Source organism: Lissotriton helveticus, chromosome 3_1 (assembly GCF_964261635.1).
Source record: "Lissotriton helveticus chromosome 3_1, aLisHel1.1, whole genome shotgun sequence".
Taxonomy (NCBI): domain Eukaryota; kingdom Metazoa; phylum Chordata; class Amphibia; order Caudata; family Salamandridae; genus Lissotriton; species Lissotriton helveticus.
In genome coordinates, this window is record NC_136061.1 from 2,079,502,088 (window position 1) to 2,080,655,520 (window position 1,153,433).

Below are 1,153,433 nucleotides of genomic sequence, written 5' to 3' on the forward strand. Positions count from 1 at the left end.
GGACATGGAGAACTGCGGTCTCAAAATGCCCCAGTAACAGTTCTGAAAACTGCCAGACAGTTTCAGGATCATGGTGTGGACTGCTGGGGGGCACTGTAGCACTAGAAATGCAACTGACTGACTCATTACTCCACGGTTAAATTTTTACAAATAGTTACATAATCTGTTTCAGTGTCTAGCCAATTCTAGGGAAGAGCTAGAGAAGCCAAAGATTAGGCTAACGCTGTGAGATAGAAATACATACAAGTACTTATTTATAGGTTGAAGAGCAACAGGCTATATAACAGCTGTATAGAGCAAGCCCAAAGAACAAAAGCAAAAAGAACGCATGATGGACGGAATGCTGAACAGTGCAAAAATTCACACCCAGTCACTAAGATCTGGGATAATCCATCCTTTTTTTTGCTCACCAGTCCACCCAGTTTAAACCCAGCCATATGCAAATCAGCCTTGACCCTGCTCATCATAGGAACAGTCCAGCCCCAACTGCCAAGCTAGGTCCTCCCTGGACCAGTAACAAGCATCCTGCGACTGGTTTCAGGGAATCACCCCTCATTAGCGTGGCTAACTTGAATCCAGTGCACAATGAGCATGGGGCACATGTCTGGTCATACCAGGCGCACTTAGAGAAACAGTCACAAAGATCTGGGTTTATTCAATCGGTTTTTTTTTGCTCACAATGCCACCCTAGTTTGGATCAAGGCATATGGGTGGACCTGGCCTGGCAGTTCGGTCTGGATTGTTCCCCTCGGGAGCAGGGTCAAGACTGATTTGTGTATGGCTGGGTCCAAACTAGAATGGCATGGGGAGCAAAAAAACAGATGGATTTGGGCCCAGATCTCTGTACTGGGGATGAATGTTTGTTCAGCATTCTGCCCATCAATTGTTCTTTTTGTATATAGAAAGCCAGTTCTTTCCAGGTCCATGTGCCAGATGGGCATTTCGGGGTAACTCATCGTCCTGATTATCTATAGGATTGGGGGTACCTTAATCCTTATATTTCATGGTGTCAGTCCTTTTTCTCCAGAATATTCATGGCGCCCTACTTCTCTCATGCCTCAATCCTGTTCCAGGGCCAGATCGAAAACCAAGGCCATCCCTAGCAAAAATGTTCAAACAAGCCCCACATAAGCAGGCCATCACTAGAATGGGGATATGGGAGGTTTCATGGTGGGCCATGGCTCCCTATCCTGCCCCGAAAGCAGCGCCGAGCTTGCAGATAACTGTAGACATGCCAGAGGGACAGAATGGCCATTACAGCACTGCTCTGCTCCCAATCAAATCAACAGGATGAGATGCCTGCACTCCTTGGAGACAGCTAAAGGTGACCCTTAAGTTCCACTGCGGTTATGAATGGATGGCACACAGGTCACTTTCAGTACCGTAGATCAACTCTTCAGCAATACATTTTCTGCTTGAACAAGTCGAATTTGTACAAACCTTTAGTGCAGCGAATTTCGTATAACTGAAATTTTGCACGTGAATAACAAATTGTGCACATGCCTACTTTATATGCGCTTAGTCAGGTAAATGTGATCGAGGTATAAGAAACATATACACAGACATACAGGGAAGTAATCCTAGGTATTTTGGCAAGTACCAAACCCCTGAGTCCTCCATGCTTCCCAATCTCATTCCTCTTGCCGTAATGATGAACTCGTCCTCTGATCTCAGCGACTGCTTATTCCCACGAGCTCGAGCAGCAGGATGTATGGGTATAGACAGTGGGATTGGGCTGGGTGGGGGGGTAAACAACAGTCTCTGTGGTCCAGGCACCCTACCTATTTCTCCACCTGCAATAATACAATGAATGAGCGGAATACAATACAAAGTATAGCAATCCACAGACTGCAATATAAATAATACAATGAATGAGCAGAATACAATACAAAGCATTGTAAACTGCAATACAAGTAATGTAATGTCTTGAGCAGATTTCAATACAAAGCATAGCAATCCACCGACTGCAATTCAAGTAATGCAATGCCTTGAGCAGATTGCAATACAGAGCATTGTAGTCCACAGACTACAATACAAATAATGCAATGAATGAGCATCTTACAATACAAAGCATTGTAAGCACCTGGACACCTACTTTGCTACTTGCCTGTGGCCTCCAGTTCCTGCTTGTTCCAGACTGATCCAGTGACACTGCAGCTGCCCGGGTTATCCGTCTGGGGTTTTCCCAACCGGGTTTTCCCGCTCACCAGTCTTCCCACTAACAGATGCCCCGCCCCGGACACTCCAGGACCAACTTAATGCAGGCCACAGCGCAACCGCGCTGATGGTGCATCAAAGGCAATCCTGTCTGCGACTGTCCGCACCTGGACCTTGCCCAGCTCCACAACCCCTGCCTCCCCAAAGATACACCATCACAGAGCTCCACACTCTCCATCCCAGACGCCGCAGCAAACACTGCCACAACGCTGACCCACACTCCAGGGTAGGACCTTTCCACTGGACCCACTACCACTTCACCTGCCACTGCACACACACCAGCCCACAGACTAGCCCCACCCCAAACACACCACAGACACCACCTGAACAAAAACACCAACTCTCATGTACCCTTCTCAACGTAAGATTACTATGCAAGCATTTCACCAACTTATGGGACCTCATCACCACCCTCGTACCCGACATCTTCTTCCTCATTGAGACCTGGCTCAACACCACATCCACCTCAGACATTGCCTCAGCAATCCCTGACAGATATAAAATCACTCACGAGGACCACATCAACAAGCCAGGAGGAGGGACTGTCATCATCCACAAAGAGACCATACTGTGTACCACCCACCACTGACAACACCACTACCCCCATGGAACATCTTAACTTCAAGCTCCACACAGATGGCAAGTCAACCATCAGAGGCATCCTCACATAATGACCCCCATGCTTGCACTCCAGCTTCTGCAACACCATTGCAGACTTCATTGCACCCCTAGTCTTACACTACTAGGTCTACATCTTCCTAAGCAACCTATATGTCCACATCGATGACCTGAACGATAAAAACACCGCACACCTCCTCAACAGTATGAGCAGCTTTAGATTGACCCAGATCATCCACAACCCTACACACACCGTAGGACACATGCTCGACTAATTTTCACCTCCAGCAGCTGCTTCAAATACAGCCATGTCACAGAACTCACATGGACCAATTGCACCATCATCCACTTCAGCATCTCCAGCCTCCGCACTGCCACCCCCAAGATGGCCAACACCCTCCACCGGAGGGGGAACAAAATCTCAAAGACCAGCTAAGTGAACGCTATCAACACCTCCAAACCTGCTACCGCCACCAACCTTGAACAGGGAGTGAAAACCTTTAATGCTTGGATCACCAATTGTGCAGACAGCATCGTCTCAATCAAGAGCAACATCCAGAAAACATCCTCTAAAAAGGCCAGTTGGTACACCCAAGAATGCAGAGCAACAAAACAAGGCAGCAAACAGTTGGATAGGAGATAGAGCACCAGCAAGGACACTTATGACAGGGCAGTCTTCAAGACCTCTCTCAACCTCTACCACCACCTGCTGAGAGCGACCAAGAAGACTACCCTTGCTGCATGCATTGAAACCAGTGCCAACAATACCAAGGAACTTTTCAACATTGTTAAGGAATTCTCCGAACTGGCTGCCAGCGAACACAACATCATAACCTCACAGAAACTGTGCGACAACCTCGCCCATGTCTTCCACAACAAGATTGCAACCATATACAGAAACTTCAAACCCCAACCCACACCTATGGAATTCCTCAACATCCTCTCCACCCAGGACACCACCTCCCCCAAGAAATCCATCCACGTGGGATCTCCCTCAGACCTATGCCCGCACCACATCTTCAACCTCGGAAAGCAAATGATCGGCCAGAAACTCACCACCTTAATCAACACCTCTATTACCACCGCAACATTTCCTGATGACTGGAAACACACCAAAGTCAGACCACTACTTAAAAAACCCTCCACCAACCTCTTCAAACTCAAAAACTACCGGCCAAACCACCTGCTCCCATTCCCAGCAAAGGTACTGGAAAGATCATCATCAAACAACTCATGACAGACCTGGAGCAGAAACTGCTACTCAATGCCTCCCAATCCGGCTTCCACAGCAATCATAAGCACCAAAACCGTCCTGATTGCAGCCACCGATGACATTCGAACCCTCCTCGACTTAGGAGAAACAACATCTTTGATCCATCTTGACCTCTCGTAGCCTTCGACACGGTATCCCACCACACAGAGATCGAAAGACTTCACATCAGCATCCGCATCCAAGGGGATGCACTCATATGGATCACCTCCTTCCTCACAGGAAGAACCCAGAGGATCCACCTCCCACCTTTCAACTCTGAATCCAAGGAGATCATCTCCGGTGTCCCCCAGGGATCATCCCTTAGCCCCACATACTCCAACGCATATATGACCCGCTGATCAACATTGTCAGATCCCATGGTCTCAGCATAATTTCCTACACAGACGACACCCAACTCATCTTCTTGCTCATTGACGACCCCAACACCACCAGAACCAACTTCCACAGATTTAGACAAACGTCGCAGACTGGATGATGAACAACTGCCTGCAGCTGAACAGAGACAAGATGGAAGTACTGATCTTTGGCAACAGCAGCAACACATGGAATGAATCTGGTGGCCATCAGACCTAGGACCCGAACTCACTCCCTCTGACCACGCCAGAAACCTCTGAATCATCCCTAACAACTAGGTCACCATGAAATCACAGATCAAAGTCTCCTCCACCTGCTTCCTCACTCTGCGCATGCTATGTAAGATTTTCAAGTGGCCACCGCTACCAATGAGATGCACCGTGACACAGGCCGTCATCACCAGCTGACTGGACTATGGCAATGCCCTCTATGTAGGAACTGCAGCACACCTCCTAAAGCGACTTTAGATCATACAGGACGCTCCAGCAAGACTCATCATCGGCCTTCCCCAATGAACCCACATCACACCCCTCCTCTGGGAACTGCACCGGCTCCCCGTACAGAAGAGATGCAATTCAAGCTGCTGACCCATGCACACAAGGCTCTACAGAACCAAGGACCTTCTTCCATGAACCACTGCCTGAACTTTTACCAACCATTGAGAAGACTACGCTCCGGCTCCCTTATACTTGCCCATATTCCCTGGATCTGCTGAAGCAGAAGTAGAGGATGTTCCTTCTCCCACATCACAGCAAAGACCTGGAACAGCTTCCTCATGCACATCCAGACCATCACCTCACTTCCAGAATTCAGAATAGCCTTCAAGACCTAATTGTTCGAATAAGCATCCAGGACCTGCCAGCACCTGGATACCCAATTAGGTGATTGGCCGTGCTCTATAAATCCAGATTGATTGTAATCTGCAAACTGCAAACAAGTAATGCAATGGCTTGAGCAGACTACAATAAAAAGCATAGCAATCCACAGACTGCAATACAAGCAATACAATGCCTTGAGCAGATTACAATAGAACGCATAGTAATCCACAGAGAGCAATACAAGTAATGTAATGCCTTGAGCAGATTACAATACAAAACATTGCAACCCACAGACTGCAGTAGAAGTAATAACATCCCTTAAACAGATTACAATGCGAAGCATAGCAATCCACAGACTGCAGTAGTAGTAATACAATGCCTTGATCAGATAACAATATAAAGTAAAGCAAAGCAATCTGCAGTCTTCAGGAAAAGCAGAAACTGCAGTCAATAGACTGTAGTACACATAATACAATGGCTTCAAAAGATTATTAAGTATCCAAGTTTGTGAGACGAGACATGGCAAACTTTTCAGCTTTCTGAGGCATATGTAGAAGCTCCGGAGCACCCAGGCTACTGGACTCCATTTCACTGCACTCAGGATCTCTAACTTATCCCATATACATATCCTCAGACGAGTTGGTTGTGGACATAGGACACTCAACTGCGGTAGGCACAATCGAAATGGTCTGGTGGCCTTGAGTAACTTGTTACCATGAGGTGTGGAATCACAGATGAAGCCAACTCCCATGGCAACAAGTATGGGCGGGCCAGAAAACCAGCACCAGAAGCGAGGAGGCTGGAAAACCTCTACGACCACCTCCAGAGCAGCGCCCTTTTACAAAACCTCTCGCTGAGTATAAAGGGAGGAGCCTTCTTTTAATGGGGTGGGGTACATGAGATTTCAGATGGGTTGGAGCATTGGATAGACCAGCTGCCTGGAGGAAACACTGCGCATTGGCAGGGCAGAGTATGAAGGGGTGGAATGCGTTCTTATATATGCACAGACAGGCCAGGAGAGCACTCGAGAGTGGCCATGGAAAGGCGAAGAAGAGACTGAATCAGTGTCCTTCTCGTATAGTGTCAATGGCACGGTCCTGATTCCTCAGCCTGGGTTTAGAAAATAGAGGTTGTCCTGAAGTAAAAACTGTCAATATTATTAACTCTGACTAAAAACAAAGCTTCGGTGTCCTAACAGAGCGTCCGGATTGGGACATAACTGACTATGCAAAACCAAAGGTGGTGATGGACGGAGCGTTGAAAATACAAGCACTCACCCCCAGTCAACTGATCTGGGTTTAATCCATCACCGTTCTTTAGCTCACTCCGCCACCCCAGTTCAGACATGGCAAATGCAAATCAGACTGACCCTGTGCCTCATGGGAACAGTCCAGCCCGAACTGCCAAGCCATGTCTTCCATGGACCGGAAACAAGCATCCTGGGACCGGTTTCGGATTCATAATCCTCATCAGCCAGGCTATCTTGAATCCAGTGGCCAAGTGAGCAAGGGACTGACGTCTGAGCATACCCTGCCACACTTAGGGCGAACAAAACGATACAAAAGGGGATGATGGATGGAGCGTTTGAGCAAATCAAACACTCACCCCCAGTCAACTGATCTGGGTTTAATCCATCACCATTCTTTAGCCCACTCAGCCACCCCATTTCAGACATGGCTATATGCAAATCAGTCTGACCCTGTGCCTCATGGGAACAGTCCAGCCCGAACTGCCAAGCAATGCCTTCCCTGGACCGAAAACAAGCTTCCGACAACCGGTTTCTGGCATTACAGCCGTCTTCAGCCCGGCTTGCTTGAATCCAGTGGCAAAGTGAGCAAGGGACTCACGTCTGAGCATACCCTGCCAACTTATGGCGAACAAAGCAAAACCAAAGGTGGTGATGGACGGAGCATTGACAATACAAGCACTCACCCCCAGTCAACTGATCTGGGTTTAATCCATCACCGTTCTTTAGCCCACTCTGCCACCCCAGTTCAGACATGGCCATATGCAAATCAGTCTGACCCTGTGCCTCATGGGAACAGTCCAGTCCGAACTGCCAAGCCATGCCTTCTCTGGAGCCGGAAACAAGCTTCCGAGGACCGGTTTCTGGCATTACAGCCTTCTTCAGCCCGGCTTGCTTGAATCCAGTGGCAAAGTGAGCAAGGGACTCACGTCTGAGCATACCCTGCCAACTTATGGCACCAAGCAAGTGAAGCAACTCATTGTGACCCTCCTAAGAAGATATCTCTTGTCTCTTTCATCGCTTTTGGTGCCATAAGAGCTTTGGTATGACGTGGGGGTATTTTCGGTTTCTTCCTACTCCAGTGCAAAAAAAATATAGCATTGTGCCAAACAGCAATTAACAGTATGACATTAAGAAGGTGCACCTATTGCAAAAAAAGGAAATGTTAACATATCATCGCATTTCTCTTTCATTTTGTGCAATGAGTTAACCTGCTCTGTTTATATAAACACATTTCTCATGTGTTTTGGTATGTGCTGCAACTAATATAGAAGTTAAGTATCATCACGTATTGCCCTCAGCCCGCCCAGCCCCGGCCCCTCACTACACCTCTAGCTCATTTTAATGAGTACCTGAACTTATTTTTTCCCATTTAAAGCACTGACCTTAGTCGGTTGCTGTTCCACAATATGACGAAGGCAGAGGTAGACAATATGAAACAGGCATAAAACGTATAGATTTGTGATAGTAAACATGATAAACCGCTCTGTATATCAGTGTAAATAATGTAAGACGCTGTGGAAGAATTTGCGTGAAACACCATCTGAACGGGCATTAGTCAGTTATCATTTGCAGCCCAGCTGATTAATTAATTAAACACAATTTAGCATAGAGCTTTGCACCAGTGCATTCATACGGTAACATGAGGAGACGGGAGAGTGAATAGTGGGGAGGAGGGGTCCTCTTTTGAAATACAGGCCTACTGGCTTGCATCTGCGGTCTCCACATGTGTGACTGACACAGGAAGGCATACTGCAAAAGAACACAGGTAACTACCCGGGGGCGCTTTACTACTGCACATTTTTGAATAATGTACAAGTGCTCTCCAGCATTCTATTCGCTCACAAGCAGACTGGCTTCATCCTCTGCGTGACGGACTTCGTTCTCCACCCTGCCAGGTACAGGCCTTCTGGATTCCTTTCTCGTCCACGCGCATACAAATGCAACAACCGGGCCCTGCCTTCGCTTTGGGGGACGCTCGTTGTAACTTTAGAAGGTGGAACTCGCCACAAGCACCCGGAGAACCCGCTCAACAATGTGTCCTAATCAATGAAAAGGTCATACATTTGTAAACACATGGCTCGTTCCAGACATTATATGTTAAGTGCATGTCTAAGTATGATTTTCATTATGAAGCGTTTTTATACGTACATCTTACTTATTAATTACCCCCTTGCCGCTTTAAATCTCTTTACAACATTTTAATTTTCAAATCTTCAATCCTGAAACCCGTATCTGGAACAACTTACTCAGCCTACGGGGCCCTTGCTGCAGTGTGATCTTTGATACAATTACTGTCTGATTGACACTATAAGTAGATGAAGTTTTATTTTTGTTAAGATTGGCGGTGAGGAGCCAAAATAGAACTTTGTCTCACTACTAGGAGCTGGGGAAGTAAAGAGGGGACATGAATTCTTCATCTAATCTGTGCTCAGCAGATTTGTATCTTCACTGCACGCCCTTCCAATGAAGAAAACACCAGTCGCCCTGCGTAGAGCAGGAGGGATTCAATGAGAAAGGCTATTGTGACTTCTAGCAGTGCGGGCAGGTGTGAGCGTGACAAGGGGGCAGGGGCCTCGCTGGCCACTGGGAGCCTTCACGTTAGCCTGGCGTGCAGAGGTGGCCCTTTCAGTGAGGCAAGGAGAGATGTGAAGCGCAGAGGCACTCCACAGGAAACCGGGGCAATGATGCAAGAGTACATAGGTCAACCAGCATGAACAACATACAGAAGGCCATGGACTCAGAATGACAGCACAGCAAAGAGTGAGAAATATCAGAGCACCTTCAAAAACAGGCTGCACACATGCTTGCAGTTAGAGAAACCGAATTGCTTCACTTTTCTGTTAAGAATACATGTCAAAGCGAGAAGCTGACAAAGTTAGAGCGAATAAGAAGTTCCTTTGTTGTGGTAGGACAATAAGAGAAGCGGCATATTGTTCTCTGTGTGAAATATGGATAAAAACATTATCAGGGGTAAAATCAGGGCTTTAAGTGGGATGAAAAAACTGGAGGGTCTCTCAAGGGGGCAATGGCCAATGTAATTAAGGGCGTTGCTTAAAAACACTTAGGCTAAAAAAAATCTGTGCTTAACATAGTGTGCCGCCCGACTTGTATTTTGCAGTTTCTGTCATTGCATCTAGATATATGATACAACAAGTAGCATCACACCTACAGGTCAGGACTATTGGCTTTGTCAATGGTTGCTAGTTGCATTAGATAAATAAGCAGCAGCTATGACTTGTTGTATACAATATTGAAAAAGCTTCCACTTAGAGTCATGGTGATACCAGGACAGTGTGGCTTCTCCCGAGTTTCAAAAAAAGAAGAGAAAATGACTCTCTTAAAACGATTTCCCTTTCCCTAGAAAGCTCACCTGGCATGACGTCATGCTGTAACTTCTCCACTAGTGAGAGCAGTGTGAGCACGGGCACATCGATGTGCCCGCTGTCACAGCAGTCGAAAAAAAAACAGACCGCCTGTGCCAGGGTAAAAAACAGAGCCCAATAGAGACCCGTTTCGAGGCCCCCTTTAAAAAACTGTTGGTGCTAAGACCCGGCCCACTTAAAGCCCTGGGTGAAATGGTATTCAAGAGTGGAGCAGTGAATTTTAAGCTCCACCCTTTATTTGTCACGATTATAGATTCAAATTGGACATTGTATTCGCTGTGTGCCTTAACTTCATTAACATATGTGAAGCATTGAAATGTATTAATAAATTGTAATCAACGTAGGAATTAGAGTTTACATACGAGTGCACTAATGTTCAGTTGAAACATGAAATCATGTACTTTTTATTCATGTTTTGCACTTATTGTTAAAGTTATACTTGTGTATGTGGAACCTTGTATTCAAAGTTCACATTGGCTGCTGAGGTAACTTATGTAAATCCAAAGAGTATGCAGTTCTTATCAAAGAAAATGTACCAGAGAAGTGGCCAGTGCTCAACTGCGAAATCAGATTGGGCTTTCACACACCCAGATGGGTGTCATGCTTCAACATAGGGCAGCTCCTCTTTTGGCCAGCCAGCAGTGTACACCAGGGTTTGACCGTCCATGGTTGTAAAGTCAGCAGAATTGCTACTCAGAAGCCTTTATCTGTTACACTTTATGTTAGGAGCATTTGTATCAATGTTATTTGACATTCACAAGACATGTGCACTACATATCCTATAATTCACTTTCCCTCTCTACTGACCGATCAGGAACTCAAATCTTTACCTGATAGTATGATGCTAGATACCAAGCATCTATAAACAACATGTCCCATAATGCTTCTTTCAGGTCTATTTAACTAGCCTTTGTTCTTTTCACTATGCGAAATACTATGCACCTGCAGTTAGAAACTACAGCTGTAATTGCACTGAGCAACTAGAACCAACAGAGATATGGTATGTGGGGCCTGATGTACTTGGAATGCATTTGGTGAAAGGGGTCATCATTTTTGTAATAAATATTACCAAATGCATTTTTTTTTGCAAACCTACCTATGTACTAATAGGACAGTTCACAAAATACCAAATTATAAGGGGTTGCAATGTGACCTACCTCGTGAATAGTAGTAGCATCAGTTGCAAATTGTGACCTAATATGATTTGCTGTCATCATAAGGATGATGGCCTGTTGCGGTCAGCATACCCATATGTGTGTGATTGCTTTTAAATGGGGCAATCATTTTTCTCATTGACCTCTTCTAGTCCTAAAACACAGTTTTAAAAAAAAATTCAGTGGAGGAGGCCACAGTAATGAACCACTTGAGGACCACTTCCCATGGGTTACCACCATCTTTGTCTATGAATGTTTTGTAATTGGATTTTGGTTGCAAACATTAATACATGCAATAAGGAATCAGTATTTGGTTAGGATGTCATAAACACTCCCCTTCCAAATATCAATTCAGTATAGTTTCCTAAACCCATTTAACGTTTCAAAAAAACTTTTCCAAATCGGTACAATATTTCTTTCATTTGCAAACCCTCTGATTTACCAATTCAGAGGGTTTACTTATGCTATAACCCTTTGTTCATCGGCCCCTTGGAATCTTCAGTACTTTAGATGTTGATACCTGGCACCCAGAAATTACAACTCTACGGATGATGCTGTACTTGCAAAGGCTTTCTGATTCAAACTGAGGCAACACCAAATCAGGCCCTGGGCTCGGAGAGAGAGCATCTTCCACTAGGAAGGCAGTAAATATGCTCTCAATTGGCTTATTAAGGGCTGGCAAAGCTTGAGCCAGTGTTTGGAAGGAACACTCAAATTTCGCCCCTTAAATTTCATGTGAACAGCAATAACTAGTGTTGATTTGCTTGTAGTTTGATGGTGGTTTCTACTCTTTGTTCCAGGAATTCTTGCACCATCTGCTTTTGGTACTAATGCAGCTATTTAATGACCAAAAGCACTTTAGAGAGAATTGACCCAATGTACTAAGAGACAGGTGGCAAACAGTGGACAAATTGCGCACAACTTATTAGCAACATGTCTTTGACTTTGGGATGCAACCTAAGTACAAATAAGGTAAAACCACATTGCTTCGTATTGGAAGGTGTTATGTACCGTCAGAAGTCAAATTGATCCTTAATGGTTCAGCACCCCAAAAATATCAAAGGGTATAACTCATCACGAAACAATAAGACACAATGTCCCAGTAATATCCGATCTTTAATAAATGTTAAACTCCTTGTAGGTTTCAATTAACATGTCCCCAAATGGAAAATAGAAAATAAGAAAAAAGGCACAACTTACGTGACACATGCAAAGGCACAGTTTAAACAAGAAGTAGTCAAGATAAGAGGTATTTTCTGATTACTTCTAAGGTTACAGTTATAGCCCCATCTCCATAAATGTCAAGGAAGACAACTTGTTGGGCGTATAATGTGTAAATAGATGTAGAATATAGTTCAGCCCAATCCTTAGCAACTTAAATGATGTTTACATTGTACTTTATTTATGTGTTAATATAATTGAAAGATTGTATATATTGTAAATATGTCTTTGTATTTTATATGTATTTTGTAGCCCTGTAGCAGTTTGCGCAGGACGAAACCTGTTGGCTACATTTTAAGGCACTTGTCAAATGAAGAAAATGAATAAAGAACTTTCCTTAATATATACAGAAAGTATACTGTGCAATAAGTATTATTAAGTATAAGTATTGTATGTGCGGAATAATACGAGAATTGTGCTGAACTCTCACTCAAATTGAGTTAAACTTTTAATATTTATGGGGAGCTGAACCATTAAGGATCAATTTGTCATTTGGAGTCTCTTTCAATTAGAAGTTGAAAGGGATTGAGCTTCCGGTTCTGTGCACCACACTGAGTACTCAAACTTTGCTCACTTTTGTTGGTAGGTACAGTAGTCTATTGCCACAACACCTTTTTGTATATAATTGTTTTACTGTCAGAATTCAATTTGTACAATGCCCAGTAAAGGGAAACTAGGGGTTGTATTATTTCCCAGTATTAATTCAAATGTTAGTTGCAAGAAGTATATCGCAAATTTATGAATGGTGGCAATTTGTGAGTATAACATAGTGCATACGGTGCAGTGACTAGTGACTCTGGGCTTGATTTAGAATTTGGCAGAGGGGTATGTAAGAAATAGTGTTACTGGTTGAGGGGGGTTGTAGGAAAGTGGATTGTTAGTAGGTGGGGGTATTCACCTTCAGCTAGTAATAATACCAGTATCACTAATAGTTCCAATCAAGCCGCAATAAATTAATCCTTGCTCAACCCATGGTAGCTTAGCAAATGAAAATTCAGGATTAACTTGAGAGATAAGTATGTGTAAATTATTTAATATAGTAAATAAGTGAAAGACACAACACAATAAAAATCCAACAGCAATTTATAATAATAGAGAATAGTTGTATCTTTAAACAGCACCAAAATCACAAAACTCCACAGTAGGAAACTGGAGATATGAATTTTTAAAGATCAAATTAAAAATTATGCATTCTAATGTCAAAAACCTTAACGTGCCACTCACAGTTACTTGGTCGTGTTGGACCAAGGCGAAGTCAAAATTGTAGGTTGACCATGATGGAGCACGAGTTGGATAGGATGAGGGCAATGTCCTAGTCAAAAGTTTACCCTTTGACTTATTCTTTTTCTTGGAGCTTTCTCTTGTCGATGGGCTCATCGGCGGGTCCTCAGGCTTCTCAGATCCAAAGTCAAATTTGACGACAGTGGCCTTCTCCAGCGCAATGCCTCCTGAGCCTCTGGAATTCTTTGTCCTTGATGGTGAGGTACTCTGGAGCTTTCAGAAGGACAAACCAGCGTAGTCAGGCTGAATCATGATATGATGACGGTGGCTTGACTCTTGACATTGAGCCGGTCTCCTCCTAGAGCTTTTCTGCAAAACTTTGCACTAAGTTTCTAGACTTTGAAATCTGATAATTTCTGAGTTCCTTTGGGGGAAATAAGGCCCCAGGAAAGGGTTCAGAGACTCTGGATTGCCTCTTATTGGCTAAGACTCAGTTTCCCACAGTGCACTAGCACAGTCCAGGAAACATCTGTTGCAACTGATCAGCTGGGGTGATCCTTTCTTTGGCTTGCAGGTGACTTCTTCCAGCTCTGTTGAACCTGCTGCTGATCAGGTAGTCCACTCCTTTACCTTTGAGTCAGGTACTGTCCTTTCATTTGTGGAGCCTTGTAAGTGCAGCTTGTGCAGTCCTTGTCAGTGCAAGCCTACTCTGGTGCAGTCCAAGGGTCCTTATTTTTCTTTTGTTCCAGGCAGTACTCTGAGAAGCTCCCTCAGTTCTTCCATATTTATCCTCCATTCTGGGCTTGCAAGGGGGGGGGGCACCCTAACCAATATGGGTAAAGTTACTTCCTTCTGCTATGACCACTTGCTGTGAAGTGTGGCATAATTTTGACCCAGGATGCAGTCTTTTGCCAAAAACCTATCCTTGGTGTGTGTCTGTGTAACCCAATGAAAAGGTGTGGCTACCATCTATTTCTATTTCTATTTCTGGATTTGGTGAAGCGCAACAGCTACCCCGGCAAAGGGGTGTCCCGGCGCTAAGAACAGATGCACAGATTGAGGGGAGAGGGGGAAAAAAGGGGAGACTAGGGAGCGGGGAAGAGATGAGTCTTAATTGCCTTGCGGAATGCTGGGAGAGAGTCAATGGAGCGAATGCTGAGGGGGAGATCGTTCCACAACTTGGGGCCAAGAGCGCTGAAGGAACGGCCTCCAGTTCGGCAGAGCCGGGTCCTAGGGATAGTCAGGAGGAGTTGGTTGGCAGAACGCAAATCACGGCCAGGAACGTAAGGTTGGGCAAGGTTACGAAGCAGCGGGGGATTTCCTAGTTTAACGATCTTAAAGATCGTGACTAAGGCCTTGAATTGAATTCGACGATCCACGGGCAGCCAGTGGAGTTTACGAATAGTAGCTCTGGCTGAACATCTGCGTGGGAGGCCGATCAGCATTCTGGCTGCCGCATTTTGGATACGTTGGAACCTAGCAGTTTCCGCTTTGTTGGCTCCCAAAAGGAGGACGTTAGCGTAGTCCAGGCGCGATAGAATAGTGGCCTGGACGATAAGTTGGCGGGCTTTAGAGTCGAAGAGCCCGAGTATGGGCCTGAGGTTCCTTAGAAGGCCTATGCAGGTGGCTGCCACCTTTTTAGTGTGAGTCTGGAAGCTAAGGTTGGCATCCACCCAGACTCCCAGATTTTTGACGCAATTTTTGGGGAGTGGGGTGGCGCCTAGGGATGACGGCCACCAGTGCTCGTTCCATAGGCTGATGTTACGGCCTAGGAGGAGCACCTCGGTTTTACCGGCGTTGAGTTGGAGGTAGTTGTCCGTCATCCAGCGGGCCACAGCAGTCATACCCTCTTTAAACTTGGATGCCACGGGGGACGGGCTTTCCGAGAGGGTGACAACCAGCTGGGTGTCGTCGGCGTACGAGACCAGCGTGAGCCCCCACTCTCTAGCCACGTCTGTAAGTGGCTGGATGTATAGATTAAAGAGGGAGGGGCTCAACGCTGATCCCTGGGGGACACCTTGAGCGATGGGGTGGGATTTAGAAAGAAATGGGGGAGCCGACACCTTAAAGGATCTATCCTTGAGAAAGGATTGGAACCATGCGAGGGCAAGACCAGTCACCCCGGTCATCTCCAGACGTTTTAGAAGGATGTCATGGGACACCGTGTCAAAGGCTGCGCTGAGATCAAGAAGGATCAGCGCAGCACTATGACCGGAATCCAAAATCGTCCTGAGATGCTCCGTAGTGGCCAGTAGGGCAGACTCCGTACTATGGCCTGCACGGAAGCCGTTTTGAGAAGGGTCAAGAATTCCGTGGTTTTCCACATGTTTCGAAAGAATATTGTTGACATGGGTTTCGGCTATTTTGGAAATCCAGGGGAGAAGGGATATCGGCCGGAAATTTTCTGGCTTGGAGGGGTCAAGGGTAGGTTTTTTAATTATCGGAGATACCCACGCTTGCTTCCAAGCTATGGGTACAGATCCTGTAGAAAAGGAAAGGTTGAGAATGTTCAGCATGGGGGATAGGAAAAAGTCCATCGAGTCCAGGAAATGGGAGGGACTCATGGGGTCCGCTGGGGAGCCAGATTTCACTTTCTTACCTAGTCTGATCAGGTCTGCAGCGGTGATAGCAGAAATTTGGGACAGAGGTAAGAAATCGGGATCTGTGGTCTTAGGAGCTCCACAGTCAGGAGCGATCTGCGGAAAGGACGCATAGATTTTCTGGACTTTTTCAACAAAATATGTTGCGAGCTGCTCACAATGCTCATGGGAAGAGATGTTAGGTAGGGGCGCCCTAGGGTTTTGGAGCTCTTTCACTAGCTTAAAAATGATTTTAGATGGGTTCGTATTGGAGTTGATTTTGTTGGAATAAAAAGAAGCACGGGCAGATCTGATAGCTTTATGATAGGTCTTAAGCCTAGATAGATAAAATGCCTTGTCCTGGTTATCGTAATGTTTCCTCCATAGGCGCTCGGCTTTTTTACACTCCTTGCGCATTGCCCTAAGGGTGTCGTCGTACCACGGGTTGGAAGGAGTATTACGTCCTTTGGTCAACTTAGCCGGAATAAGAGTGTCGAGGCCGTTGCTGATCCAGTTGGTGAACGAGGTATAGGTCGTATTTATTTCCTGGTTCGCATCGTATTGGAACTCTCCAAGGGTTTCCTGTAGGGCGAGGGGGGAGAGTTTGTGCCAGGGTCTTTTTAGACGCTGACTGGATTCAGTTCTGATCTGCCGTTGAGGTGCTGGAATGCTCAGTTTAACAAGATGGTGATCCGTCCATCCCAAGGGGGTGGGGATATCTGTAGCTGCCTCATGTATATTGGAAAAAATCGGATCTAGGGTATGTCCAGCTATGTGGGTAGAAGTGAGGACTAGGGAGTTAAGTTGCAGTGCCGAGAGGTCTGCAAGGAGATTGGTGATGGTATGGTCGCCAGTTGCATCAAAGTGCAAGTTTAGGTCGCCTAGGATGGTGAAGTTGGCGGATTTAGTGATGAGCACTGTGGTCGTTTCGAGGAGGGCATTGATAAATCTAGTGCCCTGGCCTGGAGGGCGATAAATGTAAAGGCCAGATAGCGTAAATTGGGGGGTCACACTGATTTTAAATTGGGCGCGTTCACAGTCTTGGAGGGGTTCTTTTATGAAAGAACAAGTCAGGTGTCTTTTATAGATAATTGCGATGCCGCCGCCGCCGCGGGATTCACGGTTGATGGTGACCAGGTGGAACTCATCTGGGAGCGTTAAGTTGGGGATGGTGGTTATGCCGTCTCGGAGCCATGTTTCGCATAGAAACAGTACGTCAGGGTTTTCCTCCTGGAGCAGCGTATTCACCTCAGGGTGGTGTTTAACGAGGGATCTGCAGTTGAGTTGAAGTATCTGACTACACTCCCCTTCCAGGACCCCTCCTTATCTAATTAGGGGGAGGGGGGAGCTCCCATCTGGCTGGGGATCAAGGAAGTAAAAATTATCTGAAACAATGCCTATGGTATTTGTTCTAAGAACCATTAGTTGAAGACAGATATAACAAATTATCTGTCTTCAGTTTTTGAAAAAATACTTCATGAATGAATCAAAAATTCTACTTGATCATCATTCATCTGGTCACAATCCAAATAATTCAATAAATCCACAAAACAAAACAAACATAGGTTTCTATATCTTATTTTAGTAAACCAATTCTTTTTTTCATTTTACAGGAAAATCAATTTTCACATATATAAAACACATTTGACATATTTTCAACATACATATTTATACAATATCTACACTATCTACAAACATATAAACAAACACAAAGGAGTAAAGAAATCTTTTTCTCCCAAATCGTTTTGTTGGTTCCAACGCCCAATTATTTGTACAAGGAAAAAATGGTACTGAATTATAGGACCTTATTCCTTTGTCTTGGTCACCACAAAATATTTACATGGAGCCGGGGAAGATCAAAATCCTTTGTGCTTCCTTTTTACTTATGGCTCTCATAAACTCTTTCAAAATAAATTCAAAATTTTAGTGGTGGTGCACAAATAGATAACAGTCGACGCATTTCAGCATATAGTTATTAAGGCCTCAACAAAAATATTTTCCTAAAAAAAAAGTAAATAAATAAATCATGTATTACATATATACATTTTTTCAGACTACATAGTCACTACAACATACACCATATCATCAAGTGACCATTTTAACATAGAAATGCTCGATCCCTAAAGGTATTTAGACAACTAGATTATATATATATCACATCAATCTCGTGCAACAAGGGTGTTACTAGCGCTCATAGATAGAGAAGAAAATCAGAAAAAAGCCAATGCCAATTAAAGCCACATCAACACAACAACACAACGGCGTGCCCAGTGAAAAGTCCGCTTTACTTGACAGTGCTAAAATCGTTCTTGTGAACCTAAAACCACAATAAACACAAACAAATATACCTGCAACGAAGTGCAGTCCTTGTAGTTCACAATACTCAACAAGTAGGTAACCAGCCTGCCCAGCCGGGTTGGCTTACTGTAATTTACGAAACCCCAACCTGGAGTGTCTGGAAATGATAAAAATAAATTAAAATGAAAGTAAATCCAATGCGCCAAGGGGCTAGCAGCACTATAATAGAGAAAACAACTTTGGCTGTTTTTCCCTACCAGAGCATATAAAGCATATTTTTTATTGTCCCTGCTTTTCATGACAATGCACCCTACCCTTAGGGCGCCTAAAGCACACCTTATGGGGTGACACATACGTTATAAAAAGGTAGTTTTGGGCTTTGGAAGTACTTTTAATTCCAAAGTTGAATTTGGACTTTTTATTGAAAACCAGCCTGCAATGCATGCCTGGCTTCAAAAGGACACCAGATACCAAAGCAGTGCACACTTAAGTGCATTAACTCCAAAGGGGTCCCTAAAACTACATGCCCTACCATATAATTAGGACTTACAGGTAGGTTGTTTTGGTAAATTAGAATTATACCAATTACCATATTCCTTTGGAGGAAAGAGCACTGGCCCTGATTAGCAGAGTCCAGGGCACTTTCAAAGTCAGGAATCACCAGTATCAGTCCAAAATTCGTGATGATCAGCTCAAAAGGAGGACATTCTACAGGGATGAAACTATTCTCAACCAGGAACCACAATCCTCGTCAGGTTGAGGCACAAATAAACCAAAATAACCCCGAGGTCATCCCTTTAGTAGCTTGGCACAGAGCAGTCAGGCTTAACTTAGAGGCAATGTGTGTGGTATTTGTGCAACACTTCAAACAGTAGCACCGCAAAAACATAGCACACGAATGACCCCACATTAGAATAATATAGTACATTTTAACAAATAAAACAAGACCAAAATGACAAAAATCTAATCAGTAGACCCAAAGATTTAGGTAAAAATAGTGCCATAAAGCACAATGCGCCAACAGTGGTTATCACGTCATGTTGGACTGGGACAAAGTCACAAGTTCAGGCCGACCACATTGGAGCGCGGGCCGGCTAGATGGTCTTAGTTAGGGTCGTTTTACAAGAGTGCCTTAAATACTGGTTGTGTAGAGTTCTGAAGTCCAATGTGGAAGATGGGTTGCAATGCCGAAGCTATGCGAGGTCCGGGTTGGATTCGAGGAGCAGCGAGGCTGCGATGCGAGGTCCTACATTATCCTCGAGGATGCTTTCAATGAGGGAAGCTTGTGATGCGAGGTCCTGCATTGCAGATGTATTGTGGGCCAACAGGACCCGAAGAGACTGCAGGGCTTGCAATGTGTAGACCTATGTCTGCAGCGAGGCTGCCATCGACAAGAGGTTTGGATGCATTGCGTAGAGCAGGTTCCAATGAGGCTACAGGATCGATGCAGAGTCCTTGCGATGGAAGTATCCTCGCAGCAGAAGCGATGTGTTAGTTCTGCTTGGGGTTGCACTGAGCAGCACAGGTGATGAGTCGATTATGCTGGAACCACTGATGCAAAAGACACACAATTGATGGACGAAATGCAGAACAAATCAAAAGATTCACCCCCAGTCAAGCGATCTGGGTTAAATCCATCATTCTTTTGCTCACCATGCCACCGCAGTTTAGATCTGGCCATATGCAAATCAGTCTTGACCCTGTGCCTCATGGGAAGAGTCCAACCCGAACTGCGAAACCAGGTCCTCCCTGGACCGGAAACCAGCATCCTAGGACCGGTTTTGGCGTTTCACCCCTCTTCAGCCAGGATAGCTTGAATCCAGTAGCACAGTGAGCATGGGACCCACGTCTGGGCATACATGGCGTACTTAGGCCGATGAAACAAAAGACACATAATTGATGGACGGAATGCAGAACAAATCAAAACATTCACTCCCCCAGTCAAGCGATCTGGGATAAATCCATCATGATTTTGCTCACCATGCCACCCCAGTTTAGACCTGGCCATATGCAAATCAGTCTTGACCCTGTGCCTCAGGGCAACAGTCCAGCCCGAACTGCAAAGCCAGGTACTCCCTGGACTGGAAACAAGCATCCTAGGACCAGTTTTGGGGGTTCACCCCTCTTTAGCCAGGACAGCTTGAATCCAGTGGCACAGTTAGCCCGAGACCCACGTCTGGGCATACCCGGCGCACTTAGGGCGAGGAAGCAAAAGACACAAAATTGATGGACGGAATGCTGAACAAATCAAAAAATTCCCCCCAGTAAAGAGATCTGGGTTAGATCCATCATTCTTCTGCTCACCATGCCACCCCAGTTTAGACCTGGCCATATGCAAATCAGTCTTGACCTTGTGCCTCATGGGAACAGTCCAGCCCGAAGTGCCAAGCCAGGTCCTTCTTGGACCGGAAACAAGCATCCTAGGACCGGTATTGGGGTTTCACCCATCTTCAGCAAGGATAGCTTGAATCCAGTGGCACAGTGAGCATGGGACCCATGTCTGGGCATATCCGGCCCACTTGGGGTGAGGAAGCAAAAGACACACAATTGATGGACGGAATGCAGAACAAATTAAAACATTCACCCCAGTCAAGAAATCTGGGTTACATTCATCATTCTTTTGCTCACCATGCCACCTCAGCTGAAAGCCCGAAACAGGTCCTAGGATGATTGTTTCTAGTCCAGGGAGGACCTGGCCTGGCAGTGCGGGCTGGACTGTTGGGTGCAGGGTCAAGACTGATTTGCATATGGCTGGGTCCAAACTGGAATGGCATGGTGAGAAACAAAACGATGGATATAGGCCCAGATCTGTGTACTGGGGTGACTGTATGACATTGTTCTGCATTCTGTCCATCAATTGTTCCTTTTGCTTTTGTCACCACGAGTGAGACGGGTATGCCCAGACGTGGGTCCCGTGCTCTCCATGCCACTGGAGTCAAGCTATCCTGGCTGATGAGGGCTGAAAGCCTGAAACCGATCCTAGGATGCTTGTTTCCAGTCCAGGGAGGACCTGGCCTGGAAGTTCGGGCTGCACTGTTCCCATTGGGCGCAGGGTCAAGTCTGATTTGCATATGGATGGGTCCAAACTGGAATGGCAAGGTGAGCAAAAAACTATGGATTTAGTCCAAGATCTGTGTAGTTGGGTGAATGTATGACATTGTTCTGCCTTCTGTCCATCAATTGCTCTTTTTGCATGGATCCACAGATGGGCTGCCCCATTTCTAAGGGTCCAGGACTTGGGTGGCACCAATTGACAGGGTAGGACTCACAGTTGCAGAGTACAAGTTCTTGTTGCAAGAGACTAGCCCTTTGAGTTACTCTGGTGGTCCTGGATTCAGATTAGATGTAAAGTCCTTCTAATCTCAGAAAAAGGGCAGCAGGCAGCAAATCAGCATAGCAGGCAAAGGTCCTTCAGGGCAGCAATCCAGCAGAGTGGTAGTCCTTTTTCAGCAGCACAGCAGTTCTTCTTCCTGGCAGAGTCTTCCACAGGTCCGGAAGTATACTGAAGGTTGGGGTCTGAGGTCCAATATTTATACTTGGTGCCTACTTTGAAGTAGGAGAAGCTGCTAGAGGTTTCCACTCCCCATAGGTGCTTGGAATTTCCTACCTCCCTGCCCTGAGCCCCAGATTGTCTGGGGTCACAATAGACTACTGTCAAACTTCATTGTGAAAGTGCTCAGACAGGGCGTTTGTGATGTGCAAGTGTGTTAGGTGATAGCTCCTCCCCCTTGTTAACTCAGAGTGACCCATACTGCCAACACCCTTCTTCCATTTGTATCACTGTCTGGGAGCAATACACAAAGACCCACTGCCAGCGACACCTAGTGATGTGAACCAGGACCAGGCTGCAGGCACCAAATGAGTAGGACAAGAATATTGCACCTTTCTAAAAGTGGCTTTTTCTGCCTTGTGAATAAAAACTCATCTTTAGCATTAAATAGAGCTTTTACCTACCCTTCTTTAGACACCAAACCGGAGTTGTCTATCTACTCGCAATTGTAAGCTTCTTAAGTGTAATAAGGTCACTCCAATGTAGTCCTATGGGACAGGTAGGTCTTGCAGTAGTGAAAAACGACTGTAGGAGTATTTCACTATCAAGACATGTAAAACTTAAAAGTACATGCCCAACCTTTTAAATACACTGCCCCCTGGGCTGTGTAGGGCTTAACTTAATGGTGACTTAGATGTATTAAAAAGGAAGGCATAGCAAAAAGTTTATTTTGCTGGGTCGAAATGGCAGTTTAAAACTGCAAACAAAAACCGCAATTACAGGCCTAAGTCAGGTTTAATGAGCTACTTAGGGGGTGGCACAATGAGTACAGCAGGCCCACTAGTAGCATTTAATTTACAAGCCCATGGAACATGTAGTACCACTTTAGTAGGGATGTGCAAGTAAATTAAATATGTCAATTGGATGTAAGCTATTCTACAGTGTTTGGAGGAGAGAGCACAAGCACTTTAACACTGGTTAGCCATGGTAAAGTGCACATAGTCTTAAAGGTCAACAAAAAAGGGTTCACAGGATATCTGTCACGTTTGACAGAGTAGCCCATCCGCCAAACTCTAAATCAGGCCCTTAGTGCTCAAAAAAATGCTAAAAGCAAAAAAAATGGCATAATTAATATGCAAACGAGAAATCAAATGCTCTTACTGTACTGTATACAAAAGTTCATAGTATGTTACATAATCAGGAGATTCAGTCTAGTTACTAAGGTTGTCAACGTTTTAACTTCAAATGTCTGGAATTGGATGAGTTTACAATCAGGACTGTAGTTTGAACAAAAAGCCACCATTCATGACGCCACCCAAAATGGTCATCAGTTCAAGGCAATAAGGAATGAGCAAACTAATCCATTATTATAAAATTAGACAATAACTGACAATTGCTTTCCCTGAAGCAGAATTTGCTTGGGCTGCTAGAGACAAACTGGACAAAAGGGTCTAATAGGTTCTAGTAGGTCACATCGCAAAGGTCGTTCTAATGAACATTAATTGGACAGGTTGCTAATAATGACCACCTGTGATTGGCTACATACACAGTTATTGTGGATTGCAAGTATTAGCAGATCACCAATATTATGTTTTCATTCCAAACCTTTTTTATTAAAAGTAGTCCCTGTTCCTTAAAGGAACTAGTGCTTCTTAAAAAAAAGGTTGGCCTTTGGATAGATATTGGGGGCAGTTAGTGGTCTCCTGGACTACTGCCTACTCTACTGAGGCCCTCAGCTTGATTCACCTTCCCCGCTGTGAATCAGTTACAACCTCAACTGGGGGTCAATAGCTCATCAATGCATTGTGACAGCAACAGCAGTCACAAACCTTTAACACATTCCTCTCTGAACAGGAAATCGGAGGGGGGCGTCCCTTTCAAGATCCCTCCTTTTACAATTAGTAATGCATTGCAAAAGCCCTTTTCTGAATCAGAAATAATTTTGTGACTCTTCAAAGGGCTTTCTGGATTCTGAAAATCCCTCATGCAGTCGCAAACCCTGTGATTTTGAGAATTGTGGGGTTTGCAAATGCATAAAGGCTTTGTATATCTGGGATAATGTGCTTTATGGCTTACCTTGATGAAACTGTAAGATTCATTATCTGCCTCTGCTACCATTTTTGTCCCTCTACTTCCTTGCCAGAAATTTATGAATCCAGCAGATGAACTCACAATTTCATGAACAAGGCAATTACTCAGTTGCCTACTTTGTCACTTTGGTAAGACAGCAGTGAAAACCGTTAGCCATTAATGCTAGCTTTCCATATATTCCTTATGAGTATCTATTTGTTATTTCATTAAATTGCAGTTTAATGGTATCAGTTTCATACTGGCAGTTGTATCTGCACGTTTCCTTAGTCTCATGCAGCCAGTTTACTACTTGCTTACCCTTTTTTCTCAAGTTCTCCATCTAGTCAGAGGTTGATTTTTCCCTATCCAGTTAAGTTTCTTGATTGGCCATTGTCTACATGACTCCCACTTGCATCTGTCAAAGCTGTATCTACTAGGAACTGCGTCTCTGTTAGAAATGGGGGTCTCTAGTTGGCAATGGTTTGCAACTTTATCCAAGTGGGGACCTATCCTTCTAGTCAGAATAAGGGGGATACACTCCTAAAATAACCCCTGCTCTCCCCCGTGAAAGCTCGGCAGGAGCAGTGAGGATTACCTCAGGGGCAGTGTGTAAAACGTTTGCACATAACCAACAGTACTACACTGAAAACACTACAAAAGGACACCACACCTGTTTTAGAAAAATAACTAATATTTTATCTGTGCAAACAAGTCCAAAAACTAAATAAATCCACCATACACTTCTCAGAAATTTCAATAATCTAAAATAGACTTAAAATAGAGTTCCTTGAAGTCGATAGCTCCGTCTGGGACTATTACGGTGTCGTGAACAACATATCCAAGCAGTTCTGTCTGACCGCGGCATCGCAGGCCAACTATGGTGTTGGAAATACTCACAAAACAGTACATTTTGGAAATGCAGGGCATCACTGACCTCTCGCTGAGCCCTGAAGAGCCAGTGTCCACAGGCGTTGGTTCCGGAGGTTGGTGTAGGAGTCGTCGGGCCATATGGAGTCACATGCATTGCAGATTGAACTCCTCGCCGCTGAAGTCTGGAGCGCCGGCGTCGTCGTTGAGGAAGCTCTGTCTTCAGCTGACAAACAGGAATCCATGGCACCGGCGCCAGCAGGCCAAGGCTGCGGTGTGGTGTGGGATGAGGGTGGTGCATCGTGTAACTCATGAGCGGTGCCCCTGAGTCACGGTACAAGCAGTGGCATCGATTTCAACGTGGAGCATCATCGTCAGTGATACCAGGGCGGCAGAGTGAAGCAAGGAGGTGCGGAGTGCGGTGCCCACAGGCCGCAGTGGATGCAGCAGCTCTGTGGCGGCATCAGGTGGCGTCGTGGGTGAGACCAGGGTTGCGGTGCAAAGTGAAGCAGTGCCGTCTGCGGTGCCTACAGGACATGGAGTCGGCAGCATCATCATTTACCGCGTTGGTTTGCTTTTTCTTCTGTTGTAGCACAAAACACAAAGTCCATAGTGCTGGTAGCAGATGAACTTGAAGTCTTTGCTGTTCCTGCGACTTCTTGAACAGGGGGCAAGCTCTACCTCAAGCCCTTGGAGAAACTCACACAAAGAAGTTGCAGAAAATAAAGTTCAGTCCTTTCACTGCCCAAGACAGAAGCAGCCACTGCAGGACAACACCTCAAAGCACACAGCAAATTGGTAGTTCCTCATCACAGCTTCTCCAGCTCTCCTTCTTAGCAGTCGTCTTAGTCCCTAAAGAGTTTTAAAGTTCTGGGGTCTGGGCCCCAATATTTATACTTAAAATTCCTTCGTTCTCTTGTGGCAAAGAGTGTCGGAGCTCAGCAAAAACCAGGTCTGTCCTTTCTGGCCCAGTTTCCCGGTAGGAGGTGGAGACAGCATTGCCCAAGGAAGACCTGGCCCATTCAGGTGCAAGGAAATCTCCTTCCACTACTCTAAATGCAGCCCAGGTCTATTCAGCCCATCCGAGGTCTATTCTTACTCATCCGAGAGAGGCAGGTCACACCTTACCCCCCACCACCCCCTAGTGGCTGTCTGAAGAGAATGCACATCCCCAGCCCCTGTCACCCCAAATCCAGACAGTCAATCCACAAACCAGCAGAGGCACACAGGATGGCTAAGAAAGAAAACACCTACTTTCTAAAAGTGGTATTTTCAAACACACAATATAAAAATCATCTTTACTAAAATATGCATTTTTATATTCTGAGTTCAGGCATACTATACTCCATCTTTTCATCTTGTCCCACTGGGAAGTTATTCTTGTAGGATGTTACAAAGTATTCCACATTCTATCCTATGAGACAGATAGCCTTTCAAAATACACTGTATTTCACTATTCGTATATGTCACTCACACCAGTGCATGTCCTACATTTCACATAGACTGCACTCTGCCCATAGGGGTACTTTGGGCCTAAGTTAGAGGTGACTCACATACAATGAAAGGGAAGGTTAGGGCTTGGCAAGTCGGTGTACTTGGCAAGTCGACATGGCAGTAACAAACTGCATGCAGACACTGCAGTGGCAGGTTTGAGAACCCTTTACAGGCCTGCCTGTGTGGGTGGCACAAGTAATGCTGCAGGCCCAATAGCAGCATTTGATTTACAGGCCCTGGCATACTCTGTGCACTTTACCAGGGACTTACTAGTAAATCAAATATGCCAATCAAGGAAACACCAATCCATAACTCAATTTACAACCGGAACACTTACATTTTAACACTGAACAGCAGTGAGAAAGTGCGCAGAGACACTATACCAGCAAAAACAGAGTTAAAACCGGGAGGTCAAAAAACGAAAAGACAGGGGAAACATGCCAGGTCTAACAGCGTCTGAAAGTGCAATTAGTTAATTTTTATATGGCGTTGCTTGTGTGCTAGATAGGATATTTAATTTGTGAACTCTGCCTCCAACAGAATTGTGGAGGTGGTGCCACAAAGTAAAACCCCAGGAAACATTTTAACTGTGTTACACTACAGTAATATTAAAGGAACAAGCCCAGTGCTTGGAGTTACACTCTGCCTGTTTCAACCTCATTCAATAATCTACATGGTTGGTTCTGACAATAACAGAGCTAACACATGGTTAGCATTATTAGATCTTAAATTGTTCATAGCTTCAGCCGGATAATGTACCAAATGTAGCATTAATCAGCAGCAAAACTCCCCAAATGTATGCCACACCAGCAGAGTCGGACTGGGAACCAAAACCGTCCCTGGCAAAGTGCTCGGACGGCCCCCCTGCCCCCTGGGGGGTTGTGGGTGCCGCCAAGCTCTTTGCCAGGGCCGGTTTTCGGCCGATTTTGTTACAGGGCCGATTTTGCAGCTATACTGCAAAAACGGCCCTCCACCCATGCGGCCCACCGGGGGATTGCCCAGTGCCCGCTACGGCCAGTCCGGCCCTGCACACCAGTGTTTACCTCCTTAGACGCTGTTCCTCACAATCAAGAGGCAATGCACTACCCATTAGTGCCAAGAATCAGGGGGGTTATGCACTTGTCGCATAACTCAGGGCAGCCTAAGTAATCCACAATTTCAAGAGGCAGATTCACACTTACAAAAAATAGATTCTTCTTGCAATCAGGATGGTAATTTTGATCACATTCAAAATAAAATGATCCTCACAACCAGCATATGATGGATGAATTTCTTCACGCACTCCAAACTTCCAGGTTTATTCTCCTGCAGGCGCAGTAAAGGGGCTCCAGTCAGACGGATTGCCATTTTGTGGTTGACTAGGATAATTGCGCTTCCAGTGTTTTAGTCGGGGGTGACAGAAAACGACGAAGAGTGAGTCAGTCTATTCTATTCTAGCCTCCCGCCCCCCACAGCAAAGGGGGGTTACTTTGGCCTCTTTTCTGGAGTAGCCAAGTGTTTGGGGGGAGATGGGGCAGCTTAAAAAGGGAGAAGGCTCAGCCCCCATTACCTATCCACAAATGCCCAAAAAACGGTAAGATTTGCTCATGGTAGGGGTAAGTGAAACAGTGACGGCACCTTTAGTTTGAACCCCACACAATACCTGGGTCAGTGTCAATTTAGTGTTGGCAATTTATATGATGAAGACACAGGCACCGTTATAGACTTGGGGGTGCTTGAAAGTTTCTCAGCCCTCGTGGAATATGTACGTATGAAGCATTGCCCATATGTGTCCCCCTGATTGTTCATGTATGTATGTATGCATGCATGTATATGGTATTGCTATAGCAATTGTTCATGTGTGTATGTTTATGGTATTTCTAAAGCATGAACCTAGCCAAAAGGCAGCAGAATGCTGTACATGGTAAGACATCCTTAAAGTCAATGAGTGATGGGAGAGGATGCAGATTTGTTGATGGTTATGTTTATCTATGTCATCACTAGCACACAAACGATAAATGCTGTTAATGGTGGGCACTTACCATGACTTATAGACCTCTGAAAAGTCAATGCAACATTAAAAACCAGGGATAGTGAATACTCATGTGCCCTGGTCATCTCTTGAAAAGGTTAGCTGTGGCACCCTGTCCCCTCTTATTCTTCACCAAGAGCATCAGCATTTAACTTGTGCGCAGTGAAGTATTGCGCTCAGTCGGCTGTGCCTTTTTCCTCAAGTTGTAAAGAACATCACTTTTTTTTGCTATTGGGACATCATCTGAGATGGTTGGTATACCTCCTCTGTCATGGTAAAGCATCATTCTGTAAAGATGAAAGCAGAGAGTCAGGGTACTTTCTGTGCACAGTGTCTATAATTGGCGTATACCGGAAAGTGAAAGTCTTTTCCAGTCCACACATCACTGTTATTCTCGCTTGATATTTGTAGAGCACAGTGTTGACATAAGCGGCCTGTAATGTGCAGGTAATGTAGAAGCTGCAGAAGAGGTCATTGATTCATGTGGTGTTATCACCTTTATAAGGCGGCCTTATATAAACCGCTTTTAAGGTCAAGCAAACTATTAAATCTAATCTTTCAAATTCACATTCAAACACGTCAGTCAAGATTAGTGATTCAGCTCTGGATATTTGATGCAGTTAAGGCGCATACATTTTTGTAATGTGTATAATGAGCAGAGTCTGCTTCCAGTCTAATTAACTCTTAACCTTATTTTCAAGCTTGTCTGATGATTCCACAATCTCCATTCTACTGAATAGCTCAGACTTCCCTACCTTTTCATCCGGTCTTCTCCCTGCCAAGTAGTCTTTTTTCTCCCTCCACCCCCCCTTCAACCCTCCCATCCATTCACAGCAGAAACAGATTTCAGTAGAACATCAGGCATGGGTCCACTATACACATTTAAACATTTTATTAAACCACTAATCAGGGGGGGTTCACTTGGCCAATGTTTTTCTGATCATTTTTAGGTCGAGCCTGGGCAGCGCATGCCTTGCTTTGCGAAACATGCTGGCTTAGAGTATGCACGTGAAGCTCCGCCCACTCTCTGCTCATATTTTTCGTTGGCTTGTGTCTTTGTCCTTTGTAAATGCTGGCTTCTGATTTCGTAATTTGGCTTGTTAGTCACCCCTTAGTACCGCCTTGTCTTCATTTGTAACCCCCCATGAGGACTGGCCCATTTACTTTGGTTTTATTACACCGTCTGAGCGCTTTACTTTTTAAGCACTATTTTCTTTATTAGGCGTTGCCCTACTGCAGACACGACATGCTTTCCTTACATTCACCGTGCCGTGCACGCTTTTACTTTCCAAGCAGCTGGGACAATGGCAGCCGCTTGTTTGCAATAACCTAGGTCTCGCATTTAGGAGAGTTTGAGCTATTGGCATTGTAAATGACAATAGTTTAAACTCTCACAAATACGACACCTATTGCTTTACAAATATTTTTTTTTGGGTTGTTTCCAAGCGCCCCATGCCGCGCTTGAACTTAATAGAGACCACACCCCTTTCTTTAGATGCGGCTCTTCTAAAGAAAGGGGTGTGGCTTCTATAAAGTGGAAGCGCGGCATGGGGCGCTTAGAAGCGACAATATTAGCAATTTAATAGGTCTTGCATTTGTGAGAATTTAAGCTATTGCCATTTACAAAGCCAACAGCTCAAAGTCTCGTAAATGCGTGACCTATTGCATTGCAAATGCTAGTTATGTTAGTTGATTATTTCAAAAAGTTTAAATTTAAACATTGATAAATACAAATAGGCTATGCCTCACCCCATTTCATTTTAGATACAACAATTATACGATGGTCTGATCACACACTACATATCAAGTGCACCAATAAGGTTCTTTCGCTCTACACAGTGCACCCTTGAACATGAATCCATGACCTTGAGGATCTCTCTGTTGTATTGTGTTAGCTCTTTCTCTCCTCCTGTTCCAACCGTCAGCACACACTACAGTTAGTCTCCTTTGCCAGAAGATGGTTAAATGGCAGAAGTCGATGATTTTGAAGATGCAGCACGTCATCGTCAAAAACACATGCACCTTGCTAATTGAAGTCGTCACACACTCTGAATTTTTACCACACACTAGTTAGCTGGACTGATTAAATACTGTCTCCTTTTCAAGAATTTTGAATCTACTATCATCGGGAGGGCTGTGGACTTCATTATTTAGAGAACTATTCTCAACTGACTATCGCCAACATAAAAGTACGTCATCAATTTTAAACATTCCTTTCAATAAATAAAATTTGCACACCAGCTAATTTCCCTTCAGTCAGGTAAGACATGAATGAAACATATTACTTTTGACCAGGCTTTTAGGCTGGTACTCCTGCACTGGAAGGTGGTCACCATTGGCAAGGGCGGTCCTTATTTTGGATTTATTGACTTAAAGACCGCCTTTGACTTGGTTCCTCGAGACCGCCTTTGGATGATCCTGGAGGAGATGGGGATTCCCTCACCCATAGTGAATCTTCTGGCACGCATGCATGACGGCACTTACGCCCGTATTAGATGGGGTACACAGGAGCAAAAAACTGACAGAATCCCTGTGAATCGTGGGGTACGCCAGGGCTGCGTGTTAGCCCCAACACTTTTCACGCTATTCGTGAATGGCGTAGTCTCTTTCCTGCTTGATATTAATGCTGATGCCCCAGCATTGGCGGGTGATAAAGTCCCCGCACTTCTCTTTGCGGACGATACGCTGTTGGTATCAAAAACTCCCGCAGGGTTGCAGAAGTTGCTGGACCGTTTCTGTCAGTTCTGTAAGCTTAGGGGCCTTGTAATAAACACCTCAAAAACTAAGCTCCTCTACTTTAACCCAAGTAGGCCGTTAAGATCCACCCTTTCCCTGGATGGGGTGCCATTGGAACATGTACAGGAATTTGATTACTTCGGAATTAGAATTTCTGATAAAATGAAATGGCAGCCACACATAGATAAAATGGCATTAAGCCACAAAAGGGTAGTTGGAGTGCTAGGGAGGGAACATCACGCATCCACCTCCAAGCCCATTGCTCCTGCTCTTGATATCTATGCAGCGAAAGCTGTAGGCTGCGCCCTTTATGGCGCAGAGCTTTGGGGCTTTGATTGTATTGATGCCCTAGTCACTTCAGAGAACAAGTTTTTTAAGGAACTGGTTTTGCTCCCAAGGGGTACTCCCACTAAACCACTCTTGAGTGATTTGGGGCACCGCTCTTTTAAGGATTTAGCCACTCTACGCCCTCTTTTATATTGGGCCAGGCTATGGAGGACGCCGGAGCTCTCAAGGTATGTAGATGGTTTAAGAGAAGTTATGAGTCTTTGTGGTGCCCACAAAATTAGCTGGATTAGAAACATAAAAAAACTCTTACTTGTAACGGGCTTGCCAACGGAGTGGGAGCCTGGGGTATCGTTATCCAAGGCTGAAATTAAGCGAGCCTATTGGTCATGGGTTGACGACCAAGAACAGAGGGACCCAAATCTAGGTAGGCTGACTGAGGCGTTTCGACAGCATAAATCAAAGCCTCGTCTGGAGCCCTACCTAGATTTTATCAAGAAACCAAGAGATAGATCCTTCTTCATCCAGTTTAGGTTGGGTACACTTCCCCTTCGTGACCATACTAGTAAGTGGAAGCCCCCGCACCAAACCTCTCCTGACTGCCCCTTCTGTGAAGGCACAATTGAAAATATCCCTCATGTCTTCTTTGTATGCCCAGCCTATGTTAAACCTAGACAAAAGTGGCTTAAACCTGTGTGCCTATTGCTTGGAACCAGGGACCACTCTGCTGCACTTAGAATTCTTATGGCAGATGTTAGTACAACCTTAGTGTGTGGGGTGGCCAAATTTCTTAGTTGGGCCTGGTTTATTAGGCTGAAGGCTACTAGATGATCCGACTTTTAGTTGATTTTTTACATCTATAAATCCTCACAAAGCTGCTAAAGTTTAATACACTTTTAAATTATTTATTGTAACATAAATGATTTTTATTGTAACCTTTTTAAAAATGTATTGTCAATGAATTGTGATTTTATATTTTTATGTGCTTTTATGATATTCTGTATATCGAAATAAAGCTTTGATGATGATGATTACTTTTTTTACTTCATTAATTTCATTTTTCAGTATTGCATTGTCAGTTAATTAAAGGAAACATTGTACCACATCATTCACCTCATTGCAAGCAGGCACAGATATAAACCTCAAATTACGATCCTTTCTACCCAAGTCACAGTAATCCAGTGCGGTTCACGAGGAGGGTGTTCGGTTGTTACACAGTACATGTTATTTAGTCTTTGAAGCACTATTTTTTTTATTGAGTTTCTCTTACTACAGGCACGTGCTTTGCTTACATTCAGCGCGTCATGCAGTCTTTATCTTTTCAAGCAGTCGCGAATGGAGGCCACTTCTTTCCAATGCCATAGGTCTGGCATTTAAAAGCGAGACCTATAGCATTGCAAATATTTTTTGATTTGTCATAAGTATTCTCCCACCACTGCATCCCCTTTGAAATCATACAAAAGCAACAATGAATAGGAGGGTTTTGCTAGTGTTTTACTAAACTTTTAATACTTGACCTGTCTGCATTTTATTTTTGGAAGGCACAGAGAGCTTACGCGGTGACTTGAACCATGTTCCCCAGTTACAAAGTTCCCAGCTTTGCATGTTATGCCATATTGTCTCTCCATATAGATCAATTATGTTTACTGGGGTTTATCTCCGTTTCCCTCAGTCACCCTCCCACCATGCACCCACCCGTAACCACTTCCACTTTATTGTTTCCCTGAGCACTGCGCCAGCACAGGACAAGCGCATTCACTTAAAACATGCAGAGCCTTGCCTCCGGAGCCTCTCTTCTGGGCCCCTCTATGCCAGCCCTCACAACATCCCCACGCCGTGCATAGCTTATCTCCCTTATCAGGCCATAAATCTTATCAGGCTGCTCATTTGGTTTACTCTCACGTCCTCTGTCCGTTATCCGTGTGTTACAAATGCTTTTGATTTAAAATGCAAAGTAAGCATTTGTTTTTAATTTACGCGGGAGGATTCCTACAGTCCTATTCAATTAAAACAACCCTCTCCATTCACCTTTTAAACGTAGCCCTTTCCGCCAGTTTTTTCCCCTTTTAGCTGAATTCTGATTACAATTAAATTTCCAAGCCTCGCAGCGGCAGTTTGGAGTTATTACACACTACCACGAATTCCCCAGCAGGCAATGGGTGACAGTTGGGCCTTGTGTATTCCCCCTGGACAGTCTCACACAATGGGAGCTTAGGGGTAAAGTGTAAAATCGGAGTACAGCAAAATATTCTGCTTCCAGCATGTTTCCAGTGTGAGTTGAAGTGTGCTGACTAGGTTGCGGAAATTCAGTAGCCTGGCAATGATAGGCCGAGGTGGCACCCCTGGTGCGGGAGCACTGACAGCCGATGGTGAGCTCTTTCCACTACGAACAATGCTGAGAAGTTTCCGGTCCCAGCAGCATGGTCAGTAGGTTCTCCACATAAGCTAACATCTTCTCGATGTTTGTTATTTTTGCCATGCCCAGAACCTGAAGTTATTCCTTCAGGAGCTGGCCTCTAGATCTTCATTTTTACTTTTGATGAGCACCAGAACTTTTTCCATGTTGAGTAGCTTTTCTTTGTCCATGTTTTGGGAATCTTCAACGTGGGATACTCTTTGCTTCACCTCCATCAGCTGAGTATACTGCATGTCTAATTGTCTGATCATGCTGTCGATTTGGCGGTGCAGCGAGCCTATTGTCTGATCTATGGACTGGAGGCTCTGTAGCATGTAATTCACAACAAACAGGAGGGGGGTCTGAGGAGATGTTTTAAGACCTAGGAGGGTTAGCTCCCCAGCCTAAATAGATATCACAAGAAAAAGACCCCTCAGGACTACGTTTTAGATGCAATGTCCAGGAGAATGACGCAGCGAAAATGGAGTGTACCTTTTACAGGACGAAAACCCTCACCCACCAATGATGGCAGGCTTCATTGGGATTCTCCTCATGCTGTGATTCCTAGTCATGGCACGGGCTACAACCCCTTCACTGAGAGGGAAGAGCTCATGGATGTTTTGATTCTAACTGGGAGGTATGCTAAATACCACAATAATGAGCTTGAGGTTTGGTGGGGGACTCAGCGCAAAGAAAAAAATGTGTGAAGGAGTAAAACTAGTGTAAATGGGTGTGAAGGAGTAAAACAGCTCCAAGGTACGTAATGCATCATTATTAGACAGCCACTGGGCCAGAATTAAAAACAGGGCACTAGAAGGTAAAACATATATTTGCAGTTAGTGACAGAGGTGGTCACCATGTTTTCATCCTGATGACCCTCATTAGAGGTGTCATAGCTTTTGTCAGGACCAACTTGTGCTGCTGCTCGACAGTCCAAGTATGTAAGAAACAATCCAACGTAAAGTGACACAAATGATAACAGTAATAAGAATTCAATGTAAAATGTGCAACAATACAAAGATACAAAACCAGTGACCATCAAGCCATCCTAATTTTGTTCTTGGAGCGATTCACTGGTGGTACCAATAATTGCGGGAAACAGACCTCACCTCAACCTGGCATGCAGCTCAGGGGATCACCACTCTAAAAGTTGGTGATTCAAGTGACCAGATCTGCAGCCAATAGTCTGTTGCATGCCCCTGAGTAGTGCTTTGTTGGCACAGCAGCCGTGTCTGCAGGTTCATCCCGCTAGCTCTGTGAGTTGGCCTTAGTCCTGGCTCTGCACCCAACTGGCCCGTTTCACCTTAAATGCAAGCCTTTGCTGTGTTGTTTGGGGTAATTTATTTTCCTCATGACACCCCGAGGGGTTGCGATCGCGATCACCCTGGGTTCGAAACGCTCTGAGTGATTTATGCTGCTCTGAGCATGCTATCCAGTTTGCAGTGGCCAGGCCGGGCTATTTGGTGCATTGCTATGGGGCCTTAACCAACTGGTCAAGGGTGTCACTGTCCACTGCATTGCATTTCATGAAGTTCCTAGAAAAATTGACTGCGCTAAATAATCGCTACCCATGGGGCATGACAAGTCTCCATGCACAAATTACTGTCAGAGCAAGTTTTGCGCAGGCCTGGTCTCCAGGTGTTGAAGTGCAGAGCTCTTCTGTTCCCCTCATGTCGGTTAGCCTATCTGTTCCCCCTCAGTGCACGCACACCTTTCTGCGCCACTTCTTGTGCATGTTTGGGGCATGGGGAGGTCTTGGTTCATGTTGGTGACTGCACAAGGCCGCACCTCCGTTGTGCACTCTTCACCCAGGTCCACTACGCTCGTAGTGCCCTGATTCTGCCGCTGTGTCCCTGGGTAGCGTCTCCATTCACAGGGTCCACTGCCGATCAGTGTAGGTCCAGCCGGTTTGGCCCTCTAGTCTCAGCGCATCGCTTCTTCACCAGGCTCACCTCATCTCCAGGGCCATGCCCACTCTTTTGTGTGTAGCTAGTGCATTCCAGCACGGGGCTCACAGATGAGAGGAGCCTTCCTCTAAACTTCCCCGTCACCTCAGTGCAAGCGTGCCATTGCCTCCACAGTATCCCAGGGAACACGCGCTACTGGCCCGTCTGGACAGTGTTTCTTTGCAACTTTCGCCATCCCTCTGCCGGAGGAGCTCCTCGCCTATGTAGCCATGCTTGCTGCTGGTCAAGCCATGTCCCCACCCCAACCTACCCCATATTCTCCTTTCATACTGATATGCTTGAAATATGTGTAATTTGTATCAAAGCAATGTTGGCCTACTTCTGCAAGAACCTACTGTGTAAATAAACCCTGGAAGCAAAAGTACCTATTCATGGCTATAATTTTAGTGCATGTGTTTTTGAAAATTAGCAAGGGGAGGGAGAAAATGAAATTATTTTTTATTATAACTTATAATTTAATAGGTTCTTCCCCTGTTTAGGACTTCACCAAAGGGACCTGGGTCGGATTAACCTACGAGTTCCTATTATCCATGGCAAATCTCCAAGGACCAGCTATTTCTTTTTTCCAGTTGGCCGCAGTTACACATAGTCAGTGGTAATTGAACATGAGGATGTCACAGCTCATTAATATATCGGTGGGGAAGTTTCACAACTTTTGCAAAATAAGTTTCTTTAACCATTTATGCAATTCTGGCTTTACTTTGGAATTTGCTCTCAATGTGTGTCAACAAATGTGTTAAATCCTGCTATTATCAACAGTGTTGCTTTGCCATATCAAATGGTTTATTTTCGAACTGATTTATGTGCTGCAGGATATATGTCTGCCAGTAGTACCATTGTGTCTAGATGCACTGCAGCGGCACTCCTCTTCTGCAGGAGAGTGCCTTTGTCACGTAGCAAAAGAGTATTTTATATATTCATAAATGAACCCTAAAATATACCTTGTAAGCCCAAAGTACAGGACCCTAACATATAAAAAATGGGGCACACATCAGGGTTAAGGTGTTGTCACTGTGAAATAAAACCCCAAAACGATTTCACTGTGTAGGCTTTTGATAGACTTTTGCCTGAACAAGCCTAGATGGGATTACACTTTTCATTTCGTATCTCTGCCTTGGAAAATGATGTAAAATACTTAAAAGTTTTTCTTTAGTTAAATTTTATAATAGGATTTATTCATGGACTCAGATGTTTGATAACCTGAATGGAAAAGTAACTTTATAAGTAGGTATTTTTGGCTTCCTTAGCCAACACTGGCATAAAACTAGTTCTGATACGTATCATACGTACAGAGCTGGCATACACAGCCTTGGCTGGGAGAATTAACAGAGTTGCAAGTGTCTGTGTTGCCCTCAACGTCAGTAGTGGAAAAAAGCATCACTCTGCCTCTTTTCTCATGTGAGAGGGTACTTTGATTAGCCAATCGGTGTCACTATGTCTGGCTTGGTGGATGGAAGTTGCCAGATTTCCAATTGAATATCACATTGTACAAAGGAGAATGGTGGGTTTAATCATCAATCTGAGAATGGAATTTATGGCGTGGCAAACACCGTTATTTTGCAAAAATGATCCATGTTGTTTACTATTTGCCATACACTTTCCGAACACAACCTTGTACAACTACATTATGTCATTAGCTCTACCTCCCCAGAAGTGCACTCTCTTTGGCCAGACCTAAAAAGCACATCTGTCAAAAATGAGTGGAATTCCAATTACCACCCACCTCTAACTCCGCTGCTTGGTCAACTAAAGAACAACATACCTCAAAAGGTGTTCTTCAATTCTTAATATAGAGCATTGGTTTGATGTGATAAAAAATGAAAAATTACAAAGGAACAGGAAATTTCGGTATAGGTTCCCCTGTGTATTCTTCATTTCCTTTGTATTTCACCCAGAGACTTTGCTTGCTTTTAGCAGCTTGTGCCTGAGGATCAAAGGCACAAGATCCATGGTGTTACCCTAAATTTTGCAATTCTAAAGGGTCCGGAGACCAAATTAAGAAACTCTTTCGTATTGAGGGTCGTTGCATACCTTATAGTTTGATATTAACCATTTAAATTTACCCCAAGAAGAAAGATCGAATACTACTTTCATTGTCTTTATTCCTTAATGGCAGCTGCATTTTAAAAGCGCAATATAACAATATGATCTTTTCATAATCACTACAATTTAAGAATCACTCCAAGCCACATTTCTTCTGTCGGATGCTACTGCTGTATGCTCAAAGTCATTTGTACACCTGATAATCATGCATATTAACTGTAGTGCATGGATGCTTCACCGTTTATGTATTGAAACTGATGCACTTATTTATTGCTTATCAAAGGAGGCTCATGAGCAGCTCTAAGGAATTTGTATTAAGAAACTAACTACAGCTGTGCAAGGATGTCCATCTCTGTACATTCCCGAGCACCACAATCACAATATGTAACAAGCATGCTCCAAGCAACTCATGTCGGTATCTGCCCCAGCACACATCCCGACAAACAAAGCTAGATCAAAAGCTATATTGTTCCACAAAATCCCCGAGAGAGTATGACCCCTGAAATGTCATGTGTCACTTGAGAGGTTAAAAAATAATAATACTAAGGTACTTCTCACATGACAAATCTTAATGTGTCATGTCCCCTTATTTTGGAGGAAGGCCATTTGGTTAAACTTTTTTGATGTTCTTGCCTCGTGATGATTTCAACATGGGGTCTGAAGGTCTGGATGGATTATGGGCTCAAACGTAATGGAACATAAACTGAGGTTTGGCTAATCGGTAAGATGCCACCTCCATACATATCTTTAATTGCACATTTTTTCCAGTTCTGGACACTTGTGTGATAGCATAATGCATTTTGGGCGTAGAAAACTTATTTTAACATGTCATGAGTGATGTAATAGGTATTTAATTGTTCGTTGTAGTGTTGTTTCAACACATACCCCAAGATCTTATTGCCATGCTAAACTATAACGTCACTTTTACCTTTGATTTTTAGGTTGGTTTGTGGTTTTTTTACGACGCAACTGTTACAACGCATGTCATTACAACGCATAGCGCTGGGGGGCGCTCTAGGATAGGGAATAGATTTAATTTACTATCCAACACCTCCCCTACTATCCACGGGGACTGGAGTTGGAATAGTAAATTAAACTATTCACTATCCAGCACCCCTTAACGCTATGCGTTGTAACAGCATGCGTTGTAAAAACTGCGATGTAAAGGCATGCGTGGTAAAAGCATGCGTTGTAACGTCGTACAACCATGCACGGGTTCCCTCGTGTTGTTTCTGAATGGCTAGATGTTTGGGAAGGTGAGCAAACGCTGTATCACTTCTCACTCTTTCCTTCTTGAAATAGAAGATATCGGAACATCAACAAGAATTAATTTATGACAGTAAGAGGAAGGTATCCACAGATTCTAAAATATATTCAGATCCAAAACTACTGCTCATCTTACGTTTCTCAAAATAAAACCAATCATATTTTAAAATATTTTAATAATCTTGTATGTGCAAAATACAACAGTATAGTTCAAATAGTCTTACAATTAAGAAAGTTGTGCAAAAAGTATATTTTATACATTGCTTCTGTTACAGAAAAGGATTTTAATAAACATTTTAAAAAACAATGACTTCTTAAAAAGTTCATGTAAAACAGATGTGCAGTCGTCACGTTGGAAATTTGAACAAGAAGGTTAGTTTTCATAGGACAATACGCAGGTCATGGTCATCTTGCAGCAGTGTGTATCCAAATTTGTGCCCCTTTTAGGCCACATTCCTGCCCCGTTTTCTCATACAATCCAATCAAAACAAATAAAGGTTTCTCCAAATGCCAGAAGTTGCCATGTAAACAGTTCAGCATCAATCAATGTTGATAAATTAACCTTACATGCAATTTAACAAAGAAAACCCTGCTGAAGAACACAAACGTATTTTGTTATCCACAAATACAAATAAGCACATAAAGTTCGGCCAGTTTTCAGTAGATTATTAAACAATCCGAATTAATTAAACCAAATTGATGAATGTATTTATTTACAATCGCTACTTTTGCAAAAATATATTTGTAAGATATGACACAAAAATTGATGTAGGTAAAACTGTCCAGTATACAAAAGTCCGAAGCAGAGGTTTATTGGTTATATTCTAAAGATATTTGTGCAACTAAAGATCGCTTCCAACTTATCCCGACTCACCAGGGCAAACTTTAAAGTTCAGGCGGCCTGTGGCGATTTCCTTTTCCAGAGTGTCCAGGCTGTGATATTCTAGAGCCAGAAATCGAAGTGGGGTACAGCACCAGCAACCCTGTGGAGTGGGGCACCAAGGGAGTCCAACACGGGATCAGACGATGAAAATAGGGTGGAAAGGAAGGATAAGCAAAACAACTTTGCTGTCAATCAGGACTAGGCTGGATGGTGGCACTGTGGGGGCCACTGTGAGAGGGATATCCTTGGCAGGAACCCAGACTCTGCAAGTGGTGGAAGGAGATCTGAGCAGAGACTACTGTCAAGCGGCGCTGGACCACCACTTGCGCTGTAAGGCAACTCGTGACAACAAGTTTTCTATTGCAGTGGAGAATCATCATGGAAGCTGAAATCTTTTTTTTCCATAAGCCTCACATCGTTACAGCATTTACAAAAGCTGAGTGAATTTGCACTTTAGACTGAAATGAAGAGTAAACGCACACCTAATTTGTGTTATTCTCTAAAGAATGATAAACTTGTAATCTCGTTTGCCAACCCTTCAGAAACAAAATAATAAACGAGTGAAACTTCATTCGGTCGCTGGATGCACTGTGTAAATTCAACTTATTCACATCACCCAATAAACAAACAGTTAATGCATATTTCTTCAAAAAAGTACCTACCTTCACAAAGATTTTAGCCTGCATATGGTATAGTTTTTAATGTTCAAGCAACTATTGTAAGAAAACTTTTTTGCAGGTTAACATTGCAATACATAAATACAATGAAAAATCACATTATCACTATAATGTAAATCAGAAGGAGCCATTCTAACAAAAACCGAACTTCGCCCAAAGCATTTCGAGAATATATCATCCCTTCTTCAGGGGCCTAAAATGGCTCTTCTACACTGTCTGCCAATTAGTTACAATCAAAACGACTTACTCCAGTAGAATCCTTTGACAACGAAGAGGGCTGTGATATTTCTCCCAAAATCAAACTGTTCAGAATACATCATAGAATGACACTAATGTTAGGACCCCACCCTCTTAAAACGAGATGCCAGCATAGCAAGATAAATGTCTCCAACCAATGTGTATCCGCGTTGATGCAGTGAAAGTAGACTGCGCAGCACCTTTGGTGAACAAATCCGCTAAAAACACAGGAGTGTCCCATGTCTACCTATCATCAAGAGTCATCGCCGGACTTTGAAGAAATTTCCATTAGCTGTTTATTGGATGATGTGAGTAAGTTGAATTTACGCAGTGCATCCAGCTACCGAGTGAAGTTACACTTGTTTATTATTTTGAATCTGCACTTTCACAGATCGTAAAGTAAACAAGTTACTTTAAACCAGAACATGGCAAAATATTCGCTATCTCCAAGTTAGTTGAATGCATTATTTGACCTTACAAAACAAATCACGGAACCTCTGTTTAGGCAGGACTCTATTTGTGTCATACGAGGGACCAGAAGCAGTCCAATACACTGCTGCAGTGCAGCCCTCAGAGCGAACAGTACGTCAACCCTGCCTCAACATAGCCCATGGCACATTGAGTATTCGTAAAAAAGTGGAGCAAATAAATCAAAGGGCTGACAACTGCCTGCAGTTTTACAGCAATAGAGAATGTTTCATTCTTTCACCCGTTGCATGTAGGGCTGGGTCTGCTGAGCCGTTGAAAAGTAAAATTGATTCCGGATTTCAAGATTACCAACCAATTTGCAAAATAGTGCCACGCAAATTCATTATATGTCAATTTTTCACATACATTTGGGTCTGTTGACAAAAACTGTATTTTTACTTGTGCAAAAGAATGTTACTGTGTGGTCAGTGCTGAAGACTTGATTATTTAGTTGAGCCTGAGTAGTATGAAGAACATTTTGAAAAATATAGTATAATTTGTAAACAATTCAAGTACGTTTTTTTTATTACTGTAAAATGTATTGTTAGGGGATCACCAATTTCGAGTGTGTAAAAATAATTGCATATAAAAATATGCTCCATGGAAGCATGTACAAAAAGCTAATGAATAAAGCAATAAATATTTTTCAAAACTGTGCCTACGCCTAGCTTTGCACAAGTAATGACATGTGAACAGAATTGAGTCAACATTTTGCCCTCTTAGCACATGACATTGTGAAATGTGTGGCATCTTGACAAAACTGCAAGATCAGGCAGTGCACTCAATAATAATGAAATATTTTTATTTGCCAGGAAATGAGCAGTTCACGCAATGTGGCAATGCCCAACCGTCTGCTCCAATATTCCTTTAGAACGTGCCTCACGTGGGCAAAACATCTCTTATATAATTTCCAGAAACATATTTTCAAATTGACTCCACGTTTCATGTTGTCATGCACCTCGAAAATATACTGCATAGTAATTCTGGATTGAAAGCAAGCTGCCATGATGAGATATTATAAAAAGTTAAAGGGACAAATCATTTAGGCCTTTTCAAACTAAAAATCAATGAGTCCTCACAATTACTTAGACATTGACTAAGGTGAGCATCTATTTAGTAATCAATAATAATACGGTAAAACACTGAATGTTCGGTTTGAAAATACTTAGTAACAAAGGTATTGATGTTTTGTTAAATAAAATATAGATGATATATTATAGTACCACAACTGTATTCACCAGGGATTGCAGCATTAATGATATTACTGTACTTAAAGGACTGCTAATGGCAAGGTAGCTCTAACTCTGAGAGGAAACATCTGTGTGCAACCTGTGTTGCAGTATGAATCTTAGTGGAGCTACCCACCCATTCATTATTATTTGAGAAGTATAACTTTGATAAGTTAAACTAGTACCATTGGGTTGGGTAAAGTTAACACTGATCAGGTTTTTGCTATGGTGCAATGTGCTGTATAATAGTTATACGGGTTGAGCATTCAGGATAGGCTTTTGCAATTAAGCAGAGTAAATATAAGTTAGGGTGACTGTTATTCCTAGCCCTTTCTAAAGAGTCACCTCAGAGAAGTGACTACAAAGGTCAGATGGCTCACTTCCTGTTTGACATACAAACTTGCAAAGACCTCTCCTACTTCCCAGATGACCAGACCCAAGTGGACCTGAACCGGGTCCCTCTGCAGGAGTCTGCGGGAGTGAGATTTGAACGTTCACATGCTGTCTTTCAGGTCCTGGACCTATGGCTGGAATCAAGAATGTAACTGAAGGTGTCATTGGATCCGATGCAAAGTGGCGCTGACCGATGCAGGACCTGACATCAGAACATATCATGGCTCCTTACTGGCAGCTTCCCTGAATCCAGCGCAATGTGTACCACAACCGAACCATGTAGCGCAGCTCCTGATTGGCAGCTTCACTTGATTTGATGCAGCGTGAGGCAGAGCCTCACATTGCAGCAACTCACAGCCCCCACACCAAGGACCCAGGGTACAACTCCCAGCAGGCCGCTCCTGGTGCCATATCGACCGCTCCAATGCGATCGACCTGAATTTGTGACTTTGGCCCACTCCGGTGAAGCCAGATACTAGCAGTTGGCACTTCGTGTCATTTCGGTGCTATTTTGCCTTGAATTTTAAAAAGTAAAAACTCTGGTTCTACTGATTGAATTTGTATTATTTTGGCGCCAATTTATTAATCGAAATGTTTTCTTTTTTTCTAAATTTGTTTGGGATTCTTTTTGTTTTGTGGTTGTGTGACAAAGTAACAGAAGGTAAAGCACAGCTTTCTGGTTCACTTCGGCAAGCATGGTGTTTATTACTTAAGTGGGGCTCTTACCCCTCTCAACTAATAACCCAATTTGCTACATATTTCTTGCAGTGACCACCTCCTTCTAGGTCAATTTGGACATAGATTCAAGTCCTGGACTTTGTGTGAGACCCTAATTCATTTTGGGTGTTTAAGTCTAGTTTCGCTTTCATCAAACTAATTAGACTAACACACCTGAAAACGATGATTTGTAGAAGAACACTTCAGGCTTGGAGAACACACCTGTAATGGCTTGGAGGGAGGTGAAAATCCTAGTTTCAATGCACACAATCTGTGCAACACGTTTACTGCAAAGTGGCAAAACCTAAAAGCCAAAACTGGTGTTCGACTCAGTCAGTGAACGTCATGCTGAGACTGAAAACTCCTAAAAGTAGCCTAACAATAAACAGCAAACCAACTTTATTTACAAATAATATTCAAACCTTCATCCAACAGATGAAATTCGCAGCTAGTGTTGCTCCTCGAGACGCTCTGAAGATAGTGTTAGTTTCCAGACTAACTATGGGGATTACTCTTTGGATTATGCTATGCGAACATGTAACCACAATGATGGAATGGGACTCAAAAACAAAACTACGGCCTGTGGATCTAATTACCCGGGCACAGGGATGATGTCCTTCCCGTTCGTGGAGGCACTAAGCCTCGTTTAAGAAGTGGATACTTGAAGAGAAAGCGAGCTTAAAATCAGCAAAAATTGGTTTGCAGAGCATGGTCCTTCGACAGAGACAAACTTGATCCAAATGCATTTTTATAGGTGGACACAATATCACAAACAGGAAAGAGAAAGGGGAACATTTTTGCTAAACGATGCTGTTGATTTTGTTCCCGAGATAAAACGGGAGGGCAGATGAATCATATTATTGTAGTAGGAGGAGGCACACATATCTGGCACAGTGTGACCTGGAGGTAGTATAGGTGGCACGGCGGCTGTTAGAATCTACAGTCTTTAAGACTGGTTTCTAAGCCAGCTGCCCATTCATATGGCCATCAAGAAGACCAGTCAAGTTCCATGATGTCTATTTGATTTAGAGCATTTTAAATGACTAGTCTTCTGTTTTCAATTGGAGGATTCAAGTAGTGAACTGGTGCTTTGATTTTGCTCCTGGTCCCTATGAAACCATGAAGAAGCAAGGCTTGGACTGGTTCGATGGTAACTGTACAAGGGAGGTATGACATTACAACGCATGCATTTACCACGCATGCTGTTACGACCCAGTTTTTACAACGCATGCTGTTACAACGCATAGCGCTTTGGGGTGCTGGATAGTGAATAGTTTAATTTACTATTCCAACTCCAGTCCCCGTGGATAGTAGGGAAGGTGTTGGATAGTAAATTAAATCTATTCCCTATCCTAGAGCGCCCCCCAGCGCAATGCGTTGTAATGACATGCGCTGTAATGGTTGCGTCGTAAAGGCACTGCGTGGTAAAAGTTGCGTTGTAAAGGATGTTTCCCCTGTACAAGATATGGTATTTTCAGCAACTGCAAATAAGAACTATCTAATGTTATGGACTAGCCTTGTTCAGTTTTCCAATAAGGGGGCAGTGGACATTTCATACAAAAAAACAAGAACATAAAATGTTTTATCAATCTCAGCTGCAGTTAAACCATTTGTGATTTTCCAAAACAACCGGCCCTAGCGATTGCCACATAGAATCCGGGTGTCTCAAGGTTCTGAAAGATACAACTGCAATACAGGTGACTTCTTGCAAACAGCTGTCAGATTGGTGGTCTGGGCTCAAGAAATCAGTCAAACATTGCAAGAGAAATGGGAAAGAAGTGAAGGGTTACACTTACAGAAAAATAGATCGATCCAGTTTGTGCTCTGCCCAATCGACTCTAGATGCACAGAAATTACACTGTCTCAAGCTGCAGCATAGGTCTGTTTGCAGTACTGCCCGCAATCAAGTCCATGCCTCGTTGAATAGATCTACACCTTTATATAAATGGCATGCATACGCTTTCTGAGGTTTGTCACTAGTTGTAAGATCACAACATTTAAAGAAAATGCTCCTACGCAGAATACAGTGATGAGAAATACTGTCTTTGCTTACTGTCAAATTTACTCCAAGAAATTCTGTTACAAGTGAGCAACAGAATATAGCCTGTTCTGCAGTATGTCATAGTGGTTGACACTGGTAATAGAATGCTACTGATTTAAACACTGGTGAAGCCGGTATATATGAAACGTGGGTGACTTCCTGGCAGTTCTGTGATTCTAATGATATATGGTATAAACCATTTGGTATGGGCCTGACTTCATCCCAGCCTTCAAAGACTTCACAAATGCCCACATTTGAGGATATTTCATCTCTAAAACATATTATTTCATCTTACATTAGGATTTTCCTTCTACAACTGCCCACAGCACAGCATGTTAAGCTAAAGGAAAATCATGATTTGCCATCTCAGGTGGTGCATTAGTCGATATAAAAATCGTGTTGTTACCCAACACTGTACAGTCAAAAGCTAACCAGTGTATCTATATGTATTGAGAAGCTTGGCTTAAAAACTTGGACTGGAACACAAGTGTAATGCAAGCTCTTACCTGATTTTACAGCTCTTCACATAAATAGTGCATTTCGAATTTCCACAAAAGACATCAATATTCAAGGGAGAGAAAAGGAAAAAGTTAAGAGGCAATAAATTGGCTGATGAAGATACCACAAAAGGGGTAAGTTAATGGTATAAACATTTACTGGACTATAACTTCAACTAGTTATTCTACTTGTTCCCATGACCACTTATGGGTAAGAGACCAGAGATACTGCATTGCATAGATTTGAAGACATGCAAACAAACTTCTGCAGTGGCCCTTGGCCTTTGGACAGTGCCACCTGTTTTAGCCAGAACTTCTTGTCTGATGTATTATATTATACATTCCGTTTCAGCCTGCATTCTACAATACAGACCATATACAAGTTGGGTACGTAAATTAGGGTTGTGCATCAAGGAATTTCAACATTAGACAGGAAGTCCTGGCTATAGCTTGGACCTCCTTCCTACTGGTTTTAAAAATTTGAAAATATAGATGATTCATTTAGAGGGATGCTATATATATAAAAGCTCAACATCTGGCTTGAGTTATCCCATAACCAGATGAAGAGCACTGAATACATTTTATTTACAATGTAAACTTTTTTCACATTTTCAGATGTTGGAGGAAAGAGCTGTAATTTTTTTTTTTTGAGTTTTACATAGCGTGAACTAGACCCTAAGATATCAGGTATCAGAGCGCTCTACACGAGCACCAGTTGCATTACAGACGGACACATTCATTTTTGTTGGGCACTGGGAGATGAAGTGATTTGCCCAGAGTCACCGGATATTGAGCATAGTTGTCGAGACTTGAACCTGGTTCCGTGGCTGAGACTTGAACCTGGTTCCTTAGCTTCGAGGTCGACCCCTCTACCCATAAGGCTACATCCTCTCCCCGACATGAACAGCAACACAACTTAAGAGAAATGTATACTAAATTAAACAGCAGATAAAAACTTTAAACTATTTCTGAAACTACCCAAATGTTGTTTGAGCAAACATCATAGAACAACACCAAAGACATATTATATAAGACCTTCCGGTGGGCATCAATTGATGAAATCTTTTTGGGAGAAAAGCCGTTTCCAATGTATCCAGGTTATTACTTCGCCAAATTACTTGAATACCATTTCACGTGTAAAGCATGCTTGATCCCAAACAAAAATGTGTTAAGCAGTTGATGGCCGTCAGACTAACCTGTACTGATGTACTGATATATAGAGGTTCATAGTCCATGGTCTTTTTAGAGTCAAAGCACATAAGTTGTAATTCATAAAATAAACTTGCCACTCTAAAACTGATTTCACTTTTCTAGGCACTTTATATCTAGTGTTAGAAATTTCCCTAACTATGTCCTCTGCGCTGCATGTGGTTTCCTTATGTTGAACTGCTAGTTGATCTTCAAATGGGGTTTTGCAAGAGTAAGAATGCCCACAATAGAAGAAATGAGACCACAAAAGCCAAGCATTCCAGGGTTTGTCTTGTAAATACCCAGTTGGTCCAAAGGGCTAAATAAATCACAGATATTCTTGGTAGTGTCCAAGAGGATAGCTGGATGGTTCATCAGGCTGCAGAAGAGCATCGCAAATATAGGATCAAATCCCACAATCCCAGGATGGGAAGAGTGTTGGCTAAGATGAGGATCAGTGCATTCCTCTGCATTCTTTTTGTGAGAGGATTTTTGTTCCATCCTACGAACTATCTCATACATATCTCTGCCCAGGTGCAGCAGGAGGGAGAAATAATAAAACCTGGTTGCCCGATGGCGCCACTTTTCTTTGTTGATATCAGTGATGAGACCAACACTCCTCAACCAGAGAATGCTATCACAGACGAAATAGAGGGCTCGATTCAGGTTGGCAATGGTCAGGAAGAAGCGAGGTATGAAGTCTGGGAGCTGAACTGTTCTCCTGGATGCTTCAAGGGCATGTACCACGTTGCCAAGTCTGAAAACTGAAAAATAAATTGGAGAATTAAAACGTGTTGTCAAAGGCACTGACTGCAACTGAGTCTAAACAACAAATCAGAGAAGGGAGAGTAATGCACGCCACGGATTGCAGCACCATGAAAGGTTGGAAACATGGAATTCTCTTGTAACTGCTTCTCTGTAGTACAGTAGTGAGTTATATAAGACTCGGCGTAAAATGGAGGTAGTTGACAGATTAAACCTATTAGCTGATACAAGCTGTAAATTGATTCTTACTTTTTATGCATGAATATACATATCCAACCCATTTCTAAAATCACTATATCTAAAGAAAATGTGGATACTATACAGGTCATATTAGCTAATATAACCTTCTGTCGCCTAATGTAAGATCGCTGTCACTTCCTATGTACTGAGATGCATGCAATACTTTTTGGTGAACGTACTGTGCACTTGTTAACTACCACACGGATGGTGTTAGCAGGTGAGAACTAGGTGTTCAATATTATGCATTAGTATTTATAGATAATGGTCTAGTGATTATATATACAGGGTTGAACATTCATGAATGATTAGTGTATATTTAATTGTTCAAGAGCCTGAAGCTAAATAATCAGTAAATGTTAGTACAAGATAAATAACATCAACCTTTAAGAAAATCAATACTTTACAAATTCTAAAAGAAAACAAAAATTTTGCATACTAAATCCCACAGACAAAATGATACAAAATTATTAATACATAAGCTAGAATATTTAAACATGATAGGTGAAAAATAAAAGCAGCAAAGCTGCGTGGGGAAAAGAAGACAACAGCAACAGACTTAAATTGAACCTAACTACCTAATATGATAAAAGAGCATAAAGCACTAAAAATAATGTTTTTACAGATAATATCGAAGCAGGTAAGATCTCCACCAAGGAACACTTTAAAACAGTTAAGTCACTATCTACTTTTGGCAATAAAAATGTGGCTTCCCCAATTCAACAGCTGTGCAATAAAATAGCTGACAACGTTTTCATTAAGGTAAATACGTATATTGTTGGATTTTAAAATAATACAAATTTGCCCCTAGGGACAGTAATGGAAGAGGAAAACATGGTTGATAAACTAACCCCAGGTACTGAGTGCATTTACCCCACTCACTTAAGAGAAATTTGCTACCCTCATTGAAACCACGAAGGCCCTGATTAAGAGTCTTGATGGTCTGAGGACCGCCAGACTTACAGGGGCCACCACCGCACCTCCGGTCCGACAGCCCTTTTACGACTTTGGCGGTTGGACCACCATTGCACCGCTACAACCGCGTTCCCTGGCGGTCCGGCAGCGAACTGAGAGCCTTAATATGCTTGGTGGTGCCCTGAGCCCCGACAAGCAAATTAAGACTTTCCTCACCGCCAGCGGTGTCATGGAGGTTCTTCTTCCATGTAACTGCTGGCAGTAAGAAAAGTTAGGGGGCCCTACACGTCCCCCACTTCCCCCAATAGATGGGGGTGCATGCAGGGGGGTACAGGCAGGGTGGGACATGTTGTGCCCCCTTGTAGTTTTGCACCCCCTGTTCCTGCACAGAAAGGAATGCATGACATGGTGCATTCCTTCACGTGCAGGAACTTGCCTACAATATCCCTTTAAACAGCACCGCCGCGGGACTGCCACGCTGCCCACCATACCACAAAACTACTTGTAATCTGGCAGACAGGAGGTGGTGAGTTTCAGTTGTCATGGAGGGGAGCGGTGGTGCGCTGCTCACTCCAGGACTGCCGACAATCGTAATTAGACCCTAAGTCAGGAGCTTTTGCCGATTCATACCCTCCTCAGGTACTTTATCCGGTATCAAAAACCAGTTTTATGCATTTTATTTTGCTTTTAAAACAGGATTCTTGAGTTTGGCTTCTTCCCAGATACGTGTAAAAAAGCATCCATTTTGCCGTTGTTACATGTACTCTCATTTGATCTCTTAGAGGTGAAGAACTATAGGCCCACTTCACGCCTTCCTCTTCCAGCCAAGATCTTAGAATATAAAGAACAAGGGGAGTTAGGCCCAAAGGACGAGGGTTAAGCAGGGCCGTTTTTGAACTATAGTCACTAGGAAAATAGCCTACACCTCAAATTCTTTCAAAAAGCATATTTCTGCTTAAAGACAAACACTTTGCTTCTGTTTATCCTGGTATTTTAATTATACCTTTTAACTTATATGCTTCGTTTATAGACTTTATACATTGATACATGGAGAATGAAAAGCATCATTATTTCATAAACGCATAACAAAATATTTCATTGAACATTTCAAAATAATTTACAAATGAAAAATCGTGCTGTACAAAAAATGTTCACAAAAATTTTTGTACAGCACGATTTTTCATTTGTAAATTGATGTATGTACTCAGCATGTCTTGATGTAGGAATATTAGGAGATATATATCTGAGAGGAGTCTTACCTTGAGATCTTTTAATTAAGATGTTGCTTACTTCTTTAATGAAATTTTGCTATTGAAAATAATTTACTGATCTCTTTACCCCCCTCTTTCCCCTTTATCGCCCGATCCCTCTTTATTATCCTTAGTTTTGACCAATGGATTGTATATAGTAATGAATGATGTAATTGATGTATATGCCTTTTCTAAGATTTATAATAAGCATGTTAATCATATGGATATGGACACTATCTACAGTGTTGCACTATTGGACTCTTACCATATTTGTTTATAGCACTATATGTCTATTCTGCGGTCATGTTATCAACTGCAATGTATATAAGACTTTACTATTCTATGTGGTCAATGTAATTGTCTGTTCCAGTAAGTTATATATTTTTAGGTGAGTTTGAATGTAATATAAATGTATTGTTCCCACATTCTATAATAACAATTTGTCACTCATTTCTATTCAGTTCCAGTGCAATAGACGGTAACCTGATGAAGGCCCACATGCCGAAACGTGCGTAGTTGTTTACATCTACCGTATTGCCTCCATCTATACATGGCTTATGTTTTGTTGTTGTTTTTAGTATGTTTGAAATGTATATATAAATAATATATGAAATAATGATTCAAAATCATATCATAAATGTTTATAACAAAAATATCAATTAATAAAATGAATATATTTTTTCTATCACTTATATGTGACAAGTCTTATCAATGTGGGTCACAAATGTCTAAATAATCTAGTTTCCAACTAGTCTTTTATGTGTTTGCTGACTTAGCTATAGACTTTTTCTCAAACCAGTTATTTTCCCTATGTATAGCAAGTCTATTCGATATATAGGGGTCCCCATTTAAAAAAAAAAAAAATCTACACTTTAGGTTTTGTAAAATAAATACATTTAGCAGCGCAATAATCACTCTTCTGATTAAACTAAAAGATTTTTTTTTTAAAGTTGCCATGTTTCATTATTGTAAATACATGAAAAATGATGTTCGAATAATATCTTCACTTCTGTGCTTCACACGCAAGATAGTGCTTTGCAAATGATCATAAATAAAAATGCACTAACAATAGGGAGTAATTTAACCCATCAACATAGTACACATTCATTATATGATCTATATCAATTAATAAATCTTGGCCTGACTGCTATGTCTTGTAATCTTTTTTACCCTCGCCCCATGTTTTAGCTATAGACTTCTAATTGTGATACACCATGGGAGCTATTAAATCATGAACGTTTGTGGTGTTATTTAGGTTCTCGGTGCTGTTCTGTGCTTTGTGATACTACATTCATTTCAGACAAGCACATACTTTTTCAGGTATTACAAAGAAAAGCACGTATGCACCAAGTCAGTATCCTTATATAGGTGGAATCTGAAATATGCATTTCCCTTGTTAGCCGGTTATATTAATCATACAATTATGATGGACCTTCAGTGATATAAATTATTGTGATCTCTTCAATGTTAAGGCTATGTGATATTAATTCCTAGGAAAATTCAGGATCAAACGTATAATGAAGTCATCTTTTTGTGATATAATTAAGGTCAAAGGATGTGTGATGCCACTTTCACTACCTCTAGCATTTTTGAGAATCACAATCCATGCCCTCTATTCTGCAGACTGCCTGCGTGTGCAGCTGTCGTATCCACCTGTTGTCAGAAAGAACAGAGCCAGTTCTTATATTATCACTTTTTTCAGCAGTGTGTGCTTTGCCTTCTTTCATAGAAAAAACCACAAGTCTCCTGGTTAAGTTGTAGCCTTAAACCAGAAATTCACATTAGAGAAAAAATAAAAGGGGGGCCACCTACTACAATGTAGTTCTCGCTATCTACCTATGTCCATTTAATAGCAAAGACTCACTGTGACTGGTGTGTCAGTGAATGTCGACCAAAGCTGGCTGAGTCAATCACATACCAACACTTAGAACTAACTCTCCTCCTGCCCTAACTCAGAGTCAGTCAGTGGTCTTGTGGACTCTGATTTGGACCAACCTCAAAGTCATTGTGGTGGTGGGGCTTTCTCTACCAAATACACCAAGAACAGTGTATACAATATGAGGTTACGGCAGCTTACAATTTAGAGGGTCGGCTGTTAAGACTAGTGGTAGACCGGACATGCTTGGTGTGGTATTCCTACACATTTTTTTACAAGACCGGAGGCTACCATTATGCAATATTCTTTTATTGCTGCTCCAACAAGCAGCCCTTTAAAGATTAATACTACATCATAAACCATACAATGTTCAAAATATCTAAGCATTCAGTACACATATTCTTCCTCCTCTTTTGTTAGCTGCTCCTTAACCCCTTCGCTGCGGGGGTAATTCCCCCATGGTGCGGGGGGAAGGGGGCAGTGCCGCGGTGCTCGTGACGAGCCCAGCTCGTCATGAGTCACAGTAGAGCTGTGCTCATGACGAGCCGGGCTCATCACGACTCCGCCCACTGATTAATTCGCTCCGCACAGGCGGGGAATCACTCACACGTGGGCGGAACGCGGCTGTTATGACGAGCCCTGCTCGTCATGAGCACAGCTCCACTGTGACTCATGACGAGCTGGGCTCGTCATGAGCACGGAAGAGGTTAACAAATAAGTACCTTACTTTTACATTTCCTTTACAGTATGCAATTTTAGCCCTTAACTTTAGCATAGTTAATCTTGGACCATTCCGATTTATGAATATGTCTATGTATTCTGAATCCACCTATTTTAATTTTACTGCACTTAACTATTTTCTTAAAACTTAATATTTTTCTTTAAAATGTCTTTGCTTATGAGAGCAATGTTTCCATTTGAGATCTAACCGCTTAACCGCGCCGTCAATTCCGCAGGGGCGTGGTGATTCAGCAGAGTGGGCGGGGCCGCGTCGGCCAACAGAAGTGCGCAGCACTACGAAGGTAGTGTGCGCAATGGCCGTTGGCCAACAGAAACATGCAAGGGGTTATTATACTGGTCTAAAAGTAGCACAAGTGTAGAAAAGACAATGGATCTAATTATCAATCACTGTAATTTTTGAGGTATCTTAAATTCCAATCTGCTCTCACATTGCTTTCAATACAATCTAGTTGTTCCAACAGAAGTACCACATTTGTCTTGCTAATTTTGCCAGAGCTTCTGACCTGGGGCCACCCAAACGGTTTATATAAGTTACTTCTGTGAAGTTGTCTATTCACAGTAAAGTACCTGTGTTCATTGATAATTTCTTGAAACTCATTATGGCATTGAGTGCTGCTAACATCTCTAAACAATTTATATGGAGTAGTTTCTCTTCCTTCGACCGACTCCTGCCGGTTTCTAAACTGTTCAGACGAGCCAAGGTTGTTAGCACGCGATTCCAGAATTTGGTCTAGCACATTGCCAAAAATTGCCTTCCAGTTCCATGCCTCTAAATTCTTTGACCATCACTCGAGATCCTCTTGAACCTCTAATGAAAGTGGGATAGCATACCATAGACCTTTCCTTAGACCTGTTGCCCCAGAACTCTTCCCAAATTATTCAAAAGGATCTCCTCCTTTAACAAAAGTAATTCTAACTCTTGTTTTATCTTTTGGTCAAGTGCTTGTGCTCACTTCCTAAAACATGATAAATTTGGCATATATTTGATTGTACATTTAATTTACTCGTATGTCCTTAGCGCATGGTAATACCTGTACACTAGGGCCTGTGAATTAAATGCTACTAGTGGGCTGCTGTTATACCTGCTGCGCAGCCAGTGTGACTGGTTGTGTGGAATGTAAGTGTGGTGATGCTGTGGAATGTTGGATGAGTGAGGATGTCAGTTGGAGGATGGGCTGAGCAGCAGCAGCTCCTGGTGGGGCTCATGATCCTAACATCTATCATTATCTTAACATCTTAATAACTTAATCTTAATAAATCAACTTACTTAATCTACCTTGGAACTGGACTTCCTTTTCTTTACAACAGCTGCATCACTCATGATGCCACTCATTGTGCCACCCACTAAAGTATCATTGTAAGAAATGGTTCGGGCCTGCCACTGCAGCCTTAGTGCAGTTTTAAACTCTCATTTCGATTTGGCAAAATAAACCTTTAGCAAGGACTAAACCTTTCTTTTTAATATTTATAAGTCACCCATAAGGTAGGCACTAACCACTCCTAGGGTAGTGCGCATGGTATTTAATGGGCACTCAGAAGTGGCTAGGGCATCTTTTGGCAATGGAGAGAACCTAGCTCGATTTTTTCACCAACACAGAAAACGCCTGGTGTCCAAGCTTTTGCACATTGGAGTTCCCAAGACAGTCCACACACTGAGACACCTTTCATTTAGATTGGAAGCTGTGGACTCCTCTTACAGTTTTCTGCCTCTTCTGAATAAGATCAGGAATGACTGGGCCCAAGTCATCTTTGTGGCTCCGGACTATGTGAAGAGAATGTGGTACCAAGAACTTCATCCCATGAGTATCTGTCCTCAGATCCGGCTGCCTCTTCGGGAGGACTTCCTGTTGCAGCAATAGAACAGGGTCTTACACCCAAGCCTTCACAACTTACACCTCCATGCTTGGAGAGTGAGCAGCAAGGGTTGACAGCTTTTTATCTCCCTTCCGAAGTAGTGAATGCCATCTTGGCGGCCAGAAATCGCTAGCCTAAAACGGTCTATTCCGGAGGCTGGGAGAGGCTGGTTGTCTAGTGTTCCTTGCACAACAGCCAATCTTTACAGACACAGTTGTCTGATATTTTGCTGTTTTGTCTCTCTTTAGACCAGAAAGGCCTTGTTGTGTCAACAGTTAAAGGTTATTTCACAGCTCTTTATGACTTGTATGTTTACCTGATCAGCCATCTTTATTGAAATCATCTGTTGTGTAGTGTGATGGGTAACCCACACTCTGGGAAAATGCTGGGCTCTCACTTTCTGGATAGTCTCTCTCCTGCAGGGCCAGATATGCTTCTTCCCTCTCTGAGAAGACTGATAATGGGAGCAGGCTTCTTGCAGTGTAGGGAGACACTCGGCTTCTCCAGGAAGTTGCAGAATTTGGGTGAGGTCTCCTCAGCTATGGGAGGCTGTCATACAGACCAGTAGTTTGAGGAGCACTCCTTTCTTTGGTCATGAAGGATTTGGAGCTGGAACAAAGTCATGTTGTTAGAATCCCACATTTTATAGACCTTTTCCAAACAAGGGATATACATCCAGTATGTCAGGCTTCAAAATCGGTTTTAGTTGGTTATTTTCAAAAGGTGATTGCCAGGCTGCTCTCCAGGCACAGCCTTTGTGCAATGTGGTGGTAGCAATGGCTGGCACTAGGCAGGAGTATCCAAAACCTAGGCGCAATCAAGCATCTCTTATTACTGCTTCACGAGGTGATGGCAGCCATGTGCAGAGAACTTGGATAAAAGAGGAGGCCCTGCCTAGAAAACATCCTAATCGTTAACAAAAGAAACTGCTATCTACAGGCTCATCCTTAACATTTCCTTAAAATGGTAGGTTTCAAGGAGAGCCAGTCAACAGCCTTTTTCTAGCACAGTGCTCATGGAATTTCTAAAGGTAACCCTGTCCTAAACTTCCTTATGTCAATGTCTTGGTTTCCACCCGCCGGCCACAAGCGTTCAGGCAGTATGCTTCCAATGTCAGAGGACAATCTCCTTAGCTTCCATCCTGTGCCATGCTCCACCAGGGGCATTCAAAATGGATCCCACTGGCCCTAGCACTCCGAATATTACAACACACAGAGTCCCAGTAACATAATGTACTTCTTGACATAAACACAGAATGTCAATGCACAGTCCCTCTGGTACTCACTCGTTTGTTTCCCCCAACCCTTGACCTTAGTTTAGCTTTTCCCCAATGCCTATGTTGCATTCTTGCTTTCTTTTTTGTCCCCCAATTGCTTTTGCAACCCCTACGTCTGCACCTTGCAGCGCAAGAGAGCAGATGGCTTCAAACCAGTCCCTTGATTTGACTAGTGTGTAGCTTATGATGAGAATTATATGGTACGTATAAATCAAGACACCGAAGAAATTTGCTGTTAAATTAAAAATATTATTGAATATAGTAAAATACCATACTTACAAGCTGACAATTTTCAACGTTTTTTCAGCTTGTAAGTATGGTATTTTACTATATTCAATAATATTTTTAATTTAACAGCAAATTTCTTCGGTGTCTTGATTTATACGTACCATTTAATTCTTTGTTCTTACATCTGTAGTATTTTAATGAAAAATCAACATTACAAATTGGCAGCCGGGTGTACTTACAGAGAGTCCTCTGTTCATACATTTGTTGGCTTCACATACAGTGTTATGCAATAATTTAAAAAACACAATTGTATAGGTTTTATAATACGAACAGAAACATTATGCCCAGACATAAGGCAATGGTCGCCTCCCCACCTTCCCCCAGGTCTGTGGAAATTACTAATCAATGAATTATATAGTTGTGACACTCCCTTTACTTCGAGTTTATCCCGCACTAATTTCACCTCCGTCGGGTTATATTTCTGGAAGTTCTTGTAGCCTATCCCTATACGGTTTTAGAGCATGCCACATCTGTAAATATCAGAAGAGCTGTGACTAATGTAGCAGGAAGACATTCGACAATTCATATGAGATTTAAGAGTCCCTTGAGCGCATACCCCCCCGCCCCCAAGTGCAATATGCCTTTTGTTATTTTAGCATGCCATTTTATATCCTTCAACACGTCATGACAGCACAAAAAAGGCAAGTTGGTGACTGCAGGCAGTCCAAAATGGGTCTTTCTACTGCATATTATAGACAGTATATCATATTTCTGTAAAGCGTCCAGTTCAAGCCTATATGTCTGGTCCAACCTCGATACGTATACCCAATCGTTGATAACAATGAGCTGTATAGCCCATAATATAATCATATATCCGCCCAATTTGAACTTGCATCGTACACTAATGTACAGCATATCCATGTGTATATAAACATTTATCATTTGATTATATGTGTGTACCTAGATATGTGTATTTCTTTGTACAATATGTATCAATCAAACAGTATTTTTAAAGCGCAGCTAATCACCCCAAGGGGTATCCAGACTCTGAGGTCTTGTGGACGTAATCGATGACTAATATTATGTTTTTTCAAATATATAGATATTCTTTAGATCTGCTTAACAAATGCACATACTACTTATGGTTAAACACACACACACACACACACACTTATATATATATATATATTCACTGAAAAAACCATAGGTTATAGACCATATATAGTTAGGAATTAGCATTTAAAAAACCTTATTTTACTCACACAAAACCATTGAAATTCCATATATAGTTAGTTGCACTAACTATATATTGCGCACCCGCAATCCACTGCTGATGATGTCACATATTACATCATTCATGACATGGTCAGTGACATCACTGATGACATCACTGATGACATCTCAAATGACATCACTGATGGCATCACTGATGACAACATCCAGTGACTATGTTTCTGTAAAGTTAAAATATGTCTTACATATTGAAGAATGAGTGGATGTATAAGTGTCTGGACGAAGGATTTAGTAGGTGCATGACTGAATGTATGAGTGAGTGATTAAATGTGTCTCACTGAGTGCATGGGTTAGTGACTAAACTGTCTTAATTTGTGCATCATTATGTCTGTTGTTCTGTAAACTGCTGCATGTGTTGATCAGTAGCTATATGAGTAACTATATGGGTTATTGATTGATTGCCCAAGTATTTGCATGGGAGACTGAGTGTGTGTGTGGCTGGATGGGAGGTGTGTGACTCTGTACAGATCAATGTGTACTTGTATCAATGATTGTATAAGAGAGTAAGTATGTGTTAGTATATGGTTGAAAACGTAAGGTGCTCTATGTTTAACTGTATAGAGTAGAAAATGGAAGTGTGATTGATTCTTTACAGGACTGACTAGGTGTGTGAGTAACTCCATGGATGAGTGGCAGAGTGTGAGTGTCTGTATAGGTGTATGAGTGCATATGATTGTGTTGTAAACATGAGTGATTGTATGTATGAATGATTGTATGGGTGAATGAGTGAATGTGTGTGTAGACGTAGGAATCAGTGAGTACGTATGTAGTAACTAGTATTGGTGTGTCAATGGTTTCAAAAATTATACTCTGTTTTTAACACTGGGTGAAACAGAGGTTATATTAAAATGTGAGGAGATGCATTGTATTGTCACATGAATGATATCATCAGTGATGTGATCATTGATGTCAAGTGAGATGTCATCAGTGATGTCATTTGAGATGTCATCAGTGATGTCATCAGTGATGTCACTGACCATGTCATGAATGATGTAATATGTGACATCATCAGCAGTGGATTGCGGGTGCGCAATATATAGTTAGTGCAACTAACTATATATGGAATTTCAATGGTTTTGTGTGAGTAAAATAAGGTTTTTTAAATGCTAATTCCTAACTATATATGGTCTATAACCTATGGTTTTTTCAGTGAATTTTCAAGGTTTTGTAAATGCTAATTCCTAACTATATATGGTCTATAACCTATGGTTTTTTCAGTGAATTTCAATGGTTTTTTAATAGCAAATATCATAAGCTGTCGAATGTCAAGTACGTGGTAAGAATTTTTTTTTCCGTGTTTATGCACACTGATCTGCTTTGATTGCTGCCCCCCACCCCTCATTTCTATTAGGAGTACTCTCTCTTTGCAGATAGTGAAGGGTAGTTAACGCAGCCCTTTCCCCCTTTGTAATCCGTCGTGCCTGCTTCTCTCTCCATTTGATTGATTGTTCTCTTTGGTTCATTCTCTATTTACAAACAAGCACAGAGTCGCAATACTCTGTTTAGTCTTTGCAGATAGCGAAAAATCGTGTAAAAAAACAAAAGGAATCGAGCAAAATCAGTAGGCCACTAATGGGATCTCTTTTGACCTCGCTAAAATAGAAACATTAGGAACAACCTGTTGAAAATAGCAATGCGTATGTATATAAGCGGCGTTCATTTGTGTTCACAGTACCCCTTGTTGATTGTTTCAATCGAGCATTGAATTGTTCGAAGTTAATTCTCTTAACGATCTTCTCTACCTGCAAACGAGGAAGAATAGGAATATTCTATCTCCCTTTGCAGATAGTGAAGGGTAGGTAACGCAAGCCTTTAACACGTCGTACCTATTTCATTCCTCATTGATTGATTGATTGTCCGAACATTGACTGTTTGGGAATTAGTTCTTTTTGGAGGTATTCCCTGTTTGCAAATAAACGTAGGAAAATCTTTGCAAGTAGTGAAAGGGTACGTAATGCGGACCGTTCTCCCCCGTTGTAATCTGTCATGCCTATCTACTCCCCACTGATTGATGCACCTTTTTCACCCGGACCATTTACTAGAGATACGTCATCTGGCCCGACCAGAGAGCACCCCTAGTGAAAAGGACATATGCAATAATAACGAAGTGATCACTGTATCCTGTTAACAGAAACTTTACCATGAAACAACCTGGAAAGAAAAAAATAGGAAAACGAAAATCAGTAGGCCACTGATGAACATGAACTTTTATTAAACAACGAACAAAGAAACGATAACATAACGTAATGATAAAACCTATTAATGTCCTAGAAACAAGAAAACGTTAAAATATGCCAGTGGTGAGAGACCAGAAAAACAGTAAGAGAAACCAAATCACCCCTCGCTGTCCCACCGCCTGCCACGCCAAAAAAATCGATAGACTAGGGAAAATGCAAGTCAGTAGAACATCCACCCCCACTCTGGAAACTTCCAAGGTGGGGCAGGGTTCCGGCTACGCCCAGCCGGGAGCAGCCCATATAAGGCAGGTCCTGCTGCCACGCCTCGGCCAGGAGATCCTAACGTAGGGTGTAGCCGGAGGAGAGGCCGAGACCAGCGGGACCCGGCCAGGGGATTGCCTTTACAACGCTGAACAGTTGCAGGGGGGGGGAATGTCTCCTCGACCCTCCCCTCTCTCTCCCAGTCCGGCCGCGGTGGCCCTTGAGAGTTGCAGGTAGTCCCGCCACATGCTCTTCCGGTCCGACCACCAACGGTCGGGGGGCCGAGGCCGACGGGATCCGGCTGCAGCCGATAAACCAAGAAACCCGTTCATGGGGCCAGAGCCAGGGGCGTCCGGCCGACATCCACCGGAAGCCCGGCCCGAAGACGGACGGGACACTTCTTTCTTTTATAATGGCTGCGACAACACTGGAGGGGGATGTCTTGCACATGCCTCCGACCCCCCCCTCGTCCTCATCGCCTGGTCCGGCCATAACAAATCTCAAGCGAGACGCCGTGGGGTGCACTGGGAGGGAGAGACGGTGCGAACAGGCCTCTCCCGCCTCCCCAGGTGGAGGCTTCCCAGCTGCACCCTCAGCGCTCCAGGCGGTGGCATCCTAACAACTACAGTGCTGCACAGTTTCGGAACAACCTAGATAACGGTTCTTCCACTGTGGCCATGCTGCAACGTCTCGCCCGGCAGGGTGGAGCCCGTCCGCTCATGTGACCCCGCGATCGCCGGTAGCTGCCGAACTCTCAAAATGGCGGTCGACCTGGCAAGAGCGGGCCCAACATAAAGAAATGGCCCGGTCACTGGTTGACTCCACCACCGTAGTCCTCCACGACCTTGAAGATTCTAGAGGAGCCGCGGGAGTCTCCGACCCCCGATGGGGAATGACTGCCATGATCGCCCGTGGAGTGACGAAACTGTATCCGCGGGACGTCGGCGCTCCCATGCTGGCGCCAGCCTCACTTTGAATTACTACAATCCTGCAGACCTTACTTCCGGTGAAAGCACAGTGTGACCCGGTAGGAAAAATTATTGCACCCCCTCCCCTTTTTGACTGATAGTTCAAACCACCGATCCTTTCCTTTGCCCTTTTAACGGAACTTTGGACTGCCTCCCCCTCTTTTACATTTTCTAGAGAAAACAAAACATTAACCACTACATTAGCATAGCAGTTGACACCAGAACTGTTTTCAAATTGAAAACCAACAACATCTTCAACAGAATCCTTTTTGTTTCTGCTGTGACCCTGCTACAGCACAGGCATTGTCCCCAGCAGTAATTCTGCAATGCCGGTAAGAATAGCTGTGGTGCCTACTGGACTCACTCACCCCCGCGGCGCCCCACGCCGTTTTTTGCTGGGCGGCAACTTACTAGACATCACTTTCGTGCCATCTAGATTTCAGCGCGTTCTGCTGCCTTGGAACTATTCGCACAACAGACCGCTACTGACAAGAATATTTCATTATTGGTGCTGTCAATTTCAATAAATCTATTGGATAATTAAAAAGAAATTGCCACGGTCTCTTCGTTGTTTAAATGTTTTTACTGTTTTTGTTTTGTTGTATATATTTATATGTTATTAAAGTTTTATATTCCTACTACTTTGTTGGAGTGCTATATATTTTTAATGTGACACATAATTGTAAAAACTTTGATGTACAAAGAGTCATTCCTGGAATCTTCCGCTTCAGGCTCGGTCCCCTCCCCAATCACAATACAGGATGGTTTTCAGATAGTAGGAACGCGTGTGCTGTGACGGATCACATCGGGTGTGGGCCTTGATCTACTATAACTCCTTTGAAGAGGGGTGATTCTTTACAGCTGGGGCCATAAACTACATCTGCAGGGCTAGCTGATAGCCTAGGACCGGCCTGGACATTCGGACACAGAGGAAGAGGAGTGTCAGAGGGTGCGGTAGTGAATAGGGCGAAAGGGAGGTGTCGGGCGGGCACAGAGTGTGATTCTCAGGGAAGAGCAGCGCAGATGGGGGAAGGTTTATTGCCCATGCATAAGACAGAGAGCGGTGGTGACCAGTGCCTGGGGGAGATGCTTACGAGGGTGAGGAGCCATGCTACGAATCGACAGCGTGCAGAGAGTGGGTCTGGTCAAGACATCTAAAATGGCTGCCGTGCACGACAAAAGTGTGGCATTTCAAAAAAGGCAAGATGGCGCAGACAATGTTTTTCAACACTTCCTCATTTCCTTCGAATCGAACGTTAACAGACGTTGGGGCATATTACCAAAGTTAAGCGATATTTATCGCTAACGATGCTTACCAACCAATTTTTTACCACTAAGCATCGTCAGAAATTATCGAAGATAAACCTTACTATTATCAAGGTTTATCGCAAATGCGATAATAAACGGCCGCAATGCATGAATATCGCTAAAAAGTCAGCGATATTCATGCATTACCGAGCTAATACTCTTAGCCATGTTATCCACCTCCCATTGGATAACATGGCTAAGAACTGCTCAGGGCAGGTGTTACTTTTTGGAGATATTCGCGCTTAGCGCGAATATCTCCAAAAGTTGGTAATAGGAGATAGATATCTTGCATGTTGTAATGCAAGTTATTGTGGTATATGGAACTCATACCATAATCTCTCAGGAAAGCAGAAACTGATCCTTTTGGGACCGCCTAAAAAGGCCTAGGGGGTGAGGAGTACTCTACTTTGCCCCCTTTTCACGTTCCGAACTATTTTATTTTACTCTCTTCTGTAATTACACAAAATACCAGCGATAAGATGCATCGGAGACACACAGTGAGAGAAAGGAGGCCGGAGATGAAGAAGACATGTCAAATACACATTGGAGATAATATAGTGGCAGAAGGGAAGTAAATATGAGTAAACTTACCATGTAACATAAAAATGTTGCACTCTATACTATAAGTCTCATTTTATACTACAATCACTTCGCTACAACCTCATAAATTAAAAATAAAAATAAATAATGTCTCAAACAATTTTTGATTTCTAAATATAAATTTATTCTTCAGAATTTTCTAAATTTGAAACAACTAGTAACATGTCCTCATCAGTAATTTCCTCTTCAATCATCTCATCTGGAATCTCCTCATTAAAAGTCTGCAATGATGATTCTTGTAACTCTATGGTCTCCAAACACTCGATAAATTCGCCATCAAGAGATTGATCAAAAAAATCATTCAAGTCATCTCCTCCTTCTGACAATATTTCATTATTGGTGCTGTCCATTTCAATCAATGTAGTGGAATCATTCAAGTCATCTCCTCGTGACAATATTTCATTATTGGTGCTCTCAATTTCAATCAATGTAGTGGAATCATTCAAGTCATCTCCTCCTTGTGACAATATTTCATTATTGGTGCTGTCCATTTCAATCAATCTAATGGAATCATACAAGCCATCTCCTCCTTGTGACAATATTTCATTATTGGTGCTCTCAATTTCAATCAATGTAGTGGAATCATTCAAGTCATCTCCTTGTGACAATATTTCATTCTTGGTGCTGTCCATTTCAATCAATCTAATGGAATCATACAAGTCATGTCCTCCTTGTGACAATATTTCATTATTGGTGCTCTCAATTTCAATCAATGTAGTGGACAATTCAAAAGAAATTGCCACGGTCTCTTCATTGTGAGCCATTTTATTTTGAAATTGCTTGCTGTAAATTGCAGAAAAAAATAATCACTTTCATTTATCGTTTTTAGTAATACATAATATAAAACTAACTTCATCAAGTATTTAGTATAACAGAAGGACTGCAAATAAATAACAGAAAACATTTTTCAAATTATCTTCAAGTGTACAACATAGTTCCCCTTACAAATTAACAACTCACCTTTTTAAAAGTAGCAGAAGTGTTAGTACTGTGTAAATCAAACACCAGAAATTCACCACCAAAAATTCCTCACAAATGTACCTCAGACAGTAGTATCACAAAATGGCTGTGGTTTCCTCTCATTTGACATATATACATAACCAATTAACTTTCATCACACACAAATACAAAACCAAAGTAACATTTTAATTGGTTCTAAATTTCAACACTTTCAAATGTGTTTTCCCCATGCAATTTTCCATAGGACATTTACATACGTCTACAGCCTGAATGGCTGAACGGAATTACACCAAACTTGGCAAAATGGTACATCAAACCTAAGAGGTCAGGAATGATCTACTATGCCCCCTTATGGTCATTTCCCCCTTCGCTTTGGCCTCCTCTTGTCTCTCAATCCTACCGAGGGACAAGATGGCGGCCGCTACGGACTGTTTGGAATGTTGACAGACGCCGGAGAACCAATCAGCTTCGCAAAGCTCCGTAACGCGAAAAGTACGCGAAGCGGAGCGCTGTTACAGATATATATCTTTTTTTCAACGTTAATTTCTCAAAATCCACTGGAGCACATATATTGAGACCTAGCAAAGGCACATCGGGCTACCAGTCCCTAATATTTTGCCAAGTTTCGTGCAAATCCATTCAGCCGTTCGATTATTATTATTTTGTTTTTTTTTTGCCCCGCGGGGCCCTTTTAAAACCTCCACATCAAACCTAGGGGGTCAGCGAGGATCTACTATGCCCCCTTATAGTTATTTCCCCCTTTGTTTTGACCTCCTCTTGTCTCTCGATCCTACCGAGAGACAAGATGGCGGCCGCTACGGACTGTTTGGAATGTTGACAGACGCCGGAGAACCAATCAGCTTCGCTTCACAAAGCTCCGTTGCGCGAAAAGTCCGCGAACCAGAGCGCTAACCGGTCCGCTGTTACAGATATATATCTTTTTTTAAACGTTAATTTCTCAAAATCCACTGGAGCACATATATTGAGACCTACAAAAGGCACATCGGGCTACCAGTCCCTACAATTTTGCCAAGTTTCGTGCAAATCCATTCAGCCGTTCGGGCTAAAAGTGAGGCCAACCGCCCTATGGAAAACTCAATGTTAAAAACACGTTTTGGGACCCCCCTTTTTTCTCGGCCCCCACTGGACGAACCCCCCCCAAATTTTCAAGGGCTGCTCAGAAACAAAATGTGCCATTTTCCTGAAAATTTCAGCCGATTCCGTCCACAAACGCCAAAGTTATTAGACATAGAATTTTCAAAAAACCCATAGAGAAAAAATCCTAACTATATATACCTACTGGCGACCGCCAGTAGGTAATATAAAACAACATTTTATGCTTAACATGTATATAACTCTGCATAGTTTTTATATGTTATTTGATTAGATGCGTATGGGTGTCTTATTTATCTATCAGAATATGTAATTATTATCATAACTATTTTATCTTAAAAGTCTGACTTTATAAAATACAACGTAAATCTTGATCATTATCTTTATACATGTATACCCTCTCTATGTACTTATGTATCTATATATGTATTACTTTACTGCTACAGCAGAAGAAAAAACCAAATGAAAACCTTTGACTCTCTCAAATGCACGATCCTATCTCACGCTATACCTCTCTCAATATATCATCTACCTCCACTCTGATTCATCCCAAGTCTCATTCTTCTACTATAATCTCAAAAATACCCAATTCAAAATGTTTCCCTCGTCTATCCCTCCCTTGACTCATCCCAAACCTCATTTTACTATGATTTCCCTAAACCATTTCTAGAGACTCTTCCCTCCTCCATCTCTCCTTTTACTCAACCCAAACCTCATCTTACTATTATGATCTCCTAAAAAGCACTTTCTAGAATCTTCCCTCTTCTATCGCTCCATTATCTTATTCAATGAAACTAACAGACTCACATGTCCACTGCTCTAATTAACTCATATTTCCCTATACTAATCCCTACTAATCCTTTTTGGGTTCCAGCGTAGTGTGCTACTCGCAAAAAAGCTCTTCAACGCCTCGTCAGGGGTAGTAAGCACTATATGAATACAATTACAATTTATATATTGGCGGTATGTACACTTCGTCGCAACGGAGTATACAGATTGCCAACATAATTGTCTACCCACCCAATTTAGAAGCGGCTGGACGATGAGTTTCATCACAGCAATGACTACTCCTTCTCCGCCGGGATTGAATCTCTCAGACAGCCCTGCAAAGTAAGGGCAGTATGATGAAGACCTGTAAATCCGCCCATCCGATTTAGATGGCAATGCTTTATAAACGACAATCAGCTTGATGGTTACTTATAAATCTGGGGGTTGGTCCCTCCATCAGGGCAACTGAGTAATTTACTCCGACGCCCTGTTGAACAATGAGCCGGCTGTGAGGATTTAAATCTGGCCCCTAGAGATGGGGCTATAGTGGCTAAAAATGCAGTATATGTACATAGAGTGTGTACCGAGAAGTGGGGGCGGGTGTGGGGAAAATGGACCAAATTCAGAGGAATTATCTGTACCTTGCAGCCTCATTAGAAGACAGCTAACAGAACGATGTGCCACTCAACTAAGGTAACTATGTAACAAATGTGCATGGATACTAGAGGAATCAGTTGTAGTGTGAAGCACAAACTTTGTATGCATATATTTATTTCTGTATGTGATACTATTACAAGTCATGTATCTAATAAAAAGAATTTTAAAAAAATTTAAAATAAAAATCTGGCCCCTAGACATCAGTTTGTTATAGTTGTCTATCTGCCAGATACTGTGCTCGGTGTGATATGTGACAGTATCGGTGTTGGATACTACCATTCACCACTAGTTTCACAGGGACAGAAATAGTGGTGCAATCAAGTTATCCCCTTTGGGTACAAGCCTCTCCAAAGGTAGGAAGGTGAGCAGACATGCATTACGCAAGAAGCTGAGCAGACATGCCTTACACAAGAAGCTGAGTAAGTGCATGGATGAGCACCAGGGGGGAGAGCAGTCTCTAGCCATCAGCAGGACCACAGCAACTGTACGACCAGGCCACAGTCATCTGTGCACACAGTCATCACGACAGTGTGCACTCTCAGCTAGGCATTCTTCAATTTACTCATCCATCCATTCAACCATCGCGCGGTCTGGAATTTACCCACTTACCAATCTGCACAACCACGCATACAAAACTGACAAATCAATGAGGAAGCTCTTTCATTTGACAAAGCCAATGCTATTTTTATTATTATTATTATTAGTAGTAGTAGTAGTAGCAGTAGTAGTATCATTACTCTGGATTTTTTTTATATTTCATGCTTTGAATTTTGAGCAGGCACACACAAGGTTTTAATCGGTGAAATTTTGGAAGTACATTCTCTAAATAATTTCTAGAAATTTGATACACTGTACTGTGCACATTCCGATTTAAAATAGTCTCAGGTTTGGGTACGAAGATCTATTTAAGAATATGTACACTATAGATGAGAATAAGGGGATTATACTCCTGAATACTATGTTTGAAGTTGGTCCAATATAGGACAAATCAAGTTCCACAATTACTGTACTTATGTTTTTTTTTTTAAAGGATGCTTTTCAGTTTAAGAGACAAGAACTGACATGACTTGAAAACTTTATCAACAGAACTGCTTTCAATGTTGATACAAGCTGCTATTGTATTTTACATGGGTTATCTTGAATTGTTTTGAATTTGTTATGTGTGTTAATGATGGGGAGGATATATAAGTAACAATATGTATTATGTTCTCCTAAGGGTTATTGTTGTAATGCAGATTAATTTTGTCCTGAAGATGGTCTGAAGGATACGCACGACAGAAGACCGAAACGTCGACTAGTTTATCCAACTCCTTATGTATTAATCTACATTAAGTGACTGTATCATTCAGTGGAAATATTGGTCACCTTTATGATTTTATTAGGTGAGGATTTTTACTTATGAAATTGAGGTGTGATTAAGATGTACCTTTTTTCATTTGTTTGCATTTGCTATCAACCCTAGTGTTGAATGTACCCCATATGTTTTTCATAAAAAGAAAATATATTTTTTCAAAAGATATCCCGTTGTTTGCTCTTTGTTTCTGATCTATTTGTTTGTGCAATAATTGCCCAATTTGATGATTGAGACATAGATAATTAAAGGATCTAGTTTTGAATTTGTATTATTATTGGAAAGAATTGTACTGTCCAAACAAAATCCCTTGCAGGCATCTTTACCTATACCACCACTTTACTGGACTTTACTGGCTAGCGCACGCTGGGACGCGCTCACCTGTGGCTGAACACTGCAAGGAGGACTTTGAACCCACACCTCGCAGCACCCGCTCCGCGGGTGCCGCTTCGCTGTCAGGAAGGAGGAGGAGGCGCTTTCTACCACCGGAGGGCTGCAGGGCTGCGAGCGTTTCAGGGACTCCAAATCCCAGGAGTCCCTGAGTGACCGTTGACCACTTCCGGTCCGCTCTCCCTGCCGGCCCGCCTACCGCCCACCTGAGGGCTTGTTAAAGCCCCCTTACCTGATCTGCAAATTGGGAGACTTTACTGGCTAGCGCACGCTGGGACGCGCTCACCTGTGGCTGAACACTGCAAGGAGGACTTTGAACCCACACCTCGCAGCACCCGCTCCGCGGGTGCCGCTTCGCTGTCAGGAAGGAGGAGGAGGCGCTTTCTACCACCGGAGGGCTGCAGGGCTGCGAGCGTTTCAGGGACTCCAAATCCCAGGAGTCCCTGAGTGACCGTTGACCACTTCCGGTCCGCTCTCCCTGCCGGCCCGCCTACCGCCCACCTGAGGGCTTGTTAAAGCCCCCTTACCTGATCTGCAAATTGGGAGACTTTACTGGCTAGCGCACGCTGGGACGCGCTCACCTGTGGCTGAACACTGCAAGGAGGACTTTGAACCCACACCTCGCAGCACCCGCTCCGCGGGTGCCGCTTCGCTGTCAGGAAGGAGGAGGAGGCGCTTTCTACCACCGGAGGGCTGCAGGGCTGCGAGCGTTTCAGGGACTCCAAATCCCAGGAGTCCCTGAGTGACCGTTGACCACTTCCGGTCCGCTCTCCCTGCCGGCCCGCCTACCGCCCACCTGAGGGCTTGTTAAAGCCCCCTTACCTGATCTGCAAATTGGGAGACTTTACTGGCTAGCGCACGCTGGGACGCGCTCACCTGTGGCTGAACACTGCAAGGAGGACTTTGAACCCACACCTCGCAGCACCCGCTCCGCGGGTGCCGCTTCGCTGTCAGGAAGGAGGAGGAGGCGCTTTCTACCACCGGAGGGCTGCAGGGCTGCGAGCGTTTCAGGGACTCCAAATCCCAGGAGTCCCTGAGTGACCGTTGACCACTTCCGGTCCGCTCTCCCTGCCGGCCCGCCTACCGCCCACCTGAGGGCTTGTTAAAGCCCCCTTACCTGATCTGCAAATTGGGAGACTTTACTGGCTAGCGCACGCTGGGACGCGCTCACCTGTGGCTGAACACTGCAAGGAGGACTTTGAACCCACACCTCGCAGCACCCGCTCCGCGGGTGCCGCTTCGCTGTCAGGAAGGAGGAGGAGGCGCTTTCTACCACCGGAGGGCTGCAGGGCTGCGAGCGTTTCAGGGACTCCAAATCCCAGGAGTCCCTGAGTGACCGTTGACCACTTCCGGTCCGCTCTCCCTGCCGGCCCGCCTACCGCCCTCAGGCTCCGCTATATCTGGGACCACTCCTCCCGCAGCGCGGGACGCAGCTCGGGGCGAAGACCGGGCTAAGAGCGGGCCGTTTGAGGCCGTTCGAGGACGGCAGAGGACGGTCCCGGGCCACTCCCCTTGCTACCGTAACCCCCCCTGGTTGATCATCTATTAGGGTAAATTAGGCTACCAAAATTGAGGCAACTAATCTAGTAGTGAGTGTGAGGGCCACCATCATAATAATACTAAAGTACGCAGTATGAGTACCAGGATGACACGCAGTACGGCCGCCAAGGGTGGTTCACAAGTTAGTGGTCCTATGGATGACTTCATCACTCGCACCAATATAGCTATTGATGAAGAAATATCCAAACTTCAAACAAGAGTATCCCTTGAATTGGCAGCCGCACGCAGGCTGTCTGAGGTAATGGCCCACTCAAAAAAATCATCCCTAGGCCACATAGCCTCTGCTGTCACCCCTGTTCGCCCTGCCTGCCCAGTTAGTATCATCACCCAGGCCGACCTTCACCATCCCCCGACCACTCCTTCTCTTACTTCCCCTTTAGAACAAATACGTATTGTAGAAGAGTTAAGCTCCCCTGCACCGCCCCATACTCAGCCCTCCACCCCTAAACCTCCTGCCCAAGTAATTCCAACTATTTTCAGTGCTACTAGAGCGCATCCCAAAAGGAAACGACATTCACGATCAGCCTACTCCCGCAAAAAGGCTAAAGTGGCAGGTTCCCAACATCTCACATTGGCGAATACCCAGGCATGTATTGCCTTCCCCAAGGGTTCACCAGCATTAACATCAAAGCCAGTATGCCATAGAACGGGAGACGACCTAGTCGCCACCACTTTAGAGGGCGAGGGGTTGCAGGTGCAGGACCAGGGACAATGTGATAACGAATTTATAGGCCAAGTCTGGGAATCACTAAAAAAACTTCTCTCACCACTCGACGTAAGATTAGCTAGGATTGAAAACAACCTACTCGAGATGGAAAAGAGCATTATTGCTCTGGCCACTCTTGGCCTGAGAAGCCTTGAAAATCAGGGCGTGTTTTTACCTGATTCTCAACCGCTAGCTCCTGCCGCACAAATTGAGCCGCGCCCTTCTTTAGTACCTACTGTTGTAAGGCCAGTCCCCAAGCCAAGGACGGTGGCTACGGTCCAAATCCCCACATCCACTAAACCCCAGGCTCCACAGCCGCAGGCTCCTGTACGGAATCCTAAGCCGCAAAATACAACCCCTAACCTACCATCTACTAAACCTCATCTTCCGGAAACCCGGGGCCCCCGCCCAAAAGAAAATTTTAGAGGAGGCTACATAGATCTCCCTCCAGAGGCCAACGAGTATGTAGCTGTGTTGACAGGTGTCCCTTCCCTTGGCATTGACCAATACGAAAACCATTGGTCCTTGAAAAACAAAACAATGCACTGGCTCAATGCCAATAGACCAGCTTCCAATGGGAGGAGAAGTCGGGTAATGATGGTCCGCAGAATACCTTGGGTGGGCCCAACCAAGAAATCCAAGCAAGGGGACTGTGTAGTCGTTACTTTTGATGATCCACACACCGCCCGCTACATTTGCTCCTGGCCAATCAGTGAAGACTCCCTTGTTATCCCGAGGCCGCTATCTTACTTCTACCCTCCACGGCAAGCACACACCCAAGCTGCAAACTGGTCTTTGGCGCAGTACCCTCCAGGGACTACCCATCTTACGAGGCCAACGGATACCCTCCTACATTGGAATGGCCTCTCAACTTATAACAGATTTGGAGGTCTGGAGGAGGTCGATTGACTTTTTGCGCCACCTACCTCTCCACTAGTTGTAAAAGCTCAGTCTCCCCTGGTCTTAGAACCACCTGGAAATCAAACCAATAGTCCTCAAAATAATGATGGTGCATCCCTGACTTACTTGCCACGTATTTTGGAAATATACAATACGGCCACTCTAGACTGTACAGGGATGGAACAATGGTCAGACATTCACAGTCTAAGCCCACCTCCTCTTGCCCAACTTAATCTGATGGAGATCAAACAGCCAGGCAGTATTGCCCTCATTGAATTTAATCGGCCCAAGATCCCCCCAATACCAACTGTTCCGGATGAAGGGAATTCGTTCCTCCCTTCTCATGTTCCTAAAATCCTTTCAACTGGTGATGATTCACTGAAGATTTTAAACTGGAATGTGGCTGGCCTGGAACGTAACCTGGATAACCCAGAATGGAACACTTTCCTGGCACCTTACGACATCTGTTTGCTTCAGGAAACATGGTGCCAGGAACCCAGACATAGAGTGGGATTTTCGACCTTTTACGTTCCGGCTGTTCACCAACAAGGTTCCAAAGGACGCCCGTCAGGCGGTCTCCTAATCTGGATTAACATAGCTTTAGATCTCAGCGTTGTTCAAAGAGTCACTGAATCTCCTGACCTCCAATGGTTAACAGTCCAACATAAAGGGGGAAGGAAATTAGAACTGTTTAATATCTATTTAAGGGACAACAGGAACGGTGGATCTTCTACTTTAATATGCCTAAATAACAATCTGACCGCCTGTAACACCGACTCTCTAGTTCTGTTGGCAGGTGATTTTAACTGCTGTTTTGAGCCCCTAGCCATGGAAGATATCCTGGACACCAACGATGAGGATAACAGGAGGGGAATCCCGATCCTGAATCTCGACCCGATTCCGAAATGGTCACAACGGGCGATTGATATAAATGCCCTCTGTATGGAGTACAACTTGAGAGCAACGAATGGGCGCTCTAGGTCAGATCCCATGGGTGCTCACACATACAACAGGACGGGCCACACCTCCAGAATTGACTTTGTTATGTTCAATTACAACCTCTGGTCATATCACCAGGACATGGAGGTAATAGCAAATTGTGATAGTGACCACAACCCTCTTGCTGTAACCATTTCTGACCCCTGGCACATTGGCTCCAAGGATATGTCGAATCAGTTATGGAAACCATCACGTGAGATTATTCCCTCAAATTGTGGGAGACGTCTCAAATGGGCTAGAATCGCAGCAGATGAGGTACGGATGACGCAAGCCAAAAATATTCTATTACAGGCTGAATCCAAGTTTGGCCCCATAAAGGGTGAAAGCAAGAAGTATTTAACTCTATTTTTAGAGACTATATCAGCACTAAGTGGGCTATTTACTATTCTTAAACCCAAAACTAGAAGTTCAGATAAAGGCGCCTCGAGATTAAATAGAAAGTGGTTTACAGCGACTTGCCGGAATGCAAAGAGTGAACTCGTGGCTGCTGTAAAAGGGAGAGACCAAGCCGCTATCAGGTCTGCAAGGAAACTATACAGGAAATCTGTGTCTGAGGCCAAGCGGTCATATGATTTTAATTTCTGGTGCGATCTAACGGAGGCGAGCACAAAGAAAGATGCAAAGGGGTTTTGGGACTTGCTAAGGTCAAGAGAGAAGCCCGTAGATCATCAACTGACCTGTAATATCCCGGGCACTGTCTGGTTTACCCATTTTTCGAACTTGTACTCAGTACAAACAGGGACCATTCAACCAGACCCCCTATTACGGTCCAGCTCCATTTCTCTCCCACCAAATGAAGATGCATTTTCCTGTGCAGAAGTGGAGAAGGCAATTAGTTGTATTGTTCCAAACAAAGCGGCAGGCCCGGATGGGATTCCGGGCGACTTGATAAAAAACAATCCTCCATTTTGGAGCAGACTAATTGCAGAATTACTCAATGAGGCTACATTGGGGGGACCCCTACCTGATTCCTGGAGGGGCGCTGAAGTCGTCCCTGTCTTCAAGAAAGGTAGTAGGGAGGACCCAGCAAATTACCGTCCCATCAGTTTGTTAGATACAACACAAAAAGTGGCGGGGAAAGTAGTACTGGGGAGGATTCTGGAGTGGGTGGACGATAATCAGATTTTATCCGATCTTCAAGCGGGGTTCAGAACAGGGACAGGTACCGTAGAGCAGACCTTCCGCCTCTTAATGCTCTACTGGAAGGTAGTGGTGCTAGGAGGAGGCAGTTTATATCTAGTCTTTATAGACTTGAAAACTGCATTCGACCTGGTTCCTCGAGCACTATTATGGGAAGTCCTTGACGGTCTAGGCCTACCCCCCTACCTCCTGGCCTTACTGATAAAATTCCATGCTAACAACTTTGCCCAAATCAGATGGGGTGTTCAGGGAGAAAAAACACCGTCTATCCCAGTCGACAGGGGTGTGCGCCAGGGGTGTGTGCTTGCCCCCACTCTGTTTTCGTTGTACGTGAACGGAGTGGTGGAGCATCTTCTACAACATCCTGCAGACGCACCATCCCTGGCTGGAAGGAAAATCCCGACACTCCTGTTTGCTGATGACACCCTCCTGATTTCGAAGACACCTGCAGGCATACAAGCGCTACTCACCAGCTTTAAAGTCTTCTGCGATTCTAAGGGCTTAGCAATAAATATCGGTAAGACCAAATTCCTTGTTCTGAACCCCCCGAAGAAAGCTGCAAAACCCCCCACCCTAGACTCCGTCCCATTAGAGCGGGTCCAAGAATTTGACTACCTAGGGATACGCCTTTGTGACAGTATGAACTGGAAGGCCCACCACCAGAAAGTGTTCCTATCCCACAAAAGGGTTGTTGGTGCTCTCCTTAAAGAACAACGTGCCTCCACTACAAAACCGATTGGGGCACTGCTTGACATCTATAGGGCTAGGGTGGTTAGTGCAGCGTTGTATGGTGCAGAACTTTGGGGAACCCAGAGAGTGGACACTCTGGCCCACCTAGAAAATAAATTCCTTAAAGATCTGATGAGGTTACCCCAAAGTACTCCCACCATTCCAATCTTGTTAGACACCGGTACTCGCCCTATCTGTGACCAAGCTAAACTACGCCCTTTGCTACTGTGGTCCAGAATTTGGAATGTCCCTGAACTCCGAAGCTATGCAGATGCCCTAAAGGATGTATTGTCCCTCCCTGGCTGGTATAAGATCCCCTGGCTTAGAGAGGTTAAGAAGGCACTTACCTTGCTGGGTTTAGGATGCAATTGGGAAAATCAAACTGCACTTCCCAAACATGAATTAAAGAAGGTATATTGGGCCTGGGTCGATAGCGAGAGGATGGGTAAACCAAACCACCCAAAAACTGTTGCCAACTTCCTGACGGTTAAATGTAACCCCTCCAGAGAAGCCTATCTGGACCTGATGCATAACTCTTATGATAGGGCTTTATATTTTAGATTCAGGGTTGGGGTCCTACCATTGTGCCAGTTCACCTCTACTTGGAAACCACCATTGCAAACTGTTTCCGACTGTCCTTTTTGTGAGCTAAAAACAGAATCCGTGGCCCACTTCTTATTTGAGTGTCGAGCCTATCTAGCTCCCAGACGGAGATGGTTGAAGCCCCTGTTCAGGAGCTTAGGTACCCGCTCACATCTTGAAGCTTTGCGAATACTGCTTTCAGATACAAGACCTTTTTATTCAATCTGTATGGCAAAGTTCTTGGGATGGGCCTGGCGCACAAGAACCTCAAAAAAACTGATGATTCAATGAGGTCTCCCCTGCTTTAATATGTTGTTATCCCAATGGACAGTTTCCTTTTATTGTATAAATGTATTGTAAGTTGTTTTATTGTTTATTGTTAAACTGTGACGTGCTACTTTTATGATATGTTTTTATATATCGAAATAAAGCTTACTTACTTACTATACCACCACACATAATTTACAGCATCAATATAATAAACCATTTATCTATAAGAAAAAAATGTTTCATAACAGTATGTTTTGTTCTTGTCCTTAAAAATGCTGATTTGTAAGAAAAAGGTCTAGAATATGCTATAAATCTCAAGCTAAATATCACATTCCCCAATATACCTAACCAACCATTCCTTAACTAACCTACCATATATACCTGCAAAATCTGCCACAACTAATACACCTACAATAAGTACTATACTTACTAAACATATCTAGCATACCTATCCTCCATGTTTGACCTATCAAACTTACCTACTCTACCTCCCCAATGTATATGCAGTACCAATGAACCGAATATGCATAACCACCTCTTGTACTTACCAGCCCTGAACACACCCCTAAGATACCTACTTACCATAACTAGTATAGTTAACTCTACACCTATCTACTATTCCTAAAATACCACGTTTAACTACCTGTCCTACCCAACTACTGTACCAACTTAAAGTACTGCAGCATGGTATACAGTAAGGACTTGTGTCATGTTCTCTAGTATCTGCCTCAGACAGTGTGGACTGCATCAGGACAGTTTCCATTGCAGCTTTTGGAGGGCATACAAATATAGAAGCCATTGCATCATTAACACTTTCGGGACCAATTGGCTTTGGCAATGCTGTGTCATATAGCTCCTGTATATCCTTATATCGTGTTAAGTTAGCATAGGTACATTTGAGGTTTAAACGCCATTTTTCTTTCTTGCAACTTCTGCACACGACACTTAATTGTTGACTTAGCTTTCAACCTAGTAGTTTGCCGTGGTGTATGTGAGAATAATATGTTATTGCTCTGATATCAGCTTTGCTTAATAAACTATGTCTGCACGAAGAGTGCTGAAGTTTCAGGAACAACACGATATGGAATTGTTATGAGGTCTGATCTCCACGCCTTCATAGTCATAACACAAGTGTAGCCTTTGCCAACTCTGGCTTCAGGCGGGATTGATATTGCTTTGCACGAGGCACATAGAACACACTTGATGCGGTGCACATGCAGAGAGAGCTGGTGTATGCTGATGTGATTCCTTCATGCTAGGACACTAAGGTATGGGCCCGCCCTGAAACAACCCAAAGAGACCTTCTTAGCTAATAATATAATATATGTGTTAGGGAGGGTGAGATATAAGTGTTGTTAACTCTTATTCATTACAGTATGTTAACATGCTGTCACCATTCGCTTTTTATGTCTTAGTAACTATGCTGATAATTTTGCTACTGATAATAAGTATACTTGTATTATCTAAGATACTGCGCCTGAGAAGACGGCATTAGTAAATAAACATTTCAAATGCACATGTGTCTTCTTTACTCCATGTTCTGGTTTGTATTGATAATATAACGAAAGAGTGTTCATGAGTCCCACGTACCCTGAGGTACTGTAAGTTCATGTTCTGGTTTGTCTAAACATTGGGAGTTTGATATGTCCAATGAGACACTGTAGCTAGCTCGGTAAGGGGTGAGTTGGTTGCTAAGGTGAGTTTTGGGACACCCTAATTTGCCGAGGTTCCACTCCTCTGTGCACAGTTCTGTGTGAGAACAGAAACCCTGCGACATGGCGCCCAACGGTTTCGGTGGTCTTATATCATGACACTCGAGTAGTATATCGTTCATACCTTAACCCCTTCACCTCCGTTTCCGGAAAGCGGGGTGTCGGTGAAACCTACCTATTTTTTGAGATAGGTCTTTTTCAAGCTTGATTCTTTCTTAAACTGTTTCTTTGAATTACTACCCAGTTGTGCTACAAAGTATTCTTTGTGTTTTCTAGTTTCCAGTGTTGTCATGGCGGCGGTGGCCATTGCGCAGCATAGTCGCGTGGCGGTGCGCAACCATCTTCAGACGTACCAAGTACCGGTGGATGGGATGGCTGTGATTTTCGTGGTGTGTGCAGATCCGGCGTTCCCTTACGAGTTGTTTTACTCTTGGGTTACGTTTCCGGCTGTGGACGCTAATTCTGGTTTGTTCCACTCCTACACCGCCTCGGCTGTCCCGGCTGAGTATACACCGTACAGGGCATTGGAAATACCTATTGATCATTGGCAGCATCGAGTTTGGTTTGATGGCGCCCTCCCCCACTCTTTGTCCGCTGCGAGGTTAGGTCCACTCTCAATTCCAGGTACAAATTGGCCTGCGTTGGGTGGCTTTACCCCGCACCCGAATCACGGCGCTTGTACCCTGCAGGAAATTCGTAGGCTGCATGTTGTTTCCATTTCCGTGATTCGTGCATTAGTGCAATACATCGGTCGCCACCTGCCTGGTGGTCCCCAGGGGGGTGCGGCCGTTCCCATGGATCGAGGCGGAATGCGTCTCAATCCAGTGATGGTTAATTCGGTTTTTGGTGCTCGTCCAGTTGACAACGATGACTTCCCATTCTGGCTAGCAGAGAAGTTTGATCAACTGGAGGCGGCTTTTCCGAATTCTACTCCTGCTGATAAGCATAGAATGTTGACGATTACTTTACCGAAGGATTTAACTCCTGAACTTGTTGACTGTGAAAGCTGAGGAAAAACATTTGCGGCAGTTTATACAAGGTGCTTCGGCACCCCGTCTATGACTGCCCTGCCTGACATCATTAGACGTGTTCAGAATGATCACGGTCCAGAGGCAGCGGTTGAATTGGGTATGCGCCTGTGTGGTTCTTTTGAGATTGTATGTGATCTCATTCTCTCCAATGTTAAAGGAGATGCAGTTAACTTTCAGGTGTCGAATGCTTTGGCTGCTCTGCCCGATGCCGACAAACCCCGTCAGTTGGCAAAAATTGTAGTGGCCGCTTATAAGACAATTGGCCGCACAAGTAGAGGTCTGAAATATTTTGCAGTAAAGGAGAAAAAACAACCTCAGGGACAATCTGCAGTTGCAGATGTCCCGCCCAAGTCCAAAAAACAGAATTGGCCTAAAAAACAGACACAGGGGAAGCAATATAAGCAGACTCAGGATTCTTTTCCTGCGCTTCAGGCTCCTGCGCCGACAGAGAAAGTATATGATTTGCGCGAGCGCGCGATGATTAAATCACCTGATCGTTTTCAGGGTTCTGATCAACGCTCTCCTCGTTCCTTACAGGAAACATCGGCCCCGAAGACCGGTGGAGGAGGGGGTGGACGTGGACGTGGTGGCCAACAGGGACGTGGTCAGTCCCGCCAAGCTGACGGCGCAGTGAAGCAGGAGGATTCTACGCCTAAAAGGCCGCAGTTTGCGAAAAAGAAAGTCGCAGCCTTAACAGCGCATCGATATGCCACAGATAGTGAGAACGCGGCTTCGGAATCTGACGTGGGCTCTGACCTTGCTGGACAGCGCGGCGGAGATAACCATAGTCAGAGAGGCGCTGCGTCCACTACTGAGGGTGACAGCGACTGAAGTGTTCGTTGTAATTGAAACAGCCGATACAAGACTGGCTCCCCCTGAAAGACTTTTTGAAATTGTCCTGTTAATTGAAGGTGACATACAGCGTACTGTCAGAGGGGTATTTTGGGAGAACCTTTCGTCTACGTACGACATTTTGCTTTCTGAGGCTGACTGGCCCCCACCTTTTGTGCTCGCAGCGCCGCGAGGGGAGGAGGTAATCCTTCCCAGTTTCGCGCACACTGTCTCGACTGAGCATGCGCAGCATTTTGCAGAAGAGTGGGCTCGGGCTCTTGCACCGGCTCTGTACCGCAACCAATGTGGTTGGGATAAATTGTCTCCTTCCCACGAAATTCCTTTGCGGACTGAGCCTCAGCCTCAGCCTCAATATCCCATACGGCGTGAAGCTAAAGCTGCCGTCGCAGAAATCCTTGAACAATTGGAATATCAGGGAGTTATTGAAACGTGTGTGTCACCGATGAATAATCCCCTTTTTACTGTGACCAAACCTGACGGATCATATCGTTTGGTATTGGATTACCGTCATTTGAACTCGCATTGCCGTAACTGTGCGGTACAGAATACTCACGGCTCTGCGCTAGTGGATAGTCTAGTGCGTAAGCGTTTCAAGACAACGCTTGACATATCTAACGGTTTTTATGCACACAGACTGGATAGCTTCAGCTCCCAATGGACAAGTTTTACGTCCGCTGGTGTGCAAAAACGCTTCCGGCGACTTCCAATGGGCTACAAAAATAGTCCTGGAGTCTTCACCTCAAGAATAGTCACTATATTGGAGAGTATCGATCCAGATGCATGTTCTTATGTGGATGACATTTATCTCACAGACGACGAAATTTGGATGCATCTGTGTCGGGTGAATTCAATAATTTGTAACTTTGCTGATATGGGTTACAAGTTTAATTTTGCAAAATCGCACATTGCAGAACACACAGTGTTGTTCCTCGGCTATGAGCTGAACAATGAAGGTCGAGGATTGGCTCCTCACTTCCTGGAGAAATGCGCACAGTTGCGCGCTCCTACAACACTGAAGAAATTACAGTCTTTACTGGGCTTCTTGAATTTCGGCAGAACTTATGTTCCGGAATATGCCCAGCGTATCAAGCCTTTGTATGCTTTGATACAACCAACTTTTTCAAAATCATGCTGGCTGCCTGAGCATTCGGCCATTTTGCAATCTTTGCAGGCCGATCTGCTCGCTTCTAAATACTTACTGACTCGTGATAACCACACCAACCTGGTGATAAGAATAATTCCAGGGGCGGTGGGTTTCACGTACCTGACTTTTAATGAAGGTGACACAGTACCTATTGCTTACAAGTCACACTTGTATACTTCGGCTGAATTGCGGTTTCCCACTGTGGAGAAAGTTTTAACTGCTGTACAGATGGCGATTCTTAAAGAACGAGCACTGTCGCAGGGGAAACGCATGTTAGTGGTAACACCCTGTCCTCATTTGGAGGCAGTCACGAAAGCCAGTGTACCAAATTCTAAAGCTTTGCACCCTCGGTGGATTCAGTGGGCTGCGTCATTGACATCCACGGATGTCACGTTCATTTTTGACGCTTCCTTACGGTCGCAAGAGTTCTTGCAGTATGAGTTCGTTCATCCTGCTCCTCTGGCTATGCGACCTTTGGAGGACTTCCATTGCATCATTTACACTGATGGATCGGCGCAGGTTGCGCATGGCTCTAAACATGCCTACGTTTCCGCATGCGCCATTGTGGTCGGTGCTATGTTGAATGATGAGTTCATTTCCAGGGAAGTGCACACCTTGCCCCTGGGCGATTGTACAGCACAATTGGCGGAGCTTCGTGCTCTCTTACTAGCGTTGGAGTACGCAGATCCTAGTGTGACTACTCTGATTGTAAGTGATTCTTACTACTGTGTCCAGTCTTACAATGAAAACTTGTTCTTTTGGATTCAAAATGATTTTCATGATTCCAAGGGTAGCGCAATAAAACATAAAATGATCTGGGTTCGAGTGGCAGAGCTTAAGGCTATGTTGCCACTCGTTTATGTGATTCATACTCTCGGTCATCAGCGCGTGGGAGTACACGCTGTTGGCAATTCGCTTGCTGATGAAGCAGCGAAATCTGCAGTATCTACATACTTAGTTGCAGCGGTTACTAGATCAAAAACCAAGATTGATAGCGACATCTTGGCGGCAGTTGCTGCCTCTGAGAAGGGAAGTAAACATCCTGCGGGATTCCCTTCGAAGTACAAATACCACTTAAGTCCCGATAAGGTTCCTTTTGTGACAATTCCTGACGTTGGGGAACGGCTGATTCCCAACTCGGATCGCAGAGCAGACTTGATTACAGCAGCACATGAAGGTGTGGCGTCTGCGCATGCGGGCGTCTCGGCCACTGTAACTCAATTACAACAACGTTTCTGGTGGCGGGGACTGTACAAACAGACGCGTGATTATGTCCTTCTTTGTGACATATGCCAGCAGATTAAACCTTCAACTGCTACGCGTCCGCCACAGACTCAGTTGTACATTTCTAATAAACCACTAGGTTGTGTTTATTTGGATCACTGCGGTCCTTTTTCATCTGATACTGCGTATAAATACATCTTAGTAGCAGTTGACTCATGCACACGCTTTGTGTGGGTATGGCCACATCGCAGCGCTGATTCACGGACTGTCATTAGAGATTTGCGTGTCTTTATAGGGATTTTTGCCTGTGGTACTTTCCATTCGGATCAGGGTCCGGCTTTCGCCTCTAAGGCGTATAAGGATGCCATGACTTCGATGGGGGTCCAAGTCAAGTTTTCGTCTCCCTACAGACCTGAGGGTAATAGTGTAGTTGAGCGAATGAACCGTGATTTAAAGCAATCTTTGACAGCCCGAGTTATAGGCACTGGCAGAAACTGGCTGGCTCACCTCTATGGCGTGCAGCGTGCTCTTAATAATCTCCCTAGAAGGTCTCTGGGTGGGCGGACCCCATACGAAATGCTCTTTGGCATCAAGATGTACGTCCCTGACCGTGACGGTCTAGACTATGTGGTTCGCGCCACTTCCTTTGACGCAGATGAACATTGCAATGTTTTACAGAATCTACAAAAGACCAGAGACAGTCTTGCAAAGGAACATTTGCCCTCCACGTCGGATGATGCGTTGCAGATCCCGGTAGTTGGCTGGCTAGCCCAAGTTGGAGAACTGGTTCGGGAGAAGATCGATAACAAGAAAGAATTTGGTCCTTCCTATCGAGCTCAGGCACAAGAACTGTCATTTTACCACCACTTCCTGGACGTAAGGAAAACAGGTTTATTTCAATTGACAATGTCAAGATACACAGAGTGGCCGATTCTTCTTAGCATGACACCGGCTGTTTCCTGTCCTTCCATTGTGAGGAATTCAGTTATGCCCACTGCTTCTAATATTGAACCTGAAGTGGCCATCGAATTACCTGCTGTTTCCAGTCCGTTATTAAATAATTTACCCGGAACTAACATTGATGAGATAGACTATACCTACCCCACTGATTTGTCCATGCCTGACCTGCAAGCTCGTTTAGCCACGGAATCCAGATTTTCATTTGACTCTGCTTCCCTTGCCTCGAAGAAACACTCTCGAATTGCAGTTTATGCTAGCCTGTGTAAAAAACATTTTTTGATACCCCCTTGGACTTACATTTGGCTGGTCCTTTTTTCAGTTTACCTTTTTATGTCAATTGGTTTTGTGTTTTATTTTTTTCGAATTATGAATGGACACTATGTCGAGGAGAGAACTTGCATTACTCATTTAAATGGAACTTTGGCCCCACTTTCCTCTTCACATTCTACACACAGATTAAAAAGAGACTTGACTTTGGTTAACATCACAGCATGGCCTGTCCTTGATGGAATCGTGTGGGATGCAGTTCGGTTTCAGATTCATGGCCCAACGGAAGTCGTTAATGTCCCTAATGTACTTAGAGTGAATATGGGGGATGTGGTGAAACAAAACATTCGTTCTGATGACTGGGATGTCAATGCTGTAGAAAGTTTATTTTCTGATTTGCAATACTATGCTGCATTTGATGCTGAGGATTTATATTTAGAATCTGCTAATTATGGTGAATTATTCTGTTACCAACATTATGGCAATCACTTCTTACACAAAACATCATCCAGAAGGGATACTGTTAACTTTACTCAGTGGGAACATTGCCCAGCGCCACATCAGGGGAGTTCTGAAACATTTCTGAGAAAGTTTACTTACTTCACTGACTTTAATCAGTCCAATCCAGAGTCCTTTTATTTTAAGTTTCGAAAAATGCCAATGTCCAAGGTTAGACTTACCGATACTAAATTGTTGTATTCCAAGTCCTTCCTTGATCAATTAGTTACTGGAGGCTATGAGTTATGGAAGGATACGATAGACCTTAAATCAGTTTGGGGTTCAAAGGCCTGGCAGGTACAAGGCACTGAGGCTTTGCACCGTGCATGTCTCATCCCGAATCATATGCTGTTTCTGAATGAAACAATTTCCCAGACCACATGCTTTGGATTGGCTACTTCTAAAAAATTAAACGCTCCTTCTTTCCCGGAGTTGGAGGAATATGATGGTTGGAGTAATTTTACTCAGTTGTCCATTAGAGACTTACAGACTCTACTTCTTAATTCCTCCTTTAACATTTCCAGTGTGAATCCTAAGGGTTGGCTGCTTTGGCACCGTAGTGCTGATTCTTGCCAACATAGATTTTTGAATTTAACTGACGGTTTTAAAACTGTTAGATCTGATCCCCGTTTTGACTTAGGTCATACTGTCACCTCGTATTCTGTAGGCAAATTGTGTCAAAACTGGCTGAAACATTCAACTTTACCTGCGGTTAAGAATCACCTTTCTAAACTAAATGCAGACGTGGACTTGAATGATTTCATTAAAGGCCCGGCTAGTGGCAGGTCGAAAAGGTGGTTATATGGGGTTTACAATGAAATTTGGAAGCTATCACAGATTGAGGCTGCTACACGCCTTAGGGCCATTGATCAAGCAAATCTTGAGAAAGTGCTTGGAGTTGTTGACAATAGCATTAATGTGCTTTCCTCTAGAATTTACACATTGGATAATATTGTGTCGTCAGTCGTCGATATTATACATGATGAAGTGTCAGTATTATACCATGGTCAAAATCAATTACGATCAATCATGCAGTTTGCATGGACCCTTCAAACACTGAAAATGGGTAAAGTTCCCTGGGGGTACATGAACGTTTCTTCTTTATTTGCACCGTTTAATTTGACTGACAAACAACGCTTACTTTCAATGCGTGATGCTTCCTTTTCTATGTTACATATTGAAAGGTTAGAATCTTTACCTTTTTCCGTGGCTGAAGCCACTGCTGCAACGTGGCTTATCCACGGTTTAATAACGCTGCCTTTTGCTTTATATAAGTTTTCAAATTGCATGAAATATGTACCCATAGGTCGTTATGAACCTTTAGGTAGCGGTTTCCTTCATGAAGTCTGGTCACTCCCATACACATACAGATGTTTTAAGGATGACCAGGAAGTTTATCTGACAGGGGAGGAGTGCACTGAGACGCCAGATCATTCTTTAATGTGTAGACACATACAGTTACACGGTTCATGCAACAAGGACCGACCCAATATGGCTTGCGTTTTACAAGGCACGCCAGTTCCTGCTATCATCCCCACATTTAAATTATTAGAGAATGGTAGTTATTTAATGCTCAATAATGAGGACTGTTGTGGGTTAATTAAAGGTATTCCTTTCATAGTGACAGTAAGTGAGCGGGTTTTTTGCTGCAGAAATGTGCTTTATCCTCCCACACGTGAACATAGGGAGTCTTCCATCTGGCCACAGATACCAACCTTGGGAGCAGAATTCAGCGGCATGGCAAGAATAAGGGCTCTTTTGTCCCAGAAAGAGGTGGCCTTGAGCTCGGCCCGTGAAACTTTCGTGCTTCACATTGCAAACACCCGTACAGAGGTTCAGGCTCTTTTGAATACTGATTTGCCTTTGCATTTCGGAGCGATGGTTCGAACTATCTTTAACGCATCCTCCACAAAAGGCCTTGCACATTTTTTTAAAGTTGTTAGCAGTGGTCTCGTGACTTCCTTTGAAAAGATTTTTGGAGTCATCCCTGCTTTCTTCCACTCTATTTTTTCATCCTTGTTTGGAGGGTTCCCGTTTTTACTTGCATTAGCAGCTGGCGCGCTAGTGGTTTTTTGTCTCTTTAAATATGGATGTCCATCCTGTGCAAGACCCCGCGCAACAGCTACTGACGCGGTTTCGCAACCGCATGCTTGAATATTATGGCACACTGCCGTTGGCGACATTGAGCACGGCATATGGATTATCTTTTCGATTCTCCTACTTCACCTGTGTCCAGCCTGTATTTCACTGCCTGACCTGTGATTTCCAGTGGGCCATTGATTTGTGTCTCTGCGGACCGGTTTCTCCTGACGTCGATTTTAATCAACTGATGAGTCCTATCATTGCTCACGAGTTGGTTTGTTCTGACGAGAGGATTATGGCCTTAGCAGTGGCGCATGGACTAATTGGTCCCTGGGATGTGTTGTCGGCAGCACGGAATTTCTTGGAACTGAGTTTTCTTGAAAACCCACCGAGCTGTCCTCTGATGGTTATAGAGGATCCGGTGCTGGAGGAACACGTATGTTCCTTTCATCTTTTAAATTGGATGGCTGAACTGTTTTCGGATGAGGACAGTGACTTCATATTGGAGGCTGTTGCTACTTATTTTTCATATACAGTTTTGTCATAGACACTGCTTCGATTTGACTTGCTGATTTATAGCATTTCGTTGACTTATTTGTCATGAATTTTTAATTTTTCTTGCCTATTGGCTTGAGCCACATTATATTTTTGGGCTATTTTTTAGCATTACCTTTTTGATCTTTAGTTTCAATTCATGCTCGTTTACTGTTGAGTTCTGCTCTCATGAGATGGCACTTCTGTTATCATATTTAGTCCGTTCTCGGATCATGGGGGGGTGTCATATAGCTCCTGTATATCCTTATATCGTGTTAAGTTAGCATAGGTACATTTGAGGTTTAAACGCCATTTTTCTTTCTTGCAACTTCTGCACACGACACTTAATTGTTGACTTAGCTTTCAACCTAGTAGTTTGCCGTGGTGTATGTGAGAATAATATGTTATTGCTCTGATATCAGCTTTGCTTAATAAACTATGTCTGCACGAAGAGTGCTGAAGTTTCAGGAACAACACGATATGGAATTGTTATGAGGTCTGATCTCCACGCCTTCATAGTCATAACACAAGTGCAGCCTTTGCCAACTCTGGCTTCAGGCGGGATTGATATTGCTTTGCACGAGGCACATAGAACACACTTGATGCGGTGCACATGCAGAGAGAGCTGGTGTATGCTGATGTGATTCCTTCATGCTAGGACACTAAGGTATGGGCCCGCCCTGAAACAACCCAAAGAGACCTTCTTAGCTAATAATATAATATATGTGTTAGGGAGGGTGAGATATAAGTGTTGTTAACTCTTATTCATTACAGTATGTTAACATGCTGTCACCATTCGCTTTTTATGTCTTAGTAACTATGCTGATAATTTTGCTACTGATAATAAGTATACTTGTATTATCTAAGATACTGCGCCTGAGAAGACGGCATTAGTAAATAAACATTTCAAATGCACATGTGTCTTCTTTACTCCATGTTCTGGTTTGTAATGATAATATAACGAAAGAGTGTTCATGAGTCCCACGTACCCTGAGGTACTGTAAGTTCATGTTCTGGTTTGTCTAAACATTGGGAGTTTGATATGTCCAATGAGACACTGTAGCTAGCTCGGTAAGGGGTGAGTTGGTTGCTAAGGTGAGTTTTGGGACACCCTAATTTGCCGAGGTTCCACTCCTCTGTGCACAGTTCTGTGTGAGAACAGAAACCCTGCGACAGCTGGTTTCCCAAAAGGAAGAATTGAGACTTCAATGTGCATGCATGTAATGCTGTTAACTGACAATGAAATCCTTGGGAGGTCTGTTCGGTAAGACAATAAGACCAGATCATCAGTGTAAAGCAAGAGGTTAATGACTCATCAAAAACTATAGATGGAAACCCTCACACATGTGGTAGAACTTAACCCCTTAGCCGAGGCGCCAATTTTGCAGCGGTGAGGTGTTGTTGGGGGTGAGTGCGGCGCTGCTGTGCTTGTGACGGAACCACGCCGTCATGAGTCACGGGCAGGCGTGTGCTCATGACGGTGTGGTTCCGTCACGGCCCTGCCCGCACAGGCGGGGAATTAATGCTGCATGGGCAGAGCGACAGCCACATGACAGAACCACGCCGTCATGAGCACATGCCCCCTGTGGCTCATGACGGCGTGGTTCCGTCATAAGCAGGCAAGGGGTTAAAATAGAATGGCTAGTTAAAGTTCAAAGAGCAGGAGTGGAATCACTCACCTTTACTTTGGACTATGTAAGATGTCAATAATATTGCATAAGTTAACTTAAGGAGTTACACAAAAACTTCAATTTTGCTCATAAACTCTGCAGACAAAAAGAGTTGAAGGCTGTATGAAAGACCATAATGTAGGTGCACAAATTGCCTGCTAAGGTGAACTTCCATAAGAGAAACGACAGAGCAAATACGTGATTAGAAATCCTTAGACATCGCAGCACTGAAAGAGCAAACTCCCAAAGATTCTGTTGCTGAGACAAGCATGGATACCAAACTACATGATGCAGGGGATGGGGGAGCACCTTTTTTCCTTTCTTATAAACTTAACTACAGATAACATAATTTTCCTTGAGTGTGCCACATGAACAAAAATAGATTTTTTTGCCCAAAACTTGGGCAATTATTTATTACTAAATTCGGAATGCCATTATAGCTTTATAGCCTGCCGTAGTGGGTTATACCGGCCACTAAAAGGCCCTCTCCAGTCGGCGAGGGCCTTTAACAAGGGAGCGGACCTTTTATGGCCAATAAAGCACAGCTACGGTTGGATATAAAGCTATTAGAACACTCCGTCCCATGAGGCCAGAATGTCCTAATAGACCAAACAAAATTCCCCTCTGCACCGAGGCCTATGTTTCACAGCTCTTGCTGTGTATATTCAAACTGGCATAAGTAAAAGGTTATTAACAGCCTCTCTTCCTTGTCCCACACTGTGTAGTTGTAACTAGGTTTCACACGTTTCTCTAGAAGATAATTTCCACCCTTGGGCAAAACCTCACCATTAGTTTTCTCAACCTGTTCTTTCCAGCATCCGTAAGTGCTCACACATACCCCTTAGCTGTTAGCACTGGTCAGTTTTGGCAATCAGAAAGTTGTTGGTATGACTACAGATATATTATTCTTCATTGGATCACATTGCATTGCTATGGTCTATCGAGGAAGGGCAACCTTCTTCTATTAGCCAGAGTTCAATAATAGGAAACATGACACAGTTTACAGGGACGTCGGTGTTTTCTTCCATCTTGGTCTTTGCTTACCTCCGACGCCTGGGTCTTGCAGACAGTCGGAGGGTTCCGCATAGAGTATTCAGGTCTTCCCAGGCAACCTGTCCCCCCCCCCGACCTATAACCTTCACGCCGGCCCAATGTTCTCTGATAGACAAAGAGGTCAAGGACCTTCTCCAGAAAGGGGCCATTGGGGTTTCGTCAGCAATATCTTTCTCGTGGAAAAACAGGACAGGGGCTATGGCCCTGTGATAAACCTCAAAGAGTTCAACGGTTGGCTTATATACCGCCATTTCAAGATGGAGGGTATTCACCTCCTACGGGACCTACTTCAGGAAGGGGATTGGATGGTCCGGTTGGACCTGAAAGATGCTTATCTCACGATCCCCATTTTCGCCCCACACAGGCGTTTTCTTCAGTTCCAGTGGGGCCGGCAGGTTTACGAGTTTGTCTCACTGCCTTTCGGCCTGTCTTCCGCTCCGAGGTGTTTTACCAAGGTGCTGAAACCAGTGGTGGAGCGCCTCCGTTCGGAGGGCATCCGCTTAATAATTTATCTGGACGACATGCTCCTCTTAGATCAGTGTCCACAGAGGTTGCTGGTTCATCTTCAGAGGGCTGCGTGCCTTCTAGAGTCCTTGGGGTTCATCATCAACGAGGACAAGTCGGAACTTCTCCCATCACGGAAGATGCAGTTCCTAGGGTTCCTCATAGACTTGGTGGAGGCCACCTTGTCCCTACCTTCTCGGAAGCTCTCCAAGATCCGGCACGAGTTGAGGTGCACTCTGACACGTCCTACGATCTTGTTACGGCATCTGGCCAGGGTTGTAGGTCTCTTGTCAGCCTCCATTCAGGCGATATTCCCGGGCCCCTTGCACTACCGGGCCCTTCAACGCCTCAAGGCTTATCACCTGCGCAAGGGTCTCACCTACTCCCAGGTCGTTCCCCTCACGGAGGAGGCGAGGACGGAGGTACGGTGGTGGATCGAGCATATGGATGCTTGGAATGGTCGGGCGATCTTCGGTTCCAAGCCGGACTTGGTAATAGAATCCGATGCCAGTGGCGTGGGCTGGGGAGCGCGTTGCGGCGCAGCTTCTACCGGAGGAGTATGGTCATCTGCAGAAAAGTCCCTGCACATCAACTGTTTGGAGTTGATGGCGGCTCGTTCGCGGTGAAGTGCTGGACGAAGGACAGGATCCAATGCTGTGTCCTGCTGAAGATGGACAATGTGGCAGCGGTGCGCTACATCAACCATCTCGGGGGAACCCGGTCCAGAGCATTATCGGGCCTAGCCCGCAGTTTGTGGGAGTATTGCATGTCCAACGGGATATCCCTGTCGGCGGAGCACCTTCCCGGGTCCTCCAACCAAGTGGCGGACTGGTGGTCCCGGCACTGGAAGGACACCAGCCTATGGCAGCTTCGTCCCGATGTGTTCGAGGCGATCAGGGCCAGAAGGGGTCCGTTCCCAGTGGACCTTTTTGCATCTCGGCTGGATGCCCAGCTGGAACGCTATTTCAGTTGGCGCCCAGACCCAAAGGCAGCGGCAGTAGATGCTTTCCTGCAGGATTGGAGCAAGGAGAGGGGGTTATGCGTTTCCCCCCTTTGTGATGATTATGAGAGTGTCGACCCAGGTAAGGAGGCAGCAGGCGGATCTGGTGGTGGTCACCCTGACGTGGAGATCGCAAGCCTGGTTTCCAGTTCTGATGGAACTTTCCTGGGATTTTCCAATCCCTCTACCCCCCGTTCCCGATCTCCTCAGGGATCCTCAGGGGGAGCCTCACCACCTTCTGGCCACGGGCACTCTGAGTCTGATGGTCTGGCAGGGTTACAGGCAACGCTGGCAAGTCCCGGGACTTTCGGAGGACGCTGCCAGGCTGCTGGCCAAATCCTGGGCGGACAGTACCAACAAGAGGTACCGATCAGCCTGGTCTCGCTGGAGTAGTTGGTGTCTGCGACAACAGATTGATCCTATGGGGGCAGACGTTGCCCATGTCCTGAACTTCTTAGCCTCGCTGGCAAAAGAAGGTTTGGCGTACAGGTCAATAAATACCTTTAGGTCGGCGATCTCGGCGGGCCATGCCCCTCTGGATAATCATCCTGTAGGGGAACGTCCTCTGGTTTGCAAATTGTTGCGGGGAATTAGGTTATCAGTCCCTCCGGAGCCCCGCTATACAGTTTTGTGGGATGTGAACAAAGTCCTTAACTTGTTCCGAGAGTGGCCCTCTAATAAATACTTATCGAGGAAACAGATCTCGGCTAAGCTGGCGATGTTGCTCTGTTTAATTTCTTGTCGCAGGGTCTCGGATGTGAGGGCTTTAGACCTTACAGGTCGCGTCTTTACTCCAGACGGGGTTACCTTCCACATTTCTTGGCGTACCAAGGGTGATTCACGTTCTATTTTATATACTGCATTTCCGGATGTTCCAAAGCTATGTGTGGTTAGAGCGCTTAAGGCCTATGAAGTGGCGACAATCGATATACGCCCACAGGGTGTCAAGCAGTTGTTCATTGCTCTTACAAAACCACACGGGCGGTTTCATCCCCCACTATTGCGAGATGGGTACGCTGGGTCATGCAGGAAGCTGGCATTGATATCTCCCGTTTCAGGGCGCATTCTGTGAGGGGTGCGATGGCGTCTAAGGCTTTTGCCCTGGGGGCGCGTCTGGAGGACATTCTGAAAGCCGCAGACTGGTCCTCAGACTCCACCTTTAAAAGATTTTACTTCAACCAGTGGCGTCGCTGGCTTCCTTGGTGGTGGATAAGCTTTAAACTAGCCTAATCAGAAGCCTCCGCTCCTGACATAGAATATAAAATTTCCTAGCTAACGTGCAGGAAAGTTTCAATTCTATTAAGGAGGCGGATGCGAGGATTAGCCCACCCGATCTTCTTCGAACCCTCCCAGAATTTCTGCGTTGTGGCGGTAAGTAAAATCTTTATGATGAAGTGTTCATATGTATTCTGTGGCAGGCTATGTTGCTTTACCCAGGGTTGCTACTTGACTTGACCAGAAGTTATTTTCCGTGTGGCTCACCTAGTTTACTTGTACCGTAGGTTTTGATGCTGGCAAGCAAGAATAACGGACAAGCGACTATGGAGGTGTCGCAGGAAGAAAGAGGAGGATAGAGTGCCAACAGAGGAGGATAAGAGGGATTGGACAGTCGCTGATGGGACATTTTTTGTTTCCATTTCCCTGGTGTTCATGGGAAATGTAGTTTGGTGATATATGTTAATGTTTTAAGGGATGCTGGAGTACAATAAACTGAGAAAGTGACAGCCTAATCCTCGCCTCCGCCTCCTTAATAGAATTGAAACTTTCCTGCACGTTAGCGAGGAAATTTTATATTCTCGGGCATAAAAGACCTGGTAACATGCTGTAATTTGGGCATCTTGCTAATTTAGCTTGGGCCTACGTGGTCACGTGTGTTTCTTTTATTTAGCTTCCACATCAATGTTCAAAGCAGGGGTCAGTTCAGGGCGCGCTCCGGATCCTGTCACAAAGTACAAGTGCACAGTACAGTTAATGTCATGGTTTAAAAAGTGCACAGTGCAGCAAGGTGACGATCACAGGCTCCTCCTCTCACCTTACAAGTTACTGTATTCTAAAGGTAAGATATGATGAGGGGAGATGTGATAGTACCGCTGAGCTGAAGAAAGGATGACACCTTTCCGTGGCTCAAGAGTACCTCTGGGAAAACCAAAAAAGATAGTGTAACACTATCAAGATTTGAAATTAATTTGTCTTGCGTAGCCTAGCGAAAGTCAGTGCCTGAGATAAAAGGCTTGATTATGACATTTGTTTCTTACTACATGCAGTTGTTACGAGTATACTGGGCACCTAAGCTCTGGGAGCCAGCATGGTCAAGTATGAATTAATTGTGAAGCATAGCGTTTTGGAAGATGTGATAGGTTGGGGTGATAGAGGACCATCCAGCCATTAGTGGAACCTATGGTACTTTGCAGGAGTGCAAGAGTGGGGACTTTGTTTTTCTGGTGGGCTGTTGTCAGTACTCTATTCAGTCCGTTCAGCACTCTAGGTTGGAAAGAAAAGTTCTTATATCTTAATTCTCATTAACAGCCAAAACCTTGAGGTACACCTTTTGTGGATGTCAACTGCAGTGCCTTGCCATGTACTGTGATGTTGTATCCTCAAGGTTTCAAAATAAATGCACAATATTGTGGCGATAGCAACGATTTGGGAAGTAAAACACAAATTAGCTATAAAACTGGAGATTTTATGTGGTGTATTTAAATGTAACCTCTCTGTTGCTCGCACCTCATCTAAATGTTTCAAATGTAAGAACAATAGTTACTTACCTGTAATCTGTGGTTCTCCAGTATTGGTGTCTTTCATAGATTCACATGCCTGAATCATTCCCCGTCGTCGGAGTGGGAGTCCCACGGTACATAAAAAAGCAATAAAATGCCATAAATATGTAGTAATACCAATAGAAATGAACCAGGAAGTAAAACAGCCAATGGTACAGTAGGCAAAAAACTTCCACATCTATGACTCTCATAGTCATTATGTATAGTCCAAACTACAGCCAATCAGGCGCCAGCACCCACCAGAATGTTCTCCCCAGAGGCTCAGGCTCCCAGATTTTCTCGCAAGGAGTGAAGGTAAACCATAATAGCCTAAAAAGCCTCTGAGGGGAGGTGGGCGGGTTGCATGTGAATCTATGAAAGACACCAATACTGGAGAACCACAGATTACAGGTAAGTAACTATTGTTCTTCTCCAGTATTAGGGGTGTCTTTCATAGATTCACATGCCTGAATCAGAGTAGCTAGCAGTACATATCATTGCTGAACAGACGCTCATAACACCCAGCTTGTCAGTCAGTAATGCAAATAACAATGCAAAGTGAATATACACATATCGTATAAAGCATAACATAATGCAATCATGGAAATATGTGAAAAACATAACATAAGAAGCGTCTGACAGCAGAAAACAAGGAGGTGGGAAACAGAGGCTCACCTTAATGAAACAGATTCCGTAGAACACCTCGACCCACAGAAGTATCAGCCTCGCTGATGGATTCTAGACAGTAATGTCTGGTAAAGGTATGGCGACTCGCCCAAGTAGCCGCTTTGCAGATCTGCTGAAGAGGGACTCCAGCAAATAAGGCCGTAGATGAGGAGACTGCTCTTGTAGAGTGCGCTCTGGGCGCAGATGGTAGAGGTCTCCCAGCCTGTGCATGGCAAAAGGCAATGGCAGCAGATATCCATCTTGCAATAGTCTGTTTCGATACTGCCTGCCCCTTACGAATCGCACCGTAGGTAATGAACAACTGGTCAGAGGTGCGTACAGTAGACGTTCTTTGTAGATAGAATTTAAGACATCTTCTAATGTCAAGCGAGTGTAAAGCTCTTTCCGCGGGAGTTTGCGGGTCTGGAAAAAACGATTTAAGAACAACAGGTTCGTTCAGATGGAAATCCGAAGGTACTTTAGGAATGTATTTGGGATTTGTGCGAAGTATGACAGAATCGCTTGTGAATTGAAGGAAAGGATGATGTACAGTGAAAGCTTGGATATCACTAACTCTCTTTGCGGATGTTAAGGCTAAAAGCAGTGACACCTTCCACGAAAGATACTTCAAGTCAGCTCTATGGATGGGCTCAAATGGGTGACGCATGAGTTGACCCAGGACCATATTCAGATGCCACAAAGGAGGTGGACGACGTACAGGAGGGAACATTCTAAAGAGGCCTTTAAAGAACTGTTGGATAATTCTTGCTGAGTACAGAGAATTGGACCCATCCTGTCGATATCTGGATATTGCAGCCAGAAATACCTTTAAAGTAGCATGGGACAGACCTGTTCGTGCCAACTGCAAGAAAAAAGGAAGAATTTCCTCAGGTTTTGCCAAAAAAGGGTGAACGCCTGCTGACCGGCACCAGATACAGAAGCGTTTCCATTTCAGACTGTATGTCTTGATGGTAGCGGGTGCTCTAGCTTTGGCCAACACCTCTTTACAGTCTGCCGGGATGTTCAGGTGTGCAAACTCATGGTGTTCAGGAGCCAAGCCGCTAATCTCAGCGATGCTGGGTCCGGGTGGAAGACTTGACCTTCCTGAACACTGAGCAAGTTCGGGATTGGATGTAACTGAATTGGCTTGCTCTCTGACAGTAGGAGGAGCTCTGTAAACCAATACTGGCGCGGCCATCGGGGCGCAATCAGGATCAGTCGGCAAGGTTCCTTCTTCATCTTCCGCAGAACCTTGGGGACTAACGGAATCGGTGGAAAAGCGTACGCAAACGTCAGGGACCAATCGATGGAGAACGCATTCCCCAGAGAATTCTTGTGGGGGTGCCAGCTGGCGAAGCTCCGGCATTTGCTGTTGGTACTTGTCGCAAATAGATCCAGGTCTGGGCAACCCCACTGATGAAAGATGTGGTCCACTGTTTCCTGGTGAAGCTCCCATTCGTGGGTGGTGATCGTTGTCCTGCTGAGTGCGTCCGCAAGGACGTTTTCCGTTCCCGGAACATGCACCGCATGCAACTGTACATTGTGGTGAAGAGCCCATGTCCATAATTCCTGCGCCTCTAGAGACAGGAGAAGAGACCGAGTTCCCCCCTGTTTGTTGACGTAGTGCATACTTGTTGTGTTGTCTGTTCTTATCAACACACTGGTGTTCTGAATGATGGCACAAAACGCCTTGAGGGCAAGAAAGATGGCTCTCAGTTCCAAACGATTGATGTGCCACAGTTTCTGTTGCGCAGTCCATTTGCCGCTGATCGTGAGGCCTTGTAGATGAGCCCTCGAGGGATGCATCTGTAGTGATGGTGAGACTTGGTGTTTCTTGAAGGAACGCATGACCCTGACTCAGATGACCCCTCTGTGTCCACCATAGAAGAGACTCCTTCATGAGTGGTGTGATTTGAATGAGGTCCTCGAAAGTGCCTGAAACCTGTTGCCACTGTAAGGTTAGTTCCTCCTGAAGCGGCCTCATTTGAAGTCGGCAATTTGGAAGTAATGGAATACAAGCCGATGCCATCCCTAGAAAGGATTTGTATAGTCGGACAGAAACTGACTTTCTTTGCATGAGATCTTGTGCTAGCCGACTTATTTTTATTTGTCCCTCCTTGGAGACGAAAGCTTTGCATTTGTGAGTGTCCAACATCGCTCCTAAGAATGCTATTCTTTGAGACGATTGCATTTGGGATTTGGTGAAATTTATAGTCAGGCCTAGAGATTGAAACAGGTGCAGACACTGTTGAAGGTGACGTTGAACGGTTCCATGAGAATTGGCCTTCATAAGGCAATCGTCCAGATATGGGAAAATTTGTATTCCCTCCAGCCGGAGGTGCGCAGCTACTGGAGCTAAAACTTTCGTAAAAACTCTTGGAGCTGACCGTAGTCCAAAAGGAAGGACTTTGAACTGGTAGTCCCTGCCAGCCACCCTGAAGCGAAGGAATTTCCTGTGGCGAGGTAGGATGGGGATGTGGAAATATGCATCCTGGAGGTCTAGGGTGACCATGCAATCTCCTGCTGTTAGAAGATGCAAAATTTCTTGAAGAGATAGCATCCGGAATGTCAATTTTCTTAGATATTTGTTTAAGGCGCGAAGATCGAGGATCGGGCGCCACTCCCCGTTCTTCTTTCTGATCAGGAAGAACCTGGAGTAAAATCCTAGACCTCTCATCCTCTGAGGAACGCTCTCGATCGCTCCTTTTTGTATCATCATTTTGATTTGGGTAAGCAGCTCCTTCAGGTGAGCTGGAGGCGGGCCCTTTGGCGGTACATTTGGGGGGAATTTTTCGAATTCTAGGGCATGGCCCCTGGCCACAATATCCAGGACCCATTTGTCCGTTGTTATCGACTGCCAATTGGAGTAAAATTTGGATATTCTTCCGCCAAGTCTTTTGAGAGGGTGGAAAGACGGTGGTGGCAGGTGAAAAGTTTCATTGTCGCTTGTCCTTGCCGCGGTAGGTAGCCTTACCCCTGTTTGGGGTGTATTGAGATCTTTTCTGCCCATAAGACTGGTAGCGCTGAGTTTGGAAGCGCTGATTACCCTGACGGTATGAGGATTGTTGATGTTGTTGCTGGTATCCACCTCTATTGAAGGACGTTCCTCGTCCTCTCGCTCCTCGAAAGGGCGGCTTGTGGAATTGTAGAGTGCCTAAGGATCTGGCTGTTTCGGTATCCTTTTTGATAGTCTGTAAAGCCTCCTCTACCTTGGGGCCGAATAAATATTCGCCATCAAATGGCATGTCTAGAACTCGGTTTTGGACTTCCTGTCTGAAAGCAGTGGAACGTAACCACCCCTGTCTACGCAGAACCGCAGCTCCTGCTAATTGACGAAATCCTGTAGATGCAACATCAACAGCTGAATCAATTATCTCTTCAGAGGTCCTTTGACCTTCTTGGAGAATTTGGAGTGCCTCAGCCTTGGATGGCTCAGGGAGGAGATCGATAAATGGTGAGATGTCAGACCACATTTGACGGTCGTACCGACCTAAGATGGCTAATGCGTTGGCAGCACGGACAGTTGTTGCAGCCATGGTGGAAACTCGTTTTCCGATTGAGTCTAGGCGTCTGCCATCTCTATCCGGCGGCGCCGTAACCGCAGAGGACGGATTTCTGGCTCTTTTCTGAGCCGCCTGGACAATTACAGAGTCAAGTTTTGCCTGTCCAAGAAGACATGCAGGCGTCTTGTCGGGAGCTTTATATTTCTTATCAATTCTTGGCAAGACTGGAGGAATGGAAGCCGGCGTTGACATCACCTTAACACCTTCCTTCCAGATGAATTCCACGATGGGTATTGTCCTAATTTGTCGTCTGGGCTGATCCTTAAAATCGTAAAGGAAACATTCTTGTTGCGTATGCTCCATCTTCATATGAAAACGTGCGGTTGCACGCTCCATCAACAAGTGAAAGCTCGCTACATCCACCGGAGGGGAGGCCGACGCAGTCTGAGGAGATGTTGAAGGAGATTGTACTTGATAGTCCTCCCACTCCGATAAATCATCCACTTCTCCTTCCCGCTGGTCGTCATCTTCCGAGGATTGCGGGTCTTCTTCGTGAGCAGGTTGTGGGTGTGAAGGTGGACACACCGGTGGGGGCACGGGTGGAGGCGTTTCCGAAGTTGGAGTTGCCTGTCCAGAACCTGCCGATTCCGATGGTGGGAACCTCCGATAGTAATCGTCCAGCATAAATTGTAAGTTGGATATTAAATCCAAAGGCACTTGAGCAACAGGGGTACTCACAGGCATCGATACCTCAACAGGAGAGTGAGAATCATCATCTTCTTCATCTTGAAGTTTAATATGTAACTCCGATGGACTAGTGGCTTGCCCAAAAGTATTCTGGACCATCTCATTGTCACTGTCAGAATCCAGAAGTTGGTCTGGCACTTCAGAGGACACCTTATGAGGTGAAATACGAAGGGGTGAAAGCCTCATTGCAGTGTTGCGCAGTTGTTCTGCTGCTTGCCGTGGTGTTAAAAACACCGTCGACGGAGACCACACTTGTAGTGCCGTGCATGATGACAACTGCGGCGTCGTCGGAGGGTTAACTCCCGATGGTTTTGTCGTCGACGGATCACCTCTCGTCGACGGATAACTTTTCGCCAACGGAATACTCGTCGTCGACGGGACACTCGTCGTCGACGGGACACCTTTCGTCGACGGAACACTCGTCGTCGACGGGACAGTCTTCGTCGACGGGACAGTCTTTGTCGACGGGACAGTCTTCGTCGACGGGACAGTCTTCGTCGACGGGACACTCTTCGTCGACGGGACACTCTTCGTCGACGGGTCGCTCTTCGTCGACGGGACACTCTTCGTCGACGGAACACCCTTCGTCGACGGGACACCCTTCGTCGACGGGACACTCTTCGTCGACGGGACCGTCTTCGTCGACGAGTCACTCTTCGTCGACGGAGTTATTTTCGTCGACGGCGTAGAGCCTGACGACGAGCTCGTCGACGGAGCCTTTTTCGTCGGCGGTAAAGCCTTTAGAGGTGTCGACGACGAGGCGTCGACGACGGACGTCGACGAAACAGGCCTCACAGAAACAAAAAACATCGTTGGAGACGCCGTAGACGATGACATAACCATACCAGGTTTAGGAGATGAAAATGTTACCGTAGATGTCACTGAAGTCGTCGTTCTCGTCGACGAGGAAGCTGAAGAGGACATCACAGGAGGCGGAGATGAAGTCTGAGGTAAAATCCTCTCAGAAGATAGGGGAAACTTGAGGTTTTTCCCCTTTTTGGAAGCAGAAGCGCCTTCCATGCCCTTGGATGTGGGGACAGCCTGAGAAGTAGAAGGCTGGTCCAGTCCTTTAGCAGGTGGTTGTTTTTTAGGCAGTTTAGCCTTGGGAGATGACATTCCCTCAGGCGCAGGCCTCTTCCTGGAGGCTGAAGTAGAAGCAGAGGTGACACTTCCTACCTCAGAAACAGGATTAGAAGAATCCTTTAGCCTCTTCAACCAAAGAAGTAAACGACCCTCTCTATCCCTGAGAGTCTTTTGAGGCATGGTTCTGCAGATCTTACAGTCAGAGGCCTGGTGATCTGGGTAGAGACAATAGATACACTTTTTATGTGGATCCTTTTCAAAAAGCCGAAGCTTACCACAGCAGTCACAGGCTCTAAAGAGAGATTTCTCTGAAGACATCCTGAAGTGAAGACACAAATGAAGTTAGAAGTAAGAAACTGAGCAGAGCTAAGGGAGACTCCCTTCACACGACGTGCGGTAGAAAATCTGAGAGCCTGAGCCTCTGGGGAGAACATTCTGGTGGGTGCTGGCGCCTGATTGGCTGTAGTTTGGACTATACATAATGACTATGAGAGTCATAGATGTGGAAGTTTTTTGCCTACTGTACCATTGGCTGTTTTACTTCCTGGTTCATTTCTATTGGTATTACTACATATTTATGGCATTTTATTGCTTTTTTATGTACCGTGGGACTCCCACTCCGACGACGGGGAATGATTCAGGCATGTGAATCTATGAAAGACACCCCTAATACTGGAGAACCTCTGTTGTGCAATGCAAAGCTTGCTAATGTGTTAGGTGCAACAGTGAGATAGAATTTTTTTAAATGAGCCTTGGGTGACACTTGCAGTAAATAATATTGAAAGCAGCTTAAAGTCCTGCACATTTAGAAAGCAGATGTCTTCGCATCAGTGATCTGTAGTGCAAAATTCCAGACCTGCAAGGATGAAGATCCAGTACTGCACTCCAGGAAGAATCTGTATTGGAAGTTACAGAATAGATACTACTTAATAAAAATGTTTGAAGTTAGTTGATGTTGGAAAGTGTTAAATGTGCACCTACCACTTGCAATAAGCCCACTAGCAATGTATAGTGTCCAATAAAGCTCTCAATAAATGAATCCCTTGCTCAGCCCTTGGTAGCTGTAACTGAGCAGTCAGGCCTAACTTAGGAGACAGGCATGTAACGCATTTAAATTGTTTTACATAAAATATGAAAGAAACAGCATACAAAAATAATCCCACACCAATTTATGAAAATTGGATATATTTGACACCAAAACGACAAAGCTCCAAATAGGGAACGGAAATATGAACTTTTAAAGATTAACCACTTTATAATGTTTAAAAACCTATTGCACCACTCTGGGACATCTCGTCATGCTTGACTGGGACAGAGGGAATGTTTCAGGCCGACTGCGATGGAGGCCTGCTTGAATACATTAAGCAAGAGGCCCCAGACAAAATCTTACCTTCACACTTAAAAACATTTCTGGAGTTTTTTCTTTTGATGGCCCTTGCTGCTCTTCTCCAGGCCAGATTTGGTGAGAATAAGCCAGCTTGATTTTTAGGTAGCCCCCGGTCAAAAAAATGGAAGTCGGACCTCTGGAGCTTTTCAGCGGGACAAACCTGAAAATGCTAGCCAGGTTGTGGTTGAAAATGTCTCCCGTGGTCGGGTCGGTCACCTTATGGAGCTTTTTCCCAAAAGTTCAGGAGATGGTTCCTGAATTCCTCCTTGTAGGATAAAAGTGACCGAAACAAACATCCAAAGGTATGGAATCTCCTGGATGGTCTCCGGAAGGTCTGGACAGAATTTCCACTATGCACCTGGCCAAATCCTTAAAAGTACACTGGATGCACTACTGGATGGGGACTCTTGGTTGAGCTCTGTTAACCTGTAGCTGCAAGGAGTCCACTCCTAAATCCTTCTTGAAGCAAGGCACAGTCCCCAGGGCTGTGTTACCAAATTATGCAGTTGGTGCAGTCATTCAGAGTACAAGCATTGGGGTGCAAATTCAGATTCCAGCAGGTCCATGCTTCTTTTCCTTGCAGTATCATTGCAGCAGAACTAAGAGGCTATGCAACTCTCACATATTTATTCTCAGTTTCTGGGCATCAAGAGAGGGGCACCCCTGATCAATGGGATGCAGGGTGCCACCCAGGTGCACAACCACTTTCTCCAAATTGTGGAATCTTCTTGTCCCAGAAATCACTATTCTTCCAAATATCCATGATGGCTGAAATTTCAGCAGAGCAGTAAGAGCTAACTAAAACAACTCTCAGGCTGGCTCACTTCCGTAGCTCTCCTCCCACCAACATCTGGAAATTCCTTTCTTAACCCTGCTATCTGGTTGGGGCACAGCGGACAGGAGGTAGGTAGAATTGGCATTCCTGGACTGTCCTGTCCACCTTTGAAGCCTCATGCTTCAGAAATATGATTTAGGATTGACGATTTGTAATGTCTTGTCAAAACGGAAGTCAAAATGTGGGGATTTAAACAATATAGGAGTACCACATATCACGTTAAAGTGGACTTTCATGTCTATACTTCTTTTAGCCCTGAGGAAGTCGTAGGACAGTTCTTCCATCAGTATGATGGAACATGTGTTGGCTTTGTAAGGCTAAGGAGTAACACAGTTGAACAAAAGAACAACAAAGAACAGGAAAAGAAGAAGACTACTCTTAATTTCTGACTGATATCTGATATTGGTTGATATGCGTGTGCTGGGGGGCATCATTTATTTGTGAAAAACACACCCACATATACAGTAACACAATGAAAACACCACAAAAAGACTCCACACTGGTTTAGAACTATAGACGATAATTAAAAAAAAAAAAATCAAGGCGAAAAACAACAAAATTTCACTTAGTATAAGTTGAGATATGAATTTTGAAAGAATAAAAAGATTTCTAGAGCTTAAAAGCAATAAGCCCAAATGGGGTTTATCTGGTCACGCTGGACCTGGGCAAAATCAACAGTTCAGGCCGACCGAAATGGAGCACAGGCTGGAGACCAGAACTACGCAGGTCCAGTGAACAGTGTACCTTGATCCTGGTCACAACAGCACACCACACATTTGTGGTGCAGACGAGTGATGCGTCAATGTTGAGCCTGCAATCAAGGTGATTCGTTGGCTCCAAACACGAATCACCAAGCCCAGATGCGTTGGTTCCAAAGTGTGATGCCCCAGGTTTCTTCACACATTCGAGGGGATGCTTCGATATCTCAGGGTCGGTGCACCGGTTCTGCTACATGCAGACTGGAAATGTGTCGATTTCTCTGGTGCAAGTATCTGGGTCAACGTCCAGTGAACCAGGCACAGGAGCAGGTATATCTTTGTTATCCCTGAGACTCAAACAACAGGAGGCAAGCCAACAAGTCCCTGGAGATCACTTTGGTTGCAAGGCACAGTTCAGCTCTCCCTCAGCATGATCAGAGGGCAGCAGGGAAAGCAGATCTTCCAGAACAGTAGTCCAGCAGAGTGTGAGTCCTTGATTCAGCACAGCAGTTCTTCTGGCAGAGTTCAGGTACAGAGGAGTCTGATTTTGTGGGGTCAGAGCCCCACTACTTACACCCAACTGTGCTTTTGAAGTGGGGTGACTTCAAAGAAACCCTTTCTTCTTGTCCCGGGCTCTAGACTATCAGAAGGGGGTTTCCTGCTCTCATGTGTTGGGATAGAGCACTGCCTATTCAGGTGTGGCTGCCCCTCCCTTCCCTCCTGGCAAGAAAGAGCCATCAGAATGCAGATGAGCCCTCAGACACATCTAACCTTTCTGTGTTTTTGGCTGTCTAGAGAGAATGAACAAAGCTGTCACCCACCCCAGATGTCTTGGAGACAGGCTGCAAGCACAAATAGCTGTAAGAGCAGAGAAATGTGCGCTTTTTAAAAGGGGCATTCTAAACTAGTAGTGTTAAATCCAACTTTACCAGTAAAGAAGCTTTAGCTTTACTATTCCAAAGATATACAACATGACAACACACCTCTCTTCTATTCAGGAATTACAACTTACAAGGGTATTAAGGAATTCCCAATGTTAACCTATGATGGAGAACAGGCCTAACAGTAGTGAAAAATGAACATAGCTCTTTGTCACTACTAGGACAAGCAAAATTTAAAAGTACATGTCCTACCTTTTACTTGCACAGCACCCTGCCCTATCTGCTACCTAGGGCCTACCTTTGGGAGATTTATGTGTAATAAAAGGGGAGTTTAAGGCTTGGGAAAGGGTTTTAAACACTGTTAGAATTGGGGGTCTCTAGTTGGCAGAGGTAGGTACCACTGTCCAAATAGGGACCCTTGCTTCTAGTCAGTGCAAGGAGATAACCATCTGAGATAACCCCTGCTCACCCTCTAGGTAGCTTGGCACGAGCAGTCCAGGCTAACCAGAGGCAATGCGTAAAGTATTTGTACCAACACTCACAGTAACACAGTGAAAACACCACAGACTGACTCCACAACAGTTTAGAAAAGTAAAGGTATTTTAATCTAAACTACACAAGACCAAAGCGACAAAAACGACAAAAATCCAACATACACAGTTCAAGAATATGGTTTCAAAAAGAGTTCTTAAGGTTGCGTTAAAATTCTTTAGGTTGCGATAGAATTTTCTAAGTTGTGATAGAATTCTCTACTGATGCGTGAAAAGTTCACAGTTGCGTCACGTTTACTCACAGTACCTTTTAGTTGCAACAAAGTTCCAAAAGCAGAAGCTGGTGCGGTGGAAAACAAGCGATGCGTTGCTCCTGAGACCCTGGGGAGGCGATGCGACAGCCCCGCTGCAGCAGCGGGCGTGTTGCGATGAATCCGGTCTGTATGTGGAGGAAGGCCACTTGTATGGATTCCGGTGCGTAGGTTCCGTAGGAAGTCTGTTCTCGCAAAGGCACGATGCGACGATCTCGTAGGGGCTGCGACGATCTCCGGGGCGACGATGCGCGGTCCAGCGGTGATCCTCTCTCTCGCAGCTCCTCGATGCGATGGTTCTGCGACGATGCTCGCAGCGACGTGATGCGGTCCGCAAGCAAGCGGTGCGGCGATCTCACCCAGCGACAACAGGCTCTGCGACGACACTCGCAGCGATGTTCGATTTTCCCGCACCGGTCTGGTGCGTCCCGCAAACGAAGGATGCGACGTCTCTGGCAACGGCGTCAGGCGCTGCGACGATCTCGACCTCCGTAGCGGCGGGAAACTTCCCGCACTGTCGGGGATGCGCTCCGCAAGCGAGCGATGCAACACTTTTCAGTTTCAAAAGTCTCTCAAGCTTAGTTTCAAGCTTCCCAGCACAGGTACAACTTCCAGAGGCCCCACAACTGGATCAAGCACTCTAGGAAGGACAGAACTCTCTCAGCAGAGTTCAGGGAAGCTGGGGGTGAAGTCCTTTTGTTCCTGGGACTTCAGAACAGGGAGCCAGCTCTACTCAGGCCCTTGGAGATTCCTTCAAGACAGAGGACACAGCTCAGCAGCAAAGTCCTTCCCCTCTCCTTGGCAGCAAAGCAACAGGTCAGTCCAGCAGAGCAACAGCAGGACAGTCTTCCTTTTTCAGTTTCAGCTTTCTCCTTGGCAGAGGTTCCTTCTTGATTCCAGGATGATCTAATTTTCTGTTGTCAGGGGTCTTGTACTTATACCCCTAAAGTCTTTGTTCTCTCTGTGCATGTGGGCCCTGAGCCCGGTCTGAACCAGTTCTGGGTGTTTCCTGAGTACTTTGTTTTGCTGGCCTCTTCCCTCCTTTCAGAGTGAGGGGCAGGGTCGTCAGCCGCCCAGCAGGAGGTGGAGCCAGCATTGTGGAAGGAAGGCACAGCCCTATTCAAGCCCAGGTGCTAACTCCTCCCACCACTCCAGTTGCAAATGCAGTCATTCAGCCTAGGGCTGACTCAGCCAGCCTCCTGGGGAATCCCCAGCCCCTGTCACTCTCAAACCAGACAGTCAATACACAAACAGGCCCAGGCACACAGAAGGGTCAGACAAGAGAACAGCAACTTTCTAAAAGTGCTGTTCTCAAACACAGGATTTAAAAACAACCTTTCCTAAAAGATGTGTTATTAAATTCTGAGTTCAGTGATACTAGATACTTATGTCCTATCTAGTTCATATGGGACGAAATGCTGTTAACCAATGTAGCCAGCATCCCCCATGTTAATCTATGGAGCAAGATAGCCTTACAATAGTGAAAAACGAAAATGGCTGCCATTCACTATCAGAGCATGTTACCTGCACTAGTACATGCTCTACCTTTTACATACACTGCACCCGGCCCAGGGGGGTACCTTGGGCTTTCCATAGGGGTGACTGATGCGCACAAAAAGGGAAGGGTTAGGCCTGGTCAGTGGGGACACTGACCAGGAGGACATGGCAGTTCTAAACTGCACACAGGCACTGCAGTGGCAGGCCTTGGACACTATTTTAGGGCTACTCCTGTGGGTGGCACAATCAGTGCTGCAGGCCCACTAGTAGCATTTGTCATCACCAGCCCTGGCACACCCAGTGCACTTTACTAGGGACTTCATGGTGACACAAATATGCCAAACATGTATATCCAATCAGAATAATACTTTACATAGGGAGCACTTACACTCTGGCACTGATCAGCAGTGGCAGCGTGTCCAAAGCATCTAAACCAGCAAAAACGAAATCCAGCACAGCATCAAAAATACAGGATGTAGAGGTCAAAAAGATAGGGGGAAACCACGCCAAAGATGCCAGGTCTAACAAACACCAAGTCGAAGTGGCAGTGAAACTGCACACATAGGCTCTGCAGTGGCAGGCCTGAGACAGGTGTGAAAGGCTACTTGTGTGGGAGGCACAATCAGTGCAGCAGGCCCACTAGTAGCACTTAATGTACAAACCCTGGGTATATGGTATACCATGTACAAGTAAACTAAATATGCCAATTGTGCATACATCGATGTTACCATATTTAGGGGAGAGGCACATGCATTGTAGCACTGGTCAGCAGAGGTAAAGTGCTCAGAGTACTAAGGCCAACAGTAAGAATCAGCAAAAAGAGGAGGTAAGCAGGCAAAAGGTTTGGGGGAAGACCACTTTATGGAAGCCAGGTCTAACAGAAAGGCATTCAGAAGTTTTAGAATAATTGAGATGCAGCCCAGGGGCATCCCTTAAACAGTGTTGTGGGTATTGCAGTCAAATAAGCCATTCAGTAAGATATTCTGGACAATTTCTAAGAAAGATTTATTGCAGCACTGAACAGGGGACTGGGCATGTTGGCATAACGTTTGTTTGCTTTCGGGTTTGATGTAGGCATTTTAGGAATAAAAGAATTTCCAAATACTCATGATCATAGTGTCAGAATGTGTGATGGGCTGGGCAGGGAGAGGATTCTGCAATGGTCATTACTAGTAAAGAGTGTAAATGTGTCATTTGTTGGGACAGAAATGTGGGATTTAAGGTAGATGATCTTTGTGTTAGAACCAGATGTTTGAGCAAATACATTTGAGATATGAGTTTAGCGGAGATGTCCAGGTTTTGAGGTTTCTCCAGTGCTCTTTCGCTGAGCGCTGACTTCAAAGGTTTGAGAGGTTTGGCCTAATATAACAGAAGATCCAAAGAGTCAAGAAATCAGTTGAAATGATCATCAACTGAAGTCAGGAATGATTTATTTCTGGTAATTGGAGATGAAGATGCTCTATACTTGCCATGTTGTTATCTGCATCTAGGCAGTACAGTCTTTTATGTGTAATGTAACATTGGAAGCAGACAATGTTTCCACAATCTGAATTTGAACCCTCAGAGATAGAGTCCTTCCTAAGCACTGCACAGGTTCGCATCCTTACCCGTTTCAGTTTCTCTCTGTGCAACCTCTCAAATGACTTGCTGCAATCTATCATAAAACTCAGAAAATGAGTTAGCTAGGAAGGCGATAATTTAGATTTCTTTAAATTCAAAACATTCACAACAGAGAGAGTTCCATTACTGTTTGTTTGGATACCAAGACCCTTCCAATAGCCTTTAAAACATGCCTAAGTAATCCAGCATTCTCCCCTCACGTTCAGCCAGTCTGCCCTCAACCTTGGTGATGTACCAGGCCCAACAGCTGGATGAAGGTGAAATAAGTAAACCTTCATTATTACTCTTCAACACAAATTACAAGCAATCTTAGCACTGCAGCTGAATAATACTGATGAGATAGTAGTCCCTTAGAGCAGTCCTACCCAATCTGGCCCCTGATTTTACAGTATATCTTTGGAAGTGGACACCTTCCATCTTGAAATGGCAGCAAAAGACCCACCTCGTCAGCATCTGCACATATTTACGACCACCCTCATGCCACCTTTAACCTTGTTAACTAGAAGGAAAGAATCAATAGAGAAAGTTGGATGAGAAAAATGGAGAAAAAAAATGGTCCCACATTTCGTTCCCAACATTTCAGCCTCTATGTCCATCAGTGGTTTGGCTTTCTAGATAAAAAGTATTCTTGGGTGGTGGGGGAACCTGAACCAGAGTAGACAGTACTCCAAACATCATAATTCTGTGTTAAACTGGGGATAATAGGGAGCCACAAGAACTTTGCTTACAAGTAGCAGCCTGTCCCCTAGAATAGGTTCATGTTGCACGGTCATTGCCAGCCCATGCCCTCCACAGTGAAACATTCAGGGAAACTTGGAACGTCTTAGATATTAGGTGTATGCACCGGATGCATTGCTACTTTCATCCCTAGAAGGACCCTCATTTGTTGTCAGTATTGTGAGATATATAGTAGTAGCGTAAAGCAAACTCCTGTCAGCAATGAATCCATACTCTGGGGCCCTCATGTTCCACAGGGTCAACTGAATATCTTGTGAGAAAGGGGGCACTTCACAGTAGATTCTTCATAGAGATGGTAAATGTGGTTAGTAATGTTCTTCAAGGAAAATATAATTAAATTGATAAATGTTCTTTGTGATTAAAGAGCTGAAGTGGGTTTGAAAGTTGGGACATTGTAGTGGAGCTTATCACCTTGTAAACTTTTTCAGATTCACCAAAACAGATGAGAACTGGTAGGGGAGGTGTAAAAAACAGATAGAGGAAAATCGGCATTCACATCACTAGCTCAATGAACTGTAGTTAATTACTAAGTGCCTCTTTTTAAATACGAAACGTGTTTCCACTGGGATCGAGTTATAACAAACAATATCTCTTTCGGAACACATTCAGGGTTTCTTTAGGGTCAATTTCAATTAATTTTGCATATCAGAGTTTCACAAGTCCCTGAAATGACTTACTCCATAGTTCTTACCCACATTAACGAAATATCATGTGTTGTACAGTGTTTCCTCTTTTATTTATATCTTTCACTCTTTTATTTTGCAGGCTCGCTATAGTATTGCCTTCTTCACTGCCCTAGGCTCCAATGCCTTTTTAGTGGCTCTACAGACGCCACTGAGATACTCGAATATCAAATGTGCTCTAGGTCGTGAAAAAAGTACCTCCGGCCACTCTCTTTTTACTGTCACTCTAGTTCACCAAAGGGAGCTTTAAATGCAGTCTTGAGTTGAAAGAACTCAGTAAGAGCAAATGTTGAAGAAACAATATTCAATCTTTATGTACAAGGGTTATGCTAAAGGTGGCTGCACGTAGGTGTGCACAATGAAGAGTGTTGTATGTATGACCATGCCAGAGTTGAGACCTTTCACACTCTCGTAATAGTACCTGCCAGAAGTTGAGACCTTTCAGACCCTCGTAATGGCACCTGCCAGAGTTGAGACCTTTCAGACCATCGTAATGGCACCATGCTAAAGTTGAGACCTTTCAAACCCTCGTAATGGCACCTGCCAGAAGTTGAGACCTTTCAGACCATCGTAATGGCACCATGCTAAAGTTGAGACATTTCAGACTCTCGTAATGGCACCTGCCAGAAGTTGAGACCTTTCAGACCATCGTTAATGGCACCATGCTAGAAGTTCAGACATTTCAGACCCTCGAAATGGCACCGTGCCAGGAGTTCAGACCTTTGAGGCCCTCGTAATGGCACCTGCCAGAAGTTGAGACCTTTCAGACCATCGTAATGGCACCATGCTAAAGTTGAGACATTTCAGACCCTCGTAATGGCACCTGCCAGAAGTTGAGACCTTTCAGACCATCGTTAATGGCACCATGCTAGAAGTTCAGACATTTCAGACCCTCGAAATGGCACCGTGCCAGGAGTTCAGACCTTTGAGACCCTCGTAATGGCACCTGCCAGAAGTTGAGACCTTTCAGACCATCGTTAATGGCACCATGCTAGAAGTTCAGACATTTCAGACCCTCGAAATGGCACCGTGCCAGGAGTTCAGACCTTTGAGACCCTCGTAATGGCACCTGCCAGAAGTTGAGACCTTTCAGACCATCGTAATGGCACCTTGTCAGAGTTGAGACCTTTCACACTCTCGTAATGGCACCTGCCAGAAGTTGAGACCTTTCACACCATCGTAATGTCACCATGCCAGAAGTTCAGACCTTTCAGACCCTCCTAATGGCACCATGCCAGGAGTTCAGACCTTTCAGACCCTCGTAATGACAGCAAAACATAATTCCTGATGTTCCAACCTCGTGCAAAGAAGGGTCCTGGGGAGAGCGGTTATATTCACACAGCTTTGCATTTCTTTTGAGACTGGTTTATACAACCAGGACACCAAGAAATGAAGGACCTGCTGAACAGGCGCCTATTCAATGGAGTTAGGATGAGGAGTTATTTGGCATTAAAAAGGGTTTACCCTAACAGTCAGGTGAAGGACGATCCAATGTAACGTCGAGGGCTGACCTGCTTCATTCAAAACGTAACCTGAATGAATGGGTTTTAGTAATTTCCAAGCCAAGTCAAGTGTCTAAGACTATCCAGCAGCAAATTCTACAATAAGCACCCAATTGCAGCAAAGGATTTACCCTTAAACATTTTCCTAATTGCTTTTGGAGACATTACCAAACATTATCCAGCAGATCTCAAAACACTTTCTGAATAGTATACAGTAATATCTTGATTCATATAGCACGGGCAATACCAAATAAAATGTTGTGCTTCCAGATGAGTGCCTGGAACTTGATCCATAAAGCCACCAAATCCAGTGCCCACTGCTGCAAGCCTCAAAGACGTGAGCTATCGTTGGCATGTTAAGGGCTGCACTTACTGTAGAATTTTGTTAAGTGTAGATTACTGGCATTTGATTTAGATGAACCCACTATAAAGAAATACACTCAATTATGGATCAGATGACAGCTCTGGCAATGATTGATCGATTGTTTGTGACAGGAGATGTTGAGTTTTATGTAGGTGTTTGTGTTGGTAATTGGAAGATCACGAGTCATTTGTCAAAGTACACCCCCATAGTTTTGTTGCCTTGTTTTTCACTTTAACCTCAATATACCCTACCTGGACGACATGACCAACTGTGCACTTTTTCAGCCAATGGTCTGCACCAACTAACAAGAATTGCACAATAAACTCAGCCATTGCTTGATAACCGTTGAAAACCTTGTGAACCCCCACAATGAGCTGTCATTGTAGCTACTAACTGATGAGCTGCTGCAACTTTGGTATTTATTGTGTGTCAATAATAAGTTACTACAATTTCAAATACAGCCCTCGTACCCCCACACCCTGATCAGCCTTTCTTTCAGATTGGGGTGCTCAGGGAGCCAACAACATCAGAAGTGCTGGGTCCCCTTTATCCACTCTACCCACAGTGGCAACCTGGACATCAAACAAGCTGTCTCTGTACCTTGATGAGGACAGAACCGAGCATCTATCTCCAAGAATACCATTTTATTTAACATGTTCCTGAAGCTGCAAAGTAGCCGCTTTTCCAAGGATCTTAAGAAGCTCTGGAATATTAAAAATGTGGCAATAGCAGGAGGAGTCCAACACTTTCATACCAGTTTATTTCAGAAGTGGAGTAACTCATGGCAGTTAAGGAAGACTGTATATTTTTTTCACATGAACCATTTGCAATAGCATAGATGTATACTAGTAATCCTCTGCAAAATTCTTTAATGCCCGTAGAAAGTGAATGGCCACTCAAGGTTGCCACACTAAAACCAAAAAGCATATGATGCTCACTAACAAGGGGAGAATTTACCATTAATCCAGACCTCCCTTCACAGATCGGAATCCCATCTCCACAACCTATGACTACATATTTTAGTCGTTATCACAAGAGGAGCCAACAGGTATTTTCACTTTCTGCAGGATCACCCTAGTTTTCTTTTCTTTTTTGCTGAATCTGATTTTTACTACCTTTTGAAATGTGAACTCAACCCCTGCTAACCGGAGGTAAAGTGCTCAAGCTCCTCCTTTGAACATGATGAAATTGGTGTACACCTGATTGGCATATTTAACTTATTTGTACCTCCCTAGTATTTAAACTAAGGTGAGCCCAGGGCCTGTAAATTAAATGTTAAAAGTGGACTGCAGCACTAACTGTGCCATCCACCACAGTGAGAAAGTACACATGATTGCAAGCCTGCAGCCAGTAGCCTGGCTGTGCAGGGTTTAACTCCAAATCCAAACTGTCAAAATAACCCCTAATGACCGGCTTAACCCTTTCTTTTGAACATTTATAAGTCACCCCTAAGTTGGCCTTAGTGCCAATAAAAGCATTGTGCAAGTTATTTAAAATTAAGACATGTAATATTAAACATGTCCTTGCGGTGAAAAAGTCCCAACATCCATATTCACTGTAGCAGGGTTTGCTGTTCCACAGGAAAGCTTTGGGAGATAATATTGAAATTAAATAATGCTATCTCCGCCTAGGAAACCACTATAAATTTGATTCTTGGACTTCTAAAATATTTCAATGTATTGGTTAGCTCAGATTTGTAATAAATATTTTAGTACAAACCACTATTAGAAAGTTGTCACTTTCCTGCCTGGAGCCTTTAAGGCATTCCAACTGTTACTTGGCAGCGGACGGTTCCCCTGTGGTGAGGTGTGAACTGCTCCTAGGACAGGGACAAAGGTCCGTGGATGTGGAACGGTGTTGTGAGTTTGGCAAAGACGTTTGGTTCTCTACCAGTCCTGGCTGGGCCTGACCCATCTGTTTTCTTTCTAATCAGGCTGGCACCAATCCCAGTCTGCAAGGGTGCTGCCCCAGAACTGGCTTAGAGTGACCACAGGGCAGGGGTTGCCCATTTCTATAGCAATGCCTCTGGGTGGGATCTGACCACCAGGGGAAGAAAGACTACCATCTTGGATTTCGAGAGAGAGGGTCACTCTGAGATAGGTTATAGTAAACCCTTGAGGAATTGCTCCTTAATTAGGTAGGGTCCCCCCCGGGAACATTTACTCCATTGGTTAGGGAGTCACCAGGAGTTTCCCATTATCCACAGACTGGCACGGTGCATAAATGTGGCATTTCCAGTCCCCTCCTCAGAGTACTCTCTTGACCTGTGGAAGAACAGAGGAGTACTGGACTTGCTACCTGTGTCCCAAGAAGAGCGAAGAAGATTGGACCTGCTTTTCCTCTTGCACCTAGGACAAAGAAGTGCATTCCATTTGTCGTACGGCTAGCCTCCAGTTTGAGCTACAGCGACACCAGTTGCATGAGGTCTTGTTTCTGCATTCACAGCTAACAGGTTCCAACTGGAACTGCCCTGGAACCTGCTCCTGCTTGATTGAGTCTTGACCCCTAGGGGCTGCCCACAAGGTCCAGGACCACTGGCCAGTGTCAAAGTGTAGTCTTCCTAACAAATCCTGAAACTTAGAAACTGTTTGCCAACGTTTTGCTCTTAGAACCAACGGAGGACCGGGTCGAACCTGCCAAGCCAAACCGGCGAAGATGTGTTGCCACTGGACCAAAGATCCCAGTAGCTCCTCCTTTGCTCTTCTCCGCACCATCAAATCTGATCCAACTGGACCTTGCAGAGGAGGTTTAGGACAAAATAATTATGACGGTAGAATTCGTCATCGAATTAACGCACAAAAAATATCTGGCCGGCAAGGGACCTTCCCTGGGCACAAATTTCAAATTTCTCCTGCTCAGAGCATTCCCAGCATAAGTCAGCAGCTTCTCCAAGGCCTTGTCCAGTTGCTATCCAATGATGTAAAGCCCTCTTCGGCCACAGCCTGCTGCCTTGTCCCACAGAGAATTTTTCAGTTCTGTTTCTAAGACTAAGTCTGAAGGTAAAACTTCTGACTGGTTGGAATCTTATTTTTGCATTGGACAAGAGCTCAATTGTGGTCTGCCTAAACTTGCACCAGATGACCGCAGTTTGCTTTAAACGCTTTCTGAAGCTATTTCTTACTTTAAATTAAAAAAATTAATAACTCTGGTTTTACTGATTGGATTTTTGTCGTTTGATGTAATTTTATTTATTAAAATATTCTCTATTTAAAAAAAAATGTTTTTTTTTTGCTATTCTGTTTCCACTTCATTTCTGTCTGAGTAGTACTGCATAAGTACTTTACATGTTGCCTCTAAGTTAACCCGGTTGGCACTGTGCCATAGCTACTAAAGGCATGAGCTTAGGTTTAGTCACCCTAACAAGGATTGTGCTTATGATTTCGGTTGGGTTTTCACCCTTCTCAAGTAATAACCCATTCTCTTGCAGGAAACTATAAGATTATATGAATTCCTCTTGGATGGCACTTCTTGTGAAGTGTTTTTTTGTTTATCATTTGCACATTCAGAAGTGATACTGTAGCTCTTTTCTCGACTGCTTATGATCAACAAAAAAGGTCAAGTGATTACTAGAATTAACCACAAATTTTCAGTAATGGGTCATTTTATCACTAAATACCCTGCAATTACCCTATACCTTGTTGTTTGCATCCACTATGAATCAAACAAAACTGCTCCGGAATGCTGCCCTGCTTGCTCCACGATGGACCTGAATATTAAACATTTTAGCCACAGACATTCTCATTCTACCACCCACAGTCCTTTCCTTTCTACAACACAGAGGAAAACTATAAACATTCCTCATTAAACACAGCTTATTACCTGCTCAATGGGGGTCAAATCAATAATTCCCAATGGAACTACTATTATTGTTACACAAATAAATATTAAAGAGAGTATTTGTAGCAAGCCAAAAGTCTTTGCCAAACTCATTACTAAGGGACAGATGTATAACGGGGTTTTAAACATTAACTTCCTTTTAAAATGGACTAAGCCCATTTAACCATTTGGAAAATGTTTTACAAACTGTTAAACGAGTTTAGGAAACCAAACCACAACAGTATTTAGAAAGGGCGTCTTTAGGGCATCCCTTCCAAATACTGTTTCCTTAAGGTAAGCATTTAACAATGCTGAAATGTAAACATAAAATATTAAAGTTATTCCTACACCTCAAGGAAGGAGGTAACTCATTGTGAATGTTTAAAAAACATTTTATAGAAGTAGACAGCGGTCCATTGGACCACTGTTTACTCATAAAAAATGTTTGATGGCGCTGCTGCTCGCTCCCACAAGGTGTATGCCGTACATGCACGAGCGCTCATTGGAAACAGTGCAGTACATGCACGAGTTTTCCAAAAAGTGCAGACCGATTCCAAGAGGTCACTCCTAAGCAGCGCTTGCGCACGGATTATGCTCGACCTAATAAAACACAAGATTGCTTTATTGAACACCAAATCACAGACATGGTGGTCTGTTGGCCCCAGCAGACTGCCATCCCTGTGCCTTTAGCCAATTCTAGTGGGCTGCAGTTGCGACCTACAACTTCAGCGCCAAGAAGTCACTCCGTGTACGAGAGCTTTATAAGAAATTTTAACATAACATAACATGCATATTAATGAGGTAGGTTGGATTACAACCCACAACGAATGGTGATTTTGCGAATTGAGCTATTATATTAGTACCCAGATCCATTTGCAAAAGCAGAATCGATTCGGTAGAAGTAAGTGCACAATTTGCAACCACTTATACCAATTCGATTTTAGTACATGATGCCCTAAATATCTAAAATGACAAGGCTTTGTACCGCACTGCAAGAATACGTGCTCAAAATGAACAGTTGTGACCATGTGCTGATTTTGTACGGCGCCAAATGTATTTATTTGCTTTCCCGTTTCATTTAGCACACAAGTAACATTTGTGTGAATTTGTAAAATACAAAACATGCCTTTTTTCAATCGCCATACGCTTAGATTGGGAAAACTCTTCTTTAAATAGGGCTCCATGACAACCACCAAAGTCTATACACATTTATCATACTAAGAGAGACTATGTGGTCAAACATTTATATTGAAGAGAAAATATACACTGGAGAACTAAATCTAAAAATAAAAACACAAGGCGAGGCAGAAGAATTAGTACTTACGTTTACGTCCGGAGCTTATCTTAGATTCCATCTGTTTGAGCTTCATTAACACCTCCTGTTTGTCATTTTTATTCTCTAATAAATACCTAAGCAACATACATGCATACTGAGTGGCTCTGAAATGGAAAATGAGGAAGACAATGGTTTATATGGAGTGCAAAATGGAAAAAGGCAAAGCAAATCAATTGTGTTTTTCGGCAGCACTGCTAGGGTTAGCAGCTTTCCGCACCTTTAATTATTGTTTTACTTTGCTCCAAACAAGCAACCTTTCAGCTAAGCCGTTAACAAACAAGATCAACTGAGTTAGCCTGCTGGCTATTTGACTTCTACATAGGAAATTAATATCTGACACTGCAAACTTTTCGGTGCGTTAGATTCTTACACAAAGACTCTACCACTACCACCAAAGGAAAACTGAAATTGCTAGCAGGTGACATGAGAGTGTGCAGTAAGCAAAGATGTCGTCAGGAAAAGAGAGCAAAACAGATAGGCAGCTGGGGACAGGGAACCTGAATTAAAGATGGGATGGGTTTGAAAGATCCAAATATAAACAGATAAACCTTAGACATTATTGGCCATTAAATAGAGGAAAGGTAAGGCGAGAGTGGAACCACTAAACAGCAAAATATAGGCTGCAATCTAGGAGCAAAGGTACTTTATGCATTCCATTTGTTTTATGGAGCTCTTGCTATTTTAGTACAGAGCATAAAGTAAACACGACAACGCGTTTTTGACCCCTAGAACGTATTCACAGCATCAAAGGGTAACTTAAAAATGGCACGTTTTGTCATTTCATTTTCTTAATCCCATTTCATTAAACAATTATTAATACTACATTCCTTTAGTATTTTAACTTTTGCACCAATTAAAGTATATTATTTGAATACAATAGCAAACTATGATAAGTGTCAATACCAATGTATTATTAGATTTCAAGTGGTGTGTACTGTGTAAGCCAACAGCATCACAAACAAATGCAATAGGACACATGGTTCATGGCATTCGGATGCCATGCTAGTATCTTTAAAATGATAGAGCACCTAAGACAGCCAGTCACCTACAATCGTAATCGCCCTAATATATGGTAGTGTCGGGGAGCAGCTTGTTTAATTTTACAGATGTACTTTAGGGTCATGTGGACAGTAAGCGATTAGTTGTAATTTTGCGTTATGATCTGGAATATTAAGGTGGAACCTTCGAAGGAATGCTCTGCTGCCAGTTGCTTCCTTGCTGAGAATGACAGACTTGTGTATATTCAATCTCTTAACACATTCCTATTGGAGATGACCCTACATTTCACTGACGAGGAGAATTTTTTTTTGCAGGCACTTCATCCAACATGAAAAAATGTATCCCACAGTGCTGTCATGGATCGGCGGTGGATTGCCCCCGCCATGACGAGTTGCCTCTTAGTGCTCAGCGCAATTGCTCGACGACAACAAGCTCAACAAGTGTCCATGCTGAACAACTTATTACCATTTTCTGGATCCAAGATCAACAAAGCTTCAGATCTCCGGAGTCAGAGAAGCACCATTTGTTTATTTTGATGGGGTACAAGGTCTTCCCACTGTGGAGAATTGAGTGGGTGAAGCTCGTCTACACAGTGAAAGGTGGCATGCTGATGTGCCATGATTATCAATTTCATAACTGTATGCCATGAAGCTGTGGCCATATAATTGCAGCGTCAATTGACAGATTACTGTGCGGTGAATGCTAGAGGCTCGAGTAGCGGTATTCTTTACACAAGATACATGCTAGATTTGAAACTGAAATCATAACATGTACCTTACACACACTGATGAAAAACATCACAGAAACAGAGAAAACGTTGAATTATCAGCACAGTAAAAGTGTGTTTGTCTAGCTGGATGCAGTAGTATTAATAAAAAAATAACAAGATGTTATGAAGATTAATGAGAATACATCAACTGCAGTGGGCATTAAATAGGTATGCGTAGCTCAATTGACAGTCACCCACAAGTATTTCTAGGTGTAGACATTTAAATCCCATGGTGCTCTCAAAACGAGGGAAGAGATGACATACTCCCCCAAAATTAGTCTAGTTCTAAGATTAGACAAACCAATATCTTCACAGTCTGAGGCACTCAAAAACATCTCAACATTTACTGTAAACAACAGTGTATTCAACAAAGAAAATAACTTTTTTTTGGAGATATTGATTTATTGTCCGGTTCTTCGACCTCATCTTATTTTGACAACCTTTTGAGCTTTAGCCAACACTTATTACGTCGTATAGGGGCAGTCTCCCCACCACTTTCTCAAGGCTTTTGTGTTATTGGCTTCTTGTAGGACATCTTTATATCAGCTGCGCTTGCAGCTCCTAATAAGATATATAGTGTATTTTGCCATCCTGTATCCCAGATGAGGTGTGCTTCACGCCGTTTCTTCAATGGTCACAAAAAAAGGGGAGCAAACTTGCCTAAGGGTCCACTCCCTGACATACCCATAAACATATTTACAGTGCCTAGTGGGCTTTCTTTCTTCCGGGGGCAGATCAGGGGTAATAACCCCCAACTGCCTCCCAGGTGGGCATAAAGACTGTCCCTTTTGTTGTGGGGGGTGGAGGCATTGGTATGCCCATTGTGGACAGCTCCCACCCCTCTTTTAAAAAAAACCCACCACAATCATCCCTGGTGCCTAGTGGCCTTTCGTCCCCCCTCCCAGGACAGGGGGTGGGGGGGTGGGGTGGCAGAAAGAGTGTCCCTTTTGTATTTTGCGGTGGGGACATGGGTATGCACATTTTCAGCAGCCATGAATCAAAAAGAGGGGGACTAGGAGCCAGATTAAGGTCCAGTACCCGTGCTCCTTACGATAATTGGCAGGTCTAATCAGTGTGGGTACTTGTTCCTAGGTAGAGAGGGTATAGAAAACATTAAAGAAAAGGTGTGGTTGGAATATATGGTTCCAGGGTGATCTTCCTTATTTGGAAGTGTTGCCCTCACACACCCTTGTGGGTGTCATGCTTCATCATCGGCAGTTTTGTTCCTCTAGGGGCCGGCGCTGCAATGCCCCAAGGGCCCAGCGAGAGGGCTCTTTGTCAGAGATCTTTTCTTGTATCAGTCGTGATGGTGCATGCGGGTGTGTGGGGAATGATGTGTAAGGAGGAGAGTGTGATCTTAAAATTACCTAAAGGAGATCACATTTTATTCAGAGACCCTTTGGTAAGGTTAAAAATGAAGATGGAGTAGTGTCCGCAAGGTTATGATACGCCACTACTCAGTGAGTGTGTTATAATGAAGTATTGTGGTTTCACTATTCAGGTCGACATGTTTCACCCTATGTTGGTCCAGTACTGAATCCCTAGCGTCTCTTTAGGTCAAAAAATGATGTTCTCTACCCCTGAATTAGGGTGCGTATCTAGAGTCTTATTATACTCAATCCCTGGTAGTGATATAGTAGACCCTCAGTATCTATGTCATGCTCACCCCAGTACGAATCTATAAATCAACCACTACTCATGGGCCATAACGTGCCCTAGGTGAAGGCAGGGGACCGCAAGATTATTGCGGTTTAGTTCCATGCGCAGTCAGCAGTCCATCACCTACCCCTCATCCTACCTGCCACCACCCCTTTCATAACAAATAAAACACCCATCCCTGATGCCTAGTGGGGTTATACTCACAAGGACAGGAGGGAAGATCGTGGGCAATAGCCCCCATGTGAACCCCAGGGAGCAGAAAGACGGTGGCACATGTTTGGGAGGGATGGGGGCATTATAATGCCCATTTAGGGCAGCCACCACCCCAAAGTATTAAAGAAAAAAGAATTCCTGGTGTCTAATGTGCCTTCTGCCCCCGCTGGGAGGGGCCGATTAGGGGCTACTGCCCCCATCTCCCTCCGGGGGGCAGAAAGAAACAATGCCTCAGGAGGCAAAAAAAAGAAAGAAAAAAGAAACTCCCTCTGCTGTTTTCAGCAGAGGGATTAGGCAGTAGTGTACCTTGGACGTAACCGTTAAGTCCATGGCACCGAAGAGGTTAAGTGTTCACGAACACTACGGACACAAATAATAAACACTACCGACTACACTCTTGCAGGAGGCATGTGATCATCCATCTTGCAGGGCATTAATGGCAGTCATGTAGTTATTGCGATTATTAGCAGCTTGCAATCATTATTAACTTTCTTAACTGCATTGTTGTGTTATTGTGCTTACTGCAGGATTGTGCCAATGTTCCTTATCATCTATTGATTGCAAGCAGTATTTAGTGTGTACAGCCTGAGGCCTCGGAATTACTACAAAGTTGTGCTGAAGTCATTGTTCACTGTTTATTGTGTTATGCACTTCCTACCATTTGAGTTACCATTTGTACTGTAAATATCCTTCTGAATTATTCTTAAAGTGTAGTATACTCACAACGCTGGCTGGATATTGACTTCTTCAACCAGGGTACTTGTGTCTTACAGTACCCCAATTCACCCTGTACTACATTTTCTAAGCAAGACCGCAACTACTTGTTCAGGTCTTCCTGGAGAGCCTGGGAGACCTATTGAGGCTTATACCCCACCACATACAGAGTGTTGTATGCCATTGAGAAAAACTATAACAATTGTATCTAACAGAATTAGCTACAGTAGGACTGACAGATTCCAACCACCACACACAGAACATGCACAATGTTCACTCAAGCTTTTCAATGCAACCAAATATGCTCAGAAATAACAGCTCTGACTTCTCAGGCTATAAACCCTGGAAGTAACCAAATAATAGTGGACAACCAAATTCATGGAGCAAGAAGAATCACTAGGAACAATCTATCGTCATACAGAGCAAAAGAGACCAAAGATTGGTTTCCCACTGGTGGTCGCACAAAATGCAGTCAGCCTACAATAGACTGCCAAGGTTTACATCCTATTCTGTAACAAAAAGAAATAGTAGCGAGATAAAGTCCCATTTAGTCCCCTCCTGCCGTGTGACAACCACCCAGCCTCATAGGAAGTATTATAAGAAGCATGTCACTTGCCCAATTCATGAAGAATAGGATGATGTTTTCTAAAAACAAGAGGTGTCTTACCTTCCAGCACATCCACGCCCCTGATAAAATTATCAGATGCAGGGCAGGATTATAAAACACACAGCAGATTTGCATGAGCCTCAAACAATGTGGTTTACTTGATCATGTGAGTTTAATGCCGCAACAGCAGCTTTTACATAAGGGAAAGTGGCCAAGAATTACGCAAGTGAATGAATCATCACCGCATTGAGAAACACAGCTTCCATGATCTATGTACGTAAAGGTAACTTCAAGAAAGGAAGGGGCAGAAGACTCAGGAACTTTGCTGCTTGACTATGAGGGGAAGATTGAACAGGTATTGCAGCCTAATGTGTAACTACCTGTACTACAACAGAGGTGATGTTTTTCAGGAAGGGGCCACCTCCAGCGCCAGATCTCTGGTGGCCGATGGAATTGGGACCACCCCCTCCTTCTGCAGCTACTATAAAATATCAAAGAGTAGATGATTCTTCTCTAAATATTGCTGCTAGATTTTAGTAGTTGCTATAGACAATGTTTTTATCACGAAAAGTAGTAAATGGTTCTGTAACTACTGTAAACTGAAGGACCTAAGCAAGTTATTTCAGTAAGAGGATTCCAGAAGCAATCTTTTTTTATTTTTTATCGAGCTTAGAAAACATACATAAAGCAGACAAATTTGCAGACTCTCCAATCACATATAATAAATAGACAATAAGTATAACAAAATTCATAATCCATTAGTACATGATAAATATGATACACAAAATATACTGAGAAGCAAAGAAGATAAAACCTATTGCATATTGAGTTTCACATTTAAAACGTACAAAAAAAGAAAGCGCACAATCATATCCCATTTTACATGATATACAATACCAGCATTCTACACATCTGTGATAACATATGACCCCTAGCTTGATGACCTGTATGATTACAGTCTTCGCCTGTATGTGCGTGGTGGCGACATAGCCCTCCCATGTCATCCCAAATCTCTGCACCACCCCTCTCCTCTTCGAATAGGCCTCCGCAAATTTGTAAGTCTTCTCCATCTTGTGTAGCCACTGGGCCATTGTAGGTATTTTCTGAGATCTTCAATTCTGTAAAATTAAAGAACTGGCTACTGCTGTGGCTAGGGAAACGAAAAATTGCACATATAATTAGAGATGATCAACTACATAAGAGAAATCGAATACCGCCAACGATGCAAATGGAAGGATATCTACTGACACACATTTACTAATAAACCTAAAAACCTCTTCCCAAAAGTATTGTAATCTCAGACAGGTGAAAAATATATGTGTCCAATCCCCTGCCTCTGGCAGATTACATCTAAAACAATCATTCGGTAACATAGGAAACCATTTATGGAGCCTGGAGGGAGTGTAGTAGGCCACCCATCTAGAAAGGAAGGACATTCTTTGGAAATTGGCCGCCCTCATTGCCCTGTGGCCAAGCTCACAGACTCGTAGCCATTCCTGTCTACTGAACCGACAGTTAGTTTCCTGAGCGATATTTGGGAGCATTATTTCAATAAGGTTCGTATTCTTCTCCTGACGTAGTAACTTATACCAATTGCCAATGCCTGATAAGTTTGACTCAAAGGCAGCTTTTAAAATTACTCTAGCTCTCTCATTGATTCCTCTGAAGTTAGTCTGGAGAAAGTATGAAATCTACCTAAATCTTAGCCAGAGATCACAGCGCTGTGCTTCAAATTGTGTTACAAAAGCCTCCCACGTCATCTGATTAGTACCATTATAAAAGTCGCCCAATTTACAAAAACCCAGCTGAATATAGGGCTGCACCCCCTTTTGTGGGAGTTTAAGGCCCCATACCTCACAGTCGTAAAGAGAGGAATATGCATGGCATGATGGAATATTAGAATTTTTATTGAATCGCTGGATACGGCTTAATATTATATTCACAACCTTGTATCTTGTTCTTTTTGGTAGCTTTGCAGTGTGGAAGAATGCTGGTAACTTGATAGCACTCTCCCTTAAAATAAGATTAAATAAAAAATTATCAAACTTTGAAATAGGGGCCAGAAGCTGAGTTGTTAAGCTAAGTAATGCAGCTTGGTAATAAGTAGCTAAATGAGGTACTGCAAGGCCTCCCTGTTCTACATCCAATTGTAAAATAGAGAGGTTAATTTGAGATTTTTTCTTAGCCGAGATAAACTCCCGAACCACCTTATCAACTTCATTAAAGTACAAGATTGGAATCTTTAAAGGAATATTTAAGAATAAAAATAACAACAAAGGGAAAATCGACATTTTTATCAGAGAGACTCGACCTATTATTGATAGTGCCCAGCTTTCTAACAGACTTTTTATTTTGTCAAGTGTTCTATCATAATTCAAGTGAAAGAGTTGAAGGCAGTCCACTGTCATATACAGGCCCAGATATCTAATAGGTTTGAGTGGCAAAAATGTCAAACCTTCCGGCAGCTCTATTCCTGGTGCATTAAATAGAAGATGCTCTGTTTTAGATTGAATTACCCTATAACCCCTCAATTATGTAAAAGCCTAGATTTCTCCCAATATTCTCTGAATGTTTGATTTCTCTGGGTTTAGGGACAAGATCAAATCATCAGCAAACAACTTTATTTTGGCAATTTCTAATAGGGGGCTTTGATTAGTAAGTGGGAACGGATTTTTTGGCGCTAGTGGATCAATAAAGAGTGAAGACAGGAGGGGGGGAGGGGCATCCCTGCTTAGTACCCCGCCTTATTACTACCTCTCCCGCCTCCTCGGAATTTATATTTATCTTTGCAATGGCTCCCCTATAAATTCTCTCTAGCATCTCGATCAGACGGCATAGAAAGCCAAACTCTCCCAGAAATAAAGAAGAGGGCCTGCCAATCGACTGGGTCGAATCCTTTTTCTGCTTCCATCATTAAAATGGCCGCAGCCTCCTTACTGGCAGAAAAATTGTTGATGGGTTGAATCAGATAGATAGTATTTACGGCCATAGATCTCCCAGGCAAAAACCCTGTTTGATGTGCATGCACCAAGCAATGCGCGCATCCCGCAATTCTGTTTGTCCAGATTTTGATGAGAAGCTTAAAGTCTACATTTAGACATATTGAGTGATAAGATCTTGGATTTTTATTGTCCTTATCCTTCTTTAAAATTGAGATCACAACTTGTTCCTTAAATCTGTCTGAAACCACCATTCCAGCCATAATTTGGTTACATAGCAATACCAAGAACGGGGTGAGTTAATTTGAAAACAGTTTATATACTTCAATAGGGATCCCATCATTGCCACTCGCCTTCCCATTTGCCATTTTTTTTACGATTTCACTTAGTTCTGGGATTGTAATCAGTTCACTCCAAAGCATACAGTCCTCCTTGACGACCTTAGGCAGGTGGACTGTCGTAAAATAATCCGCAAGAGCTAGAGGGTCAACGATCTGGACTTACGCATATATCTTGGTGAAATGTGATATAAAAATGTCGGCAATTCTGTCTTTATCATTCACCAGGCACGTAGTACTAGAATTTCTAATTTGTGGAAAAGACTGCTTGCTCTGTTGCGTTTTTGTGGACCAGGCTAAAAATGTCCCGATATGCTGGCTTTTCTCGTACGCCTTTTGACGAGGAGATTTACTTCCAGCAATTTCCTCGAGCATAAAAAAAACTTTTAAGCTCCTCCTTTGCCCTTAATAGTTCCTGCTGAAGTACCACTTCATCCGGTTCCCTAGTTAACCTCCCCGAAAGTTCTATCCTAGCCTTCTCCACCGCCTCCTGGAATCCAGCAATATTAAGTTTCCGTAACTTGTGAAGATTAGCCCTGTATGCCACCACCGTCCCCTAAACGTGGCCTTAAAAGCCTCCCACCCCATAAAACCTGGTGCTGTATTCAGGTTTTCCTTGAAAAACCACCCTATAAAATCACAGGTTCTATCAATCCATTTTTGATCTGATAACAGTGCTTTACCAAAATGCCACCTGTTACTTTTTCTCCTGGGGGCGGGCAAGTGTACTATCAAGGATACCAAAGAGTGATCCGAGAATGGGTTAGAGAGAATCAAGGATTTCCCCCTTGTGAACAGATTACTTATCAAGAAGAAATCCAGACAGGATACTGTTTTAAATCTCGCTGAGTAACACGCAAACTCAGTGGCACCTAGATGATCTACCCACCATGGGTCCAATAAGGCGAAATCCTCTTTAATCATTTTTAAGAGTCTGTCTGTTTTAGGTTTTAATTGCTTTGTTCCCTTGTTGGAGATATCAAATCGTAAATCTTGTATTAAGTTAAAATCTCTCCCCATAATTATAAACAAATGCGCATTCACCAGCAGGTCATATACCTGTTCCAGGGCCGCACAGTCATCACCAATTGGTCCATAATAATTAAGCAGAACGACAGCTCTTCCACTAAGACTTCTATCTACAACCATCTAGCTCCCTCATCCTGAATCACCTTACCCATCTCCCAATTCAACTTCGAAGATGAAAGAATACCCACCCCTCGCACTGCCGCCTGGGGCGAGGCAATGTATGCTTGGGCATATTTCTTGGGGAGAGTAAAGTTGGGGGAGTTAGATTTAAGATGCGTCTCCTGCAAAAAAAAAAATCACCTGAGAGGAGTAAGATTCTAGCCATGTTAACATTGCTTCTCTTTTTGTGTGTTCAAAACGCCATTCACATTACGTGAAATTACCTTCAACAATTGTATCATTCCTTACACCAAACATTGCTCTTTACAAAAAAGTCCAGGCAATCTTAAGAGCCTCAAATGAAATCCATCTTTAAAGAATCGCCAGATACCAACAATCCAATATTCTTTTTATTTATAATTGCGATAAAATGCCATATTTGCATCAAGATACATGCAATTTAGCCATAGTCCAATCAACTTGGGGCCTGATGTACTGTTGTAACGTGTGACCAGTATTTTTGCGACCAGTAAATGTTTTTATGAACCAACCTATGTACCATTAGTTTGGTTCATATAAAATGAAATCAGATTGTGTCACAATCTGACCTATGTTGAGATTGATAAATATGATAGCAATGTACACCCTGATGTATATGTGCATAGCAGCGGCAGTACCAATAAATGCAATATCGATATACGCTGTAATTTATGCACGTCCAATGAGGTGTATACCATTAATTGCAATGCCAAAGCACGCTGTAACCTAACAATGCACACTGATTTCAATGTCAATAAATCCATTGTCGATGTACACAGTAACGTATGCCTGCATAATGACATCAATCTCAGTGAAATCAATGTTGATGTACGATGCACAACTGTACGTGTAATAATGAGAAAATCGGTAAATATGATATCAATGACCAGCATGTTATACATGCTCACAAGCTCATATCATTGCTATTGGATATATGCGAGATGACCTCTACATCAACCAAAAGTCAGTAATACTTGGCCTGACAGGCCCTGCGACCCGAACACAATCCTACCAATTTACAGGTCACAGGTGGCTTACACTTAGCCTAAAGAAAAACACGCACCCAGGGAAAACCTTGATCGATCCCACAGATAGGTAGTCACACCACAAACAGGCCTCAGGAGATTAGCCCCAAGAAAACAAGTTTGGCTAAAGGCACGCATTACCAAAATATGACAATGTTATATGCCACAAGTAGTTAGAAACACTTAGCCAATCAGGACACGACATGCACACTGCACGAGTTGATCCCACGCTCGCCATACTGGGCATCTGGATACGCACACACTGGTCCACTCTAGCTTACCTCGAGTTCGAGAGCCATCTGTGTCCCCTTATCAGATGTTTTTTCTTCTTATTTATGACTATGACGTTTTTCAAGGAATGTCAAGGTGTTTTATTATACACACAATATAAATATATATGTGTGGGCGAAACTTCGGTACTTTGAGACGGTCTTCAGACGCGCCTCTTTCGATACTCTCCTGGCTGCTGCGTTTAATTAAACAAACTTGTTTCTCTTTTGCCAAACTCCTCTTGTCTTTTCATTCATTTAGTCAAAATCATATTCGAGCAACAAAATATCTGATTAATAACCAATAGGAAGGTTGCAAATTGCACCTCAATCGATTGAGGCCAGTCTCAGGAATGGCGGAATGCAAGGGTCAGCAGACCACCATGTCTGTGATTGATTTTCACAGACATGGAAAAAGGTTTCCTTCATTGAAAAGCATATGAAAAAAACCTTTTTCCTTTTAATGAAGACTATTTTACTTAAGGAAAATAGGGCTGCATTCAAATAAAGTCTTTGATTGTTTTAAGCTTGTTTAAGAGTTGGCAGCAATCCTCTAACCCACTAAAATACTCTTCAACAAAATGTGTTTTACATTTACAAAGGTGAAGGGTCCTAGAGGGTCCCCTCCCCTTTGTGAATAGGTAACTACCTCCTTAGAGGTGTGGGTAGATTGTCAATGATTTGTGGCTGGATTTCGGTCACAAAACATTGACACATATGACACAGATTAAGTAGGAACGCCTACAACATGGCCCATCCCGATACCGAATCAGCATCTATTCGTAATAACATATTAGGAGTTAAAAAAATAATTATGACTAGTAAAATGAGAGTAGTGCATAGGAAAAAGCATTTTAACTTTTGAAAATGCTGAATTTTAACGTTTGTGACCATTAAAATGCTAGTACATCCTGTCCTAAATTCTGATGTTGCAGAAACTATTATTGATCAATAAAGCAGAGTCTCCACGATGGAACAATCACTCAGACTCAATCATAGTCCTTAATTTAGCAATCTTCTACTAAAATTAAATTAACTCAGAGATTCACGGAATTCCTAGGAGACAGAACATACAGGGATTTTGCTGTCGGCTGAAATGGCTAGCTTTCTGCATATTTTCAATAATTCTTAATTAGAAATTGCAGTTCAACACAGGCAGTATCATGATTAATTTTAGTAAACAAATATGCATTTTTTTCAGGAAAGATAATGAATTTACACTGCACTTTATTAGATTTAAGTATTCATTTCCCCCACTTTCTTTCTAATGCTACATTTACTCTAGACAAATTTAATCAATAGAGGACCAAGAATGAGATCTCTTTTTTCCGAAGCTGACTTTCTTTATTCTTACTAGTGTAAGACTATCTTATCCCACTAGTATTTTGAATTAAGTTGAAATAAAAAATTAGGAGCTCTAGTCTGCACCTTTATACAAGTACCGTACTTGTAGTTACATATTTAAGACAGTAACTCCATCTTATTGATACAGTACGCCTTACTATTACCTATACTTTAAGGAATAAGGGGGAGGCCTGCACACACGGTCCAATATTAAACAAATCATTTTGGGTAGAATGTTTTCTTATATTTTACAGGACTCATAGAGTAGAAATAAAACTTAGAGCATCATAAGTTGTATGTATGTATGTTTATGCTATCTCGATGGTGTGAACCTAGCCAAAAGACAGCAGAGCGGTGTACATTATCAAAGACAAGCATAAAGTCAATGAGTAATAGGAACAGAAGCTAGATTGTGGGCGGTTAATGAAATGTGATCTAGTGTTCTTTAAAGAGGCGAGTCTTCAATTATTTTCTAAATTATAGCAGCGCTGGAGCAGCCCTCACAGATACAGGGATATTGTTCCAAATCCTGGGTGCATTTAAGGAAAAGGCCTGTTGTCTTGTTTTTTTCTTTATTTACACTTCTTAGTTTGCAGGCAGTTGGTGTACTGGCTGCAAGTGTGCGGAGGATCACCAGTGATTGATGAGCTGATCAGCAAGATAAGCAGGGGTGCTGGTCACAATGGATTTGTAAATGATGGAACTGCTTTTGAAGATGGTGTGGGCCAGCAAAGGGAGACAATGGAGTTTCCATCAAGATAAGGGTGATGTGATCATATTTATCTGTGTCCTGAGTGAGGCATGCTGTGGCGTGTAGGATGTCCCTAACGGGTGCCAGTGTAGAATCAGGGAGTCCATGAATTAGGGAATTACCACCATCTTGATGCGAGAATACAAAGGCTTAAACAGCAGTTCTGAAATTAATTTCTGGAGGAAATTGTTTGACTTTCTTTAGAAGAGAGAGCTGGTACTATGCCATATTTGTTTTTTTGGCAATGTGCTCCTTGAGGGCGAGGCTGGTGTCCAGGGTGAATCCTAGTGTCTTGCCATTTGGTTAAAGTTGGGATTGAAAGCTATCAAAGTTTAGGGAATTGAACTAGGTTTTTACTGTTCCTTGCTTTTTGTTCTTGGTAAAGAACAGGATTTCTATCTGGGTTGGGTTGAGATACAGGTAAGTGCTGAATATCCAGGTCTTGATGTGCAAGCACTGTTTGAGGTGCTGTAGGTCTCAGGTAGAGGAGACTTTCAAGTAGAGTTGTGTGTCATCAGCATGAATCTTGATGCGGATACATGTGAGCAGGGGAGACGACCTTTACATCGCGGTCATCACACCGCGATTCCATTACAACGCGGTCGGTACAATGACAGCATTGTTACCACGCAAAGCCATTACTAGGCAAGTCATTACATCAACTTGCAGTAAATGGCACGCTAACATTAGGAGTAGTATAGTTTACTATTCCAACACCTTCCCTACTGTTAAGTAGGCTGGAGTTGGACTAGTAAATTATACATTTCTAATGTCAGCACGCGATCTACTGCAAGTCGATGTAATGACTTGTGTAGTAATGGCATTGTGTGGTAACAACGCAGTCGTTCTATCGACTGTGTTGGAATGCCATCCGATTTAACGACTCGCGTTCTAACGAGTCATATTCGTGAGCAGAGCACCAAGGGCTTCATGTAAAGGGTGAAGATGACAAGAGACAATCTGGAACCTTGGGGGGTGCCACAGGTGAAATGAAATGAAAAGATAGTTTATATAGCGCGATGGCTACCCTGAGGCGTCCCAGCGCTGCAGAGGATAGGCTAAGGCAGAGTTTGCTGGAACTTATATTGGTTTATTTAAAAGCCAGGTTTTAAGGAGCTTTCGGAATGTCAGCAATTTGGGCTCTGATCTGATTGTGAGGGGGAGCGTGTTCCAGATCTTGGCTAGGTTGTAGGAGAGTGAACGGCCTCCACACCTCGCTTTCTTAATTCGAGGCACTGTGGTGAGATAGGATGTCCCGGATCTAAGGTGTCTATTGGGGTGGTAGGCATTTACAAGGGGACGGTTAATAGGGGGACCTGTTCCCCAATAGGACCGGTGGGCGATGCACATGGCCTTGAATTCAATCCTAGATTTTACCGGGAGCCAGTGGAGGTCTTTCAGTCGGGCTTTGACTGAGACTCGTCGGGGAATCTCGAGAAGGGTCCTGGAGGCACAGTTTTGGATAATTTGGAGTTTGTTTAGTGTGGACTGTGGAGCCCCGAGGTATAGGGCATTCCCGCAGTCCAGGCGAGATAGGATAAGCCCTTGTACCATGATCGGTCTTGAGTGGAAAGGGAGGAGGGGAAGAATCTTGCGTAGTAGCCTCAGGAGCCCGAAGCATATGGCAGATAGCTTGGTTGCCTGGTGAATGAAATTGAGTGCTCTGTCCAGCCATATGCCGAGGCTTTTGATTTGTTCTTTGGGTAGGGGGGGACAGCCTAGGCAGAGGGGCCAGATGGAGTCAATAGGCTTGTCGATGGTATTACCCAAGAGCATAATCTCGGTTTTCTCCCCGTTTAGTTTTAGGCAGGATGCAGTCATCCATGCGGCGACTGCTTCCAGACATTTGTGTAGGCTATGGTGAGAATTGAATCGGGGAGCCAGTGCTACCACTAGCTGCGTGTCGTCCGCATAGGTGATAATTTTCACTCCAAAGGGGCGGACGACCTCAGCTAGTGGACTTAAGTAAACATTAAAAAGGGTGGAGCTCAGGGAGGAGCCCTGGGGCACCCCACAATTCAGGGGTTTGCTGGGGGAGGTGTAATCTTTCTCGAACATCTGGAACGAGCGGTCTGTGAGAAAGTATCTCAGCCAGGTGATTGCCGTTACCGAGATGCCTATCCTGCTAAGACGGTGGAGAAGGATGTTGTGGTTTACAGTGTCGAAGGCGGCACTAAGGTCGAGGAGAACGGTGGCCGTTGACCCACCGTTGTCCAAGATCCTTCTTGCCTCCTCCGTCACTGCGACCAGGGCCGTTTCTGTCCCATGGAGGGGCCGAAAACCCGTCTGTGAGGGGTCAAGTATGGCGTTTGATTCTAGAAAGTTTGTCACGACTGAGTTGACATGCTTTTTTAGCAGTTTGCTGAGCCAGGGTAACAGGGAAATGGGTCTGTAGTTGGAGGGGTTGTTTTGATCCAGGCTCGGTTTCTTTAGAGGGGCCTTGACCATGGCTTGTTTCCATGGGGGCGGGACGATACCAACGTAGAGGGAGGTGTTGAGCAGGTCCAGAATAGTGGGTGAGATCTGACTGGTGATCGGGATGAGAGCTCGCGGAGGGGCCGGGTCATTGGGTGAGCCAGATTTGACCTGCTGCATGATACTCTCTAAATGACTGAGATCCAGGGGCGGGAGGTGTGTAAGTGTGGCGGGTGATAGTGACACGGGGTCTAGGTCTAGAGAGCAGCTGGTCGGAGGGGTGTGTTGTGAAAAAAAGGAATTCATGGTTTCTATTTTGCGAAAGAAGAATTCCGCTAGCTCATCGCAGTGAGCCTGAGTGCTGCGGTGCTCCTTTGATGTCTCTGGCAGTTGAAGGAGGGATTTTGCTATCCGATAAATCTCCTTAGAGAAGGGTAGGCATTCACTGTCTGGGACAAGGGCGGGGATGCTAGTGATTTCATAGCATGTCTTGCGGATTAGTGCTAGTCCACCTCCTATTCCTGTTTTGCGGTCATGGCGTAATATTTGGTATCCTTGAGGGAGGGTTTGCACCAGGTCAGGTTCTGATTGTTCGTGCAGCCAAGTCTCAGTAAGGAAGAGGATGTCCGGGTTTGCATCCTCTATCAGTAAAGAGATTTCCAGGGTGTGTTTGGGAAGGGACCTACAATTGAGCAAGAGCGTAGAGTATTGTGTGGGTTCTATTTTTGGGTTCGGTGATAAATAAAACTCGCACTGACTGCAGGTGGTGTGTTGTATGGATAGATCCCAGGAGTGCTGACATGGTGGGGCAGCATCCTTCCTTAGTTGGTAGAGGAAGCGTGGACTATATTTCCTGACACGGGTGGGCGACCGGACAGGAGGGGTGGCCCCTTGCCCCGGCCGGCCGCGCGCAGACGGGCTTGCCTTTGGCGCGCCCGCTGCGCGTAGTGAAGATCATCCGGTTAAATGGGTGTTGCCGGTGAGGTCCGCCCCCTCCTCCCCTCTAGCCCGGAAGTGCTCGGAGCTCCGCTCCTCCCTCCACAACAATCGGGAGAATCCCGTGGTGGACCGGGGAGGCGCGGGGAGCCGGGCGTTCAAGGGTGCAGGCGGGAATGCGGCTGAGTTGGTGCAGGTAATTTTAAGATTTTTAAGAAGTTGCTAGTATTTCAGGTTAAAATCGCTAAAATACAGTTTGTTAAAAATCACAGTATCACAATGTTTTAAAAAGGTGAACGGGTACCGGTAAGAGCAGTCGCTGCTCTGTCTTTCCGTGCTAGGTGATAGGGAGGAGGTGTGCATGTAAACAAACTGGTGAAGGTTGGAAATATAGGTGGAGAATCAGTAAAGGACATTGATAGTAAACCACATTTGAGAATCCACGGTGCATATGAGGATGGTAGGGTTGACTGTGTCGAAGGCAGTTGAGAGGTCCAGCAATATCAGGCAGCAGGGGTCATCTTCATCTGAGGTCAAGAGAACATGGTCTACATTGTGTAAAGTAGTGGTCTCCATTCTGCAGAGTTATCTGAAGCCAGACTAGTAGTCATAGAGGTGATGGTAAGCATTGATATGATCTTGGATTTAAACATAGATGAGTGATGGGTCGGTATTTGGTGAGGTTATCTGGTCTAGTGTAGGTTTTTTTAGGAGTGGGATTATCTGGCCTTTTTTGAAAACTTCTGGGAAGATGCCTTGAGTGGTGAAGGCATTGGCAATGGTAATTAGAGGTAGGTGAGCATCTCCAGAGAGAGCTTTATTGAAGGATGATGGAAAAAAATAATCTTCACAACAAGTGAGGGCGTTGAGTACCGAGATATAGGAAAGTCCTAGCTTTGAATGCCAACCATTGTGGGATTCTTCAGGAAGGGTTGGGTGTCCTGTTGCATCTTGGTACTTTTTTTTCACTGAAGAAGAGGTTAGTGGCATTGTACTTTTCTGTGGAGTGAGGAATACGTGGGTTGTGAACAAAGTTTTTCAAAGCCTCAATGGCACAATGCCTTAAGAAGTAATCTTTGATCACTAAAAGTACATACAGGATTACAACATCTGAATTAACCTGTTGCAATGAAAATCTATCCATTCCTCAATAGCCTGCAATTTACAGAAAACTTTCATTTTCATAATCTTTACCATCTTGAGTTCCATTGACCAGTATTCAAGTGGTATAAAGCACTAAACAAAGATTAATGTGAATTACGTGGCTGTTTTTTAAGGATAGATAAAATTCTACTGTATTTGTTAGAAAGTAGATTAATAAATGAAGTGGATGGTGGTCTTCTTCAAGTAATAATGCCACTATTCCTTATTAGGTCCGGTTAGGTCTCGATAATTTAAACCGGAGTTCAATCCAGGTTTAATTTAGGAGAAATGCTCAGAGCATTTCACAACAGTTAAAAAGCAGAACAAACAACACAATAAATATCCACTCCAGTTTATAAACATACAGACAATTTCAATGAGCAAATAGACACCAGAATGACAACAAACATTGGCATAGCCAATAGGTATCTCCTTTTGGTCCTTCTAAGTGTTTAGGCATGCAGCATATTATCCCGGGTCTCTTGCTTCCCTCAACGAATAGCATCTGCTACAATGCATACCAAAACTATGCATGGCTTAACAACGCAGTCAATACCATGACTGTGTGGTTACCGCGAGTTTCATTACAATTGACTTGCTTTAGGGAAGGACTGGACTTTGGAATATTTTAAATGATTATTCCAACTCGAGTTGGTGTATCAGTAGGGAAGTTGTTGGACATAAAATGCAAAACCAGTCCAAAGCCGCATTCCCTAAAACAAGTTGTTGTAATGACTTGCGTTGTAATGGAACTCATGGTAACATTGCAGTCCTGGTACTTACTGACTGCGTTGTAAAGACACTGCGATTTAATGCCTGTGTTGTAATAGATGTTTCCCTCCCTCAACTAACTCATGCTGGATGATGCAGGCAGATAGAAACATGTAATATCAAATGACGCTAAAAGTGTTGGAACTTACCGATGAAAGGTTGCCTACTTTCAATAATTATTGTTCTTTTTTTTTCATTTCAAAAGAATTTTATTGTTATAAAGAGGTAAATGAAGTACATAGTATAAGTAATAGTGATACAAATGATAATAGATTGGTAGGAATCAGAAGCTGACATTCGAAAATGAGTCGTAGCAAATACATCCAAAAATAGAAGCAATCTGCCAAAAAACAGAAAGCTGAATCAATTAATAGAAATTAAATGTCTTAGTCCGAGTCACAACCAAGAGTATCACTATCAGCTGGTATAATCAGGGGAGGAAAGGAAAGGAAAGAAGAAAGAATGAGAAAAAAAGAGGAAAAGAGAGGAAAAAGAGATAGAAGACAGATAAGGAGGAGAAGAAAGAAAGATAGAAGGATTTCCAATGAATACACCCAACAAACAAGACGCCATTCATCCAGCCGAGTCAAAGGGATATTGATCAACTAACCCCTTGGACGACAACTCCATATAGTTATCAAGAGCAGTCCACACCTCACTAGCAATAGATGGAGAAAGATGAGCATGATCGACCGAGGTATGAGCACTTCTTAAAAAGGAAACCCAAGCCCACCACGTATGATAAGAAACAGAGGAAAAGGATTTCCAATCCATAAGAATCACTTTCACAGCAACAGTCAATAGGAGATCCAACAACTGTATTTCCATGGGTTCCAGGGGGAGAGGGACTGAAGCAGCTAATGGACCTAAGAGAATTAATGGGAAAGAGAGTGGAAACCTAATACCAAAGATGAGCAAGAGGTGTTTGTGAATGAGGTCCCAAAAGGGTTGAAGGAGGGAGTATTCAAAAAACATATGCGGAAAATCACCTGCCCAATAATTATTGTTCTTGATGGCACCAGCCAGGTTGAAGGACTGGCATGTAGAGTCTGCACTGTTTACGGACATCTCATAATGAGGCACCATCATGTTAATGAGTCAGTAAATGGAAAAAAGAACTTAAGCTCATTGGGCTGTTGCAAAAACTTTCTCTAGCATCTAGGAGGAGCAGAGCTCGGCAGAATCTCACAGTCTGAGCGGGCTCAGAATGCAAAATGCCCACCATAAAGCATAACGCACGGATGGCATTTCTCATGACACCAGCTGTGCAGCACATGATGTTTGTGTAACGATTGGTGCAAGAAGCAAAGACGACAGGGGAAGCCAAAAAAATGGAACAAAATGCCTGGTAAACAGGTTCAAGTCTCGGCATCGGCTCAATAGCCCGTGATTCTGGGCAAAACACTTAAACTCACTCTGCTTTAAAAAATTAATGTGACCTTGTGTAAAGTAACCACTGTTCAAGTGAAGCACTCGAATCTCCTTGGTCGAGTTTGCACTATATAAAACTGAAAAAAACTGAACTGTCAACAAAGCGAGATTCTCTAATCAAGATACAGCACCCTGCAACATGAAAATGCAAATTATTGACAAATGTGTTTTTAGACATGCTATAACTAAATACAAAACCGTTCTGATTCAGTCAGCATTGACAGTGTCATGGCGCTGTTTTGAAATATGCACTGCTGTGGAATATCGTAAAATAGCTAGGGTGGGACACATACTGTTGAACACATGGCAAACATGAGCAGTAAACAAAGGACGAGCATGCAGCAATGTGGGAGGAAGTTGGAGAGACGAATGCTGCAATAAACTGCTCTGACTATGGGGACATATCCGCACAGAGACGCAGAACTGATCCCGGGGGCCGGCCAGTTCAAAACACTTATAAGAACGATTCACGGGACATCAAAGATAGGAGTGGGTGGAATTTGCGTAATCGCGTTACGCAAATCTCTGCGAAACGGAAAAAAATCTCCGCAAACACGTGGAATTGCTTGTTCGCGATGCTTTTTACCTGTTCGAAATTGCTGTTTGCGTGCTCGGGGGGAAATATCTCGCGAACACGCATTTTGAGAACGCGAACAAGCAAAAATTTCGCAAAGTCGCGGAACGCAGATTTTTGGCCAATTTCGTGTTCTACACGGAACACAAAGTTACCCAAATTCCGCAAATTCCGCGAGCGGAACGGAATTTACCGCCCAGGCCTAATCAAAGGTCAATGGGGGTACGGAAAGGCAAAAAAAAGCCAGGATCCAGCTTAGCCAATCCTGGTTTTAGAAACGTGGTGTATATGCCTTTCAAAGGTAGATGCTTGTTTTAAAAAAGTGTGTTCAATGCACTAAAAATTCAGAAATCGCCCTAATCTGTTCTAGTCTGGGACACATCTATAGGTAAAGTGAAAACTTTTGACGAGTATACTACTATCACCATTAATAGCATATTTTCATCCACATACTGCCTCATCCCTGCCTATAACAACATTCATTTCCTGCAAAAATGTATTTAAAGTCAATCCACGTATTGTGAATGCATTTGTATATAAATGTATTTTACAAAAAACAAGTATGTCAATGGGTTGGGCTACTATAAATCCGATCCCTATATTTGTCCCAGAACGGACTGGGCGCCAACGGCCAAAGCAGCATAAACACACTTATAATAACCAGTAGTAGTGTTCTTTAAAAACCTGTGGTTAAATCCCATACTTGCAAAACTAAATGTAAATCTACAAGACCAAGAATGCAAAATGCTGCTAACCACAAGATCAGGACTGGTATTAGGTGCCACCCAATGCCAATTACCCACTTGGCAGCTAACCTCAGTTTGTGCTGTGGGATAATGATGGGTGTATTGATGTGCATTTGGGCTGTGATACAAATGTAGTTGCATTAAGATCCCTATAGGATAGCACAAAGCGTACTCCCTTTCAGTGTGTGATGTCACAGTGTAAGACCCCACCTCATTATGTTGTGCACACCTACCCCCTGCTTGTCGCCAGATGCTCGAAGCGAAGATGAGGAGACAATATTTTGTTGACATTTTTTCGGGAAGAACTACATAGAACTCCGACCAAGATCTGCTCCTGGCAGTCAGACCAGCAGCAGAATTAAATGATCTATCATAATGGACTAAGCCCTCCCCTTCAAAGCTGCATGGGAAGGAGACATTGCTCCAAACTGTGCCACACTTACCTGTGCCCGAGAAGAAGAGCTGCCCCTCCTACCATGACTGGGGAAATTTCAGGATGCCGCAAACTAAATTGTTGCTCTCCTCACCTGCCTCTAGCAGAGTGCTATGATGCTGCGTATCAGGGTGCCCAGCTTTGAGATTCCCGGCAGCTTACGAGCCCCGGCATCCTGTGCCAGCAGCTTCTTATGTGCATAAGCGGCATAAGCAGTCTGCTACCAGCATGCGTCATCTTCTGCCATAACAACCTCTGGTCAGTATTCACACACTAAACTTTATCAGTCTGCTTTCACTAGGGAATTCACAAAATAAACAGAATGAGTGGAAAAAAGGGCAGAGCAGTGCCAGAAAAAGAACACTAGTGATGAAACCGCAGTGGAATGAAAGTAAGCAGTACTATCACACATTTATGCTTTGATTTAAACAATCATTACAAATTAATGGGGTAACCCAATCATAGTCAAAGGACCTGGGTACAGTATAATTAGGCTTTCCTGTTTTCGGTTTCTATTTTTGGTAGATTCTGGTGGGCTTTTTTCAATGTTTTCAAGTTATTTCAATACCTTAAAAAACAGTGGTTATCAGTGATTACACATTTTCGCAGCATTAAAATAACAGAAAGAGCGTTTTTCCGGTGTTTATGGAAAGTGTTGCTTTTATTATTGCTTGCTTTCTGCACTGATTGTGCATGGTATATAGAAAGTCTATGTACAGTGTATATGAGGTCCAAAACATTTTTTGCAAATCAAACTCATTGCAGTACACCATACAATACTTCTTCAGTGAGTATGTGCACTTGAGATGGGCAACGCCAAAATAGCCAGTACACAATTTGCTAACTCTGGCCACTGACATAGCTTGCCATGCCAATACTGGTGCACTTGAAGATTGCGATTCTCTAGCCAGGTTCTACAACATTTATGTTGAACTGGGCACTTATGCCCTCAGAGTTATTGAGACACAGTCTCTTGAAGATTTCCATGAATGGTTGAATAACCGCAGTCCAGATATAAAATTCAGTCTGGCGTATGATTGCAGAACCATGCCATTCTTAGATGTGGAGATCAAATCGACACCAGAAGGCCTGAAGTCCACACTCTTCCAGAAAAAAACTGACAAGAACAATGCTCTACATTATGCAAGTTTCCACCCCAAAAGCTTAAAGAACAATCTCCCCTACGGTCAATACCTTAGGGTGAGACGGAACTGCTCGAGAACGGAAGACTTCATCACTCACGGAGAAGCACTGACCAACAAACTGAAGGCGCGAGGCTATCCAGCCAAACTCTTGAAACAATCCATGAAGAGGGCAAGATGGACACCTCGGGAACATCTTTTGCAAAAGCGAGAAAAATCACAGGTGGAACGGATGGTCTGTGTCTCTACCTTCGGACCTCACACCACCCCGGTACAGAAAATCATCCGGAGTAACTGGCACCTGGTGGAAGAAATTCTACCTGACATTGGTAAACCGCTGTTCGCACTCAAAAAAAACCGAAGCATTGGACAGCAGATCTCATCCACACGAGGCACTACCAAAAGAGAAGTACAAGGAACCCTCTTCAACATGGGCCCAGTAAAGGGTCACCACAAGTGCGGCACATGCTCTGTGTGCAATTTGACAACGGAAGGAACCCTCTTTACAGATGGCAAAAAACATTGGCGACATGACAATTTTACAAATTGCAAGACCAAATACGCAGTTTATGCCATCACATGCCCATGCGAAAAAGTCTATATAGGCAAAACAACTCAAGAAGTGCGCCAACGCATCATCCAGCACAGATCCCGGATTAACAATAAAGTCTTGACAGCACCCCTGGTGTCCCATTTTTTGAAAAAGGAACACTCGGCCAATGATTTAAAATGGACAATCTTAGCAAGCATTAAGAACATTCCAGGGGCGGGCGGGGACCCTGACGCACGCCTGGCCCAAAAAGAGGCCTACCTCATCTTGAGATTTAATACTGCCATGTCTGGACTCAATGATCTTAACGAATTCAGTAACCTGTAGATATCTTGTCCGCGGCGATTGTCTGTCTCCGCTTGCTGCTGCTCATGTGTCCGCTAAGTTTTCAATTGCCGACATCTTCCTTAACGTATGTGTCCCTTTGACACCACAAGGACACAGGTCCCCTACTGTGAACCCCCTCTTTGAGCCCCCCTTTCCAATCCAGCAATGGACACCGCGCTATTATGCAATTTGGAACTACATATCCCAAAATGCACGAGGACTCGGCCCGCGTTAAATACAATTGGACACGCCCCCCCTAGCTTCAACTTGTCATTCAGTATCGCCTGGGTGCCGGTTGCAGGGCTTCATTCCATCGTCTCTGAAGTAAGTCCCACAATACAAATGTTAGTTTTGTTGAGCGAGCGCTATATTATACCTTTTCTAAAACACCCATTCTCTGTTCCTGCAGTTGTTCAACTCTTGCGGCGGTTGCCGCCTGCGTACGCGCACAAATAAATCCATATGCCTACATACGAAGGTAGGATTTTATATGTTATTACATCTTCTTATCACGCTGAAACACTCAGGACTATACTAAGAAGTGCTCTTGCTTCTTTTATGCGCTCCAAAATCGTATCCCATCCACTTTAGGTGCACCGGCACCCCAACCACTTCCCAGTGTCTACCACATCGAGGTATGTGCCAAAATTCGTGTATTTAACATGGGGGCTCATAGGGACTTTTATAAGACCGATAGTAACTAAGGTTTTGTACACCATCTTATTCACAGGGAGTATCCTGACACCCCAAGTATAAGGTACTTGCACGTTTTTTTACAGTGTCCGAGTTTCAGTGAGTTGTTAGTTAGCTCATCATGGATACCATTTTTTAACTTAATTCACAGTGACAACGACCCCCCCAGTCCATGTCCTGAGGAGAACCCGTTAATCGTTGTTGGGTTCGAAACGCGTTGGCGTCCAGTTCCACCAAGATACCAAACTACTAGGGCGTAATAGGAATAGAACTCCCACATTTCTACACTGTTGTATAGTTTATGTGTTTTCCTATTTTCCGCACCATGTGATAAATTCACTGTGTATTCTGTGGTGGATGAAACAAGTAGGCTAGTACTTCATCTTTCCGGTCCACTTGTTCAATTTGTATTCAGGATTGGTGCCTCAATGATGTAATTTGCTGAGGCATTGCACAGTTGTCTATATGTATTTTCATCACAATTGTTTATATGTGTATTATTTGATTGAATGTATTGTTTTTGGTTTATTCAATGTATTTGTGAACCTTTGTAAATGTGGTGGTGTATCTTTTGATGCTAAAAAACCTGGTTCATAATCTTTCATAAAAAAATAAGTGACTCAACACAAATGGTTGTTCAGCCTAGCAATTGATTATACTAGGTGTGCATTTGTTTCTAAAAACGTTAACTGTCCGGCTCCTTTGTTTGTTTATTCTATAAGAGTGGTCCAGGCCGGTCAGGGACAGGACCCAAGCCTTTCCCCTTTTCCCCTCAGAGTTATTGAAGCAGTCAAAAATGAAGCAGCACTTTTTAAATGGAGAAAATTCCCCTTTATGGAAGGGATCTAGAACTTGTAAGAGTACGACAGTGCGGTTTTATTGACTTCGAATGCCATGGTTGGAGAAGGGACATTTCTATGCATCATTGCAAGCCATTTCTCAGACATTGTTAAATAAAAATCACTGAATTGCTCTTCAACATTGCTTTGCTCACCAAGTGGCAAGCACTCTAACAGGGAACATTTTGCAGTTCCAAAGTCACTATAAGTGTCGCCTAGCCTACTCTCAAGAAGATGTTTCACAGATACACCAATTATGTCGAACACTTGGCAGACAAGGGTGTTTTCAAACTCTAGATTTTTTATTATGTCCACTACAGCAGTTACGTTTTCTTGTAAAAATCTAAGAATGTCCTTTTTTTACCTCACTATTAGAACAAGCTTTATTCGATTTTTTCGATATAAAATCATAAAAGCAAACAACAACAAAAAAGTTAAAAGCACAATATTTTTTGGGGTTCAAAATACATTTCATATCACAAATGATGATCAGTACAATACATCAAGAATTCAAATTCATCGTGGAGTTTCAGGAACATATACCCCTATACATTTTTAGATCAGAATAGTTTTTCTAGCTTTCACAATACTTTTTAAAAAACAGGCAATTGCATTTGTAAAACACTCGATTTAAAAAAATTGCAAAAATAGAAACGATGGTTGACATTGTGTCCATCCCCCTAACCTTAAAATTGGTAAAATCCACCTCCTTCTTTGTGTTTTATAAAATGTACAACATAAAACCATATGAATTTATTTGCTGGGACTGATTCTCACATGGGAAACTGCATAGCTCGTTCGCCCAGTTGATAAGCTGATAAGGGAAACTTATCAGGCGATGGAAGATCCTAAATCTGAAAAGAGTCAGTACAAATCTGTCATACCCGCTCAAAGTATACTGTAAATATGGCTGTATGGGAAAAGAGGTTAAAATCAATTGATGCTATTATACTGATGGTTAGTTTGTTTCTAGCGTAAACCTATTTGCCTCCAGGTGTGTCATACAGATTCCCTTGAACTCTTTCCTGGAGACAGAATTGATGGAGTCTGGAGAATTATAGTTCTCTGGGTGACCGAGATCATGCATACATTTTTTTATCTATCTTAACCATAGAATCTCGGAGGCCCGACCTGAATTCATAGAGTTTAAAAGTTTGAGTCTAAAATTATTTGTAAAAGCGCGCGTACACCGGCGGTTTCTTGGCGCTACAACTGACAGACTACAGAGGAGAAGAAAAAAGGGGAGGGGGGACCGTTGGAGATTTATTCAAAGGACTTCTTGAATAGGTGGGCCTTGAGTTGTTTCCGGAATTGTGAATACAAGGTGAGGGATCGAATTTCCAAAGGAAGAGAGTTCCACTGGGACGGGGCCAGAGTGGAAAATTTAGAGCCTCCCCACTTCTTTGTTCTAAAACGTGGAACCATAAGAAGGGCCTGGGAAGAGGAACGGAGCTCTCTGCATGGAACATAAGGGGTAATTTCAGAGGAGATAAAGGCTGGGGCTGAACCTAGACGAGCAAGGAAGGCGATGGATGCGATCTTAAATTGGACCCGGGCTTGTACAGGCAGCCAGTGTAGGGACTTCAGGAGGGGGGTAGAGTGATGAAATTTCGGGAGGTTAAAGACCAGGCGGGCCGCCTGGTTCTGTATGAGTTGGAGACGCCGTAAACTATATGCAGGAATCCCCGCATATAGGGCGTTGCCATAGTCCAGGCGGGACACCACCATGGCCAAAATGATAAGTTTAAGGGCAGAAAAGGAAAAAAAACGGGACACCCTGCGTATAGTACGCAGTGCAAGAAAAGAAGCAGAAACCACAGAACCAACCTGGGAGTGAAGGGACAGTTGGGTATTAATTTTAATGCCAAGAGTTTTAACTGAGGTAGCAGGAGTAGGGGAGGGGCCAAGAGAAGGGGGCCAAAACATAGGAGTCCAGGGGCTGGATGAACCACCTGTCAACACCAACTCTGTCTTGTCAGGGTTGAGTTTAAGGTGGTTTTGGCTCATCCAGTCCCGGATATAAAGCATAACAGATTGAAAGTTAGAAGCAGAGGAGGGAGAAGAAGACAGGTCAAAAACAAGCTGGAGATCGTCCGCGTAATTAAACACGGCGACCTCCATTTGTTGCAGGGAAAAAATAAGAGGAGCAAGGTAAAGATTAAATAAAAGGGGGGAAAGGGAGGAGCCCTGAGGAACCCCGCACTGAACTCTACGAACGTCCGCTGTAAAATCACCCAGGCGAACGGCCTGGGTGCGGTCACTCAGGAAGGAGGAAAGCCAGACCAGGGCCGTCCCCCCGACCCCCGCCGCCCTGACACGGGAAAGTAAGATGGAATGATCCACCGTGTCAAAAGCGGCTGAGAGGTCGAGGAGCACCAGGGCCTGGCGCTGGTTAGTGTCCATACCCTCCCTGAGGCTGTCCAAGACCGAGATGACAACGGACTCCGTAGAGTGTGCGGGGCGAAAGCCGGCCTGACGGGGGGCAAGGGCTCCATGCATCTCCACAAAGGAGCTCAGGGCGCAGGTGACATGGCGCTCGAGCACCTTTGCCAGAAATGGCAAAAGGGAGATGGGGCGGAAATTGGCAGGCACAGAGGGGTCCGAACCGGGTTTTTTCAAGATAGGTACGATGACCGCCGATTTCAACGGATCGGGTACCACACCTTGAGCAAGTGAACTATTTAGGAGGTGAAGTGGAGGGTCAGGGCAGGAAGTGAAGATGTGACGGAGAACATGGGCGGGACAAGGATCCCGTGGAGATCCGGACTTGACCAAGGGAACTATGGTGGACAAGGTTTCCCTCGTCAGGAGGGGAAAGGAAGTGAGTTCGCCCTTAGGAAGGGGACACAGGGGATCCACAAAGGAAGGGGAAGGGGGGGGGGGAATATTGGCCTTGATGGTCACTATTTTGTGGATAAAATAGTCATTTAAAGAGCGGCAGAGTTCATCGGACGGGGCAGGCTTAAGGGTGGATCTGTCCGAGAACGCCAGGTTGTGAACAATAGCGAATATTTCTTTAGACTGGTTTTCAGCAGCCAGTATTTTGGAGGAGAAATAGGTGGTTTTAGCCTCCAGGATGTCTTTTTTATACTGGGTCAAGATGGTGACATACTCCAGACGCGCAGTTGGGCTGTAGTTTCTCCTCCAGGCCCGCTCGGCGCGCCGTACTGCTAACTTGGTGGCCTTAAGTTCTTTACTGAACCAACGGTTAGCGTCTTTGTCGCGCTTGGAAGTGATGCGTTTGAGCGGCGCCACAGAGTCACAGCCTGAAGATAGCCACTGTTCTATGGCCACAACCTGGGAAAGGGTGGATAAACCCTGTAATGAGGGGAGGGAGGCGGTGAGCGAGGAGGAGAGATCTTGCAGATTGGCTCGACCCCAAGCGCGAACCCAGATGTTTTTAGGGCGAGGGGGTTTGGCAGGGGAGTGCACAGGGAGAGAAAATGAAATGATATAATAGTCAGACCAAGTGCACGGAGAAATTAAAAGAGATTCCACAGGACAGTTCAGTGACCAGATCTGGTCAAGTGCATGACCTTTAATGTGAGTGGGAGACTATTGCGGATGATATCGCGGTTGAGGTCAGTTCTAGGGGAGATCCAGATCCTATGCCACAAAAGAGCGGGTTGGGATTTAATGATTTTTTTAAAATTAAATTTCTTTATTAGGTTTTCTCCAACACGGCAGCTCACATCCAGAACAACATGTATACATTTCGTCTACCTCAGCCGAGGTGGGGAACATCACAATTCAAATCCATGTTAGCATTAATGTCTGGGTTCACAACCATAGAGCGTCCGCTATCTTCCACAGCATCTTTTGGTGTACCTTTATGTATGCATAAACAACCCAACTATAGGAAACTCCCCCCCCCCGCCGGCCATCCCCTCTCCCCATCCCAACAACCCCCCCCCCGAGCCCACCCCCCCCCTCTGCCGGGTCTATGTAACTCAAGGTCCATGTATCAAAGTAATCATTTGGGGCCATCCTGAGTCTCCCCCTCCCCCCCCGTCCTGAGGGCTCTCACTCCACGGAGGGCATCGTATCTGTGCTGTCTCTGGTGGCCTGGAAGGTCTGTCCCGCAATCTCCTGCATCATCGCTCCCCATGCCATTAACACCTCGGGCAATTTGGCATCCCTCCTGGTGCACCTAATGTGCCTCTCCTCTGCTAGGGCCCACACACGAAGATCCGTCCTCCATTTCCCCAGTTGCAGTCCCTGCTGAGTTAAGCAGTGGATCGCAATTCGCCTCTTGGCTATAACTAGACCCAGGATCAGGAACCGCCTGCTTATCTTGCGTTTCGGGTCTCGAGGAATAAAGCCCAGAAGACAAGCGCGTGGATCCAAATCTATTGTCCATCCCGTTATCCGGGTCAGCTCCCCGAGAACCGCCCTCCAATACGTCTGGATCGTTGGGCACATCCATACCATATACAGAAAATCTGCCGGACCATAGCGACATCTGGGGCAGTGAGGGTCTCTGGAGCCATCAATGGCGTGCAGCCTCCTAAGTGAGAGGTACGTCATATGTATTATGTTATACTGGATTTGCTTAAAGCGATTACTCACCGACACCTTCCGCACACTCCCGTGTACATTTTCCCAATCTCGCGTCGTGACCTGCTGCCATTTTCCTTCTATTTTTAGGGGGCCGATCTTTTTATCGTCCACCAACGCCCTATAAAGGTGAGTAACACACTTTCGCCATAGCGATCATAGTGACCAGGGTTCGGGTGTGCTCCGGGGCCTCCGGAAATGTGGGCCATAATTGCTGTGCCGTTGCAGCTATTTTGGCATATTGCAAGAACTGCCCTGCTCCCAGCTCAAAGGCGGTCACCGCCTCCCGATAAGTGATACATTTATCGTTCGGGTAGAGGTCCAACAACATCGGGCAGCCTCCCGCCTTCCAGGCCTCTGTCGACAACACCTGGTCAATCTGAGCAAAGTGCGGCATCTGCCAGAAGACCGCCTCCGGGGCGAACGGTCTTTCCTGAATTATTCTACGGACCACTTGATTCCAAATTGCAACCCCAAGTCACACCAAGGGCGGACCGAGCACCGTGAGCCCCCCAGCCCGCCATAGCAGTGCCCCGATCTGTCGGTCCCCGTACATACCTGCCAGCAGTGACCTCTCCCAGGAGGGATCCGCGTCCAACCAGGCTATGGCATGTTGCAATTGCGATGCAAAGTAATAAAGTTCCAAGTCTGGGATCGCCAAACCCCCCTTACCCCAACTAAGTTTCATGATTTCTAAGCTAATCCTGCATCGTTTTCCATTTCATAGTAGTGGGACCAGCAGTGTATCCAGTTCCCTGAATACTCGGTGCGGAATTTCAAAGAAGGAGCCTTGCATAGTATAGAGACATCGGGGCATGACCACCATCCTTATCAGTGCAATTTTTCCCATCAGGGAAAGGCTAAGAGTGTTCCAAAAGGTAATACTACCCTGTAGCCCCCGGATTATCCTCCCCATGTTGCATTGATAAAACTCTGCCTCAGACCAAGCAACCCATATCATTAGGTATCGGACCGTGTCCTCTTCCCATGGAAGCTCCAGCACCGGTCATTTGGTCCTCCCCCCAATCAACCTCCGTTCCAAGCACATCGAGCTGAGACTTTGTTCTGTTAATATAAAGCCCGGAGGCATCAGCAAATTGGGCCAGCGCTGTTATCAATGTCGGCAATGACAGGGTCGGTCGACTCAGGTATATTAACGCGTTGTTGGCGTACATTGACAGTACATGCTCCGAGTCCCCTACACGTATCCCCTGTCCTACCAGTATCTTGCGCAGATGACACGCCAACGGCTCCATTGACAAGGCAAATAGCAAGGGGCAGAGCAGACAATCCTGCCGCGTCCCCCTTGCTATAGAAAATGCATCTGACACGAAACCGGCCTGTACGGACCCTTGCCAACGGACGAGCGTATAATAGTTTAATCCAGTTGACAAACCCCTCCCCTAGGCCCATTTTAAGCAGAACCTGCCATAGGTAATCTCATCTGATCGAATCCAATGCCTGTTCAATATCGAGGAACACCAAGGTGCTCCGGTGAGCCCGTCCCTCCAAGGATTGCATAATGTGCGCCAGGCGGCAGATATTCCATAATGTATTTCTGCCCGGTATAAGCCCGGACTGGTCGTCGTTGACCAGCCGCCAAAGGTAGGGGAGGAGCCTGGACGCCAACAACTGACTGATAATTTTAAGGTCAACATTCAGCATAGAGATGGGCCTATATGAGCTGGGGAGGGGGTGGGGGGTCTTTCCCAGGTTTGGGGATCATCACGATTAGTGCTTCCCTCATGGAGTCCGGGAGCATGCCCCGTTCCTCGGCCTCCACTGTGATCTCAAGTAGTTTGGGGACTAGCACTTCGCTGCACTCCTAATAGAGATTTGTGGGTATACCATCCATTCCCGGGGACTTAGCCGTCTTTAGGTGGGTGATAGCCGCCCTGATTTCCTCTGCACTAAAGGGGCCGCCCAGAGCTTCCTGACTGTCCGCGTCTATACTAGGCAGATCCACCTCTGTCAGATAGGCCTCCACAGCCTCAAGGGTCGTGGGTGACTGTGTCTCGGAATATATTTTACTTAAGTGGGCTAGGAATACGTTATTTATTTCATGTTGGGCATACACCATCTGTCCTAAGTCGTTTTGTAGTGCCAGGATTGGGTGAGGCTGAGTCTCCGCCCTTACCAGGTGCGCCAGCAGCTGCCTTGCCTTATCCTCTTCCGTATACCAGCGACACCTAATCGCAGTTCTGATATATTTACCGATCGAGTCCCATAAGTCCCCAATCTGCCGCCGCACGCCCTCCCATTCAGCCAACCTCTCTCTATTCTTGGGAAGTTCCCTTCCCAATGCCGCCAATTGTTCCTTCTGCCGTCGCAGATCACGCTCCAACACTTTTTTAACCCCCACCTCTGTGGACATACAGATCCCCCGAACCACCACCTTCATTGCGTCCCACTCAGTCGCCCCCGTGCGAGCGGAGCCCCATTTGACCTCCATATAATCGTTCAGCCCCTTCGATATGGCATCCTTATAGATCGGGTCACCAAAGTCTTCAACATTTAGCGGTATCTTAGATCTCGGTTGGGCCAGCGAATAAGCAATTAGGAGCGGGGAATGATTGGACAAATAACAGGCTAGGTATTGCACCTCTGCTACCGGATATATCACCGTCTTTTGAATGAAGAAGTAATCTAATCTACTATAAGTATTGGCAGCAGGTGTGTGACAAGAGTACACTCTACGACTAAGATTACGGTGGCGCCACACGTCCAGTAAGCCATAATTATGAAGCATTTGGCTCATCGCTTCTCTGACTCTAGGCTTGGCTTCCAATTTTGGGCGGAATCAGTCGAGCGCCCCATCCAGGGCACAATTAAAATCGCCTACCACCACCAATTCTGTATCCGGGCCCAGGTCCAGCTGTCCCATAACTCGGCTCAAAAACCCACCATCGTCACTATTTGGGGCATAAACATTTACAAGGCATATACTGCATCCATCTAGTGTCCCCTCTACCACCACAAACCTCCTATCAGGGTCCTGTTTAACCGGCCCAGCCTTAAAGGGGACTCCCGTTGCCACCCAGTTAAGTGCTCCCCTAGCAAACCCAGAGTAGGATGTAGCAAAAAACTGGCCCCTCCCCTGCGCTGGACGAATTTAAGATGGTCTCCCCATAGGTGGGTTTCCTGGAGTAGAGCTATACTGACCCCATAGCGTCTAAGGTACGAGGCCATTCGGATCCGTTTCACCCTGTTATTGAGCCCCCGAACATTCCATGTAATCAGTTTGTAATTCTGGTTATCCCCTGGCATGAATGTACCATTGTCGGTTTCACAGTCCCCCCCCTGTGGTGTGGAGACCCTCCTGTAGTGCCATAGCTTGCCCCCATAAAAGGATGACGTCTTTGATCTCCTGTGTGCCAACATAGACCAGACCAGGCAGCAACCCCAAAAAACTCCCAACTGGAAACCTCAACTCTCCCACCCACAGGCGGTAGCCCTTCATTCTCGCAACCAGTCCTGGTTTGAGGACCCCGAATCCCGCCCCAAAGCTCCACCCAACATCTAGAATACTCTTCTCAAAGTGAACTAATGAATACGACCCCGTTTACCCAACCAAGTCCGTTTAAACCTCCCTCCCCCCTTGACTCCATAAATCAGTTGACTGACTGGCACCGTGCAGACCTGCCCGACCGAGGTCTAGCCCCTCAGCCTCGGCACTCCACAGCTGGCAAACCTAACCAGCAGATAGGCGAAATAGTGTACCCTCCTTCAACCAGCATCAAACCCCCCCCCCCGGCCATCGGGCTCAAAACCCGCACGCATGAGTTCCTTGGTAAAGTCAAATGCCCTGTGGGCCACAGCCGGTACTCACAGTGTCCGTGACTAAACATCTCCCAAACTTAGCATCCGGCCCCCCGCTCACTTGTTTCCAGAGGCCTCTTCAGCCGGGCCAGTGGCACCATCCACGTCTGACTGTGTTTCCTGTACCAGACAGAGTGGAGAGAACTGGTTCTGCATCGGGATCGCCTCTCGCTTCGTAAGGAGAGTGCCATCTGGTCCCACCATGGTGCGTCCCCGTTCCGCCCGGTCCTGCCCCCGCCGCTGCTGTCCGTCTTCCCTACGTTGCTGGTTCCTCTGGCGATTGCTTCGGCGTCTCTGCTCCTGCCATCCCTGGTTCTGGTCCGGGCCGGCCAGGCCCAGTGCGTCCATTCAATTTGCTGCCTCCGATGGGGTACCAAAGAAGTGGACTTTGTCTGCGTATTGCACACCGAGCCGAGCCGGGAACATCAGGCTGTATTTGATATTGTGGCCACGCATCCGGCGTTTGACGCTCAAGAAGTCATTCTGCAGGTCTTGCCCTTTTTAGGTCTCGCCTACGCAGCGCGCATGTGCTGCATAGGAGAAGAACCTGTAGCAATCGCCACAGCTTAGGGGGCAAAAACGTGCACGCCTTGCAACGCGTGCACATCTTGGCGATTTCTTTGCGAGAGCGAGTGGCACCATTTGGTCGCACGCTCCTGCAAGGGAATCGCGCAGGCCCCCTTCCCCTCCCGCAGCGCGCTTTTTTTCTTTCATAAAGAAGATCGCTTTCACGACCCTTTGGCTTTACTGCCGCGTGGCCAATGCTTGTTTTTTTTTTACACTGTTGAAAAATAAAAAATCTTAAAATGTTACTTGGATACATCTCTGCTTGTGTGACGTGTTTATCTCGCTAAGGCTGGCGGCATGGGTCATACTTACATTGTCCACAATTCACATATTAGTTAGTCCTTTGCAGCAAAGTTCTAAGTAGAAAACAACAGAATGCTCGGATTCCTTCTGCAGCGACGTATAAGGTGGCCACTTTCTTCACATCCAGGTGCTGACATTGGAGACGAGCAATTTTGAAACTATATGTTATAACAAGTATTGCTAGCAACGAGGCAGTTAAGGAGGAGTAGCAGAGCAGCTTGTTTAATTGGCAGTTGTTGAAAAAGGTAATTTACCGTGTTTGCAAAATAATGATTGCCAAGGGCTGGATCCAGCTGAGAGCTGCACCCACGAACCCCAGTTGTCGTTTTCTTAAATGAAAACAGCGGGCATGGGTGTTTGGTAACTCCGTTCCCGCCTCCCGTTCCTAAATGAGGCTAATAGCCAAGAAAGAGCTATCATCACAAGTGAGCTTTAAGGGCTCTGACGGTGCTTTTATTTGGAAAAGCTGCCATCGCAGCCTCACTTCCGTGAAAGGAGCTGTCCTCGCGACTCATTTCGAACCTGAAAGGGCAGTATTCAGATATTTACCACAAGGCTTCTGGGGTTTTCACGCTTCTTTAAGTTCAGTGTGCGCGACAAATGTAAATCCCTAGCTTCATTAGCATATAAGTTCCGTTATTTCTCACATTTCTGTTCATCCCTTGTGTATTTCTTTCTGTTGCATCCATGGCGTGGAGTTTGAGTTCTGTCCTAGCTCATGGCTAAATGAAAGAAATAGAGCTAGCGTCGCGCTTGGAATCACAAGCCAGTGCTACAGGGCGCTATGTAGTGAGTCTTAAGGAGAGGAATACTTTCCGTTAAGTGATGGATGTCAGTAGTTAAATGCCCCAAAGAAAAGTAACTTTTTAAATACATATAAAAACGCAAGTAATTTGGTGGCTGTTGTACGATAATGGAAATCTGCCAAATAGGGGATGGAAGCATAAAATCCACAGGCAGTTAATTTAGTGCTGATTTATGTGGCAATCAACAGCAGATCCATTGTGGTCTCCCGGCATTTCTCTTAGTGAGAAATCAAATAAAACAGCTGCTGGTGAATCTTCGCCTTTAGGGGGTAGTTTAGTGGTCAGTGAATGACATGCCTCATCCTTCCTCGAAATCTGGGATTTCAGATTGTCCCATGTGTTTGTGTTGTTGTTAAATCCACAAATAAAACCGATAAAAACAAGTTAAAACATATTCATCAGAAATAGCTCACCCTTCTTTACATTTTGGCAGGTGAACCCTGCCCAAATTTAACAGGGGGAAAGTGTATCGTATGCAACAGTTAGCACCTAAACCCTGAAGTTATTCTTCAGAAACCTGTAATAGGTGGTATTTATTGCACCCGATAAATAACTTACCCCATGGTTTCGTTATTATTCTGGTTCCATGAAATGTACCTGGATTGCCACAAACTTGAAATCAATGCCTTAGAGTTATATTTGCCGTGTTTTTTTTAACGTATTGCGAGATTTATACCTGCAAATTTGGTACAACTGGAAGAAATACCAATAGAAACTATATTGATTCTTTCTTTGATCTTTTTATTAGCAATTTTCCACGTATCATTATCGTTTGGTAATTTAACATTAATACAGTACAGGGCTGTTTATGAAATTTGTACACGGCAAACATTCGTTAATGTTAGCATTTTCTGCTTAAGAATTCAATCCCTGTATACACTTTCTGAATAGTGTACAAGATGCATCTCAATTATGAGCATTATGCATGGAGAGGTCCAGTGTTTAAAGTGAACCATTACACACTCTATGAAATTGCTGTATGACACATACTGGAATCTTACAGGTGTGGCGCCGCGGCCAGGGCGACTGACGCTGGAATCTGGGGATCAGGGTTCGATCCCCAGCTCCGGCGGCAGGTTAGCCCAGCACCATGCGACTCTGGGCAATAGCTTGCTTAATCTTCCCGACGGCCCCCAGCGCCTAGAGACCTTAACGGGTGATTGTGCGCTATACAAATGTGGATTATTATTATTACAGCTCCCTTGTGGATCGTGAAGCCACAATCTTCCACATAAGTCAGCGGTTGTTTGCCATATGTCATGTAATCATAGATCAAACCATATAATCTAGAATTATCAACACTGTAACCAACAACAGGGTAGGGAAGAAAGTTTGCAGCTGCTCCATGCAGTTTTCAGTTGCTATATAAATATACCACTTTGAATCTGTTTCCGTGCCCTTAAAAGCACGGAAAGAAAGTGCATCTCCCAAAAATACCCTGCACGTCTAGTAGCTGGCCCTGGTGCACTGAACCAGTCTGCTCATGTCCAGATCCCCGATGGGGTAGCGCGTGCTGCAAACCCCTACATCAGAGTATCTCATCTCCCCTATCCCTAACATGTACGTGCAGTCCCTGGTGTCACCTGAGTGATGACATTCTGGGCATTAGGTCCTGCGTCTAATATTTTAAGCTCTTTGCGATCGCAAGTTGGAAGTCACATGCTTGGGTGTGAGAGGTGACCCCATGCTTTTGGGTATATGTATGCACATCACAGATAGGGCAGAGAAATACAACGTATAACCCATATTTGGCAATACTTGTATCTTTAGTCATGCCAGTCGGATAGTGGTGTACAGAGCTGATTGAACTCTATATCTGATGAGAAAATCTGTACTTCTCGCTGTCTGTGGTTGATTTAAGTGTGTTTATTTCGGGTTCTTTTTATTTTGATGTACGTCTGGATGCGCGTATTTACGTCTGGATGTGTGATATTTAACCTCAAGGCCTTTGTCCATTGTGGCTTATTGTGGCTTATGTAGGTGTGTACTTGCTTAACCCCCGAGCACACGGACATGACTCTTTGCTGGAAGAGGATAGGGCTGCAGTACCCTCGGCTCCCTCGCTTGTAAGCAGAGAAAGCCTTGACCTCTGTGTAAGTGACATAATGGCAAGGGGCCCATCCAGGGCCGGTTCTAGGATTTGCGAGGCCCTGGGCTAAAAGGGAACGTGCGAGGCCCCCTCTATTTATATTTATTTATTTATTTATTTTATAGCATTTGTAAGGCGCGCAGCTACCCACAAAGGGTTTCCCGGCGCCAGAAACTGCAAAACACTCAAATATCACTGGGGAGAGAACAGACAAAGCAATTATTTATTAAACAGCCACGTTTTTATGCTCTTTCTAAAATTCACGTAGCTTTCCTCCTTGCGTATGTGGATGGGCAGTGTGTTCCACAGCATTGGCCCTAGGTAGGAGAAAGATCTCCCGCCTATTCTGGCTCGTTTAAACCTTGGTACTACAAAGTTTGCCGCTGTACCTGAACGCAGGTTGCGGTTTGGGAGGTAAGGCTTAGCAAGGGCCTGAAGATATTTGGGGGCCGTGCCAGCTTTAATTTAGATAAGTGGCCCCTTGCAAGGAGACCATTCACAGACACTGTGGGGGGCCCATTGTCCAGCATTTTGGTGCCCCCATAGTTTAAATTTTTACTCCACAAGCATTTCTCACACCTTCAGTCCGATAGGTGTGAGAATTGATTGTGGTCTAAAAGTTAAAACTGTGGGGGCGTCAAAATGCTGGACAATGGGCCCCCCACAGTGTCTGTGAATGGTCTCCTTTCAATTGAAGGGAGCGTCTCCGTCTCCCTCCCCTATGCCTCGGGACACCATCCAGGAGAGGCCCAGGGACCTTAATTGCAGGCGACACCTTTCTTTGTAATAGATCGCCAGGGAAACAACAGGACACATCACCAGTGCGTAGCCCCATGCTGGTGGGCTGAGTGCGAGGCCCTGTGCAGCCGCCCACGCAGCCCATGCCTAGCGCCGGCCCTGGGCCCATCCATGTGTTTGGGCCGCTTGCCCGCTGCAAGAGAGGGTGCAAAAGAAGCAGCCTGAGTGCGAAGGAGGGTGGTGTGTCCACTAACTGCCAAGGGGGGCCCTCCTCAGCATCAGACAGGGGCCCTCCCCAGCCTCAGAAAGCTCCTTAACTTTGCAAGAGCCGAACCCACCAGGCATGGGTATTGGCCTCACAGAGCGAAGGGCTGCTGAACGGAACCGGGACAATAGGCAGCTCCAGTCAAAGTCTAAAAACATTCAAGCAGCACCTTCTCAGCACTCAGCACCGTACTGCATTGCGCTTGTATCAATCTATGCAAAGCGTATTGTGCTGTCAACCGAGTGCCAAGCCACCTAACCACTCCAAGCCAGACACCCTCTTGTTGTTATTGTTTTCTACTCTTGTGAATCCTGCCCCTGCGCGCACACACGGTCGGATCACGAGGGCACCGCTTCACGGATGAGTTTTACTGTCTAGAGCAGCAAAGTACAGCCAGCCGTACAAGAAAGGAGTTCATGGTTTGCCTTCCCGCTGGAGATTTATCTCTCTCCACCTTTACCTTTAGCATGATTCTATGGCAGGCTTTTCAGATGGAGCGATGCCGATGGTGTTGTACATTTTTTTGCCTCTCAGTGCCACATAATTACACACCAATTAATTACACTCTACTGAATGCAACATACAATCCACGCAATACCACTCAGTGCCACATAATTACATGCCACATAATTACTCTTTACTCAATGCAACAAATATACTCCGCATAATACCACTCAGTGCCACATAATTACACATCACATAATTGCACTGTATTCAATGCAACATAAATACACTCCACATAAATGCACTCTATACCACCAATCAGCATAAAAGCACTCCATACCATGACACAATTTCACTAAGCATAATTTCACTCAACACCACAGTTCCAGGCCACACAATTCAACTCCACACAATTCCAATACACACCGCATAATTACACACCAACCAATATATTTCAACTCTACAACTCCACAATCCACAAAGTACCTCCAATCCACACCATATAGTGTCACCACCTGAGCACCAAATATCATTCACCATCGCCATTTTGCATCAGCGCACCACCTAAGCATCACATCAGTCTGCCCTTGGAATCTGGCATCTGTTGATTCTCCCCTAGTGTTCATCAGCTGCTCGAGTTCTAAATAAATTACTGTTTCCAACCTCCACTCCCCCCTTATTTATGTCCCGCTCCCCCATAACATAAAAAATTATAACAAACAAGCATGAGAACAGGCAGGAAGACGTTGCCAGCAGTGCAAGTACAAAAAAAGTAGGAGACATTTTTTATGTTAAAATCTTTTTTTAATCAGGTTTTTCAGTTGGATATAATGTCGTCTTCATTTGTATAAAGGTAACAAAACTGCCTAATACTTTTTATTATAACTTTTCAACATAATGCACAGCATCCACAATGCTCTACAACATAGCCAAAAGTCTGGCTAAACACATAAGGTTGGGGGGAGAAGGGATCACTTGTTCTGAGTAACCAGGGTTATTTGTAATTTTCGTTCCTATGCCGATAAAAAACCCTCATTCACGTACTTAGGATCGGTTGGCGGTATATCTTGTTTCTCCGCCTCACTTATTACGTGATAGCATCATCATAGGGTTAGTTGTTGTGCTTCCTCCACCAGGAGGTGAACCACTGGTTAATACAGTAGTGATGAGAGAAAAGAATTGTGATAAGTGACATTAAAGAAAATTGTTAAAAATGCCTTAACAACCATAGAAAGTGAATTTTATTGAGTTTTGGTTTGGGGCTTATTAAAATATTGGCGTGCATAGGAAGAGTAATTAGGAATCTTCCGCACTATTGCATGTCCAATAAAAAGGTCGACATGTTTCAGCCCTATGGTAGCCCAGGAGGGGTCTATTGGGCTTTCTTCAGGACCTAAGGATTGTGTACCTGTTATTTTAAACAAGGTTGGTCAAGGTATTGTGCCTGGCCGGTGTGGAGGTCTAGTAGTACCTCTTGTGTTTTGCTTTAAAATATCATCAGGTAACCAGGGGGAAGGGGAGGACCTGCTGCTCGGCGGTCATGCACTGCTTGTGCTTGCTCTGCCCCTCTGGACCCGGAATCCAGAGGTGCAGAGCAAGCACAAGCATATTTTAATAAGCCCCAAACCAAAACTCAATAAAATTCACTTTCTATGGTTGTTAAGGATTTTTTAACAATTTTCTTTAACGTCACTTATCACAATTCTTTTCGCTCATCACTACTGTATTAACCAGTGGTTCACCTCTTGGTGGAGGAAGCACAACAACTAACCCTATGATGATGCTATCACGTAATATGTGAGGCGGAGAAACAAGATATACCGCCAACCGATCCTAAGTACGTGAATGAGGGTTTTTTATCGGTATAGGAACGAAAATTACAAATAACCCTGGTTACTTAGGACAAGTGATCCCCTTCTCCCCCCACTATTGATTTTTTGCTGTGATCAATGCTCACCAGCCCAAACTGCTGCAGATTTGACGGTGAGGACGAGGGGGCACTTTATCTTGATCGTCTAGCCTGCCGAGTGACTGGAACGGATGGCAGATAGTACGCAGGCACTACGGCTCCGGTACTGGGAGCGGGACGTGTGAGGGTGCTCACCAGACCCCTCGACCTGAAAAGTACGTATCTAAGAGGTGTCAGGGGCAAAAGCGGTTGTGGCCTGATACTGGCTGGAGGGAGCTCAGGAATAATAGAACAGGAAACTGCTAGATGCTACTGGCGCATGGCTCTGGGCCTAACGATGCCGAGAGATTTACAAAATGGCGGCGGCCACAGCGAGTGCCTGAGCTGATCATCCTGCGGGTAGCTCATTGAATTCATGCTGCCTGGAGGTCGTTGCGATTGCTGTGTCTGCCTCTGGGACTACCAAATGCAAAGCAAGAAGTACGAGCGGACCTTTCACTCTTGAGCAGTTTGGATTCCTGTGGTCATTCAAAGGGTACTTATCTAACATTGGAGTGCGGGAGCTGACGGGAGGGACGCTGGGGACATTTTGGCACGGATTACGCGGTTCGCTACTCTGCTGCCTGGAAGGGCCTCTCGTGAGGAGTTACTATAAGGTTAGCCGGCTCTGTGCTGAGGTGGCTGGTGGGGCGCGCAATGGGCAGGCTGGATTCTCGTCAGCCGCGCCTCACTTTCGAGGCGAAAAGAAATCCGAAAAAGACGCCTGAGGAGGAAGTGACTCAGCCGATGGAAGCATCATCTGATAAAAACACTGGCACAGGCAGCGAGTTGCATACTATACTCACAGAAATGCGGCAGGGTTTTGCCACAATAGCGGAGAAGGTAGATACGCTCACGATTCGCATGGATAATATCACACGCAAGCTGGACAGCAACGTCACCCGGCTCAAGGAGGCAGAGCAGCGGATCACTGACTCTGAAGATGTAACGGAACAATTGAAAAAGGCTGTGACTCAAATGGACAAGCTTATCCGAATCATTGATGCCAAGAACGAGGACATTTAAGCTCGCAACCGCCGGAACAATGTCCGAATTTTAGGCGGGCCCGAAAGTACCAACACGGGGCGCCTAGAACAATATGTCGAAAAAATACTAACGGCAGTCACCGCTGACGGAGCCCTCTCGGCTCAATTCATAGTGGAGAGAGCGCATAGGTCGCTTGGCCCGCGGCCGCCCCCTGGCGCCGCTCCTCGCCCTATTATAGCACGCCTTCTTAATTATCGGGATCACGATGTGGTCCTGAAGGTGGCAAGAGAGACGAAACAACTTAATTACGGCGGAGTCCCGTTCACCATATTCCTGGACTTCACGGCACAGGTGCAAGAAGAGAGATGGAAGTTTAATGGAGTAAAGCAGAAGTTGCAGCAGGAGCAGGTGGACTATGCTCTATTGTATCCTGCGCGTCTACGCATCACCCACCAGGGAAAGCAAACTATCCATACTACGCCACAGTCGGTGGAAACATTCTTGAAGATGCTGAACCGGCGTAAGAATGTCTTGGATGAACAAGATGGACTGGAAGAGCAACCACTGTCGGATGTTGAGTGAGCACAAGTAGCTTCGAGGGGATGTGCCTGTGGGGTTGTAGATGTGTACTCATCAATGTGGAATAGCTGCAAGACGGACTACCGCTGGAAGACTGTAATGTATAACAGAGTTTGCTTTATTGGGTTTTAGTGCCTGTTGTTGATGATTCATATGCTAAGTTTGTTATGGGGGAAGTAGTATGTTATGTGACCTTAACCGGACGCCCTTGCTGGTAACGGGGACTAATAAGAGCTGGTGGTTCCCTGACTGGAAGCAAGGTTTCAGTGCGTCACCTGGAGGTACACCCCAATGGGAATACCCCTATTACGTCATGGTTTGGGTTTGTTGGGGGGGGACGGGACGGTACATGGCTGGCATAATTGGGATGCTTCAGTGGGAGTGGGGCGGGGGGACTGGGAACGTTTTTTCAGTATAGGGGAGGCTGGTCATGAGTGTGGTCCGGTTACAAATAATGATTGGAGAGGCAGAAATGTATCGGAGTGTGCTACAGGGCAAATTTATGGCATGCAAGAAAAAGGATGGCAGGGACAGGGAGTGACTCGTCCTTAAAGATTATGACATGGAATATACGAGGGCTGAATGATGCACGGAAAGGCAGGAAAATTATGGCAATCTGGAAAGACATCAGGTGCACATCGCACTGCTTCAAGAGACACATCTCCACCCACAGGATCACAGCACGTTCGCTAGCGGATGGGCGAGTGTCTGGCTTTTTTCCTCGTACTCGTCGTATGCTAGAGGCACTGCCACATTGATTAAAACATCAATACAGTTTCTAGTTTTGGGAAAGGTACTTGATCCCTCTGGGAGATATGTTATTGTATGAGGAAGAATGGGGACTGACACTGTGACTATAGTGAATTGTTATGCACCCAACATTGATACACCGGAATGTTTCACAACACTGTGGGGTCGGATTGTACACATTGGATCTATGCACGTTATTTGGGGGGGGGATTTTAATGTTGCCATGATACCAGCTCAGGATAGGGCGGATGGAGTTGCACACTACAAGAGCCGATCTAGAGAAGCCCTGCAGGGTATTATGGAAGAGGGGGGCTTACTAGATAGCTGGAGATATGTTTATCCACTGCGGAAGGAGGGGACGCAGTTCACGTCTTGCACTGGCACATGGGCACGCCTCGATTATTGTCTAATCTTTAGGGGGCTGAGCATGGGTCTCAAGGGGGCTGAACATCTAGCCAGAACATATTCTGATCATAGTCCTGTATTGGTACGGATATGATAGACCTAGGCCACAGTGGCGTCTTCAGCCTAACGCATTGTTGGATGAGATATTTAAGATGGAACTGGGAGAGGAAATTGTGGCGTTTTTTCCCCGCAACAAGGGATCGGTTGACAGCGTCGAAGTAGTGTTGGAGGCGTTTAAAGTTACGGTCCGAGGGTACTGTATTTCTAAGAGCTTTTGGGTCCTGCGAGTTATACAAAGGAAGATACGTACCTTGGACTGAGAACTGAGGGGGTTGGAGGCCCTCATGGTGCATGGGGAGGCAGGACAGGCACACATGGACTTTAGGGTCAAGCTGTCAGAGTATGAGGAAGAGGCTGCAAGGGAGGCTAAGTTTCGGGGATGGCACTGGATAGCGTGTAGGTATTGTGAAGGAGAAAGACCAGGGAAGGCATTGGCGGAGATCACTAGGAACCCACGCTTCAGTAACACCATACTGGAAATTAACAAGCCAGAGGGAGGGACATGCCAAGATACTGCAGGAATCTTAGAAGTTTTTGCAGCGCATTACGATCAATTGTACACCACGCACAGTGTGAGAAAGGTGGAGTTTGAGGGTTTCCTGGGGGATATTGCCCTTTGCTGGTTAAGCGATATACACAGGACATTCATCAGTGCCCCGTTAGAGCTGGATGAGATATCGGAGGCGATAATGTCACTCAAAAACGGGAAGGCACCGGGGTTGGACGGTCTCCCCGCTGAATTCTATAAATGCTACATCGACATTATGGCTCCGGTAGGTGTTTAAGGAGTCGCTGGAGGTGAGGGTCCTGCCCCGTTCGTTGCGGGAAGCGGTAATTACTTCCCTCTTGAAGCCCGGGAAAGATCCCGCTGTCTGTGACTCCTACCGTCCATTGTCGTTGATTAACTGCGACGCAAAGATCTTGGCTAAAGGTTTGTGATGTATTCCTATAGGTTCTGAATCGATCCCCCTATTCCTGACCCTATTCTGGTTAACAAACCAGCAAGTTAACTAGCAGTCAGCCCATGAGGCAGCAAACCCCCATGATGCAGATACCGTTATCTGACGAAGCCACACTACGGCACAGGAACGTGTTATCTGATTAGGTCATAACGCTTGCGATCTAATTAGACAAGCGATATTCCTCCAGCCCCTGATAAGGCATACGGAGTTCTCATAACAAATCAAACCTATGACAACCTGGGAAAAACCCTGCGGCCATTGTTTTGATTTCACCAAGAACTTCAGCAAAAGAATGTGCTAACGACCTGGTCGTATGACATCCTTATTGACGTATCTATGTCCATCCTTACGTCAATCTCGGCACCTTAAAGGTATAAATATTACCGATATTGCACTATGCAAACACACGCGGTGGTGACGAGACGGAGCAGCCATACTTGCCGAAGCCCAGAGCAGAGCAGACCCCGCTGGCGCAGCCCCGCCTTCCTGACGCGCTGAGAACGAGACGCGCTGCTTTCTCCTGCCTAGAAATCCAGCACCGGCGTTTCCGGGTAGCCCTCGCAGGCAGCCTGGAATATCGAGAGCAGAGAAGAGAGATACCATCCCTCATTCATCCTAACTTCCAGGTACAGAACTGAATAACCCCTCACGGAGAATTCTTTAGTCAGTCACTTGGCAAAACAAACTTAACTTAAACTGTAACTTTCTATTCCCGCCCACGTATTAGGCTTAGGTCAGGTACACGGGGTAGGCGTATCTAGAAACACCAGTTGAGTACGTTTAGTCAAATGTATATGTGTATGTAATATATTTTATTCATTTTAAACCTTCATATGGCTTAGAAACCATATCAATGTTTTTACAGTATTATTTTATACTTCTGCTTTTAATGTATGCACTTTACTTAACGATAAGTATTGCAATAATATCGATCCATTTCTCTTGTATGAGAAAAGAGACTGATCAATAAATAACATCTTTTATTGAATACGCCCGTCTCTTCCTTTTCTCTACAATCTGATGAGACTAAGAATGCACGTACTGACTGAGTAAAATAAATTGCCTTTTGTTCACACGACTCTCGAGATACACTCTTGATTAGGGGAGAGCAAAGTTGTCATGTTCTATGGTTGTCAGAAACTAAATCCCTTCTTGTCTAATCAGGGAAGTTAATTCCTTCCTGAACATTCGAGAAAGTTTCTAGTGAACTCTGAGCTAGCTGGCAAACCCAAAACTTTAAGTCTAATATCGACAGTAGTAGACCTAGTTAACGTCTGGTCTAGGCCTATACTATTGAAGGTATTATTCCAATGCGCAGAGCCTATTGGGATAATAGGAACTACACTACATGGCGCCCAACGCGTTTGGAAAGGGCGATAAAACTAACGTAAGACATTTAAAGTAACTCAGTCGTGCTTTCTCACTCAGACCCCTTTTCCCATAATACTCCAAAGACGTCTGGAGTGGGTGAAAGGTAATATCCGCCAGACCTCGCAGGAGGGAACTCCTATGTATGGTTCTTGGTATAGTCAACGTTGAAGGATATACTGTTCCAGAATATTGTGCATCTAATCTTTGTTTCCATAAGAAACCTGATCTGCAAACAAAGTAACCATCCTGTCAGTAAAATGGTAGACAGTGATGAAGAAAGAGAGACAGTTAGATTAGCAACTGAACTCGCAGCCGCTGATGCTGCTATACAAGATGCAGACCAGGACATAATACTCATCCCGGTCATCAAAAGGAAATCTATAACCTTAAAACTTATAGAAAATGGACTGACACCTAGAGGTGGTACAGTCATATTCGTAATTGAGGCACACGAATATCGGCAGACAGAGGTATACTATTCATGGATACATTTTCCAGCAGCAAATGCTGTAACAAAGTACTTCCACTATTACAAAATAGAGGAACCTCCTGAAACGTACACTCCTTTCGAGGAGGTGGAAGTACCACTCAAATTTCAAGAGCACCTGCTCTTTTTTGATGGCGCCCTAAAACATAATAATCACATCACCAGGCTCGGTCCCTTAGGTAGACCAGGAGCAACGTGGCCGGTCCTAGCCGGATACACACCACATCCAGACATCGACGGGATGTCTGCAGCAAACCTTTTAACACAGCTAAAACAATTAATAAAAATACATAGACAATTAGTCCAGTATGTGATGCGGACTTCTACAATTCAGCCAGTAATTAAAATTCCACAGCTGACCCCTCACCAGGGGAACACAAATAAAATTACACCACAGAACATACAGTCCTGCCTAGGTAAAGTACCAGCTAAACGGGAACAAATACCATTCTGGTTGGCACAGAAAATAACCCAAATAGAGGCGGTGTTTCCTGACACCACCCCGTTAGAAAAACACAGGATTCTGACTATCTGTCTTCCAATGGGAATCGCACCACACATTGAGGACTGTGACACTTGGGGTACAGTCTTTGCTTCCATTTACACAAAAACGCACGGTGTTCCATCCATTTCGGTAATACCAGATGTGCTAAAACAAATTCAAGACGAATATGGTCCAGAACCCGCTTTAACTCTTGGTATGAAATTACTAAAAGACTTCAAGCAGGTCTCAGCTATATTATTAGCCAACATAAAGGGAGAAGCAGCAAACGTGGCGATCCGCCAGAGTTTAAAGGAGACAGATATAGCAGACCAACCAGCTGAAATTGCCAGAATCATAGAAAAATCCTATGAGGAACTAGGTAGAGATAGTCTAGGTGGAATACCAGTAAAACCACAACTGATTGAAAGTCCTGAAAAAATATTTTTTAATAATAATTTAACATCACAGAAAAAGAGCTGGGATGGAAACAAACAATCCAATCCTAAAGAAAAGAAATTCCAGTCCAGAGGCAGGTCTCCAAGGCGAAGAGAAAAATCTCCGACCCAAAGACACAGGTCACCCCAGAGTGACCCCTCTGGGAAAAGATATAACCTTAGAAATAGGGATAATATAAAAAAGCCTGATAGATATCAAGACATTGATACACGTCCCTCTCAATCTTTTCAGACTTCCTCGCAGAAATCGGAAAGAAGAGGACGATCAGAACAAAGAGAAGAGCACGCCAAGTCCAAAGACAAGGAACCTGCTCAGCTAAAAAAGAAATTACAATTTCCAAAAAAGAAGGTAGCCAGTATCAAGGTAGTTAACAATGCCGAGGACACAACTGAAAAACGGAGAATGGGCTCAGACAATGCTAGACAGCGCAGCAGAAGTGAGCATAGCTCGCAAAGTCCTTATGAATCATCTGGAGACAGTGGACACGAATGAATATCTTCAAGTGGAAACTGCAGACACCAGAGTTAGCAAACCTCACAAAATATACGAAATAACATTACGTATAGAGGGAGATAAGACTAGAAAAATAAGGGGACTATTTTGGGATAATCTCTCCAGGGGCTATGACATCCTTCTAGCTGAAAAAGACTGGCCACCAGAATTTGTCAGGGAGTGCCCTCATGGCGAAGAAGTAATTATGCCTGCCTTCTCAAATCACATCCCAATTCATAAAAAATACACACTTGCTAGAAAGTGGGCAGTAGCTCTAGCTCCTGCTTTATATAAAAATCACGTAGGATGGGATGAGGACTCTCCTCCTCACAAAATCCAGTTAAAATCACAACCTACTGCACAAAGGCAGTACCCAATTAAGCAAGAAGCTAAAAAACAGGTAAAAGAAATTCTAGATCAGCTAGAATACCAGGGGGTGATTGAAACTTGCACCTCACAAATGAACAACCCTTTGTTTCCGGTCTACAAACCAGACAATTCATACCGTCTAGTTTTGGATTACCGACACCTTAACTCATGTTGCAAAACTTTTGCAGTGCAAAACTCACATAGTGCTGCACTAATGAATAACATAGTGCGCAAAAAATACAAAACAACCTTAGACATCTCTAATGGATTCTTTTGTCAAAACATAGCACCAGAGAGCAGATATTTGTCTGCATTCTCAATAAATGGCACTCAAAAACAATTCTGTCGGTTAGCCCAGGGGTACAAGAACAGCCCGGGAGTATTCTCAGCGAGAGTAACAGAATTACTACAAATATATGACGACGAAGCATTATCATATGTCGACGACATATACTTAACAGATGATGACTTGGAGACTCACTTGAAGAGAGTGAACACCATAATACTTGGGTTCGCAGCAGAGGGTTACAAATTCAACTTTAAAAAATCCAGAATTGCCCATCTGACAGTCCTGTTCTTAGGATATGAATTATCAAGTGAAGGCAAAAGCCTGGCTGACAATTTTCTAGGAAAATGTGCCGTACTCCAAGCACCTAGAACACTAAAAAACCTACAGTCAATTCTAGGCTTCCTAAATTTCGGAAGAACATATATTGCAAATTACGCAGAAAGGGTCAAACCCCTTTATGATCTAATAAAACCAGATTTTAAAAGATCTAATTGGACTCAAATACACACAGAAATATTGAGATCCTTACAAACAGACATGCTAATTAAAACAAAATTAGAAACACGTGATAACACACGCAATCTTGTGATCCGAGTCATCCCAGGGAGATGCGGATTCACATACCTGACCTCTAATGAGGGAGAAAAGGTACCAATTGCATTCAAATCACACTTGTACACAGAATCTGAACAGAAATTCAGCATTAAAGAAAAAATTGTTCATGCAGTTCAAACCACAATAGCTAGAGAAAAAGATCAAGCGGACGGTAGACAAATCACTGTCAGAACAGCTGAATCAGCCTTTGAGGCATTAACAACGCCGTGTAATTTACCAACAACAACATTGAATCCGGAATGGATACAATGGGTGAATTCAATCACAACGGACAAAGTATACTACTACTTTGATCCAGAACTAGAGGAATTAAAAAATCTAGAATATGAAAGAACATTCCCTCTGCCAATCGATATTCTGCCTTTACGACATTACGCCTGTGTAATTTATACAGACGGACATGCTCAACCCCCTGTTTGGGGAGAACAAGCATACAACCCCACATGTGGGATTACAAAAGAAGTGTGGCGCGGAGGTAAACTAAGACCTCTATTAACAAAAACACACTCAGTAGAAACTAATTCAGAACAACAAACTGAAATATTAGCATTGAAAATGGCGCTAGATAATGCGGATCGCGAATTCCCGACACTTATAGTGTCAGATTCATATTACTGCGTCAAATCATATAACAACGATTTGCAGACATGGATTCAAAACGGTTACAAAGATGACACAGATGCAACAATAAAGCAGAAACTGCTCTGGGAACAAATAGCTCTTTTACAAAAAGAACTACCAAAGACTCACGTGACACACTCACTGAGTCATCAGCGTGATGGCGTTCACGTTGCAGGGAATTCATTGGCTGACACAGCCACAGCGGTAGCAACTAAATCGGCTCCCGTAGTTCGAAAAAAGCGTACATTAAAATACATTGACGGTGAAACAGTGCTGGCGGTGAAAACGTCATTAAAAGGCGACTGCTCAGCGCTACCGATCAACTATCCACTCAATTATACATACATAATCGATGCAAACTCCGTCCTTTTTGCTCGAATCCCTGGAGTGGGGGATAGAGTGATTCCAAACATGGACAGGAGAAACTTGTTAATCGCAGACGCACATATGGGCGAGGGTCTCGGACACCTCAAACTAAAAGATTCTCTGGAAGAATTACAATCACGGTACTGGTGGCCAGGCATGAGCCTGCATCACACCATGTTTGTAAAAAACTGCCCAAACTGCAACAGAGATCGCAGTGGGGAGAGAAACAGCTTAATACCTCGTCGTTTTACTCCAGAAAAAATCAAGAGTAAAAAGCAAGGCTTGCGATTAACATATACAGGCTAGTTTCCACTTATAATGTAGACCACCAGCACTCGGCTGACGTCTGGACTGTTATACAAAGATTTGCGAGTCTAAATGGCATATACGCTAAGAGCATGCTACGTTTGACCATTGTTTTCACTCTAGCCCTCCAGCCTGAGGGGACACATGGCCAAATGAGCATAGCACAGCGGGAATCTTCTCACTTCCTTCCTGAGGGATACGGGATGGTGTAAAGAAAAAACCAAGGCATAAAGCAATCTATAACGGAAAGGATATTAGGTTCGGGAGCTGGGTGGGTCAAACATCTAATAAGTGTCCAACGTAGTCTAAATAACTTGCCAAGAAATTCTCTGAAGGGATTCAGCCCGTACGAATTATTATTTGGAACTAGGATGTTGATCTCTGACCTTGATAGTCAGACTTCAGTGGTGAAAGAAAAAAGCTTTGATATCAAAGACCGTTTGGCTATTTTGCAGGACTTAAACAAAACAAGAAAAGACCTGAGCAACATAAAAGTTGAAACAACAGCCAACAACCACTGAAAAACCACCACCTGTCCCAGCAAGACCTGTCTGGATTCCAAAAGTCGGGGATCTGGTCAGAGAAAAGATCGCGGTAAAGAAGGAATTTGGGCCTTCTTACAGAAAAGCAGTTCCTGTCTTGTCTATCAACGGGACAAGATCAGTTGTACTACCGCCGCTTGCTGGTAAAAAGGAGAACCGAGTTGTATCCATCGACCTGGTAAAACCACAATCATGTGGCCGATAACAAATAGTAGGCCAAGTGGACGCCCAATAAGTAGCAGAACACCAAGGTTTGCTACCAATACAGAGGTCCTAACTAAGAGGCTCATTACATTCGAAACGCCTAGATAAGAACAACAAGGACTATGCAACAATGCAATGGAACTTAGACCTCTGAAAACCCAAATAAAAACATTTAGCAGAGACACACCAATCTATAATGAAGTACCAAGTGCAAATGCAAGAAACAGTAATCCTGAACCAATTGGAACAATTGACAGAACTGCATCCGGCTACTTCATAAACTTCGATGATTCCTCTGAAGGCTTCAGTGAATCAAAGACACAGCCATCATCAAAAACCTTTAAAGATAAAGCTAAAGAACTTTTGAAACAACTGAAAGAAACATATCTGGTTTCTCCATGGCTTGAATTTTGGGTGGGTTTTGGTGCATTTATCCTCATACTTTGGCTCATCATGGTACTAACTTTGGGACGCTTCATTGAGGGAAAATATGCTAAAATGGACACAGCAAGTCAGAAAATCAACTTGATCCTCAAACCACACACATCTTCACACGTCGAGAAAAGAGAACTTTCTTCAGCCAACTTCACAGCCAATCCTATACCGGGTGGGGTAGCATGGGATAACACTGACTATGAAATTTATGGTCCGGTCGAAATCCTGAAATATCCACACCAAATTAAGATCTCATTGAGTGACTTTGTAAAACCAAGCTCATTTGCTGATGATTGGGACTTCGAAAGCATTAATAATATGATGTCTGACTTAGTAATGTCTGCTAAATTTACCAAACATGATTATTTGCAGGGTTCTACAAATTATGATAGTATGTACTGTTATAACCACTATGGTAACCATTTTCTACATAGATCTGCACAACCTAGAAATGTTTTAAATTATAATCAATGGGAACATTGTGCAACCCCTCCAAAAGGAAGCTCAAGAACCGTTTACGACAAATATTCATATTTTTCAGGTTTTAACATAAGTAATGCTGAAACATTTTATTTCAAATTGTCAAATAAGACAGGGATGAAGACCATGATAACCAACACGAAATTGATATATTCAGACTCATTCTTTGAACAAATGAATACTTTTGGTTTTGATTATTGGGACAAAAATGTTGAATTGAAAAGTGTTTGGGGCACAAAAGAATGGCAAGTACAGGGTATAGAATCTTTGTTTAGAGCCTGCATGATCCCAGAACAAATTATATTTTTAAATGACACTGTTCAACAAACCACCTGTCTTGGCCTAGCCAAAATCAAAGACTTAAATAAACCGTCTATTCCAAAACCAACAATGAACAGCAATAGTTCTACAGAAGAAGAGAAAGACGTAAATTATGTATTAAACCAAAACAGAACACATCCAGATTGGAAACAATGGTTGATCTGGCCCACAGATACTAATAACTGTCAAGACAGATTCCTGAACAAAACACAGGGGTTCAAAATGACCAGGCCAGACCCTAGATATCCTCAAAGACATCACCCAGGGATAATAACCAGCTACAGTGTGGGCAAATTATGCCTTCAATGGCTACAAACTTCCACACTGGCAGAAATTAAGCAACACCTAACTTTACTTACTGATGGTGCTGACTTGCGTGATTTCACTATGGGACCACGCAAACAGCGTCAAAAGCGTTTCATAGCAGCCTCAGTATATGCAGCATACAATGAGGCCTGGAAGGTTACTCAAATTGAAACAGCAGAGAGAATACGGGAAATTCACCGTATTAATTTGGAAAAATCACTTTCTGTAGTGGACAATGGGTTAATGACTCTGTCCTCCAGAATTTTTTCTTTGGACAGCATTGTGTCTTCAGCAATCGACATATTATCGCAAGACTTACTGTTATTACAACACAGTCAGTCCCAATTGCGTTCTATTGTACAGCTTGGCTGGACGTTACAAAATCTGCGTTCAGGCTATGTGCCTTGGCGTTTAATCAACACAACGTCACTATTCTATATCTTTAACCTTACTGATAGACAAATCAGTATGGCCCAAAAGGGAGCTGATTATACAATCCTGAGCATTGAGAAACTTGAGAGATTACCAGTGACAATGTCAGAACGACCTGTCAGTGAATGGATAATACATGGGATAATAAATATTCCAATTTCAACCTTCAGGTTTCAATACTGCCAAAAATATATACAGGCTGGCATGTACGAGAAATTGGGAAAGGGGTACATTAAAACAACATGGGACCTGCCCTATTCACATGCATGTGTCAGTAATAAAGGACAGAAAGTATTTCTTAGTGGCAATAATTGTGCAATGTCACTAAGCGGTACACTTCTGTGTAACGGAATTAGTTTGCACGGAGCCTGTGAAGGGAACTCAAATAACCTTTCATGTCACCAGCAAGGCGCACCTGCAACAGAGATAGAACCATTCTTTCAAAGACTCTATAATGGGAGTTACATTCTAATTGTAGATCGCAGATGTTGTAGTCTTATGCCCGGGACTCCTTATCTCGTAACTACGACTGCGAAGGTCAAGTGCTGTGGACACTCATTGTTCCCCAGCTCCTTTCCAGACAGGGAGGCAAGGGCATGGCCCAACTTGAAAATTACTTCTATTCGAATAGATACTTTAAGCAGAATGAAAACAGTGCTTCTTCAGACGCCGACCAGGCTCACGTCATCAAAAGAAACATATGATCTACAAGTCGCAAGGACGACTGCAGAGATACATTCATTGTTATCAACTAATTCCCCCATACATTTCGCAGAAATCCTGAATGAAATCTTAAATATTTCTGATACCAGTGGGGTCTCACAAGTATTTAAGACAGTATTTTCGATGGCATTAACACCATTCAAAGCCATACTGGGTATTTTTCCAGACTTCGTCCATTCGATTTTTGGCGGACTTCCCCTCATTTTAGGACTGATTGCAGGAATCCTATTCCTAGTCCTTATTTTTCGTTATGGCAAACCATGTCACAGACAAAACACCTGCGACAAGGGAAGAAACAATCCTAGCCATTGGATACCGGGACCGGATATCAAGAATCCTGGGACTATCCCGGCTTAGAGACCTGAACATGACTTGGTTTCTATCCTTTCGACCTATGTGGCAACGATGTGTTTTACCTGTATTAAGGTGCCTGCTATGCGGAGAAGAATGCGTGTTAGACACCTGTCTGACGCTACAATCGGATGCGCCAATGGATGCAGAAACATTGTTGAGTCCGATCAAGGCTCATGCTTTGTGCTGCCCTCAAAGGCTACCAATCCTGATGACGGCATTCGTGGAAGCTTCACCACTACGATTAAGGGGTAGTGAAGTACAAGATGAAAGCAGCATCGATCAGGTACGACCTTCTGTCAGCAATCCAAATCAGAATGTCAATGGAGACAATCATGCGCATGAATGCATGGTTACACCTATTTCCGAGTTAGTGGAACTCTCCCAGGAAGCTGTTGACAACTTTTTCGAAAGCCTAAATGATATGATGTTCTCACCAGAACAGAAATAGGGACTTTTGAACAAACTCGTACACGGCGTTCCCTGAATTTGGCCTTCAACTTTAATAATAAAAGTCACATGAACAATTTTCCCTCCAGTTCACGGACAGCAATTTTTTCAGCAGCCCCAAATTATTTTTTACAATTTTTCGGGACACTTATCTTCTGCTTAAAGTAAGAAACTATTCCTAGAGAACTAAGATTTCTATTTTTAGACAGTTTATAGACATTAGCTGCCCGCTGGTATGTTCATAAATATTTTATTCTGTGATGGAATGGTCTCGAACTTTTTTTCTGTATTAAGAGCCATTTCATGTGTAAATTCTCATATACCAAATAGCAATAATGTATACAAATACGTGATTACTTTGGCATTGTTCTACAGCTTGAGTGCATACAATACATATGATTGCAATTCTTCCGTATATTTGAAAAATTTCAAAATGCATTTATGTATTTATGTATTTTGGGGTGGTAAGGTATACACTATACTCTATAGTATGTTTTACTATGCATAGATTAGTAAATATGTCCATAGTTAGCGTGGAGTGGGTGTGATGTATTCCTATAGGTTCTGAATCGATCCCCCTATTCCTGACCCTATTCTGGTTAAACAAACCAACAAGTTAACTAGCAGTCAGCCCATGAGGCAGAAAACCCCCATGATGCAGATACCGTTATCTGACGCAGTCACACTACGGCACAGGAACGTGTTATCTGATTAGGTCATAACGCTTGCGATCTAATTAGACAAGCGATATTCCTCCAGCCCCTGATAAGGCATACGGAGTTCTCATAACAAATCAAACCTATGACAACCTGGGAAAAACCCTGCGGCCATTGTTTTGATTTCACCAAGAACTTCAGCAAAAGAATGTGCTAACGACCTGGTCGTATGACATCCTTATTGACGTATCTATGTCCATCCTTACGTCAATCTCGGCACCTTAAAGGTATAAATATTACCGATATTGCCCTATGCAAACACACGCGGTGGTGACGAGACGGAGCAGCCATACTTGCCGAAGCCCAGAGCAGAGCAGACCCCGCTGGCGCAGCCCCGCCTTCCTGACGCGCTGAGAACGAGACGCGCTGCTTTCTCCTGCCGAGAAATCCAGCACCGGCATTTCCGGGTAGCCCTCGCAGGCAGCCTGGAATATCGAGAGCAGAGAAGAGAGATACCATCCCTCATTCATCCTAACTTCCAGGTACAGAACTGAATAACCCCTCACAGAGAATTCTTTAGTCAGTCACTTGGCAAAACACACTTAACTTAAACTGTAACTTTCTATTCCCGCCCACGTATTAGGCTTAGGTCAGGTACACGGGGTAGGCGTATCTAGAAACACCAGTTGAGTACGTTTAGTCAAATGTATATGTGTATGTAATATATTTTATTCATTTTAAACCTTCATATGGCTTAGAAACCATATCAATGTTTTTACAGTATTATTTTATACTTCTGCTTTTAATGTATGCACTTTACTTAACGATAAGTATTGCAATAATATCGATCCATTTCTCTTGTATGAGAAAAGAGACTGATCAATAAATAACATCTTTTATTGAACACGCCCGTCTCTTCCTTTTCTCTACAATCTGATGAGACTAAGAATGCACGTACTGACTGAGTAAAATAAATTGCCTTTTGTTCACACGACTCTCGAGATACACTCTTGATTAGGGGAGAGCAAAGTTGTCATGTTCTATGGTTGTCAGAAACTAAATCCCTTCTTGTCTAATCAGGGAAGTTAATTCCTTCCTGAACATTCGAGAAAGTTTCTAGTGAACTCTGAGCTAGCTGGCAAACCCAAAACTTTAAGTCTAATATCGACAGTAGTAGACCTAGTTAACGTCTGGTCTAGGCCTATACTATTGAAGGTATTATTCCAATGCGCAGAGCCTATTGGGATAATAGGAACTACACTACAGGTTTGGCCACTCGTTTGTCCCTCCTGATGACAAAAATCATACTCCCGGTTCAAGCTGGATTCGTCCCCGGTAGATCTACTACCCATAACTTGCGCACTCTGTTCTCTCTGATACAAACTGTTTCGCCTGATTTTCCTGTTGGTGCGATTTTTTTGGATGCCTCAAAGGCATTCGATTCGGTTGAGTGTAACTACTTATTTGCTGTTTTGCAGAGAATGGGTTTCCCCAAACTATTTATATCTTGGGTGCAACTACTATATACACAACCTACAGCTCGACTCCTCATTAATGGGCATCTCTCCACCTCATTTACTATAACGCGGGGTACTAGGCAGGGGTGTCCGCTCTGCCCTCCTTTTTGCCATGGCAATAGAACCCCTAGCATGTCGGCTACGTCAGCTCCATCGTGATAGCGCGTTTAAATGCTTCTAGCGCTAAATTGCGATTTCTCTCTATGCAGACGATTTAACGCTATACGTCACAGACCCACAACAAAATTTAAATCCTCTACTGCGTGAATTTGTGGTCTTCGGTAGACTATCAGGAGTGCAAATCAATTGGGGCAAATCTCAATTCTTCCCACTTACTCCTGCTGTTCCTGAATTCCCCCTGGACTTCCCCCTGGAATGGTGCCATTCTGATCTTCGCTACTTGGGGATCCAGGTGTCTAGAGACAGGGAGGAGACGCTTCGACTTAACTATGGCACTGCGATTACTAAGTTGATTTCCACCGTTGCACGGTAGATCTCCCTTCCCTTATCCATGGCTGGTAGAGCCTCGCTAATTAAAATGGTGATATTGCCACGTTTTTTATATCTTTTTTTAAATATCCCTTATTATCCGGGTGCCTTTTTCTTTAAGACATTGCGAACGGAGCAGATTCAATTTTTCTGGGGTGGAAAACAGCCGCGGCTCAAGTGGTCGGTCCTGGCGCAGCCTTATGATAAAGGAAGCTTCGATATCCCAGATTTTGAAGTATACTAACTAAGTGCGCAGGCTCATTACGCTTATCACTGGAAGGCGCTTACGCATTTTATGCCTCAATTGGCAGCGGAGGACTGGGTGGTGCATCCCCTACCCCTGAGTGGCCTTATACATGGCCCAGTTGAGGCTTTGGAGACTCTACCCACAACAGTGACATGCACGATTGATGCTTGGAGGCGAATAACAACACTGTTGCAAATTACATTGCTTTATTCGGCGCAAATGCCACTAACCTACCATCCCAAACTGGGGTTGTTGCAGGAAAAGGAGTTCAAAATGCTCTGTCGGTGCCTTAAAGTCGTTACATGGGGTGATCTGTTTCTGGAGGGGCAGTTTCGGTCCATGACCCTGTTTTTTGGGGGATACACGTCCCACACCACTCGAGATTTTTTATTATGTGCGGCTGCGCCAGGGAATGAGAGATATCTTACCAGATTTTCCCCGTGAGCCTGAGAGCATATCTCCCCTGCACTGTATGTTGGGTTCCGTGGATGGAATGCACTTGGAATCTAGTATTTATGGTAGCATTAGGGCGCAGAGGCAGGGATTAGAGGGGTCAGCTCGTTTGCGATGGGAAGAAGATCTGGGCGGGGAAGTTACTGATGCACAGTGGAGCTATTGTTGTGGGGTCACAGCCCATATATCAGCTAGCTGCAGACTCAAGAATATTCATTGTAGGTTCTTGCATGGACTGTATTATACACCGGCTAAGAAATATTGATTGCAATTATCTGACACTGATAGATGCGAACGATGTAAAGAGGCAGGAGCTGGTTTTTTGCATTTGGCGTGGGAGTGTCCTGCTGTGTGGAGATACTGGACGCAGGTCCACGAGGCTTTGGAGGCCATGGTGTGGGTCACCTTGGAAAGGGATCCATTGCTAATGCTGTTAGGTTATAGTGTGCAAACACCCAAGCAATGCAGAAAGTTCCTCGACATCACCTTACTGTTGGCTAAACGGCGAGTGGCCTGCCGCTGGGGATGGGGGGGGCCTCAAAGTTTAAGGACTGGCTCACTGATATCATCTATTGTCAGGAGCAAACTTCCATTTATGCTGAAACACAGCCACTGGCAAGCAGGCCTAGAGATATTTGGGAGCCACTAAAAACTTATCTTGTGAGCACTGCGGGATCGGATTCTGAGGGGTCGCTACATGGTAATACCCCAGATAATGGACACAGGAAGGGAGTGGCTGTACTGTTATAACTTGTCCTTCTTGGCCTATGTTGTAGTGGATATGCTGTGCGGAGGGTTGTGGGGGGTGCACTGCACTGATGTCGAGGAAAGGGACTGTTTCAGGACCCTTGATGCAATGCTCTATACGGATATGGAATATCTTTTTTCCCTGACAGAATGTATGCATGTTCAGCTAGCACTGTGACATCTGCCCTTTTTTCATCCTGAGACTGTACATTGTTATTGATAGTGATGCCATGTACGAATTATTATCATTGCCGGTCTCTATTTTTGATACCTGATGTTGCATATTGTGGAATACACGAAAATGTACCTCTATGTACTATTGCAAAATGATACAAATAAAGTTTTAAAAAAAACTTTATTAAAAAAAAAAAAAAAAAAAAAAAAAAAAAAAAAAAGCCTCTCGGCGGGATCCCGGTTTCAGTGGTGGCCCCAGCGATCTATGTGCCCATTTCACCGCAAATATTTTGGACAGTCTAAGGTGGGGGAACGCTCTGCCATTCCAGTATTCCAGAAATAGGTCTGCTGCCGGCCCTTCCGCCTTTTCAGGAAATCCCAAAAAGAGTAGATTGTTCCTTCAAGAGCGTCCTTCCGCGTCTTCCGCCCTGTCTTCTATCCGGGCCACATGGTCCTAGAGCGCCGCCACCGTCTCCCGCAGCTGCCTGACCTCCATCTACAGAGTGTTTAGATGTCCTTCCGTAACAGTAACCCTGTCTGCCACCTACCTGAGATCCAGACACAGGCGATTGATGTTGATGGCCATCCCATCCATTTTCGTTTCTAACGCAACTCTGGAGTCTTGGATCGCTTCTAATATGTCAGCTTTATCTCGAGTCTTGGTGAGCCGCCTGCTCCATGTTTGCATGGGGGTGGTCGTCGCAGCCGGCCCTGGGACCGTGTATTGTACGATTTTGCTCGTTTGGGCACCTCTTAGGGGTCGGTCCTTCCCCATTATCAGCGAGGCCGTCCTAGGGAAAGGCGCAGTGGCCTAGTCTTGCCGCCAACAGTCTAGGGAAGGGGTTCTGTCTGACAGTCCACCTCCCCTCAGGGGCTGCAGCCTCTTCCGGACCACCCCGGTGCGGTACCCCCACGAGCCATGCCTTTTGCCGAATCGCGGAACGAACGCCACCTGCCCGCTTCCACACTCCAGGGGGTAACTTTAATCGGAGGGGGAGGACCCCTTGCCTCACCACCTGGGGTACATCCCCCAGTGCTGTGCACCACTGACTAGCCCCCAGGCAATTGTCCAGTCACATTCCCGACCTTCCTGCCTCCGTTATGGTCTATCTCCGGCCTCCCAATTCAGTCATATAAAGGATACAAGGGGGCAAGGCAGTCACTGGGTGCATGGGGCTTCACACCGCTTCAACCAGGTTCTATAGGCAGCCTCCCGGTTGGGCTTTAATGATATCTGAAATATCCGAAATATACGAAACACCCAATTCTGTATGGCAGTTGTAAGTTGGGGTACTGCCAGGGACCGCCAAAAGATATCTTAAAAAGGCATTTACGACCTGCTGGATAAGTTGGGTATTTCGGAAACCCCACACCCCAGCCCCATAAGTGGGTATGCTAACACATTCTGCTTGATAAATTTGCATAGCTGATGGCCCTTCTGTCCAGCTTATTTGCGAAGTTGGCCAGAGCTGCTGTAGATTTAATAAAAAGTAGGCTCCTGCTTTTAACTGCCCGAAACCACGCCTCCATGTAGTCAAATAAGATTCCTAGATACGGGAACGTCTTGGTTACTTCCACCTTCCTGTCCCCAATAAACAAACTTCTACTGTTAGAAATACCCTTCCCACACTTCATGATGTAGGTTTTTGAAACATTGAGTCTCAGACCCAGATTGTCCATGTAGGCGGTGTAAGTTAGAAGTGCCTTTTGACGACCCAGTTGCATACGGGCCATCAGCACTGCATCGTCTGGGTACAAAAGGGTGGCTATAGGGAGTTTATTTATTTGTGGCATATCATTAGTCTTCTCTACCATCGCTTGTTCCAGGCCATTCGTATACAATGTAAATAAAAACGGTGCCAGGACACAGATCAGTCTAACCCCCCTTTCCACGCTAAACGGTGCAGTGCATTCCCCCAGGGTTCCAAAGCGGACCCTTGCTGTTGTTCCACAATACAACTGCCTCAAAAACTGGATCAATGGGGGGTCCATCCCATATCTGTTAAAACGCCCCAAAGTTTGCTGTGTATGACACAGTCAAATGCGGCTGCAAGGTTGGCAAATGCTAGATAGTCTTTCTTTTGGGCCTGCCGATATTTCCCTATCAAGATGTTAAGATGGAGGCCTTGCTCCATAGTACTCAACCCCTGGGCGGATTAGATAAAGGTATTTTGAAAATATAAAAAATGAATTCATTCAACAGAAAATTGTGGGAGTAGTCTGTATACACATTGTGTATTTTTATATATTTTGTCTACTTTCATTCAGGGTGTGAATTTGTCAAATAATTTGTGTTTCACTAGTATTCATTACTAGCGGTTGACCAACTAGGCAAACCCCATATGATAGACTTTTCCTCATTTTGCGTTTTTCCCTAAAATCAGTCTAGGACCAATTGTTTTTCATATTAATTTAAACAATACGGCATGCCCGCCAACTTGAAGCACAATCTCAGAGTATGAGGAGGGTTGGGGTTTCGTGCCAATCACTTAATCTCCCGGTGCCTACCAAATAATGACTGTGTTCTTGTGTAACGTAACTGGTGCGCATGGGAAGCCCACCAATACCTACGGGTACGGTTCACACCATATAAAACGACAAAAAACTATTAAAAAAAACCAATGCCTGACCTGCAATTGTCAGATGGGAGGACGGAAGAGGGAAGAGAGGCCATCACATGCTGTACTGTGTGAGTGTCGACAAAAAATGCTTTCTGAGTGAAATCGACGGAAAGAGAGCTAAACACACGAAGGAGTGACTTTAACAGAAATACACCAATAAAAAGGCAGCATTTCTGAATGCCACAGATAGTAACCAATGGCAATCGGTGGGTTTGCCAAACGCAACAGAAGAGATTGTGTCAGGTGGGTAGTTATATGCTGTTCCTTTAAAAGTATTTAGAATGTTGTTTCTGTAGAATCCAATTATTCAATGGTTCTGTTCTACCCTGTGTGAAGCTGTTGTACTGCTTATTCCTGCTGTGCAGTTGTCTCTTGCCGTGGGCTCCTGTACTATTGATTCCTGCACTAATTAAATGTCTTTCAGACCAGCGAAGACTCAAGGAGTGTTTTAATCCAACCCCTCTACATTTTGGTACCAGGAGTGGGGTCGGCCTGGAATTCCTGATGTGCTGTGTTCCTAGGGAAACAACAGAAGGATCCCATCGCCTGTCACCCTACCCTACGCGCATTGAGGGAAAACGGGGACATTTGCTGATTTACTACGGCCTTCTCTGGAGGTGGGTCACCTGTTTTTATTACGCACCTAACAATGCCTATCCATCCTGCTTGGTTGTCGTTGGCCGTGCGAGCCAACATATTTGAAAGTCAGCTGTCCTCGCGCTCCTCCTGCCAGTACTCGCACTCACCATTCCAAGAAGAATTCTCAACGAGGGTTCCACCTTCCAGCCAGCTCTTCCTCTTTGGAAAGTTTATACGGCGCTCAGCTCTTCCTGTGCAGCGCAAAGGATTCTGGCAAGTGTCATGACGTCGGACGCACGGCGGTCATCTTAGTTAGGTCGCATAAAGTTTTCTATGAACTTCATTCTCCTCAACAGCCAGTTGTTTTTCTGCGATACCCGGATTGGTGATTCGCACACCTTGCACCTTGTCATTATCTCTGCTGGCCTTCATTCTTCAGTGCGACGCTCACATCGGCGATTCGCACACAGTTTCTTTTCTCTTCATTTTGAGGCTGTTTTTCAGTGTGAAACCGGCAGGGTGATTCACACACCTTCTCCTCTAGTTCGTTTTTCAGAGGGATTCTCTCAAAGACCATTCTACATATTTTAACCTGGTAATACATCTTGGAGGTAGTATTTATTTATATTTTTTTTCAATAATTTCTTTTTTGTGATTTTGCTCCATATACTTTTTTGGTTTTCTTAAGAGTTACGTTCTTACTAATAAGAGACTGTAACACGGACAGCAGTCAAGGAGTTATTCAACCAGCACCGTTCTTGCAGAGAGCTGGAAAACCAGACTTGAGAAAGTGGTCAGAGTGGCTCAGGGATTTTGAGAACTATCTATCAGCTATTGACGCTGATGGCTATTCTCCTTCAAGGAAATTAGCTTTACTTATAAACCACTTGGGGGTAGCTGGACGTAGAGTTTTTGATAATCTTCTGTGTTTTCCTGCTCCAACATCAGAGGATACTCCCTGGAATGTGTTTATTGAGGCTAAAGAACGCATGAGAAAGCATTACTCCGATTCTTCTAGTGTTCTTTTGGAGAGGTTCAATTTTGCAATGTGTAAGCAATCTAGTAAAGAATCAGTTAAAAGACTATGTTGCAACGTTAAGGGTATTAGCTGAAAAATTTGAATTTGGCGTCAGTTTGTTTTCTATTGTTTAAAAAAAGCATATCAAGAACGTCTGCTGACTTCTCGCAATCCCACTTTAGCACAAACTACAGAAATTACCTAGAGTATTGAAAGATCAATTGTCCTGCTATTGGCAAAAAGTGTATTTGTTGCTGTAAACTCGGTCACTTTCAAGTTGTGTGCAGGGGAGCATTCAATGTAGAGTCAAATGGCAAAACAACTCTTAGCAGAGTTAAAGTCTCCAATATTTGCTTGGATAGTCCCGAGTGTGATGTGCAAGAGTGCACCTCTAAATTTGCTAATGTTTTACTCACTGTTGACATTCCTGATTCAAACGCTTGTGCTCAGAAGCATTGTTAAAGGGCCATTAGTGGATGTCCTTATTGATGGGAAGTCTATTTTAGTTATGGCTGATTCTTGACCCTGATTTACTATTCTTGGGGATCACACTTTTTACAAGTTCTGGGCAGAGGATACCTGTCTTATAGCTCCTGATATCAGTCCCAAAGCATTCAACAGGACATTGACTTGTTGGATTACTTCTGGGATAATGTAGAGTGTTTGGGTAGATCTGTAAGAACCAAAATTTATGTGGCAGTCAACGGAAGGGATATTGTTGGTTGGAAAGATCTTGCTGTTGGGAATCATATTATGTCCAGGGCAAGATCCTCCAATCATTTTAGGAACTCTTCCTACTAACATTTTATCATTAGAACAAGAATGTGCAGTAGATAAAATAATTGTCGTATCCAGAAGTTTTCAAGAATTCTGTAGGAACTGTAAAGGGTTTTGAGCATGGTATAAAGCTCAAGAAGAACACTGTACCTAATTGTGCATAAAGTTAGACTGGTACCACTTAGTATTCGAGATGATCTCAAATTGTTATTGTCAACCTTAAAATACTAAGGGATAATTTCACCAATTGATGCCTCAGAATTGATTTTTTCAGTGGTTCTGACCAAGAAAAAGACTGGGGATTTCAGGATATGTGTAAATCAAAATATTTGTGTGGATTGTCACCCTCTTCCCCACATCCAAGAGATGATAGCTCACATTGGTAAATGTAAGTACTTTTCAACTATTGACTTACATTGTGCCTACCACCAGATTCAACTTTCTGAAGATTCTAAAGCGCCCACTGCATTCGTGACACCTTTTGGTGCCTTCAAGTATTTGAGATTACCATTTGGTCTTGCCTCTGCAGCAAGCGTTTTCAAAAAGTTAATGGACAGTTTGTTTGGTGAAATCTGCCAGGTGCAAGCTTTCCAAGATGACATATTGATTCATACAGAGACCAAAGAATGAGCACTTGCAAGTCTTGGAGAAAAGTTTTAAACATTTTACAAGAAAAGGGCATGACTGTCAAAGCTAGTAAATGAAAGCTGCTTGTAAGAGAGGTAGAATATCTCGAACATCTCATTTCTAGTGGAGGAATTAACCTAAATTTTGCAGTGTCAAAGCAATACGAAATGCTCCAACTCCTGTAGACAAAGATGCATTACGCTCGTTGTAAATTTGCCGCAACCGCCAAAAAAAGAGTCACTCTTACTCGATCTTACCTGCTGGGGCACCGTGGTTGCAGGAGTCGCCACTGTCGAGAGTCACCAAGGCCATTTTTACGAGGACGGACGCCGGAGGGAGGCAAACTACACCTCCCAGCGTCCGATGCGGCGCACACGCCACTGACGTCAGCAGATAGCACCAGGAGGCGCCCAAAAGGACGGTCGGGCTCCCGCAGCGGGGACGCACGCGGGTGCTGACCGGGCGAAGCCCGGGCCAAGGGCGGGCCCGTCGCAGCAAGGAGGAGACTGGGCTGGGCCACATCCCTTTCATCTTTTCTGTGTGTCGTGGAGGACTCGCTGGTGGACTTGGTCAGTGACTTTTTGACTGGTTGTGTACACTTATAACCCGGGACTATTATATTGGTGTTTATAAACATAAACATTTTACTCTCTGGGGGCTGTGACTTGAAACTCATAATAAGTGTAAGATTAAGCGGGGGTTATGGCCACAAAACGAAATCTTGTAGGTCAGAGGGCGGGGAGGGGAGGGTGGTAGGCACGATGCCTTTTTATCCAGGGCTGAATCTTCAGCACGGGATCCAGCTCACTGAAAAAAGATTATCTTTAGGAGCTTATATAGAACATAAAAGATCCTCTTTGGGGGCAATAAGAACGGTCAAATCACCCATGGTAGCTACCCAATCCCCAAGCCGCTCAAACATAGACCCTACTGAAAACCCACAAGGTGGTATGGTGGATACGATCCAGAGCTCGGCCCTAGAATGGGGGAATGTGCCCGATTTTTGTGTTATGGAGGGCATTAGCTCCCCGAGATTGTCCTCACATGATGCTATACATGGCCCTACAGTGGACCCTAGTAATTTGCAGAACCTAGATTCCCCTTTGGCTCAAGCCTCACCCCATGCCCAATCCCACCCCCTTATTAATACTGGGGCAGCTCGAGATGATCAAGCTACTAGGCCCAAGAGACTTGCAAGGGGCAGCATTGGGGTGGTGGGTGGTTCAGGGGAACTTTTGGCAAAGCGAACCAGGGGTGGCTTAGCCACGAGGGATAAAAATAAAGATAAAGGAAAAAGTAAGCACCAAAAAGAAAAATCGCCCCCAACATTTGAGCCTGGAGTGCCCCCATCTGTTAACCCTAATGTGATTGAGCTGGGGGATAAAGGGGACAACCAGGTTTATTGGGAACGCATGGAAACATTAATTTTAACTATCCTCAAAGGTTTTGAAGTAAGGGGAAAACATAGATATGTTAAATGTTGCAGGGGAGGATTGTGTGCCTAGAACAGGTTTGGGGAATAAAGGATTAAGCTGAATTCAAAACAGGGCTTTGACCCATCCTGCTGTAGATAGTGTTAATGAATTAACGCGTATTCCAATTCCCCCAGTCCAGGATATAAGCTTAAATCCCGGGGGCAGCCCCTATTACCTAGTATCACACTGGCAGGTTCTCCCGCCGCGCGCGGGTGCTCATAATTCGCAAATGCCAAGGGATCTGTCCGGGGCAGTGACTGTTTCCCCCAGCGTGTCCCGGTGGTGGTCACAATATAACAAACAACGCATTGCTTAAACCTGCGCGAGACATTATAGATCTTCCACCAGCGGCTAGTCCGCTCATTGTAGTCCTGGCTGGTGTTCCCCCGTTGAGATCGGATCAACCCGAATCTTGGACTCAGCTAAAAAATAAAACTGTGGACTGGTTGGGCAGACACAAAGGTTTTAGGTTTTCTCTGGCCAATAATATCCTGATGGTACGTAGGGTTGCATGGGTTGGTCAATCGCAAAAAAAGATAGGGGAGGATTGCGTTATTGTTAACTTTCAAAGTCCTGTAGTTGCCCAAATGATCCTTAAAGCCCATGACCATCATTTTCCCTCTGTTACTTCCATTGCGGCTCTCCAATTGGGGTATTTTTATAGGCCCCCATTAAGACCCCAAGGGGAGCGTACCCATCTTATTGTGGTCTCAAATAGATTTGAGGCTCTGTCCAACTTACATGATCAGGGCTGACTGCAAGCAAATCACGTACCTACAGAGGAGTTATCAATAAAGGGGACAGTGGTAGATAATGAATCCCCACTCACAATGTCTAATCCCGCATTGTTGGTATTACCCCATACTGAAGAGTCCAATCCTACGGTCTTGGCAGACATTGAATTTAATCTCATGGGGCAGACTGCTACCGTTCCGGAACTAAAAATTCTTTTAGGGAACATAGCAGGTTTGCGGTCAAAAAGGGGGGACGGCAATTGGGAATCTTTCCTTTTAACCTATCACATCATTGCTCTGCAGGAAACCTGGGATTTAAATGATTATTATTACTTGGACGGTTATTGCTCCTTTAGTAAAATTGATGTACCATCGTCTATGGGGAGACCTAGAGGGGGACTTCTGTTACTGATTAGTCTCAAACTATTGTAAAAAACAAAGTTGATAGATACAAGTACACCAAATATTTTAGCAGTCGAATTATAGGCGAAAACTTACCAAGCCTCTTAGTGGTCAATTTTTATAATTCTTTTACAACAACTGACGATTTCGAGCATCTAAGATCTCTGGCTACCTTTTTGGATGATTATGAGGCCAATGATGATGCGCCCTACCATTTATTAATCCTTGGTGATTTTAATACCCATGTTTGTCCTACCAATTGTTTGCTAGGCCTTGAGGAGGAGTATGGCCCGCAGGGGAGAACTCATTTTGAACACACGAAGTCTGGGGTTTTCTAGAGAGTTTTTTATCTGTTTATAATTTGTTCTGCCCTGTACAGTCCGATACTTCGCCTCCTATTCCTACATATACTGGTCAAGGTCACCGAAGCATCATTGATTTCATTTTCGTTTCAGGCCCATTGATGGATCTATTAGGCATCTTTTGCGTAACTCATAGTTGCCTGAGTGATCATAACCCTCTGTCTCTGGCCATTAACATTCAGGCCGTTGAGAATGTTTAACCCCTGGCACTCATATCCAATTCCAGCATTGACCTTAAAGACCAAGCTCGGAGGTTAAGATGGGAGGTAATCACTCCGGAAAGTTTACAGAAGCCATGTAGAGGACTTTAGTATATGTTCGAATAAGGACTCTGATCCATCAATAATCTTAGGTGCTTTTGACCACATTACGAGACAGGTAGCGGTCAATCTGACGCTCCACTGTAAATTAAGGCCCAAGAAACATAAAAATTGTTTTGACAAACGTGTGCCAGTGCGCACACGGCTCTCTTGGAGGAGCTGAAAGAGACCCCAAGTGACGTTAATATGGTTAAACAGGTTAGAAGGGCTTACAAAATTGCAGTTAAAACAAGAAAGACACAGTTAAGAGAAAATGCATGGGATGAACTCAGCCAAGTGAGCGTTTTGTCCAGTAGCACCAGATTTTGGAGAGTGGTTAATAGCCCAACGTTTGAAGAGTCAACTAATTCTGTTAAAGATTGTCTTATTCCTCCGGAAAGGTGGGTTGAACATTTTAAGGGCACATACACAGATGTGAGCCAGGAGCTGCCTAGTTGGCAGGGGGTTAATACCTATGCCTTAAATGTTGTGTTGTAAGAGTGGGAAGTCACTGAGGCAGTTATGTCTACCTTAAGGGGAAAGGCACCAGGTCCAGATGGTGTACCGGCCGATCTTTACAGGGCAGATACTATTGTATGGGCCAAGATTTTAACTTTTGTTTTTAACGCAGCAACACAGGTCGGCTTTCCCCTTCTTGGGCTAGAGCTGTGATTATTCCAATATTTAAAAATGGCTCAAGAGAGGATCCAGCCTGTTATAGACGGATCTCACTCTTGGACTCTGCAGCCAAGATAATGGGGAAGGTCTTTCTTGCCCGTTTAACAGACTGGCTAGATAAAAATTGCATCATCTCGGATCTTCAGTACGGATTTAGGCAGGGAAAGGGCACGACGGGACAATGCCTCAATATTCACCTAGTAATAGGGAAATACACGGTCGCGAAGCGTGGGGACATCCATTTGGCATTTATGGATCTATCCACTGCTTTCGATCTTGTAAATAGGCAAAAACTTTGGGCTTCCCTTCACAGTATTGGGCTAGAGCCGGCCCTGATCTCCTTTTTGGCAGCCATTCATGAAAATAACACGGCTGCGGTTCGCTACAATGAGGACGGCAGCCTAACCGATGCATGGGCCGTCAAGCGAGGGGTGCGACAGGGGTACATTTTGGCACCCCTGTTGTTCACACTTTACATTAATAAACTGGGGGACGCTTTGACTTCCTCCTGTAAGGATGTCCCAAGAGCAGGCACAAAAATTATCCCTGCACTACTGTACACAGATGATGCGGTTTTGGTAGCAAGGACGTCGCGAGGGTTACAATCCCTTTTAGATTGTTTTAATCATTTTATGGACTCTCTAGATTTAATTACAAACCTCAAAAAATCACATTCAATGTTAATCGGTACGGGCCGGGCAAAGAAGGTTACATTTTATTGTAAGGGCTTGGAACTCACGAAAGTCCCGGTCTTCCCATATTTAGGTGTTCTTTTTGACGAAAGACGATTGTGGGTTATGCAGCGTGCACATAAAAAGAACACCCTTGCCAGGGCATCTGGGGCAATAATAGGGTTTGCAAGAAGAAAAGGCTCTAAACCACTCCCGGCCCTCATGAAGATTTATAATGCCAAGTGCCTCCCAATGGGGACCTACGGGAGTGATGTATGGGGTTATACTGAGACTGGCGACAATCAGGCAGTTGAAAATATCTTTTTTCGCAGGTTGCTGTCACTCCCAGCCTCCACTCCAACTTTTAATCTTCATGAGGATTTAGGTGCCTGCTTTATCTCAGACCAGATTGCGGTTGCTCCACTACTATGCTGGCTAAGAATTTGGGCTCAGCCATCACCTAACTTGAATCAGTTTATCATTCAGGACTGTGTCTCTCTCGACAAAGGTCTTGATATCCCTAGGATCCGTTATATTAAGACACAAATGGATACATTGGATATCCTGAATTATTTTTAAGTCCTAGAGCTCTTGGCAAGGTGGCCATTAGAGGCTTGAAGCACCAGTTTCTGAATAGATCGATGTTAACAAGGGAGGAAGGGGAACTAGCCAAACCCTCAGTGAGGAGCTTCGTTACGTTGAGTTTAGGTAGGGAGATGCAGCCATAGCTAACTTACATAAATAAACTCTATCATTTATTTGCCCTAATTAGATTTAAGTATATCATTGTGCTCTGGTTATTATCGTTCCCAAAAGGCTTTTTTAAAGAGGGGTCGTTGGGCCCCTGTCCTTGCGATAACTTCTCAGAGCAGAACACCCTCCAGATGGTATTTTTCTGCTATTTTAATGTTACGCTACGCATGAAATTTATCTTACCACTGTTAAGAGGGGGCAACTTTGAGCAAGTTACGCCAGCGTTAGCCTATTTGCAAATGCTGGGTTCCCCGGTTGTGTGTTTTGGGGTAGCCAGTTACATCATAGGGGCAATTAGGCGACGGAACAAACTTCAATCATAGTGTTGGCGTTCTTCTTTTTAAGTATTTCAGGTAAAATTGACATTTTTAAATGACGGATTTTGGTGTGTGATAAACTTTTTAACATATTTATTTAAATACCAAGGGCTGCTTTTTGGTAGGAATGTGTATTACATGATGGCCCATGGTCTCCTTGTGAATGGCATATGAATTATGAATTGAAATTAATTTTTGTATTAATTATAATGTGTTAAAGGTAGTATGTAATGTGACTTGTACTTTGATGTTTTTAAATTTTAACCGAATTAAGTAATTTTTGACTTTGACTACGACTTTACGCTCATTCTTGGCCTATGCGAGTACTATGTCAGATTTGTTCCTGGATATGCTCATTTAGTCCAACCCTTAAGATGTCTTATTAAAAAGGGAATGAAATTCTTATGGAATGATACCATACATGAGGTTTTTGAGAAAGTGAAAGAGAAAGTGAAACAACTGGTAATTAACGCACCTGCATTGCATCCCTATGTACCTAATGGGAATTCATTTATAACAGTGGATGTCAGTCAAAAGGGTCTTTGTGCTGTTTTCGGACAATGGGTGGATGGTAAAGAGAACACTATAGCTTTTGCTTCACGTGCTTTAACTTCTGCTGAGTGCAGTAATAGCACTATTGAAAGGGAGGCCCTTGCCATTGTTTGGGCAGTTTAAAAATTCAAAACATACATTTGGGGCATTCATTGTGAGATCTTTACTGATCACAAACGTTTAGTTTTTCTGTTGTCTGGCAATGGGTTAGGAAAGTCTTCTTCATGCCTAGGGAGATTATTATCCAAATTACAAGAATATAATCTCGTGGTCAAATATATTCAACGGGGGAAAGAATATCCAAGTAGATTGTCTTTCTCGCATCCCTCTTCCTGATTCTAGTGAGGGAGAGGATGATTTTCACTAAGATTGTGTTGTGGGACTGGTGGATGCGGTTTCCACTTGCAATGGAAGTATCACACAAGAGGAATGGTCCAATGCTATGGTGCGAGATGAGTCTTTGAAAAAAGTGGAGTATTTTATCAAGAAAATAATCGCCTGTTGGAAAAACTCTTAGCGATGATTTGAGAAGTTTTGCTCAAATTAGTGAAGAATTATCATCTGAGAATGGGGTTTGTGTGAGGAATGTTCTTTTTGTACCTCCTGTTTCTTTAAGGGAAAGGATTATTAACATGGGTCATGAGGGTCACATGGGATTTTCAGCCACATGCAAAAAACTTAAAGAGATTTATTGGTGGCCAGGCATGGACAAACAAATAGCTCCTTTCATTGATAATTTCCCTAATTGTGTTATGTCAGACAAGAACTGGAAATTAAACAGGAAACCTTTGTTTCCAGTTCCATTTCCAGATTTGCCATGGGAACAAATTGCTTTGAATTTTTCTGGACCGTTCAACTTGTTGCCCTTGGAAAAAAGATACTGTTTGGTGGCTATCGACTACCACTCCAAATGGATCTATTATTCTTTAGTACAAGCTGCTAATTCCACCACTGTAATTTATTTTCCTGAAGGCTTGTTTAAGATTGAAGGCACGCTTTTATGTATTGTCACAGACAATGGTTTATCTTTTGTTTCTAGTCAAGTTACGAGTTTCTCAGAAAAATTTGAAGTAAAGCACTATCGAGTTGCTTTGTACAGTCCATCTTCCAATGGACTTGTCGAGAGAGCAAATCGCTTTCTAAAAGGAGGAGTTCAAACGGCTATTGCAGCTAATATTGATGTGGCTGATTTTTTACAAAAAGAAAAAAAAGGTTTGGGCATATTTTACTTCACCTCATTCCACCACCGGTATAACACCGTTCAAAGTACTCAGAGGTAGAGAAGCCAGACTCAGAGGTAAAGAAGCCAGATCCAATCTGATTCCCAATTGGTTCAATGATTTAGCAGTGGGTTCTGCTCTGTAAAAGAAAAGAAATACTTCTGAAGATCAACAAGTTGTTAGGGATAGGGCTGTTGTCAAGCAGCTACAACAAAAAAAACTTTATGATGAGAATTCTAAGATCAAGATTGGAAATGTTATCTGTGAATGATTGGGTGTTGATCAAACAGCCTTACAAGGTATGCAAAGGTCAATCAAGCCTTACAAGGTATGCAAAGGTCAATCAAAATGTTCATTTCCTGTATGTGTTATCAGAGTAGGCAAACCTTCTGTTGTATTGGAGGAAAGAGGATGGTGGAACCAGGACAGTGTTGTCAAACTTACTGATAACCAGGTTGAGATTTTTAAAGAGGTTTATGCAAATAGATCTGATGAAGAGGATTCTGACTTTTCTTTTGGTGCAGGTTTGGATGTGGTGGTCACCTTGGATGTTTCAGATGGTAGGCCTTCTTGAACAGCTGATGCGACTCCCTCTTTCTCTCCAAATAACTGTACGAGTGTTGATTTAAGGTCTAGTACACACACACCACTCTTATCTTATTCAAGAGATTAAAGCGGGGGAACTTCTCATAACAAACGCATCTGTAAGTTACCTGTTAAATTGCAAGACTATGTTTTATATTGACTCTATTTTCATTGTTTGGTTTCATGCATTCATTCTTCTATTTGTTTATGGGAGGGGGTGTGTGGTAAGTGGGTAGTTATATGCTGTTCTTTTAAAAGTATTTAGAATGTTGTTTTAGTAGAATATTATTATTCAATGGTTCTGTTCTACCCTGTGTGAAGCAGTTGTACTGCTTATTCCTGCTGTGCAGTTGTCTCTTGCCGTGGGTTCCTGTAATATTGGTTCCTGCACTAATAAAACGTCTTTCAGACCAGCGACGGCTCAAGTTTCTTAATTCAACCCCTCCACAGAGATATAACAGGTCAATCAGGCTCGAACTAAAAATGGTATGTAGGGAACTGGAGATATATTTTTCAAAGTTGTAGATGTTTCTAGAGCTAAAAAGCGCAAAGGGCCAACCACAGGTATCAGGTTGCACCAGACTGGGTCAAAGTCAAACCTTAAGGCCAATGATGATGAAGCATGGGTCGGATATAAAGACCAGGTTCATCCTGGTGGCAAGTTTACCTTCTGACTTACTCATTTTTCAGGAGAAAAGTCCTCGTTGACGAGGTTGTTTGGGGGTTGGGTGCCAGCTGGATTCGAAGAGAGGCTCGCTGGTGATGGCCGGCTGAAGTGCAGGACCTCAGCAAGAGCCTCAACTCTGGTGGGAAGTTGGAGGTGCTGAATGTCGACAACATTTAAAGCATGTGAAGTACAGGCCCTGGAAGGCGTCATCGTCGACCGGTGGATTTAGACTCTGTTCTAGAAGTCTGGATCCTTTAAGCGGGGCAAACCAGCAAGTTGAGTTCAACCAGCAGTTAATGTGGCCGGCTGCAGCTTGGCTGATGTCATGTGGTAGCTTCTGGTTCTTTTTGCAGAAAGTTTGGAAAAAGTGTCTGAGTGTCCAGTCTTGCTGTTTTTAAGGGAGGATGGGTATGCTCTGACACCAACCAAGGGCCCAGGACCTTTTGTGCACCACTTGGGAGTTAGGACTCAATCTCCAAGAAGCTCCCAGCAGGATTCAGGGCAAATCCAGTTGGAGCTGGTCAACTGGGCTAAGCAGAGAGTTGCACTTCTTGCAATTTTTTTGTTTCTGGAGCTGAAAGGGAGGCTAAGCAACTGGCCCTTGGAGTCCACTTTTGTGTCCTGGGGAAAGTGGGGAACAGGGTCAACCCTTAGGCTTGCTCTCCACAGGTTCAACAGGATGTGTAGCCTTCTTCTGTCTTCCACAGTTCCCGAAGTGTTATGAAGAGGGTGCTGAGGGTACCACTTTAATGCTCAGTGTCAGCTGTGGGTGGAGGAAACTCCTGGCCACTCCCTAACCAATATAGTAAATGTTCCCAGGGGGCCCCTATCACTTTTGGAGCACTTACTGTGTGTTTTGATGTAAACTATCCCACATAGTGCCTCTGTCTACATAAAACCAATGTGTCAGAACCATTCTTCCCTGGTGCAGGGCTCTGGGCACATCCATGAGGTGTGTCTTAGGGAAATGATACCCTCAACCTCCTCCAACCAGTTCTGGAACAGGTTTTCGACTCCCTGGGATTGGTGCCACTCTGGCAACTAGGACAATGGCAGGGGCAAGCCTATGTGTGAATTACGACTCTCTTTGACAGGGATGCCCCTTTGAAGCCTGTGCATTTGGTGGGCACAACCCCCAGGTTATCCTGTCAGGAAGAGGTCATACCTCCTCCCAGCCAAATCCCTTTTGTTCCACTTCCTGGGAGCCATTCACACCTCCTTGCAAGAGGCCAGCTGGCTGCCAAGTGATAGCTGGATATTAACTCAGGAAAGGCTAGTAGTTATTTGGGCAGGAAAAGACCAACTCTATAAAAGTGACATTTGTATTTAAAATACAACAGGGCATTAGACTGGATTTAGAATTACTATTAATGTGAGTGCTTTGTTCTAGCTATTTCTAAAATGTAGTTGTAAATTTGTGTTTGTCTATGGGTGAGCCAGCCTTGCCATAGTGAAAAACAAATTTGGAGATTTTTCGCTGCTGGGACATGTAGAACTTAAGTATACAACTTGTTAAACACCACGAACCCTGCCCTGTGGGCATTTAGGGCCTACCTTAAGGGTGACATAACTATTAAAAAGGTAGGTTTAGGCATGGAAGAAGGTTTATTTTGCCAGGTCGAATTTGTATTTTTAAAACCACACAAAAAGGCTGCTGGGGTAGGCCTGAAGACATGCCTGCATTGTCACTTTCCTGGCTGCACAACAGGTTCTGCAGTCCACTAGTGACATTCAATTTACAGGTCCTGGGTACACTGGGTCCCATATATTAGGGATTTACATTTACGTTAAATGTGCCATACAGGATTTTAAACCAATTTGATAAGTTTTTAAGGGTCAGAACACATGCACTGGGGCCTGGTAAGCAGGATCCCAGTGTACAAAGTTTTAAAACCAACATCAACATTTAAAAAAAAATGAGCGTGACCATGCAAAAAGAGCCATTTTATAACAGTATTATTTTGCACTTGCATTTACATATCAGGTTATACTACTGACGAGATCCTGAAGACTCATGGTTTTATTGAAGTTTGTGTTTTGTAGAAAATTAGCTCAAATCCTAATTACCAAGTGATATTTACTGTAAGAATTACGTTTTTCTTAAGACAGAATAAGAAAACATAACATTTTGATTAAAAAAAGGAAAACATTAAAGTGAGCGCATAAAAAAGAAAAAATAATGCCGTTGGGAAAAATGGTTTGTTTTCAATGTACACATACATTCTTAGATCAGGCGTTCTACCAGCGGTTGCAATTTGGTTGCAACCGCAATTTGGTTCTTTTATTTTAGAGCCGTTATCTACAAATGTTTCTACTTGATTTTTAAACCCTAGAGTAATAAACATAGTAAAAGTACCCTGCAAAAATGACTGACCTGAAGATCCTGTCCCTGCCTTGGCTTTGATTGGTTAGAGTGATATAGGACTCCATGGCGAACACCAAATCGAGCAAGGGTGAGCTGTATGAAGCCGGACGACACCAGGGATCTGCAGCTCTTGCCGAGACAGAAACCAGAAATAAAAATATCTTTAGATCTGCACGCGTAAAACAACAGATCCGGGTTGCAGCAATGACTCAGTCACTCTTTGCCCCCAGGTAATAGTGCTAACATGCCAATTCTAGGGCAGCAAGATGCCTCAGCCTGACAGGTGTTCCCATAAACATCGACAGAGGACAAATAGGAAATGCCCTTAAAACCAGAAGAAGAAAACGCCATCTCTACAAAGGATAAAAGCTAATGCCCAAATGTGGCGTAACAGTCAGAGCTGCTGTCCATGGTACTGGTTCGAGTGTCGGCGTAGTTTCAACATCCTGTGACTCGAGGCAAATCACGTAATCTTCCCCGTGCCCAACAATAAATGGATGTATCCTTGTGTGACGTAAACGGTGCTTTTATAAAGCGCTCCAATACCTTCGGGTCGAGTTCGCGCAGTATAAAACTAAATAAAAAATCATACGGAAAACACGGTAATTTTGAGTCGGGGTGTCTATAAAATACCATCATCGTGTGCTCGTCCTCCATCATGGCGTCCATTACTAGTTGTCTCCATTGAAATTAGCACTCTAGTTGTATAGCAGAACTCTGCCGATCAGGTAGAAGGCTCCTGCTCAAGAAAGAAGGTCGCTTCCTGTTGACGAGTCGTAGGCAAACTTGACGGCCATGTTGAAATAGCTGTGCTTTTAAGTCGTCAATCAGAGATGCTCTGCAGGTTTACCCAATAACCATATTTTTCGAGTAGTTAACATCTACTTAAAAACCGCATATTACGTTTTGTAGAAAGAACAGTTTTGCGAGAAAACATATAGAAGTGTCAATATAAATCCGTATTTTTACATAGCTGTTATATTTTGCTTATAAATGTAATTGGTTTCATTACTTTTTAAGAACTTTACTTTTGTTCGTAATGCTCCAGGTATTTCATATCGATGTTGTTCCTAATAGTTTGAAATGGCAGCCAGTCAGCATTAAACATTGATATTGAATACGGCCCTCTATCCTGCCACCAAAGGAAAGTTGAAAGAATGCACTTCAAATAAACCGGAAACCTTTAATTAATTTTGTTTTAAGATAGCACAACAAAACGAGGCGCTATCAGAACCCTCGCCTGTGTAAAACCCGACCGTGTAACCGGTGAATTCCTCATTAAGTAATGTGTTTAATAACAATATTGCTATTTTCATTCCCGTTATGGCTACTTTATCGAAAACATCTTCAGTGATATATCGGTCTCTTTTTTTACATGAAAAAGTTAGGCTATACGAGAGCCATACTATGAAAATAATCATCGTAGTCTGAGAAAAGAAAACGACTTCCGGTAACTGTCACCATAGTAACCTGACAACAATCAGACAGACACTGGTGAGTCGCTAAATCGAAGTGGAGTATTATAAATCCCTTCGAAGAATCTTGTTCTGTGTGTTCGTGAGTGGGATATTATGGTAATGTTGTGTTGGTTCACATACTGTCCCAATTTCACAGGTTCAGTCCATCGTTTTCCATCGATTATTGCGACCCTGTCTCCCTTTTCCCGTTTCTTTCACCATTTTCAATGTACTTCGCACCATCCCCGAGATATTTGCGCCAACATTTAATTTTGGACTTTCGCTCTAATAGATAATGAAACCCACAGGTTTGCCGTTCTATTAGCAATCGGGGCGGGCTAGCCAAGAGTCGGACCCAGCTCTGTCCCCAGACGATAGAACGATTCACGAACTAGCTTAAGCTGGTCTCTAGAATTCGTATAATATGCCCCGGTGTGTCATGCGACTACATCCAGCATAGCTGCCAAGTTTCCCAGGTCCAAGCGTGATTATTTAGGGCAGAACCGTTTTTAGGTCAAAGGCTTCCAGTGCAGCTGTCTGGTTTGCTAACATCATGGGGACAGTCGGAAAGCATCGATGGGAATGCATTCTACACTGGCCTTACCATTGGCTTTGTAACTCACATTTGCTTGCTTTATTTGTTTTCAGGCCGTCCAGCTTGAGTTTGTCCCTTCCCTTGCTCAAACTCTATGTACTATATTCTTCCGCCAGTACTGAATTTCTGTAAACATGCCTTTAAATCTTGGTCCTATCTTGTCACATTTGCTGTGCATTCAAAGACAGAGGTCAAATGTCAGGCTCTGTCTTCCAGAGAGCCTAGTGTTTACTTTTCTTTCCCTGACCTCAAAGAGAGAGGAATTATGTGACAATGCTGCTGAGTAGGTACCTCCTCACGTGAGAGACCTAGTCCCCACGCAGGCTACAACCCCCTCGCTGCGAGGGAGGAGCCCAGGGCCAGTGCCAGGCATGGACAGTGTAGGCAGCTACCCAGGACCCCACACTCAGCCCATGAACTTGGGGCCCCACACCAGTGTGACACAGGTTCTTTAATCATTATTATTACAGCACCTATGTAGAATATTATAGCTACTTTAAACCTAGCTGCTTTTACAACGATCATCACTTGTGAGAATGTTTGTCCTACTTTGGTCAACAGGCTCTAGTGTAAAGGTTCCTGAGCCTTCATTCTATGTATAGAAAACATTGTGCTTCCGGTTGCAGCAGGCAAAGGTGTAAGGCTCACACCCAAGAAGAATTTTTACCGGAAAATAATTTGAGATCAAGGTACTCACTTTAGTTTTATTGACTATGCTGCTAAACTTGTACAGACAGTGTTCCTCATTGTCAATCCTAGTAGAGTAGGCCCCAATAGAGGCATTGTTACCCCGTAGATTGCTAAACTACAAATCTAAGAGAAAATCCTTCACTACAAATCTAAGAGCAAATCCTTCATGTGTCTTGCAAAGTGAGCACCAACAAATCCTTTCAGAATGATCGCTTCTAGCAGCGATCTTAAGTATGAGCTGGCAAGATGGTTTCTGTTCAGTCATATGCAATATACTACAGTGTATAGAGCAAGTTTTTCTGTAAAAAGTTTTAATACCCAGCTCTAAATACAAGGGGTTAAGCCTGTACTGGGACGAGTGTTAGCAGAGAGCATAAAAAGTTGTTTTTTATTACCGGTAATAGTTCTGCTTTAGCTCAACCCAAATCTCAGCGCCTTACAATGATGCCACAACTACTTTTTGTCAATATACTTGGAAAATTATACTAACTGTTGGCTGCCAAATTTGTTTACAAACCCCAAAACTGTGTCAGAGAATTGTTTAAGTGTAATTGCAGCTTTTTAGGTCTTGCCTGCAACAGCACAAGGGGCTTTGATCCCTCCCATTACTTACCGTGTATGTGCTTCATTGTCACTCTCGTTTGCTGCCTTCTAATTGGAGAGTGCAAGTCTGCTTCACTTCATAGTTTTTCTGCTGAAGCACGTGTGGAAATCTGAAATAATTTACGTTAGCATAAGCTGAAGCCATTTTGATTGTGGCATCCATTTTGTTAGCTATGTAATTCTTCCGTCTTCACTGTTGCTTGCCCTTCTATTTGCTTGAGTCATCAGCTTTAGTTAGCTCCTTCTGTACTGGGCCAAATCAATGTATGTGCTGAGCAAAGGCCTGTAGCTGCTGAAATGCACCTGGTTAAAGATGTAACTGTCAACTATTTTCTGCTGTTGTAAACAGTTCTGTTCCCTCTCCCACTTTGCTGACTAAGTGATCTCCCATCTGCCCATATTTGTCGGCAACTATTCCTGTGTAGGCCTGTACCTTCTATTTGTAACTACTTGCTTACTCTGCAACAAAGTGTGTATATAAGCACCATCGTCTGTGTATTTCAATGTACTACCTCCTGGAAAACTTGAGGGGTTGTATGGACGTGGCCCCACTCATGAGTGACTAATAAACTTGTTATTTGAATTCCAGCTTCAGTGCCAATCTCTTTTTGTTGGTCTACGGACCCGTGGACAGAGAAGGGTGACCCCTGCACCGGTGTGCGCATTAAAAAGCACATTTCCACACACGGACCAAGTGCTGCTTGCTTTTTCTGGACCTGGCTCCTTCAGCTGCTGGCACTGTGAATGAGGGACTATGTTTTTCTTGTCTTTCTTCTTTCTCTGTTGTCCTTATCCATGTTGCTTTCCCCCACCTCCTTTGTTCGTATTGCTTCTTCCCCAACTGACCCCAACCCTTTCTGTGTTGCTTATTCATACCCTGGCCGTGTTGCTTATTCCAACCCCCTGCCATGTTGCTTATTCCTGCCCACGCCACACCCTTGTTGCTTATTCCATTCCCCTTCTTCCTAATCCGTGATGCTTCCACCCCGTCTGTGGTGCTTATTCCCATCCTACTCCCCATCCATGTTGCCTATTCCCTTCCCACACCATCCATGTTTTGTATATTCCCCTCCTACCCTGTCGATGTTGCTTATTCCCCTTCCAATGTCCCGTCTGTGTTGCTTATTCTCCTCACACCTCCTAGACGTGTTTCTTATTTGCCTCCCACTCCCTCGTTGCCTCTGTTGTCTATTCTCCACCCCCCAACTGCCATAAGCGGGAAAAAGTGATATGACATGGCCAGTACTGCAGCTTTATAGTGCTTTAAAACATTTTTTTATTACCGTCCTGTTTCCTACCACTGTTGTGTAATTCCTACTTATCTTATGATCTGTGCATTGTTTGGACAACATAAACTAAGGGCTTGGTGCCTAGACTGGTTCTAGACACCCCACAGAATATGTTGGCCTATAGACCAGCCAGCTCACAGTGCCACAGTAAGCCCCCCTAACCTACCAGGGAGCAAACAGTTTCTGGCAACCACGGAACATGACAATCTTGATCACTCAGGGATTGTGGAAACAGCCCAGAATCTTTCGCTTAGTCACTTGTGCTTAATAACAGCATTGCTCTCGCACACAAAACACATAGAGTTTGCAAAAGGTGAGCAATTAAATTGAAAGCACCACAACAGTATCACAAAAAGGAACAGATGCAGATTCTTGAGTGTGTGTTTCAAGAAGAGTTGTTTAATCGGTCCACAATCAGCCACAATCAGCCGACACGTGTTTCGTCGTGTGAATATGGTTCACAACGACTCTTCAGGGCTGGTGACAGAAGATACAATGTGTGTATAGATTATGTTGATAATTACAGCACATTTCCAATTCAGATTGGTGACTGTGTGTGTCTCTTTATACCCCCATGCTGTGCCAGTTACCTCCAAGAGTCTAGAATGTGAGAGGGTATTATATGTGACTATGGTGATTTATTCACGAAAAAACATTAAAATTATATTTGCACCTACACGACAAAATCTTAATTTTACATCATATTTCTATTAAATCATGTATTAACACATAAAAAGTTTGGTAAGTGCTGTATTAACAACCAGCAGTACAAAACAGGTTTATCTATTCGAGAAAGTCTCAGAGTGAATGTGTCACAATCATCGCTGCGTGATTTGCATGCAAGACATGTCGGTGCATGCAAGGAAAAAAGGGGGGTAATTACCCAAAGTAGAGTTTAAGTATTAGCGGGAGCCTACCTTGTGACCAGCCTGTATATATACAGGTCTAGAAGGGTAAATGTTCAATGTGGACATCAATCTAAAAAGGGCAGAGAGACATCGAATAAAGGGCATAAAATTACCTAGGTGAAGAACATCGTCCTGGAAGAAGGGATTGCGAGACTCCACTTACCAGAAATGGACAGGATTTGTTAGGTCAAACGAGGGGTGTGTCGAAAGACAATGCCAGAAAGCAAGTGTGTATGCTTCCGTTCCAAACCAAGTCGTCGAGTTGTCGATTTTAAAAAAGGGCGTATACTGTGTAAAGGAAACCAAATGTGTGGTATAAGTATCCTGCGATTGTAATTTGTTTTACAAGAATTACATCTCTATCAAATTTTCCAATGGCCATAACAAAGGTTGTCACATCAAGCACACTGTACCTTAATACGTGTGCGTATTAATCAGTAACCGGGAGGGGATCCTTAATAGTTCGTTCGAATGCCGAACAGTCTCGGAGTTTCTTTCTGTGAAAGATAAATAAAAGGAAGGGATCACTATGGTGATCAAGTCGGTATTATTAGTGCTGTCTATTTGACAAGGTAGGCGAACGTGAAAAACGTCCTTTGCTTTTTAGATTAGAACAACAGGAGGAAAGCGTTCTTACCCGATGTGTGCTATCCCTCCTCTTTAGTTTCCCGGTCGCCGTTTGCCAAGAACGGACACGTGATCGGGAAACAGGAAGTGTATTTCAGTCTTTGTATGAGGGAGCACTAGAACGCGAAGTTCACCTCGGGCCACCATATTGGATTGGTTCCTAGCATCGTGTGTGCTAGCGTAAGTAGCCAATAAAGTATTAATCTCTATACACGCTCGGTTGGTGAAAATTGAATCTAAAGAATTAAGGATGCGTAAATATAGGGCTGTAATGTAAAATAAAAGAAAACTGAAAGGGAAAAGGTGGTATCCAAAGCATTACAACCCTATTGGTTGGAGACAAGGCGATGTATGCTAGACGTTCATCTCCCAGTAAGTCAACCTGTGTAAATGCTATCTTCTAAAAGACTTGTGATCTCATTAAGGAAGACGTTTTAAACGGATTCCCTCTCTATGTACTGAGACCAAATATTCTCGTTGTAGAGATTACTGAAAAGATAGTTTACTTCAGTAAGATGCATGGAAGCGAAAGATGGATAGGAAGATCAATGAAATTATTAGTAGATGGTACATGCAGATAGTGTTAGTTTCGTCCCCATAGTGTAGGGTGTCGCTTTGTCATGAAGTGTCTAGCATCTTTGTGAAGGTGTGATTACATGCACCGTAACTGTGTATGGTCATATCAATCATTAAATGGTGACATTCATTGGTGGACTGTGACTTCGCGCACGATCTGTGTATACGGATAAACAGTACAGTAAAAATATACATATAAACAATGCATCAACGTTACAATTTCAACTTCCATATACATTTTCCGCTAATTCCTATCAAGGATCTCTGAATATTAAATTTCATGATTCAATCGCCCAAGAAAAATTGCATCTCAGGGTCATAATTAAGCCCGTGTTCCACGCACTGTAGACGCATGATCCACATGGCTTCCCTTCTTCTCAATGTTAATTCTCGGTTACCACCTCTAATGTGCAGTGGTACCACATCGATGCCATAGAAGCGTACTTTGACCTCATCCTCCAATGGTTGACATTCTACAATATGTAAAGCCACTGGATATTTTGGATCTCTCTTTTGAATCGCTCTCATGTGTTCAGCCAGTCTATCCTTCAGAGCCCTGATGGTGCTGCCGACATAGAATTTGCCGCACTGGCATTCAATAATGTAAACCACATACTTGGTCAAACAAGTGATATTCTGTTTGATTTTGTATGTGGTTCCGTCAAAACCTTTGAAAGTGACCGTCCCATGTTTGCCCCACATGCACATAGAACAAAAGCCGCATTTATAGAATCCCAAACTCTTGGTTGTGAGCCAATTATGTGCTGTAGTGCTGTGGGGGACAGTGGGACTAAGTATGTTCCTAAGTGTGTGGCCCTTTCTATATGTGATCATTGGTCTCTCGGGTACCCACTCTTTCAGAGTAGGATCCGATGTCAGTAGATTCCAATGTCTGTTGAGACTTTTTCTTAATGCATGATGTAAAGCATTATATTCCGTGATCAGTCTGACCGGTTGTTTGGAGGATGTAAGTCTGGTGTGTGTCATTAAACAATCAGGTCTTTTGGTTCGTTTGATTCTTTTCTCAGCTTTACGTATGGATGTTCTCGAATAACCCCAGTGTAGAAATCTTTTGTTCATGTTAGTAATGCAGTGTTCAAATTCCGTTTGTTCACTGCAATTACGTCTGGCCCTCAGAAATTCGCCATATGGGATGGAACGTATCTGGTGTTGTGGGTGAGAGCTAGCAGCGTGTAGAATTGAATTACAAGAAGTAGGTTTTCTGTACAACCTGCTATGTAGTTCATTATTGCTGATATAGAATTCTAGGTCTAAGAATTCCATTTTGATGTTGTTGTGTTGCATGGTAAGCTAATTTCCCAAGTGTTTGAATTCAAAAATTCGAAGAAGGAGTGAAGTCCCTAGTCACTTGTGCTTACCTTCTCTCAGAGAAGTATACAGAATATACAGTGGGACGTTTTCAATATATTTATTGAACCAACATTAGTTATTCTTGTATAAAATATATGTGCTGCAATGATTAAGAGACAGAAGCAAAGAAAGGAGATTACAAGCACAAAAGAGTAAACAGGTGACACATTTCTACATTGGTGCTGAAGCAATGAGTATATGCAGGTATATATGCAATGTGGTAATCTAACATACTCCTACGATGAGGACCCTACTTTGAGTGTAGAGCCAAGAGTCCCCCCTATGGACGATCCAACCCCATTACCTGATGGGAGAAAGTGATCTTGAGTTCGACACCCCTCACGGAATGGTGATTTCTCTCCATGCACGGACCTTCGGTGTCAGCAGAAGTGCCTCCTCTACCAATCTATCGTGATGCCTATTATTTCTAATAACAAGTAGCCTTTACGATGTGCGCACTAGATTAATGATGTTATTGATATGTAGATAGCGCTGTCGCCACGTGGATAAAAATAGGACGACGTTTGTACTTGGTGTATAGAGAGGCCTAGTACATGATGTTCAAGGCATCATGATAATGTGCGAAGCTGAGTGTATAAACAAAGTCGTTTCAGAGAAACGAATCCAACTTTGTTGTGCATGCAAATGTGTACAAAAGTTCACAGCTGAGATGTTATTTTCTAGGACAATGTAAGGAATAAACTGTCTCGCTACATGGGGCAAACTCAGGAATATAACACCCGATTGGCAAAGCCAATTTGTTGCCCATAAGTGAGACCTGTTGGTGTTGCCAAAGCTTGTTCTGCATGAGAGCGCCAGTCAAGGTTACGCTGAAACCAAATACCTCAGTAATCAAAGATGCTCACTGTCTTGAGTAGCAGCCTGTTCGCACAGAAGGTACTTCTAAGGGGAAGAGCAGATTTCATAAGTATGACTTTTGTTATAGAAACATTGATAGCTCCTCTTCCCTGCAGAAGCTAACACTTTTATCAATCAGCTAAGGACTTACTTCACAAACCACAGTTGGGCTTCTGCCCCTCCTATAGTACGGAGTATTCCCTGTTGCTTGCCTCCGAAGCCATCCGCCAAATCTTTGACAGGGGCGATAACGCAGCACTGCTTATGTTGGACCCCAGTACGGCTTTCGACTTCATGTCCCACAAAATCTTAATCGAACATCTGTGGAGATGCGGTGTTGGCCAGAAAGCCCTATAGTGGGTTGCCTCTTTCCGACACGAATGCACCTTTCAGGTGGTTCAAAAACCTATCTGCTCCCAGGTTTTCCTGCAGCAGGACGGAGTGCCCCAGAGCTCCTCTGTTAGCCCAACCCTATTTAATCTATACATGTGTAAAAAGGCAGGGCCGAATTCGACCAAGAACCCTTCAGTATTTGCCCGGCGTTAGCCGCCTCTCATACTATTCAATATTACCAAACAAAGAGGCAGGCGCTGGAGAATGGAAGGCAGGAAACAGGAGTTTATTCCGACGGAGCAGAACACGTCAAATCAGACAACAGGGTATCTTCTCGAGGTGCTCTAACCGCATCTCTGAGGCCTGGCCTCTTATACACAAGTTTATGGCTTTATTACATTTATGACATCCGTGGTATTGCTTTGAAGTACGAAAAAGGCATCTTTGGAATCCCCGGTTCAGGCCCGTTCTCACACATATCTACAGTAGGGGTCCCCACCCAAATCTCAGCATGATGGCTATCGCGCAGCTGGACATTCCGCTGGGAACAGGAATGCGGGGACCGGTCGGATCTAGGGGTGTGAAGGCATTGATTAATCCCCGCTCCTTTGATGTGAGGTGAGGTCCTACTGTAGGGGGCAATAAACTGCATCTGTTGGGCTAGGTGATGGCCTGGGATCAGGCCGGACAATCGGGCAGGGAGGAAGAGGTTATCAAAGGGCCTGTTCTAGGAATGAGATGAAAGAGTGAGGGGGTTCAGCACGGGATGTGGCTCGGGGACAGGGTCGCGCTGGAGGTGCGTTTATGGCCCAAGCAGGAGAGACCGGGGGCTGTCGGGGCGCGGGGGGGATGCTTGCGAGGCCGGGGAGTGAGGGGGAGAGACGCGCAGGCTATTGGCAGTGAGGCCATGGCACACAAAATGGCTGCCACTTACGTGCATGAAGGGGCCTAAAATGGGACAAGATGGCGTGGCCATTGTTTCACGATTTTCACTTTACTTTCAACAGTGGCTGTGGTGAACATAAATGAACGCCGCTTATGTATACCTAATTTAGTCATTTTCCACAGTCCCCAGTTTTTATCATAAGTTAGTTCATTTCTGTTCATGTCACAGGTGAGAATGTACAAGCTGACATTAGTTATACAATCCGCTTTGGTAGCCCATATGCATTACGGGCAGATGGAAATAATTCTGCTATCAATGCTGACAGAATCGTACATAACCATATGTAGTCAAGGTGATAGGCGAGGAGGCAGGGCATACAAAATTACATTAGCTGTGTCATACATTAGACCTGGAGATGGGGACATTACTTAGATGATGTAGGGAATTCGTTCGAATACAAACATGATGTCATACAAAAAAAATGTTCTGGCAGAATAAGGGCTATTTAGTACATTACTTGAGGTCTGGACTCCGTGGGGATCAAAACTAGACAGAATGTTCATGTGTATGACTGGTGTTCTATAATCATCATGATACAGAGTTGACGCTTTCTTAGTTATCCATGCACAGTTGAAAGTGACCGATGTAAGGTTTCGAAAGCTCAATTGGGTGATAATCAATACAAAGTGGTTGGGAGAGGAATTCAGCTTAATACAAGTGACAGTCAAGGGGGGGTAATGTTCAAAAAGGGTTCTTCTTTCCAGTGTCTTATTACAGCGAGCCATCACTGGTAGGCTCTCATTGTTCTTCCTCTTTTTTTTTCATTGGCACTGTTGAGCACCAGCTCTAATCCAGATTCCGCGTTGCAGGGTGTGGCCATTCTTTGCTCTCGGACCACAGTCCTGATTGTCTTGTTCCTAACTGATCTACCATAGGTACTTTAGGCGGGGTACCCGCATTCCGTTCTTCTTTCGTGACAGACCCTATTCTATCTTTGTGCTGTGTTTCTTCTTGAAGTCAAGTTAAAAAAAACTCCATATGGAAAAAAAGGGGGGGGGGATGGGGGCGTGCTTTGGGAGGCCGAGGGAAGAGAGGGTGGAGTGGGATCAGATCTGAAATGGACCAAGGAGGGCAGAAATCTCAAGCAAATGGGCCCATCAATCGGGCTCAATGGGCTGGGACTTTCGGCACGAGCTGGTCAACATGTAGGGGCTTCTGGACAGCCCTTCTTTCTTTTCACTTTCCATGTTGAGAATGGTGCCTCGTCCCGCATCTCTTTGCTCTGTGGCTCCGCCTTGGTCGAGGTCATTATCTGCAGCCAGGCTGTGCGTCACGTCCGGCCCCTCTCCTCCGACGGCTGCATGTTATCTTTAAATAAGTACAAAAACAAGTCTTAGAGAACTGGCAGGGGAAGTCGTTCACACACTTCAATTTCTCTCCCAACCCCAAGTAGTTGGGGAAACGTTTATCGGTCACGATAGGGTGGATGTTTATTAATCCTTACATCGGGGTATGCTATTAACTCATGAATCATTGCTGTGGTGCAGGTTTGCAGGCATTTTTACTATTTTCCATCATCATGTCTGTTTGGTGTTTATTCCTGTTACATTCGCGAACGTGATTTATCTTTAAAAACAAGGTCATCAGCTACACTCTTTAAGGTTTTCTGGGACAGCTGGTACAGAACTGGGACCATTCTGGAAAAACGGGGACGTTTCGGACACTCTACTTTTGTGCAATGGGCGGTGGTAATCTGAATGGTGAAGGTGGTGTTATTAAAGCACTAAAAAAGCCACTGACATATAGCTCCCTTTTAAGGGCCAGATTAGGGGACATCAGTCGTCTTACCTGTCCTTTCTTTCTCAGCCAATTGAGTTCCATCATTTTACAGAAAGGAGAGGTAGTAATATGGCAAGATACAATCGTTTTGTTTCTGTCAATTTGTTCAAACACTGTCGTGTTCAAAGCCAATTATACATGTACCGGCGAGGTACAGTGTCGTCATTTAGTCAAAAGGGAGCAAGGGAGCCCTCAGAGGGAGAGAGCGTCGTGCGCACCAAATAGGCTATTAGTACCCGTACAACATAAAGAGAGAGAGAGAGAGGAAAAAAATTGTATAACAATAGGCTATTCAGTGCACACACACAGAACAGTACGGGTCAGTTTTACGTGTAAAAACACAAGCTGAGGGAAAACATAAATTCCTAGTTTACGTACACACAAATACCAGATAGAGCGCGACAGTACATACATCAAGTACGAAAACCTAAGACAAGACACAGAGCTATTTTGGGCAAAAGGACTTTGTCGTGCGTGTTGCATATCCTCAGTATTCCCTTTAATTCATTTGGGGGTCGAGCTCTTTTTATTCTCCTTCCTTCCTAATAGTAGACAATTTTTGTTGGTAACCTCGTTTCAGAAATACTTACTCCTTTTTAATTGGTCGGACACTAGTCCAGTCGTGCTTATACTCACGGTGGGGTTTTCCAACATCTAGCAAATGATGATGAGAATGGTACAATTCCGATTTTTCTATGAGGATGGAAGAAGAAGGGGTAAATCTAAAACATGACAATATCCCTAATTTCTGGGCTGTGGGGGATTTTGGATGAACCCCGGCCCGGGGTACTCTTAACTTCTCTTATTTATACGCCACATAAATTGACTCATTGGTGCGCATTATTTTGGGTATGCATTTGGGATATCGGTTGGGGTCGGGTTCGTTGTACTGCAGTAACCCTTCAAGTTTCTGGTGTAGGCCACTCTCCCATTTACTAGCTCCAGAGAGAGTCGTCTCTAATTAAGGAATGTGCTATACTTTTATTCGTCTTTCACATGCAGGTACCATGTTCGGGCTTAATTTTCCTATCCCATTAACCGTTCGATCAACACCTCAGTCATACAAAAAGCATTCTTTTGTCAACCCAGACGTGTGCCACACATAAGCATTCATACGGCACAAATCAGGGCCCATGCGCACATTCATACCATACAAATTTTCCACGCTCCCAGAGATAGCTCCTGTATACAATGTACCATCTCACAGAGCTAGCCTATTTTTTTTCTTTTTGCGTGGAACACGGTGCGTTTTAGGTCTTCTCCATACTTCAGCTGAAATTCCGATATTAACCTGCAGAAAAAGAAAAGAGGGGGAGGGGGCAGCGTTCAAAGCACATCAGCGCGCATAAACACGAAAATGTTTTTACCTACCACGTACCTGACTTATCTCTTTGGGATGCAGTACCTTGCATCTCGGCATTGAAGCCCAGAGGAACTGATAGTGCGGCAAAGATAACCGATGATAGGCTGTTTATTACATAGATCGCCCGAGGGTGGTAGTACAGACCGCATGTAGGAAAGGGTCAAAGGCCAGGGGTATTCAGTATAAGGTGAGGGGGGGTGACGGAGTCATGTTTTTATTTGAAGGAAAGAAATGGTCTACAGTGGTATAGGGTCATTCTTATTCGCAGAGCATGGAAACTATTGGGGGGTGGCAAGTTTCACTGAGGGCTTTCGTGCCTTCAATAGTATGCGTTTTGCCTAACGTTAGACTAGAGGGCATTCCTCTGGTGAGTTTTTAGGAGCGTTTAAAAACTCCTCTGATACACGGGGTGGGCAAAACAAGGATTATGATGTTTAGGATTCCAAGGACCAGAATACGCTTGGGGTTCATCACTAACAATACTTCGGGTCAATGTACTTCTTCGGGGAATTTACAACTGTAGTGTAATTAAAGATTTCTAGTTTGAAAAAGGCGCGCTTTCGATCCAAAAGGGGGCTGTGAAGTAAAAGAGGTCTGGTCTACTGTCCTATTCATAGATATATCTAAATATCAGGATCTTTACCTATTGCTTATGTTGCAGGAATGTAAAATACGACAGATCTTGACTATTCTTTTCGCACTATTTCTGTATACTATGTCCTTTTAATTTTTCATAATCAAAATTGCTTCATTTTACTTGCCCTTTATTTATTTGAGGATAGTAGCCTTTATTCGAAAACCTACCAATCTAAGTGACTGTTATGATGCTAGTTCCTTATATTAAAAAAACTTTATTTGTGAAGATGTCAGCATTCAAATACAGGCCTCCAACCATATAGGCCGGTCACGGAGCAGACAGGAAACGCATGAGGTAAGGAGAGATTACACTGTAGTATAGAAGTACGTAACGGGCGAGCCATTCAATTAAAAAACTAAACGTGACTAACGGTTGCAGGATCAGTGAAGGTTTAATTTTATAATTGGAAGTATAACAGGATCAGTTACAATAAAATCGTCCATACGCACACCATGGGCGAGTATCATGAGTAACATTACTTCGAAGCTATAATAATACAATAATCAATAATGAATAAAAAACCCACATCAATAGGGTTGTCCGCATGCCCATTCAGTACCCCTCCCCGCCCGCCGTGTGCACAAAGACAGCATACATATCCCATAACATCAAGGCTAAGCAACTAGAACGTCATAAGGAGTTGCAAGTCCCGCCTGTACTGGCGCCATTTTGGTCGAGGCCGGGCAGGTCCAGAGTATAGTCCAAAATGCCTCCAATAACTAGCGGGCAGACCAGAACCCCTTTCGGCAGTTCAAAAAAATTCCGTTAACGCCAACGGAAAGGACAGGCGGCATGAACCGTGACTTAAAGGTGAGGAAGGCAGAATCTTCCCTACCGGGCCATGTTGAGGTCCCACCGGAACTGATCGAGTTGGTAGTCTACAGTATCTCTTAGTAATTTAGGACAAAAGCTGGCGTTAGCATGAGAGCACCGCCATCTCGTGACAACATCGTGGCCACTCCGGAGAGCGGGACAGCAGGCGTATCCCTCCGTCGATGCACTGAATCGTCCTCCCTCACGGCACCAGATGAGGGTAAGGCGGCGGTCACCCCCACCGGAAGCCCGCGGGAGTCGGGGGCCAACGACTTCCGTTGAATCTCTAGAGCTGAGAGAACGTCTTCAAGAGTGGGGTTCATGCCCGAGCAGGCAAGCATCCGAGTCCCATGGTAGCCCAGAGCCATCTTAGTGGACCAGGCCCAAATCCGGGGAGCCGGCCGCCATCTTGACAGTCCCACAGCAGCTGCCCTTCACCACGGCCACCGGAGCGGACCCCCCCCTGTCAGCCAGCCGCGGGGGATCCGCAAGTGGAACGCGAATGGCAGTCTTGGTGCAGGAGAAGAACCTCCACCTGGAGGGGGAGGGGGCCGTCCGCGCCGCCTCTCCGCGGGCGCCCCACGGCATCTGCGGGCGCCCCACGCCATCTTCTGGCGCAGGTATACAAAATGGCTGGACCTGGCAACAAAGGGGGGAGCCATCAGCAAGGCATCCCCCGCACACAACTTGCTGGACATCACCTATGGACGATCCGGGGACGGGCCTCGGCGCGTTGTGTTACCTCCGGCTTATTCGCACAACGGCCCCTTTTGGTCGGCCTCCATCCTCCACCCCGGGCCGCCACCGACGTCACCTCGCCGGCTGATGACTGCAGGCAAGGCCCCGATCTCCACGTGCCGGAGGCCTCGTTTTCCGGACGAGCGTAGCTGCGGATCTGCTGCACTCCGGAGCCCCCAGGACGGATGGTAGGTATCAGCAGATAAGGTTGTCGTTATTGGGCAGGGTGGGCGGCAGGATAGACACGTTTGGGCAGCGGGGTCGGCGGAGCCGAGCTACCTTGCGGCCATCACGGTGTCAAGCTCGGCTCCTCCCACTAGTTTCATATTTCTCAGGAAGGGCTGTTCCTAGTGTTTCTATTTTAGCGGGGTCAAAAAGATCCCATCAGTGGCCTACTGACTTTGCTCGATTCCTTTTGTTTTTCCTAGCGATTTTTATGTCATAGTTTGTTGGAAAGATACAGCGGCTAATCCGTATTTTATATACATGTCCTTTTTATTAGGGGTGCCCTCCGGTGGAGCCGGATGATCTACCTGTAATAAACGGTCCGGGCTGAACCAACTACTGAACAATGGGGAGAAGATAGGCATGACGGGTTACAATGGGGGCAAAAGTCTGCACTACCTATCCTTCACTACTTTGCGAAGACTAGGCAGAATATTTCTATTCTGCAGTATTCGCAAATAGGGAATACCCAAAGAGAGAACTAATTCCAAACAGTCAATGTTCGGACAAACAATCAATCAATCAAATGAGGAATAAAATAGGCGCGACGGGTTACAACGGGGGCAAAAGCCTGCGCTACCTACCCTTCACTATCTGCAAAGAGAGAGGGAAATTCCTGTTCCTCCTCGTTTGTAGGCAGAGAAGATCCTTTCAGAGAACCAATTTCGAACAGTTAATGCTCGAACAAACAATCAATCAATGGAGAGGGAAATAGGCGCGACGGGTTACAACGGGGGCAAAAGCCTGCGCTACCTACCCTTCACTATCTGCAAAGGGAGAATACTCCTATCCTTCCCTGTTTGTAGACAGAGAATCTCTCAGAACCAAACAATCAAATGCGTAATACTAGTATTTTCCAAGACAATCAAACAATCAATTCGCATTTCGTCGTGTTACACGACCTTACCCGGACCGCATGGACAGTTTCTCGCCTTCCGCTTCCAGCGCCTGATCGTCCTCTATTCTCCGTGATTGCTGTGGCACTCCTGATGGTTCCCAGTCAGGACCGTAGATCACTCGAGAGAGGTCTGCTCGGAACCGGTGAAGTTCGGATGATCGGCTGCCAGACGAGGGTCTATCGGGCAGGTGCACTTCCCGATCGTTGCAGTCGTTCACTCTGTCGTTGGGACCTCTCCCACTGGATCCACGTGTCGCTGATGGGCCCCACGTTTGGGACGCCAATTGTAAAAAGGCAGGGCCGAATTCGACCAAGAACCCTTCAGTATTTGCCCGGCGTTAGCCGCATTTCATACCATTCAATATTACCAAACAAAGAGGCAGGCGCTGGAGAATGGAAGGCAGGAAACAGGAGTTTATTCCGACGGAGCAGAACACGTCAAATCAGACAACAGGGTATCTTCTCGAGGTGCTCTAACCGCATCTCTGAGGCCTGGCCTCTTATACACAAGTTTATGGCTTTATTACATTTATGACATCCGTGGTATTGCTTTGAAGTACGAAAAAGGCATCTTTGGAATCCCCGGTTCAGGCCCGTTCTCACACATATCTACAGTAGGGGTCCCCACCCAAATCTCAGCATGATGGCTATCGCGCAGCTGGACATTCCGCTGGGAACAGGAATGCGGGCGACCGGTCGGATCTAGGGGTGTGAAGGCATTGATTAATCCCCGCTCCTTTGATGTGAGGCGAGGTCCTACTGTAGGGGGCAATAAACTGCATCTGTTGGGCTAGGTGATGGCCTGGGATCAGGCCGGACAATCGGGCAGGGAGGAAGAGGTTATCAAAGGGCCTGTTCTAGGAATGAGATGAAAGAGTGAGGGGGTTCAGCACGGGATGTGGCTCGGGGACAGGGTCTCGCTGGAGGTGCGTTTATGGCCCAAGCAGGAGAGACCGGGGGCTGTCGGGGCGCGGGGGGGATGCTTGCGAGGCCGGGGAGTGAGAGGGAGAGACGCGCAGGCTATTGGCAGTGGGCAGAGAGGCCATGGCACACAAAATGGCTGCCACTTACGTGCATGAAGGGGCCTAAAAGGGGACAAGATGGCATGGCCATTGTTTCACGATTTTCACTTTACTTTCAACAGTGGCTGTGGTGAACATAAATGAACGCCGCTTATGTATACCTAATTTAGTCATTTTCCACACATGTGCCCCTCTGTCTGAGATCAGTGAGCACAACAGCTTTATCGTTATATCGTATGCCAATGATACTCAGCTAATCATCACCCTGTCACAGAATTCGGTTAACACAGCTATCTTGCTGAGGACAAGAATGATGGAGGTCGCTCAGTAGATGGATCACAACTGTCTTAAACTGAATGCATGTAAGACGCAGGTCCTCATTCTAGGCAAACCATCCTCTATCTGGTCCTCTGCATGGTGGCCAGACTCTCTTGGTCCTTTACCTCCCCTTAAGCCCAGGATTAAGAACCTAGGTTCACCTTTGACTGTCAAATCACAGGCTTGGCAGAGAAATGTTTTGGAATTTCGAAACCCCTTAAAAAATCCTTTGTTTTATGATTGAATCTTCCCCCAAAAAAACAGTAGTCCATCTGGTTATATCCAGGCTGGACTACTTTAATGTTACTGTATTTAGGATTGTCACAATCCCTAATGATGATACTTCTGTTGAATCTCTCCAGATGGGCCACCTGGGGGACTGCGCTTTTGTAAGCTGCTTTGTTTGCCTCTGAAGAAGAGCCTTTTCCTTAAAGCCATGTGCTATTGTTACATGGCTTTTACGAACAAGGGTCCTCACTGTCTGCAACCCTTTATCAAGCTGTACTTTTTTGCAAGGATCCTCAGATCCTCGGGGGCCATGCTGGCATGTGTCCTCACAGTAAAGAGAGTATGCGTGGGAGGCAGCTCCTTCAGCTTCTTAGCATCAAAACTATGGAACTCTCGTCCTCTTTGAATATGACAGGCTCAGACGGAATTACTGTTCTGTCAAAATAAAAAAATCAGGTTATTCTGCTTCGGCTGATTCTACAATTTATCTGCCGTGCATATGACCTCTGGGAGCTGGACTGTTGGCACTGACCCACTTCATCTGCAGTAGGTATGTGCTACACAAATTGCACTATTATTGTTATTACCTAGTTTCGGCATCTAGTTTTTTCTTTGCTTAGTATTTTCTTGTAACCTTTCCTTAATTTTACTTGAGAGTAGAATTCAAGCTGGATTAGGGTCTATTCGTTGTATATAAAGGGTAGTTTTTAATGTCAGAGACAGTATGACATAGAATACACTTAGTAACCATGATCTATTTAGAATATTGGTTGAGTGAGCATCTAGGAAAAGATCTATCAAACCAAAGAGGAGTTTATCCAGAGAATTACCAGCCTCCGACAAGCTTGTTTTAGTCTAGGGTGCCCTTTCAACAGGAAATGTAGATTTTTCTAGTATTCATGACGGAAAATCTTAATTTTATTAAAGACACGGAGGCGAGTATTATGCTTTCTTATCTTGCTTTAATTACACAGCAGCCAAGATAAGTAAAAAACTACAGTTCCCAGAGGGCCAGAGAACAAACTGGGCCATGGGAATGAAAAAACGCGAGAACACCATAACCAATCATAGGTGAGCTATCAGATAAAGACCCTAACTGACTGCGCAGCTTCCTCTTTTCGCTGGCGAGCAGATCAAGTATAGTCATTAAACAAAGGGAAAATGAATAAAATTAAGGATATAGCCAAAGTCCAGGAACATAAGTCTTGTATCAGGGGAATCCAAGGAAGAAGACCAAACAGGAGTCCAGGAGGAGGATCCAGGAGCGTTGGAACTGGAGAACTCGAAGGAGAAGATCGAAGGATTTGAAGGGTAGATCTTCTAAGACGAAGCCGGTGGCAGGGCTGGATTCGCTGTAGGGAGGGAGAACAAATGTTAACAATGTTGCGGCGGGATAATACTCGCCTCCGTGTCTTTAATAAAATTAAGATTTTCCGTCATGAATACTAGAAAAATCTACATTTTATGGCAAGACCGGAGGCTCCTATTATGCTTGTTCAAAGCATATTAATAACATCAGAAGCCACCGTATGAACAGGTTTACAGTAGAACATACGAAATATACTGTCATTTGACCAGTCTGCTGATCTCAGAATGTCTTCTAGACGAGAGCCAGACCAAAAGGCTGTAGAAGCCATGGCTCCCCTGGCCGAATGAGCCCCGAAAACGGAGACATCAATTCCGGCAAGAGACATGATCCAACGGGCAAGGGTAGGAGAAGAGACAGGGAGATGGGGTTTCCGAAAGGAAATAAGGAGTTGAGAAAGAGAGGGCGTTCTGAGATTAGCAGTTCGGTGTTCGTACACTTTTAAACATTGTCCCACACACAGTTTGGGATGAGCTGGAAAGTAGGGGTAAAACACTGAATCCAAATTAGTCTTAGTACGTCTGCGTATCTGAAACAGCACACCTGAAGGAGAATATTGGCGGGTAGAAACATCTAGAGCCTTAACATCAGAAACTCTCTTAATGGAAACTAGACACAGTAACATGGTGAGTTTAGCAGATAGCATTTTTAGTGAAAGAACAGCATTGTCTGGCCAACTATTAAACAATTTAAATATCACTGTAACATCCCATAAAGAGGTATACTTAGCCAACGGAGGTTTCGCACAACGTACACCCTTGAGTAGACGACAAATCATAGGGTGAGCACCAACTGGTTTACCATCGATTTGGGAATGGTAGAGGGAGATGGCAGAGCGATAGAGATTGATGGTGCGGTAAGCCTTACCGGCACTGGCTTGTGAACCAAGGAAATTAATTATGAAATTCAGAGAGGCTGAAATGGGATCGAGGTCCCTTTCCAAACACCAGCTTGTCCAAAGAGACCAGGCGGATCTGTATGCTTTGGATGTTCCCGGAGCCCAAGCCTGGCTGATGAAGATCGAAGCCTCTTGTGAAATGAGGACGTCAGAAGAGGAAGGCCGGAAACTTTCCAGGCCGAGAGTTGCAGGGAGGAGTCGAGAATGAGACTGTGTTGTTCGCCCTGAGGATTGAGAAGTAGATCTCCGAAAGAGGGAAGAAGGACCGGGAAGTCCACTGCCATTTCGAGAAGAGTCGGAAACCAAACCTGGGCTTGCCAGAAGGGGGCAACTAGAACCAGGGACGAAGACTGGCGGCGAACTTGAGAAAGAACCCTGTTGATCATCAGAAAAGGAGGGAAGGCATAATGAAGATGACGAGACCAATCTTGCAGGAAAGCGTCTGTCGCCAAAGCCAGGGGATCCGGGCGCCAACTGTAGAACCGGGGCAATTGGGAATTGAGACGGGAAGCAAAAAGATCGATAGAGAAAGGGCCCCAAAGATGGGAAAGAGAGAGGAAGACGGATGGACAAAGCTTCCAATCGCTGGAGTCTCGAAGAAATCTCGAGTGCCAATCCGCCACGCTGTTGAGATCTCCAGGGAGATACTCGGCTGTCAGAGAAAGATGATGGGCGAGGCAAAATTCCCATAGACTCTTTGCCAAGTCCGCCAGGGGTTTGGACCGTGTTCCGCCAAGATGGTTGATGTAGCGGACCGCAGAAACATTGTCCATGCGGAGGAGAATAGAACAGTGAATCCTGTTTTTGGAAAGGCTTTTGATCGCAAAGGAACCTGCAAGCATCTCTAAACAGTCCTCCTCGGCGGACCATGAACCTCCAGTCGAGATTGGTCCACACCGGGCGCCCCAACCCGACAGGCTTGCATCTGATTCTAAGACTAGATCTGGGGCCGTGGCGAAGATAGTGCGCCCGTTCCACGCATCTAAATGGTCTATCCACCATTGAAGCTCGGTGCGGGACTCGGGGTCTAGCGCCACGAGATCTGAATATGCGAGGCCTTGTCGAAGGTGACGGATTTTTAGGCGCTGAAGAGCACGATAATGGAGAGGGCCCGGAAAGATGGCCTGAATGGAGGAGGAGAGGAGGCCGACGATCCGTGCAAGAGATCGGAGCGACAAAAGAGAGGACTGAAGAACAGATAAGATCTCCGCTTTGATCTTGGAAACTTTGGATAGGGGAAGGCGAAGGGACGCTGCAGCAGAGTCCACCAGGAACCCCAAGAACTCCGTGTTCTGAGAAGGAGTCAAAGACGACTTGTCCTTGTTGATGAGAAAACCCAGATCCAGGAGAAGGGACTGAGTCAAAAGAAGGTCGGAGAGGAGAGACTGTTTGTCTGAATTCATGAGCAGGATATCGTCCAGGTAAATAATTAGTCTTATGCCAAGAGAGCGAAGATAGGCGACCACTGGTTTCAAAAGCTTTGTGAAGCACCAGGGCGCGGATGATAGGCCAAAGGGAAGAGAGGTGAAACAATAGTTGATACCTGCCCACTGGAACTGAAGAAATTTCCATTGAGAGTGATGAATGGGGACCGTGAGGTAAGCATCCTGAAGATCCAGACGGACCATCCAGTCGCTGGGACGAAGAGTGTCCCTCAGATGTAAAATGGTCTCCATTTTGAAATGGCGGTAAACCACAAACTGATTGAACCATTTCAGATTGATGACCGTGCGGAGCTTCTTGTTTTTCTTTTGAACAAGAAAAATGGAGCTTAGAAAGCCTGAGGAGTCGAAGGGAAAAACTTGAATTGCTCTTTTGTGGAGAAGAGCCTCGATCTCGTTTGAAATTTGAGATGCCATTAGAGTTGAAAAGACGAGAGGGGGGGGAAGAGAAGTTTGGACGGGAGGGGAAAGGAATTCTATCAGGTAGCCTTGTACCGTGTCTAAGACCCACGGATCTGAACTGAGGGTGCACCATTTTTGAAGAAACAGTTTTAAGCGACCCCCCACAGGAGGGGAAGAAGAAAGGCTTACCTTGTTGGTTGGAGTTTTGACGATAGTTTCGTTGACTTTTGCCTCTGAAGCCACGGCCACGTTGGGGATAGAATTGAGGCTTGTAGTCCTGGTTGTTGTTGGACGAACCTCTGGAGCCTTGGTTGTAGGGACGGCCGGAAGAGCGACCCCTGCCTCTGCCGGCCCGTCCAAAAACCCGAGGGGCGAAAACCTTTTTTACTGTTTGCTGGGCTTTGTCCAAAGAAGCAAAAGTAGAAACAAATCTACTAAGGTCACGAACCAGAGATTCTCCAAAGAGGAGACCATTCGCCTTGGGGCCAGGATCAATGGGTGCCAGATTTGAAAGTTTAGGATCCAATTTGATTAGGAGACCTTTTCGGCGCTCATGAGTGATTGCGGAGTTAGCATTTCCTAGAAGGCAGAAGGCGCGTTGAGCCCACATGGAGATGTCCTCTGCAGAAAGTTCAGAACCCTCTAAGCGAGAAGCTTCCGCTAAATCAAAGATGCGGGCGAGAGGGCCCACAATGTCCAGTAGTTTTCTTGGCAAGTGGTCCAAGCTTTATCCACCCCTCTGCGGGGGTCCTTGCCGAATTTGGAAAAGAATGTGAGGAGAGGTTGGTCGATGGAAGGGACCATCGTAATTTTGTCTGGGAGAGAAGGCTTAGTGCATTCAGATTTAAGCCTGGCTCTTACCGGTGCTTCCAAAGGGAGACGCAACCTGGCAGAGATATATTCTCCCACATGGTGAGAAGGGAACCATTCGGTAGAATTAGGGTGACGAATAGTGGAGGGATCAAACATGGGAAAACCCCTCGGAGTCAAAAACAGGCTCAAAAGAAAAAGAATCCAATTTGGCAGATTTAGCAGGGGGGGGGGGAAGGGTCAGTGTTATCAAACAGGTCAAACAATTGATCAGCGTCATCGAAATTAGCATCATCATCATCATCGTCATCTGTGTCCAATATAGTGGAAATTACTAATTTTCTCCTAGGAGACTCTGCATGTTTCTCTTTTTGTTTGCGTTTACCCTCGGAGCCAACAAACCCCTCCTTAGTAGGAGGCCTGGGAGGAACTGGGTCCTCAGTCAAGTGCGAGGAAGACTCGCTAATCAAAGACGCTTTTTTAGGGGCACGAGATTGAGCAGAGAATTCCACTTTTTTCTTTCTGCTTTCCCCCGCAGACTGGGCCAACATTTTGGACATGATGCTTAACATGGAGTTTTCCATATTTTTTGACATTCTCTTCATAGAGACTTCCACAGCTGTTTCCACAGAATTATTAATGAATTTATTTAAATCTCTTTTAAAGGTATGAGAGTCCTGGGTAGGGACTTCCTCTGAGGAACTATCGCGTTCCATAATTAGGCTGTGAATGAGGACCAAAATATCACACACAGGAGGTAGGCGAGGGTTAATTGTCAGAGCGGGGGCGTGTACAAGAGGAGGGCCGGGCAGAGCGTGAAGCGACGTCTCACACGGAGCTAAGAAGGCACAGAGGCTGGAGCACAGGGCTGGAGCAGCAGTCACACGCAGGAGACGGTGACCGGAGAGAGAGACCCTGAAGAGGTTAGGAAGACGCGCGAAGACGCGCGTGCTAAGACGCTACCAAGAGCGTCTGAAAAACGGGGGGGGGGGGGGAGGAAAAACGAAGCGCCGGAGCTTCGTGTAGACACGCGCGTGTAGCGCAAAAGCACTAGCGCGAGGACGCGCTGAACAAATAAAATGCAAATATTACAAAAGCGGTCACAATGAATATGAAACAAAGCATAAAATACTGGGAGCAAAAGATAAAGGCACTTATCTGACTGCGAGCAGCAAGAAAAGAGGAAGCTGCGCAGTCAGTTAGGGTCTTTATCTGATAGCTCACCTATGATTGGTTATGGTGTTCTCGCGTTTTTTCATTCCCATTCATTTGTTCTCTGGCCCTCTGGGAACTGTAGTTTTTTACTTATCTTGGCTGCTGTGTAATTAAAGCAAGATAAGAAAGCATAATAGGAGCCTCCGGTCTTGCCATAAAATTCAAGTTTTTCAATAATAAAGGCAACTGCTAAAGGATTATGGAGCAATCCAGATTGCCCTATTGCCACAGGGGCAGAGACATGTTGGTTTCATGTACTTTGATCTTCTGATTTAGAGTTGCACATATCCAAGGTGGAGTGATGTTTTCTGGCATCATGTTTAATTTAGGTTTTTGGTTTAGAAAGCCTTGCCTAATGAGAAGTTTGGATTATATCCCCTTTTTTCCCATATTTGTATGAGCAATGATCTCCTGCCCTTCTGTGTGTGTGTTGTTGTCATATGTTGTTTTTCCCTTTTGTGCAAATATGGGGAAAAAGTCAGAGCCCTACAAATTGCACTGTGCCATCAGATTAGGGAGTTTCTAAAGGGGACATTGTCCAATTTAGCACATACTTCACAATCTACTTTTCATGCTTTCACCAATTTTATTATACTGCTTGATTCTGTAGCATGCCCTTGACCTCTTAGCTTGTCACATTGCTTGGTATCAGATTCAGTATTCTTTGTATAATGGTCTTTAGATGTGAGGTCATTTGAATGCTATTTGGTAGAAGAACCTGAAAAAACTCCCAACATCTATTTTGAGTAGGGGGTAAAGTTATCAATTTAAATTGCAGTTTTAGCTTCGAGCAAAATGGGTAGGTCATAATCTTGAGTTGTGCTGTTTACTAGTATAGATTGATTTAGGACATATTGTCTTGTGGACAACAATGATGAGATTTGATCTGATCCACCGAATGAATTATTGAAGAAATACTGTATTGAATTCAGAATTCTTTGGAGCAACTGCATATTTTCTAAGATGACAGTGTCATGGTGTACCAAAATACATGATACATTTGTAGTACCTTTATTTCCTATTAAAACACTGAGGAAATCAAAGTCTGAGAAGATAATATCCACAGTTGGATTTTTAAGTCTTCTCTTTGATTTAGCACTATTGCCAACTCTTCCGTTGATTTGATGATGTGGGGCAGAGATCTGCCCCTTGTTTAGGATACCCTGGCCTGCATCAAGGATAACTACTCCTACTTGGCAGCTTTAGTTAGAGAGGCCAACATCTTACTGTAACCCTTTAGTGCCTTCTTAGTGCTAATATCCTAGAGCATAATTAATAAATTGTATAATTTATGAATTGTCCAACTCAGTGCCTCTCTTGAAAAGACTGAAGTACTTCAATAGCACAGCAAAGTGAAATTTTACACATAGTAATGGAGGTTTAGCTACAGGCTCTAACCAATTTCTATAGTTCCCACAACCACCACAGAGTCCCATGGCAATCGTAACAGGTCCTGCTCGCTACAGCTGACTGCAGCGCTCAAACTACTACAGTGACCTAGCAGTGAATAAAACTCTTGCGTGCAAATCAGCACAGATGCTATTTCGCTGCTTGGCTTATGCAAGAAATCACTAAATGCAGGGACGTGTAGGTCATCATAGTTCATATCTTTAAAAAGAGTTTGCATTGGCAATTGTCTCTTCTTTCAACATGCAGTTCTAGCTCAAGACAAAGTTCCTCAATCTCTCAACATGACCTTGTGCTTACCTGTTCGTGAGAATGTGTCAAAGACTAAAGTGAACTCTTACCACGGCTTGCACAGGAGCTGGTAGCTGCTTGTTTCCCGACTCCACCTCGAGGATACTTAGGGCCAGTTGTAGATAACGTGACCCTAAAGGACCCCCAGGGGAGAAGGGGGAAATTGGATAAAATAACAAACGAGAAGAGACTGCTCTGGAACTATTCCTTCTGCTTCTCTTGTCTTGTCAGAGACTATTACCTGTAAATACATATATGTTAGACTCTATCTTTTCTGATTCTTAAATTTTACTCTCCCTTGGTCTATCTAATCTTACCTTCTCTAGAAATTGGTCACTCCTATCACGAATCCTCCTAGTAATTATCTTCTAGCATACACTCGAGTTTTACTGGATGCACTTATTATTACTCTAAGTTCTTCCTTTTATCTTTCAGGTTTTCTCCTCTTGTACTGGCGCTCTGTGAGAGCTGACTGGGTAAGTATTTTCTTTATTTCTCTAAACTTGTTGTCTATATTACTCCTTACTATTCAATTTACATTGTCTCTTTAACTTCTTGCATAACGTACACACATATTTTCCATAACTGTGCAGGGTTCACTTATCTGTTCTTCTTTTCCTTTCGCTCCGACTCTGTAGATACCTCACTGGTTTCGTTAGGATAAGCTCTTTTTTTTTCATTTTATTGCAAGCAGATCAGGTTTCCAGCATTTCCAAACAAATACAAGTAAAAAGCAATTACAGTTGATACATTGCATTTCGATGCATTCCATGAAGGTTCCCACGAAAATATTGCATAAGGAACTAACGAGAAAGAAAAAAAAAAGAAAATATACATAATACGATCAATATATCTCTACCCCAGTTCGCCCTCCATCCAACGCTCAATCGGCGACCATAATTTTATGCCTAATGCTCTTTTTGTGCGCCCTTTCGTTCTATAAATAGCCGGCTCTAAAGTAAACATAGCCAGCAGACGTGCCCTCCATGAAAAAAAAGATGGCGGGTCTGAACTAATCCAGTCTTGAATGACGCATAAACGTAAGATTCCCATAGCAATAAATATTAGCTTCCTATGGTCCTTAGCAAAATCTGCCGAAGAGACTCCAATCAGTACAAGCTCCGAAGTCAGAACTACTGGGGTACCAAGTAACATAGAGAGAAAAGTTTGGATTTCAGATAATATTAGGGATAGATGCGGACAGAGAAAAAACAGGTTTTCTCCTCTTGTACTGGCGCTCTGTGAGAGCTGACTGGGTAAGTATTGTCTTAATTTCTCTAAACCTTGTTGTCTATATTATTCCTTACTATTCAATTTACATTGTCTCTTTAACTTCTTGCGTAACGTACACACATATTTTCTATAACTGCAGGGTTCACTTATCTGTTCTTCTTTTCCTTTCGCTCCGACTCTGTAGATACCTCACTGGTTTCGTTAGGATAAGCTCTTAGATAGCGTTAGGCTCACTAATGCTCCAAAGGCTCCTTTTCTCAAAGCGGTGACTTAAGCTCTGAATTGGGAAATTCGGGATGGAAGGGAGGGAGATGAAGGGACAGAATGTCCGACTATTATTACGGACCAAAAGAGGGTAACGCGACGCAAAAGGGGCAGGGAAATTAACGGGCAACTAAGGAGCCTCAGATAAACTCAACCGTCTCTCCTTTTACTTCAGATGAAGTGCGCATTTCGTTTTCAGCGCGCGCTTCACCTAAGCACTGACAGCTGCACTGAAAGGAATCAACTAGACCGCTGACTCGCAACACGAGTTGGCGGCCATCTTGAGGTTCCACATTTGAATCAGGGATCTCCAACAGTGTCTTTGTGTCGGATATTTACCTCCAGTTTGGTAGATCTTGGTCTTCAGGGCACAAATAACATGACAGCGTCCAGTTGCTATGTTTGGAGGCCTGACAGTACCCCCCAACAAAGGAGGTCCTCTCACATTTGGTTTCGTTGGGATCCTTTTATGAAAAGATTTCACCAAACGTGGAGCATGAACATCTGAAGCCTCCTCCCATGATTACGCCTCGGGACCATAGCCCTTCCAGTCCACCAAGTAATAGAATATCCCATTCATTAATTTAGAGTCTAGAATGTCCTTTACTTCATATTCTACTCCCGACTCTAACTGGATGGGTCTTGGTGGTGAATTTCTTCGCAACTCTGGTGATGTCTTTTTTAATAAAGAAACATGAAAAACTGGGTGAATTTTCATTTTGACAGGCAATTTCAGACGATAGGTCACTGAATTTATCTGTTTTTCAATTGGATAAGGACCTATGTATCTTGGTAGGAACTTCCTATTTCCTTTCAATCTTAAGTTTTTTGTACTTAACCATACTTGTTCTCCTTCTGTTAAATTGGGGCCTTCTCTTCTCTTTTTATCTGCATACATTTTATATTTCTTTTTAGCCACCCTCAAATTCTGAGAAGCGTCTCGCTGGATCTTTTCTAAATGAGTAACTAAGTCTTGGACTGCTGGAACTGAAATGTCTGTGTGTTTTACAGTGGAATTAGGGTGTCTGCCATAATTCAGGTAAAATGGAGATAAGCCTGTTGAGGCATTCCTTGCATTATTGTGTGCAAATTCGGTGGCCCACAAATAATCTGACCAGTCTCCACCCTGCTTCAATAGAAATAGCCTTAGATACTGCTCTAATTCCTGGTGGACCCTCTTAGTCTGTCCGTCAGTTTCTGGGTGGTAACTGGTGGAATATCTAGCCTCTATTTCCAACACACTTAGAAAGGCCTTCCAAAAATAGGACAGAAACTGGGAACCTCGGTCTGATATTATAACCTTGGGAATTCCATGTGCCTTGACTATATGAGTACTAACATGATTTGCTATCTGTTTAGAAGTTGGAACCCCTTTTAAGGCCAAAAAGTGTGCCATTTTAGTAAATGCATCGACCACCACCCATATTGTATCATAGCCTCGACTGGAAGGTAAGTCAACTATTAAGTCCATAGTGATTGTGTGCCATGGACCAGGAGGGGTGGGAATAGGCTGCAACAGTCCTTTTGGGGCCTGCCGTTCTGATTTTCACTGAGCGCAGATTTCACACGATTTCACATAGTTTTCAATATCTGAGGTCACACACGGCCACCAGTAGTGTCTTTTCACTAATTCCTTGGTCTTAGTCTCTCCTTTGTGACCCGCCAACAGGTTATCATGGCACTCATATAACACTTGTTTCCGTAATTCTTTGGTTGGAATATACAATCCTCCTTGTGGTAAGGTAACTGAAACTTAGAATTTCTCTGCCTTCTTCTTCCTTCATCCATTCTTGCATGTCTTCCAGACTCATAACTTGAGTAACTTGTTCACCAAAGGTAATTGGTGCAGTAGCACAGACTATCCTCGAATTTGGTATAATATTTTGATTTTCTTCTAAAGATCTTTGAACATCAGTTCCAATTCTAGATAAGGCATCCGCCTTTCCATTTTGTGTGCCGGGTCTGTACGTGATCACAAAATCATATTCAGCAAAATACAAAGACCAAAGGAGTTGTCGTGGTGTTAAGGTCCTAGCAGATTTCAGAAACTTTAAATTTCGATGATCAGTAAAGACCGTCACTAGCTGTCTAGCCCCCATAAGATAGTGGCACCACTCCTTGAAGGCATCTTTAATAGCCAGCAATTCCTTCTCAGTAATTGTGTAGTTCTGTTCAGAAGACGTTAATTTTCGTAACCTGTAAGCTACTGGGTGTAATTGGCCAGTCTCCTTGTGTCTTTGAGATAGCACACCACCTATAGCTTAGTCGGAGGCATCCGTTTCCACGTAGAACGGTACAGATGGATCGGCGTGCAAAAGTACCGGGGCTGAAGTAAAACTTTCTTTCAATAACTTAAAAGCCTGTTCAGCCTCATATGTCCATTCAAACCGAACGCCTTTTCTTAACAACTTGGTGAGAGGTAGAATCTTCCTGGAGAATTCCTCAATGAATCTTCTGTAGAAATTTGCAAAACCAATGAAGCTTTGCACCTCTTTGAAACTGGTGGGGGATTTCCAATCAACCACTGCCTGAATCTTGCGTTCATCCATATTCACTCCGGTTGGAGAAAGGATAAATCCCAGAAACTCTACCTTGGAAACATTAAAAGCACATTTTTCCAGCTTGACAAATAGTCGATTCTCTCTAAGTTTTTGCAAGACTCCTCTCACTTGTTCTTGGTGTTCATGCGTATTATCGGAGTAAATCAAGATATCATCGATGTAGACAATTGCGCACTGATCAATATATTCTCTCAGAATATCATTAATAAAGTGCTGAAAAGCCGCCGGGGCATTACACAGACCATAGGGCATGACCTGGTATTCGAATAATCCGATACTCGTCCGGAAAGCCGTTTTCCATTTGTCACCCTCTTTAATTCTGATTAGATGATAAGCTCCTCTCAAGTCTAGCTTTGTGTATATTTGTGAACTTTTGACTTGGTCCAGTAAAACAGAAATGAGAGGGAGCGGATAACGATTTTTCTTCGCAATCTTGTTTATAGTACGATACTCTATACAGGCTCTTAGATCACCCTCTTTCTTCGGTAGGAAAAACAGAGGTGAAGATACCAGGGATTTGGAAGCCAAATAAAACCGTTTGCCAAATACTTACCCATGTATTACTTCAGGTGCTGGTGTTCTTTCTCTGTTAACGCGTAGACTAGACTGCAGGGTAGATTGGCACCGGGCTCTAATTCTATTGCACAGTCATAGTGGCGATGAGGAGGTAGTTGTTCGGCCTCATGTTCATTGAAAACGTCCTCAAAGTCTCGATACTCCTGGAGTATTTCCTGTGAATTGATCACACACATCGACCCTCCCATCATACACAGTGAGTGAGCTGGATTGTTCTCATGATTCTTTTCTTTTCTTCTCACACAATTTTCTTTGCAATAATCTGAATTCATTGCAATTGTTCTTGTGCTCCAATTGATGGTGGGGTTGTGTTCGGTCAACCACGGTAGTCCTAAGATGAGTTGAAATTGGGGTGCATCTATCAAATCAACTTGGGTGACTTCTTCATGCCCGTCGTTGGATATCATCTGCAAGGGCTCGGTATAGCTCACAATTGGTCCAGACGAAAGGTTTGTGCCGTCCACTGCTCTCACCAGTTCGCCCTTAGTTTTTGTAATGGCTCTTAATCCAACCGTTGCCGCGAACTTAAGATCAAAAAATTTCCAGTAGCTCTAGGATCCACCATTACAGACACATCATTTAGGGTTACTTCTTGAAACGTAATCACCATAGACAGAACCAAATGTGGTGAGGTGGACTCTAGTGTATTTGCCAGCTGGTGCTCTTTTGGAGTTGATTCTTGATTAGCATCCACCGGTCCAACTCCTCCTACAGGTGGTGCTGCAAGTTTTCCTTCGGCTTGAACAAAGTCTTTGGTTTCTTTGGACAACTTCTCACAAAGTGGCTATTCGAATCGCAATACATACATAGATTTCCAGCCCTTCTCTTTTCCTTTTCTTCTTTGGTCAGTGGACCTCTAATGGTTCCTATTTGCATCGGCTCAGAGCTTGATTGTCCCTCCACTGTTTGGTTATTGTCAGACCTGGCCCTATCGAACCTAGGCACTGTTGCCTTGAAATCTTTTCTTTTTTCACCTTTCCTCTCTCCTTGACGGAAATCTATTTCTAGTACTAAATCTACTAGTTCAGATATCTCTGTTGGTCGGTTGGGTATCTGTGCCAGCACATCCTTTAGTTCGTCTTGCAATCCACGATAAAAGACTGCTGCTTGCTTACTTTCTGGCCAATTGGTCTCTACCACCAGCTTGTTAAATTGGGCTAAATAAGCAACTCAGTCCCGGTTGCCTTGCCGTAGCTCTAGTAATTCGTAGTCCACTGCTTGCGATATCCTTCTCCTGTCAAATATTCAAAGGAATTCTTTCTTATACTCATCGTAATTCTGCAGGATTGAATCATCTTTGGAGACTAAAGGCACCACTCAAGTATTACAGGGCAAACTCCACTCTAGACTGCGCATCAGGGAAAATAGAAGGACGACACATAAAGTGAAGGGAACATTGTGTGAGGAATACTTGGGCCTTTTGAGGATCCCCACTAAATCGCTCGGGAGGGGCCAAAGGAATAACCGGAGACAGGGAATGTATAACTTGTGTAGTTAATCTATTTGAACCTTCAACAGAAGTTCCTAAATTTTCTCTTCCCACACTAAATGGTTGTCCCACTCTTTGAGCTAGCTCTGATGTTTCTTTTCTGGATTTTACCACTTCTTGTTTAAGGTTTTGATTTTCCTCCCTAACGGCTATTAGTTCTTTTTGTATGGCCTCTAAAACTGTTCCCAAGGTTTGTAGATTAATCCCTTCCGCCATCCTGCTCGGGTGCTGTTATATACGTCTGCACTTCACTCTGTCAAAGACTAAAGTGAACTCTTACCACGGCCTGCACAGGAGCAGGTAGGTTCTTGTTTCCCGACTCCACCTCGAGGATACTCACGGCCAGTTGTAGATAACGTGACCCTAAAGGACCCCCAGGGGGGAAGGGGGAAGTTGGATAAAATAACAAATGAGAAGAGACTGCTCTGGAACTATTCCTTCTGCTTCTCTTGTCTTCTCTGTCAGTGACTGAAGCCTTGAAGTCCTAATACATTAAAAGAAATACATTGATTAACCTCGCTCTCCCTATTCTTTTTCTCTAACTTTTCTTGTGTGTGGACTATCTATTCTTACCTAAAATTTCAGAGACTAGTGCTACTCTTCTTTCTTTATCTTGTTGTTACTTGAAGAACCTTACTTCCAGAGACTATTACCTGTAAATACATATATGTTAGACTTTATCTTTTCTGATTCTTAAATTTTACTCCCCCTTGGTCTATCTAATCTTACCTTCTCTAGAAATAGGTCACTCCTATCATGAATCCTCCTAGTAATTATCTTCTAGCATACACTCGAGTTTTACTGGATGCACTTATTATTACTCTAAGTTCTTCCTTTTATCTTTCAGGTTTTCTCCTCTTGTACTGGCGCTCTGTGAGAGCTGACTGGGTAAGTATTGTCTTTATTTCTCTAAACCTTGTTGTCTATATTATTCCTTACTATTCAATTTACATTGTCTCTTTAACTTCTTGCGTAACGTACACACATATTTTCTATAACTGTGCAGGGTTCACTTATCTGTTCTTCTTTTCCTTTCGCTCCGACTCTGTAGATAACTCACTGGTTTCGTTAGGATAAACTCTTCGATAGCGTTAGGCTCACTAATGCTCCAAAGGCTCCTTTTCTCAAAGCGGTGACTTAAGCTCTGAATTGGGAAATTCGGGATGGAAGGGAGGGAGATGAAGGGAAAGAATGTCCGACTAATATTACGGACCAAAAGAGGGTAACGCGATGCAAAAGGGGCAGGGAAATTAACGGGCAACTAAGGATCCTCACATAAACTCACCCGTCTCTCCTTTTACTTCAGGTGAAGTGCGCATTTCGTCTTCAGCGCGCGCTTCACCTAAGCAGTGACAGCTGTACTGAAAGGAATCAACTAGAGCACTGACTCGCAATGCAAGTTGGTGGCCATCTTGAGATTCCGAATTTGAATCAGGGATCTCCAACAGTGTCTTCGTGTCGGATATTTACCTCCAGTTCGGTAGATCATGGTCTTCAGGGCACAAACAACATGAGAGCGTCCAGTTGCTATGTTTGGAGGCCTGACAGAATGTTGCTTGGTGCTGCGTTTGTTGAGGTGGACCCTGTGCACTGACACAGGTGATGTTTCTGTCCGCGGGCACATGGTCGCAACGGTGACCCGCCTCTCCTATTTTGTTTCTGAAACAAGCAGCCGAGGAAGCATTTGTCAGTGGTTGCCTATCTTTGGCATTTGCAAACTCCAGGCCATCGGGGGTGTTAGTACGGTGATGATGATATCTATGTCGCAACACAGCGGCAGTAGTAGAGCAATGTTCCTTGGGTGGCTCAGAAATGCTGGATGGCAAGCTGGTACTTAGTGGGTTGTTGTCATTCACGCAGTTCGCTCTATGAACCATGCAGGAAGTCTGGGTGACCTCTGTTAGCTCAGGTTGGTGATGGTCACACTCCAAAACACAAATCAGCCTCTTCTACACCAGGGCAAGACGTTACCCTTGATGAGAAGGCAGGCATGAAGACTTCTAGATGATAGCTGTTACACCTGCGGGTCTCTAGTTGGTTGAGGTATGTACCTTAGTCCAAATAGGGACCCTTGCTTCTAGTCAGGGAAAGTAGGGACACACTCTTAGATAACCCCTGCTCACCCTCGGGTAGCTTGGCACGAGCAGCCATGCTTATCTCCAAGGCAATGTGTAAAGTATTTGCAACCACACTCCCAGTAACACAGTGATAACACCACAAATGGACACCACACTGATTTAGGAAAATAGCGGTATCTTTATCAAGAAGAAATAGGATGAGACCAAACGATAAAAATATCCAGCATATGCGTATCCATAATGTTTCACGGGGCCGATTATTAGGCCAACAAGCACTTTTAGGTTTTTGCGGTATTAATGAGCAGTTCACGATGATCTAATGCAGTTCCAATGCAATGCTATGCAGTTCGTAATGAAAAAATAAGACAGTCCTGATTGCAAGTACTAATGCAGTTCGTAACACAGGAACGCAGGAGCCATCCTTTTGTGGTAGCAACACAGCCCTCTTCACATCCAAGGGGCTACTCCTTCCCCACATCAAATTCATTCAGGCCAGCCTGTTGCTGTCTCCCTACTCCTCCCTGGGGTCAGGACACTTCCCAGACCCTTTGTCAACCATACTCAGGCAGTCAATACACAACCAGGAAGAGACACACAGGATGGTTTAAGACAAGAAAACAGTCACTTATAAAAGCATGGTTTCTAAACACACAATTCAAAATCCATCTGCACAAAAGATGTGTTATTAAATTCTGAGATCAGGCACACTAAACTCCATCCCTCCATCTTATGTCTATGGGAAGATATGCTGGAAACATGTGACAGCATTCCCCATTCTGTCCTATGGGCAAGATGGCAACAGTGAAAAACAAATTTGTCAGTATTTCACTGTCAGGACATGGTAGACACCTCAGTACATGTCCTACCTTTCACACACACTGCACCTTGGGCCTACTATAGGGGTGTCTGGTGTACATAAAAAGGGAAGGGTAAGGCCTGGCAAGTGGGTGCACTTGTCAGAACAACAAGGGAGTTAACAAACTGTGCGCAGGCACTGCAGTGACAGGCCTGAGGTCTCTTATTAGGGCTACTTGTGTGGGTGGCACAACTAGTGCTGCAGGCCCACCAGTAGCATTTGCATTACTATCCCTGGCACACATATTAAATAGGGACTTTACTAGTAAGACAAACATACCAATTATGGACAACCAATTACCATAACACTTTATACAGGGAGCACTTGGACTTTGACACTGATCAGCAGTGGTAAAGTGCCCAAAGCATCTAAGTCAGAAACATCATGTCAGAAAAAGGGCTAGGAGGAAGGCAAAACGTTTACGGAACTTTAGCCAAAAAGGGCCAAGTCCAACATTGGCCATAGCCATATGTTCTCCAGTAAGTTGCACAGACATCAGGTGACATCCCCTCACCTCTGGGAGGTCATGCAGACACCAGCCCTGGATCACAATAGGTCTTAGAATACAATAAGGAGCACTCCCTTCCTTGTTCGAGAAGAACATGGAAATAGAACAAAGTGTGGTGGTCTGGGTCCCACCTTTATACTCCTTTTCCAGACAGGGTAACAGCTCATCTCAAACTGCCAGGTGATGCCCCCTCCCGAAGCGAACACATGCATCCCCAGACTGGATTTGGCCATGTTAGGCTCCAGCAGGGAGGTCTAGCTTATATCCCATTGCACAATAAGCAAGGGACCTATGTCTCTGCATACCCTTGTCCACCTCATCCTCAAAAGGTAATGGGAGCAAAGCTTGCAAAAAGTCCAACCACTGGCAATCACTCAGGGTAACATTCCAACTATCGCTTTTCACCCACCGATGTACTCTAGGCAAATGCCCACCTTATGCAAATCAGTGCTGTCCGTGCGCCTCATGGGCACCCTGAAGTGACGGGTCTAAGTAGGCCGAAACCGGTCTTGGGTTTCTTGTGCTTCCTTCTGGAGGAGACCTTGCCTGGCAGCTCCGGATGGACTGTTCAAGAAGAAAATTCCAATATTCATGTAGACATGTTCTTATATAGCAATATGGTCAGTTTACTTTTTAAACTATGTGGAGATAATTACAGTGTGGGCCACTTGGAGCATATCAGAAATAATTCAGTTACAAACCTCGAAACTGAATAAACCGTTTATTTCCAGGTAAAGCAACCTCAAAATTTACACTTTCAGAATAAGCATATTTTAAGTTTTAAAAAATGGACAGTGGTACACATATTATCAAAGGCCTAACTTATGGTTTCATGGTATAATTTTTGCTGTTTATCTCTAGGAATCTAACTGAATTCCTCACCACTGTTCCACATTGAAACATAAAAAGACAAATTAACAGCATAACCAAATGCATCACTGACGGGGTCTAAATCGATCACAATTTCAATTACTCATGCCTATTTAGAGTGTTACTTTAAATAGATACACTATCAAAACAGTTGTGGAAATATAGCATAAAACAACAGTAAAAACACAAAAAAACACAGTCAGGGCATTTGTTTAGCACAACTTCCCCAGTGTTGGACAAAATAGGTACAGCATCTGTCAAGACAATACAGTTCCCTACACTTCCCTACAGAAAGTTGTCATGGCTAGGGCATTATTTGTAATTGCAAGGTTCTCTTGTGAAGGCAAAAAGAATTGAAACTGATTTTTTAATTTGCAAATTATGCCCTTGCTATGGATGAGGCATTACAAGATACAGTTTGTAGTTGTTTAAAACGAATGAGAAAGGAAACAATGGCACCCATATTACCTAATGATGTGCCCTGTACATATTTGAAATTCAGATGAAATGATTTTGGTTGGACGTTAGAGTTGGTTACTGGAAAATGAATCCCTCTTTCTTGAGGAAACCAGACCATGGTGAACGCCGCGATGTGTGTTTACTCTGCGCTTCCCTTTTCATACCTAAATCCATCTGTCACAGCCAAGCATTTCCATGCTTGAATCTAAGCTATCGTTCAGGTGAGTGTGACACATACTATTAGGAATTAGATCTATTACCCCTGGCCGCTTTAAAATTATGTGCTCCCCTTCCTGATCTAGAGTGCTGTCCGCCATCTTCTCTGTCCGTCTCCTCCCTGTCCGTCTCCTCCCTGAAGGAGGTAACTTCTCTCCAATACAGATGGAAAAACCATGAAGTGGTTCAAGAAGACTTTGAATTTTTAATGACGGCTACTGGTGCTGCCGAAAGCTGGTGTCTTCTAACTCTTCTTCTAGTACTCCAGTGCAAAGGCATTTCATTCACATCGCAGCACCTTCCCTACTTTCTGAATAGATCCCATCTGATAAAAATGTCTAAATTATTTAGTCACCTGTAGGTTACGCAATCTCACTCCTCAATCGTTTACCAAAATCGTGTACAGACAACACCCTCTGCATAAAGAAAATGTTGATGTGCGCTTGAAAAACGTTTTTCATTGTTTTTATTGTAATATGTTCAAGAAATACAGCATAATGCCAAGCAGTGCTGTGTACATTAGGCGGTGCGCATTATCTGTGCAATAATGCACTTGAAAAATTTAAGTTCAGATCACATAATCATATTTTATAATGTGAACCATCCCAGACATCGTTTTTTTTTTTTAGCAACAGCTTTTATTGAATTATTAGCGTACCAGATGGGCGGAGCACAACAAGAAAAGTTCAAAGAAAGTGCATAAAATAATGTCTCTGGGTACAATATAAACCCCGCCCCAATAGTCTGCAGAACATCAGACTGAGAAAAACATGAAACCCCCTCAAATCCCTAAGGCGCACCGTACATACTTAGGAAACATTGCATGTAGAAGCCAAGGAAATTCCCAGCCACGTCTCACTGACATCAATACTCTAAACCGGTACGTTATTCACCACCAATTGTTCAATAGGACCACGAGCTGCAGACTGCGACATTGTATGCAAATCTCCGTACGCGGCCCACCAAGACCAAATCTTTCCATGCTTCTGAGGACACCCTCTCGCCTGAAACACCATAATCTCCGCAGACAAGCACCTGTCCAGTGACCTTTTCCAGTTAGTGACGCTGGGTGGGGACGCGTCCTTCCAATGCTGAGCTATTTCGCGCTTAGCTAAGGTGAGGCCCAAAAATAAGAGGTGTCTCTTGTACCGGTTCCCCCCAATGTCCTCCGTGCTATGTAAGAGCGCCAGTCTGGGGTCCAACGGAATATCCCACGCCAGGATACGAGCTAAGCAAGACAACGCGCTGGACCAGAATCGCTGAATCGCCCACAGCCCCACACCGTATGTAAAAACGACCCCTCGTCCGGACTGCAGCAGAGACAGATCGGGGACTGGATTGCCTCCATTTTCCAAAGTCTAAGACGAGTGAAATATACCCTATGGAGGTATTTAAACTGTATTAGTCTATATCTGGTATATATGGCCGCATACCGAGGGCTAGCCAACGCCTCGGCCCAATTGTCATCCGTTAGGGCCGGCAGATCAGCCGCGCACACCTCCCGGGCTTTGTGGATAGTGGTCTTGGAATGTGTATTGAGCGTCTGGTAAATTTGCCGAATTTTGTGAGCCTCAAGATCCCCCATCAGTAGGTGGCCCTCCAGCGGGCGGAACTCTGGTAAAGACTCTAACTGTCGAATCTGGGAGGTCAAGGCATGACAGAGCTGAAGATAGCGATGGAACTGCGATTTGTGAATGTCAAAATCAGATTGCTGTCTTTGAAAGGATTTAAGAGTGGTCCCCTGCATGATGTCCCCTAGCGTAGACATACAGATGAGGTCCCACCTACGGAATCTCGCGAGCGCTGAAACCGGCTGTAAATGAGTACCCTGCCAGAGCAGAGTGGCGCCGTCAGCTTACCCCAGCTGCCCGTGGACCAAACCACCCACCTCCATGTCTGGATGACTATCTGACAAGCCGGAGGGAGCTCATCCAGTGAGTTGCTGCTTTATAAAAAATGGGGCAAAAGGGTACCCGCCATGGCAATCTGTTCCAAGACGTAGGCCGGGACCGTCTGGGATCTGTACCACCACTTGTTTATCACCAGGAGGTGCGAGGCAGAGTAGTACGAGAACGTCTGCAGCCGCGATACCCCCTCAATACGTGGACTGTATACACATTGAGAGTGCCATGCGAACTGCGCCTCCCCCCCCTGCCAAAGGAATCAATTCAAAAGTGCGTTGAGTTGGGTGAACCACGACGGGGGATAGGGTGTGGTAAATTCTGGAGCCTATAGAGTAAGCGTGGTAGGGACACCATCTTAAAAATCACAGATCTGCCGTACAACGATAGGGGTAGTTGAGACCAAATTGTCGGCCGGGAGTAGTAGAGCAATGTTGTGCGTCCAGTCAACGGTGGGACACTGCAAGATATGGACCCCTACGTACTTGAAGCCCGTTTCTGCGATAATCAACTCCGAAACCCAGGCCTGGCTCCTCTGTTCGCCGTGAATAGGAATCAGCGTAGATTTTGACGGATTGGCGAAGAGACCGGAGGTCTCCCCAAAGATACAGAGAACTTGGAGGACACGGAGACCGACGCCTATGGGTCGGACATGAAGAACAGGGCGCCATCTGCGTAAAGTGTAATTCTGTCGGAATGCTCCTGTGAACAGTCTAGTCCTCTAATTAGGGGGTCTCTGCGCACCCATGCGGCCAGAGGCACTATCGCCAAGGCGAACAGGAGCAGAGATGAGGGGCATCCGTGGCGTGTACTCCTACGGATGATAAAGGGGGCTGAGCAGCATCCAGCCGCACGAACCGAGGCGGTGAGGTCCGTGGATATCAGCTTCGCATACCCTATGAACCGTGGACCCAGATTAACGGCCTCCAGGAGTTTAAAAAGGTAAGTCCAGCTCAGTGAGTCAAACGCCTTGTCAATATCAGCCAGTAGTACCGCCGCGGGACGACCCAGGCTGGAGGCCCCCGCGATAGCATTGTGAGCTCGCCTGATATTGTGTCTGTTGGAGCGCTGTGGCATAAATCCTGACTGATCTGGGTGTACCAGGTCTTGAATACCGGTACGAAGGAGGTCGGCCAAAACTTTCTCCAGAAGCTTGATTTCGAAATTCAACAGTGAAATGGGACCGAAGGAGCCTGGGTCCTCTGGAGGGCGACCTGGTTTAAGGAAAACAATAATTTTAGCGTGCTGCCAAGTAAGATGGCAGAATGCTCTGTTCCAGGGCTTCGTACAGTACCCCAAGTAAGTGGGAACCCAGGGTTGCCATGTATGGGCACAGAAAGTCGCAGGGTAACCCTTTCGGACCCGGAGCCTGGCCCAGGTGAATATTAGCCTGCGCCTCCTGCAGGTCGTCTGTCGTGATAGGGTCATCCAGCAGATCACGCACTTCATCAGACAACCGGCGAGGGGGATGTCAGAGAGGAATTTGTCTATAAGGGGCTCAGCTATCACCTCTCACTCCTCGTACAGAGTGGCATAGCAGGAAGCAAAGGCTTGCACCATGGCCCCCGGGGAGGTACACATTGGGCCGTCCGGGGCCTTCAAGAGGGGAACCTGCACCGGGGTTGATCGGACCTGGCACAACCTGTGGAGTAATTGACTGGACTTGTTGCCCCATTGATAAATTCTGTGCTGGGTCGCCAGCCCCGCCTCTTTAGCGCTGTCAGTATGGAGCTGGTGGAGCTGCTGTTGAACATGTAAGAGATTCCAGCAAGAACTGGGGTCAGAGCCCTCCAGCATTTGGGATTGCAGTCGGCTCTGGTGATCCTCCAGTTCCCTCACCTCTGCTAAGCGCCGCCGTTTTACCCCTGTACGAAAACTAATGTCCGCCCCCCTAATTGTTGGTTTAAGAGCCGCCCATATGGTGATAGGCGACGGAGAGGTGCACACATTGAACCCAAGGTAATAAGCAATAGCACGATGCAGGGTCTCCTGATAATTGGCATCCTGGAGAAGCCATGGCGACATACGCCACTTGCACGGGATCTGGTAGGTTCGCAGGCGCAATTTGAGTTGGACAGGCGAGTAATCGGAGAGGCCTCTTGGCAGAATGGAGGTGTGTGCAACTCTGTGTGTATATAGCTGAGTGGAAGGAAAATATAATCGAGACGTGAGAGTGTAGGGTGGACCGCCGATGCATAGGAGAACCCTGACTCGGTGGGGTGAAATGCACACAAAGAATCAGACCAACCCAGTGTATGTGCGAGTACGTTCAGTTTGGACCCGGCGGGAACTATCGAGCGGTACAGCACACCATCTGTCATGCAGTGCCATAGTGTCGTTCCAGTCTCCACCCACTATTGTCAGGCTACCAGGAAGGTCCCACCAGAGCTGTATGATTTTGTCTAGGAATGTTTGGCCCAGTGGGGGAGGGGCATAAACGCTCCGAAGCATTAACTGTTTGCTGGCCAATATGCCTGAAACTACAGTGAAGTGCCCGCCCGGGTCTAGCCAGTGGTGTGTAATGTGGTTCTGTACTCGGTGGTGGATAAGAATTGCCATGCCCCGTGCGCCCCTCGTGAAGCGTGAGTGATAGACGGTGGTGAACCCAAACCTAGTAAGACACTGGGCTTTATTACCGAGGAGATGAGTCTCCTGCAGCAATAGGATATTGGCGGAATAACCCTTCGCTAAGTGCAGTACCGCGCCCCGTTTGATCTTATTCCATAGTCCTCATACATTCCAGGAAAGAATATTAAGTTCTTCCAGTGGAGAGTTACCTGTATTGTGCGTCATCCCCCCAAATTAAAATGTATGTCAGTTGGAGCAGAAGCTGTGGCATAGTTTGTGACTGTGTGTTTGGTGCGCAGAACATAAAACCAACAACGTCAAACCCAACAACCCGTAACCCCCACCCTCCCCACCCCCTTACTTCCAATTGCGGTGGAATCGTGTCTCAGGCCCCTAACGTGAAGACCCAAGCAGTTCCCCCAATGGAGCTCACCCAACATTACCCAAAGTGTCAAAGGGCGTGGACTCTCTGACATCACCTAGAACCAATGCACATGACCCCAGATCATTAAGTTCCAACACACTAAACCTAGAAAGTGGCAGGAACTGCTTCACTCAGCGGTTTCAGAGTGGCCATGGGCTTGCCAATTTGATCAAGATCTGTGCCACCTGTTTGATGTGTCTCCGCCTTGCCGGCTGCTCCTGTGGGAACCCTGCGAGGAGTCAGAGTCCAGCGGTGGCGGTGAGTGCGGTTTGAGGCTTTGCCTCTCGTCCGTCCAGGCGAATACCTCCTCCAGAGAGTCAAAGAAGTAGGTCTTGGCGTTAAAGATCACTTTCATTTTGGCGGGGAATAGTAATGCATAGGATAAGTTCAACTCCCGGAGCCGTCGCTTGGCCGCAACAAAGGATTGGCGCTGCTGCTGCCCCAGACTGGTATAATTGGGGAAGAACATGATTATATGAGAATTAAATGTCAGTTTGTCCTTGTGGAGCCGAGCAAAGCGGAGGATGGCATCGCCGTCGGCGTAATTGAAGAGACGGGCGATGACGGGCCATCGGCGCGCCCTGGGAGGCAGCTTCTTATTCAAGGCACGGTGGGCCCTCTCAATCACAAAACAGGGGGACATGGTGACAGCAGCCCTTTGAGCCAACCAGAGAGGAAGACGTCCATGGATGCGCCCTCGCAACCCTCTGGAAAGCCCACCAGGCGGATGTTGTTGCGCCGCGCCATACCTTAGGCATCCTCGGCCCGCGAGGCCAGGTTCTTCGTGACCATGGTGAGTTTTTCGACTTTCTTCTGGAGGGTGGACACCATGTCCTCCACCGTGGAGACACTGGTCTCCGCCTCCGTGATCCGATCCACAGCTTTCCGAAGATCCTAGCAGAGGAACAACACCTCAGATCTGACCGCCCGATCTGGGCCTTGAGCACGGTCCGCGGTTGATTGATCCATTGTGTTCTGTTTGAGGGCAGCCGCCCCATGTTTTCTTTGCCCATTATGAAGAGGATAGGTAGGCAGAGTTATGAAACAAAAACTGAGAACAAGGGCAAGTAAGTCGAACAGAACGGAGCTCTCCTCTGCTGCGTCGTCAACACGTATCAGAAGGAGGGACTCCTCAGTGCCAGATCCACTCAGCCATGGGCAGTGACTCAGACCGAACCAGGGCAGGTCGCTATGCCGGGCCTCACGGAATCTGACCCTCCCGACAGCAAGCCACACCAGGCCTAGCCCAGCCGCTTCCGCCACCAAGGAGGGACAGCCAAGTAGGCCCCCTAAAGGGAGCAGACTCGCTGGACCCCCGACTCAGTCCCCCACCAGGCCCACTGCTACCAGGATCCCCAATAGCAGGCCTCGCCAAGGTTACCCCATACCTCATATTGTCATTGACTCAGCTAGAGCCACAGCAAACTGTGGGAGCGTGGGGCAATAAGTAATGTCCAAGGCACCGCGGCGCGCCCATCGGGCCCCGCTTGTTGCAGGGCCTATGTGCTTCCAGGGGTACTCCAGGTCCGCAGTTAGCAACACGGAGGGAGACACCGATAAATCTTACTGCCCAGGATGGACGGGACCCAGGGGCAGCACATGTGTCCGCAGTAGTACTCTTCCCCTTATGTGAGGTTAACTTCTGCCTGAGAGGGCTCAGGCCCCCAGCGCCACCACATCCACGCTGAGGCAGGCCGGCCCGACTCCCCCAGCACCGATGCTGCAGCTGTCCGAATGACTTCCCCACTGGTCGCCCCGGGGCCCGGTCGAGCAAATGCCACCTATGCCAGCAGCGCACACATGGCATAAGGCGCCGTGGGGTCCCGGCCGACGATCGGTTCAATCATGGAGGCAGGCAGGGAGATCAGTGACACCGCGCTCAAGGCTCTCTCCAGGGGCAATGGCCGCCAGGGCCGTCAGCCCCAGCCGGGCCCCCCACCGGCACGGAGCACTCCCAGAGGCCCGGGGACACCACCTCAGCGCCTCACGGCAGATCAAAGGAGGGGGAGAGGCGCCACAGGGAAGGCCAGGACCCGGTAGCCAATCCTGCCCGCCGGCCGCCCCCCGGTCCCGAGATCTTACCGTCACCACAAACCGCAAGCCCAGGAGATTGATGACGATCTGCTGACAGGACCCCCACGTCAGGATTCGTCAATCACCGGCCTCTGCTCCGCAGTGTGCATAGCGCGTCCCGCACTCGACCTCCGTCTCCACCAGGCTGCAAACGCGTCGGCTCTGGGCCCAGGCAATCGCTGCTCACCTCCGCCGAAGTCAAGCCGCCGCGGGGGCACCGATATCCGCCCTGATCACTCCGTGATTCCTGCTGTGTCTGGGGTCAGGATTAGTGGCGGATGGTGGTTAGAACGGGCTCAGGCTAGCAGAGCTCTACTGAAGCACGTCCGCCATACGGGGCTCCTAAGCCACGCCCCCAGACATAATTTTTAAAGATTTAACATACTGATGGATTTAATTAGTGGAAATTCTATCTATTATGCTTCTTTTTATGCCAGCATGGAAACTGTCTATCTGTAACTGAATACAGAGGTAAAAAATTTCAACTTTTATTTAGTAGCAAGTCATGGTGCCCATTTGCTATACATTGGGTTGGAATGTTCAGCGCCCTTTGCCTTCTTACTAATTCACCCCTAATCCTTTATGGGTCATCAGGGTTAGGAAGAGCTATCCTATATAAATGCAAGCCTTTTTCCCTCTTCTATCCCTCCACTATCCTTCTCAATCCAAATAACCGACTAACATATCCACCACTCATATTACTTTCATATTCACTATACTAATTCACCACTAATCCTTTATGGGTTCCAGAGTAGCGTGCTACTCTCCGAAAAAGCACTTCGATGCCTCGTCAGGGGTAGTAAGCGCTATATCAATGCAATTGCAATAAAATTACAATACTTTACACTGAGTTAAAATAAATAAATTAGGACAATGTTATAAATCTGATGAAACTTTAACTAACACAACCACTTTTTTTTGTTATTTCAAAGGTTTTTCAGACTTTAATGAGGATTACCCTTGGGTACCTGTAAAATAATCCCATCGTACTGAAGTAAGATCTCCCCAGAACATCAACGCCACACACTTAACTTCGGAAGTTGGAAGAATGCCTGTATACCTCAGGAAAGACCCTTTGCAAATCCCAGACCCTTCTGAAACTAACTGGAGTAGAGACGACGAAGATGACTACTATCTCATGGACCCAGAACAAGCACATGATCGCTTGCCTCAGCCTTTTAGGTTGATTGGGAGACTCGTAGAAGAGGTTTTGGAAGAAGCATGGGAGATTGTCAAAGGAAGTGAGGAAATCAGAGAGGCAGAGAAAATGGGTGCAAAACAGGCGGTGTACCAACCGTCAACTGAAATGCAGGTAACGTACAAGTTGATTTACTACGTAATCACGACTGAAGTGTTTCTATAGTCTATATTGTAACATGATTAAATTTCATTGTGGAGCATTAATCATAACAATTCATGAAAATATACTAAATTGTTAAAAAACATATTAATATATTTATAATATATAATATGTTTATTGTAACCATTCAGTTTACTTATGCCAGCGTTCAAGTAAAGGAAAGCCTCTACCCAAGCTATCGGCTAGTAAACATACTATTGATATGAGGCTCTGGACAGAGGATAAGTGCTAATATTTCAGAAATGAGAGATGCAATACAGGAGAAATAACTTTATAGGACAAATCAGGTTTGTATGTGAGAATAATTTGTGGAACTGTCACTCCTTAAAAAGATTTCAAACCTAGTCTCGTGATTTGGCATTTGAAAAGGTTTGAATTTGGAGCTTGTTTAATTTTCTATATAGAGAATCAGGATTGATTTGAGCCTGAAGTCACTGAGCTATATATCAGAGGAATCCTATGAACGTAAATATGTCTACACGCAATTGACGAAGGCAATTATTTCACTTCATTGAAGCTGTTGACATACAGCAGTGCCAAGACAATCAGCACTGCTGCAATTGATTACTATTAACTGCATCTTGATGGAACCTCCCACCCCCTATTCTGATATAGAGTGACAACTCCCGATTGCTCCCTACCTCTTTTCATGTCTTAAACATCTGACTGCTCCTTCTCCTTTCCTGGAGTAGATTCTTAGAAATCCTTTTCACTGGGCAGGGAATAGGTGTTTTTGGCACTATTTAATGTGTACACTGGCACTTATGAATGATCGTGTGTTCGTTAAAGGCTTCAATCAGTCTCGGGCGAGTTTGAAGTACCTTTGCATTGTCATACCAGCTCCTTCTATATTCTGGGTGTGTGTTCCTTTGTTCTTTCATTGATGGAGTGGGAAAAGGTCTTCATATTCTTTGTTCGGTCCTTCGGTTTTGAAGTGATGGATGGCTTTTCCCAATGCTATTCCTTCACTATACTAACAACATTGACGTTGCTATGTGATAGGTTGGTTAGCATCTTTTGGGCTGTATAGTTCATCATTCTCTTATATTATTCTGTTCCCAATAGTCATAACATTTTGCAAGTGTCCTGTTGAGTTGGTAAGTTTTTGGCATCCAAACATTTGACTTTGTGGCACATTTATTGCTGGCACTAGCTAGTTGGTGGAGGTGACTCGTGCTCCTCCCTAACCAAGGGGGTAAAAGTTTCCAGGGTCATCCCCATGGTCATCATTTAGGAGTCTTCAAGAGTCGCAACTGTGACCCCTGGCTTGGCCCTTGCGATCCCAGGCACTGTCTTTGCGACCCCTGGCCTCAGAGGTGGCAAAATCTGTGCCAAGAACACAGGGGCGTCTCCGTAAAACTTATTTTCTGTCTGTTTGTTAGTATACTAATAGTCTATTATTCACTTTTAGTGTAATAAAAAATGTAGCACACTTTGCTGGCATGGGATAATCAGTGGCAGATATGGTAAGTGAAAATGGTCTTAAATGTATGTTTTGTGCATGCTTGCGTGTTGAGAGTGTGTTTATGTGAGAGAGAGTGTATGGGTGAGCATGCATGTCTGTATGTGTAAGCCTGTGCAGGGATGTGGAATTCCTATAACTCGACGCCCGGGATATATTGTTTGGGGTCAAGGGCAACAAGTTTTCTTGTGTGTTTTGTCCTTGGGACAAGTAGGCCCAACCCCCTCCAGCACAAACCGTTTGGCTGCCAGTTTGCAGTACCACATTATAGATCAGGGAAGGGCACTGTCTGCAGTTAAGGTAATATTTTTGTCCATATGCTAATGTTGTTCAATCTTGTATTTATGGTCCATTAATTGAAAGCCTTTATTATTAGGGTGAGCGCTCTATTCAAATGTTTTAAGCTCTGACTGCACTACTGACATTGGTTCCAGTATGAAAATGTGTACACACCTTCTCAGAGTTTAGCAATATGAGGCTATGTATAACCCCTTTGACGCGGCACAAATTCCGAGCACACGAGCACCGTGACTTCGGACGGACGGAGGCCATCCGACGCATCGAAGAGGATAATGCTCCCAGAATGTTCTCTGATTTGATGCAAATATTTTCAGAAGCTTGAAAGCAAGATTGATGATTCTTTGCTTTCAAATTAAAATGTTCACAAAAAAATGAAAGCAGGAAAAAAAACATTTTGCTAAACTACTGTAAAATTTCAGATATCATTTCTTAGCAGCATCATTTAGTAACGTGTGTTGATGCATGCTAGCATTTCCCAAAATATTCATAATGTAAAATCAGTTAAAACCAGTTTGAATAAGATTATAGGTATATATTATTATATGCTATTATATGCTCAACACCCGCTCCGTCCACAGACACGCCGTCGAGCTCTGGAACCTGCTCGACACCACAGCCCCAGATGTCGCCTTCCTCACGGAAATCTGGATGAACGCCTCCTCAGCGCCCGACATCGCCATCGCCATCCCGGAGGGCTACAAGATCATCCGGAGGGACCGCGTCAACCAGACCGGAGGAGGCATCGCCATCATCCACAGAAGCACCATCCGCATCACGACCGACACCGACGATACCCTCGCACCCACCAAACACCTGCACTTCCAGATCCACATCAACCCCAAGACCACCCTCAGAGGCACTCTCATCTACAGACCCCCGGGACCACGCACACAATTCAGCGAAGACATCGCCGACTTCATCAGCCCGCACGCCCTCCCCTCCGCCGACTACATCCTCCTCGGGGACCTCAACTTCCACCTGGAGAACAACAACGACCGCAACACCACCACCCTGCTGGACAACCTCTCCAACCTCGGACTCAAGCAACTGGTGACCACCCCCACCCACTACGCCGGACACACACTCGACCCGATCTTCTCCTCCAGCAAGGACATCGCCTTCAGCCACGCCACGGGACTCCACTGGACGGACCACAGCTGCGTCCACTTCAGCTTCAGTAGGACCACGCTCCACCATCACCAGCAACAGGTTCCCCGCAGAAGCTGGAACAAGATCACCGCAGACCAGCTCGCTACCTCCCTGAGCAAGAATCCTCCCACCAGCACAACGAACCCCAGCCAAGCGGCCACCAACCTCACGAAATGGATCAGCGACTGCGCAGACGACCTCGCCCCTCTGAAGACCCCACCGAGCAGACCCGGCAGCAAGAAAGCACCATGGTTTAACGACGAACTCAAGAGCTCCAAGAAGAACTGCAGAGCACTCGAGAAAACCTGGCGCAGAGACCCAACACCGGACAACATGACTGCCCTCAAGCTCGCCACCGGAAAACACCACCAACTGATCCACGCCACCAAGAAAACCGCATTCAAGGAACGACTAGACAACAACGCACACAACAGCAAAGAACTCTTCAACATCGTGAAAGAGCTCTCCAACCCCAACGCCGGAAACAACGACATCACCCCTTCGCAAGACCTCTGCAACTCCCTCGCCTCCTACTTCCACAACAAGATCGCGGACATACACAACAGCTTCACCACTCAACCGACGCAGTGGTGACGCACGCCACGATCGAACCCCCCCCCCCCCCAACCACCCTCCGCGCCTGGACCCCGATCAGCACCGAAGACACCGTCAACACAATGAACTCCATCCACTCCGGATCCCCGACAGACCCCTGCCCTCACCACGTCTTCAACAAGGCCGACGCTGTCATCGCACCCCACCTGCGGGACATCATCAACACCTCCTTCAACACCGCTACCTTCCCGGAGAGCTGGAAGCACGCCGAACTCAGCGCCCTACTTAAGAAGCCATCAGCCGACCCCACCGACCTCAAGAACTACCGCCCCATCTCGCTGCTTCCGTTTCCAGCAAAAGTCATCGAGAAGACCGTCAACAAGCAACTGGCCGCCTTCCTCGAGACGAACGGCTCCCTCGACCTCTCGCAGTCTGGCTTCCGGGCCAACCACAGCACCGAGACCGCCCTGATCGCAGCCACCGATGACATCCGAGCCCTGCTCGACAACGGAGAAACAGCGGCCCTCATCCTCCTGGACCTCTCCGCGGCCTTCGACACTGTCTGCCACCGTACCCTAGTACAGCGCCTCAGCAATGTCGGAATCCAGGAGAAGGCACTGGAGTGGATCATCTCCTTCCTCGCAGGAAGGACACAGAGAGTCCGCCTCCCCCCGTTCAGATCAGAGGCCACCCAAGTCATCTGCGGCGTTCCTCAAGGCTCCTCGCTCAGCCCAACACTCTTCAACGTCTACATGAGCCCCCTCGCAGCCATCCCACGCCAGCACAACCTCAACATCATCTCCTACGCCGACGACACCCAGCTGATCCTCTCCCTCACCAAAGACCCCGCCACCGCCAGAGCCAACCTACACGAAGGGATGACAGACATTGCCAAGTGGATGATGAACAGTCGCCTGAAACTGAACTCGGACAAGACGGAAGTCCTCATCCTGGGATCTGCACCCTCCGCCTGGGACGACTCCTGGTGGCCCCCCGCCCTGGGCAGCGCACCCAAACCCACAGACCACGCACGCAACCTGGGCTTCATCCTGGACTCCTCCCTCTCCATGATCAGACAAGTCAACGCCGTCTCCTCGTCGTGCTTCAACATCCTGCGCATGCTACGTAAGATCTTCCGATGGATCCCCACCGAGACCAGAAAGACGGTCACCCAGGCCCTCGTCACCAGCCGTCTGGACTACGGCAACTCCCTCTACGCCGGAACCACCGCCAAACTCCAGAAGAGACTCCAGCGGATCCAGAACACCTCAGCACGACTCATCCTGGACATCCCCCGCCGCAGCCACATCTCCGGACACCTGAGAGACCTGCACTGGCTCCCGGTCAACAAGAGAATCACCTTCCGTCTCCTCACCCACGCACACAAAGCCCTACACAACCAAGGCCCAGGATACCTCAACAGCCGCCTCAACTTCTACGCTCCCACACGCCAGCTCCGATCGACCAGCCACGCCCTCGCCGCCGTCCCCCGCATCCGAAGAGCCACCACAGGAGGAAGGTCCTTCTCCTACCTGGCCGCCAAGACTTGGAACTCCCTTCCGACCCACCTCTGCCTGACCCAAGACCACCTCGCCTTCAGGAAGCAGCTCAAGACCTGGCTGTTCGAGCAGTAGCGGACCCCCTCCCCCCAGCGCCTTGAGACCCTCCGGGTGAGTAGTGCGCTATATAAATGCTATGATTGATTGATTGATTGATAGGAAACAAAAATAAACAAGCATTGACAAAGCCAGTAGTTCTGAAATTGGTGGTTAGCTTTTTAGTTTTGTCAATGTGTGAATTGTTTTGGCATGGTTTTGGTAAAAACTTATTGGTGTGGGAGATGCTGGGCCCTCACCATTATAACAAACATCGGCAAAAGCCAAAATTATTTTTGGTCGCAAAAAGCACACACTGCTACAGTAGTTACAGGCACTGAACAAAACTACTTTGTGTGCCGATATGCTCCTAGTGAAAGAGCAGAATGCTGTCACTCACTGTGAAGCCACACGGTACAGAGAAAATTTTAATAAATGCTAAAGGTTATGGCCAACGCCAGACTAAAAGTAGGGGTTCAATTATTAAAGAAAGTCTCAAAATGCACCCATTGTATATGTCCTTGCATTAAGTGCAGCTATACAGCTTTTGTGAATTCCCAAGAATTTACAAAAGTAGGACAAGAAATAGTACTCCTAGAAAATATTTGGAAACTGCATCTTAGCATGAGCAAATATGCACGTGTAGATTTTCTCAGTATTTGCCAGTTCACTTTCCCTCCAACCACTTTCTCCCTAACTCTGGAAGAAGGAATATGTCTGCCATTGTCAGGAGTAAATTTCCAACATTTCTCAGTATGGGAAAAGGTTAGAGAAGAGCTGTTGAAAACCCTTAAAATATGCACATTAGTGGTTTTGTACAGACTCAAAAGAGCATTCTAACACTGGAACGATTGCTTACCACTACCTTCAACCCCTGTATGTAGATCTGCAGAAACTTGGCAACATAAGGGGATTTCAAGTATTCAAACACTACTGTGGTGTGAGCGCTGGCATAATTTGAGAGGCTATATCAGAGCTTTAATATAATGAGATTGCGCCATAATTTGTCCCCGCACTACATGGCGCCAAAGGGACAAGTGGATTTTGTTACAGGGCAAGTAGATTTTTGGAGCAACCTGCCCCATGGACAAGTAGATATTTTATTAAACTTCACACCCCTGTTGTGTGAGTGAGAATGACAGGAAGTATGTGAAGCGTAAACAGTTGGTTACTGCTCTGCCTTGTGTCAAAGGGCAAGAGAAGAACTGCTTTAGAGTTTACCACTTTGTATGTGTGCTGTACAATGCAGCACACACGTAACAATTAGTAGAAATAAAATATTTCTCTTTGTTATGCTTGCCTCAAGAGGTGTAAGATTTTGGCGCAAACTCCTGTCTACCAATGTTTGTAGATAGGGATTTGCATCAAACCCCATGGCTAGTTGCATGGGAATGCCTATGCACCACCCATGAAACGCCCCTTCACACAAAGTAACGCAAAGCAGCGCATAGCAAGTGTTACTTTGGGAAAATAATCCAATGCAAATCCTAGTTTGCATTGGATAGTAAATCAAGTCCTAACTGTTTGCACCACATATGCATCACAAACGTGACGCAAACCCGCTTTAGTAAGCCGAGGCCTGAGTGTCAGTAAGTGTGAGTGAGTTTGAATCAGTGAGATCTAGAGTGAATGTAAGTGAGTGAGTGAGAGTGAATAAGAATGAGTGCAAGGGGTGTAAGAGTGTGAGTGTGAGTGAGAATGAGTGAATGAGTGAATGAAAATGTGATGTGATGCTTGCCCTGGCTTACTGAAGGAAATGTTTGTATTATAGAGACAACCGGGGGACTTGTTTATTTGCAGCAATTCTTAGCATGACAGTCACTTTTGACAAAAGACTGATACTGGTACACTGTGGGTAATTCTTCGCATATAGTGCACCTGTAGTCAAATACTGCTAATGGCATATTAGATGTAAGTTGTGGCATATAGTGCACCAGTAAAAAATAATGACAAACTTGAGGAAACTCTTGGCACGTGTGCAGCAGTGGCAAAATGCTGGCACTAGCACAGTGGAGGTAATGTTTGGAATAAAGATAGACAATCTGGCAAATGGGAGGGTGCAATCCATGACAAAATGCTGGCCCTGACATAATGAAGTAATTTTTGACATAAGGTCCACCTATGATATATGAACGGCATAAAGTGCAAAAATTTCGGCAGTGGCATATTTTATGTCATTTTTAGGTCAAGCCTAGGCCCAGCATGCGCTGCCTCTTTGAGACATGCTGTATTCACTCTGTGGGCTTTTTCATTTGTTCGCTCGATTGTTGTTCACAAATGCTTGCTTGCTAGTGGTTAATCCTTCCTTTTTGTCCCTCCTTTTTGTGTTTGGTTTCCTCCCACAGAGCACAGCCCAATTTCTGTTAACATTGCGTTTCTGTTTTCATTTAGGGGACACATATTTTCTTTGATTCCTGCTAGTGTCACTGCCTGTCTTCGGTGGTAAAGCTTCAGTGCCTGTCACTTAACCTCACCGTCCCGTTCAAATACTGACATGAAATGTCAGACGCTGTTTTCGAAATCGACTCTTTAATTAAATCATGGCTTCAATGTGCAAGGATTTCCTCAAGCCCCTCCTGCTTCACTGCAAGTTGCTTTAGCGAGCCTCGTTCATTAGACCTTCAACAGCCCAACCTTGCAGCACAGTTAACATTAAGGCCTGGGAAACTCATGTCGCATTTTCTCTGACACTTGTTTATATAATGTGAGCTCGAGCGACCCAAAGGTTTTTGAGTGCCTTACGTGAGCGTTAGTTACATTGCACAATGTCAGAACAATTTTGGGGGGAATTTTTATGGAGCGCAAACTTGACTGACCCAAAGGTATTGAAACGCTTTACAAAAGCGCAAGTTACATTACAGAAGGTATGGTTATTTCTTTGCTTTTAGGTGAGCAGAGATTAATTGATTATGATGGCCCCCTTGTTTATTCATTATTTCTCCTGTACCTGATAAATAGGGGCAGCATTTATCCCTCCCACCTTCTCCCATATCGCTGTATGCCCACCTCACTGCCTCTTCCTGTTATCCTCCTCCTCCTCTCAGAACTCCATTTTCAAATGATATTCACTGCAATTCCTAAGGGACAGTGAGGCATTTATTATATAATATGAACTTTAGCAACCCAAAGGTGTTGGGGCGCTATACATGACTGCTAGTTACATTACACAATGGCAGATTAATTTTTGGGTGCATTTTTATAGAATGTGAACTCGACTGACCCAAAGGTATTGAAGCTCTTTACAAAAGCGTTACAGTACACAAGGTCAGCTTATTTTTTTTGTTTTTAGGTGCACGAAGGTTAAGTGATGCCAACGTCGCCCCTGTTTATTCATTATGTCCCCTCTATTCTGACAAATGGGAGCAGCATTCTTCCCTCCCACCTCCTCCCTTGTCGCAGCATGTCCACCCTGCAGTCTCTTCCCGTCCTCCTTCTCCTCTCAGGAGCTCTAATTTCAAAGCACATTCATGGCAGCTCTCCAGGGACTGTGAGACATTTTTTATTATACAATGTGAACTCGAGCTACCCAAAGGTGTTGGAGCTCTTTGCATGAGCTCAAGTTACATTCCACAACGTCAGATTAATTTCTGAGGGCATTTTTATAGAGCGCAAATTCGACTGACCCTAAGATATTGGCGCGCTTTGGAAAAGTTATACACGGTCAGGTTATTTTTCTTGTTTTTAGATGTGTGGAGATTAAGTGATGCTGACACTTCATTGCTCCGGGAAACTAATAGTAGTAGACTGGTTCTAAAAGTTGAGTTTATAATTAACCAAAAGCATCCAGAAACTCTTTATTCTCAATGGTTGCTCTTGTTAACAGTTACAAACTGAGAAGGACTCATACGATAAAAATTATCCTCATAGTTCATTAATGGGTTGACATGCTTCTTGCTGCATGTGTCCACTGTGGAATTAATGGCAATTCGTCAGGACCATACTATAGAGCCCAATCTCCTGAGGTGGGCACCCCAAGCAAGTGTAAGTAGGACCTACCAAATGTGTTTGTAATAAGGTATGTCACCTCTATTATATTCCCAGATCGGGAAGTAGATTATTAAAGGAGAATTGTAAAAAATAGAGACAATCAAATTTAAGAAATAGTGTATATGTGTTGTTTAAAATACAGCATATGTGTTGTAGTGCATAAACACACCATTACATGCATAAACGGTGTAATTGAAGGCCTTTTGCTTCACAGTACACTCCATGCCATGACAGATGCGAAAGAGTAATCATCAGCCCCCGTTTACCGGTGGGAAGATGTAAGAAAATGGCTCTTTTTGTATGGCCACCCCCAAATTCTGGACAAATGTAGCTGTTTTTTTCCACTCAGAGTATACTGAGGCCTGGTAACCAGACTTCAGTGCCAGGGGCCAGACCCTTCAACGTGTATGTTTGATTGGCCTTCAGGCTAGGCTAACTTACTTCTGAGCCCCTAATATATTGTACCATGAGTACCCTGGGCTTGAAAGGTAGAGTGTTTCCTCAGGGAATGCAGCGCTGGTGCTATCCTGAAGGAGACAAGGTAAAACATGGCTCCCAGTCTGCCACTGCAGATTGGAAGGGCAGTTTCAAACTGCTAACTCAAGTTTGCAAGTTTAAGCAATTGCAAAGCCCATCCTCCCTTTTTAATGTTTGTAAGTCACCCCTACATCAGGCCTATTGAGTCATCAGGTAGTTTGCAACATATTCTAAAATTAGAACATGTGTTTAACATGTTCTATCAGCAAGAACTCGAAATTGTTGTTTTTGCTGCGAGAGATATTGGTAGCCTCATTGGTGAGCTCAGAGTTACACACTGACATCTCAGCTGCTCTAACTTCTGAATTTGTCTACCAAAGTTGGTACTTAAAGGTATCAAACAGCTTGTTACATTAAGCCCGACTTGATGCTCAAGTCGATATTAATGTAACTTGTTGCTATATGCAACATTTAGCAAGTTGCTACTCTGTTGTCCAAGTTTTCTAGTGGCCATTTACTGAGGCTGGCCACGCGATAGCCTTTGCCGACCTGGGGGGTCATGTAAATGGCTCCCAGGGCAATAGAGGCCTGCCATTGAAGGAGGTGTTTCTCCATGTGGTGTCTTTGCAGGAGGAGGTATTCGCCCAGAAGGCGAGCTTCAAAGGGGAAGCAGCCGTTGAAGTACAAATGGTAACCACCCTTGAGAGGAGCTGCCATTTTGTTCAAGTAGACAACTTGTTTTCCCATGTGCATGTTGCACACAGTTAGCCACACCTCTAGGGCAAACTACTGAGCTCTTGAGGACAAGATAGGGTTCTGCCAACCTTAGAGTAGGCACAATGGAGTCTTCTGAGATAGCTAGATGCCACACTGCACAGGAAGTTGTCAGCAGGAGCATGGGAACCTAGTAGCCCATTGGCTAGTGATGGCGACCTCCCCCAAGGGCACTTTCTAGAATTAAAAAGGTCACGCCTGGCACCTAGACCATAGATCTTGCTTGACTGGAAGAAGAGGACCGAACAATGTCTGCCCTTCTGACTCTGGAACCGGCAAATAAGAGGCTGCACCAAAGTTGGACTGCACATGCTGCTCCTTGGGCTAGCAGAGGAAAAGACAGTACATGCTGTGTCCTGCTGGTTGAGAAATCCTCTCCCGAGACCATCTTGAAGGAGAGAATCCAAGAGTCAGTTGGCTGACCTCCTGTTCAAATAACTGGACCACAAAAGCTGAAAAAGTCTGCTAGGGTGAGCCCAGACTGCCGGATCGCCGCTCCTCACGTCCGTGCAGCTCAAGAGACCAGGTCTCCAGCTACCCAGGGTTGAGATAAGGTTTAACAAACGAAACCTGACTGGCCCTAAAGGGTATGATACACCCTATTTCCTCACAAAAGACCATAGTAATGATTGCTGATTTCTAAAAAGGAAAAGCTCAACCTGGCCAAATTTGGATTAGGCCTCATGAGATGTCATGGGGAAAGACTTCCAAACCATACTATAGGGAAGAGTTTGTGAAAATACATACATAAATCAAAAGATATTTCTGGCCTCGGTGGGAGCAAATCCCCCAACTGACATGTCTATTACTTACAGATTTGCCAAGGAAATCTTAGCGGTCCACCTATATGCCTCCATGTTCCTGAAATTGGGAGGCAAGGATGCATCAGCTCATTTATAATGAATGGGTTCATCCAGTAAGGAATGCATCCTTGCGTGTGTATGATCATGTGATGGGCACTCAAAGGTGCATTGGCCATAGGTCCGCTAGACCATAAAATACTGGTGCCATATTGGGATCCTTTGGTCTTTCTCCACACCAAGCCATGTTGTACAAGTCCATTCTGTGGAAGACACAAGAGGTGCTGCAATCCAGAGGTGGCATGTAACTTCCAGGCTGTTAGGAATTGTGTTGCTGTTTGACTGGGATGTGAGTCCTGCTCAAGCAGCAACCAGAATCCTAGTCAGGGTAAGGCACATGCAAACCCCAAATTACCTGTGCTCACCCTCTGGTTGATTGGCACAGAGCAGTCAGGCTTAACTTGAAGGCAATGTATAAAGTATTTGTGCAACACTTCAAACAGTAAAAACAGTGAAAACACCACACAAGAAGATACCACACTAGGTTTAGAATGATAGAGTAGATGTTCATAAAAAAACAAGATTAAAACAACAAAAATCTAATCAGGAAAACCAGAGATATTGATTTTTAAAGATTTAGGTAAAAAAGCACAAATTGCCAACAATGCATATCTGGTCATGCCGTACCTCGACAATGTAACAAGTTCAGGCCACCGCGATGGAGCATGCGCCGGCACAGGAACCAAGTTAGGTCCTGCAGAACAAAGTACCTTAAATCCTGGTTGCATAGTTTTGCTTGGATCGGAGTCATGGAAGCGTCACGCAGCCGAAGTGATCCGTCTGTTCCGAGATATAGTGAGGCTGCAGTGTGAGGTCCTGTTGCATCGTCGTCAGGTCCCATCGACAGGGCTTGTGGTGCGAAGTCTGGACGTCGAGGATGCGGCATTCACCAGAGACAGTGCATTGGTTGTGGTGATGAGCTGCATGGCTGCTATGCAGAGGCCAGCGTCGTTATTGAGTTGCTGTGGCTGAGAGATGCTAGGACCTGGGTCAGAGATGCGCCGCACTGGCGGTGATGCGTTGGTTCCAAAAATGAGAGGGTGATGGGGACCTTCTTGCTGGACCCAATCCATGCAAAAGTGGTGATGCATCATTTCTGCTCGAGGGAGCGCCGCTCAGGCGAGGAGATGTGTCTGTTAGGCTAGAGGATGCATCCTTCAGCAGAGAAGATGCGTTGGCTCTGCTGGTAAGCACCTTTAAGCCCACCTCCAAGGGTCCAGGAATGGAATGGCACTTCTTGTCAGGGTAGACTCACATGTGGCAGAGTCCAGGTGCAGATGCAGGGTTGTTGGAATCCTGTATTGTCCCTGAGGCTTCAGATCAGAAGGCCAGCCAACTAGCCCTAGAAGGTACTCTGTTCTGGGTTCATGTTTTTTTTTTTCCTGCATCCCACATTCCATAGAGCTTGCAGCCTCTTTGTGTAGATCAGGGGCAGCAGCACTGATGCATGAGCTCATGTTGCCCCTCTTCCTTATAGATTAATGACATGAGATTCACAGACCGGCAGTGCATGAGTTCTTGGTTCCCCCCCTCATTTCTGGATTAGTAAGGTAGGAGCAATAATGGAATTGCAGTGTTTTTCTGTTGATTTTAAAACTTTTACTTGTTTTTTTTGGGGGCACCAGCTATTGCACACAAGAGGATATATGCAATGTTAAATCCAGATGCTCCTGCATATACCATTCCCCTACCCACACATCACCCTGCTTTCCAGTGGGCCGTGTTCAGGATATTGTGCCCTGAGAGTGTGGGCCAACTGGAGATCTTGGAATTTTTGGGTAGATGCAACATTGTGTTTTTGCTGCATACCCTCATATCACTTTACCTGCCCCTGTCCATTATGTGTCCCAAGGTTTCTATCCAATCTGTTCCCATTATCTTGTCAGTTTGCCTACTTTTAATGCTGTCTCCTTCTATATTGGTGTTGCTAAGGTAGGTGTCTCCTACCAATCCAAAGCCTTTGTCACATTGTCTAAAGTGTTGAGGGTTGCTTGAGTCGGAGTAAGCAGGTGTGTCCTATTTTTTCTCCCATATACATAGTTGGTGCATGTTCACGTCATCATCTCAGCTGGTTCTGTTCTGAATGCCTGTCAATCCCCTTTCATTAATAATTTGAGTTGCACGTTTATGTAGTAGGGCCTTATGCCTGGGAGTGCAAGGCCCCCTTTAAGACCCAATGGTACATCATTTTTAAGGCTATTCTTGGGGTGCCAGCCGTGCAGTGCCTTATCTATTTTCTAAAAAGTTGGCCTCTTGCATTGGGAAGGGGGTATTTTGCAACACATTGAGCAGTTTTGGTAGTGTATTAATTTTGATTAATATGCGGCCTGGCCCAGAATAAAAAGTGGAAATTTGTATCATTGCGCCATGTCTTCCCGGAATTCCCCAACTGCTCTGTCCAGGTTAAGCCCCAGAAACCTTTCTTATCCCATTGTTATATCAATTCCTAGATTCTTTGACTAGCATCAGTCATAATTATGGTCTGATCCATAGTATTGAAAGGCTTCAGCTGTATGGCATGTGCAACTTCCTTCTTGATTTGCTTGAACTCCCTTCCACATTCCATACACCATGTGAATCTGGAATTCTTTTTCGAAAGACCGTTCATGTTGAAGTCTTCTCTGCACAATTGGTAACAGATCTTGGTTAAAATTCAATTAAGCCCATGAACGATCTTAACTGATTCTTATTTTCAGGTGGACAAAACTCTTCTATGGCCTTCACTGAACAGTTTTTTGGTTCAATACCATTAGCAGATAATTTGTACCCTAAAGTTTCTGTAGTGGGAGTGTTCATTTGAAACTTTTCAGGACTTAATGTTACACCCTTGCTCCTTAATATTGATAATACCTGATGCAATCTTTTGTCGTGCTGTTTATGTTTGTCCCCGTATACCAACACATCGTCCTCGAAGGGTTTTACACCAACCATGTTCTTGAACAAGCTCTACATTGTTCTTTGAATACAGCAGATGCTAAAGCCAATCCAAAGGGCATGCGTTTAAATTGAAATGACCCTTCCGGAGTAATGAAGGCCGTATAGTGACTAGACTCCGGGTGCAGATTCATTTGGTGATATGCCGATGTCATATCCAGCAAACGAAACATCTTACCTTGAGCGTGGACATTGATATTTGGTAAGGGGTACTGATCCACTAATGTGCTCATTCAGATCACGCAAGTCAACACATATACGAAGAGAACCATTGACCCTGCGAGCCAAAACAACAGGCGCAACCCATCAGAAGTCTCAATGGGTTCTATCACATCATTCTTGCACAATTTGTCAAGTTCCTTCTTCAACTCCTTTATTGACTCTTATCTTGTGCATGAACCCCTAAACCAACCTAGCTGTTCTTTGAAAACCTCAGGATATGATACTTCCCAAACATGTTTCTTAATCACTAGTAGTTGTACATAATCCTTCTTAAATATGACTTTATCAGGATTATTGGGATTCAATCGAATGCGCAAATTTCCTTGGTTGTTCCACCCTAAAAGACACATATCATCCCTTACTACATACACAATTCGGTGTGATATGGTATTCCTGAAGCTTAATTCCGCATCAAATTCTCCCAATACTTCAATGGGTTTACTCCCATAATACACTGGACGGATATTAGAACTCTTTAATTAAATTCTTTGTTCACAAAATGGTTCTTTTCACTCATAAAAGTAAATGGAGACCCTTAGTCCACCATTACTCTGAATTGCACCCCATTTATGTTCAATAAACAGAAATGTGTTTTAGTTCCTTTTAATGTCACACCCCATACCTGCTACTTGTGCAAGTTCAAATTTGTCTCGGTAATGCTAAGTTGAAGTTGAAGTTGAAGTTAAAAATACTTAATAGAGCGCACTGTGACCAAGCGGCTTCCTGGCGCTAGAGTTATAACTAAGGAGCACAGAAATCTACCGAGATGGAATTCAGCAGGAGTACGCTTGGGAGAACAGGAAAGTCTTAAGGGCCTTGCGGAATTGAAAATAAACTGGAGTAGATCTAATGGACAGCGGAAGGCTGTTCCAGAAGCGAGGAGCTAGTACAGAGAATCTAGTACCTCCAGTTTTAGACCTGCGGACGCGGGCTAAAGGCTTCCTCTTCTTCACTAGACAACGTCTCCCACTCATTGGGCTTGTTAGGTTCGATTCTATGTGCCTTCCCTGTAGACGTAGATGCTCTGCCAGATAACCGGCACACCCTTGCAAAATTACCTTTTTTCATGCATTTCGTGCATGATCTATCTACTGCCACACACACTTTTGCATTACCAAGGTGAGATGTACTTCCACACCTGTAACATTCTAATAGCTTTTTATAAAGGACAACATGCTCTGCGGTTGTGACTGTAACTTGGCATCAGATACAGACATCTGTTCCATGTATGATGTAGTGTTCTCTATTCTAGTTGCTATTTCTAAGGCTTTTTGCGATGTTAAGCTGGGTGTCGACAATAAAGTTTCTTGCACTTTTTTGTTGTTAGTCTTTTCCACTAACTGGTCTCTAATCACCTCCTCCTCAAAGGCTATGTACTCACAAGACACAGCTAGAATCCTTAAAGCATCCACATAACTTGACGCTGATTCACCTGCTACTTGTATTTTCTTGTGGATCTTATGTCTTTCTAAAGTGACATTCTTGCATGCTTTGAATCGCACATCCAACAATTTAATGGCAGAAGCATACTCATCCTCTGCACCATCTCCTTCGCCATCCGTCACTAATACTACTTCCTTGGCAATGTGTTTTAGAATTTTGCGACCTTCAGTACCCAAACAGTGTTTTTATATAGCACTCTTCTTTTTATGTGTAAACGACTTCCCATCAAGAGCATCAAGATACGCTTTGAAGCCCTCCTTCAACTGCTCCCAATCCATCTCAGGTGACAATGGATTTGGTGAAAATGCAGGAGGTGGTGCAGTTGACTGTTGCATGGAGGTAGGGAAATGTTTAGCACTTGTAAAAACGGCAAAATATGCTGTTCAAGTAAAAATTCAGCTATAAAAAGATAGTATGCTAATCAGCATTACAAAGTTTGCAAGGCACAAGTTGATACAAGGTGTGCGTTCCACCGCTTAATTCACACTACTGCACTATAATTCCTCTATATTAAATGTCAAGTGTGCGTATCAAAGATGGCGTACCACACCCTACATGTATGCCCATAAAAAATTGCACTAAGCAATAAAGTGCTTTCACTATGGAGTGCAAGTCACTGACTATAGCGCAGTGTGCGCATCACTGAAAATGCGCTTTCATGTTTACTATATTTGCTGTGATACTTTTCCCAAAAATGTATTTTTATTGTTTACAATGATGTAGGGCCAGGTGTGCGCGTCACTGTCAACAACACATAAAAATGTATATGGTGTGCGTATCACCGCTTGACACAGGCGTCAAGTTGCCTGTGGCTGCAGAAGAAATCCGGAATGGTGTGCGTTTCACCTAAAGTGTGCACAAACAATTGTAGATGGTACTGCCAGGTGTAAACGGCCCAATTAAAGATGGCTGCTATTTATGCGTGGAGGTACACACTTAGGACAGGCAGCACATTAACACGCCGCCAGCACACAGCAGTAGTCAGCACACAAAGACTGGAGAAGTATAACTTTATTCTTCAACAACAGGACATGAAACAGATGTCTCTCCATCTGCACAATTTGGCTTACCGCCCTCCTCGTTCCTTCCATTCCAGAACCTCCTTCCTCTCACTTTCCACAGCGCACTCATAATGGCAGCACATCATTAACCCTACATTACATCCCAACAGGAGTCTCTATTCATGTGGTCTAATGAGGGCTTGAGTGTGTCCCAGTGCGCTGGTGTTTTATGTGGTCTATCCCTCATAATCTTTAGTCAAAGATTTTCAGTCTTCGTTCTCAACAATCTAAGCAGGGACTGATTGCTTGCAGGTGCTGTCTGCCATGGAGACAGAGCTATTCATTCAATCAATTCTTTCTTTATCCGACCATCCGAAGAAAGGTCATAAAAGATACACATAATAACAAACAACATTAAAATCGAACACATCGAAGAAATTACAATCACATTACCATTTGAAATAAATAAAACTGTAGGCAAAGACAATAATTTGATCATAGCTAAAAGTGGCAGTGCAACTAAACAGGATCCATAAATAGTAGCGAGTATTAGCCAATAGCATAATAAAATCAGTCTTATAAAAAGTAGTGAAAAAGTTAGCAGCAACAATAAGCATTTTAGCAGCAATACAAATACAGTAAAAACAGGAGCTACTAAAGTGCATTGGTATTAAAACAACATGCTCCTTCTCTTTGCTAAAGTGCACTTCGAAATGTTTGTGACAGTGAAGCAGACATCAATCATTAAGTTGCAGGAGAAAATACAGGATCACTTTGAACTTAGAGAATTTATATCTGCGCATAAGTGGTAATAAACATTTCCTAGTAAATGGAAGATAAAATTGGCAAAAGAAAACACAATGTAAAATGGTTTGGCTCGAATGTTCATCACAAGGGCAAATAGTAATAGATTCAGTCGAATACTGGCCCAAAGGGAAACATATCAACCAGCGAAATGAACCCAACCTAAATCTAGTCAGCAATTTCCTTTTGTCAGGAATCACGGGAGGTTTCCTCCTCATACCTCCTCGGTGGCTTCTACCCTCTCATTCCAAACTCAAAGAGTCATTCATCCTTTTTTCACTGCAACAGCTTAATGCTGTTTAGCAGTCTAGTCCTCCATGCAATCAAGGTCTGGTGAAGTGCTCACCAACATTCTACTGCGCACTTCACCGAAGATTCCTCCAGGAGAGCATCTGAAAAAAGAGCGTTGTTTTAGTTAGTCAGGGTAGAATTGAATTACCCGGGTTTAGCTTTGTCCGTAAGGTCACAGTTGTCAAATAAAAGGTTAGTGCATAAATTTGAGCATTCTTCCTGAAAAAATGAACGTTTAAAACACATTTCCCTTGTCGAGTATAATTGTGTTAAGCTGAGGAAATAAAGGTAGTTTTTTCATAGAGTAGAGTTGTTTTAACAACAGCCAAGCACAGCCTTTATTCAGGAAATAAATGTACTAAGAAATATTCTCGAGTCAAGTTGACGCGGGCGTGACTTTTCAACACGCCGCGTCTCAGAGATTATTTATGAGCCTCATTAGAGAAATAATTCTTTCGAAGGTTTAATGCTTGCATATTTTCCCTTCGTGCAGTATTGAACCTTGCATTTAAAAGATAAGAATTGAATATTCAAACCGAGCATTTCATCTTCATGATGCTCGAGTTAAAAGCTTATCAATCATTCACTTTGACACTCGCAGTTAATTAGTTCTAGGAACCACGTTTGTCTTGTGCCTAATGGAAGAATAAACACGTGTAAAAGCTTTTGGAACTGCGTTGTTTATTCTTCAGAACCACACAATAATTTGAGTTCTTGGCTTCTCAGAGCTAAAGGTTTTTCAACAGAAATACTTTTGGCAACCAAGGCAAATCCTCTCATTAACCCTTAATAAAGAACATTTAATCTGCTCCCCCACCTACTAACAAGATTATATAAAATATGTTTGGAGGGTTGGTTTTTGGAGAGAAGTGAAAGACTCGCCCAGCAATTCAGAACCCCAATTATAAGTCACTACGTCTACTTGTTAAGTGAGTATGCCTTAGGAAGAAACCCCAAGATACCATATACCAGAATAGAAAGAAGAACATTACTTGTTTTTTCTCATGATGACAGAGCACAGAAGAAAGTCGAAGGGCCTATAAAGAAAATAACAAGAGACTTAGTGAAGACTTCTTTTAGTGAAAAAAGATACATACATTAAGAGAAGTAAGAAGAGAGGCTAGCCCCTTCTGGTAAGATAAGTTATTCATATGTCTAATAAGAAAGTAAGTTAAATGCAAACAGAAAAAGTTATATGAGTACTTGTTGTTTAGCCTCAATAAAACAGAAGAAGAAGAAGACCGGAAGAAGCAGAGCAGGCAGAGTTTTGGAGCGGTCTCTTCTCTATCCCAATCCCCTTTCCCCCCCTTAGTACTTACCTGCTAAGGAGTACACAAATCAACCTGGTAGTGGGTTCTGAGAGGGGCATTGGGACTTAGCGGCATTCTGCTCCTGTGTGGTTCCTGGCTGTATATAGCAGCCCCTTGACAGAGTGAAGTGCCCATGTTGGTACAAACACCCGTGCAGAATGGCAGAAGGTTTAGACCTTAAAGATTTAGGCGAGATCTTGAGTAATATACAAAAGGAATTGGAGGCAGTGAGAGAGGAGAATAAGATATTGAGACAAGAGATAATAACCTTTAAAACAGGAACACCAGCTTTGGGTGCTAGTCAAGCTTCCACATCCTTTGCAACGCAGAACCCAAACACTAGCACACCAATCTATGCCCCTACACAAGTTATCCACTCACTATCCCCAGTAATACCTCTTGCCCCTCCAGAGAGATTCAACGGAGACCCACAGAAGGCTCAAATTTTTTTGACCCAGTGTTCGTTGCATTTTATGTGCCGTCCTACGATTTTCCGTGATGCACAATCACGTGTGGCATTCATCTTTTCCTATCTGAGTGGAGATGCCGCCTCTTGGTCCAAAGCCGCTAGTGTCTAAGGATGACCCAGTTTTATACAATTTAGATGACTTCATAAAGCAATTCCTCCGCATTTTTGATTGAAGAACAGCATCCCAAGCCTCAGACAACGAACTGTTGGAATTAAAACAGGGAAACCGAGAATTAGTAGCTTATCTAGCCCAATTTAATAAACTGGTGGTCGAGACAAGCTGGCCTGAAGATAAGCGAGCTGCAGTTTTCTACAGGGGGTTACGAGAGGAACTGAAGGACGCCTTTTCGCAAATTCCGGATAGACCAACTGACATCTCAGCCTTAGTGGATCTAACTCTAGAAATTGACTATCGACTAAGTGAGCGAAAGGGAGAGCGAAAAAAGGGAGTTTAGGTCTAGTGTTCCTCGTTTCGACCGAGCCAAACCTGACTCTTCACGACCTGCTGAGAGTTGCACAGGAATTGAACCCATGCAAATTGGAGCAGTCAGGGGCCCCCTTTCTAAAGAGGAAAAGGAAAAAAAAAGATTAAACAAATTATGTTTATATTGTGGAGGAAGCGGACATTTTGTCAGAAATTGTTTGAAAAGACCCAAGTTGCCTGCCAAGGAGAAAGAAAACTAGAGGCACCACAGATACGCGGGGTTGGACCTGTGGATGCGAATAGAGTAACAAATACGTTACAAGTTTCTTCACCTCATTTGATAATGGCTGTAACCCTAAGGTTTCGAGGTATAATGTTGGATGGAGTCAATGTCATGGTCGATTCTGGAGCAACTGGTAACTTTTGCGAACTCAAATTTGCTGGTCAGATCGGATTACAATCTATACAAAAGGAGAAGAGCGAGAAGGTCCGAGCAGTGGATGGCACTAAATTGACTTCTGGACCAATTACCAGCAATACTGAATTGGTACACATGACCACTATTGAAGGCCATCAAGAGACATTACAGTTTAATTTAATAGACGCTCCTCAATTCCGCTCCTCAATTCCTTAGGTCTCCCATGGCTGACGGAACACAACCCGTTGATTGATTGGGGAGCCCGTACTATTCAATTAAATTCAGAATACTGCACCAAACATTGTTTTGAAGGTTTGACTCATTCTAAAATGACGACTCCGGCTACTCAGTTATGCACCAATGGACTCAGTTATGCACCAAGGTTCAGTATGTGTGATCCAAACTACAGACATACCAGAACCTTATCAGGATTTTGCAGATGTTTGTGACGAAGTTAAAGCTGAAACCTACCCTCCCCCCCCATAGACCTTACGACTGCAAAATTGACCTGGAACCTGGCGCGAACCTACCATGCACCAGAGTATATGCCTTAACTGAAAAGGAGAATGTCCACATGAAGGACTATTTAACAAAAAATTTGGGAAACGGTTTTCTTAGACCTTCCCAGTCCCCTGTCTCTTCCCCCCTTTTTTTTGTACCAAAGAAGGGGGGGATCTCAGGACTTGCATTGACTATAGGGCTATCAACAAGATCACGGTTAAAAATCGATACCCGTTACCTCTCATTTCGGTACTGATTGATCAAGTCAAGGAAGCCAAGATTTACACTTGTTTACATTTAAGAGGAGCGTATCATTTGATCAGACTCCGCGAAGGAGACGAGTGGAAGACAGCGTTCAGAACCAAATTTGGTATCTACGAATACCTAGTAATGCCCTATGGTCTTTGTAATGCTCCTGCGGCCTTCCAGTACTTTATTAATGATGTGTTGAGCGACTTTATTGACCAATGTGCTATAGTCTACATCGATGACATCCTGATTTATTCTAACTCCATTGAAGAATATTGTGACCAGGTCATAGCTGTTCTCCAACGCCTACGGGAGAACTCTCTATACGTCAAATTGGAGAAACGTCTATTCAATACTGACACAGTGGAATTTCTTGGCTTTGTACTTTCGCCTAATGGTGTTCAAATGGATGAATGGTCTCTGAAGGCGACAGGGGCATTTGCTAAACTCACTGGGGCACACGCTGGTCTGCCGCTGCTGTTGGTCTCCGGCCGCCGCTTGCTCCACCACGCGGCAGCTGCAAGGGAGACTACAGCCCCCAGCATCCTTGGCGGTGTCTCATATCTGATAGTGCTGGCATAATTGATAAAGGCACCACGTTTGTCAGTTGGAATGTGGCAGGATTAAAATCCAAGGAGAGGGATCCAGGTTGGCCAAACTTTATTAATACTTACGACATTTTATGTTTTCAAGAAACATGGTGCAGGGATGAAATTAGTTATGATGGATTTGTCTCTTATAATTTACCGGCTAAGGGGGTGGGACCAGGCAGAGCGAAAGGGGGCCTATTAACTTTAGTTTCTATTTCACGCCCAATTGTGGTTAGAAAGTATCTGCCCGTGGGCGAACACGGGCAGATTCTTTGGCTTTTTGAGGACAAAGATCGTAACATCCTATTGATTCATTTTTATAATTATATCTTTGACAACACCAGGGCTAAAGTAGTTATAGATTTAGCTTGTGCTATCGGAAATCTATGTTCAGACAGGAATGTTGTATTCGATTTTATATGGATTGGGGATTTTAACATTAATCTATGTGAACTGTCATCGCTAAAGTTCTGTGGGGTCACTAACAATGCTGGATGGGACGTCCTGCATTTCGGGCATAACAGCTACGGGGAAGAACTGCGTAAGCTTATGGGCTGTTATGACCTGGAAATCCTGGAGTATAGTAAAGACGTAAACGGTTTATCCATCCCTACTTTTAAAAACCGGCATACTAGTTCTATAATTGATCATGTGATTGTGTCCTCTAATATTATCTCTTGCTGTGCTCTCCCCAGAAATATTGTAACTACATCAAGTGATCATAATTGCATTATTTTGAATACTATTTTTGGGTTGGAAGGACAGTAAATGTAGGTTTGACGATCACCAATGTAGAACCCCACAGGACCAATGGTGTCAGGCTAAGGTGGGCAGGTGAAAGGGCCCATGAATTGACAGTTCCATTGTAAAGGAGAACTTAGTGGATATTGTATCCATTTTAGAAAATAGAAATGACCATGAAAAGGTTTTGTCCTCTTTTAATGGAATCAATAAAGCTATAAATGTTAAGTTCACTGGACGCAGTAATGCCCACCAAAGGAAGGAACCGGGCTGGTTCAACCATCACTGCACTGCCACATTAAACGACTTGAAGCAGGCTTTAGCCCAAAAGCCCAGGGACAGTGATTTAATTAGTAAATCAAGACTGCAATATAAATGTGCACTTCAACAGAGGAAGAGGGAATTGCAGCAACAGGCGTGGGACTCCCTCAATCAAGCAACAGAGACATCAAATAGTACTTTGTTTTGGGCCACGATCAACTCTTCATTCCTTAAGGATGAAAAGACCCCTGAGCTAACTTCAAATGTCCCGAGTGATGGTTGGATACAGTGCTTAATTTGTGCCGGTGCTTTCCGGTGCTTAGCACCGGCACTTATTTCTCAGGGCCGGGTCTACCCTCCACCTAGGTCTTACCGGTGAATGTCATAAAATAGTTCAAATTGGATGCTGCATACCTTGCAGATTCCGCCTCTCTGGAGAGGCTCTGTCCGAGAGCACACACGGAGCAGCAGTGCCCAGCAGCAGCACAGTTAGTCAACAGTTAAAGATCTGCTTTCGGACGCAGTGCTTTGCTACAAATGTTACAAAGAATCTGCCCAGCAGTCGTTGCGTTATACGCTCTGGCGCCGTGTGGGGGATGATCCGATTCCGATCGGATGTGACCTCACGTTCAGTGGAACAAGAAGGAAGTGAGGTGGAAGAGGCGCGGGGCCGAGGACTCGATTGGACTTGTTGTCGGTCCGTGTGGCATCCCTCTCAACATAGAATGAGACTGAGTGAACTGCTGCCTTTGCACTGCACAGCAGGAAGGCAATACATTATTAGTACCAGCAATGGACAGGCGGGATGGCACAGCATGGACGATGGCCTCACCACCACAGTGACTCTCACTCAGGTTAGGACATGGCCACACCACGGAATCATCACAGCATCGGGCGCTGCGGAGAGACTGCCAGCAGTGCTGCACAGCAGTGCGCCTGCAACCCCATGCGGTGCTGCGGCTCATCGAGGCCGCGGCTGGTGCTTGCACCGCTATCTGTTGTGCAGCCATTTGGTGTCTAGTCTGTAGCCTCTCATCCAGTAATGCCACTCGAGTCCGGACCGGGCCCAGCTGCTGAACAGAGCTAGGTGTCTGCAGAGCCTCATGAGGCTGGCCCGCAGCGTGGATCGCTCTCTCTGCTTCAGTTTTAGGTATTTTTTATTCAAATATAGTTAATTATTTTAACCCGTCATCATGTCGCTGTTGACTGACTCTGAGCCTGCTCCAACTCCTGCTGACTGCTCAGGCGAGGCAGAGCTTGGGACGGTGCCGCGACTTGGGCTTAGTTGGAGGGATGAGGAAGAGATCACTGCAATCAGCAATACAGTTTGTGTAATTTGAAAGGACAGGCCACGCAATTGAGAGCTTTGACAGTACACTCATTTCCAGAGCTCATGTATCCCTTTAAAAATTGTTTGTAAGCACTGACAGTGACTGTGCTTTATTTGACCTGTGCTGCCCTGCCCTCTATCCTACCCGGGGTTAAAAAGGTCATTTGTTTGTGTGGTAATGAAGTGGCTGAAGTCTGTACAGAGCGTCATTTATTCTACTAAAAAATCGAGAAGAGGGTCTACTTCTACTACCAAGTCTCTGCTCAGCTTGCGTAGACGGTTAATTCCTACCAGGTGTACCTTACCACAGAGTCTGCTGTGGTAGGAATAACATCTCCGTTTTGCAAGAAACACGACTGTCTGTCCTGTTTAATTTTCATTGATAGGACATTAACTGTGTTACGTTATTCTCTTTTTCTGTGCTATGCAGACATAATTTCATTGCATATTACAAGAAAGCAACCCTCTGAAGTATTCTATATTGCATTGATATGTACACATTGATTAATTCTCTTAAATTAATTTTACATTCCACAGAAATAGGTTAAAACATGCTCTTAGCTGAAATGTACACAGCATACGTAAAAAGCCGTGCTGCGCTCAAAAATATATTTAGTATATCAATGACTAAGTGAGCTGCAACAGTCTTTGTAGTTTACTCATTCTAATGCTGCTTTTAGTGATTCCTGACACGCATGTAAATACTGCGTTCCTAAAATTAAAAATTGCACATAACAAGAGACATGCAGTACATATATCACTGCAGCTGTGTTTGTGTGGGAAGGGCTTTGCCTGCACCCAATCCTCCTTTTACTAAGGTCGTCATATTGGCTTTTCTCCCTAAAAAGACCACTGTGTGGTGATATACCACTTTCTCTATGCTGCCTCTTGTGGGTCTTGGTATGTTTTAAGGCCTTTACTGGCTAACAGAACTTTTCTGTTAATTCTGATGCCTAAGGGAATTAGAGGACTCCATTTATATATTTATTTATAAAGTTGTATATAGCGCAAACATGACCCATGGAGGTATCAGAGCACTATGCAATTGTTGAACATTAGATTGTTGAGGTAGTATACATAGATTCGGTATTCGCCATTCAGTACAAAAGAGATAGATAGGAGTTTATGGGTGGCATAGGGGGATTTTTTGCTAGTTCAAATGATGCGAGCCAGGACTGCAATTCCCAGAATGTAGTAGATTTGTTGTTGAATGAAAACCTACAAATGGAGCAAGGCATCCTTGTAACATGGGGTTATATAGTCACCGTACTAATGTCTATCACTGGATCCCCGTTTTCTCATCTCCAACTAGATTATGGGATCTCTTCTCTATATACATGATGGGTAGTAGGGCATGGATCTGTCAATCTGCAGTCACAGAAGCAGTGCTTATGGATACATAGAGCTGTCAGAAGCGGCTGGAACCCTCCCCCTCATTTCTCCCTTCAGTAATGTGCCGGTCAGGCCGGATCCAACAGCAACTACTTTACTTTCAGCACTGATCCGCAGCATCACTGTCAACAGAGTCTTTAACTCTGTGACAGGCTGCCTGTGGGTGGTGCAATGTGGTGCCTGCTGCAGGGCTGGGCGCGTAGGCACCTCTCGCCAAATGGGGTGGATTGCTCAGCTCGGGTTAATGGTTTTTATTAGGGTTAAGGCTACTATACTAGTCTTGAAATAATAACATGCAGCCTGGCTGTGACCTGTGTGTGCCTCAGCCTCACTCTCCAGTGTAATTTCTAATATTTATATTGCTCGCGAGAAAGTGTCACTCATAATCGTTGAATTGTCACTTATAATTACATTGAAATTATGAAAATGTCACACATGGCAATCTGAAACCGTGGCAGCTATGTGCCCATGCTCCTGCATAAGGCTGATGATGGAACATCGTTTTCCCCGGTTGTAATCTAGTTCCTCCTGCTTTAAAAGCTGCATAGTCCCCAAGGCAGACTCAGCCTTCTGGAACAGGCATCTTCCCCCACTCTCTGACTTCCGCCCACCTCTCCGCTTCCTGCCCCTGACAGGAAACATCCTTTACAACGCGGTGTTTACACCGCGCGACGTTTATGACGCAGCCATTACAACGCAAGTCGTTATTACGACTTGCGCTGGAGGGCGCCCTTGCTTAAGGAATGGTTTGATTTTCTATTCCAACACCTTCCCTACTGTTACGTGGGCTGGAGTTGGAATAGAAAATTAAATTAATCCACAATCCAACGCCCTCCAACGCAAGTCGTTGTAAGAACTTGCGTTGTAATGGCTGCGTCGTAAAGTACCGCGATCAAAATGATCGCGTTGTACAGACGTACATCCCATCTGACATCACTCTAATAGTGACAAAAGGCAGTATTTTATTTTCTAGATGGAGCAGCATATACCGTAATAATATTTGGAAATAAATAATACAGTGGCTCCCGACCTGCTCCTCCCGAAACTTATTTTTTCCATAAATTAAGCACTGGGGTGGAGCAACTAGAGTAAGTGGGTGGAGCCATTGGTTGAAGTGGGTGGAGCCAAGGGAAGTGGGGGTGGCCTCCTAGAAATGTTTGAGCACCTGCACTTCATATTTTACAAATTAAGCACTGGTTGGATAGCTCACTTTTCTAATATTTTTGACTCTGATTGGTGGACATGGACCCCATAGGATGGGATGTTCTGCCACTGAACATTACGCCTAGCGAGGTTGAACAAGGCATACGTATCAGCAAGGGAGGGAAGGCCCAGGGCCCAGATGGGGTGCCCCTTGATGTGTATAAAGCAGCACCAGAGATCTGGGGGCCTCTTTTGGCCTCCGTCTTTAATGCAGCTGTGTGCTCTAAGACACCTGTAACTTGGGGCGAATCTATCATTGTGCCAATCTATAAAAAAGGAAGTAGGTCTGACGCAAAAAATTATCGTCCCATCTCTCTTCTTGACTCGTCGGTTAAGATTATGAGTCGAGTCATGCTTGTTAGATTAGAGGAATGGGCCGAACAGGAGGGCATTCTGGCTGATAGCCAGTATGGATTTAGGAAGGGCCGGGGTACACTTGATCAGTGCATCAATCTTGATCTACTGATCGGGAAATACACCGGAGCGAAACCCGGCTCACTCTACCTCTGCTTTGTGGACCTCAGTAGTGCACTTGACATGGTAGACCATCCTATTTTATGGTCAACCCTGCTGATGCTAGGAGTCCCTGATGGCATAATCTTCTTCCTGGCAAGGCTGTACGAGAAACTCAAACTAGCGTACGCTTTGGAACCAGAGGAGAATGCACCCCGAAATTTAATGTTAAAAGGAGAATTAGGCAGGGATGTGTTCTGGCCCCACTCCTTTTAATAATATTTATCAATGGAATTGATGCTATTTAAAAAAAGTTAATGCAGATGCCCCTCAGATTAAAGGCGCCCCAGTACTAGTGTTATTGTATGCCGATGACGCTGTACTGCTATCAAGGACCCCTGTGGGATTACAGCGACTAATGGATAGTTTTTCCTCTTTTATTAAAGACAGAAAATTAGTAATTAATAAAGGGAAAACACATACAATGACCTGTGGGGCCAAAAGCAAATTTTTAAATGCCTTTTTTATTGACGGTGAAAAGGTGCAACAGGTTGAAAAATGTTGTTATTTAGGTATTACCTTCTCCAAGGACAGGAAATGGACTAGCGAGTTTATTAATATACAGAACAAAATGGCTAAGAATGCCCATGGTGTCTTCAGATTTGCTGCGATGGTTGGGGAAAGGCGTACACTGGATATGCTTAAGATTTACCAGGCTAGGTGTATGTCCATAGCATTATATGGGGTCACAGCTGCAATTATAGGTTGCAGCTGGAAGAAAACCACTTCTTAAAAAAGCTCCTGTGTTTGCCAACATCTGCCCCAACCGAATTAATTCACCGAGAATTAGCCATCAACTACTTAACCGATCTGTTATCCCTTAGGCCATTGATGGTTTGGCGCTCTATCTGGCTTAAGGAGGAGAAATCATTTAACAGATCTATAATCGAGGACTGTTTATTATTGGACAAATATCTTGAGATTCCTTGGGTTAAATATGTTGTTGTCTGTTTTTCGGATATATTCGAGGTGAATATTTTAACCGACCCTAGTGCAGCATCGAAGATTCCAAAAGCTGAGATGAAAAGCAAATTCCTGGCATTTGTAGGGAAGAAGCGAGCATTTGCCTCTGGATTGCTGTCCACTGTTAAGTTTTATAATAAATACAGCTTGGGGGAAGGATTTCCTTTTTATTTAACTATGGTGACTAGGCAGTCATATAAATTTGTGCTCACTAGACTTAGACTTGGTATGGCATATTATTTAGTGGCCCACCCGAACATTAAGAAACATCCGACGGGGCCATGTATGTGTGATGGTGTGCCTACCCAGAGCACTTTGCACTTTCTGCTGTTTTGCAAACTGTACATGAACCTTCGTACTACCTTCCTGAAACCCATGTTTGTCAAGTATGGTGTACGTACAGTTAAACAGGCCATGGATTTAATTTTTAACCTACAATCTGCGGATATCTGTTTTTATACTGCAACGTTTTTAAATAAGTGCATTAATTCCAGGAAAAGTATGTGTTTCAATGAACTCTGATTGTTAATTTGACCTGTAAATATCTCTTAATTTTAACACTTTTATGCATTACTGTATATTTTATGCTTGTGCTTTTATGGTCATTCATTTGTACCGAATAAAGCTTCATGAATTGAATTGAATTGGATGAACAAAAAGTACAGGCGATAACGGACTGGAAATCCCCCACATGTATCAAGGATGTTCAAAGCTTTATTGGATTCTCCAATTTTTAGAGACGATTTACTCATGATTTCTACTGCGATGTGTGGTTGGGTAGCGTCTTGCGCAAAACCAATAAGAGTAAGAAAAACAGATTATCAATAACAAATGCTCTAGGGAACATACAGGCAACGACCACTAGCGTGCCAGAAAAGATTCCTTCTGTCAACACAGAAGAAAATAGTTAAGAACAAACTTAGTTCCTGAGCAATCAAATACAGTATTTAAAGAGAAATATTAGTCCAAAGAAAGTTCTCCAAATCGTATCTTTCAACGGAAGTCTTTATTTTCATAACACAGATTTCAGTCGATGATCCTGCGTAGTTGGGATCATCCAAAGTAGCCAAACAGAAAAACAGCCAACACGTGTTTCGTCTTGGGGAGATCACCCAATGACTTCCTCAGGGCTACAATAAAAAGAGGAGAGTGCCACATAAGTTGTATTCAGTGTAAGTCTAGAAATAACAGTTCGGACTATGGTCAAAACCCAGTTAGTAAGACTTATAATCCATTAATGAACTGAAAGGCACCAGAGAAGCACACACCAAATGTGTTTGTTAATAAAATAAGAGAGTGTGATCAGTACAAGAAGAGCTGAAAGTGAAAAAGAAAAGCAGGTACCATAATGTCTCGTTATCCAATTCTACGGCCATCCCAAGGTCATAGGGTTAGCCTACATAGGGAATTGTGTTAACGTAGCATACGGGTAGTTCGGAAATCTCATCCAAAGATAAAGTAGATCAAGATGGGTAAGTCAAAGAATCTATAAGACTCGCCCAGAAAATCCTATCAAAATCACATCAGAAATGGCTTCACTGTGTTATTGTATAATCCCATATAATGGTATTCAAAAAAGGAAGGGAGAAGTGCAACAAAAAATAAGATACATAATCAACATTACATTGATTCAAAGTTAATTTTTAAGATTTTAAGTTTTTTAAACGAGTTGCCTCATTATGCCAAAGGACATATTTGTTTTCACATAAGGCACAATATATCAGTATTCGATCAATATAGTGATAATACCCAGAAAAGGGGGGGGTACAGCGAACAATAAAGAATATTGAGGCTGATCTAATAGTGGTAGTGTATTAGACAACCTCATTATCACATAACCCAAGTTAGTTATTTAGATTGGTTTTTTTGCAGAGGCAGAGTGGGTGGAGAGAGAAACATCATGATGTACCTCTCGAATACATATGTTCAATCATAATGGCGGGTACCTCAAATTAACAGTATAGTTCCGTCGTGTGTAGCGCATTCCACATAACGTCTAGTTGAGGCCAGAGTAAAAAAGGTTTCTAGAATAAAGCAACATATAAAAGTTTAAGTATTAGTATCCAGAGGCATCTCGCACCACATGTAACGGTGCTTACTAGGAGATATTCTAGGTCTAAAAATTAGTCAGAGTATATTTAGACCATAAATTAAGACCAAAAGTTTGAGACATACAGTCATTTAAGTTGTCGATGTACCACCCTCTTAGTAAATTCTGCTATGACCATCAATTAAAAACAACAGTACAATCCCATTTAGAGGATTATCTCACCCAGTCGGTATATTCACCATGGAAAGACTGGAAGTACAGGTCCAAAGTAAATCGTTGATATAAATTCTAAATCTAAAACAAATTGTAGAGATTATAAGTCAAGAGTAGGGTAAACCATTTACAATAATAAATATAAAATATCCAAAACAATTTCGGCATTTTTGTATAAATACATGGGCATAATCAGAAAAGAATTCACCCCATTTTAAAGAGCAACAATCTCGCCACAATTAAATCCAGTGGCACATTCCTTTTATCTCATTTTATTTTTCGCAAAGGTAAAAACGCCATCCCAGGTCAGAAAGCATGGCGAGGTTAAAATACGCCAAACTAGTAGAGTTGGCGTACGGATATCGGAAAAGGTCAGATTAGTGGGTGTTATCACATTCCCTCAGGTAACCACAATCACAAGCTAGTAATTAGATCTAGTGCTTACCAGCTCCCGGAGAGTGCTCCCGCCATATTCGAACGCCATAAGTTAGTAAACCGAGTACCTGATAGCAGAGGTTTATATGACGAATGCTCCGCCTTTGATGTTCCGTAAGTAAATATGAAAGACGGACTGCTGTATATCGTGTTTCTAAAGTAAAACCACAAAAACAACCAGCGCCATCTTCGAACAGGATAATGGCAGTCTTTTGGTTACCTAATAACGGACAAGATCCGATTTAAGTTATATTATACGTGCATGGTTAAGCTTCATAGGTCTTATCACCTAGTATACCTTTTATACAGAATTGTGTACGATTTTCAATTTATTTAAACTCTTTTTTAAGAATTTTAAAAGTACTCGTTATTGTATCCCGACCTAGCCTACAGTATTTATTTCTCAGGTCTAGTGGGTTGAAAGTTTATTCGTAAGCCGAAATTGTTATGTGGTAATTGGGTTTAATTTACCACTATATAATGTGGTAATCAAATTTACCACTGTAAATAGATATGCGGTAATTCTGATGGAAAAGATAATTGTATATACTATATAGACAACCCAAAGGGATTCTATATAGATCTTAAACTATGTCCGATTCTAAGTCACTGTTCTTAATAGGTGAGAAGTGATCGTGTATTTCCTAGTCTAGGATATAATATTAGTATGGGGAAGGTTACACCATAAGGTAAAGGCAAAAGACGAGTAGAGTCAGATAGAAGGTAAAAGGGCAAGGGAAAAGAGAGCAAAGAATACTATATGAAGCACAATATTATATAATACTAAGAGCATATAACATTGCTAACAATAGATGTCCCAGCTGTATAAGGGTTTTCTGAGATCTAGCAAAAAAACAGTACAGGTAAGTCAAAAATTACAGAACACTATGTAAAAGTGCATTTGGGAATTAATACACAATGTCTTCTACATTTTAAAGACACAGTATAGATGGTTCATCAAGTATTTTCATACTATGTAGTCAATAGAGAAACAATATTTTGGCATAGTTCATTTGATCCTCATTTAAACATAGACCAAAAATATTTGTCATTTCTTTCCATCTGATGTTATACAGATACAGATATTAAACTACACATCAAGGAAAGAATGCAGTTTGTGATCTACATTAATTCCGCACTCCACAGCACGTAACCTCAAAATCCAGCGAGCCTCACATTGTCTCAATTTGAGCATTCTATCACCACCTCGGGCATCATTATATACAACCTCAATACCAAAAAGTTGGAAGCCAAGTGAACCCCTTTGTGCCGCGCACGTTTTAGCATGGCATCCAATTGGGTATCTAATATCTAGGTTTTTTACTGCACGGAAATGTTCAGACATTCTGTCTTTCAGGGGACGGATCGTGCTCCCCACATAGATCTTTTTACATCTGCATTCAAGAATATAGACCACATATTTGGTCAATCAGTCAATATGTTCATTTATTCTGTATTTCCGTGAGTTATTATACTCAAATTCTTTGACCCCTTTTTTGGCAAACCTACACATGCTGCAACTCCCACATGCATGTGAGCCTGAATTTAGTTGTCTTAACCACATTGTCTTGTTTTTGGGTTGTATTGGGTAGCTCGGGCTGATGATACTTTGAATGGTCTTTCCCCCACTATAAGTGATACTAGGGGATTTAGAGATATATTTAGTCAGAGTTTTATCTGCCATATTCAATATTCAAAACAACAAAAGAGCGTCAACAAGTTTTATAAAAAACAAACACTACTCCACCAGCAGATCCACCAGGAACACAGTCTTACCAGGAGGAAAAATTAGGGGAGTAAAGAGAAAGCATAATAGGGAGAGAAGAGATCAGTGGTGAAAAGAAGAACCCTCAAACACCAAACAAGTAGGTGTTTATTATCATCATTGGATTCTTCAAGTATGAAAAAGAAAAAACGGGACCACCCATAAGGCCCGCAAAGAAAGTGCAAATTTAAAAGGAAGTATAGCAGTTCCTAGTATCAATTTTAATAGAGGGATAGCCTACTTCCATTAAAAACGAGTGAAAATACGGACATGTTAAGGAAGTAACAATGAAAACCTGATGTCCTTTACAAAAGAAATTAAAGTATGGTCAACATGTTTCTGCTTTAAATTGAGATACATTCACTCAAGCATTTGTCAGGACCAGAAAAAACTCTTAAAAAAGATTTTTTTGTTGGCAGCTAAGTAAAGGCACACACTCTAACGTGTGTCCCTTCCTTGCTGTCCTAAAAGGGTTATTCACCCACTCACGGTTCCTCCTCCATGAGTTTCCTTAGTTGCTGTTAATACGCCTGTATCTGTGAAGAAAAAAACAAATATCTGATAACAACAAAGCCCGAGTAAGGTGTAACAAGACTCCTGTTAGGAATATACTCATGTCAATAATCAATGACTTAACTGGGTCCTGGTTTATGACTCAGATAATTCCTCATCTCTTAGGGGCCATGTTTTTAGTATTCCCACACTCGAAACCTAAAACTCTACCATTACCAAAAACTAGGTGCTCAAACACCAGTACCGTGTTTATTTAGCCCACGGACCGATTTTTCTAAGGTAACCTGGATTCACTGCCAAGTTTGACCATTCCACATGAATATATATATGTGACAAGACCCAAACAATGTCCTCCACCTTTTGACATGCTGGGAACACTCTCACCTCAATGGTCGAAGGAATCACACTGAACACACGCATTACGTGGCAGTGTAAGTGGATCAATTAAAAAAACAACACGATAAGTGTGCCAGCTGTCTGAAATGCCATCATTCAGAGAAAAGAGAAAGACCGTTTCTAATATGTGTCATAATTACATTCGGTTTTAATCATGTAATGCTTAATGTAAAGAAAAAATTGTTATTTATTTTTGCGCCACTTACTTATCAGGCTTCCTGTTAATGCCTCCTGGGTGCATGGCAGGGGTAATCTTCACGCCCGATCCCAGCTAAAAAGGGGAGGAGTAAGGTAAAAACTGAGAAGGAACCCCATACGAGCGTTACCTCTTCAATGCTTGTGTTTATAGTTTAAGGCGGAAGGATGGACCAAACGAACATTAGTTATCTGGTGTTTAAGCCCAAAAGCCCTGTCAATGTAGATAAAACGGTAAAGCGTAGCCACAACCCGTAAAAACCCATGGAACTTTAGCCGTACTCACTGTTATACGGACGGCTCCCCTCTCGTAACCTACGGAGTGCACATCCATGCCCCGAATGGTGGCTGGTTGTTTGCCGAACTGACGTTTAGTAACGTCAGGAAGTGTAGTCACGTGATCGGGACTTTCTTGGATCTTAAAGAGACATCGCTCTATAACCCAGTTTGACCTAGGGATATCAACCAACTTTATTAAGAGGCACACTAAATTGACACGGTGGCTGTACATAACTAAGGGTGTTTGATAAATTTCTACCTGTACGTTTTATCTTCCCCCATGAATTAGTCATCTCAGAGATAAAGAACTCCTTGCCAATACGTAAATGATGTTCCTTCTGCTTCCCTTCCCTTTCGTTTCCTCCCTTTATTCGTCCCTGATTATAGTTAAAAATAACAGGATTCCTAGTGACACAAGGCATTAATACAACATACAGGTAGAAACTTATCAAACACCCTTAGTTATGTACAGCCACCGTGTCAATTTAGTTGGTTGATATCCCTAGGTCAAACTGGGTTATAGAGCGATGTCTCTTTAAGATCCAAGAAAGTCCTGATCACAAGACTACACTTCCTGACGTTACTAAACGTCAGTTCGGCAAACAACCAGCCACCATTCGGGGCATGGATGTGCACTCCGTAGGTTACGAGAGGGGAGCCGTCCGTATAACAGTGAGTACGGCTAAAGTTGCATGGGTTTTTACGGGTTGTGGCTATGCTTTACCGTTTTATCTAAATCGACAGGGCTTTTGGGCCTAAACACCAGATAACTAATGTTCGTTTGGCCCATCCTTCCGCCTTAAACTATCAACACAAGCATTGAAGAGGTAACGCTCATATGGGGTTCCTTCTCAGTTTTTACCTTACACCTCCCCTTTTTAGCTGGGATCGGGCGTGAAGATTACCCCTGCCATGCACCCAGGAGGCATTAACAGGAAGCCTGATAAGTAAGTGGCGCAAAAATAAATAACGATTTTTTCTTTACATTAAGCATTACATGATTAAAACCGAATGTAATTATGACACATATTAGAAACGGTCTTTCTCTTTTCTCTGAATGATGGCATTTCAGACAGCTGGCACACTTATCGTGTTGTTTTTTTAATTGATCCACTTACACTGCCACGTAATGCGTGTGTTCAGTGTGATTCCTTCGACCATTGAGGTGAGAGTGTTCCCAGCATGTCAAAAGGTGGAGGACATTGTTTGGGTCTTGTCACATATATATATTCATGTGGAATGGTCAAACTTGGCAGTGAATCCAGGTTACCTTAGAAAAATCGGTCCGTGGGCTAAATAAACACGGTACTGGTGTTTGAGCACCTAGTTTTTGGTAATGGTAGAGTTTTAGGTTTCGAGTGTGGGAATACTAAAAACATGGCCCCTAAGAGATGAGGAATTATCTGAGTCATAAACCAGCACCCAGTTAAGTCATTGATTATTGACATGAGTATATTCCTAACAGGAGTCTTGTTACACCTTACTCGGGCTTTGTTGTTATCAGATATTTGTTTTTTTCTTCACAGATACAGGCGTATTAACAGCAACTAAGGAAACTCATGGAGGAGGAACCGTGAGTGGGTGCATAACCCTTTTAGGACAGCAAGGAATGGACACACGTTAGATTGTGTGTCTTTACTTAGCTGCCAACAAAAAAATCTTTTTTAAGAGTTTTTTCTGGTCCTGACGAATGCTTGAGTGAATGTATCTCAATTTAAAGCAGAAACATGTTGACCATACTTTAATTTCTTTTGTAAAGGACATCAGGTTTTCATTGTTACTTCCTTAACATGTCCGTATTTTCACTCGTTTTTAATGGAAGTAGGCTATCCCTCTATTAAAATTGATACTAGAAACTGCTATACTTCCTTTTAAATTTGCACTTTCTTTGCGGGCCTTATGGGTGGTCCCGTTTTTTCTTTTTCATACTTGAAGAACCCAATGATGATAATAAACACCTACTTGTTTGGTGTTTGAGGGTTCTTCTTTTCACCACTGATCTCTTCTCTCACTATTATGCTTTCTCTTTACTCCCCTAATTTTTCCTCCTGACAAGACTGTGTTCCTGGTGGATCTGCTGGTGGAGTAGTGTTTGTTTTTTATAGAACTTGTTGACGCTCTTTTGTTGTTTTGAATATCGGATAGCTTGGGGTCTAAGAGCGTTCTTGCTAGAGCCCTCTCTCTCTAATTGTTTTGCAGTTTTATCTGCCATAAGCAAGTGGCAGTTTCAAGATCAAAAATATTTTGTGTGACCATGGATGGTAATTGGTCACCACACGTACCTTGCTTTCTCCATTTTTCATTTTTTTATTTTTTGTCTTCAAGGTTTCAGAGCGTCTAATATTCAGCGTTCTCTCTTTGGCTGTGCCAATAGATTCCCCAGAGTAACCTCGTTTTTGGAATCTACTGGCAATATCTCCCAGGTTCTGTATGAAGTCCTCCTCTCTGCTACAATTTCTACGAGCTCTTAGCATCTCCCCAAAGGGGATAGCATTAATCTGACTCCTAGGGTGGGCACTATTGGAATGCAAGATGGAGTTGCAGGAGGTGGTCTTTCTGTACATTTTGCTCTGTATTTTACCATCATAATGAAAAAGTTCCAAGTCCAAGAAAACAATTTTATTCGGGTCTGACATCATAGTAAAAGTCATGTTGAGTTCGTTATTATTCATATGATCAAAGAATTCCAACAGTAATTCTTCTGAGCCAGTCCAGATGATTAAACAATCATCTATATAGCGGCCATAGTACAGGATATATTCCTGCCACTTGGCCCCAGATGGGCCCCAGATATGCCCCGCCTCAAGCCATCCCATAAAGAGACAGGCAAAAGACTGAGCAAATCTGGAACCCATCGCGGTCCCACAGATCTGTAGGTACCACTCGCTATTGAACAGGAAGGCATTGTTCATAAGGATCAACCATGCCATCTCGACAAGCATTTCAGAATGTTTCAACAGTTCAATCGGGCGTCGGAACAAGAAATGTTTAAGTGCCTGTATACCATGTTCATGCAAGATGTTTGTATACAATAAACAAACATCCATTGTTACAAAGATCATACCTTCATCCCAATTCAGATCATTCAATAGGTTCAAAACATGTTTACTGTCACGATTATATGACGGGAGGTTAGTCACAAAGTTCTGCAAAAAGCCATCCACAAACTCAGCAATCCTCTCAGTTGGCCCCCCGATTCCAGATATTATTGGTCTGCCGGGGGGGGGGGGGGCTTTTATGTCTTTATGCACTGTTGGGAGTGTATATAAACACGTAAAGCGTGGGTTATCCGTCTTAAGATACAAAAATTCCTCTCTAGATAAGAGGCCCAAGTCGAGCCAGCGTTGTAAGTCTGTATTGATAGTCTTAACAAAAGCTGTCATAGGGTTGTTATCAAGCTTTCAGTAGCAGTTCCGATTATTTAGTTGTGACAAAATCTCTAGATCATATTTATCTCGGTCCATTACAACCATATTTCCTCCCTTATCTGCTTCCCTGACAATAATGTCAGGGTTACTGGATAGGTCTTTCAGGGCCTGTCGTTCTTTAAAAGTCAGATTGCGTGATTTTGGTATGTAACCTCTTTTTATCATTTGTTTATCCCAACTATCTAGTTCCATATTCACCTTTTGGTGAAAAAGGTCAATGTTATTGCCACTAGAAAGTTGTGGGGTCCAGCGAGACTTTTTCTTTAGACCGCTATTAATGCTCAAATTGGTACATTGTTCCAAATCCGACGCCACTTGTGATACAGTAACAGGTGCATCTACATCTTCATCCCATGACAACAAAGTAGTAACATTAAGTACATCCTGAATAGACATCTCCCCAAAAGCAACTTCATGTAATTTGGATGCAACAGGTTTTGGATTGTTGTCAAAGAACTTTTTTAATTTCAAATGGCGTACAAATTTGAAAATATCAACTTTAACATCAGCAATTTCACACATCCACGTAGGGCAAAAATTCATACCTTTTTGGAGTGCTGTTATCAAATGTTTTGACTGGTTTAGTAGATAGATTAATCACCTGTACACTCCCAACATCCTCAATATTCATTGTTTGTTCTTGTTCCATGAGCGTGTTTGCAATCTCTCCCTTCCTCTTAGTTCTCCTGTCTCCCCTCTTTCCTCTCCTTGTGTTCCCTTTAGATCCTGTTTGGGTCTCCTTTCGTTCCCCTTGTTGCCCATTCTGATACGTTGCACTTCTTTTAAAAAAGAAGTGTCGGGTAGATTTGATTTCACATTGATTCCTATGGGCCTTGAAGCCCATAGGAATCAATGTGAAATAACGATTCGGTATTTACAGAATCGGTAAATACCGAATCCTGCAAGGGTGCAGGGGGTGTCACTTTGACACCTTCTATTTACAACAAGGGGTGGTGAGGGACAGAGTCTCTGAATTAAGCAGAATACTCTCACCCAGTCAAAAGATCAGGGCTAGATCCAACACCGTTTTTTAGCTCATTGCACCATCCCAGTTTCAGAACCTGGCTGTATGCAAATTAGTCTGTTCCTGTCCCAGTGCATGATGGGAACAGGGCAAACCAAACTACAAAAGCCAATTCTTACACTGGGAAGGAAACAAGCTTCCGGGGACCGGTTTCTGGCATTACAGCCGTCTTCGGCCCGGCTTGCTTGAATCCTGATGGTGCAATGAGCAAGGGACTCATGTCTGAGTATACCCTTCCACGCTTAGGGTGGACAAAAATATTTACAACAAGGGGTGGTGAGGGACAGAGTCTCTGAATTAAGCAGAATACTCTCACCCAGTCAAAAGATCAGGGCTAGATCCAACACCGTTTTTTAGCTCATTGCACCATCCCAGTTTCAGAACCTGGCTGTATGCAAATTAGTCTGTTCCTGTCCCAGTGCATGATGGGAACAGGGCAAACCAAACTACAAAAGCCAATTCTTACACTGGGAAGGAAACACGCATCCGGGGACCGGTTTCTGGCATTACAGCCGTCTTCGGCCCGGCTTGCTTGAATCCTGATGGTGCAATGAGCAAGGGACTCATGTCTGAGTATACCCTTCCACGCTTAGGGTGGACAAAAATATTTACAACAAGGGGTGGTGAGGGACAGAGTCTCTGAATTAAGCAGAATACTCTCACCCAGTCAAAAGATCAGGGCTAGATCCAACACCGTTTTTTAGCTCATTGCACCATCCCAGTTTCAGAACCTGGCTGTATGCAAATTAGTCTGTTCCTGTCCCAGAACCCAGACTCTGTCCATCACCACCCCTTGTTGTAAATATTTTTGTCCACCCTAAGCGTGGAAGGGTATACTCAGATGTGAGTCCCTTGCTCATTGCACCATCAGGATTCAAGCAAGCCGGGCCGAAGACGGCTGAAATGCCAGAAACCGGTCCCCGGAAGCTTGTTTCCTTCCCAGTGTAAGAATTGGCTTTTGTAGTCTGGTCTGCCCTGTTCCCATGATGCACTGGGCCAGGGACAGACTAATTTGCATACAGCCAGGTTCTGAAACTGGGATGGTGCAATGAGCTAAAAAACGGTGTTGGATCTAGCCCTGATCTCTTGACTGGGTGAGAGTATTCTGCTTAATTCAGAGACTCTGTCCATCACCACCCCTTGTTGTAAATATTTTTGTCCACCCTAAGCGTGGAAGGGTATACTCAGATGTGAGTCCCTTGCTCATTGCACCATCAGGATTCAAGCAAGCCGGGCCGAAGACGGCTGAAATGCCAGAAACCGGTCCCCGGAAGATTGTTTCCTTCCCAGTGTAAGAATTGGCTTTTGTAGTCTGGTCTGCCCTGTTCCCATGATGCACTGGGCCAGGGACAGACTAATTTGCATACAGCCAGGTTCTGAAACTGGGATGGTGCAATGAGCTAAAAAACGGTGTTGGATCTAGCCCTGATCTCTTGACTGGGTGAGAGTATTCTGCTTAATTCAGAGACTCTGTCCATCACCACCCCTTGTTGTAAATACTTTGACACCTTCTAGCACCCCAAGTACAGGCTTGTGTGACATGTTGCACACATACATGCCCTAAGGGCATGTCTGTGTGTCACATTGCACAGGTGTGCATGCACAGATGTGCATGCACACCTGAATTCGGTATTTTACCACCCAATAGGATTGGGTGCTAAAATACTGACTCTTAAGGGCCTGTGGCACTGCAAACTGTGCCACCTACATATGGATTTACAGAATCGGTATATTTACCGATTCGGAAAAATACCGAAGTGGTAAATTTACCGAATCGGTAAATATACAGATTATGTAAATTCCGACCCACCTACATGTCAAAAGCCAAATACCGGTCGGTAACGGCCGATTTCGTCCGTTACCGACCGTTACCGACCGGTATTTGGCTACCTACATCTGGCCCTTAGTGAAGACTTCTTTTAGTGAAAAAAGATAGACATTAAGAGAAGTAAGAAGAGAGGCTAGCCCCAAAACTACTTTCTGGTAAGATAAGTTATTCATATGTCTAATAAGAAAGTAAGTTAAATGCAAGCAGAAAAAGTTATATGAGTACTTGTTGTTTAGCCTGAATAAAACAGAAAAAGAAGAAGACCGGAAGAAGCAGAGCAGGCAGAGTTTTGGAGCGGTCTCTTCCCTATCCCAATCCCCTTTTCCCCCCTTAGTACTTACTTGCTAAGGAGTAAACAAATCAACCTGGCAGTGGGTTCTGAGAGGGGCATTGGGACTTAGCGGCATTCTGCTCCTGTGTAGTTCCTGGCTGAATATAGCAGCCCCTTGACACCTTTCATAGACATTAGTTACATATAAAAGATACGAAGCAATTGAGGGAGGTACTTGAATAAGGCAGTAGTCTCTGACAGTGGGTTTGGATACTTCTGACAATTCCCCAGAGGATTCTTTGGGCTTTCGGAAGCTATCCATAACCCTCTTTCGGTCCCCTTTGCCAATTGGTTCTGGGTGCTCAAACAGTGAAGCACAACCTAGTTCCGTAAGGCAGGTTTTAATATATTGAAGCCTGGGAATAGAAAGGACACGGGTACAACTTAGACAGTCTCTAATAATTGCCCGATTAAAATCAGCTTCTTCATTTGCCCAAATAGAACACCAGGTGGCTAGAGGGGCTGCATTGTTAGTATCTTGGATGTAATCAAGGCCTTACTCCAAATTGAGGGAAAACCGAGGCGATGACGGGGTACTCCTAAAACTCTATGACAGAATCTATTCTCCTCAGTATGCATAGCGAGTACACCCCTGCATCCCCAAATACCCATGCCATATGTTAGAATTGGTATACATTTGCGATTATAAGTCTCTAAAATTGGGGCAATGGGCTTTTTACCTATAGTACAAGCGAAAGAGTGGTCCCAACAGCATGCTTGTATCATGTTATTCTATTTTTATGCAAGTGTTCCACGTGCAACCTTCATGGAATTACAAGCCTAGATAAGGAAAGGAACTGACCCTCGCTAACATTTTGCCCCCTATGTCCAAGCTGCGGGAATTAGTGTTTTTGTGGCCACATATCATTGTAAAGGTTTTCTTGTAGTTTGGCTCCAAACCCAGTTCATTCATAAAACTAACATAGCTGTCAATGAGTTTTTGTAAGCCATTTGCAGTCCTCATCTGCGTTAAGCAGCACTGGCACAGCCTTTTTCTCTACTTTCGGGAAATCAGCCCCAGCCAAAGCTAAAATGTTCTCCAAATTGTTAGTATAAAGGAGAAATAGGATTGGGGCAAGGACACAACATTGGTGCACCCCACTGCTGGATGCTAAACAATTCTGAACATTCTCCAGCCTTTCCATACCTCACTGCGGCAGAAAGATCATGAGGGAGGAGCCTCAGAAAGGTGACCAGACCCACGTCGACTCAGATATTTACCAAGATATCCCACAACTTAGAGCATGAGACATAGTCAAACGCCCTGGTCAGATCCATAAATGCCAGATGAGTGGAAGCGCCCTTCGTGTATTTATATTTATCCAAAATAAGTTGGAGATTTAGGCACTGTTCGATTGTGCCGAGCCCCTTCCTAAACCCATACTGACTGGGGGCCAAGATATGGTTGGCGTTAATCCAGTCCAATAGGCGGTCTAGCACAACTCTCCTAATTACTTTGACGGAGGAATCCAAACGGAAATCAGACAATAGCATTTGGAAATAAGAATATGCACAAAGGTTATTTTTAAGAAAATAAAACTCGTTTTCCTTAACTTGAAACTGGCTGTTCCTTCCGTTGTTGTGAACCTGTGATTGGCGTTGTGTGTTTTAAACTCGGCTGTATGTTTGAAGAGTTCTTTAACTGTGATTGGCATGACGCATCAGACAGAAAGACTAAAGGTGGGGCAGTTTGTGTATCTTAGTAGAAAGAGAAGTATTTTTGATAAAAGCATTTATGACACAAACAGACGCACTGATAAATCAAGCATTGGCATAGCCAATAGGTCTCACCTTTGGGACCTTATACGTTTTTAGCCATGAAACAGTTGCTGTTGTTACACCAAGGATATTGTTCTGCATTACTAAATATTTATAAGGTCCCAAAAGCGAGACCTATTAGCTATGCCAATGCTTATTAAAGACAGGCACTATGACAGATGAACGCCACAATTTTGGCACTCCCTCACTACGAACTGAGTTAAAAACTGCAGTGAGCACAGGGATCCGGAATACTGGGTCTTCCTTGAATAGATCCAATGGAATTCCATCTGGCCGTAGAGCCTTCTTACCTTTACTGTTGTAGATTGCTTTACGGACTTCCCCTTCATTAAAAACAAGATTTAGACATACTGAATTCAACTGTACAGGACTATTCCTACAAGCAGCCCGGTTTGAACTTCAGCCCCCAGGCAGCCCGGGGAAACAGCTGCGTTATCGATTTTGCACCAGGAGGTGCTTATTGACAGCATAGGACTCTTTCCTACCAGCAGCCCGGTTTGAACTCCAGTCCCCAGGCAGCCCGGGGAAACGGCCGCAGCCGAGTCATCTATTTCGCACCAGGAGGCGCTTATTGATAGCACAGGAACCCTGCTACGCAGGCCGTGCGCCGGCCACGCCCTGGCGAAGCCAGGGCCAAGGGCTGGCTCGTCCTTGCCCATCACTGACTGGATAAGGCCGGGCTGGGCCACCCCTCTGATATTTTGGCCAACATTTACTGAAAGGTATAGTTTCCCTGTCTGCCCCCAAAGTACTGTATGCTTGTATTTGCTTTTATTTTGCAGGTTTATGGTAGTATGGTGATTGTGGCAATTACGCTGTGTTTCAATACTAGTATATGTGGGACACATCCACCTCTGTGCAATTAATTGCTGGTCTTTTTTATATGGACTTTCTTGAATATTATTTTCTAATACTCGGACTGCCTATCTTCCTTACAGTTTGATATAGGTGCTTGGTATTTAGGTAGCCATGGGCAAACGCAAGGCAGGTAATGCCCCGATAGTAACCGCAAGTGGCCGGTCAACTATTGACTCCATTTTGGTGAGGGCAATCAATGTGATCTCCCAGAAGATAGATATCAATGAACGACTCCTCTCTATAGGGGGAGGGCCTGGGAGTGAGATTACTGTGTCTCCTAGGGCTAGGGATGCCACAGCCATGCCCCCGTTAATAAGAGTCCAACTACGGAGGTTATAGGCCCTAGAGTCACAGATAGCTTGGCAGCCTCCGTAACTAATGAGGCTATTCAACCCCTCAGTACCAGCATCACTCTTTGTAATCCCCCTACCCCGAAAAGGAAAAGGAAATGCAAAAAGGTCACGACTCATACTGGCACAGAGGCTGGGAGCATATCATGCGATTTGGGGAATTCACAACGGGCCTCACTACTGGCAGAGATTTCCATAGTTACATAGATTAAGACACTCTACTCTACCATGCCCCTGGGTCAAATTGAGGATGGATCCGATAGGGCTGATAGGATACTAGCTCCATCCACAACACTAACAACTAACTCATTAAGGGATAACATAATGACTATAAGTACTAATACATTTAAGTTAGGGAATACAGGCACTTTACCTGAAGCTACCCTCAGGGATCACACTAGATTACCGGTACCTAATTCTCAAACACAGACCCTACCCCAGTTAACTAATGCTGCTGCCATGCATTCAGTACATGGTGAAAGCGAACGAGCCATGCTATTAGCAGAGAATAGTACTGCTAATACAACGGAAACCAATGTTGTAGATGCCAAGATCACTATTAACTTACCCCCGGAATTAGTCTCCTATGTTGCACTTATAGTTAACGCCCCTCACTGCGCTCGGGCAAATAGAATCCTATGACTCCTTAAAGAACAAGGTCATCCATTGTCTTAATAGGAACTGCCACCTCCCGGTAAGGGACGTCCAACAAATTCTGTTCGTAAGAAGAGTACACTGGATTGGCCCCTTGAGTAAAAATCATGATGGAGATTGTATTATAATTAATTTTAGGGAACCTAGGTGTGCTAAGGGTGTCCCTATTAGGGAGGTACGTCATGCCCAATTGGATCATAACATGTCACTTCAGCCTCTGGGTTTCTTTTACAGGCACCTACAGTCCTCTACACCTAATACAATTAGATCAGGCCCACTAGTTTACTACCCTGTTCAAACATACCCCCCAATCCCAGTCACTGATGGTTTCTAATAGATATCAGGTATTGAGTGACCTTCAGGATATCGATTGACATGAAATGGGGCATATGTCAGTCGACCAAAACATACCGCCATCATCTTACCTCCCCCTCCATCGTCTCCTTGTAAGGGCGTAGTAGATCTTACACATTTAGTAACTGCCCAACCAATTCTGTACTACCAAGTAGCAGTGATCAAGGGATGTCTGGTGGGTACACAATTGCGACTTGGAATATAGGGGGTTAAGCTCAAAAATGGGGTACCTCAGAATGAATGGAGTTTAAAGGCTACTCAGATATATTGTGCATCCAAGAAACTTGGTGTATTGAGCCTGTTTATTTCGAGGGCTTCACGACACATTGGTTGGAGGCTGAGTCAGAGCCAAAGGGGGGCTTATGATTTTAATATCAAATGAACTCCCTGTATGTCTAAAGAGGAACATTTCAATTGCCCCCACTGACTAATCCAGTGGTTGACATTTAGGGGAGGTCAGGATATGGTTCTGGTCAACTTCTATAATAATGTTTTCAATAATGCCCGGGGGAGGGTAGCTCTATCTTTAGAAGGAGGTTTGGAGACCCTTGTCCAGTCTATTACAAATAGCTTAAACCACTATGGGTCGGAGATTTTAACACATGCCCTCATTCTGCTATACGGGTATGTTGGTTGACCGATGAAGCTGGGCTTGGTTACTCTCATTTTCCTCATAATGAATATGATAACTTATTAAATTCTATGATCATTAAGTTCGATCTACAATTACTAGAAAATGCCCCGGATAGTGATGGTAATCATATTCCAACCTTCATAGGGAGAAACTCCACATCTGTAATTGATCACATTTTAATTTCAGCTAACGCATGTGAATGGTGCAACCCACCAAGGGTTGTTTGTCCGGGTATGAGTGACCATAATTTTTTTATCTCGTCAGTTTTTTTCTGGGACAGGCCTACTGCTATTGTCCCTAGCTGTGTTACTGACATCCCCCCATACAGACCCAACGGGACCCGTATTAAGTGGAATGGAGTGGATCAGACCCGGTTTTTCCAAGATGTCTGTATTAAGGGCCATAACTTCATTATGTGTTGCTTGGAAGACGTGGTTACCCCATATCAGATACTTTTTAACTATACTGGCATTGTTACTAGAATTGATGCCCTTCTGACTCGCCCTATTAAATCGGGTCCAACTAAACATAACGGCTGGTTTGACCATGCCTGTACTACTGTCACTAGGGACCTGAAATTGGCTCTCGGTAAATGACATAGGGACAAGTTATTGATCAAATCCCTGAGATTTAAACACAAATAGGTACTATCAGGAAGGAAAAAAAAACTACAAAATGAGGCATGGTTGAAACTGTCCCAAGCAGGTGACACAGGGGACTGTAAACTCTTCTGGGATACTGTTAATTCCCCTTTTTTTAATGGATGATTCCTTTCCGGAATTGCTGTCACAAGTCGCTTGTGACGCATGGGTTGCCCACTTTATTGGTATTTTTAGCCCAGCCACGGCACCAACTGTAACCATTCAAAATGAGAAACAATTGTTAAATTCACTTGCGTCTCTAAAAATGATGTTACAAGAAGTGTTGGGGGCTCTGAAAGAAAGCAAATACAGTAAAGCCCTGGGACCGGACGCGGTTCCCATGGATGTTTTTAAATATAATGCTGAGTTATGGGCACCAATTTTAACAAGGGTTTTTAATATGGCTGCGGAGACAAAAATTCCGCCGACATGGGGCACATCTATTATAGTTCCTATTTTTAAGAAAGGCATCAAATCAGACCCTACAAATTACAGACCTATATCACTCTTAGATTCATCAGTGAAAGTGGTAAGTAAAGTCTTGTTAAAAAGACTGGAAGAATGGGCATGGGAATACTCTATACTTTCACCTGCCCAGTTTGGCATCAGGAAAACCCGGGGTACCATAGAGCAAAGTGTGAACCTTGATCTACTCATAAGCAAATACACCGGTGCCAAAGGCGGCAGATTATACCTCTGCTTTGCTGACTTGAGCAGCGCCTTTGATTTAGTAGATCATACTATTCTCTGGTCCACTTTGCTTGTTATGGGGGCACCTAGGCCTATCGTCTATTTTCTGGCCAGTCTACACGAGGATTTAACAAGTAACCACATGGGTGCTCATGACAAGCTCAGCTCATCATGAGGCCCAGTGGCCGTGTGCTCATGACGAGCTGAGCTCGTCATAACGGCCGCAACGCTCGCACGCGGGGCTAATTCCCCCGCTATGCTGAGCGTTCCACAGAAACGGGTGTGGCCCTGACGAACTCAGCTCGTCATGAGCACACGGCCACCGTGCTGCGTGACGAGCTGAGCTCGTCACGAGCACAGGGGCACTGTGCGCGCCCCAGCATAGCGGGGGAATTACCCCCGCTGCGAAGGGGTTAAAGTTCGGTATGGCCCCAGGAGGGAATGCACCGACACCTTTGCGGTTAAGAAAGGCATTCGGCAAGACTGTGTATTAGCGCCTCGTTTTTTTTCGTTATTTATTAATGGGGTATATGAGACCTTACAAGCAGTGCCTTCTGATGCCCCCCAAGTGGCTGGGCACCCCATACCTGTGCTCTTATATGCCGATGACGCTGTTCTGCTTGCCAGGACTCCAGTGGGGCTGTAAAGCTTAATGGATGGCTTTAGCGATTTTATCACTGGTAGAAAATTAATTATAAATAAAAGCAAAACTTATACTATGGCCTGTGGGCCACAGGACAAACAAAACAGAATATTATATATGGATAAATTGGCCGTGACCCAGGTTGATACTTTCTGTTACCTTGGCATTACCTTTTAAGGTAAAGGGTTGTGCACTCGTGAAATTACTAATGTCAGGAGCAAAATGGCCAGAAGCACCCTTGGTATTTTCAGGTTTTCTGCAAAGTTGGGATCTAGGTCTGTTAAGGCGATGACAACAATATATAGGGCAAGGGTTTTATCGATTGCAACATTTGGGGCCAGTATTTGGGGTATCATGACAGCTGCACATTGCAGACCGAGGAAAATTATTTCCTCAAACGCCTCCTCAGCTTACCCACCTCGGCTTCTTCAGAGATTATACACAAAGAAGTGGGGCTACAGTATCTCACACATATAGTTGCATCTCGCCAATTATTGCTCTGGCACTCCATATGGTCTAAGGAGGAAACTAATTTTACTAAATCAATCATTTTAGATTGTTTTACTTTGGATAGTGCCATGAAGATCCCTTGGCTAAGTTATATTGGTTCACAGTACAGCAAATGATTTAAGATCTCAGTATGGACTAATCCTCTCCAGGTATCATTAATAAGGAAGTTGTTCATTAAAGACATTTTTATGAACCACAGGAGGGATACTCGGCTTGTCTGCAAACACAGGACACGTAGTATATTATTTTATTTAGGACTTAACTCTAACGTAGGCTATCAAGATTATTTAATATATATTCCCAATCTTATGCATCGTTTTGTATTAGTTAGATTTAGATTGGTAATTGACCACCATTTAGTGGCTTCTCCTAACATGAAAATGTGCCCTTCAGCCACAAACCCCTGCCCATGTGATGGACAGAGCAGACAGAGCACCGTGTAGTTTATGCTGTTGTGTGGGTTTTATTCAGGTTTGAGACATTTTTACGTAAAACCACTTTTGCTTGCGCATGGTAGCGGTTCACACCTTGCTGCAATAAAATATCTGTCTTAACGTGGCACTTTTTATTGTAAATACTTTTAATGTAAGCAAAAGTATTATTGTATCAATATAGTGACGACCCTCTGAAGTCTTTTATGAATTTGTGTTGCCTTTTTTATTACATTTTATGTGTCTTAAATGTGATTAATTTTGCTCCCATGTCACAGATCATGCGCCATCTGGTCAGTCTTACTTGATTTTTCTATATGTAATGCATTTAGTATTAATGTATGTGATCAATTTTGTACCTATGTTGTACAACAGATGTTATCTGTTTTTAGTTTTGATGTATATATACTTATATGGTTGTTTTATGCCTACCAAATTAAGTTTTCAAATTGAATCGAACTGTACAGGAGCATTAAAAGCACTAAGATCAGTAAAATAGAGACCGGATTAATGCGTCACCCACATCTCAGCTGATATATGGACGGTTACTTTATCGGCTGGTAGGGTGGGAGATAAGACTGACCCTACTGCTTTCCAGAAGGCTTGGGGATCTTTAGAGCGACAAGCACCCACTATTGATTCCCATTTCTCCTACTTCAGAGCTAACTTTTTTTTTTGAGTAGCAAGCTTATACAATTTCCTGCTTTCGTTAATCACAGTCTGGTCTCTAGGATTTTGCTTTAAAGCTCTATGTTAGGTATTATTAGCTTCCCTGCAAGCATTGTCAAACCATAAATGAGCTTGTTGATGTGACTGAGTGTTGGGTCTTGAGAGTAGAATTTTGATCTTATCTAATAAAGTTAAAAAACTAGATAAGATACAGGCTGAAACGTGTGGTATGCAATTGCAGCTATGCACCAGGGCAGAGATAATAGGTATCACCTGGAACATTATGCTGTTCATGTTCGCTGTACGCCATACCACCCTAAGCGCTGCATCCTTAGTAGATAATACCTGGGTAGGTGGAGGCTTGGGCTTTTGTCCCATATATGGTAGCACTGTCTTTGCAGAGATAGGGTTATGATTGCTGTAGGGGCCTCACAGTCCTTAATAAGGGGAACCATGCTCCAAGTGACAAATATATAGGCCATAGTGCTTCCTGCCCCTCGTCCTATAAAGGTAGGAATATGTTGGTCAGTAAATTTGGGAACCTTATTAATCATACCCCATTCTAGCAAATAAGAATATAAGACCCGCCCCCTAGCATCCAATACGTTATGATCCTGTTCATGGGAAATTGGATCAAAGGTATTTGGGGAAAAGGCTGGAGGATGCCCTAATTAGGCATTAAAATCCCTCACCACCAGCAGCTTAAGGGGGCAATCCACATGAGCCTCTCTCCACAAGCATGTCAATTAGCACAAATAGGCCCCGAAAGTCACCCTTGGGTGTAAAGTTATTATTATAAAAATGTACCAAACACCACTTATTTGTTTCTTTCCAAGTGAGGCAAAAGGCCTGCGCCTCCCGCTGTTCCTGGAATAACTGTACAATCAGACCAGCAATTTCCACTTTGAACCAGGCCAACAATCCCCTTTTAGCTAGGAGTAGCAGGCAAGCTAAAAGATGTAAACCCATCAAATACTATGTCCTGCTCTCCCAAGTTTCTTGCATAAAAACTACATCATAAGTCATAATGAAGGATCGCCATTCCTACAGTACAATCTTTGAAGGTACACCAGCTATATTCCAGCTTAAAATTTTCAAGCATACGTTGTCAGTTTGACCTTCATCGTTAACTAAGCTCACACTGACCCCTAAAAAGGAAGGGTTCTGAAAAGGGCTAAGGGACAATTGGAGATCAGAGGTTAAACTAACTAGAGCCTCTTCACTATTCACGATGCCGGGTCCTACACACAAATGATCATGTGCGATGATATTATTTGTTTGTACAGCGGGACTGGAAATACAAAGAGCCCCAACCTTTTCCATTGATCCTGCTACCTTGGGCGGAAGATTCTGTCGGGGAGAGTGTGGCATTTGGGTAACAGAAATTATCAGATGCCCTAATCACCTCCTGGAAGCCAGAGCAAACTGACTGCTCCCTAAACCGTCAATCAATATCTTCCAGCTCAACCAATGGAGCAAATCTATTAGTGAAATGGAGTCGTACAGGAGGGGGGTCTAGACAGCACAGAGACACCGGGAACAAGACTACCAGAAGTACGGGGTTGATTCTCAAAATGCTTATTAAAAAAGCCACGTGGGACTATCTTGATGGATCTAGTTTTGACCCTTTCCATACTTGCTTTATACAGTATTTCCAAGACTACCGTCGGGGTATGGAAATTGACCACAATGACATCTGCACCTTTTCCATAACCCCTGCCCCCAATACCTCCCACTTGTCTTGCCATCAAGATCTCTTTATGTTATGTATATCCCAGTTGCCAGTGACATTATTATTCAGCCAATGGATGGATTTGTTCATTAGGTCTCTGGTGGTTCCATATTGCCCTCTGTAAGCCTGGGCGCATGTTTGTCAGTGCAACGACATACGGGGCAGATGCAGGAGGAAGGTCTGTCACAGGTGAAGTGGTCTGGTTTGGGGCACGGGCTGCCCGTTGTGTGACTGGTTGGGTTACTGGTAAATGGTCGTGTGGATGTAATACAACCTCGCTCTGAGCCGGGATAGTAAAGGTGAAATCCGAAACCAGATACTGGGTACAAGTGGAAGTCCCGGGATCCTGAGTCTTTGCCAAATTGGATGCAATTTTGCTAAACGTTCAAGAATGCGACGTATCTTGGAATCCAAGAGGGCACCTAGGCACTTGTTCAGGCCACACCAGGTATTCTCATTAACCTCAACCGATCCCCCTAACAGGTCTCTATCTACAGCCTTATTACGTGAAGAGATTTTGCTAATTGTGGCAGAATTTCTATGCTTAATGGATTTAACAGTTTTCCTCCTCCGCTTATCTCTTGGACCACTCTCCCCTTTAGAATCACAAAACTGGTCTCCGCCGTCTATGTGGTTGGACCAGACACAGGCCCCCTCCTGGTACAACTCCCCCTGCAGACTGGATCATCACCCACATTTTGGATCTGTGTTACAGAGCAAACTTCGCTCCTTAATGCCCCAAGTGGGCATTTTTCCACTGGTAGTGGTACATTCTGTGATGGTAGCAGATCACAACAGCTTTGGTCAATAAGTGGAGGAGTGATATCTTCAGTTGTAAGGGAAAGGCGATGTTTTACCAACCGGATCTCATTTGAGACCTTGTCCATGGCTTGGATTAGGTAATTATCTATAGTTGATCAGGTGCAGGGGGGGGGTATCATACTGGAGACACTTAAAGAACTCTTTCTCTTACTCATTGTAAGGGCCTAACCCAAAAAATGAATGTATACTAAACACAAAAATAAGGTATACAGAGTGGACAGATGTTCTTTAAACCAGGCAGACACTACCAGCCACTGCTCTCATAGCATCTGTAAAAAATAGAAAACTCTGTATCTTTGGTCGTAGTCCGTTGTGGCAACCAAAGGAATCTACTGCAGTCCTTAGGGAGTTCGCCCGGCCCAGCGCAGCCTTATCTGGGCTTTGACGGGCCCGCCCTTGGGCCAGGCTTTGCTTGGGCGCAGCCCAGGCACGCCTGTGCATGTCCGGCACTGCTGGAGCCCGCAACGGATTTTATCGCGCCTCCTTATGCTACATATGACGTCCACGGTGAACTGGACGCAAAGGATGCTGGATGTCGTGGTCCTTGTCTCCTGCCCCCTCGGCTTCCGGCACAGAGCAAGAGCAATGCTGGCAACAGGCGTCCTGCAATGCCGGAGCCCACAAATAATTTTATCACACCTCCTGGCGCTACAGATGACGTCCGCGGCGAACTGGCCGCAAAGGAGGCTGGATGTCGTGGTCCTTGTCTCTTGTCCCCTCTGCTCACAGCACAGAGCAAGAGCAACACTGGCAACGGGCGACAGAGCTATTCATATCACAATTTGAGTTAGATGACCTCAAGGTAGTTGCAGTGGTCAGGTGATTGCAGCCCAGCAACTTTCTTTTTATGGACCTAGTACATTGTTGGGGCTCAATTATCCTCCCTGTTGAAGGTACCTTTCCAAGGTGGGATCTGTTCTGGGGTTGAGGGCGTTCTTCTTTGATCCTTTAACAATTTGAAACAATCATAGCCCTTTCCAAAAAAGTAGCAGTCCTCTGAGAGAGGCAAGACACTATCTAATAGGGTTCACTCCCAGTGTTATAAGCTTCTCTGGCCTGGTTTTTATGTTTGTGGTCAGCAGAGGCGTCCCCCAAGGCTCAGTGGTCTCCGCTCAACTTTTCATCATATATATGGAACCCCTCACCTCTCTACTCAAAAAGCCAACATCCCCTTTCACCTATAGGCAGACGATACCCAGATGTATCTGGAAACCTCCTCCATTGAAGACATTTAGAGACTCAATGACATTCTTAAAGAAGTCCAACTTTGGCTATCAATAAACCACCTCAAATCGTGGAATGGCTAAAAGGAATCGATGCGCTCAATGGTAATCTCATACCAGCCAACTTTGTAAAATCATTTGGAATCACCCTAGACCCTAAACTCGACATGGCCAAACACATCAAGAACTCCGCTAAGAGCGACTTCCTCAATCGGAAGCTACTCAACAAAATAAAACCCTTCATACCACCCAAGGACCTCAAACAAGTCACTCAATCACTGGTGAAATTTAGACTCGACTATGCGAATGCAATCCTCACTGGTACACCAAATCCCACCTAGCTCCCCTCAAAACAACTGTCAATGCAGCAGCCAGGATGGTCACTGGAGTCAAGAAATATAATCACATTTCACCCGCACTCCGAGAACTAAAACGGCTCCCAGTAGAAATGCGTGCCAGCTTCAGAGCTGCCTGCCTCACGCACAAAACCCTGCACACAGGGAAACCGGACTACGTGGCCTCCAAACTCAAGAAGGCTGGCCAGACAATGAACCTCGGGAGCTCTAACACCCTTCTACTCATCCCTATGAAAACACGCAAACTAAAAACCGCTGCACGATCTTTCGCTGGAAACGCACCCAAAATCTGGAACTCCATTCCAGCAGTTATCGGGACTATCCCTTCCTTTGGAAGATTCAAAAACCTCCTAAAAGACTCTTCCTCAATCGTGCTGAGAGTGTAGATTGTACTTGAAAAATCTTATAAATGTCCATCAAGCACTCTGATTTATAACCTTCTTTTTCTATTTAATTGTTCACAATTCGTGTTTTGTGCGACTCCCTCCAAGTGTTTTGTCTAGGAACACTATACAAGTAATATAGATTTGGAGAAAGTGGAATTTCCACTTGCAGGTGGTGATGTGCACAATTATACTTGGACCAATACGGTCTTTATCCAACTTATTCCAGTTCAAAGAAAAATTCTTTCCAAGTTCATCTCGATTTCAATCAGAAATTTATTTATTTCATTGTTTTTTGATTCTTCATTAAAGCAAATCAATTATCTGTAGCGACTTCAAACTTTTACATTCCACATCTACCCGATGCATTTCGGGTCTTAATTGACCCTTCCTCAGGAGTCTGTATTAGAAAAAACAAGGAAATACAATGAGCCCGTCTGCCATATATTTAATGATCTGTCATAACCATTACAATGTTTACTTAGCAATGTAATATTGTTCTATGTCCTGATAATTCAATACAAACTATCACATTCTGTCCCAAAGTTAACTTCGTGTTCACCAAATTCCATCATGACATTTCCACCTTTTCAAATAGCTTATGAACGAAGAAATAATAAAAGTGATAAAAGTGAAGTGAACTGAATGCGCGATAAACTTACTACTGAACAAAACCAACTTATTATACTTGCTGCGTGGTTACCTATTCGTTCTGTTGAACTTTGTTCGAACACACTGTTTTCTTATTGCTAAATGGCTCCTAACAAATGTTTTATCACGCCATTATAGATCACATTAAAAGTTCACATGTTGCTAATCCATAGGTTATTGAACATTTTGGAAGCTAAACTGCTAAATGATTAAACTGTCTATACAATTTATTAAACATCACAAGAAAAACGTGAAGCGTTTTGCAATTGAGACTTACAGGAAATGAAAAGCCATTCGCCCCTCGATCTTTCCTCCAATCAGAATGTCGCTAACAAACTGGAGTATTCACTCTTGTATCTTAAGTAGTTTGGTTGGCTTATAACGCGATCACGTGACCGCGGTCTCACTCGATAAAGTTATATTGAAACACGAACTGTAATATGTTCATGACTACATATGCGCGACAATGTTACATGCATAAAACCTTAACAATCAATAATAAGTCATAGTAGTACAATTCTTCACGTAATTTCACAAGCAACCAAAATTCTTAACATTGAATACACAATGTTGATGCGTAAGCGATATTAGTTTCGAAAGTATCTAGAATAAAGATGAAGTATACAAATCATATAAACAAGAACTACGGTGTAAAAAAAGTTCATACGAGTATCGCCCATTTTGGAATGGGACTGTGTCTTAGTCTGTTGCATGATCTATAGTCTGCAGGGATACAGTAAATACTTTCCTAAACTGTGTTCATAAAAGGCAGGACAATTCTATCCTGCCATTCAGTCCTTGAGGCTGTAGACTACCCATTTTATGAATCCAAAAATATTCAGACCTCAGTCTGTGCTTATGTGTATCCATGTCTGGTTGTGGTTTTATCACCTCTAATATGGTGAAACGGAGTTTCGCTATATTGTGTCCTGATTCCATCCAGTGCAAAAAACGAAAAGGGTTGAAACAACCCATAAAGGAATGCAAAGATGTGAAAACTGCACGCATTGTAACAACGTTATGGTTGGTCAAACCTTCACACATCCAATGACAGGAAAAAAGATTTCACTGTTACATTCCAGTACTTGCGACACCAAAGGTATGATTTATGGTATAAAATGTCCCTGTGGTAAGTTATACATAGGAGAAACTGAACACAAAATCAAAATAAGAATCACTGAACATAAAAGCAACATTCAGCAGAAAAATTCAAAATCCACAGTGGCAATGCACTGGATGGAAGCAGGACACAATATAGCGCAACTCCGTTTCACCATATTAGAGGTGATAAAACCACAACCAGACATGGATACACATAAGCACAGACTGAGGTCTGAGTATTTTTGGATTCATAAAATGGGTAGTCTACAGCCTCAAGGACTGAATGACAGGATAGAATTGTCCTGCTTTTTATGAACACAGTTTAGGAAAGTATTTACTGTATCCCTGCAGACTATAGATCATGCAACAGACTAAGACACAGTCCCATTCCAAAATGGCCGATACTCGTATGAACTTTTTTTACACCGTAGTTCTTGTTTATATGATTTTATACTTCATCTTTATTCTAGATACTTTTGAAACTAAAAGCGCTTACGCATCAACATTGTGTATTCAATGTTAAGAATTTTGGTTGCTTGTGAAATTACGTGAAGAATTGTACTACTATGACTTATTATTGATTATTAAGGTTTTATGCATGTAACATTGTCGCGCATATGTAGTCATGAACATATTACAGTTTGTGTTTCAATATAACTTTATCGAGTGAGACCGCGGTCACGTGATCGCGTTATAAGCCAACCAAACTACTTAAGATACAAGAGTGAATACTCCGGTTTGTTAGCGACATTCTGATTGGAGGAAAGATCGAGGCGCGAATGGCTTTTCATTTCCTGTAAGTCTCAATTGCAAAAGGCTTCACGTTTTTCTTGTGATGTTTAATAAATTGTATAGACAGTTTAATCATTTAGCAGTTTAGCTTCCAAAATGTTCAAAAACCTATGGATTAGCAACATGTGAACTTTTAATGTGATCTATAATGGCGTGATAAAACATTTGTTAGGAGCCATTTAACAATAAGAAAACAGTGTGTTCGAACAAAGTTTAACAGAACGAATAGGTAACCACGCAGCAAGTATAATAAGTTGGTTTTGTTCAGTAGTAAGTTTATCGCGCATTCAGTTCACTTCACTTTTATCACTTTTATTATTTCTTCGTTCATAAGCTATTTGAAAAGGTGGAAATGTCATGATGGAATTTGGTGAACACGAAGTTAACTTTGGGACAGAATGTGATAGTGTGTATTGAATTATCAGGACATAGAATGATATTACATTGCTAAGTAAACATTGTAATGGTTATGACAGATCCTTAAATATATGGCCGACGGGCTCATTGTATTTCCTTGTTTTTTCCAATACAGACCCCTGAGAAAGGGTCAATTAAGACCCGAAATGCATCTGGTAGATGTGGAATGTACAAGTTTGAAGTTGCTACAGATAATTGAATTGCTTTAATGAAGAATCAAAAAACAATGAAATAAATACATTTCTGATTGAAATCGAGATGAACTTTCAAAGAATTTTTCTTTGAACTGGAATAAGTTGGATAAAGACCGTATTGGTCCAAGTATAATTGTGCACACCACTACCTGCAAGTAGAAATTCCACTTTCTCCAAATCTAAATGAGAGTGTAGATTGTGCACACCTGTTTTAAACAAATTTTTAACACAATATTTGTTTTGTTTGAAATTGTGTTGCGTGCACTAGTGGCCTATGTCTGTCTGCGCATATGTATCTAAACACCAAAAGGGGGCCAGGTACCACTTGGGCCACCTGGACTCACTAGTGCACAGCGTTTGGGGATAAATACTACTCTCTAATCTGATTTAATTTCAATTACTCAAATCCATCATTTGTGTTTACAATCCATATATTTCATGTAATCATCATAAAAAATATATATTTCCATTGGTTTAACAATCATGTCAAGTCATTACATTATAATTATACATGTATTACAAAAAAGGGAAAACAATACCCAGTTGTGTCGCAGCCCAAAGCATTTCGGGATGACCTGTCCCTACTTCAGGGGCCAATGATCTTTAAAAAAACATATATAATAGCAATTTTTCGCATTTTGTGTTACCAATGTTAAAGCACATTAAACAATCAAATATCTTAATTTTTCAAAGCACTTTCATTTATCATTTGACTTTTTTTTTAAATGTGTGAAACTGTAAGTATCACTTTAAGAACGATTGGTGAATACTCTTTCGATGAACTTTATATACACCACTAACTGAGCAGCCGTGGACTCTGTGTTAGCTATTATCAACTATCCTCTAAAAAGCAACACATGGTTGTTATATTAGAATGTGTTCATGATGCAGACCTTTATCGTTTAGCTCATAACCTTAGTATTACTCAAGCACAGAAGGAACCAACCAATCTTTTTAATCTTCATGATCATCGTTACCTTTGGTCCTCACGTAAATCATTCTATATGTGACGTTATAAAGATAATGTGCATGACTGCCCATACCTTCTTACCGTTTGATGCTTCACGCCTTCACAAATTCTAAAAGACTGACGACAACTTCCTGCTGTGAACTGTATAAACAACGAAGTGCAATTACTCTAGTTGTCTCCGTAATTGTGTGAACGCGTTCAGCGCTAACTACACATTTTGCTTACCGGTCAACAACAGATCCTCCGTTTTATCAGACGTCTGTTTGTTAACTTCAAACTCTGATAAGGCTGCAAAGAGTATAAAGAATCACAATGACTGATCGTATATACCGAAGCTGTCTCTTCTTCAAAAGCCCAATTTTCATAACGCTCCTTACTGCGATAGTGTCTTCAACTGAAGCGCCAGTTTCCCGATTAACTATCCAATTCCTCCTGGTCGCAATGCCGACTCTCATAGTGCTCTACTTCAGTGTATACTAAATCGCGTACACTTGCGAGATTTTGTAAATGTTTTCGCGACAACCGCAGGCGCCATCTTAGAATGGATACTGTTAGACCTGTCAGCCCTTTGGGTGGTCCCTCCTATTATTTATTTATTTTGTCCCTTTTTGCCTCCTAGTACTTTTAATTTTTATGTTCACTGGAAATTTTTGGTGTTGACCTAGGGGTTAGGTGCTACCTTGTCCCTATAACTTTTTGAGGCCTAGGTGTTCCCTTATAATGGTGAAAATTTAGTCACACAAAATGGTGGCTGGTAACTGCCACAACTGATTACCTCAGAGGTTGAGCCATAGGACTTCAATGGGAAGGTTCTAGAACCTTCCAGCTGGTTCCTGTAGCCAGGTCCAGTCTATATAAGGGTCAGAACCAGGGCGGCCATTTTAGGAGTGACCAGAGAGCTTGAGTAGAACCTGGTGAGGAGTGAAGCGGTAGAGTAGGGAGGACAGCGCACTGAGCATATGGTTAGATCGTTCCACGGGCCGGCTATTCCACTTGGCTGACGTAGCCCCCTACCTAGTGACTGAGCCTGTCACCAATCTGGACATCTGCAGTAACCTTCAGGACCCGTTAGTGCCCCGGAGCAGGATGACCCTGAACTGTTCGTGAATAATTGAGGAAAGAGCCTAGGAAGAGCCACTGACCAAGAAAGAGACTGTTTAGTTACCCCCCTTTTCCTTGTGGCCTCATCTGTACTGTCCTGTCGGGAGTGTGGGGAAGAACGTTAGTAGCATTACCGCTGCTGCCCCATGTGATCCCTATGGTCCCGAAGTCGCGAAGAGAATCCTACCTGGTCGCGGCTGCTATCGGAGACCCATAACGCTGGAGTGTCACCGACCAGTCACGGGCCCCCATTGAGGAGATTGTGTGGGGAGGGCCCGGTTTTCCATCGGCAGAGCAGAGGGTTGAGAGGCGGAGTCGCGGAGGACTGAGAGGGCGGAGATCGGAAGAGGCTGTTCCGCCTAGTGCCCGCCCTCGCTGACGACGGAGCTGAGAGAGCTGCGGAAGACGCGGTGAAGTCTCGGCCCAGTCAGCTGTAGTGTGGCTGAAGCGCTGGGGCCGGAATCATCACGGCTTAGCTGCGGCACGACCCGCTCAGGTCGCGTGAAGGAGTGTGGGGTCTGGGACAATCTGCCAAACACCCAGTAAGGCCTGGAGTTAAGTGTGAAGCCCCAGGGGCTGAGGGGGCCTCGCACGTATCATATGAATTGTGGCGGGAGGGGATAAGTGGAATTACCCGACCTGCCCGTAATGACATGGAACTTTGACAATAAACCGAGCCTGTACAGTGACACGCCGGTTGGGAACACTCTACACCTGTAACCTACGCAACAAGCCCTACTACCTCGATACAAGACTCATTGTTATGAATTCCTGCCTTGTTATTTATGGTCGCGTGTGGGAAAGAGAAGCCGGAAGGAGGCTTTAATTATCGCTAATGAGGGCTGAGGTAGCAGGGTGGATCCGAGGTTAGAAAGGCATTGATTAAAGGGAATTGCCTTTGTGGTTTGAAAAGTTATTTGGAGCCTAAGAGTTCACGGGGACATTTTGATAGTCCCTGTGAATCCAGAACAATCCTAATGGTGGGAGGAACTGACGAAATATCTTGTCTAACTTTCTTTAGATGCCTGCTGTGAACCCAGGTATTGGCAGGCAAATGTGAGGAATTATTGGAATACTGTAACTTACTGCCTGTAATAACGTTGAACTTCTCAGAGAAAGAGGTACAGTTGTGAGGTACTGTAGAGAAGTTGTCCAATTGTAATTTGCTTCAACTAAATCTGTGAGTTATTCAATGCATGCATATAGGACCAAGAATTACTACTGAGCCCCTTTCCACTGGAGGAAGGAATGTGTCCTTGATGCCAAGTGTAATTCTGAATGTACTGATAATCTGAAGCATCGCTAATTTATGAATGTAATCTAAACACTGCTAAGAAACCAAGAGAACTTTATAAAACAGCTCGTATTTTTCTAAACTGGTGTAGTGTCAGTTATTTTTGATGGTGCTACACTGGGATACTGTGAGTGAGTAATGTAAGCACAACACAATTGCCTTTAGAGATTAGCCGTTCTTGCTTTGTGCCAGGCTACCCTATGTGGACTGGCTACCCCAGGTCCAACATAATTGGTGATCAGTGGTGGGATTAGAGCTTGTGCTTGCCTCCACTTAGTAGTAACGCAGTGTGTACCACAGGCCTACACCTGGAGTTTTCTCCTAGCGGACTCCCTAATTACAGTTCTGCTTTTCCAAATTCTTTCCTGGTGGTGGGTGGGGGAAGCCCTCACGTGATACCCTTCCTTGAATTCTTCCAAGTGGCTGTTTGATAACCTGTTGGCAAAATGGAATTTGATTTGGAAGAGTTGGAGACCTATACTGCGGCACAACTCAGAGAATTTTGTCAGAGAAAGGGGGTATTTTTCAAGCGAGGTGCGAAAAAGAGTGAACTTCAAACTAGCCTGAGGGCATGGGTGGAAGCTCATCCAGAAGGGGAGAAGGAAGAGGGAGAGAGAGACCAGGACACTGACATCGGGGTAGATGTATTGTACCAACCTGGGAGGGAGAACCTACTGACAGGTCCCAGAACACTCTCAAGGGAGGGCAGCAGTGTCTCTGTGAGGAGCTTAACTGAAGCTGAACTAACAGACCGGAGAGAAGAAAGGCAGTTAAAGTGGGAGTTAGCGAGATTGGAGAAGGAGAGGGAGGAAAAGAGGCTGGCTCACGAATTGAGTCTCAGAGAGTTAGACCTCAAGGTCCTGCAAATAGGGACTCCCAATATTCCTGTTGGTGGCAGCAAATCTAAAGACACAACCAGGGAACCCAGACCGTATTTGCCAAAGGACGTAGTCGCCAGCTACAGCGCAGGGGATGACATTGCGGAATGGTTGGCTGCCTATGAGGTCTCCTTAAGAGCCCATGGGATATTGGAAAAACACTGGGGGGTGGCTTGTACAAATACATGCCTCCTGCAGGAAGGGATACACTTTTGGCCCTAGAGCAGGGGGAGCAGACCCACTGCCCCACCATGAAAGTGGCGCTGATAAAAAAGTTTGGGCTGACTCCCGAAAAGTACCGTCAGAAGTTTAGGAGCAGTCACAAACTGGCCACACAGAATTGGGTGGATTTCCTAGACTATGCAAAGAAGCCCCTAGAGGGTTGGGTGCAAGGCAGCGAGGTGGGGGACTACGAGGGGTTGTATGATCTTATCCTCAAGGAGCACCTACTCGAGAAATGTTTTCCCGAGCTGCGACAACACCTGGTGGACAGCAAGCTGACCAGCCCCCGGAAGCTTGCTGAGGAGGCGGACATCTGGGTTAGTACCCGGGTGTCCTCAAAGGGGACTGGAGGGGATTCCCAAAGGACCGGACAGTGCGCTCCCCAGAAGAAAGAGGGGGAGATAAAAAGAGGGAGTTCTCAAGAGACCCCCAAAACAGTTTCCAGGGAAAGGGAACAGGATTCATTCCCAAGGCTAACCCGCCAAGAAACCCTCATGCCGTAAGCCCTGCCTTGCCAGTTGCTTGTCTGTTGGGGAATGATACGGAGCACAATGCTTGAAAGGAGGTACTGAGGCAACAGGCCGAAACCCAGGCAGCAGGTAACGTTACTGGGAACTACCACATTTACTGGGAGGATGGACTCCTCTACAGTGAACCCAAGGCACCAGTGCACGGTTCGTCACGGGCCTTGGTTGTCCCTCAACGTTACCGAGCCTTTCTTTTAGAACTGGCTCATGACATACCCTTGGCAGGACACTTGGGTCAGGACAAGACTTTTGTCCGGCTTGTCCCCCACTTTTATTGGCATCAGATGAAGGTGGCGTCTGACACTTACTGCCGGACATGTGTGTCTTGCCAAGCCAGTGGGAAAACAGGGGTGAAGCTGAAAGCTCCCTTGGAACCACTTCCTGTCGTTAGCACCTCCTTTGAAAGGGTCGGCATTTGAAAGGGTCGGCATCGACATTGTGGGGCCATTGGATCCACCAACTTCAGCTGGTCACAGGTTTATCCTGGTTCTGGTGGATCACGCCACACGGTACCCAGAGGCAATTCCTCTGAGGACCATTACTGCACCTGCAGTGGCTAGGGCCCTGATGGGGATCTTTACCCGAGTGGGATTCCCCAAGGAAGTTGTGTCCGACAGGGGGACCAACTTCATGTCAGCTTACATGCGGGCTATGTGGAAGGAGTGTGGGGTTACCTACCGGTTCACCACTCCTTACCACCCACAGACCAGTGGTCTAGTGGAAAGGTTCAACAAAACCTTGAAAGGCATGATCAGAGGTCTGCCTGAGAGCCTGCGGAGGAAATGGGATGTCCTCCTACCCTGTCTGTTGTTTTCCTACAGGGAAGTGCCACAGCAGGGAGTGGGCTTCAGCCCCTTCGAACTTCTGTATGGGCACCCTGTGCGTGGACCTCTCAGCCTGGTGAAAGACGGATGGGAAAAGACTCATAGGAAGCTTTCCCAGGATGTGGTGAGCTATATGCTGGCCTTCCGGAGCCAAATGGCTAAGTTGTGGAAGCAAGCTTCTGACAACTTGGAAGCCAGCCAAGCAGTGATGGAGGAGTGGTATGACCACAATGCTCACCCTGTGGAGTTGGAGCCTGGCCAGAGAGTGTGGGTGATGGAACCTGGAGAGCTGAGTGCCCTCCAGGATCGCTGGACAGGCCCCTTTGAGGTGATCGAGAAAAAGGGTAAGGCCACTTATCTAGTGGATCTTAAGACCCCCCGGCAGCCCCATCGGGTGCTCCATGCCAATCGCCTCAAACCCCACCATGAGAGGCCCGAGGTCATCTTGATGATGGTGACTGATGGAGCAGAGGAAGAGGAAAGCGAACCTCTCCCTGATCTTTTTTCGTTTCAGGAAAAGGATGGGTCGGTGGAGGGAGTGATCCTCTCACCATCCCTGACTCTTGAACAGCGGAGGGACTGCCGCAGGTCCTGGAGCAATATTCCTCGCTGTTCTCCCTTGTCCCGGGAAGGACCCACCTGTGTACCCATGATGTGGACACAGGAGACAGCCCACCTGTGAAGTATAAGATCTACCGGCTGTCAGACAAGGTGAAGGCCAGCATCCACAGTGAAGTCACTAAGATGCTGGAGCTAGGAGTAATTGAACCTTCAAGTAGCCCCTGGTCCAGTCCGGTGGTTCTGGTACCAAAAGCTGCCCCACCGGGCACCACTCCTGAACTAAGGTTCTGTGTGGATTACAGGGGACTGAATTCAGTGACCAAAACTGATGCACATCCGATCCCTAGGGTGGATGAACTCATTGACCGGCTGGGAGCTGCCCAATACTTGAGTACCTTTGACCTCACATTAGGGTACTGGCAGATCTCCCTTACAGATGGAGCCAAGGAAAGGTCAGCCTTCTCCACGCCTGAGGGCCACTACCAGTTCTGTGTAATGCCCTTTGGGCTCAAGAACGCTCCTGCCACCTTTCAGCAGCTGGTGAACGAGGTCCTCTCCGGGATGGAGGCCTTCTCCGCTGCATATCTGGATGACATTGCTGTCTTCAGCAGCAGCTCGGAGGACCATTTGTGTCATCTACAAGCTGTTCTCCAGGCCCTGAAACAGGCTGGCTTGACAATCAAGGCCAGTAAATGTCAGATCGGGCAGGGGTCGGTGGTGTACCTAGACCACTTGGTGGGCAGGGGAACGGTGCAGCCCCTCCAGGCGAAGATTGAGGCTATCATGGCTTGGGAGCCCCCCAAGACTCAAACTGAGGTCCGAGCTTTCCTGGGCCTCACCGGTTACTACCGTCGCTTTGTGAAGGGGTATGGCACAATTGTGGCACCCCTAACTGAACTCACATCCAAAAGGCAACCCCGACGGGTAGTCTGGACAGAGGCTTGTCAGCAAGCCTTTGACACCTTAAAACAAGCAATGTGTGCGGCTCCAGTCCTGAGAGCTCCGGATTTTTCTAAGGAATTCATTGTCCAAACAGACGCATCAGAACATGGCATTGGGGCAGTGTTATCGCAACTCAATGAAGAGGGTCTGGATCAACCTGTTGTCTTCCTGTCCAGGAGACTGCTTCCCCGGGAACAGAGGTGGAGTGCAATTGAGCGGGAAGCCTTTGCAGTGGTATGGGCTTTGAAGAAGTTGCGGCTACACCTGTTTGGCTCGCACTTCCTGGTTCAGACAGACCACCGACCCCTTCGTTGGCTGATGCAAATGAAGGGAGAAAATCCCAAGCTGTTGAGATGGTCTATCTCCCTACAGGGAATGGACTTCCGGGTGGAACATTGGCCTGGAGTGGACCACGCCAATGCAGACGGTCTCTCTAGGTATTTCCGCCTTAGTGATGAGAACTCCCAAGGGGTTGGGTAGCTCTCCCCACTTTCAGCTGGGGGGGGGACGCGTGTTAGACCTGTCAGCCCTTTGGGTGGTCCCTCCTAATATTTATTTATTTTGTCCCTTTTTGCCTCCTAGTACTTTTCATTTTTATGTTCACTGGAAATATTTGGTGTTGACATAGGGGTTAGGTGCTACCTTGTCCCTATAACTTTTTGAGGCCTAGGTGTTCCCTTATAATGGTGAAAATTTAGTCACACAAAATGGTGGCTGGTAACTGCCACAACTGATTACCTCAGAGGTAGAGCCATAGGACTTCAATGGGAAGATTCTAGAACCTTCCAGCTGGTTCCAGTAGCCAGGGCCAGTCTATATAAAGGTCAGAACCAGGGCGGCCATTTTAGGAGTGACCAGAGAGCTTGAGTAGAACCTGGTGAGGAGTGAAGCGGTAGAGTGGGGAGGACAGCGCACTGAGCATAGGGTTAGATCGTCCCACGGGCCGTCTATTTCACTTGACTGACGTAGCCCCCTACTTAGTGACTGAGCCTGTCACCAATCTGGAGATCTACAGTAACCTTCAGGACCCGTTAGTGCCCCGGAGCAGGACGACCCTGAACTGTCCGTGAATAATTGAGGAAATAGCCTAGGAAGAGCCACTGACCAAGAAAGAGACTGATTAGTTGCCCCCCTTTTCCTTGTGGCCTCATCTGTACTGTCCTGTCAGGAGTGTGGGGAAGAACGTTAGTAGCATTACCGCTGCTGCCTCACGTGATCCCTGTGGTCCCGAGGTCGCGAAGAGAATCCTACCTGGTCGCGGCTGCTATCGGAGAACCATAACGCTGGAGTGTCACCGACCAGTCACGGGCCCCCATTGAGGAGATTGTGTGGGGAGGGCCCGGTTTTCCATCGGCAGAGCAGAGGGTTGAGAGGCGGAGTCGCGGAGGACTGCGAGGGCGGAGATCGGAAGAGGCTGTTCCGCCTAGTGCCCGCCCTTGCTGACGACGGAGCTGAGAGAGCTGCGGAAGACGCGGTGAAGTCTCGGCCCAGTCAGCTGTAGTGTGGCTGAAGCGCTGGGGCGGGAATCATCACGGCTTAGCTGCGGCGCGACCCGCTCAGGTCGCGTGAAGGAGTGTGGGGTCTGGGACAATCTGCCAAACACCCGGTAAGGCCTGGAGTTAAGTGTTAAGCCCCAGGGGCTGAGGGGGCCTCACACGTATCATAAGATTTGTGGCGGGAGGGGAGAAGTGGAATTACCCGACCTGCCCGTAATGACTTGGAACTTTGACAATAAACCGAGCCTGTACAGTGACACGCCGGTTGGGAACACTCTACACCTGTAACCTACGCAACGAGCCCTACTACCTCAATACAAGACTCATTGTTGTGAATTCCTGCCTTGTTATTTATGGTCACGTGTGGGAAAGAGAAGCCGGAAGGAGGCTGTAATTATCGCTAATGAGGGCTGGGGTAGCAGGGTGGATCCGAGGTTAGAAAGGCATTGATTAAAGGGAATTGCCTTTGTGGTTTGAAAAGTTATTTGGAGCCTAAGAGTTCACGGGGACATTCTGATAGCCCCTGTGAATCCAGAACAATCCTAATGGTGGGAGGAACTGACGAAATATCTTGTCTAACTTTCTTTAGATGCCTGCTGTGAACCCAGGTATTGGCGGGCAAATGTGAGGAATTATTAGAATACTGTAACTTACTGCCTGTAATAACGTTGAACTTCTCAGAGAAAGAGGTACAGTTGTGAGGTACTGTAGAGAAGTTGTCAATTGTAATTTGCTTCAACTAAATCTGTGAGTTATTCAATGCATACATATAGGACCAAGAATTACTACTGAGCCCCTTTCCACTGGAGGAAGGAATGTGTCCTTGATGCCAAGTGTAATTGTGAATGTACTGATAATCTGAAGCAGAGCTAATTTATGAATGTAATCTAAACACTGCTAAGAAACCAAGAGAACTTTATAAAACAGCTCGTATTTTTCTAAACTGGTGTAGTGTCAGTTAGTTTTTGATGGTGCTACACTGGAATACTGTGAGTGAGTAATGTAAGCACAACACAATTGCCTTTGGAGATTAGCCGTTCTTGCTTTGTGCCAGGCTACCCTATGTGGACTGATGACCCCAGGTCCAACAGATACTCATTGTACACAATGGTATCAGGTATGATGAAGCAATGAAAATCTGTATTTACACGATTAATAAAGTGTAAATTATGTTTCTACAAAGATATCTCTGCTCAATTAATAAAACCGAAAATGCTGAAGATCGAATCTATTAGCGCCAATGTTTCAAAAAAGAATGGAGGCAGCACCAAGTTCAAAGTCAATCAACTGAACCAAAGTTTGTTCAAAAATTATTTTTTCTTTTTCTTTTCTTGTTCTCAAAGTGCACAAGACAGCCAACGCGTTTCGCTCCCCAACCACGGGAGCTTCGTCAGGGCTGAAACAAACGTGAAATATACATATATATTAATAACACATACTAACAAAAAGACAGTCACATTTAAAAAGAAACAGGTACTACAAAACAAAATACAGCATTCAAAAAAGCAAAAAGATGACACAACACCTGGAAGGACACAATAAATACAATAACCACATTGCTAAACAGAATTATGTACAAACAAAGACAAATCTAAAATTGAGACAACAGAGTCTTGAGCCCACATGGGGGGGGCAGGCTTAAAAAAGGGGGGGAGGGTGGAGTAGAGAATCAATAGGTGTGAGAAGGAGTAATAGAAGAAAAGATGGGGATGGAGGAGTAACTATTAAAGGACAAACAAAACTCTGAGCAGTAACCCAAAATTCCTAAAGTCACAGTTGGCTAGTAACAAATTTTCCGGAAAGTATAGCGTGAGATTCTCACCAATTGTAATGGGCGATTAGTCTTTCAGTGGTGCAGTCAAGTTGAGTAAAGAGAATCTGGCCAATGTAATGGAACAGATACTGAAAAAATAAATAATACAATTTGTGTGTGTGAAGGTAAGGACAAATTCCGTGAATAATATACAATAAAAAACACGTCAATTATTATAACGAAATGGTAAAAGACAATTTATGTTCAAAGTAAGCCCAAAAAAAGGCAACTTTGAATAAGACCCTACAAAGATATCTCTGCTCAATTAATAAAACCAAAAATGCTGAAGATCGAATCTATTAGCGCCAATGTTTAGCAACAATCAATAGTGCATATCAATGCAATTCGATTCTAAGTGAGTTCCACTACAGACCAACATTCTAATAGATCTTCCCATAAATAAAGTGATGTTCCTCATGAGATCGTACTAAAGTTCTTCTTGGATGATTAATGCATCATGATGTTTTTAATTCTAGAGATTCATTATGAGGCTTAAAAGTAAACACATCATTTCTGTTATACATGGTCTATATCTTTGTTTCACATGACCCATAGTATTCCCAATAATAGAAGTTATTTCTAGATCTTCTAGATGGGAAGATCTATTAGCAAGTTGGTCTGAAAGTAGAATTGGCACTTTAACTAAACACTTTTTATCCTTCAAAAGTGAACCGTGTTTTGAATCCTTCTTGGACGAAATAGAGCCCCCTGTTGCTAAGACTCTTTTCCTGAAGTTTAGGTATGGGAATCTCATGCTGAATTCCAACATTGAGCGTTGGACAAAGAAAAAACCGTATTGTCCTAATAGTACAAGTGAGAGATGTCCTATGTGCTCAGATTTATGTAAGGAGAATGAGGTCCATATGCTGTTTATATGCAAAGCATATTTGAAAGCTCGGAAAAGATGGCTTAAACCCATGTGTGTTCTCTTAGGAACCAGATCCTGTTTCACAGCATACAGGATCCTAAAAACCAATACTGCACAGTTTATTGTATTCAGTATCAGTAGGTTTCTCTACTCTGTGTTTATTGTCCGAAAGAAATTGGGACAGGTCCTTTAAAGCTGGATTAATTTTAATTTTAAATACTGAACTTTGCTGCTAAAAACTGAACTTTGCTGCTAAATGAATGATGTTTATGATTTGATTGGTGAAAATTAACTTGCACTCCATTACTGAAATTATTGTTTTAAATGAATTGATGCACGTATATTGTTATGATATATGATTTAATGTATGCATATATGTGTGTCTTTTATGGCCGTTTGGCCGAAATAAAGAAATAAAAGAAGAATCAAGTTGCATTGATATGCACTATTGATTTACGCTTAACATTAGGGCTAATAGATTCGATCTTCAGCATTTTTGGTTTTATAAATTGAGCAGAGATATCTTTGTAGAAACATAATTTACCCTTTAATAATTGTGTCAACACAGATTTTCATTGCTTCATTATACCTGATACCATTGTGTACAATGAGTATCCATTTTAATATGGCGCCTGCGGACGTCGCGCCGAAATTTCCAAAATCTCGCGAGTGTACGCGATTAAGTATACATGGAAGTAGAGCGCTATGAGAGATCGAAGGAGTCGGCATTGCGACCGGGAGGAATTGAATAGTTTTTTTTTTTTTTGTGAAAACCTTTATTTATCTTATGCATACTACACAGCGTCTGCCTACAACCACTACGGGCCGGCCGCTATGACAATCAACAACATTCCAGGTCGTCTTACTATGCGGAAAAGCTAAAAATAAGAGCGCTACGGTGTATTAGCAGCAGACATAAGAAGAATAACGTTGGTTTCATTTTATAAATTTAAAGAGGTGTCATACATTCAGACCAAACAACCGAAAGGGCGAGCCATACGACATAGTATCAATTAAAGGAGCAGCAATAGTTAGGATTTGTGCGTTGAACATTGTAGGCAGGATACATAAACACTATACTTCATTCCGCGCCAGTCAGTGCCCACCCAGTCGATATATCACTTCAGGATTTATTTGCAAACTTAACCACTATATAGCAGGATGTGAGAGGGCACATTCTTACAGCAGGAAGAAAGGATCCAGTGTCATACAATAAAGCGAGTTTTACTTGGAACAAGCCATGTAGGAGGATACACGCCCTCTAAGAAATATAATTGGGAAGTGAAAACAGGATATGCGAGCATTCAATGGCTGTGTACTAATATCAACGCCGTACACACAAATTCCAATACACAGTGCAAACAACATAAGCACAAAGTGCTAAATCCTCCCCAAAAAGAACACCACCCGACCCCCCGTCTGATCTAAAATATACGAAAAAATTAAAAAGGAAAACGAAGTACAAAAGAAAGAAAAAGAAAAGGGAAAGAGGAATACAGCCAAAACCAAGAAGAATAAAGAAGGCCATAGGAACAAAAAACAATAAAAAACAACAACACCCCTTCCCCATCCCCCCACCCCGCACCCCTGCATGTGGCTACGGCCCACCCCCTAGCAGCGTGCCTGTCGCCCATTAGGAACCCGAAATATAGACAAGAGAATAAGAGAAACAAGAAGAAAGGGGATAAAACACAAAAGGTAAAAAGAAGAAGGAAAAGAAGAAAACCAACAACCCACGAATGGGAAAGAAATGTGAGGGAGATTCCCAGTGTGGGAACCCCGACCCTCCCCCCACCGCCACATAACATTCGATTACTTAAAATTAAAGTCAGAACAGTAGGAGCACCCACTAAAACAGGATGATGTAATCGCTACGCAGTTCAATTCACACAGGAGGGTGAGGAACTCCCCAGTAGTGACAATGGCACCCGGAGCACACTTGAGACCCACGGGCCCCCAGGATCGATGGTACAGATCGCACACGTCTTGAGATGTCGGGCCAGGTGGAAAGCACGAACTGGAGCACCCAGGTCAGTCCAGGAGAAACCAAAGTCTCGTAAAAGTCACAAGGAGCGGCCCATCGATCGCCAGCAACCGCCATCCACGGGGCCAAGTATACTGTAGTCGATCTGCTGCGAACCTCCCAGGAGTATTCAAAGGAAGCATGTCCACACTGCAGCCACCAGGAAGTCCCATCCATCACCGGCCGTAGCCCCTTCGCAGGGGAGAGCAACATTTATCTCGCAAGCAGTAACGGGCAAAACTAGTGATGGCTTACAAGTAAGCATTGGTTAAAAATAACCGGAACAGTCTCACGCCATTTCCAGAATAGAATGAAACGGCCCTTTAGAGATATCCGTTCGCCCTCTCTCAGCATCCAACATACCCGGTCGCCGCCATATCTAGATAGATTCCATCAAGTCGCCATTTTCCCAGGAAGCACCACCACAGCGCAGCACAGTAAGGCTGAAGAATCGCCGGCCCCGCCAGAATTACGATTCACCGATGCCCCAGTTATGAAGTAGCACAGGATAATAGTCTCCCCCACCACAGGGTATTGTTCACAGGCCCCCCCAGCACGAAAATGACACGTCGATATCGTGCCCCACTGGCACAAGTGAGCCGGGGCGTGTAGCACAGTTCAGTACGCACAGGCATGCAATGTACCTCCAGGGAGACACGACGCCATTCCCTTAGTCCGGCTGCCGATGAAAGGCGCTGGGGGGGAGGGGGGAGAAGCATCCAGCACAAAAGGGCTGTGCATCGCGTCTTGTAGAGGGCTCCGGCGGTGTCGAGAGGTTCACGGAGCGCCATGGTGAGAGATCGGCGTCTCACAGGATAATGTGGCTGCTGGTATTGAACCAGCAGCCGGGTGCACAACAGCGCGAGGTCCCGGTCGCCGGCATCAGACGGGCCGCCCAGAGCGGAGGAGCAGATCTTCTTCCCTGGGGCTCCGAATTTCGCCGGAGTCGGACGCCCCACCACGGCGTCCCTTCCGACGCACAAAAGCTCCGTTCTTGTGCGGGGCATGTAGGTAAATCGGGCGGCGAGGGGAGAAGGTCGGCGGAGCCGGGACCCCATGCGGCCATCTTGGTCGCCGACCCGGCTCCGCCCAGGAATTGAATAGTTAATCGGGAAACTGGCGCTTCAGTTGAAGACACTATTGCGGTAAGGAGCGTTATGAAAATCGGGCGTTTGAAGAATAGACAGCTCCGGTATAGTATATATAATCGGTCATTGTGATTCTTTATACTCTTTGCAGCCTTAGCAGAGTATGCAGTTAATAAACATGAGTCTAATGAAACGGGGGATCTGTTGTTGACCGGTAAGCAAAATGTGTAGTTAGCGCTGAGCGCGTTCACACAATTACGGAGACAACTAGAGTAATTGCACTTTGTTCTTTATACAATTCACAGCAGGAAGTTGTCGTTGGTCTTTTAGAATTCGTTAAGGCACGAAACATCAAACAGTAAGAAGGTATGGGCAGTCATGCACATTATCTTTATAACGTCGCATATAGAATGATTTAGGTGAGGACCAAAGTTAATGATGATCATGAAGATTAAGAAGATTGGTTGGTCCCTTCTGTGCTTGAGTAGTACTAAGGTTATGAGCTAAACGATAAAGGTCTGCATCATGAACGCATTCTAATATAACAACCATGTGTTGCTTTTTAGAGCATAGGTGATAATAGCTAACACAGAGTTCACGGCTGCTCAGTTAGTGGTGTATATAAAGTTAATTGAAAGAGTATTCACCAATCGTTCTTAACCCCTTGTGTGCTCATGACGAGCTGAGCTCGTCATGGCACACAGTGCTTGGCTGCTCATGACGAGCTCAGCTCGTCATGACACCCAGCACAGGAAATCCCTCTGGTGCGGGCACCAGAGGGATTCCCTTTTCTCCCTCAAAGCCTCGGGAGCTGGGGAAGAGCTTCCCCAGCTCCTGAGGCCACCCCCAGGTTTCCCTGAAATGACGATCAGCGCGCATGGCGCGCTGACGTCATTTCAGTGAAACGGAAACTGAAATGAGCCAAGAGGCTCATTTCAGTTTCAGTTTCTACGTGCTCAGGTGGCTATCTCAGCCCCCTGAGCACGTAGAAACTCAGGAGAGGTATCGTTGGAAAGGGGAGAATCTCCCCTTTCCAATGGTACCATTCCCTAGTGGATCCCTGCTTGTGGATCGCTCCAGAAGGGTGATCCCCAAGCAGGGATCCACCCACTAGGCACCAGGGAGGGGGGAGCGGCACCTTGGGCAAGGGCCTTTACTCCCCCCATGTATATATTGGCATACTTAGTCTTTCTGCCCCCCCGGGTGGTAGGAAGCCCACTAGACACTAGGGATTTTTTACAGGCTATTTATTAGGGGTGGGGGCTGCGTAAAACAGGCATACCGATGCCCCTACCCCCCGTGGCGATAACATTACAGTCTTTTTGCCCCCCCAGGGGGCAGATCTGGCAGTAGCCAGGGATTTTGTATTTACACTTTTTTTTTATGGTGGGGACTGCCCGTAATGGGCACGCCAATGTCCCCACCCCCCTGCAAACATTACAGCATTGCTGCCCCCCGGGGTGCAGATGGGGCAATAGTCCCCAATCTGCCCCCCGGGGGGGGCTATAACCCCACTAAATGCCAGGGATTTTTTTTTGCACCATTTTTTTTAGGGTGGGGCTGCCCGAAACGGGCACGCCAATGCCCCCACCCCTGCCACCATTACAGCCTTTCTACCCCCTGGGGGGCAGAGAGGGGCAGTAGCCCCCAATCTGCGCCAGCCCGGGGGGGGGTAGAAAGCCCACTAAACACCAGGAATATTTTATGGGATATTTATTAGGGGTGGGGGCTGCCCAAAACGGGCATGCCGATGCCCCCAACTCCCCAATCTGCCCCCCCGGGGGGGCAGAAAGACCACAAAACGCCAGGGATTTTTTTTTGCACCATTTATTTTAGGGTGGGGGCTGCCCGAAATGGGCACGCCAATGCCCCCACCCCCGCCACTATTACAGCCTTTCCTGGGGGGCAGTAGCCCCAAATCTGCCCCCCCCCGGGAGGGGTAAAAAGCCCAGTAGACGCCAGGGTTATTTTGGGGCAAATCTGAATTAGGGTGAGGGCTGCCCAAAATGGGCATGCCCCGCCCCCTCCCCCCAAAAATCACAGCCTTCCTGCCCCCTAGACGCCAGGGATTGTTTTGTGCAAATGTTTATTATGGTGGGGGCATTGGCATGCCTGATTTTGGCAACCCCACCCTAATTACAATTTGCTCAAAAAAATCTCTGGCATCTAGTAGGCTTTCTGCTCCCCCTGTGGGGCAGATGGGGGCATTAGGCCCCAATCTGCACCGGGGGGGGGGGGGCAAAAAGCCCACCAGTCGCCAGGGATTTTTTTAGGCAAATTTGAATTAGGGTGGGGGCTGCCCAAAACATACATGCCCATGCCCCCTCCCCCACAAAAATTACAGCCTTCCTGCCCCCCGGGGGGCAAAACACCCACTAGACACCAGGGATTTTTTTGGGCAAATTTTCATTAGGGTGGGGCATTGGCATGCCCATTTTTGGCAACCCCCACCCTAATTGAAATTTGCTAAAAAAAACCTTGGTGTCTAGTAGGCTTTCTGCCTCCCCTGGGGGGCAGATGAGGGCATTAGCCCAATCCGCACCCCTGGGAAGGGGGGTGGGGTGCAACAAGCACACTAGTCACCAGGGATTTTTTTGGGGCAAATTTGAATTAGGGTTGGGGCTGCCCAAAACAGGTGTGCCCATGACCCCACCCCCTTCCCCACAAAACTTACAGCCTTCCTAACCCCCCCTGGGGAGCAGATGGGGCAGGAGCCCCCAATCTGCCCCTCAGGGGGCAAAAAGCTCACTAGACCCCAGGGATTTTTTTGGGAAATTTTTTATTAGGGTGGGGGCATTGGCATGCCAATTTTGGGCAGCCCCCACCCTAATTTAAATTTGCCCAAAAAACTCTCTGGTGTCTAGTGGACTTTCAGACTCCCTGGGGGGCAGATGGGGTAATAGCCCCCAATCGGCCCCATCGGGGTGGGGGGGGCAAAAAGCCCTCTAGACGCCCGGGTTTTTTTTAGGCAAATTTAAATTAGGGTGGGGCTGGCCAAAATGGGCATGCTCATGCCCCCAACCCCTCCCCTGCAAACATTCCAGCCTTCCTGCCCACCTGGGGGGGCTGATGCGGCAGTAGCCCCCAATCTGCCCCCACTAGACGCCAGGGATTTTTTTGGGCAAATTTGTATTAGGGTGGGGCATTGGCATGCCCGTTTTTGGCAACCCCCACCCTAATTGAAATTTGCTAAAACAAACTTGGTGTCTAGTAGGCTTTCTGCCTCCCCTGGGGGGCAGATGGGGGCATTAGCCCCAATCTGCACCTCTGGGGGGGCAAAAAGCACACTAGTCGCCAGGGATTTTTTGGGGGCATATTTGATTAGGGTGGGGGCTGCCCAAGACAGGTGTGCCCATGCCCCCACCCCCTTCCCTGCAAAACTTACAGCCTTCCTGCCCGCCCCTGGGGAGCAGATGGGGCAGGAGCCCCCAATCTGCCCCCCCGGGGGGCAAAAAGCCCACTAGACACCAGGGATTTTTGGGGGAATTTTTTTTATTAGGGTGGGGCATTGGAATGCCTGTTTTTGGCAACCCCCACCCTAATTGAAATTTGCACCAAAAAAAACCTTGGTGTCTAGTAGGCTGTCTGCCTCCCCTGGGGGCAGATGGGGGCATTAGCCCCGATCTGCACCCCCGGGGGGGGCAAAAAGCTCACTAGTCGCCAGGGATTTTTTTGGGGTAAATTTGAATTAGGGTGGGGGCTGCCCAAAACAGGCATGCCAATGCCCCCACCCCCACCTGCAACAATTACAGCCTTTATATCCCCTCTGGGGGGAAGATGGGGGCAGTTGATCCCAATACGGGGGTAAAAAGCCCACTAGACGCCCATGATTACACTGTTTTTTTTGTGTGGGGTTGGGGGCTGCCCAGAATGGGCATACCAATGACCCCGCCCTCCAAAGAAATAGCCACAGTGATTCTGACCCCCTTGGGGGCATATCAGGGCTACCCCATCCCCCCGATATCCCCCCCAGGGCGGCAGAAAGCAGACTAGGGACAGATTTTCTTTTTAGCAATATGCCTACCTGTCGATTTCGGGCCCTAGTGCTGCCGGCACAAAGGAAAACCTAGCGAATTTTTCCACACGAGACACCCAGGGCATTCCAGGATGGGGTAACTTGACCGGCTCTCACCAGTTCTGTTACCCAGAATACCTTGCAAACCTAAAAATTAGTCCAAAAAACCCAAATTTTCCTCACATTTCTGTGGTGGAAAGTTCTGGAATCTGCGTGGATCCACTTAATCCCACCCACCCTACGTTCCCCGAAGCCTTCCGATAAAAATGGTGCCTCACTTGTGTGGGATGTATATAAAGAACAATATTCCAACAGGTATCAATTCAAAAGACAATTATTCATGTATGTGGGAGGCATTACAGAAACAGGAAACAAGGAGACTCAAATGGTTTGTCTTAAGGTTGTTAATCACCAAGTTGAATCACATACAGTTACATAGGAATATACAGTTAAAGCAGCACTGTATAGAGAAAATCATATGACAACCCGAAGGCACTTGGTGTATAGTGATATATACAAGTGGAAACAGGTGACGACGCAAGTGAACAAGGTGAACAGCGTGAGCGGCGCAAGGTGAATATATATACAGTGGTGGCTCAAAAGAATAACAAATTACATCAATCGCATTAAATATTTTCCATTTTTGTCATGAGCCGAACAGCAGAAATACGCCAGAGGGTTGCGCTGTGGTGTTGACGGCGTTTCGATCCTCTTTATTAGGGATCGTCTTCAGGACGGGGCTGTCAATTTGGTAGAGTGCAAAAACGGCAATACCCTGGGTCTTGGGTGCCAAGGGAGCCGGTCGGTGCGGCAATAAATGAAGAACTTGATTGGTGAGCGGAAGTAGGACGTTGATCCAAGCGGGTCCGGGGGGGGTTGTTAGGTAGGGTCCAATTAATGGATCAGCATCTCGATTGAAGCAATTTAAGTGTGGGGGAGGTCCGGATCGGGGGTGGCAGTGCCTGAGTGAATCGTGGCTGCTGGCAGGGCGCTGGGTCCCGGGGAGGCAAGGTGGCGGGGCGGCGTGTAGTGTGGGAGGCCCAAGTAACCGCGACAGGCAAGGGCCCAAAACGTAGTGAGGTGACATCAAAATTGCCCATCTCAAAACCACCTGGTTTTGCAAGGGGGGTCACCTGGGTTTTTGGACCCATGCTGGGCAGCCATCTAGGGAAATCTGCCAAACCCAGACATTTCTGAAAACTAGACACCCGGGGGCCTCACTTCGTTTTTGGCACTTGCCTGTCGCGGGTTCTTGGGCATCCCACACAAGTGAGGCACCATTTTTATCGGGAGACCTGGGGGAATGCTGGGTGGTAGGACATTTGTGTGAGTCCGGTGATGCCACACTTTCCCACACAAAAATGTTTGAAAAAAGTGATTTTCTTAATCTGAAAATGAGGTTTGCAAGGAATTCTGGGTAAGGAAATGTCTGGAGATTCACTTCCTGGATTACCCCAGGTGTCTAGTTTTCAAAAATGTATAGGTTTTCTAGGTTTCCCTAGGTACCAGCAGAGCTAAGGTTCAAAAACTACAGCTAGACACTTAGCAAAAATAGGTTCAATTTTCACTGCGAAATTGAGGTATGACCACGTTTCATTTTGCACCCTTTCCTGTAGCAGGCACTAGGCCGACCCACACAAGTGAGGTACCATTTTTCTCTGAAGACTTTGGGGAACGTGGGGTGGGTGGAAATGTGTAGATCCACGCAGATTCCAGAACTTTCCACCACAGAAATGTGGGGAAAATTTGTTTTTTTTGACAATTCCTTAGGTTTGCAAGGGATTCTGGGTAACAGAACCTAGTGGGAGGCAGTCAAGTCACCCCATCCTGGATTCCCCTGGATGTCTAGTTTTCCAAAATGTATAGGTTTGCTAGGTTTCCCTAGGTGCCGGCAGAGCTAGGGTTCAAAAACTACAGCTAGGCACTTTGCAAAAAAAGGGTCATTTTTTACTGCGAAATTGAGGTGTGACCACGTTGCGTTTTCTGCCGTTTCCTGTCGCGGGCAGTAGGCCGACCCACACAAGTGAGGTACCATTTTTCTCGGAAGGCTTTGGGGAACGCGGGGTGGATGGAAGTATGTGGATCCACGCAGATTCCAGAACTTTCCACCACAGAAATGTGGGAAAAACTAGGTTTTTGGGACAATTTTTCAGGTTTACAAGGGATTCTGGGTAACAGAACCTGGTGGGAGGCAGTCAAATCACCCCATCCTGGATTCCCCTGGGTGTCTAGTTCTCAAAAATGTATAGTGTTGCTAGGTTTCCCTAGGTGCCAGCAGAGCAAGGCTTCAAAAACTACAGCTAGGCACTTTGTCAAAACAGGGTCATTTTTCACTGCGAAATTGAGGTGTGACCACGTTGCGTTTTGCGCCGTTTCTTGTTGCATGCATTAGGCCGACCCACACAAGTGGGGTACCATTTTTCTAGTAAGACTTTGGGGAACACGGAGTGGGTGGAAATTTGTGGATCCACGCAGATTTCAGAACTTTCCACCACAGAAATGTGGGGAAAATGTGGGTTTTTTGGCAATTTTCTAGGTTTGCAAGGGATTCTGGGTAGTAGAACCTGGTGGGAGGCAGTCGGGTCACCTCATACTGGATTCCCCTGGGTGTCTAGTTTTCAAAAATGTATAGGTTTGCTGGGTTTCCGTAGGTGCCAGCAGAGCTAGTGTTCAAAAACTATAGCCAGACACTTCGCAAAAAAAGGGTACATTTTTATTGTGAAAATGTGGTGTGTTCACGTTGGGTTTTGAGCCATTTCCTGTCTTGGGCACTATGCCTACCCACACAAGTGAGGTACCATTTTTATCGGGAGACTCAGGATAATTCATATTTTTAAAGCAACTGTTATTACCTATTGATTTTTCATGCATTTCTGCCTTCCAAATGAAAGACATTGTGTAAAAAAGAAGTCATTTTGAAAAATGACCGATAATTCTCATGCTAGTATGAGTATTCCCAATTTCGAAAATGTGCAAATATGTACTGTTTCTAAACTCTATAATTTGTTTCCATTTCAGAAATACATAGGTGTCTTTCATACCGATTTTTCCATGCATACATTTCCCCACATTAATTGCTATATTTCCGGTACATAATAAAAAGCCATTGCAAATTGCTGCTCAGTTTTTGACTCTGGGTTCATCCGATTCTTGGTGAACCTACAACTCATATATATCCCCACAACCAGGAAGGTCCAGCGGATGCAACGGTATATTGTTTTCAAAGAGCTGTCACAATTACAAGAAGTTACAGGTGAAAACGTTGACACAAAAGGCTGTTTTTTTAACTAATTTTCAATTTTTACAATATTTAGCTGTTAGTTTCTATAAAGAAACCTTGACCCCTTGCTGAAGTCAGAATATTGTCTACTTTTCAAAAATGTATAGCTTGCCAGGATCCATTATTGCTTTCATACTCATATTTACCATTAACTGGAAGTAGGTTGAAAGCACAAAAAATAGCAAAAATAGGCTATGTCCCAGAAAAATGCCAACACTTTGTAAAAATGTTGGTTTTCTGACAAACGTCTGTCATTCCCTAAAAGCTGGGAAATGGTGACTTCAGCCCCACAAACCTTTTTTGATAACATTTGCAGAGAAAAACCCAGACGCTTTCATGTGTAACCCGTTTTTCCCATTTTTGTAAAAAAAAAAAAAATTTGCTGTATTTTGGCTAATTTCTGAGGCCCCTCCAATCGAATCCACAAACCCTGGGTACCATTAGAATCCCCATGAAGTTGAAAGAAAAGGACGCAAAATTGGCGTGGATACCTAATGTGGTCAAAAAGTTACAGCCAAAAAAAGGCTTAGCACATTAGGGGAAAAGGCCTAGCAGTGAAGGGGTTAAAGTGATACTTACAGTTTCACACATTTAGAAAAAAAGTCAAATGATAAATAAAAGTGCTTTGTAAAATTAAGATATTTGATTGTTTAATATGCTTGAACATTGATACCACAAAATGCAAAAAATTGCTATTATATATGTTTTTCTACAGGTCATTGTCCCCTGAAGAAGGGACAGGTCATCCCGAAATTCATTGGGCTGTGACACAACTGGATTTTGTTTTCCCTTTTTTGTAATACATGTATAATTATAATTTAATGACTTGACATGATTGCTAAACCAATGGAAATATGATTTGTATGTTGATTAAATGAAATATATGGATTGTAAAAACCAATGATGAATTTGAATAATTGAAATTAAATCAGATTAGAGAGTAGTATTTATCCCCAAACGCTGTGCACTAGTGAGTCCAGGTGGCCCAAGTGGTACCTGGCCCCCTTTTGGTGTTCCCGAACCGATAGCCATCGCCGAAGCGCACAAGCCAGCACTCAGGAAGCACCCCAACACTTTGTCACTAAGACCTACCTGCTCCAAGCTCCCGACTCTCCTCCTCATTCCCCCCTCCCTGAAAGTGGTTCAGCCCAGGACAACGTACACTCATTGAGGATTCTCAGGATTTCCATGCCTTAATGTTGCACTGCACGCTGGGACTTCCAAACTAACATGTTACCTATGCCTTATTATGTGATTCTTGCACCATAACTGTTGTAAAGCGCTCCGATACCCTCGGGTCTGGACAGCACTATATAAACCTCCTCAAATAAAAAAAAAATAGAAAAAGTGATGCTCTGAACGGGTTGGTGATGCATTACAATGAAATGAAATGAAAAGGTCATTTGTAAAGCGCGGTAGCTACCCTGAGGCATCCTAACGCTGCGGACTTGTGCATTGTAGGGATCAGTATTAAAGATTAAACGGTTTTTGTGAAGAGCAGGGTTTTTAGTTATTTGAGAAAGGATAGGAGATTGGGCTCTGCGCGCAGATGGTAGGTAAGCGAGTTTCAGAGCCTTGATGCGTTGTACGAAAAGGACCGACCTCCGCATCTGGCTCTCTTGATCCTGGGTACCGTCACCCGGAGAGAGGATGATGATCTGAGCTGTCTGGCAGGGCTATATGAAGTAATCACTGTTTGCGTGTATATCTTTTTTAAAGATCTTTGGATCGTACAAAGATATACCAGTAGAGTCTTTCCTCCTGGCTAAGGAACAGGCTAAGTCAGAGGGTGAGGAAGTAATGACTTGATAATTTACCAGGGATCTTCATCACTCCAGTTCGCCTTTCCTCGGCTCTGTATTTTCATTCCTGTCATCTCACCCAGAGGTCCCACATCTGTGGTCTTAAGGCATTGGCTTGGTATATGCATAGTCCCGTCAATGTAAGATGCCATTATGGATCCAGTAGAGGGCATCATGCTGTAAATGAGGTCAATATTGGATATTTTTAGAAATCTCTACTCATGGCGTAAGTACAACTGCCAGTAAGTAATTGATAGATGTTTAGTCGAGAGCTCAGAGACATATGCCTACAATGGGAGGAATACAAACTTTCTGTTGACCAGGGGAATGTGCAACATCATTAAAAAAGTATTATTGACATTAGGGGGTGAGGCAGACTGAGTGAGGTGATTGATGTTAACTGGACCGAAGGGAAGAAGGAGTGTGATTGAACATATTAACTAGAGAACATCAATAGAGACAAGTTAAGAACTGGCTTCTAACACCAGAGTATGACAATTACAAAAGATTGAAAGACCACTGAAACTAAAACAAGGCTGACATTTGCATAATCTGGAAATACAACTGGAAAGGGAGTAGAAGAGACTTTCAATTCTGTTGGCGAGACTGTGGTTAAAAGTATGCTATTTAAATCATCTAAAAGAAACTCCTTCAATATAAATATGTGAATCGCCGCCGGCAGTAGTTCTAATTTTAAGAATGCCCTGATTTACCAAAATATGACGTCTTACCCAGTTTCCTAACGTTTACAGGAAGTGTGCCTCTTACGGCTGGATTCCATGAGGAGCATTGTTTCAGTAACAGATTAGTGTTCATATTTCATCATTGTGTTAGGCGACCCTTGCTCATGCTTATCGATGGAACATCAGGGCTCGAGTCGGGGGTAGACGCGGGTGGACGGAGTCCACCCACTCTTTTCACAGGGTGGACGCCATCCACGCCAAGATGTTGAACCCCACCCAAAAATATGTTGAACTCGGGATTCATTCAGCAGCGCCTGCTGGTTATCTGCTTTCCTTCCGAGCAGCAACGTTCAGAAGGAAAGGGGGATTTTGTCATTTGAAACTCCAGCTGGGCCATAACAAAAGCCGAATTTAAGCGCCCATTTGGCCTTCTTTGTCCAAGTATTCAGACTGGGGGCTGCCCATAGCCTTACAACCAGTTGTAAATACAGAGGAAGGGAAACAAAGCAGCAGCCTATTAACACTTCAAAAGCGCATAAGATGCACAATTTCGACTTTGTTCGGACCCCCATATATAATAGATATTCATGTACTGTAAGAATGTCAGATGCGTTACTCTGTCTCGGTGTAAAATAACATTTTAAATACCAGTATTTTTTTCTTTGTTTTACAGCGCCATTCATCCCAATGTAGGGGGCCAGATCACTTGACAGGAAACATACATATTAAATTGTCAATAAATCACACAAGTTTGTAAATCATTGTACAGGATGTGTTACATAAGACAGTGAGGGTTACTGGGTGTAGGAATCACATATCATCCTTCATAGCTCACTGTGCTATGCTAGAAGGATTACAAAGCAACTGCATGTAACAAAAGGGTCTCTGTGTTCAAAGCAGTAACCTACTTACCTATCTACATAAAATAACATCTGCCAACTGCATGTTACATGATGTGCTTTGCAGGTGGGGCATTAACACTGTATGCTACTTTAAGTCAAAACTAGGACTAGACAAAAACTGATCTTTCCATCAAATGTGCTAACCACCAGGCAACTAAAGCAATCACATCAACATGGAAATGTGCTTGCTGCACATGGAATATTATGCCTGGCGGGGTAGGCTGGCAGCAGAGTTAGTTTGTCAATCTTTGGGTAAAGGAACCTGGCATGCGCCATGATGTCACTTCCTGTGATGTCACTTCCTGTGATGTCACTTCCTGCGATGTTCCTTCCTGCAATGCAACATGCCGTAATGTCACTTCCTGTGATACTACCTAACTTGGAGAGACCCCCCCACTTCTTGTTTTAGGGCTTGTGCCCTGTAGAACATGGTAGAGCAGCAAATAGTTTTTAATGTATTCTCATTATGGAATTGGGTACCATCTGTGCCCGCTTGTCTAGGAAGCTAGTTACATATCCATGACATGGTGGTCGATCGATATTTTCCACTAATATTTTGGAGCAATTTTGGCGTGAGTCGTTTAGAACCACGCAACATAAAATGGTGTTTGCACACTTGTAAAAGTCCCTCTATATTTTTGTTCATCATAAGTTTAATCAGGTTAGCACTGACACTAGAGAAGCTGATATTTGTTGTAAGACTGACTACTTGCGCATAACCAATTGACCAGGTGCCATTGTTTCTTTGGGGCAGCTAGTCCACCGGCGCATTTCTTACCAGCCAGACGCAACACCGGAGCTCGGGGGAAAGTGCTGTGGGTCTCCCTCGCCGTCGCCGGAACCACCACGCGACCGCTGCGAGGGGAGACTACAGCCCCCAGCTTCCCCGCAAGACACGCCCACTCCCGCCCACATCCGCGCCCAGAGGCGCTTAAGAACGAGTCGCTCCTGCGGTGGAGCGGGGGCCATTGTTTCTTTGGGGCAGCTAGTCCACCGGCGCATTTCTTACCAGCCAGACGCTACACCGGAGCTCGGGGGAAAGTGCTGTGGGTCTCCCTCACCGTCGCCGGAACCACCACGCGACCGCTGCGAGGGGAGACTACAGCCCCCAGCTTCCCCGCAAGACACGCCCACTCCCGCCCACTCCCGCCCACATCCGCGCCCGGAGGCGCTTAAGAACGAGTCGCTCCTCCCGCGTCGCGGGACGCACAAGGGCAGCGCCGGGAGAAGCCCAGGACAAGGGCGGGCCATCTGTGGCCAGAAGAGGCCGGGCCGGGACACCCCCCTGACACCTATAATGGGCAAGAGGAAGCAGGTATGTCGTGGGGATGATGAAGGTAAAAAAGCAAAGTACACCAGAAAGTCAGAATCCATTATTTCGTATTTAACATCAGAGGTGGGGGTTCTGACTAAAGAAATAGCTAACGCCGGCGAAAGAGCTTGGTCTGGGTGAGGTTGAAGTCGACCCGGCCTTAGGAGCAGATCATAGTCGGGCGATACCTCTGGTACCGAACATTGTGATAACAAAACCCCATTTTGATGTAGATCTACAGCCAGCTGTATCACCTTCCCTTCTGAACACATCCGACCATCAGAAGGGAACAACCCATGGCGTTCCACCACACAAATCACGGAGAAAGCGCAAGACATTGAAAACAGTTGGCAGGAGAAAAAAAACCATGGCAGAGACTATTATAACTGATCAATATTTTAGGGATGAATTTGGGAAAATTGTAGAGGATTTGTTTACCACACGATTGGAACCTGCACTTGTGAACATTGCTAAAGACATGGTGGACACACTTAATAACTGCGTAGCTGGGCTATTATCTAAAGTTGAGAAATAGATTTGTTTCTTAAACAGCACACAGGGACTAAGGGGAGTTCCACTCAGCCCCAACTACCAGCTGTAAATAGCCCCATAGTTAATATTGTGAATACGGATCATATGCTTAGCATTTCCAATCGGGCTAGTAGTCCTGGTAGGACTGTAGGCACTGTTGAGCAGGTATTTAAGAAGGACGGGCGGGGAGTTTCAGGCCTGGAGCTAGTTTTGGGAGTAGCCAGGTACAAGAGAGCTCTAGGCACTTCCAACAGCTTGGTCTAAATTTGGATTTGCCCCCGGAGGCTGCCCCCTTGGTGGCCGTCTTTACCGGGGTTCCACCGGTAAGGGGGGACACCAACAAAACAACCCACGACCTTATGAACCAGGCTAGGCAGTGGTGCCTTCAGTTTAGCACTGGTGGAGATGACATCACACGCACTGTCATTATGGCAAGGAGGGTTTCTTGGGTTGGGCATTGTCCAAAAAACATCCCGGGGGATTGCGTGGTGGTAAACTTTAACAACCGGACCAGCGCAGAAAGATTATTCTGGGATGCTTCAGACCTTGATAACAAGGGTATTAGACCGCTCCCCCTGGGATTTTTCTATCCCCCAGTAAGGCCACATAGATTTTATAAGTCACCTAGCTGGGAACACCCTCCCCTCAACAATAAGCCCACGTTATCAGATCAGGCCACAGAAAGATCACAGTTGAGGCCAACACGGGGACGACTATGTGGGGAAGATACTGCACCTACAATTACAGTACCCGCTTCCCCGTTACGTTCTCATGTTGGGAGTTAGGACTCTTCAGTTATTTTTCCCCCTGTCCCAGGTGGAGTCGAACGATTGACTGCTCACTGGCACTTTAGGGCAAGGGCCAGAGGCAGTCGCCACAAGTCACATAGTAATTAACCATCCAGCTCCATGTAAACTTCTGAGCTGGAACGTGGCAGGCATCAGAACTAAAAGTATAGACCCCATATGGCTGAAGTTCATAAGGCAGTTTGACATCCTCGCTTTTCAGGAAACCTGGGACGCTGTCTCTAGTTTTATTTTGGATGGTTACCATAGTTTTATTATCCCTGCAGTCACAGGAACCGTAGGGAGGCCAAAGGGGGGTTTGCTTTTTCCTATTTTGTTAAACCTAGTTGGCACTTTTAAAAAACTCAATGCAGAGTCTGATAATTTTTTAATAGTCGAATGGACCGTCTCTGATCAGAAATATCTGTTAATAAATGTATATAATGCCATGGAAGGCTCACATCAGAAGGAGCATTTTAGCGTTTTAGATCAATTTTTGTCAGCCTATAAGCTTCATCAGACCTCTGTTCCAGAGGTGATACTCATGGGAGATTTTAACATACATCCTTGTCCTTGGGACTGCTATGGAGGGGAACATGTTGGGCCATTAAGTGGGGGGGTCCCTCATTTTGTGCATAGTAAACAGGGTGAAGCTCTTGAGGAACTCCTTTCCAACCTGAACCTCTTTGAACCGGGTAAGGAAGAAGGGAGGGAGAGGATCCCCACCTTCATAGAACTGGGAGCAAAGTCGGTTATCGACTACATCTTTGTATCCCCTTTAGTCTTGGTTAAGACCCTGTTGTACAGAGTGGAGATGTCGACTTTTAGTGACCATAACCCGATCCTTTTGGAAGCCGAGTTAGGAGGTAGGTTAGATACCAATCAATCAGGGGGGGGGCCCAGAGGAATTTATCTACCAAAGATCAAGGTAGACGGATCAAATGGGACACCGTAGTCCCGGAGGCCTTTTTTGAAGATTTAGCTATTAAAGCCGAGGCTAATCTTGCCATCTGTTTGGATGGCTCAGCCTCGGGCGCGGATACCATAACAGCCTACGTAGAAGTCTGTAAGGTAATTGATAACAACTTACATGTGATAGGTAAACTGCATACAAGGAAGGCCCATAAGTGGTTCGATAATTTCTGTTCGAGGGCACATGGTGCTCTTCTAGAGGCTCTCAAGAAGAGCCCGAGGGACAGGGTCCTAGTTGCTTCCCTTCGGCAGGAATACAAACTCGCCATCAGTACGCGTAAACATAAATTAAAAGAGGAGGCTTGTGACAACCTCCAATCTATCGATGTACTAAGGGATAGCAATAAGTTCTGGTCCACCATAAATCAGCCGTTCTTTTCTGATAATGAGAACTTAGACACAGACTGCGTAATTCCCGATGCCACTTGGCGCGAACATTTTAGGGCCATATACGATGATAAAGAGCATAGGGAATTACCATCAGTTTGTGCCGTAACTGCTCGGTCTATTAATTCTGTTATATTTGAATTGGCCGAGGTAGAAAGGGCTATTAGAGAAACCTCCAAACATAAGGTTCCAGGTCCCGATGGGGTACCTGCGGACCTCTATATTATGTATCCAAACTTCTGGGCCAAGATCCTTACTAATGTGTTTACTGCGTCATCTTCAGTAGGTTTCCCCCCTTCATGGGCCTTTTCGATTATAGTTCCCATTTTTAAAGAAGGGAATAGATGGGACCCCGTCTGTTATAGGCCAATCTCCCTGTTAGACTCTGCTGTTAAAATCTTGGGCAGAGTCATCTTACAGAGACTGGGAGATTGGATGTCGGGAAGGGGGGTTCTCTCTAATCTCCAGTATGGTTTTAGAGAACATGGAAGTACCATGGACCAATGCTTAAATTTACATCTTTTGATTAGCAAATATACGATAGAAAAAGATCGTCTTTTATATTTGGGTTTCATGGATTTATCATCAGCGTTCGACTTTGTTAATCGGTCAAAATTATGGCGAATTCTGCATGAAATAGGCATAGAGGCACCATTGGTCAATTTCCTAAGTGATCTTCACCAGGATCTCTCTGCCGTTGTGAGGGTGACGCAGGAGGGCCGATGCACAGGTAAATTTAGCTCCAGACGGGGGGTCAGACAGGGTTGCATTCTGGCCCCTCTCCTTTTTACGATTTACATTAATGCCCTCGAAGAATCTCTGGCTGGGGCTAGCGCAGATATTCCGCGTATAGGGGGATTGGGTATCCCGGTCCTCCTGTACGCTGATGACGCGGTTTTAATTGCACGCACAGGTATGGGCCTACAGAGGCTGCTGGACCATTTTGGAAGCTTCATGGAGTCCCTTGACCTCAAAGTTAATAGCAATAAATCACATGTCATGGTGGAGGGGGCTCGTAGGAAGAACACTAAGGTTAAAACCTATACTTGTTTGGGCGCAGAAGTAACGAGGGTCCCAGTGTTTACCTATCTTGGAGTGCTCTTTGATGAAAAGGGTAACTGGGGCCCCCAGCAGAAGTGAAATGTTGTTGCAAGATCTACAACAGCCCTTCTTAGCTTCTCCAAGAGGTTGTGAGCAAGGTCCATGGAGGCTATGCTCAAAGTTTACAGATCCAGGTGCTGCGCGATTGCCTCTTATGGTGCAGCCATATGGGGTTACGCACCGTTGGGTAAAATACAAGTGGTGGAAAATAGGTTCCTTAGGATACCTGTTAGCAGTACCACAGTCGTCTCCGACATTTGCCGTACACTCCGAATTAGGCTTGGGCCACATTACAGACCATCTAAAAGTGGCCCCACTGATCTGTTGGGCAAAAACGTGGCTTAATGAGGAGATTTCCCTTAATCACCGAATCCTAAAAGATTGTCTAGCCCTCGAGAAGGTAGATAGAATCCCATGGCTGGCGTACGTTAGAGCGGCGTGCATCAGACTGGGACGACACGAATTATATACATCCCCCGAGGGTATTAAGAAAGAGGATTTGGGGTGGATTAAACATAATTTCCGGATTCTGCTGGAGGCGGAAAGGGAGTAGATGGAGCTAAGAAAATCGGGTGTGAGAAGTATTTACCTTCTACAGACTTCCCCATTTATTGAACCTTATCTCAAAATCGTCACTAAGCCTTTTCATCACTTATTGCTGATTAGATTTAGGTTTAATATAATCCATCTCACTTTGAGTACATTCCCGCAATGGGGGAAACCAGAGGATACCGCACCATGCTTGTGCGATAGCTTCTCTACACAAGACACACTTTAAACACATTTTAAACCCAATATTACGAGAAGCTGGTTTTGTTCAAGTAAGGCCCGCGCTCCTACATTTGCAAATGTTGAATAGCGTGCACGTAATCTTTAGCGTAGCAAGCTTTTTGGTGGCTGCAGCCAGGGTAAATAATAAAAGACCTATCTGCTTGTAATAGCCAAGTAGGTTGCGGTGGGGGCTTATGATTTTTTTTATACCTAATGAAATTTAAAGATGCATTTTTATTGTAAATATGTTACCCCAAATTTTTTAACACGAGCTACATTTTTATACATTGGCCTTCTTGATTACGCATTTGAAGTACTGTAAATATTGTACATATATGACCGATAATACACAAATGCTTATTTATTTATTAACTATTCTTATCTATGGAGGATGTATGTACTTGTTTCTTTTATGATTTTAATTAATCGAAATAAAGATTTTTTGACTGACTGACTGATTGACCAGATGCCAACACAGTGGAGCCAGTTTTAAACACATGATTAGTTTCTGTTCTCTCATGTTTGCTGTTATATATGCGTCTCATATATATATTATATTGTGTATAATTTCCATGGCTGCATATGCGATGCGTGTATAATGTACCTTATTCCAACAAATTCCTTCTGAGTGGGTCCTTGTAATCACCGGCTCATAGCTCCACACGCGCTGACCTATGTAACCTTTGTACCTTCTTACATGTAAACCATGAACATTAGATCCTGAGCTAGAGAAAAGTAGTTCAATCAAGATATCAAGTCCCAATTTTCGTATGTTTTTCCGTTTTATTCTTCTTTGATCTTTTAGTAGAGTTAATCCAATCTTCACACGTACAAAAACAACCGCTGCCAACACGTGTTTCGTCAAGGTCATCAAAACCAAATGACTTCGTCAGGGCCTGGAGATTTCATGAAGCTGTTATGTAGAAATCCAGAGATAATAACTCCCAATTCACAATCTGCAACAAAATTAGACATGCAACATATGACGTATTAGTCAATTTCAAAGGTGTCCTGTCCGTCCGAACACAGAAAAAACAGTTCTTGTCCCAAATATCCAGGGACTAAGTCGCTCAATATTTTCACGATAGAAAGGTTACCTCCGAGTACAGAGATCAAACAGAAACAAGTTCCCCTGCACGCCGGTTTACATTGGGGAACTTGTTTCTGTTTGATCTCTGTACTCGGAGGTAACCTTTCTATCGTGAAAATATTGAGCGACTTAGTCCCTGGATATTTGGGACAAGAACTGTTTTTTCTGTGTTCGGACGGACAGGACACCTTTGAAATTGACTAATACGTCATATGTTGCATGTCTAATTTTGTTGCAGATTGTGAATTGGGAGTTATTATCTCTGGATTTCTACATAACAGCTTCATGAAATCTCCAGGCCCTGACGAAGTCATTTGGTTTTGATGACCTTGACGAAACACGTGTTGGCAGCGGTTGTTTTTGTACGTGTGAAGATTGGATTAACTCTACTAAAAGATCAAAGAAGAATAAAACGGAAAAACATACGAAAATTGGGACTTGATATCTTGATTGAACTACTTTTCTCTAGCTCAGGATCTAATGTTCATGGTTTAAATTGTACAAACGTGGCCCCTTTGGAGTCACACTTTGTCTGATCCTGGTTGGGTGACCAGTATCTGATCCTTTTTGAGCTTACCAAATAGGGTTTTGCATTATTAATTTTTTCTTTCCAGCGCAAACTTTCCCCATTCACCCGTCTCTTTTGTGTTGTACCTTCTTACATGTAGTTTAATATAACCTTTGCCACTGTGTAACATGAACTAAACTGTGTTAGTACCTAGCACTATGGTGCAAGCGCGCCCAGAAACAATTACCCAGTGTAGCGAACAATAAACACAAGCTATATTGGCCTTATAAGTAAGACACCAAACTAACCACGTACATTTGTAATTGAGTGTAGATTTAAATGCCACTGTTTAATCTTTACACTCTATTTTATTCAATAGCTGTCGGGCAAAGTGAGCTGTGTTGCAGCAGGTGGAAGTTGCGTCTTTGTTGGACTCTCTGTAGGGGTGGCAGTCTTCAGCGTACCCGATTACGCATGGATTTGTGGATGGGAAACCGCCAGTATTGAAATTTGTACCATCCATGCCACTTACCTGGGGAACCAGTCTGTCGTTCTTGACACGGTGGATGACATGGGTATTTTTAAATAACTTTTTCCAGAAATTTGGGCAATGGGTCTTTTTGAATCGTATGTTTTGTCAGACACTGATTAAGAACATAAATGTAACTTAAAGTTAAATACAGTGATACACTTTACCAAGTGATGAATTTAGATAATTTGAAAGTCAGAATGAAAGTAATATTTTTTTTTAAGATGGGCCTGAATTGTTTTTGGACATTGTATATGTATTATGATTATTTCTCTTGTAAAACAGTTTTTAAATATTGCTGTAAGGTTTTTTAACAACTAAAAACAAAAATAAAGTTCCTCTATTTGTGTTGATTATAATATTTAAGGAGGGTATTTTTCACTTAACTGAATGCAAGATTATTGTTGGAAGGTCATTACAGACACAGAGTTACAGAGATGAGAACTGTACTCTGTGTTAAGCCCTAATAAAAACTGGAGATTACTGAAACTATATTTTTTCCACTACTTCAAGTACTTCGATGTGGAGTACCTTTGCAAGGTGTTCCTCAGTGTAGAAGAATGCAGAGAACAGAAAGACTTAAAAAATGGATGGACACTCATAATATCAGTTCAAAGTTCAGACACATAGATATGCAGAAATATTGCTAAAATCAGAAGAAATGGAAAATGGCAAAGGAGAATGTGAATTCATAACACATGAATTAATAAAAATAAAAAGATACTCCCAGAAATCCTATTTGAAATGCACCTTTTCTGCGTCGTTTCCCCCTTTTTTTCACCTTTTGCTCGACCTTATATTTTCACCTGCTTTAAAACTGTGTGCTCTTTCTCCCTGCTAACCAGGAATTAAACATGTGTGTGCTCCCCTCTTTAAAATAATTGTACTTCTGTATATCGACATGAAGAGTATCATGGTACTAGAATATCAGTTTGGAAAAGTGCATATAGGAAAGTGAAAATTCCTAGTCCTAACTCCACATCTGAATAACTTAAAGATATATGAATCCAAGTAGGTACATATATGTGAAGTTTGGTATAGAAAAACTAGACTTACTTATATTTAGTGACCTCAATATTATGACTTCGATATTTCGTATGCACACCCTTTAAAACAGATGAATTGGCTTATTCTCAATTGGCACATTTACCTTGCCTAAAAGTCCCTAGAATATGGTGGCCTGGCAATAATGCCTGGCACACTGTGAGTCTCAAAATGTCTCCCCCGAGTTCCTGGGTGCTTTAGAAGTGTGGTTAATTGAAACCTAAAAGGCTAAGACATAGGGTAAAATCTTTGACTGGGATGAACCTGGTTGATGTATCCGACTCTTGCTCCATCACCGTCAGCCTGAAATTGTGCCCAAGTCCCGGTCTTCCTCAACCATAGACTATCATACTATTATTGGAACTTATGTGCTTTTTGGCACTGTTTTGCCATAATATTTAAAAACTCATATCTCCAGTTCTCCCAATTACATTTTTGTAATTTTGGTGTCATTTTGTTTATTATATGCTACACTATTTTTCAAATGTGGTTTGGTATATTTTGTTTCCATTTGCCATTTTGACTTTATTACTGTTTGGTACTGTACACATTGCCCTAAATTAAGCTTATCTGCTTTGTATCACAGCTACCATAGGATTGAGCTACGGTTGATTTAGTAACTTTGAGAGTTCACCTGGACAATATTTTGCTATTATTCTTTAAGGCGGAAAGCCACCCACCCCAAATAATAAACCATTTTGAATCCCCTCTGCCTGTCCTATTATTTTCAGCATTTATTCATCTGTTTTCTCAATTGGGCGAGCCCCACCCATGACTCAGACAGGAGGAAGTTATTCCTGGTTTAGGTGCTATGGGGTCTCTAAATGTTATTGATTTGACAATGCACTCTCAGAATGCCACATCAACCGCGCCAAGGCTTCAGCAGACCCCTAAAATGTTATCTTCTCTCCATCTTATTTCCCGGACTATTGTTGGGATTCAGACTAAAATGGATGATGGGGACGGGGGGTTGTTTATTAATAAATTTGATTCATGTGTTTTTCAAGAGATTTGGGAACTTTCTAAAGTCCATAGGCAGGGCTTCTTAACCCATCGAATTGAAGCGCAAGGGGCTTATTATATGGTCTAAAATATCGCTTAAATAGTTATTAGGAACATCAACATTGATTCCTGTGATTTATTATTTCTAAGTTTGACTACTAAGTCTGGAACTTCGTAATTGCTAATTAATATTCATAATAGGGCAACATCTTTTTCTACATCTTTCCCAGACCTTAAGAATTTTGAATGCATATTTGATATATTTTAACTCCAGCCATAATGAAATTATTGCAGGAGATTATAATTAATCTTTTGAACCATATATCCCCCTTCTGGAACTAATTAAGGAATAAGATGATTGTGCTGGTATACCCTCTCTCAGTATCCATAGGAAATCATCTAAAATGAGTCTGGCTGTTCTCCAGATAATTGATATAATGGTCACTTTCAGCTTAAGGCCTGTTAATTGTCGTTTCCCATCAGACTTGGCTGTTGAGCCTACGTTTACAAGGGTCAATTGTTAAAGCCATATTTATTTTATTTTTTTAGGTGTACGGGCATGGCATGAAATGAAAGACATGGCAGTATAGACCACCATGAAAGTGATCATTTTCCCAAATGTATTATGCTGGGCTAAATCACAGATGGGGAATAAGGATGACCTGATCCCCCACGTTATATCTAGTCCTATGTTAATATGTAACAATAAACGTAAAGTGAAATGGGAGGTACATTGTATCTTGTAACTATAGGATTGTATTACACCAACTCCAATATTTTGAACATCACGTCTTGTCTCCTATCCAGACCATGACAGTACATAAAAATCTTTATCTAAAGATAGGTAATTTGTTTGTAAAAGATTGTAAAAGTGGAAGGGGTCCTTGGCAAATAAGGGTGAATTAGTGGTTTAATGATTCATGTAGGACTGCTAAGAAGGCCCTGGTAACTGTACTAAAGAGCAATCAATGAGCATTGATCACTGAAGCCAGAGGGACGTACTCCAGGGCTATCAAAACTAGTAAGGCCCAATGGGAGGCTGGCATATTGGATAATCTATTAGAAACAGTAAGGCATGAAGTTAACATAGAGGTAACAAGAACGTTTGCCATTTGGTTTCACATAGTGGGTGTAAAGATCTAAATCGCCCCAACTGCTATTTGCCCCTGAAGTCTGGGTGAATCACTTCTCAACATTTAACAGGGAAATACATGTTCATCAGAGTTCCTAACAGCTCGTACTATAGAACTAAGTGGTAATGAGGAAAAAGCCATTTTCTCTGAAAGAATCCTTTTAGATGCAATCCAGGCTTAAAAGCCCGGCAAAGCCCCTGACTTGGATAGAATTCTGGCAGACTTATTCCGTAGTGAACCCCAGATATGTGGCCCCTATATAAACTCCCTGTCAAATGCTTTGATGGTTGAAGCTCCGATTCTGAGTTCTTGGAAAGAAGCAAAAATAAGAAGGGAGACACATCTATACCTGGAAATTACAGACCCATAAGTCTGATTGACAAGATACAAAAAGTCTATAGTATGCAAATCTTGTCCAGACTATGGGACTGGATATCCCAGGCCAAGGTGCTATCCCATTTTCAAGCGGGATTTAAATCAAACATAAGCACAATCGATCAGATTGTGCAATTCCTGTCTATCAAGTGGATGACAGTTGACACTGAGAACGAGTTGATGTATGTTGCCTCCGTGGACCTTTGAGCTGCGATCAATCTTTTCCCCAGGACAAAACCTAGGGAGGTTTCATTCAAGATCGGGATCCCGGGGGAACTATTATCATTAATTCAGGCTTCATATACGGACAGATTTGGGAGGGTTAGGTGGGGCCCACCTCGGCAACTGACAGAGAACATCCCAATAAGGAGAGGAGTGAGACAGGGGTGTGTTTTGGCCTCCACGCTTTTTCATTTGTATATAAATGGTTGCATCCCTTACCTTTTAATAACTGTAAATGACTCTCTAAAGGTGAAAGATTACACAATACCATGGCTTCTCTTTGCAGATGACACCCTGCTTATATTGAAAACTCCTCGTGGTCTGTCCATTCTTTTGCATACATTTAACACTTTTTGTTTAGATAAGGGTGTGGAAAGCAACAGTAATAAAACACAATAAATTGTCTTTGGTGCCCAGATGAAGATCACAAAAAGCAAAGTATTTTTAGGGAGTGAGGCGTTGGATAAGGTTGATGAGTTCAACTATTTGGGAGCTAGAATAGAAGATTCTCATAGATGGGAGGCTCAGGTAGAGAAAAGTGTTTTGACCTTAAAAGAAAGAGCAGGGTCCATTATTAGGTTTGCCAATAGGTAATTTACTTGTGGCATTTCTCCCACCCATTGAGGTATATAGGAACCAAGCCTTTGGGGAGCCTTGCATGGGACAGACTTGTGGGGCCATTGTAACCTTGGCACCTCGAAAAAGCAGAAAATACATGTATAAAAAACTTTCTGGGTCTTCCTGCTAGTGCCCCTATGCTCCCTATTAGATTAGATTTAAATCTTAGACCTATTTCTGCTATCGCTAAGTTGAGACCTATTTTTATTGGATAAGGCTTTGGACTAATGAGGATTTAGGACCCTATAGGGATTGTATTAGAGTTATTTTAGGTGATCACCATGTTGGGAAGAAACCTTGGCTTGTTCATATAAAAACGTGTTTATTTAAGTTGGGGTTAGAAGTTTTTGGGTTTCAGCTCTCTGGGATAAACTGAAAAAGTCATTTTGGGACTTTGGGCCTCATTATGATGGCGGCCACCATAACGGTAATGGGACCAACTGCCATACGTGCGGCGGTCCCACCGACCCAATTAGGATGCACCCGTCATACTGGCGGCGCATCCTGGTCTTTTACCATTGCCGACGGAGCTGCTGGCAGGGAACTGTAGTGGGGTACCATGGATACCCCCCAAGTGCACCTCCCTACCCGCATCAACCTTCCCATGGCGGCATCACCGCCATGGAAAGGCCTTTAGACCACCCACATCATAATATGGCTGCTAGGCACCGCCACCATATTAGTGGCCCAGCTGCGCCCGGCCGGCAATCGCAACGATTGCCGACCAGCGGAAAAGCGGCAGACGGACTTTGCGTGCGCTGCGATACCCACCGCCATCATAATATGGTGGGGGGATTTCACATGAGGATGGCGTAACGATCACCACCGATCGTTACGCCATCCTAATGAGCCCCTTTGTTCTTTGAGGTAAGATTTTTGCAACATCCCCACGTACCCTGGTAGGTGCCTTCTGGTTGTTTGTGTGTGTTTGAGTACATGCCTTATTTGAATATGGTGATATATACCCCTACACATGCACTTTATTTAAAAAAAATTGGATTAGATATTTTACCACTGGCTACTTTACTTGCTGCTGGACGAAAAGGGGAGACACATCTACTATGTGCAAGATGGGCAGTTTGGTAGATAAGAACATTGAGCATGTGTTATTTTTATATAAGGCTTATGCTAAACCCCAATCACGTTGGCTCATCTCTCTTTGCAAACTTATCAGATTTAAGGACCGTCACATAGTTCTTAGGTTATGTAAAACCAACACCTGAGACTGTATGGTGTACTCAATTTCGAGATATTTGTCAGCAGCATGGCATATTAGGTCGAAGGTACCTTTTAATAGTTAGAATTACCTTTTGCATATTTGTGATCCCGTGAGGTTATTGCATTTATGACAGTCCCTGATCTGATCTTTTTAGATATTACATTTTTAACTCTTTGGAATGATTTCATCTATTTTTATGATTGTTCCCTTTTAGTTAGGATGTTTCCATTTTAGGTGTTTTTTGTGGTCAGTGCCATATTGCTTTTAAAGTGCACAATAGTACAGGAAATATGAATCGCATGATCATGTTCAAATTAACATAAAATTACCATTTATAGACTAAAGCTCACTCATTTTTCTACTGTTTGTCCGCCTGAAACGTCGTCCACTGGAAGGGAGTTCTGCATCCCCAGAGGAACCCGTAGCTGACAAACTCTACCTTCTTTTTTTCGACCTCGCCAGACCCGCTTTGCGGGTCCCGCAGCGCCTCGCGCTCCAGAGGCTGCAGACATTGTGGGAGTTCAGGACAGGAGGCGCGTGCAGGTGAGAAAGCCGGCGGGGCTGCGAGCACGCAGGCAGGGACTCCAGTGACCAGGAGCTCCTGCGCGCCCATGCAACACACCTGGGCTGCTCTCCCCGCTGGCCACACCCCCCTGAACACCTACCAATTGGCAAATAACAATAGGGTATATCACTGACGCTGTCCCCGCAGAGCGGGAGCGTGCGGGAGCGTGCCCGGGAGAAGCCCGGCACAAGGGCGGGACCGTCTGTGGCCGTTCGGGGCCGCAGGAGGCCGGGCTGGGCCAGGTTACTGTCATTCGTCTCTTTTTTAACTGTTCATTGTTTAATAATTTGTTAGTAGTGTACTAAGAGTGTAATCTGGGCCACATAGTATTCTTATCTTTGCCTAGATATGAGCCATTCCGCCCCCCCAGGCGTGGGTGTCCCTGTACTCGGCCCACTGGATAAATTTTTTAAGAAATCTACTAAGGAAGTAGATATGGCCCTCCTCCTTGCCGAGAGAAGAGCCGAGCATAGACGCTCAATTGAGCATTTAAAGAAAATTCCGCTGCCCACCGTAGGAGTCCAAAACCTTACACAAGAAACGGCTGCCCAAGGGTTGAGTTCATTTGAAGATGATGTTACTGACATCAACCAAATCCCCAGCATATTTAGGTTTCCAAGTATTTCCCCACCGTGTGTTAGTGCTACCAGCGGAGGCAATCTAGATTGTCCCCCTATTGACCACTCTAGCCTCATCGATTTAAACAATCCTGTTATCCAGATCACGGAAACGGATTCTCGTCCAACGTTGACCAACTTGTCATTGGTCTGCGTTGATTTTGGCGAGAATTTGTTACCAACGAGTGAGGGTGAAGCTGGAAACAAGCCCGCTAAGGCTAAGAGGGTCGTGTGCTCCCCACCCAGAAAAAAAAGGAGAAAGGGAGGGGTTAAAAGGAAAGGTCAAAGTCAACAAACTCCTCCCCTGTCTCTACCTAAACCTGTTACTGAGCATTTGGTCCCACCCACTGTTGAGTTACCGTTGGTTGACCTACATGATTTGGTTACCCCTGAGACTGTAATTGAAGGGTTTAATGAGTTGTCCTATGCTATCTTAGAGAAACTTATTGAATCATATATGTTACCCTTGCTGGAGCGTGTCAGGATATTGGGCGATAAAATGGATCGTCTATTGGCGTCAGCTGAGCAAACACATCCCCCTAGCTCTGATAAGGACTTGGGCCCATCTATCATTTTACATAGTACTAGACATGTTGCTGGCAATTCAAATATGATTCCTAGCCAACAACCAAAAAGTACAACCAATGCAGGCTCTACCTCAACTAAAACACCGGCAATGGATGTTAAAACTCCCCGAGCAGCTAATTCTGCCAAAGCGAATCCCGGGGTGGTTGTTAATAAACCACCTACTAAGGGAGTACTGCCCCAGATAAAGAATGGGGTGGGCAAATCCGCAAATACCAACACTAAATACCATAAATCCCTATTTCGGGGGAATAATGTAGATTTGCCTCCCGATTCTATGAATTATGTTATTGTAATGACGGGTGTGCCACCAGTTTCTGAGGGGGATTGGGAAAATAATGAAATTCTAAAAAACAAAGTCATCTTCTGGCTGAAAACAAATAGACCCCTACCTGCTCATCTTAATGGGGATATTGTTTCGGTCAGAAGATGTAAGTGGGTGGGGGTACGCCCTAAGGATATTGAGGGGGATATAGTGATTATCAACTTCAGGGACCACAGAGTAGCATCCCATCTCTCAGATTGGTATGTGGGAAGTAATGAGGGAGGGATATCCACGAGGAACCTCGGTTACTTTTATCCTGAGACCCTGATTAATCCAGCTGTTCGAACACAGGCTAGAAATACCAAAAATTCCCTCAAATGGTCCAACTTCACATCTAACTTCCACGGACCCAATTTTAACCCTGATGCTTGGTACCGTTCCTATACTCAATCTAGCTATAACAGTTCCATACCAACACCGGGCTGGGCTAAGGTTAAGCCTCAGCCTTTCTGTCCCCCAGCCTTATCGGACTTCCCACTGCATATTAAGACCCTGCACCCTCTGGCTCCCTCCACTCCGGTCTATCCACAATTTCAACAGCCCCCAAGTTCCAACTCGGCATATCAATTTCAAAATAGGTTCACTCAGCCCAATGAGTATTGGAATATTCCGCTGAGGAACCTCTATGACCCACTATCAGGGCTGTCGTCTAATGATTGACCAGCTTTTCCAATAAGGGAAGTTGAGTCTATTTCTGATTGTAAGGGTGTTGGAAATGTTTTGGGTAACTCACCATGTACTGTTAAAGGTTTTGAAGATCCTCTCCATTATTGTGAGAAAGGGTGTACGGTCTTTTTAAGAGAGCCTGATAGCTTGGCTTTGGGGCCTACCTCAATGTCTTTCAAGGACGTCACTATTGAGAGTGTTATTTCTGAGCCATTTGCCCAGTTAGGGTCATTGGGCATGCCAATAGAAGGTACGAATAAAGATGCCTTTGAGCCTAAAGAATTCCTTCCCCAGCCCAGGGATTCCCACCCTCTAGACATAACTAAACCATGTGATCGAGTTTGTATAAAGGGTACTACCTTGGGTTGTTGGAATATAGCGGGATTAGAATCTCGCATGTGCATTTCTGATTGGATTGATTTTATTTGCTGTGGCGATGTATGGTCCTTTCAAGAGACCTGGGCAACCTCACCAGTGTTTCTCTCAGGTTTTTTGAACTTTAACAAACCAGCTATTAGAAGCCAGAGAGGTCGGGCCATGGGTGGTCTCACAATTTGGGTTCGCCAATTTGAAGGTGTGTCTGTTAAGGAAGTTTTTATTGACTGTCCAGATATATTGATAGTTAGTATTAAAATAAAAAGTGGGATGGTGATACTGCTGACCAATGTATATGCTAGAGGTATCTCGGGTGGCAGAGTCTCAACCACCCTTCGCTGTCTGGATGACTTCCTAAGTACTACCTCGGAAGCTGGTTATGTGGTTGTTATGGGTGACCTAAACACTTGCTTTGAACCTCCAAGTAAAGATGATGGTTTACTAACTGAAGCAGAGGATTTGGTTTGGGGGGTTCCTCAGCTTGACATACCCCCGATCAATAAGTGGTCCCATGCAGCTACATTTATCAAAGGTCTCTGTCTGAATCGGGGTTTACGTGCCCTTAACGGACGAGTAAGCTCGGATAAGTTGGGTAATTACACATTTTTTAATGGTAGACATTGCAGTCGTATCGACTACATCCTAGTTGACATTAAAATGTGGCCGGTGGTCTCGGACATGGTAGTTATGCCACGTCCAGAAAGTGACCATGAACCCCTGGTGGCGGAGTTGAAGGATTTTAGTTTTGTAGGGCCAGTTGAACGACAGCTAAATTTTGTACAGGAGGCTGTCGTACTTACAAATGATATGAGGAGGGTCCGCTGGCCAAAGGTTTCTGTGGATGTGGAAGCACGTAAAAAGATCAGAGCCCTGGTTTCCAACTCACTGATAGAAATTGAGAAGTGTGAAAACCAGGAAATGATCAATACAAATATCACAGGCATACATGCTAGTTTGTTTCTGTCACTTAAATCACTGTTTATTAAGTATGTCGCCAACAAGGGTAGAAGGAAGGCTAGGAAACCCGCAAATTGGTTTAACGATGCCTGCCGACAGACCCATGCGGATCTGTTTAAAGCTTTAAAACAAAAAAACCCAGCCCTAATCAAAGCAAGTAGGAAGGCTTTTAATAATGCTAAACGCTCTGCTAAAGCTGCCTGGGATGACGAGCGTTGGACATCACTAGCTGAGGCCTGTGGCTCCAGGAACCTGCAGCAGTTCTGGCACCTTCTTAGATGGGGTCTGTCACAGGAAGATCGCCCAAGCCCCGCATCCGTTGAACAACAGAAATGGGTGTCCCACTTTGAGGAACAATTTAAATGTTGCAGCAAGACGAAAGAGTCCATTAGCTGGCCATTATCGTTAGATTCACTTGAGTTCTCGGCCAGAGAAGTCGAAATAGTCCTGAAAGCTATCCCTAGGGGAAAAGCGCCGGGTCCTGACTGCATACCAGCGGATATATTCCAACAGGACCTGGATTTATGGGTACCATATTTAGTGCGGTTGGTAAATGCATTGGCCTTGGGTGCTAGGGTGCCTGATTCCTGGGCAGGCGCAGAAATATTGCCTATTTTTAAGAAGGGTGATCGGTCGGTTCCATCCAACTACCGGCCGATCAGTCTTATTGACGCGGTACAGAAGATCATAACCCGTCTTGTTCTTTCCAGGATACAGGCATGGATTGAGGAGTATGATATTCTTACACCTCTCCAAGCTGGGTTTAGACCCCACGTGAGTACCCTGGATCAGGCATTTCGTTTCATGCTTTTGCATTGGAAAACGGTTACCCTGGGCAAAGGCAACCTATATGCGGCCTTCGTGGACTTAAGATCAGCATTCAACCTTGTCCCGAGGGCCCGATTATGGAAATGCCTATAGGACATGGGCATGCCCCCCACCTTAGTACGACTTATAGTAAACCTACATGCACATACCTATGCCTTTGTGCGTTGGGGGAAACCGGGTGAGGTGACGGAGAATTTTTCGGTGGCTAAGGGTGTCAGGCAAGGCTGCGTGCTGGCACCCACCTTGTTTTCTCTTTACATAAATAGAGTTACCAAGTATTATGAAGATTTTTCCACGGATGCCCCAAGTTTAGCTGGTATGAAAATCCCCTTGCTCATGTTCGCTGACGATACTCTCCTGATCTCCCAAACCAGACAGGGTTTGCAAAAAGCCCTGTCGAGGTTCGAGAGTTTCTGCAGCGAACATGAGCTGGAGGTGAACGTTTCCAAAACCAAATTTATGGTTTTGAGAGGGCATAAACAAATCAAAGCCAAGGTTTCCATGGGGGATACCCCCCTGGAGCAGACAAAGTACTTCACCTACTTGGGAGTTACCTTTAGTGAGACGTTGAGCTGGTCCCACCAGGTTGAGCTCATGACCTTGAAACATCAGCAGCTGGGTGGGGCACTGATCAAGGAACACAAAGGTTCATTTACAAGGCCAATGTCCCCGCTTATAAAGATATATGGTGGTAAGGTTTTACCAGCAGTCCTATATGGAGCAGAACTCTGGGGTGGTAGTAACCTGGACTCGTTAAGACAAGCCCAAAACAAATTCTTGCGAATGGCAACAGGTCTGCCTCAGTCATCACCACTGATTCCCCTTTTTTATGATTTAGGGTGCCAACCGGTGGACGACCATGCTAGATTTCGCCCACTCACATTCTGGCGTCGTCTATGGACTACGCCGGAACTCCACTACTACGCAAAAGCCTGTTTGGAGGTTAGAAACAGCTTTGGTGCCACAAATATAGGCTGGTTTAAAGACCTTAAGGCTACCCTAATTGCCTTGGGGCATGGAGACCTGTGGTTCTCCCCCGAGTCAGCCAAATTCCCATCTAAAAAGGATTTTAATCAGTGTTATTGGGAATGGGTGACATTCAACAGGCATTCAAAAATGTGCTCGAGTAGCCTTACTGCTCTGTTCACTGTTTATAAGGACATACCCAAGTTGGAAAGGTATTGGGATATTATAACAAAGCCCATGGACCGCAAACTATTCTTCCAATTTAGAACTGGTTCACTTCCTCTTGGGGACTTTACCAAAAAGTGGGGAGCTGATAGGACGGGGCATTGTCCTAATTGCCAAGGTATTGTTGAAAGCATGAATCACTTTTTGTATGTGTGTCCACTTTATTTTGCCCCCAGAGCCAAATGGCTTAAGCCGGTATGTAGAAACTTAGGTACCAGCTCGGCTGGTGAAGCAAGTAGAATGTTAAAGACCAATCTGGACCCTTTAATTGTTGTGGGGGTTGCTAAATTTCTGGGGTGGGCCTGGGTGCTTAGAATCAGGTTTATTAAAAGCAATCCAACGGGGATCTAAAAGATGTGATTGTTTTAAAACTAGCCCCAGAATTTTGCCGAAACAAGTATATATTTGAACGCTACTGTAAATCTGTAAATATGTAACAAGAAGCCGATTAGCCTGGCATGATTTAATACTTGTCTTAATTGTTTTTATATGTATAAATTGTATTTTATGTCTTTTATGATGAACTAATCGAATAAAGACTTCTTGAACTTGAACTTGACTAAAGCTCACTATGCTCTTCGAACGTTTGGTTTGAAAATATATGCCACCTTAGTTTCTTCTAACTCCTTATTTCTCTTTTAGGAGTTGTTCGACTGTTTTATTTTTACAAGGATGCTCTTCACTTAATTAAAGCTTTGAATGAAACGGTAAGCTTTATCTCTGCTTGTTGTACTGGACCTTAAAGGTAAGTTGCCTAATAGTGGCCTTATTTGATTAGGGTTTACAGCTTCATTATGATTATGTTTTGATTTCTTACATCCAGATACCTACACGGGAACTCCCAAGAATAAAAAAAAGTGACTTCTTATGCATATACCTTGTATATACCGGATCTTGAATACATACCAGGTATTAATGTTGTTAATCTGGGTTCGGAGTAGACATATTCCCTGACTCTGAAGCTTCTGAGACCCCTCATTAATGTAACATTGCACTGTGGCACCTGCCTGTTCTTTCCTTGGAGGACACTCACTTACTCCGCTGCTGTCATCAAACATCACTATACCACTTTGGATAGACACCAGCTTTATGTATATCATCCTTGTTCATGCTCCAATAGGAAACACTCCAGGACAGACTGACTGTGTTTTCTAGAGATGAGCACAAGCAACCCAAGATTGGTTTCAAACGATTTTAGCCTCAACACTGAGGTGTAGCTCGATTCCTGTGGCACAGAGACTGCAGAACAAGGTCTGGGTATACCTGTTGCACTTAGGGTTTCTACTGCAACACATTATCAAGTAATGGAAGGAATGCTTGAATTGAAAGAATTTCAGCCACCACCATCGCTTGGGCTGTATTCTAGTCCACTGTTTTTTGCACACCATGCCACTCCAGACAAGGAGCAGCCATGTGCTTGTCAGTCTTGGCCCTGCTTCAACAAGAAATTACATAGATTTTTACAATCACAGTTTGTAGTGTGATGCATAATCCTGTTTAAAAATTTTCTAAATGATAAAACTTCATGAACGAACAGATTCTTTCTTATGAAACATTGTTTTTTATATATATTTTTAAAACTCTTTCACATAGGTATTGGGCCTGATTGAACAGAAAAGGAGGAGAACAATGATTGCCTTTTCACAATAATGGATAGTGATTAACTGTAACCGACTAGAGACATTAAACCATTAATTGGAATGATGATTGGACTCATGGCGATTCCCCCTGAAACTTTGATGTCTTGTCATTTGATTATGGAAGCAAACATTATGCAACTAGGGTGAATCAGGAAAAATGATTCTTTGTCTGAGGATGTATGTAGCCCACAGGGGCATGATTAGCTTGATGGGAATCATACAGCGAAGCTATACAATTGAGGATGGCAATGAAAACATGGGTGTATATTATAGACATAATTTCAAGGATGGCTGCTTTCCCATTGCGGTGTAATTAATGCCCCTATGTTGTGTTTTGATGATGTTGAATGGCCATTATCAATTTGTCTGTGGAATGAGAAAGTTCGGTCTGTTTTGAGGAACAGAATTTTGCCCTCGTCACAGTAAACTTTCAAATGAAGGAATCTGTTCGTTCAGACTTTTTTTTACATATTTAGCACATTTTGCAACAGAATGACTCATCATGCTACAAATTGTGATTATAAAAGGACTGTGTAATTTCTTCAATGTATTCCTCATAGGGTGATAACTATAGTACTGAAAACTAGGGGCCCCATTTACATAATCATCTGTAGCACACACGGGAATGCAAATATAAGATTAATTGATAAACAATGAGCTCAATCATGTGAGATTGCCTACAAAACATTATTCGGTAAAAGCAAGACTTAATGATACATGAAAATGAGATGTTTAGTCTTACCTCTGTTACCATGGTTTGGAATAGACATCGCTGCCAAGGTTTCAGATTGCTATGTGTGACATTTCCATAAATTCAGTGTAATTATGAGTGACATGTCAACAACTGTGACATGTCACTCATAATTACACTGGTAAGGGTAGAGACTGAGTTCAACTGGTGCTGGCTGCATAGGCACATTGTAAACAGGTTTTGGCTGAAATCAAAAACCTCTTGTCAAAAATATGTGAGAAAATTTAAAGCTTATGTGTACAATAGATTACCCACCTGTGGATGTCTGGGCACATCCCCATGTTAAATAGTTATCATACAGAGCTATAGTCAATTTCTATACAAACTGGGCTTTTTACATTGTAGATATTAATTTAACAATCTTTACCGAATATTGTGAGGGACACTCTTGTTGAGTAGCTGTGCGCTATATAAATGTCTTCATTCATATGCATTGTTATAGCCTTATAGCCCGCCGTAGAGGGCTATACCGGCTATTAGAACATTGGAATGTTGGGAGCTCCATTGAAAACAATGGAGTGCTCTGGGCTTATAATGGCTGTTATAAGCCTGGAGCACCAACATTCCAATGTTTCTTTGTTCACAGCTCTGGCTGTGAACAAAGACTGTCTCTCCTGCAATGATTGTAACTGGAACGCCCATCCCCAATTCGACGCGGGCTGTATTATAAGAGGAGGATACTCCACACTCTCCCCTCTCAGAATGTTGTGATAGGTGACAATCTGAAGGCAGTTCTTTTGAATATGATATCCATAAAAAAAATGAGTTCCAGCTCTTTGATCCCCTCATTGAGATTAAGGCAGACATTATGTTTGTCACCGAGACATGGCTTAATGAGGGCTCCAACCCGACCATCGCTAATGCGATCCCTCTGGGGTATATGATAATTAGGAAGGATAGACCAGGCGGTAGGGGAGGGGGTGTGGCTATTATACGTAAGAACTCCCTCTCTTGCCTACCATTACCCAATGCAGAGTTAGAGGGGGCTGCAGGCCTCGGTTTCCATCTGACGGTTCTGCTCACCAGTCGATTGCAGGTGTGGTAATCTACCGAACACCAGGGCTAGCAGGGCGGTTTCTGGAGTCCCTTGTGTGTAAAAAACAAGGACCCCCTGAGATAGTGGATATTACAAGTTCTAGGTCAGGGAAAAACAGCGTGCAAAGTAACAACCATGGCACTTGAAATGAGGATTCTTTCCGATCACATCAATATATGTAAAGAAGAGGTAGGGGGTCTGTACTCAAAATTTATTATTGACCTTATTTAAAAATAAAACTCACAAAATATACATAATAGCTATCAATTTAAACAATATAAAATTATTCCTAAAATGCACAACACATCATCAAAAAGTAATAACAGATAACACATTTAAAAAAATATATATATAATGACGCAACAATTAATTGGAAATCACAATATTAAAAGAATGACTATGGAGGAAAGACTTTGATCCCTTGAATAAAATCACCTATAAATTGGCGCTGAAAGCCCACTATGCCAAAGTCCGTGAGGGAACAAAACCTTTTTGGGCCTCAAAAATTTCACGAGCTGGGAACAGCAGCAGGGAATTGTTCAACATTGTGAAGTACTTATCCTTCCCCAATGCAATAAAGAGCCCCTTAACCCCTACTTATGAATGGACGTATCATAATGCACAATACTTTTATAATAACATTTAAATTATCCAGGATTCGTTTGGGGATTTGCCTCTAGCTGGCAAAGGCAATACTGGCCTGTCCTCCCCTGCCTCCTCAATTCTGGATGAGACCCTTCTGGAGTTCCCCCCTATTCCACTGGCCACGTCACTTAAAATAATGAAGGCTTTGAAATCCGGCTCTCCCTCGGACCCCTGTCCTGCGTAAACTTTGGCCTCCATCGCCAAGGTATTGAATCCAGCCGTCAACCAGGTTTTGAACCTGTCCTTGTCTGAGGGATTGATACCTGATAGTTGGAAACGTGGAAAAATCCTCCCGCTCCTAAAAAAAAAAACCCTCAGATGATCCTTCGGTAGCCAGCAATTATAGGCCAATATCGTTGCTGCCTTACTTCTCCAAAGCTTTGGAGAAGTATGTGAATGTTGTCATCACTGACTTTGTGGAGGCAACCCATGTACTACATCCGAGTCAGTCAGGGTTTACAGCCAAATTTAGTATGGACACAGCCTTATTGGAAGTATCAGAGACGATTAAATTACTGGGGGAGGAGCTACGCTACGAACCAAGATGGCTGCATAAGCTCCCGGCTCCACCGACCTCCGCCAGCAGCTCGCTTATCCTGTCTTTCATCCTGACCTTACCCCTGATTTTCTTGTTTATGAAGGTCTACAGCTTCCAAGGATACAATCCCGTGATTTCTATCTTATCGGCTGACGAAGATACGCCGTGTTCCATTTCTCGGCCTACCACCGTGTGGAAGCCGGGGCCTCGATTTTTGGACTACCCGAGTCAGAGTTGAACAACATCGGCCGTGAGACCTGGACTGAGCCCGGTCTCCCGAAGAGTGCCTGAATTGTTGATTTTCCTGTCGATCCTTTGAACGACCCACGCCCGGGACACGCCATCGTGTCACGCCGACTGCCGTGGTGGGGGCCCAGTGCCCGGAGACCTTGTTGCCCCCTCGGGGTCGACGGGCTGGGGTCCTCTCTGGCGGCACCGGTGTGTTCTGCACGACGAGGAGCGCCCGTTACTTGTGATCGGATTTGCGTGGCCCGTGACTCCGGAGCAGCCGGCCTCCGGGGTTCGAGTCCGGCTCTGTCTCCTACTGAGAGGGGATGGAGCGGACGGAGGGCGCGCCATCTCTACGGGCCGTTGTGGCCGCCATTGGGGCGCTCCGCTCGCACACAGTCGCTGTGTTCCGGACACTGATGGTGAAAGTGGACGGTATCCTGGAAGCTGAGGACGACGCCTCGTTTGGTTTCCAGCTGAAGATGGTACCAGCGGTGCATTGTGTCTCAGAGGTCGAGGTCCCTGTGCGTGCCCCGGAATTTATGACTCCTGACGGTCCCCTATTACCGGCTAGCCAGCCCGTGCTTATCGCTAGCGTCTTTGGCCTGACCCTGCTGCCACCTAACACATCTACAGACGGTCTTCCATGTGGCTACGAGTTCCTTGTTGATGGTTTTGGATATTCGCTGTCTTTGGACACCTTTCCTAGCTCAAGCCGTGAACTTTTATCCTGTCTTCGATCCTCTTGTGCTGAACAGAACTTTTGTGGACGCTTTGCTTTTTCCAACAAAATGGCGGCTCGAATGGCAAAGACTCTTCTGACGGACCGTACTGGCCAGGGCTGAACTTTATTGCTGGGTTCCGATATAAGAGCTTTTTGTGATTCTGGGGTTGTATCTGTAACGTGATGGGAATTGGGTGGCTGTTGTTTATCCTTCCTTTACCGGTTTGTATACTTGCTGAATATTGATTTTAACATGTATCCGGGTGGTCGCTGTTGGCGGGGGGTGCGGGAGACCGGGAGTATGTTTGCTTTCTCCTCCTCCGCTTTTCTTTCCCCTTCCTTTGGGGTAGTTCTGGGGCGACAGGCACGCTGCTAGTGGGGTTAGGCCGTAGCCATTGCAGGGGTGCAGGGTGGGGGGTTCGGGGTGGGGTTTTTTATTTTGCCTTTTTTATGTTCTATGGCCCCTTTTCTTTTCCCTTTTCCTTTTACGAGAGATGGGCTGTATATCTTTCACGGATCCTCTATTGTCCGGGTGTTTTTGCTGACTTATTTATCCTGTGTCATTATGGATGGGTCGTGTGGGTGGGATCGCTTTGCTTGATTCACAGATTGCTCATTTCCTGTTTCCGTTCTATGTACCCGTGCTGGGCCCTTTACCTCCTACAGTGATTATTGTTTGTTTATTTCCCCCGCCTGGCCCTTATTCTGTCTTTCATCGCGAAACACCTGATGTTTGTATTGCCTACTCTTGTCTTTCTGTTAAATAAAAAAATATATATCAAAAAAAAAAAAAAAATAAATAAAATTACTCTTGATAGAGGAGGAAAAGCTGTATTGATATTACTGGACCTTTCGGGGGGCTTTCGATACCGTGCCCCATGGCTTACTTCCACGCAGACTTCATTGGGAGCACAGGTCCTTAGGTGGTTCTCCTCCTTCTTGGAAAGCCGCCAGCAAACAGTTTGCTCCCCACCTTTTTCGGCCCTCATCCCTCTGCTGAAAGTAAGAGTGCCACAGGGCTCTGTCTAAGCCCAACCTTGTTCAACATATATATGGCCCCCTTGCACCCCTGGAAGAGGAACATGGGGCAAATTTAATTTCCTATGCCAACGACACTCAGTTGTGGTTTACCTGTGAGAAAGATGAGGCGCTAAAATGAAATGAAATCAACACGTGCTTGGCAAAGGTGTTCTCCTAGATTAGGCAAAATCAACTGCTATGTAACTCAGAAAAGTCTGAAAATATTTTCTTTGGACATACTCCAGACGATGAATGGCATAAATTGTGGCCCCAGAATTTGTCCCCTCTAGCAAGCCCAGTCACCACCGTAAAAAACCTCAGTGTGAAACTGGACTCTGATATGTCCACGAAGTCCCAGGTCCAATCAGTGGCCGGCCCTTGTTTTGGGCTATTAAAAACGATGAGGAACTTTCTCTTCTTGCTTCCAATATCACACAGGAAAACTGTGGTCCAAGCCCTGATTACGTCAGGGTTGGACTATGTCAATGTGCTTTACTTGGGCCTCCCCGATTACTTACTAGGCCGCCTGCAGGTGGTACAAAACGCGGCAGCAAGGGCCGTACTTATGGTTGGACCCAGGACACACATGACCCCTTACTTGAAGTCCCTGCACTGGCTCTCAGTTCAAAAAGGGTACATTTTAAAGCCCTGGTGCTGGCCTTCAAAGCCTTTTACAACATTGGGGCCCCGTATATTAAGAATAGAATTCAACCCTCTACACCATCCAGAACCTTGTGGTCTTCAACCCAGCGCCTGACGATCGTGCCAAAGTTCTTTCGGTCACGTAAGGGGTGACGATCATTTCAGGTGGCAGCCTCGAAGCGATGGAATAGCCTGCTGCCATCCTTAGTTTCAGGAGAGTCTTAAAAACTTGGCTCTTCCAACAGTAGAGGAGGCTCCTGCTGTTGTGTTTCACTGCTCTGTCAAAGGGTCACGCTAGCGCCTTGACACTCCTAGGAGTAGCCGCGTGCTCTACAAATACCCTGTAACATAACATAACTGTCAGTTTTTAAATCTGCCTGATATTCCGGCCGGCTTCCGACGGGCTGAAGGAGCCTGTCTGCCAATCGGAACTGGCATGTAATCCCTTTGGACGGTGTTTTACGCCATCCGGATTACGATGTTGGCCCCCTTCAGCCAGCGGCCTCCAGTTGGGAGCCGAGGAGGTGCCCCTCTGTTCATCCCTGCATTGTGTGGAAGGCACCATGAGGTGCCTGCCAGGCAATGCAGGGATGAACACAAAGTCCTTTTTCAGTAAGGGAGCTTGTGGTGCGGCCAGTTTCCAACCGTAGCACAAGCTTCCATACAGAAAAGGAATCTTGCGACTGCACCATGTGTGGTCTCATCAAAATTCAGCGGTCTGGACCGCCAACCGGAGGTCGGTCTGACCTGTATCCGCAACGGTGTCGGCGGACGCAAATCCGCCCAACATCTTAATAAGGCCCTTTGTGTCTTAGGCAGCTGAGTACCAGTTAAAAGAGAAAAACGTCCAGCATATGTGGCTGAGTTGGTAGATATGCAATTTTTCCTGCATGCTGGAAAAGAATATCTTCATTGTCAGTTGACTACTGTTAGAAAATTGCCAGCAGCTGTAGCTTGTTGAATTCCTGCCAGTCCACAAAGTCTATAGCACCCTGTTACATTCATTGGATGATGACACGCCATGAGTGATATAATATGTGAGGTCATAAGCAGAGCATGGTGGAGGTGCAAGTTATAGTTAGCTCACTGAAAAATAGCTGGTGAATTTCCTTGGTTTTTCATTTTTTAAACACACGCTCTAGTTTTCTTTCAACATCTAAATATGTCACTTAAATCTCTGTGTTTTTTCAGTGAATTTCTGTTTTTTGCCTCATACCTAACTATAACATCACTTTAACCTTTGTTTTCTTTAGTAAAGTTCTGCTTTTTTATCGTAGTCTAAATTTAGCATATTCAGCACCTTCCATTGATTGCCAACCTCCCTATGCGTTGCCTACAGCCATCTACAGTAGGAGTTGAGCAGTGATACTTGGTCCAAAATTAGTGAAATGTAGGTATAATAAATTACAGCACAGGATGAACACCAAACAGGCCATACTACTCCTCGGTTTCCTCCAACTGCCATTCCTCCCACGAACATTCTGCCCAGAAACCTAATGACATAGTGAACAATCTATTACATAGTAAATGAAACCCTGTTAAAGCAATCATAACATACAGATTGTAGGTGCTTTCACATCCTGCTTGTACCAATAAAGAACTGGCCAGGTTGTCCTTCATAGAGCACAAGGTGCATGTAACCTCTCGGGCATTCATGTTTTTCCAGGCCTAGTTAGTTGTGTTGCTGCATTTGTTGGTGGCAGCACAGTGATGTCATCATCCTATTATGTTCTATGATGTTCTACCTGTATAAGGGCTTGTGGATGGTGTGGTTGGTAGCTGCTGTTCTGAAGGTTCTTATGAAGGCATAATTTTATTTTATGATTCAGAACTCTAATGGAGATCCACATAAAAATAATATTTTTTTAAAAACTACAAGGAACAATCAACTATTCCAGCGTACAGGATTTCGAAAGGAAAAGTTTAGCACATTCCTTTACATTCAGAAGGAAAAAGTGACGTCATGCAAAGTGCTATCATAGATTCAACATACATGTTATCTGCAGATTAATGCCAAGCAAATTGTCAATACAAATATAAAAAAGTTGAAATAAATAATAGAACTTTTAACACGTTCCCTCTCATTGAAAGGAAAAAGTGGTAACTTTAATCTACATATCAAAACATTTTACCACAAACATTTCTTCAGGAGGGGAAAACAAACATTGGCATGCCTCTATTGATAGTATATTATATTTTAAAAACACCGGTCATAAAAAGTGAGGATGTGCAGGGGCCAAGGAAGGGCAGGCAAAAATTATGTGATTTAAATCTTGTTCTTGGAGATTAATAAATCACAAACTCTCTCCCTCCACGGGGCAGTATCCCAAACACCTATTTATACCTGCATAGGCAACAAATTTAATATCAACAATAAAATCATTCTCCGTACCCCGTGTGGAGTATTCCACTTAAAATACGGTTACATTTGTTTCCATAGACCACTTGCATAATCGCATTTCTCTCATTGTTCTGACAAAGTAACATATCCCGATTGGAACTTATTTTAAAAGGTTATTTTAAATGACTTTCTAGAACGGATTTTGACATAGGAACATGATCTAACCCAAAAATGTCCCTAGCTTTTAAAAAGGAACGAAAGAATGCACTTTTTTCTTTACATAAGGTAAAAATGTCCTGCCGCAAAGCGGCACGTACTGACCCAACTTCTCCACTAAGGAGGCAATTTCCCCACCTCAAGACTGATGCTATGGCTGTAACAAAAGTTGTCAAAAGTCCAAATAACAGAAATAAAACATACGGGTCTGCTATGAAGTTCAGATTACAAATCTGATGCAAAATACGTCCTTTGATTACATCTAAAGAAATTCCAATACCTCATGTCCATTACCTCACAAGCACAGCTTAGGGAAAGAGGACATTTTACCCAAAAGACTGTTAATACATCTGAGCAGTGTCTTTTCTCACAAACTTTATATAACTATTAATATTGCTAGCTTGCGGTATCGCCTTACAGTACAGTGTTTTATATGACCATGTTCTCCACAACTGCTAGAATAGTTTTTTTTACTTACCTAAATAGGGATAGAGTTGTACAATCTCCATTTTTTCATGTCCTAAAAAGCAACTGACCCTCCCTCCCAGTCTAGAGCCCCTCTTCTGGGAAGACAGAATCTTACTCTTCGTGATATTAGTTTTTAAGTAATGTTCCTCTGCATAAAGTTCTATTGCGCCAAGGTGACTCAAAGGGTTGATATACATTGATTTATTTGTTCTCTTGTTTTTTCTTCGTCTTTTATGTGTATATGTGTGTTCAGCCTTTTGTGATTTTATTAATTATTATTCATGCTGGATATGAATCCTGTTTGATGACTACTGCTACAACATTCAAACTGCCCTGAAGAAGCGTGATTCTGAACACAGCCTAACATGTGTTGGTTGTTAAGGATACTATATTTGTTCTTTCGAAGAACAGGAACTGTCCAATATGATTGTACTTTGTGATGAATTCAGCTTTGAGACGAAAAAAGCATTCAATGTGAATTTTATAGTCAGTGATGATGTGCAATTTAATTCTCTTTTGTAGGAAAGAAACTTGTTGGTCGTTAGCAATTTTCTATTAATTTAATGAAGATTAGTATGAAATAATTTGCTAATCTGTGTTATTTCCAGTGTCAGGGATATTATTGTTCTAATAGTATGTTGCTCTCCACTACAAGAATCACCTTGAGCTATATTAGTTGTAGTTAATGTTGAGCTTTGTTGGGCTTCCTGTTATCATTATTTACTTTGTTGGACCGACCCTCGCTGCAGGGTCACCCCCAAATCTTTTGCCTTTACCTTCCCCTTTTTCTTTTTTGCTGAATATTTTTTTTGTTGGCCATTTAATATATGTATTTTATCGAAAATAGTTATTGTATTTCTGCTTTAATAGTTGTACAGAATTGATCAATTTAGGTTGTGGTATTACTTTGTACAATTGTGGCAACTTGCCAAAATAAAGATTTTATGCATTGATTTTGCTTTTGCTTTGGTATAAAACTCGCACAACAGGTTGTTAAACACAGTGGGGCCAATAAAAAAATACGAGTACATAAACTGGTAGTTCCCATACTCATAATTGCCTTCGTGAATCAGCCTCAAAGATGTCCAACTCCCTTTTATTAAATGTGCAGAGAGCAGCAGTGACGACACAGGTAAACACAGTGGGGCGGGGGAGCGAAAGGAAGTTGACAGACAATAGAATAGGTATAATTAAATAAACAAATAATACCTATTCCGTCATCTGTCGGCTCCCCCCAGCCCGCTGCTGCCGCCCCCTGCCCCGCCCCACCGCGCTTACTTGTGCCGGCCATTAGCTATTATTTTGGAGTTGGCGGAGACCTTGTTAAAGTTTCCAAAAGCCATTAGGGGACAATGGTGTGTTGTTGCTGCTCTTCAGACGCTACTTTGGGGCACATAGTGACGGCCTGGCCTCTTTGATTTATATAGCATTGGACACCAGGCTTCATGGTGCAAAAAGTGTGCCTTTAGGGAGATACCTTTGAACAGTACATTGCAGTGTATTTTGTTTGGTATATATTTTGCCCAGTGTAACCAAAATGTGTTTTTATGTACAGGATGATATAAGCAAGAGGACTATTTGCACAAATGTCCAGATCTCTGAAGCAGGAGATTATGCAGGAGTCCATCTGGAAGGCAAGTTTTGAAAAGACTAATCGAATTCAAGTAAAAATTAAGTCCTTTATTCGCCGCATTTTTAAAAAGACAGCCTTGCAACGTGTGCCGTGCTTGTTAACTGGGTCTAGCTAGAACAGTCTGCTTTCCTACGCTTTATACAGTCCAAGTTTGACCAGAGTTCAAGCCCAATGCTGAGAAAGTAAAACACCTCATCTCTTCTCTTTATGGGAGGAATATACAAATAAGGACAAGTGAAAACTGAGGTTGGGAAAATGCTAATAATGCTATAAAACATTGAATTATAGATAATTGCCTGTAACTAAGGGTTGTTATTTACTGACGGTCCTTTGTTTTCTGCACATTGAGAGCCTAATTACGATGTCTGGCAAACTTATGTCCGCCCTACACCGTTGCGGTCTTGGGACTGACTGAACTCTGGCAGGCGGTCCCGACACCGCGATTACAATGTGACCACACATAGTGCGGTTGCATACTCCCATTTGTCTATGGGAGCTTGTGCTACGGCCTTAACCAGGCTGCAGAATCTGTTCATCCTTGCACCATGTGGCAAGCATCTCAAGGTGCCTGCCACACGGTGCAGGGATTAACAGTGGGGCACCATATTTTATTTAAAAGATTTATAGAGCGCGCAGTTACCCAACAGGGTTTTCCGGCGCAAAGAGCGTAACCGTTGAGAGTGGAGCTCAGTTGGCCATTAGTTCTGACTAAACAGAAAGTTCTTTAGCTTTTTTCGGAAAGCAGGGAGAGATTGACAATTCCTAGGATCAAGCAGGAGGGAATTCCATAGTTTAGGTCCCAGGAAGGAAAACGAGCGGCCTCCCATGTGAGTCAAACGTACTCTAGGGACAGAGGAAAGAGAGAGATTCGCCGATCTTAGGTTGCGTGAGAGTCCATAAGGCTTGAAAAGATTGAGGATGTGCACGGGGCTAGGCCGTGCATAGCTCGAAACATATAACAGAGGGCCTTAAACTCAATGCGCTTGCTGACCTTGAGCCAATGAAGTTGATGGAGCAGACGGGAAGTGAAGGCGTGCCAATGCAACTTAAAAAGTAGGCGGGCTGCTGCTTTCTGAATAAGCTGAAGGCGTTGAACAGAGGACTTGTCCACACCCAGATACAGCACATTACCGTAATCAAGCCTAGAGATCACCAGGGCCTGCAGGACAGTTCTCTGAGCAGCTGGTGGAATTAGCCAAATCATTTTCTTTAACCACTTGAGGACCGCAAAGCAGGCCGAGGTGACTCCTGAGTTCTGGGCAGTGAGAGAACGTTTGCTATCCTTGTAAAAACCCAGGTTCTTAACTTTAGGAACTGTGGTACGCAAAGGTCCTAAAGAGTCAGGCCAGTGGCTGCCTCCCTAAAGCTCAGGATTGTTCCCCAGGATGAGAACCTCAGTCTTAGAGCCGATCAGTCTCAAGGCACCATAGGTGCTCCCTCAGCCCCCAACCAGAGGCCACATGATAAAGGAGGCCCTGCTAGGGGCCCCCAATGTCATCTTTCCGACCCTCATCGTAATTAGGGCCTAAATGTTTTACTTGGTGTCCTGCCACTGACTGCAAAGACAATCTGCTGATTCCCCCTCACACAAATTGCAAAAGAAACAGGCACCCTATGACTCCCACTCCACGTCGACGTAATGCTCCCTTTTCAAAATATTTTTAACAATGAAGTAACTGGTGTCCTGCCACTTAGTCCTACCACCCTCTGCATCATCTTCACCTTCACCTCTCTTGTCCAAATATTAAAAGTGAAAATACCTAGCATCCTGCCACACACCCCAGCACACTTTGTGCCATACCTCTCCATCAATCCCACAAAGTAGCACTGTCAAGTAGAGAGCCAGTGCTGCGCTTACAGTAGGTCAATGAGGGACGATACCAGCACGGACAACAGTTCTCTTCCAGGGGATCCTCATCAATAGTCATAAGCATTAGCATTAGAATATTCCCGCCCATGCGCGGGACCCCGGAAACAATATATTATATGTGCCCCACATATATATAGACATATATATATAAATATATATATATATAAAAATAAGCAATTGCAGCCAAATAAACAATAGAGCTGGAATATGCAGTGAAGAATTTCCACAATACAGTGTATTTTGCATTAGAAACATGAGAAACAACACCAATGCTTGTTTAGAAACTGTTTTAATGCTTAGAAAACAGTAGAAATTCTCATAACACACTGTAAGCATATACAGCTCCCAGGCTGCATTGCAAAATCCCAGTCTAAAAAGACTGAAAAGCTAACCTGTAGCTGAATGTACTAAAACTGACGCTGTGCCTTTAAGGCACCTCAGCCCCTAGCTTCCCATCATGCCTCAGGGGTTACAGTTAGGTCAGTTGTTCTTTCCGGCTCCTTCAGGAAGGACCCTGGATACTCAGCTCCACATTTTTCTGCCTTTTTCAGTCAGAAAATCTTCAAAAGAACAATTTTTTGATTTACTTTGACTTTTCACATCATAGTCAAGTAAATAACTGCTTAGCAGTCAATTTTTTGTGAGGTTTTCCTTTCAGGATGCCCTCATTATTTGATGATTGCCCTTCTTGTGGCCACAAGAAGGCAAAAACAGACTCTCATGAGGTCTGTATTTTATGCTTGCCAGAGGATCATGATCCTAAAGACTGTTCTCATTGTAAAAAGCTGTCTGACAGAACACTTAAAGACAGAGAGAGGAACAGGCTCTATGGTCTGGCCCAGAGATCCATGAGAGGAAGATCTGCAGAGAGGAAGAGTTCAAAGAGACCCAGAACTCCCTCCAAAGGCAAGTCAGAGCGTCCATCAACCTCAGCACCGGGCTCGGCGCTGAAAAAACGACATCTGATGGACAGTTCGAGAGAAAAAGCTCCGTCGACGTCGAGATCGGCGTCGATGAGGAAATCGTCGTCGAAAAGAGGTTCGCCGTCGTCGAAGAAAGCTCCGCCGTCGTCAACTAGGCGACGATCGGCGTCGAGAGAAGCCACGAGATCGCCGTCGACGAGAGGTTCGGCGTCAAGACATAAGTCAACTCCGCCGCCGTCAACCAGGCGACGGTCGGCGTCGAGAGACAGATCACACTCGCCGTCGTCTCGACGTCGACAGGCTTCGGAGAGTGTAACACCTCCGTCGACGTCTCCACAGAGGCGCTCGGCGTCGAGGAGCAAGAGCCCCCTCGGACGGTCGTCGTCGAGGAAGGGATCATCTAAGGCACGTCGGCGCTCGTCGTCGAGGATGTCCGATCCTCCGCCGTCGCCACATGCCAGGTCGATGACATCTCCGTCGCCGACAGATCAACGTCGGCCGACGTCGAGAGCTCCGTCGACGGTAGGACTAGACCGTTCGACGTCGAGACCTCCGTCGACGGCAGGACTAGGCCGTTCGACGTCGAGACCTCCGTCGACGGCAGGACAACGCCGTTCGACGTCGAGGGAGATGACTCCGCCGTCGGCGCATCATCGCCGATCGACGTCGAGGGACCACAGATCGTCGTCAAAGCATTCAACGCCGAAGGTTATCGCTCCGTCGACGCCGCAGAGGCGTTCGACGTCGAGGGAAAGGCTTTTGAGACGTCCTCCAACACCGGTGAGACGGAGATCGCCTTCGGTGCCTTCGACAGTCCTAGTGACACAATCTGCTTCACTCCATTCCTCCTCAAGTGCCTCGGGTTCAACGGGGTCATCTTCTAGGAGTAGGAGTCCGGTTCAGAAGAATACCCAGCGGGGTTACACTTCACATGTAAGACTCTCGCCAAGATGGTATGCTCCTCTGAGTAATTGGAAGGATTCTAAGGCACCAGAGAGACTTCAAAGGTACTTGAGTCCAGTCCACGGGTCTCCTCTTCAGCAAGCAGAAGAGGCAGAGGGACAGAGTCCTGCCATTCACCGATCACGCTCATGAGAGAGAAGAGCGGACAGGTCGCATGCCCCTAGGGTCTCCCGATCGCCAAGGAGGGAGCAACCCAAATCTCGAACACCGAGAAAGGAGGTACGGACTGAAAGATCGAGATCTCCAGTACATCAGAGGGTGTCACGTTCTCCTCGAAGGGAGGAACGACCTAGGAGATCACCGGTGAGGAAGGAGCATTTTCACCACAGGAGAAGAAGAACTCCTTCATCCTCCCCTCCATCTTCGCCTAGATCTTCTAAAGGGGACTACTCTCCGACGCTGGCAGACAGCCCTCGCTCAAGAGCTTCCCCTCTGGACGACGTCAACACGTATCTGGACGTTTTGCAAAGGGGTGCTCACAAGCTGAATATAGAAATGACCACTCCAGAGGTATCCACTACTGTGATTTTTGAGACTCTTCATCATAAATCATATACACGGCCGTTGCTCCCATTAGTCCCAGGTATAATGGACCCAATCAAAGAGGTTTTCCTCACGCCAGCAACGATCAGAGCAGTACCGGCACGTATCCAGAAAAAATATAGGCCGGCTGACTCAGATCCTATCTTTGTTAAAGGTGAGCCTGCAGCGGACTCAGTTATTGTAGCCTCAGCTAGGAAGAATCACACAGTCGCTCCTTCTTCGTCAGTTCCTCCTGACAAAGACAGCAAGACGCAAGATTCTTGGGGACGTAAGGTATGCAGCACAGCAGCTTCATCTCTAAAAGTCTCTAGTGCATCAGCCCTTCTGGGAAGGTACGATAGAGCCCTATGGGACTCCATGGAACGATTCAAAGGGAAATTGCCCAAGGAGGACCAGAAGGACTTTGAGGAGACCGTGACGGAGGGCTGTTTGGTGGCAAATCAAATGATTAGTTCATCAGCAGATAACGCCCTTCTAGCTGGACATAACTACTCACATGGGATATGTGCGAGGAGATCTTCTTGGCTGCGTTTAACTGGGCTCAAACCAGATGCCCAGCAGCGCATCCTCAATCTGCCTTTTTCCGGATCTTCACTCTTCGGGGAGCATGCCGATCAGGAAATGGCTCGTATGAAGACTGAGTTAGACACAGTAAAGGCAGTAGGTCTGGAGAAGCAGAAAGCACCGTTCAAACGACGCTTCAAGACCAGCAAGAACCGGGGAGGCCAACAGAGGGTTCAAACCCCTCAATGGTCTCAAAACAAGCCGCAAGGAAAGCCACAATACAGAGGAGGAAGGTCAAGCAGAGGTAGAGGCGGACATCATCAGTCCTCTACCACACCTAGAGGAGGCAAGGCCTGAGCAGTGGCTTCCTCTGTCGCCGTTACCCACTCCAGTGGGAGGAAGTGCTGCACAACATCTGGCAGAGTGGGTCAGCATCACGAAAGATCGGTGGGTGCTGAATATACTGCGCAATGGATATGCGCTACGTTTCAGGAAGAAACCACAACCGACTCCTCCAAAAAAGTCTCGCTCGTACCAACTAGAGCTCCTCAAAAGGGAAGTGAGCGTCCTCATACAGAAAAACGCAATCGAAGAGGTACCCCTATCCCAAAGGGGGAAAGGAGTGTACTCAAGATATTTCCTTGTCCCCAAAAAAGACCAAGAAGGAAAATTCAGACCGATTTTGGATCTTCGACTCCTCAACAAAGTGGTGGTCAAAGAGAAGTTTCGCATGTTGGCACTCCACCAAATATGTCCTCATCTACAAATCGGAGATTGGATGTGTTCGGTGGATTTACAAGACGCGTACTTCCACATTCCTATTACACCAGGTCATCGAAAGTACTTGAGGTTCCTGGTAGGGACCAAGCATTACCAGTTCAAAGTGCTTCCTTTCGGGCTCAAATCCGCACCAAGGGTTTTCACCAAGTGCATGGCAGTGGTAGCGGCGTGTCTACACAAAAAAGGTCTCTTTGTGTACCCATATCTAGACGACTGGCTCCTGAAGAGTCCGTCCCCTCGTCAAGCCACCAAAGACTGTCACCTGTGTCTCCAACAACTACACAGGCTCGGCCTCCACGTGAACACAGAAAAATCAGTCCTGCAGCCCACGCAAACTATCCACTATCTGGGTGCAGTTCTGGACACAAAGTTAGGAAGAGCGTTTCCTTCGCAGGAGAGACTGTCTTCCATGGGGCAAAAATGCAAAAAGTTACTTCAGTCTCCTCGTCCAAAGGTGCGAGAAGTAGCGTCTCTTTTGGGCTCCATGGCGTCCTGCATCTTCCTAATACCGAACGCCAGGTTGAGGATGCGGCCTCTACAAGAGTCTGTGGAGGATCAGTGGGACCAAGCGACTGGAGATTGGGAGGACCGAATCATCCTGTCTCAATCAGCACTGACCTCAATAAAGTGGTGGACTCGCCCTCGGAATGTCCTGCAGGGAGTCCCTTTTCAGCAACCTCTTCCTTCGCTGTCTGTGGTAACGGACGCATCTCTAGAAGGCTGGGGTGCTCACATGGGTCATCTTCAGATTCAGGGTCGCTGGTCGACCAACCTTCAGACATGCCACATCAACATGCTGGAACTTCGAGCAGTTCATCTGGCGCTCAAAGCGTTCTTTCCAGCAATATCAACGGACAAAATCCTAGTTCAGACGGACAACACTACAACTATGTTCTATCTGAACAAGCAGGGAGGAACTCGATCTCGCCCTCTGTCTCTGGAGGCCCAGACAATCTGGCACTGGCTTCTGGCTCGGGGACTGTCGGTGGTGGCAGTGCACCTTCCAGGCGAGCTAAACACAAAAGCGGACGCACTCAGCAGGCACTTCGAAGATCAGCCAGACTGGGTGCTACACGACGAAGTAGTCGAAGAACTTTTCCGTTGCTGGTGTCGTCCAGACATAGACTTATTTGCGGACGACGAAAACGCCAAATGCCACGCCTTCGCGTCCAGGTTCCACCGGCCAGGGACGCAAGGGAACGCTCTCCTGCTGGAGTGGACAGGAATGTTCGCTTATGCTTTTCCCCCTCTGGCACTGATTCCGAAGGTGGTGGCCAAGCTCATCAGATCGAGCATGGACATGATCCTAATTGCTCCGGATTGGCCGCGACAATGGTGGTATCCAGACCTGTTACATCTGTCGCTGTGTCCACACAGACGTCTTCCGTGCAGGCCAGACCTGCTGAGCAAGATGAACGGGAGGATCCTGCATCCCAACCTCCCGTCGCTGAACCTGACTGCATGGCTCCTGAGGTCTTGCAATATGGACACTTAAATCTGCCTCCGGAATGTATGAATATTTTAAGAGAGGCAAAGAGACCTTCCACAAGGGCGTCTTATGCGTTCAAGTGGAAACGTTTTTTCATTTGGTGTAAGGACCATGGCTTTGATCCCACCAAAGGACAAGAAGAGGTAGTTCTTCCATACCTCCTATACTTAGCGACATCAGGGTTGAAATACGCTTCTATTAGGGTTCATCTATCCGCCATAGTAGCGTACAGAAAATCACCTGCACAAACATCGTTTTTTCAGGTCCCAGTGGTGAAAGATTTCCTTCAGGGATTAAAGAAGGTCTATCCCCCTGTGAGAAATCCTTCTCCTCCCTGGGAGTTGAACCTGGTTCTCTCCAGGCTGATGTCTACACCGTTTGAGCCTATACACAAGGCCTCCTTGCAGCATCTCACTTGGAAGGCGGCCTTCTTGGTGGCAATAACCTCTGCGCGCAGGGTTAGCAAGATACAAGCACTCTGCACCAAGGAACCTTACACTGTGTTTCACCACAACAGAGTAGTAATGAGGGCTCACCCATCTTTTCTTCCAAAGGTGGTATCGGATTTTCATATAAATCAAACGATTACCCTTCCTTCGTTCTTTCCTAACCCATCGACCCCAGCTGAGAGGTCGTTGCACTCGTTAGATCTTAAACGGGTGCTAAAGTTTTACCTAGAAAAAACTAAGGACACCAGAAAGACAGACCAACTCTTTGTCAATTATGGTGCTATGAGGACCGGGTTTGCAGCAGCCAAAAGATCCATCTCCAGATGGATTGTCTCTTGTATCAAACTAGCATACCAGCTGGCTGGCAAACCTTTGTTACAATCACCCAAAGCTCATTCCACTAGAGGGAAAGCAGCCACAATAGCTTTTTTGCATGACATTCCTATGTCAGAAATATGCAAGGCTGCGACATGGAAATCAGTCCATACCTTTACAAGGCATTATTGCCTAGAGTCTGATTCCAGAGCGGATTCTCAAGTAGGGCAAGCCTCCTTGAGAAACCTATTTGGGTAGAATAAGGCCTATTTTTGGGCCTACGGATATGATATTGATTCCTTTGCCCGCAGGGATGAGGTGAGGCTCGCTACTCTATTCTAATGCTTATGACTATTGATGAGGATCCCCTGGAAGAGAAGGATTAGTTACTTACCTGTAATCCTAGTTCTCTTCCAGGGGTATCCTCATCAAAGTCATAAGCAACCCTCCCGCCTCCCCGGGCAAAGGACTTTGTTTATTACATAGGAGATGGTTTTTAACCTGTTATTACCATGGTTTGGTTTTCAGTCTCCGAAAAGAACAACTGACCTAACTGTAACCCCTGAGGCATGATGGGAAGCTAGGGGCTGAGGTGCCTTAAAGGCACAGCGTCAGTTTTAGTACATTCAGCTACAGGTTAGCCTTTCAGTCTTTTTAGACTGGGATTTTGCAATGCAGCCTGGGAGCTGTATATGCTTACAGTGTGTTATGAGAATTTCTACTGTTTTCTAAGCATTAAAACAGTTTCTAAACAAGCATTGGTGTTGTTTCTCATGTTTCTAATGCAAAATACACTGTATTGTGGAAATTCTTCACTGCATATTCCAGCTCTATTGTTTATTTGGCTGCAATTGCTTATTTTTATATATATATATATTTATATATATATATATGTCTATATATATGTGGGGCACATATAATATATTGTTTCCGGGGTCCCGCGCATGGGTGGGAATATTCTAATGCTAATGCTTATGACTTTGATGAGGATACCCCTGGAAGAGAACTAGGATTACACGTAAGTAACTAATCCTTCCTTGTCATCACGGATCTGTACAGGTCTGTGGCTAACAGAGAAAATGATGGTTAGCAGCACCACTTGCCATTCACATTATCTGCCTTCTAAGAGAGGCATGAGGTGGTAAGCGAGATACTTTCCTCGCATTTCTGGAGACCCAGATGAGGATTGGTAAAGACCAGGGAGGTGAGCACTTTCCAGTGTTGTCATACTAGTTGAAATTTGCTCCACTGCTGTGAAGTCAGCAGTGAATAACCGGATTTTGAATCTGGTATTCATGATAATGGTTTCTAATGGAAGTCATACATAGCAAGAAGATGCAACACAAACAAAAACCGGTGGCAATAAATAGGAGAGAGGAGACATTTTGGGGCTGATTTCGATGGTGGTCGGAAAGCCTCCGACCACTAGTCAGAAACTTTCTGACCGCGGTCGGAGACTTTCCGACCGACACGGTCGGTTTGCGGTCTGATCGCCTGATTACGACGCGGTCCCGACCGGCTCTCAGTGTCTTCTGGCCGGTTGGAACCGCACCGTAATCCGCTATGGATGGCGTTTCCGCAGTTGAGATTACGATGTCGGTTTCAGGCAGCCTTTTCGTGCCGACCTTTCTGATACGGAGAGGCTGTCAAAAAGTGACTTTGGAGGCCCCTAGCAGGGCCCCCTTCACCCTGAGGCCCCTAGCAGGGCCCCCTTCACCCTGAGGCCTACGGTTGGTTAACGAGGGGGTTCCTAGGGTACCCTCCTGTAAATCCCTGCACTCTTTGGTAAGCACCACAGGGTGGCTGCCACAGGGTGCAGGGTTATACACAGACCTCCATTACCCTATGGGAGCCTGTATTATGGGTGGTTTACGGCTATAACACAAGCTTCCATAAAGAAAAGAGAGTCTGTGGGACTGAGAGTCCCGAGACTGCAGCGATGTTGGTCGGAGGCAATTCCAACCGCCATTGTGATAAGCCCCTTAGTGACTAAAGTCCAGCAGCATTCAGAATGTCTTTGAAATCTGTCACAGTTATTTTAAGGAAAAATTAAAGGTATGTGTTTGCAACTTTGACCTACTATCACGTGCACCATCCTTTTACTTTGAATATGCATTGTCATGATGCTTACTAACGCCATCTTCCACTGTTCTTCACCACTGCGTTTCCACCAATGCCTACTCACTCCTCTGATGTCACGGTTAACCACCATAGTCTGTTTCAGAAAGGGGTGTGCCAGGATGTGTTGTGGGGCAACTAATTAACAAGCATTGGGAAAGCCAATAGGCCGACATTTAATGTGCCAATGCAATTAAATGTGAGCATTCACAAATGCTGTTTTCATGCATTGCATAAATCTGTTTCTCACTTTAAAACCTGCCTTATTGACTTTACCTGTGCAGGGAGGAAAAGTAGCACAGGACCGGCTTTCTGTATATAATACAAATAGGAAATAAAGAATTGAATGTGACTGATTACTGAGTATTCTTTTCAGATTTAAATAGTATTTATACATTCCAATGAATGCATTTTCTAGAAGACTGAATGATACACCAAACCGCCAATAGCATGAGATGAGAGAGTATTACTCCTCTGGTTGAAGCCTATATATTTTAAAAACTGGTAATGATAGGTCTTTCAAGCAGTTTTACCATCAAGCCAGACCTAAAAAGAGGATTTGGAATGACTTGTGAGCTGAGCTGGAATTGGTAACATTTCACTCTGGAGCAATGACAGATATGTTAGACCTTGCGCTTTAGGATCTGTGGAATTCACTGAGCTGGAAATGGAGTTGCATTATGAAACGTTTTTCTGTAGACAGTACACGGCATGGCATAACTCATAGGCGTTTATTTGGGGTTGACGAACGCGAATATCCCCAAGATCTTTCATTATCATCAGCAAGGTGTTTTAGCGAGTCGAAACAGTAGACTGTTCATCTGTAATTTAATCAGTCCATTCTGTTTTACTTTGCGATAAGAAGGCAGATACTGTGGTTCCCAAAATCCGGACCCTGTGGTTTTCCCGATATCGAGGTCCAATACCCGTGTCACGAAACCTCAACGTACCGAGACGATTTTGGTGTCTACGAACCGATAATGATTAGGACATCATTCCTATGTATTTGCGTTACAATCGAGGGTTGCCAACACCCCTAAATCACAGTTTCCGTCCCATCCCTTAAACTCCATTTTGTGAACGGCATCCATCTTGCATCTTGCCCTCATGATAAGTCAATTAAAGGTCGAGCTTGATCCAAATAGACACGTCCACCTTTCGTGACTTTCCCCTGACCTGTCCCAACTGACTCCACTGTCTTCGGCCAAACCTGTTTAGGCAGCTCCTCGCCCAGTGGCCGAATACGATAGTATCTACGCATAACATTCCACGAACCATTCACTACATACAGCCCATGTTTCCTTCAAACACGCACCTGTCCCCGTATCTTGTTTATGGCCCTTTTATGGCTGGGTTGTACCTTCCTTTATTGGTGGTTCATCTATATCTGATGGGAGTTCCCGATCCAACTGGGTAATCTATCAGCAAACTGGACATCTAAAATATGGGCTTGCTTACATGACTTCGCTCTTTGTATTGTTGTAGAAATATGTGTGTTACCATACCATAAAACTCAAGAATTCTTGCTTGAAGCCATATATTTGATATATAAGGAGACGGCTGGTTCTGTAAAAACGAACAGTCTCCCAAGAATCTACTCTCTGTGTGGTGTACTTCTGGGACACGTGTTACTTGGTAGCTACCAATAAAACTTGATCTTTGACTGCGACTAGAAGACTACGTGTTTCTGTGGTCCGGAACAAGGGAACTCAGAGGTCTTCGGGTGTTATCCCCTGACACCAGCGGGTTCCTAAAAACCCGTTACCTCAGTTGGCGCCCAACTCGGGGCGATATCAAGCGGTGACGGTCCAAGCCAGATGTTCGTGAGGAGCTTCGTGTGAAAATTCCGGAGGACGGCCAGCCACTTCAGCGACCCCTGTATGTCGACGTGGTTCCGAAGGTCTTTGCTGCGAGGTTCCCCGCGTCCCGACGGCTACGAAGGACTGCTGCCCTGACTATCGCCTTGTTTTGGACCCAGTGATCCTTGGTAGAGCGAAACGATAGACGAGTCTTCTAGCAACGTCATCGATCTTCAAATACTTCAGTTAAGTATAAGTGGAGCGTCTCCTAGTCCTTAGTTTGTTCTTAGTTTTTGGTATCCTTGAGATACGACTTGATTTGGAACTTGCAAGCCCCAAAGCCGAAGGACTCGTGTATTCACGAGAAATATCGTAACAGATAATCCTTTGAAGTTTGAAGCTAGACCAGTGAGCGAAGATGCCTGGTTTTAGCAAACTTGGAAACTTGTTTTGTCTTGGTTGTAGTAAGGACTCCCAATTGGAAGATTCTTGTCCGGTTCCTCCAATTGGAACTCCAATGTATGAACTCTATGTGAAGCACGGCGTAGGTCCTATCACATATAACGAGGTATGGATAAAATACACCCGCAAGGATGGTGTTTTAAAATGGCCCCAATATGGTAGTTTCGACCAAGAAATATTAGATAACTTAGAGGTCAAATTGTTCAAGAAGAAAGCCCGGCCGGCAATGTTTGACTCTGTCCGCTTATGGCGCAAGGAAGCCAAACAGAAAGAAATAAGACTAGCAAAAAAGAATAAAAGAGGTATGTCAATGGTGCAAGCTGCCGTTGCATACAGAGATAACGAGGAAGAGCAGGAGAGCGAACAGATGCTTAGGAGCAAGAAACTAGCGATAGATAAATGTTACCCAATGCTGCCAAATAGAGGAAAAAGTCAACAGGAAGGATCCGAGAAAGATCCATTGATGTCCCACCTATTAAATTCTCCGCCACCCTATGCACAAAATGCCACAGCACCTCCGCAACCTTTCGTTGCACCTTTGGTAGCTGTAATACAGGCTCCTTTACCGCACTCACCAGCTACTCTGCAGCTGGCTCCTGTTTCTTTGGCACAGCCTCCTCAAGGCTCACCGATCACATCTATTTCTCCTACCGTTCCTTCTAAAATTTCGCCTAGCGCACCTTCTAGTCTCTCTGATACTCGTTCTACGAACATTTCTGTTTCTGCTTTGCGTGACTCTGTTCTACTACCAGCTATTTCTCCACCTTCACCTTTCGTCTGGCATAAAATGGCCAGCATTGTTACTAACTTTCCTTCACCACTTTTTCGGTCGCCTAAAACGACCCCTAACACGGAACGAAGACAATTACGAAGCCAAATGCCTGATTATCAGGAAAGGGAAACATTGAATAAGTTAGCACGAAATTGGGCTATGGATACAGCGAGATATGATGTAGAGTCTGTCATGAACGTTTTCCGTCAATGGGATGAACCAACGCAAAGATACGTCTTTGAGCAGATGTGTGTTTTCCTGTGTGAGGATTTGGAAGATAATGGTCAGAAGAGCAACCTGCAGGAGTTGTGTAGGTTACGATTTAAATTTGGAGAGGGTATGATAGTTGGTCCCGACGTTGAAAGAGCAGTAGAGATATTATTATCACATCGAAGTACAGGTGGTACTTCTGGGTCATCCTCTGACAGTGGTATGTATAGTAGGAAAAGAGCGAGACAGTACCCTATGAGAGAGGTTCCTCCGGTTTGGAGGGAAGGTGATGCAAACGCAGTTCCACCGGTTCTGCCTCATTTCCAGCGTGTATGGGTACATGTCCCCTGGAAAAGATCCGAAGTTCTAGCACTCAAGCAGACACTACCCGATCCCCGTAAAAACCCGACTGGGTATTATAAGGAGTTGTCCCAAACTGCAAGCTCATGTATAATGAATTTAGCGGATATAGACATGTTGTTTGGGAACATTGTTCCACATCCTTTATGGAGTAAGATACGTCATACGGATCATGACCAAGAATTAGGTGACTCATGGGCAAACATTGCGACTACAGATGCTAGACAAATCGGTGGTTTCAAGCCTGAGCCGTTAATAGCTGAACTTCCTGGGAGAATTATCGCATACATGAAGACAATTATGCCTGAAGTACGTGTAAACTGGGACAAGCTATCCGCGTGCAAGCAGAAGAAAGACGAGAATGTGTCTGACTTCTTCACGAGATTTGAGGAAACCTTCACTGACCATAGTGGTCAGGATATGGCTACCAAGGGTGGCCAAAGACTGTTTGTAGACAAGTTTGTACACAATTTGCTTCCTGAATTGTGTGCTAAACTAAAAGACTCAGAAAGTGCTTGGGCTGTCTCTACGTCAGCGCAGATTCTAGCAACAGCCCAGTACTATGAAAATAGGCGTAAAGACGAGTTAGACAAGGCAGACAAAAAGACGAAAGATTTGAAAACTAAAGTTCTTCTCCAACAGGCCTATCAGCCTCGTATGGCTAGCCAGCCTAATTATCAACAGAATCAGCAGTACTCTAGAGACGCGCAAGGAAACGAGCTTTCCCATCGGCGTCCTACGTATGGCCCGAATCAATGTGCGTATTGCAAAGAAGAGGGCCATTTTAGGAATAATTGTCCGGCTCTTGCACGACGTTTAAACGGTGCACAAGGTGTAAGGGAAAGAGGTGTTCAGCATGCCTCTAGAGGTAGAGGCCGTGGAAATTTCACTCAGAATATAACTTCTTTTCCACCTCAGAAATCAATGAATAGCTTTGATCAACAGGGTAATTCGTCGTCCAAGTCAGCTCAGTACTATGCTGACGACTATTACACCGAACACGACAATGAGGGTAACGATCGCGAGGACAGCCATGGACAAAGAGAGGGAGTTGTTTCAGTTCCAGTAGATCAGGATGGACCTTATGTCGAGGTAATTACCTCAGGAGTGTCAGAGCCATTTCTGCTGGATACTGGTGCTACAAAAAGTTCTATCATGCACTCAAAACTTCCTGGCGCACCTTTGTCTGGCGAAATGAATGTCTCAGTAGGCTTCTCTGGCGCCCCTGTTAGAAACCCGATCTCTAGTCCTGTTTCCGTTTCTGTTGGCCCCTGTGAATTAGAAGCACCCCTCATTCTTACAACAGGTTGCGGTGAAAATTTGTTAGGATTGGATTTGCTAAAGAGGTTGTACGCGACTTTGTACTGTTCTCCCTCGGGAGTACAGCTTACTTTAGGGAGAAAAGTCATTTCTCCAATGTACTTGTCAAAAGAAGGTATCCCAACAGAATTGTCATCACTTCCAGATATACTATGGGCTAATGGTTCCAACGATGTAGGTCGTTTAGAGATAGCACCGTATGTCATAACTTTGAAAGCAAACGTCAGATTGCCACGTATTCCCCAATACAAAATTTCTAACGACTGCGAACAGGCATTGTTAACGATCGTTTATAATTTGGTCGATAAAGATGTTATCGAGGAAACAACAGGAAACATTTGTAACAGTCCAGTTTTACCGGTCTTGAAACGTACTGATCCTTCACAGCCCCCTGTGTATAGGTTTGTGATTGACCTCCGAGAAGTAAACAAGGTAGTTATACCGCAGTTTCCAGTCGTCCCCGACATTACTGCTTTATTGACAATGGTTCCAGCTTCAGCAGCTTGGTTCTCGGTGATTGACCTGAAGAACGCTTTCTTCAGCATCCCGATCGCCGAAGAGAGTAGAGACCTTTTCGGCTTCAATTTAGGAGGACGAAGCTTCCGCTTCAAATGCGCTCCTCAAGGCTACTGCGAAAGTCCGTCAATATTCAGTCAGGCTCTGAAAACACAACTAGACACAATTGTACTGCCAGATGGGTCAACATTGATTCAGTACGTAGACGATCTACTGATCGCTGCAGACACTGAAGAGATTTGCAAGGAAGCTACGTTGTCGCTATTACGTCACCTATGTGACATGAAGCACAAAGTCTCCCTTTCAAAACTGCAATTTTGTCGACAAGAAGTAATCTACCTAGGTCACATCTTATCGAAGGAGGGAAGGAGACTGACACCAGAAAGAATACAGGCAATCACAGAACTAAGTGCCCCAAGGACACTGAGAGGTGTCCGAGCTTTTTTGGGCATTACATCGTACTGTAGACAATGGATACCGAATTTCTCACTACTAGCCAAACCCTTACTGTCACTACTCCGCAAAGACACGCCTAAACCTATGCCTTGGTCTGAAGATTGTCAGACGAGTTTCCGCGAGTTGCGCGATGCATTGTGTTCGGCTCCTGTGTTGGGAAACCCCAACTACAGTAAGCCTTTTACATTGTATGTCCACGAAAAAGAAGGTTGTGCATTATCAGTCTTAATGCAACTCTTTGGGGACAAACAGCGCCCATGCGCGTATTTTTCGGCAACTCTGGATCCAGTGGCTAAGGCACTGCCAAGTTGTCTAAGAGCAACAGCCGCAGCAGCTGTCTGCATTCGACAGTCTGCTGGATTAGTCATGAATAACACTCTGATTGTTATGGTTCCGCATGCAGTAGACATTTTACTAAATAGGACAAAGACACAACACCTTACTAGCGCTCGACTATCCAGTTACGAACTTACCCTGCTAGCAAGTCACATCCATATAAAGAGGTGTGATACACTCAATCCCGCTACGTTATTACCCATCCCGACAGAGACAGACAAGATTGACAAGCATGACTGCTGTTTCAGGACAGAGGAAGAGACAAAAGGGAGAGTAGACTTACAGGACACTCCCCTTCCCGAATGCAATGATACTCTATGGGTTGATGGTTCATGTTTCAAGTTGCCGAATGGTGATACGACTACAGCATATGCCGTAACGACGTTACACACCATTGTAGAGACTGCACGCATTCCCCACAGTTCTGCACAAGCTGCAGAGTTGATAGCGCTTACTAGAGCATGTGTGCTGGCGAAAGGAAAGCGAGTGAATGTGTACACTGACAGCCAATATGCCTTTGGTGTGGCTCACAGTTTTGGGAGATTATGGCGTGAACGTGGGTTCCTTACGTCCCATGGTGCAAAGATACAACATGGCCAGCTAGTTAATGAGCTCCTTGAGTCACTCACCTTGCCCCTACAAGTCGCCATTATAAAATGTAGTGCACACAGAAAGATTCAGGATGATGTTGGCCGCGGAAATGGATTTGCAGATGAGGTTGCGAAAGGAACTGCAAGGAACACAATGAATCGGATGTATGTCATGGGTCCCGCTAGATGGATTGCTGATGTAGGAATGTGTGAGGACACCATTGAAAGCGTAAAATCAGTACAAGCCGAGGCCACTGAGAACGAGATGAATGAATGGAGAGAAAGCACAGGTAGATTGGATGCGAATGGTTGTTGGGTCGAACTATCGGAACACCAGCGATGGTTACTACCTAATGCATACGTACTTGCAGTGGTAACGATGGCTCACGGAATGGCACACATCAATTCGAGAGGAATATGTAAACTATTGGCCCCAGTATGGCAGAATAGCAATATCCCAAAGTACGCAGAAAACGTGGTCAGAAAGTGTATGGTATGTTTGAAGTACAATCCCGGTAGGGGAACGCCAACTCCAGCTGGTCATTTTGCGCCTCCAACGTACCCGTTCGAGGTTTTGCAGCTAGATTTCATCCACATGGAGAGGTGCAACAACCTGAAATATGTTCTCGTTGTTGTTTGCGCCTTTTCAAGGTGGGTGGAAGCGTACCCCCTTAAGGACAACACCGCCTTATCGACTGCAAAGCCCTTGTCAAAGAGTTCTTCCCTAGATTCGGTATGCCTAGAATTGTCTGGAGTGATAACGGAAGTGAATTCGTAGGATGCGTGATGAAGAGAGTGTGTGAGTGTCTAGGCATACACCAAAAATTCCACTCTGCGAATCACCCCCAATCGGCTGGATTAGTAGAATGCTACAATGGCACTCTGAAACTCAAACTAGCCAAAATCCAAGCCAGCACAGGTCTTAAATGGCCTGATGCCTTGCCTCTAGCACTTTTGTCAACCAGGACGACTGTCCACTCCAGGTTAGGACTTAGCCCCCATGAAATCGTGTTTGGCCGCCCAGCCAACGTCTGGGGCGTGCCAAGACCCAAGAAACTGAGCGAGATAGAGCACCCCGTACTGCTTGACTATTTGTGCGAATTGACAACTAAATTGCGTGTTTTACACCAACAGGTTCACAGTTCTTCTCCACCAGCCTCTGACGATCCAGGTCACCTCATCGAACCCGGTTCGTGGGTTTTGTTGCGGAATTTTCAGCGCACCAACAACGGACAACCGAGGTGGACCGGACCGCACCTGGTACTACTTTCAACAAGATCTGCTGTTCGGGTTGAAGGCAAGAAGAACTTGGTACATGGGACCCACTGCAAACGGGTCCCTCTACCCCTTCCATACGACCGGTGGGTCAACAAAGGACTTGCTGACTCTGAGACAGAATCCGTACCGCGCTTCATCCCTTTCAGCGATGCCCGTTTGAAAGAAACTAGCACCGAAAAGAAGAGTGATCATATTTTGCAAGGACTTGTGTCACCATCCATGCAATTGGACACTACTGACCCTGAAACGCTGTTTGAAGATCACACCGTACCTGGGAAACGACGATACAACCTGCGGTCTAGACAAAAGAACTAATAAAAGCTTGATCTAATGTAATTTCCTCTTCTCCCCTAAGAACTATTTTTGAATTTTCAGCTCTCTCGTCCCAAGGGAACAAGCTCATTTTTGATTTTTCGAACCGCCATCCGGTTCTGCTGCTAGGGTCGCGGTTGAAGTCTGGGGAGTGCAACTGGGAAGTTCTAGGTCCACGGTTCTGATTGGTCCACGGGAGTTACCCCGGACTGAGCAGAGCGCGCTCCCTGGGAGAATCAATCAACCACCGCGGGCAGCAACTAGAGGATGGAGTTTCCAAGGGTAGAGAGACCTGTCAGACTCACGAACTTCGAAAAACAGTTATGCACGATACTGTCCAGAAGAAGATTCCTGATATTATGTGTTTTAATGTTATGTAGCATACTTGTGTTTTTTATTGGTTATACCTTGTTCGTATTTAAAGTTACCTTTTCGAATGACACCCAGACACCACCTCCTCCCACTATTTCTCCACACTACTTTCACCCTTTACCTGAACACGAGTCTGCCCGAAGACTCGAATTTGTAAACAACTCTTTCATCCAGCTTCTACACCAACACCAGTCCATAATGAACACGTCAAACTGTTGGATATGCGGACTTATGCCACACACAACCGATAAGGGTATCCCATACTTCGTTTTGCCATTTAGCTACTATGGTTCTCTGTGGGCTTTCCAGACCATGTTCCTATTCGCCCTAGAACCATACCCGACCCGTTCCGCTGCGAGCGACTCCAGTAACAAGGCACTAATTGCAGGGATAAGGAACATGAGTAGGGATATCGACACCTATCTGACAATCCCCAAAGATGAACTGAGTCCCTACACCCGTTGGAACGTGACCAAACATGGGGTTTACCTGGTCAAGAGCCAGGCAGCACAGAAATCTCGCCCAGTTTGGATAGTTCCCCACCGAGGTCACTTATGCTTACAGGGTATTGGTAGGAACCCCACAGCACAGTTAGGAAAGAGCATTTGCACGGAAACATATGTATTTGCTTCCCGAACTTCCCCGATACTCTTGGCAGCTAAAGGCACGTATTTCGTTTGCCACGACCAAGCCTACACGTGGTTGCCCCCTGATTTCTCAGGTATATGTTTTATTTCATTTCTGCTGCCTCCTACCTACACGGCCCGAGCAGATTACCACCGGACAAGGACAGCTAGAGGTGTCGTGAGTAAAGACGACACCGCGGGTCAGGAATTCGCTGACTTCGCAAAGGGTTTTCTGCCATTTTGGGGGCCTATGGTGAACAGCAGGAATATTCGCCAGTTAGCGAGGATAGTTGAATCCGCCGTGACCACAACGGCCGGAGCACTTGGCAATTTGACAACAGAGCTTCAGTCGGATCGACTTATGACCCTTCAGAACCGAATTGCCTTAGACATTATACTCGCCGATCGTGGTGGTGTGTGTAGAGTCATCCAATCCAGTTGCTGCATTTTCATCCCTGATAACGCACCAACAGTATACCAGGCCATCTCCAAACTACACGAAATATCTGGTTCCCTTCACATTGAGAAAGGGGATTGGTCCCTGCTGGGGTGGTTCTGGGAACTGATCGCTGCCTGGGGATGGAAAACTTTGATTTTCATCGGGATGATCTTGGCACTTCTGTTCATGTTTTGCTTGTGTATACAGTGTGCTCCTGCACTATGTGGCCTCTGTGCTACCTCGTGTGTACGGAAGCCTGTGTCACAGGATGAGCTGAGTAGCAGAATGATGCTCCAGCAACATCTCCACGAATTTCTTCATACCGATTTGGACTCAGATTAGCATGAGTTATTGCCTTATATGAGGGCAAAAGGAGGGTCTGTGGTTCCCAAAATCCAGACCCTGTCGTTTTCCCGATATCGAGGTCCAATACCCGTGTCACAAAACCTCAACGTACCGTGACGATTTTCGTGTCTACGAACCGATAATGATTAGGACATCATTCCTATGTATTTGCGTTACAATCGAGGGTTGCCAACACCCCTAAATCACAGTTTCCGTCCCATCCCTTAAACTCCATTTTGTGAACGGCATCCATCTTGCATCTTGCCCTCATGATAAGTCAATTAAAGGTCGAGCTTGATCCAAATAAACACGTCCACCTTTCGTGACTTTCCCCTGACCTGTCCCAACTGACTCCACTGTCTTCGGCCAAACCTGTTTAGGCAGCTCCTCGCCCAGTGGCCGAATACGTTAGCATCTACGCATAACATTCCACGAACCATTCACTACATACAGCCCATGTTTCCTTCAAACACGCACCTGTCCCCGTATCTTGTTTATGGCCCTTTTATGGCTGGGTTGTACCTTCCTTTATTGGTGGTTCATCTATATCTGATGGGAGTTCCCGATCCAACTGGGTAATCTATCAGCAAACTGGACATCTAAAATATGGGCTTGCTTACATGACTTCGCTCTTTGTATTGTTGTAGAAATATGTGTGTTACCATACCATAAAACTCAAGAATTCTTGCTTGAAGCCATATATTTGATATATAAGGAGACGGCTGGTTCTGTAAAAACGAACAGTCTCCCAAGAACCTACTCTCTGTGTGGTGTACTTCTGGGACACGTGTTACTTGGTAGCTACCAATAAAACTTGATCTTTGACTGTGACTAGAAGACTACGTGTTTCTGTGGTCCGGAACAAGGGAACTCAGAGGTCTTCGGGTGTTATCCCCTGACACCAGCGGGTTCCTAAAAACCCGTTACCTCAGTACATAGGTTGTCTTTAAGGATCTTTACAAGACATAGGGGCACATGCATCAATATTGCATTTTGCGATTTCTTAATTGCGAAAAATAAGGAATCGCAATTAAGGAATTGCTAACTGCAATGCATCAAGAAATCGCTAAAAAAATAGCGATTTCTTAAAATTCCTTAATTGCGATTCTCTGATTGAGAATCGCAATTAAGGAATACCTCCCCATCCATTCCTATGGGCCTAGAGACCCATAGAATGAATGGGAAGACATTCTTAATTTGCGATTCACCATTTTATATTATTAGACATCCCGCGCAACGAACACATCTCTGGTCACCTGAAAGACCTCCACTGGCTACCCGTCAATAAGAGAATCACCTTCCGACTGCTAACCCACGCACACAAATCACTCTACGACATCCGACCAGAATGCCTCAACTCACGACTGTCCTTCTACACCCCCTCCCGCCAACTACGTTCTTCCAGCCAAGCCCTCGCCACTGTACCTCGCATCAACAAGACCACCATGGGTGGCAGATCCTTCTCATACCTGGCTGCTACAACATGGAACTCACTCCCCGCTCACCTTCGCCTCACCCAGAACCACCTAGCATTCAGAAAGCAACTTAAAACGTGGATATTTGACAAATAATCCTCCTCCCCTTTCTAAGCGCCTTGAGACCCTCTGGGTATGTAGTGCGCTATATAAATTCTCTGACTTGACTTGACTATTATAAATTCGCAAATTGAGAATGCAATTTCAAGGGTGTAGGGGTATCTAAAGGACACCCTGTTGCACCCCTGAAATCTGCCTATAAGTTCATGCCCAAGGGCATGTGTGTTTGTAAAATGGAACTTTGAAAAATGCCCTTCAGCGCATTTTTCAAAGTTTTCGCAAATTACCATGAAGGTCAACTTCATGGTAATTTGCTCCCCTTATTTGCGAATTCGCAAGTTTTTAAAGTTTGATGCATTGCATTTAAGGAATCTCAATTTGAGATTCTTTAAATGCAATCGCAATTTAAGAAATCGCAATTTTGCGATTTCTTAAATTGCGAAAATTACAAAAATGATAATGCATCCCAAAAATTGGAATTGCATTCGCAAACGGCCGAATTTTGCGATTCGCACTATTTGCGAATGCAATTTCCATTGATGCATGTGCCCCATAGTCCCTCCATTGCCTTATTCATTTTCCACAGGGGAAGGGGTCAGAGAGAGGGCTACGGCCCATCTCCTTTGCTTTGGTTTGCACAATCCCTTTTTATTTATTTTTTAACCCTTTCTATTCCATTTTTGTTGTTCTCCATTTTTTAGGTTTGATTTTGTTTGTTTACCTACTCCCTCTCCCCCCTAATACTATCTAAGGATCTGTACTGTCTCTGTACTTCCTTTTTTGCACCCTGCTCTAGCTTTTGTTCTCTTTTTTCTTTCATGTATGAGTCACTTGATTATAGAGACCAGACTACTACACTTTGGCCTTTATTAGGAGTGGTCTGGTAAAATGCCCATTATTTCCCCTCCCAGGAATTACTTTCACTCGAGGTCATGGTAATTCTGGGAAGGGGTAATAACGTGGATTACATGTTTTTGGGACATAACTTGGAAATCTGTATTTCTGCACCGATTCTCACATGGTTTGCCATGAAGTTTCACATGGAGATGTTGACTTCTTTTAGCATTCGAAATCCCGGGGAGAAAAACTTCTAATCCATTGGGTCTGGTAACTCATGTGACTGAGTCCACTGGAATTTACCGGCCACTCTTAATGAGGGCCTTCGACTATTGTCAAACCGTCTGGATATGTTCGTTGTTTTTACTTAAATCCTTTTGGGTATATTTCTATGAAAGTAGAAATTCTATAAATATTACATTTTTATTTTTATCTATTGGGTTTGGTACCAGGTTCAGTGAAATCACTGAGTGTGGCAAACAACTTTTTTTTCACAATAAAGTGTTTCTCAGGTATTTCTTGATTTATGAACCAAAGTCCTGAGTGATGTCATTTCAATGTCATTATAAGCGGCCAGGCATCAGTTCCTTTTAACTTCAACTGACTTGCTCAATAATAGCTAGACATTGCTACACTTACTATTGAGAATATGATTTGGATGTCCTTCTGCTTGATGTAAGCCATGAAAATGAACAATTTTACACTCCGTTTTTCTGAGATCTTATTTCTTCTTGTTTTAATTTCCTCACTGGGTCGTGGTAACCAAACACAGGCAGTGGAGAGTCTTGCGTGGAGATTTATCGACTACCCAAGGATTCCTGGTTAAAGGAGCTGGAACGTTCGAAGGCAACATCAACAGCTGGATCCACCCCAGGAGCAGCAACGCTTCCCTTGAAACCAGAAATGCCCACTGAGGTACATTTTGGTTATTCAATATGTCGTTTAAAAATAATTCAAGAACTTCCACGATAATGGTCTATGTTGCCAGGATTTCCTAGAGGAGTGTAGTCTTGCTACCACCCATGTACGCCCATGCCTAAGAACACAGGCTTGCAGGGGTGCGTCTTGGTAGATTATATATTCATTTTTTACTGCACATATATGCGTACGGCAAAGAATTATAAAGGACACTGTGACACACAGCTTTCCATTGTAAGCATACCACAGGGCACAAGTGTAGGGTAGACGGTGTATACCCACTCTTTTCACAGGGTAGGCGCTGTCCACCCTGCCAAGAAGTTGGATATGCTGAACTCGTCCTGGTGTAATTTTCAGGCATCAGTAGTCATTCAACAGCTCCTTCACATTGTCTGTTTTAGTTCCGAGCAACAACGTGCAGGCCAGGGGGCTTCGCTGTTTTAAATTCCAACAGGGCCGAAAACAAACGCCATTTAAGGGGCCATCGGGTCTCCTTTTTTTGGAGTATCCTGGCTGGGAGTTATCAGGAGTATCACACCTAGATGCAAAAGCAATGGAGGGGGAGACACAGGCCCACAGCTTGTTATTACTTCACAATTACTTAAGAATAGCATGCTTTTTACTTTTTTCAGTGCCTGTATATGAGAGATATTCATGCATTGTTAGAATGTCGGATGTGTTGGTCTGTCCCAGTGTTTACACAAATAATTTAAATACCATAATTTTGTTTTATTTCTTTTATAGCGCTACTCATCCCATTGCATGGTGCCAGAGCGCTTTACATCACAAGTATACATTATACATTGACCATAAACCATACGTGTGTAAATCAATGTACAGGATGCGTTACATAAGACCGGGAGGGTCACAAGGTGTAGGAGTCACATAACCTTCATAGCTCACTGTGTTGTATTAGAAGGATTACAATTTATGAACTGCAAGTAACAAAAGGATATCTGTGTTAAAAGCAGTAACCCACTTAGTTAACTTAAACAAAAATCTTTCATCTACCTGTTACATTATTTGCTTCAAAGGAGAAATATTAACCCTCTATGCTACTTTGATTCAAAACTGGGACTAGACAAAACACAGATCACTCCAGCAAATAAGTTAACCTTCAGAGTTATCTCACTATTATAAGAATTCCCTAAGATTTACTGGACATTCAAAAAAAGCAGGTCCCTTAACCTTAACCTCATAAAATATTTAAAAATGCAGACTTTGTAACCAATTAAGCAGAACAGATGTATTGCCATGTTTATCCTTGTTTCCAATTTCTTTGTGGCAGAGTTAAAAAAAATAAAGTATGAATTGAGGCCCAGATTTCGCATCTGATTTGTTAAATATTGTGATGTACTCAAATGTACTCATGATAGACCTGCTAAACATATGTGTAATGTCGTGTTAGAAATGGGGATCTCTAGTTGGCAGAGGTAGGTACCTTTGTCCAGGTAGGGATCCTTCTTCCTAGTCAGGGTAAGGGGGATACACTTCTACAATAACCCCTGCTCATCCCCTTGTAGCTTGGCATGAGCAGATAGGCTTATCAAAGAGGCAGTGTGTAAAGCATTTGTGAACACATACAGTAAAACAGTGAAAACACTACAAAGGGACACCAAACCAGTTTAGAAAAATAAGCAAAACTTTACATAAAACAGCAAGACCAAAAATGACAAAAATCCAACATACAATACTTGTAAAAATAGTTTCTGTGCAAACTAACCTTTAATTTGTAGGAAAAACGTGAAAACACAGTTCTTCTGACTTGGTAGCTCCGTTTGGAGCTACCGCGATACTGAACATGACAGAGTCTAACAATTCCAGCCAATCGCGTTGCTACAGGTTAGCTAAAGTGTCGACAGACTTGGAGACAGTACCTTTCTTGTTGCGGCCAACGCGCGGATGGGAGTCGGTCGGGGCAACCGTTGCAGTTGCGATGTGAGATGGAAGCTTTGCAGCGTGCTGTGTCCTCACGGCTCGGTGCAGGCAACAACTTGTTGACGGAGTCGGTGAGACCAAGGCTTACATTGCAGGGTGAGATGGTGCTCGATGTGGTGCTGGCAGGTCACGGTGCGCCGACTGGGCCGGTTGATATTTGAGTCGGGAAGTGACGGAGTTGGTGACGTCTGTGCAGCGTGTAGCGAAGCGGTGCAAAGTGCGGTGCCCACAGCACGTGGTGCAAGCAGCGGCTAGTTGACGGAGTCGGTGAGACCAGGGTTGCGTGGCGAAGCGAGGCGGTGCTCTCTGCGGTGCCTTCAGGACACGGAGTCTGCAATGGACTTGGTGACAGAGTCGGCTGCTCTTTTCTTCTGTGCCGACTGGAACCAGCGGAACCAGAGATGGTGCCCAGAAGGATAGTGAGGTCTTTGCTGTTCCTGAGATCTCTTTATCGGGGGACAAGCTCCAATTCAAGCCCTTGGAGATACTTTCTCAAGCATGATGCACATACAGTTCCTCTCCTTGGCAGAAACAGCCACAGCAGGCCAACCCCAGATAGCAGAAAGCAAAGGGGCTGTACTACTCCTACAGCTTCTCCAGCTCTTCTCCTTAGCATAGGTTCCTTTTGAAGTCCCAAAAGTGATCTTTGAAGTCTTTTCTATCCCTGAAACATCCAATAGGAGACAAGCTCTACTTCAAGCCCTTGGAGAAAACTCTAACAGTTAGATGATGAAAGCACAGTCCTAAACTTTCCCTGCCCAAGACAGAAGCAACCACTGCAGGCCAACCCCAACAGCACACAGCACAGGGCAGTACTCCTCTTTCAGCATTCCCGGTTCTTCTTCCTGGCAGGTTCTTTAGTTCAGCAGTAATCTAAAGTTCAGGGGTCTGGGCCCCACTTTTCAAAGCACAAATTCCTTTGTACTCTGTTGGCAGAGAAGCTCTTTGCCCAGCCGAAACCAGTTCTGTCCTCTCTTGGGCAGCTACCCGGCAGGAGGTGGAGACAACATTGTGTAAGGCTGATCGGGCATATTCAGGTGCAAGGGAAATCTCCTCCCACCTCTCTAAATGCAGACCGGGCCTATTCAGGTACTAGTGAGAACTCCTCCCCTACCAGCCGCGGCCGGTAGTAGGTGGAACTGCAGGGAGATGACGTGGGGAGGGGGAGGGGCAGGGTGGGGGATAGTAATGTATGGATTACGGACTTTAACAGGTAAGTAAACATATTAATTAATAAAATGAATTTCGTTGTGTGCACTGCATCACCAAATGCGATGCAGTGAGCGCAACGAAATTCATTGTATTTATTTATATGTTTACTTACCTGTTAAAGTCCGTAATCCATACATTACTACCCTCCACCCCGCCCCTCCCCGTCCCCACGTCACCGCCCTGCAGTTACACCTACTACCAGCCGTGGCTGTCCCATACACTGAATGCAGCCCAGGTCCATTCAGGAAAGGCAGGACACACATCAATCTCCCCCCCAGTGGCTGTCTGAGAGAATGCACCTCCCTAGCCCCTGTCACTCCAAAGCCAGACAGTCAATACACAAACCAGCAGAGCTACACAGGATGGCTAAGCAAGAAAATACCCACCTTCTAAAAGTGGTATTTTCAAAGACACAATCTAAAAATCATCTTTACTAAAAGATGCATTTTTATATTCCGAGTTCAGGCATATTAAACTCCATCTTTCTATCTTGTCCCAATGCGAAGTTATATTTATAGGATGTAATAAATAAACTCCCATCCTATCCTGTGGGCCAGATAGTCTTTCAATAGTGAAAAATAGTAAACAGAGAAGCAGAGGAAAGGACAACAAGAGATCTTTCATACTACCCTGTAAACATAGCAACATCCTCCTGTATTATTTCTGACCTGTTGTTGGTGGTTTTATGACTCTGGATACTATACCACTGCCAGTGCTAAAGTGCATATGCTCTTGTTGTAACTTGTGTTTCCCTGCTGCTCAGCTTGTATGCATGATGTGTGGAATGTTAGATGATTAGAATGTTGATGTGCTGTGAATGTCAGTTGAGTGAGGGCTGAGCAGCAGGACAGCTGCTCCTGATGGGGTTATCATCATAACTTAATATCTTAATAAAGTAACTTAAAGAACCTACAGTTCCAGCTTCCTTTGATTACTTCATTTGGCGACATTTGGTGATCAATCTGAAGAAGAATCTACGCGTGCAATTTAAAAAAGGTACCAAAAAGAAAAGGAGTATTGGACTGGAACAAAGAAAAGAGTGAAACAGTCAAGAGAAATAAAAGTTGAAGAGAGTGTAACTGGACTGTAAAAAAACATCGTTGGAAAAGACCAATTTCGAGGTAAATGACTTTTATCTGATGAAATATGCTTGTTTCTAATATTGTCTGGCACAAAAAGGAAGAACCCCATCAGTGACCTTACCATCGGTCGCCCTGATACATAGGTGTGTCAGATGAATGTGATTCAAGAGATTAAATTCAGCTGTGGTCTTTGGTTGTTAAAGTTGGTTGGTTCTTCGGGGGCATAAAATCGAGCCTCAGAGAAAAGTGAAAGGCAATTGTCAGATGGTGTGTGATTCCCGAGTATTTGAAGAATTAAAAAAAAAAAACGAGTCCAGGGGCAGGAAATCGAGCCTCTGTGGGACAGTGAAATCGACTCACGGTGTTGAAAGGATAGAAATTGCACTGTGATGGATCGAGACTTTGAAAGTGAAGTGCTTTAAAAACAGCAGCTGTGTGGTTTGTTTATCTTCGGTGGAAGAAAAAAGCAATTAATTAACCGGGGGCAGAAATCGAGCCTCTGTGTAGGTTGCAAGCTGTTGTGTAGTGCAGAAGTAAAATCGAGTCTTGGAGTCTACTTGAAAAAACTGCTGCTGCCTAGTTTGTTTATGTTCGTAACTTGAGCCACAGAAGAAAGTTTTCAATGACAATTAACCCTGACCTACGTCAACGCTAAAAGGAGAAATTAATGCCAGCAACACTGTTTGAGAACAGTCACGGAGTACATCAAAAGTGACATTTGCATTAGCGTTGTTATATTAGTGACTCAACTACAATTATCAGCCTTGTGCGTTATTTGAAAATGAGCAGTAACGCTTACCGCGAGACTCCGTTTCATGAAGGAATGCTGCCATTGTCATCCTTCGTAGATTAGAAGACGGAGCTCCTGGTGACTCATATGCTGACGTATTGACGTTGTTTTCATTACGTGATGGCAGCCATGATGGTTGCTAAGTAACGCGAAAATAACACAAGTAAAAGCGTCAAGAAATACCGGAGCAGTTCTCGGAAGGAGAAGTAGTTCACAAGGCCTTTGTACATATACAGCAGATTTAAAGGTAATGCATGACTTTAACCTTCATTAGTAGCGCGCAGAGAGCCTGCATCGTTTCTTGAGTCTTCGCTGTTCATTGGATTGTTGAGCATGTTGGCACCCAGGAAAAATTATTTTGGAAAGTGAAGAGGGAAAGGGGTAGCAACTGCGTAATAGTGCAACGGTTCTCATGAAAGCTATGTTTAAACAATCTGATGGAAACCGTTTTGAAAAGTTAAATGGCTCAAGTTACAAGAACGGTCTTTCAATTAAGAAGAAGCAGTAGTGACCAGAAAAGGAAGAGTTCCAGAAACTGCACCAGAAGTGACTTAAAAAATGATTAGTACCAGCTGCAGTGTATGTTGAAAACTGTTTCGAGGAGCTATATGGCTCAAGTTACAGGAACTGCATAGGGTCCAAGACACTACACTTGAAGTGACCATTTAAGGAAAGTGCCCTGTATCTGCGCATGAAGTGATTATTTAAAGGAAGATTTCCCAGGAACTGCACCAATAGTGACTGTGCCACTGCAACTATACCTGAAGTGACTAATGGAATGAGTCCCAGACATTGCACCGGAAAAGTCTTTTATGTGTTTGTGTTGTGTATAGATTGCTATATAGTCTTATTTATGAGTTTGGTAGGTTTGGGCGTAGGTTTTTGATTTACCAAGAACTGTTCCACACTTGTGGTGTGTGTGTGAGTTGGCGTCAGAGTTGTTAGGCCACTCATTAGCTCATGTTTGTGGGGGCTATGTAGTATATAGTCACCCCTTGGTTGTGTAGTTTGGGTGTTGGTACTAACGTAACAAGAGTTGTTCCACAACTAGTGTTGTGTGTGGGTGTGTCTAGATGTTAGGCGACTCATTAGCTCATGTTTGTGGGGGCTATGCGGTATATGGCCACCCCTTAGTTGTGTGGCTTTGTGGTGTGTAGTCACTTGGTTATTTGGGGCTATGCAGTATATAGTCACTCATTAGTTATTTTGTTTTGGTGTGGTGATTGTTTCACCAAGGAGTTGTTACACAACTGGTGTTGTGTGTGAGTGTCTCTAGATGTTAGGCGACTCATTACTCATGTTTGTGGGGGCTATGCAGAATATGGCCACCCCTTGGTTGTGTGGCTATGTGGTATGTGGTCACTGGGTTATTTGGGGGCTATGCTGTATATAGTCACTCATTGGTTGTTTTGTTTTGGTGTTGGTGATGGTTTCACCAAAGAGTTGTTACACAACTGGTGTTGTGTGTGAGTGTCTCTAAATGTTAGGCGACTCATTACTCATGTTTGTGGGGGCTATGCGGTATATGGTCACCCTTTGGTTGTGTTTGTTCCCAATAGTTCTTGCGTGTGAGTTGGCGTCAAGTTGTTGAGCCACTCATCAGCACAAGTTGTTTGTCGCATATGTCCAGTTGGGTTTGTTGTGTACACGTGGTTACCCAGCTACGTTGTACTTGTTGTGTGCATGCTGAGGAATGCTTGGGTGTATGTGGTTTCCCGTAGTATGGATGAGTTGTTGCGTTAAGTTTGTTCCTTTGTGTCTTGCTTGTTATACTGGTCTGGCCAACTTGTATAATTAGTGGCATAAGGATGTAGGATGAAGATAGTTGTTCATTTCAGGAAGGAATGCAGATTGTGCTTAAATTATTATGTTTGTGTTGTCCATTTGTACTTTGGTACATTGTTTTAATATCTTTGACTATGTGTACTAGAGTGCCTCTTATTGACAACCACTTTATTGCTTTATGCAATTGTACCCATAACGAAGGGAGATATGTTGTAACTTGTGTTTCCCTGCTGCTCAGCTTGTATGCATGATGTGTGGAATGTTAGATGATTAGAATGTTGATGTGCTGTGAATGTCAGTTGAGTGAGGGCTGAGCAGCAGGACAGCTGCTCCTGATGGGGTTATCATCATAACTTAATATCTTAATAAAGTAACTTAAAGAACCTACAGTTCCAGCTTCCTTTGATTACTTCATCTCTCCCTGTCAATTGTTGTTATGGATTGTTGATCCCATGATTGGCATATTTGATTTACTAGTTAGCCCTTCGTACAGGGCACTGTGTGTGCCCAGGGTCTGTAAATCAAATGCTGCTAGTGGGCCTGCAGCACTGATTGTGCCACCCACATAAGCAGCCTGTAAATGTAACTCAGACCTGCCACTGCAGTGTCTACGCAGTTTGGTACTGTCATGTTAACCCGGTAAGTGCACCCACTTGCCAGGCCCTAACTTTCCCTTTTCTTACATGTAAGACACCCCTAAGGTAGGCACAAGGTATCCCTGTGGGCAGAGTGCAGAGTATGTGAGTGGTAGGACAGGCCCTGGTGTGTGTGGCATGTCCTGATAGTGAAATACTGCCAATTTCTTTTTTCTCTATTGAAAGACTATCTGGCACACAGGATAGGATGGGAGTTTATTTATTACATCCTATAAATATAACTATAACAGGAGGATAGCTTTCTTTTATGTTCTATGCTCCTATCTTTATTGTTCTGTTGTGGAAGAAGGGGAGATATGTTGTATTCCACTTATTACATATTCCTATGTATGCCTTTACCCACTTCATGCCTTCTAGTGGAATGCCTTTGCACTGTGATGCACCATGGAATGTTGGGTGCTGGTTGAAGATAAGCCACAGTTATGATGGGGCTAAGCTGCCTGCTGGCTGCTCCTGGTGGGGCTTGTTCCAGGCTACTTAACAACATACAATAAATCATCATCAAATACCTCAACCAGTCTGGAGTCAATTACTACAGAGGAAAGCAAAATGTTCTGGGATAACCCTGCAAAAAGGGCCAAGTCAAACATGTCTTAAGATCTGATTTTACTTATTGTGATGCCACTTCTTGTGAGGTCATGGGTTTTGCTGCCACTTACTGCGATGTCACTTGCAATGTCATGCATCATAATATCTCTTGCCGTGATATCACACGCCATGATGTCACTTGCAGACTGCCTAACTTGGTTTGTCCCCTCACTTCTATTTTTTAGAACTTGTGCCCTTACTGTAGTTGAGAGCATCCATGAAATTAATTTTACCCTTTGGTAAAAGTTTATGAAATATTTCATTTGCCTGAAATACTGTCAACAAGATCTTGGGGTGCATACAATTCAGAAGTAAACCTTAGAAACGCTGCAGACAGGGAAACATTTTTAAGCAAACACTAATCCCCCAACACGTGCCCATATGTTTCCAATGTGTCCAGGTGGGCTTCAGTGCACATTCTCAGGAACCGCAGCCATATAAGCCAAGCAGCGTGACATTTCATTCAGCACTTTTGAAGCCTGTCCTGAAATAGTTGAACCACGCCTTTTGCTCGTTAAAGAAAAAGTGCATAACTTATTTTATTGATGAGATAGTGTCAATCTTGATTTCCAATCCACTAGCCTTTCAGCAGCTCGAGCTGCAAATAACATGGAGGTTTGAGAGCTGTTGCACTCCTCCAGGCTTGCTATGTTAATGTAGGTTGGTGGAAAGCAGGAAGTGCAGCAATCGTCTCCCAACTTGTCACGCTGTCTATTTTCTGAAGTGGATTGAAGAAATATATTTATCATTTATTAAGTTGTGTTCTGCAAGCACAGTAAGATGCTCTGGAGAATGGCACATAGAAACCAGCTGTCACAAATAAGCCACTGCAGTGCCGGCTTTTGGGGTGCCAAGGTTAGGGGCACCATTTGTGCTCTGAAGTCGGCACCAGTCGCATTGCCCAAAAGCCTGTACTGTTGAACACTGTTGTCCCTCTTTCTTTTCTAAGATGTTAAACTTCGTAGAACTAGAAGAGAGAAAACAGTGTTAGATCAGGAGGCACGCTTTTATGTCCAACCTTAAACTGAAGGTAAATATTGTTTTGCTTATGAGTCAGAAAATAAAATAAAAGGTTTCATGTTTGGGGATTTTATTTAATTTATCTAGGCACATAGAGCTGAGCTCCACTCTCTAATAGCACTATCAGTATATCTTCTTACCGCCTTGATAACTAGAAGATATTCCACTCTAGCTTATTTTTGTGTAATCCACTTTCAGCTTGTTAATTAAAATGTACATTTTAGGTAGGGCTGGCTCTGTGGCAGTGCAACATATAATATGGCTTTAAAACCACCTGCTGCTGCATTTTCTTCCAGCAATTTTCAGGCAACAATAAACATGTCACGATAACTTCGGTGATTAATATTCTTTCTTGAGAGAGACAGAGATTAAAACTTTGTTAAGTGGAAGTTTTAATTTTTTGTAAGGTAGCACAGAGCGTTAATATGCCTGCTGCAAAGAACATGTATATTTTGACGTGTTCCTGGAGAAAATAATCAACATATCCTGAGGTGTTCTCCATGAGACTATTGCAGGCTGATATAATTGGCCTCCCTGGCGGTTTATTTGAGTCTTTGTGAATCTTAGGAATGAAATAAACACATCACAAAGAGTATGTAATGTAAATAAGTCAGTAGGTTTCGTCTTTCGTCAGAGAGATCCTTTTGTTACTTGCAGTGTGTAAGTTAAAATCCTAATGTAGAACAGAGAGCAATTAACTGTCATCAAAGACCTGAATGAAAACGGCATGGTATAGGTTAGAGCGTTATGATTTTCCTCTAGTCCTTCATTATCATAATGTAGCAAAATGGGTTAATTTGGGCAGAAATCAATCCTAATTATTAAGGAGTACCCCCAACCACGGTGTTAAGTTTTATATTCTAAGTTTGTGCTTCTCCAAACCAATCACTCTTAAATTATACTGCCTACAAGTATGGATGACATGACTCCTTTTGTAGTCCTTTGTCTTATGTAGCATTTCCCATACAATGATTTACACACGTATAATTGATTCAGTGGTGTAGCAAGGGGGGGGGGAGGGTCACGGTCGACCCCAGGCGGCCCAAGTTTTGGCAGCAGCGGCCTCCCCCCACTCTTACCTGTCATCTCGGTGCGGGAATCCCCTCACTCTTCAATCGACTGCCGCGGGGTAGCAAATGCAGTGGCCGCCACAGGCAGCCACAGGGCTAGCTACGCCACTGAATTGATTGTCTCTGTGTAATATTTGTGATGTAAAAAGGGTCTGACACACTAAACTGGTATCAGTGGTGCTATAAAACTAATTTAATGCATCTGTGAGAGAGTAGTTGTGGAGACTTGAGGGGCACTGTAGAAGAGTGGTAGTGAGGGAATCCGTTACGAAGGTGGTCATAGGGGGGGGCGCGTCAACAAACATTGTTGCACAGGGCGCCACCAGCACTGAAGCCGGCCTTGAGCCACTGTCCGTATTTCGGATGCATGACGGAATTCCCAATGCCATTAGGACATCATTTTTACAATGACAAAGGCATTACAATGAAAGTCTTCTTTTAACGATGTTCTTTGCAATGAATATGTTGCCTTTACAACAAATGCCTTTAACACAAATTTGTAAGTATTTTACAGGTAAGTATAAACGCTATACTTGCCTATAGTTATCCAAACTCTTTTTTGCACTAACTTTTAGATTATACATTTTACAGATTTGCCTTTGGAATTTTTATAATAAAATATATATATATCAATGCTGGACACTTAGTCTAACACCATCCATATAGCAGGAGCAGACGAATACGAACCCAAGAAGTAGGTGCAAAGTTTTTATTCAATCCCCAGCACCGCCGCCATGATGCGTTTCAGTCTACAAGAAGCTTTGATCACATGACATGCATGAGAAGTGCTTCTGTATTTATTAAAGTGAAAGTGCATAACGCGGTCATGGACATAGAGGAGTTCTTAAAAACACTTAATTGATGCATATAGCCATTCAGAAATGACACTTTTTGATTTAACCAGCATAAAACTCATTAAACATTTACATTTTGTATAAATAATAAAACCAGAAACGGTAGTTTAGAAATCTCAAATAAAAACCTTCACATAAAAGCTTTCATAGCAAAATATACTGCACATAAACGTGGATGCTGGTCAGTAAAAGAAGTAAAAATGGAACAACATTTATTTCTGCAAGTGCATATTGAAATATGTCCTATATCTTAAATCTATTGCTGCAACCTTGTGTTATGCTGTTAAACCAAGGTGCCACCTTAGTCCACTGTTGTACTGGACAAATAAAATTGCTAATGCATGAACGTATCAGCCAAGTGGGCAAATGACATCCCCCTATGCCTTGCTAACAAAAGTGCTAGTGCAAAAAAGTGCCACCCTAAATAACCAAATATGGTTGTTAAAAGTGCAAAGTGCTAGGAAAGAAGTTTTTATAATAAAAATTTCAAAGGCAAATCTGTAAAATGTATAATCTAAAAGTTAGTGCAAAAAAGAGATAACTATAGGCAAGTGAAAAAGTCCTCACTAGAGTTGAGGCCATTTGGCGTCTTGGTATCTAATTGGAGGATATACCTGGTTTCCAACTTGTGAAGTTGGGCTTCATGATTGACACCCCTTCTGAGTGGTAGGACAGTGTCCACTACAAAATATCCTAGATGATCTTCTAGATTATTGCAGTGGCAATCCTTAAAATGTCTGGCAACCTGGTACGATGCGGTGCTGTTGATCGTCCTTATGTGCTGGAGTATTCTCTTGTGAGCCTGCAGTTTGGTACTACCTACATACTGCAGGCCACATGAACACTCCAGCACATACACCACATGCTCAGTTTTACATGTGAGCATCTTGGTGATGGGAACTTGATCAACAGAAAAAGGAGTTTTGTTGGATGTTTTGCTTATCCCATGCCTACAAGCTTTGCAAGCAGGGCATTTTACAAATCCCTTTCTGGAATTTAACCAGGTATTTGTGCAGGTTAGTTTTGGGCTACTCTTAACCAGAGTGTCACACATAGAGCGACCTTTTCTAAAGGTTATACTGGGATTTTATTAGATAGTGCGTCCCCGAGTACTGGGTAATTGCGGACGAGTGCCCAATTTTTGTTGAAAATTCGGCGTAAGGACTGATGTTGTCTTTTGTATGTCAAAATCGGTCTAGTGGGTTGATCCAACGGAGCAGATGTTGTGTTTGACTGACCTCGTTCTACTCACTAATGCAAGTGTTCTCGAGATCAGACACGTTTTCTTGATGGCATTATCAATCATGGAAGTAGAGTAACCCCTAGACAGGAACCTACCTCTACTCTCATCTTGCGCCCTTGTACAAGCTTCATTAGTACTGCGAAAACGTCTAATTCGCAGCATTCCCCCAAAGGTAACAGGCCTTTCTTTGCTTCCTGACTCCTGAAACCGGTGTGCCTATAGAGAGCGCCAGAGAGCTAATCGAGACGCCGGCCAGAACGCCAGAACGCCATTCGGTCCAGACGCCGGTCCAGACGCCGGAGTAGACTGCCACGAGGGAGCTACGAGCCGGGATACGGGATACGGACTGGGACTTTTACAACAACTATCCCCCGGCGCTGCAAAGGCTGCGGAGGCTTCGGAGACAAACCAGCTCGGCGGAGGTAAATCGCACACCTCCCCCGTACCCGCACCTTTACCTTCACCCGACCGGAAGGCGGTATGGACCCGCGCCAGCGCTCCCAGGGGGCACTGCAGAGGTAACCCGCACCTGCCTGCACCCGCGCCTGTACCCGCGCCTGTACTTGCCTGAACTTGCACTTGCACCCTGCACCAGCACCCACTCCTCCACCCCCGACCGGGAACGGACCCGCTCCCGGATCGAACCCGCCTGCCTGCACCAGAGCCTGCACTTGCCTGTACCTGTATTTGAAAGGCAACAACCTAGGCAACTAATGTCTAGAACACATTGATAGTGAATTAAATAAACAATTGGCTGAGGCTGACTGTAAGACTTGAGTTTTTTTTATTTAGCATTTACACAGTTAATAAATCATTAATAAAACACAATAGTAAAGGTTAAAATTTCACACCACAAAATTTTTTTTGCAAAAAGAATTTTTATACAAAAACAAATAAAGACACAAGTTAAAATTTTTTGTTTATCTATGGTAGATAAGTGGCGAAAAATGGGTCTCTACGCGCGTTTCGGCGGCCAGTGCCTTCTTCCTGGAGTAGCCACACAAATTTATGAACATCAATTATGAGCACTGGTAAAGACGATTTTCTATTTCTTATGCAGATCTTTTTAGATCAAGTATTGCAGGAGCTGATTACTAAGAGCACGAGTCGGTAATTCCCGCTGGCCGGAGCCCTTTGAGTGGAGCAATGCTGGATAAAATTCAAAAGGTCGGAATCCTCCTCAAATGATTTCTAAAAATCTATTAGTTCAGATACTGTTGTTTTCTTAAGCCCAGTCAGTGATCTATGATGTGATCTGGTGCCAAGTGCGATGTTTCGAATGGTATTCAGTGGAAGCGGGGTCTTATATTTCGAAGGTGTGGATGGTGCGAGAAGGATTTTCAAGCATTATAGATAGGTGGGGAAGGTGATATTAAAAGATCTCCCTGCCTCAGGATAATCGGCAGGGCTCACTATGTCCGGCGGCAGCGGGATGGTCCGTCTGGCGATACAGATGCGGGAAATTGCCTGTACCTGCACCTGCACCCACTCCTACACCCCCGACTCGGATCGGACCTGCACCGGAGCAGCGGGAGAGTTACGCTGAGTGTGTTGAGTGCTGAAGCTGCGGTGGGGCTGTGAGGTCGGCCCCCTTTCAATCTGCCTCTTAGCCGTCAAGAAATTCACTCACTGCTTGGCAGAAAGGAGGCAAGGCGAGGCTAGGCCGAGATCAAGGCAAGGTAAGGCAATTGACTGAGCAAATGACTGAGCGCTACGCTCACACAGCATTGAAGGAACCTGCAGAGGGGGGGGAGAGCTGTGAGCACGGCAGCCGATAGAGGCGGTCGCGAAGTAAGAGCCCCGGGGCGTGGCTGACAGGTAGTTTGACCAGGTCCGACTGACCAGGGCCCCCCCGGCGTGCTCCGCTCGCAAGCGAACCAGGCTCCACCCTAGCGACATCTCCGCAGCCCTCCAACTGACCCACCTGACTTCCCTCTGACCTGGTTTCACTTGGTCTCGCTTGACACCCTTCAAACTATCCTCTAACGCGCAACTGAGGGACTGAGGGCCCATAATGAGGTCAGGAAGGGTCCGAGGAGGCCCAACGAGCAAAGGAGGACCAAAAAAGCGCAAACAAACAACTAAGTCATCTGAGGAAACCAAAGAGACTCCGCCAGCTAAACTTAAGCCCATGATACAGAGCTCCCTAATTGACATAACTTTGGACAAGTCTGCTTCAAACAACTTAATAAGTGACCACATGGCCAAAAACAGAAAGGAGCAAAAAATCAATCAAACCTCGTTTCTGCCCAAAATTTATACAAAATTATGTTTTCTAAAAAACGCAGGGGACACCTTATTTTCAAAGATTAATGAAGTATCAGGATTACAACTGCCTATTGAACCATCTCCGCTCCCCCTGCCCTACCAGTTTAGTGGCATACAGCCCTTACAGGACAAGGATAACTGCAAAGGAAAGAACAGCACAATGCCTATAATCTCACCTCAAACAACATCGACACCCCAGCCTAAAAACTGCCAGGCAGGACAAAAGATCACAACCGCGGGAGCCACAGCAGGGAGGAAATTGACCATAGACACCAACCTAATCCAAGTACATTGGCCAAATAATGCAAAGGACAAGTCACCAAGAACACCAGATGATAGCAAAATCAATATCAGCGATAACGCCGAGAGCAATAGCATGAGGAACGGACAAAGCCCTGAGGCTATAAGCCTCATCTGGGAACCCAAAAACAAGGAGGTAATTGGAACTGACCGTGAGGAAGAGAAGGATCTATCCCTGGTAGTCCTTGACACTTCTTATAAAGAACAAGTGGCAGGAGATAAAAAGACGAAAATGATTCAAAATAAAGTAGAAAGGCAAGTGAGCCCAACGTCAGAGGTGATAGAAATATCCTCTTATTTGGGGAAGGAGGAATGGGAAGAACTTATTGCTCCATATCCTCAAGATTATAGCAGAAGCAGGATGGCTTCAGACATACGGACCATGAGAACTGAAGGCATTCAGGAAAAAACAAGCGGAAATAGGCACGTCAGAAGGAGTAGGAAACTGCAAGGGGCATCCCGAAAGTCAAGAAAAAACTCCAAAACATCCCGAGCAGGAAAGCGTTTGGCCTAGCCTCCTAAACACAGTACAGCCCCTGGTGGAAGCTCTGCACTACCAATCAGAGAAAATGGACACCCAACTAACGTTACTAGACACATTAGCCGTGTTTGTGGTTGCCATAGATGGGAAGCTGGGTACGTTAAACACGCTTCTCCAGAGTAAATTGGACAATCTTCAAGACGTAAACAGGATCATCAGCAGTGGGTGCGGATGCGGCCCTATCATTGACAAGTTAGCCACTCTCCCAACACTGCTGACAGACCTGTGTACACAGCTCAAAAGACCTGCTCAGCAAAACTCCAAGCTGGGCATGGGCACAGGGTCACCTAAAAACAAAAGACACCAAAATTGCTCTCTCTACACAAACAGAGGACACTGAAAAAGGAACAATTGTTGAAGACCCTGAAGCTGTAAGAAAGATTGAACTGTCGGGCACAGGCGCTCAAAAATAACTCAAAATGAATGACCTAACCAAAAGTATAGTGGTCAATGAAATGGGACCAATGAGCCCTTCATTAATGGACAACAATGATGAAGATAACATCGATCTAAAATTAAACGCGAAACAGAGACGAGCTAAAAAACGCAAAGGTAGGAAATATAAGCTCTGCTCAAAACGCGAAGGATTCACGCAACTTTTTGGCTGATCTATCATTCAAGAGCAAAGAAAATCGCAACTTGGGGAAGAAATAACTTCACATCAAAACTCCAATGAAATGAGTCACACAATCGAGCACTTGGAAAAACCAGTTAACACCTGATCAGATGAACAAGACGCCCATTCTCAATATGGCCAATTAGTATCTGCCCAATTATCTGGGAACAGCACGACGCCTACTGATTCTGGCCTGTCAAACGCGTTAAAAAACAACATGAAGTCCAGCCCCAATCCCACGAAAAGCATAAAACAAGGCCTGACTTTGGGCAGCATGGGAAAAAGACCAGAAAGTCAAGGTATAGGACTGACGGACAGTCAACTATACGCTATTAAACAAGCAACTGTGCCAACACATAAACGGGAAGACCTCACAACAACAGAACCGGCACCTGTAAATCTGACAGGCAACGCGCACCGCCCGTGTGGCTGGGGGATACACAAAGAACCTGAAATTCTTGCATCCTATCAACGCGCCAATGACCAAGCCCCAGGCGGGGCGACCAAAATCGACCCCCATTTGGCAAAAGCAAGACAAAATAGAATGCGCGAACCTGAAATCATCAATCAACATCTATAATGGAGGGCGGTGTACAAACAATCAAGGGAACACCCCAAACGCCATATGGTTTAACACAGATTTCATCTCCTAAGGAAGACATGACACCCTCAACAGAAGCAACATACTACGGCTACTATCCCACATTCCTTCATAGGCAAACGTGTCAAGCACAGACTTGTTGTCGATTGAATTCATAGACTCAGAAGGTACAGGAAGGGAAGCGACGAAGGCGACTTGGGCCTCTGGAGCAATATCGCAGAAAATTCTATCTGAAGCAGAGGTATTTAAAAACTCGGGCATTACAATAAAACCACATATAAAGCCCGGATACCCGGACATACTATATCCAGGAGTAAAGTTGGAGTCCAGCGAAAACGCAGGCAGCTTCAGAACCTCGGTTCCCAGAGGCGCGGTAGGGCCATGTGGAACAGGCAGCAACGAGCATATTGAAATTACTTGCTGGAAAGAAGCAGACAGGGCAGCTCCAACTGAGCTGAAAGATCAAAGATGGATCGTGAGAACTATAAAAAACAACAACTGACAAATCGGCCAGAACCCATGTGTACATATGCAAAACCAATTGTGCATATGCTCCTGGAACATTAATGGTTTAGCCACTAAAATGCAAGATCTAGAATTTATAGCTTACATAAGATCATTCGACATAGTGGCATTACAGGAAACATGGCTCGCTGAACCTCCACACCTCCAGGGGTACCTACGCTTCTTCACAGGTGCCAAAAGGACAGCCAAGTACGGGCACCTAAAGGGTGGCCTAGCAACATACGTAGCAACCACTAGTTTTGTCAAGGCAGAAGAAATTGGGATTTCTTCTGCAGCTGCTCTTGCAGTTAAGCTTGCCCTAGCACCACCAGGTTCAGGCAAAGCCAGTATCGATTGCATTCTGATCAACGCTTATATCCATCCCAAAGAAAAAAAAAAGCAGCAAAGGAACTACACATCTTCTTGGAGGAGTGCATCACGGGAAGATCAACAACTAACATTGTACTTACAGGGGATTTCAACCTCAACCTCATGGGGACTCCACAAGAAGAGGTAATCTTAGCTCAAAATATAACTTGGGACCTACCGTCGCAAGGGAAGCTACAAACAACTAAACAAACAAAATTGGGAGCGCAGATACTTGAAGAAATGGAACACTTCAATATCAGAGCCTTAAATGGTAGGTTTGGGGGAGATAGGCCGCCAGCCCCAACTTACTACTCAACGAGAGCCAACAGCATATTAGAATATACCTTTATCTCATTACCTCTTTTTCATTATACAACCTCGTTCCGGATAGGGAAAAAAACTGACAGTGACCATTGCCCTCAGGATATTGTTTTGGATACTGCGAGACCCATACTCGAGCTATCAAATGCCCCAAAATAGTCTATTCATTCTGTTAATTTCAAAAAAATTAAGTACTCTGTAGCAATGGGTGAAATCTTAATAGGAAGGGCACAACATCACTTTACGGAGCTCACTGGATCAAATGAAATCATAAAATGGGAACAATTTACAACCACCATGTTGAATTATGCAACGAAGCCCAAAGCATATGCAAAGCTCAGCAACATGGACAATCTATCTCGAGAGCACAGAGAAAAAATTAAGGAAACAAAAAACTCGATGTACCGTTTAATGAGAGAAATACAGCTGGATCCTAAAGAAAAATCAAAGTAAAACCACCTTCGGACACTGAAATCTTCACTAAAAAAGCTGAAATGGGAAGCAAACAAAACAATGGAGGAAAACTTGTGGGCAAGACTCCACTCAGACATTAAACAGAATGATGGGGCAAGGTTTTGGAAAACCGTTAACTCTCTAACATGTCCAGCAAACTTGGCGGTTTCTTCTAACATTACAGAGGAAACATGGGCACTCCATCTTGGTAAGCACTTTAATCAAGACTTACACAACAACCGGGATTTATGCAACCCTAACATCACAAAAGACTATAAAGCTGACGATGCGCAACAAATACAATTGTACACAAACATTAAAGATAGTTACGAACCAAATAATTCCCCAATATTGCAACATAACATCAAACGCCAAATCAAAAAAGGCAGAAGGGAAGGAGCTCCGGGACCAAACGGGATCCCGCCAATCCTTTTCAAACAAGATGTGGGTTATTGGGCAGCAGCTCTCGAACCCCTTTTTTTTTTAAATCAGGAGCTCGAACATCTTGCCAGGCACCTGGAAGGGCTCTATCATTACCCCAATATATAAAGCAGGTGATAGGGCTCTCCCTCAAAGTTATCGACTCGTGGCCCTAATTGACAATGAGGCGAAGTACTTCGCCGGCCTACTGCTGGAGGAACTACAGGCATGGGCCACAAAGAAAGCTTTGATACCGGTTTACCAGACAGGTTTTGTTAAATCAGTGGGCACGACGACCAATATACTAACTATGGGCATACTAATAGATAAGGCAGAGACAAAAAAATTGCCCCTACACCTCTGCTACATAGACTATAAAGCGGCTTTTGACAACATCAACCGGAATCTCCTATGGTCAAAATTAAACGGCTGGGGGATCTCAAAACCTTTGTTGGACTTGTTAATAAATCTGCACACGGAGACTTGGATACAGATAAAGGTGGGGGACGGCTCACTGCTGTCAAGGCGCATACAGACCAACAATGGCCTCAAGCAGGGCTGCGTCTTGGCCCCCACACTGTTTAATCTGTACTTGGGCGACCTGGCTCCAACTTTGAACAACTGCAACTCACATGCTCCTAAACTAGGAGGGCTTAATCTACCATGCCTCTTATATGCGGACGATATTGTTCTAATAAGCCACACCAAAGTAGGGCTCCAAAACCTCTTGAACACCATGCAGAGCTATTCCAAGACAAACGACCTAATAGTAAACCTCGAGAAAACTCAAACTATGATCATCAGCAAAAGAAAAAGGAAAATCTTTTCGTGGTTTTGGAACAATTCTCGTATCAAAGACACGTCGACATATAAATATCTAGGCGTGAAGATTGATAACGGCGGCCGATTCAGTGTGCAAAGGTCTAGCATCAGAGGCAAAGGACTTGCATTGGCAATTGCCTTAAAAACACTGAATAACAAGCTTTCTGGCCCATCTCTAACACCTTTGGTACAAGTTATCCGTGCCAAACTGCTGCCTACAATAACTTACGGAAGCGAGGTGCTACGAGGCAGAGACCCAACAATACTTGACAGCACAATTATAGTCGCTTACAGAATTATCTTTAGCCTTCCTAAGCGAACCTCCTCACCACAGATCAGGCTGGAGTTTGGCATTCAACAACAGCTCCTGGCACGACAGGGGGCCTACATTTGTGTATGGGACAAAGTGAGGAAATCCGCAGAAGGAACATTGAACGAATATCTGTGGAGGGAGTTAGAGCAATCTCCGACCTCACCAGCAGCTAAATACTTAGCAAAAAGTCTTGTAAACACCGGGCTGGAACAGCTCTGGGCTTCCTCCACAGACCACAAAACGTTCAACAAACTGGCAAAGAAGTCGATTAAACAACAGTTGTGGGTCCAAGATAAAGCAGACTTCTCAAAAAGAAGGCACGCCTGGATGATTCTGAACTCATACTCGGCAAAAGCTCCCCAGTACTATTTTGGTCTGGGCTATGCCAAAAAACCCAAAATGTCCTTCTTAAGGTACAGGCTAGGTCTGCTGCCGTGCATTCAGCATCTCCCACATTGCCTAAAAAAGAAAGCAGGCACGCTATGCCGGCTATGTGGTGTCACGCAAGAAGATATGCTTCATTTGCTATGCTCCTGTGAGAAAATGCTAGAGGAGCGGAAACTTTTTTTGAAGCACCATTTCATCCGACATGGGACACGCACACTAAGGAGCGCAGTTCTTACCTGTTTTTCATCTCAGGACCCTCAGCTGAGCTGTAGCCTTGTAAAATTTTTAAAGGCAGTGGAAAAAAAAATGCCCGGACTCGATCCTTGAACTGACTTAAAACAAAAAAAACCAACAAAAAAAAAACTTCTGATTTTAAACATCTGATTTTAACCTGTTTTAAAACAGAAACTGTGTCTATTGTCTAAATACTAGTGTGACAAATGAAAGGTTAACATGTTTTATAATCAGGATGAACAGAACAGCAACGTCCACGCCATGCTGGTTTCAAAATATATGTCATTTTATATTGTTTTTTATTTTAATTCATATTTTGTAACTGTACGGCATTGGTTTTAATTAACTGTGCAAATAAACTTACTATTACTACTATTACTATTACTACCAAAGGGAATACTGCAAATGAGATGTTCTGGATGGTGGCTGGTTGCGTAAAGCACTGAATTACCCGCTGTAGGTTTTCTGTGAGGCTGAGTCTCCAACCTGTTATTGTTCACATAAACTTCTTCACCCAAAAAGCATACAGACTTCATACTCATGTGTGCTGTATCCTGTAGATTAAGGCTGTTACTGTTGATCTGTTCAATGAAATGGAGTGCTAGTTCTTCCGAGCCTCTCCAGATCAAGAACAGATCATCAATATATCTATACCAATGTTACACATGTCTGTCAAGGATCTCCCCATATTCCACCCTGAGGACCTACTACTCCCACAGACCCATATGAAGACAGGCATAACTGGGGGAGAAGCAGGCACCCATATCTACTCCTCTCACCTGCTGGAATATTTGATTCTGAAAGAGGAAAAAATTGTTATCCAGACAAGTCATGATCATATTCTATAACATTTTGTTGTGACGGTATAGATACATAGGTTTAGTGCACGAGTAGTGTTCAATTGCCTTGATACCATCAATGTGGTGGATACTAGTGTACAGGGATGTGACATCTAAGGTGATTAGCACACTATTAGAGTCCCATACAACATCACAAAATTTCCTTAAGAAATCACTAGTGTCTTGAATGAATGATGGTAATATTTTGACGTGTTCCTGGAGAAAATAATCAACATATCCTGAGGTGTTCTCCATGAGACTATTGCAGGCTGATATAATTGGCCTTCCTGGCGGTTTATTTGAGCCTTTGTGAATCTTAGGAATGAAATAAACAACAGGGATAACTGGGTGATCATTCTTTAGAAATTTGAACACATCCGAGCTTAGTAGGTCAGCACTTTTCCATGCCACAATTTTCACGTGAAAGTCATTCCAAGCGCCTTTAACTGTTCGCAAATCACTCCTTCTATAGCAATACCTGTCATTAAGATGCTTGAAGGCTTCCTCCAGATACAGTTCTCGTGGCCATAACACCACATTCCCACCTTTGCCTGATTGGCGTATGGTGATATTTTCATTTACTTGTAGCTTCTTCATCAGGTGGAAATAGCGGTTATTTTGTTGATTGTATTTATGGTGAACACAAGATGTGGACACATATAATTTCTTTATTTCCACTGTAACTAACTCATTGAGCACATCAAGATTGTCATGTAACATGATTGGATGAAAAGTTGATTTGGGTTTAAATTTGGGGTGTACCGTACCACCGATGTAAGGCATGGTTTGACTCAAAGTTTGCTCAGCTCTTGTATTTTCATTCTGTAGTTGTTGTAGGTCATGTAGAAGCTCAATATCACCTTCAGTCAAAAGTGATGGACTTTGGATAGTGTCAACAGTTCCATTATTTTGGGTCTTATTGTGTGTCCCCTGCAATAGATGGTACTTGTGCAGTTTCAATTTCCGTATAAACTTGTAAACATCAATACGCGTTGGCGCATAGTTGAAATTACTTTCGGGGCTATATGATAAACCCAGTGCTAGAATCTGCCTCTCTGCTTCACTCAGTGTGATATTTGATAAATTGATGACAGATATTTATATATCTATCTATATATATATTTATACATATATGGTGGATACCAGTAATATATATATATATATATATATATATATATATATATATATATATATATATATATATATATATATATATATGTTTATATATAGACTTTTTAAATAACTTTTTAATACATATAAATATATATATAATCCTATTGACCCACAACCCCTGAACCCTAAGACCTTACTTGCCTTTCGCTTCCAGCCTGTGCAACACTGATGGCATGAGCTTGGGAGTAGGGGGCAAAAGAACATTTATTCCCTGCAAATTCATGGGTTACTTACCCCTGCGGCGCATTGGATTTCAACATGGTGCACGATGGGAACAGATGTCCGTGCAGGGACTTCTGAGGCGTCGACACGAGAATGCGCTGTAGCTGAGCCTTTGCATCAAGGAATGGGAGGAGCTCAATAATAACCTAACGGAGGCACACTTCACGAACTGCGGCATTTGAAAAAGGCTTGACGCCGAAACCGGTCATGCCGACCTTTCTTTAATAAATGTTCAAAAGAACCCCGCTGTGTCCCTTCCTTCTTTCAACCGAGAGAGGACGTCTGGCAGATTACAAGTGCATTCCTGTGGCACTTTTGAAGGGACCCTTCCTACCTGGGCTGTGATAAATACAGGACGTTAGGAACCTAACATGTATTTTCCCGAGGTATCGGTATATCACAGTCCGCCTGCCTATCGGTGTTGACGAGGAGCTGCTGCCTGGTGGCAGTCCGGGACTTCCCGAGTGGCGTCTGCATTGTCTTTCGCTTCCAGCCTGTGCAGCACTGATGGCATGAGCTTGGGAGTAGGGGGCAAAAGAACATTTATTCCCTGCAAATTCATGGGTTACTTACCCCTGCGGCACATTGGATTTCAACATGGTGCACGATGGGAACAGAAGTCCATGCAGGGACTTCTGAGGCGTCGACCCGAGAATGCGCTGCAGCTGAGCCTTTGCATCAAGGAATGGGAGGAGCTCAATAATAACCTAACGGAGGCACACTTCACGAACTGCGGCATTTGAAAAAGGCTTGACGCCGAAACCGGTCATGCCGACCTTTCTTTAATAAATGTTCAAAAGAACCCCGCTGCGTCCCTTCCTTCTTTCAACCGAGAGAGGACGTCTGGCATATATATATATATATATATATATATATATATATATATATATATATGTCAATACCAATTGCCCTGAAGCATTTGAGAGCGCACGCGACACCGCTCTGACCATCCGGCCTTCGTTAGCAACCCGCCCTCCTGCTTCACTTTGGTTCGTGTGCCAACGCGTTTCGAGGTCTCCACCTCCTCCTCGGGGCAGTAAAGAAGTCATGGCTGCAGTTTGTAGAAAATGCTCGTTTTATTCATCGTTCCTCCCATGGGCGTGTCTATGTTGCACAAGTTCTAATGCCTCCTGGGAGATGAGGTCCATTATTGCAGTCATCACTTTTTTTCATTATTATTTACATCGTTATTACCTTTAGTAGGTTTGTGGAGCGTTCGGACAGGCTATTTTGCATGAAGAGCGCTGTGCTTGTGACCTTGGAAAAGTTCCGATTACAGCCTCAAGTAACTGGCGAGAACACTTGCTGTCCAGTTACTGATGGTGCAGCTCCCCACGACCAGGCTGCCGTGTGTGAAATGTCAATACCAATTGCCCTGAAGCATTTGAGAGCGCACACGACACCGCTCTGAACCTACTAAAGGTAATAACGATGTAAATAATAATGAAAAAAAGTGATGACTGCAATAATGGACCTCATCTCCCAGGAGGCATTAGAACTTGTGCAACATAGACACGCCCATGGGAGGAACGATGAATAAAACGAGCATTTTCTACAAACTGCAGCCATGACTTCTTTACTGCCCCGAGGAGGAGGTGGAGACCTCGAAACGCGTTGGCACACGAACCAAAGTGAAGCAGGAGGGCGGGTTGCTAACGAAGGCCGGATGGTCAGAGCGGTGTCGCGTGCGCTCTCAAATGCTTCAGGGCAATTGGTATTGACATTTCACACACGGCAGCCTGGTCGTGGGGAGCTGCACCATCAGTAACTGGACAGCAAGTGTTCTCGCCAGTTACTTGAGGCTGTAATTGGAACTTTTCCAAGGTCACAAGCACAGCGCTCTTCATGCAAAATAGCCTGTCCGAACGCTCCACAAACCTACTAAAGGTAATAACGATGTAAATAATAATGAAAAAAAGTGATGACTGCAATAATGGACCTCATCTCCCAGGAGGCATTAGAACTGGTGCAACATAGACACGCCCATGGGAGGAACGATGAATAAAACGAGCATTTTCTACAAACTGCAGCCATGACTTCTTTACTGCCCCGAGGAGGAGGTGGAGACCTCGAAACGCGTTGGCACACGAACCAAAGTGAAGCAGGAGGGCGGGTTGCTAACGAAGGCCGGATGGTCAGAGCGGTGTCGCGTGCGCTCTCAAATGCTTCAGGGCAATTGGTATTGACATATATATATATATATATATATATATGTATATGTATATATATATATGTATATATATATATATATATATATGTATATGTATATATATATATATATGTATATGTATATATATATATATATATATATATATGTATATATATGTATATGTATATATGTATATGTATATATATATATATATATATATATATGTATATATATATATATATATATATATATATATATATATATATATATATATATATATATATATATATATATATATCTTTGCAGTTTCTGCAACCAGCGTACTTACACCACAGAATGACGGACCACCAAACAGCAAGTAATGTATTCCAGGAAGTTTTATTCTCTCCTTTTTTTCTTATCAAGCATATTTATATATATATTCACTGAAAAAACCATAGGTTATAGACCATATATAGTTAGGAATTAGCATTTACAAAACCTTATTTTACTCACACAAAACCATTGAAATTCCATATATAGTTAGTTGCACTAACTATATATCGCGCACCCGCAATCCACTGCTGATGATGTCACATATTACATCATTCATGACATGGTCAGTGACATCACTGATGACATCACTGATGACATCTCAAATGACATCACTGATGACATGACTGATAACAACATCCAGTGATTTTTTGTTTCTGTAAAGTTTAAATATGTCTTGCATATTGAAGATTGAGTGGATGTGTAAGTGTCTGGACGAAGGATTTAGTAGGTGCATGACTAACTGTATGAGTGAGTGATTAAATGTGTCTCACTGAGTGCATGGGTTAGTGACTAAACTGTCTTAATTTGTGCATCATTATGTCTGTTGTTCTGTAAACTGCTGCATGTGTTGATCAGTAGCTGTATGAGTAACTATATGGGTTATTGATTGATTGCCCAAGTATTTGTATGGGAGACTGAGTGTGTGTGTGGCTGGCTGGGAGGTGTGTGACTCTGTGCAGATCAATGTGTACTTGTATCAATGATTGTATAAGAAGGTAAGTATGTGTTAGTATATGTTTGAAAATGTAAGGTGCTCTATGTTTAACTGTATAGACAAGAAAATGGAAGTGTCATTGATTCTTTACATGACTGACTAGGTGAGTGAGTAACTCCATGGATGAGTGGCAGACTGTGACTGTCTGTATAGGTGTATGAGTGCATATGATAGTGTTGTAAAGATGAGTGATTGTATGTATGAATGATTGTATGGGTGAATGAGTGAAGGTGTGTGTAGACGTAGGAATCAGTGAGTGCGTATGTAGTAACTAGTATTGGTGTGTCAATGGTTTCAAAAATTATACTCTGTATTTAACACTGGGTGAAACAGAGGTTATATTAAAATGTGAGGAGATGCATTGTATTGTCACATAAATGATATCATCAGTGATGTGGTCATTGATGTCAAATGAGATGTCATCAGTGATGTCATCAGTGATGTCATTTGAGATGTCATCAGTGATGTCATCAGTGATGTCACTGACCATGTCATGAATGATGTAATATGTGACATCATCAGCAGTGGATTGCGGATGTGCGATATATAGTTAGTGCAACTAACTATATATGGAATTTCAATGGTTTTGTGTGAGTAAAATAAGGTTTTGTAAATGCTAATTCCTAACTATATATGGTCTATAACCTATGGTTTTTTCAGTGAATTTTCAAGGTTTTGTAAATGCTAATTCCTAACTATATATGGTCTATAACCTATGGTTTTTTCAGTGAATTTCATTGGTTTTTTAACAGCTAATATCTGTAGCTGTAAAATGTATTCTTCTTTAAATCCAAAAATATATTTTATATGTTTATGAATAATTTTTTTTTTAAATATTTTTTTTTCTTCGTTCCCGCTTCGCGAATTGGGAAGCTTCCCGTTAGCTGACCTTGATGCCGCGAAATAGACCGCGAGCCGGTAAACGTTTCTTTACCGCAACTGCCGCGTTAGAAAACAACATCGTGACGCCTCCCGTCCGCATGACGTTTCGCGTTGTCGCGTGATACGTCATATGACGTGCTACGTTAGCGAACTGGTACGCGAAGCGAGTCGCAAAGCGCAGGTTTCTGGAAGCAAACCGGGAGGCCCTGCAAAGCGCTTAACGTAAACACAGCAGGTCATGTGACTTGGTAATAACACTTTTCATTGGTTCATTTCACTTTAGTTTCCTAATGATGTAAGACTAGGTCATATAATCTAAAATGAACACTTTTCATTGGTTGAGAACTCTTGTTTTTCCCAAATGATGAAAATCTCTCCTTCTTTCCTCACTCTGACTTTCATCATTGTGAGAGAAAGACCCTTTGTGATCACTGAGCAATGGCTTCTTTAGTAGCTTCAGCTGGTGCTTCCCCACCACCTCCACCACATCCAAGGAAGAGTGGACCACCTGCTCAAGTTATAATTCAACAAGAAGAGGAAGAAGAGGAACAGGACGACGAGCACGAAGAGAGGCAGTTTTTGCCTGAGCAGCCCAGGACGTCTCACCGGAAAGAAAACTTCATTTGGCAATTTTTTAAAATTCCCAAAGGTCAGAAAAAAGTAAATGCAAGATACGTAACTTGCCTTATATGTCAAGATAGACTGTCCAGAGGAACCGAGAAAAAATACAGTTTCGGAAACTACACAATGCATCGCCATATGACTAGGTGGCATCCTAACAACTACAGTGCTGCACAGTTTCGGAACGACCTAGATAATCTCCCTATTATGGCCAGAAGATCTGTTGTACCGGAAGTAACGGGACCAGAGGGCAGGGAGATGGTGCCAAATATACAAATGAAATTTGGTGAAGTAAAACACATCTGCGTATTTTGCGATGGATTCATTTCCTACGGAGAAAGAAGCATCACTCTGATCAAAAAATACAGTTTCGGAAACTACACAATGCATCGCCATATGACTAGGTGGCATCCTAACAACTACAGTGCTGCACAGTTTCGGAACGACCTAGATAATCTCCCTATTATGGCCAGAAGATCTGTTGTACCGGAAGTAACGGGACCAGAGGGCAGGGAGATGGTGCCAAATATACAAATGAAATTTGGTGAAGTAAAACACATCTGTGTATTTTGCGATGGATTCATTTCCTACGGAGAAAGAAACATCACTCTGATCAACAGAGCTATTGACTATCATATACAAGTTTGTACGAAACGCCCAAAATAATAAATACTTCTTATTTTGTTTTGTTGCTCCTGTTGAGCCCTTTACAATGAATCGTTTTCATTGCCCCCTCCAAGAAAAACCCAAAAAAATATAAAACTGTTCAGAAAAATTCAAAAAAAGTAAAAAAATGTTCCGGAAAATAATAAAAAAAATATAAAACAACAAAAACAATAAAAAAAAAGTTCTTTTCAGAACTACCTCCCCGTTATTAAAAAATTGGTACAATATTTGGAACTGTGCCAACCTCTATTTCTCTTAGTTCGCTTCCCAGTTCGCTCGCCGGTATGCGAACCGGAAGCGAACCAAAAACAGTAAGTATAAGGGAAGGAAACAGACACTTATGTTAAAAGAAAGACAGCTATAGGGGAGTAAACTAGAGATACTATTACCCGTAATCCACTGCTGATGATGTCACATATTACATCATTCATGACATGCTCAGTGACATCATCAGCAGAGGATTGCGGGTTTTTTGGCAACGTGCCTTATCCACGGTTTAATAACGCTGCCTTTTGCTTTATATAAGTTTTCAAATTGTATGAAATATATACCAATAGGTCGTTATGAACCTTTAGGTAGTGCTTTTCTTCATGAGGTCTGGTCGCTTCCATACACATACAGATGTTTCAAAGATGATCAAGAAGTTTATCTGAATGGAGAGGAATGCACTGAGACGCCAGATCATTCACTAATGTGTAGGCACATACAGTTACACGGTTCATGCAACAAACACCGACCAAATATGGCTTGCGTGTTGTAAGGCACGCCAGTTCCTGCTATCATCCCCACGTTCAAGTTGTTGGAAAATGGTAGTTATTTGATGCTCAATAATGAAGATTGTTCTGGGTTAATTAAAAGTATTCCTTTTATCGTAACAGTAAGTGAACGGGTTATTTGCTGCAGAAATGTTCTATTTCCTCCCACACATGAACATAGGGAGTTTTCAATCTCGCCACAAATACCAACCTTGGGAGCAGATTTCAACGGCATGGCAAGAATAAGAGCTCTTTTGTCTCAGAGAGAGGTGGCCTTGAGTTCGGCCCGTGAAACTTTCGTGCTTCACATAGCGAACACCCGTACAGAGGTGCAGACCCTTTTCAATTCAGATTTGCCTTTCCATTTCAGCAAGATGGTTCGGACTATCTCTAACGCATCCTCCACAAAGGCCCTGGCGCACTTTTTTAAAGTTGTTACCAGTGGTCTCGTGACTTCATTTGAGAAAATCTTTGGAGTCATCCCTGCTTTCTTTCATTCGATTTTTTCCACTCTGCTTCGTGGATTGCCATTTTTACTTGCATTACCAGCGGACGCTCTTGTGCTTTTTTACATTTTTAAATATGGATGTCCCTCCTATGCAACCTCCCGCCCTGCAGCTGCTGACACTGTTCCGCAATCGCATGCTAGAATATTATGGCACAATGCCGTTGGCGATATTAAGCACGGCATATGGATTATCTTTTCGATTCTCCTACTTCACCTGTGTCCAGCCTGTATTTCACTGCCTGACCTGTGATTTCGATTGGGCCATTGATTTGTGTCTCTGCGGACCGGTTTCTCCTGACGTCGACTTTAATCAGCTGATGACTCCTATCATTACTCACGAGTTGGTTTGTCCTGGCGAAAGGATTATGGCTGTGGCATTGATGCATGGACTAACTGGTCCCTGGAATTTACTGGCGGCAACACAGTCTTTCTTGGAACAGAGCTTTCTTGAAAACCCACCGAGCTGTCCTCTGATGGTGATAGAGGATCCGGTGCTGGGAGAGCACGTATGTTCTTTTCCGCTTTTAAATTGGATGGCTGAACTGTTTTCGGATGAAGACGGTGACTTCCTATTGGAGGCTGTTGCAGCTTATTTTGCATACACAGTTATGTCATAGACCTTTTTCATGTTTGATATGCTGAGTACTAGCATTTCATTGACAATTCATTGACTTATTTGTCAAGTTTTTATTATTTACCTTGCCTATTGGCTTAAGACTCGATAAAGTACTTGGCTGTTTTATTTTTCTTTAGCATTAAATTTTCCTAGTTTTTAATGCTTTACCTTGCGGACCGTCCACATATAAACTTGCAATCTGCTCTCATGAGATGGCACTTCTATTATCTTATTCAGTTCGTTTCCGGATCATGGGGAGGTGTCATCTACGTCCTGGATATCTTTACACCGTGTTAAGTTAGCATGGGCTCATTACCGGTTTAAACGCCATTTTTCCTTTTTTGCAACTTCTGCACACGACACTTAGTTGTTGCTTTAGCTTTCAACCTAGTAGTTCATCGTGGTTTACATGAGAATAATATGTTATTGCTCTACTATCTGCTTTGCTTGTTAAACTATATCTGTACAGCGAGTGCTAAAGTTTCAAGAACAACACGATACAGAATTGTTATGAGGTCTGATCTCCACGACTTCATACTCATAACATAAGTGCAACTTCTGCCAATTCTGGGCATGAGGCGGGTTTTATATTGCTTTGCCGAACACACATACACAACACTTGATGCGGTTCACATGAAGAGAGAGCTGGTGTATGCTGATGTGATTCCTTCAAATCTAAGACCCTAAAGTATGGGCACGCCCTAAACCAACACAAAGAGACCTTCTTAGCAAATAATATAATATGTGTATTAGGGAGGGTGAGATATAAGCAGCCGCGGGCCGTGGAGGGAGTTACGGTGAGGCAGGGAGGCGGGGAGGGGGAGAAGCAGGGTGGAGCCCTCTCCACCCTGCCCCTCCCCCTCCCCGCCTCCCTGCCCCACCGTAACTCCCTCCACGGCCGCGGCTGCTTATAAGTGTTGCTAACTCTTATTCATTTACAGCATGTTAACATACTGTCACCATTCGCTTTTTATGTACTAGTAACTATGCTGGTAATTTTGCTACTGATAATATGTGTACTTGTATTATCTAAGATACTACGCCTGAGAAGACGGCATTAGTAAATAAACATTTCAAATACACATGTGTTCTTCTTAACTCCATGTTCTGGTTTCTAAGAAATATATAACGACCGACTGTTCATGAGTTCCACGTATCCTGAGGTACTATAAGTTCATATTCTGGATTGTCTAAACATTGAGAGTTTGTTATATCCAATGTGACACTGTACCTAGCTTGCTAAGGAGTTTTTGATTACTAAGGTGAGTTTTGGGACACCCTAATTCGCTGAGGTTCCAATCCTCTGTCCACAGTTCTGTGTGAGAACAGAAACCATGCGACAGGGGCACCCCCGACCCTTGCTGGAGCTTCATCACACTTGCGATACAACTCCAGCAATGCGCCACCTTTACGGCACAGATACATCACGCATCTGTGCTGTTTTTGCCCCATGATGCGCCGCATTGTAAATGCAGCACACCATAGGTGACGGAACAGCGGCACAGAATGACTAACACATCCCTGGTGATGCGCCAGTCATCATAAATCTATCCCTATGCTTCTTATCTTGTTAGAGATGAACCGCCATATGTATCATCAAAGTTTTTTGCATTTCCTAAATAGCGAACTTTAAGGAATAAATAGCGATTCTTTACCATTCCTAGTTTGCGATGAGCTATTTGCTAATTACAAATTACCCATTCATTTCCTTCATTTCCATAGGGCGGTTGGACTCACTTTTAGCTCGAACGGCTGAATGGATTTGCACGAAACTTGGCAAAATTGTAGGGACTGGTAGCCCGATGTGCCTTTGCTATGTCTCAAGATATATGCTCCAGTGGTTTTTACGAAAATTAACTTTGAAAAATATATATTGGGCTACATTGGCCTATATATATGTTGGAACCCAAATGTAGCCCAATGTAGCCCAATGAAGCCCAATGAAGCCCAATGTAGCCCAATGTAGCCCAAAGATGGCCGCCAGAGACGAAAAAAAACAAATGTAGCCCAAATATCAGCCAGATGTAGCCCAACTATAGCCCAGTAACAGAATGACCAATCAGCGTCGCAAACCTCCGTTACGCGAAGCGGAGCGCTGTTACAGATATATATCTTTTTTTGAACGTTAATTTCTCAAAATCCACTGGAGCACATATATTGAGACCTAGCAAAGGCACATCGGGCTACCAGTCCCTAATATTTTACCAAGTTTCGTGCAAATCCATTCAGCCGTTCGATTATTATTATTTTTATTTTTTTTTGCCCCGCGGGGCCCTTTTAAAACCTCCACATCAAACCTAGGGGGTCAGCGAGGATCTACTATTCCCCCTTATGGTCATTTGCCCCTTCGCTTTCGCCTCCTCTTGTCTCTCGATCCTACCGAGAGACAAGATGGCGGCCGCTACGGACTGTTTGGAATGTTGACAGACGCCGGAGAACCAATCAGCTTCGCTTCACAAAGCTCCGTTGCGCGAAAAGTACGCGTCCTGGAGCGCTGCCCGGTCCGCTGTTACAGATATATATCTTTTTTTAAACGTTAATTTCTCAAAATCCACTGTAGACCTACAAAAGGCACATCGGGCTACCAGTCCCTACAATTTTGCCAAGTTTCATGCAAATCCATTCAGCCGTTCGGGCTAAAAGTGAGGCCAACCGCCCTATGGAAAACTCAGTGTTAAAAACACGTTTTGGGACCCCCCTTTTTTCTCGGCCCCCCCTTGACGAACCCCCCCCAAATTTTCAAGGGCTGCTCAGAAACAAAATGTGCCATTTTCCTGAAAATTTCAGCCAATTCCGTCCACAAACGCCAAAGTTATTAGACATAGAATTTTCAAAAAACCCATAGAGAAAAAATCCTAACTATATATATCTACTGGCGACCGCCAGTAGGTAATATATATATATATATATATATATATATATATATATCTATATTATCTATCTTATCTATATTATCTTATCTATATTACCTACTGGCGGTCGCCAGTAGGTATATATAGTTAGGATTTTTTCTCTATGGGATTTTTGAAAATTCTATGTCTAATAACTTTGGCGTTTGTGGACGGAATTGGCTGAAATTTTCAGGAAAATGGCACATTTTGTTCCTGAGCAGCCCTTGAAAATTTGGGGGGGGTTCGTCAAGGGGGGGCCGAGAAAAAAGGGGGGTCCCAAAACGTGTTTTTAACATTGAGTTTTCCATAGGGCGGTTGGCCTCACTTTTAGCCCGAACGGCTGAATGGATTTGCACGAAACTTGGCAAAATTGTAGGGACTGGTAGCCCGATGTGCCTTTTGTAGGTCTCAATATATGTGCTCCAGTGGATTTTGAGAAATTAACGTTTAAAAAAAGATATATATCTGTAACAGCGGACCGGGCAGCGCACTGGTTCGCGGACTTTTCGCGCAACGGAGCTTTGTGAAGCGAAGCTGATTGGTTCTCCGGCGTCTGTCAACATTCCAAACAGTCCGTAGCGGCCGCCATCTTGTCTCTCGGTAGGATCGAGAGACAAGAGGAGGTCAAAACAAAGGGGGAAATAACTATAAGGGGGCATAGTAGATCCTCGCTGACCCCCTAGGTTTGATGTGGAGGTTTTAAAAGGGCCCCGCGGGGCAAAAAAAAATAATAATAATAATAATCGAACGGCTGAATGGATTTGCACGAAACTTGGCAAAATTGTAGGGACTGGTAGCCCGATGTGCCTTTGCTAGGTCTCAATATATGTGCTTCAGTGGATTTTGAGAAATTAACGTTCAAAAAAAGATATATATCTGTAACAGCGCACCGCTTCGCGTACTTTTCGCGTTACGGAGCTTTGCGAAGCGAAGCTGATTTGCTCTCCGGTGTCTGTAAACATTCCAAACAGTACGTAGCGGCCGCCATCTTGTCTCTCGGTAGGATCGAGAGACAAGAGGAGGCCAAAGCGAAGGGGCAAATGACCATAAGGGGGCATAGTAGATCCTCGCTGACCCCCTAGGTTTGATGTGGAGGTTTTAAAAGGGCCCCGCGGGGCAAAAAAAAAAAATAATAATAATAATCGAACGGCTGAATGGATTTGCACGAAACTTGGTAAAATATTAGGGACTGGTAGCCCGATGTGCCTTTGCTATGTCTCAATATATGTGCTTCAGTGCATTTTGAGAAATTAACGTTCAAAAACAAGATATATATCTGTAACAGCGCTCCGCTTCGCGGAGATAAAATTATATCTGTATTACCTAGCTGTTGCTAACACCAGTTAGCGACGGCTAGTAGGAGATAGCGACCATCTTGGGTCCCACTTTGCATGTGAGTGATATTTATCACTAATGACATGCAAAGTGGGCATGCCAAGATGTTAGCGACTGGAAACAGTCGCTAACATCGCTATCTCCTATTATCAACTTTTGGAAATATTCGAGATAAGCGCGAATATCTCCAAAAAGTAACAGCTGCCCTGAGCAGTTCTTAGCCATGTTATCCAATGGGAGGTGGATAACATGGCTAAGAGCATTAGCTCGGTAATGCATGAATATCGCGGAGTTTTCAGCGATATTAATGCATTGCGCTCGTTTTTTATCGTATTTGCGATAAACCTTGATAATAGCAAGGTTTATCTGCGATAATTTCTGACGGTAAAAAAATCTTTGCAATGCATCGTTAGGGATAAATATCGCTTAACTTTGGTAATATGCCCCAACGTCTGTTAACGTTCGATTCGAAGGAAATCAGGAATTGTTGAAAAACATTGTGTGCGCCATCTTGTCTTTTTTCAAATGCCACACTTTTGTCGTGCACGGCAGCCATTTTAGATGCCTTGACCAGACCCACTCTGTGCACGCTGTCGATCCTTAGCATGGCTCCCCACCCTCGCAAGCATCTCACCCAGGCAGTGGTCACCCCCGCTCTCTGTCTTATGCATGGGTAATAAACCTCCCCCCATCTGCGCTGCTCTTCCCTGAGAATCACACCCTGTGCCCGCCCGACACCTCCCTTTCGCCCTATTCACTACCGCACCCTCTGACACTCCTTTTCCTCTGTGTCCGATTGTCCAGGCCGGTCCTAGGCTATCAGCTAGCCCTGCAGATGTAGTTTATGGCCACAGCTGTAAAGAATCACCCCTCTTCAAAGGAGTTATAGTAGATCAAGGCCCACACTCGATGAGATCCGTCACAGCAGAAGCGTTGCTATTATCTGAAAACCATCCTGTATTGTGATTGGGGAGGGGACCGAGCGTGAAGCGGAAGATTCCAGGGATGACTCTTTGTACATCAAAGTTTTTACAATTATGTGTCACATTAAAAATATATAGCACTCCGACAAAGTAGTAAGATTATAAAACTTTAATAATTTATAAATATATACAAGAAAACAAAAATAGTAATAACATATAAACATTTTTAGAGAAAAACAACGAAGTAGCGGTCGGCTGTGCGAATAGTCCCAACGCAGCACAACGTCCAGATTTCCGGCGTGGGGCGTCGCGGGGGGTGGGTCATCAGTAGCAAACTGTTGTGCGAATAGTTCCAAGGCAGCAGAACGCGCCGAAATCTAGATGACACGAAAGTGATGTCTAGTAAGTTGCCACCCAGCAAATAACGGCGTGGGGCGTCGCGGGGTGTGGGTCATCAGTAGCAAACTGTTGTGCGAATAGTTCCAAGGCAGCAGAACGATGGCACCAAGGTGATGTCCAGTAAGTTGCCGCACTGGTTTTGGTATCCTACAATGCTGCTCCGAATAACGGCGTGGAGCGCCCCGGGGGAGGCGGCGTGAACGGGCCTCTCCAGGTGGAGTCTCATCTGTTTTAGTGGGGCGCCCCTTTACCGTTTCAGTTGCCATTCCGTCCGCTTTTGGTCCACTGTGTCAAAATCCGCCATTCAGCTGAGTTGCACCCACTCTTGCGGTGCAGCGATAGGCGGCTGCCACAGGACTCTCAAAATGGCGGCAGGCTCTTTCCTTTTTGGGCGTGGTCCACTGAAATGGCCCTGGGACACCTTGGAAATCGGACGCTTGTCTGCTAGGTCTTGGACCCCATTCTCGAAAGCGTCCCCTCCGCCTTGAGAATTCATCAAAAGTTTTGGGGGCCCCGACTCCTGCAGGCTTCTGGTGGGGAGCGGCTGCCATGATTGCTCGCGGAATGACCACGACGGAGCTACGAGATGGTGGTGCTCTCATGCTGACGCCAGTTTAGTCTGAAACATCCAGAAACAAGGTGGGGCTTTCATCGTTTGGGGGAAAAAAAAAGTTTTCATCCAATGAAAAGTGTTGTTTTTAGGTCATATGATCAAGCCTTCCATCATTCGGAAACCAAAAGTAAAATGAACCAATGAAAAGTTTTATAAACAAGTCACATGACCTGTTATGCGGCATAGGGTATAAAATGCGGAGAAAATACGTTGGCACGTGAGGCGGCGTCAGTAGCGGACCGATGTGCGAATAGGCCGAAGGCAATACAACGCGCCAAGATCCGGATGGCACCGAGGTGGTGTCATAGTTGAGAGTTCTGAGCAGCGGTTGTAACACTGTCTGAAGCTTATTTGCAGCTGCTGCAGCTTCACTACGCGCCAAGATCCGGATGGCACCGAGGTGGTGTGTAGCAAGTTGCCGCACTGGTGTGGCCATCCTACAATGCTGAAAGTCGGCGTGGGGCGCCCCGTTGGCCTGTGAGTTTGCGTCAGTAGCGGACCGATGTGCGAATAGGCCGAAGGCAGCACAACGCGCCAAGATCCGGATGGCACCGAGGTGGTGTCTAGTAAGTTGTCGCACTTCTGTGGCCATCCTACAATGTTGAAAGTCGGCGTGGGGCGCCCCGTTGACCTGTGAGATGGCGTCAGTAGCGGACCGATGTGCGAATAGGCCGAAGGCAGCACAACAATATTTTCTGACTGACACCACAAGGCGCTGAGATGCCAAGATCCGGATGGCACCGAGGTGATGTCTAAGTTGCGGACTGATGTGCGAATGGGGCCAAAGGCAGCGTAACAATATTTTTTGTATGGAAGATACCACTAGGCGTTGAGATGCCAAGATTCGGATGGCACTGAGGTGATGTCTAGCAAGTTGGTGTGGTCATCCTACAATGCTGAAACTCGGCGTGGGTCGCCCCATTAGCCTGTGAGATGGCGTCAGTAGCGGACCGATGTGCGAATAGGCCGAAGGCAGCACAACGCGCCAAGATCCGGATGTCACCGTGGTGGTTTCATAGTTGAGAGGCACTTCATCTGCAGTGGGGCGCCGAGATCCGGATGGCACCGAGGTGATGTCTAGCAAGTTGCTGTACTGGTGTGGTCATCCTACAATGCTGAAACTCGGCGTGGGTCGCCCCATTAGCCTGTGAGATGGCGTCAGTAGCGGACCGATGTGCGAATAGGCCGAAGGCAGCACAACGCGCCAAGATCCGGATGTCACCGTGGTGGTTTCATAGTTGAGAGGCACTTCATCTGCAGTGGGGCGCCGAGATCCGGATGGCACCGAGGTGATGTCTAGCAAGTTGCTGTACTGGTGTGGTCATCCTACAATGCTGAAACTCGGCGTGGGTCGCCCCATTAGCCTGTGAGATGGCGTCAGTAGCGGACCGATGTGCGAATAGGCCGAAGGCAGCACAACGCGCCAAGATCCGGATGTCACCGTGGTGGTTTCATAGTTGAGAGGCACTTCATCTGCAGTGGGGCGCCGAGATCCGGATGGCACCGAGGTGATGTCTAGCAAGTTGCTGTACTTGTGTGGTCATCCTACAATGCTGAAACTCGGCGTGGGTCGCCCCATTAGCCTGTGAGATGGCTGTTCTTTGGATTTGGGCCTGGTCCACCAAAATGGCCCTGGGACACCTTAGAACTCGGACGCTCGATTTTTTTTTCCTTTCCTGTACATGCAAAAAAAGGTAAATGCCCGGTACGTTACACGCTTCATCTGCCACGATGAACTCTCCAGAGGAACCGAAAAAAAATATAGTTGTGGTAACTATACCATGCATCGTCATATGGAGAGGTGGCACCAATTAATTATAGTGCTGCATAAAAGAGAGATTTGGAGGAGAACCCCTGACCTGCTAGTACATTCATCAAAGAAGTGGCACTGAGAGCTTCAGAGGCAAGGGAAACGGTCCCAAATATTTAGAAGAACTTTGGAAAGATTAAAATGACATGTTTAGATTGTGGCAAATTAATTTCATGTGGACAGATGAGTGTTACTCTAATAAATACAGCATATGAACATCATCATAGTCGATGGTTGGTAGAGACATTTTGACTATATCCTGGACCTGCCCGTCCTCGCCCAAAATGGCGCCGGAATAAATGGGACTCGTAACTCCTTGTTGTGTACTGGTTGCAGAACCTTGAAATCACGAGATACGTATGCAGTTTTGAAGCACATGGCGGGCGGGGACGAGAATTGATTGAATATTTCGACATCCCTATTGATATTAAGTTCTGATGCGTTATTGATTACTGTACTGTTGAAAGTTCGAATTAACGTCACCCATGGTACTTGCCCGCAAATGTATATCTAGATAATTTTATTGTAACTGGCCCTGTCGTATTTTAATTATAAAATGTACGTCCACCGATTCCGTAACTGTTAGACACCTTAGTTCTTGCAACCTAATGGCCCGCCCGTTACGTTCCTCTACAGTGTAAATGTCTATTCATCATATACGATTACAGTTTGCTCTGTGGCAGGCCCACATGGTTATAGGCTCGTATTTGTATAATGAAATTTTCACAATAAAGGTTTTTAAAAGAAAACATGGTAGTAGTATATACATTGGTAAAGTTTTTAATAATAGTGACTGTTTTAGAATCATTAAAAGGCAAGTGAAATAAAGCAGACCAATTACATGAAGGGTAAAAGGTATAATACGCAGGAACGCAGTAAAGATAAATGGTCAAGGGCTGTTGTGTTTTCTACTCCTGCAACATAAAGTGATCGATAAGAATCTCATATTCAGGCGTATCGGCGACTAAGACAGCAGGTCGACCCTCTTTTGCTCAACGGCTCCGTCATGGGACGAAGAAACGCTCTTTTTCTCGAAAAAAGAATATATTTTACTTGCAGGACAGTTGTAAAATTTCCGGGAAAGTACATTAGCCTGGAACATTATAACATATATTTAAGAAAAAATAATGTTCGGAAGTAATGAAAAGCGTAATTTTTAGGTCATATGACCAAGCCTTTCATCATTACAATAAGAAAAGTAAAATGAACCAATGAAAAGTTTTATTAACAAGTCACATGACTTGTTATGCTTACGTTACGCGCTGCGCGCCCCGGATGACTTCCGGATGCGCTAACGCGGCGCGTCATATGACGCATTACGCGACAACGCAGGTACAGAATATAGTCAAAATGTCTCCACCAACCAGCAGTCGGAACACAACCCCTTTCAGCAGGCTAAATAGTTCTGTTAAATGACAACAGAAGGGACAGGCAACAAGAACCATCAGTCAAAGAGGGGAGAGCTAGTTCTTCTCTACCGGGTTACATTGGGGCGCTACCGGAACTGATCGAATTGGTAGTCTACAGTGTTTCTGGATGTTTCAGACTGAAGCTGGGGTTAGCATGAGAGCAGCACCATTTCGTAGCTCCGTCGTGGTCATTCCGCAACCAATCATGGCAGCCGTTCTTTATCGTTATTTTGGGCGGGGTGGGTGGCGGAGCCGAGCTGTTTTGCAGCCATCATTGTGTGGAGTTCAGTTCATCTCACTAGTTTTGTATTTGTCATGAGGGGTTGTTCCTAATGTTTCTATTTTAGCGAGGTCAAAAAGAGATCCCATTAGTGGCCTACTGATTTTGCTCGATTCCTTTTCTTTTTTTTTTACACGATTTTTCGTTATCTGCAAAGACTAAACAGAGTATTGCGACTCTGTGTTTGTTTGTAAATAGAGAATGAACCAAAGAGAACTAATTCTAAAACAGTAAATACTTGGATAACAATCAATCAAATGGAGAGAGAAGCAGGCACGACGGATTACAATGGGGGCAAAGACCTGCGTTAACTACCTTTCACTATCTGCAAAGAGAGAGTACTCCTAATAGAAATGAGGGGGGGGGGGGGGGGCACCATTCAAAGCAGATCAGTGTGCATAAACACGAAAATGTTTTCACTTACCACGTACTTGACATTCGACAGCTTATGATATTTGCTATTAAAAAACCATTGAAATTCACTGAAAAAACCATAGGTTATAGACCATATATAGTTAGGAATTAGCATTTACAAAACCTTGAAAATTCACTGAAAAAACCATAGGTTATAGACCATATATAGTTAGGAATTAGCATTTAAAAAACCTTATTTTACTCACACAAAACCATTGAAATTCCATATATAGTTAGTTGCACTAACTATATATCGCGCACCTGCAATCCACTGCTGATCATGTCACATATTACATCATTCATGACATGGTCAGTGACATCACTGATGACATCACTGATGACATCTCAAATGACATCACTGATGACATCACTGATGACATCTCAAATGACATCACTGATGAGATCTCATTTGACATCAATGACCACATCACTGATGATATCATTCATGTGACAATACAATGCATCTCCTCACATTTTAATATAACCTCTGTTTCACCCAGTGTTAAATACAGAGTATAATTTTTGAAACCATTGACACACCAATACTAGTTACTACATACGTACTCACTGATTCCTACGTCTACACACACATTCACTCATTCACCCATACAATCATTCATACATACAATCACTCATCTTTACAACACTATCATATGCACTCATACACCTATACAGACACTCACACTCTGCCACTCATCCATGGAGTTACTCACACACCTAGTCAGTCCTGTAAAGAATCAATCACACTTCCATTTTTTTTGTCTATACAGTTAAACATAGAGCACCTTACATTTTCAAACATATACTAACACATACTTACTTTCTTATACAATCATTGATACAAGTACACATTGATCTGCACAGAGTCACACACCTCCCAGCCAGCCACACACACACTCAGTCTCCCATACAAATACTTAGACAATCAATCAATAACCCATATAGTTAATCATATAGCTACTGATCAACACATGCAGCAGTTTACAGAACAACAGACATAATGATGCACAAATTAAGACAGTTTAGTCACTAACCCATGCACTCAGTGAGACACATTTAATCACTCACTCATACATTCAGTCATGCACCTACTAAATCCTTCGTCCAGACACTTATACATCTACTCATTCTTCAATATGTAAAACATATTTAAACTTTACAGAAACACACAGTCACTGGATGATGTCATCAGTGATCTCATCAGTGATGTCATTTGAGATGTCATCAGTGATGTCATCAGTGATGTCACTGACCATGTCATGAATGATGTAATATGTGACATGATCAGCAGTGGATTGCAGGTGCGCGATATATAGTTAGTGCAACTAACTATATATGGAATTTCAATGGTTTTGTGTGAGTAAAATAAGGTTTTTTAAATGCTAATTCCTAACTATATATGGTCTATAACCTATGGTTTTTTCAGTGAATATATATATATATATATATATATATATATATATATATATTTATAAATATATGGTGGATACCAGTAATATATATATATATGTTTATATATACACTTTTTAAATAATTTTTTAATACATATAAATATATATATATAATCCTATTGACCCACAACCCCTGAACCCTAACACCTTACTTGCCATCCTGAAATTATCCTTGCCACCCAAAAACCCATGCCCACCCTAAACTCCAAAATTACCCTCGACATCAAAAAACCCATACTCACCCTAAACCCTAAAAATTCCCTTTCCACCCAAAACCCATACCCACCCTAAACGGTAAAATTACCCTTGCCATCCAAAAACCCAGACTCGGCATAAATCACCCTTGCCATTCAAAAACCCATACCCACTTAAACTCTTAAATTAACCTGCTGTGAGTATTGTGGATATTAAGGTGCTAAATCCATGAGTGAAAAGTAAAGGAAACACAGGTCCCCAATATGTACATGTACCTTGGCGGCCATCTTGAACATATATGGTATAAGCAAAGTATACACTAATTTGGGCTCTGGAGTAGTAAATAACACATTATTCATATATGAATGATTATGGTCCACATGTATGAAACTTTGGTTTTGCGATTCTCAAAAAGCGATTTTTTGAGAATCGCTATTTGAGAATCTCAAAACACTATGGGCCAGATGCATCAAGCATCCATTTTGCGATTCCTTATTAGCGAAAAATAAGGAATCGCTAATAAGGAATAGCAAAATGGAATGCATCAAGCAATCACTACAAAAATAGCGATTCCTTAGAAATCCTTAATTGCGACTCTCAAATTGCGAGTCGCAATTAATTAATACCTCCCCATTCATTCCTATGGGCCCAGAGGCCCATAGGAATGAATGGGAAGACAATCTCAATTTGCGAATCGCTATTAGCGATTCTCAAATTGAGATTGCGAGTTCAAGGGTGCAGGGGTGTCCAAAGGACACCCTGTTGCACCCCTGATTTTGATCTGTGCACATATGTTGCGCACACACATGCCCTTAGGGCATGTGTGTGCGTAACATGAAACTTAGAAATATGCACAAAAGTGCATTTTTCAAAGTTTTTGCAAATTACCATGAAGTTGTACTTCGTGGTAATTTGCGTGCCCTATTAGCGAATTCGCTATTTTTGAAACTTTCATGCATTGCATTTAAGGAATCTCAATTTGAGATTCCTTAAATGCAAACAATCGCAATTTTGCGAATTCTCTATTTGCGATTTTTGCATTTGGGATGATGCATCCCAAATGCAAAAATACCGGTCGCAAAGGGGCAGATTCTGAGAATCTGCCCCTTTGCGACCGGTTTTTAGCTTGATGCATCTGGCCCTATGTATATACCTCCCTATTCATTCCTATGGGCCTAGTGGCCCATAGGAATGAATGGGAAGACATTCTCAATTTGCGATTCTCAATTAGAGAATCGCAAATTGAGAATACAATTTCAGGGGTGCCAGGGTGTCAAAAAGACACCCTGTTGCATCCCTGAAACGTGCATGTGTGCACATGTGGCACACAGACATGCATCAAGGGCATGTATGTGCGCCACATGGCACTTCGAAAATGCAAAAAAGTGCATTTTTCAAAGAAATCGCAAATTACTACCAACTTAAAGTTGGTGGTAATTTGAGATTCCTTATGGCCAAATTGCACTTTTTCTGGGCCTCTTACATTGGATTTAAGGAATCGCAATTTGCGATTCCTTAAATGTAATCGCAAAATAGGGAATCGCAAATTTGCGATTCCTTATTTTGCGGGCTGTTTTCCATTCATACATCCCACTTGGCTAATTTGCGATCGCAAACGCCGAAATTCTAGGAATTTTGGTGTTTGCGATCGCAATTTTGAATGAAACATATGGCCCAAAGTATCATCATATCATTATGAGAAGTGCCAGAGGGAACCTCAAATTAAGAAATTCGAAAAACAAAGGGCTATGCATATTCGTGTTTCATATTATAGGCAAAGTCACCGGGATGTCTGGTCATCCCATTTAGCTAATTACTGCTAAAATCACTGGTGAAGTAAGGACTCGAGGTGCAAGGAGGCCCTTGGAAACGTGGATATATATATCCGAAAAGCATGATGAAATAAAATATCAAAAGCATGCACCAATCAATCAATCAATCAATCAGGACACTTTTAAAGCGCACTGCATACCCATGAGGGTCTCAAGGTGCTGGGGGAAGGGGGGTGGGGTGCTGCTACTAATCGAAGAGCCAGGACTTGAGTAGTCTTCTGAAGGCCAGTAGGTCTTGGGTCTGCCGTTGGTTGGTGCGGATGGTGTTCCAGGTCCGGCGGCGAGGTGGGAGAAGGATCTGCCTCCGGCTGTAGTTCTTCGGATGCGGGGGACAGCGGGAGGGCGAGCTCGGCAGAGCAGAGCTTGCGGGTGAGGGTGTAGAAGCTGAGTCGTCTGTTGAGGTATGCTGGGCCGGTGTCGTGAAGGGCTTTGTGTGCATGGATGAGGAGCTAGAAGGTTATTCTCTTGTTGACGGGGAGTCAGTGAGGGTCTCTCAGGTGGTGAGTGATGTGGCTGCGGCGGGGGATGTCGAGGATCAGCCGTGCCGAGGCGTTCTGGATGCGTTGCAGCCGTCTCAGGAGCTTGGCCGATGCTCCTGCGTAAAGGGCGTTACTGTAGTCCTACCTGCTGGTGACGTGGGCCTTCTTCTTTCAGTGGGGATCCACTTGAAGATCCTGCGTAGCATTCGGAGGGTGTTTAAGCAGGAGGAGGTTTAGCATATATTTAACAAGGACCCCCTGAGTACACGGAAATGAGGTTCCTAGACCAGGGAAAAATAAACAATTGATATGTAACAATCTAGGCAACACAGAGGATAGGAATTGGAAGGGAACTGAGCTACAACGTTAGTTTTTGCTAAAAAATCCACAATTTATTCAGAATAGACAAAACACATACAATATCACATTTCAAAATTAATATCAACAATAACAAATTTTACACAATAAAAAAATCAGAACATCATATAAAAAAATCCACTTATTTATAGGGATACATATAAGATAAAAAAAGGTTAAAGAGAGTGTGGCAAGTTATTTCTCTACGCGCGTTTTGGCGAACCAGCTCCTTCTTCTGGAGCAGCCACGAAAATTTCTAAAAGGAAAATTATATACAAGGAAAATTATACATAATATCAAATATATTCTTTAAAGCATGGTTTTAAGAAATGCAGTTTACAAATTCTAACAGTAGTCTCAGATTGTACTTTCCTATTTACATTAGTCATAATATTTTGACACATCCACATTTTTGATTTCGTTTCCTTGCTTTACTGGCAACGACAAAATTGAAAGGCATATGAAGGGATAGTAACGAATACAGGGACCTATAGTTAGAAGAAGCTAGCGAATACTATTGTGGAGCCATGCGATTCCAACTATAGCATACACTTACAAGAATTGATACACTGTATGGGGTATACTACAGTTTCTTTGTTTCTATGATTAGTGATTCCGAAAGTCAGAATCCAGGAACTTTAAAAAGGATATATAGTAGGAAGTTCCTAAAAACAGTTGTGAATAGACTTCTAAGTTTCGTTAGATAATAAGATGTATCTCATAGTTATAAGCCACTTACATGGAGATGAAAGATTATATGTAGAGCCCAATGGCTATATCTGATTCTAGGTGAGAGATTTTACTCTCCTATTTTCTGGAAATAGATGGACTTCTACGTTTCGTAAAATAAACAGATGCATCTAATAATTGTAAGCACTTACATAAAAACGGAGGATAATATGTAAAGCACGATGGTTGAATCTGGTTCTAAGTGAGAGGTTTTACTCTCCTGGTTTCTGGAGATAACACTATAGACCAAAAGAAAACAAGGGGGAACAAGGTAATGTTATATATAAGTCAATAGTTAGTGTCTTGAAATCAAGGCATTTATAATGATGATTTTTACCTATTTCAATTTGTGTCCTGGATAGATTTCCAAGTTCAGTTTTTGCTATTTGATGGTTTTAGGTCATAGTTTTTTAGTTTTATATCTCCTATAAACATAAATTTTGGAGTTTAGGAATTTATTTTAACCAAATATGTGTAGAATTCACGTTTTCTTTACGCATTATCAAGTGAAGTCGATTAATTACCTGAAAAATTTAATAGAATATCATTTAATCCCGCCGACCGGAATCAATGAATCACTTAGGCCGAGAGAGGGCTTGGTTACTCGATACTAAGATAACGCAATCCTCATGATGTGGGGATCTTGTTAGAGGTAATCTCCTGTATGTTGAAGGGAAATATTTTAGAGTGAATGTTTGTTTAAATTTAAAACAACAGGGACTTAGTTAGTGTTTTCAATGTAATAACAGATACATTTTGGTTACCTTATTAATTTACTTCCAATAGGGTTGATACGGTGAGGTTTAAAATAACTCCCTGTCTGAAAAATAAAGATAAAAAGGGATAAAGTTGGGACGAGTTGTATAAATAAGTAGTAAGTCAGAGGTGAGAATATCACACTAAGTGATAAAAAGATCTTACCCAATCGAAATTAACAGGGCTCTCGATTTCCGGCGGCAGGACGCGGGGTTTCTGCAGTCGTGTCAGGATGGATAATACCTGGATGCGCCGAGAGTTGCGTTTTTATAATGCGACTAATGGGCCGATGTGATTCAGGTGTGCTCCGTGTAGAAAGAAGGAAAGGGCTTACTATTGGGCGCGATAGAAAGAGGACTCTATTTTTAAAGCAAGCCGGATGAGGATAATCTCTGAACTTCCTGTTGACGTGTGAACATTGCCCTGAATCAGCGATGCGTCAAGGCATTGAAATAAAAGAAGGAATATAATAATAATTATAAGATCCCTACTAGTAACAATAAAGGGGGGACTATAATCCCTCTATGAAATAGCGCTTCAAAATGAAATTTATATATCGTTGAGGATTAATATAACAACAAAGAAAGGGGGGGGGCTATAAAGTAGGATACTATTGAGGGTATTTACAAAGGATTTGGTTCATGTATCTTTGAAATTTTAAAGTGGCAGAGATAACTCATATACACAGGAGCTAATTTATATTAAAAATAGTGCAGGTGATTAGTAGGGCTATAAGGAATTAAAGGTGATTTAGCATATGGCATGTTCCCAGGGCAGTTCACTGTTCATTCCCTCGCGGAAGGTATTAAAAACAAAAATCCAGAACACCTCCCTTTTCTTTCTGATGGCTGAACCACCATTGGCATCTGGGGTGTGAATTTTTTCTAAGACTCTCCAGGTAAAGTCTTCGGCACTGTGTCCTTTTTCCAGAAAATGTTTCACCATTGGGGCAGCAAGTTTCTTAGTTCTAATCGCAGAGCGATGTTCATTAAGACGTGTCTGAATCATACGGGAAGTTTCTCCTATATATCCCAGGAGGCAGGGGCATTGTATAAAGTAGATCAAATTCGAGGATCTACAGTTCCACATTTCTTTTGCAGTTGTTTTATGGCCATTATGAGTGAATTCCTCTCCTCTCAGGATATTAGTGCAGGAGGAGCAAGAGGAACAAGGAAAAGTTCCTTTAATTGGGTTATTTGATACAATCGACCTTTGTGTCAAATTTCTTCCGATCACTGTGGTTTTAAAACGTGAGTGGACAATGTACTCTTTTATATTTTTATTTCTTTTATAGGCAAAGAGAGGTTTGGCTAATTTCTGTTCAGAGGAACAATTGCTGTTCAAAATATGCCAATTCGAGTTTATTACTTGTTTGATTTTGGCATCAATGGTTGAATGTTTTGTTATACATACAACCTGTTCATTAGTTTTCAAGGGTTTGGGTTGGAGTAAGCAATCTCGGTCGTAATAACGGCACGTTTGTAGGAATGTCTCACTAACCGATGAGGATAACCTCTCTCGATAAATTTGCTTCTCATAATTAGGGCTTGTCGGTCGAAGTCAGCTAAACTTGTACAATTTCGTCTGACTCGTAAAAATTGGGAAAATGGAATGGAGTCTTTTTGTGATCTTGGATGAAAGCTGCTGTAATGCAGCAAGGTGTTCCTAGCTGTGGGCTTTACATGTAAGTCAACTTTCAGGTTGCCCGCATCATTTATTATTTCGATATCCAAAAACTCCACCTTTTCGCAACTAATGTGCGACGTGAAATGAAGATTAAGGTCCGCTTCATTTATCCAAGAGATAAACTCCTCTAAAGTCTCCCTCCCATCAGTCCAGACAAAGAAAATGTCATCTATGTATCTGGACCAATGGGAGACAGACTCGAAGAAAGGGGCCATCTCGTTGTGGATGTATTTCTCCTCAAATGCCGCCATGTATATATTTGCAATCGAGGGTGCCACTGATGCGCCCATACTTACGCCTTTGATCTGGCCTTGACGCATCGCTGATTCAGGGCAATGTTCGCACGTCAACAGGAAGTTCAGAGATTATCCTCATCCGGCTTGCTTTAAAAATAGAGTCCTCTTTCTATCGCGCCCAATAGTAAGCCCTTTCCTTCTTTCTACACGGAGCACACCTGAATCACATCGGCCCATTAGTCGCATTATAAAAACGCAACTCTCGGCGCATCCAGGTATTATCCATCCTGACACGACTGCAGAAACCCCGCGTCCCGCCGCCGGAAATCGAGAGCCCTGTTAATTTCGATTGGGTAAGATCTTTTTATCACTTAGTGTGATATTCTCACCTCTGACTTACTACTTATTTATACAACTCGTCCCAACTTTATCCCTTTTTATCTTTATTTTTCAGACAGGGAGTTATTTTAAACCTCACCTTATCAACCCTATTGAAAGTAAATTAATAAGGTAACCAAAATGTATCTGTTATTACATTGAAAACACTAACTAAGTCCCTGTTGTTTTAAATTTAAACAAACATTCACTCTAAAATATTTCCCTTCAACATACAGGAGATTACCTCTAACAAGATCCCCACATCATGAGGATTGCGTTATCTTAGTATCGAGTAACCAAGCCCTCTCTCGGCCTAAGTGATTCATTGATTCCGGTCGGCGGGATTAAATGATATTCTATTAAATTTTTCAGGTAATTAATCGACTTCACTTGATAATGCGTAAAGAAAACGTGAATTCTACACATATTTGGTTAAAATAAATTCCTAAACTCCAAAATTTATGTTTATAGGAGATATAAAACTAAAAAACTATGACCTAAAACCATCAAATAGCAAAAACTGAACTTGGAAATCTATCCAGGACACAAATTGAAATAGGTAAAAATCATCATTATAAATGCCTTGATTTCGAGACACTAACTATTGACTTATATATAACATTACCTTGTTCCCCCTTGTTTTATTTTGGTCTATAGTGTTATCTCCAGAAACCAGGAGAGTAAAACCTCTCACTTAGAACCAGATTCAACCATCGTGCTTTACATATTATCCTCCGTTTTTATGTAAGTGCTTACAATTATTAGATGCATCTGTTTATTTTACGAAACGTAGAAGTCCATCTATTTCCAGAAAATAGGAGAGTAAAATCTCTCACCTAGAATCAGATATAGCCATTGGGCTCTACATATAATCTTTAATCTCCATGTAAGTGGCTTATAACTATGAGATACATCTTATTATCTAACGAAACTTAGAAGTCTATTCACAACTGTTTTTAGGAACTTCCTACTATATATCCTTTTTAAAGTTCCTGGATTCTGACTTTCGGAATCACTAATCATAGAAACAAAGAAACTGTAGTATACCCCATACAGTGTATCAATTCTTGTAAGTGTATGCTATAGTTGGAATCGCATGGCTCCACAATAGTATTCGCTAGCTTCTTCTAACTATAGGTCCCTGTATTCGTTACTATCCCTTCATATGCCTTTCAATTTTGTCGTTGCCAGTAAAGCAAGGAAACGAAATAAAAAATGTGGATGTGTCAAAATATTATGACTAATGTAAATAGGAAAGTACAATCTGAGACTACTGTTAGAATTTGTAAACTGCATTTCTTAAAACCATGCTTTAAAGAATATATTTGATATTATGTATAATTTTCCTTGTATATAATTTTCCTTTTAGAAATTTTCGTGGCTGCTCCAGAAGAAGGAGCTGGTTCGCCAAAACGCGCGTAGAGAAATAACTTGCCGCACTCTCTTTAACCTTTTTTTATCTTATATGTATCCCTATAAATAAGTGGATCTTTTTTATATGATGTTCTAAATTTTTTTATTGTGTAAGCAGGAGGAGGTGACAGCGTTGACCTGCTTAGTCAAGTTCAAGTTCAAAATGTAAGTTTATTTGGACCATTGTCCTTAAACAGGTAAAAACATCATAAAAGCAATACATTTTTCGATAAAAACTTTAAAACAGTGTATGACTTATATCTCATTAAAATAGATCACACGCGACTTAAACTACTCACAATTCAAATTTTGTTTAACTTTTTGCATAAGTCTCCCCAAGGCACAAGCAATATCTAAATTCATTGTTTCTGTTAGGAGGACACTTGCAGAAAGTCTGTTATATATACTGTATTTTTTAAAAATAGGGCGTAAGATCTCATTCCGTGGTTCTAAAAACTTTGAGCAGTCCTAAAATATGCATCATAACGCATGTAGTTCCCAATATACACTTACAGTTCCCAATGCTATCTATCGTCTCTTTTATTACTCTAGTATTACAATAGCAAGGATTCAATCCAATTCTTAATCTTAGGACTTCTCTCCTCAGCCTTCTGTTTGGTAGTCTATCAATATAAGGAAAGTGTACATCTTTTAGCCAGGATTGGGTCATAAACTGTACGGACTTTTTCGTCGCCAGGTAATCTTGGTCCTCTGCTCAGGATACTTCATTTCCAACTTCCCTAAGAGCCCTCCTTGCAACCTCCATTTGGAAGGTCATGGGGCTTACATCTAGTCTCAGCAGTTTGCCAACTAACCTAAGGGAATTTCTAATCCCTTTAGCCCATGATAGTTCACTCATCATGGCTTCCCTCCTGCACCATTGCGAGACTTTATGATATTCCTCAGAGCCCAGGCACTTGAGCATTTAGGGAGTGAAAATAGATTTTTCAAAGCTTTACCCTCCTCGGCGTCCCAACCATGATCTGCTTAGTCATGGTGAGGGAGGAGTCGAGGATGACCCCTAGGTTGCGTGCGGGGTCTGTGGGTGTCGGAGCAGTTCCCAGTATGGTCGGCCACCAGGAGTCGTCCCCGGCAGAATCAGTGGACCCATGGATGAGGACCTCCGTCTTGTCCAAGTTCAGCTTCAGTCGGCTGTTCCTCATCCAGTCGGTGACGGCCTTCATTCCTTCATGGAGGCTGGTTTTGGCTATGTGAGGGTCTTTGGTGAGGGAGATGATCAGCTGGGTGTCGTCCGCGTAGGAGATTATGTTGAGGTCGTGTTGATGGGCGACGTGGGCGAGCGGTGCCATCTAGATATTGAACAGCGTTGGGCTGAGGGACGAGCCCTGGAGTACGCCGCAGATGATCTCGGTGGCATTTGAGTAGAAGGGGGGAGGCGGACGCTTTGAGTTCTGCCGGAGAGGAAGGATGTTGTCCAGTCCAGGGCCTTCCCTTGGATTCCGGTGTCGTGTAGGCGTGTGCGTAGGCTGCGGTGGCAGACCGTGTCGAATGCGACTGACAGGTCCAGGAGGATGAGGGCTGCTGTTTCTCCGTTGTCTAGCAGGGTTCCGATGTTATCTGTGGCAGCGATGAGGGCGGTTTTGGTGCTGTGGTTGCTGCGTAAACCGGACTGGGATGGGTCCAGGATGTTGTTGTATTCGAGGTAGCGGGTCAGCTGTTTGTTGACGATTTTCTCGGTGACCTTCGTCGGAAATGGGAGCATGGAGATGGGCCGGAAGTTCTTGAGGTCCTTGGGGTCCGCCTTTGGTTTCTTGAGTAAGGCGTTGATCTCGGCGTGTTTCCAGCTTTCTGGGGTGGTTGCTGACTCGAAGGAAATGTTGATGTCTTTGCTGAGATGGGGTGCGATGGATGCGCTGGCTTTGTTGAAGGGGCATGGGCCTAGCGGTGAGCCGGAGTGGATGGTCTTCATGATCTCGCTGGTGTCCTTGTCGTTAACACTTGTCCAAGAGAGTAGATGGTTGAGGTGGGGGCGGTGGTCGTCGGGGCGGTCGTGGCGTTGAAGGTGTCGTGGATGTCGATGATCTTGCGGTGGAAGAAGGTAGCCAGTGAGTCGCATAGGTCTTGCGAAGGTGGGATGTCGCTGGCGTTGGAACTGGAGTTGGAGAGTTCCTTCACGATGTTGAAGAGCTCCTTGCTATTGTGTGTGTTGTTGTCTAGGTGGTCCTTGTATGAGGCCCTCTTGGCGGCTCTGATGAGTTGGTGATGTCTGCGGGTGGCGTTCTTGTGGGCTGTGTAGCTGTCCGGTGATCGTTCGCAGAGCCAGTTCTTCTCCAGTTTTCAGCATTTTCTTTTGGAGGCCTGGAGGTCTTCGGTGAACCAGGTGGCTTTCTTGCTGGTGTGGCTGTTGGTGGGTGTCTTGAGCGGGGCGAGGGTGTTGGCGCAGTCTTCGATCCATTGTCTGAGGTTGCGGGCGGCGGTGCCGGTGGAGTCGGCGGGTGGGTTCTGGTCGAGGGTGGTGGTGAGCTGGTCGTTGGTGACTTTGCTCCAGCATCGTCGAGGCAGCAGTTGGGTGCGGTGGTGTGTGGTGGGATTCCTGAAGTTGAAGTGGATGCAGTGGTGGTCGGTCCAGTGGGGCTCGGTGGTGCAGTTGAAGGAGATGTGGGGGCTTACGGGGAAGATGGGGTCGAGCGTGTGGCCGGCGGAGTGGGTTGGTGTTGTCACAAGCTGTCTGAGTCCGAGGTTGGTAAGGTTGCCGAGCAGGGTGGTGGAGTTGGTGTGGTTGTTGTTCTCGAGATGAAAGTTCAGGTCTCCTAGGAGGATGTAGTCCGTGGAGGCGACGGCGTGCGTGCTGACGAAGTCGGCGATGGAATTGCTGAACTGTGGTCGTGTCCGGGTGATCTGTAGAAGAGGGTTCCTCTTAGGGTGGTGTTGGGATCAGTGTGGATCTGGAAGTGCATGTGTTCGGCGGTGCTGAGGGTGTCGTCGGTGTTGGTCGATACTCTGAGGGTGTTCCTGTGGACAATGGCGATTCCTCCTCCTGTTCCGTTGGTGCGGTCCCTGCGCGTGATCTTGTATCCTTCCGGGATGGCAATGGCGATCTCAGGTGTGGAGGCAGGGTTCAGCCAGGTCTCTGTCAGGAAGGCGACGTCAGGGGAGGTAGAGTCAAGGAGGTTCCAGAGCTCGACGGCCTGTTTGTAGGCAGAGCGGGTTGAGGAGTATGCATCTGAGGTGGTTGGGTTCCTTGGTGGGCGGTTTGGCTGGCTGGATGCTGGTGAAGGTGCAGTTACGGCAGTTGAAGGGTCCTTGGGTGCGCTTCGGGGTTGCCCGGTAGCAGGTGTGTTCTCGACCAGGTTTGAGTGTGTGGAGGGTGCTGGCATCGTAGTGCAGTCGGGCAACCTGGCGTCTCCGGGATCCAGGAGTTTTGGCGCTGGGCGCGGTCCAGGTGTAGACGGGCGCAGACGGGCTTGCCTTAGGCATGACCGTTGCGCGGCCGTGCAGCGGCCGCCATAAGAAGGGCAGAGGCGGGAAGCAGGACCGGGAACAGAGGTAGAGCGGTGACAGAGGGACAAAGGGAGAGCAGATACAGTAAGCAAACAATAATAAACACCGGGCACAAGAAAAACAGGCACAGTAAAGAGGGCACAGGCGCAAGCCGGTGCGGCAAGAAACGGCAGTAAACGCACCTGAGGGAGAGCAGATGCAGTAAGTAGATAATGCTAAACACCGGGGCACAAGAAAAACAGGCACAATAAAGAGGGCACAAGTCCAAGTGGAATCCGTTCCGTTTTTTTTTGGGATGCAGAAGAAGGAGTTTCGAAAAAATAAAAATAATATATATATATATATTATCTACTGACGGTCGCCAGTAGATAGTTATAGGTAGGACCTATTTTCCATAGGAAATCCGCAGCATTCTATTTGGAATAACTTTTGCGCCGGTTGATGAATCTTCGCGACATTTTCAAAACAAATGGCCAGCTCCGGTCTGTTCCTATCCTGAAAGTCTCGGGGTGATTCGTCAAGCGGGGGTTGAGAAAAAAGGGGGGTCCCAAAACGTGTTTTCCCCATGCAATTTTCATAGGAACCGTTCATCGCGGCTACAGCCCGAACTGCTGAACGGAATTACACCAAATTTGGCAAAGAGGTAGTCCTTAGTTCAGAATCGTGCCTTTTGTTTAAATGGTGTAAATCCGTTCAGTAGTTCCTGAGAAAATCACAATGAAATAGTACATATATATCTAGGGCCGCGGATTCTCCCGTACACGAGCTTTATGCTAATTGGCTGTCAACACTTCAAAGCAGGAAGTGTTGGCAGCTTTCTTGTGCCCCGGTTCTACCGTGGCACAAGAAAGCAGAAAACAGATGCGCAAAACACGCAAAGGGGGCAGAGAGGTGGCCCAGTCCGTGTCCATTTTTACACCTCTCTGCAACGCAGCTCTGTGGCACTTACTGGAGGAACCTAGTGGGCTACTTGGACCCTAGGGACACTCAGGATTCAAGGGGACTTAATCTCCCAAATTAAAACGGACACAGGGCGCGTTTACACAGTGGTGAAGGGAGGCGATGGTGTAGGAAAGTGGTTCTATATATAGTGGACCAAAGTAAAATCAGCCGAACTACGAATTCCGATTTACTCACCTGTTATCAGGAGAGACCTCAGCGCTGCATCTTTGAGCCCAGTACTGATCCTGAAAAGTAATTTGAACCGCACTTACTAGTAACTTGAATTTCCTTCCATAGGATATCATTGCCTGCTTTTTGCTGAAAGTTTCTAAGTGTCGATTTTTGAAACTTACAAATATTCCTCTAAAATCAGCCGAACTGCGCATTCCGATTTACTCACATGTTATCAGGAGAGACCTCAGTGCTGCATCTTTGAGCCCAGTACTGATCCTGAAAAGTAATTCTAACCCTACTTACTAGTAACTTGAATTTCCTTCCATAGGCTAACATTGACTGGTTTCACTTGGAAATTCTTCTAAGTGTCGATTTTTGAAACTTACAAATATTCCTCTAAAATCAGCCGAACTACGAATTCCGATTTACTCACCTGTTATCAGGAGAGAACCCAGTGCTGCATCTTTTAGCCCAGCACTGACCCTAAAATGTAATTCTAACCGCACTTACCAGTAACTTATATTTCCTTCCATAGGAATCCATTGTCTGGTTATCACCAGAAAAGTTTCTAAGTGTCTATTTTCACAAACTACAAATATTCCTCAAAAATCGCCTGTGTGACTTAAACTTAACTAAACTGTTTACAGGAGATGCACCAGTGCTGGATCTAGGATCCACCACTGAGTAAGAAAAAGTAATGATAACACTACTTACCTGCTAAGTGAATTTCCTTCCATAGGCTATCATTGACTGGTTTCACTTGGAAATTCTTCCGAGTTGATTTTTGAAACTTACAAGTATTCCTCTAAAATCAGCCGTACTACTTATTCTGATTTACTCACCTGTTATCAGGAGAGACCTCAGTGCTGTATCTTTAAACCCAGTACTAACCCTGAAAAGTTATTCTAACCGTACTTACCAGTAACTTGAATTTCCTTCCATAGGTTAACATTGACTAGTTTCACTTGGAAATTCTTCTAAGTGTTGATTTTTGAAACTTACAAATATTCCTCTAAAATCAGCCGAACTACGAATTCCGATTTACTCACCTGTTATCAGGAGAGAACCCAGTGCTGCATCTTTTAGCCCAGCACTGACCCTGAAAAGTAATTCTAACCGTACTTACCAGTAACTTATATTTCCTTACATAGGAATCCATTGTCTGGTTATCACCAGAAAAGTTTCTAAGTGTCTATTTTCACAAAATTCAAATATTCCTTAAAAATCGCCTGTATGACTTAAACACATTCTTTTTACCACTTCCATGCTCATGACGGAACGGTTCCGTCATCAGCTTCGGTGCTCCGGTGCTGATGACGGAACATTTCCGTCATGAGCCAATACGTTTTTAAACCCTTCAGCACTGCAGCGAAATTCGCGCAGCACTGAAGAGGTTAACTGTTTACAGGAGATGCACCAGTGCTGGATCAAGGATCCACCACTGAGTAAGAAAAAGTAATGATAACACTTCTTACCTGCTAAGTGAATTTCCTTCCATAGGCTAACATTGACTGGTTTCACTTGGAAATTCTTCTAAGAGCTAATTTTTGAAACTTACAAATATTCCTCTAAAATCAGCCAAACTACGAATTCCGATTTACTCACCTGTTATCAGGAGAGACCTTAGTGCTGCATCTATGAGCCCAGTACTGATCCTGAAAAGGAATTCTAACCATACTTACCAGTAACTTGAATTTCCTTCCGTAGGCTAACATTGACTGGTTTCACTTGGAAATTCTTCTGTGTGGAGTTTTGTAACTTTAAAATATTCCTCTAAAATCAGCCGTACTACGAATTCCGATTTTACTCACCTGGTATCAGGAGAGATCTCAGTGCTGTATCTTTGAGCCCAGTACTGATCGTGAGATGTAATTCTAACCGTACTTACCAGTAACTTGAGTTTCCTTCCATAGGAATCCATTGTCTGGTTCTCACCAGAAAAGGTTCTAAGGGGGTCATTAGGATGATGGGCAGACTTTGTCCGCCCGCCATCCCATCGCAAAAAGAGACCGCCCTCCATAAGGGCGGGGGTCCTCTGGGGGACATTAGGATGCGCCCGCCACAGTGGTGGGCGCATCCAGCATTCCTGTCATTGTGGCAGGCGGTGCAGTCAGCACCGCCCGCCACAATGCCAGGAAGGCATGCTGTGCACTTCAATGCACAACATGGCAGGCACCACGCGGTGCCTGCCATGTTGTGCATGGAACTGCACCATGTGCACCCCCCAACCCCCTGAATCCCAAGGGGCCCGCTACTGGTCCCCAAAGGCGAAAAACGCCTGCCTTTCTCCACCACGGAAAGGCACAACCCAGCAGACATACTAATATGGATGGTGGTGTCTCCCAGACACTTCCAACATGTTAGCACCTTTTCCGCCCGGTTGACTCTGCGACCGGGCGGAAAACCGGCGGACGGTCTTTCCGTCCGCTGGGGTCCCCCCCTCCATGGTAATGTGGCGGGGGTAAATGGAGAGCGGGCGGTGGTTTATGGTGGGCGGATCGCCAACGCCATACGGGCGGTGGCGATCCGCCCGCCATACTAATGACCCCCTAAGTGTCTATTTTCACAAACGACAAATATTCCTTAAAAATCGCCTACATGACTTAAACACATTCTTTCAACTGTTTACAGGAGATGCACCAGTGCTCGAACCAGGATCCACCACTGAGTAAGAAAAAGTAACGATAGCACTACTTACCTGCTAAGTGAATTTCCTCCCATATGATAACATTGGTGATTCTATGTGAAAAAGTTTCTAAGTTTCAACTTTTAAAATACAATAATATTCCTTAAAAATCACGACTGTAACCAAAACGCTTTTACTCAACTGTTTACAGGAGATGTACCAGGACTAAATCTAGGATCCAATCCTGTGGTTAGAAAAGTAATCCATAAAGTAACAAATTGCATTTAACTAGAAATTCACATTCAGCTCAATGTTGCATAGTGTTTGAAATTGTGTTGCCCATTTCTACAACTGTAACTGCTGTACTTAAAAGCCTTTTTGCAAAGTATTTAAACTAAAGTAATTCATTCTGAGGAAGAATATTTTGTAATGTAATGTATAATGTAATTATAATGGAAATCCGTCGGAAAAGCAATGTGCCATATTGAGGCAAGCAGTAAGGTTGCGTAGGCTCTGGAAATCCCATTGGGAAAACAATGCACCGTATTGCGGCAAGCAGTAGGTAGGGTGCACACACAGGTAGTGTGAATGTTGCGTAGGCTGTGGAAATCACGTCTGCACAACAACAATGCCCGGCATTGCAGCAATGTTCAGTAGGCTGTGGAAATTATATCGTGAAAATAACAACGCGCCTTATTGCAGCTTTCCTTTAATATAATGCGCAATAATATTTACTTATAATGCAGTGTTCACTTTTATTACGGATAGCGTCACTTTGATAGACAAAATGCAATATTATGTAGGAGGGCGTGTTCTGTTCCTGTGCGCGGATCAAAATTTACGTTTATTTGGCTGAGGTGTTCCAACAAAGGGCTCAATGCTTATTGGCTGCAAACAATAAAAGTATAAGTGTTGCCAGCCATTCCCTCCCCCTGCACGAGTAGCAAGGACATCTGATTGGCTGACGTGTTCCAAGCAGGTCCTTCCCAAGCGTAATGTTCATTGGCTGCGAACAAATAAAAGTAGAAGTATTGCCAGCCATTCCTTCCCTCTGCGCGAAGTAGCAGGGACATCTGATTGGCTGATGTGTGCCAAGCAGGACCTTCCCAAGATTAATGTTCATTGGCTGTGAAGCATTAAAAGTAGAAGTGTTGGCAGCGATTCCCTCCCCCTGCGTGGAACACCATGGACATTTTATTGGCTAAAGTGTACCGAGTACAAGTTTGCTGATTATTGGCTTGGAACGGTTCACTATTGTGAACCATTGTGTGATCCACTTCAATGGAGTACGGGAAAACAAAGTAGTAGCGGGGAGGGTAGGAACACTATTAACTCTGCACAGTGGTCTAAAGGTGGTGGACGAGGATTGTGAGGGTAAAAATTGTTTTTTATATATTTTAAGAACAATTTATATAAGTGGTGTGGGATGTACAAATCATGGCGGAAAAATAACAGTGTGTTGCAGTCTTCTTTTTATTAAGTTTGCGGGTGGGATACTTCCCAGGAGCACTAGTTACTTATAATGTGGTGTTTACTTTTCTGACGGGGAGATGTGGTAGCGCAGCAAAAATTTCAATCTAGGTTTGAAACAGTTTTTATTAAGCAGCTGCAAATAAACTTTCTTTGGAAACGGACGCTGTATATATCAAAGGGGTGACAAATAAAAACGCAATTCATAAAATATTCGGGCTTGAATTCGGGCTTCTTACACTTACAAACGCCTCCTTGGCTTGAAAATCCTGACGTGTGTAGTTTATTAATCCTAACGCTCCACATGCTCCTAAATTGCCCTTGCCCATCACAACGTCATATTGTATTGAATTTTTACTTTGGATGCATACTCCTATATTATTAGCTGAGCTGTTTAACAACTTTTTATCCTTATTGCTCTACATTCACTGTTTAACTGTCCTACCTCTTCGTGACCACCTAATTTTTTACCATTTGACATTACCCACAGCACGACAAAATACGTTATAGCACATTGCACTTCCGTCTCTTTGTACGCTAGGGAACTGTTCGTGCTTGTGGTTTATTTATCTACCATTCTCTCTGCATCTTTGTGTTACCTCGCCCCATCGTTTTGGCTTTTTAACAAGTTTATAACAGATTTACAATGCCCCTCCTCACGCACCCAGTTACTACACTGGATTCACCTATCACTAGACACGGCCCAAACTCTTGGACCATTCTTTATCCCCCCAACCTCTCCAAAAATGCTAAGAAAAACTTTAAACACGAACTACTAATTTGTCATCATGAAACGCTATTTGTAGATAACTACCGCAGATTGTAAAAACCAACTACTCCAAGCGCCCCTCTAAATGGAAAAGCACTTTCCTCCACCACCTCCCCATCACAAAGCCATGCAATATCCCATATGGTTTGAAACTATCTACCACCCCTTCACCTACTTTTCTTGGCAAAATAGACATCTCCAATTTTAAATCTGGAAACATCCTCATTCAAGCCTCTGAAAAACATCTTACCATCTTTGAACACCATTTCAGCACCTTATCCTACCTACTCTTGATACCTTCCTCTGACCCTTCAGCCTCCCTATCACACTCTGACCCTATACCTCCTCTTTCACCTACTCTAACCCCTCCTCATGCAGACATTGAAAACACCATGGAAATCTCCCAATCACAGATTATCAATCTCTCCCCTGCCTTAGCAACTTTCCCCCTACTGATTCACCAACAGCCTACTCAACCACCCAAAACTCTCTCTCCTCCTCTTGAGGCTCCAACAACTCACATCAGTTTCTCCCTTCTATCTTCTTCTTCCTCCCAGCCCCCTCAATTTAAGATCCAGACGACTCAATCACTTATTCCAACTTCTTCCCCCCTAACTGATCTTCCCCTGCTTAACCAAGATGTCAACCCCCCTCAATTTGACATCCCTACGACTCAATCACTTATTACAACTTCTTCCCCCCTAATTGATCTTCCCCTCCTTTACCAGGATATCAACCCTCCTTACTCTCCACGAGCACCCTTTCCTTCTCCGGACTCTCTTCGGTCTCCAGTGACTGCCCTGTCCCACCTCAACTCCCTCCCCTCGGCCATCAATCGGAGCTCCCCTCTCCACCCCCTACCAGGGCTCTCACCCCTCCCTCACCCCAGACTTCTCGTCCTAACGCAGAACTTCCTCCAAATCCGCCCGTACTCCCAGCCTCCTTCCCCTTCTCCCTGATTCCCCAGATGCTTTTCAATATAGAACTCCATCTCGCTTACCTATTGTGTGAACACACCTCTCTCAGAAAGGATGTTAACTCCCTTGCCTCACTTAACCGCCCCAATCATTCTATTTCCCTGTGTACTGAACAAAACAATAGTATATTCCAACAACAATGGGACTCTACCCTCCTCTGTAATGATACACTTACAACATTCCGCGCCTCGAATCACCTCCCCGCCTCTGACCTCCCTGACCTTTGTAATCCCTACCCCCCCTGCTCTTTGACTACTGACCCTCTGATCCCACAGGCACCTATCCCTGTGACCTTGGGACTAGCAGAATTCCAACTTCCCCAGCTTCACCAAGGCTTCCCCCACAATTTACAACTATCCGCTCCTGCACCCCACAACCAACCCTATACCCCTGTCTTGCATGCAAGTTAACTGTCGCTCCGCTTTCCAACATGCGATTGAAAATTCGGAAACCATCCTCAGTGAATCCATTAACATTAAGCATGGGCTGAAAATTCGTTCCGCTCGCGGAATTTGCGGATTCTCCTCAATTTCGCGATCCGTGAATCTCGCGAAATCGCGGTAAAATCCGCGAATCAACGGGGACGACTTTTCAGCCAAGCACTTACAGAGTTACAGCAGCAGGTGCAAAAGTTGAAGCTAATTTTTTGTAACCTTTTTTAAAAGGGTTACAAAGAAATTAACTTCAACTTGAGCACCTGCTGCTGTAAGCCTGTAAGTGCTTCCTGGCGCCTCGTTGCCTACTTGCAACTATTCTCTGACCCTGCTCTGACCCTTGAAGCAGGGTCAGAGAATAGTTACAAGTAGGCAATGAGGCGCCTGTCACGAAAATTAAACCTCAACAGGAAGCACTGACAGATATAAAAACAAGCATTTGCAATGCAATAGGTCTTGCATTAGGAAAGTTTGAGCTATTGATCTTGTAAATGACAATTTTTTTTATTATGTGTTGGTTTTGAAAATAGCTAAATTAATAGCTTTGTCATTTACAATGTCAATAGTTATAACTTTCGCAAATGTGACACCTATAGCATTTGTAATGCAACATGTTTTGTATTTACGCGACTTAGCTGTATTGATATTACAAATTACAATGGCTTTTAATTTTTTTGAATAATTAATACTTAAATAAAAGTGATTTTAATTTATAATGGCAATAGCTTAAACTTTTGTAAATAACTTTTGTGAAGATTATGTTCAGTGTATTTTATTGTGACGAAAATCCAAGAACAGAAGTGAAATATTAACATCTTTTTGTGACATTTGTAATAAAGTTTGAAACATTGAGAGAACATATTTGAACCAGTTGTTGTTGAATGGTTGCGCAGATTGATGTTGGGGTGGCGCTGAGTGGTGCTGTGGTGGTGCTGTGGTGATGCTGAGTGGTGCTGTGGTGGTGCTGAGTGATACTGGGATGGTGCTGAGTGATGCTGGAGTGGTGCTGAGTGGTGCTGTGGTGGTGCTGATTGGTGCTGTGGTGGTGCTGAGTGATGCTGTGGTGGTGCTGAGTGATGCTGTGGTGGTGCTGAGTGGTGCTGTGGTGGCGCTGAGTGATAATGTGGTGGCGCTGAGTGATGCTGTGGTGGCGCTGAGTGATGCTGTGGTGGCGCTGAGTGATGCTGTGGTGGCGCTGAGTGATGCTGTGGGGGCGCTGAGTGGTGCTGTGGTGGTGCTGAGTGATAATGTGGTGGTGCTGAATGATAATGTGGTGGTGCTGAGTGATGCTGGGGTAGCGCTGAGTGATGATGTAGTGATGCAGAGGGCAGAAAGGCACAAAAAGCAGTCTAACAAAGGGCAGAAGGGCAGAAAAACAATTGAAAAACGAGTCTAACAGAGGGCAGAAGGGCACAAAAAAACAGTCTAACAGAGGACAGAAGGGCAGAAAAACAAGAGAAAAACAAGTCTAACAGAGGGCAGAAGGGCACAAAAAACGAGTCTAACGGGGCAGAAAGGCACAAAAACAAGGGAATAACAGAGGGCAGAGGGGCACAAAAAACGAGTCTAACAGAGGGCAGAAGGGCAGAAAAACAAGGGAAAAATTAGTCTAACAGAGGGCAGAAGGGCACAAAAAACGAGTCTAACAGGGGGCAGAATGAATCCCGCCCTGCGTGTTTGTCCACGAAGATGCCACCTTTTTGTGCAATACTTCTACTCGACTGGAGTACTTTCTACTGTCTAATAAGTAAGTGCTCCCTCATTGGCTAAATGTATAGGGGCAGATTTACATTAACTGGTGCAACCCCAGGGATGCGCCAGTTATTGTGCGCCGCAGCTCCGCCACCCATGGTGCGCCGCATTTACAATGCGGCGCACCATGTGGCAAAAACGGCACTGATGCGTCACGCATCTGTGCCGTAAAAGCAGCGCATTGCTGGAGCTGCGTCGCGCTTGCGACGCAGCTCCAGCAATGCTCTGGGGGGCCCTATCTCCCCAATGCTGCATCAAGCCTTGCGCCTGCTTCAAGCAGGCGCAGGGTTTTGACGCAGCATTGGCCTAAAAGTGACTGAGTGAATTCTTGTAGATTTCACTCAGCCACTTTTAAGAGGCGTTCCTGCGCAGGAACGCCCTCCCCTGCGCCGGAACGCCTCCTGATGGCGCAGGGCTTTACATCGTGACGCATCTCTCAGATGCGTCACGTTGTTAATACCCAGCACCATGGCGCATCTTTTGTGCTGCCGCTGCGTCACAAAAGGTCTCGGTAGAGGGTGGCAGTGGTGAACCAGAGGGTGACAGTGATGGACCAGTGGGTGACAGCGATAAACTAGAGGGTGGCAGGGGTGAACCAGAGGGTGGCAGTGATGAACCAGATGGTGGCAGGGGTGAACCAGAGGGTGGCAGTGCTGAACCAGAGGGTGACAGTGGTTAACCAGAGGGTAGCAGTGGTGAACCAGAGGTGCTGTGATGAACCAGAGGGTGGCAGTCGTGAAACAGAGGGTGGCAGTGGTGAACCAGAGGGTGACAGTGCTGTACCAGAGGGTGGCAGGGGTGAACCAGAGGGTGCTGTGATGAACCAGAGGGTGGCAGTGGTGAACCAGAGGGTGGCAGGGGTGAACCAGAGGGTGGCAGTGGTTAACCAGAGAGTGGCAGTGCTGAACCAGAGGGTGACAGTGGTTAACCAGAGGGTGGCAGTGGTGAACCAGAGGTGCTGTGATGAACCAGAGGGTGGCAGTCGTGAACCAGAGGGTGGCAGTGGTGAACCAGAGGGTGACAGTGCTGTACCAGATGGTGGCAGGGGTGAACCAGAGGTGCTGTGATGAACCAGAGCGTGGCAGTCGTGAACCAGAGGGTGGCAGTGGTGAACCAGAGGGTGACAGTGCTGTACCAGAGGGTGGCAGGGGTGAACCAGAGGGTGCTATGATGAACCAGAGGGTGGCAGGGGTGAACCAGAGGGTGGCAGTGGTGAGCCCGAGGGTGACAGTAGTTAACCAGAGGATGGCAGTGGTGAACCAGAGGTGCTGTGATGAACCAGAGGGTGGCAGTCGTGAACCAGAGGGTGGCAGTGGTGAACCAGAGGGTGACAGTGCTGAACTACAGGGTGGCAGGGGTGAACCATAGAGTGGCAGTGCTGAACCAGAGGGTGGCAATGGTGAACCAGAGGGTGGCAGGGGTGAACCAGAGGGTGGCAAGGGTGAACCGGAGGGTGGCAGTGGTGAACCAGAGGGTGGCAGTGATGAACCAGAGGGTGGCAGTGATGAACCAGAGGGTGGCAGTGGTGAACTAGAGGGTGCTGTGCCCATACACGACCGCGTGGATAACTTCGCCATGCAAGCGGCCCCCGAACACGCAAAAAGCACCGCGAACACGCAAAAAAAAACCGCGAACATGCAAAAAAAACAGCGAACATGCAAAAAACCAAAAATTCGCGGATTTTGCGGATTGCGAATTCGATTTCGCGCGAATTCGCGGAACGCGAATTCGCAAATTTCGCCCATACTTAATTAACATCGCCCTTCTTACCAAAACTTGACTTAAAGATCACTCTTCTTCCATTCTTGGTGTGCTCTCTCCGCCTGGCTACTTCATCCTCAGAAAAGATAGACCTGTCAAAATTGGAGGCGGTCTAGCAATCTAAAAAACAAACTCCAGCTCTCCCCTGTGCTAAATTCCGATCATTCTACTTTTGAATACCTCGAAGCGGAACTTAAAGTGCAGGGCTCCCCTCCAATTCGACTACACAATAACTATCAACCTCCAGGCGACCCTCTTTCTTTTGTAGATGAATTGTCCGACCTTCTTACCCAATCCTCACTTCCCAACTATTAAAACCTCTTCCTCTGAGATTTTACCTTTCATAGGAACAAAAAGGACGATCATATGGTTAACCTCCTCACTGATCTACTTGACATCAATGACCTAAAACAACTATGCCGGTCTCCTACTCACTCCAAAGGAGCCACGCTCATTGCTATCATTACTAGCAATGAGCTGGCCTCCCTTTACTCCATCGTTCCCATCGACTAGTCCGACCACCACCTCATCCTTTTCTCGATCACTAACACTGTACTTCTCCCTCCACCCAAAACCATCAAACAGATGAAATTGACCAGGAATCTTCATCATATCCCCCCAGGCGAACTTGAGACCAAAGTCAAAGCTCAACTTCGACTCTCTCCTCCCTCCCAAAATGCCAATGACCTCACCGAACACTTTAATAAATCCATCATTGAGGTCCTTGACCAAATTGCCCCAGCCAGACTAAAACAACAGAAAAACTCCTCCTTCAAATCCTGGTACAATCCAGATCTCAACAATGACAGGCGTGCACTTAGATCAACTGAACGCATTTGGAGGCAAAACCCTTTCCCCTTAAATCTCTCTATCCTCAGATCCGCTAGGTCCAACTATAAAAAATACATCCTCAATGCTAAGACTTCCTTCTTCCGCTCGCAACTCGACCGGGCCAAAAACAGACCTAGGGAACTCTTCAGTATTGTTAAAAACCAAACATCCTCTGCACCCCCAAGGTGATATCCATCACTGAGAGATGCGAAGAAATTGCCAGCTACTTCTCAGAAAAAATCTCCATAATCGATCAATCCTTTGCCCTAACTCCCCACCCTCTTAACCTACTTCCCTCCCCGGACATTCCCCCCAACTCTCCTTGACTCTCTTCGCTTCCTCAGGACTCCTCATCGTTCCCTCCTATCGTCAACATTCTTGAAGCCGTCCCCATCATACTTGAGCAAAAAAATAATGCTTCCTGGCACGACTTCCAACCAGTAACTGAACTTGATGTCCTTAACGTCATTTCCAGACTTAAACCGTCATCTCACACTAAAGACCCTCTCCCTTCCAACCTTGTCCAAGATCTAAAACACATCATTGCTCCCTATTGGACCTCTATCATCAACTCCTCCTTTAACTCGGGTTGTTTCCCTGCTTCCCTACAATTGGAACAAATCACTCCCATCCTCAAAAATCCTGCTGGTGATTCTAATGACCTAAATAACCTTTGTCCTATCTCTAACATTCCTCTTCTCTCAGAAGCCCATGAAAAATGAGCCCTGCTCCAACTAGATAGACACATTGATTCATTCAATCTTTTAGACTCTTTCCAATCAGGCTTCAGAAAAGGCTGTAGTATAGAAACGGCAATGCTAAACATAATTGATGACATCCACCATGCCCTCGACAAAGGCGAACCCTCCCTTCTCATTCTCCTTGATCTATCCTCTGCTTTCGACACTGTCAACCACTCTACTCTACTTAACACACTGAAAGATCGTTTTGGCCTCAACGGTTCAGTCCTCAAAAGGTTCACCTCTTTCTTCCAACACAGAACCCAGCAAATTAAAATCCGTGACTGCCTTTCCAAACCTCTGCCGTCTCCCTAGGGGTCCCCCAGGGCTCTGTCCTCTCCCCCTCTCTATTTAATCTCTTCATGGAACCCCTCACCCTTAAACAAGTGGGAATCAATTACCACCTATACGCCGATGATACCCAACTTTACTATAAGATTCAATCCGGCTCGGATGTTCTTCACCTCAATGATGCCTTGAGTAAGATTCAATCCTGGTTCCACTGCAACCACCTCAAACTCAACCCAAAAAAGACCGAAATAATTATTTTCTCCCCTAAGAATAACTCGCTCCCCATTCTATCATGGATCTCTGACCTTACAACACTCAACTGTTCTCTCACTATATCAAACTCTGTTAAATCCTTCGGTTTTAACATTGACCAGAACCTTACCCTCATCCCCCACATACAAAATTTGTCCAAAATTGCTCTCTTCACACTCCATCACCTCAAGAAAATAAAACCCTTCATTCCTGCAGACAACTTTAAATTAGTCATTTAATCGCTGGTCTTGTCGAAAATCGACTATGGTAACGCCATCCTTGCTGGAACCCCTAAAACCCACCTAGCCCCAATCAAATCTATTCTGAACCTGGCTGCTAGGCTCATTACCGACTTCAAATGGTTCAATCACATCTCCCTTACACTTAATGCCCTCAATTGGCTTCCCATTGAAGGAAGAGCTTCCTACAAGACAGCTTGCATTACACACAAAACCTTCATCCACGCTCCCCGCAGTCCCTCTCAGATAAACTTCACAAAGCTGGCTGCTCTAGATCATTGAGGAGCTCCAACACCCTCGCTCTTGTCCCTCCTCTGTTAAACAAGAAAACCACATAATCTCGCTCCTTTTCCGGGATCGCGCCTAACATCTGGAACTCACTCCCTAAAGATCTTTGTTGCAACCCCTCTTACATCAGCTTCCAAAAAGACCTCAAAATTCTCTTGCTCAACCAATACTGGGGTCCTTAATCCCTTCCTTGAGCACTCATCCTACTCGGACCTCCTACTGTTCTCCTCCCCCTCTCTCATCTTCATTCGCCCACTAACTCCTCCCACTAGCCTTTCCCATAGGACTTGCTTCTTCCCACTTGGTATTGCCTTAACCTCCCCCCCTGCTCAGCCCGCCCCATTCCCATACCCTTCCCCTCTCTTCTCCATCCTTTCCCTCCCACGCTAGGCTAATCGCTCTGGACTTGTTGTAGTCCATTGTAATACATGTAATTTGATTGTGTAAAACTTGAGTTGTTTTTAATGTCCGGATGGGTTTGAGTACTACCTCAGTGTAATTCTGTTGCAATACAATTAATTATCCATGTAAAGCGGTATGATATTGCCTTAACCTACCCCCCTCCCTAGCCTCTCCCCATTCCTATACCGTACCTCCCTCTTTTCCATCCTTTCCCTCCGTCACTAGCCTAATCTCTCAGGATTTGCTGTAGCCCATTGCAACTTTTGTAATATGATTGTGTAATATTTATGCTGCCTTTCAGTTTTTTGTTTTTTTAATACTACCTCATTGTAATATTTTGCCTTATTTCAATTAATACCCAAGTAAAGCGCTCTGATACCCTCGGGTCCAGCCAGCGCTATATAAAAACTTTTAAATAAATGAAATATCCCTTAAGCGTGGCCACACCCTCCATTTGTTTCTGCTATAGTTTGTAAAAGTGTTGCCCAATATTCTTGATACTATAAGAGGGTATGAGTTACTTTTAGATAAAGTAGAAAAGAAGTGCTACAAGAAACACTCCCACACTACATCATCTCAGGTCACAAGAACAATAACAAGTAAAAACAGATAAACACAAATGACTTTATATTACATAGAAATGTACGCTTTATCATTGTTTACAATTTCTATTCTGTAGAATTCGGGAACGTTCTGTCGCAGTGCTTAGATGTCGCTCACTGCTCCGCTAACAAATCACATACTCTTTTAAGAATATATAGGGTAGTAGTATAATAATATACACTACTGGTGCTATATATTCTATAGGGAGAAGGTGAATAGGAACCGCAACTGAAAAAAATAGAAATTTCAAAATATCATTCAGAAATGTAGGGTTTATCAAAGGTATTCACTAAGAAAGTATCTATGCAAATTATCTTTTTTTAGACTGCAATTTTGAGAAATATTCTCACAGTGAAAATATCTGAGCAAGTAAGTTATAAAGGTCAGTAAGCTGTATTTCAGATGGTTTACTCCTGGCGCCGTCAAATCTCCAATTCCTGTTCTGTGACAATACGACACTCTATTAGTATATATTGAGTGTCACTGATGCCACACATAAAGGAAAAGGAAAATAAAGTTCTGAATACAAAATAAGATCAATAACGAAATACTTTCCAGCAGTGAATATGTTCAGAGCTTCTTTTCTCCGGTACTTGCGACATCTTTCATCTTCGCGGCGACGGGTCAGAAACTCCTCTGAGATCATAATGACTGTGAATATGATAATTGACATATTCACACTATATAGTCCCAAGGGGAAATAGAGTTAGATACCAGAAGCTGCTGACGTTACATATAAATCTTTAATCTTTGCACCAACGGGTCTGAGATCACAATGACAGTTAATGATATAATATACATATTCACAGAATATGATCCCAAGGGGGACACAGAGTAACAATCAGATGCTGGTGCCGTTACGTATAAATCTTTAGTTTTCGCGCTGACAGGTCACCAACACTTCTGAGGTCAAGTACAGTGTCAATATTATAATATACAAAGTCACAGTATATGAGCTAAAGGAGCCAGAAAAGGAGCAATGTTTGCTGTATTCTGTCTGTTTCTGAAAACAAGCTGCTGACGTTACAGAAAAAAGGCAAAAACAACCAATAACACTTTTTTCTAAATATAAATGCTTAAATATTGACAAATAGCTACGTATTACAAATATCTACAATGCCATAATCAAACAACTTACAACTCTGGAATATGTTTTGTTGTCGCAAAACAAGAATCCGACGCTAGAAAAGGGAACCTGCATCACAGAATGGACATGTGTGAATAAGTCGCAAAAACAAAACTAATCGAACAACGGGTGTGGTTTATATACTTTTTGGTTATTAAGTAGTCTATGGAAGGAAGATGCGGCTCCGCCTATTTAGATCTCACGTTTTACAGTTCACAGATGCTCACGTTTACCTGTTTAACTTGTGCACGTGTTGGTAAAAGTTACAAAATGTGAAGCTGTAAAGGTTTCGATTTCGATCCTAACACATAGACGGTCCTTAATCTGTACATACATTGGAGAGCTTAAAAACTGTTACCCGGCAAACCGTGTCATTTCCATTCTCATGACTAAAAACATCTATTAATTACCGTAATTCTAAATAGAAGACATTAAAAAATATATCGTTCAGAATAGAAGAAAAAAAATACTCGCTAATACTTCTCATCACTACGGTTTTAAATTAAAAACATGCCAGCATTTGTAAAGCGCAAAAACAACAGTTGATGACAGAATGCAGAACAATCTCATACATTCACCCCAGTACAGAGATCTTGGCCTAAATCCATTGTTTTGTGGCTCGCCATGCCCTTCCAGTTTGAACCCAGCCATATGCAAATCAGTCATGACCCTGTGCCCCATGGGAACAGTCCAGCCCGAACTGCCAAGCCAGGTCCTTCCTTGACTGGAAACAAGCATCCTAGGACCTGTGACTGAGGGTGAATGTTTTGCCAATGTGCAACATTCCGTCCATCATCTTGTGTGTTTTGCTGTTCGCCCTATGTGGGAAGGGTATGCCCAGAAGTGGGTCCCGTGCTCACTACGCCACTGGGGTCAAGCTATCCTGGCTGATGATGACTGATAGCCAGAAACGGGTCCTAGGATGCTTGATTCCGGTCCATGGAAGAAATGGCTTGGCAGTTCGGGCTGGACTGTTCCCATGAGACACAGGGTCAAGGCTGATTTGCATATGGCCATGTCTGAACTGGGGTGGCGTGGTGAGCAAAATAATGATGGATTAAACCCAGATCTGTGACTGGGAGTGAATGTTTTGCCTATGTGCAACATTCCGTCCATCATCTTGTGTGTTTTGCTGTGTGCCCTATGTGGGAAAGGTATACCCAGACGTGTGTCCCGTGCTCCCTACGGCACCGGAGTCAAGCTATTCTGGCTGATGACTGCTGATAGCCAGAAACCGGTCCTAGGATGCTTTATTCCGGTCCAGGGAAGACATGGTTTGGTATTTCAGGCTGGACTGTTCCCATGAGGCACAGGGTCAAGACTGATTTGCATATGGCCATATTTGAACTGGGGTGGCATGGTGCGCAAAATAACGATGGATTGAACCCTGATCTGTGACTGGGGGTGAATGTTTTGCCCATGTGCAACATTCCATCCATCATCTTGTGTGTTTAGCTTTTCGCCTTATGTGGGAAGGGTATGCCCAGATGTGGGTCCCGTGCTCACTACGCCACTGGAGTCAAGCTATCCTGGCTGATGACGGCTGATAACCAGAAACCGGTCCTACGATGCTTGATTCCAGTATAGGGAAGACATGGCTTGGCAGTTCGGGCTGGACTGTTCCCATGAGGCACAAGGTCAAGACTGATTTGCATATGGCCATGTTTGAACTTGGGTGGCATGGTGAGCAAAATAACGATGGATTGAACCCAGATCTGTGACCGGGGGGAATGTTTTGCCCATGTGCAACATTCCGTCCATCATCTTGTGTGTTTAGCTTTTCGCCTTATGTGGGAAAGATATGCCCAGACGTGGGTCCCGTGCTCACTACGCCACTGAAGTCAAGCTATCCTGGCTGATAACGGCTGTTAGCCAGGAACCGGTCCTAGGATGCTTCATTCCGGTCCAGGGAAGACATGGCTTGGCAGTTCGGGCTGTACTGTTCCCATGAGGCGCAGGGTCAAGACTGATTTGCATATGGCATGTCTGAACTGGGGTGGCGTGGTGGGCAAAATAACGATGGATTAAACCCAGATCTGTGACTGGGGTGAATGTTTTGCCAATGTGCAACATTCCGTCCATCATCTTGTGTGTTTTGCTGTTCGCCCTATGTGGAAAGGGTATGCCCAGATGTGGGTCCCGTGCTCACTACGCCACAGGAGTCAAGCTATCCTGGCTGATGACGGCTGATAGCCAGAAACCGTTCCTAGGATGCTTGATTCCAGACCAGGGAAAACAGAGCTTGGCAGTTCGGGCTGGACTGTTCCCATGAGGCACAGGGTCAAGACTGATTTGCACATGGTCATGTCTAAACAGGGGTGGCGTGGTGAGCAAAATAACGATGAATTAAACCCACATTTGTGACTGGGGGTGATTGTTTTGCCAATGTGCAACATTTTGTCCATCATCTTATGTGTTTTACTGTTCGCTCTATGTGGGAAGGGTATGCCCAGACGTGGGTCCCGTGCTCACTATGCCACTGGAGTCAAGTTATCCTGGCTGATGACGGCTGATAGCCAGAAACCGGTCCTAAGATGCTTGATTCCGGACCAGGGAAGACATGGCTTGGCAGTTCGGGCTGAACTGTTCCCATGAGGCACAGGGTCAATACTGATTTGCATTTGGCCATGTCTGAACTGGGGTGGTGTGATGAGCAAAATACAGAAGGATTAAACCCAGATTTGTGACTGGGGGTGATTGTTTTGCCAATGTGCAACATTTTGTCCATCATCTTATGTGTTTTACTGTTCGCTCTATGTGGGAAGGGTATGCCCAGACGTGGGTCCCGTGCTCACTATGCCACTGGAGTCAAGTTATCCTGGCTGATGACGGCTGATAGCCAGAAACCGGTCCTAAGATGCTTGATTCCGGACCAGGGAAGACATGGCTTGGCAGTTCGGGCTGAACTGTTCCCATGAGGCACAGGGTCAAGACTGATTTGCATTTGGCCATGTCTGAACTGGGGTGGTGTGATGAGCAAAATACAGAAGGATAAAACCCAGATCTGTGACTGGGGGTGAATGTTTTGCCAATGTGCAACATTCCGTCCATCATCTTGTGTGTTTAACATTTGTGAAGTGTACAGCTACCCCCGGAAAGGTATACCGGCGCTCGGGGGCGTTGGGAAGAATAAGCAAAGTGTTGCCCACAGTAACATAGTGGTGGGCTAACGTGCCACTGGAGCCGGGAATCGAACTGAGAACCCTGTTGTTCGTAGTCTGGTATCATAGCTGCTGCGTCATACTTTTTCCACACTTATATGCTAATTACTGCTAATACAGTTTTAAACATTGTTAAATTATAACTTATAACAGACTACTGTTACAGTTCGTTTTTCACTACAAAAGTATGCACGTCTTTTTTAAATTTACTTAAAAACAATATAGGTTTCAGGGACATTGTAGTCAGAAATGAGCATTAATCAAACCTTTGAAATTCACTGAAAAAACCATAGGTTTTACAGACGTTATAGTTAGAAATTGGCATTTAAAAAACTTGGAAATTCACTGAAAAAAGTATAGGTTTCAGGGGCGTTATAGTTAGCTGGACATTTCACTTGTACAAAACCATTGAAATTCCCCCGTTATAGTTAGTTCAGCTAACTATAACTGGCGCGCCCGCAATGCACTGATGATGGTTACATCACTCATGACATGGCCAGTCACATCACTCATGACATCACTGATGACATCTCATATGACATCACTGATGACATCATCCAGTGAATTTGTGTTTTTCTGAAAATTAAATATGTTTTATATATGTATATCTCAAGGTCAATGGAAGAATAAATGGGTATATAAGTATCTACATTTTTTTAATGAAAAATTGATTATATAACTGACTGATTAAGTGTATCTTAGTGACTCCATGGGTTAGTGAGTAATGTTTAAATATATAAATATCTGTATCAGTCTCTCACTTTGTATATAAGTGGCTGCATGGGTTGGTGAGTAGCTACATGAGTGTCTATATGGGTTATTACTTGGTTTTTCGAGTATCAGTATGAGTGTTTGTATGGTTCAGTGGGGGGCATTACTTAGTGCATACATGCATGAATGAGTGAGGCACTATTTGTATGTGTTGAAGACACTATGTGTGCAGGACTGTATGGGTGGATGAGTATGTGTATGGGTGTGTTATTGAGTGAATGACTGTCTCAATAGTGTCTTTATAAGTAACTACATATATTTTTAACTAGGATACGTGAGTATTTTTGTATATAAGTGACTATATGTGAGAGTGAGAGATTGGAAGAGTTCCTGTATGAATAAGTATGTGTTTCTATAAGTGATTGTTCAAAAGAGTAAGTTTGTGTAAGTTTTTGTAGAAGTAAGTGTGGTGGTGTGTGTATAACTGTATATGCAAGTAAATGGATGTTTGATTCTTTATTAGCATGAGTGACTATATGTGTGAGTAACTCTATGGATGAGTGGCGGTGTGTAACAGGATGTATAGGTATATGAGTACATATGATGAGTGAGTACATGTATGAGTGACTATATAGGACTGTTACTGAATAGGTTGTTGTAATTGGTATTGGTATGTCCATTGTTTTGAACATTTTAGTTTCTATTTTTGTATGTGTGTATCAAAGGTTATATTAGGATGAAGGAGGTCTGCCACTCTATCACAAGGATGATGTCATCAGTGATATCATCAGTGATGTAATTTGAGATATCATCAGTGATGTCATGAGTGATATCACTGACCATGTCATGAGTGATGTAATATGAGACGTCATCAGCAGTGCATTGCGGGCGCGCGAGTTATAGTTAGCTGAACTAACTATAACGGGGGAATTTCAATGGTTTTGTATGAGTGAAATTTCCAGCTAACTATAACGCCCCTGAAGCCTATGTTTTTTTCAGTGAAAATGAAAGGTTTTTAAATGTTAATTTCTAGACATGCCTACAGAGATAGAACATGTGAAGAAAGAAGAAAAAACGCAAAGAAAGAAAAAAAAAGGAATGCAGAAAGAAGCAACAGAAGTCCTCAAAGACGAAGAAAAGTGCAGGAAGAAGCAAGACATGTGCAAAAAGAATCAACAGAGGAGCAGAAAGAAGCCTTGTTGCAAAATCATCCTGTACCCTCAACTTTTTCAGACGGATACTGGTGGTAACTGAGTCTGACTAACCAGTCCTAGAGCCAGTGCTATGTTAAAAGACACTTAGAATACAGTGAAAACATCTACATACACTAGGGAACACTATGTGTTGGGGCCCCCTGTGATTAGCATGACCTCCTCTGTTAGCCCCTAGTATATAATAGGGCAGGGAGATTAAAACTACCTCCTAAAACGCGCCTCAGGGTGTGTTTGCACACGTCACCTTAGGCCCTGTCCCCTCCTTTCACCACTGTGCAAACACGCTCTGTGGCCGTTTTAAGTTGGGAGATTAAGTCCCCTTGAATCCTGAGGGTCCCTAGGGTCCAACTAGCCCACTAGGTACCTCCAGTAAGCTCCAAAGAGCTGCGTTGCAGAGAGGTGTAAAAAGGGACACTGCCTAGTCCACCTCTCTGCAATGCAGCGCAGTGGCGGTTACTGGAAGCACCTGGTGTGTTAGTTGTCCCCCAGGGGCCCTCAGGATTGAAGGAGAATTATTACCCCAACTTAAAACACACCGCAGGGCGTGTTTGCACACGTCACCTCAGGCCCGTCCCCTCCCTTCACCACTGTGTAAGCACGCCCTGTGGCGGTTCTAAGTTGGGAGATTAAGTCCCCTTGAATCCTACAGGTCCCTAGAGTCAAACTAGCCTACTAGGTACCTTCAGTAAGCACCACAGAGCTGTGTTGCAGAGTGTTGTATAGAGGAGCGTGGCCTCTGAACACCTGTCTGCAACGCAGCTCCCTGGCACCTACTGGAGATACCTGGTGGGCTAGTTGGCCTTAGAATACCTCTCTGCAACGCAGCTCCGTTGCGCATACTGGAGGTTCCTGGTGGGCTAGTTGGCCCCCAGGGACCCCAGTATTCAAGGGGATTTAATTCCCTAATTTAAAACGCGCCACAGGGAACGTTTGCAGAGTGGTTCCATGAGGGGGCGGGGCCTAGGCACGATCACGTATCGTTTTATTTTTTTATTTTTTTGAAGGGGGGCTGTGTAGCCCCCCCTTCTTTTTACTTTTTTTGGGCCTTGGGGACCCCATCCCCCAGGGCCAGACCCCCAATGTAATTTTTTTTTATTAACGGGAAGCGGGCCACGTGGGCCCCCCCTCCCGTGACCAATTCCGGGCTCCGGGACCCCATCCCCTGGGGCATGGGCTTTTTTTTTTAATATTCTTTTGGAGGGGGGCTGCATCGCCCCCCTCCCGGGCCACTAATAGTCCTGGGGACCCCATGCTAATCACAGGGGGTCCTCCTGTGATTAGCATGACCTCCTCTGTAAGCCCCTAGTATATAATAGGTCAGGGGGATTAAAACCACCTCTTAAAACGTGCCAGGGCTGGCCCTCTCGGTTGGGGACCGTGGGGGGGTCCCCAATCCCCCCACCGTCCCGCCGGCTCCCTACGTCCTGCGGGAACCGCCATTGCTTTTCAACATAGGGAGCTGCAAAGATGCAGCTCCCTATGTGAAAAAGCAATCGTCTTTGGTATTTGGAAGAGAGAGCAGGTTTCCTGCTCTCTCTTCCAAATACCAAAGCAGTTTGCTATGACAGGGCGGGAGCCGCGAGACTTTCGCCCTGCCATAGCAAACTACAGTGTCCCAGGGGTGGGCACCCCGGGACATTGCAGGAGCCTGCCCTGGGGGGTGGCGGTCCCCAGGGCCATCAAGGGCTCCAGGAGGGGGGCCGCACAGCCCCCCTCCCCACATTTACAAAGCCCTGGGGAGGTGGTGGTCCCCGGGGCTTGGGGGTCCTTAATGAACCACCAAATTTAAATAGGCTGCCAACATTTCTTGGTTTGGAGTGTTGACAGCCAATTACCATAAAGCATGTGATCGGGAGGGTGCGCGGATCCTGCGCGGCCATAGATATCAAAACTTTTTCATTTTGAATTTCTCAGGAACTACTGAACGGATTTACACCATTTAGCAAAAAGGGTTCTTTCTGAACCAAGATCTACCTTTTTGCCAAATTTGGTGAAATTCCATTCAGCAGTTCAGGCTGTAGCCGTGTTTAAAGTTTCCTATAGGAAATTGCATGGGGAAAACACGTTTTGGGACCCCCCTTTTTTCTGGGCCCCCGCTTGACAAATCACCCCGAACCTTTCAAGATAGGAGTGGACCGGACCTGGCCATACGTTTTGAAAGTTTTGCAGTGATTCGTCAATCGGCGCCAAAGTTATTGGGAATAGAATGTGACCATTTTCCTATGGAAAATAGGTCCTAACTATAACTACCTACTGGTGACCGCTAGTAGGTAATATGTATATATCCACGTTTCCAAGGGCCTCCTTGCCCATATATATATTTATCTATATATATATATATATATATCTATGACACTGACGAAGCCGGAAGGCGAAACGCGTCTGTCGGGGGAGAGGGGTGTTCAATAAAGAAATACGTAAAATGGATACCAGTGTGCTTGCTGTTTTTGACTCGATGGAGCCAAAGTGTGTGGATATATATATATCTATATATATATATCTCAAAGCCAGCTGAAAGCTGCTCAACCTTCTAAGGGGGAGGGGGTCCGTGAATCGGGAACAGCCGTTTCCCGAGATAAACGATATCAAATGAATATTCCCAAAACGTTGTGTGCTAAAACGGGACACGAACTCCAGAACTGTGCTGATATTTCTTTTATTTCATGACAGAATGGCGCGTTTCGCTTAGCTGATCGCTCTGGACTTGATCAGAGTCACAGGTTCAGGCCGACCACAAGCGTTGGCGGTTGATGCAGTGACTGGTGCTGATGGGAGAGACTCACTTGCGGTCCCAAAAAGGCCAAAAATTCTGGATTTTCACCTTTAACTTGGTTTTGAGGCAGGATCAGAACACTCTGAGACTCTCCAAGGGACCAGAACTTGGGGGTACCTCTTGGCGATCAGAGCTCACTCCAGGAAAATGCCAGCAGCAGGCAGGTCCAGTTTGTACTGGTCAATTGGGCAGTGGGAGGGACGGCCTCTGGAAGCTTGTTTTGGCCCTGTAGTTTAAACAGGAGGTAAGCCAACTGACCCTTGGAATCACTTCTAGGGATTCTGAATTCAAAGCAAAGTGGTCCATTCTTCCTTCTTCAGATAGCAGGGTAGACCTACCATCTCAATCTTCCACAGGCCTAGGAGTGTTCTGATGAGAGGGTCTGAAGTTGTCACCCTCATACCTAATGCCAGCCTTTGTGTTGGGGTAAATTCCTGGCCTACTCTCAAACTGGTTCTGGTCAATGCTTCCCTTTCCCCTGGAAGGGGAAGCATTTTCTAGGATGACAAAGGCAAAGACATGCTTGATATCAGGTTCTATTGTGTGTGCTATAGGCAGGATCAGTTGAAGTGTAATTTGTTTTAGAGACACACATCCTTCAAATGGTATTTTTAACAGCAACTTGGGCTAATGAAGCTTCTGCTCTAGATTTTGCTGCTGCACTCCCAGTCAGATATGAAGTCAATAGGTGAGATCGAACTGGTAAATGTGGAGGTGGGATCGCTGTAATTTATCTAAACCCTTTTGAAGTCACCTGCAAACCTTTAAAACTAGATAACAGCGATGCTCTAGTATTTAAATGTAAAATGAATGCCCTCGAGGCATTTCATGGATTGTTAATTTATAGGCAGCGGGGTCGAATACGGTTTCTAAATGTCTTGAATTAAAATCACGTATTCACTACTCAAATTGTACAATCATGGGTGATTTTAATTATCATTTCAAAGATGCCAATAACAAAGAATCATATTTATTAGAAACTTTTAGTTGTTTTAACATGCGCCAGTTGGGGATTTTGTCTAGTCACATTGCAGGTCATATTTTAGATGGCGTTTTTTCAAACTATCCTGCATTGAAGGGGGAAACTATACTTAACTTTGACCATAATGCCATCTTTTTTAAATTCAATTTAATAGTACAAAAAAGTCAACTAGGCTTAGATGAGAAAAAATGTCGTGCCTGGAACAAATTGGATTTTCATGGCCTGGAAGAACATCTTAATGGTTCAAGGCCGTTGCTCCCATTAAAATCAAATGATGCAGTTGAAGTTTATAATAAGTGGTTTCTAGATGCAGTTTTTAACTTCGTCCCAGAGAAAAACCTGAGAACATTTATGAATAGTCGATCTTCACCTTGGTTCTCCTATAAGCTGAGACAAATGAAGCAGAAATGCCATAGACAAGAAAAAACAACTGGAGAGCTAGCTGTAGGACTATTGATAAAATCAAGTATAGAAGCACTACTGTAGAGTGTAAGAAATTTAGCAATAAAGAAAAAAAAGTTATTAGAGAGAAAATCAATAATGCTTTCATTCTTCAAGAGAACTTTTTAATTCTGATTAGATGCAAGTGGGCTTCAGTCCTTCAGTCAGCCCTCCCCAAGCCAGCTGTTTTGCAATAAATGAGAAGTATCTTAAAGGTGTTTTATCAGATTATGCGGAAAGTAACAATATCTTGAATGATTGACAGTTCGGTTTTAGATCAGGCCACACTACTGAAACTGCTTTAGTAGCAGTCTCAAAAGATATTAGATTCACCAGGGACAATGGTGAAAGGGCTGTGGTGATCCTTTTGGACCTATCTGTAGCTTTTGACACAATGAGGCATGTAGTTCTCTTGGAGAGGTTGGCGACAATTGGGATCTCAGAATCCACTTTCGATCTTCTATCTTCATTTTTAGCAGATCAGAGCGAAGGGTAATCCTGGGGAGTTTAATTCAAGACCTTTCACTCTGTCATGAGGGGTTCCCCAAGGGTCATCTCTCAGTCCTACACTTTTTAATATCTATGTGCCTCTTCTTGCCAAACGTTTTCATACTGTTGACTTTGTCACACCCAGATTTTGGGGCAATTCCCAGCAGTGTTGAAGAAGCTGCAGATTGGTTTAACAACTGTATGCAGGCTATCGTAGACTAGATGTTTAGTAACTGTTTAAAATTAAATACCCAGACAACATAGTTTCTACTTTTTGGGGAAGATGTCACTTTCTTGGATAACTCCAGATGGCCTTGGTTTCTTGGTTCTGCTCCTTCACCAGTTGCCAAAGTAGGAAATATGGGAATTACATTTGATTCTTAGTTGGCATTTGTGAAACAGGTCAATAAATTGACATTATCTGCCTTCTTTATTATAAAACCATTAAAGAAAGTGTTCCCCCGTATTCCCTAGTTTTGCCTAGGCTTGATTACTACAGTGCCCTTTATTTAAGCATTAACCAAAGACCCTTAAACAAGCTTAAGATGCTTCAGAATTCAGATTGTAATTTGATCAAGAAAATCCCCAAATTCAAGTCTATATCTGTTGCTTGGTGGACCTCCATTGGCTTCCTGTCAGAAAAAGGATTGTTTTGAAGCCATAAAGCGCTACATGAAGTGGGACCACAATATTTTAAAAGCAAATTTCAGTGGTGCTCTCCCAAAAGAACATTGCGCTCTACCACTGCCAGATCAGTGCTTGCCTCAAGGGTAACGAAAGTGACATGGGGTGGTCTCAGTTTTGCACACTCGACATGCAAGTTGTGGAATGGTCTGGTCTTTTCTCTGAAAAGGTAGGATAATGTTGCTGCCTGTTTTTGGCACCCCATTAGCTAATTAAGCTGGTACGAGGTTTAAGGTCTTAGTATTAAGCCGGCGCAAAACACCCATTGGGTATTCGTATTCTTTAGAAATTTTAAATCAAATGAGGGCGGTGCCCAGCTCCTCCCCAGGCATCCTATCAGGAAGAGCCATTCCTTCCGCACCCGGGCTCCTTTTGTCCCCATGTCTGGAACAAATACAGAACATACCACAAAGGAAACATTCACTGTCATATGACCCTGAACACTAGCTGAAAGGCACATTTGGGTTAGGCAGAGAAATGCTACCTTTCTAAAAGTGGCATTTTAGGAATAGTATTTTAAATTACAATTCAAATGGGTGGAAGAAGTATTTCCGTACCTCTTCATAAACTGAAGTTATCACATGTTAAGTGTAATAAGGTAATCCAGTGTTAGTCTATGGAAGAGATAGCCTTACAACTGTGAAAAATGCCAGGGCATACAAAATGCAAGTACACATGTCCTACTTTTTAATTCCTTGCACCCTGTCCTCTGAGCCCTGAGGAAGACTTAACACTGGTAAAAGGTTTGGTTTGCCAAGTTGAAGTGGCATTTTAAGACTGTGCTGCGGTAGCATGTTTTACAGGGCTACTTTAGTGGGTGGCACAAGGAGTGCTGCAGCCCACTAGTAGTATTTAATTTACAGGCCCTGGGTACACATAGTATCATATGCTAGAGACTTATAGGTAAATTAAATGTACCAATCAGGTTTATATTTATTTTGCAATGTTTAGAAGGGGGGCACAAGCACTTTACCCCTGGTTAGCAGAGTTAAAGTGCACAGAGTTCTAAAAGCCAACAAAAACAGGTTCAGCAAAGGAAGGCAAAAATCAGAGTGACTTGGGGTGACTCTTGTTTTCTTTAGCTACTAAGGGAACAAAAGTAACCAGTCCCAATGTGAGACAAATAAGAAAGGGGTCTTTGACAAGCACATAGGGGGGTTTGTACACTAGTGTACTGTGTGTTACAAATATGGACACTCCAAGGGAGACACCAAATGTCCCAGGAGGGCACAGCCACCCATCGGAGGGCAGACACCGGCGTTGACCAGTGTAGTTCTTGGGAAAAAGGTGGTCCCAGTTAGCTTGGGGAGAAAGCAGAGGTTACCTTAGTGTCCCTAGTGTTTGGAGAGATGGTGCCAAAGGCTCATGTCCATTCCAACACTTCAAAATGTAGGCAGTGGGTAACAATCATTGGGCAAAGTGTAGAAGCTCTGAGTGACACAGGAGCCAGTATGACTACTGTGAGAGACCATCTGGTGTTCCCAGAGCAGGTCATATTTACTACATTCCCTCAGTTCATAGTCTCAGAAAACCATTAGATTCACTACCCAGTGTCTCTGGTTCCCTTTGAGTGGAAGGAGGAGGATCTCAGATTCTTTAAAGGTAGCTGTGAGCTCTGCCATGTCTGTGGATTGCCTGTTAGGTAACGACTTAGAGCACACTGTCTGGAAGGAAGTGGAGTTCAGGTCACATCTGAAGATGTTAGGCTTGCCCAAATGGGTCTGTATGACCACAAGGGCCATGGCTGTCTAAGGTGGGAGTCAAGGAAGCCTGGAAGAATGGTCCAGTTAGCTTCCGAGAATCAGGGGGGCATAGGAAACCAGTCTCTGAAGTTCCCACGGTCCTGGTTGGATGGACCACCTGAAGAGGTTGCCCCAGAGCCTACTGGGGAAGACATTGCTGCCCTAGGAGACCTTCCTGAGCTTGCTGGGTGGGCGAGTTGAGGGTGGGCCCACCAGGGAAGAATTCTGCAAAACGCAGAAAGAATGCCCCACCCTAGAGGGCTTGAGGCGACATGTAGGCAGCAGGTGATACCTCTGGAGTTCACCTTATCTATTGGGGGATTAACTTTCTGTATAGTGAGCCTAAGGTTCCTGACCCTGGGGCAACCTGTATTTTGATGGCCCGCAAGTGTTACAGTGTTTTTCTACTGAGGCTGGCTCATGACATACCCGTGGCAGAACAAGACCTTTGCCAGGTTTGTCCCCAGCTTCTATTGGCCATGGATGAAGACAGCCTCAGACACATTCTGTAAGTCTTCGCCCACCTGCCAGGCCAGTGGGAAAGCGGAGAAAAGGCTGGAAGCTCTCCTCTTTCCCTTGCCTATTTTTGCCACTTAATTTGTGAGGGTAGGCATCAACATTGTTGGTCCCTTGAACCACAAGACAGCCTTAGGCAACGTGGGGTTCCCCAAGGAATTTACAGGTTGTCTGACAAGGTGAGAGCTAGCATCAAGGAAGAGGTTTCAAAGATGCTGGCTTTAGGGGTAATTGAGCTGTCAAGCAGTCCCTTACCCAGCCCAGTGGTGCTGGTAATCAAGGCTGCCCCACCGGCACCACTCCAGAACTTAGGTGTTGTGTCGACCTCGGGGGACTCAGTTCAGCCACCAAGAATGATGCTCACCCCATCTCCCGAGCTGATGAGCTCGTAGACTGGCTCGGCACTGACACATTTCTCTCTGCTTTTGACCTCACATCAGAGTACTGGCAGAATGCTCTGAGGGAGGGGGAAAAAGAGAAGTCCACATTCTTGACCCCAGAGGGCCACTTCCAATTTCGGATGATTCCATTTGGGTAAAAGAAGGCCCCTACTATCTTCCAGAGCTTGGTGAGCAGAACCCTGGCTGTGAAGGAGGCCCACTATACTGCCTACCTGAACAACATAGCCAGTCTTCAATTCCAGCTTGAAGGAACACCTGTGCCCCCTCAAGGAGGTACTTCAGGCCCTGCAGCAGACGTGCCTGGCTGTCCAGTCCAGCAAGATTCCAGATAGGGCAGGGAACTGTGGTATATCTGGACCACATGATGGGCGCGGGCATGGTGCAGACCCTCCAGGCTAAGATTGAAACCATCCTGGCCTGGCAACCCTCCAAAGCCCAGACTGAAGCTGGGGCATGCCTGGGCCACACAGGATACTTCAGAAGGTTTGTTAACGGGTATGACGCCATTGTGGCTCCTTTAACCGAGCTGACTTCCAAGAAGCAGCCCTAAATGTTGATCTGGATGGAGGTCTGTTAGATACCCTTTGACACACTCAAGTAGGCCATGTGAACAGCACCTGTACTTAAGTATGACTTCTCCAAAGAGTTTATTGTGTAGACAGACACTTCAGAGCATGACACAGGGGCAGTCCTAGCACAGTGAAATGAGGGGGCCTACACCAACCGGTAGCCTTTATCAGCGAGAGATTACTTCCCAGGGAACAGAGGTAGAGTAATATGGAGTGGGGGAGGGGGCTTTGCTGTGGTCTGTGCACTAATGAAGCTGACAACATACGTGTTTGGGACTCACTTCTGGGTTCAGAGAGACCACGGGCCCCTAAGATGGCTCATGCAAATGATAGATGAAAATCCCAAATTGTTTTGGTGGTCCATCTCCCTACAGGGATTAGACTTTAGGATGGAACACCGTCCTTGATCAGACCGTGCCAGTGCTGATGGTCTATCCAGTTTCTTCCTCCTTGGTGATGAGAACTCCCAGGAGGTTGAGTTGTTTTCTCCACTTTCAGCAGTAAAGGGGGTGGGGGGGCACGTGTTACACCTTTCTGCCATAGGATGGTACTCACCCCAAACGTTTTGCCTTGCTCTTCTATTTTCTGCTGATCTCATTTTTGTTGGCCTTAGGGCTCTGTGTACTTTACCATTTCTGACCAATTGGCACATTTCATTTACTTATAAGTCCCTAGTGACGTGGTACTACATGTACCCAGAGCCTTTAAATTAAATGCTAGTAGTAGGCATGTTGCAGTGATTGTGCCACCCATTTACATAGCCCTTTAAAAATGTCTCAGGACGTCCATTGCATTCTGTGTGTGCAGTTTTGAATTGCCATTTTGACCTGGCACAATAAAGCTTTTGGTAAGCCTAGGCCTTCCCTTTTGCTACATATAAGTCACCCCTAGGGTATACCCCAAACAGCCCACAGAGTAGAATGTATTTATAAAGGAGGGCTTGTACTTTTAACTCTTCACGCCTGGTAGTGAAAAGCTCTTACATTCGTGATTCACTACTGCAAGGCCTACCTCTCCTTAGGACACCATTGGGTTAATTGGGAGCAGGCAGGAATGTTGAGTTTGGTGTCTAAAGAATTCTAATTTCAAACCCTCTTTAATGGTAAAGTCAGATTTTAAGTCACAGTTCTGAAAATAGCACTTTTAGAAAGTTGTCATTTTCTTGTTCCAACTATTTGGTTCCTGCAGCCTGTATCCTGGGTCACATGATTAGGTGTTGCTGGCAGTTGGTCTTTGCGTATTACTCCAGACAGTGAGACGAAGGAATACAAGTTGGCAAGACGGGTCACCTCTGACCTGTTTGTGCATGGAGATGTCACCTACCACTCTTGCACATCACAAAGATTCTGCCTCAGCACACTCAAAAAGGCCTTCACACTATACTTTTGGGCCCGTAGACAAGCTCGGGCCAGGGCAGGGAGTAAGGAAATTCCAAACACCTCTGGGGTTGGAAATCTCTAGAAAATTCTCCTACTTCAAAGCTTGCACCAACTATAAATATTGGACCCTAGACCCCACTTGTCAGTACACATATGGATATGTAGAAGGCTCAGAAGGACTGCTGTGCTGCTATGCTGCAAAAGGACTGCTACTCTGTGGCCCTGCTGCCTGGGTGAAATAGACTTGCCCTGCATCTTGAACCCAAGACCACCAGAGTGACTCCAAGGGCTTGTTTGCTGGTCTTCTGATCAGAACCTCGCGGACAAAAAAGAAACCAAACACCTGGAATCCAGCACCTAGACTCTGCTCTGAGTTTTGCCCCTCAAGTGGTGCCACCTCAGTCCTGAACTCTTGGCAGTGGACCTGAAGGTGCTCTGCCACCCCAGCTGTGGCCCAAGCAAAATTTACACAACGCAACGCATCAACTCTGATCAAAACCGCTGTTGTGCGATGCATCCCTGATGCTGGCCTCGCAGTTCCTCAGAACCGGCGCTGTGCGGTGGATCTCAATGCAGGACATTGCATTTGTCACGGTATGGAGTGATCTTTAAAATTGTGTGTCTCCGGATCTACTGATTGAATTTTTTTTTATTTTGATCTCAAATTATTTTTCAAATGTTACTATATTTTTCTAAATTGTTGTGGTATTTGTCATGTGTTGTATTTTCACTTTATTACTGTTTGAAATGCTGCGTAAATACTTTACACATTGCCTCTAAGTTAAGCCAGGCTGCCTTGTGCCAAGCTACCAGGGCGTTTAGCACTGACTAATTTGGGGTTTGCTTGTGAATTCACCCTGATTTGGATTGTGGTTGCTGCTTGACTAGGGGTTCTCTTTACCCCCCCAACCCTCCCAAAAAAACAGTAACCCATTTTCCTATACATTATATTCACCTTGTTCCCCAATTCTGTCAAGACTGCAAAGGCAAACAGTAACAAGAGTAGCAAAGACACAAACGTGTTACAGGGGTACTTACGTCCCATGTACAGATTGCTGCGGATTAACATAGTTACAAATTGGTTGCTTTAGAGGTCCTTTGATTTAGTGTTTGTATATTTACAATTCACATCATTGCACAGGATGTCATTTTCAAATACAAGATACTCTTCATTGCAACTGTGACAGTTTGTCTACCTAGCAATGTGCTCATGTAACAGTTTTGTTCATGTTTGTTCATCATCACAATGGTATTTCCCCAAATCACAAAGGTCTCATGTCTGGAGGGAAAAACAGAATGTTCTCGAACATCCTCCAGTCTGTTAGGTCTTTCTCCAGCTTGTTCCCTTCCAACTGCTGCTCCTCTGTATTGCCTCAGCCCATTCTACTACGTCATTCATCCGGTCTCAGTTATACGGTGGTAGCACCATTCAAGGCGTGATACAGAGACATTGCTCATAAAAGTGGGAATGAATTGTACACAGTCTTGCTGACTGATTCTGCACTTGCATTTTTCATGCCATGTCAACATGCAAGATGAGAGCTTGGTTTTTAATGGCACGTTGGGTCAGGGCCGAAGGTTCCCCTGAACAGGGGCAACTATTACGCTGTATCTTTGCACGGAATTACTGTTTACCAGTGTGAGGATGAATTGTTTACAATCTTGTGCATTAGCACTATTCAGGTCATGATATAGAGGCAAGGCTAACAATTGGGGATGAATTAATTACAGTTTTGCTGATTAATACTGCTCTAACACTTTCCAAGCTATGTTAATCCACAAGTGCAGAGCTTGGTTTTGAAATGGGTCTGTAGCTTTGAGTACTAGAATCGTCTTTAAGGACCATTGACTTTTATTTTATTTTTTTATTTTGAAAAGCTTTATTTAGGTAATTGGTATTGAATACAGACATCAACAACAAGAAATGAATCAAAGATAGCATACAAAACAGTGACAGCGCTGATATCAAGTAATAAAAGACAAAAAGCATTTTATAAGGGTTTAAGATGAAGGAAAGGGTGAAGGAGAGGAAAGAGGGAGGAAGAAGGAAAAAGGAGGGGAAAGGGAGAGAAATTAACAACGCAATGTATAAACATAAATCTCTCTATAACGGCATAGAAACATATATTGTAGATAAACAATATATAATGTCTAGCATAAAGAATGAAGTAAACATAAAGAACCTGTAAAAGGTAGCAAAAGGGGGAGAGTCAAAAACAATTCAAGGAGGTTTAAAATTTTCTGAATTAATGTGCAGAAGTTTCTTCAAGGCCAAATGATCCAAATATGAAGTGAGAGGTAACCAGAAGAGATCCGTGTTACGGATTGGTTTACAGGAAGAGGCAAAGGCGACATCAAGTCTGTGAAAATGTACCAAGCTTGTATAGAGATATTTGTTGGAAATTTCCAATCAGAAGAGATGTGTTGAAATGCAAGAGCGAGCATGAGATCGAAAAGACCATGAGAATGCGATGGAAGGTCAAAAGAGTCAGAAAGACTACCTAGAAAGAGAAGAGAAATAGAATAAGGAACAGGAAGTGTAAAGATGCAAGCAATATATAACCACATTTTTTCCAGAATTTAGCGACAGCAGGACAGAGAAAAAAGAGATGTAGAAGATCAGCCATAGGAGAACCACATGTCCAACAATTAGATTTAGAAGAGGGAGAGAGACGTGATAAAGAAAGAGGTGAAAATTGAGTCTGTGATATAGGTAAAATAAAGACTGAGTGAGAGAAGCAGAACAAGAGATTTTTTAATGATCTGGACCAGATTTTATCCCAGAGAGCAACTGACCAATAATGTCCCAAATCCACTTCCCAAGAGAGTTCTATTTTAGATTTAACTTGATCTGGATTAGGAAAAGAGAACAATTTATAAATGAGAGAGGCTTTAGGAAGGGTAAAGAGAATTGTGAGAAGGGGAGATTGAGGTACAAGAGAAGTTGAGGAGGGGAGAGAATAATAAGAGTCGAGAATAATTGCCATAAGAGTGGTACATTTCTGTAAAAAGGAGCGAGGGTAATGATATAAGAATTGAAAGTAAGGAATGGAACAGGGTAATACACCATCAACGAGTTGGTTAACCCATAGAACACCTTTCGAATCCATCCAGAGGAAGGGTCTATTATTGTGAAGAATCAGAGTTGTACCAAATACGGTTGTTTAAAAAAGACTCATGAGTAATTGAAGTAGGGTGAATCATGAGTCTTAACAGATAAAAAGTGTAATTAAATAAGGGAAGTAAAGTATAAGGAGACTTGGCAGAAAAACATATGATTTTGTCGAAAGAGAAGGGTAATAATAATGTTTGTTCAATGAGGAGCCAAAGAGGAGTGAAAGGGGATAGTTCTGATATAAGCCATCTCGAGGCCTGGCGCAATGAGAAAGATTTGTGATAAAGACGAAAGTCTGGAAACTTAACACCACCATTAGATTTGGACTTCTGAAGAACAGCTAAAGAAATTCTAGATTTTTTATTTCTCCAGAGAAATTTCGAAAGGCATGAGCCAATGCGCTTTAAATAAATTACAGGAATGTGAACGGGTAACATGGAAAAGATATATATTAATATGGGGGAAATCATCATCTTGATTGAGTCCAGACGTCCCCACCAAGAAAGAAAAAGAGGATTCCAAGTGGTAAATAATTTTTCAATACAGGACAAAACAGCGGACATATTCAACTTTTTTGAAGATGCAATAGAGTTAGAGAACCAAATACCTAAATATTTAATCTTCGAACTATTCCAAACAAACCCAGTAGAGGAGAAAAGATGAGGAAGACAAGTATTTGTTAGAGGAAGAATTTCAGTCTTCTCTGAGTTAATCTTGTATCCTGAAACCTGTGAAGAAGAGTAAAATTCAGATAATAAAGGGGGAAGAGATGCTTCTGGATCAGAAATAAATAAGAGAATATCATCTTCATATGCAGAGAGTTTCAACTTGTTGTCACCATAAGGAAAACCAGAAATGGAACTATTGTTACGGATGGAGGATAAAAAGAGCTCAAGAAGTGGGGATAAGGGACATCCACGTTGGAGAGTGAAATATGAGGAAACCTGACCGTTCACAAGGACTGAAGCTTTAGGAACAGAATATAACCGGGATATAAAGGATATGAACTTGGGACCAAAGCCATGCCAACGTAATGAAGCAAACAAGAAAGACCAATCAACTCTGTCAATAGCTTTCTCTGCATCAACAGAAATAGCGGCTAAAGGAATAGAAAGAGAGGAAGCTTTATTCAAAACATTAAGGAATACACGAGAGTTATCGGAGGTAAGTCTTCCTTTTACCAAAACCACATTGCTCCTTACCAATGAGATGTGGCATAAAGTGATCTAGACGTAACACAAGTAATTTAGCACATCATTTATAGTCCACATTGACTAACGAAATCGGACGGTCATTTTGACAGAATTGGGGGTCGCGACCGTCTTTAGGGATAAGGCAGATAGTAGCATCTTGAAAGGTACCTTCCGATTTACCAGAGGACTAAAATGATTGGAAAAGCAATAGCAGTTTGGGAAGTAAAAGATCAGAAAAATGCAAGTAAAATTCAACTGGGAAAACATCTGAACTAGGTGATTTTCCTTTAGTAAGGGTATTCAAGGCCGCGGAGAGCTTGTGTAATGAAAGGTCAGCTTCAAGGTCAGGAAAATTAACATGAGAAGTAGAGGGTTTCGGGAGTTTCTCAAGGTAGGTCTGAATAAGGGAAGAAATTGGTGCAGATTCTGGAGTGTAGATATGTTGATAAATAAATTCGTCCACTATCTCTTTATCTTTATGAACAAGAGTATTATCAAAGGAATAAATAGAGTCTATAAGAGTACGCTCCTTACGTGCTTTAAGAAAGTTAGCTAAAAGCTTCCCTGACTTATTACGACCACCATAATAACAAGCACTACTACAAAGAAGTATCGAAGAGGCATTATCGGTAGTAGATTTATTGAACTCTGATTTAGCTCGTAAAAGATCAGGTGAAATAGATTTATCAGAGGAGGTATAAAATTGATGTTTCAACAATTTGATATGCGCTAGTGAGGACTTCCGTTTCTGTTGATATTGTTTTTTTCTTAGAGACAAAGTCAATAATGAATCCTCGTGCAGTAGCCTTAAAGGAATCCCATAGAATATGGGGAAAGGTATTAGGTCAGAATTAATCAAAAATAAATCATTAGTAAAGGTACGAAAAGAAGAAGAGAAAAAAGGATCAGTAAGAAGAGAAGTATTAAAGCGCCAGCGGGAAAACTTAGGATGTGGTGGGAGTAAATAAAGGTCTGTTACAACGGGGGCATGGTCTGAGATCACTGTGGGTGCAATAGAAGAAGACAGCAAATTTTGATATAAAGATGGAGAAAGAAAAATGTAGTTGAGACGAGAGAAAGATGCATGAGGGGGAGAGAAAAAGGAAAAATCCAGAGTGTCAGGATGAGAGTCTCAATAAAATGTGACTGCAAAATAGTATTGAGAAATTGTTTGTGAGATTTGTGAGGTATGAAGCGAACTGTGGATTTACGATCAAGGAACGGATCTATAATCTGGTTCACCACCTAAAATAAATGAGTCATCTTTATATTGAATACATTTGTTCGTGATTGAAGGCCAGAAAGAGCAATCAGGTTGTGTAGGACCATAGATATTAAAAACAGTTAAGGGTATAGAGTTGATTAGTAACTTAGCAAGTATCCACCTGCCATTGACATCATTTTCTTGAGACAAAACTTTACATTTCAATTTCTTATGACATAAAATGGCAACGCCATTCTTCTTATTGGTGGAAGGTGAGAACAAGACCGTACCCACCCAGTTCCTTTTTAATTTAAGAGATTCAGCCTCTGTAAGATGGGTCTCTTGCAAAAGAGCTGTATCAGGGTTATAAGAGGCTAGATGAGAAAGGACTCTCTGCCGTTTAATAGGGCTAATAAAACCTTTTACATTCCAGGAGATAACTCCGAATTTACAAACAACAAAAAATCAATAGAAACTAGAACCACAATAGGTCATAAAAGTAAGACGTTGCCAAAAAATAACAGAAAAAAGAAGAAGTAAGAAAAATATAGAACATTAGAGAAAGTGCCAGAATAAAGTAAAGCAGAGGAGAAGAAGTTTATGCAAATATAAGCGTTAAAAAAGGGAAAAAGCAGGGAGAAAGTGAGCTTAATCAATGAATAAAATGAAGAGAGAAGGGAAAAAGGGAAAGGAAAAAGAGAAAAGAGTACAAGAAGAGACAGTACATATCCAAAAAGGATGACTGAGAAAAACATACCTGAGGGGAACATAAGAGAGGACAACAGGGGTATGGTGACACCTAACAAGATGGACCGTCCAGAATTTGGGAGCTCACCCAGACCGGAACGGAAGACGAAGGGAGGGAGCCAAATGAAGTCAAGGGTAGACTCATCAATGAATCTATATAAATAAATATAGGAAGTGGTTAACAACATGAAAATACATTAGGATACATATAACAAACCAACAATATATATGGAAAAAAGAAAAGGGGAAACAAGACATAACATCCTCAAGTTGTAAGCCTTGAAACCAAAGAAAATCGAGAAAACATTTTAATAAAACTAGTTAAGGAACATCAAAACAGAATCAAAACTGCAATAAACAGGTATATGTAGAACAGACAGCAAAAATCCTGTAAGAAAGAAGAAGGTTAGACAATCAACCATTGGAAGAAGTAGAAGTATCCATGTGACTATTGGTTTGAATATGAATAAAGTTCTTGAGTTCTGCAGGATCTTGAAAGGTCCATGTTTGATTATGGTAAGTAACTTTGAAAATGCATGGATGGAATAAACCAAATCTAGCTCTGAGAGTGCGCAAAAGACCACGAAGATTCAAAAATTCCTTTTGTTGAGCCGCAGTGGCATTGGATACATCTTGAGATAAAAATACCTAGCCAGGAAATTTGACGTTTAGATCTAGCTGAAGATAGAACTGAAAGGAGATAACGTAAATTTAAAAAAAAGAATGATGACACCTCGTGGTTTAGTTGAAGAAGATAAACGAGGACCAAGCCTGCGGGCTCTTTGAATGGTGAGGGAAGTTGACACTGGCATTTCCAAGAGTTTTGGAAGAAAAGAGGTGAAGAAAGTTACGGGATCATCACCTTCCAAAGCTTCCAGTAGTCCGTATATGCGTAGATTATTCCTCCTATTCCTGTTTTCTAAGCAAGAACTGATTTTTCCAAAGAGGCAATGCGTTGTGAATTAACTTGTATTTCTGAAACTTGCTGCTCTATAGATGATACTCTATTATCCATAGTAGACCACTTCTCCTCAAGAACTGCATTTTACTGTTGGTTTCTTCTACAAACGGGCGCAAAGCGCGAATCTCCTGTAAAATTAGTTACATAAATATAGACAATGATGGTTTGTCAGGAGATGGAGGATCTTGTTTTAGGCGTTTAGAAGACGTATTAGGTGGAGAAGATTTATTGGAAGTGGATTGCGTGGAGGAAGAACGATTAGAGGATACACCTGCCATTTGATCGGCGTGAGATGAGGGGTCTGACGCTGAGGACAATGAAGATGTTGCTGAAGAGACGTCTTTGAAAGGCACAAAAACAAACTTCGGATTGCGCAACTTGCTCATAGATATCAACCTTCAGTGCATAGAGTGTGCAAAACAAATATGATGAAGGCTAACAATATACGGAGATATTATGAAGTCAGGGAAGTTTATTTATAGAAAAACAAATGCGCCAATATAAGAAAGTCAATGAAAGGAGCAGTGAAAATGTAACATCCAGAAGACAAACTGTCTTTGAAGCAAGGCAAAATAATTCAAAGCTATGCACGGCAGGGGGCCTGTCTTGTTACAATCCCTCATTTCCCCATATGTCCCCAGGAGGTCCCTCAGGTCAACATCTGACTTCCTCATGAGCTCAACGAGGATAAAAAGAGCCAGATGGGGAGGAAGATCATTTTCCCACTTGGTCCCAAAACTCTGGAACTCAATGTCCACGGAAGTGAGAATCCTAAAGGACATACACAGCTTCAGGAAGAATATCAAAACCTGGCTCTTCCCATGAGTGCTCCTCCACAACACTCCGTCCTCCTCTCTGCAGCGCTGGAAAGCCCTTGGGCAGCTATGCGCTTTAAAAATCACATAAACATATGTTTTGTGTTGATATATGGTTAGGCACACGTGCCAGTGTGAGGAACTATAGATGGATGTGCGCAGTAAGGAAGAGTAATGGCCCGATTACGATACCGGGTGGTCGGACCGCTGGCCGATATTGCATCGCTCAGGAGACCACTGAGAAGCATGTGGCGGTGCAACCGCTGTATTTCCATTTTACCTCCCGGCTGGTGGTCAGAAGGGATTGGTACCATGGCGGGGGCATGCTGTGGCCATAGGAATATGCTGCAGCAGATGCCTCTGCCGTTGAGTGCTTTCAGCACGTGAGTCCACCGTGTGCCATGCACCATTTCGTGCATGGCACACGGTGCACACACAACAATGCTCAGGTAGGGAGACACTACATGTGCCCCAGGCACATGTTGGCACAGGCTGCGACGCCAGGGGGCCAGTTGGGGGCAACCTCATTGCCTTCTGACAACCTTTTCATGGCTGGGCCAGGCCAGCTTTTCCAACCGCCGCACCGTCAGGACCTATGATCCTGGGAGAGGTGACGCTTTCATGTCACACAGCTGTGGGTCCAACCGCCAGTAACGTTATACAGTGGTCAGACCGAAGGGCTGTCCTAATGCCAACAACGGGCTGTCAGCGGTCCGACCAACATAATACCAGGCCCTAAGTATTTAATAGAGCTGACATGTTGTTGAGGCGGGATCCTAATAAAATGGTATGGCTTGAAGATAATCACAGTTTCTTTAAATGCAAGGATCTTTTGGGCCCCATTTGGAAGTAATTTGTTAATATCCTATGCATAGCCTTCAAATCCCTGCATGGTAAGGGTCCAAGTCGGCTACCCCACTACATTAGACCATACATTCCTCCGTGATCCCTCAGGTCAGCCTCCAGTGGTAATTTAGTTACCCCAAGATTCAAAAAGGTGAGATGGGGCGGCAGGAGCTTTGTTCCTACCGCAGTCAGGCTCTGGAATTCTCTTCCCTTAACTCTCTAGAGAGAATCACACCTGGTCATGTTTAGGAGAGGCCTTAAACCCTGACTATTCAGCCACTAGCTCACTCCCTCTTTGTTCATTGGAAAGGTAGTGCCTAGACACCACAGGGTATTAGTAACGCTTTATAAATTATCATTTCATTTCATACTGGACTCTCTAGTTTGTTAATGCATATCCAGAAATCTGTTTAGCAGTCAGTTTTCTATTCACACCAAAAGGCATATACTGTAGTTGGGAGGGCTGAAATGGAGGCCAAGACAACTAACACGTTTCAGAACATTTATCCTCTTCAAGATAGCATTAAAGGCCTCTGTCACTATTGTGGTATTGTGTGTCAATGTCTGTTCGATTGATTTAATATCGAATCACTGAAAGCATCCATAGAAAAAGTTATTATTAGACTATAACTCATAGCAGTTTCAAGGAGACCTTCACTGCTAACATGGAATGGAAAGGGTAGGTTCCACCCATCAGAGGTGCATTTTAGAGTGTAGTGTAGTTCCTATATTCCCAATAGGCTCTGCGCATTGGAATAACATAAACGATAGTTTAGACGTAGGACTGAGGTCGACTAGGTCTCTACTGAATATGTTAGACTTAATTATGAATGCCAGCTAGCTCAGAGGTCACTAGAAACTTTCTCAAGTGAACAGGAAGGGGTTAACTTTCCTGAATAGATAAGAAGGGATTATTTTCTGACAACCGCATAAACATGACAACTTTGCTCCCTCCAGAATAAGGAGTATATCTCCAGAGTCGTGTGAAAACAATAGACAGCTATTTCACTCAGTCAATCGTGCATGCTTAGATTCACCAGGAGTGCAGAGAAACAGAGAGACAGGCGTTTTCAATAAAAGTTGTTATTTATTGAGCAGTCCTCTTTCTCATGCAAGAGAAGTGAATTGCCATAATTGCAATACTTGTCATAAAGTAAAGTGCGTACAGTAAAAGGAGTATTATGAAATAATACTGCAAAAGCATTTATATGGTTTCTAAGACATAAGATACTTAAAACGGATAAAATATATACATACACAAAATCATTGACTAAACGTACTCAACTGGTGCTTTTAAGATACGCCTACCCCGGTGTACCTAACCTAAGCCTAGTACGTGGGAAGGAGTAAGTGAGCTGATGTTTAAGTTAAGTTAGTTTTTGCCAAGAATCTGAATCAAGAATTCTCTAAGGATCTAATCAGCTCCGTACCTTGGTTATAGAATGAAGGAGGTCTTGTATCTCTTTCTCAGGACTCGATCTCCCAGCAACCCGCAAAGGTGACTGGAAACACTGGAGATGGATTTCTCGGCAGGAGAAAAGACAGCGTTTCTCTCAGTGCGTCAATGGGAGGGTCGGCTTCCTTCGGCACTCGCTACAGCTGGGCTTCGGGTAAGTAGATAGCCGATCTGCTCCAAACCACTGTGTGTTTGCTTAAGGCAGATGCTGGTATATTTATACCTGGAAGGTGCCGAGTTTGACGTAAGGTTGGACATAAGACGTCACTAAGAACTCGCAGTTCTTTCTGCACTCCAGGAGTTCTTGTACAAATCAAAACAAAAGCAGGGGGGAATTCCCGGGCTGCTGGAGGCTTGGTTTGTTTAAAGAACGCGTTGTACTTTCTAGGAGTCTATGGGAGTAGCCTTGCCGTATTTGGACTGCATTGGCTATGACTAAATATGGATATGATTCTTATCCCTTTATAAGGATATGATTTGTTTTAACCACATAAGGGCATGAATCGGGAATATTTAAATAGGGTCCTAGATACGTTGACAACACCCACTCCACGTATAATGTCCATCATTACTAAATACTAAGCAATACTAAACATATAACGATGCATGTGTTTTCCAACCCACCCCAAAATACATAAAATGCACTTGAAATGGTATGTACACGAAAAAATGAGTATCATACTGTACGTTTTCAAGCAGAGGTAACATTCAAATAATGCATATATGGTATGTTGACTGAATGATTTGCGAAAATGACATTTATGAAATGGCTCTTAATACAGAAGAGAAGGTCGAGACCATTTCATCACATATTTATACAATACTGTACATGTGCTAGAGGCTAAGTCATAATATTGTCTATAGAGTTTTTAAAAAATAGAAGTTCTGTTCTTTAAGAATAGTTCTACTTTAAGCAGAGTGCCATGTGCCAGAAAAAAGTAAATATTTTGGAAATGGAAAAAAAATTATTTCGCTTTCAGGGGAAAAAATAGTTCCAATTGTTTTCAGTAGTGTTGTTTATCAAAAACTGAAGGCCGAATTCAGAGTTCAGGGAACCCTGTGTGCTCATGTTTTGTTTCAAAAGTTATTCTCGTTGTTAGGGGAGAACATAAGTTCAGATATGCTGGCAAAGAATTCGTCTACAACAGTAGGTGAAAGTTGGACCAGGTCCGAAAAAGTAGAAATAGTGCAAATGTGCGAAGCATTGCTATCATCGATGTCTGGATCAGCAATGTTCACGGAAGGTTGTACCTGTGTGCCGCTTTCATCTCGTACCTCACCGCCACCTAATCGTAATGGTGAGGTCTCAACGAATGCCGTCATCAGAATAGGTAGCCCCTGGGGACAACACATTACATGAGCCGTTACTGAACCAAGCAAAGTATCGATATCCATTGGTACTGCTGATGGTAGTGTAAGACAGATGTCCAAAACGCATTCTTCTCCGCATAGCAGGCATCGAAGCACAGGTAAGATGCAATCTTGCCAGATTGGTCTGAATGAAAGAAACCAGGTAGTATTCAGATCTCTTAACTTCGCCAAGCCGAGGACCTTAGTAATCCTTTCTCGGTATCTCATCGCTAGGATCGTTTCTTCCATTGTTGCCTGAGTTTTGTCTGTGGCTTGACTTACCATATCGGAGCAGAAGGAACAAAAATAAAATTCCTGCTACGAGTCACAAAAGAAGAGGCAGTCCGCCGAATACAGAATGCACAAAATTCGGGAAGATGCCAAGAACTGTCTCAAAGGGTGCTAACAGTCCCAAATTTTTTTTCTTAAATACATGTACGATGCCACTGGTATCTGACATTTCTACGAAATGCACGGGGCAATTTGTTGATAATAGGGTATGTATCTCTGCCGCTGTCCTTGCAACTTGCAGATCATACGTCTCTTTGGACGAGGTTAAAGGCACAGTTGTCTGTAAAAGAATAGATTTCATTCTGCTTAAAGTATCAATTCGAATAGAAGAGATATTCAGAAAAGGCCATATTATTGCCTCCTTGTCTGGTTTGCTGTTTGGATACAATACTTGCATACAGCAAATGACCCTGGAAGTAACGCTCACAAGATAGGCTTTTCCTGGCACCATGCCACAACAGCTGCGGTCACTTATTATAACGTAGCTGCCGTTAGAAAGCTGTCTGAAAAAAGGCTCTATCTGTGTTGCAGGAGTGCAGTGCAGGTGACATGAAAGATTGTTCGATGAACCTTCGCAGGCTCCATGCAAGTTAATACCTTGACACAGAAGTGCTACGTTGAATTTTTACAGTTGTTACCACTAAGAAATACCTATTTTTTGCCTTCACTATAACATCTATGTGTATATGGTATATTCCAGCTTGATTTGATGTATCTTTTACCCAACCTTTCATACAGGCCTGCTGGTATATACTTTTGGCAATGAAACTGAAAATTTGTTATCGGAATTGTAATTGTACCATGTATTATCCATTCAATGACAGGTCTCTCTGACATTGTCAATGGTAATCTCTCAAGTTTTCCAATGCTCAGAATCGTATAGTCTGCTCCTGTTTGTGCCAAACTGATTTGTTTATCAGTAAGGTTAAAGATAGAAAATAATGATGTTATGTTGATTAGTCGCCATGGCACGTAGCCTGAACGCAGATTTTGTAACGTCCAGCCTAACTGTACAATAGAACGCAATTGGGACTGGCCATGTTGTAACATTAGCAAGCCCGGCTCTATTATATCAATAGCAGATGATACAATGAGGTCCAGTGAATAAATTCTGGAGGACAGAGTCGTTAACCCATTGTCCACTACAGAAAGTGATTTTTCCAAATTAATACGATCATTTTCTCGTATTTTTACAGCAGTTTCAATTTGCATTACTTTCCAAGCTTCGTTGTAAGCAGCGTATATACCGGCGTATATGAAACTTTTTTGACGCTGTTTGCGAGGTCCCAGTATGAAATCTCGCAAGTCAGCACCTTCTTTAAGTAAAGTCAAGTGTTGCTTAATTTCAGCCAGTGTGGATTTCTGTAGCCATTCAAGACATAGCTTTCCTACACTGTATCTATCCCTGGATGCTGTCTCTGGGAGTATCTTGGGTCTGGCCTGGTCTGTTTGAACCCCTGTATTTTGTTCAGGAATCTATCTTGACAGTTATTTGTGTCTGTGGGCCAGATCAACCATTTTTTCCAATCAGGATTTGTTCTGTTTTGGTGTAAAATATGGGATACGTCTATCTCCACATCTGTATCAGGTATGGACTTTGGAATAGACAGTTTGTTTAAGTCTTTTATCTTGGCTAGGCCGAGACAGGTTGTTTGTTGAATGGTATCATTCAGGAATATTATCTGTTCTGGGATCATGCATGCTCTGAATAATGATTCTAAACCTTGTACCTGCCAGTCTTTTGTACCCCAGATGGTTTTTGTTTCAATGTTGTTTTTCCAAAATTCAAAACCAAATGTAGACATTTTTTCATAAAAATTTTCAGAATAAATCACTTTAGTATTTGTCAACATGTATTTCATTCCTGTCTTATTTAACATTTTGAAATAGAACGTTTCTGGATCAGTGTTGTTAAACCCTGAGAAGTATGGGAATTTCTCATAAAATGATTTCGAGCTGCCTTTTGGCGGTGTTGGACAATGTTCCCATTGACTATAAGTAAAAACATTCCTAGGATTAGCAGAGTTGTGCAGATAGTGATGAGAATAATGATTAAAACACTACATTTCTTCATAATTTGATGAACCCTGCAAAAAATCATGGCCTTTGAAAACCTGGTCATTTACCCGGAATCCAACCCTTTCAGGGAAAATCTGACACTGTGGCGTCATTACATCGACGACGTCCTGATACTATGGAAAGGTGATCGGGATTCTTGCACTCAATTCTGTACATGGATCAATCAACAGAATCCATACCTCAAATTTACAGGCACTATATCTGCGACGACTCTCCCATTCCTAGACCTCACGATACGGCTAGGCACAGCCGGACTGAGCACTACCCTTTTCCGGAAGAATACTGACAGAAATAGCCTCCTCCTGTTTAATAGCCATCACCCAAGAGCATTACGCGAGAATCTACCCTTCGGCCAATTCTTACGGGTACGAAGAAACTGTACCTCTAGGGATGACTATAGACAAGAGGCTAACACCCTACAACACAAACTGATGGAGAGAGGGTACCCCAAGAAAATAATAAGGGACTCCATTAAGAGAGCACTCAACAACTATAGAGAGGCCTTTCTTGAAGTACACCAGAAAGAACGTGATGATTTGATTACCTGTGTCACCAGCTTTACCAGGAATTCCAACTTCATCAAAAAGACCGTTAACAAACACTGGGGCATGCTAAACGCAGGAGGCACTATACTACCCAAACCCAGGTTTGCCTTTAAACGCACAGCAAACCTCAAAGATTCTTTGATACACACACGCCCTAAGAAACAACATAATAGTGGGCAACAAACATTATGGCACCTCCCCCCAGTAGTCGGACACTACCCGTGCGGTGGCTGTGCAGTATGTCCCCAGTCCAGACAATGTAAAGAGATCAGACTTACGGACTCTTTCACTTGGAAACTCAATAAACACACCAACTGTCTTAGCACGAAATGCATCTACCTACTGACTTGCCCCTGTGATAAGCTATATGTAGGTATGACCATGAGACAGGTGAAATTGAGAATAACGGAGCACAAGAGTAGCATACGGTGCTCCAGGACCCACACGAGACTGTACGAACACTATCAACAACACAACCACTCTGCAGACAGCCTCCAGTGGTTAGTGCTTGAGTCCCAACCAGGCATGTCCAGACAGACATTATTTAAATTGGAACAGAGATGGGTGCATCGCCTACAGCTGGACACAGTAGGACTTAATGATTCGGTCCCTTGGGCCGCCGTGTCTAGGTGAACCACTTTCTACCCCTGGTACACCCTGTATCCATGCCTTTCTAACGTGAGTGGACCTGAGGGATCAGTGGCCACCTAATTCACAATCCCTAGCTATCTTAACCTTGCCACCTTCCGCCCCCCCCCCCCCCAAATCAAGCATGGGAAACGTGCTGTATTCTTGCTTATGTGGTAACCTGGTTGGACCCCAAACCGACCACCTTAACTATCTGAATAGGATACAACGCTCAATGCACCCTAAATAGACCACATAGCAGACCACTGAGTACATCAATAACTTGCCCAACACGGCCACCCGAGCAATACACAACATCCAGTCCATTTAGCCCATCAATGTTAGCGACTTTGCCCTCTCAATCATGGCCGCCGCACAATCAACATTGCTCCACACTCAACCCCCTAGATCCGGGGTCGTAGGTGCGCATGCGCATAACGCACAACGCTGATCGCCTCACCACTCCATCATGGCCGCCACGTTTGCGACCTACTCCATCACCCGGAGTTCCAATCTGCCGACGCGCTTGTGTATGACGTGCGCTCAATCAAGACAGATGACACTACTGCCCAAGGGCTTTATATGCGGTCCCACTCATAGACCCTCTACCAGTTGCTCCGCACTCTGACCAGGTGCCGCGAGCGTGAGGGGTAGGTTTCTCAGCGTCCCAGCGCCCGGACTAAGGTAAGCCTGCGAGCGCTCTCTCTTCCCGCTTCCCGTCCCCTTTCTCCCTTCTCTCTCCCCCTCCCCCTCCCCCTCCTCACCCTTCGTCCTTCTGGTGTAATCGGCCTCTGCCCTGAAGGGTATATTACACCCTGGTACCCTCGCTTGTAGTTGAACGCGGACTACACCGCGCAACTTACGCACTCTCCATCTGCCTTGTAGGCTACACCTCACCCGGTCAGCTACAGGCACAGTCATCTGCTGACTCTATCTACAGCCCCGCTGGGTGAGCCACCCGCCGCCACGCCACACCATAGACAATGCCGCTGACAGCAGTGGCCTTGCACCTGACACCATTCCCACTTAGTTCTCATTGTGGGAGCCTTGCCACCTCTGTTGCCCCACCGGATTACTAGGATGTAGCCATGATTAATGGTAGAGCCAAATGATATTTATTCTGTACACTGAAATACGTCCCCGCCCCCTTGCCCTGACCGTGCCTGGGATCAACCATCTCATCACAGTGAGGGAGCCCCAATCAACAGGCACCCCTGTCTTACCACATACCCTTGACATCTCAACCACATTCCCTGCTCCTTTACATTCTGCAGGCACAACCGCCAGACAGCGCTGGCCTCACGGGAGCAGACTGCGAGGCCCTTTTAGTCGCCCTTAGGGTAAGATACTGTTGGTTTGTTCCCACTGGTGTTCCCCTGGCTGGGGTGCTGCATGGATGGATTCGGCGGCTTAGCTTTTTATTTACAACATTCTCCATTGAGAGATTAGAGTCGTATTAACAAAGAACCGACTATGAATGAGTTGTTAAAATGCACTCCCTGCACGTTTTTGTACCCCGTACCCCTCAATGTGGAGAGCAATATATCTCAGAGTGACCTAACACTTTATCAAAGTATAAATTATTATTGTGAGATATGTTTGAACCTGTTTCTGTTCTTCTGTTTTCCTTTCATTCCACAGGTCGCATAACTAGAGCAGGACCTTAGGCCCTCTTTTCAACCGACCCAGTGAGGTTGTATCTGTGTTTTCTTCTTTTGTTTGAAACCCCCCCTTTCACGTGTAGTACTCTGTTCTGGTCCTGACGAATCGCCGGATGGTGAGAAACATGTTGACCACATCAGGGGGTTGAGTTAGGTTCTGATACTTACTACAGTCTCTAGCTCCCCTCTCACCCCCTTTTAATCGGGGAAGCAGCCACGCCAATAAATCCTATTGTGGACTGGTTACCCTTTTTAATACTCACATATTCCACACTGACTACACTATCTTCCTTCTGACTCACACACACCATCGGCAAGGAATAAAAGACCTCCGTTAAAAGGGTGCCTCTAAGCACCCCGTCAGACATTGCAGCGCCGGTCTGACGAGGAGCAGTGAGCCAATGATGACACTGGACACCCTACGGTTAGGGTGTGTTCCACACCTAAACGCCCTGGGTGTGTGAGGCTCTCTAATTCCGACAATGGAACCTCTCAGTTCCTTGACTTCACACTCTGTATGAGATTCTCTCCACTATAATATAACCTTTCGTCCTAACAAACCCCCCCCCTCCCTTCTCCTCAGGGAACTTTGTATCCTTCTGTGCGCTCTGTAAATTTTGCTGACATTTCTAAATCTGACATCATATTATTAATATTTTCAAAGTCCCAATCATCAGAGAAAGTTCTTGGTGATACAAAGTCACTTAATGAAACCTTGAACTGGTGTGGATATTTCAAGAGCTCAATCGGGCCATAGATTTCGTAATCCGTTTTGTCCCATGCTACACCACCAGGTATTGGAATGGCTGTGATGTTCACTGATGACAGTTCTCTTCTTTCGATGTGAGAAGATCTGTGTGGCTTTAGGACCAAGTTGATATTCTGACTTGCTGTGTCCATTGTACTATATTTTCCATCAATAAATCTACCCAGACATAAAACCAAGATGAGCCAAAGTAGGAGGAAAAGTACACCTAACACAATCCATAATTCAATCCATGGTGATATCAGATATGTTTCTTTGAGTTGATAAAAGAGTTCAGTCATTTTTTCTTTGAAAGTTTTTGTTGCTGGCGTTTCTTCATGTTCACTTGGATCATCAGAAAAGTCATCGAAATTGATGAAGTAGCCAGATGCAGTTCTGTCAATTGTTGGAATCGCTTCCGGACTTTCATTTATCTTTGGATATGTATGTTCAGAGGCTACATCATTGTAGACAGGTGTTTCTTGACGAACTGTTGCAATTTGGGTTTCAAGAGGCACACGTTCCATGGCTTTGTTGCATAGTCCTTTTTTATTTACTGCAGGTTTATCAAAAGTGATTAGTCTTTCAGTTTCAACCTCTTGGATTGTAGCAAGGTTTGGTCTTCTGCTACTTCTTGGGAGTCCACTGGGCCTACTACTTATTATTGGCCACATGATTGTGGTTTTACCAGGTCGATTGATACAACTCTGTTCTCCTTTTTACCAGCAAGGGGTGGTAGTACTACTGATCTTGTTCCGCTGACAGCTAAGACAGGTACAGCTTTTCTGTAAGAAGGCCCAAATTCCTTCTTCACCGCGATCTTTTCTCTGACTAGATCCCCAATCTTTGGAATCCAGACAGGTCTTGCTGGGACAGGTGGTTTGTCTTCAGTGGCCGTTGGCTTTAGCTTTGTGTTACTTAGACTTCTTCTTGTTTCATTTAAGTCCTGTAAAACAGCCAAACGATCTTTGATATCAAAGGTTTTTTGTTTCACCACTGAAGTCTGACAATCTAGGTCCTGGATGATCATTCTAGTACCGAACAAAAGTTCGTATGGAGTGATACCTCTTAGAGAATTTCTTGGCAGATTGTTAAGACTACGTTGGACACTGACCGACCCGTCACCCGAACCTAATACCCCCGACGTTATAGATTGCTTTATGTCATGGTTTTTTCTCTCCACTACCGCATTTCCCTCGGGATGGAATGGACTAGAGTACCGAAATGCAATGCCCATTCTGGTCATGGCCTCCTTGTAAGCTCGAGAGCTAAACGCAGGACCCTAGTCAGAATGTAGCATGCCAATTGCGTATGTGCCGATAAAGGCTCCCAAATCTTTTATAACAGTTCTGGCGTCAGCCGAGAACTGGGGCCACATCCAAATGAATCTCGTCTTAATAATTATGGGATCGCATTTCTCCGTCTGGATTTCTGCGTATAGATAGCCTGATGCTTTCTAATAAAGGTGTCCTGGCGATTGTCTGGTCCGGTTCACAACTGCGATTTCTATTGCAGTTCTGACAATCCATTGCAAAGTTATAAATTTGCACGCTCATCCCCGGCCACCAGTCTTTTTATTGTAATTATATTAGAGATCTCTTGGTGCCTCAGACCCATTCCCATGTGTGCTTCTTGAATCAAGTAAGCTCTCCAGTTTGTGTTTGGAATTACTTTATCCCCCACTCCAGGGATTTGAGCAAAAGGAACGGAGTTCGCATCAATTATTTATTTCCGAGTGGATAATTTAGAGGTAACGCTGCATGGTTGCCTTTCATTGCGGCTTTTAGTGCTAGTAGCGTTTCACCGTCTATTTGTTTTTTGTACGCTTTTTTGTAGCTACGGAAGCCGGTTGAACAGCTGCCGCCGTGGCTCTGTTAGCCAATGAATTCCCCGCAACGTGAACGCCATCACGTTGATGACTCAGTGTATGTATCACGTGAGTCTTTTGTAGTTCTTTCTGTAAAAGAACTACTTGCTCCCAAAGTTTTTATGCTTTATTGTGGCACCAGTCTCATCTTTGTAACCTTTTTTGATCCATGTCTGCATGTCATTATTGTAAGACTAGACGCAATAATGCGAATCGCACAATATTAGTGTGGGGAACTCGCGGTCGGCATTTTCAAGTGCCATCTTTAAAGATCTTATTTCAGCTCGCTGAGCTGTACAGTTTCTGAGTGATTCAGTTTTGGTGATTATCGGACTGAATTTACCTAAGCGCCAGCGACCTTTAACAATCGCGCACGCTGCATTGTAAGATTTTTTATCCACACCGTAGTGTTGTGCAAATCTGTCTGTGTAGATTACACTGGTGTACTGTTCTAGAGGAAGAATTTCGATTGGCAGAGGATATTCATGTTCATATAACAGATTTTCTAGTTTTTTCATTTTCGGATCAAATGCGTGTTTCACGTCTTCTGTAGCCAGAGAATTTTCCCATTGTATCCATTTTGGATCTAATGCCACAGAATTCGGAATGCGTGGTCTTGTTACTGCCTCAAGGGCTGAGACTGCTGTTATAACAGATATGTTTTTCCCTTGGGCTAGGGCTCTTTCCGTTGCTACAGCAGTTTGAACCACAGTCAGAATTTTTTCAGTAGAACTGAATTTCATTTCAGCTTGTGTGTACAAGTGTGATTTATAAGCTATTTGTACCGTTTCTCCCTCATTAGAGGTCAGGTACGTGAATCCGCATCTTCCTGGGATGACTCGGATTACAAGGTTGCGTTCGTTTGCGCGTGTTTGCAGTTTTGTTTTAGTTAACATGTCTGTTTGTAATGATCTTAAAATTTCTGTGTGTTTCTGAGTCCAATTGATTGGTTTGAAATCAGGTTTTATTAATTCGTAGAGTGGTTTAAACCTCTTTGCATAATTTAGAATGTAAGTTCTTCCGAAATTCAGGAAACCTAGAATTGATTGTAAGTTCTTCAGCGTTTTTGGAGCTTGGAGTACTGCACACTTCTCTAAGAAGTTGTCTGCTAGGCTTTTGCCTTCACTCGATAATTCATATCCTAAAAATAGGACTGTTAGGTGGGCAATTCGTGATTTTTTAAAGTTGAATTTATACCCTTCAGATGCGAACCCAAGTATGATGGTGTTCACTCTTTTCAAGTGTGTCTCCAGGTCGTCGTCTGTAAGATAGATGTCATCGACATAAGATAATGCCTCATCATCGTACATTTGTAGTAACTCTGTTACCCTCGCTGAGAATAATCCTGGGCTATTCTTGAATCCGTGTGGGAGACGACAAAATTGCCTTGGGCCCCCATACAGGAGAAAGAGGTCAAATACCTGCTTTCTGGTTCTATATTTTGACAGAAGAAACCATTTGAAATATCTAATGTCATTTTATATTTTTTGCGCACGATGTTATTCATTAGTGCTGCACTGTGTGAGTTTTGTACTGCAAATGTTTTGCAGCAAGAGTTTAGGTGTCTGTAGTCCAAAACTAGACGATATGAATCGTCTGGCTTGGAGACAGGAAACAAAGGATTGTTCATTTGTGAGGTGCATGTTTCAATCACCCCTTGATATTCAAGTTGATCTAAGATCTCCCTGACTTGTTTTTTAGCTTCTTGCTTAACTGGATACTGCCTTTGTGCAGTAGGTTGATTTTTTAACTGGATTGTATGGTGAGGACAATCCTCATCCCATCCTACATGATTTTTATATAATGCAGGGGCTTGGGCCACTGCACATTTCCTAGCAAATGTGTATTTTTTATGAATTGGAATGTGATTTGAGAAGGCAGGCATAATCATTTCTTCGCCATGTGGGCACTCCCTGACAAACTCTGGTGGCCAGTCTTTTTCTGCTAACAGGATATCATAGCTTTTAGATAGGTTATCCCAAAAGAGACCCTTTATTCTCCTAGTTTTGTCCCCCTCTATATGCAATGTTATTTCATATAATTTTAGGGTATGCTAACTCTGGTGTCTGCAGTTTCCACCTGAATGTATTCATTGGTGTCCACTGTCTCCAGAAGATTCATCAGGATCTTGCAAGCTATGGTCACTTCTGCTGCGCTGTCTAGCATTGTCTGGGCCCATTCTCCGTTTTTCAGTTGTGTCCTCAGAATCCTCAGCATGTTTTATTTTAATACTAGCTACCTTCTTTTTGGCAAATAGTCATTTTTTACTTTGATGAGCAGGTTCCTTGTCTTTGGACTTGACTTGCTCTTCTTTGTGTTCTGACCGTCCTCTTCTTTCCGATTTCTGTGAGGAAGTCTAAAAAGATCGAGAGGGACGTGTATCAATATCTTGATATCTGTCAGGTTTTTTCAAATTGTCCCTATTTCTAAGGATGTATCTTTTTTCAGAGGGCTCCCTGGCGGGAGACTTGCCTCCTCGTTCTGGAGATCTATCTCTCCGTTGAGGAGACCTTCCTCTGGACTGAATTTGTTTTTCTCTGGGAGTGGTTTGTTTATTACCCTCCCACCTCTTTTTTGGAGTATTGAGATTATTTTTAATAAAGGTTTTTTCAGGATTTTCAGTTAGTTGTGGTTTTAGTGGTTTCCCACCCAAACTATCTCTACCTAGTACTTCATAGGATTTTTCTATGATTCTGGCAAGTTCAGAAGGTTGTTATATCTGTTTCTTTCAATTTCTGGCTGATCGCCACAGATGCGGCTTCTCCTTTTATGTTGGTTAGTAATATAGCCGAGACCTGCTTAAAGTCTTTAAGTAATTTCATACCTAGAGTTAAAGCAGGTTCTGGACCGTATTCATTTTGAATCTGTCTTAGTACGTCTGGTATAACCGCCATGGACGTAACACCATGTGTTTTTGTGTATATTGAAGCAAAGACTGTGCCCCAAGTGTCACAGTCCTCCACATGTGGTGCGATCCCCATTGGAAGACAGATAGTCAGGATTCTGTGTTTCTCATTAGGAGTAGTATCAGGAAATACTGCCTCTATCTGAGTAATTTTTTTAGCTAACCAGAATGGAATTTGTTCCCGTTTTGCAGGTTTTTTGCCAATGACTGATTGTATAGTCTGTGGGGTGATTTTATTTGTATTCCCCTGGTGAGGGGTGTGTGGTGGAATTTGTATTGCTGGTTGGACTGTTGCAGTCCGCATGACATATTGGGCCAATTGTCTATGTATTTTAATTAGTTGTTTTAGCTGAACTAGAAGTTCCCGGTCTGACATATTTTCAATGTCGGGATGTGGTGTGTAGCTGGCTAGACCTAAGCCTAGTACGTGGGAAGGAGTAAGTGAGCTGCAGTTTAAGTTAAGTTCGTTTTTGCCAAGAATCTGAATCAAGAATTCTCTAAGGATCTAATCAGCTCCGTACCTTGGTTATAGAATGAAGGAGGTCTTGTATCTCTTTCTCAGGACTCGATCTCCCAGCAACCCGCAAGGGTGACTGGAAACACTGGAGCTGGATTTCTCGGCAGGAGAAAAGACAGCATCTCTCTCGGTGCGTCAATGGGAGGGTCGGCTTCCTTCGGCACTCGCTACAGCTGGGCTTCGGGTAAGTAGATAGCCGATCTGCTCCAAACCACTGTGTGTTTGCTTAAGGCAGATGCTGGTATAGTTATACCTGGAAGGTGCCGAGTTTGACGTAAGGTTGGACATAAGACGTCACTAAGAACTCGCAGTTCTTTCTGGACTCCAGGAGTTCTTGTACAAATCAAAACAAAAGCAGGGGGAATTCCCGGGCTGCTGGAGGCTTGGTTTATTTAAAGAACGCGTTGTACTTTCTAGGAGTCTATGGGAGTAGCCTTGCCGTATTTGGACTGCATTGCCTATGACTAAATATGGATATGATTCTTATGCCTTTATAAGGATATGATTTGTTATAACCACATAAGGGCATGAATATTTAAATAGGGTCCTAGATACGTTTACAACAAGAGGTATTTGAGCTGTGATGTTTTTCTATTTTGAATCTGCCAGAGCAGTTCAGCGGGTCCATGAAGTCATAGCTTAACTCTAAAAGCCATAGTAGATCATGTCTCCTTGCAGACATTTAAACGTTGTGTGCCATGAGAGGCTATAGACTCAAACATGCTCTAGTTGACTTCCAGAAATAGAAGGCGACTGCCAGAGCTGCTGTTCTGTACGTGGAAGGTGGAGCGTGAATGCTAGAAGTTGCGATGCATGCTTTTAGTAGAAACAAAAATTGCTGTGCTTGCAGTTAGGTCCTTAGTGAGAAGTCTTATGTTTTTTTTCTTTCACCTACAGACATTGCCGGGAGCACAAGAAACAGAGGTCCCCGAAATGGTAACTTTGCTTTCACAGTAGGCATGAATAACGTATTTAATGATGTGCTTGTGAGTGCTGAAATAATATCCAAAGTTGCTTTCTTTGCTGGCTTTATTTAAAATACACTTTAATTTACTATGTCTGTCAATGTTTCGAGAAGTGTATGCTTGTTTGGGGAATAATGTGCTAATATTCAAAGTGTGTTTTATGCAACAATGTGTATTAGAAATAAAATTTAAGGAAATTAAAAACATTCATTCTAAAATATACTCTTCTTTTGTAATACATTGCACTACAGAGCTTTCCAGGACAGCTCAAGGGCATTTGATGATTCCTATTTACAGCGCAGGGTCCTTACTGCGTCAGGATGCACCATCTTCTGTCACCGTCTGTGCGGGGAATGGACAGAAGAGGCTGCGGATTGAAATGCTTTCAATCTGCCTAGCGTGTGAAGCCGGATGTAAAGAACTCGCCACAACTCACGGTATCCCACTCAGGGACATGAAAAATTCCTCTAATCAAGTATGTGACCTTGAACTTACTTAAAGGGATGTTATTGGCTCGAATGTAAATAATACATCTCCCAGCATGTAACAAAACCGAACACGAACTAAGTGCAGCCCATGGAGGGCAGGGAACCAATGGAAAGCATGCTTTCAAATGAAATACAAATAAAAAAGAGCCTCTCAACATTGCATACTGAGCCGCCTATGATTAAGGGGCAGCAGGCCCTGAAACGCGTCAGGCACCATAACTCACCAAGGAGTTGTCGGAGAGAAGTATCCGGATAAGCCGGATGGCAGGCCGAACACGAGTGTGTCCTGGAAAGCTCAAGGGCATTTGATGATTCCTATTTACAGCGCGGGGTCCTTACCGTGTCAGGATGCACCATCTTCTGTCACCGTCTGTGCGGGGAATGGACAGAAGAGGCTGCGGATTGAAATGCTTTCAATCTGCCTAGCGTGTGAAGCCGGATGTAAAGAACTCGCCACAACTCACGGTATCCCACTCAGGGACATGAAAAATTCCTCTAATCAAGTATGTGACCTTGAACTTACTTAAAGGGATAATATTGGCTCGAATGTAAATAATACATCTCCCAGCATGTAACAAAACCGAACACGAACTAAGTGCAGCCCATGGAGGGCAGGGAACCAATGGAAAGCATGCTTTCAAATTAAATACAAATAAAAAAGAGCCTCTCAGCATCGCATACTGAGCCGCCTATGATTAAGGGGCAGCAGGCCCTGAAACGCGTCCGGCACCATAACTCACCAAGGAATTGTCGGAGAGAAGTATCCAGATAAGCCGGATGGCAGGCCAAACACGAGTGTGTCCTGGAAAGCTCAAGGGCATTTGATGATTCCTATTTACAGCGCGGGGTCCTTAGCACGTCAGGATGTACCATCTTCTGTCACCGTCTGTGCGGGGAATGGACAGAAGAGGCTGCGGATTGAAATGCTTTCAATCTGCCTAGCGTGTGAAGCCGGATGTAAAGAACTCGCCACAACTCACGGTATCCCACTCAGGGACATGAATAATTCCTCTAATCAAGTATGTGACCTTGAACTTACTTAAAGGGATAATATTGGCTCGAATGTAAATAATACATCTCCCAGCATGCAACAAAACCGAACACGAACTAAGTGCAGCCCATGGAGGACAGGGAACCAATGGAAAGCATGCTTTCAAATGAAATACAAATAAAAAAGTGCCTCTCAACATCGCATTCTGAGCCGCCTATGATTAAGGGGCAGCAGGCCCTGAAACGCGTCAGGCACCATAACTCACCAAGGAGTTGTCGGAGAGAAGTATCCGGATAAGCCGGATGGCAGGCCGAACACGAGTGTGTCCTGGAAAGCTCAAGGGCATTTGATGATTCCTATTTACAGCGCGGGGTCCTTACCGTGTCAGGATGCACCATCTTCTGTCACCGTCTGTGCGGGGAATGGACAGAAGAGGCTGCGGATTGAAATGCTTTCAATCTGCCTAGCGTGTGAAGCCGGATGTAAAGAACTCGCCACAACTCACGGTATCCCACTCAGGGACATGAAAAATTCCTCTAATCAAGTATGTGACCTTGAACTTACTTAAAGGGATAATATTGGCTCGAATGTAAATAATACATCTCCCAGCATGTAACAAAACCGAACACGAACTAAGTGCAGCCCATGGAGGGCAGGGAACCAATGGAAAGCATGCTTTCAAATGAAATACAAATAAAAAAGAGCCTCTCAACATCGCATACTGAGCCGCCTATGATTAAGGGGCAGCAGGCCCTGAAACGCGTCCGGCACCATAACTCACCAAGGAATTGTCGGAGAGAAGTATCCAGATAAGCCGGATGGCAGGCCAAACACGAGTGTGTCCTGGAACGTTCAAGGGCATTTGATGATTCCTATTTACAGCGCGGGGTCCTTACCGCGTCAGGATGCACCATCTTCTGTCACCCTCTGTGCGGGGAATGGACAGAAGAGGCTGCGGATTGAAATGCTTTCAATCTGCCTAGCGTGTGAAGCCGGATGTAAAGAACTCGCCACAACTCACGGTATCCCACTCAGGGACATGAAAAATTCCTCTAATCAAGTATGTGACCTTGCACTTACTTAAAGGGATAATATTGGCTCGAATGTAAATAATACATCTCCCAGCATGCAACAAAACCGAACACGAACTAAGTGCAGCCCATGGAGGGCAGGGAACCAATGGAAAGCATGCTTTCAAATGAAATACAAATAAAAAAGAGCCTCTCAACATCGCATACTGAGCCGCCTATGATTAAGGGGCAGCAGGCCCTGAAACGCGTCAGGCACCATAACTCACCAAGGAGTTGTCGGAGAGAAGTATCCGGATAAGCCGGATGGCAGGCCGAACACGAGTGTGTCCTGGAAAGCTCAAGGGCATTTGATGATTCCTATTTACAGCGCGGGGTCCTTACCGTGTCAGGATGCACCATCTCATGTCACCGTCTGTGCGGGGAATGGACAGAAGAGGCTGCGGATTGAAATGCTTTCAATCTGCCTAGCGTGTGAAGCCGGATGTAAAGAACTCGCCACAACTCACGGTATCCCACTCAGGGACATGAAAAATTCCTCTAATCAAGTATGTGACCTTGAACTTACTTAAAGGGATAATATTGGCTCGAATGTAAATAATACATCTCCCAGCATGTAACAAAACCGAACACGAACTAAGTGCAGCCCATGGAGGGCAGGGAACCAATGGAAAGCATGCTTTCAAATGAAATACAAATAAAAAAGAGCCTCTCAACATCGCATACTGAGCCGCCTATGATTAAGGGGCAGCAGGCCCTGAAACGCGTCCGGCACCATAACTCACCAAGGAATTGTCAGAGAGAAGTATCCAGATAAGCCGGATGGCAGGCCAAACACGAGTGTGTCCTGGAAAGCTCAAGGGCATTTGATGATTCCTATTTACAGCGCGGGGTCCTTAGCGCGTCAGGATGCACCATCTTCTGTCACCGTCTGTGCGGGGAATGGACAGAAGAGGCTGCGGATTGAAATGCTTTCAATCTGCCTAGCGTGTGAAGCCGGATGTAAAAAACTCGCCACAACTCACGGTATCCCACTCAGGGACATGAATAATTGCTCTAATCAAGTATGTGACCTTGAACTTACTTAAAGGGATAATATTGGCTCAAATGTAAATAATACATCTCCCAGCATGCAACAAAACCGAACACGAACTAAGTGCAGCCCATGGAGGACAGGGAACCAATGGAAAGCATGCTTTCAAATGAAATACAAATAAAAAAGTGCCTCTCAACATCGCATTCTGAGCCTCCTATGATTAAGGGGCAGCAGGCCCTCAGGCACCATAATTCACCAAGGAGTTGTCGGAGAGAAGTATCCGGATAAGCCGGATGGCAGGCCGAACACGAGTGTGTCCTGGAAAGCTCAAGGGCATTTGATGATTTCTATTTACAGCGCGGGGTCCTTACCGTGTCAGGATGCACCATCTTCTGTCACCGTCTGTGCGGGGAATGGACAGAAGAGGCTGCGGATTGAAATGCTTTCAATCTGCCTAGCGTGTGAAGCCGGATGTAAAGAACTCGCCACAACTCACGGTATCCCACTCAGGGACATGAAAAATTCCTCTAATCAAGTATGTGACCTTGAACTTACTTAAAGGGATAATATTGGCTCGAATGTAAATAATACATCTCCCAGCATGTAACAAAACCGAACACGAACGAAGTGCAGCCCATGGAGGGCAGGGAACCAATGGAAAGCATGCTTTCAAATGAAATACAAATAAAAAAGAGCCTCTCAACATCGCATACTGAGCCGCCTATGATTAAGGGGCAGCAGGCCCTGAAACGCGTCCGGCACCATAACTCACCAAGGAATTGTCGGAGAGAAGTATCCAGATAAGCCGGATGGCAGGCCAAACACGAGTGTGTCCTGGAAAGCTCAAGGGCATTTGATGATTCCTATTTACAGCGCGGGGTCCTTAGCGCGTCAGGATGCACCATCTTCTGTCACCCTCTGTGCGGGGAATGGACAGAAGAGGCTGCGGATTGAAATGCTTTCAATCTGCCTAGCGTGTGAAGCCGGATGTAAAGAACTGGCCACAACTCACGGTATCCCACTCAGGGACATGAATAATTCCTCTAATCAAGTATGTGACCTTGAACTTACTTAAAGTGATAATATTGGCTCGAAAGTAAATAATATATCTCCCAGCATGCAACAAAACCGAACACGAACTAAGTGCAGTCCATGGAGGACAGGGAACCAATGGAAAGCATGCTTTCAAATGAAATACAAATAAAAAAGTGCCTCTCAACATCGCATTCTGAGCCGCGTATGATTAAGGGGCAGCAGGCCCTGAAACGCGTCAGGCACCATAACTCACCAAGGAGTTGTCGGAGAGAAGTATCCAGATAAGCCGGATGGCAGGCCGAACACGAGTGTGTCCTGGAACGTTTAAGGGCATTTGATGTTTCCTATTTACAGCGCGGGGTCCTTACCGCGTCAGGATGCACCATCTTCTGTCACCCTCTGTGCGGGGAATGGACAGAAGAGGCTGCGGATTGAAATGCTTTCAATCTGCCTAGCGTGTGAAGCCGGATGTAAAGAACTCGCCACAACTCACGGTATCCCACTCAGGGACATGAAAAATTCCTCTAATCAAGTATGTGACCTTGAACTTACTTAAAGGGATAATATTGGCTCGAATGTAAATAATACATCTCCCAGCATGCAACAAAACCGAACACAAACTAAGTGCAGCCCATGGAGGGAAGGGAACCAATGGAAAGCATGCTTTCAAATGAAATACAAATAAAAAAGTGCCTCTCAACATCGCATTCTGAGCCGCCTATGATTAAGGGGCAGCAGGCCCTGAAACGCGTCAGGCACCATAACTCACCAAGGAGTTGTCGGAGAGAAGTATCCGGATAAGCCGGATGGCAGGCCGAACACGAGTGTGTCCTGGAAAGCTCAAGGGCATTTGATGATTCCTATTTACAGCGCGGGGTCCTTACCGTGTCAGGATGCACCATCTTCTGTCACCGTCTGTGCGGGGAATGGACAGAAGAGGCTGCGGATTGAAATGCTTTCAATCTGCCTAGCGTGTGAAGCCGGATGTAAAGAACTCGCCACAACTCACGGTATCCCACTCAGGGACATGAAAAATTCCTCTAATCAAGTATGTGACCTTGAACTTACTTAAAGGGATAATATTGGCTCGAATGTAAATAATACATCTCCCAGCATGTAACAAAACCGAACACGAACTAAGTGCAGCCCATGGAGGGCAGGGAACCAATGGAAAGCATGCTTTCAAATGAAATACAAATAAAAAAGAGCCTCTCAACATCGCATACTGAGCCGCCTATGATTAAGGGGCAGCAGGCCCTGAAACGCGTCCGGCAACATAACTCACCAAGGAATTGTCGGAGAGAAGTATCCAGATAAGCCGGATGGCAGGCCAAACACGAGTGTGCCCTGGAAAGCTCAAGGGCATTTAATGATTCCTATTTACAGCGCGGGGTCCTTAGCGCGTCAGGATGCACCATCTTCTGTCACCGTCTGTGCGGGGAATGGACAGAAGAGGCTGCGGATTGAAATGCTTTCAATCTGCCTAGCGTGTGAAGCCGGATGTAAAGAACTCGCCACAACTCACGGTATCCCACTCAGGGACATGAAAAATTCCTCTAATCAAGTATGTGACCTTGAACTTACTTAAAGGGATAATATTGGCTCGAATGTAAATAATACATCTCCCAGCATGCAACAAAACCGAACACGAACTAAGTGCAGCCCATGGAGGGCAGGGAACCAATGGAAAGCATGCTTTCAAATGAAATACAAATAAAAAAGTGCCTCTCAACATCGCATTCTGAGCCGCCTATGATTAAGGGGCAGCAGGCCCTGAAACGCGTCAGGCACCATAACTCACCAAGGAGTTTTCGGAGAGAAGTATCCAGATAAGCCGGATGGCAGGCCGAACACGATGCGTCCTGGAAAGCTCAAGGGCATTTGATGATTCCTATTTACAGCACGGGGTCCTTACAGCGTCAGGATGCACCATCTTCTGTCACCCTCTGTGCGGGGAATGGACAGAAGAGGCTGCGGGTTGAAATGCTTTCAATCTGCCTAGCGTGTGAAGCCGGATGTAAAGAACTCGCCACAACTCACGGTATCCCACTCAGGGACATGAAAAATTCCTCTAATCAAGTATGTGACCTTGAACTTACTTAAAGGGATAATATTGGCTCGAATGTAAATAATACATCTCCCAGCATGCAACAAAACCGAACACGAACTAAGTGCAGCCCATGGAGGGCAGGGAACCAATGGAAAGCATGCTTTCAAATGAAATACAAATAAAAAAGAGCCTCTCAACATCGCATACTGAGCCGCCTATGATTAAGGGGCAGCAGGCCCTGAAACGCGTCAGGCACCATAACTCACCAAGGAGTTGTCGGAGAGAAGTATCCAGATAAGCCGGATGGCAGGCCGAACACGAGTGTGTCCTGGAAAGCTCAAGGGCATTTGATGATTCATATATATATATATATATATATTTCTTCACAGAGCCTTCTTCCACAACTCGTTACTTGGAGGGAACAGACTTACTCGTAGCCAATAGGATGGTTCAAAAAGGTAAAACATTTATTGTTGAACACCAACTATTAGTGGTTAGTGCAAACAAAAAGATTTACAATATTAAATCAGCCGATGCATTTCGGCCCCATGCCTTCAACTGGACCTCACTAACTTTTATGGTGGACATTATTATATCACATAGTCCCTTCTCAATTTCATTGGCACCACAAGCACTAGAACTTTCAACATTACATGTCTGAGTTACAATTCAGGCTCCTTCCGCCCTTCATTTTCACTCATATAGCCTTTTCATTTCCAATAATAATACAATAAACACTGCCTTCTTTAAAAGATACATTTGATTCTCAATCCATCTCGTTTCTCATCCGTTTGCCCAACACATTAAAAGGCGATGTTTTCAAAGTTATACTGTCCCCCTTTATCGAGTTGATGCCTTTTCTAATGTACATATCTTGCGCTTATTTCCTGAATTTAGGTCACATGTTTATATCTTACCAAGGTAAAATTCCCATTGCACATATCTCAAATTAACATTTCCACTCATTTTCCATATATCCTTGCACATATGTGACCAATAAAATAAGTATACTTGTTTCCATAAGTATTTCTTAAATGCAATCACTTAAACTCAATGTATGTACTCAAGTTTGAAGTGACATGTGCCAATATTCTGGATAAAATGTAATCACTTATGTTACATATGTGTACTCAAATTAAAGTAACGTAGCAATAATCTGCATATGTTAAATGTGTGTACTTAAATTAAAGCGACATGTACCAATGTTCCTGGTGCACGATGGACATTTCATGCTAAGATATATATTCCCCAATATCTAAGGCAGATATGTTAAATTTACACAATAAATGACTCTCGGTCTAAAGTGCTAATGCTTATACACAATTAACTTGTTTCAAAAAGAGTTTCTACCAGAGTTTAAAAAGATCCAACAAAAATCTGTAGCCATATAGTGGAGCCACTAATCAGTAACGGTTCATGGTCACAGAGTTCGCCATACTTGTCTTTGTTTAGGCATACTGATGTTCTCCAGTATTAGGGGTGTCTTTCATAGATTCACATGCCTGAATCATTCCCCGTCGTCGGAGTAGGAGTCCCACGGTACATAAAAAAGCAGTAATATGCCATTTGTACATAGCAAATAACAGTTATACTAAACCAGGAAGTAAAGTAGCCCCAGCTACCAAGGAAAAAACTTCCACATTAGTGACTATCTAAGTCATTATGTTAGACCAAACTGCAGCCAATCAGGCCACAGCTCCCACCAGAATACTCTCCCCAGAGACCCAGGCTGTCAGATTTTTTACCGCACGTCGTGTGATAGGGAGTCTCTCTGAGCTCTGCTCAGTTTTTTCTCTATTTTTGAAAGTTCTCACTTTCAAACATGTCTAAATCAAAGTCCTTATTCAGGGCCTGTGAATCCTGTGGCAAGGCACGGCTGTTCAAAGAGGATCCGCATACTCTATGCATCTATTGCTTGTATCCTGATCATCAAGCAAAGGAGTGCAAGATTTGTCGCACTTTTCCTGCTAAAACCCTCAGGGACAGAGAGGGTCGCCTACTGCTGTGGATACAGAGGATTAAGGACAAGGATTTGCCACTCTCTGAGGTAGGAAGTTTGGCCTCAGTGTCTTCTATGGGCTCTAGGAAAAGGATGGCTGAGGGTAAGGTGACTACTCCTAAGGCGAAGGTGGCGAGGCAGGCCCAGCTCTCTCAGGACGCTGATGAGCCTTCTACCTCAAAACTGAAGAAATCCTCTGATAAATCTGTGAGGCCACCAGAAACTAAACAGACTGCGTCTTTAATGTCACCTCAGAGGCCCATAACCAAGGCAGCAACTTCTCTGCCGGTTTCCTGCCAAACAGCCACTGCAGTAACTTCTACCATGACTTTTTCCTCACCAAAACCCTCTTTGGTGATGTCCTCAGCGTCCTCTCCTACCTTTGTTCATGTACAGATTCGTCCCATCTCGTCGACGAAGAAAATTTCACCCCCCGTCGACGAGCCCCCGTCGACGAAGCACAGATCAGCGTCGACAAACAGTTTGCCGTCGACAACAGCCTTACCGTCGACGAAGAAGACCGTACCGTCGACGACGACGCCGTCGACGAAGCAGCCGTCGACGATCCCATCGACGATGAGGAAGACCCCGTCGACGGCCCCGTCGACGATCCCTTCGTCGACGCGGAAGACCCCGTCGACGACCTCGTCGACGAAGTCGTCGTCGACGGTCTCGTCGACGAAGAAGATAGTTCCGCCGACGACCTCGTCGACGACCCCGTCGACGAAGAAAATGGTCCCGTCGAAGACTTCGTCGTCGACGACAAAATCCGCATCGATGAACTCTAACCAGCCGCAGTCGTCAACGGAGCAATCGTCGTCGAAGAGTGCATCGTGCACAGCCAAGTCTAAGCCACAAGACTTACCAGTGCCTCAGAAAACTCCAATAACACCAAAGCTGTCATCCTGCACAGACATCCAAGTCTGGTCAGCAAGACGCGATGTGATATCGCTGCCATCTCCAGCCACCACTGCGGCGCTATTACAAAAGCACCCCGTCTCAGTCTGCATCTATGTCGCCACTGACGCTGCCAGACAGGCTCTTGGATTCTGAGGTAGAGGACTCTGGTGATGAATTATTTCAAGCAGCCAAGAGTCCATCTGACTTGCTTATTCTGGTGAAAGATCAGGACGAAGAAGAGCAAGTGACGCAACCGCCCAGGTTGGATACTACACCAACACCAGGAATGCATATGCCTATGGAACTGTTCCACAATTTACAGTACATGTTGAGCGATTACTATCGCCGTTTTCCGCCTTCAGAGTCTGGCGAATCTCAAATCTCGTCCCCACAGCCTCAAGTGACCCCAAATTCAATGCCTACTAGGCCAGAAGAAACGGGGCATAACCCATCCATACCGGTGCCTTATAACCAAACGGAGGATGAGAACTCTGAGGAGGAGGCTCAGGAAGAAGGTGAATTAGATAAATCGGATTCGTCGGAGTATGAGGATTATCAAGCTGACACACCGTCTCCGGATGAACAACCAAAGGCTGAGTCACCACCGGTGGATATTGCGAATTTCCATAGGATTATGGACAATGCAACCAAGAGATTTCTCATTACCATGGAGACTAAACAGGATGAATGTTTCCTATACGACTTTAAGAGTTTGTCTCAGAGGCAAAGCTGGTCTATTCCTATTATAGACTTTATTTGGAAAGAAGGTCTCAAGATTATGGCCACGCCGAATTCTTTACCTGTGGTTTTACCACGAGTGGATAAGAAATACAGAGCACCAGCATCTTCACCTGCTTGCCTGATTGGCCAGGCCAAGACGGAGTCAGTCATTTCACAAGCAGCTCAAAAGAGAGCAAAGAACCCGTCGTCTCAAATCTCCACTCCAACGGACAGAGACGGGAGACGACTCGATACCATTGGGAAAAAGGTATCAACGATTGCAGCGACCACAGTTAGGGTTGCTAATTCTATGGCAATTCTAGGCAGGTATGATAGGCAAATGTGGTCAGACATATCGCCTTACATTAAAAAACTGCCTGAACCGGACCGGACCGAAGCCATGAAAATCCTGCAGGAAGGGGAATGTGCTTCGTCGGAGATCATTGATGCTGCAGTAGATGTAGCAGCTACAGGATTCAGACAGTTGGCAGGAGCCGCTGTCCTTAGAAGAGAGGGATGGTTGAAATCTACGTCCTTTATGCAGGAGGTGCAAGCCAAGGTGTTAAACATGGCTTATGATGGCGAGTACCTATTCGGCTCGCATGTGGATGAGGCTTTGCAGGCCATCAAAAAGGATACAGAGACTGCACGATCGTTGGGTACTTTGCAGTATCGGAAATCTTCCTTTCGTGGTGCTAGAGGAAGAGGAACCTTCACAAATAGAGGAGGATATTACCAACAGCGTTCCTATACGAACACCCAAAATACCCAGAGGTACCAGCCATATAAACAACAACCTTATGGCCAGAGAAGAAATAATTATTCACAGCCCCGAGGGAAAACAACATATCGGGGTAGAGACAACACCAGCAAAAAGTGAGAATCACTTCCTGCCGCCACTTTGTCCCAGCCAGAAAAAAATTGGAGGAAGAATATCCCTACATTACTCAAAATGGTCAAATATTACCACAGACAAATGGGTGCTGGATGTGGTTTCCAAGGGCCACATATTAGAATTTGTAAAAACCCCTCCAAATTCACCCCCTAAAGGGCCGCCCCCAGCTCATCTCAAGGAGCTATTCATCCAAATCAATACAATGATTCGGAAGGGGGCAATCGAGAGAGTACCTCAACATCAGAGAGGAAAAGGCTTTTACTCTCGTTTTTTCTTGATACGCAAAAAATCAGGGGAATGGCGCCCAATCCTCGATTTGCGGGCCCTCAACAAATACATCAAAAAATTAACGTTCAGAATGTTAACCCTCCAAGAGATCCTCCAGTTCTTGGCAGAAGGAGACCACTTGGCAACACTCGACCTTCAGGATGCTTACTTCCATGTACCCTTTTTCCCCAGACACAGGAAGTTCCTGAGGTTCAGAGTGGCTGGCAGGGATTTCCAATTCAAGGTGCTTCCCTTTGGACTACGTTCAGCCCCGAGGGTGTTCACAAAGATGTTGGCACCTGTAGCGGCCCACTTGCGATTACAGGGTATTCAGATATACCCGTATCTGGACGATTGCCTTATCAAGGCCAATTCCTACGCCACAACAAGCAGACATGTCCAGAAATGCCTTTGCCTGCTTCAAAGCCTGGGTTTCTCAGTGAACTTCGAGAAATCAGATCTGATACCATCACAAAGGAAGTCTTTCCTAGGAGCAACACTGGACTCCAGGCTCGCTCAGGTCTTCATTTCAAGCAAAAGACAGGAGAAGATCCAAAAAATGGCGACTACACTCCTCAGAAAAGAGTGCGTTTCTGTTCGGAAATTCAAATCTTTCCTAGGGATGATCTCATCGTGCATTCCTCTCACTCCAAACTGTCGTCTGAGGATGAGACCATTACAAGAGGAACTCAGTCACCAATGGGTGCAGGTATCAGGTTCCTTCGAGGATATCATCACCTTAACACCTCGAATGAAGAATACAGTCCTGTGGTGGAGTCAGACACACAACCTGCAAGTGGGTTGTTCTTTCCTCGCAGAAGTCCCCAGATTCATAGTAACCACAGATGCCTCGCTAGAAGGTTGGGGCGCGCACCTTCAAGGGATGACGATCAGTGGCAAATGGGACAGTCAACAAAAGAAATTGCACATCAATCTATTGGAATTAAGGGCCATTTTCCTCGCCATGAAATCTTTTCAGGCGATTCTGGAAGGCTCGACAGTGTTAATTCGAACAGACAACACAACGAGCATGCATTACCTGAACAAGCAGGGGGGCACAAGATCAGCCCGGTTGTCCCAGCAGGCTCAAGAGATCTGGACTTGGGCTCTGGCTCACGACATCAACTTGTCAGCGGTGCATGTTCCAGGAGTAGTCAATGTGCTGGCAGACTCATTGAGCAGATCCAAGAGCAGCACTCACGAGTGGGAACTGCATCAGCCAGCGCTGGATCGGATCTTCCAAAGATGGGGTCACCCCGATCTGGACCTTTTTGCAACGTATCGGAACAAAAAATGTACACACTTTGCGAGCTGGATTCCCCACAGAGAATCTTACGGGGATGCGCTGTCAATGAATTGGGAGCGGATATTTGCCTACGCTTTCCCGCCAATTCCTTTAATTCCCAAGGTCATCAAGAAAATGAGGAGACAGCCGTGTCGAATTATTCTGATTGCTCCACGGTGGCCACGTCAGTATTGGTTCACACAGCTTCTTCTTCTATCAGAACGCGAACCAGTCCAACTGCCTCAAATTCCGAATCTTCTGACAATTCAAGAAGGCAGGGTGTATCATCCAGATCCTCATTCTCTGAAATTATCGGCTTGGCTCCTCAACACCATGAGTTTGCACACTTGAACATTCCGCATGGCTGTCAAGAAGTCCTAGCCAATGCTAGAGCACCTTCAACGAACAAAACTTATAAACTTAAATGGAAGCGCTTTTGTGTTTGGTGCCAAACTATGAATTTACATCCCATGCATGCGGAACCGGAAAAGATCTTACCCTTCTTTCTACAGTTGGCTAAATCAGGTTTGGCTCACTCAACACTAAAAGTGTTTTTAGCGGCCATATCCCGATACCGTCAGGATGGTACGAATTCTCTATATTCTTCAAGAATAATCCAACAATTCTTTAAAGGTTTATTTCTTATGTTTCCTCCAATACGTCGGCCACCCCCATCCTGGCACTTGAATATAGTACTAGCTCAGCTCATGCGCCATCCCTTTGAGCCAATCCATAAAGTTGATCTCAAGTTTATCACTTGGAAGGTTGCATTACTACTGGCATTAACATCAGCCAGAAGGGTGAGTGACATGCAGGCGTTCACGTCTAAGCCGCCTTTCTTGCAATCCACAAACGACTCTGTGATACTACGCACCAACCCGAAGTACATGCCCAAGGTGCCATCGGATTTTCATTTAAATGAGCCAGTGATACTTAAGACATTCTTTCCCAACCTGCAGTCACCAGCTGAGCGGACTTTACACACATTAGACATTAAGAGATGCCTTAAGTTTTATCTTTCAAGGACAGCTGCCATCAGAAAGACGGATCAGCTATTTGTAGCGCATGGCAGACCGAGAAAAGGCTGTGCAGTGACGAAACAGACTATCGCCAGGTGGGTCTCATCCACGATAGGGCTCTGCCATCAGCAAGCAGGTAAACCCTTACAGACCTTACCTAGAGCACATTCTACGAGAGCAGTCTCCTCTTCGACTGCTTTGTTTGCTGGAGTGCCTCTCCTACAGATTTGCAGAGCTGCAACCTGGTCCAGCAGGCACACATTCACGAGGCATTACTGTCTGGATTCTTCAAGTGATACCGATGCCTCGGTGGGGAGAGCAGTCCTGCGCAATCTTTTTCAATAAGGTGAGCCTCTGATGATCTCTCCCACCTCCTATTGCTCTTTTGTCGCTTTCATATGTTATTGCATTACTTTATTTTCATGCATGAAAACTGTTCCTTGGCATCTAAGAGCGACATATGGTATTACTGCTAACTACTCGGATTCAGGCATGTGAATCTATGAAAGACACCCCTAATACTGGAGAAGAACAATAGTTACTTACCTGTAATCTGTGGTTCTCCAGTATTGGTATCTTTCATAGATTCACATGCACCCACCCACCTCCCCTCAGAGTCTCACTCAGGTTGTTCAGATATATCTATATACACTTGGTACACTCCGGTGCTACAAAAATCTGACAGCCTGGGTCTCTGGGGAGAGTATTCTGGTGGGAGCTGTGGCCTGATTGGCTGCAGTTTGGTCTAACATAATGACTTAGATAGTCACTAATGTGGAAGTTTTTTCCTTGGTAGCTGGGGCTACTTTACTTCCTGGTTTAGTATAACTGTTATTTGCTATGTACAAATGGCATATTACTGCTTTTTTATGTACCGTGGGACTCCTACTCCGACGACGGGGAATGATTCAGGCATGTGAATCTATGAAAGACACCAATACTGGAGAACCACAGATTACAGGTAAGTAACTATTGTTCTTATTCCACATGTTAGGTGTAATACATCAGGCCTATTATATTAACAATGCCACTGGTCTTAAAGTTCTAATGCATATGTGCAGTGTTAGACTTGGCATCCTTGGCGTGGTTTGCCCTGACTTTTTGCCTCTACCTCCTGCATTTTTGAATGTGTGATGGTTTTAGTTTTTGCTGGCTTAAGCCTTAGATGCTTTGGGCACTTTGCCACCGCTGATCAGTGTCAAAGTTCAAGTGCTCCCGGTGTAAATTGTAATTATGATTGGTTATGCATGATTTTCATATTTAATTAACTGTTAAGTGCCTAGTAAAGTGCACTGAATGTGCCAGGGCCTGTAAATCAAATGCTATAAATGGGGGTGCAGCACTTTTTGTGCCACCACATATGTAGCCCTGTAATTGTGTGTCAGACCTCCCACTGTAGTTTCTGCATTTAACAGTTGTAAACTGCCATGTTGACCTGGCAAGTGCACTGACTTACCTTCATTTTCTTACATGTAAGGCACCCCTCCGGTAGGCCTAAGGTACCCCCATAAGCAGGGTGCAGTGTATGCTAAAGGCAGGACATGTACTGGTGTGTTTTGCATGTTCTGATATACTGTGTATTTCGTTTTTCAGTATTAAAAGGCTGTCTGTCCCTTAAGTTAACATGGGAGCTGCACTGTAACATCGTACAAGTGTATTTTTCCATTGGGATAAGAAGGAGAATGGGATTTTAGGCTCTCAGAACTCAACATTTAAAAACACATATTTTAGCAAAAGTGTTTTTTAAATTGTGTGTTTGAAAATGCCACTTTTAGAAAGTGGGCATTTTCTTGGTTAACCATTCTATGTACCTCTGCCTGTTTATGTATTCACTGTTTGGTTTTGAAGTGACAGAAGCTGGGGATGTGCATTCACAATAGACAGTCACAAGGAGGGGTTGAGATGTGTCCTGTATTGCCTGGGTGACTCATAGATGGGCTGAATAGACCTGGTCTGCATTTAGAGTAGTGGTAGGAGTTTCACTGGCACCTGAATAGTCTGATCCTCCTTTGCACAATACTGTCACCACCACCTGTAGGAAAGCTGGGCCAGGGAAGACAGAACTGGTTTGGACTGGGCTCAGAGACCCTTGCCACAAAGAGAACACAGAGAAAATGTGGTATAAGTATTGGACCTTAAACCCCAGAGAATTAGATTACTTCTGGATTCACAAGGAACTTCTACCAAGGAGAAGAGCTGGAGAGCTGTAAGGAGGAGTACTGTCCCTTTGCAGTGTTGCTTTGCTGGGCTAGCCTGCGTTTGCTGCTTCTGCCAAAGAGAGGACACAGACTGGAACTTTGCTGTGAACCTGCATAAGAAGAATATCCAAAGGCTTGTGTGTGCTTCCCTCCCGTTCTAAAGTCTGAGGGGCACAAAGACTTCACCTGCAACCCACTGGCCAGCACTTGCACTCCACTGTGGACTCCTGTATTTAAAAGGGCACTAATTCTAGTTCCTTGGCCCTGAGAATTGTGTGGTCGGTGCTGCAAAGCAAGAACAAATGCAAAAAGAACAAACAGAACAATTGATGGACTGAATGCAGAGCAATGTCATACAGTCACCCCAGTACAGAGATCTGGACCTAAATCCATAGTTTGTTTGCTCACCATGCCATTCCAGTTTGGACCCAGCCATATGCAAATCAGTCTTGACCCTGTGCCCATTGGGGTGACAAATGCAAAAAGAACAAAAAGAACAACAACTCTGACACTGTCATAGCCGCCGCAACCTGCACCGAGGCTGGAGGCACCGATTGTGAAGTGCACGACTCACCGACCCGTCTGTACCGCTTCTGCGATCCCCTTCAACATTTGCAGTTATAGACCTTCCCGACACCAGCCATCGCACAGAGCTGATAACCGACCAGGGTGACTTCACAAACCGTTCAATGTTGCATTGCCTCACTGGAACTGATGCCTCATCGCCGACGCCTCCTCCCTGATGCCTCCCCTGTCCTGGACTCAACGCCTCGCTTTCTTATGAACCCAACATCTCTCCTCCCTCGTGGCATGAAGGAGCGGGCTTCACCTCGCCCATTAACGTCTCACCTCCACGATGCAGTTCATCACCTGTTTACTTTATTTCCAAGGTACTGTTGTTTAGGGGTTCCATGTGACCTAATCACCGACCTGCGCACCCTGCAGTCAGCGACATACTTTGGATTTGTGCTTGTCACTACATCGTAATACCCCGAGGTGGAGCTATTTGTTACTACAGTTCTATTTTTTACATCCTTCCCCGATTTGGACTCGTGAGGCCTGACTAGGGCTTTTTACATGTATGTAATGTTTTATGTACAGTACTGTTTCTATTTGGGAACTAGTAACGTGTATGTAGTGTGTACCTACTCAATCCCTACATTAGAATAACATTTCACAGAGTGCTCACGTGTTTTGAGAAACATATCACTATCCACTAATTTAGGTGCATGATGGACAATGCATAACACTATTACAAGGCTCTTGGGCTGTGCACATTTTTAACAACTCTTTTTCTTTTCCAAACTCTTTAGGGACATTTTGAAAAAATAAGAACAGAGTAAATAGGTGCTGTATACATTTATCTTCATGTATTTTTCACTATATTTATAATTTTGCACTAATTAAGAGATCAGATGACTGTAGGAGTCGTAACAGGAAGCAACCCCCTTAGGTCCTGAAGAAAAGCCTTGGGGTAGGGCTTGAAACTAGTTGACCAGAGAAACAATGGGTTATATACCCTAGGAGTTTCTCACCATACCCATATTTTAACGTTATTAACTAGGGGAGTTAATAAATTAACCCCTTTCCCACTAGTCAGATATTTCTAACCCCTCTTTTATATACAAAAAACCCCACACCAGTACCATCACAACCAGCGTAGGTGTATAGGAATCGCATACTATTAGTGCTCCTGCATATCCGTTGGTCGCAGCACACCCCTTTCCGTATCAGGTTAAGGATGAACCCTATGATGAAGCATGCCACCAAGGTGTAACTCTGGTGGGTGAGGGTTACTTAAAAGGGAAACGTTTTCCTTCCCATGACAAGGTTGATATTCATTTCTATTCTCCTTGGACTGACTCTTTTTGGTTATTTGCAAGCAGTTTGGAGAACGAGTCCTCTCCTTTTTCCTCTATCTCCCCCATTGTTTTTCTGATGCTATTTTTTTAAGTAACCATTTTAAAAGTGCTATCTTGATACAAGTATGTTGGATTTTTGTCGTTTTGGTCTTGTTTGGTTTAGATAAATATACTTTATTTTTCTAAACTATTGTGGTATCCGTTTGTTGTCTTTTCACTGTGTGACTGTCTGTTTGGGTACAAATACTTTACAAATTGCCTTTGGGATAAGCTGTCAGCTCGTACCAAGCTACCAAGGGGGTGAGCCGGGGTTATCTAGAGTTTGTAATCCCCTTACCTTGACTAGAAGGAAAGGTTCCTACTTGGACAAAGGTGCATACCTACCACCTAGAGACCCCCATTTCTAATATGCTTAAAGTGGCCAGTGCAAAACCTCAGGAATATAATGTTTTCCATGCCCCTGGTTCTGAAGTGCTAATGCATATGTGCAATATAAAATACTCAAAGTGACCTGTACTGATATACAGATTGATCAATAGACTATGCTTTTTAGTCTGTACTGACCTAGTAGTCATGGAGCCTTGGGTTCAACAATTGAAAGTGACTTATGCTAGATGTAATGCACCGATCCTCCAATTCTAAAGTGTTGTGTGCATAATTTCATCTAATCAAGCTTAAGGAACATCTATTCTCAACATAGTCCTAAATTAAAACATACATATTCCTGTATAACTGATCGACAACAATGACGTCCCGGTCTAGTTTTACATCGTATGCGTCACATGGAGAACATCATGGTCAGTTGGTTACAATTCATGAATTTTAGAGGGTACCATGATCATGTAAGCTAAAAATTCAGCATGATTAAGGCACTTAACAGATAAGTCAACATAATTTGACAGCCCAGAAAAATGTGTTAAGCCTCAATTGGGAATCATGATCTGAGGTTTGTAGGCACAACACTAGTATGTGAGAATGATCATTAAAAAGGGTAAAACCCTTAACTCAGACATAGTGGGTCCTAATCATTGTACATCTCGATTGTAGGCATGAGCATGTAGGTCTGCATCTGTGTTGTGTCCCCAAGGGGTCTGTGCCCAATGTCAAAATCAGCAGTAACTCTTCTCTCCTTAATTTCTTTTCTCTATCGCCTCCTCATGGGTGGGCTTTAATATGTTTGATCCCAAAGCTTGTCGGGGATCGTCCGTGGTGCTGCTTGAAGTGTTAAGCCTTGGGGTATCTCTTATCACCATTCTTAATAGCTTGCATATGTTGGAGAATTCTGATGTTCAGTTTATTGATGGTGCACCCCACATATAGGTTGTCGCACTCACGTCAATACATAAACTACACATTTCAATAATTACAAATTCACCCTGTGTTGCAAGTAATCCTGTCATCGATTGTAATACTGCGACCCTCAAATATTTGGTAGGCTTTTTGGTTCAGTCCATATCCGCAAGCTTTACAAGAGTTGCATCTAATAAAGCCTTTGTTGTTGTTAGGCAACCAGTTGTTTTCCTCCCTCCCAGGGCCCAAGTAACTACATGGTAGAATATCACCCAATGGTTTGGTTTTCTTGGATGTTATCTGTGGGCCCCTACATACTATGTATTTCAGGTGATTATCTTTGTTCAGTACATGCCAGTCTTTCTGCAAGATCTTCTCAATATAGGGTTGAGCCATCCTATAAACAACCTCTTTGACTTCTCATCCTTTCGGCACAAGTCATTGCCCTGCTGGTATAATAGTTGGTCCTTTTGTTTCTTACCAGCTCTTTGTTTCGAATTTTCTAGGACACTTACGGGATAATCCCATTCCGCAAATCTTCTTATCATGTTTTGGACCTCCTTATTAAATTCCTCATCGGTTGAGCATTTGACTATAAAGGAAACTCCACTTTAGGACCCTGGATGGGCACTGTTGGCATTTAGAATAGAGTTCGTGGCAGTCGGCTTTCTGTGTATCTTTATTACCACCTTGCCATCAGTGACATCCAATTTAACATCCAAAAAATCACAGTGGGACCTGTTGTGTGTGCTGGTGAACGGAATATTGAATGTGTTGGAAATTCAACTCTCTATAAAAACCACACCATTCCATCTCTCGTCAGGGCCCGCATCTGGGCATATCTGTACCACTTAGGGAGGCACACTGTATCACTGGACGCAAGCTGCACCCAGCTAATGAGCCCTTGTTGTTTGTGTTCCAGTTCAGGGAGGACCTGGCTTATCGGTTTGGGCTGGACTGTTCCAATGGGAGGACTGATTTGCATTTAGTTGGTTGCAAACTGAGGTGGCATGGTGTGCAAAATTAAGATGACTGGGATGTGCCCAAGTGATTACCACTGGCTGAGATTAGTTCAAGAATTAAATCCATCACTGCTTTGTATTCTTATACATTTAGGAAATTGATATTTTCTTGTCCCAAACATTTGGTGCCTGGAGCCTGTTCCTGTGTCACATGACTATGTGTTAGTGGCAGTTGGCCATTATATAATCCTCCCAGACTGCCACACAATAGAGCGACTAGGTGTGCCTGAATAGATCATCATTGGCAGGGCAGGGAGGGTGGGACTGTTCTAGCCCCATTTTTTATTAATAGGCGTGGCCCTGCTCACGCTAAAAGAACTTCACTCTAGCAATTGTGCCTATAGCCAGGCTGGAGCCAAGGTAGAGATTCAGGAAATTCCGGCAGTGTGTGGAGATTCTTCCAGAGGTTTTTTCACTTCAAAGAAGGCACCTAATTTATAAAGGGGACCCTCAGACCCACATTTCAGTTCATTCCTGGACCTGCAGAAGGGCTCACAGTGGACCGCCTGCTGTTGTGGCCTGATGTGTACTTCAGAGGGACCGCTTCGCTGAACAAAGAAGGACTTCTCTGCTACCTGAATTCTGCTCTGAGCCCCAGAGGTCTGCGCTGCTGGCCGAGCCCTGTTCTTCTCCTTGAACCCTGCTCTGCTCTTTGAACCCAGGACTTCCTGAAGTGACTCCAAGGGCTAGATGGCTGGCCTCATGATCAGAGCCCCAGTGGAAGAAAAGGCTCCAACCATCTTGACCCCACAGCTGTGCCCTGTCTGAGTGAGTTCTGACCTTCTGTTCCTTAGTGAGTCTGCCTCTCCAGTCCTGGATCCTTGAGAGCGTTCAAAACTTGGGAGTAAAAACTTTTCCAGCCAAAAAGTGACCTGAGAATCAATAGAAGACTTTATTTATTAATAGAAGATCTACGTATAACTCCACTTTAACCTTTTTTCCAAGTGAATTTCTATGTTTTTTTACGCAAGTACACATCTTACTTCCTTAATTACGTATAACTTCCCTTTTCTCCGTTTTTTAACGTAAAGTAATATCTTATTATGATACCTTTCTGCTTTTGAATCATATGCATGATTTCATATGAGCACCTTCTTAGATGTAGACAGACAATTATTAAACTTAAAAGACGATGCAGAATACAAGCATAGTGTCTGTGAATAGAGCATCTTCCTTTCAGAAGCTCCTTGAAATAGGTTTCTAAATCCTGGACTCTCTCCAAAAGTTAAGTAAAGAGAAGTTAGTAAACCCAAGCTATTTGGCACACGCCATGAACTGTCATATAGTATTCTGGTTTGATTTGTCAAGATAACATTGTGTGTACCATGCACTATGGGGATATTGCTGATCCATTTTAAAAAGCGTTGATTCATAATGCCCAAAGGACCAGTAACTTTGGGAATTTGGTTGGATATTAGCTCAGCGAGAAATACTATTATCTTTTTCACCTACATACACCGATCTCAGTCTTTCTTATAGGCACTTAAATCTAACTTAAATCGTAATGATTTATCTTGTTTTTTTTTTTTCTTTGCAGGTGCCTTCAGCTCCCAGTGTAGATGACATTAAACTGTCCTCGCCAGTGCTCATAATGAAAATTAAACCACCCAGACCAGTCTCCGGTAAACCCTTTTGCTGTGTTTCTCATTGTGGGTCTTATTATGCACAGCAGACCAGGGTCGGATTGGGATCACAATTATGTCCGGGCACTCTCAAAAAGGTGGCGTACGTTGCCTGATCATCCCTTTCATAGATGACTATCTGGTTAGTCTCACTGGAATCCGGCCGGTTATTTTTAGTTATAGTTTTGTATAGTGTGAACTCGGCCCAAAGACATTGGAGCAATGTACATGAGCACCAGTTACATTACACAAGATCAAATTCATTTTCATTTCCGGTTAGAGATTAAAGAATTTGCCCAGAATCACAGGATGTTGAACTGACTCTGGGACTCAAACCTAGTTTCAACGTCTGCAACTCTGACCATAGCACAATTTTATGCAACCTTTCCTCTCCCCAACAAGTCTTTATAACCACTGGGGATGAAGTCACAACACTTGGCTGCTAAGGAGGCCACTTCTCTTACTCTCCTCCTCCCCAGCCCATTATAGCCTCAGGGGATTTACGCTGCAAGGGAGGTGTCAAAAGCACATTGCTGCTGCTCAAATGGGGGGGGGGATGTAGGTGAGAATTGCCTAATAAAATCTGCCCCCCTGTGAGGCCCCTGCATACAACCCACCATCCCTGCACCCGCCATGGCCTAAAAGTGATGATGGCCCAGTGGGGGATAACACTGCTGTAGGAAGGGCACACGAGTCATGGCACCAGGGTGAGAATGCCCCACGAGCAAATGCAACACCTGGGCCCCAGCCTCAATTTACAGCACGACTGGGGAGTGATCATGATACTATCACGCCAAATTAAGGTGGCCTGGCGGGAACTGGGAAATAAAGTCAGTCTCTTGAGCCGGTTTCCAGAGGCCCCAAAAAACGGACCACAGGTAACCCTGGGGCTCCGGCCCATTGATCAATGCCCGATTGCCCCCCTTCCCAATCCGAGCCTGCAGCAGAGCTTACACCACCGATGAGCTCAGTGTTGCACTTCTGCAGACATAGAACAAGGTGCAGACTGGCTGTTTGACAGACAGCGGAAATGGGTTGCTGCTTCATGGTAAAGTCAACGCTGAGAATATTGCTCACTCATCGCACTTATATATGGGTGGGTGTGAGTGCAGTACAGCCGGTGCATAATTGGAGCTGATAGTTGCAGGTAAGGCCCGTTATTTTTGGGAAGCAGTACTTATTTTTCCTCAACAGACTTTGATACAGAACAAGAGAGAGAAAGCACAAAACGGGGAAAGAAGGAAGAAAAGAAAGAAAAACAGTGGCAAAGAGAGAAGGCAGGGATACGTAGCAACCTGCAAATGTGAGATAATGAGGCAGAGAGTGTCTGGTGGTGGATTAAAGAGCTATGAGGTAGAATCAAAACTACTCAGGCTTGGTACTTGGCACCCTTTCCTTCGATAGCACCAGCTGCAGGCTTCTGAGCAAATTTTGGACCCTAGCGAGTACAGTCTACATGATAGTCGCTTAACTGGCATGGGGCAAATATCTGGACCTGTGCTGAAGAAAGACATTGAAAGTGAGTGGTTTAAATGAACAAAAACGGCTGTATAAACAGACCAGATAACTGACTAAAGTTAACTCATTGAAACACCTGGTGGGTGTGGCACTTCAGTTGTGTACTTCACTCCCACCTACCAATAGAGGTCTCGCTTCATAGGCGCTTGAAATAGAGGCGTGGGGTAGCGGATGCTGCATCACCCTCAAAATAAACATGCTGGAGTTTAGAAGTTGAATGAGCAACAAAGACACCTTTATATTTTATCTTGTTTTATAGTGTCTTCTGACAAATTGCTGTTTATTCTTTTAACATGAAGATTGGTGTTTTCTTTCTCTAACTGTAAAGTGAGACGATTTTGTACTGTGACCATCTTACTGAGTATGAAAGGAAAAGCTCCAGGATGTTAAATATTTTTCTAACACGCAATAAAACGTGAACTGTACAAAAATTTCAAAAATAGCATTTAAGAACGTGCAAATGAAGCATTTTCTTTTGTAATTTAGAAGTGTGATGAAAAGTTTATTTTAATATGATCAAAACACTTCACTTGTTGCTGCACAAATGATAAATATTCACTGAAACCCAATTTCCACGCATTATCTTTTATGCACTTTATTCATGTTTGCAAATTTAGTAGCCATTACAATGGTAATTGTGCTTCATGTAAATGAAATTGCGCTACCACACCATGCTTTGGCACTGTCTTTGCGATTGTGTGCTTCAAAATGCATCCCTCGCTATATACCATACCCATACCACTCTCCTCCTTAATTGGCATTTTTCACAATCCCTATGACTTCAGTGGCGTAACACTGAGGGCAGCAACCCTACTCTGAAAATAGTTTTTGTTAAATCTTTTTATTGTTTTGTGCTTAGTAAACAACTTGGTAGATACACTGTACATTTCAAATATCTGAGTGATACATTGGTTACAGGTAGGTGAGCTGGCGTGAGTTGTACGCGAAATAACAGCTGAAAACGTAGTTAATAAATATCCCCTCCACCCCTTTCCCTACAAACTGCAGAATACCCTTCAGGGGCCCCATACTTTCGCCAATTTCCGGGGGCACCCCCTAGACTGATAGTCTGCTCTGCTTGTTGACACCAGTCTATGTCGGTTTTCCAGTCTGATACCTTGGGGGGTTGGATTGCTCCCCAGTGCTTAGCTATGTTGCGCTTGGCGACTACGACGGCCAGAGTCAACCATAGTCTCGTATATCTAGGCCATTCCTCGTTTCCTGAAATCTTTAAAAGGAACCATTTGGTTTCCAACGGGACTACTGCCCCCACCACCCTGGCCATAGTATCCCTTATTTCATACCAATAACTTTGTAACCTTGGACATTTCCACAGTATATGCAGGAAGGTCCCCGCAGCCTCTCTGGCAAAGCCCACACTGAAAATTGTTCTAGCACACCTGTCTGTCTTCTGTGAATGAAACCACTCCCTCCATGTTAACATGTTTATTATATGCTGAACTCTCCATATGTGGGACTGGCCTTTAGTTTAAAAGTACGTAAAGGCAGGGGCTCCTCCAATGGGGCAGAGGATCGTCGCCCCACTGCTTTCGCCCAGTGCGAGAAGCCGAAACATTGCACTGCAAGAAAGCAGAAGGGTTTAGTCGGGGGCAGGTGGGAGGGCAGGACTGCTCTTGGGCAGGGGTGGAGTGGCTTTGCCCACTGCTGAGGGTGCTGACTGTTTGGTCGGCCCTCTGGGGCTGCCCAAACCAGTCATGGCAAAAGTGGCCTCCCCATAGGCGTCTGGCTGGGCGCCGTCCGGACCAATCACAACGCTGCCATTGCAGCATTGTGATTGGCTTAGGGAAGGGGAGGGAGGCTGCCTGCTTCCTGTTTCTGCCAGAGGCAGGACAGCAGGAGAGCAGGTCAGGAGCAGAGACGACGCGAGACCTGGGAACGTAAGTTTATTTTATTTTTTAAATTAACCTCCTCCCGTGTGACCCCCAATGCAATCCCCCGTGCAATTCCCCCGTGCAACCCCCCTGGCCCCCCACCCGCGAGTCATGCCGGCGGTGACTGCATAAAGACAATTATGAGAGTGCATATTTGGCAGAGGTCAGATACGAATTAGTATCCTGAGTCTGTCTCCCTATATTCATATTCAGTGCATTGCACGGTGTGGCAATGGGAAGTAAAATCTTTCTTTAAAAGCTTTCCCGCCACATTCACAATGAAAAGAAAGAGGCTAGGTTTTGCGCTCATCCAAATAGAACATTTAAGTGAATCTTATATGCTACAGTTTGAGAGCCAGTTTTGTGCTCACACCACTGGATATATTGTTTCTGTTTACATGCATTACTGTGGGGCTGTTGCCAGTTGTCGCCTTTGTGGAGCTGAGAATTAGAAATTCTGGAGAACTCTAAGCTGTCCTGGGCATGTTCCTGATTGGAAAGCTGCAGTGCCACTTACGCAAAGCTTTGGGTCGTATACAGAAGTAGAGAGTAGGGCAGGCACCAGTGTACTTCACTTTGAATGTGCACATCTCTGGCAGAGAGGAGTGACAGACGTTCCAAAAATAGCCCGGTTTGCAGGAGGGTTAGGTTTTATGTCTATAATTACATGGCTGATGTTGGGTAGCCAGCAATGCAAACCTAAGGGCTCAGAATCTTTCTGCAGTCACATTTATGCATGATAGTGCATGCCAGAAGTTCGGCCATCTTCTCTCTCACTGCGTTCTAGTCAGGTGCGCAACACCCATTGGACTCAAAGGGCTTCAGCCTCTCCCATCATGTGTGGCAGCCTGGGATGAGACAGATTCCCTGGCACACACACACAGCCGCATCCGAGCACTTCACAGGTCTTTAAAACACCATTTGCATGTTAATGAGGCTTTGTTGTTGGTTTCCCCCCTTCTAAGATCCCCTGCAGCTCCACTCTGCCTATTGCTTAAAGTTTCAGCCCCCCCCCCCGAAAAATGGTCTTAGCCCCCCCGAAATTTGGCTCTAGTTGCGCCTCTGGGTCTAGTCATTGGCGGGGCACACTTTATTTAATGTGCTCGCCACTGCGGATGCTCAGCAGATCGAGATAATCTTGCAGGCAGCTAGTTCTACCAAACCTTTGCATTGTGTTATTGTTTTTATGGCTATTACCAGATTGTTTTAAGACAATTTTTAGAATCTTTACTTTTGGGACATATTAGGGGTTGTGTGAGATAACTATAATTGTTTATGTTGAATTTGAATATGAATTTGTGAACTTGCATATAGCTACTTTGAACGTCACTTGAAAAGCGCGCCGGGCTCTTTGCTCATTGCTAAAAATGTACTGCTCCTCTCTTGCCTGATGGTTGCTCAGGTTCCTGCCTCCCCTTCTTCTTAGGGAAGCTAGGTGCTTGAGGGGCACCCGGAAGTGCAGCCATCTTCCCTCTCACTGCAGTCTAGTCGTTTGCGGGGCACACTTTATTTAATGTGCACACCACCGCAGACTCATGCAGCAGGCGCCAAAGGCGCTCCAAAGGCAAGTCCATCTGTGCCGGTCCGGATCACGGCCATCATCAGAAATGCTGCCAAAATTGGTCCAGGTCAGTCCTTTTCAAGGGAATCTCTTTTGGCCCTCAGTAATCCTGGAAATAAATGCAGTTTTTGTCTAGAGACAAACAAATTGAAGGGCCCAGTGACTCTCAGGAGGTGTAAATACGAATTGAGACTTTCCATTGATAATTCCAACAGAGCTGACCACTTCCTAAATCAACTATTAGGAGGTCTTATTAATGCTAGGTCCCTATGTAAGAATGCACAACACATTTTTGACTTGATCTCTAATCTCTATCTGGACTGCCTTTTTGTTACCGAAACCTGGCTCGAAGATTGGTGTAACACAGACATCGCCCAAGCCCTCCCACCAGAATATCATATACTTAGATAAGACAGAAATGACCAAAGAGGTGGAGGCCTGGCTATAATATATCGAGAAATTAGAACCGAGAGAACCTCCTTGAAGAAACAGTAAGATCAGAAGGAGAAAATCTCCTTACATGTGTCACCACATATAGCCCAGTGGCAAATAAAGTCAAGAAAATTATAAACAAACATTGGCGAATTCTGACCTCTGCAAGTATCACCTGGCCCAAACCTCGTTTTGCCAACAGAAGGACAATGAATTTGAAAGATCAAACTAGTCCATACAAGACCCAAACCGCAGGCCCCACGAAGTCAAACTACCCTTTGGGACTTACCACCAATAATGGGGCATTTCCCTTGCGGTACCTGTTCAGTATGCCCATTAACAAAACCAACTAAGGAGTTGGAACTTTTGCCAAATTTCAAGTGGACAATACGGACCCATACGAACTGCAACACAAGTCATGTGATCTACATGATCACATGTCCCTGCAGTTTGAACTACATAGGAATGACGTGCCGCAAGGCGAAACAAAGAATCTGCGAGCATCGCAGTAACGTCAAATGTAGAAAAACGACAACGAAAATGGCCACACATTACTTGGAAAAAGGTCACACAGTGGATGACATACAGTGGCTAATTCTTGAAACACTGCAGATAAGAGATCATAATGCGGAACGTATACTATTTGAAAAGGAACAGAGATGGGTGCATCGATTGGGCACAGATGTACGAGGACTGAATGATAATGTGCCTTGGGCAAGTATGAATCGATAGAGATCATTAATACCCCTAATTAGAGCAAATATGTATAATCAACATTTACAGTAATCCACAAGATACAAACAATAATAGTACATCACTGATGTATTAATCAGACAAAACACTGCTCCTGTCAGACCAATCCCTAAATAATATGTAAGAAATATGAAAGAAATCCCTTAAATATAGTTGTAAAAAACTTTATAAAGAATTGCGAACAAAAAATATTACATATACACCGTTCGCTGAACTATCTTATTATTAATAATTGTACCTAAACATAGACGAAATTAATTTCTGGGAGAAGTACTGAATAATTGCATGAAGTTCGTCTATTACATTAAATTTCTTCTATCACGCTAGTCTTTCCTTTAACCAACATAATAAAAGAGTCTGTCTTCGATTGCTATGAAGAAACGAGGAAGTAATAAGAGTGTCATTTAGCTGAGAAACCATACCGGGTCTCATTCGGCAGAGTCAGCACTAATAGCGTATGACGGACCTAAAGGTAAAGAAAAGCGGAAAGGACTCTCCTAATAAGATAAGTACTTAAACAGTTTTTTAACTTTAACTTCATATCTTATCAACCTCCCCTTTTATTAATTGTAGAGAGAGGCCGTCAAAGTGACTCTATGGGCACCCGAGGAAACACGTATTGAAACATGAGGAGGTAGGTGAAATCTGCCTGGCCCCCTTTTAACAAACATACATAACGGTCGTTATAAACACAATAAACGTAGCGCCCTGATTAGTATAGCTTTGACGACCCCCATGACTAGAAGCTGGTCTATATTTACGAACTGAGCAGGCATACTTTGACTATAGAACTCAACAATACGAACTCTATTAACTGTTTACCATGCTAATTCCCAAATGGCCGTAGAGAGTGTGAGAATAGGTATTACCCTGTCGGGCGTCGAGGGCTGGAGAAAAATAGAGTAAGGACGCCAAAGAGTACATGTCTATCATAGTATTTACAAACGCTGAGTGAACAGGATTTTGAGTACTTACTGTATCTGTTAATTATTTGACAAAAATTTTATATTTTTTGCTTTCTGGGCTCTACAATGCCATTAGGAATATGGGTATTAAATGAACAACGAGATCTCAGGAAATTAATACATGCAAGTAGCTTTTTATAAAATCACAAATGGTCAACCGATATAATGAACAAACTATTCAAACATTCCAGTTTGTGATAGCTAGATAAAAGTATGTGGTTGCCTGAAGTAGGAGTGGTGGCAAGCTAGTGTTGGGCATAGTATGCAATGTTTTTAACCATTGACATATAGAATGTATTCACATAAAGATAAGATGTCCCCTTGATCCCTTCCCAAGGTAACACTGATTTATTTTTATAGGCATCAAAAGTGTGACTCCGATACGAAGGGATAAAGTTATTTCCTTCCCACACGTACACCCTGGTCCTGAAGAAAGCCCATTGATCATTTGACGAAAGGGATGAAACATGTCGACCTTTTTATAATCACGAAGACAGGTAGCGTAGAGAATCCTAATATTCTCATTGCGCATACCAAGCAGTTTTTCAACCCCATTAACCCTGAATACAGTCTAATAAATACGTCCTCTGGATTCTGTGTTATTTTAAACATCACCACTTCCACTATCACTGGACACTACTGCACAACCTTGGATCAAAACCTCCTGGTGGAGGCTGCATATAAAAAAAACCGATGATTATGCAGATACCCGAGTGCCTTAGCGGAGAACCAAGATATACCGCTACCTCACGTTGAACAACTCGAGTGCATGAGGGTTCTTTTACCAAGGGACGCAACGAATACCGAGCAATCCGGGTTCAGCAGGACAAGTGATCCACCCCCCTTCTTGATAATTGATGTTAACCCAAGGAAACTGGATGGATCAAAGAATTTCCTTCTCCTTACATTGATCACAAATATTTAGCTGCGAACAGCAGTGGGAGCAAAAAATGAAAGAAACTACACTATTGTTTGATAGGTACTGAGAACAACGATTGTGTGAGTAGCCATTGTCCTGAGAAGAACATGGCAGAGAATTTTGGCCTGAGCTACTCGATTGAAGATATCGATGCCATACTAGCGAGACCACCACTTCGAGCCGAGGGGAATCTGACTCAAACCCTAGCTAACACAAACGAATGGGATGAACTCACGGATCTGAAGAAAGAACAAGTAAGAACAATGGTCCATGGGATCATCATGACCGAATATTTGAGAGCAAATGCGGCTCCACGGGGACTTTGGGTGACGAATTCTCCACGCATATTCCTGAAAGATTTGGCTTTCCGAAAGGACTGGTCGGCAATATCCTGGAAATGTACCCGTGACTATCTAGTCTTAATTATAAAAACAGCAAGTAGACTTACAGATGAATTGACAATCAAAATCCGAGTAATAGAGACACAACTAAACAATATGGTCCAGGTAACAATTTACAAAACATCTTTGGATAAAATAAATAAAGAAATGAGTGAAATGGAAGAATTTCTAACGCAATCAAAGATGCAGAAACTGGAAAAAGAGCTGAAGAAGTTCTCCTTGGAGAAAATACATCCTTACAGTAGTAAAGACTATAAGACCACTGACAATTCATCTAATTATGGCTCAAACAGTAGTATATCTGGAGATGGCAGTGATTCTGGTGGAGACGATCAACAAAATACAAACAGAAGAGGAAATTACAACCGAAGAGGCAACCGTAGAGGACGTAACATGTGGCCACAACAACAAATGGGTCCACCAACCTTTCAGCCGTACCATCCACACTTTCAAGGATGGATGAATCCATACTTTCCAGGCCCCCCAATGATGAATCCACAACAATATCAACCAAGAAATGGACAGAACTACAATCAACGAGTTCCTTTTTTAGGGGGAGGCCATGCCCCACAGAATCAACGACGCAGAGGAGTGACGTGGTCAGATCAAACACGCCAATACCAAACCAGGAGCGTGACGAAAGCCAAAGCAGGACCAAGCACAGCTCCCTCGTCGTAAATTTATCAGATCGGGTCTTATCTCAAGATGAGACAACTGTCTTAAACAAAGGCCTAGGCTATGTTCCGACACCAACAGTGGACATTTTTAGAACAAAATGTGAGGTTTCTGAATTTTGCCGGAAATTAAAATTGAAAGCCTTCTTCTCCAACCAGACCCCACCACCCAAAGAGGGAGACACTCAACTACGTTTAAAATCCAAATTCTGCCCACTGAATTCCCAGGTACCAATGGAAATTGGAACGTTTGAACAAGCCGTGATGAAAGAACTAGACACTTTGAGCAATGACTCCACAAAAACTTTTCAGAATATGACCAGACTTGAACGCCAAGCATTGAACAGTTTGAAGAATGACGAATCGATTGTGATAAAACCAGCGGACAAGGGGGGTGGAATAGTCCTGCTCAGTAAAGTCGGCTATCAACAACAATGTCTTGATCTCCTTTCGGACAACCGGTTCTATGAAGTAATAACAACAGATCCAACACCGAGGTTACAACGAATAATCGGATTAATGATAGTAGAGGCAGAAACCAATAATTGGATCACAAAAAAAGAAGGAGAATTTCTCATGACAAAAACACCAAGGACACCATATTTCTATTCCCTTCCAAAAATCCATAAAGCCCGCCAACCTCCTCCAGGCAGACCCATTGTCTCCGGCATTGGGTTTGTACTGGAACCATTATCACAATTTGCAGATGAATACCTAAAACCAATGGTACAACGAACACCGACCTACTTAAAAGACACGAGAGACCTCTTGAATCAACTTACACAGATAACCTATTCGATGATCTTAGTAGTATTGGACGTAGAAAGTCTATACACGAGCCTGCCACAAAAGAAAACTCTGGAAACTTTGGAAAATCTCCTATTTGAACAAGAGTGGAATTATAAGACACCACAACACTTTGTTCTAGAATGTTGCAATTTGGCATTGACAGAGAACTTCTTCGAATATGAGAATACAATGTACAAACAACGCCATGGTACTTCCATGGGGAGTACCTTTGCCCCTAGTGTGGCCGGACTCTACGTCAGCAATTTTGAAAAGCAATTCGTACATGCGCATCAGAACCCTTACCTACATCAGATTCATTTCTGGAGACGTTATATTGACGATATCCTTTTAATTTGGAAGGGTGATAACGAAAGCTTGATCAAATTCCACACTTGGTTAAACATGCAAGACGAATGGCTAAAATTTACCTACGTTGCTGACAAGAAAAGTATTGACTTTCTAGACATTACAATATTGGTTGAGGATAACCATTTACATACAAAAACATTCTTCAAACCAACGGCTAAAAATAGCCTTCTGTCATTTAACAGTTACCATCCGCGCCCACTAAGGGAAAACCTTCCCTATAGTCAGTTTCTACGGCTGCGGAGGAATTGTAGCAAAATATCAGACTACCAAAGCCAAGCTACTGATCTGTGCACAAAACTTGCAGCACGTGATTATCCGCAAAGAACCATCAGGAAATGCAAAAAAAGAGCGAGAAATAAGAACCGAGAAAACCTCCTTGAAGAAACAGTAAGATCAGAAGGAGAAAATCTCCTTACATGTGTCACCACATATAGCCCAGTGGCAAATAAAGTCAAGAAAATTATAAACAAACATTGGCGAATTCTGACCTCTGCAAGTATCACCTGGCCCAAACCTCGTTTTGCCAACAGAAGGACAATGAATTTGAAAGATCAACTAGTCCATACAAGACCCAAACCGCAGGCCCCACGAAGTCAAACTACCCTTTGGGACTTACCACCAATAATGGGGCATTTCCCTTGCGGGACCTGTTCAGTATGCCCATTAACAAAACCAACTAAGGAGTTGGAACTTTTGCCAAATTTCAAGTGGACAATACGGACCCATACGAACTGCAACACAAGTCATGTGATCTACATGATCACATGTCCCTGCAGTTTGAACTACATAGGAATGACGTGCCGCAAGGCGAAACAAAGAATCTGCGAGCATCGCGGTAACGTCAAATGTAGAAAAACGACAACGAAAATGGCCACACATTACTTGGAAAAAGGTCACACAGTGGATGACATACAGTGGCTAATTCTTGTAACACTGCAGATAAGAGATCATAATGCGGAACGTATACTATTTGAAAAGGAACAGAGATGGGTGCATCGATTGGGCACAGATGTACGAGGACTGAATGATAATGTGCCTTGGGCAAGTATGAATCGATAGAGATCATTAATACCCCTAATTAGAGCAAATATGTATAATCAACATTTACAGTAATCCACAAGATACAGACAATAATAGTACATCACTGAGGTATTAATCAGACAAAACACTGCTCCTGTCAGACCAATCCCTAAATAATATGTAAGAAATATGAAAGAAATCCCTTAAATATAGTTGTAAAAAACTTTATAAAGAATTGCGAACAAAAAATATTACATATACACCGTTCGCTGAACTATCTTATTATTAATAATTGTACCTAAACATAGACGAAATTAATTTCTGGGAGAAGTACTGAATAATTGCATGAAGTTCGTCTATTACATTAAATTTCTTCTATCACGCCAGTCTTTCCTTTAACCAACATAATAAAAGAGTCTGTCTTCGATTGCTATGAAGAAACAAGGAAGTAATAAGAGTGTCATTTAGCTGAGAAACCATACCGGGTCTCATTCGGCAGAGTCAGCACAAGTAGCGTATGACGGACCTAAAGGTAAAGAAAAGCGGAAAGGACTCTCCTAATAAGATAAGTACTTAAACAGTTTTTTAACTTTAACTTCATTTCTTATCAACCTCCCCTTTTATTAATTGTAGAGAGAGGCCGTCAAAGTGACTCTATGGGCACCCGAGGAAACACGTATTGAAACGTGAGGAGGTAGGTGAAATCTGCCTGGCCCCCTTTTAACAAACATACATAACGGTCGTTATAAACACAATAAACGTAGCGCCCTGATTAGTATAGCTTTGACGACCCCCATGACTAGAAGCTGGTCTATATTTACGAACTGAGCAGGCATACTTTGACTATAGAACTCAACAATACGAACTCTATTAACTGTTTACCATGCTAATTCCCAAATGGCCGTAGAGAGTGTGAGAATAGGTATTACCCTGTTGGGCGTCGAGGGCTGGAGAAAAATAGAGTAAGGACGCCAAAGAGTACATGTCTATCATAGTATTTACAAACGCTGAGTGAACAGGATTTTGAGTACTTACTGTATCTGTTAATTATTTGACAAAAATTTTATATTTTTTGCTTTCTGGGCTCTACAATGCCATTAGGAATATGGGTATTAAATGAACGACGAGATCTCAGGAAATTAATACATGCAAGTAGCTTTTTATAAAATCACAAATGGTCAACCGATATAATGAACAAACTATTCAAACATTCCAGTTTGTGATGGCTAGATAAAAGTATGTGGTTGCCTGAAGTAGGAGTGGTGGCAAGCTAGTGTTGGGCATAGTATGCAATGTTTTTAACCATTCACATATAGAATGTATTCACATAAAGATAAGACGTCCCCTTGATCCCTTCCCAAGGTAACACTGATTTATTTTTATAGGCATCAAAAGTGTGACTCCGATAAGAAGGGATAAAGTTATTTCCTTCCCACACGTACACCCTGGTCCTGAAGAAAGCCCATTGATCATTTGACGAAAGGGCGGAAACATGTCGACCTTTTTATAATCACGAAGACAGGTAGCGTAGAGAATCCTAATATTCTCATTGCGCATACCAAGAAGTTTTTCAACCCCATTAACCCTGAATCCAGTCTAATAAATACGTCCTCTGGATTCTGTGTTATTTTAAACATCACCACTTCCACTATCACTGGACACTACTGCACAACCTTGGATCAAAACCTCCTGGTGGAGGCTGCATATAAAAAAAAAACGATGATTATGCAGATACCCGAGTGCCTTAGCGGAGAACCAAGATATACCGCTACCTCACGTTGAACAACTCGAGTGCATGAGGGTTCTTTTACCAAGGGACGCAACGAATACCGAGCAATCCGGGTTCAGCAGGACAAGTGATCCACCACCCTTCTTGATAATTGATATAATATATCGCAACGCGCTCAAATGTTCCACATTTGAACTTATAGGGCTAAAAGGGGCGGAAATTCTTGGTTTCTGCTTTCAAGTAGAAAGCTCATTTTCTTTCTCAGGAGCTCTGATGTACCGCCCCCCAGGTACAAGTCTTAACTTTTTAGATACCCTTGGAGAAACACTAAGCACCTTAGTTATTAGATACTCCAAGTTTACACTACTGGGAGATTTTAATCCCCACCTAGAATCACAGCCCACCCCTGGAGCCAGAAACGTCTTAACAATTCTAAATACTTTAGGCCTTGATCAACGGATAGCTGGCCCTACACACTGCACTGGGCACACTCTCGATGGAATTGGTTCAAATTTCACTAAGTTAAAAGTTATTTCCCAGTCCTGTCAACCTGGTCCGACCACAAATTTATTCCATTCACAATAGGACACCATAGTTTAGATATCACAAAGGGTCCCGCATTAAACACCCAAAAAACTGTGCGAAAGTGAAACAAAATGCTAGCTAATCCGAATCTTCACACTGAAGCAGTTGGAGGCAGGCCCACCCTCACAGGAGATCCCTTATTAGACAGTCACTATCTTAACTCCTGGATGGCCTCACTTAGTGACATCCTTTCGCTGCCTTCCCCGCCGTACCGGAAGGCTACCAACAAAGTCTCTGACCCCTGCTTCACCCCAAAGTTGAGAGCACTACAAAGGCACAGTAGATGGCTGGAATGCAGATGAGAAAAAACTGTAAACTAGAAGAGCTTACCCTTTTTAAATCTGCTCTCAAATCTTAGCATCAGCAAATGAAAATCGAAAATAAATCCTATTTCACTACTCTAATTAGGCAGGCAGACTCTGATCAAAAGCAAAAAGAACTATTGATGGACAGAATGCAGAACAATGTCATACGTTTTTTTGCTCACCATGCCATTCCAGTTTGGACCCAGCCATTTGCAAATCAGTCTTGTCCCTGCGCCCAATGGGAACAGGCCAGCCCAAACTGCCAGGCCAGGTCCTCCCTGGACTGGATACAAGCATCCTAGGACTGGTTTCGGGGTTTCACTCCTCTTCAGCCAGGATAGCTTGATTCCAGTGGCATGGAGAGCACGGGACCCACTTCTGAGCATACCCGTCCCACTCGGGGTGCCAAATGCAAATTGATGGACAGAATGCAGAACAATGTCATACATTCACCCCAGTACAGAGATCTGGGGCTAAATCCATCGTTTTTTTTCTTTCTAACTGTCTAAACTGGGGTGGCATGGTGAGCAAAAGAATGATGGATTTAACCCAGATCTCTTGACTGGGGGTGAATGTTTTGATTTGTTCTGCATTCCGTCCATCACTTGTGAGACTCAGATCAAAGAACAATTTTTAAAATTGTGAAATCCTTTACGCACCCTAAGATACTTGAACACGAGATCCTGCCATCACAGACTCGTTGTGATCAAATTGCGGATTTTTTTTTACCGAAAGTCCAAAGTCTAAAAACAGATTTTAACATAATCTCTTCTCCGGGCTCTAAGGCATATGACTATGATGGCAGACCGGCTCTCAGATTTTTAAGGAGGTCAGTCTGCAACAGTCACGCCAAGCTATCTTCTCCTGTATGTCAGGTTCCCCTTTTGACCGGTACCCTCCAAAGATACTACATGCCATTATTGACATCATTAATCCAAGCATTTATAAAATAATTAACTCACGCCTCACTCGAGCAGGAGTACCATCAAATTGGAAAATTGCAGCAGTCAAACCACTTAAAAAAACAATTATCTGACCCTACTATTCTTTTGAACCTGCATCCAATCTCCCTTTTACCATGCCTCAGTAAAACCCTGAAAAACTAGTTAACACCCAATGAACCTCCTTCTTAGAAGAGGCTAATATTCTGCCCTCAAGTCAGTCCGGCTTTAGGCCCATGCATTCCACGGAATCAACACTACTATACACCACTGAAACGCTTACATTCGCTTTAGATCAAGGGAAAAATGCGGTGTTGATTATGTTGGGTCTATCAGCTGCATTTGACATCTCTCACATTGCCCTTGCTTGGCTGAAATCTTTTCTATCTAACAGAAAACAAATAGTCACCCTTGCCCACTATCAATCAGCGGAGAAACCCTCTTTCCCAACTTTCTTTAACATCTATATGGCCCCCCTGCTAGACCTGATATCATCGTTTAACATTGAAACCATCTCCTATGCAGATTATTCTCAGTTAATTCTAGTACTAGACAAAGATTCCACCAATGCAGAAGAGCATTTCCAACGCTGCCTTACTGCTGTATTTCATTGGATGCAATCCAACCACCTGAAATGCAACACCCAAAAAAACGAGATCATGTTGCTTGGTAAATTTAACACCTTCTCGCCCAGCCAGTGGTGGCCGAATGATATTCCTCCTCCGCCAAATACAGTGAATGTAGTGAGGAATTTGGAAGTAAAATTGACTCCTCATTATCCTTCCATCAACAAGTTCTCTCTGTGGCAAGGACATGTTTCCAGCTGGTAGAATCTCTTTAAACGTTTTTTGATTTATTACCTGCTGTGGCTAGAAAGGCATTTGCAGTGGCTCTGATTACGTCTAGACTAGACTACTGTAACAGCCTATACGCAGGAGCCAATAAGTCTGTCTTGAAGAAACTACAGGTAGTTCAACATGCGGCTGCTCGCCTTGTTCTAAAATTACCTCGAGCCTTAGCAGCCTTAACATCTTTACACTGGCTGCTCATACATAAAAGAATTCTCTTCAATATCCTGGTTATCACTTACAGAGCCTTTAGGTCACCAGGACCAGTATCTTAGGCCCAGAGTTAAACCGTATGTGGCACTGCGCGTCTTAAGATCCTCATCAGCAAATCTCCTCCCAGCTTCAATCTCATTTCTAAAGGGGGCAAATCAGTGGCAGTCCTAGGGACCAAAGCCGAAAACTCCCTACCCTTCCATCTCGGGTTCTCTCAGACCGAATCTATCTTCATGAAATCCCTGAAAACTTGGATTTTTGGAGCCTCAGACACTTTTGTTTTCTCACTCATCTGATCTGGTAGATTATCCCACTGCCCTGCTCTCTACACTCACTATATTGATCAATGCATTGTTAGAGCCCCACTTTCTCCTTCATGCTAAGAAAATTGAATGCTTCTAACCATTTGCCGGTCAGCCTTAAACAGAGTGGGTTGAGAGTACAGTAGTGTATACAAAACACACATAACCCCAAACTACCGAGAATGGCACCTTCTCCTCCTGGGCTTGATTTTAATTATTTACTTTTCCGAAATTGTGCACCAGGAATTATGAAGTTGCAGCCAAGTCTTGCTACTCTAGCAATTGGGCCCGAGGGAGATTGCATGTGGACCATTACATTAGAGTTTAGGAATAGTTCTGAAAAATAAGCCACTGTTTCCTGGCACCTTTCCTGACCCATCCTGCATTCGAGGTCGGTTGTTGTGATGCATAGCCTCCTTCTGTTCCTACCTTAACCATGCTTGCACCCGGACATTAGGGGCTTTGCACTGGGCTGATAGATAATGGGGAAGATAAGGATTGCGCATCTTGGAAGGTGATATTACCTTCACTGCTCATTCTTTCACAGAAGGTGAACCCCCAATACAAAATGCTGCACTTGTGTAGGGCCATAGTAGAATTCATCTCTTGAAAATCTGGAGAAGAATTCCTGTTATTTATCAGGGGCCTGGATGGATAAAAATCCCAATATTTAATCTTGACATTTAATACACAGTACTTAGCGTCCCCTTCTATAAAACCACACTTTGTGCCCAGCCACATGAAGGATTTCAGACGAACATCACTAAGCCTCCTCTTGCTTCTCTCAATTGGCTCTTCATTTGGGTATCATCCATCCAGTTTGTTCCATACTTTCAAGCTCAACCATGACAAGAAACACAGGAAAGACATTTTAGGCGCCTTAACATAACACTCTACTTATGCCGGGAGTCTAAATAAGGAGTCTTCGCGAGTGGGTGCCTATCTCCTTTTTCACCTTCAGACTCTTGATATAAGGGAATGTACTGAGCTTTAAATATTTCGGACTCATTATTCTTAAACATAGCTCATGCAGGACACAAGCTTCATTAATCCTGAATTATGGTGTCATCAGAAGGTTCAGTGAAACTCTCCTGAACTGACAGCTCATTTGGGCCATTGTGGATCCATGCCGTAACCTGGATTTTGACTGATTGTTGCCTTACACTGCAGCTATCTTGCGCCTTCCATGACTGCTGTGGGCATCTTCTACATTATATAAGTTAGGTTCTGCAAGCATTAGTGATCATTTCAGCTTTATCAAAGACTTCACTTTATCTGGGCTCGTTTGTGCCCCAACCAGGCCATATTTTGCCTACTCTCCTCCTATGAGGACCTAGTTTGTCAAAGACACGCCCAGGCTTGCAGGATAATTTGGCATGGATTCAGCCACTCATAGGATTGATGGGTAATACATCCATTAGGAAGGCTCAAAATGATGCAATAGCAAATTCAGTTTCCTTCAATTGTTTGGGGCACATAAGACTGAACCAGCGGTACTGCAAACCTGCCATTGGAGCTCACAGATGAATTATAATATTTCCAACCCTGCATTAAAGAGACAATCTAATGGACTTCTTCATTTGTTTCCATGAGTGAGAGTAGCACATACACAATCCTTCTGAGTGTCATTCTGACCGAGATACTGTTCTTCCATTTGAAGCATAGGTTCTTGTGAAGTTTACCACTTAGAAGACGAGCCAAGTCCAAATTAAATGTACCCATCAAATGATGGATTTTCTAACCTATAATCCTTAGGTTCTTATTCGCAGAGAAAAAGATGATCATTGGTGTGCAGCGCTCCATAATGTTATTGTTTTCTTTAAATCTGAATACAGATATTTCTTTTTAGATTTTTGTTGGGTATGAGTGCAGAAGCTCTATAGATTTCATTAAAAATATGGAAAATTCACTTAGCAGGCTCCCATTTCCCATTGGGTTAAATACTACCCCTCCCTTTACCACGAGATCCAATGATTTCCAATCAATGGTATTAAATACCTACTCCATCAAATCAAAGGCATGCGTTTATTTATTTCTCACATGGGTAGGACATTCATTTTGGTCCTAAAACATCCTGCGACCATTACTCTCTAAGTGCAAGCTACAGATCAGTTACCCAGTTTGACCAGGCAGTTTATTTGTGACCTCTTCACTGATATCTGAAGTGGTCAATGTTAGTACCTCTTTAGAATACATCCTGTTTGGCAATCTTCCAAAATTGTTGGGAATTAAATGAAGTTTGACAGCAGTATTTCTGGTATTTCTAGTTCTTGGTAAAATGATTGGAGAGGAGCCTGTGAGTTCAGTGGCGTGCTGCGAGTGTTCATAAACGTACAAGGCAAACCATGCCTTGATCACCTCACTACCCCACTCTTTGCATTGCATTTACTCCTGTATAATACTATACAAACATGAGGTATTACTACACGTGTGTAAATTGATGTAAGCCCAAACGGTCACCATCTGTGAATGCTTTTTTCAAACGCAGATCCAGCCGTTTTGGATCTTGAAAGTACTCTTACAACAGAACATGGCTTTGTGACCCCAGCCCGGTAGGTTTTGAACTTGGAAGGGAGCTAGTGGATTTAGAATGGTGGTTTATAAAGCTGAGTAACTTTTACAGATGCATACTTTGTGAATCAGCCACAAACATGAATTAATATGCAGTGGCTTTTTATCACAGGAAAAATAGATATACAACAAAATCAGCCTCCTGGCAAACAATGAGACCTTAATAAAAACATTGGAAACACTTTTATTTCAAGTATGTAGAACCTCGTGTCAGGAAATAAAATACAGTAGGGTTAAGATTACATTTTGAAAGCAAGTTACAAGTGTGTATCCTCTAATGATAGGCCGCTGTTGTTTATATATTCCCAAACAGGAAGCTCCTTTAAAAGTCCACAGGACGCTTTGCAGAAGTCTGATGACTACAGTGTGATTGGTTCTGGCCATAATCATGTGATCAGTGCTCACCAGTGGGAACAGCAGGAGGCGATATTTTGCCATAAATTCAGAAAGTATCTTGAAAAGGAAAATCTTGAAGTGCAACAAGGCCTCAAACCCAGGTACTGAGGCAGGGATGGCTAACCCGACCATTGCTTTGGTTATACTAAAACACTACTATTTTGGTAAAGGTGTCGTGTCTTTTTAGTTGTCTTCTAAAACATATATATATATATATATATATATATATATATATATATATAAAATAAATATATCGTAATTATCAGAGAGACAAGAGTCGAGTGATTTAATTGCAGTGTTATCTTGGTTTAAGATCATAAATATATAGAAGGTTGTATTACAAATTCAATAGTAACAAAAATAGCAATTTCTACATGTTTTGGATGGTTTTGTAACATGCTCGAGTTAATTTTAAAGTATATTGTGTGTTTCTTTCATCGATTTTGTCTTTTATAACTGCTGATTGTAAATAATTCGCCCAATGCATACTTTGAATATTTCCAATAGTGAATTTAATAGGATCAAATGTCTCTTTGAAATTAATTAATTAATGTTGATACCTTGGTACAAACATGTCTCTATTTTTTCTTAGACGTTTACATCATAAGTAATTGTAACATGCTACAAACGTCCTATATCTAAAGTGAAATCCCTTTTCGGGTTGCATAGTAATACATTTGAAACTCATTTTTTCTACCTCTGAATAATGACGGATGATTTAAGCTTCTCCTTATTAGAGCCTATATGCAGATGCAGATATTTCTGAACTACATCTCCTCCAGTGAAACAGTGCTCTGATTTCGGTTCTCTTATTATTCTGACTGAATTCATGAAGAAAGGAACATCTATGAATGACAAGAAAGAAAAAAAGTAATTTAAAACAATTTAAATTAGCAAACGTAAATTAACTTTTTCAGATCACAAAATATCAACAAAAATAGGCTAACAATAAAAATGCGGTTCAGATTAAAAGACATTTTTTTGGGGCCTTCGATTATCTTTTTTCCCCCGACTACATTTTCTCGTGTAGGCCCTCGAGGTCTCCACTGGTCACGACTTTCACCTCAATGCAACACTCTGCCAGCCAAAGCAAGCAGGCAATCTCTGTTAAAGTCTGGTTTATATTCTTAAATTCTCGTTTGACTGCCCTGCCTTCCACCTTCCGGTGGAAGCCTTGCTCATGCTGTCGCCCTTGGCCGACAGAACTATGGTGTGCTCGTTGCTCTGGGAGCCTCAGTGGCCTTTGTGGGATTGGGCAGTACTCCTAAGAAAACCATGGGGTTGCAGGGGGTGCGCTGAGAGAAAGACAGGATTTGAGGATGCCTTTGCCATTTGATGCAGTTTTTGGGCATATAGTCTATACTGTGCATAGGATATGTGCTTTAAAATGTTTCCCTCCTTCCCTCTTTCTACTCTCCCTCAATTCCTACCTCCCTTCCTCGACTCCTTGTGGAGATATTCTCCGGCATATGAAACAACCACGAAATCTGAACTAGGTCCGTCGGGGATGAAACTACATTTTTCATACTATGGCAGGGACTATGGCAGTGCATGGGTCTGTGACTGATGTCCCAGGCATATGAAGCCTGAACGTGTGTGTTTAACGTTACATCTGGCTGTCGATAGAGCTTCATAGTGTTATATTGTTTTGTTTCTAATGTTAAAAAACTTCCCAAGTCATACATGCAAAATACTTATTTACCAGTTGACAATCTTAATACAATAGTTTTTCAAAACATAATATTTTTTAATATTCGAAACTAATAATCAAATCCACAAAATTGAGAAGAAAAAATGTAAAGGAAACAGGTCAACATAATAAGTATGATTACAGAACCTTATTCAGTAGTTTATAACTAGTTACTCTGAATTCACAAGTTGTGTGATAGGCTACATTGGTAGTCTCCAGAACTGGTGTTGGGGTTCTCAGCACACAAATTCAGACTAAATGATGTCCTCGTACATTAAATGTGGAGATATACTTCGCATTAGAGAACGGGTGTTTTGTATGCTCCTATGGAATCGAGTTGAAACAGTCCGGTATACAGAGGAACTGAGATTCATAATGCTATACGCCCCTGTACTTGTATTGCAATCATTTTCACCCAGGGTGCATGGAGCTCAAAATGTCAATGATAGTGAAATAATAGAGGCAATAGAAACGTACCCGAAATGTGATTAGCGCACGCACATTAACATTTTCATTTTTTGTCTGTTACATTATTTATTTTGTATTTTTATCCCAGCCGAGGATCGTTTCATTTTCTTCTGCCTTGCAAGGTGTTACAGATCGGAGGTGAAAGCAAAGTTCCAGCAGGTGAGCAGGAAACAGTTTGAGCTTCTTATTTGGACAGACTGTGTGGCAGTCTTTCTTTTAAAGAGCAGTAATTATCTGGAACTCATTACCGTTGCGAATCCTTTTGCTTTTCTACATTTTCTGGTGGAAACTTATTGTAATATTAGCAGCTTCTGTTATCAGTTCATATATTTTTGTTCTCCTTGTTATACATAAGAGGTTATGATATTGCTTTAACCCATAAGAGACTATTTTCTGCTTCATTTTTCTGTCTGACATGTTATGATTAACTAGACTGCTATATCAGCGGTTCAGCAGTCCAAATATACACCCCTAAAATCCAAACGTGCCACTCATTGGATCTCACAGTCAAATGTACTGAGGAACATTGAGTACGACACTACATGGAAAACCCAGAGACAAAAGACGCAATTACAGTACAAATGTTTCTGTCTCGGAACCCTGCACAACGGCCTCCCATTTGGCCAGTGTTTATGGCCTGGCTTGACAGCATAGCGGTCGCCAGAAAATTATGTCAGAATCACCGAGAGAGGGGCTTTGGCTCTGCCCATATGTCGGGAGTCAGGGGTGCATATTTTGAGTGGGAGAAGTTGGATGTGCTCTTCCACAAAAAAGTGCTTTTATCATTTTGCTTATTTATCCTGCCGCATGAGCTTGAACTTTCAGGAGCACACTCATGACATTATAATGCTGTTAAAGTATCTTAAATAAAAACAATTGTTCTGTTGGGGACACAATTACATTGAAAAACGTATTAAATACATACAAGGAAACAATATATCCAATGAAGGATCTATCAGAAAGACGGACACTGACCACAATGAAAGAAAAAGAAAAATCTTTTGCATTTAACCTTTAAATGGATTAAATTCAAAATGACTTAGACAAGCTGTCCAAAAACAAACAAAACATAAAGTGAGTGAGTCGTGACTGGTGACTGAGTGTTCCAAATGATTAAACAAATACACAGTAAATCATAAATATAGATAAAACAATACATCAAGAATTACCACTGTAAATCACAATAGTTTCAGGAAGACAAATTATTTCTTTAGTTCGTTGGGACTCTGTGCAGACGGATATATAGAAAGAACGTCGACGTTTCGACCCTATGTGGGATGCGCTGATTATGTGCATCTATGGCGGGTCTTCATCAGGACTGGAATATAATAGGAAAGCCTTGATCAATGTAGGTGTGTCATTCGTCAGTTCTTCAACTTGAGGAGGAGATTGTCAGCCCTCCACTCCCCCCCCACCAATGCTTGCCTCTGGGGAGATGTGAGCACATTCTTTCATCGTTCAGTTTGTCGGACCCCTTATAAGTGCTTTAATATCATGCACATCAGTTTGCTGCCTCCAGGTGGGTTCTGTTAATGGTCCTCGAGTTGTTTATTATCTGGGTCCGTGGGTATTGATTCTCGTGGCTTCTGCGGTCGCAGGCCTTTCCATTCAGTGTCCTTTGAATTGCTCTCCTCACCCTCTCACTTGGTCATTTGTTTCAGTCCATAAGTCCTCAAGATGCCCAAGACCAATGCAGCAATTACTTTGTCGGACATTTGATAGAACTTGTTTAGAAGTTCAAATACTATGCTAGAAGGAAAGGAAGCAGCCACCGGTTCCTTATTTTGCTTTGGCAGAACTTGTCCATCATTGGCCAAAATTGTTGGTGTCTGGCTAACGTGGCCGGTGCGAGATTTCGAAAGAGAGTACATGAAAAAAACGGAATGTTATTTTTTTCTTGTTCTCTTGTTCTCTTGCAGCTTTTAACACTCTTTAGTTTCATGGTCACGGAATTTTAACTAAAACAGCCCATGACCTACTTTCTTCTCCACTGTTCCGCGGGCCTCTTCTTGCCCCTTCCCCCCCTCCCCCATCTTTGTCTTCTGACGTTTTCTCGTTTTTAAAATTATTTTTAGTACATTAATATAATTGTGTTTCAACTGTTCATGTTTTTTATTAGAGCAAACTTTATTTCTATGAACTTGTTTTTATACTGATGAGTTTTTAATTAGTTGCGCTCTTAGAAATCGATTTCTATCGTTTTGTTTTTTTGTGATTTTACATACTACAATCCCCTTTAATGCCTTTCACCTATTGGCGGAATTTAGCAGGAGCTTCCAAGGAGTCGGGCAAAGAAATAACATTCCAGAATAAACTTCTGCTGATAAATATGAGTTGTTTAATCTTCGATAGGAGGACCAACAAACACAGACATCCACACGGTCCAAAGGATCAGCTGTACTGGCATCTCAAAGATAAACACCCTGGAACCCCACAACATTCGAATACTAGAACCCCACTTACAAAATCGAAGTGCATAACAAGCATTGGTAAAATGAACAAAGAGGAACAGCAAAGTATATATTACTCTGGACCAGCTTCATTCCCGTTTATTACAGAGCTTGTGCTTATTGATACCACATACTCATGAATAGGTGGCATGCTTCAATCCCTTTGTGTGCTTACCTTAGCCTATTTTTTATTGGACCCCAGCTCTAAGGTTATTGGAAAAGGTTTGGCTTTTTTCTTACTGTTATTCTGTCCCTCTCCTCCTTTCTTCAGCTATACAAAGCTCTTGTTTTAAGCCACATACATCCTGGTACTCTCCATGACCAGCACCTGACCCACTTAACCCATGCATTTTAAGCACACCTTTGCTCTCATTGTTACCACTGATATTAAGTTGCTCCTGAACATCCTGGTGTGCATGCAGAGCAAATATGCAACACTCGCGGAAGAGATATTGGATTTATTTACTAGAAAGAAAATTCAGCTGTTATTAAAGTCTAGTCCGATATAACCTAATCGAACCCCCATACAGCAAGCCTAACCCAAACCCCTCACAGCAGGCCCAGCAGGCACCATGAGATCGGGCAAAGAAAGAAGGAGCGTTTCATCCGCAGTGACCAACGGAAGAAGAAAAGCAAGATACTTAAAGTACCTTCTGATAGTCTTGAGAAATCAACAAGTCATTTGAAACCTGACAAAACTCTCGAGGATGATATCCTAGTCATTTTGGCCAGGGACACCGGAGTAGATGGTCCGGGGCCAGACCAGACCAACCCACAAACTCATATCATGCAAAAACCAAAAAATCCCTGCTTCCAACCGAAAATTTACACCAAATTTGTCTTTGTAAAAGACGCTGGGGCAGTGCTAAACCACATGAGCAGCACGCAGAAGGGCCTTCCTTCCCCTCTGCACCCGGAGGTAATTGTCTTGACAAAACATGATGTCACAGAACCAGGAAGAAACTCTCCATCGGTATCGACATCGGTATCGACAACGGCAACTCTTCTGGACAACGAAAGTCAAGCACAGACCTACTGGGACTCTACCTTTAAACCAACTACAGTAGCAAACATCGTTGAATGTACTGAGACCGATGGAGTGAAACCCACGCGGCAAATCAACTCATCAGAGGCCGACATGGATGTAAGCGTAAAAAGAGGCCTTGGAGCTGGCGTGCACGACGCCCAAGGCAATGAGATATCTCTCTATGAGCGCTATGATCTCTTAAAACAACCTTCACCACAACATCAATCTCACCACTCCATACCAGCAAAAAAATCGGAGTTGGTGCCCTTTGATCAAACCCTGGAGCAAATTACTCCGCCTCGATCCAGCCTCTGTGGCACAAGCCGGATTGAGCGGGCCCCACCACTTAGTGTAACCAGTGATGTGCCGAAACTAAATACCCTATCTCAAGCTAGGCTCTCAGATTCAATTACAATTCTGCACTTGGGCCCAGCAACTACAAACAAGCCAACCTCAACACGCCATCACCTATTAAATAGTCAAGAGAGCGCCAACACAACCAGTGAGCAAGAAAACGGCGGGGGATTGATCCACAATCAATTCACTGAACAAACCCTAATTGCAAACACAAATGTAAACTGGCAACAAACCAAAACTGTTTCTCCAGAAAAGATTGCCTTTAACAAACAGCAGGTTCGCTCGCCGGGGGAACTTGGAATTAACTCATTCTCCCTGACAACTGAAGAATGGGAGATAATGGTGGATACATACTCTCAGGGAAAAGGAGTTATACCGCCTCAAAACATAGAAACCAATCCAGATTTTCTACCAAAGGCTCAAAAGACAGAAGAGAGCGGTCTCTGGGCGTCACTTTTAAACACCATGAATCTCGTGACAAAAGCAATGGAATACCATTCGGATAAAATGGACATCCAACTAAATTTGCTGTCCCGCTTAACCACTCATGTCATTAATATCGACTCTAAGTTACTAGATTTGAATGAGCTGATCAAAAGAGCTCAATCACAAACCACAATCAGCCCACCGAGCTGTACATGTTATTCTATTATCGACAAACTATCTATCTTACCAGACGTAATGAGTGAACTTTTAACAGACTTCAAGTCCGTAAACAACTTACAAAGAGAAGCGTGGGTAACAGCAGGTAAGGAGAGGAAAACACCAGACTCTGAAGCAAGGAAAAAAACGGAGGTCGTGTCCACTCTCAATTCTAGTATGGTCCTAAACAAATCAAATGGCCAACTCAAGGACTCGAATGAACTGAGACTTCAACAAGCAGGATGTCCACCCGTCCACCGGCAAGAAGAACTCCAGCAGGTCAAGACTAGAGAGCTACCCACAATCGTCGAAAGCAAGGATCAACCGGGTACCAGACTAATGTCGGCTAAACAAAGAAGGAAAATGAAGAGAAAAGGGAGAAACAAGACAGGCTCCATTAAAAATTATTTTCTAGAAGTAAACAAATCATTGTCAGAACTAGAGAAGGATCTAGGAAGTATGAAGGTCAATACAAGCCCCAGGGCTGGGGAGAATATCCATCCCGCTCCCGCTCTCATAGGTCCAGAGGCAACCTCCCTAAAGAGCAAGGATATAGAAGCACAGACCATAAAGAGGCCAGACGAAGAAGATCGAAAATGCGATGTCTCGAGGGCGACGAATAAAAGCGCAAAACCCCCCATACTTCACCAAATGGTGGATCCACCATCACCTCACAATTTGGTCGCCCAACCTATTCAAGGATCTAACCCCTGGAATCCGGCTACCAGCATTTTCTCGACAGATATTAAAAAAGAACCCAACGTAAAGTTTGACACGGAATCACTGATCCGGAGAGCACAAGTCTCCGGACCAGTCAAAAACATAGCTCTCATGACAAATCCTGGTCCATCCCTGGAGAATCACAAATATGATCCCTGCGACTCAACAGCTAATTCGGGCCCAACAAATGAGAGAGAGCAGGGCTTACAAGCTTATGATAGACATCAAAGTTTGGAAGGTGTAATAAACCATGAACAACGACAGGAGGCTACCATCGATGACGAGTATAAAACAATACTCTTCATTCCTGACTACAGATCTAAAGGCCGTGAGGATATTCTAAACCGGAGCAATATCCTTCGAGTGTTGAACTCGATTGCATCCTTAAGTACACTCACTACCCAAAATCTGGAAACTGTTGAATTTACTACAATCAAACATCTATCTGAGCAGGAAATAACAAAAACAATTTGGAACACAGGAGAACTGGGGAAGAAAATCCTAAAGGAAGAAAATCAATTAAAAGTATGGGGGATTCGAATTATACCATACCTCACCCCGGGATATCCGGTTCCACTACTCCGCAATCTCCAAGAAAAAGTTAATACAACTACGAGCAAACGCCAGCCAGACATACTCAGAAAATCTATATTGAGAGGAGCACGCGGAAGCTCAGTTGAACGAAAGACCGGAGCACCCCCTCCGGAAAAAAACAGGATCCCATATCAAGAATGGGACTGGATGGCAAAAACAATCAACATCAGACCGTCTGTTCGTTGACAAATTGAGGAGAGAAACAGCTGCACCCCAAACACAAAACCGTTACTAAAACTGTGTTCCTGGAACATAAACGGATTAGGATCAAAAACGGCAAATAAAGATCTACTTAGCAGAACCATTTCATCTTCAAGGTTACAAAACATTTCATCTCCCAGCAAGGAGAATTTCAAAGTTTGGCCACGAGAAAGGTGGCTTAATGATATTCACCTCGATACAAACAATAAATAATGCAAAAGAACTTCTCAATAAAAACACTTCGGGGATAGAAAACGGGATCATTGCAGTCCAGCTGGAAATAAAAACATCAGGAACCATTAGGCAGGAACTAACCCTGGTTAACATCTACCTGCACCCAAAAGGCAAAAAAAGTGGGGTGAAACACCTGGTGACAGAATTGACTAAATTAATAACAGAAGCGGAAAACTCGAACCTTATTGTCTCAGGAGACTTTAATATGTTCCTTTCGAAGTCAACTGGTAAGAATCCGCCAATGGAAGAACATCTGCTGACCAGGGGGATTCCCACACTGGAAGTGTGTCCATGGGGCAGTTTGTCAAATCTATCAAAAAGATTAATGGAAGATTTGTCAAACCTGGGCCTGATTTCGATAAATGGCCGATCGCCGGGGGACAGACCACAAGCGGCAACTTTTTACAACACGTCCGCCAGCTCGGCGATCGACTACACCTTCCTATCTTTTGCAATGTTTACATTAGTTCAAGCCTTCAAAATAGGCACACTCGACTGCAGTGACCATCTCCCGCAAGAATTGACACTAAGGGCGCAAGGGACAGCTCTAACATTTCCCACCAATGGCCCAAAGTTACTGACCTCAACAAAATGCAAAAGAATTAAGTGCAATATCAATGACCCGGAACGACTAGCAAAAGAAGCGAAGCTGTGCTGGGAAAGTGCTGTAGACTCGAATGCTGGTCATATTACTGCCTGGGAGACCTTCCTGAAAACCTTCGGCTGTTTGAATGTTAAGTCCAATCTCTTACGAGAAAACGACATACGGACAGGCCAACAAACAATTACCAGTACCAGTAGTGACTCAAAAACACAATCTCAGACTCTTCTATTCCTTAATTTAAGGGCAATAAAAACGGCCATAAATAGAACACTCCGTGAGCTGCGGAACCCTAGGAGTGATACCAACCTATTGACCAACCTGAGATCATTGAAGTGTCAAAAGAACAAAATCCTGTGGCGAATCTAGCAGGAGTCCACTGAACAAACTTGGGCCAAATTGCTGTATGATTAAAAAAACAACAGTGCAAGATTCTGGAAAACTATCAATATAATAGAGAACCCGAACGCCCGCGGCGTGAATTCCTACATTACTGAGGACACATGGGCAGATTTTCTCTTTAAACACTTCAATGACGAAGGCCAATGCAAAAACCAACAAAGCCCAAAATCCTGTCAAGCAATCCTGATGGCTCCAAAGCCTCTAGTCGAAGAGTCTAACTTCCCAGGCTCAATCGCCCAGTTAAAGGGTCGAATCGCGAAAGGTCGGAAGGAGGGAGCACCAGGTCCAAATGGAATTCCTCCCATCCTCTATAAGCAAGATCCAACTTACTGGGCTGAACAACTGCTCCCCCTTTTTGTGGAAACCTGGATGTGGAATTTTAGTTTGTGTATTGAACATCATCTACGCCATCTTGCAGACTCACGTATGAACATACACGACAGCCATTTTAGGTACCATGGTCTCTCTGTTCACGATCACCCGTCCGCACACTTCCCTGACCCTGCAAGCATCCCCCATGCACCCTGACCGCCCTCGCTCTCACATGCACAAGTCATGAACCCTTCTCCTTCTGCATGACGCTTTCATGAATGAATCACACCCCGCGCCTGACCAGCACCTCCTCTCCTTCCATGAATACCCCTCTGTGGATAAACCCTTCCACCACGCTCGATTGTCCACACCGATCCTTCCTTTCATGACTATCTCTCCTTTGATGACCCCTTCCTCTGAGCCCGATTGTCTGTACGAACCGATGGTCATCCCTTAGCCTGAGGATACAGTTTATTGCCCACTACTGTATGCACTCGCCTCTCTTGAAAGGAGCCACTATTGATCATGACCTCCCCACCCCTGAGATTCGATCAGGCGCACACATTCCAAAGGAATCGGCAGAACACTCAGCTGCGTGATAGCCCCCTCCCATGGTATGAGGGGTAAGGGCCTCTACTGTTGTCATGTGTTGAAATGGGCCGGAACTGGGGGGGTGCCGGGGATGTCATCCTCATGCTTCACAATGTCTTTGTTGTAATAAAGCATGTCCACATGTCTTAAACCAGTGTATAAAAGACCAGGCCCCAGAAAGGCTGAGAGAGCACCTCGAGACGATACCTTGTTGTCCGATCTGATGTGTTCTACTCCGTCGGAATAAAACTTGTTTCCTGCCTTCCTGTCTCCAGCGCCTGCCTCTTTATTGGATAACTTCGTATGGTATTAGAGGCGTCTAACGCCGGGCAAATTTAACTTAGGAAACATCAACAGAATAGCCTGACCATTTTGAATTGATCTTTATCAATTGGCGTCCCAAACGTGGGGCCCATCAGCGACACGTGGATCCAGTGGGAGAGGTTCCGACGACAGAGTGAACGACTGCAACGATCGGGAGAGCTCCTGTCCGATAGACCCTCGTCTGATAGCCGATCATCTGAACTTCACTGATTCCGAGCAGACCTCTCCCGAGTGATCTACGGTCCTGACTGGGAACCACCAGGAGTGCCGCGATAGCAACAGAGAATAGAGGACGATCGGGCGCTGGAAGCGGAAGACGAGAAACGGTCCGTGCGGTCCGGGTAAGGTCGTGACACACGACAAATTGCGAAATTGATTGTTTGATTGTTTGAAAATACTAGTATTACTCGTCTTATTGTCTCTGAGAGATTCTCTATTTGCAAACAAGCACAGAGTCGCCATACTCTGTTTAGTCTTTGCAGATAGTGAAGGATAGGTAACGCGGACTTTTGTCCCCCATTGTAATCTGCCGTGCCTATTTTTCTCCCCATTGATTGATTGTTTGATCGAGCATTGAATTGTTCGAAGTTGGTTCTCTTAAGGATCTTCTCTGCCTACAAACGGGGAAGAGTAGGAATATTCTCTCTCCCTTTGCAGATAGTGAAGGGTAGGTAACGCAAGCTTTTAACCCGTCGTACCTATTTCATTCCTCATTGATTGATTGTTTATCCTAGCATTGACTGTTTGGAATTGGTTCCTTCTGGAGGTATTCTCTGTTTGCAAACAGCGTAGAATAGAATACTCTGTCCAGTTTTTTTGCAAGTAGTGAAAAGATAGGTAGTGCAGGCTTTTGCCCCCCATTGTAATCCGTCATGCCTATCTTCTCCCCATTGGTTAGTAGTTGGGTCAACCCGGACCGCTTATTAGAGATGAACCATCCAGGTCCACTGGAAGGCACCCCTAATAAGGACATGTTTACTAAGCAAGGACTAGTCGCTATAGCTTATAGTAAGTTATGGCATAAATACACAAAAAAGGATCCTGAAAGTCAGTGGCCACTGATAGGTTCTTTTGATGAAAATAAAATAAAAACACTAGAAGCAGCTGTAAAAATAAATAACAGAACAGCGAAGGAAAAGAGAAGAAGCAAAAATAGTGAAAGAGTTACGAAAAGCAGCCCATCTGGCCGCAAAAGAACTAGATGAAGAAATAAGAAGAAAAGAGGAAGTTAAACAAACACAAGAATCAGGACTGGCAGGCCAATGCCCTGTCAGGACCCCCCCTACGCTCTACCCGGAGATGCCCTCCAAACAGCGGGCAAATGACGAGTTACTGCTCGGCCCTCCAATTATCTACATGCCCCCTCCTTATGCTCCCTGCCAGCCTCTAGCACAACACTCACCAGTTCAAAGTGCAGGCGTGGGTGACCCTAGCGCTAGTGCCCCGGCTCTTGCGGCCTTCGCACCAGCCGCATCGGTAACAACAGCAGATGAACATGAGACTAGCAGGCAGCTAACAGCCAGGCCAAATAGGTTGAGCAAAGATGAGCAGGATGGAATCGACCAGATAGCAAAGACCCTGATAGAACGGAAAGAGAGCGAAGAATATACGATGAATATGCACAATTCACATGCCGGTAGTCACAGACGGCATTTCATTTTACGGTTCAGCTACCACACCCTGAACGCCTATGAGGATAGGTACCAGAATAAGGGTCCTGCTAAACTGACGGCTCTATATAGAAGGGTCGATGTTGGAGATGGGACTGAGAGCGATGTGACGGACCTCTTCATGCAAACGCTTGAGGTTTTCCGCCACCTCGCGGAACAGAAACCAGAGGTCAAGATCAAAGTCCCTGAGACGATTGAACCCCCATTAGAAGCAGCCAACACTATGATGCCTATCCGAGAAGCCGCCCCCTACTGGGTTCCCCCAAGAGGTCAGGGAACAAACGATGATATCAACCACGCAGATGCAAAAGGGAGGGTTGTGTATAATTGGGTTTACCAACCATGGGATCGGCAAGATATTTTAACCTTTAGGCAAACCCTGCCCGATTTAAGAAAGAACCCGACAGCATTTTATACCGAACTAAGTACAGCCCTGGGCTCAACCATAATGACTCTAGCGGACATTGATTTGTTTTTTGGGTTATGTCTGCCGGCTGACGTGTGGAAGCAAATCCGGAAGGCCAACCACACAGATCTGTTTGGACATACCTGGAATCAACTCGGTGAACTAGATAGGCAGCGAGAGCCCGGTAAGAAACCTGTAAAGGACATACTGGAACTCCCGGACAAAATAGTGCAGAAATTAAAGACATTGATCCCAGAGAGAAAGGTAGACTGGTCGGTAGTCACGGCTTGCCGTCAGAAACCCCAGGAAGACGTATCAGAATATTTCTCCCGATTTGAAACGGTGTTCTCCGACTACAGTGGCCAAGACATGACCACCGCAACCGGACAACACCTATTCGTGCAAAACTACGTAAAAGGGCTATCGCAAGAGGTCTCCCAAAAGTTACAGACGAGTGAGAGTAGTTGGGGCCTGCAGCTATCCTTCAGATGGCTCAGTATTACAAACACCAAAAGAACGAGAACGAGAGGGCGACTGAGAGAAAGAAAAAGGACTTAAAGGAACGAGTGATGATTGCTCAATTGCAGGGAGTGACTACAGGAAGGGAACGGTATAGGGGAAACTACCAGTCGAATGCCCCTAGGAATTCGCCCCCTAGAGACCGCAACCCCACACCTGGCGCTCCACGAACCGACCTTGATGAGAACCAGTGTGCATTTTGCAAAGAATTTGGACATTGGAAGTCTCAATGCCTGGCCCTTCGGGAAATGATTAAAAATAAAGAGACAAGGGACATAACAAATGGCCCAAAAACTGGAGGGCAGGGGCGAGGGCAGACCTACGACACCACCAATGACAGACCTGGCAGACCAAACACATTTGACCGACCCCGACAAAATCAGTGCCAACAGTCCGACTGCAACAATGCTCACGACTCTGCATAGGACTGCCAGGGGCAAGGGAGGGATCCAGTCGAGCTCTGTGTTGACCAGCAAGGTCCTTACGTCACTGCTAAGGTCCTGGGTACAAAGTCTCCATTCTTGGTAGACACTGGAGCGACACGTAGTGTATTATCAAAGCGACTGATTCCAAGGGCACCCTTGTCTGGCTCACACATTACATCGATAGGTTTCGATGGAACGCCCTCCACTAATCCCCTGTCTGTACCTATCTCCTTTGACCTAGGAAACAATCCTACTGACACAACATTTCTGCTCTCCTCCAACTCCCCTGACGCCATTATGGGTATTGATTTACTGAAACATTTCCGAGCTACTATTAGGTGTTCCCCGGATGGAGTCCGAGTCATCCTGTACGACAACCCGAGCATGTCCAGACCCTACCCCGCACGACATATGTACACCATAACAGATGCTGACCTATCCTTGCTCGATACCCTACCCCTGTATCTATGGGCCAGAAACGACTCGTATGTAGGACGAATGATGATCGATCCTGTACACATAACTGTTCGACCAGATGCAATACTCCCGAAACTCCCACAGTACCGGATATCGCCCGAAGGCGAGAAGGCATTGGTAGCGATTATTCAGTCCTTGGTAGATGCAGGAGTGGTAGAGGAAGTGGTTAGTAATGTCTGCAATAGCCCTATCCTACCCATTGTTAAGAAGCAAGGTGAGGGAGATGAGAAAGCGTACCGCTTCATCATCGACCTGCGAGAAGTCAACAAAGTGGTGGTGCCACAGTACCCCGTAGTCTCAGACATCGCCACCATTCTGACTCTCATCCCGTCCACTGCCACCACCTTCACCGTTATTGATCTTAAAAATGCATTTTTCTCTATCCCCATCCATCCAGACAGCCGTTATCTCTTCGGCTTCACTTTAAAAAAACGTTCATACCGATTTTGTAGAGCTCCCCAGGGCTACACTGAAAGTCCCAGCATTTACAGCCAGGCCCTCAAAAGACAGCTGGACGCCGTCCAGCTACCAGATGGAGTGGTGTTGATCCAATATGTCGATGATATCCTTTTGGCGGCCGACACCACTCCACTTGCAATCACAGCCACTATCCAACTCTTGCACTTTCTTGCGGAGAATGGCCACAAAGTCTCCAAAAAGAAACTCCAGTTCTGCCAGCCCCAAGTGACATACCTAGGCCATCTCCTGTCCAAAGAAGGGAGGAAACTTACGCCCGACCGAATCCAAACCATCCTAGACACCCCATTCCAAAAACACAGAAGCAAGTCCGTTCATTAGTGGGCCTTACCTCTTTCTGCCGACAATGGTTACCGAATTTCAGTCTCATCATAAAACCCCTACTTTCCCTGTTGACCAAAGATGTCCCTTTCCCACTCCCTTGGACTCCCGAATGCCAAGCATCCTTTAAGGAGTTGCGGGATGCCCTTTGCTCGGCACCCGTTCTAGGAACACCAGATTACTCCAAGCCCTTCTCCCTTTTCACTCACGAAAGGGAGGGATGCGCATTGTCTGTTCTAACTCAGCCCATCGGCGCCAAACAGCGCCCTTGTGCCTACTTCTCTGCCACTCTTGATCCAGTCACCAGAGCTCTACCTGCCTGCCTTCGAGCAGTAGCCGCTGCTGCTGTCTCTATCCGCCAGAGTGAGGGAATTGTACTTTCGAACTCTCTCACGGTGTTAGTACCCCATGCAGTCGACACCCTTTTGAACCAGACCCAGACTCAACACCTGACTAGTGCACGACTGACAGGGTACGAATTGACTCTACTTGCACCCCACATCACCCTGAAGAGATGCACGACATTGAATCCTGCTACACTGCTGCCCTTGCCTGAAAATGACCCCGATGTGCCCCCTATACACCACTGTGTGACCCTCACGGACGAACAGACCAGGAGTAGAATTGACCTCCGAGACATTGCTTTTACAGATCCTGATGGAGAACTATGGGTAGATGGCTCGTGTATCAAACTCCCAGACGGCACCACTTCAGCGGCCTATGCGGTGACTACAGCCCGAACAGTAGTTGAAACAGCTCGCATCACACAACGATCCGCACAGGCGGCCGAACTAATTGCCCTCACACGAGCATGTATCATAGCAGCAGGAACCACGGCAAACATTTACACGGACAGCCAGTATGCCTTCGGGGTGGTTCATCATTTTGGGCTCTTGTGGAGGGAAAGGGGATTCCTGACGTCCCACGGCACGCCCATCCTTCATGGAGATCTAGTCTCCGCCCTAATTGAAGCAGTTCTTCTCCCCAAACAATTAGCAGTGATCAAGTGCCAGGCACACAAGAAGGTGACAGATTTAGTCGGACAGGGAAGCGCACTAGCCGACATCACTGCCCGAACCACAGCTGAGAATAGGACAACGACACGCATGTATGTGACCAGGTCACAAGCAGAAAAATGGACCGACGCTAGGGAAACAATCAGGGACATCCAATCGGCCAGCACGCCACACGAACTGACTGAGTGGGCGCGGGTGGGTCTAAGGGACGATGAAGGCTGCTGGCGGACAAAAGACACGAACAAATGGTTGCTGCCTGATGCATACTTGATCCCCATACTGACAATGGCACACTCCCCTGCACACATAGGCTCTGCCCCCATGATTGAACTCATTTCCAAAGTCTGGCACAACAACAAGATCCCCGACTCGGCCAAACGCCTAGTCCAGCAGTGCCTTATCTGCTTACAACACAACCCCGGGAAAGGAACTGTGGTACCCCGGGGAGGGTTTGGGATCCCCGACCACCCCTTTGAGGTCCTCCAGATGGATTACATCCAGTTAGAGAGGTGCCAAGGCTTGAAGTACGTATTAGTCATTGTATGTGCCTTCAGCAAATGGGTGGAAGCCTATCCGACCCGAGATAACACTGCCATGACTACTGCCAAAGTACTACTGAAAGAGTTTTTCCCTCGCTACGGCCTTTGTCGAATTTTATGGAGCGACAATGGCCCCCACTTCATAGCTGAAGTTATCCAACTGATTCTGAAGGGGTTGGGGGTAAAACAGAGATTCCATGCAGTCTTCCACCCCCAATCCGCTGGCCTGGTTGAGCGACACAACGCTACACTGAAACTGAAACTGTCAAAGATAGTGGCCACCACAGGACTTAAGTGGCCAGATGCCCTCCCACTGGCATTACTATCGATGCGCTCCACTCCCACTAAGCACCACCTGACCCCCTACGAGGTTGTGTTTGGGCGACCAATGAACCTCTGGACTGCCCCCAAGCCGACCTCCATTCACGACGTCCCCGACGTCCTGCTGTCAGATTATTTATACAAGTTGACTAAAACATTGTCTGTCATTCATCAACAGGTGCACAGGCCATCCCTGATGCTTCCAGGGGTCCCGGTCACGATATCCAACCGGGAGAGTACGTCCTAGTCCGGAATTTTCAACGGGCGAAGAGTCTGGAACCCCGGTGGACGGGCCCCTGGCAAGTACTGATCACCACTCGGACGGCTCTTCGAGTGGAGGGGAAGAAGCACTGGCTGCACGCACACCACTGCAAGAAGGTTTCCTCGACCCTGGCCACGACAGACAACGTCAGCACCCAAGAGGAGCTCCTGAACAAAGACCGACCATCACTGAACTGTTATCCTGATACCGAGGCACTTGAACTTGCAAAACACTCTGATCCCACTGTGCCATCCCGAGAAGGGTATTTCCTGCGTCGAAAGGAGGGAGCTTCGGCTAAGTAGGCCACTGACTAAGTTAAAAATCTCAGAACGGTGACCCAAAGCAACCAAGGGTTATCCGGAGAGAAGCTAAACAAAGTCTGTGGTTCTGCCCACTACCGAGCACCTTGAAGATGAAGATGATGGAAGCGCCAGATAAGAAGATGATGGAAGCGCCAGATAAGAAGACGTCGGAAGCAACAGGAAATACCCACTACAGGAACCCAAAGACTGATAATTTGCACAAATCAAAGACAATCGCTATCTTCATTGTCTTCCTCTTTTGCCTCCTCCTCATGACTTCCTTCTGGATCTTGGAGGACAGCACACCCGCTCACCAGACATTGCTGGCCACCGTACAGCCAATCACCGTGAAAGAGCATCATTTCATCACCCTTTCACCTCAGCTCCGAGAAAGGCGTAAGGAGTTCTGGAACAATTCCTTCGTGCAACTGCTGCACCAGCACAACCTTGCTACAAATGCCACGAACTGCTGGATCTGCGGGTTGCTCCCGCATGCCACTGAACACTCTATACCTTTCATCCCTTCTCCTTTCTCAGTTCACGGCTCCTGCCTCGCCTGGTTGATCCTCTTGCAGGAGAGCAACAAGGACAACGCCGCTTCTGGTCAGACAGTGTCACACTTCTACTATGGGTTCTGGCTGAACAAAACAGGAAGAACGTCTGCCCCCATTTGTCCTGCGGTCTCAGGTTCCGCCTTCCTTATGAACATTCCTGCTAAAGAAAGAGTCGAAATGCAAATACTCCGCAATCCAGCCAGACCCACCTTCTCCCACCTACGGAAGCAAACAGCTGCCACCCTGACCGTGGCTCTGTCTGTCATCAATGTCACAGGACTTGTGTGTCTTGAAGGCCAGGGAACGCAGCTGGTGGGTCACAGCTCCTGCCGCATCACCAGAACATTGGTCTCAGTTGATCCTCCTTCCTTTGTTGCTTCTCCGAATATGTACTTTGTTTGTGGCACCAAAGCTTACACCTGGCTCCCGAAAGGTTGGAGAGGTACGTGCTACATCGCCTTCATTCTTCCTCCCACGTATGTGGCCTCAGCATACCACCACCGGCAAAAGCGCGCCGGAGATGTTGAACAAGCCGACTCCACCGGAGCACAGTTCCTGGATGCAGCAAAGGGACTTGTTCCTCTGTGGGGACCAATGGCAAACAGCCGTGCTATCCGACACCTAACTCAGGCAGTAGAAACAACCATTAACATCACGGCTGGCATCCTTGCTAACAACACGGCTGAGCTTCAGGCAGTCCGCCTGGTGGCTCTCCAAAACCGCCTTGTTCTAGATGTTGTTCTGGCCGACCGTGGAGGTGCATGCCGCATCATCGGCTCCAGCTGTTGCACCTACGTGCCAGATAACTCACCTTCAGTCTACAAAGCAATCGAGCACCTCCACAGACTGTCCTCGGAGGTTCACCAGGAGCAGGAAGGATGGTCGCTTGGAGGCTGGTTCTGGGACACTTTAAAGGACTGGGGATGGAGATTGTTTACGTTTATATTAATACCAATCATGATGCTATGTGGGTGTTGCTTGGGTATTCAATGTTTGCCACCTCTGTGTTCACTCGTTTCCAACTGTATGTGCCCTAAGACTTTGGACTTTAAAAGTGAGCACATGAGTCCCCTATACGAGATAGAGGTGCGAGGTCTCATGGGGATCGATCCGAACTGACAAGCTGGCGAGACATGTTAAAAGGGAGGACTGTGGAATTTTAGTTTGTGTATTGAACATCATCTACGCCATCTTGCAGACTCACGTATGAACATACACGACAGCCATTTTAGGTACCATGGTCTCCCTGTTCACGATCACCCGTCTGCACACTTCCCTGACCCTGCGAGCATCACCCATGCACCCTGACCGCCCTCGCTCTCACATGCACAAGTCATGAACCCTTCTCCTTCTGCATGACGCTTTCATGAATGAATCACACCCCGCGCCTGACCAGCACCTCCTCTCCTTCCATGAATACCCCTCTGTGGATAAACCCTTCCACCACGCTCGATTGTCCACACCGATCCTTCCTTTCATGACTATCTCTCCTTTGATGACCCCTTCCTCTGAGCCCGATTGTCTGTACGAACCGATGGTCATCCCTTAGCCTGAGGATACAGTTTATTGCCCACTACTGTATGCACTCGCCTCTCTTGAAAGGAGCCACTATTGATCATGACCTCCCCACCCCTGAGATTCGATCAGGCGCACACATTCCAAAGGAATCGGCAGAACACTCAGCTGCGTGATAGCCCCCTCCCATGGTATGAGGGGTAAGGGCCTCTACTGTTGTCATGTGTTGAAATGGGCCGGAACTGGGGGGGTGCCGGGGATGTCATCCTCATGCTTCACAATGTCTTTGTTGTAATAAAGCACGTCCACATGTCTTAAACCAGTGTATAAAAGACCAGGCCCCAGAAAGGCTGAGAGAGCACCTCGAGACGATACCTTGTTGTCCGATCTGATGTGTTCTACTCCGTCGGAATAAAACTTGTTTCCTGCCTTCCTGTCTCCAGCGCCTGCCTCTTTATTGGATAACTTCGTATGGTATTAGAGGCGTCTAACGCCGGGCAAATTTAACTTAGGAAACATCAACAGAATAGCCTGACCATTTTGAATTGATCTTTATCATGGAGGACCGAACAACTTCCATCCTCCTGGAGGGGTTCAATAATTGCCCCAATCTACAAAAAGGGTAACAAGAACGAGGCAAAGAATTATAGGCTCATAGCCCTTATAGATATAGACGCTAAATATTTCTCGGGGCTTCTCTTGGAAGAACTAACAGCATGGGCGTCACGCAAAAAACTGATCCCCATCAATCAGACTGGCTTTCAAAAAAATCTGGGCACCACGACAAATATCTTAGCCCTTTCCTTGTTGACAGATGCTACTATCAAACAGAAAAAGCCACTATATGTGTGTTATATCGACTTTTCAGCTGCATTTGACAGCGTTGACAGAGGAAAACTATGGGCAAAACTCTCAAGGTGGGGAGTGGACCACAAACTGCTGAAACTACTGATGCTGCTACATACAGATACATGGATCCAAGTAAAACTTGGGGCCGGCAACTGTCTGTCCAAAGAAATTCCAACTACTAAAGGGCTGAAACAGGGGTGCGTTCTCGCACCGACCCTGTTCAACCTCTTTATGTCCGACCTCTCCAAAGATTTGGATAACTGCAACCACCATGCCCCAAAGCTAGGGAGTTTTACGCTGTCCAACCTGCTATATGCAGACGACCTGATACTAATCAGCCAAACTCCAGTAGGCTTGCAACACCTCATCAACACCACAAGCAAATTTGCCGAAAAGAACGGGCTATGTGTAAACACGGAAAAATCGAAGGTGATGGTACTAAACCAAAAATCAAAAAAGCAAGTATTTCAATGGTCTCTTCAGGACAACAAAATGGAAATAGTTCAAGAATACAAGTATTTGGGCATAATTTTTGATTCAAAAGGCTCCTTCAAGCGACAAGAAACAGCAATAAGGAACAGAGGGATTTCACTGGCCATTGCATTAAAAAGCATTAAAAACAAAATAACGGGCCCAAACTTAACCCCCTTGTTAGACTTATTTCGTGCGAAATTGCTGCCGTCAATAACTTATGGTAGTGAATGTATGAGAGGGAAGGACGAGATTATTTTAGACAACGTGGTCAGCAAAACATTGCAAATACTATTCACGCTCCCTCCATACACCTCCCCAGCACAGCTAAGGCTCGAGTTTGGCCTACAGAAGCAGCAAATTGCACGTAAAGGCGCTTACGTAAAATGCTGGCACAAAGTAAAGAACGCTGAAATAGACTCCCTGAATGCTCATCTCTGGAAAGAGATGGAAACAAACAAGGATTCCCCCGCAATGGTGTACCTCCAAGCAGCCATTAACTCCCTTGTGCTAAAAGATCTTTGGGTCTCGAGTTGCACACACAATTGCTTCAAGCGCCTTGTCAACAAATCTGTTAAAACAATCTCGTTGGAAGAGGACAAAGCAGCACTAACCAAGAGGTCCCATGGGTGGTTTGTAATTCAAGGCTACATCAGCGCCTCACCACAGCCATATTTCAATACCGGCTTTTCAAGGAAAGCGAAGGAAGACTTTTTACGGTTGAGGATGGGGGTAATACCATCCAAAGTACATCTTCCCCCTTGGAAGCGACTGGACTGTAACCCCAAGTGTAGGCTCTGTGATAACGCAAAAGAGGACGTTCTGCACCTGCTGTGTAGCTGCAAAGCTCTTGATAGTGCCCGAAAAAACCTACTAACACAGCTTTGGAATCAAAGACGTGTGCGCACTTGCAGACAAGCTCTGCTGATGAGCTTCAAGGGAGAAGATATTCAATTAGCCAGCAGGCTAGTGCGCTTTATGAAAATAGCCAACATAGCCCTTTTTTTTTTTTCCCCAAAAAGTGTTTTTAATTGCTTGCGAAATCATTATATTTATGCTACTCCTTCGCTCTTGTTTTACTGAGAAATTGCAAAGATTTTAATTAATCATGCAATAAAGATTATTATTATTATTATTAAGCTGTTATTACAGGATCTGGATTACCAAGTCTTACTTCATGCTGATGAAGTAGTGTGGAACTTCCCTCCTGATCCTCTCTCCTTCCCGACACATAGAACTTACCCCCATTGAGTCTACGCAAGTGGTGCTAGTAAGCTTCAGGAACTTGAAAGCATGAGGCTGTGAGACCATCTACCCCCAGTACCAGACAACTTGTTCTAGTTGGCCCCTGATGTCATGGTGTAGCAGTAAAATGCCCAGGAGCAGACAACCCCTGGCATCAAGTCCTCTGTTCCTTAGACTACATTGCATTGCTGAGTCAAAATTAGGTTCTTGTCTGAGGAACGAGGCCCAAAACTTCCACTAAAGAGGATGTTGGAGCCAGTTTTTCTGTCTGAGTGTTGCTGCAGTGCTGTTGCACTAATAGGTTAAGTTGATCTACCTCAATGGGTGTAGGTCTAGAACCACCATCTCTCGATGCTCAGGTGAGTCTGAACACTTGCCATGGAGGGTCTTGTCTAACTCCTCCTGTTAGCAGTCTCTGTTGCAGTCCCAATCTGCCATAGGCCCCTATCCTCAGTCTTCCTCCGCTCTTTCTATTGAACTTGGCTCCAGTGCTAGGGTGGTGTATGCAATGGCGGAGAACACCACCCGAGCTCCAACTAGTGAGTCTCAGTGAAGGTGGAAGTACAGGAGACAGGCCACCCATAGTTCTTAAGAGTACCCAGAGTCCACCATTAAGCATAGGAGCTACAAAAAGAAGTGCTGCAGAGTGGTGCTGCAGAGTGGTGGTTTAGATTGGTGCTGCAGAATGATGCTGTAAAGGGGTACTGTAGAGTAGTGCTGTTGAGTGGTGCTGTAGAGTAACTGTAGAGTGGTGCTGTAGAGCTCTTCTACATAGCTTAAAAACATTGCAAAAGTCAATCGCTGTGGCCAAAAATTTATAAAGGTCCCAAAGGCGAGACCTATTGGCTATGCCAATGCTTGTTTTAATTATATTGAGAAAGGTATGGTAACCAGGTATAACACTGAAATCATGGGCGCACTGCACTTAATATAGGGGACAGTATAAACAGCAAAACAAGTAAATAGTGCTACAAGAAAAGAATCGGTTACCATTCACAATCCTACAAACCCTACTCATGAAAGGTAAGAATATTTACAATACATTAATCCGAGCTCTCAAAGATTTAACCACAATACAGTATTATCCTATTGATAGTCCTTTTTAATCCAGATTCTTCAGCTCGGACCCAATACTGTTCGAAATCTTCATAATGCTTGTATGGTAGTTGACATTTCAACTGTTCAGTGAGCATAAGTCCAATACGATTGTTCACAACAAAAAGAAGAGGGCTGTTGGGTACACAGCACAGAGGCAACAAGCAAACACGTATTTCGTCCATATGTCTACACGACCGTGACTTCTTCAGGGCTGTTCAAAATGAAATAAGTGGAGCACATCCTCACAGGTATAATCCAAACCTTCACAGTACTATAATGACAACATTCAGTAGAAGTCGAGTGCATGTATCTTTAGTCCAAGAGAGTCCATAAATCACCGGAGAGTACTCCACGTCCTAAAACCATACCGTCTTTTACTACTAAAAAACACTATTTAGCACAAGGGGTATTCACACCTGTAGATCAGCAATATTAAAATGTCTTGATCTGAATGACCCATGTACAATTGTAATTTAGTAAAGTTTTTAACTCTGTATGAGAAATTATTTAGAAAATGGCCAGAGTGGAAAAACACTATAGCACATTTGAGCTTATGTCTCATAAAACTGTCTACCTACTTCTTTCTTCCATCTCCTAGCACCATTGCAAAGTGTAACTTTTAACAGGTATATAAAAATTGTATAGTAGTCGCCTGTAGAAAATCAAAATTTCTTAATATGTATTTTAATTGTGTATTATATGTTGTTTTATTGGTATTTTGTTATGGTTTTAATTAACTAAAACAATAAAGAACACTTTTGACTTTTGGATACAGGAAAAATTATTTTCTAAAAAGTTGTTTTCCTTTCTGAAACCCCTTCACCCTTATTAGCATTGACCTGCTGGCAGCTGGCCTGCCCGTGTTACTTTGATGAGGTGTACAATACTGTTCCACAGCAGAGACAATGGCTTCAGCATTGCAGGATGGCTCAGGGTAGGAATATGACCCAGCTTAACCCAATCAGGGCAGTTCAAGATTGTGGAGGATCTTTGCTTACTCAAAAAGGAACAGGGGGAGACCTGTACTTTTATAGTTAAGTGATCACGGAAGCCTGGAAGAATCTGACAACATACCTTGGCCTCAGTTTCAGTTGGGAGGGAGCTGGCCCCAGAACCAGTTTAGAGTGGTTCAATGGGAGAGGGGTGCTCATTACCTTAAACAAACCCTTAGGTGTGCCACAAGCTCCCTCCAGAATCCTGCTGAGAGTGGTGTACTTTTTAATACTTTGTAGCGAAGGATGTGCTGCAAAAGTGGGAAGGTTTGTCCTCGGGAACCTTTTACCTATTGGTCAGGGAGAGGACAGGAGTCAACCTCACCTAATGACTAGTGAAGTAAACACAAGTAGGAGCTCATCCCCAGCACCTCAGAACACTTGCTGGGACTATGAAGAGGACTGGACCTGCTTCCTTTAGCCTCTGTAGAGAACTGAAGGGCTGGACTAACTCCCACTTTTACCCAGGACTTTTACACAGGACTCTGAGTTTGAGTTGGCTGACCTCCTCTGTGGCTACAGGGACATAACAATCTCCAAGAGGCCTTTCTGTTTTGCAAAATAACTTGGCACTCTTTTTAGGTTATAAGTAAAAAACTCCAAATAACAATTTTATTTCTCAAGTCATCCTAATAGTTGAAAAAAGCAAAGGTTATGATGGTTGTCCGTTGTTATTAAATGTGTCTTTGTTAACCGTTCCTTTATGGTAAACCTTGATTGTAGCCAATGTGTTTCATTCAGTTAGAACTTTTTCAGTGCGTATTGAATGTCCACATATTCTCTCATCAATTCATATAGAGAATTTGTTGTGTCATAAGTGCCATGAAAAATTGTTCATGTTTCTCATTCTTCTGTGATTAGAAGTAGGAGGCAGTCATGCTCAAATATGTATTCTTGGCCTTTATCCTGGAGTGATCAGTGTACCAGTTACAACTGGAACTGGTCTGGACCTTGTTAGTGGTCTCTGCTTGAGTGTTCCCTGCCTACTAAGTGCTGTCGCTGAGGTCCTGGGAATCTTAGAAGTAGCTAAGATGAATGAATTATCACAGAACATCTGAAAAGTTGGAACATAAAAATGTTTGGGAATTACAAGATCTTTGGATCTTCAGCGGGACATCTTAGCAAAGGTGACAGATTTTGAAACGACTTAGGGCTAGATGTAGGTAAATTGGATTTACCGATTCATAAATACCGAATTTTACCGATTCGGTATCCATGAATTGGTAAATCGAATGTAGGTAAAAAATCGGTAAAAAATACTGAATCGGTAGGATTCGGTATTTACTGAATCGGTATTTACCGAATCGGTAATTGACATTGATTCCTATGGGCCTTGAGGCCCATAGGAATCAATGTCAATTACCGAATCGGTAAATACCGATTCGGTAAAATTACCGAATTGACAAGGGGGACAGGGTGTCACTTTGACCCCCTGTTGCAACCCTCATTCTGGCTTGTGTGCCATGTGGTACACATACATGCCCTTAGGAGCAGATGTGCATGTACACAGGAATTTGTTATTTACCATGTAATAGTATTGCATGGTAAATAACGAATTCTTAAGGGCCTGTGGCACTATTTTAAGGGCCACCTACATCTAGATTTACCGATTCGGTGAATTTACCGATTCTGTATTTTACCAATTCGGTAAATTTACCGAATCGGTAAATTTACAGATTCGTTAAAAGTTGGGCCCCCTACATCTCAGGAACCAAATACCGGTCGGTAACGGCCGAAATCATCCGTTACCGACCGGTATTTGCCTTCCTACATCTGGCCCTTAGTTTTAATCAGCTTTTGGACTTGCCCCGCTGGAAGATTTGAGGGGAACATTTTATTAGGCTTTTTGCAATAGGAAAAGCAACTGTATAAATATAACAATATAGGTCTGACATCAATACATCAGCCAACTTGAAGGATAACACGCTCATACCCGCCAGCACCCCAGAAAACATATACCACAATACCATGTAGCTCAACAAAAGAACATATATGCATGCATTCCAGAATGGGAGGGTCTCTAGACTGCTGTCCTTCCCCTCGTAGCATTGGGAAAAAGAAGATAACACATAAAGCAAAATATAGCATGATATTTTCAGCTATTTTGATATTGGCCATAGGGCTGATGGATGGAATGCTTAAATTAATCTCAGCCACTGGGAATTACATGGGGTTGCATCCATTTTGCATACCATGCCACCTTAGTTTGGACCTAGCCATATGCACATCACTCTTGAACCTTCTCCAGTAGGAACAGTCAAGCCTGAACTGCCCGGCCTGGTCCTCCCCCGAACCAGAACAAAAGCAACCCAAGATTGGTTTTGCCTTTATTAGGGCTCACTAGTGTATTATAGCTTGGTTTCAGTGGGACAGTGTGCAGGGGACCAACATATGGGCATAGTTGTCTTACTCAGGGAAGTGTACAAACATGTGATGGATAGAATGCTTGAATTAATCTTAACCACTGATATTTCCTTACTCTGGGTCGTAGAAAGAGTTGGGCCCTAGGAAGCAGGAACTGGGTGTTCTTACTGCTACCTCCATGTGCCGAAGAAGGAAGGAGGGCTCTATCCTATTTTAGATATGCTTACCTCTGAACATATTCAGTATGCTGACGCTAGCCCAGTTTCTGTCTGCTCTGGATCCTGGAGACTGGATAGTAGCATTGGACCTGCAGAATCCCTATTTGTATATCCCTGCCCTGCAGGCTCACAGGCAATATTTGCTGTTCACAGTGGTCCAGGAGCATTTCGAGTTTGCAGGGCCCTCTTTTTGCTTCACCTGTGGGCCTTGTGTACACAAAGGTGATGGCAATGGTAGCTGCATACCTACAGAGGCTGGGGTTCCAGTTTTCTCCTACCTCAACGATTGGCTGTTGACGGCGAGCTTGTCACAAGCAGTCCAAACTACCTCCAGACGATCCAGATCCTCCTAACATCATTAGGGCTCACTATCAGCATGCCGAAGTCACACCTGTTCATTAGAGCCATCTTGGATAAAGTGCAATTTCACATCTTTCTACTGGAGCTCTGAGTCCAGGACACCTGGGCTATGATCATAATGTTTCAGCCTCGGTCCTGGATCTCAGTGAGGATCACTCTGAGTCTCCTGGGACTGTTGGCCTCCTGCATGTTGCTGGTTGGGAGTTCCAGACGGCACATGTTGGCTATGCAGTGGGCCCCTACGGTCCAGTGGACAGAGCACCAGGGGAACCTACTGGACTCCATTTAGTTTCAAAGGAGACTGCAAAAGATTTACTGTGGTGGCTGCTCGATTGCAATTGGGGCTGCATCAGACTCCCCTCTTTACCCCACCCAGAGCTTGCATTGTTGCTTGGTTGGGGAGCCCATCTGAAAGAGGCAGAGATCAGAGCTCCCTGGTCTATGGTATAAATGCCACTCCAGATCAATCTGTTGGAGTTGCAGGTGATCCGTTTGGCATTGAAGCCCTTTCTACCGAATCATCAAGGGGGAGTTGGTGACGGTTCTCACTGATAGCACCACAGCCGTGTGGTAATACAACAAGCGGGGTGAAAAAGAATCTTGGGTCCTGGTCCCGAAGGTTTCGCGCCTCTAGAAGTGGCTGAATTGCCAGGGCTTTTAGCTGGTTGCTTACCACCTGGTGGGACCTTTAAATGCCGGGGCGGACAAACTCAGCCGCCAATGCTTAGCAGATCACGAATGGCATTTGCATCCAGAAATGGTGCAGAGCATCTTCAGCAATGGGGCGAAACCTGGCTGAATCTGTTCACCACTGCCAAGAACACGCAATATCAACACTTTTGTGAGCTGGAGTTTTCATGATAGTTCTCTCTCACAGATGCATTCCATCTAGAGCAGAGCTTGGGCTCCTGTATGTGTTTCCTCCTCTGCCTATCCTGACTCGAGTTCTGTACAAGATCCCAAGTCATCTTAATGACCCCGGATTGGGCCAAGAGAGTGTAATGTTGGAAACTCATAGGCATGGGTATCTGCCCTCCAATCAAGCTGCCACTTCAGGAGGATCTTCTGCCAGAATAGTAGGGCAGGGTTCTCGCACCCAGGCCTGCGCAACCTGTACCTCTATGTGTGCAGATTTAATAGTGGCAATTCATTTAATTGGATCTCCCTCTCAATGTCCTTGATGGTATCTTGGCCATTAGGCGCCCTTCCACAAAGATGGTGTACGCCAGGTATGACAACTTCCAGATTTAACCCAAAGCCCAAACATACCCCTCAGGGGTTTCATGGCGCAGGAGGCCATCAGGTAGATTAAGTGAGCTAGCTGAGCTGGCTTGCCACTTGCGCCGGGGATCGAACCACGAGTCCTGCACTCTGGAGTCAACTGTTTTGGCCGCTGCACTACACCTCTCCCACTATTAAAGGCTCCCTGCAGCTCTTTGTGCTTTTTTGTACTTTCCAGATCAGACTTCTTTATTCAAATCAACTGTTGCTATCATATTCATTAAAATATCAGGCTTCTTTGTTCAAATCAATTGTTCTGATGAGGTTTCTGAAAGACCTACAATATATGTTCTCATGAAGCCTTTTGTGATGCCACAGTGAGACTTGAATTTGGTTGTCACCTTTTTTTATGCCCACCCTCTCATAGCCAATGTATAGTTTTCACTATGCCTTTTGACCCTGAAAACTGTGTTTTTGGTGGCAATAATGTCAGCGTATCACATAAGTGAGCTGCAGTCACTTTTGCTCCTGCCACCTTATCCAACCTTTTTTTCCTAGACAACCTGGTGCTTAGGACTCAAGTAGCATTCCTGCCAAAAGTAGTAGCACCTCATGACATGTCATACAGGCTATCACCCATACAATCTTCTTTGCCTCGCCCCTTGGAAGAGAAGGAGAGACTCCATTGTTTGAGTCCCAAGAGAGCCCTCAGTTTCTACATTGAATGTACCTTCGGGTGGACGATCAGCTCTTTGTGGGTTTCTTTGGAGCAGATAAAGGTAAGTCATTACAGAAAAGTATCATCTCTAGGTGGATAGTTCTCTGTACTAAAATCTGCTACATGCTAGCTAAGAAACTGCCACCTAAAGGATTAATGGGCCATTCCACTTGGGCCAAGACTGCTGATACTATGCTCACATGCGGAGTGGCTGCCATGCAGTGCACACCTTCACAAAGCACTATTGTTTTCACAGTGAGGTCCATCAGCATGGGCATTTTGCCCAACGGTTCAGCAGGACGTTTTGATCTGAGCCATTGCACAAATCCATCATCTGGAGAGGTACTGCTTTGTTATCTAGTCCCAATGTGAGAAATCTGTGGTTAGAAGTTTCCTTCAGAAGAACAAGTTACTTGCCTTCTGTTGCACATTTTCTGGTGGATACTCTATCTAAATGCAGATTCCTCACTGCCCCCATCTCCCCATTGTTTGTAATGGGCTTTTTCCCATCTAAAAATGGACCACTTTAGTTATCTGCTCTCTGGTCCTACCCTTTGTTGATGGGCTCTGGGTTAGAGGGCTCAGACAAGCCACTTATGCATTTTAGGCAAGCAGTATTTTATATTTCAAAGTTATAGAAAATGCAGTTGCTAGGCTATATTGACTGGCTATTTGGCCTTTTGAGACTAGCCACTAAAGTCTAATTACTGGTGAGACTTTTTATATTTAGTATATCCGACAGGCAGAGAACACAAGTGATACATCACAGATAATTTCGGCTGCATGAAAAATAAACTTTATTCCACTGCTTCTCATTGGTCCACAATTAACAGTATAGTCTTCATTTACTGTGACCCTACAGTGCAATAATTATTAACATGTCTACCCACATTGATGTCAACTTAGTGATAAAATGAACACAATACTTATCTTTGGTAATGCTCTTTCTGGCGGATACTCATCTAATTACAGATTCCTCACCCTGTGAGCATTCCCCTGGCATTAAACTGGATCTGGAAAACTCAAAATTAATATTCCTGTGCACCAGTAGAAGGCTTTGTGTGGCTTCGTGTCAACTTAGTTTCACCCCAGAAGTGAGAAACAGGAGCGCATGTAATCACCAGCCATGTGCGCTACGTCAATTTCTTTTGTAGGCTAAATGTTCTTTTAATAAAAATGCATAGGCTTTATTTTATTTTGTTAACATTTTGGTTACATTATTTAAACATTCAAAAGATTCAAAAGTTTGTTAACATATTTTATGATTAAATATTTTATTTTTAGATATTTGTAAAGAGTAAATTATGTTTATTTACATTTTACCTAGTTTAAATAATTGGATCTAATTTAACACTATTTCCTAATGGGTTTTATTTTAAGTCCCTACCTAATTATTTTTTTATGGGTGGGTGTTGCAATATCAGTGGTTGGCCATGTGTTGCTGTACTTATGCCAGCTCTGAATGGAAGTCATTTACCAGTGCTTTAGGTACCCGTTTGGCTGTAGTAACTTTAGAAGTGCAGTTTATGAGTAGCAATGGGCTCACTCCTTTGTGGGCGGGTGCATGTCCTTCTCTAAATCCCAACTTACACCCCTCTTTACTCTTTCCTAAACCTTCCCATTTAGTAGTAAGTATGCTCCTTTTTTTACAGCCATTCACCTGGTACCTCCCATATTTACTACCAAGGAGCCGATTACAACCTCATTCGGAAAGCCTCCGACCGAACGGTTTCACTTCCGACGGCCTAATTATAATTTAGGCTGTCGGAAGGGAAACTGGCCGGTCATTCCAGCTGGCGTCCGACAGGCACAAGGAGCCCGTCGGGCAGTTAGAACTCGCCCGTAATCAATATGGACTGCGTTTTACGCCGTCTGGATGACGATGCATGGTTTCTGGCACGCTTTCCATGCTGGCTTTCCGACATGGAAATCCTGTCTGAAAGTGTGTTTGGGGGGTTCCTAGCAGGGCACTCTTCTGTTTGCAGCCTGTGGTTGGTTGTTGATCCCTGCACCGTATGGCAGGCAGCCTGAGGTGCCTGCCACATGGTGCTGGGATGAACACAACCTCCCAGTTCTCTATGGTAGCTTGTGCTACGGCCGGTTTGCGGCCGTAACACATGCTCCCATAGGGAAATGTGAGTATGCGACTGCACTATGTGCTGTCACATTGTAACTAGGCGGTCTGGACCGCCGACCATAGTTGATCAGTCCCATTTCTGCAACAGTGTCAGGGAGAAGCAAATCAACCGTACATCGTAATAAGCCCCTAAGTAGTAAATGTATATTTGTGAAGATCTCCTCTTAGAAAAGACAGGACAGTTGTATGTGGAGATTCAGGGACGACTTTAGGGCAGTGCGGCTGGTGCAGCTGACTGGTCGCTGAACTGGAGGGGGGCGTGAGCTCAGGGGGGGGTGCTGTGTTTAACAATAACAAACAATTTAAAAGCACCTGCTGCAGAGTTCCTTGTACGTCCGGCTTTCAGGCAGCAATAAAAATGTCAAGATAACTCTTGTGATTAATGTTCCTGCCAGAGAGGGGAATTAGAGTTGTGTTTAGTGGCAGTTTTGACTCATCATAAAGTAGCACAAGGGATTAATAAGCCTGCTTCAAAGAACGGATCTGTATTTTATGGGCTAGCTAAGTGGAATAGGAAACCAGTCTTTACCAGTGCTTTAAAACAAATTAAATATATTCGAAAGATGGGATATGGAGAGATGAGGGACACTTTTGCCCAGGTGGTATTGAGTAAATCTGAGGAGGAGGTCATGTAGGGGTGAGGGGGCACCCAAAAAGATTATCCCACTGGGTGCCATAAGGGCTAAAGCCGACCCTGTGGAGATTTACGATTCTAGGTTTGTGAATAACATTTTGTAGTACTTTAATAGTACTACGGTAGTACTGCTAAACTTACCACAAAATGCAGTTTTGAAAATGCCCCATGAGTAAGCCATTTCCATTGAGGATTTAAATTCTGTCCTAATTTTTCAGGTTCACAAACCATTTACGCTAATGCTTTTGTGAACATTAATTTATTACCAAAGAAACAATGGTCATGGTATAAATCACCTCTCTCAGAAGGTTCAGGGAGCCTTTAGAGTTGTGCATTGTCCTCCATAAAAGAACATGCAAGCCCTTTTTTAGGTCTCGCCTGGCGTTGCAGCGCGAAGCGCTGCCGCCAGCGAGACTTATTGTCAGCGTGATGCCTCTCAAGGGAGACAGACCGGGGCACACGCAGATTCTGGTCTGTGAACGCGCAGATTCTGGTCTGTGAACGCGCTTCTAAGACGCGCTTCCCAGAAACTGTGAACAGCATTTTTTACCCAGTCTCTCCTGGGACTGGTCCAGTCAGCGTGCGCGTGCTCCCTTCCTTCCTCTGAACGCGTGCTGCTGCTGGCGCAGAGGCGCGCGAGAGAGACTCAGGTGGAGGGCGCGCGCGACCCCGTCCCGTTCCCCTTTGAGCGCAGGAGTTCCTGCTGCTGTCAGTCCTGTGCTGGGGAGGGGCAGGAGTGGACCGGCAACTCCCAGCAGCCCATCATCTCTACAGATGCCCAGCCAGTGCCAATGCCGCCGCCGGGACTAGAGGAGAGGTGAGAAAATGGAAGCATCATAGTGGAGAGCTGACTGCGTTAATACCCACCCTAGTGTGTGCGGGAGATGTGGGAGGTGGTAGCTAGCGGCTTTTAAAGTTAGCATAGAGCGACAGCATGTATCCTGGGAGTGAGTGTACCGGGTCGCCTGCGTGTACTCCGTGCACCGAGTTGTTCCCGGCTCGGCCAGAAGCGCCGTCGCCCTTTCCTCGTCGCTGCTCCATGCCGTCTGCAGGTATCCGGTGTCCGCCGCTGCCCCGCGTGCAACCCTAGAACTGTGCGAGCACGCGGACCCCGGGCGCACGTGGGCTGAGCTGACAGCTGCACTGCTCGGGCGGGGTCTGTTACTTTCAGCGTGATCCGAGCTCTTGGTATCTGCCCGTGGACTGGTTCTTTTAATTTCCCTATCCTAGTTTGGTAAAGATAAAAAAAAGGCATGAAAGTTTTTTGTTTTTGAAAGCTGGTGTGGGAACAATAAGGGGGAAGAAACTGCACTTGGGTGGAGCAGAAGCAGGACGGTGGAGAGGGAGCGCAAGATTGGGCAGAGATGGGGAGTTGGAAAAAAGCAAATGGGCGAAAAAGAGCAATGTGGACTGTGGGAGTAGAAAAGCAAACAAGCGACATGGAGCGGGGTGAGAATCACGTGGGAGTGAGATAGAGCAACACAGACCATGGAAAGGGAATAGAAGCTCTAGGAAGACAGCTGGAAAACATGCCCTCTTGTGGAGTGCCTAAGACAAAAAAAAAAAGTAGTTTCCTAAAAGTCAGCAGTGAAAGGACATAAGTTAATTGTCAGTGCTTCAGTGGAGATACAGACACAAGCTGGACAAGACAATCCAGCAAAAAAGAGGCAAGTACATGAGTGACTGTACAGCCATCCACTGGTAAGCAATGGGCGTGTTGCAGGCACCTCTATGTTCTTGGTAAGCCCACATTATGTCTTTCACCACCAAATAGCTATGCTGTCTGGTAGGCGCAACCTAAAAAGGAATCTGAGCCCACATTTGGGTGACTTTACAATCCCTCAGCTACCCCGCCACTCCAAATCCTCCTTCAACATAATCTGCACCTGGCACTTCCAAACTCACCCCCTCTCCATTTCACATATTATGATGCTTCCTCTCCCTACACTGCTGTTGAGTAAGTCAGAGTCATAACCTTGAAAAGAGTGGGAGGTGGAGAGCGCCAGACATCCGTTAGCATAGGTGTTTTTACTAAATTAAAATATATATACTTGAGTAGTACGTTGAATGTTTTGAAGCCAACTGACAATACCAAAAGGCATAACATAAAAAACGCAGATGACTAGTATTGGAAAATATCTGCAGTTTATTAGGTCTGACCAGGGTCAGCTTCAGTTGTTTTACCAGCCTCATGTTTTCCAAAATCTCATATGACACTATGTGTCAGCCAACTTTACCAAAGTTCCTCTCTTTACTGTGAGTGACGGGATTTTGCTCTTGCATATGTACACCTCTGTCTAGAGCAGGGTTCTTCAATCTGTGGGGCGCGACCCTCAGGGGGGGCGTGGAGTCCTAGAAAGGGGGTTGTGCATTCCTATCATACTTTTGCCTGGAACTGCCTGAAGCTGTAATCCAAAACGTTTGCTCTTCATTTTGGATTCCGATTAGTGGCATCTTCAGGCGCTCTCTGATTGGAGGACATCGTGAAAGCATACAGCGTCATCGGTGATTGTCCTCCAATCAGAGAAATTGCAGATTTAACATCAGGAAATAACGGGAACTGGGACCATGAATATGCTCTGGCGAAGCGTCTGGAGTGCTTCAATGTTATTGTTGTTGCTGCTGCCTTGCACTCCTGCTGAATTTTCTGGACTTCCTTGTGTCCTTGCTGCTGCTGTGTTTTTCCAGCAGCTGGTGTCCTTTTCGTGCTTTCCGTGGCACCTGGAGCTTCATGTTCGTGTTCGATAATAGGATTTTCTTTAGAGAACAATGTTTCTCTTTCACATTTATTTGATTTGGAGTCACTAACAAACAGGATTTATATGGCACGTGCACTGCCAGTAGTTACAGTAAAACCGTGAAAAATACTTAACTAATGAAAGCATATGTTTTAGTGAGATCTGGTTTCTCACTAGCAAGCAACGCTGCCAGTGTTTTTAAATCACATTTCGGGTCCTTTGCTATTAAATAGTTTTTCTCTCCCCTAAATCAAGGCCCTTCTTACTTTCTCTCCCCGTTCTTGTTTCCATCTAATATCTTTCTTCATTACTCCTTGTATTTCAATTTCTTGTATTAACCGCAAAAATATTTTAGGCCCAAGTGTTTATATGAATGAAAGAGTGGGAGGAAGAGAAATGGAGAGAAAGAGAGAGCGAGACTGAAGGTGAGAGGATACAGGGAGATCGATCAGGACAAAGAAAGACAAAACCAGGGATGGAGAGAGAATACAGGAGGGGTGATAAGGACATGGAAAGGGAGGGATAGCGGAAGAGAAAAGTGAGCAATGGGAGAAGGTGCAGAGTGCCTGAGGTGGAGGATAGGTGGCAGGCATGTTTGCAGAATGGCAGGGAAGGACGCAGTGTGGGAGAGAATGTGGGAGAAGACCAAGATTGAGAATAATGAGGTACATTTGGAGGGAAGGTTGGGACAAAGAGGAGGAAATGGGCATAAAAGTCAAATAAGGAATTGCAATTTTTCTGCACACACTGGAAGCTCTGAAAACCTATTCTCCTCTTCTGTATTTGGTCCTGTACGACATGTATTTCAAAGGCCACCCTCCAAGTGTAACAAAGAAAGCCATTATCTTCTCTTTCACAAAATGATGATGACTCTCAAATAATAAAAAAGTGGAGAGAGTGTGTAGATGATTTCACACAGGTATCCCTCAATTATTTCTTTCTGAGTACCTCTAAAGCAGGGGTCTTCAATCTGTGGGGTGTGCCCCCAGAGGGGGCCTGGAGTCCTAGAAAGGGGTCACACATTCCCATCGCACTTTTGCCTGAAACTGCTTGAAGCTGCAATCTGGTGTCTTTTTTGTGCTTTTTCTTCGTGGCTGCCTTTGAAATACAATCCTGTGGCTGTTTCCTGGTTTCAGCGGCAACTGGAACTTTGTGGAACTTGTAAGTAGGCGGCCTCTGCCCCACCTCCTCCACCATTCCCTGGCTTTTTAATCTTCAGACCCACACACAAGCATACACGCACGCACACACACATTCTTAATTCCAAAAATTCACGCCCACCCTTTCCCCACTGCTGTCTTTGGGATTCCTCTGCTAAAGTAAGTCACACAACAATAACACAAGGTTGGAATAGTGAACGCAGGCTGGGAAGCATTTCTTATAGGTTCAGCCAGGCACCTGCTGACATGCCTTGGCTGTGCTTTCAGAATCTTTTATACTTTGCTTGATATCACCAAAAACTCTGCACTGTGTTTTATGACTATTTAAACATTCTCTAAATATGTTATTAGTACATGAGCAGATACTGTGTTTCTGTGTTAAAGTACAATTTTCACACATTCCCATTTTCTTCCATCCTCTGCTTGAAACCTCATCTCTCCTTTCACACATCTTTGTCTTTTATTCTCATTTCTTTTCTTTCACTTTTGTCCTGCTGCTAACGTCACCCATATAATGTTGTCAAATGTGCAGCTTCACCATAGAAAGCCCAGGTGGTCCCTTCACTGTATTTCAGTTTGGAAGATTGTCCATGGCTCGGGCATGTATTACGCCCTCACCTCCTTATCAAACTTTCTGTCTCTCTTTCTATCTCCTCTCTCTTAAAATCTTTGAGGTGGCTTCTTCACGTCTGGTTTTGTTTTCTCTACACCTGTCCTCCCACTCCCCCCACTGCCATCATGTCCAGGGCAGGCATGGCTCTCTGTTTCGCTATATAAGTGTATTTCCCACCATCAGGATCATGTGGGTCCTATACCCTCATAACTCCAGTGGTCAAGACCTAACTCTGTCTTAGACAAGGTCTATCCTTCTGTTCTGAGTAAGGAGTGTCTCTCCCACACTGGGGCTCTCTCAGGTGGGCCCTGCCCTCTCACCCCTCCAGTGGGTCTGCAAGGGCCTAACTCTCTATTCCACAAGGTCTCCCTCTGGTGTCTTCCACAGTTGGGGTCTCTCGGTGGGTCCTGTCCTCTCATCCTCCATCTGGCATGGCAAGGCCTTGCGCTCTGTGCCACAAGGTCTCCCTCTGTTGTGAATAAGGAGTGTCTCTCCCACACTGGGGCTCTCTTGGGGGAGTGCTGCCCTCTCACCCCTCCAGTGGGACTGCCATGCCATGTTCTACAAGGTCTCTCTTCCATTATTATCCAACATATTAACCAGGGAAACGATGTTTTGAAATTAATGGTTTTCTGGTGAACAAGTGGAATGAACACTTTTTTAAATTTGCCTTAAACTTCCTGTAGAACCTGGTCTCTCTGTAGAGAGGAACACTGTGTTTCCTGTTCTGCCTGTTTATTTGAACAAAGTATTGCTTTCTGGGAATTGTAGTCCTCCAATGTTTAAGATCAGTTGGATTGCTGCACCTGATAACAATCATTTGTAAAAAGGAAACCCTGAGAATGGATGCATGGACCCTCTTTTACTAATGTTTTGTAAGGGCGCTTGCACTCTGAAAGGCTACACAAATGTTAGTGTCAATCTACTTACTTTTTAAAGGCCTGTATGCTTTATTGCATTGTGTTATGCATCCTCCAATATATACTTTAGTAAATAAATGCCATGGTGTTTGGCCTTCATTCTGAGATCTAGATCCATAGTGACCTGGTAGCATAGTGTAATTTAGCGTCCCTATGCAAACTAGGGTTCTGTGCGGAGCTCTAAGACAGGCATCAGAGCCTGGCCTCTCGGTAAAGAGGGATGCAATGTGGTTCCCTGGAAAAGGTAAGTAAGGTGTGACCCCGAAGAGGCAGGTCTGGGTGGTCTGCTCCATAGCACCCCCTTGTAGTGTGCATGTTGTTCATGAGGAGTAAGCAGGTGGTGGTTTGCGTCCCAATTTTTATTGATGGGGCAGAATGAAACCTGGGGGTGGGCAAGCAGCAGTGGCAGTTGGCATGGACCCTGAAAAACAGAGATGGGTAGGTGAGTCTATCCTAGATACTGAATTGTCCATGGTTGCCTTGTGGGCTGTGGCCCAGGTCTTGATCTCTTGAGTGTAGCAACTGAGACAGAGAAAGTAAGGACTAGGAGGCAGGTTTCACCTGCAGCAGTGAGGCTAAAGGAGGGTAGTAGGAGAGTGGGCCATGCTTAAAAAGAATTGCTGAGAAACATTTTCTACTCAAACCAGTCTCTTGCTGTATTTATCCATATGTATTTATCCACATTAATTTTGTTTTGTGAATAGATGATGTGATAACTCGTATATTTCCACATTTACTTAACAGATAGATGTGCACTCATACTTTTATTGCCTGTAGCGTTTTAGCAAATGACACTGCCAAAATAATATAATACGCACATCAAACAATTGGCATAATAGCACAAATACCTGTCGAGAAATGCAACAATTAAGTTAAGCAAATCTCAGTGAGCTTTATAACTCCCTATGCAGGCAATATGTACAGCTACTGGCCTGATAGTCAATAAACACAGCATAGAGTCACCCAAAAGAAGCCAATTATCTGCATTTTTCCATTTTTAAAAGTAGATACAGACAATGTTTTCTGTCTGTAGTTATCTGTAAAAATCTGTAAAAATGGAAAACAGGGAGCACCAATTATGAGGAGTACTGAGTTCTAGAAATTTTTGTAAGGAGGGGGTCCTCATGCCTGAGATTTTTTGACAGGGGGGTCTCGGCATCCAAAAGTTTGAAGACCTCTGGTCTGGAGGATAGTCCACTTCAGTGGCAGGGATGGTGTGCATTCATTCCTGCTATCATGTCATACTTTGTATTTAGTTATTTAACTGTGTCACCTCTCACTTGCTTTTTTGGTAAACCTATGCAAACCAACTTTAGATTGTAGCAGTTTTACTTTTTCTTACGTTTACACTTTTAATGTCTTTCAAATTTTCTATTACATTTGTTTGCAAAAAAAAGAAGTAAATAAAAATCGCAGGCTGTTTGTTTCGTCTTTGTAGTGCTTTCAAAACTGGGCTAAAAGACTGCCTTAACCACTTAGACCTTTACTTGGCCGCCTGGAACGACTATCCTGGGAGGCGGATTAGATAGGTGGATAGGAAGGGTAGTCCGTGTCACGAATTGGGCAAGTTAGAGTCCTGGCTCTCTAAAAATACAATCCATGCCAAGGAAGGAGTGGTGCATCACAGTAGAACCTAATAAAAGATTCTGCGGGAAAGGGAAAAAGGTTATGTAAAGGCAGCCTTGGACTTAATATTCTCAATTTCAAGATGGATGCCTGGGCTCACTCAACTTTCCAATTCCGCCACCAAAAAACGCTCAATCCTGTTGGAGGGAAAACACCCCGTGGCGACAGATACAGTGTAGTCGCAATGTGAGCAGTACAAAACAGGAAAACAGTACTTGGTCCATGCTCAGTGCAGTAGAACGGAGGAGAAAAACAGGACTGAAGCCTACCAGTTTTTTATTATCTCCATGGGAATCCCTGGGTGACTGGTTAGGGTTACTGCATTGCAGTGAAGCTTGCTCTCCTGTACAACAGCATAGACCACTCTTTAGCACCAAACCTGTCCCTGCTCAATCTAAAACGAAAATACAGACAGTAAAAAACATGAGTTACACATTCCAAATCAATACCACCTCATAGTCACTAATGCTCCACAGTGAGGTAGAAGTAAGTTATTTGTAACATTTTGCCAATTGGGAGTGGGCCAATAAATTTCCATAGTTGCGGTAACACGATTTAACATAAAAATCGGAATTATGAGTTTCCTGATAAATATTGGCAGGTAAACCCTGTCCATATTTATTGGTACGAAGATGCTGGTACTTAACAGAACATGTGGATTTTGGTGTGAGGGGTACTAAAATCTGCATCTAATTCCCCCAAAACTTTCATAGGTAATTATTATCTCACTTGATAAGTACCGAACACCTCAGTGGCCAACTCGTAATGATGGCCTCAACCGTCTAAAAGACATCCTTCCCTATTTCTTGTTCACATTGAGTGTAGAAGATGTGGGAACTGGACAGGCAGGGTGAAAGAGAAGAGGAGAGAATGATGATGACTTCTGACCAAGCTTCTTCCCTTCAACAGCAGCTCGAATGAGCATAGACACTGCTAATCATTTTCGGTCTCAGTAAGACACGCACATGGGCATCAGCATTGCAAGCGTCCCATGTACAACATGGAGCGGGTCTCTGAGAAGGTTCTCCTGTCCCAGTTAGGTCACCAGTGGCATCACAGTTCCCATGTACCACACGCATAGTGGCCCACTGGTTGACTTGAGCCAAAAAGGGCAGTATAGCCGTAGCAAAGTGATGGGCCCATGCGAGGAACCACAGTGCTCTAGAGCATTGGGAGAGCGGCATGGACGACTGGCACAGAAGGTGATATGCTTGTGAGGCCAGTGCAGGCAACGGGACTCCGTATCAGTTCACGTCAAAAAAGTTGTAACAAGGTAATGTCCAGTCATATGTAGCCAACCTTGGGGATATATCTGCTCAGGAATACTATTACCTGTCATAAGAGACACCTAGGTTTGTGGATGTCTCTAATCCAGACACCAGCTCAGTGAAACGTGCAGGCAGTAACTTAATAAAGACAAAAACTCCGTTTTCTGATTACAGAGCCAGTCATTACTGGCATTTCCTCAGGAAGTCCCATTATGTATTTCCTCAACCAGTCCTGGGCCTCAACTCACACCTACCTGGACTGATCCTCCAATCAGTCTAAGGCCATTTCGGACCTGGCCATCTGCCTTGAGGTCCCACCTTGTTGTGCTTCTCCTCTCTCTCATTGCTGACCTCGTGGTCTCGCTCAGTCTAGGCCTCTTTGAGTCTTCTCTGCTGTCCTCTTGCTCTCCCTCACTCGTTTGACACTTCTTGCACTCTCGTTTTTGCTTCTTTCCACTTTCACTTGTTTTCCTCTTTATTGTGCCTGTTATGTGCTCTGTTTCGTCTTTTGTGCCGGCTTTGTCTTCAGTGTCGTCTTTTGTGCCTGCTTTGTGCTTTGCCTCGTTATTAGATCTCGACTGGCATTGCAGCGCGAAAGCGCTGTCGCCAGAGAGACCTATTGTGATTGTCTTGCCTCCCAAGTGGTACATGCGGGGCACGCGCGGCGATTGGGGTCTGTGGACGCGCACTTACAGCCACGTGCACATCTCCTGTCCTGAATCCCACATGCAGTTTCACTTTCGCCCCATCGGCTACTGGCAGCGTTACTTGTTACTGTTGAAGCATTCCTGAGCATAATACAAGACGCTGTGGGGACACACTGCACAAATGGTCAACAGTTTGGAACACGACACTAGGGTACTGCACCGAAAACATGGGGTGGCAAAATAAAGTAGAGCACCGCGCCACCTCAACGCAAACTAGAAATCCCCCGCACACTCCTTACCGACTCCTCCAGATACCCTAAGCCTCGTCCTAGCAACCGCCCTGGCGGCCGACGTTACAATCAGCGACGTCTTGTGTAAAAAGCACAGACCTCCATGCGTTCACTCCTGCCTTTAAACAAATATCCACTGGCTGGAGAATAAGCCAGAGTGAGGCTTGCAATACGCTGACGTCGTACAGCCCATGTGAATATGTTGGTCCACAAAGAGGCTTGTAACGCACAATGTCATTCTCTCCAGAGGAGATCTCTACTCGCTCTAGTCACTCAGACCATCTAACGAGAGGCTTGGAATGCACAATCTCGTCTTTCCTCGTGACTGCTATGGAATTATTATGATTCAGAGTTTGGGGGTGCAAAGGCAAAATGTCTAAGAATCCAAAAGAAACAGGCAAAGTTCTCCTAGACCTAGACTATTTTTTTTCCATGCAAGATATGTATTGGTTTATTTAGGTGTTGTGTACAGTATAAAAGAATCAAAATAAATTGCAAGGTTGGCGCAAGGGTCGGATTGGGATTAAAAATCGGCCCGGGCACGCTAAAAGAAGTGGTCCACATATGTATATTGCTTTTCCGCAAACCACTGCCTCTGCGAAATGTTATTAGCAAGCATTTGCAATGTAATAGTTCTCGCATTTACGCGAGTTTGAGCTATTGACATTGCAATTAACAATGCGTTTTTTGTTTGTTTTTGTTTTTAAAACCTAAATAAAAGGCATTGTTATTTACAATGCCAATAGCTTTAACTTGCATAAATGCGAGACCTATTGCATTGCAAATGCTTGTGTTAAATGAATTTACCAAGTGCATTTAGGTTCCCAGTGGTAGTGACACAAAATGCTGCATGGCTTCCGTTGGTGGTGATTGGAAGACATATTCACCACGATTCCAGTAGTTGCCCATTGCATGTCAATGTAACGCTGGTTTTCATGCCTCTGTAATGAACGAGGCTGCATTGTGCAGGAAAATTAAACATACAAAAAGTAATGGGAGAGGCTCGGCTCCCCGTGTTCAACAGTGTGATCTGAGGGGCTGCAGAGGGGAGTTCTGACGGCTGCTGCTGCGGTTTTGTACGGACACCACAGGCTCCTGTAGGGGTAAGACGTTGCCTCTGTCCTCGCCCCCACGCACTGCCTCTCTCCAGAACGCACCCGCCTTCTGCCTTTTTCCCTTCTCTTCAAAAGTGGCCTGAGATTTCCGAAGCTGGGCTGACAGACACCTTCATGCTGAGGCACTTGGGAGTGCCTGATCAGCTTCACGTGAGATCAGCAAATAGCGGTGGTCACTTCACACCTTGGAAAGAGGCTGCTTCAGACCCTTCCTCGATCTACCTGCGTTACATCCAACTGCTCTCTGCACCGATAGGACTGGAGCAGAGCTGCGGCGAGTGCCCTGGGGATCACTGAGCCGCATGGGCACTCCGATCCCAGAGCTGGGCTACTCTTCTCAGCAGATCCCGGCGCTTCCCTCCTGGGTCAGGCTTGACACCAACTCGAAACCAGAGAGATTGAGAAACGGAGGCTGTGATCAGCTCAGCTGCACTGGCGATACGGAAACAGCGGCTACTTCCTTGGCTTCAAGGCGCCTCCAGGTCCAGGAGCAAGCCAGGTTCACCCCATTCTCCAGGGGGTCCTGCGTGTGTGCCCAGTTCTCTTCTCACTTCGGCACCTTGAAGTAGAGAGATGCGGACAGGTTGCCCCGAAAGTGACACTCGGCCATGAGTGGGCATTTGGTCAGTCTCTGCCACCCTCCCCTTGCCAGGAAGGAGCCTGCGACCAGCTGGTGACATCACAAGGTACGGGTGTGCACTTTTTTGAAGGAAGACTGCTGCACCCCCTGTGGGTGAGAGTCCGCGCCCCGCCCTCCCTCCCGAGAGGCCCGGCTTCCCACTCCCTGCCTGTGACAGCCTCCACCCGCCCAGTGACAGGCGCGCTCCAGGTGACAGGCCCCGCTCCCCACCTTCCTCAGAGCTGACCCTGTGTAGAGCCAAGATACCCGGCCGCCCCAACCTAGTTAGAGGCTTGCTTCACCCCCCTGTCGGTGACAGGTCTCCTGCCCCCCTTCCCCCACGCACCACCCCCATGCCCCCTCCCCATCTGGTGGCAGGCCTAAGCCCCCAGCCACCTCCCCATGGCGAAGAAGATGTACGACCTGCTGTTCAAGCTGCTGCTCATCGGTGACTCAGGGTGGGCAAGACCTGCCTGCTCTTCTGCTTCTCCAACGATGCCTTCAACACCACCTTCATCTCCACCATAGGTGAGTGTTTGTGGTACCTGCGTTTTGGGGGGTAACTGATGTACTGGCCCTCCTTCAGTACCAGCTGCTTGTGTTGTGTCATGGGTGGAAGTGGAGGCGTGATTGCATTATTAACAATCAGAGGACCATCACCATCGTTTTGGGGCTTGGAGGGTGAATTGAAAAAGTATGCCATGGCTTTAGAACTACTTCTGCTTCATTACATGCATACACCAAAAAAATAAAATATCTCGTTTTCAGTATCTGCTGTTGACCTAGACCACATCATTCTCGCGCCCATCCTCGTGCAACTTACAAAATATCACACACGTTTGCCACCACTTTACACCATAGTATAAATCCTACAAGCAGATGTGCTGCTTATGTCAAAGCCTCAGCTGCGACGCGTAATGGGGAGCCCCTGTGTGTGTGTGTGTGTGTGACTCTGTGTGTGTGTGGCTCTGTGTTTGTGTGTGTGTGGGGCTCTGTGTGTGTGTGTGTGTGGCTGTGTGGCTCTGTGTGTGTGTGTGTGTGTGTGTGTGTGTGGCTCTGTGTTGGTGTGTGTGTGTCTGTGTGTGTGTGTGGCTCTGCGTGTGTGTGTGGCTCTGTGTGTGTGTGTGCGGCTCTGTGTGTGTGTGTGTGTGTGGCTCTGTGTGTGTGTGGGTGCAAATGCAATTGCTCTCGCATTTGCGAGAGATTAAGCTACTGGCATTGTAAATGAAAATGCCATTTATTTATTTGTTTTCGAAACCAAAACATAAATAAAAATGTTGTCATTTACAATGTCAATACCTCTAACTTTTGCAAAGGCGAGACTGTTGCATTGTAAATGCTTGTTATTCTTTTGGTCTTGACAAAGCTTTACGTACGTTAGAAAGGCAATAAAAATACCTTTCTTTTTGCTTACGTGCCTTGTTCCCTTGGCTGAAGAAACATTGAAAAATCTTCACATTCAAATAGCACTGAAGTGCTGTCTGGAAAGAACAACAGCTTTCGGTTTCTGGACATTTTTTTATGACTTACAGGTTTTTTTATTTTATGTGGCTGGGTAAGTGGGTCATTGCTTTTAACACAGAGATCTTTTAGTTACTTGCAGTTCACAAATTGTAATCTTTCTAATTTAGCAGAGTAAGCTATTAAGAACATGTGACTCCTACACCTTGTAACTCTCTCTGTCTTAGTAGCAAATCCTGTACATTGATTAACACATATTTGAATTACTGTTAATCTATATTGTGTACGTGCGATGTAATGTGCTCCGAACCCCTGGATTAGGATTAATAGCCCTATAAAATAAAACAAATAGTGGTATTTAATCGTTATTTGTGTGAATACTGGGACAGACGAGCACATCTGACGTTCTTACAGTGCATGCATCTCTTATACAAGGACCCAACGAATTCAAAAGCATGCCTTTCTTAATTACCAACATCCACTATCACATATACTCCGACAACACCCAACTGTGCTTGAAAATCTCTTCCCGCGAAGATATCCGGTCTTACAATGTAACTCTACAAAAATTCCCAAACTGGCAGACATGCAACCACCTTAAACTCAATGCTCTCAAGACGGTATTCCTTTTAATTGCCCCACCCAAACAATCACCCGCTATTGGGGAATGGATGAAGCAACTAACAGCTCTTAACTGCTTACCACACATTATAGATTCCACGAGATCACTAGGAATAATGCTAGACAAGTACTTGAAAATGCAGGAGCACATCAGTACTGCTACTAAAGAAGCTAACTTCCAAATGAACATCTTTAAAAAATAAAACCCTTTCTCCCCCTCGCCGTCTTCAAATAAGCTGTTCAAGCCCTAGTGATTTCTAGGTTGGACTATGGAAATGCAGCCCATTGCGGCCTACCTACCTAAGTTTGCTCCACTAAATGCCTCTCTTAACTCTGCTGCAAGGCTCATGCGAGGATCTAAAAGATACAACCACAGCCCTCCCGACCTGCAATCTCTAAACTTCCTGCATGACTCTTAAAGCAGCACACTTCCACACTTCGAGGTACTGAACAAAAAACTATTCTTATCAGGCGGATGCAGATCTTCAAGAAGTGCTAGCACCTTTTTGTTGAAACCACAGAAATTCTATCAATAGAAAACGTACAACTGAGGCTTCTCAGGTATTGCCCCAAAGATGTGGAACTCCCTGCCCTTACAATCAGACCAAACCCCTCAACTGCACCATTTACAAAATGAAGTTAAACACATTTCTGCTCTGGAACTCACAAACTCTACTCGCTGGGCCCCAATCCACCACAGTGGCTACACAAATGTAAATTACTCGCCTGTTATGATCTTATTTACTGAGTTGGCTGCCTGGACCTTCTGGTGGTTTCTTTCCTCAACTTGGGAGCTACCACATCCTGTACCAGTCTTGATTACGTTGTTGTTTGTTTTACCCGTTTCTTCTTTTTTGACCATTTGTAAAGCGTTTTGATACTCTCAAGGGTCAAGATTGTGCTACATAAAACTTTATCAATAAATAAATAAACCTGTGCAGTAGTAACAAACTGTGAGCCTTTGTTCCCCGCCATTGCATTTGCAGCTAGGTGTGAGGATTCGGATAGCTCCCAGCCAGATTACTTAATCAAAAGGAGGCCTAAATGCCCCCTAGCGTCTGCCTTTGTTTTGGGTCCAACTGGAACTTAAAATAACAAAGCCCCCTCGCTGCGTGCACTAACTGCTCGGAATGAAAGCGGACAGCTGCTGAATGTGTCCTGGTATCTGAAAATTACACCAGGACACGTTCAGTATATTTCTTTGGGGTCGTACTTCTTGGTAGGGTACATGGCAGGGGAGACGGTGTCCACCCTGTGAAAAGAGTGGGTAGAAGTCATCCACCTGTGTGTAGTCTCAAATTGTGTCCTGACTGCCAGACACTGCTGCCCCTTTATCTCACTCTTGCAGATTCCAGATTTCTCCAATTGTGACAGTTTTAAGGTCTCGCCTACGCAGCACGCACGCGCTGCATAGACAAAAAAACCTTTTGGAATCGCTCCGGCTTTTCAGCCAAAAACGGGCACGCGTTCCAATGCCTTAAATGACAACTTGTGCACGTGTGGCGATTCCCTTGCGGGAGCCAGCGGCGCCATATGGTACCAATTATCGCTCCCGCAAGGGAATCGCGCAGGCCCCCCACGTCCCTCCTGCTGCCGCACGCGCCTCCCCCTGCAGACTCGCGCGCCTCCCCCTGCTGCCGCGCGAGGCGCACACGCTTGTTAGTTGAGGTATTATCTGAGGCAGTTAACTACTACTTATAAGTGCTTTAAAGTGACCAGCAGACGGCAGCATAGTTTAATAAATCGACTTGAGAGCGATTTATTTTGTAATGTTCCTGCAATTTTTCCCTCCATACCGATACTTGTGTCAAACCTGTATCTGTACAGAGCCAAGTTAACAATTCAGTCTTCAAAGGTTAATATATAAAGTAAAGTTATGTCGGGTAATATTAAGAATCATTTAGAGCACATAGTAATGGCAAATTGCGTCATGATGCACTACATGAAAAATGCGTTGACATTATAAGGGGGGTGTCATATTGTGCAGTTGATGTGTCCAGGGGTAATGAAAGCAAGGGTAATCGTATGATGCGCACTTGTGATGCTAGCATAGAACTTAATAGTGGGCGTCCAAAAACACCGGCCCCAACTTTATTTACATAATAGCAGACCTGATTTGTCATATATATTGCCTTTGAAGGAAATGCGTCTGCAAATGCCTAGTTCTGAATACATGCTCTGCACCTACAACAGTTCAATGCTTCCCATTAAATAATATGTGTAGTGAAGAGTAGTGATATGCTGATTGCATTTGTATAGCGCATTCCCACCATTTCAACGGTCCCTAAGTGCTCTTCGAATTTTTGTGCGCTTTGCACATGTGACGTCAAAATTGTATGTTGATATTGCATGTGGTGTTGTGTTTTGTATTGTTGGGAGGTGAGCCATATTCGAGAAATCCAAGGCCTCAGTGGCGGCTACCATGTGTGGAGGGTGTGGAGGGCGACAAAAAATAAAATGAAAATAAAATAAAACAAATTTACCTTTGTACCTGACCCGAGCCCTCCTAGGGTCTTTTGGCGTCTTGATGTCTTGAGTAATGAGCACTTCCTGGCTGTGATCCTGGTGCGAGGATTTGGAAGCAACATGTGCTGACAGATTCCACTATATAAATTCATGTTTGCTTTCCATTACGCCGTGACCCAGCTGAGCAAACAGTGAGTGCAAATAACTGGTGGCTGTTCTAGGTAACTTGCCTTATTCAGGGCCATCGCTGCACACCCGAGAGGTCAGAGTTCTAAAACTTTGTTTGATTGTGTCTGTCGTGTTTTGGAGAGCTCATTTCTGAGTAGCAGTGCTACTGCAGCTGCAGTTCAAAGCCACAGATGACTATGCTTCATGCTAGAGCTTGTGAACAGGGACACAAAGTGCCCTGAGATTAAAACCCGTGCAGCGTGAAGACAGCAGAATGAGTTCATTCAGCCTTTCATACCTCTCACTCAACACACAAAACGGGTGCCTTTTGGGTGCCAAAAAACATTTACTGTACTGCAAAACACAAGACTACACGAGCAGAATGAAATGCAGAGGGCTCCAACATTATAAAGTGTGATTAAGACGCCAGTAACTTGTGATTTCATATAGAATATAGCCATTTGCCACTTTATGCACTTCTGGTTGAGTTGTGTCGTGGCTATGCCAATATGGGAGCAGTAAAAGATTCTCGCAATTGGCTGTAATTGCATTGTGTGTGGTTCGTTGCATCACAAAAACGGCAGAAAGGAATTATGATGACTTAGCTATTTCGTGGTCACACAGTTCAGTGAGCAGTTCTAATTTGCATTCCATAAATGCTTTAACTCTGGAATAGCCTGTTTAAATTGTTCAGATCACTGGTATTTTCTCCTTCTCTGTGAGGTATAGGCGTGCTCACTTTTTGCATTCTAAAGGTGAGAGCAGCACACTCGTTTTCTGCTCTCTGTGGGGGCAGCATTATTGGAAAAACATACGTGATGGGATGGGTGCTTTTGGATATCAGCCTATATAGGAAATATTTTTTATGTAGTGCATATTCATCGAGGTGCAGGTATTGTGTTATGGGTCTCACTCTCATCCTCTGGCGCTGTAAAAATTGAGCATGCATAAGAATGCCCAAATTGTAATTTGTATAAGGACTAAAAGCATATACGCAGCTACACAGCACCGTACTGGCCAAAAGGGAAGCAGGATGCTCAGTGTGTGTACACCAAAAAGGAGGGGGTTAACCAGAGGCGGTCAAGTAATCCATATGGCAATGATGCGCCAGGCAGAGATGGTGTTGAATGAGTCAAATTAAGCCAATTGGAGAAGAACTGATATGAGCAGTAGCCGTGTATTCTTTTTTGTCAAGGTTACTACTGCGTCGATGCTGTACCCTGTGTGTAGCGTATTGAGAAAGTGTTTTTTCATGGAAACTTAAAGGGTCAAAGCAAGTGGATCGAGTCTCCTAAAGTTCCATCCACTGGAATTGATTAAGGAATTGTTATTCTGTGGATCATCGTACAGATTCAGCATATTTAAACATTATTAAGTAGGGACCTTTTGTAGAGTGCAACCCCCCAGTCGGGGCACTAGAGTACTGAAAAACTAGTGCGATTACATAGCATGCTTCATCATTTTGTTCCATTTGTAAGCAATGACAGTTATTCTTTATTACCCAACTCGGTGGTAGTCGTTGCTTCGATCTTAGAAGGATGACAGGCTTAATGGACACTGCAGGATTTGTGGCCTTCAGTTTACTTCCAGGTCTCTCTAGTGGATGCCTAGTTGGCTTACCCACAAGAGGAGAAGCCAATGCCAACAAGCATTTACAATGCAACAGGTCTCGCAATGACATTATTTTGAGCTATTGACATTGTAAATGACATTGTTTTTTATTTTGTTTTTCTTTTGTAAAACATAAATAAAAGGCATTTGCTATTGACTATTAACATTGCAAATTACAATGCCTTTTATTTTTGTTTTTAAAACATAAGTAAAGGGCATTGGTATTTATAATGCCAATAGCTTAAACTTGTTTTACCTCGATTTGTTTCCCGTTCCACCCCTTTGCGGTATCACATGTGCACCCTTCAGTCACCTGGACAAACATCTGCATTACTAGTGTGTTTTTTTCTGGACTGTCACAGTGGAACTGAAAATGAAATTAGGATACGTCATGTCACACATCGGTTTGTAGAGATTGCGTATTTATTATTGTTGCCGCTGTCCAGACATACACCCAAGCAAGGAAGTAGAGGGAAAAATAAAATGACCCCCACTTTGAACCAATGCGAGTAACGTGAGAAATCTATGCAGGCCCGTGAGAATTTTTCCACCCTCGCCCATGGTGAAAATAGTGCACAATTATGCTTTAGAGCACATATTAAAACAAGCATTTGCAATGCAATAGGTCTCGCATTTGCAAGAGTTGGTGCTATTGGCATTGTAAATGACAATGCTTTTTATTCATTTGTTTAGAAAACCTGCAAGCGGTGCATAAACTCCCACTTTGTACGTATAGTCCTTGCTTACAAAGACTATAAGTACAAAGTGCTTGCTTACACACAGCTTGTAGGTTTTCAAATGCATAAATAAAAGGCATTGTCTTTTACAATGCAAATAGCTCAAACTCTCGCGAGACCTATTGCATTGCAAATGCTTGTTTGTCTTTCTCATCCACCTTCTTTCCACTTTCTTTTTTCCCCTCTCTTTTGGAAAAATAAGTGGGGGTTCCCAAAAATGAGGAGCAGTGGCCCCCAGGCTCAAACACCAGCTCAACTTAAGGACTGGCTTGTAGAGGGCAGGAGGGAATGAATAAGGGGTTAATCAAAATCGAAGTGCGCTTCAGTGTTTTAATTAACTGAAGAGTAGGTTCAGTCAGGGTCACTCTGTTTAATCTTGCGGGAATGGTGGTACACTGGCCATTGCTCAGGGTCCCCTGAGGCAAGCTGTAAATAACTACCTCCAGACTCCCCTGTTTTCCTCTAGCTGTGCCGTCCATCCATGGCGGTACAAAAGGGGGTGGTGATGGACGGAGCATCTGAACCAATCAAACACTCACACCCATTCAAAAGATCTCGGTTTAAAACATCACCGTTCTTTAGCCCACTCTGCCACCCCAGTTCAGACATGGCCATATGCAAATCAGTCTGACCCTGTGCCTCATGGGAACAGTCCAGCCCGAACTGCCAAGCCATGCCTTCCCTGGACCGGAAACAAGCTTCCTAGGACCGGTTTCTGGCATTACAGCCGTCTTCAGCCAGGCTTGCTTGAATCCAGTGGCAAAGTGAGCAAGGGACTCACGTCTGAGCATACCCTGCTAACTTAGGGCGAACAAAGTGATACAAAAAGGGGATGATGGACGGAGCATTTGAGCAAATCAAACACTCACCCCCTTTCAAGCTATCCTGGCTGAAGACGGCTGATAGCCAGAAACTGGTCCTAGGATGCTCGATTCCGGTCCTGGGAAGACATGAGGCACAGGGTCAAGACTGATTTGCATATGGCTATGTCTGAACTGGGGTGGCTTGGTGAGCAAAATAATGATGGATTAAACCCAGATCTGTGACTGGGGTGAATGTTTTGCCAGTGTGCAACATTCCGTCCATCATCTTGTGTGTTTTGCTGTTCACCCTATGTGGAAAGGGTATGCCCAGACGTGGGTCCTGTGCTCACTAAGCCACTGGAGTCAAGCTATCCTGGCTGAAGACGGCTGATAGCCAGAAACCGGTCCTAGGATGCTCGATTCTGGTCCAGGGAAGACATGGCTTGGCAGTTCGGGCTGGACTGTTCCCATGAGGCACAGGGTCAAGACTAATTTGAATATGGCTATGTCTGAACTGAGGTGGCTTAGTGAGCAAAATAATGATGGATTAAACCCAGATCTGTGACTGGGGGTAAATGTTTTGCCATTGTGCAACATTCCGTCCATCATCTTGTGTGTTTTGCTGTTCACACCTGAGTGGCAGGCCTGCAAGGGGAAAGGGGCTAACTTCACAGGCATTACATGAGCACAGAGTATACATGCCCCACCAGTACCAGTATTTAGTTCTCGGTGCGATGGCGTTTGCTGTGTCCTTCCTTGTGTCCGCTCCTACCTTGTGCTTGCCGGGTCATTGTTCCCTGTTGAAGTTCCCCTGTCAGTGCCACCGTCTCTGGTGAGCGAGAGAGAGTGTTTCATGGACGAACACTCACTCATATGCGAGTATTTTTACTCTCGCCGTTCTCCGTCCAAGATACTTTGCATTTTATGTTCTTTAGTAAATTGTACACTCGCCTAAGAGTGAAATATATTGTACTCGTTTTCAAATATCAAAATTTCACTGAAGTCAGACCTGCCTTATTGTTTTTACAGTTACTTCCTTCTGAACGTTTGTGGCGGGTTTTCTCAGAAGCGTTCAACTGAGGCTGACTGTAAGGAGAACTGTGCTCGGATGAGAGGCAGTGTGCTCCCTCTCCCCTTGTGAGGTTCACTATGACTTTATAACCGCCTCACCCAGACGGCTGTATTTTCTTTTTGGATAGCTCTCCAATCATTTTTTTTTCATTCTTTTTAAACGTGGCCACGAGATTATTTTTTTTATCATATGTGTTGTTCTAAGACGTCTTGAACTCACATATGCAGAATGAATCATGTTTTTATTGTTGATGACTATGTGCTTATTTTGTACCTTGATGATTTATCTTTTTATAAACCGAATAAAAGGTTTAGAAATAATACGCTTTCCTTTCGCTGAAAGTATAAGTCTCACAAACACGCCTTCCAATATTTGAGTCCAGGTGTTGGATTAGTAATTTACCCTCTCATCGAAACATTGGGGTGCGTCTCATCCTCCCCTCCCAGTCCTTTGGGGGGAAGCATTGAAATAAAGGTACTACCAGGAGGCATTGGTCGGGGGGCTGGTGGGAAATGTCCTTTGGATGGGTGCAACATCAGCTGCAAGGTGGGCGAAGGGAGTGTGACTGAGGGAGGAGACCTCCCCAGACGGCCGAAGTGGAACTAGAGCCTAAGGTGTGGGACCGTGTCAATAAGCTTTAGGTCTAACAAAGTGCCTCATAAATGTGCGCTGTCGCTGATATGCAGCATGTAAACAGAAATAGTTCTTGTCCCAGCGACGCCAGTTCAATGCAGAAGCATTGGTAGTTTATTAATTCCAAGACCGAATATGTGGCCGTGTATATAACTCACTTTCCACGAGGAAAACTTCACGTTGAAAGAACAAAAACGGAAATGAAAGTGAGACTCTGGGCCCACTAGTAACAAATCGTTATATATTAATACAAAAGTTAAAAATAAACGGTTCTGGGTAGTGGTAAGTATATTAGTAAAAATGTAACAGACCGCCATATTAGCAACTTGTTTTTATGTAGCTCCAAATGTCACACTTCTGCCATAACTAAGCGCGTCAATAGGTGTAAGGCACTCATAGGAATAGGAAGCTTTGCGTATGAAAACGCGAAAGTAATAGGGTTTTAAACGCAGTTCCTTAAAAAGTATAAATCTTGAAATTGCCGAACTTGCGTTTTACAACACGTCTTCACGAGATGAGTGGATTGACTTTCAATAAAAATAAAATATCCGAATGCCAGAAGATGGCAGCAACAGCCTACACAAATGAATGCTAGGAACTCAACCAAAGTAAAGCAACTGTGGTTTTGCATGAGCGAATCTTGGTTACGAGTGGAACAGAAGACATCGCTAATATATCATCATCATTTGACTTTAATTCGGCTGTAAAAAAACATAAAGGGCCTTTCTACCATTAGGCAGGACTAGGCCACCGCCTAGGGCGGCATAAGGGGGAGGGCGGCAATAAGCATGTTTGGGAAATCCCCGAATGGCTGGCCTTCGATTTCAAAAGCGCATTGGGTAGCTGTAGTGCACCTTCTACAATTCAACATGACGTGAATTCACGTTCTGCGTCCCGAGCCATGCACTGACATTTAACATTGCCTCGAAGATCCAGGGTGCCGCTGGAGCAATCGCGAGGCATCTGGACTTTTTCACTAGGAGCTTCCAGCAGAGAGTGAGGCACGCCTGACAGACCGGGTGCTCCGCACTGCCAGGTAAGGTCCGAGTGGCAGCATTCCTGGGAAGCTGGGCGGGGATGGAATACAGCACACTTTGGAGAAAGACGCAATGTCCTTTTCCATTGCCCCTGGAAGTTGCTATCCTCCTTCGCCTGAAGCGTTTATTTTCTCCTCAGCATTTATTAATTGACTGCATTTCTTTCAAATGCAGTGCGCATTATGAAATGTAAAACATGTTATTAAGCACCCCTGATCCTGTTCAGTTGTGCAGGCCAGGACCCCTAGCGAACACTGTTTTGTGGGGCCCATGATCCGGTTCCACCTTCCAGGTGCTATTCCATGTTGCCCTTTCCAATATTGCGGCCGCGCCGGCGTCACCCCCTGTATTTCACTTGATATGCCCTCTGCTGTAGCACAGCGTGGGATACGAGCAGGCCTGCCACCAATCAGATGCCCTTATCAGCAATTGAAAACAGGTTAGCCATTCTATTTGGCAACTGCGATAGGGAGAGAAAATCCGTCCAAGTCTGGGCACTTTTTAGGTCTCGGCTAGCCGCGCGAAGTGCGTCTCCGCCGAGCCCCTTTTGTCGGCATGTGTGCTTCCCAGGAGACAGTCCTGGCCGCGCGCATCGCCTTGGAGGCGATTTGAAAGTGACACGCGCACGCGAACGAGCGCTGCGGCCAGGCGCTGTCTCCTGGGAAGCACACACGCATGCACATACACACACAAGCGGTCACATACATACAGAGAGACCCCCCCCCCACACACACACACACACGCGCATACAAGCTGCATTCCCTCCATCTCACTCGCTAACTCCTTCTCCTTCCGTTTTTATCACCCTTTGAACTGTGCACTCCCGCCTACATATCTGGCCGCTTACCCTCGATGCCCATGTTGCGACTTTCATGTAATTTTCTTTTTTATTGCATTCTTGCCCGTCTCCCACTGCACCACGATTAACTCCCCCTCTGTACCCCAGCCTCTCCGTACGTCCCTGCTACTTCTTACACCCCTACAGCTCCACATCTCTGAGCCCCTCATTAACGTCGCCCCAACAAACACCATGCACTAATTACCTCTGCAAGATGCTCGGCTCTCTCATGCCCAGCCCAGGCCCAGCCCCGGGACATCTCTCGGCGTTCCTTCCATGCTGGCACTTTTTCTGGCTCACATGACGGGCCCCACCTCCACCCTCTCCTACGTAGGCTGGACTCCACCCTCTCCTACGTAGGCTGGACTCCACCCTCTCCTACGTAGGCTGGACTCAGTGGAAGCTATGTTTGGCTGCGTTCGTGTTGGTGTGCTACTATTGGACACCAGCAGGAGGGTCGACTGGATTCCTGTAGTTTAATTGATCGAAGTGTTGTAGGGGCTCGTCTTTTTGTGACCAAAAAACATAATAGCGTAAGTGTTGGCGCGTGGGTACGTCATGAAGTGACTGCAAGAATGCTTGTGTCACTGTCGCTGTGCGGAAATTGAGAATATCAATTATCAAATTAGAAGCAGGAAGCGAGAGGGGATATCTTTCAATAACGAATGTTCACGAATAGAAGGGATAAACTGAATACCTAACATGGACAGGCCCAAAGGGTAGGAGGTAAAGTCAGTCGGTAAAGTAGGCAAGTAAGTGAACTCTGGGAAAAGTGAATCAAAGAATGTGGAACCACAGGGAAATCTGTGCCTAAACGAAATATAACATACACTGGAAATGCCAGTAGGTCTTTGTTATGAATGATAGTTGTTTTTGTGTCATTGATGGGTTTAAATGACACTCAATAATTAATCATATATGCACTCTGTTACTCATCTTTCCACTCATTCATCCATCCACTGACTCAGTCTTGCATTCACTCTCTGACAAAATAAATAAAAAAAATACAAAAAAATGCACAGCACTCACAGGAATGTTTTTGAAACCCAGTGGTTTTATTTGGGTTACAGTATCACAAGACGCGTTTCGGCTTGCCGCCTTTGTCAATAGTGGTCGGCGCCGAAATGAGGCAGACATTTAAAGTGTGTGCATGCACCAATAGTCAAAAACATAAACAAAGGACACCTTGTAACTTCTATCCAAAGCGTCGGCCATTGCTACACATGCAAATCAGGGCTCAGAGTAGTGAGTGGCTGGCCCTGTTTCTAGCTCAAGCAGCACCGGCACCTGTAGTCTAAAGATAATACCTCTGCCTCAAGTGAAGTACTCTGGTACCCAAGGATGACTAGCAAACAATATTATTCACAAGGTTGCTTACTATTCAGCAACATTTGACAGTTTGCAAATCATCTTTATAAAACAATTCAGAGTTTGATAACAAATTAATGCAACACATTGTAATATACAATACCAATAGCTCAAACTTTAATGCTGCGAGACCTATTGCATTGTAAATGCTTGTTTTTTCATGTTACCAAAGTTGAAAGTTTTGACAGGATTTGGTAACTGGAGCAATAGAAGCTGCCACAGAGAGGGGGCCCGGCCTACCCCTGACAGATGAGGATTCAAGGCCATTTGAACAAGGCAAAGAAAGCCAGAAGCCGCTATGACGGACAACAAGCATTGACAAAGCCTGTGGACCTGGCTTTGTGCTTACACTGAAATGTCCTTTGTGTATAAAGCAAAGCCGGAAAGGAGAGTCATTTTTTAAATTTGTAACCTTATTACGTTGCTGCAGCATTATTGTTGGAAGATAATATTGTGCATGAATAGGATTGTAATACATTTAGGATTAAATAAAGCATGGGGTTGTTATCTGCTGACCAAGACCCATTTTGTAAGGCCAGTGGTGAATTATTTTCAAAAATGGGCAAAAAGTACATAGCAAACCAAGAAGGATGGTGCAGGAGAGTCGCACGATGAGGCCAGTGGTGTGCAGGATAGCTCTGGGGGCAGGAGCCACGTCACCGCTTTCGGACAGTCACTGTTATTGCCATTTCAGTGCATTGCATGCACGTTTATCTAATGCCGAAATGTTGCCATTCTTCGGTCCTTCCTGGGCATACATTGTTGACCTCCGGGGCTGCTTTGGGCAACTGTCCACCTAAGTTCGACACTTGGAATTAGGATTTCCAGGGGGCCAGTATGAGCAAAACCAAGTAGGCCTAGTGTTCGCTGTATCTGCCTTTGGTGCCTACTTACCTAAGCGTTACAAGACGGATAGCTACTTTCTTGCCAATTGGCTTTTTTCACCGCAGAGTCTTGAGCAGAGGACCACATGAAATCTTCAGCTTCTCCTTTTAGGCGGGGGCACTTAGGATTTTTCTTAGGGTCAAAGTTCCCTTGCTTGAAGGAGAACAAGGTGGCGGCTGCTACTGTTTCCTGAGATGGGAGGGCAGGCGTTCGGTCAGGCCCATTAGCCTTTACTAGCTAAGTCCCACCCTCTCACCTTCTTCCCAAGGATGGAGCTGTGCTGTAACGTGGCTCACTCGGCCATGAGAGGGATATAGCTTCAAGACCCAGCCAGGCCATCAGCAAATGTGTGCTGAATCCAAGGCAGGTCTGTGTCCTCCCTCATCTCTCATCTCTAGTGCAGCTCAGTCCCAAGCTGGCCTGTGTCTGATGAAGTATACCAAACAGGTTTATTTTCTAGAAATAAAAAATAAAGTTGAGGGCAACGGCGTCCCAAGTATTTCGTTAAAGCCATCCACAGACCTGATACCAATTCTCCCTAGTCTGGACTCCACCTCATGCCACATTCTTCCTCCACCCTACACTTCCCATCTCCTTATAATACTCTTGCAGGCTCTTTTTCAGCCCTCCCACTCCCTTTGTCGCTTTTTCCACATTTTTCTCTTCCACCTCTTTTCTCCCTTTCAGCCTTTCTCATTTTGATCTCTGGGTCAAAGTCTGAAAATGAAAGATAGGTCTCAGTGCCTAAAAAAGAAATGGTCTTCTGAAAGCAGTCTCTCTTCCATCTTTCCTCCAAAAATCACAGAATTCTTCCCACGAGGGATCAGTGGTCTCTAATGTACATGTCTCGGACAGAAACATTAGATGCTGCCATAGACTATATATAGTACAAACTGGGCTGTTGGGTGACAGAAGCTTGCACATTTCTGATGTACAGTTGCTTATTTTGTAACCACTGGACTAGTATTAGGCCTTACTGCTGGATGTATGACGTTACAACGCATACTTTTGCAACGCCTACCTTTACATCGCAAGTTTTACAAAGCATACCATTACAACGCATAATGCTTTTGGGCGCTGGATAGTGAATAGTTTAATTTACTATTCCAACTCCAGTCCCCGTGGATAGTAGGGAAGGTGTTGGATAGTACATTAAACCTATTCCCTATCCTAGAGCGCCCCCCAGCGCTATGCGTTGTAATGGTTTGCGTTGTAAAAGTTGCGTTGTAATGGTAGTTCGTTGTAAAAGTTTCGTTGTAAAGGTTGTATACCCATACTGCTACACTTGGGTCGCATCAGAGCAAAAAACGATTCTATTGCTGCCTGTGGCACCAAAGTACACAAAATGTGTGTGTGTGTGTGTATATGTCAGACTACTGTGCTATAACTGTGGACATATGAGGATGGCTCTAAAGCACCCTCTTGTCCTCCTACCCAAGAAAAACATGAGCCATCTCTTTGTATATCTATTCCATTAGTGTTTTTATTGCAGTACATCTATTCTGTTAGTTTTTTGTTGCAATACATCTATTCTGTTAGTGTTTTTATTGCAGTACTTATATTTCGTTTGGGTTTTTGTTGCAGTAGGGGGTAGTTTGAGTGTGCTGGAGGAATGTATAATGTCAAAAATACAATCCAAACTTTGTTTTATAGAAGAATGATTGAAAACATATCTAGGCACTGTAAAAAAAGAAATACATTTTGATGAAATGGGCCATTTTAAAATGGCATTGAGCCTAGCAGATCTGAGAAGCATTCCAACACCTGTCCATTCTGAGCTGAGGCTCCTCAGCACATGGACTGTTGTCGAGTGTTGCCCTTTGTGTCAAGCCTCAAGACTCCGACTGGAGCTTAGCGTCTTTAGTCATACTAGGACCTGAAACCCTAGCCCACCCCGTGGGTTACATGGTATAAATGAAATATCAATTACATAGTTCACACATTATATAAGCTCCTACCCCTACAGAAACAAGTGGTTGGGCAAGGCGGCCTCTTAGATTAATATCTTTTTATCATAAATCTGGACAAACCAGCAGAAGGTATCGGCAAAGGATTCAACATATTTATTCGAGCATTCTCCCTTCCAAGGTCTGTAAAATAAGGACCATTGACTAATGCTGCTGGATAGTAATATCATCTCCTGTTTATTGTACTTTGAAGTCTGTAGAGGTTGCATGGTCTTCATCAAGAGTGAAGGTGTCAGATGTTTACCCATGGGCCGCAGAAGATGTTGTGATTGTGGGTCTCCCACGTAACTGTATGCTGTGATGCCAGAGTAAGCTAGTCTATATATCTAATGCATTAATTCTTCTAGCCTGAATGACAGGGGGAGATAGTGATGGTAGTAAATGGGAGGGGGCGGCATTTTTCAGTTCTCGCCTAGGGCGGCAAAATACCTAGAAACGGCCCGAAATAGCCGCATAAGTTTAAAAAATTGGCAGAATAAAATGAATAAACTAGAAGCACTAAACTAGAATTCAATTTCCAACAACCAGGAAGCTTGAAGGGGCCTTCCGACAAAACCCTATTATCTAGCAGCTGTTCTTATACCTCAAAGAGGTCTTTCCAGCAGAAGCTAATGTATGCAGCACGGAAAAACGACCACATCTTAGCAACTAAGAGCCAGGTCTTATGCTGCTTCCTGAATTAGGAAAAACGCCCACATCTTAGCAACTAAGAGCCAGGTCTTACGCTGCTTCCTGAATCAGGAAGCAGCGTAAGACCTGGCTCTTAGTTGCTAAGATGTGGGCGTTTTTCCGTGCTGCATACATTAGCTGCTGCTGGAAAGACCTCTTCGAGGGCGGCTATACGCGTTATATATCTGAATAACAAAATGATTCAAAGCTCACATGAAATGCATCTGGAAAATAACAGTGAGCAACAGACATTAGGTATGTCCTAGAACACCCCACAAAAGTGCCATTCACCACTCTCGCATCAGGCAAACTCATTAATAATACTGTGCAGTACTATAAAGAAGCACAAACCACGCCCTTCTACTGATCTCTTTCTTTAAAAGGCACATTCGCATTGGCTGCTTCTTTCCCTTAACTGTTTTGCTTCAAAGCGATAGTTTTGTGAACGACGACCTATCGAGACAATCACACATTTATACCAATCAGCATTAATTAATTATCCGTACTTAAAGACAGATGCCGTTTCCAACAGTTTTTACAAATGCTTGCTATCATCAGCTTTCCTATCCATTAAACTGGACTAGTAAACACAATAATACATCATAAAACCACCCCCTGTGCATCCTTCCTCTACATATGCATAGTGCATGTTATATTCATAGCAGCAATGCAAATCTTTCCCCAGAGCTAATAAGCAGTCTATATCAGTTAATAAACAATATTAAGCCAATATTTAATATAACTGCTGGTTAAGTTAGGATTTTCTGAATTCGGTCTCCAAGCAACAGCAACGACCAGCAGCTCCCGCGGTCTCATTAAAAATCACTGCTGGAATGTTGCCCTTGGCTCTAAAATGTCTGCTGTTCTCGGGCAGTCTAACCGACCTGTCTTTTAAATATGGTTCCTATTTTGAAGGTATGTCAATGGGGCATTGTCTAGGTCTTTTTATATATATATATATATAATTTAGATTTGGAATGTTACCAACTGCTTCTTTTCCCTATTCTTGGAGGAGCAATGTTAACTCTGCCAATCTTTGCCCTGTGGATCAATGGAGAACGCGAGACCCACTGTTCTTCTATGGTGCATACACAGCGTGCCCACTGGATCATACCTCTGTGCCACCTCCAAAGGCGTGAGGATAGGCATCATGCCCTGAGACTATGTAGGGCAGTTACTAGGAGCTGTGTTGTTTACTTGGTTGTTAGCTGCCGAAATTCTATTCTGCATCTCAGAAAAAGAGGTATCAATACCCGAACTCATCAGGCACTTTAAGTTTATTTAGCCATTTGGCCCAATTTCAGTGGTTTTAAGTGACTTTATTGCTTTTGTATAAGAACAGCTGCTAGATAATAGGGTTTTGTCGGAAGGCCCCATCAAGCTTCCTGGTTGTTGGAAATCGAATTCTAGTTTAGTGCTTCTAGTTGATTCATTTTATTCTGCCAAATTCTTTAACTAATGCGGCTATTTCGGGCCGTTTCTAGGTATTTTGCCGCCCTAGGCGAGAACTGAAAAATGCCGCCCCCTCCCATTTACTACCATCACTATCTACCCCTGTCATCCAGGCTAGAAGAATTAATGCATTAGATATATAGACTAGCTTACTCTGGCATCACAGCATACAGTTACGTGGGTGACCCACAATCACAACATCTTCTGCGGCCCATGGGTAAACATCTGACACCTTCACTCTTGATGAAGACCATGCAACCTCTACAGACTTCAAAGTACAATAAACAGGAGATGATATTACTATCCAGCAGCATTAGTCCATGGTCCTTATTTTACAGACCTTGGAAGGGAGAATGCGTGAATAAATATGTTGAATCCTTTGCCGATACCTTCTGCTGGTTTGTCCAGATTTATGATAAAAATATATTAGTCTAAGAGGCCGCCTTGCCCAACCACTTGTGTCTGTAGGGGTAGGAGCTTATGTAATGTGTGAACTATGTAATTGATATTTCATTTATACCATGTAACCCACGGGGTGGGCTACGGTTTCAGGTCCTAGTCTGACTACAGACGCTAAGCTCCAATCGGAGTCTTGGGGCTTGACACAAAGGGCAACACTCGACAACAGTCCATGTGCTGAGGAGCCTCAGCTCAGAATTGACAGGTGTTGGAATGCTTCTCAGATCTGCTAGGCTCAATGACATTTTAAAATGGCCCATTTCATCAAAATGTATTTTTGTTTTACAGTGCCTAGATATGTTTTCAATCATTCTTCTATAAAACAAAGTTTGAATTGTATTTTTGACATTATACATTCCTGCAGCACACTCAAACTACCCCCTACTGCAACAGAAACCCAAACGAAATATAAGTACTGCAATAAAAACACTAACAGAATAGATGTATTGCAACAAAAAACTAACAGAATAGATGTACTGCAATAAAAACACTAATGGAATAGATATACAAAGAGATGGCTCATGTTTTTCTTGGGTAGGAGGACAAGAGGGTGTTTTAGAGCCATCCTCAGATGTCCACAGTTATAGCACAGTAGTCTGACATATACACACACACACACACACACACACATTTTGTGTACTTTGGTGCCACAGGCAACAATAGAATCGTTTTTTGCTCTGATGCGACCCAAGTGTAGCAGTAAGGCCTAATACTAGTCCAGTGGTTACAAAATAATCAACTGTACATCAGAAATGTGCAAGCTTCTGTCACCCAACATCCCAGTTTGTACTATATATAGTCTATGGCAGCATCTAATGTTTCTGTCCGAGACATGTACATTAGAGACCACTGATCCCTCGTGGGAAGAATTCTGTGATTTTTGGAGGAAAGATGGAAGAGAGACTGCTTTCAGAAGACCATTTCTTTTTTAGGCACTGAGACCTATCTTTCATTTTCAGACTTTGACCCAGAGATCAAAATGAGAAAGGCTGAAAGGGAGAAAAGAGGTGGAAGAGAAAAATGTGGAAAAAGCGACAAAGGGAGTGGGAGGGCTGAAAAAGAGCCTGCAAGAGTATTATAAGGAGATGGGAAGTGTAGGGTAGAGGAAGAATGTGGCATGAGGCGGAGTCCAGACTAAGGAGAATTGGTATCAGGTCTGTGGATGGTTTTAACGAAATACTTGGGACGCCGTTGCCCTCAACTTTTATTTTTTTATTTCTAGAAAATAAACCTGTTTGGTATACTTCATCAGACACAGGCCAGCTTGGGACTGAGCTGCACTAGAGATGAGAGATGAGGGAGGGCACAGACCTGCCTTGGATTCAGCACACATTTGCTGATGGCCTGGCTGGGTCTTGAAGCTATATCCCTCTCATGGCCGAGTGAGCCACGTTACAGCACAGCTTCATCCTTGGGAAGAAGGTGAGAGGGTGGGACTTAGCTAGTAAAGGCAAATGGGCCCGCCCGAACACCTGCCCTCCCATCTCAGGAAACAGTAGCAGCCGCCACCTTGTTCTCCTTCAAGCAAGGGAACTTTGACCCTAAGAAAAATCCTAATTGCCCTGCCTAAAATGAGAAGCTGAAGATTTCATGTGGTCCTCTGGTCAAGACTCTGAGGTGAAAAAAGCTAATTGGCAAGAAAGTAGCTATCCGTCTTGTAACGCTTAGGTAAGTAGGCACCAAAGGCAGATACAGCGAACACTAGGCCTACTTGGTTTTGCTCATACTGGCCCCCTGGAAATCTTAATTCCAGGTGTCGAACTTAGCTGGGCAGTTGTCCAAAGCAGCCCCGGAGGTCAACAATGTAGGCCCAGGAAGGACCGAAGAATGGCAACATTTCGGCATTAGATAAACGTGCATGCAATGCACTGAAATGGCAATAACAGTGATTGTCCGAAAGCGGTGACGTGGCTCCTGCCCCCAGACCTATCCTGCACACCACTGGCCTCATCGTGCGACTCTCCTGCACCATCCTTCTTGGTTTGCTATGTACTTTTTGCCCATTTTGGAAAATAATTCACCACTAGCCTTACAAAATGTGTCTTGGTCAGCAGATAACAACCCCATGCTTTATTTAATCCTAAATGTATTACAATCCTATACATTCACAATATTATCTTCTAACAATAATGCTGCAGCAACGTAATAAGGTTACAAATAAAAAAAAATGACTCACCTTTCCGGCTTTGCTTTATACACAAAGGACATTTCAGTGTATGCACAAAGCCAGGTCCACAGGCTTTGTCAATGCTTGTTGTCATAGCGGCTTCTGGCTTTCTTTGCCTTGTTCAAGTGGCCTTTAAGCCTCATCTGTCAGGGGTAGGCAGGGTCCCCTCTCTGTGGCAGCTTCTATTGCTCCAGTTACCAAATCCCATCAAAACTTTCAACTTTGGTAACATGAAAAAAAAGCGCCCAGACTTGGACAGATTTTCTCCCCCTATCGCAGGTGCCAAATAGAATGGCTAACCTGTTTTCAATTGCTGATAAGGGCATCTGATTGGTGGCAGGCCTGCTCTTATCCCACGCTGTGCTACAGCAGAGGGCATATCAAGTGAAATACAGGGGCTGACGCTGGAGCGGCCGCAATATTGGAAAGGGCAACATGGCATAGCACCTGGAAGTTGGAACCGGATCATGGGCCCTGCAAAACAGTGTTCGCTAGGGGTCCCGGCCTGTACAACTGAAAAGGATCAGGGGTGCTTAATAACGTGTTTTACATTTCATAATGTGCACTGCATTTGAAAGAAATGCAGTCTGCAGAATGATAAATGCAATTAATAAATGCTGAGGAGAAAATAAACACTTCAGGCGAAGGAGGATAGTAACTTCCAGGGGCAATGGAAAAGGACATTGCGTCTTTCTCCAAAGTGTGCTGTATTCCCCCCATCCCCGCCCAGCTTCCCAGGAATGCTGCCACTCGGACCTTACCTGGCAGTGCGGAGCACCCGGTCTGTCAGGCGTCCTCACTCTCTGCTGGAAGCTCCTAGTGAAAAAGTCCAGATGCCTCGCGATTGCTCCAGCCCTGGATCTTCGAGGCAATGTTAAATGTCAGTGTATTGCCGCCGCTCGGCACGCAGAACGTGAATTCACGTCATGTTGAATTGTAGAAGGCGCGCTACAGCTACCCAATGCGCTTTTGAAATCGAAGGCCAGCCATTCGGGGATTTCTCAAACATGCTTTTTGCCGCCCTCCCCCTTATGCCGCCCTAGGCGGTGGCCTAGTCCTGCCAAATGGTAGAAACGGACCAATCCTGAAACTAAGATATTAGTGTTGGTTCCAGGTTGGTCGGTCATTTATTCCAGAGGTGAGGATCCTGAACACGGAAAGGGCTTCCTTCTTGCCTGGCTGAATTAGAATGCGGTATCACAGCCAGATCATGGACAAATGTTCTCATGGGTGGTAAGGCTGAAGCAACGAAGTGAGGATCGGTGCACCTTGCACCCTAGTTGTGAACAGCATGATGAATCACCCATATATAGTCTTACATTGAATTTGTTTCTCCACAGGGAGCCTGTGCAGATTACGAAGCTGATTTGATGCTGAGTGGGTTCTTGGTAGGTAACATACCAGTCTTGCAGCATCGTTTGGAATAAACTACTGTCTTTTGTAACATACTTAGTGGAGCCCATGTTGAAGATGTGGCATTACTCTAGGCGAGAATGATTAAGGCTTGCTCAATGGTCCGCTGAACCGAAGAAGAGATAAAGCCTAAGCATTTCTTCAGACTTCTCAACAAATCAAAACCGCATGATTTCATCGCTTTTATTTGTGGTTCAAAAGACAACTTGTTTTCAACCTAGTCTTCCAAATTCTTGGCTGTTGGTTTATGAGCCGGAGGCCGACCCAGTACCTCAGGCCAACAGATAGGCCCTCACCTCAGACAATGTTTGCCATGGTTAAAACCTCTGTTTTACTAGAAGTTAGCTTCAGACAGTTCCAGTTCATCCACTGCTCCACTACAGTCATACAGTTCCTGAGGTGAGAGGGCCCCACCTCCTCAGATATTGACAATGACGGAATCAATTGAGTGTCATCAGCATATGATACCAATGACAGACCAAAGATTCTATAACACCTGCAACATAGATGTTAAAAAGCGAAGAGCTTAATGCAGAGCCTTGGAGGACTCCAAACTCCATCTGGCGTTTAGTAGAGGAGAACAGTGGGGATATCACTTGGAAAGAAAGACTACTCAAAAAAGACGTAAGTCAGGCAAGAGCATTGCCCTGAATCCCAGCCAGCTAAACAATACAGCGCCCTTGCAGAACTCCTTAATTCACATCTGAACTTCATTTGGAACACTTCACTTAGTCAGGGTATCTACTTGGCAGCTTGGAAACATGCTTTACTCTTGCCTATTCCAAAAAAAGTGAATGCTGACCCTGCAATTACTAGCTACTATAGACCTACTTTGCTCTTACCTGCTCCGGCAAAGGGCTTAGAAAAACTTGTGTATCAGCAATTGGCCGGCTTTATTGAGACCAATGATCTTCTTCATGGCTCTCAATCTGAATTTCGCTCTGGTTACAGCACAGAATCAGCATTGATTGAAATAGCTGATTCAATTCGTTGGGCGGTAGATGGTGGATCCAAGGCGGTGTTGGTGTTGCTAGATTTATCTGCAGCATTCGACACCGTCTCCCATTCTATCCTTTTGAATCGTCTCAGAAATATAGGTATCCAGAGAACAGTGCTTAACTGGTTATCATCTTTTTATCTGATCGCAAACAACAGGTCCGGACCCACCCTTTTACTTCCACTGTCAAACCCCTTAAGTGTGGCGTGCCTCAGGGCTCAGGGCTTAGCCCTGAACCTGCTTCTTTTTAATATTTACCTGACCCCTGCTGAATTGATCTCTAAAAGTGGGATCAAAATAATATCTTATGCGAATGACACCCAGCTTTTCACCTTTCGGGATGTGTCCGCCTCCACTTTTGAGCCTCTCAAAGAGTGTCTTAGGAATACTGCGGCTTGGATGGACCGTCATTTTTTAAAACTTAACGTGGATAAGACTGAGATCCTATTTTTTAACCAACCATCCCCCTTCTCTTCAATTTTGTGGTGGCCTGCTGAGTTAGGCACTGCACCTCTACCCAAGGACTCGATTAAGAATCTAGGCGTTAGATGGGACAAGCACCTGTCCCTGTCTACGCAAGTCCAAACGGTCTCGACCACCTGTATTGGTAAAATTGAAACCATAATAAAATTAATTAATTATTTGCCCAATGCATCTTGTAACACTGTGGTCCATGCGCTGATAAACTCTCATCTGGATTTTGCTAATGGATTTTATCTGGGTATCTCAGTAGGCCTGCTCCATAGACTCCAGACTGTTCAGAATGCTGCGGCACGCTTGATCTGCGGGGTCCCGCTTCATCACCACATCTCTCCCTACTGAAGACATCTTCATTGGTTGCTTATTGCTAAGAGAATAGAATTCAAGGCTTTGATTTTAGCCTTTCGGGCTTACTATGGATTAGGGCCTCTCTATCTAAGGAGGAGACTCCGCCCCTATCATCAAGCTACACTCACGGTCTAATAATAAACACCTCCTTATCACCCCTCGGTTTTTAAAAACCAGAATGGGAGGAAAATCCTTTGAGGTGGGTGCCACTCAATGTTGGAATAATCTCCCCCTTCACCTACGCTTGACCAGTCAGGTCTTGAGTTCCGCAAGTCCCTGAAAACATGGTTATTTTGATGTATTGACTAATCTTGCATTCCTTCGGCCCTGATCTGTCTGCTCCAGCGCCGAGACACCCAGTTGGGGGTAGCTGTGCGCTTTATAAAATTCTGTTTATTATTATTATTCTATTTAATCCCAATCTCACTCAGTCTGTTCAACAAAACCTTATAGGATGCTGTGTCACAGGCACCTTTTAGGTTTAATATAACCCAAGCAGCTGACCCTCCCAAGTCCACAGTCTGGCGAAGCTCCTTGGTTAGAGCAATGTAGTCTCAGCACTGTGCCTAAGCCTAAAGCCTGTTGAGATGGGTGTACTAAATGATGTTCTTCCGGATACTTCACCATTTGATTACTAATACATTTCCCAAAACATTTGCCATAGACGTCTAAGAGAAATTGGCTAATATGTTTCAGACAGCGTATGGTATAAAGTGTTTTTTTCAGTAAAGGAATCACCTTGGCATGTTTTCAGCAGGATGGACCACCACGGTTGAAATGGAGAGATTTAGAAGTCTTAGAAATATCTGAAAATACACAGATTCTGCCATTTTTAGAGTACCATGCCTTGCTGGGCCACATGGCGAACCAGATTTAATCTTTGAGATACTAGTTTGAAGGCCCTCTAAATCCAAAGTTCACACTCTTCTAAGCCTGCGCTGGATGGAAGCTTCTGTTTCAGTTGAGTGATCTGAGATGAATTAAGGTTAGCTTCATCACCGGAAATATTAGGATAGACGTCCTTTACTGTCTTTTTCTTTTTTTTTTTACCAAGCATTCTGCAAATATGCAACTTTAGTTGCCTTTATCAAACCTTGAACAATAGCAAAAATGTATTTTGCTGAGTTAGCATGGAAGTTACAGGACGTATTTTTAATTATTTTTGATGGATTTTAATAGCGGATAAATAAACCTTTTTAGCATTAGTCATATGCTTACCCGCACATTCGTTCTAGCACTTTACAGCGTTTCATTTGCTTAACTAAATGATTGTTATACCACAGGGCAGATATTTAATTTTTTTCTGCGTACCACCCTTTCATTAATGAGTGTGTCCTGGGCAGAGACAATCCATGAATGGAGGCTCGTCACCTCGTCTTCTATATTAGCCTCGTCCACCAGTATATTTAGTTGAAGTTGGTTTCCTCCAGTGTATACCATTGCTTACTTGCAGACGCTCTACGCCTCGTGCTGAGAGGCGGACTCCACCACTATGGCTCGAATAGTTATTTGGGGCTCATTGCAGAACGTAGACGCAAACATACATCTCACAGCTGTATACCAAGCAGCAGGAGCAGCAGCCGGACAGAATACGAATTCTGGCATAGCAAGGTGTTCAGCGCGATGAAAGACAGGGCCTCTAAAGGCTTAGGGTCCAGGGTCCACCCCCTCTTTGCCCAGTTCCTAATTCTACTGCCTGGAGAAGATATGGAGGACTACATCGGTAGCATGGAACGTTTCCAGCATACTTGTTCAAGTTTTACGAAAAACATCCTTCTCTCACCTGTTGCTATATTTATTTATTTATTTATTTATAAAGGCCATTAGAAGCTATGCACCCTGGTGCAGTTAATGCTATGTGGATTGCCTGCACTATTGAGACATGCAAATCTTTAGTACTTGTGCCACAAGCCTATTTCCTAAAGACTTGGCCCAATGAGAAGAAAACATTTCTGGGGTTCATTGTTGCCTTACGCAGCTGGGAACTTCAGTGTGTACTCTTCCGGTTCCCTTGGTTTGAGTAGAAGAAACTGGATTCTGTAGTGTTGCCGCTGGGCTGTGGGTTGGAGGAACCATCAGTGGTTGTTGTGGATGGTTTGTTGGCGGGGCATGCTTGGGGTTAGAACCTCTTAGCTGGTCAGATAGACTTTACTTAGGTTCCTGAGGCGGAAGCCGGGAACGTGAAATTTCGTTCTCCTTTTAAAATAGTAAATTTTGTTTTGCTTTTAATATTGTAATTACATTTGTTCTTTCACTTACTTTGTCCTCTGGCACAAAAGTACTAATTGTAAAGTTCCCTCTTGTTGCTCGCACTGCCCGCAGTGTCCATTTCGCCCCCCACAGCTGCTGAGTAGGTGCTGCTTCGGAGCGTTGTCTTTCGCCGCCATCTTGGGTGAGGAGAGGGCGAGCTGACTAGTTGCTCGGCCCTCACACCCTCCCTTGCATAAAAGACACGCTTGTACACTGGCGCACAGCTTAGCTGGTCAGATAGACTTTACTTAGGTTCCTGAGGCGGAAGCCGGGAACGTGAAATTTCGTTCTGCTTTTAAAATCATAAATTTCGTTTTGCTTTTAATATTGTAATTAAATTTGTTCTTTCACTTACTTTGTCCTCTGGCACAAAAGTACTAATTGTAAAGTTCCCTCTTGTTGCTCGCACTGCCCGCAGTGTCCATTTCGCCCCCCACAGCTGCCGAGTAGGTGCTGCTTCGGAGCGTTGTCTTTCGCCGCCATCTTGGGTGAGGAGAGGGCGAGCTGACTAGTTGCTCGGCCCTCCCACCCTCCCTAGCATAAAAGACGCGCTTGTACACTGGCGCACAGCTTAGCTGGTCAGATAGACTTTACTTAGGTTCCTGAGGCGGAAGCCGGGAACGTGAAATTCGTTCTGCTTTTAAAATCATAAATTTCGTTTTGCTTTTAATGTTGTAATTAAATTTGTTATTTCACTTACTTTGTCCTCTGGCACAAAAGTACTAATTGTAAAGTTCCCTCTTGTTGCTCGCACTGCCCGCAGTGTCCATTTCGCCCCCCACAGCTGCCGAGTAGGTGCTGCTTCGGAGCGTTGTCTTTCGCCGCCATCTTGGGTGAGGAGAGGGCGAGCTGACTAGTTGCTCGGCCCTCACACCCTCCCTAGCATAAAATGCTTACCTTTCCTCGGACGCGCAGTGGGCGTGCCGAAGGCTCGTCAAAGGCGAGCCCATCTGCGCCCGTCCGCGACCTGCTGGGGCCTGGGGCCAGAGGTCCTGCCCAAAGCGATATGGGAAAGCTAGAAAGGCTGTGTTACACCAAGGACCAACTGTTGGACTTGTGCCCCGGGATTTAAGAGGGATGTAAGTACAGGATACATGTGGATGTAGCCCCATTCCAGTGCACGGGTTGTGCCTTTGACCTTCACACATCAATGGGCTTAGAGAAGGAGGCTGAATGGGCGAGCATGTCGCTGCTAAACTGCCGTTCAATGAAGAAGCATAAATTAGAAATTCACGATCTTTTATTAGATCGTCGATTAGATGTGCTTTTTCTAACCGAAACCTGGTTGGATGAGGCAGCTACCCCAGAAAGCCTAGAGGCCCTCCCTTTAGACTATTGTCTGTTAAGAGTCGACAGGGGGATTCAGCAAGGAGGTGGCATCGCACTGATACATAAAAGGGAGCTGCCTTGCACTTTAGACTCTATAAATATCATGAATAGTGAGGCAGGGTTTTTTTCCATAAAAATCTCCCCAAAAAGCACGATTAATGGCTTTTTGATATACTGACCACCTGGTTCGGCCTCACAGTTTAATAATAGCTTGGCTGAGAACGCCACTCTGCCAGCTATACGCTCCAGCAAGTTTCTCATCCTAGGGGATTTAAACTTGCACCTTGAAGATATTAATTGCAGGGAGACACAGGAGGTCATGCTTGTAATGAAACCTCTAATGCTAGAACTTCAGTCAGTTATACCCACGCACCAATGTGGACACCTGCTTGACCCCATTTTTTTCGAACTGGGAGGGAGTGGTGGTCTCGCCCCCATGGTGCCATGGTCAGACCACGGGCTTATCCCTTTTAGGCTGAACCTTGGCTCAGTACAACGGAAGGAACTGAAATCCCTGCACCCGAAACGCAGGAACTGGAAAAAATTCAGTCAAGAAGCTTATAAACTGGCACTGCTCAAAGAGGCGCCACCACCAAGTGATACCCTAAAAGTGGCCTGGAAGGTTCATGAAGAATGGATGGCGAAGGCCTTAGATACTGTTGCACCTTGGACAACCAAGGCATGGGCCAGGCGGACTAAAACTGCGCCATGGTTCAATAAAGAGCTGGTGGATGCCAAAGCGGCGTGCAAACATATTGAACGCAGCTGGCGTAAAAACTATGACTTAAAGTGCAAACAGCAATACAAAGATAGTCTGAAAAAATATCACAGACTTATAAAAGCAGCGAAAGGTGCATTCTTGAAGGAGAGGATAGAATCCGCGGATAATCCTTCTAAGGAGCTGTTTTCTATATACAAAGAACTCACGGCCCCAACCAGGATAGCAGCCCAAGACACCTTTTCCGAAGAGATCTGCGAATCAATTGCAGACCACTTCGTGAATAAAGTGGAGATAATACATGCCTCCTTTCCGGCTGAGAATGTGCGGCTTACAGACCAAACCAACATAAGTACGACACCTGTTAAGGGTACGTATTTAAAGTGCTTTACAGTACCCCCCAGACAGGAAATGCTGAGACTAACAAATAGTATTCAGTCAGGGTCTCCCAGTGATGCTGCTCCACCTAAGTGCTTTAAGAACCAGCTAGATGTGGTAATTGATCACAGCAGCAATATGGCCACTCTCTCATTCAAGGAATGTCACGTGTTGGATGATTGGAAGAGGGCTCAGGTGATCCCCCTGAAAAAGAAAGCTAACCTCCCTATTTCTCAGCTTGCGAATCTCCGCCCTATCTCTCTTCTCCCGTTCTGTATGAAAACAGTGGAAAAAGTCGCCAACATTCAGCTCATGGAATTTCTGGAAGAGGGTCAACGTCTACACCCGTCTCAGTCTGGGTTCAGGGCTAGATATTCAACCGAGACAACCCTTCTCTTTTCCACCGAGAGGTTTAGACAAATAGTAGACGAGGGACAGACAGCAGCATTGGTACTATTAGACCTGTGTGCGGCGTTTGACACCGTATCTCATGCCAGGCTGCTGACCCGCCTTACAGAAATGGGAGTGGTAGGACCGGCCCATGATTGGCTGCGATCCTTCTTAAAAGACAGAACTTTCCAAGTTCACTGTCCTCCGTTTAAATCCTCCCCCAGATGGTTAAAGCATGGTGTTCCACAGGGTTCAAGCCTGAGCCCGACACTATTTAACATATATATGGAACCCCTGGCTAGAATTGTGGCACCGTATGGAGTGGACATTGTAACGTATGCTGATGATACGCAATTGATGATCACCCTAGCCCAAGGCCAGAATGAGGCAGCAGCGAACTTTGCCTCCTGTCTCAAGGAGGTATCTGTGTGGATGAATGACAACTGTCTACGCCTTAATGGCGATAAAACAGAGCTACTGGTGATTGGTAGAGCTCCCACAATCTGGTCATCAGCATGGTGGCCATCTGAGTTAGGGCCTACACCTACCCCCTCAGAGACGGTTAAGAACCTAGGTGTCCTTTTGGATTCCAGCCTATCCTATGGACAGCACATTGGAAGGCTAGTAGGTAAATGTTATGGAGTTCTTAAGACCATACGTCAAATACTAGATTACTTGCCTATTGACACCAGGAAATCTTTAATACATGAATTGGTCACCCCCACCTAGATTATGCAAACTCCTTGTTTATAGGTCTGAGTAAGAAAGGGTTACAGCAGTTGCAGCGTGTACAAAATTCAGCTGCCAGATTGGTCCTGAATCTATCTAAAAGAGCCTCAGGGAAACAAGCTCTTAAGACTCTCCACTGGTTGCCCATGCAGGAACGTATTCTGTTTAAAGCACTGTGCATCACACACCGTGTAGCCCAGGGGAAAGGGCCTAGTTATCTTCAAAAGCTCTTAACGATCCATCGTCCTAGACTTAATTTGAGATCATCAGGGAGCATGCTGTTTCAGGTCCCTCACATCTTTAAAGCGCAAATGGGAGGCCGCTCGTTCAGGTACTTAGCTTGCAAAAAATGGAACGAGCTCCCGATGGAACTCCGTATGGGACCGTCGGATGTAAGATTCCGACTTAAACTGAAAACGTACCTATTCCCTCGTACTCAGGGCACTTACTAGTTCCTCTTCCCCCTCTGTGTTGCTAAGTACAGAAGGTCTTGCTGGCTGGATGGACTGCTTTATAGCGCGGGGACACACTGTTATAGTGTAACCATGCGCTCTACAAATGGTTTTATTATTATTATTTCTGGTTTTCGATAAAGAATTCCAAATGGACAGGTACTTTGCATCGCCAGTTTGTTATAGGTTTTGATGGCTATCACAGTTTGCACCCTTTTCGCATCCTCGCTTTAATATTGTATTCCCTAGCTTGTGTGTTGGGGACCTAGGTAGGTTCTCTTTATCTTCTGGAGAACTTTAGTTGCTTCCTTCTCTCTGTTCTTCTCCTTCCGCTTCTCCCGGGAAACAGGCTCTTTGCAAGTTGCTTCTTCCTTCCTATGGATGAGCTCACAGAGTACTAGAGGTGTATACCCCTGCATTACTACTCATCTGCCATTCCTACCCTGACAACCCCCATTCTCACAATAGTGCTGCCTGCCTATGAGGACCGTACCAATTCCTGCAGTACTAGTTTCCCTCTTGCACCACAGCTGATACTCCACCCTTTTTGCAATTCTACTCCCTTCCTCCACATTAGTCCTCTATGGGAGGCTTTTGGATATTTGTTCCTCGAGTGTATGCATGGGGGTTTGGGCTAACTTCGAAATCTAAGATGTATACTTTTTTCTTCTCACAGCCCCCTTCTGGTGTATACAGACTAAAATAAATAAGGGAATGCTGCTGTGGTATTCCTATTAATCTATAAGTAATTCCTGTAGCTCACATCACATTTTATATTTTTTGTTGAGTGTTTCTTAGTGGAGTGTGTATGTTCAGGCATGGAGTCTAGAGACCCAGCTACATGTCACTTGTGAGCAGTAATGACGGTGAAATGTGTGCAAGGCTGATTCTTACCTTCAGCAAAGGGTTTGTAACCCTGGATTTAAGCACAGGTATTCCAAGTGAGTTAAGTCAGTTATGAAACCTATTTCCATCGTCTCTTGTTGCCTTGCTCTGTGCAGGAAATTGCCCTCTTGGGTGTCTGCCACAATTTAGATTGCAAGAGCCTCTCTGCTGTATTTGATACTGTACATCACCTGCTGCTTCTCCTTAAACTGTGGCAGGGGTAGAAGAATTCATGCAGGCGTGCTTTAGATCCCTATTGTCTGATCATTCGACAAGCATTAGGCTCAGTTCATTTCTCTCAGTCTAAATTGCATTGGTCTGCAGGATTCCCTAGTGCTGCATTCACCATGTGTATCCCATGCCCACCTGTGACCTCCAGTAAACAACATTTATGACTGCGGTTTGTGCAGTCAGTGCGGACGATACATAGGTCCCTGTAACAAGGGATAGTTTTTCCATTCAGTGCAGAAATCTAGTTGTAAACTTAGGGAATATTGCGGCGGTGGTGCACAGCTGCTGGATCCTTCTGATGCAGAATACAGTTGGGACCCTGACGCTCTTAGAGAGAACACTACCGACGTCACTCTCGCAGTTAGAGGGAAATTTGTTCAGGAAGAGCATCTGATTGCATTATTCTTTCTACTGTGCAGTGTCTTACCAAATTTTTCGCTGTAATGCTTTATGTAACTTCATAATGTAAAATATGTAAAATATGGAATGTTGTTGCTTTATTGGAGTATGCATCTCTTGCTGCGGTGGATTTCCAAACATTGTTTTCTAACGCTGTATTCTGACAGCAATGGTGGCGCCAATTTCTTCATGAGCTCTCTTACCTCCTGTAAGCAAAGTTCCTTCGGATTTTTGACACTCGTCATTATTCATGACACTACATATAGGTGATAGGTGGATCCTACCTTCAGTCAGCTCTGACAGGAAAACTGTCTTTTTGAGGACTCACCCCTAGCGTACTAAGCACCATCTAATGGTCCAGCTGGCATACACTCACCAAAGCTGGATCGCCGCTTTACAGCCACATAGCTTCTATGTGTTTCCTCACTAAACTCGTATGTGACAGCCAAGCCGGAAGAAAATGACTGCTGAACATTACGTCACCAAACCATCACAGATGCCAGTACTGAGTTTTATTTGGCATTTAACTTTGAATTAGAGGCCAGTAAATTTATCAATGGTCTCAACGAAAAGTGAATTTCTCAGAATTGTTTTTATTTTCAAACCTTATTTTTCATATACAATAAATACAGTCACAAAAAACATAACTCACCAATAGACAAAATACAACCATGCAACACCTACTGTTATATCAATCCGTTACTTCATGCAAGACAACCCACACATTCAGTGCTCTCTCACATCCGTTTCACACTCACAACCGATTCATAACCCACTCCACACATTCATCCAGACGCCCACGGGAGCAACCCATTTTAATTTGCAGTTGTAATAAAGGGCTCCCCCACCCTCCCCCGAGGGAAATCTAAAGCGCACTCTGTAAACCCTCAACAAAAAATGTTGAAATCAGTTGTAATGCACCACAATATAATCAATACTGTTAAACACCAAACTATGGGGCCGATTAGGATGGCGGACGGACTTGCGTCCGTCCGCCACCCCTGAGTAGGAGGGACCGTCCGCATGTGCAGCGGCGGTCCCTCCATGGCAATTAGGATGTGACCGCCAGGGTGGCGGTCACATCCTCTATTTTTTACATTGCGGCGGGTGCAGCTTCAAGCTGCACCCGCCGCAATGTTAAAAATGCATGTGTTGCATTTACATGCACAAAGCGGCAGGCACCGCACGGTGCCTGCTGCTTTGTGTACGCAAATGCAGGGGGGTACCATAGGTACCCCCCATGTGCACCCCCCACCCCCCATTCACCCAGGGGGCCCGCAACGGGCCCCCAAAGTGAATGTCCGTATGCTTTTCCATGGCGGAAAAGCCGCCGTGGAAAAGCATATTTACACCAACATCATAATATGGCGGACGGTGTCTCATAGACACCGCCTGCCATGTTATAGCTTTTCTGCCGCGGTCGGAAGCCGACCGCGGCGGAAAAGCGGCGGACGGAATTCCAGACTCACCAGCCATCCTAATTTGGCGGTGGGTCTTTGGAGTCTCCGCCGCGGTTTTTCCGCATCCTCCAGGCCGGCGGACACTTCCGCCGGCCCGGAGGATGCGGAAAAACCGCCATCCTAATCGGCCCCTAGTAGATGTGCATTACAAACAACCACTTGAATTGGAATGTGTTTGCTTGACTTAAGAGGGCGCAAGGTCGATACGTTTCGAACCCTGTAATTGTCAGGGCTCTCCTCAGGACCATCAAAATCTTAATGTAACCATGCAGCTACTCTTGCAGTGCATGTGGTTGTATTGGCCACTTTCTCAAATCAGGCGATCACGAGCTTCAAAAATGTTGTCCCAGTCAATCTTGTTCATAAATCAGGTATGTCCCACTAATGGCGAGGCGAGGGGCTAGGGGCTAATGGCAAGGAGTGACTCAATCAAAATCCAAACTCCACGTTGCTCCAGCCGACAACAACCTGATATCTGCGAGAAAGACGCTGTCCTGGCAAAAATTACGGCGACTGTGGATCGTCGTAACACTTCTGCGGTGCCAAGTACCGCCAGACATTGCGGAGTGCGCTTTAGTTTTCCCTGGGGAGGGGGGGCGGAGCCCTTTCTTACAACTGCAAATTCAAATCGGTTGCTCCCGTGGGCTTCTGGATGAATGTGTGGAGTGGGTTATGAATCGGTTGTGAGTGTGAAACGGATGTGAGAGAGCATTGAATGTGTGGGTTGTCTTGCATGAAGTAACGGATTGATATAACAACAGGTGTTGCATGGTTGTATTTTGTCTATTGGTGAGTTATGTTTTTTGTGACTGTATTTATTGTATATGAAAAATAAGGTTTGAAAATACATTTTTTTTGAGAAATTCCCTTTCGTTGAGACCATTGATAAATTTACATTGGCCTCTAATTCAAAGTTAATTGCCAAATAAAACTCAGTACTGGCATCTGTGATGGTTTGTTGATTATTGGCTCAGCCTTTCTGAGTGGAGTCAAGGCCCTTTGTTTTTCTTTGAACATTACGTCACATCATCTGATGAAAAGCTGTGGTGGCCATATTGTAAATACTAATTGCAAACACAACAGTGATGGACAGAATGTGGATCAATGTCACACATTCACCCCAGTCCAAAGATCTGGGCCCAAATCCATCGTTTTTCCACTCCACACCACCCTGGGTTAGACAATGGCGATATGCAAATCAGCGCTGACCCTGTGCCCCATGGGAACAGTCCAGTCCGAACTACAAAAGCCATGTCCTTCCCAGAACGGAAACAAGCATCCGAGGACCGGCCCGGTTTCGAGGTAACACCTCTCATCAGCCCGGCTAGCTTGATTCCAGTGGTGTGGAGTGCCTGGGACTCACGTCTGAGCATCCCCAGTACACTTAGAGCAGTAATTGCAAACACAACAGTGATGGACAGAATGTGGATCAATGTCACACATTCACCCCAGTCCAAAGATCTGGGCCCAAATCCATCGTTTTTCCACTCCACACCACCCTGGGTTAGACAATGGCGATATGCAAATCAGCGCTGACCCTGTGCCCCATGGGAACAGTCCAGTCCGAACTACAAAAGCCATGTCCTTCCCAGAACGGAAACAAGCATCCGAGGACCGGCCCGGTTTCGAGGTAACACCTCTCATCAGCCCGGCTAGCTTGATTCCAGTGGTGTGGAGTGCCTGGGACTCACGTCTGAGCATCCCCAGTACACTTAGAGCGGTAATTGCAAACACAACAATGATGGACAGAATGTGGATCAATGTCACACATTCACCCCAGTCCAAAGATCTGGGCCCATATCCATCGTGGGCGTCTGGATGAATGTGTGGAGTGGGTTATGAATCGGTTGTGAGTGTGAAACGGATGTGAGAGAGCATTGAATGTGTGGGTTGTCTTGCATGAAGTAACGGATTGATATAACAACAGGTGTTGCATGGTTGTATTTTGTCTATTGGTGAGTTATGTTTTTTGTGACTGTATTTATTGTATATGAAAAATAAGGTTTGAAAATACATTTTTTGAGAAATTCCCTTTCGTTGAGACCATTGATAAATTTACATTGGCCTCTAATTCAAAGTTAATTGCCAAATAAAACTCAGTACTGGCATCTGTGATGGTTTGTTGATTATTGGCTCAGCCTTTCTGAGTGGAGTCAAGGCCCTTTGTTTTTCTTTGAACATTACGTCACATCATCTGATGAAAAGCTGTGGTGGCCATATTGTAAATACTGCCAGTTCTGGTTCAGTCATTGTTGATCAGCACTCGACTTATTGCATGTTTACTAATTTGCCGGCAAATTTGAGTGGCCATATTTCAGCTTCTAGCATTTTCTGGGTCTTTGCTCCATTCTTGATTGTTTGTCAACGTGGCCACATCGGCACATGATTCATAGCAGCTGTGTTAAGGCAGTTCAATTTGTAGCAGCGCTTCAGCCTTAATAGACACTTCGGGCCAGATGTACGAACCTTTCATTTAGCGCCTTGCAATTTGCGACACATTGCGAGTCGCAAATTGGGATGTGCTAAATGAAATGTACAACAGTGTGTTTACACTGTTTTGTGATTCCCAATAGGCTAGCAAATTGCGAGACTCATTAATATTAACCCCTCCCATGCTCATGACGAGCTCAGCTCGTCATGAGCCACGGTTGCCATGTGCTCATGACGAGCTGAGCACGGCATAACGGCTCCGACGCTCGCATGCGGGGCTAATTCCCCCGCTGTGCTGAGACGACCTCAGCTTGTCATGAGCTCACGGCCTCCGTGGCTCATGAAGAGCTGAGCTCGTCACGAGCACCGGGGCGCTGTGCGCGCCTCACCCCACCCCCCAGCACAGCATTGGAATTACCCCCACGGCCAAGGGGTTAATGAGCCTCTCACAATTTGCAAGCCCATTGTGAATGCCAGCCCTCCCAAGGATGGTGGCCTGTTGGGCTCAGCAGACCACCATGTCTGGGACTGCTTTTTTAATAAAGCAGATTTTTTGTTATATGCTGACCGTTTCCCTTAAAGGAAAACGAGATGCATTTCATTTTTAGGTCGAGCTGTGTTAGCAGTGCGAAGCACTGCATCAGCGAAGCATCTATTGTTGCCGACTTGCCGGGAATGTGAGACAGAGTGTGGGCACGCGCAGGGCCGTCGGCGATTTCATCGCGTGTGCGCGCACGTTCAGCCCTGCGCCGTGCACATCTCCTATCCCACATTCCCAGCAAGTGAATAACACATACACACACACAGCCAAACTCACGCATGCACACACACACACACACACACACACGCACCAGCCACACTCACGCATGCACACACACACACACGCACGCGCAGGCACACACACACACGCAGGCACACGCAGGCGGAGGGAGGGTGGAGTCTGCGTCTATGGGAGTCCGCTCCTGCACGGGCCCCCGTGGGGCCTCCCTCTCACCTGCTTCCGATAGGCGCTCCTCACCGCTGCTGTTGGGGACAATCATTTCTGGAACGCCGGGTCCTCAGCTCCCGATGGGTGGGCGGGAGGGGGCGATGCGGCCAGGGGCTCCCGAGCAGGGACAGGCTGACAACTTTCAGCGGTGCACGGGCGGGGCAGGACGGCGGCTGCGCAGGATTCGTAGACCCTGCCCTTCGGCCGCCTCTGGGGCTCCGCCCTTTTAGCACGCCATTGGCTGAGCGCCCCTCAGCGCTGGCTCGTCCCCAGAGCTCCCTGCTGTACCGTTTGCTACCTCTTGTATTTTGTTTGCTCACAATTGTCACTTTTGCCTCATGTAACGTAACATTTGCTTTTGTAATTTATTCACTTACTCCTCGCCTGCCTGTCATCTCTGCTGGGCTGCTGCATTCCTCTGCGCCTGACAGAAGACATGAAGCAGTACTGTTTGGTCGCTACTGCTTCCGGGGGGAATTTGTTGTCCTTAGCTGCCCTTGTTTACAGGCGGGGGATCTTGCGCAGTGTGAGTGCTGCCGGCCTCAGAGATGCGGGGATTCTCCGGCCCACAGGCCCTGCTGCTGCCCCCCTTCTGCTTCTCTGCTACCACCTCTGACTGGGCTCTGGCAGCACCACTACAAGACCATCCGCATCACAGCGTAAGGACAGGGGTGGGCAGGGCGCCGGGTAATGCGAAGAAACTCTTGGCCTCTTTCTTGGCTGACAGGACACAGGCGGTTACATTGGGAGCTTTCCAATCACCAACCTTGTCTCTGCCATGTGGAGTTCCGCAAGGCTCATCCCTAAGTCCGACACTCTTTAACATTTATGTGTCGGACCTCGCCAACATCATTCGGGCCCATGGGATGAGCCTTACGTCCTATGCAGACGATACCCAGTTAGTGCTAGCCGTCAAGAATGATGGCCACAAAAGTGCAGATGACCTCAATTTGGGCATGCAGGCTATTGGGACCTGGATGGCTTCCAATTGCCTAAAATTGAATTCCGATAAAACGGAAGTAGTCATCTTTGGTCACCTGATTCCGGAATGGTCCCCGCGCTGGTGGCCCTCATCATTTGGCCCTCCTCCTGCGCCGGTTGGCAGGGTCAGGAATTTGGGAGTCATTTTTGATGACCGTCTCACTTTTCTTTCACATGCCAACCAGATCACCTCTTCAGCCTTTTTTAAACTAAAACTCATTAAGAAAATCCTCCCTTTCCTTCCGGATGCAGCTGGCAAAACCTTGGTTTCTTCTTTGGTTTTGTCCACCCTTGATTATTGCAAGGCCTTGTTCCTAAATACTCAGGAAGGAGTTCTGAACAAAATGCAAATTGTTCAGAACTCTGCCGCTAGGCTATTAGGAGGAATCCCCACATCTCAATCGGCCTCGAAAACTATTAAAGACTTACATTGGTTACCTATCAGAAATAGGATAAAATTCAAATCCCTCTGTTTAGTCTACAAGGCCTTGCATCAATTGGGACCTGCATTCCTGGCCCAAAATCTCATCCCCTATTGTCCTTCTAGAACTCTACGCTCCTCTAGTCTAAATGACCTAGTGATCCTGCGGACTAAATCTGTCGCATGGGGCGATAGAAGATTTCTGGTGTCTGCCCCCAAGCTTTGGAACTCTCTTCCTTACTCGATTAAAACAAGTCCTTCGCTATGGGCTTTCCGTAAACTACTCAAGACCTGGCTTTTTAATCAGTAATTTTGCCTGCACTAAGTAATCTCTGTGCCTCCCTCTAGGGTTAACTTCTGCTGATACTTCAGCGCCGAGACGCCCATGGGCCTTCGTTAGCGCTTTATCAATTTTATTAATAAATAAATAAATAAATAAACAAAGGGATGGGCACAGCTGTAGTGCATTGGAGTAGGGCATTGTGGGATATTCAGAAACTTGTCTTATTCCCGCACCCGGTCAGTGTTACAGCGGCATTAATTGTGGTGCGTGTACGACTTTAGAAAGTGGCTGCCAGTGGCTTCATCACTGTATAACTTATGTACTGCTTCACCCTTCTGTCGAAGCCACTAAGCGCTCCTTTGCATGGTTGACCACAAGCATGCAGTTAACTTCCTGTGACTGTAGCTGGGGATAGCATTGATGAGCCGGCTGGCTGTTTTGAGTTCTTTAAAAAACCTCTGATCTGAACCGCGTAATTCAGTGACTTTCTATGGGGTTTTGGCGACTTCTGTGACTTTTAGGAGGCAATCAGTCGCTAACAATGCTGTGGATCTGTGCTCTCAAATCCAAGAGGTCCAACCGGCTTACTTTCTTGAATAGGAGATTAAACGCATCGTCAGGGTTAGTAAACACTCTAAATGTAATTACAATAAAAAACATTCTTCCATTACATCCGACGTTTCCATATTCTTAAACGCCCCACAACTACTGGGTTTGTCCTGAGATTCCCCAGGCTACAGAGGCGTGTATAACACTCTTTCACGTGACGTTCTGTGCCCTTTGACATAATACCTCAATAATGGAATGATTAATGAAACACAAAGGTTACTGTTTAGCAAGGAATACCAAGCCTGCTTCACAGTCCTTCTAAATTGTCAGCAATGCATCCCCTTGTCCAAGTTATACAAACATATTATAAAACCGTTCTCCTCCAGGTACTTTGTGTAAATATGTCCTCGGTTAGATGCAAATATTTATATACCCCCCCCTTGTCCATTGACTTCCCAGTGTGGTGGACACTTCCCCTTTATTTATTATTCATGCATGCGCAACCACAAAGCATAATACATTTCATCCTCCTCTTTAACAGGTGCTGCTAATATCTATCTATTTTTTTTTTTACTAAACTACAAATCTTTCTGGATGCAAAAGGTATATCTGGACATTCATCACATATTTTTGCTTCCTTGCCTCTTCCTGTTTTGTTGGAAATATTGTGAACTAGGTATTTGTAAAGGCCAAGACGTCAGCCTCTCACTGAAAGGTGTGAACTCTAGCACTGCCACGCTCGCGAATGCCTTACAGTGCAACCACACACACAACACCACACACACAAACACAACCACAAACACAACCACACACAACACACAAACACAACCACACACACACCCACAACCACATAAACCACACACACAAACACACACACAACTACACGGAAAACCAAACCATCGGTGTACACTTTCACCAGGCAGACACCATCACTCATCAGTACACGCTTTCACCACACACAAACACCACCAGCCATCAGTGCACGCTTTCACCGGACACAGACACCACCAGCCGTCAGTGCACGCTTCCTCCAGGCACACATCAACAGACATAGTACACACTTTCACCAGGCACACACACACCATCAGCCATCAGTGCACACTTTCACCAGGCAGGCACACACCACCAGCTGTCACTGCACGCTTTCACCAGGCATACACACACCACCAGCCGTCAGTGCACAATTTCACCATTCACACACACACCACCAGACGTCAGTGCACGCTTCTAACTATCGCCCTCACTCTATCTATCGCCCCAACTCTATCTATCTATCTATCGCCCTCCCTCTATCTATCGCATCACCACAGCATCACTCAGCACCACCACAGCATCACTCAGGGGCACCACAACATCACTATGCTCTACCCCAGCATCACTGAACGCCACAGCATCACTCATCGCCACCACAGCATCACTCAGTGCCACCACAGCATCAATCTGTACAACCATTCAACAACAACTGGTTCAAATATGTTCTCTCAATGTTTCGAGCTTTATTACAAATGTCACAAAAAGATGTTAATATTTCACTTCTGTTCTTGTATTTTCGTCACAATAAAATACACTGAACATAATCTTCTCAAAAGTTATTTACAAAAGTTTAAGCTATTGTCATTATAAGTTACAATAACTTTTAAGTATTAATTATTTAAAAAAAATAAACGCCATTGTTATTTGCAATATCAATACATCTAAGTCACGTAAATACAACACATATTGCATAACAAATGCTATAGATGTCACATTTGCGAAAGTTAAAACTATTGGCATTGTAAATGACAAAGCTATTAATTTTGCTATTTTCAAAACCAACACATAAATAAAAAATGTGTCATTTACAATACGAATAGCTCAAACTTTCCTAATGTGAGACCTTTTGCATTGCAAATGCTTGTTTAAAGGCAGGCAGTGGTCCCTGGGACCACTGCCATGCCTTAAAAAATTATTTTACACGCATTTGCAAAGGGTAAGGGATGTCTTGGTGACCCTTCCCATTTGTAAATTCATTACCACCTACTTGAAGTAGGTGGTAATTGCGAGTGTTTTGCGACCACAATTGTGGTTGCAAAACATTAGTACATTGTCTTGAGACTCGCTATTTGGAAGGGAACACCCTTTCCAAATAGAGAGTCGCGGAACCTATTTAGCGAGTCGCAAAAAATTGCGACTCGCTAAATAGGCTTTGTACAGGCCGAATATGTTTTTGTATGCGCAAACGGGTTCGCAAACCAGTTTACGCATGCAAAAATGGGTCATACATCTTGCCCATTGTTCGGGTCAACTGTATCACATGCACGGTCTTTCAAGCTGAAGATCTTGCTAATGGTTGCCTTAACAAACTCTTGCTATACAAGGAAATTCACAGACATTATTCACTTTAGTGTTGACACACAGCCCTCCATCCTCAGCAGCGAAGTTATTCTGTACCACTCAGATACAAATGGTATCTGTTGTCATTCTTTGAATTTATTTCCTCTTCAGCTCAGTTTCTGAACAACTGCAACATCTTATTTGTGGTTTGACTTGCACTTTTATCTTCCTTTGTCTTTAGGTTCCAGTTCAACCATATTTTCTTTCTTCTGCAAATGGCAGCAGTGGCTGAGATTTCTTGAGAATTATTTATTGCTAATGCATGGGAAATATATGACACTGCTGGTTTAAAGGCCTTATTGCTAACTTGTTTGGGAGGTGTTGGGCAAAAAGTCTTTAGTGACCTATTGGAGGCTGAAACAGGTCAAGCAGATTTTAAATGATAGACTGACTACAGAGAGTCAATCAACAGACTAGTGTAGCACAGTGTTGACAAGATGTAAGTTTTCTCCAGGAAACAAGAAAAGTTACGAAGCAATAGAGGAGCGCAAAGTAGCTCTTCACATTTTAGTTTTAGCATCTACGTTTGAGTATCATAAAGTTACTTAATAGATCAATTCATATTTTTTTGTGACAATCAATTTTATTGAGTTTTGAATTGAAATTTGACAACAAACAGCACCATTCAGAGCTACATAGTACATTAGCAGGATAAGGGAAAAACACATTGCAATGACATCAAGAGCACAGAAAGAAATCCAGAGTAGCATATCCACGTGCACCTGGAGAGCAGACCACATCGTCTAATTCGTCAAGTACCCCAACCGATTTCCCCCACATGCGGTGAAATTTCTCGGGACACCCCCTGGCCACGGATAGAGGCCGCTCCTGCGCAGCACACCAGTCCACCCCCCGGCGCCATTGCCTTAAAGTGGGAGGGGCGGTGTCCAACCAGTGAGCAGCGATGTCCCTCTTGGCAACCACCAATGCAGTATTGAGGAAGAGCTTCTCAGCCCTGGAACCGTCCAGACCGTCAGTGACGCCCAGCAGAACACGCATGGGATCAAGGGGCACCGATGTCCCTCTTGGCAACCACCAATGCAGTATTGAGGAAGAGCTTCTCAGCCCTGGAACCGTCCAGACCGTCAGTGACGCCCAGCAGAACACGCATGGGATCAAGGGGCACCTCCCAGCCCAGGACCCATGCCAGGTCTTGTGTTAACAATTCCCAATACCCCTGAATCGCATTGCATAGCCACACCATATGATAAAAGTCAGCCCGGGGATGGGAGCAGCGGGGGCAGTTAGCATCAGGCCGAAGCCCAGCACGGTGGAGACGCGGGGACGTAAGATAGGCGGCGTGCAAAAAATAGACTTGGACCAGGCGCAGTCTTGCTGATACCGCAATCGTCCTAGGGGCCATCAGGGCGTCTCTCCAATCCTCATCCTCTAGAACCGCAAGCCAGCCCTTCCACCTCTCACCGAGCAGGGAAAGGGAGCTGGGGGTATTGTTGACGAGTGAGCGGTAGATCCGAGAGACTCCACCCTTCCCCAGATCCCCGGTCAGGACTTGCGCCTCAGGCGGGCTATATTCGGGCAGAGACATACCATCTGGAATGTGGGAGTGAAGGGCGTAGCGCAGCTGTAAGTAGCGAAAGAATTGAGAGGGGTGGAGGGAATGTAAGTCTTGGAAGGATCGGATATGGGTACCGCTCCAGACGTCACCCAACAAGGATACCCCAATGAGGTCCCTTTGTCGGAACCCTGACAGGGCGGCAACTTCACAAAGCCTGGTGCCACACCACAAGGGAGTGTAGCAATTCAGCCTGCCCACCCACTGAGTATGTCGTAATGATGCATGCCAAGCCAAGAGTGCTCCGCGTGTAACCTCTGGAAGAGCACGAGGAACCGTAGCCCCATAAAGCATCCCCTGGATAGAGGAGAAGCCCAGGATGTGTAGCTCCAATCAATACGCCGGGTCGGACCATCCGCCATTAAACCAATCATGGATCGCGAGTAGACGAGTCGCTAAATAGTAACGGTAGAGGTTTCTCATTCCGGGACCTCCATCAAAAGGGGGGATTTGGCATTGGGCCAGGGCCAGCCTGGACCTCCGACCCCCCCCCCCCCCAAGGAATTTTGTGGCCATGCCATCCACCTCCCAGGACCAAGATCTAGCAAAGGAGAGGTGTGTGTTCTGGAGCACGTACAAAAAACGAGGGAGGATCATCATTTTGTACAGGGCGATCCTGCCCAAAGGGTTCAGTGGCAGCATGCGCCACTTAAGGAGGTCGGCTCGGACCCGCTTAACCAGCGGGGTGACATTGAGCTCCCATGCGAGGTCAGGGAGAAGGGAGATCCAAATCCCCAAGTACTTGAAAGTCAGCCGCCGAAGCGGAATCGACGACTACCAATCAAAGCACTCGCGTGAGAGATGTAAGAGGACGAGGACGGACTTGGACGGGTTAAGTCGCAGGCCGGATACTTGTTCAAACATGGCCAGTACCCGAAGGCAGCGAGGTCCCGAGCGAGCAGGGTCAGCCAAAAACAGCAGCACGTCATCCGAGTATAACGCAATCTTATCCTCTTCCGCTAGGCCGGGCCACCTCCAGCTAGTCAGGAAGTGGTCGCTGCGGACAAGGCAAGCGAACGGCTCCATAGCTAGAGCAAAAAGGATCGGGGAAAGAGGGCAGCCCTGCCGCGTACCCCGTCCAATAGGGAAGGGGCGGGACAACGTGCCATTAACGAGGACCTGCGCCCGGGGACGGTGATGTAGTAACCGCACCAGATTGCGGAAAGGAGTGCCAAAGCCCATCTGGGCCAACACAGCGTCCAAGTAGCTCCAGTCGACAGAGTCAAAAGCCTTCTCAAAGTCAATAAGGAGAAGGGACAACTAGGGGGTCAGCAGGTGTCGATTCGCAAGGGCAAGGTGAAGGCGTCGGATACAGTGTCTAGTCCCTCGGAGAGGCATAAAGCAAAAATCTTGAGCTCCGTATTGATAAGGGAAATGGGACGGTAGTCCGAGCAACGCTGCGAGGGGGGCTGGGACTTAGGGATCACTACGGTGGTAGCGAGGTCCGTCTCCGGCCCAAATGAGCCGCACTCCACCGCCTCCTTTTACATGGCTACTAGAGGTGAAAGCAGAGTGTCGCGATAGGACGAATAAAACTCCAGCGGGCCCAGGAGTCTTACCAGCCGCCAAGCGCGAAATAGCGTCAGACACCTCCTCAGTGGTAAGCGGGAGATCCAACGCAGACGCCTCAGATTCGCTAAGGCGTGGAAGAGGGAGTTCCTCCCGTTGGAGGAGGTCAGAGAGCGAAAGGCCAGGCGGCCGCACCGAGTTTAGAGTAGTGTAGTAAGAGGCAAAGCATTGGGCTACTGCCGCCGGCGCACGGTGGAGTGTTCCGTCCATGTCTGCCATTTCAGGTATGATACGGTTGGCCATGGGGTAAGTGGCGAGGCGGTGGAGGAGCTTCCCATTTTTGTCTCCCCAGCCATACACTCGAGCCACAGACGAACGCCAAAGAAGCTTTGCAGCATCTAGGGAGGTCTGGCGAATCTCATCACGTAGGAACGCCAGCCTCCGCTCCTGGACTTCAGATCTATCCCCGGGGTCCAGCACCCCAATCAGGGTGGCTTGTGTTTCCAGTTGTGTTAGCTGGGAATCACGAGCCTCGCAGGTGAGTTTCAGCTGGCCTTTGGCGAACCCCCTAATAGTGGCCTTACCGGCCTCCAAAAGGGTGCGAGAGGAGGACACAGAGCCCTGATTAGTGGCAAAGTAGGCACCGAGTTCAGCACTAATGCTGTCCTTGAACTCCTCGTCTTGGAGGAACCCAGCATTGAGTCGCCAGAGCGGCCGGGAGGATGGGGGAAGGGCCCCTACATGAAGTAGCACTGGGGAATGGTCCGACAGGCCCCTCGGGAGGATAGAGATCGCCTGGAGCACTCGGCAGTCCTGAACCGGCAGAAAAGCATAATCTAAGCGTGCATGGGTGTGGTGGGAGGCAGAAGTGTGGGTGTCGTGTCTAGCAGTCGTGTGCCACAATCTCCAGGCGTCCCGAGACCCAAACTGGCCGCCCATGAAGAGAGAAGATGGGATTGAGCAGTCCTGGAAGTGGAGGAAGAGGACGTAATGTCAAGTCTTGGATCCATAACGGCGTTAAAGTTGCCCCCCACCACAGTTAGTCCTAGGGGCAAAGCCGCAATAAGCGGGGTAAGTCCATGGAGTGTAGGAGCCAGCAGAGCAGGAGGGGAGTAGACAGACAGGTCGTGTGTCACCTTACTCACCACTAGGGGAAGAGCATGACGCGCCAGAATGGCCACCCCTCTGGACCCCCTACAGAACCCAGAATGCCAGACAGCGCCGTAGCCATAGCGGGCGAGGAAGGGGCAGTGTTGGCCTAGCAAATGGGTTTCCTAAAGCATGAGGATGTCCACCCCCAGACGCTGGGCGTATTTTAGGACGGCTGCACGTTTGATCTTATCCAGGAGGCCGTTGACATTCTAGGACAGCAGGTGGAGTGATGAGAGCGCGTTAGAATCGCCGGGGAGGAGGAGGCCATGGGAGGGGTCGGGTCGCAAGGCGGCTCAGCTGGAGTAGTGGAGGTGTGGTAACGCCCAGGGCCCGTGGACAGGGACGCGTAGCAGTGTGCAGAAAGTGTTCACCCAAATGTAACGGAGCGAAGGTGGTGCAGAAAACAGTAGCTCTAAAAAACAAAACAAACCGGAGCAGGAGCTCCAACCCCTCCCATCCCCCCACCCCACACTTCAGGAATGGAAGCATCTGTCACCCGAACAGTAACAGGGAACTGAAACACCAAGCTAAAAACACTTGGAAACAGGGAAAATCGTGGAGGACCCCTCCTCATAGTAGGATGTCCATGTCTTATACCATCGGTGAACAGTTAGTGACCCATTGGAATACTGGTCTCAGTCTCAGTCGTTAGTCTCAGCCAACCCCAACCGGGAGTCCCAGACATCATGCGAAAGGCTAACATCTCTATGCTGTGATCAGGCCGGCCCGGTGAGCAGCGTCGGGCTGCGGGAAAGATCGGTGTCTGGAATACCTATCTGGGACGGTCGAGACGAAGCCAAACTGAGGTCGCTGCGGCCCAAGGAGCCAAAGCGTCGCCTGGTCGGAGAGGCCTCCCCGAAGGGCCCAGGCGCGCGTCCCTGCGGGGGGCCCGTCGGAGAAGCAGAGTGCACACGTCGCTGGCCCCTGCACCTCCCAGAGCGCCTGCGGCGCGGGCGAAGAGGAGCCGAGCGCCTCCGGTGGCAGCGGGTGGAGCGTGATCCTGAGCAGGCATCCATAGGGGGCGCTCCTCTGTTGCCCATGTCCACGCCTCCTCCGGAGTCTCAAAGAAGATGGATTTATCCTGAAAGAGCACTCGCTGCCGCGCAGGGAAGAGGAGCCTATATTGTATGTTAAGTGAGCGCAGCTTCTGCTTGACCTCCCCAAAGGAGCGACGCTGAGACTGGAACTCCTGGGTGTAGTCAGGGAAGACCATGATCGTCAGGTTCTCGTGTCTGAGCGGCTGCTTCTTCCTGGGATTCAGCCAGGATGGCATCTCTGTCCCAGTAGTTGAGTATCCGCAGGATAATTGGTCGCGGTGGGGCACCCGGCTGCGGCCGGGGGGCAAGTGATCTGTGCGCCCGCTCGATTGTGAACCAGGGGGAGAGCGCTCCCTCTGGCATCCAGGAGCGTATCCAGTGCTCCACAAAGTCCGCTGCCCGACCTTGTTCCACTCCCTCCGAAAATCCAACCAGGCGAAGGTTGTTGTGACGGGTGCGGTTTTCTGCATCCTGAGCCCGCCGGTGGAGTTCCTGCGTGTGGGACTGGAGCCGGTTCACCTGGGCTTTGAGTTGTTGTTGAAGTCGATCAATTCATGTTTAGTTGGTTTTCAAACACAATTCATAGATTACTTGCTTGTCCCAGTCTTTTGTTAGAAGCAACATTGAACATTAGAGGAGGGCTAATTATGCCTAGTCTAGACAATGGAGTTTCTGAAGATAGTTGACGGTGGAATTCGGTTCTGTGTATGCATCAGTTCTAAGCACAACCAAACTACAGAAAAGACTCCAGCACATACAAAACGCCTCCGCCCGACTCATCTTGGACATCCCCCGACGCAGCCACATCTCCGGCCACCTGAGGGACCTGCACTGGCTCCCCGTCAGCAAAAGGATCACGTTCAGGCTCCTTACCCACGCACACAAGTCTCTCCACGACCTGGGCCCCAAGTACCTCAACGACCGCCTGACCTTCTACACACCCACCCGCCAGCTATGCTCTACAAGCCTCGCCCTCGCCGCCGTACCACGCATCCGAAGAGCCACCGCCGGAGGAAGATCCTTCTCCTACCTGGCAGCCAAGACATGGAACTCCCTCCCCATCCACCTCCGGCTGACACAGGACCATCTCGCCTTCAGGAAACAACTCAAGACCTGGCTGTTCGAGCAGTAGCGGACCCCCTCCCCCATGCGCCTTGAGACCCTTCCGGGTGAGTAGCGCGCTATACAAATGCTATGATTGATTGATTGATTGAAGCATAGTGGTTGCATAACACTCAATTATGCATTGGTTGTCACTAACCAGGTTGTGGCGTGTGGCCCATCCGAACCTACTGTGCCTGGTAGTCTAGGTGAGACTAACCCAAAAAATGGATTCTTCTTATAATGATAGTGGTATGAGTGCATATGAACAAGGGAAATGTGATTCGTGTTATTTCATGTTTGGTAATGAGAGGAGGAGTAATAAATCCAGCCAGAGAAGATCAGCTCTTGCACCAAAGCGATTTTAGGATTTTGTAAAGTGCTAAATATTTCCTTCTGTTTTGTTTTATTAGAGAGGGAAGATGTGTTGTTTTGATATTGGCAGTTCGCTTTACATGTATGAAATCATGTTTTTTGTTGTTTGTTTGAGCATGCATCAGTTACTGCTGTGGGATTGCAGCCGGGGAGCTCTTTAGTTGAATCCTGACAGCAGGAGTGGTTCTACTTCATTCGTGAGCTCTCTTACCGCCATTAAACTTTCTTGTTGTGACCTTGTAGTTTACGTCATTGTTCTTGACACTACACGTCTCCCTTTGCAGCACTAAGTTGACCCTATTTCTGTAAATATTGCTTTTCACTAGTCTCTTTTGATGAATATTGTCCACCTGTTTCACAATTAAAATAGTCGTGCCTGGGAGACTTGTTGAACCTAATATTAATTCATTGTATTTCTCTTCAATTAGTGATCACAATAAAATGGTCATCATGATCCAAAAACTTGAGTTTGTTTAGCTGTTTCCTTGAGAAGGTGATCCACCTATATAATGCTAGTAGAGAGGTGCTATGCTTGAAAGTGGAAGGTAGGATAGAACTGAAAATCCTGTGCCCAGTGCTCAGTTGGATCAATTGTGCAGCTTGTACTACTTCAAATGCCAAAATCAGGGTATCCGAACATGTAGGTTATTTAAAAAAGTGATTGTTACTTCACATTGCATGCTTTCTCATTAGTGGGGGGTGGGGTTGTTTTCAATTCAGAGCATTCATTTTAAGGAATGTATTACCAGAACTAATATGGCCAGATTATTTGGATTTAAATTAAATTTCCAGTGGCATGGAGATCACGGGACTCACGTCTGAGCATACCTGTCCCACTCGGGGTGACAAATGCAAAAACAACAATTGATGGACGGAATGTTGCACAATGGCAAAACTAAATCAGCTTTAATAATCTATCTGCCTCTCTAATGATACCTCCCTAGCCTCTGTGGTTATGTTGCAGGTGATAGTGTCCTCTTAACCCAGATACTTTGAATATAAGGGGTGCTCTATTTAAGTGTTCATTCATGAGATCAGGCTCCGGCCACAGTTACTGCCATTCAAAAGACTTGCTCCTATGGAAGGGATCTGCATGGCAGCCACTTTGTCTATTCCCCACACCTTGATAAGCTCATTGTGGCCTGGTTTTGCTGTGAGAAGCCTTTGGCTTAACCCATGCCATTTTCATTTCATTTACTATGCACTCTTACTTAAGTTTTTTGAGTTGTCCAAAGATACAATTAAGCATTTAACTGCTGGTTACCGCTGTGCTCTGGGACTATTAGAGCATCTGCACTAAGTGATCTGCCCACCATCTCTTCTAGTTCAAATGCTCTTCAAGGTTAGATGAAGATTAGAGGAGCTGTAGAGAGGCACTGTCCCTTACATTCCACACAGGCTTCTGAGTGCATAGCAGCGCCTTGCTCTGTCTCACTGATCAAAATTGCTTTTAAACAGATGCCTCTGGTGCAGTCCCTAGGAGAGAGTGACATCTCATGCATGGCTGATGGAACAGGGGTGCAGACGTCACTGTGTATAGCAGCTTGTATTTCGTGGACTATGAACATGAGCCTGAAATGTACAGCCTGCTTATATCTGATGAAGAGTTACTCTCCTATCAGAACGATTTTCACGATATGATTTGTTGGTACATTGGAGAAGGGGTTCTTTCTGTAGTATTCTAAGAATATGGGATCTTGTGGGGGTTTGAGGACTCGGTGAGGGACGGTTGGAGGGAGATGCGCTGTCTGTTCGGAGGTTGTTAAGCCGTTTTCTCATTCGCAATAAATGGTTTGTGTTAAGAAGAACGTTACACAAAACGTGGGTAAGTTAAGTGATGGCTCGCAGAGGTAACGCTGTGGGGCGGTGAGGCGGGCAGGGGCGGGGCTGGATGGGGGGATAGTGGAGTCCGACATACGACGGCAAAGGTAAACATAAATAAATAAATATCTGCAGTCGTATGTCGGACACCACTACCCTCCCCCCACCCAGCCCCACCCCGCCCCACTGCCCGACAGCGTTACCTCTGCAAGCCACCACTGCATCTGCCAGTGAATTACAGGCTGTGTCAAATCCAAAGGACCCACCAAAAGAAGAGAATGTGTTCACAGCTAAAAATCATCATAAAATTAGCTTGTTGTAAATCAAACTAGCACAGTCTTTTATCCATCACAGTAGTTCTTGAACCAATTTTACTGTGCGTTTTGAAATACAGCAACGCTCATCTTACCTCATTTTCTCTGTATTTTAAAGATGTACCAAACTCAATTTGTGTTCACTGGAACGGGGACCAGAACATCTCCATGTATTCACTGCCCAGATCTGCCCGGGAGAAAACTGGTATAGTATTTGCAAGATATATTTCCTCTGTTGTTTGTTTACTCTGTATAATATGCATTAGATTAGTGCCATATTTTCAGATAACATCGTCTTTCTATTCAGTGCATGCTTTTCGAGCTCCAATTGTCACAAGTTTGTTAACTTCCTCAAGAAAAAAAAAATTGACGCAAGACAATAGTTTCTTTTTTGTGATTTTTCTTGCAATTTGTATTTTTCTTCTGACCATTTTTATGTTTACTTCATTTGGCATTATAATGTTTATTTGTATTTCCTCTGGCATTGATTTAGTTTCTATTTTCAACAACTTTTTTTATGTCACTGACAATTTTTTTTTTTATATATACAGAATGAAATTTGAGATTATAGGTGGACACCATGAACGTTTCCACCGTTTCGGTTTGATTACGAAATACGTGGTGTCAGGTTTACAGACCAAATATATCAACCTATCATTTGGGTCATTTCCCTGAAAGTTTAAGGCTTGCTACGTGCGTCTTCCCTTCATGATAAAATAGATGCTGAGGATGGCCTGGTTAGTTAAAGCCCTTCTCAGTTTGAACAGATCAATCATTCATCTTATGCAGAGACTGCTAAGTACTGCCTTGGAAGGATGAATCATTAGAGTTGAAGCTCTGTGAGTCTCTTGCCCTTGTCTTTTGGGCGAAGTGTCTCTCTTTTTTGTAAACACAATTTTTATATTAATGTTTTCTACATTGCAAGTTCTACTTTGACAAAGTACATCAACGTGCCATAGAAATATACAGATTTAGACTTGCATTGATTTCACAGGTGTTCGTGAAGTTACCACAAAATACCAGTCAACAACTCAAAGTAAAGTATCTATCAAATCCTTTCTACTACTCCATTTTGGTATGCTTAAGTTGAACTTGAATCTAAATGTTTTGTGTGGGGCATGATAGAAAGGCTTCTGACACATGGTCAGATATCAAAAGCTTTCTGTGTGGAGCACTTTAAACGGGCAAACTCCTTTGGGTCAGAGCCAACTCCATCTGTTCATTTGAAACCCCTGAGTGAACCAGGGTTGTTGGACTTGACCCTTTTTGGCTAAAGTTCCCTAAACTTTTTAAATCCCCCCTTGACCTTTTTTCCGACATGGTGTTGCTAACTTAGATGCTTTGGGCACTTTACCACTGCTGATCAGTGTTATTGTGCAAGTGCTCCCTGTGTAAAGAGTAATGGTAATTGGTTGTCCATGATTGGTATGTTTGCCAGTAATGCCAAAAAGAACCTACAGCACAGTACCTTAAAACAGCACTCTGAAACACTTATTGTAGACAACTACAACACCGCGACTAATGGCAAGATGAAAACTTATTTCATCTTTTACACAAACCGCCCGACTAAGCGGAAAAACACCTTCGTTCTTCACTTTCAAGTCACCAAATCAATAAATATTCGCTATGGTGAAAAAATCTCCACAACAGTCAGTCCTACCTTTTAAAGGGGATCTCACAATCTCCATCTTCAGAATAGGAAACATTCTCATACTGGCCACTGACCCACACCTCACCATTTTTGATATGCACTTCCCAACATTACTCTCCTTTCTAACTCATCAGTACCATCAAACCCAATCCCCCATTCCCCCTGACAGAAAACCTGCAACCCTCCCAATCTCCCTCCCCAGATGATACACACTACAACTCATGGACACCACCATCACTAATTATAATCTCACTACCCCTATCGTCACACTCCGCCGCCAAACACCCTCTACAATGACTTCAACTGATACCACCAGGTCTAGCAAATGCGCAGTTAGCGCCTTAACCACGGTGGCAATTCCCACTAAGGGTGGGCGGGGCTACGGCGGCCAACGGTCGTTCGCAACACCAGGGAACGGTCGACGGGAGCACGGAAGGGGTTAATAAACACCGCAAGGCTGATACTGGGATAGGCAGTTCGGACTCAAATTACAGTTTATCGGTTACTGCACCCACTACAGGCACCCCCCCTCGACTTCAGGAGTCCCGACTCTACCCTCGCAAACTATCCTCAACTCCACCACCGTCCCTACTCCTTCTGCCCAAACCATCTCCAACGTCAACGATAATCCCTCGGACAAAGACCCCCCTCAAACCACTTCACACTCCCCCCCCCGACCCTCCGCCAAATGCCCAATCCGGCCCCACCTCTAATTACTCTGCCAACCCACTGGACACATACTTCCTCCTTACCATTGCTCACTCCCCTCTCTTCGACCAAAGAACCACAACACTTCTTCCTAACCTCTTGACCAGAAGCAACAATGACCCGACTCCTCACATCCAATCTATCCCTACTCCTAATCCCAATGATTCAACTCGATCCCACAACCTTGTACCCTCTGCTTCTGCAGACCCTAGTCATACACTGCTCCCAACAAAGGCAATATGCCCTTTCAGCACACTTACCCAGCTACTGACCCGAATGGAGCAGAAAATGGACTCCCTAGTGGCAGATATCCTACAGCAAAACCTTCCCAACCGGATTAAGCTACCTTGCTCACACACTCCTGGTAACTACACACCTTTCCCCCAAACAGCCTCTTCCATGGCCCCACTTGGCTCCCCATGGCCCACCAACCCTATGAGGAATCAGGCACATCGACCTAGCCGTGCTCGCCACCCCATTTCAGAATTAGACGCAGATGATATCGGCGACTCTTACCTCAAAATTAGCTAAAACGCAGCCCGTTGGCAATCCCAGTTTTAGTGAGCACTAATAGAATCCCTAGACCTGTCCCCTTGCCCAGACCCCATGCTCAGTACACTTCTATACATACAGTACACACCAACACTGAGGCGTCCCGTCCTCTATCGTGCATGCTCATCAACTGCAGTTCAGCAGTACAACACGCCAAAGATATTGCTGAAGTTATACTCACAGAAGAAATAGACATTGAATTCCTCACAGATTCCTGGCTCAATGACCATTCTACCCCCATCCTAGACCTTCTCACCCCTCCAGGCTACAACATCATCAGACACGACAGACCGATCAAAACTGGTGGCGGCCTAGCTATCATTCATAAAGAAGGAATACGATTTACCAGATTAAAATCCACAGAATACCTGACTCTTGAGTACCTAGGTGTTAGAAGCGGCTGTCTCTAGTTGGCAGAGGTATACACTTCTGACAAATAGGGACACACCTTTTCTAGTCAGGGCAAGGAGATCACACACTTAGATAACCCCTGCTCACCCCCTTGGTAGCTTGGCAAAGCAGACAGGCTTATCTCAGAGGCAGTGCGTTAAGCATTTATGACCACATACAGTAATAAAGTGAATACACTACAAATGGACACGACACAGTAGTATTATAAAAATAAGTATTTTTATATAAGGTTTAGCACAAGACCAAATAACGACAAAAATATACCACAGTCTTAATAAATACTCTTGGAAGGAAAAATAATAGTTCAAGCACGGTTTCTTCTTAGCACAAAGTCTTTAGTATCAAAAGCAACTCTTCTTCTCTAAAACACAGTTCTTGGCAACAATGTAACCCACACGGGAGTCACACGACGTCGAGGCAAAGTTAATCCAAAGGTTCGGCGTCGACCGCGAGGAGCGCTACGTCGAGCCCGGAGTCGCACAGACCCCAACAACACAGTACCTTGGAAAAGTGAAGCACTCGATGATCAGCGGCGTCGAGATGTCCGGCGTCGCGTCTTCGGCGTCGATCGGGCCTCGGAGTCGGGGCGATCTGCAGCGGCGTCGACCGAAGTCAGGCGGGAGCAGCGCTCACGGGATGAAGCAGGATACGGCGTCGTCGATGTCGATGTTGCAAGAGTGAGCAGCGCTCACGGCGTCGAGAGGGCTCGAAGTCGATGCGATCAGCGGCGGTGCAGACACGAGGTCACTTGGAGCTGGAGCCGAACTCACTACTCACTGGCGTTGCTGCTGGCGTCGATCGGGCCCGGCGGCCGGCGTCGAGGAAGCGGGACACTGGAGCCGTTACTCACGATGTCGAGCTGGATTCGTCGGCGTCCGTCGGCGTCGAGATTGCTGGATTCTTTCAGAGGTGCTGGATTCACAAATTCCAGCAAATAGCACTTTAAGCAGATGAAGTCTTTTAGCCCTGTGACTTCAACAGGAGACTGGCACTCTTCCAGCCCTTGGAGATTTTCTCAGCAAAGAGTGAGAGTACACACAAAGTTCCTCTCTCCTGGTTCCTTGGCAAAAATAAAGAAGCAATGCAGGATTCCCCCAACAAACAGCACTCTGGCAGAAGGGGTAGGCAGTCCTTAGATCAGCAGGCTTCTTGTCCTTGGTTCAGGTTTCCTTGTCAGAAGTGATCTGATTTCTTGGTTCAGGGGTCCTTCTCTTATACCCCTTTTTGGCTTTGATCCCTTTGTCCATGCAGGGGAATTTCCCCCCATCCTGGGTTTGTTGTGGGTGTTGCCAGGCCAGAGCACCTGGCCTATTCACTGGGCAGGGCAGAGTCCTCAGCCGCTCAGCAGGAGCGGAGCCAGCATTGTTACTGGCAGGGGCAGGGCCATCAGCTGCCCGGCAGGAGGCGGGCCAGGAAAGTCCCAGGCAAGCACAGAGTCATCAGTCGCCTGGCAGGGGGGCGGAGCCAACATTGTATCAGGCAGGGCAGGCTATCAAGAGCTACTCTCCCCTACTCTCAATGCAAATGCCCCACTCATCCCACACTGACTCATTCAGACTCTCTGGAGCCACCCAGCTCCTGTCACACACACACCAGAACCAGCAGAGACCGGTGGACAGTTAGACAAGAAAATAGCTACTTTCTAAAAGTGCTATTTTCCAACACAGAGTCCAAAAACCACCCACACAAACGGATGCGTTATTAAACCCTGAGTTCAGGGATACCAAACTCGACATTGCACCATGCTCCCCGAGCCCGCTAGGATTATAGCATTAATAATCCTGGCAGCCCATTCTAACTGATGGAGAGCAGGTTACCTTACAATAGTGAAAGACGACTATGGCTGTAATTCACTATTAGGACATGCCAACCTTGTCAGGCTTGTCCTACCTTATGCTTACAATGCACCCTGCCCGTGGGCCTACTATAGGGGTGACTAACATGAAGTTAAGGGAAGGTTTAGGGACTGGCAAGTAGGTGTACTTGCGCAGTCCTCGTGACAGTCAGACTGCACGTGGTCTGGCAATGGCAGACCTTCAGACATACTTTTACTAGGCCGCTCTTGTGGGTGGCACAACATGTGCTGCAAGCCCACTAGCAGCATTTGTATTTACAAGCCCTGGCACTCCTGGTGCACTCTACTAGGGACTGACAGTAAACCAAATAAGCCAAACATGGAAGTCAATCAATACAGCAATTTCACATAGGGAGCACTTGCACTGTGGCACTGATCAGCAGTGGCACAGTGCCCAAAGCATATACCAGCAAAAACATCGTAAACAGAGGAGGCAAACAGAAAAAATGGAGGAGAGACTCATGCCAATGATGCCAGGTCTAACACGTGTCCCCTCCAGCTGAAATGTGGGGAGAACTACCCTTACCCTAGGGAGTCCTCATCACTAAGGCGGAAAAATCTGGACAGACCATCAGCATTGGCGTGATCTGTGCCAGGGCGGTGTTCCACCGTGAAGTCCATCCCCTGTAGGGAAATGGACCACCTCAACAGCTTTGGATTCTCACCCCTCATCTGCATCAACCATCTGAGGGGCCTGTGGTCTGTCTGCACCCGGAAGTGAGTCCCAAACAGGTAGGGTCTCAGCTTTTTCAGTGCCCAGACCACAGCAAATGCTTCTCTTTCTATCGCACTCCACCTCTGTTCCCTGGGAAGTAACCTCCTGCTGATGAAGGCTACAGGTAAGTCTCGGCCCTCTTCATTCACCTGAGCTAGAACAGCCCCCACGCCATGCTCTGAAGCGTCCGTCTGGACAACAAATTCTTTAGAAAAGTCGGGTGCCTGGAGTATGGGTGCGGTGCACATTGCAGTTTTCAGGGTGTCAAAGGCCGTCTGACAGGCGTCAGTCCAGTTCACAAGTCGTGGCTGCTTCCTGGAAGTCAGCGAAGTCAAGGGGTGCACAATGTTACCATAATCCTTGACAAACCTCCTGTAGTAACCCGTGAGACCCAGGAAGGCTCTCACCTGAGTCTGGGTTTTGGGCGGTGCCCATGCCAGGATGGTATCAATCTTGGGTTGTAGGGGGGCCACCTTGCCGCTCCCTACTTGGTGCCCCAAGTACACCACTGAACCCTGCCCAATCTGGCACTTACTGGCTTTGATTGTGAGGCCTGCTCTGCGCAGGGCCAACAACACTTCCTGGAGGTGGCACAAGTGTTCCTCCCAGCTGGCGCTGAACACTGCGATGTCGTCCAGGTAGGCGGCACTGAAATCCTCCAGTCCAGCCAAGACCTGGTTGACCAACCTCTGGAAGGTGGCAGGGGCATTCTTCATCCCAAAGGGCATAACCCGGAACTGGTAGTGCCCATCTGGTGTGGAGAATGCTGACCTCTCTTTTGCCCCATCGGTCAAGGCGATCTGCCAGTACCCAGACGTTAGATCAAACGTACTAAGGTACTGGGCAGCCCCTAACCGATCGATGAGCTCATCAGCTCTGGGGATGGGGTGCGCGTCAGTCTTGGTGACTGAATTGAGTCCTCGGTAATCCACACAGAACCGAAGTTCCGGTGAAGCACCAGGCGCTGCAGCCTTTGGAACCAAGACCACGGGGCTGGCCCAAGGACTGCTAGAGGACTCAACCACCCCTAGGGCAAACATCTTGGAGACCTCCTCCTTGATGTATGCTCTGACCTTGTCAGTCACTCTGTAAGCCTTGTGCTTGACAGGAGTGCTGTCCCCGGTGTCTACATCATGGACACACCACTGAGTAACACCAGGAATCAAGGAAAACAGATCAGGGAATTGCCCCAACAAATGGCGACAATCCTGCTGCTGTTCAGGGGTCAGTGTGTCAGAGAGGACAACACCATCCACTGACCCATCTTGCTCTTTTGCATACAGGAGGTCAGGAAGAGGCTCACTCTCCTCCTCCATTCCAGCATCTGTAGCTAGGAGCATGCCCACTTCGGACCTTTCTAAGTGGGGCTTCAAACGGTTGACATGCAGGACCCGCAAGGGGTTCCTGGGAGACTTTAAATCCACCAGGTAGGTGACATCGCTCTTCTTCTCCACAACCTCGAATGGTCCAGTCCACCTGTCCTTGAGCGCACAAGGTTCCACAGGGGACATGACCCAAACTTTCTGTCCAGGCTGAAGCTCTACCAGAGTGGCCCTCTGGTCGTACCACCGCTTCATCTCCTCCTGGCTGGCCTCCAGATTTGCCTGAGCAAGATCCCTGAAGCGCCTAGTCTGGTTCCTAAAGGCCAGCATGTAACTGTATACATCCTGGGGAGGTTTCCTGGGAGATTGCTCCCAGCCTTCTTTGACCAGACTTAAAGGTCCTCTTACCGGGTGACCATACAAAAGCTCAAAGGGGCTGAACCCTAGAGACTTCTGTGGCACCTCACGGTAAGCAAACAACAGGCATGGCAAGAGGACGTCCCATTTACGCCTCATTGGTTCTTCAAGACCCATGATCATGCCTTTAAGGGTACGGTTGAATCTTTCAACCAACCCATTACCTTGAGGGTGGTAAGGAGTGGTGAACTTATAAGTTACCCCACACTCCTTCCACAGAGACTTCATATAGTTGGAAATGAAGTTGGTGCCCCGGTCTGACACCACCTCTCTGGGGAACCCCATTCGGGAGAAAACACCCATCAGTGCCCGTCCCACCACGGGGGCAGTCACTGTTCTGAGAGGGATGGCTTCCGGGTACCGTGTGGCATGGTCCACCAAGACCAGGATGAACCTGTTGCCCAGGGCTGTCTTGGGGTCCAGTGGCCCAACAATGTCAATCCCCACCCGGTCAAAGGGGGTACTGACCACGGGAAAAGGTTGGAGGGGAGCCTTCTGCTTCCGCCCGCTCTTCCCACTTGCCTGGCAAGTCTGACAGGTCTTGCACTGGATGTCCACATCCCTTCGCATCTGAGGCCAATAGAAATGGGTGACAAGCCTGTCATAGGTCTTGTCCTGCCCCAGATGTCCAGCTAAAGGAACGTCATGAGCCAAACCCAGTAGGAAGGCTCTGAAGCGCTGGGGTACCACCAGCACACGGGCTGACCCAGGCTCAGCAGCCTTAGGCTCGCTATACAGGAGGTCGTTCTCCCAGTACACAAAATGTGACCCTGACTGATCACCTGAGGTTTGGGCTGAGGCCTGCTGCCTCATACCCACAAGAGAAGGGCACACTTTCTGTTCTGCACAGAATTCCTCCCTGGAGGGACCACCATCCTGCTGCCAATGGGTCAGCTCGGGCAGGTCTCCCAGTTCGGCAACTTGTTCACCTGTGGGTTCCAGGGCATCCCCCTCGAGGTCTGCCTCCTCCTGGACCACGGGAACTACGGGGGACGGTTTCCCGCGCCCCCTGCCTCTTCTCTTCACAGCTGGGTCCTGGGCCATACTTTCAGGCTCCAGAACCCCATCAACACCCTTACTTGCTGTCATGGATCGAGTGGTTGCACACACCCACTCTGGCACACCCAACATTTTCAAATGTGTCTCCCTCTCCACCTTAGCCCAAGGGGAGTCTTCTAAATCGTTGCCCAGGAGACAATCAACAGGCATGGCGGGCCTCACAGCAACCTGAAGAGTACCCGAAACTCCCCCCCATTCAAAGGAAACTTGAGCTACCTCACACTCTTTCTGGGAGTTGTCAGCAGCTATCACAGGGTAGAATGCGTGGGGAACAACCTGCTCTCTGGACACCAAGTGACACTTGACAGCTGTCACACTCGCTCCGGTGTCTCTGAGAGCTTCCACTCTATGGCCATTAATGGTCACCCACTGCCTATATTTTTTAGTGTTACTAGGCAGAGGGGGTGGCGGGACCAATTCCATGTCTCCTAGAGAGACCAGGGACATCTCTGCGGGACCCTCCCCACCATGGGCAACCATCTCCTCCCCTCCCAGAGCTACACTAGCCAACTGACGGGGTGGTGCACTGGGTAGTGCACCAGACTTCTTCAAGGGACACTGAGGGTCATAAAAACGGTGTCCTACCTGCTTACAAACGAAGCAGGTCAGTGGGCCCCTATGACCAGGTTTACCTGGCGGGGCCTCTGATTTCTTCACAGGGGGAGGCTGGGAACCTTTCCCTTGGTTCCCTTGGGGACTACTTTGGGGCCCTTTCTGGGACTCCTTCTGTTTACCCTTGTCCCCCCCACTCTTCTGCTGGGGACCCTGCCCACCTTTGGCTGAGTCTCCCACTGGACCCTTGTGGACCCTGGTACTGACCCAGCGGTCCGCCTCTTCAGCAAGTTTTCTAGGGTTAGATATCTTGCTGTCAATAAGGTGCTGGCGCAGCTCTGGAAAACAGTTATTAGACAAGTGCTCCCAAGCAAACAAATCATAAAGAGCATCATAACTTTCCACTTTGCTGCCCTTTACCCAACCATCCATGGCTCTGCAAAAATATGACACATACTCCACCCACGTGGTACCAGGCAACTTCTTACATTCTCTAAAGGCCTGTCTGTACTTTTCTGGGGTTAGGCCATACCTTAACATTAAAGCATCTTTCATATGAGCATAAGACGTCCTATTCTCAACAGGCATGTCTAACAGGGTATCTCTTCCCTCATTCACAAAGCGACCCCACAACCCCGCTCCCCAATCCTTCTCAGGGACCCGGTGGGCCAACAATGCTAACTCATATGCTTTAAACCACTGACCAATATCCTCATTCTTCTGAAAATCTTTGATCACATCTTTGGGAAAATAAAACCTACTTTCTGCAGGCACAGATGGGACGCTGCCACCAGAGGGATTCAATTCTAACTCCTTAGCTTTGAGCTCCATGTCCCTCACCATTCTCTCACGCTCAAAAGCTAACTTCTCTCTTTCAAACTCTAATCTTTTGATCTCCAAATCAGCTTCTCTCCTGCCTCTTGCATTCTCTATCTCCAACTGCCCATTTATCTTAAGTTTTGCCATTTCCACGTTGTAGGCTCGCTCCTTCGCCCTTTCTTCTCTTTCTTCAGGGGAAAGACCTTTGGAGGAAACACTGCTGCCAGGAGGGGATACAGGCCCAGTCACGGGCACTTCCTCCTCCCCTTCCTCTGTCGGTACCACCACCGGGGCAGAGGGGTCTCTGGCCTCTAACCAGGCCTCCAATGCTTTGAGATAATCTGCTCTCTTGGAAATGCCTGTGGTAGGAACTTTCAACTGCTTGCAAAAGGATTTCAGCTTCCTTACTGGATAGTCGTTTATCTTACTCCTATCAAACTCCTCCTCAACAACAGGTGTAGTGCTTCCAGCATTACTCATGGTCAAAACTGGCAGTTTCAAAAATCAAGCTTCAGGAAAAGCGGAGAACAAAAATAGAATATCCAACCAAAACAGATTGTGGCTGCGCTATGGTCTGCTTTCACTATGTAGCGCACACTAATCACTGCACATGGGTCATAAATGCAAAGTTCAAAATCCCACCGCTGACCCACCAATGTTAGAAGCGGCTGTCTCTAGTTGGCAGAGGTATACACTTCTGACAAATAGGGACACACCTTTTCTAGTCAGGGCAAGGAGATCACACACTTAGATAACCCCTGCTCACCCCCTTGGTAGCTTGGCAAAGCAGACAGGCTTATCTCAGAGGCAGTGCGTTAAGCATTTATGACCACATACAGTAATAAAGTGAATACACTACAAATGGACACGACACAGTAGTATTATAAAAATAAGTATTTTTATATAAGGTTTAGCACAAGACCAAATAACGACAAAAATATACCACAGTCTTAATAAATACTCTTGGAAGGAAAAATAATAGTTCAAGCACGGTTTCTTCTTAGCACAAAGTCTTTAGTATCAAAAGCAACTCTTCTTCTCTAAAACACAGTTCTTGGCAACAATGTAACCCACACGGGAGTCACACGACGTCGAGGCAAAGTTAATCCAAAGGTTCGGCGTCGACCGCGAGGAGCGCTACGTCGAGCCCGGAGTCGCACAGACCCCAACAACACAGTACCTTGGAAAAGTGAAGCACTCGATGATCAGCGGCGTCGAGATGTCCGGCGTCGCGTCTTCGGCGTCGATCGGGCCTCGGAGTCGGGGCGATCTGCAGCGGCGTCGACCGAAGTCAGGCGGGAGCAGCGCTCACGGGATGAAGCAGGATACGGCGTCGTCGATGTCGATGTTGCAAGAGTGAGCAGCGCTCACGGCGTCGAGAGGGCTCGAAGTCGATGCGATCAGCGGCGGTGCAGACACGAGGTCACTTGGAGCTGGAGCCAAACTCACTACTCACTGGCGTTGCTGCTGGCGTTGATCGGGCCCGGCGGCCGGCGTCGAGGAAGCGGGACACTGGAGCCGTTACTCACGATGTCGAGCTGGATTCGGCGGCGTCCGTCGGCGTCGAGATTGCTGGATTCTTTCAGAGGTGCTGGATTCACAAATTCCAGCAAATAGCACTTTAAGCAGATGAAGTCTTTTAGCCCTGTGACTTCAACAGGAGACTGGCACTCTTCCAGCCCTTGGAGATTTTCTCAGCAAAGAGTGAGAGTACACACAAAGTTCCTCTCTCCTGGTTCCTTGGCAAAAATAAAGAAGCAATGCAGGATTCCCCCAACAAACAGCACTCTGGCAGAAGGGGTAGGCAGTCCTTAGATCAGCAGGCTTCTTGTCCTTGGTTCAGGTTTCCTTGTCAGAAGTGATCTGATTTCTTGGTTCAGGGGTCCTTCTCTTATACCCCTTTTTGGCTTTGATCCCTTTGTCCATGCAGGGGAATTTCCCCCCATCCTGGGTTTGTTGTGGGTGTTGCCAGGCCAGAGCACCTGGCCTATTCACTGGGCAGGGCAGAGTCCTCAGCCGCTCAGCAGGAGCGGAGCCAGCATTGTTACTGGCAGGGGCAGGGCCATCAGCTGCCCGGCAGGAGGCGGGCCAGGAAAGTCCCAGGCAAGCAAAGAGTCATCAGTCGCCTGGCAGGGGGGCGGAGCCAACATTGTATCAGGCAGGGCAGGCTATCAAGAGCTACTCTCCCCTACTCTCAATGCAAATGCCCCACTCATCCCACACTGACTCATTCAGACTCTCTGGAGCCACCCAGCTCCTGTCACACACACACCAGAACCAGCAGAGACCGGTGGACAGTTAGACAAGAAAATAGCTACTTTCTAAAAGTGCTATTTTCCAACACAGAGTCCAAAAACCACCCACACAAACGGATGCGTTATTAAACCCTGAGTTCAGGGATACCAAACTCGACATTGCACCATGCTCCCCGAGCCCGCTAGGATTATAGCATTAATAATCCTGGCAGCCCATTCTAACTGATGGAGAGCAGGTTACCTTACAATAGTGAAAGACGACTATGGCTGTAATTCACTATTAGGACATGCCAACCTTGTCAGGCTTGTCCTACCTTATGCTTACAATGCACCCTGCCCGTGGGCCTACTATAGGGGTGACTAACATGAAGTTAAGGGAAGGTTTAGGGACTGGCAAGTAGGTGTACTTGCGCAGTCCTCGTGACAGTCAGACTGCACGTGGTCTGGCAATGGCAGACCTTCAGACATACTTTTACTAGGCCGCTCTTGTGGGTGGCACAACATGTGCTGCAAGCCCACTAGCAGCATTTGTATTTACAAGCCCTGGCACTCCTGGTGCACTCTACTAGGGACTGACAGTAAACCAAATAAGCCAAACATGGAAGTCAATCAATACAGCAATTTCACATAGGGAGCACTTGCACTGTGGCACTGATCAGCAGTGGCACAGTGCCCAAAGCATATACCAGCAAAAACATCGTAAACAGAGGAGGCAAACAGAAAAAATGGAGGAGAGACTCATGCCAATGATGCCAGGTCTAACACTAGGTGTTGAACTTACAGTCAAAGGCACCACGCCCATCAAATTTCACACCATCTACCATTCTCCTGGTGAACGTACCCTCTTCGCTGAAGAACTAACCGACCTAATAACTTGTTTCTCCCTAACAGACACGGAAGACGTGTCCCTGGGTGACTTCAATATGCACTGGAACAACCCAGAAGACACTACAACCCAGAACTTCTCTAACCTGCTTGAAATTACCAATCTCAAACAACTCTGCAATGAACCAACACACATCAAAGGGGCAACTCTGGATACGATCATCACCAAAAATGAGCGGATCCCTTTGAGATCGATTTCTTCTATTGACTGGTCTGACCACCACCTCATACTGCTTAATATTGACTCACTTGTCAGAAACCTTCCAATACGACCTGATAAAACTAAGCACTAGACCAGGAACATCAAAGGAGTCCCCATAACCGAACTGGAATCCAGGATTCATGCCCATCTACTACCCTATCCCTCCAATATGACGGCTGATGACCTCACAGCCCACTTTAATTCCACAATGACAGAGGTATTAGATCAAGTAGCACCACTCAAACTCAAACATTTGAGATCTATCAAATCTAAATCTTGGTTCAACGTGGATCTTAATAACGAAAGAAGATAACTCAGACAATCAGAAGGGACTTGGTGACTAAACCCATATAAAAAACACATTTTTGGAGAAAAGTGTTATGATTCAAGCTTCAGCTAGCGCAGCCTGGGTACATAGAATGTTAGAACATTAGTGCATGATTAAAGACTTCGTTAGTCCACTGAGTTTGTACTTTGGTGACGGCCCCTAACTCACATATGAGGCCGTCTCCACCGTAAGCCGATGCTTGGCTTACTGTTCCTGACAAGTGACCACGCGCCCCCCCCTTTTCGATCGAGTTCCTGTTTCTCCCAATGGTGCTTTTTGATAACAGTCCTCGACTCCCTCTCCCGATACACTGTGAGGACTTTAACTGCAACTCCCCAGGAATCACGCTGTTACCTTTGGTTCCCTTCCAAGGGAGGATTCCTTTTGTTGGCGTTTGCGCGGCTACCCCACTCCTTCCCCATCAGAGCGGGCTAGCACGTCACGCCGCCCTTCCTTTTGAAGCCCACAGTCTGAAAGTGTGTGCGCAACTGCTACGCTCCTTCGCTCACCGGAGCCGGCCAGCACATCACGCCACAACTTGTTTTTCCCCCCTGCCTGAACGCATGTGCACAGCTGCTCCGCTCCTTCCCCCATCGGAGCCGGTCAGCGCGCCACGTCTTTTGATTCCTTTTGATTTATGTTATTTAAAAGCGTTGTTGAACCGCTCATCTTCTATCCTTTGAGCTAGCCAGCACGCTATTTAGTTAAGGCGTTATAGACTACCTTCCACACCTTTTTCCTCCTTTTTGGACTCCCACTCTTAAACACCCCGTTACATTGTATGAGTGTGGATGTGAGTGTTATTTCTTCATCCCTTAAGTTCTCATTCATTCTGTAGTCTTCTCAGACTTCTCTCCAGGCATACGAGTGTTATCATCTATTGCCTGTGATTTTCCAAGAGAGACCGGGACATTTCAGCCGGTAAGTGGACTGTATTTAACTGGAATTGACATGCATTAATGTACTAAGATTTGTTATTAGTTATTTAAAGATAGCTAGTAAGACCAGTTTGTAGTTTTATTTTCAGCACTCTGTCTATCCAGTTCCACGCTACAACATTGCCTGCTTCTACACTTGGGGAAGAGTGGTGGTCACTCTATGATTTATTCCCCTCACTTTTGGGTAACAATTTCCTGTGAGTGAGTTGCTATGTCTTCCTCCGGGAGTTGTTGTCTAGAAGTGTTGGGAACAGCATCTTCGCTCCTATGGAACCTCACTTGGATCAGGCTGGGATTTAGGTTTCAGTCCTGACAGAAAGCCAAGCCCAAGAATAATTTCCACCTGAGCGAAGATGAATCAGGAAGAGGTTAGTGCTCCTCTAGACCCCTCCTTACAGACTGCCTTACAGAGTCCCTCATATGAGAAACTTGCGGTATCTCTAGTATATTTGAAATCTGAAGTAGAGCGCTTAAGGTCAGAAAATCAGACATTACATACAGAGCTAATGCAACTAAAGACACAGGATTCCTTAGATGCTAGAGACCCAGGTACGCTTCCGGAGAGCAGAAAGAGTTACATTCAGACTGCACATTATTCTGTCCCTTCTCAGAGCACTAGTTCCTCTTCACGAGGAGAAAGCAACATACCTCCTGTTCACTTTACGGTTCATTCTCCAAATCCAGTCCCCCTAGCTATGCCAGAGAGATTCAATGAAAATAGTTGCAAATTTAGCATCTTCATGAATCAATGTCAGTTACAGTTTCTATGCAAAGCGGCAGCATTTCCGGCAGCCGCCGCTAAAGTATCCAATTATCCTATATCCTATTTAGCAGGCAATGCAGCTGATTGGGCTGTCTCATTGGTTGAAAATAATGATCCTTTACTGTATGATTTTACGTTCTTCCAGGAAAAGATGAAGAGTCTTTTTTCCAAACTTACATTTATGCAAGCTAGTGATAATGCTATTCTCAATCTTAGACAAGGATCCAAGGACCTACTCTCATACATTACTAACTTTAATAGGCTGGTAGCAGAGACGCATTGGCCTGAAGAAAAAAGAACTTCTTTGTTCTATCGTGGGTTATGTGATGAACTTAAGGAGCTATTATCTCAAAGTGTGTCCCGAACAGTGCCCTGCATTCATCGATCTGACGGTCAAGTTGGACCATAGACTCCACGAACGGAAGGGAGAGAAATCTTGTCTTAATCCCTCCAAGTATCTGATGTTAAGGACGGTAAAGAAAGAATCAAAAGACACCAAAGATATTTCCGAGCCTATGCAGATCGGAGGACTGAGGAGTCCTCTGTCTATAGAAGAAAAAGACAAGAGGAGAAAGAATAATCTTTGTTTGTACTGCGGGAAAGGAGGACATTATGCTTGAGATTGTCCAGTAAGACCTCGGTCCGCTTTTAAAGAATATAGCAAGTAGTCAACTTTCTGCACATGTGGAGGAAAACTAGAAGGCTTGAAGAAGGCAGAGACCGATCTTCAAGTGTTTTCTTCTCTGAGGTCTCAACACCAAGAAAAGTCGTTACCTTGTCTGTTACTCTGGTGATATCTCCTCAGTGCCGAAAGAACATGTCTATTTTTTTGGACTCTGTGGCCACGGGGAACATTCTTGATATTCAGTTGGCCAGAGAAGCCGGAATTCCTTTTTTATTGAAAACATATCCAGAAGCAGTGAGAACGGTAGACGGATCGGAACTATCTTCTTGATTAATTACCTATCAAATTCCACAGATAGTGATGGTTTGTGGTAACGGACATTCAGAATCCATCACATTTGATCTCGTACACACACCCAGTTTTGGTGCTATACTAGTGGATCCTTGGTTGCAAGTTCACAATCCCCAAATAGATTGGGTTGCTTGAACCGTGACGTTAAAATCCTATCACTGCATGTTAAACTGTTACCAAGAAGCCAACAAATGGAACAGTTCACTTTGCTGTGCTATACATATGGTATCAGCGACATCTTGCTTTCCTGCACTCTATGAAGAGTATAAATCTGTCTTTGATGAAGTAAAAGCCACCGCCTTACCCCCTCACAGAAGCTACGACTGTCGTATCGACTTGGTACCCGGAGCGGAATTACTGGCCAGTCAAATTTACGCCCTAACGGCACCTGAAACAGAGTACTTGCAGAAATACATCGAGGAAATGTTAGAAAAGGGTTTCATATGGCACTCTACGTCACCAGTGTCATCACACATTTTCTTTATTCTGAAGTGAGAAGGAGGTCTGCATGCAAATTTGGATTATCGCACACTCAACAAAGTCACCATAAAGAACAAATATCCCCTCCCACTTATTTCAGTCCTATTGGATCAGGTACGAGGAGCCAAGATCTTTACCAAAATAGATCTTAGGGGAGCCTACCATCTCATCCGCATTAAACAGGAAGAAGGATGGAAAACTGCGTTCTGTACCAAGTTTTGGTTATTTGAATACTACGTGATGCAGTTTGGCCTTTGTAAAGCTCCTGCTGCATTCGAGTTCTTTGTTAATGAAATATTAAGGGAATACCTCGACATCTTCGTGATCGTCAGTATAGACGATATTTTGGTTTACTCACAAACAGAACAAGAGCACATCATCCCGTAAAGAAAATTCCGAAGAAATTGAAAGAAAACCAACTGGTTGCCAAACTCAACAAGAGTACATTCCATACTACCCGGGTGGATTTTCTTGGATTTGTGATCTCTCCAGAAGGAGTACATATGGACCCCAAAAAGATAGAGGCTTTTGGATAATGGGCCTAGTCCCTGTTCAGTGGAAGAGGTGCATCATAGGGTTTGCTAATTTTTATCGGAGGTTCATAGATCGCTTTTCTAAATTATTGGCACCCATAACTCGACTTTTGCAGAAAGGATTTCCGTTTGAATGGTCTAAAGAAGCAGAACAAGCCTTCTGTATGTTGAAGGAACAGTTCACTACTGCTCCCGTCATCAAACATGCTGACAATACACAGCCTTATTACATAGAAGCAGTTCTTTCGCAGCGAGACAAAAACATCGGACGTTTGCATCCTGTTGCATACTTCTCTAAAACCCTGTTGCCTGCTGAACAGAACTACACAATTGGAGAACGAGGATTATTGGCCATCAAACTTGCCTTCCAGGAGTGGAGACACTATCTTTTAGGATCCCCACACGTAGTTACCATCTATTCAGATCATAGAAACCTTCAGTTATTTTGGTTAGCCCGAGTACTCACTCCCCGACAGATGAGATGGGTTTCCTTTTTTATTGAGTATGATTTCATCATTACTTATCGCCCTGTACCTCAGCATGGCAAAGTTGATGCACTATCTCGACTAGGTCAAGAGAAACCTGCTTCACATGATATTTATCCTCCTATTATACCTGGCAATAAGATTATAGGGGTAGAATGCCATGGGGATACCACTCCCCTGGAGTTTATAGACAAACTGAAAGAGCACTATATCACTATCCCGACAGCTGAATGGAAAAAAGATCCCGTGAATCAGATCAGAGACCAGCTATATTATCACGAAAACAAGTTATACATACCAACTGCTGCATTACAACGACAACTGTTACAATGGTGTCACAATAGTTCACAATTGCAGGGCATCCTGGAAGTGATCACATACTCAAGAGCTGTCAAAGATGGTTTTGGTGGGAGGAAATTGCTAAAGATGTCATAGCTTTTGTCAATTCATGTCCAACCTGGGCCCGACAAAAATCATCACATTGCCCTCCGGCAGGGTTCCTAAGAACCATAGCTATTCCCCCTTCACCCTGGCATTCCATTAGCATGGATTTCATTACAGATCTCCCCCAAAGTCAAGGATACAACACCATATTTGTAGTCATAGATATGTTAACCAAAATGGCACACTTTGTCCCTTTGAAAAAATGACCCTCCTCTTAAGAATTAGTACATATATTTCTAGAAAACGTACTTCGATTACACGGTCTTCCTTCTGCTATCATTTCGGACAGAGGGGCTCAATTTGTGTCCAAGTTTTGGCAAGGCATGTGTACTGCTCTTGGAATAGACCACAGACTATCCACAGCATATCATCCTCAAACCGATGGTCAAACTGAAAGAACTAATCAGACCTTGGAGCAGTACTTACGCTGCCTATTATCCACAATCACAATAGGCAGAATATGCCTATACCAACACTACATATTCTTCTACTGGTGTGTATCCTTTCTTCTTTTCACTAGCACAGCACCCAAAATTCTTACCCATTTCCCTTCCTTCCGAATTAGAGAGTATCCCTGCCCTCAAAGACCGTCATGAAGTCCTTTTGTCCATGTGGGAACATGCTAAAGTAGAATTACAACGAGCTAAGTAAGCCATGAAACAGCAGGCAGATAAACACCGGTGCCTTGAACCCACTTACCAGGTAGGAGAGAAGGTCTGCTTATCGACTAGAAACTTGATTGGGAGGACCTAGGGAACTACAACCCCGATTCATAGGTCCTTACGTAGTACAAAAGGTAATCCCACTAGTTACAATAAAGTTACAATTGCCCGATGACATGTGGATATGCCCCGAATTTCATTGCTCATTAATCAAGAAATGCATTCCTCCTCTAGTCCCTGAGAAACCACCTCCCCCAATAGTTATAGAGGGTAAAGAAGAATATGAAGTGAACAGAATTCTAGATTCCTGCAGAAACAGAGGTAAACTACAGTACCTCATTGATTGGGTGGGCTATGCCCCTGAAGATAGGTCTTCGGAACCAGCGGAAAATGTTCACGCCCCTGTATTGATTCACAGATTTCATGCCATCCATCGCTCAAAACCTCGCCCTGTAAATAGGCCCTTGGGTGGGAGAACTGTTAGGATTCAAGGTTCAGGTAGCGCCTCCGAGGTACATAGAATGTTAGAACATTAGTGCATGATTAAAGGCTTTGTTAGTCCACTGAGTTTGTACTTTGGTGACAGCCCTCACATAAGCGGCTTTCTCCACCGTAAGCCGATGCTTGGCTTACTGATCCTGACAAGTGACCACGTTTCCCCCCCTGTTTCGATCGAGTTCCTGTTTCTCACTGTAGCTCTTCCTGCTAACAGTCCTCAACTCCCTCTCCCGATACGCCGTGAGGACTTTAACTGCAACTCCCCAGGAATCACATTGTTACCTTTGGTTCCCTTCCGAGGGAGGATTCTTTAGTTGGCGTTTGCGTGGCTGCCCCGCTCCTTCCCCATCGGAGCCGGATAGCGCGTCACGCCACCCTTCCATTTGAAAGTGTGTGTTTGACTGCTCCGCTCTTTCGCTCACCGGAGCCGGCCAGCGTGCCACACCACAAATTGTTTTTTCTCCCCTGCCTGAACGCTTGTGCACAGCTGCTCCGCTACTTCGCTCACCGGAGCCGGCCAGGACGCCACGCCACATTTGCCTTGTATTCCCCTGCCTGAAAGTGTGTTCGCTCCTGCTCCGCTCCTTCCCCCATTGGAGCCGGTCAGCGCGCCACGTCTTTTGATTCCTTTTGATTTATGTTATCTAAAAGCATTGTTGCTCCGCTCATCTTCTATCCTTTGAGCCTCCCTCACAACTTTCCCCACTTAAGCTACCCTTGACCAAGCATAGCGAAATCATACCACAGACAACCAGGCCTGCTTCCAACTGAAAAATGACGCTAATTGGTCGAACTTTGAACTCATGTCGGAAATCGAAGTCTTCAATATAATTGCAAGCTTAAAGCCTACTTCCCACACTACGGACCCTGTCCCATCCACAATAGTAAAAAACACTCAACCACATTATTACCGCTTTCTGGATAAAAATCATCAACTCCTCTCTCACTTCAGGTTGTGTCCCAAACTCCCTTCAGCTAGGACAAATCACACCTATACTCAAAAAACCAGGGGTCGACCCCAACAGGCTGAGCAACCTCAGACCTATCTCCAACCTTCAGTTCCTAGCTAAAACAGTGGAGAAGTGTGTTCTCCAACAACCTAACAAACATATTGATGGCTTCAACCTCCTCAACGCCTTTCAATCGGGTTTTAGAAAAGGTTGTAGCAATGAAACAGCGATGCTCAATATTGCAGACGATATCCAGAGAGCCTTAGAGGAAGATGAAGCCTGTCTCCTTATCCTTATTAACTTATCAGCAGCATTTGACACAATCAACCATCGAGCTTTACTGGAGACTCTGAACAGGTGCTCTGGCATTAATGGCACAGTACTAGAATGGTTCATTTCCTTTCTTCACCAGCGTTGGCAACAGATTAAAATCAACTCCTGCCTCTCTGTACCAACACGAGTCAAACTGGGAGTCCGGCAAGGATCGATACTCTCAACATCCCTCTTCAATCTCTTCATGGAACCTCTTACAATTATTCTGAAACAAGCAGGGGTTCAATACCACCAATATGCAGATGACACACAAATATACTAGAAAATCAAATCACCCAGTGACGTCCGACACCTCAATGTCACGCTAACCAAGATCCAAACCTGGTTTAACGCAAACCTAAAAGTAACCACCGACCAATTCAAAACTAGCTCAAGGAGCTCGATGCTCTAAACTGCTCCCACGTCCTATCGGACTCGGTAAAGTCACTAGACATTACCCCGGATAAGAACTTGTCAATGAAGGACCACATCAAGAACTCTGCAAAAAGTGCGCATTACTCTCTAAAACACCTCAAGAAAATTAAACCTTTCATTCTTCAAGATGATCTCAAGCCAATCGTACAATCCGTAGTCCTTTCTAAACTGGACTATGGAAACGCCATCCTAACAGGGTCAAAAAAAGCTCACCTAGCCCCACTAAGGTAAGTCCTTAACATGGCAGCACGACTCATAAATGGTGTAAAAAGATTTGAACACATCTCACCAACCCTCAACGCTCTCAACTGACTTCCCATAGAAGATAGACGTATTTACAAACTGGTCTGCATCATACACAAGGCCCTTCACGCCCAATCCCCTAACTACCTAAACAGCAAACTAGTAAAAGCAGGAAAATCCAGAACTCTGAGAAGCACCAACGCACTTCTTCTCATCCCTCCAAACCTGAAAAAGAAAACGACCCAGTGCCATTCCTTCTCTGGTAACGTTCCCAGGATGTGGACCGCACTCCCTATTGACTTCAGATGCAACCCCTCCTTTTCTTGCTTCAAAAAGAACCTGAAAATCCTTCTCCTCAACCAATACTTTACCGACCAAGTCAACCAACATAGGCATCAATAACCTAATGGACTCCCCCCTCACTCTGACCTTCAAAGATGGTGATTATCTGACTGTGTCAACCACCTGCATCTTTCTCCCCCCACTGGATACATAAGTATTTTGTCTTTGCTTATGTCCTCATGTCCTTTGATGTAATGCAATGTTTCTCTCCTTTGTGTATGTAAAGTGCTCTGATACCCACGGGTCTAGCTAGAGCTATATAAAACTTTATAAATAAATAAAAGAAAAATATATTTTGACCTGGTCTGGTGCTTCCCAGGGAGGTAGCACTTTATACTTTGTTGACACTATTTTCAATGAAGTCTTTAAATGTGCATATCCCCATCTCTACTGATTAGATTTCTGTAGTTTTGGTCCTGTTTTATTTATTAAAAGAACTTTTTTTAAACTTGGTGTGGGTTGCTTTTATGTGGTGTTTTTCACTTTATTACAGTTCTAATTTTTTCACAAATACTGTACACATTGTCTCTAAGTTAAGCCTGACTGCTCTGTGCCAAGCTACTAGAGGGTTGAACATGGGTTAATTTTGGGTTGGCTTGTGCCTCGCCCTGGCAAAGATTTTGGTTGTTGCTTGACCAGGGTTCACACCCCACTCAACCAACAAACCAATTTCTTACAGTTAAGTTGGAAAATTGCAGCTTCCGATCTGGCAGACCATCCATGGCTAACCTTTTACCTTTTTTGACTTTTCACTGAATCAACTTCTGTCTCCATGATGGAAGCTGGTTAGGGAAAACATTAGTGAAAACAGGTTCTACATCTGATAGTTCAATAATGGGACTGTTGCTACAAAAGAACCCAACTGTTGTATGGCGTTTTAGATTCCGAATGGATTTTCCAGATTCGTGCCCTTATATAGGTACAATCCAAAGTTATGTTATGTTATGTTGTCTTGTAAACATTATATAGGCCCTTATATAGGCAAATAAATCAAGCCCTTATTTAGGCATAGCCCATGCTACCCAAATACAGGCATGGCTGCTTCCATCCGTTCACCAAACGTCACAACGATTTCTTGGAAAACCAGCTTAAGCCTTTAGGGACTTCCCCATGCTTGAATATTGATTTTTCCAAGAACTCAGTTACTTTACAATAAACAACTATTCCCCAGGGGTTCATTCATGACGTTCATATGCCCGACTTTACGTCAAACATTGCATTCCTAAACACCTTCAAGGTATAAATATACCTTCACTTGCTATAGCAAAGCACGGTGGTTCAGAGCAGTTCGACGACCTACTTGCCCGATGCAGCTCGTTACAGCAAGTGCCGAAGGAAGCCGACTCTCCAGTTGACACACTGATCAGGAAGCTGCCCTTCTCTGCCGAGAATCCAGCTCCAGTGTTTCGGACTCCCCTTGCAAGGTGTTGGGAAATCGAGTCCCGAGAAAGATACCAGACCCCCTTCATTCTAACAAGGTATGGAGCTGATTAGAACCTAGAGAAACCTTTGGTAGATTCTTGGCAAAATTAAACCTATGCAAAAGACCATACATACTTCCTCCCTCGTACAAGACTTAGGTTAGGTTCATTGGGGTAGGCGTATTTTAGAAGCACCAGTTGAGTATTTTAGTCTATGTTATTTATGTATGTATTTTTATATGGCTTAGAAACCATACAATGCTCTTACAGTATTATTTCATAATACTATTCGCGCTATATGCATTATACTATGCATTCTGTCTAACAATTGTAGCAGTTTATCTCTCTTGCATGAGAAAGAAGACTGTTCAATAACCCTTTAATTGAAAACGCCCGTCTCACTATTTCTCTGCAACCCTGTAGAAACGAAGCATGCCCGATTGACTTAGAGAACTAGTTATCCATTGTTTCCAAGACTCTGAGAGGTATATTCTTATTCTTGGGAAACAAAGTTGTCATGTTTATGCGGTTGTCAGAAACTAATCCCTTCTTGTGAATTTGAGAAAGTTTCTAGTGACCTCTGAGCTAGCTGGCACTCACTATTAAGTTTAGTATATTCGATAGAGACCTAATGACCTACGTCCTACGTCAAATCTATCGGATATATTATTCCAATGCCTATTGGGAATATAGGAACTACACTACATGGTGCCCAACATTTGGTAAGGCACTAATTTAACGCTAGATACTAAAGTAACTCAGTCGTGCTTTTCTCAGAGATCCCTTTTTCCGTAATACTCCAATAGACGTCTGGTGTGGGTAAAAGGAAAATATGCGCCGTAGCTGAGTAGGACAAAAAATCCTATGTATGAGTTTTTGGTTTGTTCAACGTTGAAGGATACAGTGTTCCAAAATATTGTGCACCTTATCTTTGTTTCCTTGAAGCTTGCTCTGCAAACTTTCAGTCAACAAAAATGTCCCTAAACGGGGATAACAATCTCGGAACAAATGTAGCTACAGGGGACGCCGCCGTACAAGCTTTTAACTCAACAGTTTTTAACAAAACCGACGAGGATGCTATAAGCATTTCAGAAAATGTAAGGAAAGCCATCACTATAAAACTTATTAGAAATGGCCTATCAGCAAGAGGTGGTAGGGTACTTTTTGTGATAGAGGCACATAAATACCTCCAGACAGAGGTATTCTATTCATGGATAGTCTTCCCTGAAGCAAATCCAGTAACAAAAGTGTTTCACTTCTACAAAGAAGATGAACCACCAGAGGAATACATTCCTTTCGAGGATATTGAAATTCCACTATCTTACCAGAAGCATATAAATCACGTTACCAGGCCCGGTCCACTAGGTAGACCAGGAGCAACATGGCTAGCTTTAGCCAACTACAGATCTGACCCTGACATTGAAGAAATGTCAGACGATGAATTACTAAGTAATATGCAGAATTTAGTAGAATCACACAGTTAAAGGTCTTTAATAAAAACACTCCTACTCCTATTAAAAAGAAGTTAGAAATTAGCAAACTTCTAAAGAGAAGCGTTCTCAGTCCAGAGGTAGGTCCCCTCAAAAGAAGCCCTCTGAAAGGAGGTATAACCTCAGGAATAGCGATAATTTGAGAAAACCTGATAGATATCAAGATACTGATACACGTTCCTCTCTTACCTTTCAGACTTCGTCACAGAAATCCGAAAGAAGAGGACGGTCAGAACACAAGGAAGAACGCGTGAAGTCCAAAGACGATCAACACGTTCAGAAAAACAAGAAACCTCAATTCACCAAAAAGAAGGTAGCAGGTCTAAAAATCAGACATGCGAGGACCTTTAGGACACAACTCAAGAACGGGGAATGGGCTCAGACAATGTTGGACAGCGCAGCAGAAGTCACCATAGCTCGCAAGAACTTGAAAGATCATCTGGAGACAGTGGACTTGAATGAATTCATTCAAGTTGAAACTGCAGATACCAGGGTTAGTTGTCCACATAAGTTAAATAAAATAACACTCCGGATGGAGGGGGACATACCAAGAAAAGTGAAGGCACTCTTTTCGGAGCGACTTTCAAAGAGTTATGACATTCTTCTAGCTGAACAAGACTGGCCACCGGAATTTGTCAGGGAGTACCCACATGGCGAAGACATTATGCCAGCCTTCTCCAACCACTTTCCAATTAATTTAAAATATACCTATGTAACAGTGTTGCTACAGACTTATGATGATGAAGCATTGTCATATCTATCTAACAGACGATGACTTGGATAGGCACTTGAATAGGGTGAGTACTATTATATTGGGATTCGCCTCTGAAGGGTACAAATTCAATTCACAAAATCTAGAATTGCCCATTTAAACGTCCTCTTTCTAGGATATGAACTTTCAAGTGAAGGCAAAAGCCTGGCAGCAAACTTTCTAGAGAAATGTGCGCTGCTCCAACCTACAAAAACGCTGAAAAACTTAGTTGATTCTAGGTTTCATAAATTTCGGAAGAACTTACAGCCTGATTCATCACTCTCCCGTTTTGCGAGCCCCTAATAGCGATTCATAACGAATCACTATTAAGGACTTGCAAAACGGGATTCATGTAGGAATTGCAATAAATATTGCGATTCCTACATGTTCCTTATTTGCGATTAGCTAATTGCTAATCGCTAATAAGGAATAACTCCCCATGCATTCCTATGGGCCTACAGGCCCATAGGAATGCATGGGGAGTTATTCCTTATTTGCGATTAGCAATTAGCTAATCGCAAATAAGGATGCGATTTCAAGGGTGCAGGGGTGTCCAAAGGACACCCTGTAGCACCCCTGAAATGTAATCTACATTGGTGTTGCGCACACACATGTCCAAAGGACATGTGTGTGTGTAACATGCAACTTAGAAAAATGCATTTAAATGCATTTTTCTAAGTTTTTGCTATTTACCGAGAGGTCTGACCTCTCGGTAAATAGCGGCCCAAAATTGCATTTTCGCAATTTTAAACTGCTTCATGAATTGCATTTAAGGAATCTCAAATAGAGATTCCTTAAATTCAATTCTTCGCAAATGTGCGAATTCTTAAATAGCGAATTTTGCATTTGGGATGATGAATCCCAAATGCAAAAATTGCACTCGCAAAAGGCAAGATTCTGAGAATCTTGCCCTTTGCGAGTGCAATTTAGCTTGATGAATCAGGCGGTTACATTCTAAACTGCGCAGAAAGGGTTAAACCTCTCTACAATTAATCAAACCTGATTTTAAAATAGTTAATTGGACTCAAAAACACACAGAAATTTTGCGTTCATTGCAAACAGACATGTTAGCAACAAAACATTTGCAAACACGCATAAACGTATGCAACTTAGTGATCCGAATCATTCTAGGACAATGCAGATTCATGTACTTAACTTTTAACGAAGGTGAAAAAGTATCAATAGCTTACAAATCACACTTGTACACACAAGCAGAAATTAAGTTAACTTAAACAGAAAAAATTCTGACAGCGGTTCAAACTGCAGAAGCAAAAGAGAGAGCCCTTGCACAGGGTAAGCACATTATGGTCGTTACACCTGTACCTGCCTTAGAGGCAATGACGAAAGCGAGCATTCCAAATGCTAAAGCTTTACATCCGCGATGGATACAATGGGTTACTTGTCTTGCTGCAACAGACGTTGAATACGTTTTTGACCCTTATTTGAAGGCTCAAGCATTTCTACAGTACGAACAAGAATGTCCTCTGCCTACTGAAATTCTGCCTCTAGAGCAGTATGAATGTATAATTTATACTGACGGATCAGCTCAACCCGCTACGGGGGGTAAACAAGCCTATAGTACGGCGTGCGCAATCGTTAAAGGTCATTGCCGCGATAGCAAATTCCGACCAATGGTCACTAAAACACAATCTTTAGGAGATTGTACAGGTCAGCGAGCTGAACTACAAGCATTCAAGATGGCGCTCGAGAATACGGACCGCGAATTCCCCACAGTCATAGTGTGCGATTCGTATTATTGTGTTCAATCTCACAATGAATACTTGCAGAACTGGATTGAAAACGGTTACAAAGATGCAAAAGGTGGCACAATCAAGCATAAATTGCTTTGGGAACAAGTAGTTCAGTTACGACAGGAACTACAAAACACTCATGTGATACATACACTGAGTCTTCAACGTGATGGCGTTCACGTTGCAGGGAATTCATTGGCTGATGAAGCTGCGAAGGATGCTGTGCAAACGGCTTCCGTAGCTGCAATCACTTGTTCAAAAACGAAAATAGACAGCAAAATAATGCAAGCTGTCAATGCTTCAAGCAAAGACAGTGGTAAAACATTACCTAAAGGGTTTCCACTCAAATACTCGTATATAACTGATGCGAACAATGTTCCGTTTGCTCAAATCCCTGGACTGGAGGATAGAGTAATACCAAACATGGAAAATAGATTAGGACTAATCTTAGCAGCACATGAAGGGCACGCCTCTGCACACGCAGGTGTTTCCACCACAGTGTCATTATTAAATCAGAAATACTGGTGGCCACGCATGAGGAAACAGACCAGAAACTATGTTTTGGAATGTGAAATGTGCCAGAAGATGAAAGTCTCTACAGTGAAAAGTCCTGCGCAGACGCCCCTGTTAATTTCTGATAGACCATTAGCTTGCGTTTACCTGGACCACTGCGGTCCATTACAGAGGGATGGTAACTATAAATATATCATGGTCGCAGTGGATTCATGTTCATGATTCATTTGGATGTGGCCTCAGCGCTCGGCAGACGCTCAAACTGTTATAAAAGATTTGCGAGTCTTTATCGGCACATACGCAGTCGGCACGCTACATTCTGACCAGGGTCCTGCGTCTAGCTCTCGAGCTTACAAGGAGGCCATGGCCAAATTGGGCGTTGCATTGCAGTGCTCTAGTCCATTCCATCCTGAGGCAAATTCAGTAGTGGAGAGAAAAAACCGGGACATAAAGCCATCTATAACAGCTAGGGTATTAGGCTCGGCTGACGGGTGGTTCAAACATCTAATAAGTGTCCAACATAGTCTTAACAATCTGCCAAGAAGTTCTCTAAGGGGCATCACTCCATAAGAAGTCCTTTTTGGGACCAGAATGTTAATATCGGATCTCGATTGTCAGACCTCAGTGGTAGACCAAAAACCCTTTGATATCAAAGACCGTTTGGCTGTTTTACAGGACTTAAATGAAATAAGAACAAAACAAAGTAACGTGTTCCTGAGACCAACAACCACTGAAGAAAAACAGACAGTCCCAGCAAGGCCTGTCTGGATTCCTAAGCTTGGGGATCTAGTCAGAGAGAAGATCGCGGACAAGAAGGAATTTGGGCTTTCTTACAGACAACCAGTACCTGTTCTAGCAATCCACGGATCAAGAACAGTATTACTGCTGCCCCTTGTTGGTAAAAAGGAGAACAGGTTTGTGTCCATCGAACTGGTCAAACCACATCATGTGGCCGACCATAAGCAGTAGGCCAAGTGGACTCCGCCAATGTAGCAGACGCCCTAATCTGGCTACTATCCAAGAGGTTCAAACTGAGAGACTCATCACCTTTGAAGAATCTGCAGTGCGAAAAGAAGGACTGTGCAATAAAGCTATGGAACTTGTACCCGTTGAAACCCAAATAACATTTTGTCAAGAAAAACCTGTGTACAATGCAGTATCGTCTGAATACACAAATGTAACAAGTGATCGTGAGGTTCCAGCCATTTCAACGAATCCTGATGCAATCCCAACAATTGACAGAACTGCCTCTGGCTATTTCATTAACTTTGATACATTTTCTGAGGATCCCAGTGAGCCTGAAACAACGCCAGTAAAAAGAAATTCCAAAGAACATGCAACAGACCTTTTTCATCACCTTGAAAAGACGTATCTGGTTTCACCATGGATTTAACTTTGGATTGTGTTGGGTGTGCTTTTTCTTCTACTTTGGTTGACTCTGGAAATAACTTTGCGAATGCTGATAAATGGAAGATATGTTAAAATGGACACAGCAAGTATGAACATCAACTTACTCCTCAAGCCACACAAATCATCTCATCATGAACAAAGAGACTTGTCATCAGTGAACATCACAGCCATTCCTATACCTGGTGTTATAGCTTGGGACAGAACTGATTATGACATTTTTGGCCCTGCACAGCTGTTGAAGATTCCACACCAGTTGAAGATTTCCTTGAATGACTTTCATCTAGTACCTTTTCTGATGATTGGGACTTCGAGACTGTTATTAATATGATGTCAGACTTAGAAATGTCTGCTGTATTTACAAATCATGACTACTTAGAAGGTTCATCACATTATGAACAAATGTATTGTTATAATCACTATGGTCATCATTTCTTGCACAAATCTGCAAACCCTAGAAATGTACTGATGTATAACCAATGGGAACATTGTCCTACGCCACCAAAGGGTAGCTCAAAAACATTTTCTGGAAAATTTCCATACTTTTCAGGTTTTAATACTTCAAATCCAGAATCATTTTACTTTAAAAATGTTAATGAGACTGGAATGAAAAGTATGCTGACAAATTCCAAGCAAATGTATTCTGCGGCCTTTTATACTCTAAATTCCTCCCGTTATACCCAGCTCTGTCTTATGTTCAGCGCTTGGACGCCCCCCGGGCAGCAACCGCGCTATATAAATGACAATACAATACAATACAATACTCAGCTGTCTTCACTAGGGTTCGACTTTTGGAAAGACAACATTGAGACAAAAACTGTCTGGGCACAAAAGATTGGCAAGTGCAGGGGATAGAAGCTCTATTTAGAGCCTGCATCATCCCAGAGCATATTATGTTTTTGAATGACACTGTCCAACAGACATCTTGTCTTTGGTTAGCCAAGATAAAAAACCTAAACAATCTGTCCATACCTACACCTACACCTGATAGTGATAACACTTCATAGGGGGAGGTCGACGTACATACTATTTTGCATCACAACAGAACAGATCCAGATTGGAAAAAATGGTTATTCTGGCCTACAGACACAAACAACTGTCAAGATAGATTTCTGAATAAAACACGGGGGTTCACATTCACTAAGCCAGATCCAAGATATGTTCAGAGACAGCATCCAGGAATAGTAACAACATACAGTGTAGGGAAGCTGTGCCTTGAATGGCTACATAGATCTACACTAAATGATGTAAAACAACACTTATCTTTACTTAAAGATGGCGCTGATCTTAGGGAATACTTGCTAGGACCAAGAAAAACGCATCATAAACGTTTTAGCAATGCCGGTATCCATGCTGCTTATAATGAAGCATGGAAGATTACACAAGCAGAGACTGCAGAAAGAATACGAGAAAGTGATCGTATTAACTTAGAGAAAACTCTCTCTGTAGTTGACAATGGGTAAACGACTCTGTCGTCCAGGATATATTCTTTGGACAGCATAGTATCCTCTGCCATAGACATCATGGAACAGGACTTGGTCATGTTGCAACATGGTCAGTTGCAATTACGTTTTATCATGCGATTAGGCTGGACGTTACAAAACCTTCGTTCAGGCTATGTGCCTTGGCGTTTAATCAATACTATGTCACTGTTTTCAGAATTCAATCTCACTGATAAACAGATCAAACTGGCACAGAGGGGAGCAGACTATATGGTGCTGAGCATTGAAAAACTGAAAAGATTGCCATTTACTGTTGTTGAAAAGCCAGCCACAGAATGGATTATACATGGAACAATCACTCTGCCTGTTACAATTTTCCATTTTCAGTATTGCTTAAAACATATACCAGCAGGCACATATGAAAGGTTGGGTAAAGAATACATCAAGACATCCTGGGAATTACCATACACACACAGATCTTTGAGTGAGGGAAAGACGTTTTTCTTTGTGGTAAAAATTGTGAAACGCACTAAGCGGTTCTCTCCTTTTTCAGGGTATTAATTTACACGGGCCTGTGATGGTTCCTCTACCAACTTATCCTGCCACCTGCAAGGTTCACCAGCTGCAGTGATTGATCCAATTTTGAACAGCTTTCTAATGGAAGTTACCTCATGTTGAACGATCACAGCTGCTGTGGCATGTTGCCAGGTTTACCCTATCTCGTAACTGTGTCAGCTTGCTGTATGCAAGTATTGTTTCCAAAAACCAAGACAGACTGTCAGTCGCCTTTATGGATTCACTGAACATCTCTTCTATACGAATTGATACTTTAAGCAGAATGAAAGCCATTATTTTACAGAAAACTGTGTCACTAACCTCGGCCAAAGAGACCTATGATCTGCAAGTCGCAAGGACTTCTGTAGAGATACATGCTCTCTTAACTACAAATTGCCCTATACATTTCTCTGAAATGTTAAGTCGTAACTTAAACATGTCTGATACGAGTGGTATTGTACATGTATTCAAGACCGTTTTTTTCGAGACTGTTAGCACCCTTTGAAGCAGTCTTAGGAATATTTCCAAACTTCGTGCACTCTGTGTTTGGCGGATTGCCTCTCATTTTGGGATTCGCTGCAGAGATACTATTTTTGCTCCTACTGCTGCGATATGGCAAGTCGATCCACAAGCGACACCCAGATCACCTTGGAGACAACTCTACTGGCGATGAAGTGTTGTGAGCGCATCGTCCAAATTTTGGGATCGACTTGTTTAAGAGAATTAAATACCACATGGTTTCTGTCATTCAGACCAATTTGGCAAGATTGCATCTTACCTGTTCTACGCTGCCTGCTATGCGGAGAAGAATGCCTGTTAGACACCTGTCTCACACTCCCATCAGTCATGCCGACGGATGTTGATACTTTGCTTAAACCAGCAACGGCCCATGCACTGTGTTGTCCCCCAGCGGCTACCAATTCTGATGACGGCATTCATTGAGATCTCACAGACGCAAAATGTTGACGGTGAGGTACGAGAGGAAACAGGCACACAGCTATCATCCACTACGAACATTGCTAATGCGACCAATGTGCTGTTGATCTTCATAACGAGGTAATCCAACTCTCACCTACAATGGTAGACAAATTCTTTACAGACTTAGAAGATTTGATGTTTTCTCCAAACTATAACACTGACTTTTGATTTGGCACACAGTGTTCTGAGAGACTCTGAATTCGAACTTCATCTTTCAAATCAAAGTTCTAATTTTGGGATTCTTTTTTCTATGATTAACTTTTTTCTTTTTCCAAATTTGTATTTTTTCATTTTTTGGCACAAAGTAATCTCCTTAAAGTAGAACTATTCATAGAGAATTAGAATTCTTTAAAAACTTCCAGAGACAATTTTTGACCTTGTCCTCTTACAAACAGTTAGTGGGTGTTGTATGGCGTTTTAGATTCCGAATGGATTTTCCCTGATTCATACCCTTATATAGGTACAATACACGTTGCCCTTATAAAGGCATATAAATGAAGCCCTTATTTAGGCATAGCCCATGCTACCCAAATACAGGCATGGCTACTTCCATCCGTTCACCAAACGTCACAACGATTTCTTGGAAAACCAGCTTAAGCCGTTAGGGACTTCCCCTTGCTTGAATATTGGTTTCTCCAAGAACTCAGTTACTTTACAATGAACAACTATTCCCCAGGGGTTCATTCATGACGTTCATATGCCCGACTTTACGTCAATCATGGCATTCCTAAACACCTTCAAGAAATAAATAAACCTTCAAAGCTAAGCACAGTGGTTCGGAGCAGTACGCTGACCTACTTGCCCAAAGCAGCTCGCTACAGCAAGTGCCGAAGGAAGCCGACTCTCCAGTTGACGCACTGATCAGGAAGCTGCCCGCCCTTCCCTTCCGAGAATCCAGCTCCAGTGTTTCTGACTCCCCTTGCGAGGTGTTGGGAAATCGAGTCCTGAGAAAGAGATTTCAGACCTCCATCATTCTAACAAGGTATGGAGCTGATTAGAACCTAGAGAAACCTTTGGTAGATTCTTGGCAAAACTAAACCTATGCAAAAGACCATACTTACTTCATCCCTCGTACTAGACTTAGGTTAGGTACATTGGGGTAGGCGTATTTTAGAAGCACCAGTTGAATATTTTAGTCTATGTTATGTATGTATGTATTTTTATATGGCTCAGAAACCATACAATGCTCTTACAGTATTATTTCATAATACTATTCTCGCTGTACGCATTATACTATGCATTCTGTCTAACGATTGTAGCAGTTTACCTATCTTGCATGAGAAAGAAGACTATTCAATAAACTTTTATTGAAAACGCCCGTCTCACTATTTCTCTTCAACTCTGATTCATGTCCCTCAGTGACTGCTTGGCAGTGAGGGCTTTCCTGAAGGTGGAGGTGGCAGCAAGTCTGGTGGCAGGAAAACTGCCCTCCATAAACTCTAGATTAGGTGGGGAACGCAAGACGTGGGCAGACTTGACAACCTCCCATTTCCCCAGCTCTAAAGGAGGACCTTAGTCCCAGAATCAGAACAGAAGAGGTACCAAATGACTTGACTGCAAACCAATTTCCTCTCTCAACACTCTAAGTTCAGTCATTTGTTTGTGGGGAAGGTGGGGAGCACATTCTCCTGCCCAAAATATCAGTGGGGCTCTGGTAGAGAATTAAATGGTGGAAGGGCTATGCTGAACTGCAGAGTGGTTAGTCTTGTAAAAATGCTAAAGCACATAGAAATTTGCCCAAAAAGATGGACTTTCTAACTGGCACATTCATTTTGTTTTGCTGGTGTACATCCAGCCTCAGATCAGTCTGAGATTCCCGCATGGATCCTCAACAGTACTAACAAGACTATCCTAGATGATGCAAATAGTTTAGCAATATTTTTGATGTCCCCAAATAGTTTCTTTACGATGCCTAGGTTGCCTTTTTTCGACTTTACCTATAGGGTAAATATAGCGTGTAGCAAGTTCACCTTTTCGGCATGGTCACCCCAGTTTTTCTTATGCTTTTTTCTGCACCCTAATGTTGCTAGTATTAGGACTCCGTACACTGTAACGCTGCTGTTCAGTTTCACAGTGCGACCCTAAGGTGGTAGTGGTAATATTGGTTTATATTAATGAGTCATTCATAAGATGAGCGTTGAACACCCACATTCCAGGGTGCCTAACATATGTAATGTGGTGCTTTATTTATTTAAAAATTGTGTTCTCACAGTGAATGAAGTTTCTGACATTGTGTATGTGAAAGTAATGGAAGACTGTAAATCTGTGTTACCAACCCAGCGATTTTGTTTTTAGTTATCTCTGGGTATACCAACATTTTGATAATTTTCAAAATTGAGGAAAGTCATCTTGGCGAAATCAGGCTGGCAAAACCCCATACTAGAGAAATGCCAAAATGATGCAATGCATTGACACAAAAAATAGTACGTTTTTGTGCAAAAGGCAGATGTCATCAAGAGAGAAAGGTAACACAGTAACAGGGGAGGGGGAATAGGAAAACATTGATGGGTAGGCAAAAAGTAATACAGTTACATTAAAAGTAGGGAGAAAGAGGGAGGGTATAAAACGGATGGTAGTAAAGAAAGGGAAAGAGTTGAGAGGTGGAAGTGGAGATTCCCTTCTAAACAAAAAAAGAAAGAAGAAAAATAATTTTTTCAAAAATGTTTTTCTGCAGCCTGTTTTTTTCAAAGTGGAAAAAATCACTATAGAGAAAACCATTAAAAAAAAGGTTCAATGAGAAAAGTGCATCAAAACCACTTACAACCCTTATGTCTGTATATGTACAAACATTTTAATCTTTTACAAATGTATATTTACTGAAAATATGTGACTAATCTGCACAAAATGTGTTTTATAAATCGTAATACCTTCTGAATAGATGTATGTTGATACATTTACAATAACTTCTTTTTTTGTATTTATAAAAAAATCTCTTTTTGAAGGAACAAATGGTCTCTAGTTAATTATTGATGTTATCATTCTTAAATGTCGAAAATTATGTTAAAGGGTAACAATTTCTAACCAGCGATGCTACACTAAGAACAATATTAATGGGATCAAATATACTATTAACATCAGTTTCCAGGATACTGGAAGCCACACTCATCGGTGTTTGAAGCATGAGTTTCATCCATGTCTAATGCCCACAGCAAAAATCCTTAGGTTTGGAGACGGACCTTTATAGGTAATTCCAGATTAGCTCCATACTAATTTGTATCATGGCAAATTGTAGCATGTGATCAGGAAGGTTTGCTCTGTGTTGGTGTTGTCGCTTTGGCCTGCAAGGAGCTGATAATAAAACACTGTTCCATTTCAGATTCAGAACCGAAGCCTGATCTTGTGTGGCCTTGTGCATCGCCCATCGCATGCTCAGCTGTCTCGTCCTGCTCTGGTTACCTAGCCCTGGGCTTTGAAGATGGAGCTATTACAGTATGGGAAATTAAGTATTCAGGTGACTTTTTTTTATCAGTACTATTGTTTTCTGAACACCCAACCCAAGCGTCTTTACAACATCATGGGATCACCTGCTTGAATGAAAGTCTGAGGAATGGATTTTTTTCCACTACTGGTTGTTTTTTTTAAGTTTAGTGCCATACATAACAACTTTATTTGATCTAAATGCTGAAAAAGATAATTTATTTTAACATACTTGAAAAAAACACATATTTCAACAGATAGGGGCTGATTCCGATCTCGCTCGGAGGGGCTCCGAACGCGATCCGTACGGAAAAAGTACAAGTCGTACGCGTGTTCTCCGCTCGACTCGTACAGCTGTGCGAGCGAGCAAGTACGATGCGAGCAACGCGAAATTCACCGACCAAATCGTTTCCGGGTCCGAACCGTTCTGTACGTCTCGTCTGTAACCAAACAGTGGCGTGCAATGGAGACGATTTCCGACCGAGGCAGTACGATGCGCGCGTCGGACAGCCGGATCGAGCCAAAGTTTCCGGCTCGCAAAACATCCGGGAAGCTGCCTTTGGGGGTCCGCGTCGGATTCCCCATCACCCGCAGCCTTATGACTCCGACACAGGGGGAGACCAAGGGTCTCCCCGACACAGGCATGTATAGTGCCGATGGTACAGACGCGTACCCACTGTAGAGGGCTCCCGTGTGCGAGACGTCCCCATTCAGTCAATGGGAGCCCATGTACCGGCTCCCATTGACTTCTATGGGAGTCCAACCAAATCGAGTCCGGCAGCATGCTTCCGCATCGTACTCGCTCGGTCTGACTGCAGGAGTCCTGCTCGGTCTGAGAAAACTCCGGATCCGGCTGGGTTGGAGAGCTTTCCGACTCGGATCGGAATCGGGCCCATAGTATTCTGCATATTGTGCTTCATTTGTAAAAATGTAACCCCCCAGAGCACTCTTCAGGAGGCCACTTCTGCTTGAAATGCCCATTGCCCTTCCCAACATTGCCAATTACTGTAATAACACAACTACTAACCATCACACAACTACAAGTGTAACAATTCTGACTATACCAGGCCTCCAAAACTATAAGAATGGCTTTGGCGGCTGGTATTAGTCATCATTAATTTATTCTGAAATAATAAACATCTGTTGTTATGCTCTACTCAAAATGAGACAAACACCACCACCATGCCTTGGAGAAGTGTGGCTCAAATGGTTAGAGCGGCAGACCCTGATGCAGAGGTCTGGCCCGGGACCAGGGTTCAATACCCGCCTTGGCGGGTCTTGGGCTCAATTTCCTCGGACCTGATAATTCTCGCCTCGGTGCCTATTCTAATCATGGGTCCCACTCTGCAACTCTGGGCAATAGCTTGCTTAATCTCTACAACGGCCCCAAAAGCGCTGGGATGCCTGGTTTCACCCTGGGGGTGCCCAGGAGTGGACCCTCACAGGGAAAACCAGGAAGGGTTCCTAAGCCGTATACGGACAGCGCTGGGACACTACCTCAGGGAAGTAGCTGTGCGCTCTATAAATACCGGTACATTTACATTTACATTTATGTGGCAGACTGGCATAAGTACCGGTTTTGACAATTAAGCGTTAGTACGGAGCACTAGAAACCACCGGCTCAAATTAAGCACTGCACTAGCAAAGCTATTCGTCATCTGATTTTCTCTGTCTTCTTTTCTTGTTAAACTTTTTGGAGTTGGTGTTTTGCAAGAAATCGTCCACTTGTTTGTTATTATACATACAAACAAAAACTTTCGAACACCACCTAAATATGAAATAATGATTTCTTCTCAAGATGTAAAAGGATGATTAAAATGTTGAGCCTCTTAAGCTACTCTATCAGAGTGCCAGTGTTTGCATTATAAGAAGAGTAAGATGTGTATTTGTTTAACTTAATTGTTTTTGCCTCTTAGGAGAACATATAGGAGTGATTCAAAAAGGTATTTATGAGAAGCATGCCTGCTTCCTGTAATACTTCACATACTAATGAATGCCTTGGTGAATCTGCCACGTAAACTGAAAACATGATAAGACGACAGAATTGGACGGTCGAGGGTTTTAGATTAAATCACATGTTACAAAGGTATTTTTTTCAAGTTAAAACATTCTGAAGTATACTGTGCTTTTTCCAATTTTTTTTAAACATTTTTTATTTTTTTACTTTTTAGTTAGACATCTCTGTATTTCTACCCAACCAAAAACAGATGTAGATGGTACTCTGTGGCAATGAGAGGTCAATATAATGAGAGCATTAATATAAGGAAATAAAATCACACAGAGTATGTTGAATCAGAACAGTGCAAGTATGACATAACTCAGGGAAACAAAAATTTTGGGGTAATTAACTCAGAAACAAAAAAAATGGATAAAAAACTAACAGAAACTAACATGTAAGTAATAGAGATTAGGACAATGAAAATACTTTAAAATAATTTAAATATAGGTTGAGGTTAAAAAAAGATAAGGGTGTAGGGCAGTAGGGGAGGAATCCTCCTGCTAAATAAATACATTAAAAACATAGGAAAGGAACAAATAATTTAAAGTTAAATGGATAAATGGGATAAAGGTAGAGGTAAAAGGAAAAAGGGGACAGAGTGGGTCACTCACATATATACAGGCAATCATTAAGATAAATTAAAAAGATGGAGATTTAGAGACTAAATTGGAGAATTACTGAAAATTCCCAGATTTGAATGAAAATCCAAGTTAATCCGTATGTATGAAAATCAAAACTGAGTTAGTCAGAGTGTCCTCTATTTTTGTCTCCTCCCAAGCGTTTCAAATGTGGTGTTCTGTAGGGTCTGATGCAATGCTTATTGTAGGACTTGACCCCCAAACCTTTTGGCTTCACCCCTCCGGTTTTCTGAATTTCATTTTTGTTAACATTAAGGGGCCAATTCCGATTCGGTAAAATACAGTCCAAATCGCCGTACGGAGCGTGTTTCCCGTACGATTCATACACTGAACCGTACCCGTACGTACGATGTAGTACGATGTGTACTCAATGAACTGTACAAAAGACCGTACGATTCAAGGAACTGTACGGATCGCACTCGGAATATGCAGTACGCGATGTTCGTTCGGATCGCAGGAGCCTTTTACGACCCAGCAAGTACGATTTGTGTGAACACCACTCCGTACAACTCTTTTCTTACGGGAGCTGAAAACATCCGGAAAAGCTGATTTCGCCTCGTAATGCGTACGGAACGGACCCCCGGGTACAGTTCGTACACCACATCATTGCAGAGGTACGATTCGTAGGGGTACGGTTCGTACACCCCATCATTGCAGGGGTACGGTTCATAGGGGTACGGTTCGTACACCCCATGGAACCGTACCCCTACAATGATGGGGTGTAGGAACCGTACCCCATGGAACCGTACCCCTGCAATGATAAGGTGTACGAACCGTACCCCATGGAACCGTACCCCTGCAATAATGGGGTGTATGAACCGTACCCCATGCTACCGTACCCCTGCAATGATGGGGTGTATGAACCGTACCCCATTGAACCGTAGCCCTGCAATGATAGGGTGTACGAACCGTACCCCTACGAACCGTACCCATTGCATGGTGCGTATGTGATTGTGTGGCTCTCCATACGAATCGCTCATACCCGACGTTTCCGTACGAATCACGTTCTCATTCCCCGGTCCGGATCGGACTTGTCGGGTCGTAAAGCATGTTTACGATTCGTACAGTTCACTGTGAGGGTCCATGTCATACGGATTTTCCCTTGCTTTTCGTACAGTTCGCAACGATTCGGTGTATATTTTTCGTACGAATTGTACTACGCGATTCGGACGCAATTGTACCATACGTACAGAAAGGGCTACGAATTCGAATCGTGGTACGGCTTAGTTTACCGAATCGGAATCGGCCCCTAAGACTCTGTGCACTTTACCACTGCTAGCCAGTTCAAAAATGCTTGGTATAATTGGCTTACACCTGATTGGGTTATTTAGTTTACTTACAAGTCCCTAGTATATGGTACTACATGTACGCAGGGCCTGTAAATTAATTGCTACTAGCGAGCCTGCAGCACGCATTGTTCCACATACTTAAATGGAACTTTTAACCATGTCTCAGGCCTGTCATTGCAGTCTGTAGAGCAGTTTTAAACTGCCAATTCAAACTGGCAAAATAAACCTTTTGCCAGGCTTAAATCTTCCTTTTTAATACATATAATCACTCCTAAGGTAGCCTAAACAGCCCATAGGTCAGGGTACATTGTATTTAAAAAGTAGGACATGCATTTTTACATTCTACATCATGTCCTGGTAAATTAGTTTTTCACTACTCTAAGGCTTATCTCTCCCACTGGAAAACATTGAGTTACCTTTCTATATTTAATAAGTGCTAACTTTTGATTGGGAACAGATAGGAATGTCAAGTATGGACTCAAACAAATTGTATTTTAAAATCCCCTTTAACAGTAAAGTCACAATTATGAAAATTTCATTTTTAGAGAGTTAAAAGGAAATGAACCCAGATGTGTATCCAGGAATACCTAGTGCACTACACACAAGTCACTATAAAGTGTACCCAAGGTTGTCAAAACAATTCTTTGTAATGCTCAATGTCTCTAGTTATATACAATAATTAACCAAACAATTAAGGATGAATCCAAAATTGTAAATGAAGCCTTCAAACATAAAGTTGATTGAGATCTGCTTTTATACTTAGTCGTTGCAGATGACGATGTAATTCAGGGTTGTAAAAACTACAGCTTGAAATCAGCATGATAAGACCGCATACAAAACAAACTTCACATGTCCCAATGCATTGCGGGCTTTTAAATAAGCCCTTTGTCAGGGGAATCTGCAATATATCAATTATCTTATATCTAAGCAAAATATGAAATGACATGAAGTTCTTAAAAACCATCAATAGAAACACCAGGGGTCACTTGAGGGCAGGAGAAAAGGGAAACAATAGTTATAGCTCATGCAATACCATGGTGTTGACCTGTTAAGTATGCGGATGAAAAACAAGAGATGTGCTGAGATGAAATGGGAAAATCAACTATAGCACAAAACCACAACTGCCCGTGAATAGAAAGACACCGTGAATAAAAACTCCATGATTGAAAGACGCTGTGGTGGAAAAACTGTGAATGAATGAAAACGAATAACAGCGTACCTCTAGCGCTTGAGTGAACCCACTCAACGCGAAAATGGAGGCCGACAAGAGACCTAAAGAAAACCTGAAAAAGAACCAAAATGTGGAGAGTCCGGTATTGGAGAAATAAAAATGGTGGGAACACCGATGCTTACCACTTAAAGTCCTAATCAAGGCACAACAAACTGCAATGATGGACCCTTCCTAGAGTCAGCACCTGACTAACTTTCTCCCAATAATATTCGATATCCCTTAGATTAGTGTAGGGGATTGTGTGCACACTGAATGGCACCCATCATCACTGTGCCTGTTCCCTCAAGGAATTTCAGTACAATGGAAAAACAACAGCAAAGGTGCACCACAACAAATAAGATAATAAGTGCAAGAAGTATTTGAGCACAATAAAGAAAAATAACATAAAGGAGTATTGTTAGTCTTCTTTTAATCTTTAATTTTCAATTCGCAGTGAAACAAAAACAGCCGACGCGTTTCGTCCCGAGCCGGGACTTCTTCAGGGCTTTAAGTCTTATAATACGTCGCTTATGGAGGCAGGATAATGTCAAGGGAACTGGAGTCCAAGGATTACCTTCCCAGCTACTTAACTCCTGATGTGTATGATTTCGTTGCAATGTCGAATTTAAGACAATTGGACTGGAAACATGCCAATCGGCGAAGATGGCAGTCTTTATCCAATGTTCCTGAATGGTGAGCACGATCTTGTCACCTTAATCATATAGCTTTCTTAGGTCAACTGAGTGATCTGTGGTTCTAGCGGAGGACTGGAGGTCCTCTTTGTCCATAGGGTTAGGGTGTGGGCACTGTATTACAGCAGGTCGTTCCTGATAAAACGACCGGCGTCCATCCACATCCCTCGTTACAGCGAAACACCCCCAGCGACGATGTGTTCCTAATCAAGGCACAATCACATAATGGAGAGCCTATCGTCTGGAGAGTAAACACCTAAAAAATATGCGTAACTGGAGTTAGTACTGTGCCATAAAGTGTCATAGAAGCGTGGTGAGGTGCGCACAGTTAACAAAACTCACCCGAAACTCCGAAGACGCCAACACATACTGTCATACGAAAGACGCCGGCTCAATCAAGTGAGCCCACGCGTCATCTTCGTTTAAACAAGAAAAAGGTAGCAATGGAAATAGGACTAGAGGAACAGTGACTCAACTGTGACGAAAATCAACTTAAAAAATGGAGCACACACACACACTGCGAAACGGGAGACGCCGGCTCAAAAGGATGAGCCCATGCGTCATCTCCGTGGGAGTGTGCATTAGTAGCAATGAAAGAGAAAATACTGCTGCGTGTACAACAAAAAAAGAAAAAAACACGCTTCAAGAGTGAAACGAGCATAAGAGTGAAGTGCATAAATTAAAAGATAAAAGTGGAAAAATAAAGTGAAAAAGATGAGGCCAGTGTAAGTGAGCTACAAAAATGATTCAAACAGTCACATGTGAACATCCAATAGTGACAGAGAAAATGAAAGACACAGAATCAACAAGAATAATCAATATTACAATGGTCACCATGAATGTTCAATATTATAATGGATCCAGCATATGACAATTGAAACGCCTAATCTAGTACATATTTGAAAACCTATCTATCATTTAATGGTGCAAGCAACAAAGGAAATAACAGACAAAAAGGAGCGAAGGCATTTAATCTTTATGTTTGTTATTTCTATGTTTTTAAATAGCGATGTATTTTGCCTTTTATTTATTTGTAGCATAATTGTGTGTTTTTTAATAAAATGGATTACTATTTTTAATATAGATAATTGTGGACCATATCCTTTATGTCCCCTTTCTCAGCACTGGTGTAAGGTAGTGTGCAAGCTTTGTATGGTTGGTGTAATAGTAGCCACTGGGGCATTTTCTTTTGACTTAAAGTCTGCAAAGGCATCAAATTCAGAGAATACGTATAAGAAACACAATAATTCAAATTTGTCATTAACCCCTTTCGCAGACATTGTTTCCATAAACCAAATCAAATGAGACTCACGTTGAGATAATTCTGGATATATCTCTGTCGGGCCGAGTCTCAACCATTTCAGGAACACTAAATCTTAACTGTGCAATCGTGTGTTTACTAGCTACCCAATGTTGGGCTAATGGTGAACTGATGGTCTTAGTTCTAATTCTGCTTTTATGTTCAGTGATACGGGTTCGAAGAACTCTCTCTGTTTTCCCCACATAATGTACATCACATGGACATTTAATTACGTAGAGGACGTGGTGGCTATTACAGTTTGCATTGAAATTTAGAAAAATCTTTTTGCCTGAACGGGGTGTGGCAAACTTCTTCCTATAATCACATTATTGCAATGCAAACAGTTCATACACCTCGACATCCCTTTATGGGGAACTTGAACATTGGCTACGGGTTTGCTCAAGATTTCTTTCAAGTTGCGTGACCTCTTGTATGCGAATAACGGTGGATTAGAAAAGATACCTTTAAAATCTGGTTCAGATTGAAGCAAATCCCATCGTTGCAAAATGCTCTTTTTGATGGAGTTGGAATGAGGAGAGTATGTAGAAACAAACACTTCTCTGGCTGGGCCAGGATGTTTTATTGTCTTTTCCAGCAGATGGTTACAGTATAATGCGAGTGATCTGCTTTCAGCCTGATCCACTATTTTTTGGGGGTAACCTCTACTCAAAAACTTCTCTTTGAAGTCTTGCTGGTCTGCAAGCTAACCCTGAATTCAAAGTGATATGCCAAATTCGCGTGAATTGAGACAAAGGGAAATGGCGTTTCAAAGACCAGGGGTGGAAACTATGATAAAACAAAGCATTGTTGCAGTCAGTAGTTTTTTTTAAAACACTGGTCTCAATAGTTGTGCCTGAAAGTTTAAACAAAACGTCCAGATAACTATATTCTGTGATTCATTCTAAAAAGTGAACTGAATCCGGGGATTAATGTTATTAAGCTCCAAGATCTGGGATTCTAACTCACTTTGCCATGCCAAATGATTAGTATATCTTCAATAAAACGACGATATAATATCAAATTCGGTGTCCAAAAATTATGGACAGAATGTGCTCTGTCTCAAATTTTACCATAAAACTTTTCGCATAGCTGGGGGCTCCTGAAAAGCCCATAGACGTGCCATTGGCTTGAAGGAAGAACTGATCTTTCCACTGAAAGTAGCTATGGAAAAGACAGAATTTGTGAAGTTCAAGAAGAAACACTTTATTAGCCCTTAAGTTGTCCTGTCTCAATAATGCCCATTCAATGGCTTCAATGCCATCAAGATGTGGAATGTACGTATACAATGACACCACGTCTATTGTACACAGCCACGTTTCTCCAGTATCAGGGATTTTAATGTCTTGGAGAATATTCAACAAATGTGTGGTGTCTTGTAAATACAACGGGCTGCTTTGAACCATGGGTTGAAGGAAAACATCAAGATAACAATCCAATGGATCATGTGTGGATCCACACCCGGATACTATAGGTCTCAACGGGGGGTCTATCAAATGTTTGTGTATCTTGGGAAGCATTTAAAGCCCTGGTCTTTTGAGCAAAGCGCGTGAATGATAAACTCTCTAGTTTTAGAATTGATACATTTAATTTCAACAGCGTGTAAAAGAATAGAATCCAAAAGAGCTAAAAAAGAGTCCGTTGGATCCTCAGATAATGGTAGGTAAGTGGAAGTGTCCTGCAACATCTGTTCAATTTTATTGTCATAGAGCTTACGATCCATGACCACTAAAGCTCCACCCTTGTCTGCTTTAGTGAAATGTAAAGAGTGATTGGACTGCAAAGATTTCAATGCCAGTCTTTCTTTTTTGGACAGGTTAGGAATAACAGAAGTTTCAGATGTTAATTTAGCCAAATCTTGTTTAACCAAGGTCTCAAAGAAATCAATGATCTTATGAGAAATGGGAGAAACAAAAGTGCTGCGTGGCTTGAATTCAAGATATTTATCACCCTGTGTGGTCTCAGGTTGAGTGACAATGGTTGAAAAAAAGTATCTTAAATGTAATTTCCTAGTAAATTTGTATAGGGCAATCTGAGAATCTAAACTTGATGAGTTGGTACAAATGAACAGCCTTTGTTCAACACTGCAATTTGATTGTCAGTTAATTTCTTGGAGGAAATGTTAACCACTAATGTTTCTTTGTCCGACGTGATGTCCCTGTCCCTGATTGTGCTGAATTGGTGCCCTCTGCGGATTGGTTGGTTCTACTACCATCTGAGTTGGAAGTTGGTTTGCGGCGGGGCTGGTCTCTAAAAAAGAGACCTTAATTGTACTAGGGTCAGCAGTAGCTATATCACGAGTGGGCAGTTGGCTTATAGAAGACACCGGTGGACGTGATAACTGAGTGTCGCTCACAGAAGCTAAACTTTCTTCCGATGAAGTTGTGCCTGGTTTATTCCAGTTCCGTTTTTGGGCATAAACCTCGGCCCTCTGAGTTCTGCCATGCTTCTAGTAGGGGACTGCCGTTCTGTTGAGGCCTGTTTGTTTTTCAGAGCACCTCTCTGCTGCTTGAGGCTTTCCTTGCTACTTGAAGGATAAAGGGCCATCTCCTTGAACCCAGGACTACCATAGGGGTTCCAAGGGTTCGTTGGCTTACCTCCTGTTTGATGTACAGGCACATAACAACCTCCAGAGACCTTGAACCCATCACCTCGTCTCTGCTGGAGTGAGTCCTAACCCCCAACTAGTGCCCCCAAGTCCTCAATCCTTGGAAGTGGTGTTAGAGATGCTCCTCCTGCCTAACCCTAAAAGATGGGATTTAGAAAGATTTAAACCAAAAAGTGCCACAAGAACTGACAGAAGACCGGGACCTACATGCAATCCGATCCGCCCAGGGTGCATTGCTGGTCAGCCTAACTTCGCTGTACGTAGCTCTGCTATATTCTTCTCCGCAGCAACAAATTCTGTGTAGCCCGACCTCCGAGCAATGGTATCTGGCCTCCTGGAGCCCTCTTCAGCTACTGCCTGCTTCTTCGTCACGCTGGAGGTGTTTTCACTTAGCAAAAAGTTGTCTAAATCTGAAAGTAAAAATCTTTACCAGGCTCGACTGCAACAGGCTCCCCATCTACAACGACCAACTTGGTAGCCTGGAAAGACTGCTTCTCCCTCTCTAAGCTTTTTTCTGCCATCAACAGCTTCACAGAGACCTCCTCCAGTGCTCTACAGCGACAATGATTCCTCTAAAACACCCTGTAGTCTTGCTCCCCTGAACTCTACCTTCTCCAGGACTGTTCTTCAAAATGTCTTTTAACTCTCATGGTAAGCCAAGATCTAGCCTAATCCATTATGTGCATCTGAGCCATAGTTGTCCTTAACTTTTGACTTTGCCCCTCTTTGGCGACCAGATACAAGCAGTTGGTGCTTTGATCTTTTAGGCACTATTTTTGACTAACAACTTTTAAAATGTATACCTCTGGTGCTACTGAATGGATTTAATTAGTTTTTGTGTCATTTTATTTGTTACAATTTCTATATTTTGGTCAATTGTGAGGGATTTTTCTTGTTGTGTGTTTTCCATTGCATTTATGGGCATTTTTCCATTTGGATCATACTCTAGTAAAGGCTTTCGGAACTCTTGTTCAAGTCATACGTTTGCTTACCGGAAAGGCCTGTGCTGCTAAACCGCAAACCATCTGCTTCCCCAATTCTCATGGCAAGAACTGTTGTTCCAATCCAGTCACATCCTGCATCTATCCTTAAACAGCTATTTGATGCTTTCAAGTAAAGCAACGTCTTCCAGTCCTCGCTGTACATCACATCTGCTCCGCCTCAGCCGCACCCATGCTCTTGGGCCTTTTGCTTAGCTAGAGCTATAATTTTTCACCTCCACACCTGGCATGATTACATCTTTACCCAGTGCCCTGACCTGCTTGTTAAATGTCTTAGGTACCCTATGGTTTAGGCGTCATCGTTGGACTCCCCCACCCCCAAGTAACTAAGGGCCAGATGTACGACAGCCAAAATAGCGCTTCGCAAATTGCGAGTCTTTTGCGACTCACAATTTGCGAGGCGCTATTTTGAATGTACAACAGTGTGTAACACACTATTAGCGATTCCCAATGGGGTCACAAATGGAGAGGCTCATGAATATTAATGAGCCTCTCGCAATTTGCGACTCTATTGGGAATGGCAGGTCCTCCCAGGTATGGTCTCCTGCCGGGCTCAGCAGACCACCATGTCTCGGACTGCTTTTAAATAAAGCAGTTTTGTTTCTCCAAATGCAGCCCGCTTCCTTAAAGGAAAACAGGATGCATTTAAAAAAATATTATTTTTCATTTTTAAGGCTCCTGGGACCACTGCCTACCCTGAAAAATATTTTCCCTTGCGTTTGCAAAGGTTAATGGGTCCCCTGGGGTTCCCTTCTCTTTTGCGACCCCATTACCATCCTCTTGAAGAGGGTGGTAATTTGCGAGTGTTTTGCGCCCGCAATTGCAGACACAAAACATTCTTACATTGGGTTGCGCTCGCTATTAGGAAGGGAACGCCCCTTCCTAATAGCGACTCGCAAAACCCTAGTTTGCGAGACACAAAAGTTGCTACTCGCAGAATAGGGTTTGTATATTCCCCATGCTGTTTTTGCATGTGCAAGCGGCTACGCAAACCCATTTGCGCATGCAAAATCATCGTACATCTGGCCCTAAGATGGTTTAGCAGTGTTAACCTAAGGCTACATCTGGTGAGAAGTATCTCACCTTTCTTTAGCTTCCATCAAAGAGCATCGTCTCTGCTGGCAGTAAAGCTATCAAGATTCAGTTATTTTAAAAAGGGGCTTTTCTGGACTCCTCTTCTTTTCAGTTCAGCTGTTCCCAGAGATTAAATAACACAGCTGCCAGATCACTTCCTCAGCTGTTACGCTGGGGCGTGACCCTCCTTACTTTCCTCTCATTACCGGTGAGAGAGTGTTCTGTTTAATGCCTTTAAGGAGCAATCCAGAACATAGGTCTCTGTATTTTGTGAAATAAGTCCTCCTAGCATAGTCACTCATAGCATTTTTGTCCTCCTCAAAGGGTTTTGGTAATATTTTTTTTCATACAAGAGTGCCTGATTAATAGAGTCCATTTTCAGTGCGTCCAATAAAACAAAACCTCCCTCTTGAATTAAAATCTATGGGGGATCACCTCATTTTTAGAAGGATTCTGAAAACTTTTCTTTTCCCAAAAGGAGTTTCTGTAATATTCTTTGGTGCCAAGTGGTTTCATGGTGGGTGAAAAATCTCACTTTTCTAATAATTTCAACATGAGAGTTGCTATAGGTTTACATTTTTTTGGTTACCTTAAGTATCATTAGATGCCAATTAACAAGGATCTTAGTTTGACATTACATGAACTTCATTAGAAATTTTAGGCAAACTATAGTTTGTAAATTGCTGCAAAATGTATTTTCGCCTCTCTTTTCTATGCTAGCTAGAATGTTACAAGCACTATTTGCTCTTCACCTAGTAAAGAAGATGCCCACAAATGTGAACATTTTCCAAAAGGTTACTGTTAACTGATCGGGGGGTTCATAAAGACCGCTACTCACCCGTGAGGGTCTCAAGGCGCTAGGGGTGGGAGGGTTGGCAGCTTTGGCTCAGTTGAAGAGCAAGGTCTTAAGGTCCTTCCTGAACACATGCAGGTTCGGGGAGTGTCTGATGCTGACTGGGAGCTCGTTCTAGGTCTTGGCTACGATGTAGGAGAAAGCCCTTCCTCCTGCTCTGCTTCTGCAGATGTGGGGTAACTCTGCTAGGGCGTGGTCTGCGGATCGGAGATTTCTTTTGGGTGCGTGGAAGCAGACTCTCTCGTTGAGGTATTTGGGTCCTGTATTGAGGAGGGTTTTGTAGGTGTGGGTGAGAAGCATGAAGGTTATTCTCTTCTCGACGGGATGCCAGTGTAGGTCGCGAAGATGTTGAGTCATTTGTTTGTGCTGAGGGGTCCAGAGGATGAGTCTGGCTGCGGCATTCTGGATGGTTTGGAGCTTGTGTAGAAGGGTCCTGTTGATACTGGAATAGAGGGTGTTTCCGTAGTCCAGTCTGCTGGTTATGAGTGCGTGGGTGACGTTTTTTCTGTGCTCGGGGGGGGGGGTTGATTTGAAGGTCTTTTAGAGGATGCTGAGGCAGTTGTAGCTGGTGGAGGAGACGGTGTTGATCTGGCGGGTCATGGTGAGGGAGGAGTCAAGAATGATGCCGAGGTTTCGAGCGTGGTCTGTCGGGGGGTGGCCGGGCTCCCGAGGGCGGAGGGCCACCATGTCTTGTCCCAGGATGAGGACCTCTTCTTTCTCTGTGCTGAGCTTCAAGAAGCTGTCCTTTATCCTGACTGCAACGTCCCTCATTCCTTCCTAGAAGATGAGCCTGGTGTCTTCGGGATCCTTTGTGAGGGAAAGGATGAGCTGGGTGGCATCGGCGTAAGATAATATATTGAGCCCATGCTGTCTGACGATGGTGGCGAGGGGGCACATGTAGATGTTGAACAGCGTGGGGCTGAGCGATGACCCCTGTGGTACTCCGCAGTTGATCTCTCTGGGTTTGGAGATGAAATGGGGAAGTCTGGTCCTCTGGGTTCTGCCGGAGAGAAAGGATGGGATCCAGTTGAGTGCGGTTCTTTGTATACCGGCGTTGTGTAGTCTGGCTGCGAGGGTGTGGTGTGAGATGGTGTCCAAAGCCGTGGAGAGGTCCAGTAGGATAAGGGCTGCGGTGTGTCCCTGGTCGAGCAGGCTGCAAAAGTTATCAGTGGCGGCAAGGAGGGCAGTCTCTGTTCTGTGGTTGCTGCGGAATCTGGACTGGGAGGCATCTAGGATGGAGTTTGTTTCCATGAATGCGGTCAGCTGGGCATTTACATGTCTCTCGGTTAATTTGGAGGTGTAGGGGAGTAGAAAGATGGGGCGGTAGTTCTTCAGGTCCGTTGGGTTGGCCGTGGGTTTCTTAAGGAGGTGCTTGACTTCGGCCCGCTTCCAGTCGTCGAGGAAGATGCCGGATTGGAGAGAGGTGTTGATGATCCGTCCTAGTTTGGGGGCGATGCCCTCTGGTAGATGTGCGGTGGGCAGGGGTTCGTGGGGGCTTCAGACCGGATTTTCATCATGGTCGTGGTGATGAGTTCCACCGTGTCGAGAGTCCAGGTGGTGATGGTAGACTGGTGGTCGGCGGAGGGGAAGGGGTGGTGAACGGCGGCTGATCGCTGAAGTGGTCGTAAAGGGCCTTGATCTTCTGAAGGAAGTATAAGCTGAGCTTGTTGCATAGTTCCTAGGATGGTGTGATGTCCATGTCCTCGCTGGGGAGTTTCTTTTGTTTTCTGGCTGCGCCATTTTTTCTCGAGACGTCTGCAGGTGCGCCTGGCGACTTGGAGTTCGTTGGTGAACCAGGCGGCCTTCAGGGAGCGTTGTTTGGCAGGGTGGCGGAGAGGGGCGATCTTGTCCGCGCATCTGGAGATCTATTGGTGAAGTTCTTTGGCTGCTGGGTTGGCATTGGTTGTGGTGATTGGAGGGGTCTAGGAGGAGGTGGAGTTGAGGAGTTCCTCTGTGATTTTGGTCCAATTCTTTAGTGGCGGGCAGGGTGCCGGTTTGGGTGCAGTGGTGAAATGTACGCAGTGGTGGTCGGTCCAGGGGGCTGTGTGGTTTGGCTGAAATGTATGTTCTGTCCTCCTGCGAAGATGGAGTCGAGAGTGTGTCCTGCTCTGTGCGTGGAGGTGTTGACGAGCTGCTTCAGTCCGAGATTGGAGACGTTGTCGAGGAGGGTGCTGGAGTCGGGGTCGCTGCGGTTGTCGAGGTGGAAATGTAAGTGTCTGAGTAGGTTGTAGTATGTGGAGGGGATGGCGTGGGGTTCGAGGTCGGTGATTCCTGTTGTGGCCGGGGAATGGGGTCCCGGAGGTCTGTAGGTGAGGGTGCCGCGTAGCATGGTCCTGGGGAGGTCTGGAAGTGAAGGTGTTCTATGTTGGAGTGGGGTCTCTCGTGCTGGAGGTGGAGAGTCGGATGGAGGTCTTGTGTGCAATGGTGAGTCCTCCTCCTGGTCTGTGTGGGCGGTCCTTCCTCTGGAACTTGTAACCTTCGGGGATTGCAATGAGGGGCCAGAGGTGGAGATGGTCCAGGTTTTCGTGAAGAAAGCAATGTCGGATGCAAGGGTGTCTATCAGGTCCCAGATCCCTACGGCGTGTCTGTGGAAGGGGCACACGTTGAGGAGGATGCACTTCAGGGCTACAGTGGCGCAGTTGTCCAGTGAACCTGCGGCGGACGTGTGGGCGCTGTAGGTGGTGCACGAGCATTTGCAGTGTCTGCAGGAGAAAGGTCCATGGGTGGTGTTCGGGGAGGAGCTCTGGCAGTCAGGGTGTCTTCCGGGGTTGAGAGCGAGGAGGCTGGCGGCATCGTATCGGCGGGGCCCTAGAGAGCCAGGGTTCCTGGCGCTGGCCGCGGTCGGGTCGCAGATGGGCACAGACGGGCTTGCCTTTGGCGCACCTTCGGCGCGCCACCGACACGACCACGCAACGGTTGGCATTATGTAGGGGAGGAGAAGAAAGCTCAGCTGGGAGGCGGGAAACGGGCGAGGGCAGGGGGGATGGGCCACGGGTCAGTAACGCGGGAAACCGAGAAAAGGGAGCAGTGAGGGGACGAGAGATGGGCTGTGAACACAGCAAACAGAATAGCAGAAAAACACAGCAAACGGGGCACAATACAACAACAATGAGAAATGAAATGCCAACAATTAAGAGTGTAAAGACAAAATTAGAACACTAGGATGACAAAATGAGGACAATGAACAATACTCAGATCAATTTCCACGTCGCGGCAGGCAGGGGAAGAGCAGCTAGAACACCCAGGCAGGGAGCGCAGCGGTGGTAACAGAGCGCTGGAGCTGACGTGGAGAGTGCAGGCCTTTGACTGAGGTCAAGGTATTTTACAATTGTACAAAGATCTTTACATCTTAATATTATCTACACACTCAAAATTTTAACTATTTTCGCAATAGACTGTCATGATTTTATTACTGATTTGGTGGTAGAGGCAAGTTAAATACCATGACCACCCAAATTAACTTTAAGAGCTGCAAATGCCCATTCTCCTGCGATAGCAAATCTTCCCATAGAGGGTCCTGTCCTTTTAATAAATACTTTTACCTCTTGCTTTTTTCTATACGAATGCCCATTCTCATGTGATAACAAATCTTCCCTTAGAGGGTCCTGTCCTTATAATAAATACTTTTACCTCTGCCTTTTTTCTGTTCTCAACCTAGGTTTTTGCTACCACCAAGAGGCAGGACCTTAAACTGATTTTATAATGGTTTTATAGAAAATTACCATTTTTGTGTGGTGTACCTGTAGATTTTTAGCCTGCCTTTTTTTGCTGGCTGTAGAACTCTGTGCACTTTACCCCTTCTATCAAGCAGTAAAGTGCCTGTGTTCCCCCTTTCAACATGGTTGAACTGACTGAACCATAATTGCCATATGTAACATACCTATACTCTCTAGTACATGTCAAGGCGGACCCAGGGCCTGTAAGCTAATTGCCACTAGTAGACTACAGCACCTATTGCTCCCAGAGCAGAGACAAAGTCGTGGGGAGGGTGTTTGTGTTCCTCTGGCAGAATGACCTTTTGGGCAGTGACCAGGAACTTAGTTTACTTCAATTGGCCTCCCTGTCACAGGCAGATGTCAGATGAAACCTGGACAGGCCCCTTCTTTTTGTTTCCGTAGTCAGTGAGGAACCAATCCCAGTGGGAGATGAGGTGCCCCTAGAACCAGCGGCGGCTGGTCCATAGGGGCAGCTGGGCAGCGCCCCACTAAGCAATAACAAAGAGAAACTGCTCACTGAATCGGGCAAGAATGCAAGCAGACTATCGTCTGTTTACATTTCCGACCTGTGCTGGCAGCAGCTTCACAAGTGAAAGTGCGCATGAGTCAACAGACGCACAGCGCACGCAGGTGAGATCAGCAGGAGTCCAGAAATGGACTCCGACTGCGCATCTGCGAGAAGGGCGCTTTCGTTTTTCAGCTCCCCACTCCATTGACATTACATTAGGTATGCTGCGCATGCCTAGTGTAGTGGTGGAGTCTGAGGATAGGATCCTGCTCGGGCGGTGACGTGGGGTCGCCCTATGCCCTGTCCCATGCCAGGATACAGCCGAGTAGCCGCCCCCATTCTTCTGATTTGCCAGTCCACTTCAAAGAAAAGAGCGGGGAGAAGTTAATTCCACTGACATCTTGTGGGGGATGATACACGGGACCGGAGCGGGAGATGCCTGGTAAGTTTATTTATTTGTTTTTATGTAATCATTAAATGAAACGCCTTCCCTATCCCCCCCCCCCCCTCCAAACCCCCCCCCCCCACCTTCCCCAACCGCCTAGGTCATCCAGTTAGACGTCACTTTGAAATCTGGTACTTGTAGTTTAAGTTTTGTAGCAAGACCTCCCTCCTGCACCACAGAGCAGCTGAACGCCCGGCACTGCCTTCCAAGAAACCCTCGAATGTGGCAGCGGCACGTCGGCTCTGAGTCTGAAGGAGGGAAGATAGTAAGGGTTGCCGAGGTGAGGGCGTGTGGCAGGAGCAAGAGAGAGAGAGTGAGAGCAAAGAGAGAGAGTGTGTGTACGAGCAACACGGCCAATCATTATGCAATCATTATGCACAATGCTCCAGCTGACACCAGGCATTCTCTCTTATTATCTCCCGGTCTGCGAAATTGAAGCTATCCTATTGAGGGTGGAGAGGGGAGAGACTGAGAGGGTGCGGGGCCTCGGAGGTGGAAGAGAGAGAGCGGCTGAGACTTGAAGATGGAGAGAGAGAGACTGGAGGGAGAGTGGAGCAGGCGCGGTGCGTCCATTGGGGCGAATGAATGAATGATGGATGGATGGATGCAGGATGGATGGGTGGATGGATGGATGGGTGGGTGGATGCATGAATGAATGAATGATGTATGGATGCAGGATGGATGGGTGGGTGGGCGGGTGGATGGATGGGTGGATGCATGAATGAATGATGGATGGATGCAGGATGGATGAAGGATGGGTGGATGGGTGGATGCATGAATGAATGATGTACGGATACAGGATGGGTGGATGGATGGGTGGATGCATGAATGAATGATGGATGCAGGATGGATGGATGCATGAATGAATGATGGATGCAGGATGGGTGGATGGATGGATGCATGAATGAATGATGGATGCAGGATGGGTGGATGGATGGGTGGATGCATGAATGAATGATGGATGCAGGATGGATGCAGGATGGGTGGATGGATGGGTGGATGCATGAATGAATGATGGATGCAGGATGGATGGTTGGATGCATGAATGAATGATGGATGCAGGATGGATGGGTGGGTGGATGCATGAATGAATGATGTATGGATGCAGGATGGATGGGTGGATGGATGGGTGGATGCATGAATGAATGATGGATGGGTGGATGGGTGGATGCATGAATGAATGATGGATGCAGGATGGATGGGTGGATGCATGAATGAATGATGGATGCAGGATGGATGGGTGGATGGGTGGATGCATGAATGAATGAATGATGGATGCAGGATGGGTGCAGGATGGGTGGGTGGATGCATGAATGAATGATGGATGCAGGATGGATGGGTGGATGGATGGGTGGATGCATGAATGAATGATGTATGGATGCAGGATGGGTGGGTGGGTGGATGGATGGGTGGATGCATGAATGATGTATGGATGGATGCAAGGTGGTTTGGGCTCGCTCGCTGCGCTCGCTCGCTGTGGTGCAATATGCAAATTAGTTTACGCCCCACCACTTTCAAATGTCACCAGCCGCCCCTGCCTAGAACGGCTTTGGATTGACCACAATGGAGGGGCTGCTCCTTTCCCTGACCACACCTCTGTGGTGGGCATGAAGGCTCTGTACAAGGGGAGAAGGGGTTCATCATCTTGAATCTAGGCAGAGAGCGGCACTCTGGGATTCTTTTCAATAGCACACACAGAAAATGCTGCAAACTGTGGGAAAACCCTTGGGAACATGGTACAATAGGCCTTTTCTGAATATTCCCAACTGACCAGTTCCAACTGGACCAGACCAGACCTGTACCCTTCTGGTAGCCTCTGCTAGCGTGAGTGCTGACCCACAAGTGCTGTTCCTGAGGTCCTGGAAACCTAGGCCTTAGAAACCTTTTGGTTCCGAGGTCCTCAGACTTACCAGCCAAGCTGATCTGACTAAGGTGAATTGTTGCTGGGCTCACGAATTGCTCTGGTGCTGAGGTTGTTTGTGAATCTTCTTCAGGGACTACAGTATCTGGCCTCATGGAGCCCTCTTCAGCTGCAGCCAGTAGCCTTGCCCAGCAGGAAGAACCAGAGCTCCAAAGAAAAGCGACTAAGTGCAAATAAAGAAATCTTGACCAGCTGAAGGTGGCAAAAGTTTCCTACCCGTGAGGGATCCTCCCTGGGTGCAAAACTTGAATTTCTCCCGCTTCAGAGCTTTCGTGCCAAAAAAGAACAGCTTCACCAGCACTGAGTCCAATGGCTGTGCGACCTCATAGAGGAAGATTTTGGTACTTCAGGTTGTGTCGAACCTGGTCCCGTGCTCCATCAAAGTCACCTGCCAAATTGCGCCCAGGTCCTGGTATAACGCAACCAGTTGACCACGATTTGCCCTTAAAGCTTTTGGTGCTATTTTTTAGTAAAACTTTAAAAAAATCATATCTCTGTTTCCCCTAATTGGGTGTTTGCCATTTTGGTGTCATTTTATTCATTAACGTAGTATACATTTTCGAATTTGGTTTGGAATTTTTCATATGTTGTGTTTTGTCTTTATTACTGTTTTTGACTATATAAATACTTTACACTTTGCCTCTAAGTTAAGCCTGTCTGCTCTATTCAATATCTACTTGAGAGTTGAGCTCAGCTTAATTTAGGGGCTTTTATAGTTCACCTTGACAATGATTGTGCTTGTTTCTGGAGGGAGGAGTCTTCTCCTCAACTAACAATCAAATTCCCTTCAGGTCTTAAAGAGCTTTTCATGCTGGTTCTCTTTACACATCCGTACTTCATACATGGTACAGTTGATCCCTGCAGTGGTTAATTTGTGCCTGTGATTTCCGGTGCTCGGCACCGGCACTTAATTGTCAGAACCGGATCTTGTGACAGTCCACCACATGGTGGCACTGTCTTTTTAATTTGGAGATGAGCACATCTGTGTTTTAAAGTCAATATACAGTGAAAATACCGGCCTCTTCGTGCCACTATTATAGTTTTGTGTGGCCTGAAATAGCCAGAATTGTCACACTTTTAGGAGTGTGATGGTTGGGTGTTATGTTGGTACTGCCATTGGCAGCGAATGGATGGTGCAGGTTGCAGTGGCTTTCTTTAAAGAGCCCTGGCACTTAATTTGTTACTAATTAAGCACTGGATCCCTGCATTTATGTGTACCCTCAATGGTTCCCTATTTTTCGCCACATGGTGCCTTTCAGACCTGCTTCTTTCACACTTGGCGATTTCCTCACCATGGCAGTATCTAGTTCGATTTTTTTCCTTTTATTTTTAGATCTACCTTTTGATTTTCTTTTCTTCTTATGCTGCAGCGATTTGGATACAAGCCATGTGCGTCATGCCATCGGCCGCTTGTAGAAATTGACTAGCATAACAACTTCTTGTCATGCTTGGGGAATCGTCATCTGGTGCACATCTGCTCTATGTGTGCAACGTTTGATACGAGGTCTCTGAAAAGGAAAAATAGTTCTAAAACATATTCATTTCACTCTGCCTACTTTATGACATTTTCGATCTCTACAAATTACTCACTAGTTTTAAATATGTACATTGTTTCAGCAAGATAAAAGCAAGGAAGGATTATTCCTGTTTGGCCCATCGGCTATTAGTTTTTCCACCATACACATTTGATATTTGATTTCTGTCTTCCAGTGGTTGCATTTTATGATTGTTTTCTCTTACATCGACTGATTTTTTCAAAGTTTTACCAAGATATTTATTTATATCCTTTCGTTTCTTGCATTTTTATTAGTTACCCACTTCAGCACATTACGCGTTCATATACATAGAAACCGTTTCAGCATTACCTGTGTGTATGCATACATGAATCTGTGATTATATTAATGTGGCAAACACCTGGCTGGGAATTTAACAGAGCGTTGCTCAGCACTCACCTGTTTTCTGCCCTGCTTTAGTGCAAACTGAGTGTTTTTTTAAAGTTATAATTTGCAGGAAGTATCCAACAGCACTAAGAATCTTAATGTGCTTAAACAGCTTGTGAATGGCAGATACCTTTCTATTAGTGCAAACATATTTCGAATTGACACTATTAATCGTTCCACAAAAATTAAGGTGCAATTAATACCACTACCCAAAAAGCGTTTGCCTCAGGGACTTGCATTAAGCTGAATTGTTATACACCGAGGATATCGCTGGGAATAGACTGAAAGGGAACATTTTAAATTAATATTTAGATTGAGTTTCTAAAGTAAATCTTTCTTTTATACACACGGTACTCTTGCCTGATTGATGTTATCCACCTTCCCAGGATCTCCTGTGGCCATACTGGCTCTTCCGGAAGAAAGTACCACCCAGAGCATTTCGTTTTTAGAAAATTCTGCACCGGTGGAACGGCTTCCGGTTGACTGCTTTCCCACCAGCCTTCGAGTCCAAATCCTGGCATGGTGCACAAATGGTTCACTTTATTTGATTACTGCAGCTGCAGGCAAAGAAACCAACGTGGTCACACTAAAGGAAAGGTAAGGCCATACAAGAAGAAGTATTGCTACCCGTTCGTGTTGGCTTGTTCGCCACATGTTTTTTTTACAGACAATCTCAAGCGTGGGTGTGTCCTCCGTTAAGGAGGAGGAGCGTCGCCCCACGAACCAAATTGCCCCCAGATATGGAAAAACAAAATAGTAATAAAGTTAATTTATAACCATTTTATTTTTTAAAACCCAGTTCCAGGCCGAGTGTCAGGACGGGGGCAGTGGCGTAACAAAACTTGAGGGGGCCCCCTGCAAACTACCCCCTCCCATCCTCTGTGCCAGTCTAGAACTCTCAGGCGAGCGACCTGGCATACTGCAGGGGGTGCGGGGTGATTGTTACGCCACTGTCACCAATCCAGCCGTTATAAGTAACACTGGATGGTGGAGTCAAAGGTTGGGCTTTGTCTGCCAGCAGGTTACCATGGGTGGTGGTTCATTCATTACAGGGTCCCTGCCATCAGTAGGCCGGGGAAGTTTGCCCAATTTTAGGTGGGTTTCCTGATGCAGACTCCTGTCATGATATACAACGTCGGGCCCACTCATCGTTCAGTTTTGACAAAAGTGCATCCGCTGCTCCTTCTCGTTTCCGTTTTAAAACATTAGACAATGCGACAATGCAGTATTTCAAAAGCAGATGTAACTACAATGAGCAAATTTTGATAATAAATTTTTATTAGTAGACAATAGCAATCTTAAAAGGCATTGCATAGCTTCATACACACTGTGACCCCAAATTCCACCACAGTCTCTCTCTCTCTCTCTCTCTCTCTCTCTCTCTCTCTCTCTCAGTGAGTCAGTCTCTCTCTCTGTCAGTCAGTCTGTCTCTCTCTCTCAGTCAGTTTCTCAGCCAGTCGGTCTCTCAGTCAGTCAGTATTCAGTCTCTACTCTCTCTCCACTCTCTCTCTCTCTCGCTCAACTCTGTCCACTCTATCCCCACTGTCTCTCTCTCCACTGTCTCTCTCTCCACTTTCTCTCTCTCTACTCTCTCTCCACTCTCTCACTCTCTCTCTCTACTCTCTCCACTGTCTCCCTCCACTGTCTCTCTCCACTCTCTCTCTCTTCTCTCTCTCTACTCTCTCTCCATTCTCTCTCCTCTCTCTCTCCACTCTCTCTCCACTCTCTCTCCACTCTCTCTCCACTCTCTCTCCACTCTCTCTCTACTCTCTCTCTACTCTCTCTCAAATCTCTTTCTCTCTCCACTCTCTCTCCACTATCTCTCCGCTCTCTCTCCACTCTCTCTCTCTCCACTCTCTCCCCCTCTCTCCACTCTCTCTCTACTCTCTCTCCACTCTCTCTCTCCAATCTCTCCACTCTCTCTCTCCTCTCTCTCCACTCTCGCCACTCTCTCTCTCTCCACTCTCTCTCCACTGTCTCTCTCCACTCTCTCTCTCCATTCTCTCTCGCTCACTCTCTCCGTTCTCTCCACGTTCTCTCCACTCTCTCTCTCTCTCTCTCTCTCCACTGTCTATCTCCACTTTCTCTCCACTCTCTCTCTCACTCTCTCTCCACTCTCTCTCCACTCTCTCTCTCTCTACTCTCTCTCTCTCCACTGTCTCTCTCCACTTCCTCTCTACTCTCTCTCTCACTCTCTCTCCACTCTCTCTCCACTCTCTCCCTCCACTGTCTCTCTCCACTCTCGCCCACTCTCCCTCACAAAGTAGTGTGCATTGCCATGGGCGTCCACAGAAATGTTTATGGGGGGGGAGCAAAATTTTAACTTCATCACCGTCCCCCTTGCACCCTTCTCCTCTCTGCCTTGCACCCTTCTCCCCGTCCCCCTTGCACCCTTCTCCCCCTCTGTCTTGCACCCTTTTCTACCTTGCACCTTTCTCCCCTCTGCCTTGCACCCTTCCCCCTCTGCATTGCACCCTTCTCCCCTCTGCCTTGCACCATTCTCCTCTCTGCCTTGCACCATTCTCCTCTCTGCCTTGCACCCTTCTCCTCTCTGCCTTGCACCCTTCTCTCCTCTGCTTTGCACCCTTCTCCTATCTGCCTTGCATCCTTCTCCCCTCTGTCTGCACCCTTCTCCCCTCTGCCTTGCACCCTTCTCCCCTCTGCCTTGCACCCTTCTCCCCTCTGCCTTGCACCCTTCTCCTCTCTGCCTTGCACCCTTCTCCCCTCCGCCTTGCACCCTTCTCCTCTCTACTTTGCACCCTTCTCCCCTCCACCTTGCACCCATCTCCCCTCCCCCTTGCACCCATCTCCCCTCCCCCTTGCACCCTTCTCCTCTCTGCCTTGCACCCTTCTCCTCTCTGACTTGCACCCATCTCTCCTCTACCTTGCACCCTTCTCCCCTCTGCCTTGCACCCTTCTCCCCTCCACCTTGCACCCTTCTCCTGTGCCTTGCACCCTTCTCCCCTCTGCCTTGCACCCTTCTCCCCTCCCCCTTGCACTCTTCTCCCCTCTGCCTTGCACCCTTCTCCTCTCTACCTTGCACCCTTCTCCCCTCTGCCTTGCACTCTTCACCCCTCTGCCTTGCACACTTCTCCCCTCCACCTTGCACCCTTCTCCTCTCTGCCTTGCACCCTTCTCCCCTCTGCCTTGCACCCTCTCCCCTCTACCTTGCACCCTTCTCCTCTCTACCTTGCACCCTTCTGCCCTCTGCCTTGCACCCTTCTCCCCTCTACCTTGCACCCTTCTCCTCTCTACCTTGCACCCTTCTCCTCTCTGCCTTGCACCCTTCTCCACTCTGCCTTGCACCTTTCTCCCCTCTACCTTGCACCCTTCTCCCCTCCCCCTTGCACCCTTCTCCCCTCTGCCTTGCACCCTTCTCCACTCCGCCTTGCACCCTTCTCCTCTCTGCCTTGTACTCTTCTCCCCTCCCCCTTGCACTCTTCTCCCCTCTGCCTTTCACCCTTCTCCCCTCTGCCTTGTCCCCTTCTCCCCTCCGCCTTGCACCCTTCTCCTCTCTACCTTGCACCCTTCTCCCCTCTGCCTTGCACCCTTCTCCTCTCTGCCTTGCACCCTTCTCCTCTCTGCCTTGCACCCTTCTCCTCTTTACCTTGCACCCTTCTCCTCTCTACCTTGCACCCTTCTCTCCCCTCTGCCTTGCACCCTTCTCCCCTCGGCCTTGCACCCTTCTCCCCTCTGCCTTACACCCTTCTCCTCTCTGCCCTGCACACATCTCCTCTCTGCCTTGCACCCTTCTCCTCTCTACCTTGCACCCTTCTCCCCTCTGCCTTGCACGCTTCTCCCCTCTTCCTTGCACCCATCTCCTCTCTGCCTAGCATCCATCTCCTCTCTGCCTTGCACCCATCTCCTCTATGCCTTGCACCCTTCTCCTCTATGCCTTGTACCCTTCTCCCCTCCGCCTTGCACCCTTCTCCTCTCTGCTTGCACCCTTCTCCTCTCTGCCTTGCACCTTTCTCCCCTCTATCTTGCACTCTTCTCCCCTTTACCTTGCACTCTTCTCCCCTCCCCCTTGCACTCTTCTCCCCTCTGCCTTGCACCCTTCTCCTCTTAGCCTTGCACCCATCTCCTCTCTGCCTTGCACCCTTCTCCCCTCTGCCTTGCACCCTCTCCCCTCTACCTTGCACCCTTCTCCTCTCTACCTTGCACCCTTCTGCCCTCTGCCTTGCACCCTTCTCCCCTCTACCTTGCACCCTTCTCCTCTCTACCTTGCACCCTTCTCCTCTCTGCCTTGCACCCTTCTCCACTCTGCCTTGCACCTTTCTCCCCTCTACCTTGCACCCTTCTCCCCTCCCCCTTGCACCCTTCTCCCCTCTGCCTTGCACCCTTCTCCCCTCTGCCTTGCACCCTTCTCCTCTCTGCCTTGCACCCTTCTCCTCTCTGCCTTGCACCCTTCTCCTCTTTACCTTGCACCCTTCTCCTCTCTACCTTGCACCCTTCTCTCCCCTCTGCCTTGCACCCTTCTCCCCTCGGCCTTGCACCCTTCTCCCCTCTGCCTTACACCCTTCTCCTCTCTGCCCTGCACACATCTCCTCTCTGCCTTGCACCCTTCTCCTCTCTATCTTGCACCCTTCTCCCCTCTGCCTTGCACGCTTCTCCCCTCTTCCTTGCACCCATCTCCTCTCTGCCTAGCATCCATCTCCTCTCTGCCTTGCACCCATCTCCTCTATGCCTTGCACCCTTCTCCTCTATGCCTTGCACCCTTCTCCCCTCCGCCTTGCACCCTTCTCCTCTCTGCTTGCACCCTTCTCCTCTCTGCCTTGCACCTTTCTCCCCTCTATCTTGCACTCTTCTCCCCTTTACCTTGCACTCTTCTCCCCTCCCCCTTGCACTCTTCTCCCCTCTGCCTTGCACCCTTCTCCTCTTAGCCTTGCACCCATCTCCTCTCTGCCTTGCACCCTTCTCCTCTCGGACTTGCACCCTTCTCCCCTCTGCCTTGCACCCATCTCCCCTCCCCCTTGCACCCTTCTCCCCTCTGCCTTGCACCCTTCTCCCCTCCGCCTTGCACCCTTCTCCTCTCTGCCTTGCACCTTTCACCTCTCTAACTTGCACCCTTCTCCCCTCTGCCTTGCACCCTACTCCCATCCGCCTTGCACCCTTCTCCTCTCCCGCCTTGCACCCTTCTCCTCTCTGCCTTCCACCCTTCTCCTCTCTGCCTTGCACCCTTCTCCTCTCTAGCTTGCACCGTTCTCCTCTCTACTTTGCACCCTTCTCCCCTCTGCCTTGCACCCTTCTCGGCCCCCCTTTCCACCACCCTCCCCCGTGGACGCCCACATGGTGGGTTCTAACAAAAGTTCTTACCTGAGGGCACCATTTTCCTGCCTCATCCCTTCTCATATGAGCTTTGCCCTGGAGAATGCTCTCTCTGGGGGCCCCCACTCCCACCCTTGTCAGGGTCCCGAGCATTGCTCTGTGCTGCCTCCTGCTCTCTGGGACCCCCATCCTCTTTCCGGGCCTCGCTTGCTCTGGCTAAAGAGAAACATTGCAACTTGTTACATTGTTTCTCTTCAGTCAGCCCGGAGCTCAGAGCGAGGGGCTCAGAGCAGGCTGCAGACAGCCTGCACCTGCTTTAGAGGGAGAGAGGCTTGCTTCAGAGCAAGCCTCTTTCACAGCTCTCAGAAGAGCTGAGGGGGCCCGGGCCCCCCTTCATTTACTGAAGAGAGTGGAGCCCCCCCCCGCATCGTGGGGGCTGCGGGGGTGTTTGTTACGCCTCTGGACGGGGGGCAGGGCTTTCTGGTTTCTGCTTCGCAGCTGAAAGCAGTGATGGGCTGGGAACTTTAGGTTTAAAGTGCACAAGTCTTTTTGGCTGTCTGTCTTGTGACAGCCAGCCAGAAATGCACACTTTAAACCTCTTTAACAGCTGGGTTAGAGATAGCATAGTGCTCCAGTATCAACGGGAGCAAAGGAGGCTGCCCCATCCAGTTCTGGCACTTCTTTCATGCTGCATGAAAGCAGAGCCAGGATTGGTTGCTGCAGTTTCCTGGTCCCGCCTCGGAGCCTGCCTGGAGAAGACCCGAGGGAGAAGGACTTCGGGTCGGGATTGAAGGTAAGTGTTAATATTTTTCTCATTTATTCATACATTTTATTTTTTTCCTCCCGCCCACCACCCTCCTTAGATGCTAGCCGCCACTGATCTCAAATCAAATAGATGTCAGTAGTCCTAGTGAAATCATGGCAAATCCAGATTATTTGCCCTTGTTGATGCTTTTGAGTGAGGTGCAGTTTCAGTTCTGTGGCTAACTGAGTTTGGCTCTCGTGAGGAGGCCACTGCAGCTAGCACCACCCATTGCCCCTGCCATGTTGCCAATAATAGTAACAACACAACTACTAACCATCACCCTCCTGCAAGTGGGACAATTCCTACTTTTCCAGGCCTCCAAAGCTGTAAGAATGGCTTTGGCTTGATTCCAGGTAATAGTAATTTTTAATGTATATTTGTTAGAAACGGGTAGCGTGGTGCAGAGCGGGCGGGCCAAACTCCAGAGAAAATGTGTAAAGCATTTGCGCAGCACACACAGGCGACACACTAGGCACACCACAAAAAGAGACTCCACACCAGGTTGCATGAAAAATAACGGATATTTATAAAACACATTAGAATGCAGAACACAGGTGCATATCTTCCATGCCAGCCGGCACCGGGTAGCCATTCACAGCGGACTATTTACAAGGCAGGGCCAATCGGGCCGCTGCCCGGACCATCACAAATACACAGGAAGAATAAATGTAGAGTCCATCAGCATTAGGACACATCGGCATCAGACCTGAAAGGAAAACATGCTTTCAGGCCATGAGGCTTCACCTTATGCATAAAAACGTCGTCATGCATTGGGGAAAAAGCATTAACATTGAATGCAAAACCATCAGTAGTCAGCTTTAGGGGATAACCATTGCCAGTAACATAGAGCATTAGGCCGGAACATCTGCAGTAGCCTAGACCTGTGAACATCACATTAAACATGCACGTGAGCATAAGCATAGATGCAACATTAGGCAGAACTCCAAAGATGCAAGTCTGCGGGGGAAAACATCATTAGCATAAATGCTGTAGGCCTGATGTATAAAGCAGCTCCTACATAACATTAGGCCCACATCCTGAGCCTGGGGCATAAAACATGTAAACATAGGGCATAGAAACACATTTAGCTTAGAGGCCCTACTTCCAATAAGCATGAATCACATTATGCATAACACCTTAACACAGGTATAACCTTAGCACTGCATAACATGACCTGGGGCGTAATCCTATTAGCATCAATCACCCTTGCATTTGGCAGAGGAGGCAACATCAACCCCCTACAGGCACATTATGCATACAAATAGGCCGTAAGTATATTAACAGCAGGGCATCACACCTAACATTAGCAGGGCACACTTGGGAATGCCCAAAACAATCACCCCGTCGGTACTGGTTAGTTCCTGGCGCCACTGCGCCTAGGGAGCCCCTCTCAGGGGCTCTGGAAGTAGAAAATGCCCAACAGGACTTGCCAACGTTGCAGCGAACCGCAGCCGCGGTGCCGCTGGGCAAATAGACCCCCAAGGGCCCAAACTGACGCGTTGGAGGCTTCCCCCCGGGGCTCAGTACTCAAAATCCCCCCCCCCCCCTCCTGGGAAAATGGTGCTGGCTCGGGGGCTCTGAAAATAGTCTTGCCTCTAATAACGTTGCAGCGGCCTGCACCTTCGGTGCCACTGTACAGCTTCTCAACACTGGCCCAGCTGGAGCCCTACTCTGGAGAAGGGATGTAAGGCAGCTGCCCACTGCCACCTGGGGCAGCTGCCTGGCAAGTCCAGCAATGGCCGCGCTGCCCCTTTTTGGACCCCCGAGGGGCGTAGGCACCAAAATGTGCCTCGGCCGGCCCCCGCCGTTCGACGGTCGGACCACGCCGCCCCACTCACCGGCAGTTCTCCGTCTCCTTTGGTCTCCTCTAGCGGGTCCTCAGGCAGCTCTGTTCCTCTCACTGGTGGGAGGCGGTTCCTCTTGACGGGACTCTTCTCGTGCTGGGCTAGTGCTGCAGGGCTCTCCTCTCCTACACGGGAGCCCCGCCTTCCTCGTGGCACTCCTCCGGACTTCACCCGGGCCCCCTCCTGGGACCCGGGACTTTGGTGTGGAGCCCGCGAGTCTCCAGACGGCTTTCCCTCAAGCCGGGGGTGGTGGAAGTGGAGCCCGCAAGGCTCCGACTGGGCAGGCCCCGGCCACAGGGAGGAGCAGGTGCCTGTCTTCTGTCTCCTGCTCTTCAAAGCTCTCTCCCCTGCTATGAAGTGCGGGGTAGGCTCCCGCCTTCGTTTTAAACAAAGTGGAGTCCACCCGTGGGGTGGGCACCCGCTTTCACCGGCAGTATGTAGGGCAGGCTCCCGCGAATAAAATGCGCGCACAGCGGGGTAGGCACCCGCTAATGGTGAAGACCCGGTCTCTCCTTTTTCTTGCCCCGGACTGCGGCGGTGATTCTTTTCTCTGCGGTAATATGAGGGGTGGGCTCCCGCTGGTTTGAATAAACACCAGTGCAGCACAGCGGTGGAGGCGCCCAATAACGGGGTAGTTGAAATATAGCGCTTAGATAGAACAGCGCTGCAGGCTTTGGCCCCTCTTCCCCTGGCACCTTGAATATAGCTCTTACGATGTGCTCGGACCCACCGGCTTCAGGGACAGCAGATGGCGCACCTCTTCTGGTAATCACGCAAATGGTCCCACCAGGCACTAGAGTGCAGGCGGAGCAGCACATGCACTTCAACTATGGAAATATAGCGCTCTTGCAGCGCTGCTGGTGTCAGATTCTCACCTCCTGAGCAGTAAGATAAAGCGCTCTTCTTCTCCAGGCGCTAGCCAGCAGACAGGGCACAGATGTAGCGCTCATGAAGCGCTAGGTAGGAAAGCCTCAGGCACTACTGGGCAGGAGCAGCGGTCAGTGGCACTCATCAGTACAGGGCTGCAGTTCTTGGAACAGTCATCCTCTGTAATGTGGCACTCCTCCTGGTACAGCAGTCTTTACTCCAGCAGCGGGCTCTCACTGGCCCTGTGGACAGCAGAGGGGGAACAGATGGGCACAGGGACAAGCACACAGGCCCATGCGGCGGTACCTCCTGCCAAAGTGTCCCCTCTCATTCAGGTCCACGCTCACTCTGAGCACATGGCATTCCAGCTCCGCTATTTACAGACCCCTCACCCCTCCTACCAGAAAGGGCTAGAACCTTCTAGAAGGCTCCAGGCAGTTCCAGTCCCAACTGTCACTGTGGGGGAGGTGTAGGGCACCCTGTCACTTAGAAACACTTCAAACACTAGACCGCCAACCCACCTCAATCAGGCAGCACATGTGCAGACAGGAATGGCGTCCATTTTAAAAGTGACATTTTACAAAGGTGCATTTCTACAATGGTGGAAATACAGGTGCGTACACCATTGCACAACATTTTATTATTTTCAGTTCAGACACACCTTGTCAGTAAAAAGGCTAGGGGAAAAGCGAAAAAAATTAGGGCCAAGCCCAACAATATTGAATTAATAATTGACTGTTGGTGTAGCTATCGCAGACATCACCACCTAGTGGCAGGTTGTCACAAGCTCCGGTGTCGACAATTAAGTGCCAGTGCTGAGCACTGGAAAAACTGGCTCAAATTAAGCACTGCTCACTAAGCATAAAAACTCATGGATGGAATCCTTTAAATAATCTCACTCACTAGTAATTACTCTTCTGTGAACATGCCGGTATCAAAAAGGCATGAAGACAAAGTCAGCCAATGTCTAGGATATGATTTGGACAGAAGGCACACTGGATAATTAAAATGCCTGCAGTGCAGCTTCAGCTGAGTCTTGGCATAGCAAAGCTGTGAAAAGCATGGAACCAATTCCTCTGTGGTTGGAATCCCAGGACATGCATATTTGCAGGACTCTGAGCATTCTCAATTTCTCCACTTTCTAATCATCTGAAAGAGGACTACCATGTAAAACCCCAAAATTCTTTCTGGATTGAGCAAATTCTTTAAATGGCTGATTCTGTGTCACAGCTCCTGTGAGCTTGACCTCTTCTGCCTAGCAAAAGCACATCAAGGCCCTCCCCCCCATGACGAGGGGAAGCATCGCTGATTGCCTTGGATCTGGACACTTCAGTTTTAAGCCCTGAAGTGCCCAGGGTCTATCAGTGACTCCTAGTCACAGAGTTGGGTGGGGTCAGCAACTCTCACTGACACCCCCGTCAGATACACTTCTCTCAGCTGTCTCCTTCCTCCAACTAGCGGGCTGCATGCTGCATATGTGCATCATAATAATGCAATTCAAGCTGCTTCACTTCCAGACCACCATCTTCATATCATTGGGTCAGGGTAGCCAAGGTCATCCTGCTTTTCTTTCGGGCCCAGAAAAGGGAATTAAGAATTATATCTAGCTGCCTGAACACTCTTGTGGACAGCGACCAAAAGCAATTCTTTATGACGTGCAGGCAGTGTGAGAGAAGCATCATTTTGGAAATAGCTATCCTTCCCATGAGTGACAGCGGCAGTGTCTTCCATAAGGCAATCAACGCATGCAGTGAGCCCATCCCCCTCTCCATGTTGAGATGCAGCTGATTTGCCCAGGAGTGCACAACCATGATTCTCAAGTAGCAGAAGTGATCCAGGTCCCAATGCAAGCCAATGTCAGGCAGCTGCTCCACAGGAATCCCCATCAACGCAGTGAGAGGGAATATCAGGGACTTATTGCGGTTGATTTGCAGCCCAGACAGGGTCCCTTAGGCATCTATTAGTTGTTGCAGGATCCCCATGGAGTCACAAAGAACCTGAGGTAAAACGAAGAGATGTCTTTATGTAGCAATAGAATATGCTGCACCTCAATTCTATGCCCCAGTCATGCAGCTCCTGCTGAGCCCAAACCGACAGGGGCTCGTTCGCTAGAGCAAATAGGAGTGGGGGCAGAAGGCAACTCTGTCATGTCCCTCTGCCCAGTACCTGGCTGTCAGAACAGCACTGTCCCACCTGCACTCTAGCACTAGGCTCTGTGTAAAGGAGCTTAATTCAACTCTGAAACTGGGGCCCAAACCCCATGGCAATCCATCAATGATAATTAAATTAAACACAGACTGAAGGGCCATGTTAAAAATGAGAAAAGACGATTTAATATAAAGTTCTATTTAAGGATCATGTTGGGGCATTTGCAAAATCTTAAGACATGAGAATATGGCCAATATTGTTATCTGGAACATTGGAAGCCCTAACTGCAATACATTAAAGGTTTGCTGTTTTGCCTCTCATTTGTTTTTTGTGCTAATTGTTCTCGACAAAGTGTCACTGAAAATGTTGTTAATGTCTCTCATGCACAGTGAAAAGTCGAATGTCACTCTTTTGCATGCTGAAATCTTGGCAGGTATAAGACAGTCAGATCTGCCCAATGGTCAATTATTATTTCCTTTATTAGGTTTCGCCTCCAGGAAAATCAATTATAATTAATATAAATCTTAAAAGGAGATTACATCCTGTCCTTGCTTTTTATTGGTTGGTGTGCTTTCCACTTACTTTCCCTCCATTTCTATTGGCTGTAGGATACTATTTCCTGTTGTTCCTCGTGTGTTTCTCTTATCTGTCTCCCGTGGCCCAAGTAGTGTTTTCATCCTCTTTGCTGGAACTCTTTTAAGCGTGTCAGCACCTTTTTCTGGGATACCAACGCTCTGTCCACAATGCACACTCACCAGTCCTCCTGGGGGCTGAAGCAGGAACACACTTTAGTGCTCCCTTTTGCTTGCAAACCAAGCAGGACATTCACCTGTCCCCCAGATGGAAGCAGGGACCCACTCTAGTGCTCCCATCACCAGTCCCCCACGGGCCAAAGCAGGGACCCAGTCTAGTGCTCCCTTCACTGTGAATCGACTTTAGTGCAGTCAATTATGCTGCAAGTCTGCATCTGTGCTTCTAAAACAGCTCACTTCTGCATGTTCTAAGAGCTGTAAATAAATGGTGTTATCAGAGACTTTTTCACTTACTCTTGACCAGGTAAAGAATCCCATTAAATCTCAAAGTCTTGTGCGAAAGCAAATTCAGGTATTGGTGAGCAAACGTGGGAAACAACTAAACAACAAACAGTTAGTGAATATGTGTCTTAACATTCATGGTGTGGTTGAATTTGTGATATGCTTCAAAAGTGATGAACAAATACAAAGTATGTTGTGTGGTGGTTTGACTTATTCAAGCTAGGCTTTCTTTCAGATACTATTACTAATTATGCAGAGTGCTCTTAAGGCGGTAACCAAGTTATGACGTTTATCCTATTCTCAAATATTTCAATTTGTATCTATCTATGCTCTTCTTGAGTCACTTAAGCATGGTTTTGATTATGTGCAGATGTATCTGTCATTTAAAAAGAAATCTTGCAGAGGTCTATATTTCTCCAACTCTGCTCAAGCACAAATTCCTCAGGCATACAGTTAAAAAAATTACCAAACCTTTTACGGTGCATGCCACTCTTCTCACACAAGGTGATTTTCAGATTGCTTGGTACACTGCACCCACCTTCCAAGATCGATAAAATGAAACCCATTGATTTTTGTAACAATAAACGTCATGAATTTGGTGACATGATGACACAGAGGGTGAACATGTACTTTACAAATACCAGTTATCTCATGGTATATGTGGGTAAACTTAAACATTACACCTACATAAAGCTTTTTAAAATAAAAAGTTTTTAATCTTTTTATTTGCAAAAACTCAGGCAAACATCGGTGTCACTTCCAGGGTATGCAGGTAATATATAAGTACATCAATGAGGTATCAGGACTACAGTTACTTTCAGATCACAGTAGAATTCAGGAGAAACAATAATTACCATGTTCACAGAGTGGTCAGTTCCTCGTCACGGGCAGTACATGGAGGTTCACAGATGTTTCCCCTATAGTTATCCAATTAGACCAAACCGCCACCCACTTCCTCGGGCACCCTCGAGCCACATACACAGTCTTCTCCTGAAGCATGCTCTAGTCCATGTCCTTTTTCCAGGACCCAAGAGTAGGTGGGGCTTCCGCCCCCCACAGTATTGCAATATTGCGTTTCCCTATTGCCAGACCCAATGTGACCCACAGTTTCCCTTTTGATGAAAGGTCCGAGGGCTCCCATATATTGAGGAGACACCTCTTCGCCTCGGGTCTCAGCTCCACACCTCACACCTCAGACATACAATGCAACACTCTGGACCAGTAGGCCTGTATCTCTCGACACTCCCATAATATGTGCATGAAGGTGCCTATTTCTCCACATCCCCTGCGGCAGATCCCATCCTCACTATGACCCATAAGCACCAACCTCGTGCCGGACAGGTAGACTCGGTGCAGGATTTTGAGCTGTATGAGGCGTAATTTGGCCGATATTGTTACCTCTCTGGGGGATGCCAGCGCTTCTCCACTCCTCGTCATCGACGGCGAGTCCATCTGCCTCCCATTTGCCCCTTAGGGCCGTCAGCGGGTCTGGGGTGTGGTGTATGAGTTTCTTGTATGTAAGCAAGATGGCCTTCTCCGGAAGATGGCCGTCCAGCAGCCTATCCTCAAGAGGCGTGGCCTCTGGGGGCTGTGTCCCAGGGGGGATGTTAGTCTGGAGTGCATGTCTTATTTGGAGGTCATAGGTCTGTTGCAGTGCATCAAAGGATACTACTCCAGTCGGGCCCCACAAGTCTTTAATTTGTGAAATCCCAATCAGGTCCCAGTTTCGAAATCCTTTGGTCCGTCTAAGGGAGCCGAGTCGTTCCGAGGCCCAGAGTGGGGTCGCCAAGGTAAGTTTCCCTGCCCATCCCAACTTCTTCTGCGCGATGTGCCATAGCAGGACCGAGTGTTTGGTAGGGCCCGTAACATGATGTCTACCCGGTCGTGAGTAAAGGGCGACCTTATAGTTGCCCCCCGGCAGGAGCCACCTGTCCATCTCGTAACCCTGGTCATTCCCTGCACAGTATGTGCCCTGGTTTATGGCCGAGAGGTGCGCCGCCCATTCGTTTTTCCTGATATCGGGAAGTGCTATACCCCCATCGAACCAGCCCAGTGTCAGTTTATGTTGCGCTATACGAGGCGTGCCATTCCACAGCAGATCCTGTTGAGTTGTCTCGATAGCGGCAAAATACCTCTGGGGCACCAGGTCTGGCTAGTTCTGGAGGCCATCATTTTGAACAGCGCTGCCCGTCCCAACAGAGACATAGAAAGGGTTTTCCACGTGGCCGAGTCGCTGCAGGGGCGGCCACAGGTTCCTCTCGTATCTGAGGGTCCGGTCCTTAGTAATAAACACCCCCAGGTATGTGAAGCCGTCTTCAGCAATCTGGATCGGGCAATCTCTTGGGATCGGCGGGGGGGTCCCCATTCAGGACATACAGAAGGGACTTACCCCAATTAATACTGTATCCAGAATATTCGCCGAATGTGTTGAAGATGTCCAGCGCCATCACAATGGACTCACCGGGTTTCGTAAGGTAAAGGAGGATATCCTCCCAACCTGCTGCCCATCGTATCCCAGTGAGGGAAGAGGTTTGCCGAATCAAGGCCGCCAGCGGCTCAAGGGAGAGGGCAAAGAGCAAAGGTGAGAGGGGGCACCCCTGTCGTGTCCCCCTTTCCAGCTGGAAGACATCTGACACCTTGTTGTTGACCACCACCTGCGCTAGTGGTTCCGCGTACAGAAGACGCACCCAACTTACGAATTCCGGGCCAAATCCCAGCGTCCGAAGAACAGCCCACATGTACTGCCATTCCAAGGTGTCGAATGCCATAGTGGCATCTAATGACAATACAACCGTGTCCTCGTGTAGCCGATGGCAGCTACCCAGCACTCCGTGAAGCCGACGTAGATTGAGCGCCGTGTTGCGATGGGGCATAAAGCCCGATTGGTCTGGGTGAACCAGTACCTGCAGGACGGGTTTAAGTCTGTTAGCCAGTACTTTGGCTAGGATCTTTGGTTCCACATTTAGCAATGAGATGGGCCTGTACGAGGCACATGAGTCTTTGGGTTTTCCTTCCTTGGGAATAGCCACTATTGTGGCTGTGCGCTGGTCAACCGGCAATACCCCCTGTGCTCTGCTGTCTACAAACATCCGCTGAAGGGGAGCTCCAAGGCTGCCAGGTTTGAGCTTGTAGAGCTCGACTGGTATACCGTTTGGCCCGAGGGCTTTCCCCGAGTGGAGATCGTGAATGGCTTGAATCAATTCCTCAGTCCCTAGTGGTGCCTCAAGCGTCTCCCTTTGTTCAGCCGTTAAGACGGGGAGAGTAATATTGCTAAAAAAACATTGATTCCTCCTCCGACCGTGCCGACTTTTTTGTGTAGACCCTGTGATAGTGGGCTGCAAATTCCTTTATGATCTCACGTGGCTCAGTCAGAACCGCCATGGATTCCGTTTTGAGTTCAGCTACCACCTTCAGCGCCTGTTGTTTCTTATCCAGCCAGGCTATGAGCTTGCCCACTTTGTCCCCCTGATCATAGAGTCTGCCCTCCCTGTCTCGAGCCAAGACCCTGGCCGCGTCCGTGGCCAGGGCCTTATATTCTGCCGTTTTAAGTTGTAGGCGGTGTACCGCATCCCGTTCTGTGCTATGCTGCACTGCGTCTTCAAGCGCTAGGAGCTCTGTTTCTACCGCCACGATCTGGGCTTCTCGCTCCTTGCAGCTACCTGCGATGATCGACAGGGCCTCACCCCGCAGCACCGCCTTGAAGGCCTCCCATAATACAAGGGGGGATCTACCGAGCCCTCGTTGTCCCCAAAATAATTATCAATTGCTTGGGACAGTCTCTTTTTCGTGTTCTCCCCTTTAATGTACCAAGCGTTGATCGGTGGCACACAACCCACCTTGTGGCCACCTATAGTCACATGCGCCCATAATGGAGCGTGGTCCGAGATACCTCGCGCCAAATGAGTGATCTCACGGAGAGTAACATCCTGGCACATCGGTGCTAACAAGTAATCTATTCACGAGAAAGTGTGGTGTGGGCCAGAGAAAAAGGTATACTGCTCTTGAGTTGGGTGGTGGAGGCGCCAAAAGTCCACCAGACCAAAGGCAACAATAAGGTTGGTGAGCCATCTCTGTCCCATGACAATATCCCTGGCCGTGTGTCTATCCAAGTCCCCTGAGACCACTGTGTTAAAATCCCCCCTCCCCACCAGGAGTTGTCCCCCTGGGAGTGTTAATAGCAGTTTCCCTAGGTCCTGATATGAGTGTGTCTGGAGGCCTGTCGGGATGTAAACTGACACCAAATTAAGCCTGCGCCCCCCCCCCCCCCCCCCATTTTCCCGAGATCGCAACAAAGCGGCCTTGGGGGTCCACCTCTGTGTGGTCAATGGTAATTTGAAAGTTACGTCGTAACAGGACATCCACCCCCCTCGACCCGGATGTGAAACCTGCATGTGCCGCTAAGGTGTACCCCATCCTATTCAGAGCGTAGCATGTGTTGCCCATCAAGTGTGTCTCCTGCAGGAGAACAACATCGGGGAGGTGCCGCTTCAAGAACTGCAATTCTATACTCCGTTTCAGTTTGTCCCCCAGCCCGTTGACATTCCAGCTGACCATCTTCAAACTTTTATCCCACATCATGGTAGTTCAGAAATGTGTGTGTCCCACTGTCCCTGTAGTTCTCACATTCAAGACTCATTCTCCCCATCATACCTTGGTGTGACCTCCCAAACCTGCCTCCCCCCGCTCCACCACTGCAACCCCAACTCCTACCACCCCCAAAAAACTCTTACCGCCCCCCAACCACCCCCCGCCCTGCTTCCCTGCTCCGTAGGTTTCGAACTATCCACATCCCCAATTAACAGAGCGCCTTTCGCCCAATCCCAACCCGGGAGTGAGGGAACCTCCCCCTCCTGCTAAAACTTGAAAGGGGAAGAGTGCGCCGGCCCCAGCTCCAGCCGCCGTCTACGTCCGTCCCCTCCCATGCACAATCCTGCTGCACCCAAAAAAAACACTCCTGTTGAAGCATCGCACACTCTTACTGTTAGTGTCCCATCACTGGCACCGCTACACAGTGGCCCCCAAGGTCTAACACCATCTCTTAGTTCGAGGAGGTCGTTGGTTCTCTCCTTACATTGCCTCCTACCGCCAAGTACGTGCAGTGTCTTTCGTGCTAAATTTCCCCCCCCGTAGCCACCCGCTAATCAAGAGCCGCCCCATGTCTCTATATTACAGTACTTTATACTTTACAGTTCGCCGGGGTCCCTTCCGCATCTTCTGCCACTAGCGACCTTCCGAGTCTCTGAGGGACCCCCATTTGGGGCTGGCCGACCTCGACCTCCAGGAGCGCTGGCTCTGGGCCTCTGCCTCCGACCTTCCGGCTGTGGATCCCGGCGAGGCAGCTTGGTTGTCTCTCCAGGTTTCGCCCTCTGTCCTCTTCTGCACCTGCGACAACTCCCTCTCCAGCCAGTCCTGCACCTCTGACGGCGCCGTAAAAAACAGGGACTTGCCCCTCGCAATGACTTTCAGTTTGGCCGGGAAGAACATCATGTATTTGAGGCCCCTGTCTCGAAGTGCTGCCTTCACGCCCGCAAAGGTGTGCCGGTCTCGCTGGACTTGAAGCGTGAAGTTGTGAAAAATGCGGATTGTTGCGTTCTCATAGGGCAAATCTCCCATCAGTCTAGCCGCTTGGAGGATAGCATCCTTATCCCTAAAGTTCAGGATTTTTGCAATGATTGTCCTCGGCGGCGCTCCCGGCTTGGGTTTCGGGACCGGCGCACGGTGAGCTCGTTCCACCGTGAAGATGTTAGAGAGTCGCTTAGGTTTGAGGTGGGTGAGGACGAGGTCCTCCAAAAAGAGTTCCACGTTTGGCCCTCCGTTGCTTCCGGCACTCCCACCACCCAGATGTTACTTCTGCGGGCCCTACCTTCCTGGTCCTCGAGCTTAAGGGCCATTTGCCGGTGCTGGTGAACCAGGTCGCTCACCCGCTTCTCCATCGTTTTCGCGGAGGTCTGAAGCTCCCGTATGGCCAACTCGTTCGCTTTGGCCTTGTCTGAAGTCTTGCCAAGATCCGTTCTAAGAAGTTTCCCTTCTATTGAAATTTTATCCATTTTTGTCTCTAGGGTAGTGCCCAATGTTTGTATCGCTGCCATGATGGAGGACGGCTCCTTCTGGCTGGGTTGGTCTTCGGTCGCATTCCCCGCTTGGCCCTGTCCCAGAGGGACTGCATATGTGTCCAGTTTGTTGGTCTGTGTGGTTGAGTTTTCTTTAGGTCTCATGGTTGCGATCTGTTCGGTCCGAGGATTGCGTCGTAGATCCCACACTGTCCCGAACCAAATATGCGTGATCAAGAGGTCTGAGACAGCAGCTCGTTTCCAGCCGTCAGGTATATGTCACGGTGATGGCCTCCTTCTTTTTCGGGTTTGGAATAGGATGCGCCACTCTGCTTCCGCTGTGAATTGGAGCTCCCGCAGCCACCGCCCGGAATCTCCTGTCTCTGACGTTATTCCGGTCAGCTTCCACTGCACGCCGGCACCGTTGACCACCTCCGCGGCATTCCGTCGCAGTCCGGGGAACCCTGTCCTCCGCATCCGGGTCGCCAAACCAGCGCGTAGCCCGCTGTTCGCTGTCTCTCTTATGTGCTTTATAGCGGCATCCCCAGGTGTAGGCGTAGGCCTATGTCGTGGTGTGCCTCCTTCGCTTACGCCTCCATCACCAAGGGCAATAAACACACAGTGCCCACACTACAGTTACTCAATAACTAGTTTGAAAGGGTGAGAAGCCAATTTATTGTAACTTCCCTTAGACAACGTTACTCTGTGTCCATTATTTTATACTTTTTGTTGTGTTTTCAAAAACTCATAACAGAAAAAAAGGGGACAATAGATTCTAAAATTTACAAGACTAAATACAGTTTGTACATACATTCAAGACAAACATTATTTACACAATAAAAAACATTTCTGCATCAAGCATTACAAAAAAATATGTGATTACATCACAAACAACAATTATTACTAACCCTGGGCGTAGTGTGCGTAGTGGGGCTCTGCGGAGCTACGCGAAGTGGGCGCAAAACTACGCCCACCCGCGCACTCCGCGTAGCCCCACTACGCGCCGCCCGCCTCCCTCCCGCCCTCCCTAAATATGCAAATAAAAGGATTTAAAGGTTTTAAAAACACTTACCTGTCCGCCGCGTCCCCGGGGCTCCCTCTCCCGGCCCTGGAATCGCGCCGCCGCCATTTCGGATACTAATGCGGGCGGCCGCGCATGCGCATTTCTCATGAGAAATGCGCATGCGCGGCCGCCCGCGCTTGCGCATTAGTATCCGAAATGGCGGCGGCGCGATTCCAGGGCCGGGAGAGGGAGCCCCGGGGACGCGGCGGACAGGTAAGTGTTTTTAAAACCTTTAAATCCTTTTATTTGCATATTTAGGGAGGGCGGGAGGGAGGCGGGTGGCGGCCGGCTACGCACCGTCTGCGGAGCGCGCGTAGTGCCGCCTGGCTACGCCCGCTACGCAAAATGCGTAGGAGACGGCACTACGCGCACTCCGTGCACGGAGCGTAGCTGGCCGCCCACCCTTAATTATTACAATCAAAACATGAGAAAAAATAAGTTTGGGGGGAATATAAGCAACTTAATGACTTATAAGCACTTCAATACTGGACCAGCCGGTCCTAGTATCTTAAAGATGACAATTTATTCCACCCAAAAAAAACTGCCGACACGTTTCAAGACCAGGCGCAAAGTCACTGGTCTTTCATCAGGCCTGTAGATTCTTTGTATCTGAAAGATGCAAAGACAATGTTTTATTTGATCGGGCATATGGGTTCCTTATTTCCGTTCAATGGCTAAAAGTAATTCTGGGCTACATACCAATTCTATTTAAAGGAGGAATTCGTGATCCGCCTTGTAGTGGTCCTGTTGCTAATTAATGTGGAGGCCGGACAGAGATGCCTAAAAAGATTTTATGAGAATGTGTTTAAATTACAGTTTGGCTCGCTCGTCTCTCCAATTATGAAGATCGAGTTGACAACTCAAATGAAAGGAAGCATACCTTATTATTTGAGAACTGCCGGAGTGCGGCGGGTTCATTCGTGCGACGTGACCATCAGGTTTAATTCTAAAACAATGATGTGAATTTGTATTACTAGCGGGGCAGTAATACAAATTCACTAACTTGGTCGGTGCAGCTACACCTCCACACTGGCCGGTACTCCGCCCCCAAGGCCCAGGATGGCCCCCGCACAGCGGCCCAGAAGGCCTCGATCGGCCACTCGCCTCCGCGCTCCCCCTAGCTGCCACTCGTTTCCCTGCTACGTTAGGCCCTCGGGCGTAGTCGCGGGTAGGATGCCCCAGTCCAATGCGGCTCGATCACCTCGCTGTAGGCCACTCCCTTCAGCCGAGCGGTGCTCCTTCACCGGGGCCCACAGCGATTGGATGGCACAGGGGGCGTACACTGCTCCGTACCCCCTGTTGCAGGCGCTGTCCCACCAGCGCCGTTCTGGGGTAACAGTCTATGTGCGCCGCCCTATCGCGGGCGGGCCGCAAGCCGGGGCCTTGCGTGAATCCGCAATGCAGGTGCGAGGCTCTGGTCCGATTCCGAAATGCACGGTGAGCGCTTCTCCGAGCCACGGGCAAGTCTCACCTCCAGAGTGGGCTACGCCGAGTGCGGTCCGTCATTGGCAGGTGGGGGACCACGTTAAAGTTCAGTTTGGTGCGGATATATGTCGTATATCAACGGGGACGAACCTAGCTCCGGCGGAGCTCTCTTCTTAGGCGGCCATCTTCGCTGGCGCCTAGCCACACCCCCTACATAAAGCTTTTTGACTCCGGCAACTTGATCAAAGGCTCCAGAAAGAATGAAACACATCTTTCCCAAAGAGAGGGTTCCTGTTCACAAACATTAGGGCAGTCTTAACACCAATTGGCATGCAGATTTGAACGTTGTGAGCTGACACAGTACTGGCATAGCTTATTTCAGCATAATTAAAACATAACAAAATATAGCCAAAAATAATATATGTACTGAAGTTTGAGTTTTAGACAGCACTTCTACTGGCTTTACGGTTACCACAGAGCACTGTACAGGTCATAGGATTGAGGGGAGATTGTCACCTAATGCGGGCCATAGCGACTACACAGGGTGCCTCACTAACTACAATGCCTATGGCTTAATCAAGGGCCAGTCAAAATAATTTAGTGTCTGATGTATCCAAGGGTTTTACCCATTCACTGTACAAGGGAAATGTGTTAGTAACTATGGGCTTCTGTTGGACCTGGCCCTCTCTGCAGGGTCACCCTCAAACGTTTTGCCTTCCTCCTCCTGTTTTTTGCTGAATTCGTTTTAGTGGCCTTGGGACTGTGTGTCTTTGTGCTTTTCACCTCTCTCTACACATTATATCACTGCCCTTGTAATTACCACTCACCTCTTCTTGTATAAAGTGTATTTTCGCAACTCGTATCTTTTCTTTTGTAATTATGTGCTCCTTATCTCCTTGTGTCACTGCCCTTGAGATCTGTTGATTGCCGGCCATCTTCAAAGCTTTCTCTTTGGTGTCGTGCATGTTGTTTATTTGCATTGGGCCCATTTTTCTGCTGTCTTTCTTTCTGTGCCCCCTAGTCAGCAATCCTGAAAAAGTAAGAATTGACATGAACCTCCTGTGACGGCAGAAAATTTTCATTAAAAACATGATTTTGCCCCCATCTTTGTAATGGTGTAGTAGGTGTCTGAACCTATGTCTGCTCCGTGCCTTCTATGATTTTCTCAATGACTTTCACGTTTTCAGCATTGCAGGGAAGTAAAGTAGGAGGGACTTGTTTGTGTTTCCATGGTTTCTTTGGTAACTCTGCGGGCAAGAAGGCTTATATTGAACAACTGCTTAACAAGCTAAAACTTACAGCAAAACAAAAACGTATTATTAATCACATAGGCGAAACCTATTGTGTTTACCAATGCCTGTTAAATTATGTGCCTTGATAAAAAGAGTCTCAGCACACATGTTCATCAAAAGGTGTGATTCTGTAAGCACTTCATAGGTTGACAGCCTAGCTCTCCCACCACTGTGACTCTTCTTGTTTGGAAATAGTCAGAATGTTTTCCATCTGATGAAGATGTGTGCCTTCTATGCTACATGAGGCAGTGCTCTGAATGTTACCTTGGGAAGCCTATTTAGATATGTGCAGATATGTAGGCAACTATTCTGAACTTCTTTGGAAACTCTATGCAGTGGTGGTAATACCCTGAAAGGACTCAGGATACCAGACACAGTAGTGATAGCCTACACGAAAGCACATGCACACACCTCCGACCCATTCACATGCACACTCTCTCACACCCTCCCACTCACAAGCGCACACACATACTCTCACAAGCACAAACAAACGCACATACCTATTCACAACACTCATACATTCATATATAAACATATGCATCCAACATTCAGTAAGGACTTACCTGTCGCTGAAGTTACATTGGGTAGCAGGAGGGAGAGGCAAGGTCCTCAGTGGTTCCTGGAGGCTTTGGGGAAGGAAGCAACTGCTGGAAGATCCCTCCACCTTTTCTCATTGGCTGACCTTGTCACGGGTCAGCCAATAAGAGGCAGACCTTCCCTACCTCGTCAAAGAGTGTGATGGAGTCAGTGAGAGTTGCTGACACCACCCCACCATACAAAGTGGAAAGGCATCACTGATTGACACTTAGCCCTGGACAAATCAGGGCTTAAAATTGAAGCACCTAACTCTGATCTTTTGTAATACACCCCCCTTTTCAAGAGGGGAAGGACCTCACGGGGTTGTGCTTGGTTGAAGAGGTCTTGCCCTGAGGGCTGTGAAATCTTCAGCCTGGCAATTTCGCTCAGGCTGCCCGGTGTCTGTGTTATAGGAATTCTGCTCGGATCAGAACTATGTTTGGAACCATAGAGCATCATCATGTAGGGAATGAGTCTCCATAATACCTCAGCAACTATGAACCTCTGTCCGATTAGCTATAGTGCCTCACTTCCCCTCCTAACCTTCCAGAGAGACAAGTGAATTTGCACCCCAGAACACCTCTGGGGTGCACCCCTCTCTCAGAGATCGTGGTAACAGGACACACCCTTTCGCTCTCCTACTCGTACTTGTCCTCAATAAGATAAACAAGAGACATGAATGAAATGTATAATATTTATTTAAACTATCATGCTCTAATACGCAGTATTATAGCCACATTTTTTTACAGAGTTTTATATAGCGCAAGCTTGATCCTTGGGTATTGGGTATTACAGCGCTATACACAAATGCATACCAAAAATATGGTTAGCATGGTCACGCAAGCACATAAAAAACCCAGTCATAGTATAAGATAGATTAGCCTAAACCCCCCCCCCGCCTGCTGAAGTTAGATGATTATATATGAAAGCTCTCTGGGATGAGTGGCGGACCCCATACCTTGGCATACAAAAATAGATGTTCTACATCTCAGCTGACGCAGTAATCTTGCTCAAGGACCTTCGCACAGTGTGTTCACAGACAGTATCTGCATTCTCTTATAATGTATAAACTAAATCCCAGGAAAAGAAACATATGCAGGTTCTGTGTGAAAATACAATGTGGGACAAAAGCAAACGTGTTTATGTAGTAACGTGTGCAAATGAAAATGAGGCCTACAATGTGCACAGCTAGGCTAACATAGGGAAAACGACGATGGGCCTTGCAGGAAGCACATAACAACTGCGCACTTAGCACATGTACAGTGCCTTGTTGCCTGACCCGACCATAAATAGTGTCTGTAAGACTGACCTTTGATCAGCCTGTCAGACACTGTTTATTCTTTGCAAAAGTGTACGGAAAGAGGTTTGGGGGCAGGAACCCTCCTCCTTTAATGACAGGCCAGCAATGGGAAACAGAACGGGCTAGACAGGCTCTGCCTTCAGTGTCTCGGGAGAGAGGGTTAGAGAGGCCTGCCAAGTTTTACAATTACATAATAATAAGGGCATACAGTGTTGGAACTATGCACTATATAAACTATTTGCATTGCTTTGCAGGGTGTAGCACTTTTCCAGTGACAACCAAATTTCTGGTGACAGACCACCTGGGCTGTGCAACAATTGTTTAATGATGCCGCTTATAACCTTTGTTATTCTGCATTTCATAAGTATAAAACTGCCTGTGTTTCGTAAAGTAAAAAGTAAAATGGCCACATGGTGGAAACCAAAGGTAGAAATAGCATTCACAATAAGAAAAGAAAATGAGTTTTACATAGTGTGTTGCTTGTGTAAAGAAAATCAATTATAACCATTAAAATTAACCAATGACAAAACTAGTAAAGGTAGTGGATATATAGGAGCGTACGTTATGTATGTTAGGCGCTTAGTGAATGGGTGAGTAGATGGTACTTTATTGACAGTTTAACATACCTGTAGCAAATATACTGAGGCTTTCTAGTTGGTTAAGAAAGGTATATTCAGGCAATAACCTTATGATAGTGCTCACTGGGTAGGAGATGATATCAATTGCCAGTTTAAAACTCACACACCAGTGAAAACAAGGAACATAGAATGCAGGTGGCTTCTGTAGTGACATTCTGTTCTTACATAAAAATATAACACATTACATTTCCTTTGCAATCCAATAAATCAACAGAAAAAATACAAATAGGTAAATACAAACATTAAAGAAAATACAGAAAGCACATTGGTACTTAGAACTTCCCAAAAGTGCATATGAAATACTTGATTGCATATATATACTTTCTCAACCAGCTGGGAGTACGTCTGCGTCCACTACCATCTCTTAAACCCATTTTTTTTCAACAACTTGCTGCGCCGTGACCATGCCACTCCTTCGCCTGAAAGCTGAGGCACTTCATCTGCACCTGAAGTGGCATTCCTGGCGCTAATATGCCTACCAGAGATCTCACTATCAGTCATAAGCACTAAGGCGCTACATCCCTCACTGCTACTGGCAGTTTGTGTGGAGTAACCCCCTCTTTGTTATTAGGCTACTCTCCTTCAGTTCCAGCACTGACCATTCTCCAATTCAACCCAGACACCCATTTGTACCCTGAGTTGTTCTTTTAGCTTGGAAAAATCACTAATCGACTTTCCCGGTTTAACCTTTACCCACTCACCATTTTCCAACCATTGGTGCTCTTTGCTAACACAACTCCCACTCCTATGTTTCTTGGAAGAAATCCTCATCCAAGGAAACATCTCCGAGTTCGAATCCTGACCCTCATCAACAGAAATGAACTCATGTTGAAATTCTCTATGATCGTAGAGCTGTGTGCCCAGACCATATCCCCCAATAAGCCCTAAAATCCAATCCTATCAGGGACTTTGGCAAGGGCTGGTGGCAGGGAAGATGTAGTAAACAGAATATTGGGTACAGAGATGCCCAAGATCACAGAGAAAAGGGGTTAAATGGGCGAACTCTTCACTAGGTAACAAGATCTAATTCCATTCAGATAAAACTAACACCCTGAACTTTCAAGACATACATATAACATTAACAACAAGGGGAATGTAGGATATAGCACTCGAGAGTGCCACATGTTAAGTTTGAAGCTCAATAAGTTTCTCACCCACAATTGTTATTACAGATGCCTACATATAGAAGATACATGCAAAGGCATAGTATGTGAAGCTGGTACCTTTGTAATATTATAAAAATAACATAAAGTCAATGCTTACAGTGGTAGAGAAGTACCACCTAGGTTGTCTGATGTGCCCATGAATCCCAGCAATCACATAGGAGCAAATAAGGCAGTAACAGCAAGGGTCAAAACTACATTCAGGGCCACGACAGACAAGCAGCTAGAGAGGAGTGCTTAACAAGAAAGAAGAGAAAACAAATAGAGCACAAGACAGAGAGCAAGGAAACAGGGAAATTGGAAGCTAAGACAGTATGGAAAAGGATGTAGCAAGTTAGTGAAAGAAAGGTCAGACCGGGAAAAAGGTAACTACAGAAACAGTTACAGTTCAAGAATCAAGGATGCCAGTCAGTCAGTCAAAAGGCTTTATTTCGATAAAAGCATATCATAAAAGCTTCACACTGAAAACACATTGTGGGAATAAGAACATAAAATAATCTATTTACACCAGATTTTTACATACAATATTTACAAGTTAAAAAACATTTCGAGTAATTGGTTTAAAAAATTGATTAAACATTTCATTTAAGCCTTTTGCTTCTAAGATGCCATGCCCATGATAGAAATTTAGACAGACCACAGGCATACAATGGCCGGGAATCTGCCATTAGGATACGCAACGCCTCGTTGTGAGACCTAGTGCCTAACAACCGACACAATGGTTTAAGCCACCTGTTTCTTGGATGCATGTACTCCGGACATTCAAACATAAAATGCGCTATAGTTTCTGGCCTAGTTGGACAGATAGGGCAAAATAATAATTGTCTGAGCCGGGGGTTTCCAGCAGGCTGTGTGGGCGCGCACAGGGAGAGCCCCGACCCTAAACCTGAAGTAGAGAGCCCTATCAAACGGTTTCCAAATAATATCCAAGTAGAGTTTCCGGATCGACAGATCCTTAAACTTCAGAAAATCGTCCGTAAGCCTGCCCAGAGCATGGTTAGTACTAGTTCGAAACGCAACCCAGTTCCAATAAAGACTCTTTAGAGTTGCTTTCGGAGGAGAGGACCTACCAACCCATGCCTCACTTAGGCCCAAATTACCAAGCAAAGCTTTTAGGTCTTTTAGCCACTTTAGTTTATGCCATGCAGGCAATGACATGACTTCAAATAGCCCTTTGGCATATTTGGCCAATTTGGGTACTCGCCAAAGCCGAGCCCATAAGAGCAACGGCCCCAGCTTTGCCAGATCGACAATGGGGCGACAACCTAGGTCCAGGATTAGCGGTATCATTGGAGTGCTCTGGGGAAGTGACATAAGGGCCCTATAAAATTAGTTTTCGGACCTTGTCAATTCATCTATGCTATTGGTACCCCAAAGCTCTGCCCCGTAAAGAGCAGAGCTAACTCCCCTTGCTTTATAAATGTCAATGACTGGGGCTATTGGCCTTATTGAACAGGAACGCTGCTCCTTGAGCAATGCCCCGGCTACCCTCTTATGGGTTAGCAGCATTTTGCTAAGGTGTGGGGTCCACTGCATAGTGTGTGATATTCGTATGCCCAAATAATCAAACACAGTGACCCTTTCCAAAGGCACGAGATTCAGCATAGGGGCTCGGCCAAGTTTTTTGGGGGGGGTTCTTCACCAGATATTTTGTTTTGTCCGTGTTGATTACTAGACCCTGCTCCGTACAAAAGATCTGGCAGTTGTCAAGGAGATTTTGAAGGCCCATAGGGGATTTGAACAACAAGAGCGTGTCATCCGCAAATAGGAGGGTGGGTATTCGCTCGCCCGCCAGGGATGGTTCATCTGAAGGATCTTTTAGCAGATGCTCAACCACACCATTAACATATAATGAAAAGAGGGTGGGAGCAAGGACACATCCCTGGCGAACCCCTCTCTCTACCGGGATTCTGTTGGTTTTCTCACCCTCTGTACCCCATCTTACTTGGGCAAAGTTGTCTTCGTGGAGCCTGACCAACATGGAGAGAATGTAACGAGGGAGCCCCATGTCGGCGAGTACTCCCCAAAGAATCTCCCTAGGCACAAGGTCAAAGGCAGTCTTTAGGTTGATAAACGCTAGATAGAGACTGCCTTTGCCTATGACCACTACCTTCCAGTAAATTAGCATTAATCTAAACGCTTGCTCTATTGTGCCCGTCCCTGCCCTAAACCCTGCTTGGTAATCGGAGAGAATTTCATTTTCATAAATCCATTGTAGTATTCTCTCCAACAGCACCTTACCAACAACCTTCTGGGAGGTCTCTAGCAAGCTTATGGGTAGATAGTTGGAGGGGTCATCCCTCAGCCCCTTTTTAAAGATCGGCACAACCTCAGCCCCTTTCCAGGAGTTAGGGATGGCAGCACCTCTATGAATTGCAGTAAGCAAAGAGTGGATAAACTTCCCCCATTTCAGCTTGTCTGAACGAAGCAGGTCCCCAGGGATGCCATCTGGGCCAGCTGCTTTTTGGGGCACAATGGTACTAATAGCATATTCCACTTCCTTAGTTGTGAAGGGGGACTCATTTGGGTCGCCCTCCAAGACATGGAAGTTAGTTGTAGCCAAGACGCTAGTCCCATGCTGGCAGGTATATAGTTTTGAGAAGTGGTCAAACCATGCTTGGCTAGTGATGTTACATGTAATGAGGTTGCTATCTGGTCTATTTCTAGCTCCTATGGTATCCCAGAAGCGCCTAGCATCCTTGCTAGAACTAGCCTCTTTTAAGGTTTGCCAATACTCGTCTTCCCACTCCTTTTTTGCATTTGTTATAACCTGCTTGTACTCTTTTCTAGCACACTGTATCAAGGGTTGTGACTTGCCTTTGATGGCCTTAATCAGAGCAGACTTTTTATGTCTGCATTTGGAGGTGAACCAGTCATGCGCACCCTTTGGTTTCTGGGCCCTTATGGTCTTACCCCCACGCACTTGCTTCAGGAATAATTTCCCTACAGTCTTAATGGTTTCCTCGAAGACAAGCGTTACCCTACCCGGAACTGGATGGGCTAGAAGGGTAGTATCCAACTCCCTTTGCAAAGTTGTTAGTGCTGTGTCTATGGCTTTTAGCTTGGTTTCGTCTAGGGCTACTTCACACCACTTAAGGCGTCTCCACCAATTAGATGGAAACATTTTGGGGACAAGCTCCAATTTATTAGGTGATTTTCCATTAGTTTTTCTGGGCCACAAACTCTTAAGAGTTAATGAAAGCGAGTTGTGGTCACTATCTACAGTGGGTAGAACAACCATATCCTGGACAAACTTTCAAAGCATAAAATCAAGGAGGATGTAATCAATCCTTGACGTATGGTTCACCCTGTTGAATGTGACAGCACCCATGGGGTCCGAAATAGTTCGGCCGTTAACAGCTCTTAGTCTGAACTCCATGGTCAGTGCATTTAGCTGAATCGCCCTTTGGGACCATCTTTTTATTGGTTTAATGGATAGCATGGGTATACACCTCCTTACATCATCCTCACCTAGGTCCAAAATATCCTCTGTCGCAAGGGGCTCATATCTACAGTTAAAATCTCCTGCGACCAGGACTTGGGTGCCATCATTACAATCTCTGAGCTCACTTTCAAGAATGGTTACTATTGGAGACAACGAGCCATTTTTTGTTCCCCTAGCATAGATGTTAAATAACTCAATGGTTCGCCCCCTATTAGGGCCCCTCAGCGAGATTCTAAGGATGTCTAGGGAATTGCTCTGCTTTTGTGTGATGTGGCATCCCAGGGAAATGCTTACCCAAATGAGAAGCCCCCCCGATGGGCGGCCCTTCCCTGCAATTGGAGGTATTGCAGGAAGAAAGTAGGTGACATAGCCAGCTCTATGGAGGGGTTTCAGGCTCCAGGTCTCCTGGAAAATACAAATCTCATGCGCCTCCACCAAGGTATTCCAGTCTGGTGAGCCTAATTTTCTATGGATACCTGCTATATTCCAGCTGATAACCTTGAATGATTCAGTGGTATCTGGGGCATGGTTTGTTGGGGAGTCCAGTCGTACTCTAAGAGTTTTAGGTTCTGTTTCGACTGGCTCTATAGCTGGGATAAGCCCGAGGGATATGCCCAAATTCAGGGCATCTCCCTGGTCAGTTGGATATGCTACAGTCAAAGGGACACTTGTAAGGTTATCTTGTGGGTGAGATAAAGAGGAATCGATATGTCAATACCCTAAACCAGGGCCATAATATTCTTGCCTGTTACCAAAGTTTAAGGTGGGGTGAATACAATGGTCATTGAGAAGCCCTCCCCAAAGTGGGTATCCATAGTTCTGCCATTGGGGTGAAGGCACTTGTTGCAGATAAGAGTGCCCCAAACCAAGTGCTCTTATTCCACTATTGCCTGGCCCATTATGATGGTTGCAAAGGGAAAAAGGGTAACTACAGAAACAGTTACTGTTCAAGGATCAAGGATGTACTAAAATAGTGTTAGGTCAGGAATCAAAAATCAAGACGCACTGAAGGCAGTGCCAGCTCAAGGACCAAGGATAAGGTTATGCTGAGGAACCTTCTGAAGACAAGAGTTAGCAAAAGCCCTGGTACTCGAAAACAGTTGGATCACTCAAACAGAAAAACCGCTACATAACCAATGCTAGCCTGGAGGAAACTGGGGATTAAAAGAGCTCCCTATGATCCTATGCCTTTGGTGTGAACAGGCTAGCACCTGCCAGCCGCAGGTATGCTGAATTCCTTCTCCCATACTTGGCCTGCAGGAATTGAGATGATGCAGTAAGCAGGGCATTCTAGGTATTACAGTTTTTAGTGAGGAAAGCAAACTGGCTTCCAGAAAACCAGGCATTGATTTAGAATGATTTGGAATTTCAGAACAGTGTCTCAGCAGCTGGAAGTCAGTATATGGATGCAGTGGAAGATCCAGAAGCTTATTCAAGCACTCGAAAGTCTCAAAGGTCGGTCTTGTGGTCATAAGAGCAAAGGGAGTGATTTAAGACAGCATGCCTCCTCCCACAGCTGGCTCACAGGATCTGAAAATTAAACTAGAGCCTTTGCTACTTTAAAATAAGCCCTTTTCCATCACAGTTGCAGTCTGAGGTATCAGCGAACTATTGGCAAAATATGATGCGCTGGAATGTTGCATTGCAGGGTGTGGACTAACACCAGTATGGGAGGAAAGTACTCTAGTGCAGGAGGCAGGATTTAATCTAGACTTGAAGGGTCCAAATCCAGGAATGGAGGTTAAGGAGCTTGAATCAAACGTGAATAAAATTCAGATGATGACAAGCTGGAGCACCATTCGGGAAATGAAGGCCGATTGATTGTAGGCTCAAAAGCGGATAGCAGATTGGCAGAAGGCCCAGAAGTCAGTGGCAGGTGATGGAAGAGAAAGGAGCTAAAAGGAAGCAGACTTGAAGTTTTGGCCCTGGAGGTAGACATGCTGGAGACTCAAATTCAGGAGACCCTCGAAGCAGATATGCAGTAGTCTGTGGAGGTTTGCATGCTGAGTGTTCCGTCTCTGAGGACACATGGACTAGAGACTCTGGCTTTGAAGTTGGAGATGACTGAGGTGTAGACAGCAGACGAGATGGAGACTCGGGTCAGAAGACTATCAGGCTGGAGGCTCTTGCTCTAAAAGGTCGTCAGGCTGGAGGCTTAGGCTCTGAATCCAGGAAGGCTCGAGGCTCAGACCCTGATGGCAGGTATGCTGGAGTCTCACACTCTAAAGGCAGACAGGCTGGAGAATCAAACTTTGAAGACAGATAGACTGAGGGCTCTGGCTCTTAAGATTGCAGGAAAGCCGAGGAGTCTTGAGACTCTGCAAGGAGTCATGCTGATGGTAGAGGGACGCAAGATTGACAGACTCCGGACCATCTGCCCTGGAGGTTTGCACTCTGAGTATTCTGTCTCTGAAAGCAGCCAAACTAGACTTTCTGGCTCTGAAGATGTAGATGCTGCAGGCATAGAAGGCAGGCAGGCTGGAATCTCTGGCTGTAAAGGCTGGGAGGCTCAGACTCTGAATAAATTCAACCTGACTGCTCAGAATGTGAAGACCGGCAGGCTGATGGCTCAGACTGAATGCATGAATGCATGCTGGCAGGTGGCTTAGAAAGTGAAGGCAGATGGCTGATTGCCCTGGCACTGGAGACAGCAGTGCAGCTGATGAGTCTGAAGATCCTGCAAGGAGACATGCTGAAGACAGACAGGCATAAGGTTGACAGATTTAATTCAGAGTTCTTGGATGGTGGACTTCGAGTTGTCAGTAGGGAAATCTTCACAGTTGCTTGGCACTATACTAACACATAAACTTCTTCTACCGGGTGGTTGATAATAGTGCTAATATTAGAGTCTCTAATTAAAAGACTTTCCTTACGATTTCGTAGTTCACATGTCTTAGTCAGAGAAATTAGGTTAGAGATTATTTAGTCATCAGAGATCTTTTCATTTTTCCCTGCATTTCTACGTGGAACAGATTGATCAGAGCATAGAGTTGTTATATTTCCTGATGTTTCAATATGTGGCATGCTAGGAAAGAGAGAGCAAACAGTGAGTCAGGATTGTATTCCTTCTTAGTCCGGAGGTTTGTTTCAGAAACAGCAATTAGATCAGTAGCATGGTCCAAGTCAGTAGATATTGTCAAATCGCTGATTACATGGGGCACTGGTTCAGGTCTTGTCTGTAGATCAATGGCATGATTTGTGTATGTTACCTTGGGTAGGACTGACCTCTCTACTAGGAGCAGAAAGTAAAGAGATGATCTGATAGAGACTTCTAGCTGCAGATTCCTTTCCTTAGAATATTTCCCAGGCATCACACTGGATCTCGAAACTTTAGTTCAGCAGCACACCTGCGCCCCTGTAGGTGGCGCTGTTCAGCTCAGCACCACGACGGTGGTGTCGTCTGTGCGAGGAGTGACAGTCAGTACAGATCCGGGAAGAGCTACCCCAGTCTTTTTCGACTGACCCTTTTTTTAACTTTTTGTCAAGACTTTGTCTTCTGGTGTGTTAGAATATCTGCAAGGCAGGCTAGTTTTAAACTGTGTGGCGCCTGTAGCGTACAGATGTCTTTGACAGAGCCATATTCGGTGTGCCTCTGGTGTTTGGAGCGCAACCACGATGCCAAGACCTGCGTCATCTGCAGCGCCATCCATCCCAAGGCCTTGAGGGAGCAGTATAGTATTTGAAGGTGTTTTGTTTCTAATATGGAGGAGTTCTATTTAAAAAAAATTGAAAACTTTGAATAAATTGACATAAATGGGTCTGAATAAAGTTTTTTGATTAATTCAAACGGAAAAAGTGGTTTTGTGAGGGCAGAGGTTTGATTAATTTCCCATCAAACAATTGATTAAAGAAAGGTGCAGTACTAGCAGCTTGTTGTGTTTACTGATATTGTGGTGTGGCCTTGCTGCGCATAAGCCAAACCCTGTGTTGTTTATCCTTGGTTTTTTGATAGGCCTGAACTTGGGGGCCAATGGGAGGGGTCTGAGGGAGACTCTGAGGACAACTGGTATGCGGAATTGGCAGATGTGAGTGGTTTGGACACCTCCATAGACACTGGCTTGGTCTCTTCCGCCTACCATGGCCATGGAGGAGGGTACCTCATTTGCTGTGGTGGTGAGGAGTATGGCTGAGGTTTTGGACCTTCAGGTAACTTCAGTGGCAATCCAGACGAACGTCTTGACAGAAGAGCTTCAGTTAGAATTTACCCCATCCGAACCTCAACTCCCTTTTAATGAAGCACTTACAGATGTCCTTCTAGGGGCCTGGTCCAATCTCTGCCGAGGTGCTGCTGTGAAAAGGACAGTTGCCTGCCACCAACGACTTGCTCCAGGGGATCCCAATTTCCTCATCTACCACCCCAACCAGAAGAGCTTTGTAGTCCAGGCCTTCACGCACAGAGTTAACCCTTCTACTCCACCAGAGAGGGAATTCAAGAAGCTGGACACCTCCGGTTAGAGGGCTTTCTCTTCCGCCAGCCTAGCATTGCGGTCAGTGAACACTGCATGCCTTTGGGGACTATATACCACACAATTTGGGATTCAGTTGCGCAAGTGCTGCCTTCGGTCTTGGGGGAGGCCCATGCCATATTGTCGCAGGCATTTGCAGATGGCAAAAAAATGCAGCAAAGTTCACCAGCTGATGTGGATTGGACACCACCGTCTCACTGGTGTAGGAGAGTAGGGTCTGCTTCCTATGGTCACCCCAACTTTTTGCTGTGATTTTCTGGTTTTTCGACTTTAGTGTGGCTGTGGGCCTGCTAATCAGACCCACAACCCAGCTGTTCTCGCTCTAAATTGATACCATGTACTTTAGGTACATACCTAATTGGGAATTGGGTCACCTTTGTGAGCCCCTGTATAGTGTACCCTAGGTACCCAGGGCATAGGTGCATCCAAGGCCTACCAGGGGCTGCAGCATGTATTATGCCACCCCTGGCTGGCCATCCAAACTGACCCCACAGGCTGATCACTCAGCTTGGGTAAGGTGGTGTAATCACCCCTTACTTAGATATAGTATATCTATATCTACCTTATATATAGACACATATGCACCTATAAGTTACTCCTATGGTAGGCCTCGACAATCCTGGAGGCAGAGTGCTTGGTTTTATGTGAGAGGGTGCTCTAGCATGAGCTGAGCCCTTCTGCAGCTTTTGGAACCATCTCCTTATAGCTGTTCTATGATATAGCCAGACCATATACTCTTAAGTGCATTATAATCCTCGCGGTTAATGCTAACTTTGGTTTGGCTTTATCAAAACATGTCGTGTAAGGTGTCAAACACTTTGGAATACTCCCCCCCCACCCCCTCCCCCACCAGTTCTGCATTCCACCCTTCTAGAGGGAGAAGACATGTAGTTACTGCTTTACCCGGTTAAAGTCAAGCACAGCCTCAGCATCACAAAATGGATGCTGCTACCACAGACACGAGTCTGACCTCCTGCAGCTGGATGAATCTCCAGCAAGGGAGGCCTGGACAATAGGTTTCCTGTCAAGGGAGGTGCTAGCACCTCCCCAGACAGCCTGTAGTGTATTGGGGCAGGGTGGGTTGAATGGAAAGATGCTTGTCCAGACACTGCCTGGGGCACACAAGGTGCTCCATGCATAGCCCGGTTCAAACCAGTTGCTGGGGCACTCCAGCCCCGCTGTGGCGCGAAACTGGACTAAGGGAAAGGGGTGTAACCACCCCCTTCTCAGGGTCCACCCACAGGAGGGACCTAGCAGGTAATCCAGCCCCTGAAATCAGTATAAAGATAGGAGCTGTGTCTAGAGACATTAGATTATCCTGGACTGAAACTCTGAAACGAAACTCTTGGACCTTCGACGTTCTATACCGACTAGAAGACTGAAGACATCTCCCTTGTGGTCAAGGAGTGACCACCCTGTGCAAACAAGCACCACCAGTAACTTGCCGTTTTGCTTTGTCGACCCTCCTGCCGGAACCCAAAGACTCAGCGACTCAGGAACTGGACTTCCAGACTTCTCCGACTCCGATCCACATCCACAGCAAAGCTGGGACCCATGGCGGACACCAGAGACGTGGGACCGAACTCCCTGGACTACCTGCACTTTGCTAACAGTGAAACTACCGAGGCACCCTCACAGTTGTGCATTGGGGTTTGAGACCCGAGCACCATTTGCACCGAAGCTCAGCTCTCCACACTCCACGAGTGCCGCGTGGGGCCTGCTCTTGCATTTCAGCTCAACGCGTCTTCCCGGTTGCTAGCCCGTTGGCTAGTTAGCCCTCCGAAGACTTCATTTTGACACTACAACACTTGCCTGGTTGCGCCAGGCTTGCTCCAGCTTCCCTGCAAAGGAGAAGCTCCCCAGACCTTGCTGGTCTGAACTGAAGCCCATCTTCTCTTCCTGCGTGGATTGCGTTTGCCAAGGCTTGTTGGGTCCAATCCGGATACCAAAACAGCAGTCAACTAGATCCTTCGTGGGACAGCTCGAATCCAGCTCCTGGCCATCGTCGACGCCTCCTGCTCCTCGTGGCTGCAGAGACAAGCTTCACCTTCTTCACCTGAAACACTCAACATCACCTGGTTCCTTCCTGGTTCCTTCCTGGTCACTGGCTAGTGACCCAGACTCTGTCCCCTCTGGTTTCAGGTTCTTCGCATCTTCGATCCACCCTTAGATCCACCCGGACACTTTTCTCCTGATCGCCTGCAGCACTTCTTTGCAGCTCTCCATAGGAAACAGTGACAAAACCCGACACAAAAGACACCTGTGCACCCGGCTTCCCTGGGTGAGGTAACTCGAGTTCTCTGGTGCTCCTGTAGTTGTTGACTCTCGAAGTGTCCTAGTTTAAAAGGGTTTTACCGTAGTCCATCCGGAAGTGTCCTTAATCAACTACTTTGTAACTTTTACGTTCCCATTTTAACTTCATGGTAACTCACGACTGTGTTCCCACACTGCATGCGTCTCCCGTGGGTAACCTACTTCCTAACCTTCGGTTCTGTAGTGTAGCCCCTACGATTCCCTAGGCCCTAGGCCTATTCACTATTCCTGAAGTGGTCCTTATATCACTTACTTAGTATATGGTTCGTGAGGCCCCTAGGGCAGAATTGTATTTGTGCAACTTATTGTATGCTTGTAACGTATCTCAAACTCTGACCTCATAAAGAGTGCAGAGGGGTTGTGTTAGTAATAAATACATATATATTTGATATATACCTTGTGTGGTGTCCTTTCATTTGGTATTCAAGGGATTATATATGATAAAACAGCTGGCTTCACATGCTCTCTGAAGTTTTAGCCTAAGACTGCTGGTCCATGCTACCACTAGGATAGCTTGTCTATAAGGTTGACTTTACAACCACCATCAATAAGGGTCGTTTAGACTGGTGCAAGGTGCCCACTAGAATAGTGGACATCATATGCCAGGCTAACTTCTCACATTGGTGTGCAGCGGATGGGAGGAGAGCTTGCTGTTGTTTTACCATATAATCTTAAGATATCATTTGAAAGATCACATTAAGGTACCTGAAGGTACATATAAATCAAGTTCTTATAATACTTAAGTTCTACTGAACTTAGTTGTTGTAGAGCAAAGGGCTTAGCACGCCCTTACTACAACTCCCAGAGAGGTTCTAGTAGATAACACTTAGTGTAGGTCGGTGCACACACCACACCTCACTAGAAAATGTCCTTAAGAGGAGAGCCTAGTGTGTCTTTACCCACAGAAGATGACCTTCCCAGGGCACCTTCTAACTATGATACATTTCATTTTAATGAACTTAGAAGTTTATGTTCACTCAGGAGACTGAGACAGGGACAGAGTCCAACCCTTAGACACCTAATAGATCTGCTAGTGGAGTATGATGCAGAAAAGGCAGCAACCCCAGATCAGACAGGTAGTGGAGGGGGGGCCATTCCTCCACAGAAGATTCCCATGATGACAATCTAGGGGGTGCTGATGATGAAGAGGATGATGATCAGGTCCAAGTTGGAGAACTGAACCAGGTCAACCTAAGGCTACATGGGGCTGGAGGGGAGATAATCCAATCTAGACCCCCAAGTAGGCTTAACACTGAGCCCAGAAGGAGGAGATCACTTTCCAGTGAATCCAATCAATAGGGTCCCATGCCTCAGCTCTAGGGAGAATGACTTCCCCTGAGAGAAGAGAGCATAAGGCTATGATGAGGGAATCCAAGCTTAGAATTAAGAGGCAAGAAATTGCCCTTTCCAAAGAGACCCTGGCTCTTGAGAGAGAGAGAAAATTGTGTGGACTAAAGTCCACTGGTGGCAGCAACATCCCTAGAGATAGGGAAAGGTCAAATGAACATAGAAACCTAAGTAAGATTGTCCCTCCCTACCAGAGTGGGGACGACATCCACAAGTGGATAACTGCTTTGGAGAGGGCCTGCAAAGTACAGCAGGTACCCCAAAGTCAGTGGGCAGCAATCTTATGGCTCTCCTTTTCAGAAAAAGGTAGAGACAAGCTCCTCACAGTTATTGATGAGGGTGCTAACAACTACACTGTCCTGAAGAGTGCTCTGATAGATGGGTTTGGCTTAACCACTGAACAGTATAAGTTGCTGTTCAGAGACACCCAGAAGAGACAGACTCAGGACTGGACTGACTTTGTAGATTGTGCCACTAAGGCTCTGGAAGGCTGGTTACTGGGCAGTAAGGTCAAAGACTATACAGGATTGTATAATTTGATTATGAGAGAACAAATTCTTAATAATTGTCAGAACCAGTTATTGCATCAACACCTGATTGACTCTGATCTGACCTCTCCCCAACAATTGGGAAAGAAGGCAGACAAATGGGTCAGAACCAGGGTGAAGCAGAAGGTACAGAACCAAGGTGGTGCTCAGAAGAAGCAAGACCAAAAGGGTGGGGAGAAAGCAAAAGACCAGAAGTCTTCGCCAGGTCCCCAAAAAGCTTCAACTGAGGGGGGTTCCAAGAAATCCAAAAGGAGAGAAGGTCCAAAGAAGCCATGGTGTAATTTTTGTAAAAGTAATACTCACTGGACCAGTGATTGCACCAAGAAGGAGGCAGCTCCAGCCACCATTGCCCCTAAGACAACTGTTCCCCCTAGTTCAGCTAATAGTGGTGGTTCTCAACAGAAGGGTGTAGTAGGGTTAACCCTGGGAACTGAGATGGATTCTGGCCTAGTCAGAATACCAACTCAAGCTGTTCTTGTCTGTAATGTGGACATGGCTATGTCCTCTACTGTGAGCCCCAGTAACTTGGTCAAGTACAGACAGATACCTTTAATTAATAATAAAGTGGCTCAGGCCTACAGGGACACGTGCCAGTGTCACCATGTTGACACCTAACTTTGTGGACCCTGGACACATGGCACAATTACCTAGTGACCAATGCAAGCAATGTCACTACCACCCATAGTATGGCAATTGTTAATTTCTCCTGGGGAGGGGTAACTGGCCTCAAAAGAGTTGTTGTTAGTTCAGACCTCCCTGTAGAATGTCTACTTGGCAATGATCTGGAATCTTCAGTCTGGTCTGAAGTGGAGTATAGGACTCATGCAGAGATGTTAGGGATATCAGTGCATGTCCTTGCTGTGACCAGGTCACAGGCCAAACAGTGCAAAACTGAACGGGCCCTGAATCCTGAAACTATGGACCAGTTGCCTACCAAGAGAAAGAGCAGTAGGGTTAAGGCAGTGTGCTCCCCCTTGCCTCATGATGAGGATCAGTCTTCCAAGGAAGCTGACTGTGAGACCCAAGAAGGAACTGTCCTAGAAGAGCTTGAGCCTGATCAGGTTGAGTTTCTTGGGACAGGGGGACCTTCAAGGGCAGATCTGAGGCAGGCGCAGTTAGACTGCCCCTCTCTTGAACCCCTCAGACAGCAAGCTGCTGCTGAGGCTGCTGGGAATGCTACAGGTACCCATAGAGTGTATTGGGATGAAGGGCTCCTTTATTCAGAGGCTAAGGACCCCAAGCCTGGTGCTTCCAGGAGGTTGGTCATACCTTTGGCATTTAGGGGCTTCCTTCTTACCTTAGCCCATGATATTCCCTTAGCAGGACATCTTGGCCAGAACAAGACTTGGGACAGGCTTGTCCCTCACTTTCACTGGCCCCACATGTCAGAAGATACCAAGGAGTTTTGTCACTCCTGTGTCACCTGCCAAGCCAGTGGTAAATCAGGTGGCACCACAATGACCCCCCTAATACCACTACCTGTGGTGGGGGTTCCCTTTGAAAGAGTTGGGATAGACATTGTTGGACCAATGGATCCCCAAACAGCATCTGGGCACAGGTTTATTCTGGTGGTAGTGGATCATGCCACCAGATACCCAGAAGCTATTCCCCTAAGGACCACAACAGCCCCTGATGTGGCAAGAGCCCTCTTGTGAGTTTTCTGAAGAGTGGGCTTTCCGAAGGAGGTTGTCTCAGACAGAGGTGCAAACTTGATGTCTGGGTATTTGACTGCTAAGTGGAAAGAGTGTGGGGTTAACTACAAGTTCACCACACCCTACCATCCACAGTGCAATGGTCTAGTTGAAAGATTTAACAAGACCTTAAAGGGCATGATCAAGGGTTTACCTGAAAAGCTTAGGCGAAGATGGGACATCCTTCTGCCCTGCCTTTTGTTTGCTTACAGAGAGGTCCCACAGAAGGGGGTTGGCTACAGCCCTTTTGAACTTCTGTTTGGGCATCCTGTAAGAGGACCCCTTTGTCTGGCGAAGGAAGCATGGGAGTTACCTCTTAAAGAAGCCTAAGCAAGACATTGTGGACTATGTACTTGGTCTCCGCTCCAGGATGGCTGAGTACATGAAAAAGGCATCCAAAAACCTTGAGGCTAGCCAGGAACTTCAAAAAGCCTGGCATGACCAAAAGGCTGTGCTGACTGTTTACCAGCCAGGGCAGAAAGTGTGGTTGTTAGAGCCAGTGGCCCCAGCAGCTCTCCAAGACAAATGGTCTGGACCCCACACTGTTGTTGAACAGAAGGGAGAGGTAACCTATTTGGTTGATCTTGGAACTCCCAGGAGCCCCCACAGGGTGCTTCATGTCAACAGATTGAAACCATATGTTGACAGGGCAGACATGGGCTTGCTCATGGCTACAGATGAGCGACAGGAGAGTGACCCTATCCCAGACCTGCTTTCTCAGAACCCTGATGATGGTTCAGTTGATGGTGTAGCCTTGGCAGGCCGCCTCACTGACCAACAGCAGCAGGACTGCAGACAAGTTCTTCAGTCCTATAGACATATGTTTTCACTGACTCCAAGTCAGACAAGCTGGTGCACTCATGAGGTGGACACTGGTGACAGTCTGCCTGTGAAGAGTAGAATCTACAGGCAACCTGATCATGTCAGGGACTGTAACATGACAGAGGTCCAAAAGATGTTGGAGTTGGGAGTTATTGAGCCCTCAGGGAGCCCTTGGGCCAGTCCTGTAGTCCTAGTGCCTAAACCTCACACCCAAGATGGTAAGAGAGAGATGAGGTTTTGTGTGGACTACAGAGGTCTCAATGCTGTCACTAGGACAGATGCCCACCCAATACCAAGGGCAGAGGAGCTCATTGACAGATTGGCTTCTGCCAAGTTTTTGAGGACATTTGACTTGACAGCTGGTCTGGATGACTACTTATCTTGATGATATTGCTGTCTTTAGCTCCACTTGGGAAGATCACCTGATCCACCTGAAGAATGTTTTGGAGGCCCTGCAGAAGGCAGGCCTAACTATCAAGGCTACCAAGTGCCAGATAGGGCAGAGTAAGGTTGTGTACCTGGGCCACCGTGTAGGTTGAGGTCAGGTTCAACCACTGGAGAGCAAGATCCAGACCATAAAGGACGGGACTCCTCCAACCACCCAGACACAGGTCAGAGCTTTCTTGGGCCTGTCTGGTTACTACAGGAAGTTTGTTAAGAACTATGGGTCTATTGTGACTCCTCTTAATGACCTCACCTCAAAGAAAATGCCAAAGAAAGTACAGTGGACAGTAAGCTGTCAAAGGGCATTTGATGACCTGAAGCAGGCCATGTGCACTGCACCTATTCTGCAAAGTCCATATTACTCCAAAGAATTTATTGTCCAAACAGATGCTTCTGAGTTGGGTGTGGGAGCTGTTCTTTCACAATTGAATAAAGATGGTCAAGACCAGCCATTAGCTTTTATAAGCAGAAGGCTGACCCCTAGAGAGAAACGTTGGTCAGCTATTGAGAGGGAGGCCTTTGCTGTGGTTTGGGCCCTGAAGAAGCTGAGGCCATACTTGTTTGGTACTCACTTCAAGATTCAGACAGACCACAAGCCCCTCTTGTGGCTAAATCAGATGAAGGGTGAAAATCCCAAACTGCTTATGTGGTCCATTTCCCTACAGGGGACGAACTTTACAGTGGAACATAGACCTGGGACTGACCATGCCAATGCAGATGGACTCTCCAGATATTTCCACTTAGAACATGAAGACTCAACTGGTCAAGGTTAGTTTAATGTCCCTGCGTTTGGGGTGTGGGGGTTGTGTAGGAGAGTAGGGTCTGCTTCCTATGGTCACCCCCACTTTTTGCTGTGATTTTCTGTTTTTTCGACTTTAGTGTTGCTGTGGGCCTGCTATTCAGACCCCAGCCCAGCTGTTCTCTCTCTAAATTGATGCCATGTACTTTAGGTACATACCTAATTGGGAATTGGGTCACCTTTGTGAGCCCTTGTATAGTGTACCCTAGGTACCCAGGGCATAGGTACATCCAAGGCCTACTATGGACTGCAGCATGTATTATGCCACCCCAGGCTGGCCATCCAAACTGACCCCTCAGGCTGATCATCCAGCTTGGGTAAGGTGGTGTAATCACCCCTTACTTAGATATAGTATATCTGTATCTACCTTATTTATAGACACATATGCACCTATAAGTCACTCCTATGGTAGGCCTCGACAATCCTGGAGGCAGAGTGCTTGGTTTTATGTGAGAGGGTGCTCTAGCATGAGCTGAGTCCTTCTGCAGCTTTCGGATCCATCTCCTTATAGCTGTTCTATGATATAGCCAGACCATATACTCTTAAGTGCATTATAATCCTCGCGGTTAATGCTAACTTTGGCTTGGCTTTATCAAAACATGTCGTGTAAGTTGTCAAACACTTTTGAATACTACCCCCCCACCAGTTCTGGCGGTGGGGGTAGCATTCCACCCTTCAAGAGGGAGAAGACATGTAGTTATTGCTTTACCCGGTTGAAGTTAAACAGAGCCTCAGCATCACAAAATGGATGCTGCTGCCACAGACACGAGTCTGATCTCCTGCAGCTGGATGAAACTCCGGCAAGGGAGGCCTGGACAATAGGTTTCCTGTCGAGGGAGGAGCTAGCACCTCCCCAGACAGCCTGTAGTGTATTGGGGCAGGGTGGGTTGAATGGAAAGATGCTTTTCCAGCCACTGCCTGGGGCACACAAGGTGCTCCATGCATAGCCCGGTTCAAACCAGTTGCTGGGGCACTCCAGCCCCACTCTGGCGCGAAACTGGACAAAGGGAAAGGGGTGTAACCACCCCCTTCTCGGGGTCCACCCATAGGAGGGACCTAGTAGGTAATCCAGCCCCTAAAATCAGTATAAAGATAGGAGCTGTGTCTAGAGACATTAGATTATCCTGGACTGAAACTCTGAAACGAAACTCTTGGACCTTCAACGTTCTATACCGAGTAGAAGACTGAAGACATCTCCCTTGCAGTCAAGGAGTGACCACCCTGTGCAAACAGGCACCACCAGTAACTTGCCGGTTTGCTTTGTTGATGCTCCTGCCCGAACCCGAAGACTCAGCGACTCAGGAACTGGACTTCCAGACATCTCTGACTCCGATCCACATTCACAGCAAAGCTGAGACCCGTGCCGGACACTAGAGACGTGGGACCGGACACCCTGGACTACCTGCACTTTGCTAACAGTGCAACTACCGAGGCACCCTTGCAGTTGTGCATTGGGGTTTGAGAAGCCCCAGACCCGAGCACCATTTGCACCGAAGCTCAGCCCTCCACACTCCACGAGTGTTGCGTGTGGCCTGCTCTTGCATTTCAGCTCGACGCGTCTTCCCGGTTGCTAGACCGTTGGCTAGTTAGCCCTCCGAAGACTTCCTTTTGAAACTACAGTGCTTGCCTGGTTGCTCCAGGCTTGCTCCAGCTTCCCTCTGAAGGAGAAGCTCCCCAGATCTTGCTGGTCTGAACTGAAGCCCATCATCCCTTCCTGCGTGGATTGTGTTTGCCAAGGCTTGTTGGGTCCAATCCGGTTACCGACACAGCAGTCAACTAGATCCTTCGTGGGACAGCTCGAATCCAGCTCCTGGCCGTCGTCGACACCTCCTGGTCCTCGTGGCTGCAGAGACAAGCTTCACCTTCTTCACCTGAAACACTCGACATCGCCTGGTTCCTTCCTGGTCACTGGCTAGTGACCCAGACTCTGTTCCTTCTGCTTTCAGGTTCTTCTCATCTTCGATCGACCCTTGGATCCACCCGGACACTTTTCTCCTGGTCGCCTGCAGCACTTCTTTGCAGCTCTCCATAGGAAACAGCGACGAAACCCGACACGAAAAGACACCTATGCACCCGGCTTCCCTGGGTGAGGTAACTCGAGTACTCCGGTGCGCCCGTGGGTGTTGACTCTCGAAGTGTCCTAGTTTAAAAAGGTTTTACCGTAGTCCATCCGGAAGTGTCCTTAATCAACTACTTTGTAACTTTTACGTTCCCATTATAACTCTATGGTAACTCGTGACTGTGTTCCCACACAGCACGCGTCTCCCGTGGTTCTCCTACTTCCTAACCTTTGGTTCTGTAGTGTAGCCCCAGCGATTCCCTAGGCCCTAGGCCTAATCACTATTCCTGAAGTGGTCCTTATACCACTTACTTAGTATATGGTTCGTGAGGCCCCTAGGGCATAATTGTATTTGTGCAATTTATAGTATGCTTAATGAGTAACTTGTAACGTATCTCGAACTCTGACCTCATAAAGAGTGCAGAGGGGTTGTGTTAGTAATAAATACATTTTTATTTGATATATACCTTGTGTGGTGTCCTTTCATTTGGTATTCAAGGGATTATATATGGTAAAACAGCTGGCTTCACATGCTCTCTGAAGTTTTATCCTAAGACTGCTGGTCCATGATACCACTAGGATAGCTAGTCAATAAGGTTGACTTTACAACCACCATCAATAAGGGTCATTTAGACTGGTGCAAGGTGCCCACTAGAATAGTGGACATCATATGCCAGGCTAACTTCTCACAACTGGGCAGTGCGATTTCATCGTTAATGGCATTGAGACGCCACACCTGGCTGAGAACCACTGGCATTTTAGGGATGTCCTTTTCATGGACATGCCCTTTGATGGCACTCGTCTCATCTGAGATAAGTCGGACTCCTTGCTGGATCACATCAAGGACTGTAGGGCTACGGCCAGGTCCTTGGGCCTGTTCATGCCCCTCAGCAAAACCAGTCTGATTTTCGTCCCTTTCGTGGCCATGGAAGTAGGGCGTTTTTGCTAGTCCAGCTACTTCCTAGTGCCCAAAAAGGACAGAAGCCTACATCCTATCCACAACCTGCACCTTCTCAACTTCCTCCTGAAGAAAGAGAAGTTCAAAATGCTCACTCTTGCTCATGTTCTGTCTGCCCTGGACCTGGGAGACTGAATGGTTGGGTTGGACTTCCAGGACTCATACTTTCACATTTCCGTCCTGCCTACCCACAGTCGCTATCTGCGGTACGCGGTTGGCCAAGACCATTTTCAGTTCACTCTGGCCCCATTTGTTCTTAGCATCACCCCTTGGGTGTTCTCCAAGGTGATGGCAGTCTATATAGCACATCTGTGGAGATCAGGGATTACAGTCTTCCCTACCTCGATGATTGGCTGTTGAAGGCGGTCTCACCCAAGGCTGTCTCCCACCTCCAGACTATGGCGAGCCACCTGCACTTACTGGGGTTTACTATAAACATGTTGAAGTCACACCTGACTCCCTCTTAGACACTCCATTCCAACTGAGCTGTTCTGAACACAGTGCAGTTTTGGGCCTATCCTACCAAATTCTGAGTCCAGGATATTCAGGCTATGATACTGATGTTTCTGCTTTTAATCTGGGTTTCAGTGAGACTGACTGTGAGGCTGCCGGACCATATGGCCTCATGCATCCTGCTAGTGACTCATGCCTATTGGCATATGCAGGTTCCGCAGTGGGACCTGAAGTTCCAGTGTGCGCAATGTCAGGTAAACCTCTTTGACATGGTTCAGTTTTCAGAAGGGTACTGCAAAAGACCTGCAGTGGTGGCTAACAAACCTAGATCTGGTCAAGGACAGACCCCTCTCCATTCCTCAACCAGTATTGACTGTAGTGACAGGTGTGTCACTGCTCGTTTGAGGTGGCCAGATGGGAGAGGTGGAGATCAGAGGCCTCTGGTCTCTGGCAGAATCCAGACTCCACATCAATCTTCTGGCACTTTGGGCAATCTGACTGGCATTGAAGTCCTTCCTTCTTCAACAAAGGGGAAGGCTGTGGCTGGTGTTCATGGACAACACCACCGCCATGTAGTACTGCAACAAACAGTGGGGTTGGGGTCGCAGACCCTTTGTCAGAGGCGCTGCGCCTCTGGATGTAGCTGGAACAAAAGGCATATCCCTGGTGGTTCAACACCTGGCGACTCTCTGAACACCAGAGCGGACAAACTCAGCCTTTGATACCTAGACGATCATGAATGACATCTCTGTCTGGAGGTGGAGCAAGGCCTCTTTCAAGAGTGGGGAGATCCTTGGTAAGATCTGCCGAGAATGAGCAATGTCAGCAGTTTTATGCGCATGAGTATTTTATTTATTTATTCGCTTGTATAGCGCAGGAATTCGACCCCTGAAGGGGTATCTCCGCGCTTGTGTTCTTACCAGAGCTATATCAAAATAAAAACAATCAAGGCAGGAAGAGAAAATATCTACATGGTCAGGAACAAATGAGTCTTTAAGCATTTCCTAAAAGTGGCAAAATTAGAATTTTGCCTGAGGGTGAGGGGCAGGGAGTTCCAAAGGGTGGGGCCTCTATAAGAGAGAGCTCGGCCTCCCTGTCTTTCCTTTTTGATCCGTGGTACCTGGAGCAAAAATTGGGTCTGAGAGCGCAGAGAGCGACCTGGCTCATAAGGTCTAAACATTTCTGAAAGGTACTTAGGACCATTGCCAGACCGGCATTTATGAATTGTACAGCATATCTTAAATTTCACCCTCTGGGGAATAGGCAGCCAATGTAATTTGTTCAACAGAGGACTAGAGGGGGATCTAGATGGAACGTTCAAGATCAGTCTAGCAGCTGTATTTTGGGCTGCCTGTAGCCTGCCAAGTTGCTCCTCATTGGCAGAAATAAGCAACCCGTTACAGTAGTCTAGTCTACTGATTACCAATGCCTGGACTAGGGTTTTCCTATGGCTATCCGCTAGATAGTGGAACACCCTTCTCAGGAGTCCAATGACCCTAAAACAAGATCCCGTTACCTGATTAACCTGATCTTTGAGTGTCAAAGATTGATCAAGTCGAACCCCCAAGTTTTTACTATCTCTTTGGGACAAGGGGCAGAGCCTAGGTCGGGAGGCCACCACTCAGGTGACCATAAGAGCGGGGCCTCTCCGAAAAGCATGACCTCTGTCTTGCCCACATTACATTGCAGGCAATTGGAGGTCATCCAATGGGATACAGCTCTCATTCCTGCAGCGAAGGAGTTTTTGACTGCTGGCATCATTGTCTGAAAAGGGAACAGCAGCTGGGTGTCATCTGCGTATGATATCGGTGTGAACCCATATTCTCTCACAATTTCAGCCAAGGGGGCCACATACACATTAAACAATGTGGGGCTTAGGCATGAGCCCTGTGGAATCCCCTTGGTGAGCTCCCTAGAGATGGAAAAATGGGAGCCCAGTCGAACACTTTGTGAGCGGCCAGTAATGAAACTTTCTAGCCATGCCAGAGCAGTTCCGCCTATCCCTCCCCTCTTCAGACGACTGATAAGAATGTCATGTGACACCGTGTCAAAGGCAGCGGACAAATCCAACAGCACCAGAATCATAGATCCTCCTCTATCCTGTGCCATCCGGATGGTATCGGTCACGGAGAGGAGAGCTGATTCGGTGCTGTGATTAGGTCTGAACCCACATTGAGAAGGGTCCAGACCGTCCGCTGCCTCGATGTATTTAGACACATGCGTATTGACATGTTTCTCAGTCATCTTACTCAGATGGGGCAAGAGGGAGATCGGGCGGAGGTTGTTCAAGTCTGACCATGGCAACGCTGCGTTTTTACGAATAGGGTTCACAATCGCCTTTTTCCAGACACTGGGCACTTGTCCTTCCTTAAGAGAGAGATTAATTAACGTTCGAAAACCTGGGGAAAGCAAGCTTTCCAGAGAAGCTATCATTTTAGCGGGCAGGAGATCGGTTGGGGATCCTGATTTAATTTGTTTATACAAAGCAGTGACCTCAGACAAGCTAACCTCCGGAATTGTAGTAAATCTACTGCTTTCATTCTTTGGTTTCCAAGAAGAAAAAGAGTCAACATTGCTCTTACAATTTAAAGATTGTGTTATTTTCTGATATATAGACTCAATTTTGTTTTGGAAAAATGCGGAGATATCATCGCATAAAATTTGTGTAAAATCATCAGGGCTTTCGCAGGCCACAGGTTTTTACAAATGATTGGAGAATTTTATAAAGTTCTCTGGAGGAGTTCCCTGCATCTGCTAGTTGTAAAGCAAGACTGTTTTTCCTAGCCAATTTTACATTTTTGTGATATTTAGCTAGGACCTCCAAGTACGACTTTCTACTACTGGGTGTATTTGTCTTTCTCCAGACTTTCTCCAGCTTTCTACACCTCTGTTTCTCTACCCTCAATTCTTCTGAATACCATACCTCCTGCTTGCATTTGGGATACTGTTTGTGTAGTTTCAAAGGTGCAAGCGAATCCACTGCCTCTAGGAGCGCTTTATTAAACTTAATAAGACCTACTTCGACATTGTCGTTCTCAGAGATAGAGGGTTCTTTCCAAGCCTTCTGAAGTCCTTCAAAGGTAATTTTATGCCATTGCCTACGCCATATTGCGGGGAGTGGCCTTTGATGTGGCAGATGAAGACCGAGTAGGTTAAATCCTACCATGTAGTGATCAGACCAACTAACAGGGGTTGGCGGACAGCATTTTATTTTAGGGCAAATTGTTAAAATTAGATCCAGAGTATGTCCGCCCCAGTGCGTTGGGCCACTATTCTGGATTTTCAGTCCTAATATCAAAAGATCAGAGAGCAAGGAAATTGTATCTGGGTGATTAGGTAGGTCAGTGTGAATATTGAAATCTCCAAGGAGAATAAAATCTTCCTTGGCTTTAAAATAAGGGGCTAAAAGCTCCATAAGAGTGAGCGAAAAACCTGAACACGATCCAGGAGGTCGATAGACCAATGCTCCCTTCCAGTGTGTTTTAGAGGAGGAACAGATCTTAAAAATCATGACCTCCATTTGAGCGCAACATCTTTGGTCGAGCAGAGAAACTTTCAGGCGTTCTTTATATACCACTGCAATACCCCCACCTGTTTTGGTAGGGCGATCTAAATTAAGAATCTTGTACCCAGCCGGAATCCCCAACATAATGGCAGGCACTGTGTTGGGTTTTAACCAGGTCTCCGTGAGAAAGCATATATCTGGCGTAGCTGTATTAATAAGATCCCATAGTTCCTGGGAATGTTTGGGCAGGGAGCGAATATTTAACAAGAAACTTCTTAGCCCAATTGACCCCGTTTGTATTGAGTTTTCTTCAATATTTCTACAAATAGAGAGGTTCGTGGAAGGTTTCAAACAATATAACTCTACAGGGGCTGAGGTAGGAGCTATAGTGCAGTTGCCGACGACCGGGTGAGTAAGGGATGCCTGGAAGCGACAGATGATGCAAGAGACAGGGCCTTCGAGACACGGCCAATTGTCGCGATTACAGGCTACAGATAAAACTGGATTTAAACTTCGCAATACCTGTGCTGAATAAGAGATTATATTGCTACCTGCTAGTCCTGGGATCCTAGATGTAGAGCCCATGGCCCCTGGTCCCGTCCGGTCGTGGACGGGCGCAGACGGGCTTCTCTTGGGCTTGTCTTAGGCACACCCCTGCGCGCAACCACTGCGCGCTTTGAGCGAGGGCGTGGCTAAATAGCCCTATGAGATTAACCACTAGAGCGCTAACCTCTGCTCTTAGCGGAAGTGCCTGGCTCTTACCTGTCCGCCCTCCGCTCTACGGCTCTAATTGCCGAGTCGGACCGGGGCGGGCAGGCTGCAGTATCGAGCCCAGGCAATGCAGGGAGACTACTACTAATGTTGAGTGACAATTTAGGCAACTAAAGTTAAAATTCAAATGTCAACAAATACGGCGAAATACTTAAAAGCGCGTTTTCTAGCTCCTAATGGCCCCACGCATCAATGCCTGATAGTCAAGTATTTTAAACAGCTTGCAGGTGAACAGCAGATCGGGGGACTCTGCCACCGTCTTCCCTACCGTATCTAAGGCAGATCTTGATCGGAGATGCTTTTTGTCTAGATTGGATCTCTCGCCTCCTGTATGCCTTTCTGCCTGTACCACTCCTGCCCAGAGTACAAGGAACCGCCAGGCCCAAGTCATCCTTGTGGCACCTGATTGAGTGGAGAGTTTTTGGTACCCAGAACTCCTGAGCATGAGCATTAGTTCTAAGATCAGGCTGCTTCTTTGGGCGGATCTCTTGTTGCTGCAACAGGGCAGGGTGATGCACCCGATCCTGCAAATACTCAGCCTTCTTGCGTGAAGATTGGGCGGCGATAGTTGGGAGCTTTTGACCTTCCACCCAAAGTCTGCAAAGTTATTCTGGCAGCCAGGCTTTGATCCACCAAGATCGTATATGCCTGCAGTTGCGACAAGTTTGTGGCATGGTGTGCAGAGAACAACGTTGATTCCATATCTGCACCTCATTCACAAGTTCTCTTGTTTAGTCTTTCTTTGGACCAGCAGTACTCTGCAATGGGCACTAGTAAAGGTTACCCCTCTGCCTTTTTGCAGTTGCCTAGTTCCTTGTTCAAGTTGCCTATTGCAAATAGGTTTTTGAAATGTCTTCAACATATTTTAAACAACGCCCTTTGTTATGCCTCAGTGGGACCTGTACGTGGTACTGACATTTCTAATGTGTGCTCCCTTTGAGCTGCTACACAATTACCCAATCAAACTCCTCACCATCAAGAAAGTATTCCTTGTGGCACTAACATTCCACCAGGAGGGTCAGTGAGTTGCAGACACTTTCTGCTAAATTCTTCCATATGTCTTGTTCTATCTAGACAAGCTGGCCCTTTGGACTTGAGTATCCTTCTTGCCGAAGATTTTAACTCAATTCTATGTTGGCCTGTCTATCACTCTGCCTTTCTTTTATACCCCAAGAGGAGGAGAGACTCCACTACCTGGACATAAAAAGAACTTTGTTGCTCTACCTTGATCGTACCAAAGAGTTCCAGATGGACAATCAACTCTTCATAATATATGTCGGGGCCAAGGAGGGGAGGCGGTGCAGAAACATACCATCTCATGATGGATAGTATCCTACATCAAACTTTGCTATACATTGGCCAAGAAGAAACCCCTGGAGGGCTTGGGTACTCATTCTACCAAAGCCAAAACTGGGACCACTGAATTAGTCCCTGTTCTATACATCTGTCAGGAAGCAACTTGGCAGATACTGCACACATTCTGCACTACAGCATTGACAGTCAGGTCCTTCGTGATGGGCACTTTGCCCATTTGGTCCTGCAGGATTTTCTGGTATAATCCACCTCCCAGCCTCACCTCTGGTGAGGTATTTCTTGGATATCTACTCTAAAGTAAGTCATCTGAGGTTAGAAGTCTCTATCAGATGAACAAGTTACTTACCTTCTGTAATGCGTTATCTGGTAGAGACTGTCTACCTGCAGATTCCTTACCTACCCTCCCATTATCCCCTCTCTACAAATTGGTTAGAGTGAAATGGTTATCCCTCTATAAGAGGCCTAAACATGTACACCAGTGGTCAGTGTCCTTCTGGGTTCCGGCTTTTGGGTTTGGAAAGTCGCAAAGAGAAACTGACCTCAGTGCTCTGGGGTGGTGCCTTTATAGGCACTGCGCATGGCACTTCCGGTGCGGACGATGCCGTGTGGAGCCAAATTACGCCACCTACTGGCACGCTGGGGTAATCTCAACAAAAGTTTCAGGATCCATTCTGACGACTGGGGACTATTCCACGGTAAGGAATCTACAGCTTGATAAAGTCTCTACCAGATAAGGCGTTACAGAAGGTTAGTAGCTTATTCCTTTGTATTTTGCCTGGCATTGGGGTCCCTAAAGAGTTGAAAACACATCTCAGATGTATCACTTAGCTTTACTTCAGCACTAGAAAACACAACAGCAGAGGAGTTACAAAATGCAGGATTCATTCTAATACTTTCATTAACCACACTTTGAGACAAGGCACCATGACTGTTCTCAGTGGCATTTTGATGTATATCCAAAGCATTGTTGACACCAACAGAGAACCAGCACTGAGATAACGGCAAAAAGAGTACAAGCTTTCATTCTCCATTTGTAAAGAGACTAGTGCAGTTGCATAACTTTTGCCTTGTACAGGGGTTTTAGATTCCCACTTTAACTCTGGGTTCTAGTATTTTAATAGGGTCTGAAATGTTTTATTTTCTTGCTGTAACTCCAGATTTTAGATGTATTTATTTCCTGTGCAGACTGTACATCTGTGCCTTCAAGGGCTGTGGTAGACATGTTTTCTAATCATTCATTACTCTCTTTTGCTAAATCGATTGTTGTTTGCTTTGAAAACAGTATTAAACATAGTGCCCTTAGTATTAAAGATTATGATCCTTACTGGGTTACAGGAATGGACTACATCATTAAATGAAAAACATAGTTTGTGTAGTGCATCTGCTCTTTCTTTTATCTGTTGTGTTGTTGAATATTTTATTTTATTACCATCTCCAGCAGATGGGTGTGCATCAGAACTCCTGTTCACCAAGCACAGCAAGGTGTCAATCTACTTTTGCAATGCTGACACAGTTATAGAATCTAGATCAGAACAGTAGTTTAAGTCAGGTTCTGGCACAGAGGTGTTTGAGAGGGATCAAACAAAATATTCGGAATGTAAATGTCAATTTTCATTAGCAGATTCTTTGTTTTAGGACTAGGGGTAACAAACTTAAATCTAAAAAAGAAACACTAAATGCCTTTCATTGTTGGATTCCTGGGAGCTACCTTTTCCAAACAGACGTGAAGCACTGATGCCTTTCTTTCTTGGATTTTTCATTATGATGCACTCAAAACAATTCACATTCACAACATTTCAAACAGAGACAAATTGCAGCTAACTGAATGCAAAATAACCCTTAACAATGATAATAGAATGGTGGGTTGGCCATTCTGTCATTAACTTTGGAAGGACTGGTGGCAGGATAGACAAAGTAGGCAACATATTGGGCACAGAGCTGTCCAAGATCACAAAGGGAGTCAGCAGAGTACAGGGATCCAAAGGGAGATCTCTGTGCAAGGTAACAAGAAGTCAAAGCTCGGAAAGAACAGGCACTCAAAAGGCAATTCGGCATTTAGAAAATCTAAAACACAGGACATGCAAGACATACATACATCAACTTTTAACAACTACTAATAAAGATACTGAAAGTACATACCCATATATAGTATGAAAATGTAAAGGCAGGGTCATTGGAGCTGGCACTCACGGTGAAGTTATGAAAGTAACACAAAGAAAATACTCAGAGTGGACGAGAACTGCGTTGTGAGCTGTGCCTTCGAATTCTGCGCATGGCAGTAACAGCATGGGAGGAGAACTAAATCCACAGCCACAACAGACAAGGAGCTAAAGAGGAGTGTGTAACAGAAAGAAGAGAAATCAAAGATAAAAATAGGCAGAAAGCAAGGTAAAAAAACTCAAGAAAACGGTAAGCTAAGGGAAATTAGGTAGCAAACTAGAAACAGGAACTAAGGCAAGAAGCAAGACAGGCAGAGACTTGGAAAAGGATCTGCAGAAAAGGTGAAGGTTCAAGGATCAAGTATGCACTACAATAGTGCTAGCTCAGGAATCACGGAAACAATGGAGGCAGTGCTAGTTCAAGCTAAGGCTCAGGAATATTCTGGAAAGAATTGTTAGCAAAAGTTCAAGAACATGAGAGTTAGCTAAACAGGAACATTGCCACGATGACCAACACCGGACTGAAGGACGTTTACTGTGATCACATGCCTCAAGTGTAAGCAGGCTTGCACCTTCCAGCAACATGTGTGCTGAATTCCCCCACCCATCCTTGGCCTGCAAGAGTAGGGCTGATGGAGTGAACATAGAATTTGTAGGCATTGGCATTTTTAGAAAGAAAATCAGACTGGTTTCCACAAAACTCTGCAGGGATCTAGAATTAACTGGGATTTCAGAATAGTGTCTAAGAGGCTGGAAGTCATTATATGGATATAGTGGACAGTCTGAAAGCTTTATTAAACACTGTAAAGTCCTGATGGCTGGCACCCTGCTGTTGGGTATGAGAGTGTAGGCAGCGAACTGTGACAATCCTTACCTTCACTCCTGTCTCCATGTTGCCTCTAATCAACCTATTAATTTGTTCCACTAGCCCATTTCATGAGAGTTATAGAAGGTGGTCTTAAGACGTTTTATACCACAATCCTCCCAAAAAGATTTAATCTCCACAAAGTTAACTGAGTACCATTGCCTGTGACAAGAATGAAGGGTAAACATTTGCTATATTAAATATGCTTCAGGATCTTGATGGTAGACTGCATGATTATGGACCTCATAAACTCCACTTCAATCCACTTGAATCATGTATCAACCCGTACCATCATATATCTCAGATGTTCTGGTGAAGACAAAAAGGCCATATGTAATCAAGGCAAACGTTCTTTCACAGTCCAACAGGACTTTCTATATGCAGAGGTGTGGCTGCAAACCCCCTGCTTTCATACATTTCTCACTTTCCTAACAAATTGAAAAATTCACAATCCACTTATGGGCTTCAGTATCTTGTCCAGAGAACCAAATCTCTTTTTTAGTTATTTACTTATCAATGTTTGCCCTAAACGTCCCTCATGAGACTACATAACATCTTTGGATCCAGGGCTTGGTGAGAGATAAAGCTATCCTGATACATTATCACAGACTAACTAACTATCAGCTCACCTAAGATATTGAAAAACTGCCTGACGCAAAAAAAACTACATGTGAGAATGTGGATTGTTGTTTGAGGGAGGGTGAACCCCTACTCAAGAAACAGCCACAATCCTTCTCAGGGTGACCCCAAAAGTCACTAAATTAACCTGTGCTTAACCCTCCGGTAGCTTGGCACAAAAGCAGTCAGGCATTTATGCAGCACGTAAACAGTAATGCAGTAAAAGCCAAATACTAGAAAGATCCCACACCAATTTAGAAAAATAGAGTAAATTGTAATACATTATTTGATACAAAAATGGAATCAGCAGAACAGGAGTTATGAATTTTTAAAGTTTAAATTGAAAATAGCACCTAAAAGATCAAAGAGCCAACTGCAGATATATAGTCGTGCAAGACCGAGGCAAAGTCGAACATTATGGCTGACCACAATGGAGGATAGTTCGGACACGAAGTGGATTGGGCCCTAAATTTAGAAGAAACGTGTCTGAGAAGGTAAAGTTCAGCAGAGAAGTTTAAAAGTTTAAAGTCCACATTTGTAAAGCGCACAATCACCCGTAAGGGTCTCTAGGCGCTGGGGGCCGTCGGGAAGATTAAGCGAGCTATTGCCCAGAGTCACATGGTGCTGGGCTAACCTGCCGCCGGAGCCGGGGATCGAACCGTGGTCCCCAGATTCCAGCGTCAGTCGCCCTGGCCGCGGCGCCACACCTCTTCAGCTGGAAGATTTCTACATTTGGAATTAATCTCTTTTATGGTTCTGCGTAGCCGAATACCCCTTCTACGGGGAGCCGTTGAACAAGATTTGTTGCTGCAGAGAAGAATATAGTGAGAGCAGGTACTAAGTCAGGCTAAGTTGTGGTGCACCTTGGGCAGGTTGGCGCGCAGGTAGGTCCTGGTCTCCTCTTGGTTCTCAGAGCACCTTTTGGCTGTCATTTTTGGGATTTGGGCTATCTGTGCACTTTTAACACCACTTCCAAGGGTCCAGGACCGAAGGGGCAGCACTTGGAAAGTCGGGGCTCATACATGCTGGGTCCAGGTGTGGATTTAATGTGGTTGGAGCCTTTTCTCTCCGTGAGGCTCTGATCAGGAGGATAGCCAACTAGCCCTTGGAGTCACTCTTAAATTCCTGGGTTCAAGCAGAAAAGCAGGTCTCAAGCATCAGGATAGAGCTCTGAGGCCACAGGGCAGGCTTTCTGCAGGAGGGCAGTTCTCTTGATGAAGTACACAGCAGGCAATTGGCAGCAGGGAAGTACTCTGGGAGTTTTCTGCAGGTTCAGAAATGAACTGAATAGTGGGTCTGATGGTACACACTAGGCCACAATCTATAAAAGAACCAACACAATCTTCTCTCTGAGCTCTACCCCCAGTGACTGGGCACTACCCGTGTGGATCCTGCAGCTGCTGTCCCTTACCACACAATCAAAGAAGATTAAACTGGTCAGGGATTTCACATGGACGCAAAGACAACATACCAACTGTAACACCAAGAACTGTGTTTACCTCATCACTTGCTCATGCAACCGCCATTACATTGGGATGATGACCATGACCATCAAGACCAGAATCTGAGAACATAGGAGTACCATCTAATGTGCCCACAGTGCAACTAAGATGTGCAACAACTTCAACGAGTTAAAACATTCATCAGACGATTTGAGATGGGCGGTCCTGGAAGCCAACCCCATGTGGGACATGACACTATTCAAAAGAGAAATACGTTGGGTTTTCCGCCTCAACACACATAAACAGGTCTTAAATGATGAAATACCTTGTGTCAAACCATGAAAGACTAAGCACCCCCCTGTTTAAAAGACACACTCATCAACAATCTTTCTTTCTTTTTGTCACCTTATGGTAACAACCAGGCACGCAAGCCAACTGGATCCTTCACTCTGTTTATTCCACCACACACAAATAAGCATCCGTGACCAGTATTGACGACAGCATCCTCTGTCTTCTGACAATACACATACCATGCAGGAGGATTCACAATGTACACCTTGTTATATCATGGCCCACGGATATGTACATAAACACTGACTACTTATTATGGTCACTCCCACGTTCACATATTTCACTTTAACATGTAATTACACCAGAGGCCTTTGCCATCAGTCCAACATGGCTGGGTACTTTGGATATAGAAGATTATCATCGAACTGTGATAATCCAGTGTGTTTATAAGTCTGGCTATGCTTAGCTATAATCACGGCTGCTAAACCTGTACAGTGCATAACTTCAATTCCCTCAAGTTCTAATCACTGTACACTAACAAGTATGTGTGCTCTTTTGTGGCTGCAGTATCTCCAGTCCTTTGGTACCACCCATACTAATTATGACTGATCCTAAAAACTGGGAAACACTATTAATCAGTTAAAGAACTAGAGGGAGAAATGTATGATTACACTCCACTTCAACATTGCCACTGCACATGCATGGTGCATAACTTCCCAAGAATCTTGGTGGTGACGCTGTGAAAAGCGACACTCCCCTAACATTCTTCCTAGACCTGGGCGAGCAGAGGGATGGGGTAGGTGAAATAAGAGGGAGCTCTGCTGACAACTGGGTACTGCGATCTATAGACACTGCGTGGATATCGGGAGCCACCATTGATGGCCTCAATCTTCTAGCGCTACTCTTCCTATCATGAGATAACTCGCTCCTTCCCCCTAACCTCTTACCCTGTCCCCATGCCCTTTCACCCTATCTTTTTGCAGCCTTCACAGACTGCATGTTCCTTGCTCTGACCGAAGGGGCTTAGCTGATTGTGGCTCTGGTGAGGTTATGTTAATCAGGTCTCCAGTGCCTTGAGACCCTGATGGATGAGTAGCACGCTTCACAATTCCCTGATCGATTGATTAAAACACCTCACATCACCCCACCTAGGACACACTAGCATTCATCAGACGGCAACCTAAACTAAAAATATCTCTGTCAAAGTGACCCTTCGGAGACCTTTGGGGCATGTCAACGACGAGGAGCACCCGCCTGATGATGAAGCATGACTTCCCTGGGGATGCGTGACGGCAACAAGAAACAGTCTTGTTGACTGTCCCCCTACTGACCTTTCCACACTCTCTTCTTAGTGACAGTGACCCCCAGCCTTGATTTGTCAATAGTTTTTGAGCACTGGCACTGGACCTCTATTTTCTCCCAGTGCCCCCCTTTGCTTATTTTTTAAAACTAGTCCTTATTTAATGCCTGGTGCCATCTCTGAAGTGGAAGACATTTTTAGAGTTTTCTCCCCACAGAAGTGTCTTGAATGTCTTGTCTCCCCACCTTGGTATCAGGTTATCTCAAGTCACAAAAGCCTAATGTGAAGATCTTTGTGTGTGAGCATGGCCCATCCTGCTAACGCCCAGGCCCCTCTTGTGTGGACGTCTGAGAGGAATACATAAAGGCCAACTGCCAACTATACCTTGTCAGGTGGCCCAGGAAACAGGCTACAGACACCAAATGGTTAGGAGAAGATAATGCCAATTTTCTAAAAGTGTCATTTTCAGAGTTGTGACTTATCATATATACATTTTATGCCTCACAGTAGTGATTTAAAAAAAAATATATATTTTTATTAACGTTTTTCAAATATGCTCACATTACCTTATAAAACACATAAGTACACAATAGAGGTACGGGTACGCTACATGTAGGCATGTTGTGTACATACAGCAGGAGCATTGGGGGAATAGTCCACCCATCTTCATGGTAATGCAAGTTGAAGGGGGGAACTGGGGAAGAGAAAACTAGGGATGTCCAGTCAGTGTAGGGGGTTGGGGGGGACCTGGTCAGGGACTGAGCATCATGGAGGATGTTCGGGTCGCGTCAGCTACTATCTGTCAGTGGGGTGTCATATTGTGCATAGGGGCCGTCCGGTAAAGAAAATCAGCAGTCGGAGTAGGAAGAGTCGCATGTCATGGTGTGTCCTAATCTCTGTAGGTGGCCTCGAAGCATGGGGGCTGCCACACATGTACCCTAGTGTGATAGGTGCGTTGCCGGGTCCGTAGGATCATCTTGGGAAGTGTTAGGAGCCGTGCGCGTGTGTGCCTCTATGAACTGATGGTTCAGCATGGCCCACTCCAGCGATATGGGATGTGTTCGCTGTCCCTTAGCTTCCTCCTCTCTCAGGATTTCCTCCTCAGCTTTCGCCCATTTCTGCACCGCTCCCACCCATGCCTCTAACTTAGGACCCGATGCTGTTCGCCACTGCATGGCGATGTTTCATTTGGCTAGGAGTAGGGATAGAGTCGCGAAGCGGGACTGCACTTAGTGTGTTTTCGGCCTTCGGAATATTCCAAGAGTGACTGCTTCCCACGTGTGTAGGTCCATGAGGCCTGTGAGTGTGCGAACTGTGTCGAGGACGGTGGACCAGTATTGTCTCAGGATGGGGCAGCTCCAGAACATGTGTTGGAAATGTGCATCCTGCGAGTGACATCTGGGGCAGAGAAACTGTGTGTCCGGAAAGAACCTCTGAAGGCACGACGGTGTCTGATACGCTCTGTGCAAGATGTAGAATTGGATGTTTTTGAACCACGCGTTTCTGGATACTTTTTGGGGAAATTCCAAAGCCCTGACCCATTCCCCGTCATGAAGCTGCCGTCTGATTTCGTCCTCCCAGGTGGTCCGCAGATTGTGCAGTGGCCTGTTTGCAAGTTCTCGTATGGACTTATACAGCCAAGTGACCAAGTGCCGGCCTACGCCCATGTACAGAATGGTGTGGACGACCGGGTGTGTTGCCGGCTCGCCGACTGTGAGGTCACAGTGTGGGCGAAAGTTATCTATGAGCTGACGGTGTGTTAAAAACTGTCCGGGGGGGAGGTCATGGTCCTCCACAAGCTGCTCGTTAGGGCGAAGTCGGCCCTCCGTAAACAATCCCTCCGCCTCAGTTATCTTGCAGTCTTTCCATGTGCGGACCATGGTGTGCGTGAAGTAGGATTCCCGTTGAGGCCAGCCGACCAGCGGTAGCCGAGGGGAGTAACACGGGGTACCCGCCGCTATGCGGTGTATCCTTTGCATACACCGGCGAGCTACCGACACTTGCAGTGGATATGTCCGATGGGGCTTGGTGCCCGGAAGCAGGAGACGGCACAATTCAGGAGTAGGGACTGGGCCTCTTGCTGTGTAAGTTTCCCCAGTATGTCTACCCGCCGTCCAGTACGACAGCCACTGGAGCTGCGCCGCCAGGAAATATGACTCGAAGGCCAGAGTGCCTAGACCTCCCTGCGTGGTGGGCAGCTGCAATTTGGTGAGAGCTATTCGGTGGCGGCCAGTCCCCCATACAAGTGCACGAAGGAGCGCATCTAGTTCTTGAAAGAAGGCCCTGGGTGGAATAACGGGTACATTCGTGAAGTAGTACAACAGGCGGGGCACTATGATCATCTTGGCTATAGCTACTCGACCGATCGGGACCAACGGGAGGTTCCTCCAAAAGCCCACCGACGATCTAATGCCAGCTAACACATGTCATCAGGGGAGTGATAGAGACGGACACCAAGATATCGAGGGGCGTCTGTGGTCCAAGGCAAGCTCTGCATACCCACTCGTATCTCCTGTGGTTCAAGGGACTGGTGCAATGGGTATATCGTGGATTTACCCAGTTCACCTGGAGGCCTGACGCCTCTGCAAATTCCGTCAAAGCTGTGCATATGGGCGTCAGATCCGCAGTAATAACCCGAATATACAGAAGGAGGTCATCCGCGTATAGGGAAACGCAGTGAACTGTGTCCCCTTTGGGTATACCCTATGCGGCTCCGTCCCGCCTTAGACGTATCGCCAGGGGCTCCACCGCCAGGGCAAAGATTAGGGGCGACAGGGGGCAGCCCTGTCTGGTGCCCCTCTCAACCCGGAATGGGGACGAGATGTAGCGGCCCAGCCTGACACGGGAGGTGAGGTTGGTGTAAAGTAGCTGCGTATATTGCAGAAGAGTTGGACCTACTCCTATCCTGCGCAGGACGGCAAAGAGGTAAGGCCACGTTAAGGTATCAAAGGTCTTTTCAAGATCTAAAATTATGCAGGCCGCTCGGGGGAATAAGACCCCCACCTGATCTTGGACGTGGAACAATCGCCGTATGTTTTGGGATTTGTTCCTGCCGGGGACAAACCCACATTGATCCGGATGGATCAGGGGGCGCAAAATTTGCTCGTATCGAGCCGCCAGGATTTTTCCCAGGATCTTGCAGTCTGCGGAGAGGAGGGTGATGGGACGGTAGGAGGACAGTTGTTGCGGGTTTCTGTGTGGTTTGAGAAACGTGACTATGACGGACTCGCGGAGAGAGCCCGGGAGTTCTCTCCTCTCAAGGGCATCTGCAAAAGTTTCCGTCAGCCGAGGGACCAAAAGAGTGGAAAAGGTACTGTAATATTCTAGGGGTAGACCGTCCAGTCCCGGTGCCTTGTTCCTGGTCAGCGTGCAGATCGCACAGGAGACGTCAGCCGTCGATATTTTAGCATCTAGCGTGGTCTTGTCTGCATCCGTGATATTTGGGATCGGCAGGGGAGCAAGGAAGTGGTTCAGCGCCTCCTGTCGGAGGTGAGTTGGGGTGCAATAAACCGCGGTGTAGTGTTGTTGGAAAGCGTGTAATATGTCTATCTGGGAGCACACTAGGTTCCCCAAGGGAGTCATAATCTCGGTGATGGGTTTGGTGTCCGTGTCCTGTTTCGCTAGCCATGCCAGGAGTGTGCCTGATTTATCTCGCTCCTTGTGCATCCGAGCGGCATAGGCCCTTAAATTATTTTTGCGCAAGTCAGCTAGGGCAGTAGAGTATTGTGTTTTGGCCTCTGCTACCTGGGACACCGTTGCGGTGTTTGCATCCTCTTGTTTCGTTAGTGTTGCTAGCTTGCATTCAGTGTCAACGAGTGTTTGTTCCAGTGTACGGCGCACCCCCACTATTTGTTTGATGCATGCCCCTCGCGCCACTATTTTAAAAGCGTCCCATTCCATCAGTCTAGAGGTGGCGGACCCCACATTGTGTATGAAATAGTCTTGAATGCTTTGCGCGTGTTCGTGCCGGAACACCTGGTCTGTCAGACAGTCACGTGGGAGGCGCCATGTGGGGACCGGGGGATGAGGAGGTCGCCATTGAACGCGCAGTATGTGTGCATCGTGGTCTGAGATTGCCCGGCCAAGATAATCTGTGCATTGGACCTTAGAGATCAGTGACGGGAACATAAAAACCTGTCTAAGCGGATCCGCAAGTTGTGGGGAATGGAATGAAACGAGTAGAGCCTCGTCTGGGGATGGTGAGCTCTCCATGCGTCAACTAACGCCCAGTGACTGACCCAGCGGCGGAAGCACTCTGATTGAGCGAGGGCGGGGAAGCGGTGGTGGCGGGTGTGATCTGTCTAGTGCGACATCAAGCTCGCAATTGTAGTCGCTCCCTAAGATCCATGGAAGAGATGCAAATTGGGCCAGGGTGTCTGTAAGGGAGTCCCAGAACTTTTCCTGCTCTATATTCGGTGCGTATATGCTGCCCAATAGTACGGATTGACCGTCCAGTATTCCCTCCAAAAGGGCATATCTACCCTCCCTGTCCACTACTCTGCGTATTTTCTGGAATGGGGTGCCGGGGCGGACCCAGACCAGCGCGCCCCGCGTGAATGCCGAGTATGACATGGCACATATTGTTTCCCGCCATCGGGACCGTAGTTTGTCAATCTCTGGTGCTGTGAGATGTGTCTCTTGCAGGAACGCAATGTGTGCATGTTGGCGTTTGATGTAGGCATAGGCTGCATATCTCTTGCGCGGTGTGTGGAGGCCCCGTGCGTTTAGGGTCAGAAAACTAACATCTGCGCACTGCATTGGGGAGTCTGATTAGCATTACCCGCGCCCAGCAGCGTGACCTCGAGTGTGGGGGTTGCTGGTGTGAGTGGCGATCGAGCCGCCTGGTCCCCGTAGAAGGCCCATCTCACTCCCACCCTGATGCGCCGGTGACCCTGATACTCGCGTCCCCCGCGTGGTGTAGGGTGAAGAAAACCAGGGTGAATAAAACATGTAACGGGGGGGAAACTGTCCCAATACCTGGGGCATATCGGTAGGCCCAACATGTCCAAACCAGCTCTCATAGAACAATAGAGCGTAAAAGTCAACATGTGGGGGTGGTGGCACTCAGCTGCGTGGATTGGTCCTGCCAGGGCGTTGGAAGGATCAATGTTCGTCTGCGATGAGTGTAGAGCGCTAAATCCATTGTGACGCTTGGTGCGGGCGACTCCCTCTTCCTGGGGGTGCCTGCTTCCATGTGCCCACTGAAGCAGAGTGTTTCCGGTCTGTCACTGTCTTGTCACTCAATGCAGGGTGTCTGCAATTTGTGGAGTGACCGGGGGTAAGGTGATGGAGTCAGCTGCAGAATGGGCCTTGTTTCTTTTTTCTTCCCCTCCCGAAGAGAAGAGGTGGGGGACTCCCTCAATGTCTTCCTCAGAGGGCGGCGCCCCGCGTTCAGTAACAGCCTGGAGGGCCTTGCGCTGTTCCTGTATGATCTGCTCCAAGTCCGGGGAGTCCATGGCGCCCCGTGGACTCCCTCCAGCCCTGTCGTCCTTGCGTTTGCGTCGGTTGTGGGGCGCGCCTCCTATTGCGCGGTGCTCTTTGAGTGCGCCCTCGTGGTGTATCCATAGGGGGTTCTCGTGTGCAGTGGTGGTTCGGCCATTCACACGCATCTGCGGCAGTGGAGAAGAAGTGTGTAGTTCCGGCGTGAATGACTTTTAGGCGGGCTGGAAATAGCAACGAATACTGGATATTGTTCGCTCGCAAGCGACGTTTCACCTCCAGAAAGGATGTTCAAAGTTTCTGCACCGCTTTAGCGTAGTCAGGGAAGATCATGACGTGTTGATTTTCTACTTGTAGGGGACCCGCTCGCCTGGCGGCCCGCAGCACCGTGTCGCGATCCTGGAAATGTAGGAACTTTGCAAGAAGCGGGCGGGGTGCGCTACCAGGTGGTGGTTTGCCGGCTGGCACCCGGTGGGCTTGCTCTATAGAAAAGAAAGCTGTGCGGTCCGTAGTTAGGGTGAAGGATTTGACCCATGCCTTCACATGTTCGATCGGGTGGGACCCCTCGATGCCCTCCTGAAGGCCCAGCACGCATATGTTACAGCGCCGAGAACGCCCTTCTAAGTCATCCATGCGCTCCTCTACTGTTGTCAGGCGGCCCAGGACCGATCTGAGTGTTTGCTGTTGTTTACTCACGGCGGGTTGTAAATCAGCGAGGGAACGCTCTCCTTCTCTCACCTTGTCGGCCAGCTTCCGGTGGTCGTCACGTATAAGGGTGATGTCCGTGGTGAGGGTGCCCAGGCGCTCCTCCATGGAGGCTCTGGAGAGTTCAATGGCCGCCAGGACTCGGTCCAGTTTGTCTGATATGGTCAGATCCGGCTGGGACGTGGATGGTTTAGCCAACGTGTTGGTGCGAGGCTGGTTCTCCGGCGCCGTTTCTGAAACCGCCGTCTGCTGCGTGGCCCTGGGTTTTCCCATTCTGCCTTCTGAAGTGGGTTCCCTCACTCTGTGCCGCATCAGTCGCGGGGGCGAGGTCAAGGTTGCACGACCCGGGGAATCGGTAGACCCACTCGTGGATCTCTTGGTGTAGGGGGCGAAGTGCGCGTGCTGGTCTCCGGCACTCCAGCGGGCCCCGTTCCCCCGTACCGCCAGGTGGGCAAACAGCGAAGGTCCGTATGGCACAGTAGCTCCCCCTCTAGGTCGTCGTTTTCCGACGCTCACGTGGTGGTCGCACAGCGATCGTCACAGCGCTTGTCTTGCCCAACCCCAGGGGGAGGGGGGGGTTCGCCGCGGGGGGGGGGCAGGCCCCGCGTCACTCCTTCAGCCCGGTGCAGTACTCCTGGGCAGGGATGGTCCGAGCGCCCACTGGTAGAGCCCTGGAGCGCTGTGGGGGTCTGGTGGCGGTCTGTTCACTGCACCCCAGTTGTCCTCGCGGCCGCCATATTGAGGTCAGGCAAGGGTGGTCTGTAGTTCGACCCCCCCAACGGTGTGACAGGCCGGGGGGAGCATATGGGCAGCAGAGGGTTCGCACTTGCGGTCTTGGAGCTCTGTTGGGGTCTGGCGGTGATTTGGTTAGTGCGCTTGAACTGTCCCTGCAGCCGCCATGTTGGGGTCAGGCAAGGGTGGTCTACAGTCAATTCCCCAGGGCGGTGTGGCCGACAGGGCGAAGCGTGTGGTCATCGGATGGTCCGGGCTCGTAGTACTCACCCTCCGGTGCTCTGCGGAGGATCTGGTGGTTTCTCCAGGACAGCTTCACCGCGCGGGCGCCATCTTGGACGCAGGCACCCGCTGCGCGGGAAGCAATGAGATGGGGGGTGTTCTGCACGCCACGAGCCCCGAAGTTTGTCCCCTGTGGAGTACCGGTAACGATCGTCTGTGCCGCCGCTGGAGATCTCTTCCCCGGTAACGTCGCCACTGTGGGGTGGTACTGCCGCCAATTCCCGGCTGCTCCCTGACGTCCGCCGCGGCTGAGAAAGTCCTCGTTAGTTGGTGTCGGGTGGCGAAGAGGCCGCCATCATGCCCCGACGAGTGTGGAGAGTCCGCTAGGATCGCCCAGTGCTGGACATCGTCTGGTCGAAGCGCCGTAGTAGATCGGTCCAGGCTAGAGGAGGCAGCCGCCATGTTTTTTTCCCCCCGGACCCGGGGATTCGTCTCTCCGCTTGTTTTCCCACATACGCCATAGATTTCTTGGGACCGGAGGCACCCTCCGGCGCTGTTGCTGTTCAGGTGCCAGGGGAGGCAATTTATCCCCCTGGCTGACGAGATATTGCTGTCTTCTGGGCCGCCCGGCTACGGAGCCTCAGCAGACCGCGTCCGCCATCATGGCTTACTTAGCCACGCCCCCATGCCTCACAGTAGTGATAATACGAAATTGAGAGTTTTTTACTACCAAGACATGTAAAACTTAAAAGTCCATGTCCAACTCTTTATATACAAATCACTCTGTCCTATGGGCTACCTAGGGTCTACCATAGGGGGAACTTATATGCAATTTAAGGGGAGTTTAAGGCTTGGCAAAAAGGTTATATTGCCAAGTCAAATTAGCATTCAGGCTGCAATGGGAGGCCTGATACTTGTTTTAAGGGGCTACTTCAGAGGGTGGCAGAATAAGTACTGTTAAAGGCCTTCTGGTACTCCCCCTGCTGTGCCATCTGTTCCTGAAGTCCTCAATACATAGATGACTCTCTGCTCGTACCTCTTCAGGGCCGAGGGAAGCTGTTCACTGTCTCCTTTTGCTGGGGCTGTCATGCTTAGGGTGCTGTTCCGTTGCTTCCACATCCTTTGGTTTTCCTCTTGTGCTGTGTCAGCCTCCCCCACCAAGTCTTGCAAGCCATCTTGAGAAGTCAGCCTGCTCTCTCTGTTCAGCAGTGTTTCTCTTGCAGTGACCAACATTGCTATGTGTAAAGTCGGATGTCGGCCTAGTTCCTCGACAAGGCTGTACCCACTCATAAAATGGCCTCTTTAGATCTTGCCTAGCGTTGCAGCGCATGCGCTGCTCACTTCGCAATGGACCCAGTATACACTATAGCGTGGAAGCTCTGTGTACGCTCCGCCCACTCTCTGCCCATCTTTTGTATTGGCTTAGGTCCTAAATGCAGCCTTCACATTGGTTTTAGGCTTGTTAGTCCCTCCTTCTAATGGCCATGTCGTCATTTGTGTCCGTCCGTGGCTACTGGCCCCTTTACTGTCAACACTATTTTGTTCATGTGCCTCCCCCGTCCCCTCCCGCTGCCCGTGAGTTCTTGGGAAAGCCCCCCGCCCACAATCCTGTTTGTGCCTTTTTGCCCACCCGCCCTAAATGCAATAGGACTCACGTAAATGCGAGTTCTATTGCATTGCAAATGCTTGCTTTTAAAGTAGTGCCTCAAAAGTCAGGCAGCAGTTGCCTGGTTGTGGGCGGGGCTCAATCGGGAAAGAGGACAGTAAACGGAAGCCAGGTGTCTGGTTGTGGGCAGGGCACATTGTAGCAAGGAAAAAAATGTGGCGAGAAGGCTTGACCCGCAGGGACTCTGCTTGAAGTCCAGCCGCCGGAGGCCTGGTACAGGCCCAGAAACTTCATGGGCACCGTGAAACCACCCCCGTAATGAGTAGGCACCAAGAAAGAGGGCGGAAAAGCCAGCCTAGGCCGTCTACTATAGAGCGCCAGACCACGGCACGGCTGCCAGTGCTAGCGCTGTTGCCCCAACCAAGGAGGGCGAGAAGTGAGCCTGCACTGGTGAAGAAAGGAGGCACCTCAGGCAAGTAAGAGGTCACAGAGACCAGCCTGGAGAAGAGGAGGGCTTCCGCCGGGCAGTGGCAGTGCAGGTGCCTCCCTCCTTTTTGCTTACACATACCGGGGGCATTGTAAAAAGGTCTCCAACGTATTTGGTGCACATCTGTGCCGCATGGCCATGGGCAGCTACACAGTTGCTTGTTTTTCTTTTGCACGCACACATCACTTATGAGATGCCCAGGAATGTGCACGGCAGAGTTGACTGCTGTTATTATGGGGTCTGGGTGGAGGCCGGGTACTGGGGCTGCTCCCGGGCCATCGCTGCTGCTATGTCTCCCTTTACCAACAATGGTATCATCTGCCCCTCCATACCCTCTCTCAGAGGGCACTGCTGCTAGCACATCTCGGGAGCAGGGCTGGCGTCTCTCCTGGCCCTGCCCAGTCTTTCTTGGCCCAGCAACATCTACCTATCAATGACCCCTGGTGAGAAACATACACAGGCTTCCTTTCTGCTAAGGCTCAATGTCTTGCCATGAACGTACAGAGCAGAGTCCCTGCTCTGAGAAGTGTTTCTTGCTCTGTGGTGGCACCACATTGATCAACCTCCACATCGAGCCCCTTGGCAGCCCAGTCATAAATAATAGCATCAAAGTTCACCATGCACGCTAAGAGTTATGGTTTACGTTTTGCTATTGTACTTGCTTTGAATGCTCTTTTGTTTATCGGAACTGCTGAGCCAACTTTTGGACTAGCCTTTTTCATTTGGGGTTTAATTAGAGGCGGTTGCAGCTAAAAACAGATAAGATTCTCTCGAGACAGCTTTGTTTAGTTTGTTTTCAATTTCTTTTTGGCTGACCCGTACATGACAATATGTGCACCTTTAGACATTAAAGTCAGCAGTGTAGCTGCTAAAGGGGGCATGGTGCTGTGCGCTTAACTTGAGAAGGACTGCTGCCCGGGCTCTGCACAGCTGCTAGCACACCTTGGAGTAGGGCTGGCGTCTCTCCCGGCCCTGCCCAGTCTTTTCTCACCCAGCAGCGTCTACCTATCAATGGCTGCCTTGGGCGCCTCCCCCGCACACTGTCCATAGTGTACCCCTAGTGAGAAACATACACAGGCTTCCTTTCTGCTAAGGCTCAATCTCTTGCCATGAACGTGCAGAGCAGAGTCCCTGCTCTAAGAAGTGTTTCTTGCTCTGTGGTGGCGCCACATTGATCAGCCTCCACCAGGGCTCGAGTCGGGGTACCACGCGGGTGAACGGCGTCCCCCCACTTATTTTACCAGGTGGACGCTGTCCCCCCTGCAAAACAGCTGGACTTCACTCTTTGGCCTCTCTGGAACGAGATCGGAGCTCACAGCACGCTGCTCACGCGCTGACTTCTCAGATGCAATCGCATCTAAGGGGTGAGCGAGGGGAGGCAATGAGCCCGATGGTGCAAGCCACCTTTCGTGATGTCACTTCCTATCATGACGTCACTTCTGGTGACAGCGTCCCCCCACTTCTTTTTTTAGGACTTGTGCCCTGGCCTCCACATCTGTAAAGGGTACCTGTCTCTAGTGCCGTTTACCATCACTGGTAAGTAGCACTTGGAGCGCGCACCCCACAGGTTTGCTTGTGAACTCCGAGGGCATGCTGCGGTGATGCCCTCCCAGCACACTGGTCGTCCAGTGTGTACACTGCCGTTGCCACCCTCAGATTGGTTGCTTTACTACCTTGAGTTGGTCACTTTCAAAAGTTCAGAAGCCACTGTTCACAAAGTGCAACATACTTGCCAAGTGTCAGTTGCAGTTCTAGGAGTTCGTTCTTTTGAATTACTAATAGTTAGTTTACTACTTATAGTTTAAACTAAAAATAAATGGTTGAAAGTGTGGGAGCAGAGTTCCTCCACATCAAAAGCCTCAAAAGCTGGTGATAATGTCATATAATAAGGACCTGCATTTTTATTTCCACAAATTTACACAGACTTTTTTGTAGGCTCCTTTTTCTTTACACATTTAATTAAAACGTATCAATAATTTAATGTATTTGTCTTCAACCAACTCCTAAGAGCTCAAATACCACGTTCACTTATCTAGTGCCAGTCCCATGATCACTGCCACACAGTCCATAGCTAGGCTACTTTGCAGTAATTTACAATAATGTTCTGCATGGCGAAATGCTTATAAGGTCCCAAAGGCGAGGCCGATTGCTTTGCAAATGCTTGTTTTGCTACGGGTGTTGCTTAATTTGATTAGTGGGTGGAGAGTGCCTAGTGACTGCATCCGCTCAGTCCACCATCTCGGCTCCTTCTATCGCAAAGCATTTTTTTAATGAATTCCTTCTTCATGCTCATAAATTAAATGCCTGGAGTTGGTGCCACAGACATATTAAAATGAGCTACAGATTGCAGACTCAACTCGGCATATAAGAGCATTAGTGAAATCTGCTTAATTTGAGCCGGTGGTTTCCGATGCTCTGCACTTGCACTAAATTGTCAACTACAGCGCTTGGGACAGTCTGCCACAAGGGGGCAGTGTCTGGTTAATTTAGAGATGACCACAACAACAGTTCATTATTAATTCAATATACCCTAAACATGACTATTACCTGCTGCCCAAGCCATCCTTATAGCTTTGGTGGCTGAAATAGTCCAATTGATCACACTGGTAGGAGTGTGATGGTCATTAGTTATATTGGTTCTGTCATTGGCAGTGCTGGCAGGGGCAATGTGTGGTGCTAACTGCAGTGAACTACTGACGAGAGCCCTGGCACTTATGTTTTTTTTTAATTAATCATTGAGTGAAATCAGCCTTCAACCAACTCCTTAAATCTACCCTGCCTTTTCCTGTAGTCGTTGGTGCACTAGTAAAATTGAACCTGGACTCAACTTGGAAACGCAGATAAAATGATGTGAAAATATACAGGTTCTCTTTGTCAATGTCATTGATGATGCAGTGCTTCTAATACAAATTAATCCATCTTCCAAAAACTCACAATCAATGCAAGCAAGACAGAGTTCATAATTATGAACAAAACAACTACTTGAAGAAAACATTTCAAGTTAATTGAAGCTCTTTAGAGTAAGTTGCCGGTTTTGATTATCCAGGCATGTGTTTCCATCGTAACCTGCTATGGGTCAAGCAAAGGAAAAAAGTGTCTCCCGTGAGTCGGAATGTGGGAGCTGCGCTGCGATACAAGAATAACTTCGGTGGAGCGTAATAAAACCGATCTTAGAAATGTATAGAATGAAAGGAGTAGCTTTGACCGTGTGTGGGGCAGATATCCGGGGCTTCAAAAAGGCAACAGAGCTCATGAATATTGCAAATCTCTTCATAAGAAGTGTGCTGCAACTAGGCCCAGGCACTCTCATGGACCTCTGTGTTCGGAACTGAGTCTAAATAGCACAGACTTGCTTATCCAGCTAAAATCCATCCCGTGCTGGACTAGTTCTGGGCAAATTCCGCAGCAAAACCTTATTAAAAAAGCTCCTTAAAAGTAGAATGTCTGCACCACATCAAATATATTTTAACCCGCACAGGGAACAGTACCGAATCTGGCCAAACCCACTACGGAGGCAGGATTACAGAAGAGGACCCAAGAAAGGGTACACGGCGCAGAGCCCAAACAGAAGAAAGCCAAAGCTGACGTATCCCAGCTACAACAGGATGGGAGGAGGAGAACTCCATAAAGGTAACAAATGCTTCCAGAAACCAGGAATAGCCAGCCACCACCAAACAAAATCCATAGTCACAAATAAGCACAGTAGGGAGGCAGCGGTATATGACAGTAAAGCTTGAGCAAGGGACTGAACGCAACTTCTGTCACACGCATGGCCAAACTCAACAAGGAGCCAGGCAATAGTGCCATTAGTATATCCCTAACATGCTCAGCAGGGAAGCGTGGGCACAAGAAAATCAAAGGTCTAAGAGTTTGTTCAAAGGGTGTCCCACAACTCCTGACTAAAATGTACCAAGTTACTCCCACCTTACTCCTGCATGTATCGCCCATATGTATGAATGTGCAGATCCATATGTTCCCACTGTCAATTCCCATAGGCAAGATTTTCCATGTGTGGCAGTGCCTGGTTGTCTCATTGTACTGGGGCTAGGTGCTTGAGATCACTAGTGAATTGGTTGGGAGAACGCTACTGTTGGACTCTTCATTATGCCAGTTGGGCTTAATGCCTAGACCGAAGGGATTCACATAGTTTTGGCTAAATGACAAATTCCAATGACATGGAAATCCCAAAGAGCGCCAGAATTGAACCAGAGACTGGGTGATTTGTGAGATTGGTGAAAGCAGAAGAACTTATGCTTGCTACTCGGAAGATGACTGAAATTGGCAGACAGGCGACTATGCACAAAGATGTGAATATGCTGGCACTCAAAGCCACGTCTGATGTTCACTACCGATCAATCCTAGGTTTTTTTGTTCCATGAATAGAGCTGATTCACCTGGATGACACTGCCCTGTATGCCCAACCAGTGGCTCAGGCAAAACTAGGCACTACGACACTTCAGTATACACTAACACCTGTAAACGACTGTGTGGCTTGATGGGCCAGGGCGACGGAAAATGGATAGGTTCAAGTAAACATGCAGCTGACAACACAAGAGAAGTGACTCGGAAGGAAGGCCTATTGGCATTTGGTTTGGTTTATTGTTTGTTTGGCAAGGAGTCCCTTGTGGCTGCATGGTTTTTGTACCGGTTAATGATTAAGAATATTGTCAATTATACCTGTATGAAACACCTAGAAGTATGCTACTATTGTTCATACCCTGGACATTCTGTACACTGTATGCAATTACTGAGTTGAACCCCCTCCCCCAAAGATGTTAGATTAATGTTGCCCCAGCCAGCAGTACCCCAAGAGAAATGGCCAGACCAACACCAAAGGTGGAACCAGCTCTAAACAGGCACGGGTCAGAGTGTAGGGTGGAGCCAGAGTAAACCAGAACATCCCACGAACGTCCAATGACAGCCACCAACAATCCTTGTTGGGAGGCAGAGCACACCAAAACAAAAGAGGTAGCCCACAAACAAAGGGAACAAAACGACCGCAACTCCAAGTCAATCATGGCCAATGAAGGAGAAGCAACCCTGCCCCTGGAAACAAGGGAGATCCTCAGGCAGCCACAAAGGTCCTAGACCAGGTAGCCACATGGAACCACAGTGTCACACAACCTGGCACACACTCAAAACCCTGGAGCGAGCAACTCCCGGCTAAGTGATAGTGAAAAAGAGGGCACCAACCAAAGCGCAAGCTTACAACACACAACCTCATCAGCCAATTGTCCGTTTGACCGAACGAACGAGAGTCTAGACAGCAAGCAGAGTCAAAGAAAGCTACAGGCCGAACATCAAACCAGAAAAAGTGTGAAACAGAGAACCCAATCATGGTGGGGACAATGGAAGAGGGGAGCCTACCCCAACAAACTCCAGTAGGGAGGACCAAAACTAACAAACTAGCTCTGGTTTCCCATTCTGGCAGATGCTGTAGAGGGAGGGCTTCACTTCCTACAGAAGAGAGCACCAAAAAGTGGATCCGCTGAGACAATGCATCCAGGATTCAACTCTAGGTCAGAAACCTGCGCCGAAGAGGGGGATAGAATCTAAGCTACTGTGGTAATCCACACACCATTAACTGACTCACACAGCGCAACCCAGACTAAAAGAGCAACGAACCTGTGCACCGTGAGAGTAGCACTGAGAGCACTACAGAAAACCAAAACAGTCATACTACAGTCTGAGGAAGTGGGAGGTAAGCCCACCACTGCACCCAGGGAGAAGAGAACACACCCACAAGTGCCCAAACCCCTTCTACCTTGTGAAGCGCAAGTCTGAGGCAAGACATTGTGCGGGAACCAGCAGTGCAGAGCAGCAAGTTCAACTCCAGGTACCATCTCTGCCCACCTCCCATCAGAATAGGGTGGGAGGCAAGGTAACCCATAAGGACACCGAAGTACGGTCTAGCCAGACTCCCATGGAGCCATGGGGACATCAAAACCGGAAAAGAGAAGGAGAAGTGGCACGCCTTCCACTCAGTAAGCCTAGCCCCAGAAGCGGTCCTTCGTGTCACACACACAGACCAAGGTCTGCAGAAACCCCGTAATAGCCTAGCCTATGCTCCATGTATGCGGAGACCTATTTATGGCCCGTTAGCAGATAGAGGAGGATGGGAAAGATTTTGCTTTAGCCAGGTCAAATGGTGCCGGGGGTGGAGGAATTGGCACACCTCTTTTACTAAGTACTGATACAAGGAAGTACAGAGAAGGGCGTAATACAAAATATTGTAATATTTTCTATTTAAAGTGGTGGATCTAGCCTTTCAAATTAATATGAATGCATCCATTCACTTTCTATTTCAAAAGGTAGCCACTCCTACAAGAAGTCCTTGAGAGCACACCCATTCTCTCTCTCTTGCTCTCCTTTTCTCCTAGTTAGCAATATGAAAAATTACAATTTCTGTGTGCACTTTTCATTTCATTGTTTTACCGTATTACTAAAGACAACACATTCTTGAAAATAGTTCTGACTGTTATTTCTTTTTTGTTCTTATCTTTTTCAAGTTCAGAAAATGGCGGTGATCGGATCAGCGCAGTTCTGCCAGTTTCCATTCTGCCCGGTGCTGTAAGTGTTAAACAGTCAATTTTAATAACTCATTAATCATGTCATTGGGTATCTCACTAAATTCTTGACAAAAACAATTGCCACGCAAGGATGACCTTGCTTTAACAAACGGATGTCTTCTTTTAGCAAGCAGAATTCTACCATGTTTGATGTCTGTAACTTTACCAAAATACACATCTATACTGGGCAAACGTTCACTAGTGTCTCCTCCTGGCACGTGATATTTATGTATTTCCTAGAGGGTCCATATGATGAGGTATCTTTGTGTTATCCCAAAGGAAGGAGACTAGATGACATCTTAATGCAGGCCATTCTTTGCACAAGATCCGGTAGGCTCCAGCTGAGGAGCAAGGAGCACCAGCTTTAAGAGCGGGGTTGCTGCAAACCTTGAAGTAGATTCCCTGGGCAACATTTTCTCAATTCAGTAAGATTTTCAGAGGGAAAACGGATGCATCTACCAGGTGCAGGGTGGACTGGGCAGAATTTCAATTACGCTGGTGTAACTGGAGTAAATTTGGTAATTACGCGTTACTCCTTGACTTGGAATTACTGATAATATCGCAATTACCCCAGCTCGTTTAAGAGTAATTTGGGGTAACAAACCCTACACTAGAGCACATTTAGCGAGCGCGACCAGCTGCTCATGCTCACCATTCGTGTTCTGCTGCATTTAGGGTCATTTCTTGTGCATAATGCACCCTTAAGTCCATTTTGGACACTAGGATGCACTTTGTGCTAAGGATATAGTTTATAAATGCAGTAACTTGGCGGGAAATTGTACCCCATTAGCTCGCTATTCACTTTCTGTTGCATTTAGCGCTATTTCTTAGTGAAAAATGTAACCTTCTGTCCATTTTGGACATGAGGTTGCACTGTGCATTAAGAAAATAGACTTGCTTTTTCTGGAAGTATGTGTGCCTCTGTCATTGTTTTATTTGCCTTGTCTTTTAGAAAGTTTTGGTGTTGCCGCCTGCACATAGCAGCCATTATTCCAGTTGCTTATGTACGGTATTTCCATGACTTTAGTGTACTTGTAAGTGACATTTTACTACCAAATATGTGACACTTTCTCACGAGTAAAACCAATCAATTAATCATGTAAAGAGCTGAAATATCGTACATTTGTGAACATTGCATACTTAATGTGTATTACTTTCGTGGGAGCTCTCCCACTGAAACAGGGGTGAATGTGCGAGTGTGCCAGTTTATGAAGTTGGAAATGGCGTGTGTTCACAATGTACTTTCTCAGCATTTATCATACGTATGAAAAAGGTCTTTTGAATACATGTTGTACCCTGTCAGAGATCAGAGTAAATCGGTACAACTTTAGTAGCAGTTGAAGCCTACAATACTACCTTCAGAAATGAATTGCTATCAGTTGACTGGGGGTGAGTGTTTGATTTGCTCCAACGCTCCGTCCATCATCCCCTTTGGTATCGCTTTGTTCGCCCTAATTTGGCAGGGTATGCCCAGACATGGGTCTCTTGCTCACTTTGCCACTGGATTCAAGCTAGCCTGGCTGATGACTGCTGATTAGCCAAACCGGTCCCAGGATGCTTGTGTCTGCTCCAGGGAAGACATGGCTTGGCAGTTCGTGCTTGACTGATCCCATGAGGCACAGGGTCAGACTGATTTGCATATGGCCATGCTTGAACTAGGGTGGTGGAGTGAGCTAAAGAATGATAATGGATTAAACTCAGATCAGTTGACTGGGGGTGAGTGTTTAATTTGCTTCAATGCTCCGTCCATCATCCCCTTTGGTATCGCTTTGTTCGCCCTAAGTTGGCAGGGTATGCCCAGATGTTGGTCTCTTGCTCACTTTGCCACTGGATTCAAGCTAGCCTAGCTGATGACGGCTGATAAGGCAGAAACTGGTCCCAGGATGCTTGTGTCCGGTCCAGGGAAGATATGGCTTGGCAGTTTGTGCTGGACTGTTCCCATGAGGCACAGGGTCAGACTGATTTGCATATGGCCATGTCTGAACTGGGGTGGTGGAGTGAGCTAAAGAATGATGATGGATTAAACCCAGACCAGTTGACTGGGGGTGAGTGTTTGATTTGCTCCAACGCTCAGTCCATCATCCTGTTTGGTTTCATAATGTATAACTATGGCATTTTAGTGAAGTGATGTGGACACCCGCACTACAATGAGTTAGTCTAACCCCGGACGCGTAGTATTTGTGCATGACTGCCTGCACTGAAATGCAGCTTTCACATTAGCATAAAGACCTGTGGGAATTAAACAAGCTTCATAAGTGTTTTGCATATTGCTTGACTGTTTTCCCCGACGGGCTGCCTGACTTCCGCTTACTTGTGCTTGACTTGCAGCAGCTGCTTATAACTTCACAGCTGGCTGGAATATCCCACCTGCCTTCTTGTCTGTTTTTAAGAGCGAGTGTCTCACATCCTTGGACTGCTGTATGTTTTTTCACCAACATGGCCACTATTGCTGTGATAGAGTTTGTTTTGCCTGATATTTGACTACCATGTTCAACTTTTCCAGGTGTTAGCAGTTTTAAATTCGAATATACTTCAAATGGATTTGCATAGATTCTAGGTGCTGCTTGTAAGCATGTGAAACGTTGGGTGTGGTGTTGCTTTAGCTGTCATATGGTGCTTCACTGGCAGCACATATACTTTCAGACTGAAATATTCAATTTTGGGATCATGGCAGTAAGCACTGATGCCAGTTCCTGTTCATTAGGAGTCACATCTCGGAGACTTTAACCCTGGCCTCCCATTGTCTAACCTGCTTTCTCACTGGCAGTGCCATGGATATCAATAGCTCAGCAGGTGCAGAGGAAGTGAGTGAGACACTCTGAAGGCTGCTCCCCCTATCAGACTCCACTGACTGTCTTTTAGTACCTGTCAGGAATGTATTTTCCTTGCATGCGTAATACAGTAGAGTAGGTCCCACTGGGACTAGGGCTCAGAAGTGGGAAGAGCCCATTGTGGCACAATTGAGGGGGTCTTTCACTTGCCTGGTAGAAGGGCTCGTTTTCCTGGCTTGCATTAGACCCCATCAAACCCTTGTTTTGTCATTGTGGCTTGGTTAATTAACAGGCACGTGAAGAGGGCCCCAGACATACAGTTGCCAGCTTGGATAGTTAGTTGTAGGACGGCAGAGTTGGAGAGACTCTGGAGGATGGGCTCCGTTGATGAAGCTAACTGCAAATAAACCACATTGTGGATGAGTTACCTTTGGATTTGCTTTATTAACCTCAACGCTATCAACAACATGTTTGGCGGCGAGATGGTTTTTGTTCTTTTCTGAGTTAAAGGAGCCCACTGACTGCAGTTCCTGGGCAGCGCTAGAAGATGGCCATTGTGGAATTTGTCTAGCTGCCCAAAGCAGGATTCTGGCTGCTGTATTCGGTGAACACGTACACCAAAAAAGATCCGGAATTTTATTTATTGGTGCCTGTTACTGTGTCCGTGTTGACGCCAGTTAGGAATCCACCTCACCGTGATTTAGCCAATCAGCGCGCAGCATTACACTGACGCATCATTCAGGCTTGTGTCTCTATCGTTGGTGACGTGCCTGTCTGGAGAATGTGCGGTACTCGTCAGTACGTGTGTACTGTGCATGCTGCCATACTGTGAAACAGCTGTTCTGACACAGAGGCATCAAGTGCTCTTTGAAACTGAGTATATATATTGTATTTCTGCAAATCTTGACTGATGTTGGCACCTTACTGTATCTGAGTCTGAAACTCTGAAGCTATTCTCCTGACTATTATTCTTGTTAATTGGGCATTTGGCAGCTAACTATGACTGCTGGGAGGTGGTGGTGGACATGTGAGGCAACCTCCACATTTGTAGACATTCCCAGTAAATCCATTTTAGAATAGAAGCATTGGGTATGGGTTTTCAAGAACTACTTGTTGGCTACATGGAGTCGGATATAGCCCCCTAAGGAAATTGGCGATTTTGTTCAATTGTTTTGGAGCCGAAGGGCAAAAATATTTTGATAACCTACCGGAAGTTCAAGTTCCTGAAGAGGATGTTGGGGATGCTGCTGGATGGAACGTATGTGTAGAGGCAGAAAAGAGACTAGCACAACACTTTTCCGAACAAACAAGTGTTGTTTCAGAATGATTTAATTTTTATTCTGGGAAACAGTCTTCTAAGGAAAACATTGATCAGTATGTTGGTGCCCTCAGAATTTCAGCCAGGATTTGTTGTTTTGATAGTGCAAAGGACCAGTACTTGAGAGGTCAAATAGTATTGAATTACTATTCTAAAAAACCGCAACAGCATCTACTCTATTGCACTAATCCCACATTTGGGGAAATAGTCAAAATTGCTAAGGGTTTTGAGCAATCTGCTCTTTCGGTAAAAGTGTTAGCTGGTGCGGTGATATCAGTGTGAAAGCTGTAAAGAACGTTAAGAGTGGTAGATTTTGGGGGCGTGGCCAGGAGCATGGCTGTATAAGTCGGATCTTCTGAGAACTTGGCCTGAGCCACTAAATCCGTAACTCAATCCTGCCGGTCAATGAAAAGCCCTTGCAAACCAGAATGACCTGCGAAAAAGTGAAACATGGCTGGCATCCTTTTGAGAAAAATTGAGCCCATAAGCTGACAGATGAATGAATTCCAAACTGCAGGGTCGCACCGTTCTGGGCTCTGCAACATGGCGGCCCGCATGGCCTGAGCGTTCCTCCCTGAAGGCAATGAGGATTGTGTTGGGAACTCTCGGCAGCCGTGGGGCTCCTAGTGGAGTCCGGCAGGATGACATGTGAAGGCGGCCTTCTCCCCGTCTTAAACCTCTGCGCAGACGGCAGTGGCCGTGCGGCAAAGCCCGAATCTGTGGGCGAGGCAGAGGAGTGTGATTGAGGAGCGTTTGAGCTGCGGCCTATATCTGGGATAGAGGAGACCGCAGTAACTTACCCGGACCCTGAACTGGGCAGTTGCCTGAATCTGTGGTCCTGGAAGACCCGGACCCATGTGACTGGGCCCCGAGATGTCTGGGACCATGATGACAGTAGAGGCTGCTGTGGTGATATACCTCTGGAGGTGAGGAGCAGTGCTGGTAAGGCACACGGTGGGGGCCCGGGCATGAGTCAAGAGTCAGGATTGCAGGCCGTAGAGCCGGGGTCCTCGTGAGACCCCTCCCTGCCTCGAAGTCAGCACCGGGGTAAAGTTTACCAAAATTGAGGCACTTTCAAGTGAGGACATACGGCACTGGTGCACACTCACCCGATTTGTACAGTCAGAAACCGATTGCACTGCCAGCACATGGAGAAATGGTTACTGGCTGGCATTGGGACATTGGAAGGAATTCATTCTTGGTTATGGGTACAGCCCAGCCATCGATTCCCCAAAGGGCATACCGTTGTACATTGTGGGACGACGCTGGGAGACTCCTCCTACCCTCCTTGCTGTGGGGGCTCCTTGCTGCCTTGGTGCCTCTGGACTGGTAGTCTGTGCCAGAAAACATCTTCCTTGGGGTGGCCTGGCCTCACCCTGCCTGGGCCTTGGTGGATGGTCCACCCCCACCTGTTTGGTGATCCAACGGGGACTTACAGGAAGGCTCTAGGTGAGCCAGGAGTACCAACCTTTGTTAGTGCTTACCCACCATGATAGCAAAGGATAAAGACACTAAACACCCTTGACAGGGCAATATGTACCGTTATACTAAAGTTGTTTGCCCCCAGATGGACACCGGGGAGGGGGCTCAACCCCCCTAACAACGCCATATTGCTTCAAACGATTAAATCCTCACGGTATAGGTGGGTTCGGAGGTATTGCTCTTGCGCCAGGACTTGCCCAATGTCCGAGGTGGAAGATACAGTGCGAGACTTAGGGAAAGGAATCATGGAGCTATAGAGCACTAACAAACATATACTATGGTGACAGGACGATGCAGAAAACAGAGCATGTAGGAATAACCTTTGCTTCGTGCATTTTCCAGAGGGTGTAGAGGTAGCCAACGTACCAGCATTCTTGGCAGGCTGGCTAAAGGATACTATTCGACCAGAACGCTTTAAAGCCTGATTTGTAATAGAACAATCCCACGGGGCACAGACTGCAAAACCATCCCCAGGGCATAACCCAAGCACATCATTGCAAAGTTTTTCAACTTCCTAGCCCAGTATATGAAACTGAGGGAGGTGTGCCAAAAAGGCAAAATCAGATATGACATTCTAAGATTATGATATTTCCAGACTATAGTTGAGAGGTCCAGCGCCAAAGACGAATCTTTGATTCTATGAAAGTTAAATTGAGGGCCCTCCAGATGCAGTATATGTTACTGTTTTCTGCAAAGTTGAAGGTTATGTATCAGGGTGAGGCCCATTTCTTCCAGTCACTGGAGAAAGCAGGAGCAGCGATTGAGGAGCGATCAGTGCTGCGTCCTTGTAGAGAACCAAGGCTACACCTCCGGACCCCAGGGAGTGGCAATCTTAATTTAAAAGTCCCCTCCTTTTGAAGTGGTGTGCACATGGATGGGCCCTCAAGGAGGCTTTAAGGGAGTCACTGGGATGTAGGGCAAGCACAACATTACCCTGATATGCCTTTATGCACCACCCCTACTTCTGGCCCCAATCTTGAGTAAAGTGGCGGATATACTCCTGGATATACTTCTCGCTAAATGTGGTGGGGGTGACTTCAGTGATGTAATGCATACATCACTGGACTACTCTGGGGTTAGCGGTGGACCGATGGGCAACACCCCGTTTTTGCGCTTTGCTAGCAGTTTCGGTCTTAATGACTCATGGCGCCATCAGCACCCTCAAGACAAACAATATTCCTATTTTTCAGGGTCTCATAGAGTGTATTCCAGACTGGATTATATGTTATTACCGCTGGGTGAGGTAGGAGAAATTGGGCATGCGTAAAATCTCACAAGGGCCTGTCTGACCACTCCCCTCTCCTGATATGACTGGGAGCAAGATTCCCTGGGCAGGCAGGATGTAGGCTTAATGCCTAGGACCTTGGATGAAAAGATCCTGTGGGGTATACCAGAGGTAATCGAAGTCTTCTTTTCAGAAAATTAAAATTCAGTTGCTTTCAGGGTGATACTATGGGAGGCTTATAAAATGTTGCTGAGGCATAGTGCTCAATACCGGATTGACTGACGGAAAAAAAGAAGGGAATTGAGACACTAGAATTCCTTGAACAACAGATACTTTGCCTCAAGAAGCAGGCCATTGAAAAGCTAGACAGTGTGGTGGAGAGACAGCTGGAAGTACTGAGACAGGAATATCGTGACTTAGCAAGAGATTCTGCCAGGAAACAGAGACTGGCATCCTTGCATCCACTCTACAGAGTCGGAGACAACGTTGGACAACTTATTGCCTGACTTAGCAAGAAAGAGCTTCAGGCCAGATGGGTGCAGAAATTACAGACGACGCAGGAGTGACTACGGACGAACACATTGCGAATGCATTCGCAGAGTATTATAATCATTTTTATGTGGCTGGCCCCGTGTTTTTTGTGACCTTTCTGCCCTTTCTTGGGACCTTTTTGCCTCTGCGCCACTCGTTTCCCCCCATTTTTGTGACCTTTTCTGCCCTTTCTTGGGACCTTTCTGCCTCTGTGCCACTCGTTTTCCCCCGTTTTTTTGTGACCTTTTCTGCTCTTTCTTGTGACCATTGTGCCACTGTGCCACTCGTTTACCCCTGTTTTTTTGTGACCTTTTCTGCCCTTTCTTGTGACCTTTGTGTCTCTGTGCCATTCGTTTCCCCCCATTTTTTGTGACCTTTTCTGCCCTTTCTTGGGACCTTTGTGCCTCTGTGCCACTCGTTTCCCCCCGTTTTTGTGACCTTTTTGCCCTTTCTTGGGATCTTTTTGCCTTCTGTGCCACTCGTTTCCCTCTGTATATTTGTGACCTTTTGCCCTTTTTGTGACCTTTCTGCCTTCTGTGCCACTCGTTTCCCCCTCAATTGTTGTGCCCTTGGCCTTCTGTTTCCTTCGTCGCCCCTCGCCGCTGCATCGCCGCCCCCCTGACTGCCCATTCGTTACCCCCACCTCCCGCTTTCCAGCTGCTCCTCCCTCCCACCTCCCCATATAGGCCGGCCGCTGCGCGGAGAGGAGAGCGACCCTTGACCCCACCAGGTAGGTCGCTCCCCCTCCGCACAGCACCGCCTGTGCCGCCCTGCCCCAGCTGCCGCTGCTGAGGAAATTCGAGGCCCTCCACCACCCGCAGGCTACCACCTGCGACTCATCCCTGGTGGCCAATGGTAGGCCGTAGGTTTGCTCATCCTCCATTGTATTGCCTGTATTTTCTTTCATTGCTCCCGTTGTAGTGACTGCATTTTCATTGTTGTGTCTATTACTGCTGTGGTCTGTCTCCCCCGCTGCCTGTACGTAGTCTGTGCCCGTTCCCTCCCTCTGTTCCCCTCGCTGTCCCCGTGTCTCTCTACCCGGTTTCCCTTCTGCTCCCCTCGCTGCCCCCGTGTCTCTCTGCCCGGTTTTTCCTTCTGCTCCCCTCGCGGCCCCCGTGTCTCTCTGCCCATTTTTGCCTTCTGTTACTTAGCTGCCCCTGCATTTCTGTGACCTTTCTGCCCTTTCTTGTGACCTTTTTGCCCTCTGTGCCACCCGTTTCCCCCTGTTTTTTTGTGACCGTCTGCCCTTTCCTGGGACCTCTCTGCCTCTGTGCCACTCGTTTCCCCCCGTTTTTTGCGACCTTTCTGCCCTTCTTGTGACCTTTTTGCCTTCTGTACCACTCGTTTCCCCTGTATTCTTGTGACTTTTTTGCCCTTTTTGTGACCTTTCTGCCCTCTGTGCCACTCGTTTCCCCCTCAATTGTTGTGCTCTTTTGCCTTCTGTTTCCTTTGTCGCTCCTCACCAACCCCGCTGCTGCATCCCCTGCGGCTCCGCCCCCCTGACTGCTCATTCGCTGCCCCGCCTCCCAGCTGCTCCTCACTCCCACCTCCCCATACATGCCGGCCGCTGCGCAGTCACGCCACTGGCGCGCGGCAAGCCCGTCCGCGCCTGGACCGCGCCCAGCTCCAAAACCCCTGGATCCCGCACCCACCACGTTGACCGCCACCACTACGACGCAAGCACTCTGCACGCAATCAACCCAAGACGGACCCACAACTGCTTCAAGGCCGCCCGAAACGCACACACGGTCCTTTCACCTGCCGGAACTGCTACACCAGCCACAGAGCTTACGAACCACCCGCCAAGAAATACCTCAACCACCTCCGATGCATAGTACTGAACACCCGCTCCGTACGCAAACACGCCGTCGAGCTCTGGGACCTGCTCAAAATAACCTCCCCAGACGTCGCCTTCTGACAGAGACCTGGTTGAACAACTCCTCCGCACCCAACATCGTCAGACGGCTACAAGATCACCCGCAGAGACCGCACCAACGGAGTCGGAGGAGGAATCGCCATTGTCCACAAGAACAGCATCAGGTTCTCGACTAGCACCGATGACGCGCTCAGCACTGCCGAACACATGTATTTCCAGATCCGCACAGACCCCAACTCTACCCTCAGAGGCACCCTGGGCTACCGACCCCCCGGACCCCGCCCCCAGTTCAGCGACTTCATCGCCGACTTCATCAGCACGCACGCCCTGACCTCCACCGACTACATCCTACTCGGAGACCTGAACTTTCACCTTGAAGAACAGCAACAACAGCAACTCCACCACCCTGATCGACAACCTCGCCAACCTCGTACTGAGGCAACTCGTCACAACGCCCACCCACTCCGCTGACCACACGCTCAACCCCGTCTTCTCCTCAAGCCCGCACATCTCCGTCATCCACACCACTGAACTCCTCTGGACCGACCACCGCTGCATCCACTTCACCTTCCAGAAACCCACCACACACCACCGCACCCAACAGATCCCCCGCCTCCGCTGGAGCAAAATCACCGAAGACCAACTACATGCAAACCTCGCTCTCATCCCACCCACCGAACCCTTCAACACCGACGTCGCGGCCCACAACCTCAGACGCTGGAACGAGGACTGCACCCCAGAACTCCTAGATTCCAAGCAAGCCTGCCGGAAACTAGAGAAGAAATGGCACAGTGAACAAACTCCGGACAGCCACGCAGCACACAAGGACGCCGTCTGCAACCACCACCCTCTCATCAGGGCTTCCAAGAAGACCTCCTTCAAAGACCGCCTCAATAACAACGCACCCGACAGCAAGGAACTCTTCAACATCGTGAAGGAACTCTCCAACCCCATCTCCAGCACCAATGGCATCCCGCTGTTGCAAGCCTTGTGCGACTCTCTCGCCACCTTCTTCCACCGCAAGATAGTAAACATCCACAACAGCTTCAACACCCAGACAGCCCCAAATGACAGCAACACAACAGACCCTCTGCACACCATCGACCACGTCCCCTTGCTAGCCTGGACCAGCGTGAGCGTCGATGACTCCATCAAGACCCTGAGCACAATCCACTCCGGCTCTCCGTCAGACCCATTCCCGCACCACGTCTTCAACAAAGCAAGCATCTCCATCGCACCCCACCTATGCAACGTCATCAATCTCTCCCTTGAATCCGCGACCTTCCCAGAGAGCTGGAAACACACCGAGATCAACGCTCTACTAAAAAAACCCAAGGCAGACCCAAGAGACTTCAAGAACTTCCGACCCATCTCTCTGCTCCTCTTCCCGGCCAAGGTCATCGAGTAAATTGTTAACAGACATCTAACCCGATACCTCGAAGAGAACAGAATCCTGGACCCTTCCCAGTCAGGGTTCCACATCAACCACAGCACCAAGACCGCCCTCATCGCTGCCACCGACGACATCAGAACCCTGCTAATCAACGGGGAGACTGCAGCACTCATCCTCCTAGACCTCTCCGCCGCCTTCGACACTGTCTGCCACCGCACACTACGCGCACACCTCCATGCCGCAGGGATCCGAGACAAGGCTCTGAAATGGACCACCTCCTTCTTCTCTGGCAGAACCCTGGGCGTCTGCCTCCCCCCGTTCCGTCCCGAAGCCTCCCAGATCATCTGCAGCGTACCCCAAGGATCCTCCCTCAGCCCGACACTGTTCAACATTTACAAGGCCCCGCTCGCACACGTCGCTCGACAGCACGACCTCAACATAATCTCCTACGCCGACGACACTCAACTGATCCTCTCCCTCACCAAGGACCCCATCACCACCAAAGCCAACCTCCATGAAGGAATGAAGGCTGTCGCTGACTGGATGAAGATCAGCCGTCTGAAGCTGAACTCGGACAAGACGGAGGTCCTCATCCTCGGCTCCAACCCGTCAGCCTGGGACGACTCCTGGTGGCCAACGGCACTGGGGGCAGCCCCGACCCCCACTGACCACGCACACAACCTGGGAATCATCCAAGACTCAACACTCTCAATGACCAAGCAAGTCAACGCCGTCTCCTCCTGCTTCAACACCCTCCACACGCTCCGCAAGATCTACAGATGGATCCCGACAGATACAAGAAAGACCGTCACCCAGGCCCTAATCAGCAGCAGACTCGACTACGGAAATGCCCTCTGCGCGGGAGCCCCGACCAAGCTCATCAATCGACTACAACGCATCCACAATGCCTCGGCACGACTGATCCTCGATGTACCACGACACAGCCACATCACACCCCACCTGAGAAACCTGCACTCGCTCCCAGTCAACAAGAGGCTATCCTTCAAGCTTCTCATCCACGCACACAAGGCACTCCATAAGACCGGCCCAGCCTACCTCAACAGACGGCTCTCCTTCACACCCCCATCCGCCAGCTACGCTCCTCTGACCTCTCACTCGCCACCGTCCCTCGCATCCGAAGAGCAACCACCGGCGGGAGATCCTTCTCCCACCTCGCCGCCAAGACATGGAACACCCTCCCACTGAGCCTACGACAGACCCAAGACCTGCTGACCTTCAGAGGATACTAAAGACCTGGCTGTTCGATCAGTAGCGGCCCCCACCTCCCCCCCAGCGCCTTGAGACCCTCGCGGGTATGTAGTGCACTTAACAACTGGCTCATGTGAGTCAAGGACCGTGATGCCCACATGTATTTCTGACATTGGCTACTCCTGGACCGTACGCTCACTAAATTCGGGGTGGGACCTAAATTTCAGAGATGTTTAGCATTATTATATGACAAACCAATAGCGTAGGTGAGAGTAAATGGTAAAGCATTGTCAGGCTTCCCAATTGATGCGGAACATGACAGGGATGCCCTCTTTCCCCACTCCTTTTTGCACTCACTATGGAGTCCGTGGTCTGCACTATCCGTGCGCATCCGAGGATTCGATGCTTTCAAATTTCTCCAGGAGAGGGTATGAAGGAGAATTATATCCCTCTATGCAGATTACATTCTCCTCCATGACGGACCATACCCACACTTTTTCACAAAATAGAGAAATATGAGAGTCACTCTGGGTACGTCTTGCTTTCCAGGGTTTCTTCTCATTCTCAACTTTCCATGAGCTTTATCTATTTTCTACCAGGCTCTCTGTTTATCACTCTCAGTTTTTCAACCTTCTTATATCTATTTTTATTCTTTCTGAACTATTATGTCTAAAGCGTGTGTGCCATATTCATGCCAAAGAGGCTTAACAATCTATTTTTTTTAAGTATGTGGTCTACGCAATGACGGGTGTGGATTAAAATTTGTAAATGAAAATCAGTGCTTTACTGAGGATGTCACTTGATTAATATCCAGGTGCATCCAGACACATTATCCTACAAAGGGCATATGCCTAAAACAGGACACACTTATTGAATTTGCCAATGCTCGTTAGCAGTATCAAATAAATAAGTAATAACCATGATAATGAATAACTAAACTTAAGAATGTTTTATTCTGTAAGGTGAAGTGGTCTTCAGAGTCCTCACTCACTCCCATTCTTTCATTCCCAGCACTTTCTTTATCTATCTCTTGCGCTGTCAGAGACTTAAACCGTGTTCCTCTCCACACATCTCTCTGAATTCCTCCATCCGAATATCTCACACATCATCAGTTTCCGCTTCAGTGCAATCTATTCTCTCTCTCTCCTTCTGCGCATACTTCCTGTCATCTCCTCTAGTTCTCCATCCCCAACACAATAATATTTGCCATTACACCTGACATTTGTCCAAGACATTCAATTCAGAAACTGTATTTAACTCACAAAGAGAAAACATACCCCAACAGAAAATAGTCCTCCTAATATTTTTAGTTGCCAGTTTACACGTTTGGGAGGGTGGGAAAATCCTCGCCTCCGTGTCCTTAATAGAATTGAAACTTTATGTCACAATTGCTAGGAAAATTTCAGGACAGGACTGGAGGGGAGTATTTTGCTGGTTCAAAGCTTTCTTACCACCAGGGAGGCCACGTCTGTGACTGGTTTGAAGTAAAACCTTTTAAACATAGACGCAGAGGACCAGTCCGCAACCTTAAGAATATCCTCAAGTCTGGCACCCAGAGCTAAGGCTTTAGAAGCCATGACATCTCTGGCTAAGTGTGCACGAAAAGATTTGGTATCAATTCCGACCTCCTGCATAATCCATTGCACCCATCTGGCTATCTCTGTAGACATTTACAGACATAGAGATGATGACTGGGCAAGCCATATCATGCCAGTAGGAGACCTGCCTAAAAGGCCCACTTCTAGTTCACTTCTAGATGAAATTAAAATGTTAATTTTCTTAATGCAAAGGGTGGCAAATATGATCAGCATATCATTGGGTGCCAGTATGCTCTGTATTCTCTCTGATTTTAAGAAAAAGCCATAAAGTTGGATAAGGCCATAGAGAGTCTTCGTGTGAGAAGAAGCCATACTAGACATGAAGGCCACAGCTTGATCCCATCCTGATGAAGGTAAATAATTGAAAGCACATACTTTCATGAAAGATGCCATCACTGGAGCATTGTAGTCACAGCTACATGACTACCTCACTCTTACGGCTAGAGAAAAACACTAGAAGATTTCAAATTAAAACAATAAGGGTGTTAAGCTTTAAAAATGCAAGCTATTGGTCTTCGCATTGACAGCATCACAGAAATACGAGAGCCAAAGATATTAAGTTACATGCGGATTTATTTATTCATCCCACTGGGATCCTGCCAACATTTACAAAATATTGCTATATTTACTAGAATATATTATAGTTGGTGGTTGTTGTTGTTTTTAAAGTAGATAGAATATTTTCCTAATTCTCTCATGGCATCTACTGTTGCACTGCTCCATCCCTAAATATGTTTACTATTCTATCACATGCAGCAATTCCTTCAAAGGTCTGACAAGTAGTAAACAACTATAACGGATGATTTTCTTTATTTGTAGGATGCTATTGGATGTGCAAAAATAAAAGATGTGTTTTGAGAAAATATGACTGTCTGCCTGTAAGCCCCGAGATAAGTAGGGTATTTGTCCTTCGGTGCCACTAAGACCAGTATTTCCTGTTATTCATACTCCCTAAGCGAATTGCTTGTGCAGTACATAATCGACCAGGATACGGAAACAAGCCGTCAAATGTGCACTAATAATCAAAGATAAAGCTTCTCTCTGTGTTTGCCTAGGAATTCAGGAGTGAGGGATCAATGTTTGTCAAACGTTTGCTTCTAAAATCCTCCCCATGGATTTTATTGACATTTCAGCTGGGCCCTGATTGTCTGTTTCTTTTTAGGCTGTTCTGTTTTTCCGCAGTGGTGCTGTGGAATTGATGAATTGTGCTGAGCGAGAGGTAGTCTGCCGATTTGTTGCTCCCCCTGCGTACACAATAGCCTCTCCATGGCAACCAGTGTTTACTCTGGATAAAGAAAATGCTTGTTTGATGTTCACAGGTAAAGCTTACGTTCATTCAATTTTATTGAATTGTTATAGAAATTTTGTCAAAGAGCTGTGCATTGTTACATACGTGATATACACAGTTTGGTTAACAAAAGTAAAACTAAATAAAAAAGAGTCATAATGAAGAAGAAAAGTAATAGCTCAACTGAGTGAATGATGGTGAAGATGAAAAGGCGGAGGTTGGGGAGAGAGCAAACAGAATGAAGTGGGGTTATTTCAGAGTTTAGGAGAGATCACAAAAAAACAATGAAAATGAGGTCGAGAATACACATGGCGCAGGAAAACTAAATGGATCTGAGTAGACGAGCTGTGACAAACAAAAATGGGGATTTTACTGGTCTTCTAAAGCTTCTACCAGTAGGTTATACAAAGGAAGTAACTGTGAGCACAGAAGTGAGTTAAAAGTCTTAGGAAACTGCTCTAACTGACCATAGCAGGAAAGCATTGATAAAAACAAGCATTGGCATAGCCAATAGGTCTCGCTTTTGGGACCTTATAAGTATTTACTTATGCAGCACAATATCCATGGTGCAACAAAATCAACTGTTGCATGGCTAAACACTTATAAGATCCCAAAGGCGAGACCTATTGGCTGTGCCGATGCTTCTTTCTGTTTCCTTCCGGATTTCAGAAGTGGGAAGCAATGCAAATGACATCCTAGCTATGAGTTAAGACTCACCATTAATACCTATGATAGCATTCTCATCATTTACGGGGTTTGGAAGCAATGAAATTAAATACAGTTATCATGTAATCAGCTGCATAATTCTATATTCTATTACCCTCTGATGGAAAAATTAAATGCTGGGTGGAAACATATGATTGGATGCAGAGCCTGCCTTTGCTCAGAGTGTGCCCTCGGCAAAATCAAATTTGGCGTTGTCCCATTCACCCTCTTCCACTGTCTTAGTGCAAAATGCGAGGGGTAGGGACATTTCCATTACCACTCGCATTTTGCACTAAGACAGTGGAAGAGGAAGGAAAGGCATGAGAAGAAAAGCAGTCACAAGGCAGAAAGGGGCACCAGCAGCCTGCAGAAATAGTTTATTTTTTTAGTTCCAACTATTTTATTGGCATTTAAAAGCAATATACAGGCATTCAAATGTTACATTGTCCTTGCAAGAGTTAGAAAGAAAAAATACCTCAATACATAAGTAATAGAAGGAAGATCTGCAGTGATCATCATGAGAGTTAGCAATCAGTCTTAGGGTATACAATATAGATCCACCTACATCGAGATTATATTTATTACCTCCGTGAATAATCAACCTTGGGGAAGTAAGTTTCCCTAAGACAAATACACTTTTCTTTGAAGCCAGGTCAGAAGAAGACTGCTGCAGGCACCTCCTGCGCCCCTCTAATGGACGGCGCCCTGGGCATGGGCCCAGCTCACACATTCTGATTGGATTTAGTATCAAATAAAGCAATTGGTTTCCAAATGGTTAAGTAAAGACAAAAACATAAACAGCTATGTGACCATGTTGACTTATCTTTGTGTTTCATTGATGCGTTTGAGGTGAAGCGTTACTTGCTTTAACCGAGTTCCTCCTGGACCTTTACCTTCCTATGGATGTTATTTTTAGGTTTGAGACCACATGAATATTGTACTTGCCTTTAAAATATTTCAATTTTGCTTGCATCTTGGTTTTTGGTCGTATTACATTCTTTGTGTCCAGACTAATGACATTAAATGTGAGAATAGAGTCCAGGCGCTTATATTGCGTTACGAAAATATTAGCATGAAAACATGGCGGGGGCCATTAGCAGCAATGTAGGATTGCTTAAAACAGGTGTCGTGCAACCTGAGCCCATCGCCCCCCAAAACACTGTTAAAGCCAGGTGGGACTATATGCCCATTAATATCTGCAGATCACATCTCCGGTGTAATAACATTCATCAGTACAAACTGTAATCTGAAACTTGTAATAATCGGAAAGAAATGTTGTTGCATCTCACTTCGTAAAATATCGCTCTTCATTTTCATCTCACCGTTGGCTCAAACATGATTGAGGGCTTGCTGTTTTGATACATTGTGAGCACTGAAATGTCTTGAATGGCTGCGTTCACTTTGCTAGGGAGGTGTAATACCGGAATTACTACTGCCTGCAGCGCAGGTGAGTGCTTTTTGTTTGTTTGCAGACTGCAGTGGCAGCCAGATCTGATTTATGGGTGTTGAGCACAGCAATACTGTGCTAAAAGGACATTTTTAGCAGGAGTGCAGCCAATGAAATATTCGGCATGTGGCTATTTGTAAATACTGTGAGGTGCAATTTTTTTCATTTCATGATACAGCTTGAACTCTTTTTTTTTTTTTTTTTTTTTTTTTATTAATGAGATGGATTAGAATACAACAAGAAAATCCAAAACAGGTGTAGATTAAAAAACTGGGTAAAACACTTAGAAGAAATGTCACAATACAAAGAGGATTAAAAAGATCAACATCTAGCCGCACACAAGCTTCTTATTATTAAATTCACATATAGTCCATTTCATCCTCTTGCTTCCCTCCAATTACTAAGGGGTGCCCAAATTTTTTTCCCAAAGTCTTTCTTCTTTAACCCCTTAAAGTTATATAGACAATCCTCGATATTATGAATCCCTAACAATCTGGTTAGCCATATCTGGAATGAAGGTGCTATTGGGTCTTTCCAGGCAGCCGCTATTAAAATTCTTAAAACTGCAACACACACGAATACAAAGGCTTCGGCATCCTGAGTAATATTAAGATTTTCATCCCTGCCAATTAAAACCGTCGTTGGGGATAGAAGAATTTGACCTTCTAGCAGCCCCGATAAAAACTTCTCCATTTCAGTTATGATCGGTTTTAAATTTGGACAAGAGTAAAACATATGTATTAAATCTGCTGGGCCTTGATCACACCTTGGACATCTGTCCGTCTCCCTTTTTCCCCATTGATATAGTTTCGCCGGTGTGTAGTATAGGTTAAAAATCATCTTATAATGTTGAGCTTTTAAATTAGTTGCTCTTAAAATTTTCTTATTCATTGCCAATGCATAATCCACATCTACATTTGGGTCCCCGATTTTAATAGCCCAAGCATTTTCCACCTGTACAACATCATCTTCCATGGCCTGTAGCAGAAAACCATAACCTATTTTAATCTTCCTACCCCCATTCTTTACGTATTGAACAATCGGATTGACCTCCTGAATAGAGATCCTGGGTCTTATAGATTTCACCGATTGTTCTACCTGGTTGTACAGCATCCAGTGATTCGCTGAGATGCCAAATCTTTGTTGTAGAGTCTCAAATCCCAACATCTCTTCCTTATTCATAACATCCCCCAAATGCAGAATACCCAACCTTTTCCAGAGAGCACTATTTCTGTTCTGACCCAAATGTATGAATGGAGTTGACTCCCACAGGTCAATAATTCCATTAATTTTAGGAATTTTAAGAAATTTCAAAATTAAGTTCCAGACCCCCCATACACTTAACATGACATTACTTTTGCTTCTCTTAAAAAATTGAGCCCTCACTTCCCGGGTTAGAATTCCATTGGCTTTTTCACCGACTACCAATTCGTATATTGTAGGAACCCTAGGGGAGTCATCAGATAATTTAACACATAGTAGATGTTTCATATGTAGCAATAGACATACCCAATGATATAACCTTAGATTAGGAGCTGCTAGCCCTCCTCTCTCTAATGGTAATGACAATTTAGCCAATGACCTTCTAACTTTCCCATACTGCCAGAGAAATTTTGAAAACACTGCCTCCATTTTTTTCATCAGGGATTCATCTATTAACAGTGGAATAGCACGGAATAAATACAGCAATTTTGGAAACATTGTCATCTTGATCACATTGACTCGTCCGATCAGGGAGAGATGTAAAACATCGATCCTTTTAAGTTCTTTCTCAATCTCCACTAGTACTGGCAGATAGTTTTCCTGAGTTATTTTACCCACATCAGCATTGATTTTAATTCCTAAATAAATTGCCGCATCAACATATCTTTGATCTTTTTTCAGAATGTTCTTTGTACAAATTATTATTGTTTTATCGGTATTAAGTTTATATCCTGAATATATACCAAAGTGCTGAGCCAAATTATTTAATTCTTGTATTGCAATATCTGGTTTATTTGTAACTATTGCTAGATCATCTGCATATGCTAAGATCTTAGTAGCATAACCATGAGATATCACAGGGGAAATTCTCTCCGTCGCCACAATTTTCCTAATCAGAGGGTCTATGTATAAGGCAAACAAAATAGGTGAGCACGGACAGCCCTGACGTGTGCCCCTTTTAATCGATATCTCCTCTGATTGGAGCCCCATGGTGGTGACTCTAGCCACCGGATTCGCATACATAGCCCTAATACCTCTCCTACAGTTTTCCCCAAAACCCCTTTTCTCCAACACCTCCCACATATAATTCCATACAACCCGATCGAACGCCTTCTCGGCATCCAATAAAATCATAGCCATATCACCCCCGGCAGCCGTAACAGCATCGAATAATGTAATAGCCCTGGCAGTGTGTTCGGTGGTACCTCGCCCTGGGACGAACCCATGCTGCCAGGGTGACACTAGATGACCTATAATCCCTCCTAGTCTCTTAGCCCACACTTTTGAATATAATTTTGCGTCTGTGTTTATCAATGAAATTGGTCTATATGACCCGGGATTATCCTCTGGCTTCCCTTTTTTGTGAAATACCACAATGTTAGTCTGCTTCCACGTATCAGGGATAGTTCCTGAGCATATAACTCCGTTAAAAAGATCCACAAAAACTGGCAGAATTTCTTCACCCAGAGCCCTATAGACCTCGATTGGAATTCCATCTGGGCCAGCTGCTTTGCCCGATGCCAGTTCACTTAAAGCATTCATTATCTCCTCGCTTGTTATGCTCGCTTCCAATCGATCTCTATCCGCCTCCCCAACCCTAGGTGTTATGGGAAATTGGTCTTGTCTATGGGACACCCTCCCTGGCTCCTGGTCATATAGCTTTTGGTAAAAGTCTTGAAACACTTGTACTATGGATTTTGGGTCATTATACTCTCTCCCGTTGAATTTCATCTTACCAATTTTCTTTCTATTCATATCCTGTCTTATGCGCAATGCCAGTGCTCTCCCAGCTTGCTCCCCTGTCTCATAACGCCTAGCTCTTTGAGTCTGATATTCACAAATCTCCTTTTGGGTAATTAGTTTTAAAAGGTCCCCCTTAATCCTAACCATATTTCTTAAGGTCTCACTGCTATCCTTGCCAGTTATTATCTCATCAACGTGGTATCTCTCTTTCACTGCCAAATCTGTTGTAAGTTTATCTATCTTACTTTTATCCTCTTTCCTGATTCTCGATGAACAACTAATCGTCTCCCCCCTTAATGCGGCTTTGAACGACTCCCAAACCCCATTCCTGGAAGCACTGTATCTGTTGCAATCAAAGAATTCCTTTGTCCATCTTTTCATATGTTTTAAGAATCTTTCATCATTTAGTAACTTTCTCTCAAAAGTCCATCTAGATATTTTCCTAACCACCCTGGGACTTTTATAATCCAATATCAACGGGTTGTGGTCAGAAATTACTCTCGGTAATTTCTGAATATTTACCTTGCCTATCTCCTCTTGTGTGATAAAAAAATAATCTAGCTTAGAATACTTTTGCGCTGGATGAGAGAAATACGTATAACCCCGATCACCTGGCATCTTTTCTCCCCAAACATCCAACAAGCCATGGGATTGTAACATGGAGCTAATTGCTGTATTGACCTTACGTTTGCGGCCTGTAAAGGTAATCCCCAATTGCCAATCCCCAGAGATATTCATGTCTCCACACACTATCATTGGGGTTGACCAATTAGCCAATTCCTCCTCTAATTTATCAAACACTGTAGGATCATCCTCATTCGGTCCATATATTACACATAATGTAAACCCCATACTCATTTCTGCTAAAATCCATCTACCCGATCCATCCGTTTTTATACGTTTAGCACCGCCCAGATAATTTTTAGCTAATATAGCCACTCCTCTTGTCATTGCTGTTTGGGTGGAGCACCCGATCAAGGTGAACCCATACAGTTCTAAGACCTTCCTATTATTCCAGGGTATATGAGTTTCCTGAACACAAACTATGTCAATATTGTTTGATCTCACCAGATGACTCATTCTCTGCCGTTTCTTCCAGTCATTTAACCCCCCAGCATTTATACTACATATTCTAATGTCTGACATTTTTTACAAGTTTACCTTTCTCCCAAAAATTCATGTCCAAATACCTGTTATCAACCTGAAAATTATTCCTTTCCATCTCAAATTTTTTCTTTATTTTCACCCCCCCTTCCCTCCCCACCCCCACCCACTCCTCCCTCTGCACTCTCACCCTCCCCCTCCGAGGCTCCAATTCAGGGCCTCCCCTCTCCCCCCCGCTTGACTAGAGGCGCTCAGACCTTGGGTCTGTGCACGTGATGGTTGCAGCTGTGTGAGGAGAAGAATTCCGCTTCAAACATTTTATGCTTTTTCTAGACCCCTCGCCTTCTTATATTTTTTTCCTTAGCCTTTTTTTTTTTTTTCCCCCATTCACCCCTCAGTGAAAACATCTCACCCAAAAAGTTTGAACCCTCCCCCTACAAGTATTTCAATGGTTCATTACGCAAATTTCCTAATACAATTTAGTACTCCCTATACTCCCTATACACCATCTATGACTGCAGGAACTCCTTGGCCTTAATCTCTGAGGAGAAATAGAATACTTTGCCATCCTGGATTACTTTCAACTGGGCAGGATTAATCAGATATGCCTGCATACCCTTGTCTTGAAAAGGTTTTATCATTTGTCGCAACCTCCAACGCCTCTCAACAGTAATGTGACAAAAATCCGGGCGGACAAAGAAGGTATAATCATCTACTGTTTTTTTTTTATCAGGCCTTGCCCTCTCAAAGATTGCTTGTCTGAGGTTGAAATTACCCAGAAAAATTAATATCGCCCTAGGTTTATCTCCTTCTTTGGCCTTTTTGTAGATATTAGATGGAGTGCGATGCGCTCTCTGAATTTCCCTATCAAAATCCCAATCTTTTAGTTCTACGAAGGCGGATGAAAACAATTTTACAATGAAACCTTTCATGTCTGTCCCCTCGGCCCCCTCCGGAATTCCCAGGACACGTAGATTATTTTGCCTCGATCTGTTCTCCAACGACTCCAGTTTCCATTGAATGTCCGTAATATTTTTTGCCTGACTGTCAACTTTATCAACTGCTTCTGCGGCATCCGCTTCTGTGGATACCACTCTCTCTTCCAAATTGGTCACTCGTTCCCCCAAGTTCACACAGGCCTTAGTAAGTTTCCTCACCACCCCTTGCATCTTTCTAACCGCCGCCTGTGATCTCCGACTTTCTTGCCGTGTCTCCTCCCTATGGGCCAATATTTCCTGATGAATGATCTCCAAGAGTGACATTTGTGCTGAGTCTCCTTCTGGGCTATCTGCTGAGGCATTTAGTTGTATTACATCTTTTCTTTGATTAGAACCTTTAGCTTTCCCCACCATTTTTACTGCTGTGTTGGGAGGACTGTTTTCCTCGAGTTCCAAATCGCTTCCAGTCTCTATGTCACTGGTTTCCTGTCCCGAACTTTCTTCACCGTCCTCCGACCATTCCCCACCTTCAGATACTGAGAAAAATGCCTCACTCAATGCCTCTTTTTTGCTGCAGCTACTCCCCCCAGTATTATCCTCCAAAATTTTTTCTAAGCCAGGTTGACTTGAATCACCTTCCCCCAGCTGGGCTCCCGCTGTCAACTCCAATGGGTCTTCAACTACCCCCATTACTACTGTACTTGGTTGCTCAGCGGGTTCTTCCACTGCAGCCGTAACCAGAGACGCCACCTCATTACCAGCAACCGCAAGGGTATCGGGGGGAGCAGGGGTAATAGGAGTGGCAGGGACAGCCAGTATGTTGTCTTCCCTTTGTTCTTTTAAGTCTTTAGTCTTGGTAAGCTTTTGAAATATATCCGATATTGGAATAGTGCCCACACTATCCAGGTTTCCTTTATTGGAGCCCTGCTGCACTGCTATTTTAACTTGTGGGGAGCCCTGTTTCTTCCCCTTACTGCCATCAATATCCAATACATCTGCTTGTTCTGCCGCTGCCGCTGCCTTCCTCCTAGCGGCCGCCTTTGCAACGGCGCTCTGCTTAGGAGCCATTATTGCCCTCCGCCTCTCCTCTGACCCAAATGTCTCCTTACCGGTTGGGAAATCGCCGGTTTCGACAGCAGTCTCTGCCTCCGCCTCAATCTGTACAACTCCGATGTCCTCCAGAGTGCTCCTTGTCCGCCCCTTCTCGCCAGACGATAGATTGAACGCTGTCTTCCTTTGGTTTCCGCGGAGCTTCTTCCTCAGTCGAGTTCGCTGCCTCCAAGCCAAGCTCCGTGAAGCTTCCAGGCTGATTACAAACTCCGCGAGCTCTGTGAGCTCCGCGGCCTCCGCTCGTGGTCCAATGACAGCGCCGCCTCTGATCCGCCGTGTCAGCTGTGCAAGCTCCCGGAGCAGCCGCTCCAGCGGCAGACTGCAGGTCAATTTCATCCAGCCGCGCTCACTCCGATAACTCTTCTTTTTCTCTGCCTCCTCTATAAAAACAGCATCGGAGACTCGAACTTTTGGTTGTCACATCCAAATTTCAACTTTGTGGGGAAAGTCAAGGGCCTCAATCCTCCATGGCGCTCCTCCTCACACGAGCTGCTTCTCGACCGTCTCACACGGTCGCCATCTTGCCTCCCTGATACAGCTTGAACTCAGTGTAAAACTTTTACACTGAGTACAAGTTGTATCATGAAATGAAAAAAATTGTGCGTCACAGTACTTAAAACTGCATTCAGCAGCCTGCCTATCTTCTAGGGCGCGTAGGAAATTCGCTGCGTTCACTTGTAAAACTTGCACGCACCTCAAATGTTATGGTGGTGTTCTCATGCACACAATCTAGTTATTTCGATTCCAGTCTTCTTCTCTCCAACCAAAAGCGTCTTCTAGTGTACAGTGGAACATAACTGCTTGATGAATAACCAACAACGACGTCAACCAAATTTATTTTGTATTTTTGTGGCATAAAGATGGCCACATCAAGGGAAACGTGAGCTGAAAACACCGTTGTTTGTTGTGCATTAAGGCAGGGGTTGGTTAGAAACCGCGCAGAATGTGTCTAGTGAGGCAGCATCTGTGACAGGGAGGGTTAATGGCCGGTTTCGAAAAGGAACAAAATGTACCTGTTAGTGTAATGGAAACATCACTTTATGAAAATAAACACGGAGTTCGCACATCCCAGGCAAAGCAAAGAGCGTTTAGCCAAACATTTTTTTTAAGGGGCAAGGTAAAACTGCATTATTAGATTATTAGCTACTTTGATTATTTTAATGTACATTGGGCATGTGTAGCAATTTATGCTCATATTTTGGAGACATTGCAAGGCATGGACAACCATAAACCTCATTGCACCCAATACACCACTGATGGCCACATACGGGCTTTCATCAGACTTAAAATAGAAATGCAGCCAATCAGGAAGCCAGACAATGCAATTTCAACCTCACCTACAACAGCCAAAAATTTAAATAGCACATGCCAAACAGAAACCCCTCACCACCATGAAGACAACATAACACAAAATCCATGGAGCGGCCATAGCATGGCCAGTTCAACAGCACTGTCAAAGCACACAGATAATATTAGCTTAAAATGACACATGCACAACAGCACACCATAAGACACCGACCTGGCGTGTGACACTTATATTATAAGCACTGACAATGCCAGTAGGTCTGACTTTTAACTGAAAGTGCCTCTTCAGTCATTGATGAGTTTAGGCATTCAATAAGTCATCAAGCATTACTACCCATATTTGCACTCATACATCTATTCACCCACCCACTGACTTATTGAAGGACGTGACTTGTTCACATGAGCGAGCCTGCACTCAGTATCAGGCATCCTGTCTAAACTGGCAGAGTCAACCCTGGCTCACTAGCTGGAGAGTAGCAACAGCAAGTGAGAGACTCCGTTAATGACCACCAGAGACAGTGAATGCCCCAGCTCAAGTTCACAGTAGACTTGATGCCATGCCATGTGACCTCCTGCCCTCTAGGATTACAAAACACAAAAGCAAGTATTTACTTGTACATACATGTTTATAAAGTTCAGTAAGTGCTTTTGTAAACTACAAATGAAGGCCAGACCTTCGAACTGAGAGTTATTTTACAGTACTAGCGTGCTGTATGCTGAAATAATTTTCTGCCCTGGAAGATTGTGAGGCGGTAGGAAGTGGCTAGAGGGAGGAGAAAGAACAGGAACAAAAATCAAGAGAAATAGAGACTAAGAAAGGTGAGCAGAGCTCCCCTTACAGGACAGGCAGGTCACAAGTTTAAATCTCAGGAAAACTCTGTTTTCCATCTTCCGAGGTCCAACTTTCTGCTGTCTACAGCACTTAGAGGCTGCAGACGTATGGCTGGCAGGAAATGCTATGAAAAAAAAAACATATTCTAATCTTCACAGAGATAGGGAGGTGCAGCAACATGATGGCATGCACAATTTGCCCTTAACAGCAGTTTTATTTTGAGTCATTGATAATGTATTTATTTATTTGACACGTTTTATATAGTGCTGGCTAGACCCGAAGGGTATCAGAGCGCTTTACATAAGTTAGGACATTGTTTCAGAACATTGTTGCATAGTTCTTTGTTTGGAGCTCCCGAGGTTAGAAGGAAGTACATGCAGTCATAAGCAGTGAGATGGCTCTAAACCAACCAGTATCAACTGTCATGACTTAATGCAAGGGGTCAATCTGTAACTCGCCTTGCCCACCTACTCCTAAAAGTCAGAACAGAGTCACATCAAGATACTGTGATTCTCATGGGTTTATGCTACTTGGGTGAGAATGGTCCAGATGAGTGAGGGAGTAAAGGAGAAATGGCATTTTAAAATCTTTTTCTTAGTGGGGTTCCCTCCTACCTTCTAGTTTGTGAACGTTTTACGGCACCACCACCATTTGGTCTTTTTAAGGGGTCCCAGTGCTTTTTGTCTGATTTAATGCTCCTCTCCTATTGTGCCTTTGTAGGAGTTTCCCCTTGTATTTTTCTTTATGTTAGCCCTGCCCATGCTTCCCTTTATTGTGATGCTGTCTCCTTTTTGTATCGGGCCTTACTTTCATTATTGGAGTGTGGATTTAGTATAGCTAGGGGTGCCTGAAAGAGGCAATCACCCCCCTCCTGGGTATCCTTCTTCCTAGAATGAGTTTCAGAAAAATTATTAAAAAATGAATTGCATGCTATTTCATTTGAAAGGCTAGAAATCCATTTACTGCTTTTGTTTCAAATGTTAATGCATGAAAATATTTTTGCTTAATGATGCTGTGCATGATACACTGTGGTGTGCCCCATCCACTTCCTTGATAGAGTTCAGTTTGTACTTATATACACATATTTTAAAACATTGGGCGTAGTGTATTTAGAAAACATTTATTTGAAAACTTTAAAAATAATTGTAACCAAAGTGCTATAAATCTTCAAACACTTTTTAAAACATATTTGTCTTTTTCTATACAATTTGAGATTCACATAATTGTGAGGGTCTTACATCACTGGTCCTGCTCATTGTAGCATCTGCAATTGTTTTTCATACTGGCACCATGTCATATTAGAAACTGTAAGAAATTGGGTAACTCAAGCAACAACCACAATCCTTCTCAGGATGATTGTTAGGATGAACTACAAAAGTCACAAAATTAATCTGTGCTTAACTCTGGTAGTTTGGCACAAAAGCAGCCAGGGTTAACTTAAAGGTAATGTGTAAAGTATTTATGCAGCCATTGCCGGACTGGCCATAGCGGGCATCAGGCGTTTCCCCGGGAGGCTGAAAGGGTGGGTGCCGATTTTGCAGTGTGAGGGGCGGGCCAGTTTTGCTACTGGGCGCCGGTTTTGTAACAGTGCTGCAATAATGGCCCCCTGTAACAAAAGTAGCAAGCAGGCGTTTTCCCTCTTCGGGGGCCAGGCAGTGCTTCGTCAGGGGCTGGTCCAAGAAAATTGCCAGGGCTGCTTTGGGATCCCAGTCCGGCCCTGGCTGCAGCGGCAGCCAGGGGCGATTACATTACGGGGTGGGTGCCAATCTCGTTCCCGGCTGGCCTGTCCTGCTGTCTCCCTCTCTGGCCTCTGAATTCCTGCATCGACCTCGCCTCGATCACGCGCACTTCCCAATGCGCATGAGCATCACTGCAACCCCGACCCTAAAAAAAAAAAAACTGCGGTGCCGCGGAGAGGGTGGCAATTTGCGCGCTGCCCGGGTCTTCAAAAATGAAATAATTTATTTGAAATCGGCGCGGCACCCCAGCTCACACCAGGCCTCTCAGACAGCAAGGCGGCCTGATTGTGCTTAATGTACTGCTGTAAGCACTGTGTTATGCTGTTTGGGCCGATTTGGACCACGGTCGGTCCAAATCGTCCCCCCCACAACAGAACCGGCCCCCTGTCACGAAACCGGCCCCCACCCCATCCAGCCTAGCGGGGGATTGCCCGGTGCCCAGAATGACCAGTCCGGGCCTGCTTTCAATATATGTTGATTTTATTTTCAATGCATTATAAAGATACATATCTGAATGGCACTGTGGCAACATAGCATACATCAAAATAAAAATGTCTACTATCATAAAACCCACTCACATTATATTTTAGTGTAGTGTACTACAGAACAGAGCCTCTAGTGAAAAACAGAGTTACGCTGGTGGGAAGACCGTATTCAAGATTACACAATACAACCCTAACATAGGCGAAGTTTTCATTATTAATAACTTTAATTCAATATAACGCTTCAGAGTGCTCTTCTGCTATAAATAAAAAAAAGTTAGCATTTCCCAAATTAATGGCAGTCAGTATTACCCCTCAGAAGGAAGAAAGGGAGAGGTGACCTGCCTGAGATATGAAGTCATTACTTGCATTTCACAGCAGCTGTAAGCCGGCTTAGTTATATATTTGCATAGTAACCACATGACACAACGTAGCGTTGTTATTTATTATTTTGATGTTCTGAAACACAATTTTATTTCTGCATAAATTAAAAATTCTGTCTGAAACTTTGTGGTTCAGGAATGACAGAAAGGCAGAGTTATTGTGGGGTTGAGTTAGGATGTTAAGATGGTAAGGGGTTTCTGTTGTATAGCAAGTGAGTACACAGCTAGAGTTTCAAACAGGCTTATTGACTAAAGTTATAATTTGTCTAATCTTTAGTAAAATAAATGGTTGAGTCTATCAGCTGGGAATCTGCTGGTGTGTAATTCCACACGGGTGCCAACAAGGTTTACCCAAAAGAAGCCCTCTGGTAAAGTTTGAGAAAATGAAGAAGCTGTTGTTGCTGAGAGAGAAAGGGAGGGAGAGAGAGAGAGAGGGAATGGGCAAAGAGAGAGAAGTAGAGAATAGGAGATGGAAAGAGACGGAGGTGGCCCAGATGGACAGCGAGGGGGAACTAGAGAGAGAATAAATGCTGGAAACAGAGAGAAAGAGGGAGTAGAGGGGAGAGGAGAAAGAGAGAGAAAAGCTGTGTGTGAAAACGAAAAGTGATAGATTGAAAGACAGGGGAGCTAGAGGAAAATTGAAAACAAATGTGTGTGTGAAAGAGAGAGAGAGACAAATAGAGAGTATAAGAGAAAAGAGAGAGGAATTCCACTGGTGATCAAAGTCCTTCACATACCCGAGGCTGGGAGGCATGTTCCCAGTGGAACTGGAGGAACCGAGAAAACATGGCCTACATCTGCAGCCGAATTTAAATAACCAAGATATACCACCTGCTGAGAAACTCAAACACTGAGATTTAGGATCAAGCCACTGCTGAATATTTGCTGATGGTGCAGAATCCAAAGACCACTGCATACAGGTTCAGCTATCAGTCTACAGATGGAGAGAGGGCGATGCAGAAAGCAGGCGAGACCTGTTATTTTTTTTTAAAACAAGATTCACTACATTACCTCATACACTGCCCTGGCTATGTGAAAAATAAGCAAGGCCTACGGGCAATACTCCAACAAAGAACTGATTCCATAAAGGTTTGCACCTCGCCGGCATTGGAGGTTGGAAAGGCCGCTGAGTTTGAGCTGAGGCAACACTGACAAATAATGTGTCATGGCGACAAAACATTATTGAAGTGAGGAATAGCGGAACAGAGGGGAAGAGATAGAAAATCAAGGCATAGGAAACTGATGGGTGGGGAGACCGAGCTTCAGAGGAAGAGGGCATGAAGTGAAGAATCAGAAACAGGAAGTGATAGAGAGAAGAGAATGAGAACTATTGAGAAAGAGTGAGAAGCAGAAATAGCTGACGAATGAGGGACTGCAGGTGAAAAATGAGAGGCATAAGTATGAGTCGTCGTCATGGAGAGAGATATAAGTATAATGAGTCGTCGTCATGGAGAGAGATATGGGTCAGACGCACAGAAAGAGGCAGAATAAGGAATAGCGAGATAGCATGTCAGACAGAGAGAAACAAGATAAAGCTGGCAGCGAAAGCCACGCTAGTGAAAATGTGAGGGTGCGGACAGAAAATCGTAAAAAAAAGCGCGCGCTAATAAAAAACTTTAAAAAAGGATGCAAGTGGTGCGCGTGTGGCGGCAAAAGTAAAGTGAAAGCAGGCTGGCGAGTGGTGTACGATGTGTGCACACCATGACAAGAGAGGAAAGCCAGATGTCGCCTCTGCTCATCATTGTGCGCATAACCGTACACTCTATGCCAGACAAAAAGCTGTGGTAGGACTTTTAAAAGCCCACACACTAAATGTCTCGCAGAGTAGCGCATGCTCTGGCTCAGACGAGACCTAACAAGTATAAATAGTTACAAGAACTTCATCTGGGCATACCCAGATTGCCTACCATCCCTAGTTGAAGCAGAGCAGACAGAATCATAGTTAAATTAAGTTCACACTAAGTTAAAAGCACGATTTCTTGAACAAGCTATTACGGCTAGAGCAAAGTGGGAAAATTAAGGTGGTCTCTTTAGACATAAGAACACACCGAAACGAAGACGACCATTGCCCTTGCAAGAGAAAATGTGCGCAACACAAACTTACCTGCCAGGACATTGAAAGAGTGATGAATTTCTCTGCATTGTAGGTTGTATATCAGAACCATGAATTCCATAACCATGCGTGCCTAAAGAACGCGGTCTTAATACCGACTGCATCTTAACCACGTATTCCTTTACCACACATGCCTGTACCACGTAATTTTGTGGTAAAGGCACGAATGGTAAAGGGGTATGCGTGGCTAAGGTCCAAATACCCCTACCCCCTCCCACCCCCCCACACTGTCCCCCTGCCCTGAGGTCTAAAACCCTGTCCCTTTACCTCGCCCATCCCAGTCTTGACCCATCTCTAGAAACTGCCCCGCCCATCCCTAAGCCCTAAAAACTACTCCGACCCTCCCCTAGCCCACAAAACTACCCTCAAGTCAACCCCCAGCCCCACATACCTCTCCGCGGATCTCTCCCCGCGAGGTCTTCCTGAATCCATCCAATGCAGCCAGCAGCTAGACTGCGAATTGCCTTAACCACGCACATGCATTGTTAAGGCATATACATGGTTAAGACAAGTGTGATTTAGCTTGCAGAGTCTGAACACTTGTGGTTTAGACCGCAGTGTTCCGACTGTTTCCCCAGAAAATTCACAGCCAATTCTCTATTTTTGTCCATTGTAAATTAACACTAGACCAAAGATGCTCATGAATGAAAATATGTCCTCCTGTATAAAAGTTTAGCAAATGTTGTTACATCTAAAAGACAACCTGTGTTCCAGAGAAATATAGAAAGTTTTACATTTTCAATGGAGCACAGCTAGGAGCATGAGAAATAAACAAGAACTCACTGATGGATGATGAAATGTAATGGCAGATGTGATATGTGAATACTCTGAATTATACTTTTCTGCTAAAATGCACAAACCCCCTCTGTCACTGAGAATCCAAGCACTTACAGACTCATGAGCACTTATTGCATAAGTACTCTCCCACAGTCACAGCTAACTGAAAGAAACACATTAGTGATAGATTCATTACCTTAGAATTACCCCCAGGCGTCAGACTGGATCCGGAAAGTTTTCGTAAGCAGTGCCCCTGTGTGTCGGAAAGTGGCGTCGTGTGGCTCGTCGTTAGTCGTTGGCTTCGTGGTTGGCGAGATGATGTCGCTGCAGCTACTTAGACGCCACCCTCGCACGCTGACATCAGTTCTTTCTTTTTCCGCGCCAGCATGCCCAATCCGGAGAGAGCGGTACCCCCAGTCACTTTTTGACTGAGTTTTTGTAGGCCTTTTGTCTCTATTTTTCGAGTCTATCGACTCCTGGTGCAGTAGGGATGCCTGGCTTCAAGACCTGCATGGAATGTCATCGCATGATGTCGGTGACGGACCTGCACCGTGTGTGTCTTTACTGCCTGGAGCGCGACCATAACCCCAAATCGTGCTCTGACTGCGGGGCCATGGCGCCGAAGGCTTTGCGGGAGCGGTCCAGAAAGTTGCTTGAAGTCCGGCAGTCGACTCCAAACCGCTCAAGGTCCCGGTCCCATGGGATTCCGACGCCGATGGGGGATTTCTATGTCCAGCTTCCTTATTTTCAACCAGTTTATCAGCCTTCAGAGGAAGGGGAGAACTGGGAGGGGTCTGAGGATCCTCTTACAGCACAATATGAGTTTGACCTGGACTGGGGAGAGGAGTTAGGGGATGCCAGTGGTCTTGATACCTCTCTTGACCTTGGCATGCTGTCTGCTCCTACCGTGGCTACGGAGGAGGGTGCAAGTTACGCAGTGGCGTTGCATAGGGCGGCCCAGGCCCTTCACCTTGAGCTCCCTACAGTGGCCGTCAGGACTAACCTCCTGACAGAAGTGCTTCAACCGGCAGCTACCTCTTCGAAGCCACTGCTGCCTTTTAACTATGCACTTTTGGACGTTCTTTTGGGCACCTGGTCCAGGCCCAACACAAGGGCTCCTGTGGATAGGAACGTGGTCCAACGCCATTGCCCGGGCCCGGGCGACCCCATTTTCCTAACCCAACACCCCACCCCTGAGAGCTTGGTTGTCCAAGCCTCTGCATCCCCGAGCGCATTTCCTACCTCACCACCGGACAGGGAATCCAAGAAACTGGAGCAATTTGGTAAGAAGATTTTTTCTTCCACCAGTTAAGGGCTGCGGTCTGTGAACACCGCATGCCTCTTGGGCCGTTATTCCCACTCTGTGTGGGATACGGTGGCGCGTGTGCTGCCTCAATGTCCGGAGGAGGACCGGACAGTGCTCTTAAGCTATTGCTGAAGGGAGGTATGCAGCCAAGTTCACTATTTGTTGTGGCCTTGACACCCTGACTCGCTGGGCATGGCGATTTTCACGACGGTGTCACTCCGTCGCCACGTCTGGCTGAAGGCATCTGGTTTTTCTGGGGATGTCTATAACACTTTGATGGACATGCCCTTTGATGGCTGTTGCCTTTTCGGCAACAAAGCTGATAGTGCGTTGGAGCGCTTTAAGGACTTGTGGGCTACGGCAAAGTTCCTGGGCCGTTCCGCCATGCACCCTCCTCCGCCTTCGGCCTTTTGCTCCTTCGTGGCCACGGAAGGGGCGCCCGACACGTTTGTTTCAGAGTCACAGGCCTGTGCAGCAACAGTCTCAGCGTGGATGTGGAACCTGCCAAACCGGGTCTGGGGGCCAGCGGGCGGGTCAGTCTACCTCCACCCAAGCCACCACTGCCTCCAAACCTTCCTAGTCCTGTTTTTCAGTCCCATCAAACGCCAGTGGGTGGCAGGATTTGCCATCACCTCCCCCACTGGCGCACCAGCACTTGGGACTTGTGGGTTTTACAAATAGTCCGAAGGGTCTACTCCCTCCCCTTTGAGACTACCCCTCCAGCCATGCCACCCAAGTACCACCGCATGTCGGAGGATCACTTGGCACTTGTTCAACAGGAAGTTGCGGCCCTCTTAGCCAAAGGATCCATTGAGCTTGTTCCTGCGCCAGAAGTAGGACGTGGTTGTTACTCCCACTACTTTCTGGTGCCCAAGAAGGACAAGGGCCTGCGTCCTATTTTGGACCTCAGGGACGTCAATCGCTTCCTCCGGAAGGAGAAGTTCTAGATGTTAACTCTGGCTTAGGTCTTGTCTGCCCTCCACCCTGGAGACAGGATGGTAGCGTTGGACCTGCAGGACGCATATTTCCACATTCCCGTCCTACTGGCCTACCTGCTTTACCTGCAGTTTATGGTAGGCCACGAGCACTTTCAGTTTACCATGCTCCCCTTTAGCCTTACCAGTGCCCCTCCAGACTACGGTCGACCTCCTGCACTGGCTGGTGTACTCCATCAGTGTGCCGAAGTCACACCTGATGCCCTCTCAGAAGCTCCTCTTCATCGGAGCGATTCTAGATACGACACACTTTCGGGTCTAGCCTCATGAATCGCGAGTCCAGGATATTCACGCTCTGATTCCGATCTTTCAGCCTCTATCCTGGGTTTCTGTCAGGATGACCCTGAGGCTGCTGGGCCTCATGGCATCCTGCATCTTGCTGGTCGATCATGCCAGATGGCATATGCGGGCTCCGCAGTGGGACCTGACGTTCCAGTGGGCGCAGCATCACGGGAACCTGTCCGATTACGTCCAGATCTCGGAGGGCACTGCACAACAATTGCAGTTGTGGCTCACAAACCGGTATTGGGTCAATGACAGATCCCTCTCCCTTTCCCAACCGGTGCACACAGTGGTGACGGATGCATTCCTCCTGGGATGGGGTGGCCACATGGGAGAGGCGGAGATCAGAGGTCTCTGGTCTCCGGCGGAGTCCAGGCTCATCAACCTGTTGGAGCTTCAGGCGATCCTACTTGCACTGAAGACATTCCTTCCCTCTGTCAAGGGGAGAGTAGTGCTGATGTTCTCAGACAACACCACCGACATGTGGTACTGCAACAAACAGGGCGGGGTGGGGTCGTGAACCCTATGTCAGGAGGCCCTGCGCCCCTGGACATGGCTGGAACATCAGGGCATTTCCCTGGTGGTTCAACACCTGGCAGGTTCACTGAATGCCAGGGTGGACGAACTCAGCCGCAGGTGCATGATGGGTCATGAATGGTGTCTTCACTCGGAGGTGGTAGAAGGTCTCTTTCAACAGTGGGGAGAGCCTTGGTTAGATCTATTTGCACTGAAGAGAACGCGCAATGTCAACAGTTCTGCGCGTTGGAATTTCCAAGGCAGCGCTTGCTAGGCGACGCTTTTTGTGACAAGTGGAGTTGCGGTCTGTTGTATGCTTTTCTGCCTATACTACTTCTTCCCAGAGTGCTGAAGAAAATCAGGCGCGACTGGGCCCAAGTCATTCTTGTGGCTCCGGACTGGGCCTAGAAGAGTTTGGTATCCCGAGCTACTCAGCATGATCACCGATGCCCCGATCTGACTGTCTCTTCGGGAGGATCTTCTGTTGCAGCAGCAGGAGACGGACCTCCACCCGAACCTGTCTAGTCTCCACCACCGTGCATTGAGATTGAGCGGCGGCAGTTGATTCCTTTCTACTTGCCTCCTGAAGTCTGTGATGTCATTCTGGTAGCCAGGCGTCTCTCTACTAAGTTGGTATATGCCTGCAGGTGGAACAAGTTTGTGGCATGGTGCACAGCAAAGGCTGTGGATCCCCTTTCTGCCCCTTTTTCAGAAGTCCTTCTGTTCCTTCTTTCTTTGGCCCTGCAGAGTTCTGCTCTGGGCACTATCAAGGGCTACCTTTCTGCTATTTCAGCCTTTTTTAGATTTCCTGATCAGCCCTCTCTTTTCAAGTCCCCTGTTGTAAATAGATTCATCAAAGGCATTACTCATCTTTTCCCTCCTATTCCCTTCGTAATGCCACTGTGGGACTTGAACCTGGTTCTCACATATTTAATGTGCGCTCCCTTTGAGCCACTTAACAACCGTCCTCTTCGTCTGTTAACTTTGAAGACTGCCTTCCTGGTTGCCATCACCTCTGCTAGGAGTGTGAGTGAGCTCCAGGCTCTTTCTTCCAAACCTCCTTTTCTGTCTGTCCATCGGACAAGGTTGTTCTCAGAACATGCCCATCCTTTCTGCCAAAGGTTGTCACTGCTTTCACTTCGGGAAGCCCATCACTTTTCCCACCTTCTTTCCGCCTCCGCATCCTTCCAGAGAGGAAGAGAGGCTCCACCGTCTGGACCCAAAACATGCGCTCTCATTTTACCTTAATCGCACACAACACTTCTGGGTGGATGACCAGCCCATTCCACCAGGGCGACGGCTGCCACTACCGCATTGGGAAGTGGTGCCCCTTACAAGACATCTGTCAGGCAGCTACGTGGGCCTCGTTGCACCCTTTTACTAAGCACTATTGCCTGGACGGCCAAGTCCGGAGAGACGGGTTCTTTGGCTGTTCTGTTCTCCGGGACTTCCTGGTGTGATCTTGTTTCGCAGACCCACCACAGGAGTTGGTATTCCTGGGATATCTATTCTAAGGTAAAGAATCTATCACGAACGTGTTTCTTTCAGATGAACAAGTTACTTACCTTTGGTTACGATATATATGTAAGAAACATTAGTAAGTGATAAATTCCTTACCGCCATACCCATCCTCCCTGTTCTGCGAACTGATTTCTAGGGTAAGGTCATCCCATTCAGGGCCCTAGTTTCAATGCACCAGTTGTCAGTATCTTGCATGCCTCTGCGTTCCTGGCGTGGAAAGTCGTGTACAGCTCTGACGTCAGCGCGCGACGGCGGCGTCTAAGTAGCTGCCGCAACGTCATATTGGCGACCACGACACCAACGACGGACGCGGAGCCGCCCGTCGTCACCTTACGACGTCCAGGGGCACTGCTGTCGAAAACTTTCCGAATCCAGTTGGACGCCTGGGGGTAATTCTAAGGTAAGGAATCTATCACTATTGTTTCTTACAGATATATCGTTACCAAAGGTAAGTAACTTGTTCTTCTCTGCACCTTCAACTCGAGGGTGGTTGGGAATGCTGCTCCCCTGACAGTTATCTTTTAGGTATTATTTTAAAGGAATAGGTATTAAGTAATGTCCAGATGTCCTTATAACCGTCCCCTGCCCTTCCTTTTCTCTGTTATTGTTTTTATTGTTCACTTCTATTTTTAATTATAGCATTTATTGTTTTTATAATTATAGTTATCGCCTATGCTGAACAAAATTAAATCAAGATGATTATAAGAAAGTTCTCCAAAAATCCTAGCTTTGAAAATGAAACTTTAGCATTTTTGAATACTGCAGTATTTTATAAAGTTTAAAAGCACCATTTTTTCCCCACTCTTCTATCCACAGAGCCTTCCTCCTTCTCCCCTCTCTTTGCTGCCGATCCCTCTTTTCAGTCCCTTAGTTTTGTCTGTAGAGGTCATAACGCTGAGCACTTACTAAAGTCTGAATTTGAGTGAAGTGCCAAATACTTCCCTAAGCTTTTCGGAAATAGGGAGAGAGAGAGGAAGAGAATGAGGATGTGGGAGACAGATAGTAGGAACAAAGATCCTTGCTGAGCTGAGGATGAAATATGCGTCCCCACTCTAGAAAAGCTGCTCTGCTGCTGACTTTAGTACTCAGAAGCCGATTCCAGCAATTATATGCCACCTTGGCCACAAAAACAAATTCTTCATAACCATTGCACCACACACAGGCAGATCGCACCTTTGGCAAAGCAGGAAACTCGGGCACCCCCAATCCAAATGCACTGTCTCCTCCTTGAAAGGGTCCCACCTCCCTGAAGTATTCAACAAGCATTTACAATGCAATGGTCTCGGCTCTGTTAAAATTAGAGCTATTGGCATTGCAAATGGCATTTTTTTCATTTTTAGTTTTAAAAAAAACATAAATAAATGGTATTGTCATTTACAATGGCAATAGGTGAGCATTAGAGAGTAGTAGAGAGTATTAGCGGACACAGAGCCACACACACACAGTCATTTTCTGACTGGGGGGATGTGTTTTTCTTTCTTTCCTCTTCCCATTGCTGGAATGTAAAATTCCAGCCAATGGGAAGAGGAGAGAAAGAAACTTAAAAGCACACCCCTGAATCCCAAAAGGAAGGGGCTTAAATGGAAAGACACCCGTCTTCTCCAATGGCTGGCCTCCGTTTAGGAAGCCAGCCAAAGGAGAAGAGGGGCGGGTTCAAGCCCCACTTTGAAAAACATAAGATCTCCCCAGCGAGACTGCGGAAGGGCAGCCTACACAGGCCGAGACCTGAAAAGCAGCCCAGAAACAGCTTAGAGCGTTTGTTCATCATTTTAACATCCTTACTCTGGCATTTCTCCATGGATCATAACCACTTACTTTCATTCAAGGAGAAACCGGGGCACCAGTAAACGCCACATTGAGGCAAAGGTGCTTTGGTTCAGAGAACACTTATTCGGTGTATCTCTTCAACATAAAACACGTTCCTGTTCATCGGCCCCTCTAATGCTGGGATTTCTGAAGATCCAGAGCTTTTCCTGGCCCTAGCCATCCCTGTTGAAATGTTCGAAGAGTGCCAGGGGAAACGCAAGCAGTTCTCCAGAATAAGTGATTGTGTTTGTAGTCCAACAGAGATCTTCTCATTTTAATTTGCTGCTGTTCTATCATACATGCAAAAATCGTTTATTTTTTAATGTTCTCACATTATTGACATGTAACAATCAGTTACATTAGATCTTCACATTCAGCAAACAATGATAGCAGTAGACGTATGTGTCACATCAACATATTTAATACATCACCTGTTAAGTTATTGTAATTGCATTTATATAGCGCTTACTACCCTTGACGAGGCGTCGAAGTGCTTATACTGAATAATCAACAGCCCTGATGACAATACAGAGGCAATAGCGTGCAAGACGTGTCTTTAATACAGTGGATTATTCAATTAAGAGCAGAGGTAAACAATCCCATAACCACCCTATTGCCATCATCAAAAGAAAGAGATCATTATCTAAGTGTTAAGTAAAGCGTGCATTCCTCTGTCTTCAATGCATAAAACCCTATAACTGCGCCTTCGTTTTTAGGAGTATACATTGTTAAGGGTGCCTCGTCATCACAAGACTGCGGCTTAGGTCTCGGTCCTCTCAATACACAGTGCTGCTTTGCGCATCATTTAAGTCTGACCATGTGACCTTTAGCGGTCAGAAGCATTAACACTGCCAGTCTCATATTCAATCTGGCTATATCAGAGGCATAATCAAGCAATAGCGTTGTAGTGGAAGGTGGTTTACTACAATCTACTGTTGTTGCAAAACTTTTCTTGAGCCATTCTATATATTTTAAAAAGCCATGCTAAGTGAAACAAGTCCACATGGCCCTTTACAAGCATGACTTAGCGTTGTGTCAATCCTAGGTGACGTGATCGGCGTGTTGTATACAAAGTGTGTATGTATTAAGGGGCAAATGCATAAAAGTTGCATTTTACGATTACCAAATAGCGATTTTTAAGAAATCTCTATTCAGTAAGCGCAAAATGCAATAAAATAGGCAGCAAATAGTGATTCTCTAATTGTAATTGCTTCAGGGGCATATGTATCAAAAATGTGATTTGTGATTCTCAAATAGCAATTTTTTGCTAATCGCTAATTGAGAATTGCAAAACGCAATGTAAATAATTTTTCGCAAAAAAATAGCTTTTCCTTAAAAATCTCAAAATCAAAAAGCGATTTCCAAAATTTCGATTTCTTATTAGCAAATTTTCTATTAAGAAATCGCAAATTTAGCGTATCTGCACTTCAGGTGCAGCTTGATGACATCACACCTAGGAAGTGTGACTGCCCATGCTGTTCCTGATTGCCCGAGGCTGTGTCAGAGGCTGGAAGGAGAAGCACACCACTCTGAACTTCAACACAACCAATATACAATGGATCCACAGGAGAAGGATAGGGAGGCAGCTGGCAGGAACAGAAAACACAAATTCAGTGAGAAGGAGCAGGAGATACTTATTGAGGAGATGGTCAAGACCCATGAAGTGCCTTTTGGCAAGAACCCCCTGCATGTCCCTGAGTCTCAAAAGCGCAAATATGGCAGGACATACAGGCTAAGGTGAATGCCATATGTGTTACACGGCGCTCCAATGGTGAACTACGCAAGCGCTGCTATGACATACGTTTAAGGACAAGGTTGTCACCAGGCTTGCGGAGGCGAAGAAAACTGGTAAGGGTACATCCACAGAGCCTGAATCCACATCCCTTGAGGAGTTGGTGAAGTCTATCCTACAGCCTGAAAGCATCAGCCAGGGGGTTGCAGATATTGACAGCTCCGACACTCCCAACACCAGACAAGGTAAGATGCATGCTAAATCAGCCCTGACAGATTTCCCCCTTAATAACACACTCAGGAATGCCCCAATTAAGATGTAACAATGCAACTCCATTCCACATTTTCCAGCCCACCCAGCAATGCGTCATGGGAGATGTAGTCACACACATAACACAGTTGAGCAATGACACACAGCAATGTATCAGCAGTTGACACAAATTAGTAAAGCCAAAATTCTAACACGCAAAAAGAACAATTGATGGACAGAATGCAGAAAATTGTCACTTGTTCATCCCATTACAGAGATCTGGGCCAAAATCCATAGTTTTTTGCTCACCATGCCATTCCAGTTTGGACCCAGCAATATGCAAATCAGTCTTGACCCCAAGCCCAATGGGAACAATCCAGCCCGAACTGCCAGGCCAGGCCAGGTCCTCCCTGGACTGGAAACAAGCATCCTAGGACCGGTTTTGGTCTTTCAGCCCTTATCAGCCAGGATAGCTTGACTCCAGTGGCATGGAGAGCATGGGACCCATGTCTGGGGATACCCGTCCCACTCAGGGTGGCAAATGCATAAAAAACAATTGATGGACAGAATGCAGAGCAATCTCATACATTCACCCCAGTACTGAGCTCTGGACCTAAATCCATTGTTCTTTTGCTCACCATGCCATTCCAGTTTTGACCCAGCCATATGCAAATCAGTCTTGACCCTGAGCCCCATGGGAACATTCCAGCCCGAACTGCCAGGCCAGGTCTTCCCTGGACTGGAAACATGCACCCTAGGACCGGTTTCTGGCTTACAGCCCTCATCTGCCAGGATAGCTTGACTCCAATGGCATGGAGAGCACTGGACCCACGTCTGGGAATACCCGTCCCACTCAGGGTGACAAATGCATAAAAAACAATTGATGGACAGAATGCAAACATACACCCCCAGTCACAAACCTCTGGGTTTAAACCATTGTTCTTCTGCTCACCACGCCACCACAGTTTGGACCCAGCCTTATGCAAATCGGTCTTGACCCTGCTCCTCCTGGGAACAGTCCAGCCCAAACTGCCCAGCCAGGTTCTCCCTGGACCGGAAGCACGCATCCTGGTACCGGTCTCCGGCATCACCATTCATCAGCCAGGCTAGCTTGAAACCAGTGGGGCAGTAATTCACGGTACCCACATCTGGGCACCACACCCTTCCCACCTAGGGCCACAAAAGCAAAAGGAACAAATGATGAAAGGAATTCTGAACAATGCCAGCATTCACTCCCAGTCACAAAGATCTAGGTTTAATCCATTGTTTTTTTATTCAGCACGCCACCCCAGTTTACTTTGGACCGAGACAAATCAAAATCAAGTAGTACATGTAGTACACAGTCCTGCTTTAGCTCTGTATTGTACCCTTCCCAGGCACACACACATCCCGCACAGTCACTAATCCTGCTCTGTGCAGTACTGTACATCTATCTGATGTAGCCAAGTTTGAGTTGAGCACACAGCAGCAGAACTTTTAAAAAAGTGAGTGAGCCTGTAGGCATCACTCCAGTGACACTGCATAAAGTGGCTGGTTACTCTAAAGAGTGTCCTGGCACTCGGCTCACTGGCAGCTTTGCAGGAGTTGCCAAGACCACTTATTCTCCAGTATTGAATCTTTCATAGATTCACGTGTTTGTATCTTCCCCGTCGTCATGGTAGGAGTCTCACGCTGTAGGAAATACACAGCAGTAAAAAGAAAAACTGCATAGATACCATAGATAGCAAAACCAAAGGGGATGACGGACGGAGTGTTAAACATTGCAAGCACTCACCCCAAGTCAACTGATCTGGGTTTAATCCATCATCATTCTTTAGCTCACTCCGCCACCCCAGTTTAGACATGGCCATATGCAAATCAGTCTGATCCTGTGCCCCATGGGACAGTCCAGCCTGAACTGCCAAGCCATATCTTCACTGGACCAGAAACAAGGACCGGTTTCTAGCTAATCAGCCATCATCAGCCAGGTTAGCTTGAATCCAGTGGCAAAGTGACAAGGGACCTGGGCATACCCTGCCAACTTAGGGCAAACAAAGCAAAACCAAAGAGGGTGATGGACGAAGTGTTGCACATTGCAAGTACTCACCCCCAGTCAACTGACCTGGGTTTAATCCATCATCATTCTTTAGCTCACTTGCCACCCCAGTTCAGACAAGGCCTAATGGGCACAGTCCAGCCCGAACTGCCAAGTGGCAAAGTGAGCAAGAGACCTACGTCTGGGCATACACTGCCAGTTCAGGCTGGACTGTTCCTGTGATACCTATATAAGAATAGACTTTGGTAGCCCAGTACCATCATTATGTGAACCAAATGCCAGCCAATGAGATGCCAGCCCTGAGATCACATTCCCCAGCAGAGCCACCATACCTTAGATTTCCAACCGCCGTCGTGTGAGGAGTCTCCCTGAGCTTTGCTCAGTTTGTTCCCTTGTTTGAACTTTTGACCTATATTTACAGCATTTCCTATCGAACTGAGGTATTGCTTTCTTTCTTAATTCCTTTTCTAAATATCTGAAGGCTCTAAAAAGAGGCTTTTCAGACCCTGTAGGTCTTGTGGGAAGGCCAGGTTGCTCTCTGAGGACCCCCACAAGGATTATTTATACTGCCTCTATCCAAAGCACGTCCCTAAGGAGTGCAAACATTGTAGGAGCCTAGAGAATTTGACGATTGTCTAACCAACATGAAAAACAGATTTTTAAATAGAGGCTATCCCCTCCGGACTCTAAATTCAGCAGAGAAAAGGGTTCGTCGCGCCTTGAGACCAGATTGTTTAAAGAAGCGTACCGATAATGATTCCTCTATCCAAAAAATTAGACTCATTACTGAGTTTAATGCATTACACCAAACAATCTCCAAGAGTTTTAACAGACATTGGAAAATGTTAACGGAAGACACAACACTAAGAGAGTGGCTACCGGATAGACCAGCCATTACGTACAAGAAGGGATGCACACTGAGGAACAAGCTTAGCCCTACCGTTCCACACAACACTTTGGCCTTAGATTGGCTTACTACACGTAGCCTGGGTTTCTTCAAATGTGGTTTCTGCTCTTTATGTGTTTGGGGTAAACATGGCACCAAGACATTCAAAGGCCACGACGGGGTCATATATTCAATTAGACACAATATCACTTGCCTAACTAGATACGTAGTATATATCATTGAATGCCAATGTGGCTTGATATACGTAGGCAGCACTATCAGACCCCTTAAAGAGAGGCTAGCGGAACACATGCGGGCTATCCAGAAAAGGGATCCCAAATACCCGGTTGCGCTGCATGTTGCAGCTTGTCAACCACTGGAGGATGAAGTAAAGGTACGCTTCTTTGGTATTGACGTCATCCCCCCAAATATTAGGGGTGGCAACAGAGAACTGACTTTGAGGCGTAGGGAGGCCACGTGGATCATGCGTTTGCAATGCGTGGAACACGGGCTAAACTATGACCCAGAGCTTCAGTTCTTTTTAGGGAACTAATCTGTCCCTCTGTCTCTACAAAATGTTGCACATGATTGGCACATTTGCTTTATGAAGACACAACTGTAACAATGATATGGAATCGTCTGACTGAAATGAGAACTGCATGAACGACTTCATTGTGAATATGGCCATATGACCAGCTAATGTTTATATATTTTGTTTTCTCTTTTTTCTTGTGCTTGATTACCACGATGTGAAGGTGTAAGTAATTGTAGTTATTCAATAGGTAATGCTAAACTGTAGCCTCATCAACCATTACAATTTGTAATCCTACTATTTTATATTCATAATGATGTGACTGTACCCAGGAATATTGTTATGTCACCAGTCACGGCATGAACTCTATTTTCACTCAGGGGTGCTCAAGTCGTGGGTCACCACTTTATCACGACCACGTTTACAGATAATTTTTATTTATAAAAATTTTTTTTTATCATTTCACGGAATTACTCACTCCCCCTTTTAGTCTAGGTTTTTATCTAGTTAGAAGTGGTTTGCTACCATGGATGAGATCCTCCAGGGTACTGGAGTACTGAATATAATTTTTCCTTTCTTAGTCTGAACGAGACATGAATTCTCGGGTTTCCAAACCGGCGACTCGACTTAGCCGACTATTGCAGTTTAACTATTCCTTTTGCCGCTTATTCTAACTTAGTCAACAAGGATACATGTGATTATTCGTATATTTCTCACGCTAGTACTCTTGCGTGTATACTGGATTGTGTCCAGGGCATTCTGATCAGCTATCCGGCTTGAGCTTCCATATTAAGCCTTTTTGCTCAGAAAGATACACCCCACCACTAATATTATGCCCCAATTTCTACAATGTCTTCGGGTTTTTTACATTAACCGGTTTCGTTTTTTGCTCGCCTGTCAGGCTTCTGACAACCGACATCTGTACACCCAAGATGGCGGTCACGGTGCAACGTGGTAATTTCTTCTGCGTGGTCTAGGCAACGACCTGCCTATACTATTTCAGGCCTTCCGTTTTCCGGTCACGTGTCCGTCCTTGGAACACGGCGACCGGGAACTTACGGAGGAGGGATACCGGCTGTCAGGTAAGGAGATAACGACTTGTGTACTTGCGCTTTTGTTTGAAGACATATGTTACTTCACAAAGGCATCACTCACTATAACCTCCGCTTTTGTGTTTTTTATACTCAGCCTAAAGTTACCCACGAAGATTCCTATACTAAGAGTCCACCCTGTAAACTCAGCAGTCGGGTCCCCTCCCGGTACGGCTAGACACGTACACGTGCTTAGGTATGTACTATGCGGATCTTTTTAGGTTCGGACTAGGTATATCTCACTTTGCCAGTTTCTAGATAGGTGGTTTTGTTTTAGGTTTTTACACAGTCTCTTTTTTTCCCTTCTCGTGCAGTCTCCTTTTGAAATCAGACGCGCAACAATTTTGTGTTTACGTTTCACCGTAGAGGTGTGACACACACTTGCCAACCCGGAACCAGGGTCTTGGTCTATTAGACATATTGGCAGACCCGCCAATATCTCCACAGGGTAAGCTATTGCAATATTTCTTTAGTGCACCCTGCGAAACGCACCACTTGCCCTCTCTTAATTTTCTCCCGCTGTTGTTATATATACATATTCTTGTATATATTTTTTCCTTTTCTTTTAAACATAGATACGCCATCAACCTCTCTCAATTCCCGCATCTAACCTTGGATGCCTGAAGCAATTTACTAGGTATGCCACAACTGCTACTAGTAGGGCCTGAGATTAGCATGAACTTTTTCTTAGGCACATGGACCCACTTTATTAATTAGCATGAGATACTCACTGGCATGCCTATTGCATTGAGCGTTGAACACTCCTACACCCTGACCCTTCACAAACGCTGGTTCTTCGTGAGCATGAGACACCAATTGATGGGACTTTATAGTAATCTATGTGTATTATCAATAAATATACCAAATGGTCAATATAGATAAGGATGATATAGCCGTTATCCACGCACTATCACCATCGTCACCAGGATGTGCGTGTGGTTGCGCATGGTCCACAAATCACGAATACGGCCACTAGGCACGTAATAATCCGTCACTTTCACTTCCGTGCACGTCCTTGTCATGGATCTATGTACAAGATGTGACATACTGAAATGTACTATACACATGTTTATTTATTTTCATCAGCCCTGAAGAGTCGTGTTGACTCCACTTTAACGCGATGAAACACGTGTCGGCTGAGCTTGGATCCAATTAAAACATCATTTGAAAAAAGAACTTGAACATAGAGATCTGCTGCTGTCTTTCATCTTTTATTGTTACTGTTTTCCTTTTTTCCTGTTTCACACTGTTTTTGTGGTTGCGAGAGCATTGCTGTTTTACAGTTTTTGATAATCTTTGATTGTCTTGGAACGGTTTTAGGGTTATTCCGTTCGCCCTATACGCGCCACCCATCAGAACTTATCTCCTCACAGAATTTAACGTACACTCTAGGCAGAGCGCCATTTTCTGATATTCCTCAAAACCCCTTTCAGCTGTTTTTCAAACATTGTAGGACTTTTTTAGCTAAGACACTTAAGGACAGAGAGGTACGTTTGTTATTGTGGCTCCAGAAGAAAAAGGCCACTTCGGATTCTGACTCTGAGGATGACTCTATGGCTCACTCCTTTTCAAAACGCAAAGGAGGAGTTTCTGAGGCAAAATCTGATTTAAAAAAGCAAACAATCAGGAAATCAAAGGAAATGAGTCTTCTTTTGCCTCTCTGCCTCATACTCCTGTTAAAAAGTCCTCAGAGATGAGGGTTCCGTCGCTGGGTCCATCGACGAAGAAAAAAGTTTCTGCAACCATTCCGTTGACGAAGACGTCATCATCTACGACGACAACGATGACGACAGTTACAGTGATGACCTCGTTGACGGCAATTACAAAGACGACATCGTCGGCGGGCTCGTGGTCGGTGTACGAGGACAACACCGTCGACGACTACTTTTTTGACACCGCCGTCGATCTTGTTTACAATCATCCCGTCTACGACAGCTTTTAAATCCCCAATGAATAGATCGCTGACGACGATTTCCATTAGAAGGTTACCACTGTCGACAGGCTTGTCGACGCAGAGATCAGGCAATGTAGAATTTACCTCTTGGACAAAAATGTCTCCTCTGCCTCCGTCAATCCTTCTTGAGATACAGGAGTCTGGTGAGGAAAGTCAAGAAGAAGTTGCATACAGCCCTTCACAACTGAAAATCAAAAGTCAGGACACTTATGAGGACGAATACCAAGAAGTGCAGGAAGATTTCTCTTTTAAAGATCGACCGCTAACTAGTTCAAAAAGATATGAGTCTTTTCAACAATCCTATGATTACGAGAAGGAGGATAACATACTTAATGTCAGAGAGGAGTCTGTGTCCATGCCTCTGTCACTGGTATCGGATCTCAGGAGCATGATCAATAATTACTATTGTCGCTTCCCTGAAGCCAGTACCTCTTCTTTGGATGTTGCAAGTAAGCAGCAACATGTTGTGCAAGCTCCGGCTAAGCAGCCTCCGCCTCCAGTACAGAAGGTGCTCACTTCAAGAGTCCTTACCATCAGAGATGACCTAGCTGACAGCGAGGCTGATGACCAACCTGAGGAAGGAGAACTGAGCCAAGAAGATCCTGTGTAGGATGAATGGGACCAATAAATTATCCCTTCTTCTTCATCGCCGTCACCCTCCCCGGTGACATCTCCACCGGAGGACATCCTGAGATTCCATGAACTCATGGAAAAAGCTTCCAAGAGGTTTGATCTCCCTCTGCCAGTTAAGGAACCAGAATATTTACTATATTATTTCAAAGAGTCTTCTAGGAAATCAATAAGGACAATCCCCATGGTAAAACATATATGGGCGGAATGGTTGAAAATCATGAAGAATCCAGCTTCTGTCGCAGCCTCGGTTCCCACAATAGAGAAGAAATACCGGGCTCCAGAATCCTACCCGGCATGTCTTATTGGACATCCCCAACCACAGTCTGTGGTGATTCAAGCTGCACAAAGACGATCAAAGAATCCATCAGCAGCATGTTCAGCTCCTCCTGATAAGGAAGGAAGGAAACTTGATGGTACAGGCAAACACTTTGCAGTCATGGCGGCAGCTTCTAATAAAGCATCAAATGAGCTCACCATAATTAGCCGTTTCAACAGGCAAATGTGGTCGGATATTGCTCCTCTTTTATCACATCTGGAGGACAAGAAGGAAGAAGCTACTCTAATTTCACAAGATGGAGCTAGAGCAGCTTCGGAATCCACAGACATAGCCATGGATATATCAGCGGTGGCGTTTAGACGAATGGCGGGAGCCATAGTACTTCGCAGGCAGGGATAGCTTAAGGCTACCTCTTTCTGGCCGTAAGAGCAGACTAAGATAGTATACATGTCCTTCAACTGAGAAAATGTATTTGGCAGCAAGTGGATGTTGCCCTGCAGGCTATTAAGACGGATACGGATACGGCGAGGGCATTAGGTTCACTGCAACAAGACAGATTTCACTCCTTTCGTGGCAGAGGATCACAAGGACATTTTCAACAGAGGTCGTCCTATCAGTCGAATAGATACCAGCCTACCATCAACAAGGGTATCATCAGTATTCAAATACTCAGCAATTTCGATCCTCAAATTCATCTTACCAGCAACAGTCCAGATGAAAGCAATTGACAAGAGGAAAATTACAGGACACCAATCGAAGACAGTGACAATTTCAAGGTTCTAACCACCTCGTCATTCCACAGCCTGCATCAGACCCATTACCTTTCTTCTTATTTCCACCAATGGATGTCTATAACATCGGACAGATGGGTATTAGACATAATTTGTCACGGTCACACCCTAGAAATCCTCTACAAACCTCCAGACCGTCCTCCCTTTCACAGAAAACAGCAACATCTCTTGGCCCTCTGGTAAAAGGAGCAATAGAGGAGGTCCCTCTTCAACAGCTAGGGAAAGCATTCTACTCACACTTTTTCCTCATACGTAAAAAGCAATCAAACAAATGGAGACAGGTAATGGATCTCAGAGGTTTAAACAAGTTGATCAGGAAGCAATCCTTCCGTATGCTATCTCTTCAATAAATTCTGATGATGTTGAGAAGAGGGGATTATATGACATCCTTAGGTCTATTAGATGCATAGTTCCATATTCCAATACACGAACGACACAGACAGTTTCTCAGATTCGCGGTAGAGGGGCTCCACTACCAATTCAGAGTGTTACCCTTCAGTCCTCGCCAAGAGTGTTCACGAAATGCATGGCACCGGTGGCAGCATATCTGAGGCAGCAAGGTCATCAGATATACCCATATCTGGCCGATTGGTTGATAAAGAGCGCATTGTACAAAGACACTCGGCAATCCTTGGAATGTTGCATACGTCTCATCCAGCCTCTGGGTTTACGGCTAAACATGGAAAAATCCTTTCTAAGTCCGTCCCAGTCTCTTCAATTTCTAGGAGCGTTATTACAAACCAGAGAAGCAAAAACATACCCTTCAGAGGAACGCATCCGAAAGATTCTGAAGCTTACCTCACAACTAAAGAAAAGAAAGTCCACTTCAGTAAGGATATTCAAATCTTTGTTGGGAATGATGTCATCTTGCATCCCCTTAGTTCCAAATTGTCGGCTTCACATGCGGCCTCTACAAGAACTTCTATGACTTCAATGGGTGCAACATCAAGGTTCCTTCGAGGATTGGATCCTCATCAATCCTCAAATATAGGTGGCGCTATCATGGTGGGGAATAAGGCAGAACTTATCAGAAGGGCTAATCTTTGAACCAAAATCTCCCATGCATATAATGACAACAGATGCTTTATTGCAGGGATGGGGAGCACATCTTCGGAACCTAGAGATTCAAGAGATTCAAGGACATTGGAGCACACAAGAGGCTCAATTACACATCAACCTTTTGGAACTAAAAGCGGTGTTTTGGGGTCTCCAAGCCTTTCTCCCCAGGATTTACAATTCTACAGTCCTAGTCAGGACAGACAGTACAAGAACAATGTTTTATTTAATAAAACAGGGGGGAACAAGATCAAAGCCCTTATCAACACTAGCTCAAGAAATCTGTAATTGGCTTCTAGTTCACAATATCTCTCTGCAAGTTCAACATGTTCCCGGAATATACAACATAAGAGCAGATTCACTAAGCAGATCAGTGATTGTTTGTCATGAATGGGAATTGAATCAGGATCAACTCATCCGAATTTTTCGATTATGGGGCACTCCAGCTCTGGACTTGTTTGTTAATCGTAGCAACAAAAAGTGCAAAGAGTTTGTAAGCAGATTCCCTCAGCTAGGATCTTGGGGGAATGCTCTTCAGCTCCGTTTGACAGGAATGTTCGCATATACATTTCCCCCATTCCCACTGATCCCGAAGGTGCTCAGGAAAATGAGATGGGAACCGTGTCACTTAATTTTGATAACCCCGGCATGGCCGAGACAATTCTTGTTTTCGGACCTTCTGCATTTATCAGCAGCTACCAGAGTGCAGTTTCCTCTAATTCCGGATTTGATCTCCTCGAACAAGGGGCAAGTTCTTCATCCCCAGTGGGCCTAGCTGAGCTTATCAGCATGGAACATCATGAGCACGAATTTCAGTCCTTGGACATTAACGAAGAATGCCGGGATATCCTCTCTCACTCTCATGCAATTCCCATGAAGGAAACCTATGTAGCGAAGTGGAAAAGGTTTTGCCAATGGTGTTTGACACAATCTCTTCACCCCTTGCACTCTTCTCCGGAGCAGGTTCTCCCTTACCTATTGCATCTGACCAAGGCAGGTCTTTCTCATGCATCAGTCAAAGTGCATCTGGCTTTCATTTCAAGGTATCGCAGGAAACCAAATCATCCATCTCTTTGGTCACAGAGAGTAATAAAGGAGTTCTTAAAAGGATTATTCAGAGTTTTCCCTCCAATTAGACATCCGTCAGTACCGTGGCAGTTGAACACAGTCTTGGCACAACTCATGAAACCACCTTTCGAAATGATTCACAAAGCTGAGCTCCAGTTTGTATCTTGGAAAGTAGCCCCTCTCCTGGCTCTGACGTGAGCTAGAAGGGTCAGTGAAATTCAGGCTTTTTCCATCACAGAGCCTTTCCTTCAATTCAAGACAGACAAAGTGATATTACGAACAAAACCTAAATTCATTCTGAAAGTCCCTTCGGATTTTCACCTCAATGAACCTATTGTTCTTCCCACATATTTTAAAAACCCATCGTCTGCAGCAGAAAAATCTTTGCATACATTAGATGTCAAGAGGTAAAATTTTACATTGATAGGACAAAGTCATTTCGAAAGACAAGTCAGCTGTTAATAGCGTTTTCTGGTCCCAGGAAAGGTTTGGCTTTATCAAGGACTAGCATATCCAGATGGATAACCTCAGCCATTACTTTGTGTCACAAAAAAGCCGGAAGTCCTTTACGCTCGACGGTTCAAGCTCACTGAACCAGAAAAATGGCGACTTCAGCTGCATTGTTTGCGGGAGTATCTCTTCCGGATATTTGCAGAGCGGCAACGTGGAAGAATGTTCACATTTTTACCAAGCACTACTGTCTGGTCACAGCTTGGAAAGCAGATTCAGCAGTGGTACAAGTCGTACTATGTCATCTGTTTCATTAAGGTATTTACCTGACAATGTTTTTCTCAAATGCTACATTGAATTTTGCGTAATACATGGTGTTACAATATATGTCGACGCATTCAATCTTTCTATCCTCTAGAGGATATTTAATTGCCTCATAAACAGGAAGCAGAGCCTGAGAAAAAAAGGGTGCTTTCCTGGAAACGCTTACTTGTAAGAGTACTGCTTTCTATTCTGATACAAGCATGTGAATCTATGAAAGATTCAATACTGGAGAAGAAATAAGTTACTTACCTGTACACTATGGTTCTCCAGTATTGATATCTTTCATAGATTCACATGCAACCCTCCCGCCCCCCGTTTCTCAGATAGACCACTTTTTTATCTTTGATTACTTCCTTGGCTGTCACTCAGGGCTGGTCATCTGAGGTATGGTGGCTCTGCTGGGGAGTGTGATCTCAGGGCTGGCGTCTCATTGGCAGGCTTTTGGTCCACATAATGATGGTACTGGGCTATCAAAGTCTATGCTTATCTATGGTATCTATTAAGAAAAGAGAAATACCTCTGACACCATCAATAAGATTTTTCTTATACCACATATGTATTTATTTGTTATTTCATGCTTCATATTTCGTTTATCAAAACCACATGACGCATTAAAACATAATCCTCATAATTTTTTGTACAACAACTCTTTGCACAGCAAATAACAAAAACAAGTGATGCGAGGACTATTTACATGACTTACAAATATGTGATTAGTGACCAAAACATAACAGTCCAAAGGATAAGCTTTTGAACTTAAAGCAGTCCTAATTATTTGCATACAATAATAGGTCTATGTTTTCTTTTGTCCTCCATATACTAAATTGCAACAGGTCCTAGGGAGGTCAGAGAGTTATTTCACAAACTCCAATCATGAGCTTCAAACATTCTGCTCAGGTGCGCCTAGTGTGGTGCAAGCAATGTTGTATCGTTTGCTCTGAGCCTCTCTTGGGTGGGAGCCAACGCGTATCAACCTGCAGTATGTGGCACCACAAGGAATAATTATTTCGAAGGTCTTCATCAGGGCGGGGATGTATTCATGTAGGACATGGGGTGCCATGTAAGGCTTACATAGTGGATTGGAATGTGGCTTCTCCGTTCCTCTATTCTCACGACTTCTGTCGCTGTCTTAATCCGTTTTCTCCGTAGCCGCCGCTTAATTCAATTTTTTTCTTGCGGTTGTCTTCTCCCGCACGGTTCATCTAGTCCTGGCATCGAGAACCATGGTATCTAGGCATTTTGTCTTTTTACTGCAATGTAATTCCTTTACCGTGAGACTCCCACCATGACAATGGGAAAGATACAAGCATGTGAATCTATGAAAGAGGCTTCGGACCTGCAGGTACCATTACCCGCGGTTCCGCATCCCTAGATATCTATAAACATCTTTCTTTAATACCTCCCAATCTACTGACCAGATTTACACAAAATTACACAAAGCTCTTTTTCATGATTTACTTTTTTGAAAACTTTGGTATACTTCCCTTCAGCGGTTCGGGCTGTAGTTGTGTCTAAAAACAGCAATATCCCCATAGACATTGCATGGGTAAAAAGCATGTGGGGCCTCCTTTTTTCTCAGTCCTGTTTCACCAATAACCCCAAAACATTTCACACAGCAGTTCAACTAACTTGCATACTAGTTTTAGAAATGTTTTGACGATTCATCAAACCAAATCATATATAGATATATCTATCTATCTATCTATCTATATACATATCTATATATTCACTGAAAAAAACATAGGTTTCAGGCCTGATATAGTTAGGGACCTATGTTTTTTTCAGTGAAATTCTAAGGTTTTTTAAATGCTAATTCCTAACTATACCAGGCCTGAAACCTATGGTTTTTTCAGTGAATTTCAAAGGTTTCCTAACTACATCAGGCCTGAAACCTATGGTTTTTTTCAGTGAATTTCAAAGGTTTTTTAAATGCTAATTCCTAACTATAACATGTCTGAAACCTATGTTTTATTCAGTGAATTTCAAAGGTTTTGTAAATGACAATTTTTAAATGCATTAATTGTTATATTTATTTTTTTTATACTGATTTACTACAACTATTTTTAGATATTTTATTTTTTAAATTACATTATAATTACATTAGACATTACATTACAAAATATACTTTCTCCGAATTAATTACTTTAGTTTAAATACTTTGCAAATAGGCAATAGACTTTTACGTACAGTAGTTACAGTTGTTGCAATGGGCAACACAAATTCAAACACAATGCAACCTTGAGCTCAATGTGATTTTCTAGTTAAATGCAATTAGTTACTTTATGGATTACTTTTCTAACCACGGGACTGGATCCTAGATTCAGTCCTTGTACATCTCCTGTAAACAGTTGAGTAAAAGCGTTTTGGTTACAGTAGTGACAGTAGTGATTTTTTAAGGAACACTATTGTATTTTAAAAGTTGAGACAGAAATTTTTTCATATAGAATCACAAATGTTATCCTATGGCAGGAAATTCACTTAAAAGCAGGTAAGTAGTGTTATCGTCACTTTTTCTTACTCAGTGGTGGATCCTGGATCCAGCACTGGCGCATCTCCTGTAAACAGTTGAAAGACTGCGTTTAAGTCATACAGGCGATTTTTTTGAAATATTTTTAGTTGCTGCAAATAGATACTTAGAAACGTTTCTTCCTATGGAAGGAAATACAAGTTACTGGTAAGTATGGTTAGAATTACTTTTCAGGGTCAGTGCTGGGCTAAAAGATGCAGCACTGGGTTCTCTGCGATAACAGATGAGTAAATCGGAATTCGTTGTTCGGATGATTTTAGGTGAATATTTAAAAGTTCCAAAACTCCACACTTAGAAGAATTTCCAAGTGAAACTAGTCAATGTTAGCCTATGGAAGAAAATTCAAGTTACTGGTAAGTATGATTAGAATTACTTTTCAGGATCAGTACTGGGCTCAAAGATGCAGCACTGAGGTCTCTCCTGATCACAGGTGGGTAAATTGGAATTCGTAGTTCTGCTGATTTTATAGGAATATTTTAAAGTTCCAAAACCCCACACTTAGAAGAATTTCAAAGTAAAACCAGTCAATGTTACCCTATGGAAGGAAATTCACTTAGCAGGTAAGTAGTGTTATCGTTACTTTTTCTTACTCAGTGATGGATCCTGGATCCAGCACTGGTGCATCTCCTGTAAATAGTTGAAAGAATGCGTTTAGGTCATACAAGCGATTTTCTAGGAATATTTTTAGTTTCTGAAACTAGACACTTAGAAACTTTTCTGGTGAAAACCAGACAAGGGATTCCTATGGAAGGAAATATAAGGTACAGGTAAGTACGGTTAGAAATACTTTTCAGAGTCAGTGCTGGGCTGAAAGATGCAGCACTGGGTTCTCTCCTGATAACAGGTGAGTAAATCGGATGTAAAAAGGGGCACGGCCTGTTCAGAGGCCCGCCCCTTTTTACAACACTCTGCAACGCTGCTCCGTGGCGCTTACTGGAGATACCTGGTGGGCTAGTTGGCCCCCAGGGACCCTCAGGATCGAAGAGGAATCAATTCCCCAACTTAAAACCTCGCCACAGGGTGTGTTTGCACACATGTCAATTCAGGCCCCGCCCCCTCCCTTCACCACTGTGCAAACGCGCCCCGTGGTGCTTTTTAAGTTGGGGGATTAACTCCCCTTGAATCCTGAGGTTCCGTTTGGTGGCAACTAGCCCACCAGCTACCTCCACTAAGCTCCACAGAGCTGTGTTGCAGAGCGATGTAAAAAGGGGCATGGCCTCAGAACACCTCTGTGCAGGGTAGCCCCCTGACGCATACTGGAGGTTCCTGGTGGGCTAGTTGGCCCCCAGGGACCCACAGTATTCAAGGAGAATTTGTTCCCCATCTGAAAACGCGCCAGGGGGTGCGTTGCAGAGTGATGAAAGGAGGGGGTGTGGTCTCCGGCACTACACAGCCCCCCTTTTTCTATTTTTCTGGCCCTGGGGACCCCATCCCCCAGGGCCTGCCCCCTAATTTTTTATTTTTAAATTGAAAAATTGTGATGGGGCCGTGTGGCCCCCCCTTCCGAGGCCTTAATTGGCCCCGGGGACCCCATCCCCCATTACAAGGCCTTTTTTTACTTATTTACATTTTTTAGGAGGGGGGCTGCATTGCCCCCCCTCCTATGGCCACTGATGGCCCCGGGGACCCCATCCCTCAGGCCGGCCTTTCTATTTTTTTTTTTTTTTTTTTCTAATTTTGGGGACGGGGGCAGCGTGGCCCCCCTTCCGGGCCTCTTGTAGCCCGGGACCCCATCCCCCAGGGCTGGCCCTCTTCGTTGGGGACCATGGGGGGTCTCCAATCCCCCCACGGTCCCGCGTCCTTCGGGAGCCGGCATTGCTTTTCCACATGGGGAGCTGCTAAGAGGCAGCTCCCCGTGTGGAAAAGCCATTTGGTTTGAATTTTGAAAGAGAAAGCAGGTTTCCTTGCTCTGTCTTTCAAAATTCAAACCAAGTTTGCTATGACAAGGTAGGAGCCGCAAGGCTCCCGCCCTGCCATAGCAAACTACAGTGTCCTGGGGGTGGACACCCCGGGACACTGCAGGAGCCGGCCCTAGTGGGTGGCGGTTCCCAAGGCCATCAAGGGCTCCAGGAGAGGGGCCACGCGGCCCCCCTCCCAACATGTAAAAAGCCCCGGGGGTGGTGATCCCCAGGGCTGGGGGGTCTGTCACGTACCCCCCAATTTTTTTCATTTAGTGCCCCGGGGAGGTGGCGGTTCCCAGGGCGTGTGGGGGTGGTTGAAGCTCCCCCACACAGGTTTTAAAAGAAAAAGAAATAAATAGAAGCCCCGGGGGTGGCGGTCCCCGGGGCTGCGGGGGGCCATGAACCCCTCGCAAATGTTTTTAATAAGCCCCGGGGGTGGCCTTCCCCAGGGTTTGGGGGTTCTTTGAGCATCCACCCACTCACTTTCAAAGCCCTGGGGAGTGGCGGTCACCGGGGCTTGGGGGGGGCTTTGAGCTCCCCCAACCATTTATATTAGAAGCCCCGAGGGTGGCAGTCCCCTGGGCTGGGGGGCCTTTGAGCCCCCCACCCACTCTTTTTCGAAGCCCTGTGGGACCCCCTGAGCAGGCCTAAGGGGTCAGGGTGTTTCTACCCGGCCCCCTTTTTGAGTTTTGCACGTTTTTTCTTCTGTTTTCCGAGGCACAAGATGGCTGCCAACACTTCCTGATTTGGAGTGTTGACAGCCAATTAGCATGCAGATCATGCTCGGCAGGGTGCGCTGAGGGTGCGCGGATCCTCCACGGCCATAGATATATAAGTGATTTTACTTTTGATTTTCTCAGGAACCACTGAACGGATTTACAACATTTAACCAAAAGGCATGACTGAACCAAGGGCTACCTTTTTGCCAAATTTGGGGTAATTCCGTTCAGCAGTTCGGGCTGTAGCTGCGGCTTCCTATGGGAAATTGCATGGGGAAAACACGTTTTGGGACCCCCCTTTTTTCTCAGCCCTCGCTTGACGAATCACCCCAAGACTTTCAGGATAGGAGCGGACTGGAGTGCCCCACGAGTTTTGAATGTGGCGGATTTCCTGTGGAAAATAGGTCCTAACTATAAATACCTACTGTCGACTGCCAGTAGGTAATATATATATATATATGTATAGCTTTCATAGTTTCGCATGGAGACCCCCCCTTTTTCAATTATTCCTTACCACCAATACCTCTACCCACCCTAAACCCTTAAATATCCTTTCCACACAATCCCTTACCCACTCCTAAATCCTTAAAATACGCATACTACCTGAAACCCTTACCTACCTCAAACCCTAAAAATGCCTTTACCACCCTATACTCCTACACATCCCTAAACCCTAAAACACCTTTACTGCCCTAAACCCCTATCCATCCTGAAACCTCCTACTCAGCAATAAGCCTAAAACCACTGCCCAACTCCAAACCTAAAACCTTAAGAGTGTGTGTGTGTGAGCGTGTGTGGGTGTGTGTTTGTAAACACACACACATTTATACTTGCCGTAAATAGACTTTCCATGCGTGGTAAAGACATATGCGTGGTAAACATTTGTGTAGTAAAAGATGTTTGGCGAAAGCACTGTGTAGAAATTTCCGCGTTGTAAAGGTTGTTTCCCAAAGAATTACATCATCACAGCAGGCTGCTTATGAGCCAAATGGGAATAGCGAGTACTTCACATGAAACATATTTTGAAATTTTGCTGGACAATAAAGGCCAAGTTCCGTTTCCTTTTCATTAGTATCGTGCTTTGCACTTCAAAAGCCAACATCTTTACACTATTAATTTAAGAGCCGCAAGCAAATTTAATGTGTTTTTAAAGCCATTTGTATAACATTTGTTACAACCATACAGGTACTCATAAACTACTCATCCCCTTTAAATAACAATCATTTGCAATGCAATAGGTCTTGCATTTACGAGAGTTTAAGCTATTGTCATTTACAATGGCAGTAGCTCAAACTCTTGTTAATGTGAGACCTATTTAACTTCAAAGAAGCTCCCACAATCGTCCGAGTCTGCCTAAAAGTGAAAGCGCGCATGGCGCGCTGAATGTAAGGAAAGCATGTCATGCCTGCACTAGTAAAACTCATTAAAGAAAATAGTACTTACAGACTAAATAGGACATACTGTGTTGCAACAGGAGTAAAAGGGCCAGTCGCCATGGGAGGTTACAAATGAAGACAAGGCTCCCACCGCCCCTCCCTCCTCCCAGGACCTACTTAATGGAGGCCGCAGTGTGACACCATTGAGCAGGCACCAGGACCAGCTCTCCCACGTTGCTGCACCGCTCTGCTTCCTCCCTGTTTTTTTTCTGAGTGCTTTCTCCTTATTTTGTCTCATGTTTTACTGCCTTTTCCCTTCTCTATCACGTTTTCACTAGTGCCTTCTCATGCTGCGCCTCATTTTTCTCTGCTTTTTGTATGAAGCAGCAAGCAACTGCAGCTCCCTGAGACCCTCACGGTGATTTTCCGCATTTGACTGATTAAGAGGATTTGATGTGAATTATTTGACAAAGTGGGTGTGAAAGGAAAGGCTGTAGGATGTTATTTTTTCTGTAACACAATAAAATTTGAACTGAACAAAATATTTCGAAATATGTCCGCAGTTATTAAAGCACAAATCAAGGGCTTCCTATTGGAATGCTAAACTGTAATGGAAACAATATTTAATAGTGTTAAAATAAATCACAAAACTTTACTTGGTGATGTTCAAAATGAGAAATATTCACTGAAACCCGATTTCCACAAATATGTGCATTGTATAGTTTTATAAGTAAAATTACATGTCTGTGTACATTTAGGGGCCATGTAATAAATGACCGTGCTCCACACCATGTTTTGGTAATATATTTGCAAAATTCATGTTTTGTTGATATACTTGCAACCGTGTTCTCCAAATTGCAACACCAGCTACATACCAGACCCTTACCATTCTCTTGCTGTAATAGGGAGTCTAATTTGCTACAATTTGCTACACTTTTTCTATGCATGATGCTTGAATTTTCTCACAATCCCTATGACTTCAGTGATGTAACCTGATCGCAGCACGCCCACTCTAAAGATTGTACAGGACCACTGGTTAAAGCTATAGATCTGCTCCAGCAGACTCTGTCACAACTTTGGTCTCTGTATCTTTTCTCAGCATGTATGCCTGTAGGGGAACCCAGATGTCTTTCAGTCTAGATTTAGGGAGCATGAGATCCCTGAATGTGTCCAATACCTCCCTACTGTACACCATGTTGAATAGCCAATCTGACGGTTTGGGTGTGCACTGTAGCACCGCAGATTGTTTTGCTAAGACTGTGGCTATATTGGGAGTTCTTTGACATATCTTGAAAGTTTTCTTCAGTATATTTTCAAGATGGCCTTCATGTTGCATGACAGAACATAGCGCTCTAGGAATGTAGCAGCCATCTTGCAAATATAGAAAATGTTTTCCAGACTGCCGCCGCATTGCATTGTGTCATGTCACAGAATGTGGTGTCTACCCTGAATATGAAATTTAATTTTCAAGATGGTTAGGTATTACTCCTGGCTTTGTCAATGCCTACACAATATTAAAAGCATCCATCATTGACAAACCCAATAGCGAACAGTGGCAAGTGGTAGGGGAGTGGAGGGAAAGACAAGGGAAGAAGCAAATGAGTCAGGAGAAGTGTAGAAAGGAACAGAGAGCCTGACACCAAGCCACAACACTGCTTGGTATCAGAGACATAGAGGAAAAACGAGAAGGGAGGCTGTTGGAAAGCTTTCTTAAAAAAAAAAAAGCTACAAAAAAGGGTCTGGACATGGGGAGTGGGAAGGCAGTGACTGGAGGACCATGAGGAAAGAGAGATACAGAGTGCTGGCATTCTCAATGAGTAGAGAGCAAGCAGTGGAACGTGCACTCCCATGGAGTGTTAAATGAAAATTAATAGACAAAAAACAAGAAGAAATGTTAGATTAATGGTCAGCAATGGAAAAAAACAGCACAACCATTCAAACGCCTGGGTAAAGAAGAAATGCCCCATGGGTGGAATAAAGACAAGAACAAAGAGAAGATGGGCAACAGAGCCATTCAATCATGACCACGGAGCTAACTCAAAGTCCACTCTAGGTAGAATAATATACAGTCCTGTCTGCGACAGACAGATGAAGCTGACTGTTGCGAGACCTCAAACATCCATAAAATACGATACACCGTTAAGGAGATTCTATTAACAATCTGTCATATTCACTAACAAGATACTGCTTTCTTACTTGCAGAAGCATTTTTTTCTAATTTAGTTGTGTTAGAGCAATTCCTAGTCCATCACCAGAAAACTCATTGCATAATTCACTACATTATTATTGCCAGGTTTCTTCATAATGTAAGAATTGTATATGTTATTTATACATATTTCAAATATAAATTCCAGATTTATTTGTTGTTATTATAAAAGCAAACCACACAATTTCCCTTGTAATATCAAACAGTCATTCCTCCATTATATGATCAGAAAATGGAATAGCCTACTACATGGATTGGCATGGAGAATTCTAGCAGCTATGGTTAGCCATATCTTTAATTAGTTTAAGGAATAATTGACATGCATTACATCATTATATTTTGTCCTGCAGACTGCAAATGTTGTCCAATTTAAGCTTCACTTTTAGAATTTGTAATACATTAATCCATTATTTGTATTATCAAGATCCAGTCTGCCATATCAAATTTCGAATCCATTAAAAAATTATTAATTTGAGTGACTGAAGGCGATTCTGTATATTCCTTTCTTTCTGTCGCAGGTGACGAGAGAGTAAGCAAAGACGAGACCGCTGCCTGCGCACTTTTTGTTTTCCGTTTCGCTTCATACCCATTCATGGATTCTTACCAAGAGAAACGGGAATTAACACAGATGCCTCCACCGATTTTACAGTGGGGAAAAAGATGTCAGATGCTCTTACAAAGCAGGTGAGGTAGTTGTTTTTCTCCAAGAAACCCGAAACCCGAAACTATAATGGAGAATATAGATGGATTAATGCAAATTGAAATCACACCCTCTAAGGAAGCGAAGTAGATAACCAATGCCACCTAATGAAACTAGCCCTGGAAATGCAACAGGTCTCGCATTTGCTTGAGTTAAAGCTGTTTTCATTGTAAAAGGCAACGTACTTTACCCATGTATGCATGTGATGTGTAGTGGAATTATGTGAGTTGAATTTAATTGAATTGAGGAATTGAGTGGAGTGGAATTGTGTGTTGTGGAGTGGATTTGTGTAGTGAAAATATGTGGTATGGTGTCCAGTGATATTATGTGGCTAGTAATGATGTGGTGTTGAGTGTATTGGAGGTGTGTGAAGTGGAATTGTGTGTTGTGGAGTGGAGGTATGTGGAATGGTATTTTGTGTAGTGGAGTTTTATGTAGTGTAATTCAATTATGTGGTGTGTTGTTAGAAAATGCCAATTTTCATAACCCTCTGACTCAGTTTTGAAGGAGGTTTCATATTTAATAACAATTGTTCAGAAGGTAGGGGATGTCGGGCTAGCTCCGCTCCCAGTCGCCAGTGTGCGAAAGATGGAGCGAGACAGGAACAAAAGAGGCTGAGGAGGACGGAAGAGTGCTTCACGTTCTAGTTGACGCGTGTGTGTTTCCCGTCCCACCTCGCTTAACTTACCTGACTTCCTTCTGGGTGGCTCTGACGTCCATTGGAGTTCTCTCGACTGAATCCTGTTCCTTGCCTCTGAATTCGCCCAATGCAGTGGGGGCCTTCAAACCCTGTCTTCTCTGCTGATTTCACCCGACACCGTGGGGGTCTTCAAATCATCCTATAATTACGGAGTTTCTCCGAAGCCGCGGGTGCTTTCAGAGTCTTGCTTAATTACGGCGGTTCACCCAACACCACAGGCCTTCAAGAACCTTCCCTATTTACGGCTGTTTGATTGACGCTGCGGTGGCCTTCATATGTTTTCCTGATAAAAAACAACATAAGAAATTGATCACAAAGAATCAATTGTCTTCTAAGTGGCAACAAGTATTTTACTATGCATGAATCATACATGGTACTTATCTGAGACAGTCTCCTCAGTGTATCGACATTCTGTTCCCTCGCTGACATTACTTGATGGCTATAAGAAAGAAACATATATATTTATTTAGTCACCAGAGTTTGAAGGAGCTGAACTATATTCTTAGTAATTAGCCCTACACATGTTTGTGTATATTTTTTGTATTATCCTTTCTGGGAGAATATGTTTTTTGTTTTTCTCCTGGTTTTATTGGATATGAATATGTTAGGGCCTACTTGGATTCCTCACTGAATCTCTTTTAGGTTATATAATGTGTACCTTTTTGATTACTGCATCTTGTTTTCCTAAGTAGTAGCTCCTAATTTCATATATCTTCCATATAGATATATACCACTGACCCTATTTGCTATCAACGATATACCTAGGTGGAAGAGGGGGTTTTACTGGTAGTTATCCTATTGCATCATTAATTGGGCCTCAGTGTTGTTTTCATCCTACATGCTCATGGTAATACATTAAGCCTTATCTCTAGTTCAAGAATCACATAAGGGCCATCCAACAAAAATATCCATACCTGATGCGTGTGTATGCCGTGTCTTCCCTTCTCCCTTTCCTTGTTTTGTTTCCCTTCTTGCCCCGAATCTACTGTGTTAGCTTTGACACTGTTGGGCTGACATTGGTGTGTGTGGGAAGTTGGGACCTATATTCTGAACTTGAATCTCGCCCCTGTGGAAACAACAGGTGAGAATTTCAGGGGACGCCTTGGAACTGACTTTGCCTTCTGCAGAGGTCTAACATTTTGGCAGAAATATTGCAGTCCAGTACTGGTTCTGTGGAGGCGCTGTTCCTATTTAATGAGTCTCTCTTTAACCCTGTGGGCCTGATTCACAAATAGCCTCTGCAGTGGTGGCAGAGACTCTGCAGCCGTGGCAGGATCTGCACATTTGTGAATGGAACTCCGCACTCGTGGTGGGATCTTAACACTTCAGTTTCTCATTGAGAATGTCCCAATACAATTGCTGGAGCTCTTTGTGAATCTGGCCTTATATTAACACTATTTAGGCAAAGGTTTAATTTAATTAGCATAGTTTTAAGACCATAACACTGCAATCAGCAATAGAAAGGTGGTCAGTTAGCTTTTGCAAAGAGCCTTCCACTGAGTCGCAAAATGCATGGCAGCAGGTTTATTGACTTAGAAATTTTTTTTGTTTAAGTCTTCCAATTATGCAGCAGATGATGGATTATGTGGTAAGTACTCCAAATCTATATGCAGAAATCACCTAATTCCAGTGGCCCTGATTAAGGTCTGATACCTTTAGCCAGGCCTCTCCTGCACCATAATTTCACCGACAGTGTCAGAATACAGTGGGTATTCTAGGATGTGCAGTCCCAACAACATCTGCTGCCTTAGCCTGTCCAGCTGTCACAACAGATGTATTGATTCTTTCAAGGCAGAGGAGTATCACCAGTAGTGCCAGTTATCACAGTCCCCTGTGGGCTTTAATAAATCCAAACTCTGACTTCCACCCTCACAACATCATCTTTCAGTGGGGAGGTGGGTCTCCCATTTTTTTAGTCAGTAGGAAGTTATCACAGTGGGTGGTTGGTGATCCAGCTGCTTCACTGGTGGCTGCCACCATTTCTTAAGAGCATATTCATGCCTTGAGCCTTGAAGCGCAGGTCCATGTTTTAATTGAACAAGCGGCCATATCAGATCATGCTTTAATTTCTTTTGTTTTAAATATCTCATCCAATTTCACTAAGCAAACCAGATGGCGTATGAACTCTAGTATTGCCCTCAATGAGCATAATAAACCTAAATTATTATAAGCTATTCAAGGCTATTTTTTGTTTAATCCAGAAAACTCTACTTCTGTTATCAATAGATGGGACTCTTTTAAAGCCTACATTAGAGGTGCTACAATCTCTATTTTGGCTCATGAGAATAAATTATTTAATGCTAATATTAAACATTTGGAGAAACAGATAGCAAAATTTGAACGGTTATTTATTACTTCTGCTAATCCTCAATACACAACTGAATTACAAAAACTCCGTTATGAATTTAATTCTATTCTTAGTAAACGAGCTGGGGTTCAACTTGCTAAATCTAGTGCTAGATTTCGTTTCAATTCCAATAGGTTTGGAAAACTCCTTGCTAATTACCTACGCATTAAAAGAGATAAAACACAGATTACTTCAATTCGTAGTCCTCAGGGTAAGATTGCATTGTCTCATAATGATATTGTTAAAGAGTTCCTTGATTTTTATTCAAACTTATACAACAAACCAGAGTTATGTGATAATTCATTAATTGATACCTTTTTGACTTCATGTGATTTACCACAAATTTCTCCCTCAGATAGAACTGGATTGGACTTGCCCATTACTAAGGATGAAATTCTGAAAGCTATCCAATCACTCAAAAAGAATAAATCTCCAGGCCCTGATGGTATCCCTGCTGAATTTTACAAAGAATTCCAGCCTCATCTTTTACCCTATTTATTTCAGCTTTTTTCACACTTTAGCTCCTCTGGCACCATTTCAGGCTCCTTTGCTGATGCTTTAATTATTGTTCTTCCCAAACCCCATAAAGATCCTACCCTAGTGTCCAATTACCGTCCTATCTCCTTAATAAATCAAGACTGCAAATTATATGCTAAAATCCTTGCCTCTAGATTAGCTCCTGTACTCCATTCTATTATTCACCCTGATCAATCAGGATTTATGAAAAATAGATACTCTACTAATAACTCTAGAACCCTACTACATGTTATTGAACAAAGTCCTACCCTTTTTGCTCCTGCTGGAGTTATGGCTTTGGACGCAGAAAAAGCCTTTGATAAAATTAATTGGCAATTTTTATTTCGAACCTTATTTTCCTTTAATTTTGGTTCCTCTTTTATTCGTATGATTTCTGCATTATATTCTGCTCCTACTGCTCGTTTATTTATCAATGGCCAAATTTCTACTCAATTCTCCCTTTTTAGAGGCACACGACAGGGCTGCCCCCTCTCACCACTTTTATTTTTGCTAGGAATTGAACCTTTGCTTATTTATATTCGTAACTATACTGATATTCAAGGTATTACAATTAAAGATGTCACCATTAAAACTTTAGCATATGCTGCTGATGTCTTATTGTTCATTAGTAATCCAATTTCATCTCTTCCCTCATTATTAGACATTATTGCCAAATATTCTGCAATCTCAGGCTATAAACTTAACGTTAATAAAACAGAATTTTTTCCTTTACATATTCTTTGTACCCCTGATATGTTACCTTTATCTGATATTGTTTGGCAACAACACAAATTGAAATATCTGGGTATTTTATTTTCTTCCTCCTTACCTTCGACGTTAAAATTAAATAGTAATTTTATACTTGATTATGTTAAAAATAAAACTTCTAGATGGTCTTCTCTCCATCTCACATGGTGGGGTAGATTGGAATCTATAAAAATGAATATTGCTCCTAAAATATTTTATTCCCTTGCTATGCTACCCACTCAATTTCCATTAAAATTCTACAAAGATATTGATAAATTGCTATCCACATTTCTGTGGAATAATAAGCCTCCTCGCATTGCTTATAGAAAGTTAAAAATACCTAAATGTAATGCAGGATTTGGCCTTCCTGACTTTTCTTTATCACAAAGCATTCATATTGAAACAAAGTTCCTTATCCTTGTCACTGCGCCAGGACGCTCCTTTGCTGGAGCAGCTGTGCGCATAATAAAAATCAATAACATAACATAACATAACATAACATTATGGTTCACTGTCTCACCTGTTGTTAATCCTCCTATTTGGTTTGTTATAGAAAAATCGCTTGTTGCTCCTTTTCTGCTGCCCTCTTGGATCACAATGTCTAGTAAATCTCCTGTTGTGCACCATTCATCCATACTCAAATCATCCAGAATAATTTTTAATGATTTAGATGTAAATGTTGCTTCTCCTTTATGCTCTACAATGGATGTCTCGTTGTGGCATAGTGCTATTATTAAACTAAATAGAAATATAAATATTTGGAATTCCTGGATTAAAGCGGGCATATTTTACCTTAAAGATGTATTTTGTGATAATGCTTTTATTTCTTTTGACAGTTTGCAATCTAAATTTCAGTTGCCTAAGAATGATTTAATTAAATATAAATCTCTGTGTAACTCAATTTTAGATTCTTTCCCGGCTGGTGTACCCACTACTGTTACAACTGATTTGATCATTTATCTCCACGCTGTTTCCGCATCTTCCAGTACTGTTTCCATTTTGTATGAGCAATTTGCCACTTCATTAGGTACCAATATTGATCTTATTTCAACATTTTGGAACACAACTTCGAATTCAATTATCTCATGACTCTTGGAAAGCTATTTGGCTTAATAGAATTTCTGGGTGGTTACCGGTGTCTCTCTACCAAACTAATGCTTATATTTTGTTTAATTCCTTATGGACACCATTACGGCTGCATCGTGCTCAGTTACTTCCATCCGATGTTTGTTGGCACTGTAATTTACATCCTGGGTCCTTACGCCACATGCTATTTGAATGTCATATAATTTCAAAATTTTGGTCCGAAGTTTGGGACGTTTTGTTAAAAATATTACCTCTTCAGGATGTTTTCTCTTACAAATTGTTAGTTTGCAAATCAGTTGTGCTTGCTCATCCAATTCAAGTTTCTGAAGCAAAACTGTTTAATTTTTTAATTTCTGCTGCGTTAAAATCAATCACTTTTTGTTGGAAAGATGCTTCTTCTCCCTCTGTTCATGCTTGGTGGTCATGGATTATTTTCACAAGAAGAGGTGCCCAATTATCATTACATGGAGTTAATCATAATGAGATTTCCTATCAATCCTTCTGGGCTCCTATTGATTCTTATTTGTTGTTAAAACACTAGTTCTCAATAATTCTATGTGTTATTTTCACAATTACTGTATGTTGGAACTGGGGTAGCCTGGCCTAGGGCAAGACTAGCATATCAGAGGCACAGTGTAAAGGTTGCAGGCCACCCAGGAGTAATTCCACGCAATAGCACACAAAAGAAAACGCTACACCAAAAATGTGGAAAAATAAGTACTGTTTTTATAAAAATAATGTTCTCTTTGTTCTCAAAATTTATATAGCATATAACATTACAGGTTACTTTAGAATCAGCAGTTATATCATTTGAATTACTAGCAACTTATCAATTAATTTCTTCAGTGCACAACATTCAGTTCTCCTCCAATCAATATTCCACTTCCTGAGATGTTACTCTGTTCATCAATACAATACACTTGTCAATGAATCAATAAAGGCACTTTCAAAAGTATCAAATCATCACATTTACAGAATTAGCTGAACGCCTCATTAAGCTCTATGCCTAGTTAAACTTTGCTGATACAGCTTCCCTCTAGGATGGTGAAAATTCAATTCAATATGGTCAGGCAGTTACTACAGATCCGGCAGGACTGCTAACTAAAATTATCAGCTTCACAACTCTAGTACCTTTACCTCAGATCCTCATATTTAATTAAGTGTAGGAACGATGTGGTGCTCTAACCCTCCTATACACAACTGAAGGCACTGTTTAGAGAAAACTATCCCCACGTTCTACAGAACTGAGGGCAATGGTCAGAGTGAAACTACCCCCACGTTCTCCTTACTGTAGCGTGGAGACGATGCCTTCCCAGTCTCCACGCATCGCTGCTGTTTTGGGGCTCCTTAAGTGTTCAACTTGCCGATCTCACCACTCCACGCCCAGCACACTGCTGACTCGGCGCTGGCGTGGGGAAACTTCAATTATCAACAATCCTCGGTCTAGGGACGCGGCGCTGGCGTGGAGTAATCTTCGATTTCCAAACAATCCCTGGTCAAGGGACGACTCCGCTGTTGGCGCCTAGCCTCTCACTCGCGTTCCCGGGGTTTCCTCAGACGAGGCTGGGCTGCGCAGGCAAGCGCTGGGTTACTCACGCCTCCACCGCCGGCTTCTCCTCACCCCGCCCGGCGGCTCCACTGGGCATGCGCGTCGAGAGAGTGTCTCTCCACCGGAGATCGCGCTGTGCAGGGGACGCCTCTTCTTGTCTCCGCCCACCCGGAAACAGTCCGGGGACTCCGCTCCTCACCTCAGGATCTTCAGGCTTTATTCTGTCACGGCGCCACTCGCCTCACGCCGGTAATGGGCAGAACGGCCTGTCAGCTTGCCGCCTCCGCTCCTCAGCTCTCACACGCCGGCTCCTAAGCAGAGCGACTCCTTGCTCCACTGCCACAGGTACCAAGAGGGCACGGTGGGGGTGTAGCGCAGAGGGGGGTTCCCAGAAGTCGGTCAGCTACCGATTAACAGCTGAGCAAAGGGGAGGGGGCACCAGGATTAGCCCCACTTCAGTTGGGACTCGTGCTGAACAGTCTCTTTAGGATCCTTATGCTGGACCAATCTCTTTAGGATCCTTTTGCTGGGCAGAGGACTACACTCTTCAGGGCTGCAGTCTCCTTCTCCTGGTCACTTCCCTACTCTTCCAGTCAAGGGATTAGACAGGCGCCCAGGGTCTCCAGTATCCTTCAACAACGGGGTCAGGACAGATAACCCAGAGGGGATATTGAGGTGATTCAGTAAGGCAGCTTCCCTATCCAGGAGGTCAACCCTAAGTCTAACCTCTTCCCACCCTCAGCTACAGCCTGTCCTCCAGCTGACTCTCTAAGGTAGACAAAATGGCTGCCCCGCATTCCGCCTTATATAGGCTGCCCTTCAGTGGTCCAGAATGGACCAGAAGGTTCTGGAATGCCCTATGTTAGGCTATGGCCAAGTTCTGTGTGTGACAGTTAGGGCAGTTGGTGGCCACCATTTTAGGTGGTGCCAACTTTCCTGTCAGAACAGGCCTCTGGGCCTGAGGTAAAAGATTATGAGGGGGGAGAAAGAACACCCATCCCCCTGGCCAACACCTACAAAAAGTCAGTAGACACAAAAATACTAAGGGGATGAGGGGCAAAAAGGGGACAAAATAAATAATAATGAGGAGGGACTGCGCAAAAAATCCAGACAGGTCTAACACGCGTCCCCCCAAGCTGAAAGTGGGGAGAACTACCCAACCCCTTGGGAGTCCTCTTCACTAAGGCGGAAATACCTGGAGAGACCGTCTGCATTTGCGTGGTCCACTCCAGGCCGATGTTCCACCCGGAAGTCCATTCCCTGTAGGGAGATGGACCACCTCAACAGCTTGGGATTTTCCCCCTTCATTTGCATCAGCCAACGAAGGGGGCGGTGGTCAGTCTGAACCAGGAAGTGCGAGCCAAAGAGGTATGGCCGCAGCTTCTTCAGAGCCCACACCACCGCAAAAGCTTCCCTCTCAATTGCACTCCACTTCTGTTCCCGGGGAAGCAGTCTCCTGGATAAGAAGACTACAGGCTGATCCAGGCCCTCTTCATTTAGTTGCGATAACACTGCCCCAATGCCATGTTCGGATGCATCTGTTTGCACAATAAACTCCTTGGAGAAATTGGGGGCCTTCAGGACCGGTGCTTCACACATTGCCTGCTTCAACTTTTCAAAGGCTTGCTGACAAGCCTTTGTCCAAACTACCCGTCGAGGTTGTTTCCTTGAGGTGAGCTCTGTGAGGGGCACTACAATAGTGCCATACCCCTTCACAAAGCGACGGTAGTAACCTGTGAGGCCCAGGAAAGCTCGGACCTCAGTCTGTGTCTTGGGGGGTTCCCAGGCCATGATTGCCTCAATCTTCGCCTGCAGGGGTTGCACGGACCCCCTACCCACCAAGTGTCCAAGGTACACAACCGACCCCTGACCAATCTGGCATTTACTGGCTTTGATGGTCAAACCAGCTTGTTTCAGCGCCTGGAGAACTGCTTGCAAATGTTGCAAGTGGTCCTCCCAACTGCTACTGAAGACAGCAATGTCATCCAGGTAAGCAGCCGAGAAACCCTCCATTCCAGAGAGGACCTGGTTCACCAGTCGCTGAAATGTAGCAGGGGCGTTCTTGAGCCCAAAGGGCATCACTCAGAACTGGAAGTGTCCCTCAGGCGTGGAGAAGGCTGACCTTTCCTTTGCTCCGTCTGTCAAGGAGATCTGCCAGTACCCTGAAGTGAGGTCAAAGGTACTCAGGTATTGGGCAGCTCCTAGCCGGTCAATTAACTCATCCGCCCTGGGGATTGGATGAGCATCAGTTTTGGTAACTGAGTTCAGTCCTCGGTAATCCACACAGAACCTCAGTTCTGGTGTGGTGCCCGGTGGGGCGGCTTTTGGGACTAGCACCACCGGACTGGACCAAGGGCTGCTGGACGGTTCTATCACTCCTAGCTCTAACATCTTGGCACCTTCGCCATGGATGCTAGCCTTCACCTTGTCCGACAGCTTATAGGTCTTGGATTTCACTGGAGGGCTGTCTCCTGTGTCCACATCATGGGTACACAGGTGGGTTCTTCCCGGGACAAGGGAAAACAGTGAAGAGTACTGCCCCAATACCTGTCGACAATCCTCTCGTTGCTCAGGAGTGAGAGACGGGGAGAGAATCACTCCCTCCACCGACCCATCCTTCTCTTGACATGAAAAGAGGTCTGGGAGAGGCTCGCTTTCTGCTTCCTCAGCACCATCAGTCACCATCATCAGGATGACCTCTGGCCTCTCATGGTGGGGTTTGAGGCGATTGGCATGCAGCACCCGTAGGGGCTGCCTCGGGGTCTTAAGATCCACCAAGTAAGTGGCCTTACCCTTTTTCTCCAACACCTCAAAGGGGCCTGTCCAACGATCCTGAAGGGCACTTAGCTCTCCAGGTTCCATCACCCAGACTTTCTGGCCAGGCTCCAACTCCACCGGGTGAGCATTCTGATCATACCATTCCTTCATGACTGCCTGACTGGCCTCCAAGTTGTCAGCAGCCTGCTTCCACAACTTGGCCATCTGGCTTCTGAAGGCTAACATGTAGCTCACCACATCCTGGGGAGGTTTTCTGGGAGACTTCTCCCATCCTTCCTTCACCAGGCTGAGAGGCCCACGCACCGGGTGCCCATACAACAATTCGAATGGGCTGAAGCCCACTCCTTTCTGTGGCACCTCTCTGTAGGAGAACAGTAAGCAAGGTAGGAGGATGTCCCACTTCCTCCGTAAGCTCTCTGGCAGACTTCTTATCATGCCCTTCAGGGTCTTATTGAACCTCTCAACCAGTCCATTGGACTGGGGGTGATAGGGAGTGGTGAACCGGTAGGTCACCCCACACTCCTTCCACATGGTCCGCATGTAAGCAGACAGGAAGTTAGTCCCCCTGTCAGACACAACCTCCTTCGGGAATCCTACCCTAGTAAAGATTCCCATCAGGGCCCTAGCTACCACAGGTGCAGTAACAGTCCTCAGAGGGATGGCCTCTGGGTACCGTGTGGCATGATCCACCAGAACCAGGATGAACCTGTGACCAGCTGTTGTTGGTGGATCCAATGGCCCTACAATGTCGATGCCCACCCTTTCAAAGGGGGTGCTAACGACAGGAAGTGGTTCCAGAGGAGCCTTTAGCTTCACCCCTGTTTTCCCACTGGCCTGGCAGGATACACATGTCCTACAGTATGTGTTGGACGCCACTTTCATCTGAGGCCAGTAAAAGTGGAGGACAAGCCGTGCAAAGGTCTTGTCCTGGCCTAAGTGTCCTGCCAGTGGTATCGCATGAGCCAATTCCAGCAGAAAGGCTCGGTATTGCTGCGGGACCACCAAGGCCCTTGAGGAGCCAGGTAGAGGTACCTTGGGTTCACTGTAGAGGAGGCCATCCTCCCAGTAAATATGGTGGTGTCCCGTAGCATCACCTGCTGCCTGGGCTTCGGCCTGACGCCTCAGTCCCTCAAGGGTAGGGCACTCCCTCTGCCCCTTACAGAATTCTTCTCTGGTAGGACCTCCCTCCACGTGCCATTCAGCAGGGATGGGTAAGTCCTCCAGAGAGTCTACTTCCCCCTCCACGGACTCCTGGCCTACCACTGCAGGTGGCCGATCTGTCTCATGGGGCGTGGAAGCCGAAGCAGGCTGTCCCTGTCTCCGTTTCTGTCCCTTTTTGGCAGCGGGTTGGGCCATTGTTCCAGGCTCCAACCCAGGCGAACTCCCTCTCCGGGCAGTCGCAGACCGTGTGCTTACACAGGCCCAGTCAGGTGTACCCAGCATCGCAGAATGCGTCCGGTATTCCACCTCTCTCCAAGTGTTGTGCTCCATGTCATTCCCCAACAGACAATCAACTGGCACGGCAGGGCTTACGGCAACTCGAAGTGAACCTGCAACCCCTTCCCACTCAAAGGGAACCTCAGCCACGGGATAGTGGCCCATTCTGCCGTCAGCCATCGCGGCGGGGTGGAGTACATTAGGAACAACCTGCTCTGGAGACACCAGTTGACTTCTCACCATAGTCATACTGGCTCCTGTATCTCTCAGAGCCTCCCCTCTTTGGCCATTGATGGTAACCCATTGCCCATACTTGATAGTATTTGGGGGCACCTGGATCTTTGGCACCATCTCCCGCTCTCCCAGGGACACTAAGGTGACACCCGCCCACTCACCCCCCTTATCTAAGGGCAACTCCTCCCCGAGCGCTACACTAGCTACTCCCGGTGACTTTCCTCCGGTGGGAGGGGGTGGTCTCTTTGGGCATTTGACATCTCCCTTATAATGTCCAACACCACCGCATTCAAAACAGTGGAGAACCCTTGGCTGCTGGCTTTGGCCAGGATTAGGGTTTCTGGGCGGGTTTGCCCTAGGGGTGAAACCTGCTCCCTTACCTTGGAAATTATTTTGGGGACCTTTGGAGAACTCCTTCTTTTTATCTCCTCCCTCTTTCTTCTGGGGGGCGCCCTGTCCGGCTTTTTGAGAATCCCCTCCAGTCCCCTTGGAGGACACCCGGGTACTTGCCCAAGTGTCCGCCTCCTCTGCAAGCTTCCGGGGATCGGTCAGCTTGCTGTCCACCATGTGTTGGCGCAACTCAGGAAAACATTTCTCGAGGAGGTGTTCTTTCAAAAATAGATTGTACAGCCCCTCATAATCCTTCACCTCGCTGCCCTTGACCCAACCCTCTAAAGCTTTCTTGGCGTAGTCTAGAAAGTCTACCCAATTCTGGTTACTCATTTTGTGACTTCCCCTGAATTTTTGTCTGTACCTTTCAGGGGTAAGTCCAAACTTTTTCACCAGTGCCACCTTCATGGCAGGGTAGTGGGTTTGCTCATTCTGCTCCAGAGCCAACAAAGTGTCTCTGCCAGCAGGTGGCATGTATTTGTACAGCCCACCTCCCCAGTGAGTTTCTAGGATCCCGTGAGCCCTTAAAGAAACTTCGTAGGCGGCTAACCATTTGGCAATGTCATCACCTGAGGTGTAACTAGCGATGACATCTTTAGGTAAGTAGGGTCTGGATTCCCTGGTGTCTACTTTCTTTTCGCTGCCACCATTGTCTGGAGTGGGAGGCCTTTGTATTAGGACCTGTAGGTCCATCTCCTTGAGGGTTCGCTCATGAGCTAACCTCCTTTCCTCCCTTTGCATATCCATCCTAGCTAACTCCAGCCTCATTCTCCTCTCCTCCCTCCTATCTTCTAGCTCGGCTTCAGTTAAACCCTTCTGCGAGACGCTGCTGCCCGCCCTGGGAGGTGTCTTGGAACCTGTCAGTAGATTTCCCCCCTCCGCTTGGTACAGCATTGCAGTCTCAACAACAGTGTCCCTGTCACTCCCCTCTGACACTGGTACCTCCCCGGAATGAGCCTCCACCCATGCCCGTATGCTTGTCTGCAGCTCGCCTTTCTTGGCACCCTTGTTGAAAAACACACCTTGCTGCTGACACCAGTCCTTTAGTTGGGTCACAGTATATTTATCCAGCTCTTCCGCATTTATCTCCATTTTTGCTAGAGTATAAACTTTTCACACAGGAGGAAACCGAAAGTGTCCTAGGGTCAACCTCCACCCACCACCAGAAATAAATTTAGAAAAACAAAAATGTAAATTAGGAGGGCCGCAAGGAGAAAACTCCTGGTGTAGGTTTAGTGTATTGCGTTGAATTACTAGTGAGTAGCTGCAACCAAGTCAGTAATCCCACCGCTAGGCACCAAATGTTGGAACTGGGGTAGCCTGGCCTAGGGCAAGACTAGCATATCAGAGGCATAGTGTAAAGGTTGCAGGCCACCCAGGAGTAATTCCACGCAATAGCACACAAAAGAAAACGCTACACCAAAAATGTGGAAAAATAAGTACTGTTTTTATAAAAATAATGTTCTCTTTGTTCTCAAAATTTATATAGCATATAACATTACAGGTTACTTTAGAATCAGCAGTTATATCATTTGAATTACTAGCAACTTATCAATTAATTTCTTCAGTGCACAACATTCAGTTCTCCTCCAATCAATATTCCACTTCCTGAGATGTTACTCTGTTCATCAATACAATACACTTGTCAATGAATCAATAAAGGCACTTTCAAAAGTATCAAATCATCACATATACAGAATTAGCTGAACGCCTCATTAAGCTCTATGCCTAGTTAAACTTTGCTGATACAGCTTCCCTCTAGGATGGTGAAAATTCAATTCAATATGGTCAGGCAGTTACTACAGATCCGGCAGGACTGCTAACTAAAATTATCAGCTTCACAACTCTAGTACCTTTACCTCAGATCCTCATATTTAATTAAGTGTAGGAACGATGTGGTGCTCTAACCCTCCTATACACAACTGAAGGCACTGTTTAGAGAAAACTATCCCCACGTTCTACAGAACTGAGGGCAATGGTCAGAGTGAAACTACCCCCACGTTCTCCTTACTGTAGCGTGGAGACGATGCCTTCCCAGTCTCCACGCATCGCTGCTGTTTTGGGGCTCCTTAAGTGTTCAACTTGCCGATCTCACCACTCCACGCCCAGCACACTGCTGACTCGGCGCTGGCGTGGGGAAACTTCAATTATCAACAATCCTCGGTCTAGGGACGCGGCGCTGGCGTGGAGTAATCTTCGATTTCCAAACAATCCCTGGTCAAGGGACGACTCCGCTGTTGGCGCCTAGCCCCTCGCTCGCGTTCCCGGGGTTTCCTCAGACGAGGCTGGGCTGCGCAGGCAAGCGCTGGGTTACTCACGCCTCCACCGCCGGCTTCTCCTCACCCCGCCCGGCGGCTCCACTGGGCATGCGCGTCGAGAGAGTGTCTCTCCACCGGAGATCGCGCTGTGCAGGGGACGCCTCTTCTTGTCTCCGCCCACCCGGAAACAGTCCGGGGACTCCGCTCCTCACCTTAGGATCTTCAGGCTTTATTCTGTCACGGCGCCACTCGCCTCACGCCGGTAATGGGCAGAACGGCCTGTCAGCTTGCCGCCTCCGCTCCTCAGCTCTCACACGCCGGCTCCTAAGCAGAGCGACTCCTTGCTCCACTGCCACAGGTACCAAGAGGGCACGGTGGGGGTGTAGCGCAGAGGGGGGTTCCCAGAAGTCGGTCAGCTACCGATTAACAGCTGAGCAAAGGGGAGGGGGCACCAGGATTAGCCCCACTTCAGTTGGGACTCGTGCTGAACAGTCTCTTTAGGATCCTTATGCTGGACCAATCTCTTTAGGATCCTTTTGCTGGGCAGAGGACTACACTCTTCAGGGCTGCAGTCTCCTTCTCCTGGTCACTTCCCTACTCTTCCAGTCAAGGGATTAGACAGGCGCCCAGGGTCTCCAGTATCCTTCAACAACGGGGTCAGGACAGATAACCCAGAGGGGATATTGAGGTGATTCAGTAAGGCAGCTTCCCTATCCAGGAGGTCAACCCTAAGTCTAACCTCTTCCCACCCTCAGCTACAGCCTGTCCTCCAGCTGACTCTCTAAGGTAGACAAAATGGCTGCCCCGCATTCCGCCTTATATAGGCTGCCCTTCAGTGGTCCAGAATGGACCAGAAGGTTCTGGAATGCCCTATGTTAGGCTATGGCCAAGTTCTGTGTGTGACAGTTAGGGCAGTTGGTGGCCACCATTTTAGGTGGTGCCAACTTTCCTGTCAGAACAGGCCTCTGGGCCTGAGGTAAAAGATTATGAGGGGGGAGAAAGAACACCCATCCCCCTGGCCAACACCTACAAAAAGTCAGTAGACACAAAAATACTAAGGGGATGAGGGGCAAAAAGGGGACAAAATAAATAATAATGAGGAGGGACTGCGCAAAAAATCCAGACAGGTCTAACACGGTATATTCAACTTACATGTTAATAGTAACTCTATGATCCTTATATGATGATATAATGTGTACCCTCTTCCCCCTCCCCCTTTCCCCCCACTCTTTTCCTTACCATGAGTTTATTTATCCCTTCATTGATTATTTTGCTAATTGTCATCTCTTGACCTATTGTGTTTCGTTCATTATTTGCACAGATCAATTGATTGGGTTTTATTGATATTTCTTGATTTTATGCATTCTCTTTTTATGTCACTTTTTGGAAACTCAATAAAATTATTCTGAACTAGGAACAAGCGGCCATATGGGAGGTACCCCCTGAAGAGGGGGGCAAAGACCTTTACTCCTATTACCTCTTGGTCCACAAGAAGGTCAGAGACCCAAGCCATATTCTGGATCTCCAAATTCTGAACCTTCTCATCTGGTAGGATAAGTTAAAGATGCTGTCCCTGAGTGTGGTCCTGTTGGCCCTGAACTCAGGAGATTGGTTGGTGTTCAGGGATTCCTGGCACCTACTTTCACCTTCCAATTCTTTCTGCTCACATACTCTTCTTGAGGTTCATGGAGGAGTCATACCTCTGTCAATTTGCTTTCCACCTGTTTGGACTGACAAAAGCCCCGATCATCTTTGCAAAAGTGTTGGTGGTTAAGGTAGCTTTGCTGCAGAGGTTAGGAGTCCATGTACTTAGGTGAAGGCAGAGTCCCTGATGCTAGTACGGGAACATCTTGAGCAGGTGATGACTCTTCTCCATGATGTGTACCTAACCTTCAACATCGAGAAGTCTTACCTCACTCCCTCAAAGATGCTGACTTTTACTGGGGCGGTGCTCGACACAATCTTTATTAGTGCTTTCTCTTTTCCTCAGAGGATCATAGATATTCATTGATACTCAGACAATAATTCTGATGTGTATGGCTAAATAGTAAATGTCTGATCGGGAGGACGCCCTGATGGCCTTGTGCATCCTGTTGGTGCCTTATGGCATATGGCAGATGAGAGCCCTAAGCAGTGTCTGAAGAGGCAAGGACTGCAACACCAAGGAACCTCTTGGCTCAGGCACACCTGGATCACCACCCGGGATGGACCCCTCCAACATTTTGATGGTCACTCATTCCATCTGGGCAGCTTGATAATGCAAGACCTGGCATCCTTGGCGTGGTTTTCCCCCCTACCTTTTTGCCTTCAACCCTCTTGTTATGCTGACTTTGTTTTTGCTGGCTTTAGGACTCTGCACACTTTCTCAATGCTAACCATTGCTAAAGTGCTTCTGCTCTACCTTTAAAACATGGAGAGAAGTGGTTTATGCTCAATTGACATATTTAATTTGCTTATGAATCTCTAATAAAATATTACTACATGTACCCAGGACCCTTAACTGAAATACTAATAAGTAGGCCTGCAGCACTGGTTCTTCCACCCACTTAACCAGTACTTTAAATAGGTATCAGGTCTACCTTTGCAGCATGTGTGTGCAGTTCTTGAACTGCAATGTCAACCTGGCAAATTAAACCTTTTGCCAGGCCCAAATCTTCCTTTTTAATACATGTACGCCACCTAAGGTAGGCCCTGGACAGCCCAGAGGGCAGGGTGCAGTTTTTTTAATTAGTGGGTCATGTACTTTTTAGTTGTACATGTCCTGGTAGTGAAACACTCTTAAATTTATTTTTTACTACTCCAGGGCCACCTCTCCTATAGGCTGACATTGGAGTTATCTCATCATATCTAATAAGTGAGACAACAAGTTCACGTTTGGTGCCTTTGTAATTGTAATGAAAAATCCTCTCTCATAGTGAAGTCAGAATTCAAAATACAATTTTGAAAATGTCACTTTTAGAAAGTTAGCATTTTTCTGCCTTAGCCATTTAATGCCTGTGCCTGGGTCATATGACTGGGTGTAGCTAACAGTTGGGCTTTGTGTATTCCTCCTACACAGTCACACACCAAAGATAGCTTAGATGTGGCTGGATGGGCCATCACTGGCAGGATGGGAGGGCGGAGCTGGGCACAGCTCTGCTTACATTTGAATATGCTGTGTACTGCCTCCACACAAAGGGATGTAAACTCCCTGTGATAGGTCTGGAGCCAGGACAGGGTAGGCAGGATGCCTGGGTACTTCAAAGGGAAATCTCTAGAATCTTCTCCCACTTCTATAGAAGGCCCAGGTATAAATATTGGACCCCAGACACCAACGTCTGGACCTGTGGATACTCTGCCAAGACAAAGGACTGCTGTGCTTTTGAAAGGACTGCAACCGTGCTGGGCTGCTGCTCTGAAGGTCTGCTGCCCTGCTGTGCTGATATGCTGCCTGCTGCCCTCTGGCCTAGGTGAAAATGACTTGGCCTGCATCTGTTGAACCCAGGACCCCAGAGTGACTCCAAGGGCTAGTTGGCTGGCCTCCTGACTAGAGCCTATGGGGCAGAAGACTCCAGCAACCTTGATTCCAGCACCTAACTCTGCCATAAGTGAGTCATACCCTGCCAAGTGGTGCCACCTCAGTCTTGGACCCCTGGAAGTAGGCCAAAACGTGCTCTACTAGTGCATCAGTGGACCCAGCATAACCAGTGCATCTCCTCTGCTGCGCGCACAATCCCACCAGAACTGATGCAGCGCCTCTGCTGCGAGAGTTCTCCAGTGCAGGGACTCCGCATCGACTTTGCCCCTGCATCTGAACTGCTGCGGTGCGAAGCTTCACCTATGCAGGCCATCCATTGCAAAATATCTCATCAATAGCAGCCTTAACAATGATGCAGGTTCTCACATCGCAGCTCTTCGGAACCAACACATCACCTCAACTGCACGACACATCCTCAATGCCGGATTTCGCATTGCAGGCCCTTGTCAATCGGATCCTAGCCGATTACGCAGGACCACACATCCCAGCTGTACAGCTCCTCAGCTCCTAAGACCCCAACGTATCTCCCTGGCTCTGCAACGCATCCTCGATGCAGGACCTCGCAACACTCCTCAACCAGGATCTAAGGTACTCTTGTTCAGCTGGCCTAACTGGGTCCCTGTAGCCGGCTTGCACTCCATCGTAGTTGGCTAGAACTTGTGACTTTGTCCCGGTCCGGTAAGACCAAATATCCTCAGTTGGATCTTGTGCTCTTTAGTTCTATTTTCACAGAAATTTTTAAATTACATATATTTGGTTCACCTGATTGGATTTTTATAGTTTTGGTAATGATTTGGTTTTTAGGATGTGCTCTATTCTTCTAAATTGGTGTGAAATTTTTCTTGGGTTATTTTTTCACTTTATCAAAACTAACACAAATGCCAACTCCACAAAAATACACTAGGGTATATATCCGACTAGTCTGCAGGGGAAAAAATTCACATACTTATTTAAAGAATATAGTTTCATGAGTCAGACATTTTCAAAAAGTAATTTATTGAGAAAATAGTCTCTCCAATTTTTTCATATAGTATTTAATTCTGATCATTTAACAAAGATTCCTTGAATAACAAAATATTTTATATCCCAAATGCTATAGCATCTCCTGAATCAAAACTGGCAAAGGAAGTTTAAACTGGCCAGTCATTCCAGCTGGCTTCCGACCTGAGCCCATCGGCCAGTCGGAAACCGCCACATAATCCCTTACGTATGGCGTTTCTGCCATTGGAATTATGATGTTGATTTCCAACAGGCTTCCCATGTCATCCTTTCTGACATGGAAAGCCTGTTGGAAAGCGACTTAGGGGTCCCCTAGCAGGCCCCCCATCCCTGAGCAGTCTCCGGTTGGGGGTCTGGGTGGGGCACTAAATTCCTGAACCATGTGGTAGGCACACGGTGCAGAGATTTACACAAACCCGCAATTCTCTATGTAAAATTCCAGCCAATGGGAAGAGGAGAGAATGAAAGCAGAAAGAAACGAAAAAACACACCCCTCAATCCCAAAAAGACGGGGCTTAAACGGACAGACACCCCTCTCGTCCAATGGCTGGCCTCCGTTTAGGAAGCCAGCCAATGGAGAAGAGGGGTGACAATTTTTGGAGAAGGTGACAGGTATAATATCAAGCGCACAACAAGAGTATGGCACTCAATAGTAAACACACAGTAAAGAGTGGTGCTTCAAAGCAAAGAAGGAAAGGTCACCCGGCTTCCCTACAAGCCAGAATTCTAATTCCAGGTATAACAATTTTAACAGATCTTTGCTGAGCACTCCTAATATCTACTATCTGTATGTAACAGTATAATATCAGTCCAAATCTCAATAAATGTCCAAAACTATCCAATCAGCAGGTAATATCCGAATCCAATCCATTAAAGTAGAGTCACTCCAATTGAAACACCAAGGTACGTTGTTGGTCACGGCATCAATCAATTTTATTTCATTCTTCTTCCATCAATCAAGATTGGCAGCCAACACGTGTTGAAGATACATGGTATAGACAGAAAATGGGGACTGCGATGGGTTCCAGATTCGCTCCGTCCTTCGCGAACCTCTTTATGGGGCGCTTAGAGGCGGAGTTGATCTGGGGCCCAAAGGGCCAGAATTGGATAGACCATATTTACTACTGGGGGCGATATATAGATGATTGTTTGCTGATTTGGAGAGGTACCCCTGATGAACTTAACACATTTTTTACTTACCTCAACTCAAACAGTCTAAATATGTCATTCACTACTCACTATGATATGAAACGCCTAACCTTTTTAGATATCAAACTATTCGTAGAAGATAACAGACTATGCAGTTGAATGTTCCGGAAGGAAACTAGCTGCAATGCACTTTTACGAGCAGATAGTTGCCACCCAAAAAGTCAGATTAATGCCATTCCTTTTGGTGAGATGTTAAGAGCCAGGAGGAATTGCTCCAATGATGTTGATTTCAAGCCAAACATTCAGGATATGACAAAAAGATTTAAAAATAGAGGTTATGAAAATACGGTTATTGGTAAAGCTTAAGATAGAGCTTCTAAACTTAAGAGAGAAGAAACATTAAAGACTAAGAATAAGAGTGAGAAGACAGAGAACTTACAGAAAGTGAGGATGATTACCAATTTTGGAACAGGGAGTCATAAACCTTTTGCAATTCTTAACAAACATTGGCACTTACTGCGAACAGATAGCGATATTGCACCATTTCTAACAGACAGACCTAGCTTAACATTCCGTAAGGGTACCACGATTGCAAATTTGGTAAGCCCAAGCTACCCTAAACCTATAAAACCCCTACTAACAGACCAATGGTTACGTACACGACCTGTAGGTTTTTATCATTGTGGTTTTTGCAGTTCTTGTAGATGGGCTACTAGGAAAATATTATCTTTTGAATACAACAACACAGGTACCTTTAGGATTAATTCATTAATTAATTGTGAGACTACCTTTGTAGTTTACATAATAGCGTGTACATGCGGAAAAATTTATGTCGGCAGCACTGTAAGACGATTGAAGGATCGAATGGTGGAGCATTTTCGTGCTTTAAATAATGGGGACACCAGATATCCTATTGCCTCCCATGCTATCCAAAATGGCAATGACTCTGCTAATCATAAATTCACATATCATGGGATAGAACATGTGACACTAGACCGACGAGGTGGGAATAGAATCTTGAAACTTAGACGCAAAGAAGCAAAATGGATCATGGTCTTACGTGCAGTTGAAGAAGGAAGAATTTAGATTCAGAACTGCAATTCTTCTTAGGAGATTAATGAAAATGCTGACAGATACAATGATAGTGTTAATGATGTAATGTGAGCAGTGTTAAGAGAAACAATGGAGATGCATAACCATATACTGTAACCTCTATTTGCTAAACCGATGCTTGTGGTACAATTAATATTATACTATGTGCTGTTGAAGACTATAGATATGCCATATGACATTGATATAGGAAAGTATTATTTTCATATATGTTATTTGCTTTTCTGTCATTTTCCACTCCTCCGTTTACTCTTCTACTGCCCCTCTATATTTGCAGACTTATTACACTATATGCCCAGGGTCGGGTTTCTGGAATATGTGGAGGCAGTCCTCTTGTTTCGCTCTGCTGCTGGTCTCATATTGGAATTACAGACCTTACAATAGGCATAAACTCATTTATATTCAGACTCTTGACATCTATTTCACTCCGGTGAGCACTCGCAATCGGTAGCTTTACGCGCTAGAACGAGATTGAGTTAATAGGACTGGTTGGGTTCGAATACACGTGAAGATGTTAACACAGTCATGGTATTTATATTTATACATATTAAATCTTTTTCTTGACAATCCTCTAATTTTAATTTCCCTCAAGGATTGAAATATTGGATTTACATTTAACCTTTGGAACTTATATATAATTTACATGTTTACTCATGTCGAGCTTGAGGTGTATATCGGGAGGAATTTAACGGATGTAGTTTTGAGAACTACACTAATAGAAATGTATTGGATATAAACACTTGGTTTTGCCGAGTAGGAAACACATAATAGATGTTTCCTGACAACTAAAACGGTTAAAATAGACAGATGCAGGAGGTTACTAATGCATATTATACACTACAAGATGGCGACCATGTTTAAAGTGTTTAAGCATAGAGTTATTTAAAGAATATGGCGCCTGTGATACACGCCAGTTGCCGATTTGGGGACCGGAGTGAGCGTACACGCTTATTACGAGCGGTACGTTTTTACAATTACAATTTAGTTACAATTATAGAAACTAAAGAGGGTATATTTCCTCTTTTTTCTCCTTCTTTACATAGCCAAAGGAAAGACTGACACGTACCCGTGTCTGCCGGGATATAATGCAGTGAATAACTGAAACTGACACGAAGATTATTGAAGTTACATTGAGTTGTGGATAATAGATTTTCGAGGTGAGTGACAAGACAGCTGTTACTCCTTGGATAAAATTGAATTTCGATATCACTGTAGGGGGTACTTTTATTGTGGATATCTTATTTCAGGAATTATATGATGTTTCGAGTGAGAAAGACTGGAGCTTAAGTCCTGGACATATACCAGTGGAGATTTATATACGTTTTGTCTTATACCACTAAAGTGAGTATATTAATTTACACGTCGAATTATGAGACTGTGCAGTATAAGTGAAAACTTAGGATGGCTTTCTATCTTTTCAGATCCCGACTTTTGGTTATATTATTGGATACCTTAACGACAGAAAGATATTATATTTTGGTAAATACATTTCGAATTTACATATTATTGACAGATTTGGTACTTTGGGTCCTGTCTTGTTTATTATAGACACCATGGTATGCACTAATTTATTCGGGTGCTTTCCCTTTTTTCTGTTATTAAACTCACAGCCATGTTAACACTATGACCTACACGTAGGTGGTGATCTTACTTTTTGTTAAACTACCCAAAGGTGTGTTTAAAGAGCAGATTTGTAAATAGAGTCTTATTACTATCTTCTTGGCTTGCAGCCTTGAAGAAGTCAAAAGGCATGATATGAATGCCTGACGAAACACGTGTTGGCTGCCAATCTTGATTGATGGAAGAAGAATGAAATAAACTTGATTGATGCCTTGACCAACAACGTACCTTGGTGTTTCAATTGGAGTGACTCTACTTAAATGGATTGGATTCGGATATTACCTGCTGATTGGATAGTTTTGGACAATTATTGAGATTTGGACTGATATTATACTGTTACATACAGATAGTAGATATTAGGAGTGCTCAGCAGAGAAGAGGGGTGGGTTCAAGCCCCCACACTGTCAACATAAGATCTCTACCTGCGAGACTGCACAAGCGCAGCCTATGCAGGTCTCGACCTAAAAATTAGGCTACCTGTAAATGTTTCAGTATCAGACAGTTGGAAAATTGATGAGAACATTGCTCCACTCTGTCTGAAATTGCGATATCTCCTTTTAAAAAGTGGAAGCAATATTAACTTTGTACACAATTCATAAAATTTACAAAACAGTAACAAATGTATAATGGTTTGGCCTGACTTCTTATTACCCGGGAAAGAATAGCAACAAGATTTGGTTGGTACCCAGAAGGAAAACACAATAAATATTTAACAGTATCAACACAAAACCTAAATAGCAGGGTGCGCTACCATCTCCCACAAGACTGTTCTAAATAAATGGGTGGTAGCACAGAGATACTCTGGGACGAATATACAGTGGGACAAATATACAGTTATCAGTGGTTTACCTACTACACTATTAAAACGATTTTCATGTGCTAGGTTGTAAAAAGTTGAGGCTACTTACCTTTTGTTAAAGGTAGGGCATAAATCTCTCTTTGTAAAAACTTGCTCCATACCAATTTTCCCAAATTCCGATTTAATATATGCCAACCACGGAATTCGAAGGCCATTATCACAGAGGATGCAGTTATTTATTAAACATCTTGTGAGCAATGCCTGGTCATTGCTCCAAATGAATAATCAAATGGTCTCACTATAATAGAATAAGATATGTATAACAGATTTAATTCTTTATGGCAGAAGATGTGGGGGAAGAGAGAGTTACACCCAACAGGCGCAGGAAGAGCCTGTTTCCCTCTGATTGTATGGTTACGCAATTTGCATCCCCACAAATGGTGGAACCATAGGTAGCGATTGGAGCACATTGAGACTTATATATTTGCAACATTGCTTTCAACTGCCCCCTGCCACGGGGTTGGGGAAGGGAGAGCGTTTTTGTGAATGAACGAATGAATGAATGAATGCACACGGATGGCTCTTCTGTTAGAGCGGAGGAACATAGCCACACTGCTAAAAAAAAACAGGAAAGCCCCAGTGATGAAAAATAAAATGGAAATAAAGTTAAGTTATTACTATTTTATTTTCATCCACCCTTCCTGAACCAAGTGTCAGGACGGGGCGGGCGACTGCTGTACTGCTGCTGAGTGGCAGCAGTGAGCTATGCACTAAAGTTAAAAATGTGAATGTCTTTTTGGCCAGCCGTCTTCGGAAGGCCAGCCAGATATATGCATTTTTCTAACCAAGCTGTCTTAAGACAGCAGGGTTAGAGCAAGCTCAAGCCTCCAGTGCCCTCTGGAGCGCCGAGAGAGGCTGCTCCCTCCAATCCTGGAGCTGTTCTCATACTAGTGAGACAGCATCAGGATTGGTTAGGGGAATTTGCTGGTGACAGAGCAGTATACGGAGGGAGTGAGGAGGCCAACAGACATCGTTCAGCAAGCAACGTAAGTGGTTATTTCTTTTCATTTACACTTACAACTCGGTTTGCATGCATGCATGCACCGATCACACGTTTGCGCGCGCCCCCCCCTCCACTCTGACTACTTACCACCCGCCGCTATGAATGCACACTGATACCTGAGGTGGGGTTCTGGCACGAGAGGGTGTATGATCATATATGAGACTGAAGAGTCAATATGAAAATCCTGAAATTTAATGAGTGCTGAAAAAGCCATGTCTTCAACACTTTTCAGAAGAGAACCACAGTGGGAGATTTCCTAATGCAAAGTGGATGAGAGTTCTAGGTTTTGGCTGCAATGTAAGAGAGGGAACAGCCGCTAAGGTGGGGCCTTCTATTCATAGGAACTTGAGTGAACAGGTTAGCGCAAGAATGAAAAGAGCAGAGAGAACATAGTGCTTGGCTTTACAATTGATATAGGCAGGAATCTGCTGATGGAAACTTTTTTTGGGTGAGACATAGGTCCTTCAAGCTAATAAATGCTAAACTTGCAAAGATGGGGCTGCAGAATTACATGAAGGGATATTGAGGATAACGTGTGCAGCTGTATTCAGTGTTGTCTGGAGATATTGAAGTTGGTATTCCAGGAGGCCCAAAAATAGTGGGTTGGCATAATCAAGTCTTGCTGAAATGGACCTTGGATGGCATGTTTGAGAGAAGCTACGGGCAGGAGAGAGTGAATTTTCTTAAGCATGTGAAGTAAAAGGAGACAGACACATAAAGTCTGGTTATTCTGAGTGTTGAAGGATGTCAGGATTGAAGTAGATTCCGGAGCTTTTTCCAGATAGCGATGACATGCTAAGACATCCTATTTCAAGAGGCAACAATGCAGAAGACCAGATGTCAGGCTGACAACCGAAGAGAAGAAACTAAATGTTGTCACACCAAGTAGGTATTTTTAAAATGTGTACCGTGGCATCAGTTCATGGTTAATAACATGAAGCTTTTTAGGGTCGAGCCTACAAGAGCATGCGCTAGTGCATGCGTCATCTCTCATGCGATACATTCTTGCTTGCAGAAAAGGGTTTGGAGACCGCCCGTGGTTACCATTTATTGGCTTGCCATTTATTGGGTTGCGTGACACTCTTCTTTACAGCTTCATAATACATCAAGGCAAGACTAACATAATTTCTGTTTCTCGCTGTGGAGCAGGGACCAAACTCTGAATGATTCAATTTAATTAGTGCCCGTCCACTGCTCCAGATGTAACTGAGGTACTATTTTGTTATTTTCAACTTTTAGTGCCCTGCAAACAGAAGGCGTGTGACTGGCAAAAGCGTGCCCAGCAGGACAAACAACATAGTAAAGATGTATTTTCTATAGTTAACTTTCTTTTATTTTGCCAAGTATTCTTTTCTCACATTGCACTCATTTTTTCTTTTGCTTCTAATTGAGGATGCTGTTCTCAAAAGATGAGAATTATGCTATTGCAAAGTGACATTGTTTCTTTCTTATGTGTATTTCAGTAATTATGCTTGAACACATAATTGTGCAGTAAATCCTAGTCCAGCCCATTCCAGTCTCCCCAACTCCAGTCCACCCCACCTAACCCTTCACCAATCCAATCCACTCAACCCAGTCCACACCACTCAAATCGAAACCATGCACCCGAATCCAAACCACTCCAATACACCACACTCCAAGCCTCCATACCCACCCACTCCAATCCAAAACAATCTGCCCCACTCCAATCTGCCTCACTCCAATCCACAACAATCTGCCCAATCTGATCTACTCCAGTGCATCCCACTCCAATCTGCCCCACTCCAATCTGCCCCAATCCAAAACAATCTGCCCCACTCCAGTCTGCCTCACTCAAATCCACCTCACTACAATACAAAAGAGTCTGCCCTACTCTAATCCACCCCACTCCAATCTGCCCCTTTCCAATCCAAAACAATCTGCCCCACTCCAGTCTGCCCCACTGAAATCCGCCTCACTACAATACAAAAGAGTCTGCCCTACTCTAATCCACCCCACTCCAATCTGCCCCATTCCAATCCAAAACAATCTGCTCCACTCCAATCTGCCCCACTCCAATCCTACACCATCTGTCCCACTTCAATCCAAAACAATGTGCCCCACTCCAATCCAAAACCATGTGTCCCGCTCTAATCCAAAACAATCTTCCCCACTGTAATCCAAAACAATCTACTTGACTCAATCCAAAACAATCTGCCTCACTCCAATCCACAACAATCTGCCCACTCCGATCTACTCCAGTGCATCCCACTCCAATCTGCCCCAATCCAAAACAATCTGCCCCACTCAAATCCGCCTCACTACAATACAAAAGAGTCTGCCCTACTCTAATCCACCTCACTCCGATCTGTCACATTCCAATCCAAAACAATCTGCTCACCCCAATCCTCCCACCTCAATCTGTCCCACTCGAATCCAAAACAATCTACCATACTCCAACTCGCCCCAATCCACTTACTCATTCACAATTTATCCTATTCTAATCCACCACAATCCACCCCTCTCCACTCCAATCCAATCCACCCCACACAAATTCAATCCTACTCAATCCAGCCCAATTCAATCTACCCCACTCAAATCCTATCCACCTCACCCCAATCCAGTCCACCATACCCCCTCCCTAATCCACACTACACCACCCCAGTTTAATCCAACACAATCCACCCCACTCCAATCCAAAACAATCTGCCCCACTCCAATCTGCTCCACACCAATCTGCCCCACACCAATCTGCTTCACTCCAGTTCAAACCAATCTGCCCCACTTCAATAAAAAAAATCTGTCTCACTCCAATCCAAACAAATCTGCTCACTCCAAACCTAAACAGTCCGTCCTACTCTCCCACTCCAAGCCAAAATAGTCCTTCCTACACCAATCTGCCCCTCTCCAATCCAAAACAATGTTCCTCACTCCAATCAGCCCCACCCCAATCCAAAACAATCTGCCCCACTCCACTCTGTCAAACTCCAATCCAAAGCAATCTGCCCTATCCAATCCAAAACAATCCGCCCCACTTTAATCAGCCCCATTCAAATCCACCTCACCTCACCCCAATCCAATCCACCCAATTCCTATCCAATTCAGCCAAATCCAATCTACCCCACTCAAATCCACCCCACCACATCCCACTCCAATCTACCCACCACAAACAATCCAGTTCGCCCCTCTCCAGTTCTATCCACCTCAATCCAATCCACCGCACTGCAATTTAATCTACTCCACTCCAATCCATCCCACCCCGTGCCAACCTAATTCACCACACTCTAATTCACCCCACTCCATTCCACCTCACTCCAGCCCACCCTACTCCAATCCAATTCACCCCATTCTACTTAAATCCACTCTACCTCAATTCAATTCAACCCGCCCCAGTCCACCCCTCAATCCAATCCATACAGCCCATCACATTTCAATCCACCCCACTCCAATCCAATCCACACCACTTGAATCCACTCCTCTTCAATCCCCTCCAGCCCACCCCCATTCCACCCTAATTCACCCCACCCCAAACCACCCTACTCTAATCTAATCCACCCCACCCCAAACCAATTTAATCCACCCGCTCCAATCCAAACCACCTCACCCAGTTTCAGTCCACCCCACTCCAATTCAATCCACCCCAGTCTACTCAATCCAACTCACTCTACCCCAATCCAGTGCACCCCAGTCTACCTCAGTCTCCTCCACCTCACTACCTCAATCCACTTCAACCCACTCCACCCTATTGCACGCCACACCACTCTATTCCACTCTACGCCACTCCACTCCACTCTACAACACTGCACTCTGACACTGCACTCCACAATACTCTGACACTGAACCACTGAACTCTACTCCCCTCTATTCAGCTCTATGACACTCTGCAACCCCTACTCCACTCTACGACAATCGACTCTTAACAAATCCAGACTAATGTCTACTCCCCCACTCCACTCTAGGACATTCCATGCCACTAACTTTAGATATGCTGAACAGCAGCCCCACTCGTGTACCACATGGCAAAATAACATTGCCAAAGACAATAGCTCTTCTGTAGGCGAGATCTATTGGCTCTGCCAGTCCACGTCTTTTTTTTGTTTCCTTCTTCCTCGAGTGAGCTTTTTCTTAAAACATAAAGACTGTTGTGACATTATTACTTTCAAACATTTTATTAGCAATAACAAATGGATGTTTGCACGTTCCTCATTGTAATTACACAACGTGCAATTCCTAACATAAGATTCATTATTCACCTGGAGAGTCCAGTCTTAGAATGGCGTTCTGACACACAATACAGACATGCAGAAAGGTTTGCATATTTGTTCGTTACTATCAGACGTGAAACAAATCTATTATAATAAAAAGTGTCATTCAGGCAAACCCCTTATGAAATGATTTTGTTTTTTTCTCCATTGTTGATGGTGGTGAATCATGCATCAATTCAAATGTTTTGAATGATTTTACAATGCCAGCTGCCTCGCTTCTACATACCTGCGCGATTTCATTATGTGTCCGTCTTAGCAACGGTGTAGTCGTGTTTTAATGAGGAGAGACAGATTTCCTTTTTCTTTCCCTACCCTTGTTCCTCCTGGTGGCTCTGGCTACTCCGTGGTGCTGGGATTGTTTCAGAGTTGGGTTGTTGGCCTCTAACCTCCCCTCACTAAAGGCACAGGGGTTATGAAAAATGTAACTTCTGCTTGACCCTTTAAGTGCTGCGGCTGTCCCTTCCTCCAGTCAGGAGCACCTTCTTTTCATGGTTTCATTTGACCGCCCACCTGTCACCAGACCTTTTTAGGTCTCGCTGAGCCAGCGCATGCGCTGCTCGGCGATACATTTAGTGTGTGGCTCCAGAAAATGCTACCACACGCTTTTGCTTGTGGCGCCCTAGAGTTTGCTGTTACGCGCACAAGCCCACACGCCTCGCTCTGCCTCTTCAATGCTTGTTATGCCTCTCCTTCCTCTTTTCTTAAGGCTGTAACGCAATGAGGCTCGAGAATACTTCTGAGGGGGGCAGGGGGCAACATGTATGAGCGTGGTTGCTTTTGTGAACGATCGGGGACGGGCAGAGAAGGAAAAGGACTCTGTCTCTTCCTTACTGCCCAGAAAAGACACGGACAATGTCCTCTTCGTTTTTTGTGCTGGCAGCTGACCCCCTCCCCCCTTCCTATTATTACCTCTCTTTCTGTCTTGCTCCTCACTTACTGAATACCGTGACTTGAAGAAACGGTTCACAACCTTTCTTTCCTTCTTTCATTTAGTTGCTTCCCCGTGAAATGGATCCAAAAAAGAACAAGCATTGGCATAGCCAATAGGTCTTGCTTTTGGGACCTTATAAGTATTTAGTTATGCAGCACAATATCCTTGGTGCATCAACATCAACTGTTGCATGGCTAAACACTTATAAGGTCCCAAAGGCAAGACCTATTGGCTATGCCAATGCTTGTTTGTCCTGGCGGCCAATCAATGCCTAAGGAGGGGAAAACTAGACAGATGTAAGTATCAACCCGATCCTACAATGGAACCTTTCTAGTACTGGCCCAACCTCAAAAGGAGAGAAGGGATAGGGGTGAAGAATCTGCAGAAGATGGATGATACACCATAAAAAGAGTTATCAGACACAGGAGATACTTCTTCCCCAGACACCTAATCTTAAGAAATTGTCTCAAAGCAAAACCCAACAGGCGGCACTAAGTAGTGCCAATCAGACAAGAAAAGCATGCAAAACTGGCCAGGCAAATGAGTTACTGCTCCTCTCCTGGGAAGCCAGAATGTTGTCCTTGGCAAACACATGCCCTGTAAATCCAGAGTCAGCCTTGACATGTTTAGCTGGTCGAACCGTTGTCTTTTTACGGAGTGAGCAGAACATCAAGACCAGTCAAGGGGCATTGCAGGGAGAGCTTTGAGACTGTCTGTGGCAGATTGAAAATGTGAGGCAAGTTTGTAAGGAATAAGGGTCGGTGTCCTGGGTGATTAGCTCCATTTGGGGACAAGTTGTCTACATGATTAACAGCAGGCTGCCAGAAACGGATGAGAAAAGCAAATTAAATCTGTATTGCACCCACACGGCTCGGAAGCTAAATGGAGCTAAAAATTACACACATCTATTAAAAAGCGCGTGTTGAAAATACATGCTTTGATCAGAAACATTAACATTTAATTTCCATTAGGAGAAAATACTTTTCAATATTAGAAATTATATAATATTTTCTAGGGATATAGATTCAAATAATACTTTTTATTGCCCTAAAGGAAAAAATATTTCTAATCTGACTTTCTGGATGTAAATGTTACGATATTCTTAACACCTTAAATAAAGATATCATATTTTTCTTGCGTCATTCAAACAGTACTTGATATGGAAGAAAAGGCAAGAGTTTCAGGGTGGGCGGAGGAAACAGATAAACGAAGAAAGACGAGTGTGTATGCTTTAGACAGACAATGCCACAGAGCAAAAAAGAGACACGGGGAGAGGATACAGAGATGTTGAGAGAAAGTGCGAGATAAAGAAAGGATGAGAACATGAGAAGGAGGCGAGGACTAGAGTGAGGGAGAGAGGCAGTGAAGGAAAAAGAGAGAGAGAGAGAGAGAGAGAGGAAAACGAGAGAGACAGAATGTGAGCAAGAGAGCATAATCCCAGCGTGATGAAGAGTTAAACTTCCGGAGTTTGCAATTCCTCACCACACAGAGTAGATATACATCTCCTTGCTGCACTGTTTCTAGTTCATGATTGTACCCAGTGGTCGAAGTGGGAGAAAAAAAGTAGGGGAACTGTGAGCAGAGACTCCGCGGGCTGCGATAAACCATGGGTTGTATCAGTGGGCGGAGTCAGATATGTGGCCAGAATGTGCCAAACATCCCAATTTTTAGTATTTGTTTGGCATTTCACCGAGCAGTTACAGCTTATTGTGTTATTTATTTCAACCAATGGATACACTTGATTATTTGAGGTTTAATAGGAGTTATTGGCATTTAAATACATTCACAAAGGGGAATATATTTCCAATCACACAATGTCCCAAATATGCTTAAAAGTGGAATCACAAGCCATTTGTCTCCAAGCCATGCAGTTTCTCTCATTAGCACTTCTCCTCCCTTCTTCCACAAGAGCAGTTCAAACATGAATGGCAAAATATCCTAGTTTGCAAATGTTTCTATATAATTATGGCTCTGCCATATTTGTCACATAATACATCATCCACTGCATAATCTTGCAGTTTTAACTAATCATTTTTGTAGCTTAAACGAATACAAAGTTACTAAAAAACGTGACTTGAGTTGCTGCAAAGTGGACGGCCCTTTACAAAGATTGACTGATCACCTTTCTCACTGCTGCATTTGTATGTTATACTGAAACTGAAGGCAGATTCTTTGCAGAGACTTAACATGTGTAAAAAGTCTAAATAATAAAGTATAAGAAAATATATTGCATCACTCTGCAACCTTTTTTTTGTTGCATAATTTAGTCAACACTGCGGCATCATATTGTCCCTCATTGCTGCATAATTCCAGTGGTTCCAGAGCAGGTAGCACATGTTAATAGTGCTTGTGCATGAAGCAGAGAGTGTGAAGTTTGGAAACTTAGGGGCATATTATCAACGGCCAGCGATAATTATCGCTGGCCGTGCTTAGCGATAATTTTATTATCGCAGGCTCTCTCTGGAATTTATCGCCCTAGTAGCGCGTTATTAACAACGCGTTTCTCCAGGGCGATACAAATTCCAGATATAGCGAGGTAATCGCTGTTTTGCAGTGAACATCGCTGTTTTTCCGTGAACTTTGTGAAACGTGACTTGAAGAAACGGTTCACAAACTCTCTTTCCTTCTTTCATTTAGTTGCTTCCCTGTGAAATGGATCCAAAAAACAAAAACACTCTTGCGGGAAATGCCCTTTTTCTGACATTTTCCTATTCCAAATTGCAGCTTGGGGATGGAGAGAAATAAAAGGTTTTACATATGAAAAATAAATACATAACTAAATAAAGCAAGACAGAGTGGTTGCAAAGTGGCCAGATGATTGATTTTATTCACATCCAAACACATCAGCCTCACTTTACAGACTTTGCAGTGAAGTGCTACTTTTTTTTTCTCGTCTTTCTTTGAACAGCATTGTTGTCCCCAGGTGGGGAAGTACACCATTCCTGGATGTATTGCTATACCTGGTTGACGGGTGGATTGGAAAACAAAATGTGTACCTCTGTGTTTATGGATGTGGTCTTTTTAAACCATACTGTTTACGTTTATTAAGGATATAAGCAATGGACATTGAAACGGTTTCCTTCAGGGCCCTGTAGTCATGTCCTTAACTTTTCAGGTAAAACCATTCGCCGATTTCTGAATAGTGAGTGAGAGATCGTTACGGTAACCATGTTGTTTCTGCTTACATTTCACATGCTTTACTTATTCTTGCACTTCCTATGAGTGTTTGCTTTTTCTTTTTTTTTCAGGCAGCATATTACTCTTATCAAATGCATAATTTGAATTAAGCCGCATCCTGGTGTTTATAGTGGGGCACAATTGGGTAGTAGCTGAAGGCAGTGTGAGTTTTTCTCAGTGGGGCAGTATGGTGTTCAGTGGGGGAGAGTTTGTGGCTGGCGAATTTGGAGCCGGGTTCAGGCTTCATGATCAATCCCCCAGACCACTCTCCTGAGGGAGCACATTCCCATGCTAGACCTTAGAAATCCCTACTAAACCTTAGAAGCCCAGGTTTCTTAGCACCAGCAGGTGGACCTTTGCAGTCGCAAGTGTGGGTTAACCTTGAAGGCCTGTCTACCACAATCCATACTGAAATTCACCTCCAGCCTTGTGGGCAGGCCTACGAAGCAGCACACCATAGAGCAACAGTGATCCAGTCACTGTGACTCTGTCACTGAAGTCACGTGAACCTTGAGCAGGTTAGGGCGGTGCGTGCAGTGTGACCGCACTGGGTACCTATTTCGGGTGGGTGCGTGGCGTTTGCAAGTATATTATAGTTTTTAAAAACTTGCTGCCTCCTTACTGGCCTACAGCAACTTTCAGCAACAATAAAAATGTCATGATAACTTCAGTGATTAATGTTTTTCCTAGAGAGAGATCGGAGTTTGGTCTAGTGGAAGGGTTGACTCCTGGAAAGGTGGCACAGAGGGTTAATGTGCCTGCTGCAAGGAGCATGTACCATGCAGATCACAAAGTGCACATAATGTTAACTAGGTTAGTAGGTTACTGCTTGTGTCAGAGAGATCCTTTTGTTACTTGTAGTTTATAAGTTAAAATTCTAACGTAGAACAGTGAGCTGTTAAACTATACTGCCTACTAGTATGGTTGTCATGTGGCTTCTACACCTTTTAGTCCTTTGTCTTATGTAACATTGAGTATACAGTGCCAAGTAGTCGTGTTTTCTGTGCTTTCAGATTTGCAGGCAAAACTGTTATATCCTGCTTTCCTTTATTTGCTTACTGTTTACACATGCAGCCTCGCTCTGTATACTTTAGCTCTCCTGCTGTACATATGTGCATACTTCCAGTTATTCCTGTGCGAGCTTGTACTGTAAGATTGTGTCTCGTTTTGCACTTGCATTCTACTTGTCAATCTAAAAGCAAACAGGTTGAAGCTAAAAGTTAATGAGATCGAACACATTTTGCTAGGTCACTTATCTTCAGCTTAAATAAACCCTTTTATCACTAAAACTAAGTTCGAGTTCTCTTTACCCATCCAGGGCACAGTATTTTGGTGAGGCATTGGCTTTCACCTTTATCTACATTCTTGCTGCGTAGTTAAGTCCTAACTGATCTGACAATGGATCAGGCGTTGACGATACAACAGTTATGAGGGATCTTGACTGTCCACGATTTGAGAAACCACTGTAGGCAGTGTCATGCGCACTGACGGTGTAGGCTCGATAGTCGTAAATCCAAAGTCGTTCAATCAATTTCCCTCACTGCAGTGGGATGTCCCACCAGTGCAGCCACAGCGAGTGCCCATTCTCTTCCATCTTGAACGTGGCGTGGTGCTTGGCGGGTTTTGCTGTGTCTCCTTGAAAGGGGGCGTTTGGCCTCACTAGTGCGAGAATTGGCTAATAGTTGCACCGGTGTGTGTGAACATCACAGGTGTCCAGCCAGTTTAACGCCTCATTGGAAGTGTCAAACAATGTGAGTTGTCCATCAAAGGGGACCTGCAGTCTGGCCGGCAACAATAGGGCATAAGCAATGGACAGTCCCCATAGCCATTTCTTCAGCGCAAGAAAGAATGCTCTTTGTTGTTGTACAGGTGCTGTGTAGTAAGGGAATATAGAAACTTTTGCATTCTCCACCTCGAAGGGACCCATATTGCTGGCCTGTTAGAGAAGGAAATCTCAAACGTGAAAATATAGGAGGCGGGCCACAACTGGTCATGAAATGGTGGAGTGTGGGCTGGCACCCAATTTGCTCGTTCGAGGGCATAAAAGTTTGAGTGGCTCTCATGGGCGACCACCTCCTGCAATCAATCCTCTAGGAAGGTGACCATGGATCCTCCTTTGATGTTTTTGGGTAGCCCAACCAGCCAAAAGTTTTTGTCTGGCCCTGCCCTACTGATCTTCAATTCTGGCCTCGAGGGGTTTTACATGAACAGCCATACTGGTAAGTTGATGACAAGAGCTATCTCAGACTTGGTGGTTTCAGCTGCGTTCACCCAGCCTCACATTTTGCAGTGACCATCTCGCAGTAGGCTAAGGTCAACCACCAATGAGTTGATTTTGGTTTTCAGGGCTTCTACGGTGGAGCCAATAGCTACCAGGATAACACCCTGTGGTGCAGAGAAGGATCGGCAAGGCAGCAACAGTGGAGGGACAGCCCACCAATATATGATCCTGGCTAAATGATTCACCCAGCATGGCCCAGTACAGGTGGAGATGCCAGCTGTGGTTAGATGGTACTCAAGGCATCAATGTGGGTGTCCCTGCAAGATATGGTGGGCTCTGTCCCCCTTGCCAAGACCCCGAGAAATGTTCAATTGGTAATAGCAAATGTTCTCCCTTTCGGTATTGCCACACTTCTCTTAGTAAAAAACGTTTCCTCTATGTGTCTGGGCCTGCCTCCAATTACAAAGAAGGCCCTAAAATGCAGCAAGGCATCATCAAGACTTTGTTTTTGAAATACTCACTATATGGGTAACAGTAATATAAGGCCCAGGCTCGTCCAACAACCAAACAAAGCTATCGAAGCCAGAGATTGCTGGAAACTAAGCTACCAGTGGATTCCATGGATGTGTGACTTGCTTGGGTCCCCAAACTTTTTCTTACCCATAATTCCCTTTGAATGTCAAACTTTGACTAAGTTCATGAGTCCGTATTTCTTTGCCCTTTGTTAATACCAAAAGTCGTAAAGTTATACTTTCGTCTCAGTTTACCTTTGTGAATCGGGCCCATTGATTCTTGGATTTGCAATTGATTACGTTTTTAATAAAAATAGCATATAATGAAAATGGAGAATTAGTACTTCAAAGTGGACCTAGATTTGTATACGTAAAATAAAGTAAACCTAGATTGACCCATCTAAAATCTTTATTCCCTCCACTCTTCAGGATTAGGCATCAATGTGACTCATGTTGCTGGGATAGTTGTATTAACATTTAAAGCTTAATTTTTAAAGAAAACAAATACCTTTATTTGCAAGTGTGTTAGAAAGTTATTGACCTGCTGTAGTCTTCTGATTTTATATACTGCTTTACGCCAATCAAAGTGTCAATGAGTTCATGTTACAACATATCAACACTTTACAGTATGAGATGATAGATCATGGGTATCCACGTTAAATTGATCAGCAAGAGTTTGCAGGGAGAAAAGCCTGGTATTTGGCAGTCTGTTTTTGAAAATCATAGTAAATGCTAACAAAGGAGAAGCACTTTATGGGTCCCTTTAATGTTCTTACCCTGAACACCTCAAATTATATCAGGCCCCTGCAGGAAGCCCTTTTCCAGCACCACTTTGATCTCTGCTTGGTCATGAAACATTGTACCACAAAAGAGATGTTTCATGCAAAGCATCAGCCACAGCAGTCGTGCAGAACACTTAAAATTCCTTAGATCAGTTCCTGGAAAAGGAATGTGTTTTCAGTATTGTAGATGTTACATTTCACACATTTTGACTATACCATAACTATATCATTAACCCAGTTCTAAAAATTGGAACACAATCTGTGACTTGATTTTAAGCCATCTTTTTTATATGTATTCTTCATTTCACCCAGCAGCACCCATGACAGCACTACAGAAAACTGAGTATGCACCTCGAATGTAACTATCTGTGTGCCAACCCCCTTCATGCAGACTCTACATTTGAAAGAGCTGCGTAACCTTGTTCTATGCAATATTCCTTGAACTCTTACTGGTGACATAATGCCAATATCCTGGTGTGAAAAAATGCTTCTATTTGCTTGATCACCCCCATTTATGGGGACTGATGCTGCTGGATTTTAACTCTGCACACTCGGGCACTGATGTACCCTGTACATGGTAAAATGGGTTACCGCCCAATTGGCATATTTACATTTCCAGTAGAGATGTAGTATAAAGAAGTTTCATGGAAGTTAAATGTCACCTGTGACCTGAAGCACCTGTTGTGTTATCTGTTAGGCTGACTAGAAAAACCTATCCTCAGTTCTAAATGAGTAGCCTGACTGCTGCAACTTTTAAACACATGCAAAAGAAACAATTGATGGACGGAATGCTGGACAATCCAAACATTCACCCCCGGTCACAAGGATATGGGTTTAATCCATCATTTCTCGAAGCTGGTCCTAGGATGCCTGTTTCCTGTCCAGGGAGGACCTGGTCTGGCAGTTCGGGCTGGGTCAAGACTGATCTGCATATGGCTGGGTCCGAACTAGAATGGCATGGTTAGCAAAAAAACGATGGATTTAGGCCCAGATCTCTGTACTGGGGTGAATGTATGACATTGTTCTTCATTCTGTCCATCAATTGTTCTTTTTGCATTTGTCACCCCGAGTGGAACGAGTATGCCCAGATGTGGGTCCCGTGCTCTCCATGCCACTGGAGTCAAGCTATCCTGGCTGATGAGGGCAAAACCGTTCCTAGGATGCTTGTTTCCAGTCCAGGGAGGACCTGGCCTTGCAGTTTGAGTTGCACTGTTCCCATTGGGTGCAGCATAAAGACTGATTTGCATATGACTGGGTCCAAACTGGAATGGCATGGTGAGCAAAAAAAAAGATGGATTTAGGCACAGATCTCTGTACTGGGGTGAATGTATGACATTGTTCTGCATTCTGTCCATCAATTGTTCTTTTTGCAACTTTTAAACATGTATGCAGGTCCATCAAAATAACCAATTTGACAAGACTGACACCTACTTTTAAATATTAAGCAAATCACACCTAAGAAGAATTTGCAGCCTGCAAGGTAAGGTGACTAGTATTTGACAGTGTAACTTGTAAGAATGTAAGGCTGGGAAATTCCTACAGTGATTAGCTTTGAAAACATATTTTCACTGTAGGGGACTGTAGTTGTTTCTGTGTGAAAATGTAAAAGTGCAAATAAAATAATTTGTTTGTAACTTTGCTTTAGAATAAGCTAGTGAGTCCATTCAACAACTCATTTGATATTTATTAAAACTCCAGTTCAGTGATGAAGTTGAACCTTTGATAAATATGCAGGAGATTTAACTTTTAGACACAACATATACTTTTTATGCTTGAAGCTCCAGTAGGTTAATCTGAACTAGCCTCCCTGCCTTTGATGAGTTGTGAAAAACAACTCCCACAGCAGAGACCATGGCTTGGGCTCAGCATGATGACCTAGGTGAGGTATGTGACCCAGCTTATCTCAGTAAGGGCAGCAAAAGAGGGTAACATGAGAGTGACTAGTGTAAAGTCTGTTTCTTTATGGTTTTGTTATAAGTGAGAGAAGAGAGGAGCCTTTGATCGCAAAATATACTACAGCCCTCCTGACCCCACGCTAAGTGGAATACGGAAGGGAAGCATGCCCCAAAACCAGTTTGATGTGGACAGGTAGGAGAGGATTGTTCATTTTTCCCTGTGAATGGTGCACTGTGGAATAGGTTGCAGTAAGGCAAACAAGATGTGCTGAAAAGGGAGTAAAGATTTGCCTCTAGGTTCATTTTACCCATTGGTCAGGGCCTGTACAGGAGTCACCTCCACCTCCACCCACTGCCTAGTGGCTAGTGAACTAGCACCTCCCCCTCCATCTGGACCTGTGGAAAATAAAAAGAGGAAAAGACCTGCTGTCAATGAACTATAGGGAGACCTGAATGGCTGGATCAGCTCCCACTCATACCAGGAACTTAGACGTTTACTCCAAGGGCCAGTTGGATGACTGTGGACTATTGGGACATCAAAAGATGCTACAAGAAGCCTTTTCCTGGAGTGGCCAGTTGACCAGGGGCAAGTAGACCCTGAAGGACTGTGCTGGTTGCCACTGCTGGAGTGGGTCCAGTCTCTGAGTTCCTTGGAGCCTTTGATGTCACCAAGAGGAACCGCCCCAAAAAGATGAAACATTTGGAACTTGGAGAGGCTTCGACCGCCGGAGGACTAAGGCTATCTTCTCTGGGCTTTTTGCTGCTTACAAGAAGGTGTCAGAGGACCCTTGCATCTAAGGTGTCTGGCTTTGGTGCAACCTGCCTAGCTACAGCTTCCAGACTTGCCCCCCTGAAAGTTTTCAAGCTCCAAAAAGATACTAAGGGCTCGATTTATATGTTGTTAGTAGTAACAATACTCCTTTACAATGGGCAAAATAATGGTCTGTGGCCAGATTCAGGAGCAGGTGGACCTTTGGAATAACCACTATGAAGCCTCCTCCGTTTCCATCATTGTCAAGTCCCTTCTGACTCTCCGACGGAGTAAGGGATGTTGACGGCTGACCTCTGTCTGCCCAACTAATTTAGATGAGCTTACTTAGATTTAGATGAGCGTATTCACTGCCTGTCACTGCAAGGAAACCATGGCGATAGGGGGCAGTGAAAACTGCATAAATGCTTTCCTCACCATGGGAAAGAACTTCCAATAGCAAGGTGACATTTTTTTATTTTTTATTTTGAAAATAGATTTAAAAAAAATACTGATGGCTCCATCATGTTGGTGGAATTGTGCATCAAATTTAAATAAGCATTGGTAGGAACTGTTTACCAATGCTTTTGAAATGACCACCAGCTTGGTGGTCATTTATAAATTTGGCGGTTAAAGTGCTATCGGCATGGCAGGGTTTAAGTCCTCACCAGGCCCATGAAGCATTCTCCGGCTACGAAAACTTAAATCAGGCCCTAAGTCCCAATGTAGAAATATTGAGCAGGCAAAGGCCGACAAGAGGGTTGTGGCAGGCACGAAATTAGAATTTTAAGACAAAACCAATGGACTTAGTAATACCTTGGCCAGTGGGTTTCAGACTGCGAGAGGCTTTCCAGTAGAGGACCTTCTTAAGGGTTTTGTGTATATGATGCTCTACATAAACTAGCACATGTCCTGTTCACCACATTGAAAGTGCTTCATTGCCTATGGCACTTGTAGTGGGGTGGACAGGATATCCGCTATATTTTGAACTAGTCTCCCACTCACAAAAGTCTAAATAAGATATAATCTCGCGTTCCTCGCCATCTTGGGGCGAGGAACGCGGCGCGTTCCAGTTGTTGGACGGCCACGCCCTCCCAGCCTACTTAAGGACAGGCATCAGATACCTCGGTGATTTTCCCTAAAATCTTCCCCTGAGGCGGAAAGCCGTGGGTTTACAAATATTAGAGGCAGCTTGCACATCGAATACCGAGCACATTTATATTTTAAAAATTGTACTTATTTTAATAGATGCTGTTTTAATAATTACACTCACTTACTCAGCGCGAGAATCACATCGCACAGAAGTGTAAACTCTTACTGGATGGGCACGGTGCAGCCGATTTGGGGGCTGAATCCGGGGCTACATTCAACTTAGACGCCATCTTGGGGCGAGGAACGCGGCGTGTTCCAGTTGTTGGACGGCCACGCCCTCCCAGCCTACTTAAGGACAGGCATCAGATACCTCGGTGATTTTCCCTAAAATCTTCCCCTGAGGCGGAAAGCCGGGGGTTTACAAATATTAGAGGCAGCTTGCACATCGAATACCGAGCACATTTATATTTTAAAAATTGTACTTATTTTAATAGATGCTGTTTTAATAATTACACTCACTTACTCAGCGCGAGAATCACATCGCACAGAAGTGTAAACTCTTACTGGATGGGCACGGTGCAGCCGATTTGCGGGCTGAATCCGGGGCTACATTCAACTTAGACGCCATCTTGGGGCGAGGAACGCGGCGCGTTCCAGTTGTTGGACGGCCACGCCCTCCTCCATTTTTCAATCAGTGCCACGTATAAATATAGTATGCCTTTCCGTCTGCGCCTGTCTGCGCCCATCCGCGCAGCGGGCGGGCGCAGCGGGCACGCCAAAGGCGAGCCCGTCTGCGCCCGTCTGCGCCCGTCCGCGCTGAGTCCGTGCTTAGGGCTATGACCCCTGGTCAAATTTCTCTACATCACAGTAGGATCTATTCACGCTCCGCTTTGCTGGAGCTGCAATCACATCATACTGCTAGTTGTACGGTACTTGCTCCGGCAAGTTTACCATATAATCCCATCTTCAAATGTCCTTTCTGCAGTACCACGATTCCTATACATACTTCCAACACTCCAGCCAAACCAGCAACCCCTGCTAGAGAAACCGTTATTCTCATGGCGCTTATAAACGCACGCTCTGCATGCAAACATCGACAGGAAATAGCCGATCTAATAGTTGATAACAACTTAGACGTGCTGTTCATTACTGAGACATGGCTGGATGAGGCCTCTGACCCAGATTTAGTAGTTGCTGTACCCCAAGGTTACAACATATATCGTCAGGACAGAGTACGGAAACGAGGAGGCGGTCTGGCTATTATAGCCAGAGAGCGTTTTCCCATCAGAACGACAGCCATCCCCACTATGACTTGTGAAGCACTGCAGTTCAGTATAAGGATTAGTGCCCTCTACAACTTTAAGGGATTACTAATATATCGACCTCCAGGCACAAGGACTGCGTTCCTAGAAAATTTGAGTACAATAATGGAAACTCTAGTCAGAGAGGAGACTTGCACAATATTGGGTGATATTAATTTTCACCTAGACCAAGCGAATAATAAGGACACACAGGCCCTTATTGCGGACTTGGATATAGTTGGCCTCAGACAACTGATCACTTCCTCGACCCATCTTGCAGGGCATATTTTAGATGCCGTTTTTTCAAATGAGGAGGGTCTGCAGATCTCCAAAATTCTTCCTATGCCATGGACCGATCATCATGCCATTTTTAGTAAATTGACCATAAAAGATACGTCAATGAAAATGGCTACTATTTCTTCCTCTGCACCAATTAAAATCTGGAAAGATATTAACCAGACGGAGCTAGCTAATCTACTGGAGGACACGTGTCCGCAGCTCTCCCCTGATCTGAACGCTGCTATCCAACAGTTTCATGATTGGCTAGGTAATGCCACCAATAAGCTAGTACCTACAAAAGCTTTATCTAAGAACAGAATGACACCATCTGCCCCCTGGTATACGGAGGAATTAAGAAGGCAGAAACAGCAGAATAGAAACAGGGAAAGACAGTGGCGAAGAAATTATGCGTCCGAGGACAAGGCTAAATACAAAGAATCTTTGACCAGGTACAAAACAATGATCACTGAAGCCAAAAAATCATTCTATTCGCTTAAAATAGAAAAAGCTAAAAATTCAAGTAGACAATTGTATGACATTACAAGACTCTTGACCGGTAATGTACCTGATTTGACTCCTCCAGCATCTCAATCATTTTGTGACTCATTGGCCAAATTCTTTTTTTCGAAAGTCAATGACATCTCTCAGGCCTTTTCTTTAAATCCAACAATACCAGTTTCTTTTGATTTGCCATCTGACAGGCTTATGGAAAGCTTCTCGGTGATCACTGAAGACCAGATTAAAAGGATCGTATCCTCAATTAAAACCGGATCAACATTAGACCCTTGCCCAGTCTCAGCCCTCCTACCAGTGATAGACATCCTTATTCCAGTCATTACCTCAGTCTGCAACCTGATACTTAGCTCAGGTACTTTTCCTGACTCCCTAAAAAACACGCTGGTAAAGCCCCTGCTGAAGAAATCAACTTTAGATAAGGCAGATGTAAAGAACTATAGGCCTATCGCGAGTTTACCTTTCCTTGCCAAGGTGATTGAAAAGTCCATGAATCAACAGTTAGTTGAATTTATAGAGAAACATCAACTATTGGACGAAACCCAATTCGGTTTTCGAAGATACCATGGCACAGAAACTGCCTTAATTAAGGCGGCAGATGACATCAGGGTAATTCGTGATCAAGGAGGGACAGCAGTACTCATACTGCTGGATCTGTCAGCGGCCTTCGACACGGTCGACCATAAGATCCTGGTCGACCGTGTCGAAAAGCTGGGTGTCATCACCTAGCGAGAAACTTGATTGCATCTTTCCTAGCAGACAGATCACAGGTAGTCACCTTGGGCCCGTATCAATCAGCCAAACTGTCATTACCGTGTGGAGTGCCTCAGGGCTCATCCCTAAGTCCGACACTTTTCAATATCTATGTCTCGGACCTTGCTAATGTCATCAAAGCATATGGGATGAGCGTTACCTCCTACGCTGATGACACTCAACTTGTATTGGCTATTAAAGATAACGGACCCAGGGTGGCAGACAGTTTTAGGCATGGAATCATTACAATCAAAGAGTGGATGTCACACAATTGCCTTAAACTTAACTCTGATAAGACGGAGGTGCTCATTTTTGGACACCTCCGTCCAGAGTGGCCAACAATCTGGTGGCCACCCGCCATGGGAGACCCCCCGTGTCCAGTTACTAAGGCAAGGAACCTGGGAGTAATTTTTTATGCAGAATTAAATTTTGTGGCCCATGCCAACAAGGTAGCGGCAACAGCCCATTATAAATTGAGGATGATCAGAAAAATCATTCCATACCTGCCTGGAACTGCCGCGAAAACTTTAATAAGCTCTCTAGTACTATCATCCCTTGACTACTGTAATGGTCTGTTTTTAAATGCCCAAGCCAGGACTATGAATAAATTGCAATCAGTACAGAATGCAGCGGCGCGTTTGCTTTCCAAAACACCTAAGTTCTCCCCGATATCGGACACTATTAAGAAATATCATTGGTTAACGATCCGAAATCGGATCAAATTTAAATCGCTTTGTATCATTTACAAAACACTCCATGATCAAGGACCACTTTTCTTCAAAGGTCTGCTGATACCTTATAAACCAGGCAGACAGCTTCGATCATCCAATTTGAACCAACTTGTGGTCCCTCGAGCGAAAAAAATCTCCTGGGGAGACCGGCGTTTCACAGTTGCAGCCTCCAAATTATGGAATACTTTGCCACAGCACATTAAGATGTCCTCCTCACTCTTTCAGTTCCGTAAGGGGCTAAAGACGTGGCTCTTTGAGCAATAAGTATATATCATCTTCTGTGCCGCCAATGATATTTAGGGAATCTCATCAGCGCCAAGACGCCCACGGGTATACGTTGCGCTTAATAAATTGCAAAAAATAAATAAAATAAGTCAAAGGGTAACTTTTTGTGACCAGCCTCTAGTACTAGGCTTACCCGGCCTTGGTTGAGGTGACCTCAATTTATGCCTAGGTTTAAGTTTTCAGCAATCATAGATGCTATCATTTAAAAATTAGTACCTCCTGCTCCCTTTATTGACTTTGCTTATTACTTTTTTCTTGGTTTTTAGAAATGATTTGTGGGACTTTTATTTTGCATCGCCTAGAATGTTTGGTACTGTTAGATACTTTACATACAAGTGAAGCCTGTCTGCTATGACTTACTACTCATTTTGTAACACCATAGCACTCTGACCAGCTTCAACCCTTACCACTGCATCTTCAATCAATCAATCAATCATTTGTAAAGCGTACTACATACCCGTGAGGGTCTCAAGGCGCTGGGGGTGGGGGCGCTTCTGATCGAACAGCCAGGTCTTGAGTATCCTCCTTAAGGTCAGCAGATCTTGGGTCTGTCGTAGGCTCAGTGGGAGGGTGTTCCATGTCTTGGCGGCGAGGTGGGAGAAGGATCTCCCACCGGTGGTTCTTTGGATGCGCGGGACGGTGGCGAGTGAGAGGTCGGAGGAGCGTAGCTGGCGGTTGGGGATGTAGAAGGAGAGCCGTCTGTTGAGGTAGGCTGGGCCCGTCTTGTGGAGTGGAGTGCTTCTATCCCAGGTTTCCATGAATGGTGCTACGGTTTTCTCCCAGAGACTTTTTTGCATTTGTTGACAAGCACACAGTCCGACCTTCACTTGATGCCAAGTGATTGTCTAGGTATACCATTCTAGCCCTTTGATGAGGAAGATCCTGCATACCATTATCATTATGGAAGCTCTAAAGGGCACTAGTACAAGCCAAAGACTCTTTAGTGCTCCTGGCACCAAGGTATTTTCCATCTTGTATCCATCAACTGCAACATACACAAATATGAAAAATGGACACCACCATGACATAAAAAGATGTCTCCATGAGCCTGAAATCAAAAGTTAACAATACTGAACTTTGCAATCAACCTAAAGCCACAGCAAGACACATCCCAATAAAAACAATCCATAAACATAAAACCCTCCTCATGCAACAACTACAATTCTTGTCAGGGTGAATCATAAAAAATACAAAATTAACCTGTGCTTAACCTTCTAATAGCCTGGCACAAAAGCAGCCAAGCTTAACTTAGAGTTTTTTGTTAAGTATTTATTTAGCAGACAAACATTAATAAAGTGAAAACACAACACAATAAAAATCCCAGATGAATTGAGAAATATAGTTTATATTTTATTAAATTAAATGAGACCAAAGAAGCAAACATCCAATCCGTAGAACTGGAGATATTCAATGTTTAAGGTTTAAGTAAAAGTAGCACCAAGAAGCAGAAAGCGCAAACTGTGGTTATTTGTTCGCGCTAGAGCAGGACGGGACAAAGTCACACGTTCAGGCAGACTGCGAGGTAGGGCGTGTTGGATACAGGAACCCTCTGAAAATGTTAACTTTTCACAGTCTGTCATGCAGAGTTCAAAGCTTGAGTATTTCTCAGGAAGAGCTCAATTGATGCCATTTAAGGGTCCAGGACTTGAGGAGGAACCTGTTTGCGATCAGGAACTCGCTCCCGCAGAGGCCAGAAAGGCTCAGGCAGGTCCAGCTGCAGGTTCAGGCAGGGCCAGTTGCAGCATGTCAGCTGAAGAAGTTGCAGGAAGGCCTCTTCAGCTTGTTGTGTCCCTGTAACAAGAGGTCAGCCAACTACCCCTTGGAGTCACTCAGATTAGCCTGGGATGAAGTAAGCAGGTTCAGTCTTCCTTCTCGGAGAGCAGGGCAGTCCTCTGGGGAACAAGGCAGGCTTTAAACAGCAGGGCAGTTCTCTGGTAGCAGCAGGGCAGTCTTCTGAAGTACAAGGCAGGCCTCAACAGCAGAGCAGACCCCTCTGGGTAAGAAGGCTAGCTTCAAGCAGCGGGGCAGTGTTCTGGGGAGCAAGGCAGGCATCAAGCTGCAGGGCAGTCCTCTGAAGTAAAAGGCAGTCATTCTGGGGGTCCTCCGGTTCAGGAGTGAACTGAAACTTGGTCTGAGGGTCCATTTTTCATACCTGGTGCCAGACTTTGAAGTGGGAGAATCGTCTAGAGGCAGACTTTGAAATGTAAGGGGAGCAGGGAATAGCTTTGCCCCTCCCATCCTGGCAGGATGGCCCTCAACCAGCACACCTAGGTCCTATTGTTCATTGTGTTGGTCTAATAAACATTCCTGATGGAGGAGCAATTAACAGCCTCAGGCAGCTTGAAACACCTGAAAAGTTTAGGGCAGGTAAATACCTACTTTCAAAAAAGTGGCGTTTTCAAAATTGTAGTCTAACATCCGATTTTTCAAATAAAGAGAATTTTGAATTATAAGTCATTTGAGTCCAAACATGACATTTTCTACCCGCTCCCAATTAAATGTTAGCACTTATTAAATGTAACAAGGCAACCTGATGTTATCCTTTGGGAGAGGTAGGCCTAACAGTAGTGAGAAACAAACTTAGGAGTTGTTCACTACCAGGAAATGTAAAAAGTTAAAAGCACATGTCTTACTTTTTGAACCCAATTGACCCTGACCTAATGGATCGTTTAGGCCTACTTTAGAGGGGCTTATATGTATTAGAAAGGCAGGGTAAGCCTGACAAAAGGTTTATTTTGCCAGGTCAAATTGGCTGTTTAAAACTGCGTTACCCGCTGCAACTGCAGGCCTCAGACATGTTTCAAAAGGCTATTTTTTACCGGATGGCACGAGTGCTGCTGCACACTTGTTGCATTAAATGTATAGGCCAGGATACCTGTGGTATCATATACCAGGAACTTACAAGTAAATCAATTGTACTTATCAGGTTCAGCTAATTGTACCATGTTTTAGCGGATACACTTTAGCACTGGTTAGGCAGTGGCAAAGTGCACAACAAAAAATCCAACAAAAACAGGTTCAGAAAAAAACAGAAGGGGTGAAGGCAAAATGTTTGAGGATGACCCTGTAGGGAGGGCAAAGTACAACAGAACCATTTTGAACTGGCCTTTAAAAAACTCTTCCTGATCCTGTTAAACACAATATAGAGTATTATAAAAAAAATCCCTAAACATACCTCCTGTTTTCCAGTGGCTATCGCTGTGCCACCAAAATCCTTCATCAGACTCCCGACCTCTCACTGTCATTCCCTACCATTGCTTACTGGTAATTTGTTACCATCAGTCAGCCTCCCCTTTCTCTGGTGTCTTCACTCTCAGCTCCCCAACACACCACATCATCAGTCCAACTCCACTGTTTCTTATTATATTGCCACATCAAAGGTCATCCATGGCCCAGCTGAACTTCAGAATAAGAGGTGATTTCACCCCACTTTGAGTACCGATCCCTCACTTTAAATTTGATCTCATAAACACTCACTTATCCATGGCCTTATGTATGATTCTAACATGGCTTCATGGAAAATTGACGTACCATAAAAAATAACATAAGGAGCTATACCTACCAATAGCCCCAATACCAATTACCAAATAACCTGTCAGTTGGCAGTGAAAAAAGTTCAATCGTTTATTATGCAAAATACTCTATAGAGGAGCCTCTCCAACACTCACCCATCAAGTGCGCGGAGAATACTGCTGGCTTACATTCAAACCCTCACATATATACTTTCAGTTCAACACATGAAGTCACCGTAAATGGAAAAACAACACTTGGCTCTTGGGCCCCTAGGAAGGACCATATATGGCACACATGATTGGTTCAAAGCTTTACTGAGTTATTACTTGGAAGGTCAGGAGGGGTGACTCCCTTTCGTCCTGATGCCCGGGAGTGTAGAGAAGGAGCCTCAAGGAATGCGCTATCGCACTCAAAGCCAGATGCGACCTTGAGTCCCAGGATAGAGGGAGAACAGTTTACTTTCAGCTGCCCTCAGTGATTTAAATGAACTGGGAACTGACAACTAATTGAGAGTAGCACGTGATCACAGCTCGTGTCTGACACAAGCAGAGAAAAGATGGCGTCTGTTCGGTTTCTTGGCCTACTCTATTAGTAACGAACAAACGGACAGAATAAACCTCTTCCTACTAGCTAAAGCAAATAGAGGTTATGCAGTGTGCATATTAAGTATAGAAGATATATAGATACATCATACTAACACAATATATATGTCTGATGCTTCTCGTGTAGGGGAAATCTAACTTTTATCCCTCTAAATTATATGGATGTAATACAATCACTACTCTCATCAATAACCTTCAAGAGGCTGACAGAACCATCTTGAAAAACACAGTGTGAGAGATGGATGAGGGGTGGCACAAACCTATGTGGCTTCATTTTCATACATAGAATTTCCAGACATATCGTTATGATTCTTTTAGTGCTTAGTTTCCCTAATCTTTATTAATACAAAACCCTCTTTCATTTCATTTCAGCAGCACCCTACCATGCATTGGATACACGCCAACATCTTCCTTGATGAGGTCCATGCAATGACACTTCACAAACAAAATCTTGATCATAGAAGACTTCAGGTTTTTGGTTGACAAGCCAGATTTTAAACATAAATCAACAGCATGGAGGCTGTTAGCTTCTACAAGGCAGTAAGCTATCCAGCTCATATAGCTTTGCATATTCTGGCTAGTGTGTCCGCAAAGAACCTTGAAACCTCAGGCATCATGGTTCAGCTGCATGCATGGTCAAATCCACTGCATCAACTCCATGAATTTGTCAACATTAACTTGCAAACCTCCCACCCATAACTCTCCCTATTCTCATCAGGTACTTAAAATACAGAACACTGAAAGGTTTGAGCCTCAAAATCATCCAACTCATAACAACCAATTGCTGGGCAACCACTACCTCAACATATTTTCTGCTTAGACATCTTAACACCTGCCAAATCTAGAAAACCCAAGCTAGGACTCAAATCCATTAACATTTTGTTCAGAGGTGAATTTGCTCTGCATACATTTTCCAACTGCAACTTGGAATGGCAATGGCATAAGTCACAGACAGAATAGGACAAAACCTGTTGCAAGGGACTTGGGAATAGTTACCCAAAATCCATCAAAAGATCCAAAAAACAACTAAAAATGATGCTTCACCAAATACCTGATAGTTTCTTCCAGCTAAACAAAGGACATCTTAAATATCTGTCAGGAATTGTTCAGTGCAGCCTCCCTTAAAAGTAACCCTTGTAAATCTCACTAAAACTGCAAACACCATCATGATGTTTTTGAGGAAAACATTTCCGGAGTCCTCAGCTCTATCTGCAACACCCCATAAATACATTTTTACCCTTCCATTTCCCCTTGCCATTAGAAATCACATTTACCTCATTCATACCTTTAAAAAACACTGGGTTCTAAGCCTGATCTCAAGACAAAAGCATTCATCTCTCGTATTGGCTCAAGCTTAGCTGCATGCTTCACAAAATTCTTCCCCCTCATGAATTATTTAACTATGGGCAATGCATCTTTCATTTCTGGCTTCACTTCTAACCCTCTAAACATACTATCATCACTCTCCAAGCCGCATCTTGGAATGAAAAAATTGTCTGATCTTAAGATGTTGGTAAACTTAGACATTTCCTAATCTCCCAATTCTCAGCAAAGTCATAGGGAGATGATGAGTCAACTTAAAGAGTATGTGGTAAAAAGCCACTCTTCCCCTGACCATAAGTCCGGATTTTCACATGCAAAGGGTCCCAAAACTGCATAAGCCATCATTTGGGAAGAGTTCCTTGACTAAGGACAAATACAAAGCTCTCATGCTCTTTGACCTTTTTACTGATAATGACATTATTGACCTTGTAATACTATAGGAAAGGCTAGAACACTGGGTGGGCATATTTAAATCTGCTTTGCAGTGGATCCAATCGTTATTTTGTAACCAAAGCCAAAAAGTTACATTCATGCCAATCGAGTAGCCCACATGCATGGTGTCTTGCAATATTCCCCAAGGATCATCCTTCTCTTGCCTGCTGTTCATCATTCACCTACGTTTCCTGGCACATCATCCTAAGCAGTTCCGGATGAATTTGCAAATGTAAGATGATGTCAAGAACTTTCACTTTGTCTTGGACCTTATACAGAAAATATAGCCAGCATTATGATGTCCCTGGACCATGTGTTCCACTGGTTGAATAGACAGCATCCAGTGTATTAATGAAATTTAGATTCCCGTTACGGTAATGGGAAATTCTGAGCCAGATTGACTTCCACCAGTCCTTAGAACCTCTCCTCCAGCATTACTGAAAGTAAGGAATCTGGGGGTTATTTTTCTGTGCAGAACTCTCATTTGCTTTGCAAATCAATGCTGCGTCAAAGGTTCTGAACCTGCATTTCTCCACAGTTAAAAAAACGTGGTCCACTTACACAGACCAATCACAAATCAAGCTGACGACATCCTGCACACACATTGAGTATTCTAATATCATCTACTCTTTTCTCCCCAGCATACCAATTGCCAAGCTACTTAGATTTCTGTACCAGGCAGTCTAAACCTTCATACATGGAACTTCAGAAAACCCATCCATTAAGCACTCCATTGACTTCAAGTCGATGTTGGGGTCAAATGTAAGTTTTGAGCACTGTTCATAAAGCATACTGGTGCAATGGTACGGAATACCTATAGAAATTTACACCTCACTACTTTCCAACTAGACACCTCTATTCATTGTTTGCCCATATGATTAACTGACTGAAATAACTACCTACAAGTCTGCAGTAGCAAATAAGATTTTACCAAATAACTAGTGCACTGCATCAAAGGAAGCTCTAAGAGATGCATGTATCTTCTCGATCATCAAGAATTTCACCTCGCCTTTAGCCACTGTCGACAACATCGCTGCCTCCCAACAACTCTCCGACAGCCTAAAATTGCAAACATTTACAGTAACTGCGCACCCCAACCCAAACTCATCACGTACCTACCTACCATCAAGCAAGTCTGCCACCTGACAAAATGGACCACCTGCACCAGAAACGATACAGCGGCAATCATAAGGATCAACCTCACAGTGCCCCAATAGGCAAATCCCCCCCTACATCTACAACCTAGGAACAACACCAACACCCTGGCCCACATTATTAACACCTTCATCAGGTCTGCCCTCCTCAAGAAGCCCACAGCTGACCCATACCAACTGAGCAACTTCCAACCCATTTCCCTACTCCATTATCCAGCCAAAGTGTTTGAGAAGGCCATCAGCTAACTACTCACAACCCACCTCGAATTTCACCATCTTTTAGACAGCACTCAATTAGGATTCAGAAAGAACCACAGCACCGAACATCTCTCCTCTGGGCACCGACAACATTTGAATCGTTCTAGACTGAGAGGAAACAGTGGCCCTCATCCTGCTCAACTTCTCCATAGTCTTCAACACTATCTCCCACAACACCCTCATCAGAAGACTCCACAAGATTGCCATACAAGAATATTTTTCTTTGTCACAAGAAGAACCCAAAGGGTCAGGCTGCTACCTTTCACATCAGAGACCAAGAAACTGGGTTCCACAGGGATCGCCCCTCAGCCACACCCTTTTAAACATATACATGACTCTGCTCGCCAATATTATCTGATCACATGACATCACCGTCATCTCCTACCCCAATGACACCAAGCTCATCCTCTTCCTGACGAACAATACAACCACCACCAGAACCAACTTCACCAACTGTACGACCATGGTAGCACACTGGATGTGAACCAACTGCCTGAAGCTCAACTCCAAGAAGACGGAAGCACTGGTCTTCAGCAACAAGAACTCCCTAGGTGACTCCACCTGATGGCCATCGGAGCTTGGACCAACACCCACAGACCACACAAGAGCGCTATGGATCATTCAAGACGACAAGCTCAACATAATGGCTCAAGTCAATGCAGTGTGCACCACCTGCTTCCACGTCCTATATATGTTTCAAAAGCTCTTCACATTGTTGCCTCAGAACACCATAATGACTGTCACACAAGCATCCATCGTCAGCAGGCAGGACTACAGCAACACTCTATGCCAGAATATCCAAACAACTCCTACACAGACTCCAGAACACAGCTGTGAGTCTCGTTCTTGACCTCCCACACCGCACCCATGTCATACTGCACCTCAGGAAGCTTCACTGGCTCCACAAGCACAGCCAATTTAAACTTCTCACACACACATAAAAAGCCCTACACAACACAGGATCAAAATACCTGAACGGTTACATACACTTTCACTGACCCTCCAGACAAATACACTCTACCTCACTCTGACTCTCACATACTCCCCGCAAAATCAAACCTGGAGGTCGCTCATTCTCCTACATTGCATTCATGACATGGAACAACCTCCCTCAACACATCAGAGTCTCCTTCTCACTACTTGAGCTCCACAAAAATCTGAAGACCTTGCTCTATTTATAGGTACCTTAGGGACCACACACCTACATACCTGCACAAGGCCTGGAGACCCTCTTGGTGATTACTGCACTATACATATCAACATAGCATAACTATATTTTGGGAGGATGAATAACAATGGTATACCATCAGGTGTATAAGTGCAATACTTTATAAAACACTTAATTATAACTTTGGATTTGAACCCAACCACAAGTGATTAAGGCAGCTCTTGAAAACGTAAATATTTGTATTCTTTTTTATCTGTCCTCAATATTGATCCGGGGTCGTAACTGAAGAATATATCAGACATGAGTTTCATGCTACATAATGAAACTCCATCTTCCTTAATTAGGATATGTTTTGTCTTCACTGTTAGTGTACGAAAGTAATCGAAGGGCAGTGCGGCTAAGACGGAGGAGCATTCGCCTCACTGCCTTGAAGCCGTAAAAGAAAGGAAATAAGCAGGGAAGGAGTGGTAGCACCTCCTAAGTGCACAATGACCGTTTGGCCGACCCTCTCTGGCTGGCCAAACAGTCATGCCCACTTTCCCTGTTCTCCATGCAGGCTACACTACAGACTCCATGTAAAACATGCCGAGGCCCCCAGTCACTGGCTGTGCACTGAACCACTGCGCTCAGACCAATCACAACACTGCAGTAGTTCAAGCCATATCAGTCAAACAGGAAAATAGAAGTACGTATTTATAACCCTCCTCGCCCAACTTTGGTGTACCACGAGGATCTACCTTAACTCCCTTGCTATTTATCATACACATTGAACTGCTAGATGATCTAGTAAACTATCTTGAGATTGATCTTCATCAGTATGCTGATACACAGCTTTATCTTTGAATATACTCAAATGAACATGTATTTGTTCTTGCAAATGGTCTAGAATAAATCAAAAAATGGATGATGAGACACAAACTCAGACCACACTCGGACAAAACGGAATCCCTGCTGCTTTCTCAAGTATATTGATATGTTGTTGGCAAAAGGCTGACTTAACAGTGCTCAGCCCCCTAGAATACAGGAACATCGTCAAAAAATCCAAATCAAAGAGGCTCTTTATCAAATGACTGTGATTAGAAAAAATAAACATGTAATTCCCAAAACTGGCTTAAAACTGGGTAAACAGGATTCAGTGTTAACGGATTAGCACCACCAATGTGGTCATGAATGCCACTGTAAGATTGGCAGCTGGAACTCTCAGAAGGGAGGGAACCTAATATTCCAGTGCTCAACAATCTACAGTGGGTCCCTCTTGAATAAAGATGTGAATTTAAGCTTCCTAGCATTGCATTCAGGATGTAGACTAAAACTATGCAGAGAAAATGGATATCTCTTGTGGCACCCAAACTTGTTGAGGCAAAAAAACACTATTCCCCCTAAAACAATGAAGTTACAGATCCTCAAAAACCCCAGAAGCCACCCCATCAATCTGAAGCTCGTTACCAATTGCTAAGGGAAAAGCTCACAACCTGAACGTTTTCAAAAATTAAATCCAAACTTTTCTGATTGTGAATTCACCAATGCCGTAAGTCAAAGACAGAGACCAACCATGTAACCGCCTCTCTAACGTTAAAATGTTCGACTATTGATGTTAGGGATTTGCCTTATATTGTTGTTTGTTATTTGTGCACCTTTTCTTTAGAAAATTGCAACATCACCATCCCTCTCTATGCACTAAGGAGATACATTAGACCATGCATGCCTCATAGTTGCAAAATAGCTCACTCCTGTGGTGTTATGAAGATTTAATCTGTAAATGCACACTGAACTGTTAGATAAAAAACAAATTTCACTTGACAGAAACATTCACAATAGTCCAATAGTGTAATGTTTTACTTGCACAATAAATTCATTTGTTCAATTATTTCATTATTTATGTAGCTTTTTAAACTGTGCAGACCAGGCCTCTAAAGAAAAGGGCAAAAAACACAGTTGATGGACAGAATGTAGAACAATGTCATACATTCACCCCAGTACAAGGATCTGGGCCTAAATCCAACGTTTTTTTGCACTCCACACCACCCTGGGTTAGACACTGGCTATATGCAAATCAGCTCTGACCCTGTGCCTCATGTGAACAGTCCAGTCCGAACTACCAAGCCATGTCTTTCCCAGACCGGAATCAAGCATCCAAGGACCGGTTTCTGGCTATCAGCCTTCATCAGCCTGGATAGCTTGACTCCAGTGTTGTGGAGAGCCTGGGACTCACGTCTGAGCATACCCAGCCCACTCGGGGTGAAAATTGCAAAAAACACAGTTGATGGACAGAATGTAGAACAATGTCATACATTCACCCCAGTACAAGGATCTGGGCCTAAATCCATCGTTTTTTTTGCACTCCACACCACCCTGGGTTAGACACTGGCTATATGCAAATCAGCTCTGACCCTGTGCCTCATGGGAACAGTCCAGTCCGAACTACCAAGCCATGTCTTTCCCAGACCGGAATCAAGCATCCAAGGACCGGTTTCTGGCTATCCGCCTTCATCAGCCTGGATAGCTTGACTCCAGTGGTGTGGAGAGCCTGGGACTCACGTCTGAGCATACCCAGCCCACTCGGGTCTAACCAAGAGTGGTGTGGAGTGCAAAAAAACGATGGATTTAGGCCCAGATCCTTGTACTGGGATCAATGTATGACATTATTCTACATTCTGTCCATCAACTGTGTTTTTTGCAATTTTCACCCCGAGTGTGCTGGGTATGCTCAGACGTGAGTCCCAGGCTCTCCACACCACTGGAGTCAAGCTATCCAGGCTGATGAAGGCTGATAGCCAGAAACCGGTCCTTGGATGCTGGATTCCGGTCTGGGAAAGACATGGCTTGGTAGTTCGGACTGGACTGTTCCCATGAGGCACAGGGTCAGAGCTGATTTGCATATAGCCAGTGTCTAACCCAGGGTGGTGTGGAGTGCAAAAAAACGATGGATTTAGGCCCAGATCCTTGTACTGGGGTGAATGTAAGACATTGTTCTACATTCTGTCCATCAACTGTGTTTTTTGCCCTTTTCTTTAGAGGCCTGGTCTGCACAGTTTAAAAAGCTACATAAATAATGAAATAATTGAACAAATGAATTTATTGTGCAAGTAAAACATTACACTATTGGACTATTGTGAATGTTTCTGTCAAGTGAAATTTGTTTTTTATCTAACAGTTCAGTGTGCATTTACAGATTAAATCTTCATACCACCACAGGAGTGAGCTATTTTGCACCTATGAGGCATGCATGGTCTAATGTATCTCCTTAGTGCATAGAGAGGGATGGTGATGTTGCTCTAGATGTTGATGAAATTAGAAGAAGAGTGTAGGAAAATACTAGGAATGTTCTGATTAGTTTAAGCGGACCTTGCAGTTGAGCCTGAAGTAGGGCTGGGGGCAAGAATGTGTAACTCCAGACGTGTTCATAAAGGAGAAGGGGTTATCTTGCTGCTATGCAAGTAAAGGAAAGTAGCTGAAGGGCATCTGGAACTGTAACATGGCTCTGGAAGGCAAGAGGGCATGCAACTTAGTTGAAAATGGGGGCGAGCTAGTGTGGTGGGGTCTAGAACGCCTGGAGGTAAGAGAAGTAAACTTCCACTAAAATAAAAAAAATATTCCAAAAGGGTAAATATGCATAACAGAAGTTCAAAGAATTTATAATTAGGCAACCTCAGCCCAGTGTTCAAACAATCTGCGTTCGAGTTTTTTTCATTGCATTGTGCTAAATTGGTGTATTGAGGGTTATGTTTTGTACTTAATTAGGCTTTTCTGTTTTCAATTTCTATTTTTGGTAAATTCTGGTGTTTATTCCCAGTGTTTTCAAGTGATTTCTATAGCTTAAAAAACAGTGGTTATCAGTGGTTACATATTTTCACGCCATTCAAAATAGCAGAAACATTGCATTTCCGGTGTTTATGGAACGTTTTGCTTTTATTATTGTTTGCTTTCTGCACTGATATTTCATGGTATACAGTGTGTATGAGTTCCAAATACATTTAAAAAAATCAAACTTATTGTAGTACACCATACAACACTTCTTCAGTGAGTCTTTGGTCATGTGCGCTCGCTCTTTCCTTACCATGTAAACTTTTATCTGTGAAAAGGCCCTCTCAACATTGACACTTGAGACGGGCAACGCCAAAACAGCCAGTACAAAATTTGCTAACTGGCGACTAACACAGCTTTCCATGCCAATACGGATGCACCTGAAGATTGCAATTCTCTGGGAGAGGTTCTGCAGCATACGTGTTGAACTGGGCGCATATGCCCTCGGAGTTATTGTAAAAAATGAAGTAGAACTTTTGAAACTCCGGAGAAAATTCCCCTTTACGGAAGAGATTTATAACTTGTGCAGAGTACCACACTGAGGCTTCATTGACTTCAAATGCCATGGTTGGCGAAGGGACATTCCTATGCATCATTGCAAGCCATTTCTCATACATTATAAAATAAATGTTCCTAATTGCGCCTCAACATTTCTTTGCTTGCCAAGTGGCAAGCACGCTAACATGCAACATGCTGTAGTGCCAAAGTCACCTAAGTGTTGCCCAGCCTACTCTCATGGAGATGTTTCACATCTACACCAATAACACTTGGTAGACAAGGGTGTTTTCAGACTCTAGTTTTTTTATTACTTCCACTATGGCAGTTTTTCTTGTAAAAATCTAAGAATGCAGTAGAGTGTATTTTTTTTCACATCACTATCAATATGCAACCAAAATATCCTCACATTTCTTGCCTTTAGTATCATCACTCAGCATACATTCTGTAAATGGTTGCCACATGGATTATATAGCATTCACGGCCACTAGGTCTGAGAACCACCAGCTATGTGACACAGTTGGGACGCCTCTTTCTTTGATGCCACACGAAGCACAAAATGAAAAATATTTTAGTTCCCATGCATAACAAAACAGTGCACCAGAATGGACTAATAAGTCAGTAGCATTCTTCATTAACTTTGAAGATTGTAAAGATTGTTTCAGGGTACCATCAAACAAGTCGTGAGGATCCCTTACAGGGAAGCACTTCAGCTCAGGTATCGATTTTGACAGGTCATCGCACAACGTTTTCATATACGCAGCTGAATCACTGCAAATGCAAACAATATCACTACAATCTTTGTTGAACTTGGTAAAAACATTTTGCAGCAGCATTCCAAGTGACACTGCATTCCATGTTTTCCAAATGTCTGGTGTCATTTTATCTCCACTATCCCAGATACTTAGTGGCAGCGCTCTTTTCACATGTACCTGTCACTACACCTTGCATTAAATGTTTAAAGCCTGGGGTGTTTGACAATTCTGACTATCAATACTGACTCACTAGAAATTGGGGCTGATGTATCAAGGGTTTTTATCCATTCTCTGTGGGTAAATGTGATGGTGCATATTGGTAAAGATTCTTATGAAACCCAGACATTTTAACTATCAGTGATAAAATTAAATGTAGCCAAAAAGTCAATTATGATTTTGATAGTTCCTGATTCTCCACAGTTTTCCAAAATAATTAAACAAGACCTAACACATGCTTTTAAACCCTGTATCTTCGGACCAAAGACCACAAGAACGCAAAAGGAAGAAGAAACAATATTTTAGTGACACCCCTAAACAACAAAACCCAAGCAGAATAATGTTAGCCAAGTCTTTCTTGCTGCTACCTTGTATAACAAAGTTACATTGTATTGGGCCCTTCAGGAAAAAATAAAAATGACTCATTCACTCTCCTTTACCTTCCTTTGAATGGCCTTTCGTTTGTGGTTTTGCAGGTGTTTTTTCAGTGTTTACATGTTTACACTGGTAAGGGCTATTGCCCATTTAATTGGGGTTTTATCAATTATTATAGGTTTAAACCTTAAACAGGGCAGCCTATACATAATTGTTTAAATTTCCCCAAGTTCTGCAGCTGTAGTTGTGAGGTCAGATGTTACCATATAAAAGATGAAATTGAACAAGGTCACTTGGAACAAGAAGAGCACGGAGCTGATGTTTTGGGTGTTTCCTTGTTAGAAAAGGGGTTTCTGGTTGACTACGGTATGCACCTAAGCCAGACAGAACCCACCACTCTAGTCAGGACAAGTCAATTACACACCAAAGATAACCTGTTCTCACCCCATTGTAACTTGGTGCAGAGAAGTCAGGCTTATCATCAGAGGCAATGTGTAAAGCGTTTTGCAACACATTCACACCAGTAATGCAATAAATACACCACAAAAGAGTCTCCACCCAGGATTAAATAAAATTATTGTACATATTGTGCATAACACTTAGACTAAAACAACATAAACCAATAATTAATGTGTCAACTAGGCAAATGTCAAACATCACCATGAGTCCAAGTAGAGAAAATCTTGTATGTTGCAAACATCATGAGACTACATTACTGAGCATCCTCTGCAGACACATTATGTAGTACTTGTTATCCTGACAATGCAAGGAACATGACATACATTACGATATCCATGCATGAAATGCAGCAGTTAGGTTAGAGCAAGAGAAAACACAGACATCACTCTATTTGATCATAAATACATAGGACACAGTGTACCTGCACTCCTACTAAATTTTATGGTGTAATCAAGCTTCAAGCGCAGGGCATATCAGTGCCTACATGCTTATTACCAGCAATACGAGAATTCACAGTATTTTCTAGATGTGGCACGTTCCCCCTTGGGGATTACCCTCAGGACATCGCCGATGTGAGGAACAAGTCTAGGGTGAAGCCTAGCCGCCTGCATCACACAGGTTGGCTTTTGTGCCAAGCAAGTTAATGGACCTAAACTCTGGGCCTCAATTACGGCAAAGCGCCGACAAGCCTGCAGTCCTCCGTTATTGACCAGAATCGATAAGGGTACCCAAGAACAGACTTGCATGGAGGCAGGAAGAGGTCTCCCAACGGGACGAATTTGGAGCTCAAGTGAGTCAGGAGCCCTTCATGGGTGCCTAGACTCTCACAGGTGCGGGAAGTAGACTCACAACAGAGCGGCCCAAGAAAGAGGATGAGATGTTGATTCCTCTGACACTGGACGTGCCTCTCACTCTGCCGTACTTTTCTCCAGGGAGATGCGGCCATTGGAGAGAGCCTTGGTCCCGACCCTCAGGGGCAGAGTACTCCTCTCAGAATGTGCTGGAGGGGGACCTCGCTGGGGGGGGGGTTCTCCTTGGAACGGGGCGATCTTGCACACAGAGAGTGTTGCACGTTGCGATTTCCTTGCTGTCGGGTGGGGGGACATACCAGGGATTTCTTCTGGCACGGTTGTGACCGGCAGGGCGCCCAACCCAGGAATTTCCTCGGCATTGCAACAAGCGCAGGGCACAGTGACATGCACAGTTTTTGAGGGATTACTAGCGCTTGTCCCACACTGGATCCAGAGTGTCCTACACAAATTGATCCTATGGCTGCTGGGGGAACTAGGAAGCATTGAACACATGCAAGGTGCAGGAAAGTACCCAGGGTTCCGCAGGATGACTCAAAAATAAAGTGCTCGCCACGTGCTTCTGTGTGGTGAATGGTAGTGAAGAAGTAAGCGTTCACAATACGCTAGATTTACAAAGACAAGAATTGTCAACTTCAGAATCCCACCACCATGTGGTCTCTGAGGGAGCAGGGGTCCTCCGGGCCAGCCCCTGGAGAACACTGGGTGCCGGGTACAGAGGGGGCTAGCAAGTAGGAGGCCAGCACATAGGGCAGATAGTCCTAATGGCAGTTCCTCCTAGTAGATAGCAGTCCTCTGGCAACCAAACTCAGGGAGTAACTGGCAGCAGGGCAAAAAACAGAAAAGCAATCCAGTGAAACCTTAAGGCCACAGAGCAAGTATATCCGGCAGCAGGCTAACAGCAGAAGAGCAGTCCAGACTAGTCCTTTTTGCAGCGCAGCAAACCATCTGACAGAGATTCAGTCCTAATCCCACAAGTGCTCTAAAATCATGGGGTCAGAACCCCTGTACTTATACTCAAAATGTCTTTGATCTAGGGGGCACTTCAAACGAAAGCTTACTGGGGCACAACACTCCCTTTCAGACCGAGCCATGGCTCCAGACATTCACTTGGGCGAAAAGTTAAAACGAGCCCTTTGTGGGAGGGGAGACACAGATTATACAAATATAAGTTCCCCCCGCCTCCCTCTATCCCAGCCCAGGAAGACTATCACTATGCAGAAGGTTGTAGATGCCTCTCCTGTCACACCTAGCCCTCCCTGTGTTATGGCTATCGGCCTCGAAGCAAGAAAACATAAGAAAACGGTCTGCACATCGCGCATATGGGGAGTGATTCCTGAGAAGCTGTCACATTGTCTTGCTGATTCCGTAACTAAGTGGTAAGCAGTTAAAAACAATAAGAACTAAACAGTGTACTTTCAATTGTAAAAAGAAAGTCAGTTGCATTAGAAGATCTGCACTTCACATCCAAAACAAGAAAAATACATCTACGTAGCGCTTTGAAGTAAGACATTTTGACAAAAGATTAGTCCTAATCCAAGATCATCTGTTTTCTTGCCACTGAATACTTCCTTTTATTGTCACATTACCCACCAGAACGTTCCTGGAATGTACGTCCAAAACTCTGTCTGCAAAGAAGCTTTTCTCATCACAGCATAATAGAACACGCACCCATCAGTTATATTGTAGTGCTTTTCCATAAAATCGATACAATTCATTATGAGAAAGGGTGATTAGTTGAAAAAAGCAACATTGTTTATGATTTGTTAGGTCACACCAAGTCACAGCCCTGTAGTGAGTCCCATGAATACTACTGGGATTCGAAACGTGTTTGCATTCTTTTTCCATTGAGTAATTTTCATTAATGAACTTTAGCAGTTTTGAGGGATATCTCTCATACAATTAATCCCAGCTGGTTTGTGAACTTATTCCCTATGGGCAGCATCCTAGTGAAAAGGACAGTTTAAATCATGGACAAGAGGTTTGCTGCATACGTGAAACCTACAAAAGGTTTGCTGTATATGTGAAACCTACAAAATGTTTGACTGGTCCTTTGAACTTTGAATTTGACGTTCACATAGTGTCGTTCATTTTGTGTTTTATCTACTGTTGTTAAGTTTGTACCTAATTTATGTCAAATATTTGTTTGACGCAAAAGGTGTTTTCTCAAATTCAAACATATATAATATTTGGGAAAAACAGAGTACAAAATAAAAGAAGTGGTTTAATAAATAACCAGGACCAATGAAGTAAGTCCTTTGTCTGTTTAAGTAGAGAACAGCATAAAAGGTGGTAGCTTAGTATCTTGGTGTGCACTTGAACTTTCTGAAAGCGGCATTTCTAAAATAGTAATGAAAATCCACCTACACCAGTAAACATGACTTATCGTACCATTCTAAACATACCAAGCATGGCAACGTTACTCCTTTCAGACCCATAATTACCACTTAAACATATGTACGGGGATTTTCCATGTTAGCCTATGAGAGAAGTAGGCCTCACAGTAGTGAGAAACAGAATAGACTGTTTGTCACTCCCAGGACATGCCATACAATAAAGGCCCATGCTTAACCTTTTACCTAATAGCATCCTGCCCATAGAGCTACCTAGGGCCTGCCTTAGGGGTGACCTATATGTAGGAAAAAGGGAGTTGAGTTGTCAAGTAGTTTTAAATGCCAAGTCAATGTGGCAGTAAACTGTGCACATAGGTCTGCAATGGCAGAAGCCTGAGACAGGTTTGAAAGGCTACTTCTGTGGGTGATGCAATCTGCGCTGCTGGCCCACTAGTAGCATTTAATTTACAGGCCCTAAGTATATGGAAGACCGCTGTACAAGGGACTTACAAGTAAATTAAGTATACCAAACAGGTGTAATCTAATCATACCATGTTTTAAGGGTGAAAGCGCATGCACTTTAGCACTGATTAGCAGTGGTAAAGTGTCCATAGCCCAAAAGCCAACAAAAAGAGTGTCATAAAAATAGGAGGAAGAAGGCAAAACGTTTGGTGATAACCCTGGAAAAAGGTCCATGTCCTTATATTGATTATCTCAGTATTTATTCCCTTAAATAAAGCAGCCTGAGTCAGTTCATTGCCTCTTTGATTGCCGCACAGAAATTTTAAATGTTCTCAAGGTTTACTTTTGGAACTTGGAATATTTCTTTGCGAGTCATGATTAGAACCCCTAAATGGATGTATATTTGTATATTTATCACTTACGTGGTTTTGCTCCGAAGTAATTGTCTGTCTTGAGAAAAATAAAAACAAGCTAAACATTGATTAAAATGTGGACTATCTAACTCATTTGTAGAACATTATGATAAATCAGTGTGCGGAGTGCTATATATATCTATCGTGGCCCAGTAGAAGGCTTCAGCCAAAACGCGTAGGCCTATGTTGGTTTTGTTAGCTCGATGCACTTTGTAGAAGAAAAATAAAAAAGTGTACCTGAAGAACCAATTTCTGTCTTTGCAGCATTTTTCTGTCTGCCCCCGTTTTATCAATTCGGAGTTTGATGTTGGAGTGACGGGGATTGATTTATATATATATATTTATATGTATATATATATATTCACTCAAAAAACTATAAGTTTTAGTGGTGTTATAGTTAGCTGGACATTTTACTCATACAAAACCAATAAAATTGCTCCTATATAGTTAGTTGTACTAACTATATTTCGCGCACCTGCAATCCACTGCTGATGATGTCACATATTAGATCATTCATGACATGGTCAGTGACATCACTGATGACATCTCAAATGACATCACTGATGACATCACTGATGGCATCATCCAGTGAATGTGGTTTGCTTCGTTATTTAAATATGCAAAATATATACAGCAATTTACATTGAAGAATGAGTGGATATATATAAATAAATATTTGGATGGAGGATTTAGTAGCAGTGTAATTGACTGTTTACTTGACCAATTTATAATGTCTCACTAAATATAGTGGATAGTGACTAAACTGTGTGAATATCTGTATCACTTTGTCAGTTGTTGTGTAAACTGATTCTACAGTTGGTTACTAGCTATGTGAAAGTCTATATTAGTTATTGATTAGTTAACTGAGTATTTGTATGGGAGTGTGAAAGTGTGTGTGGTTCGGTGGGGGTGTGTGACTGTCCAAAGATGTGTGAATAGTTGATTCAGTAGATATATGAAGTTAAAACTACATGTTCTAACAGTTTGGGTGAGGGAATCTCTTTATGGGTGTGGTGATGAGCAAATATATTTCTCAAAGGTACAGGTCCAACAAACTAGAAAAATAAAAGGCAGTGTATGTGTTAGTTGTTGTATATAAATAAGTATACATAAGAAACAATGATTGTGTGAGTGACTGTATGGATAACTGTATACTTGTAATAATGATTTTATAATTCACTAAGTATGACTTACTATCTAAATGAATAGAAGAAGTGGTGTTTGTATAAGTGTTTTGCTAAGTAAATATGTAAGTATGATCCGTTGTTTGCATAAGTGAGTAGGATGACTTCATATGTGACTAGGATGCGTGCTGTTGTTTAATGTCGATATAAATGTATAAGTATTTTTGATAGTGTTCTATTGTTCATTGACAGCATGTATGAGTGAATCCATAGGTAAGTGATTAGATGTGTGTATACATCTATGAATCACTGAGTGGATTTTTAGATACTTGTATTGCTGTGACAATGGATTTAAATATGATACTCTGTATTTTACAAACAGTGATGAAAAATTGTAATAGTGTATGAAAAGGTGTATGTGATTGTCACGTGGATGATGTCATCAGTGATGTCATTTGAGATGTCATCAGTGATGTCACTGACCATGTCATGAATGATCTAATATGTGACATCATCAGCAGTGGATTGCGGGTGCGCGAAATATAGTTAGTACATCTAACTATATAGAAGCAATTTCATTGGTTTTGTATGAGTAAAATGTCCAGCTAACTATAACACCACTAAAACATATAGTTTTTTGAGTGAATATATATATATATATCCAGTATTGGTATCTTTCATAGATTCACATGCGTCCCACTCTCCTCCCCGGAGAGGCTTACCTTATAATTATGGCAGACTTATTGTCACTTGTGCTACGAAAATCTGAGGGTTTGCATCTCTGTGGGGAAGGTTCTAGGAGGGGCTGATGCCTGATTGGCTGGCTTCCAAGTTTGGTTCTTTTTGCAAAAGGACTAAGATAGGCTAGTGTAGTGACTTTTCTATCTACTATAGCCTACGGTTTAATGTTATTATTACTATAATGTATATATTTTATTGTACCGCAAGACTCCCACCTCGTCGGCGGGGATGATTCTAAGCATGAGAATCTATGAAAGATACCAATACTAGATAACTGAGGTTACAGGTAAGTAACTTGTTTTCTACCATTTACAAAGTGCTAGTGCTTCGATTGGGTCAATGTATCTTGAAGTTCTTCAAGTATGGAAATAATTATTAATAAAGTGACTAGTGCTAAAGAGCCTTTAGGTACTCGGTCCACTATTCATACTCATATCCCACAGTCTTCTTTCTATGTATTATTCCAATTTTTCATTATTCTCCTTCCCAATTATTCTATTGCACATGATGATTTTACCCTCCATAAAGTGCTGACTGCATTTCTATCTCTTCTTCTCATTTTCCACTATTCTTCCGATCCTACTGATCTATTGTGCCCGACTTAGCTGTTAATAAGGTGCAAAGTGCTGAAAATATTCATTTAATCCATTGGTTTATCCCTCTAGAAAATCTAAATTGTAAACCAGATAATCTGTCTTTCAATAAAGTGAAATGACTGCTCAAAATGGTAATTTAACCCATTGATCCCTCTAAAGAGTCTCCTTCCTAGACCCCTTGAGATATGAAAACGTTTTCCTAAGTATCCAATTCAAAATACATCTCCTCCTCCAAACCATCTGAATATGTGTTAAAATTGAAAGATTGTTGTCCCTTCAAAACTCATCTACTAAACGATTCATCAAATGACATTCATAAGTACAAGTGGTAACAGTATTTCATATCAAATTTCCCATCCTTTAGTCCATTTACTCATCTCCATTTCTACTCATTCGTTTGTTTGGTGTAGTATAAGTGGTCATTTTATGTGGGAAATCAGTGATTCTTTAAAGATGGACATACAATTCCGCATCAGTGTTATGTCCCATCGGGGACTCCATATGAGCAACTTTGTTTCTTTCCTTCTTAATTCCCTCTCCCTGTTACCTCCTCTCGAATGTTTAGGTATATGTTTTAAACCAAAGAAACCAAACTCTTCCCGGGAGAGATTATGTTCTCTTTCAAAGTGGCTGGCCATAGGGTAACTCTTGTCACGTTCCTCATTACTCGAACGTGTTTTAAGATTCTTATTTTCAATTTATTGATAGTGCTTCCCTTATAACACTTGTTGCAACCGAATGGTCACATCATTATCATTGAGTTTTTGGATAAAGTCCTCCAGCACTGACTATTTCCCATCCCACAATATGAACAGGTCATTAATTAATCAGCACCAGAGCATGACTTTCTCCATGTAGATTGTATTATTTACGGCCCAGGCCACCTCCTTCTCCCACCACCCCATGAACAGGTTTGTGTAGTTGGGGGCGAAGGAGGTGCTTAAGGCCATGCCCTGCAATTGGATGTAGCACTGTCCATGAAAGGTAAACACATTGTGCGTTAGACCATATTCCAACATCTCAATCACCATTTGTGTGTGTTCCAAAGACTCAATAGGTCTGTCTCTTAAAAAATATTCCCATGCCAATATACCATACTTGTGGTTGATTGAGGTATACAAAGAGATCACATCGATAGTCAACACAAAATACTCAGATTCCATGATATTCCATCCAGTTTTTGTAAAAGGTATGTTGATTCTCTTAAATAAGAAGGTATGCCTGTTATGTGTGGTGGTAAAAACAGGTCTAAAAAGCATGAACAGTTCTCCAATAGTGAGCCAACCGAGCTTACTATGGGCCCACCTGGCGGAACTTCCATTTTCTTGTCGACTTTCTGCAAAAAAATAAAATGTTGCTACCTTAACCTGTTCAGTTTTTAGGTAAGTAAATTCTGACCATTCTAGCACGTTATTTTCCTGCCATATTTCGATTTTCAAATGGAACTCTCTTTCCATGTCTCTCATGGGGTTTTATTGGAGGCGTTGATAGTGAGCTGTAATATGGAATTGTTGTGTTGCCTCTTTTTTAGATATTAAAACAAGACACTTGAAAATAGTGATATAAATCACAATTGGGAAGGGGAAAAAGGGAAAGGAGACAACAATGTAATGCTAGAGTGAAGTGAAATAAACTATATTTTCATAAGTAGTTAAGAGGCACTACATTACATAATTATATAATGACCATAACACACAGGGTAAGCACTACGCGTGTAAGTGAGAGTGGGCGTCGCAGTGATACAAGTGTGTGAAGGACAACGTGAACCGTGAAAAGTAAGGTTAAAGTGGTCAACATTGCAAGTGATATACAGTGTTTTTGTACAAGATATTCATGTAAATAGATTGACCACAATAGCGCCTGGGTTCTAGGCTGGGTAGTCGACGGCGTTTCAACCTGAATGATTGCATGTCATCATCAGGACAAACAGCAACCGGTAAATGGACGGAATTGGATGTTTCATTCGTCCCTGACCTGATCGCAGCGCAGAGGCTTTACTCCTGTACTAAAGCGACTACAATTCTTCCCGGCCCTGGATTATCTGCCTACCCAATTCATCAATTCCGCCCATTTACCGGTTGCTGTTTGCCTAGATTGACACAGCTTTCCCCTACTTCGTTCACACCCACCAGGATCCCTTCTGCATCTACACATTTGTGTGATGCTGCACTGATCTTGAATAACCCTGGATCATTCCTCTCTTTGTTAGACTAGCACTACCCTTAACTGTATGACCATTGTCCTGATGATGACCTGCAATCATTCAGGTTGAAACGCCGTTGACTACCCAGCCTAGAACTCAGGCACTGCTGTGGGCAATCTATTTACCTGAATATCTTGTACAAAAACATTGTATATAACTTGCTATTATGACCACTTTAACCTTATTTTTCACCGTTCACCCTGTGCTTCACACCCTTGTATTACTGCGCTGCCTACTCTCACTTACACGCCCAGTGCTTACCCTGTGTGTTATGGTAATTATATAATTACCATTACGTTGTGGTCTCCTTTCCCTTTTTCTCCTTCCCAATTGTGATTTATATAGCTATTTTCAATTGTCTTGTTTTTAAATATTGTCCAGTTGAGACACTGTTTTTTGCTATAAACTTCACCCAGCCTCATCTGGGTTAACGGGCTTTACTCCTGTTATTGATCCTCTTTTAGCTATAAGTTCTGATCCATAAATACAATATCCCCCCCATCAGATGGTTTTGATATATGGATAGATAGATATATAGATAGATACAGATATATTGATATATAAATAAATATATAAATTGATAGATATAGATATATAGATAGGTATAGATATATAAATTGATAGATATAGATATATAGCTAGATATATAGATAGACATAGATATATATATGTTGCATAACATTGACTTGATTTCCTCTTTATTTTCACCCAGATTGCAGAGCTTGGCTGAGACAAGCACACAACAACAAGACTGTTGGCAAAAGCTTCAAAAGCATGCAGTGAAAGTACATAGGATCAGCAAGGAGAAACTAAAGGCGAGATTCTGCCCAGTGGCCAATTAATATTATCTGAAGAGATAATGACTCAACGATATCGAACACAAGTGGATTCAATCACTTCAGAATTCCCAATGAAGTATAACACCACTTCATCTGGATAGCCGGAGACTGTTACTTAAAAAAAAGTTCAAAAGGATCAGGTCGGGATTGGTTTAAGTAATCCTAAACTGAGGATAGAAATGACCGCCCTCTATCGTAGACCTCTTATGAAGGAAGAGTGGTCAAGCAGTCATTTAAGAACATTAGCGTACATTTTTGTAGAACGGTGCCTGTCCTCTAATAATAAGACTATAAGTTTCCATCCAGGCATTTTAATTCTGAAATGTGTGTGAAAGAATGCAGAAATAACAAATAAAAATATGTATTTGATTATTCATTGTCTTATATTCCTTTGTTGGTACCTCCCACAGTGCTTTGAAACCGCATTCAGAGTTTTGCATAAAACATATAATTGTGTTCAGGTTTTACTATACCATTTCTAAGACTTTGATTTCCTACATTAACCGGTGTTACTTTTTTCAACAATTGGCCCTGTGAGAACTTGGGCTGTGGGTTGAGGGGGTGAAACCCTACTGAAGCAATAGCCCCAATCCTTGCCAGGGTGAACCACAAGAGGCCACTAAATTAACTTGTGCTTAACTCTCTGGTAGAATGGCAGAAAAGCATTCAGGCTTAACTTAGAGGCAATGTGTAAAGTATTTATGAAACAGGTAAACAGTAATAAAGGGAAAATACAACACAAGAAAAATCCCAAACCAATATAAACAAAAACAGTACATTTTAATACATTATTTGAGACCAAAACAACAAAAATCCAATCACTAGAATGGAGTTATGAATTTTTAAAGTTGAAAATGAAACTAGAACCTAAAAGATGAAAGCACCAACCGCGGACATCTGGTCACATGGGACTGGGGGAAAGTTAAAAGCTATGGCCGACTGTGATTGAGCGCTTTTCATATACATTGAATTGGATTGGGTCCGGTCTCTGCTTACTTTCTGACTTAGAAGAAATTGTGAGGAAAAATGTCAAGAAGATAAAGTTCAGCAGGGCAAGGCAGCTGGCGGTGTCCAGTTAGGAGGCGTTTTAGTTGGGGAGCCAATGGACGAAGTCGGGGTGAAGATTCCTTCGTTCAAACATAGTCGTGTTTTTGGAAGTCAAAAATCTCCAGCGGGGGGGGGAAGCTGAAGGCTGTAGCCGATTAGGGCTCCACAATGCCGGACACCCTTTCTGTGAGGAGTGACTGAACAGAATTTGCTGTTGCAGAGAAAAACCTAGCGGGAGCTGCTACTAGCTCAGGCCAACCGAGGATGCACCTTGGGCGGATCGACAAGCATGTAGGTCCTGATCTCAAAGCACTTTTTATCCAAAACATTTTGGTCCCATGTTTCAGATTTAGGCTAGCTGGGCACCATTAGCACCACTTCCAAGGGTCCAGGCACCACTTGGAGAGTCAGTTCTCACACAGGCAGGTTCCAGGTGAGGGTTCGAGATCATTGAAACTGTCTCTGTCCTTGAGAGACTGATCGGAGGCCAGCCAACTAGCCTATGGAGTCTCTTCTGGAAGTCTTGGGTTCATGGAGAAGACCAGTGCCTAAGCAGCAGGATAGACCTCTGGAGTTCATAGCAGACTACAGGCGGCAGAGCAGTCATTGTTGCAGCAAAGCAGTCCCTCTGAAGTACACAGGGGGTCACAGCTCTGAGAGTCCTTGCTAAGTTCCAGGAGTGAACTTAAGAGTGGGACTGAGGGCCCTATTTTTATAATTGGTGTCTTTGAAGTGGGAGAAACGTCTGGAGGCTAATTCCTCACAGAAGTGTCTGGAATTAGCTGCCTCCCTGCCCTGGCTACAGGCAGCACAAAATGCTAGTATGAAGTTCTTTGTGTGAGAGCAGGGCTCAACTTTTTGATGTTTAAATGGGCCTGTGCCAGCTCCGCCCTCCAAACTGCCAGAGATGCCGTATTTAGGCACAACTAATCCCGCTATTGTGTGGTGGTCTTGAAGATATATACAAAGGCCAACTGCCACTCAAACCTAGTCATTTGACGCAGGAACAGGTGACAGGCACCAAGTGGTTAAGACCAGAAAATGCTACATTTTTAGGTCTCGCACGCTGCCTCTACAAGGCATCAACTAATCTCTATGTGTTGGCAAGCGGCTGGAAATTTCTCCTGCCGCTTGCCATTTGCCATTTGCTGAATGTTGGCATAGCTCCTGTTAGCTGTATTTTTAGTGGCTGTTGATGTCAAACTGACTTTTTATTGTTAATTTTTATTTCGTGTGAGCGGTGGCTTTTCATTGGACACGGCATAACACACTCTCCCAAGCTGCGCTAGTCCACACGCGTGACTTGCTGCTTGCACTCACCATGGCTTTGACTGGCCACGTGGGAGTCCTGCGTTCTTGGAGCAGCTGCCCTTGCCTTTAGCCTGTAACCCACTGCCCATGCTCACCATGGCCGTAAGAGTTCCATCGCGTTAGGAGCATGGGCATGTGTTGAAAGAGGCTTTCACTGTTCAAATATATATATTACACACACTTCAATAAATCAACATGTGTCGTGCAAAGAGCGGTTGTCACTGCATAAATAAGAGTTGCCTCTGTCCTTCGCTGGTTTCTTAAGATAGCACGCACACTTAAGAGTGACTATTTCTGCTCTCGGCTGTTGCTACCCTTCACTGAGCGGCTGTCTCCGCCCTTGGCTATTACTGCCCTTCTGTGGCCACCTGCCCTTACACTTTGCTTGAGGTTTAGTGTCTGCAAATCAAAGCACCACTTATCTGTATCTTGATGGTAACTTACGGTCCATTCCTACACATGGAGAGGTACAGGCTGCTTGGCAGGGTCCTCGCTGTCAATATTATGTTATCACAGGGTCCTCAAACTCAAAGCTGTAGTAATTTTTTTTATTGGAGATACAGGGGCATATTACCAAGCAATAGCGATGATTATCGCTATTGCTTGGTTAGAGACAAAATTATACAGCTGAGCTGCGGCGATTTTTATCGCAGATAAACCTTGGTATTACCAAGGTTTATCGCAAATGCAATAAAAAACGCCCGCAATGCATGAATATCGCTGAAAAGTCAGCGATATTCATGCATTACCGAGCTAATGCTCTTAGCCATGTTATCCACCTCCCATTGGATAACATGGCTAAGAACTGCTCAGGGCAGGTGTTAGCTTTTGGAGATATTCGCGCTTAGCGCGAATATCTCCAAAAGTTGGTAATAGGAGATAGCGATGTTAGCGACTGTTTCCAGTCGCTAACATCTTGGCACGCCCACTTTGCATGTCATTAGTGATAAATATCACTGACATGCAAAGTGGGGCCCAAGATGGTCGCTATCTCCTACTAGCTGTCGCTAACTGGTGTTAGCGACAGCTAGGTAATAGGGAGATAATTTTATCTCCGCTTTCTTGGCTTTTAAAGCCAAAAAAGCGGAGATAAACCCCCTTGATAATATGCCCCACAGTTCTCCATGCGTCGTGCTCCCACTTCCAGCCAGGGGTGAATGCCACTGCCTGGAACTTACAAGAAGCCCCAGGACAACAGTACTAATTCTGAACTAACATCCCACCCTAAGATGTAAATACGTGTTTGAAATGGAAGGTACACAGCTTGTGGGCAGGGCATGCTGCTTGTTTAATATGGTGCCGTGTTTACCCACACCCAACGTGGCAGCGGCTCGATCAGCGGCTGTAAGCATGCACACTCAAGTAGCGTCTGACACGCTAAAGGCTAGTACAATCAATGTCTTTAATTGCTGCGTTTAGCTCCAGTAAGAATCAAGGGGTGCGTGCCTGCTGAGTTTACATTCATCGACCCGCACCAGAAATCCTGGCACCAGCCCAGCGGGGCTTCTGTCTCCGTTTGTGAAAAACTGCTGTGTTTTGCCTTGTGTCATTACCTTCTTTGAAGATTATGGGCTTTAAAGCTCCCTTCACCCGTTTGCTTTATTAATGGTATGGAAACTTTTCTTTTTTATCTTTCAAGACAGGTCTGCGCGCCCTGAGAGAGGCAGGTAGCCTTTTTAACCCGGGATATGAATGGGGCTCAGCCTCCCAGGGCAGGCTGAGCTCCTCCATCCGTCAGACTGACCACGTAAGCCTGTGTAGTGCAGTTGGCAGCCAGGCGCAAATTTCCAAGCCACGAGTCACAGCCACTAACGTTATAAGAACCCTCGACACCCTCCCCTTCCTCAGCCTTGCTTTCCTGCAGTTTAAACGTCGTTAAAAGGTGAAAAATAACAGTACTGAAATAAATTGTATTTTCCAATCAATCTGTTCCGTAACCAAGCTCAGACATCACTCTCTAAAAATTCATCCTATCTTTCCCACTTATTTTCCCCTCCAAATGAGTTTACCTATAGCTCCGCCCTCGCCTTTTCTCTGCATCTTACCACTGACCTCCGGCTCTAGTTTCTGTGAATTCCCTTTCTGCTTTTTTTTTAATTTCACCTTTTATTTTCCTTCCTCCTCCTGTTCAACTGACTTATCCGGACTCCAGGTCTCAATTTTCCTAGTGTTCAGGTAACTCAATGTTCCCTCCACCACTCCATTTCTCCTACTCACAGCACCTTTTCTCCACCATCTCTGCTTCACAGCACCGAATTAAGAACCACATGCGTAATACAAGCTCTAAACTGTAGCGAGCTTTGCGAGAGCCTCGAACACCTCATGGGAATTTGGGGAGCGTGCCCCTCCTGCAGACGATTTATGTTTAAAAACCAGCTCAATGTTGCATCTCGCAGCCATTTTCCCCAATTATATTGGCTTCTAAGTTAAATATTTAGAAATAGAATCTCTTCCAAAGTTGAATTCATGAGCTAGCTCTGTACTTTTAGGATGTGACACACAAGCAGTTTACATAACCAACATCAAAAGCTATTAGCATTGTAAATGGCAATGCCTTTTATTTATTTGTTTTGAAAATCAACACATACGTAAAAGGTTTGTTATTTACAATGCCAGTAGCGCAAAGTTTTGCAAATGCGAGACCTATTGCATTGCAATTGCTTGTTAAAAGTAAGGGAACAAATGATGGACGGAATGCTGAACAATGCAAACATTCACCCCCAGTATAAGCATTTAATTTACAGGCTCTGAGTATATGGTATATCACCATACTAGAGGCATATTAGTAAATTAAATATGCAGTCAGGTGTACGTCAATTTTACCATGTTCTAGGGACCGAGCACAAGCACTTTTTTCAAGCACTTTAGCACTGGTTTGCAGTAGTAAACTGCACCGAGTCTTAAGGCCAGCAAAAATGAATTTAGAAAAATAGGAGGGTGAAGGCAAAATGTTTAAGGATGACCCTTCTGGGAGGGAAAGTCCAACAGGCCATAATGTATTAGTGGACGCCTTCAATATAGTGTTGAAATAACTCCAAATTAAACAAATATTTCTGATTGTAGTATGAGGGTCAATGTGAGTGCGAAGCTACTAACGAAAAAGCATACAAGAACTTCTTCACATATAAAAAAGATTCAATATTGATAAAAACGGGTCACTTGTGGAAAACAGATTATTGTTGTCCTTTCCATCTAGTGACCTACCTTGAAAACTTGGTAGTGAAATGTAAAGAAACCATTAACAGTAGTTTACCGAGAGCCACCTTCCCTCCTCATTTGATCACCATCTTCTATTGGCCAGGAACGAACTCCCTCATAATGTGACAGGATTAGGAATGTGTATGAAGCTAACAACCTGTAACAAGACACAGAAACAAGTTACGTACAAGTGTGTTTATGAAGGAGAAAATACTCAGACGTAACAATACCCACCAATGTCGAGGGTGTGTCAATGTATTAAATAATGTTTTTTCAGGACTACAAGTAGTGCTTAATTTTTTAAAATATTAGTGCCAGTGTTCAAAAATCTTCCCGGAATGGCTTTGTTTCCTACCGTTGCCAATATCACCCGTCTACACCGCTAGAAGCACTCGTTACCAGAATATATGTTGCAGTAGACAAAGCAATATCATGTCATTTCCTTTTCTCCCTAAGGAGTACTGAGTGATGGCACAAGTAATGCAATATGGCCCTCACCTCACTATCCAGGGAGACTCTGCGTAAATCCTTCTAAGACTGTGTCTAAAAGGTTGATGGAGAGGTAGGGATATTCTGCATGTGTTTGGTATAGATGAGTTGTGAGGTACGTTACCAGATAACGATCATAATGCTGAAAAGCAGTCTATGGTCGACTTCATTACTGCGTAAGCAGTGAAATCAGGAGAAGGACGAGATATCGGTAGGACAACAACCATGGGTACTACCTCCTGTAATAACGGGAGCTTCACAATGCAATAGATGAGATTCCTTTAATAGAGCCATAGACTAGGCAACTTTCAGAAGCAGAAAGTGATGCTCATCTTTCCAATAATTCCCTCCCTGTGACTCGGGCACAGTATGGATTTACAAATAATACGAGGGTAGGTAAACAGAATGTTGCCCAGGAATTGCTTTTCAAAAGCCCCTGAGTTTGTAAATATGCTAACTCAAGACGGAAAGCCAGTTGGACGGCAACCTCCCCAAACACACTAACTAGGTGAAATGTGTTTTATCAATCTATGAAACATCACAGGGATAATTAGTGGAACTCAAATTATATTTCATAATGGAAGGACACATTCAAGAATACCTAGAAACCAGGGTTACATTTTAAAGATTTTTTTTTTAATCAAAATCCTATCCTAGTACATACAATTTGAATAGAAACTAATATCAAAATCAACACCATAGTGCCAAATAATTGACCAAATGTGTGATTAGCAAATAATAATCTAACATATTAGTAAACTCCAGGTTGGACCATGAGAGTGTGGTACTCAGAGCCTATGAGCATGAGCATCTGTCCTCCAATAAGCTGCTTTCTTTAGGAGGCTCCTCGGCCATATCAGCAGAGTAAGTTGTGCACCCAGACCTGCACAATGTACACCTCTATGCATGTAGATTGAGCAGCAGCATTTGATCTTCCTCCCGAAGTCGTGGATGCCAACCATTTACATTGGATACTGGGACATATGTGTGGCCTGGTGTATCACCCACAGTGCAGAACCAATGCAGGTCAAACTATCAGATGTATTGTTGTTAATTTTGTGTTTCGCCCATAAAAGACTTGCAGTGTGAACTGTTAAAGGTTATCTGTTGGCACTTTCATCCTTTTTGCTTTTACCTGAATGACCGCCCTCTTCCAAATCACCTGTTGTGAAGCGATTTCTCAAAGGTTTAGTCCATGTTTCCTCCGAAGCCCTTTGTGATGCCACAATTTGGTCCTTGTTTTTCTTATTTACACCCCTTTTGAGCAATTACACAGCTGTCCTCTACGTTTCCTGACCCTCAAGATGACCTTTCTCATCACAACAACTTCTGCTGGTCGCATGAGTGAGCTTGAAGCTTGATCAGACCAGTTCCACTCATTCACCTCCTTTCCAGACAAACTGTTTCTGAGGACTAGAGCAGCCGTTTCTTCCAAAGGCTCTGTCTCCTTTTCACATCAGACTGACTATCATTCTTCCGATATTCTTTGCTCCACTCACCCCTCGAAAGAGGAATAGAGACTCCATTGTTTGGACACCAAACTTGACTTATGCATCGTTGTACCAAAGACCATTGGGCGGATGATCAGCTCGCTGTGGTGTTACATGGTACACAGAAAGGCAATGAAGTGTAGAAGAGGAGTTTGTCCAGGTCCTCTGCATTAATGTGCTACTCAATGGCGAGAAGCATCCTCCAGAAGGGCTGAGGCCCCATTGTACCAGAGCCAAGACTGCTGCCCCTAAGTTAGCATGCTGAGTTCCTGTCTTGGATATTTGTCAGGCCGCAATGTGAGCTTCAGTGCACATGTTCACAAATCATTATTTCCAGGGAGGCACTGCTTTAGTATCTATTCCAAAGGTAGGTGAAAAGTCTGTGGTTAGAATTATCAGAAAAAGAATATACTTCTATTCAGTAACGCTCTTTCTGATGGATACTTTACCAAACCATAGATTCCTGACCCCCTTTTACCTACTCATTGTGCTGAGTGGACTTCCATTTTAAAAAAAGCCTAAATTAGAGATCTGTAAAGTGGCTCAAGCAATTAGTTTTGGCCTCCACATCCAAGGGTGAAAACGGTGTCCAGAAACAAAGTGACATCAATCCGATTGGGCGGTGCTTATATGTGGCTGCAGTTTTCCATTTTGGGGTCGAGCGCAGTCCTTGCGCTGATGCACAACACCACATACTGGTGGTGCACTGAAAAATCTTTTGGATTCAGGGCACCTGGGAATATTCAAAAAGTGAGTAATTGGTGGTTAGATACATACTCCACCAAAAAGAGTGTTACCGAAGGTAATTAACTTGTTTGTTAATGCCCTCAAAGTTATGAGATTTTGGATGTTCATCTCATTAATGATGTATGTCCTTTTTAGGTCTTCTATTTTGCTATTCTGTTACTCTTCAGAGGAAGTGCTGCTAGTGGAAAGTATGCACAAAAATAAATTTGGTTGATTCATGAATTGTTTAACGCATGTATGCATTTCAAAAGTTTTTCATTTTGTAAAAGGCCATTAAAACGTTTTGTGGATTCAACCAATCAATCAGGACACTTGTAAAGTGCACTACATACCCATGAGGGTCTCAAGGTGCTTGTGCTGCTACTGATTGAAGATCTGAAGGCCAGTAGGTCTTGGGTCTGCCGTAGGTTGGTGGGGAGGGTGTTCCAGGTCTTGGCGGCAAGGTGGGAGAAGGATCTGCCACCGGCAGTCATTCTTCGGATGCAGGGGACTGTGGCGAGAGCAAGGCCGGTGGAGCGGAGCTGGCGGGTTGGGGTGTAGAAGCTGAGTTGTCTGTTTTGGAGAGCTTTGTGTGCGTAGATGAGGAGCTTGAAGGTTATCCTCTTGTTGACGGGGAGCCAGTGCAGGTCTCTCAGGTGGGGTGTGATGCGGCTGCAGCGGGGGATGTCAAGGATCAGACGCGCAGAGGCGTTCTGGATGCGTTGCAGTCGTCTCAGGAGCTTGCCTGGTGTTCCTACGTAGAGGTCCTTTCCGTACTCCAGCCTGCTGGTGACGAGGGCCTGGGCGACTGTTCTCGTTTCGGTGGGGATCCACTTGAAGATCCTGCGTAGCATTCGGAGGGTGTTGAAGCAGGATGAGGAGACGGCGTTGACCTGCTTAGTCATGGTAAGGGTGGAGTCGAGGATGACCCCTAGGTTGCGTGCGTGGTCGGTGGGTGTCAGGGCTGTTCTTAGTGTTGTCGGCCACCAGGAGTTGTCCCAGGCTGAAGGGGTGGAGCCGAGTATGAGGATCTCCGTCTTGTCCGAGTTCAGCTTCAGTTGGCTGTTCCTCATCCATTCGGCGATGGCCTTCATTCCTTCGTGGAGGTTGTTTTTGATGGTGTGAGGGTCTTTGGTGTGGGAGAGGATCAGCTCGGTGTCGTCTGCATAGGAGATGATTTTTGTGGTCATGCTGTCGGGCGACGTGGGCGAGGGGTGCCATGTAGATGTTGAACAGCGTCGGTCTGAGGATAGAGCCCTGGGGTATGCTGCAGATGATCTCGGTGGCATTGGAGCGGAAGGGGGGGAGGTGGATGCTCTGAGTTCTGCCGGAGAAGAAGGATGTGGTCCAGCCCAGGGCCTTCTCTTGGATCCCTGCGTCGTGTAGGCGTGTTCGTAGTGTGCGGTGGCAGACCGTGTCGAAGGCCGCTGACAGGTCCAGGAGGATGAGTGCCTCTGTTTCTCCATTGTCAAGCAGGGTCCTAATGTCATCGGTGGGGGCAATGAGGGCGGTTTCAGTGCTGTGGTTGCTGCGGAACCCGGACTGGGATGGGTCCAGGATGCTGTTCTCCTCGAGGTAGCGGGTCAGTTGTTTGTTGACGATTTTCTCTGTGACCTTCGCTGGGAACAAGAGCAGGGAGATGGGTTGGAAGTGGCCTCACTAAATATACTCTGGATTCTCCGTGTGCAAGAAAAGCATTTGCATTTCATTCGGAGCACATTACAACAGTGACCTCCATTGTCCAGGCTGCTTCAGACAGGATGTGTCATCTTTGCTGCAAAAACAAGTAGCAAAGCATTAGCATTTACTCCGTAGCTGGGTTCTTTTGCTTCTTATGAAAAGACTTTGTGCTATTCCAAACTTACAAAAACTGTAACCACCCTATTTGCTGCTTTAGAAAACTGCAGAACGTGTACCATTTGCCTAGCCCTGCCACTCCGAGTCTCATCTACGCATCAGCCACCTGTTCCTCACTCCAGGTGTCAGGGCTGTTCTTAGTGTTGTCGGCCACCAGGAGTTGTCCCAGGCTGAAGGGGTGGAGCCGAGTATGAGGATCTCCGTCTTGTCCGAGTTCAGCTTCAGTTGGCTGTTCCTCATCCATTCGGCGATGGCCTTCATTCCTTCGTGGAGGTTGTTTTTGATGGTGTGAGGGTCTTTGGTGTGGGAGAGGATCAGCTCGGTGTCGTCTGCGTAGGAGATGATTTTTGTGGTCATGCTGTCGGGCGACGTGGGCGAGGGGTGCCATGTAGATGTTGAACAGCGTCGGTCTGAGGATAGAGCCCTGGGGTATGCTGCAGATGATCTCGGTGGCATTGGAGCGGAAGGGGGGGAGGTGGATGCTCTGAGTTCTGCCGGAGAGGAAGGATGTGGTCCAGTCCAGGGCCTTCTCTTGGATCCCTGCGTCGTGTAGGCGTGTTCGTCGTGTGTGGTGGCAGACCGTGTCGAAGGCCGCTGACGAGTCCAGGAGGATGAGTGCCTCTGTTTCTCCATTGTCAAGCAGGGTCCTAATGTCATCGGTGGGGGCAATGAGGGCGGTTTCAGTGCTGTGGTTGCTGCGGAACCCGGACTGGGATGGGTCCAGGATGCTGTTCTCCTCGAGGTAGCGGGTCAGTTGTTTGTTGACGATTTTCTCTGTGACCTTCGCTGGGAACAAGAGCAGGGAGATGGGTTGGAAGTGGCCTCACTAAATATACTCTGGATTCTCCGTGTGCAAGAAAAGCATTTGCATTTCATTCGGAGCACATTACAACAGTGACCTCCATTGTCCAGGCTGCTTCAGACAGGATGTGTCATCTTTGCTGCAAAAACAAGTAGCAAAGCATTAGCATTTACTCCGTAGCTGGGTCCTTTTGCTTCTTATGAAAAGACTTTGTGCTATTCCAAACTTACAAAAACTGTAACCACCCTATTTGCTGCTTTAGAAAACTGCAGTACGTGTACCATTTGCCTAGCTCTGCCACTCCCTGAGTCTCATCTACGCATCAGCCAACTGTTCCTCACTCCAGATTACTGAGCATTCAAATCTCCCTATATTGATTTACCTTCATTTTAGGCATATTGTAATTTCCATTCTTTACTTCAGAGCCTACTGCCATGCATGAAGACAAATTAACATGTATATTAACATATATTTTGTAATTATCTTTTTTTCCTATATTCAAGGTGACTTGAACTGATTCCTGTTGCTTATATTTGAATATTGGCGATATGTTGTCTGCTCCAAGGAGATTTCCATATTGCACTTCAGGGGTGGTCGAGATACTGTAAACATGGTAGTGAGGTTAATGGTCGCAGTGGTGGTCTTGGGCAGACACTCTTGGAAGAGGACAGCCAGGCTTTCAGGTAATTTTCAAACACAGATTGATCGGCGGAAGGTAGGCATTGCACAGAAAGAAAATAAACAAAACAGGGTTACAGCTAACGCTCTAGGTTTGACGTTGCCAGCTCCTGAGTTCCACCAGCAGAATACATAATTACTGTAGTCAACTCAACAGAGCTGTACAACAACCCCTACTGCCACAATTATTCAAACCTGTACATTAGCCACACCAACTCTGCCACGACTTTTCGGCATCACCACGACATCTCTCAATAGAAGAGACAGCCGCAACCCGTGTAGGTAAGAGCGGTGGGGCCTGGTGGGGGGGATTTCGATGGACGATGATGAGGGAAAAATAAATAAATAATAAATTTTCCCTCGTTGTTGTCTGTAATATTTTGCCCCCCTCCCCCCACCCGGCACCATCGCTCTTCCCTGCACAGGCTGCAGCTGAGACGAGAGTAGACTCTATCACCTGCTACACTGCTCCAAAATCACTTAAAAGTCTTGATTCAGAACTTTTACATTCTTTACGAGTTGGCTCACATAATTTCATTGGAAATGTAAAGAGATCTCCACAGACAGAGTTCTTCAGATTTTAGCAAATCATTTGGCTGTACTGTTTGGATGAAACGTCCACCTTTCTCCTCTCTGCCTTCAGGGTGCTTCTCCCCAACCAACATCTTGAAAGCAGAGGGGAAATCCCTTCAAAAAGCAGTACATTTAAGGAGCTTAGCATTCTATCCAGGATGCTTACATATTCAAAACAAGCATTGGCATAGCCAATAGGTCTCGCCTTTGGGACCTTATTAGTGTTTATCTATACAGGATATTATCCTGGGTGGTGCCCACCAGGAATTGTTGAGCTATACAATAAATAAACACACTGATGGACACATGCATACAAATGTGCTCAATCTCACTACTCACGATGACATATTTTATCTCCATATTAATAATCCCTACCCTTGGTTAATGTTTTCATCTACTGCCAGGGTGTTTCTATGCTATTCATGTGTGATTTTAAGGGCTACCTAATAAATAAATGCATGCAAGCACAAAAAACAGAGGGAAACCTGGGGGGCAAGGGGGATACAAAAGCAGAATAAATGAACAATGACTTTGCAATTCTGAGGCCACACATAAGAATATCAGTAGATTATAGCTTGTATTAATGATAGTCAGCAAGCCTGACTAAAGGAGAATGAACTACCTTGGGCATAGAAGGTGTGAGTATGCAGTGAAGAAGAACATCTTATGCCCTTGACCTATGAAGGAGTAATAATAAATTCAATGAAACTTGGCACAGTGGAATCTGTCGAACTTGTCTGTTACTGTCTCCGGCCGCATAACGCTTTAGAATTACCCATGATTGTGAATTTATATCAGAAAACAAAGCAGATCCATGCCCACCAAGAATGAAATATTAGCTTATATTTTCTTCTTCAGTAGCTCAGTACCATGTTTGTAGGCCAGAGCTATCACAATGCCCAATAGTTGTAAGTTGTTTTCAACAATACTGGTTCCAAAATACCTGGTTTTTTTTGGGGGGGGGGAGGAGGGGTGGTCTAGTTGGAAAGGTATACACAAGACAGAGGAGCATACCTCCATCTTATTTGGTGGAGTTTCTTAGTGGAGCTACTATGCCCTCCAATGTTTACCAAAAATCCTTAGCTGGCACTTTGAAAGGAATTCTGTCTCAATTCTTTCCAAAGTACAGAAACCGCCATATTGGTGGTAGCAGAAATTCCAAACCAAGGCAGCAGTGCAGCTCTGATCCTATTATGCCTGACTGCTCCTTTTGACACTGTCTCTCACTCTTTCGTCTTGGTATTTGTAAGCAAACACTTAAAAGGCTTGTCTCTTTCCTTTCTAACCAATTGCAACCAAAGCTCACTCCCTCAGTTTCGCTCATCCCCAGTTCCCATCACCTGCAAAGTTCACCAAGGTTCATCTTTAAGTATGATATTATTCAACACCTATTCTCCACTCCTGTGCCCTCTCTGGTCCACTCTTTCAGCTCCAACATCATGTCATATGCTGGTGATACTCAAATTATTTTTAATATCTCAGCATATCCTTCTCCCACCCAAAAACATTTTAGACATGTTTGTAGGTAGAGGCAGACTGAATAACATCAAACTGCTTAAAATTGGATACCGACAAGACGTAAGTCCTAATTTTTGTTAAACAACCTTCCCCTGGTCTTCTGATTAGAGGCCCTCGAGCTACTCTTCACTCCTATCCCTGTTTCTGTTGCTCAGAACCACTTCTTTCTATTTGACTACACTCTTCTCTTCTTTGATCATATCAATGAAGTAGCGTCTATCTACTTTGCTCGCCCTAGAATGCTAAAAAAAAGGTCTCTGAGTACCTACGACTGGATGTGTGCAGGAACCACAACCTAAGCATTTTGTGGTCTATGAGAGAGGTCAACAGGACAGCACTGATAACAGGGTAACCAAGTCGCCATAAAGCCAACTTCAGCCTACTGTGCTGTCTCTTTTCCCATCTCAGCCTGTAGTTAGATTCCCTAGCAACTATGAACAGTTAGTTGACAAGGAGGGCTTTGTACAGGGCTTTAAGTGGACCAGGTCCTTTGAGCACCAACAGTTCTTAAAAGCAGGTGCCCAGACAGGTCCCTATCGGCTGTCCATTTTTACCTTCAGGGTAGGGGGGGAAAAGCGCAACTCTGCAATAATACCACCTGTCACTGCTTTTCTTGTAACTTCAAAGAGACAAGTTTTCAGTTTAGGTACCGAAAACGTGGAGCAAACAAGTTACATTAAACATAGACCATATCGGGGGGCGTGGCTAAGCCAGAGACCAAGATGGCCGCTTGACTCTGTAGTTCCAGCGTTGCCTCCCATCTTTTACCTGCCGCCTGCAGTAATCATGCCTGAAACCAGACCACTTGTGCCGCGCATGATGTGGTGAGGGTCCCAGCTGCCAATCGATCCATCCGCGGCCCCCGAGGGTGCACGCTGAGACGGGGATCGGAGCGCTGCGCTCCAAGATCTGACGTCGCCCTCAGAGGCCCCAAGACAACAAGGGTCTCGGGTGACCCTGAGGGCGGGATCCGGCGTGAGTGCGACATGCCTAGACTCGGGCCGGTGTTGAGGCCTTGTGACACCTGAGGCCTCACTCTGCTGGATTGTGACAGTCACTGAGCCCCCATTTGGTCCGGGCACAAGTGCAGAGGCATGCACGCATAGATGCCCAGGGGCTGAGGTAGAAGGTGCCATGCTTACTGGGCTGCACCACCGGGTGACTTTGATTACTTGCTGTGCTTGTGCCACTAGGCCCTAGAACATACCACATGGTCTTTAATGGGGCCCCACTGTGAGTAGATAAGTATGTTGGTGCTGCACTAGACTCACGGCGACAACTGAGCTACCGCTTGATCACTCTTCCTGCCTGAACACCTGTGTTCTGCTGCTGCTGTACACTCATTGTGAGACGCACATTTGGCAACTAATTGCAAAGCACCCCTTCATGTATATGCGTCATCCCTTTCGCCTGCTGTGGGCCCTTGAGACACTGTGGGCTGCGCTGGGAGTATCTGGGGTCATCTAATTTCCAGTGCTTGAGGGTCGCGCCAAACATCATTCTGCCCTACAGTTAAAACGGATCTCCTTTCCTGCGCATAATGGATCACAGCGATCCTTAACAGCAACAGCATAACTTCAATGCCAGAAAGACCCCCTGGTGAGAGGAGGCTGAGGGCCCTGGTGACCCCGAGTCTAGCCAACTAAAAGGATCTGCCGCCATAATGGCTGAATTACGGGTCAGATTTCAAGCTATTGACGCCTGCCTGCATACACTAACCACCCAACTGGACGACATCCATGGCCACCTCGAAGCATAGGATATTCGCATGGGCAATGCAGAGCAACAGATTTCTTATCTTGAAGATGCGCAACAAACCATTCAAAAAAGACTGTAAAGAGCTGAAGGCCTATTGAAACAATTTGCCACCAAGGCTGAAGATTTGGAAGCGTGATTGCGCAGAAATAACGTTCATATTGAAGGAATAGCCGAGTCCACAAACACTGGCCTAATGTCTAAATTTGTCAAGACTGTCCTGTCGGAGATTTTTGGAAGGGGATCCTTCTCTGCTACATTTGCAGTGGACCGGGCTCACTGCATATTGGGATCCGTTCCGGCACATGGAGCGACCCCGAGAATAATCATCGCCAAGGTCCTGAATTACCAGTACTGGGATGTTGCACTCTGACTATCTAGAGAACGTTGCTCGCTCAGCTACCAGGGCTCAAGCATTGCAATTTTTCCAGACTTTACACCGATTGGTTGCACGCAGAAGCTGGAACAAGATCACAGCCGACCAGCTCGTGACTTCCCTGAGCAAGAACCCACCCACTAGCGCTAAGAACCCCAGCCAAGCGGCCACCAACCTCACGAAGTGGATCAGAGACTGCGCAGACAACCTCGCCCCTCTGAAGACCCCGCCCAGCAGACCCGGCAGCAAGAGAGCTCCATGGTTTACCAACGAACTCAAGAGCTCCAAAAAGAACTGCAGAGCCCTCGAGAAAGCCTGGCGCAGAGACCCTACACCGGACAACATGACTGCCCTCAAGATCGCCACCCGGAAACACCACCAACTGATCCACGCCACCAAGAAAACCGCATTCAAGGACCGACTGGACAACAACGCACACAACAGCAAGGAACTCTTAAACATCGTCAAAGAGCTCTCCAACCCCAACGCCGGAACCAACGACATCACCCCTTCGCAAGACCTCTGCAACTCCCTCGCCTACTACTTCCACAACAAGATCGCGGATATACACAACAGCTTCTGCACTCAACCGACGCACACCACGATCGAACCACCGCCACTCACCACCACCCTCAGCACCTGGACCCCGATCAGCACCGAAGAGACCGTCCGCACGATGAACTCTATCTACTCCGGATCACCGACCGACCCCTGCCCACACCACGTATTCAACAAGGCCGACGCTGTCATCGCACCCCACCTGCGGGACATCATCAACACCTCCTTCGACACCGCCACCTTCCCGGAGAGCTGGAAGCACGCCGAACTCAGCGCTCTTCTAAAGAAGCCATCGGCCGACCCCACCGACCTCAAAAACTTCCGCCCCATCTCGCTGCTCCCGTTCCCTGCTAAAGTCATCGAGAAGACCGTCAACAAACAGATGGCCGCCTTCCTCGAGACGAACGGCTCCCTCGACCGCTCGCAGTCTGGCTTCCGGGCCAACCACAGCACCGAGACCGCACTGATCGCAGCAACCGATGACATCCGAGCCTTGCTCGACAACGGAGAAACAGCGGCCCTCATCCTCCTGGACCTCTCAGCGGCCTTTGACACTGTCTGCCACCGCACCCTAGTGCAGCGCCTCAGCAACGTCGGAATCCAGGAGAAGGCACTGGAGTGGATCATCTCCTTCCTCGCCGGAAGAACACAGAGAGTACGCCTCCCCCCGTTCAGATCAGAAGCCACCGAAGTCATCTGCGGCGTCCCTCAAGGCTCCTCGCTCAGCCCAACCCTCTTCAACGTCTACATGAGCCCCCTCGCAGCCATCGCACGCCAGCACAACCTCAACATCATCTCCTATGCCGACGACACCCAGCTGATCCTCTCCCTCACCAACGACCCCACCACCGCCAGAGCCAACCTACACGATGGGATGAAAGAGGTAGCCGAATGGATGAAGAACAGCCGCCTGAAACTGAACTCAGACAAGACGGAAGTCCTCATCCTGGGCTCCTCGCCCTCCGCCTGGGACGACTCCTGGTGGCCCCCCTCAGTGGGCACCACACCAAAACCGACAGACCACGCACGCAACCTGGGCTTCATCCTGGACTCCTCCCTCTCCATGACCAGACAAGTCAACGCCGTCTCCTCGTCATGCTACAACATCCTGCGCATGCTATAAAAGATCTTCCGGTGGATCCCCACCGAGACCAGGAAGACGGTCACCCAGGCCCTCGTCACCAGCCGTCTGGACTACGGCAACTCCCTCTACGCCGGAACCACCGCCAAAATCCAGAAGAGACTCCAACGGATCCAGAACACATCAGCACGACTCATCCTGGACATCCCCCGCCGCAGCCACATCTCCGGACACCTGAGAGACCTGCACTGCCCCGGTCAACAAGAGAATCACCTTCCGTCTCCTCACCCACGCACACAAAGCCCTACACAACCAAGGCCCAGGATACCTCAACAGCCGCCTCCACTTCTACGCCCCCAAACGCCAGCTTCGTTCGACCAGCCTCGCCCTCGCCACCGTCCCTCGCATCCGAAGAACCACAACAGGAGGAAGATCCTTCTCCTACCTCGCCGCCAAGACTTGGAACTCCCTCCCGACCCACCTCCGCCTGGCCCAGGACCATCTCGCCTTCAGGAAGCAGCTCAAGACCTGGCTGTTCGAGCAGTAGCGGACCCCCCCCTCCCCAGCGCCTTGAGACCCTCCGGGTGAGTAGTGCGCTATACAAATGCTTTGATTGATTGATTGTCCAAGAGGCTCGCCGCAAATATCTGGACATTAAACGCACTTTATAAAAAGCGAATGTTCAGTACGCCATGCTATACCCAGCCTGACTCAGGTTACAGATTAGAGGAAAGGGGCACGTTTTTGAGACTCCCGACAAGGCAGCAAAATTTTGGAAGACACAGCAGAGTGTGGGCAGAGTGCAGGGGCAAAGTAGTGAACATGACCTTCGATCCTGATGATCGATGGCCGACCTATGTATAATGGTATGCTTGAAAAGCCACGCAGCTCCAACACGAAACATTGAACATGGCTATTGCGTTTTTGTGATGTTCTGTAAAAACTGTTGCATTCTCACGCATCTAAGACTGTACTGTTGAGTTATATGACTTTACATGCTCTATAACCAGGCGGCGCAAGTGGAGTGTTGCATTCCCCCAGGATGTTTTCCTGCTCTCCTTCCCTCTCTCTCATTTTCCTCCCCCTTTTTCCTTCTGTCTGCTACGTTTTGATTGGGATTCACTTGGTGCCTTGATTTTGTATTTCCGAGGGGGGTGGGAGCGTGGGAGAGGTTGGGATCTCTATATTGTTGTTCATTGTTCAGATTTTTGTTGGTACAAAGCTGACAGTACTTATATTACAAACTGTGTGACTGGTACACCTATGCTACGTGCAATGATCTACTTAGTGGTGTTTAGATGATCTCCAGGGAAAAGCATGGCCTTTGCTTGCGCCTTAGGTGGCTGTCCTAGAATGTGCGAGGTTTATCCAATCCTAAAAAAGGGCATCAGGTTGTGGCATATTTAGCTAGACGTTCTATTCAGATCGCCTTCTACAAGATACTCATTACGCACCACTCCCATCACATGGTTTTGCTTCCTTATGGGGGGTCCACTGTTTTTTTTGCCAATCACAGTTCGTATTCCTGTGGGGTGTGTGTTCTGGTACACCGCTGTCTCCCATTCCAGGTCTCGGAGGGCGTGGCTGACAATGAGGGCAGATACATTATTGTATTGGGACTGTTAGAGGGAGTGTCATTTCTCTTGCTTAATATATATGGACCGAATGTGAACAGTGCTGATTTCTTTCCCAAGGTCGCTACACATATTGAACGCCTAGGGGCTGTCAATGTCCTCATGGGTGGAGAATTCAATCTTACATTAGATCCCACTTTCGATAATACTGGGCCTAACCATATCACAAGGCCACAAACTACACAGGGTCTTACCAACCTACTGCAGTCCATGTTACCAGCAGGTCCATGGTGCTTGATTCACCCTGGGGTCTTCAATTTTTCATTTTATTCTGCCCCTCTTGGTTCATGGTCCATGAAAGTTCATTGGTACACCACACCACAGTTACGGTTGGAGGTGCAGACGATTGACTACCTTCCCCGCATGCTGTCCGACCATGCACTGGTCTTGCTCTCTGTCGACTTCCCTACAATTCCGAGACAACGGTCTTTATGGAGATTCCCTACTTCTGCTCTGCTTGACTCCATGTTTCACACTGAGGTGGGTGAAGCTATTGCCAAAATGAAGGGACGGTGTCTTTGTAGGGATGCCTTTAATGCATTTATCCACGGGGTCTGTATCTCTAAGCACGCTGGAGTGCTTTTTTCAATTCGTGGGGAGTTGGGCAAAATAGACCAGAAACTGAAATATATGGACATTTCTGCTCAGGCCACCTTCACGCCCGAATCATTGCATGAACGTGCAACACTTTTGTCCGATTTCATGGATGCAGCTGCCCGTGAGGTTAAATTTCCTGGCAAATACGCAATGGCCCGGCTGTATGGCGAGGGCGAATGACCCTGTAGGACATTGGCCTGCCTCCTCAGACCTCACCCTCCATCAGCATTTATGATGCACCGGGACACTCACGAGTATCCGAGCGTGTTATAAATGGATATAACATAACATAACCTTGACACGGTTGTTAATGTCACACTGATGAAGGGAACTGACATCAATGCAGCTTTTCTCACTTATTATGCCCACTTATATAAGAAACGTGACCCTCCAACGGGACAGTTCCTGTCAGGTTATCTACAAAAGATTGCCATGGTTTGATTGGAGGATGGACAGCGCAAGTTTCTAGCCTCCCCGATAGATGAGGCAGAAATTAAGCTTGCGATAGGAGACCTGGCCGGTAGCCGGGCTCCTGACTCCCATAGCCTATCCCGGGAATTGTATAAAGCTTATCAACACGAACTAGCCCCGAGACTACTTGAAGTATACGATGAGGTGTTACAAAACGTATCTCTTTCCCCAACTATGCACAAAGCTATTGTAACATTATGGCTTAAACCTGTGAAATAGCTGTCTCAATGCCCGTCTTATAGACCATTGTCATTACTTAACCATGACTATAAAATGCTTACCAAAATATTAGCTACATACTTATCTCTGTTTGTAGACACCTCGCTATGCCCTTTTCAAGCTGGTTTTATCCCTGGAAGATCTACCTTGTTTAATTTCCGGGCCATATTTTCAGTCATGAATCAAATCGAACCTATGTTGCCTGTGGCGGCTGTTCTTGACACCGAGAAGGTTTTTGATTCATTAGAATGGCCCTTTTAGATGCTGTGATGCAAAAACTGGGTGTCCCTATTGATTTTCTAAATTTGGTGCGATTGCTACATTCCAGACCGGTCGCACGGCTGAAACTTAATGGCGAAATCACGGCTCAATTTCCCTTGTCACGGGGCACCAGATAGGGGTGCCCTATCTCACCCCTCCTTTTTATAGTGGCCATGGACCCCGTTGCACATCATATTCAGGAGCGGCATCTCCATCATGGCTTACAACTTCATACGGGCCCCCTTGTCGCTTCGTTTTATGCTGACGATGTTATGCAATTTGTCCTGAAACTGGCGGAGAATCTCCAACCACTCTTACGCGAAGCGGTCCGATTTGGAGTGTATTCATGATTAGTTATTAATTGGACTAAGTCAGAAATGTTTCCATTAACCCCAGCGACTTCTCAGGAAGATTTTGAGTTCCCCTTGAAGTGGTGTTCAGAAGCCCCCAAATACCTAGGCATTTTTTTGCATAGTAGCGCTTCAGAGGTGGTTCGCCTTAATTACGGACCTGCAATTGACCGCCTCACTCTACGGTGGAAAAGTGCCTTTCTATGGCCGGTCGAATTGCCATAGTGAAGATAGTAGTCTTACCACGTTTTCTATACTTCTTTCTGAATATCCACATTTTCTTAACTCTGAAATTCTTTGACACCCTCCGATCTTTGCTTATTCGTTTGGTCTGGGCAGACAAGCAGCCTCGTATCAGTTAGAGCGCCTTGATATTGCCCTACAAGCGGTGGGTTTTTGGGGTCCCTGATTTTTACTTATACTACCTGGTGGCCCAAATCCAATTTACACATTACTGGTATCAACCTGATGCCCGACTTCAATACCTAAGGCCTGACCGTTCGCAAGTCTATCCCAATTCGTTATCTGCTATACTACCACAGGGACTACCTCGTTGCCCCACAGAGATCCAAACGTTACGGATAACATGCTGGGCATGGACCAAACTGAGGCGAAACCTGCAGAAGGAATCCTTATACTCAGGACACCTACCATTGGCGGACAATCCGTGGCTTCCACCCTTTACTGAAACTCTTACTAAACGCATAGTAATTAAATATGGGCTTCATAAAATTGGTGACTTGTTTATAGACTCACAATCGTGACCGACAGCTGAGCTCCTCTCTCATGGGGATGCTACTTATATGGATAGTTTCACTCTTCCTAGGGTTTGTGGGTCTCTGCTTGGCACCCTACCGGATGCCACGGCGGAGCCGGAGGAGTTTTCTCCCCTTGCATGCATTATCACTTCACCAGACAGTACCCATTTAGTTTCTCGCTCATACCACCTATCATTATCTCTACGCCCTATAGCTGCGGCCAAGGCTCGGGCCGCTTAGGAACGAGATCTCGATATATCTATAACTGATACTATGTGGCACATTTGTTGTGCACAAACACGATATCTCCAATAATCATCGCCACAAGCTCCTACATTATAAATATACACATAGAGTATATGTGACCCCAGTATTGCTCGCAAAGATGGATCCCAGCTCATCACATGCATGTGTTAGGTACACTGCCCCTGCCCCTGATTTCCCGCACCTAGCGCGGAATTGTGGGCCGGTGCGGGCGTATTGGGAGGACATCTTTCGGCATATATCCCTTATGGTGGAAGAGACTATACAACCCAGATTGCTGTTGGCGCTACTGGGGTATGTTCAACCTTTTAAGAAAGGTTCACTGTGATAGCCTTGCTCACTGCAAAACGACAGGTAACTACATTGGGGTGGATCATGTGTACCGACTGTGAGGGCTTGACTCCGAGATATGATTCACTGCAACACCATGAGTGACATGTATGCTACACTACTACCACCTACCTCACGCCCTTGAGATATTTGGCAACCACTAAAGACCTAATTAAATGCTCACAGAGGATCCTATATAGACATATCACACTGGGAGATTGAAATATGATAATATTTAGCGCATAATAGTAGACACTGTTAAAAAATATCAGAATTTACCTACATTGCAGGAGCTAACAGAACCAGACTCATTTGATGATACATACGGTGTACTCAATTTTTTACTCAGCTGTAAATTGCTTCTTGTACCTTGTTCGCTGATTTTGATATAACTGCATTCTACTGAGTGGAAATGCAACATTTTATAATGCAATATCAATGTGACTGTTTGCTTTGTTGTCTTTGTCTTTACAACTTTTAAATAAAAAACAAAAAATAAATAAATAAATAAATAAATAAGCACAAGGACATATTCATGTTTTGAACCACAGGATGTTGAGCTGACGTGAGACTTGAACCTGCATTCTCAACGAAAGAGTCGGCAGCTCTAGCCTTACAGCACAACCTCTGCCACAGGAATGGAAGCATTTTCAATATTATATAGAACAAAGTAATAGCTGTTACTTATTTATCTGCTGCATCATACCACCATTGACAAAGTCAATAGTTCTGGCTTGTTGTAGGTGTCATAGAACATGTTGTATTATATATCTGATGAATGACAGAAGCAGCAAAATACCAATAGGGTGGCACACTATGCTAAGTACAGATTTTTACCTTAAGTGTTTTAAGCCACACCCTTAATTACATCGGCCATGCTCCTATGAGAGACCCCTCAGTTTTTTTTATCCCACTTTAAGCTCTGGCTTTGGGAATTTTGTGTCTAAGTGGAGGCAACAAATTGCGTGGAACTTGTAAGTCAAATCTTACACTACCGACTCCACTAAAAACTTTGAGGAGTGTAGTGTTGCAGAACGTGCATGGGGGTAAAAGGCACACCCATCCACGCATTTGCCTGTGACAACTAACCAACACATGGACAAGCAGCACTTTTGCTCGCATTAGTAAATGGGCCTAGTGTGAAATATGTAAAAAACAACAACTTTTACCTCGAGAAACAACTATGAGCCTCCGCCAAAACATCCTAGCTATACTGTAATTCATTTTAATAAGTTGCTTTTGTTATCGTGAGCAGCTGTGGATTGTAAACCCTCAAGCCGAGTGGCCCAGACAGAAGAGGCCCTCACAACTTGCGAAAGTCCAGTGAAAGCCGCTGGGAGTGAGAGTGCAGAAGTCGGCCCGTTAACAGCTCATTTAGCTGCACGTCCGGTGACTATCCGGCCTGCCGCCTTTTCTCTCTCGTGTTTTAAACCCACCAAGGCAGACACAAACAATAGCACAAGAGCAACACCACATACAATGCCTTCTAAAAGGACGCCACTGACTTCGATGGAAATTCTAAAATTAAAGGCCATGCTAAAGTAACAGTGAGTAAGTACAAAACATAAAACCAGAGTCAACCCTGTCAATGTCACGATGGTGCTGCACAACGGTGTGTCATCTTAAAATAGCAATAAAACACCTAGTTTACGCGCAACTGCAATATAATACAAGCTCGCTCCGGTACGGTGTAGAACTGTTTGAAACATGATCACTGCTGCAGCCCACCTATAGTTGTGACTCTATATGATACATATAGAGTGGAGAAGTGTGTCTCACTGGTTAGAAGCGGCAGTCCCTGATGCAGAGGTCTGGCCCGGGACCAGGGTTCAATTCCCGACGCGGCAGGGTCTTGGGCTCAATGTCCTCGGACTCGATCATTCTCGCCTCGGTGCCTACTCTAATCATGGGTCCCATTCTGCAACTCTGGGCAATAGCTTGCTTAATTTCCACAACTGCCCCGTTAGCGCTGGGATGCCTGGCTTCACCTTGGGGGTGCCCAATAGGGAGCATCTCACAGGGAAAGCCAGGAAGGGTTCCACAGCGGTATACAGCGCCAGGATGCCCCGAGATGGGGCGGCAGTGTGCTTTACAAGTATACCTACATTTACATTTACATGAGTCTCTCATTGGGAAAAATCACACTGATGTCAGTACTGTCAGTACTGACGTGGCTTACATTAGAAAACAAGGCATGCAAGCAGCGTGTGCATGGCTGCTCCCTCCCAGGGCCAAACTCGATGGGAGTTAACTTCAGACAAAAGGTGGGACTTGCATCAACTTTTAGCCGTTTGCAGGCTAGCATTTTTTAATGACAGACAAAAATCAATCCAAAGTGTTGGGAGGAGTTAGATCCCACAAAGTACATACAACAGAGAGCTTTGAGACACATTGCAGACCTCTGATTCCTCCACAAATCCCTCAAGAAAAGGGAACCCCAAGGAAGTATCATTGCTGCAGGTGTTGCAAGCTTCCCATGAAGCCAATTGGTTAGTGTCTTTTTTCCACTGTCCTATCAAGACATGGCACTTACTCTTCCTCATGTTTATGATAGATGGGGAGAATTTTGAATCTGTAGTGCTACTTTGGGCCTTTTGTAGCCCCCAGTGTCTTTACAAAAGTTTTGGCAGTAGTGATATCGCACATACATCGCCAAGGAATATATCTTTATCTATATCTAGAAGATTGGCTATTCAAAAGAGAATTACCCTTAATAGTGTTTTAACATACTACTGGTAAACTTTTGAGATATCTGGAATGCTCAGCCAGTTTTTATTTTCAGCGACACAGAATCTATAATGCATCAAAGCAATCGTTGACATGAAGAAGGTTCACCCCTTTCCAAGTAAGGAGAGATTGGACCGTATACAGATGATAATAACCCATTGTCAAACATTCTTCTAAAGTTGGTGTGATTTGCAGTGTGCCTTCTGGTGTTCATTTCATCATGCATTTTACTGATGCCTCTCGCATGCTTAAATTGCTTAAATTTGAAACTTGGGCAATGGGTTCCCTAAATGCCTTGGATTCAGTTTTATGGGGAGCCAGAGGATGTGGTCAGGATTTTCTAATCTCTTCTAAGCAAACTGCAATGGGAAATGTATTCCCAAAATATCTTGCAAGGGCAGGCAATCAGAACTTTGAGTCCTCAGATCACTTTAATGTTAGATGTTTTTTTACTAGTTTTGAGCTCTCACTACAACACCACCTACGTCTCAATCCCCTGGATCTGGGCGCATTGAAATTAGACATCTGAGAACTCATTTCAAGATTGCAAGGCAAGCAGAGTTAAATTCTAACAGACAATATCTCTGCAGTAGGGGTTGCCTTAAAGCCTCTACTTAAAGGGGTGATAAGGTTGTGGTAGCAGGTCAAAAAGGAATTAGTCAGCACTTCATTTTGTTGTTCACCTAAATACAAGAGTGGTTGAAGTTAGTGGGCAAACTTTGATATTCCAGGAATGGGAAATTCTGCTTGTAGTAGCAGATATAACCTTTCACAGTTGGGAGCATGCAGAGGTGTTTGCTGCTGACATCCACAGAAAAAGCCACTACTATTGTTTCATATAATTTCCTTGATTGGGAGTATTCTTGGGTGATGACAATCCAGCAGTAATTGAACTTTGTTTTCAATGATACAGAAGGCAGTACAAACCATCTGTCCACAGACAGTCTGGCACCTGTAGAAAGGCTCACATTGGGAATTTACGGGATTTATCATAAAAAAATACTGAAATTAAGCATTTTGTTTATCTCGCTAGTTCTGCTGTTATTCTTTGGTCACCCTTACCTATCAATGGGCCAAGTTCAACAATTTATGTCTTACACAAGGCCCTCCACATTCAAGTGTCATTCTTTCTGTAAAACCAAAAGACACAACACTGGCTTGCAATATACTAAAATAAATATCAACAAGGTGAGATACAAATGGTTTAGCGCAGTGTGCTATGCATACACGGCTCCCCTTGTTGAAGCTTGTCTTTACACTCTTTCCCCTCAAAGTAGATCTATTGAGTTTCATGAGATAGCTAAAAGAATCAGTTTCAAGAGACACTTGGTCTACATCACAATGAATACAATGCAATTAGACTTCACTAGAATTTCAATATATTTAATTCATCTTCATTCCATTCACATTTCATTTTAGCCCCTCCCTTCCCTGAAATGCGTTTTGAAGAGGTATCCAGTCTAGGCCACTTTTACATGAAAACAGACAATTAAAAAAAACAAAATAAAATAAGAAGTTCTGTGGGTCCTATTTTGTGGTAAGGATACTGCAAAGAAAAATAATCTACAATAGCAATACAGTATTCATCTGAACCAACATTAACAAAGATGTGTGGATTTGGTTTTTTCCCCCTGGTGAAGAGTACAATAGTAAAAATCACAGGAGTTGCTTTTACCCCACACACACCTTAAGATCGAGCCCTCTAGTGTATACCAGTCAATTTGCTTTTCATTACCAATGCTGTCCGATGCAGCTTTGAATTCCATTTCCCCAGTGACAATATCACCCCTGAAATATTTGTGTTTTGATGATGCAGGCAAGTTTAATGGGCCCCATCGAATGTAGAATACCACGTAAATGTTGTTCTTTCTCTTTTCACCCTCACTTTGCAACCATAGATCTTAATTTACAGAATCAGGTATTCCATCTAAGAAATTGCACAAGTCAAGCTTGCATTCTGTACAGGTCTTCCCTCCACCTGTTACATTCCATATATGTACCCTATATAGGTGCCGGTAACATTGCAACCTTTCACCTATATTCTTCCCTGCATTATATCCATAACGGTTCTTAGTGACTGACCTTTACCTAGATTCAACACTAAAATCAGAACCCAGGGTTTTCCCTAATTTGAATCTCATACATTATGCATGAGGCTTCTTAGGAGCCCAGCAGGATTTAAGCAGGACTTACATCTCCTGTATAATATCCCTGTATAAAGTTCAGGGCCGACGTCATCCTTTAGGCCAACACAGTAACACAGCAAGGTAGGACCCCTGGGGAGACCTATGGGTATATATACATCACACCTTGCTTAGAAGCACAGAGGAGACCGAGACTTTCCGACTGACACACTGACCAGAGGCGCTGAGGTTCCTGCATGCAGATGCTCCAGCTAGTAGTGGTTTAACATCCCTTGCGGGGTGTCCAACTCGAGAACAGGACGGGGTTCCATAATCTCTCATTCTCAGGTAATGAGGTTGACTAGATCCTAGAGGGATTCTTGGCATAACACCTACACAGAGGCTAGGTACATTTAGCTACATCTAGTTAGGGAGGCATCATATGAGTATGCACTTTTCCTCATGTGTTTTATATGCTTGTATGTTTTCATGATTATTACAAGATGGTAGAACTTTACCATCCCTTTACTTTCGTAGTACTTCTGATCACATATCTCTGCTACTGCCTAATGGTTGTTGCAGCTCATATGTTCTACACTAGAATAACAACTGTTCAATAAATTCTTATTGAAAATGCCCATCCTGTTTATTCTGTGTATCTCTCTGAGACAAACGAAATGATTACTAGTGACAGAGCAAAAGGTAGTATATTGTTTCCACAATTCTGAGTAATCAGCGTTGTCATGTTTGAAGGTTGCCAAGAACTATTATCTCCCCGATAAAAGGAGATTTTAGTGGCACTATGAGCCAGCTGATTCAGACAGGCTAACATACCCAGTGGGGGTGAATGAAATCAGTCTGCCACCAGTCCCACAGTTTAAGTTATCCGAATGCACATAACCTATATAGGTATATAGGAACTACACAACATGGCACTTCCAACGTTAGTTGGGTCAACTTATTTGACAGTAGAATCTGAGTAGTTCAGTCATGCTATTCTCAGAGACCCCTACTCACAAAACACCAGAGATGTCTGGAGTAGGTGAGCACAAATTTCGCCACAGCTGAGTGGGCACAAATCCTATTTATTGGCTGTTGGTTAATCAAGCTTGAGATACAAAATTACTAAAATTGTGCATACACCTTATCTTAAACTTCCTGGAATAGTTCTTTGTCTATAAATCAATGGCTGAAGACGCAGATAACGCGGGGGGTGTTGTGCAAAATTTGAACCTCTCAGATGAAAATTAAAATGCAGATGCAATTAATATTGGAGAACATTTTAGAAATATAGTCACCCTGAAACTGCTTGCACTTGGTGTAACAGCCAGGGGTGACATAGTATCTTTCGTGATTGAGGCACAAGAATCATATAGAACAGAGGTGTTTTATTTGCGGGTTACATTCCCAGCAGCAAATTCAAGAACAAAATCATTTCACTTCTACTCAGAAGGTGATGCACCAGCAGAACATTGCCCGTTTGGGGAAATAGAGGTTCTGCTTATGTATGAGGAACACTTATACTGGTTTAAAGGCGCCCTACCCCACATAAGAAGAAGAGGGAGACTCGGCCAGCTCGGAAGAGAAGAGGCAACATGGCCGATATTAGCGGTTACACACCTCATCCTGACATTGAAACAATGCCAACGGGAGACTTACTCACACAACATAAAGAATTGATAAAAATCTACAGAAACTTGATGCAATTCGTCATATGGACACTTACAGTCCAACCAGCAATGGTTGCAATAAATGAAACTCAAACTCAGAGTCATAAACATTACACGCGGTGATGGGTAAAATGCCCACAAAACGTGAGCAAATGGCGTTCTGGGTAGCTCAGAAAATAACACAGCTAAAGGCAGTATTTCCAAAAACTACCTCGTATGAAATACACAGAATGCTAACAATCTGCTTGCCCATGGAGATAGCACCACAAATTGAGGATTGTACTACTTGGGGTACAGTCTTTGCTGCTAGTTTTACCAGAACTCATGGTATCCTGCCATTAGCAGTAGTACCAGACATATTGAGACAAATACAAACCGAGTACAAAGCAGAGACTGCCCTGAACTTAGGGATGAAGTTACTAGGTAAATATTCCCAGGTATTAACCATAATATTAGCTAATCTTAAAGGGAAAGCAGCTTCAGTAACTATCCGCCACCGCCTAAGGGTGTTCAGTCCTTTAAAACAGGAACACGAACTACGGAAAATAATTGAAACAGCATATGCAGAATCAGGCAGATACACTTTGGGTGGGGAAGCTTTAAAACCATAAGTGAAGGGCAGTCCTGAAAAGGACACTTCCAAGCAGATACTTGCTTCAGCAAAAAAGAATTGGGACAATAACAATCAACAAAACTTTAAAGGAAACAGATCATAATCCAGAGGTAGATCTCTTCCACAAGAACCCTCTGAAAAGAGGTATAACTTTAGGAATAGGGATAATATTAGGAAACATGACAGGTATCAAGACACTGATACATGTTCCTCTCGTTCCTTTCAGGGTTCATTGAAAAACTCTGAGAAGGAAGGACAGTCAGACAGACAAGAAGAGCGTACAAAGTCCAGAGACAAGCAGCACACTCAAGATTACACTTCTAAAAAAGAAGAGAAACCAAAGCAAAAGCCACAGTTCAATAAGAAGAAGGTTGCAGGTCTAAAGAACAGACATGCCCAAAATTCTGAGGACTTGACTACTGAACGGGGAATGGGCTCTGACGATGCTAGACAGTGCGGCAGAATTAACAATAGCTCACCAGAACCTGATGGAATGTCTGGTGACAGCGGACTTGAATGAATATATCATGGTAGAAGCACCCGATACTAGGGTAAGTGTCCCACATAAAGTATATGAAATAACGCGCCAGGTGGAGGGGGACAAATGAAGGATAGTTAGAGGTCTCTTTTGGGGGAACCTGATGTTTAGCTATGATATTTTGCTAGCTGAACAAGATTGGCCACCAGCATTTGTCATGGATTGCCCTAAAGGAGAAACAGTAATTTTACCAGCATTCTCAGACCATATTACCAGGCACCTAAAACACCCATATGCGCAGGAGTGGGCAGTAGCCTTAGCCCCTGCATTATACAAAAAGCATGTTGGATGGGATGAGGATTCACCCAGCACATAATTCCTTTAAAATATAATCCAACTGCACAAAGGCAGTATCCAATAAAGCAAGAAGCTAAAAAAGAGGTCAGGGAGATATTAGATCAACTTGAATACAAAGGGGTGATCGAAATTGCACCTCATTGATGAATAATCCTTTGTTTCCAGTCAGGAAACCTGACAATTCATATCATTTAGTTTTAGATTACAGACATTTAAACAGTTTCACTAAGATATTTTCAGTCCAAAATGCACACAGTGCCACATTAATGAATAACAATGTGAGGAAAAAATATAAAGCAACACTTGATATCTCAAATAGATTTTTCAGCTAAAATATTGCGCCTGAAAGCAGGTATCTAACAGCATTCTCAGTGCTAGGGTCAAAGGACAATTTTGTCGACTCCCCCAAGGGTATAAGAACAGCCCAGGGTTGTTTTCAGACAGAGTAACTGAGTTACTTCAAAATTTGGATGAAGAAACATTGTCCTATGTGGATGATATTTATCTAACAGACGAAGACCTAGAGGAGCACTTGAACAGAGTGAATACCATCATTTTGGGATTTGCATCACAAATTCAACTTTAAAAAATCAAAAACTGTCCACCTCTGTGTCCGGTTTTTAGGATATGAGATTTCAAGTGATGGGTAAAGCCTGGCAGCCAATTTTTTAGAAAAAGGTGCGCTGCTCCAACCTTCAAAATCATAACAAAATTACAATCAATCCTGGGATTCCTAAATATTGGTAGATCATACATTTTGGTTATGCAGAAGGAGTAAAACCTTTCTACGATTTAATAAAACTTAACTTTTCAGTTAGACAATTGACACAGGTACACACAGATATCCTTAGTTCCCTACAAGCTGACATGATAGCTTCAAAACACTTACAGACACACGTAAACGTACGCAACCTGGTGATCCAAATAGTTGCGGGTCAATCAGGGTACACCTATCTAACATATATTGAAGGTGAAACACTACCAATAGCATATAAATCACATTTGTATAAAGAATGCTGTGATGCGTTTGGCATCTACAGAAAAGATTCTGACTGCAGTACAAACTGCTGTAGTAAGAGAAAGAGCACTGGCTCAGGGGAAACGAACAATAGTAGTGACTCCGGTTCCAGTCTAAGAGGCTGCAACAAAGGCAAGTGTTCCTAACGCTAAAGGATTACTTCCTAGATGGATACAAGGGGTGAGTTCTCTCACTGCAACAGATGTAGACTACAGGTACGACCCAAATATAAAGACACAAGCATTTCTGCAATGCAAACAAGAATATACTCTTCCCAAGGAAATAATGCCGCTAGATCAGTATGAATATATAATTTACACTGACTTTTCTGCTCAACCGGCCATAGGAAGTAAACAACAATATAGCATGGCATGCGCAATCATTAAAGGTCGCATGCGGGATGGAAAGTTCCACCAAGTTGAACAAAAACGCAATCTCTAGGACACTGCACAGCACAGCTGGCACAGAGTTAAAAGCCTTGCTACTTGCACTAGAAAAAACGGATTGAGAATTCGCCACACTAATTGTGTGTGATTCATTTTACTGTGTACTGTCATGTAATGAATATTTGCAGCACTGGGTTCAGAACGGGTTCAAAGATGCGAAAGGGGGCACAATTAAGCACAAAATGCTTTGGGAACAGGTAATGGAGTTGAAAACCGAACTACCGAGAGCTCACGTGATACATACATTGAGTCATCAGCGTGATGGCGTTCACGTTGAAGGGAATTCAGTGGCTGATAAAACCGCAAAGGGGACTGTACGCACGGCTTCCGTAGCTGCAATCACTTGTTCTAAAACGAGAATAGACGGTGAGATTATGGTGGCTGTCATTGCTTCACACAAAAACAGCAAAAACAGTACCAAAAAGGTTTCCACTCGAGTACTCCTACAACTTAAATGCCAATAACATTCCATTTGCTTGGAGTCCTGGAGTGGGGGATTGAGTAATTCTAAACATGGATCGTAGGTTAGGTTTCATTCTAGCAGCACATGAAGGGGTAGATTCTGCACATGCAGGAGTTAAGGTGACTGTTTCTTTATTGAAACAACACTATTGGTGGTCTGGGTTAACAGAGCAGACTAAAGACTATGGGGGCCTATTACGATTGCGGTTTTTCCACATCCTCCTGGCCGGCGGACCCACCAAAGACCCACCGCCACATTAGGATGGCTGGTGGGTCCTGGTTTCTGTCCGCAGATTTTCCGCCGCGGTTGGCTTACAACCGCGGCGGAAAAGCTCTAATATGGTGGCGGTGTCTCTCAGACACCGTCCGCCATATTAGGAAGGGCTGTAAAAAATGCTTTTCCACGGCGGATTTTCCACCGTGGAAAAGCAGGCTGGAAAAGCAGGACCCCTGGGTGCGGGCCCCATGGGTAAAGGGGGGTGGGGGGTGCACATGGGGGGTACCTATGGTACCCCCCTGCATTTGTATGCAGAAATCGGCAGGCACTGCACAGTGCCTGTCGCTTTCTGCATACAATTGCAATGTATGCATTTTTACCATTGCGGCGGATGCAGCTTGAAGCCGCACCCGCCGCAATGGTAAAAATAGAGGATGTGACCGCCAGGGTGGTGATCACATCCTAATTGCACAGGAGGGAACTCCGCAGGCAATGCGGAGGTTACCTCCTACTCTATGGTGGCGGATGGACTCAGGTCCGTCCGCCATCATAATCGACCCCTTTGTCTTGAAATGCAACATCTGCCAGCAGATGAAAGGTTCCACCAAAACACGTCCAGCACAGACACCATTATTTATATCTGACAAACCACTAGTGTGTGTTTACTTGGACCACTGCGGCCCCGTACAAAGAGATGGGGTTTACAGCTATATCATGGTTGCAGTGGATTCCTCCTCAAGATTCCTATGGGTGTGGCCCCAACTCTCCGCTGACGCTTGAACTGTTATAAAGGATTTGCAATTCTTTATAGGGACATACGCAATAGGTACATTACATTCTGGCCCTGCGTTTAGCTCTCGAGCTTACAAGGAGGCCATGCGAGGATTAGGTGTAGCTTTGCGGTACTCCCCTCTGTACCATCCCAAAGGAAATTCGGTTGTGGAGAGAAAAAAAATAGACTTAAAGCAATCTTTAACAGCTAGAGTATTAAGCACGGTGGAGAGTTGGGTAAAACATTTGTATGGATTACAGTGAGCATTGAATAACATGCCTAATCAGTCACGGCAAGACCTGTCTGGATCCCAAAAGTCAGGGATCTGGTCAGAGAGAAAATAGCAGACAAGAAAGAATTTGGGCTGTCATAAAGAAAGCCTGTACAGGTCCTATCAGTTGAAGGAACAAGAACTGTACTTCTACCGCCTCTTGCTGGAAAAAAGGAGAAAAGATTTGTCTCAATGGACCACACTATGTGGCCGATACTGAGTAGTAGGCCATGTGGACTTCAAAGTAGCAGACACCCTCCTCTCGCTACAATTCAAGAAGTTCAAATGGAAAGACTCATCACGTTCGAAGAGTCCCCTGCACGGAATGATGGACTATGCAACAATGCTATGGATCTCATTCCCCTTGATCCTGAAGTCCATATTCAGAATCAAAATGAAAGACAAATTTCAATTCGACCAAATACAGATCTATATCAACATGCCTCAACAAGAGGAAACTGCGATTTCCACAAATCCTGAAGCAATACCAACAATGGATCGAACTGCTTCTGGCTACTTCATAAACTTTGATATACGTTTTCTTTGGATCCAAGTGAACCTGAACCAATACCAGCCCAACAATCACGGAAGCAGCAAGTTAAACACTTTCTGAACTTTCTTAAAAAGACTTACCTGGTATCACATTGGGTAGAACTATGGGTAGTTACTAGGATATTTTTCTTTCTTTTCTGGTTAGGCTTAGTAATAGTTTTTAGCATGCTTGTTATTGGAAAATACCTTTGACAAAGCTCTGCACCCCAAAAGGTGAATTTAATTTTACAACCACATCAATCCCCTCATCGAGAACAAAGAGACTTGTCATCACTGAGCATTACAGCAGTTCCTATACCTGATGGTATATTTTGGGACAAGGTTGATTTCGATATATTTGGTCCGACTGAATTGTTAAGAATTCCCCAAGTATTTAATATATTGTTGAGTGATATCATTACCTCGAGTACATTTTCCAATGATTGGGACTTTAAAGCTGTAAATAATATGTCATCTAACTTGGAAAAGCCTGCTGCATTTTCTAATAGTGAAACACTGGAAAGCACATCATATTTTGGAAAGCACATCAGATTTCAAAACAATATATTGTTATCAACACTATGGTCATCACTTTCTGCATACATCTGCTAATCCTAGAAATGTGTTCACTTACCACCAGTGAGAACATTGTCCAACACAGCCGTAAGACATTTCAAAAACATTTACATATTTTTCAGGATTTAATATGTCTGACCCAGCATCATATTATTATAAGGTTCCACCAACATCGGCACAGAAAAATATGTTTACAAACACCAAACAGATTTACTCTGCTTCCTTTTTACCCGTTGTCTGAAGAAGGTTTTTACTGGAAAGACACCATAAACTTAAAATCAGTCTGGGGTGCTAGAGAATGACAAGTTCAGGGAACGGAAGCTTTGTTTGGAGCATGCCTTATCCCTCAACAGATCATGTTTTTGAACAAGACAGTGTAACAGACGTCTTGCCTTGGACTAGCAAGAACAAGGACTTAAACACACCTCGCTGCCAACTCCATCACACACCGAGAGTAAGAGATTAAAGTAGATAATTTTATACAATACAACAGATCAGACCCCGATTGGAAGAAGTGGTTGATTTGGCCCACAGACACCAATAGTTGTCAGGCGATATGCATGGGTAAAACCGAAGGATTCAGTATCCATAGGCCATATCCATCTTATGTACAGAGAGAACATCCAGGCGAAGTGACATCCTACAGTGTTGAGAAGTTCTGCCTTAATTGGCTAAAATCCTCAAAGCTCACAAAGTTGAAACAACACTTATCCTTACTGACACAGGATGTGGATCTCAGGGATTTTTACTAGGTCCCAGGAAGCCACGTCAGAAACATTTCATTCATGCTGTCTACAATGAAATATGGAAAATATCCCAACAAGAGGCAGCAAAGAGGTATTACGTGCAATAGACCGCATAAATCTAGAAAAATCTCTAGCATTGGTAGACAGTGGGTTAACTATATTGACCCCTAGGATATATTCCTTAGGCAACATTGTATCTTCTGCGATAGACATACTAGAACAAGATTTGACCATATTACAACACGGCAATCTCAATTATGTTCTATTATGTTGTTAAGCTGGACACTGCAATCTTTGGTTGCAGGCCATATACCTTGGCGTTATATTAACAGCACGTCTCTGTTCTCTGGATACAATCTAACAGATAAACAGATAGAAATGGCACAAAGAGGAGCAAAACATACAATGCTCTGTATCAAAAAACTAGCTAGATTAGCATTTACAGTGGCAGAATTACCCTTAACAGAATGGCTAATCCCTGGCCACATAACTCTATCGGTCACTACTTTTCAGTTTCAGTATTGGCTTGAACAAAAGCAGGCAGTCAGATATGAAAAAATGAGTAAGGAATACATTAAGGAATTGTGGGTATTAGTATAAGCAGAATGAAAGCCATGCTTTTACAGAAGTCTGTGCCCGTAACCTCCACTCGAGAGACTTTTGATCTCCAGACCGCTAGGTCTTCGGCAGAGATACAGGCGCTTATCCATACAAACTGCCCTTTCCATTTTGCAGAAATGGTAAATCGTACCTTTAACATGTCTGATACGACAGGCATAGTCCACCTATTTAAGAGCATATGTTGTGGACTTCTGGCACCTTTCAGACGGTACTTGGAGCTATAACAAACTTCATACACACCGTATTCGGAAGCATCTTTGGAGGACTTCCACTCATCTTGTTTCTAGTAGCAGGTATTCTGATTATTTTCCATCTGCCACACAATTGACGTCCCAGTCACAAGGAGATGGAAAAAGCAGCTGAATGGATCTGCTGGCCCCAGTAATCCCTATTATTATTATTATTTCCCTAACTTTTACCTCTTCTCAGAATCATTTTGCCTAGTTTATTTTTTCATACTGATTCCTTTTTTTCAACTCCTTGTCTATCTAATGTTTGTTAAATTCTTGCTATCCCTTCATTAGCCTTTTTTCTATATTTCATTAACTGATATCACCTCTCAGTACTACTCTGTAGCTTTCTTCTGCCTGGGTAGTAAGCTTTCCCTCTCCTCTTATATGTCTTGTTGACTGGTAAGGTAAGACTGAAACAACCGATTTTAGGTTCTCTACCGAGAAGATTGCAGGCACAAGTAGGCTATTTTTATCTGTTCATGTTTGTTGAGTTGTCTTTTTTTTGCTCATGCTAAAACAGTAAACGAGAGAGTGGCCATGGTCATGGTGGACCCCCAACGCTGTGTTATCTTATCATTCATTTTATGCCAGCAGTTTCCATGACAGTGCGGCATGGCATTAAAGTAGTTTGTGGTCCCATTGCATTTGACTAATTTATTCCACCCCTTCATTGCGTATCTATGACACAGAGTAATCCTAGTCCAGCCCCTCCAATACGAAAAGGTTTTGGTTGGCTTGACTACCTGGCTTTTCAAACATTGTCAAACAACAAAATGCTCAAAGTGATATTTTTGATAGAAGATACTGCTAAACTGAACTGTAGTGATGTATTGTGGTTGTATTTTGTTCAAAAGAAATAGTAAGGGTAGGCATATCTGGCATTTAAAATGTGTAATGTTTTTTCTATCTGCATAGACCATCAGTGCCAGGGCCAGTGGCAAAGCCACTGCGCTAGACGTGACAGCGGAAGTGGATGGAGGAAGGTGTAGTGTAGTTCCTATATTTCCAATAGGCTCTGCGCTTTGGAATAATATATCCTATAGATGTGACGTAGGACTTAGGTCGACTTGGTCTCTATCGAATATATTAGACTTAATTGTGGGTGCCAGGTAGCTCAGAGCTATGTTTACCCAAGATAAAACGTATCTTCAAAGTCATGGAAACAATAGATAGATATTTCACTTCATTCGTGCATGCTTTGTTTACCAGAGGTGCAGAGAAATAGAGAGACGGGCGTTTTCGATAAAAGTATTTATTGGACAGTCTTCTTTCTCATGCATAAGAAATTAACTGCTACAATCGTAATACTGGCTGTAAAGTATAATGCCTACAGCAAGAAGAGTATTATAAAATAATACTGTAAAAGCATGGTATGGTTTCTAAGCCATAAAATACATACATAAATAAATAAAGACTAAAAGTACTCAACTGGTGCTTCTAAAATACACCTACCCCGATGTACCTAACCTAAGTCTAGTACGAGGGAAGGAGTAAGTGTGGTGCAGCATAAATTTAGTATTCTTTTGCCAAGAATATATCCAAGATTTCTCTAAGGGTCTAATCAGCTTCGTACCTTGGTTTAGAATGAAGGAGGTCTGGTATCTCTTTGTCTCCAGACTCGATTTCCCAACACCCCGCGAGGGGAGCTTGGAAACACTGGAGCTGGATTACTCGGCAAAAGAAAAGACAGCGTCTCTCTCAGTGCATCAGCTGGAGGGTCAGCTTCCTTCAGCACTTGCTGTAGCGAGATGTGTCAGGCAAGTAGATAGTCGAACTGCTCCAAACCACTGTGTGTTTGCTAGGGCAAGTGTGGGCATATTTATACCTTGAATGAGCCGAGTTTGACGTAAAGGTGGACATAATAACGTCATCAAAGAGTCTCAGTTCTTTGAAAACTCCATGAGTTCTTGGACAAATCAATATTCAAGCAAGGGGAAGTCCCTAACTGCTGAAGCAGAGTTGTCCAAGAAATTGCTGTGGCTTTTCAGAACTAGTGAAAGTATCCATGCCTGTATTTGGACTGCATGGGCTATGTGTAAATATGGTTATGATTTCTATGCCTATATAAGGACAAGGAGATTTATACCTATATAAGGGCATGAATCGTGAAAATTACACTAGGGTCCTTAAATGCTATACAACAGAGGAGTACCAGCGGTGGCAGGGATGGGCAGTGGTAAGTGACATTGCTTGCTTATTGTCAAAAATTCTTAGTGTACTCACTGTATTTGTTAAGCGAGGCAGATATGTATCCCACCCATTGTCATTCATCAACTCCCTTCCTATGCCATTTCCCCACCCATGACCTAACTGCAGCATGGTTCAATTTGGCACTGCAGTGTAGGCTCTGCAATGTGTGTCTGCTTCAATTAATGCAACATTTACAAAGTTTTCAGTGCACTTCAAACCCAAAACAAGGTGTGTAACCCTCCCAGTGCCTACCCAGTCACCTCCTAATACTTCAGTCCTTTATTCTTCCCTAAGTTATGTCCCTGCCTACCAAAACAATTGAAAAATCAATTCTTGGAATGTGACACATTTCTTTGGTCAAGTGATTTATGTACATAGTACATGACTTCGATAATGGATTTATGTCTGTTCACATTTTTCCCTTTTGAGTTATGACATTCGTCAACTTCAGTGACTGACTAAGCCAAAGCTTACCACATGATGATCAATTACCCTCCCACTATTCTATAGCAAAACCTCTACCTACACAGCCTAATCCCTCTAGATTACCCGGCAGTAGAGTAAATTAAGTTTCCTTTTCTTACTTCCAATCAAATGTATTTGTTCAAAATAATTTGTGGTGGGGAGCGAGGCCTGGGAGTAAAGTGGAACTAAGAGCCTGATTTCGAGTTTTGGATGGATGGGATACTGCCAAATAAAATCTGTATCCCGTTCCTTTCCCTGCATTGCAGTGCATTGGTTTTCCCACCATCTACTTACCGCAGACAAGATATTCACATTTGTTACGTGATATGTTCCATCATTATTCATCTGATGCTTTGGAGTCAGGTTAGAATTTAAAGGCATTTGGAAAAGAGTAGGGCAATTAGAATTAAATCAATATAATTGTTCATTATAGCTACCCCAGTTGAAGACTGCAGAGAGTAGCAAAGTACCCGACGAGCTAGCATGCCTCCATTAATTTAGCACAACAAGAATTCTTGTACTGCATAGTGCATAATTGCGTACTCATTAATGAGAAGTAATTTATTTTTATTTTTACACACAAAGGACATCATTAGGATGGCGGGCGGACTTTGTCTGCCCGCCATCCTATCGTAAAAAGGGACTGCCTGCCATTGGTGCGGGGGTCCCGTGGGTGACATTAGGATGTGCACGCCACACTGGCAGGCGCATCCTGCATTCTTGACATTGCGGCGGGCAGTGCTCTCAGCACTGCCCGCCGCAATGCCAAAAAGGCATGTCATGCAGTTCCATGCACAACGTGGCAGGCACAGTGCGGTGCCTGCCAAGTTGTGCATGGAACTGCAGGGGGGTACCATAGGTACCCTCTATGTGTACCCCCCAACCCCCAGAATCCCTGGGGGCCCGAAGGGAACTGCATGGCTTTCCGTGGCCACAACTTCCCCACATGTATACAAATATGGATTTTTTTTTCAACTCTTTATTCATAGCTGTGTAAGTCAGGAGAAAAACATTTACATTTCAACATATTTTTTTTTACAGCTGCCACCTTTTCCGTTTTTCTCCCCCAATCGTATCTTCCTACAACTTCAGGGTAATATTCGAGACACGTACATTGTGATGCATAATACATTGTCTTTGAAAGTCTTTAGCATGGTACATCTTCTCATCGCTTATTACAAATCAGCAGTATATCTGCTACCTCATCCAATAATACAGTAGGAAGAAAAAAAACATAACTCACCCAACTTCCCGCCTCCTCCCCCAACTCTCTCCCACAGTCTAACCCCTCCCATCTCCTGGTGGTCACTGGAACCTTATTGAACTGACCCCAATCTTCTCAACTCATATGTACCTTATCATGTGCTGAATCTTAGTAAGTTGTGCGGTTACTCGGGAACTACCAGATCTCATCGGATTGACCTATACACTGTTCACTGTCCCTGCGATCCATGCCCCGGTGTCGGGACTAGGTCTATTTCTTCCAGCGCCATTAGCATAACCTCCCAATCCTGTGATATAGGATATTTCCGTTGACCCCGCGCCTCCTCCCTCCGGAGAGCCATTCCCTCTGCTCGTCCCCATTTCACTACTTCCGCCTGCCACAAGGGTGTCCCTGGTGATCTGGGGGATTTCCACCTCATCGTTACTGCTCTAACTGCCAGTAGGAGTGCCAGATCAAGGAGTTTCAACTGGGCCTTTGGTGACTTAGGTCGCCTACGAAACCCCAGTAGGCAGGGCAATGCTTCTTCTGGCACTGCCAAATGCGTAACCGTCCGTAGTGTCTGACACACCTCCGACCAATACCCTCGTATTCATGTACAGGACCAGACCATATGGAGGAACCCAGCCTCGTCCTCTCCGCAACGTGGGCAACAGTGGGGGGAGTTCGGAAACATCTTGTGTAGCCGTTTGGGGGTCAGATATGCTCTCTGCAGGACCATCACATGTATAAATCTGAACTTAACGTTCCGTGAGACCCGCCTAGGGTGTTCTAGGATCAGCTGCCACTCTTTCTCTGTCAGCATTGTGTCTGTGTCCTGGACCCAGGTGTTCTTAAGTGTCGTGATCGAGATTGCTGCATACGTCCTAATCCCCGTATATAGCCAACGGACCAAATGTCCCCCTGCTCCCATGTAGTATAATAAACGAACTAGTTCATGTTGTGCAGGTTGGAGTCGTTGTGGCGCCCAGATGGTTCTGGTGTAGATGTCTACCAATATGGATGGCGGTGTCTCCCAGATACCATGTTAACAGCTTTTCCGCCCAGTCGACTCTTCGACTGGCGGAAAACTTGCGGACAGTCTTTCCATCCGCCGGGGTCCCTCCACCATGGTAATGTGGCGGGGAGAAATTTACATGCGGGCAGTGGATTTTTTCGGGCAGATCGCTACCACCATACTTGCAGTGGCGATCTGCCCGCTATCTTAATGACCCCCAAAGTGTTTGTTTAGTTCCTTTTAGTAGGTAGGAATTTCTTTAAAAGAAAGAAAATCACTTTTTTTTATTTGGTGGTATTCCAGCTTAATTCCTTGCAACCAGTCAGTGCTTTTATGTGAGACATGTGTTTGGAAAAAAATGGCCCAGTGATTCCTAATCACATCATATTCTAGTGGCCCTAGGGGGGCATCAATGTACTGCTACAGTGCCACTATATAACGAGTGTTTGCACAGAGAATAGTTATGATTTGTCTTTTTTTTTTCTTTCTTGATAGAGCTACTCCTGCTGGTCCACCACCACCACGTATTCAGCAGGAGATAGCAGGCTGGCTGGGATGGCAGAGGATTGAGACCATCCAGGCAGAATACTGTTGGCTGGTAGCTCTGGAGGAGGAGGAGGCTGAGGAGGCAGCTGCCATGGGCCCCAGTTCCTCCAGCCAACCGCCAGCACCTCCATCTTGGCCACAACATCGCCTGTGCTGCTGACAGCTGTAACCCCCCTGAACCACTACTGTTGTCCCCCTCATACCCAGACCGCATCCAACACTGCGTGCTGCATGAGCGGGAGCAGCTGCACCAGCAGGTGGCAAACCTCCACAGGAAGTGAAAAGACTCCTGACCAGCATCGATGATGCCCCCTACTGAAGCCCTTTATTTTATTTTTTTGGGTGGGAGGGATTTTTGTTGTTGGTGGAGAGGGTGGGAATTGGGAAGTGACCGGGACTTCGGAGTTTGGACTCGTTTTCTTTAGCCATTCTTTGGACATTGGTTGCGGATGGGTGATTTGTTTGGGGAGAAGGGTGGGCCTGTTGTGGATGGAGAGGATGGATTTAAATTGTATTCCTATTGATGAAAGTGAAAATAAGAATAGGTAAAGTGAAAAAGGATTCATATACTTTATGCCTGAAATAGTTTTACCTTTACTTTCCACTGCTGCCTTTTCGTGCAACATGTTTTTTTATCTCCTTATCAAAGTGTATACCACGTAGTTATAGTTAGTTATACCCTTGTCCTACTACCCTCTGTAACTGTATTGACCATTAGGGGGTATGCTGCCATTGCCTATATTGCCTACAACAACCTAGATACACAAGAACTTACTTATTTGCAGTAGATGTTAGCTACTTACTAACCATATTCATTCACTTCTCTCCATAGTTCTCTTACCGGAATGGATGAAGCAATGGATGCTACCTCTCACAATCTTCCAAAACCTTACACCAGGGTTTCCATAGGTGCCTTCTTAATGATGGCGGTAGTAGTAACAGACTAGTGTGTTAACAACGAAGGCATCACAAGTGAGGTCCCACTCTCACTTAGGTGAACTCCAACTGTAAGATTAATCAAAAGGATTATCTATCACAGGCAACTAGATTGAAAGAAAACACAGAGTTAGTGGTTAATATTTATATCATGGCTTTAGAAAGACTGAGACAAGACTACCACCATGATACAACAAACACCTGATATTATGACAAACATTTTCAGTAGTAGCATCTTCTGAGAAGTGGGTAGCTAGTATTTAATTAAAACTAAACTTACAAAATCCTCGGGTCAGTTGAAGTGGACTCAGAGTCAGGAGTAGACAATGTTAAGCTTTTATGAATACAAGGCCTGAATGATTATGTTGACAAATGATGTTCTATATCTAAAATATGGATCCATTTTAGGCATGGATGGGTAAGTGGGGCTGGTTTGGCCTATTACACAGGTAATTGAAGATCAAGCAATGAATTGGTGTCACTTTCACCACATCCGCCCCACCAAGTGTGTGATCCATTTATGGTATAAATTAAGTCACCCCTCAATAAATCACACAGCCGGGGGTAGATGGTTAGGGGTTTGATAAGTGTATGGGAAAGGGGAGTTAGAGAAAGGTATGACAAAGACAAACACTACACAACAACACTATTCATCAGGGTGATGAGCACCACATCATCATCAATCTGTTGTGGTAGGAAATAAAGAAATTAGAAAGTTCACTTAAATACATCACAAACAGTGCTTCGGCCCCAGAGACCTAAATTATATCTAAATGTTCTTTCATTTAGTTTTGAAAAATAAAAAATATGGAGGACAGAACCAAAACAGTAAAAAAAATTATGACTGTTAAAAACAACTGACAGTATATACAAGTGACAAGTTGGGCGGTACATCTGCATTCTTTGTGGAATGTCCGTCTTGGGTACCTGGCTGAACCGATCCAGTAAGGCAAGCAGGAGTACCATGTAGCTTTCGCCTTTCATGCAGGACAAGAGAAGGCCTGTGGATTTTAAAACAGAAACAATATTGTAGAGTCAAGGAGAAGGCCAGAAGGAAAGCTTCATGAGGAGTCTACCAAGACTCAAAGGCAGAACAAGAGCATAGGCTGCTGCAATCATTCATTTTACGACTGATGTACAATAGATCAACTGAGAAGTAAGAACAATTTACAACCAATTAGGGACAACCAGCTGCATGTACTGGACAATCCCATAAATGTAATTATAACATTCAGTCAAGTGCATACATCATGTGATGATGATGTGGCATTGCCAGTCTAGCTCCAGTTAAAGCAACTGCCCCCTGACCACATCAACTGAAGAGGAGTTTTACATTTGAGCCTGCACACTTACTCAGGAGCACTCCTCAAATCAAAGCACCTCTCTCTAGTCTACAGAGCTGAGTAGGCCTCAGAGTCATCATCATAATTGTTTCCCTTAAGTCAATAACTTGCTTCTGCCTATTGAGGCAGTACCTCCCTGAGCCCGTCCATCCTCTACCTGAATCCAAGTAAAAAATCAGTCCTTCACTGTCCCGAGTGTACTGCTGTTCAAGAACAAGAAGAGAAACATAATTTGAGTATTTTGACTAGATTTGTGTTTGTAAACTAAAGTGACTGGTCTGGTCTCTGAAGAACCAGAGAAAAGGAGTGAGCCCTGCAAGTAAATCTCACTAAGTGTGAAAGGGCCAGTCATCTTCAGGAAAAATTAACACCCATGAGGCCCCACACATTACGAATTGTCAAAATCAAGTTTGGAAATCAGTTGAACTCCCTCACTGTCTGCCACGACATTATTCATCAATCATCACCCACAATCACTCAATAATATATCACTCAGTGGTGCAATAGTTTCCTGTTCCAATCCAAGCATGGTGGTACACAATTGTATCTCCTCTTTGATGTAAGCAAGCAACACATTGGAATTTGGCAGTCTTGTAAATCAAATTACTTTTACTGGGACAGCCCTGCTAGGGGATGACAAATCAGAAGGTAAGCATGGGACGGAGGCAGGCATTGTCTCCAATGGCCCCAAAGGGAATGGGGAGGCTTCTTCACTGCACACTGGTCCAACTCCAATCCAGCCACACATGTACATAAAAATGGTGGGGCTGCATACGTCAGCCACAAACAAAATATATAATGTCCCTCTAGCTATATCAATTTTTTTTGCACAGAACTAAGCAGAGCAACGATAAATAATTAAAAAGTTTGATGATGGCCTACTCATTCAGGGAAGTAGAGTTTGTCCTGAAACTCAGGTGGTTTCCCCAGAAGTTGGTCAGCTATTGTACTCGAATCTGACCAATCACTGTCATCCTCCTCCTCCTTGTGTGGTATTTCAGAAACAGTGTAATTGTGTGGTATGAAGTGTTGGTTCATTTTGATCATGGTCAATCTCTCAATGTTTTGACGCAAGAGACTGGTCTTTTTCACTGTGACAACTATGCCAGCTGCACTGAATACACGCTCAGTAGACACACTGGCTGCCGGACAAGCCAGTTACTTTATTGCCAGTCTGCTGAGCTCTAGCCAAAGGCTCGTCTTCCCTTGCCAATAGACCAATGGGTTTTGATTCCCATAGACCTCTTTTGGGTCATCCAGAAAGTCCTGGAACATTCTTTGAATGGTCATTGGTGCTCCCACCTGCTCGACCTCTTTTGCCTTTGCCTCTGCACTTGACTACAGCCCTGCCACTTGAAACTAAGCCAGTGCAGAGGTTGGGTCTGATTCTTCTGTTCCTGTAGTTGCTACTGGGATTCTTGTTGCTGGCGTTGGCAGCTTTGAGACAACATCACCGCCTTTTTGGAAAGTTCAAGGCTGCATCTCAGAACTTCTGACAGGACGCTGATTTACAGCGGTTTATCTTCAAGGTCTCTAGCTTGATCAGACATCCACGTCTTGCATAGTGAAACGTCCATTTCAGAAAAAGGAATGAAAGTGTAAACTATATTTTTGTACCATTGATCAAGTATTGTGGCTCAGATATACTCTTTGGACGACATTAAGGGGCACATTATGATGGAGGATTTTCCGCATCCTCCGGGCCGGCGGAAGCCACCGCCGGCCCGGCGGATGCGGAAAATCCTCTGCGGACCCACCAAAGACCCACCGCCACATTAGGATGGCTGGTGGGTCCTGGTTTATGTCCGCCGCTTTTCCGCCGCGGTTGGCTTACAACCACGGCGGAAAAGCTCCAACATGGCTGGCGGTGTCTATCAGACACCGCCAGCCATATTAGGATGGTGTAAAATGTATGCTTTTCCGCGGCGGCTTTTCCGCCGTGGAAAAGCATACGGACCTTCACTTCAGGAGCCCGTTGCGGGCCCCCTGGGTGAAGGGGGGGTGCACATGGGGGGTACCTATGGTACCCCCCTGCATTTGCGTGAACAAAGCACCAGGCACCGCACGGTGCCTGCCGCTTTGTGCACGCAAATGTGGTGCATGCATTTTTAACATTGCGGCGGGTGCAGCTTGAAGCTGCACCCGCCGCAATGTTAAAGATAGAGCATGTGACCGCCACCCTGGCAGTCACATCCTAATTGCACTGGAGGGACCGCCACAGCCCCTGCGGACGGTCCCTCCTCCTCTAGGGTGGCGGACGGACGCAAGTCCGTCCACCATCCTAATGAGCCCCTAAGTCTTTTGCAGCCTTGGATTAACAACCAAGCATAGTATTAATCTCTCAACCAAGCGATGCACTTCTCCATTGTTGTCCGCTCCTGCAAACCTTTGCAACACCATTTTACCTGGTCCTGTAGCAGATAGAACAATGGATAGCTTGGCTCATCGTGCTGTTATCCTTGCTGACTTCCCGGATGAAGGCCTCAAAAGAAAGTAGCATCTGTGTCAGGCATTTGACTAGGTTTCATTTGTCCATCCACATGGTCAAGCTTTTCCAAGTTGCATTCCCTCTTCTTTGAAAAACATAGATATTGATCGCTTTGTACTGCTCAGACATTGCAACATGTAATTAGGCGATTTCTAACTTGTTGGCATCTCCTGCATGAAGGCTTTAAGTGGTATTCTGTTAGCATGCTGAATGATCGTCAACTGCTTCGGGATTTGAAAGAATGACTAAAATGAGTGCAGATTCTCCAGCAGGTGGTCAGTATGTAGCTGACACTCTACCATGGCCTCAACTAGATTACTGCCATTGTCCATGGCAACAAAGCCAGTTCTAAGACCTGTGGGTCACAGCCATTCAAGCACCTTGCTGGTAAAGTCTTCCAAAATGTTTGCAGATGAATGAGATTTTGCCATAGCAAATATAACTACTTTTGCATGCCGCCAAATGCCCTTAAACGTTTCTTCAGCACTGAGACCTGTAGATAGCTGTTGCCTAACCCCAACAAAAGAGATCCAGTGTGCAGTAATGCATATGCAATCAATGACTTGACACCTGGCCCACATATCCATAGTCTAGTGGATAGTGTGAACAGCACTCCGCTGCAAAGCTTGTCCAACCAGTTGTAAGACATCATGATAGAGCAGTGTAACAGCAACTCTTGTCAAATAGGTGCAGCCGGGAACCTTCCATTTCAGGCAGATGGCCTCAACAAATTCTAAAAATCCCACTCCTTCCTCAAAAGAAAAAGGAGGAGGCCCAACGCCAAAATTTTAGCCAGCTTCCCATTGTACAAATGTGCTGTTGGGTGGTTGCTTTGGTAGGGACCCTCCTGCCGAAACTGGTTTATAATAGTAGCTTCACAGTTTTTATTTTGTGGTTCCACTGACACAGATTACTTCAGAGAGAACCAGGAGGTGGTAGACTCATTGTGAGCCTCGGGGCAATCACTGTATGCAGCAATGTCTTCATCAGACTCTTGTGCCATTTTGAGGTTGCTGAGGTGGGTGATACTGGTGCACAACTGGGGGAGGGCTGCTCTGCGTAGAGCTGTCAGCCTCTTCTTCCTCATCACCTTCACCTTCCACCATGATCAGAGCTGATTTCCATCTCTCATTACCACCACCACCTGCTGCAATTTTTTTAAAGAGCACGCCCCACCGAATTGGGTGATGTTTCATTTGGGTTGTTTTGCCTCCAGTACCATAGTGTGAACAAGGGCTACTCTGATTAACACTTGTGTGGCAAATGGAGCATATTGCAATGTTATTTTACCCACCTGCTTGCTCATTATAAAGAAGTCCCAAACTGGGGTGGAGAACTTTCTCAGTGTGCCACTGCCAATGCCTAAAGAGGAATTGGAAGTAGGTAGGTGTGTTGTCAATTGCCCCTCTGGTGAGGTAGTGGTCAATGCAGGTCTCAGAGGGGGCCTTACAAATATGGAAGCTGGGATTGGTGTTGGTGGTGGTGCCACATCCCTTTCATAAGTTTATGGCTTTTAGGAAAATGTATTTTCCCTTGTATCTCCTGGCATGTCCTGGGCTTGTAAAAGATGTTGGAGTACCCTTCCTTTTTTCTTGCTGGAGATCTGGAATTCAATGGTTCAACAACAAGTACATTTTGCTCAGCAGGAAGCTCAACCTACTGGTCTGCTCCTAAAGATGTACTATTGGTATCTGTGGCTCCTGTTTTCCACTTTGCTCAGTTTCCTGCGATGATTGGGTACTAGTTTGTGGCTAGGACAAATCCAATTCAGACTCACTGCTCGGTGCCATAATTGCAGTGGCTGCCTTTCTGAGAGACAAGGACTTGGGCTTGGGAGTGGTGCCATTGTTGATGCGGGAGTGCTTCTCCCAGCTTGCTACCCAGAGGACAGTGCGGTAGGCACACAAAGTTTCCTGAACAAGGAGGAGGGCGACAAGAGGCATGGCTAGCAGGGCTACAATGGTGGACTCTATCTAGAGGGGCTCCGTACGTCTACCGGATCATGCAACATCCTCGTTGCCAGCCAGCATCAAACTCCTCTCCATGCACCATCCACCTCCCTAGATGACTGGGAGCAGACGACAACGCTCCTTCAATGGATTGGTGGATCGGAACAAGGGAGGGCCTAGCCACGGCCTACATCCAAGTGGGAAACCCCAGACAAGGAGTGTGGCACAGAGGCCAGCAGGCAGCGCTGCGCACCACTGCCTCGTGGTCTTCTGCGGATCACCACCTGACTGCTGAGGCACTCTACTTTACTGTGCGTCCTTGCTTGAGTTGGGGAATCTTGTGGTGGAGTGCTGGACTCGAGCCAATTAGATACGGGGGCCCGCCTTCGGAGATGTACAATGCGGTGGTCCGTGGTGACTAACCAGGGCACAACAGTGTCACTTCCTGATGACCCACAGCTTCATGGCCACAGGTGAGCGAGGAGAGAGTTGCTAAGCTGCTGTATTGCTGACCCCCCCTCCAAGGCGCAGTGACTGAGCAGAACCCGGGGGCCAGATTGGGCCTAGGCTTGTCGATACATGTGAGGCCCTGTGGGGTTCGAGAGAGGACTGGGGGTGTAAAGATCGGTGAATGCCTTTGTGCATTAGCCTTACTGATGAGACTGCATTGCAGGGGAGCGAGGTGCTGTGCACTGCGGTCAGGTGACACTCCCCAATGACGAGGCAGACTGTGGTGGGGCTTTGGGGTCATTTCTGGCCCAGGCCGACTGTAGCTATTAAGATGGGCCTGGCATTACACCGCTTCTTGCACAACATGTTGAGCAGCCTCAAGGCCACAAGTGAGTGAGGGGAGAGCTGGGGTGCGGTGACTGAGTGTAGTCTGGAGGCCAGATCGGCACAGGGTGCACACATGGCACCCTGATGGGCTTGAGAGGTGGGCTGAGAGTGTGGGGATCAGTGGATGTACATATGAGTGGCACTAATTGATGATGTCATGTCACAGTGAGGGGATATGCAGCACACTATAGAAATAAGGTGAGATCCCTTGCTGTACTACCATGCGTGGCACTGTGGCTGCAAACTGCTGCACAGGGACTGCTTGAGCCTCGAGGGTCGGATCGGCCCCAGAATCACACTGCCAAGCAACGGAAAACTGGCTGCCAGGGGCGGCAGGACTTGTGGGCCGCCTCTGCTCTGGCCTACTTCCTGCTACTTGCTGCGATCACTTGCCAGGCAATCCAACATCTTCCTAAGGTGGTAGCACAGTGCCATATTCCAGAGTGCTGGTTTGCTGAAACGTCCCATTTTCCCTCTCCCTTGCACTATTAGAGTGCACTGAACGTTGTCCTGGTTGTGAAACCTCACACCCCCACATTGGCACGTGAGCAGCAGGAACATATGCGGGGTGATTGACATGGGTCTTGACTAAACCCATTTGTATATTGCACTATACAGATACTTGACAGCCCCTTCCCTGTCTAGTTTTGCTGATCACGAGTGTGTCGTTGACATTAGTGCTCTGTTGCCTCTCCCTGAACAGATGCAGATTATGTAACAGATATTAGGCTCATCTCTCACCCATACATCAGTAACTGGGACCCCTTCCACTGCAGCCACGCTGTCTTACACACACATTGATGTATTGACTCAGGGTGCACTAAAATGGGTGCGTAGAAGAAGCAGTGATCCACATAAATGGAATATATCTGATTATTTGCTTTCCATTACCCCGCCTAATTTTTTTTGGAGCTCCATTGACACAGCGCGCTGACGTTACTGGATGGAGCAGGGATCGGCCACAAACCACTACTCCATTCAACCTAGTCTGTCAACTGATACGCGTTGTAGCTAAGAGGCCCAATAGACGCCAAGCTCCTGTGCCGTAGCTGTTGCATTGACCCCGATCTGCTTAGTCCCCGACTTCATGACGAGGACAAGCATAGCCTGCTACCAACGGCCGCCTCCCCAAGTTACAAAGCACTGCTCTTTTTTGTCAGAAAGAAGCAAGCTACTGGCGCGGACAGGAGGCGAGGTGCTGAGGCCCCCCCAATATAGCACACCAGCTCTGCACTACACAATATACCTGAACTGTGAAGTCAACAGACAATACGATATGCTATGGAGTCACTGCACTCAGCAAATAGGAGCACACCTTCATGCTTTCCGATGGCTCCTGGTACATCAGATGGGGATGTCTCATAACCGGAGGCCCCAGGTCTTTCAGCAGCAATGGAAAGCAAGTATGACCCCCTGCTAGCAGCCATAGAGTGCAATTTAAACTAATCTTTGTTACAAAAAGTATAAAAAATTGTGTTAAAATTATAATTTTGTTAAAAAAATGTAAATTTAAGAAAAACATATATTTACTTTGGTAAAAAACCTTTTTTTTCTTTTTTTAAGTAGAATTTATATTTGTTTGGCAGTTGGAATAGTAATTTAATATGGTTTATTATACAGCACTTTCCCTGAGTTTGCTTTGATTTGAAGTTCGAATAGTAATTTATTGTAGTTTATTATCCAGCACTTTCCCTGAGTTTAGTTGGTTTTGGAGTTGGAATAGTGATGTATTATGTTTTATTATCCAGCACTTTCCCTGAGTTTATTTTCTCTTGAAGTTGGAACAATAATACATTTGGTGTTTTACGCAGAACTTTCCCTGAGTTTGTTTAGTTTTGGAGTTGGAATAATCATTTAATTTGGTTTATTATCCAGCACTTTCTCATAGTTTAGTTCGTTTTGGTGTTGGAATAGTAATTTAATTTTGTTTATTATCCAGCACTTTCACTGAGTTTCTTTGGTTTTGGAGCTGGAATAGTAATTTAATTTGGTTTATTATCTAGCACTTTCCCTGAGTTTAGTTGGTTTTGAGTTTCGAATAGTAATTTATTGTGTTTTATTATCCAGCACTTTCCCTGAGTTTATTTTGTTTTGGAGTTGGAACAGTAATTTAATTTAGTTTTTTATCCAGCACTTTCCCGGAGTTTTGTTGGATTTGGAGTGGGAATAGTAATTTATTATGGTGTATTATCCAGCACTTTCTCTGAGTTTTGTTGGTTTTGGATTGGGAATAGTAATTTATTATGGTTTATTATCCAGCACTTTGCCTGAGTTTAGTTGGTTTTGGAGTTGGAATAGTAATTTAATTTGATTTGGTTTATTATCTAGCACTTTCGCTGAATTAAGTTGGTTTTGGAGTTGGAATAGTAATTTAATATGGTTTATTATACAGCACTTTCCCTGAGTTTGCTTCGATTTGAAGTTCGAATAGTAATTTATTGTAGTTTATTATCCAGCACTTTCCCTGAGTTTAGTTGGTTTTGGAGTTGGAATAGTGATTTATTATGTTTTATTATCCAGCACTTTCCCTGAGTTTATTTTCTCTTGAAGTTGGAACAATAATACATTTGGTGTTTTACGCAGAACTTTCCCTGAGTTTGTTTAGTTTTGGAGTTGGAATAATCATTTAATTTGGTTTATTATCCAGCACTTTCCCATAGTTTAGTTCGTTTTGGTGTTGGAATAGTAATTTAATTCTGTTTATTATCCAGCACTTTCACTGAGTTTCTTTGGTTTTGGAGCTGGAATAGTAATTTAATTTGGTTTATTATCTAGCACTTTCCCTGAGTTTAGTTGGTTTTGAGTTTCGAATAGTAATTTATTGTGTTTTATTATCCAGCACTTTCCCTGAGTTTATTTTGTTTTGGAGTTGGAACAGTAATTTAATTTAGTTTTTTATCCAGCACTTTCCCGGAGTTTTGTTGGATTTGGAGTGGGAATAGTAATTTATTATGGTGTATTATCCAGCACTTTCTCTGAGTTTTGTTGGTTTTGGATTGGGAATAGTAATTTATTATGGTTTATTATCCAGCACTTTGCCTGAGTTTAGTTGGTTTTGGAGTTGGAATAGTAATTTAATTTGATTTGGTTTATTATCTAGCACTTTCGCTGAATTAAGTTGGTTTTGGAGTTGGAATAGTAATTTAATATGGTTTATTATCCAGCACTTTCCCTGAGTTTATTTGTATTTGTAGTTGGAATAGTAATTTATTATGGTTTGGTATCTAGCACTTTCCCTGAGTTTTGTTGGTTTTGGAGTTGGAATAGTAATTTATTATGGTTTATTATTCAGCATTTGATCTGAGTTTAGTTGGTTTTGGGGTTAGGAATATTACATTTATATTGTTCATTATGTTTTTTATTTTTATTGTTTGTATGTTCATTTAAATAAGAAAGGAGATGTATGTTAGGTAATATTGTAAACATTTTTATTGTTACCTTGTTTTTTTGTTGTACACTTTATTTGGTATCATTTGGTTTTGTTATACATTTTTTCACAATATTCAAAACATGATTCAGGTATTTTCATGTTTTTCAAAATGTAGTATAAAGTGTAATATACCTTTAACATACATTTATCATGTAGAATTGGAAAATTAACAATATGTTTTTTACATACATATTTTTTGAAACATTTTAGAATTTTTTTTGAAGTATAGTCATGTAATAGTAAAGGTAATTTATTTTTTGATTATTTATTATAAACAATTTGACTTTGATTGCTTATTTTTTTATCAGAAAAAAGTAAACATTTGTATTCATTTTTTTTATATATTTTATTATTTAGTATATTGAATACTATTTTTATTAAAATCACATTTAATTTATTAAATAATTTACACATTGTCTACCAAATATATATTTTCACATATATTTTTTATTTATATTTTTTTCTATTTTTTGTAAATTTGCAGTACATGAAATAAACTTACATTTCAATATATATTAAATATTATAATTTTAGTTTTTTGATAATACAATATTTAATGTATATTTTAAAATGTTATGTATATTTTTTGAACATTTGTAAAAAAATTACAATAAATATTGATATACACATTTGTTTTGTATTTTAGAAATATTTCTATATTCTTTTCTATGGGGAGTAAGTCTTTTTTTCATTTTGATTACTCAGCCTTTTTTTCTAGCTTCCTTACTTTTCTATCTATCTGTTTCTTTTTGTAGAACCTTTTTTTGAAGACGGAACCTCATGGTTGGGAGCTGTGTTTTTTATCGCTTAAAGTAAGTTTGATTTAATTTAATTTTAAGGTAGTTTTAGGGTAGGGGCAAGGTAGAAGTAGTGTAATTATATTTGTTAGAACATTATTTGTTCATTTTTGGTGTAGTTAAGTGTTGTTTGGTAGTTAACTGTTTTATTTGTTTGACATAGTGTTGGATAGGAGTAGAGTGCTATCTATGGTTAGTTATCAGTTGTTTAACTCTGTTTCTTGTGTTTATTGTGAATAATTGTGAGTTTGTAAGTGTTATTGTGGATGGGTGTTCTTTCCAGGTTTTCCGGATTGTGAATGTGAACCTTGGTGTTGTCATTTTTCTTTTTTATAAAAAAAGAAACATTTATTTTGTTTAGTTAAAACAAGTAATTTTACATTTCCTTTTATTTTTTGGGTTTGTTGGAGCGTTTTTTTTAAAAGCTATTTTTTGGGTTTTTAAGGGTTTCATTATTGAGAGTAATACGTCATTGGAGCCTTCTTTCTACAGTTGCATTTTTTTGCGGGGGTTCTCTTTCAGACTGGATTTATTTTTCAATTTATCTTCTATGGATTTATTGGATTTCCAGGATTGGCTACTGCTACATAACTGAAAGTTATTTTTTATTAATATAGGTGGAAAATGTTCTTTGTTACATTGATTTCTTTGTTTCTGTTTTATTTTAATAAGTATATTATGTCATATATATTTGTGTTATTTCAAAATTTTACCTGACTTATGGACCGATTACTATGGTGGATGGACTCCAGTCCATCCGCCACTGTCTCAGACTCATTGTCTCATTGTCTTACAAGTCAGTGATCCCTCAGGGGGTATTAGGACTGTTCACATTTCCCTGCACTACGTGGCAGGCACCATGTGGTGCCTGCCACATGATGCAAGGAAATGTTGGGGAGCACCATATGTGCCCCCGTCCCCCAGAAGAAAGAGCCCAGGGTGAAGAGGGGCTCGCTATGGGGCCCCGATGTCCCTCCACGCCAGCCTTTTTCCTGGCGGGTGAACCTTGGAAAGGCTGGCAGGGATCGACATCATGATCAGATAACCGCTGCCTTTCCGGGCATTCTGTCAGAATCAGGGCGGTCAGTCTTTCCGACCACCACGTTTCCGCCCACCGTAATAATCTGGCTGGTGGAAAACCACAGTATAATTCAGTGAACCCGTCACCAGCATCCTGCCGTAATAATCTGGCGGGTAGAAAACCACAGTATAATGCAGTGAACCCGTCACCAGCATCCTGCTGGTGGCAGGTTCACTGCCATCTTAATCAGCCCAATAATTATATTTATTAATTTAAATAGAGTAGAAGTATGTTTTTTAAATATGTGGACATTTTATAATGATTTTAGTATTGATTTAGCTATCATGTCTAGGTATTCTAGACCTTTGGTGTTTGCAAATAATCTAGTTTTGTGTTGTAGGTAGTCATACATCGTTTTATATGTTTACTTAGTTTAGGGTTGATTTTAGTTAGGGATTGCTCTAGCCTTAGCTCTTGATAGCTTTGTTCCTTTTTTGGTAGATTCTATAAGTTTGTATAGGGTTGGTTGCCCTCTTCCTATTGTCGCTTGGGAGCCCTCCTTCCACCGCGTTGTTGGTTTTGGCTTTTTGCGCTAGAGTGCTGTCATAGACGGTCCACCAGGGTATTTGGAACTTGGGTTGTCTACGGTGCCGTGAGCTATGTAGCCTTCCCACCCAAGTGTCTTCAAAATAGTCTAGGCTGGGAGTTAGTTTAGTTTGCTTGATAGAAGGGGCTTTCAAGAAGGTTATAATGATTTGCGACTTCAGTTGCTGGTCCGTAGACCAGGGCTATTATTTTTTTTATTTGGTAGGTAAAGTTATTGTAATCTATACTTAAAGTAGATTTTTGTAGGTGTCTCCAGATACTTTGGTTAAGGTAGTAGTAGCAACCTTGCATTGCAGTGTGTGGGTATATTTTTAAAATTGATTGAATAATTGATTGTTCATAATCAATGATAATTTTTTGTGGAAAGTTGCTGTCAGTGTATTGCTGTAATATTGTTAGGAGCTCTACGTATGTGGTGTTTTGTTTATTAGGGAGCAGTGCATATAAGAAGGGGATGTTAGTATCTCATTTCTGCAGGAGAGGGGAGGGTGGTGTTTGAGTTCTAGCTCTTTTAGTTCGGGCAATTAATCTCTCCAGAGTAGGGGTAAGATGGTAGCTGTCCTGTGACATGTTCAGGTACCCTAGTTAACAAGTTTTTAAGTATTTGGGTACTTGTCTGTTGAGAGCTGGTACTTGCTTCTTTTATTGTTTCAAGGGCATCTCTATCCTGCATAAGTGTAGCCCATGTAGCACACAAGTAATTTTCTTTTTTGTGAAATTATGAATTTTGCTCCTTCTGCCATTTTTGGTCTTCCTTTGAATATATGTATATATGCATATTAATGTATATAAATGTGCATATATATATATATATATATATGTATATATATATACGTATATATATACATATATATATTTATTAATTATTCGATTTTGAACAGTAAACATGTTGTATAATTAATATATTTTAAAACAAACTTACATGTGTTTTTATTTAATTTTCTTACTGGATTTTTCTCAATCATTGATGTTTATCCACTGGTTTTTTTTGTTGGTTTAAAAGCAAAATGTTATTTTTATTAAAGTGTTACTTTTTATTGTGCTATTTTATTTATTTCGTTTGAATTTTTATTTAGTTGAGAAAAAAAAACACTTACTATTTTGTCTTGATTTTTTTTCGATGATTTTGTTGTAGGTTGAAGTTTTTAGAAGGTGGCAAGAGGAAATTATTTGTTGATTATATTTGATTTTTTTAATGTTTGTTGTAGTTTTTTGGTTAATCTATATACTTACTGTTTTTTCTGTAATGTTGCCTTTGTCTTTATTTTCAAAGTTAATCCTTGCTTTGACTTTTTTAGGTGGAGTTTTATCGAAGTATAATCTGTTAAATATAAAATAAAAGGTTATAATTTTAGTATATTTTAGTATATTTGTTTATTTTGCTTTTTTGGTGTGTATATTTTATTGAAGAAAAAATAATTACTAAATGTAGTTGGTGAAATGTCTTTTGTTGATGTTGTTTTTTGTTAAAGTTTGTAGAAGCTGTTCAGAGAAAAATATTTGTTAGTAATAATGAGTTTCTTATTCAATTTATTGTTATTTCTATAGTTCGTTAAGTTATATACTTTGGTCCTGATTCTGATGCGGTTAGGAAATGTTCCTGTTTGAATTGGTTTGAAAATGGTTTCCGACCGACTCGGATCGGGAGAGTCTGACCGACCGAGTATGATGCATCCGGATGCTTCCAGATACGATTTGGTTGGACTCCCATTGACTTCAATGGGAGCCTATGTTCCAAACCACATCGTAATCTGGCCCACAGTCGGGAAGACACGTTTCCGATCTGATTCATAAGGAGCAAAAAAATGCTGTTCGGAGGCCTTCCTGTTAGGAATTAGGCAGGGTTTTACTTTTTCTAGCAGTCCTCTTTCTATGCTCATGTGTCTGGGTCATGTGTTTAGGGTCCCTGGTCCCTTCCCCTTTAAATGGGTGTCCAGTCCTTCCCTCCTTGCTTGTTATCTATGGATGTTTCAGCCCACCAGAAGGATCGAGATTTGTGCTGAAGACAAAGCCTTGTTTGGGATATCCACCTGCCTTGGGAATACTTGTTGTAAGATTGCTGTTTGGGAGCTCTTTGCTCTCATTGGGAAGTTGGCACCTATCTGGAACTTTGTTCGTGAAAATTTGACTGCCATCTGTTGGGGCGTTCATGGATTGATTAAGATCCCCAGGACCTTGCCTCTGGAAGCCGCTCGAATTTCGAGTCGGTTTTTGTTGTATTTAGTTCGTTTTACCAGCTGGTAAAACGCTACTTCCTGCATTTTGATAGCCACTCCACATCGTTATGTGCAGTTTGGGTCATAACGCGAGTAGCTTTGTTTTTATCGCGTTTTTCCTGGGTTCTTCCTGATTTTGTTATAGTGGCCACTATAAAAAGAAGAAAGTGGGTTTCTATATTGTGTATCCATTCTGAGAGGGTTTTTTCGCTGACTTTTAAATAGTTTTTTCCCCTGGATCCTTTCAAAGACTTTGTTTATGGAAGTCAGTTGCATGATGGGACCTTGAGTACAGCCTGGAATTCTTGTATCCTGCTTCATGTTTGGTCTTCATTAAAGGAGAGCTATTACAATTGCATTGGTGAGATATTACCCTAATCTCTATTCAATACAGAAGTCTTGAGTTGCATGAGCATTGAAACAGTAATTACTGCAATACTGAAGGCTGTTTTATATCTTCACTACAGGTGCTGTCCGTTCCTATTTACCAAAGAAAGGGGTGGCTAGCTGTGTTTCCCTTCTGAGTTCCTTGTTTTGTTTTAACCCACCCTCTCCCGGTACCCCAGTGATTAGCGCACTGTGATTACAATTCAGTGTGCGTTACGGGGGAGTTGGAGGAGGACTGGGGTCATCCTCATTCCTGCAGTGGAGGGAAGAGTCGGGCGTGTGAGCTGTGACAGAATAACAAGCCCACGTATTATTCCGCTGCCTGAGCGAGGATGGATGAGACTGGGAATGCGATGGGTGAGGGTAGTCCTACCTTGCAGGACCTGATGGGGGCCATTACATCTTTACAGTCCCAAGTACAGGATTTAAGGCAGGAGAATCTGGGGTTGCGCCATGAAGTAACAGTAATGAGGGCTAGAGATCAAACCCGGGGTCAGGGGCCTATAGTTCAACCAGCAACGTTCCAATTTGAGAGAGGGTCAGGGCAGGGAGCAGTAGGGGGTACCCCGTTATCAGTTACTGTTACCACTCCTGTTCCTGTTCCAATGGCGGTTCCTGAGAGGTTTTCAGGTGATAGCAATAAGTACAGCACTTTCATGAATCAGTGTCACCTGCATTTTATGTGCCGTCCTACAGCCTTTCCGGATGACTCAGCCAAGGTGGCGTTTATAATATCATATCTGGCCGGTACAGCAGCCTTATGGGCAGTACCTTTAGTGGACAATGACGATCCTGTGTTGTACAACTATGTGGCCTTTAAGGAACAGATACGATGTCTCTTTGCCAAGCACGCTTTCATGCAGGCTAGCGATGCTGAATTACTAAAGTTGAGACAGGGTAAACAGGATCTTTTGACATATGTCTCGTCATTCAATCGTTGAGTGTCAGAGATGCAGTGGCCCGCTGCTTAAAGGACTTCCATCTTCTATCAAGGGTTGTGTGAGGAGTTGAAGGACATCGTCTCACAAGTAGTAGACCCCCCTGATGATTGCACCGCTTTTATAGATCTGGTGGTTAAACTAAATCATCGTTTAATATAGAGGCGTGGGGAGAGGAATCGGTATCAGGCATCTTGGGTACTGCCAGTAAGACAGGAAGTTAGACCTCCTGTAGACGTCAAGTCCAGTTCTGAACCTATGGAAATAGGTGGGGTCAGAGGCCCGTTGTCCAATGAAGAGAAGCGTAGACGGCGAGTTCAGAACCTTTGTCTGTATTGTGGAAAAGGGGGCCATTATGCTCGAGAATGCCCAGTAAAACCATCTAGTCTGGTGGAATACGAGATATGGAAGACCGGAATGCATCATATGAAGTGGTTGGGGCAGTGCAGGGTGTTCCGCGGCATTTCTTTATATCCGCTTGTTTGGTGGTTTTCGAATAGTCACAGGACCACTGTGTGGGTGTTGTTGGATTCTGGGGCTACCGGGAATTTCATGGACATCCAGCTGGCAGATAAATTGAATGTTCCTTGTGTGTTTAAAGAACAGCCAGAACCAATGCGAGCTATTGATGGGACAGAGTTGTCATCGGGTTCCATAATGAGACGAACGGAACCCATGTGTTTAATATGTGACAACGGACATTCTGAGTATTTCAGTTTTGACTTAATTGACGCTCCTTCATTTGGGTTGGTTCTAGGGGTGCCATGGCTACTGAAGCATAACCCCCGGATAGACTGGGTAAGGCGAACTGTTACAGTGGATTCTGCCCATTGTTTGCAGGGTTGCTATCAAGTGGCGACTGATTGGGTTAAGCCATTGACTTGTGCTGTGGGTGATTGCACAGAGACAAAGGCAGTACCCGCGCCTTATGTTCAGTTTAGCGATGTGTTTGACAAGGGCAGGGCAAATAGTCTCCCTCCACATCGTCCATTTGATTGTCGCATCGATTTGGTGCCAGGTGCAACATTGCCGTGTAGCCGTATCTATGCCTTGTCTGAACCTGAAGAGCAACAATTAAAGGCATACTTGGATGAGATGTTGGCTAATGGTTTCATTCGCCCCTCCTCTTCACCGGTTTCATCTGCAATATTTTTTATTCCTAAGAAGGAGGGTAGTTTTCGGGCCTGTGTGGATTATAGATCCTTAAACAAAGGTACAATTAAGAACAAATATCCCCTCCCGCTTATTCCAGTACTTCTGGATCAGTTGAAACATGCTTCAGTGTTTACTAAGTTGGATCTAAGGGACGCATACCATCTCATTCGTGTTCGTGCCGGAGACGAATGGAAAACTGCCTTTAGAACAAAGTTTGGTTTCTTTGAATATTGTGTTATGCCCTTTGGTTTATGTGATGCTCCGGCTGCCTTTCAGTTTTTTATTAATGAGGTTTTGAAGGAGTTTTTGGATTTGAGTGTTATTGTTTATATTGATGATATTTTGATTTTTTCTGAGTCAATTGCTGAGCATGAGTCACATGTGTACCAAGTACTGAAGAAACTACAACAACATCAGTTGTATGTAAAATTAGAGAAATGCCAGTTTCATGTTTCCAGCGTGGAGTTTCTGGGCTTTATAGTTTCCACAGACGGTATCAAGATGGATCCTCGAAAGATTGAATCCATTGTAACCTGGCCTAGACCTGGGTGTGTGAGAGACATTCAGGTTCTGTTGGGCTTCGCCAATTTTTACAGGCGATTTATAGCGCGATTTTCTGATGTGGTGGCTCCTTTAACTGCATTGTTAAGGAAAGGAGTGCCTTTTGCATGGTCTACTAGAACACAGGAAGCCTTTCAGTTATTGATTGATAAGTTTACTTCCGCCCCTGTTTTGGTTCACCCTGACCCAGTGCTGCCTTTCTTTGTTGAGACCGATGCTTCCCTATGTGCAGTGGGGGGGTGCTTTCTCAGAGAGATTTGGATACAGGATGTATGCATCCAGCGGCGTTCTTTTCTAAAACCGTGTAGCCTGCAGAACGCAATTACATTGTAGCAGAGCGTGAATTACTCGTGATCAAACTGTCCTTTGAGGAGTGGAGTCACTATTTATGGGGGGCTCGTCATCCGATTACGATCTATACAGACCATAAGAATCTGGAGTTCTTTCGTTCAGCTCGAGCTTTGACTCCAAGGCAGATGCGTTGGGTACTGTTTTTCAACTAATATTATTATATCATCACATACAGACCCACAGCTCAACAGGTGAAATCTGATGCCTTGTCTCGTATACATGTAAATCCACCAGAGTCTGGCCTTGAGAAGGAAATAACTCCCATGCTGGCAAGTGATAAAATAGTAGGAAGTGTGGATATGGAAGACGTCTTGTCCTTGGTTAAAGAGAGTCTTAAGGGAATATATCTTTCCCCCTGGCTGACGGTCCCTGAGTTTGTAGTTCGGGATGGGTTGTTGTATAGGGGGGATAAGTTGTTTGTACCTCCTGAATTAAGGGACAGGGTGATTCAATGGTGTCATTCCTTCTCTCTGGTGGCTCATCCGGGTATAGCAAAGTCTAGGGAGTTGTGTGTACGATGGTTTTGGTGGGATACATTGGCACATGATGTGCAGGTATTTGTTGCCTCTTGTCCTGTATGTGCTATCAATAAGCCCTCCCATACTATTCCCTCAGGTCATTTGCATCCATTGCCAGTTCCTCCCTCTCCCTGGCATACAATTAGTATGGATTTCATAGCAGACCTTCACCTCATGTCAGTGTTTACGGCTATACTAGTGGTTGTGGATTTGTTCACTAAGATGGCCCATTTTGTTCCCTTGCCTAAACTACCCATGGCGAAGGAATTAGCTTTAGTGTTTGTGGCCTCGGTTGTACGATTGCATGGTTTACCATCCATAGTGTCAGATAGAGGGGCTCAGTTTGTGTCTCATTTTTGGTCTGAACTGTGTGCCTCTTTACAGATAAGTGTGCGTCTGTCATCCGCATATCATCCGCAGACGGATGGGCAGACAGAGCGCACTAATCAGACAATGGAGCAGTATTTGCGATGTCTGTTGACCTCCTTGACTAGTAGTTGGGTGGAGGCTCTCCCAGTAGCTGAATTCGCATATAATAACAGATTGCCTTCAGCTCTGGGGATGACCCCTTTTTACTGTTCCATGGGATATCACCCTAAAGCCATACCTATCCAACCATCGGGTCTAGTACCAGCAGTGGAAACACTTAGTAAATCATTGACTGACATATGGGGCAAAGCAAGGACACATCTACAGGCAGCTAAGGAAACAATGAAGAAATATACTGACCGACATAGAATGGCTGCTCCCTCCTATGTGGTAGGCGATCAGGTGTGGTTAGCCACTAAGAATTTACACTTGAGCGGGCCTAGGAAATTGCAGCCTCGTTATGTGGGTCCCTTTATCATTGTGAAAGTAGTCAATCCTGTGGCCATGAAACTGGAGCTGCCTAATGAGTACCGGGTACATCCCATTTTTCACACCTCTCTCATGAAACCATATCAATCAATCAAGGCATTTGTATAGTGCGCTACTCACCCGGAGGGTCTCAAGGCGCTTGGGGAGGGGGGGTCCGCTACTGCTCGAACAGCCATGTCTTGAGCTGCTTCCTGAAGGCGAGGTGGTCCTGGGTCAGGCGGAGGTGGGTCGGGAGGGAGTTCCAGGTCTTGGCGGCGAGGTGGGAGAAGGACCTTCCCCCTGTGGTGGCTCTTCGGATGCGGGGGACGGCGGCGAGGGCGTGGCCGGTCGATCGAAGCTGGCGTTTGGGAGCGTAGAAGTTGAGGCGGCTGTTGAGGTATCCTGGGCCTTGGTTGTGCAGGGCTTTGTGTGCGTGGGTGAGGAGACGGAAGGTGATTCTCTTGTTGACCGGGAGCCAGTGCAGGTCTCTCAGGTGTCCGGAGATGTGGTTGCGATGGGGGATGTCCAGGATGAGTCGTGCTGAGGCGTTCTGGATCCGCTGGAGTCTCTTCTGGAGTTTGGCGGTGGTTCCGGCGTAGAGGGAGTTGCCGTAGTCCAGTCGGCTGGTGACGAGGGCCTGGGTGACCGTCTTCCTGGTCTCGGTGGGGATCCACCGGAAGGTCTTGCGTAGCATGCGTAGGATGTTGAAGCACGATGAGGAGACGGCGTTGACTTGTCTGGTCATGGAGAGGGAGGAGTCCAGGATGAAGCCCAGGTTGCGTGTGTGGTCTGTTGGTTTGGGTGCGCTGCCTAGGGCGGGGGGGCACCAGGAGTCGTCCCAGGCGGAGGGTGAAGATCCCAGGATGAGGACTTCCGTCTTGTCCGAGTTCAGTTTCAGGCGGCTGTTCTTCATCCATTCGGCTACCTCTTTCATCCCTTCGTGTAGGTTGGCTCTGTCGGTGGCGGAGTCGTTGGTGAGGGAGAGGATCAGCTGGGTGTCGTCGGCATAGGAGATGATGTTGAGGTTGTGCTGGCGAGCGATGGCTGCGAGGGGACTCATGTAGACGTTAAAGAGGGTTGGGCTGAGTGAGGAGCCTTGGGGAACGCCGCAGATGACTTCGGTGGCTTCTGATCTGAACGGGGGGAGGCGGACTCTCTGTGTCCTTCCGGCGAGGAAGGAGATGGTCCACTCCAGTGCCTTCTCCTGGATTCCGACGTTGCTGAGGCGCTGTACTAGGGTACGGTGGCAGACAGTGTCGAAGGCCGCGGAGAGGTCTAGGAGGATGAGGGCCGCTGTTTCTCCGTTGTCGAGCAGAGCTCGGATGTCATCGGTGGCTGCAATCAGGGCGGTCTCGGTGCTGTGGTTGGCCCGGAAGCCAGACTGCGAGAGGTCGAGGGATCCGTTCGTCTCGAGGAAGGCGGCCAGCTGCTTGTTGACGGTCTTCTTGATGACTTTGGCAGGGAACGGGAGCAAAGAGATGCGTCGGTAGTTCTTGAGGTCGGTGGGGTCGGCTGATGGCTTCTTTAGTAGGGCGCTGAGTTCGGCATGTTTCCAGTTCTCCGGGAAGGTAGCGGTGTCGAAGGAGGTGTTGATGATGTCCCGCAGGTGGGGTGCGATGACAGCGTTGGCCTTGTTGAAGACGTGGTGAGGGCAGGGGTCGGTCGGAGATCCGGAGTGGATGGAGTTCATCGTGCGGACGGTGTCTTCGGTGCTGATCGTGGTCCAGGCGCGGAGGGTGGTGGTGGGGGGCGGTGGTCCGGTCGTGGCATGCGTCGGTTGAGTGCTGAAGCTGTTGTGTATGTCCGCGATCTTGTTGTGGAAGTAGGAGGCGAGGGAGTTGCAGAGGTCTTGCGAAGGGGTCATGTCGTTGTTTCCAGCGTTGGGGTTGGAGAGCTCTTTAACAATGTTGAAGAGTTCTTTGCTGTTGTGTGCGTTGTTGTCCAGTCTTTCCTTGAATGCAGTTTTCTTGGTGGTGTGGATCAGTTGGTGGTGTTTTCGGGTGGCGAGCTTGAGGGCAGTCATGTTGTCCGGTGTTGGGTCTCTGCGCCAGGCTTTCTCAAGGGCTCTGCAGTTCTTCTTTGAGTTCTTGAGTTCGTCGGTGAACCATGGGGCTTTCTTGCTGCCGGGTCTGCTAGGCGGGGTCCTCAGGGGGGCGAGGTCGTCTGTGCAGTCGCTGATCCACTTTGTGAAGTTGGCGGCCACTTGGCTGGGGTTCGTAGCGCTGGTGGGTGGGTTCTTGCTCAGGGAAGTTGCAAGCTGGTTGGCTGTGATCTTGTTCCAGCTTCTGCATGCAACCTGTTGCTGTTGGTGGTGGATCGTGGTCCTTTTGAAGCTGAAGTGGACGCAGCTGTGGTCCGTCCAGTGGAGTCCGGTGGCATGGCTGAAGGCGATGTCCTTGCTGGAGGAGAAGATGGGGTCGAGTGTGTGTCCGGTGTAGTGGGTGGGGGTGGTCACCAGTTGCTTGAGTCCGAGGTTAGCGAGGTTGTCCAGCAGGTTGGTGGTGTTGCGGTCGTTGTTGTTCTCCAGGTGGAAGTTGAGGTCCCCGAGGAGGATGTAGTCTGCGGAAGGGAGGGCATGCGGGCTGACGAAGTCGGCGATGTCTTCGCTGAATTGTGTGCGTGGTCCCAGGGGTCTGTAGATGAGCGTGCCTCTGAGGGTGGTCTTGGGGTTGATATGGATCTGGAAGTGCAGGTGCTCGGCGGGTGCGAGGGTGTCGTCGGTGTTGGTCGTGATGCGGATGGAATTCCTGTGGATGATGGCGATGCTTCCTCCTGTCTGGTTGGCGCGGTCCCTCCGGATGATTTTGTAGCCGTCCGGGATGGCGATGGCGATGTCGGGCGCTGAGGAGGCGTTCATCCAGGTTTCCGTGAGGAAGGCGACGTCTGGGGTTGTGGTGTCGATCAGGTTCCAGAGCTCGACGGCGTGTCTGTGGACTGAGCGGGTGTTGAGCAGGATGCACTTCAGGTGGCTGCTGCTGTTGCTCGTCGAGGTCTTGGGCACTGCTGGAGTGGTGCAGGTCCGGATGCAGGTGAACTTGCAGGAGTTGCAGCAGAAGGGTCCGTGGGTGCGTCTCGGGGCGGCTCGGTAGCAGCCCGGGAGTCTGCCGGCGTTGAGTGCGATGAGTTCGGTGGCGTCGTAGGACAATCGGGTCGTCTTCCGTCGGTGGGGGCCAGGGGTCCGGGCCCTGGGCGCGGTCCAGGCGCGGACGGGCGCAGACGGGTTTACCTTTGGCGCACAATCGGCGCTCCCGCTGCGCGTCAACGCTGCGCGTGCGCACGTTCGCCATTTATGGCGAAGTGCAGGGAGGAGGAGCAGCTGGGAGGTGGGAGCGGGGAGGGTACAGAAAAAAAGGGGGCGTGTCCACACTCCCGGCGGCGGCGGGAAGCGGGGAGCGGGGCGGGTGGGCGCGGGGGGCAGTGCACAGGGGGACAACAACACGGGCAAAGGGACAAGCTGGGAAAGAAAGAAAATAACATTAAGATACAATACAAAACAACAACACGGGCAAAGGGACAAGCTGGGAAAGAAAGAAAATGGCGTTAAGATACAATACAAATGACACTTTCAGAAAACAACAAGGAAAATCGGCAAACGACGAGCGACGGCGGGGGGGCGTGGCCAGGGGAGGGAAGGCTCAGCGAGGCTGAGGTCAGCGGCAGGCGGGGGCACACGCGACAGCTGGCGGCCGTGCGGTGCGGGGGTGTCCTAAGAATAGGTCACACTCACCTGTGCCGCACGGTCGCCATTTATGGCCAAGTGCAGGGAGGAGGAGCAGCTGGGAGGCGGGAGCGGGGAGGGTACAGAAAAAAGGGGGCATGTCCACACTCCCGGCGGCGGCGGGGCGGGTGGGCGCGGGGGGCAGTGCACAGGGGGACAACAACACGGGCAAAGGGACAAGCTGGGAAAGAAAGAAAATAACGTTAAGATACAATAAAAAACAACAACACGGGCAAAAGGACAAGCTGGGAAAGAAAGAAAATGGCGTTAAGATACAATACAAATGACACTTTCAGAAAACAGCAAGGAAAATCGGCAAACGACGAGCGATGGCGGGGGGGCGTGGCCAGGGGAGGGAAGGCTCAGCGAGGCTGAGGTCAGCGGCAGGCGGGGGCACACGCGACAGCTGGTGGCCGTGCGGCGTGGGGGTGTCCTAAGAATAGGTCACACTCACCTGTGCCGCACGGTCGCCATTTATGGCCAAGTGCAGGGAGGAGGAGCAGCTGGGAGGCGGGAGCGGGGAGGGTACAGAAAAGAAGGGGGCGTGACCACACTTCCGGTGGCGGCGGGAAGCGGGGAGCGGGGCGGGTGGGCGCGGGGGGCAGTGCACAGGGGGACAACAACACGGGCAAAGGGACAAGCTGGGAAAGAAAGAAAATAACGTTAAGATACAATACAAAACAACAACACGGGCAAAGGGACAAGCTGGGAAAGAAAGAAAATGGCGTTAAGATACAATACAAATGACACTTTCAGAAAACAACAAGGAAAATCGGCAAATGACGAGCGACGGCGGGGGGGCGTAGCCAGGGGAGGGAAGGCTCAGCGAGGCTGAGGTCAGCGGCAGGCGGGGGCACACGCGACAGCTGGTGGCCGTGCGGCGCGGTGGTGTCCTAAGAATAGGTCATATGTTAGATCTTCAATGGGTTTACCGCCACCTCCTTCTTTGGTAGTTGATGGGCATGAGGAATTCGAAGTGGAGGCAATCCTGGATTCTAGAAGGAGAAGGGGGAGGTTATATTACCTTGTAGATTGGAAGGGTTACCCTGCTGAGGACCGTTCCTGGGAGCCTGCAGGGGGTGTACATGCTCCATTGTTGGTGCGTAGTTTCCATCTTCGGCACCCTTCTAAACCCCGCCCGGTGGGAAGGCCTTGAGGGGGGGGTACTGTTAGAAATTAGGCATGGTTTCACTTTTTCTCCCAGTCCTCTTTCTATGCTCATGTGTCTGGGTCATGTGTTTAGGGTCCCGGGTCCCTTCCCCTTTAAATGGGTGTCCAGTACTTCCCTCCTTGCTTGTTATCTATGCATGTTTCAGCCCACCCGAAGGATCGAGATTTGTGCTGAAGACAAAGCCTTGTTTTGGATATCCACCTGCCTTGGGAATACTTGTTGTAGGGAAGGTGGCACCTATCTGGAACTTTGTTCGTGAAAATTTGACTGCCATCTGTTGGGGTGTTCATGGCTTGATTAAGAGCCCCAGGACCTTGCCTCTTGAAGCCGCTCGCATTTCGAGTCAGTTTTTGTTGTATTTAGTTCGTTTACCGGCTGGTAAAACGCTACTTCCTGCATTTTGATAGCCACTCCACATCGGTATGTGGAGTTTGGGTCATAACGGGAGTAGCTTTGTTTTTATCGCGTTTTTCCTGTGTTCTTCCTGATTTTGTTATAGTGGCCACTCTAAAAAGAAGAAAGTGGGTTTCTATATTGTGTATCCATTCTGAGAGGGGTTATTTCTCTGACTTTTAAAGAGTTTTTTCCCCTGGATCCTTTCAAAGACTTTGTTTATGAAAGTCAGTTGCATGATGGGACCTTGAGTACAGCCTGGAATTCTTGTATCCTGCTTCATGTTTGGTCTTCATTAATGGAGAGCTATTACAATTGCATTGGTGAGATATTACCCTAATCTCTATTCAATACAGAACAAGGCTTGAGTTGCATGAGCATTGAAACAGTAATTACTGCAATACTGAAGGCTGTTTTATATCTTCACTACAGGTGCTGTCCGTTCCTATTTACCAAAGAAGAAAGGAGTGGCTAGCTGTGTTTCCCTTCTGATTTCCTTGTTTTGTTTTAACCCACCCTCTCCCGGTACCCCAGTGATTAGCGCACTGTGATTACTATTCAGTGTGCGTTACGGGGGAGTTGGAGGAGGATTGGGGTCATCCTCGTTCCTGCAGCGGAGGGAAGAGTCGGGTGTATGAGCTGTGACACTTCCTAACCACATAATCAGGCCCATTGCCGAGAATGCTTCCCTAACTGCATCATAATCGGACCCTTTATGTTATATTTTTCTTTTATGTTGATTTTGTATTTGTTCTGGAACGTGATGTTTGTTTTGGGGTTTTTGGGGGGAGTTATTGTGAAGTATTATCCGTGAAACATAAAAGAAAATGATGTCATTTTATTTAATTACATTATTTATATTATTTAGTGTTTATTTTATTTATTTGTAATTAAATAAATACACTTTCTCTTTTTAGTTGATGGAGTGTCCTTGGTAGATGTTGTGGTTTTGTTGATTTTTGTAGAAGCTGTTAAAAAAAGTTCTTAGCTATGTTTTGCTATATTATTAAATGTATTACTTTTACATAATTTACGTTATTTATTGGTTAAGTTATATACTTACTTTGTGTTGTATTTTATTGTTGTTGTATACGTACATCTTTGTGTTGGACTTTCTAGGTGCAATTTTAGTGAAGTTGAATCTGTTATATGTAAAGGAATTTTTTTAAAAGCTCATTTCATTTAAGGGCCTGATTACGATAGAGGTGAATCCGCCACCTGATTCACCGCCAACTTGCGGCCATTCTCTGCCTTCCAAATTAGGATAGCGGGCGGTTTGCTGGCAGACGGGAAGTCCGTCCTCCACGGGTTCGCCACATGCCATGGTAGAGCCGGAAAGCATACCTAGAATGGTGGCTGTGCCTTGCAGGCACCTTCTGCCATATTAGGATGCTTCATCTCCATTCACAGGCTGGCGGGGATCGCAATTTGGGGCCCTGGTGTGGGCCCCCATGTGTTGGAGGGGAGGAGGGTGTTCACTGGGGGTCCCCCCTACCTCTCCCTGTACAAGGTGGCAGGCACCTTATTGAACATTGCAGCATGTCCTGCACCCAGCAGCACCCGCCACAATGCTAGAGATACACGATGCGACCATCAGGGTGGCAGTCGTATCGTAATAATGAGATCAATGTTATCTCCGTGCACACCTGACTTTTCAACAATGGTTCAAGCGTAAGTTTTTTTTGGCGCAATCCTTGACGCACTGCGTCTTTCAGTGCCTTCCAAAGAATTGTGTACAATGTGTGATCAACAAACCACAAAGGACGCGCTCCTTTCACAAGAAACAAGGGAGTTTCTTCACTCACTCATTATGTAAAGGTTACGATTTTTTCATCAATTCCATAAATTCATGAGTCTTTAGTTTTATAAGATCATAAATTCTTTTATTTGTTCATTTCTTATCATCCTGTTCGAGGTGTTGCAGTTAATTCATTCTAGTCATGAATATTAGGTTGCTTACAATATGCCCAATGCATTGCGGGTTAATAGTCTAACCCTTCATCAGGGGCCTGTAAAAATGAAAAACATACAGGACCTTAGCATTCAGAAAAACACCAAGTACATACATGTTACAAAAATATTAACCAAGAAACAATAAAGTCGCTACAGGGCGCTGTGAATGTATCACGGCTGTTGCCATAATCACAAAAATATTAACGAAGCATTGAAGTGCGTGTGCACACTCTTTACCGGGTTACACATAATACTGGGGCCAGCCAAATGTGCATGTGAGTATGGGATTGCTCGAGAAAGCCAGAATGGCCTGATACTAAACTGTGTCTTCTAGTGTATTCAGAATGAATACTAACGTATGCAGTGAAATATGACCGAACCGGTATATTGCTGGAAAACTGAAGAATGCAAAGTGCGGTTACACTAAAGCTACGAGGGAGTAGCATACAATAGCAAAATCAAATGTATGAGGCTGATAAAAGACGGAAAATAGAAGCGACGGGGTGAAAAACTTACTGCAAGCAACGCGGTGTGCTCGCTCCTTTCCGGGTACGGGATCGGATGGATAAGCACAAAGCCAATCACAAGGCTTCTTGTATTGTGGGATGGGTCACGTGGTTATCTTAGTGCCCGTGAGTTATCGGACAAAAACTACGTAATGGCGAAAAAGTGCCGCGCTGTTAGACGACAAAGGACATTTATACTGAAAAGGCTTCACCTGACAAGCAGGGTGGTTAAAAAAGCTCTTGGTCAGATTTCAGTCTTTCAACGCGGGCCGGGTAGCCATGGCGACTAAAGAGAGGCTTGGCTATTGGATGGAAGTTCCGATCACGTGATCGCTGATGTCGAAAAGAATAATAAAGTTTTCAGGATACTACAGAATAAAACATGGGGTTCCTTAAATGATGAGAATGCACTCAACCTAACATATCGACAAGGAGTTAAAGTGAAACCCGAATGTAGTACAAATATTACCAACGCTGGCTTAGTGACCATTGTGACAGGAAGTTACTGATCACGTGATGACTCTTGTTGAAATACAGTGAACACAAGGTTGGCATAGGCTGTGCTGCATTCAAATGATGTACAGTATTGAACAGATTGTGTGTCAAAAGTATACAAATGTAAAATGTGAAATAAGAAAGGCACATGTACACAAATACAAAAGATTATTTTGAGATGAGAAAAAACATGAAATACGTTTTCAGATTGGAATGCTGGCTGGGTTCATGGTAGTCCATGTGGTGTGTGCATCAAGTGGGTGAGAAGAAGGGCCTATGTCCCTTTGCTGTGTTACGGTCAAAATAGTTCATAGAAAGCATGCAAATTCAATTCTGTCATTCATCCCTATTGGCTGAAGGGAATGCAGTTTTTTAATCCAAAAGAATTCAGCCTGTAAGCGCTGTTTAACTGGATCCATATCGCAGCGTTGTGGGAGTATCTCAAGTATGGTAAATATTAGTTGGGAGATTTGATGGTTGGCTTCCTGCCAGTGCATGGCTATGGTAGATTTGTTGTTCTTAGTGCGTATGTTACTTTTATGTTCTGTCATTCTTACTTTAATTTTTCGTTCAGTTTGACCGACATATGTCTTGCCACATGGGCATTTAATTGCATAAATGACATTTTTGGAATTGCATGCTCCTGTGTATTGCAAATCAATCTTGTGGCCTTTAGTGGGATGCATGAATGTTTTACCAATTATAACGTTGTTGCAATGGATGCAATTATGACATTTCGCCATCCCTTTGTGCTGAGGTGTTAATTCTTTTTTTGCAGAGAGGATCTCCTACATGTTTTTGGATCTTTTAAAAGCAAAGGTCACGTGTTCACTATATAGATTCTGTAGATCAGGTTCCGCTTTTATTAGAGACCAATGACGATTGATGGCTTTTTTGATCCTTTGTGATTCACTTGAAAATTTCAACACACACACTGTTTTTTGTTCTGTGGTCTGTTTGGAAGACATCAATAATCTTTCTCTCGGTAATTTGGCTACTTTTTTAAAGGATTCCTCTAAGATCTCTTTGGGGTATCCTCTTGCTAGGTATTGTTCTTGTTGCTCCATTAGTGAATCATTAAGAATATTATCATCAGAGGTGATTCTTTTTAGGCGAATGAATTGAGAAGTGGGTAAATGTTTCTTCAGGGTTTCCGGATGAAAGCTCTGAAAGAGCAAACTTGAATTGCGGTCGGTGGCTTTTTTGTGTACTTTGGTTTGCATTTGATGATTGACCATTGTGATTTGCACATCCAAAAATGATATGGTTTCATCATGTATTGTATGAGTGAATTTGATTCGAGGATTCAGCTGATTTAGCACAGATAAGTTTGAAATGAGTTGATCCTTTTTCCTCTCCAGATCAGAAATATGTCGTCAATATATCTTTTGAAAGTGACCAGATTAGTGGTCCAGTCATTGTTGTGAAAAATATGGTCAGTCTCAAATTTAGACATAAACAAGTTCGCATACGAGGGGGCCCCCCCCCGAAACCCATTGAGGTACCATTGCATTGGTTGTAGTAATTACTTTTCCATTCGAAGTAACTATGGTAAAGTAAAAAGTGCATCAGCTCAATGAGGAATATTTTGTTGGCTTCACAATCATCATCTCTTAACAGGTTCCATTCAAGGGCATCCAGGCCTTCATTGTGTGGGATTGAGGTGTACAGTGATACTACGTTCACTGTACAAAGCCAGTATTCTGCTTCTTCTTCAAGCTGAATGGTTCTGAGTAAATTGAGAAACGCGGTGGTATCTTTTATATAAGTTTGACTTTTCTGTATGATGGGCTGTAGGTACCAGTCAACATATTTACCAATACTTTCTGGTATCGACCCACAAGCTGACACGATGGGTCTGAAGGGTGGTTTCAAAGCATTTTTTATGTATCTTAGGTAACATATATAGTTTTGGTCTACGTGGATATTTAGTTTTAAGGAATTTGTAAGTTTTTTCATCAATCCACTTCATGTTCAGTGCGTGCTCAAGAATTGATGTGAGAATTTTTTGGTACTCTTCAGTAGGGTCTGAATCTAGAAGTATGTATGTGTCTTGGTCTTTCACATGTTCATTAACACTATTTTCATAGAAGATAGTGTCCATGATTATGAGAGCCCCTCCTTAGTCTGCTCTGTGGAAGGTTAGATCTTTGTCGTTAGATAAGTTTTTAACTGTGCTCCATTCTGTCTGTTGGATTTTGTGAAATTGATTTTCTGTATATCAGAAATTACTGATCTTTCAAAGGCTTCAATGGTTTTGTGCGAATAGGGTGCACAGAAGGTGCTCTTGGGCTTCAATGTTTTTGTGTTAGATGCTGTAGTGATTGGCGTATCCTTAAAAAAGTATTTCAATTTGAGTGTCCTGAAAAATTTGAATAGAGCAATTTCAGTTTCTGGCAGATTAGTATGGTATGTGGGGACAAAAGAAGTTCCTTTAGTTAACACTGCCATTTGCGCCTTGGTCATCACTTTCGAAGAGATATTGATCACTAGGTCGTTTTCGTTGCTTTTTGGCTCCTGGTTCTCTTTGCTATTTCTTCCTCTGTTTCTTCTGCCCCTCCTGTTGCGGTGATAGGTGGTGCATTGGCGGCCGGGCTTACATCTAAAAAAGCCTGTTTTTTTGATGTGCTGGGTTGCTGATGTTTTTCAATTGGTTGTCTGGATTGAGAAATATCTGATTCTAAAGCTACACTTTCTTGCGATGAGTTAGTAGATGATTTGGGCTTAGGTTGTTGCCATTTCTTCTGATTTTAGATTTCTGCCCAAGTGTATGCTTCATCGTATTTGTAATCTATTGTATCCCTTTTGTATTTTCTAACTTTACGATCATTCACTTCTTTTGCGTATTTATCCAATTTTACGTTCACATCTTCTAGAATTGCTTGTAAATCAGGAAGTTTGTTAAGTTCCTTTTTCATACTTTCTAGGTCAGCTTCTATTTCTTTCAAAACCTTCGAGAGTTCTTGTATTAATAATAAGATTAGGTCGAGAGAAAATTTGTTGAGAATCTGGTACCATTTTTCTATAAATAATTTGTTGTTTTTGCACAGCATCGGTTTTAGGGCAATTCTCAGCCCTCTGGGTATCCGTTTGTTTTTGTGGTAGTGTATTAATGTTGTGGCGTGCAGCCTTTGGTTAATTTCTTTCCTACTTAGGAATTCAAACTGCCGTATCAATTGTGCTGTGGTTGAAGCATTAGGACTGAATGCTCTGGTCTCCTGGATGAGTCCATACATTTCTTCCGCTGTCTCTGGTGAGAATGCTAAGAGTTCAGCTTGATTTGTGGTAATCTGGGCGATATCGTCAAATTGCATTTTCGGTTGCTGGGTGCACCGGGAGATCGGTTAGACTGGGGAAGTAATAATGAGATCAATGTTATCTCCGTGCACACCTGACTTTTCAACAATAGTTCAAGCGTAAGTTTTTTTGGGCGCAATCCTTGACGCACTGCGTCTTTCAGTGCCTTCTAATGAATTGTGTACAATGTGTGATCAACAAACCACCAAGGACGCGCTCCTTTCACAAGAAACAAGGGAGTTTCTTCACTCACTCATTATGTAAAGGTTACGATTTTTTCATCAATTCCATGAATTCATGAGTCTTTAGTTTTATGAGATCATAAATTCTTTTATTTGTTCATTTCTTATCATCCTGTTCGAGGTGTTGCAGTTAATTCATTCTAGTCATGAATATTAGGTTGCTTATAATATGCCCAATGCATTTCGGGTTAATAGTCTAACCCTTCATCAGGGGCCTGTAAAAATGAAAAACATACAGGACCTTAGCATTCAGAAAAACACCAAGTACATACATGTTACAAAAATATTAACCAAGAAACAATAAAGTCGCTACAGGGCGATGTGAATGTATCACAGCTGTTGCCATAATCACAAAAACATTTTCGAAGCATTGAAGTGCGTGTGCACACTCTTTACCGGGTTAAACTTAATACTGGGGCCAGCCAAATGTGCATGTGAGTATGGGATTGCTCGAGAAAGCCAGAATGGCCTGATACTAAACTGTGTCTTCTAGTGTATTCAGAATGAATACTAACGTATGCAGTGAAATATGACCGAACCGGTATATTGCTGGAAAACTGAAGAATGCAAAGTGCGGTTACACTAAAGCTACGAGGGAGTAGCATACAATAGCAAAATCAAATGTATGAGGCTGATAAAAGACAGAAAATAGAAGCGACGGGGTGAAAAACTTACTGCAAGCAACGCGGTGTGCTCGTTCCTTTCCGGGTACGGGATCGGATGGATAAGCACAAAGCCAATCACAAGGCTTCTTGTATTGTGGGATGGGTCACGTGGTGTATCTTAGTGCCCGTGAGTTATCGGACAAAAACTACGTAATGGCGAAAAAGTGCCGCGCTGTTAGACGACAAAGGACATTTATACTGGAAAGGCTTCACCTGACGAGCAGGGTGGTTAAAAAAGCTCTCGGTCAGATTTCAGTCTTTCAACGCGGGCCGGGTAGCCATGGCGACTAAAGAGAGGCTTGGCTATTGGATGGAAGTTCCGATCACGTGATCGCTGATGTCGAAAAGAATAATAAAGTTTTCAGGATACTACAGAATAAAACATGGGGTTCCTTAAATGATGAGAATGCAATCAACCTAACATATCGACAAGGAGTTAAAGTGAAACCTGAATGTAGTACAAATATTACCAACGCTGGCTTAGTGACCATTGTGACAGGAAGTTACTGATCACGTGATGACTCTTGTTGAAATACAGTGAACACAAGGTTGGCATAGGCTGTGCTGTATTCAAATGATGTACAGTATTGAACAGATTGTGCGTCAAAAGTATACAAATGTAAAATGTGAAATAAGAAAGGCACATGTACACAAATACAAAAGATTATTTTGAGATGAGAAAAAACATGAAATACGTTTTCAGATTGGAATGCTGGCTGGGTTCATGGTAGTCCATGTGGTGTGTGCATCAAGTGGGGGAGAAGAAGGGCCTATGTCCCTTTGCTGTGTTACGGTCAAAATAGTTCATAGAAAGCATGCAAATTCAATTCTGTCATTCATCCCTATTGGCTGAAGGGAATGCAGTTTTTTAATCCAAAAGAATTCAGCCTGTAAGCGCTGTTTAACTGGATCCATATCGCAGCGTTGTGGGAGTATCTCAAGTATGGTAAATCTTAGTTGGGAGATTTGATGGTTGGCTTCCTGCCAGTGCATGGCTATGGTAGATTTGTTGTTCTTAGTGCGTATGTTACTTTTATGTTCTGTCATTCTTACTTATATTTTTCATTCAGTTTGACCGACATATGTCTTGCCACATGGGCATTTAATTGCATAAATGACGTTTTTGGAATCGCATGCTCCTGTGTATTGCAAATCAATCTTGAGGCCTTTAGTGGGATGCATGAATGTTTTACCAATTATAACGTTGTTGCAATGGATGCAATTATGACATTTCGCCATCCCTTTGTGCTGAGGTGTTGATTCTTTTTTTGCAGAGAGGATCTCCTTCATGTTTTTGGAACTTTTAAAAGCAAAGGTCACGTGTTCACTATATAGATTCTGTAGATCAGGTTCCGCTTTTATTAGAGACCAATGACGATTGATGGCTTTTTTGATCCTTTGTGATTCACTTGAAATTCAACACATACACTGTTTTTTGTTCTGTGGTTTGTTTGGAAGACATCAATAATCTTTCTCACTGTAATTTGGCTACTTTTTTTTAAGGATTCCTCTAAGATCTCTTTGGGGTATCCTCTTGCTAGGTATTGTTCTTGTTGCTCCATTAGTGAATCATTAAGAATATTATCATCAGAGGTGATTCTTTTTAGGCGAATGAATTGAGAAGTGTGTAAATGTTTCTTCAGGGTTTCCGGATGAAAGCTCTGAAATAGCAAACTTGAATTGCGGTCGGTGGCTTTTTTGTGTACTTTGGTTTGCATTTGATGATGGACCATTGTGATTTGCACATCCAAAAATGATATGGTTTCATCATGTATTGTATGAGTGAATTTGATTCGAGGATTCAGCTGATTTAGCACAGCTAAGTTTGAAATTAGTTGATCCTTTTTTCCTCTCCAGATCAGAAATATGTCGTCAATATATCTTTTGAAAGTGACCAAATTAGTGGTCCAGTCATTGTTGTGAAAAATATGGTCAGTCTCAAATTTAGACATAAACAAGTTCGCATACGAGGGGCCCCCCCCGAAAACCCATTGAGGTGCCATTGCATTGGTTGTAGTAATTACTTTTCCATTCGAAGTAACTATGGTAAAGTGAAAAGTGCATCAGCTCAATGAGGAATATTTTGTTGGCTTCAAAATCATCATCTCTTAACAGGTTCCATTCAAGGGCATCTAGGCCTTCATTGTGTGGGATTGAGGTGTACAGTGATACTACGTCCACTGTACAAAGCCAGTATTCTGCTTCTTCTTCAAGCTGAATGCTTCTGAGTAAATTGATTAACTCGGTGGTATCTTTTATATAAGTTTGACTTTTCTGTACGATGGGCAATAGGTACCAGTCAACATATTTACCAATACTTTCTGATATCGGCCTACAAGCTGACACGATGAGTCTGAAGGGTGGTTTCAAAGCATTTTTATGTATCTTAGGTAACATATATAGTTTTGGTCTACGTGGATATATAGGGGCCGATTAGGATGGCGGTTTTTCCGCATCCTCCGGGCCGGCGGAAGTGTCCGCCGGCCTGGAGGATGCGGAAAAACCGCTGCGGAGCCTCCAAAGACCCACCGCCAAATTAGGATGGCTGGTGGGTCTGGAATTCCGTCCGCCGCTTTTCCGCCGCGGTCGGCTTCCGACCGTGGCGGAAAAGCTATAACATGGCAGGCGGTGTCTATGAGACACCGTCCGCCATATTAGGATGTTCGTGAATACATGCTTTTCCACGGCGGCTTTTCCGCCATGGAAAAGCATACGGACATTCACTTTGGGGGCCCGTTGCGGGCCCCCTGGGTGAATGGGGGGTGGGGGGTGCACATGGGGGGTACCTATGGTACCCCCCTGCATTTGCGTGCACAAAGCAGCAGGCACCGTGCGGTGCCGGCCGCTTTGTGCATGTAAATGTAAAACATGCTTTTTTAACATTGCGGCGTGTGCAGCTTGAAGCTGCACCCGCCGCAATGTTAAATATAGAGGATGTGACCGCCACCCTGGCGGTCACATCCTAATCAGCACGGAGGGAACGCCGCAGCCCCTGCGGACGTTCCCTCCTCCTCAAGGGTGGCGGACGGACGCAAGTCCGTCCGCCATCCTAATCGGCCCCTTAGTGTCAAGGAATTTGTACGTTTTTTCATCAATCCACTTCATGTTCAGTGCGTGCTCAAGAATTGCTGTGAGAATTTTTTGGTACTCTTCAGTAGGGTCTGAATCTAGAAGTATGTATGTGTCTTGGTCTTTCACATGTTCATTAACACTGTTTGTATAGAAGATAGTGTCCATGATTATGAGAGCCCCTCCTTAGTCTGCTCTTTGGAAGGTTAGATCTTTGTCGTTAGATACGTTTTTGACTGTGCTCCATTCTGTCTTAGATAAATTCATTTTGTTGGATTTTGTGAAATTGATTTTCTGTATATCAGAAATTACTGATCTTTCAAAGGCTTCAATGGTTTTGTGCGAATTGGGTGCACAGAAGGTGCTGTTGGGCTTGAATGTTTTTGTGTTAGATGCTGTAGTGATTGGCGTATCCTTAAAAAAGTATTTCAATTTGAGTGTCCTGAAAAATTTGAATAGAGCAATTTCAGTTTCTGGCAGATTAGTATGGTATTTGGGGACAAAAGAAGTTCCTTTATTTAACACTGCCATTTGCACCTTGGTCATCACTGTCGAAGAGATATTGATCACTAGGTCGTTTTCGTTGTTTTTTGGCTCCTGGTTCTCTTTGCTATTTCTTCCTCCGTTTCTTCTGCCCCTCCTGTTGCGGCAATAGGTGGTGCATTGACGGCCGGGCTTACATCTAAAAAAGCCTGTTTTTTTTATGTGCTGGGTTGCTGATGTTTTTTAATTGGTTGTCTGGATTGAGAAATATCTGATTCTAAAGCTACACTTTCTTGCGATGAGTTAGTAGATGATTTGGGCTTAGGTTGTTGCCATTTCTTCTGATTGTAGATTTCTGCCCAAGTGTATACTTCATCGTATTTGTAATCTATTGTATCCCTTTTGTATTTTCTAACTTTACGATCATTCACTTCTTTTGCGTATTTATCCAATTTTACGTTCACATCTTCTAGAATTGCTTGTAAATCAGGAAGTTTGTTAAGTTCCTTTTTCATACTTTCTAGGTCAGCTTCTATTTCTTTCAAAACCTTTGAGAGTTCTTGTATTATTAATAAGATTAGGTCGAGAGAACATTTGTTGGGAATCTGGTACCATTTTTCTATAAATAATTTGTTGTTTTTGCACAGCATCCGTTTTAGGGCGATTCTCAGCCCTCTGGGTATCCTTTTGTTTTTGTGGTAGTGTATTAATGTTGTGGCGTGCAGCCTTTGGTTAATTTCTTTCCTACTTATGAATTCAAACTGCCGTATCAATTGTGCTGTGGTTGAATCATTAGGACTGAATGCTCTGGTCTTCTGGATGAGTCCATACATTTCTTCCGCTGTCTCTGGTGAGAATGCCAAGAGTTCAGCTTGATTTGTGGTAATCTGGGCGATATCGTCGAATTGCATTTTCGGTTGCTCGGTGCACCGGGAGATCGGTTAGACTGGGGAAGTAATAATGAGATCAATGTTATCACCGTGCACACCTGACTTTTCAACAATGGTTCAAGCGTAAGTTCTTTTTGGCGCAATCCTTGACGCACTGCGTCTTTCAGTGCCTTCCAATGAATTGTGTACAATGTGTGATCAACAAACCACAAAGGACGCGCTCCTTTCACAAGAAACAAGGGAGTTTCTTCACTCACTCATTATGTAAAGGTTACGATTTTTTCATCAATTCCATAAATTCATGAGTCTTTAGTTTTATGAGATCATAAATTCTTTTATTTGTTCATTTCTTATCATCCTGTTCGAGGTGTTGCAGTTAATTCATTCTAGTCATGAATATTAGGTTGCTTATAATATGCCCAATGCATTTCGGGTTAATAGTCTAACCCTTCATCAGTGGCCTGTAAAAATGAAAAACATACATATATATATTAGATCTCTCTGCAGCATTCGACACGGTATCCCATGCTATCCTTTTACATCGCTATTGTATGCTACTCCCTCGTAGCTTTAGTGTAACTGCACTTTGCATTCTTCAGTTTTCCAGCAATATACCGGTTCGGTCATATTTCACTGCATACGTTAGTATTCATTTTGAATACACTAGACGACACAGTTTAGTATCACGCCATTCTGGCTTTCTCGAGCAATCCCATACTCACATGCACATTTGGCTGGCCCCAGTATTATGTTTAACCCGGTAAAGAGTGTGCACACGCACTTCAATGCTTCGAAAATGTTTTTGTGATTATGGCAACAGCCGTGATACATTCACATCGCCCTGTAGCGACTTTATTGTTTCTTGGTTAATATTTTTGTAACATGTTTGTACTTGGTGTTTTTCTGAATGCGAAGGTCCTGTATGTTTTTCATTTTTACAGGCCCCTGATGAAGGGTTACACTATTAACCCGAAATGCATTGGGCATATAATAAGCAACCTAATATTCATGACTAGAGTGAATTAACTGCAACACCTCGAACAGGATGATAAGAAATGAACAAATAAAAGAATTTATGATCTCATAAAACTAATGGATCACTGACATAACCTCGACAGACCGAATATCGACTTGACAAAATATCGATGACTAATTATCGACAACAAAATTATCGATTTACTATACTTACACAACAAACATCAAAAATATCGACTACACAATATCGACTACTAAAAACAACGACTACAACAATATCGACTCACAACATTATCGATTTCTAAAACACCGATTATTAAATATTTATATAACAACAGTCAAAATATCGATTACACAAACATAGATAGCAAATTTATCGATTGTAAAAAAATCGACATTAATAGATCCTAAAATAAATGACTTTATTATGTAATAATTAAGTCATACTGATCATAAAAAAACAGATTTAGTTAATATAAATAGATGACATATATTATTTATTTTCATAACATTTACAACACACAATAAATACTAACATACATTTTATAATACATAAACAATGTTTCGACCTTCTACACATTTTTTACAACTAATTATATATATTCCTCCACTTTACAAATATCAAAATAACATTACCTAGAACATTACCTATACAAAATAAATCCTTACACATTCAATAAACGTTAATTGGCGTCACCCATATAAGGAAAACAATTAGCATAACAGAAAAAAAAATTCAAATCAACAAATAAAAACAGACTATCCATTTAAACAACCAATCCTATTTCTGAAACAATTAACCTAATACTATATAAATGAAATAATAAGTAACTAAAAACGCAGTATACATCTCCTAAGTAAAGGAAGACGAAACTCTGCTGGATTTCTGGAAGAAAACTGATGGACTTCAACAGAAAGAGACCTACACATATCTAAAGTAAGTACTACTACATTATTAGTCAGCGAAAATGTAACTCTCAAAGCTCACACCTATATTTTAAAGCAAAATACATCAAATATATCTTTTTTTTTTAGCACTCATCCTACAGATGAAAAAAAAAACCAGAAGACCTACACAACACCTGGACATCAAAAGTTACATATAAAAAAGTAAGTATATATTAGAAATGTAAAATCGAGAATTAATAGATAGGTAACTAAATCTAAACTAGCAAAAAACGTCGAACAAATTATCATAAATAGTAATAAAATATATCTACACATTTTCTCAACTTCCACAGGTACGAAAAGATATACACAGAAAATAACAGTTTGAAGAACATCAACAGCTGAAAATAACGACTTGAAAGCATCAAAACATTTACAGGTAAAATACAAATGTGTGAAACTGTATAATGTGATTAGAACATTTTTTTTCCTTAAAAAATATTTACATTCTCTTTTAATTACCTCCTAGCACTACAATACTATCATGACTGAAGGAGCTAAATTCATTTATTCACAAAAAGGGAAAATGCTTCTTTGTTACATGGGATATGTCTACACTCAAGAGAAACAAAAAGATTTGAAAGTGTTTTGGAAGTGTACGAAATATTATGCCAACAAATGTTATGGTAGAGCTATAACTCAGGAAACTACTGTTACTTATACTAAAGAACATAATCACCCACCCAATGTAACAGAAATAGAGATTAGACAAATGCTAGATTCCCTTAAAGAAGCTAGTACTAGCACTGATCAACCAACAACTGCTATTCTGAAACACCATTTAAGTGTACTTCCCCAACATGCTTCTAGCCAATTACCATCTATAGAATCCCTTAAAAGAACAGTAGCTAGACAAAAAAGAGCAACATGCACTACTCCTCCCACACCAAAAACTTTAGAAGAAGTCCAAATTCCACCTGAACTCTCTGTAACTCACAATAAAGAAAATTTTATACTCTATGACAACAAATCTAAAGATAAAAGAATTATACTGTTTGCCACAGCAAACAACATGACAAAACTTACCCAATGCCAAACTTGGATGATGGACGGTACTTTTTCTGTATGCCCCAAACCTTTTTATCAATTATACACCATCCATGGTCATTTCCAAAATGCAAATATTCCATTCCTTTATGCCCTTCTACCAAACAAACAGCAAACTACCTATCAAGAAATACTAACTGAAGTCAAGCAACATACTAACAACTATTTTCCACAAAAAATTATCATTGACTTTGAAAAAGCTATGATAAACAGCATCCTTAAAACATACCCACACACAGCAATACAAGGTTGCTATTACCACTTTAATCAATGTATCTGGCGACATCTACAAAAATCAACCTTGAGTATCCAATACGCCACTGATAGCACATTTGCTTATCAAATCAAAAAACTCATCGCCCTAGCCTATGTTCCACTAACAGATGTAACTGAGCACTATAACTTATTAATAGACAGTCCCTACTATAAAAGAAACGAAGATAAACTAAGCCCTATGCTTGACTACTTCAAAGACACATGGGTAGGAAGGCTACACAGATCAGGCCACAGAAGACAACCCAAATACCAAATAGCTTGGTGGAATGTCTACCTTAGCACACTAAATAAGGAAGCAAAAACAAACAATGCAGTTGAAGGATGGCACAATGCCTTCCAAGCAACTACAGGCCGAGGAACGCCTACCCTTCACAAATTAATACAATCCTTACAAAAAGAACAAAGTTACCAGGAGCTCCGAATGGAGCAATCAGTAACTTTGATTGGACCTAAACTCACCAAAGAAACTAAAAAAATGTATAACACACTCCAAAGTCAAGTTACCCTCTATCCAACTAGCAAAGGACTAGAATATCTATCAATGATTGCCAAAACTATTCTTTAAAACATTACATAACTATACACGTAAAACTAAACATATTTTTCCTAAAATTCTTCATTATAATATGTAACAAATTGCAATTAAATTATCAAATACATAATATTAACATATATAAAATGTATTTAGATAATGTATTTACAAAATGTTACATACAACGTAAGTAAAGCAAAATTAAAAACAGTTTTCCCACCCATTAAAAATCCAGAAAATACTTATATTTCTGATGCAGCTTCAAACGTAATCCAATTCCAAGCAATCCATAGGACACCATTCCAAAAACCCATACAATCCATGAAAGGCCAAAAAAAATGCAAAAATACAAGCAAATGCATAGCGACTCCTTTCCACTTCAGTAGACACCAAATACCATAGAAAACCCAAAAATCCGTAATGGCGAAAAATAAACGCTCCAAGAAAATGTAAAAACCCAAAAAATAGTGTGCAAAAATAAGAGTATATAATACTCGTTACACAGCTGTGATCAAAAAAGAAGGGAGTCCTCCAAAACAGCGAAACGCGACGATAACCTAGAAAAAATAAATAACATACCCACCCACATAAAAACACCCATACATGTATAAAAACACATATTTATACATCAAACATATTATCTTAGTAACATTTAAACATATTACCTCACCTCACACACCTACAACAAAAACGCGGTAAAAATCCAATATCGTACACTCTACCTAACACCGAACACACAATCTTCTCTAATTAACTCTACCTACATAAACATAAACACAGCACACATACACTAGCAATAAGTTCAGAAACTTATAAAACACAATTAAAACAAACTTACCCTCTCTAACGCGAAGCAGCACCCAACCGCGATCTGTTGAAGCACCAAATACGCCTAAGTAACATTACGCGGTTAAAAAGTAGTCCCTGTATACAGCTAAATGCTATTTAATTTCTAGATTCCAACACTTTAAAAAATACACAGAGTATTATATTAAGTGTAAATATTTTTTTAAAGTGTATAAAATTATTTCATAAATATTCATAAGTTTGAAATAATTATTCAACTGTTATGTTATAGTTAAAAAATTAATTTTTGATTTATAAATACATTTAGTAAATAATGTTAATGTAAAAATAAATTGCATATATAAGTTTGTTACAAGAAATGTTTTTTTTAAATTTGCAAATATTATGTAAAACATTATGTATGTATATAATAAATGTTTTTGGTGTTTATGTATTTAAAAATGAATATTATAAATATGTTCAATATTCATAATAATTATTTCCAAAAATATAACATGACTTGGTAATAAACAAAAATGTTACAATTACAAAAAAATGTACATAATTTGCAATCACAATAAATTCAATGTGTATCTGAATAAATATTTTGTTATTAAATAAAAAGTACATATTACCAATTTGTTTCAGAAACTATTTAAATGTTAATATATGTAAAAGATAAAAAAATTATGTTAATATAATTTATGTGTTAAAAACATATACATGTACTTCATATTTTTGTTATGTTAATAAAACATTGAATGAAAATTTTTGATTATAAATAAAAAATGATTCTCTACTTACAAATAAATTTTTATATGTGAATAAACAATTTTTCATTTATGGCATTTAACCCTGTCTATGTTTCCTTCTTTATTATTGTATATAAATATTATTTGCATATTAAATAATCTATTAAAAAATACCTTATACATTTAAATATGTTTAAAAATGTATTAATATTTAAAGTCCTACAATACCAATAATTGTTTTAATGTATATTAATTCAAATATTTTATATAAAATATATGAAAAAGTAACTAATTTAATAGACATTTAAATTGACCATATTTTTACCCTGTATCCCTCTAACCTAAAACCCTAAACTGACCCAAAGCCCTAAAAACACCCCTTTACCCACAAACTAAAAACTGACCCAGAACCCACAAAATACCCCTTTACCCACTAACTGAAAACTGACCCTGACCCCTAACAATAACCCTTTACCCACTAACTGAAAACTGACCCTGACCCCTAAAAATACCCCTTTACCCACTAACTGAAAACTGACCCTGACCCCTAAAAATACCCCTTTACCCAAAAACTGAAAACTGACCCTGACCTCTAAAAATACCCCTTTTCCCACAAACTGAAAACTAACCCTGCAACCAAAAAAATACCCTTTACCCAAATACTGAAAACTGACCCTTAACCCTAAAAATAGCCCTTTACCCACTAACTGAAAACTGACCCTGACCCCTAAAAATACCCCTTTACCCACTAACTGAAAACTGACCCTGACCCCTACAAATACCCCTTTACCCACTAACTAAAAACTGACCCTGACCTCTAAAAATACCCCTTTACCCACAAACTGAAAACTAACCCTGCAACCAAAGAAAGACCCTTTACCCAAATACTGAAAACTGACCCTTAACCCTAAAAATAACCCTTTACCCACTAACTGAAAACTGACCCTAACCCCTAAAAATACCCCTTTACCCACTAACTGAAAACTGACACTGACCCCTACTAATACCCCTTTACCCACTAACTGAAAACTGACCCTAACCCCTAAAAATACCCCTTTACCCAAAAACTGAAAACTGACCCTGACCTCTAAAAATACCCCTTTACCCACAAACTGAAAACTGACCCTGCAACCAAAAAAATACCCTTTACCCAAATACTGAAAACTGACCCTTAACCCTAAAAATACCCCTTTACCCACTAACTGAAAACTGACCCTGACCCCTAAAAATACCCCTTTACCCACTAACTGAAAACTGACCCTGACCCCTACAAATACCCCTTTACCCACTAACTGAAAACTGACCCTCACCCCTACAAATACCCCTTTACCCAAAAACTGAAAACTGACCCTGACCCCTAAAAACACCTTTATCAACAAACTGAAAACTGACTCTGAAAGAAAAAAATTACCCTTTACCCAAATACTGAAAACTGACCCTGAACCCTACAAATACCCCTTTACCCACTAACTGAAAACTGACCCTGACCCCTAAAAATACCCCTTTACCCACTAAATGAAAACTGACCCTGACCCCTACAAATACACCTTTACCAAAAAACTGACAACTGACTCTGCACACAACATATACCCCTTAATAACCAAACAGAAAAGTAACCCAGAAGACTAAACCAACCTCTTTCCCCAAATACAAAATAATATATATATGAGAATATCTATAATTATATATATATATGTTATATATATCTTTATATATCTAATTATAAATATATTATATATATGTAATTAAATGTAATTAGACAATTATATTTCATATATATATATTTTATATTTAATTATTATAATATTAGTTATATCTATTTATATCTATATAATTAACATATTTTAAGTCTTTAACAATTATTTCATTATGAATACCAATTAATTAATTAACATATGTCATTACTTATAATTAATTAACTTCCCACCCTATACCCCTATTAACACACAACCCACTACATAACATAAAAATGTGATATGTAACATAATTTACTATAATAGCATTAATGTTAATAAATTTACAATTACATAAAATATAATTAACATATTTAATTTATTTTACAAATATTTAATTATTCATAACAATTAACTAATTAACATAATTAATTACTTACAATTAAATTACTTCCCACCCTATTCCCCTATAATCCCACAACCCACTACATATCCTAAAAAGTTTGATTTTACATATTCAACAATAATTCCATTTATTTCAATAAATTAACAATTAAATTATATATAATTAACATATTTTAGATAAATAACAAGTATTTACTTATTCTTACCAATTAATTAATTAACAGATTTAATTACTTACTATTAAATTACTTCCCACCCTAATCCCCTATAATCCCACAACCAGCTACATGAAAAAAATTATTTAAATAAGCATAATTCTCAAATAAGCTATTAAAATAACATATTTACCAATTACATATTATATATTTAATTAAATAGTAATTTAACAATTAATTACATATTAATACTAATAATTATATTTACATATTTAATTAATTAATACTAATAATTATATTTACATATTTAATTAATTAATACCAATTAATATATTTACATAGTTAATTAATTAATACCAATTAATATATTTACATAATTAATTAATTATATTTAAAATACTTCCCACCCTATTCCCCTAAAAACCCACTACCCGCTCCTAGAAATTATTATAGTAATATAATTTTTTTAAAATTTATTAATTATTTTTAACATTAATTCTATATAAATAAATAAATAAAATTAATACATTTTAACAAAAAATCCTATTATAAAACATTAAAACAATGTACATTGAACTATTACATATTATATATATACATATTAAAATTCGATATCATGAGAGTCGATATTGTGACAGTCGATAACACAACTTTCGATATTTTTAAACTAATAAACATATCGATATTTTTTACTGACGATATTACTTACTCGATATTTTTTATGTCGATATTTTTTACATACATAACAATCGATAAAAAAAAATCGATATTACTTACCTCGATATTAATGCCATCTCGATATTCTCTAGTCGATATTATGTCCAGTCGAAATAAATGACTCAATATTAAGACTGTACACCAAAACTAATGAATTTATGGAATTGATGAAAAAATCGTAACCTTTACATAATGAGTGAGTGAAGAAACTCCCTTGTTTCTTGTGAAAGGAGCGCGTCCTTTGTGGTTTGTTGATCACACATTGTACACAATTCATTGGAAGGCACTGAAAGACGCAGTGCGTCAAGGATTGCGCCAAAAAGAACTTACGCTTGAACCATTGTTGAAAAGTCAGGTGTGCACAGAGATAACATTGATTTCATTATTACTTCCCCAGTCTAACTAATCTCCCGGTAAACCCAGCAACCGAAAATGCAATTTGACGATATCGCCCAGATTACCACAAATCAAGCTGAACTCTTAGCATTCTCACCAGAGACAGTGGAAGAAATGTATGGACTCATCCAGGAGACCAGAGCATTCAGTCCTAATGCTTCAACCACAGCACAATTGATACGGCAGTTTGAATTCCTAAGTAGGAAAGAAATTAACCAAAGGCTGCACGCCACAACATTAATACACTACCACAAAAACAAAAGGATACCCAGAGGGCTGAGAATCGCCCTAAAACCGATGCTGTGCAAAAACAACAAATTATTTATAGAAAAATGGTACCAGATTCTCAATAAATGTTCTCTCGACCTAATCTTTTTAATAATACAAGAACTCTCAAAGGTTTTGAAAGAAATAGAAGCTGACCTAGAAAGTATGAAAAAGGAACTTAACAAACTTCCTGATTTACAAGCAATTCTAGAAGATTTGAACTTAAAATTGGATAAATATGCAAAAGAAGTGAATGATCGTAAAGTTAGAAAATACAAAAGGGATACAATAGATTACAAATACGATGAAGTATACACTTTGGCAGAAATCTACAATCAGAAGAAATGGCAACAACCTAATCCCTAATCATCTACTAACTCATCGCAAGAAAGTGTAGCTTTAGAATCAGATATTTCTCAATCCAGACAACCAATTGAAAAACATCAGCAACCCAGCACATCCAAAAACCAGGCTTTTGTAGATGTAAGCCCGGCCGCCAATGCACCACCTATCGCCGCAACAGGAGGGACAGAAGAAATGGAGGAAGAAATAGCAAAGAGAACCAGGAGCCAAAAAACAACGAAAACGACCTTGTGATCAATATCTCTTCGAAAGTGATGACCAAGGCACAAATGGCAGTGTTAAATAAAGGACCTTCTTTTGTCCCCACATACCATACTAATCTGCCAGAAACTGAAATTGCTCTATTCAAATTTTTCAGGACACTCAAATTGAAATACTTTTTTAAGGATACGCCAATCACTACAGAATCTAACACAAAAACATTCAAGCCCAAGAGCACCTTCCGTGCACCCTATTTGCACAAAACCAATGAAGCTTTTGAAAGATCAGTAATTTCTGATATACAGAAAATCAATTTCACAAAATCCAACAAAATGAATTTATCTAAGACAGAATGGAGCACAGTCAAAAACTTATCTAACAACAAATATCTAACCTTCCAAAGAGCAGACAAAGGAGGGGCTCTCATAATCATGGACACTATCTTCTATGAAAACAGTGTTAATGAACATGTGAAAGACCAAGACACATACATACTTCTAGATTCATACCTTACTGAAGAGTACCAAATAATTCTCACATCAATTCTTGAGCACGCACTGAACATGAAGTGGATTGATGAAAAAACGTACAAATTCCTTGACACTAAATATCCACGTAGACCAAAACTATATATGTTACCTGAGATACATAAAAATGCTTTGAAACCACCCTCCAGACCCATCGTGTCAGCTTGTGGGTCGATATCAGAAAGTATTGGTAAATATGTTGACTGGTACCTACAGCCCATCGTACAGAAAAGTCAAACTTATATAAAAGATACCACCACATTTCTCAATTTATTCAGAACCATTCAGTTTGAAGCAGAAGCAGAATACTGGCTTTGTACAGTGGACGTAGTGTCACTGTACACCTCAATCCCACACAATGAAGGCCTAGATGCCCTTGAATGGAACCTTTTAAGAGATGATGATTGTGAAGCCAACAAAATATTCCTCATTGAGCTGATGCACTTTTCACTTTACCATAGTTACTTCGAATGGAAATGTAATTACTACAACCAATGCAATGGTACCTCAATGGGTTTTGGGAGGGCCCCCTCGTATGCGAACTTGTTTATGTCTAAATTTGAGAATGACCATATTTTTCACAACAATGAATGGACCACTAATCTGGTCAGGTTCAAAAGATATATTGACAACATATTTCTGATCTGGAGAGGAAAAAATTATCAACTCATTTCAAACTTAGCTGTGCTAAATCAGCTGAATCCTCAAATCAAATTCACTCATACAATACATGACGAAACCATATCATTTTTGGATGTGCAAATCACAATGGTCAATCATCAAATACAAACCAAAGTACACAAAAAAAAGCCACAGACCGCAATTCAAGTTTGCTCTTTCAGAGCTTTCATCCGGAAACCCTGAAGAAACATTTACCCACATCTCAATTCATTCGCCTAAAAAGAATCACCTCTGATGATAATATTCTTAATGATTCACTAATGGAGCAACAAGAACAATACCTAGCAAGAGGATACCACAAAGAGATCTTAGAGCAATCCTTAAAAAAAGTAGACAAATTACCGAGAGAAAGATTATTGATGTCTTCCAAACAAACCACGGAACAAAAAACAGTGTGTGTGTTGAACTTTTCAAGTGAATCACAAAGGATCAAAAAAGCCATCAATCGTCATTGGTCTCTAATAAAAGCGGAACCTGGTCTACAGAATCTATATAGTGAACACGTGACCTTTGCTATTAAAAGATCCAAAAATATGAAGATCCTCTCTGCAAAAAAAGAATCAACACCTCAGCACAAAGGGATGGCGAAATGTCATATTGCATCCATTGCAACAACGTTATAATTGGTAAAACATTCATGCATCCCAATAAAGGCCACAAGATTGATTTGCAATACACAGGAACATGCGATTTCAAAAACGTCATTTACGCAATTAAATGCCCGTGTGGCAAGACATATGTCGGTCTAACTGGACGAAAATTTAAAGTAAGAATGACAGAACATAAAAGTAACATACACACCAAGAACAACAAATCTACCATAGCCATACACTGGCAGGAAGCCAACCATCAAATCTCCCAACTAAGATTTACCATACTTGAGATACTCCCACAACGCTGCGATATGGATCCAGGTAAACAGCACTTACAGGCTGAACTTTTTGGAATTTAAAAACTGCATTCCCTTCAGCCAATAGGGATGAATGACAGAATTGAATTTGCATGCTTTCTATGAACTATTTTGACCGTAACACAGCAAAGGGACATAGGACCTTCTTCTCCCCCGCTTGATGCACACACCACATGGACTACCATGAACCCAGCCAGCATTCCAATCTGAAAACGTATTTCATGTTTTTTCTCATCTCAAAATAATCTTTTGTATTTGTGTACATGTGCCTTTCCTATTTCACATTTTACATTTGTATACTTTTGACGCACAATCTGTTCAATACTGTACATCATTTGAATGCAGCACAGCCTAAGCCAACCTTGTGTTCACTGTATTTCAACAAGAGTCATCACGTGATCAGTAACTTCCTGTCACAATGGTCACTAAGCCAGCGTTGGTAATATTTGTACTACATTCGAGTTTCACTTTAACTCTTTTTCGATATGTTAGGTTGATTGCATTTTCATCATTTATGGAACCCCATGTCTTATTCTGTAGTATCCTGAAAATTTATTTTTCTTTTCGACATCAGCGATCACGTGATCGGAACTTCCATCCAATAGCCAAGCCTCTCTTTAGTCGCCATGGCTACCATGCCCGCGTTGAAAGACTGAAATCTGACCGAGAGCTTTTTTAACCACCCTGCTCGTCAGGTGAAGCCTTTCCAGTATAAATCTCCTTTGTCGCCTAACAGCGCGGCACTTTTTCGCCATTACGTAGTTTTTGTCCGATAACTCACGGGCACTAAGATACACTGTGTGACCCATCCCACAATACAAGAAGCCTTGTGATTGGCTTCTTGCTTATCCATCCGATCCCGTACCTGGAAAGGAACGAGCACACCGCGTTGCTTGCAGTAAGTTTTTCACCCCGTCGCTTCTATTTTCCGTCTTTTATCAGCCTCATACATTTGATTTTGCTATTGTATGCTACTACCTCGTAGCTTTAGTGTAACCGCACTTTGCATTCTTCAGTTTTCCAGCAATATACCGGTTCGGTCATATTTCACTGCATACGTTAGTATTCATTCTGAATACACTAGACGACACAGTTTAGTATCACGCCATTCTGGCTTTCTCGAGCAATCTCATACTCACATGCACATTTGGCTGGCCCCAGTATTATGTTTAACCCGGTAAAGAGTGTGCACACGCACTTCAATGCTTCGAAAATGTTTTTGTAATTATGGCAACAGCCGTGATACATTCACATCGCCCTGTAGCGACTTTATTGTTTCTTGGTTAATATTTTTGTAACATGTATGTACTTGGTGTTTTTCTGAATGCTAAGGCCCTGTATGTTTTTCATTTTTACAGGCCCCTGATGAAGGGTTAGACTATTAACCCGAAATGCATTGGGCATATTATAAGCAACCTAATATTCATGACTAGAAGGAATTAACTGCAACACCTCGAACAGGATGATAAAAAATGAACAAATAAAAGAATTTATGATCTCATAAAACTAAAGACTCATGAATTTATGGAATTGATGAAAAAATCGTAACCTTTACATAATGAGTGAGTGAAGAAACTCCCTTGTTTCTTGTGAAAGGAGCGCGTCCTTTGTGGTTTGTTGATCAGACATTGTACACAAGTCGTATCGTAATCTCATGTGCAGGACCGACTCCATACAGGCAGCTGGTCCCAAGCCCCGCAAAGATGACAAAGTTTTGTGCTTACCTTTCTCGTGGAATGTTTGGAATAGTTTTGAGTGTAGTTTTTTTTTCTTCTGTTTTCTCTCTCTCAAAGGTTCACTCTTCCTCCGTGGTTGTCTGTTATACAATAAGTTTTATTTTAGTTAATTGATTGTATTTATAGTAGTTATAGTTTTCTATTGGTTTGTGGTCGAGATAGCTTTTTTGTATTTGTTAGCTATTACATTTTAATTTGTTTAATTTTTATTATGTTTATTTATTGTTTGTTTTTATTTTGTTGAATGTTGTTATTTAATTTTATATGTAGATAAATGTTTTTTTATATATGACATATTTTTGTGATTGTTAATTTTTGTTATTTGTGATAATTTTTAATGTTGTATTGTTTGTTTATTTTTAGTTTTTGTTTGTTTAATTTTAATGATTTGATAAAAATCGAAATAAAGACTTGAAACCTTGAACCTTGATTAATTTGTAATTATTCTTATTGTTTTTTAAAATATTTGGTATATGTTATTTTATTTTATTATTGTAAATAGTATTTTTTTATGTTTAGGTGTTTTTTTCGATATAGTCTATATGTATTTTATTGATGTTTGTGTTGTCGATAATGTTGATATCAATTTTTTTGATGTCTTTATTTTTATTTTAATGTTATCGAAATTTTTCTGTTCTATATTTGTCGATATTTTTGTAATTGAGATTGTTTTAGACAATATTCTTTTATCGATTTTAGTGTCATTTCTATTTTGAGTATTGAGTGTAAGTATTTTTGTTTATGATATTGTTTACTCGATAATTTTGTAGTTTGATGTTATCAGAGTCAATGTTGTATCAGTGATCCGCAGATCATCACATTCTTGCTGAAAAGTTCGACTTGACAGAGTGGACTGTGGCTGAACTGCAGCCCACACCCCAATACATGAAATCTTCCTTTAAGACACTAACAGACTGTGTACGTACACTGGAGCAAAGAGCTGATGGGACAGATCGAAGGTCCGGGAGGAATACTATCCGGATAGTAGGACTACAAGAGGAAACAAATGGCCAAGATGCTTTTACACACATTGAAGGCTGGATACGAGACCTGCTTCCTCTGCAAACTCTGTCACAATATTTCTACATTGAGCATGGATATCGGGTGCCAGAGCGTCCCCTACCTGGTTCCTATCCCGGTGCTCAGGGTGCTGCATTTCCATGATAGAGACTCTATTCTACGTGAAACTAGAAAACTCTCCGAAGTGTCAATAGGGATCTGACACATTATGTTTTTTCAAGATTACACAGTTGCAGTCCAATATCAACAGAGCACATTCCTTACAGTAAAACAATGTCTCTGGGAGCTAGCCTTGAAATATGCCATCATCTTCCCAGTGTGTCTTCTTGTGGTTGTAAGTGGTAAAACACACTTCTTTGATTCCTCGGAAGAGGCCGGTCCCTGATTAACCGACCAAAGCAATCAGGTGTTAACATGAACCACACCACTTACTGAGGCTGACCCGCACGTGCTGCCCAAATCACAGCAATCTTCATACCCCAAGGCTGCAACAAACCTGGATCAGATGATCACAGAGCATCGTCGAGCATTGGAACATGCAGATGCACTCACGGAGATATCACAGCACTCAATCCCTGAAACTGAATTGCTCCACTCCTCCAGTGATGACAATTCTACTACCACCTGACTCTCCAAATTAGACTCAGTTCATCCTCAAGATGTGACCCCAGAAACGTCCCCCAACATCATCTAATGCTCTAATCACTATAATTAGTTTTCCTCACTCCTGCAATATGCTAATGATTACAAATGTATGATATGATCAAATCTCCATAGGTACCGATGTTGTTGTTACATTCATGGTTGATATGTCCCTTTAAGGAAATATGTGGAAACATTATGTATGCAAGCCTGCGCTCGATCTTGGCAATCTGCACTACGCTGGATGAAGTTGGCACATTGGTAACTGTTAATGTTTGTACATCTAGGGGGTTTATACAACTAACATTCCCTCCCTCTATTCGCCCCCGGACAACCATGCTAGTTAGTGGACACCTGCATATTATGTCCTGGTTTGGGCAGAAGCTTGGTTGGTGCTCTGCTCCTCTGGTATTCAAAGGTCCGTTTTATATTGAACTGTTCAGCAGGTTAAGTTTTCGCATGCTACTTGGCCCTCTCACACTCTCTCATCACTGTGCACAATAACGCAGTCTCTCATGTACACGGAAATGTAGCTCCATGACGCTACACAACCAGTTACTCCACCTCTTTCCACAAAATGGGGAACATATAGATACTGACATGGAATGTGAGCGCCATCCACACCTCTGCACGCTACTATGCTATCTACCCTTATCTGAAAGGCCACTCTGTACATATAATGCTACTGCAGGAGTCACATTTGACACGTTCTGAGGCAGCTAAATTCCAGCACCAGTGGCATGGGCAGGTCTTTGACGCTGATTTTTTTCTCCTATGTTCCCTGGGTGATGGTTTGGGTCAAACCGGGGGTAGCGGTAGTAACACTGGAATTGGTAACAGACCCTGAGGGTAGATATATGCTTGTCTCGGGTAGAATACATGGTCGGCGGGTACTAATTGGTAGCATCTATGCCATGAATACACATTGAATAACATACCCAAACACTCTTTCTGGGGTTCCTTCGAAAAGGAATGGGATACTGTGGATACTGGGAGGGGATTTTAATTGCGTACTTGATGTCAACCTAGACCGCTCATCCCCCTACTACCTCGCACTACTGCGTCATCTAATATGAGAGCACTTACCAGCTGGCTACAAAATTGTGGTCTCACTGATATTTGGTGAATGCGTAATTCAACGCTATATTCCTTCTACCACACTCCCTTCATGTCAGGATAGACAGACTGGTGGGCACATCTTAACTCACAGCATGCATCACACGCATTGATTACCTGGGTCACAACTATTTGGACCATAACTCACAATATTTACAGCTTGCGTGTGTTACGGACACTTCTCCGATTCCCACTTGGTGACTGCAGCCAGCAACCCTAGCGGACCCTCCTTTCTCCATATCTGCGGGCACGGCCATAAAGGAATATTTTGATTCTCATGATGCCACCACAGAGGCACTTTCTTTGGAATGGGATGCATTGATAATGACATTACGAGGCGCGTGTCTGCGCCTGCACTGGAATATCTGCAAAAATCTAGACACTGACATAGAGCATATCAAGCGGAAACTGTTGTGTCTGGAAAACGTGGTAGCGGGCAACCCCTCTTGAATACCCAACCTGGCAGAAGCACACAGAGTTCAGCACTCTTGGAGCAATTGAGATGTCACAATTATGCTGCCCACTCAGCCAAACCTCATGCTGTGGCAGACAGGGCTGACTCTCTCCTGGCCTGGCTGATCCATCAGGATCACCCCAACTGCCCCATCAGGGGAATACATTCCACCGACAGTTCTCTTTTTCATATGCAGAAAGAGATTCATGAGGAACTGACCCACAACTACACGTTCCTCTATTTCTCACATCCCACTTCAGCCCCAGATGACATTGCTTCTTTTTTAACTGCTCTGTCGCTGCCCCATATCATACAGGACCAGAGACTGAAGCCAGAAGAACCCATTACACCATTTGAAATGTGTGAAGCAACACGGGTGTTAGCAACAGGTAGAACTCTGGGCACAGACGGTTTGCCCTCGGAGTTCTGAAAGGCTTATGCACCGGTGCTGGTGTTCCGTTTGCAGGATCTATTCATTGAGGTGTTGGAGACATTCTGTCTCCCAGGCTCCTTACATGAAGCACTTTTAATTTAATTGCCAAAACCTGCGGAGACCCAAGCCCTCTGCTTATCCAGGCCATTGGCATTACTTAACACCGTCTATAAAATCTTAGCAGAAGTATAAGCGGATAGGCTATTCCTCTTGACCATAGCATTAAGACACCTAGACCATAATGGTTTTGTCCCGATTTGCACCACCTCCCTCAATTTGCGATGATTTTTTCGCATACTGAAATGCGCCTCAGCTTCTTTGCTGCTTGCGGGCTATTTCAAAATAGATTTCGAACAAGCCTTCGACTCCTTGGAGTCACACTTTCTGCTACCAGTACTACCCCATTATGGGTTTGGATATTTATTAGATATGTCCGGCTGCAATACACATTACCACTAGCTAGAGTGAGGATAGAGCGAGGATAGGGCCCCTCATATCTGATCCCATCCACAGAAGAAGTAGTACAAAGCAGGGATGCCCCCTCTGTCCACTGCTTTTTTCCATAGCAGTGGATCCTCTGGCAGCTCACCCACGCGTTCAGGGTACCAAGTGAGGCATACCATTGGAAGACGGCAGGCACGCTGAATCCTTATATGCAGATGACCTGCTTATATATTTCAGAGGCATTTCCTCTATCCCTGTAGACATCATGTTCACACTTCATCAGGTTGCTGCTCTTTTGAGGCCTGTGGGTCAATTGGAACAAATCTTGTTCATTCCCGTTTATCTACGCTATGCCTAACTCACACTTTACCATTGGCACAACTCCACTCACTTGGCAGCCACTATGTTTCGGTTTATGGGGATACAGATCTACCATTCCCCAGTGGACCTCTTTGATGGTAATTTGACTTGAGGTGTCACGTTACTGAGGACCCAGTTGGCTTTTTGGAAAAAGCTTCCCTTGTCGGTAACTGGCAAAGTGGCATTACCCAACGGGGTTGCTCTCCCTCGTTTCCTGTATTATTTTGTGAACCTGCCTGTAGCATGGTAATAAATTATGAAAGAATCCTTTATTGAATTTGAATCGTAGTTTATTCCAATGAATAACTCCACCCGATCATGAAGCGTCCGATCCACAGGAAAGCCAACTGTGACACTGGCCTCCCGTGGAACGAACCCTCATGCTCGAGCAACACACATTTGAACAATAACATGCAGAACGCGCATCAGCGCAAGATTGACAATGAATATACATCGCGCGACACTCTGCACGATGTATACAGCATATGTGTCACACTACACCACCTTCCCCCTTACAACAAACAACCCAAAAAATGATTTAAAAAAATACAATTGAAAACCTAGTATCAAATCTAAAACCTAACAAATTCATCGAACTTTTTTGGTGCTCTAAAAGACCTACCGTAAGATGAATGATATTGATTATGCGTAACATTTGAACATTCATTAGAAACATTTGAACAGTGTTGGCTACTTGTGTGCACAGGAAGTGATTCAGAACGAGATGAACAAACCTTACCATTTGATTCATTCAACCAAAAACTCCAATCCAAACCATCAGTATACTCACACTGACGTCTTTTCCTTATGATTTCAACCTGATGTTGAGTTACCTTTACGAGTTGGCGTTTGTTCCACCAACCTTTCCTGCCAACAAATGCAGCCCCTTTACTGACTTTCAATACTTGAACTGGATCAAAAAATTTAGATTAACCTTTTCTGACATTCTCAAGTTTCCTAATCAAAACCCAACATCTGTCACAGGGGAATTCATATTTTTATCAAAAAGTGTTTTCATCCGTGTTTGTTTACCCTGAACTTTATTCCAGATAGTGTCTAGATCAACCTTGGGACTGCCAGATTTTTTATAACCAAGAGGGAAATAGTAACAAACGACTTTCCCTGCCCCTCAATAAAGTAAAGGGTGATACCCCCGTAATACAATGAGGGGAGGTGTTATAATGCCACACTTTTTGCTTGATAAAATTCTCAACATTGAGATTACATGACACAGCCGTTTGTACACCTTCCTTAATTACTTTGTTCCCCCTCCCTACCAGACCATTGGACGAAGGTGAGTACAAAGCAACTTTCAATTGCTTTATGTCAAATTCACTCAGGAATTTACACATTTTCTCGGAAATGAAATATTTCCCGTTATCTTTGACAATTACTTTCGCGGCACCCTCAAGATCAAACATCCTTCTTAGAAAAGAAATCGTGGATTCAGAATCAGGAGATTTCACAAACTCAAAATACATCCATTTTGAAAAATAACCAATTAATAGTATAACATATTTATTCTCCTGATGCAAAATGGAATATGGACCAGAAAAATCAACGCCAACCTTCTCCCAAGCAGAATCAGGGAATTCAGTCGGATGTAAGGGAACCTTTAAAGTACGCCAGTGCTTGTCTGACACTAAGCATTCAGGACAAGAGTCAATTACGTTTCTGATCTGATTATCTATTGCTGGCCACCAGCAATTTGTGCAAACCTGCGCAAATACCCATCTAAACCTCTAGGTTCAGGCCAACAATGTGTAGAGTAATCAATAACTTTTTGTAAAGCAACATCATTCATAGCAGCAGATTTCCACTCCTCCTCGGAAATAAGAGAACTCATCTCGCTCACTGCATCCACTAGAGTAACACATTCAACATCCTCAACCAAAACATCTTCCTCGTCATCCTTTGTCATAGATAACCTGGACAAACAGTCTGCCCGAAAATTCTTACCCCCTTGGATATGTCTCACCCCAAAATGGAACTCTTGCAATTTGGAGACTAGTCTCATACGTCTTGCAGACTTACAAGCCGAATTTGTTTTGTTAAAAATATAAATTAACGGCTTGTGATCAGTGACCAATTCGAATTTTCTCCCCCAAATATACATCTGGAACTTATGTACTGCCCAGGCACATGCCAATGCCTCTCTCTCGATAGTACTATATTTTTGTTCGAATGACTTCAGAGACCTAGAGGCAAGTGCAACAGTCTGTTCACGACCTTTGACTTTCTGGGTAAGCACTGCGCCAAGACCGGTCATGCTAGGGTCCACAGTAATAATAGAAGTGGCATCCTCTCTAAAAGCATGGATGGTTTTTGCTGATACAATCATTTTCTTAACCTCGCAAAAAGTTTTGTCCAGTTCAGTGGACCCCACAAAACTGGTACCTTACCTCAATAGTGAATGTAAAGGTTCAACTAACTGAGAGTAGGAAGGAACGAACCTGGTGTAGTATTCTGCCAAACCAAGGAAAGACCGTAAAGCATCCTTATGTGTGGGGGCGTTTAGCATCCTCGATAGCTCTAATGACAGTGAATTTTGGTGTGATACCTCGATGTGAAACTGTGTGCCCTAAATATTCAATTTTGTTGACTGCAAATTTACATTTGTCACTATGGACAGTCATGTTTTTTGACATTAAAATTGAAAGAACACGTCTCAGGATTTTATTGTGTCCCTCCAATGACTTTGCAAAAATTTGAAAATCATCTAAATATGCCTGTACTCCTATTATATCTTGAAACAAAGAATCCATGAGCTTCTGGAAAACGCTTCCCACCGAGGCTAATCCGAAAGGAAGACGTAAAAATGTAAAAGCTACGAAAGGAGTAATAAACGATGTTGATTCTTGGGACTCTTTCGATAATGAAACTTGATGGTACACTGATTTTAAATCAATTAGCGAAAACCATCTAGCCTCACCGATATTTGCAGGTAGCTCATGTATTTTAAGGAGCGGGTGAAAGTCAACGATAATGTTCTTATTTAAAGCGCACAAGTCCACGCAAAGTCTAATCTCTCCGGACTTCTTGCGCGGGACTACAATAGCAGCCACCCATTGAGAGGAATCTACCGATTCTATGATCCCCTGATCACACAAATCTTTTAATGTCTTTTTTAATTCGCTCCTCACACTCAAAGGAACTGACCGGACCTTATGGGCAACCGGTTGAACCCCGGGAATTAACCTGATTTTGTGTTCGAAACCTTTTACACTCCCCACCACATCGTTAAAAACTGGTGTGAACTCAGAAAGAATTTCTTGAACACATCCAGAATCAGGTGTGGAGTTAGCACAATCGATGCCAGTTACAGGGAGGTCACAAATTAAAGATTTAGGTAGATCATCAACCTTAATGGGGTTTTCATCCCCAGGAACAAGATACAGGCCAATACGTGCGAGATCTTTCCATCCCACAATATTCTTACCCTTCTCGGCCACGTAAATCTTAGTCATTGTTTCTCTGCCAAGGCATTGAACTAAACCGGGAAAATAACCAATCATATTAATATCTTTTTCGACGAATGCCTTAGGATTAACATCAGATACCAATAAATCGACTTTTCTTGTCAACAAATCATAAAAGTTGAATCTCTTAAAATTGTGAATGGAGATCCTGAATCGGCCATCACCTGTAAAGGAATGCTATTGATTATTGCGGAACATAAAGGACCTTTAATAGAGTCAGCTCCCCCATTGCAATCTAAGGTCACTACAATATTGTTAAAAGAATTAACACATTCATCACCATCATGCTCAATAAAATTTACACTTGAAGGTTTCCTAGCGTTTCTGCACACCCCTTGAAAATGCCTCACTTTTTTATAAATTGTACGTCTTCTGAGTGCCGGACAATTTGGAGCATTGCCTATATGATTTTTCGAGCCGCATCTATAACAGAATGTGGATTGTTTCTTTTGAGGCAATCTAGAAGTAGGTGGTGGTTTGGTTTTTGAGTTAATTGCGCATATGGTTTTATCTTGATCACTATCTGTAGCATCAACCACATTGACTCCACATTTTGCAGGATCCATCATTACTCTACTAGTCAATGTAGAACGCTCAATACTTAAGGCGAGATCAATCGCTTCGTTCAAAGATGGATTTTTACATCCCAAAATTCTTTGTTTAATTTTGCGTGATGCACAGTTAAAAATGAATTGGTCTCTGATGTAATTATCGGAAGATGGGCCAAAGTCACATGTAATGGACAACACTCTAAGAGCAGAAATATACTCTTCAACTTTCTCTTCCTTCTTTTGTTTCCTAGCATAGAAATTATGACGTTCTAACATAATGTTCGGCTCATCGGAAAATTGTTTCTTCAAACAAGCTATAGCTTCAAGGTAAATAGTCCACTGAGCATCACCAGCTTGTGCCGTAGGAGGAGGAATAGGAGCAACACTTTTGAATATTCTTTGGGCGGCTTGACCAAGGCACCCGAAAAGAATAGCGGATTTACGTTCTGGAGTGTATGCTACGGCGTCAATAGCAACAAGATGATTCTCAAAAAGACCAAACCACTCGGGCCAAATGATTTCAGATGCGCCTGGTCCTAGAAAAGGAGGTGGTTGAGTAACCTGTTGCCACTGGTTATTTGCCATAGTACACAATAAAAAAAAATCCTAAACTAATAAAATAAAAAATAAAAATAAATAATGAGTTTTGTGAAATACACTCGGTAATATATCAGCGAAAATTAAATGGCTAATAAAGCACTGTAAATTCGATAAACACCACAATAGATATGTTAACAATTAACTTGGATAAGCAAAAATCCATTTAAAACAAAAGCATAAAAAATGGTAATTAACCATCAAAAAATTGAGACATTTTTTATATAATTTAAATGAGTCTCGTGTAAGTGTGCGCATCACAGAGACGACACGTGATGAATAAAGATGTTAAAAACAGAATAGCGTGCGTGTCGCTGTGATGAGCAATGTCATTTAAAACATATAAATAATTATATGACACGTGTTGAATATATTCCACAAATACAGTAGAGTGCGTGTCGCTGTGATGAGTAATGACACGTTAAATATATTCCACATACACAGTAGCGTGTGTCACTGTGGTGAGTAATGTCAACTGCAATGTGTTGCTAGGATACCAAAGAGCATTCGTATCGCTGCGTAGATACGATTTAAAAGGTTGCCAATCGTACAATAAACATTAAATGTGGTGAGATAATTTTGAAATGTTAATTGAAACTCTCACAGGCAATTAAATCCAGATAGGATAAAGCGTGCGTATCGCTGTAACGATACACTTGTAAAATGTAAATTTTAATCAATTTCACTCGGCTTGAATGAAAGTTGACGTTCTGACGTCACGGACAAATGTCACGAGCCAATGGTGGAGGAGATACTATGAATCAGAATAAATAGCCAGTCATAAATAAGAATATCTCCAGACTCGCCTTTTTAAAATTGTAAGCCAATGAATGGCTACCAGGCTTTCCAATCACGCTTCACGACAGAATTATAATTCCAACACATACCTCCTCCTAGTGCCGAAGAACAGAAACAGTCCTACCGGGATTTCACTCACGAACCAACTGAAGAATCAACCGGAGGTATGTCCGACTGGAAATCGGGAGGATGTTTAAAATACGAAAATCTTCTGCGTGGGTGCGGGTGGAGTGGTTTCCCCAATCGTCGCCAAATATAGCATGGTAATAAATGATTAAAGAATCCTTTATTGAATTTGAATTGTAGTTTATTCCAATGAATTACTCCACCCGATCATGAAGTGTCTGATCCACAGGAAAGCCAACTGTGACCCTGGCCTCTCGTGGAACGAACCCTCATGCAACACACATTTGAACAATAACATACAGAACGCGCATTAGCGCGAGATTGACAATGAATATACATCGCGCGACACTCTGCGCGATGTATACAGCATATGGCCCCTACATAAACATGCTCCCTTTTTCCACTCTTTTGAGAGTGTGATGAGACATTTTATCTGGAACGCCTCCAGATGTCGCGTAGCATTGGCAAAGCTATATCAATCTAAAGATCGTGGTGGCCTTGCAGAACCAAACTTTTAGCAATACTATCTGGCGGCAAAGCTTCAAAGGGTGGCACAGTGACTCTCCACTTTGCAACAGTTAGACACAGCCACGCTGCTGCCAGTCTGGAGTACTTCTAGTTTATCACAGTTCTTTCACCCTTGTGCTCGACCCCATTGCCACCGCCTGCACCACTACTGATTGATTATCGCTGCTATCAGAGGAGCCTTTACCTCACCTGTCAGACTCTTCCTTATGGCACAGTGCTGGCTCTACAAGACATACCACGCAGAACACAGTTCACCACCAGAGCGTAATTGACCGAATGGTAGGCTGCGGGTATCCACACAATGGGCTATCTTCATGGGGATGGTACACTGTATCCTATGACACTCTGGTGGAGGAAGATGGACTCCCTGTGGGACAGTTTTTTCTGCATGCACACATTTAGGGGCACTGGGGCAAAGCTGGGAAACCACCTGTGCACCATACAATACAATACTTACATGTCCTCGGTCGAGGCAAGCACATGGTACGCTGGCTAGAGGGGTCCCCACACTCACATACAGCACCACTGTATCTCTCATTGCTACACAGCAGGTGGGAGGTGGACCTGGGCCGGACTTATGCTGATAACAAATGGAATGCAGTGTTGGAGAACCCTATCAATGTCCCCCAAAATGACAGCGGGGCATATTATCAACAACTAGCGATATTTATTGCTAAATAAGCTTAGCGACATTTTTTTTATCGCCGCGCATCGCCGTATTTTATCGCAGAGATAACGTGCTATTAGCAACGTTTATCTCCAAAGCGATAAACTATCCGGCGATATTCAGGCATTATCCCTAATAGGGACTTAACCTGAATATCCACCTCCCATAGGATATACAGGCTAAGAAGTGGTCTGAGCAGGCGTTAGGATTTGGTGATATTCGCGCTTAGCGCGAATATTTTAATCGCTACGACTGTGTTGATAATAGGCGATAGCGATGTTAGCGACTGCTTTCAGTCGCTGACAGGTTGGGTACGCCTACTTTGCATGTCATTAGCGATAAATATCACTGACATGCAAAGCGGGCCCCAAACCGCTCGCTATCACCTTAAAGCTGTCGCTAACTGATGTTAGTGACAGCTTGCTAATAGGGCGATAAAATTATCGGCGCTTTGCGGACGAAAACGGCTGTAAAAGCAGCGATAATTTCATTTCTCCTGCCTCGGTAATATGCCCCAGAGTCCGGCTGATTCAACAACATGTTAGACATAGAGCATATCATAACCCTGATCAAATAAATAGATATTTCAGGTGTACTGATGCTGCCTGACCTCGCTGCCAGCTGACAAATGCAGACCTCCTACACATGCTTTGGGCCTTCCCCTGGTTACAACACTGCTGGCAGTAAGTATTAAACGACTTGAAGCAGTGCACCAACAGAACACTTAGGGTTACCTGGGAGGTATGCATTTTAGGGTTATATCGCAGGGGCAAAAAATGCAAACTCATATTTAGATTTATTGAATTATGGCTTTTACTGGCCAAAAGACGAATTACCCACAGATAGAATTCATCTGACCTCCCCATATCACAGCCTGTCTGCGATCATTTACTAATTGCTTGCTGGCAGAATGCACCGCTCTACATACAGAATACAATTTGGGACTCCGGAAATACCCTATTGCTATATATTGGGAAGCTCTAATGACATACTTGTACACTAAAGAACCTGTTGGCTCCATAGCCCATAACGTCCATTATGAGAGAGGCTCTGGAACAGGGGAGGGAGACTGTGATGCACCTCCCGACTCTGAGGAACTCATTTAGGACAACACTATTATCTGTCTTCTACCCTGCACTGATATTTAACCACTGCGCTGGTAGGCCTTTTCCCCCCTCTGTGCTAAGCCTTTTTGTTGGCTATTTGGGGTAGTTTGCGTTGAGGCCCCTCTAACTTTTTGTTAACATATAATATATCCACGCCAAATTTGCGTACTTTTTTTTCAACATCATGGGGATTCTAAAGGTACCCAGGTTTGTGGATTCCCATGGAGTGGATGCAGAAATTAGCCAAAATACAGCAAAATTTAGTTTTTGGGGGGACAAATGGGGGAAAATGGGAAAAAAGGGCTACTGATGAAAGTGTCTGTTTTTTTTCACTGCAAATGGTATCAAAAAAGGGTTGTGGTACTAAAATCACCAGTTTCACAGCTTTCAAGGACAAGCAGACTTTTGTCAGAAAACCAACATTTTTTATACAGTTTTGGCATTTTTCCGGGACACAGCCTATTTTTGCCTTTTATTTTTGCTTTCAATCTCTTTTCATTTAATGGTAGAAATGGGTATGAAAGAAATAATGGATCCTGGAAAGCTATACATTTTAGATAAGTGGACAAGATTCTGAATTCAGCAAGGGGTTATTTTTGTAGATCCTTCAAGGTTTTGTTAACAAAACTAACCATTGAATATATGAAAAACTGTTTTAAAAAAAAAATAAAAACAGCCATTTGTGTCAATGTTTTCACCTGTAACTTCTTCTAATTATAACAGCTGTTTGAAAGCAATAAACCGTTACATCCGCAGTACCTTTCTGGTTGTGGAGATATATTGGACTTGTAGGTTCACCAAGAACCCGACGAATCCAGAGCCAATAACTGAGCAGCGTCTTGCAATTTTATTATGTGCCGGGTATATTGCAATGAATTTGGGAAAATATATACATGGAAAATCGGTATGAAAGACACCTATGTATTTCTGAAATTGGAACAAAATATAGAGTTTAGAAACAGTAGATATTTGCACATTTCCGAAATTGTGGGTACCCATACTAGCATGAGAATTAGAGGTCATTTTTCAAAATGACTTCTTTTTCACACATTGTCTTTGGTTTAGAAGGCAGAAATGTAACAAAAGTCAATAGGAAATAACAGTTGCTCTACAATTCTGTGTTACCCTAAGTCTCCCGATAAAAATGGTACCTCACTTGTGTGAATAGGCCCAGTGCCCGCAACAGGAAATGGCTCAAAACGCAATGTGGGCACACTTTATTTTTACAGTAAAAACTGACCCCTTTTTTGTAAAGTGCCTAGCATTAGATTTTGAACCCTAGCTCTGCCGACACCTCGTGAACCCTAGCAAACCTATACATTTTTAAAAACTAGACACCCAAGGTAATCCAGGATAGGGTGACTTAACTGGCTCTCACCAGGTTCTATTACCCAGAATCCCATGCAAACCTCAAAATTTGACAAATAAAACACATTTTCTTCACATTTCTGTGTTGGAAAGTTCTGGAATCTGCGTGAATACTCAAAATTCCACCCCCGCGTTCCCTAAAGTCTTCTGAGAACAATGGTACCTAACACAGACACACCACGTTTTCACAGTGAAATCTGACCCTTTTTTTGCAAAGTGCCTAGCTCCAGATTTTGAACCCTAACTCTGCCAGGACCTAGGGAAACCTACCAAACCTGTACATTTTATTAAAGCTAGACACCCAGGGAAATCCAGGATGGGGTGACTTGACTGGCTCTCACCAGGTTCCGGTACGCAGAATCCCTTGCAAACCTAAAAATGTGTCCAAAAAAACATATTTTTCTCATATTTCTATGGTGAAAAGTTCTGGAATCTATGTGGATCCACAAAATTTCACCCACCCTTCGTTTCCCAAAATTTTCTGAGACAAATGGTACCTCACTTGTGTGGGTAGGCTTAGGGCCCGCAACAGCAAATGGCCCAAAACCTAACGTGGACCACATTTTCACAGTGAAAACTGAACCTTTTTTTGCAAAGTTTCTATCTCTAGATTTGAACCCAAACTCTGCCAGCACCTAGGGAAACCTAGCAAAACCTATATATTATTTTAAACTAGACGCCCAGGGAATCCAGGATGGGATGACTTGTCTGGCTCTCACCAGGTTCTGTTACCCAGAATCCATTGCAAACCTCACAATTTGTAAAAAAACCTCACATTTCTGTGGTGGAAAGTTCTGGAATCTGCGTGGATCCACAAAATTCCACCCACCACGCATTGCCAAAAGTCTTCCGAGAAACATGGTACCTCACTTGTGTGCGTAGGCTTAGTGCCCGTGACAGGAAATGGCCCAAAACGGAACGTGGACACACCACATTTTCACAGTGAAATCAACCCTTTTTTTTGCAAAGGGCCTAGCTGTAGATTTTGAACCCTAGCTCTGCCGGCACCTAGGGAAACCTAGCAAAACTATACATTTTCTAAAACTAGACACCCAGGGGAATCCAGGATGGGAGGACTTGTCTGGCTCCCACCAGGTTCTGTTACCCAGAATCCCTTACAAACCTCAGAATTTGTAAATAAACAAACATTTTCCTCATATTTCTGTGGTGGAAAGTTCTGGAATCTACATATATCCACAAAATTCCACCCACCCCGCATTCCCCAATGTCTGCTGAGACATATGGTATCTCACTTGTGTGGGTAGGCTTAGGACCCGTGACAGGAAATGGCCCAAAACGTAACATGGACACACCACATTTTCACAGTGAAAACTGACCCTTTTTTTGCAAAGTTTCTAGCTCTGGATTTTGAACCCTAACTCTGCAGGCAACTAGGGAAACCTAGCAAACCTATAATTTTTTTAAAACTAAACACCAAGGGGAATTCAGGATGGGGTGACTTGACTGGCTCTCACCAGTTTCTGTTACCCAGAATGCCCTGCGAACCTCACATTTGTCAAAATAACCATGTTTCCTCAAATTTCTGTGCTGGGAAGTTCTGGAATCTGCATGTATCCACAAAATTCTACCCACCACGCATTCCCGAAAGTCTTCTGAGAAAAATGGTACCTCACTTGTGTGCGTTGGCTTAGTGCCTGTGACAGGAAATGGCCCAAAACACAACATGGACACACCACATTTTCACAGTGAAAACCGACCTTTTTTTGCAAAATGCCTAGCTGTAGATTTTGAACCCTACCTCTGCCGGCACCTAGGGAAACCTAGCAAACCTATACATTTTTGAAGACTAGACACCCTAGGGGAATCTAGGATAGGATGACTTGTCTGGCTTTCACCAGGTTCTGTTACCCAGAATCCCTTGCAAACCTCAGAATTTGTAAAAAAAACAACAACATTTTACAGACATTTCTGTGGTGGAAAGGTCTGGAATCTGTGTAGATCCACAGAATTCCACCCTCCCCGCATTTCCCAATGTCTTCTGAAAAAAATGGTACCTCACTTGTGTGGGTAGGCCTAGTGCCAGCGACAGGAAATGGCCCAAAACGCAATGTGGACACACCACATTTTCACAGTGAAAACGGATCCTTTTTTTTGCAAAGTGCCTAGCTCTGCCAGTACCTTGAGAAACCTAGCAAACCTATACATTTTTTAAAACTAGACACCCAGGGGAATTCAAGGATGGGGTGAATTGACTGACTTCCACCAGGTTCTATTACACAGAATCCCTTGCAAACCTCAAAATTTGTAAAAAAAAACCCACATTTTCTTCACATTTCTGTGATGGAAAGTACTGGAATCTGCGGGAATCCAAAAATTCCACCCTCCCTGCATTCCCCATTGTCTTCTGAGAACAGTGGTACCTCACTTGTGTGGGTAGGCCTAGTGTCAGCGACAGGAAACGGCCCAAAACGCAACGTGGACACATTTTCACACTGTAAACTGACCCTTTTTTGTAAAGTGCCTAGCTGTATATTTTATACCCTAACTCTGCCAGCACCTAGGGAAACCTACCAAACCAATATATTTTTAAAAGCTAGACACCCAGGGGAATCTAGGGTGGGGTGACATGACTGGCTCTCACCAGGTTCTGTCACTCAGAATCCCTTGCAAACCTCAACATTTGTAAAAAGAAAAAAACATTTTCCTCACATTTCTGTGGTGGAAAGTTCTGGAATCTGTGTGGATACAGAAAATTCCACCCACCTCGCATTCCACAAAGCCTTCTGAGAAAAATGATATCTCACTCGTATGGTTAGGCTTAGTGCTCGCAACAGGAAGTAGCCCAAAACGCAACGTTGACACACCACATTTTCACAGTGAAGACTGACCAATTTTTTGCAAAGTGCTAAGCTGTAGGTTTGGAACCCTAGCTCTGCCGGCACCCAGGGAAACCTAGCAAAGCTTAATTAATAATTTTACTCAGGACACTAAGCAGAACGCTGAGGGGTAGGACAATTGTGCCGGCACTGTGATTCCACACAACAATTTGTGGAAAATGTGTTTTTTCCAGCTAGATTTGAGGTTATCATGGGATTCGGTGTAGGGAAACTTTGTGGGATCCCCGCAAGCCATACTTCATTAGACTCCCCGGGTGTCTAGTTTTCAGAAATGTGTCAGTCTGGTAGGTTTCCCTACATTGCGGCGAGGCTGGGGCCAAAAAACCAGGTGCCCCCCTAAAACCAAGTAGTTTTGGTATAGGTAATTTTGAAATCTCCACAGTACGATTTGGGCCTTTTCCTGTTGCTGCCACTATGCCTACCCACACAAATATGGTACCATTTTTCTCGGAAAACTTTGAGGAATGCTGGGTGTGTGGAATTTTGTGTACCCACACAAATTCCAGAACTTTCCACCACAGAAATATGAGGAAAATGGGTTTCATTTGACATATTTTGAGGTTTGCCAGGGATTCTGGGTAACAAAACCTGGTGAGAGCCAGACAAGTCACCCCATCCTGAATTTCCCTGGGTGTCTAGTTTAAAAAAATGTATAGGTTTGCTAGGTTTCCCTAGGTGCCGGCAGAGCTAGGGTTCAAAATCCACAGCTAGACACTCTGCAAAATAGTGTCAGTTTTTACTGTAAAATGTGGTGTGTCTACGTTGCGTTTTTGGTCGTTTCCTGTTGCTGGTTCTAGGCCTACCCACACAAGTGAGGTACCATTTTTCTTGGAAGACTTTGGGAAATGCACGGAGAGTGAAATTTTTTGGATCTAAGGAGATTCCAGAACTTTACACCACAGAAATGTGAGAAAAATATGTTTTTTTTTTTTTACAAATTCTGAGGTTTGCAAGGGATTCTGGGTAACAGAGTGGTACAAAAGGGGGTGGTGATGGACAGAGCATCTGAACCAATCAAACACTCACACCCAGTCAACAGATCTGGGTTTAATCCATCACCGTTCTTTAGCCCACTCTGCCACCCCAGTTCAGACATGGCCATATGCAAATCAGTCTGACCCTGGGCCTCATGGGAACAGTCCAGCCCGAACTGCCAAGCCATGCCTTCCCTGGACCGGAAACAAGCTTCCTAGGACCGGTTTCTGGCATTTCAGTCATCTTCAGCCTGGCTTGCTTGAATCCAGTGGCAAAGTGAGCAAGGGACACACGTCTGAGCATACCCTGCCAACTTATGGCGAACAAAGAGGTACAAAAGGGGGTGGTGATGGACGGAGCATCTGAACCAATCAAACACTCACACCCAGTCAACAGATCTGGGTTTAATCCATCACCGTTCTTTAGCCCACTCTGCCACCCCAGTTCAGATATGGCCATATGCAAATCAGTCTGACCCTGTGCCTCATGGGAACAGTCCAGCCCGAACTGCCAAGCCATGCCTTCCCTGGACTGGAAACCAGCTTCCGAGGACCGATTTCTGACATTTAAGCCGTCTTCAGCCCGGCTTGCTTGAATCCAGTGGCAAAGTGAGCAAGGGACTCACGTCTGAGCATACCCTGCCAACTTATGCCGAACAACGTGGTACAAAAGGGGGTGGTGATGGACGGAGCATCTGAACCAATCAAACACTCACACCCAGTCAACAGACCGTGGATTAATCCATCACCGTTCTTTAGCCCACTCTGCCACCCCAGTTCAGACATGGCCATATGCAAATCAGTCTGACCCTGTGCCTCATGGGAACAGTCCAGCCCGAACTGCCAAGCCATGCCTTCCCTGGACCGGAAACAAGCTTCCTAGGACCGGTTTCTGGCATTTCAGTCATCTTCAGCCTGGCTTGCTTGAATCCAGTGGCAAAGTGAGCAAGGGACTCACGTCTGAGCATACCCTGCCAACTTATGGCGAACAAAGTGGTACAAAAGGGGGTGGTGATGGACGGAGCATCTGAACCAATCAAACACTCACACCCAGTCAACAGATCTGGGTTTAATCCATCACCGTTCTTTAGCCCACTCTGCCACCCCAGTTCAGATATGGCCATATGCAAATCAGTCTGACCCTGTGCCTCATGGGAACAGTCCAGCCCGAACTGCCAAGCCATGCCTTCCCTGGACTGGAAACCAGCTTCCGAGGACCGATTTCTGGCATTTAAGCCGTCTTCAGCCCGGCTTGCTTGAATCCAGTGGCAAAGTGAGCAAGGGACTCACGTCTGAGCATACCCTGCCAACTTATGGCCAACAAAGTGGTACAAAAGGGGGTGGTGATGGACGGAGCATCTGAACCAATCAAACACTCACACCCAGTCAACAGATCTGGGTTTAATCCATCACCGTTCTTTAGCCCACTCTGCCACCCCAGTTCAGACATGGCCATATGCAAATCAGTCTGACCCTGTGCCTTATGGGAACAGTCCAGCCCGAACTGCAAAGCCATGCCTTCCCTGCACCAGAAATAGGCTTCCGAGGGCTGGTTTCTGGCATTTCAGCCGTCTTCAGCCCGGCTTGCTTGAATCCAGTGGCAAAGTGAGCAAGGGACTCACGTCTGAGCATACCCTGCCAACTTATGGTGAACAAAGTGGTACATAAGGGGGTGGTGACGGGTAACAGAACCTGGTGAGAGCCAGAAAAGTCACCCCATCCTGGATTCCCCTGGGTGTCTAATGTTCAAAAATGTATAGGTATGCTAGGTTTCCCTAGGTGTTCACAGAGCTAGGGTTCAAAACCTACAGCTAAGCAATTTGCAAAAAAAGGGTCTGTTTTCACTGTGAAATTGTGGTGTGTCCATGTTGCGCTTTGGGCCATTTCCTTTCACGAGCAGTAGGCCTACACACACAATTGAGGTACCAGTTTTCCCAGAAGGCTTTGGGGAATGCGTGGTGGGTTGAATCTTGTGGATCCACGCAGATTCCAGAACTTTCCAGCACAGAAATTTGAGGAAAATGTGTTTTTTTAAACAAATTATGTGGTTTGCAAGGGATTCTGGGTAACAGAACCTGATGAGAGCCAGACACATCACCCCATCCTGGATTTCCCTGGGTGTCTAGTTTTAAAAAATGTATAGGTTTGCTAGGTTTCCCTAGGTGCCGGCAGAGCTAGGGTTCAAAATCTACAGCTAGGCACTTTGCAAAAAAAGGGTCCGTTTTCACTGTGAAAATGTGGTGTGTCCACACTGCGTTTTGGGCCATTTCCTGTTGCGGGCACTATATCTATGCACAGAAGTGAGGTACCATTTTTATCTGAAGACTTTGGGGAATATGTGGTGGTTGTAATTTTGTGGATGCACACAGATCCCAGACCTTTCCATCACAGAAATGTGAGGGAAAGATGTTTTTTAAAAACTAAGTTTGAGGTTTGCAAGGATTCTGGGTAACAGAACCTGGTGAGGCACACAAGTCAGCCCATCCTGAATTTCCCTTGGTGTCTAGTTTTCAAAAATGTACAGGTTTGCTAGGTTTCCCTGTGTGCCGGCTGCGCTAGGGCCCTAAATCCACAGGTAGGCACATTGCTAAAAACAAGGCTGTGCCTAGTGAGCTTTCTGCCACCCTGGGAGGGAAATCGGAATGGGGGTTTGCCCTGATATATGCCCCCAAGGGGGGCACACAAACTGTTGCTATTAAATTGGGGGTGTGGGCATTGATATGCCCATTCTGGGCAGCCCCCATCCCATGCATAAAAAAGCCAGCATAATCACTGGTGCCTAGTGCTCTCTCTGACGCCCCCTGGGGGGCAGATCAGGGGCTAATGTCCCAATATGTCTGTGGAGGGGCAGAAAAACTGTGGCAGTTTTTGGGGTGTGGTGTGGGCATTGGCATGCACATTCTGGGCAGACCACACCCCTGAATAAAAACAAAAATATTCCCTGATGCCTATTGGTCTTTCTGCCCCCTGGGAATAGATAAGGGGCTTTTGGCCCTAACTGCCTCTGGGGGGGCAGAAAGACTGTGGCAATTTTTTTTGGGGTGGGGGCATTGGCATACACATTCTGGGCGGCCCTGCCCCCTACTTATATTTTAAAAAAAATCCCTGGTTTCTTGTAGGGCAGATCAGGGGTTACTGCCCCATTTGACTCATGGCCGGCAGAAAGATTTTGGTATTTTTTTGGGGGTTGCGAGCATTGGCATGCCCATTCTGGTCAGCCCCCACCTCGAACTTTGGATAAAAAATCCCTGGTGCCCTGTGTTTTTTTTGCCCCCCACCCCGGAAGGGGCTATTGCCCCATCTGCCTCCCAGGGTGGGCGAAAGACTATACCATTTTTTTTGGGGGGGGCATTGGCATGCCTTTTCTGGGCAGTTTCGACCACTACGTATCAACAAAAATACAAAGAAACCCAGGTGCCCAGTGGGCTTTCTGCCACCCCCCGAGGGAAGATCATGGGCTATTGTCCCAATCTGCCTCCTGGGAGGGGCAGAATGTCTTTTGCCTGCTTTGGGGTGGGAGAGTGGGGGCATTGGGATGCCCATTCTGGGCAGCCCCCTCACCTGGCCTATAGAAAAATAATCCCTTGTCTAGGGTGCTTTTCCCCCCCCTCGGGGGGGGGGGGGCAGAAAGACTGTGCCCAAAATGTCTGAGAGGAGCAAAGGCCCTTGCCCAAGGGGCTGCTTCCCCCTCCCTGTTGCTAGTGGGTGGATCCATGCTTGGGGATCGCCCTCATGGTGTGAACCCCAAGCAGGGATCCACTATGGAAGGGTACCATTGGAAAGGGGAGATTCTCTCCTTTCCAACGATACCCATCCCATATGTTTTGGTACTCGGGTGCTGACGTAGCCCCACAAGCACCAAAACTGTGAAACTGAAACCAAGTTTCAGTTTCGTTTTCATTGCAGTGATGACAGTGAGCCATGCGCGCGATAATCATTGCAAGGAAATCATAAAATAGGGTCGGGGAGGTTGGAGAAGCTCTTCCCCACCTCCCCAGGCAAAAAAAGGGAGATCCCTCTGCTGTTTGAAGCAGAGGGATTTTCTGAGCATGTGATCATGACTGAATGGTTCTGTCATGAGCACAGGAGCATTAGTGCTCATGACGGAACCATTCCGTCATGAGCATCAAAACGGTTAATAGTTTTGCATTTATTGACATTATTCTGCACAATACCTGTGATCTTTTATATGAGTCATACCACCAATGTATGTAACATGACTGTTTATTTATCTAAAAAAAACAACAAAACAGATTTAAACAAAAAAGGAGGAGTGCGATGAGCCAGTGGTGGCAATCAGCTTCTTCTCATCCTCACTAGCCACTTTCTTGGCAGTAGTTTTCTGGAGGACTCACGTCACGTGTTGTGATCACATAACTTGGTACAGGCCTGTTGTCTGGCAGTGGTCACCTAAAAGCAAGCAGGCAAGAAAAACATTTAGTGAGACATGGCATTTGTGGGGTTTGAATTATTCATAGTACAGACAATGTAATTTAGTGTGGTTACTTATTATCCTAAATAATTATCCATCCCAAAGTCAAACCATGCCTCCATAATATTTAATTTTCAATCAGTATAACAACATACAGATGTAACTGTTCGCCTTAGTGCTTCTAAGGGAGACAGCTGTTGCAGTCAGGGAGGTGTAGGGGCAAATGAAATAATCCATAAAAAAATAATGCTGTGTGCACTATGCACTTAATGCAGGCAGGGGGTCCAAGGGAAAATAGAATAATTCTTAAAAACGGAATGCTGGTGTGCGCCAATGGCAGGCCAGGTAGTCCAGGAGGAAATCGAATAATCCTTAAAACATGAATGCTGCAGTTTTCACCTATGGCAGGTTGAGGATCCAGGCGGAAGGAATGATCCTTAAAAAACAAATGCTGGTGTGCAGTGCACCTATTGCAGGCAATAGGGTCCAGGGGAAATACAATTAAATACTGGTGTGTGTGCACCTATGACTGGAAGGGGGTCCAGTGGAAAATAGAACAATCCTTAAAAAATGAATGCTGCTCCCAAGGCATCAAATATTACCCCAGCAATGCACTTTTTGCAGAAAAAAAACATGAAACACAAAAATCCCTCACATTTTTAATTCAATCAAATGCCATCCATGCCTTAAATGATGTTTTAAAACAAAATTTACCTCAGAAACAGTTGCTTCCTGTACCCATGACTACTACTGGGCCTTGTGCCTGGATGGCCCGTGGGTAGACTAGGCCATATAGTAAAATAAATGGATATTCCAAATTTAAGAAACATGGAGAAAATGTACTGAACTGATTTTTTAAATGTGACATGTGCAATGGGAAGATTTTTAATTGCAATACAGGAGTCGTTGAAAGAACTGGTTATATAATTTAAAAGGGGCGGGGTAGAAATGTGATGTTACCCATGTTTGGGAATACCCCTGGCTCTTGTTATTCATGGTGTGTGTACAAATGTATACCTAACGTATAGGTGATTCCTTCCCCTTGCCGATGATGAATTAGGTACTCCCTATGGTCTGGTTGAGTGCCTTTTGTTGATGTAATCAGGATTTTATTGCGTTTTATACTGTTTTATAGTTACAGGGTTTGTATAAATCAGATTTTAATTGTATGTATTGCGGCACTTTCTTTTTATGGCTACATATGCCAAATAAAAATGTAATAAATGAATGAACGAACTGAGCAAACTTTTTCCCTTACAAAAGATAAAAAAATAAATGCAGAAAAGCATAAGTAGGCCCCTACAGAAAATGCAGGCCGCCCACCACAACCAAATAAAAAATTTGAACGAAAGTACAAATAAATACTGGTTCATGCCCACTATCTATCAAACAAACAACATCCTTATACAAAAGCTTTTGAACTTACTTGTGATATCACAAAACAGCGTCCTTAAATCCGTTGGTATATATGCAGCAGACAAAGGGAATAATCGTTCTACCTTGAAATCCAAATAAAAAGTGACGCGGAGATGGACAAAGCACTGGAAGTTGGAGTCTCTGAGGCACTTCCTTCTCATTTAAAAAAATAAGTGAATAAAGAAAATGCTTCTCGCACTAAAAACAACCTGAATGGTCCTTTGGAGTAAGTTATGAACTAGAAAACATATTTTCAAGTAGATTTAGCTCCTTCTAGTGTAGACAATCTGCTCAAGATGCAGCCGCAGCCGCTTACGAGAATCACAAATATGGTGTCAGAGGGCACTGTTGCATCCAAAAGCCGCGCTAGCTCCCAGCTAATCTCTCTTGCTAGCTGCCAGCAAATCTCTTTGGTTCGCCAGCATGCGCTAAAAAACGCAGGCATATGCCAACAGAAAAATAATTCCAGCACGCGCCAGATGGCGGAATTTAGCAGGAACTCCATTATACAGATGTGGTGCTGAGTTCCCAAATTCTGCCAACTCCGCAAGTGGAATTATACTGCCAATTGTAAATGTTCCTTCAAACCCAACAAGATGATGGACGAAGTCCCAACATTTTTCAACCACTCACCCCTAGTCAAGAGATCTGGGTTGGATCCATCATTCTTTTGCTCACCATGCCACCCCAGTTTGGACCCGGCTATATACAAATCAGTCTTGAACCTGCTCATCATGGGAACTGTCCAGCCTGAACTGCCAGGCTGGGCTCAATCAAAAAGAAGGCAGGGAGATCTGTTGCGGAGTCCACACTCCTCGTCCCATTCGAAATCTTCAGGATGTTCAGCAAAGCACAAGAAAAAGTCGAAGAAGCATAGTCGTTCTTTGACCTAACCCCGCTCTTCGGCTAATGCGACGTGGGATACCAGGTCATTGTCGCTCTAGGCTTCCATCCCCAGAGCCTCTTTCCGAGATGACTCCATGCCTCCCTGCTTTCCTGGGAGCCTGAGTGTTTCCTGCCCAATTTTGACAGTTCTATGAGGCTTTGCACCTCAACTTTGGGCAGTCCAGTTCCGCTGGTGCATTTTCAGGCCCTGCAGAATCATTTGGGGCCCTAAGGCCTTCGACGCTGGTGGCTCTGGCTCCGGAGCGCCCTATTGATCCTTTATCATGTCTGGACCAATGTCGGTTGTTCCACTTTGACCTTCTCCGACCTTGAACCCTGCAGCAACGATTCCAACACCGATCATTCCCTCTGTCAAGGTCGACACCATTCTCGTCCCTGACTTGGACACGGAGCTGGACTGGCGTTGAGGTGGACTTTTGTCCTTGTGTTTGTCCCCAGTGTCAATTTGGTACTGGGACCCTTTAATAGACCACATCAAAGACCCCATGGACTGGTGGATGGGCCTGGGGAAGGCCAGTGGGTTGGACACTCTGCGTGACATTGGCTTGCTTTCCCCCCCTACTGTGGCTACAGAGTCGGGGGCATCCTACAAAATGGTGGTGGGAGGGCAGCCAAGGTTCTTGGCCTCGAGCTCCCTTTAGTGGCAGTCAGGACTGCCCTCCTGACAGAGGTGCTTCAGCCTGTGGCTTCTACCTCTGAACCTCTTTTGCCATTTAGTGAGTCCCTCACTGATGTCCTTCTGGGCACTTTGTTGAGGCCCAGCACAGGGGCTCCTGTGGAAAGAACAATCACCTGTCGCCATCGGCCCACTCTGGGTGACCAAGCATTCCTACTGCAACATGCTTCCCCTGAGAGCTTGGTTGTCCAAGCCTCATCTTCCAAAGGCTATTGCCTTCTGCTGCCCTGATAGGGAATTCAAGAAGCTGGACCATCTGGGAAGAGGATGTTTTCTTCCTCCAGCTTGGCATTGCAGTCAGTGAATACTGATTGCCTCTTACGCCATTACCCCATACCATCTGGGATACGCTTGTGCTGGTGCTGCCTCAGGGCCCGGAGAAGGCCCAGGCTGTTCTCTCCCAGGCAGTTGCGGATGGGAGCGACACAGCAAAATGTACCATTTGTTGTGGACTGGGCACCACAGATTCACTGGGCAGAAAGGTTACCTCGTCTGTAGCATAATGATGCTATGCCTGGTTGAGAGCTTCGGGCTTTTTAGCAAGAAGGCAGACTCTACGCTTGATCACTTCAAGGACTCTCAGGCTACAGCCAGATCCTTGGATCTCATGGCTTCAGTGCATCCCCCTCATGCCTTTTGTTCCTTTCATGGTCACGCCCTGTCCAGCCCAGCCACTGAGTCACGCAAGATGTCCAGCCTCTGCATCGCCACGGACATGGGACCCAGTAGCCTCGTTGATCAGCGAGCCAGCAGTTAGGCCAGCCCATCCTCCCCCCTCTGCAGCTGCCTCCAAAACCTCCTAATCTGATGTTTCAGGCCCATCATTGGCCAGTCAGAGGCAGGATTTGCCGTCACCTCCTCTGCTGGCAGTCCATCATGTCAGTCAGGTGGTTTCTGAAGATAGACCCAAGGGGCTACTCCCTTCCCTTCGAAACTATACCTCCCTCAATGCCGTAGGTTGGAAAATCATTTGGTTCTTCTCTGCCAGGATGTTACAGCTCTCTTGGCCTATGGGGCCATAGAGAGGGTCCCTGTGCTGGAAGTAGGACATGTTTGGTATTCCAACTGCTTTCTGGTGCCCAAATTGGAGAGGGGCCTGCATCCTATCCTAGACCGTGGGAATCTCAACTTCTTCCTTCGGAAGGAGAAGTTCAAAATGCTGTCTTTGGCCCAGGTACTTTCTGCCCTAGACACAGGAGACTGGATAGTAGCGTTGGAGTTGCAGGATGCCTATTTCCCTATCCCAATCCACCCTGCCCACAGACGTTACTTACGGGTCATGGTGGGCCATGAGCATTTTCAATTCACTGTGCTCCCCTTTGGCCTTACTTGTGTCTCTCGGGTGTTCACGAAAGTGATGGCAGTGGTCGCAGCTCATCTGGCGGATCAAGGGTACCAGTCTTCCCCTATCTCGACGACTGACTGTTGAAGGCAGGCTTGCCCCAGGCTGTTGTCTCCCACCTTCAGACTATTGTGGAACTCCTGCACTCGCTAGGGTTGACTATCAACGTGCCAAAGTCACACCTGACTCCCTCTAAGATGCTCCCTTACATCGGAGCGATTCTAGTCATGTGCAGTTTTGGGCCTATCCTCCTGAGCAGCAAGTCCGGGATATTTCGGCTATGATACCGATGTGTCGGCCACTATCATGGATTTCAGAGAGAATGACTCTGAGGCTGCTGGGCCTCATGGCCTCCTGCATCTTGCTGGTGGATCATGCCAGATGGCATATGTAGGCCTCTTGCATCCTGCTGGTGGACCAATGCCAGATGTCATATGCAGACTCTGAAGTTCCTGTGGGAGCAGCATCAGGGGAATATTTCCGATCACACCCAGATCTCAGAGGATACTGCGCAGCAACAGCAGTGGTGGCTGATGAACCAAGATAGGGTCAGAATCAGATCCCTCTACCTTCCCCAACCAGATCTGATGGTGGTGACAAATGCGTCACTCTTGAGATGGGGCACCCACTTGGGAGAGGTGGAGATAAGAGGCATTGGGTCTCCGGCGGAATCTGGTCTCCATATCAACCTTTTAGAGTTCCGACTAGCACTGAAAGCATTCCTTCCCTCTCTCAAAGGGAAAGTAGTGCTGGTGTTCACGGACAACACCACTGCCATGTAGTACTGCAACAAACAAGGCGGGTGGGATCGTCAACTCTTTGTCAGGACGCTCTCCGCATCTGGGCATTGCTGGGATATCAGAGCATATCCCCGGTGGTTCACCACCTGGCAGGTACTCTGAATGCCAAAGCAGACAAACTCAGCAGTCGGTGCCTGGACGATCATGAATGGTGTCTCCTTTTTGGAGGTGGTGCAAGGTCTCTTTCAGCAGGTGGGAGAGCCTTGGTTAGAACTGTTTACCTCCGAAGAGAACGTGTAATATCGGCAGTATTGTATATTGAAGTTTCCAAGGTCTGCAATGCTTTCTGTCGTGAGTGGGGCTGTGGTCTCCTGTATGCCTTTCCACCGATACCGCTTTTTCCCTGAGGGCTTATGAAGATAGAGCACAACCGGGCCCAAGTCATTCTTGTGGCTCCGGATTGGGCATGAAGAGTTTGAAATTCTGACCTTCTGAGCATGGCCATCGATCTTGCGATCAGACTGTAACTTGGGGAGGATCTTCTGTCACAGCAACAAGGGGCGGTTCTTCACCCAAACCTGTCCAATATCCACCTCCTTGCGTAGAGATTGAGCAGTGGCAGTTTACAACTTTTGACCTTCCACTTAAAGTCTGTGATGTCATCTTGGCGTCCAGGCTTCCCTCCACTAAAATGGTATACGCCTGTAGATGGAGCAAATTGTGGCATGGGGCACAGCAAAGGCTGTTGATCCCCTCTCTGCCCCTCTTTCGGAGGTTCTATTCTACATACTTCCTTTGGCCCAGCAGGGTTCTGCTTCGGGCACCCTTAAAGGTGATCAGCCTTCTTTGTTCAAATCTCCCATTGTTAACAGGTTTCTCAAGGGTCTGACACACTTGTTTCCTCCGTCTCCTTTCATAATAGCCAGATGGGATTTAAATGTGGTCTTGTCTTTTCTTATGTGTGCTCCTTTCAAGCCTCTTCAAAATTGCCCTCTCAGGCTTCTAACCCTGAAGCCTGCTTTCCTTATTGCCATCACCTTTGCTTTCAGAGTAAGCGAACTTACGGCTCTATCATCCAAGCCTCCCTATCTGTCTGTCCATTCACATAAAGTGGTGCTTCGAACAAAAGCTTTGCTCCTCAAGTGGTCATGCCCTTTCATTTGGGACAATCCATTACCCTGCCCCCCTTTTACCCATACCCACATACCTCCAAGGAACAGGCGAGACTCCATCGCCTGGACCCAAAATGTGCATTGCCTTTCCATCTTGATCGTACCAAAGACTTCATGGTGAACGATAAATTCTTTATTGGCTAAGTGGGTGCCAAGAAAGGTTGGGCAGTGCTAGAGCAATAGCGGTAACCACTGTGTTAGCACACAGAGACCCATGTTAAAGATAGTCCGATGCAGGAAGAAGATAAAATCAATTTATTTAAGAATTACAAAAGCTCACTGGAAGCCAGGAGAAACGTACTGCACGTAGAAACAGGATGGGCTAATGGCCGCCCGGTGAGTGTGACGTCACATATAAACATACAACAACGTTCCATATGATAATGAGCTCGCATCACAGTAGACATGGAAAACATACCATATCATAAGTGCTTATGAAACTGTACAATCTCAACATCTCCCTTTCTTATAAAACAACAGAAAAATTATTCAAGTACAAAACTGTCAAAACGTTTTGGTAAACATATTTCTCTTCCGGACCTCGTTTGCGTCCGCATGCCATATTGTCTATTGTCAATAACATTATCACTCCCTGTGTAAGTAACACTACCACTAGGTCCCTGGTGGTTAACATCATGTGATCTTGCTTCGGTACAGTTGTCTTCCGCATCCTCTCTCTCCACCAGCCTGGCAGATGTATTCAAACTGTTGTCTCCTCTTTGATCACTTTTATTTTCCAGAACATCCTTCCATTCAAGAATACTGTCATCAAGACCACTTCCATTACTTTCTTTTCCTCTCATTATAATCTTTTCTTGCCCTTTTTCAATTTGACCATGTCATCTTTGCTCCGCCATCCTTTTACTTCCAGATATATTGCACCTTTTGACGTGCTGCATACTTGTTCAGGATTACCAAAAACTGACTCTCCTTTGTTAACCCTGAATGGTTTTCTTACTAGTATCCAATCTCCTCTCTCTATTTCTTTCTCCTTGGCCTTGTTGTTATCATCAGAATAACTTTTTGTCTTTAATTGTTTATTTGCAATGTTTTCTTTTACCCTGAGTGGACTCTCTCCAATAGGTTCTGTTGGCACATCTTCTTTGAACCATTTCTGGAACTTGGGTGTTAGTTTATTGTTGCAGGTTCTTCCTCTCATCGGATAAAACGGTGTGAATTTTGTAGTTTCATTTGGTGTGTTATTATATGTATTTATTTTGACCATTATGAATTCTTTCACATTCAACTTGGAGGCAACTGCCAGCTGGATGCCCTCTTTTATAAATGTGTTCATTCGCTCAACTTGTCCATTACTTTTAGGGCTGTAAAGTGGTGTCTTCTCTTGTCTGACACCAATCCTCTGCAAAAATTCTGTGATCTGTCTTGACACTAACTGTGTACCATTATCAGAGACAATAATTGTAGGCTGTCCCTCTACAGCAAATGTTTTCTTGAGAAATTGTATTACAATTTCAGTTGTCACATTCCTTACAAATTTATAATGTATCCACTTTGTGTAATAATCTGATAGCACTATTATATACCTGCAACTGTCTTGTAGAATTTGAAATGGTCCTGCAAAATCAATTGCTACCTTCAACCAAGGTCCATTCGGAATTTCCACCATCTGTAACTCCCCTTTACTAATCTTCCAATGTTTGTCTGCTTTTAGACACTGCTCACATTTGTCTATGTAATCACACACATCATTATCCATACCAGGCCACCAGTAGTGCATACTCAGGATGTTTTTCGTTGCGCTACTACCAGGATGACCCTTGTGAGCTAGAGTTATTAATTTAGATCTTATTTTTGCTGGTGGTATGAATAGGTCACCTCTCTTTAAAAATCCACTCTCAATGGTTAGCTCGTCTGCAATTTGTTGGAAGCTCCTGAGTTCCTTTTGCAGATTTCTAATCGGTGGCCAGTTTGATCTTATGTAGCTCATTACTTTTTCCATAACTTTGTCATCTTTCTGATATTTCATCCATTCCTCCTCTGTTATGGGTCCACTACACATTTCTGTGGCATCCATCCAAGCTACGACACATTCAGTATCATCTAATGTATTTTCAGTGGGACTAATGACAGGTAAGCGTGATAGACAGTCAGCCCTGCAGTTCAATCCACCTTTTATGTGATGTATACTAAAATTATATTCCTGTAATTTTGACAAAAGTCTGATCAATCTTGAGCTTGCTCTTTCATTTCCACGCCCTTCTCCATCCATCATATACACCAAAGGTTTATGATCTGTTATAATTTCAAAACTTTTGCCCCATAGATAGTTCTTCAGCTTTTGCACGGCCCAGACACGTGCGAGAGTTTCGCGCTCAATGGTGCTATAGTTTGTTTCTGTTTCACTCAGTTTCCTCGATATGAACGCTATTGTGTTCTGCTTCTTGCCTTGTTTTTGGCAGAACACTGCTCCTATGCCTTTTACACTTGCGTTCACTGTGATTACATTTTCCAAATCGGGGTCATACTGTTTTAGTGCTGGTGCTTCTGAAATATCCTTTTTAATTGTGATGAAAGATTTGTTTTGCTCTTCAGTCCAATTGTAACTCACATTTTTTACAAACTCCTCTTTTAGCATTATAGGATTTTTTTGCTCCTGGTTGTAGAATTACCCCTAATCTAGCTAGGTCCTTCCAACCCACTAATATTCTACCGTTTTTAGCTACATATATTTTAGTGTCAATCACTCTCCCCTTGAATGACAACGTGTCATAAAAATAGCCCACCATGTCAATGTCCCGTTCCCCAAATGCTTTGGGGTTTATGTCAGTTACATTTAACTTTACATTTTCCCACTTTTCCTCAAACAAATGATCAGAAATTATCGTTATGGGAGACCCAGAGTCTGCAGTAAACTGTAACTCTACATTTTCTATCATAACATCTCCTATAGGTCCTTTTATCTTACCATCAACGACTTCCACATACAGCACAATATTTGCACACATTTCTTCATCAAAGTCTCCTACTGCATTTACTTTAACATTTTCTGACATCTTTCTTGTTTTGCATAAAGTAGTGTAGTGACCATATTTTTTGCATTTCATAAATTTCTTCCCAAGTGCAGGGCACGTTTTAAAATCCGCTAAGTGCTCTTGAGAACCACATCTAAAACAATTTACATTCCTTCCTCCTACCTTTTTATCATTCCAGTTTCTTTCATTACCTTTGCGTTCACCTTTCCTTTTTTCCTGTAAATAAGATACATTTGAATTACTACTAGAGCAAGCCAACTCTTTCATTGATATCAAAGACCTTTCTATTCCTTTGGCAATGTCCACTACTTCCTGCAATGTGGGTTTCCTACATGCCAGTAGTCTTTCTTGTACTTTTTTAGAGTAACAATAAAACACTACTTGGTCTCTTATATAGGTATCCGTTAAATCCTCAAATTCACAATCCCTAGCTAAAACTCTTAAGCAGGCTATGTATTCTTCAACGGTCTCTCCTTCTTCCTGCTTTCTTAACGCAAACTTGTGCCTTCCCACCATTATATTGCTTTCCTCATCATATTGTTTTTCGAGTCTTTTTACAGCCTCCTGATATTCATTCATTGGTATGAAGACTCCTGGTGGATACTCAAATTCTGGTAAGCTGTCAAATATTTCCTGACCTGCTTTTCCTAATAAACCAAATAAAAGTGATTTCTTCCTTTCTGCATCATAACCCTTGCCATCTATCGATATTATGTAGTTTTCGAACGCTCTTAACCAACTCTTCCACTTCATAGTAGGTTTCCCTGGCTCTTCAAGAAATAGTGGTGGCACACATATGTTGTTACTTTGTGCCATTGTATTATTTTGATTATATATTCACTATTTTGATGTCAGCCAGTACTCCTCATTCCTCTACCTTGCTTACTTTGAACACAATATGCCTGGTATGTACTGGTGTTCCTCTACTAGAGCAATAGCGGTAACCACTATGTTATCACACAGAGAACCATGTTAAAGACAGGCCGATGCAGGATGAAGATAAAATCAATTTATTTAAGAATTACAAAAGCTCACTGGAAGGCAGGAGAAACATACTGCACGTAGAAACAGGATGGGCGAATGGCCGCCCGGTGAGTGTGACGTCACATATAAACATACAACAACGTTCCATATGATAATGAGCTCGCATCACACTAGACATGGAAAACATACCATATCATAAGTGCTTATGAAACTGTACAATCTCAACAACCCAGTCCTGAATATCTATCAGGCAGCAACGTGGGCATCCCTGCACTCATTTACCAGACACTAGTGTCTGGACAGCTAAGTCCAGAGGGATGAGTACTTTGCCCATTTTATCCTCCGGTACTTCCTCGTGTGATCTTGTTTCGCAGAGCCTCCTCTAAGGTTGGTATTGCTGGGGTATCTATTGTAAAGGTAAGGAATCTACAACTAGAAGTCTCTATCAGATGAGAAAGTTACTTACCTTCAGTATGATGTATTTGACAGAGACATATTCTAGTTGTAGATTCCTTACCGTCCCACCTATCCTCCCCGCTCTGTAAACTGATTTCTAGGGATAGGGACCTAAAGGGCCCTGGTTTTGACACACCAGTGGTTAGTGTCTTTCATGGCTCTGTGCTTGTGGCCTGGAAAGTCATGTTAATACCTGATGTCAGCGTGCTCGGACGGCATCTATGTAGGTTCTGCAACATCATTACTGGTGCGCACAACGCCATCGACTGACGTGGAGCCGACTTACACCATCTAACAATGAGCAGGGGTATTGCTAATGAAAAATCTCTGGGTCCAAACTGACTCCTGGGGGAAATTCTAAAGGTATGGAATCGACAACTAGAATATGTTTCTACCGGATACATTGTTATTGTAGGTAAGTTACATGCGCTTTAGAACATATACATCAGTCCTATGATACACCCTAAATATCCCCTAGGGCAGGGTGCAATATATTTAAACCCTTCGCTGCTTGGCCCTCCCCCACCTTTGGCTATTTGGGGTAGTTCGCGCTTAGGCCCCTGTAACATTTTGATCACATAAGGTATCCACACCAAAATTGTGTCCTTTTCTTCCAAAATCATGGAGATTTTAAAGGTACCCAGGGTTCTGGAGGGTCCCAGAAATTAGCCAAAATGGAGCAAACTTTGTTTTTGGGGATAAATTGGAAAAATGTGCTGCAGATGAAACCGTTGTTTTTTTCCTGCAAATGGTATCAACAACAGGTTTGTGGTGCTGAAATCATCATCTTCCCAGCTTTCAGGGTCTGACAGACTGTTGGCAGAAAACCAACATTTTTTCCACAGCTTTTGCATTTTACTGGGACATAGGCCATTTTTGCTATTTTTTATGCTTTCATTCTCCTTCCAGTTACTGGTAGTAATGGGTATGAAAGCAATAATGGATCCCGGAAAGCTATTCATTTCAGAAAAGTTGAAAAAATTCTAAATTCAGCAAGGGGTCATTTGTGTAAATCCTGCAAGTTTTTTTTAAATAGAAACTAACAGTTGAAAATAAGAAAAATTTAAAATGAGTTTAAAAAAACAGCCATTTGTGCTGTAACTTCTTCTAAGTGTAACACATTTTTTAAACCAATAAACCGTTACATCTGCTGGACTTTTCTGGTTGTGTGGATATATAGGACTTGTAGGTTCACCAAGAACCAGATGAACCCAGAGCCAATAACTGAGCAGAGCCTTGCAATGGTTTTTTATTGTGTACGGGTTAATAGCAATTAATTGGGAAAATATAAACAATGAAAAATGGGTATGAAAGACACCTATCTATTTTTAAATGGGAACAAAATATAGAGTTTAAAAACAGTAGCTATTTGCACATCTCCAAAATTTTGATTATCCATACTAGCATGTGAATTATGGGACATTTTTCAAAGTGACTTCTGTTTTAAACATGGTCTTACATTTGGAAGGCAGAAATGCATTGAAAGTCAATATATTAATAACAGTTGCTCTACAATCCTGTGTTCCTCTAAGTCTCCCAATACAAATGGTACCTCACTTGAGTGTGCAGGCCAAGACACTCCACATTTTTACAGTGAAAACAGACCCTTTATTTGCAAAGTGCCTAGCTGTGGATTTTGAACCCTAGCTCAGCCGACATCTGGAGAAACCTGGCAAACCTATACACTTTTGAAAACTAGACACCCAGAGAAATCTAGTATGGGGTGACTTGAGGGGCTCTAACCACGTTCTGTTACCCAGAATCTCTTGCAAACCTCAGACTTTGTCAAATAACACATTTTCCTTACATTTCAGTGATGGAAAGTTCTGTAATCTGCATGGATCCGCAAAATTCCTCCCACCCTGCATTCTCCAAAGTGTCCCGAAAAAAATTGTACCTCATTCGTTTGGGAGGGTTAAGTATCCGCGACAGGCAAGGGCCCGAAACGTATTGTGGAGACTTCAAAATTACCTATCATAAAAACAATCTTTTTTGGCAACGGGGGTCCCCTGAGTTTTTGGCCCCGGGCTTGGCCGTTGGCTAGGAAAACCTACCAGACCCACACATTCCTGAAAATTAGACACCATCAGGAGTCCATTGAGGTATGGCTTGCGTGGATCTCTCAAAGTTTCCCTACCCAGAATCCCCTGCAAACCTCAGATTTTCTGAAAAAAAATCAATCTTTTCTCAAATCTTTGTGTGGGAAAGTTGTAGCATCACCAGGCTGACACAAATTTCCAACCCCTCAGCATTCCTACAAGTCTCCTGATAAAAATGGCACCTCACTTGTGTGGGTGGGTCAAGTACTCGCGACAGGCAAGGGCCCTAAACGTATTGTGGAGACTTCAAAATTACCTATCATAAAACAACCTGGTTTTGCAGGAGGGGGCTGGGTTTTTGGGTACGGGCTCAGTGGCCATCCAGGGGAACCCACCAAACCCACACATTTCTGAAAACTAGCCACCTTGGGAAATCCAGTGAGGTATGGCTTGCGTGGATCCACCAATGTTTCCATGCCCAGGACCTACTGCAAACCTCAAATTTTTAGGGGTGGTGGGAGCATTGGCAGACCCATTCTGGGCAGCCACCACCCCTGACTTATTTTTTTTTCATGCCTGGTGCCTAGTAGTTTTCTGCCCTTGAGGGGCCCGATAAGGGGCTATTGCCCCATCTGCCTCCCAGAGGGGGCAGAAAGACTGTGGCAAATGTTTTGGGGTGGGGCAATGGCTTGCCCATTCTGGGCAGCCCCACCCCTATGTAGAAAAAAAATCCCTGATGCCTAGTGGACCTTTTGCAGGGGCAGAAAGACTGTAGCATTTTTGGGGTGTTTGGTGCATTGGCTTGCCCATTCTTAGTAGCCTCCACCCCGAACTATGTAGAAAAAACAGTCCCTGGTGCCTAGTGGGCCTTCTGCACTCGAGGGGGCAGATAAAGGGCTATTGTCCCATCTGCCTCCTAGGGGGAGCAGAAAGACTTTAGAATTTTATTTTAGGGTGGGGGCATTGGCATGCCTTTCGGGAAGACCCCTCAGAGTAGACAGAAAGACTGTCTGTCAGGGGAGCCAAGGCCCTTGCCCAAGGTGGCTAGTGGGTGGATCCCTGCTTGGGGATCACCCTCCTAGGCTGATGCCCAAGCAAGGATCCTCTAGGGAAGGGTACCATTGTGAGGGGGAGATGTTTCCCTTTCGAGCGATACCTCTCCCAAGTGTTTCAGTTCTCGGGGGTCTGAGATACCAAAACAAGGAAATTGAAACTAGGTGTCAGTTTCATTTTCAATGCAATGACGTCAGCAACCATGCGCTTGATCGTCATTGCATTGGAAATATAAAAACGCCTCAGGAGGTTGAGGAAGTTCTTTCCCACCTCCTGAGGCCAACAAAAAAAGGAAAACACTCTGCTGTCTGCAGCAATGGGATTTAGTGCTCTGTACTCATGACCGAATAGTTTTGTCATGCACACAGGAGCACTGGTGCTCATGACGGAACCATTCCATTATGAGCATAGAAAGGGTTAAAATAGTGTTTGTACCATTACATGTCCTGTTAGTGGAAAAGCCCCAAATTCATTTTTTACTACTGTGAGAGCAACCTCTCTCATAGGATAACAATAGGGTTACTGTATTACTTTTAATAAGTGGTAACTTTTGATTTGGAACAGGTAGCAATATCATGTTTGGTCTCAGAACAATTGTGTTTTAAAATCATATTTAAGGGTAAAGTTGGATGATTTTAAGTCAAAATTCTGAAAGTGCCTATTTTAGAAAGTTGGCATTTTATTATCGCAACAATTTGGTGCCTACAACCTGTGTCTGGGGTCACATGACTTTGAATAGTTGGTAGCCGGCCTTAGTGCACTCCTCCTAGATAATGAGACAAGGGGGAACTATGTGTTTGCAGGATGAGCCATCCTGCCAGGATGGGTGGGGCAGAGCTGTTCCCCACCCCACTTACTTTTCAAAGGGCTGCCTCTAGCACACTCACAAAGAAATTTCACACATGCCTTTAGTCAACCTAGACCACTTGGAGCTTGGGCTAGTGGAAAGAAGGACATTTCCAGACCCAGATTGGGAGTAAAGCGTAAAAGTTTCTTACATTTTAAAGAATGGCACCAGATATAAATATTGGGCCATCAGACCAACTCTTGAGTACACTCCTGGAACTACCTTGTTCCCCAGAGGACCACCCTGGTGCTAGAGGTTGCGTGGACCTCCCAGAGGATTGACTGCGGCTACCAGAGGACTGCCATGCTGCTAATAGACTGCCTTGCTGAAGTAGAACTGGACCATCTCCTTTTTCCTAAGCTACCTGAGTGACTCTAATGGTCAGTTGAGTGACCGCCTGCTTTGAGCTACTGGGGCACAAAAAGCTCCTGAGGCCCCCCTAGCAACTGGCCAGTTGACCTGCTGGGACTGGACCTGCAACCGGACATTCCTGACTCAGCTGACCTCTGCTAGAGTGAGATGCTGAAGCACAAGATGGGCCTCCCCAGGTCCTGGACCCTTGATTAACATAAGAGTGCACTCCTCTGCAAAGAAAGATGAAATACTGACGTTTTGGGCTCTTCATGACTGGAAATATGGCAGTTCATGCTGAGACTCTGCTACCTGTGATGACTGCCAACAAGAAGCTCCAGTGAACCAGACTGTTGGTATTACAGAGACCACCAGTGATGACCGACAACTTGAGATCTACACTTCGCTCTACAGTAACAACAGCCTCCAGTTCTCCTCTCCAGGGTCTTTACACATTTCCCACAGGAAGAGGTGAATGAGCCAAAGGTGATTTCTGGATAATCTTGCAGGGGCACAACCTATCTGAGAATGGTGAATGAGCAGATGAATCACTGTGTTAAGCTTCTTAACTAACGCCTTTACCAGGATAATATTATTGGAGGTGGTCAACCATATGTGTCGATAACTGGGGCAGAGCAATGGAACTTTATCAAGTTTGGATGTTAGGCTAATGGCAGCTCTGCTGAATTCTGGATTCCTTGTCACCAATTTCCTCAAAGACTGCACTCATTAGGGAGTTGATTTATCTTATACAGTCCAACAGAGAAGTCATCTTCCCCACAAGTGTTGCTTTTAGTCATTGACCTGATTGCTTCTTTGGTCTTGTCAATCATGAAATCTCCCTTTGTGGACTAACCGGAGGTTGGCAAGAGGAATAGTATTGTTGGACGTTTAAGCAGTTTGTTTCATGTGAACAGATATTTATCAGCTTCTCATGTAGAGTGTAAGTGATGAAGGAGGTAAATTCCTTAGTAATTTCCACAAGGTGTGTAAACAGAAGTTTCGGGTCATTCCAGTTTGCATTTGCAAAATCTCTTGTGTTTTATTTGCATTGCCAAAAGGTGATGTGCCTTTTCACCTTGCAACTAGTTCTCCTACATGAGTTTCAATAAACCATATTTCGATTTAGAAATTTCCAGTTCTATTTCAACCGAAAAACTGGTTGATAAGTGTATCCGAGGGGTCCATGTTGTATTTAATTGAGAAAGGTCTCATTGATTTGTATGGCCATTTGTCTTTCCACAGTCTTTCTCTGTGCACTTTGGAGTCTCTCATAATGTCTCCTCATAGGTAGTCCTCCTTGGTAGTTTGATGGGAGGGGTGCAAGACTGCATTGAAAGTAATTGATCAGGTGTTGTAATTATCTCTTTTCTTCTGGTTGGTTATATTTGAGAACATTCATTAATCAGGATATGGGGCCATATGTTGGTAACCCATTTGCGATCGCAATTGCTGAAATTGGCAGATTTTCAGCGTTTGCGATTGCAATTTGAGCAATGTGCTATGTAGCACACAAAAAGCCACACGCAAAATAAGAATTGCAAAATTTGCGATTCATTTTTTTGCGATTGCATTTAAGGAATTGCAAATTGCGATTACTTAAATGCAATGTTGGAAGCACCCAAGTTGTGTGAATTGTGGCTTAAGGAATCGCAAAATACCACCAACTTCAAGTTGGTGGTAAATTGCGATTTCTTTGAAAAATGCACTTTTTGGCATTTTTCAAAGTGCCATGTGGGTCACTTACATGCCCTTGGTGCATGTATGTGGGCCACATGTGCATACATGTTAATTTCAGGGGTGCAACAGGGTGTCCTATTCACACCCTTGCAACCCTGAAATTGCATTCTCAATTTGCGATTCTCTAATTGAGAATCGCAAATTGAGAATGTCTTCCAATTCATTCCTAAGGGCCTTCGAGCCCATAGGAATGAATATGAAGGTATTCCTTATTTGCGAATCTCTATTAGCAATTCGCACATAAGGAATAATTGGGATTCGCAAAAAAAATTGCTAATTCTACCTACATTTCATTTTGCGATTCTCTAATTGCGATTCCCAAAAAATCGCAATTTGAGAATCGCAAAACAAAAATTACCTACATATGCCCCTTAATCACTAGAGTTATAGGGTCCATTTTCAAATGGAGATGTAGAGATGAATTGTCATAATGCCTCTCTCAAGGATGGGACAGTGTGACAATTTGGACAGCATGGAGCCAGGGGTTAGGACAAAATAAATTCTTGTAATACTTAAATAAAAACGACAGAAATGTGTATTCATGTTCTCATTGACGTGCCAGCCTCCAAAGGTCTGTTAAGGCATCGTCTGACATGAAACTCTTTAGTATTCTTCTCTTCCTACCCCCCAGGGGTAGTGGAAGTGACATGTGCCCTTTAACTCTCTCTGACATCACAGGAAGTGACATCACTTGATTCTAATGACTTCCCAGAAAGTGACATCTGATGTTTTGACAATATCAGAAGTAACATCAAGTTGCACGTAATCATGGGTCACTTGCTTGCTGTGCCACTGGATTCAACTAGATTCAAGCTAGCCTGGCTGGTAAGGGATAATACCCTGAAAATGGTCCCAGGATGCTGGTTTCCAGCCTAGAGAGGACCTGGCCTGGCCATTTGAGCTGGACTATACCCATGAGGAGCAGGGTCAAGATTAATTTGCATATGGCTGGGTCTATACTGGGGTGGTATAGTGAGCAAAAGAATGATGGAATAAATGCAGATCTCTTGACTGGGGTGAGTGGTTGAAAAGATTCAGCCCTCCGTCCATCATCTTGTCTTTGCTAAAATTGAAACACTATCATATATTATATAAAATATTGCCATATAAACTCTGAAAGAACGTGATTCTCTGCAGCTACTGGCTGACATGTGTCAGCTCCTCACTTTCAGGCCAATCTTCTGCAAGCTGACAGGGGTCCCGTCTGAATGCTAGGCTGGTGAACCAGATTAATCTGATGTTATGTAGAACTGTGACTAGCACAGGACTTGTCAGCGAGCTGGACACATTCTGCATTTGAAAGAAGGACCATCACTCTGCAATTGAGTGATTCATAGCCCCACTGTCTCAGGCAAGAGAGGGAAGAAGGGAATTAACATGTCTGAAATACAGGGACATAAGCTATCAATGGTGCAGCAGATGCAGTGGCATTAGGGTCCAGAGGTACTCATGATTCTGATTATTGTTGTACTTTACAACTTATACAGCTCAGAGGACCCATTTCCCTGTTTCCAGTACACCTACTCTAATCTGAAGATATAATGATGCGTGGGACTACAGTTCCCATGATTATGTTACATTAAGTGGTAACGCAATTAGGATGAGGGCACATCTCAGCCCAACCCTCTTCAACATCTACATGAGCCCCCTCGCCGCCATCGCACGTAAACACAACATCAACATCATCTCCTACGCCGAAGACACCCAACTGATTCTCTCCCTCACCAAAGACCCAGCCACCGCCAAAACTAACCTCCAGGAAGGAATGAAAGACGTCGCAGAATGGATGAAACTCAGTCACCTAAAGTTGAACAAAACGGAGGTCCTCATCCTCGGACAATCCCCTTCCGCATGGGACGACTCCTGGTGGCCCACAGCACTGGGCGCCGCACCAAAACCCACGGACCACGCTCGCAACCTGGGATTCATCCTGGACTCCTCCCTCACAATGGCCAAGCAAGTCAACGCCATCTCGTCATCCTGCTTCAACACTCTGTGCATGCTCCGTAAGATCTTCCGGTGGATCCCCACCGAAACCAGAAAAACCGTCACCCAGGCCCTCGTCACCAGCCGACTAGACTACGGAAACGCCCTATACGCAGGAACCACAGCCAAACTTCAGAAACGACTCCAGCGCATACAGAACACTCCGCATGACTCATCCTCGACATCCCCCGCCACAGCCACATATCCGCCCACTTGAGAAACCTGCACTGGCTCCCCGTCAGCAATAGGATCACGTTCAGGCCCCTCACCCACGCACAAAAAGCACTCCACGACAATGGCCCCGAATACCTCAACAACCGCCTCTCGTTCTACACCCCTACCCACCAGCTACGCTCTGCCAGCCTCGCCCACTCCACCGTCCCACGGATCGGGAGAGCCACCACCGGAGGAAGATCGTTCTCCTACCTGGCAGCCAATACATGGAACTCCCTCCCCGCACACCTATGACTGACAGAGGACCATCTCACCTTCAGGAAACACCTCAAGACCTGGCTCTTCGAGCAATAGCGTCACCCCCCTCGCCCTCCAGTGCCTTGAGACCCTCACGGGTGAGTAGCGCGCTCTATAAATGTATTGATCTTTTGGGCCAAAGGGTGTACACAGCACAGACCACAAAAACGCTCTATGTGTGTGAAAAAGGCCACTTTATTGATGACAATTGCACTCCACAAACATGCTGTTGAAAACTAAACCTTGCTATATATTTGTTAACCTATCTTGCCCCTTGCCACAACCCCTAAGGTGTTGCCTTTTTCCTTTCCTTACAACTAATCACAAAGCCCCACTTGGTCCTTAACTGTTGACACTTCAATCCTGATACCTCTTATCTACTTCCCAAAACGTCTACCTAACTAGGCATTTTTTATGTTAACTTACTCTTATTGCCTGCTCCCGGAGTATCTTGTTCCCAACCATGAACTTAACCTGTAAACATATAAAAAATAGTTACCAAACGCCACTTAGAAATGTTGCTGCCTTCCAACAGACTTTTCTGACCCCCCCAACCTAGTACTTCTTAGGATAGATTTATGTCTAGTGACCTGTCTAGTACCTTTTTAATATGTATGAGGTATAGCTCCATACCGAAGCGAGACAAATGCACTGCATCATCCCTGGAAAAATAAACCGCTGTGTACCTTAGCTCGGGTGCTCCATTCTCCCAATACCTTCCTTATCACAAAACAGTTTCATATCCCTATTGATTTTCCTCCTAGCTTTATCTATTACCGCGGGTCTCTCGGCCCCCCTCCACTGTCTCCTAGGAATGAACTCTGACCAGATTATATTTATTTATTTATAAAGTCTTATATAGCGCGAACGTGACCCACGAGGGTATCAGAGCGCTTTACAATAGAAGAATAAGCCATGGAAAAGGTAGTCAATACAAACAACATGTCAAATTGTCATAGTAGAGCAATAGCATCTGCAGAACATATTACATTAGACATTGTGCTATCAGCCGCACAGATCTATATCCCACGAAAAACATTAATTAGCAAACAATTGTGGAGCAACATGGGATGTGATAAAAGACATGCAGCCAGATACGTCCCATACTTGAATTTAGGACATTAGTTTGTTCATTAATAGACTTTTTACTTCCTTTTTGAATACAGTAAGGGATGTGATTCCACGCACTCTGGGTGGAAGAGAGTTCCAGATCTTTGGAGCAATCCCTGAAAAAGCTGACACCCTGAAGAAGCTATAACACCCTGACCACTGCTGTTTAATCTCCAAAAGGTCCCTTTTCCTTTGTTTCAACAGAGCCAACGCCTTACACACCACTAGGTAATTTTCCCCAAGGTGTACAATCAAAACACCTCGACAAATGTTGCCCCTGATTAACTTGTTTAAAAAATGGGATCAATTCATGCCAGAGCATGCCCCACTTCCCCTGCCAAGAAACATTAAACATCAATGTGTCTAATCCAAGGCTCAAACCTTTCCCTTTGCTCAATTTGTGGCACTCAGCCTATTTAACGAAAGAATACCCAACTATTCAGTTGTACAGCTCCGCCGTTGCTGATCCCACCAGAGTACCTGAGAGGACACATGCGTAAGAACATGGAAAACTATGCCTCTTCCAACCCTGACTATCCCAACTTAATATACATTCTAAAACAATCAGATGTCCATTGCCTGAAGTGCATTAACATATGCTTCCCCCAGCCCTGCTTTGCTGCGTCCGTTCTTACCCCGATCCGAAATGAGTGTGTACCATAATCGCCAAGTCCTCCCCTAAAAACAACGAGGCTCTCTGCATCACTCACAGTTACTGCGCCGCCAACACTGTGTGATCTGAAACCCTGCAAAAAACCTGCCCCCTGCCTGGAGTGGACCCCTCTCTTAATGAACAGCCCCATTGCACTCGGCATGTCTCCCCTTCACCTGTGGCTTCCATCACTAATCACTTCCCCGCTCCCCTTTGGTCTGTTTTCAATTTTTTAATCTTCACTGCAATCCCCACTTCTCAAAAGTCCACCTCGCCCCATTGTAAACCTGCCACACCCATCCTTCCTAGCAGTTCTGAAACCCGAAAACCCCCAAAATACTTTCACCACATTAATGTGGAAAACATTATCTTCTCCTCATAATTCCTGTAAATCCTTGGAATGATGTCTAGGAGACCTATCAATAAAAACTTAGGCACTGGTCTCCTCACCCACGGCCTAGCCCCCTTCATTCTGACCCAGCCTTCTAAAATGTGTCTGCCAAGCTCACCCGCCAAGGGGGCATACCCCGACCACAGCTACACCATGAAAGCGATCCCTGCCAGCTTGCCTGCAGTAGTGACCCTTGACAATCCTCTATCACTCAGAGACAGAAAAGAACTGTAGAAAATTCTCTTCCCTTGCCCACCTATCTGTCCTCCTCAGAGCCCCCCATCTAAGAATTCCTGCCAAACTTGGTTATATGCCCTCTGAGTGGATGCAGCCAACAACATATGTGAGAAGCGCTTCTCCGCCCAAGGTACAGTTTGTTTGTGGTCATTAGCGGTGTGCAAAGCGCTTTTTTGACTCTGGCTGGGACTGCATTATCTACATTTGCCGGACCCTAAGATGGCGGCGATGTCTCGTCAAATGGTGGTGGACTTCATCCTTTCATAACCGATGTCCTGGGGATACCAGAGATTCTCATGCCGGGGGGCGCTTTTAATGCAATTTTTAGCACGTCCTTCCCTCCATGCCCTCCGAAGCTTGCATGCGCCTACTGATGGCCTACAGATGACGCAGGCCCGATCGGATCGGTGAAGAAGGCGTCTGCTGAGGGCTGTGGACAAGCTCCAGGTTTGAAGCTGCGGGAGCGGTGGGGATCGAGTGTTGGTGGGGCTTCATCGGCTTCCCCTATCCTTCCCTCCATCCCTTGACTCTTTCTGATCCCTCCATCCGCTTCCGCTGTTACTGAGGCTGCGGTGACACGGTGTTGAGCAGCAAGTCCCGCTAAGGAGGTAAGAAGCTGGCACACCTGCCTGTGTAACACCGTTGGCATCGGTGGTGGTGTCCCAGGTGGTACAGTGATGGAGGAACGGCAGAGGAGGGCTCGCCCACACCCCAGTGAATGCTGCGGCCCCGGAGCACGGCCGACCCCATCGGGGGAAAGATCAGCGGGGGCCAAGAGCATCAGAGGCGGGACGGCGTATCTCGAGCCAAAGAGCGACCAGTGATCGGCGGAGAACTCAGCCACTCCAGAGCAGGTGCCGCCGAGGAGATGGGTCCCTGATCGGTGAAGTTTAAGGAGGCCAGCGGAGAGGTGAAGGACCGTCGATCACCGTGAAAACATCAAGACGGGCACTGTGAGCTGTTGAGGGGAGCGGGGAGCGCAACAGCTGTACAACAGGGACCTTAGTTTGAGGGATTAGCGCTGGGCCCCCCGTACGCCCTCACCCTGCCGAGAGACTCAGCCAATGGGTTGTGAACCAGCAACAGAGAAGGTGCATGGCATGACATGGAACCTGGCAGTGTGGCACAAAGCATGTAAAGGGGCCAACCCGAATACAGTGGCCAAGCCCAAAAAACAGTGGTATGCAGTGAGTTTTCAGAGCCTACAGGGACACGAGAGACAACAAAGCTGCAATGTCGTCACCCCACACAGTGATTGCTCCTGAAATACTGCCTGTACCTGCCTAAAATGACGGCCGCAACAAACCCTCCTGCGTCTCTTCTGACCTTATCTCCCTTCTCCCCCTGTCCACCTACCCCTCTCCGCTCTACTCTTCTCCACTTTCCTGCTACTGACCTTTGCCCTCACCTGTCCTGGCCTTAGTCCCCACCCTGTTTATCTGTGAATTTTCCCTCGTCAATTGAGATCTAGCTATTTTGTCTGATGCCCGATGGAGCTACCTGGTTTTGCTATAAGGGAGACAGGCCGGGGATTCCCTCCTTGGACGTCACCTACCCAGTCGGTCTTTAGACAGACTTCCTTTCGTCTCTCCTTGCTGTATCTTCCCTTATCCTCCCTTTCTCACCTCCCCTGCCCCTCCACTTCTTTTCTCTCTCCTTTCTCTCCTCTCCTAATTGTATTGCCTCATTTTTGATGCATAATGTCATTGTTGATCTTTTACTGTTACATTGTTAATTCTCATGTAAAGCGCTCTGATACCTTCGGGTCTAGCCAGCGCTATATAAAACTCTTTAAATAAATAAATAAACCCTACCACCAGTTGGAGCATCCTTTGTCTCCTATGGACCACATCCCTGCCGACACTGGTTTCTTGCAGTTGTCCGCCTCCGTGGCTAGACCATGGAACCTCTCCCACTGTGAATAAGATGAAGCGATTACAATGTCATTGTCCACCTCTGCCACATGTCTGGTTTGAAACAAATGTTGTTTTTCAAACAACTCAGTAGAAACACCCGCATCAGCTTGCAAACATGGGCATCTCTTACTTATTCACCACCTGCACCACTGCCATGTTGTCCACCCTAAAAATCACCTTCATGTGTGGCACATCCTGCGCCCACACTGTAACTGCGACCACTAGAGGAAATAACTCCACAAATACGATGCTCCTCCCCCCTTTCTTCCACTGTTGTGGCCACTCTTCTGTGCACTATCACCCCTGCCAATATAACCCAAACCCCCTTGCCCCTGCTGTACATCCCACTCCCACTCTTTGTGCGTCGCCATTGAGATGCCATTGAAATACTCCAGAAATCTGCATCACATGTGTAAATCCTCCTTCGTCCTTGTGGACAAGCGCAAGTGAGGATATGGCAACTTAATGCCAGCCAATGACCTTCCCAATCTCATACAAATGTCATTCCTTCCCTTACTAATCTACATACGAAGTTGAGATGTCTTAGCAGACCTGTACCTCCGTAACGTCACCTTTCTTCTAGCCAGCATGTCTATTAGCATCATCATATGCAGCTTCTTCTCCATTGGTAGGCGTGCCTCCATCGCCCGAGTCCATTTCAATGCTCAGAAATGACAACACCATACCTGGACCTTGTGTCTTCTCTGGCCCCAGGGTCACCCCCAATCACCCCATGAGCTCTTGAAAACTTGTCAGCTGTTGCTAACAGTCCGCTAACTGGGTTGGCCCATCAGGAAGAAGTCGTCAAGGTAGTGTGTCACCGACTCCTTGCATGTTTGTCATGAGAAATCCCATTGCAAAAGGAACTGAAAACCTTGAACAATGCACAGTATATAGAACAGCCCATTGATAGTGCTTGGTCCACAAATATTTGGCCATCAAACTGTATACCGGGCCACTGACGCTCTCATTGCCTTCATGCTTATCCATAATCTGCTCCAAGCGTGAGCGCTACAGTAATGCCTTTGCTCCCACCCTTCCCTCGTCCCTCCTCTCGCTTTGCTCGGTGTGTGATGAGAACAGTGCATTAAAAGCTGTGCTTCTGCAGCGTAAATGGCCCCAGATCCCCCACCCCTGTACTTGCAATTGATTGGCCGCTGACAGCGCTGTTGTCGGTTCCAGTCTGGTTCCAGTAGAGGAGCTGGGTCACGTGACACAAACACTGCCGAGCCGGCTGAATTGGGCAGTGAGGGACAGAGAGGGAGGAAGTTGCTGCAAGGCACCAACCCACTGAGCCTCTCCTCCCAGGAAACTTTTACTAACTCCGGCACTTTATTCTGCCCTCGTCGTCCCGTGCAACAGACCCGGGCCGGGTCCGATGGTGAGTTAGTAGCACCTTGTTTAGATTATGCGTTGTGTGTGAGTATTTTCGATGATGATGGCCCTGTCTCTGAGGTGGAAATTGAATGTCTGTGCACAGTGCATATGGAAATCTCAAGGCTTGTATTTAGAAAAACACTGAGAACTTATTCAGTGTGGGCTGGTAAAGTGTAACAGTATTTTGTGATGTATATTGAAAGTCACGCTCCTAGCGTTAAAATGTGTCTGATGTTTGCTGAGAACAAGTAGGCCACAGGGTTCAGAACAATTGTTTTCCTCTAAGATTGTTTGATGTTCATCAAATGATTTGTTTTATTTTAGGTCTCTTTTATAGTCTGAGCAGGAATATTAGTTCCGTGCTCCCCAACCTGCTGTGTGGCTGTCATTTTAATTAAATTAAACTTTAACAATGGATGTTTGTCAATGGCAGATACAATCTAGGTCTCCCTATCCCACATCTTAGTCATGAGCAGTTTTACTGGAAGGAATCCCCACCCCCCCCCCCCCCACCATGATTCCATCCCTGGCTAACATTCCCTCCTGCTATATACAGCTCTCCTTTGCTCTCAAGATAAATTTGCTGACAGATTTAGAAATATGTCCCATATTTCTATTTGTTTTACATAGCTAGCCAACAATGTTTATACTGAGATGCGTTGAGACCAAGCTGATCCACTGCTTGACTGAATAGCTTGCATGAGGCTGTTTTTTCTTTGCATTCTGGTGTTTTTATTCCTGCATTTATCATGTAAAAAAGATTTCAAGTACAATAATAAAATGAAAAACCATATCAGATAGGTTACTTCCCTGCTATGAGATAATGGAAGAGTTTCTACTTACTTTGGCCGGAGTTTTAAATCTAAATTTACATATGACTATGCCAATGCAAGATCACTACGCAGTCCAGTTGTACTCAATGATCCAGTAGAATATATGCAGGAATTAGAGCCAATGGGAGGCAGGGCAGTGGTCTCCTTGCCTGGGGTGTTTCCCAGGGCTGGAAAGGGACGTTGTGTAGCATGAAATTACCTTCCCTTTTACTTAGTGGGCTTAACATTCTTGAACAAGCATTGGCATAGCCAATTAGCCTTGCCTTTGGTACCTTGTAAGTGTTTAGCCATGCAACAGTTGATGTTGTTGCACCAAGGAAATTGTGCTGCATAACTAAATACTTGTAAGGTCCCAAAAGCGAGACCTTTTGGCTATTCCAATGCTTGTTATAACTGCGGTGCTCAGCACTGACAGAATCCGGCCCACTTAAAACCCTGGTCATCCGCTCTGTATGCCCAGCACTGATGGGCCCTGGTCCCGTTTATCTGAGACGTTTGATTTCACCAGATTATCCTGCCAGAAATCTTCCTTCTCCCCATCACCACCTAGCCCAGGTTCTGAGGTTCATCGAAGTATGTATAACGGGCAGGCAGTGAAACGAATTTGGCCTTTTTGGATTTTCCTCAGATCATGTAGCCAGCTGTTTTAATGCATTTTCTTTAGAGATTTAGGTTTACTTCATTCTATTCAGATTGTGTTAACTCAGCTGTTTATCTGTACCTGGTGGATCAAATAATTACTCTTTAGTTTGATGGTAACATTCACTGTTGAACTAGAACATAGCTTAAAGACATTGACAAAGCCAATAGCTCTGGCTAAACACTTATAAAGTCCCAAAAGCAAGACCGATTTGGCTATGCCAATGCTTGTTTGTCATTGGATCAGTATGGGGTCAACTTTTAGAAGAGACAGACGGGTATCAGCTGTTTCCATAGAAGAACGCCCCAGGCTCACCAAGAAATATTTCACCTCAAGTGAACCACTTCTTCATCGCTGTCATTCCATAATCACTCTCATCACCTCCGGTACAAGGAGGTCAAACCTGTCACACTTCCGCAGTAGGGCGCATAATGCCAGAATGTGAATCATATTGCCCGTGTACTGGAAACAACTGTTCTTTTTGGCAACATTCAAAATGTTGGTTCGTGATTAGGCAAAACAATGCTAGGGCCTCACTCCTATCTGGGTGATGTGACCACACTCTCGGTGCTCTCGGACTTTCCTGATGTAAAGAAGATGAGTGCTAAAACTGCCTTTAGAAAGCGTGGCAAAAATGACCCCATGTCTGTCCCATCCACTTTCTCAAGAAGCCCCAAGACATGAAAGCTGTCCCTCCAACTCATGTCACCTAGGTCAATACCCTTACTATAAAATTCCAAATTTCTCCGTGCCAGTCGTGGGCACCCGCTATTTGTTCCTAATTGTCTGTGATGTCCACAAATGTACTAGGGGTGATGGGAGCTACGTGCATTGATTCATTCTCTCTCATCATTTCAGAGGTTGACGTTTTGCCCACCTTAGTTGACATCTTAATGCGCTTTATTTCTGATCTCGTAACCTAGAGTGGCTACTGTCGTCATCTCAGCACAGGGGCAGGAATGTGACCTTTATTTGCCTCACTGGGCCTCTGAGAATAGCAATCTCCCAGAAGCATTAGAGCCAGATGTGTATGTGTCTAGTATGTGTGTCATACTCAAGAGGAAGGAATGTGGTCCATCAGTTACAGTAAGTCTGAATATTGGTTTCATCACAAACAGTACCTGACATCGAGACTGACCAATCAGCATTCTGCGCTCTCACTTGGAGCAAAGGAGGATGTGCATTAGACAGATCCTTGATAACATTCAGGAGGTCCCAGACCCCTGGGATAAAAAGGTTGCACAGATATCAGGAGTGTCCGAGTGGCCGTGCAAAGAGCTTGCAAATAGAAAACGCACTGGTGAAGCAGGCGAGCCAGCAAAGATGAAAATCATAGAAGGCGTGGCCTAGCATTTGCGGTCCTGGACAATATGCCCAATAGACACGCACTATGATCACTCCGAGAGTTGGATATTCGGAATAGTAATCAGTGTTGGCGGTTCTGTGATGATCACGCACTCTCTCTGCAGCTTTGTGTGATCAAATTCTCATATAACTGGATGATAATAATATGAGGTTTCTGCATTCAGCAGTATAGGACTGTGTTACTTTCAGTGCAAGTGTAGAGTAGTTCCATACAGTTTGAAAAACATTAGAACGTTGAGCCAAATACTCCCTGGATGAAAGATCAAAGCCTCGGTCATGAATCTTGCAATCAAATCCCCAAATACAGCTCTGACCCCCAGGGTATAATGGCCGCCATATTCACTACTTCCAATAGGCCATTCAGCAGTTAGGTAGTGAGGCCCAGGTGAAGGGATATGAGAGACCTGCCAATAGTCTAGTGGGGTATTCAGATCCTCTACTCGGGTGGCACTCTTTCCCTGTTCCTTTGTTTTCTACTGATATGGTAGCTTCCTGTGTTCTTATCCATGAACAGTAGGAGCACCAGCGCCATTACTGAAGACTTCCACCTTCCTGGTTATTGAATGTGTAGTACTGAACCACTCTTTTGCAGCCTGGAGTTAACGATGCAAATTGGGTGGGGCCCTTTCTGGCTTCTTGGTCCGCACTGGCATTGTCTTTGTTATATTACTTGGGGTACGTCCATTGAGGTTTTACCCCACTCCAAAGCACAGTGTTAATAATTTTAAAACTTCGCCCAGAGACATGAACTGAGGTGGGTTTGTTGATGAAAAAAGCAGAGGCGGTTCTTTCAGGCTTTTGGATTTATGACGTTGTAGTCCTTTATTTTCAACTAGTTGATCATGATGCAGAGAAACCATTTTTGTTTCGTTCTTTTATAAAGAAGCTGTCACATTGCTTGTATTAGATGAGACAAGACTAGAAGTCAATAGGTTGCTAAAAGCTACAACATTGTTGTCCCATGTGTCATGCAGAGCAAAACTCTACATTTGCTTATGGAGTTTGTGCAGCGTCAGATGTATTATCTTTTTGTGAACCTCTAAAGGTTCTACATGGCCTGTCTTGCCTGATCGATTCCTAATCCAAGGGGATTTTCTGTGCTATGTCAACTAACATGATGTCTGTATCACTTTCCAACAAAGCTGTTTCGTGAGAAGGTTCTTCTAGATATGACAGGAACAGACTCGTTGTAGTGACCTTCTAGGATAGATGAGCCTGTCAAGTACTTACTTAATGCCTACGGAGACGTCACTGCTGACGTGAAGGAAACTTACTACTGTATACCAGTTTCTAGGTACATGGTCAGCTACTTTTTATATTATCTGTCTCTATTAATTTGTCCACTTACATAGGAAAGTCATACTTGAACTTTTAGTCGTGATTTACTTTCATCGAAGTGACATTAAAATGATGTTTTCAAATGGTTGTATGACATTACAACGCATGTCTTTACCATGCACTGCCTTAACCACGCAATGCCTTTTCCACGGATGTCATTACCATGCATATAACTTTACCACACATGCCCTTACAATGCAAAAAATGTAAAATGTGCATATATAAATATATACACACACACACACACACACACACACACATATATATATATAAAATACCTACTGGCGGTTGCCATTAGGTAGTTATAATTAGGACCTTGTTTCTATTCAAAAAGCGTTTTTTCTTTTGCCAATATCTTTAGCGCCGGTTGAGGAATCTTCGCGAAATTTTCAAAACTAATGGGCAGGCCAGTCAACTCCTGTGTTGAAACTTTTGGGGGTGATTCATCAAGCGGGTCCCGAGAATAAAGGGGGGTTCTAAAGCGCATTTTCCCTATGTTAATTTCCATAGGAATTTTGAAACAGTTACTGCCCGAACTGCTGAACGGAATTAGACCAAATTTGGCAAAAAGGTAAGCCTTGGTCTAGAAAGCGTGCTTTTTTTTTACATTGTGTAAATCTGTTCAGTAGTTTCTAAGAAATAAAAAAATACAAAATTTGCGATATCTGGGGAGAGCCTAGCAACACATCTCATCATGAGATCTGATTGGCTGTAGGCACTTCATCATGGAATTACTGGCAGCCATCTTGGGACCAATATACATGATAGCACCCCATTGAAATGCATCGTAGTGATTAGAAGGTTTTGAGGGTCAATATATATATATATATATATATATATATATATATATATATATATCCGAACCAACAAACTCCGGTAGAAAAAGAAGCCGACAGGCAGGGCGGTCTGTGGGCAGGGCACCGGCAGCCCTGTGAATTATCAAAGCGGTGCAGCATTACATTTTTGAATAAATTACCTGCAATCCTTGCAAGGCGTCTGTGGTATTCTTTCCGGAGTTGGGAAGTGTTGGACTTTGATATATATATATATATATATATATATATATATATTACCTACTGGCGGTCGCCAGTAGGTATATATAGTTAGGATTTTTTCTCTATGGGATTTTTGAAAATTCTATGTCTAATAACTTTGGCGTTTGTGGACGGAATTGGCTGAAATTTTCAGGAAAATGGCACATTTTGTTTCTGATCAGCCCTTGAAAACTTGGGGGGGGTTCGTCAAGGGGGGGCCGAGAAAAAAGGGGGGTCCCAAAACGTGTTTTTAACATTGAGTTTTCCATAGGGCGGTTGGCCTCACTTTTAGCCCGAACGGCTGAATGGATTTGCATGAAACTTGGCAAAATTGTAGGGACTGGTAGCCCGATGTGCCTTTTGTAGGTCTCAATATATGTGCTACAGTGGATTTTGAGAAATTAACGTTTAAAAAAAGATATATATCTGTAACAGCGGACCGGGCAGCGCTCCAGGACGCGTACTTTTCGCGCAACGGAGCTTTGTGAAGCGAAGCTGATTGGTTCTCCGGCGTCTGTCAACATTCCAAACAGTCCGTAGCGGCCGCCATCTTGTCTCTCGGTAGGATCGAGAGACAAGAGGAGGCGAAAGCGAAGGGGCAAATGACCATAAGGGGGAATAGTAGATCCTCGCTGACCCCCTAGGTTTGATGTGGAGGTTTTAAAAGGGCCCCGCGGGGCAAAAAAAAAAAATAATAATAATAATCGAACGGCTGAATGGATTTGCACGAAACTTGGTAAAATATTAGGGACTGGTAGCCCGATGTGCCTTTGCTAGGTCTCAATATATGTGCTCCAGTGGATTTTGAGAAATTAACGTTCAAAAAAAGATATATATCTGTAACAGCGCTCCGCTTCGCGTAACGGAGGTTTGCGACGCTGATTGGTCATTCTGTCACTGGGCTATAGTTGGGCTACATCTGGCTGATATTTGGGCTACATTTGTTTTTTTTCGTCTCTGGCGGCCATCTTTGGGCTACATTGGGCTACATTGGGCTTCATTGGGCTTCATTGGGCTACATTGGGCTACATTTGGGTTCCAACATATATATAGGCCAATGTAGCCCAATATATATTTTTCAAAGTTAATTTTCGTAAAAACCACTGGAGCATATATCTTGAGACATAGCAAAGGCACATCGGGCTACCAGTCCCTACAATTTTGCCAAGTTTCGTGCAAATCCATTCAGCCGTTCGAGCTAAAAGTGAGTCCAACCGCCCTATGGAAATGAAGGAAATGAATGGGTAATTTGTAATTAGCAAATAGCTCATCGCAAACTAGGAATGGTAAAGAATTGCTATTTATTCCTTAAAGTTCGCTATTTAGGAAATGCAAAAAACTTTGATGATACATATGGCGGTTCATCTCTAACAAGATAAGAAGCATAGGGATAGATTTATGATGACTGGCGCATCACCAGGGATGTGTTAGTCATTCTGTGCCGCTGTTCCGTCACCTATGGTGTGCTGCATTTACAATGCGGCGCATCATGGGGCAAAAACAGCACAGATGCGTGATGTATCTGTGCCGTAAAGGTGGCGCATTGCTGGAGTTGTATCGCATGTGTGATGAAGCTCCAGCAAGGGTCGGGGGTGCCCCTGTCGCAGGGTTTCTGTTCTCACACAGAACTGTGGACAGAGGATTGGAACCTCGGCGAATTAGGGTGTCCCAAAACTCACCTTAGTAATCAAAAACCCCTTAGCAAGCTAGGTACAGTGTCACATTGGATATAACAAACTCTCAATGTTTAGACAATCCAGAATATGAACTTATAGTACCTCAGGATACGTGGAACTCATGAACAGTCGGTCGTTATATATTTCTTAGAAACCAGAACATGGAGTTAAGAAGAACACATGTGTATTTGAAATGTTTATTTACTAATGCCGTCTTCTCAGGCGTAGTATCTTAGATAATACAAGTACACATATTATCAGTAGCAAAATTACCAGCATAGTTACTAGTACATAAAAAGCGAATGGTGACAGTATGTTAACATGCTGTAAATGAATAAGAGTTAGCAACACTTATAAGCAGCCGCGGGCCGTGGAGGGAGTTACGGTGGGGCAGGGAGGCGGGGAGGGGGAGGGGCAGGGTCCCTGCCTCACCGTAACTCCCTCCACGGCCCGCGGCTGCTTATATCTCACCCTCCCTAATACACATATTATATTATTTGCTAAGAAGGTCTCTTTGTGTTGGTTTAGGGCGTGCCCATACTTTAGTGTCTTAGATTTGAAGGAATCACATCAGCATACACCAGCTCTCTCTTCATGTGAACCGCATCAAGTGTTGTGTATGTGTGTTCGGCAAAGCAATATAAAACCCGCCTCATGCCCAGAATTGGCAGAAGTTGCACTTATGTTATGAGTATGAAGTCGTGGAGATCAGACCTCATAACAATTCTGTATCGTGTTGTTCTTGAAACTTTAGCACTCGCTGTACAGATATAGTTTAACAAGCAAAGCAGATAGTAGAGCAATAACATATTATTCTCATGTAAACCACGATGAACTACTAGGTTGAAAGCTAAAGCAACAACTAAGTGTCGTGTGCAGAAGTTGCAAAAAAGGAAAAATGGCGTTTAAACCGGTAATGAGCCCATGCTAACTTAACACGGTGTAAAGATATCCAGGACGTAGATGACACCTCCCCATGATCCGGAAACGAACTGAATAAGATAATAGAAGTGCCATCTCATGAGAGCAGATTGCAAGTTTATATGTGGACGGTCCGCAAGGTAAAGCATTAAAAACTAGGAAAATTTAATGCTAAAGAAAAATAAAACAGCCAAGTACTTTATCGAGTCTTAAGCCAATAGGCAAGGTAAATAATAAAAACTTGACAAATAAGTCAATGAATTGTCAATGATATGCTAGTACTCAGCATATCAAACATGAAAAAGGTCTATGACATAACTGTGTATGCAAAATAAGCTGCAACAGCCTCCAATAGGAAGTCACCGTCTTCATCCGAAAACAGTTCAGCCATCCAATTTAAAAGCGGAAAAGAACATACGTGCTCTCCCAGCACCGGATCCTCTATCACCATCAGAGGACAGCTCGGTGGGTTTTCAAGAAAGCTCTGTTCCAAGAAAGACTGTGTTGCCGCCAGTAAATTCCAGGGACCAATTAGTCCATGCATCAATGCCACAGCCATAATAATTTCGCCAGGACAAACCAACTCGTGAGTAATGATAGGAGTCATCAGCTGATTAAAGTCGACGTCAGGAGAAACCGGTCCGCAGAGACACAAATCAATGGCCCAATCGAAATCACAGGTCAGGCAGTGAAATACAGGCTGGACACAGGTGAAGTAGGAGAATCGAAAAGATAATCCATATGCCGTGCTTAATATCGCCAACGGCATTGTGCCATAATATTCTAGCATGCGATTGCGGAACAGTGTCAGCAGCTGCAGGGCGGGAGGTTGCACAGGAGGGACATCCATATTTAAAAATGTAAAAAAGCACAAGAGCGTCCGCTGGTAATGCAAGTAAAAATGGCAATCCACGAAGCAGAGTGGAAAAAATACAATGAAAGAAAGCAGGGATGACTCCAAAGATTTTCTCAAATGAAGTCACGAGACCACTGGTAACAACTTTAAAAAAGTGCGCCAGGGCCTTTGTGGAGGATGCGTTAGAGATAGTCCGAACCATCTTGCTGAAATGGAAAGGCAAATCTGAATTGAAAAGGGTCTGCACCTCTGTACGGGTGTTCGCTATGTGAAGCACGAAAGTTTCACGGGCCGAACTCAAGGCCACCTCTCTCTGAGACAAAAGAGCTCTTATTCTTGCCATGCCGTTGAAATCTGCTCCCAAGGTTGGTATTTGTGGCGAGATTGAAAACTCCCTATGTTCATGTGTGGGAGGAAATAGAACATTTCTGCAGCAAATAACCCGTTCACTTACTGTTACGATAAAAGGAATACTTTTAATTAACCCAGAACAATCTTCATTATTGAGCATCAAATAACTACCATTTTCCAACAACTTGAACGTGGGGATGATAGCAGGAACTGGCGTGCCTTGCAACACGCAAGCCATATTTGGTCGGTGTTTGTTGCATGAACCGTGTAACTGTATCTGCCTACACATTAGTGAATGATCTGGCGTCTCAGTGCATTCCTCTCCATTCAGATAAACTTCTTGATCATCTTTGAAACATCTGTATGTGTATGGAAGCGACCAGACCTCATGAAGAAAAGCACTACCTAAAGGTTCATAACGACCTATTGGTATATATTTCATACAATTTGAAAACTTATATAAAGCAAAAGGCAGCGTTATTAAACCGTGGATAAGGCACGTTGCCAAAAAACCCGCAATCCTCTGCTGATGATGTCACTGAGCATGTCATGAATGATGTAATATGTGACATCATCAGCAGTGGATTACGGGTAATAGTATCTCTAGTTTACTCCCCTATAGCTGTCTTTCTTTTAACATAAGTGTCTGTTTCCTTCCCTTATACTTACTGTTTTTGGTTCGCTTCCGGTTCGCGAACTGGGAAGCGAACTAAGAGAAATAGAGGTTGGCACAGTTCCAAATATTGTACCAATTTTTTAATAACGGGGAGGTAGTTCTGAAAAGAACTTTTTTTTTTATTGTTTTTGTTGTTTTATATTTTTTTTATTATTTTTCGGAACATTTTTTTACTTTTTTTGAATTTTTCTGAACAGTTTTATATTTTTTGGGGGTTTTCTTGGAGGGGGCAATGAAAACGATTCATTGTAAAGGGCTCAACAGGAGCAACAAAACAAAAAAAGAAGTATTTATTATTTTGGGCGTTTCGTACAAACTTGTATATGATAGTCAATAGCTCTGTTGATCAGAGTGATGCTTCTTTCTCCGTAGGAAATGAATCCATCGCAAAATACGCAGATGTGTTTTACTTCACCAAATTTCATTTGTATATTTGGCACCATCTCCCTGCCCTCTGGTCCCGTTACTTCCGGTACAACAGATCTTCTGGCCATAATAGGGAGATTATCTAGGTCGTTCCGAAACTGTGCAGCACTGTAGTTGTTAGGATGCCACCTAGTCATATGGCGATGCATTGTGTAGTTTCCGAAACTGTGTTTTTTCTCGGTTCCTCTGGACAGTCTATCTTGACATATAAGGCAAGTTACGTATCTTGCATTTACTTTTTTCTGACCTTTGGGAATTTTAAAAAATTGCCAAATGAAGTTTTCTTTCCGGTGAGACGTCCTGGGCTGCTCAGGCAAAAACTGCCTCTCTTCGTGCTCGTCGTCCTGTTCCTCTTCTTCCTCTTCTTGTTGAATTATAACTTGAGCAGGTGGTCCACTCTTCCTTGGATGTGGTGGAGGTGGTGGGGAAGCACCAGCTGAAGCTACTAAAGAAGCCATTGCTCAGTGATCACAAAGGGTCTTTCTCTCACAATGATGAAAGTCAGAGTGAGGAAAGAAGGAGGGATTTTCATCATTTGGGAAAAACAAGAGTTCTCAACCAATGAAAAGTGTTCATTTTAGATTATATGACCTAGTCTTACATCATTAGGAAACCAAAAGTGAAATGAACCAATGAAAAGTGTTATTACCAAGTCACATGACCTGCTGTGTTTACGTTAAGCGCTTTGCAGGGCCTCCCGGTTTGCTTCCAGAAACCTGCGCTTTGCGACTCGCTTCGCGTACCAGTTCGCTAACGTAGCACGTCATATGACGTATCACGCGACAACGCGAAACGTCATGCGGACGGGAGGCGTCACGATGTTGTTTTCTAACGCGGCAGTTGCGGTAAAGAAACGTTTACCGGCTCGCGGTCTATTTTGCGGCATCAAGGTCAGCTAACGGGAAGCTTCCTGATTCGCGAAGCGGGAACGAAGAAAAAAAAATATTTAAAAAAAAATTATTCATAAACATATAAAATATATTTTTGGATTTAAAGAAGAATACATTTTACAGCTACAGATATTAGCTGTTAAAAAACCAATGAAATTCACTGAAAAAACCATAGGTTATAGACCATATATAGTTAGGAATTAGCATTTACAAAACCTTATTGCAAAGGCACATCGGGCTACCAGTCCCTACAATTTTGCCAAGTTTCGTGCAAATCCATTCAGCCGTTCGAGCTAAAAGTGAGTCCAACCGCCCTATGGAAATGAAGGAAATGAATGGGTAATTTGTAATTAGCAAATAGCTCATCGCAAACTAGGAATGGTAAAGAATCGCTATTTATTTCTTAAAGTTCGCTATTTAGGAAATGCAAAAAACTTTGATGATACATATGGCGGTTCATCTCTAACAAGATAAGAAGCATAGGGATAGATTTATGATGACTGGCGCATCACCAGGGATGTGTTAGTCATTCTGTGCCGCTGTTCCGTCACCTATGGTGTGCTGCATTTACAATGCGGCGCATCATGGGGCAAAAACAGCACAGATGCGTGATGTATCTGTGCCGTAAAGGTGGCGCATTGCTGGAGTTGTATTGCAAGTGTGATGAAGCTCCAGCAAGGGTCGGGGGTGCCCCTGTCGCAGGGTTTCTGTTCTCACACAGAACTGTGGACAGAGGATTGGAACCTCGGCGAATTAGGGTGTCCCAAAACTCACCTTAGTAATCAAAAACCCCTTAGCAAGCTAGGTACAGTGTCACATTGGATATAACAAACTCTCAATGTTTAGACAATCCAGAATATGAACTTATAGTACCTCAGGATACGTGGAACTCATGAACAGTCGGTCGTTATATATTTCTTAGAAACCAGAACATGGAGTTAAGAAGAACACATGTGTATTTGAAATGTTTATTTACTAATGCCGTCTTCTCAGGCGTAGTATCTTAGATAATACAAGTACACATATTATCAGTAGCAAAATTACCAGCATAGTTACTAGTACATAAAAAGCGAATGGTGACAGTATGTTAACATGCTGTAAATGAATAAGAGTTAGCAACACTTATAAGCAGCCGCGGGCTGTGGAGGGAGTTACGGTGGGGCAGGGAGGCGGGGAGGGGGAGGGCAGGGTGGAGAGGGCTCCACCCTGCTTCTCCCCCTCCCCGCCTCCCTGCCTCACCGTAACTCCCTCCACGGCCCGCGGCTGCTTATATCTCACCCTCCCTAATACACATATTATATTATTTGCTAAGAAGGTCTCTTTGTGTTGGTTTAGGGCGTGCCCATACTTTAGTGTCTTAGATTTGAAGGAATCACATCAGCATACACCAGCTCTCTCTTCATGTGAACCGCATCAAGTGTTGTGTATGTGTGTTCGGCAAAGCAATATAAAACCCGCCTCATGCCCAGAATTGGCAGAAGTTGCACTTATGTTATGAGTATGAAGTCGTGGAGATCAGACCTCATAACAATTCTGTATCGTGTTGTTCTTGAAACTTTAGCACTCGCTGTACAGATATAGTTTAACAAGCAAAGCAGATAGTAGAGCAATAACATATTATTCTCATGTAAACCACGATGAACTACTAGGTTGAAAGCTTAAGCAACAACTAAGTGTCGTGTGCAGAAGTTGCAAAAAAGGAAAAATGGCGTTTAAACCGGTAATGAGCCCATGCTAACTTAACACGGTGTAAAGATATCCAGGACGTAGATGACACCTCCCCATGATCCGGAAACGAACTGAATAAGATAATAGAAGTGCCATCTCATGAGAGCAGATTGCAAGTTTATATGTGGACGGTCCGCAAGGTAAAGCATTAAAAACTAGGAAAATTTAATGCTAAAGAAAAATAAAACAGCCAAGTACTTTATCGAGTCTTAAGCCAATAGGCAAGGTAAATAATAAAAACTTGACAAATAAGTCAATGAATTGTCAATGAAATGCTAGTACTCAGCATATCAAACATGAAAAAGGTCTATGACATAACTGTGTATGCAAAATAAGCTGCAACAGCCTCCAATAGGAAGTCACCGTCTTCATCCGAAAACAGTTCAGCCATCCAATTTAAAAGCGGAAAAGAACATACGTGCTCTCCCAGCACCGGATCCTCTATCACCATCAGAGGACAGCTCGGTGGGTTTTCAAGAAAGCTCTGTTCCAAGAAAGACTGTGTTGCCGCCAGTAAATTCCAGGGACCAATTAGTCCATGCATCAATGCCACAGCCATAATCCTTTCGCCAGGACAAACCAACTCGTGAGTAATGATAGGAGTCATCAGCTGATTAAAGTCGACGTCAGGAGAAACCGGTCCGCAGAGACACAAATCAATGGCCCAATCGAAATCACAGGTCAGGCAGTGAAATACAGGCTGGACACAGGTGAAGTAGGAGAATCGAAAAGATAATCCATATGCCGTGCTTAATATCGCCAACGGCATTGTGCCATAATATTCTAGCATGCGATTGCGGAACAGTGTCAGCAGCTGCAGGGCGGGAGGTTGCACAGGAGGGACATCCATATTTAAAAATGTAAAAAAGCACAAGAGCGTCCGCTGGTAATGCAAGTAAAAATGGCAATCCACGAAGCAGAGTGGAAAAAATACAATGAAAGAAAGCAGGGATGACTCCAAAGATTTTCTCAAATGAAGTCACGAGACCACTGGTAACAACTTTAAAAAAGTGCGCCAGGGCCTTTGTGGAGGATGCGTTAGAGATAGTCCGAACCATCTTGCTGAAATGGAAAGGCAAATCTGAATTGAAAAGGGTCTGCACCTCTGTACGGGTGTTCGCTATGTGAAGCACGAAAGTTTCACGGGCCGAACTCAAGGCCACCTCTCTCTGAGACAAAAGAGCTCTTATTCTTGCCATGCCGTTGAAATCTGCTCCCAAGGTTGGTATTTGTGGCGAGATTGAAAACTCCCTATGTTCATGTGTGGGAGGAAATAGAACATTTCTGCAGCAAATAACCCGTTCACTTACTGTTACGATAAAAGGAATACTTTTAATTAACCCAGAACAATCTTCATTATTGAGCATCAAATAACTACCATTTTCCAACAACTTGAACGTGGGGATGATAGAAGGAACTGGCGTGCCTTGCAACACGCAAGCCATATTTGGTCGGTGTTTGTTGCATGAACCGTGTAACTGTATCTGCCTACACATTAGTGAATGATCTGGCGTCTCAGTGCATTCCTCTCCATTCAGATAAACTTCTTGATCATCTTTGAAACATCTGTATGTGTATGGAAGCGACCAGACCTCATGAAGAAAAGCACTACCTAAAGGTTCATAACGACCTATTGGTATATATTTCATACAATTTGAAAACTTATATGAAGCAAAAGGCAGCGTTATTAAACCGTGGATAAGGCACGTTGCCAAAAAACCCGCAATCCTCTGCTGATGATGTCACTGAGCATGTCATGAATGATGTAATATGTGACATCATCAGCAGTGGATTACGGGTAATAGTATCTCTAGTTTACTCCCCTATAGCTGTCTTTCTTTTAACATAAGTGTCTGTTTCCTTCCCTTATACTTACTGTTTTTGGTTCGCTTCCGGTTCGCGAACTGGGAAGCGAACTAAGAGAAATAGAGGTTGGCACAGTTCCAAATATTGTACCAATTTTTTAATAACGGGGAGGTAGTTCTGAAAAGAACTTTTTTTTTATTGTTTTTGTTGTTTTATATTTTTTTTATTATTTTTCGGAACATTTTTTTACTTTTTTTGAATTTTTCTGAACAGTTTTATATTTTTTTGGGTTTTTCTTGGAGGGGGCAATGAAAACGATTCATTGTAAAGGGCTCAACAGGAGCAACAAAACAAAAAAAGAAGTATTTATTATTTTGGGCGTTTCGTACAAACTTGTATATGATAGTCAATAGCTCTGTTGATCAGAGTGATGCTTCTTTCTCCGTAGGAAATGAATCCATCGCAAAATACGCAGATGTGTTTTACTTCACCAAATTTCATTTGTATATTTGGCATCATCTCCCTGCCCTCTGGTCCCGTTACTTCCGGTACAACAGATCTTCTGGCCATAATAGGGAGATTATCTAGGTCGTTCCGAAACTGTGCAGCACTGTAGTTGTTAGGATGCCACCTAGTCATATGGCGATGCATTGTGTAGTTTCCGAAACTGTATTTTTTCTCGGTTCCTCTGGACAGTCTATCTTGACATATAAGGCAAGTTACGTATCTTGCATTTACTTTTTTCTGACCTTTGGGAATTTTAAAAAATTGCCAAATGAAGTTTTCTTTCCGGTGAGACGTCCTGGCCTGCTCAGGCAAAAACTGCCTCTCTTCGTGCTCGTCGTCCTGTTCCTCTTCTTCCTCTTCTTGTTGAATTATAACTTGAGCAGGTGGTCCACTCTTCCTTGGATGTGGTGGAGGTGGTGGGGAAGCACCAGCTGAAGCTACTAAAGAAGCCATTGCTCAGTGATCACAAAGGGTCTTTCTCTCACAATGATGAAAGTCAGAGTGAGGAAAGAAGGAGGGATTTTCATCATTTGGGAAAAACAAGAGTTCTCAACCAATGAAAAGTGTTCATTTTAGATTATATGACCTAGTCTTACATCATTAGGAAACCAAAAGTGAAATGAACCAATGAAAAGTGTTATTACCAAGTCACATGACCTGCTGTGTTTACGTTAAGCACTTTGCAGGGCCTCCCGGTTTGCTTCCAGAAACCTGCGCTTTGCGACTCGCTTCGCGTACCAGTTCGCTAACGTAGCACGTCATATGACGTATCACGCGACAACGCGAAACGTCATGCGGACGGGAGGCGTCACGATGTTGTTTTCTAACGCGGCAGTTGCGGTAAAGAAACGTTTACCGGCTCGCGGTCTATTTCGCGGCATCAAGGTCAGCTAACGGGAAGCTTCCCGATTCGCGAAGCGGGAACGAAGAAAAAAAAATATTTAAAAAAAAATTATTCATAAACATATAAAATATATTTTTGGATTTAAAGAAGAATACATTTTACAGCTACAGATATTAGCTGTTAAAAAACCAATGAAATTCACTGAAAAAACCATAGGTTATAGACCATATATAGTTAGGAATTAGCATTTACAAAACCTTGAAAATTCACTGAAAAAACCATAGGTTATAGACCATATATAGTTAGGAATTAGCATTTACAAAACCTTATTTTACTCACACAAAACCATTGAAATTCCATATATAGTTAGTTGCACTAACTATATATCGCGCACCCGCAATCCACTGCTGATGATGTCACATATTACATCATTCATGACATGGTCAGTGACATCACTGATGACATCACTGATGACATCTCAAATGACATCACTGATGACATCACTGATGACATCTCATTTGACATCAATGACCACATCACTGATGATATCATTCATGTGACAATACAATGCATCTCCTCACATTTTAATATAACCTCTGTTTCACTCAGTGTTAAATACAGAGTATAATTTTTGAAACCATTGACACACCAATACTAGTTACTACATACGCACTCACTGATTCCTACGTCTACACACACCTTCACTCATTCACCCATACAATCATTCATACATACAATCACTCATCTTTACAACACTATCATATGCACTCATACACCTATACAGACAGTCACAGTCTGCCACTCATCCATGGAGTTACTCACTCACCTAGTCAGTCATGTAAAGAATCAATGACACTTCCATTTTCTTGTCTATACAGTTAAACATAGAGCACCTTACATTTTCAAACATATACTAACACATACTTACCTTCTTATACAATCATTGATACAAGTACACATTGATCTGCACAGAGTCACACACCTCCCAGCCAGCCACACACACACTCAGTCTCCCATACAAATACTTGGGCAATCAATCAATAACCCATATAGTTACTCATACAGCTAGTGATCAACACATGCAGCAGTTTACAGAACAACAGACATAATGATGCACAAATTAAGACAGTTTAGTCACTAACCCATGCACTCAGTGAGACACATTTAATCACTCACTCATACAGTTAGTCATGCACCTACTAAATCCTTCGTCCAGACACCTACACATCCACTCAATCTTCAATATGTAAGACATATTTAAACTTTACAGAAACAAAAAATCACTGGATGTTGTTATCAGTCATGTCATCAGTGATGTCATTTGAGATGTCATCAGTGATGTCATCAGTGATGTCACTGACCATGTCATGAATGATGTAATATGTGACATCATCAGCAGTGGATTGCGGGTGCGCGATATATAGTTAGTGCAACTAACTATATATGGAATTTCAATGGTTTTGTGTGAGTAAAATAAGGTTTTGTAAATGCTAATTCCTAACTATATATGGTCTATAACCTATGGTTTTTTCAGTGAATATATATATATATATATACACATAATAGATACTTATTTATAAATATCTTGACAGTTCTGCAGAGATCGTGTAAACATGGCAGCATGACTCATCTTCCCTCTAAAGACTGGAAATGGCATTGTAAGTTGGGGGATTAAGTCCCCTTGAATCCTGAGGATCTCTTGGGTCCAACTAGCCCACCAGGTACCTCCAGTAAGCGTCACAGAGCTGCGTTGCAGAGAGGTGAAAAAAGGGGCATGGCCTTGGACCTCCTCTCTGCAACACAGCTCTGTGGCACTTACTTGAGGTACCTGGTGGGCTAGTTGGCCCAAAGGGGCCCTCCGGATTCAAGGGGAAATAATCCCCCAACTTAAAACCTGTCAGGGTCGTGTTTGCACAGTGGTGAAGGGAGGGGGCGGGAATGATGTGGCATGTGTGTACTTATTCAATCACTCTGCCAAAACCCAAGCACTTATAAATTTACCATGCACTCTCCTTGCAGTACTGTAATCATCCAATCTGTACCCTTGCACTCATGCAATGACCCATGCACTAACTCATGCACTGCTACAATACCCTGAGCACTAGCCATGCAGTTCAGCCATGGCCCTGTCAGTACCCATGCACTCCTTTAATAACCCAGCCAGTACCATGTACTTATCCAATCACTCCACCAAAACCCCAGCACTTATACATTCGCCATGCACTCTCCTTGCAGTACTCTAATCATCCAGTCAGTACCCATGCACTCATGCAATGACCCAGGCACTAACACATGCACTGCTACAATCCCCTATGTACTTTCCATGCAGACCTCTAACCTCCTACACACTACTGATTCACTCTTCCAATTACCCAGGTAGTACCCATGCACTTCAGAAATCACTCTCTCACTGCCCATACACTCCTCCAATCACCCAACCAGCACTATGTACTTATCCAATCACTCTGCCAAAACCCAAGCAGTTACAAAAATCACCATGCACTGTCCTTGCAGTACTCTAATCATCCAGTCACTACCCATGTAGTCATGCAATGATCCAGGCACTAACACATGCACTGCTATAATCCCTGTGTACCACCCATGCAGTCCTCAAACCCCCTACACACATCTCATTTGCTCCTTCAATTCCCCCAGTACTACCCATGCAGTCCAGCAATCACCCTGTCACTCCCCATGCACTCCTCCAGCCACTCAGCCACTACTATGTACTAATTCAAACACTCTGCCAATACCCACACACTTATAAATTCACTCAGGCACTTTCCTTGCAGTATTCTAATCTTTCAGTCAGTAGCTATGTACTCCTGCAATGATCCAGGTACTGAATGTTCACTGATACAATCTCATATGCCCTACCAATACAGTCCTGTACCCACTTACACACTTCTCATTTGCTCCTTCAATTCCCCAAGTAGTACCCGTTTAGTCACGCAATCACACTGTCACTCCCTGTGCACTGCTACAGTCACCCAGCCACTACGATGTATTAATCCAAACACTCCTCCAATAACCAAGCACTTACAAATTCACCACACACTCTCCTTGCAGTACTCTAATTATCCACTCAGTACCTATGTACTCATGCAATGACCAAGTCACTAACACATGCACTGCTGCAATACCTTGAGGACTACCTATGGAGTCCAGTAATCTTCCTGGTACTAGCTATGCAGTCCTCCAATCACCCAACCAATCCTATGTGCTTATCCAATCACTGCACCAAAATCCAAGCACTTATAAAATCACCATTCACTCTCCTTGTAGCACTCTAATCATCCAGTCTCTACTCATGCAATGACCCAGGTACTAACTCATGGCAAATACATGCTCATCACATGGGTACCCCAACGCATAGTGTTCCCTAGTGTATGTAGGTGTTTTCACTGTATTCTAAGTGTCTTTTAGCATAGCACTAGCTCTAGTCCTGGTTAGTAAGAATCAGCTACCACCAGTACCCATCAGCAAAACGTTGGGGGCATAGGCAGACTTTCTGCTCCTCTGTTGATTCTTTCTGCACATCTCTTCTTTTTCCTGCACTTTTCTTGGACTTTTTGGACTTTTGTTGCCTCTTTCTGCATTTGTCTTGCTTCTTTCTGCGCTTTTAATCCTCTTTCTTCACATTTCCTACCTTTGTAGACATTGTTAGAAATTAGCATTTAAAAAACTTAAAAATTCACTGCAAAAACCATAGGTTTCAGGAACGTTATAGTTAGAAATTAGCATTTAAAAAACCTTAGAAATTCATTGAAAAAACCATAGGTTTCAGGGACGTTATAGTTAGTTGGAGATTTCACTCGTACAAAACCATAGAAATTTGGCCGTTATAGTTAGTAGACCTAACTATAACTCGCGCCCCGCAATGCACTGCTGATGATGTCACATATTACATAACTCATGACATGCTCAGTGACATCACTGATGACATCTCAAATGACATCACTGATGAGATCATCCACATGATCATCTGACGCACCTCCTCATATCCTAATATAACCTTTGATACACCCGTTCTAAAATACAGACTACCGTTTTCAAAACCATAGACACACCAGTACCAGTTAGTACATACCCACTCACTAATTCCTAGGTCTACACACACATCCACTCATTCACCCATACAGTCACTCAGACATGCAGTCAACCATCAATACGGCACTATCATATGCATTCACAAAACTATATAGACACTCACATACCGCCACTCATCCATCGAGTTACTCACACACCTGGTCAGTCATGCAAACAATCAATCACACTCCCATTTACTCACCTATACAGTTATACACACTCCACCTTACTTATTCAAACATATACTAACACATACTTACACTCTTATATAATAACTAATACAAGCACACACTCATTCATACAACCACTCTCACAATTACTCACTCTCATATATAGTCATTTATATACTCCAACACTCACTTATACTGCCTTCCACATATGCAGTTACTCGCACATTTACCACTGAGGCCTCCATTCACTCACCAACACACCCATACACATACTCACCCACCCATACAGCCCTTCACAGATGCACTCTTTAACCCATACACACAGTGAATTACCCATTCATACATATATGCACAGAGTCACATCCCCTACCCTCCCACACAGACACTCAGTCACCCATACAGATACTCAGACAACCAACCAATAACCCATATAGACCTTCATTTAGCTACTCACCAACCCATGCAACCGCTTACACACCAACTGACAAACTAAACTGTGTGAATGTCTGTATTAGTCACAAACCCATGCATTCAGTAACCTACTAAATCATCCATCCAGACACCCTTTCTTCAATACACCTTGGCCTATATTAATACATATATATATATATATATATATATATATATATATATATATATATATATATATATATATATATATATATATATATATATTCACTGAAAAAACCATAGGTTATAGACCATATATAGTTAGGAATTAGCATTTACAAAACCTTGAAAATTCACTGAAAAAACCATAGGTTATAGACCATATATAGTTAGGAATTAGCATTTAAAAAACCTTATTTTACTCACACAAAACCATTGAAATTCCATATATAGTTAGTTGCACTAACTATATATCGCGCACCCGCAATCCACTGCTGATCATGTCACATATTACATCATTCATGACATGGTCAGTGACATCACTGATGACATCACCGATGACATCTCAAATGACATCACTGATGACATCACTGATGACATCTCAAATGACATCACTGATGAGATCACTGATGACATCATCCAGTGACTGTGTGTTTCTGTAAAGTTTAAATATGTTTTACATATTGAAGAATGAGTAGATGTATAAGTGTCTGGACGAAGGATTTAGTAGGTGCATGACTGAATGTATGAGTGAGTGATTAAATGTGTCTCACTGAGTGCATGGGTTAGTGACTAAACTGTCTTAATTTGTGCATCATTATGTCTGTTGTTCTGTAAACTGCTGCATGTGTTGATCAGTAGCTATATGATTAACTATATGGGTTATTGATTGATTGTCCAAGTATTTGTATAGGAGACTGAGTGTGTGTGTGGCTGGCTGGGAGGTGTGTGACTCTGTGCCGATCAATGTGTACTTGTATCAATGATTGTATAAGAAAGTAAGTATGTGTTAGTGTATGTTTGAAAATGTAAGGTGCTCTATGTTTAACTGTATAGACAAGAAAATGGAAGTGTGATTGATTCTTTACAGGACTGACTAGGTGTGTGAGTAACTCCATGGATGAGTGGCAGAGTGTAAGTGTCTGTATAGGTGTATGAGTGCATATGATAGTGTTGTAAAGATGAGTGATTGTATGTATGAATGATTGTATGGGTGAATGAGTGAATGTGTGTGTAGACGTAGGAATCAGTGAGTACGTATGTAGTAACTAGTATTGGTGTGTCAATGGTTTCAAAAATTATACTCTGTATTTAACACTGGGTGAAACAGAGGTTATATTAAAACGTGAGGAGATGCATTGTATTGTCACATGAATGATATCATCAGTGATGTGGTCATTGATGTCATTTGAGATGTCATCAGTGATGTCATCAGTGATGTCACTGACCATGTCATGAATGATGTAATATGTGACATGATCAGCAGTGGATTGCGGGTGCGCGATATATAGTTAGTGCAACTAACTATATATGGAATTTCAATGGTTTTGTGTGAGTAAAATAAGGTTTTTTAAATGCTAATTCCTAACTATATATGGTCTATAACCTATGGTTTTTTCAGTGAATTTTCAAGGTTTTGTAAATGCTAATTCCTAACTATATATGGTCTATAACCTATGGTTTTTTCAGTGAATTTCAATGGTTTTTTAATAGCAAATATCATAAGCTGTCGAATGTCAAGTACGTGGTAAGTAAAAACATTTTCGTGTTTATGCACACTGATCTGCTTTGAATACTGCCCCCCACCCCTCATTTCTATTAGGAGTACTCTCTCTTTGCAGATAGTGAAGGGTAGTTAACGCAGCCCTTTGCCCCCTTTGTAATACGTCGTGCCTGCTTCTCTCTCCATTTGATTGATTGTTCTCTTTGGTTCATTCTCTATTTACAAACAAGCACAGAGTCGCAATACTCTGTTTAGTCTTTGCAGATAGCGAAAAATCGTGTAAAAAAACAAAAGGAATCGAGCAAAATCAGTAGGCCACTAATGGGATCTCTTTTTGACCTCGCTAAAATAGAAACATTAGGAACAACCTGTTGAAAATAGCAATGCGTATGTACATAAGCGGCGTTCATTTGTGTTCACAGTACCCCTTGTTGATTGTTTCAATCGAGCATTGAATTGTTCGAAGTTAATTCTCTTAAGGATCTTCTCTACCTGCAAACGAGGAAGAATAGGAATATTCTCTCTCCCTTTGCAGATAGTGAAGGGTAGGTAACGCAAGCCTTTAACACGTCGTACCTATTTCATTCCTCATTGATTGATTGATTGTCCGAACATTGACTGTTTGGGAATTAGTTCTTTTTGGAGGTATTCCCTGTTTGCAAATAAACGTAGGAAAATCTTTGCAAGTAGTGAAAGGGTACGTAATGCGGACCTTTCTCCCCCGTTGTAATCTGTCATGCCTATCTACTCCCCACTGATTGATGCACCTTTTTCACCCGGACCATTTACTAGAGATACGTCATCTGGCCCGACCAGAGAGCACCCCTAGTGAAAAGGACATATGCAATAATAACGAAGTGATCACTGTATCCTGTTAACAGAAACTTTACCATGAAACAACCTGGAAAGAAAAAAATAGGAAAACGAAAATCAGTAGGCCACTGATGAACATGAACTTTTATTAAACAACAAACAAAGAAACGATAACATAACGTAATGATAAAACCTATTAATGTCCTAGAAACAAGAAAACGTTAAAGTATGCCAGTGGTGAGAGACCAGAAAAACAGTCCGAGAAACCAAATCACCCCTCGCTGTCCCAACTCATGCACTCTGAAAGTTCAAAGTTTTGAGGAGTGCTTGTAACATTGTCTGAAGCCTATTTGCAATTGCTTCATCTTCACTATTCTTAAAGTAAGTGGGGGCTGTTGTGATGCGGTGCCACCCTGAACCGCTTGACGGAGGCCCCCGAGGGACGGTGTCATGTCGCGGACTCGGAGGGGGCGCTTGGCTCCGGCCCCCTCCCCAAGTCGTGTTGCCCTGGTGTGGCCTGAGATCGCCCCCGACATAGGTGGCCGGCTCCCGGGGTCAAGCGGAACTTTTTTCCTTTTGGTGACTCTTCCATTCTTCACCTTGTCCCACAATCCGTTTCACCTAAAGACACGCTGTAGTGGGGCACCCCTTTTCCGTTTCATTTGCCATTCAGCCCGCTTTTGCTACACTGTGCCTCTTCCGCTATTCAGCTGTTTACCGCCCGCTCTTTCGACTACAGCGTCTCGCTCACCATGTACTTGAGTTGCTCCCGCTCTTGCGGTGCAGCGATAGGCGGCTGCCACAGGACTCTCAAAATGGCGGCCATCTCTTCAGATTTGGGCGTGGTCCACTAAAATGGGCCTGCGACACCTTGGAACTCGGACGCTTGTCTGCTAGAGCTTGGGCTCCATTCTCGAAAGCGTCCCCTCATCCTTGAAGATTCTACAAAAGTCTTGGGGGCCCCCGACTCCCGCAGGCTTCTGGTGGGGAGCGCCTAGCATGATTGCTCGTGGAATGGCCACGACGGAGCTACGAAATGGTGGTGCTCTCATGCTAACGCCAGCTTCAGTCTGAAACATCCAGAAACACTGTAGACTACCAATTCGATCAGTTCCGGTAGCGCTCCAACGTGACCCGGTAGAGAAGAACTTGCCCTCCCCTCTTTGACTGATGGTTCTTGTTGCCTGTCCCTTCTGTTGTCATTTAACAGAACTATTTAGCCTGCTGAAAGGGGTTGTGTGCCGTCCGCTGGTTGGTGGAGACATTTTGACTATATTCTGGACCTGCGTTGTCGCGTAATGCGTCATATGACGTGCCGCGTTAGAAAGTTTAATAAATTATTAAACACAATAAACAATCCTTAAAAAATAAAAAAAAATAAAAAATAATCAACAAAACCAACAATCAATTAACAACAGTATTTGAAAAGTCTATCATTCATTTTTCATTGCAGTACGCTGCCCAGAAAGCTTCCCGGTTCCCGGACCGGGCGCTACCCACGCAAAAAAACAAAAAAAAAATTTTTTTTTTTTTTGCCCCGCGGGGCCGTTTTAAAGCCTCCACATTAAACCTAGGGGGTCAGGGAGGATCTACTATGCCCCCTTATGGTTATTTGCCCCTTTGTTTTGGCCTCCTCTTGTCTCTCGATCCTACCGAGAGACAAGATGGCGGCCGCTACGGACTTTTTGGAATGTTGACAGACGCCAGAGAACCAATCAGCTTCGCTTCACAAAGCTCCGTTGCGCGAAAAGTACGCGTCCTGGAGCGCTGCCCAGAGCGCGCTTACAGATATATATCTTTTTTTAAACGTTAATTTCTCAAAATCCACTGGAGCACATATATTGAGACCTACAAAAGGCACATCGGGCTACCAGTCCCTACAATTTTGCCAAGTTTCGTGCAAATCCATTCAGCCGTTCGGGCTAAAAGTGAGGCCAACCGCCCTATGGAAATTAACATGGGAAAAACGCGTTTTGGGACCCCCCTTTTTTCTCGGCCCCCCCTTGACGAACCCCCCCAAAATTTTCAGGGGCTGCTCAGAAACAAAATGTGCCATTTTCCTGAAAATTTCAGCCAATTCCGTCCACAAACGCCAAAGTTATTAGACATAGAATTTTCAAAAATCCCATAGAGAAAAAATCCTAACTATATATACCTACTGGCGACCGCCAGTAGGTAATATATATATATATATATATATATATATATATATACATATATATATATATATGTATATTCACTGAAAAAACAATAGGTTTCACACCAGTTATAGTTAGGAATTAGCATTTAAAAAACCTATTAAATTCACTGAAAAAACCATAGGTTTTACACCAGTTATAGTTAGCTGGAAGTTTTACTCGCATAAAACCATTGAAATTCCCACGTTATAGTTAGTTGGACTCACTATAACTTGTGCGTGCAATGCACTGCTGATGACGTCACATATTACATCACCCTTGACATGGTCAGTGACATCACTCATGACATCACTGATGACATCATCCAGTGAATGTGTATCTTTCTGAAAAATAAATATTTTTTATATATGTATATCTAAAGGTTGATGGAAGAATAAATGGGTAAATAAATGTCTGAATGGATGTTTTTTTGTGTAAAATTGATTGGTTAACTGACTTATTAAATGTATCTTAGTGAATACATATATTAGCGAGTAATGTTTAAATATTTAAATTTATGTATTAGTGTTTCACTTTGTGTATAAGTGGCTGCATGGGTTGGTGAGTAGCTACATGTGTATGTATATGGGTTATTAGATGTTTTTTTAGTATCAGTATGAGTGTCTGTATGGTTTGGTGGTAGATGCATGAATCACTGACTCTCTGTTTGTATCTGTTTCGAAGACAGCTTTTGTGCAGGACTATATGGGTGAATGAGTGTGTATATGTGTGTGTTAGTGAGTGAATGACTGTCTCACTAGTGTCTTTATCAGTAACTACATATGTTTTAATCTAGTAAATGTGAATATTGATGTATATAAGTGAGTATATGTGAGAGTGAGGGATTGTAAGAGTCCCTGTTTAAATTAGTATGTGTTTCTATAAGTGATTGTCTAAGAGAGTAAGTATGTGTAAGTTTCCTTAGAAGTAAAGTGGTAGTGTGTGTATAGCTGTATATGCAAATAAATGGATGTTCAATAGTTTATTTGCCTGTGTGAGTATGTGTGAGAGTATCTTTTGGATGACTGTCGGTGTGTAACAGGATGTATAGGTGTATCAGTACATATGATGAGTGAGTATATGTATGAGTGACTATATAGAACTGTTGGTGAATGAGTGGATGTGTATATAGATGGTGGAATTATTGAATTGGTTGTTGTAAGTGGTATGGGTATGTCCATGTTTTTTGAAAATTTTAGTTTCTATTTTTGAATATGTGTTTCATGGGTTACATTACAGTGAAAGGAGGTCTGTCACTCTGTCACAAGGATGGTGTCATCAGTGATGTCATGAGTGATGTCACTGACCATGTCATGAGTGATGTAATATGTGACATCATCAGCAGTGCATTGCACGCGCAAGTTATAGTGAGTCCAACTAACTATAACGTGGGAATTTCAATGGTTTTATGCGAGTAAAACTTCTTCCAGCTAACTATAACTGGTGTAAAACCTATGCTTTTTTCAGTGAATTTAATAGGTTTTTTAAATGCTAATTCCTAACTATAACTGGTGTGAAACCTATGGTTTTTTCAGTGAATTCCAATGGTTTTTTAATAGCAAATCTTTATAGGTATAAAAGATAATAAATTTTAAAACGAATTTTATATTGTATAATTATGTCAAATTTTTTAAATGTTTTTTTTATTTTTAACTTGGGGCGCGCCCTGGAGCGCGTACCGGGGAGCGTCCCGTAAGCGCTAATCTCGCGAACGACGCGCTTACGCCGCGCGCCCCGGGGCGCGCCCTGGATCACGGCTACGGGCGCGCTCCGGGGCGCGTAGCGTAAGCGCGTCGGGTCATGTGACCAGAAAATAACACTTTCTATTGGTGCAGAACAGTTTTGGTTTCCAAATGAGTAAAGCCTTGGTCTTGTGATCTGAAAATAACACTTCTGATTGGTTCAGGACAGTTGTTTTTCCCAAATGAGTAAAGCCTAGGTCTTGTGACCTGAAAATAACACTTCTGATTGGTTCAGGACAGTTTTTTTTCCCAAATGATGAAAAACCCCACCTTTCTTCCTTATTCTGACTTTGTCCTTTGACTGAGGAAGACCTGTTTCATCTATAGAGACAATTATTTTGTACTTTGAAATGGCTACTGTAGCAGCAACAGCTGGAGCATCTGCACCACCATCACCAAGAGGACCACCACAACAATACATTGGTGGTGAAGAAGAGGAGGAGGAGGAAGAGGAGGAGGGGAGAAGATGGCTGCCTGAACAAAATACCCCATACAAGCCAAAAGAACACATTGTATAGGAGTTTTTTTCACTCCCAGAGGGCAAGAAAAAAATGAATGCGGCCAAGGTAACTTGCCTAATCTGTGGCGAACAACTCTCAAGGGGCAATCCAGACAAAAAATATTCATTTGGTAATAATACCATGATTCGACATATGACCCGGAAGCATCCTAACAACTATTCTCGTGCAGAGATCAGGGAACTGGCCAGTCACCTCCCCCAGTGTTCAAGGACCAGCTCCAAAAGAAAGCAACCCACTCCATCGGGACCAGATACAACGGAGACGATGCCTTGTATTCAGCCACGATTTGAGATTTTAGAATCACATGTATTGCATGTGGCAAGCTCATCGCCTATGGTGAACAGAGCATGAAGCTCGTCGTCCTTGCTGGTGACAATCACAAATGCCCCAAAAAACAGTAATTTTTTCCGTTTTTTGTTTTTTGCTCCTGTTCAGCCATTTACAATTCCCTGTTTTTTGTTTCTCCCCATAAAAAATACAAAAAAAATATAAAACTGTTTTGAAAAGCCAAAAAAAGTACAAAATGTTCAAAAAAACATAAAAAAAATATAAAACAACAAAAAGAAGAAAAAAACAGTTCTTTTTAGAACTACCTTTCATTTATAAAAATAAACCTATATTTTTAATGAATCACTGTCAATTTTTTTTCGTACAGTACGCGTACCGGGGCGCGCCCCCCAAAAAATAGAAAAAATAAATTTAAAGAAGGAGTTACCATGAGGGAAGAACACAAAGAGAGTAATGTTAAGAGAAAGAGAGCTACAGGATGAACACAGAGGGATTGTTTATTACATAGTAAAAAACAGAGAAGGTGTAATAGGGTGAAAGTGAGAAAAGTAAAATGACTAAAGGAGCGAAAGAAGGGAAAAGAGAGAGGAAGAAGACTAAAGTAGAGATAGTGGGAGAATGTGAGTGGGTGTTGAAAGAAAAAGAAAGGACAGTAAAAAATTGAGAATGAAGGGTAGTGGCGTAACCGGGATAAATGAAGAACTGTGAGTGAGGGTAAGAAAAGACCAGTTAGTGTAAGTAAAGAGGGGTGAAAGAGGGTGAACAATTGAATTAGGATAAGACATTGGGAGTGACAAAGAGAAAGGACAAAGAGAGTAAAGAAAACAGTACCTGAATGTATTTGAGTGAAACAGCAAAGAAAGATAAGTAATGCAGGGTGTGTGACTTATAGGGAGTCAGTGGCTGTAGGTCGGGGTGTGGGTGTGTATGTTGTGTCTGTGGGTGTGGGTGTGTGAGGTGTTTTGGTGTGGGTGGAGGTGAGGGTGTGTGAAGTATGTGTGAGGAGTGTATGGGTGTGGGGTGTATATGTGTGCGATGTATGTGTGTGTATGGAATGTGTGTGTGTATGTGAAGAGTGTGTGTGTTTTTTTGTGTGTATGAGGTGTGTGTATGGTGTGTGTGGGGTGTATGTTAGAGGTGTGTGTATGTGTTGAGAGGGGGATGAGGTTTGTGTGTAGGAGTAAGATAAATAATTAAGAAAAACAAAATGAGTGAAGAAGCAAAGGAAGGGAACAGAGGGTAAGTGAAGTAAAGAATAGGGATTGAAAGAAGTTGAATATAAGAGGGGAAATAGGGAAATTGGAGTAAACATGGAGAATAAGAATAAGTGTGGTAAGCAGAATAAAGACACAGGAGTGAGGTTGGTTGAGAAAATATTAGTAAGCTTAAAGCAAAGGGTGATGACAAAGTACATTTTTTTAGTCATACTTACCATATAATAAATGTAACTTTAATTATTTTTTTTACTGCACTTTGTATCTGTGAAAGAGAGAAGAAAAAAGAAGTTATAATTAGTAAAATGTGTATTTTAAATTAAAATATGCAAATGAAGAGGTTAAAAATAATAACAGTTTATCTAGAAATAAAGTAAGAGTGAAGGACACAGAAAGGGAAATAAAGTAAGGTAGAAGGATAAAAAGAGAAAAAAAAGAAATAGAATGAGAGCAAATGACTAAAAGTAAGGCATATAGATTCACTAACAGAGAGGAAGAGAAGAACAGAGAAATGAACTGAAGGTAAGAAAGATACTAAAACAATGAGACTTAGCAAAACTAAATCAGGAAACAGTAGTAAGTAAAAAGATAATGACTGAGACGGAAAAGATAAACACAAGTGAACATAACACAAGAAGAGTGAGGCACTGAGGACATAGAAGTAGTGAACGAAAAATAGAGAGAAAAGGTCAAAAGTAAGGAGCAAACAAAGATAAGCGAGGGAGAGTGGGTGATTTATAGTGATAGAGTGTGATAATACTGCTGAGTGAGTAAACAGGAATTACTTAAAGAGCAAAGGAGGAAAATACGGAAAAGGGAAGTAAAGGAGAGAGACTGAAAGCTGAAAACTTATGCAAGGGAGAGAGGGGATGCAGACAGTTGAAATGAGAATGAGGGCTTGTCAAAGAAGTGGAGTAAAGGAACGGGGGTTACAGAGAGTGAGAGAAAGACATTATAAGTGAGTAAAAAGAGCTGAAAGAGGATGGAAAAGGGAAACTGAGTGTCAGAGAATGGGAATACAATTTAATTTACACAATCCAAAGTATAGAATAACTTGTACAACATGTTACATAGTTTATTTTTGCTGTTCTCAGAATATATTGAATTTCACTTAAAACAGTGAGTTTAAATTACTCATCATAGAACAGCGGGAAAAAAAACACAATCTAAAAGATTGTGTTTTTAAAAAAAACCTTAGATACTGACAAATAACACATGTACACTAATCTTTGATTGACTTACTTTTCCTTGAGGCCAAATAGTATATCATAGAGGTCCTTTTCTCATTGCAAAGTACTTTGCTGTTCAGTAAAAAATCCATTTCATCGACTTTCTAGAAGAAAAGCTCCAAGAACATCTTAAATATTTTCATTATTTTCATATATTCCTTTTTTTCAGTCATGACTCTTTACTCATTCCTGTACCTTTCCTTTTGGCCAAATAGTGTCAGATGTATGAGTATATTTTCAAATTAATTCCAAGAAACTCTGAAATTACCTTTTTTCAGACGTTCTGAAAGAAAGGCTCTACAACATTTTCACAATATTTAACTATTTGTAAAACCATCTCTGACTCACTCATGTTCATCATTTTCTATAATACTAATATCACTTACTATGAGATCCACTTACAGTACCTATATGACAAGTCAATTTTTTATATTACCTGGATCACTTTTACTCAGAATATATTTTTAAACAGCAAAATAACCTTTATTAACTGCTCCCGTCTTCATAGGCCAATTACCTTTAAGCCAAAAGGCAAACGTTGTTTGAAAGTCAAATGAGTGTCGTTACATTGGGTCCAACCTTTACAACTTTTTCAATAGCATGTGTAATGCCCTGATGTTGTAGAATGACCTTCATGAAAAACTAATAGCTGCAGTTGCAAAGGTTCTCCCTGATATCGATAACTGTGAAGCCACGAAATTTTTAATAGAAGTTGTCAATTTAGTTCCATCAGGTCTACATCGTTGGAGCATTAAAATGACATACTGACCATAATTTTGTAGAAATAATGTGGACAGCATTGTAGACTTACATTGGGGACACACCATATTGTGATCCGCTGCTTTAACTAGATTATTAAAAGGCACTGATTTGCAGTCTGGTAAAGTCAAATATATAAATCTTTCAGTGTCTATTCTAGTAGTACTTGATAAAGTACAGTTGTCGCAGTCATGCTGCCATTGATAAGAAAGGCTAAAAAGATTTTTTATATCTACACCTTCATCTTCCAATACATCAAACATATACATTAAAAATTCCTGACAATCCTGCTGAATATTCTGTGAAAATTGATTTTGACCAGTACATATGTCTAGAAGATTTCGAATTTCTGAAACACTTTCTATTTTTGCTCTATCACTGGTACATTTCTCAAACACGGAATTCAACAAACAACAGAATCTTTGAACCCGATTTTCAACAATCTGTTCTTGAATATTTTGAAGAAAAAAAACAACATTAACCACTACATTAGCATAGCAGTTGACACCAGACCTGTTTTCAAACTGAAATCCAACAACATCTTCAACAGAATCTTTTTTCCTTCTGCTTACAATTACAGTTTCGTCTACTTTTTGTCTTTTTGCTACTACCTCATTGCAATTACTCTCATTTCTTCTTTTTCGGCCTACCACACGTTTTTCAATCAGAGGATATTGAGGCAAATGTGGAGCATACTCTCTTCTTAACCTATTGTATTCTTTAACACAATGTAGATCTGCACAAATCTTTGTTTCATCACACTCAATCAAGTACAATCCTGATAAAGTTCTGACTCGTGATAATGCCACATATGCCATACCCTCTTTAAACACAGAACTTCCAATGTTCACCGAAGCGCTATCTACACTTAAACCTTGAGACTTATGAATTGTCACCGCATATGCCAAACAAATAGGAAACTGTTTTCGGCGAACATATAAGTCTTTCACAAGCAAAAATCTAGCTGAACAATGACAACTTTGTTCTATGTCATCAATGCCATCAAATTTAATTTTTAAAATTTCAATTCCATCTCTATTTTTGTAATTCACAAAACCAACAACATGACCCATTGCTCCATTTACCAAACCTCTTTCAACATTTAAATTCCTTCTCAAAATGATACGACAATTTAAACACACATTCAGAGTCTTTTCAAAACCAGCAGTTTTAGATATAGTCTTCTCTAATGAATCCAATTTTGATTTCAAATTTTCAGACAAAATAATTGTTGCTCCCATATGCTCTATTTTATCTGTAGCTTCCAGTTTCACTATCTCTTCATTTTCTAACTTTAACATTTTGTTGTTGAACATGGAACACTCTTTCAGAGTTGGCATCAAACATATGCCAGATTTCTTCTCGTTAATTTTCTTAAAAATATTCTCTGGAAGAATGTGTTCATTTGGGTACAAATTTGAAATTAATCGTCCATGTAAAGCTTCTTTCCCTTGCTGACTTACTTTTCCGATTCTTACATCTTGTAAAATATTTTTATAATCTTCATCCTTTGCCTGCCGCATATTTTGAAGCAGTTCTGCATATTTGAAGTTTAACCATATATTAACGTTTCCAATGCTTCCTAGGCACTTCCTGGTATCTTTATGCGTGAGCATTTTGAACACAGGTTGTCCTTTCACTGGAGTCAACTGCAGTAGATCTCCAAAAACAATAATGTGTTTTCTTCCAAATAAGACATCATAGTCTGTTCTAAGAATTTCTTGCATTCTCAAATGCACAAAAGCAAGCATTATATTTGAGACCATGCTTACTTCATCAATGATAAGAAGTTTCATTTTCTTCAGGACTCTCGAAACTTCGGAACACGCATCTCCAGATAGCTTGTGATATTGCAATTTGTTATCATGCTCCACTGGCAGCATCAGTAAACGATGTAAAGTAATCCTTTTAATGTTATGTGCAGCCAGCCCAGTTGGAGCGGTAACAACACAAGACAGCGGTGATTCAGTCCTTTTCTGCAGATAAGTTGCAATTGCTTTAATCAGAAAACTTTTTCCAGTTCCCGCTTCTCCACTCACGTACAGTTGGACAGGCTTAAATGATGTACACGAGCACTCTTTTTTCTCATGACTGAATCCATGTCCAACCTGTTCTGTGACTTCATCATATATCTGTTTCTGCTCAAGGTTTAGTTGTTTCACCAAATCTTCTAAGTTAACTACATCATGAGCTTGTTCCATAGCTCTTTCCACCTCATCCATGGCAGTGGCAGCTTCATTTTGTATAATTGGTCCTCCAAGTGGATCCTGACTCAATGAAGCAGAACTCTGACTGTCTTGAGAACTGTCTCTAGCAATCTCTGCAGCAATTGTGGCTTCTTGCTCTATTTCTTCGTTCAACATTTGCAGATAATTTGGAAAAACAGGGCATTCTATGGTATCCTTGATTGCATTAAAAGAATCTTCGTAACACAGAAAATCTCCAAGTAGTTCCTCTTCTGCACGCCATGGCTTAAAGAGTTGCAAAAGAGCTAAATAGTAAAATTCCCTTTTCTCTGGATTTTCGCAACTCAATTTTCGATGATTAATCAAATGGCCTTTTTTCTGTCTCACTAGACATCCTTCACACCCAATGATAGCATATATTCCCTTGTTAATATCTTCTCTGATGGTTCTCTTATAAATATAGTTTTGCAGAACTTCATACAAACAACTGTTCTCAAGATGACTACTTCTATTTGGATAGTATGTATCCAACATTTTTGTCTTCAAAATATCTGTACTTTCTGGTTATTTCTCCGCCAAATACTCTATTTCTTGTACAGATTTCAAAACTCGGTTTCGTGTTGCAGCAAGACCTAGACTCACCCAAAGGATTGTTCTAGATTTGGCATAGAGACTTGCTGACGACAATCGATCAGAACATTCATATGCTCCAATTTCTCGATGCGACAACATCTTCAGACTGTAACTGTATAATTTCTTGCTTAGACTCTTTTCATGTGAAATGTCCTCCCACATTTCCTTCAGTTCTGTCTTTTCTTTTTTGTGATGTAAGACGTCACATATCGAGCCACAGCAATAGAGTTGTAAGCAACAAACTGAATATCCATGTTAGCATTCCACATGGACAAAATCACTGGGTTGTAGTCGTTGATGTACTTGGATTCTTCGTTTTTTTTTAAATTGTATGTATTTTTTGGTGATTTCCTCGTCACAGTATGTCGCAGAGAAGACATCAAATTATTTACTCTTCCTTTGGAAATCACTGGTCGTGGAAAGCTGAAACGACATTTTGTGTAGAACTTGTCCTTGTTTCTGAATTTTCGACGACAGTACTTTCCACAACGATGGGATTGAAAGCGTAAAACTTGTTGCCTTAAACTGTTTTCCTCTGTAGTTTTCGGAACAGCACATGTTGAATACTCTTCAATGAAACTCATCACTGTTTCATCCGAATCTGTTCCAAATTTGGATGCATCTTTAATCCACAACAACATATGTATGTGAGGAGCACCTCTCGCTTGATACTCCTTTCTCCAAAAGAAATCCAAAACCTCTCCAAGGGGAGGATTTTTTTTGTTGGTAATAAAAGACATCATAGCTTCAAATCTATGATTGAAATATCTGCATACATTCACTGGATCCAAAGAACACAGTTCTCCAGGTGTTTTGAATTCTATATTTTGTATATTTGCATTTGCCTCTCGTAGAAATTGAAGTAAGTCGTCCCATGCATACTCGGCACAGCTAAGAGTGAGGAACCATGTAGGAGTTCCTAAGTTTCTTAGCATACATTTCAATTCCCCATGACGACGGTACCAATACTCATTTGTACCACGCTGACATGCCATGAGATTGATTAGATGAGATTCCAAAATATTATCTTGCAGATTCACTTTCTCCATAAAGTCCCTCGCCAAAACATTTTGCAGATGTGCTCCACTTTTCAGTATATGGTTTACTGCATAAGAAAGCCCAGACAAGTCACTTTCATACAGTAGATGAAACAAATAGGGAATGCATTGACGAAACCTTGGATCTTCAGCATATAATCTTACAGTTCGATATTCAGATGCAGGAATTTGAAGTGGACGATCGTCATATCGTCCACCTCGACCTGTTGGAATAGCTGTGGAAAACAACGAGTTTCCAAACTTTCTTCCCATACACTAATGGGACTTCCTTTTGCTGCTTTCATTTGAAACAATTCAATTGCATTCCCCATTACTTCTTTGGAATGCAAAGGATGAACAGTATAATGTTCATATATTTCTTCACTTCTAGACACATCAACTTTTTCAATTTGTCCGCCTGAACAATCACTGTCTTCATCTGCAGCTGTTTCCTCTGCTGCAACACATACATCTTTGTAATACTCATTGTTTTTGACTAAATACAACGTTGCCTTTTTGACTTTCCTAACATCCACTAAATCTTGCCAGATTTTCTTACTCTTTGTCGGAACCCCATTAACTAGAATAACTAAAGGTTCCTCTTCTACTTTTTCTATACCAATTGTATCAATATTTTTTTTAAATCAAGAGGCAAATAAACAACTCTTCTCTTTAATCCTCTCTGCAAATCTGTAGGAGGCAATTTCCCTATCTTAGGCTCCATGCGAACAATTGCCTGAAAAGGGTGGACACATTGAATCAAAATAGACTCATATGTATTTAAATCCATCAATTCACGGGGAATGTCTACTAACCCCAGATTATTATGAACAGCTCTAGCAGGCATTCTGTTTTGTTTAATTTATCATAACAATATTTACAAATACGCTGATCAGAACTCAAATCAAAACAATTCGCCACCCACAAATAAGTTGCAAAATCCTTCCACTCATTATTATTCATCTTTTTACTTTTTACGTATAAATCAACTAATCTAGTTTGATGCTTATAATGACTTCGTCGACAACACACACAAGTAAAATTTGGCCTTTCACTTGATTTCACCTTAAACCTGGTAATTTCCTGCTCAAACTTTTCTGTACTTGAAATCTGTACATTGTCTTCCACATTACCTTGAATTGCTGTGTCAATTTCTACACTATCCTCTTTTTCACCAAAATAACAAATCTCAATTTCTTCACAAATCTTCTTCACATCTAATTCAGTTCCATGCAAAAGAGCACTGTTTAATTGTTTAAGCTTAAGTGCTGGACTTTTTGCATAATACAACATTCTCACTAATTTTCTCATTTTGGTATGATGCACTGCTAACATCCTAAAATGATGAAAAACACTCTGACAGACTTTTCTAGAAAGACAAGCCAGTGAATGCCCTTGCAAACCTGTGTTTTCTCTCACTCTGCAAGGATCTAAGTCTTGCAACAACTTCACTTTCTGCTTTAGACTTTTGTTACTATATGTACGTAAGAAATTACAAAACAAATCAATTGATTCCTATCACACACTACAAATACGACTACACTTCCAAGTGTACACTGGACCCTTAGTACGTCTCCCTAAAACTTCATCAGTTAACACCTCTTCTGGTTCTCTAGGCACAAGTTTCTCTTTTTCAATCGGACAACCGTCTTTCACTTCATACGCTCGACCACTGGTGTCAACTGCATGCACTAAATCATTCTCCTGGAAGTAACTCTCCTCATTAAAAAATGGCTCACAACTTGAACTGTGCATCCATTCTCCTGAAAAAACGTTACAAAAATTAGTCCGATTAATTACTCTTTTCCATCTACTGTTTGATTTGAAAACATCAATTGTCTTGTTAAGTGTCCTTATTCTATTGATTATTAAAATAAATAACTTTTTCTTAACTTCAAAAACCTGATCAACAATCTTCTCTACACTTTTCTTTTTCTTATAAAAAGCAGCTCTCTGTTTACCTTTCCTAATGTTTTTTAACAAATTTAAAACCACCCTATTGCGAAACATTCGTTTACGAATGTCTCTAAACTGATTCTGCCTTCTATTCCTATACATATTATTCTCTCTTGCTCCAGTTGTAGGATTCTTTGAGGTTCTCTCCTTCCTTTTCAAATTTACTCTCTCATTCTCTTTTTTTTCTACATGCTGTCCAACAATTTTTTTTGAAGTACATATGTTCCGTATAAAAGACTTAGTTGTCTTACCAGGAGCTTGGTTCCTGTTTTTTTAAGTATTTGTTGTGGAAGAGTGCTGTAATTCCGTTGCTGTTTTTGTTTTTTGGCGGTTATGTTGTTTTCTTCTCCTTTCCCTTGAGGTCATGTTTGCTTACTCTTGAAATCTTGATTTCAATCTGTGTTAAAGAAAAAAATAGCACATTATAGACCACTATTACCAAACAACAAAGCAATGACAAAAAGCAAACGATCTATTCAGGGTTACAGATCAGGTGAGGATTCCCCAGGGGTGCACAAAAGGTGAGGCCTGTATTGAAGAGTATAGTGGAAGACAGCTCTGTCCACAGGTACAAAGAAGATGAGACCTGTGTCTAAGAGTCCAGTAGGGGATAGACTTCATGAAGTCTAGTCCACTGCACTCTTATACACTTGCTTCACCACCTATGCTTCCCGGGAAAGGCCTCTCTCCCACTACAGTCTTGATCATAAACCTCACCTCCTCTGTCCCTCTGGACATGTCTCACCTCATCTGCACAATCTACTTCCTAATCTCAGGTAACACAGGTGACATAATTGTGAAAAGGTCAAATTTTTTAATGTAATCATGCACACACTATTTATTCTTTATCAAAAATGTATAACTCATTCATTAGTCCCAAAATCGATTTTTCAATAACATTTTAGAAACACAGTGCAGGTCCTACTATTTAAACTTTCTCAAAAATGTAAAACTCTGTGACGCATTGGCGGCATAAAACATGTGCCTTGTTGCGCCATATTTAAAAAGTGATGCATGTAGGTAGATGCGTCATTTTTTAAACCTTTTGCGCCACATTATACCTCTGTCAAGTGAAATGTACACAGAGGGGTCATTTCTCCGCAAAAAGCCTAGTAATAATGACACAGTGAAATCTATGAGATTTCACTGCGTCACTTTTAGGACACTGTTACGTCAAAATCTTGCACCTGCCTCACAGCAGGGATAAGACTGAGGCAAACGCTTTCACATGGGGCTTTCCCCATGTGATACGATTCTCACACCTAAGCAGGAGTGCAGATGAGATGAAGACTATCCAGGGGAGCACAAAACGTGAGGCTTGTGTCCAAGAGTGCAGCGGACAGGACTAAACTGGAGTAGTGTGCAAGAAAAAGATGAGCCTCATTTATAAAGCCATGAGTCAGTTTTGCGCTACTGATGCGTCACTTTTTGTGACACATTGGCGGCATAAAACATGTGCCTTGTTGCACCATATTTAAAAAGTGACGCATGTAGGTAGATGCATCATTTTTTAAACCTCTGCGCCACATTATACCTCTGTCAAGTGTAATGTACACAGGGGGGTCATTTCTCCGCAAAAAGCCTCGTAATAATGACGCAGTGAAATCTATGATATTTCACTGCGTCACTTTTAGGACACTGTTACATCAAAATCTTGCACCTGCCTCACAGCAGGGATAATACTGAGGCAAACGCTTTCACATGGAGCTTTCCCCATGTGATAGGATTCTGACACCTAAGCAGGAGTGCAGATGAGATGAAGACTGTCCAGGGGAGCACAAAAGGGGAGGCTATTGTCCAAGAGTGCAGTGGACAGGACTAAACTGGAGTAGTGTGCAAAAAAAAACAACCTCATTTATGAGGCCCTGCGTCAGTTTTGCACTGCTGATGCGTCACTTTTTGTGACGCATCGGCGGCAAAAAACATGTACCTTTTTGCGCCATATTTAAAAAGTGACGCATGTAGGTAGATGCGTCACTTTTTAAACCTCTGCGCCACATTATACTCAAAAATGTAAAACCCATTCATTTTCCCCCAAATCGTTTTTGACATCACATTTAGGAAACACAGCACAGGTCCTATGTACAAGCATTCCATGTCATTACTGAAACCTCACTATTTTACAAAATACAATTCCTCTATGCAAACAAACTCAATATGCTTCCTACACTGAGTTAACACAGGTAACATCATTGTAAAGAGTCAAATTGACGCCTGTGTCTAAGAGTGCAGTCGGGGATAGGCTTCATGAAGCCTAGTCCACTGCACTCTTAGACACAAGCCTCACCACCTATGCTCCCCAGGAAAGCCCTCTCTCCCACTACAGTCTTGAACAAAGGCCTCACCTCCTCTGTACCTCTGGACATGCCTCACCTCATCTGCACAATCTACTTCCTAATCTGAGGTAACACAGGTGACATCATTGTGAAAGGGGCAAATGTATTATTATTATTATTATTAAAGGCTTTTATAGCGCGCTCTATTACTAAAAAAATAGTATCCTGGTGCGTTGAGGGCGGAGCAGATTAAGAGAGAGCAGATACCTGCAGACACTGCATGGGGGAGGTTTAAACTATAGTATTGAAGAGATGAGTTTTTAGACCTTTCTTAAATGCACTAAGAGTGGATGCAGTTTTCAAATGGAGGGGTAGAGTATTCCAAGATTTGGCTGCTCTTACTGAAATAGATTGGCCGCCAAGTCTACAGTATTTAAATTTGGGGATGGACATTTGGCACAGAGTAGCCGATCGCAGTGGGCGGTTAGGGACATACAAGGAAAATCTTTTTCTCAAGTAAACAGGGCCAGTTTGATGAATAGCTCGGTAGGCAAGCACTAAAATTTTAAATAGAATCCTATGAGCAACTGGGAGCCAGTGAAGAGCGTGGATAAGAGGGCGAGCACTAGAACGCCTGGGGACATTAAACAGAAGTCTAGTGGCGGCATTCTGGATAACCTGAAGGCGATGGATCAGATATGCCGGCAATCCGCAGAATAGTCCATTCGCGTAGTCGAGCCTAGAAAGTACTAAGGCACGGATAACAGTCTCTTTAGCTTCTTTTGGAAGGAGGGGAAAGAACCTGCGTAAAGTTTTTAAAGTAGAAAAACAAACGCCAGTGAGTTTCTTTAGATGGTCCTCAAACTTAAGGTTCTGACCGAACCAAACCCCTAAGTTTTTCACCGGGCCAGATGAGGCTTTTGGTGGGGGAAGGTCCGCAGGCCAGAGACGTTCACTAAAATCCTCGGGAAAAGAGCCATACAACAAAATCTCAGATTTACTTTCATTACATTTTAGCTGGGCACTTGCAAGCCATTGAAAAATAGAGGACAGACAGAGTTGGGCCGCCGACGTATCTAAATTATCTTTGGACCAGGTAAACAAAAGTTGTGTATCGTCGGCGTACGCCATAATTTTAGCCCCCAACTGTTCTGCGAGATAAATCAAAGGGGTGAGATAAATGTTAAAAAGCAGAGGGCTTAAAGTAGACCCCTGCGGAACACCAGTGGAAAGTAATTTGGGGGTGGAGGCAAAAGGAGGCAACCAGACTTGTTAAGTGCGATGACTCAAAAATGAGGTCAGCCAGTCAAAAGCAGGTCCCACAATACCTATGTCGGCCAGTCTGGAGAGTAGAAGGGAGTGAGGCACCGTATCGAAGGCAGCAGAGAGGTCGAGTAAAATCAGAGCTGCTCTGCCGCCTTCGTCCAAACACTCCCGAATAGCCTCCGATATTTCGACTAAGGCCGTCTCGGTACTGTAGGCGGCCCTAAAACCGGACTGAGCTGGATGTAGTGCTTCCGTGGATTCAACAAATTTATCCAGCTGATTGAAGACAGTCTTTTCGCATATTTTTGCTAGCGCAGGAAGCAAAGAGATTGGGCGGAAATTAGACGGAGTGGCTGGATCTAATCCATTTTTTTTTTAATAATGGGAGCAGTTTAGCTTGTTTCCAGCAAGCGGGAACAGTAGCCGTGAGAAGCGAGAGGTTAATAATCTGGGTAACCTCATTTCCCACTGTTTCCGCTAAGCCCGCAAGAACTCTAGCCGGGCATGGATCAGAAGGAGATCCGGATTTTAAGGCAGCAACAATAGCAATGATGTCAGAATTAGATTGAGGGGAGAAGGTGGCCAATTTCTCGGTGCGAGGGGGCATTAAAGGAAGTGGAGTTATTAGGGAAGGTGAAAGGCCGTTGCAAACATTTTGCAAATCCACCTGAATTCTAACAATTTTATCAACAAAAAATTCAGATAGTTCTTCACACCATTCCTCTGATGCACGCAGCAGAGGTTGTGACGCACAAGGAGATACAAAACTTTTTACAATTGCAAAAACTTCTCTACTATTGTTGTTTGCTTTATTAATGCGACCAGCAAAATAGCTACTTTTGGCAGATCTGATGGCTGCGTAATACTTTTTTTGCGCAGTCCGCAGATCCTTTTTTGCTTCAGGAAGATACGCTTGTCTCCACACCCGCTCCAGCTTTTTCCAGCCTGATTTAAGGGTACGGAGGGCTTGGGAAAACCATGGTTTGGAGGGGGTAGCACGAAGTCTGCAGACTCGGCTATTTTTGATTGATGCCGCCGTCGCACCCTCCACCCATTGATTGAATGTGCTGGCTGCGGCCTCAATATCAGGAGGGAACACTGGACGAGAAGCAGCAAGGCCGTCTGAGAGAATATCTAAGTTAATCTTCTGCGTGTGGGCGCTATGAGGATGGGGCACAGCAGAAGTCAGTGAAGGCCAGGAAAATCTAATAAGCTTATGGTCCGACCAGATCACTGTCTCAGGATGGGCCATACTGATATCAAAGTTCGAACATACCAGGTCTAAAATATGACCTCCTTGATGGGTTGGGGCAACCACCCATTGTTCTAGCTGGGCCATGGAAAGAGCTTCGGCTAGGCGAACCGCCTCTGGTAGGTCCGAACTATCTACATGGATATTGAAGTCACCCAGGAGAAGATACCGGGAATGACGTAGAATCCGGGGGACTATGGTCTCTTCTAAGACCTGCACAAAGTTGCCGATATAACCTGGGGGGCGGTAAACCAGCGTGCCACCTATGGATGAATGAGCATTGAATATTAGAGAAAAGTGGAGCATCTCAGCTTCCGCCAGCTGTTCTTGGGAATCATAAGAAAAAGTCCACAGTTCTCTAAAGACAACCGCAGTCCCACCTCCTCTGCCCGAAGGGCGGTCAGATCGAAATATTTTAAATCCGTATGTCTTTAAGCATGCAAACACTCTTTACTCCTTCTCAAAAATGTAAAAGCCATTCATTTTCCCCAAAATCGTTTTTTAAATAACATTTTAGAAACAAAGCGCAGGTCATATGTACAAGCATTCCATGTCACTACTGAAACTTCACAATTTTTTACAATTTAACAAAATACAATTCCTCTATGCAAAGAAACTCAATGTGCTTCCTACACTGAGTTAACACAGGTAACATCATTGTAAAGAGTCAAATGTATTTCTTTAAACATGCACACATTATTTATTCCTTCTAAAAAACGTAAAAGCCATTAATTTTTCCCAAAATCGTTTTTGACATCACATTTAAGAAACACAGCACAGGTCCTATGTACAAGCATTCCATGTCACTACTAAAACTTCACATTTTTACAAAATACAATTCCTCTATGCAGTAAAAACTTTTTACCAAGCATTATCAAAAAGCATGACACAAAGCAACATTAAAAACCACAATTTGCTTCCAAATCTTCTCCATAGAGTATACAAGTCTCTATGTATATTAAATGAATCATAACTCACCTTTACAAATGCTCTAGGAGATTCAGAACAGTGTCAGATATACACACCAATATTTCTTTAGCAGAGCAAAAGGTATGTTCACCAGGCACTGCAACCATTAATGGCACAGAAAACCTCTGTTTCTACACACATATTGCTCATGGTAACCAATCAAAACTCTTCCCTCTGTATTTTCAAACCAACACCCTTCCCCCCCTCAGCCCTTTCTACCTGTTACCATAGCAACTCCTTCCTTACTGAGCTCTCAGGTTTAAAAGTTTATTCTACAATGTTGCAAATCACCTCAGCAAGGATGTTTGACCTGCGAATACACCAGCTTATCTGGTGCAATGTTTCTTTAAATGACTTTTTTTAACCATTCAAATTACTTCTTACACAGAACACAACCATGCACCCTAACTTTCAGTTTTCAACTATCTCAATCTACCAATCATTGCTTGTGATTCAAGAGCACTGAAACTCCACAGGTTTTTTTTTGCAAACTCCTACTGTTCCAACTGCCATTTTATTCCTACACTTTATTCCTACACTTCATCTGACTGCACCAGAACCTCCTCTACCATGTATTCTGTCTGGATTATTAGACATAGCTATATCCACTGGGCTCAAAGGTATGCAGCTTCCAGAAATTTTCACAACCTTGATTTACCAAATGTGAACATTAAATGGATTGGCCAGAGAGGATTGATACCATTGGTGAAAACCTTTTTGCATTTGCCACACCCTAACCTCATAATTCTGCACTGTGGTGGAAATGACTTAGGCACTTTGACTGGGGTAGGTCTGGAAATGCTTTTAAAGGACACCTTTGAACAATTGATGGCACTTTTTCCTCAAACTGCCTTGGTATTTTCCAATATATGCCAAAGACTGAAATGGAACTGGTCCAACCAATTTTGTCCACAATTTGAGAAAGCACGGAAACATGTGAATAAATCTGTTTCTGCTTACATGAGAGACTATGGAATGGGTTCAATATACAACAACAACTTGCGTTACAACATGCAAGATATCTACAGAGGAGATGGTGTGCACTTCTCAGATGAGGGGAATAGAATATTCCTCCTGAATTTAAGACTGTGCATTGGTACCTAATTGTAGGTACCTAAATCAGCCACAGAACCCAAAAGCTCTTTTCAGAGCTACCCTACCTCTGATCACTCCAAATGATTATCTTTTTCTAACTTTTTTCACTATTTTTCTCTAAAGTACGCTCCCTGGTATGCTTCCCGGTGCGCGTACCGGGCGCTCCGCCCGCGAAAAATTAAAACTTTTTTTTCGCCTATATGGGCCTCCTAAGACCCCCTCAGAAAACCTAGAGGGTCAGTGAGTGCCTACCATGCCCCCTTATACCCATTCCCAACATTGTTTGTCCTCCATCTTGTGTCTCAATTCTTCCGAAACACAAGATGGAGGACTCCCGTAGCGCTGCCAGTACGCGTACCGGGGCGCGCACCGGGAAGCGCTCCCTAAATTTTTTTAAAGTTAATTTACATAAAAACCTCTGTAGAGATGTTCACCAAATATAGAATAGGCCATACTACATACCAGTCCCTACCATTTTCCCAAATTTGGTGGAATTCCACTGAGCCATTTGCCCTGTAGCCCTGTCTAAATATCCTGAGGTAAATTACATGACAAAAACACATATGAAGAGTTTGGATTTACAACCAATTAAAATGTTACTTTCATTTTCTACTTTTTGTTCCTGACATTTGATTGGTTATGTACATGAATATAAATGAAAAATGAGAGGGAAACACGGCCATTTTGACTAGTACTACCTGAGGTACATTTATAAAAGATTTCCTCTGAAAACATCAACTCCGTTCTGAAAGGTAAGTTGTTCATTTGTAAGGGGAACTATGTTCTGCACTTTAACTTAAATTGTAAAAACGTTTTCTGATAGTTTTTTACTGTCCCTCTGTTATAGTTATAGATTGAGATAGGCTTCTCTGGTATAATTATTGAATTTACTTAGGCTTCATCACATGCACTTTTTTATATTTCTACTTCCTGCCTGATACCATACACTGCCCAAAAATAACTTCACTGTTAAAAACTCAGAAGTACCTGTCTGAACTTAAACCCAACAGTGCCCTAACTCTACTGATATAGTTATTTTTTATTCAATTTGCAGAAAAAATGGAAGGTAAAGAGGAGAGCAATACAATTTCTTTTGAAATTATGGATAAAGATATTCTTAACGAAGACTTGGATTTCATGGATGAGTCTGAGGATCAACAACGAATTGACTGTCTTGAATCATTTGAATCATGTAATGAAAATTTGGAGGACATTCCGGATGATGTCATGTTAGAAGTATTATTAAATTATGAACAATCTCAACAATAAATTTGTATTTAATAATTAAAAATTGTTCGAGACATTATTCATTTTTATATGTAATTCATTAAATACTACCAAAATGATTATAATATAAACTGAGACTTACAGTGCAACTTTTTTGTGTTACATAGTAAATTTGCTCATAGTTACTTCCTTTCTCCCACTATATTATCTCCAATGTGTTTTTCACATCTCTTTTTCATCTCCTGCCTCCTTTCTCTCACTCTCTGTCACTAATGCACCATATCACTGCCAATTTTGTGTAGATTCAGAAGAGAGTAAAATGTAATACTTGAAAACATCATAAGGGAGCAGGGTACACTACCCATGATCCCCTAGGTCTTCTCAGGGAGTACTTAAAGGATCTGTTTCTGCTTTCCTGACAAACTATAGTATGGATTCCATATACCACAATAACTTCTGTAACAACATGCTAGATATCTACATAAAAAAAGGTGTACATTGAATTTAAAACTCTACATTGGTACCTACATGTTGGTACTTAAATCACCCACACAACACAACAATTCTATTCAGAGCTACCCTACATCTAAGCACTTTCAATTATCATTTTACTGTTTCACAGAGTTTTCCCCATGTGTGTGGGGGGAGGTGTGTGTGGAGGATGGTGGGGTGTGTCTGTGAGGTGTGTGTGTGTGTATGTGTCTGGGGGGGTGAGGTGTATAGGTGCATGTAGGTGTATGGGGTATGTGGGTGAGGGTGGGGGTGTGGGTGTGTAAGGTGTGTGTGTAGGTGTGAGTATGTGGGGTGTTTGAGTGTAGGTGGAGGTGTGGGTGTGTGAGGTGTGTGTGGGGGGGGTGGGTGTGGGGGGTATGTGTGTAAGATATGTGTGTATATGTGGGATGTGTGGGTGTGTCTGTGAGGTGTGGGTGTGTGTGTGTGGGGGGGACGTGTGTCTGTGGGATGTGTGGGGTGTGTCTGTGAGGTATCTGTGTGTGCGTGTGTGTGTGTGTGTTGGGGGGTGTTGAGATGTGTGTATGAGTGTGGGTGTTTGGAATGTGTGGGTGTGGGTGTGGATGTGTAAGGTGTCGGTGTGGGGGTGTGGGGTGTTTAGGTGTGGGTGGAGGTGTGCATGTGTGAGGTGTGTGTGGGGAGTGTGTGGGTGTGGGGGTGTGGGGTTGTGTGCGTGTGGGTGTGTGTGGGACGTACTTGTAGGTACCTAAAACAGCTACAGAACCCAAAAGCTCTTTTCAGAGCTACCCTACCTGTAATCACTCAAAATGATTATTTTACACTAACTTTTTTTACTATTTTTCACCAAAGTACGCTCTCCGGTGCGCGCACAAAAAAGAAAGAAAAAAGTACTTTACATGAATAGTAAAAATGCAAACATTGTGAAAGCTATGTAAAAAATGGCGATTAGTTGGTGCCTAAAACTGTGAATGAAGTAGGCAGTCTAGTTGTTTTTAATGATGGAAACAAATGATGGTTTGAGCACTGAGCACTTTTAAAAAACGTTCTAGACAGCCAGGACTCTATGGTCCAGTTGAAGACTGATTGCAGTCGAAACGCGTAGGTCGTCCATTTTGCACTTTTTACACATGGTGTATTTAAAATAAACTAATTAAACTATCTTACTGTTGTGGTGCCGTGACTTCCGTCGAGAAATCTAAGAACGTGGAGAATCGAAGAAATATATATATATATATATATATATATATATATATTACCTACTGGCGGTCGCCAGTAGGTATATATAGTTAGGATTTTTTCTCTATGGGTTTTTTGAAAATTCTATGTCTAATAACTTTGGCGTTTGTGGACGGAATCGGCTGAAATTTTCAGGAAAATGGCACATTTTGTTTCTGAGCAGCCCTTGAAAATTTGGGGGGGGTTCGTCCAGTGGGGGCCGAGAAAAAAGGGGGGTCCCAAAACGTGTTTTTAACATTGAGTTTTCCATAGGGCGGTTGGCCTCACTTTTAGCCCGAACGGCTGAATGGATTTGCACGAAACTTGGCAAAATTGTAGGGACTGGTAGCCCGATGTGCCTTTTGTAGGTCTCAATATATGTGCTCCAGTGGATTTTGAGAAATTAACGTTTAAAAAAAGATATATATCTGTAACAGCGGACCGGTTAGCGCTCTGGTTCGCGGACTTTTCGCTCAACGGAGCTTTGTGAAGCGAAGCTGATTGGTTCTCCGGCGTCTGTCAACATTCCAAACAGTCCGTAGCGGCCGCCATCTTGTCTCTCGGTAGGATCGAGAGACAAGAGGAGGTCAAAACAAAGGGGGAAATAACTATAAGGGGGCATAGTAGATCCTCGCTGACCCCCTAGGTTTGATGTGGAGGTTTTAAAAGGGCCCCGCGGGGCAAAAAAAAACCAAAATAATAATAATCGAACGGCTGAATGGATTTGCACGAAACTTGGCAAAATATTAGGGACTGGTAGCCCGATGTGCCTTTGCTAGGTCTCAATATATGTGCTCCAGTGGATTTTGAGAAATTAACGTTGAAAAAAAGATATATATCTGTAACAGCGCTCCGCTTCGCGTACTTTTCGCGTTACGGAGCTTTGCGAAGCTGATTGGTTCTCCGGCGTCTGTCAACATTCCAAACAGTCCGTAGCGGCCGCCATCTTGTCCCTCGGTAGGATTGAGAGGCAAGAGGAGGCCAAAGCGAAGGGGGAAATGACCATAAGGGGGCATAGTAGATCCTTCCTGACCTCTTAGGTTTGATGTACCATTTTGCCAAGTTTGGTGTAATTCCGTTCAGCCATTCAGGCTGTAGACGTATGTAAATGTCCTATGGAAAATTGCATGGGGAAAACACATTTGAAAGTGTTGAAATTTAGAACCAATTAAAATGTTACTTTGGTTTTGTATTTGTGTGTGATGAAAGTTAATTGGTTATGTATATATGTCAAATGAGAGGAAACCACAGCCATTTTGTGATACTACTGTCTGAGGTACATTTGTGAGGAATTTTTGGTGGTGAATTTCTGGTGTTTGATTTACACAGTACTAACACTTCTGCTACTTTTAAAAAGGTGAGTTGTTAATTTGTAAGGGGAACTATGTTGTACACTTGAAGATAATTTGAAAAATGTTTTCTGTTATTTATTTGCTGTCCTTCTGTTATACTAAATACTTGATGAAGTTAGTTTTATATTATGTATTACTAAAAACGATAAATGAAAGTGATTATTTTTTTCTGCAATTTACAGCAAACAATTTCAAAATAAAATGGCTCACAATGAAGAGACCGTGGCAATTTCTTTTGAATTGTCCACTACATTGATTGAAATTGAGAGCACCAATAATGAAATATTGTCACAAGGAGGACATGACTTGTATGATTCCATTAGATTGATTGAAATGGACAGCACCAAGAATGAAATATTGTCACAAGGAGATGACTTGAATGATTCCACTACATTGATTGAAATTGAGAGCACCAATAATGAAATATTGTCACAAGGAGGAGATGGCTTGTATGATTCCATTAGATTGATTGAAATGGACAGCACCAATAATGAAATATTGTCACAAGGAGGAGATGACTTGAATGATTCCACTACATTGATTGAAATTGAGAGCACCAATAATGAAATATTGTCACGAGGAGATGACTTGAATGATTCCACTACATTGATTGAAATTGACAGCACCAATAATGAAATATTGTCAGAAGGAGGAGATGACTTGAATGATTTTTTTGATCAATCTCTTGATGGCGAATTTATCGAGTGTTTGGAGACCATAGAGTTACAAGAATCATCATTGCAGACTTTTAATGAGGAGATTCCAGATGAGATGATTGAAGAGGAAATTACTGATGAGGACATGTTAGTAGTTGTTTCAAATTTAGAAAATTCTGAAGAATAAATTTATATTTAGAAATCAAAAATTGTTTGAGACATTATTTATTTTTATTTTTAATTTATGAGGTTGTAGCGAAGTGATTGTAGTATAAAATGAGACTTATAGTATAGAGTGCAACATTTTTATGTTACATGGTAAGTTTACTCATATTTACTTCCCTTCTGCCACTATATTATCTCCAATGTGTATTTGACATGTCTTCTTCATCTCCGGCCTCCTTTCTCTCACTGTGTGTCTCCGATGCATCTTATCGCTGGTATTTTGTGTAATTACAGAAGAGAGTAAAATAAAATAGTTCGGAACGTGAAAAGGGGGCAAAGTAGAGTACTCCTCACCCCCTAGGCCTTTTTAGGCGGTCCCAAAAGGATCAGTTTCTGCTTTCCTGAGAGATTATGGTATGAGTTCCATATACCACAATAACTTGCATTACAACATGCAAGATATCTATCTCCTATTACCAACTTTTGGAGATATTCGCGCTAAGCGCGAATATCTCCAAAAAGTAACACCTGCCCTGAGCAGTTCTTAGCCATGTTATCCAATGGGAGGTGGATAACATGGCTAAGAGTATTAGCTCGGTAATGCATGAATATCGCTGAGTTTTTAGCGATATTCATGCATTGCGGCCGTTTATTATCGCATTTGCGATAAACCTTGATAATAGTAAGGTTTATCTTCGATAATTTCTGACGATGCTTAGTGGTAAAAAATTGGTTGGTAAGCATCGTTAGCGATAAATATCGCTTAACTTTGGTAATATGCCCCAACGTCTGTTAACGTTCGATTCGAAGGAAATGAGGAAGTGTTGAAAAACATTGTCTGCGCCATCTTGCCTTTTTTGAAATGCCACACTTTTGTCGTGCACGGCAGCCATTTTAGATGTCTTGACCAGACCCACTCTCTGCACGCTGTCGATTCGTAGCATGGCTCCTCACCCTCGTAAGCATCTCCCCCAGGCACTGGTCACCACCGCTCTCTGTCTTATGCATGGGCAATAAACCTTCCCCCATCTGCGCTGCTCTTCCCTGAGAATCACACTCTGTGCCCGCCCGACACCTCCCTTTCGCCCTATTCACTACCGCACCCTCTGACACTCCTCTTCCTCTGTGTCCGAATGTCCAGGCCGGTCCTAGGCTATCAGCTAGCCCTGCAGATGTAGTTTATGGCCCCAGCTGTAAAGAATCACCCCTCTTCAAAGAAGTTATAGTAGATCAAGGCCCACACCCGATGTGATCCGTCACAGCACACGCGTTCCTACTATCTGAAAACCATCCTGTATTGTGATTGGGGAGAGGACCGAGCCTGAAGCGGAAGATTCCAGGAATGACTCTTTGTACATCAAAGTTTTTACAATTATGTGTCACATTAAAAATATATAGCACTCCAACAAAGTAGTAGGAATATAAAACTTTAATAACATATAAATATATACAACAAAACAAAAACAGTAAAAACATTTAAACAACGAAGAGACCGTGGCAATTTCTTTTTAATTATCCAATAGATTTATTGAAATTGACAGCACCAATAATGAAATATTCTTGTCAGTAGCGGTCTGTTGTGCGAATAGTTCCAAGGCAGCAGAACGCGCTGAAATCTAGATGGCACGAAAGTGATGTCTAGCAAGTTGCCGCCCAGCAAATAACGGCGTGGGGCGCCGCGGGGGTGAGTGAGTCCAGTAGGCACCACAGCTATTCTTACCGGCATTGCAGAATTACTGCTGGGGACAATGCCTGTGCTGTAGCAGGGTCACAGCAGAAACAAAAAGGATTCTGTTGAAGATGTTGTTGGTTTTCAATTTGAAAACAGTTCTGGTGTCAACTGCTATGCTAATGTAGTGGTTAATGTTTTGTTTTCTCTAGAAAATGTAAAAGAGGGGGAGGCAGTCCAAAGTTCCGTTAAAAGGGCAAAGGAAAGGATCGGTGGTTTGAACTATCAGTCAAAAAGGGGAGGGGGTGCAATAATTTTTCCTACCGGGTCACACTGTGCTTTCACCGGAAGTGAGGTCTGCAGGATTGTAGTAATTCAAAGTGAGGCTGGCGCCAGCATGGGAGCGCCGACGTCCCGCGGATACAGTTTCGTCACTCCACGGGTGATCATGGCAGTCATTCCCCATCGGGGGTCGGAGACTCCCGCGGCTCCTCTAGAATCTTCAAGGTCGTGGAGGACTACGGTGGTGGAGTCAACCAGTGACCGGGCCATTTCTTTATGTTGGGCCCGCTCTTGCCAGGTCGACCGCCATTTTGAGAGTTCGGCAGCTACCGGCGATCGCGGGGTCACATGAGCGGACGGGCTCCACCCTGCCGGGCGAGACGTTGCAGCATGGCCACAGTGGAAGAACCGTTATCTAGGTCGTTCCGAAACTGTGCAGCACTGGAGTTGTTAGGATGCCACCGCCTGGAGCGCTGAGGGTGCAGCTGGGAAGCCTCCACCTGGGGAGGCGGGAGAGGCCTGTTCGCACCGTCTCTCCCTCCCAGTGCAACCCACGGCGTCTCGCTTGAGATTTGTTATGGCCGGACCAGGCGATGAGGACGAGGGGGGGTCGGAGGCATGTGCAAGACATCCCCCTCCAGTGTTGTCGCAGCCATTATAAAAGAAAGAAGTGTCCAGTCCGTCTTCGGGCCGGGCTTCCGGTGGATGTCGGCCGGACGCCCCTGGCTCTGGCCCCATGAACGGGTTTCTTGGTTTATCGGCTGCAGCCGGATCCCGTCAGCCTCGGCCCCCCGACCGTTGGTGGTCGGACCGGAAGAGCATGTGGCGGGACTACCTGCAACTCTCAAGGGCCACCGCGGCCGGACTGGGAGAGAGAGGGGAGGGTCGAGGAGACATTCCCCCCCCCTGCAGCTGTTCAGCGTTGTAAAGGCAATCCCCTGGCCGGGTCCCGCTGGTCTCGGCCTCTCCTCCGGCTACACCCTACGTTAGGATCTCCTGGCCGAGGCGTGGCAGCAGGACCTGCTTTATATGGGCTGCTCCCGGCTGGGCGTAGCCGGAACCCTGCCCCACCTTGGAAGTTTCCAGAGTGGGGGTGGATGTTCTACTGACTTGCATTTTCCCTAGTCTATCGATTTTTTTGGCGTGGCAGGCGGTGGGACAGCGAGGGGTGATTTGGTTTCTCTTACTGTTTTTCTGGTCTCTCACCACTGGCATATTTTAACGTTTTCTTGTTTCTAGGACATTAATAGGTTTTATCATTACGTTATGTTATCGTTTCTTTGTTCGTTGTTTAATAAAAGTTCATGTTCATCAGTGGCCTACTGATTTTCGTTTTCCTATTTTTTTCTTTCCAGGTTGTTTCATGGTAAAGTTTCTGTTAACAGGATACAGTGATCACTTCGTTATTATTGCATATGTCCTTTTCACTAGGGGTGCTCTCTGGTCGGGCCAGATGACGTATCTCTAGTAAATGGTCCGGGTGAAAAAGGTGCATCAATCAGTGGGGAGTAGATAGGCATGACAGATTACAACGGGGGAGAACGGTCCGCATTACGTACCCTTTCACTACTTGCAAAGATTTTCCTACGTTTATTTGCAAACAGGGAATACCTCCAAAAAGAACTAATTCCCAAACAGTCAATGTTCGGACAATCAATCAATCAATGAGGAATGAAATAGGTACGACGTGTTAAAGGCTTGCGTTACCTACCCTTCACTATCTGCAAAGGGAGATAGAATATTCCTATTCTTCCTCGTTTGCAGGTAGAGAAGATCGTTAAGAGAATTAACTTCGAACAATTCAATGCTCGATTGAAACAATCAACAAGGGGTACTGTGAACACAAATGAACGCCGCTTATATACATACGCATTGCTATTTTCAACAGGTTGTTCCTAATGTTTCTATTTTAGCGAGGTCAAAAGAGATCCCATTAGTGGCCTACTGATTTTGCTCGATTCCTTTTGTTTTTTTACACGATTTTTCGCTATCTGCAAAGACTAAACAGAGTATTGCGACTCTGTGCTTGTTTGTAAATAGAGAATGAACCAAAGAGAACAATCAATCAAATGGAGAGAGAAGCAGGCACGACGGATTACAAAGGGGGAAAGGGCTGCATTAACTACCCTTCACTATCTGCAAAGAGAGAGTACTCCTAATAGAAATGAGGGGTGGGGGGCAGCAATCAAAGCAGATCAGTGTGCATAAACACGAAAAAAAAAATTCTTACCACGTACTTGACATTCGACAGCTTATGATATTTGCTATTAAAAAACCATTGAAATTCACTGAAAAAACCATAGGTTATAGACCATATATAGTTAGGAATTAGCATTTACAAAACCTTGAAAATTCACTGAAAAAACCATAGGTTATAGACCATATATAGTTAGGAATTAGCATTTAAAAAACCTTATTTTACTCACACAAAACCATTGAAATTCCATATATAGTTAGTTGCACTAACTATATATTGCGCACCCGCAATCCACTGCTGATGATGTCACATATTACATCATTCATGACATGGTCAGTGACATCACTGATGACATCACTGATGACATCTCAAATGACATCACTGATGACATCACTGATGACATCTCATTTGACATCAATGACCACATCACTGATGATATCATTCATGTGACAATACAATGCATCTCCTCACATTTTAATATAACCTCTGTTTCACCCAGTGTTAAAAACAGAGTATAATTTTTGAAACCATTGACACACCAATACTAGTTACTACATACGTACTCACTGATTCCTACGTCTACACACACATTCACTCATTCACCCATACAATCATTCATACATACAATCACTCATGTTTACAACACAATCATATGCACTCATACACCTATACAGACACTCACACTCTGCCACTCATCCATGGAGTTACTCACACACCTAGTCAGTCCTGTAAAGAATCAATCACACTTCCATTTTCTACTCTATACAGTTAAACATAGAGCACCTTACGTTTTCAACCATATACTAACACATACTTACTCTCTTATACAATCATTGATACAAGTACACATTGATCTGTACAGAGTCACACACCTCCCATCCAGCCACACACACACTCAGTCTCCCATGCAAATACTTGGGCAATCAATCAATAACCCATATAGTTACTCATATAGCTACTGATCAACACATGCAGCAGTTTACAGAACAACAGACATAATGATGCACAAATTAAGACAGTTTAGTCACTAACCCATGCACTCAGTGAGACACATTTAATCACTCACTCATACATTCAGTCATGCACCTACTAAATCCTTCGTCCAGACACTTATACATCCACTCATTCTTCAATATGTAAGACATATTTTAACTTTACAGAAACATAGTCACTGGATGTTGTCATCAGTGATGTCATCAGTGATGTCATTTGAGATGTCATCAGTGATGTCATCAGTGATGTCACTGACCATGTCATGAATGATGTAATATGTGACATCATCAGCAGTGGATTGCGGGTGCGCAATATATAGTTAGTGCAACTAACTATATATGGAATTTCAATGGTTTTGTGTGAGTAAAATAAGGTTTTTTAAATGCTAATTCCTAACTATATATGGTCTATAACCTATGGTTTTTTCAGTGAATATATATATATATACACCAAGGAGTATTGAAGAATGAGTGGGTGTATAAGTATCTGAATGGATTTTTTAATAGGTGCGTAACTGACACTGACTGTATAAGTGAGTGATGAAACATCTTACTGAATGCATGGGTTAGTGACTCAACTGTGTGAATGTCTGTATCAGTCTGTCAGATGGTGTGTAACCTGCTGCATGGGTTGGTGAGTAGCTACATGAGTGTCTATATGGGTTATTGATTGGTTGTCTGAGTATCTGTATGGGTGCTTGAGTGTTGTCTGAGTGTGTGGGTGGGGGTGTGTGACTCTGTGCATAGATGTGTGAGTGGGTGATTGACTCGGTGTATGGGTTAAAGAGTGTATCTGTGAAGGGCTGTATGGGTGGGTGAGTGTGTGTATGGGTGTGTTGGTGAGTGAATGGATATCTCAGTGGTACATATGTGAGTAACTACATATGTGAAAGGCAGTATATATGAGTGTTGGAGTATATAAATGATTATATGTGAGAGTGAGTGATTGTGAGAGTGGCTGCATGGATGAGTGTGTGCTTGTATCAGTGATTGTATAAGAGAGTAAGTATGCGTTAGTATCTGTATGAATAAGTGAGGTGGTGTGTGTATAACTGTATAGGTGAGTAAATGGGAGTATGGCCAAAATGCCTTAACCCCACGATACAGAGGAGTCCGCCAGATGTGAATTAACATAAATTGAATGTGTACATGTTCTAGATAAGAAAGGGAAGGTTAAAAAAATCACCTCAAACGTGTACAGGATTTCCTCTTTCTTGGATTTGTACTAGTGACGGATGGAATAAGGTTGTTGATACATCCGCACGTGAAAATAATTGCCAGAAAAGATTGTTTGTACTTGTTTGCATTTATGTATATATGTTTGTATATGTGATGTTTTTGTGATGCATTTAAATAATTTTACAACCAATCCTGGAGTAAGCATTGGTGGTATACAAATGATAACATAACAGAGATATTTTACTCATTGATAGGGATCAATTTAGTTCTCCCTGAGATAAATTAAGTGACAGATTTGTTCATCTGCATCACAGTCTTGTTTTGAGAGTGTTTTCGCAGCCCAGATGCAGTATGATTATTAGGACTTACCCCTATTTTTGGTACTATGCATATAACTTTGGCGTTGTTTGACCAATTTTCATGAAATTGCCCCCAAAAAAGTTTCAAACTAGGTTCTGTGTGTCATATAAAGTTTATTGTTATCCGTGCAGTGGGGCCTGAGAAATAGGGGCACGAAAAAAGTGTGCATTTGTAATGGTATTTCTTGTAGGAACATGTTCCTGAACTTACAGCCTGAATCGCTGGACAGAATTAGACAAAATGTGGCAGAAATGTAGATGTTGTTACATAGATTGTGCTTTTTGTGACTTCAAATCCGTCTAGTAGTTTTTGAGAAATTTGATCTGAAAATGATAGATTTATCTCTGGCTGTGGATATTTCAGGGTTATTTCGCAATAATCGTGGATGCTCTCGCCAACTGGAATGCTCTGATTATCTGGACGCAGCCTGAACAGAAAGTTGCACTCGCTATTTAATCGTCTGGGAATGGTTCCCTGGTCTGAAAATGTGTGTGAAAGCTAACATAAGGCGCAGATACTCTGACCCTATGTTTGAGAATGGGTGTGTTAGTGACACAAGTTATGTGTCCAAAATGGATTTTTGTCACGGCATGCAATATTCACGATGACGCAGTGACCACCAGTGTTGCCCCCCAGGTACCATTACGGGGACATGGCAAATAACGCAACATCATTGTGAACATTGGTAAAAATATAAAAGAATATATATTTGTACACCCTCACGGGTCACTGTCACATGCTCATGTGTGCACTCACAAACTCACTCAGACACTTATACACCCATTCATATATTCACTCACACACTAGATCCAGTCACATACTGACTCAGATACTCATGCACTCACTCACATACCCATTCAGGAATGTATGCACTTACTTACAGACTGACGCAGAGTGATGCCCACATGTACAGACCCAGTCAGAGACTCCTGCACCCATTTACAGACCCACTCACATGCTCACGTATGTTCTCACAGACCCACTGAGATACTCATATCCCCTCTCACAGATCCACTGAGACACTCATACACCCACGCACACACCCATACAGTCACTCACACACTCAGTCATAGACCATCTCGAGACTTATGGACTCAGTGAGTCACTAATACATTCAGAAACTCACACACCCATTTAGAAACTTACTCAGATATACCCATACTTATTCACTCACCCAGTCAAGGCTCATGCATCTACTAACAGACCCACCCAGACACTCACCCTCCCAGTCAGACCCACTCAGACAGTCATGCATGCACCCATTCACTTACTCAGACTTATGTTCTCACTCACAGATCCATTGAGACACTCATACATCTACTTACATATCCACTCAGACACTAATACACCCACTCACGGACCCACTCAGACACTCACTCACACAGTCACTGACAGACCCACTCAGAGACTTATGCACCCAAATAGTTACACACTCAGAGACTCATGTACCCGCAGACAGTTACACTCACAAACTCACACACCCACTGACAGAACCACTTGGATACTCATCATGCTGCCAGTCATAGACCCACTGAGAGATTCAAGCACTCACTCACAGATACACTCATGCACCCACTCACTCACCCATTCAGACACCCACTTAGACACTCGTATATCCACTCACAGATTTAGTCAAACAGTCATATACTTACTTACAGATACACAAAGGCACTCATGCACCTACTCACAGATTGAGCGAGAGACTTACACAACCAATCACAGACCCATTGTGACACTGATGCACCCATTCATAGCTTCTAGACTTCTATAACAACATGCAGTCATACATGTCATTATAGAAGTATTGATGGAATGATACATCGTCTTACAGATCCCCTCAAATTCGTATACAGTGAATGAGAGACTTAGTGGTACAGTGATGCATTCAGTCATTGATTTCACTGAAAAAGTTATGCACTGTGTTATAGAGATATTAAGGGAGTTGTAGGTGCTAATATACATTTTTTGGGATAGTGATGTATTGAGTGTGTTGGTTATCATTAATTTTGCAGTTAAAAGTTTTGAATGTAGTGGTGGCTATTAAATGTATGCGCTTGTTTTGTCATTCCACGCCGCATTTGAGGATATTGCTGCTACTGATATCACTGCGACACCCAGCATCACAGCAAAAAAGGTCAAACTGTCTAAATGGCTGTTTTTATGCAAACTCTCCACAAAAATTGACTTTAAACAGTGCAGTAATAAATTCCTAGTGTCTAAAATACTGTAAAATGTGTTCATATATGTGTTTTGCACCCCTTAAAAAGGCGTGCTCATTGGGATTCTCAGTGTAATCGTGTTTTTAAAAAAGTTACTATATATATATATATATATATACAAATGTTATTTTAAAGCAGGGATGTGGTTTGTAATGTGTGTACTGTAATCGTTAGAATGTTTTTTTAAGTTAAAATTGTTAAAGGTGGTGATGGTCGTTGAATGCTTTTGTTTTGCGATTTTGTGACGTGATTGCAATCAAGACCTTGTCATCACAGATTTCAAACATTTTATAGACTTTTTTTTACAAGAAAATTAACAAATGTTTGGGTTCTTGGGTGGCTCTGATTTAAAAAATGTCTTAAAGTGTATTATTCAGTATGTGAAATACATTTGCCGATCACAGATTCTCCACAGTAAAGCAACAATGTTGTGCGGATTCAAAAAAGTCTTAAAAATAAATTAGTTACTAATTTACTTTCTGATAAACACATACCCAATCAAAAAATGAGTGGTATATAATATAAATATAATGTACAATATACAATTATAGAAAGAAAATGGATGTTACAAGAAATAGAATTGAAAAAACATTAGAAATTCACTGAAAAACATAAAGGTTACAGGGACATTATTATAGTTAGGAAATATAATTAAAAAATACCTTAGAAACTCACTGAAAAAAACAAAGGTTAAAGGGTCGTTTACGTTAGGCTTACATTTCATTCGCACAAAACCAGAGAAATTGAGCAAATATAATTAGCTGAGCTAACTATAAGTTGTGCCCCCACAGTGCACTGCTGATGACCTCACATATTACATCACTCATGGTTAGGGACATCTCTCATGACATAACTCATGACATATCAAATGACTGATGATATCATCCACATAATCTCTGATGCATCCACTCCCATCACAATATAAAGTTTCATACACCCACTCCGACTTCCAAACTACCATTCTCAAAACCATTGGAACACCCATACCAGTACTTAAACACCCACTCACTGATTCATAGGTCTACACACACATCCACTCAGTCACCAAACTCACTCACTTATACAGCCACTGATATATCCACTCATACACCCATTCAGCCACTCACACACTGTCAGTCACCCATAGAGCTACTCACACTTCTACTCAGTCACCCATAGAGTCAATCACACAGCCACATACTCACCGGTACAGTTATGCACACAGCCACTCTCTTATTCATACAGATACTAACACATACTCACTCACCTATACTGTCAGTGACACAAAGATACACTCATCCAAACAGCCACTCTCACATGCGGTCACTCATATACTCGAACACTCACCTATACTGCTTTAAACATATGCAGTTACTCACATATATACCATTGACACATCCATTCACTCACTAACACAGCCAAAAACACACTTAGTCACCATTACAGCCCCTCACAGATGCACTTACAATTAAACCCATACAGCCACTGACTCAGCCACTCGCTCATCTATGCAGGCAGTCACACACCCGCTCACCCACCCACACAGATATTCAGACACACAGACATTCATATACCTATACTGGAACTCAGACAACCAATCACCCATACATGTTATAGTTAGGAATTAGCATTTAAAAACCTTGGAAATTCACAAAAAAAACCACAGGTTACAGGAAGGTTATATTTAGGCTGACATTTCACTTGTATAAAAGCTGTGAGAATCATCCATTATAGTTAGCTGAGCTAACTATAACTCATGCACCTGCAGTGCACTGCTGATGATGTCACATGGGGCTGTGGGGGTCTGCGTGGGCCCCACATTTATTAAACATAGCCCCAAGGAGGTGGTCCACACTGGCCCCCACACTTTTTTAATGATTGCTCCCAGGACCTGGTCCACCCCAGGGCTTGAAAAAAAAATGAAGCACGGAAGCCGTGCTCAGTTTAAAAAAAAACATTTGACCGGATTTGCAGATGTTTGGAGCGGGGACATTATATTAGGATCACTGAGATAGCATTATTAAAAGCGAACAAAATATCTTGAGAAACCATGCTTTTCCAAATGCACCACAGCACTGACTCTAACCAGAACATCAGTACATTGAGACAGGGTGAAGAGTCTGCGGATAGACTTATTAAGACATACAGCCAGTAGGAAAAGAAGATAAGGTCCATTATTAATAATCATTGGCCTAATATTTTAACTGATGTAAAAATTTACAAAACCGCGGGAATCCTACCTCGTGTATTTCCTCCACTCAGCAGTGCGAAGAACTTGCCACCTTCTTTATTGAGAAAGTGAGGAAGATTTACAATACTTTCCCACTAAACCCTCCTGACTGCACTAGTTCTCCCAACCTGTCCGTTAAGGCCTCCAGAATTACTAGTCTGCCTGCTATCTCTCACGAGGAGCTAACTAAACTTTGTAGAAAGGTGAAATCCGGTGCCCCTTCAGACCCCATGAGACCGGCCCACTTTCTGGAAGCTTTGGACTTTTTTCTCCCGTCCCTGGCCACACTCCTCAACCTCTCCTTTTCATCAGCTACGGTACCCACATGTTGGAAACAGGCATGGGTTACCCCCATTATTAAAAAGCCCACCCTGGATCCCACAAAGCCGGAGAACTATAGGCCCATTTCGCTGCTCCCCTGGGTGTCCAAACTTGCTGGAACCCATGCGAACATCGTACTATCAGACCACATGGCCCTAAATAACATCTTGGACCCCTCCCAACACGGGTTCAGGCCTGGGCATAGTACGGAGTCCGCCCTTCTATCCACCACCGAACATCTCCGGGAGACACTGGATACCGGTCAAAGTGCTGCGCTGATCCTACTCGATCTCAGCGCGGCCTTTGACACGGTCTCCCATAATGTCTTGCTGAGCCGTTTGGAAAACATTGGGATCTGTGATCTGGCCCTTGAATGGTTCCGTTCATTCTTGATGAATAGATCCTTCCGTGTCTCAGCACCCCCCTTCACCTCCCAAGCCCACTCTATCGGCCAAGGAGTTCCACAGGGCTCTGCCCTAAGTCCTTCCCTCTTCAACCTGTATATGCAGCCTCTTGCGGCTATTGCTAAAGAATGGGACCTCACGCTGGTGTCGTACGCAGACGACACACAGCTGGTAATCACCCTCACTGAGGCCCCCTCAACACCTGCCACAAGATTTAGGGACGGACTGGCCGCCGTTGCCCAGTGGATGATGGCTAACTACCTGCAACTGAATGCGGGGAAGACCGAGGTGCTGTTCCTGGGTAAGAACCCCAGCTGTTGGAATGACCAGTGGTGGCCCCCCCTCTTCGGCCCCACTCCTCCTCCTAAATCTCTGGTTAAGAATCTAGGAGTATGGTTGGACTCTGCGCTGAACTACCAAACCCATACTAAAAGAGTAGCAGCTACATGTATTGGGCTGCTGAGAAGCCTTAATCCCATTCTAGGGTTCTTCGACCCTAAAACTCGACAGCTCATAGTCCAATCTACAATCCTTTCCTGGTTGGACTATGCAAGCGTCTTGCTGCTAGGCGCGAATAAAGCTGAGACAGCTAGGCTTCAGCGAATCCAGAATTCAGCGGCTAGGGTAAAAGTTGGCCTACCTAGAAAATGCCCTGCTAGAGCCACAATTCATAGGCTCCACTGGCTCCCTGTGGAAGCCCGCATCCAATTTAAGGCTCTCATTACTGCTTTTAAAATCCTCAAAACGGATGGCCCCGAACTCCTTTGTCCGCTTCTCACACCCTATACCCCTTCACGCAATCTTCGCTCCCGGGGTCAACACTTAGTAGTGGTCCCCCGCACGAAATTCTGTCGTGTTGGAGGCCGCTCCTTCAGACTTCGGGGAGCCAAACTCTGGAACTCCCTTCCCCTTCACATCCGCTGCCTTGATAACTTGTCCGCCTTTCGCAAAGCAGTCAAAACTCACCTGTTTCCGTTAATGTAAGCTTCTGCCCCCCCATTCCCTCTAGTAGGTTATGCCTTGGTTCTTAGCGCCGGGACGCCCCGTTGCTGGGGCAGCTGTCGCGCTCAACAAACCCATAACATAACATAACATAACATAACATGTTGTTTTCGGCCAACTACTACCTGATTATCCCACCCTTACTTTCCGGTGAGCACCCACCATGAGAAATACGTTGGTTAAGAGCAGCCCTGAATTAGCTGTCATAACAAAATGGCTTTTACAAAAAATGGATTTTACAAATGCAGTTTATGCAGGCCCTGCAGATTTGGGGTCAACACTACGAAACACACAACAGCATTCAGCCACAAACTAGTAGATTTAAAGGTTGTCCACAACTGCAGAACAGAGTTTTCAGAATTAATCCTTGAATGTACCTGTGGGCTTCGCTATGTGGGTAGCTCGAAGCTGCAGGTACACTTGAGGATTTTGCAGCACTTGAGGGTGATAGTGAATTAAGACCTCTCATATCCAGTAGCAACACATTTTAAATTGAAACACAGCAATGACCTAAACTGTTTAAAATATTATGGGATTGGAGAAGTGACACCTCTGAGAAGAGGCAGCAATAAGAAAAAATGCTCCATCAACTGGAGTCAAGATTCATTTTAGAGTTGGAATTTCAAGACGCCCAATGGCCTTAATGATAATGAGGATTTGCACAAGTTTTTATAAAACATATGTATAAAGTCAATGTCTACATATTTATGATTTTGTCATTTGAATTAGATGATCTTTCAACAGGACCCATCATCCAAATGGAGTTTATGTTGTCGGGATCATGAGGATATATTTATTCTGCTTTCTAATATATGATGAGTCTAATATGAAATGTGTAGTTTACTCAGCTGCGTAATCCTTCCCTCTGTTATTAAGTACTGTATAACACACATCACTTTCTTAGCACTTTGCACTTTTTCACTGTCAGCACTTTAGAAATGTTGATTGAGATTTTATGCAATTGCGGGATAAGCCTACATGAATTTGTAATATTATGTTGTTTTTATCACAGGTCGCATTTACTACTCCTTTTGGAGACGTTAATAATGAATCTTAAATTGGCAATCTGATACATAGATCTTTCAAAGAACATGTCAACTTCAATTAATATGACAGGCATTTTGAGGCAACATCTTACTCACAACATTTTGAACATGGTAATATGCTTTCTTTTGAAGCCCTAGCATTCATGCTCTTTATATTTTAAATGTCATTTTCTAAGATATGCGGTACAAAAGGGGGTGGTGATGGACGGAGCATCTGAATCAATCAAACACTCACACCCAGTCAAAAGATCTGGGTTTAATCCATCACCGTTCTTTAGCCCACTCTGCCACCCCAGTTCAGACATGGCTATATGCAAATCAGTCTGACCCTGTGCTTCATGGGAACAGTCCAGCCTGAACTGCCAAGCCATGCCTTCCCTGGACCGGAAACAAGCTTCCGAGGACCGGTTCCTGGCATTCCAGCCGTCTTCAGCCCGGCTTGCTTGAATCCATTGTCAAAGTGAGCAAGGGACTCACGTCTGAGCATACCCTGCCACACTTATGGCGGCCAAAAGCGATACAAAAGGGGGATTTAGGCCCAGATCCTTGTACTGGGGTGAATGTATGACATTGTTCTACATTCTGTCCATCAACTGTGTTTTTTGCAAATTTCACCCCGAGTGGGCTGGGTATGCTCAAACGTGAGTCTCAGGCTCTCCACACCACTGGAGTCAAGCTATCCAGGCTGATGAAGGCTAATAGCCAGAAACCGGTCCTTGGATGCTTGATTCCGGTCTGGGAAAGACATGGCTTGGTAGTTCGGACTGGACTGTTCCCATGAGGCACAGGGTCAGAGCTGATTTGCATATAGCCAGTGTCTAACCCAGGGTGGTGTGGAGTGCAACAAAACAATGGATTTAGGCCCAGATCCTTGTACTGGGGTGAATGTATGACATTGTTCTACATTCTGTCCATCAACTGTGTTTTTTGCAAATTTCACCCCGAGTGGGCTGGGAATGCTCAGACGTGAGTTCCAGGCTCTCCACACCACTGGAGTCAAGCTATCCAGGCTGATGAAGGCTGATAGCCAGAAACCGGTCCTTGGATGCTTGATTCCGGTCTGGGAAAGACATGGCTTGGTAGTTCGGACTGGACTGTTCCCATGAGGCACAGGGTCAGAGCTGATTTGCATATAGCCAGTGCCTAACCCAGGGTGGTGTGGAGTGCAAAAAAAACAATGGATTTAGGCCCAGATCCTTGTACTGGGGTGAATGTATGACATTGTTCTACATTCTGTCCATCAACTGTGTTTGTTGCAAATTTCACCCCGAGTGGCTGGGTATGCTCAGACGTGAATCCCAGGCTCTCCACACCACTGGAGTCAAGCTATCCAGGGTGATGAAGGCTGATAGCCAGAAACCGGTCCTTGGATGCTTGATTCCGGTCTGGGAAAGACATGGCTTGGTAGTTCGGACTGGACTGTTCCCATGAGGCACAGGGTCAGAGCTGATTTGCATATAGCCAGTGTCTAACCCAGGGTGGTGTGGAGTGCAAAAAAACGATGGATTTAGGCCCAGATCCTTGTACTGGGGTGAATGTATGACATTGTTCTACATTCTGTCCATCAACTGTGTTTTTTGCAAATTTCACCCCAAGTGGGCTGGGTATGCTCAGACGTGAGTCCCAGGCTCTCCACACCACTGGAGTCAAGCTATCCAGGCTGATGAAGGCTGATAGCCAGAAACCGGTCCTTGGATGCTTGATTCCGGTCTGGGAAAGACATTGCTTAGTAGTTCGGTCTGGACTGTTCCCATGAGGCACAGGGTCAGAGCTGATTTGCATATAGCCAGTGTCTAACCCAGGGTGGTGTGGAGTGCAAACAAACGATGGATTTAGGCCCAGATCCTAGTACTGGGGTGAATGTATGACATTGTTCTATATTCTGCCCATCAACTGTGTTTTTTGCAATTTTCTAAGATATGTCATGTATTATCTAGACTTTTACCATGTTTCCTATTGTTCGAAATAGTGGAATGCCAGTAGTCTGTTTTTTTCTATGAAGAAATTGGTACTAGGGCTTTAGTCATTCCACAATGCCATTTACATTGTGAATCACGTGGCATTATGTTTTTTTTTAATAGCTGAAAACGCTGCAGCACGTTATATTTGATCAAGGCCACTGTGCCCGCTTCTTCTGAATTCTTTTATATTTGGGATTGGTTTCCAATTTAACTTATTGAAGATGGCTGCTCCCATTACACGGACCCCCTCACCGGAAGTTGATCGAGGGTAGATATATATATATTAATATATATATATATAGTTAGGTTCAGATTTCCATGTACAAAACCATAGAAACTCAGCAATTATAGTCACGGTAGCTAACTATACCTCGCGACCCCGCATGCACTGCTTATGATCTCACTTAGATAATGCTCTATCTGTTGTAGTGTGGGCACGTATTTAGGCTTATCAGAGGGTAGTGCTAAGCATTTGTTGTACTCACAGATGCAATAAATGAGACATGCACTCAAGAATAAACCCGAGAACAATTTACAAAAATAATATGGATTTTTATATAATTTTTCAGACCAAGAACTCGTTTCTACTGTAAGTATTTTTAAAGTGATACATTTTTAGAGATCACAAAATAATTCTCATTTGTGCACAATTATGCACCATTTAAGTCAATGGAAAAAAATATTGAAATGCATATAAAATCGTGCAATCGACTTCAAAGTTCACCTCATAGATTTCAGTAGTTGGCACAGTCAAGCCCAAAGTTCCACCAGCGGATTCTTGGGAGTGTCCTGGATTTGTCCGGGAGCAGGGTGGTGAGGTCGCTGCAGGAAATGGGGTTACTTGAAAACACACTGCACAAAGGGGCTTACAGGTAAGTCTGAAGGGGTCCACACAGGGGAGCAGGTTGCAGGGGCCTCAGGACCACATCTGTATTGCCGATTCTGAGGCCGGTCAGTCTGGGTGCAGAGCACATACGTCAGCCTGGCAGCGTGCATCAAGACACCCTTGCAGTCATGAGCAGGCCACTTGAGGCAATTGAGGGACAACTGGGACACTCATGATGTAGATCTCAAGGGTCTTGAGGTCCCTCAATGGGTGCTTGCTTCCTGGGCAGTTGGAATCCAGAGAAGACTCTTCATCTCGGTACAGGTCGCAGGAAGTTCGGTACACCGGGTATAGGTGTGGCACGGCTCCGATAGGTCCAGGTGTCCCCACAGTTGGTAGAAGGACAGATCTGGCCCTTCAGAAATGGTATACCACTTTCAGTCCAGGTCCTGCATCAGAGTCGACAGGGAGCAGCAAGTCGCTAAGTCCGGATTCTGTGGTTCAGGAAGGTTCTCTGGCAATTTGGCAAAAGCTGGAGGGGATCTAGGGTTCGTGGAGTCCTCACAGGTTCAGGATGAGACTGCAAAAGCACAAGTCCTTGAGGCGGCAGGCAGGGGTTGGGGCCAATTTCTTTGCAGCAGGGCTTCAGTTCTCAGGCAGCAGCTCTTCTTTGTTCATATCTTCTTCTTGTCCGTCAAATCTGAAATTGAAATTGAGGCTGTTAAAGGGGGAGAGAGGTAGTGGCCAATGGGCTACCTACCTTTACAATATCTATACCCTCTAAGTGTCCACTTCCTGTGAGAAGGGGCACTACCCTTGCTCTGATTGGTTCTTTTGCCCCATCTCAAGATGGTGGATGTTGCCAAGGTTCTATTCCACACTCCCATGATCAGTTCGATGCTCAAATAGGTCCACTCTCAATTGCCTCAATTCTGATAGCTATAATAGCACAGAAGATTGAGGGGGTTAAGCAAGAGAAGGAAAGGAAGGGAACTGCAGAGAGGGAGACCTATAAGGCCAGAAACACCATAACAATATTTCTAGTAATATGAAAATTACTCTCTCTAACTGGACATTTTTGAACGCAACACTAAATAAATATGATCTGGGAGAAAACTTTCAGGGAGCAATTAAAGAACTCTATCGAGCTCCAAAAGCCAAGGTCCTAATTAACGGGAATTTAACAAAGAATATACTAATACATAGAGGGACCCGACAGGGGTGCCCCTTATCCCCAATCTTATTGAACTTATATATCGAACCCCTGGCAAACAAGCTCAGAGCTCATTCTGAAATAACTTCGTTTACTTATCATGCATGGGAAAAAAAATAGCCTTGTATGCAGATGATCTGATGATCTTTACCGACAATTATGCAGGATCCTTCAATGCAATCGAAGAATCCTTAAAAGACTTTGGGAAGGTATCGGGTTACCAAATAAATCGAACAAAAACTGAAATCATGAGCTGGAATACCCAGGTAAATAGCAGCTTTTCCAGAGAGAAAATCAAATATCTGGGAATAGAACTAGTTAAAAACATAGATGAGATACCCAGTACAAACCTGGATAGGATAACTGCGGAGGTTAGAAAGCTGCTAAAAACATGGGGAGGCCTCCCCTTGACCTTCCTTGGCAGATCTAATCTAATTAAAATGTCTATCCTACCCAAATTTACATTCCTGTTTAGCGCAATACCCTTAGAATTTAAGAGGGGAACCCCGAAGAAAATACAAGGAGAATTAGCGAGTTTTATCTGGGCGTCTAAAAGCACACAAATAGCCTGGGGCAAATTGCGAAGACGAAAAGCAGAAGGTGGAATTGCCAGTCCTGACCTATTTGAATATTATAGGGCTTTTCAATTCAAGCATATGAGGATTCTGCTAAGTAACTATGATCTGTATCCGGAACACCTTAAAGCAATGACCGAAAACACTGGGCACTTCCTATTCAAATTTGGTAATCCAAAGTACTTTAAAAAAGTTAAACTGAAGATGTTAAGATCAGCGGCAAAACTCTGGTACCAAATAAGGAGTACTTTGAATATTCCCTATTACAGTGAGTTCGCCCCAATTTGGGACTCACCAGGAACCCCAAAATGTCTCAAGGACAAGCTGGCTACACCTTTGAAAACATCAGGCTTCCAAGTTTGGGGCCAACTAATGGTGGATAATAACATAATAGACTGGGAAACTCTGTCTGAAAAAACAAACGCATCCCTCTCAAAGTTCAAATTCTACCAGCTCACTAGTTGGGCAAAAATAATGAAAGAGAAAAACCCCGGAAACAAGATCATTGAAACAACCATGATAAAGAGCTCCCAGATGAAAAAAGAAATAGCATCTTGGTATTGGGCTCTTATTGCAGCAGGGGAGGGGAACTTCCTGATTCCAGAAGCGACCTGGGGGAAAGAACTGCCGTCGCTGGATCTCCAAAATCTGTGGCAAGTATCTATGGGCAAATGCTGGGCCATTGCGAAATCCGCTACTCTAAGGAGAAACCACCTCTTTACTATTCACAGAGCCTACTGGACGCCGAAGCGACTATCCAAATTTAGTGGATCAAATATGAAAGTGTGTCCCAAATGTGGATTAGCAGGTGCAGATGATGTGCACATGTTCCGGCAGTGCCCCCAGATCGATGGTTTCTGGCAGGAAGTGAGTAAAATCATAGAAGCAGTACTGAGAAGACCAATAACTGTAAGTATGGATCTCGTTATCTTTGGGGTCAACAGGCAAGAGGGGGTAAACCCCTTAACATCTAAAGAACAGAATCTTTTGTTCATGTTGATCTTATTAGCTCGTAGGGAACTTTCTATTAAGTGGATAAAACCGGTTGCCCCCACACATTTGAATGGGTGGCCTCTATAAATAGAATATTTGAATGGGATAGGAAAGGGAAACTCAGCAGGAAGTATAATTATTGGGAGATTTGAGAAGGATCCCAGTTTGTAAATTAGTAGGTTACTTAGACCATTCCACGCTATGGCCCGCACATTTCCAATGATTATGCAATGGCAATAAAAACACAACCAGAGTATGCTTGTGCGAGTGGTCAGGATGGCCAGCTCCCCCAGTTTCATTTTGAAAGTGTTAAGGACACAAGGGGACCTCACTCTGAAATCACGAATCGTGGATACCCCATAATCCAGGGGCCGTGACGGAACAGAAAACAGAGAAGTGGGTCCCTGATAACTCCAATTACACTCTATTGCAGAATGAGGAAAAGAAAAAAAAAAGAAAAAAAAATATGAAAATTACTCTCCTTATAGATCTTTCAGTACCTGTAAAGGAATATAACTGTCCTGAGCATTCACTGGAAGGGAAGAGTACATTCCTTCATGTCCGGAAGCTTCTCTTTCAAAACAAACAACTTCTGAAAATAGGTAAAACGATTTCTGGTCTGTTTGCATGTTATTTTCTGTCATTCATACAGGTGCAAACATTCTAACCCACCACATAAATCATATGATTTTACAACACAGGGGGCTTGACTGAATTCACACCACCATGTCACCCCTGTTAAAAGGAAAAGGAACATGTTATACATCACGGTAATCTCAGATTCTGAATAATTGCACTTTTAGACCCATAGTGTCATTCTCCCATACAGCAGAAGGATTTCTGATGTTACGCTCACATCAGATCAGTGATGAGTGATAAGGAGTTCCTGTAATCCTACTCTCTCCTCACAAATAATACTAGGTGTGATATGGACAGTAATTGTCCCAATTCAACTGAAGCTTGAATCTGATCGTGGACAATTTAGTGAGCCACTGTGTTGTGGATGGAATCCTCACAATACTTCTCTTCTTTAGATTTTTAACACAATGTCAATATTCAAACATGAGCATTTCTGCACACGGCCCCACACTCGAAGAATCTAAATAACCCCAACAAGTTTTTAGAGTTAATCCCTCTTACTAATAGGCCCTTCATTAGCAGTGCAAAGTCTTCTGATTACGAAAATGTATCAATCTTGAATGGTGAACTTGCTACCCTTACCGCACCACAGTACACCAGGTTTCAATGCACGGCTTAGATGGAGTCGCAGGGACACAAAATAAGCAGCAGGTGACTGACACCAGAACCTCTTTTTATGTATTACAGTTCATGGCATCGTCACCTTGAGCTTGGGTTGAATTCGCTTTGCCATATGGGAAATGTAGTCCCCATCACATCTCTCGTGAAGTCGTGCGCGACTCCAACAATTGCAGAATGTCGACTTGCACCTTTGTCAGCTAGTAAGTGTGCCACTAATGTGGCAAATTTGATCTGGGTGTAACAGATTTTCAAAAGTAGTGTCTACATTGCCTGCCACACATTAAAGGTGGTGCTGGCTGAATGTAGACACTTCTCGTCATCATCTACCTAACTATCCCGCCTTTCCTTTCACAAAATGTGAAGCAGTACAGGGGGTTGGCATCCCGTAGTATCTGGGGAAGCCTGGGTTGCACTTTAAAGGATGTACCACCTCTAAAGCTTCCCGCTTTAGAAAACTGTTCTGGACTGGAGGAGGTGTGAAGCACCTTGGCCCAAGGCAGGCTTTGTTTCTGGTCTCTGAAAGAGCGGACTCTCACACCATTATGTCAGAGACATGTATGTTGGTTGCAGCTGTGTATGACTACAGTGAAGCCATCATGGAGCTCGGAAACTCATAATGACAAGTATCCAGCCCTTGTACTCTCTATGGCTTCACTGTGCACTTCCAATATCCAAGATTGGCACAGATATTGCAGGGTCATATCTGCTCATGCAGGTATGGCCACACATGGGATATAGTGCACTGTGCCTTAAGTCTGTACAGCCTTCTGTAGGGTTGACTTACCTATACCTCATGCAGTGTATGGGGGCCTGGCACACAGGGCTTTGTGCAATGTCGACTCTTCTGTTTCCCTGCACCAAGAGCCACAGCCTGCAGTGGCAGTTTGCATGGTCTTGATCAGAGATCTCTGAGGTTGCAAAGTTCGTGCTGCAGTCCTAGTGGACTCTCTTCCAGTACTCACACCCCAGGTACCAGGGGTAGTATTTACTAGGGGCTCACAGGGGTTGCTGAAGTGGAGCAAATTGTGGTACATTTTTAGGGAAAGAACACCTGTACTGGGAGCCTGGTTTGGCAGGGACCCAGTACACCTCAGTCAAAGTTGCATAAAAAACAGGTAAAAATAAGTGTGGGATACTGCAACAGACATCAGTTTCTTATAGTGAGTGTCTGAGTGGAGCTGTGAGTGGGAGCATGAGCGTCAGAGTGGGTGTGTGAGTGTCTGAGTTGTACTCTGAGTGGGTGCATGAGCGCCTGAGTGGGTCCTGCTTGTTTTTCTGTTAATTTCTGCATTTTTACTGCTCACTTATGACCTTTGTTTTGCCTCTACCTGCTCGTTGCTGACCTTTATTTTGACTCTCTCTGCTTGTTTCTGACCTTTATTCTGACTCTCTATGTTTTTTTCTGGTCTTTATTATGTGTCTTTCTTCTGATCCCTATTTTGCCTATTTCTGCTCCTCACTGACCTTTATTTTGACTCTTTTTGCTTGTTTGTCAACTTTAACTTGACTCTCTTTGCTCCTCACTTTTATATTGCCTCTTTCTGCTTGTTGCTGACCTTTATTCTGTCGCTTTCTGCTCCATTCTGACCTTTATTCTGCCTCTTGCTGCTCGTTTCTAATCTCACTTTTCCCTCTTTCTGCTCATTGCTGACCTTTAGTTTGCCTCTTTTTGTTCATTGCTGACCTTTACTATGCCTCTTTTTGCTTGTTTCTGACCTTTATTTTACCTCTTCCTGCTCATTTCTGATCTCTATTTTGCCTCTCTCTGCTTGCTGCTGAACTCTATTTTGCCTTTCTGATAGTTTCTGACCTTTATTTTTCCCTTTTCTGCTTGTTTCTGGTCTCTACTTTGCACTATTCTGCTCGTTGCTGACCTTTAGTTTGCTCTTTTCTGCTTGTTTCTGATCTTGCTTCTGCCTTTTCCTACTTGCTTCTGATCTCTATTTTGCCACGTTTTGCATTTTTAGCCTTTATTTTTCCTCTTTCTGCTCATTTCTGATCTTTATTTTGCCTCTTTCTACTCGTTTCTAGTCTCTATTATGCCTATTTCTGCTAGTTTCTGACCATTATTTTGCCTCTTTTTGCTCGTTTGTCACCCTTAACTTGCCTCTTTCTGCTCGCTTCCCACCTTTAGATTGCCTTTTCTGCTCTTTGCTGACTTTTATTTTGCCTTTCTGCTGCCTTCTGACCTTTTTTCAGCCTCTTGCTGCTCGTTTCTAATCTGTATTTGCCTCTTCCTGCTTGTTGCTGACCATTATTCTGCCTCTTTCTGCTCGTTTCTCACCTTTATTCTGCCTCTTTCTGCTCGTTTCTCAACTTTATTCTGCCTCCTGATTGTTGCTTATCTTTATTCTGCCTCTTCCTGCTCATTTCTTACCTTTTTTGCCTCTTTCTGCTCATTTCTGATCTCTATTTTTCCTGTTTTGCTAGTTTATGATCTGTATTTTGCCTTTCTGATAGTTTCTGATCTATACTTTCCCCCTTTTCTGCTCGTTGCTGACCTTTAGGTTGCTTCTTTCTGCTCATTTCTGACCTTAATTTTGCTCCCTGCTGTTTGTTTCAAATCTCTATTTTGCCTCTTTCTGCGCGATTTTAATCTTTATTTTTCCTCTTTCTGCTCATTTCCAATCTTTATTTTGACTCTTTCTGCCTGTTTCTGACCTTTATTCTGGCTCTCTATGCTCACTTCTGACCTTTATTATACTTCTTTCTGCTTTTTTATGATCTATATTTTGCCTCTTGCTGCTCGTTTCTAATCTCACTTTTCCCTCTTTCTATATTATACCTTTGTTTTGCTTTTGCCCTTTTTTCCTCATTAGTCACCTTTATCCTGCATCTTTCAGCTTGTTGCTGACATTTATTCTTCCTCTTTCTGATCTCTCTTTAGACTATTTCTGCACATGTCTAACCTTTATTTTTCCTCTGTCTGTTTGTTTCTGACCTTTATTATGCTTGGTTTCTGATCTCTATTTTGCCTCTTGCTGCAAATTTTTTACCATTAATTTGCCTTTTTCTTCCCTTTTTCTCAGGATCATGGAGGAACATCAAGGTCTGTGTGTTCCCAGCCACCTCCTCTCCTCCTTAGGGGACTGTCATTGCTGTTGTGCAGATGGAGCTGCTGGAAAGGCAGGAAATTCATGTCATCTCTTTCCCTGCCCCCATGTCTTTGAGCAGAGAAAGAAATGAAACCTCATTTTCCGACGGGCAGGGGCACTTTGACAGCTTCTGCCTCCTGAAACCAGTGTTTGCTTTAGCTTGGTGGGAGCTGTGACAGCTCCTGCCAAGCTAAACAACACACATCTATGTCCTGGGAATGCGCATTCCAGGACATGGCAAGAGCCAGCCATGGGGTGTGGTGTCCCCCAGGGCCATCCATGGCTTCACAAGTGGGGCCACAGGGCCTGCTCCATTGTAGTACTTGGCCCTGGGGAGGTGGTGGTCCCTGGGGCTGCAGAGGGCCTTGTGGCCCTCTTAATTTGAATCTGAATGAATTGCTCCGAGGAGGTGGCAGTCTCTGGGCCTGCAGGGACCCTCTGCATTATTTTGAAGTTAAGCCTTGGGGAGATGGCAGTCCCCAGAGCTGCTAGGGAAGCAGTACAGGCCCCCATCATTAATAGTAGATTTTTACCCCTGGTGGGGCAGGCACAGCAGGCCAAACGCATACATATTTTTAAGTACCCCAGGGAGGTGGTGGTCCCTGGGGCTGCGAGGGGCATACGTTCCCCCCACCTTTATTTTCTACTAGGAAGTGTTGGCAGCCATATTGGGACTCGGCTTGTAGCTGAATCCTGGAAAAAATAAAGAAAAGGGGGCAGGGTAGGAATACCCTGACCCGACCAGATATAGGGGGAGGGTTCCTCAGGGACCACGCTGGGGGGCAAAAGCATTTTTTTTAAAATGATGTCACAGCCTCGCGGGTGGATCTGCAGATCAATGGCAAAATAAAAAAAGGGACCGCCACTTCCTGGGGCGCACAGTCTTTTTATTTTAAGTAATGCAGGGGAGGCAGTAGGGCCTCCCTCGCTGCCCCAGGGACCACTACCTCTCCAAGGCACATACTTTACTTAAATAAAGTGGGGGAGGCCCTACGCCCTCGCAACCCAGGTACTGCCACCTCCCTGGGGCACAAATGCAATAGTTTTTTTTTTTTAAACTTTTTATTGATTTTAAAACAAGAAAACAAAAGAACAATACAAAACAAGGCAGTGCATTAAAACGTGTCATCACGTGGTCCGTGGGGGGGTACATAGAGGAGTCAAGCAGTAGTGCAATCAATAATTGGGGGGGGGAGAGGGGTGGGGGGAAAGGAGACCAAAATACATACAAAACAGCTATGTTCCTGCGGAGGAAACGTCAGGTTGGGAGGAAGACAAGTCAGCATCAAATTCAGACATTGGGGAGTACATATATCTCCACGATATGCGTTCCATTGGGTCCACACTTTCCCCCACGTGCCTGGTTTGCCACGGGAAACATACACAGTTTTTTCTTGAAACATGCACCAATCCATGTTTTGTGTCCATCCCAGAAGTGTCGGAGGCTTCTGAGCGCCCCACAATTGGGCAATATCACGCTTGGCCACCATGTTTCCCAAGGTCGCCCAGCGGAGCTGCGCTCGATTGTAGTCATTCGGCTCCCAGACATTCAACAAGCATCTTCTCGCTTCAGGCATTAAGCGCACTCCCGTGACCTCACTCATTACTTCATGCACGCGGTTCCAATAACGTATCACAGCAGGGCATTCCCAGATAATATGAAGGAACGTAGCCACCATACCGCATCCACGCCTACACAAGCCATCCATCGAAAATCCCATACGAACCAGACGTGGGCCGGTCACATACACCCTATGCAGAATTTTCAGTTGGACGAACCGAAGACGTGCCGGGATAGCACCTTCCTTCGGGGAAGAAATAGCGGACTGCCAGTCCTCATCATCGAGTTCCAGACCATCTCCGGTCCACAACCCTGGAAGACTATCTAGTAGATCAGTCCTGGTATTGATCAACTTTTTATAAATTAGCGAGATCGTGCTATCAGGAATGTGACCATCCAGAATCCGATCCTCGAGCGGGGATGCCTCCGGCACGTCCGAGCCTAGTGGAAAAACAGACAAGACCGCATGCCGGACTTGCACATATCTGAAGAATTCCTTATCATTCAGCCCATACTCAACTTTCAATTCCTCAAACGTCTTGACCCTGCCCTTGATCCATACGTCATCTACCCTACTGATCCCGATCATGTCCCACCGATCAAATCCCTTCGATTGCCAAAGGGAGCCCAATTTATCCGAAGCATATAGTGGGGTAGCCCGGGTCGGCCTATCGGCCCATCCCGTGGCTGCCGTAGCTCTACGCCACACCTGCACTGCTGTTTTGGTGGGGCCCGTAAGAGTGTCACCAGCTGATTTCGCATATAGAGCCCTATTGTAGTCCCCACCGGGCAGCAACCATCTGTCCATCGCAAAAGCCGGGTTCGTGGGGGAGTGTAGGTGCCATGGTTGATGGCCCCCAATTGAGAGGCCCAGTAATAGCGACGAATGTCCAGGAGAGCGATGCCGCCATCGTACCAAGGGAGTGTAAGCTTCGAGAGGGGGATGCGAGGACGGCCCCCCCATAACAATTGCCACTGTAGACTCTCAATCTCACGTAAATATTCCGCTGGCACTACATCAAGCGTGTTTTGAAGCGCATAAAGGAATCGGGGGAGCGACATCATCTTAAACAACGCAGCTCGTCCCAAGGGAGAAAGGGGGAGCTTGCTCCAAGTCCCGACAGCCGCCCGAAGGCGTCTGAGAGGGGGCAGCAGATTGCGCTCATACCGAAGTGTGGGGTCCAAGGTGACAAAAATTCCCAGATATTTGAAACCATCTAGTACCACCGGAATAGGACAATCACGGGGCAGGAGGGGAGCGTCACCGGAGAGAACATAAACGCAAGATTTAGACCAATTTATAACTAAGCCGGAATTTTTACGGAAAGAAGTCAAAACGTCAAAAAGGACGATTAACGACTGTCGGGGCGATGTGAGGTACAAAAGGATGTCATCTGCATACAAAGATACACGGTCTTCAAAATCCGGAGACCATCGAATACCCTTCATGGATGGTTCCCATCGCAGCCAAGCCGCCAGTGGCTCTAAAGCAAGGGCAAACAAGAGTGGGGATAGAGGACAGCCCTGGCGCGTACCTCTACCGAGAACAAAGGAGGCCGAGACACATCCATTCACCACCACCTGGGCTAAGGGATCAGCATAAAGCAATCGAACCCAGCGGATAAAGGTGGGCCCAAACCCGAATCTGGAGAGGACCGCCCAAAGATAGGGTCATTCAATCGTGTCAAACGCCATGGTGGCGTCCAAAGACGCCAAGATGGCCGACTCTCTCAATGTCCCGGCTCGCGCGAGGACTCCATGCAAGCGCCGAAGATTAAGTGCCGTATTTCGATGTGGTATAAATCCGGACTGGTCCGGATGAACCAGATCGCCTATAACAGCCACCAGACGATTAGCAAGAACTTTGGCCAGGATCTTGGGTTCAGCATTTATTAGGGAAATAGGCCTGTACGATTCACAGCGGTCACGTGGCTTACCCTCTTTATGTATAACCACTATGGAAGCCAATCTCTGGTCAGGAGGAAGAAATCCTTCCGCCAGTGATTCCAAAAACATAGAGCGCATATACGGTGCCAATACATCCGGACGGAGCTTGTAGAGTTCTATAGGGAGTCCATTAGGGCCCGAGGCCTTCCCGGAGCGAATCGAACGGATAGCGGTCGCAACTTCATCCGCCGTAGGCAGAGCCTCCAGCAGGTCCCGCTCCGAGTCAGACAAACATGGTAGCGAGATATCGCGTAAAAGCATGTGGGAGTCCTGCTACGGTCTATCGGACACAGGGGAGTACACCACCCGGAAATAATCGGCGAACCTCTCAACAATCCCAGCAGGGTCCGTGATATTTTCACCATTCGCGTCAACTATAACAGGAACCACTCGACTCGTGCATTCTCTCCTATCCAACCAAGCAAGCAACTTCCCAGCCTTATCTCCCACATCATACAGACGTCCCTGCTGTTCACGACTCATCTCCTTCGCTGCATCAGTCACCAGAGCTCTGTACTCATGTTGTTTCAGGTCCAACAGATGAAGCCTCTCAGGGGAGACTCCAGCATCCAACTCTCCCTCAAGAACGGTAATTTCAGTCTCAAGACGAACAACCTCCTCTCGTCTACATCTCTTAACAGTGCCAATCGACGAGAGGGCCTGCCCCCGAATTACAGTTTTGTACGCCTCCCACAGGGAGACAGAAGAGGATACTGACCCCACATTTTCGGCAAAGTAGTGATCAATTGTCTTAAGTAGTTCCGCTCTAATCTTGGGATCACGGAGGTACCATGAATTGATCGGGGCCACTCGACCCTCCGATCCCCCATGTGCGTTCACAACCAACCACAGTGGGGAATGATCCGAAATACCCCTGGCAAGATGTTTCACCTCCCCTATACGGGAAGTCTGGGAGGAGGGCATCAAAACATAATCCAATCTCGAAAGGCTGCCGTGGGCCCCAGAGTGAAAGGTATACTGTTGTTGCCCAGGATGATGTAATCGCCAACAATCGGTCAGCCCCAGCGCCTCCATGAAGTCCCCAAGCCAGGATTGGAACTTAGCGAGAACTCGGGGAGGGTAACGATCACACATCCCAGATACTACTGAATTAAAGTTACCCCCTACCACAAGCAAACCCTCGGGGACTCCCAGAATCACACTTCCCAAATCCGCATAGGTCGTAGTTTGAAGACCTGGGGGTATGTAAACAGAAAACAGTGTAACCACCCTACCCTCCCAACGCCCCACAATGGCGGCGTACCGCCCTCTATCATCAAGTATAATGTCGTCAACAGCGAGGGGGAGGGAGGTCCGGATTAGAATGCCCACCCCTCTGGAGCCAGAAGTGAAACCTGAGTGTGCAATGAGACGATAGCCACGCCTATTCATGGCGTGGCACGTATTACCCAGCAAGTGCGTCTCCTGAAGCAAAACCACATCAGGGGACAAGCGTCTCAGTAATTGCAAGACCACTCCCCATTTAATTCTGTCTCCCAAACCATTGACGTTCCAACACAGTATCCGTAGTCCCCTACCCTCATCCCAGAGTCCACCCCAAGTCTCCCCCCACGCCAGCCGCGACACCACAACACAGAAGATCATCAGCATTATGCCTTGAAAAAAACAAAGAAACACACCCCTGAACTTCCCAACCCCCCAAAACAACAACATACCCCCACCCCGCACCCCTGCGTTAGACTCAAAAGCCACCCCAACTCGCAGCGTGCCTGTCGCCCTAACATACAACTAATCTACGAAAAGAACCCCAGAGGAGGAAGTCACACCCGCCCCTCACCCACACCCCAGTATGACAATGGAGTTGCAATCATTATCAGTATAGCATCGAACCATTGCCGAAAGTCAAAACGTTGGTCCGGGAGCCGATGTCGCTCCCTATTCCTGCTCCGTCGGGCCGCCCTCCGCTCCACCGGAAGGTTCCGATTGTTCAAACCGCCCTCGTCCCGTAGGTAGCGAGTCCAACCAGTCATTAGCCGCTTCAGGATGGTCAAAGAAAAATGTTCTATCATTGTGGACGATACGCAATCTAGCCGGGAAAAGCATGGCATATTTCATGTCCCTGTCTCTCAGTCTCTTCTTCACTCCTTGAAATCCTAGCCGCTGCTTCTGGACTTGTTGGGTGAAGTCCGGATAAAACCTGACCGCAGCGTTCTCATATTCCGTGGGGCCTGACGTGCGGGAAGCCTGCAGTATCACATCCCTGTCACGAAAGTTGAAAATCCGCGCAATGATGGGGCGCGGAGAGGCACCCAGCTTGGGCGGGCCACCCGGGACACGGTGGGCCCGTTCTACTGCAAAGAACTTGCTCAGGCCCTTGGGCGCTAAATGATTTAGGACAAGGTCCTCCACCAGTAGGTCCACAGCTGACGATTCCGTCTTTTCCGGGACACCGACCAGTCGGACGTTGTTCCGTCGTGCTCGGCCCTCAAAATCGTCCAAGCGACGGGAGAGATAGTCCCGGGCGGATCTCAGATTACCGACCTCCGTCTGTAGGTCAGAGACGTCGGCGATGAGACTAGTAGTCTTCAGGTCGAGAGACTTGACCTTTTCGTTGGTTTTAGCAAGATCCGCCCTGATTAGATTGACATCTATGGCAACAGTGTCCAGCTTGTGGGTTAGGGCCTCATACTGTTGTCCCATCGCGGCCTTCATCCCAGCAATGGCGCACATGACGTCTTTCAACGACGGGTCATCACCCAGCAGGGATTCGTCCTCAATGCCGGCCGGGGGTTTAGCCATTCCGCTCGGAGAGCTCTTAGTGAGGGTATATCTATCCATGACGTTGGATTGGACAGAACCTCCTCGAGCTGCCGGTCTGGTCTTGCGCCTCTCCGCTTCAGGCTTGGTGGCCATCTTAGGTTGTGTGCCCCGGAGGGTAGTCTGAGACCTAGTAAAAATGGCTACACTCGATGTGCCCGCAGAAGCTCAAGGAATAAAGTGAGGACCAGTCATTAGGCAAAGAGCAAGAAAGTCCAGATCTCCAAGCGATGTTGCGAATAAATGAGTGAAGCAAGCAGCCCGGGCGACCAAGGCAAGGTCAATGACGTAGGCTCATCAAAATCGAAACCGAAAGTAGGAGACCGGGTAAGGGAGGTTAACGCAGGCCGTTGTTATTCAATTACTACCTGGCTGGCAGAGTAGGCAAGTCCGGGGCAGTGCCATGGAGCAGGCCGCAAATATTCAAAAAGCCATATCTCAGGTTCCCGGAGACCAAAGCGAAATCCGCCAACGGATAAATGATCAGCAGGTTCACGACCACAGAAGCCCGTCGTCGAAATCAGGATTAGATGCAGGATAGTCGATGGAGGTGGCGAAGGTCCGGGAGCTCTGAGCTCACGCGACCATCTTGGGTGCGCGCTAAGCTCCTCCTCCACAAATGCAATAGTTAAGGGGATCTGTTACAGACCCCTGGCCCTGGGGACTACCTCCTCCCTTGAGCAAATTTGAATAATGCCCTACATGGCCCTGGTGACCGTCCCAGTGCTGGCTCCAGCAATGTCCTGGGGTGCCCACCCCTGGGACATTGCAGTTTGCTATGGCATGGCAGGCAGGGACACTGCTCCTACCATGCCATGGCAAACAGAGCAAGCAAGAGCATTTTGCTCTTGCGTGCTCCAAGTGGAACACTTTTCTTTTACACACAGGGAGCTATATGTCAGCATCTCCCTGTGTGTAAATTTAATGCTGGCTTCAGCAGGAGGCGGGGAGCCAGCAGGTACCATGGGGACCTCCAGTCTTGCCCTGCGGTCCCCAACAAAGAGGCCTGGCCTTGGGGGATGGTGTCCCCAGGGCTGAAAATTGTCTGGGAATGGGGGGCTAAGTGACCCCCCCTTCTATTATTTAAAACACAACCAAAAATTAATTGCTGGGCCCCGGGCCCAAAATGGTCCATGGAAGGGGGTACATGCGGCCCTCATCCCTAAAATATAAAAGAAAATTACAAAAAAGCTAGTAACTCACATGAGGCCCCGTCCTTTTTCTACATTACTCTGCAAACCTGCCTCCTGGTACACTCCTGGTTGGGAGATGAAGTTCCTTTGGCTGCTGAGTGTCCTTCGGGGCCAAGAAGACCTCCCATTACTTCTAGTAAGCTCCACACAGTGGGCATGCTGAGAGGTGGTTGTAGGCCACACGTCCTTTCTCCACCACTCTGCTTTTCCACTGCTGGGTGGGGGGATGAGGTCCCCTTGCCTCCTGAGGGCCTTAGGACTAAAATGTACTTCTTCTCCCAAAGAGTAGTGCACAAGGAGGCGTGTTTGCAGAGTGGTGGAGAAAGGGGGCATGGCCTCTGACGACCTCTCAGCAATCTACCTGTGTTGGTCTTACTGAAAGTAATAGGAGGGGTAGTTGGCCCTAAAGGACCATCAATAGCCAAGGGGACTTCATCCCACACTAGTAATGTGCAAGGAGGCACATGTGCTGTGTTTTGGATAAAGGATGCATGGCCTCCTATCAGGTCCCACCAATCCTGTTGTGTGGGACTCACTGGAGGTAACAGGTTGAGGTGTTGGCGCACCCATTCACTGTCACCCATACAACCCTTCATACACCAACTCACTCATGAATACAGCCACTGTTATATCCAATCACATACCTATACAGCCTCTCACGCATAGTTAGTCACCCATTGAGCAACACACACTCCTCCTCACTCATCCATAGAGTCAATTCCACATCCATTTACTCACCTGTACAGTTATACACATACCCACTCATTGACTCATACAGTTGCTAACACATGCTCACTCACATATACAGTCACTAACACAAGCACACACTCACCCATACAGCTACTCTCACAATCACTGACACATACATACAATCACTCATTTACCCCAACACTCACCTATACTGCCTTTCACATATGCTGTTAATCAACCATGTACCACTGACACATCCATTCACTCACCGACACAGCCATGTCACCCATACAGCCCCTCATAGAAGCGCTCATTAACCCATACAGTCACTGACTCACCTACTCACTCATCCATGCAGGCAGTCACACGCTCACTCACCCACCCACACAGACACTCATACACCCATAAAGGTACTCAGATAAGAGATTAATCACCCATACAGTCCCTCACATACCCACTCAACAACCAATACATACACTTAGATACCAACTGACAGACTGAACAAACATTCACACAACCTAGTCACTCACCCATGCATTCACTGAGACACCTATTCACTCACTTATACAGTCAGTGATGCACCCACTGAATCATCCACACAGGCACCCACACACCCACTGATTCATCAATACACCTTGGTATATATATATTTAACACTCGGAAACTTTTTTAAAACACATACAGACACTGGATGATGTCATCAGTGATGTAATTTGAGATGTCAGCAGTGATGTCATCAGTGATGTCACCAACCATGTCATGAGTGATGTAATATGTGAGGTCATAAGCTGTGCATAGCGGGCGCGAGTTATAGTTAGCTCAGGTAACTATAACTGCAGAATTTCTCTAATTTTATATGAGTGAAACCTTAGCCTAACTACAACGTTCCTGTAAACTTTAGTTTTTTTCAATGAAAAAAACAATAATAAATATATATATATATAGTAGTGCCACCACCTGAAGCAGCTACACCCGTGGCGCTGACGAAGGCTAATCTGAAGCCGAAATGCATTCGCACTACAGCGGGTGTTACAGGAATCTACTACCTGCTTGAATGGAATAAACGCTGTTTCCACTTGTTCTCCTGTGTTGGCCTCTTCACTCTCGCCGTTGGAGGGGGTGATGGATCGAATTTAGAAAGAATATATATATATATATATATATATATATATATATATAAAAAAAACAAGCTGAGGCCCAATTCCGGAGCTGCAGTCTTTTTATTCAGGGAAAACAGCACAATGCCTCCCGTAGCCCCTACATGTTTCGGCATGCGCCTTGATCACGGGAAAGAGGCAGTTCACAAAGTGCTTATGTGCATCTTGTTTTAAAGGGGTGGTCTTTGCACACGTGACTACTTCAGCCTATGTCTCCCAAAATGCATCAGAAAACATTAGGTAAGTAACGATGTTAGAAAGATAGTTCCTATTTAATGCACAGAATGTCCTTTGCATTTTTACATTTCTTCATTTACCGCTGCAGAAAAAATGTTTCATTAATCCAGATGGAATGCTGCCACGTTGCTCGTAGTGTTACTCACGGTTTGCAATTATGAATGACCTCCCTGTCAAAAAACCTGGGCCCGGAACGTCCGGCATAGGAGCTCATCCTACCCAAAGCCCTTCCATCGCTGCCGCTTAATTTCACACCATTAGTACACCATAGTTGGAAAAGCAGCAGTGCGTGGGTCGCACTCCTTCATTTAACACCAATACAAGTCCCCGTTTCCAGGAGTCTTCAACCCTTCAGGGCGGCCTCAGAAAATCGTGGACACGGAGGAGTCCGCCAATCACAGAAAAAACCAAGCTGAGGACCAATTCCGGAGCTGCAGTCTTTTTATTCAGGGAAAACAGCACAATGCCTCCCGTAGCCCCAAACAATCTGTGATTGGCGGACTCCTCCATTTCCGCGATTTTCTGAGGCCGCCCTGAAGGGTTGAGGACTCCTGGAAACGGGGACTTGTGTTGATATATATATTACCTACTGGCGGTCGCCAGTAGGTATATATAGTTAGGATTTTTTCCCTATGGGATTTTTGAAAATTCTATGTCTAATAACTTTGGCGTTTGTGGACGGAATTGGCTGAAATTTTCTGGAAAATGGAACATTTTGTTTCTGAGCAGCCCTTGGAAATTTGGGGGGGTTTCGTCAAGGGGGGGCCGAGAAAAAAGGGGGGTCCCAAAACGTGTTTTTAACATTGAGTTTTCCATAGGGCGGTTGGCCTCACTTTTAGCCCGAACGGCTGAATGGATTTCCATGAAACTTGGCAAAATTGTAGGGACTGGTAGCCCGATGTGCCTTTTCTAGGTCTCAATATATGTGCTCCAGTGGATTTTGAGAAATTAACGTTTAAAAAAAGATATATATCTGTAAGCGCGCTCCGGGCAGCGCTCCGGTCCGCGGACCTTAAGCGTACCGGAACTTCGCGTAGCTAAGCTGATTGGCTCTCCGGTGTCTGTCAACATTCTAAACAGTCCGGAGCGGCCGCCATCTTGTCTCTCGGTAGGATTGAGAGACAAGAGGAGGCCAAAACAAAGGCGAAAATGACCATAAGGGGGCATACTAGATCCTCCCTGACCCCCTAGGTTTAATGTGGAGGTTTTAAAAGGGCCCCGCGGGGCAAAAAAAACAAAAAATTTTTTTTGTTTTTTTTGCGTGGGGAGCGCCCGGTCCGCGAACCGGGAAGCGTTCTGGGCAGCGTACTGCAATGAAAAATGAATGATAGACTTTTCAAATGCTGTAAGTTAATTGATTGTTGTTTTTGTTGATTATTTTTTTTTTCTTTATTTTTTAAGCATTTTTTTTTAATGTGATTGTGTTTCATAATTTATTAAACTTTCTAACATTTCATTGTCAGAAATTTCATAATTATCATGGAATATACATTGTAGTCTCTGAGGGTGTAAAATGTCCTCATTTGCAAGGAGGTTATCTACTGCTTGTACACATTGCAGTAGTTCATTGTCCCAAGTTTCATCGAAAAATTCAATGTCAATTTGATCAATTGTATCAATCAATTCTTGGCTGCTCTCTTGCAGGTCCATTTCAAAAGAAACTTGGTTTTCGCCTTCCATTTTGCCTGAAATTTGGATTAAAAAAATATATATTAGTAGAGATAGGGCAATGTTGGGAATAATTTTAGATAGGCATTTTTTATCAGTGAATTTATCTTTGGGCAGTGTATAGTATCAGAGTGGAAGTAGGAACATAAAAAAGTGTATGTGATTTAACGTAAGTAAATTCATAATTATACAAGAGAAGCCTAACTCCATCCATAACTATAACAGAGAAGTCTCTCTAAATCTATAACTACTACAGAGGGATAGTATATATCTATCAGAAAAAGTTTACCATATTAACTTATAGTGCACAATATACTTCAGTTTTAAAAATAAAAACTTACCTTTAGAAAGAAGTTGAAGGAATTAGTGAAAATACTATTGAAATGTACAGCAAGAAGTAGTAGTCAAAATGGCTGTGTTTTCTTCTCTTCCTTTATATATATTCAGGTATATAACCAATGAAATGTCAGGTAAAAAAAATAGAAAATGAAAGTAACATTTTCATTGGTTGTCAATTCCAACACTTCAGATGTGTTTTGTGAAGTAATTTACCTCAGGGTATTTAGAGAGGTCTACAGGCTAAATGACTAAATGGAATTCCAATCAAATTTGTGAAAATGGTAGGGATTGGTATGTAGTATGAGCTAATCTATATTTGGTGAAATTGTCTCCAGTGGCTTTTCTGTGAACTACTTTCCCACCTTTTTTGATGGTGCGCTTCCCAGAGAGCGACCCGGTACGCGAACCGTTGAGCGCCCCGGTTCGCGAACCTTAAGCGTTCCGGGAGTCCACCATTTTGTGTTTCGGTCGAATTAAGATACAAGATGGAGGGCAAATAATGTTCAGAATGGGTAGAAGGGGGCACGGTAGAGTTATCTTGACCCCCTAGGTTTTCTGAGGGTGGCTGAGGAGGCTTATATGTGCGAAAAAAAAACATTTTTAAAAAAAATTTCGCGAGGTTAGCTCCCGGTTCGCGTACCGGGTAGCGCCCCAGGGAGCGTACTTTGTTGGAAATTAGTGAAAAATGTTAGAGTAAAATAATAATTGTGAGTGATCAGATGTAGGGTAGCTCTGAGAAGAGCTTTTGGGTTTATGGTACATTTAGGTACTTATAAGTAGGTACCAATGCACATTCTTAAATTCAGAGTGAAAACTCTGTTGCCCTCATCTGAGAAGTGAACTCCATCTCCTCTGTAGATATCTTGCATGTAGTAACGCAAGTTATTGTTTTACAGGGAGCCCATTCCATGGTCTCTCATGTAAGCTGAAACAGATTTGTTTACATGCTTCCTCGACTTCTCAATTTGTGGAGGGGCATACTAGATCCTCCCTGACCCCCTAGGTTTAATGTGGAGGTTTTAAAAGGGCCCCGCGGGGCAAAAAAACCCCCAAAAAGTTTTTGTTTTTTTTGCGTGGGGAGCGCCCGGTCCGCGAACCGGGAAGCGTTCTGGGCAGCGTACTGCAATGAAAAATGAATGATAGACTTTTCAAATGCTGTATGTTAATTGATTGTTGTTTTTGTTGATTATTTTTTATTTTCTTTATTTTTTAAGCATTTTTTTTTAATGTGATTGTGTTTCATAATTTATTAAACTTTCTAACATTTCATTGTCAGAAATTTCATAATTATCATGGAATATACATTGTAGTCTCTGAGGGTGTAAAATGTCCTCATTTGCAAGGAGGTTATCTACTGCTTGTACACATTGCAGTAGTTCATTGTCCCAAGTTTCATCGAAAAATTCAATGTCAATTTGATCAATTGTATCAATCAATTCTTGGCTGCTCTCTTGCAGGTCCATTTCAAAAGAAACTTGGTTTTCGCCTTCCATTTTGCCTGAAATTTGGATTAAAAAAATATATATTAGTAGAGATAGGGCAATGTTGGGAATAATTTTAGATAGGCCTTTTTTATCAGTGAATTTATCTTTGGGCAGTGTATAGTATCAGAGTGGAAGTAGGAATATAAAAAAGTGTATGTGATTTAACGTAAGTAAATTCATAATTATACAAGAGAAGCCTAACTCCATCCATAACTATAACAGAGAAGTCTCTCTAAATCTATAACTACTACAGAGGGATAGTATATATCTATCAGAAAAAGTTTACCATATTAACTTATAGTGCACAATATACTTCAGTTTTAAAAATAAAAACTTACCTTTAGAAAGAAGTTGAAGGAATTAGTGAAAATACTATTGAAATGTACAGCAAGAAGTAGTAGTCAAAATGGCTGTGTTTTCTTCTCTTCCTTTATATATATTCAGGTATATAACCAATGAAATGTCAGGTAAAAAAAAAAAAAAATGAAAGTAACATTTTCATTGGTTGTCAATTCCAACACTTCAGATGTGTTTTGTGAAGTAATTTACCTCAGGGTATTTAGAGAGGTCTACAGGCTAAATGACTAAATGGAATTCCAATCAAATTTGTGAAAATGGTAGGGATTGGTATGTAGTATGAGCTAATCTATATTTGGTGAAATTGTCTCCAGTGGCTTTTCTGTGAACTACTTTCCCACCTTTTTTGATGGTGCGCTTCCCAGAGAGCGACCCGGTACGCGAACCGTTGAGCGCCCCGGTTCGCGAACCTTAAGCGTTCCGGGAGTCCACCATTTTGTGTTTCGGTCGAATTAAGATACAAGATGGAGGGCAAATAATGTTCAGAATGGGTAGAAGGGGGCACGGTAGAGTTATCTTGACCCCCTAGGTTTTCTGAGGGTGGCTGAGGAGGCTTATATGTGCGAAAAAAAACCATTTAAAAAAAAAATTTCGCGAGGTTAGCTCCCGGTTCGCGTACCGGGTAGCGCCCCAGGGAGCGTACTTTGTTGGAAATTAGTGAAAAATGTTAGAGTAAAATAATAATTGTGAGTGATCAGATGTAGGGTAGCTCTGAGAAGAGCTTTTGGGTTTATGGTACATTTAGGTACTTATAAGTAGGTACCAATGCACATTCTTAAATTCAGAGTGAAAACTCTGTTGCCCTCATCTGAGAAGTGAACTCCATCTCCTCTGTAGATATCTTGCATGTAGTAACGCAAATTATTGTTGTACAGGGAGCCCATTCCATGGTCTCTCATGTAAGCTGAAACAGATTTGTTTACATGCTTCCTCGACTTCTCAATTTGTGGACAAAATTGGTTTGACCACCTCCATTTCTGTCTTTGGCATATATTTGAATATACCAAGGCAGTCTGAGGAAAAAGTGCCATTAATTGCTCAAAGGTGTCCTTTAAAAGCATTTCCAGACCTACACCAGTCAAAGTGCCCAAGTCATTACCTCCACAGTGCACAATTAACAGGTCAGGTTTGGGCAAATGCATAAAGGTTTTCACCAATGGTATCAATTGGTGACATTTTAATCCTCTGTGGCCAAACCACTTAATTTCCACATCTTGTAAATTGAGGTTAGGTAATTTCCTGTTTTCAACGTACCTTTGAGCCCAGTGAATATAACTATGTCCAACAATCCAGACAGAAAACATGGTGAGAGAAGGTTCTCCTGCAGTCAGATGAAGTGTGGCAATGAAATGGCAGTTGAAAAAATGAGAGTTTAAAATGAAAAAAACTGTGGAGTTTCTGTGTTCATGAAGCAGTAACAGTGATTGGTGGATTTTGATTGCTGAAAACAGAAAGTTAGGGTGCACGGATGTGTTCTTTGAAAGATGTATTTTGAATGGTCAATAAAAAATCATTAAATGAAAGAATGCACTGGATATGCAGGTGCACTGAGAGTTCAGAGTTCAATTGCAACAAAGTTGTGTGAACTTGCAAACACCAGAAGTCTTCCAAGAGGTGGTTGCCATGCAGAAAAGACAGAAAGGGCAGAGGGGGGAAGGGTTTTCATTTGAAAAAAAGTGAGGGAAGAGTTTTGATTGGGTGACATGAGAAATATGTGTGAAGAATTACAGCATTTCTGTGCTTTTGATAGCTGCAGACTCTGGAGTGCATACCTTTTGCTCTGCTGAAGACAAATTGGTGTGTTTCTGAGACTGTTTTCAAACTCAAAGTATTTGCTAAGGTGAGAAAATATTTCTTTAATTTAGAGAATAGTGTGCTTTAAGGAGAAAATTATGAATTATGTGGCGCAAATTGCTTGTAAATATGCTCCCACCTGTGCATGGAAAATTTAGATTTTGAATGTTTGTGTTACATAGCCATGTTAAAAGTGACCCAACCATGCAGGAAAGGCAATCAAAAAACGCTTTTATGTGTCTTAAGGACATTTTAAGTAATTTTCCCATGTGCAGTGTTTTGAAATTATGATTTGAAAATCGTTTTTGAGGTAAAGGAATTGTTTTTAAATTTATGACAAGGACATAATGGTGTATGCTTCTTTATAAGGCAATTGACTGTCCCTGACTTTTCTCTGTGGCGCAAATTGCTTGTAAATATGCTCCCACCTGTGCATGGTAAATTTAGATTTTAAATGTTTGTGTTACATAGCCATGTTAAAAGTGACCCAACCATGCTGGAAAGGCAATCAAAAAACGCTTTCATGTGTCTTAAGGACATTTTAAGTCATTTTCCCATGTGCAGTGTTTTGAAATTATGATTTGAAAATCGTTTTTGGGGAAAAGGAATTGTTTTTAAATTTATGACAAGGACATAATGGTGTATGCTTCTTTATAAGGCAATTGACTGTCCCTGATGTTATTTTTCCCATTTTAGTGTAAGACCTTTGTCTGTGGCGCAAATTGCTTGTAAATATGCTCCCACCTGTGCATGGCAAATTTAGATTTTGAATGTTTGTGTTACATAGCCATGTTAAAAGTGATACAAACATGCTGCAAAGGCAATCAAAAAACGCTTTTATGTGTCTTAAGGACATTTTAAGTAATTTTCCCATGTGCAGTGTTTTGAAATTATGATTTGAAAATCGTTTTTGAGGTAAAGGAATGTTGTTAAAATTTATGTGCGCCATATGCCCCCAAATTTCTTTTTCAGGGGTGCAGCAGGGTGTTATTGAGACACCCCTGCAGCTTTGGAAAAATTCCTAATTTGCGATGAGCAAATTGTTAATCGCAAATTGCACCTTCATTTATATGAGCCTCCTAGCCCATGGAAATGAATGGGTAATTTGCAATTAGCAATTTGCTCATCGCAAATTTGGAATGGTAAAGAATCGCTATTTATTCCTTAAAATTCACTATTTTGGAAATGCAAAATAGTTATATGATACATATGGCGGTTGATGTCTAAGAAGATAAGAAGCTTAGGGATACATTTATGATGACTGGCGCAATGAAGTTGACATCACTTACTTCATTGGTAGAGCTTTACATGTATTATGTCCTCTGTATTCTTCATCAAGCGTAACTTTAATCTGCAATCCTGAGTAGGCCTCACCTTAAACAAACCTCTGGATAGGCCACATCTTATTGTCATCCTGAATTAATCATTTAAAATGCTAGGGACAGATTTATGATAGGTGTATGCCTCTTTTGCGCCACTTAGAAAACACTGTCCATGGGGAAATGACTTAAAATGTCCTTAAGACACATGAATGTGTTTTTTTAAAACGTTTGCAATTTTTTTGGGTCACTTTTAACATGGTTATGTGACTCAAACAGTCAAAATCTAAATTCGCCATGCTCAGGTGGGAGCATATTTACAAGGAATGTGCTCCATGGGGAAAGGTCTTATAATGTAATATGGGAAAAATGACATCAGAGACACTGAAATGCCTTATAGAGAAGCATACACCATTATGTCCTTGTCATAAATTTGCAAACCATTACTTTTCCCCAAAAACGATTTTCAAATCATAATTTCAAAACACTGCACATATGGAAATGACTTAAAATGTCCTTAATTCAAAATTTGCTATTCCTTATTTTGCGATTGCACTGAAGGATTTGCAAATTTTACGATTCCTTAAATGCAATGTATCAAACAAAAAATATGTAAAAAAAGATATTAAGGATTTGGAAACTACCACCAACTTCTAGTTTGTGGTAATTTGCGAATTCTTTTCAAAAAGCATTTTTTTCTAAAAAACAAAAGGTCCCATATGACGCCCATACATGTCCTTAGGGCATGTATGTGTGCCATATGCCCCCAAATTTATTTTTCAGGGGTGCAGCAGGGTGTTCTTGAGATACCCCTGCACGCTTGAAAAAATTCCTATTTTGTGATGAGCTAATTGCTAATCGCAAATTGCAACCTTCATTCCTATGAGCCTCCTAGCCCATGGAAATGAATGGGTAATTTGCAATTAGCAATTTGCTCATTGCAAATTAGGAATAGTAAAGAATTGCTATTTATTCCTTAAAATTTGCTATTTAGGAAATGCAAAATAGTTTGATGGTACATATGGTGGTTCATCTGTAACAAGATAAGAAGCTTAGGGATACATTTATGATGACTGGCGCAATAAAGTGGACATTACTTACTTCATTGGTAGGCCTTTACATGTATTATCTCCTCTGTATTCTTCATCAAGCGTAACTTTAATCTGCAATCCTGAGTAGGCCTCAACTTAAACAAACCTTTGGATAGGCCACACCTTATTGTCATCCTGGATTAATCATTTAAAATGGTAGGGACAGATTTATGATAGGTGTATGCCTCTTTTGTGCCACTGTGCGTCACTTTTATGATGCAACGGCGGTGCTAATTTGCAATTAGCAATTTGCTCATTGCAAATTATGAATGGTAAAGAATTGCTATTTATTCCTTAAAATTTGCTATTTAGGAAATGCAAAATAGTTTGATGGTACATATGGTGGTTCATCTGTAACAAGATAAGAAGCTTAGGGATACATTTATGATGACTGGCGCAATAAAGTGCACATTACTTACTTCATTGGTAGGCCTTTACATGTATTATCTCCTCTGTATTCTTCATCAAGCGTAACTTTAATCTGCAATCCTGAGTAGGCCTCACCTTAAACAAACCTCTGGATAGGCAACACTTTATCGTCATCCTGGATTAATCATTTAAAATGCTAGGGACAGATTTATGATAGGTGTATGCCTCTTTTGTGCCACTGTGTGTCACTTTTATGATGCAGCGGTGGTGCAAAAGATTTGCTATGAGGCGACAACATTACAAATTGATGCATTTAGGCAGATATGTCATGGTGTAAAAAAAACGTACCACATGAAACCGATGCAGCAGTGATGCAAAAGATGCACCATGTCGTAAGACAGGCCTCACTTGGGGCCATATGTATCAAGCTAATTAGCATTCGCAAAGATCAAAATTCTACGAATTTTGGCCTTTGCGAATGTTAATTAGACAAATGGTATGTATCAAACAAGTTTGATGCAAAATAAGGAGTAGCAAAATTTGCTATTCCTTATTTTGCAATTGCACTGAAGGATTTGCAAATTTTGCGACTACTTAAATGCAATGTATCAAACAAAAAATATGTAAAAAATGACATTAAGGATTTGGAAACGATTGTGGTAAATTGGTGGTAATTTGTGAATTCTTTTCAAAAAGCTTTTTTTAAAAAAAACAAAAGGTCCCATATGACGCCAACACATGCCCTTAGCTTCCGGGTCGCAGAGCTTCGCGCCTCGGTCCGCGCCCCGGGACACTTCCGGGTGCGCTAACGCGGTACGTCACAAGACGCATTACGCGGCAACGCGATACGTCGCGCTTTCGCGACGCGCCGCGGATCGCTTCCGGGGAGCTGCGTTTCGCGCCTCGGTCCGCGCCCCGGGGCACTTCCGGGTGCGCTAACGCAGTACGTCATAAGACGCATTACGCGGCAACGCGATACCGTCACTATGTTGATTTCTTACCGGTTCGCGGACCGGGTCGCGGCATCAAATTGAGCTAACGGGAAGCTTCCCGGTTCGCGGACCGGGAGCGAAACAAAAAAAATATTTAAAAAAAATTATTAATAAACATATAAAATATATTTTTGGATTTAAAGAAGAATACATTTTACAGCTATAGATATTAGCTTTTAAAAAACCAATGAAATTCACTGAAAAAACCATAGGTTATAGACCATATATAGTTAGGAATTAGCATTTACAAAACCTTGAAAATTCACTGAAAAAACCATAGGTTATAGACCATATATAGTTAGGAATTAGCATTTAAAAAACCTTATTTTACTCACACAAAACCATTGAAATTCCATATATAGTTAGTTGTACTAACTATATATCGCGCACCCGCAATCCACTGCTGATCATGTCACATATTACATCATTCATGACATGGTCAGTGACATCACTGATGACATCACTGATGACATCTCAAATGACATCACTGATGACATCACTGATGACATCTCAATGACATGACTGATGACATCACTGATGACATCTCAAATGACATCACTGATGACATCTCAAATGTCTTACATATTGAAGAATGAGTGGATGTATAAGTGTCTGGATGAAGGATTTAGTAGGTGTGTGACTGACTGTATGAGTGAGTGATTAAATGTGTGTCACTGAGTGCATGGGTTAGTGAGTAAACTGTCTTAATTTGTGCATCATTATGTCTGTTGTTCTGTAAACTGCTGCATGTGTTGATCAGTAGCTATATGAGTAAGTATATGGGTTATTGATTGGTTGCCCAAGTATTTGTATGGGAGACTGAGTGTGTGTGTGGGTGGCTGGGAGGTGTATGACTCTGTGCATAGATGTGTAAGCAGTTGATTCACTAGATATATGGATTCAAAAGTGCATGTGGAAACAGGTGTATGGGCGGTTGACTGAGTGCATTGGTGAGTGAATGGATATCTGAGTGCTACATGTCAAAGTAAGAACATATGTAAAACACAGTACATGTGAGAGTTGACATATATAAATAACTGTGCATAAGAGCCCGTGAATGTGTGAGTGGCTGTATTGATCATTGTGAACTTGTATCAGGGATTGTAAAAGAGAGTAAATATGTGTTAGTATATGTTTGAATAAGTAAGGTATGTATAACTGTATAGTTGAGGAAATGGAGGTGTAATTGATTCTTTGCATGACTGAGTAGGTGTGTGAGTAACTCCATGGATGAGTGACAGTCTGTGAGTGTCTGTTTACACTGAGTGTATCTAAGGTTATTTTAGAGTCTGAAGAAGTTCATCGTATTATCACATGAATGATGTCATCAGTGATGTCATCAGTAATGTCAAATGAGATGTCATCAGTGATGTCATCAGTCATGTCATTGAGATGTCATCAGTGATGTCATCAGTGATGTCATTTGAGATGTCATCAGTGATGTCATCAGTGATGTCACTGACCATGTCATGAATGATGTAATATGTGACATGAACAGCAGTGGATTGCGGGTGCGCGATATATAGTTAGTACAACTAACTAAATATGGAATTTCAATGGTTTTGTGTGAGTAAAATAAGGTTTTTTAAATGCTAATTCCTAACTATATATGGTCTATAACCTATGGTTTTTTCAGTGAATATATATATATATATATATATATACATATATATATATATCACTAAGAAACCTCCCTCTGAAAGAAGAAGCAGAAGCCCGAAGGGGAACAGGTAGGAAAGGCTTTAATTGCTTAAAACAGCTCCAGTGGCGGCGAATGCATTTCGGCTCTCGCCTTCCTCAGCGCCCAACACCAGAATGGTAATCATAATGAGTTCTTCCCTGCTACCTCTGAAGTAGCTGACGTGGGTCCGCTCCTCCCCTGTGCAATGCAGCTCACCTGTTGCAGCACGTTCGTGTTCTCCGAACTGCAACTCCCAGGATGCCCTGTAATAACAGCAACTCGGGTCGGTGAAAAAATGGGGGGAGAGTAAATGTTTTAAAATAGATATTGCGGAGCCCATGGAGCAGGATATGAAGACACACCAAACTATCCCAAGATCTCAAAGTCTCTCCTCGGGTCCCCACATACCGTCACAGCCCCCAACACAGGAAATCCAATGTGCAGGGGCTAAATGCGGAATGCAGATTTCCACAGAGAGAGGTGGAATACCTCAACTGCTCAGGTCCTCCAGGAAGAGGGGTGGGTACCGGACACATTTCATCCCTGAAATAAACAAAGTGCCGTGAAGCGTGCCAGTTGAAGTCCGGACCCAAAGCGTGGCGGGGGCTTCTGGAATGTGCTGCTGGCCAGCGCAGAAAATGTCACCAAGAAACCTCCCTCTGAAAGAAGAAGCAGAAGCCCGGAGGGGAACAGGTAGGAAATACGTTAATTGCTTATAACAGCGCCAGTGGCGGCGAATATATATATATATATATATATATATATATATATATATATATATATATATATATTCACTGAAAAAACCATAGGTTATAGATTATATATAGTTAGGAATTAGCATTTACAAAACCTTGAAAATTCACTGAAAAAACCATAGGTTATAGACCATATATAGTTAGGAATTAGCATTTAAAAAACCTTATTTTACTCACACAAAACCATTGAAATTCCATATATAGTTAGTTGCACTAACTATATATCGCGCACCCGCAATCCACTGCTGATGATGTCACATATTACATCATTCATGACATGGTCAGTGACATCACTGATGACATCTCAAATGACATCACTGATGACATCACTGATGACAACATCCAGTGACTGTATGTTTCTGTAAAGTTAAAATATGTCTTACATATTGAAGAATGAGTGGATGTATAAGTGTCTGGACGAAGGATTTAGTAGGTGCATGACTGACTGTATGAGTGAGTGATTAAATGTGTCTCACTGAGTGCACGGGTTAGTGACTAAACTGTCTTAATTTGTGCATCATTATGTTTGTTGTTCTGTAAACTGCTGCATGTGTTGATCAGTAGCTATATGACTAAGTATATGGGTTATTGATTGGTTGCTCAAGTATTTGTATGGGAGACTGAGTGTGTGTGTGGGTGCCTGGGAGGTGTATGACTCTGTGCATAGATGTATGAGCAGTTGATTCACTAGATGTATGGGTTCAAAAGTGCATGTGGAAACAGCTGTATGGGTGGTTGACTGTGTGCATGAGTGCATTGGTGAGTGAATGGATATCTCAGTGCTACATGTCAAAGTAAGTACATATGTAAAACACAGTACATGTGAGAGTTGGCATATATAAATAACTGTGCATGAGAGCCACTGAATGTGTGAGTAGCTGTATGGATCATTGTGAACTTGTATCAGGGATTGTATAAGAGAGTAAATATGTGTTAGTATATGCTTGAATAAGTAAGGTGTGTATAACTGTATAGTTGAGGAAATGGAGGTGAGATTGTTTCTTTGCATGACTGACTAGGTGTGTGAGTAACTCCATGGATGAGTGACAGTGTGTGAGTTTCTGTATACACTGAGTGTATCTAAGGTTATATTAGAGTCTGAAGAGGTTTATCGTATTAGCACAAGAATGATGTCAAATGAGATGTCATCAGTGATGTCATCAGTGATGTCATTTGAGATGTCATCAGTGATGTCATCAGTGATGTCACTGACCATGTCATGAATGATGTAATATGTGACATCATCAGCAGTGGATTGCGGGTGCGCGATATATAGTTAGTGCAACTAACTATATATGGAATTTCAATGGTTTTGTGTGAGTAAAATAAGGTTTTTTAAATGCTAATTCCTAACTATATATGGTCTATAACCTATGGTTTTTTCAGTGAATTTTCAAGGTTTTGTAAATGCTAATTCCTAACTATATATAATCTATAACCTATGGTTTTTTCAGTGAATTTCAATGGTTTTTTAATAGCAAATATCTGTAGCTGTAAAATGTATTCTTCTTTAAATCCCAAAATATATTTTATATGTTTATTAATAACTTTTTTTTTTTTGTAAATTTTTTTCTTCGTTCCCGCTTCGCGAATCGGGAAGCTTCCCGTTAGCTGACCTTGATGCCGCGAAATAGACCGCGACCGGTAAACGTTTCTTTACCGCAACTGCCGCGTTAGAAAACAACATCGTGACGCCTCCCGTCCGCATGACGTTTCGCGTTGTCGCGTGATACGTCATATGACGTACTACGTTAGCGAACTGGTACGCTTACCGAGTCGCAAAGCACAGGTTTCTGGAAGCAAACCGGGAGGCCCTGCAAAGCGTGTAACGTAAACACAGCAGGTCATGTGACTTGGTAATAACACTTTTCATTGGTTCATTTCACTTTTGGTTTCCTAATGATGTAAGACTATGTCATATAATCTAAAATGAACACTTTTCATTGGTTGAGAACTATTGTTCTTCCCAAATGATGAAAATCCCTCTTTCTTTCCTCACTCTGACTTTCATCATTGTGAGAGAAAGACCCTTTGTTACCAGTGAGCAATGGCTTCTTTAGTAGCTTCAGCTGGTGCTTCCCCACCACCTCCACCACATCCAAGGAAGAGTGGACCGATGTGTGAATGTGTTCACTGTATGCAACAACTTTGACACTTACAGAAGCCTCACCTTCTCCATGCCTCCTACACAGTTCTACATGTACATCATAAATGCAAACAGAACAGAATTAATTATACATGTTAAATGGTTTATTTTTGCTGTTCTCAGAATGTATCAAATTTCACTAAAAACAGTGACTTGAAGGTATTCATCATATAACAGCGGGAAAAAAAAAACACAATCAAAATGATTGTGTTTAAAAAACCCATACAACATAACAAATCAGAATTCAGAACTCCTTAAAGTTAACTTACTTTCCATGACGGCCAAGGATGTCCTATGAACAGCTTACACTCTGTTGTGCTGTTATTACTTTCAACCCGCCACTTTCTGAAAGAAAACCTCCATCGTTTTCAAAAACATGTTACATACAATAAATGACTTCTTGCTCTCTACCACAAGTTTCCACAAGGCCAAATCTTGTCAGACCCATTTATAACTCTTGGATTTCTTGTAAGCCAATCCCGTCTTTTCGCATTTCCGCAACTTTCAGAATTAAAATGTTGAAGATCATTTACACAATCCTGGACTAGTAATATCTTCCCCTTCTTGCTCAATCATGTTCTACATTTCCTATCACACTGATACTGCTTACTATGAAGCAGACTTACACTACCTTTATGACTAGTACAATTATTTAATTCTCTACATCACTTTTAATCACAAAGCAATGTAAAACAGTAGACAGCATTGCAGACTTACATTCCCTCTACTCCATGTTTTGATTGGCTGCTTCAATTAGCTTATAAAAAGAAATAGTTTTTCTGAACTCATTCAAAGTGCACGTATTTCTCCATGATGTCCAGTGTTATGGTAAGAAGTTATGTCTCTGTACTACACTTATCCTCAAGGCCAAATAGTGTAGGAGCCATGAGAACTTCTTGAAATTCCTCAGAGCACATCCCGAGATTCTTTCCCTAAAATTTTGGTTTTAAAAACACCAGGTAAGAGTTTTTAAGGTCATATGGCAATTTTTTTTTGAAAATTAAAACAGAATCATTGCAGAATGACCAGCCATTTCTACACTTTAAATAAGCTGTATAATGTCCTGATGTTATTGAAGGACCATCATGATATATAATTGCTACAGTTACAAAAGTCCTTCCTGATATTGACAACTGTGAAGCCACAAAATTTTTTATTAAAGTTGTCAATTTTGTTCCATCAGGCCTACATCGTTGGAACATTAAAATGACATACTGGCCATATGTTCGTATAAATAATGTGGACATCATTTCAGATTTACATTGGCTACACTCCATGTTGTGATCAGCTGCTTTTACTAGCTTATTAAAAGAGACTGATTTACTGTCTGGCAAAGTTAAATATATAAATCTTTCTGAGTCTACACTAGTAGTACTTGATACCCTACAGTTCTCGCAGTCATGCTGCCCAAACAGCCCAAACAGGTGATCTACATCTACACCTTCATCATGCAATAAATCAAGCATATACATTAAAAACTCCTGACAATCTTGCTGACTATTTTGAGAGAATTGTGTTTGGCCTGAACATCTGTCTAACAGATTTCGAATTTCAGACACACTTTCTATGTTTGTTCTATCAGTGCTACATTTCTCTAACACAGAATTTAACAAACTGCAAAATCTTTGATCAGAATTGACCACAATCTCTTCTTTTACATTTTCTAGAGAAAACAAAACATTAACCACTACATTAGCATAGCAGTTGACACCAGAACTGTTTTCAAATTGAAAACCAACAACATCTTCAACAGAATCCTTTTTGTTTCTGCTTATAATTTCAGGTTCATCGACTTTTCGTCTTTTTGCTACAACCTCCCCAGTATTGGTCACATTTCTTCGTTTCCGGCCTACCACACGTTTCTCAAACAAAGGATACTGAGGCAAATGTGGCGCATACTCTCTTCTCAACCTATTGTATTCCTTAACACAATCTAGATCCGCACAAATGTTTGTGACATCACACTCAATCAAGTACAATCCCGATAAAGTCCTAACTCGTGACAATGCCACATATGCCATACCCTCCTTGAACACAGAACTGCCAATATTCACCAATGCACAGTCTACACTTAAACCTTGCGATTTATGGATTGTCACCGCATATGCCAAGCAAACAGGAAACTGCTTACGACGAACATATAAGTCTTTTACAAGCAAAAATCTAGCAGAACAACGAGCAATTAGCTGTACTTCCTCAATGCCATCAAATTTAATTTTTAAAAATTCAATTCCATCTCTATTTCTGTATTTCACAAAATCAACAACATTACCCATTGATCCATTTACCAGACCTCTTTCAACATGTAAATTCCTTCTTAAAATTATACGGCAGTTGAAGCACACATTCAGAGTCTTTTCAAAACCCGCAGTTTTAGATATACTCTTCTCTAATGAATCCAATTTTGTTTTCAGATTCTCAGACAAAATATTTGTTGATCCCATATGCTCTACTCTGTCAATAGCTTCCAGTTTCACAATCTCTTGCTTTTCTAAATGCAACATTTTGTTGTTGAATTTGGCACATTCTGCAAGAGTTGGCATCAAACATATTCCAGATTTTTTCTCAGTAACTTTCTGAAAAATATTCTCAGGCACAACATCTTCGTCTGGATATAAATTTGTCAGTAATCGTGCATGTAAAGCTTCTTTCCCATGCTCGGTCACTTTTCCAATTCTTACATCTTGTAGAATAGTCTTGTAAACTTCATCCTTTGCCTGACGCATATTTTCATGCAGTTCAGCATAATTGAAGTTTAACCATATATTGACGTTGCCAATGCTCCCTAAGCACTTCCTGGTATCTTCATGCGTGAGCATTTTGAACACAGGTTGCCCTTTCACTGGTGTCAGCTGCAGAAGATCTCCGAAAACAATGATGTGTTTGCCACCAAATAACACATCATACTCTGTTTTGAGAACTTCTTGCATTCTCAAATGCACAAAGGCAAGCATGACATTGGAAACCATGCTTACTTCGTCAATGATAAGAAGTTTCATTTTCCTCAAGACTCTTGAAACTTCAAAACAAGCATCTCCAGATAGCTTGTGATATTCTAATTTGTTGTCATGCTCCACTGGCAGCATCAGTAAACGATGTAAAGTAATCCCTTTAATGTTATGTGCTGCCAGTCCAGTTGGAGCGGTGACAACACAAGACAGCGATGACTCTGTCCTTTCCTGCAAATAACATGAAATTGCTTTAATAAGGAAACTTTTTCCAGTTCCCGCTTCTCCACTCACGTACAGTCGGACAGGCTTCAACGACGTACATGAGCACTCTTTCTTGTCATGACTTAATCCATGATCAATTTGCATGGTAAGTTCGTCATATATTTTCCTCTGCTCAACGTTGAGTTGTCTTTCCAACTCTTCTAAGTTAACCGCATCCTCCTGAGCATGTGCCATGGCTCTTTCCACTTCATTCATAGCAGTGGCAGCTTCATTTTCGATAAGAGGTCCTCCTAGTGGATCCTGACTCAATGAAGCAGAACTCTGACTGTCCTGAGAACTGTCTCTGGCAATCTCGGCTGCAATCGTTGCTTCCTGCTCAATTTCCACATTCAACATTTCTACATATTTGGGAAAAGCAGGACATTCTATGGTCTCCTTGGCAGCATTGAATGAGTCTTCGTAACAAAGGAAATCTCCAAGCAGTTCCTCTTCTGCACGCCAAGGCTTAAAAAGTTGCAAAAGTGCTAAATAGAAAAACTCCTTTTTTTCAGGAGATTCGCCACTCAATTTTCGATGGTTTATCAAGTGGCATTTTCTTTGCTTGACCAGACATCCCTCACTTCCTATTACAGCATACACTCCTTTCTCAGTATCTTCTTTGATGTTCCTCTTGAATATGTAATTTTTCAGGACCTCATACAGACAAACATTCTCGAGGTGACTGCTTCGATTTGGATAATATGTATCCAACATGTTGCTCTTCAAAATGTCGGTACTGTTTGGCTCCTTTTCCGCCAAATACTCAATTTCCCGCACAGGTTTCAGAACTCGATTACGCGTTGCAGCAAGACCAACACTCGCCCAAACGATACTCCTGGACTTGGCATAGAGACTTGCTGAAGACAACCGGTCAGAACATTCGTAAGCTCCGATTTCTCGATGCGACAACATCTTCAGACTGAAACTGTACAACTTCTTGCTGAGGCTCTTTTCATGGGAAATGTCCTCCCACATATCCTTCAATTCTGTCTTCTCTTTTTTGGTGATGTAAGATGTCACATACCGAGCCACAGCCATACAGTTATCAGCCACAAACTGTATATCCATGTTAGCATTCCACATGGACAAAATCACCGGGTTGTAGTCGTTGATGTACTTAGACTCTTCGTTCCTCTTCAAATTGTATGTGTTTTTAGGTGATTTCTTCATCACATTATGTCGCAGCGAAGACATCAAACTGTTCACTCTTCCTTTAGAAATCACCGGTCGTGGAAAGCCGAAACGACATTTGGTGTAGAACTTGTCTTTGTTCCGGAATTTACGACTACAGTACTTTCCACATCGATGGCTTTGGAAACGTAGAACTTTTTCTCTTAGGCTTTTTTCTCCTTTGCATTTGGAACAGCACACGTAGAATACTGTTCTATGAAACTCATCACTGAGTCTTCTGCATCCGTTCCAAATTTAGGTGCATCCTTGATCCACAGCAACATATGTATATGAGGAGCACCTCTTGCTTGGTACTCCTTCCTCCAGAAGAAATCCAACACCTCTCCAAGAGGTGGATTCTTCTTATTCATGATGAAAGACATCATACCTTCAAATCTATGATTGAAGTACCTACATACATTGACTGGATCCAAAGAGCACAGTTCTCCGGGTGTCTTGAATTCGATGTTTTCTACGTTAGCATTTGCCTCTCGTAGAAATTCAAGTAAGTCTTCCCAGCCATACTCAGCACAGCTCAAAGTGAGGAACCATGTGGGAGTTCCTAAGTTCCTCAGCATACATTTTAAATCACCATGACGACGGTACCAGTACTCATTAGTACCACGCTGACACGCCATGAGATTAATCAGGTGAGAATCCAAAATACTGTCTTGGACATTGACTTTATCCATAAAGTCACTTGCCGAGATGTTTTGCATGTGTATACCACTTTTCAAGATGTGGTTCACTGCATATGACAGTCCAGACAGATCGCTTTCAAACAGGAGATGAAACAAATAAGGAATGCATTGTCGAAACCTAGGATCTCCTGCATACAATCGCAAAGTCCGGTATTCAGAAGCAGGAATTTGATGAGGTCGCTCATCATATCTTCCTCCCTGACCTGTTGGAAAAAGCTGTGGGAAACACCGAGCTTCCAAACTTTCCTCCCAAACACTAATGGGACTCCCTTTGGCTTGTTTCATTTGAAACAACTCAATAGCATTCCCCATGACTTCCTTGGAATGCAAAGGATGAACACTATAATGTTCATATATTTCTTCACTAGTACAGGGTTCTACTTTCTCAATTTGACCAGCACACAAATCGCTATCCTCTTCCTCACTTACTTCCTCTTCTGCAACATATACATTTTTATAGTATTTATTATATTTTTTCAAATACAATGTTGCCCTTTTGACTTTCCTAACATCTACTAAATCTTGCCATATTTTCTTATTCTTTGTCGGAACCCCATTAACTAAGATAACAAGAGGTTCCTCTTCCACTTTTTCTACTCCAATTGTGTTAATGTTTTTCTTCAAATCTAGAGGCAAATAAACAACTCTTCCCTTTAATCCTCTCTGTAAATCTGATGGAGGCAATTTCCCTGTCTTTGGCTCCATTCTTACAATAGCCTGAAAGGGATGGATACTTTGAATCAAAATAGATTCATAAGTATTTAAATCCTTCAATTCAGAAGGAATCTCAACCAATTCCAGATTATTATGAACTGCTCTAGCAGGCATCTGGTTTTGATTTAATTTGTTACAACAATAAGTACACACACGTTGATCCAATCCCAAATCAAAACAATTTTCTACCATCAAGTATGTTGTAAAATCCTTCCATTCACTATTATTTTCCCTTTCACTTTTTCCATATAAATCCACTAACTTAGTCTGATTCTTATAATAAGTGCGTCGACAACACACACAAGTGAAATTTGGCCTCTCACTTGATTTCACCTCAAACGTCGCAATTTCCCTCTGGAAATTATCTGTACTGGAAACCTGTACACTATCTTCCACATTACTCTCTTCTTCTTGGTCAATTTCAACATTCTCCTCTTTAATTCCAAAATAACAAAACTCAATTTCTTCACATATATTCTTCACATCTATTTCAGAACCATGCAAAAGAGCAGCGCATAATTGTTTAAGCATAATTGCTGGACTCTTAGCATAATACAACATTCTAACTAATTTCCTCACTTTATTATGATGCACTGCTAGCATCCTGAAATGATGAAAAACACTCTGGCATACTCTCCTGGAAAGACAAGCCAGTGAATGACCATGCAAACCTATCACTTCTCTCACTCTGCAAGGATCTAATTCTTGCAACAACTTCATTTTCTGCTTCAAACTTTTCTTATTAAATGACCGTATAAAATCACAAAGCAAATTGATGGAATCCTGTCGTACACTGCAAATACTACTACACTTCCAGGTGTACACAGGACCCTTAGGACGTCTCCCTAAAACCTCCTTACCTAACACCTCTTCTATCTCTGTTCTCACAAGTTTTTCTTTTTCAACTGGACAACCATCTTTCACTTCATAAGCTCGACCACTGGTGTCAACTGCATGCACCAAATCATTATCCTGGAAATAACTCTCCTCATTAAAAAATGCCTCAGAGCTTGAACTATGCATCCATTCTCCAGAAAAAACTTCACAAAAATTACTACGATTAAATATTCTCTTCCATCTACTATTTCTTTTGAAATCATAAATTGCCTTGTTTAGCTTCCTAATTCTATTGATTGTCAAAATAAATAACTTACGTTTAATTTCAAATGCCTGATCAATAACTTTCTCAACTATTTTTTTTCTCTTATAAAAAACCACTTTCTGTTGACCTTTCTTAATATTTTTTAACAAATTCCCAATTATCCTGTTGCGGAACATTCGTTTACGAATGTCCCTAAACTGTTGTTTCCTTCTACTTTCATGCATAGAGTTATCTCTTACTCTAGCAGTAACATTTCTCATTGGCCTTTCCTTACCATTTGAATTGTTTCTCCTTTTCTGGACTGAAACATTTTCTGTAGTAATATTTTTTTTACTAGACATATTTCTTATGACTGTTTTTGGACTCTTACCCAGAGCTTTCTTGGTGACTTGACAAATCTTTTTGTTAGAGGACTGCTGCATTATTCCATGGTCCTGCTGTCTTTGACGTTTTGCAGCCTTTCTCACTCTTTCTTTGCTTGGCATCCTAAAATCTTGAAATAATCTGCAGTTGAATCTGTGGTAAAATATAATAAAAAATGTTATTAACCACTATTACCCAACAGTAAATTAATAACAGTCATCAAAAACTTAACACACTACTTAAGTATATAATATACTGAAGCCCATCTCCAATTTTTCACTGAACAGGACTCATCTCTTCTTAACCTTGGATAAACCTCACCTACTCTGTGTCCCCTGCACATAATTAAATGTAAAGGGGCAGATTTATATTAACTAGCACATCCCCAGGGATGCACCAGTTAACGTGCACCACTGCTCTGCCACCCACGGTGTGCCGCATTTACAATCAGATAGGACAAAGCTACATCAAAACCCTGCGCCTGCTTGAAGCAGGCATAGATCTTGACGCAGGTAGGCTGAAAGCTAAAGCAACAACTAAGTGTCGTGTGCAGAAGTTACAAAAAAGGAAAAATGGCGTTTAAACCAGTAATGAGCCCATGCTAACTTAACACAGAGTAAAAATATCCAGGATCTACATCAGTTTGGGGTTCACGAACCTGGCAGGTACAAGGCACTGAGGCTTTCCACCGTGCATGTCTCATCCCAAATCATATGTTGTTTGTGTATGAAACAATTTCCCAGACCAAATGCTTTGGATTGGCTACTTCTAAAAAATTAAACACCCCTACTATCCCGGAGTTAGAGGAATATGATGGTTGGAGTAATTTTACTCGTTGTCCATTAAAGATTTACAGGCCCTACTCCGTAATTCTTCCTTTAACATTTCCAGTATAAATCCAAAAGGTTGACTGCTTTGGCAACGTGCCTTATCCACGGTTTAATAACGCTGCCTTTTGCTTTATATAAGTTTTCAAATTGTATGAAATATATACCAATAGGTCGTTATTAACCTTTAGGTAGTGGTTTTCTTCATGAGGTCTGGTCGCTTCCATACACATACAGATTTTCAAAGATGATCAAGAAGTTTATCTGAATGGAGAGGAATGCACTGAGACGCCAGATCATTCACTAATGTGTAGGCACATACAGTTACACGGTTCATGCAACAAACACCGACCAAATATGGCTTGCGTGTTGCAAGGCACACCAGTTCCTGCTATCATCCCCACGTTCAAGTTCTTGGAAAATGGTAGTTATTTGATGCTCAATAATGAAGATTGTTCTGGGTTAATTAAAAGTATTCCTTTTATCGTAACAGTAAATGAACGGGTTATTTGCTGCAGAAATGTTCTATTTCCTCCCACACATGAACATAGGGAGTTTTCAATCTGGCCACAAATACCAACCTTGGGAGCACATTTCAACGGCATGACAAGAATAAGAGCTCTTTTGTCTCAGAGAGAGGTGGCCTTGACTTCGGCCCGTGAAACTTTCGTGCTTCACATAGCGAACACCCGTACAGAGGTGCAGACCCTTTTAAATACAGATTCGCCTTTCCATTTCAGCAAGATGGTTCGGACTATCTCTAACGCGTCCTCCACAAAGGGCCTGGCGCACTTTTTTAAAGTTGTTACCAGTGGTCTCGTGACTTCATTTGAGAAAATCTTTGGAGTCATCCCTGCTTTCTTTCATTCTATTTTTTCCACTCTGCTTCGTGGATTACCATTTTTACTTGCATTACCAGCGGACGCTCTTGTGCTTTTTTACATTTTTAAATATGGATGTCCCTCCTGTGCAAGCTCCCGCCCTGCAGCTGCTGACACTGTTCCGCAATCGCATGCTAGAATATTATGGCACAATGCCGTTGGCGATATTAAGCACGGCATATGGATTATCTTTTCGATTCTCCTACTTCACCTGTGTCCAGCCTGTATTTCACTGCCTGACCTGTGATTTCGATTGGGCCATTGATTTGTGTCTCTGCGGACCGGTTTCTCCTGACGTCGACTTTAATCAGCTGATGACTCCTATCATTACTCACGAGTTGGTTTGTCCTGGCGAAAGGATTATGGCTGTGGCATTGATGCATGGACTAATTGGTCCCTGGAATTTACTGGCGGCAACACAGTCTTTCTTGGAACAGAGCTTTCTTGAAAACCCACCGAGCTGTCCTCTGATGTTGATAGAGGATCCGGTGCTGGGAGAGCACGTATGTTCTTTTCCGCTTTTAAATTGGATGGCTGAACTCTTTTCGGATGAAGACGGTGACTTCCTATTGGAGGCTGTTGCAGCTTATTTTGCATACACAGTTATGTCATAGACCTTTTTCATGTTTGATATGCTGAGTACTAGCATTTCATTGACAATTCATTGACTTATTTGTCAAGTTTTTATTATTTAGCTTGCCTATTGGCTTAAGACTCGATAAAGTACTTGGCTGTTTTATTTTTCTTTAGCATAAAATTTTCCTAGTTTTTAATGTTTTACCTTGCGGACCGTCCACATATAAACTTGCAATCTGCTCTCATGAGATGGCACTTCTATTATCTTATTCAGTTCGTTTCCGGATCATGGGGAGGTGTCATCTAGGTCCTGGATATCTTTACACCGTGTTAAGTTAGCATGGACTCATTACCGGTTTAAACGCCATTTTTTCCTTTTTTGCAACTTCTGCACACGACACTTAGTTGTTGCTTTAGCTTTCAACCTAATAGTTCATCGTGATTTACATGACAATAATATGTTATTGCTCTACTATCTGCTTTACTTGCTAAACTATATCTGTACAGCGAGTGCTGAAGTTTCAAGAACAACACGATACAGAATTGTTATGAGGTCTGATCTCCACGACTTCATACTCATAACATAAGTGCAGCTTCTGCCAATTCTGGGCATGAGGCGGGTTTTATATTGCTTTGCCGAACACACATACACAACACTTGATGCGGTTCACATGAAGAGAGAGCTGGTGTATGCTGATGTGAATTCCTTCAAATCTAAGACACTAAAGTATCGGCACGCCCTAAACCAACACAAAGAGACCTTCTTAGCAAATAATATATTATGTGTATTAGGGAGGGTGAGATATAAGCAACCGCGGGCCGTGGAGGGAGTTACGGTGGGGCAGGGAGGCGGGGAGGGGAGGGGCAGGGTGGAGCCCTCTCCACCCTGCCCCTCCCCCTCCCCGCCTCCCTGCCCCACCGTAACTCCCTCCACGGCCCGCGGCTGCTTATAAGTGTTGCTAACTCTTATTCATTTACAGCATGTTAACATACTGTCACCATTCGCTTTTTATGTACTACTAACTATGCTGGTAATTTTGCTACTGATAATATGTGTACTTGTATTATCTAAGATACTACGCCTGAGAAGACGGCATTAGTAAATAAACATTTCAAATACACATGTGTTCTTCTTAACTCCATGTTCTGGTTTCTAAGAACTATATAGCGACCGACTGTTCATGAGTTCCACGTATCCTGAGGTACTATAAGTTCATATTCTGGATTGTCTAAACATTGAGAGTTTGTTATATCCAATGTGACACTGTACCTAGCTTGCTAAGGGGTTTTGATTACTAAGGTGAGTTTTGGGACACCCTAATTCGCCGAGGTTCCAATCCTCTGTCCATAGTTCTGTGTGAGAACAGAAACCCTGCGACAGCGGCACCCCTGAGCCTTGCTGGAGCTTCATCACACTTGCGATACAACTCCAGCAATGCGCCACCTTTACGGCACAGATACGTCACGCATCTGTGCTGTTTTTGCCCCATGATGCGCCGCATTGTAAATGCAGCACACCATAGGTGACGGAACAGCGGCACAGAATGACTAACACATCCCTGGTGATGCGCCAGTCATCATAAATCTATCCCTATGCTTCTTATCTTGTTAGAGATGAACCGCCATATGTATCATCAAAGTTTTTTGCATTTCCTAAATAGCGAACTTTAAGGAATAAATAGCGATTCTTTACCATTCCTAGTTTGCGATGACCTATTTGCTAATTACAAATTATCCATTCATTTCCATGCAGCAGGAGGCCCATAGGAATGAAGGTGCAATTTGCGATTAGCAATTACCTCATCGCAAATTACGAATTTTTCCGAGGGTGCAGGGGTGTCTCAAGAACACCCTGCTGCACCCCTGAAAAAGAAATTTGGGGGCATATGGCGCACATAAATTTTGAAAACATTCCTTTACCTCAAAAACGATTTTCAACTCATAATTTGAAAACACTGCACATGGGGAAATGACTTAAAATGTCCTTAAGACACATAAAAGCGTTTTGTGATTGCCTTTGCACCATGTTTCAGTCACCTTTAACATGCCTATGTAACGCAAACATTCAAAATCTAAATTTGCCATGCACAGGTGGGAGCATATTTACAAGCAATTTGCTCCACAGACAAACTTCTTACATTGAAATGGGAAAAATAACATCAGAGACTCTCAATTACCTTATAAAGAAGCAGACACCATTATGTCCTTCTCATCAATATTAAAACCATTGCTTTTTCTCAAAAAGGATTTACAAGTCATAATTTGAAAACACTCCACAGCTCCTATGCACATAAAAGCCCTGTCAGTACTAATACTTCACATTTTCTCCAATTACAATTTCTCAAAGAAACAAAATCTATTTGTAAAACACTTGAGACAAAGCAACATTTGAAAAACACAACTTTCTTCATAATTTTCTCCTTAAAGCACACTATTTTCTATCTAAATTAAAGAAATCTTTTCTCACCTTAGCAAATACTTTGAGTTTCAAAACAGTCTCAGAAACACACCAATTTGTCTTCAGCAGAGCAAAAGGTATGCACTCCAGAGTCTGCAGCTATCAAAAGCACAGAAATGCTGTAATTCCTCACACATATCTCTCATGTCACCCAATCAAAACTCTTCCCTCACTTTTTTTCAAAGCAAAACCCTTCCCCCCTCTGCCCCCTCTCTGCTTTTTCTGCATAGCAAACACCTCTTGCAAGACCTCTGGTGTTTCCAAGTTCACACAACAATGTTGCAATTGAACTCTGAACTTTCAGTGCACCTGCATATCCAGAGCATTCTTTCATTTAATGATTTTTTCTTCGCCACTCAAAATACATCTTTCAACGAGCCCAGTGAATATAACTATGTCCAACAATCCAGACAGAAAACATGGTGAGAGAAGGTTCTCCTGCAGTCAGATGAAGTGTGGCAATGAAATGGCAGTTGAAAAAATGAGAGTTTAAAATGAAAAAAACTGTGGAGTTTCTGTGTTCATGAAGCAGTAACAGTGATTGGTGGATTTTGATTGCTGAAAACAGAAAGTTAGGGTGCACGGATGAGTTATTTGAAAGATGTATTTTGAATGGTCAATAAAAAATCATTAAATGAAAGAATGCACTGGATATGCAGGTGCACTGAGAGTTCAGAGTTCAATTGCAACATTGTTGTGTGAACTTGCAAACACCAGAAGTCTTCCAAGAGGTGGTTGCCATGCAGAAAAGGCAGAAAGGGCAGAGGGGGGAAGGGTTTTCATTTGAAAAAAAGTGAGGGAAGAGTTTTGATTGGGTGACATGAGAGATATGTGTGAAGAATTACAGCATTTCTGTGCTTTTGATAGCTGCAGACTCTGGAGTGCATACCTTTTGCTCTGCTGAAGACAAATTGGTGTGTTTCTGAGACTGTTTTCAAACTCAAAGTATTTGCTAAGGTGAGAAAATATTTCTTTAATTTAGATAGAGAATAGTGTGCTTTAAGGAGAAAATTATGAATTATGTGGCGCAAATTGCTTGTAAATATGCTCCCACCTGTGCAAGGAAAATTTAGATTTTTAATGTTTGTGTTACATAGCCATGTTAAAAGTGATACAAACATGCTGCAAAGGCAATTAAAAAACGCTTTTATGTGTCTTAAGGACATTTTAAGTAATTTTCCCATGTGCAGTGTTTTGAAATTATGATTTGAAAATCGTTTTTGGGGAAAAGGAATTGTTTTTAAATTTATGACAAGGACATAATGGTGTATGCTTCTTTATAAGGCAATTGACTGTCCCTGATGTTATTTTTCCCATTTTAATGTAAGACCTTTCTCTGTGGCGCAAATTGCTTGTAAATATGCTCCCACCTGTGCATGGCAAATTTAGATTTTAAATGTTTGTGTTACATAGCCATGTTAAAAGTGACCCAACCATGCTGGAAAGGCAATAAAAAAACACTTTCATGTGTCTTAAGGACATTTTAAGTAATTTCCCTGTGGGCAGTGTTTTCAAATTATGAATTGAAAATCGTTTTTGAGGTAAAGGAATGTTGTTAAAATTTATGTGCGCCATATGCCCCCAAATTTCTTTTTCAGGGGTGCAGCAGGGTGTTATTGAGACACCCCTACACCTTTGGAAAAATTCCTAATTTGCGATGAGCTAATTGCTAATTGCAAATTGCACCTTCTTTCATATGGGCATCCTGGCGCATGGAAATGAATGGGTAATTTGCAATTAGCAATTTGCTCATTGCAAATTTGGAATGGTAAAGAATCGCTATTTATTCCTTAAAATTCGCTATTTTGGAAATGCAAAATAGTTATATGATACATATGGCGGTTGATGTCTAACAAGATAAGAAGCTTAGGGATAGATTTATGATGACTGGCGCAATGAAGTGGACATCACTTACTTCATTGGTAGAGCTTTACATGTATTATGTCCTCTGTATTCTTCATCAAGCGTAACTTTAATCTGCAATCCTGAGTAGGCCTCACCTTAAACAAACCTCTGGATAGGCCACATCTTATCGTCATCCTGAATTAATCATTTAAAATGCTAGGGACAGATTTATGATAGGTGTATGCCTCTTTTGCGCCACTTACAAAACACTGTCCATGGGGAAATGACTTAAAATGTCCTTAAGACACATGAATGTGTTTTTTTAAAGCGTTTGCAATTTTTTTGGGTCACTTTTAACATGGCTATGTGACTCAAACAGTCAAAATCTAAATTCACCATGCACAGGTGGGAGCATATTTACAAGGAATGTGCTCCATGGGGAAAGGTCTTATAATGTAATATGGGAAAAATGACATCAGAGACACTGAAATGCCTTATAGAGAAGCATACACCATTATGTCCTTGTCATAAATTTGCAAACCATTATTTTTCCCCAAAAACGATTTTCAAATCATAATTTGAAAACACTGCACATGTGGAAATGACTTAAAATGTCCTTAATTCAAAATTTGCTATTCCTTATTTTGCGATTGCACTGTAGGATTTTCAAATTTTGCGATTCCTTAAATGCAATGTATCAAACAAAAAATATGTAAAAAATTACATTAAGGATTTGGAAACTACCACCAACTTCTAGTTTGTGGTAATTTGCGAATTCTTTTCAAAAAGCATTTTTTTCCAAAAAACAAAAGGTGCCATATGACGCCCATACATGCCATTAGGGCATGTATGTGCACCATATGCCCCCAAATTTCTTTTTCAGGGGTGCAGCAGGGTGTTCTTGAGATACCCCTGCACCCTTGAAAAAATTCCTATTTTGTGATGAGCTAATTGCTAATCGCAAATTGCACCTTCATTCCTATGAGCCTCCTAGCCCATGGAAATGAATGGGTAATTTGCAATTAGCAAATTGCTCATTGCAAATTAGGAATGGTAAAGAATTGCTATTTATTCCTTAAAATTCGCTATTTAGGAAATGCAAAATAGTTTGATGGTACATATGGTGGTTCATCTGTAACAAGATAAGAAGCTTAGGGATACATTTATGATGACTGGCGAAATAAAGTGCAAATCACTTACTTCATTGGTAGGCCTTTACATGTATTATCTCTTCTGTATTCTTCATCAAGCGTAACTTTAATCTGCAATCCTGAGTAGGCCTCACCTTAAACAAACCTGTGGATAGGCCACACCTTATCGTCATCCTGGATTAATCATTTAAAATGCTAGGGACAGATTTATGATAGGTGTATGCCTCTTTTGCGCCACTGTGAGTCACTTTTATGATGCAGCGCCGGTGCAAAAGATTTGCTATGAGGCGACAAAATTACAAATTGATGCTTTTAGGCAGATATGTCATGGTGTAAAAAAAACGTACCACATGAAACCGATGCAGCAGTGATGCAAAAGATGCACCATGTTGCAAGACAGGCCTCACTTGGGGCCATATGTATCAAGCTAATTAGCATTCGCAAAGATCAAAATTCTGCGAATTTCGGCCTTTGCGAATGCTAATTAGACAAATGGTATGTATCAAACAAGTTTGATGCAAAATAAGGAATAGCAAAATTTGCTATTCCTTATTTTGCGATTGCACTGAAGGATTTGCAAATTTTGCGATTACTTAAATGCAATGTATCAAACAAAAAATATGTAAAAAAATGACATTAAGGATTTGGAAACTACCACCAACTTCTAGTTGGTGGTAATTTGTGAATTCTTTTCAAAAAGCTTTTTTTCCAAAAAACAAAAGGTGCCATATGACGCCCATACATGCCCTTAGGGCATGTATGTGCGCCATATGCCCCCAAATTTCTTTTTCAGGGGGTGCAGCAGGGTGTTCTTGAGACACCCCTGCACCCTTGGAAAAATTCCTATTTTGTGATGAGCTAATTGCTAATCGCAAATTGCACCTTCATTCCTATGAGCCTCCTAGCCCATGGAAATGAATGGGTAATTTGCAATTAGCAAATTGCTCATTGCAAATTAGGAATGGTAAAGAATTGCTATTTATTCCTTAAAATTCGCTATTTAGGAAATGCAAAATAGTTTGATGGTACATATGGTGGTTCATCTGTAACAAGATAAGAAGCTTAGGGATACATTTATGATGACTGGCGAAATAAAGTGCAAATCACTTACTTCATTGGTAGGCCTTTACATGTATTATCTCTTCTGTATTCTTCATCAAGCGTAACTTTAATCTGCAATCCTGAGTAGGCCTCACCTTAAACAAACCTCTGGATAGGCCACACCTTATCGTCATCCTGGATTAATCATTTAAAATGCTAGGGACAGATTTATGATAGGTGTATGCCTCTTTTGCGCCACTGTGCGTCACTTTGATGATGCAGCGGCGGTGCAAAAGATTTGCTATGAGGCGACAAAATTACAAATTGATGCTTTTAGGCAGACATGTCATGGTGTAAAAAAAACGTACCACATGAAACCGATGCAGCAGTGATGCAAAAGATGCACCATGTTGCAAGACAGGCCTCACTTGGGGCCATATGTATCAAGCTAATTAGCATTCGCAAAGATCAAAATTCTGCGAATTTCGGCCTTTGCGAATGCTAATTAGACAAATGGTATGTATCAAACAAGTTTGATGCAAAATAAGGAATAGCACAATTTGCTATTCTTTATTTTGCGATTGCACTGAAGGATTTGCAAATTTTGCGATTACTTAAATGCAATGTATCAAACAAAAAATATGTAAAAAATGACATTAAGGATTTGGAAACTATTGTGGTAAATTGGTGGTAATTTGTGAATTCTTTTCAAAAAGCTTTTTTTCAAAAAAACAAAAGGTCCCATATGACGCCAACACATGCCCTTAGGGCATGTATGTGTGCCATATGCCCCCAAATTTCTTTTTCAGGGGTGCAGCAGGGTGTTCTTGAGACACCCCTGCACCCTTGGAAAAATTCCTAATTTGTGATGAGCAAATTGCTAATCGCAAATTAAACCTTCATTCCTATGAGGCTCCTAGCCCATGGAAATGAATGGGTAACTTGCAATTAGCAATTTGCTCATTGCAAATTAGGAATGGTAAAGAATTGCTATTTATTCCTTAAAATTCGCTATTTAGGAAATGCAAAATAGTTTGATGGTACATATGGCTGTTCATCTGTAACAAGATAAGAAGATTAGGGATAGATTTATGATGACTGGTGCATCACCAGGGATGTGTCAGTCATCCTGTGCCGCTGTTCCGCCACCCATGGTGTGCTGCATTTACAATGCAGGGCATCATGGGGCAAAAATGGCACAGATGCGTGATGTATCTGTGATGTAAAGGTAGTGATTGCTGGAGTTGTATCGCAAGTGCGATGCAGCTCAAGCAAGGCTCAGGGGTGCCCCATCTCCACAATGTTGCGTCAAGACCTATGCCTGCTTAAAGCAGGCGCAGGGTTTTGACGCAGTTTTCTCCTATCTGATTGTAAATACGGCACACCATGGGTGGCAGAGCAGCGGTGCACGTTAACTGGTGCATGCCTGGGGATGTGCCATTTAACATAAATCTGCCCCTTTACATTTAAGTATGTGCAGGACACACAGAGTCGGTGAGGCTTATCCAAGGTTAAGAAGAGATGAGTCCTGTTCACTGAAAAATTAGACATAGTCTTCACCTGATCAGCATTGCTGGACATGGCTAAATAATAGCTGCAAAATATTACTCTTGTTAAACAATTTTACTATTATAATCTCTGAGATTTGTCTCTTACTCTGCAACATCTCATTGTTGTTATCTTTCTTTAAAGATAAAGACAACATCAACATGAGTGACAATCTGCAATCAGTTGATTTTGACCTCATCATTGAACTTGTAATTGAAACATCAGTGGATGTTGATCCATTGGATGATTTAAATCCTGAGGATGAAGAAGAGCGTGATGAGGATGCAGATTTGTCCGAATTATATGACATAGGGTGGGAAGCTGACCTGCTTGAGCCTATGGAAATATAAACATTTATTTTTAAAATGTATAATTAATAAAAAGTAAAAATGTAAACCGTTTAATTTAAAAATAAAGACACCTTCAAAAACAGGTTATGTGTAGTGTCTTCAATAAAATATTAAAATATGCTCATAAAATTAGATCAGATTCACATATAAAATAGCACAGGTAACATAAATATAAATGTCATTTCTTTTCTGCTATTTCTGTATTGTAAATTTGCCAAGGACTAAAAAATCTTCTATTTAAAATGTCAAGTAGTGTGTTAAGTTTTTGATCATTGTTATTGATTTACTGTTTGGTAATAATGGTTAATAACATTTTTTATTATATTTTACCACAGATTCAACTGCAGATCATTTCAAGATTTCACCATGCCAACAATAGAAAGACAGAGAAAGGCTGCAAAACGTCAAAGACAGCAGGTGAAACAAAATAAGCAGCAGTCCTCTAACAAAAAGATTTGTCAAGTCACGAAGAAAGCACCGGGTAAGAGCACAAAATATTTCATAAGAAATATGTGTAGTAAAAAAAATATTACTACAGAAAATGTTTCAGACCATAAAAAGATAAGCAAATCGAATGGAAAGGAAAGGCCAGTCAAAAATGTTACTGCTAGAGCAAGAGATAACTCTGTGCATGATAGTAGAAGGAAACAACAGTTTAGGGACATTCGTAAACGAATGTTCCGCAACAGGATAATTGGCAATTTGTTAAAAAATATTAAGAAAGGTCAACAGAAACTGGTTTTTTATAAGAGAAAAAAAAAAGTTGAGAAAGTTATTGATCAGGCATTTGAAATTAAACGTAAGTTATTTATTTTGATAATCAATAGAATTAGGAAGCTAAACAAGGCAATTTATGATTTCAAAAGAAATAGTAGATGGAAGAGAATAGTTAATCGTAGTAATTTTTGTGAAGTTTTTTCTGGAGAATGGATGCATAGTTCAAGCTGTGAGGCATTTTTTAATGAGGAGAGTTATTTCCAGGATAATGATTTGGTGCATGCAGTTGACACCAGTGGTCGTGCTTATGAAGTGAAAGATGGTTGTCCAGTTGAAAAAGAAAAACTTGTGACAACAGAGGCAGAAGAGGTGTTAGGTAATGAGGTTTTAGGAAGACGTGCTAAGGGTCCTGTGTACACCTGGAAGTGTAGTAGTATTTGCAGTGTGCGACAGGATTCCATCAATTTGCTTTGTGATTTTGTACGGTCATTTAATAAGAAAAGTTTGAAGCAGAAAATGAAGTTGTTGCAAGAATTAGATCCTTGCAGAGTGAGAGAAGTGACAGGTTTGCATGGTCATTCACTGGCTTGTCTTTCCAGGAGAGTATGCCAGAGTGTTTTTCATCATTTCAGGATGCTAGCAGTGCATCATAATAAAGTGAGGAAATTAGTTAGAATGTTGTATTATGCTAAGAGTCCAGCAATTATGCTTAAACAATTATGCGCTGCTCTTTTGCATGGTTCTGAAATAGATGTGAAGAACATATGTGAAGAAATTGAGTTTTGTTACTTTGGAAGTAAAGAGGAGAATGTTGAAATTGACCCAGAAGAAGAGGGTAATGTGGAAGATAGTGTACAGGTTTCCAGTACAGATAATTTCCAGAGGGAAATTGCGACGTTTCAGGTGAAATCAAGTGAGAGGCCTAATTTCACTTGTGTGTGTTGTCGACGCACTTATTATAAGAATCAGACTAAGTTAGTGGATTTATATGCAAAAAGTGAAAGGGAAAATAATAGTGAATGGAAGGATTTTGCAACATACTTGATGGTAGAAAATTGTTTTGATTTGGGATTTGATCAACGTGTGTGTACTTATTGTTGTTGCAAATTAAATCAAAACCAGATGCCTGCTAGAGCAGTTCATAATAATCTGGAATTGGTTGAGATTCCTTCTGAATTGAAGGATTTAAATACTTATGAATCTATTTTGATTCAAAGTATCCATCCCTTTCAGGCTATTGTAAGAATGGAGCCAAAGACAGGGACATTGCCTCCATCAGATTTACAGAGAGGATTAAAGGGAAGAGTTGTTTATTTGCCTCTAGATTTGAAGAAAAACATTAACACGATTGGAGTAGAAAAAGTGGAAGAGGAACCTCTGGTTATCTTAGTTAATGGGGTTCCGACAAAGAATAAGAAAATATGGCAAGATTTAGTAGATGTTAGGAAAGTTAAAAAGGCAACATTGTATTTGAAAAAAAATAATAAATACTATAAGAATGTATATGTTGCAAAAGAGGAAGTAAGTGAGGAAGAGGATAGCGATTTGTGTGCTGGTCAAATTGAGAAAGTAGAACCCTCTACTAGTGAAGAAATATATGAACATTATAGTGTTCATCCTTTGCATTCCAAGGAAGTCATGGGGAATGCTATTGAGTTGTTTCAAATGAAACAAGCCAAAGGGAGTCCCATTAGTGTTTGGGAGGAAAGTTTGGAAGCTCGGTGTTTCCCACAGCTTTTTCCAACAGGTCAGGGAGGAAGATATGATGAGCGACCTCATCAAATTCCTGCTTCTGAATACCGGACTTTGCGATTGTATGCAGGAGATGCTAGGTTTCGACAATGCATTCCCTATTTGTTTCATCTCCTGTTTGAAAGCGATCTGTCTGGACTGTCATATGCAGTGAACCACATCTTGAAAAGTGGTATACACATGCAAAACATCTCGGCAAGTGACTTTATGGATAAAGTCAATGTCCAAGACAGTATTTTGGATTCTCACCTGATTAATCTCATGGCGTGTCAGCGTGGTACTAATGAGTACTGGTACCGTCGTCATGGTGATTTAAAATGTATGCTGAGGAACTTAGGTACTCCCACATGGTTCCTCACTCTGAGCTGTGCCGAGTATGGCTGGGAAGACTTACTTGAATTTCTACGAGAGGCAAATGCTAACGTAGATAACATCGAATTCAAGACACCCGGAGAACTGTGCTCTTTGGATCCAGTCAATGTATGTAGGTACTTCAATCATAGATTTGAAGCTATGATGTCTTTCATCATGAATAAGAAGAATCCACCTCTTGGAGAGGTGTTGGATTTCTTCTGGAGAAAGGAGTACCAAGCAAGAGGTGCTCCTCATATACATATGTTGCTGTGGATTAAGGATGCACCTAAATTTGGAACGGATCCAGAAGACTCAGTGATGAGTTTCATCCAACAGTATTCTATGTGTGCTGTTCCAAACGCAAAGGAGAAGAAAAGCCTAAGAGAAAAAGTTCTGCGTTTCCAAAGCCATCGATGTGGAAAGTACTGCCGTCGTAAATTCCGAAACAAGGACAAGTTCTACACCAAATGTCGTTTCGGCTTTCCACGACCGGTGATTTCTAAAGGAAGAGTAAACAGTTTGATGTCTTCGCTGCGACATAATGTCATGAAGAAATCACCTAAAAACACATACAATTTGAAGAGGAACGAAGAGTCCAAGTACATCAACGACTACAACCCGGTGATTTTGTCCATGTGGAATGCTAACATGGATATACAGTTTGTGGCTGATAACTGTATGGCTGTGGCTCGGTATGTGACGTCTTACATCACCAAAAAAGAGAAGACAGAATTGAAGGATATGTGGGAGGACATTTCCCATGAAAAGAGCCTCAGCAAGAAGTTGTACAGTTTCAGTCTGAAGATGTTGTCGCATCGAGAAATTGGAGCTTACGAATGCTCTGACCGGTTGTCTTCAGCAAGTCTCTATGCCAAGTCCAGGAGTATCGTTTGGGCGAGTCTTGGTCTTGCTGCAACGCGTAATCGAGTTCTGAAACCTGTGCGGGAAATTGAGTATTTGGCGGAAAAGGAGCCAAACAGTACCGACATTTTGAAGACCAACATGTTGGATACATATTATCCAAATAGAAGCAGTCACCTCGACAATGTTTGTCTGTATGAGGTTCTTCAAAATTACATATTCAAGAGGAACATCAAAGAAGATACTGAGAAAGGAGTGTATGCTGTAATAGGAAGTGAGGGATGTCTGGTCAAGCAAAGAAAATGCCACTTGGTAAACCATCGAAAATTGAGTGGCGAATCTCCTGAAAAAAAGGAGTTTTTCTATTTAGCACTTTTGCAACTTTTCAAGCCTTGGCGTGCAGAAGAGGAACTGCTTGGAGATTTCCTCTGTTACGAAGACTCTTTCAATGCCGCCAAGGAGACCATAGAATGTCCTGCTTTTCCCAAATATGTAGAAATGTTGAATGCGGAAATTGAGCAGGAAGCAACGATTGCAGCCGAGATTGCCAGAGACAGTTCTCAGGACAGTCAGAGTTCTGCTTCATTGAGTCAGGATCCACTAGGAGGACCTGTTATCGAAAATGAAGCTGCCACTGCCATGAATGAAGTGGAAAGAGCCATGGCACATGCTCAGGAGGATGCGGTTAACTTAGAAGAGTTGGAAAGACAACTCAACGTTGAGCAGAGGAAAATATATGACGAAGTTACCATGCAAATTGATCATGGATTAAGTCATGACAAGAAAGAGTGCTCATGTACGTCGTTGAAGCCTGTCCGACTGTACGTGAGTGGAGAAGCGGGAACTGGAAAAAGTTTCCTCATTAAAGCAATTTCATGCTATTTGCAGGAAAGGACAGAGTCATCGCTGTCTTGTGTTGTCACCGCTCCAACTGGACTGGCAGCACATAACATTAAAGGGATTACTTTACATCGTTTACTGATGCTGCCAGTGGAGCATGACAACAAATTACAATATCACAAGCTATCTGGAGATGCTTGTTTTGAAGTTTCAAGAATCTTGAGGAAAATGAAACTTCTTATCATTGACAAAGTAAGCATGGTTTCCAATGTCATGCTTGCCTTTGTGCATTTGAGAATGCAAGAAGTTCTCAAAACAGAGTATGATGTGTTATTTGGTGGCAAACACATCATTGTTTTCGGAGATCTTCTGCAGCTGACACCAGTGAAAGGGCAACCTGTGTTCAAAATGCTCACGCATGAAGATACCAGGAAGTGCCTAGGCAGCATTGGCAACGTCAATATATGGTTAAACTTCAATTATGCTGAACTGCATGAAAATATGCGTCAGGCGAAGGATGAAGTTTACAAGACTATTCTACAAGATGTTAGAATTGGAAAAGTGACCGAGCATGGGAAAGAAGCTTTACATGCACGATTACTGTCAAATTTATATCCAGAACAAGATGTTGTGCCTGAGAATATTTTTCAGAAAATTACTGATAAGAAATCTGGAATATGTTTGATGCCAACTCTTGCAGAATGTGCCAAATTCAACAACAAAATGTTGCATTTAGAAAAGCAAGAGATTGTGTAACTGGAAGCTATTGACAGAGTAGAGCATATGGGATCAACAATTATTTTGTCTGAGAATCTGAAAACAAAATTGGATTCATTAGAGAAGAGTATATCTAAAACTGCAGGTTTTGAAAAGACTCTGAATGTGTGCTTGAACTGCCGTATAATTTTAAGAAGGAATTTACATGTTGAAAGAGGTCTGGTAAATGGATCAATGGGTAATGTTGTTGATTTTGTAAAATACAGAAATAGAGATGGAATTGAATTTTTAAAAATTAAATTTGATGGCATTGAGGAAGTACAGCTAATTGGTCGTTGCTCTGCTAGATTTTTGCTTGTAAAAGACTTATATGTTCGCCGTAAGCAGTTTCCTGTTTGCTTGGCATATGCGGTGACAATCCATAAATCGCAAGGTTTAAGTGTAGACTGTGCATTGGTGAATATTGGCAGTTCTGTGTTCAAGGAGGGTATGGCATACGTGGCATTGTCACAAGTTAGAACTTTATCGGGATTGTACTTGATTGAGTGTGATGTCACAAACATTTGTGCGGATCTAGATTGTGTTAAGGAATACAATAGGTTAAGAAGAGAGTATGCGTCACATTTGCCTCAGTATCCTTTGTTTGAGAAACGTGTGGTAGGCCGGAAACGAAGAAATGTGACCAATACTGGGGAGGTTGTAGCAAAAAGACGAAAAGTCGATGAACCTAAAATTACAAGCAGAAACAAAAAGGATTCTGTTGAAGATGTTGTTGGTTTTCAATTTGAAAACAGTTCTGGTGTCAACTGCTATGCTAATGTAGTGGTTAATGTTTTGTTTTCTCTAGAAAATGTAAAAGAAGAGATTGTGGTCAATTCTGATCAAAGATTTTGCAGTTTGTTAAATTCTGTGTTAGAGAAATGTAGCACTGATAGAAGAAACATAGAAAGTGTGTCTGAAATTCGAAATCTGTTAGACAGATGTTCAGGCCAAACACAATTCTCTCAAAATATTCAGCAAGATTGTCAGGAGTTTTTAATGTATATGCTTGATGTATTGCATGCTGAAGGTGTAGATGTAGATCAGCTGTTTGGGCTTTCTTATCAATGGCAGCATGACTGCGAGAACTGTATGGTATCAAGTACTACTAGTGTAGACTCAGAAAGATTTATATATTTAACTTTGCCAGACAGTAAATCAGTCTCCTTTAATAAGCTAGTAAAAGCAGCTGATCACAACATGGAGTGTAGCCAATGTAAATCTGAAATGATGTCCACATTATTTATACGAACATATGGCCAGTATGTCATTTTAATGTTCCAACGATGTAGGCCTGATGGAACAAAATTGACAACTTTAATTAAAAATTTTGTAGCTTCGCAGTTGTCAATATCAGGAAGGACTTTTGTAACTGCAGCAATTATATATCATGACGGCCCTTCAATAACATCAGGACATTACACAGCTTATTTAAAGTCTAGAAATGGCTGGTCATTCTGCAAAGATTCTGTTTTAATTTTCAAAAAAAAATTGCCGTATGACCTTAAAAACTCTTACCTGGTGTTTTTAAAACCAAAATTTTAGGGAAATAATCTTGGGATGTGCTCTGTGGAATTTCAAGAAGTTCTAATGGCTCCTACACAATTTGGCCTTGAGGATAAGTGTAGTTCAGAGACATAACTTCTAACCATAAGACTGGACGTCATGGAGAAATAAGTGCACTTTGAATGAGTTCAGAAAAACTATTTCTTTTTATAAGCTAATTGAAGCAGCCAATCAAAACATAGAGTAGAGGGAATGTAAGTCTGCAACGCTGTCTACTGTTTTACATGGCTTTGTGATTGAAAGTGATGTAGAGAATTAAATAATTGTAGTAGTCATAGAGTTAGTGTAAGTCTGCTTCATAGTAAGCAGTATCAGTGTCATAGGAAATGTAGAACATGACTGAGCAAGAAGGGGAAGATATTACTATTCCAGGATTGTGAAAATGATCTTCAACATTTTAATTCTGAAAGTTGCGGAAATGCCAAATGACGGGATTGGCTTACAAGAAATCCAAGAGTTATAAATGGGTCTGACAAGATTTGGCCTTGTGGAAACTTGTGGTAGAGAGCAAGAAGTCATTTATTGCATGTAACATGTTTTTAAAAACGATGGAGATTTTCTTTCAGAAAGTGGCGGGCTGAAAGTAATAACAGCACAAAAGAGTGTAAGCTGTTCATAGGATATCCTTTGACGTCATGGAAAGTAAGTTAACTTTAAGGAGTTCTGAATTCTGATTTCTTATGTTGTATGGGTTTTTTAAACACAATCATTTTGATTGTGTTTTTTTTCCCCGCTGTTATATGATGAATACCTTCAAGTCACTGTTTGTAGTGAATTTTGATACATTCTGAGAACAGCAAAAATAAACCATTTAACATGTATAATTAATTCTGTACTGTTTGCATTTATGATGTATATGTAGAACTGTGTAGGAGGCATGGAGAAGGTGAGGCTTCTGTAAGTGTCAAAGTTGTTGCATGCAGTGCTGCACTTCTGCGTATTCTTTCATATGCTAGACTACATCTGCAAAATGAGATACCTAAGCAAAGGAAACACAAGTGATGTGATTGTGAAATGAGCAAAATAAATTGCACGTATTTCAATTACATCACCTGTGTTTCCTATCATTACGAATCACATTGTGCAGATCAAGTTTAGGTCTGTCCAGGGAAACATAGGAGGTTTGGACTTTGTTCAAGAGTGCAGTGGACATGACTCACTTCATTGGTAGACCTTTACATGTATTATGTCCTCTATTCTCTTCAACAACTCGAAATTTCATCTGCAACCCTGAGTAGGCCTCACCTCAAACAAACCTCTGGATAGGACACATCTTATTGGCATCCTGAAGCAATTATTTAAAATTTTAGTGTCTTGCGACACTTTTCTGAGACAACAGCAATGCAAAAGATGCACCATGTTTTAAGATAGGCCTCACTTCATCTGCATCAAGATACTGTTAGTTTAAAATGTATATCTTTAGGACTGTGTAGGGGGCCTGGAGAAGCAGAAGCTTCTGTAAGTGTCAAAGTTGTTGAAAAACTGTTTGTCCTTCAATCTTTTCCCTTGTCTTTTGTAATTTTAAAATACATGTTTTAATATTTTTGAAATGTTTGTTCTCTCTTTCACAGATTGAAAGTATAAAAACAAAAAGTGAGTAATTTAACGACAATTATAAGGTAAATGCTTTGTACTCTTTTCGTTACATTTCTATCACATTCACCTACTATTAGTTCCACTGCTTCATTTCTTTAACCCTCAGTTTCCTGCCTTTGCTACTTCCCTCATTCCTTTCTCTATTACCTACTTACTCAACTCCTTCCACTCTTTTTCTCAGTCCCTCTCTTCTCATAGTTCCTCACTCTTGTTCACTCACTCCGTCTCTATTACTCTTAGTGTCTTTGACTGATCACTCTATCACTACTTGTTCATAATGCTTTCTCTGTGTAGTTGAAGCACACTAAGGGGCATATTATGAATACAGCCAATAAAATTATTGCTCTTTTTATTGGCAGAAAACTGGTGCAAAAGTGGTTTTAGCGGCAGTTTTCTGCCGCTAAAAGCAGCTTTAGCGACACATTTCTGCCAATAAAAGCTGCAAAACTTTTATTGCCTATGTTGATGATATGGCTCTATGTTACTTACATTTCTTTGCTGTTTCAATTAATCTTTTTCAGTTATTTTTTGTTTTCTGTTTTCTATTTTTTCTCTCTGTTATTCCTCATGTTTTAATCTTATTTTGAACATTCACTCACATTCTCCAAGAAACTCTTCTTTGTTAATGTTATACTCTCTTTTTTTTTCTTTCACTTCGTTATCTATTTTGTTTTTCACAATTATACCCTCTTCCGTCTTTTCTTCGGTAAATAGATCTATTAAACAGTATCTCTTCTTTACTCCCTATAGCTGTCTTTCTTTTAACATCACTCTCTGTTTACTTTCCTTATACTTACTCTTTTTTTTTTTTTTTTTTTTTTTGGGTTAGCTCCCGGTCCGCGTACCGGGAAGCTAACCCGGGAGCGAACCAAAAGAAATAGAGCTTGCCAGAGTGCTAAACATTCTAGCAATTTTTTTTGAAAGGGAAGGTAGTTCTGAAAAGAACTTTTTTTTAAATATTTTTGTTGTTTTATATTTTTTTTTTATTTTTTTTGTTTTTTTTGTATTTTTTGTATTTTTTGAACGATTTTATATTTTTTTTGGTTTTTTTTTGGGGGGGGGAAACAACAAAAAACAGGTGTTGAAAAGGGCTCAACAGGAGCAAAAAAAAAATTACTGGGGGCGGTTAGGGCAATCATGGTGTTCATACGCCAGGTTTATAGCATTGACGCTCATGTTGCCACAAGCTAACAATGCACGACAGTGCATACAAGAGTGAATCATGTGCCCAAAATTTTCTTGAATATTTGGCACAGTTTCCCGTGCCTCTTCTGATGTTAATGCAATTGGTAATCTTGGTCTGGCCACAGGAGTTGGTCTTGGATTGTCCTGCATATCCCTTATTTCCGCCCGGCTGTAATTGAGCGGATGCTTCCTTGTCATGTGCCTGTGCATTGTGTGATTTCCGTAGCTATATTTCTTGTCCGTCCCTCTGGACAATTGTTCTTTGCATATGAGGCAGGTGACATACCTCGCATTGACTTTTTTTTGGCCACGAGGGATCGAATAAAACTGCCAGATGAAACTGGCTTTCTTTCTGGAAACACGGGGCACCTCTTCTAAGAACTGTGGTTCTTCTCCCTCCTCATCCATTTCTTCCTCTTCCTCCTCAGTGTTGGTCAGGACCTGGGGAGGTGGTCCTCTCTTCCCATGAGGAGGTGGTGGTGGTGGTGGGGGTCCACCAGCTGAAGCTACCAATGAAGCCATTTTCCAACAAGCAAAATAGGTCTTCCTCTCACAATGATGAAAGTCAGAGTGAGGAAAGAAGGAGGGGTTTTCATCATTTGGGAAAAACAATAATTCTCAACCAATGAAAAGTGTTATTTTTAGGTCACCAGACCTAGCCTTACATCATTATGAAACCAAAAGTGAAATGAACCAATGAAAAGTTTTATTAATAAGTCACATGACCTCTCACGCTCATGTTACGCGCTGCGGAACGCGCCCTGGTTAGCTTCCGGGTCGCTAAGCTTCGCGCCTCGGTCCGCGCCCCGGGACACTTCCGGGTGCGCTAACGCGGTACGTCACAAGACGCATTACGCGGCAACGCGATACGTCGCGCTTTCGCGACGCGCCGCGGATCGCTTCCGGGAAGCTGAGTTTCGCGCCTCGGTCCGCGCCCCGGGGCACTTCCGGGTGCGCTAACGCAGTACGTCATAAGACGCATTACGCGGCAACGCGATACCGTCACTAAGTTGATTTTTTACCGGTTCGCGGACCGGGTCGCGGCATCAAATTGAGCTAACGGGAAGCTTCCCGGTTCGCGGACCGGGAGCGAAACAAAAAAAATATTTAAAAAAAATTATTAATAAACATATAAAATATATTTTTGGATTTAAATAAGAATACATTTTACAGCTATAGATATTTGCTATTAAAAAACCATTGAAATTCACTGAAAAAAACCATAGGTTATAAACCATATATAGTTAGGAATTAGCATTTACAAAACCTTGAAAATTCACTGAAAAAACCATAGGTTATAGACCATATATAGTTAGGAATTAGCATTTAAAAAACCTTATTTTACTCACACAAAACCAATGAAATTCCATATATAGTTAGTTGTACTAACTATATATCACGCACCCGCAATCCACTGCTGATGATGTCACATATTACATCATTCATGACATGGTCAGTGACATCACTGATGACATCACTGATGACATCACTGATGACATCTCAAATGACATCACTGATGACATCACTGATGACATCTCAAATGACATCACTGATGACATCACTGATGACATCTCAAATGACATCACTGATGACATCACTGATGACATCTCATTTGACATTACTGATCACATCACTGATGACATCATTCATGTGATAATACGATGAACCTCTTCAGACTCTAATATAACCTTAGATACACTCAGTGTAAACAGACACTCACAGACTGTCACTCATCCATGGAGTTACTTACACACCTAGTCAGTCATGCAAAGAATCAATCACACCTCCATTTTCACAACTATACAGTTATACACACCTTACTTATTCAAACATATACTAAAACATATTTACTCACTTATACAATCCTGGATACAAGAGCACAATGATCCATACAGCCACTCACACATTCACTGGCTCTTATGCACAGTTATTTATATATGTCAACTCTCACATGTACTGTATTTTACATATGTACTTACTTTGACATGTAGCACTGAGATATCCATTCACTCACCAATACAGTCATGCACACAGTCAACCGCCCATACAGCTGTTTCCACATGCACTTTTGAACCCATACATCTATGCACAGAGTCATACACCTCCCAGCCACCCACACACACACTCAGTCTCCCATACAAATGCTTGGGCAACCAATCAATAACCCATATAGTTACTCATATAGCTACTGATCAACACATGCAGCAGTTTACAGAACAACAGACATAATGATGCACAAATTAAGACAGTTTAGTCACTAACCCATGCACTCAGTGAGACACATTTAACCACTCACTCATACAGTCAGTCATGCACCTACTAAATCCTTCATCCAGACACTTATACATCCACTCATTCTTAAATATGTAAGACATATTTTAACTTTACAGAAAAATACAGTCACTGGATGATGTCATCAGTGATGTCATCAGTGATGTCATTTGAGATGTCATCAGTGATGTCATCAGTGATGTCATTTGAGATGTCATCAGTGATGTCATCAGTGATGTCACTGACCATGTCATGAATGATGTAATATGTGACATCATCAGCAGTGGATTGCGGGTGCGTGATATATAGTTAGTACAACTAACTATATATGGAATTTCATTGGTTTTGTGTGAGTAAAATAAGGTTTTTTAAATGCTAATTCCTAACTATATATGGTCTATAACCTATGGTTTTTTCAGTGAATTTTCAAGGTTTTGTAAATGCTAATTCCTAACTATATATGGTTTATAACCTATGGTTTTTTCAGTGATATATATATATATTCACTGAAAAAACCATAGGTTATACACCATATATAGTTAGGAATTAGCATTTAAAAAACCTTATTTTACTCACACAAAACCATTGAAATTCCATATATAGTTAGTTGCACTAACTATATATCGCGCACCCGCAATCCACTGCTGATCATGTCACATATTACATCATTCATGACATGGTCAGTGACATCACTGATGACATCACTGATGACATCTCAAATGACATCACTGATGAGATCACTGATGACATCATCCAGTGACTGTGTGTTTCTGTAAAGTTTAAATATGTTTTACATATTGAAGAATGAGTAGATGTATAAGTGTCTGGACGAAGGATTTAGTAGGTGCATGACTGAATGTATGAGTGAGTGATTAAATGTGTCTCACTGAGTGCATGGGTTAGTGAGTAAACTGTCTTAATTTGTGCATCATTATGTCTGTTGTTCTGTAAACTGCTGCATGTGTTGATCAGTAGCTATATGATTAACTATATGGGTTATTGATTGATTGTCCAAGTATTTGTATAGGAGACTGAGTGTGTGTGTGGCTGGCTGGGAGGTGTGTGACTCTGTGCAGATCAATGTGTACTTGTATCAATGATTGTATAAGAAAGTAAGTATGTGTTAGTATATGTTTGAAAATGTAAGGTGCTCTATGTTTAACTGTATAGACAAGAAAATGGAAGTGTGATTGATTCTTTACAGGACTGACTAGGTGTGTGAGTAACTCCATGGATGAGTGGCAGAGTGTAAGTGTCTGTATAGGTGTATGAGTGCATATGATAGTGTTGTAAAGATGAGTGATTGTATGTATGAATGATTGTATGGGTGAATGAGTGAATGTGTGTGTAGACGTAGGAATCAGTGAGTACGTATGTAGTAACTAGTATTGGTGTGTCAATGGTTTCAAAAATTATACTCTGTATTTAACACTGGGTGAAACAGAGGTTATATTAAAACGTGAGGAGATGCATTGTATTGTCACATGAATGATATCATCAGTGATGTGGTCATTGATGTCAAATGAGATGTCATCAGTGATCTCATCAGTGATGTCATTTGAGATGTCATCAGTGATGTCATCAGTGATGTCACTGACCATGTCATGAATGATGTAATATGTGACATGATCAGCAGTGGATTGCGGGTGCGCGATATATAGTTAGTGCAACTAACTATATATGGAATTTCAATGGTTTTGTGTGAGTAAAATAAGGTTTTTTAAATGCTAATTCCTAACTATATATGGTGTATAACCTATGGTTTTTTCAGTGAATTTTCAAGGTTTTGTAAATGCTAATTCCTAACTATATATGGTCTATAACCTATGGTTTTTTCAGTGAATTTCAATGGTTTTTTAATAGCAAATATCATAAGCTGTCGAATGTCAAGTACGTGGTAAGTGAAAACATTTTCGTGTTTATGCACACTGATCTGCTTTGAATGGTGCCCCCCCCCCTCATTTCTATTAGGAGTACTCTCTCTTTGCAGATAGTGAAAGGTAGTTAACGCAGGCCTTTGCCCCCGTTGTAATCCGTCGTGCCTGCTTCTCTCTCCATTTGATTGATTGTTATCCAAGTATTTACTGTTTTAGAATTAGTTCTCTTTGGTTCATTCTCTATTTACAAACAAACACAGAGTCGCAATACTCTGTTTAGTCTTTGCAGATAACGAAAAATCGTGTAAAAAAAAAGAAAAGGAATCGAGCAAAATCAGTAGGCCACTAATGGGATCTCTTTTTGACCTCGCTAAAATAGAAACATTAGGAACAACCCCTCATGACAAATACAAAACTAGTGAGATGAACTGAACTCCACACAATGATGGCTGCAAAACAGCTCGGCTCCGCCACCCACCCCGCCCAAAATAACGATAAAGAGCGGCTGCCATGATTGGTTGTGGAATGGCCACAACGGAGCTACGAAATGGTGCTGCTCTCATGCTAACCCCAGCTTCGGTCTGAAACATCCAGAAACACTGTAGACTACCAATTCGGTCAGTTCCGGTAGCGCCCCAATGTAACCCGGTAGAGAAGAACTAGCCCTCCCCTCTTTGACTGATGGTTCTTGTTGCCTGTCCTTTCTGTTGTCATTTAACAGAACTATTTAGCCTGCTGAAAGGGGTTGTGTTTCGACCGCTGGTTGCTGGAGACATTTTGACTATATTCTGGACCTGCGTTGTCGCGTAATGCGTCATATGACGCGCCGCGTTAGCGCATCCGGAAGTCATCCGTGGCGCGCAGCGCGTAACGTAAGCATAACAAGTCATGTGACTTGTTAATAAAACTTTTCATTGGTTCATTTTACTTTTCTTATTCTAATGATGAAAGCCTTGGTCATATCACCTAAAAATTACGCTTTTAATTACTTCCGAACATTATTTTCTCTTAAATATATGTTATAATGTTCCAGGCTAATGTACTTTCCCGGAAATTTTACAACTGTCCTGCAAGTAAAATATATTCTTTTTTCGAGAAAAAGAGCGTTTCTTCGTTCTATGACGGAGCCGTTGAGCAAAACAGGGTCGACCTGCTGTCTTAGTCGCTGATACGCCTGAATATGAGATTCTTATCGATCACTTTATGTTGCAGGAATAGAAAACACAACAGCCCTTGACCATTTATCTTTACTGCGTTCCTTCGTATTATACCTTTTACCCTTCATGTAATTGGTCTGCTTTATTTCACTTGCCTTTTAATGATTCTAAAACAGTGACTATTATTAAAAACTTTACCAATGTATACACTACTACCATGTTTTCTTTTAAAAACCTTTATTGTGAAAATTTCATTATACAAATACGAGCCTATAACCACGTGGGCCTGCCACAGAGCAAACTGTAATCGTATATGATGAATAGACATTTACACTGTAGAGGAACGTAACGGGCGGGCCATTAGGTTGCAAAAACTAAGGTGTCTAACAGTTACGGAATCGGTGGACGTACATTTTATAATTAAAATACGACAGGGCCAGTTACAATAAAATTATCTAGATATACATTTGCGGGCAAGTACCATGGGTGACGTTAATTCGAATTTTCAACAGTACAGTAATCAATAACACATCAGAACTTAATATCAATAGGGATGTCGAAATATTCAATCAATTCTCGTCCCCGCCCGCCATGTGCTTCAAAACTGCATACGTATCTCGTGATTTCAAGGTTCTGCAACCAGTACACAACAAGGAGTTACGAGTCCCATTTATTCCGGCGCCATTTTCGGCGAGGACGGGCAGGTCCAGGATATAGTCAAAATGTCTCTACCAACCATCGACTATGATGATGTTCATATGCTGTATTTATTAGAGTAACACTCATCTGCCCACATGAAATTAATTTACCACAATCTAAACATGTCATTTTAATCTTTCCAAAGTTCTTCTAAATATTTGGGACCGTTTCCCTTGCCTCTGAAGCTCTCAGTGCCACTTCTTTGATGAATGTACTAGCAGGTCAGGGGTTCTCCTCCAAATCTCTCTTTTATGCAGCACTATAATTAATTGGTGCCACCTCTCCATATGACGATGCATGGTATAGTTACCACAACTATATATTTTTTCGGTTCCTCTGGAGAGTTCATCGTGGCAGATGAAGCGTGTAACATACCGGGCATTTACCTTTTTTTGCATGTACAGGAAAGGGAAAAAAAATCGAGCGTTCGAGTTCTTAGGTGTCCCAGGGCCATTTTAGTGGACCAGGCCCAAATCCAAAGAACAGCTATCTCACAGGCTAATGGGGCGACCCACGCCGAGTTTCAGCATTGTAGGATGACCACACAAGTACAGCAACTTGCTAGACATCACCTCGGTGCCATCCGGATCTCGGCGCCCCACTGCAGATGAAGTGCCTCTCAACTATGAAACCACCACGGTGACATCCGGATCTTGGCGCGTTGTGCTGCCTTCGGCCTATTCGCACATCGGTCCGCTACTGACGCCATCTCACAGGCTAATGGGGTGACCCACGCCGAGTTTCAGCATTGTAGGATGACCACAACAACTTGCTAGACATCACCTCGGTGCCATCCGAATCTTGGCATCTCAACGCCTAGTGGTATCTTCCATACAGAAAATATTGTTACGCTGCCTTTGGCCCCATTCGCACATCAGTCCGCAACTTAGACATCACCTCGATGCCATCCGGATCTTGGCATCTCAGCGCCTTGTGGTGTCAGTCAGAAAATATTGTTGCGCTGCCTTTGGCCCCATTCGCACATCAGTCCGCTACTGACACCATCTCACAGGCCAATAGGGCGCCCCACGCCGACTTTTACCATTGTACGATGGCCACACCAGTGGCACAACTTCCTAGACATCACCTCGGTGCCATCCGAATCTTGGCATCTCAACGCCTAGTGGTATCTTCCATACAGAAAATCTTGTTACGCTACCTTTGGCCCCATTCGCACATCGGTCCGCAACTTAGACATCACCTCGGTGCCATCCGGATCTTGGCATCTCAGCGCCTTGTGGTGTATTCTCTTCAGAAAATATTGTTGAGCTGCCTTTGGCCCCATTCGCACATCCGTCCGCAACTTACACATCACCTCTGTGCCATCCGGATCTTGGCATCTCAGCGCCTTGTGGTGTCTTCTACTCCGAAAATATAGTAGAAAATATTGTTGCGCTTCCTTTGGCCCCATTCACACATCAGTCCGCTACTGACACCATCTCACAGGCCAACGGGGCGCCCCACGCCGACTTTCAGCATTGTAGGATGGCCACACCAGTGCGGCAACTTACTAGACACCACCTCGGTGCCATCCGGATCTTGGCGCGTTGTGCTGCCTTCGGCCTATTCGCACATCGGTCCGCTACTGACGCAAACTCACAGGCCAACGGGGCGCCCCACGCCGACTTTCAGCATTGTTGGATGGCCACACCAGTGCGACAACTTACTAGACACCACCTCGGTGCCATCCGGATCTTGGCGCGTTGTGCTGCCTTCGGCCTATTCGCACATCGGTCCGCTACTGACGCAAACTCACAGGCCAACGGGGCGCCCCACGCCGACTTTCAGCATTGTAGGATGGCCACACCAGTGCTGCAACTTGCTGGACACCACCTCGGTGCCATCCAGATCTTGGCGCGTTGTGTTGCCTTCGGCCTATTTGCACATCGGTCCGCTACTGACGCCGCCTCACGTGCCAACGTATTTTCTCCTAATTTTACACCCTATGCCGCATAACAGGTCATGTGACTTGTTTATAAAACTTTTCATTGGTTCATTTTACTTTTGGTTTCCTAATGATGGAAGGCTTGATCATGTGACCTAAAAACAACACTTTTCATAGGATGAAAACTTTTTTTTTTTCCCAAACGATGAAAGCCCCACCTTGTTTCTGGATGTTTCAGACTGAAGCTGGCGTCAGCATGAAAGCACCACCATCTCGTAGCTCAGTCGTGGTCATTCCGCGAGCAATCATGGCAGCCGCTCCCCACCAGAAGCCTGCAGGAGTCGGAGCCCCCAAAACTTTTGATGAATTCTCAAGGCGGAGGGGACGCTTTCGAGAATGAGGTCCAAGACCTAGCAGACAAGCGTCCGATTTCCAAGGTGTCCCAGGGCCATTTCAGTGGACCAGGCCCAAAAAGGAAACAGCCTGCCGCCATTTTGAGAGTCCTGTGACAGCCGCCTATCGCTGCACCGCAAGAGTGGGCGCAACTCAGCTGAATTGCGGCTTTTGACACAGTGGACCAAAAACGGACGGAATGGCAACTGAAACGGTAAAGGGGCGCCCCACTACAACAGATGACACTCCACCTGGAGAGGCCCGTTCACGCCGCCTCCCCCGGGGCGCTCCACGCCGTTATTCGGAGCAGCATTGTAGGATACCAAAACCAGTGCGGCAACTTACTGGACATCACCTTGGTGCCATCGTTCTGCTGCCTTGGAACTATTCGCGCAACAGTTTGCTACTGATGACCCACCCCCCGCGACGCCCCATGCCGTTATTTGCTGGGTGGCAACTTACTAGACATCACTTTCGTGTCATCTAGATTTCAACGCGTTCTGCTGCCTTGGAACTATTCGCACAACAGTTTGCTACTGATGACCCACCCCCCGCGACGCCCCACGCCGGAAATCTGGACGTTGTGCTGCGTTGGGACTATTCGCACAGCCGACCGCTACTTCGTTGTTTTTCCCTAAAAATGTTTATATGTTATTACTATTTTTGTTTTCTTGTATATATTTATAAATTATTAAAGTTTTATAATCTTACTACTTTGTCGGAGTGCTATATATTTTTAATGTGACACATAATTGTAAAAACTTTGATGTACAAACAGTCATCCCTGGAATCTTCCGCTTCAGGCTCGGTCCCCTCCCCAATCACAATACAGGATGGTTTTCAGATAATAGCAACGCTTCTGCTGTGACGAATCTCATCGAGTGTGGGCCTTGATCTACTATAACTCCTTTGAAGAGGGGTGATTCTTTACAGCTGTGGCCATAAACTACATCTGCAGGGCTAGCTGATACCCTAGGACCAGCCTGGACAATCGGACACAGAGGAAAAGGAGTGTCAGAGGGTGCGGTAGTGAATAGGGCGAAAGGGAGGTGTCGGGCGGGCACAGGGTGTGATTCTCAGGGAACAGCAGCGCAGATGGGGGAGGTTTATTACCCATGCATAAGACAGAGAGCGGGGGTGACCACTGCCTGGGGGAGATGTTTGCGAGGGTGGGGAGCCATGCTAAGGATCGACAGCGTGCACAGAGTGGGTCTGGTCAAGGCATCTAAAATGGCTGCCGTGCACGACAAAAGTGTGGCATTTGAAAAAAGACAAGATGGCGCAGACAATGTTTTTCAACACTTCCTGATTTCCTTCGAATCGAACGTTAACAGACGTTGGGGCATATTACCAAAGTTAAGCGATATTTATCCCTAACGATGCTTAGCAACGATTTTTTTACCGTCAGAAATTATCGCAGATAAACCTTGCTATTATCAAGGTTTATCGGAAATACGATAAAAAACGACCGCAATGCATTAATATCGCTGAAAACTCAGCGATATTCATGCATTACCGAGCTAATGCTCTTAGCCATGTTATCCACCTCCCATTGGATAACATGGCTAAGAACTGCTCAGAGCAGGTGGTAGCTTTTAGAGATATTCGCCCTTATCTCGAATATTTCCAAAAGTTGATAATAGGAGATAGCGATGTTAGCGACTGTTTCCAGTCGCTAACATCTTGGCATGCCCACTTTGCATGTCATTAGTGATAAATATCACTCACATGCAAAGTGGGGCCCAAGATGGTCGCTATCTTCTACTAGCCGTCGCTAACTGGTGTTAGCAACAGCTAGGTAATACACATATAATTTTATCTCCGCGAAGCGGAGCGCTGTTACAGATATATATCTTGTTTCTGAACGTTAATTTCTCAAAATGCACTGAAGCACATATATTGAGACCTAGCAAAGGCACATCGGGCTACCAGTCCCTACAATTTTGCCAAGTTTTGTGCAAATCCATTCAGCTGTTCGATCCTACCGAGAGACAAGATGGCGGCCGCTACGGACTGTTTGGAATGTTTACAGACACCGGAGAGCCAATCAGCTTCGCTTCGCAAAGCTCCGTAACGCGAAAAGTACGCGAAGCGGTGCGCTGTTACAGATATATACCTTTTTTTGAACGTTAATTTCTCAAAATCCACTGGAGCACATATATTGAGATCTAGCAAAGGCACATCGGGCTACCAGTCCCTACAATTTTGCCAAGTTTCGTGCAAATCCATTCACCTGTTCGATTATTATTATTTTTATTTTTTTTTGCCCCGCGGGGCCCTTTTAAAACCTCCACATCAAACCTAGGGGGTGAGCGACAATGTACTATGCCCCCTTATGGTCATTTGCCCCTTCGCTTCGGCCTCCTCTTGTCTCTCGATCCTACCGAGAGACAAGATGGCGGCCGCTACGGACTGTTTGGAATGTTGACAGACGCCGGAGAACCAATCAGCTTCGCTTCACAAAGCTCCGTTGCGCGAAAAGTCCGCGAACCAGTGCGCTGCCCGGTCCGCTGTTACAAATATATATCTTTTTTTAAACGTTAATTTCTCAAAATCCACTGGAGCACATATATTGAGACCTACAAAAGGCACATCGGGCTACCAGTCCCTACAATTTTGCCAAGTTTCGTGCAAATCCATTCAGCCGTTCGGGCTAAAAGTGAGGCCAACCGCCCTATGGAAAACTCAATGTTAAAAACACGTTTTGGGACCCCCCTTTTTTCTCGGCCCCCCCTTGACGAACCCCCCCCAAATTTTCAAGGGCTGCTCAGAAACAAAATGTGCCATTTTCCTGAAAATTTCAGCCAATTCCGTCCACAAACGCCAAAGTTATTAGACATAGAATTTTCAAAAAACCCATAGAGAAAAAATCCTAACTATATATACCTACTGGCGACCGCCAGTAGGTAATATATATATATATATATATATATATATATATATATATATATATATATATATATATATATATATATATATATATATATATATATAAATATAAATATTTTTACCTAGTGGCAGTCGCTTCTAGGTTGTTATAGTCAGGCCTGCTTTTCCCTAGACAGAGCAATTTCTTTTTTGGCATGAGCGACCGCTCTGATTCGCTGCCAGTAACATGAGAAGAATGTTGCTGCCAGCCATTACAGTACTCAGGGACTTAGTCCCCTATCCTGAAGGTCTTAAAAACATATATGAGGCAGGCTAGGGACATCCTTACCCCCTTTGCACCTTTGGAAGGAGTACCCAGAATAACACATCTGGGGCCAAAAATGAAAAAAGAAACAGCAAAAACAGCAAAAATGCCTTGACCACACAAGACACTTGTGAAATAACAAAAAAAAAATGGCAGCTGGTCACAATTTTTCATAATAAACCATGGGGGTTTACCCTTGGGGCTGTGTTTTTAAAGGGAAGGGCAACTGTGTGGAACCCCTCCCTGAGCCTCAAAAGGCCATGGGGAGAGGCTGATTCCTTACGGGAGAGGGCACCCCTCCCTCAGCCATTAATGGCCTGAGTACCCCATCTCCCAGGGACGGTTCTCAGTCTATGTCCAGGAGAGTCCACCCCTGCGACATAGTGGTTTTCCTGCCCTCAGGGGCGTGGGCAGGGAAATTTGTCTTTGCACTCGTTTGGCGGGAGGATTTTTAAATCCCCCACCAGGCGGGCTCAAAGACCAAGTCCACTCTCAGCTGGTCAGAACTACAAAAGTACTCCCGCCTGCTGGGAGCAGACTTTAGAGCTGTTCACCTGCCTGCAATGATGTGGGCAGGAAAACAGATGTAAATCTTGCCCCCACCCGCAGGGAGCAGCTTTGTTAGCAAGTTCCTGTGGGCGGGAGCAATGCCGGCTGATTCTGGATGTGAGGAGCAGCCTGGGTCAGTGGGGGACTTGGGCCCCACGTGGCCCCCAATGAGGAATCTGAAGAGACTGGGAGATAGGTGGCCCGGGCCTATGGGGGTGTGCGTGCCCCCCAAATATTAATGCAATGGGATAGGGTCCCCAAGACCTAATTTACCCAAGGAGAAGGGCTGCGTGCTCCCCTCCATTTAATATTAATGCTGGGCCTCAGGGGATGGGGCCCCAAGACCTGAACTTGGCCCAGGGAGGGGGGCCATGTGCCCTCCTTGAAAAGGTCTTTTAGGATGGAGGGGAGTTTCCCTTCAATACCAGGTGCACAGTGTCAATTGTGATTATCAAAAAGTTTTTCCAACTGCTTTTGCAATTTCAACAATAATTATTCCATGTACTCCACGATCTTTTTATAACTTTTTTATTTTTGTTGTTCTGTTCACTCGTATGACACATATATTTCAACAGTTTCTCATGCCACAGATATGCCCGTCCAAGCCTTTGTCTGGGCATGCCAAAAGACTTAAAACATCCTCAGTTGCGAAATTGATGTTACCCAATGCATTTCGGCCTTGATTTAGCCCTTCTTCAGGGGTTCACTACAAATGAGAGAATATTGCCATTAAAATGTGACTTCAGACTGCTATTTTCAACATTAAATATTTTTATACAAACACATCAATACCATGTTCTCAGGTTGACCCTTACACAGCACTTTCCCTCTAAACACGGAGCAGTATGCTACCACTGTCTCGTTTGAAAAAACCCTTCAATTCAACCTCCTTCCCTCTTCATTTAAACCTTCTTTTCCATTAACTTTGCATCCCTTGCCAAATCACCCATCTTAACACCCTCAACTTTCCTTGCTTGTTACCTGAATCGTGGCTCAATTATTTCATACCTTTGCAGCCTCTGCCCGTGTCTTTCTTTTCCAAATGGTTCTCTTTGTGAAGCAGTGCAGACTACCCCTTAATTAGCTCATACAACATAGTCACACCCTCAGATTTTGAATTTGACCTTTCGCAGCCACCCTTCAATCACACCTCTTTGTTATGTCACAAAGTCGTCATTCGATGTTTTGTCATTACCGTTAATCCCTTAATTCCTCAAGCAATTCGATATCATACCCCGCCCAACCTATTGTTGTTATTTGCTGGAGCTAAGATGTTGCACCTCATCATAAACCATTTTTAATTTATATGCGTCTGATTAAAATACAAGATTTGAAAAAATATATAATGTCTCTCTTTCTCATGTTGTTTTAATCCATAAACCAAGTGAAACCATCAGTCCAGTCACAATTTACTTCCATTTCTGAGATGTGTGTCACACGGGTGTGATCATGTCATTTGAAGTTAATTTGCCATTTTTTTCTCCTTGGGTGCAGCCTGCAGTAGAACAGGTATTTCAGACAACTTTCCAAAAATTGCAGTGCAGACCGCTTGAACATCTTCTTTAATTTTGCCATTTTTATTCAACTGTCATCCGTTGGCGTGCTCCCACTTGATAGCATGATCTGCCCTGATATTAGGTGGTTATTAATACATCTTTTGGGATGGAGCGGAGTTTCCCTCCAATACCAGGTGCGCAGCGTCAACTCTGCTTATCACAAAGTTTTTACAACTCCTTTTGCAATTTCAACCACAATTATTCCCTGTACTCTAAGATCTTTTTATAACTTCATTTATTTTCGTTGTTCTGTTCACTCGTGTGCCACTTATACTTCAAAAGTTTCTCATGTCACAGATATGCCCATCCGAGCCTTTGTCTGGGCACGCCAAAAAACAGAAAACATCCTCAGTTGCGAAATTGATGTTACCCAATGCATTTGGGGCCATAATTTAGCCCTTCTTCAGGGGTTCACTACAAAAGAGAGAATATTGCCATCATAATGTGACTTCAGACTGCTATGTTTAACATTAAATATTTTTACACAAACACATCAATACATTGTTCTCAGGTTGACCCTTCCACAGCACTTTCCCTCTAAACGTGGAGCAGTATGTTTCCACTGTCTCGCATTAAAAAACCCTTCAATTCAACCTCCTTCCCACCTCATTGAAACCTTACCTTCCATTAACTTCGCATCCCGCGCCAAATCACCCATCTTAACACCCTCAACTTTCCTTGCTTGTTACCCGTTCTATAACCCTTGAATCATGGCTCAATAATCTCATACCTTCGCAGTCTCTGCCAGTGTCTTTCTTTTCCAAATGGTTCCCTCTGTGAAGCAGTGCAGACTACCCCTTAATTAGCTCATACAACATAGTCACACCCACAGATTTTAAATTTGACCTTTCGCAGCATCCTCCAATCGACATTTTAACACTAGTAACTACGTGGCCCATAATGCACCTCTGTGTTATGTCACAAAGTTGTCATTCGATGTTTTGTCATTACCCTTAATCCCTTAATTCCTCAACGATTCGATACTATACCCGCCGACCCTATTGTTGTTATTTGCTGTGCTGAAACTAAGATGTTGCACTTCATCATAAAACATTCTTAATTTATATGCGTCTGATTAAAATACAAGATTTGAAAAAATATATAATGTCTCTCTTTCATATGTTGTTTAAATCCATAAACCAGGTGAAACCAACTGTCCAAACAATTTACTTCCATTTCTTAGATGTGTGTCACACGGGTGTGAACATGTCCTTTGAAGTTAATTCGCCATTTTTTTGTCTGTGGGTGCAGCTTGCAGTATGGCAAATATTTCCTACAACTTTCCAAAAATTGCAGTGCACACCTCTTGAACATCTTTTTCAATTTTGCCATTTTATTCAACTGTCATCTGTTGACGTGCTTCCTGGATTGCGTGATCTGCCCTGATATCACGCGGTTATCAATACATCTTTTTTTGGGATGGAGCGTTGTTTCCCTCCAATACCAGGTGCACAGCGTCAATTGTGATTATCAAAGTTTTTCCAACTCCTTTTGCAATTTCAACAATAATTATTCCATTTACTCCAAGATCTTTTTATGATTTAATTTATTTTCTATGTTCTGTTCACTCATGTGACACTCCGAGCCTTTGTCTGGGCACGCCAAAAGACATAAAACATCCTCAGCTGCGAAATTGATGTTACCCAATGCATTTCGGGCCATGGTTTAGCCCTTCTTCAGGGGTTCACTACAAATGAGAGAATATTACCCAAAAATGTGACTACAGACCGCTATGTTCGACATTAAATATTTTTATACAAACACATCAATACCATGTTCTCAGGTTGACCCTTACAGAGCACTTTCCCTCTAAACGCAGAGCAGTATGATACCACTGTCTCGCTTGAAAAAATCCTTCAATTCAACCTCCTTCCCTCCTCATTTAAAACTTTCCTTCCATTAACTTCGCATGCCGCGCCAAATCACCCATCTTAACACCCTCAACTTTCCTTGCTTGTTACCTGTTCAATAACCCTTGAATCGTCGCTCAATTACTTCATACATTTGCAGCCTTTTCCCTGGTCTTTCTTTTCAAAATGGTTCCCTTTGTGAAGCAGTGCAGACTACCCCTCAATTAGCTCATACAACATAGTCACACCCTCAGATTTTGAATTTGACCTATCGCAGCCACCTTCCAATCGCCATTTAAGACTGGTAACTAACGTGGCCCATAATGCACCTCTGTATTATGTCACAAAGTCATCATTCGATGTTTTGTCATTACCCTTAATCCCTTAATTCCTCAAGCGATTCGATACTATACCCCACCCACCCAATTGTTGTTATTTGCTGTGCTGAAGCTAAGATGTTGCACTTCATCATAAAACATTCTTAATTCATGTGCGTCTGATTAAAATAGAAGAATTGGAAAAATATATAATGTCTCTCTTTCTCATGTTGTTTAAATTCATAAACCAAGTGAAACCAAGAATTCAATCACAATTTACTTCCATTTCTGAGATGTGTGTCACACCGGTGTGATCATGTCTTTTGAAGTTAATTTGCAATTTTTTTCTCTGTGGGAGCAGCTTGCAGTAGGGCAGGTATTTCATACAACTTTCCAAAAATTGCAGTGCAGACATTGAACATCTTCTTTAACTTTGCCATTTTTATTCAACTGTCATCCGTTTGCGTGCTCCCTAGATAGTGTGGTCTGCCCTGATATCACGCTGTTAACAATACATCTTTTGGGATGGAGAAGAGTTTCCCTCCAATACCAGGTGCACAGTGTCAATTGTGATTATCACGTTTCTCCAACTGCTTTTGCAATTTCAACAATAGTTATTCCATGTACTTTAAGATCTTTTTATAACTTCATTTATTTTCGTTGTTCTGTTCACTTGGGTGACACTTATATTGCAACAGTTTTTCCTGCCACAGATATGCTCACCGAGCCTTTGTCTGGGCACGCTAAAAAACATAAAACATCCTCAGTTGCGAAATTGATGTTACCCAATACATTTCTGGCCTTGATTTAGCCCTTCTTCAGAGGTTCACTACAAATGAGAGAACATTGCCATTAAAATGTGAATTCAGACCGCTATTGATGTGTTTGTGTAAAAATATTTAATGTTGAACATAGCGGTCTGATTTGGATACTTCCCTACCTCTGCCCCAGACGTCGCCTTCCTGACTGAGACCTGGTGGAATGACTCCTCGGCACCCGACATCGACATAGCCATCCCGGACGGCTACAAGATCTCTCGCAGAGACCACACCAACGGAATCTTCCCTCAAGGTCTCCACACACTCAGACGACACCCTCAGCATCAACGAACACCTGAACTTCCAGATCCACACCGACCCCAACACCACCCTCAGAGTCACCCTCATCTACAGACCCCCCGGACCCTGCCCACAGTTCAGCGACTCCATCGCCGACCTCGCCAGCATCCATGCACGCGATTCATCCTCCTCGGGGACCTGAACTTCCACCTCGAGAACAACAACAACGCCAACACCGCCACCCTGATCAACAACCTCGCCAACCTCAGCCTCAAACAACTCGTCACCGCACCCACCCACAACGCTGGCCACACGCTTGATCCCATCTTCTCCACAAGTACCCACGTCTCCTTCAACCACATCACCGAACTACACTGGACCGACCACTGCTGCGTCCACTTCACCTACAAGAAGCCCACCACGCACCACTGCACCCAACAGCTCCCCTGCCGCTGCTGGATTAAAGTCACCGAAGACCAGCTAGCGACTACCCTCGCCCAGAACCCACCCACCTACCCCACTAACCCAGACACCGCCACCCGCAACTTCAGATAAATGGATAGACGAATGCTCCAACACCGTCGCCCCGCTCAAGAAACCCTCCAACAGCCGCACCAGCAAGAAAGCCACCTGGTTCACCGAAGAGCTCCAGACCTCCAAAAGAACATGCCGGAAACTGGAGAAGAAATGGCTCGACGAACGAACACCGGACAGCCACGCAGCCCACAAGAACGCCACCTGCAGACATCACCACCACATCAGATCAGCCAAGAGATCGTCCTTCAAAACCCGCCTGGACAACAACGCTCACGACAGCAAAGAACTCTTCAGCATTGTGAAAGAACTCTCCAACCCCAGCGCCAACACCAATGACATTCCGCCCTCACAAGAACTGTGCGACTCACTGGCCACTTTCTTCCATCGCAAGATCGCTGACATCCACGACAGCTTCAACATCTCGACAGCCCCGACAATGCCAGACTCCACTTCCCATGTGAACCCCACACGCACCAACCGCCTGACCACCTGGACCAACGTCAACGATGATGAAACACGCAGGATGATGAACTCCATCCACTCAGGCTCACCGTCTGACCCCTGCCCACACCACATATTCAACAAAGCAGATGCCACCATCGCACCCCAACTGCGAAAAGTAATCAACATCTCCCTCGAGACAGCCACATTCCCAGAAATCTGGAAGCACGCCAAGATCAACGCCCTTCTCAAGAAATCCAAGGCGGACCCCAAGGACCTCAAGAACTTCCGACCCATCTCCCTGCTCCCGTTCCCTATGAAGGTCATCAAGAAAGTCACCAACACGCAACTGACCCGCTACCTCAAGGACAACAACATTCTAGACCCATCCCAGTCCGGATTCCGAAGAAACCACAGCACCGAGACAGCCAGCATCGCCGCCACAGACGACATCAGGATCCAACTTGACAACGGCAAAACATCAGCCCTCATCCTCCTGGACCTGTCAGCCGACTTCGACACGGTCTGCCACCGCACATTAAAGACACGCCTCCAAGAAGCCGGAATCCAAGCGAAGGATCTGGACTTGACCACATCCTTCCTCTCCGGCAGAACCCGGAGTGTCCGCCTTTCCCCCTTCTGCTCCAGAGCCATCGACATAATCTGCGACGTACCCGAGGGATCATCCCTCAGCCCGACGCTGTTCAACATCTACATGGCCCCCTCGCACATCATCTCCTACGCCGACGACACCCAGCTGATCATCTCCCTCACCAAAGACCCGCACACTGCCAAAACGAACCTCCACAAGGGAATGAAGGCCGTCGCCGACTGGATGAGGAACAGCCGACTGAAGCTGAACTTGGACAAGACGGTGGTCCTCATCCTCGGAACCACCCCCTCAGCCTGCGATGACTCCTGGTGGCCGACCACGCATGCAACCTGGCATTCATCTTTGACTCCTCCCTCTCCATGTCCAAGCATGTCAACGCCGTCTCCTGCTCCTGCTACAACACCCTCCGCATGCTTCGCAGGACCTACAAGTGGATCCCCACCAAAACAAGAAGAACGGTGACCCAGGCCCTCGACAGCAGCAGACTAGACTACAGCAACGCATTCTACGCAGGAATCCCAGCCAAGCACCTACGATGACTGCAACGCATTCAAAACGCCTCCGCCCAACTGATTCTCAACGTCCCTCGCAGCAGCCACATCACTCCTCACCTGGGAGACCTACACTGGCTCCCCGTCGAAAAAAGGATCACCTTCAAGCTACTCACCCATGCACACAAAGCCCTCCACAACACCGGACCAGCCTACCTCAATGGCCGACTCAGCTTCTACACCCACACCCGCCAGCTCAGATCCGCTCGCCTCACCCTCGCCGCGGTCCCACGCATCCAACGAACTACCTCCGGCGGCAGATCCTTCTCCTTCCTCGTGGCCAAGACCTGGAACATCCTACCCACCCACCTACGGCAGAACCAAGACCTACTCACCTTCAGAAGACTCCTCAAGACCTGGCTCTTCGAGCAGTAGCAGCACACCCTTCCCTTCAGTGCCTTGAGACCCTCACGGGTAAGTAATGCACTTTATAAATAGTTTGATTGATTGATTGATTAGCTTCAGCGCAGCAAATAACAACAATAGGGTGGGCGGCGTATAGTATCGAATCGCTTGAAGAATTATAGTGTAGTTCCTATATTCCCAATAGTCTCTGCGCATTGGAATAATATATCCCATAGATTAGACATAGGACTGATGTCGACTAGGTCTCTATCGAATATACTAGACTTAATTGTGTGTGCCAGCTGGCTCATAGGTCACTAGAAACTTTCTCGAATTCACAAGAATGGATTAGTTTCTGACAACCGAATAAACATGACAACTTTGTTTCCCCAAGATAAAATTGATCTTCAGAGTTGTGGAAACAATAGATAGAAATTTCACTCAGTCAATCGTGCATGCTTCGTTTCACCAGAGGTGCGGAGAAATAGATACACGGGCGTTTTCAATAAAAAGGTTTTATTGAACAGTCTTGTTTCTCAAGCATAAGAAATGAACTGCTACAATCGTAACACTGGTCTTAAAATATAATGCATACAGTATAAATTGTAGAATAACATAAAACTGTAAGAGCATTGTATGGTTCCTAAACCATAGATAAATACATACATAAATAACAGAGGCTAAAAGTACTCAACTGGTGCTTCTAAAATACGCCTACACTGGTGTACCAAACCTAAACTTAGTACAAGGGAAGAAGAAAGTGAGGTGTAGCATAAATGTAGTATTCTTTTGCCAAGAATCTGTCCAAGATTTCTCTTAGGGTCTAATCAGCTCCGTACCTTAGTTTCCCAATAACCAGCAAGGGTAGCTTGGAAATACTGGAGCTGGATTTCTCGGCAGGAGAAAAGACAGCGTCTCTCTCAGTGCGTCTGCTGGAGGGTCTGCTTCCTTCGGCACTTGCTGTAGCAGGGCGCGTCGAGCAAGTAGATAGTCGTACTGCTCCAAACCACCGTGTGTTTGCTTGGGCAAGTGTGGGCATTTTTATACCTTGAAGGTGCCGAGTTTGACGTACAGTTGGACATAATAACGTCATCAAAGAGTCTCAGTTCTTTGAAAACTCCATGAGTTCTTGGACAAATCAATATTCAAGCTGCTGAAGCTGAGTTTTCCAAGAAATCGTTGTGGATTTTCGGAACTAGTGGAAGTAGCCCTGCCGTATTTGGACTGCATGAGCTGTGCCTAAATATGGTTATGATTTCTATGCCTATATAAGGATATGGTGATTTATACCTATATAAGGGCATGAATTGGGAAACTTACAATAGGGTCCTAAAATAATACATAACAGAATAAAGGGTAATGACAAAACATCAAATGACGACTTTGTGATATAACACAGAGGT

The 1,153,433-nt window shown here is 44.2% G+C and overlaps 2 protein-coding genes and 1 long non-coding RNA gene across 18 annotated transcripts; 1 reads left to right on the plus strand and 2 right to left on the minus strand.

Moving 5' to 3' along the window:
- Positions 1–39,168: 39,168 nt before the first annotated feature.
- Positions 39,169–190,378, minus strand: PEX11A (peroxisomal biogenesis factor 11 alpha). Of its 3 annotated transcripts, XM_078683224.1 has the most exons (4): positions 189,826–190,378; positions 186,214–186,338; positions 114,647–114,762; positions 39,169–48,103 (listed from the first exon to the last, which is right to left on the minus strand). In XM_078683224.1, exons 2-4 carry the CDS (start codon positions 186,216–186,218, stop codon positions 47,541–47,543), a joined length of 684 nt encoding a protein of 227 aa, XP_078539350.1. In that variant the 5' UTR covers positions 186,219–186,338; positions 189,826–190,378; the 3' UTR covers positions 39,169–47,540. The 3 variants fall into 3 exon arrangements, with proteins under 3 accessions (XP_078539350.1, XP_078539349.1, XP_078539351.1); XM_078683223.1 differs by lacking the exon at positions 186,214–186,338 and having other exon boundaries at positions 189,826–190,375; XM_078683225.1 differs by lacking the exons at positions 186,214–186,338; positions 189,826–190,378 and adding an exon at positions 176,482–176,555.
- Positions 176,333–870,392, plus strand: WDR93 (WD repeat domain 93). Of its 11 annotated transcripts, none has more exons than XM_078683212.1 (19): positions 176,333–176,352; positions 217,137–217,177; positions 222,892–222,932; positions 234,930–235,309; positions 325,042–325,237; positions 337,556–337,620; positions 348,718–348,800; positions 372,091–372,229; positions 479,689–479,727; positions 501,379–501,463; positions 520,564–520,747; positions 522,893–522,963; positions 613,265–613,351; positions 648,563–648,697; positions 670,241–670,451; positions 742,638–742,698; positions 757,263–757,419; positions 802,021–802,186; positions 869,892–870,392. In XM_078683212.1, exons 4-19 carry the CDS (start codon positions 235,046–235,048, stop codon positions 870,019–870,021), a joined length of 2,073 nt encoding a protein of 690 aa, XP_078539338.1. In that variant the 5' UTR covers positions 176,333–176,352; positions 217,137–217,177; positions 222,892–222,932; positions 234,930–235,045; the 3' UTR covers positions 870,022–870,392. The 11 variants fall into 11 exon arrangements, with proteins under 11 accessions (XP_078539338.1, XP_078539344.1, XP_078539345.1 ...); XM_078683218.1 differs by lacking the exons at positions 176,333–176,352; positions 222,892–222,932 and adding exons at positions 176,718–176,925; positions 216,357–216,397; XM_078683219.1 differs by lacking the exons at positions 176,333–176,352; positions 222,892–222,932 and adding exons at positions 176,718–176,909; positions 216,357–216,397.
- LOC144824114 (uncharacterized) lies at positions 252,112–269,536 on the minus strand. 4 transcript variants are annotated; one of them, XR_013608901.1, is made up of 6 exons: positions 269,429–269,536; positions 269,154–269,218; positions 268,528–268,574; positions 265,848–265,919; positions 265,522–265,599; positions 264,565–264,705 (listed from the first exon to the last, which is right to left on the minus strand). It is a non-coding gene; the product is annotated as an uncharacterized LOC144824114 (long non-coding RNA). The 4 variants fall into 4 exon arrangements; XR_013608900.1 differs by lacking the exons at positions 264,565–264,705; positions 265,522–265,599; positions 265,848–265,919; positions 268,528–268,574 and adding exons at positions 252,112–253,312; positions 254,204–254,248 and having other exon boundaries at positions 269,429–269,530; XR_013608903.1 differs by lacking the exons at positions 265,522–265,599; positions 265,848–265,919.
- Positions 870,393–1,153,433: the final 283,041 nt, after the last annotated feature.

Bases quoted from the DNA above. Each gene is read 5' to 3' on its own strand.
- WDR93 (XM_078683212.1), top strand. From the start codon at position 235,046: ATGCCTGTATACCTCAGGAAAGACCCTTTGCAAATCCCAGACCCTTCT. The intron at 348,801-372,090 runs GTTTTGAAAAGA...AAACACAGGCAG, and splicing joins GGAGTCCATCTGGAAGGCAA to TGGAGAGTCTTGCGTGGAGA. The intron at 520,748-522,892 runs GTACTGAGGCAG...TTTTTATCCCAG, and splicing joins CAACAAGGCCTCAAACCCAG to CCGAGGATCGTTTCATTTTC.
- PEX11A (XM_078683223.1), bottom strand. From the start codon at position 189,881: ATGGAGTCCTATATCACTCTAACCAATCAAAGCCAAGGCAGGGACAGG. The intron at 114,763-189,825 runs GTCAGTCATTTT...TTTCCATTTCAG, and splicing joins GGCAGGGACAGGATCTTCAG to AGCCACTCAGTATGCATGTA. The intron at 48,104-114,646 runs GTAAGTACTAAT...TTTATTTTTCAG, and splicing joins GATAAGCTCCGGACGTAAAC to TTTTCAGACTTGGCAACGTG.